At 40.3% G+C, this 1,153,433-nt stretch overlaps 5 protein-coding genes and 4 non-coding genes across 21 annotated transcripts in view; 2 read left to right on the forward strand and 7 right to left on the reverse strand.

Annotated features, from left to right (window-relative positions):
- Nucleotides 1-51,415: 51,415 nt before the first annotated feature.
- Nucleotides 51,416-109,622, reverse strand: RpL23 (ribosomal protein L23). Its single transcript, XM_067148767.2, has 5 exons — nucleotides 109,554-109,622; nucleotides 109,285-109,368; nucleotides 108,988-109,116; nucleotides 83,494-83,607; nucleotides 51,416-51,551 (listed from the first exon to the last, which is right to left on the reverse strand). The coding sequence occupies exons 1-5, from the start codon at nucleotides 109,564-109,566 to the stop codon at nucleotides 51,469-51,471; spliced, it is 423 nt and encodes a 140-aa protein (XP_067004868.1). The 5' UTR covers nucleotides 109,567-109,622; the 3' UTR covers nucleotides 51,416-51,468.
- An 81,548-nt stretch (nucleotides 109,623-191,170) lies between these two features.
- Nucleotides 191,171-295,364, forward strand: LOC136874199 (metaxin-2). 2 transcript variants are annotated; one of them, XM_067147816.2, is made up of 8 exons: nucleotides 191,171-191,308; nucleotides 219,635-219,802; nucleotides 219,883-219,959; nucleotides 234,628-234,720; nucleotides 248,150-248,314; nucleotides 250,083-250,159; nucleotides 294,707-294,877; nucleotides 295,019-295,364. In XM_067147816.2, exons 1-7 carry the CDS (start codon nucleotides 191,263-191,265, stop codon nucleotides 294,858-294,860), a joined length of 780 nt encoding a protein of 259 aa, XP_067003917.1. In that variant the 5' UTR covers nucleotides 191,171-191,262; the 3' UTR covers nucleotides 294,861-294,877; nucleotides 295,019-295,364. The 2 variants fall into 2 exon arrangements, with proteins under 2 accessions (XP_067003917.1, XP_067003916.1); XM_067147815.2 differs by having other exon boundaries at nucleotides 294,707-295,364.
- A 14,583-nt stretch (nucleotides 295,365-309,947) lies between these two features.
- pio (piopio) lies at nucleotides 309,948-705,619 on the reverse strand. Of its 2 annotated transcripts, none has more exons than XM_067147814.2 (9): nucleotides 705,434-705,619; nucleotides 567,074-567,111; nucleotides 427,323-427,371; nucleotides 372,817-373,028; nucleotides 336,608-336,747; nucleotides 328,106-328,336; nucleotides 320,772-320,934; nucleotides 320,220-320,384; nucleotides 309,948-314,841 (listed from the first exon to the last, which is right to left on the reverse strand). In XM_067147814.2, the coding sequence occupies exons 2-9, from the start codon at nucleotides 567,107-567,109 to the stop codon at nucleotides 314,635-314,637; spliced, it is 1,203 nt and encodes a 400-aa protein (XP_067003915.1). In that variant the 5' UTR covers nucleotides 567,110-567,111; nucleotides 705,434-705,619; the 3' UTR covers nucleotides 309,948-314,634. The 2 variants fall into 2 exon arrangements, with proteins under 2 accessions (XP_067003915.1, XP_067003914.1); XM_067147813.2 differs by lacking the exon at nucleotides 705,434-705,619 and adding an exon at nucleotides 567,227-567,363.
- On the reverse strand, nucleotides 429,929-430,000 carry TRNAQ-UUG (transfer RNA glutamine (anticodon UUG)). The gene has a single exon. It is a non-coding gene; the product is annotated as a tRNA-Gln (tRNA).
- TRNAQ-CUG (transfer RNA glutamine (anticodon CUG)) lies at nucleotides 431,750-431,821 on the reverse strand. Its single transcript has one exon. It is a non-coding gene; the product is annotated as a tRNA-Gln (tRNA).
- TRNAD-GUC (transfer RNA aspartic acid (anticodon GUC)) lies at nucleotides 495,797-495,868 on the reverse strand. The gene has a single exon. It is a non-coding gene; the product is annotated as a tRNA-Asp (tRNA).
- TRNAW-CCA (transfer RNA tryptophan (anticodon CCA)) lies at nucleotides 496,168-496,239 on the reverse strand. Its single transcript has one exon. It is a non-coding gene; the product is annotated as a tRNA-Trp (tRNA).
- A 147,543-nt stretch (nucleotides 705,620-853,162) lies between the features above and the next one.
- Nucleotides 853,163-969,708, forward strand: LOC136875046 (uncharacterized). The gene is made up of 7 exons (XM_067148768.2): nucleotides 853,163-853,599; nucleotides 870,705-870,830; nucleotides 911,745-911,864; nucleotides 926,812-927,004; nucleotides 942,993-943,203; nucleotides 962,493-962,626; nucleotides 964,586-969,708. The coding sequence occupies exons 1-7, from the start codon at nucleotides 853,223-853,225 to the stop codon at nucleotides 967,733-967,735; spliced, it is 4,311 nt and encodes a 1,436-aa protein (XP_067004869.2). The 5' UTR covers nucleotides 853,163-853,222; the 3' UTR covers nucleotides 967,736-969,708.
- A 115,397-nt stretch (nucleotides 969,709-1,085,105) lies between these two features.
- The window catches only part of l(1)G0196 (inositol hexakisphosphate and diphosphoinositol-pentakisphosphate kinase), a 543,939-nt gene continuing 475,611 nt past the window's right edge, over nucleotides 1,085,106-1,153,433 (reverse strand). For 8 of the 11 annotated variants that reach the window (XM_067147825.2, XM_067147823.2, XM_067147820.2 and 5 more), the window contains 4 exons: nucleotides 1,142,427-1,142,756; nucleotides 1,120,954-1,121,157; nucleotides 1,092,196-1,092,343; nucleotides 1,085,106-1,088,307 (listed from right to left, as the gene is read on the reverse strand). In XM_067147825.2, coding sequence (XP_067003926.1) covers nucleotides 1,086,987-1,088,307; nucleotides 1,092,196-1,092,343; nucleotides 1,120,954-1,121,157; nucleotides 1,142,427-1,142,756 — 2,003 coding nt within the window. In that variant the 3' untranslated portion in view covers nucleotides 1,085,106-1,086,986. Of the gene's footprint in view, nucleotides 1,088,308-1,092,195; nucleotides 1,092,370-1,120,953; nucleotides 1,121,158-1,142,426; nucleotides 1,142,757-1,153,433 lie in introns of all 11 variants that reach the window. The other 3 variants (XM_067147827.2, XM_067147824.2, XM_067147828.2) reach the window with 3 other exon arrangements.

Raw genomic sequence — 1,153,433 nt, forward strand, 5'->3', positions numbered from 1 at the left:
TACAGAAAGTTCTCTTTTTCTTGCCATCAAGTTGAGACGACATGAAATAATTTGGTTTGTAAGCACCTAAACGTTTAATTTGAATCTTTCCTTCTAGGCTTAGTGAATTAAAGCGAGTTCTTAATAAACAATCCAATCTGTTCATCTTAAATTAGACACTCGCTTGTCCACCAAACAATTGAGAGTTGCCATACCGCAAAAATCATACTTCCGCGCACAGCCAAAACGAAACGAACGTGAAATAAAGCCAACGCAACGGGCCAGCTTCGTCTGGCCCCAAAACGACGGAATCACTGGCCAGCAACTTCCATCAACACTGCCACTCTGCCAGGCAGCCGAGGAAGGGTTGTGAGCCAGTCGACTAATATGGTTGGGGCCAGCAGAGTCTGGCCCGCTCACACGGAACCACGGCCATTGACCGACTCGTTGGCTGAATGGTCAGCGTACTGGCCTTCGGTTTAGAGGGTCCCGGGTTCGATTCCCGGCCGGGTCGGGGATTTTAACCTACATTGGTCAATTCCAATGGCCCGGGGGCTGGGTGTTTGTGCTGTCCTCAACATCCCTGCAACTCACACACCACACATAACACTACCCTCCACCACAATAACACGCAGTTACCTACACATGGCAGATGCCGCCCACCCTCATCGGAGGGTCTGCCTTACAAGGGATGCACTCGGCTAGAAATAGCCACACGAAATTATTATTATTAGCGTTGAATATCATACTCGCTTCATAGTATTTGCAATAACAACCAAAAACAATAAATTACAAAGGATTACAAAGGTGCGGCCCGGCTCCTCTGGCCCTTATAGTAGATCCGCTCCTGGAGATATACATATCTTCCATGTTTCGTACACGCCCAAGTCCTACGTGGTCCGGGATATGATTTGGATTATCATTCAGGAGCTGATCTTGTCCACTTGTGCTTTTATTCTTCAAAATGCTTAAAAGATTTCTCTTAATTCATCCGCTGTTGTCAATGGTGGATGACGTGCCCTGCAGGCATCCTTGATATTCCACTTGATTGGTAGAAGAGTGTCACTACTGTTCAAGGACATCGTTTGAACGACAGATGTCAGATGGAGCAATAGGTAACCATACTGAGGCCCACGAAAGTTGGAGTATGGCGTTTAGCGCCACCGACGGGAAAACGTTGATTAACAATGCTAGAAAATGGCCTGTTCCTATAGCAACGATTACAGCGATGCCACATTCAAGGAAGCTATCGTTACGTGGGTTGGCTAGCTCTCAGTCGCTTTTTGTGATATTATTCGGAGTGGTACTGTGTTAGTTGCTGATGCTTTATGTATTTACGTGTTTGTTTTCTGAATATTATTTTCGTTGTTTAATTTTTTGTAAGATAATCAGTAGCTAGCTGTACAGTTGTATTCCGTATTTAACATGTGCATTTGTTGACGTTATTGTAAGAAGACATTTTCTTTAAGATACAAACGTTGAAAGCTAGAAAGGCATGTGGGATTGATAAGATTTCTGGGGATATATCAAAGGCTATGGTTAGGACATAGTGCCATATCTGAAAAACTTACTTGATTACTGTTTGCATGAAGGAGCTATACCAAATGAATGGTGACAAGCAATAGTAACCCCAGTGTACAAGGGAAAGGATGACAAACAAAAAACGGAAAATTACAGGCCAGTCAGCTTGACATGTGTAGTTTATCAGCTCTGGAAAAGCATTATTTCTGATTATACGAGGGTTGGAACTTAAATAGTGGCAACACTACTGTGGAGACGCTATGCAACGGAATCTAATATTGTCGCTGATAGCACACGTTGGTTACATACCTACCTTACCTCAGAGAAAATGGACTCGCCCTTCCCACGTCACCTGCGTGCGCACAAGCGAGAGAAACACGGTCAAGTGTGACTTAGCGGTCTAACGTAACGTTGTCACTATGTTTTCCAAACAGGAACAACGGAGTTGGATCAAGATTGAATGTGCCAGAGAACGTACAGCACGACAGTGTCATCAGGGTCTTCAAGAGGTTTGCGGGGAATCTGCATTGCCTTACAGAATCGTGGCACGTTGGGTAAAAGCCTGAACGATGGTCGGCAAACTGTGGCGGACATTCATCGGGCAGGTCGTCCTACGAGTGAACATATTAAATAGGACATAGTGCCATATCTGAAAAACTTACTTGATTACTGTTTGCATGAAGGAGCTATACCAAATGAATGGTGAGAAGCAATAGTAACCCCAGTGTACAAGGGAAAGGGTGACAAACATAAAGCGGAAAATTACAGGCCAGTCAGCTTGACATGTGTAGTTTGTAAGCTCCGGAAAAGCATTCTTTCTGATTATACGAGGGTTGGAACTTCAGAACTGTTGCAGAGATTCGACAGGCAGTAGACCGCTCTATTTGCACCATCGACAGAACAGGCTCTGCAAAAGGTATACTAGGACTTCCACATCGCTGGCAACGGGTTATACACAACGCTGGTGGCTACACTGAAGGACAGTAAAGGTTGTTAACATGCAACTCTTTTGTATCTGTTCTAAATAAATAGTCACTATTTAAGTTCCAACCTTCGTATTAGGCAAGTTTGCGAAATTACTAACTGGTTTGATACAAGGCAGTTCCAGTGAAGCTTAACATGTAGGATTCCAGAAAGGTATGGCAGATATTTTAGATTCAAAAGGTCAAATGGACTGTATCGCTATAGACCTATCCAAGGCTTTTGATAGGGTAGATAATGGGAGATTACTGACAAAAATTAGGGTAATTGGACTAGACAAAAGAATGGTTGAATGGGTGGCTACATTTCTAGAAATAGAACTCAGAGAATTAGGGTTGGTGAAGCCTTATCTGATCCTGTAATGATTAAGAGGGGGTCCCACAGAGCAGTATTATTGGACCTTTATATTTTTTATACACTGACTTAGCAAATTCATGGGATAGTCACCTAATAGCGTGTGGGGCCTCCTCTGGCCCTGCGAACTGCAGTGAGACGCCGTGGAAGTGAGTCGACAAGTCCCTGGTAGTCGTCTGGACGCAGATGACATCAAATCGTTTGCAGACCGGCCGCCAATGCTGGTCTGTTCGTGGGTGCAGGATCCATGGCACAGAGCCTGCGTTCCAGGACATCCCAGATATGCTCGATAGGGTTCATATCGGGGCTCCTGTGTGGCCATGGCAGTCGTTAGACCTCCGCTGCATGTTCTTGGAACCATTCCCGGGCGACGTGGGAGCGATGTGGCGGCGCGTTATCACCTTGAAACACCGCAGAACCGTCTGGGCGCTGGAAGGCCAAAAATGGATGGAGATAGTCTCCGAATAGCTCAACATACAGCGTACCATGCAAAGTCTCTTCCAGAACAACTAGGGGGCCCATTCCATACCAGGAATATGCACCCCAGACCATAACAGAGACACCAGTGCCCTGGACCACACCTTCGAGGCAGGCGGGATCCATCGCTTCATGTGGTCTGCGCCATACACGGTACCTCCCATCGGCATGGTGCAGTGAAATCGTGATTCGTCCGACCATATCACATTACGCCATTGTTCCAGTGTCCATCCCTGGTGATTGGCGACAAATGCGCGTCGTTGTGCCCGATGACGTTGGATTAACAGTGGCGCCCGTGTGCGGCGCCGGCTCCCATACCCCATAGAACCATTGTCCCTACGGATTGTCCACTGGGAGGCGTGTCCAGCACGGCCTGTGTTAAATTGAGCCGTAATTTGTTGCACGGTTGCCCGTCTGTCACTATTGACAATTCGTCTCAGATGTCGCCAGTCACGGTCATCGAGGGTGGCTGGACGGCCGGTCGTTCGTCTGTTGTGGAGGTGACACCCGCATTCAACCATCCACGATACATTCTGGACACGGTTGATCGTGTGAAGCCGAATTCCCGCACCACTTCCGAAATCGCACTTCCCATCCGTCGGGCACCGACCACCATACCCCGTTCGAACGGTGTTAGCTCACGACGACGTTCCATGTTACACCTGTCACATGCAAAGCCACTGCTCACAAGGTCTCCTATACAACTGCCGCTGGCACAGGGGAAGTGTGGTGCGCAGACAACACACCTGCGCATCAGTTCTTCGCTATCCCATGACATTTGCTCAGACAGTGTATATATAAATGATATGAGCAAAGATCTGGAACCGCAGATAACGATATTTACGGACGATGTTAGACTGTATGGAATAGTAAATGAGTAGTAAGATTATGAGCGACTGCAAAGGGAATTAAACAATGTAGTGAAATGGACAGCATGCAATGGTATGAATGTAAATGGGATGAAAAGACAAGTTGCTAATTCCACCAAGAGGAGAAGTCCTCTCAGTTTTAATTATTGTGTTGATGGGGTGATAGTACCTCATGAGGAACAATGTAAGTACCTAGGTGTTAATATAAGCAATGATCTTCATTGGGGTAACCATATTAACGAAGTAGTTAAGAAAGGTTACAGATCTCTTCTCATCGTTATGAGAGTATTTACGGGTTGTAGTACCTAAGGAGAGAGAGTATATGTCTCTGGTAAGACCGCAGTTAGAGTATAGCTCCAGTGTATGGGACCCCCACCAGGACTACTTGATACGAGAACTGGGAAAAATTCAAAGAGAAACAGCACGATTTGTTCTGAGTGATTTCGTGATAAAGGAGTAGTGTTACTAAAATGGTGCAAACTTTGGCCTGGGAAGACTTGGGAGTAAGGAGACGAGATGCTCCACTACGTGGTATGTTTCGAGCTGTTAGTGGTGAGTTGGCGCGGAATTACGTAAAAAGAATAAGCTCGAATGAAGTTTTTAAAAATGGGAAAGATCTTAATACGAAGATAAAGTTTGAATTCAAGAGGACAGATTGTGGCAAATATTCATTTATAGGACGAGGAGTAAGGGATTGGAATAACTTATCAAGGGAAATATTCGATAAATTTCCAAGTTCGTTGAAAATATTTAAGAAAAAATTATGGTATAAATAAATGTATTATGTAAACAATTGATGGGGAATCTATCATCTGGGCAACCGCCCTAAATGAAGATCATTGATTGAAACATGATTTTATTTGTGATGATGAAATCTCATATTTATCGGCAATGATGCGCTGCGTCTTAAATGATGGAATTATCAGCACGCGCTTAGGAACGGGTCAAGTTTATTGAATTGGATTAGGCCTACATGTTTTATTAAACACTCAGCCTGTATTAAAGGGTGATATGCCGCAGATGGAGGTAACTATGACCACGAAGCGAAATTCGTAGTTACTGCTTTCGCCTCTCAAATATCAGACTCTCGTGGACTAAACTATACAGTGACTATATTAATAGTGTGGCCAAGTCCGTGCCACCGCCATGGTCGTCCCAAACATTCCAACAGCTGATATTATCACCGAACGGTTAGGGACAAACAAAACGAGGAAAATATTAATTATTTAAAACGAAAAAACTGAACCCCAAAATTATAATTTTTGTTTATTACTTGACCATGGTGTGGATTACTGTAGTCACGTCCTAGTTCGTGATCCATGGGCAACGGCTGAGTGGCCTAGTAAGTGGTGTTGAGAGTCGGGATACCAGTTGCTATGGAATGGGAGTGGGCATCTCGGACATATTCTGAGTCATGGCCCTCCTTGTCCTCAGGCGGCTAGGACTATACAATTCACTGGTGGTCCCTAACCCGTTAGAGGAGAGATCCTCACTTGGACTATGTGCAAGTAGGGTAGCATCCTGCTTCATGAATTTACCGAGCTCAGAACATTTTAAGCAAGCCTCGGACCTATGGGAGTAACTCCTATTTGACAGGCAAGGGACTCTTTGGAAACAACTTGGCGAACGAAATGGAATTCGATGGGGAGCTATCAATATTAATGGGGCTTATGGGAGCAAGAAAGTAGAACAGGCTGAGTCAGCAAAGAGGATGCATCTGGATGTGCTAGGAGTAAGTGATATTCATGTAAGGGGAGATAACGAGGAAGAGATAGGAGATTATATAAAGTGTACTTGACGGGTGTTAAAAAGGGAAGGGTAGAGTATGGGGTAGGACTGTTCATCAGGAATACTATTGCACGAAACACAGTTTCTGTTAGGCACGTAAATGAGCGAATGATGTGGGTAGATTTGGCAGGTGGAGGAATTAGGACAAGAACTGTCTCAGTGTATTCACCATGTAAGGGTGCAGATGAGAATGAAGTTGACAAGTTTTATGAAGCACTGAGTCACGTCGTAGTCAGGGTGAACAGTGTGATAGTACATATATCACACCCCCGAATTATATGTAGAAGTTAGAGATATTATTGTCAGTATTCGATTTATTATTATTATTATTATTATTATTATTATTATCAGTATTTCATTTGTATATTTTGCCATTTATATTTGTAAGCTGGAAGATATCCACATATGTAGGTATGAGTAATTTGTTTTGCACGAGTGGGACAACATTGCTTTAATAACTCTGGTAATTTGGATGAGTCATGTGGCTACCCCAGTGTTTGTTGTGATGTACTTGTGTCGGGAAGTTCCATGAGTCATGTATATATCCCAGCCTGATGAGATGAGCTTGTTGTTGTATTCGGGAAGTTCGTTGACACATGTAATAAACCCCAGAGTTTGTTTATCTCTTGGGAGCAAGGAAAAGTTCAGGGCTTGGTCTTGACTAGAGATCACTCATGATTGGCGGGCAAGGACCAATCCAGACGTATCATCTGAGAGGAAGGGGAATGCCGAAGTCTTTATATACTCCGACATCACAGCGGAAGGGAACTACTACAACTACAAGCAGTAACGCCATGAAAGAACCACAACTGACATACTGTACGGGAAGGAAGTGGTGCTGATACACGGTACTGGAGTGACACGGCTGCAATGGACTGGACTTCAAACGTTTGTGGAGCGTAGTCTTGTTATGTTCGTGGAAAGTGACTGATCGACAGATTGTGGAGTGCTTGCGCATTAAGTATTGTAGCACTTGTGGCGGCCTGGCATTATATGTTGGTGAAAGCTGTCTCAGACTTTCCATAATTTCTGTTGAGGATCGATAAGCGTGTGTTACTTAAATGTATATATATTTTTACAAGAAGTGTTAAAGTCTGTGAACACAGTAGTACGAGGTACAGTATCTGTGTGATGTTAGAAATGCTGATTATGAGAAGTGGCAAGTAGTATTGATACAGAGACAGTGAAGGGTATTTATCTACATATATGTACATTGTTCATCGGACTATCTACAAATGGTAGTTTAGTTCTCGCATTCGTTTTCTCACTGTTTTTATTGTTGTTGTTGTAAATATGGAGTCTTCCAGCAATATTTTATGTGTGTATTATATGTATAATTTTGTGTGTTGATGAGGTGCTCATGCACGAATTTTTTTAAGAATATAGTTAGCTATTGTAGAATCAGTGGAGTTATTGATGAACCTAGGTGCAGTTCCTACCTATTTAGTCGTTTTCAGGAGGTTAGGTAAGGCCTGCAGCAGATGTACCAGTACGCAGCATTATGTACACGCCCTGGGATATAAAGTTTATCATGCTCTATCAAAATTCGAGGGATCCATTCTGGTGAACTCTGACGCCCATACTACGGACATTTCGATTAACTATTTTTATTAAAGTAATTCATTTCAAGTATTCTATGAAGTTTTTGAGTAATGTTATTTATTTACATATTTTTATTTATTTTTATTGTATTTTATTATCATTATTTATTTGGTAGTCATCAAAAAGTTACAACAGCAAGGATAGAATAGTGCTAATGGGCGATTTCAATGCGAGAGTTGAAAATAGAACTAAAGGATACGAAAGGGTGATTGGTAAATGTGGGGAAGATATGGAAGCTAATGGGAATGGGAAGCATTTGCTGGAATTCTGTGCTAGTGTGGGTTTAGCAGTTACGAATACATTCTTCAAGCATAAGGCTATTCACCTCTACATATGGGAGGCTAAGGGTACCAGATCCATAATAGAAGTCAGGAAGTCGGGTAAGAATGTACGGGTTTTTCGGGGATTTTTCGATGATACAGACCATTATCTGATATGTAGTGAACTAAGTATCTCTAGGCCTAGGATAGAGAAAGTGGAATCTGTCTGCAAACGAATAAGGGTAGAAAATCTCCAAGACGAGGAAATTAGAAGTACATGGATAGGATTAGTGAGAAGTTCCGAACAGTGGACAATCAGCAGATTCGGGATATAGAAAGAGGACGGGTGGAATAGAGGGATGTTATAGTGGAAACAGCAAGGGAATGCATAGGAACAACTTTGTTTAAAGAATGGAAAACCGAACATTTTGGCGGAACGATGAAGTAAGAGCAGCTTGTAAACGTAAATAGAAGGCTTATCAGAAATGGCTCCAAACAAGGGCCGATGCTGACAGTGAATTGTACGTAGATGAAAGAAACAGAGCGAAACAAATAGTTGTTGAATCGAAAAAGAAGTCGTGGAACGATTTTGATAATAACCTGGAAAGGCTAGGTCAAGCAGCAGGGAAACCTTTCTGGACAGTAATAAAGAATCTTAGGAAAGGAGGGGAAAAGGAAATGAACAGTGTTTTGGGTAACCCAGGTGAACTCATAATAGATCCCAGGGAATCACTGGATAGGTGTAGAGTATCCTTTGAAAATCTTCTCAACGTAAAAGGAAAGGTGGTGTCGCGAACAATCGACCTCATGGGGAGGAGGAAAACTATGTTGGTGAAATTACACTCCGTTGTCATAAAGCAGCAGGAATAGACAAAATTAGACCTGAAACGGTGAAGTATAGTGTGAAGGCAGGGGTGCAATGGCTTCATAGAGTGTTAGTAAGGTACCTTCAAATTGGACAAAAGCAGTAATTGCATCTATCTATAAGCAAGGGAACAGGAAGGATTGCAACAACTATCGAGGTATTTCATTGATTAGTATACCAGGCAAAGTATACCCTGGCATTTAGAAAGGAGTATCTCAAATTGCTTGAAGTGGCAAATTCACAGCGATTGAAATAGATCAGCTTTCTCTGTCACTGCACAAGAGTTTCTCGAGTTAATTTCTTGTCAGATAGGCGACATCTACATACGGTGACCAGATGCATTATCTTCAACCGTATTTTTCTCCTAAATCGGTTTAGTAGTTGTGCGTTATTCTCTTATTTTACACACTTACCCTGTGGAAGTGTGGTGGAATGATGTTAGTCGACATTGAAGCGTGTGATTTAAGTGAAATTTAAGATAAACGTGATCTATGAAGTGTTCGCGGTGACATTTAGAATGGAGCATCTCAAATTGTTGGAGATGGCGAATTGTCCCAGAAGTATTGAGTGTCCAGTGTTTTTAACTACTTGCATGTGCGTAACATTTTAAGTTTCGCAGTCATACTTGAACAGGTACATCTGACAGACTTCCCCAATATTCCCAGTGATTTACGACACTATTTTGTATCTTCTACATCAAAGAATTCTGGTCACCTTGGTGTATCAAACTCAATTTAAATTAGAGATGCATGTGCTGCCAAAGATAGTTTTCTTTCTTCTCGAATCAATGTTTAGCCTAAATACGATGTACGTCGTTATGAATGTGTTCAGCAAATGATGACAGTCAGGCAACGGAAAAGCAGAAATTTCGTTCTTCACTTTAAGATACCAGAAACGTCTTTAAGTCAATAGACTTACTCTATGACTTCAATAAATCAAAATAGTTAGAAAACAATTATTCAATTTCTGATACAAACTTAAATGTAAGCTCATTTACAAACCATATTGTGCCCTCTTTGAAACGTTTGATTTGAGTTACCCTCTCATAAGGTATGACATACGGGACGGCTCTAAACTACATTTCTTCTTAAGACTTCATTTCCTAATCTAATATTTCCTGCATCACCTGACTTCGTTCGACTGCATTCCATTACTTTCGTTTTGTAGGCTACTTATTTATTTCTATCTTGTACTCCTTCCCCAAGACTCTGTCCATACTATTCAGCAATTTCTGCAGATCTTGAGCAGACTCAGATAAAATAACAATATCATCGGCAAATCTTGATTTTCTCTCCTTGGCTTGTGATTCCCTTTCCAAAATCATCTTGGATTTCCTTTATCGCCTGTCCTATATAAACACTGAAAAGGACGGGGGGCGGTGGACAAAGTGCAGCCTTGTCCCACTCCTTTCTAGATTGCTGCTTGTCTCAATTTAAGAGATCGAAAATAATTTTCAACTGCGATTTCTAATTCTATCCCACTTCAACACTACTTTAAACTCATGTCACATTTTTTTTCAACAGCAAGTTCCTTTCAATACAATGCGATATGTGAATGCTGTTTTGGAGGACAGAAATATCCTTTGAACTGAACATGTAAGCGTTGCGGGGCAGTTGCAAACTCTGAACTCAGGAGAAGTCACCATCGGCGATTCTCGAAATAGTTTTCCGTCGTTTCCCATTTTCAGCTTCAGACAAATTCCGAGATAGTCCCTTTCCCAAAACCACGGCCACTTTCTTCCAGTTCCTAACCCTAACAATTACACCTACACCCTCATACAGGGGTACGTGTACGGTACTGGCAAGCTTAATACATCCTCGGACACTCCCGACACTAAAAGCGTAAACCCAGATCAAGTTTCCTCCAATCTAAAATTAAGATTGCGTACACTACCGCACATTAACTTCTTGTTTGTTTGTTTGCTTGTTTGTTTGTTTGTTTGTTATTTTTTGAAGTCGGGACAAAGCCCACTCAGCCAGTGAATTACGTAAGGAAGGGATTTATTTATTTATTTAATTTATTTATTTATTTATTTTATTGTTGGATTACAGGAGGGATGTATTCATCTTCTCGTTATAAGGCCCTTTATGTTTAACATAAAGACAAAGGCGGAGATATGGGGGCGTGGGAGACATAGGAAGCGGTCCTAACCCAAGTGAATATGACGAGATAAACTCTCTCTGGCCTTACGAAGAGGAAATCACGATTTGAGAAAGTACGAGTATAAAGGGATGCGAACGTTTACCTTAACGCACGAGTGTCAAAGATAACCCGCCATAAGGGCAGTGCCCGTGCTAGAAATACCTGTGCCGAGCTCGATAGCTGCAGTCGCTTAAGTGCGGCCAGTATCCAGTATTCGGGAGATAGTAGGTTCGAACCCCACTGTCGGCAGCCCTGAAGATGGTTTTCCGTGGTTTCCCCATTTTCACACCAGGCAAATGCTGGGGCTGTACCTTAATTAAGGCCATAGCCGCTTCCTTTCCACTCCAGCCCTTCCCTGTCCCATCGCCGCCATAAGACCTATCTGTGTCGGTGCGACGTAAAGCAATTAACAAAAACAAAAAAAAGAAATACCTGTTGAGGAGGGCGCAAGTCGCTTCCCCTCAATCGGCTTCTACTTCTCCACGTTGCTGACTCAGGGCTGTACACGCCCACTGGCGATGGGTTCCAGTTATCTGTTTTGGTCTGATGATAATGTTTGTTATTTAAATGGGGCCTAACAGCTAGGTCATCAGCCCCTAATGGTAAGAGGTGAACGAAACTAAAATTTTAAAACATGTATCCACTGACTAGAATCTAAAATGAATTATGAGGAAAAAATGATAGTGATAGAAAGCAATCAGTGGATCTAATTCACAAAGCCTGAACCGGCCCCTCATAGTTGTACTAATCACAGGAAATGTAGACCTACCGTATGTCGCACACAATGGCATCACTCACAGCTAACACAAACCCATGATGTTTCGCACATAAGGGTACTACTCACAAGCAAGACAGGCCCATGGTGTTCCGCACATAGTGGGACTAATCACGGGCACCGATATTCCCATGGTGTCCCTCACTAAGTGGAACTAATCAGAGGCAACGTATACTCATGGTGTTGCTCGCATAGTGCTACTAATCATAGGCAATGCAGACCCACGGTGTATGACACATTATGGTAACAACCACAGGTAATACAAACCCATGGTATTCCTCACATAATGGAACCACTCTCAGGTAACGCACGCCCAATGGTTTACGGACATAGTGGTACTTACCACGGGCGCCAGCCAAACCCGTGGTTTTTCTCACATTGTGGTACTAATCACAGGCAACGTACACCCATGGTGTTTCTCGTAAATTAGTACTACTCCTAGGTAGCGCAGATCCATTCTGAACCCAGGGGAACCGACACATTCCAGCACAGCGTTACGGCACATGGGCATTAGTTCGCCCAGCCGAATGCCCGCTCCCCCACTTCGATGAAATACACACGATCATACACTCTACTAACCACAGAACCGTGGTGTTCCTCACATAAAGGCACTATTCATTGCTAACGTGGATACATGGTGTTCCTCACATGGTGGTACTAACTGCAAGTAACGTCGACCCATAGTGTTCCTCACGTAATGGTACTAAGCACAAGTAGTGTCATGGTTCCAATGTCATCATCCCTTGCTCACCCCTTTTAGTTGCCTCTAATGACAGGCAGGGGATACCGCGGGCGCATTCTTCGTCTGCGTCCCCCATCCACAGGGGGTCTATTTTGGTCTACAAGTAATGGTTGTAACATTCAGCTGCATAGGCTGCAGCATAAGGGATTAACACAACAATTTGTTAGTGTGCGTTTGTATACTTCTGTATCAACATGGTCGCTTGAATAGGTGTTACTTTTATCAGAACCTATTTTCTTTTGCAGCGATATGGTAGCGGCATAGTATTCGGTATTATTCTGCTTCATAATTGTTCATACGAGAGTTGAGCATGTTAAAACCCCTAAAAATAAATGCCTTTTATTTCGTATTAAATTGGCTTATGGAAACTTTTAAAATGATTATTTATTCTCCTGGTACGCAGTGAATACAAAGCATGCTGTTCCGTGCATTTTATACAAACGCCATGCTGAATACATTTAATAACGTATGTCCTTGTAAACTCACCGGAAAAAGATTGTCGTCCCTGGACAAACCATTACAAGCGTCCTTTCGTACCCTGTAACTCAGCCTTTGGACTCAATAACCGCTTGCATTCGGTGAGGAAGTGAGTCCACAAATTTGTGTAGGTACGTCGCATCCACGTTAAGCCACTCGCTGAGGATTTGATCGCGCAATTCCGCCAAATTGCGGGGATGCTGATGTCTGTGTTTTACCCGCTGTTCCAACATGTCCCACAGATTTTCAATGGGGTTCAAGTCAGGTGATTTTGCAGGTGAATCGACATTAACAGAGTAGGAGGTGTGTGCATAAAACTAGTCAAATTTGCGTCCAGCCCGATGAACTTTAGTGTTGTCATCTTAAAAAATCGGGATATCAATAGCTGTTGACTGAAAAGCAACACCTGTTCATCCGGAATATTTAATAAAGGAGTTTGTTCATGTGGTCACCTCAGTGAGCAGGCCAATGCATGATACAAAAAACAACCCCAAACATCACAGAATCACCTTCGGCTTGAACCTCACCTTCCACACATCATTTGGCTTGCGGTGCACTAGTACAGATTGAACAGACCACATCACGTTCCGCCAGTCAGCTACTGTCCACATTCGCAGCTTGATGTGCCTCTTGCGAGGTCACAAACTCCAAATGTGCATTGCATGCAGTTCCCGTCGCAATGTTCTCTCGCTAGCAGCTTGGATGGACCTACATTCACCGACTGCAGCAATTATTGTCGGGTTTTTAAGTGATTTTGATTCACAAGCCGTAATACGCATCTCCGGTCCCCCTCAGGCTCTTTTAGCGACCACAATTCTGACGTTTTTCGTGGCCACGTGTAGTACACCACCGCTTGTAGACACGCTGAACAGTCCGACGCGAAACACCAAGTTGACGCACCGTATGACCATGGACACGGCCATACCGATTTCATCTTTGATGATGATGCTTGTTGTTTAAAGGAGCCTAACATCTAGGACATCGGCCCCTAATGGTACGAAATGAAATGAGAAATTAAAAGCCCAAAAACATCCACTGACCACAATTCAAAACGTGAGGACGAAGAATGAATGGATGGATATGAATTTAAAACGATCAGTGGAACCGACCCACAGTGCCTCACATGCACAGAAGCTGGCATAGAACAATATTATTACTGACCAAGGGACTGCTTCTATAGCACAATACTGAATCGATGATACTTGTAGTCGAAAGGGGTCCAGAATCCAAGTTAGCGGCCCCTCGCTATGGTACTTATCACTAGGAAAGTAGAACCATGGTATTTGTCATGTTGCGATACTAATCAAGAGTAGCGTAGACTCGCGGTATTCCACACACCATGGTACTACTCCAGGCCCCGATTTCAAGTAGTTAGCGTCCTGGGCAAACTATATTTAGCCGCCCGCCCTCTGCTCGTTCTAAAAAATAATTGTTTACAAATTAAATATTACAGTTTTCAAGATTATGAGTTTTAAAACATCACATTATGCAAATGCAGTTAATTCTCATAATTAAAGTTATCAACCCAAATAGAGATAAGAGCAAAATAAGAATGAGGCTGTTTTTATTTTTATTTAAAAGGCCGTTGGTTCAGTTTGATAGTTTGTATGTAAATAAATAATTTTAGAAATAAGAGAAGTTTTCTTCATAAAATTTAAATATATAGATTAAATTCAGGTTTCAAAGTTAGAATAGTTTAAATTGTTTTATATAGTGTAATAAAATAATTGGAATAATTTGTGGAGTGTAAAAGTAATTTGAGTGTAATGAATTTAAGACGTAATTCACGCACGCCATAATTACTCGATCCGCCGCCCCTCAAAACCTGGCGCCGTGGGCAAATGCCCAGTCCGCCCATTTGTAAATCGGGGCCTGTACTACTCACAGGTAATGAAATTCGCACATGTATTAGAGACCTACGCTGTTTCGCACATTGCGGCGCCATTTACAGGCAACGCAAACCTATGGTGTTCATCACATAAGGGTACTAACCACAGGGACTCGTACTATCCCGTGGTGTTCCTCATATAGTGGGTACTAATCATAGGCAAGCCAGAACCATGGATTCCCTCATCCCATGGTTTCGCTCAAGTAGAGTACCTAGAAGAAAGCTGGACCAGAGTTTCGATAGAAGAATTCTGGACCAGCGGCAGCCACTGCGCATGCCCCGTGCGCTTCACTCCCTGAAGGGGCCTCTCACTTGGCAAGGCGTGTGTGGAATGTTAACTACACATACTGCAAGGTCTTAATGTGAGAGGTAATTAATTCTTGAAAGGTGTGGGGGGCAAGGTGCTGTGACTGGATTTTGCTGGAGTAGCTTTCACTGGCTAAGGGGGTCAACCACATGTAGAATGAGGACAACACACTCAGAGGTCTTTATGTAAGAGGTAATTAATTTTCTTGAAAGGTTACTCTTGTGGGCAAGGTACAGTAACTATGTGGCAACTGGATTTGCTTTAATAGGTCACTTGCTGGTGAAAGCTGAACAGGATGTTAGTTTATGTAAAAAAAAAAAAAAAAATGATCCCTCACTCCTCTCTTACTAGAGGGGTGAGGGGGAAACACTAAGGAGTGCTACAGTGCAGCTGTTACTAGGCAAGATCCGCTTTCTAACTTGTTGAAGGTTATCTCTGTCACGAACAGGATGTTTATTGTAGGTTGTAATTTTGAGTGAAGGTGAACTAGTGACAAGTCCAGCCTACTGGTGAGGAGTGAAGGTGGTGGCAGGGAGTATTTAAGGAGCAGAGCACAACATGAAAACTATCATCTAGTGGGAAGAGTTCTCTACTACTACTACTTTTCTTTCCTCTTCAGTAAGTGTAAGTTTATTTAGTTTGGTAATTTTAAAAAAGATATAGCAGTTTCAACAAAATGGATATGTTAATGAAATTAAACAAAATTGCCAAGGCACCACAATTTCATAATAGAAAGTTAAGTGAGTTGCAACTTAACCATCCATTTAAGGTTAAAGCGCTGAGAGCGGTAGAAACAAGATTTGGGAGGAAAATAATCGTTGATATAGAAGGGGAAGATGAGGAGACTGTGAGTGTTTTCCTGCCGGCGCAATTCTCAAAACTTACAGCAGAAGAAATAGAAGAAATAAATTCTTTAAAAAACAACTTGAAAATGATGTACAGAGGCATGGAGAGGGGCTACCATCAAGTGTGCTTCCTACAGTAGAATGTCATCAGTTACGACATCTATTTTAACTAAGTAAGTATGCAGAGAGTATTTTCGTTCTTAATGTAATTTTTTTTTCGCCGTATTCGCATAATTGTTTTGTTAATTGAAAATAGTATGTGGTGTTTCTTTTCAGGTCCGAGGTGGTAATATGATGAAGTGGAAGAAAGTTGAGATTAAACCAGGAACTGAACATCAAGCATATCCAAGCATACAGAGTCGTCGTCTTCAAGTACATCGAGAGGAGGATGTGGTCGCTACTTCACAGCCTGTTGAAGATGAAGCGGGACAACTGAGCGCACAACAAGAACAAGAAGTGAGTGCTAATTGTATTGAACTATGGAACAGAGGGGGTTCTCTTTTTAATTATACAGTATATGTGACGAACCTGAGTAAAGCTTATGAAAGCCAGCAGGAAGTGACAGCTGCTGTAGTGCGATTTATTTTGAGTGAACTTTCAAGTAATGAACATTTTCTACTATTTCTTGGCTATAATACATTCGAAGAAATTTATAAAATTGAATTTTCCTTTTCGTCACAAAATTCAAATAACATTTCCTATTACCGTAATACATTGCTAGGGAAGCTTCAGGAGGAGTTTCCTAGCGAAGCTGTACACTGTTCACGCGATGCAGAAGGTAGTGACCTAGCTCGATGGTTATACTGTGTAATGACGGATTGTACATTCTTGATAAGTCGTTGCTACAGCAACTGCTGGACTTGTCTTGAGATTGCTGAAAAATTTAGCACCAAATCGTAATTTTTTTTTTGTAGTCATGGAGTATCCTTCGAGCAGCAAACGTAGGAAACTAGACATTAATTTACAGACAGATGAAGATGCGGGTAGAATGCAAACTCATTTTGATAGAGCGTTTGAACGCATTCGCGCGTTTATGAGGGAGGTAAATGGATCAATACTAATTTCATATCGGTTCGAACCTAGCGACGAGCGAGAAGAAGCTCAGTTCAAGCTGATTGAAAATCTTAACGAGCTAGAGGAAATGCGTAATCAGATGTTAGAAATTTATTTTCACGCTCGCGCTGTTAATGGACTAACTTTTCAGATAGAAGATTTGTCTGCTTTCCAGTGTAAACAAATCGAGGAAGCTTTTCGGCGCAGAGTGTACACACTAGCGGTGGTAAATGTTAACAATGATTTCTTACTCCCCGAAGAGTTCCTAGATAAATCTTACGTGTGGTTTAATAAATACGTGAAGGAAGCACTCAAGACACAAGCATTAAAAGTAAATACCGTTCTCTGCACACAACATGTCCTTCACGATAAAATCGATAACAATTATTTTCATTCAAGGAACGCTGAAATTACTGAAGGTACTAATTTAAGAGAATGGTACAACGAACATGTAACGAGACCGATTCTGAAAAAATTATCAGAGTTCGAGGCTCGTGATTCGGGATGGTCTCTGCTACGAATTCGCGAATTGCGGATAAACATTAATAAAAATGTAGGTTTTCACGTGGGCAAGTCGCCAACTAGTCTAACGTTGCCTACAGCAATTCGAAACAAGAAAGCAGTTATTAATCTGCGGAACACACGAGATGCTTGCTTTGCGTGGAGTGTAGTTGCTGGCTTAGTTCCAGCTAAACATCATGTAGATCGCATTTCTTCTTATCCACATTATAATGCAATTTTAAATTTAAAAGACATACCAATCCCGATGGAAATGAGATACATGAGAAAATTTGAAGATCAAAACGAAATCTCCGTGAATGTATTCGGAGCGCAGTATGACGAGAACAACTGGGTGTGCATAGGACGGAATGATGACAAAAAAGAGTTTACTCTTGTACCATTGTACATTTCACATAAAACGTGTGAAAAGATCGTAGATCTTCTAATGCTTCAGATTGGCGACAGTGAGAAGTATCACTTTTGTTTGATTAAGAATCTTCCACGTCTTGTGCGCTCATCTCTTACGAAGAACCATAATAGAATTTATATTTGCAGACGGTGTTTGTCTTACTTTTCTAATAAGGAAAAATTAGCTTTGCATACTAATAACTGTATACAATTTCCGGTGGGCAAAAGTATAATGCCTTCGGATAGCGAACGGCTAGTGTACTTTACCGAGTATAAGGTTAAAGAGTCAGTGCCTTTTATTGTGTATGCTGACACAGAATGCATACTGAAACCTGTATCTACTTGTTTTCCAAGTGATGACACCTCACATTCAACTCCAATTCACGAACATGTGCCATACAGCGTAGCATATTATTTACACTGTAGTTTTGACAGAGATTTGTGCTCTTTCAAACTCTATCGAGGTAGTGATTGTGTAAAATGGTTCGTAGATGAGATGTATAACTTGGTGGACACGCTTGCGCCCTATTATTTTGATACGAAACCAATGTTAGCATTAACTGTTGAGCAAGAAAATGAATTTCTTTCGTCTACATTATGTCACATATGTGAGAAGGAAATTGCAGATAATGAAATTAAAGTTCGCGATCATTGTCATTTAACGGGTGTTTACAGGGGATCAGCACATCAATTGTGTAACTTACAGTATCGTAAAATTTCTATCTTGCCGGTAGCATTCCATAATTTGACAGCCTATGATGGTCATTTCATAATTAGAGAACTGCATAGGAAGGGAGGGGATGTTGTGACAAATCACAGAACGAACATTAAACTATTAGCAGTGAACATGGAACGATACAAAGGATTTTCAAACTTTATACGTTATAACCAAAGACAGTGTGTTGAACTAAGATTTATAGACACTTACAACTTTATTCCTTTTTCGCTGGACAAAATGTCGCTATTACTTAGTGACGAGTCAAAGCTTGTAACGAGACGGTATTTCACCGATGATTTACAGTTTAAACTCGCTTCTCGGAAAGGGATATTTCCATACGAATATGTTACTAGTATGGAGGTGTTAGACGACACTAGTTTACCGTCAAGGAGTTCATTCTTTAGCTCTTTAAAGGGTGAAACTGTTTCGGAAGAAAACTACGCGTTTGCTCAGCTTATTTGGAATAAGTTTAACTGTAAATCGTTGGGTGAATATTCTGATCTTTACTTGAAAATCGATACTTTACTCTTGGCCGATGTATTTGAAAACTTTAGATTGAATGGAAAAGAGACATATGGTATTGATGCCGCTCATTTCTACACGGTACCGTCTATGGCATGGAGTGCTATGAAGAAAATAACAGCTGTCCAGCTAGAATTACTTCAGGATATCGACATGCTGCAGTTTTTCGAACGCTCCATACGCGGTGGTAATGTGCAATGCGTTACGCGGCATGCAGTAGCAAATAACAAGTACATGTTAACATACGATGAGTCCAAACCGGAATCATACATAATGTACTTTGACGTGAACAATTTGTATGGATTCGCTATGCAACAGTTTCTTCCAACGGGCGGCTTTCAATGGGTCGAAAACGTTGAGAATTTAGACATTATGAATGTAGGAGATGAAGCAGATGTTGGGTTTATGGTAGAAGTTGATTTAATCTACCCGCTAGAACTTCATGATAAACATGCCGATTATCCATTGTGTCCTGAAAAATCTACGAAACTAATGAGCACTCTTTACAACAAGGAACGGTATGTTCTTCATTATAGGCTATTAAAACAGTGTGTAGAATTAGGTATGAAAGTAGCTCACATTTACAGAGCGATTCAGTTTAATCAGAGCGCATGGTTAAAATGCTACATTGATTTGAACACAGAGAAACGAAAGTTAGCAAAAAATGAGTTCGAGAAAAGTTTCTATAAATTAATGAATAACGCAATTTTTGGTCGTTCATTAATGAACGTAAGGAAGCTGCGCGACGTCAGATGGGTCACACAGTGGAAGGGACGTTATGGTGCTGGTACGTTGATCTCAAGAGCAAACTTCAAACGTCGTATTATAGTAGACGAACAGTGTATGGTTATCGAAATGAAGAAACTTCAAATTCATCACAATCAACCGGTTTACCTCGGTGCTACAATTTTAGATTTGTCAAAAATGAAAATGAACAATTTTCACTACAACGTTATTTTGAGAAACACAGAATCAAACTCACAACTACTCTACACTGACACCGACAGTTTAATATACAATTTTTCATTTGATATATATGAGTTTATGAAGGAAAATTCAGTTTTGTTTGATACAGGAAATTATGATGAAAATAATCCTTTCCAAATTGAAAGAAAAAATTCAGGTGAAATAGGTTTGATGAAGGATGAAAACGGTGGAAGTATTGTTGAAGAATTTGTAGGTTTGAGACCAAAGATGTATGCTATTAAGTTGTGTGAAAAAGAGAAACCTACATGTAAAGCTAAGGGTGTCAAAAAAAATGTTGTCGATCACCTTACAATTGATCAGTATAGACGTTGTCTGTATGAAGGTGAACAAGTGACCAAACTACAAGTGTGCATTACTTCCAATTCTCATTCTGTGTTCACGGTTCGTCAATACAAACTAGCACTCACAGCTAATGATGACAAAAGGTACATCACAGATAACAAAATTAATACATTACCATTTGGACATTACAGTCTTGCAGAGAAAAGAAGTATAACTAATGTATAGCTATCTTGCAAAGTAGGTTTGCTTTTTTTGTGAACACCTCCTCCACTTTGTCATCAGTTTACCCCTCTGTATGTAAAATAATGTAATTTTCTCTGAAGGTGAATATTAAGTAATAAGAGGAGAAGCTCCTATGATTACTTTAATCATTTTTTATTTTAGAGAAACTTTTGTTTCATTCTGTAATTAATGAAAAAAATGTAAGCTTATAGAATTTCAAACTAGATAAACATTTCACTCGCTGTTTCTTTTATTCAATGTATTGTACTGTATTTATACTTTTAAAGTACATTGCATACTATTATATTTATTTAATTATGAAAAAAAAAGGAATCTTATAGAATTACACTCGCTGTTTAAGTACATTGTATACTATTGTACTAACTAGTATTGTACTGTAAGTTAATTTTCTATCATTTATATATTAAAGTGCATTGTAAACCTTTATTTAATCTTTTTTCTTTTTCGAAAAAAATAAAAACTCTACACTAGATGATCAAAAAGTTTGATTTTCTTTCAAACTATCCTGCGCAGCCTCTCCTTTTATTCCTTGTACTCTTAACTAAAGTAGGAGTAGGAGAATGAAAAAAAAGAGAACATATTTCTTTTTTACAATCAAGTTTATTGAATAGGAAACTACAGAGGTTTTTCAAAATATAAACTTCTGATTGAATTTGTAACTGCAACCACGAGGAGAGATCTGCAGAGACTGAATCTTCTACCGCCACCAGAGGAGAGTCCTGCAGAGGGGAAAAAAAGAAAGAAAAATTAGTTGATAGCAGCATAAAACAGAAAAAGCAAGCAAGAAAAAAAAAGGAAACTATTTTTTTTTCTTTACCTTAATAATTGATGAAATAGTAACTAATATCAAGCTCAGACGTCGTTGTTGTTGTTGTTGATCCCACTATGAGGAGACACCTGCAGAGGAGAAAAAATAAATAAATTAGTTAGAAGCAGAATAAAACCAAAAAAACAACCAAGGAAAAAAGGATGGTATTATATCTATATTTTTTTTTCACCTTAATAATTGATGTATTAGTAGCTGATATCAAGCTCGGACGATGTCGTTGTTGTTAGCTCCCGAATCCTGACAAGCCTGGTGTAAGTTCGCCTTCAGATGATCTGGTAGATACTGCCAGAGCGCACTTAACTGATGTTGTTCGTAAATAGATAATATGTTTTCAGGGAAGAAAGCCCACTCAAATTTATTGAATCTGCTCACACCTTCTTTCTTAAATTTGTTTATCACTGAACACACTATTCTCATCACACCATCTGTCGATTTTAGCCAACTATGAACTGCGTGAACGTTGAACATAGCACAGCTGCCTGAATGTCTTGCAACATGTGGTAAATGGCGCGGACAGTCAACAGGGAAACACTCGTTACGCATTGTTCTTAAATCAGGTACACCTTCTATAGTGTTCAAGTCAATTATGCATGTACGAGGATACTCTTGCAGTGCTAATAGACGTAACTCATTAACACAGTTGCACACAACCAGATATTGGTATTGTTGTTCACTGAGAAGATTGAAAAACGACGTAAGCGTGAAATCTAAATTAGGTACACTCATACCTAATAGAGCAGTAGATAACACATTTGTAGACGAATCTATATTACAACAGGCTATCTCGTAACCTCCAGTAGGTAACCTCTGAATGTCAACTATCACTCCTCTGGGTTTTGCACTCATGGTGTGCTTGATATCGAAGAACTGAAGCAGAGAATCTTCACTCTCTCGTTTATATACACTATTAGCAAGGAAAAAAAGGAAGAAAAACTCGCGCAAGATTATTGGAAGAAAAATACTTCATTCGTTAGTGGTTTATAATTTATTATGCGATCATGAATAATAATGCAATGCAGAGTAGTGTTGGCTGGAATAGGTTCGTTCGTTTCAATTTCAACGCGAACATCTACAGAAGATTTTATCGATTCAACCTGTTCCATGCAATTAACAACAACAATAGGACAATGCGAGTGAAATTCACTTCGTGATATGTTCGGTTCGGAACGATTATCATCAAGCTGATAGTACGCATTACGAAACTTGATGAACATATCATACAATTCACTGTAGTCACCATTGTTAAAATTAGCTACAGCCTTTTCATAGGGATAAAAGTTTGAATTTAAGAATACGCCAACGGATCGAATATTACAGTGATCGAACAGAGAAGAAGAAACATTAATTTTCTTACGATCGGTTTGGAAAGCAAGCATAAAAACTCTCGGTTTTTCTATTTGTGACGTAGTCATAACAGTCCAATTAATTTTCGTTGAATTTGGAATAGTAGGTAACTCGTGATAACTCCACGATCGAAATGCTACAGGAATAGAAGGATTTTTTTGGATTAACTTTATGCGTTTAACTTCTTCCTCGTCGGACAGTATTAGAGTTGGTAGCTTTATATACATTTTTCGTACTTTGACCTTAGCTGTATCTTCCGCGTTGGCTGAAAACAGTGCACATTTGTCATCTCTAGAACGAATAAAGATAAATTCAAGTTTACAGTTTATGAATGGTTTCCTGTAGTCTTCAAATAATCCACAAAGAAGACTCAGTGGGATAATTGCGTGGAACAGCTTTGTAGTTGCGTGGGCAATATTAGCTTCGTTTGGTGGTGTAGAAATTGATAGAAAATAGCCTGCATTTTGCAGCGCTAACATTTCATTTTTAGAATAAGAGGCGAAAGTTTTTATAGCACTAGTTGTGCCTACACGTCGTGTTCTTTCAATCTCTTTCCCATTCAATTCAATACGCATTTCATCGAAGAGATTTGCTGCAAAGTTTTGATCGGGAACGGCTGTAGCTGATGGTGTATTATCTGCGCTTGATCTAACTATTTCACCTTCGATGTGAACATCAGCTTCAGAGGGTAAAAATATATGTTCTTGGTTGTGTACAGGAACTCGAATTTCATCGTTGTTTTCATATTTCGTGCCAGCATATGGATGATAGCTCCTTACTTCCCGCCTAGCAACTCTGTTGTCAAATATAACTTTGTCCGTTACGTTGAACATATTTCTCCTTTATGTTAGCGTGATTGTACACAAAAAGAGACTAAAGTAGTTTTTGGTAGAGAATTAGAATTTATATGCTTTATCCTAGGGGGGTAGTCGGTAGCATTGTAAAGTGAATTCACACAAAAAGAGAGTGATGTTACCTTGATTACGCACACGAAAAGAGAGTAAAGTAGTTTCTGTAGGAGAAATAGAACTTATAGTAGTCGGTAGCCTAGCGATTGTAAAAAGTCTTTATTGTTTGTGGTTAATTTTTTCTTGTCGCGTACACGATGAGATTGTTTTTTTAGCTTTACTCTATATTTTACTACTCTAGCTGCTTCCTCTTTTAATCCTCGGTTTTTTGACTGGTTGTTGTAAATTACTACCATGATGTTGTTGTTCAACTGTTCCTTACTCGAATGATAGTACATAAGTGTACGCTTTATGTTATATATGATTACTGTATTTTTACTGGACGAATAATTAACTCTACTGTTACATCCTCATTTTGTAAGTCGATTGGGTTTTCGAACTGATCTTCGAGTACAACGGATATATGTTGAATAACACTAGTGTTTACCGGTAAGAAGCTTATAGTTGACGGTTGAACTACGATAGGATAGCCTGCTGGAACAAGCGGTTTAAAATTGTATAACGAATGTGTTTGTTTACCGTTGAGGTAGGAACCGGAACCTAACACGAGATTACAACATACACGAATCGAGTTCACGTTATTAATTTTAATAATCTCTCCTGAAATATGTAATTTATTAGCATCATATTTTCGGCGTGAAAATCCTAACAAATCAGCAATTGAATCGGAAACATCAAAGTCTACGTCTAGGTTGGAGGACATTTTACAGCGAAGATAGGTCTTTTCGTAAGTAATAGTAATAAGTTTACTATCTCCATCTAGAGGGTCATTCTCCTCTTCGAGAATAGCAAAGTTGTTAATTATTGCTTCTTGAACTAGAGCTCCTATTTCCGAAAAAGTGTAACTACCTTCCGGTAATGTGAGTACAGTTGTTTTGTCTCCCTTCATTTTAATACCAATCTGGTTATTTGTGCTATTAACGATTACGTTACCTATTTCATTCAGCTGTGATTCATGGTTAGCATATTTCTCATATACATTTAACAGATAACCTAAGCTAGTGCCAACACTGTTCGGTACATTGAAATCAATGTCAAACGGAGAATGCATAGTAGGTTTGTTGTTAGTAGTCGAGATAAAAAAACTAAGTTTTGGAGTGTACTCCCGCAGAAATAGTTTCACATTTTTAATAGTTAGCAAACTTTCTATTTTTGCAACAAGATCTTCGAATTCATAAATGCCTTCTGCTACACTCAAAAGAATTTTTTTACCATTCAAATATATAGCAAACTTATTATTTTTACTAGTGACATTTCGAATACTATTAGATGTAAATAGTGCGGCAAGACCTATTTCATAGAAAGAAGCTCTATTCAAATAAATCGGAGTTTCTAATACTACATCAATCTTCGAGCCTCTACCCTCGAGTGTAATCCGTCTTTCATACGGCATCGTGCACACTGAACACAAATACTAAGGTCTTGCTTTATTTATACAGTATAAAAATAGTAAACACAGATGACCACAAATTGATGAATTAAAAGTTTGATAAGAATGAAAATTATATCGAATGTAACAGTTTCTTAAATATTCTAATACCTCTTTAGGGGGACGTAAATTACCAAAACTATCGAAGTAGTAGACATACGCACCTCGTTTACTGAACGCAACCCAGTGCGAACCAGATTTACTTATCGGATCTAAATTCAAAATACAACTCTCATTTTTACGAGAAATTTTCGGTAACGTATCTCGCATAAACACACCTCTGAAGTAGGGAATTTTTAAACGATATGCATAACGATACAGATCTATGTTAGTTAATGCTCTATTCGGGAGACCTTCCATTATCTTTTGTATGCTGGAGGATTTAAGTAAATGCCCTTTCCTTTGTTTCGAGTAGAAAGCCCTTTCCCACGCATCGCTTCTAGCATTCGATTGTGGCGCTTCATTTCTTTTAATTCTTCCTGTGCAGCTTTCGCCTTGTTTACAGCCGATGCTATGCCCGCAGCTCCACTTGCTAGACCGCCCAAGCCCGACAAGGCTGCAAATATCGGAAGGAGTGGAAGAAAACCACCTTTCTTTTTTTTTTACAGCATGTTGTCTTTTTTTTGTTTTACTCGTTCTCTTCGATGTTTTGATTTTCTTCTTCGTCTACCACCACCTACTTTAGTTTTCGCTTTCATAATACCCGTAACTGCTAGTGCAGCTGCTCTTTCTCCTAATGATGCGTCCTGAGAGTTTACACGAGACCAAGCCTTAGAGGCTAAGATTTCATCTGCTTCTTTCCTTCTGTTCTGGTCTTTGTATGTAGCGTAAGCGATATCGTGTTCTTTACATGCCTTATCTAATAGATTTATTCCTTGATCACCACGCTTAAGTCGTTTTTCTAACTTTGTCCCAGGTCCACAGAATTCATAACCTGGTATGTGCAATTCTACTGGTAAATTATCTATAGCTTTATTAAGAACTTTGCCTATTATTCCTCCTTTCCCTACTCGTTTACATGGAGCTGCTACAACGTTGCGTCTTCGACGCAGCATACTCAAATAAGAGCTCCTGCTATCAAGTGTGTTGTTATATACGAATTACATTTTTACACGATGTGCAACTGTTGAGTACTAAAAATGTATGTAAGTTTATTTTTTTTTATTTTTTTTTTCTGAAAGGTAGAAAGATATATATATATATATATATAAGAGAGATATTTTTCTGCTCTCCTCATTTTACAGCGACATGGCGTACATTCCTCGTCCGTTAAATTTAAAATCTGAGGTAGATCGGATAAGGACTTTCGCTAGATGGCGTGTACCGTGGATAGACCCCTTAAGTTTAGCTAAAGCTGGATTTTACTTCACGGGATACCTAGACGCAGTTAAATGTATTTTTTGCGGAATCGAATTATTTTCGTGGGATAAAGATGATGATCCGTTAACAGAACATAGAAAATGGTCGCCTTCTTGTCGGTATATGAGAGGTTGTGAAGTTGGCAACATAGTATTAGATCACTATAACAGGACAGCTCTTCCAGCACTTCTTAATACTACGTGTAGTGTGATGCACGAACCATTTTGGAACTAGATAAGTAAAACAGAAGGTAAAAAAAAAGTTCGTGTTTATTTAGTAATCAACAATAACTTTGAGAAAAAAGAAATCCACTGTGCACTCGATCGTTGAAAATTATCATCATCAAAAGAAAGTGATGGTGAAGACAATAAAACAATCGATATCTTTACCTGTTGCAAATCTGAACGACACAAAACGTTCAGTAGGAAAGAAAAATAAACATAGTAAACTGTTGCCGGACACAATACGCTGTCTCATATGCGGACCATCGAATGCAGGGAAGACTAATGTAATGATTAATTTGTTATTGCAACCGAACGGGTTACGTTTTGAGAATGTGTATGTTTACTCAAAATCATTGTCGCAGAAGAAATATATTGAGCTAGAGAAGCTTTTAAAATCTATTAAAGAAATAAAATGCGAGTTTTACTCTGATCGTGAGCAAGTAATACCGCCAGAAAAAGCTCAAAAAAATTCCGTGTTTATTTTTGACGATGTAGCAAGCGACAAACAGCAGCACATGAAAGACTACTTTAGTAGAGGTCGACACCATATCGTGGATGTTTTTTACTTATGTCAGACCTATTCCTGCATTCCCAAACAACTTATTAGAGACAACGCTAATTTCATTATTCTGTTTAAACAAGATGCAAGAAATCTTCGGCATGTCTACGACGATCACGTGAACACCGATATGAGTTACAACCAGTTCACTGATTTATGTTATCGTTGTTGGTCACAGTCGAAATTCAGCTTTCTCGTTATCGATAAGGATAGCGAAATAAGCAAAGGTCGATATCGAAATGGATTCGATATATTTTATGTGATATAAATACGAGAGTGTATACATTAACGAACTCATTTTCGAATTGTTGAGTAGAGAAAGAACATCACGATGGCATCAAACAACAGAACCAGTAACGTGTATGTAACGCGACCATCATCACGTCATGATATTGCTACTAAATCATATGTAGATGAAAAAATGATGGTTAATACAAATTACGTAACATCAACATCTGACGGAAACTTAAGTATTCATGGTAAACGTTTAAAGAACGTCGGCAATCCTATAAACATGGAGGATGCTTGTAATAAAAATTATGTGTTAAAAACCGTTAAGGACAGTATTAATAAAGAAGAAATACAACGTGACATTTTAGATCTTAAAAATGAAATACATGACATATGTGAACTAGAAGAGGATGCAGTTGATTTTAAGAACAAAAGGCTGAACGGAATAGCTCCAGCGATGAATGGAAACGAAGCAGTTTCGCTTGACACAATGCGTACGCACACTAACCATGTGCAGAGAAATTTAGAGAAACGAGTTAACGACGTTTCTGCACGCATAGAATATGTTGATTCTCTTTTACGTGATATTGTGGATGATCACCTTCCTGTAACTGACAATATCCTCAACATGAACAACAAGAGAATATCGGGTGTGGCAGATCCTGAAGAGGAACAAGATGCAATTTCGCTTTTATTTTTAGAAAAGCATACAAAAGGTAGACTACTACAAGTGAATGACGATGGATCGATAGATATGCAAAATAAACGAGTAACAAACATCGGCAAACCTATTCATTCGACGGATGCGATTAATAAAGCATACCTGGAAAAACATTCAGCAGCGCGTGAAGAACTCGAAAAACTGAAGAATGAAATAAGCAATCAACAGAAACTAAACGTTGATGGGGGTGGTACTTTGAGTATGGAAAATAAGCGAATTACTAACGTACATAATCCGTTAAATGAGAAAGATGTTGCAAATAAAGTCTTTGTAGAACAGTATGCAGCTGCACGGAGAGAAGTTGACGAGTTAAAACTTGTCGTATCTAAACTTCAGAAAAATTCTCTACCAGTAGAATCTAACGGAGAATTAAATATGAAGAACAAACGAATTACAAATGTTGATTCACCTATCCACGAGCAAGATGTTGTTAACAAACAGTATTTAGAAACGTTTGCAACTGCAAAAGAAGAGTTTGAAGTGATGAAAAAGGAACTGCACAAAAAACCAAGAAAAGCTCTTTTTCAAATTAACAGTCTACCGTCAAATCAGTCACCAATATATATGCTACAAAACTGTCGTCTTATGTATAAGCTTCCCTACACGGGTACACTTACACCGTTAACAAGTACACGTGGTTCTCTGGTATATGCGATGATTAATCACGTGAACAATCCAATCGAATTAGAAGTAGGTACACCAATTGCTGTAAAGGAAGGTGATGAAATTCAATTCCGCCTAAAAGACCCAGAACAATGGAATACTAACGATCTTCCGCTCCATATACTCTTTGAATATACTATATATGAGTAAAACAATAGACGTTACGCTTCAGTTTAAAAAATGCAGGCGAACATAGTGGAAAAAAGTCGTGTAAAGGATAGACTAGCAAAATTAAGAAAAGATGTAAAAAAAAAATATCTCTCTCTTAAAGCAGATATGGCTTTAAACCAACTAAAGTTAGAAGAAACATTTAAACCAATAACTGCACCATTAAATAAACTACAGCAGCTTACAGTTAACTCGAATGGATTAGTTGCAAAGAAAAATCGAAAATTAAATAGTAATATAAGTGATGAGGCAGAAGAAGAATCGGAAGAAGAAGAAGAAGAAGAAGAAGAAGAAGAAGAAACTCTGGACAGAAAGGTTACAACTCTCCTGCAAAATTATCTTAACCCACAATTGAGACACAAAGTTGATAGAATATTCGGGGTTCGAGTAGTTCATGGAGAACACTATTTAGGGAGAAAAAAAGTACTGTTTCGCGATAACAATCTTATAATTGACAATTTTAACTATCCTTTAACTGAAGGTCTCCTTGAATTAATATTTCAGAAAGATCCGGACGCACAGTTGTATGATGATAAGGATCTGTCAGCTTACAGTCATATATTAAATTACACTAACGTGCACAGGAAACAGTATGACGCAGGCAAGCCAATGAGAGGCACGAAATCGCTCAAATTTCAAAAAATTATCAAGCCATTAGTAGAAGATGCAAAAGTGAAAAAAGGAAGGAGCACACCAAAATTTGTAAGTGTACACAAATACAAACGTACAGGAAGAGGATCAAAAGTAGCCAAGTGGAAAAATGAACAAAGAAAGAAGATCGAATTAGTTCACTGGAATGATCCAAACAGTCTAGTGGAGAGATTGAAAAAGTTAATAGCATCTAGAAGTGCTGGTCATTCGTCACACGAAAACGAAATCTTGTCAATCGAAGAAGAACTTCGAAAGTTGAGGTACATCGAATAAATGAACACTGCGCGGTGGGACGAACTTCCGTTCGCAAATATATTTAAAGCGGTTAGATTCTCAAAGGATATTTCAGTAATCTATGAAATTGGATGTGAAGACAGAAGAAGCAACTGGCAACAACTGGCTATAGATCGACTGCGATTCAAGAAACGAATAGACGACACAGAACGAATTCTTTTACCTATACTTTATGAACAATATCAGAGAAGAAATAGCGAAAGAACTCCACGCTCCAGTGCGAAAGAATTTTGAAAGACGGAGCGTTATTAGCCGGGGGAGAGATGATTTACATCAAGCGGATCTTGTTGATATGTCTCTGTTTTCGAAAGTTAATAGTGGATATAAATACATGTTAACTGTTATTGATGTTTATTCAAAGTATGCCTGGGCAGTTCCACTTAAAACAAAAACAGGAAACGAAGTAGTGGAGAATATGGAACGCATCTATTCAAAATGTAAACGCTATCCAAAACATCTGCAAACTGACAGGGGAAAAGAATTTTATAATAAGATTTTTCAACAGTGGATTACAATAAGAAAAATTAAGCACTATTCGACAGGGAGCAGCTTGAAGGCAAGCGTAGTTGAACGCTTCAATCGAACACTGAAGCAGTGGATGTGGAGGAAATTCTCGGCGTGCGGATCATACCACTGGCTTCGCATGCTACCAAAACTATTAGATGAATATAATAATCGAAAACATCGTACGATTGGTATGAAACCTAAAGACGTCACAAACAATCTACAACAACTTGCTACTGTGTACAAATTACGGGAAATGAAGAAAAAGAAGTCACCTTATCCACCAAAATTTAAAGTAGGTGACACAGTACGAATAAGTAAAATTAAGCGATATTTTACAAAGGGCTATACTCCTAATTGGAGTAATGAATTATTTACTGTAAGAAAAGTAAAAGAAACATCACCGAGAACTTACTTGCTTCACGACTATCAAAATAAACCAATATTTGGTGCGTTCTATGAACAAGAACTGCAGAAGACAAAACATCCTAAAATATACCTCATTGATAAAATTTTAAAAAGAAAGAACGACAAAGTTTTCGTATCGTGGCTAGGATTCGACGCCACGCATAATTCATGGATTCCGAAGGAATATGTATTCTAAAAAAAATCAATAGTAAGTACGCTAGTATAATATATTTTTAATTTTTTACTCTAATGTCTGATAGATTTACCATCTTATAGTGTCCTCTCTCTATTGTTGCAGACTTCCCTTGCCCAAGAAACTGTGCTGTTTGTTTTGTTGATGACAACGTTGGACATTACCTCAAGCAAGAAGATATTTCCACCTCAACTCTGCATAATTAATTCGAAACATTTGTGTAACATGTATCTTAATAAAATATAATAAACAAAATTTAACTAAAGATAACCTCTTGTAATTTTTTTAATATTAAATTCCAACCTTTTTCCTACTCCTTTACGTATCTGTGTTAGTGCGACGTAAAAAAAATTATATTTAATTAGTTTATCTTCCTAAGAGCAGAAAAGAAAGCAAGATAAATAAAATATATTTTTGCACTCACCTATAACAGTTCAAATAAATTAAATTCTCCTCCTCCTCCAGGATCACTTCTTAATCTTCTCCTATATAGAAAGAAAAAGTTAATGTAAGATTAAAATCTTTCGCAATCCGACAATAGACGAAGTCTTGAAATTTAGAAAAAAGTTAAAACTCACCAAAAATATCGCCATCACTTCCGTGATCGTCCATTAGCTCTCTTAGTTCTGCTAACATCGCGTTGCACGAAAAGAAACTAAATTTGTGGATAAATAATATATTGAAGTTCGGGCTTTCGCGCCGTAACAAAATACGTGTATGCAGCCTAACGAGAAGCCGAAACTCTTCGTTAGTCATATGCCGAATTCTGTTAACGATCGCTCTTTCAAATGAGCCCTGTACTTCTACTATATTATTTATCTCACACATTTCCATTAATCTAACTATTTCCCGCAGCGCGAGAAGCTTTTCAAAGAGAGTTTCTTGGACGGACGGCATTTCGAAGGCAGTTTGAAACTGTAACGTACCTACAGCAAGCGATCGCAGTATATATACCTGTTCTAACGGTGATATGTAATTTGAAAAAAAAAACAACTAGTTTCAAAAAACCTGCCTGGATACAACATCTGCTAGTAAGCTGCGTAGCGATCCGCACTTGAGTTCACGCATCCTCTTTTTTTGTAGCCTTGATGAAACCGTGGTCAAAGCACGACCATGACCAGCAATGACCGCGAAAGAAGTAAGGCGTTAACCGGTTTATGCGAAAGCTGCTTGCAGAAAACATCCGGGATAGATATACACTACAAAGGAATGTTCTGCTTCAAACATATGTCTACAAAATAATAATTTTACACACAATAAAGTTGCGTCTGGTAATATAATGTGAGATTATCTTACACCTAGCATTAAAATTTTTATATAAAGCAAGTGAATTCGCTCACATCTAGATGAGTACAAGTTCGATCCTCCTCGTTGGCAATCATAAAATTATTCTCTCTAGTTCGCTATTTTAACACTAGGTAACCGCTAAGAGAAGTGTACTTTAAAGCTAACTGGAGTATACACCATGTCAGTGTGACGTAACGTAAACTGTAGCACACTATTTAAAAAAGTGTGTGAATAAATATTAAGGTATTCTCTTTGTTGGCAACAGTGTGTGCGTGTCATCAGTCATGGAGCGACAAGTAAAGAATGAGTTTGGTGAGAAGAGAAACCGTAACATCCAGTGTAAATGTGAACTTTGTACACCAAGTATTAAACCTGATCCTTTACGTACAATATATTTCTCATTAGTAAGTGAGGCTATTACATCATACTATACACATGGCAGTTTACTTCGAATGCCACAACATCTAATTCGCTATTTACCATCTGGGTTTCTCTCAACATATGCCGCTAAAGATTTAGATGAAGCATGGGAGAAACTACCCTACTATGTAAAAGCAAAACTGGAAATAGCAGTTTGCAGCCCGTGTGTCAGACATTATTGCTACAGAGGACAAGACGAGGTTGATGGTTTTGACGGAGCGATTCCAATGATTAAAGACTGTGAAGCATGTAAGAAAGAATTTAATCATGTATTTTGAACTAACAGGTAAATAAAACAGTGTGATGTTCCACTTATTATTCGAGTTGCTTGAATAATTCATCCTAACCTATATATGCATACACATATTTTTTTTTTGTTTTTACACCATCCAAATGCTATAACCTTGAATCCTTTACCAGATTTTATTTTTCTATCCTCAAATCACCAACCTGTGTAGGTGTGACAAATTATAGCTTTCACTCACACACTGTCTCAATTCAGAGGTTGATTAAGAAATAATTCGTAATATTTTATTTAAAAAGAAACCATGCTTTACAGTTTTTCAACCAATATTTCAGCTACGTGGCAGCACGTTCTTTTGTTTTGTTAAAACACTGTCGTGTTTGATGTCTTTGTTCACTGAAGTTCTTTGCTGTTGTTCTTTGCGGTGAATTCACGCACCCCTAACCGATTCATTAGACGATTTATTATTTCATCTTCCGTGCTAAACATATATATTCGATATAATTTTTGATGAGATAGCACATCATGTGTTTGCCTAACTAATTTATTAGTTCAGAGATCATAATGCATTTTTTTTGTGTTAGCCATCTTGGACAAAGATAATAAGAAATCACAGACATGACACTCTCATGTATGAGCTGTTTGACCTCGATGAGTATACACAGTTGCCGACGTATCCAACAAAAATGGCGAGATGTTTTTGTTTTATTCCGTATGTAAAAATTCATACTATCGCGTTCGTAACAACGGAATGTCTTAATCAACCTCTGATTTCAGACTTTATCCGAGTTTTTTTTAATTTGTTTTTTACCTAGTACAATGATATTTCATAGATGACATTTATTGATGTAAGGTTAGTAAACAATGCGTGTATCTATCGTCAAGAATTACAGCTAGATGTGCATCCTGTTGAAAAAATAATTAAAGGTAAGTAGTCATGAAAAATATTTTTATTATTTAATTAAACTAAGCACTTTTGTGTTGTCCTTCACTCATCACCAACCAGTTGGCTAGAGTTGTTACTCGCTAACCTTCAACAGACCAAAGCTGGAGGAGAGGAGCGATTCTTTTTTACAAAAAAAAAATCTCATATCCTGTTCACCTTTTGGGCAGCAAGTAACCTTGTCAAGCAAATCCAGTTGCTGCAATTATTTAACATGTAGCTGTCTCACCTTGAGCAGTGAGAGAAACTCCACCAAGTAACTTTTAGAAGCAAATCTACTCACAGAACCTTGCCTTTCAAGAAATATTTACCTCTTACATAAAGACCTCTGGGTAAGTGTAGTTAACATTTCCTACATGCACCCTAACAAGTAAAAAGAACTCTGCAAAAAAAAAAATATATAAATTTAGTACCATATCTAACATGATGATTTTTGTCAAAATGTCTTTCCTGTCACCAACATAAACATTTCAAGAGGTAATCACATAGGCAAGTAGGGTAGAATATTTTTTTTTTAATTGAGCTAAGCACTTTTATTACACTCAATAGAGGATCTTTTTTTTTAATCTCTACTAGAAGAGTGAGGTTAATAGTGAACTTGTTTTGCTCTTACAATACCTTTCAGTAAAAAGATACTCAATTACGCACCAAAACAAGTGATGTCACCTATCACGCCCACCCACCCTAAGCATAGCAGTAGTAAGCTACCGCAAGGAGCGACATTCCACACTTGTGTGTAGCCTTGACAGCGAGAGGCGCCCCCCGCACGTGCCTTGCCAAGTGAGAGGCCCCTTCAGGGAGTGAAGCGCACGGGGCATGCGCAGTGGCTGCCGCTGGTCCAGAATTCTTCTATCGAAACTCTGGTCCAGCTTTCTTCTAGGTACTCTACTCGCTCATATAGTGCTACTAATCACAGGTACTGTAAAAGCCGTCGTGCTCTCGTTTGCTACTAATCACAAACCTATTTATTACCCAACATAGTAGTATTACCCGCAAGTAAAACCGATCCATGGTGTTCCCAGCGCGGTGGTACTAATCACAAGTAGTTTCATGGTTCTAATTTGGTCATCCCTTGATCGCCCCTTTTAGTCGCCTCTTACGACAGGCATGGAATACTGTGGGTGAATTCTTCGTCTGTGTCCCCCACCCACAGGTGGTAATTGCCTTTTTTTGTCACTCTTTTACACCCTGCTCAATTCTGATTACATTTCAGAAAGTGTGATCCTATGTAAATTTATAGCAAAAATATTATCATTGCTCTTCATATGCTTGAAATGTGTTTCCACAATACGTGCATAGTTAAATTAGGCGACACAGTTATACAAAACTGGAATGTTTACTACAGAATCTTATTACAATTTTTAAGAATAAAACTGAACATGGACGATGGACGTTCACTTAGTATCAGAATTAGAAAATTATTAACGAGTAAGCCACAGTATGGAAATCATCCATGAAAACGTAACTTTTGTACAAACCGAACGCCGTTTCGAAGTATCAATCAATCAATCAATCAATCACTACTGATCTGCATTTAGGGCACTCGCCCAGGTGGCAGATTCCCTATCAGTTGTTTTCCTACCCTTTTCTTAAATGATTTCAAAGAAATTGGAAATTTACTGAACATCTTCCTTGGTAAGTTATTCCAATCTCTAACTCCCCTTCAAATAAATGAATATTTGCCGCAATTTGTCTTCTTGAATTCCAACTTTATCTTCATATTGTGATCTTTCCTACTTTTAAAGACGCCACTCAAACTTATTCGTCTACTAATGTCATTCCACGCCATCTCTCCGCTGACAGCTCGGAACATACCACTTACTCAAGCAGCTCGTCTTCTTTCTCCCATTTCTTCCCAGCTCAAACTTTGCAACAATTTTGTAACGCTACTCTTTTGTCGGAAATCACTCAGAACAAATCGAGCTGCTTTTTCTTTGGATTTTTTCTAGTTCTTGAATCAGGTAATCCTGGTGAGGGTCCCATACACTGGAACCAAACTGTAGTTGGGGTCTTACCAGGGACTTATATGCCCTCTCCTTTACATCCTCACTACAACCCCTAAACACCCTCATAACCATGTGCAGAGATATGTACCCTTTATTTACAATTCCATTTATGTGATTACCCCAATGAAGATCTTTCCTTATATTAACACCTAGATACTTACACCGGGCGAGTTGGCGCCGTGCATGTAGAGGCGCGCGGCTGTGAGCTTGCATCCGGGAGATAGTAGGTTCGAATCCCACTATCGGCAGCCCTGAAAATGGTTTTCCGTGGTTTCCCATTTTCACACCAGGCAAATGCTGGGGCTGTGCCTTAATTAAGGCCACGGCCGCTTCCTTCCAACTCCTAGGCCTTTCCTATCCCATTGTCGCCATAAGACCTATCTGTGTCGGTGCGACGTAAAGCCCCTAGCAAAAAAAAAAAAAAAGATACTTACAATGATCCCCAAAAGGAACTTTCACAAATCAACGGAGTAATTAAAACTGAGAGGACTTTTCCTATTTGTGAAACTCACAACCTGATGTTTAACCCCGTTTATCATCATACCCTTGCCTGCCGTCCATCTCACAACATAATCGAGGTCATGTTGCAGTTGCTCACAATCTTGTAATTTATTACTCTATACAGAATAACATCATCTGCAAAAATCCTTATCTCTGATTCCACTTCTTTACTCATATCATTTACATATATAAGAAAACATAGAGGTCCAATGATACTGCCCTGAGTAATTCCCCTCTTAATTATTACAGAGTTAGATAAAGCTTCGCCTACTCTAATTCTCTGAGATCTATTTTCTAGAAATATAGCAACCCATTCAGTCACTCTTTTGTCTAGTCCAGTTGCACTCCTTTTTGCCAGTAGTCTCCCATGATCCACCCTATCAAATGCTTTAGACAGGTAAATCGCAATACAGTCCATTTGGCCTCCTGAATCCAAGATATCTGCTATATTTACTAGTATTTACCGGTACTGCTTTTGCATATTTTCTGACTTTTACAAAAAAATCAGATATAACAATTCACTATAGCAAGTAAACGTTTTGCTGTTAGGAATTCTTACTATAAGACTTTTGCTGTAGTTCCATTGATATATGTACCATCACTTTGGGTCCACATATCTTAGTGCCAAATTACCTTTTCCTACGGTGGCCTTTGCCACTGTTCGGGTTTCTACAGTAGCACAGAGATAAAAATGAATGGGAGAAAAATATTTTAAAAAATATCAAATTGCAAACTAAAATGTAACTTGAACATATTCAGCAAATGAGTAAATAAGGAATGTTAAAATAACCAATTACAAGCGATGGACGTAATTAGGAATATAAAGCACTGCGATCTGACCCAGAAAAAGTGTACTTGTGGTAATAAAATTGAAAGAAATATAGTACTTTATGAATGCCGCATTAAACCAAATGTAAGCAACCTTTATTCATGGTTGAAAAAATTCCACTCTGCTTAGAATAGGTATCCATTAGAATGGCTGGTACAGTAGATGACATCCTTTTATAAACGCAACAGGAGAAAGTTCCAAAAAAATACTGCCAGTAGTGAGTTTTCGTCGTCATGTAGACTTGGGCCCTGTTTTGTGAACAATGTGTTAATTTTACTGAGAAATGTTGGCCAACACGTTAACTCGTGAGAGTTACGGGCGGTGAGAATCTAGAAGGCAGTTACAGAACCAAGTGGATTCTGTGCACGCTCTGAGGCTATTTTGTTTGAATACAGCTGTAAAACACGGTGCATGAAATTGGCATACTACACGAAATTGTCTCAACATTTGAATAGCAATCTCAAGCTAAGAACGGGAAACCGTAATTCACAGACCTCTCTCTATTGACCTTTCCATGCTGTTCGGGAACCCAAAATACGAGGGCGAATCAAAAAGTTACACTAGCTCGCCGCGAGAGCACCCTGTGTGCCATGACCGTGGCCAACGCGGAGCAAGCTACAGAAACTGCTGACACGTCCGATATGAAGATTGGTGTGGTATTCAGTCGTGTTTTGTGTGCAGAGCGGGCTAGGTTCAATGGCGCGTCAAATGGATGTTCACTCAAAATTGGAGGTGCGTGCAACGATCAGATTTCTATGGGTTAAACGGTTCAGTTGCACTGACATTTGTGAAATCACTGCTGTATACGGTGGGTGTGCAACTTCTCGCCCAGGTATTGCAAAGTGGTGTACGCAGTTTGACGCCAGATGGATGAATCTCACGGACGAATATCGCGAAGGAAGGCGCGCAACGTCCAGTACCGTTGCAAATGTTGAAACCGACCTCGATAGCTGCAGTCGCTTAAGTGCGGCCAGTATCCAGTATTCGGGAGATAATAAGTTCGAATCCGACTGTCGGCAGCCCTGACGATGGTTTTCCGTGGTTTCCCATTTTCACATCAGGCAAATGCTGGTGCTGTACCTTAATTAAGGCCACGGCCACTTCCTTCCCAGTACTAGCCCTTTCCTGTCCCATCGTCGCCATAAGACATATGTGTCGGTGCGACGTAAAAGCCAATAGCAAATGTTGACCGTGTGGATCGGATCATTAGAGAAAATTGCCAGCATGTCGACATTTCGTATAGCAGTGCGTTCTCCATTTTTCTCCAGCATCCTGGATTTCGTAAACTATGTCAAAGATGGGTCCAACGTATGCTCACAAATGTTCACAAGGGACGTTTCCAATAGTCACTGGCATTTTCGCAAAGGGATTCTGTGGAGAATCATCACAGGGGATGAAACGCGGGTCCACCACTTCACCCCCGAAACAAAGAGAACATCGATGGAATGGGTGCACACATCACCACCATGAAAGAAGGCGAAGCTCCAACCTTCAGCAGGAAAGGTAATGGCGACAGTGTTCTTTGACATGAGGTGTGGTACACGTGAAAATTATGCCGAAAGGCACGACAAAAACTCCGATTTCATACTGTCAAACATTGAACCGGTTGTGTAAGGCAATTAAAGAAAAGCGGCAGGGAAATGTGAGCCCCGGTGTGATTTTGTTGCACGATAACGTAACACCCCACACGGCCCGCCAAACGTCCGAACTGCTGCAGCGATTCAAGTGGGAGGTGTGGCAACATCCTTCATACAATCCAGACTTAGCGCCATGCGATTATCATGTCTTCGGTACGCTGAAAAAGGATCTCTGTGGACCAGGATTCCGAAAGGATGAGGTGAAAGCAGCTTTCTCCAGGTGGTTACATAGCGCTGGAGGTGATTTCTACACATCCGAAATCGAAAAGTTGGTTGACCGTTCCGAGAAATGTTTACTCTCTTGGGGACTATGTGAAAAAGTGTTAAGTTGTCATAGTTGTGTTGCCTACGTGTAGGTGGTTTCATAAATGGATAACGTAGAAGAGTAACTTGCCTTTTGATTTGCCCTCGTACTTCATTGTACCAATACCAAACAGCTTGCGGACTCCACCGCACGGAGGTACAAACACTGAAGAAAAAGACAATGGCATTGGCTTTACATTCCACCAATTACTTTTACGGTTTTCGGAGACGCTGAGATGGCAAAATTTAGTCCCGCAAGAGTTATTTTACATGTCAGCAAATCTAGACACGAGGACGACGTATTTGAACACGCCTTCAAATAACACTGGACTGAGGCAGGCTGGAACCTGCCAAACTGGGGTCAGAAGGCCAGCGCGTCAACCGTCCGAGCCACTCAGCCCAGCTGAAGAAAAAGAGGACTTTGTAAACGGGGTCAGAAGGCCAGAGTCTCAACCGTCCGAGCCACTCGGCCCAGCTGAAGAAAAAGAGGACTTTGTTACTAGTCTTACACTGCAGTCATACTCCAAGAAAAAGTTATGCGCTGAACGAATAACCCAGCAAAAGTCATGGCATTGCATGTGTTACCTTATATGTCCTTTAAAATAATAAGTCAACCAAATACTGAGCTCTTAGTGGGACGTAAAACCAATAATATTAACAAATATAATTCTTAATTCACTCAAACTGGAATCGGCAGTGTTTAGTATCATACATTCCAGACTTAGGAGATTATGGACCTGTAAAGTAATGGTTATTGCAGTTGTCTTTTAAGCTGAAAGACAAAGTTTTTAATCCAGTTGGCTTCAATTTTTTAAATACGTAAGAAAGATAATTCTTTATGTGTAAAGTTGGGAGAGGAAATATGGAACACTTCTTTCTTGTCAGCAACAACTTATTCAATACCCCAAACTACCTCCATCCTTCAACAGCAGTAGATGGCGACGAAGCTTCAACCTAGACCTGATATTTGTGAACCCGCGCTCTTATAAATGCAACGCACTAATAACGTGCCTCAGCACACAGAGCCACGCCGCTCAGTAAACATTTGAAGGGTACACAGGAAAAGGGGGGAATGTCAGTGTAAAACAAAAATGAATTCACACTACCCATATATACTTTATGGTCAGGAGAATAGTTTAAGACAATGTCCAACCAAGAAAAGGGAACAGTCACGGAAATATAACAAGTTTCAGAATACATGTACAATTGATGGAAGGGGAATGTCACCACAGAACAAGAAACAAAAGGGGAATGTCAGCTTGGTATGCGGCAGCACTGTTTTACATGAAGCCGAGTTGAGTTATGGAAAAGAATCCCAATAGTCCTGTGTCATATGAACCCTACCGGAAAAAATTCTGTAACAAATTTAACATACGTTTTGGATATCCTCGCGCGGATACGTGCAGCACATGCGACACTTATGCAGCTGAGGTTAAAATTAGAATGACTTAACAAACATTGTGCAGAGCGTAAGAAAATTGAAGCTCAATTGTATCACTTGGGCATTCAAAACAAATTGCATCTTAAAAAAGCTTAACAGTATTATACACGTAAACGACTTGTGAGGCTCACTTCCAAGAAAGATCGTGATAGGAAAGCAGTAGCGACGGATTTCCAAAAGAATTTATGCATACCTAACTTATCCACTAACGACGCGTATTACCGTAGACAGCTCCCACTGTTCTCCTTCAATATACATGTTTTTGTCCAGTGGACACACTGTGTTCTATACATACCCAGAGACAGTTGCACATAAAGCATCAGATGAAGTGTGTTCTGTTACATCATTTTATATTTGTGAACTTGGTGACGAGATAAACCACTTCACAATCTTCTGTGATTCTGCATATGGACAGAACAAGAACTGGACTGTTTTCAGATTTCTCCATTTTGTAGTTCATCATGCCAAACGCCTCGATTCTGTGAAAATAGTATTTCCAACTCATGGGCAGTCATACTGAGCGTGATAGAAACAATCAGAAATGTACAGCTGAAACGCCAGAAGACTGGGTGGATCATTTTAGGAGTGTCAGAAGTGAGCCCTTCCCTTTCCATGTAATCAAAGTTGATCAACCAATGATCCGTCAATGGACCACGTTTTTGACTCCTTTGTACAGAAAAGTTTGCCCTTTTAAAACTAGACCCATAAGGGAACTTGTCATCTCCATTGAGCATCCATGATTCAAGGAATACAGAGACGGTTACAATGGCCATTGGGAAAGACCTGCTGTAAATGCTCCAAGATCAACTCCACACTTCCCAGAAACACCAGTTAGCGAGTTCGTTCTTCCAGAGTCATCTTATGAATGTAAGTACAAGAGTTAGTGTACTCTAAGTTTCTCTACATTCGCAAACATGCTGGGAATATTGAGACTTTATATTTGTGAGTTATTTCTAATTCAGGTTTACATCCCATCTCTGAAGCAAAATTTTCTGATCTGCATGTCCTTAGATCACTTTGTGGACCAGAAGGAACATCCTTCCTTGATACACTTCCTCACTACCGGTATTAACTGACAGGGTAATATTATTTGTTAGGTTTTGTTAAAAGTGACATCCCTCTTTATTTCCGTGATAATGTGTTCATAAGACTGACATTCCCCGTTATTTTCGTGAAAATTTTGCATTTATTTCATTTTCAATTTTTTAAAATTATAAAACTTAATTCTACATTTTCATTATTACCTATGTGTAAGTACAAGAGTTTATGGGTAACTCTGAACACTTGGAGATAACGTTTATGTTTTTTGACCACAACGTGAAGAGAAAATACATTAGGCTAACCTTACATAATATAATACTTATGTACATGTATTATTGTAGACAGTATTAAAGGTTGAATTATCTCAGTTTGTAGAAAATATGAGATCCGCCCCTTTTGCCGTGACCCTTAATTTCTTAGTCGCTTCATCATACCTGCCAACTTTTAAAAATAAAAAATTGGAAGATAATTTAATTCTTGGACTTCATCACGTAGCCTATAACATTGCGCCATATTCTAGATGAAAAAGGGCATTTTAAAGGGCATATATATCTACAGTTACAATGGGAATCGACCATTAAATATTAATTCTTAAACAAAAAAACGTGAAAATGGTTACAAGAAAATGTGCCTAATAATTCTCATTTATGACACATACATACATATAATATTCATATCACACCGACACACACAACAAAATGCAGAATAGCTTCCTTTATTAGACTGTAAAATGAACAGAAATTTTATGGGTATCTCTGAACACTTGGAGATAACGTTTATGTTTTTTTGACCACAACGTGAAGAGAAAATACCGGAAACCGTCACCGACACAACTCGCTGAAATACATTCAACTCACTACAATTCTGAAGTAAGAATGAACACAAATGCACTGAAATACGCGTATCTACCATATACAAAACAGATCAGCATGTCTCATACATTATTAACCTACTACTTTGACAGGGGGAAAAGCACAGAACTGCAAGAAAAATCACGTGGCCTACAATTCCGACGAAACCACGCACAGAAAATATTTTAACAGCGCGCGAACCACACAATAACAAGCTCATTCTTTCGTTCCGATTAACTAAGTCGCTAGCGCGCGCTAACCCCTCTCGCTTGTAGGACGATTGCCGTACGAAATCCCCAGCTGCAAGCATACAAGTGCTGTGGTAAACGGGAAACTCGATACAAGAAGGCGACGGGCAATGCATTCACGAAATAAGGCATCAAATAAATACGCTTGAAAATGAAGTTGCGTAGCTTGCACAAGCACATAAGAATGTATCCTTTATCCAACGGGAAGAGTATTGAGCGTACTGGAGGTTATATTGGTGAAAAATAGTCAGAAGAATAAATCGGAAAAGCAGAAGACTAGTTAAAAAACTAAAAAAAAAGCTCCCGGGTAAATCGGAAGGGTTGGCAGGTAATCTTCATCAATCACATTTTAATGTCGGTGCTGCTGACATGGAGTTTATGACTCATCCGCTACTGCAGACGTTATCTCGGGTTCACATCGTTGTTCAATAATGATCCGCTGCGTAATTGTTTAAGACGATGAAAGAGGGAGTGAGTCGTCATATCCAATAAATAGTCTGTCAGAGACCACATCAGTAGAGCCCTGCACGAATGCGGATATCCGCGAACTTAGTGTCTTGGCGGATACAAACGGTTTGGCAGTGCGAATATTTTCTAAATAGTGACGTTTATTGAACTTCACTCGGCTATACTCTTATTTTTCCTGGTGATTAGGCGACCCTCGACAGTGGTATGGGGGAATGGTGACCACAAAAACGGAAATCTGACCTGAGCCTACCAGGCTCCTGCCCGCAATTAATGGAAGGAAGGAACAATGGTCAATGTCGGTAGTTGTTGCAAGAGAAAATCCCCCATAAACCTGCGATTGTTAGGGGTTCTGGTGCCAGGCCACACATCTGTCAGTTTCAATACCTTGGGTGTAATACACTGTAGTTAAATATTTGCAATATCCGCGGATGTTATTTTGTATATCCGCGCAGGGCTCTATCAGTAGCTGAAGGTTAACACCACGTTGTACTGTTACAGTGCTGTATTGAGTGTGAAATGCCTTCAAAACGGAATAACGTAGTTGTTTCCATGGCCAAAAGTTAGAAGCATTAAACATGCTGGACACAGGAAAAATTTTGAAAAATATTGCCGTAGACTATGGCGTAGGGACATCAACTGCGTGAGATTGGAAGAAAACCCAAAAAGAAATTGAAGACTTCTGATGATGATGCTTGTTGTGTAAAAGGAGCCTAACATCCAGGTCATCCGCCCCTACTGGTACGAAATGAAATGACAAATTAAACATCCAAAACCCTCCACTGACCTGAATTCAAAACGTATGACGAAGAATGAATGGATAGATATGAATTTAAAATAATCTGTGGAACCGACCCACAGTGCCTAACATGCACAGAAGATGGCGTAAAACAATATTAGTACTGACCAAGGGACTGCTTCTATAGCGCGATACTGAATCGATGGTGCTTGCAGTCGAAAGGGGTCCAAAATCCTTGTCATCGCCCCCTCATGATGGTACTTATCGCTAGGAAAGTAGAACCATAGTCCGAATCTGCCACCTGGGCGACTGCCCTAAATGCAGATCAGTATTGATTGATTGTCTCTGTGGTGTAGTAGTTAGTGTGATTAGCCACCACCCCCGGAGGCCCGGGTTCGATTCCCGGCTCTGCCACGAAATTTGAAAAAGTGGTACGAGGGCTGGAACGGGGTCCACTCAGCCTCGGGAAGTCAACTGAGTAGAGGCGGGTTCGATTCCCACCTCAACCATCCTGGAAGTGGATTTCCGTGGTTTCCTACTCCTCCAGGCAAACGCCGGGATGGTACCTAACTTAAGGCCACGGCCGCTTCCTTCCTTCTTCCTTGTCTATCCCCTCCAAACTTCCCAGCTGAGGCAGCCTGGACGAGGTACTGGTCATCCTCCCCAGTTGTATCCCCGACCCAACTCACGCTCCAAGACACTGCCCTTGAGGCGGTAGAGGTGGGATCCCTCGCTGAATCCGAGGGAAAACCCAACCCTGGAGTGTAAGCAGATTAAGAAAGTAGAACCATGGTATTTGTCATGTCGCGGTACTGGTCAGAAGTAGCGTACTCGCGGTATTCCTAACATTATGGTACTACTCACAGGTAATGAAATTCGCACATGGAATACAGACCTATGGTGTTTCGCACATTGCGGCGCTATTTACAGGCAACGCAAACCCATGGTGTTCATCACATAAGTGTACTAACCACAGGGATTCGCGCTAACCCGTAGTGTTCCTCACAGAGTGGGTACTAATCATAGGCAAGCCAGAACCATGGCGTCGCTCATCCCATGGTGTCACTCGTATAGTGCTACTAATCACAGGTACTGTAAAAGCCGGCAACGCATTCTTTGCTACTAATCACAAACCTATTTGGTACCTAACATAGTGGTACCACACGCAAGTACAAGCGACCAGCGACCCATGGTGCCATGGTGTTCCCCGCGTGGTGCTTCATGGTTCTAATACAATCATCCCTTGGTCGCCCCTTACGACAGGCAGGGGATACCGTGGGTGTATTCTTCGTCTGCGTCCCCCACCCACAGGGGCTGAAGACTTCTGCTTTAAAATGAAAGACAGTTTAGAGAATAGTGGCACAGTAAGGAAAGCTAGAAATTAATGATTTTTTTTTTTTTTTTGCTACTTGCTTTACGTCGCTCCGACACAGGTAGGGGTCTTATGGCGACGATGGGACAGGGAAGGGCTAGGAGTGGGAAGGAAGCGGCCGTGGCTTTAACTAAGATACAGCCCCAGCATTTGCCTGGTGTGAAAATGGGAAACCACGGAAAACAATTTTCAGGGCTGCCGACAGTGGGGTTCGAACCAATCTCCCGAATACTGGATACTGGCCGCACTTAAGCGACTACAGCTATCGAGCTCGGTTAATGAATCTCTAGAAGACGCATTATTCATGTGGTCTAGTGAAAAAAAAGAGCATGGTGTTCCGATTTCAGGGCTGGTTTTACAAGAAAAGGTGCTCAGTTTAAACAGCAAACTAGCAAATGGAGATCCTAACTTCACAACTAGTCAGGGTTGGTTGAAAAGGTGGAAAGCCCGTCATGGCAAACGCCACCTTTTAGTGACTGGTGAAAGTTTTCTTAGGGAATAAAGACGTTGCTGACAGTTTCATAAAGGAATTTCAGAACATGATTTGCTCCAGTAACTTAACGCCAGACCAGATATATAACGCCGATGAAACTGGACCGTTTTATCACATGCTACCAAATAAGACATCAGCAAGGGGTTATAAAAGTAGTACAGATAGCATTACAATTATAACATGCACCAATGCATCTGGAGGACATACATTTCCTCACCTGTTCATAGGGAAATAAAAAAAGCCGTGCCCAAACTTGTGAATCGATCTGCCTTGCCGGTTTTACAGGTCCAAAAAGAATGGAACTTTCAAAAACCTGTCAAGACGACTTCGTGACGAACGTAAAAAGGGTTTTAACGAAACAAGGTTTGCCACTGCAGGCCATTTTGTTCACTGACAATGCGCCGTATGCCTGAGTGGCTCAGGAGGCAGCGTGCCGGCCTCTCACCGCTGGGTTCCATGGTTCAAATCCCGGTCACTCCATGTGAGATTTGTGCTGGACAAAGCGGAGGCGGGACAGGTTTTTCTCCGGGTACTCTGGTTTTCCCTGCCATATTTCATTCCAGCAACACACTCCAGTATCATTTCACTTGTCATTGCTCCAGAGGAGTGAGACAGGCTTCGGCAGCCGGCACGAATTTCTATCCTCGCCACAAGATCGGGGCTTCATTCAAACAACCCTACTGACATTTTAATAACGTTTCTGTGATTTCCCTAGTAGAAGGGTTAGTTTTGACTAGCAGTACTGCAGTACTTAAATAGAAAACGTACATAAATTAGAATGTAGCATTAGCATTAGAAAAATGGAAGAAATTATTTATTGAAGTCTCTGGTTAAATAGGAAATAATTTTGATGTCCAAGTGAGGTTAAAAAGAAGACGCACTCCAACTAAAGTTAACAATTTTGGAAAATAGGATGTAACGGAGATTTATTGATTTATATTTCATAAGCGAACAGCAAGGATTGTCTTGTATTAAAAACTGATTCATTTAAAACGTCAGCTGCACGAAATAATGCTATTTCGCCAGAAACAATGATTCTGGTTACTTTAAGATATTATGCAGCAGGTATTTATATCATTAACGTCGGGGACCACAAGCCTTAAATTGCTGTCTTCTTATATAAAATACTGTTAATGGCATAAATACTGTAATGTGAAGCATAAAAATATACTTGCATAAACGGTGTAATACGTCCTATGAATTTGACCTGATGGCTGTGATCGTTAGAGAGTCAGGTCTTCATCGTCCGAGATTAGTCGGTTCGAATCCAGTTGGTCGAAAATATTTTTACCATCAGAATGTTGCCCTGCACGGTAGGAGAGGTGGTGGTATACAATTTAGAATCACTAGATTGCATGTAAAAAAGCCTGGATTAAATTCCAAACCTCTCTGACGTTTTATATGGAGTCGGCGCATTGACGCCGTGATGGTAATTCGTCCGTCGGATGGAGACGCAAAGCCCTGAATAAACCCCTTGGTGCTATACGGAGAGCAATAGGCTGTGTCGACATTGGGCTTCAGCCTCCCCATTCCTAATAATAATAATAATAATGTTTCTACGTCCCACTATTTTGACAGTTTCCGGAGACGCCGAGGTGCCGGAATTTTGTCCCGCACGAGTCCTTTCAGGTGCCAGTAAGTCTACAGACATGAGGCTGACGTATTTCAGCACCTAATACCACCGGTCTGCGCCTGAATCGAACCTACCAAGTTAGGTTCAGAAGGCCAGTGCCTCAACCATCTCAACCACTCAGTACGGCGCCCCCTTCATACTATCATATATCACGTCATTCCTCTCATCTCATTACCGCCTCTGATGTGGTTGACGTCAGGAAGGACATAGGTCATACAGCGTTCAGCTTCAAGAACATGTCCATTGGTTAGCAAAACTATTGAAATCCAGATTAAATGTACATCCTGCTTATCTTCTTGAGCTAGTGACAGCGCTATAAAATGTTTAAGCAACCATCAAGATCGGGGATTTTTACGGTATTTCTCACGAAAATGTGCCTTTCCCTCGAGTAAATTCCTTACATTTACAATACAATTACTACCTTACTCATCTTGCCTAGTACGCCTCGCTTTGGCGTCGCCATCAGTTGTTGCAGTTTTCCTGTAACCGTATAGCCTTCGATAGTGCTATTTGAAGACACAACCAGCCCCTGGGCTAATGACCCAACAAACAGACGAAGCACAAAATAAACTGTGCAGGGAAAATATAACAGAAACATTCTTGTCATTTGAAGCACCAAAATTTAACAAAATGTTTAAATCCCAACTGTGACCACGCTCAGATAACTAATCTGATATTCTCCAAGTTCTCGCAACCCATTCTTGACAGGCTATACCTGGAAAATGTCGAATAACTGTGATGCTGTAGACTGGAGTTCTACTCTGCAGATAAATGCAGAAATTATTAAAACTACATTGCTGGAAGTTAAGTACAGTACCACAGCTTTATTTTCGAGTGATCAGGATTTTCGGAATCTGATCAAATATTATATGACTCACATAACGTGTTTGTTTTGTCATGTTTCTGGCAACTGCTCTTACTACTGCCAGCGTACCAGCAATAGAAATATTAATGCTATAGGGAGATGCATATAGTAGTACATATAGCAAACTAGGTTGTTATAAATGAGTACAGAATCAAGTAAAACATTTCCAAATAATACATCCTCATTGGTCTGTCTGCTGGATCCGAGGTTTGTGAGATCCATGATCCTGGCCAAGGGCGATGGATTTTATTAGGAGACAGATCCCGAGCATGCTTGGAATTTGCTTACTTGAAATTCACATAAATGTTGATTTTCTGAAGAAAGGAATGTTGCTAAAAGTCCAGGATTTTTTATTTCAACGTTCTTCAGTGTTCCAAAAGATAAAGCAGACATAAAAAAACACGTATTAGGCCCACAGTAGGCTACTTAATGGTAAAGCATGTTAGAGAAAAATAAGAAATAAAAAGTGCTCTCCAAGAAATTTTAGACAATGGGTAAAATTATACGACAACTGTTCTCACAAATGTAAATAATTTAGTTATGAGTAGAGGTAATATCCCGCTCAATTTCTACTTTATTCACTACGTACGATAGCATTAATTCGCCACAAACAGTTGATATTAATACAAAGATGTCGGTCATTGAATTACTTGGCTCTGATTGGCCAATTCCAATTGACCATGCCTTCGACTATTCTTTCAGTGCAGCCAACGCTAGCGCAGGCTTTACATCATTAGTCAAACAGGCGAGCTGCTGTTTAAACGAGAAATTAGTGGAGAAAATGAATGCAGGTTTTTTTTTTTTTTTTTTGCTAGTTGCTTTACGTTGCTACATTGTAGCAGAATATCTACAGTACAACTTAACACAAAAACAATCTCCGTAGCTTCAAGGGCCTCCTGTCTAGCTAAGGTCAAAGGAATGTTTGTTCTTTTACCACTTTCTGTGGTTCTATTACGAGCTATTAAACGTGGTATATTTTTAAATGGAAACATATCGAGTTGTTCTATTGAAATTATAAATATTGTTCAAGTATCTGTGTTTCTCCATAAAGATTATCACTGTAATCCTCATACTGTACTGTCCAGATGTCAAGTATTAAAAAATAGCTATTTTCTCGCCAATTATTATAAATATGAAATTCAATAACTTTGAAACAAAAAGTGATATATTAATGAAAATTTCAGCAAATGTTCCTCTAAATACGTTATAGTTCCCTGTAAACAGTTGTATACCTGAAACTAAAAATTTAAGTACAGGAATCATGTTCATGAAATATGCAGGTGTCCTTAAACTTTTGGTAGGACTTGTACCTTCTTATGTAAATTATGTACAGAAAACTTGATACATAGTGATTTTTAAAGCAGTATTATCTACCTAATAACAAATTTCCATTAACATGTTAATTGAATTTCATGAAGAAAAAAATGGAATTAAAAATTTCAGAGAATTATTTTGGAAAAACATAACACCATCATAAATGTACAATAAGAAAAGGATTCTTATATCTGTTTGTACAACTGAAAAAAGGTATCACTGCACAACTTATGTTAATAGATTATATTAACATGTACTGTATTTGTTTTTTAGTTTTTCCAGATTTTCAATAATCCGGATCAGTTCCGGTCGCACTTAATCTGGGTAAACAAGGTTCTTGCGTACATCCCTCCAATTAGAGTGGTTGTTAGGAAATTCATCCACCTGTAAACCTAGGCACTGACCCCAGGTAACTGGAAAAAGGCCAGAAAGAAGAGGAGAGTAATAGTTAAGAATTCCTTCCAGAGGATCCTCAAACAACTTTTGCTTTTATAGCAAAGGTACAGCCAGTATAATGTTCGTCTGGAGGTTTATGAAGGAGGTATTGCACATTTTAAAATTTAATTCGAAAGTATTATGATTGATCAATTATTTTGACAAATTTCCAATGAATGGAGTTAGACAGATCTATCTGGAATAGGTATATAAAAGTATTTGGGATCCCTTTGTAACTCGTCCCCACTTCAAACCTAAGTTGAATATAGAAGTTATTAAATATTATACAGTACTGTCATTTACGGAACCTGGTCAGAACTACTCCCTGATTTGCAGGTTAGGATCATTTAACACTTGGACTTTAAACAGACTACCTCATATTTCAGCTCTTTTGCTTTCAGGTCAGTAAAATGGTACATTTCATAGAAGTTGTGAATAACCTATTGACCTTCTATGGAACAAAATACTAAGTAACCTTCTCATGGAGGCTATCACTGCAGAAACCCAGCTAAACAATTCTACTTACTAAAGCTTTTGGAATAGTAGCATTGTCTCCAAACATTACATGAAATATCCGTGCATTTAAAGGGTTCGATCTCTACTGCACCTGACGGCTCAGAAGACTATACTCTGTACGAAGACAGTGATGAAGAAATTAGGAATGAATCGGAATCTTCTGATGGTAATGACTGACTAAACAATTAAAAGCAGGAAATTTAATTATGCTTTGTGTGCTTCACTCTTTAAATTTTCATTTCCGATTTCCAGGGGTCAGCTTACAATCAGCACCGGCTTATAATCAAATAAATACGGTAAATTATTGACGTCTAAAACAAAAGATGCACAGGTAAATATTTAAACATTTTATCACAAATATATGAGAATCTTACATAACCATCAGTGCAAGCAAAAAAACAAAGGAGCAATGAATTCCCAGTACTTTTGTCTCAAGGTCCATAATACAACAAGCAAGGGAATGTGTATCACATCAAAATGATAATTCTCATTGTAATAGAAAAACACTGTAACGTAATATCCTAGCATTAGACCAGTTAACTGTTCTTGGTTAAGCGATTTACACCCCAGGTAAGGTGTAAGGTCGTATGTCCAGTCCAAGCTTGTAAACTTAAAATTGGATCAGAAATGACTGAAAATAGCTGAATATCCTATTATAATAACTTTGGAATGGGAGGACAAAGGAGAATTCAAACACACACTGAGAAGAAACTCAGAAGTTCTTTATAAGATTAACTTTGTGTACAGGGAATAGTTAGGCAATACTGCTGGCATTTGAAGCAATCCTTGGCCACAGATCAGCACATTCTTTTGCAACAGGTCCAGTAATTGCACTACCTGAAACACAACAAAACAATAACAGCATCAGGTAAACTGTTGTAAATACAGCAGAACCTCATTAATCCAGACTAATTGGGGCTGTAGTTTGTCCAAATTAATGAAAGTCCGGATTAAACAATGTAAGTTATGAAATGAGCCTCTGTTCAATAAAAAGACTGTGTACAGTACAGTATTTTAAATTTAAGAAATACTAAGGTTATTTAGTATAAAAGAGATAATGTAATACAGTATTAGACCTTACATAATACAGAATAACTAATGCAGTGCAAAATTAGAACATGACCACATTTGAAAAATTGCTGATCTTTTATTGTCCTCCTTTGACATTAATTACTTTAATTATTAACTCACCCAGATGCCTCAAACGATCATAATATGCAGGTATGTTTTCATCGTTATCGTCAAAGTATTTAATGACAATGTTCAGATGTTTAATTTCACTAAGTTTTGGCTTTAGGAAGGTCAACAATCTGCCACTAGCTGCAGCACAAACTACATATTTTACAACATTGCCCTCTTAACTCAACTTTATACTGTAATTGCACTCAAGTATTATTAAACGTCTGTCCAGACTATTAGGGTACTACTGTACAAGGTAAAGGAGTTAAAATGTGCAAAATGTATAGATTTCAACCACACACTACAAAAACCTCCAATATCTATACATGTGTATGCATACCAATACCAAATTCAGGTAAATAAACTCATGAATGAACTCATACTTGAAATAAACGGTACTGTCGTTTATCAATACCTCCTACATTCATTATTACGATTTTGCCTTCTTTTGGAATCACTGGATTCTAAATTTCAAGCTGCATCAATGTGATCTACGAACCATATGAAGAAACTATTTAATTATATATGAATGCAAATTATCTCTTACATGATACATCAAAATTAATATGTAAACACAAAACTCGCCCCTACGCAAACTTACTGTAATTAAAATATTAGCCAAATTTCTCCTGGCTTATTGAATGAAAAGGTTCTCTATTAAAAGTTGCTGCATTTCACCACGCCAAAAATCAATGATTCAATTAAGAATTTATTCCTTCATTTTTTCTGAAATTCTTCTTTGTTTTTGCACATTGGGAAATGAAGACATTTGTAGACTGAGGGCCAAGATAGCAATTCTTCCAGCAGCTCATAACAGGAAAGATATTTTCCACTCTCGTAGTTCAAACGCATAATTACCTGACGTAAGACCCAGACTATTTGACTGTTCAGAACAAAACTTACGCTCTAACTTTATGCCAAATAACAATAACTGCACAGAGTTCAACCAATGTTGTATAGGATATTTGATGTAACTTTTATGTAAAAAAAAAAAATTGTTAGTAAAATTTTTGTACTTCTGAATCTATGATTAATTTATGCACCCAAATTTTTTACTATTATTTATCAAATGTGTGTTAATTTGCAAGAAAGTACAGTAAATAATTGCAAAAGGTCAACATGGAAGACACCTTCTTACGGCCACGCATCACGGCAATCACACTATTCTTCCTGTCCTTTCACCTACTTCACACTATCAGGTGTAAGCAACTTGGAAGATCCTCAATATTACTACCAAAAGCTTTGATCACTGCATACATCTTGTAGCTTCTCTTGACTAATGTGACTTTCCTTTATTGAATGGAGTCGGGGGAGATTTCTCTGGCTTCAAAAATGAAGTGTGTTTCTCTGAAGAAGAGCCAAGGCCCATCAATGTAGCTCTTACATGCCACATAACTAGTGCCAATCATGACCTATCACAATGTGTCCCACTTTAAAATCAGATCCAGTTTTTGTTAGTATTTCATAACGTTCCTTTTCCTCACAGCTGCTTTCTTAAAAATATCATAGCATTAACACACCAAAGCTGTTCAGTGACTGAAGGATGGGAAAGGGCTACTATTCAGAAGGTAGTGGCCATAACTGAAGTACAGCACCAGCATTTGCCTGGTGTGAAAACGGAAAACCATAGAAATCCATCTTCAGGGCTACCAACAGTGGAATTCGAACCCACAAATTCCCGAATGCAAGCTCACAGCTACACAACCCTAGCCACATGGCTTTTGGAGGCGTTTTTCCACCTGAGTTCGATCTGCAGGCATACTAGACTTTCCATTCAAAGTCAACTAGAAATTCTTCACAAAAAATTACCAGAACTGTGTAATTCTTACTCTGTCGAAAAACATCTTAGAAGTACCACAACATTTTAGTTTTCTTTTGTCCCGGACCTATCAAAGTGGTAAGAAAATACCAAAGACATGATGCAATAGGGTTGCATCCTTTGCCACATTCACTCTAACCAGCGATCGAAAACAGCATGATCATTATCTAGAAATTTCTCTTTAGTGTGTGTCAAATATTTCCAGAAGTACAGTAACAACGTTGTTTACAGAAGAAGATGCTTCTGCATTAATCAAAATTTACATGAAATGCAACATCATCTACACTATTTAGGAGAGAATGAAACCTTTTTTGGTCTCAACTTGGGTAGAAGTTTTTCTGTAACCAGTTCCTCTTTTTCTTTGCACCATTTTCTTCAGTACTGATCATCTGGCTCAGTTTTATGCAGTTTGCAAAAGTGTTTGTTTTGATGGATCCAAAAATTATATTAACATTTTGTGCAAAAATAGAGAAGAATTTGTAGGCTACATCCTTACCAGTCAGGCATGCATCACTCAATATCTCCCACAATGTTTTAATACATAACTCCAGTGGAAGGTATGATCAAAGTGGTGCACCATTCCTCCAATAGCGTTTGCCTATATTTAAAAAGTTTTATGTGCTCCATGATACGTTTTGTGTCAGTTTCTCAGACTATTCTTGCACCTCCCCTAGTTGCGGAGTGGATAATTCCTCTCACTCTTTCTACGGCAGCATGCTCGACTTTCCACCTGTAGACACCACGAATATTTAAAAACAATTCCTTGCACACTGTAATGACAAGTTTTCAGTTCCTGGTACAATGTATCTGATGATCAACACAGCGACCATGGTTGTTAAGGTATCAAGTCTATTAAATTCAACACTGTAGTTAGTCTGTTCAAGAACTGTTGTACAAAAAAAAAAAAGTCACCATCAGAATGTTGGCTGGCAGGGTAGGACAGGCGGTGGTATAAAATTTCTTATCACTAGACTGCATGCCAAAAACCTGTATTCAATTCCACACCTTTCCGCCATACGAAGTGAGGGCATTTGATGCTGTTTCATCCGTCAGATGGAAACGTTAAGCCTTAAGCAGATCAATAGGTGTCATTTGACAGAAGTTTCACCCTCCCCCCAAACACTCAGATCACCCATGGGCATCAAAGAAAAAACCTGCACCAGGCCTCACGACATCATGAACTTATTTGTACCCCTACATTTATTGGACACACTGTTTGGTCTTCTTTCTGGATTCAAAACTGAAATACATTTCTCCAGAAGCTGAATTGCAGTTCCAAAGGGAAACAAAAAACTTCCAATGCTTCAGTAGACAAAAATTAAATGAAGACAACAGTTTTCCTGGATCGAGGTGGGAACCAATACTCTTCTTTAGCTTTTCATTGTTTTCTCATTAAAAACCATTTAAAATAGAATGCTGGAATGATTTACCTTGCAAATACACTACGTTAATCGATGGCCTAGAATAAATACCTCGTATCTCACAAAGTTCTTCCTATCCATTATTACCCTTCAGACTAGTTACGCCTCCCAGCCACACACGAATATGTAGGCCACTAGAACAATGTTCGTTATGTTCTTTTTTCCTCTGCCGATGTGTGAAGGAAAATGAACCTGTACCATACTACAGAAAAGTATGTCTGCGTGACGTATTTACTAACCTAGAGTATAATTTTTATAAGGTTCATTTTCCTTTACTCGTTAGCATAGGAAAATAAACCCAACGAACATTGTTCTGATGGACTGCATATCCAAATGCGGCTTGAAGGCGTGACCAGTCTTAAGGGAAATGAAATGGCGTATGGCTTTTAGTGCCGGGAGTGTCCGAGGACAAGTTCGGCTCGTCGGATGCAGGTCTTTTGATTTGACACCCATAGGTGACCTGCGCGTCGTAATGAGGATGAAATGATGATGAAGATGACACATACATCCAGTCCCCGTGCCAGGGAAATTAACCAATTAAGGTTAAAATTCCCGACCCTGTCGGGAATCGAACCCGGGACTCCTGTGGCCAAAGGCCAGCACGCTAACCATTTAGCCATGGAGCCGGACTTAAGGGAAATAATGGATAGGAAGAACTTTGTGAGATACGAGGTATTCAGTCTAGGCCATGGTAATAAATCTTATTTATTAACTGAAGACATCGTACGTTTCGAGAAAAACGAACACCCTTCCGTGGGGATAATATAAACTTATAACACCTCTCTCTTTTCACATTTCAAAACAGTTTTCCTCCAAGTTTCAGAATTTCTCCTTTTCTTTCTAGCTCGTTTAGGCCTACATCTAACCCGGAGGACCATGGTTTAGATTCCTGGTCAGATCACGGATTTTTACCCATATCTGAGGACTTGTTCAAGGTTCACTCAGCCTATGCGAGAACAACTGAGGAACTACCTAATGGTAAAGAGCCAATGTAACGACTGAGAGGATTAGTTACACTGACTATGTTGCACCTCGTAACATGGAAGCCTTCAGGCTGAGCAGTGGTCACCTACCAGACCAACACCTATCAAGGGTATTGAGCCATGGGGTATTAGAAATAAGCTTATCAATAATTATTTGTACCTCGATTTTCAGCAAGTTTTCTAAAATATAGTTAAGAGATGAAAGAAATTCAATGAAAAGAAGAAATCCCCAGGTACTGGAACAACTGAACTTTTGAGAAAGGAGCTTATTTCTTTTACTCGAGTCTTCGAAGTCCCATTTGTTAGTTTCAAACAACTTCCTTACATAAGGTGAAGATCACCTTATTGGTCTGTATTGACTGTAGTTCACAACTGAGAAAAAACTTTTGTTTATCCACCTATTTAATACTCGATACATTTCACTCTACGAGATTGATAAAAGTCATATTAACCTTGCAAACATGTTTTGACCCTTTTGGATCATAATCAGCACATCACAATAAGTCAACAAAATTATAAACAACTTAAGATAAAAATCTCCTATGGAGAATTATAGGGTTCAATGTCTATAGTTAAGATATCAACATTAGATGAATTGAGAGCACTTGATCAGTGTTGTTCAAACTATGAATGGAATAGAATAGTACTTATGAAGTATTCCAATGACCATTATCAAAATTCTAATAATGAGTTCCTTGTTTAGATGTTGATCCCAATACTACTGTCAAATCCGGTCCTTAGTATTACATGGCGGCTAATCTTCTAAAAGTGGTGAAGGCCAATATTCCATAAAATAATGCCTTAAAGTAAAGAAAATTTATAAATCAGCTCTTAAAAAGGAACTAAAATTTGATGCCAAGGGAAAATGTGATGAGAAAGGAGTTCACTCTCCTCATGCTTCGGTGGAGTGGCGTGTGATAGCGCCAGTGAATCGTGGCTTACTGCTGAATAGAAGTGGAAACGGAGTACATAATGTTGGTGCCAGGGGATGGAAGGAGGAGGTTAAGAGGGAGGAGTCTGTGTAGTGGGAAGGGTGAAAGGAGGGGGAGGAAGGGGTTAAGACACGCATGATTTGAAATTATAACACTGCAACAAATTTTAAGGTTACAAAAACTTTTTGCGAAAATGTAGGCGGTCTTTATGTATTCCGACCTCCTGAATTCAAAAATGATACTGAAAACATCGTATCAACCACAGTTTTCGCATAAAGTTGTGATTAATTTTTTTTTTTGCTATTGGCTTTACGTCGCACCGACACAGATACGTCTTATGGCGACGACAATTTGTGATTAATGGTAATGCGATTTAAGGTATTATAATAATATTCTGATTGATATACCAAGCTTCATATGGATTTTTAGTGCTTATTATAATAGACATGAAAACATCATATGAAGCTCAGAAGCGGTACATCGTTTTCAACTGTTCAACACTTGCGCTCCTAGTGGCACGAGGCAAACTGTCACGTTGCAAATGACACTGCCTTTCCGTCACTGTGTTGTGTTTGTGGAAGAAAGTATGTGTTAGTCCTAGTGCGAATGTCTACCTGGGGTTATGTAAACTCTCCTAACAGTTTTTGTTATATATGTGGTGAACTTGTGGAGAAAAAGAACCGAAGAAACATTACTACTTTCGTGAAAAAATTCTACCATGCCTATTTCAGAGTGAAACTCGGCGACATCGTTAAACTATGGGCTCCACAGGTCGTGTGCATTGTGTGTGCAGAAGATTTACGACGGTGGGTGGCAAAGAAATAAGAAGTCGTTACGATTTGGCATCCGTATGGTCTGGCGAGAGCAACAGATCATAACGACAACTACTACTTCTGCTCTTGTAAGGTAACTGGTTTCAACAAGAAAAACAAGAAGTCTAGTGAGTATCCGAACAACATTTGCTCAGCTATTTGTCCTATTCCACATGGCCCGGATTTACCTACACCACAGCTTCCGCAGACATTAGATACGGAAGACAGTGATGACAAGGATGCCGTGCAGGAGACGGATGATACTGACTTTGAAGTAGGCACAGATGAGGCCCCTCTTCTGTTCACTCAGCCAGATCTAAATGATTTAATCCGTGATCTGAGATTGTCAAATGATGAAGCAGAGCTCATAGGGTCAAACCTGCGTGAAAGACATTTCTTAGCACCTGGAACGTCCATTGTATTTTATAGAAAAAGGGACTTGATATTCACGCTATATTTTTCTCAAAATGACGTGTTAGTGTACTGCAGTGATGAAGAAGGTTTGATAGGTCAGTTCAACATTCCGTACGCACCCGATGATTGGAGACTGTTCATTGATTCATTTAAAACAAGCCTGAAGACAGTTCTGCTGCACAATGGTAACATGCATGCCTCAATACCTGTCGGCCATTCTGTGCACCTAAAGGAAACATACGACAACATGAAGGTACTTCTTACTACCATTCATTATGAGAATCACAATTGGATGGTGTGTGGCGATTTGAAAGTTGGATATGCTTCTAGGACAACAGACCAGATATACCAAGTTTCCTTGTTTCATCTGTGAATGGGACAGTCGTGTTCGTGACAAACATTGGGAGCAAAAGCAGTGGCCCCGAAGGTTGGAACTGGTTCCAGGGGACAAAAATATCAAGTGTGACCCTATAGTGGAAAGAGACAGAATACTCTTGCCACCTCTGCACCTCAAACTCGGCGTAATGAAGCAGTTTGTCAAAGCATTACCAAGGTGTGGCAAATGTTTCAAATATCTATGTAACAAGTTCCCCCACCTGTCAGATGCTAAGCTGAATGAGGGTGTGTTCAATGGTCCCAATATTCTGAAAGTAATGCCAGTGAAGATTTCCTTAATTCATGAATGAATGGAGCGAGAAGCCTGGACTGCCTTTAAGTGAGTGGTTCAAAACTTCCTGGGAATCAATCGCAGCCCAGAGGATGTCGACATAGTGGAGAACATGCTGACGAAGTTGAAAATGCTGGGATGCTCAATAAGTTTGAAGTTACAATTTTTACATTCTCACCTTGACTTTTTTTCTCCAAACCTGGGTGCTGTAAGTGAGGAACAGGGTGAAAGGTTCCATCAGAATATAAAGGACATAGAACGACGATACCAGGGAACTTGGGATGTTAGGATAATGGGCGACTACGTTGGATACTTCACCGCTGAGCACATAGAAATGTCCCATAAGAGGAAAAGCAGGGGTCACGGCATGACAACTAAGAAAGCACGGAATTAATTACGTTAGTGCATGTTTTTACCATATTCTCTGTATGCATATGTTCACTGTGTGCATATTTCAATATGTTGTTGGTTTAAACTTTATTCCAATTCAGCACGATTCGTGTGCCATATATATATATATATATATGTACTACTTCAATATGTGATATCATTATTACAAAATATACATTTTGTGCCAAAACTGTGGGTGATACAATATTTTCAGTGTCATTTTTGAATTCAGGAGACAGAAATACATAAAGTACTTTTGCGAAGAAAGTTTTTTCCCTGTTGCATAGTGTAATTAAAAACTTCTTCCAATAAGATGTTGATTTTATGCAATATTTCATTCAAATTGTAAGTAGGATTTTTTAAAATGTATATTGATATATACAGTTTGCTTACCCAACCCTTGTCCCATTTCTCTACGGAGCCCGGTATGAGGTGAGATGAATCTGTCGTGACGGGTTTTTACGACAGGATGCCCTTCCTGACGTGAACCTCATCAGAGGAGTTAATGAGATGATATAAATGACATATGATAGTAGGAAGAGGGTGAAACCTGGTGCGGGCACATAGCCTACTCCTGTCAAATAGCTCCGAGGGGTCTGCTCGAGGCGTAATGTCTCCACCCGACGGATAATCACCATCAACAGCGTCATATGCCCTCACTTCATACGAGCACTGCAGAGAGGTTTGGAATTTAATCCAAGCTTTTGGCACGCGATCTAGTGATTAGAAATTGTACACCACCCCCATCCCTACCCTGTCGGCTAACATTCTGATAGTGAAATTTTTTCGACCAACAGGACTCGAACCGGCTGTCCTCTGTGTCAGACTGTTTAGACTTCAGTGCCTTAACGATCACGGCTACCAGGCAGGCATGTCGATATATACAGAAATTCTCATAATAATGTAAGAGTTTGAAAATTTTACACCAAGGTAATAAAAGCGAATTCCTTTAAGCAGATTAACAGCCAGCTTAGAAAAGCTCGCCTATTAACTACTGTATTCCAATCAAGTGAAATAATATGTCAAGTGATCTGGCTAAGCTCCAGCCAGTGCCATATCAGAAACTACACCTGCTGCTCTCTTCTGGAGGGGATGAGTGAAAGGATAATGGAGATCTTTTTGGAAAAGAATTGACTGTGGACACCGATTTCTGTTTTAAACCGGTTTTATGTCGCACCGACACAAATAGGTCCTACAGCAGCAACGGGACAGGAAAGGGCTAGCTAGTTGTGGGAAAGAAGCAAATGTGGCCTTTGTAAAATAAACTGTAAAAACATTTTAATAAGTTTTTGATGTACAAAGAAAAATTCACACCTCCAGTGTTCTTTCAGGTCTGACAAGGTGCTGCCACCAAAAGGGCAGTAAAAGCAAAACTCGTCCTCAGTGTAGAAAATGAAATGTTTACTCGTGTTTGAACGAAGATTTAATTGTTTTAAATTATTCCCCACTGTAAAATAGAACATTTGATTATGTACATACGTATATTCACATGCATTGAGGTAATTTTTCTTTTTTGTAAAGGTGCGGTTTCCTATGTGCAGCGGTCGCATGCGATTGCTGCATGCAGGGGGCGCATGCGTTGGACGCATGGCCTTGTCAGTTTCCATCGTGCAGTTGGTGTGCGCGCCTCAGAAGGGCCAGTCTACTCGCGCAATGGCGAGTGTTGTGACACAAGCTTGGTTGTACATTTTAAAACAGGAAATGGAAGACAGTATCATGATGGAAATAGAAAGAAAGAGAAGGAAGAAGGTTAGATAATATGTATTTAAGGAGAAATGAGGAAGGGTATCATTCCAATTTAATTTCCAAGCACCTACTGGACGACGAAATAAAGTTTCATCATTTTTTTCGTTTAACGAGATATCAGTTTCAATTGTCCGACTCGTGGCTGAACGGTCAGCGTGCTGGCCTACGGTTCAGAGGGTCCCGGGTTCGATTCCCGGCCGGGTCGGGGATTTTAACCTTAATTGGTTAATTCCAATGGCACGGGAGATGGGTGTATGTGTTGTCTTCATCATCATTTCATCCTCATCACGACGCGCAGGTCACCTACGGGAGTCAAATAGAAAGACCTGCACCTGGCGAGCCGAACCCGTCCTGGGATATCCCAGCACTAAAAGCCATACGACATTTCAGTTTCAATTTGTATTGTCTGCAATTAAAAATGACATAGACCAACAGAAAGTATTTGGAAGTCGAAGGCCACTGAATTTTGGGAAAGATGGCAATTTCCTAATTGTGTCGGAGCAATTGACGGGAAACTTATCCGGATTGTATGCCCTTCGAAGAGCGGGTCTCTGTTCTTCAATTACAAGAACTTTTTCTCCATTGTTCTTTTGGCAATCGTGGACGCGAATTACAAGTTCGTTGCAGTTGACGTCGGATCGTATGGAAAAGAAGGTGATAATGTAATATTTGCAAAGTCGAATATGGGCAAAAAGTTGTATTCGAACAATTTCGACTTTCCACCAGAAGCAAATTTGCCAGGTTCTGAGAGGGTTCTGCCACATGTAATTGTTGGGGATGAAGCATTCAGGCTTCACAAGAACATTCTGAAACCATTTAATAGGTCCCAGAAAAGGAAAATTTTGAAAAGGCAATTTTCAATTACCGTCTATGCAGAGTCAGGCGTGTTTCTGAGAATGCTTTTGGTTTACTGTGTCAAGTTTTCAGATTGTTTTACTCCCCAACCGGAGTTAAACCTGAAACCTGTGACAAGTTAGTATTAGCTGCAGGCTGCCTCCACAATTTAATTAGGGAAGATTGTCAATCACTTCTGGCTTCACAGTGAAATAGCTGTGAGGAACATGACACCTCTTAGTAGAAATGGAGGATTCGCCCAGGCAGAAGGATTCCAGGTTCGAGATTCTTTCATGGATTTTTTTGTAGCAGAAGGCAAAGTTGAATGGCAAGAGAGAGCAATTCAAGGCACATAATTAGACCAGGGATTTGGTATGGACAGCTATATTTTTCACTACACAGTAAAACCTCTTCAAGACAAAAGCTTGTCCGAAGTGGAAACGTTTCGCAGTTCCTGTGATTATAACAGTCTTTATTGCGTTATGAAATTTGAGTAAAGTGGAATCTGCATAACACGTGAGTGGAAAAGATTTTATTTACGGATAATATTATTGTAAAATGCGGATAAAATTATTGTGGCAATGAAATCATTTAAGCTCTGTGTTGTACTGTACGAGCAAATACTGGCCATGACGGCCACATTATGTTCAAACCATGATCATATACGCGAACTTCGGTGCAAAAGTGACGCAAACCAATTTACCATTCATTGATTCTCACTCTTCCAAACTGTTTAAATTATCGTACACAATTCACGGGTGTATTCATAACAAGAAATAAAAACCAAGTGCGTGGATGTGTAGTGTTGTGAAATATTATTATTATTATTATTATTATTATTATTATTACTGAAATCCGTGGATCACATGCATACATCAGTCAAGATATTCGAGTGGCATTCAAGAATAGATATTGATATGTTGTTAATGTTTTCTTTCATAATTTTCCGTTTTTTCCGAATGCAATGCAGAAACAAATCTATCGGAAAGGAAAATCGGTTCCTTGGAATTCCGCCTTCATCTGTATATATGTTTTGTACATAACGCACTTTTCCGCTTGTATAAACGTGTTCCATTTCAATATTTTAAGCAGTTGTGAAATTTTGTAAACACTGTCAAAATAATTCAAAGTAGAGAATATTCATATCAATTGGTATTCACAAAGCAATGTTTCCGTTGTACGGTATGAGCAAATAATATACTAATTTTTGTTTACTACTATTCATAAAACGCTATGTGACTTGAAAACTATTGTAAATACGTTGTGTAAACATTTTATAAAAATGAAACCGTAGGGCAGTTTAAAATAATCACTTATCTGTTTTATCATTGAAATTGGAGGCTATTTCTTCCCAGATTTTGTCTCGGAGCACAATATTTTTATAGTCCTGATGGGAGCAGTCATATAGTTCCCGTCTTCCGGAAACAAACTCAATAAATCTCGCCTCTTCGTCTTTAGAAAAGCTCATCATGAGATAATACACGCACGCGTCCGCTGCACCCGACTAGTATACTCAGCACTGCCTGCGTCTACTGCATGCGATGATTTCTAGGAGCTGCATGAAGGAAACCAGTCCTATAGCATTCCATTGTAGGAGTCAGGGAGGGGATGGATGCAGTAGCGGTCGGCAGCAGACGCATGCGACCGCTGCACATAGGAAACCGCACCTTAAGTAGTGAATTAAGTCCTGGGTGCGGGTGCTTTTTTTTTCATATGGTAATTTTTATTTTGTAGAATAAAGTAAAAATATATGTATTTAAGAGCATTTTAGTCCGTTTTTGACGGATGAACAAAAATTCACACCACCAGTTTTCTTTCAGGTCTGAAAGGGATACCGAGACAAAAAATATGCTCAATCTATGTCTGAAGCACTACAGAATAAATTATGATAACGTAAATAGCTTAGAATTGCGAAGATCCATCTTTCTGGTGCAGAAAATCACTTCAATTCCTAAAAATGCATGCTCCTGGCAGCCATAACACTACACAAATGTGAATAACCACGTACACCAACCTCGAAACTGCATATATACCAGAACAGAATTTTTTCTAGATTTTCTGATGTCCACACCAGTTAGCAGCACAAATCAAATGTGGGAATCAGGTTACCCAACGGGCCAATAGCAGAAAAAAGTGGGAATTATATCACCCAGTGGCCAGGAAAAGGTTAAGACCCAACATCAGTTCAATGTCCAATGATTCATAATTTAACTGAAGAGTTTCTCTGGATTCACAAAATATGATTTTAGGTGGTATAAGGGGCACAGTGTGTCCCAAATGTTAGTTAAACCAATGAGTTCCAAAAATTAAGCTGTGTGGTCTGTAGAATATGTTCAGAGTAGTTTAATGGTCCTTAGGCTGAAGAAATCCTTAAGAGAAAAGTTTAGCAAATATTCTTGCCATGAACTTATCATAACTTGAACAAATATTGACATCTCTGGTTCAGTAGCCTGGATCCCGACTGTGAGAAACAAGAGCAGGATGCAAGCATACATACATAACCATTAGAGACTCATGCCTTTCAGCGTTCAGTCCGCAAGCCTCTGTGAATTTACTAAACGTCACCACAATCCTCAATTTGTGTTGTGGCCTCATTTACTTCTATACCTCTTATCTTTAACAGTAAATATGTTGGAAGATAGTCCGCCTAGTCAATACTATTCATTTATTTACCTTTCACCTTAACATCTAGTACATGTTTCGAGAATATAATGCATTCTCTTCCTCAGCTAGTAGATTAAAATTCATTATACAATAAAACCTGACTAAAATACGGGGGCCCCCATTAAAATTCAAAACAATGAGTATGACAATTTGACACTTAAAAATTTTGGATAGTACAAACATAGAATTAAAATCCCATTTTGTCAAGTACAAATTAAAAACACAATATAGTCTAATTAATGTCTAATTAAATACAACGTCTTGTGATGATATGAATTCACAGTGTCCTTGAAGTTGCCTTGCGTAGTTCAAAAATGTTGAGTTGAACTACGCAAGGCAACTTCAAGGACACTGTGAATTCATATCATCACAAGACGTTGTATTTAATTAGACATTAATTAGACTATATTGTGTTTTTAATTTGTACTTGACAAAACGGGATTTTAATTCTATGTTTGTACTATCCAAAATTTTTAAGTGTCACATTGTCATACTCATTGTTTTGAATTTTAATGGGGGCCCCCATATTTTAGTCAGGTTTTATTGTATAATGAATTTTAATCTACTAGCTGAGGAAGAGAATGCATTATATTCTCGAAACATGTACTAGATGTTAAGGTGAAAAGTAAATAAATGAATAGTATTGACTAGGCGGACTATCTTCCAACATATTTACTGTTACTAAGTCAATACGGATCCAATCCCGACCATCATGGTCAAGATTATTAATAAATCTTATCTTTAAATCGTTAGAAACCAAGTCAAAACCATCGTCGTCTTGGTCTACCTCTACTTCTCTTACCCTACATAGCAGAGTCCATTATTCTCCTAGGTAACCTATCCTCCTCCATTCGCCTCACATCACCCCACCAGCAAAGCCGCTTTATGCGTACAGCTTCATCCATCGAGTTCATTCCTAAATTAGCCTTTTATCTCCTCATTCCGAGTACCCTCCTGCCATTGTACCCACCTGTTTGTACCAGCAATCATTCTTGCTACTTTCATGTCTGTTACTTCTAACTTATAAGATATCCTGAGTCCACCCAGCTTTCACTCCCGTAAAGCAAAGTTGGTCTGAAAACAGACCAATGTAAAGATAGTTTTGTATGGGAGCTGACTTCCTTCTTACAGAATACTGTTGATTGCAACTGCAAGCTCACTGCATTAGCTTTACGACACCTTGATTCAATCTCACTTAGGGCCTGTACTACGACAGCCAGATAAAAGTGTGGTATAAATTTATTTGGCAGTTTGGACATTTAACTGGCAGTTTGGACATTTAACTGGAAGTTCGGTTGAAACCGCGTACTACGACTTTCGTTTATGTACATTCTGGAAAAATATTCTCGTGTATAGCTATGCCGAAGTTGGAGAGGCTGTTAACGCTCTTATCTGGGACGCTACTGTAAAGAATCAAGATGGCTACTAGCTACTGTAAAGAATCAAGATGGCTACTAATGAAGACGAATCTACGTCTGCATGATGCTGTGCGAAATTAAGTTGTTACAATGTATAAAGTATGTCATGCTTCCTGTCCAGCTATCACAGAATTCTTGAAAATTTCCCAAGCTAGCAAGTTGTTGCTACTGAGTATATCAGTAGCACACAAGCAATCAACCGTGAGTTTCATGGGTAGCCATGGTTGTTAGGGCAGCATACTTTGCTCGTAAGCAGTTTTTCGTGGATTCGAGTCCCAATAGTCTAACATTTTTTTTTTACCTTGTAAAGGGCAGTCGGTAGGGTACTAGAGGTGATAGTAATCCGCGACGCACATATGGAGTAAAGGTATACGACGCTCATGGCGATTCGCCCGTCGAATGAGGATGTTATATTTCTTTTACTTCATAACAACTTACTACAAAAGTATTTACGCTGAAGTGCGATAAATGCCTGCCAGTTACTATTCTCACATTGTATTGAAAAGAAACTAACTACTTATTCAAAGAGCAAACAATAAACTGAATTAATAATAAAATTAATGATCCCACGCTGCATCAGCGACCTTAATTACGAATATAAACTTTACTTTCGTCGTAACGCGCAACCTCGTAAATAGTACTAGACAAAAAAGATACATAACCTGAACCTTAACTTTTGTGTCCAGGTTAAATTTTCAGTCTCTTTATTTTCTATAACAGTTTCAGTTTTGTTATACAGTTCATTAATTTTTAACATTTTTGTATGTGTATATTTCAGTCCTAATTCTGTTTTTGACCTGGACTTCCACATTATAGCTTAATAACAGTCTGATATTGGATTCTAGTAATACAATTTCAAAAGGAATAGAGCTAAACAAATTAAAACACCAGGGAACACGTACACCTCCGCACTAAATTTCACTATATTTTCAGTAACCTTATTAACAACCCAATAAAAATGTTACTAGATCTTCCGCATTACAATACCGTCGTTAAAATCCGTTGGTAGTACGTAAGAAAATATTTAACTTCTAGTTCGCAAAACTGCAGCCTACATAACTGGCTGTTTATCTGACAGTCGTAGTACAGGCCCTTACTATATTACCATCCTGGGAGAACACACAACCTAAATACTTGAAATTATCGACCTGTTCTATAGAGCGTTCCAACCTTAAATTGCAGTACAGCAGTAATGGGATAATTCTGTCTCCTTCCTTCTCCCACGTTTTGCGGATAGCGCCAAGGTCTGTCTAGGGAGGTCTGGTCACGCTACCACAATCCTTTGCGGTGGCAGCCATATTGGGTCTCAAATATCGTTATGTGGGCGTGCCCTATGTAATTATGTTATTACTTGAATTTTGAAGGAAAATGGGATACTGCGCCGCACCAAATTGTCAAAATAAGACAACTGGTGGAATTAGTGTTTTGCTTTCCGAGAGATAAGCAAAGGAGAGCTCAGTGGGTACAAAACTGAAGGCGTGACAAATGGCAACCTACAGATAATTAATTGCTTCTTGTGCGAGGTTAGTGAAGTTATACATTCGTATTATTCCTGAATAATAGTATGTTTACATGAACGATGTTTGATATTTATAGGTCTTATTATGTATTTTCTTCTAGCATCATTTTGAAGAATTGTAATTTGAACTAAAGAGGGCAGATGGACGGACACTACTCAAGTGGAATTCCATCCCAACAATTTTCAACGTCCCTAATCCACCTAAATCTTTGACATATAATAGGAAACCTCCCAAAGAAAGAGACTTGTCTTTCAAAACAAGCAAGAAAAGTAACAGGAAATGTGTAACAGTAGTACTGATGTTTAAGAAAATTTCCTTGGCTCCATGGCTAAATGGATAGTGTGCTAGCCTTTGGTCACAGGGGTCCCAGGTTCAATTCCCAACAGGTTCAGGAATTTTAACCATAATTGGTCAATTTCGCTGGCACGGGAGGTGGGTGTATGTGTTGTCTTCATCTTCATATCATCCTCATCACGACGCGCAGGTCACCTACGGGAGTCAGATCAAAAGACCTGCACCTGCCGAGCCGAACTTGTCCTCAGACGCTCCTGGCACTAAAAGCCAAACGCCATTTCATTCCATTCCTTTTCATGTAAATTACAGGCAGTATCATTCTAACCCTACATGAACCGTAGAAATGTTTCGCAGATATTTGAAATGCTTGTTCCTGTTCATTTACAAATTTTAATCACAACAAACAATAGGGCTATCACCTGAAACCAACAATTTATGTCCAGCTGGCCATCATTACAATTTTACTGATAATAGTAGCCTTATACTGTACTGTAGTTATTATTTACAGCTAAATTTCATTCATCTTAAATGCTCTATAGAGTACATTATATGGCTGGGCAAATACATAAAAGACCACAACACTCGCTTCACTCGCACTAACCAACTAGTGTAATTTAATGTACCGTAGCCTAACATAATATCCTAACGTAATCCCTAAAATAGCCTAACCTAGGTTAACTCAACTTGTGACTGAATTTCTATTTCTTATGGAATCGTGTCTACCAATGGCTTTAATTTTCTTAACCATTATTACCATTATTATTATTATATGCATGAATATTAGGACTCAGCTAAGAGCACCGTGGTCGCCAACCCACTCTCCCCAGTTAGGAGTGCCTGACGCCCCTTTCAGTCGCCTCTTATGACAGGCAGGGGATACCATGGGTATTGCTATTGCCCCCACCCACGGAGGGAAATCTATTTTGGGTTGTGACGAGGCCCTTAGCTGAGTCTTGACATTGCCTTCACTATACTAGCCCATCCAACCTCCCCTGGTCAACAAGTGTTCTTTTCTGACCGCGACAGCATTAGCGCATTCGAGGCCTAGGAATTTTTTTATTTCCACGCACTTTGTGGCCTTCATCTTTCTTTTGCTGAGACCTTTATTTTTCGAAGTGTTGTTCCCCTTCCATTTGTTTTCTTCTGATTAGTGTTTATAGAGGATGGCTGTCCAGTTGTACTTCCTCTTAAAACAATAATTACCACCACCACTATGTACTATACAGCTGCATGTGTTATCAATAAACTAGTTAAGAGTAGCTAAGAACATCACTCTTGTTGCATATGTGCAGAATATTTTTGCCTTAGAACCCAAAGGAGTACCACATGAATGGATAACAGTTACCATACATAATTTAATGCACTCAACTCAAGAGGCATTCAGTGTTTGTCAACATACTGGGGTAACCTTTTAGGAACGCAGTATCAGAAATTACTTTCTTACTAAAGAAAACTCTGAAGGTAATTTATTACAACTGTCGTTTAGTACTTTAAATACAGTACTTCAAATTCAGTATTTCGTGTACCGGTAATCATAATGATACAGGTACTGTACAGATTTCTAAGTTTCTGTCAATAAGATTATGTATTTCACAGATGATATTAATAAGAAACACAGTAAGACCAACTTGTAAGGAAGTTTCGCCAAATGCAAAATCTTCATTGCATAGAACTTACCATGTCACAACTCCTATTTTATATTCTTAATTTTCCTGATTTTTTCACTGCTGGTAAAGAAACATTTCAGCTCTATGTAGATAAGTTTACTTTAAAATTTAAATAACAAAATGCCGTATGTGCGGTTATTTTCAGTCATGTTCAGGGAATTTTATGTGCAGGCATGAAAAAGTCAGTTGCTGGCCAGTGTCTTTCCTATTGAATTTTTACGGGGGGGTCAAAGCGAGGCAAATTGTCTTCAGATATGGAAGTTATTTTTAAAACAATCCCGAAGTTCTTATCTTGCTTAGTACTTAATTTGTGACAGGAAGAATCTCTCCTTGAATTTTGGTTTCGCGCGTGACTCGGCTGGCTGGTTGAAGTACCGGTAATGATCTCCCAAACATGCGTTAACATTTCCAGATAGTCGAATGCAGTTCAGTGCTCATTTCGTCAGTAGTATGTATAATAGTGATTAAATACATATCAGTGACTTGTACAATTCTTGAGGGAAAGTGTACTTCATTTGTGTGGTTTGCGAGTTCGTGCTCGTGCGTGGGGATCTAATTTCGAAGAAAAAGTGCAGAAGGATCATGGCGTGGTTAAAGCAAAGCAAACGGTCTTCGGATATGGAAGTTATTTTTAAATTATACCTCAAGTCCTCATCTCATTATCTCTTAATTTATGACAGGGCGAACGTCTCGTTTGTTTACATTTCACGAGTGACTCGGCTAGCTGAGCTTTTAAATATACTGACAGCCGTGTGCAGTGGTGTTCATTTCATCAGTATTATTAGATTCATTAAATAAAGATCAGTGATATATATATAATATTTAATGGCGTGTGGCCTCCGAAGAGGCCGAGTGCAGGTCTTTCAAGTTGACGCCGCATAGGCGACCTGCGCGTCTATAAGAATGCGGCCCTACCTGTGATGAATTATAATGCTGAAGACGGCACACACACCCAGCCCCCGAGCCATTGGAATCAACCAATGAAGGTTAAAATCCCCGACCGCGAATAGAACCCGTGGCCCTCTGGACCAAAGGCCAGCGCGCTGACCATTTAGCCATGGAGCCGGACAAGTTCTGTGATAAATGTACAGTTCTCGAGGACAAGTGGATTGTGTTTGTTTGTGGAGTCAGTTCGTGCTCGTGCGGGGGGTTCTTAGTTCGAAGAAAAAGTGCAGAAGGATGTACAATGGATCGTCAAATTAAAAAGAAACGTTCCGTAGAGAAACTCAGGGGAAAGAACGCAATATCATATTGAGTGTCCTGGATTATTTTTTAAAGACTGAATATGAGCAGCGCAGTCAGTGAAACAGCTAAACAACAATCTATGCTATAAGGAAGGAACACACACATGGTCCTTTGCGAACTCCCAAAAGAAAAAAAAAAAAGAAAAAAAAAAAAAGAAAGAAAGAGAAGGACGGCAGAAAAATGCAAGGAAAATTAAATATGATGAAATTGTGCAAAGTGGAATGCGTCGGGTGGTTCACTCTCTTATTTGCTAATATACCACCGACATTGAACGTAATTTTGAATCGGGTAAATGGAGAAGATTCTTTGCCACGATTATCCAAAACTACGTTGTATCGCTTCTTACATGATACAGGCTTCTGTTATTTAAGATGGGGCAAAAAGGCAGCTTTCATTGAAACTGATGAAATTATTAGAGGCACAGATATCTCTGGGAGATAAAACGTTTGAGGGCACAAAATAAAGCTATAATTTACACAAATGAATTGTGGGTAAATATTGGGCAGACAGTGACAAAAGAATGAAAGGAAAATTGTGATCCGGACGATGCAGAAAGTCGTATTAAAAACTTTTCATCGTTGACATTGTCCTTAATTCGTCTGCATTCCACAAATCTCTCTCATTTTTCTTTACTTCGTTCACGTAATTTGCACATAAATTGCACGACAGGCCGCCATTGAAGCGGTGAGTTCGGGACTTAAGCGACCGAAAAGCCGAGGACCGTGATTTGCCTTAGTCCACGCGGGTAATGAACATGGTTTTGTTCCAAATGCTGAACTAACATTTTTATGCCATAAAAACATAAGACAATTGGGCAAATTAAGTGAATGAAGTAAAGAAAAATGAAAGAGATTTGTGGAATACAGACGAATTACAGGACGATGTCGACGATGAAAAGTTTTTAATACGACTTTCTGCATCGTCCGGATCATCCTCAAAGTTCATCTCCCAAACCCGGTTCATCCAAAGCGGGAACATCGGCCCTTGCAGAAAGGATAGAAGGTGAACATCCAATGCCTGAGAGCAACGCCAGTGATTAAGGTATGTTGTATTTATTTTACCATCCTACAAATATTAATTTATTGTGCCATTTCACCGTTCTATAGTTGTAGTATTTGGAACAAAAATGGCGCTCCAGCCTTTAAAGAATTAAAATAAAGCAATTAGCAGCGGTACGAGCTGAAGAGACAATAAATTCAACCGGCAATCACGGAAAGAACCACTTTTAGAAGGCGGTGCGAAAGAATGACGAGAGCGGATTATTTAAACCGATTATTGAAAAAAAATCTTCCATTAGAACAAATCCCAATTCAGCACTGCATCGAAGAAAGGACGGAGTCGAGTAAAGAAACCAGCTACTTATCGGATTCTTTAATCAGTTATTGGAGATAAGATCAAATCTGCGATAACCCGTCTAACATCAGCTGTGGTTGACACATATACGTGAGATTATAGACCAGCTGTTAGGAAACGTCAAGTTGGATCTGTACTACGTCACGGTTGGGCTCGGAACATTGTATTTGCCCGATACTGCATAACGTCAAGAGAGCTGAATTAAACGGAAAATAGAGTGCAATTCTAAAAGCACGTAAAATTCACACCGTTTCGGCGAGCAAGGCAGTTGAAATAAGACGATATTTAGAGCTGTTATTAGCAAATTAGACGTACCAAATTACGTAATACTTTTCGCATTAGCACTACTAAGCAGATTACAACATGTATAAATCAACTAATGCCTTGTGTTATTCTGTCCTTGACGCAATGAAGACCACCATGATGTTCTAAGAAGCTGAGGCAAAGACTACTCTGGCTATGGTGACGCTTCACGAGATCGATGATCCAGGAGGGCGGTAATCAGCTGTGAGGACGAGATGGACCCGATTACCTAAGCCGAACCATGGAGCGAGGCCTACCATCCCATGACGATTAACAGCGAGATGGAAGTCAATACCCAATAAGCAAAGTTAAGTCCCCATTTGAGTCGTGTCGTAAGTAGAAACCTTTATTCTTTTGGTTAATATATATTGTGCATTATGACATTGTGTGTGCGTAGTTAATATACGAGTGTACTTACAAGGAAATAGGTATTCATCTGAAGTTACCGTAAATCCCAGACATAGGTGTAAAATACCAGTGAATGCCGTTCGTAAGTTTATCAATATGGTAGTGGAGAAGTGACTGATATTTTCCTTAATTCGTTGTCAGTGAAGTGTTAGAGTATTAAGAGGAAGCTAATATTTATATGCGTGATGGCTTTAACAAAATAACATGCGTAAAGATCGTATTTAGGGAATGTTTACAATAAAATATAGTGGCACAGTTTTAAGGTTACGATGTGCTGTTCTTTGATACTATGACAGTAATGATAATGATTTATATATGTGTAGGTTATGGCACATATGTTGCGTATTCGATGAAAGGAGTGCTGTGATTATGAATGCTACGCGATAATTGAAATGTTAAATGGTGAATGTAATAAGCATATGAGTTGATAGTATATTTTGATGGTGATAGTTAATGTTATTTAGGAAGTTGGTCATAGTATTTCTTCGAGAGATGGTAGTATGTGTAGGTTGCACATGCTAAGGTATAGGTATTGAAACGTACTGTTTTCAATTGCTATTTTTATTCCCTAATATATATATATATATAATACAGAATAGGATACGATCTCAATGCCATCAGTATAGAATTAATTGAGTGAGTAGGGTCATCAGAAGAGCCGAGAGGCCACCTACGTCAATATTTAGGCCTTCACTGACATACCTACGATTGTTTTCATACATTCTCACATACGGCAATTTAACTTATGATTTTATGAGAGCAGTATAACACATCACTGGTAACTTAGTCTTTCATATGTGGATTTTAGATGAAGATAGAGTCTTCCTATGTGTCAATTTTTCCACCTATGGTATTATTCGTTGGAAGATTAATTAAATACACTTGGTAATGCTATATTAAGTTATATACGCACTTTAATTGAATTTCAACCATGAATTAAAATAATAATTGAATGATTTAGCCATATAATCCTTACGATGGAATTAATTTGAGATTGCTTACGACTTAAAGTGGACTTAGATTTGCTTATATGGAGGTCAGTTAGGATGAAATATGAAACATAAAATAATTTGGAACCTCAACTAGAGAAAAACCCTAATGGACAGACATTAATCTTCTCACACGATTTTTTTTTACTATGCGTGGACATTGATGTGAAGTGTTCAGCCGAGTGATATGCATTTCTGTAATTGCATGTGAATTTAGGTTCAGACGATTGAATTTTGGTAATTTTAAGGAGCAATCCAGTTTAATATGGAAAGATTCCAGATCTCAATTAATTAATTGATTGATTAATTATTGGCCACCTTCTTTGCGTTTTCACATTTTCAATTGAAACTCAATTTGAACAATGTATATAGTAGGGAGTATAGCTTGTTTTACTTAAATCATTTGGATGCATCCAATTTTTACAATTATGTTGAATAATTTTACTTGATTATATAATTTTTTTTTCTTTTCATTTAATTCCCTTGGATACTACTTAGTTATGATACAATTCTTTGACAGGCCAGGATTAAGACATAGATAAATGAGGCCTGATTTCATTTTTTTTTATGTTAGAGGTTTCCCTAAACCTGTTTTCTCCAACGTAACATAAGTACATTATTTAGAAGCTGATTGCGTAGGAAACCAGCCACAGTGTATATTTTTTTCAAGATACTCTACCTTTATTTCAACTCATACTTAGACCAATTTATTAATAAAAGCTGAGTAGTGGAAAACATTAAATTCTTTCAATGTCTTCTTAGAATAAGTATTAGATATAAGCTTATAATGACTAATTCTGATTGCGATTATGATAATGACATGTATGGAATTCTTGACAAGCCATGATAATCTGAATTTTACGATAAATTTCGGTATCATTCAAGTACGGTATCCGACTCATAGCGTGTTGAAGACGTTCATCTACGTAGGTTGGGATTTACCGTAGGCCAGCGGTGTTCTTTCTCACGCGGAACTCACAACCCAGCAATATTTGGCAGATGAAATTGTTATTAAGAGCTAGTCTGGAACTCGTGTATCCCCACCTGGACGCGGGAGTGGTGAATTATGAATGAATGAACTTAAAATTACAAACAAAAAATATGAAACTGTGACACCCTGTTTGAGTCACACTCGAGCGTGATCTTCACAAGTTGATTTCTCAACAGCGCACTCCATCTGCGCTGTACTGCAATTTAAGGTTGGAACGCTCTATAGCTTTGTATCACCAATCTGACATTCAATTCTGTTGAATTTCTTACCTACTGACAATTTAGTCTTCGAGAGGCTAATTTTCATACCATACTCACTGCACCTATTTTCAAGTTCCAAGATATTAGACTGCAGGCTTTCGGAACAATCTGCCATTAAGACCAAGCAGTAAAAAAAAAGTACCCAGGAGCATAAAAGAAAAGACCACACTAGATAAAATACGAAATCAAGATATCAGACTGAAGTAACAGAGCAAAGTTAAGGCGCTCTGGAATCGCATAAGAAATGCAAAGCATGAGGATTCCAAAGAAAGCATTCAAGAAAATTATGAATGAAGAAAGAGAACAGGACAACTTCATGTATGGAGGAATTCTGTAATGGAAAGCATCAAAACAAAAGAGAGACTGTGTGTGAAAGAAAATAGATGAACAAAGAAGACTAGGCCATCTCGTGACTATGATTGTTAAAGCATTAAGGTTTTTTTATGGTCTGACACCACGGTTAGCTGTCTCAAATCCTAATGATGGAAGAAAAATGTTAACCATATTAATGCTGGCTACCAGAGCAGGAGAGGTGGACACAATTAGATTGCAAATTTTTATCAGCCACAAATTCAGAATGTATCCGTTTTAACCATATCTTCATGTGCTGTCCTTACAATGTCCAAGAGCATTTCAGCACGATTTTAACAAGCACTACTGGAACATTTTATTTAAGTTGGTTGATGTGGAAGCACCATATAGCAGTTCTGCATCAGCTGGTGGTTATTTGCAGTGGTGTCCAGCGGCATGCATACAGCTAACACCACTCAATTAGATTTGGTGATTGATGATCTGACTACAGAATCAACATTTACCAGTTCCAGTTTTCCAACTGAAATTGTAATGATTAGCAGTGATGGAACTAACAATTCTATGAATATTAATGCAAGAAAGAGTCTGGATGATGAGCATACTCCAGATGCAAAGAAGTTAAAGTCTAATTTATTTTTCAAATTTTACTCTTAGTTCATCCCAGATTTTAATGTCAATTGTGTGTTTGTACATTTCTTTAGTTATTAGATGCATTACATTAAGGCTGAAGATGGCCAGCCAAGGCCCAAATTTAGTAATGTAATTCAGATATACTGCATACTAGCTGATGTGCCTGTGCTTCACTGCAGGATTCTCAGAAAGACTGACAGTGGTTTTCCCAACTGAAGTCAGTATAGGACATTAAAAGGCAAGTAGGAATGTAGCGATTAAAGGCAATGTTAGCATATAAAATACTTGATCAAATGAAAAAATCTGCACATTTTCTCACTTAACGAACAGTACTATGGCTGCAGGTTATAAATTTAATTTTTTGTACATATTGAAGATCTACTTGTGATACAAATTCTCATAATTTTGTTAAATACCACCTATTCAGTACAATAAATACGTAATAAAAACTTATATATTTAGGCTTAGATTTTAGACAAATATGTTTTAACTTAAAGACATAATTTTATTGTTATATGAGTTGTAAAATAACATAATATTTATCAGGTTTACAAGCATAATTTAATCCAATAGAATAGATTCATGATCTTATATAACCTTAAGTAAATGATAACTGGCCGATGATGCTCACGAAAAAGGAGCGAAACATGTACCATATCAACAACTTAATAAATATGGAAGTTTTTATTGTATTGAATAGGTGGTATTTAATAAAATTATAAGAATTTGCATCACAGTACTATCTAACAGTCCAAAGTTCCAGAGCTGGAATGACCAGATCGCAGACAGCCGTGAACACTTCTCTGCCATTATCCCGTTAAATACGCACACTTCCAATCAATGCCTCAGAGTAGGAATGGAATAGCTCGAATGCTATGAGGAACCAGTGTGTTACGTACCAGTAGTATCGGAAAACTTATGAAACAGAGGAATGGCATACTTAAGAAGAAAGTTACCGAACTTCCCAGCTACTTCCCGCTATTATTTAGGCAGACTGTTACACTCGTAAGACTTGGTCAGTTGGCCGGGTGGTTAGGGGCGCGCAGCTGTGAGCTTGCATCCGGGAGATAGTGGATTCGAACCCCACTGTCAGCAGCCTTGAAGATGTTATTCCATGGATTCCCATTTTCACACCTGGCAAATGCTGGGGCTATACCTTAATAAAGGCCAAGGCCACTTCCTTCACACTCATAGCCCTTTCCTATCCCATCGTTGCCATAAGACCTGTGTCGGTGCGACGTAAGGCAAAATTTTTAAAAATACTTGGTATGCAGCAGTAATCCTATCTATCGGAGAGGAGTAGCAACAGAACACAGAGCACATCATAACAAACAATGGTCAATGTAATGTTATTGATCAATTTCATGAGCTTTCTATATTGTGGGCCTTCACATTTAGTTTTCTTTCGACTCTCTGATCTTAGGGCGTCTTATAAAATTATAGCATAGACTGTAGTTCCTTATTCTCCTACTTTACATACAGATTTCCATTAAATACTGTTTACCCATTTTCTCATGACTCGGCGCTGATAAGCACTTAGTAACAAAAATCCAAATTCATGAATATCTTTGATCATAGCCGGTATGGTAACAATGTATAAGACATAAATGGTCGGAAATATAATACTATATAACTTTAGTTATGTAGTATTTACCGATACGACCACTAATAACAATTATTTGGGAATTAAATTTTAGGCCTACCCCTAAACTACTATTTCGTTCAGCATGAATAAAATTATTTATGTCCTACATTATAGCGAATTATTTCCCCAACTTTGCATACTGATTTTCATTAAGATAGCACCACTAACATAAATATTTGAGAATTCCATTGAAGGCCTTCCCCTAAACTACCATTTTTCTCAGCGTGAATACAATTATATAGAACCTAGACTGTACTGACTTATTCCTCGACTTCCCCTACCGATTTTCGTTAAGATACGACCATTAATAAATATTTGAGAATTAAATTTTAGGCCTTCCCGTAAACTACCATTTCAGTCAGCATGAATAAAATTATTTATGGCCTAGATTGTGGTGATTTTTTACCCGAATTTGTATACCAATTTTCATTAAATTCTCTTCAGCCGTTTTCTCGTGATGCGTGTACATACATACAGATAGAAATTACGGAAAAGTAATAAGAGCATTTCCTCATTACTGTGGGCACAACTGATACATAAATACCATCCTTTTTTTAATTCTGAGCAATGTACAGACAAAACTCTTATTTTATATATATAGATTATTGTATTGAAAAGGTGGACCATTACGACATTAATTTATCATTGCGAAACTATTCACCTATTTGTACGACATCATCAGAGCTGCAGTAGGCCTACGCTACGGAGGCAACATTTCTAACTACGAATCACAGGTGTACATGACTGACGTGTCATCATTGCGTGGGTTGTACAGACAAAACTGTTCACAAATATGTGTGATGTCATCGGAACTGCAGTAAGGCAAGTACCCGCTTCAAAGTGGAATCATCATTCTTCTCTAATGAATCACGATGGGGGGGGGGTCTTGTACGCAAGATTTATTTTTTTCATTTTCTTTGTCCCAAAAACCCAGGGGCGGGGTCTAATACACGAGTAAATATGATACGCACCACACTAGTCAACTTCACACGATTATGTTCCTAATTCAAAAATGGGCTACTGTATCATATTCGTTACACTCCACTGTACCACCCAACACAAAATAAATTTCTAACTGAATGGAATGCAAAATAAAAATAAATTTCTAACTGAATGGAATGCAATGGAATGGAATGTGCCCTCCCTTATGAAAGAAAAGGGATTTCCAAGTTTGGTTAGAGCCATCGCTACAGTTGCGTGATTACGGGAAAAGGCCTAAATTCCTGAACTTCACAGGATAACTTGTACATTCATGCAGCAAACTGTTAGTCTGGAATATCCAGTTCTGCTTGCTGTTTAGCAGAGAGATTGCTGATAAATGGTGATCTTATTTGTGCTTGTAACATTTTCAGGCCTAGGAAATATGTGATCGCACTAAGCGGTAATAGCGAAAATTCGTGACGCAATAAGCGAGGTATTTTTTATATAGATTTAATACAATGAGAATCAGGACTTTGAATTTACAATATGCTAAACGGGAAAAACGTGTTACTGAAGAACGCACCAACGAGGTTTCACTGTATGCTAATTTTCCTATCATCTAATAAATATTAAGAATTTTTATTTGTAAATTCACGCTGAAGTTTGTAACAATTTTGATGACTACCAATAAATAAAATCATTAATAATATATAAATAAATAAAATATTTGAAATAAATAAAATTAATAAAAATAATTAACCAAAATGTCCGTAGTATGGGCGCCAGAGTTTACCAGAATGGATCCCTCAAATTTTGATAGAGCATGATAATTATTTATATCCCAGGGCGTGTACATAATGCTCCGTACTGGTCACTGATCACTATACATGGATGGCTGGTAGCTTGGGTAGCAGTAAGACGAATAGAAGATGACTGGCATAGTAAGATGTCAGCGAGCGCACGGTGCAGTAGACCACGAGGAGCGCGTTTGCTTTGTTTATGCTTAGTTCAGTGACGCCAGGCCTCCTGATTGTAGTTCTACGGGTGTTCTGTTCTGTTGTATTGCAATACCCCACGCATTTACAAAGGAATTAAGATATACACAAATGAAAAATCACAAGTTTAGATATTTCACTCGCTGAATTGAAACCACATAGACTTCTGCATGTTAGTAAAATATAAACAAACAAGGCAGCCATGCTTGTACTACTACGATTAATACAAATACGAACTCCTAAATGTAAATAATATATTTAAACTGTCAAATTATACATGTGGCAAATATAAACGGAATACTATTTTGGAAGAGGTACGACATTCTCTGCGTCAGTTCAAATTACAATATTTCCTAACATAATGTAATTGTATTGATTACGTAGTGAACAAGTGACAGTCAGCATGCCAAAGTGTACTTCTGCGGCAAATACGCCGCAAAATACTTGAATATCCAGCGAAAAATACACAGTAAACTATCATTATGCCGTTACAGGAGAAATAGGTGTGATTCTAGGCTTTTATATGTCTTGCAGGCTAATATTAAATGGCTTCTACAAACTTTAAACAAGCCGGAATAACTAAAATAAAAACGTTTTCTGAAAGAGGAAGAACATGGCTATTTTTGTGTGAATAAAAATAAAAACTGAGTTTTTGGCTCAAAATACGAAACATTCACTCATACCTCCCCTTAAGAATGCATAATTTCGTGGCATATATGTACAAAATTTACAGCAATGATTTCAGAAACTGTTTTTTCACTCGTATTACCAATCGCTAACTGTATGTATTCAGCACCTAAGTTAATATATGTCGGCCGTTATACATTCTCTTTTATTGCTATCCCGGAGATTTACTGACTTCGGAATGACGTGTCGGTGTTCCCAATGTCCTTATGCTTTGAGTGAACATGTCCCTATATTTTTAATTATTCTAATGCGCCATTAATTGCGATTTAAAGTTGATGATATTATCATTGTTCCCCCATAAGGAGAGCTCTAGGGTTGAACATGTTGAACCGCGCGCTCAACTTGGCGTACTTTCTTCTGCAGCGGAGAGCTGCCATCAGCGATCCATGTATAGAGATCAGTGGTACTGGCACATCTGCTGCAGGCCTTTCCTAACCTACTGAAAATGACTAAATAGGTAGGAACAGCACCTAGGTTCATCAATAACTTCACCGATTCTAAAATATCCAACTATATTCTCAATGAAATCCGTGCATGAGCACCTCATCAACACGCCAAAATACACTTATAATTAGGGCCCGGATTTTTAGGTTCTTAAAAACGTTTTAGTTTTTTAATAGCTCAAAATAGTTTTTTTTAGTTTTTTATCCTCCTGAAATAGTTTTTAATGATCATTTCAATCATTACTAAAGTTATACTATTCATTCAAACTTTTTTCGCAGTCGCTTAAGTGCGGCTAGTATCCAGTAATCGGGAGATGGTGGGTTCGAATCCTACTGTCGGCAGCCCTGAAGATAGTTTTCCGTGGTTTCCCATTTTAACATGAGGCAAATGCTGGGGCTGTACCTTAATTAAGGCCACAGCCGCCTCCTTCCCATTCCTAGGCCTTTCCTATCCCATCGTCGCCATAAGACATATCTGCGTCGGTGCGACGTAAAGCAAATGATGACTTGCCTTTAGGCATCGCTACTTCTGAGATGTGCAAGCTTCTTAAACTGCCTTCAATAATAACTTGATTTATAGGGAAAATTAATTTTAGTTTGTCGCATTATAGTGTGTATAGAGCTAAACAGCCGTGGCTGGCTGTAGTCGACCGTACACAATGAGAGATGCACTGAAGCTGGCAAGTTAGGCGGGCTTGTACCTGCTAGATACAGGTCAGGGAATGCCAGGGGGTTGTCTTGATTTGTGCTGTACCCTAGTGGAATAGTATCGTATCACGTTGTTTCGCTCTCACTAGTTGTACTTGCAAACCACTTCCAGTTCCAAACCATGAAGTAATTTCAAAAAGTCGTGCATAATGTTTATTTTTTAAAAAATCATTCAATTTAATTAATATTTGGTACTTCTATTTCAAAATAACGTAATACTGTCTTGAATAGCCCATTTAGTTATTTTTAGGTTTTATAAGATTCGAGTAACTTACTCCAATGATAATGAAATGGATAAGTAAGTTAAAATACAGCAGTTAACTAGCAAGGAATAAAATAGTTTAAAACCTAAAAATCCGGGCCCTACTTATAATACACAAATAAAAGATTGCTGGAAGACTCCATATTTACAACAACGAAAACTAAGCTAACATTTGTAGATAGTCCAATGAACAATGTACATGTAGATAAATACCCTCCACTGTCTCTGTATCAATATGACTTGCTGATTCTCATAATAGGCAGTTATAATATCACACATATACTGTACATCGTAATACTGTGTTCACAGACTTAAAACACTTGTAAAGATATGTACATTTGAGAAACACATGCTTGTTGATCCTGAACATAAATTATGGAAAGTCTGAGATAGCTTTCACCAACATATAATGCCAGGCCGCCACAAGTGCTACAATACTTAATACGCAAGCACTCCACAATCCGTCGATCAGCCACTTTCCACGAACATAACAAGACTATGCTCCACGAACGTTTGAAGTCCAGTCCATTGCAGCCGTGTCACTCCAGTACCGTATATCAGCACCACTTCCTTCCCGTACAGTGCGTCCGCACAACTTCCTTCTCGTACAGTGTGTCAGTTGTGATTCCCTTCCGTAGTGGTCGAAGTTTATATAAACATCCGCTTCTCTCTTCCTCTCAGATGATAGGTCTGGATTGGTCCTTGCCAGCCAATCGTGAGTGATCCTCTAGCCAAGACCATGCCCTGAACTCATACTTGGTTCCAAGACATAAACAAATGCTCGGGTGTTTCGCATGAATCACAGAACTTTCCTAGTACAACAACATCAACAAGCACATCTCATCAGACACTGGGATGGCTGCATGAGTCATACAAATTACCCGAGTCCAATATAGCAATGTTTTCCCACTCGTGCAAAACAAATTACTCATACTACCTATATGGATACCTTCCAGCTTACAAAGATTAATGACAAAATATACCAATGAAATACTAATAATAATAATAATAATAATAATGAATCAAATACTGACAATAATATCTCTAACTTCTACATACAGTGCGAGGGTGTGATATATGTACTATCACAAGTTATGTAGATCCTGCAATGGATATAGTAACAGATTATTTCCTAGGAAATGACTTTCACCGTAACATATTTCTGAGATCTCCAAACTTTTGTTATACTGGTATTTTACTGTATTAAAGTTTTCCACCATTCACACTTTCCTGTAATTTATGTAGGGCGCACCACATATTCTCCCATGGAATTTATTTTCAGAAAGGTTATTTCCATGCAAATTCTTGTCAAAATTCTTCAGTTTGAAATATGATTTCAAGATACATATACACTGTAAAGTTAGATGATTCTGTCCAAGTAAGAAAACTAAAATGTTTGCCATAGAAGCCACAAAAAGTGATACTATCACAATTTTTGAGAAAGAAATTTAACACACATGCTCATGGAATCGGAATTACAAAAATTACGAGCAAGCACAGTAAGGAAATCTTCTACAAAAACAATTTATAAGTTTTGAACAAAAAATGGCTGCAGTTTCACACTTCCAACCTTTACAAAAAATCTGATAAAACGACAGTCGGTTATAGCAGATATAAATTCTTGCCATAACAGGCTTCTACTACACAAGCAAATCTAGATTAAGTGTGAAGGTTTTTCAACTAAAGCTACGAGGAAACTAATTTTTCAAAAAGCACCAGGTCATTTTTTTACAATTGCTTAAAACATTCAGTAAATCACAGCTTCAAGAACAGAGGACTATTTATAATAATTTCATATAATGAGAATTAAAGATAATGAAACAAAATTTGATTCAGAACTATATATACAAAATATTTACACACATACCTTTCATTTCTCCTTTGTTATTCACTATAACACCAGCGTTGTCCTCAAAATATATGAAAACCCCATCCTTCCTCCGAAACGGTTTCCGCTGTCGAATCACAACCGCCGGCATCACTAACAAAAATAAAACAGATGTATATAAGCACAACATATACAAATAGAATATGCAATAAAAATATAATAAAGGATACGATGATCGATAAGTCACAGGATTGTATGGAGGGCTTGTAAATAACCATGAAAACTTCATTACATCTTACACACATGGTGTCTACATAGCAACAAATCTTTCATAGCAAGTTACTACAGTATAGTGCCAACGTACACACTGAAGATATAAAAAGATTACAAGGGGGTCAATTCATAACAGGAGCAATTAATCCCTAGCAAAAATGGAATATACGAGCGTAAGAATATTTCTTCTAAGCTACCACCATTAGAACTCAAGAATTTATGGGCCAATTGCTGAAATGATTACTAGTTTTAAGCCTCAGACAGCATCTACTTAAACAGCATCTGAGTTACACAAGATGTTCCATTGCGTAAACAATGTTTAGCCAGTGTTTAAGTTGATGTGTTCAAACTTTAATATTGGTTAGAAAATAGAAATATTCTTTCATACTACTATTTGCTGATCAAAACCAATGAAATTCATTGGTGCGCGCGCCAACCGTTAGGCAGCTGTTGTCTATCTTCATAATGTTTAAAGGGGCCCAACATCTAATAGAGTTAGAAATGGCTGAGGAAGTAAGGAGAAATTGAACTTACTAGGAAATTGAATCTAGCAAAGAAGTCAGCTAAGGATAACATGATGGCAAGTATAATTGGTGGCCATACTAATTTTAGTGAAAAATGGAAGAGTATGTATAGGTACTTTAAGGCAGAAACAGGTTCCAAGAAGGACATTCCAGGAATCATTAATGAACAAGGGGAGTGTGTGTGCGAGGATCTTCAAAAGACAGAATTATTCATGTACCGGGAGGTACACCTCTACGCCGCAAGTTTAAATATTGCGCCGATTGGAACTCGTCTACAGGAGAAACTCTGAACTTTAAAAACTGTATCAACTCATACGTTTTCTCAGAAGATGTCCCTACCGTAAAATTTTGTGATTACGAAGTTGTCAGTACTGTGTGGAGTTCAACTTGTTTTGTTTTCTATTGATCAAGAAGTGTGGACATTCTCTGATGTCTCTACAAAAAACTATGATCATGTACCCTGGTGCAAAGTTAAGGAACTTTTTGAAGAAATTTTGTATTCATAAGTTTTCTCTTTACTAAATTTCGTTCTTTCATTTGTGGGTTAGCAATATTAATCTTTTCTTTCTGCCAGTTTCGAATTGAGCCAATCCAGAATTTCTGTAATTGATTTTTGACCAATCATGTATTTCTTCTTCGACTGAATGTATTTTCAAGACGGACCAATAAAGAAAGAGGGTGTGGCTTGATTATTCATGAAAGGTCTCAAATCTTCCACGAGGGTATAAAAACTGCTGATTTTCTTGTCTCTCGGCCACATCATCAACATTTAACTTAGTGCCTGGACATGTAGCAGGCAGCAGGAAGCGCCCCTTTCATCAGGCAGCAGCTCTTTAATAAGGTAATGGCCATTTAACATCTTTATTTCTTGCTAGCTCAGCAGTTTAACCCGCGGGGAAAGTCCGAAACCTTTTACAAGTGTAACCTATCTTTTTTCAAAATGTAAATTCTGCCGGCTTATGTAAAACTTAAATCTCTAACTGTAATTCGGGGATAGAGTGCTTTACCCTCTCGAGCTCCCCTTCATTTTGCCTTAAGGTGACTACGTTTTGGTAACTTTTTCTTCCTTAATGTATTAAATTTTCTTATACGAGTCACCTTCATAGTTTGGGAATAGCCCCTGGTTCATCGCCCTAGTGCCTCTTAGGTTTTAAAAAGCTTTCATGTAGGAGTGCAAGTACTCGCCTCCATTCTACTTGGTGTTGCGGGCCATTTACTTAACCTTTTCTTGCCGGTTAAAGCCCAGTAGGTTGGGTACAAGATACCCCTGTTTCATTGTAAGTCATGTGTTGATGGCAATCATGTGTAAAAGTCTGGTATTGCCTTCAATAAGCTTGAAAAACTGAGAGCGGGTCAGCTCTTTCTAGTATCTGGATATGTGCCTCTAGGAGGCCTGACATTGCTAGGTGGGAGCAAGTGCTCCATGTTATTAGGGGTTTTCTGCCCTTTGGTAATATGTGGTTGTGAGCTGAGAGCTCAGAAATTGTAAAAAGTGGGGCTTGAAGCCCAGATCGTTAATTTTTATCTAAATCTTGGCTTTCCTGGTCTTGGACCTGACTACTTGTTGACTTGTTATTTGTTGAATGTTCAAATTCTATGCGAAAATTGGTAAGTTTAGCTATTTTCGAAAATATAACCTTTAATGCAATTTTAATTCGTATCTCGGCCTTGTAGTTAGACCCATGCCAGCCCGCATCTTCTTTCACCTCTGCATTCCACGGGTATCCCCGTAACAATTCAGTCAGCAATATGTAAAGATTGTTGGTTACAAGGATAATGTCCAGATAGAAGAGCTGACTAATACTAAAGAAGTATTAAAATTTACCTATGTCAGCAATGACATTTACAGTAAGCTACAAAAGTTGAAAACTAGAAAAGCTGCTGGAATTGATAAGGTTTCAGGGGATATACTAAAGACAATGGGTTGGGATATAGTACCATATCTGAAGTGCTTGTTTGATTATTGTTTGCATGAAGGAACTTTACCAAATGAATGGAGAATTTCTATAGTAGCACCTGTATATAAAGGAAAGGGTGATAAGTCATGCATTGTATGTAAGCTTTGGGAAAGCATTCTTTCTGATTATATTAGACATGTTTGCAAAATTAATAACTGGTTTGATAGAAGGCAGTTTGGGTTGAGGAAAGGTTATTCCACTGAAGCCCAACTTGTAGGATTCCAGCAAGATATAGCAGATATCCTGGATTCAGGAGGTCAATTGGGCTGTATCGCGATTGATCTGTCTAAGGCATTTGATAGGGTAGATCATGGGAGACTACAGGCAAAAATGAGTGCAAATGGACTTGACAAAAGAGTGACTGAATGGGTGGCTCTGTTTCTAGAAAACAGAAATCAGATAATTAGAGTAGGTGAAGCTTTATTTGACCCTGTAATAATTAAGAGGGAAATTCCTCTCTCTCTTTGCATTAATCCCGACTTGCAGGGTCTGCTGCTTTGCTACATCTCCTCCATTTCTGTCTGTCGTTGACATCTTCTGGTGTTACGCCAACACTGTGCATGTCTGCCCTGATGTTGTCAGTCCATCTGTTTGCCGGTCTTCGTGGTCTTGTTCCCTCTGGGTTGATGTGGAGCGCTGTTTTGGCAAGTGAGTCGTCCTGTTTTCTCATGACGTGGCCGTACCAGCGCAGACGGGCTTCCCTCACTTTGTCTATGATGGGCGCGATACCAAACCTTTGCCGGACGTCCGTGTTCCTTATGTGGTCACATCAGGTCAACCCCATGGACCATCGAAGCATCTTCATCTCCATGGTTGTCAACATTTGCTCCTGTTGTTTCGTCATGGGGCGACATTCAGTCGCATAGATCGCTGCTGGTGACAGCTATATACTGAGTAGATCATGGCTACCCTCCATAGTTAACTCGCCAACATCTTTCTCCTTGAGTCTGGAGGCCCTGGAATGAACTATATTTCTAACAGGGTCTCTATCTATTCTGGTTACTATGGAGTGACCGTAGCCATTTTGCTTTCTTGTTGCTCTGAAGACGATCCTGGTCGCAGGATCGAAACGCGTCAGCTGGTATTTATTTATTATTACACAACCTAATATCCCCAAATAATTATGATAATGTCATTTAGTGGTCGTGAAAGTCTACATATAATGAATTTGTGTTTAGGGCAGTGATAGTTTTAAAGGTGATACAAATTTCATTTAAAGGGGAGTTTTAGTCGGATTGAGATTCAGAAGCTTCAAGATCAAGCACTGAAGGATGAAGTTCAGTCAGCTCTACGTGTAAAACTTGCGGAAGTTCAAAACAGCGTTAATATAAATGATGTTGAAGGCACTTGGAATCACATCAAATGTGCAATTAACGACGTAAGTCAAGTAAAATTAATGAATGCTGGAAGAAGGAAAAACAAGCCATGGATGAAAGAAGAAATCCTGAAACTGATGGACCAGAGAAGGTCTTTTAAAAACAAAGATCCTGTAAAGTACAAAAGTTTGCAGAATTTAATACGACAAAGAATAAGGAACGCAAAAGAACAACAACTCTCTGAGGAATGCAACGAAATAGAATTAATGAATTCCAAACATGATTTTTTTTAACATGTACAAGAAAGTGAAACAAGTAACTGGTGCATATAACAGGAAGGGTAGTGGAGTCCTCCTTAATAAGAATGGTGACATCTTAGCGAGCACAGAAGAGAAACTTAAGGAATGGATGGAATATGTACAAAATCTCTTCTTGGATCGCAGAAATGTGGATCATGGTGTTTGGGCAGACGATTGTGTGGAAATCACACGTGCAGAAGTAGAATATGCCATAAGAACAGCGAAGAATGGGAAGGCTCCTGGCCCTGATGAGATGTATGCCGAGATACTGAAACTCCTTGAGAAAGAAAAATCCCTTTCATTATTAGTTGACCTATTCAACAGTATCCACCGCAGTGGAACCATTCCTCGAGACTGGCTCAAATCGACTTTCGTAATATTGCCTAAGAGAGCCAATGCAAAATTCTGCAATGAATATAGAACAATTAGTTTGATGAGCCACGTTCTGAAAGTATTCCTAAAAGTCTTGCATGCGAGAATTTATCACAAATGTGAGGAGAATATCGGAACCTCGCAGTTTGGCTTCAGGCATGGTTTTGGTACTAGAGAGGCATTATTCAGTCTGCAGATATTAGTCCAACGGTGCCGAGATGTCAATGTCAATGTTTTTGCTTGTTTCATCGATTACGAGAAGGCTTTCGATACAGTCCGCCATGATGAACTTATGAACATTCTTCGGGAATTAGGACTTGATGGACGGGACATTCGTATTATTGGTAATCTCTACTGGAACCAGTGTGCTGGCATAAGAGTTGATGGTCGTGTCTCGGAAGAAGTCTCAATTATGAAAGGAGTTCGCCAAGGCTGTATTCTTTCCCCCATGCTTTTCAACATCTATTCAGAAAAGATTTTTCGAGATGCTCTTTACGGAAAGACTCAAGGAATTGTGGTTAATGGTTTCATCATAAATAACATCAGGTACGCCGATGACACTGTGCTACTTGCAACCAATCTCCAGGATCTACAGGAACTACTTAATGCTGTCACTGAAGCCAGCAGCGCAATGGGCTTGAAGCTTAATGTAAAGAAGACCAAGTGGATGGTTATAAGTAGGAATGAAGATGGCATTCGAGGTAATCTCACAACAGCGAAGGAACAGATCGCGAGAGTGGCAACATTTAAATACCTGGGATGTCACATCAATGATGACTGGGACCTTACTCACGAGATCCGATGCAGAATTGAGCAGGCCAGAACTTCTTTTCAGAGACTTAGGAAACTTTTGACAAGCCGTGACCTTTCCATTTCACTACGGACACGACTACTCCGGTGCTACGTTTTCAGCATTCTGTTGTACGGCGTTGAGGCATGGACACTAACTGAGACCATGTGCAAGAGATTGCAAGCATTTGAAATGTGGACGTACCGAAGGATGCTTAAGATACCTTGGACAGCTAAAATGACCAATATAGACGTTTTGCACCGTATGAACAAAGAACCAGAAATTCTCACTACCATCAAGAGAAGGAAACTAGAATACTTTGGTCATATGATGCGGAACTCTAAATACCACCTTCTGCAAGTAATACTCCAAGGGAAAATTAATGGAAAACGTGGTCCGGGGAGAAGTAAGACATCATGGCTCGGCAACTTGAGCCAGTGGTTTGGGGTGACAAAGCTTACTCTGTTCAGAACAGCTATGAACAAACAACAGATCATGCTACTGATCGCCAACGTTCTGCGAGGACATGGCACAAGAAGAAGAAGAAGATCTTTAGTAGTTTCCAAGATGAGCACCCCACAACCAAAAAAAAATATTGTTCAGAGAAAATCAACTTCAAAGTTTAGGATTAGAGAAAACACACTTCTTGTGGTTTAAAACTTCCCAGCTCCATACTCAGAATCATTCATGTCTACATTCTGCCTCTTGGATCCTCTCCTCTTCTTTCTTGCTTCCTTTGTCATCTGTTCTGCTTGTCTATCAGCATATTTCCTGCGCAGGTTGTCCATTATCTGAAGCTGTCTGATGGGGTTCAGACCTGGTTCAATCCTAAGATGGTTAAGTACTTGCGAGTAGTACCACTATGTTTGGTACAGAATAGGTTTGTGATTAGTAGCAACACAATGTGAATCAGGGTGGGATTTACTGTACCCGTGATTAGGGGTACCACTACATGCGGAACACCCTGGCCTTATGTTGCCTGTAATGAGTTCCATTATGTGAGAAACACCATAGGTCTGGCCATTGCCTTTGATTAGTACCACTATATGAGCGACACCATGGGTCTGCGTTGCCTATGGTTAGTACCCACTATTGAGGAACACCACGGGATAGTACAAGTCCCTGTGATTAGTACACCTATGTGAGCAACAGCATAGGTTTGTGTTGCCTGTATCCTAAACATAGTTGTCACTGTACCAACAAATACACAACTTATAATTTCTCATGTCGGAAAAATCTTATCTAGTGTTTCCATATCCCTGTTGGATAGTTTTTATTCGTATAATTAATACGTTTTCTCGCTTAACACATTTTTCCTTGTCCCCTGCAGAAACATCTTAATGAGGTTTCACTGTTCCTGTCAAGTGACATGTTAACCGAGTAGTAAAGCTAACAGTCGGCAGGAATTTATAATAGGTAAGTTTAAATTTAAGTGAGATGCATATATATAAGATGTAAATAAATGTAAAATAGGATAAGAAAAGACGGACGGAGTGAAGACCCGGTAAAACTATACTCTAATTTTAATTTCTACCCACATGTAACCCCTATTACCCAAGCAGGTTCTGAAAGTATGACGTCATACATGTGCCGGAGCGTTCTGCCCTCGTTCTCACCATTGGTCAGGATTAGTTAGGTCCAGCTCGTCACAAAACCATTGGTCTGGATTGGTTAGGTCCGACTAGTGACAAGACCATTGGTCTGGATGATAAGAAAGGACTTTGATATATGCTTATCTATATGTGATCCACACTCAAAATAGTTATACTGTATATAGTTCTGTTACATCCACCACACGCCATTTTATTTTCAAAGCTTTTCTGTAGTGGAAAAAAATTACCAAGACTTCTTCACAGAGGAAGAAAAGAAATGGCGACATTTCGTCCTTTCATGCTGTCTTGCTTTCAATTGTCCTATACAAGTAAGAATATGGGGTGGGATGGTGGGTTTCTAGCAAGCGAAGAGGAAGGATCTCTCCTCTCTCTCTTACTTCATTCCATCACTTTGCTCAGTCCATGTGCGAAAGTAGATACTATTCTTTTAGGGGATCCTATCATACTGCAGTGTTTTCCCAAGATATTTTCGTCAGCCTGGTGGCAGGAATGAACAGTCATAAATAAACAGCATGATATTTTTAACTGATTCATCTCAGGGAATTCACAATAATTCCAGACAACTGCAAAATTAAACTATTTTAGTGTTATCACGAACAAGACATAACAGAATATTGTGAACTAGTATTCTACTCCTCCTCCATAATCTGTAAAACCGGGTTTAGGCCTACCACTTGGTTGCTGTGTACTGTCATACCGATTTGTGATGTCATGCAGAGTAGAATGCCCGCATGCGATTCCACGCTAATCCAGACACTGCTCGCGCACGACACTATATGGTAGTCAAGCTAAACATCTGAAGTGCAATGTGATGCAATCATCCTAACGACAATGATTTATAATTGAAATGACCAGTTTTACAGTATTTGCATGTTAATTTGGAGCACCCAATGACACAAATATGTATTAATATTATGTAACTAGCACATATTTACGCAATTTTAGCCAGGCAGTCTGACAAAAGGGCAGGGCAGTGCACCTATTAAAAAGGTACTATGGAGAATACAGTATTTACTGTTACATCCTGGTAATGTTCCTCCATGACTGTAGTTCTAGAATGAGAACATCACTTAAAAGGGGTTCTGAAGAAAATGTTTCAATGACTTTTAGGGACTCCGGGGGGGGGCGTTTTGAAATGTAAATTGGGTTTTGCACTTTCTTCCTATTGGAACATGAATACGTCATTCTAAAAAGAATTTTTTATAAAAGACCACAAATGTTAGAAATAATGTAAGTGGTATCTGCAAGAATGCTTCTCAATTAGTTTCTAAGGGATGTGGTGGAAGGAACTGCCAAACAAAGTTTCTTTAATGTTTCAAAACACAATGGCCTTGCGTGTTTGCCGTTTAATGTTGTGTGAACCCCAAAAATTTAACTTTCTTAGATTATTACCTTGCTAAAACTCAGGTGATAACCGATTATGAAGTTATAGTTCATTTAAAATACATTTGGCTTTCATTCATACCACATTAAAACAACTTCATTTATAGACATCCCTAAACAAACATGATTTCACACTATTTCCTGAATGATAAGACGTTCGGTGAATGGTTCACAGACAGCACCACACGCTGCAATAACTACTCTCAACAAAATACTTATAATACCAATATCGGACAGCTTGCCATTTTCAATGAGAAAGTCGATAGTACTGCTACCTGCATGGCTTGGGGTGAAGAACAACTCAATAGCACATTGCCACTTGTAGGATTCTTGGCACTGGCATGTTTATAGTGTGTTTCAGTAAATACAGTAGAACCTCGATTATACGTTCCCGGAAACTACGTTTTCCCGTATTATTCGTTCAAATTATGTGGTCCCGAGAGCATCCTAATTAAATCACGTTGTAAAAATCCTTCATTATCCGTTCCTCGAAGAAACTATTTCCCGGATCAACCGCCCAGAAATGCCGGTCCCATCAACACTAAATCCTCGATCACGTGTTTTTTAAGAAACTGTATCTCATGAAAGGACGGTTACGTCATACTTAAGAATCTTGATGTTAACGTCCTGTCATTGTGGTAAATAGAGGAAGTACGGTACGCTCCTGTACTGAAAAAGTGATTGGCAGATGAACTGTTTAGAGAATCCTCGGAAACCATAAAGCAGTGAGTGTCCACAACAATACTGAAAGGAAACAGAGCACATTTCAAAATCTCTACTTGAAGACTGAACAAGTCTTGTCAAATGTTCACATTACTTGCAAAACAACTACATTACGTCCAGGGTTAGAGGTATATTTTATTTTTTACTTTATTCGAGTGTATCGCCAAACAGGTTTTCGGCACTTAATTCAGAGCACTGGGCTTTCAGCCAGGAATCGAAACTACTTTTTGAGTAACACAAATTTAGTATTTTAATATTATCGTATACGATTGTTTTACGGTATCAAAACCAGAACAGATGTTGCACCTTACATACATAAAGCCATCGGAGGTTTTGGGATTGCCAATTACTGTTTTGGTCCTAATATAAGACTGGAAAATTTACGCTTCTGTGTTAAACTGTTATAAAAACCGCTGCCGTTTTATTTGCGAAAGTTACATTTTTGAAGTTTGTAAAATTTTGCACTCGTACTGACTTGTACAGCGAGCATGGTTTCCAGCTGAGCTCAAGGTATTCTTTCTCTTTCCAATTTGATTGTGATCAGTGACGGGCAGAATTGAATATAACGCATTTGAGAACTTGAGCTTCGATACTAACATTCGAAACCATGTTCTCAAGTTCAACATAACCTTTAAGAGTCTATGTAGGCCTAATTTATGCGGTATAAGATTTCCATTAACAGACTAAGAACAGTACACCGGTGACCAAATTACAATGGAAGATTAAAAGAAGGGATTTTGCTACTATTATGTTGGGCGCTTTTGTATAATGTGCTTTATTTTATTAGATTAGATAATGAAAAACTACTTGTGGTCGAATGTTCTTTGGCTTGGCGTTATGGGTATTAATTTTTTCGAACAGTTTGGCCGATCAAAGTTGCTGAACTGCAAGTTTCCCCGGTAAAACTGTAAAGTTTCGAGGTTTTTATTTTGCGTATCGGTAATTAATGTCTGAAGCCGGTCCCGCGGTCTAACTTGCCTGCCTCTCACTCGGAGGGCCCGGGTTCAATTGTCGCCCAGGTCAGACATTTTCTGTCTGGATATGAGGGCTGGTTCCAGGTTCACTCATTCTACGATTACCTTTAATTGAGGAGCTTTCAAATGGTGAAATGGCAACCCTGGCCTAAAGAGCCTGAAATAACGGCCGAAAGGATTCATCACACTGACCACGCGTCACCTCGTAATTTGCAGGCCTTCGGACTGAGCAGCGGTCGCTTGGTAGATGAACAGCCCATTGGGGCTGTAGTTTGGTTTGGTTTAGGGGTGTTTGTTAGATTATAATTATACATGGTATTTCATTTTTGTGATGTTTACCCAAATTGTTGGATGGTTCATTCGTTCCTGGATTTTTCGTTTTCCTGGGTTGTAGATTTTTTTTCCGAGGTCCCTCCAAAAGCGGAGAATCGAGGCTCCACTGTAGTTCCAATAAACAAAGCAAATAATAAGATCCACCTTTTCAAAACTATATATTACGTGAAAATTTCTACATTTCTGTTAAATCATCACGTTTATAAACTTTCTGGTACTGGTTTCGACAAAACTATGTCATCATCAGCCTAGGATAAATTATACAAAGACAATAAAATACATTGATCATGACTCTTTAGTAACATCATAATAATAAAATTTGAAAATATACATTTAAAACTAAAGTAATATTTACATGTATAAGCTGATAGTCATTAATACAATAGTGGTTGATTTTTATAAGGTGTACATCTTAGTAATTATAATTAAAAAGAATGACCATGTTAAAAGAAATTTTGGTTCTTTTTTACTACATGTTTGCATTAAAATATAATTATCAGCTTTTGATCTGTTGTATTTTAATCCGTTGAACAGTCCACCGTAGTTGTAAATTGCAGTTTACGAATGCAAGTATTACGGCTGCTCTTATTTTTCAGTTTATAATTGCAGCAATTACGGCATTGCAAACTGCTCAAAGTCATACGGTTGACAAACCAAATGAGGCATAGATATCAAGGATAATTTAATAAAAAACCACCTATTCAATACTTTCCACGTTTAATGTGGTTATTATCTACATGATTTTATGTAGACTTATTTGGTCAGGTACATGTTTCACCCATTATTTTGGGCATCTTCAGCCTGTAAACAACCTTTAGGTCAAGGTTTGGGACCTTTTTAACCAATATAAACATACCAATATATACATTATATACAATATATACAAACATAAGTTAATACAGTTAAGTTTTTTTTTGGTCCTAATCTATCTAATATGAAAAATGGGATATTCTTTTCGGTAAAGAGGATTGCATATCGGGGTTTATGTGACCCCTATATCATATTAAGTTCTTGACGTACCGTGTCTGGTGACAGGATGTGTCGTCAATAATAAGTGGAGATTTGAACTGATTGTTGCTTGTAGGTTGGTCAAGATTGAAAATATAAATTTAAATTAAATGTGTTTTAACTTGGCAGTTCTATTCTGGTTAACTTAAAATGTTCAAAAATAAAAATAAAATGAAACGGATCTTCTTTTTTAAATCATAAGTCTTGAGAAAGGGTGATATTAAAACTGGGGCTTATTTGACCCACGATTTTCATTTTCATGTTCTTGACGTAACTAATACAGGGTGTCCACCAAATCCAGATTTTGAAATTCCCTGACATTTCCCTGTTTTCCAGACATAAAAACAATTTTTTCCCTAACACACAATGACAAAAAAATTAAATTATAATAGGTTTCCAGGTATGGCCGTAATATTAAAATACATTTTAAAACCTTAACATGCAAAATATAAATGAGTAATTAATGTACATATTAAATTTCAAAACTTGCAAGTTTAATTTAGTCCAATTTAATTCACTTTAAGATTTTAAAAAGTTATTACCATTACTGTTTCAGTGAAGAAATTTCTTCATCTATAGCGAGCAACGACTGTCGAGCTTCTGCCATCACCCTCCGCTTCTTTTCTTCTAATTCTTTCAGCAACAAAGTGGCCTTTCTCGTATTTTTTTGCAAAGAATCTTCTGCTTCCATTTGGACCATCCATTGAAATTTGTAAAGAGTTTTTTTAGATTGAGTCCCTGCAGTGCTCGCACAAAACCGTTTAACAAATCTGAGGAGGTAGAGTGACCAAGAAACACGGAATCAAAATAAGAAGTGCATACTTCACTGGTATCAGGATTGAAACTACAAACTACAAGATCCATTTGCCCCATCTGAGAAACTTTATTCAGTGACTCGTCAAAACCAACGGTAAAATGTGTGCACTTATGACACATCTCAAGAACTTGCTTATGAAAATAGGGGGCCAAACCATGAGTGATTGTATATGCAATTTTTGTTCTGTGCAGTTGAACTTTCGAAGCTATTTCAGAGTCTGGAAACATTACTATGAACAAACGTACACTAGCTTCACTAGAACGTAAAGAATGGTGTTGCATGACCGTATGCATGCACCATATAATCTCAGCTTTGGTTACCGGCTCTCTTGAAAGGTAATTCTGTAGACATCTCGTCTCTGGAAGAAGAAGCAGGAGAAACAGCAGCAGTGGAATCATATGTGATAGAGTTCGTTGTGGTAGCTGTGGCAGGCAGAGGATAATTTGTTTGCGGCCAGGGTATTATCTACTGAGTTTAAGTCATTTTTTACTTCACTATTCGAATGTTCTTTTTTAAAATAACTTGAAAGGGATGATGAGAACTGGCTGAAGTTGACACTACTGGCATGCTTCTTTCCTACCATGTGACTTTTTAATGCCTGCCTCCCCATGTTGCTAAGAGAAAATGATGTTTTACATATTATGCAATATGCTGAAAATTTGTCCTGAGGCATGGGTTTCAACCACGTTCTGAAAGTATCATCAAGCAGCCACCTTTCATTAAACGAAGTTTTCCTTGGCTTTGATGAAGACATTGTTAGCTGAGAAAAGTAAGTATATTGTAAAAAGAAAAAAATTAAATAGTCCTATACTCCGCACGACTTTCTTGTAAACTGACAGTTCGCAAAACAAGTGAGCACTGCCTTACCTATGCTGCCAGCACTCTATTGCTTCAATAGCAGTTGATGCACTCGTAAAATGTAATACCCTACTATGAAAATCACACAAAAAACACAAGTGAAAACAAATTCACAAAACTTCCTACCAATATCATACACTAAAACAAGAATAGGTACATTATTATAAAGTGTAAAAATAAATTATTCGCGGCTAATGACCGGCATAAGAAGGAGGTTATGGCTGATCGATACCACGGTGTCAATTTTTGCCGAGTCACATTCTTGCCGCTTGTCTTGCACGAACTATACAGGGGTATGGTACACAGATAAACTATATGGTAACCAACACACGGATGTAAATAAAATTACAACTACATTGAACACTATTAAACCTATATACCACACACGCCGAGTTAGGTAACTTAACCACGTGGTGATGTAGGCAATACAGTTGGCAGACAGGTTTCAAGATTGCGCTCAACCGATATAAATCGATATGAATGGTGGTTTGGGATTGACTGGATCAAGAACGAATACATACAAATATACTTCACAAACTCAAAATCTCCTAACCAACAAACAACCTTCATCTTACAGTGTGATGTCACTTCATTTTAAATCTTGTTCTCTATTCACAAAATTACACGTGATATTACAAGCTACTAGACATGCCTGAAAACTACCGAACCCCTCTCACGAAAGTTAGGTTAGAAACTCAACATGGCGCGGCCCACGGTGTTACCTACATCAGCGCATTTCATCATAATAATAATAATAATCATGAACACTCAATGAGTATTAAGTTTAAGTGAATTTCGCACTTTCCTGCATTCAGTCAGTGTTTGTTGTCTTGCTTTTATACTTTACGAGGTAGTGACTATGGCACACGTCATTACACACTAAACAAACAGTCATCCGTTGGGTTGTGTAATTTTGTCTATATGCATATTTTGTTGTGGAAGCCATGTATTTAAGAGATTAGAAAAACTGAGAACGCAATATAGGCCTAATTCAACTTGCTCGCCATTCCCCAACAACACAGCATATTCAATAGTAAGTAGATCATAACATTGAAAATTCGATCGATCAATCGATCTATCATAATCGCTACTGCTTGCTATAGCCTATCCATATAGCTACTGATGCTATTGGTTACTTCACGTTCGAGATCACACTTGATTTTTTAAATGTTTGTTCAGTTTTCTTTACAATTTATTCCTGGCATAAAAGACATGCCCTAGATTGTTATAAAAACTGAAAAATGTGCTTCTATTAAAGGATAAATACGGTATGTCAATTTTATATGGCAGAACGAATTTCCAGATTTTTTCGGAATTTCCTGACATTTCCCGGTTTTCCAGTCATTTTTCGAATTCCCTGACATTTCCCAGTTTCCCTGGTTTTCCATACCAGTGGCCACCCTGTAATATTTAAATGTGTTGTCATGAACAAGTGGAGATTTAAAAGCCGATTGTTGTAGGTAGACTGGTCAAGAACGTTGTGAATGAAACTGTTAGCGTCTTGACTTTGGGTCTCATGTAACGTCAAGGAACTGACAAGAGTACAATATTAAGCTGTTTCATAGTTTTAGGCTGCTGCTTAATTGAGAAGAAACTCCTAGACACTTGATACAGTCTAGACTGTCTTTCACAACGTTCTTGACCAGTCTACCTACAACAATCGGCTTTTAAATCTCCACTTGTGCATGACAACACATTTAAATATTAGTTACGTCAAGAACATGAAAATGAAAATCGTGGGTCAAATAAGCCCCAGTTTTAATATCACCCTTTCTCAAGACTTATGATTTAAAAAAGAAGATCTGTTTCATTTTATTTTTATTTTTGAACATTTTAAGTTAACCAGAATAGAACTGCCAAGTTAAAACACATTTAATTTAAATTTATATTTTCAATCTTGACCAACCTACAAGCAACAATCAGTTCAAATCTCCACTTATTGTTGACGACACATCCTGTCACCAGACACGGTACGTCAAGAACTTAATATGATATAGGGGTCACATAAACCCCGATATGCAATCCTCTTTACCGAAAAGAAGATCCCATTTTTCATATTAGATAGATTAGGACCAAAAAAAAAAACTTAACTGTATTAACTTATGTTTGTATATATTGTATATAATGTATATATTGGTATGTTTATATTGGTTAAAAAGGTCCCAAACCTTGACCTAAAGGTTGTTTACAGGCTGAAGATGCCCAAAATAATGGGTGAAACATGTACCTGACCAAATAAGTCTACATAAAATCATGTAGATAATAACCACATTAAACGTGGAAAGTATTGAATAGGTGGTTTTTTATTAAATTATCCTTGATATCTATGCCTAACGTCATCTTCAATACGGAACAATAATGAGAGTTGTTACTTGTAAACCAAATGAGCTTTATATATGTAAGGATTATTTTAATGCTTACGTTAATAAGTATTTCAATGTAATGATTAATAGTCTTTTAAAGAAATGAATGCCTTATGTGGAAGACAGAAGAGAAAAAATACGAGTAATAAAGGCAAAGAAAGTAGCGCATTTGTAATTAGCACTAAGTAACTTTGTTCGTACAAAATACGTGATGACTGCATCCATAGAGGAAGTACAACTGGACAACCATCCTGTAACATTAATCAGAAAGAAAATGGAAGAGATCCAACACTGCAGAGAATGAAAGAATCGGCAAAATAAAGGAAAGGTCCACAATGGGCGTGAAAATGAAATAATCTCCAGGCCTCAGAACCCAAACACCATAGGGGTAGGAAGATAACAAAAACTTACTAAAAATGGTAATATAAGAAGGATGAAAGTGAAGAGCATGACACTATTAAGTAGAAACAATGTCAGACTCAGCTTGGTGAACAGCGGTCACCTACAAACGCTCCCAATTTGAGAGTCCCCGGTCCCCATCTCAGTCGCCTTTTACTACAGGCAGATGTCACGGATGTTATTCTACCACCGCCACCCACAGGATGAGCATCCATCATATCCAAGCCAAGGTTCCCTTTGCTGAGCATGGCATTGCTTCCACCTTCCTTCACCGTTACTACCCAACCTTCCTTAGTCAACTGTTGTTCTTTCTTTTACCCCGACTATACTGTAATAGGTTTACGAGTTCTAGGGAGTCTTTCATTTTCACGCCTTTTGCAGCCCTTCCCCTTTTATAGCCAATGCCTCCATTTTTAGAAGGGTAGGACATCTTCCATTTGTTCTCTCTTATTAGAGGTAACGGAAGATGGTTCCCAGTTATACTTCCTCTTAAAAAAGTAATCACACCACCACCCCTTACCACGGATGCAATCTACCGCTTCCACCTGCAGGGAGTTGTATATAATACAAAAACCATCAAAGCCACAAATTATTTAAATACAAAGGGCCGACTGCAGAAACAGTATTTAGACGATGTCTACAGTTAAACAATGCCCAAATATGGCTGCCACATTGCAGAGAAGTTATTTATGACTTAGACAGTGTCTAAAACCGACATTCAACCGGGCATGTTTAAATACTGCCGAGAGCACTGTTAAACCTCAAATGAGAGGAGTGAATCACAATCAGAGGTGATGTACCATTAAATATGTCATTTATATTATCATGTTGAGACAAGACCCCAACTAGAGTATGGTTCCAGTGTATGGGACCCTCACCAGGATTACTCGATTCAGGAACAGGAAAAAATCCAAAGAAAAGCAGCGCGATTTGTTCTGGGCGATTTCATTCCGACAAAAGAGTAGCATTACAAAAATGTTGCAAAGTTTGGACTGGGAAAACTTGGGAGAAAAGAGACGAGCTGCTCGACTAAGTAGTATGTAAAAAGTTTTGAACAAATTAATTAAAAACCACCATTCCAATACTTCACCATCTTTAAGTTTAAGATTCAAATGTCACAAAGATGTTAAAATGGGACATGTTTCGCTTAAGCCTAGTAAGCATCTTCAGCCACACTTAATCTTAAGCTAGGTCAGGGCCCTGAACTGCGTTCCTCATTAAAATATAATACATGCTTTAATACAAGATGAAGCAGTCATAAAAATCTAGTCTGTGGAGAAAGCAATGCTTAAATGTAACTAAAAATTCAAACTTGTCATAGTATTATATGTACATAGAATGAATACTAGTGTTTGCCTATAATAGTACAAGTTGATTATATGTAGAACAAGGCATATGTCATAATGATGTAACACAGAATTGGATTGTACAAAATTAGTTGATATTAATGAAGCATGGATTAATTAAAATATCGAAAAATAAATCTTCGAACCAACAAGGCTAGTCACCTCTTTGTCAACACTAGGGTTTTCAACATGTGCCACATTGCGAATTCTCCCACATCTAAGGCTTTATTGAACACCCTATCGGTTTAATCTACGCTAGACAGCTCACGACTACAATCTATCACAAAGATTATTCCATGAAGGAGACAACACTTCTACACTGATGCTTCAAGCGCCTTTTGACCTTATTACTCAACTACTTGGAGTCAACAATTCTACTGTAATTCTACGTACTTGATTCTCATTCAACAATGTTCGAAGATTTATTTTTCGATATTTTCATTAATCCACACTTCATTAATATCAACTAATTTTGTACAAATCAATTGTACGTTACATCATGACTATGCCTCGTTCTACAAATAATAAACTTGTATTTTTTTAGACAAATTTATTATTGAATTTTAGTTACATTTAAGCATCGCTTTCTCCACAGACTAGATTTTTATGACTGTTTTATCTTGTATTAAAGCGTGTATTATACTTTAATGAGGAACCCAGTTCAGGGCCCTGACTTAGCTTTAGATTAATTGTGGCTGAAGATGCTTACAAAGCTTAAGCGAAACATGTCCCATTTTAACATCTATAGGTGGGCCGGCACAAGGTTGCACTTGACAGTTGTAAGTCATGTTGGCACCACTACAAAAATGAAATGAAGAACGTCACCCGTCAGTCAGAATCACCAATCCACTATTTTTTATGTCAGATACAGTTACGCATTTTATTCATGTTAATTCGTATTTAATTCCGTATAGTGTTCATAATCTTTTATTTGCCTACACAAATATGAGCATTTAAAATATATTACAAGGTTTAAGCGAGCTACAAAATAAATACGAACTATTTTCAGTTGATTGTTGTTGGCAATATGGGTAGTATAGTGGTGCCATCTATAAGTAGCTTGACTACTGTATTGAAGTGTTGCCGTTTTGTCTGTCGCCGCTAGCACGTGGTCAGGTGTGATTCGCGCGTTTATGAAAGTTTTGTTTTCATTTTGAGATAATTGTGAAATGTTATTTTAACGAATGCAGTGCGATGTCTCGGAAATGACAACATAAGTCATGAAGCGCGAAGTGATAATCCTTTGAGCCGCGGAGTGTCCCTTAATAGTCAGGCATTAGAATTAGTGCGGAGAACTCGTGAGTTTTACGAGAGGGAGACGAAATTCGTACGCTTGTATAGCCATCTCTCCGTTCCTGTAGATCATGTTGTGGATCGCATATCTCAAACATTAGAGCTTTCAAAGCGTACTGTCATTCAAACAGGTGTTCGCCTCCAAGAACAGAAGGAAAAAGTGAGTGGGGTACATAGGAATAGCGAAAACGGGGCTGATAGTAGGGACTTGTTTCACAGCACTCCGGGAAAGAAACGAATTAAGCTATCTCCTGTAATAGGAATTAATTCTTTCCAGGCTGATGCAATACGAAGACACGAGTACGATTTTTACAGCTCAAAGTCCCTTCTGTCATTGTTATGGACAATGCACGTTACCACTCCGTAATAATGGACAAGACCCCTTCTTCGAGCGCCCGTAAAGAACTGTAAGTGGAATGGCTGCAGTAAAGAAATATCCCAGCGCATATGTGTACGACTAAATTAGTCGACACCGGGCGAGTTGGCCGTGCGGTTAGGGGCGCGCAGCTGTGAGCTCGCATCCGGGAGATAGAGGGTTCGAATTCCACTGTCGGCAGCCCTGAAGATGGTTTTCCGTGGTTTCCCATTTTCACTCCAGGCAAATGCTGGGGGTGTACCTTAATTAAGACAACGGTCGCTTCCTTCCCATTCCTAGGCCTTTCCTGTCCCATCGTCGCTATAAAACCTATCTGTGTCGGTGCGATGTAAAGCAAATAGCAAAAAGAGAAAAAAAATAGTCGACGAGGTAGCGAAGGAACAAGGGCACGAGGTTATTAGGTTGCCGCCGTACCACTGTCACTTCAACCTCATTGAGTTGGTACGGTATGGGGTGAAGTAAAACATTACGTACGCACTTATAACACGTCCTTCACAGTTACTGAAGTGGAAGGACTGTTCCGGGAGAGTATTGCTCCAATGGATGCGGCTTTGTGCAGGAAGAAATTTAGCCATGTCACAGCATTCATTAATTCGGCAATGACAATACATGGCATCATCAGTGACTCTCAGGAGTTGATGATCTGCCTAGACGATGATGACAGTGACAAAGAAGGCGACGGTAGTGATGGCAGTGAACTGGAGAGTATTGAGCCTCTGCCTTTGTGAATCAGGTATGAAAATAAGGTTTCTGAATTTTCGTAAATTTTATAGAATTTACTTGAAACATTTTGTGTTAGCACCGGTGTATATTATCCTAACATTTATTGGTGAAGGTGTATATGAAGTGAGATCCTTGTCGGCCGATTTCTTCCGTGTTTTCTAACATCGCGATAATGAGAACTTCGTAGTATATTTATCTCGTATAATTTTGTGTGATGAATAATCGGTGAGTTGAAAGTTCAATTTTTGTCGGCAGATTTCATTTGTATTGTGTATCATCGCGATGACATTAAAAACATTTCTCCCATGTTTTTAAAAACCCATGTGTCGTGCAATCAGCTGTTGTTACAGCGGCAACATCGCTTCGTGCGCCATTGCAGTGTGACCAACATTGTGCGCAGCTGTCATGTGCAACCTTACGCCGGCCCACCTATATGTAACATTTGTATCTTAAACTTAAAGATTGTAAAGTATTGGAATGATGGTTTTTAATAAATCTGTTTGAAACTTTTTACATTCTGTATTCCAATATGCCTATCATAATGAGACTCATAACATGTAATAAGTTGTATGTTCCGAGCTGTCAGTGGAGAGATGGCGTGGGAGGACTTCAGTAGATGAATAGTTTCAGCGGTGTCTTTGAAAGTAGGAAAGATCACAATATGAAGATAAAGTTGGAATTCAAAAGGACAAATAGGGGCAAATATTTGTTTATAGGAAGGGGAGTTAGGGACTGGAATAACTTACCAAGGGAGATGTTCAATAAATTTCCAATTTCTTTGCAATCATTTAAGAAAAGGCTAGGAAAACAACAGATAGGGAATCTGCCTCCTGGGCGACTGCCCTAAATGCAGATAAGTAGTGACTGATTGATTGACGATTCCGGGAAGAAAGGTTAGTCCAACGGGCTCTCAGTGGGTCGCCCTCTGCTAAATCGCAGCAATTCGTTTGACATGCACTGGGAGATAGATCTTGAAATAAGGTTTCGCTTTTCAAGAGAGACTTTTTTCTTGACATTGACAAAGTAACAGTCCGGTAACTGTCAACTTGAATACAATTTTTGGCAACCGATATATTTTATTATATACATGGGGTAATTTCCATGGAATTATAGGTCACTTTGACTACATACATATCAGAATTACGTGTCCCGATCGTCAGAGGGCTGTCACATACATCAACCGGGAGGGATTCACTTATATTTACTGCCAAGTAAACACACATAATAGTAAAAACTAAAAAGTAGGTTGTATGGAGTTTTTATATATATAATCATAAAAGTTTTTGGCATCTTTCAGATAGGAAAAGGTAAGTGGTGGTGATTGTTTAAAGAGGACTGGGGAAGAAGAGCCTTGGCAATAATAACAGCCCTAGTATTTGCCTGGTGTAAAAATAGGGAAACTACAGAAAACAGTCTTCACGCCTCCCGATGATGTGTTTCGAACCTACGATCTCCAGAATGCAAGCTACATCTATATGGCCCATACAACACACTCGGTTACACATCACTATTGCTTTATCTCCCCTTCGTAGAAGCTACCGTATTTACGAGTAGATTACACTCACTGTAACGCTATGATTAAAGCTATACTTCCCCATACGGTGGCATGTCGCTTTAGTGTCCATAAAATTATGAGATTTAATTTCCACCAAAAGCGATACTTTTACTTGTGGGCAAGTCATGCTCAGCCATTTTTGAGTAATGTGTAGGAAGACAAACAGCTGACTGGCGTTCGGCGCGCGCACCGACGAATTTCACTGGTTGCAGCAAGCAAAAGAGTTGCATGAAAGATACTTTTGTTACCATTTTCAGACCAAAATTGAAAGTTTAAGTGATGTCAAGTTAAACATCGACTGAACATTGTTTATGCAATGGAAGATCGTGCACGATTTAGACGTGGTTTAGATAGACTATGTCTAAGGCTTAAAACTAATCATCATCTCAGAAATCGGCCCATAGTTTTCCCATAAATTCTTGCGCTGCTTTGGACTTTGTCACTGCTATTCCTTACCTGCAGCTTCTCATTTCCGAAACTTTAATAAAACATGTATGATCCAAAGTTATCCTCCCCTTCTGGTGCTTTTGCTGAATGGTCAGCATACTCACCCTTGTGTCGGGGGCAGGAACGTAAAACCTATTATTATTATTATTATTAGTAACAGTAGTAGTACCGGGCGAGTTGAGCCATGCACTTTGGGGCGTGACACTTATGATCTTTCGTGGTTTCCTATGTTCACACCAGGGAAATGCTGGAACTGTATACGGCACTTAAACTCGTCAACGCCCAGTGTCACCTACAGCTGCACTGCATTTAAAAGGCAACAGTCACAAACTGAAAGGTATTATTGAACTTGTTTCTGCTAATGAGTCATTGTTGAAACTTACACAAGATAATTTGTGTGAAAGTTATTTTACTGAACATTGGAATTGGTTGTGAGGATTAGTTTTCTATGTCGTGATGGAGAATCTGCCATTTCTCATTCTTCGTCAAAAAACTGGAAGAAACGGTGAGTCTAAACCTTTGAGTGTATTATGACTTGCAAGATAATAGGCTAGTATTGATATTTGTTTACATTTTCTTGTGGTAGAATTGGTTTTAGGGGGGTGGGGTATGTTCGAAATCAGTGCGTCACCTACAGGTGACAACAGGCATTATACTTTCTATATGTGATTCTTTGTGGCAGTAGTAGAGTTACGGCACATTGTTTCTTCTCTAGGTTGGAGGTTCACGAGATTATAGAGGCTTTAGATGAACTGGACAGTATTAGTGACTTTACACTAATTCCTCCTGATGACGGGAGGACAGACGGAAGAAGAAAGTGGTGATGAGGCAGATACGGATATGAATCATTTAGGCAGCCGTACGTTGACAGCAATTGTTGAGACGAACGTTACATCAGAAGAAGGTCCTGATTCTGATTCCACCACAAACAGGGAAGAAAAAGAAATACCACCACGCCAACCTTACGGTAAGAGAAGCAAATTACAGAAACTGGTGCAACCTAAGATGAGAAATTGGTCGAATAGTGAAGAATATTTTTCCAAGAAATCGGGACGAGGTGATACTGAAGAATGGACAGATACTGACAGAATTCTAACCCTTACTCCTGTTGAATGTTTTGAGTTGTTTAGTGGCAAAATAACTGAATGTATTACAACAATGTCTAATTTATATGCTCTTCAAAGAAACCACAATTTGAATTTAGAACCGAATGAAGTTAGGGTCTATATTGCAATTTTGCTGCTGACAGCGTACTTGACTCCACAATACATACGCATGTTTTGGGAAATGAAACACGATACCCATAATGAGATGATATCTCAAAGTATTCAAAGAAATAGGTTTCTTGAAATTCACCGTTATCTACATGTTTGTGACAAGACCAGCTTGCCCCAAAATGATAAGTTTGCTAAGGTGAGACATTATTTTGACATGCTTAGTGACAATTCATTCTGAACATAGACAAAGTTTTCTCGAGTCACGTAGCTGTTGATGAGACAATGGTTCCGTACTATGGCAGACAGTGCTAAGCAACATATCCATGGGAAACCATTGAGATTTGGATATAAACTCTGGTCTGCTGCAACGTGAAAAGGTTATTTGGTAACATTTGAATCTTATCAGGGAGCAAACTCAGTAAAGCTGCCTGAGCAAGAAGTGTTTGGCCTTGGTCTGGCAGTGGTGTTGGAAATGTTATCACGTCTACCTCAAGAGTAGGGACTGTATAACTTGCATTTTGACAACTCTCTACCAATTTTGCATTGCTAGATGCACTATCTGAAAAGAATTGCGGAGGAACGGGTACACTGTGAAAATAGTCTTCAAAAATGTCCATTCACAAGCACGCCTATGCTCAGAAAGCAAAAACGGGGAACATTATCGTATAAAGCAGATAAGGGCATAATGGTTGTAAAGTGGAATGACAACAGTGTAGTCACTGTTGCTTCAAAGTGTCATGGAGTTAGTCCAATGCTGAAAGTCGATCGAGTTGGAGTAATTGAAGGAAAACGAACACAAATTCAAGTTGAGTGTCTGTCAATGATTAAAAAATACAACAAATACGTGGGAAGCATCGACCGATCAGATGAAAAGGTTGATGACCTCAGGGTTGGATTTATAGGAAAGAAATGGTGGTTTCCTCCATTTGCATTCGGTCTAGATGTGGCTTGCCAGAATGCGTGGCAGACAGCAAAAGTGTGTGAGAATGGGAAGGATTTGACTTACTGCCAGTTCCGAAGAATTATTGTCCAGGCATATTGTAGGCTTTATGGAAAACCACCAGAGAAAACCTACGTCTGTGGAGCTCCTACAAATATTAGAGTTCCACATGAAGTCAGATTGAATCCTGATGCTGGGCAGCATGAAAGAACTCAATGTTCCCAAAGAAGATTTGGCCTCTGCCACAAAAGAACGAGAATTATGTGCAAGATATGCCAAGTAGGACTTCATATTCAGTGCTGGTACAGCTTTCACACAAGCAGTCAGTAGGACTATAACCTCTCGTACCAAGCTGGACATGATATTGAAAGTGAATTCACTGTATTAGTATTTATTTTGTTTGCTATTATAATATATCAAATAAATATATATATTTTATGTTTTCCTTCAATTACTCCAACTCAATTGACTTTCAGCATTGGACTAACTCCATGACACTTTGAAGCAACAGTGACTACACTGTTGTCATTCCACTTTACAACCATTATTATATATCAAATCATTATGTTTTAATCATTTTATTTCTAATAACAATAATAAACCCGGGCCGATGACTTCAATGTTAGGCCGCTTTACATCAATAATAAACCCATTGTTCTAAAATGTGTGCGTTCTGTTAACAGCATCTGCAATGCCCAGTGACACCTCATTTCTATAATTTCTGTTACCGAATTTGGAAGTTTGACTTTAGATTCCTTCATTAGACAGGAAAAGGACCTTAAGTTATGAAAATCAGCAAAAATTACCTCCTAGCCAAGCAACGGGCGTTGACGGGTGAAGGTCACGGCTGCCTCCTTTCCACTCCTAGCCCTTTCCTATCCCATCGTCACCATTAGACCTATCTGAGTCTGTGTGACATTCAGCAACTTGTAAAAAAAGTAAGAAAAACCACCATGCAAACACGCAATAGTGACAACATACTTCCACAGTTCTGACGACAGGAAAGGCATCCGAGTTTCAAAGTGCAGGTCCCAAGTAGTTGGGAAAAGGCCAGAGAGGATGGGTGGATCCTCGAAAGAATTCAGCTTTCTATTTTAAAGACCTAGCGAAAGGCATTGCCAGTATAATGCTCATTTGGAGGTTTATGAAGAGGTATCCCATATTTTAAAATTTCATTCTTAATCACTACGACTGTTCAATTATTTCAACAAATATTTTGCAATGAGTGGAGTGGAGATTAATTTCTCTGAATTGTAGCAAAGAGAAGTACGCAGTTCCTGGGCTTGTCACACCTGCACACCAGATGTCACCACCATTGCTGTTTGCATTCCACTCGATGCTGTTGAGATAGAGCTGTCTGGTATTGGTTTATTTAAAGTATTTGTCTGAACTCAAAAGAGTACCAATGCAATGGTAAAAGGGCTCTTAATTTAACATAATTTAACATAATTTAACATAAGACCTTACAATAATTTTTAAGCAAGCCAGACTCTCAGTGAAAAACTGAACCAATATTCACAAAAAAATGCACTAGAACTTGTAAACATCTTGGAATCAAAACACATTACAAATTCACCCACACCAATAAGAAATCAACAGAGGAAAAAAACCGTCAGTATATCAGATATCTCACCCTTCTTCCTGAGTTCTGGTTTTCCTTTCTTGACAGTTGCCACTATCATATCACCAGATCCAGCTGCAGGAAGCCTATTCAGACGTCCCTTAACACCCTGGACTGCAATTACATACAAGTTCTTTGCCCCTGAAAATTAAATACACATGCTTCATTTAAATCACTCGCAGAAGATACTGTAGTTGCCACCTAACCAAACTACCACAGGCAGGAGAGAACGTTTAGGTATTTTGCTATGACACATGCGGTAATATAAATAAAAACAGCACTGTTAAAATATAGAATCAACGAACATACCAGTATTGTCTGCACAATTGATAACAGCACCCACTGGCAGACCAAGGGATATTCGAAACTTCGCTCCCGCGGAGCCACCACGTCCTGAAAGCACATTTTCGACGTTTACAACATTTCACTTACAAGCGATCTAAGCGAGCGAAAGAATGCAAATATCGCGACACTATGAACAAAAGCAAAGCCAGCGATGACAAAGGCATCACCGTTTCATTTATCACAATTTATTTCACTAGATGAAAACGGATAAAGATTTTATTTGTACAACTCACCTCTCTTCGACATGTTGGCTTCTAAACAGGAAAAGGAACTTCACAATTAGAGACACTACTACTCTCAGAGAATAACTACTAACCACTGCCTGCTCAATCTGCATCCGATGGCTGCTTATACTGCCTGCTCATTACAGCATTTTAACACTGCACTAAATGAAACACTCCGTTTACAAATACCCACAGCAGGTGGCAGCACCAACCGGCTCCAGACTTGCCAGAATGAAATAGCGGGGAGTAGGGTAGTACTGTACTTGTTTCCAGTGAAAATGGTGTACTGCTGCTTCTTTCCTTTCTGCAAATCAAAGAAAGGGAAACCAGAATGCCGTGATATTTCTTTCCAGGACACGGGCCTTTTCAGGAGATCCAGTTGAACCCATGTTTAGTTCTATAAGAATGGGAGGAGGGTGCAAATTGCATGACTAAGTCCAGGGCTGCTCAGAATTCCATAAGGAGAATCCTAAAATCAGGTATTTTAATGTTCACCGATGGTGCTAAGGTTATCCACAAATAAAAAAAAAATAAAAAATTTCTGCCTCAGTATCCTCTCCCGGACTTGACGAAACAGAACCAGTGATGCCGCTGAGTATGTACTTGATTTACTGGGAGATGTTCGTGAGCCCCCTAAGTCAGTATGTGCCACTTTTTTTTTGCTATTTGATTTACGTCGCACCGACACAGGTATGTCTTACGGCGACGATGTGATAGGAAAGGCCTAGGAATTGGAAGGAAGCGGCCGTGGACTTAATTAAGGTACAGCCCCGGCATTTGCCTGGTGTGAAAATGGGAAACCAGGGAAACCATCTTCAGGGCTGCCGACAGTGGGGCTCGAACCAACTATCTCCGGATTACTGGATGCTGGCCGCACTTAAGCGACTGCAGCAATAAATCTTGGTGTGTGTCACTTTAGAAACTGCTCCCCAGGCATTGGTGTGTGGTTATTTAGTGCATGTAATCGAAGAAAAAACAGAATGCAGCACGCGTTTGAATAACGTTTCCACCTCAGTTAATGCATCCCCACTGATGAACTGCGCTATCCCCAGCAACGATTTATTGGCCTAATTATGGGGCTACAGAAATTTATTGAGGCGGCTCTACCGTACTGCAAGAAATCTACAAGTCTGCTCCAGACTATAAAAAACTATGTTCTACCCTCTTTGTGCCAATGTAAGATTTTAAAACGTTTTGGTAACAATAAGCACCAGGAACTTGTGTCAGAAACTGTGGTGGGCAGATTCGTGAAACCTCTACTTAGTAATGTAGGGAAGTATCATACGAAGTAAGTTTCCAGGTTTTCTTGTTCGTCGAAACCTCTTTCTCGAAAAGTCCTGAAGCAACCACTCTCTATAGCACCACTTTATGCGTACAATTCTTTAATGTTTCTGTTACTTTCAGATTTAAAATTTTGCTTGTATGCTTATCTAGCTGTATTCACGCGATAAGTAGGTACATCTGGTGCTGCTATCTAACGGCAGATTGTTTGTAAGTCGTGTTACACGTTTGAATATGGAATGAGCAGGCAGTATAAGCAGCCATCGGATGCAGATCGAGGAGGCAGTGCTACTAACACAGACAAATATAATATCAAATCACTGATCTCTATACCTGGATGGCTGGTGGCTTGGGTAGCAGTAAGCCGAATAGAAGATGACTGGCGCAGTAAGATGGCAGTGAGCGCACGGTGCAGTAGACCACGAGGAGCGCGCTTGCTTTGTTTATGCTTAGTTCAGTGACGCCAGGCCTCTTGATTGTAGTTCCACGAGTGTTCTGTGCTTTGTTATTGCAAAGTAAATAGTAGTGTATTTTACGAATTTAGGTTCGTTGCCTTGTAGTATACTTGTGGATTACAAGATTCAATTTAAATATGTATGTGTTTATCTGAGTCCGCCTCTGTGGTGTAGTGGTTAGCCTGATTAGCTGCCACCCCCGGAGGCCCGGGTTCGATTCCCGGCTCTGCCACGAAATTTGAAAAGTGGTATGAGGGCTGGAACGGGGTCCACTCAGCCTCGGGAGGTCAACTGAGTAGAGGTGGGTTCGATTCCCACCTCAGTCATCCTGGAAGTGGTTTTCCGTGGTTTCCCACTTCTCCAGGCGAAAGCCGGGATGGTACCTAACATAAGGCCACGGCCGCTTCCTTCCCTCTTCCTTGCCTATCCCTTCCAATCTTCCCATCCCTTCACAAGGCCCCTGTTCAGCATAGCAGGTGAGTCCGCCTGGGTGAGGTACTGGTCATTCTCCCCAGTTGTATCCCCGATCAACAGTCTGAAGCTCCACGACACTGCCCTTGAGGCGGTAGAGGTGGGATCCCTCGCTGTGTCCGAGGGAAAAAGCCGACAGATGATGATGATGTGTTTATCTGAAATATGAATGAAGAAACATTCTACGGTGTATTAACATACTGATGTACAAACAGAACCGATCAGTAGAAGGATAAATAATTTCATCGGGGAGTTTTATACTGTACATAAGAATCTTCCTAGGGTAGTGTTTTGTGTTTTAGGTTTATTGTATCTTATTTCGCATATTCCGGGAGCAAAATGGCAATTAATTTTTGTAGGTTTCCTTTCTCGAGACCCGAACATCTAAGATCATCGATTAGGAGTATCAGGCGGGAGAATTGGGAGCCTTCTAAAACAGCTGTTCTCTGCTCGGATCACTTAGAGGAAGACTGTTTTGATAGAAATGGACAAACTGTACACCTTAGAAGTGATGTACAGCCAACTGTTTTCAATTTTACTGAACATTAACTGCAAGTAAAAATTTACTTATATTTTTTTTTATTTCTCGTAAATAAATTGACGGTTTCGATGAAATAATTGACGTGACGTTATAACAATCTTAGAAAATGAAATCTGGGGGAATTCTAGACCTTATTTACATCAGTAATAATTATGGGTGGGAGAAGGGAAAGTGTGGTGGGTGTTTGGGGCTATCCCATTATACAATTCGTGGAATTTGGGACTCTTAACTGGTGTAACATATATCTGATGATGACTATCAATATCGCTTTGCTAGCTGAATTTAATTAAAGAGGTCTGTAATAGTAAATTAAGCTGCAGGTAATGTGATATATTGACAAGTTTTGAATATTTGCTGGTTTTATAAATGTGTACATTTGCTTCAATGATATTTGATAATATGCCCGTTATTTCATGTAAACAGGAAACAGAAATTCATTATCAAGCACCGATTACGAATGTCGAATCTAGGCCTGTATAGTGAGCTACGTTTATAGGTACATCATTTTAAGAATGCATAATTTCATGGCATACATGTATACAATTTACAGCAATGTTTCCAGAAACTGGTTTTCACTTGTATTGTGTTACCGATCGCTAATTGCATGTATTCAGCACCTAAGTTAATATTTGTCGGCCGTTATTATACACTCATGTTTATTGCTATCCCGGAGATTTAGTGACCTCGGAATGACGTGTCAGTGATCCCAATGTCCTTATGCTTTGAGTGAACATGTCTCTATATTTTTAATTATTCCAATGCGCCATTAATTGCGACTTAAAATTGACTATATTATCATTGCTTCCCCATAAGGAGAGCTCTAGGTTGGGTACGCCAACATGGCGAACCGCGCGCTCAACTTGGCGTACTTTCTCCTGCAGCGGAGACCTGCCATCAGCGATCCATGTATAGAGATCAGTGTATCAAATACAGTAGAGTCAATACACGACACTGAGCGAAATATCGAGGGACAGCTATTGGAGCTCTAACTAGCCAGTACACCTGAAAACTACTGATTCTGTCATAAGAGCACGTGTATTTTTGTGTGAAGTTTTTGGTGTTATTTATGGGTTTTAAAGCCCCATTCACAATGCAAACGTAACGTAACGTCAGCTTAAAATTAACGTTAACTTAGAAGTTAGCGGCCATCTTATCTAATGGAACCATTCACAATGCGCCGACGTAAACTTAACTGCGAGTCCGTAAAATTAAGGGATTGCAAACTCCAAGCTCTTGCGGTTAATTTTACGTTAACTTTAAGAACCAGCTAATCAGAGCAGAGGTAAACATTGTGTGGTGTGCACTATATAATGACTTCTTTCGACGGAACTCTTGTACTTCTCTTTCAAAATAATCTTTGTGTATATGTATGATAGAAGGAAAAAAAGAATTACAAATACGCTGTACCGAAAAAAGAATAGGTGGAAATAAATATCTTGTAGCAATGAAATCTGAGGGTAAATGGGGAGAGAGAAGCTCGCAGCGCTGGCGAACGGACGAGACAATCCCTGTCACAAATAAAACAGTGTCCTGTATATTTCTTAACGTTATGACGGACTACTAGTTTACGAAAACGATCTCATCCATACAAATAGATTCAAACATCTCATCGGGGTGTGATAGATGGGGTCATAGATGTCGGTACAAGAGACCTTACATTTCTTTTTATTAGAAAAGGGAAGCGAATCGTAAGTAAGACGAACAGTTCAGGTTCCATCCGCATGTCCAAAACGAACTGATGAGGGTCATTTCTTACAGTAGATTACCGACATCGCCCTGAGATAACCTTCTTTGAATCAAGGGATGAACCCATTTTCTGCGCCGTTGTTTAGATCGCCTTTTCAGGTACCATAGGCCTACACAGCTCCCAGGAGCAAAGCAATAGATGGTTGAAGTAATATGAATTCCGCTACCACGTTGTTTGATCCATCGAGGTATTGAAATATAAAACTGCGAAATAGCCCAATACCCGACTTCTGTGCTAATAACATGGCAGTGTTTTGACTGGCTGCAGTGTACTCTTTACGTTAATGTTACGTTCCTCCATTGTGAATACCACAAATTTTACGTTAATTTTATGGTTACGTTACGTCGGTAATTTCGAAAGTACTCTGCTTGTGGGTTGAAACATTCGAAGGGTGGAATTAGAAATGTATTGGAATTAATAATAGGTTGAGTAGATTGAACTGGTGCTTGAGTTCTCAGTTGAATCCATAGACAATGAATCCACGCTAGATGATGGAGTCTTATTCAAGGGTCAAAGGGTCATCATCCCGTCAAAACTCCACCCATTAGTCCTGAAGGAATTCCATAGCACACACATAGGGATTACAAAAATGAAACAATTAGCAAGGCGTTATTGCTACTGGAAGAATATTGATAAGGATATTAAGAAAATGGTAAAATCTTGTCAGGCCTGCGCTGGCATTCGATCTTCTCCAGCGAAAGCACCGATTCACCATTGGGACGTCCCTACAGACAACTGGATCCGCGTCCACATGGATTATGCAGGTCCATTTCAAGGTTTCTACTTTCTTCTAATTGTTGATGCAAAATCCAGGTGGGCAGAAATCAAAGTAATTCGAGAAGCTCCGACATCTGTGAAGACAATTGAGCTATTAAGAGAAATATTTTCATTTCATGGATTCCCTATAGCGATAGTCTCTGATAACGCTACAATATTTGTAAGTGACCTATTCAAATCGTTCTGTAGGAAACACAGTATATTACAAAAATTCACAGCTCCTGGACATCCCGCAACTAATGGAATGGTTGAACGAAACATCCAGACGCTAACACGTCGACTACAAGCTATGTCGAACGAGCCCTTGTCTATATCCAGAAAAGTGCAAGAGATCCTTCTGAAATATCGTGCCACCCCTCTAGAGTGTGGAAAATCACCAGCTGAACTGTACCTGAACAGACAATTACGGATCAAACTAGACGTTATTCGCCCAATCAAACAGGAAGGAAATCAAGAGGAGACTCATGGACATCGCAATCTAAACGTGGGAGACAGAGTCCAAGTGAAATTCTATGAAGGGAATAAAATGTCATGCAAGTATGGAGTAGTCATTGGAAAGTTCGGTCATTTACATTACCAGGTTCAGCTAGACGATGGTTATAGCCACAAAAGACATATTGACCAAATACTTAGAACGGAGGCTCCGAAGAAGACAGGTACAATCACTGATCAGCAATTAGGCCCAAGTCAACAAGAACAACATCCTGAATATAAACAACCTTTTATCTTCACTGACTGGATGAATGAGCCAATCCCTGGGAGTAATCAAGGACACGAGGCAGAAGAAGACATGAAAAATCGAAGACTTGAAGCAGAAGAAAACGGACCTCCACCCCGAAACCTAACCTGCCGACCAGATAGGACACGCCGTCCGCCGCAGTACCTTAAGGACTGTGCCGTGACTCTACCAGCAGGACGACCCAAAGGAGAGCGGGCCAGGGATCTGGATTAATAAACGTAAGGTCCAACCCAGAGGTATAATGTCAAGACAAAGTTTTCGAACAGCTTGACTAGTACATTTATTTTACATATAATTAAAAACAAACATATTGAGTTCTAACATGGTTAAGAGGAGGGTTTTGACCCGTTTCCATCATTCATCCTAGGTAAAACTGAAAGGTAACCCTCTGCTCCTACAAGAGGGCTAACGTGAACACAAACTGTGCGCCTTGGTACTAAATGTCGAACATATCACAACTGGGCTGCAATGCATACACAGCTCACCAACTACAAAAGGTTAAGAAAAATCCTCTAAAGGTCAACGCAAAATTAACATCCCATACGGGCACTATTACAAAACATAAACCATCGCTTCTCGAACTACACGCCCAGAACATTCTGGCACCTTCATCTCATTTCCGTGAGCTCTTTCCTTATGATACAACAAACATAGAATATAAGGGCTAGAACAATTCAAGTTAATTTCTCAATAATACCTCGGCACCAAGCCTTCTGTTATCAGTTTACAACAGTTCTTAGTACCTCCCATCATCCTACCAACATGTAGAAAACCTGAAGATCTTACCTCCCATGCCCCCCTCACGGTCCTTGGTTCGATATAAGAGAAGTGCAGGCGCTGAGTGAGAATGTCCATCACCCGGCGAGGCACACCGGCTCGCCGGGAGGGGTAGGACTCAATACCAACGTCAGCACGCCCCCTCTCTCGGAGAAGCCGGGAGGGGGTAAGCGGACGCGAGCAGGGGCATGATAGAAGATCGTGATACGAAAAGAAATGCAAGGACGGAGGGACGCCCCAGGACGGAACGAAGTCCTTGCCCATGGAGCCATAAGTGAGGAACAGGGAGAGAATACATTTATTACAACGTATCAATGGCCAAGATAGACAGAAACACGCACAATTAATTACAATAAATTCCAATGAGCTCACTAGGAGCGCCGCACATATCAAGTTCGTTGAGGCGGGGGGAGATAAAACTCGCGGTTCAAGGACTATGTTACTTAAATTATCACCAAATTCTCTTTTTCAAAATTAAGCATGGGAAACTGTTATATCCCAGTGTAATGCGCGCATGTCGACCACAGCATTTATATAGAAACTGTGTTATTCTTTGTAGAGGTTGCTTTATGTCAGTGTATCACGAGACACTTTTCAATACAGTGTTTGTGTAAGCAAGGTGTTCGTGTTTAATTATAAATGTCATTCGTGTATGGTCATAACAATAGTGCAGCAGTTAACCTTCAATACCAATGTATTGTTGTAGGTGTGATATGTGGGTTTTGAAATGTCACAGAAGTGATTTGGATAAGGTGTACAAGAAAGAAGGGACGTTACGCTTATATAAGAACTAGCTGATGAACCCGTGCTTCGCTACGGAATTCTAAACAGTAGGCTATACAGAATTCTAGGTTAGGTAGTGTAAACGTTGTGAGCAAGATTGTATTAAGTTGCATAGATCTTAACGTTGCCCTAGAAACACGACGGGGAAGTCACCAACGTCTTTTCTCATATGAAGACTGGGTTGGGGAATCTTCATTGTAATGGTAGGCCAGCTTGCCTACCGTCAGTCACAATCAGGTTGGGGAGTTTTCATTATAATGGCGGACACTCACTCTCCGCCTGCCTTTATAGATTCTTAGAAAGACTCTCTTAGTGGTTTTTCCAACTGAAATGAACATGGGTCAATACAATGACGACAGTAGGAATGGCGCTATTAAAAGCAATGCTTTCATATGAAATACTCGATCAAATAAAAACCCACACATTTTCTCACTTTTAACGAACAGTACTACGCTGCAGAACTAACAGCCCAAAGCTACAGAGCTGGAATGACCAAGACGCAGACATCCGTGAACAATTTTCGTCCTTTTTCGGCGGGGGGGTCCCGAATAGTGAATAGTCCCAGGGCAAAAACTATGCCCGTTTACTTATCTGTTTCCTGGGAGTACCCGATGAGTCTGAAAATCTCAATTCACCACACTGGCGGGGAAAGAACTATCGGACGTGGAGGCAATTTTTCCTCCAAGCCATAGAAGAAATCACATCTTCGCTGCTAATTTGGAATAAAATGAATGTAGATTTAATAAATCTGAAGAGGAAGAAGCTTTTCTTAAGAAACGGCTCTTTTCAGGGTTGATTTTCGAGTTATTTAGTGAATTGTGGTAATATGATTTGGAATAGGCCTAAATTGTAATTCTGGACCAGTTCATACTACTACTACTACTACTACTACTACTACTACTACTACTACTACTACTAACTGAGCCTCTGACTTAAGTGAACACACTGCTCATTCAAAACAGCGCACCAAAGTAGGTATCAAATAACAGGAATGCTATAATGAACCAGTGTGTTACGTACCAGCAGTATCAGAAAATGTATGAACCAGAAGAATGGCATGCTAAAGAAGAAAGTTATCTAACTCCTCAGCTATTTCCCGCCAATATTCAGTTAGGCTGTTGATATATTTTACGGGTGTTAATTGAAAGCGTGTTTATTACAAAACTAGCAGATCGTGATTTTTTTATTACGTCTCGTGAACATACAATATAATAATCTACTGTCAACTGTTTCGTCATTATCTATATCAACTGTCAACATACAAAAGTAAAATTCTCTAATTTGTACATGGTCATAATCTTCAACATCCTCCCCACCCTGGTCGGTCGATTTCTAAGGGAACGACCAGCTGCACTGGTCTTGTGACCATGGAGCGATCCGGGAGCTGAAGAATGACTGTTCGGATTCTGTCATCTCGCCCTCGGTGCAGTTCACAAATTCGGCCTCGTTTCCACGCCAGTCTGGGCTTCAGATCCTCTTGTAAAAGTACTACATCACCTATCCGTAGTTCGGTTTCTTTTTTGATCTGCTTCACTTCGTGGTAACTCCTTAATTGAAGGAGGTATTCCCTTTTCCATCTTTGCTCAAAGTGTAAGATTAGCTTTTGTCTCTGTCTGTACACCTTAGTCAAATCTTGATAGATGGAAGTATCTGGTGTACTTGGAAGAGATATCAGCCTTTCTCCTATGAGGAAGTGTGAAGGTGTCAGGATATCAGAGTTACTGTCACCTACGGTAATAGGGCGCGAGTTTAGAGTGGCCTCGATCCCCACCAAAATAGTATTTAGCCCTTCCTCGTCTACTTGAGCTCGTCCGAGTATCTTCTTGAGGCACATCTTAGTGGACCCTACCATCCTTTCCCATGCGGCTCTTGGTACTATAAATTTCCATGTAACATGGTGGTGTGACGAGTGAGTTTGTACTTTTGAATCTTCTAATAATTCCTGGAGTTCGGATATTTCTTTGTTGGCGGCGTGAAACGTTCGAGCATTGTCTGAATACATTGTGTTCGGAAGTCCACGTCTTCCTACGAAGCGCTGAAAGGCAAGTAGGAATTTATCAGTTGACAAGTAATTGTAAGCTCGAGATGAATGGCTCTTCTCGTTGCGCAGGTAAACAACACGATGTAGCATCTCTTCTCTGCAGCTCCAGCCTTCACGAACAACGGGCCTGCAAAATCTACACCACAAACGGTGAATGGCCGTTGAAACTTAACACGGTCCATTGGCAAAGGAGCTTCTATCTGTTCACATCTCTTGGCGTGTGTTATTTTGCAGGGAAGGCATGATTAAAGGACCTTCTTGATTACTTGCCTAGCTTTCAAAATAGAGAATTCACGACGCAATTCTGATAACACAACACGAACTCCCATGTGATGAAGTCTTACGTGCGTTTCTTTTATCAATAATTTAGTGAAATGATGAGAGCCATCAAGAAGTAGGGGGTTTCGCTCATTCTCGGAAAGATCTGCAAACTGGAGGCTACCACCAAGTCGAATCAGGTTGTCTTCTAGAAGTGGATGGAATCGTGCAATCTTGGATGTAGCCGGTACCGGTCCTTTTCGTGTCAGGGCAGTAAACTCTCTACAGAAACATTCCTCCTGAACTCGGCGTATCCAGTAGAGCCTTGCAGCTTCTAATTCTGTGGTTGTCAAATGCCGTGGATACTGCACTCTTCTCCGTGTCACCTCCACGAAACGTAAAATCCAACAGGTGATATGTATTACCTTCCTATACGAACTATATCGTAAAATATCTATCAGTGATTGATTGGCACTGATTACAAGGACTTGAGGGTTTGCCTCCTTGGATTCGGGTAGTGATACTTTCTGACGTGAGATTTCCTGTGGCCAAGAAGTGGGAGCCTCAGCAAGCCATTGTGGTCCATTCCACCATAATGAAGAGGAATTTAGGTCTGTCGCTAACATCATAGTGTAGCTCGCGTGCTGTCAAATCTTGTTGACTGGCAAAAATATTTCAAGACGCGGGAACCTATCAAAGTAGCCAGAAGTTCTAGTCGTGGGAGTGTAATCCTTTTAACTGGAGACAATCTGCTTTGCCGGCAGGCCAAGTGTATTGATATATTATCGTCTGTTACCGTTCTAGTGTACAATGCGGCTCCATATGCTCTCTCAGAAGCGTCACAAAACACATGGACATGCGTAGCGTTTGGCATCTGTTTACACATTCCAATCCACCTCGGGATGTATATAAGTGACAGCTGTTTGATGCTCGAGATCCAAAGTTGCCATTTTAAGGCTATATCCTGTGGAAGAACCTAATCCCACTCTATGCCTCGACACCAAGTATCTTGGAAGATTAACTTTCCAACAATTGAGACGGGTGAGAATATCCCCAGTGGATCGTAAAATCTTGCTGTTCCTAGTAAGAGCTGACGTTTCGTGGTAGGAATGTGAGCTGGCTTTTCAGTAATTTCTCGATGATCGAAAAGGATACAGTCCAATTCTGTGTTCCACTTGATACCTAATACTCCAGTTTCTTGTTTGATATCTCGTCTCTCAGACTGCCATACGCTCTTAAGTGTTTCTGAGTTCGTTGCCCATTTATCCATTGGTAGTCGTATGTGCCTGAGCATGGAGCTTACTTCGTAATATAAGCTTATGACCCCATTGTCGTCGTCAGCACCAGCAACGAAGTCGTCCATAAATGTGTTCTGATCTAAGAGTTCTGCTGCTGTGGGGTATGTGTTACTGCACCTTGAAGCCAGTTCACGTAGAGTCGCAGATAGAAGGAAAGGGCTGCACGTAAGACCACACGGTAGCCGCGTGAACCTGTACGTGACAATTTCATCTGCTGTTTACCAGTTACCATCTTCACCCTTCTGGACTTGATACCAGAAAAATCTGGTTAAGTCTCTGTCTTCTTCATCTAGGTACAGTTGAAAAAAGGCTTGAGTTCCATCCCCGACTATTGCTTTTCGATATGTACGAAAGCGGATTAGCGTTGACAGAATTTCAGGAAGGAGGTTTGGTCCTGCTTCCAGAGCGTCGTTAAGAGATGGCGACTCTCTCTCTTGTGACGAAGCGTCAAAAACAATCCTCCATTTGATTGCTCGATTCCTCTCTTTCTTGACAGCGTGGTGTGGTAGGTAGAAAACATCGCTTAGATTATCTTCTGCAGCAGTCATTTCAACATGACCTTTCTCAATTTAGTCAGTCATTTGTGAACAGTACATTTCTCGAAACTCAGCATTGTCGTGAAGTTTCCTTTCAAGTGATCTAAAGCGATTCTTGGCGTTGACGCGGTTTGATGGCAAGATAACTTCCTGTTTTCTGGGTAGAGACACTACTCTCCGCCCCTCTTTCATACGAAACGAATCGTGAAACTGTTGAAGAATGGTAGTGTCCTTCCTAGAAAGTGTTCTACCTTGCTGCTCGCTTATTCCCATGGTCTCTAAATCCCAGAATTGTCGCATGCTATCGTCTTTAGGTTCAAATTCTTGACTTGTGTGAACATGATTTATAGCGACATGATGGACTGTGATTCCTGACTTGTTTCCGCTAAGAACCCAACCCAAGTTAGACGGGAGAAGTACTATGGACTCAGAAAGGCGCATTGGTTGGCAATCTCGGATCACCTTCCAGTAGTGATCACCACCTATGAGAAGTTCAATAGGGAGGTCGCTTTCATTGCCCTTGGGGTCTGCTAATTGTAACGTTCGGGCGCATGATAAAGAATAGACATCGTGTGGAACAGCAGGATGCCGGGAATACTTGTTTTCGCTCTCGAAAGCTGTTATCATTATATTAGTTTTCGACCACACGCCACCGATGTTAAACTGAACAACCATACGTGTTGTAACCGTGTGTCGATCACACTCAAATGCCGTAACAGACAGTTTACTTTTTTCGACAACAGTAAGCTTGAGCTGATCCACGAGGCTTGTTTCGATAAAACTGGACTGACTTCCAGCATCTAAAATACACCGTGTAAGTGTGGTCAGTCCAGTTGGGCCAGTTATCCAAACCCGAGCAGTTTGAAGATACGTGAAGTTGGAGGGCGTGTTTACATCTATCTTGCCCTCCGCTACAGCTTCTCTCTCATCTCCTCCACAAATTGACATGTGGTGTGTCTTCTTGCATATGGAGCATGATACCTTATTCTTCTTCGCACAGTCTTTAGAGTGATGGCCTCGTCTAAGACAAAGGAAGCATCTGTTCGCTTTCTTCAGTTTTTCAGTTCTCTCCTGGTTGTTCGTTATTGTTTGACAATCTTGACCCCAGTGACCTCGATTCTCACAAAAACGCAATACGGTTCTGTGACTTGTTTGATATTCTTTCTCTTCGGCTTGTTAGGTCTGGTGTTAACATGGAGAGCCGCTGCCGTCGGAGAATAAGTAGTCGAAAATGGCCGGTAGCAACGTATCTTCTGCGGAGTCAAGGCACACTCCACCTCTTCGTTCAAAAGCTGCATTAGACGCGAGATACTGCTTTCTGGTATTTCCAACCTCTTGGCGTTAAGTAGCCATCGGCGACAAAGATCTCAGGAAATGCGCGAAGAATTTCAGGGGCTAACAGTCTTCCATAGACGTCTACATCTTCACCTAGTGCTGTCAGCGCTTGAATCCGTCGGTGGCACTCAATATACGTGGCATTGAGAATCTCAGGACTGTCGGAATGTGCAGGTTGCAGATGCTCCAAAAAATCCAGGTAGGATTGAATAATTCTGTTTTTATCCCCATAACGGGACTCCAGAATCTTCTTCACCTGTTCGTAAGTATCGGTCGTTACTGATATTCCATCCACCAGATGTTTGGGTTCACCGTCGAGATATCCTCGAAGGAATACATGTTTGTTTATCACCGATACCGCTGAGTTCTTGTCCACCGAAGCCTGAAATTGCTCCCAGAACCGTGGCCATGATTCTATGTCTCCTGAAAAGGGCTCTATTCTAATAGTAGGAAGCTTAACTTCGGAAGTAGCTATGGGTGATGTAGTAGTAGCTGAGCAAGCATGTGCGTCTTGTGAATTCTTTGCCTTTATAAGTTTATTAGCCTTCCGCATTGCACGTTTAGCACTGTCTATGTAATTTTCACAGACTTGTATATCCTCGTCATAGTCGTCGTTCTCAATCAGATCGTGTATAGCATCATCTAGAACGATTAAGCTCTCAAAAGTGTCTTTAATGCGTTCCAAGCAGTTTTCTACATCGTCCAGCGCCGCAGTATCGCTGAAATCATTTATCTGTTTAGTAAAACGTGTAACGTTGGAACGCTGAGTAGTGCGTTTCCTTTTTAGCTAGTCAAGCGAGGACTGAGACATTCTTTCTTGTTAGTCGGTTAGTGTAATAATGTTCCGTGAATTTTCTCGTGACGTGTCTGACAATGTGTTTTCTTTTGTAGTTACAGAAATGCTCAGGAGATACCGCTAGTTGTCACCCTGTCGTTGTTAGAGTCTCCTAGACATTATGACCTCTTTGCAGGTTATATGACAACATGGCGGCTAAAATATATTGCAATCAAATATAGTATTTTGAGATGATTGAAAATCAAGGAGCACTCAACCGTGTATAAATGCAAGTTTTTAGTGCTCTAATAACATTCAAAATAGTATTTTTGCCGTGTAAGTACTTATCTGTTCCCTTATCGTGGTGAAACGTAGGTTGACGAAGGGGCCGAGAGGTACAGTTTCACAAGTTTTTCAATAAACACCTTATTACGTATTACACAAGATTAAAGATTGCTGTATGTTATTTTCTCCAGTATTCCATGTTCCCGGGGTTTCGGCACCATGATATGTTTTACGGGTGATAATTGAAAGCGTGTTTATTACAAAACTAGCAGATCGTGATTTTTTATTACGGCTCGTGAACATACAATATAATAATCTACTGTCAACTGTTTCGTCATTATCTATATCAACTGTCAACATACAAAAGTAAAATTCTCTAATTTGTACATGGTCATAATCTTCAACAGCTGTTATACTCGGTACGCAGCAGTAATCCCATCTATCGGAGCTGAATGTCAGCATAAGAGACAAAGAACATTACAAAAAACAACGGCCAGTGTTATGTTATTGTTGATCAATGTTACGCGCTTTCGATATTGTAGGCCTTCACATTATTAATTGTCTTCCGGTTCTGAAATACCACTCTTATCACAGTCGGTACGGTAAAACTGAATAAAACATAAATGATCGGAAATTTTATGCTCTATAACTTTTGTTATGTAGTACTTTTCCATAGGACCAAGAACATAGGTATTTAAAAATGAAATTTTAGGTGCCTTCCTCTAAGCTACCATTCCACTCAGGGTGAATAACATTGTTTATAGCTTAAACTGTAGCTTCTTATTTCCCGACTCAATATACTGATTTTCATTAAATTCTGTTTACCCATTTTCTCGGGGCTCGGCGTCGATATGGACTTAGCAACAAAAATCCAAATTCATGAATATCTGTGTTATCATAGCCGGTACTGTAAAAATGCATAAGACGTAAATGATCGGAAATTAAATTCTATATAACTTTAGTTATCTAGTATTTATCGATATGACCCCTAATAATATAAATATTTGAGAAATAATTTTAGGCCTTCCCTTAAACTACCATTTTACTCAGCGTGAATAAAATTATTTATAGCCTAGATTGTGGCGGCTCACGTGCCGACTTTACATACCGATTTTTATTAAATTCGTTTCAGCCGTTTTCCCGTGATGCGTGTACATACATACATACATACATACATACATACATACAGACAGACAGACAGACAGACAGACAGACAGACAGACAGACAGACAGACAGACAGACAGACATTACGGAAAAGTAAAAACTGCATTTTCTTGTTACTGTGGACATGATCGATACAGAAATACCATTTTCAAATTCTGAGCAATGTACAGACAAAACTCTTATTTTATATATATATATATATATATATGTATATATTATAAGATCTGTTCAGATCATTTCCAGGACAGCGACTTTAAAAATCCTCGACTATACAGTCAAGTGTATGTTACATTTTTACTCTAATTGTACGTAAATATTCATCAAAGCATCACTATCGACAACATGTTCATACTTTTCTTTCTTTTATCACTCTTCTCAGATTAAAGCCTGGATTTTATAGATTTTCTTTCTGTTAATAGGTTTCATGTTAAGAGGAAAATTGTCCAGCTATTAAATCTTAATTAATTGCATCATATGTGTAAGCACATTGACAAGTGTTTTAATGTGATGATACAATGATTTTAAATGAGAAAAAGACAAATCCAACCGTAAGAGCTCAGGCAGGAATGCTAAAGCTGAAAAGGTAATGCACAAATAAAAAATCATGCCATTTCACAGCAGTCCATTTCACATCTTGTTTATATGTCTAATTTCAGTCTTTGAATAATAACCTTTTAAATAATTCTTCATTCATTTATCCAGAATTGCTTTAGCAACTTCAAAGTTAATATCTCAACAACACTTTCTTTCTAGACATCCATTTCCGTAATATACATTTCCATTGATAGTTGAATTTAGCGCGATTTTTTCAGGTCAAGTCACTAGGAGCGCCAACGTCGAATTGTCTCCCGTTTTAACAAGGCTAAATCCGTAAGTGTCGCATATTGTTTCTACTGTATTTGTATATATACAGTCGCCACAGTCGCGAACCTCTAATAAGAGGAAGGTTCATCCACTTGACAGCTGGAGCGACACTAGCATCACTAACGGCGAGGTAGAGGCAACTTGCTAGCAGACAACAGGGAACGAATTACCACTACAGTATAAAATGGTCATAACTTCTGAACCATTCATGAAAATAATGTCCTGACAGGGTTATTGTAAACCTTATGAAAAAGTGGAGGAGGTCAAACAATTTTCGATGAGAAGTTCGAGGATAACATCGAAATATTTATTTAATCTTAAGGAGTTATGATTTTTTTACCGCGGGCTATAACATAAAGTCGCTTCTAGAGGGCAACCGGTTCGAAATAGGTATATACCATCGAGGACTATTTCATTAGAGGTTTTTATGCTCTACAATTCGTACGCTTAGACGTGGGGTCTATCGTTGACGGTTCAGGCAGCGTAAGCCAAGAAAGCGGCCGCTCTCGGGAATTCGGACGCTTCTTCGAGTGCTAATTGCTGGAGACATCTTGTGGACAGAAACGATGCTGCAGACGTGCCGTGTGTGACAGTGTTAAGAGCATAAGATTTTAGATTTTTTTATTCTATTTTTATTTATTTATTTATTTATTTGGGAAACCAAAACAGCGAGAAGCCGAATTACAGAGTTCCGCAATGAAATACGTATTTACAATAGAGTAGCACAAGGCAAGCATAAAGCAAAGTGGAAGAATAATGATGAAAAACCATCTAACGATAATAATAGAGGAAAAAATTAAAAACTAACAAAACATAAAGGCTAAAGAAACAACGAGAAAAATTGTTGAACGTAAAACGAAGAGAAGAACTTATAGCTAGGCACAGTAAGATAAATACAGATATAACACTTAAGTAATGGTATAGTACAGTAAAATATAAATAAATATTATATTATGTACAAAAGAGAGGACAGCAATGAGAAGAGAAAAAAGGAATATGAAGAAAATGAACCAGGTTAAGTTAAAGAAGAATCGATTAAAGGAGGCATACGAAGAAAAAACATCCAAGTTCCTGTCAGAAGATAATGATTTAAGGAGGGTTGGTATGCGGATAAATAAACTTCTTTGAACGAGAGAGAGGCGGGAATACGGAATATGAAGGGGCGGAGTAATCCTGGTTTTGCGAGTTGGAACATGTAAGGAAAAGAAGGATGCAGGTTCAGGAGAACGAAATAAACCGTTAACAGCGTTATATAGGAATCTAAGGTCGGCTACATTCCTGCGACTAGATAACGGGCGAAGGTTTAACTTGTCTAGTATCTGATTACTGCTCAAGTTTCGACAATCAGACACTCTGGCTCTAACAATGGCACATAAGAATGACTGCACGCGGTCAATATGATTCACATTAGTGGGTGAAGAGGTAGACCAAATGGGAGACGCGAATTCACTAATCGGTAGGATGCAAGATACATAGTAGGCTCGGAGGGCGCGGATATCGGTGATGTCAGAAAATCTATACAACAAACCGAGAAGTGACATTGCTCGACCAGTTATCTTTTGTATATGGGGGACAAATAACAATTTACTGTCAAACATCACTCCTAAGTCATTTTGTTCTGTTAGAGTTGGGAACGGGTTACCGAGGAGGGAGTATTTACTGAGAATAGGGGATTTACGAAGCGTGATCGAAATAGAGGAACACTTGGCAGGATTAGGCTTAAGACGCCATGTGGAGCACCATTCAGAGAGAGAATTAAGCCCACTCTGTAAGGAGTTTACGTCAGATAAAGAATCGATTTGTTTGAATATTTTAGAGTCATCTGAAGTTATCTTGGGGATGTTCTCTTCATAGGATGCACTGTAAGTGTCGATGTTTAGGATGAACCTTTATCTGGCGGTACATCTTTTCAATATCAGCGGTGAAAGCAATGTTGTGAGTGCGGAATCTCATAACTATTGAGCAAAGATCTTCTTGAATTGTAGGTCCTACCATTAAGATATCGTTTAAGGCAGTACCGTTGTCAGTCCTTGCTGATACATCAAATACGACTCTTGTTTTTGTAGTGCTGCTAGAATGCTTAACAACAGCGTGATGAGGCATATAATATCTTTCTCCTTCAACGGGTTCTGACTGAAGTTCCGTCATGTGTCCAAGGGTCTGGTACTCTCTCATGAAGGTGATGTAATTTTTACGAAGGTCGTCTTGAGTTTGTAGTTTCCGTTCCAATAGATGAAAACGTCGGCTGGCAGTCTGCATTGAGTTTCCAAGTTGCAACTCTCTCTTAAGGGGTAGCTCTACGATGAATCTCCCAGTTTCATCTCTTCTTGTGGTGTCCTTGAAATGGGCTTCACATTCCTTCTCTTCAGGTGAGTGTGTAACATGGTTCACTTCCTCGAGGCTCCAGAACTTCTGAATTTGTATTTCTAAGTTGAGATCAGATCTGATAAAGAGCGACTTGGTTGGTGTCTCCTCTTCCCTTTCTCGATTGAGTTGTGAATATTCTCCGCTGAGAATCCATCCTAGCTGTGTGTTCTGTAGGCATGGGTACCCTTGTCGGCTTTTTCTTCCGGGTTGCAGGAGCTGTAAGAAAAACTGTGCGCCAATCAGTAAATTGGTAGCCTCAGGGATGTGAAAGTCAGGATCAGCGAGAGTGATGTCTTGTGGAATGTTCCAGTCCTTGCAATTGATATGTGAGACAGGTATATTGCCAGTTATTCTGGGAAGAACAATACATTCCATGTTGAAGTGATAATCGTTGATTGTTGAGTGAACCTCAGTATTCACTGCTGTGTTTGCTTGGGATGTGAGTTCACCAAAAGCTTGCAGTGTTATGGCGCTGGTCTTTTTCTTTTTCAGTCTCAGTTGTTGCACCATGTGTTCGGATATAAAGTTACTCTGCAAACCATTGTCGAGTATGGCACGAACTAAATGGAATCTTCCCTGACCGTCCTTGATCTTTACTAAAGCCGTACTCAGAAGTATCTGATTCTTGGATGTGCTTCTCAGAGAATGATAAGATGATTGTTGTGGATTGTTGTTTTGATTTGCAGGAGATGATATATGGTCAGTCTCATGATGCAACAACGTGTGATGATATTTGTTACATAATCTACATTATGTTTTTGATGTACATGCCTTCCAAGTGTGAGATGAGCTCAGGCAATTGCTGCATAGATTTTTATCCTTTACTACTTTGAACCTTTCATCACAATCTAATTTAAGAAAGTCTGGACACCTATAAAGATGATGTTCATCTGAACAGACGCAGCATTGTCTTGACGTTGTAATGTATGACTGTTGAGCTGCGATTTTTGACCTTGAACTTGTCTGATGGTTTTGCGATAGACTGGGAGAAGGGTTGGAGGCACAAAGTTGCAATGTCTGATAACGTCTCTCCAAGAACTTAACAAGTTCTTTAAACTCTACAGCTTCTAGATGAGAATGTTTATTTTCGAATTCTAATCTCAATTTCTTATCCACTCGCGATAGTAAAAGCTCGTTTAGGAGAAGATCTAGAATGCTTATATTAGTATCTAGTGCGTTCAGCGCATCATTGCTACCTCGGAATTTATTTACGAGTTGGCGTATCTCTGTTTCGGTTGAACATACTTTACCCGGTGATTCTAGGATCTGTTTAATATATTCAGCAGCTATTAATTTTGGCGAATGATACCTGCTCACGAGAAGGTCATAAGCTACAGTAAAATTGGAGTCTGAAATGCCAATATTTTTAATAGCATCCCTGGCTTCACCTTTAAGCGAGGATAACATGTAATGAAACTTCTCAACATTTGACAGATCATTGTTATTAATTATCAGGTTCTGAAAGGTGTCCCTGAAGTGAAGCCAAGTTTTTAATGTACCGTCAAATGTAGGGAGCTTGATTTCTGGCAATTTTATTTGCCTTGCTACATCATTGGTTGAAAGAGAACGCACTTCGTCAGCTAAATGTGAAGTCTGGGAAATGATAGCCTTTCTAAGCTTTGCTTCCAGAAGATCGCTATTATTTTCGAATTCCTGGTGGTAATCGATATGTGAATCGATATTTTCGTCATCATTTAGCTCGAGTTCAGTTTGAATGTTTGTGAAATCTTTTTTAAGAGAAAGTAGCCTATTCAGTTTTACTTCGATTAAAGTTGTGTCTGCCGTATTAAGTTCTGAGCTCACAAAGCTTTGTATGCGTGTTAAACCGGCTTTAAGAAAGGATCTTTTCTTCATTAGAGCTCTCTTTGTATCGGGATTTATGTTGCATTTATAGAGATTAATACGAATGACTGGTGTCGTCTTTACGTGTCAATTCCGTCCAATTTCCGCCTTCTAAATCATGTGGCTCGAATGTAACCGTGATAGAATTTCCGTGCCATGGATATTAGTTCTCATATGTCACACTAGATGACGCTACTTGTCATTATAACGATGTGCAATCCGTTGTTTTGTACAGGTCGCTTATTCTCTTTGGTACAGGTTAGTTTGTAAACACTACGGTAGATGTCATAATCGAAATGTCCAAGGCAATGCGTTGAAACACACAAAATCAATATGTTTCACGAAATTGATGCAGTAAGTAATAGTATTTCATTAGATTATATCCTTTGATACCTTGTAAATACCAAAACTTGCCAGGTTCATGGAGTTTGCCGTTGAAATCCACATCCAGGCCGGAGGACCAATATTGGGTATGTATCTTCGAACACCATATTTATTGACATTCAACTGTTTGATATATGTACCAACACAAATATTTACAAGAAAAAGTAAAAATTTCCCAAACAAAGGGTGAAATCGAAATTAAACAACGTGTCCGAATAGTTTAATCTATTCCTCAATACAAATTCAACACATGCAGTGAAACTCACAAAATAAAAATTAATTCAACTCTCGTTTAATATTACGGAATATCATTGAAAACAGTAACCACTACCATCACGATATCACGGTATACTCGAGTATGAGGCTAAAACTGGCCTTTCATCTCAACATTCCAAACATCTATCCCCATGAACTGTAACTTTTCATCAATCTACTCAAGCTAAACTATTATTCTAATAAAATTCATAGTGGGTTAGAAACCCTGTGTCAGCAGCTCTGAGGATGGTTTCCAGTTGTTTCTCATTTTCAAAAAATGTAAATGTTGTATCTGTACATTAATTAAATCTACGGCAGCTTCCTTCCCACTTCTAACCCTTTTCTATACTACCGTCGTCGTAAGACATATGAGTCTCGTCTTGACGTGAGGCAAATTGAACTAAAATAAATACATTAATTAATATTGAGGTGCAGGTTGCAAAGAAATATCATTAAAAAAATCAAATCAAAATCTCTTTATTTGCAAATGAGGTGCCTACCGCGGTGGCAAATGGTACACTAAAATACATTATTAGACGTTGTTGTGGAAGTAAAATGAAACTCAAAGAACTTTCTAAGAAATTGAATGTAGCGAAGAAATCAGCCAGGGATAAAATGATGGCAAGCATAATTGGCAGTTGTATACATTTCAGTAAAAGAATGGAAGGTACGTATAGGTTCGTTAAGGCAGAAGTAGGTTCTAAAAAGGACTTCCAGGAGTCATTAATCAACAAGCAGAGTGTATACGTGAGTATTTGCAGACACTCCCGGCACTAAAAGCCATACGGCATTTAATTTACAGAAAGCAGAAGTAATCAGTCAGCAGTGTATCTGTATAAACCATAAACATCAATTTGGCCATTTTCTTTAGAGATGAACCTTACATATCGAAGTGCATACTGCATTTCTAATCCTTAACTTTTCTGTAGCTGACAAATTCCCTTTCACAGCAATTTATACTCCCTCTCCTGTCGTTCCTACCCCGTCTCTATGAAAAACACGCCAGTTCCGAGAGAAAATTTCCTCATTCATAATAACATTCCTCAGTAAAGATTATTCTCCTACATACAGTGCATGCCTGAAAGTATCTCCCCATAAAACAAACCTCCTAAATTATACGTCACATTGCGGTTCAAGTGAAAGCGAACTAAGCGTAGATCACTAACTCCTACCCGCCTGTTAGAATCTACAATCTCAATCCCAGTTTTCCACATATTATCTCCATAATTTTATTTAAAGTCCCTATCACCTTCGAGTCACTATTTCCTCTACACAATACTCCACTGATAACAATCTCCGCTTGCTAAAACTTCTCCCGTGTTGCATTAACCACATCCCACACATCCCCGTCTATGTCGGTACCTACGCCTCAGTACCTTACATTGCGGATAACGTGAAAAATTCCTACCGGTACCTTAAAATTGCCGTCCTCCTTCCTTCCTAATTTCCTCAATATCTGCCTTAAGATAAATACTGGGTAAAATTTTGATCACACTGATTCCCCACATACCTAACAGTGGAGACCTCACAAATTTCTCACCAATACATGTCCTGAATTCTCCCTCTCATAACATTGTTCAATCCCCCTATTCCTATTCTCCACTCTACATTTCTCTCTCTTAATTTTCACTTTCGTCTACAGTATTTCTCCCGCTTATTGCAACAGTTCGTGTTCTATCTGCAATGATTCATACTAATTTATCACCGATACATGTCCTGAATTCTGTCCCTTTGCTCTCAGTTTCCTTCCCCATACAATATTAGACCATCTGTCTTCTACAATTTCCCACAATCCTTCTCATCTCTCTTGTACTCCTACCGTACCTCGTACATTGTTTGAGAGCGACCTGCTTTCTATCCTGTTCTTCGTGAGAAACCTATCTCCCTCAAACTCTCCAAATCCTCCGTCATACTTCTTAATGATTGCTCACGCGCACAGTCCCTACACCTTCTTCTCTTTGTCTCCTTGGTACTCTTGTGCTGAACGGTAAGACTGTTTGCGTGTGTCAACCTGAAGTCTGGCTTTCATATCTCAAGTTTTTCATCAGTAAAGACCTCATAATATGTCATTTCCTAGTTAATACGGATGGAGTTCGGTATCACTTTTCAAGCAAAGTACGGATATCATGGTTTTGATGTCATAGAACTTCCCAAAATGTTTTTGTTAAGTCCGCACACAAATATCCTACAATTTTAAAAACATTTTTAACACTCATTGATCAAGTTGTACTTAGCCATGGAGGAAAATTGTTACTGTGTACCTTATAATAACCATCACTGAGCACGTCAAGTAAATCACGTGTGTCACTAGCAGAAGTACAGGTATCTACTAAAAACCCAGTATAACAGGACAGAGAATGGGTCAAAAAAGTTGTAGTGCCTTAAATAGTGGAATACAGTCTTCAGGTAACTTCGACATGCGCGCCTCGATTGAGTTTGTCATAAACTCTTGTTGGTTGCTATTGAAGTATCCATGTTACTGTGATGAAATCCGTTGACGAGCGAAATCGATTTACCATTACGGATCGCAGGGAGCACGGAACGTGACGGTAACATGTTTGAACCCTTCACTTCGCTTGAAAGGCGAATATATTTTATTTATCTCGCAAGAATCCGCATTGTCCAAGAGATGTACCAATCGCAATTTCGCGTGCGCATCTTTAAACAGTGGGTTGAAACAGCTGTAAAGGCACTTATTAGGAAGTGATTGTAATGACTCAAGTTTTAAGAGAGATAGAGTTTAGTTCATCTGCACAATTGAAATAAGATTCTAAAAATGAATAACTTATTCAGAAGTGAGTTCAGAAACCCGTCACATCGGTAATATAGGACAGGCTTTGAAAGTGACTATGCCTCTTTTTGAAACCAGGCTATTTCGGAGCCCCAGTCCTACCAACCTACTACTCACGGCTATAAATGTAAGTGAAACTCTTATCGAATATCGGGAACACTTGTTCTGTATGGTACTGATGAGATAATTTTGAGTTACTGGAAAAATTGCATAATGAAGTTTCAATGTAACCGAGGAAACGCAATGAACAATACACGCCAGCGTTTCTATAGCTCTTGATATAAACTTACAAATTTCAAACATTATAATAATAATTTTGTAACTATGTCGGAATCACAGTCACTAGAAGAAAATATAGACGATCCCGATCCCTCAGTTGAAGATGAAGACGACCCCGAACCAGACGATAAAGTAGTAGAGGATGAAGAGTCACCTGTAGAGGACGAACCTGCACCACCAGAAGAAGAAGCTGAGCCAGAGGAAAAAGAACCTGAGCCAGAAGAAAAGGAAGCTGAGCCAGAGGAAAAAGAAGCTGAGCCAGTTGAAGAACAAGCTGAGCCAGAGGAAAAAGAAGCTGAACCAGAGGAAAAAGAAGCTGAGCCAGAGGAAAAAGAAGCTGAGGAAGGTGAACCAGAGAAAGAGGATGCTGATAAAGAAGATACACGCACTACACCAGAAGGCGAAGGAGAAGAAGAAGAAGAAGAAGAAGAGGAAGAAGAGGTATTGTATAAATATTTTCTGAAGATTTTCTGTACATGCCACAAGGTAAGTAAGAGACATTGAATGCCAACATTTTGGCTCCTCTTAAGAACATCATAATCAAACCTTATGAAAGTTAGTCTTGAGCATTTGTACTCAACATTGCATCAAAACTCTCACTTTGAAAACTTAAATCACATTTCGAATAAGCTCTCAAAATGATGGTTGCCAGTGAAGCAACATGTCGGCATGCTAGATGAAGATCAGTGTTGCCAACGCAAAAATGGTAAAGCGCCAAATTCTTGCTCCCCCTCGGCAACTAAAGAAAAGCCAGAAAAATACCAAAACATATTTTTAATAAAATGTTGATCACTGACTTTTACAAATCGACTTCCTCGGCTTTCGAGGCCACATAATGTCGTACTGCCTCCTTGGAGGTCGAAAATTCCTGCGAACTGTAGCCTTGCGTAATTCTTATTTTCCCAATATACCCCTATCAATTGTTCATCTAGCATTTTCTATGGCTACAATCCGCAGATAAAAATCAATATTTTGGACATTTGTGATTTTTATGACTGAAATTGAAAGGATTGAGTTTCTTTTTTTATTTTCACAAAGTTACTCCGCCTAATTCAAACAATTTATCGCCGTAATAATGCTTTGTTTGCCAATAGTAATTTTACATTTAAATCCCATTTCCTCCCATAATATCCTGTCAAGTGTAACAAATTGTGTATGGTACATGTTTACCAGCTATATTAAGAAACCTACATAAGGAATCTTCGATTGCAGAATTTTTCAAGTTGTAGAGATTTTTAAGTCCAAACGTAAAAGTTGCATAAAATTTAGTACGATATATCTCCTTATATAAATTATGTACAGAAAAATCAATATGTAGTTCTTTTAAAAGAATTATTATCTATCTAATTATGAATTTATATTAACATACATACATACATACATACATACATACATACATACATACATACATACATACATACATACATACTGCCCCTTCTGACCTGGCTACTCAGCCGGAGAAGGAGACTCTCAGTCGCAGACTGTTCGTTTTCTGGCTATGCAAAAAATTTTAAGGGCAGGATTAACTTAAGGACTAGAGACAATAAAAATAAACACTAAAATAAGGTTTTAACATTTATTGAACCTAGCACTCTTCACAGAAACTCAAATTTTAACAAAATCTTGTATTATATTTTTGGTTCCTTCTCAGCCGGTTTCTTTGAAAATTCGGAATATCTTCCTCAAAAACCAACGGATATAAATATCTGTGATTATATAGATAAATATTAGACTACATTGACTGAAATTAAATTAATAATAGATTAAATTTTATGAGAAGGCCTTCTCTGATTAAATCAGATTATTTTAAAAATTAAATAAATATTTCTTCGACCCAATAATCGACAATAATAGGATTAATTCTTTCTCTCATTAATGAAAAATATTAAAATAAAATTCTCCTGTCGAATTTTTTTTTCACAATTATTTTTTTAATCTTAAATTCATTAATCAGAATATTTTTACATATATCATCTTAAGATTCTTCCTAAAATTTACATTAATTGGACGCAGCGTCTTTCATTAATATCACCTATGTTGAAAATTCTTAGCAATGTAAGGGTTACAATAATTAACTTCGTGAGTTCCATCCACGGGCATGACCCTTGCTTATTCACTTTTTTCTGATACATCAAGCCCTATTCTATCTTATTTTAAAATAAAATTTACTAAAGATTCACATCTCCGTGTGATATAATCGATACAAAATCATGAAAAATCGATCAGAACACACGCAGTGGGTAAGAGATCAAGTCAAATGTCGACAAGGAAAATATCACAATTCACAAAATATTGGTAAATCAGACACACCACACTCACACTAGGGTGCACGGGAATATTATATAATATTTACAACGAATACTAGTCCTTGATTATTATTTTTAAATTTTAATCTAAATGATGGAAGATTTGAGATGACGGTATCGGCTAAAGAAAAAACATTGCGACGAATTGGAATGTGATGACGTCAGGATTATCACTTCAGTAATGAAACTAAATTCAACAACGATGTTCAAGAAATTTTAGAGATATAAATCACCCGAAAATATCATACTGAACGCACTTATCGCCGGTTAAAACAAATATTCGCGTCTATGGTCCATGAGATGCGACATTATTATTTCCTCGTAATATCATGACTATCAATTAACACTTGCTCCAGTTGAAGAAATTATGTTCAGCAACATATTCTCTTCTCATTAGACTCAACTAATGGATCCGTAAATCAAACACCTGGTAATTGATCCATTCCTAAATCCACAAATATTACAAGTATAACAACTGTAACAGGTACAGCAAACTCAACATTGCAATAAATGCAATAAACGCAGAAAAAGTAGTAATTGATCCGTCGGGATTCGGCCGTATTCCAGGATCACATCTGCTTAAGTAGAGCACACATTAATGCCATATAAGAGCAAACAATATTTACACCCATGACCTTATCTTTTAAAACGAGGTGAAGTTAAATTATTATTATTATTATTATTATTATTATTGTTATTGTTATTATTATTATTATTATTATTATTATTATTATTATTATTAACCGTGAGTGGTCACATATCCGCGTATGCTAAAGCCTGATAAAATTATCTGATGACACTAACTCGTTTGAAATCCGTCCAAATATCGCAATATCGTTGAGGAAAATTTGACGTAAAGAAACACACTAATATTCTGTCCCACATGACTTTAAATACACTGACTGACAGAGCAAATGCAACATCAAGAAGGAGTGGTTCGAAAGGGATGAAAGTTGGGGAAAAAACAGAGACGGCACGGACGAATAATTGATGTTTATTTCAAACCGATATGCAGGTTACACAATGCGCACGGCATCGACTCAGTAGGATGTAGGACCACCGCGAACGGCGATGCACGCAGAAACACGTCGAGGTACAGAGTCAATAAGAGTGCGGATGGTGTCCTGAGGGATGGTTCTCCATTCTCTGTCAACCATTTGCCACAGTTGGTCGTCCGTACGAGGCTGGGGCAGAGTTTGCAAACGGCGTCCAATGAGATCCCACACGTGTTCGATTGGTGAGAGATCCGGAGAGTACGCTGGCTACGGAAGCATCTGTACACCTCGTAGAGCCTGTTGGGAGATGCGAGCAGTGTGTGGGCGGGCATTATCCTGCTGAAACAGAGCATTGGGCAGCCCCTGAAGGTACGGGAGTGCCACCGGCCGCAGCACATGCTGCACGTAGCGGTGGGCATTTAACGTGCCTTGAATACGCACTAGAGGTGACGTGGAATCATACGCAATAGCGCCCCAAACTATGATGCCGCGTTGTCTAGCGGTAGGGCGCTCCACAGTTACTGCCGGATTTGACCTTTCTCCACGCCGACGCCACACTCGTCTGCGGTGACTATCACTGACAGAACAGAAGCGTGACTCATCGGAGAACACGACGTTCCGCCATTCCCTCATCCAAGTCGCTCTAGCCCGGCACCATGCCAGGCGTACACGTCTATGCTGTGGAGTCAATGGTAGTCTTCTGAGCGGACGCCGGGAGTGCAGGCCTCCTTCAACCAATCGACGGGAAATTGTTCTGGTCGATATTGGAAGAGCCAGGGTGTCTTGCACATGCTGAAGAATGGCGGTTGACGTGGCGTGCGGGGCTGCCACCGCTTTTCGGCGGATGCGCCGATCCTCGCGTGCTGACGTCACTCGGGCTGCGCCTGGACCCCTCGCACGTGCCAAATGTCCCTGCGCCAACCATCTTCGCCACAGGCGCTGCACCGTGGACACATCCCTATGGGTATCGGCTGCGATTTGACGAAGCGACCAACCTGCCCTTCTCAGCCCGATCATCATACCCCTCGTAAAGTCGTCTGTCTGCTGGAAATGCCTCCGTTGACGGCGGCCTGGCATTCTTAGCTATACACGTGTCCTGTGGCACACGACAACACGTTCTACAATGACTGTCGGCTGAGAAATCACGGTACGAAGTGGGCCATTCGCCAACGCCGTGTCCCATATATCGTTCGCTACGTGCGCAGCACAGCGGCGCATTTCACATCATGAGCATACCTCAGTGACGTCAGTCTACCCTGCAATTGGCATAAAGTTCTGACCACTCCTTCTTGGTGTTGCATTTGCTCTGTCAGTCAGTGTAAATTATTATTTAATTTCAAATTAAGTTAATTCACAATTATCGGAGAGGTCTATTATTTTTAATATACTCCTGTACTACTGAATTGGGACTGTAAGAATACATTTCGAAGACATCCACACTGCACTGACTATCTAATAGAGTCCAATACACACTCACACACAATATCAAACTACCTCGCACAAAGGAAAGAAAAAATGAAATATCTAACTACTGCAACACTAACAGAAATCTATGCAAATGAATAAGGAAGAGTAATGTCTACATTTTATGTACACAGATTTACAGATTTAATTTTAATTAATATGGTAAGTGAATGTTGAAGCTGGATTTTGACCGATGACCTTAGACATGGGACAGGTCACCCACCGTCGAACTCCGTTCCCTCCATGTCCAAAGTCGCCTCACATGTTAGAACATCATAGCAGCTGCGAGGACGAACATGGAATAACAATGGACTTCCTTCGGCTGGTATGCTGGCATCTTGAAATTATCTCGAGCTCCACAGAGTCTTCCTCTTCTGTTTCCCGGAATAGAATAAGCTGAAACTAACAAACAAGTCTTAGAATGTGTCCAGAACACACATGCGATGAGAAATGTTATGAATTAATACGTATCTTCTCCAATAGGCTTCTAAATTCGTAGATCAAATTTTTATAATAATCTGAACTGCCAAATAATCGAATCCAGGGAGGTCTGTTAATTTAGTGTCGGCCGATTTTCCAAGTAGCAGCAAGTCATAAGAAGCAGTCAGAATTAGACGCAGGCTAAGACGAGGATGAGCAGTAGAATGAACAGTTCCTTTGGGAAACACCACATTATAATTGTCATGAGACGAGGGGGTGTTGCCGTAATCGTTTCTGATTGGTCCATAGCTTGCACTCGAGCGGTTGTTATAATTTTATTGGTGGTACAGTTAGACGTAGGATGAACCTCGTTTATCATCATACCATTGCTTACTGTCCATCTCACAACATTATCGAGGACGTTTTGCAGTTGCTCACAATCTTGTAACTTATTTATTGCTCTACACAGAACATCATCATCCGCAAAAGGCCTTACCTCTGATTCCACTTCTTTACACATACCATAAAACAAAACATAAAAGTCAAGTAATATTGCCTTGAGGAATTCCCTCTCTTAATTATTACAGGGTGGGATAAAGCTTCGCCTACTCTAATTCTCAGAGATCTAGAAATAGAGCAACCCATTCCGTCACTCTTTGATCTAGTCCAATTGCACTCATTTTTGGTAGTAGTCTCCCATGATCCACCCTATCAAATGCTTTACACAGGTCAATCGCGATACAGTCCATTTCACCTCCAGAATCCAAAATATCTGCTATATCTTGCTGGAATCCTACAAGTTGAGCTTCAGTGGAATAACCTTTCCTAAAACCGAATTGCCTTCTATCGAACCAGTTATTAATTTCTCAAACATGTCTAATGTAATCAGAAAGAATGCCTTTCCAAAACTTACATGCAACGCATGTCAAACTTACTGGCCTGTAATTTTCAGCTTTATGTCTATCACCCTTTCCTTTATACACAGGAGCTACTATAGCAACTCTCCATGCATTTGGCATAACTCACTCAACCAAACAACAATCAGATAGGTACTTCAGATATGGTAATATATCCCAACCCATTGTCTTTAGTATACCCCCAGAAATCGTATCATATCCAGCCGCTTTTCTAGTTTTCAACTTTTGTATCTTATTGTAAATATCATTGTTATCATATGCAAATTTTAATACATCTTTAGCATTAGTCACTTTCTCTACCTGGACATTTTCCTTGTAACCAACAATATTTACATACTGCTGACTGAATACTTCTGCCTTTTGATGATCCTCATGTCCACACTCTCCTTGTTCATTAATTATTCCTGGAATGTTCTTCTTGGAACCTGTTCTGCCTTAAAGTACCTATACATATCCTTCCATTTTTCATTAAAATTTGTATGACTGCGAATTATGATTGCCATCATGTTATCTTTAGCTGCCTTCTTTGCTAGATTCAATTTCCCAGTAAGTTGCTTCAGCTACTCCTTACTTACACAGCTATTTCTAACTCTATTTCTTTCCAGTCTGCACCTCCTTCTTAGTCTCTTTATTTCTCTTTTATAATAAGGTGTGTTTTTACCATTCCTTACCACCTTTAAAGATACAAACCTATTTCACATTCCTCAAGAATTCCTTTAAACCCATCCCAGAGTCTGTTTACATTCTTATTTACAGCTTTTCGGATAATACCGTCAGCAATACACTCGTAAAATTATTTAAAAATCCACGTTCGCTGTTGTCGAAGGCATAAAGGATTAAAATAAATACTTATTGTACTAACCATACATAAAATAAAAAATAAAATCAGTGTTTATAAGTACCGCTTCATTCCATTGCAAAAAGCATTTAATAACATAATATGAGTACTATACCCGTAATATTTATGGAGCATTCTGAATCGAATTGAGTTGAATTGAATTGAATTGAATTGAATTGAATTGAATTGAATTGAATTGAATTGAATTGAATTGAATTGAATTGAATTGAATTGAATTGAATTGCATTTATTGATGATTTACATGCCACTGAGGCTGAGAAGCCGCTTTATGTAGAGTCTTCGTATAATACAATACAGGTTTACAGCACAATAACTGCATTTTTATAATATTAAAATATTAAATTAAACATTGATCTTAAAAATGTAAAATATAGATACCAAATCCAGTAAAAGTTAAACATACATTATATAATAAGTAAGAAAGTAAATCATTAAGCCTATTTATTATTTTAGACTACAAGAATTTAAATAATATAAAGCTAAACAGAGAAAAAAAATCTTAGAAATGTACATATTTCTGATTGTTAGACAAGAATGCCTGATCACAGCCTCTTGCGTACTCCTCCAGAAAGATAGACGTTAAGGACTGCTTTAGTTGGGTACAGTTAGTGTTATTTGAGAAACGGTGAAGATTTAAGACAGGTAGGGCTGGAGGGAGGAGCGCTGCACGGTGTTGCCACATTCCTGAATTCCTTTCTCCTTCCCCTCGCTTCCAACTCACTGCTCAGAATTGAGAGATTTGGCAACTCGAAGTAACTCGAGCCAGCCAGCAGGCTTATCCCCATAGCAACCGCAGTGGCCACGCCCGCGTTTCCATGGCAATCATACGCCTACTCCCTTCTTCCCACCGGGTAGGGAGTAAACGGCCCCCCTCTAATAAAATGTCCGAATGCATATTTCACTATTACGACCATAATATATGAGCTATAAGTAAAACTATGTAACTTATATATGAGTACGGGCAAATTACAAAACATACATAATTATAAAGTAATTGTACTAATGAAATACAGAATTTTCAAGAAAATTATGTAAACACAAAATAAATTATACACTCAGTCTTTACAAGTAATACGCTTTTATAGCATCTAACATACTAAGATTGCATTGCAAAATAACTTTAATTGACTTAATATTCAGGTCTAATAAATAAGGTTTAGTTACAGAATTTGCTTTCATCAAGTCATTGATACGAATTGTTTTAAATGTGGTGCAAACACATAAGGTTTAATTGGATTGCAGTGCATTTTGTACAACGGATCTTCTGACTGCTCAATTGTCGCAATTACGTTGAAATCAAACTGGCGTTAAGCTGATCCCATGTTGAAGACAGGAAGAGGCCTGGATGTGTAAGTGGATAAGAATTGCGCTGAAGGATGCATCTATCTCGAAGAACTTTGTAGCGATGTATATTTCAACATTACCCAAGAACCCATACAATTTTTAAATGAACTTCAGTGTAGTGAGCACATTGTTGTGATTAGAGCAACTTTTATCGTGAGGTATGCGAGGACTGGGCTTTTAAAAACCAACTACAAAAAATTGGGAGGCGGAGAGGCTGACATCATTGTAGAAAACGATGAGTGCTTCGGCGGTCCTAAGATGATAATCTTGGCAGATGATCTGGAGAAGTGGAGTGAGGAAAGCATCGGAATGATTTTGTCATAGCCGTCGAAAAGAGCATTAAGGACACCGTATTAACAATAATTCAAGAGTGGTGGTGGTGATGTTTTAAGTGGTGGTAGTTGTGATTATTGTTTTAAGAGGTGTTTATTATTGTTTTCGGAGAAAGTACAACTGAGCAACCGCGCTCTATATAACATTAACCCGGGAGAAAACGGAAGTAATACCGTCGGGGTCGGAAAAGAACAAGAGTTGACCAAGTTAGGTCGGATAGGACATGTGAAAGTGAGGATCAGGCACAAGTAAGTGGAAACAATGCCAAGACTCAGTTGAGCGCCCCGTCAACCCACGCTCCCAAGTTCAGAGCCTCTCAGGATCCTTTTAGTTGCCTCTTACAACAGACAGGAGATACCGTGGGTAATATTCTACCCCCTCGCCCACAAGGAGTCAATAATAATTCAAGATTGCATTTTGTCGTAGTCTATAATCATTTAAGACTCCTGGAACGTGGATAACTGCATAGAGGATGAAGGATGTACATTCACTGCAATTTGCCGATTCCTCCAGCAGTGGGGCAATGAAAACAGCGGTAACCTGATAATAGCGCCATAGATACACAGAATACTGGGAACACGTGAAGACAAGTAAAGCACGGTACATATTCTACTATTGCCTTCTGAAGAAAGAAGAACCAGTGTCCTAATTACCTCGCAGAATTCCTATCCATTTTGTCTGAGAGGGTTCGTCAATTCCTTATCGCAGCGGCTTAAATTTACTCTCCTGAACAGTGGAAAGGAAATGTTAACAGATTATTCATCTCTTTCACGACCATTGGAATTTTGATTTGGAGAAAATGTGCAGAACGAAACGAGGCGTGGTTAGACTTAATTAACTGTGAGAGTAATATTACGCTCTCAGCTCTACACTGGATAAGCGCAAGGCACGCGCCGCCATTTTGCTTCACTGGCACTCACTGTTCGGGTGCTTTACCCGTATTTTAACATAATATTTACAGTTTTTCCTGCCGTTAACATATTTGATGAGTTTGAAGAAAATGTCTACCCATTTATCGAGAACATATGATTATTGTGTTAGATAATCTTATCAAATATATATTCTTCTTTTACAGTGTAGCATTAGTCAGAATTTACTTGCAATGACCTTTATTCTGTCCTGATTACTGCTATTATAACATCAGTTAGACTGCATACTTCTCATTAAAGAAATGCGCGATTATTATAGAGTGCTCAGAACATTTTCTCCACTATACCGTTGTTATTTGTTTGATTTTTCCCAGTCATAACCTCAGTATTGTGTTAAAATTTCAGTTTGGACAAACCTTCAAAATTTGGTGGTTTTCCTATTGTGTACCATCAGTAGGCTATAATAGACTAATGGTGTTTCCGAAATTTTCATTTTAAGATAGGGCTTCCTCTGTGGCAAATGCGGAGGTTTCAACCTGTTATCACTCTTTGATTATCACACTTTGATTCCAATAAACGCAAAGGGGCATTTCGAAGATATTCAAAAGGAAAACCAATTCTTCATAAAATAATGTCGAAAATTGGGAGATGGCGCAACTTTCACTTTGCTTCACTGGCACTCACTGTTCTGCAGCAACTTCTCCGGTATTTCGTATAGATATACGTTCAAACTATCGCGAAGGTAATAATTTACTACATTAAAAAACACGATACGCCTCTAAACTTCCATTTAAAAAGAAGTTAAAGAGATTACACGGTAATAGTTAACAGTCGTATTGTTATTGATTATTGTCGCTCCTCATATTCAAATATTGCATTGTTGGCTACAGTCGTGAACAAAGGGTGTGGTGTAGTCAAGTAAATATAAATAAAAATCAGCTGACCTTGTATTCCATTCATTTGTACTTTTGAATAGGTAGTTAGTATCCGTAATTCATATTTCGCTCACTCGATCTTTCAGTATTTATGAGCGGTTAGCTAATAATAATAAAGTTCATATATCCCAGTAATTGCAGTTCAAGTCCCTGGAGTAATAGTAGTAGTAGTTTTGACAGAAATATTTGAGAAATTATTGTAGGCAACCTCGTATTTTTCAGTAGGCCTAATTAAGGACACTTTTTTACTCCGTCCCGTGGAGTAGGGAAAATAATAGTAATCCACCAGCTGTAATAATCACATAACCACATTTCAGTAGAATTGTAGTGAAGATAAGGTATAATATATTAGATAGTATCTTGCCAGTTACATTCGTGTTTTTCTTCGTGTACGGCAATCCTTTTGATACTTAAGCATTTAACCAAATGCAGTATAGTGTAGTGTAGATACATTGTAGTATAGATACAGTACGGTACACTTAGATAGTGCCGTATCTTGCCTGCTATAATCGTGTGTTATCTTTCGTGTGTATCTATTAGACCGTAATACTAATAATAATTCTTCTAAGCATTTAGCTTCGTTGGTAATCTTTGAGTACAGTAGTCCTTGCAAATTTCATTTCTGTTGTGCTTAGTAGTGACATACGGTACGCTTCCGGTATCGTAACTAGGATACGTCTGAAAGTAGTTTAAAAATTACTGTAGTGTACTGTACAGTAGTATACGAGTAATATCCTATTAGAATTTAGTGTGCTTATTTTATTATTGTAAAATATTTGTGTAGTACTGGTGTAGTAGAGGTATCCGTAGAAACTCTTACTAAAATATTGTTGAAATTAGGAAAGGCTTAATTGCAGTTTGGAATTGTGTAGTTCTTGTGTATTACTTTCAATATTCAGTAATTAACAGAGTTTTTATCCTGTTAGGGGTTGTAGGATAAAAAAAATAGAGCACGACTAAGTAGTATTGTAGTGTAGTCGTATATTAATTACCTTATTGTTGTGTACTATCCCAGACAATATATCCCTCCGTTCATTTATTTTCTTGCAAATAAGTTACTTTATTTTTTTAATTTATAATTTTCCCCCCGTAAAGAATGGCTAAGGAGCGTCAGTGTAGTTACTGTGGGTGTGGGAGGCATTGAGGGGTATGAGGGAGGAGTTGGAAAGTTTGAGGGAGATAATTAGGATTCTCACAGAAGACAGGAAGGAAGATAGGACTGCTTCAAACAATGTACAGGTTACAGTAGGTGTACAAGATGGAGGGGAAGGAAAGGGAGGAGTTGTAGAAGACAGGTGGTCTAATGTTCTAAGGGGAAGGAGATTGCAGGCCAAGGGCTCTATTCAGGATCAGAATTCAGGACAGATGTCTGTGCGAAATCGGTACGAGTCACTCCAGGTAGAACAACAGATGGAAGATGAGGGACAGGGAACTGTTGCTGAGATGCATGGAAGTAGGAGGAAGGGAAAAGGTAGGAAAGGGAAATGTAGAGTAGAGGATAGGAAAAAGACAGGAGGAACAGGGTCATGCGAAGGAGAAAAGGGAGGAGGAAGTAGCTTCTGCAGCTATCAGGAAAGATAGGGCTGACCAGGAGGGGAGGGGATCAAATGAGGTGGGTAGGGTTGAGGCTCTGGTCATGGGGGATTCCATCGTTAGACACGTGGGGAAAGTATGTGGAGGAAAGGGAACCAGGGTAGAATGTTATCCAGGAATTAGGTTGAGGCAGATGTTGAGGAAAGTAGACGAGAGGGAGGACGGGAAGGAGAAGGTGGTAGTGTTTCACGTTGGTACCAACAACGTAAGGCAAGCTGATATAAGTACCAACATAGTTGGAGATGTGTGGGATCTGGTAAATGCAGCACGGGTGAAGTTTAAGAAAGCGGAGATTGTTATTAGTGGAATACTGTGTAGGAGGGATACTGACTGGAGGGTGATTGGGGATTTAAATGAGACTATGGAGTGGGTATGTGGGAAACTGGGAGTGAAATTTCTAGATCCTAATGGGTGGGTAGGAGATAGGGATCTGCGCTCAGATGCCCTTCACTTAAACCGCAGTGCTACGTATAAGTTAGGAAATTTGTTTGGAAGGGTAATAGGGAGGTACATTCAGGGAAACGGGGTGGCCTAGGCAGCGGTGATGAGAAAACAGGGAACTGGAAATCAAGTAGGGATGACATAAAATTGTTAGTGTTGAACTGTAGAAGTAGTGTAAAGAAAGGAATAGAATTGAGTAATTTAATAGATATATATTTACCAGATATTGTAATAGGAGTTAAATCATGGCTGAGAAATGATATAATGGATGCAGAAATTTTCTCACGGCACTGGAGTGTGTATCGTAGAGATAGGATAGGAAAGGTGGGAGGGGGAGTTTTCATTCTGGTGAAAGAAGAATTTGTAAGCTACGAAAAAGTTAAAGATGAGACACATGTAATTCTAGGTGTAAGGCTCATTTCTAAAGATAATAGGCAACTTGATATATTTGGAGTGTACAGATCGGGAAAGGGTAGCACTGATGCGGATTCGGAATTATTTGATAGGATAGTCAGCTATGTGGGAAACGACATGGAAAGAAATGTGATTGTAGCGGGAGATCTAAATTTGCCAGATGTAAATTGGGAAGGAAATGAGAACGACAGGAAGCATGACCAACAAATGGCAAATAAGTTAATATGGGAAGGACAGCTGATTCAGAAAGTGATGGAACCAACCAGAGGGAAAAATATCCTGGATGTCGTGCTGATAAAACCAGATGAGCTCTATAGGGAAACTGAAGTAATAGATGGTATTAGTGATCATGAAGCTGTTTTTGTGGTAGTTAAAAATAAAAGCGAGAGAAAGGAAGGTCTTAAAAGTAGGATTGTTAGGCAGTACCATATGGCTGATAAAGCAGGTATGAGGCAGTTTCTAAAACGTAACTATGATCGGTGGAAAACGGTAAATAAAAATGTAATCAGACTCTGGGATGGGTTTAAAGAAATTGTTGAGGAATGCGAAAACAGGTTTGTACCTTTAAGGGTGGTAAGGAATGGTAAAGACCCACCTTATTATAATAGAGAAATAAAGAGACTAAGGAGGTGCAGACTGGAAAGAAATAGAGTTAGAAATCGCTGTGGAAGTAAGGAGAAATTAAAGGAACTTACTAGAAAATTGAATCTAGCAAAGAAGGCAGCTAAGGATAACATGATGGCAAGCATAATTGGCAGCCATACAAATTTTAGTGAAAAATGGAAGGATATGTATAGGTATTTTAAGGCAGAAACAGGTTCCAAGAAGGACATTCCAGGAATAATTAATGAACAAGGGGAGTGTGTATGTGAGGATCTTCAAAAGGGAGAAGTATTCAGTCAGCAGTATGTAAAGATTGTTGGTTACAAGGATAATGTCGACATAGAGGAAGAGACTAAGGCCAAAGAAGTAATAAAATTTACATATGATAACAATGACATTTACAATAAGATACAAAAGTAGAAAACTAGAAAAGCGGCTGGAATTGATCAGATTTCTGGGGATATACTTAAGACAATGGGTTGGGATATAGTAAAATATCTGAAGTACTTATTTGATTATTGTTTGGTCGAAGGAGCTATACCAGATGAATGGAGAGTTGCTATAGTAGCCCCTGTGTATAAAGGAAAGGGTGATAGACATAAAGCTGAAAATTACAGGCCAGTAAGTTTGACATGTATTGTATGTAAGCTTTGGGAAGGCATTCTTTCTGATTATATTAGACATGTTTGTGAAATTAATAACTGGTTCGATAGAAGGCAATTCGGTTTTAGGAAAGGTTATTCCACTGAAGCTCAACTTGTAGGATTCCAGCAAGATATAGCAGATATCTTGGATTCTGGAGGTCAAATGGACTGTATCGCGATTGACATGTCTAAAGCATTTGATAGGGTGGATCATGGGAGACTACTGGCAAAAATGAGTGCAATTGGACTAGACAAAAGAGTGACTGAATGGGTTGCTATATTTCTAGAAAATAGATCTCAGAGAGTTAGAGTAGGTGAAGCTTTGTCTGACCCTGTAATCGTTGAGAGGGGAGTTCCTCAGGGCAGTGTTATCGGACCTTTATGTTTTCTTATATATATATATATATAAATGATATGAGTAAAGGAGTGGAATCGGAGGCAAGGCTTTTTGCGGATGATGTTATTCTCTATAGATTGATAAATAAGTTACAAGATTGTGAGCAACTGCAACGTGACCTCGAAAATGTTGTGAGATGGACAGCAGGCAATGGTATGTTGATAAACGGGGCTAAAAGTCAGGTTGTGTGTTTCACAAATAGTAAAAGTCCTCTCAGTTTTAATTGCTGTGTTGATGGGGTGAAAGTTCCACTTGGGGATCATTGTAAGTATATAGGTGTTATTATAAGGAAAGATCTTCACTGGGGTAATCACATAAATGGGATTGTAAATAAAGGGTACCGATCTCTACACATGGTTATGAGGGTGTTTAGGGGTTGTAGTAAGGATGTAAAGGAGAGTGCATATAAGTCTCTGGTAAGACCCCAACTAGAATATGGTTCCAGTGTATGGGACTCCCACCAGGATTACCTGATTCAACAACTGGAAAAAATCCAAAGAAAAGCAGCTCGATTTGTTCTGGGTGATTTCCGACAAAAGAGTAGCGTTACAAAAATGTTGCAATGTTTAGGTTGGGAAGAATTGAGAGAAAGAAGAAGAGCTGCTCGACTAAGTGGTATGTTCCGAGCTGTCACCGGAGAGATGGCGTGGAATGACATTAGAAGACGAATAGGTTTGAATGGCGTTTATAAAAGTAGGAAAGATCACGATATGAAGATAAAGTTGGCATTCAAGAGGACAAACTGGGGCAAATATTCATTTATAGGAAGGGGAGTTAGGGATTGGAATAACTTACCAAGGGAGATGTTCAATAAATTTCCAATTTCTTTGAAATCGTTTCTGAAAAGGCTAGGAAAGCAACAGATAGGGAATCTGTCACCTGGGCGACTGCCCTAAATGCAGATCAGTATTGATTGTATTGATTGATTTTTAACATAATATTTATAGTTTTACCTGCCATTAACAGATTTGTTGAACAGACCGTTCACTGTTTAAAAAAACTAGAACGTTTCCAGCGCGAAGTCCTGCACATCAGGTGTACTTAAGACGATCATCCCAGCTTCTAACACACCGGAAACGTTTTCGAATCAAGAACTACAATAGAGACGATTATAAATTTTATGCTGGTTCCCATTTCTTTGGAAAATATTTTGAAGAGCACTTAGAGCATCAGATAGCTTACTAGCTCCCTGTGTGGATCAGTGGGAGAGTTTCGGCCTCCGAATCTCATAACCGTGTATCAAACCCAGCAGGTGTAGTCGAATTTTTTAAATTGTAGAAGGAAGTCCATTCGACACCCCTTATCGTACGATGTCAGCATGTAAATGATCTCTCGTGGCACGTTTGGTATTTACCCGACTTAATTAATTAAACCGGTGACAGTGGGAAAGTCTGCCGGGCTCAGTGGCTGAGACGATTGAGGCGCAGGCCTTCAGACCCGAATTTGGCAGGTTCGACGCTGGCCCAGTCCGGTGGTATTTGACGGTGTTCAAATCTGTCAGCCTCGTGTCTGTGTCCTGCGGAACTAAATTCCGGCACCTGTACGCCTCCGAAAACCGTAGAAGTAGCTAATTGGGCGTAAAGCCAATAAGATATTCAACATTATAATTATTGAGAAAAGGATCTAAATTGCCACGCAGGCAGACTAGATTGCGCCAAATTAAGCAATAGCCGAGACCATACAAATCTCCTTCATTGTTATTAACATATCATTTCGGCCTCTTAGGGCCAAGATTAACATTTGTTAGCCTTTTTGGATTTCCAGTACTCCTTTATGTTGATGGAGGATGCATGCGTGCATTTAAACCTGCCATATAATGAAATCTCACTACATCCCCGAACACCATACTAGGAGACGGGAAAAGTGCTACATACGACATACAATATTACTACTCTTTCTCTCTCTATACCGGATGGTCCACCAGCCCCTTCAGATCCAGTTTCATGCATCCCTTCACATTTACTTCAATTCTGAAAGACATCGGTGCCTCTACCTAAACCGGGGTATTGTAACGAGATGTGTGTTTACGGGCTAGAAGACAGCACGAATCAATAGCGCCACTATTAATTCATCAACGGTACCTTGAATGAAACCTTGAAACGAGTACAGATACACAAAACACGTACTTTAAAACAGGAGGTAGGCACACAGACCGGGAGCTCGGTACACTATAGGCTGGGAAGTGGGTGCAGTAGGTCAGGTGTCGCAGTAGCTCACATGACAAGTGGACGGGGATAGTGGACAGTGCTCGAGGTAGGAGGTTCGAATTCCACATACGAATTTTTGAACAGCCAGTTGCCTAGGATGTGGTAAGGTTGCATACTTGATAGTTTCCAAGGACTGATTTGTTTATTTGACCCTATAAAAGGCCGTGCGTATCGTTACATTGGGTATGGTGCTGGGTTGGACGAGGATGATGAGATGATGGTCTGTGGCCAGTTAGCTACGTCGTACATGTTCCAAGCTCGTAGACCACAAATAGGGCAAAGTATGCCCTATTGGAACGATAACAACATGCGATGGCAGGTATGTAGCTGCGCGAACTCCTCTCCTCCGAAGAAATTCACAACACAAAGTTTATTCACTGTCTCGAGATGTATTCCAGCGACGAGTATGTTGATATGTTACTTATCTATGGAGAAGCTAGACAGAATGAATATCAGGCACAACGCCTGTACCAAGAACGCTATCCGGATAGACGAAAACAGACGGGCATGACATTTCGGAATGTGGAAAGACGCCTGCAGGATACGGCATAGCTGGAGAGGATACGGCCTGTTCGAGATCATCCCGTGACGTCTGCTGACAATGAAGAGGTCGTGTTTGCGCTATCCGGCGTAACCCTCATGCTGGCACACGGGCCATTGCACAGGAGGCGAACATCAGCCGAGCGTCTGTTATTGCGGCTATTGCATACCCACCGGTTTCAACCGTATCATCTGCACTTGCACCAGGAGCTCCATGGCCATGATTTCGATGCCCGGGTGTGTTTCTGGCGACTCTCTTATTTACGGACGAAGCACGATTTCACAGCAAAGGAACAGTTAATCCCCATAATGTGCATTACTGGAATGTGGATAATCCCCATTGGGTGCGACAGACAGCTTTTCACGTACAGTGGGGCGTGAACGTTTGGTGTTGAATCATGGGTGATCTAATCATCGGTCCCCATTTCTTTGAGGGCCATCCGACCAGTCATCGCTATCTGCGGTTTCTCGCAGATGAATTGCCATCGTTTCTGGAACATGTGCCAATCATTGACTGCTGCAGGATGTGGTTTCAACATGACGGTGCTCCATCGCACGTGGCGGTGGTCATTCGGAGCCATCTCCACGCGACGTATCCTGATAAATGGATAGGAAGGGGAGGACCTGTCTCCTGGCCCGCCAGATCGCCCTATCTTAAGCCTCTGGATTTTTCTGTGGGGCCATGTAAAAAACTGGTGTATGCACAGGAGCCGGCCACTCCTTGTCGCCTTGGACAGCTCATCACCGAGGCATGCCAATCCATTTCTCCAGAGATGTTGCGACGGGCCAGACGGTCTTTACAACATAGAGCGAAGCTCTGTATCGACCACGGAGGTCGTCAGTTCGAGCAGGTGCTGTAATATACGACGTGGATAACTGAAATCCTGTCACAAGTTTCCTAGCCTTTATCAATCCAGCCCCATACCAACGGCCTTTTCAGGGCCAAATAAAGAAATCAGTCTGTGAAAAATACCGGTATTACGTATAAAACCTTGCGGCATCCCAAGCAACTGGATGTTAAAAATACTGCCATGGGTCTTGAACCTCCTGATCCTGAAGCACTGTCAACTATCACGCTTCCTACCGTGAGGTACTGCGACACTTAACTTACGGCGCCCACTTCACAGCCTATACTAGCCACAGATCATCACCTCCGCATCCTCGTCTGTCCTAGGACCCAATGCAACGATACCTACAATCTTTTGCAGGGTCAAATAAACAAATCAGTCCTCGGAAGCTATCATGTATGCAAACTTACCACATCCCAGCCAACTGGATGTTAAAAAATTATTATGTTGGATTCGAACATCCTACCTCGAGTACTGTCCACTGTAAGATACATTCCCGCCCACTTGCCATGTGAACTACTGCGACACTTGATCTACGGCGCCCACTTCCCAGCCTATACAGTATCGTGCTCCCGGCCTGTGCATACACCTCCTGTTTTAAAGTACGTGTTCTGCGTACCTGTGCTCGTTTTACGGATTCATTCGAGGTATCCATGATGAACTGATAGTGGCGCTAACGATTCCTGCTGTCTTCTGGCCAGTAAACATACATCTCGTTATTTGCCCCGATTTTTGGAGAGGGACCGATGTCTTTCAGAATTGTAGTAAATGAGGAGGGATGCATGAAACTGGATCGGAAGGGGCTGGTGGACCATCCGGTATATATATTTCGATAAGGCCATGTAAGGACTACCTGTTTGAAAGTGGCATCCCAGACCGTTGATCACTCAGAAGTATTCTGAGACAAAGAAGGATCGAAGACAATCCGCCCCCTAAGAAATCAGGTGCCCTCTGGACAAAGAGAAGAAGGAGCAACACTGCCAGAGAATGCGCACGTTCTGGCAGAATTCATCGTTAACATGTCCCGGCCACATCCGTGATGTTTTCTGTGTAGTTGTAGAGCTCCTGATTGTGTCGTCTCCTATATTCAACCTCTGTTTTGACTCGCCCTGTTATCTTCCTGAGAATCTTCTATTATTTGATCTCTAGTTTTTCAGCTAGACCTTTCTTGTTAAGGATCGGGCGCCCGGATGTATACAGGGCTTCTGGGAAGACGACAGAATGGTAATATCTGAGTTTTGTGTCGTGGAGGGACACCATTTGTTGTACGTGTTCTTGGTCAGATGATATGCCTGCTCTAACTTAATATTTCGGCTTGTTAAGGCTACCCGTTCTGACAGATTAGGTTCTAGCCATTCTCCTAGGTACTTGAAGTTACTTACTTTCTCAATTACGCGCTGTTCCGACTGTATTCTCTAGGGCTCTCGCTGATTTTTGTGATATTTGGTCTTCCCTACCGACACTTACAATCCCACTACTATTATGGAGTTTCTACTGAAGATACTGAACCCTTGAACTTACCATTCCGTCGTTGGTCGGCCACAGCTGTTGCAGTAGAGCAATATCGAACTCTTAAATCTTGGGGCGTAGCGGGTACATTTCGGTCACGGTCTTGACCAAACGGTGGGGTTCAGAAGAGAGCCTAACTACTTGAAATGAGGAGCAAATATGTGCTTACTAGTTTTTATTAAATTATAAAAATGAAAAAATATGTTATAAAATCATTCGTCAAAATTATTTAACGTTTCAACGCCATTGCATTGCGTGAGTTTTATATGTTACATTCATCGAAGCACTCTGTTCGGAGGAAAGTAGAACATATCACAAATTAGTGGACAGCGAAAACTAGAAAAACGGAAATAAAACCTGAAAATCGGGCACCTTTTGATACAAAAGATAACTGAGAATTAATTCACACGATCCGTGGAAAATCTGACCTTCAACAAGTAGAATTCCAGATTTACATTTAATTAAGGTTATCCACCAATCTAATACCCTGTCGGATATGAGAACACCCGCCCAATGGACCCTTAATCGAACCAAATTAACTATCAGTTGCTTTGGATAGGTTGCGAAATACTACCGGAAAGCATGGTGTTCAATACAAGTTAACAGCAACAGTCATAATTTTAAAAAATCCACCATGTATTGTCATCTCTTGACACCCTTAAGTTATGGAATAATCCCGATGCAGAAACATGCATCACCCTAACAGCTGTTCAGAAGGAACCAACAACAACTCGATCCGAGAGGATCTTACGTTACGCTGCTCTGAAGGAATAAAACTGCGAAATGCAGGAAACACTTATTCATCATGCATTTAGAAGAAATGCTCAACACTGAAGTTAAAGAAAAAGTTGTAAATCACTTGAAAAATATTCTTATAAAACCAAATTTCAGGTTATAAACGGTTATGTTAAGTTTAATAAACTTACAAGTCCACATGATAAAATAAAATCAAAATAGCAGAACAATCTAAGGAATTCTTTCCATTTTCCAACTATGACTACCATTACAGATCCGTCTACTTATGTTTGTCCCAATAAACTAACTACAAGTTATTGATAGATCAAAGTCATACCTATTATAAAATGAAACAACGAAAATTGAAAATAAAATATATTCCCTACTGACGAATCGAAACCGCATTCGTAACTCAAGCCTCGCATGAATAAGCTAAGTGTCAACACGCACACTATCGAAACAATCGGACGTCTGAACGACAAAGTAATTAAGTCAAGAAATAAGATTGAAATACTAAAGTTCAAATGAACACGAACGCGGGTGACAAACAGCAGTAAATAATCAATCACCGTTAGCTCAGTATCCAATGCTGGACAACCCCCATGTTTATGCGACTAGTGGTTCCATAATCTCATAATCTTATGTAAACACTGGTAAGGGTTGTGCCGAAACATGGCCTCAATATTACTTCGCTGACACTCTTCGCATTACATACACTACTGCAGACACCATCATCGTTCAAGTCACTTCACAAAAACACCTAACCTACGACTTGACTATATACGTACAGACGTCACCCTAAATCTATCGTCGAGCGTACATAGTGTCCACACACCCTAACACTAACATACACTGACTGACAGAGCAAATGCAACACCAAGAAGGAGTGGTCAGAACTTTATGCCAATTGCAGGGTAGACTGACGTCACTGAGGTATGCTCATGATGTGAAATGCGCCGCTGTGCTGCGCACGTAGCGAACGATAAATGGGACACGGCGTTGGCGAATGGCCCACTTCGTACCGTGATTTCTCAGCCGACAGTCATTGTAGAACGTGTTGTCGTGTGCCACAGGACACGTGTATAGCTAAGAATGCCAGGCCGCCGTCAACGGAGGCATTTCCAGCAGACAGACGACTTTACGAGGGGTATGGTGATCGGGCTGAGAAGGGCAGGTTGGTCGCTTCGTCAAATCGCAGCCGATACCCATAGGGATGTGTCCACGGTGCAGCGCCTGTGGCGAAGATGGTTGGCGCAGGGACATGTGGCACGTGCGAGGGGTCCAGGCGCAGCCCGAGTGACGTCAGCACGCGAGGATCGGCGCATCCGCCGCCAAGCGGTGGCAGCCCCGCACGCCACGTCAACCGCCATTCTTCAGCATGTGCAAGACACCCTGGCTCTTCCAATATCGACCAGAACAATTTCCCGTCGATTGGTTGAAGGAGGCCTGCACTCCCGGCGTCCGCTCAGAAGACTACCATTGACTCCACAGCATAGACGTGCACGCCTGGCATGGTGCCGGGCTAGAGCGACTTGGATGAGGGAATGGTGGAACGTCGTGTTCTCCGATGAGTCACGCTTCTGTTCTGTCAGTGATAGTCACCGCAGACGAGTGTGGCGTCGGCGTGGAGAAAGGTCAAATCCGGCAGTAACTGTGGAGCGCCCTACCGCTAGACAACGCGGCATCATGGTTTGGGGCGCTATTGCGTATGATTCCACGTCACCTCTAGTGCGTATTCAAGGCACGTTAAATGCCCACCGCTACGTGCAGCATGTGCTGCGGCCGGTGGCACTCCCGTACCTTCAGGGGCTGCCCAATGCTCTGTTTCAGCAGGATAATGCCCGTCCACACTCTGCTCGCATATCCCAACAGGCTCTACGAGGTGTACAGATGCTTCCGTGGCCAGCGTACTCTCCGGATCTCTCAGCAATCGAACACGTGTTGGATCTCATTGGACGCCGTTTGCAAACTCTGCCCCAGCCTCGTACGGACGACCAACTGTGGCAAATGGTTGACAGAGAATGGAGAACCATCCCTCAGGACACCATCCGCACTCTTATTGACTCTGTACCTCGACGTGTTTCTGCGTGCATCGCCGCTCGCGGTGGTCCTACATCCTACTGAGTCGATGCCGTGCGCATTGTGTAACCTGCATATCGGTTTGAAATAAACATCAATTATTCTTCCGTGCCGACTCTGTTTTTTCCCCAACTTTCATCCCTTTCGAACCACTCCTCCTTGGTGTTGCATTTGCTCTGTCAGTCAGTGTATATATACACATACGCATGATAAACCTATCGTTGAGCGTAAATGGGGATGTCTACTCATCAGTATACTCCTATGATACGCGTAACGTCCTAAATCTATTGTCGAGCAGAAACTGGAATGTCTACTCATTCTCTAAAATGTCAGGCGAAATCGTAACTTCAAACACACTCTTTGATATTTAGCTGGAAACCATGTCGAAACTATAGCACACAATGAAACGAATCTTGCCACGGAATGAAGGTAAGTCTGGAAATGTAACTAAGTCCCTATCTCGTCAATAAAACGTGAAACTGGAAATAAATAACGCGCGGCTACATAATCCACAACTCAAACAGATCTTGACATACGCAGTGAGGTTTAGAACAATAATAATGAATTTCAGCACACGTCTGAAGTTACGTGAATATCCAAAACAGTGATCACCACCATCGCAAAAATCCACACTGTAATTCTAGAGCGAGGCCCAAAAAAATCACCTACCATCTCACTGATCCAAACAATCATATCCATTAACTATCCAGTGAAGCAAAATTCCTTGAATCTACACAGCTAAAGTATCACTTTAATAGCGTTCAATATCTCATCCCACAATGTTTCGATTTAATGATAATCTCGTCTGGTAATATAAAAATTATACGGAATGGAAATTTGTGACAACAGTTAAATAACGCCAACCGTATTTTCAGAATGCCCTTCTATTCTTGAGGTCGCGTACTATAACATTCACTATGCTGACTTTACATAAATCGTCATTTGGAGTTAACTGCCAAGAGCTACAATCTTCTACAGAAATTGTTCTTCACGGGGAGTTCTTAACTTGAAGTCATGATGTGCGTCACAAAGCACTCACTTCGACTTTGACCACCATTCAACCGGTCTGCTGTTCCGGATTGCTAACGGAATCTCAATACAGCCTGCCTCAGAAATATCACATTTAATATACAGCCTGTCCCAAAAATTCTTCGCCATCGACAAATATAGCCTGTCTCAAAAATTCATCTTCATCGCCTATCATCACGTCGGCATTACTCATGAAATACAGGCCTCCTATGCCTTCAACAACTATACAACTATGCTCTCAACATATCATTCCGACACAATCCATTTCTTCCTGTTTCAAAACCCTTCAAACCTCAAATACTCCCATGACAAACAATTTTATAAGAATCTTTCCATTCATTTTTATTACAACTTTCGGAACTCAAGAACAAAATAACACACTGTGATCTCCTATATCACTAACATATACGGTGTCCCAAAAATTAACTTTCCACGAATAAATATACCTTTATCAGACTTCACTGGATTTCGATAGGAACGCAAATCTTACTCAACTTTACTGTTAAATGCACGTTTAACATCGTAAATGTTTATCCTGATAATATTATTATTATTATTATTATTATTATTATTATTATTATTATTATTATTATTATTATATCGACTAAATTTTTCTGAACTCATAGGATATTCGAAATTATCATGTTCGCTGCGACTACTGTGTATTATACTTATCACCTTCCTAACTTTACTCAGTTTGAGCAATATCTAAAGGAATTTTAACACATTATTTAAACTTCGCATTTCACAGTTTCTCAACGTGAATTTTACTGCCCTGAAGAACTTCATACGACGACCAGAAATATAACACTTTCACCTGATCATTATTAAATATTAATTCGACACACGCACTGAAAATTTTATTGGGACAAAAAAATCCTATCTACAACATAAATACAAATTATAGGCAGACCAGTAAGGAGTCATCTCGGAGATTCTGGCAACATTTTTGCCAGATGACCTTGGATTTATCCACTCATGGCTTCCGGATACATCATCTTCTTATAGACAACTTTAAAATACACAGATTTTACACTCGCTATCGAATAACAACGCAAATGACGCACTTCTTTCGCTTTTTAGCATGCGACGAACCTCCCTCTCTGCTGGCGACTGCGACTGTCTCCAAGAACTCTGCTCTAGTTCACCCTAATAACCGGCCAGGTGTTTCAATAGATAACAAAATCAGACCTCTCTCTGACTAGCCTCCAAACTCCCTTGACAATATCAAACACACACAATGTAATAAGAGAAAAACAGCTACGTATTTTAAACAGATATCTATACCGTCACAGTTTTCGTCGGCGGAAGCTCAGGAAAATTTATATCACCTTCAATTTAATACTGTAATTGAACCATCGACACGAGTATATAACTTAAGTTATTTTAAGAAATAAACTCCGCAATTTCTTGTAGACGAGCGACGTGGGTTCCACCGTCCGGACCTTAAGATAGAATGATGTAATGAACGTGAAGGGGATTCCTTTTATGCCCTCTGAGGGGACGCTACCCTGATTATGAAGCTTTGTGGCGCAATCTCTTAATTCCACATCCGCTGGACCAAATTTCTTGAAATTTATTCCACAAATTCAGACAGAATTATAATTAACTATGGTGATATTTTTATATTTTTCCCATACTTACAACGGGCATAATAAATTTATTTCTGACTTGTAATTTCGCGGGCTTTCTTCAGAGGTAACCTCGCCACGTGTCGCAAATTCACGAGTATGGACGCCAACTTTCCTCCAGGCTTAATTGCATTTAAATTCACCCTGTGGATTCTGTCTTCATGTAATGTTTATTAATAATTTCGATCCTTTATTCCTGGATTAACCATGTCACCAAAATATCTCGTTGTGAAGGATTTTCCAAAATTATTAAATTAGTCAGTACTCGATATCAACCGAAGTGTCCGGGCATTTCACGAAAGGACGGTTCGCTCGTCACGGTGAGTTCCGTTCCCACGGGGGGAACGAGAATCTTGAAATAAAACATGGCTACTCTCAAAAAAGTTATTTGTAGCTGAAATAAATATCTGTAAATATTTTTCGTCGTAGAATAATGGGTTCAATACTAACCAAGATGTAAATGATTTAGGGGAAGTAGTTGGCACTAGAAGAATGAAAAACAGGAAGGGAATTTTATGACAGCATCTATAGGGGTGACGCCGGAGGATACTGTAAGTTGATTCAATTGCAGAGCTTAAAGGGAGTATGGTCTGTATCACTTTTGATAACTGTTGGAAAAAGACCTATCAAAGTTATTTTAAAGAGTACTAGAATTCCCAGACCTTTCACGATCTTCCATTTTCAAGGTTATGTTCCTAACAAATACGATTATTTATTTACCAATATTCCTGGAAAATTATTGCTGCAATTAATAGCACAAATGAAAATGATACTTGCAGCAATTAAGAACGCCGCTAGTTCTGTCCGCCTTTTACAAAACACATTATTTATTGTAAATTTCATCGTGCAGCCAGTCCCTGCTATGAATGGTGTGAAAATGTTGCTCATAGGGTCAGTTGGTGCCTGCATTTCAGTGGGCTTGGCAGACTGATATGTAATAGCAACTTGTGGCTCGGTGAGGAAAGCAACGGGAAACTACCTCACTCCCCCATTTCCCTAGTACGCCTCTTCAGTGATGCCTAGGCCATTTATGACAGCTGATGGCGGAGCTGTTGACGATCCAACCAGCCTTCGGACTGAGGACTAAACATACACATACATACATTGTCAAAATAAAAGAAAGAATACAAAATTGGGACACATGTGAAGATGAAAATTCATTAAATTCTACATTTTTAAACATATTTATTTATTTATTTACACTGACTGACAGAGCAAATGCAACACCAAGGAGGAGTGGTTCAAAAGGGATGAAAGTTGGGGAAAAACAGAGTCGGCACGGAAGAATAATTGATGTTTATTTCAAACCGATATGCAGGTTACACAATGCGCACGGCATCGACTCAGTAGGATGTAGGACCACCGCGAGCGGCGATGCACGCAGAAACACGTCGAGGTACAGAGTCAATAAGAGTGCGGATGGTGTCCTGAGGGATGGTTCTCCATTCTCTGTCAACCATTTGCCACAGTTGGTCGTCCGTACGAGGCTGGGGCAGAGTTTGCAAACGGCGTCCAATGAGATCCCACACGTGTTCGACCACTCCTTCTTGGTGTTGCATTTGCACTGTCAGTCAGTGTATTTATTTATTTATTTATTTATTTATTTATTTATTTATTTATTTATTTATTTATTTATTTATTTATTTATTTATTTATTTATTTATTTATTTATTTATTTATTTATTTATTTATTTTTAGCATATGGCAATGGTATTAGATACAGAATTAGAAATTTAATATATTAATATTGAATAAAACATAAATGATTTTTCATTAGGAACAGCTAATAATTTGCTATATAACTTGATCAGGATTTACTTAAGAGGTTAAATGATTAAAGTTCGCTTAATATTAACATAGTGTTCAATTATTAAATACATATGAATTTAGTAGTTTCCTAGTCCCCTGTAGAATCGACTGGCAACAGCAGACTAACCTGCTTTAGCTTCCTATGTTCAAAGCTATGTGATACTTCTCGAGATGTCTCTCCATTCACATGTGCATGCACGCAGTATTACCACATGTTTCCATTGCGATATCAGTTCATTCATCGTACTTTTTAGGCATAATTTTTGTTACGACCGAGGGATAGACCCATATTCCACAGGGAAGCGAATCATTGAGATAATCTCTTTTTCTTGAATAACAAAATCAATATCAATATTATATTTTTGCAAAAAACGCGATTTACATTAAGATGTGGAATAGGCCGTTCTTCCACCAAGCCCATCAATTGGCTTCTTGATATCTACAGTATAACACATGCCATCCACTTCAATATATTTGATGTTTAGATGAATAATTGACGTACAAATGAAAGACAGAAACTTAAATGTGCCTCGATGATGTGACCGATGTTAATTCCGTCAAACTGCATCCGAAGTTCCATACACGGGTGTTCAAATACACACATTTAAAAACCGCGTGGACCATGAAGGAGCAATCAAAACGGCACGGAAGTGGGTACAAAAACAAGACACGGTAGTGTAATGTAAACTTCAAAACATTGTACAACGTGAAGTATTCAATGCAAGGCAGCAAACACTAGCACAAGGCCTTAGCAACGCGTAGCACGGAGGCAGGCGGTGATACGGTCCGGCATGGAGTATACATACGTTGGATGTTGCCTGTGGTAACTACAAGAAATCTGAATAGTCAGTTGAACCAGCTGTGACAGGGTCTTCCTCGGGAAACCATCGGAACAGAGCAATAAAATTCTGTAGTGAATAAATATTCTCACTAAACTGTATGAATCACCTCCGCCCTTCTGGGGAATATAACGACATTACACGCAAGCACCAGATTGGAACTCACCACTGAGTCTGGTGTATAATATAAAACAAATCTTGATCATGAATGACTCGTTGTGAACCTTCCCTTGGGAGAGATATGATCCAGGTGAGGTTGTATGTCTCGCACTTGGTTTTTCAACGAAAAAAATCTCTAGTTCGATGAAATGATATTGTCAGTTTGGTGCACGTAGCGATATTCATATAATCTACCATAAGAGTGAACTGTGTCTTACTGTCTGCCTTGAAGTTTTTGTGAACAGTGATCGATATCTTACAACTCACAAATGTCAGATCTTGGTAGTATGTGGTTGTGTAGCATACATATCGTGTCTATCGCTGTTAAATCCAAGGGAATTACATGGGAATTCCTTACCCCACGTTGGTAATACCCATTAATTTTTCCACTCCACGAATTTTAAAACTGCGATTTATTCGCCAACAATGACATATTTACTTAATGAATTACAATTCAGTTTTCATTTATCCGGAGAATTTGTTCCATAGTAGTATTAAAATAAATATCCTGAAACTACTTTGCAAGTTGCTTTACGTCGCACCGACACAGATAGGTCTTACGGCGACGATGGGAGAGGAAAGGGCTAGGAATGGGAAGGAAGCGTTCGTGGCCTTAATTAAGGTACAACCGCAACATTTACTTTGTGTGAAAATGGGGAAACCATCCTCAGGGCTGCCAACAGAGGGGTTCGAACCTACTATCTCCCGAGTACTGGATATAGGGACCTTGAAATACTTGTTTTAAGAGAGCTTTCGACATGGACAAATTTGATAAAAAGTGGACTGTTTCTACAATCACGCTGCATAGTAAAGCAACCCTGTGACGTTTTTACGTCTCTCTCGAGGTGTACATACGACTTTGGCCAGAAGATAATTTCTCAATTTTATCCTCTTAAGAGATCTATTTTGGGCGGTAGGTAAACTCGACATAAAGCTATTCACAGTGCAATAGTTCGAACTAATATTTTATAGGGCACGCTCAAAATCAGTTACCGTTATATCAAAGTAGGTTCTAGATAGATTCGTAATGCACGTCTGTTGTGGCGTTTATTACGCTTATTTTACTCACATCAACTAGCAAACATCTTCAGACTAAAAGTTGCCAACGCGTTACTTTAAAATGCAGAGTTCGTTTATGAACAGTGATTCGGTGGCTAAATTAATTATTGAACTCAGCTAAGGAATTGCCCTATATTTTCCATTCAAAGTTCAATAAATTCTTTGTCTAAACGATTCTTTAGAAGGGATAGATTCAGCCACATGTCGGTGCACTGGCAACAGTGCTAAGTTCATTCTTCTTCCACAAACCTGATAAGAAGTTGACTTGCCGATTATTTAGACAAGCGAACCACTGTGGAGGCATTCATTGAGGAGCCGCATCAATTTTTTGTGAGCTAACCATTTCGAGGACAGTCCATGAAATGTTGAAATTAACTAAATTCATCAGAGCAAATCTTGAGACGGCTGTCCGTAGTTTTCAAGAAAATCAAGCAAATCGCAGATGTTTCAACAAAGGGAATAAAATGCAATATTAACATTAATATATGCCTGGAGGTCTGTCTGGAATTAGAGCCATACTTAACCAACACCACTGTTACCATGTGCAGTATGCTAGGTCAGCTGCCTCATCGTCTCACTGCAGGAGTTCTTCCTGTAACCAAGAGCTTAAAAGAAATCTCATACCAGTTGAACCCAATTCTAAACCGCAGTAAAGAATTAAAATCCTTGAACTGACCCAAAAACGAACCCAGGGCCATGGAATAATAGAAAGTTTCGTTTGATGAATCCACAATGACGCACAAAAAATGCTGTCAACTTGCGTACACGGATTTATTCATAATTGTTTACAAATTAAACATGCATAAATTAATCGCGGCCGTCACAAACAGAACACTTCACTACGAAAACACCAACACACCACCATATTTAACAAATGCTTATCACTAAACACATGCCACATGGAGATCGCAAACTTAAAACAATTGACTGTTTACAAGCATGTCATCCACAACACGTGTTCACAATTATACCTAATGTTAAAGCATAACTCCAACTAAGCAATAGCTCATCTCCACCATCAAGACCACCGTCTTATATAGGTGCCTGGCCAGGCTTCTAGAAAGATACGTTACAAAATACCTTCTCGTAAATTCTCGAGTGCCTAACAACATGGTTAAAATGTACAGAATATTCTCCATAGTTCTCGTCTACCTAGTACCTTTCTGGATGTTACAGTGTGTTTCAAAATACTGTAGTGGATTACAAATCATATATACAGGTAATAAATTAATAAATTATATACAGGTTATTACATTAACTGAACTCATATAAATGTCTATATACAGTATATGTTTCAGGACATAACCTCACACACAATGCGAACATCCGACTACGTAATTAGTAATAATAATGATAATATTAAGTGGATGTAAACACTTCATACCCATACATTACAAATAATAATAATAATAATAATAATAATAATAATAATAATAATAATAATAATTCGAATTCGATACTTTCATTATTTACCCATGGGTGAGATAATATTGTTAAGTTATATCTGCTTATCACACATGCGTCACATTACCTCCATAATTAGAATTGTAGTACGTCTAGGAAGTCTAAAACGGCTTTCACTTTCTAAAAATTCATGAGCCTTAACATTATTTTGTGGATACACTTATGTCTCATTGTATACATGGAAATTCTTCATCTCTCCTGTGGGAGGAGTCAAATGGTGCATAATCTGTACTCCCTGCATCTCGTAAGGGCAGTAGTGGCAATTAGCGGGCGGGGGGAACAATTCCATTGTAGCCGGCTGGAACAAGGAATTATTATTAAAATAAGGAATTTGTATAAGCCCTGTTGTCTTATCAGCGAATTCTTTCCTTTAAGTTATTAGCGGAAAAGCGCACAAAAGTCCTTCGTAGCGGCTGACTGATTTGTATAGCGCCACAGGATGTAGTGGAGACTTTGCATGTGCTGTGAGGAAGGGTAGCAGAGGTATATTTTTTGTCAAGGTCACTGACACTGTGGTATGATTCACCTCAATTGCCACGCGCATTCCTTAATCTGGCAGTCTCTTCAGTGTCCGTTAGTTTCTTCGTGTGTAGTCAAATACTAAATGATTTTAATGTTAGTTTTATTGTTATTATTATTACAGCACTTAAGTTGGTAAACTCTCAACCTTTACCTCTCTGTCGAAATTCGCTCAGAGAGCATTAAAAACTTACCATTTTGTAGCTTTTTCAGTTTTGATCTTTAAAGCCCCCGCCTCTGGCCGTCATATCCCACAAACCCGTGTACATTTTATTGCCTGTAAAAATGTTCCCCCAATACTTCTAATTCATAATCGCCGCTGCTGCGTAAGAGTCTACAAAGGGGGAACAATCAAATAATCCGTGGTTACTTTCTCATCTTCACAACCTAATACATATCCACGGTAGTATGGTTTTCTATGTAGAGGAGAAAATGTTCGTGTGCTTCCTTATTTTAAAATCAAAACAGCAGTTATAATATCCATAGCCTAAATATAAATGAATATTGAATTTTCATGACCGCATTGTAATCGAAACCGACTTTCAACGTATTAGGCCGTGTTACGTACATTTAGTACGTGTTGAGGAGATGTTAAGTACAGAACAAAAATGGCCAACCAGACACCTGTGGGATCCGAACCCACAACCTCCCTATTTGGCGTCGGTCGCCATTTTTGTTCTGTACTTAACATCTCTTCAACACGTACTAAATGTACGTAACACGACCTAATTGGTTGAAAGTCGGTTTCGATTACAATGCGGTCGTGAAAATTCAATATTCATTGACTTGGCCCTCAATGGGCAACTTAAATGCACTCTACAGTGTGAAGGTAGTCGTACCAGACCTGTAGCTTAGATCCTTTCCAACAGAACAAAGATGGCCTAGGCCACCATAGCTCAATTGGTAGAGCAACCGACGCGAAATCGGGAGGTTGTGGGTTCGGATCCCACTGGTGTCTGGTTGGCCATTTTTGTTCTGTACTTAACATCTTTTCAACACGTACTAAATGTATGTAACACGACCTAATAGGTTGAAAGTCGGTTTCCACTAAATATAAATGTTTCAAACAGGTAATAGGTAACTTTAATTGTTTATAAAAATGAAATAACGTATTTTTTATTCTAGCATGCTAAGCGAGGGTTTTTATTAAGCGCAACTACAGCACTGGCTATAATAGGTTGCATTAATTGCCAACATTGTGATACATGCACTTGAAGTGAATGTGACGGTGTTTTACCAGGAAGAAGAGGAACCTTGCTCTCTCAAAGTCTGTCAATATGTTGCAATCGTGGGTGAAGAATGTTTGGAAATACACAGTGAGTGTTGTCATTTTATTTTAAATTTAGTGTAGAGGAATTATCTGCTGCATCTGTAGTATTATAACCAGGGATAATTTAACAGAAATACTATAATGAGATCGATATCAAAAAAAGCTTAATTAATCCGCTAAATTATTGTATGTCTCAGATGGGATGTGTTATGCTCTCAGGAGCTTTCTCAGTATTGTTAATCCAAGAGGCTTCGATACTAAATATTTGTTAAACACACTGTATATGAAGATATTACAAATCATTCGAAATATTTATCATTTGTACAGTACGCCAAAGAATTGTTTCTAGCTTGGCAAGACAAAATATGAAATTGCTCGCATATCTGACCACAGAGAGTACACAAACAATGAATTGAACGCTGGTGATGTCCTCTTAGACTGCAGAATCTGTGGTGGAAACCATGAACGGCCACCTATACTAAGGCCCACGAGAGTTGAAGTCTGACGTTTAGCGCCACTGGCGAGAAAAGTTGACCAACCATTATCGAAAATTGTCTGTTGTTATAGCAACGATAACAGAGATGTCCCCTTTATAGAATCTATCACCACTTGTTTGATTTGCTCTCAGTCGATTTTGTAATATTATTCGTAGTGGTACTGTGTTAACCGTTGCTGCTTCATGTATTTACGTGTTTCTTTTCTGAGTATTATTTTCGTCGTTATATGTTTGTGTAAGTTAATCAGTTGTGTTCAAGAAGTCCCCGTACCCCAAGTTTCATATGTTTCATATGATTATTTTGTTATATTATGGAATGGACAATTGAGTTTGTATAATTGGGGAATTCAATAGTTGTTTTATTTTTATTGGTATCCCTGCTGCTAGCGTTGTTGTCAGCCTCATTTCAGTTGTTAAGTCATGGCGGACGTGAGAGGACACAGCTACACGGTTGAGGAGCGATTAGTGGCGTGTGTGTGGGTGCACAGAGCAAAAAAAATGGCAGTGATAATGAGTGCATTTAGAGACCGTTTTGGCAAACCCCCACCTCGGAAAGCTACTCTGCTTGATTGGGAGAAACGTGCGTTTGCTACAGGCATTGTCAAAGACAGGCCGCGTAGTGGACGAAAGAAGACGCGGGAAGAAACGTGTGCCGCCGTCACTCAATCAACTGTGTAGTCTCCATTGAAATCGATTCGCAAAATAGCAGCTGAACTTCAAGTACCGCGGTCAACAATGCATGACCACATTAAGAGAGATTTGAGAATGAAAGGATTTAGGCTGATGCATGTGAATGAATTATCTGACAATAACATGGAGCAACAAGTTGCAGCCTGCCGTGCTTTGTTGGCACAATTCCCAACTACGGTGTCTCGCTCAAGAGTGTTATTTTCTGATGAATGTGCGATATATCGCAGTTCACATAGGAGGAATGTGGTTTTCTGGTCTAAGGAAAATCCTCATTATGTGCAAGAGTTGGAAAGAAACCACCCTCATGTCATGGTATGGGTCGGGATATCATCACGTCACTTGTGCGGACCGTATTTTTTGATGGGTATGTGAACGGAAAATGTTATTTGCATATGTTACAATCTTGGTTAATACCTCAGCTTCAAGACAAGGGAATCATGGGTCATGTATGGTTACAGCAGGATGGGGCTCCAGCACATTTTGCTATTCAGGTGCGCGAGTTCCTTGATGAACAATTTCAAGGCCGCTGGATTGGCCGTGGCTCACCAACATCTCCAGCCCCGTTGAAATGGCCACCACGAAGCCCGGACCTTACCACGCCAGACAACTCATTATGGGGAATAATCAAGTCCCATGTGGCTCAACGTCGGTACAAGACTAATGAAGAATTACGCCAAAGTGTGGAGGAAGCCTTTCGTTCCATAACTCCTGAGATGCTCCGCAAGATGTCAATAAGGACTTGGAGACGGATAGAACTCTATGTAAGGCATGATGGTGCACATATAGATTCCCTGGATTCATAGTTTTTATTTGTAAGTAGCGTACTCCACTATAATATGCAACGTATGAAACTAGGGGTACGGGGACTTCTCGGACACTCTGTACAGATCTATTCCGTATTTAACTTGTGCATTTTTGAGGTTATTGTCAAAAACATGATTTTCTTTGTGATTATGAAATCTCATATTTATGGGCAATGACGTGTTCTGTCTGAAATGAGGGAAATATTTGCTCGAGCTTCGGAACGTGTCAGAGTTTCTTGAATTGCATTAGGACTACATGTTTTATTAAACAGTCAGCCTGTATTACACGGTAATATGCTGCAGATATAGGTAACTATGACAACGCAGCGTACTTTCTAGTTTCTGCTTTCGCCGCTCAAATGTCAGACTCCAATACTCGTGAGCCCAACAATCGGTGTATACCTGTTGAAGAGCAAGTCTGACAATTGTCGCATAATCCCACCCTCACAATGCGTCGCACACCAAGGAAAATTGCTCTGCGTTAAATAACACTTACGCAAGACCAAAATTGGAATCATATTCTCATTTGACACACACTCAATTATTATCTACATTTGCAAATTCCTATCTTCAGTGTCGGCATCGTTTGAAGAATCTCACACTGATGCTACTGTGATAAGAATTAAGTTAGTCCCTAAATTTACAGTTATTGTATTTTAAGAACTATAGATACATACATATCAAAGTCATCAATACCTCTGTAACTCAATATTAAGTAATACCTTTACTCAGTAGAGGATTAAACACGCCCAAAGGTTTTATAATTCTGAGAAAGTGTATGATCAATCAGACTGAACATCGACCAGCTGCGCGTGGCAAGGGAATGTCAGGTATTTGAGTGTGAACATGATATGGTAACGGAAGTCAGACAGATGGAAAAATACATTTTTGAAGTTACACAAACATCAGTATACTTTACCTCACACTGTGGTATGTGTTCTCATAATTCTCCGTTATAGACATCAGGAAACACTGTTCCTTAATGGACGTGACTATCAGCTGGAAAGTAGGTTCGATTATGATAATAGAGTCATAAACTACAAACATCGTACTGGAGATGCCAGGCACACATCCAACAACATTGTGTAGTGTATTTAAGGGACTTCGTGCATAAAGAAAATCATAAAAACCTCAATTTTATTTTGTTAGTTCATCTGAAAGAACACAGTATATAACTACGTCTGTATACAAGTTTCGAGCAAGGGTGTTGCCTATGAGACAGCATTTCAGTGAAGATGCCATGACTTTTCATGTTCATGTTGCATTATTTATTCATATTGTCAATTATTGCTAGAGAACAGCTATTGTACAACTGTTAGGGTCTTCAGTCTACCAAAACTAATTTTGACTTATACATTTATAAACTGCCTGCAAGAAAACATATGGTAAAAGTACTAAACCTGAAAAATTAAGCTGCTTAATTAAAATAGAATTGCGTGATTATATTAGTACCGCTACCTTCGTAACGTAGAGGCCGTACTGTACGTAGTGCCCCAAGCCCATTAGCTGATTAACCGAGGCGAGCTAAGCGAATGTTACAAGTTGTACTTGTGAATGTAATTCATAAGGATTGGGAGCATTCTGTGGATAATTCAGACTGTTGAAGGACAGAACTTATATTTAAATATATTGCATGTTTGTTCTTTAAATTCATCACATCGGAATTTACGTAAAGAGCTGTTATAAAGATAATGAGACCTCGTAGTTTAGGTTAGGTATGATCACGTGATAAGTATTATACATTCAAGGGCTAATACTTCTCGTACCGGGCGTGTTGGCCGTGCGGTTAGGGGTGCGTAGCTATGATATCGAATCCGGGAGATAGTGGGTTCGAATCCCACTGTCGGCAGCTCTGACGATGGTTTTCCGTGGTTTCTCATTTTCACACCAGACAAATGCTGGGGCTGCACTTTAATTAAACGCACGGCCGCTTCCTTCCCATTCCAAGGCCCTTCCTGTCCCATCGTGGCCATAAAACCTATCTGTGTCGGTGCGACGTAAAACAAATAGCAAAAAAGTACTTCTCGTGGAATCTATTCATTTAATTCATATCGTATAAGACGTTTTGTGGAAATATAATATGTTGAAAATTTAAACACAGTGTGTGAAATTTCGCAGTTGCCACAATGGTAAGAATGTGAGTATTCCAGGGTGAAAATACAACTATACCGGGTGAGTCAGCCACACCTAATGTTTTATGGTGTTAGGCATCCCACCGAACGTCACTGGTGTCGTTATGGTCTATACTCCTTTGCCGTATACCAAGCAACAGTCGCCTTTAATCACTCACTGCACCATTACCTTTTCAAAAACGAGTACCCGGGCAGCAGCACAACAGACCAACATCAGCCAGTCGTCTGTTGTAAGGATACCGCATTTTGCGACAGGCATTTACACAATGCATGAAATTGTCAAACGGTTATGCAAAAAGTAAGTGCCAATTATGAGCTTTCAGTAGGGTATGAAACGAATGCTAAAAGCGATGGCATACTGATAGAAAACGTATGTGCATTTGTGAAGCGGAAATAGTAGTCCATCTAGTAGGCTTTCTTGAAACCTATTATCTGGGGTCGCCGTGGTGTCACAGTTTAAGTGCGGTGCTGTTAAGGCAGCTGCGTTTCGTAGGTGATACGAATCCCACTTGAGCCTATACATTTTATTCGCATTTTGTACTTCGAGAATATATATACTTTTTTGCTATTTGTTTTACGTAGCACCGACACAGATAGGTCTTATGACGATGAAGAGATAGGAATGGGAAGGAAGCGGTCGTGGACTTAATTAAGGTACAGCCCGAGCATTTGCCAGATGTGAAAATAAGAAACCACAGGAAAACCATCTTCAGGGCTGCCGAAAGTGTGGTTCGAACCCACTATGTATCTCCTGGATGCAAGCTCACAGCTGCGTGCCCCCTAACCGTACAGCCAACTTGCCCGGTCTTGGAGAATCATCCACAGAGCCCAATGCCCTCACGTCGTGGGTTATTTATTTATTTATTTATTTATTTATTTATTTATTTATTTATTTATTTATTTATTTATTTATTTATTTATTTATTTATTTATTTATTTATTTATTTATTTATTTATTTATTTTGGCACTGTTCTAGGCCATTGTGACTGCTTGTGTGGATGTTTTATAGGCAGGGCTCGACGAGGATAGAATGGTTGGGAGTTTGAATACGCTTGACTTTGCAACTTGTTAGCACAGTAAGTTTTCGAATAGATGGCCTTCTGCAATAATGCAAGTTTCAGCACGCCGTTGAACTGCCATTCAGGCTCTTTGTAGCATTGTAGATGTTACGGATTCACAGGCTTTCGTAATAAGGTTCCGAAGGCTTTCAGGATTTTACGGATGCTGAGCGTACGCTACATCCTTCAAGTAGCCCCATAGGAGGAAGTTCAGTGGCGTCAAATCGGACGATCTAGCAGGCCAGGTGGCAGGTTCTCGACTTCCTATTGTACCCTTTTCGTGGCATACGCACATCAATTAGAATAAAACAGTCCTGCAGCATGACACTAGAATGGAATACCTAGGATGAGATCTTCGAACTAGGCCCGGCGTCGAACTCTCACCTCCCCTACTGGAATAACACGCTAACTGCATCGGTAGAGCAAATGGGTCAGTGAAACGTCCTGAAGGGCAGTAAACTATTTATACAGTAGGGGAACCTAAACTATGAGAGGAATGTTATTTACCTATGAAATGAGAAGAATGAATTATGTTTTTTCTTAATTTTAATGCCTGAGAAAACACATGGATTATACATGGATATGCCACCATATTAAACCTATAGATTAGACACTATAAATTTTCTGAGTGTGTGATTGTCCTCTCTAGCCCTTACTCTAGAATTGCAATTCACTCTGAAGATATTCAAAACACTTTATGCACTAGTACCGTTGTACAAAGAAATAATTGAATGATGGCGTATCATGTATTACCCGCCTTATTTACACTATTAAATCATATATTCACTTAACAAGTCGTCATCCTATCGGCGGGAATTAACATTAGCTGTCGAATGAACCAGGCGATACGTATTCTGATATATGAGCTTGTTTAAAATATCTGAAAGTCGTATCACTTATTAGAAAGAAAAACATCTATCTCGCTATCTGGTGAAATAAGAAAAATTACACATCGTATGTTCCAATGGGATGTCACTTAAATATACACACGAATTGGATATTTGTACAACGATGGTCCCTAAAACGAATCAGATTTAATGAACCAGAGAACAACACAGTATTCAAATAGATATCACTCCTATAAATAGAAGACAATAAATACACTCGACATTCACAATATAAATCATGGACGGAGGCGTCCGCCCGTAGTTGGTGGCAGCAGCATAACTGCCTCTGGTGCTCCTGAGACACGAACTCATGTCCCGTGACAATTGTGAAGTGTGACTTCCGCTCTGAAATCCCTAGTCGTTTTAATTAACATAAAGGAATGGGGAGTTCTCTCATTTATTGGAATTGTAGGTCTGCCCAACGGCGTTTATTTCTGACTGGTTGCATATAACATCGATGCCGGAGAAGGGGAATGAGCTCCTTAACAACAAGTTCCTTCCACAGCGGCGATAGTATTCCACACCCCTCCTTACCTGACCAGATTTTTAAACCACACCGGTCAGCTGTAAGCGTTGTCCTTGTCACTCACTCTCCATTTCAACACAAGGGAACTCTGTCAGTTCCATTTTCTCGCCATATCGACGCTTCGCTTTAAATCTCATTATTCCTTGGATGCCATTCGCATCGATTAAACACATCGGCTTACATCTAGCCTAATTTATACCATTGGCGCGGAATAAACAACATCGTGCATATCATTCACTCATATGAGGAGAGGCTCATATTTCATCAACACCGCATTCGATCTATTCCTTATCTGCCTGAATAGCTCGGTCCCAATTCATGGCATAGCCAATACACGCGTATCATAGAAGAAAGAAAAGCCGTATCACCCGGGACAAAATATACTAACACTCGCGTTCTAAATAAACTCAAACATTATCACACTTCACTTGTCACATCGTGGTTTCTTCTTCTCCATACTTAATTTATACAAGGGAATAACCTAACACATCACGTGAAGCATCTACTACAGAAAACCTTGAAATTTCTAGATGACTGTTATTACTCGTATTTATTATCGATGATTCATGGAGTGATTTTCCAAGAATATTTAAAAATCCCTCTAATTCCCATAGTTCGCCACGGTAAATCAAATCTAGGGGCTTAAATGTATCATGCATGAATTCCCATATTGAATAAAGAAATACAGTCTCCGACCGTGAAGAAACATAAGTACTAACCTTATCAATAACTACTACCATCCCTTTGAGAACAACGAAATCCTACCCTACATTTCTAAAGAATTGGCATGCATTAAATATTTACATTTTTACAGGAAATAGACTTTCAAATATTTTACAGTACCCATATGTCTGGATCACCCGACAGCTCACCCAAGAAGGCACATCTAGTCGTTTAGTTGCACATTACGACTGCATCAGCAACCTGAAGTTCTGTGTTCGGCTGCCGCTGGGTCGATGGCATGATGTCTTGACATCTCGTACACTGTAGGAAGTTCTTGAGGTTCCACGGCCTCCCGTCGATTCTCTTCTTCCTCGGAGACTGATATCACTGCCACACAACACAATGAGGGAATCTGACTTAATTATAATTGTGATAATTTTCAACACATTATAATTCCTACGATCAGAGAGACTCATAGGCTCGAGCCCTCCAATCAAGCATCGGTATTGTCCTTAGCCCGTTGCTTTCCCTATTGGCTGTCTATTCCACTGTCGGCAGTTTAGGCCCTAATTATCACGTTCGCACTTTCACTGTTATTAGAAGTCCAAAGCTACTCTTACGAATGTGGTTTGGCTTTGCCTAATTCAGCACTAGTTTATTGGGGTACAAATTAGCTGCTGCGTCTGGGATTTCTTAGCCGATATCGACATCGCCACTGAGCCGCACTTTTTCCTACAACTGATCATTCATCATTACATGGTTATTTGATCTCCCACGTTATTTCATCGGCAGTTAATACGCTCGTGAACTTACTTACACGATTGCACAGCCTACTAGCGTTCGACTTTACGTTCTCTTTACTCACATATTTGTGCACTCAAGCATTCCGCCTATCATATGACCGTCATGGTTAGGATCAAATGCCGTACTCTGTTAATATCAATAAGCTTTCACTCCACTGTTACATAATCATATCACCGATAGAACTTCAGTTACGTAGACACTATTTAAACGATTACTGACTGGTCACACTTTGTAGCACTGAAACAAAGAATAGTGAAGGATCACTCACATTAGGTACCACCTATCCATGCAACTGGTAGAATCGAACAAGATGCTTGCCACAGTTCGCACCCATTTTTTTATAACGAAAACGTGTCAGACTCGAGAGAGAGGGTAAGACTCCTCCCACCTGCAGAAATCGCTCCGGTAGCACGTAGTTCCCAGAATCGTTCAATGCATCAAATTAAAGCTCGATTACCCGAGTTTCCACTGATCGATTATCATTTTGATCGCTTCACGCATTTTGCTCTAATCTTGGAAGCGTCCTTTGATATCCCAGTGAGGGAGGGGCTTGCGATTTGGCGGTTCTGTGGCTTCGCTCTCGCTGACAGCTTTCTCCAGGCGGTGAACACCTGTAGGATGTCCGTGAACTGCGTAGATTGTCCCATTAGAATCATGTATGTAAGGGATTTCCTGGTGTTAAAATTTACTATAAAATTCGCCGCTTCTAATGAACCTTGAGTCCTGAAAAGCTGCCTTGTAGTATGTGAACTATGTTAAATTCTCTCTTGAAAACACTTGAAGACAGGGCATTGGTAGTGGTGTTTCCGCGGGAAAAGGAGAGAAAAAGTGATATTTGCCAAGGTTGGGCATAGTGTCTGTGACCTACTTAAATGTTGGAGTATTTCTTTCTCTGTCGCGCCTGACTGAGAGCGCTTCTGCCGGAGGCGAAAATATGTCTGGTTACAGTAATTACGCGCAAAGAGAGTTTGGTGCGTGGGGCTGGCAGCTCGCCACTCGTAACCCGTGGATGGTGAACGTGCGCTAACTTGGGCGCTAATTAACGTAGGAGAGCGCGGAGAACGGCATAATTCATTTACAGGATACCGTAGTACACTCTTGGTGACGTGATGAACGGTCACACTATCCCTCGATCGGGATATGTAACATTCAGGCAGCTGCGAATATCTGCTGACACGTGAGGGGAGCTCCGTCGTATTGATACCACGTGGTTACACGCTAACCCAGGGGCACATCCTCTAGCAGCAATGGTAGTTGGTCTCGAAGAAACTGTAGGTACCGGGCTCCTATCAAATGATCCTCAAAGAAATATAGTCCAATTAGCTGATCACCCGGTATACCACACCAGGCATTTACTCCCTATCGTGCCTGAAATGTTGTCTGCCTTACCCAGTGGAGATTTTCAACACTCCAATAGTGCATATTATGACGAGTCACAGAGCCATTATTATGAAATCGTGCCTCGTCCGGAAATAAAATGTGAGATACAAACGCTGGATCATTTGCCACTTGCGTCAGTATCCACGCACAGAAATTAACACAAGTTCCGAAATCTCGTCGTGGAGTTCTTGATGTAGTTGCAGGTGATACGGACGAAAAAACTAGAATGCGATATCCTTACAAACAGACGACTGGCTGATGTTGGCCTGTTGTGCTAGTGCCCGGGTACTCGTGTGACGATTCTCCCGGAAAACGTCCAAAACCATCTCAGCAGTTTCATCGGACGTAACTGGTGTCTCTCTAACAGGACCTGTTCAGAAAGGTGACGAAGTTGTACGCAAACGTCGCTCCACCCTCCTAAACCTATTTTCGTTTGGTTGTTGTCTGTTTGGAAATCTTTCCTGGTAAAGGCGCTGTGCTTCATGTGCGTTCTGCCTTGCATGACGATATACTCATCTATTGAATACATAGCGAATAAATTACCAGGACAGCTAAGCTACACGAAGTGTCAAGCCACTACACATTCAACATGCATGCTATTGTTCGAATGTGGCAAGAATGGCCACTTAGTTGATCCTCAAAGTTTAAAATGTGAATAAAAATACTTATTGCTCACGGGATTCGAACCCACTTACCGACACATCATGCGTCAACACGTCTGTGGTTAGTATCAGTATGTCATCAATTTCAGCGATAATTTCATAACCAATCGGAAGCTTATAATTGGCACGTACATTTTACATAATCGTTTGACAGTTTGATGTATTGTGTAAATATCTGTCGCATATATGTTTTTATGCTAGTTGCTTTACGTCGCACCGACACAGATAGGTCTTATGGCGACGATGGTACAGGGAAGTGTTAGGAGTGGGAAGGAAGCGGCCGTGGACTTAATTAAGGTACAGCCCCAGCATTTGCCTGGTGTGAAAACGGGAATCCACGGAAAACCATTTTCAGGGCTGCCGACAGTGGGATTCAAACCTACTATCTCCCGAATACTGGATACTGGCCGCACTTAAACGACTGCAGCTATCGAGCTCGGTCATATATGTTTTTCTAAAGTCGTGCACTGATTACGCAGTAAGTGCCTTAAAGGTTTGGCATACGGCAAAGGAAAATCGACCATCACTCCATTGACGTTCGTTGGGATGTCTGAAAGCAGAAACGTCAGGCGCAGCGGAGTCACCCGGTACAAGTAAATATCATCTTCTTCATCTGTTTACCCTCCAGGGTCAGTTTCTTCCCTCGGACTCAGCGAGGGATCCGACCTCTACCGCCTCAAGGGCAGTATCCTGGAGCTTCAGACTCTGGGTCGGGGGACACAACTCGGGAGAATGACCAGTACCTCGGCCAGGCGGCCTCGCTTGCTATGCTGAACATGGGCCATGTGGAGGGATGGGAAGATTGGAAGGGACAGGTAAGGAAGAGGGAAGGAAGTGTCGATAGCCTTAAGTTAGGTACCATCCCGGCATTTGCCTTGAGGAGAAGTGGGAAACCACAGAAAACCACTTCGAGGATACCTGAGGTGGGATTCGAACCCACCTCTACTCAGTTGACCTCCCGAGGCTGAGTGGACCCCGTTCCAGCCCTCGTACCACTTTTCAAATTTCGTGGCAGAGCCGAGAATCGAACCCGGGCCTCCGGGGGTGGCACCTAATCACGCTAACCACTACACCACAGGGTTGGACACAAGTAAGTATACCGTACACTAATATCTTCATTTTCTTCGTATGAGGGCATCATATCTTAATGAAAAACGAAAATCCTAAGTCTGTAGTATTGTCAAAAATGTTTCTGTTGTTATAGTATATCTTTGTGTTTTTCTAAATTAATTTACTCTAATGAAGTGTTGATATTTACTATAGCGAGTGTAGTAAAGATTTAAGATATTGGATTATGTGTATGGCATCCTTCCTTTTTGTAAATCGAGAAAAAGTGTAACCAAATGGGGAGTCACTCCATAAATTCCTATGTGGAACCGCCATGATGGGTGTAAGGTATAAATATTCCTTTGAGTTAACTCTTCAGACTGGTCTCAGAGCTGCCTCGAAACATGGGATGTTGAACTAAGAGATCGTGCAAAAAAATTGCTAAGAAAATGGACTGCATTAAAAGAAACCTACCTCTCTCTCTCTCTCTCTGTGTGTGTGTGTGTGTTTGTGTGTGTTCATACTTTTCTGCAAATATTGGACAAATCCATGCATGTTAATCATAGATAAATAATTTAAATAAATTAATCTCTTGAGTTGCTTTAATTTCAATGAAATTAACCCTTATTATTTTGTTTCAGAAACTACAGCTAATATGGCCATTATATCAATTGCTATGGTAGCAGGATACTTGCTCCGCATAGCAGAAGGAAGAACAAATTCTGATGGTTGTTTAGAAAAAAGTATCGAGTCCTGCAATTCAAAACCGAGCAATATCCTTTAAAAAAATTAAAGCCCCGAGAGTATTAACATATCCAAAGCAAAATTTTGTGTCACTAGTGACAATTGTCACTGATATGTTTATTTCAGTTGTGCTTTGCTTTCTTCGAAAAAAACTAAAGAACTACTCCAGTATCATTGTCAATTGGGAAGGAAGTGTGAAAGACAGGAAGCATGACCAACAAATGGGAAATAAGTTAATATGCGAAGGGCATCTGATTCAGAAAGTGATGGAACCATCTACATGGAGGAATATATTGGATGTGGTGCTGGTAAAAAACCAGATGAGCTCTATAGAGAAACCGAAGTAATAAAGGATATTAGTGACCATGACTCTGTTTTCGTGGTGGTCAAAAATAAATGTGAAAGAAAGATATTAAAATTAGGACTATTAGGGAGTACCATATAGCTGATAAAACAGGCATGAGCGAGTTTTTTTAAAAAGTAACTATGATCAGTGGAAAACGGTAAATAGAAATGAAAAACAGACTCTGGGGTGGGTTTATAGCAATTGTTGAGGAATGTGAAAAAAGGTTTGTACCTTTAAAGGTGGTAAGGAATGGTGAATATCCACTCTATTATAACAGAGAATAAAGAGACTAAGAAGGGGGAGCAGGTTGGAAAGAAATAAAGTTAGTAATGGCTGTGGAAGTAAGGAGAAATTGAAGGAACTTACTAGGAAATTGAATCTAGCAAAGAAGTCAACTAACCATAACATGACCGGGTTAGTTGGCCGTGCGTGTAGAGGCGCGCGGCTGTGAGCTTGCATCCGGGACATAGTAGGTTCGAATCCCACTATCGGCAGCCCTGAAAATGGTTTTCCGTGGTTTCCCATTTTCACACCAAGCAAATGCTGGGGCTTTACCTTAATTAAGGCTACGGCCGCTTCCTTCCAACTCCTAGGCCTTTCCTATCCCATCGCCGCCATAAGACCTATCTGTGTCGGTGCGACGTAAAGCCCCTAGCAAGAAGAAGAAGAACGATAACATGATGGCAAGCATAATTGGTGGACATACAAATTTTAGTGAAAAATGGACGGGTATGTATAGGTAATTTAACGCAGAAACAGATTTCAAAAAGGATATTCCAGGAATTATTAATGAATAAGGGGAGTGTGTATGCGAGGATCTTCAAAAGACAGAAGTATTCGGTCAGCAGTATGTAAAGACTGTTGGTTACAAGGATAATGTCCAGATAGAGGAGCTGAATAATACTAAAGAAATATTAAAATTTACCTCTGACAAAAATGACATTGCAGTAAGTTACAAAATTTGAAAACTAGCTGGAATTGATAAGGTGCCGAGGGACATACTTAAGACAATGGGTTGGCATATAGTACCATATCTGAAGTACTTCTTTGATTACTGTTTGCATGAAGGAGCTATACCAAATGACTGGAGAGTTGCTATAGTAGCCCCTGTGTATAAAAGGTAGGGTGATAGACATAAAGCTGAAAATTACAGGCCAATCAGTTTGACATGCATTGCATGTAAGCTTCGGGAAAGCATTCTCTCTGATTAGATAAGACTTGCTGGCGAAATTAATAACTGGTTTGATAGAAGGCAGTTTGGGTTTAGGAAAGGCTATTCCACTGAAGCTCAGCTTGTAGGATTCCAGCAAGGTATGGCAGATATCCTGGATTCAGGAGGTCAATTGGATTGTACTGCGATTCACCTACCTAAGGCATTTGCTAGGGTAGTTCGTGGGAGACTACTGGCAAAAATTAGTGCAATTGGACTTGACAAACGAGTGACTGAATGGGTGGCTCTATTTCTAGAAAATAGAACTCAGAGAATTAGAGTAGGTGAAGCTTTATACGTCCCTGTAATCATAAAGGGGGGAATTTCTCAAGGCAGTGTTATTGGACCTTTATGTTTTCTTATATATATATCAATGATATGTGTAAAGAATTGGAATCAGAGATAAGGCTTTTAGCAGATGATGTTATTCCGTACAGAGTAATAAATAAGTTAGAAGATTTTGAGCAACTGCAAAATGACCTTTACAATGTTGTGAGATGGACAGTGGGCAATGGTATGATGAAAAAACGGGGTTAAAAGTCAGGTTGTGAGTTTCACAAACAGGGAAATTCCTCCCATTTGTAATTACTGCGTTGATGGGGTGAAAGTTCCCTTTGTAGATCATTGTAAGTATCTGTGTGTTAATATAAAGAAAGATCTTAATTGGGGTAATCACATAAATGGAATTGTAAATAAGTTAAAGGGTACAGATCTCTGCACATGGTTATGAGGGTATTTACGGGTTGTAGTAAGGATGTAAAGGAGAGGGCATATAAGTCTCTGGTAAGAACCCAACTAGAGTATGGTTCCAGTGTATGGGACTCTCACCAGGATTACTTGCTTCAAGAACGGGAAAAAATCCAAACAAATGCAGCTCGATTTGTTCTGGGCGATTTCCGACAAAAGAGTAGCGTTACAAGAATGTTGCAAAGTTTGGGCTGGGAAGACTTGGGAAAAAGGAGAAGAGCTGCTCACTAAGTGGTATGTTTCGAGCTGTCAGTGGAGAGGTGTCGTGGGAGGACATCTTTTTTCAATGCTATTTGTTCGGTTGTTTTCCCCTACTGTCAGTATATAGTATGAACCTGCGTGTAATTGGAATGGCGGTAGTGTGGAATGTTGTGTGTGAGCAAAGGAAGATTAAGGACGTCACAAACACACAGTCCCTAGGCCAGGGATAATAGTCATCACAATTAAAACCACCTGACCCGCCCAGGAATCGAACCGGGGCCACCGGGTGACAGGCCGACGCGTTGCTCCCTACACCGTGCGGCCGAACTGGGAGGACATCAGTAGACGAATAAGTTTAAGTGGTGTCCTTAAAAGTAGGAAGAATCACAATATGAAGATAAAGTTGGTATTCAAGAGGACAAATTGGGGCAAAGATTCGTTTATAAGAAGGGGAGTTAAGTATTGGAATAACTTACCAAGGGTGATGTTGAATAAATTTCCAATTTATTTGCAATCATTTAACAAAAGGCTAGGAAAGCAACAGATAGTGAATCTACCACCTGGGCAACTGCCCTAAATGCCGATCAGTAGTGATTGATTGATTGATTGATTGATTGATTGATTGATTGATTGATTGATTGATCCTGAAGGACAAATTCAAAAGAGGAATAAAATGTGACACTTGTGAAGATGGGTTTCCACAACTTCTTTCAGAAGAAAAATTATAAGTCCACTTTTAAGTAACAGTGCCATAAATCTTTTACAGAAGTGCGAGCGATTTATAAAATACTGTAAGAAATTTTTCAACAGGAATGTATTAAAACTTCAGTGTAACATTAACGGAAAAATCAGCAACGCGGCGCTATTTCTATATCTGAAAGATATGCAACTTTATTCTGTCATCTGTTAACTGTTTCTTCTTTCAAAGTCCTTGGCCTACTGAAGTTGCATGTTCAATTTCATAACATAGTGTACGAATGAAGATTTGTAAATATCAATGTGAGATATGAGGGGATTTAAGATAAAAATACTTCATTAGTACGAACTTTGCGCATTTAAAACTTGAGAAAGTATAGAGCTTAACTACGGATCTGGTGAGTGATTGTCGAACTATTAGCTTGCCGCTTACATGCCGGCTTTATAGTATTTCGTAAGCGACGATCCAAAGCAACTTCTTTTTCATCTGTTTACCCACCAGGGTCGGTTTATCCCTCGGACGCAGCGAGGGATCTCACCTCTACCGCCTCAAGGGCAGTGTTCTGGAGCTTCAGACTCTGGGTTGGGGCAGACAACTGGAGAAGATGACCAGTACCTCGCCCAGGCTTCCTCACCTGCTATGCTTAACAGGGGCCTTGCGGGGGGATGGGAAGATTGGAAGGGATAGACGAGGAAGAGGGAAGGAAGCGGCCATGGCCTTAAGTTATGTACCATCCTAGCATTTTCCTGGAGGAGAAGTGGGAAACCACGGAAAACCACTTCCAGGATGGCTGAGGTGGAATCGAACCCACCTCCGGGGATGGCAGCTAATCATACTAACCACTACACCACAGAGGCGGACCCAAAGCAACATACCACATTAAATTACTCCTACCGTCTGACAAAACCTTTCAAAAAAAGACCTTCATAATGCCCTACCGGTACCTAATATGAGAAACGGGAATTCATCCGAGCCGCACGGCGTTTTCATAGAGCGTATCAAGACAGCAGCTAACCAATTACTCTCAGCTTTTACAGATCGAATAATCCATACCTGGGGTAGGAGGACATTCCATTAGCGTGGAAGACGTCAACAATGAAAGTGCTTCACGAAGGGAAAGGAGGTGAGATTAGTGTGATCCTAAATCTTACAGAGGGAATGTCCTAGTGTATAACCTGAAACCTATTGAAGATACTAAAGCTTGTGGTTGAAAGTCTGACAAAAGAAACCGACAACAGAATATCAGGAGAACAATTTGGATTTCAAGCGGGAGAAACATGCTCCAGGCAATCAGAAATATCAAAAGATGATGTGCATCACGCCTTAGAATATCTAGAGGAGAATTCCATGGAGTATTCATACATTTCTTCAAAGCCTTCAACAATCTGAATAAGACCATAATCTCAATGAAGCATGACAGTCAAAGTGAACAAAGCACTCACAATTTTGATCCACAAAATGCAATGTCCGCATTTTCGACAACGTAACATATTCAATAGGGATTGTACAGGCGAATGGTACACTCCAGGGAGATCCCCTTAGCCCCTTGGTTGCCACACACAATGTTGATCGGATGACCAGATAATACTCGGAGGAATGAAGATATATAACTATACTGACGACATTGTTTTGGGGTCTCATGACATGAAAGACCTACAAAAAGCGATCGATGCTCTGAAGAAATCGGTAGATAACAACGAATTACAGATTAACGCATAGAAGTCTGGATGAACGAGGAGAGGAGTTACTGGAGAAGTTGGATGTTGGAGCACCATCAGGACGAACTGAAGGAGGGCAAGCTAAACAACTAGAAATAAGAACGTCAAGTAGGACAAGGAAACGACCAGTATTACTAGAGCAGGATTTTTTACGGTAAAAGGTAGCAATAGTTATAATCTAAAGGGAGAGCTAAATTTGTTCCACCAGAATGTTCAATCTTTAAGAAATAAAATTCTAAGTATGGAGGTTCTGTTGGCAGATAACCTACAAGGGTATGATGTTTTATGCTTAACTGAACATTGGTTGATAGAGGATGAGATTTCAAATTTTGTATTAGAAGGTTATGCTCTTGCAAGTAAGTTTTGTAGAAAGAAAATGAAGTGTGGAGGTTCATGTATATATGTGAATAATAATATCAAATGTAAGCAGTTGGATAAATTTGAATATCTGAATGTAGAGGAGCATTTCGAGGCTAGCTTTGTTGAACTAGTGGATCATAAGTTAATACTTATATGCATTTATAGAAATCCTTCTAGTAATGTTGAAACTTTTTATAATAATATTGAAATTATTTTAGATGACCTACAGAATCATAACAAAAATGTAATAATAATGGGTGACTTCAATGTAGATTTTTTAGGGAATAATGGTGGGTGAGATAAGCAAAGGCTAGAAATGTTGTTTTCCTTGTACGGTCTAAAGGCAGTTGTAAATCAACCAACTAGAATATCTGGGGATACAAAGTCAGCAGTAGATCAAGTTGTATTGAATGATGAAATGTGGAACTATGAAATAGAAGTTTATGATACAGGTTTTTCAGATCATTTTGCTCAAATTGTGCATCTAAATTTTAGGGTAATAGGAAACCATCATTTAAAAAATAACAATGTAATTTACAGGGAAACTAGAATGTGCAACAAGGAAAATATTTCATATTTTAACCAGTTATTGGCCAAGGAAACTTGGGAGAGTGTATATAGAAATAACACAACTAATGAGGCCTTCAGTGAGTTTTTGGGTTTGTTCGATTATTATTATCAAGTGGCAATACCAGTCAAAAGGGTAATTGTAAAGAATTATAGGAATGGGTGTATTACAACAGGAATTAGAAATTCAAGTAGACGATTAAGGTTTTTAAGCAAATGTGTGAAAGGGAGTAACACCTCATCTGGATTGAAGGATTATTATAAGAAATATAAAAACATATACCAAGACGTTTTGAAGGCTGCCAAAAGATTGCATAATGAGAATGAGCTAAAAAATTCTAAAAACAGGTCTAAATGTATGCGGAACATTATAAAAAGGGAGACAGGTACTCTAGTTCCATTAAAAAATAATATTACTCTTACAAATGCAGGGAAAGAAGTCAGTGATCCAGAAGAAGTTGCAGAAATATTTAGTAACTATTTTATAGAAGCAGTTTTGAGGTTAACGGAAAATTTTCAAACATCAGTGACAAGAACAGGCTTGAATACAGTTCACAGGAATGTATCATCCATGTTTCTTACTCCTGTGACTGAGCAAGAGATAGAAAACATAATGAAACAGATGGGTAAAAAGAAGTCTTCTGGTTTAGATGGTTATTCAAACTACCTTATTAAATGCTGTTACCAATACATAATCAAGCCTCTCTGCTACTTGATAAATTTGTCACTAACCACTGGTAAATTTCCAGACAAATTCAAGGTAACCAAAGTTGTTCAGATACATAAAAAGAGTAGTGAAGAAGATGTTGGTAACTATAGGCCTGTCTGCCTCCCCTCTGTATTCTCCAAAATACTGGAAAGAATTATGTACGTTAGACTGTTATCATTCTTAGAGAAGCATAATATATTAGCTTGTTGCCAGAATGGCTTTCGTAAAAATAGATCAACTACCACAGCATTCATTAACTTTATTGAACGGATATATGACACACTAGATGGGAAGGGTGCATGTTTAGGTATTTTCTTGGACTTAACAAAAGCTTTTGATATAATTGACCACAGCTTGCTTTTAGAAAAGTTATACATGTATGGAGTTCGGGGAATGGCCTATGACTGGTTCAAATAATTTTTAGGGGATAGAAGACAGATTGTTGAAATATCATATACCGGTACTGATTTGAGCAAAAATGTAATTAAGAATGTGTATTCCTGTGCCAGAAACATAGATCATGGTGCTCCACAGGGGTCAGTTTTAGGACCATTATTATTTTTAGTATTTATTAATGATATCGTCCAAATTGTCGATGATACTCAAGGAGTGCAATTAACTTTGTTTGCAGATGATATTACTGTTTTTGTAGCTGATGAAAGTTCTGAAGGGTTAGAATTGAAGGCAGGCAATATAGTGAGTAATATCCTAAGCTGGCTTGAAGATAATAAATTAATTTTAAGTAAACAGAAAACTTCTGTGATTAGATTTCACCATAAGATTAATTTAAATATGGAAGTTAGTCCAATATCATTTGGAGAGACCATAATTGAGTACTCATCAACAACAAAGTTTCTTGGCTTGTGGATGGATGAATCATTAACCTGGGAAAAACATACAGAGTTTATAGGGAAAAAGCTTAGTAGAATTTATTTCATGATAATATCTTTGAAAAATAGTTTTAATTTAAAGGCTTGCCAAATTATGTATTTTGCATATGTCCATCCCATACTAACCTATGGAATCATTTACTGGGGGAATTCACAATATAGCGAAGTCATCTTTAAGTTACAAAATAAAATAATTAGAGGAATGGCCGGTGTCGGCAGGAGGACAAGCTGCAAGAAATACTTTAAACTTTATTTTATTTTACCATTGCCTAGCCTTTATATCTTCCATACACTTGTATATATGAAGGAGAATGTAAACAGCTACACCATAAACTCTGATGTACATAGGTATAGTACTAGAAATAAACAGTCTGCACATAGAACCACACAAAACTAAGCTATATGAATCAAGTTTGAGTTATGCAGGAGTACATTTATTAAATAACTTACCAGACTACATTAAGCAGATAAAACCATGTTCAAAATTTAAGAAAGAATTATTCAAATTTGTTTCTAACCATTGTTTTTATTCTATTGAAGAATACTTAGCTCTTGAAAATTAACTTATCACTTTTTTAAAAAAAATCTGTGCCTCTTTACCACATTGTATATTTCTCTTTACTTATCATGGCATGTATATTACTGTTTTATCCTTTGTTACTGTAAATATGATTATTGACGTGTCCCATATCACTGTATGATCATTTGGATGAAATAAAATACAATACAATTACAATACAATTTCAGGAAGGGAGGACGTGTATCCTCGGAACATAGAATGTTTTACAAACAAACAACCCTACAAACTGTAAAATAGTTTTAATTATCTTGGCTTAACCTTCCAATTGACAATGAGCTTATTTGGCAGCAGCTACAAAAGCTACATTCGACATTCCTAAAGTCTGCAATGGCACGCTTTGACGCTAAAATTCGTTCCTATACTTACGTATGCGATAGAGATAATGTGTAACTGTAACTGTAAAAGCAAGATACCTGAAGTCTGTCCTGGGGGTAGGCCTACTATTATCTCTAAATTCACCCGCTCAAGACAGATGTACGAGCTCACTGGGGAGCGCTTCGTAATGGAGGACTTACGACTGAAGTTCGTTTTACCTTCCACAACCAACTGGAAGAAGTGAAAAAAAAGGATATTTAAAAGAAGGGAAATATGGATGGACTTCTACACGACCGAGGCATGGTGAACAAAGCACGGGTGGATGCGAACCAACGAAATAGATGCGAACGAGGACCTACGACATGTTGTGAACTCTCCGGCTATGCATTGCTACCACCAAAAAATGTGGTACCACGTTATTAACCCTCTCCAGGCCTATGATTCCAACTGGAATCACTTTCACGTTTTCTGTGAATTTCCTACGTAACTGTTTCATATTCCATTTGGAATCACTGTCCCATTATTTAATCTTTCCTAAAATTTAATGGAGTTTTGCACAGAAACTTTGTTCATAACTATTTGAAGGGGATTTCCAAGAATTTTCTTTTCCATGTGTCAAATAAGTTTGGGCCGGAGAGGGTTAAATGTAAACAATGTGGTAAATCCATCTTAGAATGACTACTGCAGAGCTGAAATGCGCCTTGTCTGTTGCACAAATTTAGTGAATTTATTTATTAAAGAATGTAGCATCGTTGGTATCGTCGTCAAGGCAACAGACCATTTGAATTAATAATAATAAGAAAAGCACAAAATGTTTAGTACTTCAACATCAGACGAGTTTCGAGCAGCGTTAGTCAATATTTTCACGCTGTTAGGGCTATCAGACTGCTATAGTCTCGTGAGCATTTCAGCAGGTTTAATATTCTTTGAATTCACACAATAATTAAATGTTTTCTTGAATTCGCGACAATAATAACGGCTGGTATGGCACGAAGCGGTGTGGACAGGACGGCTGAGATCGACGCGATATCTTGCTGTGAACATTTCTCGTCTTCTGCCGTGTAATGGTGGAAAGGGGCGTGTGTATGAACAGCCGTTTTATAGCCTTGTGCTTATAAAACTCATCGTGATAAAGACATGTAATCAAGATTATCTTAATTTATACAACAAAATTGGTCTAAATTACGTAAGATAAAATTTCATAAAAATCGTGTTCGGAACACGTGATTGTACAAAATATATTTTTTATACATTATTTTTTAATTAGTGCACATATTTTGTGTGAGGAGAATAGGTACATGGGGTACAACTAATGTTACTTTCTTTCTACCAATAGAGTATTTAACAACATTCATTGAAATTGGCATACTGTACTTAAAAACGGCAATTTAACATGATTTTTCAAAACAACAGCAGAGTAGGGCCTACAGAAACACGTCCATGTACGTTACATGTACAGTATTTAATAATACAATTCATTGAAATAAATAAATAATTAAATAAATAAATAAATAAATAAATAAATAAATAAATAAATAAATAAATAAATGTCGTGTGGCCACCGGAGAGACGTGGTGCAGGTCTTTCGATTTGACACCTGATAGGCGACCTGCACATCTGTGAGAATGAAGCCCTACGTATCATGAATTCTAATGCTCAAGATGGCACACACACCCACTCTCCGAAACATTGGAATTAACCAATTAAGGTTAAAGTCCCCAACCCGGGTGAGAATCGAAAACAGGACCTATTGGACCAAAGGCTAAAGGACCCGTGGTCGCCAACCCAGGCTCCAAAGTTAAGAGCTACTGGCGTCTCTTTTAGTGGCCTCTTACGACAGGCAGGAGATGCCGTGCGTGTTCATTCTACCGCCCCAACCCACAGGGGGTATTTTCCTGCAGTGTAATTATTTCAATGAATGATATTAAACAATGTACATCTAGCTTAAAATGACATAATTCTGTGCACTGTGCTGATTTCAACTAATGTCTGGCTCCATGGTTAAATGGTTAGCGTGCTGGCTTTTGGTCCAAGGGGTCCCGGGCTCGATTCCCGGTCGGGTTGGGAATTTAACCTTCATGGGTTAATTCCAATGTTTCGGAGAGTGGGTGAGTGTGCCATCTTGAGCATTAGAATTCATGATACGTAGGGCTTCATTATCACAGACACGCAGGTCGCCTATAAAGCGTCAAACCGAAAGACCTGCACCAGGCTTCTCCGGAGACCACACGTCATTTATTTATTTATTTGTTTATTTATTTACTTATTTCAATGAATTGTGGTGTTAAGTACTGTACATGTAGCTTACATGGACGTCAGCTACATTGTTCTTATTTTAATGAATGTTGTTAAATACTATACACATATAGCCTACATTGACGTTTTGCTGTACATTATGCCGATTTCAACGAATGTTGTTAAATATTCTACTGGTAGAAAGAAAATAACATTAGATGTACCCCATGTACCCCCACAAATTAAAAAAGAATGTACCGGTAACAATATATTTTTCACAATCACGTGTTCCGAACACGATTTTTATAAAATTTTATTACCGACCATAATATAGACCAATTTTGTTGTATAAATTAAGGAAATATGTGATTACACGCATTTATCGCTGTGAGTTTTAAAGTACATGACTACAAAACAACTGTTCAAAGACACGCCCCTTTTCGCCATTATATAGCAGAAGCACCGCCGTCTCGATCCCCCTATACTGCCTGCTCTATGCGAGCCTTTTTGCGACTACGTTGCGACAAAGTTTCTCCGCTAGATGGCAGACATAGACGCACAATGTTCTAAACTTATTCTAATGACGACAGCCTACAAAACACTATGCACTGAAGCTGGTAAATTACATCAGTAATATTAAATATCGGCAATATTACCTGTATGAAGTCGCAGTTGGCCTCTTCATCCACCATTTACAGATTTTCCTGGACGAAGACTCGGAGTGGTACCGTACTTTTTGTGTTCTTGCTAACGCAATATCAAATACCGTAATAGAGGTCTTACGAACTTGGTTAAGATAATATCACTAACAATTTGCTGATGTTCTTTGACCTCACACTGTAACAAAACACATTCGGAAAGGATTTTTTTCGCTATTCGTTTTACGTTGCACCGACACAGATACCGGTAGGTCTAATGGCGAGATGGGATAGGAAAGGCCTAGGAATTGGAAGGAAGCGGCTGTGGCCTTAATTAAGGTACAGCCCCAGCATTTGCCTGTTGTGAAAATGGAAAACCAAGGAAAACCATCTTCAGGGCTGCCGACAGTGGGGCTCGAACCTACTATCTTCCGGATGCAAGCTCACAGCTGCGCGCTCCTAACCGCACGGCCAACTCGCCCGGTATTCTGAAAGGGAAGACGTCGCAAATCCTCGTATTACGTTCGTACGTTTGAAGGACTTCGAAAATAGGGCACAGCAGTTTAAACGAACTCCTGCAGATACTTCACTAGAGCAACAAAATAAGGATTTGGGTATCAAACACCTCCTCTGTCCTGATGCATAAGCAGTTCCATTTAGCGGTGTCTAGGCAGTGAGATATTGCTGACACAAACGTCACACTCCATCCTCTCTTCAGCAACACGAACCTAGTGCCCGCAAAATAGGATTTGCTTGCCTGTTTCTAGTTTGATTGGAATATTATCGTCTGGATATCTGAGGTTGTCCACAAAATCTAAACATGAAGACGTTTGTTTTATGATTGTCCGTCACAATTCTTATCACAAGGAATCCACTTTTAATAATTTCGTATGGCTATTTCCAGCCGAATGCAGCCCCTGTAAGGCAGACCCTCCGATGAGGGTGGGCGGCATCTGCCATGTGTAGGTAACTGCGTGTAATTGTGGTGGAGGATAGTGTTATGTGTGGTGTGTGAATTGCAGGGATGTTGGGGACAGCACAAACACCCAGCCCCCGGGCCATTGGAATTAACCAGTGAAGGTTAAACTCGCCGACCCCGGCCGGGAATCGAACCCGGGACCCTCTGAACCGAAGGCCAGTACGCTGACCATTCAACCATCGAGTCGGACAAGGAATCCACTGTCCTCCACGGATTTAATCACCTTCTGGAAAATATCCGCAGCCTGTTTCCAGTCATTCGACCGGATCAGGAATGGAATGAATTAAGCCCCCATCTAGCAGCGAGGATAGGAATTGTGCCGGCTGCCGAAGCCTGTCGCACTCCTCCGGGGCAATGATTAATGAATGACGGATGAAATGAAATGATATTCGAGAGTGTTGCTGGAATGACATATGACAGGGAAAACCGGAGTATTCGAAGAAAAACCTTTCCCGCCTCTGCTTTGTCCAGCACAAATATCACATGGAGTGACCGGGATTTGAACCACAGAACCCAGCGGTGAGAAGCCGGCGCGCTGCCGGTTGAGCCGCGAAGGCTTCATCACCTTCTGAAATAAGGTGAAAAGGCACAGATGCGGGAGTAATCTGAGGATATCCAATTACTTCCTTTATTAGGTCCTTGCCTAGATAAAGCCGAGAGCCGCTTTTCTCTTAATTCCCTTCTAGACGGTATTTCATGGAGTCGTATCTTTTCTGGCTGCGAACCACCTTGCCGAGATTGGCAAAATGGTACACAGCAGTTGAATATTTCGGGGAAAGAATCTGAAGATTCAGTTCTACGAAAAATATACCATGCACGAACGGAAAGAAACAAGTACCAACACCTTAAAATCACTTTTGAAATATCTATAAGCATAACATGATTAATTCGTTTCACAGTTGTATACAAGATATCTCTTGTACGAACGGAAGTGTGACCAGACACATTTACTCATTGTACGAAAGAACTCGGGTTTTCATACGCATTCATGCACCAATAACACAGTGCTACACCCACACCGACAGCGAAGATTGTGCGTCTACTGCTGCACTCTTACGGCGACTTGGAGAAATATCAGTAGTCGCGCCTTCCTATGTTAAACTAGTGGCATAGAGCAGGCAGTATTAAGAGGATCGAGACGGCGGTGAGCAGAAGACAAGGAAAGTTCACCGCGTGATGTCGCGTCGATCGCAGCCGTCCTGTCAAAATCGCTTCGTTGGTACGGCTGGGTAATAATCTTGAACATGTGTTGTTGATGACCAATTGTTTTCAGTGTTGCCATCCATTGAGACTGTTGTAAGAATTTATTGTGCAATTGTGTGTCCGTTTTATTGAATACATTGCTCTTGTGATAACATGCCATCAGTCCTGCTAGCTGAATCCATACAAGTAGAACTAGGAGGTATGTTCGGTTTACTAATAGAAGTATATAACTGTAAATTATTTTGAGGTTAGGTTTTAACACGAAGTTTTGAATATGTTGTAACCCTAAAGTACGATGCTGAATGCAATGTACAGTTACCAGAATACCTGTCAAGATTGATTGATAAAAATGTTTTTGTTCGAGTGGTTTTCAGTTGCAATAATTGGCTCGTTATTATTTATCTCCCCACTCAGCTGACAGTGCCCTACTTGCCCTGTAAAACGAGATGCGCCCAATAAGAGGAGGTGGATGAGGACCAATCTTTATTTTCCCATTCTTCTGACCACTTGTCTCGCTAATAGCACCCTCTTGAGTCAATTTGCAACCCAGTTTTGCTATGCAGGTGGTTATTGACAATAGCCTTCTTGAAATCCAGAAACTTAAATTCATTCCTCTTGAGAGTTTTCCTGGCTTTTTTCTCTCTTCTTATTTCAATCCTCTCGAACTTGCACAATCGTATGTATGTATAATGAGTCTTTAAGTCCATTTTTCTTGACCTGTTCATAGCATAGAGTTTCTATAGAAAGTATTTATACCGGGCGAGTTAGCCGTGCGGTTAGGGGCGTGCAGCTGTGATCTTGTATCCGGGAGATAGTGGGTTCGAACCGCACTGTCGGCAGCCCTGAAGGTGGTTTACCGTGGTTTCCCATTTTCACACCAGGCAAATGCTGGGCCTGATCCTTAAGGCCACGGCCGATTCTTTCCCTCTCCTAGCCTTTTCCTATCCCATCGTCACCATAGGACCTATCTGTGTCGGTGCAACGTAAAACAGTTCTGAAAAAAAGCAATTATTCTGCTGAAGAGCGGATGACTTTCTAGTTGATGGTCCAGTATGTCTCCCAACGGACCTGCCGTGTCTCATTTTCTCAGTTTCTTTAACTACTTCTTCCTCCACATCTGGAGGATGACTCCGGTTCTTGAAGAGACTGAAGGGCTATCATTATTTATTAAATGCCTTATTTTACATGGTGTGAGTCAGGCTATGAAGCCTGCATTTAAAATATGACAACTTACTTTACGTGCAATTAAGCTTACAATATCATAGGTATAGAATCTGCCACATAATTTAAGAAACATCGGGCTCCACTATGTAGATGAAGAGAGTGGGCCATCTTTCAAAACATACAAATAATAATTTTGTAAACTAATTAATTTTATAATAAATATTGACATTCAGACTCAACTACCCGTGGCATTCTTCATGCGAAATGACTGTCCTTTTTTAATCCTTAGGTTTTCCACTAGATAACTACAATGATCTTGTAACTAATTTATTTTAACATAATTTATAACATAGGTTTAAAAAAAACTATTTTATCCTATATTAATTTACTGCTTAGCCTAATTGTTGTAGTCTACATCTATTCCACTGCAATCTTTTTACTTTTGTACATCCACTTTCTGCATTGCTTCTTAAACTGCAATACATTTGACATGCTCCTAATTTCAGCAGGTATGCCTAGGGAATTCCAGGTGCAGCTTGCAAAGGCAACAAATTACTTAACTGTGGCCAGCTGATCAGTGATTGGGTATTTGGGTGTGTAGAAGTAGATAAGAAATGAAACAGAGAATGTTTGCTGGGATGTTTAGGTGCAGAGGGCCTATGTGATTTGAGGTGGTGATAGAATGAAGATTCCTTCGCTCTTTGAAACATAACTATTTAAGTTCAGAGAATGCTGGGGAGATATGATTGAACAGTAGTGCATCGAGGAATGAAAGTAGGCCTCCCTCAAACAATGTACAGGATACAGTAATACAGTCAGTGTAAAAGACGGATGGGAAGGAAAGGGGGGATTTGTAGAAGACAGGTGGTCTAATATTTTAAGGGGAAGGAGATTGCAGACTAAGGGCTCCATTCAGGATCAGAATTCAGGACAGGTGTCTGTGAGAAATCGGTGTGAGTCACTGCAGGTAGAACAACCGAGGGAAAATGAGGAACAGGGAACTGTTGCTGAGATGTGTGGAAGTAGGAGAAAGGGAAGAGGTAGGAAAGGGAAATGTGAAGTAGTGGATAGGAAAAGACAGGTGGAACAGGGTTATGGGATGGAGAAAAGGAACGAGGAAGTAGCTTCTGCAGCTATCAGGAAAGATAGGGCTGACCAGGAGGGGAGGGGTTCAAATGAGGTGGGTAGGGTTGAGGCTCTGGTCATGGGAGATTCCATCGTGAGACATGTCAGGAAAGTGTGTGGAGGAAAGGGTACCAGGGTAGAGTGTTATCCAAGAATTCGGTTAAGGCAGATGTTGAGGAAAGTAGAAGAGAAGGAGGAGGGAAAGGAGAAGGTGGTAATGTTCCACGTTCGTACTAACAACGTAAGACAAGCAGGTATAAGTACCAACATAGTTGGGGATGTGTGGGACCTGGTAAATGCAGCACGGGTGAAGTTTAAGGAAGCGGAGATTATCAGTGGAATACTGTGTAGGAGGGATACTGACTGGAAGGTGATTGGGAATTGAAATGAGACTATGGAATGGGTATGTGGGATACTGGGAGTGAGATTTCTAGATCCTAATGGGTGGGTGGGAGATAGGGATCTGTGCTCAGGTGGCCTTCACTTAAACTGCAGTGGTACATATAAGTTATGAAATTTGTTTAGAAGGGTTATAGGGAGGTACATTCAGGGAAACGGGGTGGCCTAGGGTGCGGTGTTCAGGGAACTGGAAATCAAGTAGGGATGACATAAAATTGTTAGTGTTGAACTGTAGAAGTATTGTAAAGAAAGGAATAGAATTAAGTAATTTAATAGATATATACTTACCAGATATTGTAATAGGAGTTGTAGCTTGGCTGAGAAATGATATAATGGATGCAGAAATTTTCTCACAGAACTGGAGGGTGTATCGTAGAGATAGGATAGGAATGGTAGGAGGGGGAGTATTCATTCTGGTGAAAGAAGAATTTGTAAGCTACGAAAAAGTTAAAGATGACAAACACGAAATTCTAGGGGTAAGGCTCATCTTTAAAGACAATAGGCAACTTGATGTCTTTGGAGTGTACAGACCAGGAAAGGGTAGCGCAGACGCTGTTTCAGAATTATTTGATAAGATAATCAGGTATGTGGGAAACGATAAGGAAAGGAACGTGATTGTAGCGGGTGATCTCAATTTACCAATTGTCAATTGGGAAGGTAATGTGAACGACAGGAAGCATGACCAACAAACGGCATCTGATTCAGAAAGTGATGGAACCAACTAGAGGGAAGAATATTTTAGATGTGGTGTTGGTAAAACCAGATGAGCTCTATAGAGAAACCAAAGTAACAGATGTTATTAGTGATCACGAAGCTGTTTTTGTGGTAGTTAAAAATAAATGTGAGGGCAGATGACCTTCGATGTTAAGCCCCTTAAAACACCATCATCAAAAATAAATGTGAAAGAATGGAAGATATTAAAATTAGGACTATTAGGCTGTACCATATGGCTGATAAAACAGGCATGAGGGAGTTTAAAAAAAGTAACTATGATCGGTGGAAAACGGTAAATAAAAATGTAAACAGACTCTGGGATGCGTTTAAGCAATTGTTCAGGAATGTGAAAATAGGTTTGTATCTTTAAAGGTGGTAAGGATTGGTAAAAATCCACTATATTACAACAGAGAAGGAAAGAGACTAAGAAAGAGGTGCAGGTTGGAATGAAATAAAGTTAGAAATGGGTGTGGAAGTAAGGAGAAATTGAAGGAACTTACTAGGAAATTGAATCTAGCAAAGAAGTCAGCTAAAGATAACATGATGGCAAGCATAATTGGCAGCCGTACAAATTTTAGTGAAAAATGGAAGGCAGAAACAGGTTCCAAGAAGGATATTTCAGGAATCATTAATGAACAAGTTGAGTGTGTATGCAAGGATCTTCAAAAGGCGGAAGTATTCAGTCAGCAGTATGTAAAGATTGTTGGTTACAGGGATAAAGTCCAGATAGAGGAGCTGACTAATACTAAAGAAGTATTAAAATTTACCTGACAGCAATGACATTTACAGTAGATACAAAAGTTGAAAACTAGAAAAGCACCTGGAATTGATCAGGTTTTGGGGGATATACTGATGGGTTGGGATATAGTACCATATCTGAAGTACTTATTTGATTATTGTTTGCATGAAGGAACTATACCAAATGAATGGAGAGTTGCTATAGTAGCCCCTTTGTATAAAGGAAAGGGTGATAGACATAAAGCTGAAAATTACAGGCCAATCAGTTTGACATGCATTGCATGTAAGCTTTGGGAAAGCATTCTTCTGATTATATAAGACATGTTTGCAAAATTAATAAACTGGTTTGATAGAAGGCAGTTTGGGTTTAGGAGAGGTTATTCCACTGAAGCTCAACTTGTAGGATTCCAGCAAGATATAGCAGATATCCTGGATTCAGGAGGTCAGTTGAATTGTATTGCGATTGACCTGTCTAAGGCATTTGATAGGGTAGTTCATGGGAAAAATGAGTACAATTGGACTTGCCAAAGGAGTGACTGAATGGGTGGTTCTATTTCTAGAAAATAGAACTCGGAGAATTAGAGTAGGCAAAGCTTTATCTGTCCCTGTAATAATTAAGAGGGGAATTCCTCAAGGCAGTGTTATTGGACCTTTATGTTTTCTTATATATGTCAATGATATGTGTAAAAAAGTGGAATCAGAGAGAAGGCTTTTTGCAGATAATGTTATTCTGTACAGAGTAATAAGTAAGTTAGAAGATTGTGAGCAACTGCAAAATGACCTTGATAATGTTGTGAGATGGACAGTAGGCAATGGTATGATGATAAACAGGGTTAAAAGTCAGGTTGTGAGTTTCACAAATAGGGAAAGTCCTCCCATTTTTAATTACTGCATTGATGGAGTGAAAGTTCCCTTTGTAGATCATTGTAAATACCTAGGTATTAATATAAGGGAAAATCTTCATTGGGGTAATCACATAAATATGATTGTAAATAAAGGGTACAGATCTCTTTACATGGTTTTGAGGGTGTTTAGGGGTTGTAGTAATGATGTAAAGGAGAGTGCATATAAGTCTCTGGTAAGAACCCAACTAGAGTATGATTCCAGTGTATGGGACCTACACCAGGATTACTTGATTCAAGAACTGGAAAGATAAGTATTGGAAAGGTGGTGTAAACTTTTATTCTTATTTTAACGTTCATAATTTGATGTCCAATACGGTCTACAATGAGATTTATTACTTGTAAGTGGTATGTTCCGAGCTGTCGGTGGTGAGATGGCGTGGGAGGACATCAGTAGACGAATAATTTTTGAGTGGTGTCTTCAAAAGTAGGAAAGATCACAATATGAAGATAAAGTTGGAATTCAAGAGGACAGATTGGGGCAAATATTTGTTTATAGAAAGGGGAGTTAGGGATTGGAATAACTTACCAAGGGAGATGTTCAATTAATTTCCAAATTCTTTGCAATCAGTTAAGAAAAGGCTAGGAAAACAACAGATATGGAATCTGCCACCTGGGCAACTGCCCTAAATGCAGATGAGTAGTGATTGATTAATTGATTGATTGATTGATTGATTGATTGATTGATTGATTGATTGATTGATTGATTGATTGATTGATTGATTGATTGATTGATAAATCAAACACATGCCTTATGGGCTTGTAGAAGTTTGTTGTAAACTGTTGTTGTTGTTGTTGTTGTTGTTGTTGTTTTTGTTTGAGTCATAAATCCATAGACTGGTTTGATGCAGCCTCCATGCCACCCTACCCTGTGCTGACCTTTTCATTTCTACATAACTGCTATATCCTACATCTGCTCTAATCTGCTTATCATATTCATACCTTGGTCTACCTCTACTGTTCTTACTGCCTGCACTTCCCTCTAAAACCAACTGAAGAATTTCTGGGTGCCTTAAGATGTGTCTTACCATTCTATCTCTTCTTTGCCGGACTGAGTGGTTTGGACGGTTGAGGCACTGGCCTTCTGACCCTAACTTGGCAGGTTTGTACCTGACTCAGTTCAGTGGTGTTTGAAGGTGCTCGAATATACTAGACTCGTGTGTGTAGATTTATCGGTATGTAAAAGAACTCCTTCGGGACTAAATCCTGGCATATTGGCATCTCTGAAAACTATAAAAAAGTAGTTAATGGGACATAAAAAACAATAACATTATTATCATCTCTTCTCGTCGTCAAATTTAGCCAAATCGATCTCCTCTCACCAATTTGATTCAGTATCTCTTCATTCATGATTCGATCTACCCATCTCACCTTCAGCATTCTTCTGTAACACCATGTTTCAGAAGTTAGTTATTGTCCATATTTCACCCCCATACAGTTCCACTCCCCAGAAGAAAATCTTCAAAAACATCTTTCCAATTCCTACATCAATGTTGGAAGTAGCAAATTTTTCTTGTGCTAGTCTGCATTTTGTGTCCTGCTTACATCTGCCATTGTTAGGTATTTTGCTACCTAAGTAACAATATTCATCTACCTACTTCCTTAATTACTTCATTACCTAATCTGATATATTCTACATCACCTGACTTCATTTGACTGCACTCCATTACTTTTGTTTTGACTTGTTTATTTTCATCTTGTACTTCTTCCCAAAGACTGTCTATACCATTCAGCAATTTCTCGAGATCTTCTGCAGGCTCAGATAAACAACATCATTGGCAAATCTCAGGGTTTTGATTTCCTCTCCTTGAATTGCGATTCCCTTTTCAAATTATTCTTTGATTTCCTTTACCGCCTATTCTGTATGGACATCGAAAAGGAGGGGGTAACAAACTGCAGACTGATTTTTATACAGATAGATGCATTGATTTGTTTTTTTAGAAGTGGTTTTCCATCTGGGCTCTTAATATCCATACATCTAGTTTTCCTTTCTCTAGACGTTTCCTTGATTTTCCTGTAGGGCCTATGCAACATCTACCTTTCCCAGGGCCATACAACCTTCAACATCTGTACACTTCTCCTTCAGAAACAAGATGTTGGATTGCAAGACTTTCCCAGGAGCAGATATGGACTCTGACCACAACTTGTTGGTCATGAAATACCACCTGAAGTTGAAGAAATTGAAAAAAGGAAGGAATGCAAGGAGATGGGATCTAGATAAGTTGAAAGAAACTAACTTAACTGTCCTGCACTTTCTATCCATTTCATTCTTTAATCACCTGTAGTCTTTTCTGCCCTCTTCGTATTTTGCATTCTTGTGCTTTTGTCATTTGCTAATCAGGTCTAATATCTCCTGAGTTATTCATTGATTCTTAGTTCATCTTTCTTTTTTTTCTCTCTCTCTCTCTCTCTCTCTCTCTCTCTCTCTCTCTCACTCTTTTTTCCCCCTTTCTTCAGCAGCCTTACTGACCTCATTCATCACGACAATCCATTCTTCCTCATTTGTGTTTCCTTCAGCCTTTTCATTTAGTCCATGTGCAGCATGTTCCTTGAAACAATCCCTCTCACTCTTTTCTTTCAACTTATCTAGATCCCATCTCCTTGCATTCCTTCCTTTTTTCAATTTCTTCAACTTCAGGTGGTATTTCATGACCAACAAGTTGTGGTCAGAGTCCATATCTGCTCCTGGGAAAGTCTTGCAATCCAACATCTTGTTTCTGAATCTCTGCCTAATCATAATGAAGTCTGTATGATACCTTCCTCTTTCTCTAGTTCTCATCCACGTAAACAGCTGCTGTTTGTGGTGTTTGAATCAAGTATTAGCAAGGACTAAATTATGATCGGTGCAGAATTCAACCAGCCAAATTTCTTCTTTTCATTCCTTTGTCCCAATGACCTGCACTGTTGTGGTGGGCTTTGACTTGTGTCTATCTTGACAACAATAATCCTTTCACTATCCTGGTTGTAGTAGCTTTCCCTCTGCCCTATTTTCTAATTTATTATTAAACAAACTCCTGCATTTCCCCTCTTTGATTTTGTGTTGATGATTCTGTAGTTGCCTGACCAAAAATCTGCTCATCCTGCCAATAATTCTGTAGTTGCCTGAACAAAAATCTGCTCATCCTGCCAACATAGGTACTTCATGTATACCAACCACATATACCGCTAACTTTAGTCTATCCATCTCCCTTTTCAGATTCTTTAACCTACCACAACGATTCATACTTCTAACATTACACGCTCGTACTCATAGAATGTCAGTATCCATCTTCCTGATGATTGCCCCTTCTCATGTAGTCCCCACCCAGAGATCCGAATTGGGGACTATTTTACCTCATAAATATTTTACCCGGGATGAAGCCATCATCAGTACATCATTCATACAGCGAGAGCTGCATGTCCTCAGGAGTTAGTTACAGCTGTAGATGGCCGTTGCTTTCAGCTGTATAGCAATATCAACTCTGCTAAGCCATGTTAAGTAGGGCCTATTATTGCAAGGCCATATCATTCGTTCATCTAGACTGCTGCCCTTCCAAAAGTCTACTACCCCACTTTTGATGAACCCTTTGTTAATCCGGTCTCTTAACAGATATCCATGCGATATGGTTGCACCTGCGGCTCGGCTATCTGCTTCATTGGGACACACAAGCCTCCCCTCCGTGCCAAGGTCACATGGTTTACAGTGGGGGATTGTCACAGTAATAAAAGATAGGCATTATAAGCCTTTCCATTAGTAATTTCCTTACCTTTAATGGCATTAATTCTCTTAAGTTTTTCATAGAAGGAATAAAATGCTCGCTGATATACTTTACGATATACTCTTGCCAGTACCAATATAAATGGTCTGTTATTGGATATTATAAATTTTCCAGCTAACTCATTCCTGCTTGCCGGCATTTCGGTAGCCATGCGTCTTGGTTGGGTGTGCTATTTACCAACTGATGAGCCCAACTTATGACACTGGGGCGAAACACTGGCAAGCAGGAATGAGGGTTAGCTGGAAAATTTATAATGTCCAGTAATGGACTATTTATATTGGTATTATAAATTTACTCATTCGGGACAAATATTTCACGTCCCCTGTGGGAACCAAAACGTTTGTCAGTAGGAATTACCAGATTTTTTACTTTGTCTTTAAATTGTAGATAAGTTCCATTGAGTACATACTATTTGATGAATAGGGATTCCATTAAGCTGTGTGTGAGCATTATGGGTACCTCTTAGAATGGATTTTACGTGCATGGTTATTGGTCCATTTACATATATTGAGTCCACTACAAAAAATGGGAATGTCATCAATTTGAAAAATATGAGTTCAGCGTTCAGGGTGATGTATTGCTATTTATAAGGTTCAGAATCATGTCTAATAATGGTATCCTCGGAAAAAAGTGAAGGTGAAAGTACTAGTGTGTAGAAAATAAACACATGTACTAAAAGAAGTAAAAGGAACATTAGAAGTAATTAGTGATGTAATGGAAAGTTTAGGTTACTTACATATGAAATTGAATCACAATGCAAGTGTACATGTTATCATTACTGGGCGAGTTGGCTATGTGGTTAGGAGCATGCAGCTGTGAGCTGCATCCAGGAGATACTGGGTTTGAACCCCCAATGTCGGCAGCCCTGAAGATGGTTTTCCATGGTTTCCCATTTTCACACCAAGCAAATCGTGTGGCTGTAACTCAGTTAAGGGCCACGGCCACTTTATTCCCAATCCTAGGATTTCCTATCCTATCGTCACTGTAAGACCTACCTTTTGTCGATGCGACATAAAGCAAAATTGTATTTTTAAAAAAGTTATTGTTTTGAAGTCATTCTGCAACAAGAAATGATACGCCTTATTAAATACTTTAATGCTTTGGGACCTGTGGATGAACAAAACTCTTATCTATGAGGATTAATAACGGTTGATGTGATTGTAGACCACAAAACCCTGAAGAAAATGTGTTACTCCATGATAAAGACTTCTTCAAACATTTGTTAAGAAGGAAGTCATACTTTCCAGTGTCGACTCGGTTAAATGTAACTTAAAAGCTTTCCCGTCTGCTGAACACACAAGTTTGACTATTTTACATACCGGGTACCTGTAAAAAGAACACTATTAAACAAAGTATGACATGTTTTGTTCTTAAAAGAACATCATCAGATTCTGTCAAGTCACACTCAATATTTGGAAATATCTATGTTTTTTTCTGTCCAAACGCCTAGGAATTTGAAATAATGAAGTCCTGCTTTGTATCCACTCCAGCATACAAATGCTCATCCACCAATCAAACAATTAACAACTTTAAAAAAATCAATGATAAAATTTAGTAATTGCTAAAGCTGACAAAGGCAATGTTACGGTTGTAATGCATAAAAAAGAATTACATAGAACAAATTAATCATTCGTCTCGGACAACACCTTCACCAAGATCCTACAAATAAAATACAATGAAAACTTAAATAGTTACTAAAAACATAAATTTTATCCTCATTGACAGTGAAGTATCTAAACTAGTTAACATGAATCCCAGCTTATCAGTTCACTAAGATGGAATTCCTATAAGACCAATAATTAATTTGAGAAACAGACCCACTTATAAATGATCACAATGCATCTACAATTTTTTTACAGAAATATTATACTTTTCATAGTAAACATTTAAAACATTCAGTAGAATTCTGCAATGCTACAAAAAACATCAAACTTAAACCTTCATATACTATAAATTCATTTGATGTGACAAACGTGTATTCTAAAGTTCCAGTAAAAGAAACAACATTATTAGGAAAAAGATCCTATTTAAAAAAAAAAAAAAAAAAAAAAAAAAAAAAAAAAAAAAAAAAAACAAACAAACCTTGAAATAGAAGAATTTATGACTATTTTAGAGTTCACTCTCAATAACATTTCTTTCTCTTACAGTGGAAAAAAAAAAAGACTCCCAATAGGAGCTCCAGCTCCGGCTTCAGGAATACTTGCAGAAATATATATGGACCATCTATAGAAACATAAAATACTAAACAAGATTAAAGGGATAGTGCTCTGGATTAGATATGTTGATGACATCTGTGCGATGATAAATAACATTAATATCAGTATGGAAATTCTAGATCAAATAAATAATTTAAATCCACATATAAAATTCACACTAAAAACTGAAAATAATGGAGAACTATTTTTTTAGACCTAACAACAGAAAGAAAAAAACATTTATAAAAAAATATAGAGGAAACCTACCCAAACCCTCAATACCATAAGAAAGGACACACCATCCGGACATAAATTTAAAAAAAAATTTAAGTACACATTTCAAAGCATGCTCAACAGAGCATATACCCCCACCCCCAATCACAAAAAGACCTACAAGAAGTAATTCAAGTTATATACGAAATTGCAGTCAATAAAAGATATACTAAAGACTACGGTATCAAATAGACTTCATTATGATTAGGCAGAGATTCAGAAACCAGGTGTTGGATTGCAAAACTTTCCCAGGAGCAGACGTGGACTCTGACCACAACTTGTTGGTCATGAAATGCCATCTGAAGTTGAAGAAATTGAAGAAAGGAAAGAATGCAAAAAGATGGGATCTAGACACGTTGAAAGAAAAGAGTGTGATGGATTGTTTCAAGGAACATGTTGCACGAGGACTAAATGAAAAGGCCGAAGGAAACACAGTAGAGGAAGAGTGGAGAGTGATGAAAAATGAAGTCAGTAGGGCTGCTGAAGAAATGTTAGGAAGAAAAGATCAACTAAGAATCAGTGGATAACTCAGGAGATACTAGACCTGATTGATGAACGACGAAAATACAAGAATGCTAGAAATGAAGAGGGCAGAAAAGAATACAGGCGATTAAAGAATGAAGTGGATAGAAAGTGCAAGGTAGCTAAGGAAGAATGGCTGAAGGAGAAGTGCAAGGATGTCGAAGGCTGTATGGTCCTGGGAAAGGTAGATGCTGCATACAGGAAAATCAAGGAAACCTTTGGAGAAAGGAAATCTAGGTGCATGAATATTAAGAGCTCAGATGGAAAGCCACTTCTAGGGAAAGAAGACAAAGCAGAAAGATGGCAGGAGCATATCCAACAGTTCTATCAAGGTAACGATGTAGATAATTTGGTTCTGGAACATGAAGAGGCTGTTGATGCTAATGAAATGGGAGACTCAATTTTGAGGTCAGAGTTTGACAGAGCTGTGAGTGACCTAAATAGGAACAAGGCACCTGGAATTGATGATATTCCGTCTGAATTACTGACTGCCTTAGGAGAAACCAGCATGGTAAGGTTATTTCATTTAGTGTGCAAGATGTATGAGACAGGAGAAGTCCCATCCGATTTTCGGCAGAATGTTGTTATACCTATTCCCAAGAAAGCCGGTGCTGACAGGTGTGAAAACTACCGCACTATTAGTTTAGTATCTCATGCCTGCAAAATTTTAACACGTATTATTTACAGAAGAATGGAAAAACAAGTTGAAGCTGAGTTGGGGGAAGATCAATTTGGCTTCAGAAGAAATGTAGGAACACGTGAAGCAATCCTGACTTTACGTCTGATCTTAGAGGATCGAATCAAGAAGGACAAGCCCACGTACATGGCATTCGTAGATCTAGAAAAGGCATTCGATAATGTTGATTGGACCAGGCTATTTATGATTCTGAAGATGATAGGGAACAGATACCGAGAACGAAGAATTATCTACAACCTGTATAAAAATCAGTCTGCAGTGATAAGAATCGAGGGCTTTGAAAAAGAAGCAGCAATCCAGAAAGGAGTGAGGCAAGGCTGCAGTTTGTCTCCTCTCCTTTTCAATGTTTACATAGAACAGGCAGTAAAGGAAATCAAAGAGAAATTTGGAAAGGGAATCACAGTCCAAGGAGAGGAAATCAAAACCTTGAGATTTGCCGATGATATTGTTATTTTATCTGAGACTGCAGAAGATCTCGAAGTTGCTGAATGGTATGGATGAAGTCTTAGGTAAGGAGTACAAGATGAAAATAAATAAGTCCAAAACAAAAGTAATGGAGTGCAATCGAACGAAGGCAGGTGATGTAGGAAATATTAGATTAGGAAACGAAGTCTTAAAGGAAGTAGATGAATATTGTTACTTGGGTAGTAAAATAACCAACGATGGCAGAAGTAAGGAGGACATAAAATGCAGACTAGCACAAGCAAGGAAGAGTTTTCTTAAGAAAAGAAATTTGCTCACTTCAAACATTGATATCGGAATTAGAAAGAAGTTTTTGAAGACTTTTGTGTGGAGCGTGGCATTGTATGGAAGTGAAACATGGACGATAACTAGCTCAGAAAGAAAGAGAATAGAAGCTTTTGAAATGTGGTGTTACAGAAGAATGCTGAAGGTGAGATGGATAGATCGAATCACGAATGAAGAGATACTGAATCGAATTGGTAAGAGGAGATCGATTTGGCTACATTTGACGAGAAGAAGAGATAGAATGATAGGACACATCTTAAGACACCCAGGACTTGTTCAGTTGGTTTTTGAAGGAAGTGTAGGTGGCAAGAACGGTAGGGTTAGACCAAGGTATGAATATGACAAACAGATTAGAGCAGATGTAGGATGCAATAGTTACGTAGAAATGAAAAGGTTAGCACAGGATAGGGTGGCATGGAGGGCTGCATCAAACCAGTCTATGGACTGATGACTCAACAACAACATTGACAGAATAATAATCAAAATAAAAACTCTATCACAAACTCGGCTCAAAAAAGAACAGTAGAATAACAAGAAGAATTTTGCCACCTTCACATATAACAATGAAAACATCTATCAGATCACTAATATTTTTGAGAAGGCTTAACTTTAAAATAGCATTTCGTACTGTACCTATCATCTGTTCTCAATTGTGCCTGGCTATGCTCATCGGTAGAGATGGTGGAGCATCTGGAAGGGTCTCCCAAACTAATTATCTTGCTATGTAATAAATATGAAGGACAGGGATCTAAATACATAAATGTGAATGAGAACGGACCACAATTGAGGGTAAAATGGATTTATTAATCTAAAACATGATTGGATTGAAATACGTAAGAGGAAACACAATATAAAACTGTACATTGTCACAAAGTGATGGCGGGTCACAAACTCTCTTTGAAAACTAATTTACATCGTGAGAAAATGAGAAATCTGCATTTTAGGCATGTATGTACTCACAGATAAATAGAGACAAGTTAGGCCAAGGGCCTCAAAACTACTCTTCTATCAATATAAAAATATAGCAGTAAATATTGCATTAAAATAATTTAAAGTCGTGTAGTTCCCAAGAAATGGAGATATGAAACATGTCTGAAATTTACACTTGGTTTGAGACCAGGCCCTGCAACTTCCAAAATAACACAGATTTTATTAATAGGTTGCAGCCTATGTAAAAAAAAAAAAAGAAGAAGATGGAGAGAGGGGGGGAATGAAATGTCTCATCAGTGAAATAGCTCGGGCTAGAATGTCTTAGGCGACAAACGACCACACATTCAAAACAAGACACACATAATAACAGACAAAAGACAACTAAAATCAACAGACAAAACATGATGAATCTGTAAATAACACCAGTAAAATACACTTGTTTTGATGTTCCCTGCTCAGGCCAGAACACATGATTGACCAGATCCATAGGCAGTCAAGGGCATCCTCCTTTTAGGCCTGTCAGGTCTCAGCAGCTATTTGCGCTTCTCTTCACCTGCAGATCATTCCAGCTGTTCAACATAAACAACTTCCTAGGCATGCTTTGTGTTTGGTTGGTTCACAGGTTACACCCCGTTCCTAATGAATGGCATAACAGTAACAGTAGAGCTGGACAGCTGATCCACTTTCTTGTACCACGTAGCTCTGGAGCAGTTCCTTGAACAGGCTTGTTTACAATATAAGACCGGGCCGCACGGGGCCGTTCAAGTCTGCTCTAATGCTTTATACAAATTGTTGAATTGTGTAAAGATGAAAGCTCATCTTAACTACTGTAGATGTAAATTATGTTATGACTAGGAGGATAATTAAATACAATTTGTAAAATGTTCAACTGTCAATATGGATCAAACAGGAGATCTATAGCCTGTAATCTGCTCTAATACGCAGCTAAAACATTCTCATCATTTCCACGTCTGGGATTCACTTCCGCAGAATTAACTATCTCTCGTATGTGTCTCTGAATATCCATACATTTAGGCCATCAGTATCATTCTCAGCAATTCTCAAATATTTCTTCCGATATACCCCTCTTCAATTTGCGAGCATACCTGAGAACCAACCAGCCGCAGCTTTCCTCAAAGATCCTTTCTCAACGATGACAGGGAACTATTTCCCTCAGCTTTATCTGCTACAGCTGAAATGTCATGCATCAGTGAAGAAAACGTGTCGTGCAATGTCCTGACTTTTGACTTCATGCCCTGACTACATTCCCAGTTCAGTGCTCTGGTGTGGCAATTCCACCCTTTTATAACTTCTTCTTTTTGGAATCTGTTTTGAAACAGGTATCAACTGGACATCCTCCATGATTCTCTGTCCTGAGCACCTTGTTTCAGTTGTTCATAGCTTCTCCCTTGTTTGACATCCGTGAACATTCCAAACCTTCCTCTTCCTTTTCTTCCATCTATTTTTCCTTCCATCACCCTCTGTTGAAGACAATTTCTATGTAGTATGTGACCCAACCAGGATGTTTTCCTCTTCCTTATTGTTTTCATCAAGTGTTCCTTCTCTCCTACGTTTCTTAGCACTTCATCATTTCTCACTTTATCTGTCCACTTCACTTTTTCCATTCTTCTCCACAACCATATTTCAAAACTTTCCAAGTAGGCCTACATTGTTTCTTTCTTTCTTTCTTTCTTTCTTTCTTTCTTTCTTTCTTTCTTTCTTAATGTCCATGTTTCAGCTCCATATGGCACCACGCTCCACACAAAACACTTTGCGAACCTCTTTCTTAAATCAATAGGGATTGCGTTAGATGTCGAAAGCCCTCTCACCTTTCCGAAAGCTTCTTTTCCCACAGATATTCTGCTTCTTACTTTGCTATACAAAGTAACGTGAGGTCCGCACGTCGTCCACTTTAGAAATCCCATTGTGAAGCCTCTGTCCTCCTGTATTTAAAGGCTCTCCCCTACCCTTGGGCTCACAAAAAATCCCTGACTAACAAACTTTGTGTGTTAGCCTTCTTTCACTTCAACAGACATTCAAAATCGGCATAATTTGCAATTATGGCATGAGTACAGGATTTTATGAGTCTTGATAATTCTCGTGCTAATTAATCTATGTTCTACCCCCTTTGGTTGGGGGGACACAGATGAAGAATATACCCACGGTATCCCCTACCAGTCATAAGAGGTGACTAAAAGGGGCGACCATGGGATGATGGAATTAGAACCATGCAACTACCTGTGATTAGTACCATTACATGTGGAACACCATGGGCAGACATTATTTGTGATTAGTACCACCATGTGAGGAACACCAAGGGTCTATGTTACCTAGGAGCAGTACCTTTGTGTGAGGAACACCACCGGTCTGGGTGTTGCCTGTGATTAATACCATTGTGTCCATCCCACCAAGGCTAGAGAGCAGGCGCTTGGCTGCACAGGCTAGCGTCCAGTGGGAATAGGTGCCGAGCGCTGCACTTGAATGGGTTGGTGCCACTGTGTTCAGAATGAGCCTGTATTATGTATGAGTAGTACCATTGTGTGAGGAACACCATGGGTCTGTGTTGCCTAGGAGCAGTACCATTATGTGAGGAACACCATGGGTCTGTGTTGTCTAGGAGCAGTACCATTATGTGAGGAACACCATGGGTCTTTGTTGCCTAGGAGCAGTACCATTATGTGAGGAACACCATGGGTCTGTGTTGCCTAGGAGCAGTACCATTATGTGAGGAACACCATGGGTCTTTGTTGCCTAGGAGCAGTACCATTATGTGAGGAACACCATGGGTCTGTGTTGCCTAGGAGCAGTACCATTATGTGAGAAACACCATGGGTCTGTGTTGCCTGTGGGTGGCACCATAATGTGTGATACACCGTGGGTCTACATTGCCTTTGATTGGTACCACCGTATGAGCAACACCATGAGCCTGCGATGTGAAGAACACCACGGATCTAGCTGGTGCCCGTGATTAGTCCCACTATGTGAGGAACCCCATGGGTGTGTATTGCTTGTGAGTAGTACCCTTATGTAAGGAACACCATGAGTCTGTGTTACCTGTGAGTGGTGCCATTATGCGTGACATACCATGAGTCTACAGTAGTCGTGATTAATACCACCAAGCGAGGAACACCATAAGTCTACATTACCTGTGATTAGTACGACTTTAGGAGGAAACACCATGGTTCTGCTTTACCAGTGATTAGTACTATTATGAAGGGCTAGTGACCTGGATTTTTGACCTCTTTGGAATACAAGCATCATCCCAGAAAATTAGGCATTGTGAATTAGATCCACTAATTGTTTTGGATTCATGGTCATTTTTTCATCGCCGGGCTGAGTGGCTCAGACAGTTGAGGCGCTGGCCTTATGACGCCAACTTGACAGGTTCGATCCTGGCTCAGTCCGGTGGTATTTGAAGGTGCTCAAATATGTCAGTCTAATGTCGGTAGATTTATTGACACACAAAATAACTCCTGTGGGACTAAATTCCGGCACTTAAGCATTTCCAAAAACCATAAAAGTAGTTAGTGAGATGTAAAGTCAATAACATTATTATGAACATTTTTTTCGTCGTCATTCTTTTTAATTTCTAGTCAGAGGATACATTTTGAAGTTTTAATCATTTTTTTCATTTTGTTGCACCTCGTACCATTAGGGGCTATTAACCTAGCTGTTAGGTCACTTTAAACAACAAACAACATCATCATCATCATCATCAGTGTTCTCACGTCATGCAATGATAATAGCTTATTTTTAGGTAGTCCCAGTACTGTCTTTCCCTATATTTCTTGAGCCTGTAGTGATAATAGGGAGTCTCCCGACCAAGATCCAAGTCTTCTGTCTCTTCCTTTCTTTCTTTCTTTCTTTCTTTCTTTCTTTCTTTCTTTGATTTCCTCTCTGTCTGCAGTACCTCAGCCTTCTTTGTTTGGCTCGCCAGGTGCACTCGATCTTTACTCACTGGTGCCTCCCCGTTCATACCTCGGCAAATGTCTTTCTCATGCTTTAGGTGCTAACTCTATGGCCTAGGACCACTATATGATACAGTTCAGTACATATAATACTAATAGTTACTTAATCTATAACCACCATAGCATTACTCAGAACAATAGATATTCGAATTCTGGAATATATAAGTTAAAATATCATACATAGGAAAAACCAGAATAAATTTCATAATTTGATACCTAGAACACATGAACACAAGATAAATGTAACAGATCCTCATCCATGAGTATACATATGAACGATTTTAAACATAACTTTACTACAATAGAGTAGGTCCTAACAATTTTATATACTATAAAAAAAGGTAACTTAATGAACATTTTAGTCATTTTATATAGAAATAGACCATAAACAAAATCTCAATTACAACATTAATGGGATCACTAAACATACTTCTAGATGAAACTTTAAAAATAGATTAATGTAAAAAAAAGTAACTAGAAGACTCGAACTTCTCAAATTTGCAAGCTCCGCCTACTGCAACACTACCCCTACCGCTCCCTCTGTTTCCCTCCTCACACTTTCTATCGGTCAGCTGCTCGACACCAGTAGTCAAGCATCAGCCAGCTACACAATGACAAGAACGAATGGGACCAGCAGGGAGATCAGTACTCAATATATTTTCAGCATTCCGCAACACAATAACAAGGTTTCTTTGCATAAAAATGAAAACTTCTTCTTTTAGATTCCGTATTTAATAACATCTTATTGAAAGATAAGACACTAACAAATGCCAAAACGTCAACTATAGTATAGAAGAGTTTCCCCAGTCAACTATGTCCTTCCAATACATTGAAAATCAGTAACACCAGCGCATACACCAAGAAGTTCAAATGAAGAAAATAAATACCATTTTACTACAGCAATGACAACTATAAGAACTTTTTAAATTAGAAGAAAAAGAAGAAACATAGCAGATCATTCTAAATAAGCAAATACCAATGACATAATGTTTTAAATTACTTTAAAAAAGTGTTGTTTATAAGATTTACTGCCTATGTCAATATTTACATAAACTGTTAGCTGAAGATGTTTCATATATGATACAAAACATGTCCCAAAGTAATATAATGTGTTAGTCCTAAGTACATACAAGGCAAATAAAGTACTGAAAAGTTGGAATTTCTCTTTCAATTACAATTGTTTGGAGGTCAATATGAATCCAACAATGAAGTTTATAAACGGACTGCATTTTTGCAAAAATAGCTCTCAAATTATTGTGTACTAAAGCGTGTGCATGGCTTTGAAACTTGAATGAGGCCATTTTATTTTAATACTTTCCAATTGTTCAGAAATTACTTGCTTTTCACACTAGGCCTACCTTCTAATATACCCACCTCCCATAAAATTACCTGAGAATCAAGTAGTATCAAGTAGTTGCCCACAGATTGACAATCCTATTAATAACTTGTGTCTCAAAAACTGAAAAATTACAACATTAGAATTATAAATAACTGTTTGAATAATTCAACATGTTGTCTGCACGTTTCAGTATTTTGATAAAACAGTATCCATCAAAATTAAATATAACATGCACATATGGGGTCTTTCATGACACTTGAAAAAATAATTAAAACCACAGAAAATAATATCGGTAACTATTTCAACATACACATCAAACACATGTAGAATGCCTGAAGAGAGGATATCTAGAGAATGAAATATGTATGGGTTATCGTTGAACCATCCAGAGCAGAGGTGCTCACTCTGGGCATTCTGTCCCGCGGGCGCCCAGTACTGTAAGTGGCTGATGAGCGCATGCTATTCAACCACAGTGACAATGTGGCTATGTCACAGGCCGTTAAGGTTGGGTAAAGTTCTCCTAGTCACTCTCGATCACTGCGGCGAAACCAGAGTTTGAAACTGAGGCAGAAAATAATGAAAGAAGGCAGAAATCCACGTCTTTTTCAATTTACATTGTAAGGAATGAGTTATTTATTTTCATTCCACTAAGTTGTGGCTTGTGGTTGTTTGGGTTTAAATAAGCTGATAAATTTACCAACAATGCAGTCATGCTTACCGAGAGGTTATTTACTTGAAGACTTACTGTACATCTGTCTGGTAGATACATTTACACTGTGGTTGTACTTTAATCTTGGGTAGTAAATATCTGTATCCTCACTTGTGATGAAACTCCTTCTCGCCATTTAGAGACTAGCTATTATCACCAGACATCTGTTAAGATTTAAATACTACCTATTTTCAGAAATTTAGTGAACAGGGAAAGTCACACAACACTACAACACTGTGTAAAATCATTGTTGCATTATGTAATTATATTACTTATTGCTTAATGAATAACAAGAATTTGGTTCATGTTTGTGGATTACTGTAGTCACGTCCTAGTTCGTGAACCATGGGCAACGGCTGAGTGGCCTAGTAAGTGGTCCTGAGAGTCGGGATACCAGTTGCTATGGAATGGGAGTGGGCATCTCGGACATATTCTGAGTCGTGGCCCTCCTTGTGCTCAGGCGGCTAGGACTATACAATTCACCGGTGGTCCATAACCCGTTAGAGGAGAGATCCTCACTTGGACTATGTGCAAGTAGGGCAGCATCCTGCTTCATGAATTAACCGAGCTCAGAACACTTTAAGCAAGCCTCGGACCTATGGGAGTAATGGAGTCCCACTCCCATTTGACAGGCGAGGGACTCCTTGGAAACAACTTGGCGAACGATATGGAATTCGATGGGGAGCTATCAATATTAATGGGGCTTATGGAAGAAAGAAGGTAGAACTGGCTGAGTCAGCAAAGAGGATGCATCTGGATGTGCTAGGAGTAAGTGATATTCGGGTAAGGGGAGATAATGAGGAAGAGATAGGAGATTATAAAGTGTACTTGACGGGTGTTAGAAAGGGAAGGGCAGAGTCTGGGGTAGGGCTCTTTATCAGGAATACCATTGCACACAACATAGTTTCTGTTAGGCACGTAAATGAGCGAATGATGTGGGTAGATTTGTCAGTGGGAGGAATTAGGACAAGAATTGTGTCCGTGTATTCACCTTTTGAGGGTGCAGATGAGGATGAAGTTGACAAGTTTTATGAAGCATTGAGTGACATTGTGGTCAGGGTGAACAGCAAGGATAGAATAGTGCTAATGGGCGATTTCAATGCGAGAGTTGGGAATAGAACTGAAGGATACGAAAGGGTGATTGGTAAATGTGGGGAAGATATGGAAGCTAATAGGAATGGGAAGCATTTGCTGGACTTCTGTGCTAGTATGGGTTTAGCTGTTACGAATACATTCTTCAAGCATAAGGCTATTCACCGCTACACATGGGAGGCTAGGGGCACCAGATCCATAATAGACTATATCTTAACGGACTTTGAATTCAGGAAATCTGTTAGGAATGTACGAGTTTTTCGCGGATTTTTCGATGATACAGACCACTATCTGATCTGTAGTGAACTAAGTATCTCTAGGCCTAGGGTAGAGAAAGTGAAATCTGTCTGCAAACGAATAAGAGTAGAAAATCTCCAGGACGAGGAAATTAGACAGAAGTACATGGATATGATTAGTGAGAAGTTTCGAACAGTAGACAGTAAGCAGGTTCAGGATATAGAAAGTGAATGGGTGGCATACAGGGATGCTGTAGTAGAAACAGCAAGGGAATGCCTAGGAACAACTGTGTGTAAAGACGGGAAAAGGCGAACTTCTTGGTGGAATGATGAAGTAAGAGCAGCCTGTAAACGTAAAAAGAAGGCTTATCAGAAATGGCTCCAAACAAGGGCCGAGGCAGACAGGGATTTGTACGTAGATGAAAGAAACAGAGCGAAACAAATAGTTGTTGAATCCAAAAAGAAGTCATGGGAAGATTTTGGTAATAACCTGGAAAGGCTAGGTCAAGCAGCAGGGAAACCTTTCTGGACAGTAATAATGAATCTTAGGAAGGGAGGGAAAAAGGAAATGAACAGTGTTTTGAGTAATTCAGGTGAACTCATAATAGATCCCAGGGAATCCCTGGAGAGGTGGAGGGAATATTTTGAACATCTTCTCAATGTAAAAGGAAATCATCATGGTGGTGTTGCAAACAGCCAAACTCATGGGGAGGAGGAAAATGATGTTGGTGAAATTATGCTTGAGGAAGTGGAAAGGATAGTAAATAAACTCCATTGTCATAAGGCAGCAGGAATAGATGAAATTAGACCTGAAATGGTTAAGTTTAGTGGGAAGGCAGGGATGAAATGGTTTCATAGAGTAGTAAAATTAGCGTGGAGTGTTGGTAAGGTACCTTCAGACTGGACAAAAGCAGTAATTGCACCTATCTATAAGCAAGGGAACAGGAAGGATTGCAACAACTATCGAGGTATCTCATTGATTAGTATACCAGGCAAAGTATTCACTGGCATCTTGGAAGGGAGGGTGCGATCAGTCGTTGAGAGGAAGTTGGATGAAAACCAGTGTGGTTTCAGACCACAGAGAGGCTGTCAGGATCAGATTTTCAGTATGCGCCAGGTAATTGAAAAATGCTACGAGAGGAATAGGAAGTTGTGTTTATGTTTCGTAGATCTAGAGAAAGCATATGACAGGGTACCGAGGGAAAAGATGTTCGCCATACTGGGGGACTATGGAATTAAAGGTAGATTATTAAAATCAATCAAAGACATTTATGTTGACAATTGGTCTTCAGTGAGAATTGATGGTAGAATGAGTTCTTGGTTCAGGGTACTTACAGGAGTTAGACAAGGCTGTAATCTTTCACCTTTGCTGTTCGTAGTTTACATGGATCATCTGCTGAAAGGTATAAAATGGCAGGGAGGGATTCAGTTAGGTGGAAATGTAGTAAGCAGTTTGGCCTATGCTGACGACTTGGTTTTAATGGCAGACTGTGCCGAAAGCCTGCAATCTAATATCTTGGAACTTGAAAATAGGTGCAATGAGTATGGTATGAAAATTAGTCTCTCGAAGACTAAACTGATGTCAGTAGGTAAGAAATTCAACAGAATTGAATATCAGATTGGTGATACAAAGCTAGAACAGGTCGATAATTTCAAGTATTTAGGTTGTGTGTTCTCCCATAATGGTAATATAGTAAGTGAGATTGAATCAAGGTGTAGTAAAGCTAATGCAGTGAGCTTGCAGTTGCGATCAGCAGTATTCTGTAAGAAGGAAGTCAGCTCCCAGACGAAACTACCTTTACATCGATCTGTTTTCAGACCAACTTTGCTTTACGGGAGCGAAAGCTGGGTGGACTCAGGATATCTTATTCATAAGTTAGAAGTAACAGACATGAAAGTAGCAAGAATGATTGCTGGTACAAACAGGTGGAAACAATGGCAGGAGGGTACTCGGAATGAGGAGATAAAGGCTAATTTAGGACTGAACTCGATGGATGAAGCTGTACGCATAAACCGGCTTCGGTGGTGGGGTCATGTGAGGCGAATGGAGGAGGATAGGTTACCTAGGAGAATAATGGACTCTGTTATGGAGGGTAAGAGAAGTAGAGGGAGACCAAGACGACGATGGTTAGACTCGGTTTCTAACGATTTAAAGGTAAGAGGTATAGAACTAAATGAAGCCACAACACTAGTTACAAATCGAGGATTGTGGCGACGTTTAGTAAATTCTCAGAGGCTTGCAGACTGAACGCTGAAAGGCATAACAGTCTATAATGATAATGTATGTATGTATGTTACTTTTTTTCTTAAATGGAAATACTGTCCAAGGAATTGTAAATCGTAGCTTGTACACTTAAACCTTTGTAGATTGTAACACATGCCAGTTTTCTTTGAGTGAATAAATATAAGAAAATAAAACAGACTGTTTGTATCGAGTGCAGTATAAATTAAAGTGGAATATCTTGAAAAGATCGGGAATTTTTTGTTGCGATTATAAAAGTCTTAATTTAAATAATGTACCCCAATCAACACTTCTCTGAGTAGTGGAGGAGAGCTTCGTAATCACAGTCCAACGTCCGTGCTCCCTCGCTTCCCTGCAAATTGTGTCTACTCTCTCGCTTCACTGTGATGTATGCTTCCTGCGTAAGCTGCCCAGCCGCACTGAGCTAGCCTTAACGGGCGCCCAGCTGAGCACTGATTGTTATCCAGCTGTCTTTGAGTCACTGCTGCCAGCTGTCAAGTGACTGACATGACTTCCTCTTACTGTTTGACATAAAGTACCGAGCATATTTTGTTTCCTTGATGATGCAGCAGTCCATTGTGCCAACAGTAAAACTATAAAATAAAGAGGTTGTGTCTAACTTTTACCGATATTGCCTAGTTAAATTTGAATGAAATACAAAAAATGTGTATTTCCAGAATTTGACACTTAAAAACATATTTAATAAAATTTATTTCTACTTAGGAGACTGCGATATAACAGGGTACACTTCATGGTTGGTCCGTATAGAATAGTGTAAATAAATATGAAACAAGCAAGTTAATTGAAGTGGTCAACCTATTCAATACAATACATTCGTGTGAATGTTTATAACTTAAGCATGACACTTAAATTGGGACATGTTTCACCCTTGTTGTGAACATCGTCAGTCTATCTCTCAGCCTCAGAATCGATTGACATCGGGATCTTGACACATTCATATTAAAACCAACATATAACTAAAATAGTAGTATGGAATAAAAATATAATGTGACAGTCCTTTACTGGCCGGTAAACAAGATTTAGTGGAGTTCTTGAAGGAGTGTTTGAAATGTTTGTAAGATACCTGGTGTTGGCACTTATTAAAATGAACATTTGGTTAGGTACTCTCAGTCTTATGGGACAATGTTTAACGTTTAAAGAGGCCATTAACACTTGAAACAAAATAAAACACTACGTCAAGACATTATGTACAATACATTCACACTTGTTATAAAATAAACACCATGTTAAGACACTATGTACCACAGGGTAAAGATTTCAGATGTCTGGTTGCTAATTACAATGTTTGATGTCTGATAACATCTTTTAAACATCCTCGAGGGATGTTGTAAAACCTCTTGATGTTTCTATAATCGTTGAAGTTTTCTTACAAAAAGCATATCAACAGATTGTGGAATTGAAACAGCTGTGAGTTATGTTGTAGTCAAGCCCTTGGTTTATGCTATGTAAAAAAACAGTCATTGTTCGAGGTGTGGTGTCGGTCACTGTCTTGATGTTGGTTGAATGGGAGGCTCATGAAATATTAACTTTTTAGATGGAAGAATGATATCCATTGAGGAAATGAAGTTGTTAGAAATGTCTGTAACAAAATTGAAAAAGATGTTATTAATCGAGCTAAGTTATGGAGCCTTTTGCTTGCCTCCTTGTGTTGTATGTAGCAAGATCGTGTCATTCTTGTCGCCAACTCGACTGACAGTTACAGTTCTCGTACTTCGTGTGTTGTAGCGGTGTGGCGGCTTAGGTGGAGGGTGGGAGGGGTTGGAGGAGTGGGCGGAGTGTCACGTGTCTGGTTGGTCAGTGGGGGCGTGTTAGTGTGGGGCAACCACGGGGAAGTTAGGTTATTGGAAACTATAGGTGTATTTGGAGGGGGAAGTTTAAAGATGTTCTTGACCGTGCAACCCTTTATCTTTAACAATTGCAGTAATTTAGGTAAAGTTTCGTAAGTGGGATTCTTGGTGTCTGAAATGTCATTTAAATTACTGTCTGATCCAGGAAAATATAAATATTGTCATATTTATTCATTAACTTCCCTTTGTTCAATTTCTTGAGGATTGTAAGATCTTGATTTATGGTTGTAAACTGATGGGCTGTTTCTCTCATATGAATGCTCAGTGCAGAAAATGTATTGTGTTTATTTGCTTTATAATGTTCCTGGTATCTAGTGTAGAAGCTACGGCCTGTTTGACCAATATACCAACAAAAACATTGTGTGCATGTTAGTCTGTAAATTCCTGAGCTTGTGAAAGGATCACTGTTGTAGTTTACAGTGTTGTGATTAAAAAATTTACTGTAATTATTGTTCTGAGTTTTGTATGTTTTAATGTTTTGTGTTTTGAGGGGGTTCGAAACGAGGTGGATGCATGAATAATTATATGTGAAAGAGTCTTAATTAGACTTATCTGGTTTATCTGGGGTGAGGTTTGCTTTTACTTTATTAATGTTCTTGTTAATCCATACTGTGCTGTAACCATTAAATTTGGCTAAATTTCTAATGTGATCTAATTCATTCTTTCGGATTTCTGGTGACAAGGGAATCTTGAATGCTCGATAGATTTTTGTGATGCCGTGTGCAACGAATCATTTTTAATTGTTATGGGGGAATTAGCGGGTTTTGGAAACTGAAACTGTTATTTGAGCGTGTTGTAGTTATGTCTAAGAAGTTCAATGAACTGTTACTCTAGTCTTCTTTTGTAAATTTTATATGACTGTCAAGGGTATTGAGGAATTCTTTTATCACTATTGTTTATTTCGTTATTGATAATAACAAATGTTTCATCCACATAGCGTAACCATAGTTTGATGCTTTTTATTTCGGTCAAAATTTTATTCTTTTCTAAGAAATCCATGAATATGAAGTGGGGTCACCCATTGCCAGGCCTTTCTGATGATATATTTTGTCATTAAAAGTAAAATAGTTATTAGTTAGTACAAAGTTCAATAACTTAAAGAATTCTTCAATTTCGAGTTTGCTTAATTGGCTGTATTTGTCAAGGTTACTTCTCATAATTTTGATAGTTTCATTCATTCATTCATTATCATTATAGACTGTTATGCCTTTCAGCATTCAGTCTGAAAGCCTCTGTGAATTTACTAAACGTCGCCACAATCCTCGATTTGCAACCAGTGTTGTGGCCTCATTTAGTTCTATACCTCTTAAATCGTTAGAAACCAAGTCTAACCATCGTCGTCTTGGTCTGCCTCTACTTCTCTTACCCTCCATAACAGAGTCCATTATTCTCCTAGGTAACCTATCCTCCTCTATTCGCCTCACATGACCCCACCACCTAAGCCGGTTTATGCATACAGCTTCATCCATTGAGTTCATCGAGGATGAATAAAAGATGTTATCAGACATCAAACATTGTAATTAGCAACCAGAGATCTGAAATCTTTACCCTGTGGTACATAGTGTCTTAACATGGTGTTTATTTTATAACAAGTGTGAATGTATTGTACATAATGTCTTAACATGGTATTTTATTTTGTTTCAAGTGTTAATGGCATCTTTAAACATTAAAAATTGTCCCATAAGACTGAGAGTGCCTAACCACATGGTCATCATTTTAGTAAGTGCCAACACCAGACATCTTACAAACATTTCAGACTCTTTCAAGACTCCACTAAATCTTGTTTACCTGTCAGTAATGGGCCGATATTTATATTCTGCAGTTGATATGAAGCGAATTAAGAAATTTTTGCATATTCATGATCTTGATACCCCAATGACGAGTCTGTGTTAATGTTCAGATGGTCTTTAATGTAATTTTATGTTAGGCAGTGAAGTGAGGCCGGACATGTGGTCGAGGGGTACTGTGCGTGCTCCTCATCTGTAGGCCCCGGGTTCCATTCCTGGCCAGAGGATTTTTACTTGGATGTGAAGGCTAGTCGAGAACCACTCAGTCTGCGTGATTACAATTGAGGATCTGTCAGATGGTGTGACCGGTCTAGAAAACCATGAATAACAGCGGAGAGGACACATTACGCTGACCGTGCTTCACTTCGTATTCTGCAGGCCTTTGGCTGACCTGTGGTCGCTTGGTAGGCCAAGGCCCATTAGAGCTGTTTGTTTGTAATTAGTTGAGAGAAAACGTGCTAGTAAATTCATAAAGAGCCTCATCGTATGTAATGTATGAATGTTGAAACTTTTATAACCTTGTATGACTCGACCGACTAAGACGGAACCTTGGCCTGCAGGAGACACTGGAAATCGTACTGGCCGATGATGAGAATACTGCTGATCTCATCATTCATGTTATGTGTGAGAGTGGATTCATCAAGCACATATAAATTACAAGTGTTCTGTTACTTATGGAACCTATGTTCCCTTTTGATGTGTGTATGATCCTTTGGCTTAATGAATTAATTTGTTGTTTTATTTTTTTATTCATTTTCAAATCCCTCATTTAATAAATAATTTTATTTTAAGGTTTGCTCAACTTAATTTGTTCAGAAAGGATGGTTGCCAGGTTGCACTTTCTCTTAAAACAAAAATCACCACCATCACTGCTTTTACAGGACAAATTTCTTAGCCAATACTGGAATTCAGAATTTGAAAGTCACAGCAAACTACAAGTTATGAACAAGCGTACACTATTTTCATTCCTAATGTCGTTCACTTTCTCTGCTAAAGTAGCCAACAAAAAAAAAAAAAAAAAGCAGCCAGCTCTGGTTGGTTTGATGCTGTTAAAATGGGGTAAGAAGGCCCCCAGGGTAAGTAGTTGTCAGAATGAAAGTAAAACTGTTGAATGTTGCAGGACAAGAACCATGGCCCCAGGATGTCCAGTTATACCAGCCATATGAAGTGGAGCAAATTCTTATGCCTGACAACGCTAATTGTCTTGCAGTCCAGGCATATCTTAAAATGTGTGGATTGAATTTTGAAGTTGAACCTAGAAGCAATGCTGAATTTATGTCTCCTTCAGGTAGGATGGTGTATATTAGTATAAGTGTTGAGTTATACAGATTTTTCTTTTGAAAATACAGTACATTCTTTTAATTTCAGGACGAGTGCCTTTCATCAAGTGTGGTGCATTTGTTGTGTCTGAGCTTGATCCCATAATTGCATTCGTTAACAGCAAGGTAATTAATTTAAACATGCAGTCAAATATAGGAAATACAGCAGACCCTCATGTATCTGACTATTGTCAACCATGAACCTGTTGAACTGATGTAGCGTAAATTGTCCCAAGATTTACATACCATTGTGACATTCAGCAACTGATATAGAAAAGTGGCCAACGAAGAGCTTAACTATTATCAATATTATCAAATCATTGGTGTCGTTCTCCAGGCCTGATGTTAATGGAGACAAGATCAAGAAGGAAAGTAAAATTTCAGTCACTCTTGCAACCAAGGAAGCTTCGAGGTGGAACAGCACCTAAGGCTGTAGTAATCTTCTTCTTCAGCATTTGTCCCTCCTCCTGGTGGGATCCGCTACATGGATTCTTTGTCTCCATTTAGTTCTGTCCTGGGCCATGTCATGGTGGAAATTGACGCTCTTCAGATCTTTGTAAAGGGTATCGACCCATCGCTGTTTTGGTCTCCTACCAGCGACTTCTAACGTGTTACCAGTCTTTATGATTGTGTCAGTCCCTGTCCTTATTGCATGTCCAGACCATTGTAGACTACTCTTGTGCATTTTTTCTTGAATCGGTGCAACGCCAAATCTCTCCCTGATGGATTAATTGGAGATGGGATCCAGTTTAGTGACGCCAGTCGTCCACTGTAGCATCTTCGTCTCCATGACTCCTAGTCAACGTTCTGTCTCGGTCGTAGTCGTCTAACATTCGCAACCATACACTGCAGCGGGTCGAATGACAGTAGGGTATATTGTTTATTTGAGATCTTTCATACTCTGGCTGCAAGTGACTCGATGATTGTTAACCATTTCATCCAGGCTGCGGATATCCTCGCATTGACCTCTTCAACAAGTCGGCCATCATCAGCGATCGTGGAGCCAAGATACTTGAATCTTGTCACTCGTGGCTACCTGAATAGTTAAGAACTTTATTTTATTTAAAGTGTCCACCTAATCAATACACTTAACTTTGCAAATGAAAATACATGTAATTTTAATATCTAAGCATAACACAGTACATGTTTTGTCTTAACGGAAGACTTCTTGAGATTTTCCAGTCATGACATGATATCCTGAGGAGTATGATGGAGTGGTTTCCTGTTGCCTTCTGCATCACAGTACCATAGCTGGTAGAACTAGAGTGCAATTGTTGCCTTTGGCTGTCTGATACACTTAGTCATTTAAATTACATGTATTTTCACTTGTGAAGTGATGTGTATTGATTAGGTGGACACTTTAAATAAAATTAAGTTCGTAATCAAATTACATGAATGCGGACCACTACAATGAAATTTGTCAGTCGTACCTGAATGGTGCCGATTAATGATGGGATATTCGATTCATTTTACTGAATCGATTCATTTGATTCCGTTCACGTTACTGAATCGATACAGCGATCCGATTCACGGCACATTAGAGTCACCGCTCCTACTGCATCTGTGTAGTATGTACTGGTAAGACAGCAGCAACAGCATTTAGTGCTCGCTGCTGCCATCTGGTCTTCATACTATGAACTCCTTTCTTAGAAAAAAAATGGTAGTCACTCCAATACATCGAAGGTTTCCGGCGACGCAGGATGGGAAAGGTCTGGGATTAGGAAGGTAGCCGCCATGGCCTTAATTAAGGTACAGCCCCAGCATTTCCTGGTGTGAAAATGGGGAAACTACGGAAAACCATCTTAACGGCTGCTGACGGTGGGATTCGAACCCACCATCCCCCGAATGCAAGCGCATAGCTACGCAATACTAACAGCACGTCCAACTCGCTCAGTCATTTTTGAAAATATGTATTTTTCTATCAGCAGAGGATTTTTTAAATCGTCATATTTTGTAAAGGCTACCCGAGATGTACAGTAGCCCACTGGTTTTCTGATTCAACATACTGTTGGTTAAGTTATTACGTCAGTCGGCTCACTTACTGTCCACATATGATTGAAGTCTTGTTCAACGTTGTGACATACGAACTGAGAGAATACTGAGCCGTTGTTCCCAATATAAAACAGGCACTTTTGAGTGGTCATGAGCATGACTCATAGTCAAAGGGCAGGCTAGAGTCGAGTTTAATTAATTGTCAAATGTCAACTAAGTTATAATACTAAGATTCATTAAACAAATAAATAGTATATTCTAATACCCTACCTACTTACTAGCTACTTTAGAATTATGTTTTTACTACCTTTCTAACACTGCAAATAAATCCATCTATTATTTAAACCTCCCTGTAAGAAGAGGACAGTGAATGCAAGTGGGTATTATTTTCAAATGAGCGGAGCTCGAGAGTCCATTATATCATACGATTCTTTCAGTGTACCATGGCTCTGTAAGTGTTGCTTCAGAGGAAGTTCGGCTACCCGACAATATCCAGTATACCGATAATGGACCGTGTGTGTGTTGTCTCATTGAGCCGTGCTTGCGCACGATTCTTTCGGTGTGCCATGATTCACTGTCTCGTTGCAGCGGAAGCTCGGCGCTCCCCGCCAACGTCCAGTGTCCCGCCAGTGAGCCGTGAGTGCGCCACTCAGCACTGTCGTGACCACCGATCGTTGGTCACGGCACTGTCCGCTGGGAGTAAGCTGAATCGTGTGCCGTGAGCTCGCCGTTCCTGTGAATCGATTCACTCGACACTTGAATGAATCGATACACTGCTTCGAATCATGCATTCAGTAGCCAACACTAGTGCCGATTGCTTGTGGATCTGGCGTCATATCAAATTCATGAATGCGGACCACTACAATGAAATTTGTCATTCGTACCTGAATGGTGCCGAATGTTTGTGGATCTGGTGTCATATGTTCAGTCTTCTTTTTATTTAGGTGCAGGCCATATTGTGTCAGTCCATTGCTTCATAATAATAATAATAATAATAATAATAATAATATGACCTCAGCTATCGTGTCCAGCATTTTGAATTGGTGCCATCTAGGCTGTGCGTCAATTTTGACGTTCTGTTTTACTCTACCAGTTGACAGAGGAATGAATCTTTTTTGAGTGATCTATGGCTGAGATTTCATTGATTTTGTTGTGTAAATACCAAATTAATGTCTGGCCATGTTTTATCCTACTATAGTACAGAGCAGACTGTACCACCAGTGACTCAGTGCTGACTAAGAGAGGCGGTTAAGATCTCTTAGGAGGGTTATCGGCGCTGAAATCCATGGTGGGCAGCAGCGCTATTAGTACTAAATCGAGGTGGGCAAGTTGAGCTTAAGAATGGCTTGATGTCGGACAGCCAAAGGCAACAACTGCATACTGTGATGCAGAAGGCAACAGGAAACCACTCCATCATACTGCCCAGGAAAATCTCAAACTAAGGCCTCTAGTCTGTGGGCAGGGGTTGCTAACATTCATCAGGCTGGCAATGAGAAGAATAGCAACCTGGAATACCTTGAACTCTGCAAAGAATGTCAAAGCTCCTGGGTCAGATGATGTGCATGTGGAAGTGCTCAAGTTGCTTAAGGAGGAGGAAGAGTGTCTCACATTACTGGTTGGCCTTCTTAATAGCACATGCAGGATGGTCATTATCTTGAGAGACAGACCAAAATCAGCCTTTGTAACATTATGTAAGAAGCCCAGTGCCAAGACTTGCAGCGAGTATAGAACTGTCAGCTCGATGAGCCATGCCCTACAGGTCTTTCTGAAGATCAAACACAGTTGTATATATCGAAAGTGTGAGCAAACCTTTGAAGGTACAATTTGATTTCAGGGATGGATTTGGAACATAGGAGGCACTGTTCAGCTTTCAAGTACTTGTACAATGATGCCACAATGTTAATGATGTTTTTGCTTGTTTTATAGATTGAAAAAGAAGCACTTGATTCTGTTGAGCATGATAAAATGATCACCATACCGTGTGAAATTGGCCTGAATGGATGCAACAATGGAATAATCACAAATCTATAGTAAACTAATCTGCTTCGGTGTTGGTTGAAGGTGTTTATTTTGAAAGGAGTCGGATGGCTGCGTTCTCTCACCACCAGACAAAATTTACACACAGTGAGTACAGTACAGCTAGTACAGCGCTCGCCCACCAGGAGGCACACAATTAGCGAGCAGAGAATGAGGTAATACATGTTACGAAGGTGCAGCCCACTCAATAGGCCACAAATCACATGAATGCATAGATTGAGCTGTAAAATACTTCATGAATTGCATCCAATCGTTTAAAATCCATTACAGTTCTTTCACTCCTGTTCTTCAACACTTCCTAGGAAAAGATCTTCAGTGATGCCCTTGATGGGAAGGAAAAAGGTGTACTATCCACGAAACTTTTAGTGACACTTTGTTTTGCAGGTGGTGAGGAGCAAGGAGGGAACTCAAATATGTTTCAGTTGAACTGCCAACTGAATAGAGCGAAAATCTTAATTGAATCGACAGTACAATTTATATGGTTTTCTTAACCTTTATCTTAAGCCCACGACTACATCACATCATGTCTCAAATTTTTTCATCCGTAATAATCTCAAGCATAATAAAATAATTAGCCTGGCCTACCACTTCTTGCCTGGAGATTTGTTATGATGAGAGACAGAAAATGTGTTAATCCTCTTAATCGATCGTGGAAAAATATTTTCCCGTATATACGTCAGCTCAGTCGACTTACTGATGGGGAAGAGCAACGGTTTTTCTTTTTCTCTATTACAGCAACCTGCTATTTTTGCTTTTATTTTTCTGTGATGTTTCCGAGCAGGAGTTCTAAAGTGTTCCTGTGATGTAATTCGATTTTTCTCCATTTGAATAGGTTTCAAAAGTTCAGTTTTCAGCCATATTTTCTTTGCTATCCTGTGTAGAGTATGGAAGAGTATGTATAGGTACCTTAAGGCAGAAACAGGTTCCAAGAAGGATATTCCAGGAATCATTAATGAACAAGGGGAATGTGTATGCAAGGATATTCAAAAGGCAAAAGTATTCAGTCAGCAGTATGTAAAGATTGTGGGTTACAAGAATAATGTCCAGATAGAGGAGGTGACTAATGCTAAAGAAGTATTAAAATTTACCTATGACAACAATGACATTTACAGTAAGATACAAAAGTTGAAAACTAGAAAAGCAGCTGGAATTGATAAGGTTTCAGGGGATACAATAAAGACAATGGGTTGGGATATAGTACCATATCTGAAGTACTTATTTGATTATTGTTTGGTTGAAGGAGCTATACCAAATGAATGGAGAGTTGCCATAGTAGCCCTGTGTATAAAGGAAAGGGTGATAGACATAATGCTGAAAATTATAGGCCAGTCAATTTGACATGCATTCCATGTAAGCTTTGGGAAAGCATTCTTTCTGATTACAATATTAGACATGTTTGCAAAATTAATAACTGGTTTGATAGAAGGCTCAACCTGTAGGATTCCAGCAAGATTTAGCAGATATCCTGGATTCAGGAAGTCACTTGGACTGTATCGCGATTGACCTATCTAAGGCATTTGATAGGGTAGATCATGGGAGACTACTGGCAAAAATGAGTGCAATTGGACTTGACAAAAGAGTGACTGAATGGGTGGCTATGTTTCTAGAAAATAGAACTCAGAGAATTAGAGTAGGTGATGCTTTATCTGTCCCTGCAATAATGAAGAGGGGAATTCCACAAAGCAGTATTATTGGACCTTTATGTTTTCTTATATATAAATGATATGTGTAAAGAAGTGGAATCAGAGGTACGGCTTTTTGCAGATGATGTTATTCTGTACAGAGTAATAAATAAGTTACAAGATTATGAGCAACTGCAAAATGACCCCGATAATGTTGTGAGATGGAAGTAGGCAATGGTATGATGATAAACGGGGTTAAAAGTCAGGTTGTGAGTTTCACAAATAGGAAAAGTCCTCTTAGTTTTAATTACTGCGTTGATGGGTTGAAAGTTCCTTTTGGGGATCATTGTAAATATCTTCTACTTGCTAGTCATTTTATACACATTTGTATCTCAAACAGTATCCTCTTATTTAGGTATAAGAACAATCAGGATCTTGATCTATCTTTCTTTAAGGTATGAGATTTTTAGGCTGATGATGCCCTCATTATGGGTGAAACATGTCCCTATATTTAATATGTTATGAACTATTTCTTAAATTTAAATAAAAAAACTGTTATGTGTTGAACAGGTGGAATTTATAATCTAGTCTTATTATTTGACTTAAAGTACATTTCAATGCAGACCATAACATGAGGTTTGTAACATATAAATGGTATGTTCCGAGCTGTCAGTGGAGAGATGGCATGGAATGACATCAGTAGACGAATAAGTGTGAGTGGTGTCTTTAAAAGTAGGAAAGATCACAATATGAAGATAAAGTTGGAATTCAAGAGGACAAATTGGGGCAAATATTTGTTTATAGGAAGGGGAGTTAGAGATTGGAATAACTTACCAAGGGAGATGTTCAATAAATTTCCAATTTCTTTGCAATCGTTTAAGAAACGGGTAGGAAAACAACAGATAGGGAATCTGCCATCTGGGCAACTGCCCTAAATGCAGATCAGTAGTGATTGATTGATTGATTGATTGATTGATTGATTGATTGATTGATTGATTGATTGATTGATTGACTGATTGATAACAATAGTATTCAAAGTTCTGTGATTACACCGCCAGACGTCTTACTGGCGATTTATAATAGACTCATTTTTTGTGTCATAAGCTGTCAATACTTAATCCGAAGTTAAGCGAGGTGTACCGATTCAGCACTAGAGAGCCGAAGTGTCACTAAAAGTTCTGCGGATAGTAAAGGTTAATGGCATCAGCGTCTACAATAGTCTACAATATCAGTTATGCTGACGATTCTGTCCTGATTGCTCCCTTTCTGTTAGACCTGCAGGTTCTGCTAAATACAGTTGTAGATCCAGGTACAGCCATGAAACTACCACTTTATTTGAAGAAGACAAAATAGATGGTCATCACCAAGAACCGTGGTAGTATTCCAGATGTCCTTCAAATCAGCAGCTTGACATGAGGGGGGGATCAAATATAAACAGAATTTTATTTTTTATTTAAATTACTTTATTGGAAAACACAAGGCAGTTACAATTAATTTTTCCACATAGTTTTCTGCTTTGGAAATGCATTTGTCCCAGCGTAGGGGCTGCTTTTGGATGCCTTCGTCATAAAAAGAACAGGGTTGTGGCACCAGCCAGTTGCACACAATGTCTTGCACACTCTCGTCATCTTCAAATCGTTGCCCTCCTAGAGCTTCTTTAAGCAGTCCGAACAAATGGAAATCACAGGGTGATAATTCCGGGCTGTAAGGAGGATGATCAAGCGAAGTCCAATGCATTTCCTGTAGCTTGGAGACAGTTAGAGCTGCAATATGGCGCCGCGCATTGTCGTGGAGGAGGATGACCTGTCGAATCGGTTGATCTCGTCTTTTGCGGCAATATGCAACCCTTGCCTTGTTTAACAGTTCGCAGTAGTAAGCAGCATTGATTGTGCGTCGCTCATGCAAAAATCAATCAGCAAAATGCCTCGCCGATCAAAAAAAAAAAGTTGCAAGAACCTTGCCAGCTGACAGTTGAATTTTGGCTTTCACTGATGCTGCCTCCCCTTTCCTCCACCACTCCTTACTGGGTTGTTTGGATTCGGGAACGTAGTGGTGGACCCATGTTTCCTTGCAGGCGACGATTGGTCTATAAAATGCATCACCTTCTTCTGCAAACCTTGCTGTAAGCCTCTGACAGACCTCCAAATGTCTCAAGTTCAGATTTTTTGTCAAAAGGTGAGGGACCCATCTGGAACACACTTTACAGAACTGTAGGTCATTTGTGATGATTGCTTGACAAATCCCATAACTGATTCAGACTTGTTCTGCAATTTCTGATACTCTCGCCCGTTGATCGTCGTCAATAATGTCTTTAACCGCACAAATGTTTTGATCTGTAATGCTGGTCCGAGGACGGTGATTGTGTCGCTGATTTTCCACACGTTCTCATCCTTTCTTGAACTTTTTATGCCAGGAACACACATGCATCCTTGACAATGTTTGATCACTGAACTGTGCAGTCAATCTGTGGCAAATTTCTGCTGCTGTAACTTCTTCATGAGCAAGAAATTTTATAATTATGTGTTGCGCAGTGGAGGGGTCCTCCTGTTGCTCCGACATCGTGAGCGTTACTGACAAAACGGTGGGAAATATCTAACAGCACACTCTCCTCACTCCTAACGGTCCCGCCTAAGCATAGCAGAAGCGCGGGGCCAGTCCTACCAACTGTTGATGTTCAAGAACAAAAATCCCGTTTATATTTGATTGACCTTCATAGCCGAGAAGATTTTTAACTTCAGAAATGTCAAAGCCTTGTCAACGATGACTGTGACTCCTTCCAGGAAATACAATGTGGGACGAGCATGACAGCAGCTGTGTTCATGTTCTCCGCTGCTATGTACAGTGAGTCGTCAACAGCAGGAACTGTGTGCAAAAAAGCTAGAAGCTCTTGAAATGCAGACATACCACAGAATTTTGAAAATCCTCTGGATTGCTAAAGTGCTGCATTGCATGAACAAGGAGGTGGAAATTCTCAACACCATCAAGATGAGAAGGCAACTTGAATGTTTGACTATTATCATGCATAATACTAGAAACAGCTTTCTACACTTGGTCATCTGGGGAAAAATTGTAGGTTCTGGCTTTGGAATATCCAGCTCAGTATAGGTTCACTGTTCCAGATGGCTACAGATAAAGTGCAAGTCATGCTCTTGAAGAAGAAGAAGAAGAAGAAATGCCAAATGTCTCCAGAGATCTTTTACATGCTGACATCACATGCGTGAGGTACTGAAGTGACTTTTTCTACACGTAAAAAAATCCAGCTACCTCTGCTCGGATTCGGAGGGCATGCCACAATCCCTGATCCACAGAGGGAGCTAGAGATGTCTCATTTGGATCAGAACAACATTATTTATAGGGTACTATATCAAACAAAGTGTAATCATCAGTAACGTTAACATATGTAACTCTACTGTTATTACAGTCACAGCATTATCGTAAATGTAGTTTACATTCCTTTCTCTGTTATAATAAAGGTATATATGTGACTTATTTTATGAATGGATCATGTCCCAGATGCAAGAGGGTCTGCTGTACGTATTTCTGTTTTTTTTCTGCTATTTTACTTCATAAGCATTTTGAGTTCATATGTGTAATGATTTTATGAAATCATAATAAACATTTTGATAAATTTTGGGTTAAAAATAATTATTTTTTAAAATTATAATTGAAATAGTGTAAAAGTTTGCTGTCGAATGGTAGAACATATTGGATGAAATATATTATTGATAGTTCTGTATAAAGGAACTCATAATAGGCCAGTGTGGGAAGACAGAAAGGACAAGGACAGTCTCCACTCTCCTCATTGGTCCCAGTTCTTATCAGTTCCCCGACGAGCTTGTTTCTGACTCCTCCTGACTCCTAGCATCAACGCTCATTGAGGGAGATCTTCAGTCTTGATGTGGGAAGTGTAGGATAAGAAGGAAGCCAGATAAACATGGGAAAAGGGAAGAGACAAAAGATAATGATAAATACAGTTGGTAAAAAGTACAAACATGTGACAAACACAGGAGAAAGGAAACCCAACAGGTCGGTGTAAGTAATAGAAAGGAACAAACAAATGCAAATCTATACCCGTAAATGTACCATCATTTTAAGAAGGGTATTAGGAAAAAGAAGTGTTGGTTTATTAAATATTATATTGAAAACTACATGGTAAATTTTTTGAATGAATCAACGACATACTGCTGTACAGAAAATTATAAAAATCTTTTGTTGTATCTTCAAAATTCAATGCTAATTTTCCTAAGAACAACACGTGTGAGCCGTCCACGGTTAGCCTTACAACCTGTAATTTTTAACACTATTGCTATTGCTGTAGATTTCAACCGACACATTTCACACGTGACCGCACACCAAACTGTCTCTTTTTGGTCATATTCGCATATCTTGATTTTGATTTCTGGAAATCTTCCTTTTTTGGGGGGTGCGCAGCTGTAAGCTTGGGAGGTTTGTACTCCACTGTCACCAGCCCTGAAGATGGTTTTCTGTGGTTTCCCATTTTCACACCAGGCAAATGGTGGGCTGTGGCTGCTTCCTTCCCTTTCCTATCGGATTGTCATCATAAGATCTAGCCTCTCTGTGTCAGTGCGACATGAAGCAAATTGTAAAGAGTCCATGAAATGCCCAGCATTACCATTTGTATGTTCAAGACATGTCATGTACCATACTGCAACTCTTGTCCACATCATACTTTCATCCTGCAGTGAGGAGGTTTTTCCTTTTAAAAATGTTTACAACCATTTAGTTATTAGCAGAATAATAACTCTGCTTCAAGGTAAAAACAAACTGGTATAATTATCAAATATTTCTCTAGTTATTAAAAAAAAAACAGACAAAAATTTCAGGTCATGATACTATCTTTTGCAGTGTTTCATTTAATTAGTTATTCTTATGACTGTTGGGCTATTTTCCCCTGTCTCTTCGGTCACCTACTGGACTATTCTTATGGCCACAATGTGAATTTGTAAATAAAGTCTATTTAGTCCTTATTTATTATGCTCAAAATAATTAAACATGAGAAGGCAACTTAAAAATGTTTAAGTTTAGGATTTTTTAAAAAGGTTTTCCATTTCTTAAATGTTCAGAGGTACATACTTTCGGTAGAACAAACCAAAAAAACAACAAAAAACAGGCAGATACATCAAATACATCTAGAGTTATTAAAAAAAAAAAAAGAATACTCTGCATTTTCAGGCTAAATAGCTTGGCAATATATGTATGGGAATCTACAAGGGAGCCTAGCACTCTAAGGGTTAACTGGGACTGGAAGAGTCATTGTGTTGGATTCAACTGTAGTTTGTGAAAAGCCAGAGAAAATAACTTCTTTTCCATTTCAGGTGTCATCATGACACTATATGTGCACCATTCGTACCAGTCTTATTTGACACTGCTATGCTAATCAGAGGCTTTAGTGGTTCATGTAAATAAAAATTTTGAACTGTTAATTGATTAGAATCAAGGGCTATGAAAAAGAAGCAAGAGTCCAGAAAGGAGTGAGGCAGAGCTGCAATTTGTCCCGTCTCCTTTTCACAGTTGATATAGAACAAGCATTTAAGGAAATCGGAGAGGGATTTTGAAAAGCAATCACAATTCAGGAATAGGAAATCAAAACTCTGAAATAAGCTGATAGTGTTATTTTACTTGAGTTTGTAGGACAACGGTTTTCAACCTGGGGGGCATTGGAGAATTTTAGGGGAGGCACGGATCTAGATCGCCCAGCTCCGGGAACGAGCAAGGAAGGCAGGCAGGCTTACGGATCTCCTTTGAGAAGACACAGTATATGACCAACATCAAAACAGCACCCAGAGGGATCACAGTGGAGGAGGGAGGATTTGGAAAGTAGAGAAATTTAAATATCTGGGAGAATGGGTAGAGAACAACCTGTCAGAGAAAGAGGCACTGATATCGAGAATCAGCAAAATGAACTTGGCATACAAGCTAAGTATGAACACCTATAACAAGATGATCTCAATCAATGCAAAACTCAGACATTACCAGACAGTGATCCGTCCAGAAACCTTATATGCAGCTGAATGTTTGAATCTGATAAAGGTAGGATTGGTCAAGAAGTTAGAACGGGTGGAGCGAAAAATTCCGAGGAAGATACTGGGAGCTCAAAGAACAGAGGAAGGATCATACAGAAAGAAAGCAAACCAAGAACTGTACGCAAGATAGAAAAGATCTCAGACACCTTCCAGAAGAGGAGAGCCATGTTCTTTGGACACATCTACAGAATGGACCCGGGAAGACTGACCAACCAGATCTTAAGGTTTTTTGAGACCAGGAAAACTGTGGTACGCTGGCTTCAGGAAGTGAAGAAGGACCTGACAGAAATAGGAATACAAGGATCGGAAATAAAGTCGAAAATAAAGAACACGAAAAGTTTGCAAGAAAAAGTTAGTTTGTGGATCCAAACACCATGGGCGGAAGAGAGAAGAAGGTTGCAGAGTGAAAGAATGAAGGAATACTGGGCGCAGATCAAAGCCCAGAAGCTGCTGAAATCGAATTAACGTGGTCCACAGTTGGCCAAAACGAAAGAAAGAAATGTGTCTGAATTAATGATATGTCCAAATTTGTTAAAATTTTTATTAGGTTAAAGCAAAAATATACCTTATTTTTAAATTACCTGTTTTTTAAAAATGTAATTCTCAGTGATGTTTGCAAAATAAAAGCATAAAACATTCAGTCGAATGGATTTATGTGTAATGCAAACTAATACCTAAATGAAGTTTCATGATCATTTTAAAGGACTATAACCGATGGCACACTAGATAGTAAAAAGTAATAAACAAGATCTTTATTGTCACACTAGTCACCAACTTCATAATCATGGTCGCTTTAAATCATATCTCCATAAAATGAACATTATGGATTCACCACTCTGCAGCTGCCCACAGACTCCTGTTGACTGAATGCACCACGTACTCAAGAGTACGACCAGCTGTGCTGCGATCAACTCCCCTGCCAACGATTGTGAAATATCACTGGAACACTGTCGAAGTAACAGAATTTGTCAAGAAAATCTTCCATTCACTTCAATAATTTATCCATATGTTGTTATCATAACTGTAAATATCCCGTGATATACCTGTAGGTGAAACACAGGTTGTAAATATATTAGCTAAATAAAAAATAAAAGGTTTGCCATCCCTGCTTTATAGTAATGTTGGGACAAGGAATTTGCGTTTATGAATTGTTTAAGAAAATATGTAAAAAAAATTATAAAAATACGAGAATTTGTATCGTTAAGTATAGTAAAAATTATTGCATTTTTACATTTTTTCATAAACCTTTTTCTATTTATATACAAAAAGGAATGAAATGACAAAAAATTGAAAATAAAGTAATACATCAACTAACAAATGGGAATTATGACAAATTTATAGGAAATTATTTTAACATTTTTTATTTTCAAATTGTATTGAGCAGTTTCCATCAGCATATCTATGTCAGTCTGAGCTTTCTACGCTGGCTTACATCAAATCAGAATACCGAGCACGGCCAGATGTTGAAAGTGATCTGAGGTGTGCACTATCACAGTTAGAACCAAACATTTTAAAAGTTTTGAAAGATAAATAGTACCAGGCCTCTCATCAATCCTTAATTCTGTTCTTACAAAATCAAATCATATAATGTAGTTTGAAATGTTAATTTGCAGTGAGTGTAAAATATTTACTGCCATTTGTTTTATTCTCTTGTAGAATTATTATTTGTGACTTTCTTTGTAAAGTGATTGCATTATTACTTAGAACTATGTAATATTATGTATTAAACACTCTTAATTAATAATAAAATTATTATAGAACATTTTTTGAAGTATTAAACCTAACAGAACAGTAAACTTATCAATAATTCATTAGGAGGGCATGAAATAATTTACGGATGAAAAGGGGGCACTGGCCCACAAAGGTTGAGAACCACTGCTGTAGAGGATATGGAGGAATTGCTGAACAGTATGGACATGATGTTAGAGAAGGAGTACAAGGTGAAAATAAATAAATCCAAAACAAAAGTAATAATGGAATGAAGTGAGGTGATTCTACTTGGGTTTTAGAATAATTAACAGACGTAAAAGTCCTCAGCCCAAAGACTGGTTGGAATCTCAACAGCTCCGCCATCAGCTATCACAGATGTCCTAGGCATCACTGAAGAGGTGTACTAGGGAAATGAGGAGTGAGGTAGTTTCCCCATTGCTTTCCTCCCTGAGCCATAACAGTCTGCCAAGCCCACTGAAACGCATGCACCCACCGACATTTTCACACTGTCCGTAGCAGGGACTGGCTGCATAAGGAATGGTATTACTAGTATCGCTCATACATCTGTCACTTCTGTATTGTCAAAACAAGCATGAGACTGAGAGAGATCAGTGAAAGTAACAAAACTGCTCTACCCCATACCAGATGACATAGTGCACTGTGAACACTAGGTCTCACCAGCAAATGCATGTGCTAGAAGTAAAGACGAAATAAAACGTAGGTCAGCACAAGGAAGGAAGACCTTTCTTAAGAAAATAAATTTGTTCAAATCAAGCATTGATATACAAATTATAAAGATTTTTTGAAGACTTTTGTATGGAGCATGGCATTGTATGGAAGTGAAACCTGGACAACTAGCTCATAAAGAAAAGAAAAAAAAAAAAAAAAATAGAAGCTTTGGAAATATAGTGTTTACAGAAGAATGCTGAAAGTGAGATGGGTAGATTGGATCATGAATCGAGTCAGTGAGAGATAAACAATTTGGCAAAATCTGGTCAGAAGAAGTGACAGAATGATTGGGCACATGTTGAGGACTTGTTTGGTTAGTTTTTGAGGTAAGTGTAGGGGCTAGACCAAGACACGAATATGACAAACAGTTTCGAGTGGATATAGGATGTAGTAATTACATAGAAAGGAAAAGGTTAGCACAGAATAGGGTGGCAGGGAGGGCTGCATCACACCATTTCATAGACTGATGACCGAAACAACATTTGAATTGTTGCCATTCTTCTCTGAGTTTGTGGGTGAATCGATGTCTGTATGAGACCATTTAAATATTATTTGTTGTGCCTCTTACGATAACTGTACTTTGTGTTGAGCCTGTTGGCCTTTGATTTGTGATTCTTTGCTTTGCTTCTGAGGTATTGTAATGTCTCCTCAAATTTTCAGGGTGTGAGCTTAACAAACGACTTGGACAGTTCTCAGAAAGCAGATATGAGAGCTTACATGTCTCTAGTCAACACAGTGCTTGCAAATGCAGAGGTGAGTATTTTCATGTTCATCGATTCTGTTGGTTCTTATCTCCCTACTGAGAGGAGTGGCTATGGAGCCAAGCTCTGTATTGATGGAGAAACGAGTTGTCTGTTGTGAGAATAGTTTTCTATGGCTTCTCATTTTCACTTCCAAGCAAATGCCACAGCCGGTTCCTTCACCTCCTTCTACCATTTTAATTCACCATCATTCATTTTATCTTCATTAGCTCCTGAACTGAGGTTAGTGTCAGAAATTGACACGTCATATACATTTAAAGTAAACATTTTAAAATTCAAGTCTTTGAACTCTGTAAATTTGTGGAATAAAATATCATCTTCACCGGGCGAGTTGGCCGTGCGGTTAGGGGCGCGTAGCTGTGAGCTTGCATCCGGTAGATAGTGGGTTCAAACCCATTTTCACACCAGCTGGGGCTGTACCTTTATTAAGGCTATGGCTGCTTCCTTCCCATTGCTAGGCCTTTCCTATCCCATCATCACCATAAGACCTATCTGTGTTGGTGCGACGTAAAGCAAATAGGAAAAATATATATATATATATAATCTTAACAGTCTCGGCTATTAAAATTCTAGTACAGTCAATTCTGGAATCATCTAGTTGAGAGATTGTCAAATGTGCAAATGTGACATGATGTTTGGCATTTACAGATTCATTCCTGATTTTGTGTATAATTAAAATATTGTGTGCAAAAAAAAAAAAAAAAAAAAAAAAACTTTGCTAAGTAGCCATCATAAAACTGGAAACATTACATCATAGAAGCCCAGATGATAAGCTGTTTATTTGTTATAAAAATTGTAATTGAAAACAATAAGTTAAACCACCTCTCCAGTACTTATCAATCCTTATATTTAGGACAGTAAATTAAATTAAATTCTTTCAAGGTCCACCTATTCAATACAATGACATTCTATTGTGATTAAGTCACATGTCAAATGGTCAGATGGTACTAGTTTCGGCATCTATTTGCCGTCATCAGCCTTAAGTACAAATTAAACAATTATGCATATTCCTAAAACATCTAAAACACATTTTAATACATTATAAAATATATTACTGTAATGATACATGAGATAAGTTAAAATTATGTTACAATTGATTGCTGTAATATAAAATTCTTAAAATTCCGGCTGTTCGTTATATAGTGGATATATAGTGGATAAGTGAATTTATGCTGTTGTATGCTGACTATGTGACACTTATTCACTTGATGTTAGGTGATTCCGGGGAAGTTTACTTTATTATTATTATTATTTCGTATGGCAAAACAAGGATACATTATAAATACATATAAATACATATTTCTTAAATAAGTATGTAATGTACAGGCCAGCATTCAAAACTTAATGTCCAGACTTTTCAGCCAGTCCACTGCTTCTGTAGAGGCACTATGTAATTCTTGAACAGATCCATTGAATCTTCTTTTTGGGCAGTCCATAACAACGTGTTGGATGGTCTGAGGCACATTATCACAGTCACAGAATGGGTCTTCAGATTTTCCCCACTTGTGAAGCCAGAATTTACACCTTCCATGGTTTGTCCTGATTCTGTTTAGAGATGTCCATTCCCTTCTCGGTAAATTGAAACCAGGAGGAGCTCTACAAGGATGGTGGATTAAACCCAGGTACTCAGGATTTGAGGAGGTCCATTCATCATGCCAGATCTCAGCATCAAAATGTGTTTCCAGGAGCTTCTTGCCCAACTTCCATGATGGGTTTCTGGACTTTAATCTCTTCGGTTTCTGAGGGTTGCAGTCCTGATGTAAGGGCAGTTGAGGATTACTGCGACATTTCTGCCATTCTCTTACGAGAGCCAGTTCTCTTCGTATGTGAGGGGGATGGATGTTGGATAAAACAGGTAACCATTTTAGGGGTGTCGATTTGATGGTGCCTGATATTGTCCTCATGGTATCATTCAGTTGTGTATCAACTTTTGAAGTATATACACTGTTAAGCCACACAGGGCAGCGGTATTCTGCAACTGGATAGATCAAGGCAAGAGCTGATGTCCATAGTACCGTCGCGTTTGCTCCCCATCCTGTTCCACTGAGCTTGTGTAATATGTTGTTCCTTGTTTTTATCTTGGCTGCAGTGTTAGAGAGGTGTTGCTTGTATGAAAGTGTCCGATCCATTGTGATGCCCAGATACTTTGAATATGGGTTATACTTAAGTTTTTGGCCTTTGAATTCGACTTGAGGTACATAGTTGGCTTTTTGATTGTCTAGGTGGAAGCAGCTTACTTCAGTTTTCTTCAAGTTAGGTTTGAGTTGCCATGTACTGAAATATTTGTTCAGGTTATGGAGATCCTTTGTGAGTATAGTTTCTGCTGTTTTGAAGTCACTCGATTGGGCAGCTAGAGCTATGTCATCTGCATATATGAATTTCCTGGAAGTAGTTTCTGGAAGATCTGCAGTATAGATGCTGAACAGTAGAGGAGCAAGAACTGATCCTTGGGGTAAACCATCGTTTAGTATATAGGGCTTACTCTTATTGCCGTTTAAATGTATTTCGAACGCTCTACTGCATAGCATGTTGTTCAGCAGTGTTGCAAGGTTCTTAAAGGGAATGATCTTCAAGAATTTCAAAATCATCCCTTGTCGCCATACTGTGTCATAAGCTGATGTCAAGTCCACAAAAACAGCGATGGTCTTCTTCTTGTCTTGAAATTCGTTCTCAATGTGGCTGGTGAGTGCCAAGACCTGGTCACAGCAGCTTTGGTTAGGACGGAATCCTGTTTGTTCAGTTGGTATGTGTTGGAAGGCTGTGGTTGAGATTCTGTCGTAAATCATTCTGTCCATTAACTTGTAGCAAATACTTAAGAGTGCTATTGGCCTGTAATCTTCAGGACTATCTCCACTTTTTCCGGGTTTTAGAATGGCAACTATTTTAGTTCTCTTAAGCAAGGATGGAAGCCTACCATTTCTTAAGATGTCATTAAAGAACATAAGTAACCAGTGTAGAGTTCTAGGTACACAATGTTTCAGGAATTCTGGATATATCCCATCCCATCCACTCCCGCTGCTTTGCCTGGTTTTATTTCTTTTAGAGCTGTTGAGATTTCTGCAGTTGTGAATTCCCCTGAGAACTGGGGGGTTGATTCAGTCGAGGATAGCCTAGCTCTTGAGTTTTTTTTATTCATCTTTATTGACATTTTCTGGTATTTTGGATAGTTTAATGATTCTTTTATTTACATCTACTGGAGATTCCTCTGAGCTCTTATTAATATACTAGCTGATGTACCCGTGCTTCGCTACGGGATTCTCAGAAAGACTGACTTTGTGGTTTTCCTAACTGAAATCAACATAGGTCATTACAAAAACGTAAGTATGAATGTAGCGATTAAGAGCAATGCTATCATATAAAATACTCGATCAAATGGAAAGCCGCACGTTTTATCACTTTTAACGAACAGTGCTGCGGTTAGATTGCGGTGCCGATCTAATAGTCCAAAGTTCCAGAGCTGGGATGACCAGGCCGCAGATTGCCATGAACACTCATCTGTCATTATTCTGCTAAATATGCACACTGTTCATTCCAATCAGTACCTCAGAGTAGGGATTGAATAGCCCGAATGCTATGATGATCCAGTGTGTTACGTACCAGCAGTATCAGCAAATTTATAAACCAGGGGAATGGCATGCTAAAGAAGAAAGTTATCTAACTCACCAGCTACTTCCCATCAATATTCAGGCAGGCTGTTACACTCTGTCCGACTGGGCGAGTTGACCGTGTGGTTAGCGGTGCGCAGCTGTGAGCTTGCATCCGAGAGATAGTGGATTCGAACCCCATTGTCGGCAGCGCTGAAGATGGTATTCCGTGGTTTCCCACTTCCACACCAGTCAAGTGTTGGGCCTGTACCTTAATTAAGGCCTAAGTCACTCCTAGCCCTTTCCTATCCCATCGTCGCCATAAAACCTATCTATGTCGGTGCGACGGAAATCAAATAAAAATTACTCTGTACGCAGCAGTAATCCTATCTTCCGGAGATGAGGGGCAACAGAAGACACAAACATCACGACAAACAATGGTCAATGTAATGTTATTGTTGATCAGTGTTATGAGCTTTCTATATTGTAGGCCTACACATTTAGTTTTCTTTCGACTCTGTGATTTGTAAAATATTTTGTACCGTAAACTGTAGGTTCTTATTCTCCGACTTTACATACCGATTTTTATTAAATACTGTTTACCCATTTTCTCGTTACTCGGCGCTGATATGGACTTAGTAACAAAAATTCAAATTCATGAATATCTTGGTGATCATAGCCAGTACGGTAACAATGTATAAGACATGAATAATAGGAAATTTAATACTATATAACCTTAGTTATCTAGCATTCACCGACTACACTTCTAATAAGAAATATTTGAGAATTACATTTTAGGCCTTCCCCTAGACTACCATTTCACTCAGCGTGAATAAAATATTTTACAGCCAAGACTATAGCGACTTATTTCCTGACTTTGCATGCCAATTTTCATCAAGATAGGACTACTAATAACAACAATATTTGAGAATTAAATTTTAGGCCTTCCCCTAAACTACCATTTTTCTCAGCGTGAATACAATTATTGACAGTCTAGATTCTAGCAATTTATTCCCCAACTTTGTATACTCATTTTCTTTAAAATACGCCCACTAATAACATAAATAGTTGAGAATTCAATTTTAGGCCTTCCCCTAAACTACCATTTCACTCAGCGTGAGTAAAATGATTTATAGCCTAGATTGTAGAGGTTCATCCCCCGACTTCACATACCGATTTTCATTAAATTCTCTTCAACCGTTTTCTCGTGATGCGTGTACATACATACATACAGACAGACAGACAGACAGAAATTACGGAAAAGTAAAAAGTGCATTTTCTTGTTACTATGGACATGACCGATACAGAAATACCATTATTTTCAAATTCTGAGCAATGTACAGACAAAACTCTTATTTTATATATATAGATTTGGGAGTACAACTACCAAGTTTTCTAAGAAGAGTCCATGCTTTTCAGCTTGAGTGTTGGAAATTCATGCTTGCTGTCATTGAGTTCCATTTGTCTTTTCTGGCAGAATCTAGGCAGGGCAATAGTTCATCAGCGACTTCTGTTCTGTTGCTGATTTGGTATTCTTCATACAGTTCATCACATCTTCTATTCCATCTGGGGATATATTCTTTTCTAAATCCTCTGGGAATGTGTGTCTTTGCTAAGGAGCATGTTAAACTAACAAATCACTTATAGTTGTCCAGTTTGGGTGGAATACATTGAATATTGTGATCCAACTCCTTAGTAAACACTTCCCAGTTTGCTCTTCCAAAATTCCAGCGAGGTACAGGTGTTGATCTTATTATTGGGACTTCAGTGCCAATTTTTAGAAGAATTGGTCTATGCTGACTTCGGGGAAAATTGTTCAGTACTTTCCTGCTGCACTGTAAAGGTCTTCCGTGCTCATCCCTTGAAACAAAACAGAGGTCTGGGTTGGTGTCCTTCTTCCATCTTCCCGAGTGAAAGGAGCCTCCCTCTTTTGCATCGTACAGAAGGAAAACATCTTCTGTTTCAGACCATTCTAACACACCAAGACCATCTGAATTAGTATCTCCATACCTCCAGGAAGTACTCCTACTGTTGAAATCTCCCATGATGGCTGCCGGATGATTTACATTCTTGATGGCTTCATTACTCCAAGGTTGAGATGGTGGTTTGTAAATGTTTACTATTTCCAAGTCGTCCAACACGTTGGCTGAATGGTCAGAGTACTGGCCTTCGGTTCAGAGGGTCCTGGGTTCGATTCCCGGCTGGGTCGGGGAATTTAACCTCCATTGGTTAATTCCAATGGCCCGGGGGCTGGGTGTTTGTGCTGTCCCAAACATCCCTGCAACTCACACCACACATAACACTATCCTCCACCACAATAACACGCAGTTACCTACACATGGCAGATGCCGCCCACCCTCATGGGAGGGTCTGCCTTACAAGGGCTGCACTCGGCTAGAAATAGCCACACAATATTATTATTATTTCCAAGTCTGCAACTTTAATTCTGGTGATGAAAATGTTATCAGAGCTGATGTCAAGAATTTTTACTTGCTCAATATTATTTCGAATGTGCGTAGAGATGCCACAGGTTTTATGGAAGGTAGCTGCAACAAGATTGAATCCTGGTAGTTTACATCTGGAGTGAAGTTGGTTTTCATTCTCGCAATGTGTTTCTTGAAGTAGTGCGACATCTACATGGTTGTCGGTGAGCAGTTTTAAGAGGTAGTCACTTTTGGATCGGCTTATACCCTCAACATTCAGTTGTAGGACCTCCAAATTGGGCCCTATGTCCTTTGTTTGGCTCTGAAAAGAGCCGTTTTGATTGGAATAATTTTCCGTCATTATAGTCGAAGTTTAATGTATCCTCTATTTGCTGGGATATCCGTTAAGCAGAGCTTAAGGTCCAGCAGCCAATTTCGTTGCTTACTTAGCACCACCTGGGAGACACGTGTAGGGTAATTTAAGGTTATATCTACGGACGTAAAGCAACGCTTTGATCATGTAAGATCATGATATAAATAAAGATGAATTCCCACTTCAATTTAAACCTTGAGCAGCATGTTAAACGTGTTGTTACACAGACGGAGCTGGACGAAGTGTGTTAACTTATTTCATGTATCATTACACTTTGTCCAGCTCCGTCTGTGTAACAACACGTTTAACATGCCGCTCAAGGTTTAAATTGAAGTGAGAATTCATCTTGATTTATATCACGATCTTACATGATCAAAGTAAACTTCCCTGGAACCACCTAATATCAAGTGAATAAGTGTCACTCACATAGTCAGCATACTACAGCACAAATTCACTTATCCAGGGTGTACACAGACTGAAACTATATAACGAACAGCCAGAATTTTAAGAATTATATATTACAGCAATCAATATTGTAACATAATTTTAACTTATCTCATGTATCATTACAGTAATGTATTTTATACTTACTTACTTACTTACTGGTCGGTGCTACAGTCCTTGTAGGTCCTTGGCCTCCTTTATCACCTGCCTCCATTCATCTCGGTCCTCAGCTTTTCTTCTCCAACGTTTAACTCCTAACTTTCTAAGGTCATCCTCAACATCATCAATCCATCTTTTTCTGGGTCTTCCTCTCCTCCTCCTTCCATCAAGTTTCCCTATAAACACCTTTTTTACGGTACAGGTTTCTGCCATTCTCTGAACATGACCGGCCCACCTAATTCTTCCCTGCTTAATTTTAGCAACAATATCTGGCTGGCCAAACAGTCCTTGCAGCTCTACATTTGTCTTCATTCTCCACCCATCCTGCTCTCTTACTGCACCGAATATCTTTCTCAATATCTTCCTTTCCCACAGTAACAGCCACTGTTCTTCTCTGGCGGTCATCACCCAGCATTCTGAGCTATACATAACTATTGGTCTTAGTACTGTTGTGTATATTTTAATTTTTGTATTCCTGCTGACATTCCTGGATTTAAACATATTTTGCAAGGCGTAAAAGCATCGGTTTCCACTTGTTATCCTCTCCTGTATTTCCACGGAGGTTTTATTGTCCTCTGTTATTATAGAGCCTAGATATTTGAAAGATGTGACTCTTTGATATTCCTTCCCATTTAATCTTACTGGGGTCCTTCCTCTTACTCCCTCTGTATCTCCCATCTTCATATATTTTGTTTTGTTTATATTCACTTCTAGTCCTAGGTCCCGTGCTTTCCCTTCTAATACTGAGTAGCTCTCTTCAAGAGCTCTTTCATTTCTTGCAATTATTGCTACATCATCAGCATATGCTATCACTTGTACTAATCTGTTCAAAATGGTTCCCCCCTGGGTTGATGGGCAATTCACGGATTACTTTTTCCAATGCTAGGTTAAAAAGCAGTGTGGAAAGTACATCTCCCTGTCTTAGTCCTCTCTCCACTAAAAACTCGTCTGACAGATTTTGCTCCACTCTCACCTTGCATACCGTTGTTTTCAAAGTCATTTCTGTTAATCTAATCAATTTCCTTGGGATTCCAAATTCTTTCATAATCTTGTAAATTTTACCCCTATCTAGACTGTCATATGCCTGTTTAAAATCAACATACAGCTGATGTAGCTGTTTGTCATATTCATAAAATTTCTCTAGCACTTGTCGTAATATAAATATCTGATCCAGAGTAGAGCGATGTTTTCTAAAACCTGCTTGGTAATCCCCTAATATTCTTTCCATCCATAATTCCAATCTTAAGGCTAGTGCCTTACCAAAAACCTTGTACGTTCCATCCAGCAAGGTGATCCCTCGATAATTTCCACATACTGCCTTATCTCCCTTTTTATGTAATGGGTAAATTATACCCAATGTCCAATCCTTGGGTATTTCCTCCTTTGTCCAAACCTCCTTAATCAATTCATAAACAGCCATTTCTATTCCCTCTCCCCCATATCTCAACAGCTCTGACTCCATTCCATCTTCACCTGGGGCTCTATTATTCTTTAATGCATTAATTGCAGCTTTGACCTCTTCTAAGTCTGGCTCTTTTACTGATTCCTCTTCCAATTCTCTTTCTTCCCCATCAACATTTATATTTTCCTCCTCTCTATCATCTTCATTATTTCCATTGAGTAACTCGTAAAAATACTCCTGCCATCTTCCAAGCACTTTGCTTTTATCACCCAGAAGGTTTCCATCTTTATCCTTGAAGAAAACAGCTCTTGGTTGAAACCCTCTCTTAATGTCTTTTGTTCTTTCATAGAACTTTCGTACCTCGTTTCTATCCTTCATTTCATCCAGTTCTTCGATTCTCTTTCTTTCAAAAGCTCTTTTCTTATATCTACGTATCTTATCTGCTCTTCTTCGTTTCTCTCTATACTCTTCTACTGTTTGTCTTGTTCTCCTTTGAAGCATTCTGTTCCTAGCATCATTCCTCTCTTGGATTAATGTTGAACATTCCTCATCAAACCATTCTGCTCTCTTTACCAATTTCTTCTTTCCCAGGGTACTATCTGCAACTTCACTGATAGTTGTTTTCAGTATCTCCCATTTATCTTCCACTTCTCCTTTCTCCCATAATTCCCTTTTTATTGCCAAAGATTCAGCTATTTTCTTTTTGTATTTCTCTTGCAATTCCTCATTTTTTAGTCCTTCAATATTGTGCTTTGCCTTTCTTGTTACTTTTTCCGTTCTTGCCAAATCTATTTTTTGTCTGTACTTGACTCTAACAAGATAGTGGTCTGTATCTGCATCAGCACCTCTGCAGCTTCTAACATCCATAATATCTGATGCATGTCACCTGTCTATGATAACATGGTCTATTTGATTTCTTGTCACACCATCTGGTGAAATCCAGGTCTCCTTAATCTCTAGCCAATACATACACATTTGCGTAAACTTTCATCCAGATGTCGCAAACGTTTTCTAGTCATTGTATAATTAAAATATTTTATTGCTTCCTTGTTCACAAATTCTGGCATTTAGTTAATGTACATATTCACGCTGTGATCAATTTCTAGCCAATACGTACACATTTGCATAAACTTTCATCCGGACGTCTCAAACATCTGCTAGTCATTGTAAATTAATTATTTTAGTGTTTCCTTGTTCTCAAATTCTGGCATTTAGTTAATGTACATACTGTAAACTATGTAAATATGTAATAAGCATAAGACCATTGTATTTAGTATTTGATATTAATTTAAGTTTAGTATTAAGTTCCAATGTCAATAGATTTAAGACTTGATCTTAAGATTAGTATTAGGCTGAAGATGCCCAAAAGTAGGGCGAAACATGTCCCTAACTAGTGTTTATATTTCATGTAGAATTTAATCACTACAAAATATAATTGTATTGAAGGTGGACACAGTAATTTTATTCAAGAAAGAATTTACTTAGTTTTCACACTTGCTGGCATGTGCTTTTGTGGGAACAGGTATAACTACTTCCTGTCTAAAATTGGATGGCACTTCTCTTGTATCATACATATTTTACACTAAATGAAATAACCTCAGTAATTCTGAAGGTATGTCATGAATTTTAGGTACCTTGTCCCTATTTAGGTTTCTCATAGTTCTGTTGAATTCTGACCTCGTAATTGGATCAGTGAGTAGTCGGCGTGAAACGAATAAGAGTGGGTGAGTGAACATAACACGTTGATGCTACTCATTGGCTGTAGATCGTGAAGTAGAGAAAATGCAAAAATGGGAATATGAAACATGTTTCATACTGAAAACGAAAAGCTTTATGCTGATATTTTAACCCGGGAGTGACTGCTACAGAAAGATTGTTTGATGGGTCATACGTACAGAATGCAAATTAACATAAAGAACAAAAATATTTACTCGTGTTCCATACGGTGAAATAAGAAAATGTAGAAATGGATAAAATAGTAATCTTGTTTACAATACTGACAATAAATTGCAAACATTAGCAGTAAAGTAGACCTGTATAACCCAAGAGTGGTTGATAATTTTGTGAGAGAATCCATCACAGGTAATGTCTGTGCTTAACCCCTTAAGCGGGGAGCTTGGTTCACACCAGCTCACTCCCAGGTGGGGAGCAATTTCCCTGATTGAAGAAAATATTTAATTACTTGATAAAAACATTCTTAGACTAAAATGAACTATTGAAGGGCCCTTAGAGAAATATTTACTTGAATATAATGTATTTAATTGTTGAAAAATTCTATTATTTTAATTTTTCAGTACTTTGTGCAAAAACGTACTAATTGCTTTCACACTGTGATATCAAGATTGCTTCTTCCTAATAGCAAGCTCTGGTTTTCATTTATACAGTAACTTTTACCTGAATATTTTAGGCAGTTGACTATCAATCTCTGCCTGGAAATAAATTGTAGATTTACAGAGTTTACATGCACTTAAAAATTTACAATGGAATAAATTATAATACTCACGAAATTTTCTGTTATGTTCGTTAGCGCTTTCAAGAGATCAAGTTTATATAGCCTACCTACAATTCATAAGTGACATGCACGGACTATATTACACTACAATACAAGTAATTCCGGTATTTACAGTATTTACAGTCTTCACAGTGTTATGTCTTTTACAGCTGTCCATTATGATACACACCGGAGCAGGTCATGTTATATAACCTGTCTCGGCTTCGCATGTCTCCGATGAATGCTACATGTGGACTATAAATTGAATATTATTGACTTTAACCAAGATTCCGGTTTTGTAAAAATTCTTACGATTCAGGCGACCATAACAGCTAAAGAAACCCCAACTCAGCAGTGATAAATTCTAGTCAATACAATTTGAGAAACCCCAATTCACTCTGTGATCAATCCAATCCACAATTGGAAGTCTAGTCATTATAAAATAAGTTAATTCATTGTTCATAAATTCTGGCAAAGTTAATGCACATATTGTACATACTGTACTTATTGTAAGCTATGTAAATAGCATAAGACAATTGTATTTAGTATTAAGTTAGTTCACTACAAGTTCCAATGTTTATAGTCTTAATTCTTGACCTTAAGATTAATATAGGCTGAAGATGCCCATAACTAGGGCGAAACATGTCCCTAACTGGTGTGTTTAATTCATGTAGAATTTAACCAAATATATATTTGTATTGAAAAAGTGGACACAATAATTTTAATCTTAAAAGAGTTTATTTAGGGGTATAAGCTTCCGAAAATTTTGGTAACAGATGGTCAAATACTGAATTTATCTTGTATATTTTGGGAGGAAGTTGTCCATTATACACCTCATTGTCAGAGATATGTAAAAAGCTGTGGAGGAAAATCTAATAATAATAATAATAATAATAATAATAATAATAATAAAAATGTTATTGGCTTCACATCCCACTAAGTACTTGTACGGTTTTCGGAGACGCTGAGGTGCCAGAATTTAGTTCCACAGGAGTTCTTTTGCATGCCAATAAATCTACTGACAAGAGGCTGACATATTTGAGCACCTTCAAATACCACCGGTCTGAACCAGAATCAAACCTGCCAAGTTGGCATATCTCGTCATAAAAAAGTAATTGAAACATTTCGCTCAGTTTTGTTTTCCCTAAAAACTCTCCCTTTACATCACAATGGAATTTTGGATCAAAAAGGGACTTTCTTTGTCCATTTTCAGTATAAGTTGACGAAGAACTAGCAATGGTTGGATTGTAATCAGTATTATTGTCACAGCTGTCACTGTCATGATTGCTACTTGAACTGGAATCAAACACGTGTTGTCTCTTTTGCGACTGCTGAACATTCGCATCACGTATGCCCGAACCCTGTATATTCGAGCCTGCAGTACTTATTCCAAGTAAGTTCCTGTCACTTATGAATTCCCCTTCGATAGAATTTACTTTGCTAATATCACTATTCTCCCCACTAAATTCCAACATTTCGTTTATCATGTCCCATAAATCATCTTCCTCTAACGGAGGGGCCCGGTAGTTTGTTATAGAAATTTTAGCGGAAAAAATGTAAGAAAAAGGATCGAATAGAACCCTGGTCTCTGCAGTTTGGACAGAAATCATGAAATGAACCTGTATTACGGATGCGTATGATAATAAATTTTGTGTAACTCGCGGTAAACACACACTACAATCGTGAAGGAAGAACTCAAGACTGGGGATAATAAATCAGGTCACAGTCCTAAAATGTCGTCAGAGAAGTCTGTTTAGTATCATAATCTCTAGAAATCCCATCTGCAGTAATATTATTACATCCAGGGGACGATCAGGCGATGAGCTAAAGCTTCAGCGCAAAGCTATTAGGCCTTAGGTCATTCTTGTCCGGACATAAGCTGCATTCTTTATAATGCATCTCGTGGATGACACATTGGTATTGGAAGGACATAGTTGAAAAAGTTCACATCAGAGGGCAGACTCATCCAGAATACGCTGCTGAAAATGAAATAAACCTCTGCAGGCAGGCAACTGAGGAAAAAAGTATAATTTGAATCGGTGGATATATCCGCGTTCCCCGCCGAGCTAGCGACTTGCAGCCACGGATCTCGCCACATCGCCCACCGAACGGGTTAACAGGTTTGCAGTTATGGGTTTGGTAAAGATTCGGTGCCAGTGAAAATAATACCAACTGGAGAAAAGTCTAGAATTTGGATTGTAGTTATAAACAAATATATGATTTAAAAAAAAACTTTATCACTGATGGGTTAAAATAACGGTACCCTAAGGGGACTCAGGTGATCATGTGTTCTGCACGAAACAGTTTATGGGACCCTTCCCTTGCTTCCTTCGTGAACATAGCTGTGAGAAAGTAAAGTGACCAGACGCTGTTGGTGATATGCATGACCATATTTCACAGATGCTGTAGGCTGCAGGATTTTCCTTCCCTTGTCCGACATGTTTGTTGGAAGTAAAATCCTGCAGCCCATTTTGGATAGACAACCTGTTTAAAAATCTCCTTTTTCGCTATTTGTGTAAACCTGATAATGACCTATTTGTTCCAGCTGTACGTGTGCTGGTGCGATAGTACCACTCGGAATGAGGTGACGAAGGCACGCTACGGTTCAGTGTTTCCATGGCCACTCAACCATATTTTGACCTGGCAGAAGAAGAACCAGGTCACCAAGCGACTTAGTATCCTTGGTTGGTCCCAGAAGTCTCTACAGGAGGTTAGTGTTACTTTACTTGAGAGCTAAAACTGGTAAATTAATGGAAAATTATTTAGATAAACAAAGAACTTAAGTCATGTACTGCAAATAGTCTTACAGCAAGTACATGTCGCCATGATAGTTGCAGACTGAGGAGTGCAGAAGACTTTTTAACCTTAGCCCGGTGTTACTTGTTTTTATCCGGAACTCGTCTGCTCCCGCGCGAGCAAAATACATCTTTATCCAGAATTAGAAATTATGCACTTTCTTTTTTGTATGTTTTATATTATGTCTGTAACATTAGCCGATAGATGTCAGGAGTGAATACAAAGAGCCTTTAGTTTGGCTTAACACAGGGATAGTATTTGCAGCATCTTCCGGATATTGTTTTTTGGACATTGTTCTGGCAGGTGATGAATCTTGGTGCCACCACTTCCAACCTGAAAGCCAACAACAATGCCAACAATGAAGATATTCTAATTCCCCACCATCAAAGAAGTTCAAGATGGTGCAGAGTAGTGGCAAAATGATGCTGACTTTTCGATCAAGAAGGACCCTTTCTCATGGAGTTCCTTAAGGATCAACAGTGCTCGGTACCTCAGTTCCCATCGGGCGAGTTGGCCATGCGGTTAGGAGCGTGCAGCTGTGAGCTTGCATCCGGGAGATAGTGGGTTCGAGTCCCACTGTCGGCAGCCCCGAAGATGGTTGTCCATGCTTTCCCATTCTTACACCAAGCAAATGCTGGGGCTGTACCTTAATTCAGGCCATGGCCATTTCCTTCCCACTCATAGGCCTTTCCTATCCCATCATCGCCACAAGACTTATCTGTGTCGATGCAACGTAAAACAAATTGTGATAAATACTTCAGTTCCTTCCATTGTTTGCGCACAGCAATCGGAGCCAAATAGGCCAGTCTGTTGTCTTCTGGAGCAGTTTAGCTATATGACAACCCATTGCCACATACAGCAGCCGTTATGTAAAACATAAGGGGAATATTCAGGTACACAGTGTTGGAACTCCCACCGTATAGCCCTGATGTATCACCATGCAACTTCCATATAATCTGTTGCAAAATGCATTGAAGGGTCGGCGCTTCTACTCGGACAGTGAAGTTGTGGATAGTGTTGACAACTGGTTCCAATCTCAGCCAAAGGAGTTCTATGAGCAGGGTATCCACAGTGGGTCAAGTGCTTCAAAATCAAATCAAAATCACTTTATTTGCAAATGAGGTGCCTACCTCGGTGACAAATGATGCACAAAAATACATTGTTCTCAAGCACTAAATTTTGAATTAAAAAGAAAAGACGTTTTCCTAAAATACAATATTATGCAGTTTATATTAACAATTTTTCTATTAAACACACTGCTCATCCTTAATAAATTTATATTATTTACAAAATGCTACTCATAATAATTATCTTTTCTTCTTACACACATAATCAACTCGTATATAGTATGTGGAATCACTTCAAGTAATCACTGCTATAAGATTTAAATTTACATTATTTTTTTTAATACCCGTTTTGGTACCTAACATGCATGACGACCTACTGCGTCTTAACCAGAGCCCCCTTTGCCACCGCTTTTCAGAGCTCCTAAAGGACCTTTACAGCTGTAGCAGTCCGAAGTCCCCACTGTACTTCTGTAACTTTGAAGTGAAATAAACCTTGTTGATTTCATTCTGTGGCCCCTGTTCCAGTTTCATTTGATCTGTCCTCAAACAATAATTGCCAGCACCACAACCTGAATAGCAAGTAGAAGTTTTATGTATATCTTGTTTTGTTCCTAGGTGTACAAAGAGGTTGAGTCGTGCTGCACGGCGCTGTCGGAGCGGCTGGATAACAAAGAGTACTTCTTTGGAGATAAGTGAGTACAATTTTTGGCATCTGTATGCACATACAGTGCTGGCAGTTCCTGTAAGCGGTCCACTGTTATATGTTCCTCGGTGTCATTCATTGACATATTTGTGATGTTAACACCGGAAATGGTACGAATGAATTAGTGGGAAGGAGATGAGGGAGATAGATTTGAAAATATTCATGATCACTAATAAGGGAGCTGATCAGTTGTGGTTAACAAGGATCATACCTTTCAGCTCTCACAGTTTAGGCACGAGACTCTCGATTGTGTACTGTGCTTCGCAACTGTGTGATCAGTTAACTGTTTCTCCCAATTTTAAGTCATGACTTCCTCTTTCCTAGCCATTCTCCCATCAAGTGGGGTCGGCTTTCCTGGTCACTCTCTTCCAGTATTGTCTATCTTGGACCCTGTTCTTGGGTATAGTGCATTCTTTTAGGTCTTTTGAAATGCAAGCTTTCAATCTCATTTTTGGTCCTCCCATTTCTCTCAACCTCTAGCCAGTCGACTCGATATGCCATAATCTTCGGGTTGTCTTTGAAGATGCCCGAATCACTTCATTAGCGTTCTTGAAGCTTCTCCTCAATTGGAGTTACTTTTAGAGACTGGCAGTGGTTACCCCACGAGCCCATTTTTAACATACGCATTTCTGTCACATAGAATTTTTGCTCGTGTTCTTTTTGTAGCCCAACATTTAGAGCCATGTGATATGGCTGGGCACACTACCATTTTATGTATTTTGCCTTCAAGGTGGAGAGGAATTTTCCTATCACACAGGACTCCTGTTGCTGCCCACCACTTTAATCAGCCACATTTTTTCCAGCTGGTAACATCCTTATCAGTATCTCCATCAGCCTGCACCACAGATAATAACAGACCATTATATTGGTATTACAAATTTACTCATTCAGGACAAATATCCTTATCAGTATCTCCATCAGCCTGCACCACAGATAATAACAGACCATTATATTGGTATTACAAATTTACTCATTCAGGACAAATATTTTATGTTCCCTATGGGAATGAACATCTATATCATCTGATGGCCAGACAGACATCAATTTTTGGTAAAGAGACAAAGTATCTCATAGTGCATTGGCACTGCCGGTGGCTCCAAGTAGCCTATGCAGTGACCTCCACGGTATGCACTAGCCTGCGTCTTGGTAGGTGTGCTAGGTACCAACTGATGAGCCCAACCTAGCACACGAGGGCGAAACGCTGGCAACCAGGAATGGGTTAGCTGGAAAATTTATAATGTCCAATAACGGACCATTTATATTGGCATTTTAACTGGACGCGAGAAAATGTAAACTAACCAGTGAAATCAATTCTGCACTCTGCCATATCTCGAAGTGTATCCCATTTTTATTTAATTGCAGTATTTAGCATTAAAATTAAGCGATCGTTTGGTCAGCCTTCATTTTTAACGAGTTAACTGTTATCAGACATGTTATTTATGCATTTATTATGAAAATATCTTCTCTTTCATTTAGAATTTTCTTACGGAACAGCAGTCGACGGGTATTACTAATAGACTCCGACATCGTCTTCGAATGTCGACGAGAGAACTTGCTGGTGGACATAGCGAGGAAACTATACCAAAGATAATCGATTGCATCAAACATATTTGCTGGGCTGCATAAATATCGGTAACAGAAAAAATCGTGCGCGGTTAATCGCTCGTAATAACGGATGCATCAGTGATAAGGCTGTCGCTGTAACCAAAGGATAATACACAGTTTAATATAGGAATTTTGAATGGACAGCACAACATTGTAGGTATAACGAGATTCTCATTATATGCCGTACTCGCTATATCGGACTTCTATTGTACAAAGGAGACTAGACATTTGGAATGAAAATCTGAAGGAGTTTGGAATGGTAATTAGTAAAAAGAAAACTGTAATCATGCACTGTGGAAAAGAGAAAAAGAGAAGCCAAATTAACATAGACAGAGAACAGTTAATGTAGAACACTTTACATATCTAGGTAGCATTATTAATGGAAGTAATGAAAGCAACCCTGAAATTAATAATAGACTAAGTAAAGGTACAGCATTTTATCATCAAGTCAGAGAACTTTATGGGATGACAAAGTACCCAAGAGAATGAAATTAACATTATATAAACAGTATTTCATACCAAGTGTAACATACGGACTAGAAACGCTGGTAACTAATAAGAGACAAGATAGTAAGATCCAAGCAATAGAAATGAAATGTTTAAGAACATTGGTTAAAAAGACAAGAAGAGATAGAATTCAAAATATTAAAATCAGAGAAGAGCTAAATATAGAACCATTAGTGCAGAAGATACAGAAAGCAAGACTGAGATGGTTCGGACATGTAAAAAGAGTGGGAAAGGAACGGCTGGCAAGAAGGGAATTGGAAAGAGAAGTTAAGGGAAAGAGACCAGTACCAAGCTCGATAGCTGCAGTCGCTTAAGTGCGTCCAGTTTCCAGTAATCGGGAGATAGTGGGTTCGAGCCCCACTGTCGGCAGCCCAGAATATGGTTTGCCGTGGTTTTCCATTTTCACACCAGGTAAATGCCGGGGCTGTATCTTAATTAAGGCCACGGCCGCTTCCTTCCACTTCCTAGGCCTTTCCTATCCCATCATCACCATAAGACAAATCTGTGTCGGTGTGACGTAAAGCACATGGCAAAAAAAGGAGAGAGACCCGTTGGAAGACCAAGAAGGTGGATGGATCAGATTTGGAAGGACATCAGATAAGCTGGATTGGATGTGGTTGAAGTAATGGAGCAGGAAAAGTGGAAGGACAAAAAGGAGTGGAGGAGGCTTGTTAACCACACCCGGGCGACTGGAGTGGGGCATTGATGATGATGACCGTAGTATTAGTTATAATAATAATAATAATAATAATAATAATAATAATAATAATAATAATAATAATAATAATAATTTCATGTGGCTATTTCTAGCCAGTTACAGCCCTTGTAAGGCATACCCTCTGATGAGGGTGGGTGGCATCTACCATGTGTAGGTAACTGCGTGTTATTGTGGTGGAGGATAGGATTATGTGTGGTGTGTGAGTTGCAGGGATGTTGGGGACAACACCAGCACCCATCCCCCAAGACATTGGAATTAACGAATGAAAGTTAAAACCCTGACCCAGCCAGGATTCGAACCCGGGACCCTCTGAATCGAAGGCTAGTACGCTGACCATTCAGCTAATTAGTCGGACGTATTAGTTACAATGAATTACGAAGCAGACAAGAAATCTAATTACAGTACAGCTAGGTTTTGTGCATGTAAAGTGTGTTTTGTGATTTTAGTCAAAACTACTGTGTGGTGTGCCTTGTGTTAACAATAAAAATAACATCACAAAAATTAATTACGTTCAGAGACAAAACATAATCCTCTTGACAAGTATTAAAGTGATCACATGAAATCTTTAACTTATCTTCCAACTTCCTAATTGCCTTTCCGTGTGCATTATTAGCTCCCATTAATGCCACACGGACATTACAGCCGTGGAGGAAGGCTTCCCGTGCAGATTGAATTAAATTTAGCCCTCTGACTTTTCTGCCTGAATACAACATAGTGTTGGGAATTTCAGTTTGTAAGAAAAGCATCTCTTCTACAGAACTTTGAAGAGCGTTGTCTATGTTCTCTAAAAGAGCTGTGGTAACTGGTGCAACAGTGCCATCTGTATATAGTATACACAGATGTCAACTATATTCATTGACAAAAAATGTTTACCATCTGGAAGGAATGATCCGATGTCGACATAATTTCGTACACGTGCCTCATGGTGGGTCTTCATGTGGTCAGCTGGTCTAATCGTGCAGTATCCAGGTATCAGGGTGTACCAGTCGTACCAGCAATTACTGGTACGAGTAAACAAAGAACAAGAGATAGCAAAATCCATGAAAAACATAAAAGGAAACAGCAAATACTCACCAAAGTTCAGTAACGGGCCATAAATCAGAGGCAACTAGATCATAACCTGAAGATTTTCACGGTAGTAAATATCAGAAAACATGAAAGAAAAATGCTGTAAATTTCTTTTAAGGGAACTAAATTATTTAATTACTCTGACAAAAGGTTACATATGATAGTTAAGAAAAACCAATAGGTAAAGAGGTGCACCTTCACAAAACCCATAAGATTAATTACCTAAGTGGTAAATTGATTAATAAAATAAACTTTGAACTAAAATAACTATTAATAAATTGATTAATTGAAAACAAAGGATACCTTGAAACGAGGGACGCCCTCTAAACTCAGAAAATCAATTAAAAGGTACACTTGAAACCAGATCAATTACAGGATAATTATTTACACAATGTCCATGGACTAATTTGACTGCTCGCCAGAGGTGCTCGAGTAATTACCTTAAACTTACAAGGATTTATTTGTATATTAATAATTTAAGGAAAAAAATTCTTTCTCCAGGAATTATTTTGTACATTAAGCGCAACTTGAAATTAAATAACGTGCACAGAAAGGATTTTCAAAAACCGAATGCGCTCACTCAAATAATTGACACGAGACAGGCCACCAGATAACTCCAAAAATTCACCCTCCTTCGGAATGGAAGAACAAGATAGCACAATGGATGATAACGCCCCCCAACAAAAATTAGAATTCGATCATAATTTATGAGAGCAAGCGGCCCAAATCATAACAGAGCGTGCACACAAAAACCAGATCGGCATAAAGCACTAGGCAGCACAGTCCACCAAGGAAAAACTCCCACTATTAAATCATGAATCAGTAAAGGAGAGGAATAAAGAGCCAACTTAATGACACGCTCGTCACCAAAAGCAATCAATCGTCAATCATTCCCAAAACATTAATAATAATCCAAACAATAGTTTCAATAGGCGATGGTTGCCATGGAAACGTCAACAAGTGTCAGCGTTACTGAAGCAAAAGGAAGAATTTACCAAAGGAAAAGAAAGACAGATAGGATCAAATTAAAACAGAACTAGACTCCGATCCACGGAGATAATCTCGCAATCTCAAACCTTTTAAGAGATGCCATTACCTCATCATCATCATCATCATCATCATCATCAGTTTTCCACTCCAGTTGCCCGGGTGTGGTTTAAGAGCACTCTCCACTTCTGTCTGTCCATGTACCACTCTTCTCTCAAAACGACATCCCAGTTGACTCCTCTTGTTCCTATGTCCTCTTTCACTTGGTCCAGCCATCTCTTCCTAGGTCTTCCTACCGGTCGTTTTCCGGCCACGACTGTATGTAGCCATTGTTTTGCTGTCCTTCCATCGTCTAATCGTTTGACATGGCCAAACCATTTCAAACGGGCCCTTCTCACTTTTTCATTCAGGGATGGGTACACACCAGCTTCCTCCCTTATTCTTTCATTCCTTACTCTGTCCCTTTTTGTCTTCTGTACCATAGTACGTAGGAACTTCATTTCTGCGGCTTGTAGTTTGCTATCCACTTGTTGGGTTGTTGTGCAGGTTTCTAGGCCATATGTTAGTATGGGGGTGAAGTATGATTGGAACAGAATCTGCTTTGATCTTAAGGGAACTTGCTCATTCCAGAGGAGGTTCCGAACTTGATGGTAAAACTGACCTGATTTTTTAATGCGGTTGTTAATCTCATGCTGTATTCTGTTATCACTTGAAATGATGCACACAAGATATTTATATTGGTCTACTGTTTCCAGCTGTGTACCTTCCAGCATTATTTTTCCTTTCTTCTTCTGCCTGTTGACAGACATAGTAACAGTTTTCGATTCATTTATTGTTAATCCATGTGCTTTCAAATGTTCATTCCAGGTGTTCAGCCTCTCTTGGACTTCCTTCTCTGTATTTCCCCAAATTACTACATCATCTGCAAATGCATTGATGTCCATATTCTTCTGCTTAATTTCCTTCATGACTTCATCCATGACAGTGATAAAAAGTAACGGTGAAAGGGTATTGCCTTGTTGCACTCCTTTAGTGGTTTGGAACCAATCAGAATTACAGTTTCCTATCTGTACGCAACTGCAGCAGTCTTCATAAAGCATTTTAACTTTCTGGATAAGACCTTTGGGTACATTTTTCTTTCTTAAGCATTCCCATATAGTCTTCCTTGGAAGACTATCAAATGCTTTTTCGAGATCCAAAAACACTAGTGGTAAGTCTTTGCCCTTCTCGCAATGCTTTTCTAACAGTATTCTAAGTGCAAATATGAGATCGGTAGTTGATCGGTGTTCTCTGAATCCATATTGTTCTTCCTGTAGTTGTGGTTCTATTATTTTCCTTAGCCTTTTTTCAAGTATTTTCTCAAATATTTTCAAACCATGAGACAATAAAGTGATCCCTCTATAATTGCTATATTTCTTCCGGCTTCCTTTTTTGAAGAGATATTATTATTCCCTTTTTCCAATCATCTGGGACTTTCCTATCCTTCCATATTGCATTAATTACTCTATGAAGCCACTGTATCCCTATTGCACCAGTTGCTTTGATCATATCTGCACTGACTTCATCAAATACTGTTGATCTTTCTTTGGGCATACTATTAAGGGCAGTCTCTACTTCCTTCCATGTTGGCAGACTCTCTTGGTCAGGCTCATCATTGCAGCTTAAACTGACCTGCATGGTTACATCATTGGAGTCTTTCCCAGTACAGTTGTATAAATTATCAAAATAGGATTTCATGATCTTCCTTATTTCTGTCTCTTCCCTGACTATGTTACCATCTGGTTCCTCTATTGCTGTTATGTATTCATTGTCTCTTCTTATATTTCGTATTGTTCGGTAAAGTAGTTTAGAATTAGCTTTGCTGTCTTGCTCTAGTTTATCTGTGAAATCAGTCCAAGCTTTCTGTTTTTCTTAGGCCACAATTTTCTTTACTCGTAGCTTCTGATCTCTGTATTTCTGCTGCAGTTCGTTTACTCTAGATTCATTCCTTTGACTTCCTTTTTGCATTTCTTTGTCTCTGGCTTTCCTGGTTTCATTTTTCGCTTTCACAGCAATCTTCACCTGATCGTTCCACCAAGGAGTTTCTTTTGCCTTCATTTTGCTATTAGTTTTACTACAAACTTCTACTGCAGCTCCGACAATGCTTTCTTTGAATCTAGTCCACTCGATGTTGCCTTCTTGTAATGCATCTGATGGTAATTTATTGGTCACTTTTTTTGTGTATTCAGCTTGTTTCTCTGCCTTCTTTAGCTCCCATGTCTTGATTTTTGGTTTCCTGTATTTCTGAGGTCTGTAAATTTTCATGTACTTTATTGTTGCGAGGAGAAGTCTGTGGTCACTGTCCAGGCTTTCACTTGGTATAACTCTGATATCACATATGGTCTTTCCTGCTTCATTGTCTGATGTAAAATAATCTATCAGAGTTTTAGTATCTCCATTCCAACTGTATCTTGTTAGTTTATGACTTAGCTGCTTCTGAAACCAACTGTTGTTTATTCTCAAGCCATTCCTTACACATAGATCTAGAAGACTTTCTCCTTCTGGATTCCTGTCAAAATAATCTATCAGAGTTTTAGTATCTCCATTCCAACTGTATCTTGTTAGTTTATGACTTAGCTGCTTCTGAAACCAACTGTTGTTTATTCTCAAGCCATTCCTTACACATAGATCTAGAAGACTTTCTCCTTCTGGATTCCTGTCTCCATAACCATGTGGACCTAGTACATTTTCATATCCAAGCCTGTCTGATCCAACTTGAGCATTTAGATCTCCCATTACTATGATATTTTCCTCTCTTTCTATAGCTTCTTCTAAATCAGTTCGGAATTGTTCTTTTTCCTCTTCGTTACAGCCAGTCTGTGGGGCATACACCTGAACTACTGTCAGCACACTCTTATTAAGAGAGGTGTTCAACTTAATAATTCTTTCATTAACATATATTACCTCACTGATGACATCAATGTCCTTTCTTAATATAAAACCTACACCATATTTGGCTTCTGTTTTGTTTCCATTCCAGTGTAGTTTGTATCCTTTCCTTAGCTTTCTTGTTCCTCTTCCCTTCCACTTTGCCTCACTCAAGCCAAGAATACAGAGGTTCCTCCTTTCCATCATATCTATCAGCTCCTTGCTTCTGCCAGTCAGAGTCAGGATATTTAATGTTCCAATTCTGTGTTTTGGACTCTTTCTTTTGGGCTTCTTCTCAAAACATCGTACTTGAACATCAGCCTTACGGTCATCATACGTTGCAGATGTTTGAGAAGATGGGTCTATCCGGTATTTGTTTTGCGATCCGAGGCTCGTTTTGTAGTTGAAAGCAATCGATATAACCCTTCAGTTGACTTGCTAAGCCTAACACTGCTGGGGATTTTCTGTCAGGGATATTCTCCCTTAGCCTTTGGCAGTCCCTTACCTCACTGCAAGGCAGCAGCTGATGAATTTGTGTCATTTCCTACACAAGGGTCACATCAAACCTTCTAGGGGAAACTCCTCCACTTGTAGCTGTTGGTCTTCCCCTAGTTTGTCGGGTTTGGTATCGGCTGCCCAACCCTCGGCCAGACAGTCGCAGGTAGTACCGTCTACTGTCGCATACGGTAGCAGGATGTCACCTGACCTGACAAAACATGCCATTACCTGTTAAGTTTAATTTACTCCATACTTCTTTAACTTAACCCAAAACAAATTAATCTGTAAGTCCTAATAACATTATGCCGGAAAAAAAAAATTGCTCACACTCATAGTCAGTTTAAACAGTACAGTCAGTAGGCCAATGGTTTTTCATGTTGTTATATTTCCCAGTTCATTTCAAATGAAGGTCTACCAGAAATGGTAATCGTAGAACAGAATAAGATCCACTAATTTAATTAAGGTTTTTGAGACGAGGACCTAGGCAGAAACAAAATTAGCACAATATACAATATTTACTTCATCATGTGCAGAAAATAAAAACTCACTGCGATAAAATTCAGTGAAACAGGGGTTAATACGAAACATAATTGAAACTAAAAACTGTGTTAATCTAAGAAGAAAAGAAATGAAAACAAATCATACAGATGGAAATGAACAATAAGTTCACATAGTGAGGTTGTGGACCTCTTAGTTTACAAAATATTGGTTTTGTAACAATACAAAACAGGATGAAATCACTGTCGAAAATTCAGGCAGAAGATCTATCTTTGTGGAAACCCATCACATCGAATTGGCTAGGAGGGGAGCGGGAGTGAGAAAGTTTGAGAAACCAAGCCTGACATAAAGTGCAGGCGAAAAGTCTGTGACAAGGAAAAACACTGATGAAATATAAAGCTTTAGAACAGCAGCATTCTCAATATCTTCTCAATCTAGTGGTCCCATTCTTGATTTTCGTTTCTTAATGTTGGCTGGTTGGTTTGCCTATTATAAGAGGTTGAAAGGGCCACGACATAAAATTGAGAAGCTATGTTAGGAGATGACAGATGCATGGTAAACTGTAAGTGACCTAGTGGAAATTATTAATGAAGTTCCAATCTGTAATGGAAAAAAATGAGGTTGTGTGAGAAATTTGGGCTGATAAGTAAAAAGTGTGGAATGGATGTGTAGAAAGCTTAAAACTTACGGTGTTTAGAAGGTGGTTGTCCTCTCAAATGGCCTGGCCTTCTCAAAGTAACGGTCTCGTTAGTGTGATCGAGCCTATTGTTGGTTCAGCTGTGTTTGTGAGGATGGAAGGAGCGGAGGAGGAAGGGGTGGTGCAGGGTTGGTGTGGGGAGAGGAGAGTAGTGGTGAGTTGGAGAGATGGAGGCAGGGTTTGTTTATATTATGGAAGTTCTGACAAATATATGGAATGAATGTTTCAAGTAGAATGTTCTTTTTTTGTTGACTTCATTTAAATTGTGAAAGGGGTTCATAAACTGCTCTAAATCGATGTGGGTGCTCTCAAGAATGTTGAGCAAGGTGCCTTTTTGCTCATAACGCAAAGGGTACTGATTGGAATTCGCTATTGATGGAAGCAAAAAGTTTTACTAAAAAAAGATCGGATAAGGATAACACTGGATAAGCCTAATCACTTAACTCCTTGCAGCACTTTCTGGTAGGAGGATGGATTGCTAAGCTGTAGGGCAGAAAGCAGCAAAGTGGAGGTACTGCTGTTATAGTTATTGGCCCAAGAATTCAGTGGAACCATTGCACAGAGTTTGCTGCCTTATGAAGTTTGTTACATAAAGAATGAAGTTTTTCAGGTTATGCAGGCGCTCAAGGACTTCCTCTTGTTGATTTTGGAGATGGGAAGACCTTAGTCACCCCTCGCCGCCGCTTCGCATTACACTGCTGACTTACATTTTACTTCCTCTGAATTTTACAGTGTCTACCCCCATCATTTTTACATCGCCTCTTCTACTGATCTGGAGTGAACTTGATCTTTTATTTTCTTTTTCCTAATCATTGTTTTTCATGTTTTAATCGGCTGATGATGACCTGGACTAGGGTCGAAACCGGTACCACTTCTACTTATTATTAAATAAGAATGTAATCACTGCATTTCTTATTCTTTTGTATTGAATAGATTGAACCTCTTTATTTATTATTTCAATTTTAACTGTGTTACACTGCTGTCTCGTCTGTCTGCTGGTCTCACTCCCTACGCACATGCAACTGACTGACTCTTGCAACTTCTGCCTGGTTATGGTGTGAAATTGCATCACGTGTGCCTTTACTATGTTTGAGAACTTTCATGAGCGTACTATTCCTCTTTTCCATCCCTCCTTGATTCATATAAATTGGCCCTCCTCCCATGAGAAAAGTTAGTGTCTCGCTACAGTGACTTGAGTTCAGAGGTCGAGCTGGGTTTTAACTATGGAACTGGTTCTCTGATTTTAAATTTTCATGGGAACATTGAAGTAAGAAGATGGAAAGAGACTTTGACTATAAGAGTTTGACAGTGAGAGATTTTCTCCATGATTCCTAGTTCGGTCTCATATTCTTACATTATGGTTTTCCATGGTTTCCCATTTCCACACCAGGCAAATGCTGGGGCTGTACCTTAATTAAGGCCACGGCTGCTTCCTTCCCACTCCTAGCCCTTCCCTGTCCCATCTGTGTCGGTGCGGCGTAAAGCAACTAGCAAAAAAAAAAAAGATTCTTACATCAACATATCCTGATCTGTGATCGAATTTAAAATGTGTACACACTTGTCAGAATTTTGTAAATGAGGCTAAAGAACTTGTAGACAGAATACCTTGGCAGTATTAATGGAGTAGGGGTGGGGGTACTGTGACTCTTTCAAATGAATTGGGTTAGTGAATTTAAGTTTGTTGACCGCAGCCCTTGACATTGCTAACCACTGCAACCAAGATGCTGTGGTCTCCCAGGTCCTCTCTTCAGAGCCGTCTTCTCTTATAAGATGAGATCCAGCAAGCTATAAGTTTCCAGGTACCTCATTGCTTGCCTCCAAATTTTAACCGTCTTCAGAAGTTCTCTCCCACCTTTCCCAAATTCTGGAGCACGGCCTCATTGTGAATCTTGTTGGTGCAGCTGATCCGGCATATCTCAAAAGCGGCCAACTTCTTTGTTGATGATTCTGTGAGTGCCCAGGTTTCCACACCGTAAGAAAGGATGGAAAAAACATAACATCTAACCATTCGTACTCCCAGGTAGAATGCTAGATCATGGCTAGAGAGGGCTGACTTCTTGGAGTGGGCTTGTTTGATTCGGCATCTGATTTTGATGGACTAATTGATGTCACGCTAACAAAAATTAATTTTTAGCATAGCTTAGAATTGTCCATTGTTATTATTATATGTGTAAGTATGATGTTTCAGAGTAGAACAGAAATATATTGTACCGGTTCTGAGACAACACATGTTCAGGCTCTTTCTTACACCATGAAGCTTATTCCTGACCTGTGTCCTTATAGGCCAACAGATTTGGATGCAGTTGTGTACGGCCATATCTATGCCATCCTGAGGGGTAGTCCTTACTCTATTGAATTTCCCAAGATCTTGAGCAAGCACAAAGATTTAGTAGATTTGGCTTTTCGGATCGACCAGAAGTTCTTCTTGCGCAGCACCATTGTCATAAGAAGGAGTCTCATATCACCTGAAGAGACTGTGAGGAAGGCACCACCTAAAGTAGAAGAAGAAGAAGAAGAGGTGGAGCTTGGCACAGAGGAGGAGGGAGAACCTGAACAGGAAATGGGAGAACCTGAAGAGGAAGTGGGAGAACCTGAAGAGGAAGTGGGAGAACCTGAACAGGAAGTGGGAGAACCTGAACCTGAACCAGAAGTGGAAGCAAAGGACGAGCCGGCTGTAGCAGAGGAGGAGGAAGAAGGTGCTCCTGAAGGAGACGAGAAAGATGACGGAGATGAGACAGATGACGGAGACGAGACAGATGGTGATGAGGGTGGTGAAGAGGGGGCACCAGTTCAAGAAATCAATCCGATAGTGAGGGAAGAAGGTGAGGTCTCAGACAGGAATGAAGTTGAGGACATCATTGCAGGGTTACCTCGTGATACAGAAGGTGAGCAAGAAGGTGAACTCCCTTACAGCCTCTAGATATATTCACCTCTGGAGCTCTTAATGTTGTTACAGCATCAATTGAAGCCATGACTGGTATGGGATTTTTACTGCTATTGTGTTCTTTAGGACCTAGGGGTTCATAAATCAGAATTTTAGGTTTTTTATGGATAAAGGTCTTGTGGTTTGTATATCTTGTATATTATATCACCAATTGTACAGAAAATATGTGGATTAAAACTTCCTTTTGAACCGTACTTTATAATACTGTGTTTGCTTTTCGTGCTTACATAAGTAGCGTGAAATTGCTTGAGAAATCATCGAAGGGCCTAATTCGATGAAAGCTGAACATTAACATAGATAAGACAAAAGCAATTAGCACTGAAACTACGGAACACTCAAGGGTAGGACAAATGAAGCGATAGTGTCATTATAGAGAATGATGGGAGAACCTCCAAACTGAATAGAAGAGTGCCCTAGCAGAGAAAGCATTCACAAATAAAAGAAACATGGATATGGAACCAAGACCTTTTACTGGAGCACTTTTCTATAATACGATAGTGAGAGTTGGAGATTGGGGAAAGGCAGCAGGGACGTGAAAAGGATAGCCCATACAGGCTGGGCAGAGACTGTAAACTGATAACTGTAATGTTTACCAGGTATATGCATAAGTCTTTACTGGTTTCATTAAGATGGCGCCAGCCAACAGTACACAGCATATGAATTTTTTGACACATACGAGTTGAGTCCGCCTAATACTAGTGTCTGTGTTATACGTTCAGTGATCATGTTGATGTTTGTGCCTGAAAAAGACCTTTGCGGCATTGCTTTAGTCAAAAGAAAAAGGCTGTGGAAAGTCATTGTTTGCTGGTAGAAACATATGGTGATTTGTGTCTGGTGGGACCAGAAGGGTATTGTGTATAATGAACTCTTAAAGCCTGGCAAAACTGTTAATGCACAATGCTATCACCAACAAATGATTAATTTAAATCACGCATTGATCGAAAAACGACTGGAATGGGCCAGAAGACATGACAAAGTGATTTTGTTACATGACAATGCGCTGTTTCACACAGCAAAACCAGTGAAAGACGCCTTGTAATCGCTTGGATAGGACATCCTTCCGCACCCACCATACTGCCCCGACCTGGCGCCATCTCACTATCACCTCTCCGCATCAATGGGGCACGCACTCGTAGAGCAGCACTTCAGCAATTTCAAGGAAGTTGGAAAATGACTCTACGAATAGTTTGCCGCAAAAGACAAGCAGTTTTTCTGGCATGGTATTCATAACTTACCTGAAAGATGGGCGAAGTGTGTAGAAGCCGATGGCCAATATTTTGGATAAACAAAAAATGAATTTCCCTTGAAAATTGTGTGTTTTCTTAACCACAAAAACCGACAAAAACTTACGCATACACCTGGTATAAGAAAGGAAAATTTCATTGACTTCACAGTGTGGCATAACATATTTCTTCTGAGCATCATGCACAGGAAAGCTGAGAGGAAGAGGACAGCCAGAGCGAGGTGAAGAGTGTGATAGTATTCACGAGATATGAGGAGCTACATTCTGTAAGAGCACACTAAACAGCTTCTTGTTTAACCTCTTGACCGGACTTGACGAGTTAATTCGTCTACCAGTAGTTGTTGTTCAGTCGGTTAATGATAAGTTAACTCGTCTGGAGCCTTTAAAAACTGTTATCTGCTCGGTGGGGCGTGTTACCTCGTCTGTTTTTGTTGCCAACTGTAGTTCTATAATCACTTTATAGATGTCAACAGGTTACAAACCTGCCACCGAGGTAGACACCTCATTTGCAAATAAAGAGAATTTGATTTGATACAAACTTACTGTACGCCAATGTTTCATTACATTTTCTTCCATACATAATTGCTAAGCATGCTCATTGGAATGATGAAACTATTCTTCAGTTCATTGATTTGGATGAAAGCTCTTTGGATAGAGAGGAGAACACAGTGGGCTTGCTTCTGTCACTTTATAAATAGAGACTCATTGAAGAAAAATGATTTTGAAGATTGTGTTGCAATTCTTTTTGTAATATGCACAGTATAGTCATTTACTTTTATTTTTCATGCTTTTCTTGCTAAATTGTTATAAGACAAATTCATAAAATGTAATAATGTACTTCATTACAACAGTGGCATAGTTTTATTGGTTGTTACGTTGCATCAGACGTAGTGTCATAATTTAATTTGCAAAAATTCGAATTAAACATTGAATTATGGTTTGAATCACAAAATTCAAATCAAAAGAAACCACTTTTCCCTTTGTGAAAATCAACTGATCATAAAAAATATGTCTCCCGGTCATGGCCATCCATCAACGGCTGCTAATTTCAGATGACCTCCAGTCATAAGACGGTTGCTAGATAACATTGTCTGACCATCGATCCATACCTTACATCATGGCCTGCGTGGTTCTTAGGGCTACACTATCATCACACAGTTTATAATGCTAACTTCCATATTGCAAATTTTCAGATGACCAACAGCAATAAGACGTATTTGTGTAAAAACGGGCAGGACTTAGATAACTCGTCTTCCGCAAAGACATGCGCATAACGGGCGGGACGAGTTCCTTCGTCATACGCGGAAGCGTGTAATGTAGAGAAATGAATTTAATTTTATGGGTCCGTATTGAACTTTGACTAAACCATATAAAATAATAAGTGCGTTATTCCACCTTTTCAATACAAATTAAAGAGTGCTTATTAAATAAACATTTAATGGGACTAATTTAAAGGTCATCTTCAGCCACATCGCGTGTAGAATAAAATATTTGAAACACAGTTGTTTTAAAGATGGTCTTAATACATATAAGTTTGACACTCTGAAAAATTGTTTATAGAATTTCCTGAAAACACATTTGTTGTAATAAATTAGTTCACTTAGCTGTTGGAATATAGGAGAAGAAGTCTTAAAATATTCTTCGTAGTATTCAAGAACGTAGGTACAATTCAAATTTCACAGTCTTGATGAGATATGGAAATGGGCATACATGCATAGTGTTGTTGTGGTAGAGGAGGAGGAGTCTTATTATATGTAGAATATACATCTCATCAAGATTATGAATGATTTTAAAGTGTATCTACGCTTCGCAGTGATAAGAAGAATTAAATAGGTCAAAACTAGTCCCATTAAATGTTTATTTAATAAACACTATTTAATTTGTATTGAAAAGGTGGAATAACTCAATTTATTATTTTACTTGGTTTAAGTGTATAATGGGCGGGATGAGTTCCTTCGTCATTCCCAGAAGAGTAATGGGCGTGACGTGGTAACTCGTCACCCACATCGTGATAATCAGCGTGACGAATTAACTTGTTTTCGGTCAAATTATATTTCCTGGTACAAATGTTTGTTTCTCAGTGAAAACTCTCCGATTAAGATGTTAACTTCGGTCAGTATTTATATTGTATGTTGGTCATGTATGTATGCACATACGTGCATCACTAGAATCAGCTCAACAGAATTAAATGAAAATTTAGTATTTAAGGTCATATCTAGGCTATACATAATTTTATTCATACTGGTTGAAATACAAAGCGTGTTTTTTAAGTAAGGTCCGTTTTGTTGTAGACACTAGTAGTTCGTGCGCATATCGCAACGAGCGTGTACGTCGTGTACCGGCATGCCTCGAGAACAACTGTGCTAAGTTTCAGCTCTGTAACTAACCTGTACGGTTCTGTGCTTTGAAAATGTGTGGTTTTTGTCAACAAGGAACCTGTCTACTGCAGAAATTCATCGACAGATTTGCAAAGTGTATGGTGATACTGTTATGAGTGAAAGCAAAGTGCGTAAGTGCGTACGACAATTCAAAGATGGCCGTGACAACGTCCATGATGAGAACCGCTCCAGTCGCCTTTCTTTGATTACGATTTGGTGGGTTCAGTTGAAACGAAGATTCGTGAGAACAGACGCTTCACAATAACAGGTCTGTCAAACGAATTTCCTGACGTGTCGAGATCAGTGCTTTACAACATTGTTTCTGAACACCTAAAGTTAGGAAACTGTGCTCCCGTTGGGTTCTGAAACTCGTAACAGAGGACCACAAAAGCCAAAGATTTGAGTGTACGATGTTCTTGACTTGTTATGACGAAGAAGGTGATGGCTTCTTGAGTCAGATCGTAACTGGAGACGAAACATGGGTTTCGCATATCACGCCCGAATCGAAGCAACAGAGCATGGAATGGAGACACACATACTCGCCTGTAAAGGTGAAGGCTAAACAGACTCTGTCCCAGCGCAAAATCATGGTGTCGGTGTTTTGGGATAGGTATGGTGTTTTGTTGGTCAACTTCATGCAACGAGGAACCACTATCAATGCAGAAGCATACTGCCAAACCCTGAGAAAGCTACACAGAGTGATTCAAAACAAAAGACGTGGCATGCTGACAAAGGGAATTGTCCTTCTCCATGACAATGCAAGACCTCACACTGCAGGTCAGACCTGCGATTTATTGGACAGTTTTAGCTGGGAAGTTTTAGACCACCCACCCTACAGTCCTGATCTTGTACCGAGCGATTACCATCTGTTCCTCCACCTCAAACATCACCTCAGTGGCAACCATTACAATGATGACGACGGCGTGAAAACAGCAGTGAACTCTTGGTTATCGGAGCAGGCGGCAAGTTTCTACGAAGAGGGTATTTTAAAATTGGTTACGAGGTATGGTAAGTGTTTGAACAAACTTGGCAACTGTGTAAAAAAATAGAGTGAAGTATGTACTTTCTGAAAATAAATTTACTTTTTTGAAATAACCTTTCGTTGTGTACTTATTTTCAAACGGACCTTACTTAAAAAACACGCCTCGTAGTATGATAGCAGACCGTCATAGCAAAATTTCACAACAGTGAAGAATTTACTCACTGTAACGGATTGTTGTTATAGCAGATATTTTGTAAAAGTGGTGGAAGATTTTTTTTTTAAAATTAAAATTAAAATCGGTGTGAAATGGCAGTTGGTTTATTCAAAACTTTTTGTGTATGATTTCCATGCTGCGGCTTACTAAGTTATTTTCTAATTCCAATACTATATGAACACATATGTTCAATTTTATTCTTAAAAATTGTAATAGGCTTCTGTGGCAAATGATTCAGTTTTCTTCACAAAAAGCATCACCTAATCTAACTATGCATGTATCACGAAAACATATTTGAAGTCCCAGTCGAGTAATGATACCTTTTTGCTGTGAATTTACATAGGAATAGCCTTTCTGAAATTTAACCAAACATGAGAATATATAAAGAAGAAGACTACATATTCTTTAGCTTTGCGCAGCTGGGGCAAGCGGGCCCACTCAACACTGTCTTCTTTGCTGGTGAACCACCTACAAGTTCGAATATCTGTGATCACTCATCACAACTGATGGTAATATCGATGCAGATGTCAAGCACTGCATCAGTGTTGGTTGGATGAAATGGTGGTCTCTTATTGGTGTTCTGTGTGATAAGCGGATGCCAGTCAAATTAAAGGTCAAAGTGTACAAAGCCACTGTCCGGCCTGCCCTGAATGTTGGACGAGGCAGAGAGAGCATGACTAGCGAATGCATGTCACAGAGATGCGGATGTTGCGATGGTCGGCAGGAATCACTGTGCGTGACAAAGTGCGCAATGAACATGTGCGAGGATCATTTAAAAGTTGTACCTATCAGTGACAAGATGGAGGAGAAACAGCTCCGCTGGTATGGTCATGTCAGAAGAAGAAATGAACACCATTTAGTATGGAAAGCTCTTGCAGTACGGAGGAAAGTACCCTCAGTTCTTCAGATCCTTGCCAGCACCAAGAAACAACATGCAAAGCATGAAAATAGGTTTCGTCTATGAATATAATATTTGTGCCTTCATTTCGTAAAATCCATAACTGTCACAGGTATTTCACTTGCCGATCTACAATTTCTGGTATCTCAACTAATATCTTGTCCTATGATTGGTATTTCCTCCAACGAAATCCCAAGTCACGCTTTATTATGCAGATGCGAGTGACTGCAGTGCCCTGAAACTGTCTGCAGAACATTCAGTTCCAAGTCATGTTCTCGAATCCCAACTTTCATATGTTCACTCACTGTATAAACAATTTCACATGCCTGACCTCGCAGTGGTCTCCCAGATTTAGAAGAGGACCTAGAAACCATGCTCGTCACTTCGTGCATTTCGTGCACGTAACAACACGCACCACTGATGAGACGTTCTTACTTCATTGCTACCCTCGTGACTGGAGCTGCTGCAGAAGTAGGGGACGATAGCAACCATCTTTCGTGCAGGACTCTTTCAATCAAAATGGACTTTAGTACTGTATTTACCGGGCGAGTTGGCCGTGCGCGTAGAGGCGCGCGGCTGTGAGCTTGCATCCGGGAGATAGTAGGTTCGAATCCCACTATCGGCAGCCCTGAAGCTGGTTTTCCGTGGTTTCCCATTTTCACACCAGGCAAATGCTGGGGCTGTACCTTAATTAAGGCCACGGCCGCTTCCTTCCAACTCCTAGGCCTTTCCTATTCCATCGTCGCCATAAGACCTATCTGTGTCGGTGTGACGTAAAGCCCCTAGCAAAAAAAAAAGTACTGTATTTAAATTATACAGATTATAAAAATGAGTTGTTGACTTGACAAACCTCAAAGAAAATTGAATGCCCTCGTACTACAAAAAAAAACAGGCAATTTGAAATCTCAAACAACACTGCAGAAACGTGGTGCTGCTCGAATATTCTAAAGAAAATGGCTAGAATCGCTACTAAGAGAAAAGAAGTTATTCAGGCAGGGGGCATATTCATAAAAAGTCAATATAATAACGAAAATAAAATTCATCGAGCTGATGGCTTCCTCACGGCGATGGTAACACTACAAAGTCCTTCCTGGCTGCTCATTCCGTTTTAGCAGTCCATGACAAGGTTGTAAATGATAACCATGTTCGTCCTTGTGGCTCACTGATTCTTGCATTTGCTGGCTTGATTAGACTAGTTCAGGTCCCGGGTAGTAGCTATAGTCTCATTCCACTCTCTTTAACCTGAAGGTCCTGATGAATGGGGATCAATTTTTGACCCTATGCGGCCCCCGACTGGATTTCATCTTTTGCGGAATGTACTAGTCCCACTAAGCAGAACACGCACTGAACACGGAAGAAGTGGCTCTGCGATGCATTCTTGGGGCTTAAGACCTTCTGCAAGCTATGACTGTTGCGAAGAATTTCAGACAGTGCGAGATACATGGCCTTCAGACACCTACATAGAGCCTTCTCTGGAACTATCTGACAGTGGCAACAATGGCTAAAGATCCTAGTTTTCCCCATGTTTCATCTCTAATTTATATTTTGCTTCTGTTTTGTGTTTTTTCTTTTCTTTTCATATCTCCCCTGCCTACTGCCGTTTCTTGATCGATGTCGTACTTTAGCATCTGTATCTTGACACAGGTCAAAGCAAAGTTATGTAGCTTCCACCGAAGTCCCACTGTTGGAAGCTGCTGCAGTATAGGTAGTGCAGAACACGACTAGTGTGTCAGATTGTTATGAAAGATGTTGTGGCTGGGCTGAGTGGCTCAGACGGTTAACGCGCTGGCCTTCTGACCCCAATGTGGCAGGTTCTATCCTGGCTCAGTCCGGTGGTATTTGAAGGTGCTCAAATACGTCAGCCTCGTGTCGGCAGATTTACTGGCACGTAAAAGAACTCCTGCGGGACTAAATTCCGGCACCTTGGCATCTCTGAAAACCGTAATAGAAGTTAGTGGGACGTACAACAAATAACATTATTAATTATTTAAAATGTTGTCAGTTGTGATGCAACAGCACTTTCTGGCCAAGTGAGGAAAGGAGTGCATTTTTACTAGGTCTTATTGTAATACACAAATTTTAACCTAATTAGCTGACGTAGAGAATGTTTATATTCTCAAAACATGTACTAGATATAATGTAAATATAAATTTTTTAACATATAGTATTGACTATGTACTGAAATACAACCTTGTGAAGCTAATTTTAGGAGGTGAAGTTGTAGGTCAGAGAAGGTATTTGTGGATGAGAACCTCATGAGACTGGTGAGGACTTCTGAGTGTGGCAGAGGATTGAGTTGATTTCACTAGGATTGTGGCCAGCCTTTGTTAATGGAGAAGGCACCAAGAGAAGAAGACTGAAACTTATCGCACCTCCGCAAGAACAGTGACACAACTCAAAAATGAATGTTTCTGAAAAAATAAAGTTTAATAATAATAATAATAATAATAATAATAATAATAATAATAATAATACTGACTGTCCTAGGAGAAAGCAGCATGGCAAGGTTATTCCATTTAGTGTGTAAGATGTATGAGACAGGAGAAGTCCCATCCGATTTTCGGCAGAATGTTGTTATACCTATTCCCAAGAAAGCTGCTGCTGACAAGTGTGAAAACTACCGCACCATTAGTTTAGTATCTCATGCCTGTAAAATTTTAACACATATTATTTACAGAAGAATGGAAAAACAAGCTGATGCTGAGTTGGGAGAAGATCAATTTGGCTTCAGAAGAAATGTAGGAACACGTGAAGCAATCCTGACTTTATGTCTGATCTTAGAGGATCGAATTGAAAAGGACAAGCTTACTTTTATGATTTTCAGAGATGCCAAGGTGCCAGAATTTAGTCCCACAGGGGTACTTTTACATGCCGGTAAATATACCGACATGAGGCTGACGTATTTGAGCACCTTCAAATACAACCGGACTGAGCCAGGATCAAACCTGCCAAGTTTAGGTCAGAAGTTTGAAAGTTTAAAGACACCATATCAAGTCAAGGATAATATTTTATCAGGCTATTTCTTCATGATAGAATTTAGCACATATTATATCACATGTTCAGAGAGTTTCCATGAAATAAAGCACAAGTAAGAAGTGCCAATATTCTTGACTGACGATATTGAAAAGGTATAATGGCATGTGTGATTTTTCACAAGAAAGAAAGGAGTTTAACTTTGGACAGTTTTCTAGATCAAAAGAGTGATTTCTTATTATTGTGCATGTCTTAACAAAAAAAAAAAAATTTACATATTTTTGACTTGTGCCACTATTCTCGTGCTTGTGCAGTATGTTTTTGATATATAATTAACTACATCAAATAATCATAGGATATAAACTTCATGGTTTTGATCCGTATGGAATTTTGATCACAATAATAATTAATAATTGTTATTATCAGATAGTTCTTAATAAATAATATTAGAAACATAACGGCTGTAAGGATCATTTTTTGTTTTATTTTTTTCATTTTATTTATTTATTGATCTGACAGTTGCCCACAGCAACACCATTATTCTCTTACTGTAGTATCACAGGCCATTTGTAAATAAAATTGTATTGAATTGACTGACGTGTCTTTCATTTCACTTGCGCTGGGTAGTCTCATACTTGTCCCCACCGGTATGTATGTACTCTCCCCTGCGAACCATGTGACCTTGCCGCGGTGGGGAGGCTTGGTGTCCCAATGGAGCAGATAGCCGAGCCGCAGGTGCAACCTGATGAGAGACCAGGCTAAGGAATGGTTCATTGAAAGGGGGGTAGCAGTCTTTCGGAAGTTGCAAGGGCGGCAGTCTAGATGATTGACTGATATGGCCTTGTAATAATACTCAATGTGGCTTAGCTGTGTTGATATTGCTACGCCGCTGAAAACAACAGGAAACTGCAGCCGGAATTAACTCCCGAAGGCATGCAGCTCTCTCTGTATGAATGATGTACTGATGATGGCTTCCTCCCGGGTAAAATATTCCAGAGATAAACTAGTTCCCCATTCGGATCTCTGGGTGGGGACTACACAAGAGGGGTAGGTTAGAGAATCTGAAAAGGTAGATGGACAGACTAAAGCTAGATGTAATTGGTATAAGTGAAGTATGTTGGGAAGAACAGAATTTTTGGTCAGGCGACTACCGAATTTTCAACACAAAATCAAACAGGGGAAATGCAGGAGTTGGTTTTATAATGAATGAGAAAATAGGGCAGCAGGTAAGCTGCTACGACCAGCAGAGTGAAGTAATTATTTCGTCAAGATAGACACAAAACCAGTGCCCACCACAATAGTGCAGGTCTATATGCCTACTAGTTCAGCGGATGATGAGGAAATCGAACGTATATATGAAGAGATAGATTTAATATGATATGTAAAAGGTGATGAGAATCTAATTGTGACGGGAGACTGGAATGCATTGGTAGGCCAAGGAAGAGAAGGTAATACAATAGGAGGATTCGGATTGGGACAATGGGAAAATAATACTAATCCACCAGCGGTAAAAGTTTATATAACCACACTTCAGCTGAAAATTGTAGTGTAGATACAGTATATTTAGATAGTGCCATATCTTGCCTGCTATATTCCTGCGTTATCTTTCGTGTGTCTCTATGAGTGTGTAGTTCTATTTGGTTCTAATAATAATTTGTCTAAGCATTTAGCTTTGTTGGTAATCTTTGAGTACAGTAGTTCTTGCAAATTTCATTTCTGTTTGAGCTTAGTAGTGACATAAGGTACTGGTATTGTAACTAGGATACATCTGAACGTAGTTTAAAAATTACTGTAGTGTACTGTACAGTAGTATACGAGTAGCCTAATATCCTATCAGAATTTAGTGTTCTTATTTTATTATTGTAAAATATTTGTGTAGTACTGGTGTAGTAGAGGTATCTGTAGAAACTCTTACTAAAATTCTGTTGTTGTAATTAGGATAGGCTTAACTGCAGTTTGGAATTGTATAGTTCTTGTGTATTCCTTTAGATATTCGGTAATCAACAGCAGTTTTTATCCTGTTAGGGGTTGTAGGATAAAAAATAGAGCACGACTAAGTAGTATTGTAGTGTTGTAGTTGTATATTAATTACCTTATTGTTGTGTGATCTTTGAGTACTATCCCAGACAATATAACCCTCCGTTCATTTATTTTTTGCAAATAACTTATTTTATTTTTATTTTCATTTTTTCCGTAAAGAATGGCTAAGGAGCGCGAGTGTACGAACTGTAGGTGTGGCGAGGCATTGAGGGGTATGAGGGAGGAGTTGGAGAGTTTGAGGGAGATAATTAGGATTCTCACAGAAGACAGGAAGGAAGATAGGACTGCCTCAAACAATGTACAGGTTACAGTAGGTGTACAAGAGGGAGGGGAAGGAAAGGGGGTAGTTGTAGAAGACAGGTGGTCTAATGTTCTAAGGGGGAGGAGAATGCAGGCTAAGGGCTCTATTCAGGATCAGAATTCAGGACAGGTTTCTGTGCGAAATCGGTACAAGTCACTCAAGGTAGAACAACAGAGGGAAGATGAGGGACAGGGAACTGTTGCTGAGATGTGTGGAAGTAGGAGGAAGGGAAAAGGTAGGAAAGGGAAATGTAGAGTAGAGGATAGGAAAAGACAGGTGGAACAGGGTCATGGGAAGGAGAAAAGGGAGGAGGAAGTAGCTTCTGCAGCTATCATTAAAGATAGGGCTGACCAGGAGGGGAGAGGATCAAATGATGTGGGTAGGGTTGAGGCTCTGGTCATGGGGAATTCCATCGTTAGACACGTGGGGAAAGTGTGTGGAGGAAAGGGAACCAGGGTAGAATGTTATCCAGGAATTAGGTTGAGGCAGATGTTGAGGAAAGTAGAAGAGAGGGAGGAGGGGAAGGAGAAGGTGGTAGTGTTTCACGTTGGTACCAACAACGTAAGGCAAGCTGATATAAGTACCGACATAGTTGGAGATGTGTGGGATCTGGTAAATGCAGCACGGGTGAAGTTTAAGAAGCGGAGATTGTTATTAGTGGAATACTGTGTAGGAGGGATACTGACTGGAGGGTGATTGGGGATTAAAATGAGACTGGAGTGGGTATGTGGGAAACTGGGAGTGAAATTTCTAGATTCTAATGGGTGGGTAGGAGATAGGGATCTGCGCTCAGATGCCCTTCACTTAAACCGCAGTGGTACGTATAAGTTAGGAAATTTGTTTGGAAGGGTAATAGGGAGGTACATTCAGGGAAACGGGGTGGCCTAGGCAGCGGTGATGAGAAAACAGGGAACTGGAAATCAAGTAGGGATGACATAAAATTGTTAGTGTTGAACTGTAGAAGTCTTGTAAAGAAAGGAATAGAATTGAGTAATTTAATAGATATATATTTACCAGATATTGTAATAGGAGTTGAATCATGGCTGAGAAATGATATAATGGATGCAGAAATTTTCTCGCGGAACTGGAGTGTGTATCGTAGAGATAGGATAGGAATGGTGGGAGGGGGAGTATTCATTCTGGTGAAAGAAGGATTTGTAAGCTAAGATGAGACACATGAAATTCTATCCGTAAGGCTCATTTCTAAAGATAATAGGCAACTTGATATATTTGGAGTGTACAGACTGGGAAAGGGTAGCACTGATACGGATTCAGAATTATTTGATAAGATAATCAGCTATGTAGGAAATGACAAGGAAAGAAATGTGATTGTAGCGGGAGATCTGAATTTACCAGATGTCAATTGGGAAGGAAATGCGAAAGACAAGAAGCATAACCGACAAATGGCTGGGAAGGACAGCTGATTCAGAAAGTGATGGAACCAACCAGAGGGAAACATATCCTGGATGTGGTGCTGATAAAACTAGATGAGCTCTATACATAAACTGAAGTAGTAGATGGTATTAGTGATCATGAAGCTGTTTTTGTGATAGTTAAAAATAAATGTGATAGAAAGAAAGGTCTTAAAAGTATTACTATTAGGCAGTACCATATGGCTGATAAAGCAGGCACGAGGCAGTTTCTAAAAACTAACTATGATCGGTGGAAAACGGTAAATAAAAATGTAATCAGACTCTGGGATGGGTTTAAAGAAATTGTTGAGGAATGCGAAAACAGGTTTGTACCCTTAAGGGAGATAAGGAATGGTAAAGACCCACCTTATTATAATAGAAAAATAAAGAGATTAAGGATGAGGTGCAGATTGGAAAGAAATAGAGTTAGAAATGGCTGTGGAAGTAAGGAAAAATTGAAGGAACTTACTAGAAAATTGAATCTAGCAAATCTAGCAAAGAAGGCAGCTAAGGATAACATGATGGCAAGCATAATTGGCAGTCATACAAATTAGTGAAAAATGGAAGGGTATATGTATAGTATTTTAGGGCAGAAACAGGTTCCAAGAAGGACATTCCAGGAATAATTAATGAACAAGGGGAGTGTGAATGTGAGGATCCTCAAAAGGCAGAAGTATTCAGTCAACAGTATGTAAAGATTGTTGGTTACAAGGATAATGTCCAGATAGAGGAGGAGACTAAGGCTAAAGAAGTATTGAAATTTACATATGATAACAATGATATTTACAATAAGATACAAAAGTTGAAAACTAGAAAAGCAGCTGGAATTGATAAGATTTCTGGGGATATACTAAAGACAATGGGTTGGGATATAGTACCATATCTGAAGTACTTATTTGATTATTGTTGGTCGAAGGAGCTATACCAGATGAATGGAGAATTGCTATAGTAGTCCCTGTGTATAAAGGAAAGGGTGATAGACATAAAGCTGAAAATTACAGGCCAGTAAGTTTGACATGCATTGTATGTAAGCTTTGGGAAGGTATTCTTTCTGATTATATTAGACATGTTTGTGAAATTAATAACTGGTTCGATAGAAGGCAGTTCAGTTTTAGGAAAGGTTATTCCACTGAAGCTCAACTTGTAGGATTCCAGTAAGATATAGCAGATATCTTGGATTCTGGAGGTCAAATGGACTATATCGCGATTGACCTGTCTAAAGCATTTGATAGGATGGATCATGGGAGACTACTGGCAAATATGAGTGCAGTTGGACTAGACAAAAGAGTGACTAAATGGGTTGCTATATTTCTAGAAAATAGATCTCAGAGAATTGTAGTAGGTGAAGCTTTATCTGACCCTGTAATAATTAAGAGGGGAATTCCTCAAGGCAGTATTATTGGACCTTTATGTTTTCTTATATATATAAATGATATGAGTAAAGGAGTGGAATCGGAGGTAAGGCTTTTTGCGGATGATGTTATTCTCTATAGAGTGATAAATAAGTTACAAGATTGTGAGCAACTGCAACGTGACCTCGAAAATGTTGCGAGATGGGAAAGTTCCTTTTGGGGATCATTGTAAGTATCTAGGTGTTAATATAAGGAAAGATCTTCACTGGGGTAATCACATAAATGGGATTGTAAATAAAGGGTACAGATCTCTGCACATGGTTATGAGGGTGTTTAGAGGTTGTAGTAAGGATGTAAACGAGAGGGCATATAAGTCTGGTAAGACCGCAACTAGAGTATGGTTCCAGTGTATGTGACTCTCACCAGGATTACCTGATTCAAGAACTGGAAAAAGTCCAAAGAAAAGCAGCTCGATTTGTTCTGGCTGATTTCCGACAAAAGAGTAGCATTACAAAAATGTTGCAAAGTTTGGGCTGGGAAGAATTGAGAGCAAGGAGGACAGCTGCTCGACTGAGTGGTATGTATTAAATAACACTTGTATGTTTTAATATTCATCCACCTATTCAATACAATACAACTCTTACCTCATCATAGAAGATGGTGTAATGACGCTTTCAGAGACTTCAATATAGCCTACGGCACCAACATTTCCAACTAATATAATCTCAAAAGGAACCAGGCCATTAAAAGAACTCTTCAAAATCTATAAGCAAATAAATGGAAATCAACATTTATTAACTGCAAGAACCAACGACCATTACCATTGCTTAACTTTCCATAATTTTTTTTTTTTAACAATACGCCATTTGACAACTAAATGGAATGTATTTTCTGATTTTTATCTTCATTGCAATATCTTTTATTATATCATAATCCTTAAACAACTGCCATGTTTTAGAATCCAATATTATCACTAATATTGTCAAATAACAGCATACTACATTTTATATTGTAATAGTTGTTTAACAATCTCCAATATATTTTATACGACATAGTGTTTAATAGCATTTATAGATTATTTCCAGTCAGGTACCTGATCTATTCTAAGGTCAAAAATATGGCTGATGATGCCCACTATTGATGGGCGAAACATGTACTATCTAATATACTAATTTCATGTCAACAATTTTAATAAGGACAATGTCCTAATTTAAAAAAAAAAAATTGTGTTGTAATGAATAGGTGGATGAATATTACAACATACAAGTGTTATTTAATACAAATATTTTCAATACGGACCCAAACTGAATTTTATCACATGTAATAAGTGGTATGTTCCGAGCTGTCAGCGGAGAGATGGCGTGGAATGACATTAGTAGAGGAATAAGTTTGAGTGACGTTTATAAAAGTAGGAAATATCACAATATGAAGATAAAGTTAGAATTCAAGAGGACAAGCTGGGGCAAATATTCATTTATAGGAAGGGGAGTTAGGGATTGGAATAACTTACCAAGGGAGATGTTCAATAAATTTCCAATGTCTTTGAAATCATTTAGGGAAAGGCTAGGAAAACAACAGATAGGGAATCTGCCACCTGGGCGACTGCCCTAAATGCAGATCAGGATTGATTGATTGATTGATTCAAATGAAAGAAAGAGGAACTCGCCTGGTTGAATTCTGCGCTGATTATAATTTAGTACTTGCCAATACTTGGTTCAAACATCACAAACGATGGCTGTATACGTGGACGAGATTTGAAGATACTGGAAGGTATCAGGTAGACTTCATTATGATTAGGCTGAGATTCAGAAACCAGGTGTTGGATTGCAAAACTTTCCCAGGAGCAGACGTGGACTCTGACCACAACTTGCTGGTCATGAAATGCCATCTGAAGTTGAAGAAATTGAAGGAAGGAAAGAATGCAAGGAGATGGGTTCTAGACAGGTTAAAACAAGAGAGCGTGAGGGTTTGTTTCAAGGAGGATGTTGCACAAGGACTAAACGAAAAGGCTGAAGGAAACACAGTAGAGAAAGAGTGGATAGTCATTAAAAATGAAGTCAGTAGGGCTGATGAAGAAATGTTAGGAAGGAAGAAAAGATCAACTCTGAATCAATAAAATGAGAGAATGCCAGTAAAAAACGCAAAGTACGCGGAAAGAAGAATAGAAAAAAACAAAGCAAAAGGACACTCACCTTGCGCAGCGGTGTGTGCAGCTTAGCTGGTAATGTGCAACTGGAATGAAGATGTTAGTGGCGGAAGATATATGGGAGGAGAGGAAGGTGAGGGGCAGGTGCACGCAGGTTGGACAAAGTGGTAATGGCTAGGGAGGGGTTGGGGGTGGAAAAGAGGGGTGAGGAGGGGGGAATTTAAGGCAGAGCTGAAGGGGGTGGGAGAAAGGGTAATTGTTTTGGAAAAATACCTTTAATTAAACTTAGGATCGAATTCTGGTTAGGTGAATTATTGTTTCTGAGAATGTAATTGGCATTAAAATATTGATCTAGGTGTATGTAGTCATTTTCCATTATGTTGAGTCCGGTAGCGTGCAAGTTCCCCTCCTTCCCAATGCGCACCATTTCAAGGGAACAGGTCCGTGTTTGTTTTGATAAGATTGACCGCCAACGGAGGTCAAGGGCAAGTGAAGGCACTAAAATTTTAAATAGTACAACAGACAGAGTGAGTCTGACAATAAGAATATGGAAGTTTTCCTTCATAATGCTGCATTATGGGTGAGTGCAGTGTTGCCAGGTATACAAATAAAAAATTGGTAGGTTGTAAGTAAAACGTTTGGTAGTTTTAACGAATATGTCAGTAGTTTCTCAAAAACTGAAGTATTAAATTATAACTAAATTAAAGAATACGATGTCATGTGAAGTTATTATGAGAAAAATGTACAGTTTAGCTCACCCGAACTCTCTGGTCACTCTATTATTCTTCTTCTCATTCTCCCCACTCTTCATGTAGATGTAGTTATTCATTAGGCTTAGAAATTGTGTGCAATTTTGAAGTCGTAGCAGGATGCAGATGTTTTGTTCTATATGCAGGTCAGGGATTTCCCTTCGAATGACGCAGTCAAGTGTGAGTTTTGAATTCAATAAGAAGGGGAGAAATTACGTAATTCGAGCCTAAAATTAATGCGGGAACGTACCTAACGAGTCATGTTATTGATAAAATGTCACGCAGTGAGACGAGGAAATAATTTTTTGGCACAAATATATATATATAATTATATAATATAACATATTATTATTATTATTATTATTATTATTATTATTATTATTATTATTATTATTATTATTATTATTATTATTCATTTTCCTTGAATATGGATTAGAAGAAATTTCGGGAGATTTTTGTTTTTCCAATTTTCTGGTGTGTTCCAAAAATCGGGAGATGTCCTGAAATTTTGGGAGACCTCACAACACAGGGTGAATTATGTTAATATTTTTTATTAGGTTTCAGATTTGTGTGTGAAAATAATCATCCATTTTGCAGATAGAGGAGAACAACTCTAAGTATTGATAAGGCTGACTTTTAATTATCAGAGGTATATATATTGGAGTAGAGTGTGGAGCACACACTGTAATTTGTTTTCTGAATGCAAAATACTTTAAAGTTGTTAAAATCCATTGGCAGATTAGTGATGTGTATGGAGAGCACACTATGAGCGAAGGAATGGTAAGAAAAGAAGGCCGTACTAATGGGCAACCATCTGTCATTACTGAAGACTTGCTGCAAAATGTTGATGCAGACACCTTACGATTTCATCATTAAGTTATGAGGTGACTGAAATTTTAAGGAGTGCTCTTTATGATTGTGTCAGGACATTTGGATTATTAGAAGTTGTGCTGCTGGGCTGAGTGGCTCAGACGGTTAAGGCGCTGGCCTTCTAACCCCAACTTGGCAGGTTCGATCCTGGCTCAGCCCGGTGGTATTTGAAGGTGCTCAAATACTGCAGCCCCGTGTCGGTGGATTTACTGGCACGTAAAAGAACTCCTGCGGGACTAAATTCCGTCTCCGAAGACCTTAAAAAGTAGTTAGTGGGACGTAAAGCAAATAACATTATTCATTAAGAAGTTGTGCTCATGCTGGTTACTGAGGATGCTGGCAGAGGTGCACAAACCAAGTGCATAGGCAGTGCTTTGACTTGTCCACTAATGAAGATGATACGTCCCTAAACCGAATTGTCACCGACGACGAAAATGAGTGGCTTATGTTACACCGGACTCAAAACAGCAATCCGAGTAATGGGAGACACTCAACATCACCAAATAGTGTGAAGTGTAAGCAGACAACTTCAGCTCACAAAATCATGCCCACTGTGTTTTGGGATAGGCAGGGTGTGTTGTGTGTGGATGTTTTGCACTGAGGTGACAAATTAAATGCTGAGACTTATTGTGAGACCTTACATAAACTCCGTCATGCAATCAAAACCAAATGGCGTGGCATGCTCACAAGGAGGATTTTTTTTCTTCTTGACAATCCGCTACTTCACACGGCTAATCGAAGCCAAGACATTGCTTCATATGGTAGGGAACAATTTAATCATCCTCCATATAGCCCTGACCTTGTGCCTAGTAACTACCACTTGTTCTTGCACCTGATAAAGTATTTAGGAGGTCGGCACCACGACGATGGTGACCTAAAAACGACCGCGCTGCTGTGGCTGGCACATCAGGCAGCAGATTTCTATGAGGGTGGAATTCAGAAGCTGGTTTCACAATATGACAAGTGCCCTAGTATGCTTGAAACTTATGTTGAGAAGTAGTTTCAGGTACAGGCGTACATGTAAAAACATGTTATAATATTATGTATTTATATCTTGCAAAGTATTGAATGTTGGAAATATAAAAGATTTAAATTAAAGGAATAATTATTTCTTTTTTATCTATGTTTATATTTTAGCCCACAGTTTCGTACATTTAAGAAGAGATTAATTCAAACAATATAAAACTGTCCAACGGGAAGTTTTAAAAATATCGTCTGGTGCTCAACATATTAGTTCTAGGGTGCACCATATTGCATTTAAGGTCTAGTTGACCAGGCGAATTGGCCGTGTCGTTAGGAGCTTGCATCCGGTAGATAGTGAGTTCGAACCCCATTGTCGGGAGCCCTGAAGATGGTTTTCCGTGGTTTCCCATTTTCACACCAGGCAAATGCTAGGGCTGTACCTTAATTAAGGCCACGGCCGCTTCGTTCCCATTCCTAGGCCTTTGCTGTCCCGTCGTTGCCATAAGACCTATCTGTGTCAGTGAACCGTAAAGCCAATAGCAAAAAAAAGAAGTTCTAGTTGAGTATGGTTTGATCTTGTGCGTACATATTTTTCCAGTGTATAATGTGTTACTTGTATCAGAAGATGATCTCGGCCCTAGAAAAAGTGATGGTGGATAACAGTGTCAGCCTCTATTGGAATCAGTGTGCACAAGTAAGAGTAGAAGAGAAATTGACGGAGTGAGTGGAAATCTGCAGAACATTGGACAAGGCTCTCTGCAACATCTACTCCAAGGAGATTTTCTCTGACATGGCAACTGAGTTGGAAGTAGGCATTTGTATCAGTGGAGAGTATCTCAAAAACTTACGATATGCTGACAACATTGTACTGCTAGCCACCCACCTGAAGGACTGTTACTGAGAGCAGAAAGTTGATCAGTAAAAGCATCACACACGCACCCTCATACTAACTGGAGATTTCAATATCAATGCTTGAGTGAATTTACACTCTCTAAGCTTCATGAAAACATATTTCAGACTGGATATCTGCCTATTGAAGCTAGTACAAGTATAGATTTAACTTTCACTTATAATATTAACGCTAAACTGTTACCACATTACAAAGGTGAAAAATAAGAGTATCCTCCTAATTCAATACATCATATATTCCATCATTAGACGGAGTAAACAAATTCAAACATGTTTTGGCTCGTTTGAGCCATCTTCAGTGAAAAATGAGGGGGGTTGAAATAATTTACATAATATAAGTTAAAACATGCCAAAAACATAATGAAGGAGCAAATGAAAAAATAAACAAAAGAGAGCCTTGACGGAAACAAAATTAGCACAAATATACAATATTTACATAATATGCAGAGCAAAACACAACTCACTGCGACAAAATTCAGTGAAACAGATGTTAATTGTAAAATAATAATTGAAACTAAAAACTGTGTTAACCTAAGAAACAAAGGAATGAAAAACAAATGATACAGACAGAAATGAACAATAGTAGCACATGGTGAGGTTGTGGACCTCATAGTTTAAAAAATATTGGTTTTGTAACAATAACAAAACAGGTTGAAATCACTGTTAAAAATCATCCTTGTGGAAACCCATCACATCAGATTGGTTAGAAGGGGAGCGGGAGCAAAAATTTTGAGAAACCAAGCCTGATATAACCTGCAGGTGAAAAGCCTGTGACAAGGAAAGACACTGATGAAATTTAAAGCTTTAGAGACAGCAGCATTCTCAATATTTTCTCAATCTAGCGGTCCCTTTCTTGATTATTGTTTCATAATGTTGGCTGGTTGGTTTGCCTTATTATAAAGGGTCGAAGGATACTCTCATTTTTCACCTTTATAAAGTGAAAACCGTCAATACGGAATGATTCTAATGTCTTGTAATAAACTGTTACCATACACCACTGAAAGTCACTTTAATGAAAGTTGCTTTTCAATACTATAAAAAGTATAAAAGCAGGCTACATTATGTACAGTAGCTAAATAACACCCAACCAGAAAGAGGTTACTCATTCGGAAGAAGTTTTCAAACAGAAGGACCTGAAACAAAGATTGAAATTGTAGACGCAGACTTTGATTTACAGCGATGTTATTAGTATTTTAATGATTCGCCAACCTGTGCAAAACAGGGCTAATAAAGATCTACCTGTCAATACAATTGTTCATACTATTAGTAGATATTGCCTACTAATTTAATTCATAGTAGGCCTAGACAGTATGTACAAATTGTATAATCAATTGTGCTGGCTCTGCAGTGTAGAGGTGGCATACCTGCCTCTTACCTGGAGGCCCTGGGTTTGGTTCCCGGGCAGATCTGGGATTTTCAGCTGTATCTGAGGGCTGGTTCGAGGTCCACTCAGCCTGCGTCATTACAATTGAGGAGCTATCTGACAGTGAGATGGCAGCCCCTGTCTAGAAAGCCAAGAATAACAGCCAAGAGGATTGGTCGTGTTGACCACACAATACCTCATAATCTGCAGGCATTCGGGCTGAGCAGCGGTTGCTTGGTAAGCCATTGCCCTTCGGGGCTGTTGCGCCTTGGGGTTTGAATTCTATTAATAATCAACTGCATTGACAGGGAGACCTTCATTAGCCCCCTCTCAGGTTGGTGAATCACTAATGCAGTTCTAATACAAACCAAAAATAATAAAGTTCATTAATACTGTTAGTATTTTAAGAAAGAGATGCATAATTTGTGAAAAAATTAAGAAAATTAAAAATTTTGATTTTTATGTAATTTTAAATATTTTATGTAGGTGACACTTCTTGTATCTCAATCATAACTTTGTGAGAAGATTAGATATCAAGCCCAAAAATGATTTTGTGGAATGTTTGGTCGCTGATGAAGAGAACAAGAAAGGTTCCCGAAACATGTACAGCATTTTATTGATAAAGATTAAATAACCTTTTATATTATTGAAAAGGCGGACTTAGAAGATTAACAGTGACTTTCAGTGCTGTATAAGTCAGTACAGACCAAAATTAAATCAAACCATAATGGTTAAAATAATAAACTGTTACCATACTTCTCACATCATCAGCTTCATTGTGACAATGTTTAAAATTGTTTAATATTAAGAAATAAACTGTCAACATAACATTTCAAGCCAATACTGATGAGTATGGGAATGCTTACTGAAAAGGAATGTATCAAAATCATTAATTACAAGATAAAAATGTATCATGAGAGTAAAATGGGGAGTGATGACTCTGAAACATTTTATACAAAAAAAGGTCTCAAGGAAGGAAGTGCACTGTCGCCATTGTTGTTTATTATATTCAAAATGAAAACATACAACCTGTTTTCCAGTCACTGACCGGGTCAGGGATGTAATGAATGAAGCATATAAAGGCTGTTAGTATGATGGGGTCGCCACTCCCAAAGTGATTTATTAATGACTGATAGATGGTATGAAATGAGAACGGAGAGTGTTGCTGGAATGAAAGATGACAGGGAAAACTGGAGTACCCAGAGAAAAACCTGTCCTGCCTCCGCTTTGTCCAGCACAAATCTCACATGGAGTGACCGGGATTTGAACCATGGTATCCAGTGGTGAGAGGTCAGCGCGCTGCCGCCTGAGCCACGGAGGCTCTGTTTATTATATTAATGAATGAAATCATAAAATGTGTAAAACAGAGTATCAGTAGTGATGAAGTGAATACTTTGGTATTTGCAGATGGTGTGGTGATTTGAGGAAAAGGAGAAAAGGAAGTACAAAGAAGACTAGACATTTGGAATGAAAATCTGAAGGAGTTTGGAATGGTAATTAGTAAAAAGAAAACTGTAGTCGTGCACTGTGGGAAAGAGAAAAAGAAAAGCCAAGTGAACATAGACGTAATGAAATCAACAATGGTAATTAATAAGACTAAGTAAAGGTACAACATTTTATCATCAAGTCAGAGAGCTTTATGGGATGACAAAAGTACCCAAGAGAACGAAATTAACATTATATAAACAGTATTTTATACCAATTGTAACATACGGACTAGAAACGTTGGTAACCAGTAAGAGACAAGATTGAAAGATCCAAGCAGCAAAAATGAAATTTTAAGAACATCGGTCAAAAAGACAAGAAGATATAGAATTCAACATTTTAAAATCAGAGAAGAGCTAAACATGGAAATATTAGTACAGAAGATACAGAAAGCAAGACTGAGATGATTCGGACATGTAAAAAGAATGGGAAAGGAACAGATAGCAAGAAGGGAATTGGAAAGAGAAGTTAAAGGAAAGAGACCAGTTGGAAGACCAAGAAGAAGGTGGATGGGTCAGATTTGAAAGGACATTAGAGAAACTGGATTGGATGTGGCAGAAGTAATGGAGCAGGAAAAGTGGAAGGACAGAAAGGCTTGTTAACCACGCCCAGGCAACTGGAGTGGGGACATTGATGATGATGATGAGATATGTTTTATCATACCTTCCACGCGGTACTTAGGCCCGTTCATATTTTGTCTGTTTCAGTGTGCAAGTTCCCCTTGAGGGAATTATTTTCTTTTTACACTAATAGAGTATTTCAAACATTAAATATGAAGTTTTTCAGGTGTTTGGCCTGGTACTACACTAGACTCATCCGAGTGGGATGTGTCAGGCCCTACTACCCACTGATGCTGGGGTGTGTTCAGGAGCCCATTAGCAGGCCCAGATTATTATGTAATTACATATTCCAATTGTAGACAACTGAAAATAATGACTAATTGTGGTTCTGATATGGTTATACTTGGGTTTTGTCTTTGATGGCGGCTTTACCTCATTTCCGGGTAATTAACTTCTGCCATTAAATTCACTTCTGTCTGTGGATGTACTTTTGATGGTTGAACAGACGAATTCTAGCATGGAATAAGCGTCCACACAGATTGCACAGAATTGTTGGAGTAGGGTGTGGGTGTGTTGCACAGAGTTTCCGTGCTTCTCTTGTGGCCTCTTCACATCTGCATCACTTTCCGCGTCTTCAGAAGAAAATCTCGACTGTTCACGAGAATGTCTTCTGTAGTAATGAGGGTTTGAATGTAAGAATGCTTTACTATTGGAGAACTGTAGTGGTACACTCGTTCGTCACCAGGTGGCATGTCGGAACAGCGCTCAAAGCGGAAGCTGACGACAACATCAAGCACCAATTAAGATGCTCTACTACACCGTGTGTGCTTGAGAAGTATCAGAGAGGACATAGACGAATCAGGGACGAATGTGCTAGAAGAAAATAGAAACTAATAAAATAAAATACATGCAACGAAAGAGACCAGGATAGAATAGAACAGAGCTGAAGAATGGAAAGAAAGCATGTGGAGAAAACTAGAGGATGATAATGATGTGTATGAGAGGAGTGGTGGTGGGGGGCATAACCGGTGTACACACATAGCTTGGAATGAACCAGCTGGTGCTGACAAAGGTACGAATTTGGATAACACTGAAATGAAATAAAAATATGGAAAGGACAGAGAAGAGAACTACCTACGTAAATCCTTAATGGCTGGGAAATTCGTTCAACTTAACTGATAGCCAGTGTCCCTGTTGAAATTGTTAGGATGTTCCACAGCTTTCCGTATAATCTTAGACCTGTAGTGTTTAGTGTGGGTAAGAGCTCGAACATCTTAGAATACAACATCATGACCCATCGATAGGGCGTGCTCAGATATTACTGACTTGTCTGGCTGGTTGAGATAAATATTTCTTTGGTGTTCCTTGATTTGAGTCCCAATGGACCAGCATGTTTGGCCAATGTATGACTTGCCGCAAGTACGGGGAATTTTGGACACCCCAAGGTGTAAAAGCGGGGACAATTTATCCTTGCTTTTACTCTGTTCTGAAGACGCGGAGCAAAGTTCTCTGCAAAACGTAAAGAGTTTCACCTTGTTTTCTTGACACGCCATAAGCCCGTATCATGTCAACAATAACTTTGTCCTAAAATATGGAGGTACGGAGGTTGGAACTTAAATAGTGGCAACTATTTATTTACAACAGATACAAAACAGTTACATGTTAGCAACCTTTACTGTCCTTCAATGTAGTTACCAGCGTTGTGTATAACCAGTTGCCAGCAATGTGGAAGTCGTAGTATACCTTTAGCAGAGCCTGTTCTGTTGATGTTGCGAATGGAGCGGTCTACTGCATGTCCAATCTCTGCAACAGTTCTGAGCTCATGAATATCCTGATTTCGATCACTGTCCAGTAACACGGCAAGAGCACACACTTCTTCTTCACTGACGCTCTTAGGACGACCTGCCCGATGAATGTCCGCCACAGTTTGCCGACCATCGTTGAAGGTTTTTACCCAACGTGCCACTGTTCTGTAAGGCAATACAGATTTCCCGCAAGCCTCTTGAAGGCCTTGATGACTCTGTCGTGTTGTATGACCTCTGGCACATTCAATCTTGATCCAACTCTGTTGTTCCTGTTTGGAAAACATAGTGACAACATTACGTTAGACCGCTAGTTCACAAGTGACTCTGTTTCTCTCGCTTGTGCACACGTAGGTGATGTGGAAAAGGCGAGTCCATTTGCTCTGAGGTAAGGTAGGTGTGTAACTAATGTGTGCTATCAGCGACAATAGTAGATTCCGTTGCATAGCGTCTCCACAGCAGTATTGCCACTATTCAAGTTCCAACCCTCGTATTTAAAACAATTTTACTGTCTCATATCATAAACATATGGCATAACAAAAGGAATACACAAACACTTTTGTAATTTTAATGCTTTAATACCACTACATATTTTATAAATATTATATATTTAATTACATATTTCTCTCATATTTACTACATTTTTATGTACACTGACTGACAGAGCAAATGCAACACCAAGAAGGAGTGGTCAGAACTTTATGCCAATTGCAGGGTAGACTGACGTCACTGAGGTATGCTCATAATGTGAAATACGCCGCTGTGCTGCGCACGTAGCGAACGATAAATGGGACACGGCGTTGGCGAATGGCCCACTTCGTACCGTGATTTCTCAGCCGACAGTCATTGTAGAACGTGTTGTCTTGTGCCACAGGACACGTGTATAGCTAAGAATGCCAGGCCGCCGTCAACGGAGGCATTTCCAGCAGACAGACGACTTTACGAGGGGTATGGTGATCGGGCTGAGAAGGGCAGGTTGGTCGCTTCGTCAAATCGCAGCCAATACCCATAGGGACGTGTCCACGGTGCAGCGCCTGTGGCGAAGATGGTTGGCGCAGGGACATGTGTCACGTGCGAGGGGTCCAGGCGCAGCCCGAGTGACGTCAGCATGCGAGGATCGGCGCATCCGCCGCCAAGCGGTGGCAGCCCCGCACGCCACGTCAACCGCCATTCTTCAGCATGTGCAAGACACCCTGGCTGTTCCAATATCGACCAGAACAATTTCCCGTCGATTGGTTGAAGGAGGCCTGCACTCCCGGCGTCCGCTCAGAAGACTACCATTGACTCCACAGCATAGACGTGCACGCCTGGCATGGTGCCGGGCTAGAGCGACTTGGATGAGGGAATGGCGGAACGTCGTGTTCTCCGATGAGTCACGCTTCTGTTCTGTCAGTGATAGTCACCGCAGACGAGTGTGGCGTCGGCGTGGAGAAAGGTCAAATCCGGCAGTAACTGTGGAGCGCCCTACCGCTAGACAACGTGACATCATGGTTTGGGGCGCTATTGCGTATGATTCCACGTCATCTCTAGTGCGTATTCAAGGCACGTTAAATGCCCACCGCTATGTGCAGCATGTGCTGCGGCCGGTGGCACTCCCGTACCTTGAGGGGCTGCCCAATGCTCTGTTTCAGCAGGATAATGCCCGCCCACACACTGCTCGCATCTCCCAACAGGCTCTACGAGGTGTACAGATGCTTCCGTGGCCAGCGTACTCTCCAGATCTCTCACCAATCGAACACGTGTGGGATCTCATTGGACGCCGTTTGCAAACTCTGCCCCAGCCTCGTACGGACGACCAACTGTGGCAAATGGTTGACAGAGAATGGAGAACCATCCCTCAGGACACCATCCGCACTCTTATTGACTCTGTACCTCGACGTGTTTCTGCGTGCATCGCCGCTCGCGGTGGTCCTACATCCTACTGAGTCGATGCCGTGCGCATTGTGTAACCTGCATATCGGTTTGAAATAAACATCAATTATTCGTCCGTGCCGTCTCTGTTTTTTCCCCAACTTTCATCCCTTTCGAACCACTCCTTCTTGGTGTTGCATTTGCTCTGTCAGTCAGTGTACATATTTTGCGCTTTGATATTATATAAAAATCCAGGCCGTACTGATTAATCTAGTGCCAGGCCTAAGATGAAACGCTGGTTTTATAGAGCAAACACCTCAAAAGCCTTACATCTAATATTTGTTTTCTCTCAAACTTATATCATCTGTCAGACTGAAATTTTCTGTACCAGAATAGTTGATTATAGGCTCCGTGCGTACAGCAATGTGCTGCCGCAGGTGGATACTACGAGAACTTCTTAGACGCATGTTCATCAACAATTGACTGTAAGGAGCTGGTGTATGAGCGATGTTTACATGTATTTATGAAATCATTTTATAGTGCTGTCTTTAGATTATTATTTTTTAATGCCATAACGTTCCGGCAGAACTGTGTGCTTACTGTTGGGTGTATTAATAGATACTGTTATACAGAGCTTTCTTTCACGATCTAACGAAATCTTAGCAGTAAATCGCAAGAAGTAACTCGGTTTAAATATTTTAATTAATACAAAATAACTCTTTATGAACCTTTTTTAAAATTTTTACAAATAGGTTAATAATTACAAACAAATTATTAATGCAATGTTATATTTGGAATGTAAGCTGCAGTAGGCCATGTTTTTTAAAGTACACTAGTAGACATACTATTGTAGTCTATAACCGTAGTCTTAATGGCAGAATAATAATAATAATAATAATAATAATAATAATAATAATAATATATCATATTTCAATACACAGCAACATATGAAATGTTATAGTATTCAGTGACAACTTCACATAATTAATTTTAAAATGCAGTACTGGTATATGGAAATATAATTACCCAATACCAACAGCTCACAGAAATGCCTTATTTTACAAATGCGTAATAATGCATAAATTCGTGTCCTATTCCCGAGGTGGTGCAACTCTTTTCAGGCACAGCCCTTGTGGAAATGACCTGCATACACCATTTTTAACCCATAACAGCCCTAATGTCAATTTACATTTCTGACGGTATTGGTATCATCAAGAATCAAACCGGGAATCCAAGCATGGTGGCTAATAGCGCTCACTGTTGTACTGAGAAGATCATCAGATTCTATCAAGTGAAAATCTGATGATATTCTTTTAAAAACGAAATATGACATTCTTTGTTTAATAGTGTGTATTTTTATTCCTTGTTCAATAGTGTGCTTTTTTATGTTATAGAGTAATATTGGACTTGTGTGTTCGACAGACTGGAAAGCATTTAAGTTACATTTAACTGAGCTTCCTAGTTGACGAAACATTCACAGGGTTGATTAGTTCTGAGTGAACTGCATTAATAACAACTGAAATATGCTTACATTTATCTCACGGAAAGCATTGGCGAGAATAATTAATCGCCACCCTAGCAGTATTTACCTTCACTAACGTGATATCTTATTAGAAATAGGCCAAGACTATATTTTCTGAAGACAGCATTGTTGAATGTGTTCATGAACATTAATCTCATTATCACCACTACCGATTCATAAATCACTACATTGCCTCTATCTTGAAATGGTAGGGTAGCTAGTGAACCGATGTTTCTCTTATCATATTAGCAATCATTACTCTATTGCTATTTCCCACAAACTTTTTTTTTTCCTTGTAAATATGACCACTTTCTGCAAGATTGGAAAAATTAGGCTGTGTTGTGTTGTGTCACACAACAGTAGGTCACGCACCACTTGCAAATATCTACCGGCTACAGATTAAGAATGTGCAAGCTTGATTCAACCATTGACAATGTCCAGCATAGGAATTTTTCAGCAATTTCATAATATTTTAACAAGCACCAATGGAATATTTTAACATGATGCAACACATGTAAGAATTTTAGAGCCTGATTTAAATTTTTATCATATTTTACAAGTGCACATAGTTCATCCCAGATGTTTTTAACACTTTTTAATGTCATTTGTGAGTGTTTGTACATTTGTTTAGTTATTGGATATGTTTGTGCAGTTTTGCAAAGGCTGATGATGGCTAGCCAAGGCCGAAACTAGTTCCTAGATTAGAAATGTAATTTAAACATGGGACCATTACGACATAAGTTTAATTTTTATTGTGATCACGATTCAGTACAGATCAAAACCATGAAGTTTATATCCAATAAAGCTTTTGTATTATCAGATTTTGGAATACCTTTTTATTTACCTCTCTTTTTTCCCGCTCCTTTCTTCTGGATGCTTTTCTTCTACTTGCTCTACGTACAACCTTGTAGTTCAAGTCATCCACTAGGAATCTGTGATCGTTATAACTTTGACTCCTTCACGCTTTCTCCTAATAGTTTTTCTACCGAGCTCAATAGCTGCAGTCGCTTAAGTACGGCCTGTATCCAGTAATCGGGAGATAGTGGGTTCAAACCTCACTGTCGACAGCCCTAAAGATGGTTTTCCATTTTCACACCAGGCAAATGCTGGAACTGTACCTTAATTGAGGCCACGGCCACGTCCTTCACACTCCTAGCCCCTTCCTGTTCCATCATTGCCATAAGACCTGTCTGTGTCGGTGCGACGTAAAGCAACTAGAAAAAGAAAAAAAAAATACCACCTCCTGAACTGAGATGACAGGAAGCAACTATAAAGATAATTTAAAAGTCACCACCTTATCAATACACAGATTTATTTACTTCAAAATTGGTAAATTAGATCAAGACCAGTTTCGATCCCTAGGGATCATCTTCAGTTGACACACATATAAAAAAGATATTTACAAAAACATCACATGTAAAATATTAATCTTTTAGTTAATTCAATTGAGTAAAAAAAATTTCTGTATTTAGGATCTTAGTTTGAAAACATATGTGTGAGATTTATAGGCTCACTATGTCTAAATTATTGCGTATATAGGTCCTATACTTCTTTACATACAGTGTCAAAATTATTACATTCAATATAATTTATCTATTTGATGAAAACACTGGCAAATTGCTTACTGAAATGGTAAAGTGTGTACACTTTTTAGTTTAAAAGTACATGTTTTTTACATGTTGTCATATTACAAAGTATAGAATAAAATTAATCTTGCTATTGTGCACATTGATAATAGTGAGACTATTGTAGGGTCTTCAAAAAATATACCGTTGTTTGAGGTATGTCACTGTATATCTGCTTTTTTGAAATGTCAATAGCCTAATTACATTCTTATATGTAAGTTATGAAATTTCACTTTTTATAGTTCGGTCAAATGGAAGAAACATAGAATAACCTTGTTAATTTAGATTCTTCATGACTAAAATACTGGTATATAGTACATTATTAAAATAGATCCTTAATACTAAAATACAAGTATGTGGTACCTTCTGTACTTGTTTTATATATTAAAATGGGGTTTACATTTATTGACATTAGTTCTATGGTTTGTTACCATTTGTAAAGTTGTGGTCTAATATGAAGGCCAGTTGGAAATGTTTAAAGTTAGTCTGATGGAAAAGGGTTCAATCCCTTGTTTATATTGTTTACTTTTGCCGCTTGTTAGGTACGAGCATGGGATGATCTAGTTAAAATGAACTCTTCATAACTAAAATATTGGTATATGGTAGCTTATTAAAATAAATTCTTTACCTTAAAAGTACTAATATGTAGTGCTATATGTGCACACTTTTCAAACGTAAGATAGGGAACAGTACTATGGGTTGTTACCGTTTGTGAGATTGTAATCTGATATAACTGGTCAGTTAGGAATGTATGAAATGTTTACATAAATAGGACCGAATACATATTTATACTATGTTGCTTTGCCTCTTTTTAATCATGAAGAATCTAAATTAACAAGGTTATTCATGTTTCTTCCATTTGACCGAACTATAAAAAGTGAAATTTCATAACTTATATATAAGAATGTAATTAGGCTATTGACATTTCAAAAAAGCAGATATACAGTGACATACCTCAAACAACGGTATATTTTTTGATGACCCTACAATAGTCTCACTATTATCAATGTGCACAATAGCAAGAATAATTACATACTTTGTAATATAAATTGTAATATGACAACAAGTAAAAACAACATGTACTTTTAAACTAAAAAATGTACACACTTTACCATTTCAGTAAGCAATTTGCCAGTGTTTTCATCAAATAGATAAATTATATTGAATGTAATAATTTTGACACTGTATGTAAAGAAGTATAGGACCTATATACGCAATAATTTAGACATAGTGAGCCTATAAATCTCACACACATGTTTTCAAACTAAGATCCTAAATACAAAAAAAATTTTGACTAAATTGAATTAACTAAAAGATTAATATTTTACATGAGATATTTTTGTAAATATCTTTTTTATGTGTGTGTCAACTGAAGATGATCCCTTAGGGATCGAAACCGGTCTTGACCTAATTTACCAATTTTGAAGTAAATAAATCTGTGTATTGATAAGGTGGTGACTTTTAAATTATCTTTATACTGTGATACCAATCAGTACGGAAATGAAGCTAATAGATTATAAAAGGAAGCAACTATACGCCATCCTGATCATCCACAGAATCTCCCAATCCATGAGGTCCTTACTGACCCACCAATCAAGGAACCCAATATGGCATGACATAACTGGCTTCAATATCCAGGAAAAATGGTGTCAAAGTTGGAGCTCTGCACGTGTGAAACACCGAGCCATCCAAGTCCCCACAACTGGACTCCCACTGGATCAGTGGTAGAGTGTCGGCCTCCAGATCCCAAGATAGCGGGTTCAAACCCGGCAGAGGTAGTCAGATTTTTGAAGGGCGGAAAAAGGTCCATTCGACGCTCCATGTCGGCATGTAAAAGATCTCTGGTGACACATTTGGTGTTTACCCGACAAAATTCATTAAATCTCAGCCATAGACGCCCAGGAGAGTTTCGGTTTACTCGGTCTGCCATCTAGTGGGGGCCTAGAGTAAAACGGAACGTTGAAACTGATGAGCAGACAGCCAGACGGCGTCAGATTGAAATGTCTGCACACGGTAGCTGAGGCCATACGATTATTATTACCTGAAGAGACACTAATGGTCTAAACTTTACTGTTTAAGAACAGGCCACACTAGATGCAATGCCATGCTACATAAGTGGGAACTTCGAAGATCCCCTGCCTGTGACTGCGGAGTCCCTTTCCGGTCAGTGCAGCACATTATGGAGGAGTGCCCTCTGAGGAAGTATGATGGACCAGCCCGAGATGTCATTAGTGCTACACCTGCCTTCTTAGAATGGCTACAGCAACTGGACATTGATTTGTATATGTGGATGCTACCAACATTCTTGTCCTTGTATATATTGTAAATTTTCTTTTTCTTTTGTATACTTTCCATACAGTAAATAAATAAAATAATGGTATAAATATCCTGTCTTCATGCTGCTCCAGTAATGGAGCATCTGTTCTAAACTTGATATTATTTTAAACTGCAGTTCTCTTATTTTCCCAGGCCTACTGAGCTGGATGCCTTAGTGTTTGGTCACCTGTTCACCGTGTTGACCACACCCCTGCCGAACAACCAATTTGCGTCCATCGTACGAGGTTATCCAAATCTCGTGGAACTCTGCAAAACTGTGGAAAGGATGTACTTCGAGAGGTTGTAGTCCAGCAGTATGTTATAGTTAGTATACTGAAGCATTTAGTTTATTTTCATGCACAAACATGTTTCTTGTAGCAGACGTACTATTACTAACCATTATGTACCTAGTAATTGCTGCACCCTTATGTACTGAATTGCTCAGAAACTTGTTCTGTTTTGCAGCTATAAGGGAGGGATCAGAATGTTAAAGCCTCCATGGTCTGTTGAACTGAATGTACAAAGTCATGATGGTGGGAAATGAGGAAAATTGGTGGAAAACCTGACATTTCACAAAGACTTACTAAACCACACGTGTTCAAAGTACATCGATAGGTACTATCAGGTACCTCATTTTTCACCAGAGGTTCATTATATGCCATTGTAGAGTAGTAGTTTATATTTGCATGAAATTAAAGTAAGAAAGGTAGATAAGGAAGAAAATTAAGTTAATCAGTGTGAAAATCGCATAAGGACATTGTGTTTGAGGAGGGCAGAAAAGGTTGGTAAATAATGAGGCAAGTAAGGAAAAAAAAAAAAAAAAGCAGGAAGCTCTCATACTAATAGAAATATTGTCACTTTGGAATGGAGACCTTGTATCTACAATTTTGAATGTAACTTAAAACTTTTACATTTAATTGTGTCGACACCAGAAAGTTTTATCTACAGATACCTTGTAAGTGAAAAAAAAATTAATATTTTCACTTATCATTATGATTACAGTATTCATCATCATTATTTTACAGTTCCAGTTTCCCGGGTACTATTGGCGAGCCTCTTCCATTCTGTCTTATTGAGATACGCTCTGTTGTTAATGACATCCTCCAGTGTCCTTCCCCGATCTGCAATGTCCATCTTTACAATGTCCATCCAGTGGGTTTATTGGTCTTCCTACCATCCATTTTCCTGCCACATGTTGCTCCAAGTTACCATATGCTGTCCTTGTTGGCTCCATCATTACATGCCCAAACCACCTCAGTCTGGACATGCTGATCCGATCTAACAATGATGTAACAATCCCAGCTTCCTTTATAACCACATTACTCCTCAACTTGTCCAGTTTGGTTTTTTGAATTGTGGACCTAAGGAACTTCATCTCGGATGCCTGCAATCTTGATGAGTCTTTCTTAGTGAGGGTGCAGGTTTCAATACCATAGGTTAAAATTGGTATGAAGTACTGTTTGAAAATCACCAGCTTTGATTTTGTTGGTACTTTGGGATCCCAGAGGAGTGTTCACACTTGCTGGTAAAAGTGAGAGCTCTTCTGCACTCTATTTGCCACCTCCTTTGTGGTTAGTGTATCTCAAGATATTACGCTGCCGAGGTAAGTAAAGTTTTCCACACTTTCTAGTGGATGGTTTCCTAGCATAATGTTCGCTGCAGTATCACCGAATGTAATTTGTAATTTGCACATTAATTTTTCCATTTTAAACATCATATTGGGTAGGACAGTTTATTCACTCTCCTGTAAAGTCAGGTTTTTGTTTAAACAGTGTATATCACCTAGTTTCATTAAACCTTCTGTCAATCTTGTTAGTCTGATGGATCATCAAACCGAGTCATACACCAAGCCAGCACAAGTGGAGTTTGTGTGAACTGTGTCTCTTATTGTAAAGGTGTGCGTCCTGAAGAAAGATAAGTTGCACGTCATTCTGTGCAGCTTTTTCCAATGAGGGATATTTTATTTTTTCCTTTGGAAAGTCCATATAAATGATGGATTACAATCGGCAGTGAATTTCTTAAAACTTTAGACAGATGTCATTTGAATCCAAAAGAGGGATACAATAACGGAGAAATAAAGGCCGCGTAAAACATTCTGCACCACCAGCTTTATATTTCATATTGTCAATCTAGCCCAATCTCCGTGATAATCACTTAGGAATCTGTTGGTTTTTCCTTCCATAAAGTATAAATATAACCAGTTATTTATTTGTGCATATGATTTTTTTTTTTTTTTCCAAATTGTAACATTGTGTACTAGCATTTTTGTAAAATTCAGGATCCCTGTGTGCCACAGAGCAACCCAGTCAGCTCCAAACTTCTGATAGTTCTGTGATACTTCCCTTGAAAGTCTTCATCTCAGTCTGAGTATCGTGATCTCATACTTCATGTTACTATTTGACGGTGTCCACCAGCAGTCGCCATTGTTTACAGTCCGGATTGTCACCCGAAGAGTTGCGTCTGTGATCTGATCTATCCATCTTCTGGAAGCTCTCCCACGCGGCCTGACACCATTTACTTTTCCTTGAGCAACTAGTTTTTCAAGGCTATTTTCTCTCCTTACGACATTTCCAAAGAACTGGAGGGTTCTCTGTCTAACAAGAGTGGAAAGTCGATTCGGGATACCAACCTCTTCGATTATGGAGGAGTTAGATCTTTTCTCTGCCAAGGTATTCGTAGCTCCCTCTGCCAACACCACATTTCAAATGTATTGATGTGCTTTTTGTCCCTGGCCATCAATGTCCATGATTTACAGCCATAGAAAAAGACTGAAAATACTAAGACACCCTTCAAAGTAAATAGTTGTAAACAGGGCAAATGTGTGTTCAGATTATTTTTATGCATACAAATAATGAATCTGATGATCTCATAATTTTCTGTTAGTACTGAACTAATATATATACACATACTGGTTGAGCAGAATAAAGCGGAACCATTCCATTCCTGAGCGATTCAGTAGGCCGGTGACGAAATGCAGTGTACTGTAGGCCATGCTACTGCGCCAGGTTTCAGTCTTTGTTGAATGTTTTCAAACGTGGCACGTGTTTCATTGGTGACATTAGTACAGTGTGTAAATTCAGGTGGCTCAAGTCGGGTATCGGTATTCTGTTTCCCAAAGGGTATTCATTTACGATTCATACGTCCGTACATAAAGTGCAAGGGCTGTAAGGAGAATATTTCAAGAGAAATTTCCTGATGTTCAAGTTCCAGGCCAGACTTCGATTGATAATTGAAGAGGTGGATTCCAAAATGCACTAAGTGAAAAAATAGTATTTTTCAGGAGAAACATTTTCTATATATTTATGTATTATTCACAATGTTTGTACAACAGCCTTTCTTAATTGCCTCTTAAATGTAGAATGATTATTATTTTTATAATACAAATGTCCATTCCTGAAAAAGTACTGGATTTTAATGCTGGGTTTTTCCAAAATGTACTAAGTCATTCTGTCTTAGTGCATTTTTAAAAAAAGTACGAGTGATTAAGTACATAGATTATTTTAAAAAAAACATTTCTGAGTGCTACCTTCATTGGAACATAACTAAAGTAATCTTACAGATTGACATCAGGGTTATATTACAGAAAAGGTTCTTCGTCCCAGTGAACATCGTCATTGTCCTTAGCTAGTGATGGGCAGTGGCCCTGAGCTTTAGGCTTTGTCCTTTGGATTGAGCTGCACAAATGTTAATAGTTTTTCCACATCCTCACTTATCTTGTTCTTCTCTTCGATTTCTGAGCAGGATTTGCAGCAGAATCTCCAGAAAGAGCCTGATGTATGTGACAAGAAAATTGTCTTGCTCAGATTTTGTTTTTAAAACATACAACTTACTGTGAAAATCAACAATGTCTTCTTTCTTCAAATCCCCTGCCATGCATTGCTTCGTTGTATAATGTTTGCAGTCTTTGCTAGGAACACCACAGGTACTACTACTATTCCGAGCACACTTGCGCTTGTTTTTGTTCCATTTTTCTGGATTCAGTTTTCTCTTCCTACTCTTCTCATTTTCCTGTGCATTAACTAAACACTCTAAATCTAAATCACACATTGTTCCACAGTTCACAAGAAATGTTGTAAAATATTACTAGTACGTGTTCTACTGCTCATGTGCAATTGCAGCAGACTGTGACTAAGAACATCGTGGAATATATTACATCAACTGCCTTAGCACAGTTTGGAAAAAATGAGCATTTTTCCACCTGATTATCTACATGACTAAGAACTGTTTGGCAAATATTCTCTCTCTTCTAAACAACAACAAACGCAAAATGTAAAATAACAGAAAATTGACTTAGTGCATTTTGGAATACACCTTTTCAGTTAGTAAATATATTACGTAAGACGGGAACTCTTTTTTGATAAGAAACATAATTAATCACATATAGTACTCACACAAGGAACTGTAGATAACATTGGTAACACTCTGGAAAGGTCTCCTACAAAATCACTTCGACGACTTGCTCAGGAAATGGAAATTTCGTATGGTTCTGTTCGAACGGGTACAAAATTACTGAAGGGTAATTAACACTTCGCTAAGTAGGTGCCAGAAATGCTTGAACAACAAAGGGAGGCAGTTTCAGCATCTCCTGGCGTGATATTTGTGAGTACTTTTCTTTTTGTGTTGTTTGTTTGTTTGTTAGAAATAGCTTTGCAGACTGCCTGTCGTGCACGCACATTCCATGCAGGCTGCGCTGCCGGGCTGTGGGACTGATTCTGCTTTATGTTGCACATCCTGTATATATCCTCCTTTCTCACTGCCAAGGAAGCTTCAGACTTTCATGTAAATATGACATCAACTACTAGTCCGTAGATAATAGGTCGTAATGAACCATCTGATGACAAATGAGGGTAGCATTATTTTCATCACTAGTGAAATTTAATATATCTTTATAGAACAGTCACAATTTCCTTGGTATATGCCCGTAGTATTTCAGACTTTCAGAGCATAAATCAAATATCATGAATGTACACACTCCATCCAGGTTAGGCCATATGGTAGTTAACGTCCAAGTTAACCAGCTTGTGGAATATATTGCAGTGTTCATTATCAAGGCAAGTGAAATACCCACATTTGACCTGCAGTAAGAAGTCTACTAAGTATTTACATTTCTTCCTGAGTTCTTCCCTGCCTTGTGGGAGGGCACATGATGTCATCAGGGCTCCGACACCTTATTATATAAACAGCAGTTCCCAGCAGGAGGGGGGGAGAGGGGGCACAGACAACTTACTCAAAAGGAACATGCTACCTGATAAATAGAGAAATGAATATACAAAAGGACAGGTTAACAAAAAAACAAAATGGCTGTTAAGTGTGGAAAAAGTTGTTTCTGCGAGTTGAAATTAATCGTTCTCCAGCCAAATATGCTGTGACTACATTGGGCATGTCTCTTCCAGTTTTATCTTTCAGGCAAATTAGTTACTGTTTTCTCTGCATCGTTCTTTTTCTGGGAAAGAAATATTGATGATAACCATATTGGATGGGGGGTGGGGTACTAGCTGGAAAAGTTTGGGAATTACTGGAAACAGTGCTGTAGAGGCCAGCACTGTACTTGATGTTTGCTAGGCCCAGAATCAGGATGGGTTGATATCTTGTGAAAGAAACACAAAATTTTCTCTTTCTTTCCGCTGGCAGCAATTACTAGGTCCATAACAATCCTAAAACTGTTTTTACCTGAAGTATCTTACAGTTCCCTTGTAACTCAAGATGTTTTAATTATTGTAGGGAAAGCAGTCTGTAACTTTATGGTTGAAACAAAATTTTGTTACCAAGAAACTGAAACTGAAAGTCACCAATTGTGGGGAAAAATTCCTCTTCTTCTTCTTCTTCTTTTATGACCACATAGGATCACTTTAGTCAGTCCGTCGTTCAGGTCTGTTTGAAGGGATTGTTCGGGCTTTGCAGTCCTCCCAGTACTTCTTCAGACGCTCTGATCTTCGTGCCCTTTCCTCAGTTGAAAATGTGCGTGTTGTTGGTTTGTTTTGTGTAAGGGTAAAGCGGAGGTTTGTATTCTTGAGTTTTGTATTCAATTTTATCTTATTTGTGGTGTCTTCTGTTGTAAGGCCTATTTCCTTCAGATCCTCTCTTACTTCTCTGATCCATTTACATCCTGTTGTGGTATTTTTTGAGACGAGATTGTGTTGTACTAGTTGTTTCAGAAGTCTTGAATCCTGCGTCCTCATGATATGTCCAAAGAATCCCAGTCTCCTCTTACGCATAGTATCTGTAATGGGTTCTATTGATAGATGTTGGTTTCAACTTATGAAACCTAGTACTTCTCATCTAACATTTGCCTTTGTTACATACTGTAATTTGATTTTGATATTCTTTGTCATATTTTCTCACCTGTGTTAGTGAACCTAAAGCTCATATGGTGTTTTGAATTCTATATCAAATTGTAGGTCCTATGGCTTTCCGTATGTGATCAGTCACTGTCATGAAGTCCTCTTCTCGTTATTCTCTTTTGTCCTCAAAAGGATGTGGTGACTTCTTCTCCAAGTGCCTCTTTGGTTGGCCATGTGGATTATTGCTTGAAATCTTGAATCCAGTATGATTTACCATCTGCATAATGCACTGCATTGGAAGGCAACCGCTTATGTTTAAGCCTTTCTTCGAGCTTTCCTAAAGAGTTGGCTCTGATCACATGTCCGAAGAATCTCAGTGCCTGTTCCTGGATTCTAGTGGACAGTCGGCTGAAATTCCAAGGTCTTTCAGTATAGAGTCATTACTGTGATGTAGCACCACTTACCTCGTACCTGGCAGGAGGGCTGATGTCTCGTTAAAATGGTATCTCCAGTGGGAGTGTGCCCGAAAACAGCCTGCATCTCTTCAGGGCGAGGACACGAATGTACATTTTTACTGTTGTGAAGAGAGCTTTTTAAAAGTAAAACCAGTGACTTAGGTGATCCTTTTTCTGCGTAGATCTTATGTCCCAGGCAGGATGAGGTGGAGTAAAGCATCGCATGAACAAAGTAGACAAGCTTCCGAGTCTTGATGGTGTTGATGATTTCCTGTTCCTTTCTCTCCTCAGTCAAAATATCTTCCTACTGGATTCTATTTACCAAGTTGATCCGGAGCATCTCTTAATACACCTCTTTTTGAATGCCTCAAAGTTTATCAACACAGCTCCTCTTATAGTCCGTGACTCTACTCTTTATAGAAGGACTTGGAAGACATTGCAGCAAGAAGATGTGCCAGTGAGGTGAAGTCATGGTCTTTGATAACTTTCTGGAATTTGAGGAATATGGCTCTCACCGTCTAACTTACAGTTAGTGGTCTCAATCCCTGCAGACTTCTTTTGCTTGCTACCAGCTCCTTAGCCACAATCATGTGCTGGGTCTTGTTTACATTCAGCCTCAGCCTGAGCAATCATAATAGGGCTCAGAATCGTATGCAATACATCATGGCTGATGACAGTATCAGTCAACATGGTGTCGTTCGTGAACCAGATTTTTTTGATCGGCCCTCCCATTGAAGTGGACGCCATCTTCAGTGTTGTTCGGAAGATGTGCTTGGAGTATTGGAAATAAAGGCTACAGTGTACAGCCTTGTCTCATTCCCCCTTTTTATTTGTACAATATAAACCCACTTTTCCGAGGTAATTGGGACTGAGCATACCTCGGATAAGACAGAAAATGTAGCAAATCGTGGTTTCAGGTTAGAAATTACAATTGTTGCTGTTGATGTAATGCAAATATTTAATTAATTCAACATGGTTTTATCAAAATAGCATCTGCCATCTGTGTGAGGAATTCATTTAACACCTTTGTTATTCCTATCAGCATGGTATTCCAAATGAAAGCCTTCACAAGTGACATTGTCTGTTAGTTTCTGTCCAACCCACCCATGATGCCATCTTGGTTCACTGGCTTGATAAAAAGAAGACTGTTTGTTAGAGTCACAAGTTCATTAACTTCATTATTAGGATCCTAGTTTGGGGTAGTAGGGTTTTTCCAAGTTCAGGTTCAAGTTTCTGCCATTGCCCATGTCTCAGCCACCGAATATGCTACGTCCTTTAATGTCAATGCTTTCAGAATGACGGTAATACCTTCGCTGTCATCCATTGTAGAATGATTCGAATCCAGTATTCCTTCTTTTCTCACAAGGCTGAATGTTCCATTGCTAATATCATTCCATTTTGGTTGTTCTTGAGATCACCAGACATGGCAGCAGCATTGTTGTAGTTGAAGGAAAGATGCTACACTTGGAGAGAAAAACAAATTTTTATGAAAGAGTCAGTTAACTGAACACTAACTCTTTCACTTCTTCTCCTCCTCCTCCTCTTTCTTCTTCTTCTTCTTCTTCTTCTTCTCTTTTCTGGATTCTCTCTGGGTACGGTAGTGTACCAACGCCCTCCACCTTACTCGATCTTTCCACCACTCCTGTTCTAGTACTTTATTGCTGTTGACTCCTCTATTTGCAATATAGTCCACAAGAGAACTCCTCCATCTCATTCTAGGCCATCTCTTAGGCCTCTTTGCAGTATCTATATCCATGAATGTTCTCTTTGGTATTCTCTCTCCTGGCATTCTCATCATGTGTCCAAACCGTTTTATCTTTGCTATATCAATCTCTTCTTGAAGTTTACACACTCCCACGCTTCTCCTTATTTCCTCATTTCCTATTCTATCTCTCTCTTGTCTTTTCCTGCATAATTAAATCAATAAATTTAAAATATGGTGTTAAAATACGGTTATTAATATTTTTGAGTGTAGGTTTTCAATGTAAAACATGAAATACATCCCTTACGGTTAACTTGTGGTACTTGGTTCGACCTTTCGACAATAGTCATTGCTGTTATTTTGTGATGAACTCTCACTTGATGTATTATCAGTTCCATTGTCCACATTTATGGATAATCTGCCTCGAAAAGCTGAGCGATTTATTTTCTGTCATTACTAATGTTATTCCTTGAACCCATGACTGTGGGGTGCTGCCAGCCAGGTATCAGAGAGGAACGTTGGCAGGTGGGCAACAACAAGTAAATATAGGCCTAATACTCCCAGCTTTGGCTTTAACAATATTCTTGAGATGTTAACAGTACTCACTGGTGGTCTACAAAAGTCCACGGCCATTCTTCATTAGGAACACAGTATTCCTGTGTACAAATTCTATTTGCCTGCATTTCATTTCCACCAAAATGAGTTAATAATTATCCTTCAAATAAATTTCCTTGTTCTTGTTATCTGTAACAAATTAAAGTAGTGGCAATATTTATAGAACGCAATAGAACTAAAAAGGACAATTCCAATGCATTCCTTCAGTGTAGTCACCGGCAAAGTTGTTGGGGACCGTTGGCAAGGCAGCGATGGACCGCCCTACTGCGCGGAGTACAGGTGCCACGTCATTGCCTCGGAGCAGTTCCTTCAACTTCGGAAACAGGTCGAAGTCACAAGGACTCATGTCTGGTGAGTACGGAGGGTGATCCAAGACCTCCCAATGCCACTGTTGCAATAAGAGCATGGCGTTGTTTGCGACATGACAACACAACAGGATAGGGCGATCGTCGTACAATAAATGCCGCATGGTCGGACGCAGATGTCACTGTTAACGGTTTGTCCCTCAGGCATAGCTTGCGTAAGAATAAGACCTTCGTAGTTGTATGTCACAATCAGTGGCGGCTCGACCTGAATTATGTTGGAGGTTCTGCTCTGTGACGCCCAGTCGATTGCAGTAAGTGTAATAGACAAATCTAAATTCTTATTGCATACAGGAATTGCCAACTGAGCTCGTGTGCATCCATCCTCCAACCCCGGAGAAATGCTTTATTCCATGTCCTATGAGTTTGAAATTTCCGAAAATGTACAGAAAAAATGCAGGTAAACATATATCTCAATTTGTAAAACCCCGATTTCCAGAGACATCAACGATATAATTAACTGACTTGTACAAAAAACAACAGTTAAAAAATTTCGAAAGAAGCCTTTCTTCCGCTTATCGAGAAAATGTTGATGTAGTTTCGACACACTCATATTTCCAGCAGTTCTGAGGCCTGCATACATCTTTGGGAGCCGGCTTTCTTAATGGAGGAGGAACATAATCTGATGGTACTAACTTTCCTGTTTTCATTTTCATGACTACCTAACTCGAAAGAATTAAATACCATTATGGAGAAACATATTCATGATTAATTGTAGGCCTAAGAACTCGCTCATTCACTTTGTACGAGAGAAAATGTTTTTGGTCGTTGGATAGAATCTTATGCTTAAGTCATTTACACAAAATATAGGGAAATATGCATAACCCCTATCTTAAAGTACGCTGTTTAAACACTTAACAAGAACAGTAAATTGATTTTGTGTTACTTAATCACAACCGTCCTCTTTTATCACACCTTCCTCCTGTATTTAAGCTATTTGGGCTTTCTCTCTTCTGAACAGAAGCATCACGACTATACTGTAGTATCTGAGAATGTTGGCATGTAAGAATTTTGAACCATTATCCACACAGTTTTAAAAGTGCTCTATTTTAGAAACATTCTTAATGAAGTAATATTGTATTCCCATAGTTTGGTAACAAATATAAACAAAAAAAGGAAAGGCCTAAAATTCATATGAAAATATAATTTTGTAATTTTGATTAAAATGTATTAACTACAAATATATTGCATTACACATTCTGGAAAATTGATAGGAAGTACTCATCATTTTTTCATGAAGGAGAATACATTGATATTGGGTATTTTGTGTGCACAACAACACAGTACCTAGTATTGCTGTACGAGACTTGATGCCACTGTAATAGTGCACATGACCACAATACTGTAGTACTTGAGTACGTTCTCTTTGTACATTACCAAGTATTTTACAGAATCACTTCTTGTACTCTGGAAAGTACACTGTGGTAGGGAAGGTAGAGAGTGAGCAGTTATGTTGGTAGCGCACACTCACTTTTGTAACAAAATGTAATTTCTGTGCTCACCGCTGTCACGACAGTTGCTGGAAGTATTTTCCTCTTTGTTGGAGGCATAGTTCAATCCTTCTGCACATATTGTCGATGACTTCCACTAATGTTTCTTGCTTAGTCGACCGTACATAGTTTTTGCTGTTCAGTTTAAGTTCATCAATTGATTTTGGATTATTTTCATATGGTGTACTGCAGATTTTCTTACAGTTTTATTTGCTACCCACTTAGAATTTCCACTCTTATGCTAACTTGTGCATTGATTTTGTAGTACTCTGCACGGTTATATCCGAGACTTGAAGTTTTTGATCTGTTAAAATAATGAAGTGAACCAGTTGCACAAAATGGACATAAAAAGTCTCACAGCCTTTATTAAATGCTCTAACAGTAGTAATTACATCTGCTGTATACCATTTACCTGCCATAGTTAACACCTTAATTTGAAAAACCTTTTTGTACTAGTTTCAGTATGATGGGACTATACGATGTGGTCTGTAATTGGTTGAAATCTATCACACCTTCTGCAATAATGCCCCCTACTTTTCTCTCAAATGAAAATGGCCACTTGGACCAGTCAGATATGCAGTTGTCAGCGGCGTCTAGGAGGGACAGGGAGAGGGTGACTACAGTGTGTTCAGCACAATAACACTTCATAAAAGTAATTAGAAAAGTGGACTTCTCACTACATCATGTGGGGAAGCCTGTATCATGTTTTGTGAATGTAAGATAGTTGTAAGGTGTCGCATAAGGTATGACTAAAGGAAATTTCATTCCTAGCAGGTTGCATACCTCCAAAAGAAATAGGTAGAGGTGATTCACCTGGTATACTCTGCTTATAATGGCTTATTTCTTCCAAAAGAAAGGTTTGAAAAAGAGAAATGAAGTATTTTATTTTAGAATGTGGCATTGGGTGTGAGAATAATACTGAACCAGAAAGAGCCGATATGCAGCACTTTGATTGTGCAATGCTTCAGCAGTGACATTAATTCACATGCATGTTGTGTTGGAACTCAGTAATCCATAGTATACATGACAAAGAACTACACATTACTTTTGTTAGAGAAAATGGCTATGTACGATTCACTTTGTATTGGCTACAGTGAATTTTAGTTCTTTTTCAAAAGCAAATTATAGTACACTAAATATGGAGGGAATATCCAAGTCTAAGCAGATTTAGAAAAGAATGTAACGGAGTGACACTATTTAATATGAAGTCCTATGCAATTCCTTGAAGAGCCTCCTAACGTTTACTGTGTTATCACTAAGAAATTATGTTAAATCAGTGCAAAAGTCATATAGCAATTTTTTTTTTTTGGAATAAGACCCATTTTAATGTTGCTGTTTTGTTTTTAAAATGTGTCTGTATCTTGGCTAAGTTGGGCACCTCTTACTTGTGCGAGAACTGTAATCATATTGTAAACAAACTGTTCAGTACATGTAAACTTTGCTTATCTGGGAAACTTAAGCTGTGTATTTACAGAAATTTTTTTAGAAGTAAATTTCAGCTGAGAATCACAGAGAACTAATTTTATTTTGTACAGTAAACAGCTCTATTTTGATAATATTTTTATATATTGTTATGGATACTTAAATCATCTAGTTGCGTTATTTAAAAAACTACATTGGTTACAGCTGAAATTTTCTTCTATGTAATATTGTTGTTGTTAAGCTGATGATGTACTAAATATAGTTTTATAAAAGAACCTTGTGTGTGTTTCATTTTTATCTCTTCCTTCCTTTTTGTTCTTCCTTGTTTTACCATCCAGTTAGACGAAGTGCTACCTAGAATTCAGGGAATTTGCTCATACACTTAAGAAAATGGAAATTGCAACACCATGAAGGCATTGGTCATTTGTGTTGATTTTCAAGATATGGAACGATGCCATGTAGGTATGTAAATGATCAAAGTTTCAGACCCATTGGATTGTTGCTACAGGTCTCCCCACGTGATTGGTCGCGGAGAAATCAACTCCAGTATACGGACTCTAGTGTAGCGCAGTTGGCTTGCAGTCTGTGCAGTGAAGTGTTCCCCGTCAAACATGCCTCGACGACAGAGAAGAGCACGCTATCAACAACTGTCGCCGTTTGAGAGGGCTCTGATAATTGGGCTGTGTGAGGCTGGATTATCGCTAAGGACTGTCGCTGCACGTGTTGGCCAACAGGCATCTACGGTACAACGTGTATGGCAGCAGTGGTCAAATGAAGGTACCCACACTCGTAGACCTGGCACAGGCCCAGCGCGACAGACGACTGTGAGAGAGGATCCCCGCATCATTTGGATGGCCCGGATGGAACCCCATGCAACAGCAGCGCAAATTCGAGCAGCTGTGGCACCCCACGTTACAAAACAAACAGTTGGTAATCGCTTGCGTGCAGCTGGATTACGAGCCCGTGTCCCTGCAAAAGGTGTTCCATTGACCCCACAACAGCGACGTGTAAGGCTGGCCTGGTGTCGAGAAAGATCGACGTGGGGTCGATGAATGGCACGGTCGTCTTTAGTGATGAATTCCGCTTCTGTCTTGCCCGCAGTGTTCACCGGAATCGTGTGCACCGACGTACGGGAGAGAGGGGCCACCCAGATCTTATTGTCGAGAGACATACAGGGCCAACACCAATCCTTATGGTCTGAGGAGCTATTGGCTTTAATGTGAAATCACAATTAATGCTTGTTGAGGGCACTATGACTGCTCGACAGTACGTTGATAGGGTACTCAATCCAGTGGTTGTCCCTATGATGGCGAACATTGCTAATGGGATGTTTCAGCAGGACAATGCCCGGGTTCACACTGCACGCATCTCCAGAGAAGCTCTCCAAGACATCACAACCTTAGAATGGCCCGTCAGATCCCCGGACCTTAGTCCTATTGAGCATGTGTGGGACATGATGGGTTGACAATTGGCCAACCGTCCTCAGCCACCCACAACTCTGGAACAACTGACCCGTGCAGTGCAGCAAGCATGGGCCACAATTCCTCAGGAAGCGATCCAGGGCCTTATTGATTCCATGCCTCGACGAATTCATCAATGTATTGCAGGGTACATCCTGTATTGATTGTTGTCCAAACTTGTAGCCAGAGGGACCTGAAAGTGTAATCATCGAATCACAACCGAACACTCGTCCTGCACGTTCAATTGCAGCAATGTAGCACCACTCCTTCTGGGTGTTGCAATTTCCATTTTCTTCCGTGTAGAACATGAATACTTACGTCAACACCGAATTTTCACCATTACCTTCAAAGTTTGGCCTTGAATACTATGATTTTGTCATTTTTGGAAGCTCTCACAGAAGTCTTCCAGCATCATTGTGTTCAACACCATCTGTGATTCCACTTTGATCTCATCAATGGAAGTAAAACTCCACCCTTTCAACTGGAGTTTCATTGTAGGAAAGAATTGCAGTTGATAAATCTCATTTCCGTTTGAGGCTATTATATGATTTTAGAGAAGAGTTAGAACCTCAGGGGGCCAGATCAGTTGTTGGGAAGGGTGAGGGGTGTTTGCAAAGCAGTGCCCATGTTGCTTTTTTGTGTGTGTGTGTTTTTTTTTGTTTTGTTTTTCACCACACATCTTCTTGAGCCATCCCAAAATGTCTTTGTAAAACTTTCTGATCATAGGTATAGATTTCATATTATTGCATATTGAAGAGCAATGTACTTTTATAGTATAAGTTTACTACTGCAAACTCGGCGTGCTTTTCCGGCTGCAGAGAGGAAGGCAACTTCCACCAAAAAGACTGCTTTGTTTTCAGGTCATAACCATACACCTAAGGTATTCCTGGGGGTAGGAAGTTAGGATCGTCTGTGGTCATTTCCACAAGCTCGACTCTGTTGGTCTTGTCATTGTTCAAGAGACGAGGAACAAACATTGATACAATTCGTCTCGTATTCAATTCATGAGCTAATTGTGTTGACATGTTCTGCACCACATTCCAACACAATTACAAACATTGTGAATTGTCTATCTTCTGTGTTCACAGATAAAGCCATGCACTTTTGTGATCATTCAGAAAGTTGTGCGTGTTTGTCATCCGTGACAGATTCTTGGTCTTTTTTGAAACGCCAAACCACTCAGATGTTCTTGCGTGGCTTAAAATTTTGTCACCAAAAGCCCCCTTTAGCATTTGATGGGTTCCAGTCAGAGTTTTATTGAAATAGAAGCAAAATTTAATGTACGAGTACTGTAGATTCGTTGCTCCTTAGCATCAGCTATTGCAAAATTCGCAGAAGCACTAGAACATGGTGTACAGAAAAACATTGAAACTCAGAAACGTGGTTACCAGGGCACCAGTTGGCAAACTAATAGTTGAAACCTGCACAAAGAGCCCCAGACAGCTTGCGTCAGAGCTTGGTACTGCTATTAGTTCACGTAGAATATTCAAATGCTTGGGAAATCTGAGTAGCACTTTGTATGTAGATGATGCTACAGCTTGCATATTACATATCTAACAAGGAGAAGGAAATAGGCTATTGAAAAGAAAAGAAAACAAATCACAGACTTAGAGTAAGCACCAATTTTATTATTAATTATTATAACAACATTAGTTTTGAATAACTTGGAAGTACATTTTGTATGTGCATGTATATATATATCACATTTGGCAGCAAATTATTCGATGTTAGGTCATTTCTGTCCCATAGCAGTAGCACATTAGGGAACAATTTGTAGGGGACTTAATGTTACAATAGCAGTCTACATTATTAGATCTGATATCAATATTGATATACATTTTTCCATTCTTTTAACATGATATAAAGAGACTGAATTTGGAAGAAGAAACAAATGTACAGGAACACAAACAAGACACCTCCAAGTGTCTTGCGTACCACTCTATATGCTTATATTAATTGCTCAGCAGCTAAGCTGGAGAGGAGCATACTCCCATTCTCAGATATAATAAAAACTATTTACAAGAAACACTTTCCTGTGGCAAGGGTCCAGATCACCATTTTTAAAAACTTTTTTTTTTGCCTCTTTATGTGAAAGAAATCAGTAACAAAGTAAATTTGAGCATATTACAAGGAAGAATTAATTTAGAATTAACTAACTGAAGTGTAAAAGACTTCCTAAATTCCTTTTCATTTTGCATAAAACACTTGCAAACGTTCTTTAATTTGAAATGGAAGACACAGGCAGTTGACCAATACCATGTTGGTATCTCTGTTGCAAAATTCAGTCACATAAAGATTTTTTTTTAAAGTTTTTTAAATACTTCTGTACAAGACAATGGAGTTTTGAACCAGTGCCACTCAAAACGACTAATCCATCCGTGGTTCGTTTTAGAAAAAAGAAAGACAAAATAATAGCTTATTAATTGCCGGTTGCAATCCCATTTAGTTTAGATCCCCTTTACCAAGAAGTAGCACATACATATCACTTCAGAAACCGAGAGTTTGGTGCATTAGGAGCATTCTCACCGCCTTTTCAGTACAGCTACAGGAGATATAACTCACTGTTTTTATTTGAAATTGTTAAAATGTTGATTCACTTTAAATATACCCAAGAAAAGTACAAGTGATCAGTTCAGAATGGTTAATTCGATCCTCGATGTAAAGGAAAATGTTGAAAACCCTAGGTAGTGCTAAGCCAGGAGACTAGCAGAGTAGCATGCTCAGATTCTGTGACGGGATGGCATACAGTAGTTCCTTGTCACCTGACATCAATTGAGATGTACTGGTATTACCCAGGACATAAATAAGAGAAGTATTACAGGGTAGACAGACGATTAGTGCCCAGGGTGTTTCCTTATACAGTAGAACTTAAGTTAATTCAAATCTAAAGGGTCCAGAAAAAATCAATTTTATCACAAATTAATTAAACAATATAACACACCATATTCTCCTGAATCAGGAAATCAAAACCACTGAAGGAGTTGCTTTGAAATAGTAACAACAGAAGAATAAACAAAAGCCGTGTATATTAACTTGATAGTTTTGGGTTGGTAGCAAAGCCTAGCCATTGTCACTTAATTCATATGCAAATGATGACCAATATTTTACCGAATGTCCCCATGCTTCAGTTGCCAGTGGAATGACTCACTCATTTCATCTACCTACAGCCGTGAATCAACTCCACATGGAGCTGTGGGTTTAGGCCTAATGAGCGGATGTTTCCGGTTACGAGAACTCATAATTCGCTACCCAGAAGACTATTCAAGGAATATACCCTCAGACGGCCAACATCTAGAACCTATGCTTAGCTTTGCAACAACTACATTTCCAGCACCAACACAATTCTACAGTACTTCCCACCCAGGCATTGTTCCATCATTCTCAAACATCATTATCTGAAATTGAGACTTTTAATATGGCACTTTTACTTCAAATTAAACAATACCCTATTTAAATTAATTACAAATTTTTAACGTTGTATATGGATGTCAGGGGACCACAAGAAAAATTTGAATTAACCAAGTTCTATGTATTAGCATCAAGTTATAAATGAAGTATTAACGTTGTGATAACAATATGAGAAAAGTTACTAAAAGACGAGGATTGATTATAGAAATGACAGAGAAAAGAAAGACAACAGTCATGTGGTTCCCAAGAACTTCTACTGATGTTTTGGGCAACGGATATGAAATTTAACTCAGGCTGTAGGAAGAAGCTGTCAAGAGTGAATTCTGAACAATCATAGGTTGTAATTCTTATTTTAGCACTGAATTCCTTAACTTGAAGCTCAATAAGAGCTAGTTTTTAAATCTAGTAAGTATATTTTATTCTATCAAATGTGAAACATTACGTCATCTTAAAGCACCGTAGTTTGCACCCGTATGATGCTATATAACTGCAGTCCATCAGCCAGCATACATTCAAAAAATAAATTAACAAGTCCAATTAACTTGAAGATACATTAACCAGTAAGAAAGATTTTATAACCATAATTTGATCTTTGTTATGTCAAAATAATAGTTTAGCTTGGTTGACACACATCATCTTAGTAAATAAAATTAGAAGTATGTTAAATATATAATTATTCAAACAATGACAACAGAAGTGTCAAGTGTAGCACTCATAAGTGTTTCCTTCCCATTTAGTGTTCTCACAATCCTTTGTGCTTTGACAGCCAAACACACTTGTGTATGGGCTGCTTGGTTGCCAAATGGTGTATTCTTCAGGCCACAACCTGTGAAGTACATTCCATTTTCATACGAGGAAAATGCTGGGGCTCTGTACCTTAATTAAGGCCATGGCCGCTTCCTTCCCACTCCTAACACTTTCCTCTCCTGTCGTCGCCATAAGACCTATCTGTGTCGGTCCAACGTAAAGCAAATTCTGAAAAAGATATCATTTTAACAAGTCATCGCTATATGACTGATAGCATAGTTTATTAGTAAACAATGAAAACTTCTGTATAAGTAGTTGTAAACATGTCAGAAAGCCTGAAGGATATGCCAGGGAATTAGCCAAGATTAAATGAAATACTTGTCAAAGCTACGTTGATAGAAGTGATAAACATCAAGATCCTAATAGACGATGTTGGGAAACATCACTAACATACTTTTTAAAGAAACAGAATTAGGCATACCTGCTTAATTTTACTACAAATGACAAAACCAGATTTTACTTTTATGTAATTAAAAAACTTAAAAACAGAATAAAGGTCATTGAAAATTATTCAGACCATCATATTGTTTTTTATTATTTACTTTCAATGACTGTGTATTTTATTCTAAAACATTAAATTATAAAATATATGAAACCCGGATTTTTCCCTCAAAATTGAATATTTTGACTTGCACTGCTTGGTAAAACGCCGAGTTACATCTCTTGGCGACCAAACAACCCATACGAAGGAAAGGCGACGTGGAGACAAAGCCAGGACAGAACCACGCAAGACATCTCAAGAAAAGAAATACGTCAACATTAATTGGAGAGCTCTTATTCATGAATATGTAATGTCAACCTATTTGTTTTCTCGTAATGTTCTGGTCACTAAGCGTTTCCATCTCGTTCTTGTCCCCAGCAATCGCACGGCCCTCTGTATATCATAGCCTTAACATGCCCCAAATTGACATCAGTAGCTTTTTCTTTTAAAATTTATGAATTAATACAGCTTTGTGTTCATTCAGTGAATGTGAAAATACTTGGAGTTCTCAACAAATAACTTTTATGATTTTCAGATTTTCTTGAATAAGAAAACACATAAAACCGTTTAAAAAGAAAGTTGGGACTTATTCAAAATAGTAAAACATTTCATAATACTTTCTTGTTAGTCTGAGGCAGTAAAATGAATAACCATACGTGTTGATTTGCTCCAATACCAAAGGCACTTCTGAGGTTTTTGAATACGCTACATTAAAATGACTGCAAAATATCAATTTTTCCACATTCTTTATGGGTAGTAACACTAGACCTTTGTGAGACACACACAGGGTAAGGAAGCGAGGTATCACGAGGGATAGTCGTAAAAGTAAGTTCATACAACACATTTCACTCGGTCATACTGGCAATTAAAAATTCTCCCATATTAGAAACATTGTTTGCCAGTTTGATCATTTCTTTGTTAATCTTCTGAAACTTCAAAATACCGATATTAGTAAATATCGTGTTCTCAGGATTCTGAATAGTTTATAGTAGTCTTCAACTTGAGAAAATGAAGTCAGAAAATCAGAGTACAGTAGTAACAGTGGACAGTTTTAACACTATCCGTACAAAATGAGAACTTATTGTCAAGTTCTGAACCCATTAAAGTAGAAGTCTCCCCAAAATGGACTCCTTAAAAATGTAATCTCTTCTCAAGGAATCCATGCTGGAAAATTATGGCAGTGGTCTTCCTTTTTCTCTGCATCGGAAAGAACAAAGGAACCCAATAGAGATTATATCATAAGTGGCAGGCATCTTCAATCTCCCATAGCGAAATATCTGTTATTTTGAAACTATTTTGGCACTTAAACATTTACTGCATCATTTCCAATAGTAACTAAAAGACATTTTTCTGTGATCAATGTGTAATGTGAAGGTTATGGTTCTGCTGTGCTTTACCCAAACAGAAAATTATTTAATTGAGGTGATCTTTCTAGTACTCGCACTCAACCAGGTAAAGCCTAGAAGGCAAGAAACAAAAAGAAAGAACTGTAGCATTATATTAGGAGAACACGTGGGAGATGAAGCGACTGTTGCAGCTCCACGGAGACGAACCATCGTTGGTAGTCTATGTAAGATTAATATCCAGAGCAGTTTCATCTAACTGCTATGACTGTACGCCGTGTTGGTGTAAGGGCCACTGTAGATGGAGCTGCCTGTAGCAGAAGCATCCTTCCTGCGTCGACGCAGTGCCAACAGGATCAGAATAGTGACGATGACCGCCAACATAAGGATCAGGCCTGCTATGGCAATTCCAATGGCAAAGTAGCGCTGGGAAATACAGAAGCTGTTGGGATCTTCAGGAGTCTGAAATATCAAAATAATTATTTTTATGAGGACATCATATTTATGTGTACATCTAAGTTCATCCTCCAGGTTAATTTAACATTTGCATACTGGCCAACTTTACAAAACCAAAAATCAGGAGATTCTGATATGAAAATCAGGAAAAATAAGGAGATACAATTATTGGTCAAAACTGCTTATTCTATATGTCTTGTGCAATACATGACTACTATGGTACATATACACTGACTGACTGACAGAGCAAATGCAACACCAAGAAGGAGTGGTCAGAACTTTATGCCAATTGCAGGGTAGACTGACGTCACTGAGGTATGCTCATGATGTGAAATGCGCCGCTGTGCTGCGCACGTAGCAAACGATAAATGGGACACGGCGTTGGCGAATGGCCCACTTCGTACCGTGATTTCTCAGCCGACAGTCATTGTAGAACGTGTTGTCGTGTGCCACAGGACACGTGTATAGCTAAGAATGCCAGGCCGCCGTCAACGGAGGCATTTCCAGCAGACAGACGACTTTACGAGGGTTATGGTGATCGGGCTGAGAAGGGCAGGTTGGTCGCTTCGTCAAATCGCAGCCGATACCCATAGGGATGTGTCCACGGTGCAGCGCCTGTGGCGAAGATGGTTGGCGCAGGGACATGTGGCACGTGCGAGGGGTCCAGGCGCAGCCCGAGTGACGTCAGCACGCGAGGATCGGCGCATCCGCCGCCAAGCGGTGGCAGCCCCGCACGCCATGTCAACTGCCATTCTTCAGCATGTGCAAGACACCCTGGCTGTTCCAATATCGACCAGAACAATTTCCCGTCGATTGGTTGAAGGAGGCCTGCACTCCCGGCGTCCGCTCAGAAGACTACCATTGACTCCACAGCATAGACGTGCACGCCTGGCATGGTGCCGGGCTAGAGCGACTTGGATGAGGGAATGGCGGAACGTCGTGTTCTCCGATGAGTCACGCTTCTGTTCTGTCAGTGATAGTCACCGCAGACGAGTGTGGCGTCGGCGTGGAGAAAGGTCAAATCCGACAGTAACTGTGGAGCGCCCTACCGCTAGACAACGCAGCATCATGGTTTGGGGCGCTATTGCGTATGATTCCACGTCACCTCTAGTGCGTATTCAAGGCACGTTAAATGCCCACCGCTACGTGCAGCATGTGCTGCGGCCGGTGGCACTCCCGTACCTTCAGGGGCTGCCCAATGCTCTGTTTCAGCAGAATAATGCCCGCCCACACACTGCTCGCATCTCCCAACAGGCTCTACGAGGTGTACAGATGCTTCCGTGGCCAGCGTACTCTCCGGATCTCTCACCAATCGAACACGTGTGGGATCTCATTGGACGCCGTTTGCAAACTCTGCCCCAGCCTCGTACGGACGACCAACTGTGGCAAATGGTTGACAGAGAATGGAGAACCATCCCTCAGGACACCATCCGCACTCTTATTGACTCTGTACCTCGACGTGTTTCTGCGTGCATCGCCGCTCGCGGTGGTCCTATATCCTACTGAGTCGATGCCGTGTGCATTGTGTAACCTGCATATCGGTTTGAAATAAACATCAATTATTCTTCCATGCCGACTCTGTTTTTTCCCCAACTTTCATCCCTTTCGAACCACTCCTCCTTGGTGTTGCATTTGCTCTGTCAGTCAGTGTAATTCTCCTTGTAGCAAAACCCGACTGTAGCTATACGAGGCTAAAAGACTAAAAATTAGACATCACTATTCCCTCACAAGAAGTATGTGAGTGAGATGATCGGTCTCTGACAAGCCTTCTGAAAATAGTATGAACTCATGCTCCACACGTGTGATTCACACATGCACTTAGATGCCATTACTTAGCAAATGCATAGATTAATATATTGTATCACGTGCCCACGTAATTACGCTATGCACAATGCCATTTTTATCAAGCAATAAACTAAAATTTGCCAGAATTATCTCCAAATGGCTCCTGAGATCTCTAGAAAAATCAATAGTTGTTATCTTTGAAATTCTGTCACAAAATTACTAAAAGAGACTCCACATCTAGCGACCAGTATCTAGAATTGACTAGACGCAATATATAGGTTATATACATATACACATTTCTCGTATTAATAATCGTCGATATTTCATTTGAAAGCGGCCTATGAGCGAAGGACTTCCGGCCACTGGCATACAAAGCTGAAATGGTGGAATATGAAAACAAATGTTTGAAGCTCACGAAAAAATAAGCTAAAATCGGGAGAAATAATAGAATGATCTGGAGGCGGGAAAAACTGTTGAAAATTGGAAGTCTCCCGCCTAAATCGGGAAAGTTTGCAGGTACGCATTTGATATCAAATTTCTTTAATCAAGGCTTTCTTTTTAATAACAAGTGTACTTCTCAATAAATATAAAGATAAGTAATGAAAAGGGGCAAATAAGTGCAAATCAAGTCATAACACATAATAGATAGGTCAGTGTGGGAAGAGGCTGAGTAGCTCAGACAGGTAGAACACTGGCCTTTGAGCCCAACTTGGCTCAGTCCAGTGGTATATGTAGATGCTCAAATACATCAGACTTGTGTTGGTAGATTTAACCCCTTCCCAGCGTCAAGGTAATTATTCGCAAGTTGTGTGAACCGTTCCCACCCGTCATCCAAGTTCATGTGTTTATTACAGAGGTCATGATTGGGATAAGTTGGTGGAGAAGGAATGGTACAAGGACAGGATGAGATGGAGGAGACTCATATACCACACTTGGGAAACTGGAGATGGTTTAGGATGATAACGATGTGTTAATCGCTTTTAAACGACAGGAGTTTATAGATACTTCTGACAACTATTGGCCTTATTTAGCAACAAAGTTCTACATTAAATTTTTATTTCCATGCAACATCGTACTTCGTGTAGAATTTATGTGGCCGTGCACATGTTTTCCCATGTGGTCAGCAGTCCACGCTAAAACCCCAGAGTGTAAACAAACAAAGTAATTTAACAAAGAGTGATACTGAGTGAATGCCCTTGCTTTGCAATGAAAGTGAAGATGAAAGTGACAATTATTCTTCCGAATCGAGTGATAAATTTCACGACGGCAGACACGAATGTGAACAAACTGACTGGGTTACGTTTGAAAGACCGCACAACATATTCAATTTTACTGGCAATAGTGGGATACATGCTAACTTTGGGAGTAATCCTGAGCCACTGAAAATATTTGAACATTTTCTTAGTGACAAAAAATGATCTAAAGTAAAAAAAAAATAAAGGCCGCAACACGTAGAAAATTAATGCTCTGTTAAGGAGTTAATGGCAGATAAAAGAACTTCCGTGAGACAAAAATTCCTTGGTGTCTCGAAAAACAGTTCATGAGATGTAAAATTAATATCATTATTAGTTTAGAAGGAGGAATAAAAATAAAGCACGAAAGAATAAGGACAGTCTCCACATCTACAAATAGACGAAAAGTCAGGTTGTAAGTTCCACCAAGAGGGAAAGTCCTCTCAGTTTTAATTACTGCGTTGATGGGGTGATAGAACATCATAGGGATCACTGTAAGTACCTAGGTGTTAATATAAGGAATGATCTTCATTGGGGTAGTCACATAAATTAGATTTTAAATAAGGGTACAGATCTCTGCACATGGTTATGAGGATATTTAGGGGTTGTAGTAGGGATGTAAAGGAGAGGATGTATAAATCTCTGGTAAGACCCCAATCAGAGAATGGTTCCAGTGTATGGGACGCACACCAGGACTACTTGATACGAAAACTGGAAAAGATCCAAAGGAAAGCAGTGCAATTTGTTCTGACTAATTTCCGACAAAAGAGTAGTGTTATAAAAATGTTGCAAACTTTTGGCAGAGAACTTGGAAGTAAGAAGACGAGCTGCTCGACTAAGCAGAATGTTACAATTTACAAACTTCATCATATACATCCATACTAATACAGTTTAAATTAAGAACTAGTGTTAGGTTTAATGGTCCACCCAATCAATGCAGAAAGGTAAATGAATTTCAGAGAGTCCCGGGTTCGATTCCCGGCCGGGTCGGGGATTTTAACCTTAATTGGTTACATCCTATGGCACGGGGGCTGGGTGTATGTGTTGTCCTCATCATCATTCCAATCACGACGCGCAGGTCGCCTACGGGAGTCAAATAGAAAGATCTGCACCTGGTGAGCCGAACCCGTCCTGGGATATCCCGGCACTAAAAGCCATACGATATTTCATTTCAATGAATTTAATAAAAAGAGTGAAATATCGGGTAACTTCAAAACTGCGAATGGCTCATGGTTCCTAGATCGCACCACTTTACTTCACTCTTTTTATTAAATTCATTTACCTTTCTGCATTCATTGGGTGGACCATTAAACCTAACACTAGTTCTTAATTTAAGCAGAATGTTCCGAGCTGTCGGTGGAGAGATGGCGTGGAATGACGTAAGTAGATGAATTAAGTTTAAATGGAGTTTTTACAAGTTGGCAAGATCATAATATGAACATAAATTTGTAATTCAAGAGGATAAATTGAAGGACAAGGAGTAAGGCATTGGAACAATTTATCAAGGGAAATGTTCAATGAATTTCCAACTTTAGATGGACGGATCTCATATTTGGGCTAATATAGTACTTTGCTTTTACCCAAGTTAACTATGTTTTTCTTTCAGGTTAACGTCTGGCTCTATGGCTAAATGGTTAGCGTGCTGGCGTTTGGTCCAGAGGGTTCCGGGTTCGATTCCCGGCTGGGTTGGAGGTTTTAACCTTAAATGGTTAATTCCCTTGGCTCAGAGATTGGGTATTTGTGCTATGACCAACATCCCTGCAACTCACACACAACACTATCCTCCACCACAGTAACACGCAGTTAAATACACGTGGCAGATGCTGTCCACCCTCATCGGAGGGTCTGCCTTACAAGGGCTGCACCTGGTTAGAAATAGCCACATGAAATTATTATTTATTTCAAGTTAACAAACAGTTTGAAACTTTACTTGTAAGTTAAAATAATGAAAACACATTATTATAATATTTAAAGTTAAAAACTTCATCACTGATCCGTACTGAACTAATAATTACAATGTTACAAAGAGAAAGATGTTCCACCTATTCAATATAATAATAAATTGTTGCACTGAATTAATGTTGCAACATGTTTAATATGTTATGTTTTTTGTGTGTTGAGAAGGCTGTGGCCTTGACTGTGTGAAAATGGTAAACAGTGGAAAACTACCTTCAGAGCTGCCCACGTTAGGATTTGAGCCAAGCCCAAACTACGTAGCCAACTTCCTTGGTAAGTTCTTGTTCTTATTATTATTCAAAGTTAACTGAATGGATATTATTAAACAAGCTGTAATTCAGGTCTTAAGAAGTGAAGTTACCGCTCAGTTTTAATGTAGTTTCTGTTAGTGAAAGACTGTTTATGACTCACCTTTTCTTTAGCGACATCATCAGTGCTGTCTACTTTAGCATCAGTGGCTTCGTTGACGTAAAGCCCGCTATACACTTCAATAGTAGTAGCTGGAGTTCCGTCCTTGTTATTTCCGTCAGCATCTCGACGCCTGCGAGCCACCTCGTTACTTCCGCACGATGGGGGCTGAATGAACAAACAAACACTTCTTTAGAAGGTACAACAACTTCTAGTGACTACTTTAACTACTTGTAAGAACTGATCAATGTAAGAAAGTACAATGAAACATCCACAGATGTAAGCTGCTTAGCGTTCTTGATTAAATACAGCTTTTTGTTATGTCAAACATGTAGAACTAGCTGTGGCCAGGAGTGTCAAAATATTGAAAAATAACGTTTGTATCAGTATTTAATTAAAAACTGATATATTTATACCAAACATTATTTTCAGTAGTCAAGTCCCTCTATTAGGTTATTTCACAATAGGAAGTTAAATACTGCAGATTATTTGAGCTGCCTTTGTTGCCTACACCTATCTATTCTATTGTACAGAGGAAGTCCAAATTTCACTGACCAGGTCATCGCAGCCGCCTCCCGCTTTGACGCACAATCGCACGTTACATTGGTAGTAGACTGAGGCTGTGTAAGGGAACTTATGAGCCTGGAAGTGGACGGAGGCTGTTGTTTTGCTGTTGGTGTAGTGGAACTGTCCCATGATCTCTTTATCCACTGGGCATCTGCAGAACATAAATTTAAACTTAGTTACAAATGCTCAAGAATGACAACACAGTAAAGAAACCATAATCAGCAATGGATGAATTGGAATGCCTTTTCCCAAAAATGTAAGATTCATCAAGAAAAGACTCCCATATTCTGTAAAGTCTGTGTAGATTTCTATGTGGTGGCATTGGTAATTTCTAATTCCTACAACTACTCCAATCTTAAAACAGACTTTCACAATAACTAAATGACATTATCACATGACCTAACATACCAAAAATAATATAATTATTATTGTATGCTGTAACATTTTAAACCTGCAACCAGGATCATCATCTTCAGAGCAATAACAAAGTTGAATGAAAAATGTAAATGGCAATAGTCACTCCAAAGTAACTAGACTCAAGATAGAGAGACCCTGTTAAAAATGTACAGTAGTTCACTCCAGGGCCTCCGGAAGCCAAAAGTGTGCTGTATTTAACACTCTTATCGGCCAAGCAAGGGAGGCTTGTGAGGAGGATAAGTTTTAAACGGTGAATTCTTAAAGAGAACATTCCTGAGCAATGGCTACTCAAACGAACAGAGTGACGAAGTGCTACATCCTAAGCCAAAAGACAGATCGTCATGTCATTCTCGTCCTTTGAGCCTGACCTTCTTGCCATACATACAATCTGTCATGGATAGGATATGCAATATTCTCAGAATGCACAATATGAAGACCAACTTTAAACCTAATATCATTATAGGCAATTGGTGGCAATCTGTTAAATATCCTGTTGGTTTCAATTGTGCTGGAATATATGTGATTCCTTGTTCCTGAGGATCGGTTTATGTTGGCTAAACATGTAGGAAAGTAGCTACGAGTGTTAAGGAACATCGCAGGCACTTACGTCCTTTCCAGCCAGAGAAGTCGGATGTGCCAAAGCTTGCCATACATAATGACCATCAAATCATTTCTTGACCATTCGCGAGGCAATAGAAATTGCTAAACACCCAAATCATTTTAACGAAGGTGACGGCTATATACTGAGTAGATCAAGGCTACGCTCCATAGTTGACTCTGGAGGCCGCGGAATGAATTACGTTTCTAACAGGCTCTCTCTATCTTGAGTCTGGTTACCATGGAGTAACAGTTCCTAATAACATCTTTGGTCAATTATTACACAACCTAACATCCCCAAAATAATATACTCTAATCTGTTTAAAAATCTAAAAATCACGGGAATAGAACCAGCTTTTGGGTGGTTAGACCGTGTGCGTTTGCAGAGTTTCGCCCAGACATGCCATTTGGGCTCATCAGTTGGATTGGCACACCCCTCCAAGACTCTGGTTAGCAGTGGCAGACCAACTGCATGGTCCCGCCGTGTTAGCAAATAGGGATTGCTAACCTGCCAAAGTAGAAGTGAATTCTCTGTTTTCAAAAATTGATGAGCCCAAATGGCACATCTGAGCGAAATTCTGCAAATGCACATGGGCCTAACCACCAAAAAATGGTTCTATTCCCGTGATTTTAGATATGCGGCCATGAAAGCCATTTTTGGAATTGTATCTCCATGGGGAGTACATATTTTTGAAAACGGACAATTCACTTCTCCTTTAGCAGGTTAGCAATCCCTGTTTGTTAACACGGTGGGACCACACAGTTGGTCTGCCACACTGAGCAGAGTCTTGGAGGGGCGTGCCAATTCAACTGATGAGCCCAAAAGGCACGTCTGGGCGAAACTCTGCAAACACACACGGCCTAACCACCCAAAAGCTTCCCATGATTTTTAGATCTGCGGCCGTGAAAGCCATTTTTGAAATCTAATCTGTTTGTCATAATGCGTCTTGTTCTTATCCTCTACATTTCCCTTCTCAAGATGTGTCCTAACAAACCATCTCTTCTTCTGGTCAGATTTGGCCAACTGTTCTCCTAAACTTGATTCACTATGTGTTCATTTGTGATCTGATCTGCCCATCTCATTTTCCGCATTCCTCTGTAACTCCACATTTCAAAACCTTATATTCTTGTGCATGACAGATTGTTACTGAGAGTCCCTTTGATGCCTAGTACATATTCCCATTACACTGACAAGCAAACATTTCATCTCTGAGTGGTCAGAGCCCTTCAGTCAATCAATCAATACTGATCTGCATTTAGGGCAGTCGCCCAGGTGGCAGATTCCCTATCTGTTGCTTTCCTAGCCTTTTCCGAAATGATTTCAAAGAAATTGGAAATTTATTGAACATCTCCCTTGGTAAGTTATTCCAATCCCTAACTCCTCTTCCTATAAATGAATATTTGCCCCAGTTTGTCCTCTTGAATTCCAACTTTATCTTCATATTGTGATCTTTCCTACTTTTAGAGACGCCATTCAAACTTATTCGTCCACTAATGTCATTCCACGCCATCTCTCCGCTGACAGCTCGGAACATACCACTTACATGTCATAAACCTCATTTTAGGTCCGTATTGAAAAATTTTTAACAGTTCAACAATAATAAAGGTGTTTCAATTTATTCCACCTATTCAATACATATATTTTCACTTACAGAATTTAATTATGTAACAACTATAAGTGAAAATATAAGTATTGAATAGGTGGAATAAACTGAAACACCTTTATTATTGTTGAACATACCACTTAGTCGAGCAGCTCTTCTTCTTTCTCTCAATTCTTCCCAACCCAAACATTGCAACATTTTTGTAACGCTACTCTTTTGTCGGAAATCACCCAGAACAAATCGAGCTGCTTTTCTTTGGATTTTTTCCAGTTCTTGAATCAGGTAATTCTGGTGAGGGTCCCATACACTGGAACCATACTCTAGTTGGGGTCTTACCAGAGACTTATATGCACTCTCCTTTACATCCTTACTACAACCCCTAAACACCCTCATAACCATGTGCAGAGATCGGTACCCTTTATTTACAATCCCATTTATGTAATTACCCCAGTGAAGATCTTTCCTTATATGAACACCTAGATACTTACAATGATCCCCAAAAGGAACTTTCACCCCATCAACGCAGTAATTAAAACTGAGAGGACTTTTCCTATTTGTAAAACTCACAACCTGACTTTTAGCCCCGTTTATCAACATACCATTGCCTGCTGTCCATCTCACAATATTTTCGAGGTCACGTCGCAGTTGCTCACAATCTTGTAACTTATTTATCACTTTATAGAGAATAACATCATCCGCAAAAAGCCTTACCTCCGATTCCACTCCTTTACTCATATCATTTATATATATAAGAAAACATAAAGGTCCGAAAACACTGCCCTGAGGAACTCCCCTCTCAACTATTACAGGGTCAGACAAAGCTTCACCTACTCTAACTCTCTGAGATCTATTTTCTAGAAATATAGCAACCCATTCAGTCACTCTTTTGTCTAGTCCAATTGCACTCATTTTTGCCAGTAGTCTCCCATGATCCACCCTATCAAATGCTTTAGACATGTCAATCGCGATACAGTCCATTTGACCTCCAGAATCCAAGATATCTGCTATATCTTGCTGGAATCCTACAAGTTGAGCTTCAGTGGAATAACCTTTCCAAAAACCGAATTGCCTTCTATCGAACCAGTTATTAATTTCACAAACATGTCTAATATAATCAGAAAGAATGCCTTCCCAAAGCTTACATACAATGCATGTCAAACTTACTGGCCTGTAATTTTCAGCTTTATGTCTATCACCCTCTCCTTTATACACAGGGGCTACTATAGCAACTCTCCATTCATCTGGTATAGCTCCTTCGGCCAAACAATAATCAAATAAGTACTTCAGATATGGTACTATATCCCAACCCATTGTCTTCAGTATATCCCCAGAAATCTGATCAATTCCAGCCGCTTTTCTAGTTTTCAACTTTTGTATCTTATTGTAAATGTCATTGTTATCATACGTAAATTTTATTACTTCTTTGGCCTTAGTCTCTTCCTCTATCTCGACATTATCCTTGTAACCAACAATCTTTACATACTGCTGACTGAATACTTCTGCCTTTTGAAGATCCTCACATACACACTCCCCTTGTTCATTAATTATTCCTGGAATGTCCTTCTTGGAACCTGTTTCTGCTTTAAAATACCTATACATACCCTTCCATTTTTCACTAAAATTTGTATGACTGCCAATTATGCTTGCCATCATGTTATCCTTAGCTGCCTTCTTTGCTAGATTCGATTTTCTAGTAAGTTCCTTCAATTTCTCCTTACTTCCACAGCCATTTCTAACTCTATTTCTTTCCAGTCTGCACCTCCTTCTTAGTCTCTTTATTTCTCTGTTATAATAAGGTGGGTCTTTACCATTCCTTACCACCCTTAAAGGTACAAACCTGTTTTCGCATTCCTCAACAATTTCTTTAAACCCATCCCAGAGTCTGTTTACATTTTTATTTACCGTTTTCCACCGATCATAGTTACTTTTTAGAAACTGCCTCATACCTGCTTTATCAGCCATATGGTACTGCCTAACAGTCCTACTTTTAAGACCTTCCTTTCTATCACATTTATTTTTAACTACCACAAAAACAGCTTCATGATCACTAATACCATCTATTACTTCAGTTTCCCTATAGAGCTCATCTGGTTTTATCAGCACCACATCCAGGATATGTTTCCCTCTGGTTGGTTCCATCACTTTCTGAATCAGCTGTCCTTCCCATATTAACTTATTTGCCATTTGTTGGTCATGCTTCCTGTCGTTCGCATTTCCTTCCCAATTGACATCTGGCAAATTCAGATCTCCCGCTACAATCACATTTCTTTCCATGTCGTTTCCCACATAGCTGACTATCCTATCAAATAATTCCGAATACGCATCAGTGCTACCCTTTCCCGATCTGTACACTCCAAATATATCAAGTTGCCTATTATGTTTAGAAATGAGCCTTACACCTAGAATTTCATGTGTCTCATCTTTAACTTTTTCGTAGCTTACAAATTCTTCTTTCACCAGAATGAAAACTCCCCCTCCCACCTTTCCTATCCTATCTCTACGATACAAATGCAAATGTTGGATGACCATCATGTTCTGCTTCTTTCATGAGACCTGCTGCCCATTCAGCAAGTCTTCTTCAGATATCATATAAGGTGGAAGTTGATTAACTTTTTTCAATTGTCAACCCTTGTCTAGTTCTGGAGCTTCAGACTGCTGTGGAAAACCAGCCATTTTATGTATTTATCATATGCAAGGGCAACCACAGAAAACCTTCATTAGGGCTATTATTATTGTTATTGTTGTTATTGTTGTTGTTGTTGTTGTTGTCGTCGTCGTTGTTGTTGTTGTTGTTGTCGTTGTTGTTGTTGTTGTTGTTGTTGTTGTTGTTTTGCCAAATGACACAGAATAATACACAGTAAAAATGTTGATGGAAGATAAATCAGATTAATCTTAAAAAATAATATAGGTTATAATTATCCATGTTAAATGACATGAACTTCATATAAATGATGTCGGAAAATCGAGACAGAGTATTTGATTATTAAGATGACTATCTCATTTTGCAGATTTCTCAACAGTTGATGTTTTCATTAGCATGTTACGAAAAATTTGGGAACTGTTCCCCTCGCACCAAAGATAAGTCCAATCACAGTAATGTTTTGAAGGTTATAAGACCCGAGGAAGAAAGGGATGGTTTGGATTATAAATATTCTTTTCCTCATTATCCACATCAGTTGGCTGAGAGGCTGAAGATTCAAAGCGTACCGTTGGATCAATAATTTCTGCTTTGTTCCTCTGTCTATCAATCACCATAATATCAATCCTGCAAGTGTTGCCTCCATCGGCAATGCTGTGGACTTCCTCGTACACTTCCAGATTTTTCAAAGAGCATTAGCAATCAGGTTTATGATGTTATTATGGCGTTTGATTCTAAGCAGGGCACCTCCTCAGCACATGTGGTGCAGTGTCTGTAGTGGCCTGTGCTGGTAGAACGTTCCACCTGGTGCAACCATCGCGGTCATCTTCAACATCTCCCTCCATTCCGAACAAGTTAAATCATCCCTTATGGCATCCCAAGAATTACTGGTAGCAGAAGGAACTTGGGTAAATAACTCAACACCACTTCTTTTCTGTGGAAATGTGCACCAAGCTTGCAGTTGTCCTAACAGATTTTGTTGATGTCTCAGCATTTAGTTGAAGTTCAGGAGGGGTAGTAACCAGAAAGAGACAGGCAACTAAAAATATAAATGGTGGAAAGTGCAAGTCAAGTTATGCACAGAAGGAGAGGAACATAATGTCAAGTCAGTGTTGAAACAGGGAGCAATAGAGAGACAAGAACAATCTCCACCAACTCACTCCTCATCAATCCCAGCTCCTGCGTATCCAGCCCTTCTCGGCCCCAGATGAGCTCGTTTCTGCCTCCCAGTTTCATCACGAGGGCGAGTTTCGACACTTTGTAATGTGACTGACGTATCTAAGGCATTTGATAGGGTAGATCATGGGAGACTACTGGCAAATATGAGTGCAACTGGACTAGACAAAAGAGCGACTGAATGGGTGGATATATCTAGATAACAGAACTCAGAGAATTAGAGTAGGTAAAGCTTTATCTGACCCTGTAATGATTAAAAGGGAATTTCCTCAAGGCAGTATTACTGGACCTTTATGTTTTCTTATATATATGATATGAGTAAAGGAGTGGAATCAGAGATAAGGCTTTTTGCAGACGATGTTATTCTATATAGAGTAACAAATAAGTTACAACATTGTGAGCAACTGCAAAATGATCTCGATAATGTTGTGAGATGGACAGTAGGCAATGGTATGATGATAAACAGGGTTAAAAGTGAGGTTGTGAGTTTCACAAATAGGAAAAGTCCTCTCAGTTTTAATTACTGCATTGATGGGGTGAAAGTTCCTTTTGGGGATCAATGTAAGTACCTAGGTGTTAATATGAGGAAAGATCTTCATTGGGGTAATCACATAAATGGGATTGTAAGTAAAGGGTACAGATCTCTGCACATGGTTAAGAGGGTATTTAGGGGTTGTAGTACGGATATAAAGCAGAGGGGATATAAGTCACTAGTAAGACCCCAATTTTGAGTATGATTCCAGTGTATGGGCCCTCACCAGGATTACTTGATTCAAGAACTGGAAATAGTCCAAAGAAAAGCAACTCGATTTGTTCTGTTTCTCAGAGTGCATCTTTCCAGATCTTCAGTGGGAAGTGTAGGGCAAGAAGAAAGCCAGACAAACACTTACCCTTCTTCATTAACGAGCCTCTGTTCTCCCCAGCCTAGTCCATCTCGCACCAGGCAGTCCGTCACTCGCAGCCCAAACGTCTCCTGATCGTCGATGGACACCACTAACGTGAGGGGGTCTCCAATTTTAACGTTCTCTGCCACTTCGTGTAGTTGGGGATCTCCATAGAAGATCTTCATGGTGCAGCCAGGCATGGGAGCCAATGCGTTCAGTGGTGTGGCTTCCATCATGCTGAAAGAACAGCTCATTATTATTTCATGTCATGCTGATAAAATTACAATTTCAAAGACAAATTACATTATATACATACATACATTCAATCTGCAAGCCTCTGTGAATTTACTAAACGTCGTAACAATCCTCTATTTGCAACTAGTGCTGTGGCCTCATTTAGTTCTATACCTCATATCTTTAAATCGTTAGAAATTGAGTCTAACCATCGTCGCCTTGGTCCACCTCTACTTCTCTTACCCTCCATAACAGAGTCCATTATTCTCCTAGGTAACCTATCCTCCTCCATTCGCCTCACATGACCCCACCACCAAAGCCGGTTTATGCATACAGCTTCATCCATCGAATTCATTCCTAAATTAGCCTTTATCTCCTCGTTCCGAGTATCCTCCTGCCATTGTTCTCATCTGTTTGTACCATCCATCATTCTCGCTACTTTCATGTCTGTTACTTCTAACTTATGAATAAGATATCCAGAGTCCACCCAGCTTTCGCTCCCATAAAGCAAAGTTCGTCTGAAAACAGATCGATGTAAAGATAGTTTCGTCCGGGAGCTAACTTCCTTCTTAGAGAATACTGCTGATCGCAACTGCAAGCTCACTGCATTAGCTTTACTGCACCTTCATCCACTCTCACTTACTATATTACCATCCTGGGAGAACACACAACCTAAATACTTGAAATTATCTATCTGTTCCAGCTTTGTATCACCAATCTGACATTCAGCTCTGTTGAATTTCTTACCTACTGACATCTTTTCCATCGGTACCCTGTCATATGCTTTCTCTAGATCTACGAAACGTAAACACAACTGTCTATTCTTCTCATAACATTTTTCAGTTACCTGGAGCATACTGAAAATCTGTTCCTGACAGCCCCTCTGAGGTCTGAAACTACACTGGTTTTCATCCAACTTCCTCTCAACCACTGATCGCACCCTCCCTTCCAAGATGCCAGTGAATACTTTGGCTGGTATACTAATCAATGAGATACCTCGATAGTTGTTGCAATCCTTCCTGTTCCCTTGCTTATAGACAGGTGCAATTACTGCTTTTGTCCAATCTGAAGGTACCTTACCAACACTCCATGCTAATTTTACTACTCTATGAAGCCATTTCATCCCTGCCTTCCCACTGTACTTCACCATTTCAGGACTAATTTCACCCATTCCTGCTGCTTTATGACAATGGAGTTTAATTACCATCCTTTTCACTTCCTCAAGTGTAATTTCACCAATTTCTTCCTCCCTATGAGCTTGCTTGTTCATGACACCGCCAGGAAGATTTCCGTTTACGTTGAGAAGATTTTCAAAACATTCCCTCCACCTCTCCAGTGATTCCCTGGGATCTATTATGAGGTCACCTGAATTACGCAAAACACTGCTCATTTCCTTTTTTTTCTCCCTGCCTAAGATTCTTTATTACTGTCCAGAAAGGTTTCCCTGCTGCTTGACCTAGCCTTTCCAGGTTATTATCAAAATCTTCCCACAACTTCTTTTTGGATTTAACACTATTTGTTTTGCACTGTTTCTTTCATCTATGTACAATTCCCTGGCTGCATCACCCTTTGTTTGGAGCCATTTCTGATAAGCCTTCCTTTTACATTTACAAGCTGCTCTCACTTCATCATTCCACCAAGATGTTTGCTTTTCCTCATCTTTACACACAGTCGTTCCTAGGCATTCCCTTGCTGTTTCTTCTACAGCATCCCTGTATGCTGCCTATTCTCTTTCTATATCCTGCACATGCTTACTGTCCACTGTTCAAAACTTCTCACTATTCATATCCATGTACTTCTGTCTAATTTCCTTGTCCTGGAGATTTTCTACCCTTATTCATTTGCAGACAGATTTCACTTTCTCTATCCTAGGTCTAGAGATACTTAATTCACTACAGATCAGACAGGGATCTTTATCATCAAAAATTCCCCAAAAAACCTGCCTAACAGACTTCCTGAATTCGAAGTCGGTTAAGATATAGTCTATTATGGATCTGGTAACCGTAGCCTCCCATATGTAGCGACGAATAGCCTAATGCTTGAAGAATGTATTCGTAACTGCTAAACCCCTACTAGCACAGAAGTCCAGCAAAGGCTTCCCATTCTCATTAGCTTCCATATCTTCCCCACATTTACCAATCACCCTTTCGTATCATTCAGTTCTATTTCCAACTCTCGGGTTGAAATCGCCCATTAGCACTATCCTATCCTTGCTGTTGACCCTGACTACGATGTCACTGAATGCTTCATAAAACTTGTCAACTTCATCCTCATCTGCATCCTCACATGGTAAGTACACTGAGACAATTCTCGTCCTAATTCCTCCATCTGCCAAATTTACCCACATCATTCGCTCATTTACGTGTCTAACAGAAACTATGTTGCATGCAATAGTATTCCTGATAAACAGTCCTACCCCATACTCTGCCCTTCCCTTTCTAACACCTGTCAAGTACACTTTATAATCTCCTATCTCTTCCTCGTTATCTCCCCTTACCCGAATATCACTTTCTCCTAGTACATCCCGATGCATCCCCTTTGCTGACTCAGCCAATTTTACTTTCTTTCTTCCATAAGCCCCATCAATATTGATAGTTCCCCATCAAATTCCATTTCGTTTGCAAAGTTGTTTCCAAGGAATCCCCCGCCTGTCAAATGAGAGTGGGACTCCGTTACTCCCATAGGTCCGAGATTGTCGTTACAATTTTGGAGTATCCACGAACTTACTCACAATCCTTGTCGTTGCTATTAACACTACTTCTGCATACTTTGCAACAGATGTTTTGGCATTTCTATCTTTCTGAGCCCATCATTCCGGGTCTCTGGTAATAATCGCATACCTAGAATGATGATTGAGATTGTTCTCACTTGCCTGATGATCCACTGTTTTTGGATGGGCTCAATTAGTTTGGTGTACTTGCGTATCTTTACACTGCACGTTGTTATTGTTTGGTATTGCTATACCAGTTAGCCATACCATTCAGCACCATCTGTCTATCAGCATTAAATATGGTCTATTTTTTTGAAGTATAAACTGTATGATCCTAGTTATTTTCAAGCACAGGTTCAGGTTGGTATTTGTAATAAGGCTGTCTCTCTCAGATGTTAGAGGACCGTGTTTCAGTGTGAGTTTGCACCTGAATTGTGGCGAGCTGTATATTCTGTATCTGTCAAACCTGTACACTTTGATGTGACACGTTGAACTGACTCGAGTGAATTACATCCATACTGACAGTGGTCATCAGAAACTGACGTGTCCTTGACGATTACTTTCAGGTAGTTCTTTTAGGGATAACTTGATCCTGAATTGCCATCATAAACCTTCTGTCTCAGTAACTAATTACCCAGCAATTAGCCAACAATTATCTTGACATAATCCTGCCCAACCTCATTGGGATGTTTTCTGTGTACTGGTTTGGTTATCCATTTTGCACAAATTTTCTTCATTATCATTATTATTATTATTATTTCATGTAGATGTGATTTGGAGTGGAAGTTGAACTTCCTGTTCTATTTGAAAACTATCAAAATATTTGGTATATTTTTACAGCTGGAGCTGGGCTGTTAATACCAGTCTTGTCAGAGCTGACTGTAACGACAGGGATGGAAATTTTAACCATAATTGGTTAATTTCGCTGACGTGGGGGCTGGGTGTATGTGTTGTCTTCATCATCATTTTATCCTCATCACGATGCGCAGGTCGCCTACGGACGTAAAATCAAAAGACCTGCACTTCGTGAGGCGAACTTATCCTTGGACACTCCCGGCACTACAAGCCATATACCATTTCATTTCATTTCTCTCAATTGTAAACACTGGCCACTCCCTAAGCCAGGACCTGTTATGGGAACAGTACAAGAAAAAAGTAACTGGACTCGATTACAGTTACTTGAGAAATATTTTACTCAATTACAAACTACTTTTTCAACAGTGAAATTAAACTTTCTTTACAGAAGAGTAGTCTTAAGGAAATCACTGCTTTTTTTTTTTTTCTACAGTGCTGAAGGATTCAAGCTGGAAGCTGTTTCTATCATAGTGTAAGAAACATGTTATGGGACAAAGATGTGCAATGGAAGCAAAGGAAACTATGTACGAGATGTATTACGTACCTATAACAACGTCACAGAGCAGAAACTTGGACATTGACAAAGAAGGATGAAAGTTGAATACAAGTAGCTGAAATGAAGTTCTTGAGGAGTATGATACAGAAGAGTATAAGAGACAAAGGAATGAGGAAAATCTGGGAAGAAATTGAAGTACAAATGATTAGCTGGAAATTGGAGTGGGAAAAATTAATGATGGAATAGAGAAGAGCTGATTAAGATGGTTTTGGCACATAAAGCAAATGAGTGATGAAAGAATGCCAAAAAAAGGTGATGGAAATTCAAATGCAAGGAAGGCAAGGCTGCAGACGACCACGATTGAGATTAGTTAACGTAAGAAATTTCCGTATTGAACTGAGAATTACAATGAATAAACTTTTAATGTCCACCTATTCAATACAATAATAATGTTGCTTTAAAGCTTTAAATTTCATTGATGTTTTTTCCTTGTCACAGGCTTTTCGCCTGCACGTTATATCAGGCTTGGTTTCTCAAAAATGTTTGCTCCCGCTCCCCTCCTGACCAATTTAATGTGATGTGTTTTCTACAAGGATGATTTTCGACAGTGATTTCAACCTGTTTTGTTATTGTTACTAAACAATATTTTGTAAACTATGAGGTCCACGACCTCACCATGTGCTACTATTGTTCATTTCCATCTGCATCATTTGTTTTTTCATTCCTTTGTTTTCTTAGGTTAACACAGTTTTTAGTTTCAATTATTATTTTAAATTGACACCTTTTCACTGAATTTTGTCACAGTGAGTTGTTTTTTGCTCCGCATATTGATGTAAATATTGTATATTTGTTGCTAATTTTGTTTCCGTCTAGGCTCTCTTTTGTTTGTTTTTCCAATAGCTCCTTCATTATGTTTTTTAGCATTTTTTCAACTTATATTCCGGAGGTAAACTAGTCCCCCATTCGGATCTCCGGGTGGGGACTACACGAGAGGGGGCGATCATCAGGAAGATGGATACTGACATTCTGCGAGTCGGAGCGTGGAATGTTAGAAGTTTGAATCGTTGTGGTAGGTTAGAGAATCTGAAAAGGGAGATGGATAGGCTAAAGTTAGATGTAGTTGGTATAAGTGAAGTACGTTGGCAGGAAGAACAGGATTTTTGGTCAGGCGACTACCGAATTATCAACACGAAATCAAACAGGGGAAATGCAGGAGTTGGTTTAATAATGAATAAGAAAATAGGACAGTGGATAAGTTACTACGACCAGCATAGTGAAAGAATTATTGTCGCCAAGATAGACACCAAACCAATGCCCACCACAATAGTGCAGGTCTATATGCCTACTAGTTCAGCGGATGATGAAGAAATTGAAAGAATATATGAGGAGATAGAAGATTTAATACAATATGTTAAAGGTGACGAGAATCTAATTGTGATGGGAGACTGGAATGCAGTGGTAGGCCAAGGAAGAGAAGGTAGTACAGTAGGAGAATTTGGATTGGGACAAAGGAACGAAAGAGGAAGTCGGCTGGTTGAATTCTGCACTGATCATAATTTAGTCCACGCCAATACTTGGTTCAAACACCACAAACGACGGCTGTATACGTGGACGAGACCTGGAGACACTGGAAGGTATCAAATAGACTTCATTATGATTAGGCAGAGATTCAGAAACCAGGTGTTGGATTGCAAAACTTTCCCAGGAGCAGACGTGGACTCTGACCACAACTTGTTGGTCATGAAATGCCATCTGAAGTTGAAGAAATTGAAGAAAGGAAAGAATGCAAAAAGATGGGATCTAGACAAGTTGAAAGAAAAGAGTGTGAGGGATTGTTTCAAGGAACATGTTGCACAAGGACTAAATGAAAAGGCCGAAGGAAACACAGTAGAGGAAGAGTGGAGAGTCATGAAAAATGAAGTCACTAGGGCTGCTGAAGAAATGTTAGGAAGGAAGAAAAGATCAACTAAGAATCAGTGGATAACTCAGGAGATACTAGACCTGATTGATGAACGACGAAAATACAAGAATGCTAGAAATGAAGAGGGCAGAAAAGAATACAGGCAATTAAAGAATGAAGTGGATAGAAAGTGCAAGGTAGCTAAGGAAGAATGGCTGAAGGAGAAGTGCAAGGATGTCGAAGGCTGTATGGTCCTGGGAAATGTAGATGCTGCATACAGGAAAATCAAGGAAACCTTTGGAGAACGGAAATCTAGGTGCATGAATATTAAGAGCTCAGATGGAAAGCCACTTCTAGGGAAAGAAGACAAAGCAGAAAGATGGCAGGAGCATATCTAACAGTTGTATCAAGGTAACGATGTAGATAATTTGGTTCTGGAACATGAAGAGGCTGTTGATGCTGATGAAATGGGAGACCCAATTTTGAGGTCAGAGTTTGACAGAGCTGTGAGTGACCTAAATAGGAACAAGGCACCTGGAATTGATGATATTCCCTCTGAATTACTGACTGCCTTAGGAGAAACCAGCATGGCAAGGTTATTTCATTTAGTGTGCAAGATGTATGAGACAGGAGAAGTCCCATCTGATTTTCGGCAGAATGTTGTTATACCTATTCCCAAGAAAGCCGGTGCTGACAGGTGTGAAAACTACCCCACCATTAGTTTAGTATCTCATGCCTGCAAACTTTTAACACATATTATTTACTGAAGAATGGAAAAACAAGTTGAAGCTGAGTTGGGGAAGATCAATTTGGCTTCAGAAGAAATGTAGGAACACGTGAAGCAATCCTGACTTTACGTCTGATCTTAGAGGATCAAATCAAGAAGGACAAGCCCACGTACATGGTATTCGTAGATCTAGAAAAGGCATTCGATAATGTTGATTGGACCAGGCTATTTATGATTCTGAAGATGATAGGGATCAGATACCGAGAACGAAGAATTATCTACAACCTGTATAAAAATCAGTCTGCAGTGATAAGAATCGAGGGCTTTGAAAAAGAAGCAGCAATCCAGAAAGGAGTGAGGCAAGGCTGCAGTTTGTCCCCTCTCCTTTTCAGTGTTTACATAGAACAGGCAGTAAAGGAAATCAAAGAGAAATTTGGAAAGGGAATCACAGTCCAAGGAGAGGAAATCAAAACCTTGAGATTTGCCGATGATATTGTTATTTTATCTGAGACTGCAGAAGATCTCGAGAAGTTGCTGAATGGTATGGATGAAGTCTTAGGTAAGGAGTACAAGATGAAAATAAATAAGTCCAAAACAAAAGTAATGGAGTGCAGTCGAACGAAGGCAGGTGATGTAGGAAATATTAGATTAGGAAACGAAGTCTTAAAGGAAGTAGATGAATATTGTTACTTGGGTAGTAAAATAACTAACGATGGCAGAAGTAAGGAGGACATAAAATGCAGACTAGCACAAGCAAGGAAGAGCTTTCTTAAGAAAAGAAATTTGCTCACTTCAAACATTGATATTGGAATTAGAAAGATGTTTTTGAAGACTTTTGTGTGGAGCGTGGCATTGTATGGAAGTGAAACATGGACGATAACTAGCTCAGAAAGAAAGAGAATAGAAGCTTTTGAAATGTGGTGTTACAGAAGAATGCTGAAGGTGAGATGGATAGATCGAATCACGAATGAAGAGATACTGAATCGAATTGGTGAGAGGAGATCGATTTGGCTAAATTTGACGGGAAGAAGAGATAGAATGATAGAACACATCTTAAGACACCCAGGACTAGTTCAGTTGGTTTTTGAAGGAAGTGTAGGTGGCAAGAACGGTAGGGGTAGACCAAGGTATGAATATGACAAACAGATTAAAGCAGATGTAGGATGCAATAGTTACATAGAAATGAAAAGGTTAGCACATGATAGGGTGGCATGGAGAGCTGCATCAAACCAGTCTATGGACTGATGACTCAAACACACACATTATGTAAATTATTTCAAACTCCCCTCATTTTTCACCGAAGATGGCTCAAACGAGCTGAAACATGTTTGAATTTGTTTACTCCGTCTAATGACGGAATATTTATTGTATTGATTTAAGAGGATACTCTCATTTTTCACCTTTGTAAAGTTTATGAATGTTATCAAAAAACCTGTATCCTGCTAAAGATGGCAAAACCATTTTGTACAAAAGCAAAAATATCTTTATAATATTCAAGAAAAATATATATTACATGTAAAGAATGTTCCCCACACGTTAACTTCTTTTTCCTTTTCAGACTTACAGTAATTGTATAAGTATCTTACCTGATATTCATGTTGTTTGAGATTGTTTTGTCTCTGGTCTGATACCGGCACCGGATGTGAAAGCCCCTCCCCTGGTTGGTGACTAGCTTCAAGTGCGGCTGTACTACTATAGTGTTGAAGTACTCCACACCACCATCATCCTGAAAAATTGAATATATCACTTGAAATTTTCATTTTTTTTTCATTTACGTGATATAAAAATGACAAACTGTAGTTTATTTGAATTTTCCCCACTCTGTAGTTGTCTAAAACTGGAAGAGAATATTTTGCTCTATCATACGATACTTAAAATTTGATGCCCTCCAAACAAAATGTTGCAGTGGCAGTCCAAATGGGGCAGGGAGGCACAATTCTACACCACATTGCTGTTCTGTTACTTAAGAAAACAACAGTCGATGTATATAGTTTTTACACTATTTTCCATTACCCTGTCACTGGGCTTCACCACATCCGTGATGATATCTACTTCTACAGAATAGCAGATCCTTGTAGTTTAAATGAATCAAGAAGAAAAATGAAAAGAAAAAAGAAAACAAAACAAGCGTAATTGTATCAATTTGTTTGTTAAAATGGGCAAGAGAGACATTTATGAAGAAATGTCTCTTGCACCTATTTATTTTGTATAAGGTGAATGGAATAGGCCTAGAATTACAATGCCCTCAATCTCAAAAAATAACTTATCATAAACTAACAAATTGTGATGATTCCAAACAACGTTTGATCAGGATATGACCGTAATAATATCCGGCACTCCTCTGATATGGACCATGTTTACTCCGTAAGATGTTTCATCCACGATATGATGCAACAAAGATAAGGAACACCATGGAACGCAATGAGGTCCACACCCGATGAAGTGTGAAGACAACTGAAACCAGCCATGTACGCCTTTGGACGATTATTGTAAGTGTAGTGCTATTTTCACACCCAGTGTGGACACCATGTTGTTCAGCTGCTAGTGTCATACTTTACAACTACCATCGGATAGGGGAGACTGTTGTACCTTGGAACATTTATCTTTCAAGATAAAAATGAACCAAACCATAAAAAATGCCTGCGGGTAGCTCTAATGGTAGCAAATGACACTAGAGACCATAGATAACACTGCGAGATATCAAGGAACAGCAATTTTTTTTTTCAATCACCATTGATCTACGTTTATGGCAGTTGCCCAGGTGGCAGACTGCCTATCAGATTGTGATGTGAACACTTTCTAGCATTACAACCTGGTCATCAGAGTGTGTCCCATTATTGGCAAAGTTATTATTATTTATGTTTGGAGTAAGATGAAATCAGCAATTAATTGTGAGTGTGATTCACTTATATCTCCTATCAACATGAGTGGGGAGCTGTGAGCTTGAATCCGAGAGATAGTGGGTTTGAATCCCACTGTCGGCAGCCCTGAAGATGGTTTACCGTGGTTTCCCATTTTCATACCAGGCAAATGCTGGGGCTGTACCCTAATTAAGGCTACGGCCACTTCCTTCCAACTCCTAGGCCTTTCCTATCCCATCGTCGCCATAAGACCTCTCTGTGTCGGTGCGACGTAAAGCCACTAGCAAAAAGAAAAAACACGAGTGGGAAGATATGTGCTGTGTTTGGTTACAATATTGAACTACAGAAGAATTCAGACTTTCTTCCATTTCTGTAATGACAAGAATATGTTAGTAGAGATTGTGTTTACATATTAATTTTCCCAGTGATCTTGCCCTTCAAAGGACAATAATGGTTCGTTAGATACTACTAATGAAATATGATTTACAAAATTAAATTTCCCTTACAGCTACCCCACCTCCCACTAACTACACAGAGTGTCACTGAAGAAACCTATAAATATATTCTGAACAATTTTATTCAGGAAAATGCATTTGCATAAGTGTTTGGCTACTTGTGTGCTAAATTACCCCATCTGGAATGCTGTAATGCACTGTTAACCATGGAAGAAATGCACATATTTCATTAAAACAACACGTACTGCTCATAAGGATATTTCTTATGTTTATAACACAATTTACAGACTTTGCTTTTAACAGTAGGCTTCAAATTACATAGAAAATAGCACTCATGTAAGTGTAAAATGTGCCAATCTGTTGATTGAAAAGTGAGTTAATGTCATGATGAAGGGTTTCTAAATGAGGAAAAATAAAAATGTACCGGTAACCATAAATTTCACATACGAATACTAAAGCAAAAAGAAGATACAGAAATGAAAAATCAAGCCCTTTAGCAATGACACATTTCATATCCTGAATGTATGTCTCATTTCAGTCTTTGAATACTAAATCTTCTTCAACTTGCTTTATCAACTTTGAAGTTAACAACTTAATAACCAGGGTAAAAGATATACTCGTAGTAGCAGGGTGTTTTGTTGATACTGTAGTAATGTTACTAATACTATAAACACCATTAATCCACTCTTATCTTAAGTAAATGAAGTAAATAATGGCTCTTTACATAATTATGTAATCATACCCAATCAAAAGAATTTTTCTATTTGCCTTTCCTCTCCCTGTTCACCCTCTGCTGGAAGCTGTGACTGAAGGAACTGCTGGTCCGTTGAGTTTTAACATCACCACCAACCATTACTTATCAACTGTTTTGTTCCAAGTTTATTAACGACAGTGGTGGCCGGTGTTATCTGAAGCTGGGTGTTGCACCAAAATTTTCAATGTCACATTTTTATATGAGAAGCTTACATAAAACTCATGAAAATCTACTATCTTTAACTAAAAAACTACATTCCTATTAAAACTAAAATTTATCCAGCATTTAAAACACAGGAAATAATAGGCTAATTTTGCAGTATAACTACAGTTATTCTTACCTCACTTGAATTGAAAATTTGCCCTCCTGTTTTTCATTGATGCAAAATGTTGGTAATATTGTGGGTGGACTGGTTTGGCATAACCTAGTCACTTGGAAAAGAAATTACTGTTGCAAGAGGAGAGAAAGCAAGCATGAAGTCATCTCCACAGAATGATGGAATTTAATGGGGACATTCGGAGTTGTTTCTTGGTAGGAGGTTTGCTGGTCTCATGCAACACCCAAGGACCGATACTGGCGAGCGTGTCACCTGACACTACGTACAGGCTTAGGCTTACCGCTTGGGAGTTGCTGTATGAAAGCAAACCTCCTGAATCTGATGGCAGCATTTATTGGTCCATTATGAAGCATTAGTACATCAAACGACCAAAGTTGGTTGTTTTTAACATATTTTAGAATATATGCTAGGTTTATTAAACTAAAATTTAGAAGAAAAGATGATAAACGAACTGTAAAATTATTGAGAGTTGTACAACACTGCAACAACACCACACACCACCCCTGATTAACGATTATGTTCATAACATTCAAACCACATTCACACTTAACTGCATTTGTGAAAGGGGTCAAGGTGTTACGAAGTTTTCTGCCACCTTCATCTAAACAGTCATGGAAAACAGTTGGTACCGTATTATTCTTATGTTGGCAAGTCGAAAATGTGGGCACACTGTATTATATTTTCTTCACCATATCTCATATTATTTTTCTCTGTCTTCAGGCCATTTGTCAGAATTTAACACTTCTCTGCAGGTATTGCCGAATGAGTTGGCCATGCAGTTAGGGTCGTGCAGCTGTGACCTTGCATTCGGGAAACAGTGAGTTTAAATCGTACCGTCGGCAGCCCTGAAGATGGTTTTCTGTGGTTTCCCATTTTCACACCAGGCAAATGCTGGGGCTCAGTAATGGAGATAGGGAGTTAAAAGTGCGGGGGCAAAAAAATATACAGAGAACAAACAGTACCTGGGTTTGTGGGATATAGCAGACGGGGGTGGGGGTGGAGTGTTTATACATTAAAACTGAAGAAACAAGCCACAAAATGGTAAGTGTTCTGATGCTCTCTGAGCGAATTTCGACAGAGAAGTAAATGTTGACAGTTTACCAATTTAAGATTATGATTCAATACTACACTATTACGTATTTATTACAATATATATACCCCTGCTATCCTTCCTCACACTACTGCTTGTGGCGCTATACAGATCGGTTAGCCGGGACGAACGACATCATTTTGTGTGTATTCCCGCCAATATTGTTGTTAATAATTAAAGAAAGTAAAGGAAAGAATAAGCGGATAAGACAACAGGGCTTGTGCAAAATGCTTTTTTTAAAATAATTCCTAGTTTTAGCCGGCTAAAATGCGAATAAAAATGTAACATTTTCTCCAAAAAGTGGGGGGACTGCCCCTCCCCCCATCGTCCCACCTGATCGCCGCTAGTGCTGGTACTGTACCTTAATTAAGGCCACGGTTGCTTCCTTCACTCCTAGCCCTTTCCTATCCCATCGTCGCCATAAGACGTATCTGTGTTGGTGCGACGTAAAGCAGAATGTAAAAAAAAAAAAAAAAAAAAAAATCTACTGAGGTTGGCGTCAGGAAGGGCATCCGGCCGTAAAAGCAAGTCATTTACATTCGTCTAACCTCAACCCCGACCCCGTGTTAAGAAACAGGAACAAGAGTGTAGACATACACACTGAGACGAAAAGTCTAGAAGACAAAGTCAGTGGGCATGATCTGTGCAGACGTCCGTGCTAGGTAAATCCTTTCGATTTTATCCGCCCGCAGTATTTTATAGTCTATCATTAATTCATTTAGCTGCATTATTACGTAGTGTGAAAGACAGTTCATGCGGTATAGGCTATATGTAGTACGAATCACGAATTTTGGCTCATGTTTGTGAGTGACCAAAGCCTTGAAGTATTGTACATTGTTGCCATGAAGTCTCGCTCCTCTGCTGGCCATACGAGCAGTTCTAGTCAGCGCCTGCTCGAGCACCAGCTTATAAAGCACAACAGCGGATATTTGAAGTACAACTAACCTTTTCTCACAAAAGTAAAATCATACTTTGCAATGTTTGCATGTAGCAATCTTACGATCAAAAATACAGTGCAAAATCCACCGATGCTGTATTTGCAGTTCGAGTCCGGTCTCGGGTACATGCTGAACTGCGCCGGGATGTTGCCAACGGGGACGTCCCAAACCGCACAGCCACTTGCGCGGTGAAACGAATGAATAGGAACTGTCCCGGCATTTGCCTGCAAGTGAAAATGGGAAAGCATAGAAAACTATTCTCAGGACAGGCGACGGTGGGGCTCGAACCCACGCATCTCCCGAATGCAAAGCTTAGCTTCATAGCCGTAGCGCGGCCATACTTTTCGTCACAGTGTTTGATAAGTCCATGAAGTGAGCCAAACTTGGTAACACTGGCCCTTTAACAAATCCGGCAATAGATATACTTCTATCATTTGAGAAGTTCAACATTCCCATTAACAACAATTTGTCCAATACGCTCCCTTAACTAAACAGAACTGCAGTACACAAATTTATTGGCAAAGTGTGTATTGGTCAATAAAGAAATGCTCCGAAGACCGAAAAAGTAGTTAGTGGGACGTAAAGCAAATAGCATTATAAAAAAAATAATAATAATAATAAAGAAATGTTCTATTACGACGGACTAGCAAATGTACCCGTGCTTCGCAACGGTATTCTACATTGTACCTATATGAATTTCTACGTATATTACTGTACACGCAGTGCGTACGATTTTATTTAAATTCCATGTCTCTTAGCGTTATCCGAGAAACACCACGGGGAGGTCCCTACATATTTATTCCCATGAAACGTGCGAGTTGTGGAGTTATGATGATAACGGCAGCCCCCCCCCCCCCTCTTTTCTACTGCCATTCACAATCGAGTTGGGGAGATTAACTGCAGGCTAACTTGCCTACTGCCATTCACAATCGAGTTGGAGAGTTTTTATTATAACGGCAGCCCCCTTGCCTACTGCCATTCGCAGTCGAGATCGAGAGTTTCTACTATAACAGCAGGCTAACTGCCTACTGCCATTCACAATCAAGATGGGGAGTTTTTATTATAACGGCAGGCCCCCTTTTATACTGCCATTCACAATCGAGTTCGGGAGTTTCTACTATAACGGCAGGTCCTCTTGCCTACTGTCAGTCACAACTGATTTGGGAAGTTTTCATTACAATGCAAAAAAGCAAGGTCATCTCCGTACAGGCCATGAAGGCCCTTGAAGGTGTGGAAGGTAAAAGCTTCCACTATTCGTAACCTCGGCACGTGATGGGGTAGAGTGGTTAACTCTACGCCCGGCCACCTTTGCTCCCAGGAATTAACCTGGTACTCATTTGTTGTGTAGGCTGAGTGAACCTCAGGGCCATATGTACCTCCGGAAGTGGAAATCTTGTTTCTTAAATTTTACGACTTCCTGACGGGGATTCGAACCCACGTCCTTCCGGGCGAACTGACCATGCCTTTACCGCCTCGGCCAGGCAGCCCTAGGCACCTTTTCCTACTTCCAAACACATCCAAGTTGAGGAGTTGTCATTGTAAAGGCAGGCACCTTCCCTAATGCCGGTCACAATCGAGTTGGGGAGTTTTTATTGTAATAGCTGACCCCCTTTTCTACTGCCATTCGCAGTCGAGTTCGGGAGTTTCTACTATAACGGCAGGCTAACTTGCCTACTGCCATTCACAATCAAGTTGGGGAGTTTTATTAGAATGGCAGGTCCCCTTGCCTACTGCCAATTACAATTGATTTGCAAAGTTTTCATTACAATGACAGGCACCTTTTCCTACTTCCAAACACATTCAAGTTGAGGAGTTTTCATTATAAAGGCAGGTAGCTTCCCTACTGCCGGTCACAATCGTGATTGGGAATTTTCATTACATTGTCAGGCCTGCTTGCGTGCGGCCAGTGCTTTCATTATAATAGGAGGCCCCCTTAAGTACTATAGTACAGTTATTCAAAATTTGGTCTCTCATACCTACCTAAGATACATTGTGAATGTAACAAAAATTATATTTAATAGAAAGCAAATTTGGAAACAGCAGAGCATCTGCACCTCGGAGATCATTTATATGACAAGGAGACACGGTAACTATAGTCCTGTTATATATATAAAATTATCTGGTGGTTTAACGTTGCACTAGCACATCAAATGTTTTCGCCGACGCCAGGATGGGAAAGGGCTAATATTGAGAAGGTAGCGGCCGTGGCCTTAATGAAGTACAGCCCCGACATTTGCCTGGTGTGAAAATGTGAAACCACAGAAAACCATCTTCAGGGCTGCCAATAGTCCTGTAAATCTAGAATTTGCATGGTCACTAAATCTTTGACCTTCCGCTGGGACATTACTTCGAACTTAAGTAGGGTCCAGCTATCATGAAGGAAAGGGCGACATACTGTAGTGCTGGTCATGCCCTGGCGATGTGGGAACAGTTGCGAGAAAGTGAACGTATCTCCAAGGTGTACCAGCCGGAGTTTGGTTGCCAGGAATAGACAGGCACTCGAAAACATGCTTGAATTGATTCATAATGATAACTACAACATTTATAAGTTGTTGTTCTTCGATGTGGCTCATATATTTGTAAGCTTGTAGGTAGGTTCGAGCCCTGCTGTCGGCAGTTCTGAAAATGGCTGTATATTAAGCCTGTTGTACACCATCAAATCTTTCTTTCAATTTAATACTACATATGAAAAAATGGCAAATCTTGCCAAAGACTGTTCAACATTGTTGAAGGTTTGACAAGATTTGATAGCATTTTTCTTTTACATGGAGGAAAGGCGAGCAGCAGTTTTGGTTCTTGGACTAGCAGTGGGATATGTTCATAAAAAGAAGAGAATAGCGCAATAAATCATAACTGCCTTTTCTGTTGGTTAGATTCCCAGTAATCCCAGCATGCCTATACAGTGACCTGGCGCACACCGTTAATATTCGAATTCCATTGGTCAGTTTTGTCAAAGACTTGGAAATTCTTTCACCGATTAGATACTCCCTGTGCTTTCTAAAGCCTTCGAACGTTTAGTATACGAGCAGGTTCTGGAGTACCTAAATAAAAATGCTCTTTTGGACCCTTTGCAGTCTCGATTTAAGAAGGGGCACAGTACCGCGACAGCACTTTTGAAGGTTACTGAAGACATTAGAAATGCTATGGACAAACGACTGCTTACTATACTTATCCTTCTTGACTTCAGTAGCGCCTTTGACACTATCGTAATTCCGACTATGGTAAAGAAAATGGAACTACTAAATTTTGACCTGGCTGCGCTTAAGTTTTTTAGTTCTTATTTGAGTAACCGTCAGCAGCGTGTAACAGTAAACGACAAGGTCTCTAAATGGAAAGTGAAACTTAGTGGTGCCCCACAGGGCAGTATTCTAGGGCCCTTACTTTTCTGTATTTATATCAATGACATATCATCGGTGACAGGAAATAACACACACCACCTCAATGCTGACGATCTTCAGATTTATCGACACTGCAAGACTTCAGACTTAGATGAAACAATACAAGATATTAACAATGACCTCCGACGACTCAGTATATATGCACAACGAAATTCTCTTATACTAAACTCTACAAAATCTCAGGCAATCATAATTAGAACACGAAAATTACTGAACTGTTCAAACAATATTGCAATCCCGCCTATCCTACTGAATGGTAACATTATTCCCTACAATAAAACAGTTAAAAATCTCAGCGTAATTATGAATGAAACACTTGATTGGTCTGATCACACGAAAATCATCTGTAAAAAGATTTTTGGAGCGCTACACCCTCTCAAAGGGATGTATTTCCATTTGAGCTTAAGGCCAAACTAATACAGACACTGATTCTCCCTATTCTTGATTATTTTGACGTTGTTCTAGTTGATATGACAAGAGATGAAACACTTAAACTTCAACGAGCACTGAATTCCTGCCTGCGATTTATTTACAATATTGGGTACGATGTTCACATTACTCCGTACTATAAGGCTCTCTCATGGCTGAAGCCTGATAAACGTCGGCAGCTACACATTTTAACGATGGTATTTAGAGTACTAGCGGAAAGTCAGCCACTGTATATTTCTTCTAAATTCACCTTTCTATCATCATTTCACAACTTAAATACACGTTCCAGATCCACTCTTTCTATTCCAGTGCACCGCACAAATAAAATTAATAGATCGTTTGTAGTGACCGGCGCCAGATTATGGAATTCCCTGCCAGCTCAGGTCAGAGAAACTAGCTCTTTACAAAGGTTTAAGGTCACCTGCCGAGACTACCTGCTGAGGACAGCTAATTGAATGGTTGAAGTATGAATGTGTGCGCGCCTGAGGATAAGTCATTATTAAGAGTTCTTACTTTTAATTAGTTTTATTATTAACTTAGTAATGTATTTAAATTTGCTCTCAATTCTATTAATTTTTTGTTTGGTTTTAACTATTTTGAATATCTCATAATTTTATGTAAGGTTTTGATTTGTATGTGGTTAAGTGGAAGAGAGGGCCTCGAGCCCTAACTTCGCCACTGAAAAAAAGGCATTAATAAATAAAATTAATAAATAAATAGTGGTGGTGGTGATTATTGTTTTAAGAGCAAGTACAGTTGGACAACCATCCTCTGTATACACTAATCAGAGGGAAAAAATGGAAGGGATCCGACACTTCGATAAATGAAGTTATCGATCAAAGAAAGGCAAGGGCCACGAAAGGTGTGAAAAATGATTCCCTATAGTAGGCCCCACGAGAGCTGAAGTCTGACGTTTAGCGCCACCGGTAAGGAAAAGTTAACTAACGCTGCTCGAAAATGGTCTGTTGCTATGGCAACAATAACAGAGATGCCACATCTAACAACCCTATCGCCACATGGGTTGGCTTGCTCTCAGTCGCTTTTGTAATAGTATTCAGAGTAGTAGGCCTACTGTGTTAGCTGTGTTAGTCGTTGCTGGTTTGTGTAATTATTGACATGTTTGTTTCCTGAATATTATTTTCGTTGTTATTTTATTTTTCGTAAGTTAATCAGTGGCTAGTTGTAGAGTTCTATTCTCTATTTGATATGTACATTTGTTGAGGTTATTGTCAAGTTAGTGAATATGAAATCTCATATTTATCGGCAATGACGTGTTCTGTCATAAATGCCGGAATTATTAACACGAGCTTAGGAACGAGTCAAAGTTTATTGAATTGCATTAGGCCAACATTGTTGATTAAATATTCAGCCTGTATGAAAGGGTGATATGCTGGAGACTGAGGTAACTATGACAACGCAGCGTACTTCGTAGTTACTGCTCTCGCCGCTCAAATGTCAGTCTTCAATTCTCGTGGGCCCAACTATAGGCTTCGAATCCTCGAATACCGTCGGGGTCGGAAAAGATCGAATAGGAGAGATGAAAATGAAGAGCCTGGCAAAAAATAAGTGGAAGCATGACCGATTATAACATGTTATAATTCGCTCTCAAGACCCTTGAAGAATTTTCAAGGCTTCTCAAGTCTTTCTTTCAAGGTTATAAAGTTCATTATTGGTTCCGTATTGAATTAAGATTACATATAAAATAAATACAAGGTTTAATGCACCTACTCAATACTTTACATAAATTGCGATATTTACAAAAACATTACAAGTTACGAGGTACTAGTTTCGACCCTGTATGGGCCATCATCAGCTTAGCCAAGATACATATGTATATGCCAAAGTCTTAAAACAGAATAACACAGTGGAATGAAATATACAAGAATGGATTGAGTATGTGATGGAATGATGCCCATAAAATGGCGAGTCTATGAACTATTATAGATGTAACAATGTTGTGTTTATCAGTGACAAATAAAATCTTTGGAATTAAGTCACGTATAATTAAACTACATGAATATTTATCATACAATTATTGTAAAATTGAATAAAAATGAGCTCTGTTGATGAATATTCTAAAATTGCACATTTAAAATCGTAATACGCCGGTTTAAAAGTGAAATCCAAATGCTTCAATAGAAGCAACAGAGCTCATTTTTATTCAATTTTACAATAATTGTATGATAAATATTTATATAGTTTTATTATACGTGACTTAATTCCAAAGATTTTATTTGTCACTGATAAACATAACATTGTTACATCTATAATAGTTCATAGACTCACCATTTTATGGGCATCATTCCATCACATACACAATCCATTATTTTATATTTCATTCCACTGTGTCATTCTGTTTTAAGACTTTGGCATATACATATGTATCTTGGCTAAGCTGATGATGGTCCATACAGGGTCGAAACTAGTACCTCGTAACTTCTTGTAATGTTTTTGTAAACATCGCAATTTATGTAAAGTATTGAGTAGGTGGATTAAACCTTGTATTTATTTTATATGTTCTCAAGTCTTGCAAGCGATTTGACAGGTAACTTGTGAGTACTGGCAATTTTTGTCAAGTCTTGAATTTTACAAATATTTGATGGTGTACGACAAGCTTAAATTGACACCACGGTCACTTCCTTCCCCTCGTCGCCACAATAATAATAATAACACCCAGTCTCCAATTAACTATTTAAGATTAAAATTCCCGACCCGGCCGAGGATGGAACGCGTGACCCTTCTGATCGGAAGTCTACTACTCTAACCATTGAGACAAAGAGCCGGACACCAAAGTCTAACGAGAAAGTATTATATAATGATATCATTATAGACTACACACTCCAGCGACAAAGACTGAGGCAGTGCGATGAGAAACCAACGGCAACAAGAATGTGGTTTCCATGCGCCGTCACAAAGTCATCTTTTAATTCCTACATAGTGCAGAGGTTACTTAAAACTAGGGAGTGGAGGAAAAAGCATCTATTTTTATTCAAATTAGTACCTATTTTCCATATATTAGCGTTTATTTTTTATTTTTTTTCTGTTTGCTTTACGTCGCACCGACACAGATAGATCTTCTGGCGACGATGGGATAAGAAAGGCCTAGTAATGGGAAGGAAGCGGCCGTGACCTTCATTAAGGTTCAGGTCCAGTATTTTCCTGGTGTGGAAATGGGAAACCATGGAAAACCATCTTCAGGGCTGTCGACAGTGGGGTTCGTACCCACTATCTCCCGGATGCAAGCTCATAGCTGCACGCCTCTAACCGCAAGGCCAACTCACTCGGTTTTTTAAAATCAAAATAAGCACTTGTAGCATTCTTCTCTTTTTTATTTTATTCTAAAATTTAATAATTTAAGGACATGACACAATACTGTTCAAATCTACAAGAAAATCAACTACCGGGTGAGTTGGCCGTGCGCGTAGAGGCGCGCGGCTGTGAGCTTGCATCCGGGAGATAGTAGGTTCGAATCCCACTATCGGCAGCCCTGAAAATGGTTTTCCGTGGTTTCCCATTTTCACACCAGGCAAATGATGGGGCTGTACCTTAATTAAGGCCACGGCCGCTTCCTTCCAACTCCTAGGCCTTTCCTATCCCATCGTCGCCATAAGACCTATCTGTGTCGGTGCGACGTAAAGCCCCTAGAAAAAAAAAAGAAAATCAACTGTTTTGAGAAGTGTTCTTTGCAAATTTTTCGGCGTTTGCAGCCGTCCCATCTCTCCATAATAGAAGATATTGTGAGGGACCAGCGCCAGCGGCAGAAATTTTCGCGTCACTTCATTTCGTGTTTTTCACTCTTACACGCAACTCCACAATTACAAAATTTGCAAAACATTGTCAATGAATCTGTGACATATAATTCTTCATTTGACTATTACCGAGCCCTCTCATAACCGTGGGTCCATAACCTCAACGATTAATGGAGATTTATTCTCTTCACCTTGCGCTAAGTGAAATTTAAACAGGAAACACACATCTTGCGTCTTGTCTCGTGCAGATCTCGTTTTTCACTAATAATCGATTTTCAAAAAGTCGTATGAAAACAGAAATGAAGGGAGAAAAAACAACACACATCTTGCGTTTTATCAAGACTGACTCCAATCCTCAGACCATAATATTAAAAAAAAAAAAAAAACCATGGCGGTCGAAGTAGCCGGATTGCTGGTATTGGCTAACACGAAAATATCACGAACATATTATATAGGCCTAAACGGCGGTAATTTAATATGTAACATCATAGGAAAAATCACTTTTACACGTATGATAACGCTTCGCCAACAAGTACGCGCCCCATATAATCAACTAGAATCACATATGTTCTACTAGAAAAGAGACCAACAAGCTGATTATTTAGACATTTCAATTCGTCAAATGACGTTTTCTCTTAGATTTCACTTCGCTGGATAGATGAAAATACATTATAAAACTGTTAAAATGTTATTTCTAACATCATCCTGAATGTTCCAAAATAAATTAAGGTGTGAAATTCCTCGATTTATTCGCTCTCATGAGAACTGTGAAACATAACTTTTTGCCTTAGTTTGGAAGTGGTGAACAATTTCTTGAATTCGCCACCCAATGAATGGGAAATACACCCGAAATAATCATGTTATTGGCTTTAAGTCCCACTAACTACATCTTTTACGGTTTTTGGAGACGTCGAAGTACCGGAATTTAGTCCAATCGTTCTTTTACGTGCTAGTAAATCTACCGGCACGAGGCTGACGTATTTCAGCGCGTTCAAATACCTCCGGACTGAGCCAGGATCGAATCTGCCAACCTGGGGTCAGAAGGCCAGCGCCTTAACCGTCTGAACTACTCAGCCCAAGTACACCTGAAGTGATTATTTTAACCCAATGAACAGCCCTGGTAATGTCAACATAATGTTGACATATGGCATAGCAGCACTTCACACAATGATGGTAACCTTAGTAATGAAACGTTCAGGCACTAATGATGTATCTAATAGGTTTTTACCCATTAAAGAACATGAGTGCAAAAACTCTATTGACTAAACATTGATATTTAATCACATGGACGAGCTTCAGTTCGGCGCAGTCTGCTTGATAACAGATCGCCACAGCATGAATCGGAAGGTGTTGGTAGTCAATCAATCAATCAATCAATACTGATCTGCATTTAGGGCAGTCGCCCAGGTGGCAGATTCCCTATCTGTTGTTTTCCTAGCCTTTTCCTAAATGATTTCAAAGAAATTGGAAATTTATTGAACGTCTCCCTTGGTAAGTTATTCCAATCCCTAACTCCCCTTCCTATAAATGAATATTTGCCCCAGTTTGTCCTCTTGAATTCCAACTTTATCTTCATGTTGTGATCTTTCCTACTTTTATAAACGCCACTCAAACTTATTCGTCTACTAATGTCATTCCACGCCACCTCTCCGCTGACAGCTCGCAACATACCACTTAGTCGAGCAGCTCTTCTTCTTTCTCTCAATTCTTCCCAACCCAAACTTTGCAACATTTTTGTAACGCTACTCTTTTGTCGGAAATCACCCAGAACAAATTGAGCTGCTTTTCTTTGGATTTTTTCCTATTCTTGAATCAGGTAATCCTGGTGAGGGTCCCATACACTGGAACCATACTCTAGTTGGGGTCTTACCAGAGACTTATATGCCCTCTCCTTTACATCCTTACTACAACCCCTAAACACCCTCATAACCATGTGCTTTACGTCGCACCAACACAGATAGGTCTTATGGCGATGGTGGGTTAGGAAAGGCCTAGAAGTGGGAAGGAAGCGGCGTGGCCTTAATAACTAAGGCACAGCCCCAGCATTTGCTTGGTGTGAAAATGGGAAACCATTTTCAGGGCTGCCGACAGTGGGGTTCGAATCCACTATCTCCCGAATGCAACCTTACAGCTGCGTGGCCCTATCAGCGAGGGAAACTAACAGGACAAGGTAAACCCTACCTAGCATATGTTGTGACGTGTATCTTTCTTTACCAACTAACAAATTGTCTATACCCATACGCTTTACATTCTATATTTATTTATTTATTTATTTATTTGTTTGTTTATTTATTAGTGCCTTCTGTACAGTGGCGAAGTTAGGGCTCCAGGCCCCGTCGTACACTTAACCACATACTAATCAGAATATTAAATAAAACACTGAGATACTTATAATAGTAACTACATAAATGAATGGAATTGAAAATATATTACTAACTGAACTAATATTAAAACTAATCAGTATTAAAAACTCTTAAAAATGACTAATCCTCAGGCACACACACGTTCATACTTCAATCATTTAGTCAGCTGTCCTCAGCAGGTAGTCTCGGCAAGTGACCTTAAATCGTGATTTTAAGAAAAAAGCTAGTTTCTCTGACCTGAGCTGGCAGGTCGTTCCACAATCTGGCGACAGTCACCACAAATTATCTATTAATTTTATTTGTGCGGTGCAGTGGAATAGAAAGAATGAATCTAGAACGTGTATTTAAGTTGTGAAATGATGATAGAAAGATGAATTTAGAAGAAATATACAGTGTCTGACTTTCAGTAGTGTAAAACCCTACGTTACAAAACCAACTAATCCCTCTAAATCACTATTTCTTTTGTGTAACAGTATACAGAATGCTCCATTTGTCGCACTTATAAATTTTGTTATACTCCAAGATCCAGCCAAACATTTCCGCAGGCAAAGCACAGATTATTGTAAAATACACTTTCATCTAAATCACTAGACACTTTGAAGCACATAGACACTGACGGAATAACACAATATCAATTATATTCTATATAACTTAATATTTTTCGAGGAACACGCATAGTTTGGAAGTAGAGAACTAGCTTCCCTAACCTCAGACTTATTCTAAAAATGATGTATGCACGCTACGGTTTTGCCCTGGACTTCAAAATAATCACGATGTATATTCCTAATCGATTTCTCTTCTAATGTTCTATTCCGTAGGAAACTTAAGAATAGTTGTATGAGAGGCATTGCCATAGTTAGACTAAACACTGGTCCACCTAGTGCACTCATGTTCTTTAATGGGTAAAAACACGATCAAAACAAGCACATTCTCACATTACTGCGTATAATTACAGATCCTATGTATCCACTGACTAATATAAATACACTCGCATACTACATACGATAACAACAAATCAAAACAAACCCACATTTCCAACAATTCCGGCTACTCGATTCGCCATCTTTGAACGATCGAGAGTAGCATTAATGACTGAGGATTGGAGTCGGTCTTGGTTTTATAGACATCGTTTCTCGATAATAATCCATGGCAATGGTTGAGACTCGAGTTTTTTACTTTTTTCTGTTGAAAACATGATTTACTCAAAGAAAATAGGGCATTTATAGTGAATTAGCTACAAAATCACATGTATTTACTAAATAGGCGTTTTGTTCCATTCTAAATTTTGATAACACAGTATTTCACCACACCTTACAACTGGTTTTTAACTCATGAAACAAAAATCCGCGGTTATCGCTAATGATAAATTTTCCGGTCCCTACTTACAGCAGAGGCCTTGTTTAAACTCCACCATGGAGACAGATACATGCACCCAACAGCCGTAGAAAACATCCAGCAGAAGTCCGCCTGAAGGACCGAGGTCGTACGATTACTATTAGGGGGCTATTGGAACCTGTCAATGAAATGTCTAGATGTCACTGTAGGTGACTCCACTGCAAGAAGATTCCTGAGAGCCATAAGACAGCCTACACGGTTGCTAGGTAACACTGCCTGATCATCCTTCCATGTCTTATATCACTGCTTGCACGGTTGCTATGGTTACACTTCTGTTACACATTTTGTCGCTCCACATTGCACAAATTTTCGGATGAGCCCCAGCCATAAGACATACGTATTGTCAAAAATCTATTGACTAAGTTTTGGACATTTGCGTTGATTTTAAAATTTCTCGTGGACAGTAAATAATCCTTAAAACTAAGGTCGTGTATAAGACATGATAATTCATACCCGAAGTCCGAAGAGATCCATTTGCCATATGTAATGCGCATCAACACAACAAAATGCAGCTTATTCAATAAAGATTGTAATGATTGGACAAGGACATTCCGTAAGGCAGTCGTAATGATGTTGGAACGTCTCTCGTGGTAACTTAAACAAGTACATTCTAATAAGTATGCATTACGCTAATTATGGACTTCTTTCTGTTTTCCTTGACAAGTTAATCTGGGAGTTGGCTACACTTAACACAGGTCCAGTGTATACATTGCTGGAAGGCAAGCATCCGGGAGCAATGCTCATGATGGGTGAATCACTTCAGATAACCTTGGAAGGACGCCTCAAGACATAATCTTTAGAACATCGCTCCTGTACTCGCTGTGCAGAAACTGTCCGATAACGTGTATCAATGTGGTAGGTGTGTTTAACTGTAATCATCTGACTTGAAGTGGTATAACATGTTCATCAAGAACAACTACTACCACGAACAATACGGGCACAGGCAGTGAACACGTCGTACAGACACATCCCCTAATTGTATGCAAGTAGCCTACTTCTCAATAACTTATTTCGAGTTAACCCTTAACTGCCCGAATTATTTTAATTTCTGTGGTGAATATGTTTCATAAGCATCTAAAATACGGTAATGTTGGAAAGCAAGATTTTATTTCTCTGCCTCACACTGGGTTTTAAACTCAAGGTGTCCATATGGACATGGAGACAAACAGTTTCGACAAACATCCAACGAGTTTTCGCACACGATACAGATTACAACAATGTGCTTCATAAATCTTATTCACTGGTGCGGACGATACAGTTTAAAACACTCAACACACAGTCCTACATCACATTATACGTACTGGTGATAGGTTTTTTTCACACAATTTTTCCTGCACATCTCTTCTTTTCCATTTTCTGTACATAGTGCTTGTAGCCATCGTATCACACATCACTTGGGACACGCGACTTGTATGTTAGTACACTAGTGGATGGTCTTCCTGTTCCTGTAGTGGAATTCGTATGTCGGGTAAACTTGCACAATTTCTCATCGGATATCTGTGTGAGCTTTACACATGTTCCTTTGTTCGACTGCTATGCATTGAGGATAGAGATATCAATAAGCCATGAGAGCAAAGCCCAGTGCCATTTCTTGTTTCGAATACTGATCCTGTAAATAAGAGTTTTCATTCATTCTGTTTACGCCTCCCATGCCCCCGTTATATTCGCCAATGTTGTGAGGGTGATGAATTTGAATGGATCTTTCCTCCTTTATTGAATGCCTTTTACCTAGAGCACAGGTGTATACTAACACAGACTGATGCTGTGGTAACAATCGAGTTATCTTTCGACTTGGTCACACTAATGCCATCATGTTTACGCAGTGATTGTTCAAAATACACCTCTGACTTATCTTCTGCCCATGTTCCATCCCTACTTTAGTTCAGATTGTGACGTTTTCTATGCTCGGTCTCAATTTCTTTATTTACTAGACTAACTTCTGCATCAGCTAGAAGCTGGCATGTGGTTAGATTTAGATGCGTCCAACATCTTCATCGCCTGAATCTTCGTCGTCTGTCAAAATAGCAGGATCTGGTCGTGCTAAATAAACTGCATCTGCCACGTGAGCACTACTAGCATCTTGCAAGACTATGTCCAGGGTATCCTTAACACTCAGATCAGGGGGTTATGTTCTTGAAAAGGCTCTAAAATAAGAGAATCGTTACGTCCGAAGAATACAATAAAACGAGTGCATAAAATTAACCTGATTCTGTAACTGCCCAGCGTGTTCATATGGACACGCGGCAAGATATGAGGTCCTAAATATACATCTGACTGGTTGTGTTACTCTATGATACCCTGTCCATTGGCTCTGTGGCTTACAAAGCCGAAACTCATCTAAAAGAAAGCATTATGACCATACAATAGTATACTTACACGACATCGATGTCCATCACTTTTGTGACAAAAACAACTACCAAGGATCACACTGTTGCAACAATGCGCCAAGCAAGAACTAGCACTTCTGCATCTGACACAAAGGTGAGTTTCCTCAAATATAGGCATGCCAACGTACAATTTTTATGTCACAAAATTTCACAGGAGCAACTGAACTAAACATTGTATACGTGTCCATACGGACACGCTGCGCTGTTAAGGGTTAAAATGCTTATCCCTGGCCATCGGCACGGAGGCTCGTTGGATCCTCAAACAGCACCACCAGAGGTTATGAGGTTATATTTGGGAAATGAGGCTTATCGGGCAAGATGAAGAGTGAGGCAGTTTGCCATTGCTTTCCTCAGTGGGCTAGAAAGTGGTATTGGAGCACGACTCGTACTCTACTCGTACCTCAGCAGTGTCCATATTTTCACTGCGACTTCGGTGAAAGCTACATTTGGCTCTGACCTGTGTCAAGAGAAAGGGAAAAAAAATAAAAATGTCAAATTGTCCTTTGGGAAAATCAAATGACCATAAATTTGTCTTTCAATAAATGAAACACAAATTGATGACGATTAATTTATTTGCATCTAACAAATCGTTTTCGACAGACACCTGTATGGAATCTGGAGTGGACAAGCAAGACCGACTCCAATCCTCAGACTTTAATGCTACTCTCGATCTTCAAAGATGGCGAATCGAGTAGCCGGAATTGTTGGAAATGTGGGTTTGTTTTGGTTTGCTGTTATCGTATGTAGGTGTAATTTTATGAAAGTTGACTATAAATGTTAGTTTCTTTGTAGAATATAAGTGTGCGAGTGTATTTATATGACCCAGTGGATACATAGGATCTGTAATTATACGCAGTAATGTGAGAATGTGCTTGTTTTGATCGTGTTTTTACCCATTAAAAACATGAGTGTACTAGGTGGACAAGTTTTTAATCTAACTATGGCAATGCCTCTCATACAACTATTCTTAAGTTTCCTACGGAATAGAACATTAGAAGAGAAATCGATTAGGAATATACATCGTGATTATTTTGAAATTCGTGGCAAAACCGTAGCGTGCATACATCATTTTGAGAATAAGTCTGAGGTTAGGGAAGCTAGTTCTCTACTTCCAAACTATGCGTGTTCCTCGAAAAATATTAAGTTATATAGAATATAATTGATATTGTGTTATTCCGTCAGTGTCTATGTGCTTCAAAGTGTCTAGTGATTTAGATGAAAGTGTATTTTACAATAATCTGTGCTTTGCCTGCGGAAATGTTTGGCTGGATCTTGGAGTATAACAAAACTTATAAGTGTGACAGATGGAGCAATCTGTATACTGTTACACAAAAGAAATAATGATTTAGAGGGATTAGCTGGGTTTGTAACGTAGGGTTTTACACTACCAACACCTTCCGATTCATGCTATGGCTATCTTTTATCAAGCAGACTGCGCCGAACTGAAGCTCGTTCATGTGGTTAAATATCAATGTTTAGTCAATAGAGTTTTTGCACTCATGTTCTTTAATGGGTAAAAACCTATTACATCTTTAGTGTCAGAACGTTTCATTACTAAGGTTACTATCGTAGTGTGAAGTGCTGTTATGCCATATGTCAACATTATAATAACATTGCCAGGGCCGCACATTGGTTAACATAATCATTTCGGGTGTACTTGATCTGAGTGACTCAGACGGTTAAGGCGCTGGCCTTCTGATCCCAAGTTGGTAGATTCGATCCTGGCTCAGTCCGGTGGTACTTGAAGGCGCTCAAATACGTCAGCCTCGTGTCGGTAGATTTACTGGCACGTAAAGGAACTACTGCAGGACTAAATTTCGGCATTTCTAAGTTTCCTAAACCCGTAAAAAATGTAGTTTGTGGGACGTAAAGCCAATAACATGATTATTTCGGGTGTATTTCCCATTCATTGGGTGGTGAATTCAAGAAATTGTACACCATTTCAAAACTAAGGCAAAAAGTTATGTTTCACAGTTCTCATGAGAGCGAATAAATCGAGGAATTTCGCACCTTAATTTATTTTGAAACATTCAAAATTATGTTAGAAATGATATTTTAACAGTTTTATAATGTATGTTCATCTATCCAGCGAAGTGAAATCTAAGAGAAAACGTCATTTGACGAATTGAAATGTCTAAATAATCAGCTTGTTGGTCTCTTTTCTAGTAGAATATATGTGATTCTAGTTGATTATACAGTATGTGGTGCGTACTTGTTGGCGAAGTGTTTTCATACGTGTAAAAGTGATTTTCCCTCCGATGTTACATTTATCATGTTAAATTACCGCTGTTTATATAATATGTACGTGATATTTTCGTGTTAGCCAATACCAGCAATCCGGCTACTTCAGCCGCCATGTTTTTTTTTTTTATTTTTTTATTTTATATATTACGGTCTGAGGATTGGAGTCGGTCTTGGGATAAGTGTCGGATTCAGTGCATTGAAAAACAGAAACTGACTCAGAGCCTATGAAACTACCTAGAACGAAATAATTAGATCTCTAGAGTATGATTAGATACGGCCTCTTAAACGCCCCTCTTTGATAATGTGTCTTTTACAAGTTGCTTTACGTCTCGCCGACACAAATAGGTCTTCCCGCTCCAAGCCCTTTCCTCTCCCATCGTTGCCATAAAAAATGCAAGTACCAAGCAGAACAGATCAGTAAGAGTAGGAGGCAAGAAGATGTGAAGAAACTGGTGTTGGAATCAAGATGAGCGGAGCGGAGGAGCTGTATAAATGTCACAAGACACAGCGAGAAGTGGAGACAAGACTGGTAGGAGGAACAAGGTACCTTATACGTCTAACTTCTGTGGGAGGCTCAGTCGCCTTGTCCTACCCACGACACCCACACACCCTGTTGCTACACAGAGAGAGAACATTCTGCAACCTGGAGAGCTTTTCCAATTGCAGATTTATGTGGACTTGATATTGCGTGAGAAACCTATTGTAATTCGACTTGGTACGATAGTAATAATAAAATTAATGAGAAGAAGAACAAAATGGTTTGGAAAAATCCGCTGTAGAAGAAAGGATACACAAGATGGAAAGAGCATACGGTATAAATAGGAATATCTACAACAAAAAGTGTTTATCTAAAAACCTCAAAATACAACACTACAACACAGTAGTCAAACCGGAATGCCTATACGCGAGTGAATGTCTAGTACCAGCTGAATAAATTAGAAGTACTGGAACACACTCGGTCCGCTAAGAACTACAGGACTCTGGAAATCAAGAAGTAATGATGAAATAATATATCGGAACACAGAAAATATAGCAGATACAATGCGGAAGAGGCGATTTATATTTTTTGGACATTTATACAGAATAGATGACGACAGGTTAACCAAAAAGATCTTCAAATATCTTTGGAACAAGAAGTCAACAACAATATGGATTCATGAAATCAAGAAAAATTTGGTAAGAAACAACATAAGGGATGAAGAAGCAACAGAGAGAGAGGTCTGTATAAAGAAAGTGTTAAAAATGGAAGAATTCCAAAGTCGGGAGGGAAAGAAAACAGGCTCAAAATGGTCTGAGGAGAAGAAAAGGAGGCATAGCGAGCAGATGAAGGAACAACAAAGGATGAAGCACTGAAATTGTAACGTGGTCCCTAGAAGTCCCTAACGAAGAAAGAAAATAATAATAATAATAATAATAATAATAATAATAATAATAATAATAATAATAATAATAATAATAATAATAATAATGGCATATGGCCTCGTGCAGGTCTTTCGAGCTGACGCCTTATAGGCGACCTGTGCGTCTGTGAGGCCCCAACTCACGACGAATTCTAATACTGAAGACGCTCTGCCCCCGAGCTATCGGCTTTAACCAATTACGGTTAAAATCCTCTAGAACCCGGGACCCTTTGATCCAAGGCCAGCACGCTAACCATCTATCCATGGAGCCGCACAGCTCGGTGGTAAAACCATGTAAGTCAGGACTGATATGATTTACAAAGGACCGAGCTCAATGGCTGCAGTCGCTTAAGTGCGGCCAGTATCCAGTATTCGGGAGATAGTGGGTTCGAACCCCACTGTCGGCAGCCCTGAAAATGGTTTTCCGTGCTTTCCCATTTTCACACCAGGCAAATGCTGGGGCTGTACCTTAATTACGGCCACGGCCGCTTCCTTCCCACTCCTAGCCCTTTCATCTCCCACCGTCGCCAACTTGTAAAAAAAAAATAAAAAAAAACAAAGGAAGTCAAGACTTCTCGTTCTGGGTAGTAAATAATTAGAGGCATGGATTTTTCGCATTAATTTATGTTCGATTTCGCAAAAAGGAAGCAAATCTTCGCGTTACTTCGCGAAATGGGGCTGACCCCATCGCTTTAATTACGCTTTAATCCTTTCCTAAAGTTGTTCATAAAAAGTTTAATTCGTGAGATTTGTGAATTATTGATGTGAAAGATAGATAAATAAAGAGAAACAATATTGATAATCATTCATTAGTCCTTATGTAATCTTGATTAGAACTATAATACAGCCCTAATCAAGGTTACATAACAAATTACACTTTCACCCTAAATGGTCATACCATTAAGGGATTTTATAGAATATTAATACGAAGAGATACCTCTGTTGAAATGAGAAATCCCTATTCTGTCTTCTGTTTCCCTTCACACACGTGATATTGTATACAATTTCAAGATCGTTATTTTTCATGAATTTCGCTGCAGAATAAGTACATTTCGCTTTTAACTATCCTTGTCGCTTTAATTTGCTGTAATTCGGGAAAGCAAAATCACTTCTTAACCAGAATCATAGATTAGTTAAGATGTTTCAAAATCGCTTCACAATATGTTTGTCGCGTCATGCCTCTATACATAATTATGCTAAACGGCGCAACGTCAGGTTGCAAGTTTCACCAAGGGGAAAAATCCTCTCACTTTTAATTACTGTGTTGTTGGAATGGAAGTATCTAGTATTACTATAAGGGACGTTAGGTTACAGATCTCTTCATCTGGTCTGGTTACGAGCATACTTAAGGGTTGTAATCAGTGGGCGTGCGGTTAGGGACCCAGCCCAGAAGATGGTTTTCCGTGGTTTCCCATTTTCACGCCAGACAAATGCTGGGGCTGTACCTTAATTAAGACTCCAATTAGAACATGATTCCAATGAAAGGGACGGTCACCAGTATTGCTAGATTCGAGAACTGGAAAAAGATCCAAAGAAAAGTGAATTTCGACAAAAAGAGGGGTGTTACGAAAATGTTGCAAACTTTGAGCCGGATTTTTTTTTCACTTTGCTTTGCGTCGCACCCACACCGATAGGTATGGCGACAATGGGATAGGAAAGGGCTAGGAGTGGGAAGAAAGCGGTCGTGGCCTTAATTAAGGTACAGCCAATCAATTCAATCACCACTGACCTGCATTTAAGGCAGTTGCCCAGGTGGCCGATTCCCTATCCGTTGTTTGATGCTGATGATGCTTGTTGTTTTAAGGGGCCTAACATCGAAAGTCATCGGCCCCTATCCGTTGTTTATTTAGTCTTTTTTGTTAAATAATTGCAAAGAATTTCGAAATTTATTGAACATCTCCCTTCGAAAATTATTCCAATCCATAACTCCCCTTCCTATAAACAAATATTTGCCCCAACTTGTTCTCTTGAATTCCAACTTTATCTTCATATTGTGATATTTCCTACTTTAAAAACACTACTCAGACTTATTCGTCTACTAATGTCATTCCACCCCATCTCTCCACTGACAGCTTGGAACATGCCACTTAGTCAAGGAGCTCGTCTCCTGTCTCCCAAGTCTTCCCAGCCCAAACTTTGCAACATTTTAGTAACGCTACTCTTTTGACAGAAACCACAGAGAACAAATCAAGCTGCTTTTCTTTGGATTTATTCCAGTTCACGAATCAGGTAATCCTGGTGAGGGTCCCATACACTGGAACCATACTCTAGTTGGGGTCTTACCGGAGATTTATATGCTCTCTCCTTTACATCCTTACCACAACCCCTAAATACCCTCATAACCAGATACAGAGATCTGTACCCTTTATTTACAATCACATGTATCTGAATACCCCAATAAAGATCTTTCCGTCCCGGCGTTTGCATGCTGTGTAAATGGGAAACCACGGAAAACGATATTCAGGACTGCCAACAGCGGGATTCGAACCCACTATCTCCCGAATGCAAGCAGACAGCTACGTAGCCTCTTGCTCGGTTGGGCTGTGGAAGATTTAGGAGGAATTAGACGAGCTGTTCGACTAAGTGGTATGTTCCGAGCTGTCATTGGAGAGATGGCGTGGAATGGCATAGTACAGTAGAATAGTAAGCTTGAGTGGAGACTTTAAAAGTAGGAAGGATCATAACATGAACATAAAGTAGGAATTCATGAGGAGAGATTTTGATAAATAATGTATTCGTTTATAGGAAGAGGAACTGGGGATTGGAAATATTAATCAAGGGGTAAGTTTCATACATGTCCAAGTTCTTTCAAATCATTTGAGAAAAGACTAGGTAAACAACTGATAGGGCGCCTGCCGATCAGTGATGACTGAGGTCCATTGACGTCGTTTTATCAGGGAATGGGTCGTTTACTCCTGACACGTTAACTCAATTTAGTCAAAACGTGGACTCATGTAGTTTTAGACCATCACTGCCGGTAAACACGTGAGATTGTACAGTCCAAGGTAGGTGCTGATGATGTAAGTAGCTGATGAAGCTCTAATGGCCTTGGCTGTTGTGTACTGGAGGCTAAAGACGGACAAACATGCCCAATTTGGATACCTCAACCTTGGCTCAACGAGGTGCAGCAGTCCGACCTACTTCATGATGAACCTTCGAGCTCCCTGGGTGGATAGCGGGCTCAAACCCGGAGGAGTTAGACCATTGGACACTCCTTGTCGTACTGTTGGCATGTAAGAGATCTGTGGTGACACATTTCGTGTTTACCGACAAAGATAATTAAAACTCACCCATAGACGACCAAGAGAGATTCGGTTTACAATGCCATCTAGTAGGCCTAGAGTAAAACGGAATGTTGATTGATTGATTGTTTCTTTTGACGTCGAAATTGACGAGCAGGCAGCCAGATGACGTCAAATTAAAATGCTTGCACCCAGTAGCTGAAGTACATGGTCAGCGTTGAGGCCTTTGGTTCAGAAGACCTCGACTTCGATTCCCGGGCGGATCGGGGATTTTAATGGCGTCCAATTAATTCGACTCGCTCGGGGACTGATTGTTTTTGTTTGTCCCAACACTTTCCTCTTCATATTCAGACAACACACTACACTACCAACCTTTGTCGCCATAAGACCTATATGTGTCGGTGCGACGTAAAGCCCCTAGCAAAAAAAAAAAAAAAAAAAAAAAAAAAAAAAAAAAAAAAAAAAAAAAAACTACGAACGACCACAGTGATTACATTCCTCGTGTATAGGGTTACGAGAGGAAGGGCATCCGGCAGTAAAACGGGAACAAATCCACATGTACTACACAGTTCGCATCAGGACGCTGTAAGGTATGGATGGATGGTCAGACAGTGTTACCTAGCAACCGTGCAGGTTGTGATGTAAGGTATGGATGGATGGTCAGACAGTGTTACCTAGCAACCGTGCAGGTTGTGATGTAAGGTATGGATGGATGGTCAGACAGTGTTACCTAGCAACCGTGCAGGTTGTGATGTAAGGTATGGATGGATGGTTAGAAAGTGTTACCTAGCAACCGTGCAGGCTGTGATGTGATGTATGGATGGATGAGACAATGTTACCTAGCAACCGTGCGGAAAGTGATGTAAGGTATGGATGGATGGTCAGACAGTGTTACTTAGCAACCGTACAGGGTTGCAATCTGAAATTAACAGCCGTTGATGGATGGCCATGACCGGGGGACACATTTATGACCATTTGATTTTTGCAAAGGGAAAAGCGTTTTTGTTGTTGTTGTTACTTGTTTAACATAGCACTGTGACATCGAAGGTTTCCGGCGATGAAAGGAAGAAAGGGGTAGGATTGGGAAGGTGGCGGCTGTGGCCTTAATTTGCTATTTGCTTTACGTCGCACCGACACAGACAGGTCTTATGGCGACGATGGGACGGGAAAGTCCTAGGAATGGGAAGGACGCGGACGTGGCCTCAATGAAGGTACAGTCCAAGCATTTGCTTGCTGTGAAAATGGGAAACAACGAAATATCATCTTCAGGGCTGCCGACAGTGGGATTCCAACCCACTATCTCCCGAATGCAAGCTGACAGCTGCGCGACCCGATCCGCACGACCAACTTGCTCGGTATTATTGTTATTATGAAGTTACAACATTATGATGTTTTGGACCCACACGAACTAGTTTCTCTCTACATAAGAACCACCTTAACCTTAGTTTCTACAGCCGTTGCAAATAGCCGAATGTGTATTTAAATTTTCTCCTCTTGTTTCCGTTACACTTTCAGCAGTGAAAGTCGTCCTTGCCATACAGCACGAACAGGACTGTTCAGTAGTTGCAACATTATCACGACCTTTGGCTGCCACACGACACATCCGGATCGTCACTTCTTGAAATAGACACTTCGAGATCCTAATATCTAAGATGCAACATGTGGAGCGAAATCTGAGTTTTGTCTGTACATTGCTCAGAACTTAAAAATAATGGTATTTCTGTATCGGTCGTGTCCACAGGAACAAGGAAATGCACTTTTTAAATTTCCGTCATGTCTGTCTGTCTGTCTGTCTGTCTGTACGTGCATCACGATAACATCTCTGAAGATAATTTAATGAAAATCGGTATGTAAAGCCGGAGAATAAGACACTACAATCTAGGCTATACATAATTTTATTCACGCTGAGTGAAATGATAGTTTAGGGGAAAGCCTAAAATTTATTTTTTAAATATTTATGTTATTAATGGTCCTATCGATAAATACTACATAAGTAACATTATAAAGAATTAAATTTCCGATCATGTATGTAATATACATATTTACCGTACCGGCTATGATAACAAGAGATATTTATGAATTTTGATTTTTGTTCCTAAGTCCATATCAACGACAAACCACGAGAAAACGGATGAACAGAATTTAATCAAAATTCGTATGTAAAATCTGGGAATAAGGTGCTACAGTCTAGGTTATAAATCCTTTTTATTCACGCTAGATTAAATAGTAGTTCAGGGGAAGGTGACTAAAATGTATTTTTAAATACCTATGTTGTTGGCCCTATCGAAAAGTATTACATACCGTAACAAAGTTTTAGAGAATACAAGTTCCAATCATTTATGTCTTATACAATTTTACCGTTTCGACTATGATAACGGAATTATGAATTTCGACTTTTGTTGCTTAGTCCATATCAACGCCAAGCATTATTAATATCGAAATATTGTTTACCTAAATATGTTTCTTGCCATGATTGTCTTAAGGTGTAAAAATGCGTGGTCATCGGTCCGTATTGGCAAGGAAACATGTGAAGGTCATTATAAAAGTGAGAAAAATCGTGAATGAACGATCGCTTCAAGAATAACATGAGAGGGAGTCATGAAAGAAAGAAGGAAGAAAACTAAATGTGAAGGCCTACAATCAGTAGCGGCGAGTGTATAGACAGCAAAATGTTCCCCGGTTTAAGGGCTATAGCAAGGGGGGGGGGGGGGGGGAGGACATAAAAATTTTAAAAAGCTACAAAATGGTAAGTTTTTAATGCTGTATGAGCGAATTTCTACAGCGACGTAAAGGCTGAACCTAGCAAATTTAGTGCGATAATAATAGTACTATACAACAAAACTGTCGCCAAAGGGACAATAATTACACATGCGTTATAATTAAATAGAGGTTCGGCGTGATTATACAATTAAAATATAATTCAGTATTTGACTACACACTACCAGACACTAGAGAGAACTACACCACACAGGCACATTTACTGAGTGAGTCTGCCAGAATGACGGATGCGTGCGGCAAGCGGGTGAATTATACCACAGCTACCCTTCCTCACAGCACACGCAGCTGTACTGCAGTTTCTCAGTATTTCCACTAAACATTAAGACAAATTTTGTCTTAATAATTAAATATAAAGGAAGGAATTAGCTGAAATCAATAGAGATTGTACAAATTGTTTTTTTATATATAATTTCTAGTTTCAGGCGATTTGTAGTAACTCTTAGCTTCTTCAGTCTGTCGAAACTTAAAAACATGTCAGGTGGCTAAAATGGAATAAAAATGATTTGTTTCTCCACAAAGTATGGGGGCTGTCCCCCTACCCCCCCCCCCAAACGCCACTACTACCTACAATACCGAAAGCTCATCAAACTGATCAAAAATAACATTACGCTGACCATTGTTGTGATGTGATTTGTCTCTTCTACTGCCACTCATCTCCGACAGATGCTACGTCCCAGTAAAACAGCCTGCCCGATTATTGGCGGAAAGTAGCCGGGGAGTTCCATAACTTTTCACTTTGTACCATCAACGACGGTTACTGCAGCTAGTTAAACATCAGTGCTAGAAGACATGGAGTCCATGTTTAAAGGTAGGGCATTATTGGCGAGCTTTTTGAGGAGTCACACCACACACAGTGTTACATGCAGCTCGCCTCCATTGGGGGGTGTACCCTGACAGGAATTTACTTTCACATACAGTTTTTCTCCTCATTCCAAAAAAACGTTCACATTACTTCTTGTGAGAGAACGATATGGTTTTATATAGTCTATATATATGTAAACTGCTTCCCATTTGTGTAGGACGTCGAACCTTCAAGTCTGCCACCGAGTGCATCTAACACGGTACTACTTATTCACGCGCACCACCAACAACTACGAATAGTTCTATAGGAAACTTAACAGCCATGAATGAAGTTCTTAAACAAATACAGAGCGACCTGTACAGTATGCCCGGGCCTGGGCAAAAAGGAATAGGCACATGTGTTTTGCGCCAAGAATTCTTTTCACAAAAGAAGGAAACGAAAGGAAGAAAGAAAGCAACAGATTACTGTTTGTTTTAAATTCTTGCCTGCTTAAAGAATTTACTTCAATGTTGCAAGTCCATTTAAAATTTCATGACAAGGTTTATCTACTGTAACTGAAGCTCATGTTAAACCATGCCAGTAATTTGTCACTCAAGGTATATTTGTGAAAGTATTCAACCATTTTTACTTGGATAGCGGTACTACAAAAGTTATGAACAATATAGCGAAGCACGCTTGTGTACATTTTGAAGCTGATCAGCTTAAGGCTTGTTTGTCTGGAGAACACTGAATTCTAGAAGAGGTTGCTTTTGACAAAAAGTGCACGTGTGATTTACATGTCTTCGTGAGACCTTTAAAAATGGCCCTACCTGCTGAGAGGAGACCGTGCAGTGTGGTCTGGTATCAAAATCTCAGTACGCCCCCTCCCCAATGGAACAGTGTTTGTCAATACTTACTGAGGGCAGTGCCGGTTTATCAGTTCATTTTTCACATTTTTCAAACATTAAAGTGATGACTATTATGAATACGCGGATGTGCATGGTCTGACTGTCGGGAACACGGCCGACAAAATGGAAGACTGTTTCTGGAAGGACAGGAAGCAAGCCGTTCGTTCCACGTCTAGCTGTGGCCTTGGCGTGCAGACAGGACAGGGGGCGGTCTGCTTGACCCTAACCCAGACGATCATCTCAGGTTACAAGTCATGTCTCGGGACCACGGCCTCCATAATGGTGGTGTAAACTCTTTGTAGAAAGGCTCTGAAAGAGCTCTCAAAGCTTTCTATGTGGTAACCAAGGTTACAGAGGCTCAAGTTTCTCAAGTAGACAAGAAATGAACCTTTTCAATGTTGTGTTTATATCATAATAACATCGACAGTGACTAAAATACCTCCAACCGCTTCCTCCTATCCCCGTCCTTACATATCCGTAACACTTTTCGCATAACACAATACGCATATAAGGCATCTGACATACAGTCATTTGACACATTTGGTTACGGTTGGTCGTTTGATACAAGTGATATTTCATATATTTATTAATTTTGAGACAATTTTCATTTTGCCTCACCGGCGAGTTGGCCGTGCAGTTAGGGGCGCGCAGTTGTGAGCTTGCATCCGGGAGATAGTGGGTTCGAACCCCACTGTCGGAAGCCCTGAAGATGGTTTTCCGTGGTTTTCCATTTTCACACCAGGCAAATGCTGGGGTTGTACCTTAATTAAGGCCACGGCCGCTTCCAAGACAGCGCGACGTTGGGTATTCAGCCCGAAGGCTGGTTTGATCCTCCACAGCTATGCCAACAGCTGTCATAGATGGCCTAGGCATCTCTGAAGAGGCGTACTAGGAAAATGAGGAGTGAGGTGGTTTCCCGTTGCTTTCCTCACCGAGCCAGAAGTTGCTCACATATCAGTCTACCAAGCCCACTGAATGGCACGCATCAACCGATAACAGCTAAAGTAATGAAAAACCAAACCAAACCCCATGGTGAAACAGTCCCGAAGGGCCTTGGCCTACCAAGCGACCGCTGCTCAGCCCGAAGGCCTGTAGATTATGAGGTGTCGTGCGGTCAGCACGACGAATCCTCTCGGCCATTATTCTTGGCTTTCTAAACCGAGACCGCCATCTCACCGTCAGATAGCTCCTCAATTGTAATCACGCAGGCTGAGTGGACCTCGAACCAAACCTCAGATCCAGGTAAAAATCCCTGACCTGGCCGAGAATCGAACTCGAGGCCTCCGGATAAGAGGCAGGCACGCTACCCCTACACTGCGGCAAGTAAAGTAATGTTCGGCACAAATTATTATTATTATTATTATTATTATTATTATTATTATTATTATTATTATTATTATTATTATTATTATTATTATTATTCATTGTTAGAGCAATTAAGGACCGCGAGATCTCAACTGTTTTTCTCAGTTCTTTTTTTTTTTAATTTTCCGGAGTGTGGTTTCTTCCATGAATCAGAATGGACATGCTTCAGTCGAGTTGGGACTTCTTCTTGGTGAACCTGTCTAAACTGCCTCTGTGGTGTAGTGGTTAGCGTGATTAGCTGCCACCCCCGGAGGTCCGGGTTCGATTCCCGGCTCTGCCACGAAAATTTGAAAAGTGGTACGAGGGCTGGAACGGGGTCCACTCAGCCTCGGGAGGTCAACTGAGTAGAGGTGGGTTCGATTCCCACCTCAGCCATCCTCGAAGTGGTTTTCCGTGGTTTCCCACTTCTCCTCCAGGCGAATGCCGGGATGGTACCTGACTTAAGGCCACGGCCGCTTCCTTCCCTCTTCCCATCCCTCCACAAGGCTCCTGTTCAGCATAGCAGGTGAGGCCGCCTGGGCGAGGTACTGGTCATTCTCCCCAGTTGTATCCCCCGACCAAGAGTCTGAAGCTCCAGGACACTGCCCTTGAGGCGGTAGAGGTGGGATCCCTCGCTGAGTTCGAGGGAAAAGCCGAACCTGGAGGGTAAACAGATGATGATGATGATGATGATGATGATGATGATGATGAACCTGTCTAAGTTTGTATTTGAGTGGTGCTCGGAGTGTTTCTGAGATTCCATACTTCAAAAGACCTTTATCGATCTCCACCAACCAAGGAGGAATCGTTTTGAGACTTCTGAAGTAGGATAACAAACGTTTACAGATTATTTCAGCTGGCAGTCTGAAGAGGTGAGCGTAAAATGTTACCCTTCTTTTCGCGATTACGCTTGATACCTTTTCAGTGTGGGTGTATATTTCTAAGTTGCTCCGAAACCTGTAAACACCATCTTTGAGACCGGGGCCAAGAATTTTTCGGATAATCCTCCTTACCTTAATTGCCCGTTTGTCAAGCAGGCTATGCGTTAAAATCTTAAACATTCTGTTTCATATAATGCTTCAAGTCTAATTACAGTTCGATAATGTCGAATTTTTGAATTTCGAAAGATGGACTTATTATTATTATTATTATTATTATTATTATTATTATTATTATTATTATTATTATTAGTTCTCTATGTAAAGTTACCTATGCGCTGAGGAGGCAATTACAGCGCCATACTCAACTATTATAAGTCTAATCTTATGCCCGGAAGAGCGAGAGAAACCAGGGCGTGGTGGATTACTTCATGGCCACGGGCCGCCCACTTCTCGGAGTTTTAACAAAGTTCTTGGTCCGCTGAGCATGTCCAATGATGTTGCAGATCAAAGCCATATGAGCGTGTGCTGCAGGCGACAGGTAAGCTGGGTACCGGGAGATAGTGGTTTCGAGCTCCACTGTCGGCAGCCCTGAAGATGGTTTTCCGTGGTTTCCCATTTTCACACCAGGCAAATGCTGGGGCTGTACCTTAATGAAGGCCACGGCCGCCTCCTTACCACTCCTAGGCCTTTCCTATCCCATCGTCGGCATAAGACCTATCTGTGTTGGTGCGACGTAAAGCAAATTGAAAAAAAAAAAAGCTGGGTACCATGTTGGGTCTTCATGCGTTGTTTACCATCTTGTGGCAAATATGTTCAGACATGCAAGTTGCGTCTCACAGGTTATTTTGAACAAGCTAACTAAAGGTCAACTATGTTCCAAGTTCACCCTTCATACTGTATGTAAAAGTCACCCTAACATATTTACTCTGATGAGGATACTACAAGGCATCCAATCGGATGCACATACAGCATTAAGAAATTTAGGAAAACGGAGAAGAGAAAGTTCGTGCAGAAGCAAATCATTGCTTTTCAACAACACATATCTAGACTCCAGTGTGTAGAGACTACTGCTAGTTCTAATGTACGGCAAATGCAGTCTAATCACTTTTTAAAGACGATTCCCACAAGTCAGGGGACACAACTTGGCTGCAATAATGAGCCCCCATTCAGTCATAGCTCGATCAGGATTATGGCGTCACGAGCCATGGACAGAGAGGATTAACCACAATTTGAATTTCTTATCCTCCACTATACACAACGAACTTGGGAGAAATTCTGTTGAGGTTACAGTGGGCATCAAGTTCAACGAATACATTATTGTAACTAGTATGTCTTGTAATGCTTTATACAGTAATACTCTGTAATATACATGAAGAAGGATTCGACCCCATTATTCCCCACCTTCGACATCCTGTTACGCACTGCACCTCCCGTCTGAACATATCGTTGAAATATTATTCGAAAGTAGTCATTAATCCAAAAATATTGCCTGCATCATTCGTCCTAGAACGGTCTTATGCATTTGTTGCTTCATTATATTGTAAATGCATTGATAACCGTAAGATATGTTCATGAACTTATTAAAGAACTAGCACGTGCCCTCGGCTTCACCCACGTTTGTTAATTCAGCCGTTATATTTTTTAAGCCGTTTATTTAAAAGCAAATAAATTAATAATTAGTACACATTGTTTTTGCATAAACTGAATGAATTGCATCATTTTATTGTTACTTTCAATGCTTAAGATACCGGGTTGATGGATAGTATAAATAATATTAAAACAATATAAAAGACCGTATTATATAAAAAACAAACTCATTTTTCCTTACAGAGCTTCCTGATGTGTCTTTCCATTTGGAGATAAGATGTATAATAGTGTGTTTCCCTCTCCAACTCTTGAGCAACCCACGTGCAGTAGACCATGGAAGAAGATCGAGTACTACAACTTCAACCGATTGTCCTTGTGCCTTATTGATGTACAAAGCTAAACTGAAACGAACAGGGAACTGCAGACGTCTAATTGAGGCGGTATATCCAAAGGAAGTATTTGAATCCGAGGAATGAATATTACTTAGCCCGCGGCATGTCTGGTCATGATGGTGTCTTCAATAATGTTCGACATCAGTTTCTTGACTAAGAGTCGTGTTGCATTGTAGAGGGATGGAGGATTCATATTACAGATAAGGATAATCCGTGCTCCAAGATGTTCGAGGGCACTCCAGGACTCTTTCGAGTTCTTGACAGCCTCATTTGTATTACGTGTCGTGTCGATAGATTTGTAAATTTGTAGAACACCGGATAGTTCTTGTAAAAGTTGATTTTTGATTAAGTTGACAGATTCATTTCTTCGACACAGCCATGCGTGATCGATGAAATGCTGTGCCCATCTATGACAAAAAATTATCTCTGCGTGCCGTAGATTTGGCTGGGCATTGCGCACATAAATTCAGACAAACATTTCCAGTTATCACAGACTGAACGAAAATGCCATGGACTTAAAGCAGCACTTTGAGTATTACTATTTCTGGTTAATTATTATTATTATTATCATCTAGCTTATGTACTATGTTTCCTCTAAATAAAATATAAGGTTGAGGTAGGGCCTGTTTGAAAGAAAATACAGTTCTCGTGTTATTGACGGTATAGCGAAATCCGAGTATTCCCTAAACCTAAGTGAATGAAATGAATATCGGATAAATATGAAATAACTAACGAAACAGTTAATTAAAACAATTACAAGTACATGTATAAAGATTCGTCTAAGAATGCGCCTAATTTCAGATCTCTGCGTGCCGAAAAAACATAATTAAATAGTGTTTTTATTCTCATTTCTCTATGTTTTTCAACTTTACAAGTTGAAGTTCCAGACTAACGATTTTTGGATTTTCGTAGTCTAAATTTGTGGTGAAATCACCCCTAGAAATATACATTCAGACGAAAATCTTTTATTTTGTAAAATTGCGGTACTACTGTTGTGAAGAACGCCGTTTGTTCCGTTGAGATTGGATGTAAACGTAGGGAGCTACGAGCGTCTGAAGTTACTAGCATCGATGTCGGGGGCCTATGAGACATGATATAAATAACTCATTCACTCAGTCAGCAATGATCTGCATTCAGGGCGTCGCCCAGGTGGCAGGTTCCCTTTCAATTGCTTATCTACACCTTTCTTGAATGTTTTCGCAGAACTTAAAAATTTATCGAACATTTCTCGTCGTAAGTTACTCGAATCCCTTACCTCTTGTCCTATAAATGAATATTTGCCCCAATTTGCCTTCTTGAAATCCAACTTTATCTTCATATTATCTTTTCTACTTTTAAAAGCTCCACTCAAGCGTATTCGTTTACTCATGTTTTCCCACGCCATCTCTCCGCTCACAGCTCGGAGCATACCGCCTAGTCGAGCAGCTCGTATCCTTACTCCCAAGTCTTTCCAGCCCAAAGTTTGCAACATTTTCGTAAGCCTATGTTGTTGTCGGAAATCACTCATACACTGGAAACATACTCTGATTGGGGTCTTACCACAGACTTATATGCCCTCTCCTTATAACCTTTATAACCATGTGAGGAAATCTGTAACTTGTATTTACATCCTCGTTTATGTGATTACCCCAATGATGATCATTCCTTATGTTAACACTTAGGTACTTACAGTGATCCCCATAAGGAACTCTCACCCCATCAACACAATGATTAAAATTGGGAAGACTTCTCCTCTTGGTGAAACTTATAACTTGACTTTTCATTGCGTTTACCATCGCACATTGTCTGCTGTCGATCTCCTCACAACACTGTCGAGAAACCTTATCTGTCATTTTACTCCTTTACTCACAACATTGATACATAAAAGAAAACATAAATGTCTAATAATACTGCCCTGTGGGACCGCCCTCTTAATCATTACAGGATGACTTTAACATGTCGAAACCAAAGAAGAATATTACCCCCAAGGAAAGCCCCTACAAGATTACTGAGAGTGCAATAAATTGCGTGTCTTATCGCAGTTTCGTTGTCAAGATATCATTCCTCCACGTGTGGCATGTACAGTTTGAAAAAGAGACTCACCAGATCAGTGCTCATGGTGTTACATGATCGGAGAGGCAGCCGGTACCTCACAGGACTCCGCTGGTGCAAGAACTCAGACATACACGTCGAGTTCTTACTCAGTCCTTTGGGGTAGATCATACCATTGAAAACACCGGACTTGGTGTCGATCGCTACTACGATGTCGTTGCTGCTGCAGTCGATTCGGACGTCGGGTGCTACCTCGGGACTGTCTGCAACATCACACAAGTAGCGTTAGAAAAATACATCCATCCAATACATACATACATACATACATACATACATACATACATACATACATACATACATACGTACATACATACATACATACATACATAGTGTATCTAAAAAGTTCGGAGAAAAAAAGCAAAGCAAAGCAAAGTCACCTCCGCACAGTGCATGAAGGGTGGAAGGTAAAGGCTTCCACTACCGGTAACCTCTGCACTTGGTAGGGTAGAGTGGTTAGCTTCTATGCCCGGTCGCCTTTGCCCGCAGGAATTAACCAGGTACTCATTTTTGGTGTATGCTAAGTGAACCACAGGGCCAATATCCACCTCCGGAAGTGAAAAAATAGTTTCTTAAATTTTTCGACTTCCTGGCCGGGAATCGAACCCACATTCTTCCGGGTGAACCGAGCACGCTTTCACCGCCTCGGCCAGGCAGCCTCTTGGAGAATGCTATCAGGAAACAAATAAAGCAGAAGATGCAAACACATTTCCTTCATTGCACTTGAAAATAACCCTCTGTGGGTGGGGACGATAGAATAACACCCACGGTATCCCCTGCCTGTCGTAAGAGGCGATTAAAAGGGACCACAGGGGCCCTTAACTTGGAAAGGTGAGTTAGCGGCCACGGGGCCCTCAGCCAAGTCCTGGCATTGCTTCCACTTACTTGTGAACTTTCATATATCCTATCCGACATCCCTTGCTCAACTCTTGGTCTTTTCGATCCCAGCTGTATTAGGATGCGAATCCTAAGGAGGGTTTCATTTTCACGCCCTTCGTGGCCCTTGTCTTCCTTTGGCTGATATCTTCATTTTTCAAAGTGTCGGATCCCTTCCATTTTTTTCTCTATGATCAGTGTTAAATAGAGGATGGTTGCCTAGTTGTACTTCCTCTTAAAACAACAATCATCACCACCACCTTGAAAACAATCGCTACAACACATGTTTACTGTGGACGTCTGACGAGAAGTCATGTGCATGCGCGGTAAGGGGTGAGGAGGGTAAGTATGGCTGTTGCGCATGCGCCTATCTCAAGTCTCAAGGCCTGACAATAAACATCGGGTCCGTCCGCGGTGATTCTTGTGAAGTACGGTGCAGCTGTGAAGTTTCAAACTGGTAGTGCAATTGTGCTATAGTTACGTATTTACTGTAAGTACTGCGTAATGAACAGTTTATTAATGAACACGCATGTCTTTCAGAGAGTTCGCACTGTTTATCACGTCTAATGTTTGTAGCTTAGTGCAGTAGCTGTTGCTAGTGTCGTATTTACAAGCTTCTTGTGAGACGCAGATAGTAGTAACGTTCATATAGCTTCTGGAAACTGTCAGCAAAGACCTTTAGGAATCGATCTCAGAACGGCTTTTGCAGGCATCTCTTCTTTGGTCGCTGGTAAGTTGGTGAACGCCATTATGTCGATTGCCGCTTGCATTCCGGATGAAACTCGTAACACCAGGTCTCATCCCTCGTGATGATGATTCGCAGAAAGGGTGGATCTTGGTGACACATGATAATGAAGTCTCGAGAAGTTTCCAGTCGCGGACTGAAGTGTCGCCATGACGCGCCCATGATGCATTGCTGATGTGGCCGACTCGCTCTCAAGCCATTGAGAAGGAGACGGTAGATGATTGAGTTAAAGAACAATCTGAAAAATGAAAATACTCTGTATTTTGTACGAATTTCTTGTACTTTTGTAGGAAAATGCAATTTATGTTACGGTATTTACTTATTGCTATCATGAGTTTCATCGGTTGCCCGGGAGGCGCACCCAGCTAATCTGCCTCCCGTTGACTCATCACTGCCCCTTACACAGCGCAGCGACACTTCGCAGTTCAGGTCCGTGCTTAGAACGTGCATTAAGTGTTGATCTGTCGCTCCAACTGTTCTCGAGCTGTGGGGTTCCAGATGTACGTCCTCCGCACAGAGAGACCGTGCGGAAACTCGTAAAATTGACAGGATCTGGTTCTTTACTCGATAAGAAGCAAAGTGTTTAAAATAACGTGTACTTAACGAGGAAAAAGTAAATTAAATCGCAGAAAGATTAGAACAACCGTTTAAAAAGTCCCTAAAACGACTTGGGCAATAAGCCGGGGTTTCGCCGGGCTACGAAAATGTTAAAATTATAGGGCCTATCTTTTTTTCAGGGCACAATTAATGCACAAAGATACAGGGATAATATACACAAACCATTTTCCGACGAATTGACTCACACTGACTTTCGAAATGGATATTTTCAGCAAGACTCTGCCACTGTGCCTACAGCTAGTGACACATTAAACTTAATTGAGGGAATTTTTGAAGACCGTGTTATTAGTTCAGACTTATGATCGTCACGATTCCCAGATTTAACTGTTTGTGACTTTTATTTATAGGGGAGCTTAAAAAAAGTGTATGCAAGAAAACCTCACACACTGGACGAACTGAAAGAACATATCCGGAGAGAAATAGCCTCAATTACGGAAGATGAATTTATGCGTGTGAATCGCAGTTTCCTAAGACGATGCCAGAAATGTGTGGATGCAGGAGGAAAACATTTCCAACATCTCTTGTCATAAGGTACGAGCTTATTTTCTTAAGTCTTATTTTATTTTAAATTCTTTTTCTTATTTTTCTTCATTACTTTCTTTCTTAATCTGTTTACCCTCCAGGGTCGGTTTTTCCCTCGGACTCAGCGAGGGATCTCACCTCTACCGCCTCAGGGTTGAATATATCAATGGTACCCCCTGACTATCGTAAGAGACGACTAAAAGAGGGCCCAAGGGCTCTAAACTTTGGAGCATGGGTTGGCGACTGCGGCACTGTTTCCACTTGATAGTGTCAGGCTCCTCACCTTCATCTATCCTATCCGACCTTCCTTTGTCAACTCTAGTTTTCTTCTGACATTCGAGGCCCTTCGTGGTCCTTGCCTTATTTTGTCGATGTCATTATTCGAAGTGTTAGACCTCTATTTTTCCTCTGATTATTGTTAATAGAGGATGGTTGTTGCCCAGTTATACTTCCTCTTGAAACATTAATCACCAACACAATCACCACCATCGCCACCAATCTCTTAAAATCTATAGCAAGTGAAGTGACATAAAACACTGCTGTGTTGGTCTTCTTCTCCTCCCAACCTCTCGCTGAGCTTCTTCCTTCGTTCTTCTGTCCAAGTTATAGTAGCTCTGGTGTTGGGTTTCTCTTCAAACTGGTGATTGTCGATTTTAGTTCTGAATTTACATCTGTCCTGTACAATGTCTTGCGAGATGTTGATTTCCTGGAGATCTGTTTCATTTTCACGAAGCAGCTGTTCTTGGTTTTAGATGAAAGGGCCAGGTTGAGAATTCTTTTAGTTAGTCTGTTACTGTTCATTCTGATGACGCCGGGCTGAGTGGCTCAGACGGTTGAGGCGCTGGCCTTCTGACCCCAACTTGGCAGGTTCGATCCTGGCTCAGTCCGGTGGTATTTGAAGGTGCTCAAATACGTCAGCTTCGTGTCAGTAGATTTACTGGCACGCAAAAGAACTCCTGTGGGACTAAATTCCGGCACATCGGCGTCTCCGAAAACCGTAAAAGAGTAGTTAGTGGGACGTAAAGCAAAATAACATTATTAATTAACATTCTGATGACGTGTCCATAAAATTTCAATCGTATTTTCCGAAAAGTGTGAAACATTTTTTCGGGATGACAATATATTTTCTGGGATGATTCATTATTATTATTATTATTATTATTATTATTATTATTATTATTATTATTATTATTATTATTATTATTATTAATGTCTGAATATCTGAATTGTAAGTAATGTCTCACGTGAACTTGATATTAGTAACTATTGCGAATACAGTTAAAATGTTGTCGATTTTCTATAAAACTTCATCTGCGTTATCGTTGGGTCAGATTCTTGCAACTCTTGAGTTTTCATGTGTCTGCAGAAACTAATTAATACTTACTGGAAGTCGCGCAGGGCCGAATGTTGAGGTAAGCTGACTAGGCATGCACACAAAAATAACGAAAAATTTAAAAGTTAAAAAATATTCATAAGTTTAAACGCGTTCAGAATCAACAACATTACCTATTAATAATAAGAATTGAATAAACAAATTCTTGAATTTTATTGGTGAATTTCTTGTTCTAACCCTAAGAGACCTTTAAGATTAGCGTGCACTGAGAAATATATATACCGGTAAGTAATGCATACAGATAACAAAATTGTACGCTTAAAAATGTATTTTCTTAATATTATTAATAATGTCTTTTGTTTTTACGTCCCACTACTAATTCTGCGGTTTTCTGAGACACCGAGTTGTCAGAATTTAGTCCCGCAGTTGCTCTTTTCCGTGCCAGTAAATCTACCCGCACGAGGCTGACGTATTTGAGCAGCTTCAAATACCACCGAACTGAACAGGATCGAACCTGCCAAGCTAGGGTCAAAAGGCCAGCGCCTCAACCGTCTGAGCCACTCAGCCCGGCGGTGTGTGTGTGTTTTATATAATTTTAGTTAGTACTGTAGCTACATTTTAGTCAAGTTTATCTTTTGATTAGTAGAATTTCGTTATTCCAAAACAATAAGTTCCAAGGCATACAAAGTGAATTTATGTATCCTCTGAGACTCGTAAATCTTCACGAAAAAGCTCTATTGTTGTTGTAAATATTTCATAGCCTATTAAAGGCAAAACGTGCTCTCTTTACCACAAGTGACTGCGAGTACCACTGTAAGTATTGGCTGTGATTGAGGACTCCCATACACATCGACCTTACAGGCCAAACTGTTACACACTGCCACGGTCTTCAAGCCGAGTGCAGTGCAGTCATGTTTAACTGTTAAAACACGTCTACAGTTGGTGAACGGTTTAGACATGTAGCTATCACGTGTATATTGAAAAGAAGAAAAACGAAGAAAGAGAGTGACGTGAACGAAAGTTACCTCTTTATTAGTAACAAGAGTTGAAAACCCGTCCAAGATCTCTTCTTGGTCTACCTCGACAAACAAATCTTCGTTGTCATTAAGGTCATCGCTACCCATTCCAGATTTCTGATCCAGCACTATTTTCTTCCGTTCCTCCTTGAAACTGTTACGTACATTGTTTATCTTTGTCAACACAGCTTACTCCTTAGGTTGGGAATCACTTGTTCTATAGATCATTCCATTTTAAGAAAACAAGGACCTACAATGAACGAACACACCCTTCTTAGACACTTCCTGATTAAAGAATATTATAATGTACTTTATATTGTATTATGAAAGAAAGGAGAAAGAATGAGGCTTTTTTGCCCGTGCGTTATTAAAATAAATGCTGAATCTTTTCTATTTCTTTGTTGTCTTCCTTCTGTGTCGCTCTGGTGGATGTAATGCGTAATCCGGAACTCTGTGAATCCTAGTAGCTTATTACTCTTGCACAGTAGAGAAGTCGTCTATTAATGTGTTGTGTATGCTTTTTAGTCTTTATATCGGTGCGTACTTATTTTGTGTTGAGTGAATATTATGCCATTAATTAGCCTACGTGTGCGATTTCTTTCTTTAACAGTAATAATTAAAATCACGGGATAGAACCAGCTTTTGGGTGTTTAGGCCGTGTGCATTTACAGAGTTTCGCCTAGACGTGCCATTTGGGATCATCAGTTGGATTGGTACGCACCTCCAAGATCTGCGGCCGTGAAAGCCATTTTTGGAAAAGAATATGCATGATGCTGAGGAAGAAACAAAAGTTACATGCTTAATTTGCAGCTTATTTTCTTCCCCCGTTTATCTTGAACTTAAGTATTGAGCTCCACCAATACATATGCCAGCGTTTTCCCGTGATGCTGCTGAGCAGAGCTGTCGATGTGCAACCGTGTTGTAATAAGAGCAACACTGTTTTCTTAACATGGAATGAGTTATAATTTTTTCCGTCAGTGTTGAATAAAATAAGAGTTATTATTATTTAGCGTATGGCGTACAAATACATTATTGCAAATGAACAACAATAATCAATGAATTAAACTACAAACGAACATCTAGACCTTGTATGTACTCAATACAATTTGGGGTTGCTAACAAGAAGTCTTCATATGGCCCCCCATATGCTCTGATGCTCCAGTCCTCCCTAATGTGTTCAATAGTTTGTCGCTGTGCACCACAGTCGCATACCGGTGAGGACAGAATTCGCCAATTAAAAAGTGAATCCCCACATCTCCCGTCCCGTTCTGAGGCGGTTGAGCGTTGACCACACCTTGAGAGGTTGATCAAACCCTGGAACTGTCTTACTGATGCATGGCTTTGCCTGACATGTAGTTGAAGCATTTTGCATCCATTCTCCCCTCCAGGAATCGGTGATGTTGAACCCAGTGTGATTGATGTGGAATCAGAGATAAGGCTTTGTGAGCAACTGCAAAAAGACCTCCACAATGTTGTGAGATGGACAGCAGGCAATGGTATGTTGATAAACGGAGTTAAAACTCAGGTTGTGAGTTTCACAAATAGGAAAAGTTCTCTCAGTTTTGATTTACTTGAAGTTCCTTTTGGGGATCACTGTAAGTATCTAGGGGAATATCTTCGTTGGAGTAATCACATAAATGGGATTGTAAATAAAGGGTACAGATCTCTTCACATGGTTATGAGGGTGTTTAGGGGTTGTAATAATGATGTAAAGGAGAGGGCATATAAGTCTCTGGTAAGACCCCAACTAGAGTATGGTTCCAGTGTATGGGACCCTCACCAGGATTACTTGATTCGAAAACTGGGGAAAAATCCAGAGAACAGCTCGATTTGTTCTGGATGATTTCCGCCAAAATAGTAGCTTTACGAAAATGTTCCAAAGTTTGGGCTGGTAAGACTTGGGAGAAAGGATACGAGCTGCTCTGCTAGGTGGTATGTTCCGAGCTGTCAGCGGAGAGTTGGCCTGGAATGATGTCAGTAGACGAGTAAGTTTGAGTGGTGTCTTTAAAAGTAGGAAAGATCATAATATGAAGATAAAACTGGAATTCAAGAGGACAAATTGGGACAAAATATTCTTTTATAGGAAAGGGAGTTAGGGATTGGAATAACTTACCAAGGGGGATGTTCAATAAATTTCCAATTTCTTTGAAATCAGTTAAGAAAATGCTAAGAAAATAACAGATAGGGAATCTGCCTCCTGGACGATTGCCCTAAATGTAGATCAGTATTGATTGATTGATTGATTGATTGATTGATTGATTGATTGATTGATTGGATTGATTGATTGATTGATTGATAAAGCATTATCTTTCATCTCACGCTTGTTTGCTCTTGACCTGCCGTATAGAAGGATGGCAATGAAATCCCAGTACAAATTTCTTCGCTCACAAAATCATGGTACTAGTTTCAAAATGCCACTTTAAAAGATGGCTGTACTTAAAGAACAACTGAGCGAGTGGGCTGCTGTTAAAGTGTACAAATATCGGGGGAGGGGAGGAGCTTTATCACTCTTTTACCATCTATTAGTCATCATTTTAGCATCCTTGTGTAGCGGTAAAACACACTGGGCCCGCACACTCTAAATTCGGCTCTGAGTCACAGACTTTTTCACGATCTAACTCGTGAATGACATACTATATTTGAATTCATTTCCTGGGGAAGTTTGTAATCTGTATGGAACACTGAACATACAACCGTGACGCCCAAACACAATTGATAACGGTCTTTAGCGCCTCACGAAAGTAGCAACAGTTAAGCACGCGCCATCAGCTGTTAGCAGGACGGACATATTTGTCTGTGCTACGTAATCATTACGCAATATGACATATGTGTCATCTACATTAGGCCCATTCGCAATTAAAATTAACCGTAACTAAACATAAAAACTATACGCTGTGTGAATCGTTTGTAATGGATCGCGTGAACATAAAAAATAAACTTCAACATAGAAATTTGCAACGTCCTAGCTTCTACGCTTCATCCAATCAGAGCGCACTGCTGTTCATATGTTCGTAGTTGCAATTTATCAGACTCATCCCCGCTTGTACGAGAAGAAAAGCTGCTGCTTTAACGTCGGCCTCATACAACAAAGATTTCGGCGACGGGAGGTAAGGTAGCGGTCGTGGCCTTAATTAAGGAGTGAAAATGGGAAACCACGGAAAGCCATCTTCACGACTGGCGACGGCAGGATTCGAACTCATCCCCCACGACCAACTCGCTCGCTAGACATGAAAAGCAGATCATACAATGAAGCAATGTCGAATTTCCTGTGATCTGCACTGTGAAGTTCAAAGGAGAAATACATGTTTTATGTTAGTGTCCGTACATAACCTCTTTCGCTATCTAACCACAAGAAGACATTCAGCTACAGTATGAACCTTTACTCGTTCTTTTTCTCTGTGGAAAGTCGTGGTGATTACTGTTTTAAGAGGAAGTAAACATCTCTTTTCTCGATGGCTAATACTTACGTTTGTTGTGAATGCCTACATCTCAGTAATTTCATGCGTTTACGTTTTTACGGTAACGTTGCATTATCATCGTGAACGGGCCCTTGATGTGCAGCGATGTTCATTCCCGTTGATTTTCTCCTTAAAACATCCCTTAGATACTGTTATGTACAGGGGAGGGTCAGACAAGCGTGGATCTTCGGCTTGGTTTTCGGTCTCAAGCGGATGGTCTTTGTCGTCTTACCCGTTAGCTTGTTAACAGAAACACCTGAAGAAATAAGCGGAGAATGATTACAATTTTTTCCATTTATTTCAACTGCTATAATTATTACACATTTCCCCTCTGAGCCCCTGTGTTGAATGATGTGAAAATGTCTCTCAAGGCGTCAGCTGGTTTTTGCATTTCATTGGGCTTGGCAGATCGATATATAATAGCAACGTCTGACTCGGAGGGGAAAACAACGGGAAACCAACTCGTCATTCCCTTAGTACGCCTCTCTTACGTGGCAGTAAATCTACTGACATGAGGCTAAGGTATTTGAGCACCCTCAAATAGCACCGAACTGAGCCAGGACGTAACCTGCCAATTCGGGTCAGAATGCCAGCGCCACAACCGTCTGAGCCACACAGCTCGGCATTATTATTATTATTATTATTACTACTGAGGATGGCTGACATATATAACAGCACCTCTGATTAGGTGAGAAAATCAACGGGAAACAATGCCCTTGTGCACCTCTTCAATGAATATGACATCTGATGATGAAACTTTTGGACTTAAAACTCAACATATGTGAGTACAGAAACCACAGTTACACAGGCTGTCAGTCTTCACACGCCAAAAATAGGCTGTTGATCACTTGTCTCCAGCGTATTATAGCAAACGACAAAAGAAACAAGAGACCTGTAGTATAGCTTATGGAGACAGGCTGAAAATAAATAAATCGTTCTACCTAATAATTGTACGAATTTTCATGAAATATTTGGAGAATGTCTTGTAAATAATAGAAAAGGTGTCCCCAAAACCTGTTGGAGATATCATTTTAAAGATTCCGTGAAAAAGATCAGTTTCTTTGAAAATTTCGCATCCATTTTTTTCGTTAAATTCCATAACAGTTATATTTAAAATGTAGAATTTAGTAGATATATGTGTTCAAAAAACACTGTGTATCAATTTTCGGCTTAGACTGTTTATCCATAGATATACTGCATTGTATTAAAAAAATGAAATTGTATATTTCCCAAAATGTAGGACCCCTCGTCGTCGTGCCCCTCGTTCAGTTTGATCTTGGATTGGATTGTAAATCATCTCTGGCTGTCTTTCCCCCATTCTTCATCGAACACGTCTTGAAAGTTTGCCACTCTCTTCCTTAGGTTTTGTTCATTTTCTTCTCCCCATTATTTCCTGACTCTATCTCTTGGTTTTTTCGCTCTAACCTCTAGGTCAGTCATAGAATTTGGGATTCTCGTTCCTTCCATTCTTTTCATTCTTTTCATCTCGCACTCCTCACACACCTACTGTTTCTCGTATTGCAGTATTTATGACTCACTCCTGTCTTGTGACGGCCAGCATATTGCCTACGAATTGCTTGCCACATTTTTGGGTTTTACCTTGTGGGATCACCGAACTGTGAGATTGCATTCGGAATATAATGGGTTCGAACCCCACTGCCGGCAGCCCTGAAAATGGTTTTCCGTGGTTTCCCATTTTCACACAAGGCAAATTCATGAGCTGTACCTGTACCACGGTCGCATCCTTCCCACTCCTAGCCCTTTCCTATACAATCGTCGCCATAAGACCTATCTGTGGCGTAAACCAAATGAAAAACACAACTTTTTAGGATCCCTACGCCCTTGAAGGGGTGGAAGTTACGGCTTCCATTATCCGTAACCTCGACACTTGATGGGGTAGAGTGGTTGTCTCCACGCCCGGCCGCCTTTTCCCCCAGGAATTAACCTGGTACTCATTTTTGGTGTAGGATGAGTGAACCTCAGGGCCATGTGCTCTTCCGGAAGTGGAAATCTCGTTTCTCAAATTTTTCGACTTCGTGACGTGGAATCGAACCCACGTCCTCCTGGGTGAACCGAACACGCCTTTACCGCCTCGGCTAGGCAGCCCCTAAAAGCTAAAAAATCCTGTGATCAAAAAGTCCATGCACGTGTTTCCTAATCTAGCGATGATAAGTACAGCGTAACATTTTTGTAAAGTTAAACGGAATATTACAGCAGAAAATTTGCATTTGATATGTAATATTGGAAATTTAGGAAGAAGGAACACAAAGTTACATGCAGGCCTAGTTTTCTATGCTGAATCGTTATTTAAAAGTTTTCACATCGACATATTTCTCAGTGATATCTGTATCTTCAGACTGTCCCGCGCTAACACTTGTGACGGCGTATAGGACAAGAGCTAACTGACTGCACGGTATGAGTCATGCAGCACTCGAGAGACTGCGGGCCTGAAGATGGTTTTCCCTACGTTTCCCATCTTCACACCTGGCAAGTGTATCTTATTTAGACCACTGTCACTTCCTTTCCATTTCTGGGCTCTTCCTCATCCTACTGTCTTATGTATTACGTCAAACTTCTATAAATGAGAAGTGCAGTGTGTCGATAATAAGTTGTAATGCAGCGTTCATAAGATAAGACAATAACAGGCAAAAGATCTATGCAGAGAAGCATTGATTTCGAAAGTTTAGGTTCACTGGGAGCGGCGATATCAACAAGAGTAGGCTGAAGAAAGTTGCTGATGGAAACAGTGGGTCTTCAGCTTTCCTTTTGTACTCCATTTGAAAATAACGCACGATCTGCATACCTTGTATGTTCCTGAAAACGCTCTAGAAAAAGCATGCTGTCTCTAGCAGTATATTCATTTGGTCTTCTTCTTTAGTGTTACATTTAGCCTGTGTTTAGCTTAGCTTTTGGCAACCTACTCTTACACTTTATGTGTGTAAAAAAATAATAAAAATAATCTTTATGGGATTTGTAAACTTAGAAAAGCTTTTGATCGTGTGAATTAGAACGTACTGAAGGATTGGATCTCAGAGACAGACGGATAATTCGTAAAGTGTAAAACAAATTTAAAAAACGAAATAAACATTACATGAAGGGTGATGTTCAAGAGGTTCCAATACATGACGGAGTACGGCAAGGATGCAGTGTTGTTTAACATGTATATTGAAACATGAACTTAGGAACGGCCGTGGCCTTAATTAAGGTACAGCTCCAGTATTTGCTTGATGTGAAAATGTGAAACCACGGAAAACCATCTTCAGCGCTGCCGACAGTAAGTTTCGAACTCACTATCTCCCGAATGCAAGCTCTCTTCTTCTGGTCAAATTTCACCTAATCGTTCTTCTGTCGACAATTCTATTCAGCATCTCTTCATTTGTGATTCGATCTATCTATCTCACCTTCAGCATTCTTCCGTAACACTACATTTCAAAAGCTTCTATTCTCTTTCTTTCTGAACTAGTTATCGTCCATGTTTCACTTCCGTACACTGCCACGCTCAAGACGGAAGTCTTCAAAAACGTCTTTCTAATTCCTACATCAATGTTTGGAGTGAGCAGATTTATTTTCTTAGGAAAGACCTTTCTTGCTTTGTATGTCCTCCTTACTTCTGCCATCGACAATATTAATCTACTTCATTTGACTGCACTACATTACTTTTGTTTTGAATTTCTTTATTTTCATCTTGTACTTCTTCTCCAAGATTGTGCCCATACAATTAAGCAATTTATCCAGATCTTTTGCAGTCTCAAATAAAATAACAAAATCATCAACAAATCTCAGAGTTTTTATTTCCTCTCCTTGGATTTTGATTCCCTTTCCAACTTCCTCTTTGAATGTCTTTACCGCCTGTTCTATATAAACACTAATATATATAAAATAAGAGTTTTGTCTGTACATTGCTCAGAATTTGAAAATAATGGTATTTCTGTATCGGTCATGTCCATAGTAACAAGAAAATGCACTTTTTACTTTTCCGTAATTTCTGTCTGTCTGTCTGTCTGTCTGTCTGTCTGTCTGTCTGTCTGTCTGTCTGTCTGTCTGTCTGTCTGTCTGTCTGTACACGCATCACGATAAAACGGTTGAAGAGAATTTAATGAAAATCGGTATGTGAAGTCGGGGGATGAGCCTCTACAATCTAGGCTATAGATCATTTTACTCACGCTGAGTTAAATGGTAGTTTAGGGGAAGGCCTAAAATTGAAGTCTCAACTATTTATGTTATTAGTGGTCTAATGAAAATCGGTATGCGAAGTCAGGGGATGAGCCTCTACAATCTAGGCTATAAATAATTTTACTCACGCTGAATGAAATGGTAGTTTAGAGGAATCTAGGCTATCAATAATTGTATTCACGCTGAGCAAAATGGTAGTTTAGGGGAAGGCCTAAAATTTAATTCTCAAATATTGTTGTTATTGGTAGTCCTATCTTGATGAAAATCGGTATGCAAAGTCAGGAAATAAGTCGCTATAGTCTAGGCTGTAAATTATTTTATTCACGCTGAGTGAAATGGTGGTTTAGGGGAAGGCCTAAAATGTAATTCTCAAATATTTCTTATTAGAGGTGTAATCGATGAATGCTACATAACTAAGGTTCTATAGTATTAAATTTCCTATTATTCATGCCTTATACATTGTTACCGTACTGGCTATGATCACAAACATATTCATGAATTTGGATTTTTGTTACTAAGTCCATATCAGCGCTAAGTAACGAGAAAATGGGTAAACAGTATTTAATGAAAATTGCTACGTAAGTCGTAGAATAAGAAACTACAGTTTACGGTATAAAATATTTTACAAATCACAGAGTCGAAAGAAAACTAAATGTGAAGGCCTACAATATAGAAAGCTCCTAACATTGATCAACAATAACATTATATTGACCATTGTTTGTCGTGATGTGCTTTGTGTCTTCTGTTGCCCCTCATCTTCGGTAGATAGGACTGCTGCTGCGTACGTAGTATTTTTATTTGATTTACGTCGCACCGACATAGATAGGTTTTATGGCGACGATGGGATAGGAAAGGGCTAGGAGTGCCTTAGGCCTTAATTAAGGTACAGGCCCAGCATTTGATTGGTATGAAAATGGGAAACCACGGAATACCATCTTCAGCGCTGCCGACAATGGGGTTCGAATCCACTATCTCTCGGATGCAAGCTCACAGCTGCGCACCGCTAACCACACGGTCAACTCGCCCAGTCGTACAGAGTGTAACAGCCTGCCTGAATATTGATGGGAAGTAGCTGGGGAGTTAGACAACTTTCTTCTTTGGCATGCCATTCCCCTGGTTTATATATAAATTTTCGGATACTACTGGTACGTAACACACTGGATCATCATAGCATTCGGGCTATTCAATCCCTACTCTGAGGCACCGATTGGAATGAACAGTGTGCATATTTAGCGGAATAATGGCAGATGAGTGTTCATGGAAATCTGCGGCCTGGTCATCCCAGCTCTGGAACGTTGGACTATTAGACTAACCGCAGCACTCTGAGGCACCGATTGGAATGAACCGTGTGCATATTTAGCGGAATAATGGCAGATGAGTGTTCATGGAAATCTGCGGCCTGGTCATCCCAGCTCTGGAACGTTGGACTATTAGACTGGCACCGCAATCTAACCGCAGCACTGTTCGTTAAAAGTGATAAAACGTGCGGCTTTCCATTTGATCGAGTATTTTATATGATAGCATTGCTTTAATCGCTACATTCATAATACAATACGTTTTTTTAATGACTTATGTTGATTTCAGTTAGGAAAACCACAAAGTCAGTCTTTCTGAGAACCCCGTAGCGAAGCACGGGTACATCAGCTAGTAAACACTAAAATGGAGAACCGACAAACTGCAGGTATCGAAGTGAAGAAAAAAAAAAAAGATCTAAAATTGACTTTCCCCACCGACCGAGCACTGATCGTTCAATCAATAATAAGTAGGATAGAGCAAGGACATGTTCTGCTGTCCATGAATGCCACACGTGCTGTGTCAATAGTAGCAGGGGAACCTCCCAATGTACCTCACCCAGTGCTTACTCACGTGCTCGTATGGGACGCACCTATAACACTCAATGGTAGACTCACAGTTCACAAACCAGAGTCTGTTCTCCACATACTCGTCTCTTTGCGTCTTCTGTTCGCTCGGTTGTTTTGTTCCCTGGTCATAACGAGCATAAAGAAGTCGTCGGGAGTCGAACATGACTTTGCGGACTTGCTTCTTGTGTGTATTTGTGTGCTTACCCAATAAGTACTAGGTTCCGAGTCCATAGAAATGAATAATACAGAAATTAGTATAAATGGAAACTGAAATACGAACCATTCTTTTGGAAATGTTCAAAGAATTGCCCATAAAAATGCAAAACATATCTTGAACAAAGCCAACCATGTTACCTGCATTAGTAATAGAGAATGTTGTATACGACTGGCTTTGGGAGAGTAGAGTGCTTTGAATGAAATATTGTATTTTGTTACTCCAGAAGCTAACAATGTTCACATTTTGTTTTGGAATCCTAAAGATTAAGAGTATGATAAACTGGATTGAAAACCAAATTATAAATCATGCGTATCATTCTCGCCTCCGTAACTCATGCGGCAGCGCACCGACCTCACACCGCTGCGTTGCGTGCTTTAAATCCCGTTCACTTCTTGTGAGATTTGTGCTGGACAAAACGGAGGCGGGACAAGTTTTTCTTCGGGTACTCCAGTTTTCCCTGTCATCTTTCATCCCAACAATACTCTACAATATTATTTTATTTCATCTGTAAGTCATTAATACTTGTCCCAGAGGAGTGCCACACGCCTCGGCACCCGGCACAATTCGTATCCTCGCCGCTCGATGGGGCTTCATTCGTTCCATTCCTGGCCCGGTCGAATGATTGGAAACAGGACGTCGATTTCCATTTTCGTGTCATTCTTGTTGCGCAGGACAACATGGGTCCTTAAATATCAATGTGCTGTGGGCTCGCATCCGGGAGATAGTGGGTTTGAACCCCACTGTCGGCAGCCCTGAAAATGGTTTTCCGTGGTTTCCCATTTTCACACCAGGCAAATGCCGGGACTGTACCTTAATTAAGGCCACGGCCGCTTCCTTCCCATTCCTAGGCCTTTCCTGTCCCATGGTCGCCATAAGACCTATCTGTGTCGGTGCGACGTAAACCACCTAGCAAAAAAAAAAAATCATTATATCAATCAACTGATCTGCAATTAGGGCAGTCGCCCAGGTGGCAGATTCCCTATCTGTTGTTTTCCTAGCCTTTTCTTAAATGATTGCAAATGTAAATTATTCCAATCCCTAACTCGTCTTCCTATAAAAAAAATATTTGCCCCAAATATTATTATTATTATTATTATTATTATTATTTCAAATTGACGCCATCTGGCTGTCTGCTCGTCAATTTCGACGTTCCGTTTTACTCTAGGCCCACTAGATGGCAGACAGAGTAAATCGGATCTCTCTTGGGCGTCTGTGACTGAGATTTCAATGAATTTTGTCGGGTAAGCACCAAATGTGTCTCCAGAGATCTTTTACATGCCGACATCGTACGACATAGAGCGTCGAATGGATTTCTTTCCGCCCTTCAAAAATCCGACTACCTCTGCCGGGTTTGAACCCACTATCTTGGGACACTCTACCGCTGATCCACAGAGGCAATCTGCCGTCTTGAATTCCAACGTTATCTTCATATTGTGATCTTTCCGGCTTTTAAAGACACCACTCAAACTCATCCGTCTGCTGATGTCATTCCACGCCATCTCTCCACTTTCAGATCGGAACATACCACTTAGTCGAGCAGCTCGTATCCTTTCTCCCAAGTTTTCCCAGCCCAAACTTTGCAACATTTTTGTATCGCTACTCTTTTGTTGAAAATCACCCAGAAAAAATCGAGCTGCTTTTCTTTGGATTTTTTCCAGTTCTCGAATCAAGTAATCCCGGTGAGGGTCCCATACACCGTAAACATACTCTAGTTGGGGTCTTACCAGAGACTTATATGCCCCCTCCTTTACATCCTTACTACAACCCCTAAATACCCTTATAACCGTGATCCCCATAAGGAACTTTCACATCATCAACGCAGTAATTAAAACTGTCAGGACTTTTCCTATTTGTGAAATTCACAACCTTTCTTTTAACCCCGTTCATCATCATACCATTGCCTACTGTCCATCTCACAACATTATCGAGGTCATTTTTCAGTTGCTCACAATCCTGTAATTTATTCATTACTCTATACAGAATAACATCCGCATAATAGTCGTTATTCTAGATCTTCCAGTAGTTACGTAATTTTTCAACAAGTAGAGACCCATCGTAATAGACGGGTAGTGCTTAGAAGGGCTGGATATGCGCGCCTCTTGATTTGATCGTAAATGTTGTTGGAATTAGATTCGCTTTGCGAATGATCTTCATTCTCTGTTGGCTGAGATATTGTCGTTGAGACCCAATGATCGCTCACGCCTTGCACTGCACTTAAGGCCCGCTCTTCTCCTTTTTGTTGTGGAGAGGCATTCTGTTGAGGTTAAGCATGCACGGACCAAGTCTGAGGCCTTGAGCAGATAAGGCAAATGATAGCTTTTGCGAGGTAGATATATTACAAATGAGTTCAGTGTGCGAGGGATAGAGGTAAACGCAGACAAAGCAGCAAGCACTTCCTGTTAATACAGAGAACTCCAGTTCACTGGAATACTATAACGTACATGGAAGGTAAAGAAAAGGGCTTCCTATCCGAGGTAGTAAGCGCGTGTTTGGTTTACCCGGAAGGGTGTGGGTTCGATTCCCCTTCAGGAATCCGAAACGTTTTAGACACGATATTTTCACTTCTGAAGAGGCGCGTGGCGTTGAGGTTCTCTTAGCCTTCACGAACAATGAATACCAGGTTGCTGAACTCTCTATCTCACTTACTGTGAGGTCCCAGGACCTTCATCACCTGTACGGAGATGACTTTCTTTTTTCTTTTGGAAGTATATGTAGAAGTATCTCTCAGCTGTCATGTACTTTCCTTGGAAACGAAAACATATGAACTGTGTATGCTTTCGTTATTTATTTTACCACTGCACTACTATGGCCAAACTGTTGTACCAACATACGGTAAGACGTATTTCCATACCTGTACTTTACTTTTACATTCAGCCGTTGTCTTAAAATAGCTCTGACAGAGAAAGATCCTCGTAGAAATGAATATATAGATAACAATTCTAGCCATCAGAATGCAGCATGAGTTAAATAATGAATAATTCATAATTATATCACCATTATTCACACAATTCGGTGTTTTATCTTCCTCAGTAATGAAAATCCACAGCCTGTTTCCAGTCTTCGACCGCGTCAGGAATGGAATGAATGAACTCCCATCTAGCGGCGAGAATAGGAATTGTGCCGGCTGCCGAAGCCTGATTAATGAATGACAGATGAAATGGAGAGTGTTGCTGGAATGAAATATGACAGGGAAAACCGGAGTACCCGGAGAAAACCTGTCCCGCCTCCGCTTTGTCCGGCACAAATCTCACATGGAGAGACCGGGATTTGAACCACGGAATCCAGCGGTGACAGGCCAGCGCGCTGCCGCCTGAGCCACGGAGGCTCATCTTTTCCTCAGTAATATAGTACGATATTTCATGAACACTTGCCTGGTTGTTCACTTTGCTTACTTGTCGACTTTCTTACATTCCGCATTGGCATGGGGCGAAGTTAACTTGAAGTAGACAAGTGGATATCTGCATTCTTTACGCTCAATCAGAGGAACAAAGATGGGGGTGTAACAAGTATTTTACCTCCCCGTCAACCTACAGACTGACGGACTTATGGTCTGTGATAAGCTTATAAACAAGTAGAAGTCTAAGAAGAATGTCGAAAATCTAACCAATAAACAGATAATCAGTCAAATAAACTCAATACACAAACTCGTGAAATACGCTTTTCCTCAAGTATGTGCTCATATCAAACATAAAGTCTCTAAAATTTATCAATCAATCAATCAATCAATCAATCAATCAATCAATCAATCAATCAATCAATCAATCAATCAATCAATCAATCAATCAATCAATCAATCAATCAATCAATCAATCAATCAATCAATCAATCACCACTGATCTAGTTTAAGGCTATCGCCCAGGTGACAGATTTCATATCAATTGTTTACATAGTATTTTCTTAAATGATTTCAAAGAACTTAGAAATTAATCAAACATCTCCCCTGGTAAAGTATTCCAATTCCCTAACACCTCGCCTTTTAAACGAGTATTTGCTCCAATCTGTTCTCTTGAATTCCAATTTTATCTTCATATTGTGATTTTTCCTATTTGTAAAAGCTCTGCTCAAGCTTATTTGTCTACTAAAATCATTCCAAGTCATCCTTCCACTGACAGCAAGAAGCATTGCGGTAATTAGTCAACCTGTTCGTCTGCTTACTTCGCAGTCTTCTCAGCCCAAAGTTTGCAACATTTTCATAACACTACTCATCTGCGGGGAATCCCCCAGAACATATCGGGCTTTATATGCCCTCTGTTTTACATCCTTATGTGTATCCCGTACACTGCGCTCAAATCCCGCCTATCACGCTACAGTCGTGAAATATTTTAAATTCATTTTCGACAATACGAGATGTGTTGTCTCTGATACTCACATTCTTTATTTCTGGAAAGTTCTACTCATCAGTTTCATGTTGTCTTGGTGTAGGGAAATGATTAACATGAGCGTTAAACGAAAGCACTTCCTTTCTACCATAAAACACAAAGCTTTAGTAAGCATGACGAATAAAACCGTTCGTAATAAGAAATAACTCGTTGATTTATTAGGCATCACAATCAACATAACAGTTGTGATTCAGTCACATCGTTCGGGGGATGCAGAGTAGTGAAGTAAAACGCGAGAAACACGACATTTTGGAGGAGGTTCTTCATCAGTCCTGGAACTTTGCATATCTGTTGTCTGTACGTACAGTTGATTGGCTTCCGCTTAATGCACGCTTCTTGTGAATGCGCGTTGTTTAACCGTAATTGTTCTATTAACACAATCTGATCATAGCGCTGTCGCTCCAAAATTCTCACAGGGTATGCTCTAAGAGAGGGCATGACGAGTCCCGAATGCAAGACATTTAAAATCATTAGGTTACAGCTAGTTACAACAAACTTCCTTCAATTCGGCATAAATCCGATATTTATAAGACAGTTTATGATGATGAACAAGATATTCATATTTTAATACACTAGTTTGAAAATCGTAATTTGCTTACACAGTACCTAGTCTACTTTTCTACAGGACCTACTTCCAGCTGTTTATTAAAAAAATAATCCAAGGTGCCTCTTTTGATTTGCGATCACAGTTTTGACTGGAACAAACTCTTGAACTGGTGTATGTTGCAGTACTGTCGTTTTGTAGCCTCGTCTTCATATATTTCTCAGGCTTAAATTGGTCAACTGGTGAGGCTTTTGAATGTATGAACATAAGGTTGGAGACGTAAGAAATGAACTGTAATGACCTTAAATAAGTGATGGCTGAACCTTTGATGTCACGATTACAAGCGTAACTGGAGAGTTAAAATACTCTGACAGAATGGCGAAATTAAAAAGAAAAGAAGGCATAGTAGAAGGTATACGCAAGAAACCAGAAGGTATACTCTAATGAGTGGAGTTAGACTGAGGGCATACGGCGTATACCTGCGTATACGCTCGACTAAAGCCCTGGTTATAGTATTCCTTTTTCTCCAACAGGAATGAAGTAATTACGGAAGATGGGTATTTAACGATGCAAGTTCTATTTAGATGGAGAAGAAACGTCACGGTTCATGTGGAAAGGAAAGAATTATCTGAAACGTATCCACGCACGCTAAGACGACTGCATGTGATGAGAAACTCAAGATACAAAGTTCATAAAGCACTGCTTCCTCCTTTCACTGCCGAGTGATCCAGCGTGGACCAGCCTTACGCCCTATAGTTCATATGGGGCATGGCAGAAGCAATACATTCTCTGCACACGTCAAACTTTCAGGAGAACAGTGATCTTCTGTTCCATGCTTGTCTGTTTGTGGACGTAGCCTATTAGAAGAAAGAAATGGGTATTTGAGAAGAAGTATACGTAAAAAAGTATGAAACTACAATAGCAACTCACTTATATGGTTTTTACATATTTAAACAAAGGTTCATTAAAAAAAGTGACACTGCCGTTAACCCCTGAAGGCGTGAAAACATTTAGATGAAGTGTTTATTTCGTCAGTTATTTTATTCTTTCTTTCATCATTCCTTTATTTTCATTATTTCTATATGCATTCATTTATCATTTGTTTATTTTCAATCACAAACAATCACCACTGATCTGCATTTAGGACAGTCATCCACATGGCAGATTCCGTATCTATTGTTTACCTAGACTTTTGTTAAGTAATTGCAAAGAATTTGGAAATTTATTCAACATTTCCCTTGATAAGTTATTCCAACCCCTAACTCCACTTCCTATAAACGAATATTTGTCCCAATTTGTCCTCTTGAATTCCAACTTTGTATTCATATTGTGATATTTCCTACTTTTAAAAACACCACTCAAACTTATTCGTCAACTAACGTCATTCCATGCCATCTCTCCACTGACAGCTCGGAACATACCACCTAGCAGAGCAGCTCGTCTCCTTTCTCCCAAGTCTTACCAGCCCAAACTTTGGAACATTTTCGTAAAGCTACTATTTTGGCGGAAATCATCCAGAACAAATCGAGCTGTTCTCTGGATTTTTTCCCCAGTTTTCGAATCAAGTAATCCTGGTGAGGGTCCCATGGGCTGGAACCATACTCTAGTTGGGGTCTTACCAGAGACTTATATGCCCTCTCCTTTACATCCTTACTACAACCCCTAAATACCATCATAACCATGTGCAGAGATCTGTACCCTTTATTTATAATCTCATTTATGTGATTACGCCATTGAAAATCTTTCCTTATATTAACACTTAGGTACTTACAATAATTCCCATAAGGAACTTTCACCCCATCAACGCAGTAATTAAAACCGAGAGCACTTTTCCTATTTGTGAAACTCACAACCTGACTTTTAACCCCGTTTATCATCATACTGTTGCTTGCTGTCCATCTCACAACATTGTCGAGGTCATTTTGCAGTTGCTCACAATCTTATAACTTACGAGGGTGAGTCAATAAATAAGTCGCAAACATGTGTGTGCCTTATACCACCTGAAATTACAAACGCAAGTTCTGCCAGCAGGTGGCAGCATATGTGTGCTTGTACATCTCGCAGGCACTCAGTCAGTCAGAGGCTGTTAGTGCACGATGGCACATGTGTTGCATGACTGTACACGAGAAGAACAGCGTGCAGTGGGCCAAAGGACTGTCCACAGAAGAAGTGCATCGCGAAATGCATCCCGTCTATGGTGAAAACTGTTTCTCACGGAAAGTTGTGTTCAACTGGATCCAGAAGTTTAACCACGGAAGGAAAAGCATGAGAGATGGCGAGCGCTTGTAATATTCACCGTACAGTCCTGATTTAGCCCTCGTCCGACTCGTTGGCTGAACGGTCAGCGTACTGGCCTTAAGTTCAGAGGGTCCCGGGTTCGATACCCGGCCGGGTCGGGGATTTGAATCGTCTCTGATTAATTCTTCTAGCCCGGGAACTGGGTGTTTGTGTTTGTCCCAACACTTTCCTCTTCATATTCACACAACACACTACACTACCAACCACCACAGAAACACGCAATAGTGATTACATCCCTTAATATAGGGTTGGCGTCAGGAAGGGCATCCGGCCGTAAAAAAGGGCTAAATCCACATGTGCGACACAGTTCGCACCCGCGACCCCACAGGTGTGGAATAAGCGGTAGAAAAAGAAGAAAGAAGAAGACGAAGTCCTGATTTAGCCCCCAGTGGTTTTCATCTGTTTGGGCCCCTAAAAATAATTTGGGTGGTCGTCATTTTGATACAGATGATGCCGTAACCTATGAGGTTACACGTTGGCTGCGACAGCAACCAAAGGACTTATTTGCTGCTGGCTTTCAAGGACTTGTAAAGAGATGGGATAAGTGCCTGAATGTACAGGGTGAATATGTGGAAAAGTGAAATAAATGTCAGAAAGTTACTTTGATTATTTTTGCCTCAATTCAGTTTTGCGACTTATTTATTGACTCGCCCTCGTATTTATTACTCTATACAGAATAACATCATCCACAAAAACCTTATATCTGAATCCAGTTCTTTAGTCATATCATTTATATACATAATGAAAACATAAAGGTCCAATAATAATGACGTGAGGAATTCATCTCTTAATGATTACAGGAACCTCTGCTCTAGGTGAACGGATCACGATCTCGACCCGTACAGTAGGGTGACCGGATTACAAGCATGAAAATACGGGACACTTCGACTTCCATTGATTATTAGGCCCTTATTAAGATTATAATTTATCATGAACCGCAGACCTCACAAAGAGTTCCCTTTATAATTACTATTAATTTCTTAATCCGTTTACCCTCCAGGGTTGATTCCCTCGGACTCGGCGAGGGATCCCACCTCTACCGCCTCAAGGGCAGTGTCCTGGAGCTGAGACATTTTATCGGGGGATACAACTGGGGAGGAGGACCAGAACTTCGCCCAGGCTGCCCCACCTACTTTGTTGAACAAGGGCCTTGTAGGGGGATGGGAGGATTAGAAAGGATAGACAAGGAAGAGGAAAGGAAGCGCCCGTGGCCGGCATTTGCCTGGAGGAGCAGTGGTAAACCACGGAAAACCACTTCGAGGATGGCTGAGATGGGAATCGAACCCCCACTACTCAGTTGACCTCCCGAGGCTGAGTGGACCTCGTTCCAGCCCTCGTATCACTTTTGAAATTTCATGGCATAGCCGGCAATCGAACTCGGGCGTCCAGGGTAGCAACTAATCACACTAACCACTACACCACAGAGACGGACTATTATTATTATTAAAACTGGAAACGGCCCAATTCCAGTACATAAGAAAAACATCAAGTGTTGCAAAAGAACACTGTTCACTATGCAGGATTAATAATAATGTTATTTGTTTTACGTCCCACTAACTATTCTTTTACGGTTTTCGGAGACACCGAGGTGCCGGAATTTAGTCCCGCAGGAGTTCTTTTACGTGCCAGTAAATCTACCGACACGAGGCTGACGTATTTGAGCACCTTCAAATACCACCGGACTGAGCCAGGATCGAACCTGCCACGTTGGGCTCAGAAGGCCAGCGCCTTAACCGTCTGAGCCACTCAGCCCGGCACTATGCAGGATTATAAGTAGCCATGTTTACATTTTTACGAAGTACATCTGTCTCATTGGTTTACCCCTTGTGGGTGGGGGAGATAGAATAACAACCGCGGTATCCCGTTTGTCGTAAGGGGCGACTAAAAGGGCCCCCCGGGTCTCTCAACTTGGGAGCGTGGGTTGACAACCGTGGGCCCCTCAGCTGAGTCCTGCCACTGCTTCCACTTACTTGTGCCAGACTCCTCAGTTTCATCTATCCTATCCGACCTCCCTTGGTCGACCCTTGTTCTTTTCGAGCCCTACGGTATTAGGTTCGCGAGGCCTAGGGAGTATTTTATTTTCACCTTCTTCGTGGCCTTGTTCTTTGACGGAATGGCAATTTTCAATGTGTCGGATCCCTTCCATTTTTTTTCCCTCTGATTAGTGTTAAAAGAGGATGGTGGCCTAGTTGTACTTCCTCTTAAAATAATAATCACCACCACCATCTCACTGTTTGTTACATTTAGTGCCAACCAAACAAACTGCAATTACTTTACAACATGAGAAATATACCGGTACATCAGATCTTTGTCGTAAAAAACGTTTAAACACGGTATCTTAAAATATGCGGGGCGGTTCACAAAAAACGGGACGATATGAGTCCCGTATATTTTTTGCATATAAAATAAACGATAGCCTGTTGAAAACGGTATTGGAGGGAATGGTTGAAGCCAAAAGATGTCGAGGAAGACCACGCCTACAATATGCACAGCAAATCATGTCTGATGTAGGATGCAGAAGCTATGAATAGAGCCGACTAGAGAAATGTCGCAGACCAATCCATGGATTGAATACTTAAGAAGAAGATATGGGACACCTTAGAGAAAAAGGACAATCCCGTAAAATAAGGGACGTCTGGTTATCCTAACCCACAGATAAAATTTTCAATTTCTGTATGCCTAACTTAAAAAAAGCGAAGTATGGGACAAAAGTCCAAAAGTGATAGTCAGTGCACCTGCTGGGGACCTAACTGGCCTTCAGGCTGAGGACCGAGGAAACAAACAAACAAACAAACAAACAAACAAACGTAGGAACAGTCAGAGATATAACATTATAGCGGAGTCTCTAAGATTCTTGAACAGTTTCAGTCATGTTTCACCATGAGCTGGAAGGCCCGTCCAAACTTAACCGACTGGAACAAGAATGAGGGAATGAAGAACCGATAAAAAGACTGCCCGCAGACAAAACATAGCATGAACTATTTTGTAACAAGATAGCGACACCACGGTAATATTGCAAGATACGCATTAAGAGCAGGTACTATTTCTTTTTTACGGGCTTTTTATGATGTCAGTAATAGTATTATAGGCTCATTTAGAGGTTATTGTTCTTCCTTTAGTATCTAACAACACGGTGGTCATTAGCCCCGTTTATTTTACATGCGATCTCTAATAAGACCAGCGCATAGCCTCCGGAGACGCTCATGGGTGACCTGCGCGTCTGTGAGGTGTGGTGCTACCTAGAATGAAATCTAATGTTGAATACCAAGTCCGGTCAGACGAATTAACCAATAATGGTTAAAATTCTCGACCCGGCCGGGATTCGAATCCGGCACCCTTTGGACCAAAGACCAGCGTGGCAAAGAGTTAGCCTCGAGCCAGACTACGACCTCTGATAATATGTTCTACGACCGGATGCCCTTCCTGACCCCATCTGGAGAGATCTGTTCATGAGAGTGCGCCTCTGTGGTGGTTTGTAGTGTAGTGTGTTGTCTGAATATGAAAAGAGTATTGGGACAAACACCCAGTCCCCGAGCCAGAATAGAATAATTAATGACACGCGATTAAAATCCCCGCACCCGGCCAGGAATCGAACTCGAGAGCTTCTGAAATGAAGGACTCAACGCTGACCATTCAGCCAAGAAGTCGGACAAGACTAGACGCAACAATATCGAGGGAAATTAAAAGCAAGTCATTCAACATGGAACCTAGGCGAGAGGTTACTTGAACCTCATTTCGGCGTGGATCAAGCTTGGCCCCGAGAATGTGCTTCATCGAACCCTGACCAGCTAGGGTTAATCTCTGACCGTTGTAGAGAGAAGAGGCTATCTGGCGAGGTCCCCCTGCGGTTCGGGGTAGTAGAATAACACCCCTACCTGTCGTAAGAGGTGACTAATAGGGGGCCCAAGGACTCTGAACTTATCCGACCTCCCTTGGTCAACTCTTGTTCTTTTCCGACCCGACGGTATTAGAACACTCGAGGTCTAGGAAGTCTTTCATTTCCACGCCCTTCGTGGCCCTCGTCTTTCTTTGGCCGATACCTTCATTTTTCGAATTGTCGGATCCCTTTCATTTTTTCTCTCTGGTTGCCTAGTTGTACTTCCTCTTAAAACAATAATCGCCAGCACCACCACCACCACCATCACCACCTGGCCGAGGCGGTAAAAGCGTGCTCGATACGCCCGGAAAGACATGTGCTCCATTCCCCTTCAGAAAGTCGAAAAATTTAAGAAACGAGATTTCCACTTCCGAAGGTGCGCATGGTCCTGAGGTTCACTCAGCCTACAGCAAAAATGAGTACCAGGTTAAATTATGGGGGCAAAAGCGGCCGGGCGTAGATCTAACCACTCTACCACACCAAGTGCCAAGGTTACGGATAGAGGAAGCCTTTACCTTCCACCCCTAGAGATGATTTGTTTGACTTGTAGAGAGACCCTTCGTTTCTACCAAGATTTTGAACCGAGTGCGAACCAGTCACGGAAGATACAGGTTCTGAGAGTCCTGTGACTGTGCAGACAAACCTCAGACCATTAAACATATAGCCATGCATCCGGTCACCGAAGAAGCCATCAGGTGGTTGAACACTCAGTTCTAATAAAGTCACTACTCACCTCCGAAGTGAGAATAGCTCTTCTTCATGTGATGTAGCCTACCTTTTCACCATACAATATATTTACGAGCAACATTTTATTTCTCCAAACTTGAAGTGGAATGCATTCCTTTTTAGTGCGCAGGAAGCCTTTACTTTCTACTTCTTGAGGAAGACTGCTTTGCTTTGCTTTGATTAATCTTTTATTTGTCATTTTTACATTTACAGTTGTTTATATGTCCGGAGCGAAACATTGCATACCTGAAGTTGAATAATTATACTTTACTATTCAACTCTACTGGATGCAGCCACGGTCAAGACCGTCATCCAGCTATCTTGTCTAGTCCAGAGCCTCCAGGGACCACGCGAGAGTGTTTCACGGCATCAGTTACTGGCGATCAGGTAGGCCGTTCAACCTGACCGGCCGCCCACTTGGCAGCGGACAGGAAAGCGAAAGGATCCGCAAAGAAAAGGAAAGCCATTCTCTAGAATGAAAACAGGTAGGAGGAGAAAATTGAAAAACAGGTTTGAGGTGAAATATGGTCACTGTTAAAAAGAATCGTGGGAAGTTAGAAGTCCTTCTGGGGCCGATGATCTAGATGTTGGGCCCCTTTAAACAAGCATCATCATCATCATCATCATCATTATTATCAAGAGGTCCTTTCCTTCAGCCATCAGCAACTAACGAGGATGTAATTTAATTTTGTGTGGCTTTTGTGAGCCTGATGGAGCCCTTCTAAGGTAGATCCCCTGTGGGTGGGAGTGGCAGAATAACACCCGCGGTTTCCCCCGCCTGTCGTAAGAGGCGACTGCTAGGGGCCCCAGAGACTCAACTTCGGAGCGTGGTTTGGCGATCACGGGGCACTTGGCTGAGACCTCTGTAAGCTCCTCACTTTCATCTATCCTATCCGACCTCCCTTGGTCAAATCTTGTTTTTTTCCGATCCCTACGATATTAGGTTTACGAGGTCTAATGCTGAGTAGCTCAGACGATAGACCGCTGGCCTTCTGAGTCCCACTTGGCATGTTCGATCCTTGCTCAGTCCGGTAGTATTTGAAGGTGCTCAAATACGTCAACGTAATGTCGGTAGATTTATTAATAATGGTTTCCCGTGGTTTCCCATTTTCACACCAGGCAAATGCTGGGAATGTAAATTAAACCCACGGCCGCTTCCTTCCTACTCCTAGCCCTTACCTGCCCCATCGTCTCCATAAGACCTATCTGTGTCGATACGACGTAAATCAACCTTTTATAAAAATAAAAAAAAATTGGTCGATTTACTGGCATGTAAACGAACTCCTGCGGAACTAAATTCCAGCACCTTCGCCTCTCCGAAAACCTTAAAAATAGTTTGTGGGACGTAAATCCAATAGCATTATTATTTTTCGAAGGGTCGGACCCCTTCCATTTTTTCCCTCTGATTAATATTACTTCGTCTCATAATTTCAAATCTGTCTGTCGAGAGTTTTCCTGGGAACATAAAACTGAGTTGTGTGAGTCATTGTGTGTATGTTGTGTGAATGGGTTTTCTTCATTTATTATTATTATTATTATTATTATTATTATTAGACCTATTATTATTATTATTATTATTATTATTATTATTATTATTATTGTCACATTGATTGATGTACTGATATGTAGGCCTAACTTAGTCTTAGAATTATCTGTCCGTAGTATTATTTCTTTTTAGAATTTCTGTCTTACTTTTATGTTTACATTTTTAAATTTTATTGTTTATAGTGGTTAAGTGTAAGAGAGGGTCGTGAGCCCTAACTTCACCACAAATGTAAGTCAGGAATAAATAAATAAATAAATAAATAAATAAATAAATAAATAAATAAATAAATAAATAAATAAATAAATAAATAAATAAATAAATAAATAAATAAATATTAATAGAGGATGGTTGTCTCGTTGTACTTCCTCTTAAAACAATAATCACTACCACTGACGAGTGTGGGCGAGATTTACCGTGTACAGGAAATTGCGTGTTGTAGTGGAGGATAGTATTGTGTGTGGTTTGTGAGTGGTTTGTGAGTCGGAGGAATGTTGGAGACAGTACAAAAACCCAGTCCCCAATTACGGTTTAAAATCTCCGACTCGGCCGGAAATTGAACCCGGTGCCCTCTGAATCGATGGCCACTACGCTGACCATTCAGCCAAGGAGCTGGACAGGACGTAATGAGGCAATGAACATTAACGATTGTCAAAGCATAGCCTGCGAGTAGAGAAATTAGTGTTATCTTATGGGTAACGACGTATTGTATTCGATATCGATATTTAACGAGAGCAGCGATATACAATATCAAAACAAAATATAGATATTTCTCGATATAAATTGTTATTTCTTAATCCATTTACCCTCCAGGGTTGGTTTCTCCCTCGGACTCAGCGAGGGATCTCACCTCTACCGCCTCGAGGGCAGTGTCCTGGAGCGCGAGATATTTAGTCGGTGATAAAACTGGGAAGGAGGACCAGTACCTCGCACAGGCTGCCTCACCTGTTATGCTGAACAGGGTCCTTGTGGAGGATAAGAAAATTGGAAGATAGAGAAGGAAGAAAGAAAGAAAAGGAAGTGGCTTTAAGTTAGACACCATCTCGGCATTTGCCTGGAGAAGTGGGAAACAACGGAAAACCACTTTGAGGATGGCTGAGGTGGAAATCGAACCCCTCCCCCTCTACTCAGTTGACCTCCCGAGGCTGAGTGGACCCCGTTCCATCCCTCGTACCACTTTTTTCCAAGTTCGTGGCAGAAACGACCTCTGTGCTTCCCATACGTAAGCACCACCGCCACACTGTTGATTCAGACGAATAATGCGTGGTTACAAGCGATTTAAACGCTGTTAGCTACGTTTCAACAAAAACTAGAAGAACTTAAAGCATGATGATCCGTGAGGAGTTAATAATAATAATAATAATAATAATAATAATAATAATAATAATAATAATAATAATAATGTCAGCCTCTGTGGTGTAGTGGTTAGTGTGATTAGCTGCCACCCCCGGAGGCCCGGATTCGATTCCCGGCTCTGCCACAAAATTTGAAAAGTGGTACGCGGGCTGGAACGGGGTCCACTCTACCTCGGGAGGTCAAATGAGTAGAGGTTGGTTCGATTCCCACCTTAGCCATCTTGGAAGTGGTTTTCCATGGTTTCCCACTTCTCCTCCAGGCAAATGCCGGAATGGTACTTAACTTCAGACCACGGCCGCTTCCTTCCCTCTTCCTTGTCTGTCCTTTCCAAACTTCCCATCCCCCCACAAGGCCCCTGTTCAGCATAGCAGGTGAGGCCACCTAGGCGAGGTACTGGTCATTCTTCCCAGTTGTATCCCCCGACCCAATGTCTGACGCTCCAGGCCCTTGAGGCGGTATAGGTGGGATCCCTCGCTGAGTCCGAGGGAAAAGCCAACCCTGGAGGGTAAACAGATTAAGAAAGATAGAAATAATAATAATAATAATAATAATAATAATAATAATAATAATAATAATAATAATAATAATAATAATAATAATAATAATAATAATAAATGTTACCGTGTTTTGAAAGGTTGCAGATGTGTAGGAAGGCACGGACTTGAATGGATGGACAGAGAAAAGATGAGAGCATAATTTACTGTAAAACTCTAAAATTTTGAAATTTTATTTCTTTCCTTTTTCTGACTTTAAACTTTTATGAACAACAACAGATAACAGTTAAATAGAATTACAACAGCTCTGATGGCAGAAAAGGCGTAAGTCAAACTCCAGGTACACAATAAATTACAAAATAAGCTTGTAGCTCCAGCGAGTACTTTTGCTCCACTCAATTACGCTCTAGGAGACTGAGCTCAGCCTCTCAGAGCACAAGTTTCTAATCCAAATTTTCCATTAGATCACTTTGAAAACAGTTTGTACTGTCTTTCCTTCACAATTATCAAAAATAGTTAGTAAACAGGGGCAATAAGTGCCCATACTAAATGGCCTACGTGTACAGAAAGAAAAAGATTTAAGAAAATGGGCCATGAACAAAATGCTAGGAGGAGAAGCACTTGCGCTCCTTTTGACATGCACTTTGAAAAGCACCTAAAATCCTATATGGCATATGGCCCGAAGTTACAGAGGCTAAGCCTTTACTACAGGGGGTGACTAGATGGCGAAAAATATTTTCCAAAAAATAGAGTTAAAATTTAAAGTTTTAGAAAATCATAGTCAGCCCAATACCAAACTGAATGGGAATTAAAAGAGGGTGGACACTCTTTATTCCCTCTTACATATTTCCCAGCAGAGATTTGATAAGAGTCTTTAGACTTGACTGGAAATTTGCATTAAGTAATAATGTTGAAACCTTCCCCTCAAGTTAGCTATCACATATTTTTTTTGCTAGGGGGCTTTACGTCGCGCCGACACAGATAGGTCTTATGGCGACGATGGGATAGGAAAGGCCTAGGAGTTGGAAGGAAGCGGCCGTGGCCTTAATTAAGGTACAGCCCCAGCATTTGCCTGGTGTGAAAATGGGAAACCACAGAAAACCATTTTCAGGGCTGCCGATAGTGGGATTCGAACCTACTATCTCCCGGATGCAAGCTCACAGCCGCGCGCCTCTACGCGCACGGCCAACTCGCCCGGTATCACATATTTAAAAGATGTCTGCCATTACCTTGAGCTGGTGGGCCTTCCGACGACGGACAAGGTTTTCCCCTGCCTGCACTAACCGTACGCACTCTAGCGAAGGATAACACAACATGGCCCAAAAGCTCCCAGCTTTTATAGCAGAGGGGAGAGTTCCAGAACTCCCTAGGCCGATGGCCTGTATACGCCCCCAATTTCGATTGGCTACAAAAATCTATACCGTACCAAAATTTTTGATTGGCTAATAATTTCAGGAAGAAGGAAGTCGTGTAGTGCTGACAACTTCAGCACAAAAAACAATCTACAGACATTTCAGGTTATCAAACATACAGAATCGAATTTTCCCTTCAAAATTAATTGTCCGCCTCCCTCCAGATGGGGCACATAATTCGACAGTAGAGACATCTGAAGATTACACTTCCAAACTTCTTCCAATACACAGTTCAGGGTTTACATCACAGATGGCCTTTTAAAAGGCGCTCAGTTGAAATCTACGGAGGTGTACCTCCGGTACAATAATAATAATAATAATAATAATAATAATAATAATAATAATAATAATAATAATGGCGTATGGCCTCCGGAGAGGCCTGCTGCAGCTTCTTATCTAGTAGACGGCCTATAAGCGTCTGTGAAGATGGGGCCCTACCTAAGATGTTCTTTAGTGATGACGACGACGACACACACATCCCTCCCCTGAGCCATACGAATTAACCAATTAAGATTAAAATCCTCGACCCGGCCGGGAATCGAACCCGAGACCCAGCAGACCAAAGGCCGAAACGTTAACCATTTAGCCACGCAGTCGGACAGAAGAAAGGCTCATCGAATAGATTTCTGATGTATGTCTACTCCTTTGTCCAGTTTCCTCTTACGGGATAGGGGATGTGCTGAAATGAAATTATATGGCATATTTTTACGGCTGGATGCCCTTCCTGACGCCAACATCAGCTGAGCTAATGCAGGTGAGTAAAATTGGGTGCGGTGGTGGAAGGAATCGGCTGAGGCCTTTGTCTGGAAATGAAGCCGGAAAGCCACAGAAAACCATTCTAAGGACAGCCGACGGCGGGATTTGAACCCAATTCGTCTTCCGAACTCAGAGCTTGACTTTATAGCCGTAGTTCGTTAACACGGGCGGGCACTCCACTTGTAAATGGATTTCTGTTGCAAAATGGAAAATATTAAGGAAGTTCAGTTGCTGCTGCCGATTGCCACTTCATCATGTTAATGGTCTATAAGGCTATTCTTAAGAGTGATGGATATTCACGTCCTTACTTCTAAAGAGCAACCAGTTTCATACTTCGCAATAAGTAATTTCGTATACAATCACTCTTCGACGGACCTTGAAGAAGTACCACAAGATCAACACAAGTCTTCGTGACTTCCGCACACGGAGAAGAGCTGAATCCTGCATCATCGGCAAATCACACAGGCGCTATGCTACCTGAGCCACAACAGATTTACCTGTCTTCTTGCCGTGCTGTTAGGGTCACGCAGATGTGAGCTTGTATTCGGGAGATAGTCGGTTCGAACCCCACCGTCGGCAGCCCTGAAGATAGTTTTCCTGCGGATTACCATTTTCACACCAACCAAATGCTGGAACTGTAACTTAATTAAAGCCACGGCCGCTTCCTTCCCACGCCTAGCCCTTTCCTATCTCATCATCGCTCTAAGACCTATCCGTGTCGGTGTGACGTAAAGTAAATTGTAAAAAAGTCCTATTCTTCTTCCTCTTCTACGGGCTTACAGTAGTACATTAAGTTCTTGTCGTAAGTCAGTGTCAAGTATGTTCACCTGTGTGGCTGTAATAGTACTACTACTATTAATAATAGTAATAATGATAATAATAGCGTCCGCCTCTGTGGTATAGTGGTTAGCGTGATTAGCTGCAACCCTCGGAGGCCCAGGTTCGATTCTCGGCTCTGCCACTAAATTTGAAAAGTGGTACGAGGGCTGGAACGGGGGTCCACTCAGCCTCGGGACGTCAACTGAGTAGAGGTGGGTTCGATTCCCACCTCAGACATCCTGGAAGTGGTTTACCGTGGTTTCCCACTTCTTCTCCAGGCAAATGCCGGGATGGTACCTAACGTAAGGCCACGGCCTCTTCCTTCCCTCTTTCTTGTATATCCTTCCAATCTTTCCACCATCCTCCCACAAGGCCCCTGTTGAGCACAGGAGGTGAGGCCGCCTGGGTGAGGTACTGGTTTTCCTCCCCAGTTGAATCCCCAACCAAATGTCTCACGCTCCAGGACACTGCCCTTGAGGCCGTAGAGGGGGGATCCCTTGCTGAGTCCGAGGTAAAAATCAACCCTGGAGAGTAAACAGATTAAGAAAGAAAGAACGAAAGAAATAATAATAATGATAATAATAATGATAATAATAATAATAATAATAATAATAATAATAATAATAATAATAATAATAATGTCCTAATTCCTTGGTTGAATAGTTAGCAAAGTGGCCTCGGTTCAGAGCGGACCGGGTTCGATTCCAGGCTGGGGCGCGTCTGGTTAATTCCTGAAGCTCGGGGGCTGTTCATCTTAATACTCCATCATGATTTACATACAGCAGACCATAGAAACACACAATAATGAACACATCCTCCACATGGCACTGGCGTCAAGAAAGACATAACTAGGCTTAATCCACGAATAGTGCCGACCCACGCAGCAGAGAATACAACCCAAAAGGAAGAGTAGGAAAGGAATAAAAATATTACCATAATGTCATTCGTATATCATCCAACTATCTACTTTTACGGTTTTTGGAGACGGGGAGGCGCGGGCATAACACAAAGCTCACGTACTTGAGCGCCTCGCCGGACTGAGCAAACTTGAGATCATAGGACCACCGCCTGAGTGACTCATCCCGGCGGGAGAATAAGAAATGAAAGTAAAACACCTGCCGGGAATAAAATACAAAAACAAATGTTGATGGACAAGCTGCTCCTGAAGCTAACCGGTTGAACTAGTTCTAACACAGGTACAGCCCGGACCTTTAGTTAAACCTCCAGACCAAAATTGTACACGGAAAGAATGGGAGTGTTTACCATTTTATAGTACGCAAACTGTCTCCTGTTCACTAGAGATGTTTCATAAATCACCGTCCCTTTGCCCAGGACATAGAATTTTCAAATCCGCCACTCCGTGCATCTCATACGGTACTACATTTTCGTCCCCCCAAATGACGTCGTGACGGGCGACATTTCATGTGCTTTTTAATTGAAGTTCTTAAGCAAATACAGATTGACATGTACGTGTCGTTTAGAAGCCGGGACGAAAGGATAAATAATGTCTGCTTTATTCTTTCTTTCTTAATCTGCTTACCCTCCAGAGTTGGTTTTTATATCGGACACAGCGAGGGATCCCACCTCTACCACTTCAAGGGCAGTGTCCTGGAGCGTGAGACATTGGGTCGGGGGATACAACTGGGGAGAATGACCAGTACTTCGCCCAGGCGGCCTCACCTGCTATGCTGAACAGGGGCCTGGCGGGGGGATGGGAAGATCGGAAGGGATAGATAAGGAAGAGGGAAGGAAGGGCCGTGGCCTTAAGTTAGGTACCATCCCGGCATTTGCCTGGAGGAGAAGTGGGAAACCACGGAAAATCACTTCCAGGATGGCTGAGGTGGAAATCGAACCCACCTCTACTTAGTTGACCTCCCGAGGCTGAGTGGACCCCGTTAAAGCCCTCGTACCACTTTTCAATTTTCGTGGCAGAACCGGGAATCGAACCCGGGCCTCAGGGGGTGGCAGCTAATCACGCTAACAACTACACCAAAAAAAATACTAACACTTCGGGACGAACAGTTTACTGGATTTCACACTGTAAGGGCTCTCTTTTCTGCGTATTTGCCTGTTTAAGTCGGTATTTAATGTTTCAAACAAGCTGTAAATGTTCAGATTAAGTTTTCCTAACTTGTTGTACTCTTCTTCTTGTTGTTGTGTAAAATTTTGAAATACGTACGGTACGTGTGAATTTGTATACGACGTCGTTGTAATGTTAAGCTAGTACAGGTCCCATCTCACCTTCTCCCATTTTTAACTTTCACACATCGTATTCCCCTCTTCTTCATCCTCCAAATCTCATGTTTCTCACACTTCGCCCGGCCAGAGAGAGGGTGTCAACCTTTGAGTGGCGACGACCCGATTTTAGGTCTATCATCGACCTCTCTAACACAGACATCTGATCTCCATCGCAAACATCAGCCGGGTGGCTTTCCAACTTTACTTCACTACCTCGCCGACCTCAGTTAAGCAAACAGGCTGACACCGAGTTGGCAATCAGCCTTCCCCACCATCATGTTTACATTAACGATGTTGATCCCGCCATCTCCGAAGACGACATTTGCAGCGCACTGCGTTCAACTGGCTTCCCAGTCCACGATGCATACTGGATGTTGGACGGCTCCAATTAATCACCATCCTCACAGATTTTTCTCTTTCTACCCACGTTCGACGACATGAAGTGCCTCCTCGACACCGGCGTGACTATTCATCACCGATTCTACCAAGTGGAACCTACTTCTCAGCCCATCCTCGCTCAGCTCTTCGCCGATCCAACCGTTCTGCCCGTCGTGAACGCTCCTCAACCCAGGACATCGCAACAGCCAGCATCGCCCTCCGTTACCACTTACCCCACAACTACCACTACCACCACCACGGCCATTACGACGTCAGCCTATACCCCCTCCATATTCCCGCCACTATCGTTACGACATGCCATCCTTCATCCGTAATGATATCATCCCTACCTTTTTCCCCAACTCCCGCACAACCCCCTCCCCAGCAACTCCCTGACACCATCTTAGACTCCACCGCAGCAGCACCACCATCGTCTCCACCAGATGACGCCGCAACAGCCGCCGCAACATCATCATTGTCAACACAGCCCCCACCATCTTTCCACACTATGTTTAGCTGTGTCATCCACGGCATAGAACCTACCATCTCCGAACGGCACATTCTCCGGGAACTTCAAGCCCTACGTATATGGTTCGCCTACATCTTCCAACCGCAAATGACGTCCAACATCTTAATCGCACCGGCGCCAATATCTACCGACAACGCTACAAAGTGGAGCCTTCTCGTTCCCCACCCCAACCAATTCGCCATCTCTCCCCCAACACCTATCGACGCCCCCGGCCAGCCCCTCCTCCTTTTCAACCTCGTCAACCCGTCTGTCCACCCCTTCCTCCAACTAATTTCTTACCCCAACCCCTTCCGACGCTAGATATCTTTCGACTCCTCACGGCCACCCTCCACCTCCTAACCTTTCATCTCCACCCTGGAACTCTCCTCTAACCTCCACACCTCGCACACATCACTTCTATAATCCCATCTCCGTAGCCAAGAGGCTCCATCCGTCTACACCTCCCAATTCTTCATCTCGCATTACCCACCTTCCTCATCCCCACACACCACATAGTTTTTCCTACAGCTCCGGCCGGGGAGACGGCGATACCGTTTAGAGGCCCGCCCCGCCCTTCAGGCGGAGAATGAAACACCTGTTTGTCGCCGTCGTCGCGATTTTACGCTAAGCTTTCAACATTCAAAGACACAACATAATTGCCTACTGGTCATGGGTACGTATTACAAGGGCACAAGTATAATTGCACGACCGTAGGTCCGTTTGTCTTAGAGTTTGAGCCAGAGGTACTCCTGAAGCCTGTGGTAATGTGATGGGGAGGGCCCACAGAAAATAAACAATGGTTGTTACGCGTGGATGTTGACGCGGTGGAAGGAGTACCTTTGGTTGTAAGGCTGTTTTGTCACCTGTTATGTAAAAAAAAAAAAAAAAAAAAAAAAAAACAATGCACCACTGGCATATGTATTTGATTGACTGTACCGGTACTTCACAATCTGTAAAACGTTATATGGTGCCTAATGACAACACTATGGAGTAGAGGGTTAAGTTGTGTGTGGATATGTATATGATAATGCTGGATTTAAAAGGTTAAATAAGTAGTATTTCTTGTAATACTTTATTTCCATGAATTGCTTGTTTTACTCTTGTTGTTGTTGGGTAATTACGTTTTAACTTTATTATCACACTACTGCAAGTGGCCATTGCCACGGGGATATTTTCCAATTGCGAGGTATTTCTTAATAATAATATTAATAATAATAAAATTAATAATAATAAAAATAACTGAAGCCGGCCATTGTTTAATTATTTTTCAGTTTACTTCACGTCGCACCGACACAGATAGGTCTTATGGCGACGATGGGATAGAAAGGGCTAGCAGTGGGAAGGAAGTAACCGTGGCCTTAATTAAGTTGGTGTAAACATGGTAAACCACGGAAAATCATCTTGAAGGCTGCCGACAGTGGGGTTCGAACCCGCTCTCCCGAATGCAAGCTTACAGGTATGTGACCAAAACCGTACGGCTACTCACTCGGTGGACTAGGCTGTCAATTCTTTACACTGTTTCCATCACTAGGCATACAAATGAGCATCGGTACAGTTCTCATACCCTCAAAGAACAAGGTGGTACATGACGTGCGATCAGTATTCGCTTAACAGTAAGAGCAGTTATTTCTATTGCAGTATCATCTTTCAGCACACACATGTTTGCCTGGGTAGCGGGGATGTCCTTTCCGAAATCACGTGCTTTTTCACAAGGAAATACTGTCTTAATGAACCGAATTTAGAACCCTGGTTGTCTGGATGCAAAGCCAGCAGTTAAGAAACTGTGCTTATCACTTTTTCGCACACCCATTTAAGGGGGCAATGTGTTCATAACAGACCTTCTTATCTATTTTCAGGAAATGTATTCCCAAAACCTGTTGGAGATATCGTTTTAAATAGCCCATACAAACATGCTGTGTTCTTTTGAAGATTTCAAATACATTTTTATCGATAAGTTCCACTACAATTTTATTGAAAATCTGGAACTCGGTGGATGTTCAAAAACATTTATGTTGATTTTTCTGTGTATTGTTTATAACAACAGATGTATTTACTAATGTTATTGTCTTTACGTTCCACTAACTACTTTGACGGTTTTCGCAGATGTCGGGGTGTCGGAATTTAATCCCGCAGGAGATCTTTTACTTGCCGGTAGATCTACCAACACGAGGCTGGCGTATTTGAGCACCTTCAAATACTACCGGACTGAGCCAGGATCCAACCTGCCAAGCTGGAGTAAGAAGGCCAGCGCCTCAACCGACTGAGCCACTCAGCCCATCGGTGTATTATTATATTCAAGAGTATCTTTTTATATTAAGCTTTATCATATAACGATCACTACACTACTACCTGAAACATTCCTGCGATCAAAAATTCCATACACAGGCTTTCTAATATAACTATGTTACACAGAGCTTAAAAGTTTAACTCTTAAATGCGCAATGTATTAATTATTTCAAAACTTAATGCGTATTAATCAGAAAAATGTTAAAACATATTTGAGGACCAGGGATGTGTTAGCCACGCCGCATACGGTGGTATTGTGCGTGTACCTGAGGTTATTGGTTTAGTTCCGGGCCTCTCAAACGCCCAAAATCTCACGCGTGCAAATCGAGGCGCAAGAGCTCCGTGCACTGTGCATCGGTCCCGCTCGGTTCGCTTCGGACCAACGCTTCGTCTCTGGGCTACTCGGCTAAGCTCGGCTCAACCCGGCTCAACTCGGCTCGGATGTGGAGCATTACGGAGCAAGTGAGGAAGAGGGAGACAGGAGGAGCGAGCGAGACAGGCGAGGGGAAAGAGAGAGAGACAGCGCTATTGCTCCAAATCGAGGAGTAGGGGTCTGCATTTTGGTCGACCAAGCGAAGTCGTCTTTTGCACCGTGCACAGTGCATGCACTCTGAGAGACCCTGGTTTAGTTGGTCGGAAGTTCAACAGGTAGAGACACAGTCCAATGTGCCCACCTGAGCTTGCTGGGGAAGGGTGAATGTGCCAGCGTCTCGCGCTTTCTGTGCTGTCTATAGTGTCAGTGTGCTATTACTCATGTATTTTATAATTTCTGAGCCACTTTACATCCATCTTTAAAAATGTAAATAACCCTGTAATCAACAGCAAATCTATAAAAACTGTAAACTATGCAAATAACTTGAAACTACCACATTGTAAATAATTTTGTAAACCACAACTACAATAATGTAAATAATTGTGTAATCAATAATTGTAAAAAATCTTGTAACCAAGAATTGTAAATGCTGTAAATAACTAGTAACTAACTAATTGTAAATATCCTAATAACCCCCTAATAAAGTAAAAAAAAAAACCGGGGGTAAGGGATATATTTCAAAAGATATCTCAAAACATACGAACAGTATATGGCACCACATATTCAAGAGGATGATGAAAAGTGAAAAAATCACAATAAAAACACAAAATATGTAAAATGTGTATATCGTATTCATATTGTACAAACTGAAAGATCAATAAATACTTAGCCAAGAGGTCGGGACCCCCACCCAACTCCTTCAGCAAAGCAAATCTCCATCCCCATCATCCAACTCCTACTAATCCTCCAAACCCGCCAAATCTCCTGGCCAGAGAGAAGGCGTAACCTTCTAGGTGGCCCGCCCCTTCCCTTCAGGAAGGGGAATGAAAACTTTCCCCTTGGTCTTTGAGCCACTTAATTAAAGAACTTAAATTTATAGAAGCTAAATGTTGTTTTTATAAAATGTATTGGATGTAGTATACTTGCACTTCAAAGGCCGTAATTCCTGGTCTCCTTTGATAGAGAAGGCTGAAAGTGCCATTGTGTTCGGGAACTCTATTATTGACGTTTACCCGAAAACGTGTTTCTGGCACTTTCAAACTTTTCCATCTTTGGTCCTCAATTGTCAATTCGAACATTTCAGCGCTGACTTTGCCTTCGCTGTTTACGTACATAAATATACGATTATGTCAGCGCAGAATTTTCAAACATCGAAAAGAACGGTTACTACATAAAAAGATACACATCCGATAATATGAGCACACACAACACCCTAGATAATTTCAAAATTGATCAGATGCAATTTTAATATTGTCTTGACAACGAAGATGTACGAGAAAAATCGAGAAATGCATGACAAATATTTTTCATTATTGCTACCCTAACTGCACCTGGCGAGTTAATCTGCAAAGCAGAAGTATATGCACAGTTGTATAAAATAGTAAAGCGGAAGTATGAAAATCCACAGCCTGTTTCCAGTCGTTCGACGGCGTCAGGAATGAAATGAATCAAGGCCCTATCTAGTGGCGAGGATAGGAATTGTGCCGGCTGCCGAAGCCTGTCGCACTCCTCTGGGGCAATGTATAATGCCTGAGAGATGAAATGAAATGATGTTGGAGAGTATTGCTGGAGTGAATGATGATAGGAAAAATCGGGGTACTCGGAAAAAATTCTGTCCCACCTTCGCTTTGTCCAGCACAAATCTCTCATTGGAGTGACCGGGATTTGAACCATGGAACCCAGCAGTGAGAGGCCGGCGATCTGCCGCCTGAGTCACGGAGGCTTCTAAGCGGAAATAACAATATTCAGTTGTCTAAGAGAATGTACAGTATAGTAAGTAAATTTTCTTTTGCAGATACGTAATGCTGCACAATTAAGTGTTAATAAAATAAAATGGAATAGTACAGGAGGGAAAAGAAATTAAACTATAAAATAGGAAATTTTGGAGAAAGTAAAACGAGGTTAGATGTATTCTTCTCCGTTGTATCGTTACATAAAAGTTTCCAGAACCATATCAAAATGATTGAAATATCCATTTTTATTTCCAGATTGCACCCTTGTCAATAATAATAATAATAATAATAATAATAATAATAATAATAATAATAATAATAATAATAATAATAATCCACCTCGGTGGTGTAGTGGCTAGCATGATTAGCTGCCACCTCCAGAGGCCCGGGTTCTATTCCCGGCTCTGCCATGAAATTTGAAAAGTGGTACGAGGGCTGAAACGGGGTCCACTCAGCCTCAGGAGGTCAACGGGGGCTTCGATCCCCACCTCAGCCATCCTCGAGGTGGTTTTCCCTGTTTTCCCCCACTTCTCCTCCAGGCAAATGCTGCGATGGTACCTAACTTAAGGCCACGGCCGCTTCCTTCCAATCTTCCCATCCCCCACAAGACCCCTGTTCAGCATCGCAGGTGAGGCCGCCTGGGCGAGGTACTGGTCCTTTCCTCCGGTTGTATCCCTCGACCTAAAGTCTCACACTCCACGACACTGAGCTTGAGGCGGTAAAGGTGGAATTCCTCGCTGAGTCCGAGGGAAAAACCAATGCTGGAGGGTAAAGAGATTAAGAAAGAAAGAATAATAATAATAATAAGATTAATGGTTTTGCGTCTCCTTCACGACCTCCTGACAAACGCGAGTGATGTTTCAGCATCTGAGTGTTTCTGTCTGAGCGATACGGCCGGTCCGGTCACAGCCACGCGGAAGACCTGGCGGTATCGATGACAAAGCTGAGATGGTTTGCTCAGCGAAGCGCTTCATTAAACAATACACCGACGCAACCAGCCAGAAACAGCGGAGGATCTCAGGCATTCACCGCTTGGACTTGTCCTGTAGCAGAGTTCACTCTTGTTATCACACATTCCGTTACTGTACCGGCAAAACAGTTACAGAGCTGAAAATACTCCCTACATATTTATTTTAAAATTGTCTGAAAATAGTCTGAAAACTTTTAATTAGGTTAGAATTATTATAACAACTATTTTACTCCTAGGGGCTGCCTGGCCGAGGCGGTAAGTTAAAGGCGTGCTCGTTCCACCTCCTTCCTTCATGGGCTGTACGGACATTACTTTTAGTTTTTGCTTTTACTATCTGAATTGTCCGTCGTTTGCTTTCCTTGAAATCAATCAATCAATCAATCAATCAATCAATCAATCAATCAATCAATCAATCAATCAATCAATCAATCAATCAATCACCACTAATCTGCATTTAGGTCAGTCGCTCAGGTGGCATATTCCCTATCTGTTGTTTGCCTAGTCTTTTCTTAAATAATTGCAAAGAATTTGGAATTTTTTTTAACATCTCCCTTGGTAAGTTATTCCAATCCCTAATTCCTCGTCCTACAAACGAATATTTAATCCAATTTGTTCTCTTGGATTCCCACTTTATCTTCATACTAGCTGATGTACCCGTGCTTCGCTACGGAATTCTACATTGTGTACAGAATTCAATGTTAAGTAGTGTACACCTTGTGAGCAAGATTGTATTATATTGCATAGCAACATTACCCTAGAAACGCAACGGGGAATTCACCAAACGTCTTTTCTCATATGAAGACTGGGTTAGGGAATTTTCATTGTGATGGTAGGTCTGCTTGCCTACTCTGTCACAATCAGTTTGGGGAGTTTTTATTATAATGGCAGACACTCACTCTCCACCTGCTCAGAAAAACTGCCTTAATTGTTTCCCCAAGTGAAATGAACGTAGGTCATTACAATGACGTCAGTAGGAATGTCGCGATTAAAAGAAATATGAAATACTCGATCAAATGAAAAACAACACATTTTCTCATTTTTAACGAACAGTACTACGCTGCCGATCTAACAGTCCAAAAATCCAGAGCTAGAATTGCCAAGCCGCACAGCCTTTATCCATGAACACTCTTCGTCTTTTTTCGTCGGGGGGGGGGGAGTGATTGAATAGCGGGGAGTCCCAGGAGGACAAATCTATGCCCTTTTACTAATCTCTTTCCTAGGAGTACCCGATGAGTCGGAAAATCTCTTTTCACTACACTGGTGGCGGAAAAATCTGACTTGGAGGCAAATTTTTCCTCCAAGCCAGAGAAGAAAACCCCTCTTCACTGCTAATTCCGAACAAAATGAATGTAGAATTTAATAAAAGTGAAGAGGAAAACGCTTTTCTTAAGTAACGTCTCTTTCCAGGGTTGAATTTTGAATTATTAATGAATTCTAGTGCTGTAATTTGGAATAGGCTTAAATTGTAATTCTAGACCAGGTCATGCTATTACTAAGTGAGCCTCTGCCAAATCTGCACACTGCCCATTCAAAACAGCCCGTCAGAGTAGGGAGTGAATAGCTGGAATACTGATGAACCAGTGTGTTACGTACCAGCAGTATCAGACAATATATGAACCAGAGGAATGGCATGCTAAAGATAACAGTTTTTTAACTCCCCAACTCTTTCCCGCCAATATTGAGTCAGGCTGTTGTACTCGGTACGCAACAGTAATCCCATCTATCAGAGTAGAGGGCACGATAAGAGGCAAAGAACATCACAACAAACAATGGTCAATGTAATGTTATTGTTGATCAATGTCATGCGCTTTCCATATTGTAGGCCTTCGCATTTCGTTTTCTTCCGCCTCTGAAATACTACTCTTATCACAGTCGGTACGGTAAAACTGAAAACATAAAGGATTGGAAATTGTATTATCTATAACTTTTGTTATGTAGTACTTTTCTATAGGAGCAATAACGAAGGTATTTAAAAATTAAATTTTACGCGCCTTCCCCTAAACTACCATTTTACCCAGGTTCAGTAAAATTGTTTATAGCTTAGACTACAGTTCTTTCTTCCCCGACTCTATATACCGATTTTAATTAAATTCTGTTCACCCATTTTCTCGTGGCTCGGCGTTGATGTGGACTTAGAACCAAAAATTGAAATTCATGAATATCAGTGTTATCATAGCCGGTACGGTAAAATTGTATAAGACATAAAAGATCGGAAATTTAATTCTATGTAACTTTAGTTATGTAGTATTTATCGACAGGACCACTTAAAATATAAATATTTAAGAATTGAATTTAATGCCTTCCCCTAAACTACCATTTCACTCAGCGTGAATAAAATGATTTATAGCCTAGATTGTAGTGGCTCGTCTCCAGATTTTACATCCCGATTTTCATTAAATTCTCTTCAGCCGTTTTCAAGTGATGCGTGTACATACATACAGACAGATAGACAGACAGACAGACAGAAATTACGGAAAAGAAAAAAGTGCGTTTCCTTGTTAATGTGGGCATGAACGATACAGGAATACAATTTTTTTCAAATTCTGAGCAATGTACAGACAAAACTCTTATTTTATATATATAGATTGTGATCAATCCTACTTTTAAAAACACCACCCGAACTTACTTGTCTACTAATGTCATTCCACGCCATCTCTCCAGTGACACTCGCAACATACCACTTAGTCGAGCAGCTCGTCTCCTTTCTCGTAACCCTTGTGATGGTCCCATGCATTAAAATTAAGGAAGTGTTTATTTTCTTGTACAGTTGCTTTACGTCAAACCGACACAGTTAGGTCTTATGGCGACGATGGGAAAGGCCTAGGAATGCGAGGGAAGCGGCCGTGGCCTTAATTAAGGTACAGCCCCAGCATCTGCCTGATGTGAAAATGGGAAACCACGGAAAACCATCTTCAGGGCTGTCGACAGTGGGGTTCGAACCCACTATCTCCCGGATGCATGCTCACAGCCGCGCGCCTCTAACCGCACGGCCAACTCGCCCGGTAATTAAAGAAACTCGCCTGAAGACTTGACGTGATATGATTAGTTTATATGAACATTTCGCAGCTTGTCCTCGAATTGGCTAGTTTACAATAAACTTGTTGTGTGGCGCCTCAAGAATTCCGCTGAAGTAATTCACTTATTTCACCAGAGGAGGAATTGACTCATCACTGTTGCCAGCTTGTGGCTAAATTTAACCCTTCTGAAGAATTACTTAGCCACATAATTTGTTGAGCTTCGAACTAAAAATATGCTGCATAACAATATTCGAACGTTTATTTAGCCAGTAAAATAAAAGATTTCACTGTTAATTATGACTTTTTTACAGTACCGCCCCCACCTCTCCTGAGACGCCGAGGTGCCGGAATTTTGTCTCGCAGGAGTTCTTTTACGTGCCAGTAAATCTACCGACACGAGGCTGGTGTATTTGCGCAACTTCAAATGCCAGGATCGAACCTGCCGAGTTGGGTTCAGAAAGTCCGAGCTCTACAGCTCGAGGTACTCAGTCCGGCTTTTTGCTCTGAGTAATAAAAACTACAGTAGGAGTGCAGGACGAGTCTATCTGGAGCCTCCTTTGACATGATGGTAACTGATTTCAACAGTACCGCCACACCTCTCCTGAGTGTCTTTATAAGAAAACAGTCAAACGCCGATAATACGCACCTGCCTCTCTGCACAACTCATATCTTATTCTCTAAGCGCCATCTCCTTTTAGAAGGTCGGCTACCTCATAGAGATTCTTGCTTTAGATGACGCAGCGCGAAACAGTTCAATAGTGGAACAGTTCCCAAGATTTCAGATTATCAATCCAAGAAGTACGTCTTCTTCCTGGTCTTTCTTTTTTTTTTTTTTTTTTGTTAGTGGCTTTACGTCGCGCCGACACAGATAGGTCTTATGGCGACGACGGGATAGGAAAGGCCTAGGAGTTGGAAGGAAGAGGCCGTGGCCTTAATTAAGGTACAGCCCCAGCATTTGCCTGGTGTGAAAATGGAAAACCATCTTCAGGGCTGCCGACAGTGGGATTCGAACCCACTATCTTCCGGTTGCAAGCTCACAGCCGCACACTCCTTACCGCACGGACAACTCGCCCGGTCTTCCTTCCTGGTCTTCTGTTGCCTCGTAATTTTTCTTGAATGACGAGCTATAGTAGATGATATTTCCCTCCTCGCCTCACATGGCCGAGATACTGCAGCTTTCTGATTTTGACAGTATTTAATATTTCCTTTCTCTTTCCCATTCGCCTCATTACCTCATCGTTTGTGAACTTATCTAACTCAACTGCAGTATCCTTCTGTACGTCCATAACTCAAACGCCTCTAATCTGTCTATTTCTCTTTTCTTTATGGTCCAGATCTCAACACCATAGAACAAGGTGGAGAAGACGTAACATATCAGCAGTCTAATTTTTGGATCTGCTACAGAACACTCTCCTCATTTTATTGAATGCATTTCTGGCTTGGCTGATCCTGGACTCTATTTCCTCAGTACAGCCAATGTTGTAGTTCACATCTGATCCTAAATACTTGCATTTTGTCGCTTCCTGAACTGCATCTCATATACTGTACAAAGCCTTTAACATTTCCTCCGTATTTTGCACTCAAATCCTGCTTGTTACGCTTTCTTAGCGGAATACATTCCACTCATTTTCAACAATGCGCGAGAAGATGATTTACATTTTGGTTACTTGTTCTTGGTAAGGTCATTAATCTGTAAAGTATCCCAGCACTTGCAAAGTATTGGTCCCGTTACCTCCGCTCTAAGACACTGTGACAACTGTGTTGTTACTCCTTCCCTCGTACACTTTACATTCCTTAGTTTTGAAAAATTCTGCATGTCAGACTGCCTTGTTGTGGTGTACTGAAGTTTACGTCGCACCGACGGGGTGAGAGCTTCTTAGCGCCACTACTGAATACGACACATTATTCCCAACCCATATCAACTAAGTATACTACAATAAGTGCCACTAATGTCATCATTTCATCCGTCCAGTTTTCTCTGTCCTTACTGCAGTTATTGCATTTAAGGCGAAAGCAAACCAATATTTTCTGGACGTCTACTTAGCAGATAAATCATGTTTATGAACTAGTATTCAATTAGTTATTATTAGTTTGTTATTTCATGTTTAACTTCTATTTTTTAATGTGAAAAATAAAATAAATGTTCTGTATTCCCCCACTGGCGTCCTGTTCCATAAATATTTGTTTAAATTAAAAAGAATGTTGTAACAAACCAGTATAAGCAAATTCGTATTGATGTTAAACATAACGTACCCTTCAACTACGTATCTAATAGAAATTATATGCCAGATACACGTGCCTCACATTACAGAACCCGTTTTCAAGGTGAATCCAGAATCTCGTAAGAACGACAGTAATACTGTAGTTGATGGAACGTTACACACAGATTTATTGCGAATGAAGTTAATTTTGAATTTTGAATATGGTTTATATCATGTCACGGTAGCCTATATGACATAAATCCATGACACTTCTTCTGGCTTTCTTGGCCAGGTTCTTCATTTTACTTCAGGTCTTTCCCAATTCCCCGGCGTCCGTTCCATAACGCAATTTCTGTTTAATTCTTCGTTCCAAAAGTCAGCAGCTCATCCGTCCAGTTTTCTCTCTCTTAAGGGTAGATGCTTTATGTCTTGGTGCACATGCCGGTAGGTACTGACCATTCGACTGGTGTTGGGCATTTCGTCCTTATAATGCAACCTCCGTGCCGGGGATTATAACACGCTACAGGCTACCTCGAGGTGACGGAGTAAAATATTTACAAAGAGAATGTAAACAGAATAAAGATAACCTTAACGAAGTCCAATGCAGAAATATTCAAGTACTGTATATAGCAATAAGGCTATACAAAAGGCATATATCGCCGCCCTATTCTTTATCATTTTTAATGGATCATCCCTGCTGCCAACTTGAGCAGTTACATATTGAAATCACGAAACATAACCATCCACAAACTAACCTCAATACCCTTACCCAATTAAATGATAATAAATAATCGAAATATTAATAATTAAGTCGGTTTTCAAGCTTAATGAGGAATTAAGGAAATACACACACACACACACACACACACACACACACTCGCTCACTCATCATCACTCCATTTAATGTTATATATTTCTGCATTTACTTTGATATACGTATTACTATGACCGTATTGTTCATTGTTTGCCTTGTGTTAATAATTCAACTCCCTTCTTGAAATTTGCTATTAGTTGTCAAACTGAAGAGAAACCACGCTGTAATAATGCACACAAGTGAATACGCCGTAAGTCAATAAGAATACACAAAGGCTAAGTCCGCAAACCGTACCAAAGTCATGACAAGACAAGGTTACGTTAAGTGGTTGATAACGAAATTTCCTTCCATTTGAACTGAACTAATCTTTATAGAGGAGGTAATGTTGCTTTCTTTTCCAGAGGAGTTCTTGCACATTTTCCTTGCGTCTTAAACGTAATAAACGAATTCTAAGTTCTAACTTAACTTAAGTTTTGGACGAAATAAGACCGTAATTAATAAAACGCTGCGTTCATCATTTCACACCAACTTCGTTATTCGAACGTGTATTTTCACAATTCTACTTACCTGGTATTACCCAAACAGATTTACAATCCCACAGAAAAAGAAAGTATGCTTTAATTATACCCGAAAATGTTAGAAAATAACTAACAATCACTACTTTCAGTATTAACAGAGGAGAATGTGTAAGGTTGCACCCTTAGTGTAGAGGCTTACGTGCCAGAGAGTATACCTCCCGGGTGAAAGAAAACAAATGGAAGAATTTAATGATAATCTTCATCGCTGAATGTTCAGTAAATTCTCGATTCACCGGACTTCAAATCTGACGGACATAATTTGAAAAATAAATATAGATAATGAAATTAATTCAAGAATATTCAATGGAAATAAACCAGTATACTGTTTTAGAGGTGTGGAAACCTCTGGATTTCGTTTAACTTTCAAGCAAGCTGGTGGTAACTGCAGTGACACGAAGATGATGATGATGACGACGATGATGATGATGATGATGATGATGATGATGATGATGATGATGGTCTGAAACCATCGGTGGTTAGAGAATACATGGAGGACTTTAGATCGAGAAATACCAACTAGTTACTAATATTTTCAGCAAGTTTGATCAGTGACTATTAAGGAACAGAATACCTATGGAAAGCAACTGAAACTCGATGCCAAAGCAACTGAAACTCGATGCCAAAGCCACTGGAAAAGGGATATATTTCGTTCACTGGTGACAGTTTCCTTAACATCGCTTAGCCTATTACTCATTTAGAAATGTGTGAGCTGCCGGAGCTTGTGAATGGAAAGTATAATAATGTTATTTGTTTTACGTCCCACTAACTACTCTTTTACGGTTTTCGGAGACGCCGAGGTGCCGGAATTTAGTCCCGCAGGAGTTCTTTTACGTGCCAATAAATCTACCGACACGAGGCTGACGTATTTGAGCACCTTCAAATACCACCGGACTGAGCCAGGATCGAACCTGCCAAGTTGGGGTCAGATGGCCAGCGCCTTAACCGTCTGAGCCACTCAGCCCGGCTGAATGGAAAGTTAACGACCTAACATTTGCGGTCGTGATCACATTAAATGGAATTTTTGTTAGTGAGATGAGGGACCTTCAGGAACCTTCACCGTCGTAATGTAGTCAAGGCTGGGTTCTCATAGAACAAAGCTGTGTCACTAGCCTATTTAGAACTCCAGTGAGAATTCAGAAAAGTCATATATAATCGTCACTTAGAGCCTCCGTGGCTCAGGTGGCAGCGCGCCGGCTTCTCACCGCTGGGTTACGTGGTTCAAATCCCGGTCACTCCATGTGAGATTTGTGCTGGACAAAGCGGAGGCGGGACAGGTTTTTCTCCGGGTACTCCGGTTTTCCCTGTCATATTTCATTCCAGCAACACTCTCCACTGTCATTTCATTTCATCTGTCATTCATTAATCATTGCCCCAGAGGAGTGCGACAGGCTTCGGCAGCCGGCACAATTCCTATCCTCGCCGCTAGATGGAGGCTTCATTCATTTCATTCCTGACCAGGTCGAATGACTGGAAACAGGCTGTGGATTTTCATATATAATCGTCACTTGTGTCATCCAACTTTAAAAACTTTCGTCTGGTTTTGATGAAAACCGTATAATACTTTTAAAGTCGGCACTTCAACAGAAACGCTGTTTTACCCTATATTTAAATCTGCCGTTGGAGTGTTCTTAGTATAAGAAAGTAGAATGGATGCATTTTCAATGCGAGTCGAAAATTTCTCTTCTGTAAAACTTCAACAGCAGCTCTGGTTCTTCAGACTTAAGCTACAGTAAGAATTGGAACAAGTTAATTTTAGCGTATTCGTATGTATAAAAATTCTTAAAACGAATTTACAAGTACATTGTCGCCTGTTCAATACAAAGTTGTTGCTATTGAATAAATAGTCTGTCTAAAATATTATATGGAAAGTTTTATTTTTACTATCTGCTTTACGTCGCACCGACACAGATAGATCTTAAGGCGACGATGGGATAGGAAAGGCCTTGAAGTGAGAAGGAAGCGGCCGTGGCCTTAATTAAGGTACAGTCCCAGAATTTGTCTGGTGTGGAATTTGGAAACCGCGGAAAACCATCTCCATGGCTGCCGAGAGTGCGGTTCGAACCCACTATCTCCCGAATGCCATCTCACAGCTGTGCGCCCCTAACCTCACGGCCAACTCGCTCGGAAAGACATGTTTCAACCTACTTGAGGTCATCTTCAGGTTGAGAGTACAAAGAGACATGTAAAAAACAGTAGCACATAAAGAAACAGATACAATGAAAACTCAGTATTTAAAATGTTCATCGTTCTTCAGTCTTGTTGTAGTAAGATGAACGCTTATGTGAAGAGAAATGAGTCCAGATTTGAACGAAAATTAGTTTGGCCGGAAGAGTTTCTTTTTTAAAAAAATAGGTGGACTGTTTTTTATGAATCGTCAAATATTTTCTGTCGTTTCAATTCCGGAACAGAGTGAAAATTTGGGCTCGATATTTCTTCATATGTCTTCACAGTCATATGTTAATGGCATTATTAGACGGATATTACATTAGTGAACGTGCACATCAAAGTGTAAAGACCTTGTCTTCAGGCTCCATGAAGGCTTCCTTTTGCTGCTGGAGGTGATCTTCCGGTTCGCTGGGGTGCAAATAATAGAAGCATGTCCCATGCAACCGGAAGTGTCACCGTACTTCCGCCTTCCTTATCGAGACACCCTGCTTCAAATGCCACAGAAGGATGTGCTGTAATTGAAGGGGGTCTAGGCACAGAAAACAGCCGAGACTTCAACGCGCGTGTAGTCGAGGAACTTACACTGAGACCAGCTGCCCCATGATCGATCTGTTGTTCTTAAGTCAATGAATCACTCTATAAATAACATTTCAAATGTTTGTCTCATACGTCGTTTTTATCTTGAATTAGGTATGTCTGTCAAGTCCTCAGCCCAGACAAGGTTCTGCCGTTACTGTAGAACGCTAAAAACAACAATGAGGCGTAAAGGCATGATGAGGAGTGAGGTAGTATGCCGTTATTTTCCTCACTGGATCATAAAGTGCTACTGCCTTTCGTTTGTCAATAGGCTCATTGTTAGAAGGATCGAACCCCTTCTCTTTTCTGTTCTAATTAGTGTTACGAGAGGAGTTGTCTAGGTGTACTTCCCCTCCAAACAATAATCTTGTTTTAAAATAAATAAATAAATAAATAAATAAATAAATAAATAAATAAATAAATATAAGTTGCTTTACGTCGCACTGACACAGATAGGTCTTATAGCGACGATGGGACAGGAAATGGCTAGGAGTGCGAAGGAAGCAGCCGTGACCTGAGAAAATGGGAAACCACGGAAAGCCATCTTCAGGGCTGCCAACAGTGGGGTTCGAACCCACTATCTCCAGATTACTGGATACTGGCCGCACTTAAGCGACTGCAGCTATCGAGCTCGGTAAAAACAACAATAATCACACCACTATTATTCTGAATAGTGTTTCGCGCGGAGTTGCCTAGTTGTTCTTCCCTTTAAAACAATAACCATCACCATCGCCATGATACCACCTGGGGAACCGTGCCACGCTAGATGTGGTTACGATGAGTGTGTTCCTTTTCCTCCGGCTATTTTCTCATCTCACTGCAGAAAAAATGCAAAGACATTGGTCAGTATTCATAAAGCTACAGTAGAGCCTACAATTTTGCAAAGGTTTTCGTAGTCAATTTTAAGAATTTTCTGCGCAAAATCCTGTGGTAAATTCTTTATTTCAGGACTGGCGAAGATATATTTCTAATAAACAAGCGCAAGGAACAAAGATTCAAACAACACAAATAGCATCATGGGAACTATCGCTTAAAATCTATATGAGTGAGTTCGAATGAGGTTAATCGATTGGGTACAGTCAGATTCAGTGCAATCCAGCCATACAGTAGCTTTTCGATAATCCGAGGTAATTGGGGGGGGGGGTGGAGGTACCTCGGATTTGGAATAACTCGGACTACACGGAGCAACACAGAGAAAATTGGAAAACATTCCGCAACTTTTGAAGCTAAGGTATTGTCATTTACAGTGTTATGGCATGGATTAAGGTTACTTTTTGAAAAAGTCCTTAATTGACTTCTGTTTCTGCATATTGCATCGTTTCTGTGCAGCAATGTTACGCTATCGCTTGCCGAGCAAGGTGTCGGTGTGATGAGTTAAAAAATGTTTGAAAGAAATATCTGGAAAATTGTACCACTTTTTCAGGGAAGTGATTAATGGCGTCAAAAATATCCTGTTATTTACGATGTCATCTATGATCTTCAGTCTTTGTAGACCCCATCGTATCTCTTCTAGCCAACCGGCGGCGTGTTTTAATTTGGACATAAAATCAAAACTCTTCTTAGTTAGCCTGTTGTTCATTCTGTGAAGGTGACCATAACATATTGTAGTCTTCGTCCTTTTACTGTATCTATAATTTTCTCTGTATTGCGGTAGAGGTCTTCTCTCTCTCTCTTTGCAGGTTGTGTTATCGAGTCCATTTGACTGGATCCATTCTCCCAGAAATTTATCAACATTTGAGTATGTCCATTATCTTGTGTTGCTAAGTCCTTTTCTCCGTTGTGTCTATGTTCAATACATTCAGTTTTTTCATATGAAATTTGAAGACCAGTTTTAATGGCTATGTCATGTAGTTTACAACATTATTATTGTGCTTGTACTCGTCAGTTTTCCGAAATTATTGCTATATCATCAGCAAAGCGAGACATTTCACCTAAAATCCTCCTTTTCCTTGCCCAAAATGGATTCCTTGAAAGTTTTCTTTTCATGTAATCTAATTTCCCATTTCTTCATGACTTTGTTTAATACCAAATTAAAGAGAATTGGTGAAAGTCCACCACCTTGTCGGACTCCAGTCTTGACTTTGAAGGGGTCCGAAATTTCCTTTAGAAACTTAACTTTTGAGCTTGTATCTGTGAATGTTTGTTTAACCAATTTTCCACCCTACTTCTGCTAGAGTTAGGAAGATTGATTGCCTATCTAGTGAATCATAAGCTTTGTTGAAATCAGGAGAAGTGACAACTGTGTTGCGGTTACGTAATATTCTGATTTTAAGGATTGTTTTGAGATTGAAATATTTGCTTTGGACAAGATCGACCTTTTCGAAATCCAGCTTGGTCCTCACCGATAGTGTGTTCTGCTTGATGGTCTAGATTGTGTACTAAGGCTTTAGAAAGAATTTTTTAAGCTATTGGCTTTAAGGAAATATTTCTATAATTAAGTTATGTATTTCAATAACAGTAACTTCTGAAGCTGAGACTTAGAGTTGAGAATCATCACATTATGTACGAATTACAAGTAGCATTCAGGAAGAGAACGATAAACTTCATGTCGCATTTGAAAAACATCTCAACACAACCGGGTATTTGGCATGTGGTTTGAACTTGCGACCGGAGACCGGATAATTGTCCTTAAACTCGGTAGTCCGGTTCAAAACCTAACAGCTGGCAGCCCTAGTGATCTACCCGATCAAAGTTTCTTGTGAAGAAATGGCTTGCTTCCCTATTCCTTACTCCTGTTCACAAATTATGCAACTGGTCATCAAAAGCTAGTCTAACCTTACAAACGGACAATCGTAGCTAGAATCTGGTCATACTATCTTCGGAAGAGCTACAGTACGTCAGACTGACAGAGACCCAGCCAAGTCGACCGTGGAATATTTTGAACACATGATATAGTGTGACGTCAACTCTTTGATTTCTCTGCCACAGCTCACGCTGTTGGCCCCGATAGTCCAACAGACATGACCTCAATTCTTTGAATACAGCCTCACATGGAGTCAGAAACTGAAAGTTTCCAGCGTGGTCGCTCTGTAGACAAACAACGACACAAGACCTTACAACTCTGATTGGCTTTAGAAGGTGGATTATTAAGAATAGCGCCTTCGTGGCTCAGACGGCAGTGCGCCGGCCTCTCACCGCTGGGTTACGTGGTTCATATCCCGGTCATTCCATGTGAGATTTGTGCTGGACAAAGCGGAGGCGGGACAGGTTTTTCTCCGGGTACTCCGGTTTTCCCTGTCATCTTTCATTCCAGTGACACTCTCCATTATCATTTCGTTTCATCTGTCAGTCATTAATCATCGCCGCAGAGGAGTGCGACAGGCTTCGGCAGCCGGCACAATTCCTATCCTCGCCGCTAGATGGGGGCTTCATTCATTCCACTCCTGACTCGGTTGAATGACTGGTAACAGGCTGTGGATTTTCATTTTTCATTATTAAGAACAGAATAAAGAAAATATATATATAACATGAACACTTACTGTTGGATGGTAGCTGGGCGCTCCGGATCGTCGGCAGTAGCAAGGCCATCTGAAAAAAAAATGAACATAGTTATTAAGAATCCCTACTTTAAAGCGCTATCAATTGTGCAGAGAAGTGGTGATTTTTAGCAGAAGTTTCGTATTTTGATTGGTGTAGTAGAGCCTGCAGAAGATCTGGAGAAATTGCTGAATGGTATGGACACAGTCTTGGAGGAGTACGAGATGAAAATAAATAAATCCAAAACAAAAGTGTGCAGTCGAATGAAGTGGAGTGATGCAGGAAATATTAGATTAAGAAATGAAGTCTTGAAAGAAGTAGATGAATGTTGTTATTTTGGTAGTAAAACAACTAATGATGGCAAACGTAAGGAAGACATAAAATTCAGACTAATACAAACAAGGAAGACCTATCTACATACATACATACATTATCATTATAGAATGTTATGCCTTTCAGCGTTCAGTCTGCAAGCCTCTGTGAATTTACTAAACGTCGCCACAATCCTCGATTTGCAACTAGTGTTGTGGGCACATTTAGTTCTATACCTCTTATATTTAAATCGTTAGAAACCGAGTCTAACCATCGTCGTCTTGGTCTCCCTCTACTTCTCTTACCCCCCATAGCAGAGCCCATTATTTTCCTACGTAATCTATCCTCGTCCATTCGCCTCACATGACCCCACCACCGAAGCCGGTTTATGCGTACAGCTTCATCCATAGAGTTCATTCCTAAATTAGCCTTTATCTCCTAATTCCGAGTACCCTCCTGCCATTGTTCCCACCTGTTTGTACCAGCAATCATTCTTGCTACTTTCATGTCTGTTACTTCTAATTTATGAATAAGATATCCTGAGTCCACCCAGCTTTCAATCTCGTAAAGCAAAGTTGGTCTGAAAACAGACCGATGTAAAGATAGTTTTGTCTGGGACCTGACTTCCTTTTTACAGAATACTGTTGATCGCAACTGCGAGCTCACTGCATTAGCTTTACTACACCTTGATCCAATCTCACTTACTAAAAGAAATTTGTTCACTTCGATAACTGATATAGTAATTAGAGAGATGTTTTTGAAGACTTTCGTCTGGAGCGTAGCATTGTGTGGAAGTGAAACATGGACGATAATTAGCTCAGAAAGAAAGCGAATAGAAGCTTTTGAAATGTGGTGTCATAGAAGAATGCAGAAGATGAGATGGGTAGATCGAATCACGAATGAAGAGATATTGAATCGACTTAGTGAGGGAGAAAGATTTTGGCGAAATTTGACGAGAAGAAGAGATTACGGCAGGGGTATACCAAGGCATGAGTATGACAGATTAGAGCAGGTGTAGGATGAAGTAGTTTGTCTTTTCGCTTTACGTCGCACCGACACAGACAGGTCTCTTGGCGACGATGGGATAGGAAAGGCTTAGGAAGCTCCAGCATTTGCCTGGTGTGAAAATGGGAAACCACGGAAAACCATCTTCAGGGCTGCCGACAGTGGGATTCGAACCCGCTATCTCACGGATGCAAGCTCACAGCCGCGCACCCCTAACTGCACGGCCAACTTGCCCGGTGTAGGATGTAGTAGAGACGTAGAAAAGAAAGGATTAGTACAGGATGGAGTGAAACAGGAAGCTGCATCAAGGCAGTCTCTAGAATGATGACTCAAAAACAAAAAGTGAACCTCCCGAGGCTGAGAGGGCCCCGTTCCAGCCTTCGTACCACTTTTTAAATTTCGTGGCAATGCCTGGAGTCGAACCCAGGCCTCCGGGGTGGCAGCTAATCACACTAACCACTACACCACAAAGGCGGACCTCTATATTACTGTTTACCAAGAATTTTCTTAAACGCTAGTTCATAATTAAATGCGATTAACAGATGACTTCAAACTGGAAAAGGACATTACTGCATTTCTAGACTGATATTATGGTTTGAGAGCAGTTCAAGATTTTGTATCTTAACTAATGATGCTGATAGTGGGTTCGAAACTCACCTCTGCAGCCCTGCAGATCGTTTTCCGTGGTTTCCCATTTTTACACCAGGCAAATGCTGGGGCAAATGCCACGGCCGCTTCCTTCCCACTCCTAGCTCTTTCCTAGACCTCACCCACCGTCACCGTAAGACCTATCTGTGTCGGTGCAACGGAAAGCCGCTTGTAAAAAAAAAGTGGCTGATGATAACCGTAATAACTAGCTTCAATCGATCGAGCACGTACTGAATTCAACTAACCAATCAAATTATTCAACTACTCTAATACAAATCGTTACTTTCCAGTACATTATTTATTCATTTTCTATACAGAAATGAACAGTTCGTTTAATAACAGTATATTATCTTTGCGTTACGCAGGTCACCTACAGGTGTCAAATAGAAAGACCTGCCCCTGGCGAGTCGAACCCTTCCTGGGATATCCCGGCACTACAAGCCATACGACATTTCATCTTTGCGTTACAGAATTCGGACCAATAAGTATAATTTCTTTCTTCTGCATTTCACGCCAGTACATATATTTTTTCGCATTATTTATTACTATAAGCCCTAGATAAACCACTTTCGTTCTTTAAAACGAGTTGGTGGTTACGTACAGAGGCCATATTAATTAAAATCTACGAATAAAAATCCTGAGCAGGTCCCACCGAGATTTGAACTCGGATCGCTGGATTCAAAGTCCAGAGTGCTAACCATTACACCATGGGACCGGGTGACAGAGCGCGGCAGAGATATTGGTTCGGTAGCATGTTTACTCGTTACTTTTATTTTCTCGTGCTTCGACTTTCTTTTTAAATTAATAATAAGATTTAAGAGATACAAACAACGTTCCTCCTACTTTGTGTTAGTTATACACACGGAACTTGTTACAAACCCTATGTAAATAGCTCCCCTAATATGTTTACATAATAGGTACAGGTATATAACACAAGCAAAGGAGATAAAAGTCCATTCAGATGTTTTCAAGTTTTATTTAACCTGGAGATCAAACTGAAGTAGAAGTAAAACAGTAAAAACTTCAAATCTATCACAAGAATTTTCTGTTCGTTACGTCGTGGTATTGTAGATGCAATCCTTGACGCGTTGTTCTGTTCACACCTCACCTAATCGCTTCTTTATAGTAAGATGAAACAATGTACACTTCTGTGTATAATACAGTCCTGGAAGTCAAGCTCATAAAGATAAAGAACGTCGTGGAGTTTATCACAGAGCTCTCAGGGCTCACAATCACTTGGAACAGGGAGGTACAATCACGCGTCAACCATCGTTTATATCCGCTTCCGTAGGAGATTCATCATCATCATCATCATCATCTGTTTACCCTCCAGGTTCGGTTTTTCCCTCGGACTTAGCGAGGGATCCCACCTCTACCGCCGCAAGGGCAGTGTCCTGGAGCTTCAGACTCTTGGTCGGGGGATACAACTGGGGAGTATGACCAGTACCTCGCCCAGGCGGCCTTCACCTGCTATGCTGAACAGGGGCCTTGTGGAGGGATGGGAAGATTGGAGGGGATAGGCAAGGAAGAGGGAAGGAAGCGGCCGTGGCCTTAAGTTAGGTACCATCCCGGCATTCGCCTGGAGGAGAAGTGGGAAACCACGGAAAACCACTTCGAGGATGGCTGAGGTGGGAATCGAACCCACCTCTACTCAGTTGACCTCCCGAGGCTGAGTGGACCCCGTTCCAGCCCTCGTACCACTTTTCAAATTTCGTGGCAGAGCCGGGAATCGAACCCGGGCCTCCGGGGGTGGCAGCTAATCACGCTAACCACTACACCACAGAGGCGGACCCGTAGGAGATTAATCTTTATAATGTAGTATTTATTGTCGTTATCTCTAAACTTCTTCTTCTTCTTCTTCTTCTTCTTCTTCTTCTTCTTCTTCTTCTTCTTCTTCTTCTTTATCTGCTTATCCTCCAGCTTCAGTTTTTTTCCTCGGACTTAGCGAGGGATCCCAACTCTACCGCCGGAAGGGCGGTGTCCTGTTCTGGAACTTCAGACTCTGGGTCTGAGGATGAAGCTGGGGAGGAGGACCAGTACCCCACCCAGGTGGCCTCACCTGCTATGCAGAACAGGGGCCTTGGTGGGAGAATGGAATGGAATGGAAGGGATAGACAAGTTAGGTACCGTACCATCTCGGCATTTGCCTGGAGGAGAACCACTTCCAGGATGGTTGAAGTGGGAATCGAACCCACCTCTACTCAGCTGACCTCCCGAGGCTGAGCGGACCCCGTTCCAGCCCTCGTACCGCTCTTCAAATTTCGTGGCAGAGCCGGGAATCGAACCCGGGCCTCCGGGGATGGCAGCAAAACATACACAACAGATATCTTTCAACATTGCAGCTTTCTACCGAGTTACTGAATTTCCTTCTAATTTCCCAGGTCTGGAGAAATCGCAGCTGGATTCATATCTTACGTATTGATTACAAGGAACTAGCGATGAGAATAGTGAAGAAAAAATCTTAAGGTCCCACCGAGATTTGAACTCGGATCGCTGGATTCAGAGTCCAGAGTGCTAACCATTACACCATGGGACCTCACACGAATTACAAGAAAACAGATAGTGTTTTCAACATAAATAACTCTACTGTTCCTTTTAAGTTTGTATGAAATAGGTAATATTACGATGTGGTAATTATTATTGTTCGCAGATCAATTCCTTTCAGTAATAGATACGGAACAGAATATGTACTTAATTTTCTTCCTTTATCGGAAGGTTATATGAATATCTGGGAACAATTTTACAGTCGATTATTTTATTATTATTATTATTATTATTATTATTATTATTATTATTATTATTATTATTATTATTAGATGGCAGAGCAAACTAGATCTCTGTAGATTGATCTATGACTGAGTTTAAAAAATGTGTTGGGTGAACACCAAATGTGCCACGAGAGATCTTATACACACCGGTATCGAAGCCTACGATATGGAATTCCTAGCAGGTGCTTAAAATTCCCTGACGGAACAACTAGAGCACAGACAATTTTCAGTTCTTCTCTCCAGAACACAAGAACCTCACCTATCCGGACTAAGTGGGCCCGGAGCTTACCCGGACGCCCCGAGCTCGATTTCCGGCCAGGTCAGGGATGTTTACCTGAAGGCTGGTTCGAGGTCCACTCGGCCTGCGCGATTATAATTGAAGAGCTATCTGACAGTGAGATTGCAGTCCCCGTCTAGGAAGGCAAAAATAACGGCCGAGAGGTTTCGTCATGCTGACCACACGACACCTCGAAATCTGCGGGCCTTCGGGCTGGGCAGCGGTCGCTTGCTAGGCCATTGCCCTTCGGGGTTTGGTTTGGTTTGGTTTAAGTGGGTCCGGAGGTAATCTGGACTATCGAAAATTCGAACAATAAGTAAACAAAGTAATAAATGAATATAGGCCTAAGCTACTAATCTAAACTAACGGTCATTTTGACACTAACAAGAATTTTTTAAAATCACTTTATGGCGCATATTTCAATATAGTACGTACTGTACTCTTCTTCTTCTTCTCCTCCTTCTCTTTATCTGTTTACCTTCCGGGATCGGTATTTCCCTCGGACTCAGCGAGGGATCCCACCTATACCGCCTCAAGGGCAGTGTCCTGGAGCTTCAGACTCTGGGTCGGGGAATACAACTGGGGAGGATGACCAGTACCTAGCCCAGGCGGCCTCACCTGCTATGCTGAACAGGGGCCTTGCGGGGGGATGGGAAAATTGGAAAGAATAGACAAGGAAGATGGGAGGAAGTGGCCGTGTCCTTAAGTTGGGTACCATCCCGGTATTTGCCTGGAGGAGACGTGGGAAACCACGGAAAACCACTTCCAGGATGGCTAATGTGGGAATCTAACTCACCTCTATTCAGTTGACCTCCCGAAGGTGAATGGACCCCGTTCCAGCCCTCGTACCACTTTTCAAATTTCGTGGCAGTGCGGGGAATCGAACCCGGGGCTCCGGGGGTGGCAGCTAATCACAATAACCACTACACCACAGAGGCGGACGAGGAGTAATCATTTATTTGCAATCCAAATTATTTTGATACACGCATGACTTATATATCATCATCATCATCTGTTTACCCTCCAGGTTCGGTTTTTCCCTCTACCGCCTCAAGGGCAGTGTCCTGGAGCTTCAGACTCTTGGTCGGGGGATACAACTGGGGAGTATGACCAGTACCTCACCTGCTATGCTGAACAGGGGCCTTGTGGAGGGATGGGAAGATTGGAAGGGATAGGCAAGGAATCGGAGAAGTGAGAAACCACGGAAAACCACTTCCAGGATGGCTGAGGTGGGAATCGAACCCACCTCTACTCAGTTGACCTCCCGAGGCTGAGTGGACCCCGTTCCCGCCCTCGTACCACTTTTCAAATTTCGTGGCAGAGCCGGGAATCGAACCCGGGCCTCCGGGGGTGGCAGCTAATCACGCTAACCACTACACCACAGAGGCGGGCGACTTATATATCACTACCTTAAATATTGCAATTATGCCCACTCACTGTTTACACCCGACATCTAAATTGTAGTTGGTAAGAAATTTTATTTTTGTCCTAGACGTCAACATTGTTATAAAGTCTAGGACAACATGTATCCTACTCCTATTAATTTGTGTTAGTGCAAGTATTTATTTGTGTCACGAGTCTGAACAATGTTATGTTAGCTTACAGTAGACATTATAAATTAACTGCATGAATGAATGAATTGCCTGATTGGATTGGATTCATGCATGAAAGAGAGGATGAACACTCCTCTCACCCAGTCACGAACAGCCACCAAGTGGGGAGAGAGCGTTCAGTAATGAATGAGTCATTGAATTATTGAATAAACTGAATGCTTTCAGCGTAGATCTACGGAACTCCAGCATATAAGGTTAGAACATTCCATATGGATGAATGCATGACAATGAATAAATAAACCGAATTCATGCATGCATGAGAAAATGGTTTATCTTCCAGTCACGGATAACCACCAACTGAGGAGAGAGCTCTTCTTTGTATTCATTGTGAGATCTGGGGTAGTCTGTCATTTCATCACCGATTACATCTTTTATTTGTCTTTATCCTATTTCCACATTCTCCTACGTGTCTGAATTACTCAGTAGCGACGATTAGGAGGGACGACCGGGTGCTAGTCGCCCCGTCCACTGGAGAAAACATATTTTTATTCCATTTTAGCAGGCTGAAACTAAGAATTATTTTAAAAAAAAAGCAATTTGTACAATCCCTGTTACGTATCAGCTAACTCTTTCCTTATTTTATTTTATTATTAAAACATTTATTAACGGTAATACACAAAAAATATCGTTCGTCGCGGCTAACCGATTTGAGCGCCACAGCAAGTAGTGGACACATTGCATGTTCTGGGAGGAAGGGTACCAGGGGTATATTTTTGCCAAGGTCATGGACACGGAGGTATGATTCGCCCGCTTGCCGCACGCATTCGTCAGTCTGGCAGTCTCTTTAGTAGCCTGTCTGTTAGTGTGTAGTCAAATACTAAATGAATTTTAATTGAATAATCACGCCGTACTTCTATTTAATTGTAATACATGTGTAATATTGTTCCTTTCGTGAGAGTTTTATCGTATAGCAGGAATGAAAATCTCAAAAATTCTATTATTACCGCACTTCAGTTGGTAAACTGTCAACCTTTACCCCTCTGTGGACATTCGCTCAGAGAGCAACAGAAACTTAACAGTTTTGATGTATATATCCCCTCCCTCATTCTGCCCGCCTTATCTCATAAACACGGCTACTTTTTGTTGTCTTTACATTTTTGCCCCCACTCCCCCGCCCCACACACTCTTAATTGCCAATCGCCGCTACTGATTCTAATAATCACAATCAATCTGACACATGTCCCCAGTGTTCTACGTTTCCTGTGTTTTACCAATTGTTGAATACGTACCTCCAATTTCTTGATATATCAGCCACCTTGTGCGTGTAATCTTTCTTCCGTGCAACCGTTAGAGGCAGAGTCCCTGTCTGTCGCAACTTAAGCAGTAGTGCTCAGAAATTGCATTTCAGAAGTCTTTCAGCTCGGAGGGAAATAATCGACCCAAAGCTACTATACGATGCAGCTAATGAATAATTTAGGCCAGCTGTATTACGGTAGTTTCCTTCTTCCTCCTCCGTATCCCTTCCCGTACAATCAGAAATAAAGCCCCCTTCAATATTCCCTATTCCCGACTTTCTCTTACCCAAATGTCCACCCATATACGTATTCCACCATGTACGAGTATAATACCTCATCCTTCCGTCCTTTCTTCCTTTCTTTCTTAATCTGTTTACCCTCCAGAGTTGGTTCTTCCCTCGGACTTATCGAGGGATCCCACCTCTACCGCATCAAGGGCAGTGTCCAGGAGCGTGAGATATTGGGTCGGGGGATACAACTGGGGAGAATGACCAGTACCTCGCCCAGGTGGCCTCACCTGCTATGCTGAACAGGGGCCTTGTGGAGGGATGGGAAGGTGGACAAGCAAGGAAGAGCAAAGGAAGCGGCCGTGGCCTTAAGTTAGGTACCTTCCCACATTTGCCTGGAGGAGAAGTGAGAAACCACGGAAAACCACTTCGAGGATGGCTGAGGAGGGAATCAAACCCACCTCTACTCAGTTGACCTCCCGAGGTTGAGTGGACCCCGTTCCAGCCCTCGTACCACTTTTCAAATTTCGTGGCAGAGCCAGGAATCGAACCCGGGCCTCCAGGGGGTGGAAGATAATCACGATAATCACTAGACCACAGAGGTGGACCTATCCTCTTTCTGTCATGATATTTCTAACGTAAAGTAGCTCCTTCTTCATACCGTCTTTTTTTTCTTTTTCCTTTCGGTTCTTCTTCTAACTCGCGTTCTCTCTCTCTCTCTCTCTCTCTTCTATTGCACTTCCGTGAATTTTGCTTTCTCTATATCACTGTTTATGAATATATGTAAAATATAGGATTTGGGTTTGTACAGTTTATTTTCTTTATATATGTGTCCTTTGTACATGTTTGTATATTTCCCATTTTAGATTTATTGTTATAAATATAGTACTAAGAGATTTGTTACATATCTTTGTAATTCAGAGCTATGTTATTTCTGATTCTGGATAAATAAATAGACATTTTAAAATAATCAATCGCCTACATTTCGCGGACCAAACCTGTCCCGACATTTTACAGCAACAACACCACCTTGCTTTCACGAAGATAATAAAAGTGGACACAGTTCTCGTCGCAGCCTAGTACTCATTATATTACGCACGTAATGTAAGATGTGGGCGCCCTGCCCGCTCTACTTGTGCGTTGCCAGAACGTGAACGAGCAAGGAGGACGCCTGGAACACGGCCGTAGGAAAGTCTAGAAGAAGGAACTTTATTTAAGTCGACTGGAACGTCGTGTTCGTTTAGAGACCCAGTGGACAAGAACCACATGCCACAAAAGCATGCCATTTACACGAAAGAGTGTGTTATGTGTGATGTAAAAATGAGATATGAGAATGGCATTATAGACACTTGTTCTTAAAAGCGATAACATTAGATAGAACTATTAAATAATGACTAAAATGCAATCACGTACTACGCATATATTATCCACTTTAGGGATCTGTGGCATGTGCCCTTTAGAGACCGTGCGTAATTCTGTATTTCGTTTGTAAAAGGAAAGGTTTTGGTGATTCGGTATCATTTCAGATTAGATGGAGGGTACTGGGGTAGGAATCAGTTGAGGTTTTATGGATGCATCATAGCATCATCACAAAGAACAACGCCGACTTCTTTATACACCCAACTGTGAGGTCTGAACCATGTTGATGCTGAAAAGTAGAGACACTACGAGCTCTGCTTTAAACATCTGGAGAAGAAATACACCCCGCTTTGGAATTGGGTGGTGTTCGGTGCTCGAAGAGTAGTACCTAAATTCTGGGTTTGAATACCACTGTCGGCAGCGATGAAGACGGTTTTCCATGGTTTCCCTTTTGCACACCAGGCAAATACTGGGGCTCTACCTTAAGAAAGGCCACGATCGCTTCCTTCCCTCTTCTAGCCTTTCCTGTCACATCGTCACCATACGATCTATTTGGATCGGTGCGACTGCAAGCCAATTGTAAAAAATTGTGTTCTGTGGTCATCAACAACATGCAGGGCTAAAGCTGTTTACGTCATGATTAAATTCTCTTGATAAAACGTCCTTCGAACCAGTAGTAGTTTATTTTACTGGATTCTTACGAATACAGAGCCTCCGTGGCTCAGACGGCAGCTCGTCGGCCTCTCACTGCTGGATACCGTGATTCAAATCCCGGTCACTCCATGTGAGACTTGTGCTGGACAAAGCGGAGGCGGGACAGGTTTTTCTGCGGGTACTCCGGTTTTCCCTGTCATCTTTCATTCCAGCAACACTCTCCATCCTCATTTCATAGCATCTATCACTCATTAACAAATCACTTTGGGAGTGGCGTCCCCATCGTACTAATAGCCTATATCTGCTTCTTCATTCCATAGCTGACCCGGTCAATGATTGGAAAACAGGTTGTAGGTTTTCATTTTCATTTCTTATGAATACAGTGATTTATGCCTAAATGTTCAGATGAGGTATGCAATGACAAAATTATCTATAGTGAAAATATATCTTGTCTAACTCTGTGGTGTAGTGGTTAGTGTGATTGGCTGCCACCCCCGGAGGCCCGGGTTCGATTCCCGGCTCTGCCACGAAATTTGAAAAGTGGTATGAGGGCTGAAAAGGGGTCCACTCAGGCACGGGAGGTCAAATGAGTAGAGGTGGGGGTCCGATTCCCTCCTCAGCCATCCTCGAAGTGGTTTTCCGTGGTTTCCCACTTCTCTTCCATGCAAATGCCGGGATGGTACCTAATTCCCTTCCCTCTTCCTTGTCTATCCCTTCCAATCTTCCCATCCCCCCACAAGGCCTCTATTCAGCATGGCAGGTGAGGCGACCTGGGAGAGTTACTGGTCCTCCTTTCCAGTTGGCAACAGAGCTGGACAAGCGAGAGGCCAGGAGATCAAACATAGGCTATGCCTTTCCTTTGCTGCCGGCTGAGCATCGGTTACCCGTCCCAACTATATTATTTCACCCAAAAGTGAAAAATATATATATCAAGACGTGAAGACTCGCGTTTTGTAAAGTAATTATAACTTTACTGATTCCCCAGCAACACTCTCCACTATAATTGCATTTCATCTGCCAGTCATTAATCATTGCCCCAGAGGAGTGCGACAGCCGGCACAATTCCTATCCTCGCCGCAAGATGGGGCTTCATTCATTCCATCCCTGACCCGGTCACTGGCTGGAAAACAGGTTGTAGGTTTTCAATGACTCGTTGAAAAACTAATTTGTAATCATAATTGAAAATATTTCAAGTAACTGTAATCGAACCCAATTACTTTTTCCTTGTATTCTTCCCATTGCTGGCGGTACCGGTATGTAATCACTAGACAGCGTGCTTAAAGCCTGGGTTCACTTCCAGACCTTTCCGCATTGTCTCTATGGAGTGAAGGCATTGGTGATACGTTCGTAAGATGGCAACGTAAAGCCTTTGTGTTATTCGGCAGGAGTAGGCCAACACCGAGTTTCACTCTCTCCACATATACACCGGCGCGCAGGTCACCCATGGCCGTCAACTAGAAACTAGACCACGCGACATCAGACCGCATCTCACAAAATGTCTACTAGGTGTAGTTCCCGATTTCGCTGCTAGGTGGCAGCAGAGATGTGACGTGCACAACTATGACAGATGAGCTAGGATCTGCGTCCGTCACAGTACTTGTTTGTATTTCGCTCTTGGACGAAACTATATTTACAACTATATTTACATCTGTCTGTTTTAAAACAGGAGTGAAAGCTGGGTGGACTCAGGATAGCGTATTCATAAGCTAGAAGTAACAGACATGAAAGTAGCGAAAATGATTGCTGGTACAAACAGGTGGGAAAATGGCAGGACGGTACTTGGAATGAGGGGATGAAAGAAAACTTAACAGATGAAGCTGTGCTTATGAATCATCTTCGGTGGTCAGGTCATGTGAGGCGAATGGAGGAGGATAGGTTATGTAGAAGAAGAAGAATAGACTTGGTCATGGAGGATAAGAGATGTAGAGGGAGACCAAGATGGCGATGGTTAGACTTAGTTTATAATGATTTACTGATAAGAGGTATAGAACTACACTAAGTCACAGATCTTGTTACAAATAGTGGATTGTGGAGGCAATTAGTAAATTCACAGAGGCTTGCAGACTGAACCCTGAAAGGCATAACAGTCTATAATGAAGAAGAATGCATGCATGTATGTACGCGCTGCTATTGAGTATCAGTTGACTAAGACTGAAGTTCTATTTTTCTTTTTATGCTAAGGACTTTACGTCGCACCGATACAGATAGGTCTTAGGCGACGATAGGATGGGAAAGGCCTAGGAGTTGGAAGGAAGCGATCGTGGCCTTAATTAAGGTACAGCCCCAGCATTTGCCTGGTGTGAAAATGGAGACCACGGAAAACCATCTTCAGGGCTGCCGACCGTGGGATTCGAAGCCACTATCTCCCGGATGCAAGCTCACAGCCGCGCGCCCCAAACAGCACTCGCCCGGTAATTCTACTTTCAAAATGTGCAGCTGTCCCCTGGTACTAAGAACACAATCAATCAGCTGTATTTAGAGCTGCCGCCTAGCTTTATCTTAAATGTTTTCAAAGAACTTGGAAATTTATCGCACATTTCCCTTCATAATTTATTCCAATCCCTCACTCCCCGTCCTATAAATGAATATTTGTCCCAATATGTCTCCTTGATTTCCAGCTTTATCTTCATATTTTTCTAGTTTTAAAAGCTCTGCTCAAGCTTATCCACTAACAGCTAGAAACATACCACATAGCCGAGCATCTCGTCTCCTTACTCCCAAGTCTTCCCAGCCCGAAGTTTGCTGAGAAACAAAAACGGACAGACCTAGTATGTACGAACCTCTCACGTCACTGAGAATGATAATACAAATTTTGTTCGTAAAAAATAACAATCGCTACCATCACCAACTTTAGACCACTATCATTCCACCGGTTCGCCTCTGTGGTGTAGTGGTTAGTGTGATTATCTGCCACTCCCGAAGGCCCGGGTTCGATTCCAGGCTCTGCCACGAAAATTTGAAAAGTGGTACGAGGGCTGGAACAGGTAAACGATCTTGAAATAGCCTACACAGTAAGAAAGAGAGGCGTTGCACACTATATAACAGGAATGTTACGGTTAAATATCTTGATCGAGGAAGTAACATCTTCACTGTGACGGCAGGGTTTTTATTGTGTTCATCATATAAAATGATCTCAGTCCTAGCGGATGTTCCAGTGAGGGTTATGCATGGGCGCCCATACTCGGGTGCAAGGTGGGGACGCACCCACCCCCTTCTAGCTTTCGGGGAAAGGAAAAAATCTAATATATTCCGGTGTTTTTCTTTCAAGAAAATGATTTAAAAGATCGGTATTACCGAGAAGTGGAAGGGAATACCGTGTGTGGCATTCTATCGTGGAATACAAGTCGCCATTCATCTTCGAAAATATTAAAAATACTACATACCCCCCAGGTCTATCCCCCCACCCCTACAAACTGTCCTATGGGCGCCCTTGGGGTTATGACATGAGAATGGCGCTATTATCTGGTGTGTAACAAAACGATCAGATGCTACCTGAGAGAAGAAAGTTCATTAGCACGTTCTATAATTTAAATTGCATTCGCATTCAGCTTCACCTACTCAGCAGACAGACCAACAATAATTACGAAAGAGCTCTCTGATTATAATGTGGCAATTAAGGATATATTCAGTCTTCGCTTGAATCAGACCTGAACATTCTCTCTGTATCAAAGAGCAGTACATTATTGCTGCAGTTTCTTTATTTTTGAGATAAATACTAGGTCGTCTGCAATATTCCTGCAGTTCATACGCCGGAAAATGAAAGCAGTAATCGTTCCATTCTGACCAAGAGCTCAAAGATTCTGGAATGATCAATCAATCACCACTGATCTGCATTCAGGGCAGCCACCCAGGTGGAAAATTCCCTATCTGTTGTTTACCCAGTCTTTTCTGCAATAACTGCATTAGACATCTATTGAACATCTCCCCTGGTAAATTATTCCAATCCCTAACTCCCCTTCCTATAAACGAAAATTTGCTCTAATTTTTCCTCCTGAATTCCACCAATGTCCGCCTCTGTAGTGCAGAGGTTAGTGTGAGTAGCTGCCACCCCCGGAGGCCACGAAATTTGAGAAGTGCTACGAGGGCTGGAACGGGGTCCACTCAGCCTTGGGAGGTCAACTGAGTAGAGGGGGGTTCGATTTTCATCTCAGCCATCCTTGAAGTGGTTTTCTGTGGTTTCCCCACTTCCCCTCTAGGCAAATGCCGGTTTTTTTTTTTTTTTTTTTTTTACGGGGGGCCCCCGTAGCCCGCTCCCCCGCCGTGACCATCGACTCAATCTACATGGCCTCCGACATGCTATTAATTTCTAAGTAGAAAAGAGATAGCTGGGTAGAGTGGGAAGTGATACAAGGAGTATCTGCCTGTTTCCATGTCAGACACGTTACCAGGCGAGATTGTGTTAGGTATATGGTGTTGAAGTATGGTATTGAAGGGTCAGGGAAAAACCACATAGGCAGAAAGAAGAAAGAGCCTACATGTAAAACCTGACATCTTGTGATAGCACATGCAAGGATGTGGGCTGGAAAAAGACCAGAGGTTGTGTTAGTTAGGAATATGTGTCATGCAATCATAACCATTTACCTAGCTTTTGTCAATTATTATGGGGGATCAGTCCTACTTGTCACTGCCTGGTGCGGCTCAGGTCCGCTGGCGTCTGGGCTTTGGGCCACAGGTTAGTCCCTTGGTCCAGCAGCCAGCAGTCCCTGGTGCCAAGTCTCCTTTTAAGGAGAAGGGGATTAGCGCCAAGCCTTACTTGTTGTAAGGGGCATCTTCTTTCCCGCCTGATGACGTCCCTTCTTTGCGGTGTTGGTGTCACACACTTGTCTCTGTAAATATATACACAAATATACACACATCCTATTATATATACGGCAAATGCCGGGATGGTACCTAACTTAAGGTCACGACCGCTTCCCTCCCTCTTCCCTTTCTATCCGTCCCAATCTTCCCATCCCCCATAAGGCTTATGTTTAGCATAGCAGATAAGACCGCCTGGGCTAGGTACTGGTCCTTCTCTACAGTTGTATCCTACGACCCAAAGCTTGCCCAAAGTCTCACGTTCCAAGACAGTGCCCTTGAGGCGGTAGAGGTTGGATCCCTGGCTGAGTCCCAGGAAAAAACGAATTCTGGACGGTAAAAGAAAGAAAGAAAGAAAGAAAGAAAGAAAGAAAGAAAGAATTGCAATTTTTTCGTCATATTGTGATCTTGCCTACTTTTAAAAACACCACCCAAACTTACTCGTCTACTTATGTCATTCTACGCCACCTCTCCACTGACAGCTGGAAACATAGCACATAATCGAGCAGCTCGTCTCCTTTCTCCCAAGTCTTCCCAACCCATACAAAATATGTTCGACTATGAATAAGTTCACGGCATCTGCCAGCTCTCATCGAATAAACCCGAAGAATTCCACAAAGAGAAAATGAAGATAAATTTAATGCTTGTTTCCCACAATATCACGCTAATGAACTTTCACTGTCGTCCGGATCCATGGCTAAATGGTTAGCGTGCTGACCTTTGGTCACTGGGGTCCCGGGTTCGATTCCCAGCCGGGTCGGGGATTTTAACTTCGCCTGGTAAATTTCTGCGGCTCGAGGACTGAGTGTTTGTGTTTGTCTCAAATGTATAAGTTCATTTCATCAAAGCCAATTCATAATTAATAAGTAATCAGACACATACAGAATTGTCAATTCATAATTAATTAACAGAAACATTTAAATAATTGTAGCTGGCTAATACCGAACGCCTAAATTAACAAAAACTTTCACTGTAAGTGCCTAAGTGTTCATATAAGGAAATATCTTCATTTGCTGTAATCACATAAAATGTATTGTAAATAAAGGGTACATATTGTATCTCTGCATCTCGTTATGAGGGTATTTAGGGGTTGTAGTAAGGATGTAAAGAAGAGGGAATATAAGTCTCTGGTAAGACCCCAACTAGAGTATGGTTCCAGTGCATGGGACCCTCGCCAGGATTACTTGATTCAAGAACTGGAAAAAATCCAAAGAAAAGCAGCTAGATTTGTTCTGGGTGATTTCCGACAAAAGAGTGCAGAAATGTGTACCCTTTATTTACAATCCCATTTATGTGATTACCCCAATGAAAATCTTTCACCGGGCGAGTTGGCCGTACGTGTAGAGGCGCGCGGCTGTGAGCTTGCATCCGGGAGATAGTAGGTTCGAATCCCACTATCGGCAGCCCTGAAAATGGTTTTCCGTGGTTTCCCATTTTCACACCAGGCAAATGCTGGGGCTGTACCTTAACTAAGGCCACGGCCGCTTCCTTCCAATTCCTAGGCCTTTCCTATCCCATCGTCGCCATAAGACCTATCTGTGTCGGTGCGACGTAAAGCCCCTAGCAAAAAAAAAAAATATATATATATTTCCTTATATTAAGACCTAGTTACTTATAGTGATCCCCAAAAGGAACTTTCACCCCATCAACGCAATAATTAAAAGTGAGAGGACTTTTCCTATGTGTGAAACTCACAACCAGATTTTTAACTCCGTTTATCATCATACCATTGCGTACTCCCCATCTAACAACATTATCGAGGTCATTTTGCAGTTGCTCACAATCTGTAACTTGCCGTATTTATTACTCTCCACACAATAGCATCATCTGCAAAAAGCCTTATCTCTGATTCCACTTCTTTACTCATATCATTCATATATACGTAGGTCGAGCCATAAGTCATGGCAACTTTTTTTTTCTCGCGAACAGGAGACAACACGGAAAATCTAAGATCTGCTTTTGGAAACGTACGGTATGTACTTGCGTACGATGCCACCAGATGGTGTATGTAAACAACAGTGTGGGTCTAGGCATGCCCCCAAGTTCAGTGTGTGAGTTAGAGCGTCACAAAATGGAAATCAGCAAGCAGCAGCAACGATCGTATATTAAAATAGCAGTTCTCCGCGGCAGAAATGCACGCCAATGCCATGCAGAGCTGCGGGAAGCATTAGTTGTGCATGTCATGTCCTATAGAACAGCGGTGAGGTGGGTGGAGACGTTCAAACGGGGTAGAGTATCAACTACCGATTTGCCTCACCGCTGGCAACGCACAGTGGAAACCCTGGGTGATTATTTCGAAGGTCTGTATAATCAGTGGAGACCTGTCCTTTGTACGTAGTCTTGTGTATTTGCTGTTTATACCATAATAAAACAATGTTTACCAATGGCCTGTGTTCTGTCACTCTCCTGCGAGAATCTTCTGAAGTCAGAATTTGTCTTCAGGCACTATGCATATTTCCAACTGCATATCTTAGATTTTCCGTGTTGTCTCCTGTTCGCGAGTTGCCATGACTTATGACTCGACCCTCCTATAAAAAGCATAAAGGACCAATAATATTTATATCGATTACTGTAATATAATGATTACAATTTCATTTCAAGAATTAAATTACAAGTAAAAACTACATTTTATGAAAAGTAACGATTACGAGTAAAAATTACTAAAAAGTAATCGTTACAAGTATTTCAATTACTTTTAGGCTACTTGCCAGCCCTGGTGAACAGTCGTCTTCAACGAGAGTATCTAGCCTTGATAAGCTACAATCTAGCGTAAAATGAGTGGCCCGTGGCCGTCGTGGCTTTTAGGCACGGTTTGGCTCGTGTCACGTTACAGCATTGTCTACTTAGCAGTCGCTGAGGGACGGCAGGTCTCCTCTGAAGGCTACGAGTCTCTCCTAGCAAATGACATGCATGTTCAGCGTAGCCTATAAGACAACGGTGGGCACAGTTCGGCTCAATGAGCAGCGCCCCAGCTCAGACAGTTAAAGGAGCAGAGTACAGCCTAGCAGCTGCTTGCACGGCTCTCAGTTACAACTAGTGCAGGGCCGCTTATCTATTTAAACTTTTAACAGATTTATTGTGCCTAATGTCATGTTATATTCAGTGCACTACTGTAGATTATAGTCAGGAAACAAAATAATCTACTTTTGTATACAAACGCCATGTGCTTAGTGAATACGTTTAATTATAATAGTTTCATTAGGTTATGCATAGGAAACAAAATGAATGATTTTGACTGTTTTGACTACTACCTGTAATCATACAAGTACTGTAAGCCTAAATAAAAGCTTGTTTAGGCGTACAGCATAAATAATGAACGACGAACGAACTGTACGATTGTATTGTACTCAGCCAGTACACTGTTGTGTATTTGCTTGCGTCTTTACTCCACATGTCGCCATTTAGTATTTGCAGCACGATCTATTGGAAATCAGCTGATGTCGGCTCTTCCCGCGCTCTTGCCGTTAGCACAAGGAGTGGGGCTTTCTCATTGCCCACCTATGCTATAAGACGTGTCCGATGCCATTCCTTTCAGACTAGTGCTTCAAAAAGGAGTAAAGAAAGACATTTTCATCAGACCTTTAACCGAATGACGTTATATAGTGATTATTCTTCCGAAAGATGGTCAGTGCAATGTCTGGCTGCAATTGTACCCTTTACATATCATGATACTGATTTTTCAGTGTATGGGACCCTCACCAGAATTACTCGATTCAAGAACTAAAAAAACATACAAAGAAAAGCAGCTCGATTTGTTCTGAGCGATTTCCGGCAAAAGAGTAGCGTTACAAAAATGTTGCAAAGTTTGGCTCGACTAAATGGTATGTTCCGAGCTGTCAGTGGAGAGATGGCGTGGAATGACATCAGTAGACGAATAAGTTTGAATAGTGTGTTTAAAAGTATGAAAGATCACAATATGAAGATAAAGTTGCAATTCAAGAGGACAAATTGGGGCAAATATTCGTTATAGGAAGGGGAGTTAGGGATTGGAATACTTACCAAGGGACATGCTCAATAAATTTCCAATTTCTTTGGAATCATTTAAGAAAAGGCTAGGAAAACAGCAGATAGGGAATCTGCCACCTGGGCGACTGCCCTAAATGCAGATAAGCAGTGATTGATTGATCAAATAAACTTCAGAGCTATCTATCACTCTAGAAGTAAAATACAGTAAAGGCACTTCTATACAGGCCATTAAGGTCCTTGGAGGAGTGGACTGTCTGCAACCCCGGCGCTAAATGGAATACAGTAGTTAACTTTATCCCCAGGAATAAACCTGGTGTACACATTTTTCGTGTAGCCTGAGTGAGGCCTTCTTCAGAAATTGAAATGTCTTTTCTAAATAGTTCCACTTCCTGACTGGAAACTTCAGAAGTGATACGTTTTCTATCACATTTTCGGACTTCTGAAGAGGTCTCAAAATGAACATTTGTACTTCCTCTGTTCCTTCGCAAATGTTCATACAATATGTCAATGAAAGAAAAGGGTGTATGCAAACTCCTAGAAATTGTGTGAGGTGAGATGAAGAACTTACTACAAATGTGCGTCACCAATGGTACGTAAACTCCCACCTATTTTCAGCTAATATCAACCACACTCTTTTACTCGGGACGCAGCAGTAACCCCATCTTACTACCATCCCTAAATACCCTCATAACCATGTGCAGAGATCTGTACACTTTTTTTTACAATCCCATTTATGTGATTACCCCCAATGAAGATCTTTCCTTATATTAACACCTAGATACTTACAATGATCCCCATAAGGTCCTTTCACCCCATCAACGCAGTAATTAAAACTGAGAGGACTTTTCCTATTTGTGAAACTCACAACCTGACTTTTAATCCCGTTTATTAACATACCATTGCCTACTGTCCATCTCACAACATTATGGAGGTCATTTTGCAGTTGCTCACAATCTTGTAACTTATTTATGACTTTATCCATAAAGAAGGGAAGGAAAACTTTATGCTAGTCAACTTTGGTGAAAGTTCACATTGTACTGTAGTACAGGGCTGCAATTCACAACATTTCTCGTAGATTGCAATGTAGTAATTGCGAAGTAAGTCTAGGAGTTTACATTAGCCCTTAAAGTCGGTAAGCACCATTTTATAGTAGTTTACATAGTGATTTTGTACGAGTTTACAACATTTCCAGAAGTTTATCAACCCCGGAAGAAATAACCATAGACTTCGTCCACGTCACCACCACCATCAAGATCAACAACAGCACGAAAACTGACAGTCATCGAATTTATAGGACACTCATTCAAATAAAATCATCGTCGGAAGAGAAACAGATGCAAATGATTGTAGATGCACTTCAGGACGACGCTGGACAGAGCGAGCAACGTAACTATCCCAGAAAATTACTCCTCCCCACTATCATTTCTATATATAGCGTACAATGATGTGAGCGAGGAATCATCGCAGACTTCAAAGTAGCGCTTCTTGGCACAACTCCTCAATACGAAACGTACCGAAACTGCTCAACAATCATGTTTATTTTGAAGATGTAACTGGCTGAGTTTCAATGTCACCTCTTGAGTTGGCAAGTGCTATGAAGAAGTCCGAGGGCGGAGCACTGCATAGGACGTTGACACTTGCGGTCATTTACTTGACTCTGCATCTACAAGAAAGATGCGGTGACATTCCCTTGTTATGATCACAAACAAGGAAGAGAAATTTGCTCACTTCGAACATTGATGAAATGGCTTTTAGTGCCGGGAGTGTCCGAGGACAAGTTCGATTCGCTAGACGTATGTCTTTAGATCTGACTCCCGTAGGCGACCTGTGCGTCTTGATGAGAATGAAATGATGATGAAGACGACACATACACCCAGGCCCCGTGCCAGTGAAATTAACCAATTGTGGTTAAAATTCCCGACACCGCCGGGAATCGAACTCGGGACCCCTGTGACCAAAGGCCAGCACGCTAACTATTTAGCCGTAGAGCCGGACCGAACATTGATCTAGAAATTAGAAAAATGTTTTTGAAAACTTTCGTTTCGAGCGTGGCATTGTATGGAAGTGAAACATGGACGATACCCAGCTAAGAAAGAGAATAGAAGCTTTTGAAATGTGGTGTTACAGGAGAATGCTGAAGGTGAGATGGATAGATCGAATCACGAATGAAGAGATATTGAATCGAATTGGTGAGAGGAGATCGTCGTGGCTAAAATTGACGAGAAGAATACTGTAGATAGAATGATAGGACACATCTTAAGACACTCAGGACTTGTGCAGTTGGTTTTTGAGGGAAGTGTAAGGGGATAAGAACGGTAGGGGTAGACCAAGGTATGAATGTGACAAGCACATTAGAGCAGATGTAGAATGCAGCAGTTATGTAGAAATCAAAAGGTTAGCACAGGATAGGGTGGCATGGAGGGCTCCATCAAACCAGTCTATGAACTGATGACTCGAACAACAAGTTGATCACAATATTATAATTATTTTTTTTAATTCACTTACGAATTAATATTGCTAATTTTACCTTCAACACTGCAGTCAAGTAACTAGGCCTAATCTCTCGCTCTTTGTCCATTTTTTTTTCAAGTTGCTTTACACGCACCGACACAGATAGGTATTACGGCGACGACGGGGCAGGAAAGGGCTAGGAGTGGGAAAGAATCGGCCGTGGACTTAACTAAGGTACAGCCTCAGCATTTGCCTGGTGTGAAAATAGGAAACCACGGAAAACCATCTTCAGGACTACCGACAGTAGGGTTCGAACCACTATCTACCGAATACTGGTCGCACTTAAGCGACTGCAGCTATCAAGTTCGGTTCTTTCTTTCTTTCTTTCTTTCTTTCTTTCTTTCTTTCTTTCTTCGTTATATTCAATTTAAAGAGCGCTTTTGAACTTGTTAGCTTGGTCTGACAGCTTCCCCTTTTTCTCTTCCCAAAATATCTTCATGAAATCGCTGTGGTGTTTTACCCTTCTTCTGTCCACTGTTTTTCAGTGGCATGTTTAGTTTTTCCACGTATGTGTGATCTGCAATCAGAATTTCAAAGACTTTATGATTTTATAGTGTCGCCTGTAGCGTTTATTTCTTCTAAATCCTGCTTAATTTCTTCCAACCAGTTGATCTTGACCTCCTTTGAGTTGATTATAGTTAATAGTATTTTAGCAAATCTATTGTTGTACATTCCACAGATGTGACCATAGAATTTCAAGTGCCTCCTACGTACGGCATCGGTAGTCTTATCCGTTGCTGTGCACAGGTCTATAGTTGTTCTTTTAATCCAAATGCCAATTACATGAGTGAGACCATATATTTTCCAAAGGATTTTTCTTTCTTGCTTTTCAATTTCATCAATTTTTGAGTGGCCTCCTTGATATGCAGTTTCTGAGGCATATAATGCTTCTGACAAAACAAATGTCCTGACTAACGAAGATCGGAATAATAATAATAATAATAATAATAATAATAATAATAATAATAATAATAATAATAATAATAATAATAATAATAATAATTGTGCCGGTGCGACGTAAAGCCCCTAGCAATATAATAATAATAATAATAATAATAATAATAATAATAATAATAATAATAATAATAATAATAAGAGGCACGCCTCTGTGGTGTAGTGGTTAGCGTGATTAGGCTTCCACCTCCGGAGGCTCCGGGTTCGATTCCCGGCTCCGCCATGAAATTTGAAAAGTGGTACGAGAGCTGGAACGGGGTCCACTCAGCCTCGGGAGGTCAACGGAGTAGAGGTGGGTTCGATTCCCATCTCAGCCATCCTCGAAGTGGTTTTCCGTGGTTTACCACTTCTCCTCCAGGCGAATGCCGGGATGGTACTCAACTTAAGGCTACGGTCGCTTCCTTCCCTCTTCCTTGTCTATCCCTTCCAATCTTCCCATCCCCCCTTTAGGCCCCTGTTCGGCATAGCAGGTGAGGCCGTCTGGGCGGGATACTGGTCCTCCTGCCAGTTGTATCCCCGATCAAATATTTCACACTCCAGGACACTGCCCTTGAGACGGTAGAGGTGGGATCCCTAGGTGAGTCCGAGGGGAAAACCAACAGAGGAGGGTAAACGGATTAAGAAAGAAATAATAATATTTACATTTAATATTATGTTTACGTTCATTTACTGTTATCATTAAACCTACCTCTGGTAATCTCACGTCGCGAGACAGCGTTCCTTTCTCCACGAAGGTGCGCCTTGGCAAATACACAAAAAGGGTCTAAAAGTATTTATTTTTCCTCTACCGATCGGTTAATGTAATGTACGCCAAATAGCGGTCAAAGGAATATTTAGTGAAAGGAAGGGATCCAGGCCTCATTTGTCACGTTAAACGAGAAAATATTCCACAACTGCACTCGAGGAAAGCCTTTAGATAACCGTAAATTATAATTCAGTGAACATGATTTCTGAACGGTACTGATCAAAGGATATGTCTGGAGGAGTGGGCGGGTGTCAACGACCGGTCCGGTCCAGCAAGAGACGACCTCAGCATCCGCTGGCGGGTGAGTGACCGGTCGACTACTGGCTGCAGGACCAGTTCGGTACGGGGATCTTCTTACTGCGGTATGACCTCTGCAAACAATAGCTGGAACCTCCATCAAAAACAGACAGGCTGCTGGCGTGTTGATACTGTGTGGTCTGCACCTCTCCCAGAAACTACCTAATAATAATAATAATAATAATAATAATAATAATAATAATAATAATAATAATAATAATAATAATAATTAATGTCACGTAATGCTAAATTGAAACATTACAAAAGAGTTATTCTACCGGAAACTCAATATGCATTAGAAACATTAACTTTAGAAGGTCATTCTAAAACTGTAGATATTGAAAAACAAGAACGCAAAGTTCTTAGAAAAATGTTCGGACCCATACAAGAAAATGGAATTTGGATCAAAAGGCGAACTGCAGACCTCTATAGTTAACAGATAACTATCTGTACGGAGGGGACGTTTGAAATTTTTTGGACACAGTTTTAGGATGCATAACAATAGACTCACAAAAAAGGTATTCAATGTAATAAATTCCCAAAAAAGGAGAATAAATTGGCTCGAGGAAACAAGAGGAGACCTGGATGAATTGAACATCGGGCAAGACATTACAAAAAATCGCCAACTCTTCAGGATCTTAGTAAATAAACATACATTTGTGGTGAAAACTAGCAGCAGGACGGGTACAAAGTGGGCAGAAGAACGAAAGAGAGAACACAGTGATTTCATGAAGAGATTTTGGAAGAATAGGAAGGCGAAAGTCATCAAGCCCATGAACAGGTTCCAATGCGCTCTATGAATTGGCATAATGAAACAAGAAGAATGATCTAAAATGAACTAAGTTTCCATCTCCATCGATCAATTCATTTAAGAATCTTGGAATTCTTCAGCAAGAGGACGACAAAGTCTAAATGGTTTCGGGAAGTGGAACGTCTAGGAGACATGGGAGGAGCCAGCGCTGAAAAAATTCCTACATAGGAGAAGGAAGTAAAAGAAAGAATGAAAAGATATAGGTACAAAGTAAAGACAGAATAAGTGAAATAAATAAATAAATAAATAAATAAATAAATAAATAAATAAATAAATAAATAAATAAATAAATAAATAAATAAATAAATAAATAAATCACCACTGAACTGCCTTTAGGGCAGTTGCCCAGGTGAAGATTCCCTATCTGTTGTTTTCCTAGATTTTTCTTAGATCATTTCAAAAAGTTGGAAATTTATTGAACATCTCCCTTGGTAAATTATTTCAATCCCTAACTCCCCTTCCCATAAACAAATATTTGCCCCCAATTTGTTGTCTTGAATTCCAACTTTATCTTCATATTGTTGTATTTCTTACTTTCAAAAAGACCACGCAAAGGTATTCGTCTGTTAATACCATTCGAAGCCATCTCTCCACTAACACCTCGGAACATACCACCTAGTCGAGCAGCTCGTCTCCTATTCATAAGTCTTCCCATCACAAAGTTTGTAACTGTTCGTAACACTCCTCTTTCGTCGGAAATGAAATGTCGTATGGCTTTTAGTGCCGGGATATCCCAGGACGGGTTCGGCTTGCCAGGTGCAGGTCTTTCTATTTGACTCCCGTAGGCGACCTGCGCGCCGTGATGAGAATGAAATGATGATGAAGACAACACATACACCCAGCCCCCGTGCCATTGGAATTAACCAATTAAGGTTAAAATCCCCGACCCGGCCGGGAATCGAACCCGGGACCCTCTGAACCGAAGGCCAGTACGCTGACCGTTCAGCCAACGAGTCGGACCTTTCGTCGGAAATCTCCCAGAACAAATCGGAAAAGGTTTAAAAGAAAAATCTAGCGTGGTCCATAGAGGGCCGAAACAAATGTATGGGGAACCTCTCCCAGTACCGGCCACCTAATAATTTTCCTTCATTGTTTAAAAATAGAATGGTCAGCAATAAATCTGATCAAGTTAAAAGAGGCCTGATACAGTATTGTTACAATTGCCTTGAGTAGACATGAAGAAAATGAGTGTGCATGTCCATTACAACAATAGATAGAATTCTTACAAAACCTTACATTACAAAAAATGTTTCCCAGTACCGGCCAGCCAGACACTTTATCTTATTATTTAAAAATGATGAAGTGATACTTTACAAATACACATTTAAACTTCAGTGAGACATTACAAAACTTTAATTAACAATACAAATGCATGAAGCAAATTTTACACGATAAATAATCCCTACATATCAAAGATAGAAAAGTCCAATCAAGATATTAAAAAACTTCAGTGGAACACACAAACAAATTTTCTAAATGCATGGTCACATTTGTAAACGTCAAATTTTTACACGATAAATAAATAATCCTGCATATCAAAGTTAGAAAAGTTCAAACAAGATATTTAAAAACGTCAGTGGAATACACAAAAAATGTTCTAAATGCAATGATCACATTTGTAAAAGTCAAAGTTCTCTTGATCTGCACATTGAAGATGTGCCCAACCCTGACAAGAAACACACTGAACCCAAGCTTCGTCCGTTGTTTCCAGGCAAATGATGCATTCTGTTTCTCGATCGCCTGATTGCCCTGTGCCATTATGCTTTCTCTCGGACTCGAAGTTAAGTCTCTTCGGAGCTCTACTGTTTTTTTTTAACTTTTGAAAACACTTTTGTATCTCTTATTTTCTTTCTTTCATCAGCTTTCTCCCGTTTTTCTTTCATTCTCTGGTCTTTTTCTTCCAACATTTTCTTATAGGGAGTGGATGTTAGAATTTCACTCTTTTCATTTTTCCTCTTTCTTATGGTAATTTTCCTTTCTGTCAAATCTGATTGTGGGGATATTTCTTCTACAATCTTCAGAAATTCTTGTGATGTAGAAGGCATTTCAACTCTGGAAGAAGAAGTTGCTTCTGTAGGAAGATCTTCTTTCTGAGCATCAATTCTTCTTCCCATCTGTGGAGACACAGTCACTTCGCCACCAGTTCTTATTACTCTTACTTTACCTCCCAATGTGTTTCTTGGAACAGAATACTACGTTGAAGCTTCCCTGATGCTTAATTTTCTGTCCATAACCATCTGAATTGCCTCTTTCATGTTTTCCGGCAACCATTTCCTTTTAGATTTGCCTTCCATTATCGATAAAATAGTTCTGGAAAGCAAGAAAATCTGATATTGTAATTATATGATAAATTAATTTTATGGCCGGTACTGGGGAAATGACACGTGGCCGGTACTGGGCAATATACATATATTTTTAATTTAATCACAAGTCTACCAATAACGTTGTTACGATTACTATCTATACCTTATCTAACTACAAATAAAATAAATATGAATAAAAAGAGATCAACTCACCAGAGATTGGTACACAAAGACCGAAAGTTTAGCAAGTACAGACCGAAAACACAATGACAACTTCTCATCACAACAGCTCTCAAGCAAATGAACACAAACGCGAGGGATTCTGTAGGGCATCCCTTTGTCATTGTATGTAAGTACCAGACACAGTAAACATCTGCCATCTAGCTGCGTTTCGGAAAAACAAGTGGCGGCCGGTACTGGGAGAGGCTCCCCTATTCTTTTTATTATTGGGGTCTACCTAGGGTCGGCACTTCATATAGATTTGGCCCAGTTTCACGGTCAAATGTCTTCATCGACGCCAACCCTATGTGAAAGGAAGTATTCGTTATTGCGTGTTTCTGAGGTGGTTTGTATTGCAACATATTGTTAGCTGAAGATGTGCAACAAGACACTCAGCTCCGAAGTTAGAGGAATAAGAAAGTTAATATCCCCGACCAGGCCGGGAAACGAACCAGGAACCATCTAAACCAAAAGCCAGTACGCTGACGATTCAGCCAAAATTAGAGGTACCGTAGAAATGTACAAGTCGAAGGGAGAAAAAAAGATTACAAGAATCGTTGTTTGTAGTTTGTTGTGCGGAGAAACAATGAAGAAAGCATATCTGCCATATGTTGCAATAGAACAGAAGGTTGATTGATACGTATGTAGCCTGCATAGCGTTAAAAATCCTGCGCACAGTAGCTGAGATAATAATAATAATAATAATAATAATAATAATAATAATAATAATAATAATAATAATAATAATACGACTAACGCCTCTTGAAGAACTCCTGCATTAGCCTTTGTTATGTAAATAGCGGACCAGCAGCTCGTAAGAACATTGTGGACAACCTTCTCATTCTCAACCGCAACATTTCGCTTGCGACTCGTCAAGTGGAAGAGTTTTATTAACAAAGAACTGAACTTGACAGAACACTACCCAGTACAGGATGAGTACGCTATAAGAACTTGCAAATCAAGCTACTTCCTATTACAATTCATTCACAATTCAAAAGGACATTTACTATTAGGACGAGACTATTCAGGCTGCTTTAATAAAAGATCAATTCATTGATTGCACATATTTGGTATTATCAAGCACAATTATTTCTGTGGCTTACAAGTTAATTCCGTTCAGATAGTAAGTTTGTATTTGATAAGTGACTGATTTATCCTATCCTCAAAGGTGAGATGTTTTACCAAGAGGAAAAGTTCCTATCAGTTTTAACTACGGTGATAAGTGCGGCCAGTATCCAGTAATCGGGAGATAGTGGGTTCGAGCCCCACTGTCGGCAGCCCTGAAGATGGTTTTCCGTGGTTTCCCATTTTCACACCAGGCAAATGCCGGGGCTGTACCTTAATTAAGGCCACGGCCGCTTCCTTCCACTTCCTAGGCCTTTCCTATCCCATCGTCGCCAAAGACCTATCTGTGTCGATGCGACGTAAAACAAATAGAAAAAAAAAAAAACTACGGTGAAAGTACCTCACAGCGAACTAGAGAACATATCTTGACCGAGGTAATCACATTAACGAGATTGTTAAGAAAGGTTACAGATCTCTTCACACTGTTATGAGTAGGGCCCAGATGTTTACCACATGTCATATTTTTTCTTTATATTATTTCCATGAAAAATACAAGTTAAGCATGATTTTTAACTACGGCGACTAAGATTATGCACTTTTCACTTGTCATATAAAGTCATATTTTGGCTTTTTTAAAACTTTTGTCATTTTCCGATAATTTTTCATATTATGGACATATTTCCCTGTGAATTTTCGTATTTCTGTCATATTTTTATCGTTTTTATTCCATTTTCGCATGCCTGCTTGCAGTCGTCTCAAAGACGGGTTTTTCACATCTCCTAATTGTTGTCTGTAATCTCTAACAAGTATCTTTATTAGAAATCATATTTATGTGAATTAGATGCGAAGAAAGCGAGAGAAAGGTGAGCCTCAATTTAACTTTAATGGTTTGACGCATTTCAAATATAAAATATGAAAATGAAAGACTCCCTAGGCACCCGGGGGCGCGGAAAAGAACAAGATTTGATCAAGAGAGGTCGGATAGGATAGATGAAAGTGAGGAGCCTGGAACAAATAAGTGGAAACAATGCCACGACTCAGCTAAGGGTGCCGTGGTCCCTAGCGCACGCTTCCAAGTAAAGAGCCCCTTTTAGTCGCTTCTTACGATGGGCAGGGGATACGGTGTGTGTTATTCTACCGTCGTCACCTTACGGGTCCAGTTCTTTGAAATTATTTAAGAAAAATTAGGTAAAGAACTGATGGGGAATCTGTCACCTGGGGGAGACTCCTAAAGGCAGATCATGGTGACTGACATTGCTTGATACGGCCTATCATCGTCATTGAATTGCCGACTTAACGGGCAGGTTGTATGAACATTCAATATTCAAACTTCGAATGATGATAGCAAATATTAATACTTATAATTGATTTTATTTATTTATTTATTTATTTTACATTTTATGGCCTACATTGGACCACTCTAGTCAATTATACAAAGGATTTCTTGATTTCCTATCAGCCCAATATTTTTTTCATTCTGAGAGATGTTGCCTTCCTTTGTCCTATTGGAAATACCCTCCCATTAGACCTTTTAATGATCTTGGTCTGTGGCCTGGCGTGTGTGTCTTGAAGTATCTTAACTTCTTCTGTTTTGTTTTTGAGATCGTCTATTGTTATTTATAGTTTCTTCTGTTAATTCTGGTTTGAGATGTTCTGATAAGATTTCCAAAGAATGATATACGTTTTTTTTTCCTAATCGTGCTCAATACTGGTTCAATTTCCTTATAAACTGTTTTATTTGACGCTATTGTCCTTTAACTTGATACTGTTTATTTTATGCATGTTCCAGTTATTCTTCTTTCTGTCTTAAGTTAACTACTAATACAACTGAAACAGACAAAATACTGAAGAAAAATACTTATAATAATAATAATAATAATAATAATAATAATAATAATAATAATAATAATAATAATAATAATAATAATTCAATAAGACAGAGGTCGTTAATCAATTGCTGAATGCCATTTTGAAGGTGGTTGAGAATAAAACTAATACATGTCAATTTAATTGTAATATTTTACAAAAACTGCTCAGAGTGTGCGCAGCTGGCGAGCGACGAGCTATTCCTCGGACTTTTTTTCTAGTTGCTTTACGTCGCACCGACACAGATAGGTCTTACGGCGACGGTGGGATAGGAAAGGGGTAGGAGTGAGAAGGAAGCGGCCGAGGTACAGTCCCAGCATTTCCAGGTGTGAAAATGGGAAACCATGGAAAACCATGTTCAGAGCTGCCGACAGTGGGGTTCAAACCCTCTATTTCCCGGATGCAAGCACACAGCTGCACGCCCCTAACCGCACGGCCAACTGAACTCGCCCGGTCTCCTCGGATTCAGTTGGAGTTTTATACACTCTCTCGCCCTGCTCTAAACGAAGGAAACAATGTGTCGTCACAGAGCAGACGGTCATGGTATATTCTGGTCTCTCTGGTCGTTAAGGTGCCGAGTCCTTATAGAGTGAAACACCTGATTACTTGGTTTGAGTCCCGTTTGTGGAAAAAATGGTGTCCAATTTGCCTTTGAGAAAATCAAATCACCATAAATACGTCTTTCAATAAATTAAATTCAAATTGATAACTATAACTTATTTGCATCTAACGAATCGTTTTCAAGAGACACCAGTATGGAATATGGAGTCGACAAGTCGATGATCTAGAAACATACTGTACTGTTCTTCTAAGTCCATTTTTATTAAACTATTAGCCTAATTATGTAGCTCATCAAATGTCCCATGTCCAGAGCTATACTGTGACTGACAAGGAGGCAGGAAATCCATTTAAAACACCCCAAATCAACAGCCGCCTCTGTGGTGTAGTGGTTAGTGTGATTAGCTGTAACCCCCGGAGGCCCGGGTTCGATTCCCGGCTCTGCCACGAAATCTGAAAAGTGGCACGAGGGCTGGAACGGGGTCCACTCAGCCTCGGGAGGTCAAGTGAGTAGAAATGGGTTCGATTCCCAACTCACCCACCCTGGAAGTGGTCTTCCGTTGTTTCCCACTTTTCCTCCAGGCAAATGCCGGGATGGTACCGAACTTAAGGCCACGGCCGCTTCCTTCCTTCCTTCCTTCCTTCCATCTTCCCCAGTTGTATCCCCCGACCCAATGTCTCACCCTTCAGGACAATGCCCTTGGGGAGGTAGAGGTGGGATCCCTCGCTGAGTCCGAGGGAAAAAACACCCTGGAGGGTAAACAGATCAAGAAAGAAAGAAGGACGAGGTCTAATTCTACTGTAAGTTTACCCCATCCAAAAATAATCAGCACTAAAAGTGATGCCAAAAAATAAAATAAAATAAAGAACATTAAGTCGCTTTACAAGTATTTCTCATTACAAGACAAAGAGGTGTTCCTTGAAGTGAAACTTGTATCAATGATGTCAGAAACTGAGAATGATAGTGTATTACAATTGTTTGTAAAAATGAATATAACTGATATGAATGTTCTATGTCCTTCATCTCAGAAATAAATATATTTCTGTAAGCCATTTTGTTCTATGTCCATCACCCTCACCTCCCTGTCGCCTATTAATTTCCAATTTTTGGAGTTATTTGTTCATTAATACATCTTATAATTACACAGGAACCCAACAAAGTCACAAGGTCTGCCCATGATAATAAATACGGTAAGAATTGACTGCGCTAAAAATGAAATCGCTTCTACTGTAAGATGAGATGAATAGGACGGTTCTAGACCAGCGAAGTGAGGGATTCAGTGCATCCAAAGGGAGAAACAGACTCAGGGCCTATGAAACTACCACAAATGATGATGAGATGAGCCCTCTATGATAAAAGAGCCTTCTACATGTCTCTCAGCTATGGCCATCCAGCAATACTTTACATCACAGCTTGCAATATCACATCAGCCATCTGTACTCTAACGTCCCTCTTTGATGTTATGCGGATATGTCTCAGTCATGTCCATCCAGCAATATTTCATATCGCAGCTTCCAATATCACATCGACCATCTGTACTCTAGCGCCCGTCTGTCATGGCCAACTATCAATACTTCACATCACAGCGTGCACGGTTGCTAAGTAACATCGCGACACACATTCTGGACCGCTAATTTCGTGATGCAAATTTCCAGGTGACCCAGCCATAAGACATATTTCACTATCGGAACGTTGGCCGGCAGAGTAGGAGACGTTGTGGTATATAATTTCTAATCATTAGATGACGTGCCATAAACCTGGGTTCAATTCCAAAACTTGCAGTGTTAATCTGCAGTGAGGGTATATACTGTACCTACAAATTCAAGTATTTACAATTGCTATTTCAATTAAACATTAGGAATATCCTCTCAGAGACGTGATGGAAGTGGAGTAACATTTCGTGTACATCGCTATTTGCCGTCCATGGCACTGATGTGCTAAATAGTTCGCTATGATTCAGCCGGACATGCCCCCCTGGTCCACCTTGAGCCCACACACAATCAGCGGGGGCGACGAATGACCTCCACGTCACGTGACTTTACCTTTCATACGCCAACACTCTAACAGTACCTCGAACAATGCAATTTATTAGGGTTTTCAACCAAGGTCAGCTCCTCATTGCTGGCATGCGCCTCACTATCGAAGAAACCCTCCACATCGGTGATCTTTCCTTTCAAAATATTTATTTATTTGATGAATATAGGAATGTGCAGGTATAAATACCCACTGAAGTACCTTCTTGACACAAAATAAATGACAGAAGTTTATATGAAATCACAAGATGCAGAAAAGGCATATTTAACAAATAGTACATTTTTCATGAGAAAGAAAAATACTGCAAGGATTGTTTCAAGATATTTATGTTTAACTTGTTTCAGATTTTCAAAGTACCTTTTTGAATAGACCTGGAAGTAAAATGAGTACAGATAATAAGGTAATTATGGTCAACATTGTATTTAGTAAGTGTACATTGTGAAAGCTAGGACTTATTCAAACATTCAATTTGAGATTTAAAAAAATTGAAACCAACGGTGCAAACTAACACAAACTACAGAAAACGCAATATCAATCGACAAAACATGATAACTAATATAACTATGTAGCCTTTGCTACAAGAGTTCAGGAAAGTATGCAATCTGTCTTTTTCTTTCATTCAAGCCCGTTTGCCTCATCGTTTGTTGTTGGCCAGTTTAACAGAACGTTGTAGAATCCTTTGTATTCTGCAGGAATATGCTGTGCATGTTTCTGCAGATCTTTATCGGTTATGCTTTCAACTTACCCACAATCATCTCCTGAGGCGCCTAGTATCAAACGCCGCCAAATCCATTTTTTAAACAAAATGGAGTTAAACTTTGCTACTGACAGTTTTTACCCAGAGGAATTCAATGCAACCATGATTTTGGATCAAAACCCGACTTATCTCATTAAAATACGTAGTCAAAATGATGCTGAGTTTCAATATCCGCCAAATCCAACACCTGTAGTGACATTCGTAGTGTCAAATTTCGCCAAATCCGTGTCAGCCAATCAGCACTTATCGTGACCTCCCAGCATGCGCTTCTCTAGGTACAGTCCCTCTGGCGCCAATCATCAGACTATTCACTTCCCATTTTTGGATTGTGTTTTTGTATATTTTGCATCTGTTCTTTTCTATGAAGGAACCCCGTTCGGCCGGGCTGAGTGGCTCAGACGGTTAGGCGCTGGCCTTTTGACCCCAACTTGGCAGGTTCGATCCTGGCTCAGTTCGGTGGTATTTGAAGGTGCTCAAATACGTAAGCCTCGTGTCGGTAGCTTTAGTGGCATGTAAAAGAACTCCTGCGGGGCAAAATTCCGGTACCTCGGCGACTCTGAAAACCGTCAAAAGTAGGTAGTGGGGCGCAGGGCCAATTTTTACTACTGCAACACCTCTGGGTCCTAATAATTTCGCGCTCCCTTCCTTAAACTTGATAAGACAAAATTTCAATTACTATTATTTTTATAGGCCTATAATGAATAAAGTAATACAGTCGAATGCCTCTACGGTGAAATATTAAACATGAATGCCATTAAATAATAATATTGGGGATTTCCCTCCAAAAAGTTTGCAAGGAGCACAAAAATAGATAGTTGGCTGCAGGAATAAACCAGATATTCATTTTTCACAATGGCTCCATTTAAAAGCTTTCTTACAAACAGCACTTTTGTCAGAAATAGCTAGTTGTCTGGATACACGCGCATAAAATTACAGAAATTGTCCTGATTCTGTTTCACTGCACTTTCAGCATAATAATCTCTAATAACATTATCCACAAGCCAAACATAAGGGTAAGCGTTTGGTACTAAATCATCTTCACGATTTTCACTTAGAGTTCCACCAGCAGACCAATGGAAACGCAACTAAACGTTTTCGGTGGCATTACCTTCATTTTTATTTTCGTTATTCCATGAGAAGTTGTTTGAGTTATAGTTTGGACACTGCGGATAACAAGTCTAATTTTGGTGTTTGAGAGAACAAATCACTTTCCGTCCTCTTCTTCTTTTCTGCTAATCTCCGATAATTTGCGCCACTTACCGTAATCGTTTTCGACCATACATGTTGTGCACGTAACACGAAACACTCTTCATAAAACTCACAAAATGAATAAAATGGTTTTCACAGACTTCTACGGAACTCTAGGTATTATGGGTTGTGTCTAGGTGGCGTTGATGCACCGCCCGCTTGACTAAGTTGCAGCACGAAGTACGCAGAACCGAGGGGGCTGTGTTTCAACATTGTGGTTGTATGCATTTATTGCCGACAGCTTTCACATAAGCGGAACGAAAATTCCGTTATTCACGCGAAGAGCTTTCGCTTTTCAATACCACGAAAGTGTACATATTCTTCTTAAAACTCGTTTTCAAACTATTAGGCCTTTTCATTTTAGCCACCCCATAAATTTGCCGCCCTGGTCCGGGGTCCATAAGGCCCATGCTAAAATACGGCTGTAGTGGGACGTAAAAGTATAATAATAATAATAATAATAATAATAATAATAATAATAATAATAATAATAATAATAATAATAATAATAATCGTGCTCGTATTGCGCAGATTTCAATAATAATAATGGTCAACGTTGCAGCCTTCGTTTCAGAGGTTTCCAGGCTCGATTCCAGGCTGGGTCCGGAATTTATCCACGTTTAGTTATATTATTTAGCTCTGGATTGGGTGTTTGTGGTTTTATCTCAGTCCACGTATCTTAAGATGTATTGGGATCGGTTTTTGGATTGCTCCATACTATACTTTTACCCACCACACCCAATACGATTGTCATATAATAGAGCTAACTTTCTTTGGCGACTTGGCACACCTAAACTAAGCCCACTTACTCGTGAACTATGTGATAATACAGTTATATGATTCAATTTCATTCAGACGAAGGCACTGGAGATGTGACTGGAAGAATTCACTAACATTTATTATCCCATGGCGGTCAAGTAAAAATTGACTCTCTTATCCCCTCATGTACAGTTGCAAGCAGAAAATCTGGAGCATACCTGAAGACCACAGTAGTGTTTTTCCTTCCGTTAGGTTTCCGTACTTGATACCGTCAACCTCTTACTGCTTATCTTTATAACTGGCTTGAAGTAAATCCAGAGAAACAAAAATGAACCAAAGGACGATGTTAACTTCGGTGTAAAATGAATAGTTGGTCACAAATAGCCTCCCAGAAGGGGGTACGTAGAGCTTATAATACCACAATGTTGGTAATATTTAATTTATTTCCTCGAATAGTATAATGTTCATATTAAAAAAATGAAAACACTGGCTTTCTTCTATATTAGAAAAAAGCATTGTAATATAAAAAAAACGTTAAGTGCTTTTTTAAAAATAAGGTTCAAACCGGGTGAGTTGGCCGTGCGGTTAGTAGCGCGCAGCTATGAGCTTGCATCCGGGACATAGTGGGTTCGAATCCCACTGTCGGCAGTCCTGAAGATGGTTTTCCGTGGTTTCCCATTTTCACACCAGACAAATGCTGGGGCTGTACCTTAATTACGGTCACGGCCACTTCCTTCCCATTCCTAGGCCTTTCCTATCCCTCCGTCGCCATAAGACCTATCTGTGTCGGTGCGACGCAAAGACAATTATTGTTGTTGAAGTTGTTGTTGTTGTTGTTGTTGTAAAATTCAAAATGCCGCCTGTAGCGGTGCGGAGATACGCAGCACATATACAGATTCCCTGAGAACTCAGCTATTTCTTAACTTTTATATGCACACTTTTTTAATTCGTTGATTCATTTCGTGGCTACAATAAGGGCTCTTTCAAGTACATTGCTCATTAAATAATATTTGTAATTTAGTGTTAAATGCATTGGCTTTTTAAGAATCTTCAGAAAAGGACTTGATTTTGCATCATATTGTAGATAAAATATTCACAAACTCTTAACAACTCTATAGGTTTATATTAGAAATTTCCCAGTGATCAGAGAAACGCTTCTTGAAAATGTAACTGAAGGGAAATAAACAATCAACATTTGTTCACATAACGGCACATAGGTTACTCCATACTGACATGTTAGATATAGCTTGCAGCATCTTGCCTTTTCAATCATAACTGAAAAAATAATAAAGGTGTCAGAATAACTACCTCTAAAAACATTCCTGAATTATTTGAGTATAAAACAAACAAAATATTGAAAGAAAAAACGACATTTTGAAAGTCTGACCCTTAATGAAATTTGCTATGATTGAGGATAATAAGGATACAGGTGCTTGCCCAATGTAATATGATCAGGGATTCGACCTTGTAGAGGAAGAGGTGAGTGTTACCCTCCACTCATGTTTTGTGGGGAGGTCAATTATGTTGGTAGAAGAGAAGAAGGCGGAGCTGTTAGACATTTCATTACCAACCTAAATCGCCAGACTTTATGCTCGCTTAAGTACTATAATGTACTGTAGTGTTCGTGACCAAGTTCTTTTAAGCCAGTCGGAGAAGCGTTGCGAGCCACGAACGTGGATAAGGAAGCACTATTCAAGAATAGAGTTTACTTGTTCCTTCCAGTCACCGGCAGGACCTCGCGTATATTGTCTAGCCACGAAAAGGTCGATAGTTGTTATGACATCATCAGCTATTGTAAGGTGTGACTCACCAGCTGTAGATATTAGAGATGAATTCTACGTAATAGGGGATCACCTTGTGTAACGGTACGCGTTGAATAAATATAAAAATACAGAGAGCTGGCGCAACAAACATGGTTTGTATTGAAATTCCTGTTTGTCATGCAGTTTCAGACTTTCCTCTTAAACTGTTAAAATTTAGCCTGTCAGTATATTTTTATTTTTCTGGAAATGCCATATATTCTACCAAATTTATGATCACTAACAGAAGACTAGCCGGGTCCAATGGTGTACGAAAGAGTGTGGTGGAGAGGGGACGGGGAGGTGGTCTTCAACGATTAAACTTCTCTTTTAATTGAAATATATAATAATAATAATAATAATAATAATAATAATAATAATAATAATAATAATAATAATAATAATAATAATAATAATAATAATAATAATAATAATAATAATAGTTTTACGTCCACTAACTTCTAATTTCCTGTATGGTTTTCAGAGACGACGAGGTGCCGGAATGTTGTCCCACAGTTATTTTACGTGCCGGTAAATCTACCAACACGAAGCTGATGTATTTGACATCGGACTAAACTAGGATCGAACCAGCGAGTTTGAACTCACAAAGCCATCGCGCTCTGCTGTCAGAACCATTCAGGTAGGCTATGTAATAAGAATACTATTACTGCTAGTTCCTCACATTCAAAGTAACACCTTCGACATGAAATAATAATAGTATAATAAAGGTAGTCCGCCTCTGTGGTGTAGTGGTTAGTGTGATTAGCTGCCACTCCCGGAGGCCCGGGTTCGATTCCCGGCTCTGCCACGAAATTTGAGAAGTGGTATGACGGCTGGAACTGGGTCCACTCAGCCTCGGGAGGTCAACTGAGTAGAGGGGTGTTCGATTCCCACCTCAGCCATCCTCAAAGTGGTTTTCCATGGGTTCCCACTTCCCCTCCAGGCAAATGCCGGGATGGTAGCTAACTTAAGGCCAAGGCCACTTCCTTCCCTCTTCCTTGTCTATCCATTCCTATCTTCCCATTCCCCCGCAAGGCCGCTGTTCAGCATAGCAGGTGAGGCCGCCTGGGCGAGGTACAGGTCATCCTTCCCAGTTGTATCCCACGACCCAAAGTCTTTCACTCCAGGACACTGTCGTTGGAGCGGTACAGGTGGTATCCCTCGCTGAGTTCGAGGAAAAAAATCAACCCTGAAGGGTAAACTGATAAAGAAAGAAATAATAATAATAATAATAATAATAATAATAATAATAATAATAATAATAAAAGCGCGCGGCTGTGAGCTTGCATCCGGGAGATAGTAGGTTCGAATCCCACTATTGGCAGCCCTGAAAATGGTTTTCCGTGGTTTCCCATTTTCACACCAGGCAAATGCTGGGGCTGTACCTTAATTAAGGCCACGGCCGCTTCCTTCCAACTCCTAGGCCTTTCCTATCCCATCGTCGCCATAAGACCTATCTGTGTCGGTGCGACGTAAAGCCCCTAGAAAATAATAATAATAATAATAATAATAATAATAATAATAATAATAATAATAATAATAATAATAATAATAATAATAATAATAATAATAATTGCAATTGCGTGCAGCCTCCGGAGAGGTCTGGCACAGGTTTCTCAAGTTGACGCCTTATAGGCGACCTGCGCGTCTGTGGCGATGGGGCCCCTACCTGTGATGAACTCTAATATGAGGACCGCACACACACACCCAGGCCCCAAGCCATTCGAATTAACCAATCAAGGTTAAAATCCTCGATTCGGCCGGAAATTGAACCCGGAATCCCTTGCACCAAAGACCACCATGGTAAGCATTTAGCCATGGAGCCGGATAATAATAATAATAATAATAATAATAATAATAATAATAATAATAATAATAATAATAATAATAATAATAATACATGTAGTTAATATATCAGTAAATTGCATCTGAATAACCAGTCTTGAAAAGGAAGGACTCTCCCCCTTTCCTGTGACATAATATCTGCGGACGCCACTGGATGGCCGTTAAGTTTATCTGGAATTCTAGTAATCCAGCAGACTGGATTAAACATGAAACAATCAATATCAGAACCTAGAAATTAGAGCGGGTATTTCAGCTGACGAGAATCGTCTATAAAAAGAAGTTGAGTCAAGCACTGCAGTGCGGGGCAAGATGAGGGGGTGGGGCATGTGTCGAGGAACCCGAATTTCAAAGAGCAGGCAGGAAGGTTAATGGATTTATTATTATTATTATTATTATTATTATTATTATTATTATTATTACTATTATTATTATTATTATGGGTCAAATAAAGAAATGGCGGCTAAAAGCATTCACGAACTGTAGTTAACCCAATATTTCGTAAAACGTCAATGATGCTAACCTATTTGTTCTACGTGCTCCTTAGTGAGCCAAACACAGAATAACAATATGAGTTTTCATCATCAACCAATTTGTCCCTCCTCGTTTCATTAATTTCTATCATGTCACAAAATATCATAACCGAAATCTGCTTACTTTCAAGTACCACCGATCATGTTTCGTCATATGTCCGACTCTTATCGGCCCAGATACAGTACACTAGGTTAGCCGCGCAAGACATTGTCTCTTTTGGAAAGTGTTCGAGGCGTTACCTTGACGACCAATGCCAGAGGGCAGCGCATAGCAAATGAAGGGAGAGTGCACCAGACCGCTCGACAATTAGATGCACTTTCCTCTCAGAAGCGGGCCGGGAAAAGGGGAAAGGATGACTGAGGGACGCGTCGGCGTATTGCCAACAACAAACAAGTTTCACAGACGACTAACACAGTTTTATATCGTGACTAACAAGGTGATTTTTGAAACAATTTTTATTGCATAATATTTCGGATGGAAAGCATACAAACAAATTAAATACTCCGTTTTTAGCCAACTGTGAAGAGGCTAGCACCACTGAAAAGGCGCTTTGGACAAGCAAAAAGCATTCCTTTTGCCGAACTAAAAGACTTTCTTCAAGATATTTGTCCAGTTATGCGAGATTATTCGTTTCTTAGGTCAGAAGTCGGCCGTGATCGTTATGTTCCACAGCACGGTTAGCCGGTTCGACTCCTTTGGTGGGAACAATTTTCGCCACGAGAATGTAGTCCTTTATAATCACTAGGTTCCGTGCCACACGCCTAGATTTAACTCCAAACTTCTTCGCCATTCTCATATGGAGTGAGGGCATCTGACGCTGTTGATGGTGATTCGCCCGTAGATAGGGACATTAAGATTTGAGCAGACCCCTTGGTGTTATTCGACAGGAGCAGGCTATGTGCCGACACCGGGTTTACTCCCTCTCTATATGATCATCACCTCCACACAGCCAGACGCGCAGGTTGGCCATGGACCTCTCTGGAGGCCACTCGAAATCACCTTCACTTACGTCGGAAGTACAAAAGGAGATCGGAACACTTCACATTTGACTGTCTAGCAATGAAAGCGAAATTCTACTAGACGGTTCCTATGGTGACCACAGTTGTGGTGTTGCCGATTTCATTAAAAATTCGGGAGGTGGATCTACGTCAAAAATAAACAGTTACGTGTCAGAGCTTGTGCCAATGAAGGAGAAAATGGCTCTTCAAATTTTACAATGTGCATGCCTGTTGGCAATTTGGGTGCAAGTATCTGTAGCACCACTCTGAGTAACTATAGAGTATGTTCTGTTAACACAGGCGCTCACAATTTGCGAAAGGTGAATGGCGAATACGGGACCTTCCTCTAAATCTGGGTCCGACTCGTTGGCTGAACGGTCAGCGTACTGGCCTTCGGTTCAGAGGGTCCCGGGTTCGATTTCCGGCCGGGTCGGGGATTTTAACCTTAATTGGTTAATTCCTACGGCACGGAGGCTGGGTGTACGTGTTGTCTTCATCATCATTTCATCCTCATCACGACACGCAGGTCGCCTACGGGAGCCAAATAGAAAGACCTGCACCTGGCGAGCCGAACCCGTCCTGGGATATCCCGGCACTAAAAACCGTATGACATTTCATCTATATCTGGAAATCATTTCACTGATCCCATTTACAGTACCTGTTCCAGGTTACTTCAGATCGTCGTGACTGGGGCGCAGACTGCGATATGGCGGCTGACGATTGATGTCCTCAAAACGCTGATTCACTTGATAAGCAACCCGCAAGACCACAAACACCACGTAGTTCGGAAGGATCCGGTAGTGGAGGCATAAACGGACGACTACAGTGATTCTTAGACAAATACTGATTAAGGTTTATGTACAACTAGCTGTAGAACCCGGCGCTGCCCGGTGCTTTGTTGTGTGAAGTAGCCGGATACGTTGTGTAGGGGTAGCGGAAGTCCCGGGTTCGATTTCATGCCAGATCAAGGATTTTTGCCTGTATCCGAGGGCTGGTTCGAGGCCCTCTCAGCCTACGTGATTACAATTAACTGAGAAGCAATCTGACGATGAGATGGCGGCCCCGGTCTAGAAAGCCAAGAGGATTCGACACCTTCGGGGCTGTTGCGCCATGGTGGGGAGAGGAGGGGTGACGTTCACTGCTATCTGACGAGCTACTTTGTAGTTCCTAAATTTATTATTGTGTGTTTAATTTTGTCATTGTGGCAGCCCAGATTGTCTGGAAAACAAGTAAATGGAATGGAATGACGTATGGCTTTTAGTGCCGGGAGTGTCCGAGGACAAATTCGGCTCGCCAGATGCAGGTCTTTTGATTTGACTCCCGTAGGCGACCTGAGGGTGAAATGATGACGAAGACGACACATACACCCAGCCCCCGTGAAAGCGAAATAAACCAATTAAGGTTAACATTTCCGACCCTGCCGGGAGTCGAACCCGGGACCCCTGTTACCAAAGGCTAGCACGCTAACCATTTAGCCATGGAGCCGGACTTCAAATAACTAATAAGTTATAACCGTATGTATTTTCACCTTGCGCTGTAGATGTGATGTACATCTGTCACGGGGACTGTCACCACGCCGAACACTGTGGATACAACACTAATCTCGGTCATTTTGGACATTTTGTTTTTTCACGCCTTCTCACCTTCCATATCAATGGGGTATGAACTTGGACTTAAACGGCATCTAGAATGCCACAGTTCATCTCAGTGACTCAAACAATTTTGGGTTCGACACTAATATTGGTCATTTTCGATTATTTTTACATGTCACCCCTCCCCTACATGGCTCGGGGATTGGTAGTGTGTGTTCCATCTTCAGAATTCATCACAGATAGGGCTCCATCCTCACAGACGCGCCAGGTCGCCTATAAGGCATGTAGGAGAGCAATTGTATAACATTTCTACACACGGTGCAAGAGGGTCGTTAAGTCCACCTACTGAGTACAGAAATGTCTCTTGAACCCCCACACATTCTTAGGATATTGACCCACCCCGTGGGTTGTGCTCTTATGAAAGTACTTGACTCAAGTGAGGCTAGAACCCACGGTTGCTGGAGAGGACTAGTCTCACTATACCTCTACCACTCGCGCAGTACCAGTTACCACAACACTTACGTGAGTGTCTTACGCCTACTTGACCGCTCAACGCTTCAGTATTAGGGGATTAACACTCGGTTAACCTCTCATCTTGAATATCGGACTTTTACGAATTTTGCTAAAAATCAAAACCCCGGAAAACGGAACGTCCAGATTGACGAACAGGCTAAATGGCCTACACACGGTAGCTGAGGCCATACGACAGTTATGTTTACCTTACAATTGGCTTTCTAGACAGGCTTTACGGCGACGTTGGGATAGGAAAGACCTAGCAGTGGGAAGGAAGCGGCCGTGGCCTAAATTAAGGTAGAACCCCAGCGTTTGCCTGGTGTGTAAAACCACGAAAAGCCATCTTCAGGGCTGCCGACAGTGGGGTTCGAACCCACTATCTCCCGGATACGAGCTCACAGCTGGGCGCACCTAACCACACGGCCGACTGGCCCGGTACGACAATTATTATTATTCTTATTCTTATTATTATTATTATTATTATTATTATTATTATTATTATTATTATTATTTTTATTTTTATTATCCGCCTCTGTGGTGTAATGGTTTGTGCGACTAGCTGATTCAAAGGGAAAAAACAACCCTGGACGGTAAAATTATGAAATAATAATAATAATAATAATAATAATAATAATAATAATAATAATAATAATAATAATAATAATAATAATAATAATAATAATAATCCGCCTCTGTGGTGTAGTGGTTAGTGTGATTAGCTGTCAACCCCGGAGGCCCTGGCTCGATTTCCGGCTCTGCCACAAAGTTTGAAGAGTGGAACGGGAACCAGTCAGCCTCGGGAGGTCAACTGAGAAGTGGGGGTTCGATTCCCACCTCAGCCATCCTCGAAGTGGTTTTCCGTGGTTTCCCACTTCTCCTCCAGGCAAATGTCTGTATGGTCCCTAACTTAAGGCACTGAAAGCCATACGCCATTTCATTTCACATCCCTCCACAAGGCCCCTGTTCAGCAGAGCAGGTGGGGCCACCTGGATGAGGTACTGGTCCTCCTCCTCAGCTGTATCCTCAGACCCAAAGTCTCACACTCCAGGACACTGCCCTTCAGCCGGTAGAGGTTGGATCCCTCGCTGTGTGCGAGGGAAAAACCAAGGGTAAACAGATTAAGAAATAAATAAATAAATAAATAAATAAATAAATAAATAAATAAATAAATAAATAAATAAATAATAATAATAATAATAATAATAATAATAATAATAATAATAATAATAATAATAATAAACGAGATTGGTATGATATTTTCCCCCAGGAATCTCATTTGTTCACGAATATGAATGAAATGACGGAAAGAAGCGTGACGTTACAAGCTGCGCTATCCGTTAATATAAGCACCTTCATAATTATGGTTCGTAAAGAAATTGCCTTGTTGCTGGCGATGGTCCGTCAATTTCAGTTAACGGTTATCCTAGTGTTACACGCGAAGTCATATAAAAGACTGATACATTTCCGTGTTCTTCCAATTTACAGCATACTTCGAGTTAAACCACAAGCTAACAGTACCCACACAGTAGTTAATGTTGCGAAACGAACCGAGAAGAAAATTACGAAGCATGACAGAGAAGGAACATCAGAGAGAAACGCGACTTCGCTTTACGTAACCGTGGGAGAAACAGATGATCGTACGAGCTTTGCCTTCACAAGGCCACCTGGAAACTTCCTTGACGGCGACGAGTAATGACCTTGCTCTGCCCCCTTTTCTCGTCAAATGTAGATCTAATCCGATGGAACCATAATACAGGCCCAGAAATTTCCACCAGGTTCCTTTTTTTTTTTTTTTTTAATAACAGAACTTACAATGGAGCAGATAGATTGTAATGGAACTTGCATAATCCCTCTCTACAAGGATCTGTTATGGATGAAGACTGCGAAAGTTAGAAGTTGATACTGGTGTTCTCCATACAAAATGGATAATAAATCAATCGGTTACAAGTTCTAAAAGGCCAGTACGGCATGTCTTTTTTTTTTTTTTTTTTTTTTTTTTTTTTTTTTTTTTTTTTTTGCTAGTGACTTTACGTCGCAACCGACACAAACAGGTTTTATGGCGACAATGGGATAGGAAAGGCCTAGGAGTTGGAAGGAAGCGGCCGTGGCCTTAATTAAGATACAGCCCCAGCATTTGCCTGGTGTGAAAATGGGAAACCACGGAAAACCATCTTCAGGGCTGCCTACAGTGGGATTCGAACCCACTATCTTCCGGATGCAAGCTCACAGCCGCGCGCCCCTCACCGCACAGCCAACTCGCCCGGTACGGCGTGTCTAAGAGAACGAATATGTAAAATAACAGATTTAAAAAAGTACTTGCACAGGAATATCATATAATAGAGCGAGTTGGACGTGCGGTTAGGTTAGCGTAGCTGTGAACTTGCTTTCCCACCGTCGGCAGCCGTGAATATGGTTTTCCGTGGTTTCCCATTTTCACACCAGGAAAATGCTGGGTTGTATGATTATGAGCAAGAACCTGACAGATGATGATTAGTGATGAGATTAGAGATATAAAGTCCTCCTCGGTCACAAAAGAAGAACAAAAAGTAAAAGTAGAAGGCAAAGGTCTGGGTTTTGTCGATCTAATCAATGCTGAAAAATGTATTAAATGATCTACTTGTCCTTAAAAAAGACTTAAAATGAGCCAGAGAATGACCCAAAAATTATGAAGCAAAATGTATATTTACCTGAAATAATAAAAATGTACCTTCTCAGCATTACCTTTGATCTGTAATGTTGTGAAAACAATCAATAAAATAATATCTTCTATTATTATTTCTCCGTTAGGGACTTCTAGGGACCACGTGGCAATTTCAATGATTCATATTTTGTTGTTTCTTCTTCTTCCTCCAATAGTCTTTGTCTCCTTTTCCTCTCCTTGAGCCCCTTTTCTTTCCTTCCCGATCTTGGAATCCTTCCATTTTTAACATTTTCTTTCTAAAAATCTTTTTCTCGGTTGCTTCTTCTCTTATACTGTTTCTTCCCAAATCTTTCATGACTTCATGAATCCGGGTTTTCTTGTTCCAAAGATATCTGAAGATCTACTGTGTTAACCTGTTGTCATCCATTCGATATAAATGTCCATAAAATATCAGTCGCCTCTTCCGCATTGCATCTGTTATGTTTTCTGTGTTCCGACATGTTCTTTTTTTTTTTTTTTGTTGCTATTTGCTTTACGTCGCACTGACACAGATAGGTCTTATGGCGACGATGAGATAGGAGAGGCCTAGGAAGTGGAAGGAAGCGGCCGTGGCCTTAATTAAGGTACAGCCCCGGCATTTGCCTAGTGTGAAAATGGGAAACCACAGAAAAACCATCTTCAGGGCTGCCGACAGTGGGGCTCGAACCCACTATCTCCCGATTACTGGATACTGGCCGCACTTAAGCGACTGCAGCTATCGAGCTCGGTCCAATATGTTTCATCATTACTTCTTGATCTCTACAGTTCTGTTTCTAAGCGGACCGAGTATTTTCTGTAGGCCTATAATTCTTCTTTCCAGTACTTCTAATTTATTCATTTTGTAATTCAGAACTAGACATTCATTCCCGTATAGGCACTGCTGTAGCGTTGTATTTGTATTTATCATAACATGGTATGTGGCCTCTTTCGAGTCCATGCCGTATGGGCGACCTGCGCGTCTATGAGGGTGGGGCCCTATCTATGATGAATTCTAATGCTGAAGACGACACACACACCCAGCCCCCGAGCCATCCGAATTAACCAATCCAGGTTAAAATCCCCGACCCGACCGCGAATCGAACCCGGGACCAAAGGGAAGCACGCTAACCATTTAGCCATGGAGCCAGACTGTATTTAACATTATTAACGGTAATCGTCGTGGTGCCATTATCTCTGGCTCTCTGAACGGTACCACTCCCCGACCCCCCACTCACACACACGAGGGGTCGGATGTTATAAACTCCAACAAAGTTTGACTCCTCTTGCCTTGTTATTCTTTTATGATTGAGACCAAGAGAATGTAAGGCGTTATACTTTGTCTTTAAACATGCTAATCACATTCTTATCTCTTTTGGTTACTGAGTTTTTAATGACAAACCTTAAAGCCTCCCTTCACCCCGCGTATTTGATTGAGACTCAACGAGTCACATTTCCAATCACACGGTGGCTCAACCATTCTGATCGAATCTTCAGTTCCGGAGCTGAAAGCCCCAATGTGTTGTAGTCTGATGTTATAGGCATTGTATCATCAAAATGTTATCAGCTGAAATTGTTCGTAACTTTGGGTAATATGCTACTTACGAAACTGTGTGGGAACGCGAATGAAGATGGCAGCCTTGGCAAGGCCATTTAAACTCGTGACAAGGGTCACAGCCATCTTGATCGCGTGCTGTGTACGTGAGAAGAACAAACAGATTCCGTCCACAATTAGATTTAATAACATGTGTTTGAGGTTATCGCACAGAAGATGAGCGCATTACCTTCTTAGTGAGTCACTACAATTTGTGGGAGCAAGGCCAGTTAAAGAGCATGTGCAGCACTGTTCTGCGTCCCTTCATAATAATGATTTCGTGAGTTATTTCCTTCCATCTTCAGGGCTGCCGATAGTGGGGTTCGAACCCAGTATCTCCGCTCACAGTTTCGCGACCCTAACCGCACGGTCAACTCGGCAATGACAACACCGGATTCCTGCACTCTACTGGCGATAACGTCGATTATACTGAGTTATAAGAGTTTACAGTAAAACAACAGGGTTTTTTAAACTGATATTTTCTTATTTTTCTCATTGTTTCCTTGTTTTTTTCGTTTCATTTTCCGCTTAAGTACGACACACACACACTCAGTCCCCGAGCGAGCGGAAATAACCAATTAAGGTTAAAATCCCCGACCCGGCCGGGAATCGAACCCGGGGCTCCTTGAACCAAAGGCCAGCACGCTAACCATTCAGCCATGAAGCCGGACAGGGTGGAATTACAGTAAGAGTAGATATGTGGTGTACACTTATTCGCAACCAGCGAATAGAAACTCACACAAAAGAGATCGATTTTACTGGCGTAAAGGACGATAAACTTTGCTCCTCATAAGGGAAATTGGAACAAAATATATTTTATTAAAGATTTGCTGATTTCTAGTGTTGATTGCAAGTTGTAAGTAAAGTCGCATCATTTCAAAACTCGCCTTGACCACTCCAGTTCAAAATTCATTTTATGATTGCATTCTACCGTACCGGTATAGGCCTACCTTAAATTCCAGCTGGACTTGAATATGTACTAAAACATGCTTGAAATATAACTGGCACTTCAAAACTTGCCTTATCCTCACCTACAGTCATAGCAGAACTCGCCTAATCCATGTGGCCAATGGCGGGACTACGCACTGAATTGTGCGTTAGGGATGGACATAATGCCCAACTGAAATTGATCTAATGTTGTTGAAATGCTAGTTGTTTTACTTATCTGAAATAGTTTTATCATTTTGCTCTGAATATTCAATAAATCGTTCTAAAGGGTAGAGAAATAATTGCAAATAAATGTGTGGTTTTAAAATACACTGTATATTGCAAAACTTATCCATTTAAAACTCTCTTCGCCTGCATTTAAACTCATAATTATTACCCATGTATTACGCAGTTATTTATTTTATGCTTGAAGTTGGTTGGAAACCTGATGTAGAAATAATTGGTCATCTTGCAGAAACGCCAAAATGAAAGTCGTAAAACATTTTCCTTAGTTTCTTAAAAGAAAATATAACATGGATATGGCAAGTTTTGATGTGGTGGCAGAGAAATAACTATAGGCAGCACGAAAGTGTTTTCGAGTCTACTCCACAAGTAAAAGCGCCATCACGGTTCCACTTCAACGAACTTTCCACTAACAACGACACAAAACCTCTATTGCTTGTTGTAACGAAACAAGACTCACGGTTGGCGTAACTGCTATAACTTCTCACGTCCTATTAGTCGATGATGATTTCACCGTCTCCTCTACTGACAAAATAGGATCGAAAAGGCAGATGACCGTACCTGCAGGGATGGGAATATTTTCTAAATTTGTCCAAGCTACTCTGGCTCCAAAAGTCAACACTACTTCCTGAATATCGATCAGGGAAAACGTGTGATCATTTGAGGCTTCAGTTCCTGGAAGTCAGCTGTCAATCACACCCTGCACCCCACTGAATTAATGAGTTTTTAACTGATCCGTGTTTGGCGTGGAGAGGCTGCCAAACCACATTAGTAGTATAATTGGATGGTTCGGGCGCCACCTCCACCTCAGGCTCCCAGTGGCCACCTCCACCTCCACCTCAGCCAGAGGCCTCCCAGTGGCCTCCTCCACCTCAGCCAGAGGCCTCTTCCAGTGCTGCCAACTTAACCTAACTAGCGCGAAATTTGAATTTGTAAACAAAGCCACGTGCTTTTTGACAGACAACAACGCACCGCTAACCTCAGTACTGCCATCTTGACGGGCCTAAACCTCAGTAGTGCCAACTTAACCTCACAAGCGCGAGGTAAAGAAAGCCACGTGCTTTTTGACAGCCACGTGCTTTTTGACAGATTTGTAAACAAAGCCACGTGCTTTTTGACAGACAACAACGCATCGCAAACCTCAGTACTGCCATCTTGACGGGCCTAAACCTTAGTGGTACCAACTTAACCTAACTAGCGCGAGGTAAACAAAGCCACGTGCTTTTTGACAGCCACGTGTTTTTTGACAGCTGTCATCCGCCATCTTTGAGCACCGTGCTGCCCTCTTTATCGTAGTAGATGTAAATTCATCACCTGTCATCGGCAGTGCCGCCATCTTGACGGGTCTAAACCTTAGTGCTACCAACTTAACCTCACTAGCGCGAGATAAACAAATCCACGTGCAGCTGTCATCCGCCATCTTTGAGCATCGTGCTGCCCTCTTTAGCTACTTACCTTTGAAATGTGGTACGTTATCCGCCATCTTGCATCCGAAACCTCAGTGCTGCGCTCTATGTAGTGGCGGCAAATTCCATGTGCTCTTGTTTGGAAACAAAGCCACGTGCAGCTGTCATCCACCAACTTTAATCACCGTGCTGCCCTCTTTAGCTACTTACCTTTGACAGTTGTCATCCGCCATCTTGCATCGCCAACCTCAGTGCCGCACTCTATGTAGTGGCGGCAAATTCCACGTGCTCTTGTTTGGAAACAAATTCACGTGCTATTTTTCTGACAGCTGTCATCCGCCATCTTTGAGCACCGTGCTGCCCTCTTTAGCTACTTACCTTTGAAATGTGGTACGTCACAGCTGTCATCCACCATCTTTAATCCAGAGAGAACAGTGCTGCAATCTATGTGGTGGCGGCAAATTCCACGTGCTTTACAAATCAACATGCTTTTTTGACAGCTGTCAACCGCCATCTTTAATCACCGTGCTGCCATCTATGTGGTGGCGGTAAATTCCACATGCTTTACAAACCTATATGCTTTTCTGACAGCTGTAATCCGCCATCTTTAATCCAGAGAGAACAGTGCTGCCCTCTATGTGGTGGCGGCAAATTCCACGTGCTCTTGTTTGGAAACAAAGCCATGTGCAGCTGTCATCCGCCATCTTTGAGCACCGTGCTGCGAGCAATTTCGTCAGTTGTCATCCGCCATCTTTAATCTACAGAACACCGTGCTGCCCTCTTTATGGCTACTACCTTAAGCACGTAGTAGCGGGCAATTTGAAAAGTTCTGTTAGCTATCATCCGCCATCTTTAATCACCGTGCTGCCATCTTTAGCTAGATACCTTTGAAATGTGGCGGCGGATAATTTGAAAAATGCTTTTTGACAGCAGCTATCTTTGAGCACCGTGCTACCCTCTATGTGGTGGCGGCAAATTCTACATGCTTTACAAACCCACGCGCTTTTTTTTTTGACAGCCATCTTTAAGCAACAGAGTACAGTGCTGCCCTCTTTGTTGTGGCGGCAAATTCCACGTGCTCTTGTTTGGAAACAAAGCCACATGCTCTTTTGACAGCTGTCACCCGCCATCTTTAACCAACAGAGCACTATGCTGCGGGCAATTTCGTTAGCTGTCATCCGACATCTTTAATCAACAGAGCACCGTGCTGCCCTCATGCGGGGTAATTTCGTTAGCTGCCATCCGCCATCTTTAAACACCGTGCTGCCCTCTTTATGACTACTACCTTAAGCACGTAGTAGCGGGCAATTTCGTTAGCTGTCATCCGCTATCTTTGAGCACCGTGCTGCTCTCTGTAGTAGCGGGTAATTTGAAAAGTTCTGTTAGCTGTCATCCGCCATCTTTGAGCACCGTGCTGCCATCTATGTGGTGGCGGCAAATTCCACATGCTTTACAAACTCACGCGCAGCTGTCATCCACCATCTTACATCGCAAACCTCAGTGCTACACTCTATGTGGTAGCGGATAATTTTAAAAAGAAAAATTCTACAGCAGCCATCTCTCGACGCTAATTGCACAAGATGGTAGCTATACATGACTCCTTAAAGGTGCTCATGCAAGATGATCGCTATACATAGACGCCCTTGGGATGCTTGCGCAAGATGGCGGTTATACCAGGCTCCTTATGAGGGATGCTTGCGCGAGATGGTGGTTGCTCTTATGAGGCGGCTCAAGGATCCATGGCTAAAGACGCCCTAAGGATGCTTGCGCAAGATGGCGGATGCAAGATGGCGACTATACATAGCTCCTTATGAGACAGCCAGTACAACATGTGATCAGAACATTGATTGATGTGTTCAGAACACAAAATAAGTAGAATCGAACACTGTACTCGATACAACATGTGATTAAAACATTGTGTGGTGTGTTCAGAACACTAATCGAACGCTGTATTAGGGGATACCTTTGTTTAGATTGAAACATAACAAGACTAGAATTGAACACTGCACATTGATTGATGTGTTCAGAACACAAAATAAGTAGAATCGAACACTGTACTCGATGTCGTTAACTTCAACATGTGATTAAAACATTGGCTGGTGTGTTCAGAACACTACATAAGTAGAATCGAACGCTGTATTAGGGGATACCTTTGTTTAGATTGAAACATAACAAGACTAGAATTGAACACTGCACTCGATGTCGGAAGATCAGATTGAAACATAACAAGACTAGAATTGAACACTGTACATTGATTGATGTGTTCAGAACACAAAATAAGTAGAATCGAACACTGTACTCGATGTCGTTAACTTCAACATGTGATTAAAACATTGTCTGGTGTGTTCAGAACACTACATAAGTAGAATCGAACGCTGTATTAGGGGATACCTTTGTTCTAAGAAGATCAGATTGAAACATAACAAGACTAGAATTGAACACTGCACTCGATGTCGTTACATGTGATCAGAACAATGATTGATGTGTTCAGATCACTAAACAAGTAGAACCGAACACTGTACAACATGTTAGGGGGATACCTTTGTTTAGATTGAAACATAACAAGACTAGAATTGAACACTGCACTCGATGTCGTTACATGTGATCAGAACAATGATTGATGTGTTCAGATCACGAAACAAGTAGAACCGAACACTGTACAACATGTTAGGGGATACCTTTGTTTAGATTGAAACTAACAAGACTAGAATCGAACACTGCACTCGATGTCGTTACATGTGACCCGATACAACATGTTAGGGGATACCTTTATCCTAAGAACCGAACACTGTACAACATGTTAGGGGATACCTTTGTTTAGATTGAAACTAACAAGACTAGAATCGAACACTGCACTCGATGTCGTTACATGTGATCCGATACAACATGTTAGGGGATACCTTTGTTTAGATTGAAACATAGCAAGCCTAGAATCGAACATTGTTTGATGTGTTCAGTACAACTTCAATGATTAACATACACACTGTGCACATATCGCATAGCTAAAAACACACTGTGCACATATCGCATACCTAACACTTCAAATGATTTGCTTAGTACGAAAATAAAAATAAAAAATCTATACCGCGTAGCTAACTCGTTCATCACACTGCTAAGACGCTTAGTAATTGTGAATACACTCATACGAAAATCAAGAAAGCACACTGCGTAGCCAACTCGCTCGGCACGAAAAAATCTATACCGCGTAGCTAACTCGTTCATCACACTGCTAAGACGCTTAGTAATTGTGAATACACTCATACGAAAATCAAGAAAGCACACTGCGTAGCCAACTCGCTCGGCTCACTCGCTTAGTAATTGCAACACACACGGATAAGAATGTTCCAAGATACTTACATGTTTTTTAAGGGGGGTGAAAGATCATAAATTATATGTACACACAAGTTGTCTCCTCCAAGTTGTAAGATGAAATAGACGCAGTACTGCGAGTTTCCACTCTAGCTGGCGAGCGGAAGTAGCATGATATCTCAGCAAAAAATAAAAATACGCGTGAGCTTGCAAGTCAGACACAATGATGGATACCGCGATTCAAATCCTGGCAACTTATGCCGTCGGGAAGGGTATCCGGTGAGCATCTAGCTGTAAATCCCCGATTCTCGACAGATTCTTAATCCCAGTTCTTTGACGTCAGGAAGGGCAACCGGTCGAATACAATAGTGTATGAAGTAAGAGGTTAGATACTACCAGTTTTGTGTCAGGAAGGACAACTAGTCTTAAAACAAAACAGATTCTTAATCCGAGTTCTTTGACGTCAGGAATGGCAACCGGACGAAAACTATAGTGTAAGAGGCTAGATACTGCCAGTTTTGCGTCAGGAAGGGCAACTCAACAAATTCTTGCGATTTAAAATCTTAGTCAGGAAGGGCATCCGGCTGTAGTGATACTGCGATTTAAAATCTAGGTGTAAATCCCCCCGATTCTCGACAGATTCTTAATCCGAGTTCTTTGACGTCAGGAAGGGCAACCGGTTCAAAACAATAGTGTAAGAGGCTAGATACTGCCAGTTTTATGTCAGGAAGGGCAACTCAACAAATTCTTGCGATTTAAAATCTTAGTCAGGAAGGGCATCCAGCAGTAAAACAATAGTTCGTGATTTAAAATCTAAGAAGTGCATCTAGCTGTAAATCCTCGATTCTCGACAGATTCTTAATCCGAGTTCTTTGACATCAGGAAGGGCAACCGGTTGAAAACAATTATCGAACACGCATCGCGAAGGCAAGAGTGTGCAGCGATATGCTTGTTTAGACTTGCAGATTACGAAAAGAAACATAACAAGACTTGAGTCTTAAAACAAATTCTTGCGATTTAAAATCTTAGTCAGGAAGGGCATCCAGCAGTAAAACAATAGTTCGTGATACTGCGATTTAAAATCTAGCTGTATATCCCCCGATTCTCGACAGATTCTTAATCCGAGTTCTTTGACGTCAGGAAGGGCAACTAGTTGAAAACAATTATCGAACACGCATCGCGAAGGCAAGAGTGTGCAGCGATATGCTTGTTTAGACTTGCAGATTACGAAAAGAAACATAACAAGACTTGAGTCTTAAAACAAATTCTTGCGATTTAAAATCTTAGTCAGGAAGGGCATCCAGCAGTAAAACAATAGTTCGTGATACTGCGATTTAAAATCTAGCAGTAAAACCCCCGATTCTCGACAGATTCTTAATCCGAGTTCTTTGACGTCAGGAAGGGCAACTAGTTGAAAACAATTATCGAACACGCATCGCGAAGGCAAGAGTGTGCAGCGATATGCTTGTTTAGACTTGCAGATTACGAAAAGAAACATAACAAGACTTGAGTCTTAAAACAAATTCTTGCGATTTAAAATCTTAGTCAGGAAGGGCATCCAGCAGTAAAACAATAGTTCGTGATTTAAAATCTAGCAGTAAAACCCCCGATTCTCGACAGATTCTTAATCCGAGTTCTTTGACGTCAGGAAGGGCAACTAGTTGAAAACAATTATCGAACACGCATCGCGAAGGCAAGAGTGTGCAGCGATATGCTTGTTTAGACTTGCAGATTACGAAAAGAAACATAACAAGACTTGAGTCTTAAAACAAATTCTTGCGATTTAAAATCTTAGTCAGGAAGGGCATCCAGCAGTAAAACAATAGTTCGTGATACTACGATTTAAAATCTAGCAGTAAAACCCCCGATTCTCGACAGATTCTTAATCCGAGTTCTTTGACGTCAGGAAGGGCAACCGGTTGAAAACAATTATCGAACACGCATCGCGAAGGCAAGAGTGTGCAGCGATATGCTTGTTTAGACTTGCAGATTACGAAAAGAAACATAACAAGACTTGAGTCTTAAAACAAATTCTTGCGATTTAAAATCTTAGTCAGGAAGGGCATCCTGCAGTAAAACAATAGTTCGTGATACTACGATTTAAAATCTAGCAGTAAAACCCCCGATTCTCGACAGATTCTTAATCCGAGTTCTTTGACGTCAGGAAGGGCAACTAGTTGAAAACAATTATCGAACACGCATCGCGAAGGCAAGAGTGTGCAGCGATATGCTTGTTTAGACTTGCAGATTACGAAAAGAAACATAACAAGACTTGAGTCTTAAAACAAATTCTTGCGATTTAAAATCTTAGTCAGGAAGGGCATCCAGCAGTAAAACAATAGTTCGTGATTTAAAATCTAAGAAGTGCATCTAGCTGTAAAATCCCCGATTCTCGACAGATTCTTAATCCGAGTTCTTTGACGTCAGGAAGGGCAACCGGTTGAAAACAATTATCGAACACGCATCGCGAAGGCAAGAGTGTGCAAAGGACAACTCAACAAATTCTTGCGATTTAAACACATTTTTATTCCCAAGAGAATCAAACCCGAGACTACCGGGTGAGAGGCATGCATACTGTAGGCTATGGGTTTGTTCTACTGTCCATGAAGTCGTATCAGCGCAGAGCGAGCAGCGGAATGCGTGTGTTAGCTGAAATTGTACACGTATCTTCCGGCTCGACCTTGAACGAGGACACTGCGTGCTTGTAACTCGCGAACGTCTTCTTAGCTGAGTACCATTCAAGCTCTTAAAACACAGTACTAATTAAGGTTGTAAAATATTCTGAAATAGTACTCCTCTGTGGTGTAGTAGTTAGCTGCTACCCTCGGAGGTCCGAGTTCGATTCCTGGCTCTGCCACGGAATGTGTAGCATTTAGCCTATGTAAGTTCCTAACGTAAACTATCATGATTGTACGGAGAGGTTAAAACACACACAGTGCCTACTCCTATCGAAAGAACCTGCACGGTACCGGCATGTAGGCTTCTCCTGGTGAAGGAGCTTGCACATGGTTTAACGCCTCCTATCAACAGCCCTTACTTAATGCTGGCTTTTTTGCACACCCCGCCTCACACCATAGTTTTATACGACCGGCTGCCCTTCCTGACTAGGATTTTAAATCGCAGTATACGTCATAAATTTGTTGTAGCGGGTTTTATAACTAGATATCCCGGTACCGATACATAGCCTACTCCCGCTGAAGAAGCCTGCACAAGGCTTATTGCCTCCATCAGACAAATGAATCAGCATCAACACACTTGTACTCAAAAAATAATTTTCGAAGGAGTCTGCACAAGGTTTAACGTCCCCATCAACAGCCCTTACTTATTGCTAGCTTTTTTGCACACCCCGCCTCACACCATAGTTTTACGACCGGCTGCCCTTCCTGACTAGGATTTTAAATCGATATCCCGACATAGCCTACTCCTACCGAAGAAGGCAGCTTAACGCCTCCATCCAACAAATGAATCACACTAAAACACTCTTCAATCATTCTCGCTACTTCGGATGATAGCGGGTTCGAACTGGAAGCTGTAAATGCTAGGCGTGGGACCTGTGCGATCATCATTACATGATCTAGCCGGATGCCCTTCCCGACGGCATAAGTTACCAGGATTTGAATCGCGGTATCCATCATTGTGTCTGACTTGCAAGCTCACGCGTATTTTTATTTTTTGCTGAGATATCATGCTACTTCCGTTCGCCAGCTAGAGTGGAAACTCGCAGTACTGCGTCTATTTCATCTTACAACTTGGAGGAGACAACATGTGTGTACATATAATTTATGATCTTTCACCCCCCTTAAAAAACATGTAAGTATCTCGGAACATTCTTATCCGTGTGTGTTGCAATTACTAAGCGAGTGAGCCGAGCGAGTTGGCTACGCAGTGTGCTTTCTTGATTTTCGTATGAGTGTATTCACAATTACTAAGCGTCTTAGCAGTGTGATGAACGAGTTAGCTACGCGGTATAGATTTTTTTTCGTGCCGAGCGAGTTGGCTACGCAGTGTGCTTTCTTGATTTTCGTATGAGTGTATTCACAATTACTAAGCGTCTTAGCAGTGTGATGAACGAGTTAGCTACGCGGTATAGATTTTTTATTTTTATTTTCGTACTAAGCAAATCATTTGAAGTGTTAGGTATGCGATATGTGCACAGTGTGTTTTTAGCTATGCGATATGTGCACAGTGTGTATGTTAATCATTGAAGTTGTACTGAACACATCAAACAATGTTCGATTCTAGGCTTGCTATGTTTCAATCTAAACAAAGGTATCCCCTAACATGTTGTATCGGATCACATGTAACGACATCGAGTGCAGTGTTCGATTCTAGTCTTGTTAGTTTCAATCTAAACAAAGGTATCCCCTAACATGTTGTACAGTGTTCGGTTCTTAGGATAAAGGTATCCCCTAACATGTTGTATCGGATCACATGTAACGACATCGAGTGCAGTGTTCGATTCTAGTCTTGTTAGTTTCAATCTAAACAAAGGTATCCCCTAACATGTTGTACAGTGTTCGGTTCTACTTGTTTCGTGATCTGAACACATCAATCATTGTTCTGATCACATGTAACGACATCGAGTGCAGTGTTCAATTCTAGTCTTGTTATGTTTCAATCTAAACAAAGGTATCCCCCTAACATGTTGTACAGTGTTCGGTTCTACTTGTTTAGTGATCTGAACACATCAATCATTGTTCTGATCACATGTAACGACATCGAGTGCAGTGTTCAATTCTAGTCTTGTTATGTTTCAATCTGATCTTCTTAGAACAAAGGTATCCCCTAATACAGCGTTCGATTCTACTTATGTAGTGTTCTGAACACACCAGACAATGTTTTAATCACATGTTGAAGTTAACGACATCGAGTACAGTGTTCGATTCTACTTATTTTGTGTTCTGAACACATCAATCAATGTACAGTGTTCAATTCTAGTCTTGTTATGTTTCAATCTGATCTTCCGACATCGAGTGCAGTGTTCAATTCTAGTCTTGTTATGTTTCAATCTAAACAAAGGTATCCCCTAATACAGCGTTCGATTCTACTTATGTAGTGTTCTGAACACACCAGCCAATGTTTTAATCACATGTTGAAGTTAACGACATCGAGTACAGTGTTCGATTCTACTTATTTTGTGTTCTGAACACATCAATCAATGTGCAGTGTTCAATTCTAGTCTTGTTATGTTTCAATCTAAACAAAGGTATCCCCTAATACAGCGTTCGATTAGTGTTCTGAACACACCACACAATGTTTTAATCACATGTTGTATCGAGTACAGTGTTCGATTCTACTTATTTTGTGTTCTGAACACATCAATCAATGTTCTGATCACATGTTGTACTGGCTGTCTCATAAGGAGCTATGTATAGCCGCCATCTTGCATCCGCCATCTTGGGCAAACATCCTTAGGGCGTCTCTAGCCATGGATCCTTGAGCCGCCTCATAAGAGCAACCACCATCTCGCGCAAGCATCCCTCATAAGGAGCCTTGTATAACCGCCATTTTGCGCAAGCATCCCAAGGGCGTCTATGTATAGCGATCATCTTGCATGAGCACCTTTAAGGAGTCATGTATAGCTACCATCTTGTGCAATTAGCGTCGAGAGATGGCTGCTGTAGAATTTTTCTTTTTAAAATTATCCGCTACCACATAGAGTGTAGCACTGAGGTTTGCGATGTAAGATGGTGGATGACAGCTGCGCGTGAGTTTGTAAAGCATGTGGAATTTGCCGCCACCACATAGATGGCAGCACGGTGCTCAAAGATGGCGGATGACAGCTAACAGAACTTTTCAAATTACCCGCTACTACAGAGAGCAGCACGGTGCTCAAAGATAGCGGATGACAGCTAACGAAATTGCCCGCTACTACGTGCTTAAGGTAGTAGTCATAAAGAGGGCAGCACGGTGTTTAAAGATGGCGGATGGCAGCTAACGAAATTACCCCGCATGAGGGCAGCACGGTGCTCTGTTGATTAAAGATGTCGGATGACAGCTAACGAAATTGCCCGCAGCATAGTGCTCTGTTGGTTAAAGATGGCGGGTGACAGCTGTCAAAAGAGCATGTGGCTTTGTTTCCAAACAAGAGCACGTGGAATTTGCCGCCACAACAAAGAGGGCAGCACTGTACTCTGTTGCTTAAAGATGACTGTCAAAAAAAAAGCGCGTGGGTTTGTAAAGCATGTAGAATTTGCCGCCACCACATAGAGGGTAGCACGGTGCTCAAAGATAGCTGCTGTCAAAAAGCATTTTTCAAATTATCCGCCGCCACATTTCAAAGGTATCTAGCTAAAGATGGCAGCACGGTGATTAAAGATGGCGGATGATAGCTAACAGAACTTTTCAAATTGCCCGCTACTACGTGCTTAAGGTAGTAGCCATAAAGAGGGCAGCACGGTGTTCTGTAGATTAAAGATGGCGGATGACAACTGACGAAATTGCTCGCAGCACGGTGCTCAAAGATGGCGGATGACAGCTGCACATGGCTTTGTTTCCAAACAAGAGCACGTGGAATTTGCCGCCACCACATAGAGGGCAGCACTGTTCTCTCTGGATTAAAGATGGCGGATGACAGCTGTCAGAAAAGCATATAGGTTTGTAAAGCATGTGGAATTTACCGCCACCACATAGATGGCAGCACGGTGATTAAAGATGGCGGTTGACAGCTGTCAAAAAAGCATGTTGATTTGTAAAGCACGTGGAATTTGCCGCCACCACATAGATTGCAGCACTGTTCTCTCTGGATTAAAGATGGTGGATGACAGCTGTGACGTACCACATTTCAAAGGTAAGTAGCTAAAGAGGGCAGCACGGTGCTCAAAGATGGCGGATGACAGCTGTCAGAAAAATAGCACGTGAATTTGTTTCCAAACAAGAGCACGTGGAATTTGCCGCCACTACATAGAGTGCGGCACTGAGGTTGGCGATGCAAGATGGCGGATGACAACTGTCAAAGGTAAGTAGCTAAAGAGGGCAGCACGGTGATTAAAGATGGTGGATGACAGCTGCACGTGGCTTTGTTTCCAAACAAGAGCACATGGAATTTGCCGCCACTACATAGAGCGCAGCACTGAGGTTTCGGATGCAAGATGGCGGATAACGTACCACATTTCAAAGGTAAGTAGCTAAAGAGGGCAGCACGATGCTCAAAGATGGCGGATGACAGCTGCACGTGGATTTGTTTATCTCGCGCTAGTGAGGTTAAGTTGGTAGCACTAAGGTTTAGACCCGTCAAGATGGCGGCACTGCCGATAACAGGTGATGAATTTACATCTACTACGATAAAGAGGGCAGCACGGTGCTCAAAGATGGCGGATGACAGCTGTCAAAAAACACGTGGCTGTCAAAAAGCACGTGGCTTTGTTTACCTCGCGCTAGTTAGGTTAAGTTGGTACCACTAAGGTTTAGGCCCGTCAAGATGGCAGTACTGAGGTTTGCGATGCGTTGTTGTCTGTCAAAAAGCACGTGGCTTTGTTTACAAATCTGTCAAAAAGCACGTGGCTGTCAAAAAGCACGTGGCTTTCTTTACCTCGCGCTTGTGAGGTTAAGTTGGCACTACTGAGGTTTAGGCCCGTCAAGATGGCAGTACTGAGGTTAGCGGTGCGTTGTTGTCTGTCAAAAAGCACGTGGCTTTGTTTACAAATTCAAATTTCGCGCTAGTTAGGTTAAGTTGGCGGCACTGGAAGAGGCCTCTGGCTGAGGTGGAGGAGGCCACTGGGAGGCCTCTGGCTGAGGTGGAGGTGGAGGTGGCCACTGGGAGCCTGAGGTGGAGGTGGCGCCCGAACCATCCAATTATACTACTCACATTCTTCCACACAATCTTCGTGTCGAGTGCAGTAGACGATTTAGAAACTCCGCCTACAGTAGACGTAGTAAATCCTATGTGCAGCTAGTAGACACCGGACTGCCGTCGGAGTGTAATGGTGTGAAGCAAAGTCGTCATGTTTTGTCTCCAAGTACACAATTAAAAATACTCAGAAAATACTGAAAACTGTGTTTGCTATTGCTCATCTAAGGAAACCTCTCCCTCCTCTTCATTCCTTTTGACCTCAAAAGAACGTGGTGACTTAATGTGTCAATCTTCTCCACGTGTCTCTCTGGTTAACCTTGTGGATCGTTGCTTGGATACTTCGTCCGGTATGATTTACGACCTGCATTATCCAGTCCATCGGCGGGCATCTCCTTGTGCGCCAGTCTTCCTAAGTACCCGTAATAACTTGCTTTCCAAAAGAGCTGCCCTCGCCACTGGAATCTAGTGGACAGGCGGCCTTTAATTCCCAGTTCTTTCAGTATAGAGTCATTAGACCGGCGCTTTGCCCATGGAATGCGCAGGATCCTTCTGTAGAACCACATTTTAAATCAATCAGTTCTGTGCTGGCCACTCTTGCTTACTGCTACCAAAATGTTAAAATCACATAAATACAAACTATATAAAAACCGACAGAGGAGTGGAAGACCCATGTCTTAGTAGCATATGTGGTGAGTTGTGGGATTGAATTTGCCACAATTTAATCAAATATATCAGATCCGTGTCGGTAGATTTACCAGGACGTAAAAGAACTCCACGGGACAAAATTCTGGTATCTCGGCGTTTCTGGAAACCGTAAAAGTAGTTGGTCGTAAAATGAATAACATTAATATCATTGTTCTTGTTGTTGATTTTTGTTATTAGATGAGATGAACAATTAGAATCTCATTCCGGGTCTAGGTATAGCAGCACAGGAACATTGTCAACAAAGGTCTTTACATAATTTCGCTGTCTTACATTTCAAGGCTCTCTTTGTTACATAATCTGACGCAGTCGTTATTACTCATTGTCCTGCGTTACAAGCCATGCTTCAGGGAAAACAAATCCGCTTCTGCATCTGGGCACGACTGCAGTCAACACTGGAAAACATTCTTGGGAAACCATAATACGGCGATACTGTTATCTCTTCTTAGGTCATTTTAAAAGTCGAAAAGGAATATCGTATTTACTCCAGTCTAATGAACACTTTTTCCAGCTAATTTTAGTCTCTAAAATCAGAGGTGCACATTAAAATCGTTGGCGCTGTAAATTCTTATGCAAACTCGAAAATGATGCCCAACTTTCTGCGTCTGTGTGCTTCGGCTCTTTTCGGGTCAGCTCGTTACTCGATTCTACCAGTACCGGTACCGTATTTCTGTACGCCCCGATCGGAGCGAAGCTCTGCATTCGGGAGAGCCGTTGATTCGAACCCCTCCGTCGGCTGCCCTGTGGCTTTCCATTTCCACTCCAGGCAAATGCCGGGAGAGCTTCAGGCCACAGTCAATTTCTTCCCCCTCCTTACTTACTTTAATTCACCAGCATTCATTTCTTCTTCATTGGCTCATCAGGAAGGGCATCCGGCAGTAAAACATGCAACAGTGTGCTTCTGTAGTGTGGTTTGCTGCCAACCTCAGGGGGTTCGGGTTCGATTCCGGGCTCGGCCACGAAATTTGAAAAGTGGCACGAGGGCTGGAATGTGGAATGGGCTCCACTGAGTAGAGAGGAGATTCAATTCTATCGTCGAAGTGGTTTTCCGTGGTTTTCCTCTTCTCGTCTAGGTAAATGTTGGGATAGTACTTAACCTAAGGCCACGGGCGCTTCCTTCCCTCTTCCTTGACTATCCCTTCCAATACTCCCATCCCTTCACAAGGTCACTGTTCAGCATAGCAGGTGAGGCGACCTGGGCGAGGTTCTGGTCCTTCTGCCCACTTGTATACCCCGACCCAAAGTCTCACGCTCTAGAACACTGCCCTTGAGGCGGTTGAGGTTGGATCCCTCGCTGAGTACGAGCTAATCACACTAACCACTACACCACAGAGGAGGACATATTGCTATTTAACATTGTTTTATCACAAAATCTCTTCCAGAAACGATCATGAAATGCTGCTCACAAGCAAACATAAACTACGTCAGAAGTACGTTTAAATGTAATTCTGTAGATGGAAGACAATTTAATATGATGAAAACTTCAAACGGAGGGTAATATTTCATGGAGAAAACGTGGAAATAGGCAATCTGCAATACAAACTGGTGTAGCAGTGAGCAGCATTCACTTTTGGCGCCAACATAAATTGGCGATATTTGGTTGTAAAGCGACGAGAAATCAATTCACCGGCCCACGAAAAGAAAGACATCCAGAGGAAATATAAATCATAACATTCAGGCATGGAATAAGTATTGGAACAGAAGTTCAATGCCATAGGATATTCGCCGTTTGTATACATATCAAATATTGTTGTACGCAGAACATTTCTATTGAAATAATCGAGGTCCGTCACTGGCTTCTTCCTCTTAGAGTTCTTTCCTGGCGACCTGAACACTGCATTATTTTTATTTCCGTATAGGGTGACCAACTCTAAATTTTCAAATGGAGGACAGACTCTTAATAAAAGGAGGACTTTTCATTAAAATGTTCTAAAAATGGGGGACAAACGGAATTTTAATATTTACATACAAAATTTAGTATTACATTCTTTATAACTGTTATGTTGCTGAAGATGCTGAAGTTGTAGCTATTTTATGGTGATACACATCGACTGCAACCACTTTCGACAGCGAGGATGAATTATTTTCTTGTAATAAATAATAGTAAAACTCTCCACATGACAAGTTTTTAAAGTTGTACTTCACTACTATAATACCCTTAACCGACTCGGTCAGCAAACGGTTTCTTTCTTCTGACCACTGTGTATTAATCAGGGAAAACACGCTTTCAACGGTTGAATTGCAACCTGGAATAGCGAAATAAAACTGACAAATTTTAAGCAGCTCACTAAATGTTTCAATGTCAGGGCTATATTTGAAAAACTCACACCAATGCTTATCTAATGTTGTATGCTTATCAATTTCAGAACTCCTAGTGTAATTCTGAACATTGCAAAATTGGTCAAAAATTTAGAAACGTCTATCTCCACACCTTTAGATTGCAAATACTCGAGAAAAGGAAGAATATCTTCAAACTGAATGTCTTTCATACTATGAAGCTCCATCCATTGGAAACACTTAAATTCTTCCATCACAGGGTTACACCACTTTAACAGGTATTGAATGCACGCTCCATAAAAGCCAACAACATGTTCTACAAATACAAGGCATTTTCAGTGACGGATTTCAGAGACTTTTTGACTTTAAGAGGTATGAATTTATTTTCTATCCTATCTTTCAGTGTGGCCACAGTTAAACCTAATATATCACAAATTTCAGCTATAGAGAGCTTTTTTTTTAATGTATGAAATTTTGTTGTGTAAAATGTGCATAGTGAAATGAGCAAACTACAGGAAAAGCTCAGAAAACTCGTTTAAAAATGGACTTAATTATAGCAGGAACAGAATTTGAAGGCTGATAAAGAAAATACGACTTTAGAGCTCGAAACAGATTTAGCATTCTTTCTACTGCAGGAAACCACCTTGTTTTGGTGTGACACAAAAGCTGTTCATAACTTATTTCAACAAACTCGCAGAATTCTTTGAGTTGTTCAGTGCTAATTGTATAGATATGGATATAATTGAAAACGATTACAATTATACTCTACATCAACTGGCAGTACATCAGCACCTCGTTGCAAACAATTATGCAGTACATGTGCTGGGCATCCAACCCCGATTATATGTTCATTTAATTTACTTTTGAGTGCTGAAAATACGTTTTTGCCTCATCTACGATTAACCCCTCCAAAATTTACATTTGAATTGTCTCCACTAAAAGCAACTCATTTAGCAAAAATATTATGCTTCTTTAAAGTCTCGGAAACATAATTGGATATTGTCTCTGAAGTTTCATTAGGACATGTTTGTAGTTCTAAGACGTTACTTTGAATATCACTTTCTTTATAGTCGAAATATTGTATAACAATAGGAAAAAGTTTCAAAGCCCCATGGTTGCTAGCATCAGTACCCACTCCGAACAAAGGAATACTATTATTCAATGTTTTAGTGATAATGTCAATGAAATGAGGGGCGATTACATTATTTATGACTAGCTGATGTACCCGTACTTCGCAACGGGATTCTCAGAAAGACTGACTGTGGTTTTCCCAACTGAAGTCAACATAGGTAATTACAAAACGGTCATTCGGAATGTAGCAATTAAAAGCAATATTATATAAAATACTCGATCAAATGAAAAACCGCACATTTTCTCACTTTTAACGGACAGTACTATGCTGCCGAACGAACAGTCCAAAGTTCCAGAGCTGGAAAGACCAAGCCGCAGACAGCCGTGATTCATGAACACTCTTCGTCTTTTTTTCGGCCGGGAGAGGGACGAATAGTGGAGACTCCCAGGGGAAAAACTATGCCCTGTTACTAATCTGCTTCCTAGGAGTACCCGATGAGTCGGAAAATATCAGTTCACTACACTGGCGCGAAAAAATCTATCTGACTTGGAGGCAAATTTTTCCTCGAAGCCAGAGGAGAAACCCCCTAATGAATGTAGAACTACTACTACTACTACTACTACTACAACTAAGCCTCTGTCTTAAGTATGCACACTGCTCATACAAAACAGCGCGTCAGAGTAGGAATCGAACAACTGGAATACTATGAAGAACCAGTGTGTTACGTACCAGCTGTATCAGAAAATGTATGAACCAGAGCAATGGCATGCTAAAGAAGAAAGTTTTCCAACTCCCCGGCTGTTTCCCGCCAATATTCAGTCAGGCTATTATAGTCGGTACGCAGCAGTAATCCATCTATCGGAGTTGAGAGGCAGCATAAGTGACAAATATCATCACAACAAACAATGGTCAATGTAATGTTATTGTTGACCAATGTTAAGCGCTTTCGATATTGTAGCCCTTCACATTTAGTTTTCTTCCGACTCTGAAATACCACTCATCATAGTCGGTACGGCAAAACTGAATAAAACATAAATGATAGGAAATTGTATTCTCTGTAACTTTTGTTATGTAGTACTTTTCGATAGGACCAAAAACATAGGTATTTAAAAATTAAATTTTGGGCACCTGCCTCTAAACTAAAATTTCATCCAGGGTGAATAAATTGTTTATAGCTTATAATGTAGTTTCTTATTCTCCGACTCTATATACCGATTTTCATTAAATTCTGTTAACCCATTTTCTCGTGGCTCGGCGTCGATATGGACTTAGCAACAAAAATACAAATTCATGAATGTCTGTGTTATTATAGCCGTTAAGGTAAAAATTTAAGACGTAAATGGTCGGAAATTTAATTCTATATAACTTTGGTTATGTAGTGTTTATCGATACGACCACTAATAATATAAATATTTGAGAATTAAATTTTTGGCCTTCCCCTAAACTACTATTTCATTCAGCGTGAATAAAATGATTATAGTCTAGATTGAAGTGGCTCATTCTCCGACTTTGTATATCAGTTTTAAATGAGATAGGAACACTAATGATGTAAATATTTAAGAATTACATTTTAGGTCTTTCCCTAAACTACCATTTCACTTAGCGTGAATAAAATTATTTATAGCCTAGATTGTAGCGACTTATTCTCCGACTTTGCACACCAATTTTTATTACGATAGGACCACTAATAATATAAATATTTGAAAATTAAATGTTAGGGCTTCCCCTAAACTACCATTTCTGTCAGCGTGAGTAAAATTATTTATGGGTTAGATTGTAGCGACTTATTTCCCGACTTTGCATACCGATTTTCATAAAATTCTCTTTAGCCGTTTTCTAATGATACGTGTACATACATACATACAGCCAGCCAGCCAGCCAGCCAGCCAGCCAGCCAGCCAGCCAGACAGACAGACAGACAGACAGACAGACAGACAGACAGACAGACAGACAGACAGACAGAAATTACGGAAAAGTAAAAAAGCGCATTTCCTTGTTACTGTGGACATGAACGATACAGAAATACCATTCTTTTCAAATTCTGAGCAATGTACAGACAAAACTCATATTTTATATATATAGATAGCTTCAGTTTTGGTTTCAGGGCATGATATTTTGTTAGCAATCGCTAATCTGCAAACAGCACTTTATCCAACTTTGATGTGCAATTTACAGACCTATACGACTGATGGTGAGAAACAGTGTGATATGCCAATGTTGCCTCTGTTACCCGAACTTTCCTGTTTACTGGGGAATGTTTAATCGGGAAAAATGAATCAATGTTACTTCTAGAAGAACTGCTTCTAATAGTTTTTATGCTTTTCACTAGCAATATGTCTCTCGAGATCACCTGCACCTTTGTTTCCAACAGTTACATAGCAGTCACAAATATAACATTTCGCCTCACTTTCGTTACGTCCCTCTCTAAAACACGGGCACTTCTGTTTCAGTTTCTCCGAGAACTTACATTTCCTCTTTTGTGCCTCGCCACTTTTGAGTGATGGCATACTGATGTTATTCAAATTTCATAATAAAATCACAAACAATCCACTCACTCAGAAGGTCCGAATCCAACTAGCACAAAAACAAAACTACGTAATACCGCAGCCAGCATTACTTGACTGGTGAATCCCCGCCGAGAATTCCCCGACCCCGACCGAGCACGTTCAGATCACGTCGGGCGGTGTCACCACTTTGGTGACAGGTCCTTCAGACAGCTCTAACTTAAGATATGATTTATTATTAAGTGAGTAAATGGCGTAGTCTGATACGGGTATCCAGAATATGAACTGAGATAGGGGAAGTGCAACCAAAATAGCTTTGCAACAGAGAAAACAATAGGAAACTGAATGAATAAGAATACAATATGCAAACAGCCGGACATTTAATAGCAAATAATAAATGCCTGTCGGACAGAGGACAAGCATGGAAAAAGGAGGACATGTCCGACAAATGGTCACCCTATTTCCGTACCTTGTTTTATCCTCTGTACTGTTCACAGGCCGATACCACACGCGAGTGCTGTCTTCTTTTCAAGCGTGGCAACACGGCGTTCCTCACCTTCCCAGCCTATGAACGCCTGCTGTTGCTGCTTACAAAATACAAATACACTCTAAATACACTTAACAAAATGGAAATTGCAACACCATGAAGGCATTGGTCGTTTGTGTTGATTTTCAAGATATGGAATGATGCCATGTAGGTATGTAAACGATCAAAGTTTCTGACCCATTGGATTGTTGCTACAGGTCTCCCCACGTGATTGGTCGCGGAGGAATCAACTCCAGTATACGGACTCTGGTGTAGCGCAGTTGGCTTGCAGTCTGTGCAGTGAAGTGTTCCCCGTCAAACATGCCTCGACGACAGAGAAGATCATGCTATCAACAACTGTAGCCGTTTGAGAGGGCTCGGATAATTGGGCTGTGTGAGGCTGGATTATCGCTAAGGACTGCCGCTGCACGTGTTGGCCGACAGGCATCTACGGTACAACGTGTATGGCAGCAGTGGTCAAATGAAGGTACCCACACTCGTAGACGTGGCACAGGCCCAGCGCGACAGACAACTGTGAGAGAGGATCGCCGCATCATTCGGATGGGCCGGATGAAACCCCATGCATCAGCAGCGCAAATTCGACCAGCTGTGGCACCCCACGTTACACAACAAACAGTTGGTAATCGCCTGCGTGCAGCTGGCTTACGAGCCCGTGTCCCTGCAGAAGGTGTTCCATTAACCCCACAGCAGTGACGTGTAAGGCTGACCTGGTGTCGAGAAAGATCGACGTGGGTCGACGAATGGCATAGGGTCGTCTTTAGCGATTAATCGCGCTTCTGTCTTGCCCGCAGTGATCGCCGGAATCGCGTGCGCCGACGTACTGCGCCCTGGTGGGGGTGTGATAGGCGTCATTCAATTGTAATTAATTATTGAGGAATATATATTTCAGTTTCAGAAGCAAGAATATCGTACTTTATGTTTTGTAAGTTGCCTACTGCATCCTAACGCCGTTCACCAAACTGGTTCCTCCGCCTTTGGGAACAAATTCTTGTCCCCAGGACACATTATTGTAGAGTTTCGAAACGTAGCGATCTATTCTATTTGGGCAAAACGTACGGAACAAGGGTTGGACATACATAAAATACCGTATTACCGCAGCAAAATGAAACAATACCATTCAATTCATCATTACACGACTGCCTTCCATCAACACATGAAGAATACAAGAAGCAAAAAAATCCTCCCCGGCGGGGAATCGAACCCCGGTCTCCCGCGTGACAGGCGGGGATACTAACCACTATACTACCGAGGACACGCAGATTTTATTTGTTACGTAAGCACTTCTTCAGTAACATGAATATAACATTCGTTCCGGGTAGAGTTATTTATATATATTGCTATGCTATTTTAAATTATATTATTCATTTGCGATAAGGTATCATAGAAGCCCCTGTTACCAGCACGTTTATTTTTTAAAATAGGTTTTCCACCTAATTCAAAACAAAACTTAGACTTTAATTTCTGACTCAAGTAATTTGCATTCCAGTAATCAAATGCTGATACGACTTTCCTTTCTACTATATAGAGAAAAATGAATCACTAAAAACCAACTGACCCCGACGTGATTTGAACACGCAACCTTCTGATCTGGAGTCAGACGCACTACCGTTGCGCCACGGAGTCATGCGGAGGGAATTGTTCACTTGCTGGTTATAACGCCACTAACAACAACTTTGTTGCGTTTTACTTATAATATTGGTTAAAAAAAAAAAATTAAGTTCTACTAAATTTGTTTACGGTTTTCGGAGCGCCGAGATGTCCCACAGGACTTGCTTTAGCGGTTGCTTGTGCCGGTAAATCTACTGATACGAGACTAGGAGTTCAGTCAGCACCTTTTATTACCACCGGACTGAACCATTATCGAATCTGCCAACTAGGCCTAGACGTAACTCATAGCCTCGCTGACCTCGCAGTGTGGGGTGAATGGGGGTGAGGAACACCGACGGGGCCCGTGCAAAAGCGAGTTCAATTTATTGTTCTTTATGTGTTCATGTCGATGAGGAATTGCACAATAATAAAACACACCAATGGAATATATGCCTACTGGCCATTTAACAGAAGACTGCATTTCAGTAACAATATTTCAAGTCTGTGTTAAGTGAGAAAACAAACCATCGGTAAAATAATTGGTACACTACTTTCTTTCCTTCTTAATCTGTTTACCCTCCACGGTTGGTTTTTCCCCTCAGACTCAGCGAGGGATCCCATCTCTACCGCCTCAAGGGCAGTGTCCTGGAGCGTGGGATACAACTATTGAGAAAGACCAGTACCTCGCCCAGGCGGCCTCACCTGTTATGCTGAATAGGGGCCTTGTGGGGGGATGGGAAGATTGGAAGGGATAGACAAGGAAGAGGGAAGGAAGCGGCCGTGGCCTTTAGTTAGGTACCATCCCGGCATTTGCCTGGAGGAGAAGTGGAAAACCATTTAAAACCACTTCCAGAATGACTGAGGTGGGAATCGAACCTACCTCTACTCAGTTGACCTCCCGAGGCTGGGTGGACCGCGTTCACTTGTTCACTTGTTCATGTAACAACATTGTAAACATGTCACTGGTCAGTACAAGACAGAGGCGAATGCAAGCTGACTGGAACGCAGCCAAGTGAAATATGATTGACATTGACTCCTTCGGCAACATTACCGACGTCAGAAGACTGGCTGCCGTCCAACGGAGCTGGGGTGACGTTAGCTCCATCAATCGGTGTTATTCAGAAACTTTGGCAAACGTAATTTTGACAACATGGCATAAGAATGTTAGTAAATAATGAGACTGTAAAACGCTGTTTCGTCACCGATTGTAGAAAACACATAACTCACACGCTGTGTCGGTAACTTGCTGAGCAGATGTTACTGTTTGTGTTGAATGTGACTGTTAGACTGTGAGCATCCCGTTCTGTTTTTTAAAAAACAGACTTCTTATTTATACCCGTGTTCGTTGTTTGATGTCCGCCTCTGTGGTGCAGTGGTTAGTGTGATTAGCTGCTACCCCCGGAAGCCCGGGGTCGATTCCCGGCTCTGCCACGAAATTTGAAAAGTGGTACGAGGGCTGGAAAGGCGTCCACTCAGCCTCGGGAGGTCAACTGAGTAGAGGGGAGGGTTCGATTCTCACCTGAGCCATCCTCGAACTCGAAGTAGTCTTCCGTGTTTTCCCCACTTCTCATCCAAGCAAATGCCGGGGTGGTACCAAACTCAAGGCCACGGCCGCTTCCTTTTCTCTTCCTTGTCCCTTCCAATTCCCCCCCCCCCCCCCACACACACACAAGACTCCTGTTCAGCATAGCAAGTGAAGGCCTCCTGGGTGAGGTACTGATCCTTCTCCGCAGTTGTACCCCCGACGCTCCAGGACACTGCCCTTGAGGGGGTAGAGGTGTGATCCTTCGCTGAATCTGAGGGAAAAGCCAACCCTAGAGGGTAATCAGATTAAGAAAGAGAAAGAATGAAGGAAAGAAGGAAATGAAGTTCGTTGTTTCACGTCTGTCATAGGAGCGACAGTTTGCTTCCGGGCTGGGTTATATTTGAAGGTGCTTATATACGACAGCCTCGTGTCAGTAGTTTTACTAACACTCCTACGGGACTAAATTCCGGCACCTAGGCGTCTCCGAAAACCGTAATAGTATTTAGTGGGACGTAAAGCCAATAACATTATTAATATTTATTGCTAAGACTCGAAAGTTTACGACCTAAAGAAGTACAACATAATGCAAGCAAACATGGCCTAAAAACTAGCTAAATATGACCTAAAAAAGAAAACTTAGGCATTTTAGGGATAGGTAGCAAGTATTATTAACATTAAATGTGTCAACAAGTGATAAGCGCACACAGTGTTAATCATGCAAATTGACAGAGCGGCAGCAGGAAACTGAAACTTTACACATTCATTCAGTATCATAGCCCTGAGGGGCAGTTCTCATTTTTTCCTAAAAATGAAGTATTAGCATGCTTTTTGGTATCTGTCGGCGTACGTTCGTACAGCATCTCTTTGTGAACCAGTTACCTATCTCCTTTGGGAAAAGAAAGAAAAATACATCTAGTACAATGTTATGAAATCCTGTGTTTGAAAATAGACGCAGACAACATGCATCTTGTTAAAAACGATGCCTCAATAAAAACACAAATACTCAAAATATAATCAGATATGACCTTATATCACTGAAATCAGCAGCATATAACTAAAGCAATGGCAATGGCCGAAATATGCATTTATATGTAACATAAAATTGCTTTAACCGGGGTCAGGGAACGAATCATTCCCAATTATTTTGTCAGATTTCGTGTAAAATGAGCTCAGGAATGAATTATTACTTTTCTTTAACATCCGAAAGGGGCTGCCTGGCCGAGGCGGTAAAGGCGTGTTCGGTTATCCCGGAAGGACGTGGGTTCGAATCCCCGTCAGGAAGTCGTAAAATTTAAGAAACGAGATTTCGACTTCCGGAGGTGCATATGGCCCTGAGGTTCACTCAGCCTACACCAAAAATGAGTACCAGGTTAATTCCTGGGGGCAAAGGCGGTCGGGCGTAGAGCTATCCACTCTACCCCATCACGTGCCGAGGTTAACAATGGTGGAAGCCTTTACCTTCCACTCCTCCAAGGGCCTTCATGGCCTGTGTGGAGGTGACTTTGCTTGCTTTGCTTAGTTAATGCTAACCTTGACGGTTTACTCCTTTACCACCGCTATCAGCGATTCTTATCTATATATTAAAAGAGTTTACTAAAAACAGCTTTGGTAAATCCGTCCTACTGGACCGATTTGCTTCATTTTTGTTTTATTCTCTCCGGAATTACCTGCCGCTGAATCATGAGACGTTGATAGGTCTCTAAGTTCAGCCAACTTTGAGCTATCATAAAATCAAATCATTAAACGATCACTTCAGTAATTACAGGCGAAGGCTTACCCTAACCCGCTATACATTCTGAACTCAGCGGGTTGCTAAGCAACTAACACTTTCATTAATATTCTGATATTATGTGAGTTTCATCCTTAGCAATGTCACTGCATGCAGCCATGTTTGATTACTACCTGTCAAACCAGAGAGTATACACTTCCTCTGATCACGGAAGAATACTATTCCCTAGTTGATACTCTTCGATTCTCTAACCTTTCACAGCTTCCAAATATGTTCAACAGATGGCAGAGCGTTCCTAATTACATGCTGCTAAGAGAAAAAGTCTGCGTACAACAGAGCCCATCATTATTTGGGAACACCTATCAAAAGATAACCTAGGTACACTAGAAAGTGTGAAGGCCATGTATCTTGGAAAAGTTATCTGGCTGGGGAAAAAAACGCTCCTTCGAAACTAACCTATGAGCTCACAAGACAACCGTTCTATATAGAAGAACTGCGATTAAAAATACCATTGCCTGTTGCGACACAATGCCAAGCTTTACATCAAGAATTGCAGAATAAAAAAAGCGAAATATATGGATAGATTTTTACCAAACAGACGGCATGATGACGTCAGAATGGATGAATTCTGACTACGAACTACGACATACCACAACGGTTTTCTTGTTAAATGTTCATGAAACCATTGAAAAGGGCAGGCAAAACAATATGACTGCGACTGGCATATCAAGACGAGTTTATCTGAATACTGTGGAGCAGCACGGGACCTCTAGAACATTTAAAAAACTCATTTTCTAACTTGCCCACTTATAAATCATATTGCACTGTATTTTATTCCCATACGAGATAAAAGTTTTGTTTTCCTGTATATTTACTGTAAGTGTATCTATATTCAATCTGATCATAAACGCATCCATGTATACAGTGAACTTTTATATTATGGAAAGAATAAATATTCTCGAATTTTTCTAATATGCTATTCTTTATTATTTTATGCTAATACAATCATCCACAAAATAACAGACGTGGTATCCAGGGCCGAATTTAACTACTGCAACGCCCCCGGGCCTTATTAATTTTGCGCCCCCTTCATTAAACTTGATAAAACATAATTACTATTATTTTAATGCAGTGAATAAAGTAATACAGTAAAATGCCTCCAGGGTAAAATATCAAACATTATTACAATTTAATAATAATCATTTATGGTGAGATATCGAAACCTATTAAGATAAATACAGGGGTACGGCAAGGTGACGGTTTGTCACCCCTTCTATTCAACTGTGTTCTACAGAAAATTTTAAGAATTTGGAATGTAAAGCTTAAAGAACATAACATTTTGTCGGTAAATTTGGGGAGAAAAACAAATACATTGAAATAAATTGCCTAGCATTTGCAGACGATTTTGCAATATTGTCAGAAAACATAACAAGTGCAACAACACAAATCAGTCTCTTGGAAGAAATAGCCAACAAGACAGGTTTCAGAATCTCCGTAGAAAAAAACAAAATTTATTACAAACATCAAGAACGCTCCAAAATTTTTAGCAACAGATACTGTTCCAGTGGAAAGAGTAACAACAATGAAATATCTGGGAGAAATAATGCAAGAAAATGGTCTAGACAAATCTACAGTAGAAGAAAAGGTACAGAAGATGGAAAGAGCATATGGTATCACAAATAATTTTTATAACAAAGAAGTGTCCATCTAAAAATCTAAAACTAAGGCACTACACTACAGTGGTGAAACCAGAATACCGATATGCAAGTGAATGCCTGGTACTAAACTGTAGATTAGATAAACATGAAGTACTAGAAAGAAGAATCATGAGAATAATATTAGGCCCTGTGAAAAGAACAGAAGTATGGAAATTAAGATCTAATGATCACATATACAGGAACATAGAAAAAAATAACAGAACCCATAAGAAAAAGGAGACTGCAATTTTTTGGGCATATTTACAGAATGGATGATTCCAGATTAACAGAAAGGATTTTCAAGTACCTTTGGGACAAAAAGGCAACAACTAGCAGGATTCAAGAAGTAAAGAAAGATTTAGAAAGAAATAATATAAGAGAAGAAGAAACTATGGAAAGAGAGATTAAAAAAAAGAGGGTAGTAAGTATGGAAGGATTCCAAGGAAGAATGAACAAGAAACCTGGTGCGAAGTGATCCGAGGACAGAAAGAAACAGCATAGTGAAAGGGTGAAAGAATATTGGAAGGAACGGAAGAGAAAACAACAAAGTATGAATCATTGAATTTGTATTGGCACGTGGTCCTTAACAGGCCACATCGGAAATAATAATAATAATAATAATAATAATAATAATAATAATAATAATAATAATAATAATAATAATAATAATAATACTAATTCAACTGCGGTGGTATTTATAAGATACATTTCATGTGATTTATTTTACCTTCAAATTCCATTTTCACATTTTGGTCCTAAGATTTTTGTGAGGATTTTCCCTTCTTGTTTTTTGATTATCTTTATTCAAAGTTTACCACCAATTATAATAGTTTCAGATACATAAAGTGTTTCTGTTTTGACGACTGTGTTATAACGTCGTCATTTTGCCTTTTTTGATCTAGTTATTTTATTATATCTGTTCCAAGAAATTTTGTATGCTCTTTCAAGTTTTGCAGTTCTTTCTTTGTTAGCTTGCTGATTTAACCCTGCTGGTTCAATAATTTCACATTGATACTTAAATTTGTCTACTTGAGCAACATTTCCATATTCGGCGATTAACGGTTGACTGTTGAAATCCCTTCTATATACTTCGTCTTTTCATAAGAAATTTGGAGTCCTGTTTCTTGGCTGCTATTTCATGGAGCTTACTACAGACTGGATTGCTTCCTGCCTGTTGTTGGATAGGATATCAATGGCATCAGCAAATGCTGGGCAATTAAGGTGAATTTTGTTTTGGAGACATCTACCAATATTTATACCTTTAATTTAATTTTGTCATATTCTAATCACTTTTTCCAGAACTAAATTAAACAGTAAAGGAGATAGTCTTTGTCTGACTCCTGCTGTAATAATAATAATAATAATAATAATAATAATAATAATAATAATAATAATAATAATAATAATAATAATAATAGTAATAATAACCACCTATGGCCTCCGGAGAGCCCTGAGGCAGGTTTTTCCAATTGACGCCTATAGGCTAGCCAGAGGAATTAACCTGAAATTATCCCCGACCCAGTCGGAAATCGAGCCCCGTACTCTTGGACCAAACGCCAGCATGGAGCCCAACAACAATACCGGCTAGTTTTCTAACGTTCAGATTCATAGCGGCCCACTTCAAGCATTATAATAAGCATATTGGCTAAATGATTAGCGTGCTGGACACAAGGATCCGGGTTCTATTCCCGGCTGGGTGGGAATGTTAACCATAATTGGTTAATTCCGCTGGGACGGGGCCTGGGTGTGTCGTCTTCATCATCATTTCATCCTCATCACGATGCGCAGGTCGCCTACGGACGTCAATTCAAAAGACCTGCACCTGGCAAGCCGAACTTGTCGGCGGATACTCCCGGCACTAAAAGCCATACGCCAATTCATTTCAGCAGATAATCTATAATCACAATCAGTACACCAACTAGCACACGAAAGTCAGGATATGAGCTGCCAGGCGTGGGTCAGAAGGTAACTTACGAAGATGGCAATAGTCTGCGGTGTAGGCACTAACCGGTTATGTTAAGTTCCTGCATCAGACAGCGCCACCCTGATGTCGTCCTTCACTTACACGCAAGAACAAAAAGTAGTCACACTCCATCATGTACAACTGATTTCAGTTGCAAAACCGTGGCATCGACCATTAAATATCGCACTCGAAACAGAAAGTAAAACTTAGTGCCTTCTCTTGTGACGGTCATTACATTACCTTCTGAGAGAAGCGAGCCCTCCTTACCTGCTCTTCACGCACGCCGTGCAAGGTACTTAGGACAGATTCACCTCCACATGTCTGTACGTGACCTGCGGTTCGGGATTAGCCAAAAACGAAAGCTAATCTGAATGAAAGACTTTCACTGAACCTTCCCTCGCGCTTCAGAAAACAACTTCCAAAACGACTTCCTTGCAGTCTTTCCTTTCAATCCAGAACACACAATTCTTTCTGCTGCTTTCCGCATGCTCCAAAAACATTCACACGCATTTTAGGAAAACTGTATTGCTCTTGTCAGCTAGGAAAATAACAGACTTACAACTTGTGGCATGTGGTTGGAGGCAACAGCTGAACCTGAGTCGGTCTTCTTGCTTCTGGTATTCTTACGATTTCGAAGGTATTAGGAAGTGATATTCTCAATCAAGTGATCTGAACTTTTCTTTGTCTCGAGTCGATTATCCCTCAACACAACAATCTTTTGACGAGAATACGCTTTACGAATGAAAATACCAGCCAGAAAAGTTCAGCGGGGCGAAGGTTTGTAAATGTTATAAACCATAAACCGTTCACAGTAGTTGAGTAGGGCGAGAGTTGACACGTCTGTCAATAAGAAGGGTCCAAGGTCACGACGAGCAATCGATACACTTCTCGAGGGTTGGGTTCCGATCGGCCGATCTACCTCAAGAGTACGTAGCAAACACACACGCTAACCGATTTAAGTGAAGTAAAAGTAAATTTTAACATGGACATGTTTTGGGGCTGAGGGTTTATCTGGAATGAACGTCGTAAATTTCCTGACATCATTGTAACCATGGCAACAACCCCTACACCGCGGGGCCGGCAATCGTTAATTTGTTGACCATCGGTACAGCTATTATAACCACATACTGTAAATACATTTCATATCTAAAAATATTTTGAACAGACGCACAATTCTTGGAACATCCATTTGATGGGACATGCGTGTTCATTCCGGTCCTCGTACCACTTTTCAAATTTCGTAGCAGAGCCCGAAATCGAACTCGGGCTTCAAAGGGAGGGGATCACACTAACCACTACACCACAGAGGCGGATTATGGTTAACGCATGGCGCAGCAGCCCGCAAGCGGCCACTGCTCAGCCCAGTGTCGTGTGGTCAGTACTACAATTCCTCTCAGTCGTTTTACTCGGCGTTTTAAACACGAAACCTGTTTCACAGCTCTACTGACTGAAACTGACGATTCACGTCTCCACAAACACGACAGAAAATGCGCGTAGAGATGTGCATGCCCCGTTTAGCGTTGGCGCGCGACGTAGTGTACATTACAAATTTCAGCACGCATGTCAGTAACCGCCTGAAAACATTAAAGCTTCCACGTACTGTTAACAGATGGCAGCACTAGACTTAAAACCAAAATCGCGGATAACGAATCCGCTGATTGACTGTCTAAGACCGGGGCCGCCATCTCACCGTCAGATAGCTCCTCAATTGTAATCACGTAGGCTGAGTGGACCCCGAACCAGCTCTCAGATCCAGGTAAAAATCCCTGACCTGGCCGGGGATCGAATCCGGGACGTAGGGGTAAGAGGCAGGCACGCTACCCCTACATCGTTGAATCGCCAACCGTTCTAACAGAATTTGTTAACAATCGGTACAGATATTATCACCACAAAATGCACTTCATATCTCAAAATCTTTTCAACGGAAGCACAATTCTTGGAACATCCCTTTGATAGGACATATAAGGCAATGTTATTATTTCAGCAATAGCATGCGTTTCTTCAGAAGTAGACACGCCTGCAGGAGTTGAAACATGAGCAGGAACACCCTTCGTAACCTTGGCAAACACACTTTCACTAGCTAATTCTCTTTAAATGAGTAAATGGGGCTGTCCAATTTAGCACACCATACGTACATTGTCGTGTACTTCTTTTAAGGAAAATGCACAGCCTTCCATGTGTAGGGCTGCTAATAAAATGAGATGTGTAACCTCTACACGTCTCTGCCGACATTCTCACTCAAGTTATGACAAATCACTGCAACGCATATATGTTCTTTCATTATTTACATACATACATACATACATACATACATACATACATACATACATACATACATACATACATACATACATACATACATCTTCATTATAGGCTGTTACACCTTTTTGCGTTCAGTCTGCAAGCCTCGATGAATTAACTAAACGCCTCCACAATCTTCTATTTCCCTCCCACAGTTCCACACCTCTTATCCTTAAAAACTTGTCTATTCATTATCTCCCTGGTCTCCCTCTACTTCTCTTCCCCTCCATGACCGAGTCCATTATTCTCCTAGCTAACCTATCCACCTCCATTCGCCAAACATGACCCCAGCACCGAAATCTGTTTATGCGTACAGCTTCATTCATCCAGTTCATTCCTAAGTTAGCCCTTATTTCCTCATTCCGAGTACTCTCCAGCCATTGTTCCCGTCTGTTCGTACCAGCGATAATTCTCGTTCCCTTCATGCCTGTTACTTCTAATTTATTAATTTTAAGATACCTACTGAGTCTACTCAGCTTTCACTCCCATACAGAAAACTTGGTCTGAAAACAGGCCGGTCTGAAGATAGTTTCGTCGAGAGTTGACTTTCAACATCATTATTTATGTATTTTTTTCTGGTGGTTTAACGTCGCACTAACACATCGAAGGTTATCGGCGATGGAAGGATGGGAAAGGGCTAGGAGTTGGAAGGAAGCGGCCGTGGCCTTAATTAAGATACAGCCCCAGCATTTGTCTGGTGTGGAAATGGGAAACCACAGAAAACCATATCAGTGCTGCCGACGATGGGATTCGAGCCCACTATCCCCCCGAATGTAAGCTCATAGTTGCGCGACCCTATCATCATCATCATCATCATCATCATCATCATCATCATTATTATTATTATTATTATTATTATTATTATTATTATTATTATTATTTTACAAGCGGCTTTTCGTCGCACCGACACAGATAGGACCAGTACATAACGTTATTTGCTTTACGTCCCACTAACTACTGTACTTTTACGACTTTCGGAGACACCAAGGTGCCGGAATTTTGTCCCGCAGTAATTCTAGTGACACGAGACTCACGTATTTGAGCACCTTCAAGTACCACCGGACCGAGCCAGGATCGAACCTGCCAAGTTGGGGTCAGAAGGCTAGCCATTCAGCCCGGCACAGATAGGTCTTATGGCGAATATGGGATAGGAAAGGGCTAGGAGTGGGAAGGAAGCGGCCTTGGCCTTAATTAAGGTACAGCTCCAGCATTTGATGGTGTGAAAATGGGAAACCACGGAAAACCATCCTTAGGGCTGCCGACAGTGGCGTTCGAACCCACTATCTCCCGGATGAAAGTTCACAGCTCCTCGCCCCTAACTGTACGGCCAACTCGCCCGGTATCATCGTCATCATCATTATCATCATCACCTAGTGTGTGTCAAACCCTTGTCCCGTTTCTCTGCGGGGTCGGGTAGGATATCAAGTCATATAACATGAATCTTCGTAGCGAGTTTTTACGACCGAATGTCCTTCCTGAGGGAGTTAAGGGGTTGCTCAAAATTAAACGTCTCCATCCGACGGACGAATCACCATCAACATCGTCATATGCCCTCACTCCATATGAGAACTGCGGAAAGGTTTAGAACTGAATCCAGCCTCTTGGCATGCGCCCTAGTGATTACATCTAATATACCAGCACCTCTCCTACCCTGCCTGCCAACATTCTGATGGTGAACATTTGTTCGGCCAACGGGAATCGAACCGGCTAACCTCGGTGTCAAACCACATAGACTTCGCGCGTTAACGGACATGGCCAGCAGGCGGGACATGATCGTCATCATCATTTACTGTGCATATTGGAATTTTGGGTTAATGTTGTACATACTCGCTATGGGTGTACTTTGTTTTTATCTCAGGGAAGAGGGTATGATTGCGTACCAGCTTAACTGCTGGCCTTCCACGCTAACACACACAGTACCCCCTGCCTGTCATAAGAGGCGACTAAAAGGGGCGCCAGAGACTCAACTTGAGAGCTTAGGTTGGCAACCACGTGGCCCTTAGCTGAGTCCTCGCATTACTTCCACTTGTGCCAGGTTCCTCACTTTCATCTATCCTATCCGACCTTCCTTCGTCAAGTCTTGTTCTTTTCCGACCCCGACGGTATTAGGTATCGAGGCCTAGGGAGTCTTTCATTTTCACGCCCTTCGAAGCCCTTGTCTTCCTTTGGCCGATACCTTCAATTTTCGAAGTGTCGGAACCCTTCCATGTATTCCCCTCTGAGTAGTGTTAATAGAGGATGGTTGCCCAGTTGTTATTCCCCCTTAATCAATAATCACCACCACTGGAATTCACTATTAAAACATCCAAGGTAAATATGTTTAGAAATGACCAAATTAGAATTTTTAAAAAAATGTTGTGGTCAACTTAACAATCTAAGTGGTCAGATCTAGCCACTTACTGGCTACATTTAACCACATACATTTTTAAAACGATTTTTACAGCATTAATTTAAAGTGTCATGATAATTAATTACAGTTAATGTCCGGCTCCATGGCTAAATGGTTAGCGTCCTGGCCATTGGTCGCAGGGGTCCAGGGTTCCGGGAATTTTAACCATCCCTGGTTAATTTCGCTGGCACAGAGACTGGGTGTATGTGTCGCCTTCATCATCATTTCATCCTCATCACGATGCGTAGGACCCCTACGGGTGTCAAATCGAATGACTTGCACCTGGCGAGCCGAACATGTCCTCGGACACTCCCGGCACTAAAAGCCATACGCCATTTCATTTCATTTTTTTCATTACAGTTAATGAGATAAGACGAGTTAATCAGGTAAGGAGTAACAATAGTACAATTAATTATGATAACTGTTGACAAGAAACTGTGTAGGATAAATAGGGAGTAGATAATAACAGAAAAACATACAATTAATAACTACAAACTTTATCTACTAACTAGCTTAAGTAAAACGTATTCTAGTGTGAGGAAAACTGAAATGAACTATTACTATGTTGGAATTTGTGCTCACTAACAACAATGTGCATAGTCTTTAATGAGAAGAATAAAGACGTGAATTGGATAGTTCAAGATACGGTACTTAAAATTAATTCGTAATTTTTGGTTTCATCGCTTATCATTCTCTCTTATATTCATTCAAGTGTTAATGCACTTTGAAGGAATTCACAGTAGGCTGTTTTGAACGTCCTAGAAGAGCAAGACGTGTTACTGTCTACCGAGATCGTGTTTCATAGCCTCGAGGCAGTGACCAGGAATGAATGGCTTTCGGTATTTGTTCGATGCGGTGCTATTTCAGGTAGTGATCGGGAGGGTCTAATCAATTGGTAGACGAGGGTCATTTGACAACCCTGAGCGAGATTATCTGTTTACAATTTACCTTACGTCGAAACACATATAGGTCTTATGGCGACGATGGGATAGGAAAGAACTAGGAGTGGGAAGGAAGCGGCCATGACCTTAATTAAAGTGCAGCCGCAGCATTTGCCTGGTATGAAAATGGGAAACCACGGAAAACCATCTTCAGGGCTGCCGAGAGTGAGGTTCCAACCTGCTATCTTCCGGATGCAAGGTCACAGCTGCGTGCTCCTAAACGCACGGCCAGCTTGCCAGGTAGCGAGATTATCAATGTCAAGAAAGGAATATATGAGAATAATTCATGACTGGAGATTCGAGTCATGGATCTATTCGTCGTCCTAGACTGCAATTACCGGAACTGGTGATATGCGAAACATGAACATAACGGTTATTTCATACGCGACGTGTTCTGGCATAAGTTGTGGAATATCCTCTGCAATACCGTTATTGTGTCGGGCAGAGAAACTGGCTCCTTATCGTTTCCGCCCCGACACGTTATTTGCGTAATGCGGAGGTCAGGGACAACTTCTCGTAAACAGGTAAGGGTTCAGTACCCGTTCACTGCGCTAGATCTGCCCTGACGATGAATATTACAACACGCACTTGTACATCTCGAGATCGATAACCTGAGCAACAAACTCAGCCGGACTCGCTATGCCCATAAGAAGCTCTAGATCTAGTTCTAGTGATTATTCGAGTGCTGGCAAGTTGCATCGTACATCCACTCGCTGACACGCGGGCTCCCGTCTATATTCGACCTTAAAATTACGTGCTACTAACACAAAACTAGATTGTAAGATTTAATTACGAACTTCGGTAACAGAGTTTATATTTACTTGCACAGTCCGCCTCTGTGGTGTAGTGGTTAGTGTGATAAGCTGCCACCCCTTGAAGATCCGGGTTCGATTCCCGGCTCTGCCACGAAATTTGAAAAGTGGTACGAGGGTTGGAACTGGGTCAACTCAGCCTCGGGAGATCAACTGATTAGAGGGGGGTCCGATTTCCTCCTCAGCCTTCCTCGAAGTGGTTTTCCGTGGTTTCCCACTTCTTAGTTAGTTGCTATTTGCTTTACGTCGCACCGACACAGATATGTCTTATGGCGACGATGGGATAGGAAAGGCCTAGGAAGTAGAAGGAAGTGGCTGTGGCCTTAATTAAGGTACAGCCCCGGAATTTGCCTGGTGTGAAAATAGGAAACCACGGAAAACCTTCAGGTCTGCCGACAGTGGGACTCGAACCCTTTATCTCCCGAATACTGGATACTGGCCGCACTTAAGCGACTGCAGCTATCGAACTCGGTTTTCCCACTTCTCCTCCAGGCAAATGCCGGGATGGTACCTAACTTAAGGCTACGGCCATTTCCTCCCCTCTTCCTTGTCTATCCCTTCCAATCTTCCCATCTGGTCCGTTGGTGGTGCTGTTAGGGACGCGCAGCTGTGAGCTTGCATCTGGGAGATAGTGGGTTCGAACCCCTGCCCTGAAGATGGTTTTCCGTGGTCTCCGATTTTCACACAAGGCAGATGCTCAGACTGTACCTTAATAAAGGCCACGGCCGGCTCCTTCCCACTCGTAGGCCTTTCCTATCCCTCCTATCCCATCGTCGGCATAAGACCTATTTGTGTAGGTGCGACGTAAAGGAAGCTGTAAAAAAAAAAGTCTTCTCATCCCCACAAGCGCCCCCCCCCCTTTCCGTTCCACATAGCAGGTGAGGCCGCTTAGGCGAGGCACTGTTCCTCCTTCCCAGTTGTATCCCCCGACCCAAAGTCTCGCGTTCCACGACACTGCCCTTGAGGCGGTAGAGGAGGGATCCCTCGCCGAGTCCGACGGAAAACCAACCTTGGAGGGTAAACAGATTGAGAAAGAACGAAAGAAAGATTTACGTGCACATTTTTTCATGTGTTATTTAGGCAGATAATGCGTCACTTTACACCTTAATGCAATGTTTAGGCCTACACGTAGGTTACTTCAAAGTTTGAAGAATACTGTACAATCGTAACACATTTATTCTGCTCTCCTTAGGTCCTGCTGACTTCATGGACACCGAAATGAGACTTAAAACTAAATCAGGTAAGCTTGTTAGAAACGAGTTCTGTTGATTGGTCAAGTGAGGGCGGACGTTACACAATGAGTATGTTTTATTATTCACGAGAGTCATACAAGGACCGCTGTTACGCAACCGCCATGACGGGTCTTGTATGCCAAGAGGTTGGAAGTCCCCGCAACACCAGTGGCCCACCTCTCTGAATGGTGGTGGTGATTGTTGTTTTAAGAGGAACCATCCTTTATGGAGGAGCAAATACCTGTACAGTGCTCAATGCAGAAATACTTGGAAATTAAGAGTACCGGTATGTTATGTATAGGGATGAGATTTTATCTATTAGCCTATTTTATTCCGGTATGCGGAAACGTAGGCGTTTAATAATAAATCCGTTTTTTAGTGCTGGGGCTGTCCACGGGCGCTTACTTCCCACTCCTGCCCCTTTTCTATCCCATCGTCGCTGTAAGACCTATCTGTGTTTGCGCGACGTAGAGCTAATAGTAAAATTTTTAAAAATCCGTTTTAGGCTCTTGTTAGCTAGAATTTGTTGGTTTTATTGTGCCTACAAATGCCTATTTCAGGGATTCATCGCTATTTGGAGTATAATTCCATATTTCATGCCTTTTGATAGTCTTTTAAAGAATCCTGTTTTCGCCCAGTGCATTGTATCCTGGCTAGTGTGGCCGACAGAATTATTTTTTGGTTTCTCATCATCTGTTTACCCCACTAACGAAAAGGAGAAATCTCGAAGTCTCCAGAAACAGCGCTTGGGGAATTTAAAGACTAACACGGTACAATTTGACCACGAAGCCTTTCACTCCTCCCTACTTCTAAGATTACATGCAAGAAGCAATCAACGTGGAACCATGTTGTACTCACCCATATCCCCTATCTATGCCGCCTCTGTAGTGTAGTGGTTAGCGTGATTAGCTGCCACCCTCGGAGGTCCGGGTTCGATTCCCGGCTCTGCCACGAAATTTGAAAAGTGGTACGAGGGCTGGAACAGTGTCAACTCAGCCTCGCGAGGTCAACTGAGTAGAGGTGGGTTCGATTCCCACCTCGGCCATTCTGGAAGTGGTTTTCCGTGGTTTCCCACTTCTCCTCCAGGCAAATGCCGGGATGGTACCTAAATTAAGGCCACGACTGCTTCCTTCCCTTTTCCTTGCCTGACCCATCCAATCTTCCCATCCCACCACAAGGACCCTGTTCAGCATAGCAGGTGAGGCCGCCTGGGCGAGGTGCCTATAAATCTTGAACCTAGTTATGTATGTAATACGTATTATTATATATTATTGAAAAAGAATGAGCTTATGGTATGTTCCTCACATTTTATATATTATCACAATTAATTTTAATGATTATAAACATATAATTCACCTCCCATGAAGATCCAAACACCGAGCGATTTGGCCGTGCGGTTAGGCTCGAGCAGCTGTGAGCTCGCATCCGGGAGATAGTGGGTTCGAACTCCACTGTCGGCAGCCCTGAAGATGGTTTTCCGTGGTTTCCCATTTTCATACCACGCAAATGCTGGGGCTGTACCTTAATTAAGGCCACGGCCGCTTTCTTCCAACTCCTAGGCCTTTCCTATCCGACCGTCGCCATAAGACATATCTGTGTCGGCGCGACGTAAAGCCACTAGCAAACAAAAAGCACACCAGGAAAATGCTGGGACTGTACCTTAATTAAGGCCGTGGCCCCTTCCTTCCCACTCTTAGGTCTTTCCTATCCCATCGAAGCTCTCTGTGTTGGCGCGACGTAAAAGAAAAAAAAAAAAAAAGAGATCCAAACCCGTAACAAACCTTATGTCAAGAGGTTCAATTTTTCTGAGAAGAGTGTACTTGCGAGGAACTTTTCAATTCGACGTGCTCCTTTTTTTTTTTTGAGCTACTGTACATTTATGGTCTTATGCTTCTCCACGTCTATCGTGTGTTACGAGCTTAATGATCAAATAAATTCCATTTAATTGTGCACTCCCAGTTCCAGTTTTAAAAAGGTGCAGATGATAGAAGAAGTAAAACTGGACAATCATCCTCTATTAACACTAATCAGAGGGAAAACAGAAGAGGCCCGACACTTCGAAAAATGAAGATATCGGCAACGTCTTCGTGCCATTCATGGCCCTTCCCTCGTAAACCTAATACTGCCCAGGTTGGAGAGGAACAAATCAGCTCATAGAATACACATTTTCAGATAAGGTCACCCTATTCTAAGGAGTATAATTAGTGATGGGATAATCCAATACTTTTAATAATCGAATAACCTCCATCCGATTATTTAAATAATCGAATAAATAATCGAAGAAAATAATCGAATGAGTTTCAAGTATCATTCAGTTGTATCGCATAGAATATTCGGATACGCTAAAAATCATTTTTTCGGTTTAGTGTGTCGGATGAATAATCAAAAACATAATAGGATGGAACAAATATTCACTACTCGATTGCCACATTCATTCGAATGAATAATCGAAAAATAGTCGAATGGGAAATATAATGGAGTCATAGAAAAAATGAAATAATCCAATAAGCGATTATTTTGTATTCGATTATCCCATCACTAGGTATAATTCAGAGGTCATCGGCTTCCTAGTATGACTGTTCAACAGATATTCATATATGAATTATCATATACAACATAAATGCGCCTACTGAATTGGAATTCTTTCCTCTCTCCCTCTCTCTATAAAACTTTCAGAGAATTCAGCATTTAATGTTTTAATAGAACAATGAAAATTAATGCATTAAACAGTTAACATAAAGTAACAGGCACCAAATAATGCACGCAGCCGCACTAACTTCAATGGTCTGTGACGACTGATGACTAGTACTTGATCGCGAAGAGCAGAGTAAAAACGCCGAGGTCAGCACGTCCGTCGTTTAGGACGTCCGTGATGAAATTCGCACCTTGCTAAAATGGTCCGGATGAAAGAAGAGGTTAGTGACATCGCGACTTGTTGCCATGTTCCGGTCTACAACCACTCAAGTGTGACCTGCGGCAACTATGGAAAAAGAATATTGCGTGCAGCTTTATATTCCAGTCAAGGAGAGTAAACCCTCCTTTAAGCAAGGTCTTCAAGATTATCAAAGAATTTCCAACAAAAACACATCTTTCTGTGCGGATATTTAATATTCACGTTTCATTTTCCAACAGCGATACATCTACCGTTAACAGAGTTGCCAGTGCATACTCCTCTCTCCTATTAAACATTATTGAATTTATCGCTGTTTGAAATTAATTTCAATATATGCTGGAGGACTCGTTATAACTATGTCAGATGAAATGAAATGTCGTATGGCTTTCAGTGCCGGGATATCCCAGAACGGGTTCGGCTCGCCAGGTGCAGGTCTTTCTATTTGACACCCGTAGGTGACCTGCGCATCGTGATGAGGATGAAATGATGATGAAGACAACACATACACCCAGCCCCCGTGCTGTAGGAATTAACCAATTAAGGTTAAAATCCCCGACCCGGCCGGGAATCGAACCCGGGACCCTCTGAACCGAAGGCCAGTACGCTGACCGTTCAGCCAACGAGTCGGACACTATGTCAGATAACTCGTCTTGATACGCCTGCCGTAGTCATATTGTTTTCCCTGCCCTTTTCAATGGTTTTATGAACATTTAATGACAAGCGCGTTATGGTATGGCACAATTCGTAGTCAGAATTCATCATTCTGACGTCATCGTGCCGTCTGTTTGGTAAAAATCTATCCATATATTCGCTTTTTTTTATCTTTCAATTCTTGATGTGAAGCTTTGAACTGTGTCCTAGAAGGCAATAGTATTTTTAATCGCAGTTCTTCTATGAGCTCATAGGTTAGTTTCCGAGGAGCGTTATTGCCAGGCAGATAACTGGCCTTCACTCTTTCTAGAGTAGCTAGGTTATTCTTCGATAAGTATTCCCAGAAAATGTCTAAGGCGGATGTCATGATGGGGTCTGCTTGTACGTAGACGTTTTTCTCTTAGCAGCATGTAAGTTATTAGGAACGCTCTGCCGTCTGTTGAATATTTTTGGAAGCTGGGAAAGGTAAGAGAATCAAAGAGCATCTAGCAGGGAATAGTATTCTTCCGTGATCAGAGGAAGTGTATACTCTCTGGCTTGACAGGTAGTAATCAAACACCGGGCGAATTGGCCGTGCGCGTAGAGGCGCGCGGCTGTGAGCTTGCATCCGGGAGATAGTAGGTTCGAATCCCACTATCGGCAGCCCTGAAAATGGTTTTCCGTGGTTTCCCATTTTCACACCAGGCAAATGCTGGGGCTGTACCTTAATTAAGGCCACGGCCGCTTCCTTCCAACTCCTAAGCCTTTCCTATCCCATCGTCGCCATAAGACCTATCTGTGTCGATGCGACGTAAAGCCCCTAGCAAAAAAAGTAATCAAACATGGCTGCATGTAATGACATTGGTAAGGAGGCAAATCACATAATTATATCAGAATATTAATGAAAGTTTAGTCGCCTGCTAAGTACAGAATGTATTGCGGGTTAGGGTAAGCCTTCGTCTGCAATTATTGGAATGAGTATTTATTGATTTGATTTTATGATTACTCAAAGTTGGGTGAACGTAGAGACCTATCATGATTCAGCGGCAGGTAATTCCTGAGAGAATAAAAACAAAAATGAAGCAGATCAGTCCAGTAGGACGGATTTACCAAAGCTGTTTTTAGTAAACTCTTTTAATATACAGATAAGAATCGCTGATAGTGGTGGTAAAGGAGTAAACGTCAAGGTTAGCATTAACTAAGGTTCGGATGTTAAAAAAAAGTAATAATTCATTCCTGAGCTCATTTTACACGAAATCTGAAAAAATAACTGGGAATGATGCGTCCCTGATCCCGTTTAAAGCAATTTTATGTTACATATAAATGCATATTTCGGCTATTGTCATTGCTTTAGTCATATGTTGCTTATTTCAGTGATATAAGGTCATATCTGGTTATATTTTGAGTATTTTTGTTTCATAAAGGTTGAATATTTAATCAACTACGTTGGCCTAATGCAATTCAATAAGCATTTAAGACAGAACACGTCATTGCCGATAAATATGAGGTTTCATATTCACTAAACTGACAATAACCTCAAGGAATGCACATGTTAGAGATTAGAACTGTACAACTAGCCGCTGATTAACTTACAAAAAATAAACTAACAACGAAAATAATTTTTAGGAAACAAACACTTAAATTCTTACATAAACCAGCAACAACTAACACAGCTAACACGAATAATATGACAAAAGCGACTGAGAATAAAGCCAACCCACGTGGCGATAGCATCCTTAAATATGGCATCTCTGTTATCGTTGTCATGGCAACAGGCCATTTCCGAGCAGCGTTAGTCACCTTTTTCTCGCCGATGGCGCTAAACGTCAGACTTCAACTATCGTGGGCCCAACTCTAACTCCCCAGCTACTTTCCGCTAATGTTCGGACATTCTGTTTGACTCGGGACGCAGCAGTAAGCCCATCTATCGGAGATGAGTGGCAGCAAAAGAGACAAATCACATCACAACAATGGTCAATGTAATTTTATTGTTGATCAATTTTATGAGCTTTAGGCATTTAGTTTCCTTCCGACAAAAACCATCGCCAGTTAACAGGACTGAACGATATTTCCATGTTAGTAATGCCGGGCGGACTAAGCAACAAAAATTGAATTTCATGAATATCTCTATTGTCATAAAACTGTATAAGACATAAATGATCGGAAATGTAATAGTTATGTAGTAATTAACGATAGGACCTCTAATAACATAGATATTTGAGAATTAAATTTTAGGCCTTCCACTAAACTACCATTTTACTCAGCGTGAATGAAATTATGTATAGCCTAGATGTAGTCGCTCATACACCGACTTAACGTACCGATTTTCATTAAATTCTCTTCAGCCACTTTCTCATGATGCGCTTAAATACAAACTTGCATACAGAGATGAAGAGAAACTAGAAAGTGAATTTGCTTGGGCACGACCGACATAGAAATACCATTCTTTTAAAATTCTGAGCAATGTACAGACAAAACTGTTATATACAGATTGCAATTTTAAAAAGTGAGTCCTTACTAATGAGATATTCGAGCTTGCACAGCGAGTTTTGCTTAGTGTTAACGTCCACACGCAGTCTGTTACGATATCTGCCTCTGATATCCTCGTCGTCGAAGAGTGCACCAAGAACTTGACTGCCCTCTCATCGAGCTCGAGGTAGCTTCAACACGCTTTGATCCAAAATTCAGCAACAGGGTTTTACATTTTTCAGTGCAGTGTCACATGGAAGTTCAATGATCTGTTCCTTTTACTCGATCAATCAACTCTGCTGGCAAAGTGTCTCAATCAGATAATGGACCCCTGTGGTTTCTTACGTTGAAAATCACAGGTGCGCGATTGTTCTTTAACGTGGAAGTGCGAATAGAAGGGGTCGAGGTGCAGGATTCATGGCTGGTCGTGTCCGGGATGGGAGCCGCCCTCAAGCGGAAGAAGACGAGATGGGGTCTTCACGGATTTCGATCTTCAACTTTCCCTCCTCATTAACAGTCTGTAATTCCGGCCTCGAGCAACGCAAAGTCCTAGACGAGGGAGGTGATTGATTATTGCGTAATACCCTATTAAACTAAATGAAGCAGCTGAAAGTAGAACTGAGAGAAAGAAGGAGAGCTGCTCGACTAAGTGGTATGTTCCGAGCTGTCAGCGGAGAGATGGCGTGGAATGACATTAGTAGACGAATAAGTTTGAGTGGCGTTTATAAAAGTAGGAAAGATCACAATATGAAGATAAAGTTGGAATTCAAGAGGACAAACTGGGGCAAATATTCATTTATAGGAAAGGGAGTTAGGGATTGGAATAACTTACCAAGGGAGATGTTCAATAAATTTCCAATTTCTTTGAAATCATTTAGGAAAAGGCTAGGAAAACAACAGATAGGGGATCTGCCACCTGGGCGACTGCCCTAAATGCAGATCAGTATTGATTGATTGATTGATTGATTGATTGATTGATTGATTGATTGATTGATTGATTGATTGATTGATACTGAGTCTCACTGTTCTCTCCTTAAAGTCCGACTCGTTGGCTGAATGGTCAGCGTACTGGCCTTCGGTTCAGAGGGTTTCGGGTTCGATTCCCGGCCGGGGCGGCGATTTTAATCGCTTCTGATTAATTCTTCTAGCTCGGGGACTGGGTGTTTGTGTCCGTACCAATACTCTCATCTTCATATTCACACAACAAAACACACTATACTACCAACCACCACAGAAACACGCAATAGTGATTATATCCCACCATATAGGGTTGGCATCAGGAAGGGCGTCCGGCCGTAAAACAGGGCCAAATCCACATGTGCGGCGCAGTTCGCACCCGCGACCCTACAGGTGTGGGAAAAGCGGTAGAAAAAGAAGAAGAGTGTTCTCTCCTTAAATAAAGGATTTATTATTTTCCTAACCACTCATAACTTGTGTTGTAGACAGACGTTCGTGAACGTTCATGTATAAATTCGTATGCCCACGATGAACGACATAGGTTTTAGAACAAGTAATACGGGCATTACAGTTAAACAGTATAAACTACTATTAAAGTTTACGACCCTAGGGTTTGTTGGCAGCAGCTCTCCAAATGTTCCGGATTTGTGCCATTCTCTTCAGTTCTACATAAGATAAGCATCCCAGCTCCAGTATATTCCAGTCTAGGGCTTCCCCTACAATGTCTTCCTTCCACAAAGCCCTCCAGGATGAAGACTAGTAAACTCTTATGTCTGATTATATGTCCAATCTATGTATTTATTATTTTCTTCATATTCATTGACAAGCTCGGGATTTCTCCAAACCTTTCCATTACTTCCTTATTTGTAACTCTATCTGTCCAAGGAATTTTCAGTATTCGTCTATAGCACCATTGTTCAAAGACTTCTAGCCTCTTTCTCTCCACCACCCCTAGTGTCCAGGTCTCACTTCCGTACAGAAATACGCTCCATACATACATACATATATATATGTCTTAACTAATTGTTTCCTCAGTTTTAAGCTGATATTTTTAGACGTGATGAGCTTTCTCTTTTTTATTTGGCTATCTTTGACTGGTTAATTCTGCTGACCAGATCTGTCTTACTTCGGTTATCAGCTGTTACTTTGCTTTCTAAGTAAGAAAACTCTTCTACGTTATTGAGCTGGTTCCTACAGAGAGCTACTACCTTTATTTTTCTTTGTTGTTTACTTATAAGTATCACCATTACTTTTGTTTTGTCTGAATTTATTTTCATGTTATATGCATATGTAAAAGTACCGTCCATTACTTCCAGCATTGTAGTTAATTGTTGTTCAATCTCCGCTATTATTGCTATGTCGTCAACCAAACGAATCGTATCCATTCTCTCTCCTTGAATTAATATTAACACAGTATAAAACAATAATCTAATAATCTGTCTGATTACATTTTTTACTACCGAGAACGATTAAAATAACAGTTACAGATGATATAACGAGACCAAAATTGACTGCGAGCATGTTATTTAACGTATGGCTTTTAGTGCCGAAAGTGTCCAAGGACATGATGTGGGATGATGATAATGATGTAGGGAGAGGGTGAAACGCGGTGTCGGCACGTATCGAATAACACCAAGGCTTTACGTTCCCATCCGACATGTCAGGATAATAATATTGTCCCTTAGGTCCACATTCACCAACGCGACTAAAAGCTTTTATGTTGCTTTTAAAGCTAAGAAAACCGAGATAACAGTTAAATCTGTATTCACCAACAACATTATCTCGGTTAATGGGTATTAAGTTATCTCGGTTTAAAATTTTACCGGAGATGGCAGCTCCTAGACGGCTGGAATACTTAACTGAAAGAGAAAACCACAGCGACGAGGAATATGACCAAGATTATGCAATAAAACGTCCTGGGTGGATAAAAAGAACGCACTACATACTTTGAGGACTATGATAACACTGATTTTGAACAGTTTTAAGTTATCTAAAGCTTCCACACTGTCAGTAAATGAAATGTCGTATGGCTTTTAGTGCTGGGATATCCCAGGACGGGTTCGGCTCGCCAGGTGAAGGTCTTTCTATCTGACACCCATTGGCGACCTACGCGTCGTGATGAGGATGAAATGATGAAGACAACACATACACCCGGCCCCCATGCCGTAGGAATTAACCAATTAAGGTTAACATCCCCGACCCGGCCGGGAATCGAACCCGGAACCCTCTGAACCGAAGGCCAGTACGCTGACCGTTCAGCCAACGAGTCGGACAACACTGTCAATGATAAACATGAACGAACATAACCTGGAATTCTCAACACATAGATAGGTCTAAGATGCATTCTTGATTATAGCTTGTATGGTTCACGACTTAATGATTTTTTTAATGAATAACTAGGGAATATTGCCTTATTTTTTTGAGTGAAGTATACAAAGCAGATAGATAGATGTCTTTATTTTCCTCCAGATCTAAAGTATTGAAACCTTATTGATCTATTAAAGGAGAAAAATAATAATGCCCAACCTAGGCAGCTTCAGCTGACATACACATATAATAATTCTCGTAAAATAAACATAACTAACACCAAAACAACGGAAAAAAGCAATATTAATGTAAATAATAGTAATCAAATGGCAATGAGGCAGAATGGTCTGTTGGCCCTAGTATAAGGCAGTACGGCAGTATGGCAATAAGAAACTAAACTGGTAACATATTATTGTGTAGAGTAAAATGGTGTGTCGGACTGCATCTGCACTTTAAACAAAGAGTATATCACTTCCGGCCGGGTTCGCACTCAGCGCATTCTTTCTTGAACACTGACCTCTCTGTTTTCTACTTAAGTTGCAAACCTGACTTCGTATTACCTCCACTGTAGTGCCGGTGTGCAATTTTTCACCTTACGTTTCGTTACTGTTGACAACTATTTAAACTCTATTATCTCACTATATTTATTATTTTTAGAATCTAGACAACTCACCACATTAAATGAAACCATATTCACTCACAGTTAACTTGGACCTTCAGCTCATATACTATCCATCTCCACATATTAGCTTTATCCTTAACACCTATCCAATTTACAATCACACTCTTCCTCATTCACTACACACTTTACCGCCTACTAATTTGACTATTTAATCACTCTTGTCATAGTTACGAATAACACACACAGTCCGCTATTCTCATATGTACAGCGATTTACTTTCTACTGCAGATTGCCTTTTTTGCTTCTTGTCACTATGTCTTCGTCCAATGTGTTCTTCTTACCCCATATCTCTCTTAGGCTCAAACTTCTCCCTTTCGCCAGGGCACATCTTGCTTCTTCTTCCTGCCTCCCAGGCGTATTTTCACTTCGTTTGTGTGCTCTTGTCACATCTTGTGTTTCCGCCCCAACAAACACTCCCTGTATCTTCCTTTCTTCTCTCATACAGGCCTCCGTCCTCAGCTCCTTAATTAATGCCCTGATCTCCCTGGTCTCCTACCTCATCTCCCTCCTCATCTCATTTGCTACCTCCCTGGCTCCTTCTTCGATCGATTTGGAAATAGCATTCACGTCTTGCTCTGTCAAGTTAATTCCTTCTTGCTGCGAGCTTGGATCCAGTACCTTATTTTCTTCGGTTCTTTCTTTGTCTCCAGGTCCGTCTTCACCCACTTTACTGTCTCTGACTTGCCTTTCTTCCACTCTCTTCCCCATTACCCCTTTGTCCTTCCTATTTTCTTCCAATTCCCGTAATTTCTTCGCTGTCCACACTCTGGTCCATAATCCATTGGTTACTACTAATTGTTGACCCTTAATGTAGGCTCTTAACCCTCGTATTTTAGCCCTGGCCAAATGTTTCTTCAGAGTGTTTATATTCTTTACCCCTTCTCTTCCCATGTCTCTTTTAATCCAAATTTTTGTGTTACGTATTTTGTCTGCGCCTCTTATCACTACTTCCGCCATCAGGGTGGAAAACAACTTCAGTTTGATCGGTCTATCACCCCGTTTTTTACCTATCCTTTCCAAATCATCAATATCAACTTCACTAAACTTAATTCTCATCATTTTCTGGATGACTTTCACAACTTTGTAGGTTGTCAGCACTTTGTCTTCCCCTTTGTCTTCCGGCACTCCATATATAAATAAGAATTTCTTTCTGCGTTCTCGGTTACTATCTTCAATTTCTGCTTTCAGCTTCACCACCGCTTCCTCAATCTCCTTTATTTTTGCCTTGAGTGATATAATTTCTCTCTGGCTGATTTCCACTTTGTTCATTGTCTCGTCTGTTTTTCCCTGTATCCAACGCCTCATATGTTCAAATTCCTTCATTTGTTCCTTCATCATATTTTTAATCTGCTCAAACGGACATACTTCTTCCACCACTTCCTTCACCACTCTTCTTATGACGTCCACGTCTTCCCAGTTCATGTTGCCACTGGAAGTCGGGCCGGGGTTTACCTCCACACCTCCTATAGCTAGCAGTACCATAATCACCGCTGCCACCAGTATCATCTCGCCCATCATTCTTGTTTCCACTTTACCTCCTTTATTTCTGGCTGTTTCCTTCTTCCATCTCCCCTGCCATCTTCCAATAGCTGCACGATATTGATCCACGCCTATCATCTTCCTCTTCCCTCCCGTCTTACTTTTCCACTCACCGGTCACACTTCACACCGGCTCTACCGGCACCTCAACTCAGCACGTCCGTCCCCGATCGCTGACTAGGTTAGACTGAGAAATATACAATGTGTAGGCTGTATTTTTTTTAAATTCTCTATATTAATGCTTGCTGTCACAAAATTTAACAATTCCTTTCTCTTGGAACGTCACATTAGGCTTCTTTCTTCGTTTCTGGTCAATAGTGGACATAATTTATCATAAATTATTATTTTGCAAACACCGAAGTTAATTAATAGTAGACTACATTATGCAACAAGCCTATACTGGCAATTATTAAGACACGAGTACCGTATGTAACTGACATTGGTGAATATGGACGTTAGTCGAATTTACCAGTGTTTCTTTTACCTGTTACAAAGTTCAAGGCTTTAAGTCATACCATGTTATAATAAACCGAATGCCTAGGTGAAGAGTCAATCGATGTCAACTGCTCAGCGCTTACTTTGGCTGCCTGTCGTTGATGATTCATTCTATGGCAAGCGAATGAAGCATGTTTGAAGACATTTCATTTTCTCGAGAAGTACTCGTCCGATTTTGAAAATAATCTCACCCCTGAATTTATAACGTCTATGACTATTGCGCTACGTGTACAAAATAGTGTAGTTCTGTTTCAAAAGACAGAGTCAGTGCCGTCATCTTGGCAGAAATTGTCATCCTGTAAAAGTACTGTAAGTTCAACGCCCGATGTTGACTTCTGTAAGCAGTTCGGACTGCCCAAAATTTTCATCACTACCATATTAGTTAGTGCAGTGAAAGGTTTTACCTCCACTTTTAGGAACCACGCATATGGACCTTAAAAATGATCGACTCTTTCTTACTTTCTTTGATTATTCGATGTCTATATAAAGAATAGATTCATGCCTACTCTTTGTCCCTGTGACAGCCTGCAGATTCTGTAGGAAGAAATAATAATAATAATAATAATAATAATAATAATAATAATAATAATAATAATAATAATAATAATGGAAATGTGATTGTTTATTTACATGCTAAGGTATTCATTTGACGACCAATAACATTTGAGTTACATTTTAGATTCCTACTTTTTCACTGAAGTCCTTTAGTAATATTAAATACTTTCTTCTATTGACGATCCTAGGAGAGGAGAACTTGTATTCGAATGCTGAGAACGACTTCATTTTCTCATTATGTAGCCACGATTGCTCAACGCGCTATCAAGTATTTTTGTGCATCCAATTTCTGTACCATAAATAAGGAACTGGAAAAACACGTCCCTCCTTCTCACGACGAAATATATTATTATTATTATTATTATTATTATTATTATTATTATTATTATTCTTGCGTTCCGGCCTTCTAAGGAGCACGTTACAATTTCAATAGGGAACATGCATGATCCGGGGTTTTAATTAAAAATATGCTAATCTGATTCAAAATTGCATGCAGAATTCAAAAATGTGATCAGAATGTACAAATAATAACTCCAAACATGATAAAAATCTACGAAAATGTCACGTCACGCAAGTACGCGATCTCATTGGCCTGACGTCATCGTACAGGTTGACTGAATTAGCACACGAAATAACACATAGTGTGCTGTGAGAAGCACGATACACTTCGCGTATTTCTACTTTACGTTAGTGTCTAGTATGGTTAAATTCGAGGTCTATACATTGGATAATAATCTGAGTGGTATATTTTAGACTTAAAATGAATCCTGCGCAGACAGTGAGGCAGAAAACTTATAAATGGTGTAGAGTTCCGATGTGCAATAGCACATCGCATACCATACCAAACAAATTGCTTATAAACGTTCGAAAGACGCTAAAACTAGGGAGAAATGGATTTTGGCGAGCTGGAGAAATGCTGGTAATATATCGGAAAAGTCTACAGTTTATTTTTTTGAAGATTTTAACGTAAGATGAATTTGTTTGAATTTTCAAATCACTTTTCCATGTCAGCTGTTCTAGTGGTAAAACTTTAAATTTTAATGTATGATGCTTTATTTACATGCTTCAATTACATCTTGGAATATGAAAGTAATAAACACCGGGCGAGTTGGCCGTGCGTGTAGAGGCGCGCGGCTGTGAGCTTGCATCCGGGAGATAGTAGGTTCGAATCCCACTATCGGCAGCCCTGAAGATGGTTTTCCGTGGTTTCCCATTTTCACGCCAGGCAAATGCTGGGGCTGTACCTTAATTAAGGCCACGGCCGCTTCCTTCCAACTCCTAGGCCTTTCCTATCCCATCGTCGCCATAAGACCTATCTGTGTCGATGCGACGTAAAGCCCGTAGCAAAAAAAAGAAAGTAATAAACAGTGCATTAAATAATGCTGATTATTAAAGTATTCTCCAAACCTAACCTATGTTTTGTGTGATCCATGTCAAGATAATAAATCAAAGGGGTTATGAACCATTTTGACAGCTCTAATTCTACCAATATATCTTGGTTTCCTTCTTTCTTTCTTTTTAATCAGTTTATCCTTCAGGGTTGGTTTTCTCTCCGACTCAGCGAGGGATTTCACCTCTACCACTTCAAGGGCAGTGTCCTGGAACGTGAGACTTTGAGTATGGTGATGAAACTGGTGAGGAGGGCCATTACCTCGCCCAGGCGGCCTCACCTGTTATGCTCAACAGGGGCCTTGTTGGAGGATGGGAGGATCGGAAGGGATAGACAAGGAAGAGGGAAGGAAACGGCCGTGGCCTTAGGTGCCTGGAGGAGAAGTAGGAAAATACGAAAAACCACTTCGAGGATGGCTGAGGTGGGATTCGAAACCCTTCTACTCAGTTGACCTCCCGAGGCTGAGTAGACCCCGTTCCAGCCCTCGTACTATTTGTTTTCAACTTTCATGGCAGAGCCGGGAATCGAAACCGGGCCTCCGGGAGTGGCACACATTAACCACTACACCACAGAAGCGGACTAGTACTATAATGCTACCTATATGTTTATGTTAGTGCTGAAATCCGATTTCTTACTTTACTAATGCTGAAAGCCTGAAAATGTAATGTTATTCTTTAATAGGGGAATCAGTCTAGAAGGAAATGTTGAAAGTGATGTGATATCTATCCAGGTTCGTTGTTATCCTAATACTATGGGTTACAGTACATTGCACGTATATAAAAGACGCCACTTACAAACTTGCTTGTTATCCGCGAATTTCTGCGGCCACAAAAGTCACTATTTTTCAAGAATGATGACATTTACACATGATAGATTGTCTGATTGTGCTGTTTTGAACCTTTCTTCTGTCATTTTGAAGTTATTCGCGATCATGAATAATAAACAATCGGCTTTTAGCAACGGCTGATGCACAACGGCTGGTAGAGCTCCATGCGGTACTGGATCGTGACGTCACAGCGCGCCGCTTACGTCAGAGGCCGTTTCACTCGCCTTGCGGAAAGGCACTATTAAATATTTTTTTAATGGTAGAAAACAAGGCAACATACCACAATGTAATACGTTTACGTACTATTTCATTGGTGTACTTTTCAAAAAAAATATTTTTGAAAATGATGCATGTTCCCAATTGTTCCTCCTTAGTTGTTCTTTCCTTTTCTTCCAGTATTCTTTCATTGTTTCACTGTGTTTCTTTTTCCTGTCTTCAGTCCACTTTGTGCCTGTTTTCTTTTCCTTCCTCCCTTGGAATCCTTCCATTTGTAAGACTTTCTTCCTAAAAATCTTTCTTTCCAATAATTCTTCTTCTCGTATGTTGTTCCTTTCCAGGTCTTTCTTGACTTCTTGAATCCAGGTGGTAGTTGATTTCTTTTCCCAAAGGTACTTGAAGATTCGTTTAGTTAGTCTATTGTCATCCATTCATTATTATTATTATTATTATTATTATTATTATTATTATTATTATTATTATTATTATTATTATTATTATTAAAATCTTGATACAATTTAAAGAGCGAAGATTCAAAAACAGGGTTTTTACACGAATAATATACCCTACTTAATTTAAGCGAGGCAACGCAGGCTCTATACATTGGGCCTTCGGATGACGAGAATAATAAAATCCATCACTCACAAGCGCTACGTGCGAACGTAAAATGAATTTTAGAACTTACAGTTGAAATATATAGCCATATATATAGCCTATAATACACAATGATGGACATACCCTTCACTGTAGGGAAAAGGGTTAATACTTAGGATAAAATAAAATATAGATCACCTTCATTGGTTGATTCCGATGGCTCGGGGACTGGTGTGTGTGCCGTCTTTAGTATTAGAATTCACCATCCTCACAGAAGCGCAGGTCGCCTACACGGCATCAATTCTGAAGGCCTGTACCAGGCCACACGCCATTATTTACTGTAAGTTCGATTATGAGCCCCTTGGTGTCATTACTAAAAGTGAAAACATATTGTCTATACTCAAACGGACTGCGACTTACCTTGGGTGACTAACTCCATAATACCAGTAGAGACAATAAGATAATGGAATTTTTGGTTAAATCGTTCGTAAACTCATTGGGCGACTCCTTGACGAAGAAACTTCAAGAAAACAACTCTGTTTGCAGCTGTTCTCTTTATCTTTAGCTTCAAAAACGTTCAGATGACTGTGAACATCAGGATATTACTATAAACAGTGTCATATGGCTCCAGTCGGCTGATGACCCCCAGTCGTGCGCTTCGCAGACCCAGCCCAGCCCATCCTCCTGAGGGTCAAGGCCCGAGTGGTGCACGTTCACGACCGAACATCAGCAGAGCGCCCTTTTCGCCTTATCGGGTCTCTTCCGCCTCCATTGTTAATGAAGCGATAAACATTTATTTATTTAATAGGGACTGCCTAGTAGGGGCGGCAAAAGTATGCTCGGTTCATCCGGAAAGACGTGAGTTCGATTCAGGGTATCTTATTCATAAGTCAGAAATAACAGAAATGAAAGTAGGGAGAAAGATCGCCGGTACAAACAAGTGAGAACAATGGCAGGAGGGTACTCGAAACGAGATTAAGGTTAAGTTAGGAATGAACTTGGTGGATTAAGCTGTTCGTATAACTGGCTTTGATGTGGGGTCACGTAAGGCGAATGGAGGAGGGTAGGATACCTAGGAGAATAATGGACTCGGCCGTAGAGGGTAAGGAAAATAGACCCCCTGTAGATGAGGGCGGTAGAATAACAGCCACGGTATCCCCTACCTGTTGTAAGAGGCGACTAAAAGCGGCCCCGGGGGCTCTGAATTTGCGAGCGTGGGTTGGCGACCACGGGACCCTGAGCTGAGTCCTGGCATTGCTACCACTTATGCCAAGCTCCTCACTTTCATCTACTCTATCCGACCTCCCTTGGTCAACTCTTGCTCTTTTCCAACCCCAACGATATTAAGTTTGCGAAACCTAGGGAGTCTTTCATTTTCACGCCTTTCGTGGCCCTTGTCTTTCTTTGGCCGATATCTTCCTTTTTCGAAGTGCCGGATCCCTTCCATTTTTCTCTCTGGTTAGTGTTAATAAAGGATGGTTGCCCAGCTGTACTTCCTCTTAAAACAAAAACCACCACCTAAAACAGAGGAAGACGAAAACGGCGATGGCTAGCCTCAACATTTAAAGGGAAAAGACATGGAAATTAAACGAGGTCACGGATGTAGTTGCACACTACACGCTGAAAGGTATGGACCGATGTATTATTATTTGTTTATCTGAATAATATTAAAGTGTTTTTATGTCCCACTAACTACTTTTCGACGGTTTTCGAAGATGCCGAGGTGCTCGAATTGTGTCCCGCAGGAGTTCTTTTACGTGCCAGTAAATCTACCGACACGAGGCTAACGTATTTGGGCACTTTCAAATACCAGCGGACTGAGCCAGGATCGAACGTGACAAGTTGGGGTCAGAAGGCCAGCGCCTCAACCGTCTGAGTCATTCAGCCCGCCTTTATTTGTTTTATTAGCTGTATTTAATACAACTACTACTTGCTTACAAAAAGCAGCGACAAAGAGTACCAGTCCAGTATATTTATTGGCGATTTGAGACAGAAATAAAATGGAATTTTACGGGCCATAAGAGCGATTCCTGAAGATACCGCATGAGCCCTGTATTACCGACAGAACAATGTTTGATATCAGATCCGCGTCCAACGCAAATGTCTTAAAAAATCGCCCAAGAAGCGTGGATCGCTCTTTTTGTTCTGATCACAAGTCCGATGATCTTAATGGTCTCGGCGTGGTACTTCTGCTTGTAGAACGGGGTCGTGCCTTTGTATATACCTTTCCTTTCCCCGTTTACCTCTTCAGGCTGATTTACGTCCCAATATTCGAGACCATTGTCAGAGTTGTTTCAGAGTTTAAAATCATTTCAATGCTTCCGAGAGCCTTTGTGACTCAGGAGTCAGCGTGCCGGCCTCCCACCGTTGGGTTCCGCGGTTCAAATCTCGGACACTTCATGTGAGATTTGTGCTGGACAAAGCGGAGGCGGTACAGATTTTTCTCCGGGTACTGCATTTTTTCGTCATTTTCTTATTCCAGCAACACTCTCCAATATCATTTCATCATTAATCACTGCACCAGAGGAGTGCGACAGGCTTCGGCAGCCAGCACAGTTCCTATTCGCCGCTACATGGGGCTTCATTCATTCTATTCCTGACCAGGTTCAAACTGGAAACAGGCTGTAAATTTTCATCTTTCAATGCTTCCTGATGCAGAACATTCGTGACCCGTTCAGACCCACCGTGCATCACTTGTATCACTTGTAGCACGCGTTCCAGAGCATCCGCTGTTCGGCTAGGTGTTTGGTCGGTTTCTGGCAAGTTACAAACCGGACGCCAGAGTGTGCAAACGATAGCTTACACGACTTTACAAACTGGACACCAGAGAGTGCAAACGATAGCTGGCACGACTTTACAAACTGGACACCAAAGTGTGCAAACGATAGCTGGCACGACTTTACAAACTGGACACCAAAGTGTGCAAACGATAGCTGGCACGACTTTACAAACTGGACACCAAAGTGTGCAAACGCTAGCTTACACGACTTTACAAACTGGACACCAAAGTGTGCAAACGCTAGCTTACACGACTTTACAAACTGGACACCAGAGTGTGCAAACGCTAGCTTACACGACTTTACAAACTGTACACCAAAGTGTGCAAACGCTAGCTTACACGACTTTACAATCTGGACACCAGAGTGTGCAAACGCTAGCTTACACGATTTTACAAATTGGACACCAAAGTGTGCAAACGCTAGCTTACACGACTCTACAAATTGGACACCAGAGAGTGCAAACGATAGCTGGCACGACTTTACAAACTGGACACCAAAGTGTGCAAACGATAGCTGGCACGACTTTACAAACTGGACACAAGAATGTGCAAACGATAGCTCACACGAATTTACAAACTGTACACCACAGTGTGCAAACGACAGCTTACACGACTTTACAAACTGTACACCACAGTGTGCAAACGACAGTTTACACGAATTTACAAATTGGACACCAGAGAGTGCAAACGATAGCTGGCACGACTTTACAAACTGGACACCAAAGTGTGCAAACGATAGCTGGCACGACTTTACAAACTGTATACCACAGAGTGCAAACGACAGCTTACACGAATTTACAAACTGGACACCAGAGTGTGCAAACGACAGCTTACACGAATTTACAAACTGGACACCAGAGTGTGCAAACGACAGCTTACACGAATTTACAAACTGGACACCAGAGTGTGCAAACGCTAGCTGGCACGACTTTACAAACTGTACACCACAGAGTGCAAACGACAGCTTACACGAATTTACAAACTGGACACCAGAGTGTGCAAACGACAGCTTACACGAATTTACAAACTGGACACCAGAGTATGTAAACGATAGCTTACACGTCAATAATGGCTCCAAATTGTATTGTTAGGTCGATAGTTACTCACACGAGTTTTCTATGGGAATGTTCGTGTAATTCCGACCAGTGGCTCAGAGGTTGATGACGTCATTTCATTTTTATATAGAGATTTAGGGATAACATTACTGCTAATTGGGGAGTGAATGTAATGGTTCATGGTCTCAGCTGAATTTACATCACGCACAAACTGCTGACAGATACAAATACTGTACACTGACATGGAAAGTCTCTAGCTATCTCTTTCACAGTATTGCACATCCTTCTAGCTTACAATAAACACATTATGCCATCTGATAGCTGATAAGGAAATGAAGTATAAATACTATGTGTGTCCCTCTCATGACCTCAGAGATAAGAAAGTTTCTCACATGAGCAACCCGAACATCTGATCATCTTTCTCAACCTATAAATCTTATCATGAACAATGCGTACTACAAATGTGTTACCAGCTCAGCTTCTCCAACACTTAGGTTCCGGAACTGATGCTCACCACCACTTACACAGTGCTGAAAGTCTGTCAAGAGCAATGCGGTCATATCTGAGCTACGGCACAGCTGTAGAGTGCGCGTTTGTAGCCAACTCAAGTGGACATTTAACTTTCACGACCTGGCCATACCGGTATCCTATTGTTACAAATAAAAAACTTCGCCTATTTTATCACTCTAATGTACTTCAGGATAGCCCAATAAACACACACTCACACACACGCTCACACACACAATTCTTTTCGACCATGAATAACCACACTCACTAATTGCTGTCTATTTACAAGTTTCTCTTCTTTTTACACAGCGGGTGGTCCGGCCCGTTAGTATTACCTGGGGACGGCTGAAAAACCTTCATTTTTTTCCTATTGGTCACGAAATTAAATGCCGTGTAGCCTCCGGAGAGACCTAGTGCAGGTATTTTGATTTGACTCCCGTAGGCGACCTGCGCGTCGTGATGAGGATTAAATGATGATGAAGATGGCAAGGGAATTAACCAATTATGGATAAAATTCCCGAAGCCGCCGGGAATCGAACCCGGGATTGCTGTGACCAAAGGCCAGCATGCTAACCACTTAGCCATGGATCCGGACTCTATTGGCCATACCTCGCACCGACACATATAGGACTTATAGCGACGACGGTATACGAAAGGCGCTAGGAGTTGAAAGGAAGCTGCCGTGGCGTTAATAAAGGTACGGCCGCAGTACTTGCCTGGTGTGAAAATGGGATACCAGAGAATGCGACATTGGGGTTCAAACATACTATCTCCCAAATGTAAGCTCATATCTGCGCGCCCCTAACCGCACAGGCAACTCGCTCGGTAATTTCACGTCTGCAAGTCCAGCCACCCCATACACCAGCGGTGGGCAGATCGACTCCAGATATTCACACAGTCACATGCAGTGAACAACTAAACAGCAACAGCTCAACAGTGCTAAACAGCAGTACATTACTCACAAAACGACCATCATCGCCGTTCCAAACACTCACTATATCTTCTTTCCTCGCTGACTCACGGCGATTCTCACTCCACAGAAATACACAAACACACCGTACTCCAAGGTAGTACACAGTTTTCCGTTCCGTACGCCGTCTTCAGTTCATCTACTGACTGGACACTCCGACACAAAGACAACTCCTCGTTCAGACCTCTGTAGGACACGGAGGACAGCCAATACCTCTGCCGCCCTCAGCCTAGCCGCCGAACCCAACACACTCAGTCTTACGCTAACTCCACCAAGGAGTCCAACACTGACCGACCGTGCACGGTTAGCCTCCCTTTTTATAGCTCGGGTGATGTGTACCAGAATATTCACGATGTGGTTAGAGACGGAACATTCTCGTTCACGTTTCAGAAACTCACAGGTAAACCAGCTGACGAGAAGAATACACGGAAAGGCCGGCCATGCCCTCCAGGCCGGCTGGGAGCTCCCTGGTAGTCTGACTCACTAGCCCATTCCAGGAAGTATCGTAAGCTGCTACCATAGGGCTGGCACCTAAGATGGTGTTTGCTAAATGAAATTAACAGATTTAACTGTCAGTGCAAGGAGTTCAACAATGGATCTATATTGTGCAGGTTCTTAAGCCTATCGAGTAACGTGTTCGTCGTCCGGCTCCGTGGCTAAATGGTTAATGTGCTAACCTTTGGTGCAAGTGGTCACGGGCTCGATTCCAGGCAGGGTTGAGAATTTTCACCTTCACTGGTTAATTCCAATGGCTCGGGGACTGGATGTGTGTGTAGTCTTCAGCATTAGAATTTTTCGTATACAGGGCCCCATCCTCACAGATGTACAGGTCGCCCATGAGGCGTCAGCCGGAGGCCACACACCATTAATTCCAGTGGCGGCTCGTGACTTTTGTCACAGGAGGTTGAACAAACTTTAGTAAGCACTGTAATACACTGGAAAAAACACGAGGGAACTTTAGGGATGTATGTTCGACAAAGGAGTAGTGTTACGAAACTATTGGGCTGGGAAGACTTGGGAGTAAGGAGACGAGATGCATGGCTGTGTGGTATGATTCGAGCTGTCAGTGGTCAGTTGGCGTGGAATGACATGAGTAGAAGAATACGTTTGAGTGGAGCTTTTGAAAGAAGGAAGATAAAGTTGGAATTCAAGAGGACAGACTGGGAAAAATATCCATTTATAGGACGAGGATTAAAGGATTGGAATAAATTATCAAGGAAAATGTTCGATAAATTTCTAAGTTCGTTGAAAATATTTGATAAAAAGCTGGTAATTAAATGTCAATAGGAGATAAACAATTAATAGGAAATCTGCTACCCCGGGGACCGCCCTAAATGCAGATCATTGATGACTGATTGCTTGCTTGCTTGAATGATTGATTCATTCATTCATTCTACTAATTTGGAGTAGAGGAGGACCCAAAGTACCGCACGTAAACTCCGGAACAGGATGTCCGTGTCTCCAACGTCCAGGTTTGGATAAGACATATATTTTTATAAACTTGCCGACTCGAGCTCGTGTATTTGAGCACTTTCAGGTACTATCGGACTGAGCCCAGAACTGTACCCGCCACTTTGAGCTCAGAAAGCCAACGCTCTACCATCTGAGCTTATTTCGTTTTCGCTCATTATAGCTGAACTTCAAAAGTTGTAAATTCTGATGATTCGCTGAGTATTTATCTCGTTTCGACCTTAGTTTTTACCTTTCGGTAAGAAGCCAGATATCGCCTCATCCTCGCACAACCGTGAGTGAAAGCAATATTGTTATTGCCACCGTAAATTTTCGTGGTTAGCCGCATCGAAGGAAAATTATTCTGTTCAAGGAATCTACCAACACAGCTTTCACCTTCATCAGAGTAATGGCGTGTGTATGTGTGCGGAATGCCCATAGGAAATTGCTCGAATGGAAACGCAGTTTGAATTTACCACCTCAATAGACGAGTGCGGTGAATGAATGAATGAATAAATAAATAAATCAGGGGCGGTTTCTGGTATAGTACAATGGAGGAATGAACGTCCAGCCTCCATTTTCTATAAAATTGTAATTAACTACTTAATTTTCACAGCTCTGTTGTCAGTCTTGAGTATGTTGGTAAGTCTGACTTTCAGTTCATGAGAGTTGCGCCAAGTCCGTGACTGGATACTCGTCTGAAATGCACCTCCTTGAAGGGCGACCTCTCCGCCAGTACCTAGGCAAGGGGAGTGACGATTTGCGGAGGGTCGTCGTCGGCCAGCACGAAGACGAAGCCAGGATATTATCACAGAAACGGGTCTCTATGCTATACGCATGCGCAATATCTTACTTTCTCGTCTTCGTATTCGCAAGTCGTATAGTTGGCGTTAGAAATCTAGTATGTGCCTGTCATCTGTTGCACTTACAAGAATTTAACTGATGCATACAGTACACATAGTGAGCGCTAGTGATGGCAAGCATCATCACTGTCATAAATTCGAAAGGTAATACTAATGAGAACGTGAAATGCCTAATCAATCAATCAATCAATCAATCAATCAATCAATCAATCAATCAATCAATCAATCAATCAATCAATCAATCAATCAATCAATCAATCAATCAATCAATCAAGTGGACAATTTTTGCCTATTTAAAAATATTATATAAATAACCTCCAGGCACTTTCTTCTTAGGGTATGTCAATGCTCATGTGGATACTTCAGATGGTAGAATATCTGAAGGTGCACTCCGTATGGAACTTCGGTAAATATTCAAGGTGTTGTTATAAATGAAAACCTAAATTGCAATGAACACGTCTCTCGTATCTTTAACAGAGTATATGCCTCACTCCATCCTCTGAAATGCCACCTTAACGTTTTACCGTTAAATATGAAAGTTAAACTTATAAAAACGTCGGTTATCCCTATATTCTCTTACTGCGATGCTGTATTCATAGATGCAACTAAATGACACATTAGAAACATACAAAGGATCATGAATTCCTGCATCAGATTTATATTTTCAGTACGCTATGACGCACAGTTCACACCTTATTACAAGCAAGCAAATACGAAGAAGTCAGAAATCTTTACGTAGCCGTGTTGGTGTTAAGATCATTGACAGAACTCCCCAGTACCTGTCACATATACCTGTCCTATTTTCACCAGCATACTACACGCTCTGTTACTACCCTTGCCATTCTCTTTAGAAGGTCAGCTGCCTATGATCGCCCATTTATTGCGACGGGAAATAGATTATGGAACTTGTTCCAAATAACATCCGCAGCAGTAACTCATTAGAGCCCTTCAAGTCTTCCTACAAAAAGTACCTCTTAGATGCATAAACCAACGGTGTGAATCTTGATGAGTGAATGATGGTGAGAATGTGTGTGCGTGCGTGTGTGTAAATTAGTTCATTTTCATTAAATTAAATTAAAAGTAATTTTTATTAAATTTCATTTAGTAGTTTGACAAATGATATGTGCATATTGGTATAATTATGTTGCATTTATTTTGAATTTATATTACAAATTAGTTTATCTTAAAGTATTTAATATTCTCCGCAATTTGTCTGTACATTAAGTGTAAGAGAGGACCATGAGTCTTAACTTCACCACTACTAAAGACAAATAAATAAAAATTTTAAAAACGTCAGCCTCGTGTTGGAAGATTCACTGTCACTTGAAAGAACTCCTGCGGGACAAAATTCCGGCACCTCGGTGTCTATGAAAACCGTAAAAGTAGTTGGTAGTTATTATTCTCTGAGATAAACAGCACCTTTAGCGCAGAAACGTTTAAGTTTATAAATACTGTAGCCCTATACAGTTATCTCAACGCAGATTTTAAAAAAATCGAAATGAACTCTTACTACTTAAAAACAGGGTAAATACTTACCAAACTCTCACCAGCGGAGGTCCACTGTTTGATGTTCATTTGTCGATAGAGCAGTGCTTAGTTCCTTAGTCTGTTACCAACTCAGAGGGAGGGCCAATGGCTGGGCGCGCTGTTTAATTTAATTCGTTGCTATGTCAATAAATAAATTACTAGTTGCTATGATAATAAATAAGTTATTCGTTGTTATGGAAATCAATAAAACATAAATTCGAAAGTTTAGTGACGTGTTACGTCAATCACAGCCTAATAACCAGGCAAAGAAAATGTGAAAATTTCGGGCATAACACGACATTGAGTATTACACGAAGGAACTGCTCTTCATGAACGTATGTACAATTTTGTTACAATGTTTTTTTCTATGTACTGTACGTTAGACTTTGTACGTGTGAGTATGAAATGAATTTTCAGCATTCATTTTCCCTAGACCAATAAACCTATTATTACTGCGTATTATAAAATTTCCCCTGGACCAATACTGCTACTTGTTATAAAATGACGGCTAGCCCTCGACAATTTTGAAAATGTTATTATGTCTGCCGTAAAATGTATTATTATCATATATATTATTTCAGACGTATAGATCCCTTTTGCGTCGCTCACATTAGCAGTAACGAATCGAACTCTCATTTTATAAATATCGATAATTCCTTTAAAAATGAGTTTAAAATTGTACGAAGTGTGCGATTTGCAAGTGCTATTGCTGTAGGAAAATACGCGCCATCATTCCTGTCCACTTCACCTTTTGGCCGCTGGGACGCCTGTTTTACGTCATTATAATATGCTCTAATTACCAGTTAAGAAAAGAATGATTGTAAAACCAAAAATTACTTCTGGAACATTCGGTCAGTATAATAATGCACTTGCATTTGCTTCCGTTCAAGTGGATACCATACATGGTAAAAAAAAAATAAATAAAATAAATAAAAAAATAAAATCAAACATTACATTAAGTGGTGAGATTGTCTAATGCTGCACTTATTTGTGTATTCCTTAGTTCACCAGTAGTTCACCAGGGACCTACTCCAACACATACTTTATGAACATGCGAATTTCTCGCACGGCTCCCCTAGTTTTAATTATTTCTCTCGTATGAATTATAAGAGCGACATGAGCGCAATCTATGCTTCACACTGTCAAGATTTCCAATCACACGCTTCGTTTCCCCTGGACCAAACAGTTTCATAATCGGAGCGACTAATTTGGTCGGAAGCTTCAGCATGAATGTTCGGAGCAGGGCATGTGTTCTTGCCTGGCGAAAGAGTTCCGAGCAGGAGAAAGTGGCGAGAAGATGAATGTGCTTGTCCTCGCCTACCAGGGCTATCGGGACATCGGCGCACATGGACGTGATGAAACTAGAGGATATGAAGGTTCTAGCCAACCGTGATGCATAATGACCTTGATATTTTGAGCTCTGATGTCTCACCATCTGTCTTGTAATGACAGCGGATAAGTAACGGGAGTGTACTAGTCCGAACCATTTGGGAGCAGAGGTACGTGGGCCCACTTTCGCTTTCACCTGCAAGTCGGAGGAGATCTGTAACACACATCTGCGTTCCCGGAAAAGAAGTTCAGCGTTTATATCATCCCATCTAGTTAGTGTAGCGTTCTCTTGTTTCCTTACACTTGGAACCACTCACGAGGCTGCTTCAAACAAATGTCAACACTGAATTCTGTTGAAAAAGGTAAAATAACTTCCAAAGAATGAGATACACAACTTTGTTTGATCCCTTTGGACCGCTCGGTGTGTTTGAACACAGTCAGTAAAGAAAGGTCGGAAAGACGTGCTTTCAGGTGAAACCAAATATTGCCCTTTCTTAGAAGTATGAGTTTTCTCAACGCCCTCTACAAATACAAGCATCAAGGTTAAAATTGGCAACTTCGCAATTCTGCCAAAATGTAGTCCCACGGGTTCATAGTCGGAAGGTAGTGACAAGCATAAACACGGCTGGTTCACTGGCGAAAAGTCACCGAAAATACAAAACATTACGAAAAATAAATAAGTACATAAATATCACTGGAAGTAGACAAACTGTAGTACAAACATGTCAATTTCACGAATGTTAATAATTACACTTAATCGTCGCCATAAGACCTATCTGTATCGGTGCGACTTAACGCCAATTCTAAAAATAAAAATAAAAACACTTTACCTTAACAACCTACTGTATTGCCTGAAGTTTCCTTTACTTGTTGTTTTGTTCATTTCCGTCGCTTACGCGGTCAGAAAAGTCGTTCAATATTATTCTCCCAGACTTACTGACCGGTTTGGATATCAATACCTTCACCTTTCATCCACAGATGCGCTCGTCAGTGTCGCTAGGACAGCATTGTCCTCTAAACTTTGTAATGACAGCCTAACAAGAACCTAGTTTCTAAAAAGTACTCGCTAACTGTTCTGAGTTCATAATGTTCTAAAATAGAGATGCTACTGAACATAAATACATAAAACCAATTATTGGGCACTGACAGTTATCGCTGTAAAATATAAATCACCAATCGCAATCCTCTTCTTCCCTGAACATACAAATACAAAGTAACCTGCAAACACTGTGTGATACATAACCTGAGGCGCACAGTAGACCCACTTCTGAGTTGGCTGGTACTTCAACTAAATCAACATTTATAAGATAAAACCACAAACATTCACTGCCTATCTTTTTTTTCTTTTTTACACCGACACAGACAGGTGTTATGGCGACGATGGGATAGGAAGGGCTAGGAGTTGGAAGGAAGCGACTGTGGCCTTAATTAAGGCACAGCCCCAGCATTTGCCTTGTGTGAAAATGGGAAACCACGGAAAACCATCTTCAGTGGGTTCGAACCCACTATCTCCCGAATACTGGATACTGGCCGCACTTAAGCGACTGCAGCTATCGAGCTCGGTACTGCCTATCTTACAGTGCCAATGAGAGAGATTTAATTTTGAACAGAAATGATTCAGAAGGTCATTAAAATCACTAATTAAATCTTGTGTTTTAGTATCCAGTATTTGTTGTTGTTCTCTTGTCCGAATATATTCTCTTCGTGACTGGGTATCTTATCTCTCAGCTGGTGTACTGCAGGTTAGATATAGGAAGGCAAATCTGGGTATTTATGGGGCACAGCTTCTTCCCCCAACTTAGAAGACCTTAAGGCAAGTTTTGTCACTGTTCAATCCGATTGTTTCAAATTTTCATAAGCTATTATGCCCTTTTCATCAAAGTGGTGGGCACAAACAGCAGATGATGGAGTCGGATGCCAGTCCTTTCGTGGAATGGTACAAATCCATGCCTGTCTTATCTCTTTTTTAGGGAAAGAAAATGTGGACACGGTGCCATTTGACTTTACAGTGCTGTCATAATTTAACTTGCACCCTGGCACAGAACACTTTCTAGGCATTTGAAATTACTTTAATTACGGTATATTTGACACATAATTCGGTGAAAGTAACTTCCAGGCAGAGGTTATGCGATTAACAACCAGCTTTAAGCAGGTCTTATTATACCATTAATAATTTCATAAAAGATGAAAGAAGGGACACAATCTTATTAATTTCAGTACCAATCGAAATCAAGTACACTTAATTTAAAACAAAATATTAGCACATGGCCTAACCGCGTTTACATTTCGTACAGCCAAAGTAAACAGTTACCAATTCTCACATCCTCGAGGCTTGTAGTTACAGAGGGCGGGCGTTGGTTTTCTACATCTCTTCTGTCAAACACTCCTTCCTTTTTCTTCAGCATGAACTTCTCATGTTCTATGTGCGGTCAGCAGACATCCAGTCTCCGTTTGAGACCGACACCCAAGTAATATTAATCCTAAGTGCAATAAGGTTTTGCGACTTTTTTACGATTGACACCCTGGTGTAAGTATCTTGTATGGAAGAAAAGAATGATATATATTTTATTTTGTCCTAAGTATTAACCCTTGTCCCTACAATGAGGGGTATGCCCGTCATTGTGTATTATAGGAAATGCACTACTACGGGTATATATTTCAATTATGAGTTTTAAAAATCGTCATCCGAAGGCCCGATGTATATAGGGCCTGCATTGCTTTATTTAAATAAAATAGGGTATGCTATTCATGGAAACCCCACTTTCTTTGAAATTCGCTCGTTAAATAACATCAAGATTTTTGCTAATAATAATAATAATACTGTTAATAATGATATCCTTCATCCTGATAAAGGAGAAAGTATTTTCTAATTCCTTACTTATGGTACAGAAACCAGTGGCTCAAAAATTACTTTATAACGCGGTGAGCAATCGTGTTTAAAAACAAATAACATTAAATTACAAGAAGATTGTAGTTTCTATTCCAGCCGATATCGATGATGTAATGTACAAATGGATGATGATGGAAATGGATGACATATGATAGAAAATGACAAAACTACATTGCTACCTAGAAATATTAATATTTATATCAAATCTACGACTACAATCACATAACATTGCTTTTAATTCACTCATTACTGTGATCCACCCTGTGCTTGTTTTGCCCGCATGAAAAAATGGCGACAAGTCTCAGCTTTCCTCCAATGCTTAGGTAAGCAAGTTAGAGATCTTGGTATTACAGAACTCTGTACTTCCTTGGAGCCTAGTGCAAGTTGTCCATGTACGTCCGTCAACCACGTGAGAGCAGGGATTCGAACCAAGATCGACTAGGTGAGTAGATATTACTGCAAAACCTAGAGCAAATCACTAAAGGTAGGAATTAACGCTGGATGCGCACCAAATCGGGTACTGTGATACATTGCATTCTCCCTTTCTTTAAAACAGTTCCAACGACTGGACGAGGATAAATCACCAACTAGAAGAATGGAGGGTAATAGAAGTAAAGAGAGACCAATCCACAGAGGTATTTGCAAACAGAGGCTTGCAGACTGAGCGCTGAAAGTTATAACAGCATGTAATGAAGCTGTACGTTTGTGTATACCAGAAAGAACACTGATTATTATCGAACTGACGTCAAACTTCGAACACCTTTACGGGTTTCAGTTATGTCACAAGAAGGCGGTGGGGAATATTAATAGCGACCATATGTTGAGCACAAGTGGGCCCATGTGAATGTCTCAACACTGACAACCTTCCTGGACATAACTTTCTCCGCCTCCCATCTTTGGTCTCGACACGTGAACTCCCTTTTAATAAGAGATCTGTAACTGAAACAGCAGAGGAATTTACGAGATTTGTTGCCTTCAAGAAATGGTTATCTTACACAAGACGTCTGTGACGCCTCAAGTACTTAGGGTCCATATGTTAAGCACAATGCTGTACAAGGTCATCCAGTGGTCATGATATTCCCTGTCTGTCGTAAACGGCGATTAGCCGAGGAGCGTGGGATGACCACGGGTCCTTAGCGGAGGCTGGGAATACTTACACTTACTTCAATCAAATACAATCATCACTGATCTAGCTGCCCCTGTGGGTCAATGGATCCCAAGGTAGCGGATCCAAACCCGGCAGGGGTAGTCACATTTTTGAAGCGCGAAGAAAAGTCCATTCGACACTCCATGCTGTACGATGTCGGGAAGTAAAAGATCTCTGGTGACACATTTAGTGTTCACCCGGCGAAATTAATTAAAACTCAGGCATAAACGCCCAAGAGAGATGCAGTTCACTATGCCATTTGGTAGGTCTAGAGTAAAACGGAACATTGAAACTGACGAGCAGACAGCCAGATGGCGTCAAACTGAGGTCATACGATGTTTCATTTATTTGATCGCTGATCTCTTCTGCATTCAGCTCCAGTAATTAACTTGAGCGATTGTTCGCAGGCCACGTGCACAGTTTAACAACATTATATAAAAATGTCTTTTGGAACGCCGACATGGCAAAAAGAGGTTCCAGCGTAACCTTTTAAATGGATTTATATTTTGCTTTAACTAGTTTTTCAAAGCTTTGTGCTATAGGTGTAAAATGACAAAACTACATTGATACATAGAGATATTAATATTTATATCAAATATACGACTACAATCACATAACATTGGTTTTTATTCACTCATTACTGTGATCTTCCCTGTGCTTGTATTGCCCGCAAGGAAAAGTCTCAACTTTCCTCTAATGCTTAGGAAAGCAAGTTGGAGATCTTGGTAGTACAGAACTCTGTACTTCCTTGGAGCGAAGTACAAGTTCTTCACGTACGTACTTAATGAGAAGTTTGGAACTAGTGTTTTTAACTTAAAAAGTTGCTGACGTCTGCTGACGTAATGTTAGCAAGATTTTGTTCGATGAGAAAAAGTCCGCAGATTTCTTGAGGAGAAAGTTCACGCATGTGAATTGTTAAGATACGCTGATTTTTTGTCGTGCCTGGTATTTCTTGTTGATATGACCAACATTTGAATGACTTGAATCTGGTATTACAAAGCAAAGTTACATTTATCAGTGATGCCTACCAAACCAAACCCCATGGCGCAACAGCTCCGAAGGGCCATGGCCTACCAAGCGACCACTGCTCAGCCCAAAGGTGTGCATATTACGAGGTGTCGTGTGGTCAGCACGACGCATCCTCTTGACTATCTAGACCAGGGCCACTAACTCACCGCCAGATAGCTCCTCAACTGTAATCACGTAGGCTGAGTGGACTTCGAACCTGCCCTCAGTTTGAGGTGAAAATCCCTGACCTAGCCGGGAATCGAACCCGGGGCTTCCAGGCAAGAGGCCCGCTACCGCTACAGCGCGGGGCCGGCTATAACGCGTACAGTGCAGTTAAATTATTTCAGCTGAAATTGAAGTTGTTCAATGTAATCATAAGAACAAAAATCCATAGTCTGTTTCCAGTCATTCGATCGGGTCAGGAATGGAACGAGTGAAGCCCCATCTAGAGCGAGGATAAGAACTGTGCCGGCTGCCGAAGTCTGTCGCACTTCTCTGGGGCAATGATTTAAGACTGACAGATGGAATGAAATTATACTGGAGAGTGTTGCTGGAATGGAAGATGGCAGGGAAATCCGAAGTACCCGGAGAAAGACCTGTTTCAACTGCACTTTGTCCAGCAGCGAGTTCCCGCCTGAGCTTCGGAGGTTAAACTTAAGAAACTAAACTGAAAAGTGCATGATAGTAAAATAACTTCGGTTCAGGCAGGTAACAAAAGTCTAATTATAAACGGGCGGTTTTTAAGCAGCAGAGCTTAGCGCCAATAGTACCTGTTAAGAGCTTGCCACAGTCTGACGACTGGTTAGCATTGACATATGACGTGTGACCCGTGCTATTTCAGCAAGGTTGCTGTCTCCTTCAGGTCCGAACAAATGTGGCCCTTGCAAAGGATGTACGAGCCACGTTTTAAACTCCGCGATACAGAGTCGAGAGCTGTAAGGCATACCGCTAAAGTTACAGAGGACTGGATCTTACTTGAGATCTTCACTAACACGTTCCAGTGGATTCTGTGATGTGTACCATATGGCACTGACTGCCAAATGACAACACTTGAGCAACTGGCATGTCATCTCTTGACGGTTCATTAATACACCTAGGGCTGTCGCAAGAGGTAACTAGAAGCTCGGGTTCTTGACTTGGGAGCATACTTTAGCGAGCAAGGGGTCGTAGCTGAGTTTGCCTTTGCTTCCACTTACTTGTGCCAGGATCCTCATTTTCATCTATCCTATCCGACCTCCCTTGGTCAACTCTTGTTCTTTTCCGACCCTGACAGAATTAGGTTTGCGAGTAGGGTTGCCACTTTTCGATATAAGAAATAAGGAACATTTAACTAAAAAATACGGGATTTTTCACGAAAATAACTAACAGTTCATAAGTACTAGAAAATCAAACGTTAGGTACCAATTTCAATTAAATTATAATTAGTTTCATTAACAGAATAATTCGTAAAAGAAAAAAACTTGCACCCTTTTAACAGTACATACTGTACAATGCATCTGACATCTTAATACTGATGTCTTAGATGAGCTTTGATAATTTAACATTTTAGGCCTACGTAGATTTAGTCTCAAACAGCATGAACAATCACGTTAGAAACTGGAATGGAAGTCTACGGAAGTATGCGGCAGAAGACGAGGTAAATAATCCAGCATGCTCAGCCTTACCAGCAAATGGCGAGACATCACGAGATTTCCTTCTTCTGAGGCTCCATAGAGAAAAAAATAATGGAGCTACTTTGAACTCCAATGGCGATCAAATCAAAAACGTATTTTAAAATATTTAGAGACAAAAAAAGACAAAGGATCATTTCTACGGGACAATAAATCATAATACGGTTCGCAAAATTTTCACCTCAAATACGGAACAGGTGGCAACCCTATTTGCATTGGGTAACTGTGTTCTGCTCGTGCTCATAATAAACTAACCCGTTCATTGAACGAAGTACCGCGAGAGCTGTTTCTATGACATCACCTCGTGAACTACCTCGTTCATTTGAACGACTCAATACGACGAACGGTATCGAATGAAGTAGTTCAAGCAAATTAACTAACTGGACCCATCCCTATGTCTAGAGTTATATTTACTCCATGACGAGTGTGAGCTATCGTCATAAAGGTGAAACTGTGAACTTGACAGCGAAGTCCTCTCATAATTCAGTAGTTTTACGATTTATACAACACGGTTAGCGCTATTAGCTTCCATCCTACCAGAAATTTAAGACTGGTAGAAGGGTTGGTACGTGCAGCTCAACCCCATCGGGGGTGTGCCCGAAAAGAGCTGCACACATGATCGAATTTGGTCAGGCGTCAGCTCGAAAGATCTGCACCAGGCCTCTCTGGTGGGCACATGCCATTATTTAATGGAATCGACAAGCCTATGAAAACAGACTTAAGTGCAACAAAATTAGCCGAACCAAAAGTCTATATTCCGTCAAGAATGTTGTAGGGAGTATCATAAATTACCCATAGATCTCGGATGGAACGTTTTTTACGTCCTACTAATTACATTTTGTTGGTTTTTGGAGACATCACCGTGCCGGAATTTTGTCCCGCAGGGTCCTTGCACGTGTAAGTAAATCTACCGACAGGAAGCTGACGTATACCACTGGAGTGAGCCAGGATGGAACCTGCCAAGTTGAAGTAAGAAGGCCGGCGCTCTACTGTCTCAGCCACTCGGCCCGGCCACAATCTTGTTACTGCTTCCCTTGAGGACACGCTGACGAGCTCCCATGATAGTTATTCATCAAAATCAAAATCAAAATGGTTTATTTGAAATGAAATGAAATGGCGTATGACTTTCAGTGCCAGGAGTGTCCGAGGACATGTTCGGCTCGCCAGGTGCAGGCCTTTTGATTTGACACCCGTAGGCGTTGTGATGAGGATGAATTGATGATGAAGACGACACATACACCCAGCGCCCGTGCCAGCGAAATTAACCAATGATGGTTAGAATTACCGACCCTGCCGGGAATCGAACCCGGGATCCATGTGACCAAAGGCCAGCTCGCTAACTATTTAGTCACGAAGCCGGACGTAAAACTAGGAATTATAAAAAAGCAATTCATACAAACCCTGTTGCTTGTTACCTAATTATTCCCTTTAATTTCTTTACATGACAAAAATACTTATCGGAAATACGTAGAAAATATCACTGGACCCAGCTAACCGATGCGTACAGCGCCACAGCAAGTGGTGGAGACTCGCGCAGCAGCCTGTACAAGTGTGATTGGTAGGGCTCGGATGTTTATGGCATGTCATATTTTATTTCTTTATATTATTTCCATGGAAAATACAACTTAAGCATGAGTTTATCTACGGTGACTAAAATTATATGCAATTTTCACGGGTCATACAAAGTCATATTTTGGCTCTTTTAAAGTTGTTTTTGTCATTTACCGGTCATTGTTTATATTATGCTCATGTTTCCCCGTGAATTGTTATGTTTTTGTCGTATTTTTATCTTTTTATTCCATTTTCGCATATCTGCTTTCAGTCGTTGAGGATTTTGTACATCCTCTAATTGTCTGTAATTTCTTACAATTGTGTTTCTTAGAAATATTTATGTGAGTTTGGAGGGTGAGCTGTACCGAGAGAGACAAATGCCTATAAAGCGACAGAATAGTGAGCCTCAACTGAACTCTAATGATTGGACGCACTTCAGATATGGCCCAATAACATCCTGCGATGCTGAGCGGTCTTTTTCCTGTTACAAGTCAATGTTGCGTGAAAATAAAAGATCCTTTACTATTGTAATTCTTTCTGATCTCCCATCAAAATGTGACATTTATTTGATTCTGTGCAGAGTCGAGAGTGGCCTCTGGATTGAGTAATTAAATAAATTCAAAATAAAATAATAATAATAATATAATTAATATTATTACTTATGTATTATTATTGAATGTTATAGGTTTTAAAAGTATATTTTGAATATAATATTAATTTAAACAGCGACAAGATTTTGAAAATTTCGAAAATGTGACCAAAAAACTTTTAAGACATATTTATTGTCATATTTTAATACCTTTTACATCATAAATGCTTGCATATTTCTAACATTTTTAGGTCATAAACATCCGGGCCCTAGAGATTACTATCTGACGGTACAAAACCTTAGAGTTTTTGTATGCGGACGAGTCCATGTACTGCAGCGAGAGTGAGAGGGGAGGAACGTCCACTTCGCTAGCTGCTACTGTAGGGTTCACGTTAATGTGACAAGTCTTCATTTCCCTCCCAATAGCTCAGCACTAACTTCCTTCCCCTACTTTCCCCTCCAAACTCAGGACTTCGCGCAGGTTTGTACCATCAGATAGTAATCGCATTTCTTGCATGTGCTGTGAGGGAGGAAAGCAAGGGTATATTATTGCCATGGTATGGAAAATGACATATAATTCATCGCCTTGTCGCGCACATTCGTTAGTCTGGCAGTCTCAGTAAGTCAATGTGTCTGTGTAGTTCTATCTAGTGTCAGTTACTCTCTTGCTGTGTAGTCAAATACTAAATGATTTTTTTTGTATAATCACGCCATACGACTATTTAATTATAATACATCTCTAATTAAAGCTTCCGTGCCTCAGGTGGCAGCGCTGGCCTCTCACCGCTGGGTTCCGTGGTTCAAATGCCGGTCACTCCATGTGAGACTAGTGCTAGACAAAGCAGAAGCGGGACAGGGTATTCTCCCGGTACTCCGGCTTTCCTTGTCATAATTCATTCCAGCAACATTCGACAATAGCATTTTATTTCATCTGTCAGTCATTAATCATTGCCCCCAAAGGAGTGCGACAGGCTTCGGCAGCCGGCACAATTTCTCTCCTCGCCGCTACTTGGGGGCTTCATTCATTCCATCCCTGATCCGGTCGAATAACTGGAAACAGACTTTGGATTTTCATTTCTTTCACATGTCTAACTGAAGTTCAGTGTATAGAATTGAAAGAAAATCTCAAAAAAAATGACTGTTACCACAGATAAGCTGCTAAACAGTCAACCTTTACTTCTCTGTCGAAATTTGCACAGACTAAACATTTACCATGCTGTAGCTATATATTCCTTTTCTTTAATTTTTGTTATGTACCCTCTACTATATCTCCTAGAATCCTGTTACTTTTTGTTGTCAGTTGTCTGATTGTCCAACCCACTGCTAATTTCCAATCGCCTTTACTGTAGGTTGCATTGGTTATGTCGATGAGGTGTGGTGATCTTAAAAGTTTAGTATTAAATCAACCTGAGATGGCAGTGAGATAACAGTGGCCTCTTGTTTCCCACCACTACAGCTGATGTTAACGGTGAATGCACGGGTCGAACCAATTATCTGAATTGTTAGCCGAGTATAGCGGTCCAGAAGAGTTGTACGGCGGCACCATGAGATAGCATGCTAGTCGCTTGACAAGAAAGCGAAGGTCTACACAATGTTGTCGAGCTTTTTGTTACACTTGTTGATCTGGGAGACAGTGATTGACAGTCGTTTGCGACACAAACAGCATTTTGCGAAGATCAGTTTATTTTGTAGTATTATTACTCAGCGTACAATCTAATTTACTGTACCACAACCCACGTTAAGGATGACAACGAAAGATAACTCCAATAAAAGACGTAACGTTGTGTATGGGGTTTCTATTTTGGCCTAACTCCTACTGGTGTGACAAACGGTTATTTTTGTGTAACTGCTACATCTGTTACTGCTACAACAAAGTAACTGTAAAAGGTAACAGTTAAAAATAACGTCGCTGTGAGCTTGCATCCGGGAGATAGTAGGTTCGAATCCCACTATCGACAGCCCTGAAAATGGTTTTCCATGGTTTCCCATTTTCACACCAGGCAAATGCTGGGGCTGTACCTTAATTAAGGCCACGGCCGCTTCCTTCCAACTCTTAGGCCTTTCCTATCCCATCGTCGCCAAAAGACCTATCTGTGTCGGTGCGACGTAAAGCCCATAGCAAAAAATAATAATAATAATAATAATAATAACGTCCAATATTATTGGTCACAGCCTGGTCACGGCTTCAAGCTTGTCCCCTTACAGCTGTGTTGCGAAGTCCCATTCATTCACTCGCACATGCGCGCACGCATCACCACACTGTTGAAAGTCGGTACAGCAAAACACGCACTCCCATTTGCTATAAAGTTAACGAGAGGCAGACAACGGAAGAAATAGCGTCTTTTCTGAAATCTACAGTAGAGGAGTGAGTTTGACAATGCCCCAATCAAGGATAGAGGACCTAACATGATGATCTGTCTGCCAAACCTCGATAAAAACCGGTACAAGAGGATAGATTAAGTAAAAATGAAGTATTGGTACGTTATCTATAATATCAATATGGAAAGTTAGCATACTAACTTATTTATGGTACAAGATGGTGAGCGATGTCTGAGTCAACGATTATCCCTGAGCAGTTGAATGTCATAACAGTTTACACGTTAGTTACCAGATGGCAGCAGCAACTTAAACAAATACACTATAGAGTATATTATTTGAGTTCAAGCAATCTCCTACGAAAGCGCTCTTACCTGGAAGACATGCGCACTATCTGAACTCTGAAGGTGATGTTCTGTGTCTCTAAGCTGCTACTGGTGACAGTTCTCACTTCCAAGTTACCGTTTTCTTCTTCTTCTTCTTCTTCTTCTTTATATGTTTACCCTCCAGGGTCGGTTTTTCCCTCGGACTCAGTGAGGGATTCCACCTCTTCCGCTTCAAGGGTAGTGTCCTGGAGCTTCAGACTCTGGGTTGGGGATACAACTGGGGAAGATGACCAGTACCTCGCCCAGGCGCCCTCACCTGCTAAACTGAACAGGGGATGGGAAAATTGGAAGGGATAGACAAGGAAGAGGGAAGGAAGTGGCCGTGGCCGTAAGTTAGGTACCATCCCGGCATTTGCCTGGAGGAGAAGTGAGAAACCACGGAAAACCACTTCCAAGATGGCTGAGGTGGGAATCGAATCCACCTCTACTCAGTTGACCTCCCGAGGCTGAGTGGACCCCGTTCCAGCCCTCATACCACTTTTCAAATTTCGTGGCAGAGCCGGGAATCGAACCCGGACCTCCGGGGGTGGCAGCTAATCACGCTAACCACTACACCACAGAAGCGGACGTTACCGTTTTCACTAGAACGTTATTCTGTTGTCGATACTGGGTAACCTATTATTTTTTGTCCTCGTTACATTGTAACAGTGACAGACACGTAAATGTAAATGCGTTATTTTTCATCCATCTGTACCCGACGAAAATGAAATGGAGTATGGCTTTTAGTGCCGGGAGTGTCCGAGGACATGTTTGGCTCGCCAGGTGCAGGTCTTTTGATTTGACGTCCGTAGGCGACCTGCGCGTCATGATTGGGATGAAATGACGATGAAGACGACACATACACCCAGCCCAGTAACCAAGGTTGGTTAAATTTCCCGACCCAGCTGGGAATTGAACCCCGGACCCCTATGCTAACCATTTAGCCATGGTTACCCGACACTTATCGATCTAGATTGTCCGCTTCCACAGGGTAACGGTTAGCTCTATTACCTGCGGTCTTTTAAGACGCTCGACGTCGATTCGCGGCACTGCCAGAGACTTAACCCTCAAATGGTGGAGTGAAACATTATGGACGTAAATGGAGAGGTGGGGTAAAAAATGGCACATACTGCACATAAAAATACTCATAAATATGTGCATATTCTAATTGTATGCGAAAAGACGAAAGAAATATTCACAGCAACACTCTCGGAAGTGGGCCTATTTATATATATATATATATCCCATGTGAATGTGTTAACGAATTTAGTATGGTTAATGGACAGAATGATACTCTTTCACCAAACGCGCGAAGGAATTGCAAGGTCCTAAAATATATTTTTCATCTTTAAAGAGACAGGTGATTCCAAAATTCATACTGAGAAATCAATATCAAACCCTATCAAAGCAAAACCAAAGCAAAGTCATTTCCGTACAGGCCATGAAGGCCCTGGGAGGAGTGGAAGGTAAAGGCTTCCACTATCCGTAACCTCGGCACTTGATTGGGTAGAGTGGTTAGCTCTACGCCCGGCCGCCTTTGCTCCCAGGAATTAACCTGGTACTCACTTTTGGTGTAGGCTGACTGAACCTCAGGGCCTTGTGCACCTCCTGAAGTGGAAATCTCGTTTCTTAAATTTTACGACTTCCTGACGGGGATTCGAGCCCACGTCTTCCGGACGAACCGAGCACGCCTTTACCGCCTCGCCAAGACAGCCCCTAACAAACCCTTCCACAGTCTAAAATTACAAAAATAAGAAACAATTTTTAGACTTTTCTTCGATTTCGCAATCTGTTGTCGCATAAAACAACAGAATGTCAGTTTTAGCACACTAGACGGCTGCAAGCGACACAGTACAGAACAATTCTGCTTCCGAAATTCCAAATAGAAACTGAGGATCGTTATCCGCCCATCTCTTGCACTGCTCGCGTTTAGCAGATTGTTCACTAAGTCTGCAAAACCGCTATCCGTGATAGAAACATTTCCATACTAAAGCCGAATAGAAACATGTGAGCTTCAATATTTGTACGAATAATCGAAGTTTACGGCGTCAACTCCAAGAAATACATATGCTTAGGCAAACGGTGAGGTGGGGTCAATAATGGCACCACTATTATTATTATTTTTAAATGAACTTTCTGGCATTTGGTCTGTAAGACCATGCTGCCAGCTCTGTACATTTGTTAAAACAAGAAGGTCAAAGAGCAACTGTTTACAACATGGGACCTTTCATGGCATTGTGACTACTCGGTGATAGAAAGTCACGGTACAAGACAGTTTAAATACAGACTATAGAACAAGCGTATCACAATGTTAATTTGGCTTCACTTAAACATTTGGTTATTGCTTGACATATATATTGATGTCATAGCTGCTTAACAACGACGAAACGGAAGTGGGAAGTGGAACTTTGAGTTGTATAAGCGTTTGATATAAATTGGTTACTTGTGGTTTGTATCTAGTGCAACCTAAAATTGTATGGTTGAGGTCTGCTTCTTGATTGGGATCAGAGGGACAATTTGGGGAGTCTGTAACTTTGATTCTGAACAGATGACTGGGGTAAGATGCATGTCCAAGTCTTATTCTGATAAATCCACCATTATTTCAACGCTGGGTAGAACGAAGACGGACAACACTAGTGAACAGTCGCTTCAGAAAACATTATCCTTCGGCTGAAGGCAAGTTATGCCAAGAAAATGAAAACAAAGGGAGTAAAGGCGCGCTAAAGCGCGGAACGTCGTAGGGGTCTGCAGTCTGACTGGTACTGGCATAAACAACCCCAACTCACCGTTTGAGAGTTAAGAATAGCAAGAGAGCTGGCATGTGTGTTCTGGGTGATTTCCGACAGAAGAGTAGAGTTACTAAAATGTTGCAGCTGGGAAGACTTGGGAGTAAGGAGACGAACTGCTCGACTAAGGGGTATGTTTCGAGCTGTCAGTGGAGAGAATGACATTAGTAGACGAATAAATTTGAGTGGAGTGTTTTAAAGATCATAAAATGAAGATTAAGTTGGAATTCAAGACGACAAATTGAGGCAATTATTCATTTATATACAGGGCGAGTTGGCCGTGCGGTTACGGTCGCATAGCTGTGAGCTTGCATCCGGGAGATAGTGGGGTCGAGCCTTTCTGTCGGCAGCCCTGAAGATTGATTTCGGTGGCTTCCTATTTTCACAATAGACAAATGCTGGGGCTGTACATTAATTAAGGCCACGGCCGCTTTCTTCCCACTCCCAGGCATTTCCTATCCCATCGTCGCCGTAAGATTCATCTGTGTCGAGGGGAGGAGCACTGCACGGTGTTGCCACATTCCTGCATTCCTTTCACCTTCCCTTCGCTTTCGGTTCACTTGTTCGTTCGTTCCGACCGCTGTGTTCTGTTGTACGTAACTCAGAAGTGAGAGCTTTAGCAACTCCAAGCAACACGAGCCGGCCAGCAGGTCTATCTCCATGGCAACCGCAGTGGGGCCGCCCACGTTTCCATGGCAATGATATCCCCCTACTCCCTTCTCTCCATACAGGCAAGCAGTAAACGGACCTCCCTCTAAAAACTGTCAGAGCGCATCTTTCAATATTACGACTATAGCTCTAGGTATTTACTGTAGTATGAGTGTCATGACCACAATTGAACGCGAGCGTACATACGGGGATACGAGTTTAGTTTTACTATTGTTTATAGCCTATATCAGATTTAATACCTTGTCTTTAGTTACCGTAGGACAGCAATAGTCTCCGAGTTTTATCTAGAGTGCCAGTGACAGAGGTATCAAACTGCTCTCGTGATATCATTAAATTAAAGAGCAGAGTGATAGAGCTCTGTACCCTGCGTGTAAACAAGTAACAGACGTCTGATAGCTCCTAGCATTGCTCAACCTGGCTGTCAACTGCTATAGCACTCCATATGGTGTTCTTTGTATCGCTGACTGTTCTGAACTCGGCTGTTGCCACGAAATTACGTCTCATGAATAACTGAGATGCAATAGGTAATTTCATGGGGGATAACTAACTTTCTTATTCAACTTCATCTGCAGACAGGTCTCATGAACGAACGACTCCATGATCCGTTCTCTAAAGAGAGGCCGCAGGACGTTGGCGCAGTTCCTTACACAAGTCGTTCTATCTTTACCATGCTGCGCTCTCTAACTGACGTTAATGACTGTTAACTGAGTCGTGGGATGCTGTTCCTGTCAATGTACTGTGGGCATTAGGGAGAAACTGGAAGACCGTCCTGGCGCTTCCCTGTATTCATCAGTGGGATGCTGAATAAACTCAACCCTCACAGTGATCGTTGGAGACATTGAGAACAGCGGAAATAGCCGACTTCGAATTAGAAACTTAGGAGCAGAAAGATGCAAAGTGTCACGTTTATAAACCAAGTTACTGATTAAAATAACTGTCTGTGACAAACAAATTAATAAGATAAAAGGTCTTATTCAGTGACTCCACCTACAATAATTTTCCTTTTTTAGAACGCCGTGATCATCATTTTGATTTTTTTTGGGTATAAAAAATCAATGGGACTTTCACAGTTTAATTACTTACTTACTTAATCTGTTTACCCTCAGGGGTTAGTTTTTTCCTCGGACTCGGTGAGGAATCCCACCTATACCGCCTCAAGGGCAGTATCCTGGAGCTTCAGACTTTGGGTCGAAGGATACAACTGGGGAGGATGACCAGTACCTCGCCCAGGCGGCCTCGCCTGCTATGCTGAACAGGGGCCTTGCGGGGGATGGGAAGATTGGAAGGGATAGACAAGGAAGAGGGAAGGAAGTGGCCGTGGCCTTAAATTAGGTACCATCCCGGCATTTGTCTGAAGGAGAAGTGGGAAACCATGGAAAACCACTTCGAGGATGGCTGAGGAGGGAACCGAACCCCCCTCTACTCAATTGACCTCACGAGGCTGAGTGGACCCCGTTCCAGCCCTCGTATCACTTTTCAAATTTCGTGGCAGAGCCGGGAATCGAACCCGGGCCTCTGGGGGTGGCAGCTAACCACACTAACCACTACACCACAGAGGCACTTTCACCATTTACTGTAGTAGTCTTAAGACAATTTTAAACAACATGAACTGTTTTACATATGACAGATTGAGTCATCTTGATTCTTTAACATTTTAAGGATATGTCATTGTTTTTTAGTGTTAAGAATGTCATGTGTTTATCATAATATTGTAGGCTGAAGATGTCTCACAACGAAGAGACAAAACATGTCCCTTTTTTAAAAGAAAGTAAAAATGGAATAACATTGTACTGTATTGTAAAGATATTCTATCTTGTTGAGGATGACGATACGGATGAATTATGAAGTTTATTTGTTGTGGTAAACAAATAAGTGCATTTATTTTTGAGAATTAAATTAAAGGAACAAATGGCAACTTTTGATAGATCTTTAACAATAGAGTGATGAAAGAGTTGAAATGACCACACTGAGAAATTAACACAAATCACATTTATGAAAGAGCTAAGACCTGTAGATATTTCATAAAGGATTTGTTACATTTATTGTTCACAGATTTGCAGATATTGTGATTTTCTTCCTTGGTCAAATAGGGAATCGTGGTCTTGAAATCGTTCGTTTTTTCTAGTGACATAGAATATTTCAAACCCATACTGACAGATATTTTATTTCGACAATAGCTGTCACTGGTACTTGCCGCCGTGACCGCAGCGCAGCCCGGAACGATTTTCATTTTTGACGTTACCTAGCAACCGTGCAGGCTGTGACGTGGTGCGCATCACAGAGAAGGCTCTGTCATCAAAGAGGCTACATCTCATCACACTGTAGAGAACTAATTATTTCACTCGCGGTAGTTTCATAGGCAAGAATTAGTTTCCGCCTTTCGATGCAATGAATCCAACACTTGTTCACTCCAAATTCCATACAGATGTCTCTCAAAAACGATTCGTTAGATGCAAATAAATGAATCGTTATCAACTTGAGTTTTTATTGAAAGGCACATTAATGATGATTTGATTTTCCCACCGGGAAATTTAACAGCATGATTTTTTTTTACCTGATGGACGAAAACTGGTGTAACAATGGCACTGATTGGGAATTGCCGCGAGATGACTGTCCCTTGCGACATTTAGTAACAATGATACTGTGGGCAGCAACTCCAGCTGTGAGTCATAGAGCGCATGCCCACTCGCAACAATTGTGTGTGTGGGCAGAACAGGACCGCGCCTAGCCATGGCCCACGCCGCGATCCTTGCGGTAACTAGCTCACCGTCACTGAGTGCATGAACGGTGATAAAACACATTTGGTTCCGGTTATCAAGAAGAGCAAAACAGTTTTTCTGGTACAATTTGAAGTAAGATAGGTCTTAAATACCGCACTCCATGCCCAATGTCTCCCCAACTGGCATCGAAGAGAGCTGAAGGTCTTTGAAGAACGGTCTTAGCCGTGCCCTCGACTTTGCGGACGGGATAGTAATGGTAGAAAGTTCATATAATGCTAAAAGAATCCTTTCTTTAATAATAATGTTACTGGCTTTACGTCCCACTAATTACTTTTACGATTTACGGAGACGCCGAGATGCCGTAATTTAGTTCGGCAGGAGTTCCTTTACGTGCCAGTAAATCTAACGACACGAGAATGACGTATCTGAGCACCTTCAAATACCACCGGACTGAGTCAGGATCGAACCTAACAAGTTGGGGTAAGAAGGCTACCGTCTTAGCCACTTAGACCGGCCTTTTCTCTCTTTTATGAAGCGTTATTGTTATTCTCGGATTTTCAGTACAGTAAGTCTAGACAGAACGTTCTGTGTCTCAGTCTGTGAATGAGTGCAAGACAGAATATTCAAGGGAAATAATAAAGATACTGGCTATTATTGCATATTCATCAGCAATAACAATACACTAAGCGAAGTGCTCGGTCAACGAAGGGTAGTTTACAACAGCTAGTTGAGACAGAAAAAATATTAGAGCAAAGGGAACTTACTTTCGAACGATCCCGTATCCAAGTGCCTACATTCCCACCTGTTGCCGAGACAAGCCGTTCGGAGAGATGGTAAGGGTGCAAAAAAAGAACGACCTTCAAATAACAATGCATACTTTCTGTTTTGCGGTCAGCGAGAGGAGAGCTGAGTGAGTTCCCTACCAAGCAGGCACGTCTGTTCGCAGTACTGCGTAGGTTATAAGGCTGATGACCATCGTGCTGGCTTGCCACATTTTCCGTACTTTTTTAGATCTCTTGTCTCTCATATTTAAAAACAAACTTTTTACAGCATTGACATAATATGTCGTATGGCTGGGTGCCATCTGAAAATCTGTGTAATGTGACGCGACAAAACGTGTGACACGATATTACATTTTTATAATATATATAACAGTTCTAGGCCCTTCAGGCAAGCAATTCGATGTTGACAACACCCTAGGGAGATGAGCCATGAATTTTAGGTAAATTATAATAAAGTACGACAATATAATATTATTTATTTATTCCCAAATATTACAATACTTTTCTTAATCATGGTTATCCGGTCGATTAGATTAGCAGTTTGCCTTTTTCCACCGCTACGAGCGCTAATGTGAGTCAATGCATTGTTTCACTTAAGCACCACTGCGAGCGCTAATGTGAGTCAATGCAGAGTTTCACTTAAGTCCTTATAACTACATTCGGTGTGGATACTTTTCAAAAAAAAATAAAAAAAGTCTGAGGTTATTGAACCAAGCAACACATTACAGAGAGGACAGAACTGGGCCCAGAACGAAATCACCATGGACAGAGGAGTGAAGAAGGTTGCGAAGTATGGGAATAAAGAATATTGGGCAAGGAGGAAGACCAAAATAAAAAACTAAGGTGATACGAATTAACTTGGTCCTCACATGGCCAAAACGAAAATAATAAATAAATAAATAAATAAATAAATAAATAAATAAATAAATAAATAAATAAATAAATAAAAATGGAAATTACACTAGAATTAACAGCTCCATTCGTCTACTGACTACTACCTAAATTTTTATTTCTCTCACCATACTCTCCATGCCAATGTGAATTTCCATACATAAAAATAAACTGCCAGCTGTCTGCTTTCCAAAACGACATCAAGAACAAACCGCTGGGCTGAATTTCATGAAGTTTTGCGCAAATATTCTCAGGGAGAACTATCACATGACCATGGTCCAGATTTTGATGACCTGCTGAAAAGTGATCTATAAAATGACCTAAAAATTCTCAAAAATGACTTACGATGAGTGAGAAAATGATCCAAAGTATAACGTAAAATAAATATTTATTCAAAACAGTAAATATATTGTACGTGTATTATCCACACTACCTTTAAACCGCAATGGAGTTAATATAGTTACTAAGTGTTATAAAATAATAATAATAATAATAATAATAATAATAATAATAATAATAATAATAATAATAATAATAATAATAATAATAATAATAATAATAATAATAATAATAATAATAATAATAATACAGATGCAGAAACAGCTGAGATAATAATATTTCCGTCCTTTTTCAAAATGCAATTCTTACAAGCAAAATAACTGAACATCTACAACTCATATTATTTACAGAAGAATGGAAAGAGATGATGAAGCTGAGTTGGGAGAAGATCAATTTGGCTTCAGAGAAATGTAAGAACACGTGAAGCAATTCTGACTTTACGTCTGATCTTAGAGGATCGAATTAAGAAGGACAAGCCCACGTACATGGCGTTCTTAGATCTAGAAAAGGCACCCGATAATGTTGATTGGACCAGGCTATTTGAGATTCTGAAAGTCATCGGGATGAGGTACTGAGAAGGAAGAATTATCTACATTCTGTACAAAAATCATTCTGCAGTGATAAGAATCGAAGGCTATGAAAAAGTAGCACCAATGCAGAAAGGAGTGAGGCAAGGCTGCAGTTTGTCGCCTCTCCTTTTCAGTGTTTACATAGAACAAGTGGTAAAAGAAATCAAAGAGTAATTTGGAAAAGTAATTTGATATTATTATTTTATCTGCGTCTTCAGAAGATCGGCAGAAACTGCTGAATGGTATGGACAGTCTTAGAGAAGAAGTACAAGATGGAAATAAATGAGTCCAAAATAAAAGTAATGGAGTGCAGTCGAACGAAGGAAATATTAGGTAAGGAAATGAAATATTAAAGGAAGTAGATGAATATTGTTACTTTGGTCGTAGAATAACTCACTATGGTAGACGTAAGGACAGAAAATGCAGACTAGCACAAGCAAGGGAGGCTTCTTAAGACTAGAAATCTGCTTACTTTGAACACGAATTAGAAATATATTTTTGAAGACTTTTGTCTGGAACGTGGCATTGTGTGGAAGTGAAACAACTACGATTACTAGCTCAGAAAGAAAGAAATATGGTCTTATAGAAGAATGCCGAAGGTGAGATGGATAGATCGAATTACGAACGAAGAGATACAAAATCGAATTGGTAAGAGGAGAACGATCGGACTAGAAGAGACAGAATTTCACCTTATTTTCTTGACACGGCACAAGCCCAAAAGCCTATACAGTATCAGAATGATAGGACATTAATATTAAGACAGCCCGGATTTGTTCAGTGGTTTTTGAGGGAAGTGTACGCGGTAGGAGTAGACCAATTGATGGATGTAAGTGTCGCGGTCGAAGGAAACAATATTGGCTGAGGAACTTATGGGATTTGTCAGTAGACTGATGAGGACAGCCGAACATTGTACAGACTTTGTGGTCAACTACAAGAAGAAGTAGACCAAGGGATGAATATGACAACCAGATAAGAGCAGATGTAGGATGTAGTAGTTGGGTAGAAATTGAAAGGTTAGCACAGGGTAGGGTGACATGGAGAGCTGCATCAAACCAGGCTATGGGCGAATAACCCAAACAACATGCTTCAACAACATCAAAAGGTTTTAGTAAGTTCCACGATATGGCGTGAGCCCAAGACAAACAAGTCAGTGAACAACACAGAGAATGGTCTACGGTTCATCCCACTCACAAGACCACTTTCTCCACCGACAGTGTGAGTCAGGCTGGCCAGTCGCCGCCTCAAAACTTATAGAAAGGGAAAGGTGGGTCAGCTTGTAAACTTGTTCCAGTAGGGGCCTGCCCTAAACAGCCACCCTCGTCACGAACTTTGTATCCTTCCGTGAACACCTGTTTTCGAACTTACCGATATTTAAAGCACAAAATGTGAACTGCCTCATGTTTACGTGAGAGAGGGGACGCCCTTTACGTTCATAAATTCGCCACTGTGCCTATATTTTACTTCAGATTTGCAGGTTTAGGCCTCGCGTAAAATTCAGCCGAATTACTGGTATGGTTAAAATACTTTGCTGCAAAACTTACAATGATGTTGTTTTGAGTCATCAGTCCATAGACTGGTTTGATGCAGCTCTCCATGCCACCCTATCCTGTGATAATCTTGTCATTTCTACGTAACTACTGCATCCTACATCTGCTCTAATGTGCTTGTCATATTCATACCTTAGTCTACCCCTACCGTTCTTACCACCTACACTTCCCTCGAAAACCAACTGAACAAGTCCTGGGTGTCTTAAGATGTGCCTTATCTGGTCAAATTTACCCAAAGCGACCTCCTCACATCAATTCGATTCAGTATCTCTTCATTCGTGATTCGACCTACTCATCTCACCTTTAGCGTTCTTCTGTAACACCACATTTCAGAAGCTTCTATTCTATTTCTTTCTGAACTTGTTTTCGTCCACGTTTCACTTCCATACAATGCCACGCTCCATATGAAAGTCTTCAAAAACATCTTTCTAATTCTTATATCAGTGTTCGAAGTGAGCAGGTCTTTTATTAAGAAAGACCTTCCTTGCTTGCGCTAGTCTGCATTTTGTGTCCTCCTTACTTCTGTCTTCATTAGTAACAATATTCATCTACTTCCTTTAAGACTTCATTTCCAAATTAATATTTCCTGCATCAGCTGACTCCATCACTTTTGTTTTGGACCTATTTATTTTCATCGTGTACTCCTTGCCCAAGACTCTGTCCATACTACTCAGCAATTTCTCGAGATCTTCTGCAGTATCAGATAAAATAACAACATCATCAGCAAATCTCAGGTTTCTTCCTCTCCTTGGATTGTGATTACCTCTCCCAATTCCTCTTTGATCTCCTTTACGCCTGCTCTATATAAATATTGAAAAGGATGGGGGACATAACTGCAGCCTTGCCTCTGGATTGTTGCTTCTTTTTCAAAGCCCTCGATTCACTGCAGAATGATTTTTATACAGGTTGTAAATCATTCTTCGTTCTCAGTACCCCATCCCGATCACCTTCAGAATCTCAAACAGCTTGGTCCAGTCAACATTATCGAATGCCTTTTCTAGATCTACGAACGCCATGTACGTGGTCTTGCCCTTTTTAATTCGATCCTCTAAGATCAGACGTAAAGTCAGGATTGATTTTCGCGTTCTTACATTTCTTCTGAAGCCAAACTGATCTCCCAACTGAGATTCAACTTGTCTTTCCATTCTTCTGTAAATAATACTTCAATTGTGTAAAAACCTATTCTTATATCCGTAAATGTTGTATACCTGTTCACCTTTTCCCCTCACCGTAGGCAGATTCCTCTTCCATTTCGGCCGATCATACTGGATGAAACACATGTCGTCCGTCACGACGTCATTTCGGTGGATGGACGAGAAGTACCGTGTGAGATGAACTCGGTGGCGTCCTAGGCAAATGAAAAGCTATTTCTGTACTTATAGAAAGGTAAACAGTCCCCTCAGAGGGAATTGGAAGAATATCTTCAATGAGTTACTCGACCAAGCGCCGACAGTCGAGGCAAACCTTCTCTCTCCGGCTCGTTCACGTCAACATGAAGAAGAAAGCGAACGTGTCGCATTTTCGTGACTGTTGATATCGTGATCATAGTCATAGGACATTCAGTATCACGTGGTATCCGAGCTACAGGGAGATGACTTTATTTAAGGAACTTTATACACTACAAAATCTTCACGTTTTGCTTTGTTTCACTGTAGCAAACTTAATGCAAACATTCGAGCACCAGATGTACGTACATGCATATCGGTGCAAAACAGAAAAGAAAAACCGATGGCGCTAAAGTATAACGGGCCTTGGCCTATCAAGCGACCGCTGTTCAGCCCTAAATTCTATAGTTTACGAGGTGACGCGCGGTTAGCGCGACCGATCCTCTTGGCTTTTTAGACCGGGGCCTCTATCTCACCGTCAGATAGCTCCTCAGTTGTAGACGTCGAACCAGATCTCACATCGAGGTAAAACTCCCCAACCTGGGCGGGAATAGAACCCGGGACCGAGACCCACTGCCGCTATACCACTGGCTGAGCACCATTTTGATAAATTAAATGATTCTCTAGATACAATTTAAGCATTTAATTTGTAAAAGACGACAGCGCAGTGTAGGCTGGTGTCACCACGATTCCTTTCTCCCAGTTCACCTTCTCTGTAATTACATGGGAAACAATATCCGGTACCCTTCTCGAAATTCTCCTTCACTTTCAATACATGCACCTGCCGCCTGCTTTCCCTTTCACTCAGCCCTTTAATCTCAGCCCTTCCTTTCGTCACCAGATACTACGTTGTGATGAAATGTTAATAGGGGTCAGCTGGAACCATTGTGAGCGGCCATTTCAAACAAAAGTACAGTCAATTTTACAGAGTCCATCAAAGAACACCGCCACTAAATAACTTGCCAAATATGCTATAGATACATATACGATGCAGTCAGATGAAGACGGGTCACCTGCCAAACATTATATACAGTAGAACACTTCGTACCTCAAACGGCAGGAAGTAAGTTCGATTCCCCGCCAGAAAGTTGAAAGATTTAATAAAGAAGATTTCCACTTCCGGAGATGCATATGGTTCTGAGGTCCATTCAGTCTACATCAAAAATGAGTACCAGGTTAATTCCTGGGGGCAAAGGCGGCCGAGCGTAGAGCTCTACCACTCTACCCCACCAACTAGAGTTAACGGATAGTGGAAGCCTTTACCATCCACCCATCCAAGGGCCTTCACGGCCTGTACGGAGATGACTTTGCTTTGACTCGTACCTCAAAGTAATCACCAGAACTGTGAAGGCATTTATCCCACTGGTGATGAGGCGGTCAATTTCATTCTTAAAATAAAGGCGGGCCGGCGACGGAAGCACGTCACACACGTATGCGGATGATGTTATGCTGTATAGAATGGTAAATGAGTTGCAGGATTGCGAGCGACTGCAGGGGGACTTAAACAATGTAGTGAGATGGACAGCAGACAGTGGTATGACAGTAGATGTAATGAAAAGTCAAGTTGTAAGTTCACCAAGAGGAAAAGTCCTCCCATGTTTAATTACAGTATCTCATAGGGAACACTGTAAGTGCCTAGGTGTTAACGTAAGGAATGATCTTCAGTGTGGCAATCATATTAACGAGGTTGTTAAGAAAAGTTACAGATCTCTTCACATGGTTATAACGGTATTTAGGGGTTGTATTAGGAATGTAAAAGAGAGGGCGTATAAGTCTCTGGTAAGTCCTCAACTAGAGTATGTTCCCAGTGTATGGGACGCACACCAGGACTACTTGATACGAGAACTGGAAACGATCCAAAGTAATGTTGCAAACTTTGGACTGAGAAGACTTGGGAGTAAGGAGACGACATACTCGACTATATCTTTCTTCAGCTCGAGTATGGGGCACATCGCTATGAATACACTTTGCAGAAACTGAGGGGCACCATAAAGTCCGGCTTGCAATCAAACGGCCTTATTCTTCTTCATGACAACGCCCGCTCTGAAACTGCAATTTCTATCAGGAATACGCTTCAGAGATTAGGAAGGGAAACTCTTCAGCAACTTCTCTACAGTCCACCTTGGGGCTCAGAAAGCCAGCGCTTCTACCGGAGCCTAGCTGTATAATACTGCATAATCGAATCGCCTTGCTAGTTTCTCACATTGCAAGTTAACACCTGTGAGCAGGAATAAAAGTGATCTATTACAGATAATAAAGAAATAACTATAATTAAAATAACGGTAAACTGCATTTGAATAACCAGCCTTACATATGACCCCCCCCTCTCACTGGCGAAAACATTTGGTTCTGGAAACTTGATGGTTCAGTAGAGAAAACTCATCTAACTTCGGTTTTTTTTTCAAAATTTCTAATTTTATTTTAGGAGAAAATATTAACGAAAATGAAATCACAACAACGTTCAGTAATAGTATCCACCGCTGATTCAGAGACCTTCAGTGGACATAGTAAGGCTCTCAACTATCAGTACAGGATTTGAAAGCAATGAAAAGAAAAACGTACTATGAAGTTAAATTGCGAGACAAAATTCTGTTGTTGTTACTGAAATGTGTAATGTAACACAACTCACAGTTTAAACTGTTACGAAATTTCTAGACCATCGTAACTGCAGCAAATCAGAAATTTTCTCACAACCTATCATTAGACTTCAATGCTAGAGTAGAACAGAAGTCGCACTGCATGGGAATCTCTTAGTGCACAGTATCCACCTTAATGGCGCCAGTGAGTTAACAGTTGCAAAGGCACATTTCCTGATTGTCTGTTACTCATATGCACTCTCTAAGTAAAAAAAAAAAAAACACAAACAAACGAAATACACTATTATTCTTCGTTATGCCCATTTTAAGAGCGAGTTTGAACTTATTCGTTGGCCTGATGGTTTTCACCTTCTTATCCTCCCAAAATCTCTTCATGAATGCACTGTGTTGCACCTTGCGGTCTGTGGACCACCTCCTACCAGTTTTCTTCTTAGGTTTCTCCACGAATTTGTGCTTGGCTACTATTGTGCTAAAGGCTCCACGATCTTGTATGATGTCGTTCGTGATATTTATTTCTTGAAGCTCCACCTTAGTTTCTTCTAGCCAGTTTATTTTGACCTTCTTTGAGTTGATCATTTTAAATAATCTTCTGGTGAGTGTGTCGCTGTCCATTCTATAGAAATGGCCATAGAATTTCCGCCGTCTCTTGCGTACGGCATCACTGAACCTGTCAGTTAATGAGTAAGGGTCCGCTGTTCTCCCCTTAATCCACATTCCATTTTCTCTTGTGGGACCATACATTTTCTGTAGAATTTTCCTTTCCTGCTTTTCAATTTCTTAATTTTAGCGTAGCCTCCAGAGCCTCTGTGAGTGGAAGCTAATCACACTAACCACTACACCACAGAGCCTCCGTGGCTCAGGCGGCAGCGCGCCGGCCTCTCACCGCTGGATACTGTGGTTCAAATCCCGATCACTCCATGTGAGATTTGTGCTGGACAAAGCAGGGGCGGGACAGGTTTTTCTCCAGGTACTCCGTTTTCCCTGTCATCTTCCATTCCAGCAACACTCTCCACTATCATTTCATTTCATCTGTCAGTCATTAATCACTGCCCCAGAGGAGTGCGACAGGCCTCGGCAGCCGGCACAATTCATATCCTCGCCGCAATTTGGGGGCTTCATTCATTCCATTCCTGACCCGGTCACTGATTGGAAAACAGGTTGTGGGTTTTCATTTAACGTGATGTCACTCCACGTAAACACTGATTTGTTCATAGATTCAGCCCTATTTTAAAAATAGGACTTGGATATATATACATAACTTTAAAGCATGTTAAAGTGGTTGTCATGAATCATCCTAAAATACTCTAAAATTAATAGGACAAAATGTTTGTTTGAATAATAGTTTGCAGATTTCCGCTGGCTTAGTGTAATGGCATGAGATCCATATTCAAATGGCATTATATTGAGAGGATTCCCATTTCATGTGCGAGATTCTGAAGTACAAAACATGTGCCTCAGCAACAGCGCAGAGCCCGAGTGAATGAGGGTAGAAAGAGTTGGGTTCGATAACCGCTCGAGGAAAGCCTCCCCTTAGAGCTTGGCGACTCTGTCTCGAGCTATAAACGCAACCAATTGCCAGGTCTCCGTGGGCGCAGAAACCGATAGCACCGCCACAGAAGGTAACGGAACCGAGCCGTGACGTCACGCTACTTTCAAGGCCCTCTGCATGCGCTCGCGATACAAAACAAAAGTAACGAGACAAAAAATACTGTACAACGGTGGATTACACATCATTAACTTTTGCATATGAAAGGCAAACATGTCGAACAACAGTGCAAAAGTCTTTTTCCCGCTGTATTTTTCGAAACTCCTAAATTCACTGTTGGTAAACAACGAATAAGCATTCTTGCACGTAATGGGTCCTCATTTTCATAGTAATGGAGGAATGTCTGTTCAAACAGCACTATTTCCACAAAGTTTTGGAGAAAACGCAAGAAACGTATGCCGTAAGACACATGGAACATACCCATGATTGTGTATGGTACACATTTTAAGGAATTATATCTTTTTAGTCTGTTGTCGGCTTATCAGCCGCGAATTTCTCAGTGCCCAAAAAATAATAGGATAGAAAATGAAAAGTGGATTCTTTCATCTATATATACAAAACAAGAGTTTTGTGTGTACATTGCTCAGAATTTAAAAAGAATGGTATTTCTGTATCGGCTATGTTCTCAGTAACAAGGAAATGCACTTTTTAATTTTCCATCGTGTCTGTTTGTCTGTATGTGTGTGTATGTACACGCAACACGAGAAAATGGCTGAAGAGAATTTAATAAAAATCGGTATGTAAAGTCTGGGAATGAGGCACTACAATCTAAGCTATAAATAATTTTATTCACGCTGAGTGAAATGGTAGTTTAGGGGAAAGACTAAAATTCAATTCACAAAAAACTATGTTATTAGTGGTGTTACTGCATAACTAAAGTTATATAGAATTAAATTTCCGCTAATTTATGTCTTAGGCCTATACATTTCTGGGGTACCGGCTATGATAACAGAGATATTCAAAAATTTATATTTTTGTTGCTAAGGCTGAGCCACAAGAAAATTGGTCAACAGAATTCAGTGAAAATCGATATGATAAGTCGGGGAATGAAGCAATACAGTACAGGCTATAAACATATTTATTCACGCTTCATGAAATGGTAGTTTAGGGGAAGGCGCCTAAAAAGTAATTTTAAATACCTATATTATTATACAATTTAATAAATTCTTATTTACAAAGTGTACACGACTTCATCTCGAATTCTGTACACAGTGTAGAATTCCGTAGCGAAGCACGGTTACACCAGCTAGTTATTACATCAAATAAAATTTAAAAAAGGGTTTGTTTTCCTCGACTGTGCCTTCTGCAACATCTAAAGAACATTTAAAAGAGGAACCACCAGAATGTCAACATATTACACTGACAATTTACACTGCGATGTTAACACAACATTTGTTTCTAAAGACAACAAAATCACAAAACAGATTTGTACAAATATTTCCATCGGAAGACAAACTGCCTCATTATGACTTTGAAATGAAGTAAACGAAAGTCTCTCTTTTGTCACAGAACTACTCCATTAAGATTCGAAATCTATCCAAACACTGCAGCAAACTGTACAGTAAAGAACGATCCTTTTTAAGGACAAGCACCTGGCGACGGTTTAATTACACGCCGTCGCACCGGGTTCTACTCAGATGGTTCCAAGTTTGTTTCTCAGCCTGGCTGGGACTTTTCCTCATTATGGGCCAGCAGAACATTATTACTCAGCTCTGTGAGGTCATTATATATACATAACGATACACATGATATTACTGTTATTGTTCTTATCCACCGCAAGAGCCGGGGCTTAATTGGAGGCGTAACATTTATTTGGGCCTCTAACAAGTTTCAACTCCTTCAACCATATCGAGCCGAAATAATTAAAGAAATCCCCCTTCATGGTGTAACGGTTAGCGCTATTAGCTGCTGTATTCGGAGACCTGTGTTTGATTCCTGGTACTGCCAGAAAGTTTGTAATGGCAGGAGGGCTGATATGTGGTTAAAAACGTACACGCATCTAACCTCGGAACAAGGGCAAGAATTTACATCGACATTTTCCTAAAGTGATCACTTCACCACTCTTACAAGTACTTCGTACTTTATACACAGACTCGCGGCAGACTAGCAGGAAGACGATATAATGATTTCAAATATTCTTACAGTTCATGAGCTTTTTTTATCAGTTTGAAATTCAAATAAATATTAGCGTAGTCATCAAAATTCAATGTTTAATCTTTACAATATACTTTGAAAACTAAGAATTGATATGCAAATATGGAAATAAAAATTTGCTTCAGAAAAGAGCAGTGCAGCAGGAAGTTCATGAGATTTTTCTCAGACAATCTGATAACACCATAAAGATTTAAATCCATCAAAGTTCACTATACACATTAGTATCTGCTGTTTGTTTACTGTTAACAACTTTTCAGTCATTGAAATAAATAACCGAGGTCGAACTGCTGTTAAAATTACAAACATAATTTGCATACAATGCATGGGATTCCCATATTCATTCTGTCATGTTGAAAACATCGCATCTCAACACGAGAACAAAATGTGTGATGAAATGTACGCCTACAGTACATTAAATAAAAGACGAAACGGTAATCCTTGAGTTATATCCATGTTTATGGAAAGGATGAGATAACATTGGAGGTACCGTGTTCAGGCACCGTCAGAATTTCAGGTACAAAAACACTACCTGTCAGCTACGGAGACATTCAAGTTCAAATTAAATTAACAGCACATTAAATAAGTCATGATAACCCCTCACCCCTAGGAAGTTGATATTGAACTTAGCGGTTGGGGAACAGTCTCTTGACCGGACAAAATGACTTCAAAATGAGGAGTCTTACTTTTATACGAAATAATAATAAAGAATGCTAAAATGTAAACACTTACCAAAATATATATCACAGCTTGTTCCGTCGTCGCCATATCTGGAAAGAGAAAGTAATATTTGTATGAAAATTGGGTCAGGCTCGAAGCAGCTGTGAAAGTGAATTGCCTGTCATATGGAAACATCAATAAGACTTTTCGACATTCAGAACTCACTTTGAACTTCATAAAAACACATCTGTATCCTGACATAGGTCCATTCGTTCTATGACACTAGATGTTAACACAGTTTTCTTGAGTTTAACCACTAAACTGAGCACTGTAACACGAGCGCACATCTCAACACAGCCTGCACGTACACCGCCATCTTTGAAATGACTTCTATGAGAAGGAAAATGGCAGCGAAAAAAGACTATATAGAGTTGAAGCACGGCTCGGCGGGGGGAGCACGGTGGGGGCGGAGGAGACAGTGCTACCAACACACAGCCTTGCAACACGTAACGGAATAACGTCAAACAGTTTCTGCAGTCCTGCAGCTCTCATAAATAAAGTTATGAAACCGTTGAGAAATATGGAATACGACAATACGTTAAGTATTACCAACTTCTAAGTTGCCCGCACATTGCTGAAAAGTCTATTTCTTTGGAGGTTCAGGCGTTTTATTTTCCATCATGTTTTATGTTAATATTGTGTACCGGCATTGAAAGATGCAAACTTTTAAAATGACCGACATCCCCTAACGATTCATCAGTCCTGTGCAGAGCCTATGTTCAACTCTAAAATTAATTAATGCAGCATTTCATTCAACACCATTTCAAAACAACATCTAGAAGAAGTCAAAGAATTACTTTCCACTTAACTTAAAGTTCGTCTTCTAACCAAGCATTTGAATCTCCATCTAAAATTCAACTATTTCCAGTAAACTGAGTCATTTGTTTTAGCAGTAGGAGAAGGAGGGAACAGATAATGAATAAACAATGGTGTTAACGATCGTTTTAGAACATTAATATATTTTATTAGCAATTTAAAGACTGACTGTTCAAAAGAACTTATTTTACAGAAAAATACTGTCATGGCACATCTAGTGACATGATCAAATAAGGAAACTAGTTATGCTAGGTTATGGTCTAAATAAAGACAGGGGAGGGGTGTAAAGGGTAATACAAATAATGGCATGTGGCCTGGTGCAATTCTTTCGAGCCGACACCCTTGTGCGGCATGTGCGTCTGTGAGGATGGGGCCTCTTTCCGGAGAAGAAATATGTTGCAAAGTTTGGGCTGGGAAGAACTGAGAGAAAGAAGATGAGCTGCTCGACTGGGCTGGGAAGAACTGAGAGAAAGAAGACGAGCTGCTCGACTAAGTGGTATGTTCCGAGCTGTCAGAGATGGCCTGGAATGACATTAGTAGATGAATAAATTTGAGTGGCGTCTTTAAAGGTAGGAAAGATCACAATTTGAAGATAAAGTTGGAATTCAAGAGGACAAATTGGGGCAAATATTCATTTATAGGAAGGGGAGTTAGGGATTGGAATAACTAACCAAGGGAGATGTTCAATAAATTTCCAATTTCTTTGAAATCATTTAAGAAAATTCTAGGAAAACAACAGATAGGGAATCTGCCACCTGGGCGACTGCCCTAAATGCAGATCAGTATTGATTGATTGATTGATTGATTGATTGATTGATTGATTGATTGATTGATTGAATCTGGTGTTGAAGACTTCACAGTCATCCAGTTCCGAGTCAGAGGAAATAAGCAATGAAAGTTAAAATCCCCGACCCACCGGCAATCAAACCCGGGACTTTTTGGACCAACGGTCAGCATGCTAACCAGTTAGCCACGGAGCTGGAAATTTAAAAGAGATATTAATTTTATGTATTTATAATGTCTCGCTTACTTGGCGTGGTTAAGGCTAAAAAGCCTTCTCTTACAGTGAACCAAGTTTAAATTGGCCTACTATACAAAATGCTATGATCTTAACACACACACACACACACACACACACACACACACACATTGGTAAGGAGTTATATCCCTGTACTTCTGAAAAAAATCAATATACTGCTCCCGTAGAGTCCTCTAGGGGACGGGGACGGGTATTTATTCTTGTCCGAAAAATATTTGATTACAACTTCTCCAAAAAAGCGTTCTAAACACGACTAGCGGGAAGTAACTTGAAAGAAATACGACCTTCGACTGATTTCTAGGCCACAACAATTTTCAGCGCAAAATTTCACAGTGAGCCTCAATTCTCATTAAAATTTTCATCTGGATGGGAAGCAGTGGAAGTTAAATTGCTGATATAGGTTTTCTTAGATCCAGTCTCTACAGTATGAAGGGTTACAAGCTAGATGCACCGTGCCAATCAATCTCGTAGACTGTACCAACTTTGCCGGAGAAAATTGCGTGTTAATCCGGTTTTTACTGGTTTTCTACTGGTGTGTACATTTTTCTGTAAGGATGTTAAAAGAACAGCTGTAAATTTTCCAGTCGACTTAAGATACCGAAACTTTTTGTAAAGATCAGCAAAATGCTGGGCATCCCTAATAATACCAGAAAAGATATTGCAATCTCGGCAGTTTTGGGATCTGTCGCGATCTTACGAAATCACTTATATACTATCTACCAATATAATTTTCTATTTTCATATCCTTTATCAGCAGTTGCATAACAATATTTTGTATCTTTGTTATGCTTAATCTCTGCGGCAGCCTTGATAATCTTCAGCAAGCTAATATAAACAATACAAAAACTAAATATATTTTGTTTCCCCACACAGCAAATTGTAGCCTTACATTTTTATTTGTATTCTGGATCGCACGGTCACCTGGGATGCCAGGCAGATGTCTCACGATTTGTTAATGTATGGATATGTTCCAGTCCCTGATCCAACTACAGACAGTATCATGTTTTTCACACACTGCAATTACACGAGTATGATGATCATCTGATACTCAGAATCCTAAATTGAAATGGCACATTTTTACATGCAACTTCTGAATAAGAGTTTGAACAGATTGGAAACTTTCGTAACTGGGTTAAATAATGTCTTGGTTTCCATTCGAAAACAAAGCAGAGAGAAGAGCCGATGATCTTAGGACGAGCCGCTCAGGAAGTAACATTTCCCCACCCTGGTCTGCACGTCACTATTATAGATGCCATTTCACAAGCGCATTGCGCCGAGAACAATGTTACTTTGCCTCACGCAATTCATTTGAATTTACAACAGTTAGCGTAATTGTTTGATAGAAGAACTTAAGAACCTCACGATAATCAAAACATTAATTACTTGGTTTTAAAACAATATTTTCTGGTTTAATGATAAACAGGTTTACCATCTTTTGACCGTGAATATTTCTGAGTTGGAATCACAAATGCATATACTGTATACGTGTGTGCTTTCATATAATTGCATAGTGAGTTAATAGCACAAACAATATATTTGAGGCACCTTTCAACTTCAAAAGTTATAAAATAATATTCCCATATAACGGAATATGAAATTCTCTATTATTATAATTGTTATTACTACCAACAAAATACCTACATTCTCATAAGATATTTCCTCTCTTTTAATTTCAGTAATAAATAACTTACTATATTGTGAGTAACTGCAAAATGACCTCGAAAATGTTGTGAGATAGACAGTAGTCAATGGTATGATGATAAACTGGGTTACCCCAATTTGAGTATGGTTCCAGTGTATGGGACCGTCACCAGGATTACTTAATTCAAGAACTGGGAAAAATCCAAAGAAGAGCAGCTCGATTTGTTCTGGGAGATTTCCGACAAAAGAGTAGCGTTACAAAAATGTTGCAAAGTTTGGGCTGGGAAGACTTGGGAGAAAGGGGGCGAGCTGCTCGACTAAGTGGTATGTTCCGAGCTGTCAGTGGAGAGATGGCGTGAAATTACATTAGTAGACGAATAACTTTGCGTGGGGTCTTTAAAAGTTGGAATTCAAGAGGACAACCTGGGGCAAATATTCGTTTATAGGAAGGGGAGTTAGGGATTGGAGTAACTTACCAAGGGAGATGTTCAATAAATTTCCAATTTCTTTGCAATCATTTAAGAAAAGACTAGGAAAACAACAGATAGGGGATCTGCCACCTGGGCGACTGCCCTAAATGCAGATCAGTAGTGACTGTCACTGAATTACATCCGCCTCTCACTCTTATCATTTACGTTATCTTCCATTAGGTTATTTTGTAATGACAGGAAGCTGCATCCGACGTATTCTTGTCATCCTTTACGAAATCCACAGATTTAGAATAGCTTACATCGGAATTGAAAGAAATTTGAATTTCTGCTTTGATCAATAGAATAGAATAGAACAGTGGCTAAGTTATACATTTAACGTTCCTTACACAGCAGTGGTCTGAGCAAACGTGAGCAGTGTTGCCAACACATTTTTTTTCTGCTGTCGGAACTCGTTACATCTACTGTAGTAACATTCAATACTTGCTATAAAATTAATTCTTGGACAGTCGGCAACTCGAAATGCATGATAAATTTTGCTCAGATTCGGGGAAGTGCTCAAAATTCGGGGCGGCTGGTAGCTTTGACGATAAGCTACGAGACTTTTTATAACGTATTATTAAGCTCAATGTCTTGTGATTCGTTAAAACAGATACCTATGACGTATCTATGGCTAAGCGGCACACCTATTAGTTTCAGAAATTCATGGGTGATTTCCTGCTGACTGAGCTATTTCAGTATAATTCCAGCAACGCATTTACTGGGCATTAGTAGTTCTAGTTGTGGACTGTGCATGTTAGAGAATAAGCACTTTGTTCTGGACATGATAACAGGACTTTTACCATGTCAAGGAAACAAGGTGAAACTCTTTACGTTTTGCAGAGAATTTTGCTCCGCATCTTCAGAAGAAAATCTCGACTGTTCGTGGGGAAGACGTCTCCAAAAGCTTGTTATCATGTCTGAAATTACGGCCTGTGAAAGCATCAATCTAAGCATTTTCTGTTTCGTGTTCTACATTGCAGTCTTAAACCTCATCCCTCCAAGTGTTCCACCATTTCGTTCACACTTCGTAAATCCCCCGTTCTACGAGAATATCACCTACTGAATCAACCGACTGCAATTTTTGACAATCGAAAAGACTTAGGAGTGCCTTTTGACAGTAAATTGTTGTTTGTCTCGCACATAAACAGGGTCATCTCACGTGTTATGTCACTTCTTGGTATACTCTACAGGTTTTCTGACTTCGCAGATGTAGATGCCCTCAGAGCATTCTATGTTTCCTGTATCTTACCGATTGTTGAATACACCTCTCCAGTCTGATCCATTTCTGCTTCTTCAAATCTCAGCCACCTTGATCGTGTACAACCTTTCTTCTGTGCTATCGTCAGAGCCACGGTCCCTGCATGTCGCAATCCAAGTGCTTGGGAAACTGCAACTCAAGACTCTTTCTGCTCGGAGGAAAGTAGCCGACCTAAAGCTGCTATACAAAGCAGCTCATGGTCTGTTTAGGTCTCCAGATTTAGTTCCGTTATTCCCCCTCTAAGCCTCCGCGGCTCAGGCGGTAGCACGCTGGCCTCTCACCGCTGGGTTCCGTGGTTCAAATCCCGGTCACTCCATGTTGGATTTGTGCTGGACAAAGTGGAGGCGGGACAGGTTTTTCTCCGGGTACTCCGGTTTTCCCTGCCATATTTCATTCCAGCAACACTCTCCAATACCATTTCATTTCATCTGTCATTAAATAATCATTGCCCTAGAGGAGTGCGACAGGCTTCGGCAACCGGAACAATTTCTGTCCTCGCCGCTAGATGGGAGTTCATTCATTCCATTCCTGATCCAGTCGAATGACTGGAAACAGGCTGTGGATTTTCATTCGCCCTCCACGTCCCATCCAGTAGTACCAGAATGAGGACCCTATTCCATATTCCTTACTCCCGCCTTTCTCTCACCAAAAGGTCCTTTTCTGTACGTATTCCAGCAATGTTTAATACCTTATCTATCAACAAGGACCTGGACATCTTCCTATCGTTTCCTTCCTTCTGTCATGATATTTATCATATAACTGAATTTTCCTTCCTGTTCTTTCCTGTTTCTACTCCTGTATTTACTGTAAATGTATTTTCCTTTGTTAATGTCTTTGTTTATGTTGTTTTTGTGCAATATAGGACTGTACAGTTTTATTATGTATACTTGTGTCCGTTGTAAATATTTATATATCTGTCATTTTAGATTAATGTCTATTGTACATAGCCCGGATCTTTGTAATTCGGCTTTATGCTGTTCCTGATCTTGAATAAATACATAAATATTAGTGAAATGTCAACACAGATCGTCCTTGTTGAGAAGAGAATTCGTGTAAACATAAATGGATAAAATATCTTATTAATAATAATGTCATTGGTTTTTAAGTCCCGTTAACTACATTTAGTCCCGAAGGATTTCTTCTAACTGCATGTAAATCTACCGATACGGGGCTGATGTATTTGAGCACCTACAAATACCACCGGACTGAGCTAGGATCGAACTTGCCACGTTGGGGTCAGAAGGCAAGCGTCTCACCCGTCGGAGCCAATCAGCCCGTCCGGATGAAAGATCACTTGGAAGGATGTACTGTATAACTATATCTGGAGAAATGTTATAAAGGACTGTACTTTTGTATTTTCCGTTTTCATTACATGTAAACCACTTTTAATATGTTTCGAATACACTATATAATGCGAAATCGACTATTTTAAAAAAGAAAACTTTACTTATGTTTCTTTTTCTGGAAGAGATTGTGCTTTCTTGAAATAACATTAGTTTTTGCCCAAGTAGCTCAGCGATGTACTTGGGGTCCTACCAAAAGTATAAATGCTGAAAGACTGAATAAGCTACAACTTTGTTAGTCACAGGAGAGCACCAAAATATTCAGGTACATTCTGTGATTTCCTTCAACTTATTCAAGAATTAAGTTAATTTTGTGTATAATTATTTTTATTATTCTATTTTGGTATCGACTATTTGTTTGTTTTGCTATGTCAATTTAAAATGGATGTATACTTTTACTGTTCTGTGTGTCGTTTGTTTTGCTATTAGCTCTATGCAAATCCGATTTCCATTTCTCATTAATATAATATTTTCGGACTTTGGCGAAGTATTACAATTAAGTGAATTAATAGAAAGAGTAAATTATAATTCTGTGTTTAAGTAGGCTACTAAATAAATACGTTGTTTTGATAATCATCCTCGAAATGTTTGTCTTCTTCGCTGAAAGGTCAGCGTACTCGAATCTGGATCAAAGTACCCCGGGTTCGATTCCCAGTGTGGTCGAGGTTTTTAACTGCGTGCAGTTAATTCCTCTGGCTCAGGGACTAAGTATTTGTGTTGGTCTCAATACATATCTTCACCTATACACAGCGCAGACCACACTCCCAACCATCACAGGAACACGCAGTAATAAATCTCTCTCTGTGTGTGTTTTTTTTTTGGTGTGTTTTGCGCCAAGAAGGGCATCCGATCGTAAAACTAGGCCAGATCCACAACACGTTCTCACAGCAGTAAACTGGGAAAAGGAAAAGAAGGAGAAGAAGATTATCAAAATGCGTTCTACTTCTAATTCTGCCTTAATAATTCGGTTTTAGCCGAGAGTCCCCTACATTAGGAGGTTCATGTCGGATCCAGTTCATTTTTTCTACTTCTAATGATTTGCAACACAGTTCGTCCTTCTTCAACTCTGCATTCCTTACGCGGTCTTACATTTCACTTGTTCTATTCACATCCATATCCACATCTTCTTTCTTCTTTCCTCCGTACTGCCCAAGCCTCTGCACCATACAGCGCAATGCTCCGGATATAATATTTGGCATGTTTGTTTAGTGGCCCACAAAGTAATTTCAATTTTCTCTTGAAACCTGCTTTTGCCATGTCAATTCTCTCCTTAATTTCTGTTGTGCAGTGCCTATCTTGACCAGTGGCGGTTCGTGCATGAAGGGCTTTTGCCGCGCCGCCCCGCCGCCTTTTCAAAAACATTTAACGTTATTTCACTCTGTAATTGATTACATAAAGAGATGGACAAATGTAGCGAAGTCGAAATTACGTGGTGTGCTATTCAGTTATACAATGCTATCTTTATTATTTCGGCTGTAAACATTTTGCTTTTCTATTTTCAAGGAAATGGCAAAAGGCTTTCAGATCGTGGCTGCTGTTCAGCCGCTCGATGTTTTCTCTTTAGTCTTGAGGTGTTCGGACTGTGGCAGGAGAGCCCTCAGCAACACAATGTACCCAGGCGTTTTCTCCCACATGTTACATTAATTCCGAAGCATTAATACAAGACAATGAATTCCATTACACTGACTATTTAAACAATTCAGTTCTAAAAAGAAGCTACAATAATGATTCAAAATGTATCAATAACGTGACGGCGCTATTTGTAGGGTGGTAAAATTGTTAAATACGTTGTTATACTTTGAAATTTGATCAAGAGAGAGAGAGAGAGAGAGAGAGAGAGAGAGAGAGAGAGAGAGAGAGAGAAATTCAGGAGTGCACTGTTTATTTGTTTTCATGAATGTCATTATTATCACTAAATGGTGAAACAGTGCAGTGCCATTGTAGTCGGGATTGGATTAGCTGTTAGCCTGTTAATGTGTGTGCATAAATGCCAATGTAGTATAGTTAATTAATTCATTCATTCATTCATGTTGTAGTGCAAGCAGATTTCTATTCAGCTAGTGTCATCGGATTACAACGTCGCTTATGGGAATCAAATCAAAAGACCTGCATCTGTCGAGCCGAACATGTCCTCGGATACCCCTGGCACTAAAAAAGCCACACGTCATGTCCATTTCTTTATTATTATTATTATTATTATTATTATTATTATTATTATTATTATTATTATTATTATTATTATTCATACACTTCTCCACAAGGAAATATGGGTAGTAATGGGGCACGGGATGCACCAAGTGCCTTACATAATTAAAGTATTTACACATTATAATACAAACGTTGATGTACAGGTATATACAAAACTGTAGATCATGGGATCTTCATTCTTGCGAGAGGAACGATCGCACAATGTTGCATGTTGACAGGAGGACAGAATGTTGCATAATTTTGTAGATGTTCGGTGGAAGACCCAGTTCTCGCAGACTCTTGTGAAGTGTGTGTGAAATGAGGCCGTTGACTGACGGAATCACAGGAACTATTCGTACCAGTTTCATCTTCCAGATCCTCTTTATCTCTTCTGCAAGTTCTTTGTACTTGGAGATTTTTTCACTGTACTTCCTGTCAATATTGGTGTCATTGGGGATAGCGATGTCAATAATGAAAGTCGTCCCAGTTTTCTTGTTCACCAGTATTATGTCTGGCCTGTTATGGTTGACTGTTTTATCTGTCACTACAGCAGTGTCCCAATAAAGCTTAATCGACTCGTTCTCCAGGAATGGTGTTGGATGGTACTTGTAATAAGGGATACGCTCCTGAATTAATTGGTTTTCCTGAGCAAGTGCCTGGTGTATGATTCCCGAGACAAGATTGTGTCGTCTCGTGTATTCTACGGGGGCAAGTATTGGGCAGCCCGCAGTGATATGGTCGATGGTCTCGAGATGAACGGAGCATCGTCTGCATTTGTCGGAGAGTACGCTGGTGTCTTTGATGATGTACTTTTTGTAATTGTTTGTAGCTATTACTTGGTCTTGTATAGCAACTGCAAATCCCTCTGTCTCCCCAAATAAGCGCCCACTTTGTAACCACATACACGACGCATTCTTGTCTATGCTCTGTTGGTTTAGATTGCTGTAGTATTTTCCGTGGAGGGTCTTCTCTCGCCATGTCCTTTCTTTCTCCTGCAGGGATACTTGGTGATTTGCATGTGGGTCAGAGGCATTGTATGGATACAGAATATATTATTATTATTATTATTATTATTATTATTATTATTATTATTATTATTATTATTATTATTATTATTATTATTATTATTATTATTCACCTAAAAGTTTCGTGGTGCTGGTCACATTGGGGAGGGAGAAGAGATGGCGGCACAGCCCTGCCAGAGTAGAATGTCACGAACCGCTATCTTCCGTGATCACACTTCCCAAATATTTAAATTTATTGACTTGTTCTATTTCTTCACGCCCAATGTTAATACGATATTTTCTACCTTTTCCTCCAATTACCATACTTTTGGTCTTCTTATTAATTCTCGTTCCATATTCTTCTAGTTTCGTGTTGAGTTCATCCAACATTTGTATAATTTCTCGTGAGCTTTCTGTCATCACACTAGAGTACAGTAAATGGTATTCAACCGTGACATTAGCTCGAGGGAAGAAACACCTCAATTTCAACTAATCATGATGTACTCATATTGTGCTCAGGTGTTCTGTTAACAGTTTGGCAATAAGTTGCTCATTGGCTTACACCTGGCGAGAGTAGGGATTGCCTGGCCAAGGACGTCTACATCACTCTATTCGCTGGGGCTGCCTCACAACTGGACGAGATACGAACTCAGGACTAATATTGTAACGGTTCACTAAACTAATGCTATTGGCTTTATGTCCAACTAACTACTTTTACAGTTTTCCGGGACGACAAGCTACGAGGTTGTAGGGCTCAGTATCCGACAATCAAAACTACTTTCACTCTCGCTATATATAAACTCTGAAGCACTTACAACTCTTCATAAGAAAGGCAAAATATTCAATTTTCTTTAACACAAAGAACTCAACTCTAATGTTATACACATCGACGTGTCAGTGCGATATCTGTAAAAATCATGTTATTGAGAAATAGTGGTTTGAAGTTTTCTAAAGATTCTAAACATTGCCCGCGCTAAACCGTGGTAATTACAGATATGGTGGACTTGTGGTAAAGTTGCTTGTATGAACTCGTGAGGTGGGCTGAGTTAATTCAGTGAGTGTTGTTGTTGTTTGAGTCATCAGTCCATAGACTGGTTTGATGCAGCTCTCCATGCCACCCTATCCTGTGCTAACCTTTTCATTTCTACGTAACTATTGCATCCTACATCTGCTCTAATCTGCTTGTCATATTCATATCTTGGTCTACCCCTACCGTTCTTACCCCCTACACTTCCTTCAAAAACCAACTGAACAAGTCCTGGGTGTCTTAAGATGTGTCCTATCATTCTATCTCTTCTTCTCGTCAAATTTAGCCAAATCGATCTCCTCTCACCAATTCGATTCAGTATCTCTTCATTCGTGATTCGATCTATCCATCTCACCTTCAGCATTCTTCTGTAACACCACATTTCAAAAGCTTCTATTCTCTTTCTTTCTGAGCCAGTTATCGTCCATGTTTCACTTCCATACAATGCCACGCTCCACACAAAAGTCTTCAAAAACATCTTTCTAATTCCGATATCAATGTTTGAAGTGAGCAAATTTCTTTTCTTAAGAAAGCTCTTCCTTGCTTGTGCTAGTCTGCATTTTATGTCCTCCTTACTTCTGCCATCGTTAGTTATTTTACTACCCAAGTACAAATTCATCTACTTCCTTTAAGACTTCATTTCCTAATCTAATATTTCCTACATCACCTGCCTTCGTTCGACTGCACTCCATTACTTTTGTTTTGGACTTATTTATTTTCATCTTGTACTCCTTACCCAAGACTTCAACCATACCATTCAGCAACTTCTCGAGATCTTCTGCAGTTTCAGATAAAATAACAATATCATCGGCAAATCTCAAGGTTTTGATTTCCTCTCCTTGGACTGTGATTCCCTTTCCAAATTTCTCTTTGATTTCCTTTACTGCCTGTTCTATGTAAACATTGAAAAGGAGAGGGGACAAACTGCAGCCTTGCCTCACTCCTTTCTGGATTGCTGCTTCTTTTTCAAAGCCCTCGATTCTTATCACTGCAGACTGATTTGTATACAGATTGTAGATAATTCTTCGTTCTCGGTATCTGATCCCTATCATCTTCAGAATCATAAATAGTTTGGTCCAATCAACATTATCGAATGCCTTTTCTAGATCTACGAATGCCATGTACGTGGGCTTGTCCTTCTTGATTCGATCCTCTAAGATCAGACGTAAAGTCAGTATTGCTTCACGTGTGCCTACATTTCTTCTGAAGCCAAATTGATCTTCCCCCAACTCAGCTTCAACTTGTTTTTCCATTCCTCAGTAAATAATACGTGTTAAAATTTTGCAGGCATGAGATACTAAACTAATGGTGCGGTAGTTTTCACACCTGTCAGCACCGGCTTTCTTGGGAATAGGTATAACAACATTCTGCCGAAAATCGGATGGGACTTCTCCTGTCTCATACATCCTGCACACTAAATGAAATAACCTTACCATGCTGGTTTCTCCTAAGGCAGTCAGTAATTCAGAGGGAATGTCATAAACTGAGATCAGTTCAATTTTTGTGTCTGTTTCATGTTTGTGTGAATGTCACGGGAAAACGGCTTGACAACATTTCTAGAAAAACAGTATTTAAGTTACCGGACATCGGGAGAGTGCTCTAGGCTAATAATAATAATAATAATAATAATAATAATAATAATAATAATAATAATAATAATAATAATAATAATAATAATAATAATAATAATAATAATAATAATAATAATAATGGCGTGTGCAGGTCTTTCGATTTGACTCGCGTAGGCGACCTGCGCGTCGTGATGAGGATGAAATGATGATGGAGACGACACATACACCCAGTCCTCGTGCTAAGGAAATTAACCAATTATGGTAAAATTCCCTTCCCTATCGGGAATCGAACCCGGGACCCAGTGACCAAAGTCCAGCACACTAACTATTTATCCATGGAGCCGAACGCTCTAGGCCTTATTAGTGAACAGTGGCGTAGCAATATTACAGGGAACAAAACAGGTTTGTTCATTGTTTCCATTAGTTGTTTCGAAACGGTGTATAGACTACCTGCACTATTTAAGAAGTTGAGTAAAATTTAATTTCTAATCTTTTCTGTTTTAAAAAATTTTACCTTACGAAATAAAAATAATACTAAAAATTAAGTCTAAATTGTGAAGACATTGCCAACAGAGGGCTTTCGTGAAAAAGAGCAGAACAGCGCGTGGAGAGGGAATGCTTATTGTGGTCTCTAATGGCCGTAAACTGCTATTATAATAATACTAATAATAATAATAATAATAATAATAATAATAATAATAATAATTAATAATAATAATAATAATAATAACAATAAAATGGATCCATTCGCTATTATGATATCTTTTTCAAAACCTTCCATGTATGTTCGGAAATATTTCTTCGATTACAATCTGTATAGGCTATAACAAAAGTTATAGAAAGTACAGTTACCGATCATTTATGTCTCGCACGTTTTATTACCGCATGGGCTACGCTATTCATGAAGTTAGATCGGCGAGTCGTAGGAAAACTAAATGCGGTGTTCTAAGTCCATAAAACTGACCAACAATAACATTACACTGACATGTGATCCTATACATCTCCACAGCAGCTGGTCGATAAATGCTATTCATTAAAGTGGGTCTAAGAACCAAAATTATCGGGCGAGTTGACCATCCGGTTAGGGGCGCGCAGCTGGGAGCTTGCATGCAGGAGATAGCGGGTTCGAGCCCCACTGTCGGTAGCTCTGAAGATGGTTTTCCGTGGTTTCCCATTTTCATACCACGCAAATGCTGGGGATGTACCTTGTGCCGATTCCTTCCCACTCCTATCCCTTTCCTATACCATCGTCGCCGTAAGGCCTATCTGTGTCGGTGCGACGTAAAGTCAATTTAAAAAAAGAGCCAGAATTGAAAAATACAGGTATTTCAATTGAAAAAAAAAGGGTCTATGTAACAAACGCAAGGCATGTGTAAGGGCAAGGTTGGAGGAAATAGTTTCCTTGAGCAACATAAAACTAGAAGTGGTTCCTGTATGTACAATAAAAAGTGTCTGATTTCTACTTTTTTCACTAGATAGAGATGCCTTCACTGAGATCAGATAACTTTGTAAATATTTCAGATGATAACACTGGAACGAAAAACACTTCGAACTAACACAGCGAAGATCCCCCTCGACGCAAGGATAGGAAAGGACTAGGAAGGAAGCGGCCGTGGTTATAATTAAGGTACAATCCAGCATTTGCCTAGTGTGAAAATGGTAAACCGACGATGGGATTCGAACCCGCTATCTCCCGAATGCAAGCTCACAGCTGTGTGACTAACTCGCTCGGTAAATCATATTTAGATGATAAAAAAACATCCTTATGTTGTTGTAAATATGGTCTGAACTGATTCCAAGGATTTTTATAAAGCTGCCTGTCATCACCACCATACACTAGAGGCTAAGCCTTGTCGCTGCAACCATTCTCCTCTCAGTCCTGTTGTTCTCCTCACTTCCTATCAAGTTTCTCAATCCTCGAAGTATGTCTTCCTTGGTCTTCCTCTACCTTTCTATCCTAGTAGTTTTCTTTCAAAGACGTTCACTAGGAAGTCATTACGTCTCAGGATATGACCCACAAGTTTATTCTTCCTTCTTTCCATGTCCTTTATCACTCTCCGTTGTTCATTGATTTCCTTTAGAACATCTCGATTCGCCCTTTTTTCAGTCCATCATGTCGTCGTCACTTTCCTCCAAATCCACACTTCAGTTCCTTCCAATGAATCTTTTCCTTGTTTTCAATAGTCCAGCTCTCACATTCCAAATAAAGCCTTTCTTGTTTTTAAACTTATATGGGTATTTGTTAAAGGCCTGTTTATCAAGAGCCATTAATCTTTTGATTTCTTTGGTGCATCTCTTCTCTTCCTAAGCACCAGAAATGTTGCACTTCTTCTATTTTGGAATGACCTATTCTTATGTTTGTATTATCTTTCCTGCCATCTTTGCTCACAACTGAAAGTTTGGTTTCCTTACTATTGATTTTAAGTTTGTAATGTTTCCAGAACAGTCAAAATTCTATTTTATTCCTTCTCAGAATCTGGCCCTACACCTTTGTAAATACTGGAAAGTTAAATATTTCTCGAGATTTCTGGAATAAAATAAGAAACAAAAATCTTGCCAGCTGTTTGTAACGAAGTCATTTAGCGATATTTCTACCTGAGTCAGCAGCAAAATTGCAAAAACTGGAAGACGACGGCACGATCTAGCAACTACGGAGCTGCAAAGTGCATAAAGCGCATCGCGAGAGACAAGAAGAGGGACTTGAGACTTGCCAGAAGAACACAAAAAAATGTCATTACAGAATCTCACCGTGTTTGTGTTTACTAACATTGTGGCTGCATCAACATTCCAAGTATAATACGTTTGACGACGTAACTTGATATGATGATTAGTTACAAGAACTTGCCACACACACACTTCTCCAGTTTTCATTCATGTGTTTTTTTGTACTGAAGTGTAGTTTTTCTTTACAAGAATACTTCCTTAATATATTTAAGTATCTGCGTTTTTTATAACTGTGCGCTGATTTCTTTTAAAATGTTACCATGTAATACTTGTATTTTTTCTGTTTTTCTCTGATTTTACTTTTGCAACTTACTGTAGACCGTTTTGAATCATAGTCTGTATGTATAAAACATTGTACATTGCTCAGAATTTGAAAAGGGTGGTATTTCTCTACCGGCATGTCCACAGTAACGAGGAAATTCACTTTTTACTTTTCCGTAATTTCTGTCTGTCTGTATGTGTGTATGTACACGCATCACTAAAAAACGGCTAAAGAGAACTTAATGAAAATCGGTATGCAAAGTCGGGGAATAAGTCGCTAAAATCTAGGCCATAAATAATTTTATTCACGCTGATTGAAATGGTAGTTTAGGGGAAGCCCTAAAATTTAATTTTCAAATATTTATGTTATTAGTGGTCTTATCTTAATAAAAATTGGTATGCGAAGTCGAAGAACGAGCCACTAAAATCTAGGCTATAAATAATTTAATTCACGTTGAGTGATGTGGTAGTTTAGTGGAAGGCCTAAAATTGAATTCTCAAATATTTATATTATTAGTGATCGTATCGATAAATACTACATAACCAAAGTTATATAGAATTAAATTTCTGACCATTTATATCTTAAACATTTTACCGTATCGGCTATGATAACACAGATATTCATGAATTTGCATTTGTTTTGCTAAGTCCCGTATCAATAATAATAATAATAATAATAATAATAATAATAATAATAATAATAATAACAATGTCCTGCCTCTGTGGTGTAGTGCTTAGTGTGATTATCTGCCATCCCCGGAGACCCCGGTTCGATTCCCGACTCTGCCACGAAATTTGAAAAGTGGTACGTGGGCTGGAACAAGTCCGCTGAGCCTCGTTAGGTCTACTGAGTATACGGAGTTTCGATTCCCGCCTCAGCCATCCTGGAAGTAGTTTCCCGAGGTTTCCCACTTCTCCTCCAGGCAAATGCCGGGATGGTAGGCCTACCTAACTTAAGGCCACGACCGTCCTTCCTTGTCTGTCCCTTCCGGTCTTCCCATCCCCTGTTCAGGATAGCAGGTGAGGCGGCCTGGGAGAGGTACTGGTCCTCCCCAGTTGTATTCTCCTGAACCAAAGTCTCGCTCCACAACACTGCCCTTGAGGCGGTGGAGGTGTATCTCTCGGTATCCCAGGGAAAAAACAACCCTGGAGGTTAAACGGAATAAGAGAGAAAGAAAGAAAGGAAGGAAGGAAGGAAGGAAGGAAGGAAGGAAGGAAGGAAGGAAGGAAGGAAGGAAGGAAGGAAGGAAGGATGAAATAATAATAGTCTAATAATAAATGTTATATTATTAATATATTATTATTTATTATTATTATTTCAATTTCTCATACATAAAATAATCTTGGAAGATAGACAGGAGTTGACCCGTGATTTGTTGGATCTCTTCCATTGGAATGTCATTAACTTTCCCATGGCACCTGTGACAGCGATGGAGCCGCGCCAGAACTACACAGACTGCAGCTAGAAATTCAATTAGGTAGGTTTTCGTGTAGATTCACTTGTTGTTATCGTGTCAGGGGCGCTTTATTCTTACGGAATATTATAAGTTATAGTTAAGAACGATCTTAACTTCTGAATGTGAGCTTCAGGGCTCGTGATCTGATGGCTGTATGCGAAGACAAAAATCTTAATCTCTAAGTGTTTAAAAGACAGATATGAAAGCCGAAGTACAGGGATGCAGGCCAGAGGAGAAAAATAAGTAGGAGAGATAGACAGAACTGTGAGAATGGGAAAACTGGAGAGAATTAGGATGAGGAGGTGTCAGTGAGGAAAGATATGGAGAAGAGGCGAACTAAAATGAAACCGAAATGGAAAAGTTAGACAGAGAAGAGACAGAATGTGGGACTTCCAAAAGTCTAGTGAACTGGAGGATCTTACTGGCCCGATGTTTGATTCGTGAAACTGTCAGGGATTTAAAACTGTCCCTGATATCCCAGACAACCTTCTGTCAACTCAGTCACAGGTTCAAATGCGTATCGGAGAGTTTTCTTCACTTCTGTAAGGGGCGAGACGTCACCGCAAAAATATTCCTCATTGGCCAAATATCACAAAGCACCAAAAATAGAGGTAATTCTTTTTTTTTGCTAGGGGCTTTACGTCGCACCGACACAGATAGGTCTTATGGCGACGAAAGAGGTAATTCATGCAAAAACAGTTCATCGGGAAACAATGCACTTGTAGGGAGCGGACCTTATGGCTTATGACAATAGCATGATTTGTGGGATCCATGTTGGGTAGGATAAATATTTCATATGAGGAGCCCAAAGGAAAACATACTAAATAAAATCGACCAATGAGACTTCAGTGTCGTGTGGTAGCTTTTGTCGAGTACTAAATATATAAGTAATTCTTGGCCGGCCCCGCGGTGTAGGGGAAGCGTGTCTGCGTCTTATCAGTAGGCCCCGGCCAGATGAGAAATATCTGTGGGCTAGTTCTAGGTCCACTCAGCTTACGTGATTATAACTGAAGAGCTATCTGACGGTGAGATGGTCTGGAAAGCCAAGAATAACGACCAAGGGGATTCGTCGTGCTGACCACACGACACCTCGTATTCTGGAGCCCTTCGGGCTGAGCAGCTGTCGCTTGGTAGGCCATTGCTCTCCGGGGTTGTTGACCGATGGGGTTTGGTTTGGCTTTTATTCTTGATTTACAATTGTGGCGAAGTTAAGGCTCAGGGCCTACTCTTACTCTTAACCACTTAAAATATAAAAATAATATAACGGGCAAAATCGAGACAATTCGTTGATTTATAACAGTTTGAAATTTTGTATCCAACCGATGAATCAGCTCACCCTCAACGCTCTCAAAGAAAATCTGGTAACCATCTCCTCGACGTCATGCATCAAGCAGGAAGACTTCCCCTGGAGCCGATATTTTGACATTAATATCGTATCCTCTAGCTGTTGTTTCCTTTGATGAATTCTGTGTTAGATAAATCTTATTTTTAAATTTTAGACATACGTCCAACATAGGAGAAAACGTTTCCTAGACCTTCCGCTTTTGAAGTTATTTTGTTTTGAGTGCAACAATTTTAAACATAAGAAAAGGGCGCAAAAACAGGATGTCAAGTACTGAACCGTAATATGGACTTTTTTTAGTAGTCTTTTGATCTGTACGGCAGGTTTATGGAAATAGTGGTGAACTTTGCAAGAGTTTGCCATTATGGAAAGTCATGGTTTTCACTATTTTATAGAACCATAAAATTAGTAGTCCTTAGTGTAATATTAACTTAGTATTCTCTGGAAAGTGTTTGTGTGTAGGAACAATAATTGATTGCACTATTTGTGAGGTCCGCAGTTAGACTGGTTTTCCTCGTAATATATTGCAATAGTGATATATTTAGAATGTTTACCATAAATCTATGATTTTTTTGAACTGGGATCACAATTAACATAATATGTGTATATTTAACTGATAATGTGGAGCTACATCAGGGGTCTGTTCTCAGCCCATATCTCTTTGACCTGTTGTGCTAGTTAAAGTTATAAAGACGGCGGCGCCATGGAGCATGATGTTTACCGACGTCGTTGTGCTCTGTGAACCAACTCGAGAGAAATTACAAGAGGAGCTTGAAGAATGGAGGAAATCTCTGGAAGGAAGAGGAATGCGGATTAGCAGGGAGAAAACAGAATATGTGTGTATGAAGGAAACACAAGATCTACAAAGGTGGATCAAACATAAACGGGGATTTGAATGTACCGCTGCTGTTAGTAATAATTAGGGCCCGGATGTTTATACAGTAATAGGTTAGAATGCAAACTTACTGAAGCTAGTAATAAGTAGAGTCAGCCCGCACGACGGTAATGCTATAAGGCTTTGCAAAAACATTAGGGTTTCGGCCTATTAGAACCCCTAGAATTTATGTTACTCCCACTACATTACGTTAGAGCGGGCTAGTCGACATTTCCTACTAAATAATTTCCTACTAAATAAATTCTAGGGGTTCTAATGGACCAAACCCCTAATATTTATGCAAACCTCATAGCACTACTGTCGTGCGGGTAGACTCTACTTATTACTCGCTGCAGTAAGTTTGCATTCTAATCAATTACTGTATAAACATCCGACCCCTAGTAATAATTCTGAGGCGGGGCTTTACCAGGATGTTGGTGGGGGTGTCTGGAGAACGGGTTAGCGCGCGCAAACGACGGTATAGAGCGGGGCCAAATACTTCAATATATATTCGACTTATTTCAATCGATTATCCATCCGACACACTTAAAACAAAAAAATTGATCTCTGACGCATCCGAATATTCTATGCGATACAACTGAATGATATTTGAAACTCATTCGATTATTTTATTCGATTATGTAAATAATCGGATGGAGGTTATTCGATTATTAAAAGTATTCGATTATCCCATCACTAGTTTCAAGCCTTCAAGTAACTCACCACAAGAACTAAATTATGTTGGGTTAAGACTCTGCTATTCGTGATAATGTGCCGTTCGTGAAAGTGCGACTGATAACCTCGGTGATACGCTGCAGCTGTGGTATATTGCAACTCAAGTCTCCTTGATATCCGTGGAGGAAATGTGCGACCGATCAATAGGTGAATCCGTAATTTTTTTAAATCTCTTAATTCAAGGATTGTAAATTTGTGGCAAAATAAGAAAAATCGAATAATTAATGATGCAGAGAATTGTATATGCTTTTATTTGCTTCTGAAATTTAAATAATAATTGGGCATCGCGTGGAGGTGTGTAATTTGCTTGCCACAATTGTTGCTGGAGTGGTTTAAATGTTCATGACTTTCAAAAACTAATGAAGATTTTTTATCGTAACATGGCACATGTTTCTTACATTACTATGGTGAATTACAATATTCAACTAGAAAACTATTCACGTGTCAGTTAGATAGAAAATTGCTAACATCTTAAGAAAAATGTGTTATTATGAAAGTACACATCGTAGAAATGATTTTGAAATGGACATCCTTTTTAACCAATCTCTTTGTCAGTGATATCCCACTCACACGCGGTTTTCCAGAATCTTTGAATTTCCCCTTCATTCGGTATGTGACCTTCCATTTTTCAAATCCTCTATTTTATTTATATTAATTGGAAAATTCTGTTCGCACGCTCTTCACAATTGCTCTGGGAGTACTGTTAAGAGGCCTGAAATTGTAGCTTACAACACCATCAATGTAGTGGCTAGTATTATACCAAAGTGTTCCCTAGAATACATAAAACTGTTAACTATGACACATGAAATCTCGAGGCACCCCATTCCCATGTGATTCAATGGGAAGAACAGACTTCTTTAACGGTGGAGGCCACCAGGATTTGCAGTCGATAATAATAGTTACACTGAGAAACCCCACAAAACAATTTTTTACAGAGTTTCAAACCAGATCAAAAGTTCCGGGTGAACTCACATCCATTCTATTCATCAGTACTACGGGATTTCTGCATAGAATGATAAATGTATGTTTCAGCTTTCATTTCCTCTCATAACATGACAATGACGAAATGACTAACTTAAGGGGTTTTAAAAATAACCAATTCAATTACCGTTGGCGAAGCAAAACCATCTCAATGAAGACACTCCGAGGAGTCGAAGATAAAGGGTTTCACTATCTGCAAGGTTGGCACTAAGTTGTCAGCTCTATGCTTCGCGGCCGCCTTTGTCCCAAGAATTAACCCGGTACTCATTTTTAGAGCAGGCTGAATGAACAGCAGGTCTAAGTGCCTGTTTAGAAGTGAAAATCTCGTTTCTAAATTTTGCAATTTCTTGACAGACGTCCTTCTGGATGCACCAGGAACAACTTTACCGGCTCGGCTAGGCAGCCTTCATCAATAATAATAATAATAATAATAATAATAATAATAATAATAATAATAATAATACTTTGTCTTACTTCTCGGAGACTACTTTTCTGCCGATTTCAGGAGACGCCGAGATGCCGCAGTTTACGCGCTGGTATAGGCCTATGTAGCGACAAGAGGCTGACTTACTGGGCTGAGCCACGATGTAACCTGCGAACTTATGCTCGGGAGCCCAGCGCTCTACCGTCTGAGCTACTGAACTCGTTGTTAAAACACACATTTATCAGACGTACTTTCATTAACATTATCTAGTGTTTCTTTTCTGATAGATTTTGAACAATTTCTAGTGATATTATTTTGCTAATGATCAAGAAAGAATTGAGACTTACTGTATTTGTCACTTCACGTTGTTTGTCAGGGATCACGAACCTAGAATCAGTCGGTAAACGTTAAGTATCACCTGTTACCAACCAGTTTCTCGTATTATTGATTCTTGATACGACCGCTTATTGGTTGTGTCAGATTACTGTAACGGCCCTGTACCAAGAAATATTTGCGACATTTAATACGTTACCGAATCAAACCAGCTGACAGCTTTTCCTTTCCATGGCGATACTACATGCTTCAATGAACATATAATCTGATTGCTACACACTTTCTTATTTTTGTCCTCACCGGAAATAAAACATGAAGGTGAGAGTAGCGTGACTCATTAAATACTCAGATTGAATTTGTTGAATACTAGGTCTGAACAGCGGTAGGTACGCATATGGTCCCGTGGTGTAGGGGTAGCGTGCCTGCCTCTTACCCGGAGGCCCCGGGTTCGATTTTTACCTGGATCTGAGGGCTGGTTCGAGGTCCACTCAGCCTACGTGATTAGAACTGAGGAGCTATCTGCCCCGGTCTAGAAAGCCAAGAATAACGGCGGAGAGGATTCGTCGTGCTGACCACACGACACCTCGTAATCTGCAGGCCTTCGGGCTAAGCACCAGTCGCTTGGTATGCCAAGGCCCTTCAAGGGCTGTAGTGCCATGGGGTTTGGTTTGGTTTGGTTTTATAGTCCGGTAGCTGTAAAAACTGGCTATCCTCGCAAAAATGTCTTACAGGGGTTGGTTATTATTATTATTATTATTATTATTATTATTATTATTATTATTATTATTATTATTATTATTATTATGTCCGGCTCCATAGCTAAATGGTTAGTGTGCTGGCCTTTGGCCACAGGGGTCCCGGGTTCGATTCCCGGCAGGGTCGGGAATTTTAACCTTAATTGGTTAATTTCGCTGGCACGAGGGCTGGGTGTGTGTGTCGTCTTCATCATCATTTCATCCTCATCACGACGCGCAGGTCGCCTACGGGAATCAATTCAAAAGACCTGCACCTGGCGAGCCGAACTTGACCTCGGACACTCCCGGCACTAAAAGCCATACGCCATTTCATTATTATTATTATTATTATTATTATTATTATTATTCTTTTATTTGAATGGCACACTAAATGTTGACCTACTGTGGTCCTGTATGCATATCTGGAAGTTGTTTGGTGTTCCGTTCCATCTTTTCTAACTACAAAACGGTCTGTACTTGAATTAATCAGTAGCAGTTACTTTCAATTGTATACATTTCATCATTTACATCTCTTTCTTAAGACTAAATAAAACGAATTTGTGATAAAACGTTACTGTTTCGAACAGATCATCCTTGAATGGCAAGCAAATCTTCACCTGTCGGTGAACGAGAAAATCAGAATTCATAACACTGTTAAGTTTAATCGGTTCGATTAATCGAATTTTTAAAACTGATCGGTTCGATTAATCGACTAGTTCGAAACAATTCAAAACGATGTTATCTAAACTTGAAATTAACTTTCGGGTTATTAGGCAGTAGGGTTCAAACTCCGAAATGATGCCCGGGTTTTAGAAGACGTTTTCAACGCGTTCTACTGCAGAAGATTCCTGGTGAGCCATCCTGTGTGTACCGGACGAATTTAATTGAAAAGGTGATAATGATGATGAGGATGCTTGTTGTTTAAAGGGGCCTAAAGTCTAGGCTATCGGCCCAAAATTCAGTTGAAACTCCGCCATTGGTCACCGAAGAGAGTACTGATTCTTAGCTAATATTCGGTGTAAACGGAAGGTCGAAATTGATATGTAGGCAGTCTAAATGTTGGCAGATCTAAATAGGTGCACACGGTAACTTTATTACCGTATTTACGCGAATAATCCCCGCCACCGAATAATTCTCGCAGCCTAACTTTAGGAGGGCTCATTTGAAAAAATTAAATGCCAACATTGACGCAAATAAAACCCGCACACTAATTTCGTGCCTAAAATGTTTAAAAACTATGCGGGTATTATTCGGATAAATAGGTATTATTATTATATAAGCGAATAAGCCTGTTACGACTACGCAAAGTACTTAGAGGCATACTTTTGGCTTCCTTTGGGCCTATATTTCTTTCATTATTTTACAGTAGGCTTACTTTCTCTCTTCATACCAGATTGTTCCAGTCTTCTTCTTTGGTCTTTCCTCTTGATCAACTCGCCATTTGTGAATTTTGGATCTGAAAATTACCTTGTTTTAGACATTTGCTGGTGTAATTCCTGTCTGTTTCAGATCGGTTTTGATTTCGCCAATCCATTTCATTGTTGTCTGTTTTAGCTCTACTCCTCTTTTCGTAGAATTCGACTATTTGTTTTGCAAGTCTGTCTGCGTGCATTATTTTAATATGTCCATAGAATTTTAACCTCCGTTCCTTATGTCACTGTGAATTTTAGTGTGTTGTGTGATTCCCTGTCTGCCTCTGAGTCGGTATTGTCTGTCGGCAAGTTTTCGGCCTAGAATTTTGCTTATGATTTTGTGTTCTTTTTATCAATGTTTTCAATGTCTTCTTTCGTGTTCAAAATTAGCTTTTCAGACCCATAAGGACATTCTGGTTTAAGGGAACCGGGAAGTCTGAAACGAGAGAAAAATATAACTTCCGATGTTTAGTTACTAAAAGAGGCATTTCCTTGAATGTTCTTTTGATATGTTGCAGAGTACATTAAGCATTATTTAGGTAGAATAGGAAGATTCTATGTTTAATATTTTTTGTCAAGAAGAACATTATAAAAATAATATTTTAAAAATATTGGTAAAAATTCCAACTGATGTACCTTTTTCTGAGAAAATACTTAAACCAGACCCAAGAAATTTTGCATGCATAATATGTAATCCTTTTTTTGAGCTGGTGAAGTCAAATTAGTGTCCTGTTGTTTTCAGGAGTTGAAATTTTTTATATCGTAGTTGGAAACTGAAATTTTGTGTAAAATTTTCAGTGCTTTTCAAGCTGGCCTCTATGAACTAATCAGGATATCTGATTAAATTTACTTCCACACGCAGATCTATATATAGTCGGAGAGACTACCAAGTTTCAAATACATTGAGGTGGTAGTTTCTGAGAAAAATGTACACGAAGTTTGAAAGGATATGGCTGACGGAAAATCCAGAAAAATGTTTGACTGGTAGCTGGCATCTAATGATATTCAGCGCACAGAGCTCAACTATAACTTCAGCACAATAATTGATACACCAAATTCTTCAGGAAAGAATGGAGATTTTTAAAGCTCAAAAACAAAAAACAAAAATTGAAATTTTTGAGCCTATCACAGTTCCCGGTTCCCTTAATGACTGTACTGTAAAGTCTGAGTTTTGTGTGGTTGGAGGTACATTTTTGTTGTAAATAGTTTGGGTTAGTTTCCATCTTTTAGCATCTAATTTCATTTTTATGAATTGTTTCACGTAGGTCATGTATTCTGTCTTTCCAAAAGATATCGAAAGGCCGACTTTTCTTGCAGTTTATTATTATTATTATTATTATTATTATCATTTCTATTATTATTATTATTATTATTAATCTCTTTCAGGAGAATTGCTAAACGTCCTCTTTCTTGATAGGCCATATTGTAATGACAATATTCACGACCCATAAAGCGCTAGAGGCGGAACTGTTGACTGTGAACAGAACGTGTGATTCTCATCTGATTACGTTCCACTTTCTCACGTAATTACACATGACGTGACAGAGCACAATGTGTCTTAATAACAGACCAGTACTCAGCGCAGGGTGTAAATGTTAAGGACAATAGCAAAGAGGCGAGTAGCCGCGCCGCACTAGTTCAACCGTCTGACTCGTTGGCTGAATCGTCAGCGTTCTGGCCTTCGGTTCAGAGGGTCCCGGGTTCGATTCCCGGCCGGGTCGAGGATTTTAACGTTCTTTGGTTAATTCCAATGGCCCGGGGGCTGGGTGTTTGTGCTGTCCCCAACATCCCTGCAACTCACATACTACACGTAACACTATCCTCCACCACAATAACACGCAGGTACCTACAGGGCAGATTCCGCCCACCCTTCTTCGGACGCTCTGCCTACAAGGGCTGCACTCGGCTAGAAATAGCCACACGAAATTTTAATTTTTTTACTAGTTCAACCGAGTTGATGAATTCAGATCACAAGCCAGACTCGGTCTGACTTTGATCAGTCAGCGAACATAATGCTGCGGTTGTACTTGGGCAAATATTTCATAGCTGACCGGCCTTAACATCTCAGATTCTTCATTCTTCTGTGTATTTTCTGCATTTTCCATCTTTTATTTTGTGTTGATAATTTTGCAATCACCTGACCAAAATTCCTGCTCTTCCTGCCAACGTATTTCACTTATACCAACTATATCTACGTTTCGCCTACCCATTTCCCTTTTCAGATCCTCAGACCTACCACAACGATTCAATCTTGTAACACTCCACGCTCCAACTCACAGAACACCAGGTGTATGCATAAGTTTTTGCTGGCGTTTGTGGTAAAGAAAACACGTTATTTCCAAGGGAAATTCATTTTTTGTTTATTCAAAACTTTGGCCATCGGCTTCTACACATTTCACCCATCTTATAGGTAAGTTATGAATACTATGCCAGAAAAACTGCTTGTCTTTTGCGGCAAACCATTCGTCGAGCCATTTTCCAACTTCCTCGAAATTGCTGAAGTGCTGCTCTGCGAGCGCGTGCCCCATTGGTACGAAGAGGTGATAGATGCCGCGAGGTCGGGGCAGTACAGCGGGTGCAGAAGGATGTCACATCCAAGCGACTTCAAGGTGTCTTTCACTGGTTTTTCTGTGTGAGGCGGTGCATTGTTGTGTAACAAAATCACTTTGCCATGTCTTCTGGCTCATTCCGGTCGTCTTTCGATCAATGCGTGATTTAAATTAATCCTTTGTTGGCGATATCGTTGTGCATTAACGGTTTCGCTGAGATTCAACAGTTTATAATACACAATACCGCTCGGGTCCCACCAGACACAAAGCATGGTCTTCCTGCCGAAGAGGTTTGGCCATGATGTTGAAGGACCGGCTCCGCCAGGTGACAGCCACGATTTTCTCCGCTTCTGGTTTTCAAAATAAATCCATTTTTCGTCACCCGTCACAATTCGGTTCAGAAATTATTTTCTCGTTGCGTTGAAGCACCATTTCACAAGTGACTTTGTGACTTTCCATTTGCCGTTCATTCAAATCGTGTGGGACCAATTTACCGAGTTTTTTTAAATCTTCCACATTGCTCGTAAACGTCTGATGATTGTTTCTTGTGACACATTTAATGATTGTATCAATTGCTGTTGAGTTTGAGTCCAGAGCACGTAGTTCACACTGATATCACCACGTTTAAATTGCCAAAACCATGTCTCACATGTTCTAATCGACGGAGCGTGTTCACCATTTGTTTCTACCAGCAAACGATGACTTTCCACAGCCTTTTTCTTTTGATTAATAATAAAAGCAATGCGTGCAGCAAGTGTTCTTTTTTCAGGCACAAACGTCGACATGATCACTGAAGGATACAAGACAGACGCTAGAGTTTGTGTGTCTTGGTAGGTTAATGTCAGACGAACAAACTGATGTATGTGTCAAATTCATACGGCGCGTACTGCTCGCTGGCGCCATCTCTTTGTGAACCGGAAAAGACTTATGGATATACCTGATATCAGTATTCATCTTCCTGATGATTGCACCCTCTCGTTTCGTCCCCTCCTGAGGATCCGAACGGGGGGGGGGGGGTGGCAATTCTTTTGCTATTTTGCTTTACGTCGCACCGACACAGATAGGTCTTATGGCGATGATGGGATAGAAAAGACGTAGGAATGGGAAGGAAGCGGCCGTGGCCTTAATTAAGGTACAGCCCCAGCATTTGCCTAGTGTGGAAATGGGAAAGCACGGAAAACCACCTGCAGGGCTGCCGACAGTGGAATTCTAACCCACTATCTCCCGGATGCAAGCTCACAGCGGAAGGGGGGGCGGAGCTATTTTACCTGCGGAATATTTTACCCAGGAGGAAGGCATCATCAGTATCTAATGATAAATGATCAGAAATTAGTTAATATACTGTTGGTAGTTCAGAGTAAGAATGTTCAGCAGGAGGATAAGATTCGTATCATTCTAGGAATCTTACTATGTTTATTCCACACATCAAAAAAAGTTTTGCATATTGCTGACCAAGAGTCGTAGTGGTCTCAAACCCATTATTAATTCTTGCGTGCGTGTATATCTGCTGTGTACACCAGCCTGTTTTAATGAGGACAGCACGGCATGGTTTTGCGACAGGCTACTATGGGCGCTGGTTGCTTGAGCGCACTGGTAACCGGGTAAAGCCTGCTTGTAGTGTGTTCAGTGTCCGACTCGGGTAAAGCCTGCTTGTAGTGTGTTCAGTGTGCATCAGAATACCGAGGGCAACAGTAACTGCGCATTCATATAGTGACACTGATGCAACAGGGGATGCGGCAGATTAATGTTGCTGCTATCGTTCATGTGAACCAAGGTGACGTTTCCCGGATATGGAACAAATACAGAGTAACCCATTCTGTCGCAGGCCAAGAGGGACAACACAACGAGAAGACCAGTTTGTACGCTTAAAGGCTCAGAGATATCCCTGTCCTGGAGCTACTCAACTGAAGCAAGACCTTCGAACAGCAACAGGCTATTCCAGACTATCCGTAATCGTCTCCATGAGGTAGGGTTACACTCCAGAAGGCCCATTCAACCACCTCCCCTTACTCAACGTCACATAAACATCAGAGCGCAATGGGCAAGGCAGTAGCAGCTAAGGACCAGGGGGCAATGGGACCAAAAATTGTTTACAGAATAGGCCGGCATCTGTTTACAGTCCGACAATAAATCTGTGCGAGTGTGGAGACGAAACGATGGACGTATGCACGACCAATATGTCAGAGACTGATACTAACAGGGGGGAGGTCGTGTGATGTTTTGGGGTGACATAATGTACGGTCGCCGTGCCCCTCTTGTGTACATCAGAGGGCGTATGCCAGGGATACTATCCTAGCAGAAGTAGTGAAAGACTATGCTGACAGCTTAGGCCCAATTTTCACGTTCGTCGTCGATAACGCTCGTCCGCACAGAGCTCGCATTGCCAATGTCTTTCTTCAGGAGAATGCTATTCACAGAATAGACTGGCCTGCCTATTCTCCTGATCTTAACTGTATAGAGTAGGCGTGGGTACTGCTTAAAAGAGCAATCTGGAACCGCCCTCGACCTCCAGTGACTATTCCAGCGATTGTTGAGTGGGACAAACTTTCTCAAGAAGTATTGAATGGTTTGGTGAGAAGCATGCCAAACCGTATTAACAAGTGTATTGGGGCCCGTGGAGGTCATATCAGGAATTGGTCAGCTCATGGCAAAGTACTGGAATCAATATGAGATTATGATTATTTTCACGTTTTTCTGTCAATATGCAAAAACGATTTTAGTTTCATTGTACATTGTTACAGATAGCCAATAAACATCTCAACGTGTAGTTTTCGAACTGTTGTATTGATTTATAAGTAATTCCGTTCTCACCTTTATCCCAACTGTGCTCCATAGCAATATTCAAAACGGGTTTTTTGATGTGTGTACAAACAAAGCAGTTCAGTTTTAAATGATACTTTGTGAAATAATAAAAATTCCAGTGAACGAAATAGTCGATCCAAGACTTGAAACAATGTTTCAGAAAGTATCTGTCTGTACAGTCAGAGTATCGTCATAACGGACACGGTTCCACAAATTATGAATATGGAAATGAAAGCACTAAATCGTAATTTGGTCCACTTTAAAACAATTTAGTGACTGTGCAGCATAGATGAGGTTGATTGCCTCGTTCACTGAGTGACTGCATCAAACGAAAACAAGGATGAAGCAGTGGAAATCAATCAATCAATCAATCAATCAATCAATCAATCAATCAATCAATCAATCAATCAATCAATCAATCAATCAATCAATCAATCCTGATGAGCATTTAGGGCAGTCGCCCAGGGGGCAGATCCCCTGTCTGTTGTTTTCCTTGACTTTTCTTCAATAATTTGAAAGAAAATGGAAATTTATTAAACATCTCACTTGGTAAGCTATTCCAATCCCAATTGTCCTCTTGAATTCCAACTTTATCTTCATATTGTGATCTTTCCTAGTTTTAAAGACACCACTCAAGCTTATTCGTCTACTAACGTAATTCCACGCCATCTTTCCACTGACAGCTCGGAACATAACACGTAGTCGAGCAGCTCGTCTTCTTTCTCCCAAGTTTTCCCAGCCCAAACTTTGCAACAGTTTGGTAACGCTATTCTTTTGTTATAAATCACCCAAAACAAATCGATCTGCTTATCTTTGGATTTTTTCCAGTTCATGAATCAAGTAATCCTGGTGAGGGTCCCAAACATTGGAACCATACTCTATTTGGGGTCTTATCGGAGACTTGTATTCCCTCCCTTTTAAATCCTTACTACAAACCCTAAATACCCTCATAGCCATGTACCCTTTATTAACAATCACACTTATGCGATTACCCTAATGAAGATCTTTCCTTATATTGACACTTAGGTACTTGCTGTGATCCCCAAAAGGAACTCTCACCCCTGACCTTCAACCCCGTTTATCATCATACCATTGCCTGTTGTCCATCTCACAACATTATCAAGCAGTCGAGCATCTCGTCTCCTTACTCCGCAGTCTTCCCAACGCAAAGTTCCCACAGCAGAAGTTCATCAATCGACTTCATGTAAGTATGTCTTAGAGTAATATAACATACATATTTTATTACCCAGGCATATTATGAAGAATATTTCTGAACACTGGACATTCTCCCTTCATCCATAGCGAAGATGCAGAGCGACTAATTGATTTCAGAACTAGAAATGCGCCTAGACCATAACTTTTAAGTGTCGGTGCACTCAATTAACGTACCCTACACTATTTGTTTTGTGTTAGACTTCCTATTAATCTCAGTGTTAACATTTTTTATTCTTGGACTTCAGCTGTGAGTGTTCATATGGAAAATGTGTGCCCAAATCTGATTTAGTTTTTCCGAATAGCAGACACTTCTTTCTTTCTTTCTTTCTTTCTTTCTTTCTTTCTTTCTTTCTTTCTTAATCTGCTTACCTTCCAGGGTTGGTTTTACCCTCGGACTCAGTGAGGGATCCCACCTCTACCACCTCAAGGGCAATGTCCTGGAATGTGAGACATTGGGTCAGAGGATACAACTGGGGAGGATGACCAGTACCTCGCCCAGGCGGCCTCACCTGCTATGATGAACAGGGGCCTTGCGGGGGGATGGGAAGATTGGAAAGGATAGACAAGGAAGAGGGAAGGAAGCGGCCGTGGCCTTAAGTTAGGCACCATCCCGGCATTTGCCTGCAGGAGAAGTGAGAAACCACGGAAAACCACTTCCAGGATGGCTGAGGCGAGAATCAAACCCCCTCTACTCAGCTGACCTTCCGAGGCTGAGTGGACCCAGTTCCAGCCCTCGTACCACTTTTCAAATTTCGTGGCAGAGCCGGGAATCGAACCCGGGCCTCCGGGGGTGGCAGTTAATCACACTAACCCCTACACCCCAATGTTGATCGCTATTGACGAGTTTCACTGTATATATTTAAAAATTAACATGGAATAGTTCCAAGTCGATTGTCGTGAAAAATTAAATTGTGTAATTTCAGTGAGAAAGTCCACATATTTTTTTGAGCTACTTTTCAGGAAATTTCGTATTTTTCACTTTATTGTCTAGAACGCTTCCTTTAAACGCCTCTTGGACTGAACTAAGAAAGTGGTAGGCTCTGCAGTGCAAGTAAATGTCCTTGAATAGTTAGAATTCAGAGTATATAAATGATAACCAAGTTGCTCTCTGGCATACTTACCCATCAGCTTAGTCCACCGGTGAAAGGCGAGTATCTCATTGCACCATTTTGCATTTATAATTTATAACACTCATCCAGTGGTAATTAATTGCACGAAACCAGACCAAGCAGTCTCTATAAAACACTGGATGCGTCATGAAACCGTTCGCTAAGTTTCTCAACTTACTGAACAAAAACTTTACGCGCTTTAGAGAGGTCGAGGTTATGCTACCGTTCTCAAATGCGATTTTCTTTGACGGAAATAAATATCACACGAGTACACGTTCACTTCCTTGTGTAAATCACTTTATTGTCATTGTAAGTCACAACACACAATTGCACACACTAACAAGTGACACTACAACACTTAATAGCGGAATCTCTGAAGTCGATTCTCACAAATACAACACTGACTCGTGCACTATAACATACTCTCTCTTGAACTCACCGACTCCACCTCGGAGCCCAACAGTCACTCGCAGTCCATCACTTGCCTTCGAGTCCAACGTGACTTCGAGCCCAACAACTCACTTCGAATCCTATACCGACTGACTGACTGACTGACTGACTGATTGACTGACTGACTGACTGACTGACTGACTGACTGACTGACTGACTGACTGACTGACTGACTGACTGACTGACTGACTGACTGACTGACTGACTGACTGACTGACTGACAGTTCGATATACTATATAGACCCCACTGTTCCAACAATCGTCTAGAATTATCGATTTCTGGAAGGGTTCTTACAACACTCTAATGGAACACACTCGAAACATCGATCGACCAGCTAGGTCGAATGGAGTACTCCAGTAGTGGATCCAGCTCGAACCTTCGTTTACTCTTTACCAATACACATAGAAATTTCTCCAACATTCCTAATGTCCCTGCATGTATCTAAACCTTACGGTAAGTTTCCAGAACCCTTCATATATACAAAATTATAGCACAATAAATCTAATATAATATAATATACGAATATTATATCATTTTTACCCCTTCCGACTATATGGATTTTGAGGTTAAACCTATACACAATACGTATTTGAGGTTGTACAAAGTTTATAATATATATTTACAGGGAAACTACATATTAGTCATGTTTAACATTTAATAGAAGATAATTTAGCATTTAATAAAATATATTAAACATAATAATTGAAGGTTTTACACCAGTTACGATGTCGTACCTACGACAATACTGCCTTAACCCCCGTCTGCCAAGCCTTTTATCACAAGATGTTACATCTAATCCTCATGGACGTGTTTTCGGGCTTGAATTGTTTTGGCTAATGATATGGCTGAGGTCCATTTAGTATAAATCGATTCACTTGTAGTACTTGGGTTAAATCCGCAGAATTCATGGCAATTCCGCAACTTGGTACGGCTAATTCCGTAGTACTCCGTGGATTCATTGCCAACAACAAAGTAGCAATTAACTTTGACCTAAAAGAAGCCTTTGGAAGTTTATTGATGTCAGCACCAAATAAATCCAACCTTTGCAATCAGATTACAAGATGTTTAGACGACCTAATCCTCGCACCGAGGTAAAACCGCAGTAAAGTCATACAAGTCATACAGCTTCCTGTGTGGATCAGTGGTAGAGTGTCGACCTCCGGATCCCAAGATAGCGGATTCCAAATCGGCAGAGGGAGTCGGATTTTTAGAGGGCGGGAAAAAGTCCATTCGACACTCCATGTCATACGATGTCGACATGTAAAATATCTCTGGTGACACATTTGGTGTTTACCCAACAACATTCATTAAAATTCAGCCACAGACGCCCAAGAGAGATTCGGATTACTCTTTCTGGCCTCTAGAAGGCCTAGAGAAAAACGGAACGTCGAAATTGACGAGCAGACAGCCAGATGGCGTCAAACTGAAATGTCTGCACGGTAGCTGATGCCATAAGATTATTATTATTATTATTATTATTATTATTATTATTATTATTATTATTATTATTATTATTATTATTATTATTATTGTTATTATTAGTAAGAATATCTGTGGGTTGTAGTAAGGATGTAACGGAGAGGGGATATAAGTCTCTGGTAAGACCCCAGCTAGGGCACGCCTATGGTTGCAGTGTATGGGGCCCTCACCAGGATTACTTGAATCAAAAACTGGAAAAAATCCGAAGAAAACCAGCTCGATTTGTTCTGGGTGATTTCCGACAAACGAGTAGTGTTACAGAAATGTTGCAAATTTTGGGCTGGAAAGGAATGGGAGAAATGAAACGAGCTGCTCGACTAAGTGGTATTTTCCGAGATGATAGAGGAAAGATGACGAGGAATGACATTAGTAGACGAATAAGTTTGAGTGGCGTCTTTAAAAGTAGGAAAGATCACAATATGAAGATGAAGTTGGAATTCAAGAGGACAAATTGGGGCAAATATTCATTTATAGGAAGGGGAGTTAGGGATTGGAATAACTTATCAAGGGAAAAGTCTTATAAATTTCCAAAGTCTTTGAAAATGTTTAAGGAAAACCTAGGAATACAATTTATTGTGAATCTGCCTTCTGGGTGACTGCCCTAAATAAAGATCAATGGTGACTGATTCTTTTTAACGTTTTTAGAATTCAAAATGATAATAATAATATGTTACTGGCTTTTCTTTTGATAATTACTTTTACGGTTTTCGTGGAAGCCGAGGTGTCGGAATTTTGTTCTGGAACAGTTCTTTTACGTGCTAATAAATCTACCGACACGCTTTTGGCACCGTACTGAGCTAGGGTCGAACTCGGTAACTTGGACTCATAAGACCAGCGCTTGTCTTATTACTTTAACTCCTATAAATGAACTCCAACAATCTCCTTAACCCTGACTGAGACAGTCAACATATCTGTGCTATAAAACGTTCAAAGTTCCCTGTCCTCTCACTTTTCCAAGACTGACAAATACTGTGTTTAACATTCTATCACTTGAAGATAGAAGGTTAATATTTCTGAGGATAATCTTAAATAGTATTGTTCACTTTTCTCCGGTTCTTAAATTCATGACGTTCTATATCCCAGAAGTGAAAATACGTAAACATCTCATTTTCAGGTCCCTAGATCAACAAATTTACATCACACAACTTATCCTTTGACAAAAAAAATGTGTTTAGGTGCGTATACACATTGTGAGAATAATAAATTGTAATTTTATTCAACTTTATTCGTTATTTCAAGGACATTGTTTGATATATTTTATTCTGCACCTTTTTTATTTTCTGTTTTAAACGACCTTTAAAGAATTTTCGTTTAAATGTTCATTACCTTGTTATTTATAGGTATTCATGAAATAAGTATTCTCTTTTTACATGTTTTTTAATTATGCTGCAATATATTCTTTCTTACACCCTTTAACCTAGAGGGTTACTTCTTTCCTCGGTCTCAGCTAGGGATCCCACCTCTACCACCTCAAAGGCAGTCTCCTGGAGCGAGAGACACTTGTTCTGGGAGATAAAACTGGGAAGGAGGACCAGTACCTAGCCCAGGTGCGATCACCTGCTATGCTGAACAGGGGCGTAGTGGGGGGATAGATAAAAAAAGAGGGAAGGAACTAGCCGTGGCCTTAAGGTAGTTACTATCCCTGCATCTGCCTGGAGAAGAAATGGGAAACCACTTGGAGGAACGCTGAGGAGAGAATCTACCCCCCGCCCCTCTACTCACATGACGACCCGAGGCTGAGTGGAACCCGTTTCAGTCCTCGTACCACTTTTCAAATTACGTGGCAGAGTCGGGATTCAAACCAGATATTTAGGAATGTCAGAATAGCACGAGGGCTGGTATGTGGTTAAAATGGTACATGTGACTCACGTCCATTGGAAGGTGCGAGGACACGAATTTACTTACATCAAATTCATCGGCCCTACGTTATTCATATTGTAAACTGGTTAGTTTCTGCAAAGTTAAGCCGAGAAGACCTTTATGGGCAGTGTACCTCCACAGGTTCAATGCCTGCCAGGTTGGGGATTTTAATCCCATCTGATTAATCATTCTGTCTCGGGGACTGCGTTTTTGTATTCGTCCCAATACTTTCCTCTTCATATTCAGAAAACACACTACGTTACCAACCACGACAAAAACACGCAATAGTGAATACATCCCTCCAAATAGGGTTGCGTCGGGAAGGGCATCCAGGCATAAAACATGGCCAAATCCACATGTGAGACACAGTTCGCACCTGCGAGCCCACAGGTGTGGGAAAAGGGGTAGAAGAAGAACAAGAAGAATATACTACAAATATTTGTCTACATCGTTAGTTTCTTCATTCAAGTACAGTGTTCTGTGAACCCATCATATCGTCTCAGAAGCAATATAGAAAGAAGCAGAGAAGGAAGTTTCAGCGAATGATTTCTGACAGAAGCTCATCTACGAACAGTTGATACATGACTTCCTTAGAGCATTTCTTACAGCATTTGAATCTCATTTTCCTAAACTGTTTACCACTGATGTACAAAGACGCCCATCATTTACACATTCAGTGTTTCTTCTGAAGACTCTAAGCGGAGGTCTTTTTCAAACGTCAATAATCCGGGCATTAACGATTAAGTCTTCATTCTTCTTTGTTTCCTTTTAACTTCCAAAGGCGAAGTTAAAATACATCAAAATCGAACATGCAGTTGATTTAAGACAACCTGACAGAAAAAGTGAGTGGGCTGTTCTTTTCAAGCGGTATGATATTCGTTCCACTGTTATGAAGGTTAAATGGCGAGAGTTCGTTTCGTCACCTGCGAATTATGTTCCCTACATCTTCCAGTAGACTAGTTAATTGGTGCTATGTTATGCAATGTGTCTGCCGATGTCCTAATGCGCTATCTCACTTTGTTATCTAATCTCCTGCAGCACGCGTCTTTCTTTGTGTAAGCAGTTTGTCCCAGATATCTTAGAGACTTCAGCGGTAGAGTACACGACGAACCTGGTTCCACCCATGTCTTGGGGTCAACTGAATGTAGCTCAGATTGTTGAATGCCTATTACACAGGCGGCTGTATGGAAACAATAGGTGTTATGAGTAAAGGTGTTTCTTTATATATATATTGCATATAAAGTGGAACCTCGATATCTCGAATCACCTCGGGAGCTAAATTTCATTTTGAGTTATCGAAATATAGAGAATATCGTTTTTGAGCATATACAGCGCATAATTGAATCACATGCATCTACGGGCTTTTACAGTATTTAAAACATACTAACAAACTCGTATTTTGCGGCATCGCTTGAATTGTGACCCTTAGAAAATAGAATATAGTACATACAATAGTGAAACAAGAAACATACCTCCGTTAACACCTTTGGAAAACATTCCTTAGTCTCTTCTCTTTTTTTACTGTTAACCTTGTCTTCCAAATGCTTTTCAACAACATTTATTGCTGTGAGAAACACTCTCATTTAAGTTTGACTGACTCTGTACGTAGGTTCGAAATCACGCAAGCAAGATTCGTAAATGGATCTTGTCATCCGCGACTTCCGGGGTTGCTTTCGTACGTCACCGGTGACTAATTGACACCCAAGAAACAGCGACGCTTCACCGATTCTCCGATCATTAGAAGTTTTAGATTTTCTGTTATCATCACTTTAGCTCCCAGCATCATTATAAACCTTTCTGTACCTGTTAACAGTTCCTCACAAACCACAAATGCCGTATTGCACGGTTAATGTTGCACAAAATTCGAGTTAAATCAGTCATTCAATACTGATCTGCATTTAGGGCAGCCGCCCAAGTGGCAGATTGCCTATCTGTTGTTTTAAATGATTTCAAAGAAATTGGAAATTTATTGAACTTCTCCCTTGGTAAGTTTTTCCAATCACTAACTCCGCTTCCTATAAACAAATATTTGCCCCAATTTGTCGTCTTGAATTTCAACTTGATCTTCATTTTGTGATCTTTCCTACTTTCAAAGACGCCACTCAAACTTATTCGTCTGCAAATGTCAATCCACGCCATCTCCCCGCTGACAGCTTGGAACATACCACTTAGTCGAGTAGCTCGTCTCCTTTCTCCCAATTCTTCCCAGCCCAAACTTTGCAACATTTTTGCAAGGCTACTCTTTCGTCGGAAATTACCCAGAACAAATCGGGCTGCTTTTCTTTGGATTTTTTCCAGTTCTTGAATCAAGTAATACTGGTGAGAATCCCATACCCTGGAACCATACTCTAGTTGGGGTCTTACCAGAGACTTATATGCACTCTCCTTTACATCCTTACTACAACCCCTATATTTCTTGCTTCAAGGGAGGAAATGGTTGCTTCTAAAGATCGAGAAGTTCGTGTAGCCGAATTTCGATTAATAGAGAATAGGACAAATGGCCGGGAAATTTAAGTTACTTCGAGATACTGAAAATTCGAGTAATGGCAGTTCGAGATATCGAGGTTCGACTGCAATATCAAATGAAGATTGTGCCGTTACTGGTTCGGTCTCCTCTCGACGTTCAGAAAGAATGTGTGTGTCTCTAGTTGACCACACAGTCTGAAACAACAATTAGATCAGAGACGAAACACGAGGTCCTAGTAATAACACTCTGTCAGTGTGCGACAGTTTTAAGATAGATTACGTCCTTCCAGTTGGGGTCGGGTTCTCAGGCAAAAAGTAGATTTGATGCTTTTCATGTAACAGGAAAAATCGTTATAGCTCAAATGAAATGGTTTACATTGGAATGGTATTTTACCTCATTTTATAATCATTTTTAATTTTATTTGCTTTACGGTTTTCGGACACGCCGAGGTGCTGTAATTTAGTCACACAGGAGTTATTTTACGTGCCAGTAAATCTACCGACACGATGCTGTCGTATTTGAGCACCTTCAAATACCACCGGACTGAGCCAGGATCGAACCTGCCAAGTTGGGCTTATAAGGCCAGCGCCTCAACCGTCTGAGCCACTCAGCCCGTCTTCCCTCATTTTATACGAGACGTGTCAGTGGTAGGTGACGTAATACACATGACGTCATCACAATCATGTAATCATTAATAGCGGAATTCCTCAAGGCAGTGATATTGGTCCTTTATATTTTCTTATATATAAATGATATGAGTAAAGAACTGGCTTTTTGCGGATGATGTTATACTTTATAGAATAACAAATAAGTTACAAAATTGTGATCTACTGCAAAAAGACCCCCCACAATGTCGTGAGATGGACATTACGTATTGGTATGGTGAACGACGAGGTTGGAAAAGCCAGATTGTGAGTTTTACTAATAGGAAAAGTCCTCTCAGTTTTAATTACTGCGTTGATGGAGTGAAAGTTTCTTATGGGAATCACTGTAAGTACCAGGGTGTTAATATAAGGAAAGATTTTTATTGGGGTAATCATATAAATTGGATTGCAAATGACACCAACAGGGAAGACGGCTTCAAGTTATCAAATACATGGAGACCTGTACAGCAGGAGTACATGCATAACACCACCATGGCACAGCTGGACACACTCAAGAAACTGTCGACAGAGGGCGGTGAATCAGTAACTTCCCTCCCAACCACCGCAGCACAGCTCGAAGATCCTTGAGTCCAGTTAGTGGGGAAGCCGTGGATAGTACGGTCATAACTTCCACGTTCCTTCGAAGAATTTCTTTGCTCACTGTCGGAGGCAGAACTTCACATGCCCTGATGAAGGCCAATGCAATTTGGCTGAAAGCTCGGCTTTATTATTAAACATATATATAGTGTCTTTAATCTACTTCATTTATTTAATTATTGTAAGGGGTACAGATCTCTGCACATGGTTATGATGGTATTTTGGCGCTGTGGTAAGGATGTAAAGGAGAGGGCATATACGTTTCTGGCGAAACCCCACCTAGAGTATTGTTCCAGTGCATGCGATCCTCGCCAAGATTACTTATTCGAGAACTGGAAAAAATCCAAAGGAAAGCAGATCGATTTGTTCTGGGTGATTTCGGACAAAATAGGAGCTTTACGAAAATGTTGAAACGCTTGGGCCGGGAAGAGTTGGGAGGAAGGAAACGAGGTGCTTGACTAAGTGGTATCTTCCGAGCTGTCAATGGAGAGATGCGTAGAATGACATTAGCAGACGAATAAGTTTGAGTGGTGTTCTTAAATATTGGAAAGATCACAATATGAAGATAAAGTTGGAATTCAAGAGAACAAATTGACGTTTATAGGAAGAGGAGTTTGGAGTTGGAATAATTTACCAAGGGAAATATTCGATAAATTTCCAGATTCTTTGCAATTATTTAAGAAAAGGCCAGAAAAACAAGAGATAGGAAATCTGCTATCTCGGCGACTGCCCTAAATGCAGATCTGTGGTGAATGATGAGTCGTGGATGGACGCATGCTTACTTCGAACTCATGCTGACAAGTGGAGCTTTGCGGATCAATATGATGAATATAAAACAATCACTTCGCAGGAGGAAACAATTTTTCGTTAAAAAGTATACAAATACTGCTCATGAGAGTATCTTTGTATTTTTCTTGCAAAATGGTGGTAGCAATCTATATCTGGAGCCAGTTTCACCTTTTGAGTCATAGGAAATAGATGGCCCTGTTGATAACCTTGTCGATTGCAGGTGAGAAACTAACGATAGAAAATGAGCGAGGTCTTCTTCAGTGATGTTAATTGAGTGGAATTATGTTGTACGTACATTCAGAACACAAGCGAGGTCACAGTGACTGAAGTCCTTGGTACGGAATGCCGTTGCTACCGTTGGTCACGGTTCTTAACCTACATAACAATAGCTAAATTAAACTGCTCCTCATTACAGTACTCAAGGATAAATGTCCTCATGTGAAGGATGATACACAGTGATGTAACTCGAAATGAAGACAGGATTTTCAATAGATACAGTCTATAGCGTCAGGCTTAATACGTGCGTCTACCTCGCATCATCATCGTCATCAATAAGTCAATACTGATCTGCATTTAGGGCAGTCGCCCAGGTGGCAGATTCCCTATCTGTTGTTTTCCTAGACTTTTCCTAAAGGATTTCAAAGAAATTGGAACTTTATTGAACATATCCCTTCGTAAGATCATGATATTACGTTGAAGTTGGAATTCAAGAGGACAAATTGTAGCAAGTGTTCCTTTATAGGAAGAGGAGGAGACTGGAATAAATAGGAATGGAAAATGTTCAATAATTTCCAAATTCTTTGAAAACGTTTAAGTAAAGGCTAGTTAAACAATTCCATCTGAGCGAGAGCCCTAAATGCAGATCATTGATGATTAATTGATTTATTGAACTTTGTAGAATGCCGCCCTCCACTTGTCGATCGTGTTGCTAATAGAATACAAGAGGTAAGGACGTGGTGGTGATTTTTGTTTTAAGAGGAAGTACAACTAGACAACCATCCTCTATATAACACTAATCAGAGGGAAAAATGGAAGGGATCCGACACATCGAAAAATGAAGATATCGGTTAAAAGAAAGACAGGGGCCACGAAGGGCGTGAAAATGAAAGACTCCCTAGCCCTCGCAAACCTAATAGCGTCGGGGTCGGAAAGGAACAAGAGTTGACAAGTGAGGTCAGATAGGATAGATGAAAGTGAGGAGCCTGGCACACGTAAGTGGAAGCAACGCCAGGACTCAGCTGAGGGCCCCGTGGTCGCCAACCCACGCTCCAAAGTTCAGAGCCTCTGAGGCCCCTTTTAGTCGCCTCTTACGACAGGCAGGGGATACCGTGGGTGTTATTCTACCGCCCCCACCCACAGGGAAATAAGAGGTAAGGAGGCGGGGCTGTGAGATATTTCTCATTAGCAACCTCCATCGCAGTCCTTCTCTCAAGTGTATCTCATCTTCTTACTCATTTCTTACCAACGTTTACTTGTTGTTTAACGTGTTCACGGTGTACTTGTATCTTGTACTTTGGAAATGAATAAATAGATACGACTCACAATTGGTAGCGTTTAAATGAGGGGGATTCCAATTAACGAGGTGAATGGAACTTCCTTGAAAATATGTCACCGGATTACAACATCAAGCACTCCTGCAAGTCAAATGAAACGTTGTTATCGTTGTTTTTCTTGTTGTTACTTGATATAAGAGGTAATGGGTTCGATCTCAAGTAAGGTCACGTATGTCTGGAGGTAACTATCTGCCATACGAAGGTAAAGACGTGACAGGAACTCGATCAAACAACGTTATCTTGTGCTAATTCACAGAATATTGTTTCTTTCTCCTCGTGCGGGTGGTGTCAACTGTTTTACGGTCGGATGGCCTTCTCTACGTGGAAAGATGTATTTGCTACTGGTGTGTTGAGACGAACATACTTAGTCCCCGAGTGGTGAGTCAGTTGCCAAAATCACGGCCTCATAGTTGCGCACCCTGTAGTCCAACTCCTTGACTGAATGATGAAAGTTAAGGCGTTCGCTACAGAGGATCGTGGGTTCGATATCCGACCGGGTCGAGGATTTTAATCGTGTCGGACTAATTTTCTCGCTCGGGGACTGCTGGTTTGTGTATCTCTCAACACTTTCCTCTTCATATTCAGACAACACATCGATACTACCAACCACCACAGTAATGAGTAATAAAGATTACTTACATCAGGAAGGGCATCCGGCCATAAAACAGGGCCAAATCCACATGTGCAATCCTGTTCGCACCCGCGACCCCACAGTTGTGGGAAAGGTGGTAGAAGGAGAAGTGCACCCTGTAATAGTGCACTCTAATCAACGGATTTGGGCATCAAAATGCAACATTATGTTTTGGATTTTCCGCTAATTTTATGATGATTCTTCAATCGATAAAAGAAACGAAATGATTATACAAATTTTTCCTAGCCTCGTTTTTTAGAAAAATGAGAAGGTTCACATTTTCAGAGGCTCATTTTAGTATTGAAAGGCCTCCGTTGCTCAGGTGACAGTGCACTAATGGGTTCCGTGGTTCAAATCCCGGTTACTCCATGTGAGATTTGTGCTGGACAAAGCGGTGGTGAGGCAGGGTTTTCTCTGGATACTCGGCTTTTCCCTGTCACCTTTCATTGCAGCAACACTCTCCAATATGATTTCATTTCATCTGTCAGTAATTAATCATTGAACATCGGATTGTTAGGTAGTACTGTCGAACCTCGGTATCTCGAACATCCATTACTGTACTCGAATTTTCAGTATCTCGAAGTAACTTAAATTTCCCGGCCATTTGTCCTATTCTTCACGTGTATTTATTTTTCTGTTACTCGAAATTCGGTTTGACGAATTTCTCGATTTCTCGAAGCAAACATTACTCGGTAAGTTGAATTTTGTGCAAGGCGGTATTTGTGGTTTGTGAGGAACAGTTAACAAGTAAAGTGATGCTGGGAGCTAATATGACGGGAACCGAAACACTAAACCTTCTAATGATCGGAAAATCGATGAAGCCTCGTTATTTCTCGGGTGTGAATTAATTACCGGTCACGTACGAAAGCAACCCCCGAAGTCGCGGATGACAAGCTCCATTTACGAATCTCGGCTGCGTGGTGTTGACAAGAAGTTTCAACGTGAATGGAGGAAAAGTTAACAGTAACAAACAGAAGAAACTAACGGATTTTTTCCAAAGGTGTTAACGGAGGTATGTTTCTTGTTTCACTGCTGCATGTACTGTATCCTGTGATGCCGTAAAATAGAGTCTGTATATTTTTACATACTGTTAAGAATAATGTAGATATATATGATTCAATTATGTGCTATACATGCTCAAACACGGTATTCTCTATATCTTGTAATTTCGATAACTCGAAATAAAATTTAGCTCTCGAAGTGATTCGAGATATCGAGGCTCCACTGTAATAGGTTAGAATGTAAACTAATTTGGTTTGTAGGAAGTGTCGTGCAACTCGTTCTTCCACAATGTAGCAAGACCATCATAAATAAATATTGTAGTTCTATAGGCCGTACCCCTAATGTCTATGCAAATCTCATAGCATAACCGCTGTACAGGGTAGTGTACACTTTTTGCATTCTAACCTGTCAGTTTCTAAACATCCCGACTCATTAAATCATTGCCCCAGAGGTGTGCGACAGGCTTCAGCAGCCGGCACAGTACCTATCCTTGCCGGTAGATGGGGCTTCATCCATTCCATTCCTGACGCGGTTGAATGAATGACTGGAAACAGGATCTGGATTTTCAGTTTTTCTTTTGTATTTATCTTGTTACTTTTTCTGCGATTTTTCAAAAATGTATATTTTAAAACAAGTGAAGTTCAATAAACAACAACAACAACAACAAGTAAGAAAACTTAGTTAAATAATTAATAAATACGAGGTCTGACGGCACCATGTTATCGGTTACGTTAGAAAAATATTTTATACCAGAAACCGGGACCCTCTTGATCGAAGGAGGCGGACGATAATTCAAAGCGCCAAATGAGGTCATAAGTTTTCTTCACATAACTTACGACATCACATTACGGGTCGTAAACATGATATTTCTAACACCTAACAGTGATGTGTGTGAGGCATTGGGAATAAGCGTGTTCCCATATTCTTCACATGTGCTGGTCATAAATAGTGTATTCATGTGAAGTAAAATACCGTCTTAGAAAGTGAAATTTGTTTTGGTGGCCTCGAGAGGAATAGGTGACATTTATTGTCTTGAGAGAATACGTTCCCGGCTGTAAATCACACCCTTAAGCCTTCCAACACAACGCCCGCTGGCAAGGTCATTGAAAGGAGAAGTAACCAAACGTTTCTTCACGTCTGTAAAGGGAGGAAGAAAGAAAGAAAGAAAGAAAGAAAGAAAGAAAGAAAGAAAGAAAGAAAAGGACTATAAAGTTAGGATGCATAGAGAAGCGCTGTAGTTTGGAGATCTTAACCTCAAAACGAGGAATATTAAAACACAAGAAATTAACTCCATTTTCTCCGGTCGATAAGTTGCACAAAGAATTTATCATACATCATTGTTGACTTTGGCTGAAATACATTCTTAGTAATATTCGACACTTCTGCAGCAAATTTCCGAGATGTTAGTGATTCGAAATCAGTTCCCTTTCATTATTTATCCTTGCCATCTTATTTTGGATTGATGCGATTGCTGTGTTCAAGGCTTGATCATTATTCCGAGTAGAATATTATTCGATATCGGGTATGGCTAGTTGGGAATCGATAACACTGATCAACAAAAATTGACTTTCTCTGGATACCTTGTTATCCAAGACGCGTTCTCATACAACTGAGCCATGCAAACCATTTGTCTCTGTCACCCACGATTGTTGAGATAAAGGATACAAACCATTCACATATTTTTAAGACTGTACCAAGAAAAAATAACTCACAGACAGAAGTTTCAATAGAGCATTGATTGCTATATGGAGTGCTAATGAACATAGCTTTAACGTAAAATTGAATGTTAGTTTCAGAGGTAGAATTCTTCGTCATAATTGAAACCCAAATTACTATCATCTTGGACCGTACACTATCCTTCAAATAACACCTCCTGAACTTAGCACAAAAGTTGAAGTATCGAAACAACATCCTTCATAAACTGTGTGGAACTACCTGGGGATTTCAGCAACCACCTTGCGATCTTCAGCCTTGGGTTTGGTGTATTCAAGTGCTGAGTATCGTGCGCCTGTTTGGTTGAACAGTCATCATACAAGGCTCGTTGACACCCAGCTTAATACCATAATGCGCATCATATCTGCTCCAATTCATTGGCTTCCACTGCTAACCGGTATAATGCCACATGATCTACGCCGATCTAATGGCCTTACGAAGGAATTTCACAAGATCTCCAGAAATCTTAGTCTAGTGACCCGCCTCTTTTCAATCTTAATAGACTAAAATCGCGCCATCCAATGCTGCGTGATGCTGATGACATGGATGCTAAGGATTTTAGATCTCCTGATGAGTGGAAAGGTCGATGGGAAGCAGCAACAGATGTGCGCCTGCACCTTCTTCTCAGGTCCCACATTTCCAAGCGGATCCCACCTAACACGCAAGACCTGGACTGCCCTCAATAGAATCAGAACAGGACATGGACGATGCAGAGCTGCTCTCCAGAAGTGTGAAAAGCTACCTAATTTAGAGTGTGACTGCGGAGCTCCACATCAGACTATTCATGATATCGTCAGAGAATGCAAGATTCGAGCCTATCTCGGTGATGAAGCTCACTTCCTGCTGGTAACTCCAGATGCTGTACGCTCAATTGAAGAACTAGATATTCAATTGCGAAGCCCAAATTACTTTGTTCCTCACCGGTAAATATATATATATTATTGATATTGTCTGTATAAGGCATACGCTAAATAATAAATAGCTAAGATTAGTGCAAGTACATCACATGGCACATATTGGATTTGTCTTTTATAAAACCTCACAGATAGGAAACAGATCTGGTGAATTTATGCAACATCTGAACGTCATAATGTCCACTGTCACTGACAATAAAACGACCTCAAATGAGATTGTTCGGCTTTGTATGAAAAATAACGAAAAACAATGGAAACAGCTCTCGATGGACGCTGTTCATGAAATATAAAACTTTGTCAACATTTTCAAAACCTGACGTGATAGAACAAAACGGTTCTTGGATTTGATATCAGCATAAAAATCTGCGCTAGAAACAGTAAACATCATATCATCCCCTTGTAAATCAGTGTAATTGGAATAACAGCAACACTTTAATGTAGCCTATGTTAAGATACATTGACATCACATGCAATTAGCGTATTACCAGGTGTATGCAAGAGTCTTCTCCCATTTCACTAAGAGATGGCGCCAGTGAACAGTACGTAGCGACTGAATTTGACATATACTTCAATTTGTTCGTCTGACATTAACCTACCAGCACACACAAGTTGAATCCGCCAAACACTAGCCTTTGTGTTGTATCGTTCAGTGACGTTTGTGCCTGAAAAAGAACATTTGCGGCACGTAATGCTGTTCTTATCTAATGGAAAGGAAAAGGATGTGGGAAGTCATCGTTTGCTGGTAGAAACATGAGGTGAACACGCTCCATCGATTAGAACATGTGAGACATGGTTTCAACAATTTAAAAGAGATGATTTCAATGTGAAAGACAGTGCGCACTCTGTTAGACCACAAAAGTGCGAAGACTCTTGAAGGCCGGCGAAACAGTTAATGCACAACGCTATCGCCTACAAATGATTAATTTAAATCACGCATTGATCGAAAGACGACCGGAACGGGCCAGACGACAAGGCAAAGTTATTGTGTTACATGACAATGTGCCGTCTCACACAGGAAAACAAGTGAAAAATACCTTGAAATCGCTTGGATGGGACATGCTTCCGCACCCGCCGTACTGCCCTGACCTGGCGCCATCTATCACCTCTTCAATCCACGGGGCACGCTCTCGCAGAGCAGCACTTCAGCAGTTTCGAGGAAGTTGGAAAATGGCTCGACGAATGGTTTTCCACAAAAGACAAGCAGTTTTTCTGGCATGGTGTTCATAACTTACCTGAAAGTTGGGCGAAATGTGTGGAAACCGATGGCCAATATTTTGAAGAAACAAAAGATGAATTTCCCTTGAAGATTCCATGTTTTCTTTACCAGAAAAACAGGAAAAAAACGTATGCATACACATGGCGCAGTATGGTCGAGCAAAATTATTTTTGAGGTACCAAGTCTTAAGCATCTAGGGTGCCTGGAAGTACGTCGCTTGACGTTTATAGATTTATTAGTTGACATAATAAGTATTTATTTCCGAGATAAAAGTAGTTGAAGCTAATTAGGTGCCAGAGAACAGTATATCCCTAGAAAGCTTAATAGCTACGACAAATCTCTATGCAGATGGTTAGAAACTGGGGTTCAGAACTAAAACTACGTGTTTTTTCACCCAATGGGAAATTTGTTTTCCATAACGATGCTGTATCGTTTTCATGTGCTTATTTTTTCTGAATATTCTAATGAAATTTTTGCCATCAAATCCAGAGGAAATATTGCATAAAATCTTCGAGATAAGATATAAGGATACGCAGTTGATCAACAAATGAAGCTCCGTTAAAGCAAATGGAAATACATATCTATTATCAATTTTATAGCGCTCAGTACATCTGAATCCCACTGTCTGTATGATCACCAGTCACCTGGTCCATGTTTGACTTCAAGGAAATATTTCCTCAGAGCAACGGAGGCTCTCGTAGGGACTGCATACCAAGCCCGAATTTTTAAATGGCGAGGGAGGTCCAAACGCTCAGATGAATACCTAACTCCAATCAAAGAACTCCCTCCTGGTCATACTGAAGTTTGGCTAACGTGGAAATCTTTCAATAGATTGCGCTTAGGTGTTACAAGATGCAAATCTAACCTGTTGAAGTGGGGTTTTCACGTAGACTCGCCGTTATATGATTCTGGTTCTCCACAGGCAACGCCTCATTTTCTCCAATGCAAACTGTGCCCAACTTCATGTACTATGGAAGACCTCATCCACGCAACACCTGAGTCCGTGAAAGTGGATAACTGTTGGTCAGAAACCATATAAGTTTCTTCTTCTGGCATCTTCTGTGGTCATCTTAGACCCTTCTATTGTGGTTCGTCATTTCTAAAGACAGTCTTCACATTAGGAAACCAACGCAACATCTACTTCTACAAGCACAGTGCTTGTCTAGTCACCTGTCTAGTCCCGATGTATCATATTGGGAACTTTTATAGTTAAACATGATTGTTATATTGTTATATATCTGTCTTTTGGTTGTACAGTTAGTATGTATATATTAGTGCTTCTGATACGATAAATAAATCAACAAATAGCGCTCGATTTGAAAGACAAGCGTCTGATACTAAATTTGTGCAAACCACAGGAATGAAAGTCTTTGGTGTTAAGCAAACAACATTAATCAGAAGAGGAGTGAGACAAGGATGTACCCTGTCACCCTATTTATTCAACACGTTCGTACAAGAAGCTATTGGAATTCTGAAAAATAATGCAAGATAAATAACTGTGAACAGAAAACACGGGTTCGTGGATGACGTCGTCATGGCAGATTCAAGAAAAGGAATGGGATTTCGAGGATATTGAAGGAGGTTCTGAAATAATGGAACATTACAATCAATACAAACATGATAGCTAGCAAAAGTAAACCAAGGGACAGCTCCCAAATAATAATAGGAGATGTTTAACTGGTGGAAGTAAACGAATTCTGCTACCTTGGAAGTATTGTTCTTTTTTCTTCTTTCTTAATCAGTTTACGGTCCAGGATTGGTTTTTCCCTTAGACTCATCCAGGGATCCCACCTCTACCACTTCAAAGGCGGTGTCCTGGAGCGTAAGACATTTGGTTGGGAATACAACTGGAAAGGAGGACAGTACCTCGACCAGACATCCTCACCTGACATGTTGAACAGGGGGCTCGTGGGAGATGGGAAGATTGGAAGGGATAGGTATGTAAGAGGGAAGGACGCGGCCGTGGCCTTAAGTTAGGTACCATCTCGGGATTTGCCCGGAGGAGAAGTGGGAAACCACGACAAACCACTTTGAGCACGGCTGAGGTAGGAATCGGTCCCCTCCTCTACTCAGTTGACCTCCCGAGGCTGACTGGACCCCATTCCAGTCCTAGTACTACTTTTCAAATTTCGTAGCGGAGCCGGTAATCGAACTCGGCCTCCGGGAGTGGCCCTTTATCACACTAACGACTACACCACAGAGGCGGGAGGAAGTATTGTTACCAGAGATGATAAATGAATGAAGGAAGTCAAAGAAAGAATAGCATTGGAAAATAAGGCGCTGGAATTCGAAAAGTGCTTACTAACGGACAACTATCTGAGAATAAAGTAAGGAATAAATTTGGAATCTGCCGAAATGGAAATGAGTCGTGGGCATTCGATGTACAAGATAAGAAGCAGTAAATATATGGTTCTCGAGGGGAGTGAACACAACACATCGGAATGATTGCAAAGCGAATGAGAATGTCCTGAAAGAGCTAAACAAAGAGAAATAGCAAATTAACAGGATAAAGTTCATCTCCTGTAGCCTCTTATCGAAGGGAAAAACGGAAGAGGCTTTTGTACCCGAAGTAATTTCGAGACTCAACGAAGAGTTGAAAGTCGTAGCTGGTAACAGGGAACTATGGTTTAGCTTTTACATATTTTGTGTTTTTCTTTCTAAAACTTGTTTTACGTCGCACCGACACAGATAGGTCTTATGGCGACAATGTAGGAAAGGTCTAGGAGTTGGAAGGAAGCGGCCGTGGCCTTAATTAAGGTACAGCTCCAGCATTTGCGTGGTGTGAAAATGGGAAACCACGGAAAATCATCTTCAGGGTCGAGGAAAGTGGGGTTCGGACCCACTATCTACCGGATGTAAGCTCACAGCTGCGCGCCCTTAACCGCACGGCTGCACTTCTGCGCTCATTTATTTATTTAATTTAGTTACATGTTTATTTTGTAATAAGAGCTGTGAGTCTTGTAGTATCCAAAGCGAAGTGGCCACTCCTATAAACCATATGCAGCGCGATGTTTCCCAGGGCTGAAGGCAATTTGCAGTTTCCTAGGCCGGAAATGCTGCGAGCAGCTCAATTTGTTCTGCCTGAGAGGATGGATCACACGGGCCTCTCTCAAGGTCTACACTGCCACCTCATTACGGTACTGATTATCATAACCCAACATTTGTGCATGCTTAGAGCATGATCACTCTGACACTACTGTTAGTAACGACCAGTCTTCCTTGAGAACATTATCCCCTCATCAGCGTCATTATTATAATGATTATTGTTGTTGTTGTTTATTCGTTATGTGCATCCATAGAGCGCGTTAGAAATTGTTCATTGGCTCAATGACTTTCGCCTTCCAAAATCTCTTCATGAACTCAGTTCTTCCGTTCTTCTGACCTTTTTGTATCAGTTCTGTTGGTGTTAAGCAGATAAAGTACTCAAAATTTCCTTTAAAAAAGATGCAAATATATGACCAACATCAAAACAGTCCCTCATCATTTGAAGAGTCCGGCTCCATGGCTAAATGGTTAGCGTGCTGGCCTTTGGTCACAGGGGTCTCGCGTTCGATTCCGACAGGGTTGGGAAATTTAACCATAATTGGTTAATTCCGCTGATAAGGGGACTGGGTGTATGTGTCGTTTTCATCATCATTTCATCCTCACCATGACGCGCAGATCGCCTACGGGCGTCAAATAAAAAACCTGCACCTGGCGAGCCGAAGTTCTCGGACACTTCCCGGCACTAAAAGCCATACGCCACTTCATTTTTTATCACTTGGAGACAGACCACAGTAATATAGAAAGAGTTGACAGCTTCGGGTACCTCGGAGAAATCGTAGAGCTGAAAACTGGCGACAGAGAAGCAAACTACACCAGGCGAGAGAAGATGGACACATGCTCTGTACAAGAAGAACGCGATCTTAAGGCGAGCTAAACTACAATGCGCTGGTGAATGCCTCCCAATGACAGGAATGTCGGGACTAAGAGAAGCCGAGAAATTTGAGAGGAAGTTCCTCCGCAACATAATGGGTCCAAACATCGTGGACGGCCAGTGCAGGTTACGAGGAAGGGAGAAAGTGAAAGATTGAGTCAATTAAGAAAAGAAGACTCAAATATTAGACATCCGTTTAGAATGGATGAGAAGAGACTGACAAAACAGACTTTTAAAACACTTGGCAGTAGACCTAAAGTTTCTGACCAAATGGTTCAGGGATTCAATCGGGAAGACATCCTACGCCGAACAAAGTATAGGTCAGTGACTGGCAGCTTTAGAGGCTTCCGTGACTATCAGAAACTGAATAGGGAATGGACAGAGGAAAGAAGACAGGCTGCTAGAGAATGGAAAGATTTTCGACTGCAAAGAAAGCTTCCGGTAATGTGTGCTTGTTACTTAAAGTGGTTTCAAATAGCCTTAAACGATTCTTATCATTGCTGCTGTAATCATCAGACGGCACCCGCGCCTCCATATCCAAGAGTCAGGCGTGGCCCGGTACGTGGAAGCTTGGGCAGCCCTAGTCTAACATGTGCGTTTATATCCATTTTATTTTTCATGGTGGCTTCCTTTTTGCTGTTGCTAAGCTATATTTTTAACGCGTGGCCCATGATAATGAAAATAGTAAGGAACTTCAAATCAAATCAAATCAAATCAAATCAAATCAAATCAAATCAAATCAAATCAAATCAAATCAAATCAAATCAAATCAAATCAAATCAAATCAAATCAAATCAAATCAAATCAAATCAAATCAAATCAAATCAAATCAAATCAAATCAAATCAAATCAAATCAAAATCACTTTATATGCAAATGAGGTGTCTACCTCCGTGGCAAATGATACACAAAAATACTTTATTATTTTATTATGTTATTATACTTTATTACTTTATTGTTACTTTATTATTTTGTTTTATTAGTATTAGTATTGTCACACTACTGTACTGATATGTAGGCCTAACTTAACTTAACATTATCTGTCCTTAGTATTATTTCTTTGTAGAATTTCTATGTCTTACTTTTATGTGTACATTTTCAAATTTTATTGTTTATAGTGGTTAAGTGTAAGAAAGGGTTGTGAGCCGTAACTTCGCCACAAATGTAAATCAGGAATAAATAAATAAATAATAAATTTTAAACTAAAAAGAAAAGAAGACATTTTCCTAAAATACAGCGTTACACGATTTACACTAACAATTTTTCTACTAAAAACACAGTTTATCCGTAATAAATTTATATTGTTTAAAAATTCTACTCATAAAATCTTCTGTACTTACAGACATAATCAACTCATATACAGTGTGTGGAATCACTTCAAATAATACTATATAACTGCTATAAGAGTGACATTACATTTTATTTTAAAGCCCACTTTGGTACCTACCATCCATAACGACCTGCTGCCTCCTAACCACAGCCCCTTTTTCCACCGTTTTTCAGAGTTCCTGAAGGGCCTTCACAGCTACCATAGCGGTCCCAGGGCCCTCGAAGTCCCCACTGAACTTCACATCTACAGGCGGTCCCCTCTTACGTCTGTCCAATCTCCATAGACCAGGAGATGGAATTAATTTATTCACAAAAAATCCTTATTCACAATAACCTACACAGCTCAAATGCCCTCTAACATTTATTTTCTCTATTGCCGTTCATTCTTGTCTTGAATATCTGTACAGATTTTGGAAAAGGATCAAACACTTCACCTGGTAAGCTGTTCCACACCTTCACGCCCTTCCCAATGAATGAAAATTTACTCCAATCGCTTCTTCTAAAACCCCGTCTAATTTTATACTTGTGATCAGCCCTGCCAATGTAATTACTGTATTTTCCAACTGAAGCCTCTCACGGATATCTCCTCATGCTTCCTCTCCTGTATAGACTCTATATAATCCTGCAAGTCTAGTTTTCTCCCTTCTCTTACTTAAAGTTTCCCACCCAATTTTTTGTAACATTTCCGATACAATACTTTTTCTGCTGAAATGCCCTGTTACAAATCTTGCTGCTTTCCTCTGCACACCATCTATCTCTTTTATTAGGTATTCCTGGTGAGGATCCCAAACACTGTTTGCATATTAAAATAATGAACGAACCATAATTAAGTAACTTTTCTCTTTTAATTCTTAGTTGCATCCTTTAAGTAGCCCTATTATGACATCCCCGTGAATCGTTGCCAATCACTACTAATCTGCATTTAGGTCTATCTCACTGGTGACAGATTCCCTGTCTGTTGATTCCCTAGTCTTTTCTTAAGTGATTGCAAAGAAACTGGAAATTTATTGAACATCTCCCTTGGTAAGTTATTCCACATCCTAATTTCCCTTCCTATAAACGAATAATTGCCCCAATCTGTCCTCTTGAATTCCAACTTTATCTTCATATTGTGATCTTTCCTACTTTTAAAGACACTAGTCAAACTTATTCGTGTACTAATGTCATTCCCGCCATTTCTCCACTGACAGATCGGAACATACCACTTAGTCGAGCAGTTCATCTCCTCTCTCCCAAACCTTCCCCGCCCAAACTTTACAACATTTTTGTAATGCTACTCCTTTGTCGGAAATCACCCAGAAGAAATCGACCTACTTTTCTTTGGATTTTTTCCAGTTCTTGAATCAAGTAATCCTGGTGAGGGTCCCATAGACGGGAACCATACTCTAGTTGGGGTCTTACCAGAGACTTATATGCCTTCTCCTTTACATTCGTACTACAACCGCTAAACACCCTCATAACCATGTGCAGAGATCTGTACTCTTTATTAACAATCCTATGTATGCGATTACCTCAATGAAGATCTTCACTTATATTAAAACCTAGGTACTTACAATGATCCCCAGAGGAACTTTCACGCCATCAATGCAGTAATTAAAACTGAGAGGACTTCTGCTATTAGTGAAACTCACACCCTGACTGTCCATCTCACAACATTATCAAGGTCATTTTGCAGTTACTTACAAGCTTGTAACTTATTTATTGCTATATACAGAATAACATCATCCGCAAAATGTCTTATCTTTGATTCCACTTCTCTCCTCATATAGTTTATATACTGTATGTAAGAAAACATGTAACGTTCTGTATGCTTTCCTAACGATGTCATCAACACGAAAGTAACTGGCAAAGCCATGAGCGGCGAGGATTGCTGAAATACAAATATTCAGCATACCGCAGCTGGTCCCCTTTAAGCGTCGTCAACGAACGGTGTGTGTAGTGTCTACAGATACCTTTAGATCGCTCTGAGAGCGAGAAAGTGATCAGCTCCGTTCAAGGCTAAACGCAATGACCTGCACAAAAACTGGCTTCAGCGAATGATTAAAGAGCTGCAAAAAGGAGGCATTCCCTGACAATAAACACAAGTGAAAATAAAATGATATCCGTGTTTAACACGGCAAGATATAAAAATAAAAGTCAGTGTTCCGTTACGCTATCAAGACTTTCCTTGAAGTAACTGTCTTCTTACCGAGCATCTGATAGGACACGGCTCATTATCTGGTGTAACTTCATGCTGCAGGATTGCACACTTTAACACGCCAAATCCGACAATACCGTTACATTTGACTGTACAGGAGGATCAGAATACAAACACACACACGAGGAGCTTGACAGCGCCTTGCAACTCTGCATTCGGTCCACAGCGTCGGTTGTTCTGAGGAAGGTTTTCCATCCTCCTGCACTTTGGAAAATTCCGGGACATATCCTTCTACAGTCCACGGCCGCCAACACCCTCCCGTTCTCCACACCACAAATGAATAGGTTGTGTTTAAAATCCCTTAAGTCAAGAATTGTAAATTTGTGGGAAAATAAGAAATCTGAATAATTAATTACGCATAGAACTTGTAGAAACTTTTGTTGCTTCTAAAATTTAAATCTTGATTCAGCATCCCATGGAGATATGTAACTTGCTTGTATTAATACTACAATCGTTGCAAGACTACAGTAGTTTAAATATTCATGAATTACGAGACTTTAAAAAGTAATGAAGAATATTTTATAATAACATGGTACATGTTTCTTACAATAATTTGTTGAATTACAGTATTCATATAGAAAATAATTTCCATGTCTTCTTGTTCTTCCTCTTTATCTCTTTACCCTCCAGAGTCGGTTTTTTCCTCGGACTCAGCTAGGGATCCCACCTCTACCGCCTCAAGGGCAGTGTCCTGGAGCTTCAGACTCTGGGGCGGGGGATACAACTGGGGAGGATGACCAGTACATCGCCCAGACGGCCTCACCTGCTATGTTGAACAGGGGCCTTGCGGGGGGATGGGAAGATTGGAAGAGATAGACAAGGAAAAGAAAAGGAAACGACCGTGGCCTTAAGTCAGGTACCATCCCGGCATTCGCCTGGAGGAGAAGTGGAAAACCACGGAAAAACCACTTCCAGGACGGCTGAGGTGGGAATCGAAACCACCTCTACTCAATTGACCTCCCGAGGCTGAGTGGACCCCGTTCCAGCCCTCGTACCACTTTTCAAATTTCGTGGTAGAGCCGGGAATCGAACCCGGGCCTCCGGCGGTGGAAGCTAATCACACTAACCACTACACCACAGAGGTGGACTAATTTCCATGTCAGTTAGTAAAAACATCGCTAGAAACTTAAGAAATGAATGTACACACCGTAGAAATGATTTTGGAATGAACAACGCTTTTTAACAAGTCGCTCTCTCAGAGATATCTCAGTCATACACGGTTTTCCGGAATCTTTGAATTTTCCCTTCATTCGGTATGTATCCTTCCAATTTCTTCAAATTCTCTATTTTCTGTCTATTGATTGGAAGATTCTGTTTGCACGCTCTTTTTCTGGCACTAGGAGCACTGTTAAGAAGCCTTAGGTTTTAGCTTATGAGACCATCAACGTACTGGGTAGCATTAACCGCACCCTAGAATACACGAAATAGTTATAATTTGACATCTGAAACATGACTTTCAATCCGGAGGCACTTCCTTCCCAGGGGATTCAACGTGGGGTAGCCTAGTCACTTGTTGCCGTATCAGCAAGAAATCTGTAAGGGACATTCCAAACTTTACCACTGTACCCAAATGAACTGTCAGTGATGTACCTGTGGAGAGGAGACCTGAAGGTCCAAGCACAGCACAGCGACTGTCTGGTCAGCCGCATACGCTGACACTCACACATTGCAGACGGTGGTACGAGAGTATCGTCGCTTGTCTGTAGAAAGCTCCCACGACTGTGGGTCGGGAATGGGTTTCGTGGTCGAGCAGTTGCCCATAAACCAAATATTTTCGATCTTAGGAAACAGGTTATTTGAAGTTATCAATCACGCTATGAATTCTGGCAATCTGAGGGGGTGATTTCGGTATGGAGAATATCCGGGACACGTTATGTATCCCCCCCCCCACCTAAGTCCTCGCGCGGCCATCTCGCCGTGGGCCTATATTACCTGAATGGTTAGTACGAACGGTGAATTTTGGAGGAGGTGGCATTATGGTATAGGAATGCTTATTACGGTATGGACTCGGCCCTCTTGTAGGATTGCCCGGCACTGTAAACCCAGAAGCATATTGACATATTTTGAATGCTTTCGTACTATCGTGGAAAATCAGTTCGGTGACTATACCTACATAATAAAGCACTGAGTCATAAAGCGGGCTCTGTAAGCCAATAGTTCAACGGGAATAATATTCTAAAACTGGACTGAGCCGTACAAAGTCCTGATCTACACTCAACAGAACACTTGTGGAACGAGTTAAAACAGCGACTTCGTCCCAGACCCCACCGTCCAACATCAACACGTTCTCTGGCTACGGTTCTTTTGGGGGAATGCGACGCTAGGAAACGTTCCTACGCCAGGTGGGAAGTCTCCCCGACGGAGTCAGGGCTGTGGTAAAGGCAAAAGGCGGACCAACATCATATTAATGTCATCTATTAGGGAGTATATTTATCAGCGAACTCTATCTTCAGTTTGAAGTACGTGTCCGGATACTTTCGATCAGATATGTTAGCGATATGATATAATATTTGAATGTAACGTCGCATTGGCTGGGACTGTGAGAAACGTTTTACATTTTTGTGTTTAAATTGAATTTATTGGTGAACGGCCCCAATAAGCGAAGTTGGAACTGTTCTGGACATGTTGACATTCGTCAAGGGCTGTGACTAGTGTCATCTTGGAGACAACAGGTGGCTCACCGGAGGTCACGTGCGCCACACAATGCCCATAACGGATGTGGGAGATGACTCACACTTGGGCCCTTTGTCTCTCGTCCAAGACATGGAGCCAGCCCGGTACGCCCTCTGCATCATAATAAAAATACACGTTGGTATTTTCTTCTTTGAGGAATACAGAATGGGAGACAATTATTTGTGTTTTGAAATAGAAAGAAGAAAGCAATCCTGAAATTAGTCTAAATGGTTTTCAGTATAAGATTTCAGGTTCTGAATACTCAACTTCAGTGGCGATGTTTAGGGGGTGGGGGTGGGGGGGAAAGGCGAGGTGGGGTGCTCACCACTTTGTGGACGAAACATGACATTATTTTTGTTCAATTTTTCCTGCCTAACATACGGAATTATAGAAATCTATATACACTGACTGACAGAGCAAATGCAACACCAAGAAGGAGTGGTCAGAACTTTATGCCAATTGCAGGGTAGACTGACGTCACTGATGTATGCTCATGATGTGAAATGCGCCGCTGTGCTGCGCACGTAGCGAACGATAAATGGGACACGGCGTTGGCGAATGGCCCACTTCGTACCGTGATTTCTCAGCCGACAGTCATTGTAGAACGTGTTGTCGTGTGCCACAGGACACGTGTATAGCTAAGAATGCCAGGCCGCCGTCAACGGAGGCATTTCCAGCAGACAGACGACTTTACGAGGGGTATGGTGATCGGGCTGAGAAGGGCAGGTTGGTCGCTTCGTCAAATCGCAGCCGATACCCATAGGGATGTGTCCACGGTGCAGCGCCTGTGGCGAAGATGGTTGGCGCAGGGACATGTGGCACGTGCGAGGGGTCAAGGCGCAGCCCGAGTGACGTCAGCACGCGAGGATCGGCGCATCCGCCGCCAAGCGGTGGCAGCCCCGCACGCCACGTCAACCGCCATTCTTCAGCATGTGCAAGACACCCTGGCTGTTCCAATATCGACCAGAACAATTTCCCGTCGATTGGTTGAAGGAGGCCTGCACTCCCGGCGTCCGCTCAGAAGACTACCATTGACTCCACAGCATAGACGTGCACGCCTGGCATGGTGTCGGGCTAGAGCGACTTGGATGAGGGAATGGCGGAACGTCGTGTTCTCCGATGAGTCACGCTTCTGTTCTGTCAGTGATAGTCACCGCAGACGAGTGTGGCGTCGGCGTGGAGAAAGGTCAAATCCGGCAGTAACTGTGGAGCGCCCTACCGCTAGACAACGCGGCATCATGGTTTGGGGCGCTATTGCGTATGATTCCACGTCACCTCTAGTGCGTATTCAAGGCACGTTAAATGTCCACCGCTACGTGCAGCATGTGCTGCGGCCGGTGGCACTCCCGTACCTTCAGGGGCTGCCCAATGCTCTGTTTCAGCAGGATAATGCCCGCCCACACACTGCTTGCATCTCCCAACAGGCTCTACGAGGTGTACAGATGCTTCCGTGGCCAGCGTACTCTCCGGATCTCTCACCAATCGAACACGTGTGGGATCTCATTGGACGCCGTTTGCAAACTCTGCCCCAGCCTCGTACGGACGACCAACTGTGGCAAATGGTTGACAGAGAATGGAGAACCATCCCTCAGGACACCATCCGCACTCTTATTGACTCTGTACCTCGACGTGTTTCTGCGTGCATCGCCGCTCGCGGTGGTCCTACATCCTACTGAGTCGATGCCGTGCGCATTGTGTAACCTGCATATCGGTTTGAAATAAACATCAATTATTCTTCCGTGCCGACTCTGTTTTTTCCCCAACTTTCATCCCTTTCGAACCACTCCTCCTTGGTGTTGCATTTGCTCTGTCAGTCAGTGTATTATTAAAAACAGCTTTGGCAAATCCGTTCATCTGTTCTACTGGACCTATTTGCTTCATTTCTGTCTTATTCTCTCCGGAATCACCTGCCGATGAATCATGGGACATTGACAGTTCAGCCAACATTGAGTAATCATAAAATCAAATCATTACATGATCGCTCCAATAATTGCAGGCGAAGGCTTACCCTAACCCACAATACATTCTGAACTCAGCGGGTTGCTAAGCGACTAACACTTCAATAATATTCTGATATGTCTGATTTTCATCCTGCCACTGCATGCAGCCATATTTGATTACTACCTGTCAAGCCAGAAAGTATACAGTTCCTCTGATCACGGAAGAATACTATTCCCTAGTTGATACTCTTTGATTCTCTAACCTTTCACAGGTTCCAAATATATTCAACAGATGGCAGAGCGTTCCTAATTGCATGCAGCTAAGAGAAAAAGTCTGCGTACAACAGACGCCATCATTATTTGGGAACACCTATCAAAAGATAACCTAGGTACACTAGAAAGAGTGAAGGCCATGTATTTTTAAAACTGTTCCTTCAAGACTAATCTATGACATTACAAGACAATCGTTCCATCTCGTAGAAGAACTGCGACTGAAAATACCCTTGCCTTCTACGACACAATACCAAGCTTTTGTCGGTAGATGCAGAGTGGGTTGTTGTCCCATATGCTCTGTACTCTGACCGGCCAACCGAGCAGAGGAAAGTTGGCCACGGCTCTACCGTGACTCTACGCCTCTGCATTCGGGAGAGGGTTCTGGGGCACAGTGCTAGACTTCACGCCTGGTGCCACCCGTTGGCTGTCCTGACAAGGGATTTCCGTGGTTTTCCATTCTCCTGCACGAAAGCGAATGCCGGGACAGTTCCTAGTATAGGCCACGGCCGCCTACCCCCTCACCTTCTCCGCACATCTCCTTCACCGTAACAAATCCCCCGGCCACCGTCTAAGAGGCCCGCCTCCCCCTTCAGGGGAGGAATGAAAACATTTTAGTAGTAGTACCAAGTTTTACATCAAGAACTGCAGGATGAAAAAATGAAATGGCGTATGGCTTTTAGTGCCGAGAGTGTCCGAGGACATGTTCGGCTCGCCAGGTGCAGGTCTTTCGATTTGACACCCGTAGGTGACCTGCGCGTCGTGATGAGGATGAAATGATGATGAAGACGACACATACACCCAGCCCCAGTGCCAGTGAAATTAACCAATGATGGTTAAAATTCCCGACCCTGCCGGGAATCGAACCCGGGACCTCTGTGACCAAAGGCCAGCACGCTAACCATTTAGCCATGGAGCCGGACTGCAGGATGAAAAAGCGAATATATAAACACACGGTGTGATGATGTCAGACTATGAACTGCGGCGATGCATAACTCACTTCTTATTAAATGTTTATAAAACCACTGAAAATGGCAGGCAAAACAGTTTTTTTAATTTCGTGTGGCTATTTCTAGCCGAGTGCAGCCCTTGTAAGGCAGACCCTCCGATGAGGGTGGGCGGCATCTGCCATGTGTAGGTAACTGCGTGTTATTGTGGTGGAGGATAGTGTTGTGTGTGGTGTGTGAGTTGCAGGGATGTTGGGAACAGCACAAACACCCAGCTCCCGGGCCATTGGAATTAACCAATGAAGGTTAAAATCCCCGACCGGGACGGGAATCGAACCCGGGACCCTCTGAACCGAAGGCCAGTACGCTGACCATTCAGCCAAGGAGTCGGACAGGCAAAACAGTATGACTAAGACAGATAAGTTATGTGACCTGCTGAGCAGCACGGCTCGTTAGCTAACTCTTTCCTTTAATTATCAGGAAAAATACTTACCATTATCTGTAAACCTGCATGTACTAAGAGGGGAACAGTCTGTACTCACTTTCTCGTCTTCTAAGTCCAAAAACATATCTGGAGAAAATGTTCGACTGCGACGTTTCGTTTCCTAGCTTGGATATTTCTGTAAATATTGAAAAAGTCTCGTGTGCACTTTTTTTTAACACTCAGATTTTTACCGAGAAACCCAGTTCTTGAATGAAGTGACTGTCATTAAAATAAAAGCATACTTAAAATAGAATGCGTGTGTACATAGACGTAGGGCTGGCGAACACTTCCGTGGCACGTTAGACAACATGTAATAAACAGGTCGAAAATCTTGCAATAGACCAAATTTTAAGATTACGCTTTAGTGAAAAAAGGAAAGTATATCTTAATTAATTCTATGCCCATATTTTTCGAAAATTTTATTACTTTAAAGCAAAAATATACCTTATTCTTAAAATCTGTTTTTTTAAATGTTATGTTCAAGTGATGTTTGCAAAATAAAATTATGAAACATTCATTCGAATGGATTTCTAGTAATGCAATCTAATATCTAATTGAAGTCAAATGAGGGATTTCGTGATGATTTTAAAGGAAAATAACCGATGGCACAATAGACAGTAAAAGTATTAAACAAGAGAGACACTTTAGTTAGTAAATCCCTGTCCTAGAGTGTACTCACTAATGAAGCTGCTACAATTGACATCCAATGTGCGCCGGTGTACAGCACTATGAATTTAAATGTTTCAATACTAAGTTCTTATGCATGTCCCACACCATATTTCTATCGATGTTTCGACAATGATCAAAATTGCCTAAAAATACCTTGTATTTACACAGGCACTGAACAGTCATGGAACGGCATTGACAAAAGTATTTTCTTGGCTCTTGTACCAGAAGTTGCTATTGGTTCTTACGTCGCACCGACACAGATAGGTCTTATGGCGACGATGGGACAGGAAAGGGCTTGGACTAGGAAGGAAGCGACCGTGGCCTTAATTAAGGTACAGCTTCAGCATTTGCCTGGTGAGAAAATAGGAAACCATGGAAAACCATCTTCAGGGCTGCCGACAGTGGGGTTCGAACCCACTATCTTCCGAATACTGGATACTGGCCGCACTTAAGCGACTGCAGCTATCGGGCTCGGTACCAGAAGTTGAGAATGGAGTGATAAATGTCTGCTATGCAGAACTCTGCAAACGTCAAAGCTCTTTGAAAGCGTCTAAGGAAACGAAGGTAAACAACTGATAGGGAATCTGCCTCCTGGGCTACAGCCCTACACGCAGATCATTGATTGTTTCACTACAATCATAAAAGGCAGCCTCCCCATTATTCCCTAGAATTTCTAAAATATAATATTCCTTCATACTTTCTTTACTCTTCTGCGCACCCATCTCAGAAAACGGCTGTGAAAGAAAAGCGCAAAGCACACAATTATCGTCAAAATACAAACCAATGCATGAATCGTCCGTCGTCTGAACAGAGCATGTTATGAACAACACAACTTCAGAGTCAGAGTAAACTCGGAAGTGGAGAAAAGCGCATTGCTTGAAGTCCGAGTTAACTCGTGTTTGGGACAGCGGGAGACATGTTGACATCCGAGTTAACTCGTGTTTGGAACAGCGGGAGACATGTTGGCATCCGAGTTAACTCGTGTTTGGAACAGCGGGAGACATGTTGACATCCGAGTTAACTCGTGTTTGGAACGGCGGGAGACATGTTGACATCCGAGTTAACTCGTGTTTGGAACAGCGGGAGACATGTTGACATCCGAGTTAACTCGTGTTTGGAACAGCGGGAGACATGTTGGCATCCGAGTTAACTCGTGTTTGGGACAGTGGGAGACATGTTGACATACGAGTTAACTCGTGTTTAGGACAGCGGGAGACATGTTGACATCCGAGTTAACTCGTGTTTGGAACAGCGGGAGACATGTTGACATCCGAGTTAACTCGTGTTTGGAACAGCGGGAGACATGTTGGCATACGAGTTAACTCGTGTTTGGGACAGTGGGAGACATGTTGACATCCGAGTTAACTCGTGTTTGGAACAGCGGGAGACATGTTGACATCCGAGTTAACTCGTGTTTGGAACAGCGGGAGACATGTTGGCATACGAGTTAACTCGTGTTTGGAACAGTGGGAGACATGTTGACATACGAGTTAACTCGTGTTTAGGACAGCGGGAGACATGTTGACATCCGAGTTAACTCGTGTTTGGAACAGCGGGAGACATGTTGACATCCGAGTTAACTCGTGTTTGGAACAGCGGGAGACATGTTGGCATACGAGTTAACTCGTGTTTGGAACAGCGGGAGACATGTTGACATACGAGTTAACTCGTGTTTGGAACAGCGGGAGATATGTTGACATACGAGTTAACTCGTGTTTAGGACGGCGGGAGACATGTTGACATCCGAGTTAACTCGTGTTTGGGACAGCGGGAGACATGTTGACATACGAGTTAACTCGTGTTTGGAACAGCGGGAGACATGTTGACATCCGAGTTAACTCGTGTTTAGGACGGCGGGAGACATGTTGACATCCGAGTTAACTCGTGTTTGGGACGGCGGGAGACGTGTTGACATCCGAGTTAACTCGTGTTTGGGACGGCGGGAGACATGTTGACATCCGAGTTAACTCGTGTTTGGGACAGCGGGAGACATGTTGACATCCGAGTTAACTCGTGTTTGGGACAGTGCGAGACATGCTGACATCCGAGTTAACTCGTGTTTGGGATAGCGGGAGACGTGTTGACATCCGAGTTAACTCGTGTTTGGGACAGTGCGAGACATGTTGACATCCGAGTTAACTCGTGTTTGGGACAGTGCGAGACATGCTGACATCCGAGTTAACTCGTGTTTGGGATAGCGGGAGACGTGTTGACATCCGAGTTAACTCGTGTTTGGGACAGTGCGAGACATGTTGACATCCGAGTTAACTCGAGCATGGGACGGAAAAGTTAAAGACGTCTGCACTCCAATGTAAATATATTTTGAGATGACATCTGTACCAGCCTACTGCTCTCTGACACAAAGCAATTTTGTTCTCATGTCGTTACGTAGCTGCTGTTCTGACTCGTTTGAAACGTGGCCATTTACTCCCCTTTCCGCAGGTGCTCCGTGACACTGAGTTTATGATGCGGCGCCCGAGCGCGCGCTCAGTGCCGTTTGACTCGCTGTCACTATACTGAGAGTCAACTCAAGACCTAAGCGGTCCCACTGATGTTAGTCAGACTTCTGGTCGGTGAAAAGGCTTCCGCAGCGCTAAATAGTTCCCTAGGTTTGTTACTTGTTCCTGAAGTCAGGAGCTTCCTTCAGTTTGGTTAGATATTCTGGGAATGACTTGACGAATTAAAAATCTTTGCTCTGTATAAATATGGAAAATATATCACAGGTTGTATGTTATTCGGGTTCGTTACCAATTCTTATATTTCATATGTAGATGGCTATGCATAGTTATTCTCAGTGGTGTATATAGCAAAATAATAATTATTTAATATGAGATTGATATCTTATTGCACTGTGTGCTTAGTAACCTTTGTTCGAGTTCATTCCATTACTGATAAGTTCGTATAATATTTGCGACGTTGAAGATGGATCCAAGAAAACTGTTGGCAATACTGGCTGCTACAGCATGGTTTTCTCTTGGGTGCAATTAGGAGGTTTTCATTGCCTGGCAATACGAGTACAATTATTATTCCTACAATTGCTATTGCACTATGTACACCGCTACTAAAAATGAAGTGAATGAGCGGATTTGAAACAAAAATTAAAAAAAGTACAATGCAGCAAAACCAGGCATTTTTACATACCTTGTCAATGGGGAGACAAACTGACACATATTTTAGATGAATAATTAGCAAAGAGGACTTTCTGTAGTGGTAGACACAAACACTAAATGAAAACATTATTTTATTGAAAATGAGCTGGCTAAACTCTTTTCTGAAGTGATCACAGACAACAGTTAGAAGTTACCATAAATCTCCGTAGCCATTTGAAACGACTCCGCATCCCCTAGTGGTACGCGCACCACACTTTGAATACCACTGATCTAGATCATATATGCGACCAGTAAAGTAACTCTTGTTCAGGAAGATTCAGAAGAAGTATTTCTGAAAAAAATATACAAGTTTTGATTAATTTAGACAACCAAATCCACGTACGATTGTGGTAGTCGCTTGGTGACAGATCTGATGAAAACAGAGTATGGGGAGAAATCGATAGTGTTTAGTCGTGTTGTTGGGAATAGCACAAACACCCAATCGCCGAGCCAAGGGAATAAAGGAGAGGGCATATAAGTCTTTGTAAGTCGTTAATAATTCCAGTGTATGGGACACGTCTGTAAGCGACGTCGTTTGTTCCATTCGTTTCGCCACGCACTCTACATATTATTTGTGTCGGCACTCGAACAGGTAATCCTCATGAGGGAACTGAAAAAGATCCAAGGAAAAGCACCTCAATCTTTTCTGGATGATTTCCGACAAAACAGTAGCGTTATGAAAATATTCCAAAGTTTGGGCTGGGAAGTCTTGGGAGAAAGGAGACGAGCTGCTCGACTAAATGGTATGTCCCGAGCTGTCAGCGGAGATATGCCGTGGAATAACATTAGTAGAGGAATAAGTTTGAGTGGTGTTTTTAAAAGTAGGAAAGATCACAATATGAAGATAAAGCTGGATTTCAAGAGAATAAATTGGGCAAATATTCGTTTATAGGACAAGGAGTACGGGATTGGAATAATTTACTGAGGGAAATGTTCAATAAATTTCCAATTTCTATGAAATCATTTAAGAAAAGTCTAGGTAAAGAACAGATAGGGTATCTGCCATCTGGGCGACTGCAGTAAATGCAGATCAGTAGTGACTGATTGATGATTGAACGACTTAATATTACAATTTATCGACGTGAAATCGGACCTGGAAACTGGAAGAACGAGGGTGGAGACGCTGACCACTCAGCCAAGGAATCAGACAAGTGACAAGTTAGTAAGGTAGCAGATAAACAAACTTGTTGTACTGCACCTCACTGTTGATATTGTAAATGTAGCTGCGGATTTTCTCATTTTAAGTGGAACACGACCTACAGGGACATGTCTTTTCATTTTTAAAAATCTACAATATTGCGGGGGGGGGCGGACGATAATCCAAGGAGGTCCGCCCGCAATAATAGTGTAATGTGTATTTTAAGAGTGAAATTTTATTATAATAACTTTGGGAATTACGTCTTCAGTTGTGTGTAAGTTATATATAGTACATGTAATTCTTAACTTGGTAAAAGGAGAAACAGTCCAAGGCAGTGTAAGTGACACTACGAATTGCTAGTATCCACACTCAGACCATATTTTCCGCGTCTGGTTGAGAAAATCTCGTGGATCATAAATCCCTTCTCTGAAACTAATCATGAACCGCCCTCCCTTGAGGAAGATCAACTAGCCGAAGTATCTTGGCAGAGAGAAAGTGAGAAATAAATTGAACTATGATATGGGTGGAGAATCAGATGCAGTGACATGTTTAGCTCCAGGAAGTTCCATGAATGTATGACAATTCCACGTCTCTGATCGACATTTGGGTCCACGACATCCCCTATACCTGACAATTTCTAGAAAGGAAATAATGCCTTTCATGACAACATTTCAGTGTGAGTGTACCTTTTCTGCTCTGACACAAATGAAAACGAGGTACAGAAACAGAGCTAATGTAGAGGCTGATCTTCGGTTCGAGTGACTACGCTTGTAAAACGCTTGGTCTTCGCAAAACAGCACCATTTATCCCATTGATCCAACAACCGCAACAAGTGAATTTTTCAGGTAAGTTTTCAGATCCAGACTGTTGTAATTCTGCGGCAAGTGCCACATTGTTTTATATTTTCTGTGCGTTTATAAAGTGTCTTTATGTAAATGAAGTTACATCAAACTTTCAAAGAAAGTAAATATTAGTCCTAAATATTATACGAATAAAATCAAACATGGTATCATTACAAAATTCTGTTGTTTTTTTTTTGTTTCCTGAATGCAGCATTATTTTCTGTGGCTAACGGGTCCTTCAACATGCGTGCAATATGCTCAGGGGGCCTCAGAGACAAAATTTTGGGAAGCCTTGGCTTAGGCCCTTGATGGGGCACCGGTAACAATGTCACTCGGCTATCGCACCGCATAAACTACTAAGGTAAGGTGAAAAATGTTTCTAATTTGTTTCTGGAAGGTGGCCTTTCATCGGGCGATCAGCAGCTGCCTGCAGGCCATCTGATAGCTACTAGCGAGGGCACATTCTCTGCAACACCCTTCCGCTAAATTCCTGATTGCAACTGGCCGTGGAGGTCACGTGCCGCCAAACGACTTACCTCCTTTCTTTGGGGATTTTTTGTTGTTTGAACTAAGATGTAGTTTCACACTTACGTCATCTCTTTTACTGCTACTTCTTTAAGTTGGGAAACATTTGTGTCAATGGATGAGTAAATTATACAAAATATGGAGGACAGGTTTTCGAGTACCAAGAACAAACTCATTCCTTATGTTTTATGTAGCAGAATGTAATGGTACCTCTACAAGGCTCCATACGCTTTAGCGGGAGTATCAGAGGTAATGTTAAATTTAACACATTTACGTTCTGGTTTCTCTGGAACTCTCCAAGGTAATGAAACGAAATTTTGATAGGATATAGAATCATATGAAGCCTTTGTGGCTCAGGCGGCAGCGCGTCGGCCTCTCAGCGCTGGGTTCCATGGTTCAAATCCCGGTCCTCCACGTGAGATTTGTGCTGGACAAAGGCTAGGCGGGACAGGTTTTTCTCCGGGTACTCCGGTTTTCTCTGCCATGTTTCCTTCCAGAAACACTCTTCACTACCATTTCATTTCATTCCTCACTCATTTATCATTGCCCTACAGGAGTGCGACACCGGGCGAGTTGGCCGTGCGCGTAGAGGCGCGTGGCTGTGAGCTTGCATCCGGGAGATAGTAGGTTCGAATCCCACTATCGGCAGCCCTGAAGATGGTTTTCCGTGGTTTCCCATTTTCACACCAGGCAAATGCTGGGGCTGTACCTTAATTAAGGCCACGGCTGCTTCCTTCCAACTCCTAGGCCTTTCCTATCCCCTCGTCGCCATAAGACCTATCTGTGTCGGAGAGACGTAAAGCCCCTAGCAAAAAAAAAAAAAAGGAGTGCGACTGGTTTCGGCAGCCGGCACGATTCCTATCCTCGCCGCTGGACGGGAGCTTCATTCATTCCATCCCTGACTGGAAAACAGGCCGTGCGCTTTTTTCATAGAATCATGTATAATACAGTAGCTGCAGCACGCGTCGTTGGCGGGGCCTTCAAGTTATCTAACTCCCAGCTATATTCAGGGAGGCTGTTTTACTCGGGACGCAGCAGTAATCTCAGCTCGGAGATGAGTGGCAGCAGAAGAGACATGCCAACAATGGTCAATGTAATGTTATTGTTGATCAGTTTTTATGAGCTTTTGATATGGTAGGCCTTCTCATTTAATTTTCTTGCGACTCCGGCAGTCCTTCCTTATTTCATGACTCCCTCTTCTCTTATTATTCAAGCGATCGTCCCTTTACGATTTTTCTCATTTTAATAATCATCTTCACATCGTTTCTTATCGCCACGGACCGATGACCACACGGTTTTTCAGCTTAAGACAATCTGATAAAAACCATCCCCAGTTAACACAATTTCCATGTCTGCAATGATTGGTGTTGATATGGAGTAAGTAACAAAAGTCTACATTCAATATTCTAATGTCCAACTCGTCTGAACGGTCAGCGTACTGGCTTTCGATTCAGAGGATCGCGCGTTCGATTCCCGGTCGGGTCGGAAATTTTAACCTTCATTGGTTAATTCCAATGCCTTGGGGCCTGGGTGTTTGTGCTGTCCCCAACATCCCTGCAAGTCACACACCACACATAACGCTATTCTCAACCACAATAATATGCAGTTACGTACACGTGGCAGATGCTGTCTTACAAGGGCTGCAGTCGGCTAGAAATAGCCACATGAAATTATCATTATACTCAGAATTTACTCTTGAGTCAAAGATGTGCATGTTTAATCTCTTTCAATGGGTATTAATTATTTTTAGTCACAATGAGAAATTGTTTCTAATATTAATGCTGGCTCAAAGTTGATACCGCCTTCATGCTAATAAGAACGTTATCAGCACATTAGTACTTCTCGTATTTTATGACACCTAAGATGTAATGAAAAGGACCTTTCATGTCATTGACCTTCTTATTTAATGCTAGAATCGGGGGGTGGACGAGAATGGAGTAGTGTAAGGTAAACGATTCAGCATACGAGCTGCACACTATTACGTAATAAATGTTAGGTTTCTGAATATCTAAAGGAATTACCAAATACTTCCAAATAAGTGACAACATGTAACCAATGAGGGAAAGCCTCTCGGCTTTCAGAATTTACAAAGAGTCTCTTGGCACTGTTGCTTGGACGCCATATGTCACGGACACAACGGAGATTGATGCCAAGGCACTATCTTCATCTGCACGAGACTTGGGTACAACTTCCAGAGTACTTGGCTGATGAGTCACGTACTTATCAATCTGAATTTAGATCCGCAAAGACTTTCTCCGCCTCAGTGGTGTAGTGGTTAGTGTGATTAGCTACCACCCCGAGCTTTACCACAACATTTGAAAAGTGGCACGAGGGCTGGAACGGGGTCCACTCAGCGTCGGGAGATCAAATGATTAGAGGAGAGTTTGATTTCCTCCTCAGCCATCCTCCAAGTGGTTTTCCATGGTTTCCCACTTCTCCTGCAGGCAAATACCGGGATGGTACCTAACTTAAGGCCACGGGCACTTCCTTCCCTCTTCCTTGTCTTCCCATCCCCCACAAGGCCCCTGTTCAGCATAACAGGTGAGACCACCTGGGCGAGCTACTGATCTTCTTCTTCTTCCTTCCCAGATCTATCCCCCACCAAATGTCTCAAGCTCCAGGACACTGCGTTCAGTCGCCACCAGGCGCGCCAACTTCGGGTAAATTTTGGGGGAGCATGATTAACATGAACATATACATGTAAATGAGGAACACCATTTCTATATAATAACAATATTCACAAATAGCAAAAATAAAAGGCAGAGCAATAATAGAGCTTGTTTCGCAAATATATTTTTGAACGAGTCTTACGTACGGAGTTTTCAATAATATTCACAAGTAAATAGAAACACTAGAACTTAATTGATAAAACAAATACTTTGAAGGAATGTTTTATGTATAAAGCTATCAAAAATAATCTTTCTTTCTTAATCCGTTTACCCTACAGGGTTTGTTTTCATCCAGACTCAGCGAGGAATCCTACTTCTACCGCCTCAAGGGCGTGAGATAGTGGGTCGGAGGGATACCTGCTATGCTGAACAGGAGTCTTGTGAGGGATGGAAAGTTTGGAAGGGATAGACAAGGAAGAGAGAAGGAAATGGCCGTGGCCTTAAGTTAGGTACCATCCCGGCATTTGCCTGGAGGAGAAGTGGTAAACCACGGAAAACCACTTGGAGGATAGTTGAGGTCGGAATCGAACCCCATCTACTCACTTGACATCTCGAGGATAAGCGGACCCCGTTCCAGTCCTGGTAAAACGCTTCAAATGTCGTGGCAGACCCGGGAATCGAACGCTGGCCTCCGCGGCTGGCAGCTAATCACGCTAACCACTACACCACAGAGGCCGTAGATTACATGTCCCAGCCGTCCACTTATTATTCAGCAATTAGTTGTAATACTACCGTTGATTTGTCTGAATGATCAGCGTGCTGGCCTTTGGTCCAAAGGGTCCTTTATCTGATTCCCGGACGGATCCAGTATTTGAACTTTTATTGGTTAATTTCTCTGGCTCGGGGGCTGGGTATTTGTGCAATCATCATTGCAATAATCTTAGGTAGGGCCCCATCCTCACAGACGCGCAGGTCACCTATAGGGTGTCTACACGGAAGACCTGCACCATGTCTCTTCGGGGACCACACTTTATGGAAAAATGATTATTACCATTAAACGTAGATTATCTTAACAGTTCATTTACCCAGTTTTCATTGAAATTTATCTGCTCCGACTCAAATAGTTTTCTTACCTGTAATCTGTCCTTTGTGTGTTCTAACTACACCGTTGTCGTCTTCTTAGTAGTTACTCATTCAATACTGGTATCAAGTATGTCTTGTCCTGCGTCTAATTTAGAAAACTAGCCAGAGACTTCAATGCGTGGTAAGACAGCCAATCACACAGCTCAGGTGACATTCAGGAGAGAACGTGGTCAGTGCGGCCTTCGTCTCGTCTCCAGACACATAAAACAGCTTCACAAGACCAACAGACTACGCTACGTGGTTTTCCATTTGAACTCCTCAGTTATTAATTTCACTTGTATATTTATTATAATTTACACCCGGCTCTTTGGATGAAATTGTCAGCATTGTTGCCTTGAGTTCAGAGGGTTCGGGTTTCGGTTCCTGGCTGGTCGGGTCATTTTAGCAACTCTTATGACTTGGGGACTGGGTGTTTGTGTTTGTCCCTATACACAAAATACACCACACTAACAGCCACCACAGAAACACGCGATGGTGAATACGTACCTCCACATAGTGTTGAGACAGGAAGGGCACGCGGCGGTAAAACAGAGGCTTGTCCGTCACAGTTTGCACCCGTGACCCTCTCAGCATGAGGGAAAAGCGGCCGAAGAAGAATATTTATTGTATTTTGGGTTGATTATACCGGTATTCATGTTCTTTGAAAACATCCTAACGTTATTCTTTGTTTGGCGGGCTGTGCATTTCGTACCGCCACACCGCAAGAACAGTGGCACAACCGAAAAAATATCATTTTTAGTTATGACATGTACCATATGGAAAAATAATCACTCTTCCTCTCTAGAAAACTGTCATAAATGTAAATGCTTTCTTTCTCGCGAAAAAGTTACACATGCCCTTACACCACTTCAGCATACTGAATCATCAAAAGTATTGACATTTTTTAGTTGTGATTTATTTCACTGCAACTCTGTGAAAATGTGATATAATCACATCATGTAGAAATCTATATATCGTATATAAAATAACGTGTCCTGACTGACTCATCATTACCGAGAGAAAGCTACTGGACATCAAGAAATGAAAGGATTTTAGGATATTCAAGAACTTAACACTTTAAACATGTGGAAATTGTTATTGAGAATCTCCTTTAAAAGTAAAGAGACACGTACTTTTTGTTTTCGGAATATCTACTTATGGGGGGGGATAAAAATAAGTGTAAAGGGGTTTGAATCCTTTTCATGAGGATACTTACATCTCAAAAAACCGAAGATGTTACAGACGTAAAAATTGGTATTTGGAATCTTCTTTAAAAATAAAGAAACACGTATATTTTTCTTTCAAAAACCTACTTATCGGGGGTGAAAATAAGCGGAAAGGGGAGAGGTGAAGCCTTTTTATGAAGATACTTATATCTCAAAAACTGAAATGTTACAGATGTGAAAGCTGGTATTTCGAATCTCCTTTAAAAATAAAGAAACACGTTTTTTTTTTTTTGAAACTCCACTTGGGGGCAGGGGGGAGGCGGTGTAGTAAAGGGGTTGAATTCTTTTTGTGGCAATACTTAAATATCAGAAGCGTAAGACATAGAAATAAGTATTTGAAATCTCCTTTAAAAAGAAATAAACATATTTTTTGTTTTCGACTTGAGAAAGGACTGTTTCTCACATGGCCAGTTCTATGTTGCATGGTTCAAAGCAGCCTGATCATCTTAGCCCCAAAAGGCAATACTACAAACGTGGTTTATAAAGAGGTACTGGGGAGAATTAAACTTGAGACATTTTCAGAGAATGTCTTAGTGCAGTACCGAGGAACGATTACTTTAATCAAATTACGAAGCCGCTGGTAACAGCCAGTATTCAGATAAAATGTTGTCCTTGATTTGATATGGTGTTTTAAACTTTTAAATCTGTTTTCTCTAAAACATTCATTTTTGAGTTGTGCCACTATTCGTGCAGAGACGCGATGACTTAACTGTCATGCGGTGTTTGAAGATAATTGGTCAAATCTAGTGGTTTCTTAGGCGTCCATGCAGTGCTGAATTTCTAGAATTTTAGGTGCTGGAAGGCATACCCGCACATTTTGATCCATACACCGCCCCCGCGCTTCCCATAAAAGTCACATGTTTCGATACTTGGAAATCTGTTATAAAACTTACAATGAGAAATCCTGTTTTACAAAATGCTTTTTTGAAATTCAGGATTTTAAAACTTGTTCCAGTAACTTTTTATTGAGCAATCTCTTTAAAAACACTGTGCAAAAAATTCCCTGGGAGGTGTTCTGGCCGGAATTAAGCACTGTGTTCAGGTAATCTTGTTTAGCAACCTCTTATCTTCTAGCACTGCCCCACTCATTATCTGATGATGCAGTGTGTGCCAATGCAATCTTCCGCTCGAAGCAGTCGGGGTCCAGCTTTCTATAGAGCGAGCTTCTCGGGCATGTCTTACTTAACATCGTCTAGAGGTAATTAAAGGCCGAGAGAGGCGAACTTTAATACCATTAGCGAGGTAAAAACGTAACCTACCAGCCTTGAAGGTGTCACAACCATGATTCAAAGTAAATCAAATCCTAAACACGTGTTTATCATGCCACTGCCTTCGAAATATTTATGGGACATGTAACTTAGTATTCATATAATATAACTCATATAGGGCTTTTGGGATGAGCAGTGGTCGCTTGGTAGGCCAAGATTCCTCAGGGCTTCAGCACCCTGGGGTTTGTTTGTTTCTTTGTTTTATTGTTGTTCCTGATTCAGGTCAGGGACTTAGAACATCTTAGGCGAGCAGCGCAAGTATGTCAGAGTTAAACTATCGTAGTGACATTTCAATAACATTACACGAGGGTAGAGGCGCATATGTTATTACTAGAGAAAGGATTTTGAGTATTGTTACAGGGGGGGTTCTGGAAATGCATACAAAAAAGTGTTGGTGAAATCACTCTATTGAGGTTCAAATCAATCAATCAATCAATCAATCAATCAATCAATCAATCAATCAATCAATCAATCAATCAATCAATCAATCAATCAATCAATCAATCAATCAATCAATCAATCAATCAATCAATCAATCAATCAATCAATCAATCAATCAATCAGTACTGATCTGCATTTAGTGCAGTCGCCCAGGTGGCAGATTCCCTATCTGTTGTTTTTCTAGCATTTTCTTAAATGATCGCAAAGAAACTGGAAATTTATTGAACATTTCCCTTGGTAAGTTATTCCAATCACTAACTTCCCTTACTACAAATTAATATTTGCCCAAGTTTTTCTCTTAAATACCAACTTTATCTTCATATTGCGATCTTTCCTACTTTTAAAGAGACCGCTCAACCTTATTCGGCGACTTCTGTCTCTCCACTTACAACTCGGAATATACCACAACCAGGCACATGAACTTTCCTTATCCAAATGACTGGGTTCTGATCTGTATAAATTAAATCGTAACGAGCGAGTGTGTTTGTACATTGATTATTTTGGAGAAATTTCCATTCAGTTATCCGTTTTAGCTGTAATAATAATCATCTGCATATTTTTTTAAAGCTTTGGTGTCTGTTTGTATGAGTTCTTATAACTTGAAAACTACTGGATATATTTCTACCAAACTTCATATTTAGAATCCACCTGTCTTTGGATAGGCTTTAGGGTGAATATTATTTCTAAATCTCTGAATTGACTGGGGTTTTATACGAAACCGAAACCGCGATCTTGCACTCCCACAAAATATACACAAACAAACTTAATGTAAATATACCTGCCTTTGGAAATCAGTTTTCTAAAACATTTTCTCATGTGCATCATTTCGATAGGAGGATTATTAAGAGAGATACCATTAACGGAATTAGGCTAAAAGCGGGTGCAATTTGTAATTCAGAATTGTCCTATGACGTCAGCGTATCATTTGGGGTTAGCCTTTATAGAAATATATATTTGCTAAATTTGGTCTATGAAAAGACGTTCGTTTACGAATATGCCATTCCGTTATTTTAAGCCGTGCATGTATTTATCGTAAATAATGGAGGTGTTTACGAAATGTTGGATTTTTAATCCAAGTCCCGTGAAACACTCAGTGCATGCCACTTCAAGTTGGGTTAACGGAATAACTAAAGAGCCATTTCACTGTTTTCGACTGAACGGACAGTAAGGGAAGTTATCACCAACGATGGGTGTTCATGAGTCTTGAGGCACAGCGCATCTCCAGTGGCGGAGACGTAGGGAGAATTTCACACGACTTCGAACCAGGAACTTCAGTGTACTCGTCCTCATTCTGTCACTGTTGTATGGTCACTCACCGTTGTTTATCACCGGATTCTTCTTGCTCATAGCTTAGCTTACCTCAATTCCCGCGAAACGTACACATACAGTAGTTTATCCGCAAACATACACGATGAAAACAAGTCACACACGATAAAAGTCTCAAAAACGCCGTTTTTAAACTTACGACAACTTACCTCTGACGTCCAGAAATAACAGATCATTTCACTTGTTGAACACAGAACATGAGACAATAAAACACAGCAAGATCTAAAATATGAAAATACAAATCGGGGAAATAAGCTGTGAAAGCTAATTGTGGCTAATCTTCTTTCCCCGATACCGAGGTGACCACATATCACCAAGCGACCGCTGCTCAGCCCGAGGGTCTGCACATTACGAGGTGTCGTCAGGTCACCACGACGAATCCTCTCTTCTTGGCTTTCTAGATCGGGGCCGCTATCTCACCGTCAGACAGCACCTCAACAATCACGTTGCCTGAGTGGACCTCGCAAGCTACCCCTACACCGCAGGGCCGGCGGAATACTATCTAGACTTCGGGATTCAGAGATTGACACTTAAAAGCTAATCCAGTTAAGAAGAAACTCAGATATTAGTAATGGGTAGAGAAAGGGGAGTTAGGATAGAGAGTTTTACTGATAATCCAAGCCAAAACGATTTCTAACGTGGAAGATGAATGTGATATGCGTGTAATGATGTCAGGAGAAAACACTGATGAGGGTGAATGTTGGTGACCCCGAAGGGAAAGCGACAGTGGTTTTCATCTTCAGTTTGGTGAATACAAGGCCCTTAATTGCAACGTTATTTACAAGATGAGTTATGTTCGGTGTTGCAGATAATGTGGGAGTCAAGGAACTGGTTTAGGTGTCCCATTTCTCTACTTGATTTACTGTACGAGTGCAGGCGATATAATCTGTATCTGTATCGACAACAGAACAGACCATTACATGGTTCACACTGGATAAGGTACAGGTTGCACTGAAACTCTAGCGGTGGTAATTCGTGCACCCCTCTCCCCTCCAATGCACCTATTGAGATATTTTTGTACAATTGGCGTTAAGTCACGCCGACGCCGACATTAATTCTAGGAGTACATGTTTCGAGAACCTTCAATTCTCTTCATCAGCCCACAAATTCCGAAACGTCTTAACATAGACCTTTGAAAATTAGACGACATCAACAGACATGCTTGTTTTTAATTTTAAAGCCAAACGCAAATCACGTTGTTTTAGCACATTAAACTGGTAGTTCAATGTTTGTGAACAGACCTACCTGTGGTTTTTTAAATGTAAATTTATATCTCAAAAACTTAACAGTTTAAAGACGTAAACATTCTTACTTAGAATCTCCTATAAAAATAAAGAAATATATTTTTTCTTGTTTCCGACTTGAGAGGGGACTGTCTCCCGCATGTACTATTATATTTCGCACGTTCCAGAGTTACAGTAGTTCTGCCAGTAGCCAGGTCATCTTAAGTCCAAAAGGGAATACCACAAACGTGGTGTACAAAGAGGTACTGGGCTAAATGGAACTCCGTTTCTGGGTGAGTTTTTATATTTTAGGAATTTTCAGATAATCTCTTAGTGCAGTACCAAGGGATGATTTCTTTGATCAAATTATGAAATCCACGCGAGCGAAGCTGCGGGTAATATCTAGTAATCAAATATAGAACATTACAGCTCATCACACGACGTTCATCAGATTTATGATTCGTTGTATCTGTGAAGCCGAAGAACCTTAAAACCACACTTGTTAGATTACAATTTTAAGTATATTATGTAACTTTTAAAGGTCCAGATATGTTAAGACGTTTTACAATTTGTGAAATGATGAAGAGAATTGAAGGCTCTCCAAACATGTACTCTTAGACAGCAATTTGTGATTATACATTTAGGTATTGGCAATGCGGATCCAACAAAGGAAAGTAAATACGAGTTAGTTCATAGTTTTTCAAGAGCCTAATCAAATTTTCTCGCAAACATTGTTACAAATTTCGAAATATCTCGTGTACACTAAACACCTGGTAGATGTGAACCCTACTATACACGTTGAGCTCCGATATCACGTCAGAATGGCGCATTTACGCGTCACTCACTGTTGCGACATATGACCTTAAAAACATCTGGGCTACCAAACGAGTTCGCCGTGCGGTTAGGGGCGAGCAGCTGTGAGCTTACATTTGGGAGGTAGTGGGGCTCTAATCCCACTGTCAGCAGACCTGAAGATGCTTTTCCGTGCTTTCCCAATTTCACATCGAGTAAATGCTGAGCTTTACCCTAATTAAGGCCTTCCTTCCAATTCCTAGCCCTTTTTCGTCTTATCATCGCTATAAGAACTACCGTATCTGTGTTCGTATGACGAAAAGCGAATTGTAAACACGTCTGGGTAGAGTCTTTCGACCTTCCTCTTTCCAAGCCAGTTATTGTATTTTTGATAGCGTTTGTAATTTTAAAATTAATGAAGGAAATCTGGTGTATTCCACGTCAGAACATTTTCGAGGCCGTTCAAGGAACAAATGGCTTACGCTCCTAATTACGATGCGTGTTGTACTGTATATGGTCTGATAAAGACGCGCCCTCGCTAGGAATGCAGCCCAGCCTAGGAGAATATTCATTGCTGTGGGTTGTTGACTCGCTTTATGTGCGAGGTCATGATCCAACATTGGCGAACTACTCTGCAGTGAGCCAGTAACTACCCGAACTTGAAAACTGAGAACATTGTTATCAAAATTTAATCAATTTCTCGTTGCCTTCTACTTTATGGATGACGTTGAGATTAACACATTAACTATAAAACAAGCAGGAAATTTATTTCTGGCATAGCTTCTTAATAGAATGATTGTCAACAATAAAACGAACGAGGTAGCGATGTGCAGACACTACTTTCTGTCAACGTTGAGCGCGGAATGAAAGTACAACACTGAAACGCAGTACTTAGCAGATATTGCTTTCTTACTTACAGCTTTCTGTCACTGTAGATGTCGAAAATACTGCGAAGGCAGTACCTGATTTTTCTTCATGACCTCCTCCTTGGCTGAATGCTCAGCGTTGAGGCCTTCGCTTCAGAGGGTCCTGGGTTCGATTCCCGGCTGGGTCGGAGATTTTAATTGCTTGTGATTAATTCTTCCGGCCCGAGGACTGGGCATTTGTGTTTGTCCCAACACTCTCCTCTTCATATTCACACAACGTACCACACTACCAACCACCACAGAAATACGCAATAGTGATTACATCGCTTGACTTAGGGTTGGCGTCAGGAAGGGCATTCGGCCGTAAAACAAAGCAAAATCTACAGTTCGCACCAGCTACCCCATAAGGCGTGGGAAAAGAAGAAGTACCTGATTTTTCTTCAGATTTTGAACAAAAAATCATGTTACTGTTTTTTTTAGGAGAGTGATGACTGAAATATAGCGATTTTTTACTAAAAATAAATAGAATTTTCAATTTGCACGTTAAAAACCTCCTAATTTCAAATCCTATCATCATTTTTGCCCTAACACCATTTTTAAAACTCTCAATGCCGGAGGGGCACGCGGCGCCTATAGAACAAGCCCACGTCCCCTTCTTTCACGTTGTCAGACAATATTAGTTTCCAAGTTCTTTCGGGCTACCATTTCAATAATCCCTCTGGAATATCTTTACCTTGTAGTAGGCCTTGTGAGGGAGTAACTTGCAGTCCGGAGCAGTTTTAAAGCAAGTTTCTTGAAACTTTCAATTGCTTTTTTCTAGCTTAAAATATGATCAGCTCTTTGCTATGTGTAAAATACTCCTTGCGACAGAGTTATTATCAGATTCACCTGAACTCTTCTGATAAAGGTTCAATATGTACAGGAATTAAGAATAGTTCTGCATTTTATTATGAGGTAATAATAATAATAATAATAATAATAATAATAATAATAATAATAATCATCATCATCATCATAATTTCGTGTGGCTATTTCTAGCCGGGTGCAGCGGTGCAGCCCTTCTAAGGCAGACCCTCCGATGAGGGTTGGCGGCTTCGTGCTGGCCTTTGGTCCATAGGGTTCCGGGTTCGATTCCTGGCCGGGTCGTGGATTTTAACCTTAATTTCTTAATTCCATTGGATCGGGGGCTGGGTGTTTGTGCTGTCCCGCAAGGAGCATTTTCCATGCAACATATCGTCACTGCCGCGACAAGACCACCTATGTGAAATATTTTAGCTTTGGCCGGTAAGGTTCTGTCATCTAAGGTACAATATTATGTAAATATTGTCAGGGTATTCTCGCTCTTCATAATGTATGTGCTGCGGGTCCGTATATCTCCAAAAATATTATCACATAAGAGATTTTGTCCCGGCAACGACGAAATACAAAATATTAATTGTCAATAACTTTGCAACAAATTAATATTCAACTTCAAATTTTGTGTGGTGCTCTATCTATTACTACACGCTTGTAGTTTAAATTTGGTTGCGACAACTGGTGAACTGCAGAAGTTCCAAATTTCAGTCATGATGCAGAACATAGAGAAGATTCCAACGATAAGAAAAACTGTATATTTTTATTCCTGCAATTATGCTTTTTCCTTAGCACGGTACTATTGGAGTAGCGCACTCGCTTGTTCTGAATCAATCAATCAATCAATCAATCAATCAATCAATCAATCAATCAATCAATCAATCAATCAATGACCACTGATTTGCTTTTAGGAAGTCACCCAGGTGGTAGATTTCCTAATAATTGCTTTCCTAGTCGTTTCGTAAAAAATTCCAAAGAAGTTAGAAATTCATCGAACCCCTCTCTTGGTAAATGATTCCAATCTCCAATTCATCTTCCTTGCCCCAATTATTCCACTTGAGTTCAACTTTATCTTCGTATTCTGATATTCCCTACGTTCAAATACTACATTGAAGTTGCTTGATGCTTGTTGTTCAAACGGGCCTAACATCTAGGTCATCGGCCCTTGCATTGAAGTAATTTCCTCCATTAATGACTCTCCAGTGACAGATAAACACGATATTGATTTCACTGGCTGACAAGCTCCACAAAGTTCGACTTGCCGCCTGAGCCGCGTTTAAGAAAAGTTCTGGTGCGCTAATAAATAGCTTTTGTCGGACTGCAATGACTTTCCGGGTCTCGTAGAGTGTCCTCCTATTGTATCTGTAGCAGTGTTCGGCCAGTAGCTCTAGAATTTGTCGATGTAAAGTAGAAGCAAAACTCGCTGTGTAAAGTGTGACGTCTACCCCCGCATCTCCAAGGAGAACAACTGTTTAAAGATGTCCTACACATGAGTGTTACAAACAGATTTAAACGGAACGTGTGACTGATAAAAATTGCTCCAGTTATCTTAAACGTTTGCTAGGTAACATTGTCTGGCCATCCATCCATACCTTACATCTCAGCCTGCACGGTTGCTAGGTAACGCTGTCTGGACATCCATCCATACCTTACATCATAGCCTGCACGGTTGCTAGGTAACGCTGTCTGGCCATCCATCCATACCTTATATCGCAGTCTGCACGGTTGCTAGGTAACATTGTCTGGCCATCCATCCATACCTTACATCTCAGCCTGCACGGTTGCTAGGTAACATTGTCTGGCCATCCATCCATACCTTACATCTCAGCCTGCTCGGTTGCTAGGTAACGCTGTCTGGACATCCATCCATACCTTACATCATAGCCTGCACGGTTGCTAGGTAACATTGTCTGGCCATCCATCCATACCTTACATCTCAGCCTGCACGGTTGCTAGGTAACATTGTCTGGCCATCCATCCATACCTTACATCTCAGCCTGCACGGTTGCTAGGTAACGCTGTCTGGCCATCCATCCATACCTTATATCACAGCCTACACGGTTGCTAGGTAACGCTGTCTGGCCATCCATCCATACCTTACATCTCAGCCTCCACGGTTACTAAGTAACACTTCCACCACACATGTTCGTACATGAGACTATTTCGTTACACAATTTTCGAATGACGCCCAGCTTTAAGACAAATGTATGTCAAACTCTGGTTCGATGTTAACCTGGAGAAAAGTAAAATAGCCTTTCTTCGTTAAGAACTAATTTCCATGTAAAAGTAGTGCCATCTCTGTAGATTAGCGTTTATGTATTTAAGGTCTGGTAAGTATCGTGCAAAGACTTTCGTCCATCTCAATTGCTGATGCGATAGTTCCAGCATTTCGTGCAGTATCCAGGTTCTATTTAACCGTGAGCTTACAAGAAAAATATACTCAGACTGTATTCATATAATTCATTTACTGGTTTGAATACTTATGAAAAATAATGCGCTCTATTAAAAAATTATCTATATTTTTTATATTAAATAATACATATATAAACCTATATCCTAGCACATTTTACAGGCTAAAATATGTTTTATTATTTATATTCGTAAGGCTTAATCTAAATAAATCATCTATTCATAAAATCAACGTTTCATTATATTAAAACTGAAATTTATTTTTACAATGCACGAAACTCCACTACCATGCTCGATAGCTGCAGTCGCTTAAGTGGGGCCAGTACCCAGTAATCGGCAGATAGTAGGTTCGAACCCCACTGTCGGCAGCCCTGAAGATGGTTTTCCGTGGTTTCCCAATCAATCAATCAATCAATACTGATCTGCATTTAGGGCAGTCGCCCAGGTGGCAGATTCCCTATCTGTTGTTTTCCTAGCCTTTTCCGAAATGATTTCAAAGAAATTGGAAATTTATTGAACATCTCCCTTGGTAAGTTATTCCAATCCCTAACTCCCCTTCCTATAAATGAATATTTGCCCCAGTTTGTCCTCTTGAATTCCAACTTTATCTTCATATTGTGATCTTTCCTACTTTTATAGACGCCATTCAAACTTATTCGTCTACTAATGTCATTCCACGCCATCTCTCCGCTGACAGCTCGGAACATACCACTTAGTCGAGCAGCTCTTCTTCTTTCTCTCAATTCTTCCCAACCCAAACATTGCAACATTTTTGTAACGCTACTCTTTTGTCGGAAATCACCCAGAACAAATCGAGCTGCTTTTCTTTGGATTTTTTCCAGTTCTTGAATCAGGTAATCCTGGTGAGGGTCCCATACACTGGAACCATACTCTAGTTGGGGTCTTACCAGAGACTTATATGCACTCTCCTTTACATCCTTACTACAACCCCTAAACACCCTCATAACCATGTGCAGAGATCGGTACCCTTTATTTACAATCCCATTTATGTGATTACCCCAGTGAAGATCTTTCCTTATATTAACACCTAGATACTTACAATGATCCCCAAAAGGAACTTTCACCCCATCAACGCAGTAATTAAAACTGAGAGGACTTTTCCTATTCGTGAAACTCACAACCTGACTTTTAGCCCCGTTTATCAACATACCATTGCCTGCTGTCCATCTCACAATATTTTCGAGGTCACGTTGCAGTTGCTGACAATCTTGTAACTTATTTATCACTCTATAGAGAATAACATCATCCGCAAAAAGCCTTACCTCCGATTCCACTCCTTTACTCATATCATTTATATATATAAGAAAACATAAAGGTCCGATAACACTGCCCTGAGGAACTCCCCTCTCAACTATTACAGGGTCAGACAAAGCTTCACCTACTCTAACTCTCTGAGATCTATTTTCTAGAAATATAGCAACCCATTCAGTCACTCTTTTGTCTAGTCCAATTGCACTCATTTTTGCCAGTAGTCTCCCATGATCCACCCTATCAAATGCTTTAGACATGTCAATCGCGATACAGTCCATTTGACCTCCAGAATCCAAGATATCTGCTATATCTTGCTGGAATCCTACAAGTTGAGCTTCAGTGGAATAACCTTTCCTAAAACCGAATTGCCTTCTATCGAACCAGTTATTAATTTCACAAACATGTCTAATATAATCAGAAAGAATGCCTTCCCAAAGCTTACATACAATGCATGTCAAACTTACTGGCCTGTAATTTTCAGCTTTATGTCTATCACCCTTTCCTTTATACACAGGGGCTACTATAGCAACTCTCCATTCATCTGGTATAGCTCCTTCGGCCAAACAATAATCAAATAAGTACTTCAGATATGGTACTATATCCCAACCCATTGTCTTTAGTATATCCCCAGAAATCTGATCAATTCCAGCCGCTTTTCTAGTTTTCAACTTTTGTATCTTATTGTAAATGTCATTGTTATCATATGTAAATTTTATTACTTCTTTGGCCTTAGTCTCTTCCTCTATCTTGACATTATCCTTGTAACCAACAATCTTTACATACTGCTGACTGAATACTTCTGCCTTTTGAAGATCCTCACATACACACTCCCCTTGTTCATTAATTATTCCTGGTATGTCCTTCTTGGAACCTGTTTCTGCCTTAAAATACCTATACATACCCTTCCATTTTTCACTAAAATTTGTATGACTGCCAATTATGCTTGCCATCATGTTATCCTTAGCTGCCTTCTTTGCTAGATTCAATTTTCTAGTAAGTTCCTTCAATTTCTCCTTACTTCCACAGCCATTTCTAACTCTATTTCTTTCCAGTCTGCACCTCCTTCTTAGTCTCTTTATTTCTCTATTATAATAAGGTGGGTCTTTACCATTCCTTACCACCCTTAAAGGTACAAACCTGTTTTCGCATTCCTCAACAATTTCTTTAAACCCATCCCAGAGTCTGTTTACATTTTTATTTACCGTTTTCCACCGATCATAGTTACTTTTTAGAAAATGCCTCATACCTGCTTTATCAGCCATATGGTACTGCCTAACAGTCCTACTTTTAAGACCTTCCTTTCTATCACATTTATTTTTAACTACCACAAAAACAGCTTCATGATCACTAATACCATCTATTACTTCAGTTTCCCTATAGAGCTCATCTGGTTTTATCAGCACCACATCCAAAATATTCTTCCCTCTGGTTGGTTCCATCACTTTCTGAATCAGCTGTCCTTCCCATATTAACTTATTTGCCATTTGTTGGTCATGCTTCCTGTCGTTCGCATTTCCTTCCCAATTGACATCTGGCAAATTCAGATCTCCCGCTACAATCACATTTCTTTCCATGTCGTTTCCCACATAGCTGACTATCCTATCAAATAATTCCGAATCCGCATCAGTGCTACCCTTTCCCGATCTGTACACTCCAAATATATCAAGTTGCCTATTATCTTTAGAAATGAGCCTTACACCTAGAATTTCATGTGTCTCATCTTTAACTTTTTCGTAGCTTACAAATTCTTCTTTCACCAGAATGAAAACTCCCCCTCCCACCTTTCCTATCCTATCTCTACGATACACACTCCAGTGCCGTGAGAAAATTTCTGCATCCATTATATCATTTCTCAGCCATGATTCAACTCCTATTACAATATCTGGTAAATATATATCTATTAAATTACTTAATTCTATTCCTTTCTTTACAATACTTCTACAGTTCAGCACTAACAATTTTATGTCATCCCTGCTTGATTTCCAGTTCCCTGTTCCCTTATCACCGCTCCCTAGGTCATCCCGTTTCCCTGAATGTACCTCCCTATTACCCTTCCAAACAAATTTCCTAACTTATACGTACCACTGCGGTTTAAATGAAGGCCATCCGAGCGCAGATCCCTATCTCCTACCCACCCATTAGGATCTAGAAATTTCACTCCCAGTTTCCCACATACCCACTCCATAGTCTGATTTAAATCCCCAATCACCCTCCAGTCAGTATCCCTCCTACACAGTATTCCACTAATAACAATCTCCGCTTTCTTAAACTTCACCCGTGCTGCATTTACCAGATCCCACACATCTCCAACTATGTTGGTACTTATATCAGCTTGCCTTACGTTGTTGGTACCAACATGAAACACTACCACCTTCTCCTTCCCCTCCTCCCTCTCTTCTACTTTCCTCAACATCTGCCTCAACCTAATTCCTGGATAACATTCTACCCTGGTTCCCTTTCCTCCACACACTTTCCCATTTTCACACCAGGCAAATGCTGGGGCTGTACCTTAATTAAGGCCACGGCCGCTTCCTTCCCATTCCTAGGCCTTTCCTATCCCATCGTCGCCATAAGACATATCTGTGTCGGTGCGACGTAAAGCCAATAACAAACGAAACTCCACTAGTTTCACAGTATCGTTTCCAGCGGCTTCTAGAATCTTGTCAGCAAACTGTTCTGCCAGCCATGTAGCTCTTCAGGAATAGTCCCTGATGGACAGAGCTTTAGAAAGTCGTTCGTCTTTGCCATTCAAAAAGGGTCAAATATACTCTTTGGTTGTCCCTTTGGAAGAACTCTGCTTGTTCTGTATTCACCAGAATCGCAGCACCCAACAATTTTTCCTTGTGTACTTAAAGACTTTTACTATGAAACAAGCAACATGATGCCATTGTCATTTTCTTTTGTTAAATCATCTATTAAAAGGTACAGTCACAATGTACAAAGTACACTTAATTCTTTGTCACTGACAACATACTGTATGTACTCTTCGTCTCGTACTGCTGATCCCTGTGGGCCCTGTGGGGTCGCAGGTGCAAACTGTGTCCCATAATGCAGATTTGACCCTGTTTTACGGCCGAATGCCCTTCCTGACGCCAACCCCATGTGGAGGGATATAATCCTTATCTATGGTGGTTGGCAGTGTCATGTGTTGGGACAAACACAAACACCCAGTCCTCGAGTCAGAAGAATTAATCAGATGCGATACAAGTCCTCGTCCCGGCCGAGAATTGGACCCGGGACCCCCTAAACCGAAGTCCACAACGCTGACCCTTCACCCTAGGAGTGGTATAACATACTGAATGCACTGCAGTTAATAATTTGTGGAGAAGTCGTTGTTCAGGGAATACAAAAACTAGGAATTTCTTCGTACAAGAAGCACCAGTTTTAAAACTGTGTGTCATTAAGAACTCATTGTTCGAACAATTTTTCCTTTCACTCCTGGGATAATAATAATGGCCTGTGGTCTCCGAAGAGACCTGCTGCAGATCTTTAGGGTTGACGCCGTAGAGGCGTCCTGCACGTCTGTGAGAATGGGGTCCTACCAAGGATGAAGACGGCACACACCCAGCTCCTCAGCCCACGGAGTTAAGCAATGACCCGGTCGGGAATCGAACCCGGGACCCCTTGAACCAAAGACCATTCAGCCATGGAGCCAGACACTCCTGGGATGTAGAGATGCTGTTCCTCTCGAACACTTTCACCGCTGTTACTGTACACTGACTCACTGAGACACACCCTCGCCACTGTTTCAGCCAATCAACTCTGCGTATTATACGAGAACTCCCACCTCCCGTTCTGTTTTAATCCGCGGGGTCGCATCTCCCGTATTTCAGAAAATGGCACCAGACTGACAATTAAACCTGCCGAGCATTTTAAAAATTTCGCCTCTGGGAGACGATTGCAGCATCGATCGTTACGTAGCGACACGACCTGTGAAGACAACGCCTTGCGCTTCTTTGCGAACTGGTTTGTTTGTATTCTATATCTGTGTTTCCATGTATCAGGCCCATACTGCTTTATGGCTGTCAGGCCTGGGCCTATATTCCAAAGACTCCACCCTCAAAAATTAGAATAATTTCTAAACAAAATACTGAGAAAGATGACACGAGCTCCCCCACTTAGAAAAATACGTTCTGACGGCCGTATTCCGACTATTAGAACTCAGATAAACAAGATAGCCAAGACCACCAAGGCTAGAATTCTCCTAGCCCAGCCTACCGATCAGGTGATCTCCATTCTAAAACAGGTCATTAGGACCAAGAAGCCTAACACTCGTTATAAACACGGTGGCCCTTGGCTCACTTATGACCTGGTTTAGAATCACCATTTCGGATTATTCTAAATTATAGCACCAAAAAAACCACCAAATACATCAAAATTACACCCTGAAAAGTGCCGTTTGTTATGAAAACTCCTTCCTCTTCACCTTCACTAAATACATATTTACTGTACATGGATCATCTGCTGAAAGGTATAAAATGGCAGGGAGGGATTCAGTTAAGTGGAAATGTAGTAAGCAGTTTGGCCTATGCTGACGACTTGGTCTTAATGGCAGACTGTGCCGAAAGCCTGCAGTCTAATATCTTGGAATTTGAAAATAGGTGGAATGGGTATGGTATGAAAATTAGCCTTTCGAAGACTAAATTGATGTCAGTAGGTAAGAAATTCTACAGAATTGAATGTCAGATTGGTGATACAAAGCTAGAACAGGTCGATAACTTCAAATATTTAGGTTGTGTGTTCTCCCAAGATGGTAATATAGTAAGTGAGATTGAATCAAGGTGTAGTAAAGCTAATGCAGTTAGCTCGCAATTTGCGATCAACAGTATTCTGTAAGAAGGAAGTCAGCTGCCAGACGAAACTATCTTTATATCGGTCTGTTTTCAGACCAACTTTACTTTACGGGAGCGAAAGCTGGGTGGACTCAGGATATCTTATTCAGAAGTTAGAAGTAACAGACATGAAAGTAGCGAGAATGATTGCTGGTACAAACAAGTGGGACCAATGGCAGGAGGGTACTCGGAATGAGGAGATAAAGGCTAATTTAGGAATGAACTCGATGGATGAAGCTGTACGCATAAACCGGCTTCGGTGGTGGGGTCATGTGAGGCGAATGGAGAAGGATAGGATACCTAGGAGAATAATGGACTCTGTTATGGAGGGTAAGAGAAGTAGAGGGAGACAAAGACGACGATGGTTAGACTCGGTTTCTAACGATTTAAAGATAAGAGGTACAGAACTAAATGAGGCTACAGCACTAGTTGCAAATAGAGGATTGTGGCGACGTTTAGTAAATTCACAGAGGCTTGCAGACTGAACGCTGAAAGGCATAACAGTCTATAATAATAATAATAATGTATGTACGTATGTTAATACCTAAGAGGTTGTTACTCCTCGGGTTGAAGGTAATTTTGCCTCCAAGTCAGATTGCTTTATCCCCCGCCAGTGCATGAATTGAGATTTTCCGACTCATCGGGTTCTCCTTGGAAACAGGTGAATAAAAGTGCATAGATTTCGCCCTGGGACTCTCCACTTCTTCGCCCCCAACAACAACAACAGGATTTGATGCAGCAGTTGTTGCATGACGTTCTTGGACCTACAAAATGTAGAGATACAAGACTCTTCCCAAAAAAGAAAGGAAAATACTGCATTAGAATGTAAATCTGATGCAAGCTGAGTTACAAATAAGAATTAATTTTTAGTACATTTATATGCACGCGCCAATACTTAAATACTAGTTATTAACTTACGGCTGGTACCAAAAATGCATTATTATTATTATTATTATTATTATTATTATTATTATTATTATTATTATTATTATCATCATCATTATTATTTCTTCTTCTTGCGTTCCGACCCTCTAAGGACCACGTTACAATTTCAATTCTTCCTCCTTAGTTGTTCTTTCCTTTTCTTCCACTATTCTTTCATTTCAGCGGACTGTCCATTCTGCAATTGAAATTGTACATTGTAGCCTACAAGGTAGGAAATTAATTCCAAGATAAAATCGGATTGTTAGTCCGAAATGATTTTTTATTTGTTCTTTACTCCACTAGGTTCTTCCGCTCTCTCTGCCGCTGGGATATTAAATTCCTCATTCGCCTTCGAGACCGTTGACCGTTATTATTATTATTATTATTATTATTATTATTATTATTATTATTATTATTATTATTATTATTATTATTATTAAATCTGTTTACCCTCCAGGGTTTGTTTTTCGCCCGGACTCAGCAAGGGATCCCATCTCTACCGCCTCAAGGGCAGTGTCTTGCAGCGTGAGACATTGGGTCAGGTGATACAACTGGGATGGACGACCAGTACCTCGCCCAGGCGGTCTCACTTGCTGTGCAGGAGTATTGTGGGGGATGGAATAATTGGAAGGGGTAGGCAAAAGAGGAGGGAAGGAAGTGGCTGTGGCCTTAAGTTAGGTCCCATCCCGGCATTTGCCTGGAAGAGAAGTGGAAAACCAAGGAAAACTACTTCGAGGATGGTTGGGGTGGGAATCGACTACTCACTTCACCTCCCGAGTCTGAGTGGACCCCGTTCAAGCCGTCATACCACTTTTCATATTTCGTAGCAGAGCCGGAAATCGAACCCGGGCCTCCGGGGGTGGCAGCTAATCACACTAACCACAGCACCAGAGAGGCGGACAAAGTACAAACAAAAACACGTATATTTCCTTCCTCAAAATTTTCTTCCCTGCACAGGTTGTGAATGCCTATGTATTGGATGTTGACCGAGCGACGTAAAGCAAATTGTAAAAAAACTTTAAAATACAGATTTGGTTTATATTCGCGCACTTTTATTAATGTTAATTTTTTCTCAATAGTCACAATAAATACAACTAGAGCTCTCCTTATGTTACTACAGATGACTGTTATCTTGCAATTTTCCTGAGTCTCCTCGAATCGATCGTCCACCGCAAACAAAGAACATATTCACAGATCTCAAGACGGAACTGAGATGAAAATTCAAAACCGTAGCTGTGAAAATAAGTGAATGTCTTTTCTCCGTCTGTTCGAAGGTCAAATTAAGTTAATTATATACCCAGAAGGAAAGAGTAGTGTCATTCTTAGATCAGACTCACTTTCTCTTTTTCACTCTCAACTTTGTCGAGGTATATTTGGTATATTTTGTTATTGTTATGGTAATAAGCCTTTATTATTTACAGGAACCACCCTTCTCACATGACAAGGGAAGTAGCAGCGGAATATGAACGTCGGAAGCAATTAACCGATCCAAGTCACCGCCTTTATGGCTTTCAAATGCAGCCCGTTAGACTCAGGTCAAGGAAGAGATTTTTTTTTTTTTAAGAACAACCATACCACTTGTTGATACGCCAGAAAAACGAAGTCATGAACTGTGGCAACAACAAGTACGTAATCCATTGCCGAGTTTAAAGGAAGAACCTTCTGCAGATTTCCCCCCTTCGTATCCCGTCTGGAAGACCCTCAAAGTGTAAGTCTAACCTAGTTAAGTGGGGCTGTGATCGTGGACTACTGCTCGATGAAGAACATCTTCTGGTTTGTCAGCATTTGCCATCACCGTGCACAAAGTACGATGCTTTGCAGGCCAATGAATGATAAAGCTGTTCTTGTAGCCAAAGACTGGAAAAATATTACTTAGCAATGAATCTGGACACGGAAAATAAATAAACTTGACGTGATGATTTTCCTTTCTTGTGCTATGCCAAAAGAGAGACAAATATCATGTAAATGTATAAATATATATATTTCCTTTACGTCACACCGACACAGATAGGTCTTAAGGCGACGATGTGATAGCAAAGGGAAGGAAGCGGCCGTGGCATTCGTCTGGTGTGAACATGGGACGCTACGGTATATCATCTTCAGGGCTGCCTACAGTGGGGTTCGAACCCACAGCTATGTGACCCAAACAGCACAGCGATTTGCTCGGTACACACAGTTTAACTGTTGAATCCGCATTTGAACGGTACACGGATATGATGGCGGAGTGCATCACCCACTCACGGAAGTGCTGGAGTCCCACGCGACGTGAGTAGAGTTCACTTGCTACTAATTGTGAATCACGAGCACGTACACGTGGTGAATGTGTCACTCCTTGCACGGAGACTTGGCGTTACCAAAATAGGCCCGTTTATCACAAACAAGCGATACATCTGATATTCTGATATCGCAAGGTAACTCAAGGCCTCTGATGAATGTCACAGCGCGATGCGTCGTGCTTTCAGTGCTCTATAAGGCGCACTAAACGCATCTCCGAGCTCTATAGAGAGAGAACACATAGGCATGGTCTCGTCTTGTCTACAGATAGACAGACTAACAAACACAAGTGATTATAGCGACTACAAGTACAGTTCACTGTGACTGCGAATATTGAACATTTCCAATAAAAGTATCATAAAAAGAGTGATTTGACGACGTGAATATCAGTCTGACCCCTCTTGAGGGGCGGGGGGTACCGTAGCCTGAGATGTTGATAAGATAAGAGTTGCCCTACGACCCTTAGGTACAAGTTATTATTATTATTGTTATTATTAAGACTTGTGAGGTGTGGCTGTGAAGTTGTTTACATCTATTAGTACTATTATTTACGTAGTTATGTACGGACTTTATTTGGTATAAATCGCGATCGTACTTTTTTGTGAGGTTATGTCATGAAACATCTGCTGTATGTATATTAATTTGAGTTTATTTAATATAAGAACACGTAATTAATAGTATATCATTTATGATTACCTGTATATATGATGTATAAACCCAATGCAAATGTTGGGCAACAAACGGTAATAGTCCAGAACAACATATCTTTGGCACTAGAGAGTTTCAGAAAAATCCATTCATTGTAAATAGGCCATTGGAGACTCTCGAAATTACGAGGAAACATGTGCCATATTCTTCTAGAAGCCTGGTCAGGCTTGTAATGAAGTCGTTAGCCGAGTATTTGAAGTCGAGTATGTGAACTTTGATGGCTTGGTAGTTGGTTGACATGCAAGTGTTGTAGTCTTATTCTTATTCTTCGTAATAGCGTTTTGTTCAAGGGGGCAGTTATTAGTGTGTGTGTGTGTGTGTATAATTTGTAAATAAAACTGTACACAATTGACAGCATCGCGTGTAGTTACAACAGTCATAAGAGCAATACTGTTTTCTTAACATTGAAGGACCTATAGGCCTTTCCTATCGCATCGTCGCCATAAGATCTATCTCTGTCGGTGCGACGTAAAGGCAATTGTAAAAGAAAATGTAAGAACGAGTTTCATGTGATTAATGTAGAGTTATTGAAAATGAGTTCTAACATGTATCCGAACTCATGTCTGTATAACATATGTTCTTCTACGTGTGACGAATGTGTCGTGAAAGTTTGCCCTACCTTATTAGTACAACGTGTGTAAAAATATATTTTAGAGATGGCTGAAAAATAACGTAGCAGTTATTTTGTCACAGTTACATACCTGTCACTGTTACAAATATAACAAGAACAAAAAATAACAGGTTCCCGAGTAACGACAAGAGAATGTACTAGTGAAAACAGTAACTGGGAAGTGGGAACTGTCACTAGTAGCAGCTTACAGACACACAATGCGACTTTCAGAGTTCAGATGGTACGCATATCTTCCAAGTGAGAGCGCTTTCGTAGGAGATTGCTTTAAGTCAAATAATATACTCTACAGTGTATTTGTGTAAGTTGCTGCTATCATCTGGTAACTAAAGTGTAAACTGTTATGACATATTCAGCTGCTCAGAGGTAATCGTTGACTCAGACATCGCGCAGGGCTACCTACATTATGATATTATTATGAATTTCACCCGTATAATTGTTCTTGTACCATAAATAAATTAGTATGCTAACTTTCCATATTGATATTATAGATAACATAACGTTACTTCATTTTAGTTTTAGAAAACCCGTGCTTCTCCTAACTTTATACCCCTGTCTGTCGTAAGAGCGACTAAAATGAGTCATAGGGACTTTTAACTTGGGAGTGTAGGTTGGCTATGACGGGGCCCTTAGCTGAGTCCTGGCACTGTTTCCATTTACTTTTCCCAGGCTCTATCTCATCTGACCTCCTTTGGTTAACTCTTGTTCTTTTTCCATCCCGATGGTATTAGGTTGCGAGGCCTAGGGAGTCTTTCATTTTCACGCCAATCAATCAATCAATCAATCAATCAATCAATCAATCAATCAATCAATCAATCAATCAATCAATCAATCAATCAATCAATCAATCAATACTGATCTGCATTTAGGGCAGTCGCCCAGGTGGCAGATACCTCTCTCTCTTGTTTTCCTAGCCTTTTCCTAAATGATTTCAAAGAAATTTGAAATTTATTGAACATCTCCCTTGGTAAGTTATTCCAATCCCTAACTCCCCTTCCTATAAATGAATATTTGCCCCAGTTTGTCCTCTTGAATTTCAACTTTATCTTCATATTGTGATCTTTCCTACTTTTGTAAACGCCACTCAAACTTATTCGTCTACTAATGTCATTCCACGCCGTCTCTCCGCTGACAGCTCGGAACATACCACTTAGTCGAGCAGCTCGTCTTCTTTCTCCCAAGTCTTCCCAGCCCAAACTTTGCAACATTTTTGTAACGCTACTCTTTTGTCGGAAAACACCTAGAACAAATCGAGCTGGATTTTTTCCAGTTCTTGAATCAGGTAATCCTGGTGAGAGTCCCATACACTGGAACCATACTCTAGTTGGGGTCTTACCAGAGACTTATATGCCCTCTCCTTTACATCCTTAGTACAACCCCTAAACACCCTCATAACCATGTGCAGAGATCTGTACCCTTTATTTACAATCCCATTTATGTGATTACCCCAACGAAGATCTTTCCTTATATTAACACCTAGGTACTTACAGTGATCCCCAAAAGGAACTTTCACCCCATTTTACTTAATAGATCCCCTTGTACTGGTTTTTGTCGAGGTTTGGCAGACAGATCATCATGTTTTCTTGCCTTCTATCCTTGTTCGGGGCATTGTCAAGCTCACTCCTCTAGATTTCAGATTTCTTCTCATTTCATCCGTTGCCTCTCGTTAACATTATAGCAAATAGGAATGCGTGTTTTGCTGCACCGACTTTCAACAGTGTAGTGATGCGTGCACGCATGTACTGTAAGGAGACAAGCTTGAAGCCGTGATCAGGTTGTGACCAATTAAAGGTGAGTAATGTTGGACGTTATTTTTAACTGTTACTTTTCACAGTTACTTTATTGCACCAGTGACAGAACTAGCAGTTACACAAGAATAACCGTTTGTCACACCTCTAATATCTTTCATATATTTAAGCTTTCGTTAGTTCCTCACATTCAAACTAACAGATATAATAGCCAACAATGAACACCCTGTACACCTTAAGAATGGACCATGTTGTACTGTTCCAGGATAGAACCACTCAGCGCCAAGGCCCGATCTCTCGGGCAGATGAAGTGATCCGTAAACCATCTCGTCTGCGGCTATTAATCTGTAGAGCTTTATTGCCTTCATAAAAACCAACGGCGAATTTCTCTTTGGCGGCTGTTGGTTGACACAGCCTTCTACAGCTCTTGATGACTAAATTCTGAGCGACCCACTTTACGTAACTTTGTCGACCTTGCACCGCTCAAACACCGGGTATGTTCGACACGGTGAGTTATACCACAGTCGAATAAACAGCTGCACAAGTCGTCCCAGAAACTGGTCCGCGCCTGGCTCATTTCGACAGTAACAATTCTCGCACAAAACAAGGAAAATATATGCTAATGTCGAAGGAATGTAGTAAGCCACAATAACATTGTCAACGGTACCAGGGGGATCCGGACCAATGGGGGAGCTTTATTAGGCCTTGAGTGCCAGTGCTTAATATGAATTCGAACTAGGGACTGCACTGCGGAGGATAGTTTGTGGACTCACTCTCCAGGACATGGCTTGCATCCTTTAAGGGGGTGGTTTACAAAATAATAATAGCCTTAGATCTTCGATGTCACAGACCTACGGTGTCGTAGTTACATATATTCCTGATCAGTCTATGTTTACTCTCAGTGAGTGCGACATACAATTTAGTAGCAGTTCTGCGTATCCTGCGATGAAAGGCAACCATTAACAGTATTGCTCTTACAACAGAGTTGCCATATAAAACGGCTCTGCTCAACACCATCACGGGAAAACGGCGGCACATGAATTTGTGAAATTCAGTATTTAAGTTCAAGACAAAAAGTGGAAGAATCTAAGATACAAATTATTTTTATGAACTAAAGGGGACTGGTGGGGGGGGGATTACAGGGGCCATTTTGGTTTGTACAGAATCAGAGGTGAACTATGGCACATAAAAAGACCTCAGCATTGAAGTGTAAGGGAAATGGGGGAAGAAAATAGACAAATATTTTTTATGGGCTCGAGGGGTGAGGGATTCATTTAATTGCATTTAATAAATGTCTCCAGGAGTAAAGGCTAGAAAACACGCAACAAATAAATAATGCATATGACTCTACAAAAGATCACAGTATTAATGTTAAAGAAAGAAATAGCACACGTAAGCTTATCGCATAACTATCACTCAACGCGAGACAATTACGCACTGATATAAAACCTAAAACACACAGGCAACAAATAAATACTTTAGACGACTTCACTAGAGAAGTGAGCTGCAGGCGGTTCACAGAATGAGGGACTATGCGATGTTTGTACCAGAGCAGGACAGAAGAAGGAAAATGGAGGGAGGCAACGAAGCGATGGCTGTTCCTGCCATTGTGCTTTCTCCCTGCGAGTATGTTCATGAATAAGAAAATGTTATGTAGTTATTTCAATAACACACGGAAAAATATGCCTCATCCTTTTTTATTTGTCTTTCATAATATATTACAAAGTAGAATGCAATATCACTAGGAATTATGGGTGTCTCAGAGCGGGTGTGTTCACTCCTACGAGTCGCACTGTTTTCTTAACATGGAATGAGCTACAGTACCGTTCATGCAGCTCGTCGTTCTTTACGTAATGCCTGTTGCTCACGGCAAAATTTTCTGTCAAATTTATTGTACAATAATATAATTTTATAACATTTTTGTTGCTCACGGTCAAATTCAAGTTTTATAAAATCTTTGATAAACCTTTACATAAAATAGGACATGTTCTATTCCGTAAAATTAATTGTACGAAACGAACCGATCAGCGAAGCTGACATCACTATGATGCTGGCGCTACGTCGTGAGAAGATTGTGAAGCTCGATTGTAAACAAACACTTCTTTGTAAAATGGCAGGATCCGTGTAGACTAAGGAAGCTGTTAGTGTTTTACTGACGAATACCAGAAATATCCTTGTTTGTACGAAGTTAAAACGCCATTTTACCACAACAGAAATGCAAGAAGAGAGACAGAAAACACAATGGCCGAATTCCTATATGAATGCTGGTCTTCTAACCTCAACTAATTTTCGACCATGGACAGCAATCCTCTACCTTCTTCTCTTCTTTTGATCCAATCCCAAAGCCAGCATTTCGTGGCATTTCTTTTTTTCCTTTTTACCACTGTACAACATATAATTGCAGCTAAAGCAGCAAGTCTTGCTTTGTTTGTTGGAGCCATCAAACACACTGTAAGTTGAACAGCTGATTCTTGGTTTTAAAGTTTATCGATAGATGGCAGCACATATACATCTTAGTTCAGAAGTGAGTTTATAGATGGCCATCCTGAAGCTTCCACGTATTTTATAAAATAATTTTACCGTGAGCAATACAGCTTGTTTTCACCAAATGTTTTAAAAATTAATCGTACAACAAATTTTACGAAACATTTTACCGTGGGCAATAGGCATAACACTCGGCACCTGCTAAAGCACGGCGCATGGTCTGGGCAACTGGAGCGACTTGGCTATAGGGCTGGCATACTCTAGTATCGGTCTTGTAGTTGAATTATAGAGCAGCAGCCGGTTTTCTATAGTGAGCCCATTATCATCGCCATTAATTGAAACAGGAGCACATTTGCCTGCGCTGTAGTTAGTGACACGTAGAAACTTTGTTCCCACCTGATGACTTCACCAGAAAACATCACGAGTCTGGGTTTGGGGGGCGACGCTTCGTGAAGAGCGTGGCGTGGCTTCATTTTAAATGTTCAACGTGATAAAGGTACCGACGCTGACCGTTACGTAAAAGAGCCGAACAAGTGCATGTGTTATTCATAAGAGCACCTCGCAGATGTACAGGTCGCGAGGGGTGTGCCAAACCCATCCCTAACGCTTCACTTCTACTTGACGATGGGACCCTTAGCTCTGATTGGAAGTGCCATGCTTTTCTTGGGGTTTGTGTACGTTACTTTCACGATGTTATCACCACCATAGAATTTTCTTTAGTAATTTCACTTTTTTAAATTTGTTTTACGTCGCACCTACACAGATACTGTAGGTCTTTTGGTGACGATGGTATCGGAAAGGGCTAAGAGCGAGAAGGAATCGGCCGTGGCCTTAATTAAGGTACAATACATCCTCATCATTTGCGTGGTGTGAAAACGGAGAGCCACGGAAAACCATCTTCAGGACTGCCGACAGTGGGGTTCGAACCCACTACCTCCCGAATGCAAGCTGAGAGCTACGCGCCGCTAACCGCACGGCCAACTCGCTTGGTCTTTCAACAACACCGTTAGGTTCGCTGGTTCACAAGTGTTCATTGTGCATAACAGTCAGGAAACAATGACTTGTCTAATTGTTGTCAAGTGTCCCTACCTCACGGTGCTCCGAAACCATTTGCCCAGTTTTGCACCAAACATGTGAATTAACTGTGCTTCTTGTCACCGAGACTCATCTCGATATCTGGATGGTCGACTGGGGAGTTCTTTCCTCGTAGTATTTTCACAAAATACTTCTTCTTAATGTTTAACTTCCAGTGTCGGTTTTGCCCTCGGACTCAGCGAGGGATACCACCTCTACCGCCGCAAGCGCAGTGTCCTGGAGTTTCAGACTTTGGGTCGGGAATACAACTGGGGAGAATGACCAGTACCTCCCCCAGGCGGCCTCACCTGCTATGCTGAACAGGGGCCTTGTGGGGGGACGGGAAGATTGGATGGCAGAGGCAAGAAAGAGGGAAGGAAGCGGCCGTGGCCTTAAGTTGGGTACCATCTCGGTATTTGCCTGGAGGAGAAGTGGGAAACCACGGTAAACCACTTCCAGGATGCCTGAGACGGTAATCGAATCCACCTCTACTCATTTGACCTCCCGAGGCTGAGTGGACCCCGTTCCAGGCCTCGTACCACTTTTCAAATTTCGTGGCAGAGCCGGGAATCGAACCCGGACCTCCGGGGTTGGCAGCCAATCACGCTAACCACTACACCACAGAGGCGGACTCACAAAATACTTTACATCAAATTATCATATATTTTAAGGGCCTGTGTAGAGTTTGAAAATTTGACTTTTTTTTCTGCTTTTTAAAGGCAAAGAGGGTGTTGGCCCCCTAATAAATAGGGCCCCCAACGGCCGCGAGGTTCAGTGCTAAAGTGGCCCAACTATCAGGTGAATGGAGCTGGTATAAACATGGAATACTCAACCTTACAAGCAGCAATAAAGTGCGTCTCTGTCTGGTTGCCAATCGATGAGTGGACATGTAATAATGTCAAGGTAACTTGGCAAAGAGAAGACACCATGACGTCACACGTGAAGTTCTACTTAGTTTAATTGTTGTCCAAGAGAGTTCTCTGACGACAGGCAAAACCTTTCAATCAATCAATCAATACTGATCTGCATTTAGGGCAGTCGCCCAGGTGGCAGATTCCCTATCTGTTGCTTTCCCAGCCTTTTCCTAAATGATTTCAAAGAAATTTGAAATTTATTGAACATCTCTCTTGGTAAATTATTCCAATCCCTAACTCCCCTTCCTATAAATGAATATTTGCCCCAGTTTGTCCTCTTGAATTCCAACTTTATCTTCATATTGTGATCTTTCCTACTTTTGTAAACGCCATTCAAACGTATTCGTCTGCTAATGTCATTCCACGCCATCTCTCCGGTGACAGCTCGGAACATACCACTTAGTCGAGCAGCTCTTCTTCTTTCTCTCAATTCTACCCAGCCCAAACTTTGCAACATTTTTGTACCGCTACTCTTTTGTCGGAAATCACCCAGAACAAATCGAGCTGCTTTTCTTTGGATTTTTTCCAGTTCTTGAATCAGGTAATCCGGGTGAGGGTCCCATACTCTAGTTGGGGTCTTACCAGAGACTTATATGCCCTCTTCTTTACATCCTTACTACAACCCCTAAACACCCTCATAACCATGTGCAGAGATCTGTACCCTTTATTTACAATCCCATTTATGTGATTACCCCAATGAAGATCTTTCCTTATATTAACACCTAGATACTTACACCCCATCAACGCAGCAATTAAAACTGAGAGGACTTTTCCTATTTGTGAAACTCACAACCTGACTTTTAACCCCGTTTATCAACATACCATTGCCTGCTGTCCATCTCACAACATTTTCGAGGTCACGTTGCAGTTGCTCACAATCTTGTAACTTATTTATCACTCTATAGAGAATAACATAATCCGCAAAAAGCCTTACCTCTGATTCACTCCTTTACTCATATCATTTATATATATAAGAAAACATAAAGGTCCGAAAATACTGCCTTGAGGAATTCCCCTCTTAATTATTATTATTTTTTTTTTTTTTTTTTTTGCTAGGGGCTTTACGTCGCACCGACACAGATAGGTCTTATGGCGACGATGGGATAGGAAAGGCCTAGGAGTTGGAAGGAAGCGGCCGTGGCCTTAATTAAGGTACAGCCCCAGCATTTGCCTGGTGTGAAAATGGGAAACCACGGAAAACCATTTTCAGGGCTGCCGATAGTGGGATTCGAACCTAACTATCTCACGGATGCAAGCTCACAGCCGAGCGCCTCTACGCGCACGGCCAACTCGCCCGGTCCTCTTAATTATTACAGGGTCAGATAAAGCTTCACCTACTCTAATTCTCTGAGATCTATTTTCTAGAAATATAGCAACCCATTCAGTCACTCTTTTGTCTAGTCCAATTGCACTCATTTTTGCCAGTAGTCTCCCATGATCCACCCTATCAAATGCTTTAGGCAGGTAAATCGCGATACAGTCCATTTGACCTCATTACGAATGTGATGGAATTGAAATGATTATGAACTTCTGAACCGTATATAATCTTTAGAAAGTGTTACAGCATTACCAAGGACTTGAGAGGGAGATAGGATAAAGAGGAAAATTAGAACAAGATAAAAATAAGAACGCGCTTGGTTCTTGTCTGAGACTAAAACATTCGTTCCGGATTATGCAGCAAAACAAGCAGTGTTGACACTACGAACACTCGTCGGCGTATGCGAGTGGGCTTCGCCTATAGGCAGCCTGGCCACGGCTGTACGACGGCTCTGCATTCGGGAGACGGAGAGGGGATGGTCCCCACCGTCCGCTGTCCTGAGAATGGCTTCCGTGGTTTTCCATTCTCCTGCACTAAGGCGAATGCCGGGACAGTTCCTAGCAGAGGCTACGGCCGCCAACTCCCTCACCTTTTCCGCACATCTCCTTCACCGCATCACATCTCCCTGGCCTGAGGGACGTGTTTCCGTCTAGGAGACCCGCCGTCCCCTTCCGGGAGGGAATAAAAAATATTTTAGTAGAAGTAGTAAGAGCATTCTATGAACATCAAGCAGTTCTGAACGTTTCCAGAAAGCAGCCCCTGCAATGACAACGGATGGTTAACACATTTCGAACATGATTATATAAATATTATTTACACACCTCTCCGAGAACCTAAAACTGAAGCACTACAACTCAGTGGTGAGATCCTCTGTACTCTACGCCCCTGAGTGCCTCTTGATGAACCGGAAGGGCGCACTTAGGAAACTAGAACTTAAAGAGAGGAAGATCTTGAGGAAGATACTAGGACCCGTAAGAGAGGAGGATGGTACTTATAGGATCAGGCATAACAAGGAGCTCTACGAACACCAGGAAGATATTGTCACATGTACGAGGAAAAGGCGACATGAGTCGCCTGAAACCCTGCAGGCTTACCAACAGAACTCTCACAGTGACAAGTAGGGGAAAAGCTTTCAAGACCAAGTGGATCACCTCACTAAAATCAGACCTAGAGGAACTACAGTTCCCATCTTTAGAGACCACAGAGAACCGATCTCAGTACCGACAGGCCATCCTACAGAGAGTATTCCCACTGTCCCTCACAAGCAAAAGGCAGAGACCACCAGACCTAAGTGGACGGATGGAAGGAACCTGGCACACAGCCAGAAAATGGAAAATAAAAGCGCACTGGACCAAGAAAAAGCAGAAAACAATGGCTATCAGTTAAGACGAGTCCCGTGGTCCCTAGTAAGCCAAAATGAAGCGATTTGTTTTAAAATTTATACACCGGTACAACTGTTACTTTCGGTATAGGCTTCAGAAGAGCATAAAAATTTACCATCTCAGTTCTCCTTTTCCTACCGCTTTCTCCCACAGCTGTGGGGTAGCGGGTGCAAACTGCGTCGCAAATGTGGATTTAGCCCTGTTTTATGGCGGATGCCCTTCCTGACGCTAACTCTATATGGAGGGATTGTAATCACTCTAGCGTATTGCTGTGGTGGTAGGTACTGTGGTGTGTTGTCTGAATGTGATGAGGAGACTGTTGAGACGGACACATACAGCCAGTCGCCGAGCCAGAAGAATTAATCAGAAGCGATGAAAATGCCCGACCCTGCCGAGAATCGAACCTTCTCGGTTATTTCACTTAATTTAATTATAAGAGTTCGGCTAAATTCACAGCATGGTATGCCTAAATGAGAAGTAGCCCGTGAATGGTAATAACGGGGTTGGAACATTGGCACGGAGACACGATTTTCATCTACTCCGGTATTAATAGACACATACAGTACATCATGTTTTTCTTTGTAATCACGGTAGTGAATTTAGGGGTATTTTATAGAAATAACTGTTAATTTATAAATTGTGAGAGACATTTAGCTAAAGACGGTAGAGAGGCAGCCTGTTTGCATTCCCCACAGACATATCACAATCGATCGGGTCTTTTGTACGTCTCATTCTTTTCCGTCGGATGTGATGTAATGATTGTTTGCCACTGCTATCTGATGGTTCGACTGAAGAGCTGCCCACTTCTTCGGTGTAAATTGATGAAATCATAGCGCCTATTTCCTCTGCATGGTGTTTTGTCACTTCATTCACCGCTTCATCGGGAATGGAAACATGACTTTCCTTACCTAAAACTCTATTATTTGTTGCTATTTTTCCTTTACATTTACCGTTTTTCAAAACTCCGCACCACCGCTACCGTCCACAATATACTGATGTCCGTGTCTCAGACGGTTGATGCGCTGGCCTTCTGACCCAACCTGGCAGGTTCGATCCTGGCTCAGTCCAGTGGTATTACCGAGCCCGATAGCTGCAGTCGCGTAGGTGCGGCCAGTATCCCACTATTCGGGAGATAGTGGGTTCGAACCCCACTGAGGATAGTTTTCCGTGGTTTCCCACTTTCACACCAGGCAAATGCTGGGGCTGTACCTTAATTAAGGCCACGGCCGCTTCCTTCCCACTCCTAGCCCTTTCCTGTCACATCGTCGCAACTTGTAAACATTACATACGTCAGCGTCGTGTCGGCAGATTTACTTGCACGTAAAAGATCTCATGCAGGTCTAAATTCCGACACCTCGGCGTCTCCGAAAACCGTAAAAGTAATTAGTGGGACGTAAGGCAAATAACATCATTATTATTTAAATCAACAAAGGCTTCCCCTTGGTGGTCTCGGTAACCAAACATCACCAGTTCAACATGGAACACCAGCTGTCGTGAGGTATCAATGAACTCCATTTACTGTGTGGGCCTTCCCTCCCCTGCTTCTACATTCCCACTCTCGTTGGGCCTCTGTGCAAGTGTCACAACTTTGGTAATAACACTACAAAAATTACTTGGATTTGGCGCTGTTTTACAGCCGGATGCCCTTTCTGATGCCAACCCTACATGGAGGGATGTAATCGCTATTTCGTGTTACTTTGGTGGTGTGTTGTCTGAATGTGAAGAAGAAAGTGTTGAGACAAACACAACCGGGCGAGTTGGCTGTGCACCTGTGAGCTTGCATCCGGGAGATAGTGGTCTTATGGGCTTATGGCGACGATGGCATGGAAAAGGGCTGAGTGAAAATGGGAAACCGCGGAAAACCATCTTCAGGGCTGCCGACAGTGACGTTCGAACCCACTATGTCCGGAATGCAAACTAACCACACGGCCACTTCCTCGGTTCCTTAACTTGTCTTGTCTTATTAGCCACCACGTAGTTTGCTGTCACCCGGCCTTCCGCCCCATTAGGTTTTATAACGAGTCGTGTCACGCGATTGCTTGAGTCGGTTCAGCATCCCATTCCATTTTGTTCTCGGCCTTTCCCTTTCTTGGCCGTTTAGTATGAGCTTCAGGCTCCTGGGTTTATGGATCCTTCCGTTCCACATATTGTGTGTCGCTCCCCTATTGAGTAAGGGCAACAAGTGTCACGAGATGTGAAAGTTAGTGAGCTCTTTTTAGTGTAGTTAGTTCTTAGCCCGTTCGATCACTGAAAATTGCAGTTCAGGGTCCGAGAACCTGTCGACATGTCACGACTTAAGGTTAAGACTTTGATTCTCCTCTGTTATGTTATTATTTAAAGCTGAGTGTTTCCTTATTCATATTCAACGTAAGTTTAAGGTTCAATTATCCCTCTTAAAAGTAACCGTGTCTGCAGAGGTTAATTTCTATATTACAAACCAAAGAATTATGTGGACCTGTTGGTCCGGTGAAGACTTACAGACATCATCATAAAAAGTGTTCATTCCCCTTCCTGTTGTAAAATGGGAGCCATTTTCCCCCTGTTAATGATTGTTAATTATTAAGCTCAGAAGGTTATGATCATGTAATATTCTTTTCTATATTCTGCTGGATAAATGTTGTTAAATTACTATTTTTGTTGTTTGCAAAAGAGAACAGCTACCTATCAGAAGGAAAATAATTTTAAACATTCCAAATTTAAAATTTCTTGGTGTGGGGTTTCTTTTCCGGAGTCTAGGTCCAGCCTTTTCTTCCCCTATACTCCTCGGGTACCCCCATAATTATAACAATAATAACATTAATAATATTTGTGCCATGAGTAAGCCCTCCCAGTGAATTTAAACCATGTATTCTACGACTATGGATCCACCTCTAGGAAAAACTGTGAACTTGCTGAAATCACAGTAGGCAATTCGTTTGAGGACTAGACGTCTCTGACATCAAAATATTACCTAACTTGTCAGGGAGATTGCTTGTATTTAGATGTAATTCATACTGTTGATCTTCCATTGTTTATTTTAATTATTTGAAGTTACCAAAACTGCAATTTATTTAATCCGCCCCTCTAGAGGCGTGATATCAAGCTAATCCACCTATCGGAATATCTGGTATGACTTTAATTTAACCCAAACAACAGCGTTTTCACTAAAGCGTTTAGATAGTTCTTCCAACACCTCAATATAAGAAGGACGGGGAGTTAGGGATTGGAATAATTTACCAAGGGAGATGTTCAATAAATTTCCAATTTCTTTGCAATCATTTGAGAAAAGGCTAGATAAGCAACAGATATGGAATCTGCCACCTGGATGACTGCCCTAAATGCAGATTAGTAGTGATTTGATTTGACTTGATTTTCTTCCGGTTTTCCGCCTTTAGCCCTTCTAATACTTAGTCACCCGGTAGCACGGGATTAGCCTCAGTCTCATAGGGCTGGACGTCCCCTTAGGAATCTTGCTTCTTAAATTAATTTGGAGTGCTTAAGATTTCAGCCTGCGTACTTTTGGCCTTGTAAACTGAAACCTTATTTTCTATTCCTTCGGCTGAGTAGTGTGTGTGTTTTTAGGATAACATTCATATTAGTTGTGTAGAGGTAATTTGTACGGCAGTGTATATTCACAGCCCACAAAGGGGTAAATTGTACTCTGATGTAAAACGAATACTCGGGCTTAGAAAGCCTGTGCATTGTAAATCTTCCGGAATCTAAGGCTTCTGTTTTTGACTACGTAAATTACACACGGGGTACATTCTACTTTGCTAGTTTCTGAAGACCTGCGGGTAAAAGATTTTGAGTGTGCCACTCAAAACGAGTTGTATTTAATTCATCTTACTGTTGTAAATATTTTTGAGTCTTCGAGCTCCTCATGTTGTAAATATCCTGGATTAATCTACGAATATGTCAATTCTAGAACGTCTCAACTTTCAGTGACTTATTGAAGGCACCTTCCCAACTGCTATTATTGTGAATTTGTTAAATACAATGAAAGAAAGAAATAAACTTCAAATGCGGTTTTGCTAGCTGTACGTGAATTCTGGTTAATACTCGTTCATCAATTCACCCTTCACGCTTTTATCCTGTCTCTGATCCGCGGATGTAAGTCATGTAAATAATAATAATAATAATAATAATAATAATAATAATAATAATAATAATAATAATAATAATAATAATAATTGTTACGGAGATATCCGTGGTAGGTAGAGGTGAAAGAAGGTGCGGGTGTGAATGGGTTTCAAGCTACGAAATTATAGTGCATGTAAAATTAATTTAAAATTTAACAAGGTTATATTTTCTTTTCCAAAAACAAAGCAATAACAGACATGGCAGGTACAATGTAGCAAAACAAGGGGAGTTACAAAATTTACAGGTTTTGGGCTTCACGCCCTAACTTCAGCGATCAGCTCAGTTTTACCACAAACACAAGTTTTAACAGAGGGGCAGAAAACCCCGTTCATCCCTAGGAGCCCCTGGCTCCGAATTACACAGAAAAGCCTCCACGAGGCATATGACACTCCATTTCAAAAGAGCGATCCGCTCTCAAAATTTAAGCCTCTCAAAGGCCACACCAAACTCTACCTTCGAGCTGTCCTCTAAGGACGTATTTACAGGGGTAAAATACCCAAACTACGGAGGTCTATTGCATGAAAAGAAGGTTGATTACATGACCTCTAAAATAACAATTTGAGAGGAGGCGAACTTGCACTCCTAATACACTTTGTTTTTAAAACCTAATCTGGCTCTGGGCCGCTAACGCAAGGGCTAATCCCATACTACAGAGGTGACTTCAGAAAATAACAATTTACATTACATCACGGAAGAATTGGTTTGAAAAATAAGTCCACCTCAAAACAATATGAGTGGGAACTCGAGAGGGTTAGCACTCTCTATCCCAATATGTGGTTTAGAAGATAGGATAGGTACCAGTAGTCTTTACATTTTAAAGGAAGGTTACATGGTGGAAGGCCTAGAACCCGCCCCGAAGATTAAACTGCTGAGCAAGCAAAGAAAGAAGTTATTACTTGGCCATTACCTTGTTGTAGACGCCGCCGAAGAAAGAGGCGCTTCCCGCCTCCTGCTATGTACTTAATACACTGAAAGATGGAACAGAAGTGGCCCGGAGACCCCAAAATCAGCAGTTTATATCCTCTCGCGGAAGATTCTAGGCGTTAGGGGAAAGAAAACACCCTCCCACAAAATCTTTATTGGTTCGGGAAAAGAAACCCCTACATAGAGGAAGAAGAAACACATTATTGGTGGAAAATTAATTAAAGAAATTCGGGATTGGCTAGATCCAAAATAAGGGGAAAAAGAGGGGTATACAGCCAACTTAAACCATGACAGAAAGAAATTTAACAAAGAACAAACTCTTGAAATAAAAATTTCTCCAACAAAATAGTTCTTTAACTCCGCACTAGGTCGCACTATTGTTGATCTTCAGTAGTGTCCTCTAGAAGAGAAAGTTCACACTTCTTACTTCAAGCGAAACAAGAACACATCAAAAGTGACACAGTTCAAAAACTCAAAATTTTCCACGTGGTGACATCTTCTGAGAAAGTAGAGAATTAATAGAATAGATAAAGTTCAACCTTCCTCCAGAAGAGGAGTTTCAACTGGCGCAACTTTTAAATAAACAGAGTAGAGGTGTACCGCCCGGTACAGACCTCCCCCCCCAAAAGTTCCTCCAAGGGGTAACACAGAAGAACATAAGTTTTGTTTCCAAAATAAGGTCCAAGTTTTGATGTTGATGTTAAGATTAATTGCGGAAGCATTTATAAGATTTTAGTAATTTGGTTGGTTACAATTTCAAAATTTTGTTGTTGCAGGTGCAGTAAAGTTTTTCTGTTGTAGTAGTTGAATTTCTGAAGATAAACCTTTAATGCTTAAAAGTGAAGAAAAGTTTTGCAATGTCCACCAAATATTGTTGTTAAATTCCCAAATGTAGTTATCTCTTATAGTAACTGTCCATGTAGTTGATGTAGATTGAGTCGGATGGCCAGACCGGCCGTTGCAGCTTGCGTCCAACGGAGGCCGCTCGGACCCCTCAAGTACCCTGAGATACCGCTCGCCCGCACTATGAGGGGAGCAGAGGTGTTGAAGTACGCCGCGCCCGCGGTGAACAGATACAGGCTGCGGGCATGTAGCAGGTCGTGCGCCGCACATCAGCCTTGGCCGGGAGGTGAGCTCCGGCTCGCCGTGCACATGTCGTCCTCGCTGGAGAGGAGGGGGCCCATCCCCCTCCCCAGTCGCTGCACGGCGCTGCGCGGCTGCGGGGGCGCTGAAACATTAAAGCTAGGCGGCAGAATTGTTTGGACAATCATTTTCTTTGAGGGTACAGGCTTTATGGAGAGGTTGAGGGGCCAGCGGCGTGTAGATACCCATTGCATTAAACATTATGAAGCCACAGTGTAAGGTGGAGCAGGAGACGGGAGCGTGGTAATGGCCGTGGCAAGGACAGAATGGCAGTTTAACGGGTCGGGACAGGTTTTACAAAAAGCTTACATCTGAAACAAAATATTATAGGTAGTGCAGAATGCCTTAAAAGTAAAACTCAAAAAAAAAATATAACCTTCATATCCTTTCAAAATAATATGAAGCAAGTTAACACAGAAATTACACCGGTTTCACCTGGGACAGGTGAACTCTAAATATCCTCTCGGTGGCTGGATTACTTAACAATAAAGTAACCGGCGTAAGAAAATCGAGAATGATACAAGGCCCATGAAATCTGGGGGCAAGCTTGCCCGCGGGAACAAAATTTTTGACCATAACCTGGTCACCTACCTTCAAAGGGGTGGGTCTCCGTCCACGATCATACCTTTCCCTAACCTTTTCATGAGACACTTTAAGATTGGCTTTAGCCTTCTTCCAAAGATCTTTGATGTTGTCCGGGTCTATTGTCTCGGGCAGAATGTCACTCAGAGACCAGAGGTTAGAGAGCGGCGAGTTGGGAACAAACTTGAACATCAAAGAAGCTGGAGTAAACTTGTGAGATTCATGAACCGCCGAATTCAAAGCAAAAGCTAACCAATGCAGGGACGTGTCCCACCTGGAAGGATCTTCATGATGATAAGCAATGAGAGCGGACCTGAGATTACGGTTAACTCGTTCAGCCAGAGATGGTTGCGGGTAATAAGCAGAAGTAGTTACATGAGATATTGATAAGTCAAAACAGAATTTACGAAATAAATTAGATGTAAAAGCCTTAGCATTATCAGATACAATATATTGACACGGACCAAAAGAAGCAAAAATAGAATTTAAGCAGGTAATGGTGGACTGAGCGGTAGCCAGCTTAGTCGGAAATAACCAGGAAAATCTAGTAAAACCATCTACACATACAAGGATAAATTTGTTGGCATTTCCCTTCGACTGGGGGAAGGGTCCTACATAATCAATATACAGGCGTTCCATGGGGCGCGATGCTTGATGAGAAGACAAAAGGCCTACCTTAGTGGACATGGTTGGTTTACTAAGCAAACAAGATTTACAGGCTTTTACAAGTTCACGAATTTCACCGTCCATACCTTTCCAGATGAACCTTTCACGAATCTTTTCACGGGTTTTAAAGATTCCAAGATGCCCCCCCAATGGGGTCTCATGATAGTATTTGAAGATCATAGGCACGAGAACAGCTGGAACGACAACTTTCATCATCTTGTCATGCCTCGAAGGGCAACATAAAACACCATTCCTCAGAACATAAGGGACGACATGCTCCCCAGAAGAAAGGGTTTCCATTATCGGAGCCAGCGTCGGATCTTCACGTTGGTATTTCTCGATATCCCTAAAGAGCATGGGAGCATCTGTTAAGATGGCATTAACACCAGATAGTATGGACTCGGAAGGTGATGAACTGTCGACCGGTTCGTGGGTCTCTACGTCGTTATGAAACATACGGCTGAGTCCATCGGCAACAACATTTTCGGTACCTCTGATATGTCGTACATCAAATTGGAAGGCAGAAATACGGATGGCCCAACGGGCTATACGACCAGTACGACGCGGCCTACCTAAGACCCAGCTTAAGGCTTGATTATCTGTCTCCAGGTCGAATTTGACATGTTCCAGATAGAGACGGAACTTTTCTAAGGCGAATAAGACTGCCAACCCTTCGAGCTCATAGATGGAATACTTGGCTTCTTGAACCGATAGAGTCCTAGATGCATAGGCGATGGGACGCCTCCCTAGTTCAGTCTCTTGAAGAAGGACTGCAGCTACAGCTGACGACGACGCGTCCGTTTGGACGATGAATTTCTTCGAGAAATCAGGCATAGCAAGTACAGGGGCATTACAGAGAGCTAATTTAAGATCTTCGAAAGCGGCTTGTTGAGAAGGTCCCCACTCGAATTTGATGCCTTTCCTACGAAGAAGGTTTAAGGGCGCCGCTCTATTAGCAAAATTAGGAATAAACTTCCTGAAGAAATTCACCATACCAATGAATCTAGCGATACCTTTGATGTCCTTAGGAGGTTTAAAATCACGGATGGCCTGTGTTCTAGAATGATCGACAGCTACCCCATCGGGTGACACAATATGCCCTAGGAATGACATTGAGGGCTTAGCAAAGGCAACCTTGGACAACTTAACAGTTAACCCAGCCTTACGAAGGCGATCGAGAACTTCTCGCAGATGATCTAGATGTTCTTCAAAAGTCTCGGAAAATACGACGACATCATCCAAGTAGTGATATAAGTACTCAAATTTGATGTCGGAAAAGACCCTATCTAGTAGCCTAGTGAGCACAGCTGCCCCCGTGGGGAGCCCGAAAGGCACGCGGTTGTATTCGTATAAGTTCCAGTCCGTGGCAAACGCTGTAAGATGTTTAGACTCTTCGGCAAGGGGAATTTGATTATAGGCCTGATTCAAGTCCAAGATGGTGAAGAACTTGGCCTTACGAAACCATGAAAAGCAAGAATGAAGGTCGGGGAGGGGCACAGATTGCAACACCACCTTCCGATTGAGAGCCCTGTAATCAATGACAGGCCTGAAGCCTCCTTGGGGTTTCGGGACTAGAAAAATAGGCGAAGAATACGCTGACTTAGAGGGCCTAATAATACCATCCTTCAACATCTGATCGATGATTTCTTTCAGAGCCTTCATTTTAGGTGGAGATAGCCTATACGGTGGAAAACGGACAGGAATCGAGTCCGTGACCTCAATTTTGTATTCAATAAGGTCAGTAACACCAAGAGTATCAGAGAACACCTCGGGAAACGACTGACACAGTTTGCGAATACTATCAGCCTGCTCCTCAGGTAGATGTCTAAGGTCTAACAACATCTCATCCTGGGTAGGCGAAATAGATGAACATGATACAGAATTACACTTTAACAAGGGAATTCTACAATTGGACGCAAATTTGAATGTGCACGACCTACTCTGGAGATCGAGCACAAGACCAGTGTGAGAAATGAAGTCCGCTCCCAATATGATGGGGCAAGACAAACGCTTGGCCACAAACAATTTGATCTTCCATGTAAATTTAAAAACCCGAATTTTGACATGTAAGGAACCTAGAATTTCTAATGGAGATGAATTAGCCGAAACATATTTAACAGGAGATGAGTCATAGTCAGGGAGTTTACAAACAGATTTCAATTTAGAATACCAATCAGCCGAAATAATGGAACAAACACTGCCTGAATCTAAGAGAGCTGTTATAGGCTCGTTATTTAACTCAATCTTAAGAAAAGGAACAGGTGCGGGGGTATCCGCCGCAATCCTAAGACACTCTCTGGGGCATTCAAAAAAAGAATTTGAAGATTGCTCATTCCCTGAATTCTCGACCCTTTTGCCCGGGGCTGAGCCTTGGAAAGCAGAATTAGTCGACTCAGCCGAAGCCGCTAGTCACTTTTTATTATTGGAATAGCTGGAATTTGCACCAGAAGTTGAGCAGGAGGGGGTGCTATTTGAGTTTGGGCAATTCTTGGCGATATGTGAGAAAGCCCCACATTTAAAGCAGCCTTGTGATGAGCCAGCTCCATTCCTAGTCCCACTTGGCTTGATCAGTGGACACTTGTTGCGCAGATGGTCAGGCGACCCGCAAGCATAACATTTACGGAGATTGACTGATCGGCGAGGTGGAGGCCGAGTGTTACTAAAGGAAGGCGGGGGTTCTTTCGCTACACGCAAAGAATCGGCGTATCTAACTCCTTCCGCTCAGACGGCCAACGCTTCAAGTTCAGAGAAAGTTTGCGGGCACGCCGCAAAACACAAGTATGATCTATAAGATGGTGAAATGCCTTCCACAATAGCTTGTACAATTTGATCCTCAGGGAAGTGAAGAGCAAACACCCTAGTGTAGAATTTGATATCTTGTATGAAATCAGCCAAGTTTTCATCCAAGCGCTGTACACGGTAATAGTACTTCTGAATCAGGGAGGACCTGGCCCTAGCCGGGATGAAGTTAGCTAGCAAATGGGCATGGAAATCCTCAATAGATGATTGCTCGGCAATGGCTCTTACGATTTTATCAGAGAGAATACCAATAGCATACGGATAGATAATTTGCAAAATTTGACATGGCGAAAGAGAAAAAACAAGAGCATGATCCTGAAATTCCACTAGAAATCTTAAAAATGAAATTACGTCACTGGTGGTGTTGACGGAAAACTTAGAGATACCTCTAAGCAACATTGCCAATGGATGAGGCAAGCTGCTGAACCCAGGTGTCATAGTCGTTAAAGGTTTCAAGGGCAAAGAAGTTAATTCAGAGCGGATGTTACTCAATGACGCACGGCGTTCAGATTCGTTGTTCGATGGGGCAGAGATAGTTTGAGCAGCAACGGTTATCCTATTGACTTCTCCCTGAGGAGGCTCTTCCTCGTTACCTACATTCACCGTGGCGGGTTGATCAGTTTTGGGAGGAGCTTCGCCGGTTAGCAATTGAGTGACCTTATTAGACAATTCAGAAATAGTTTCAAGGAGCGTATTAGCTTGCTTCCTCTGAACGTCATTCACCTTTAGAGACAATAGATCATTAACTCTATTTGCAAAGTGATACAGCCTGCCTTGCACACGCTTAATTTGATTAGGAGATGGATCGTTTTCATCAAAAAAGCTGACTACCGATGCTAGCCCAGTAATATTCTCGACAATCGTGGAAAGAGAGTCATCAATTTCTTTCTCTCCCAAATTGGGGATGGAAATGGGCAAATCAAGGGACTCTCTAAGCTTGTTAGTATCTATTGCAACCGTGCCTCCAGATTGAACATTTCTGATAGTTAACTCATATATCAACTCCTCTTTGCGCAAGTAGTTAAGGAGGAGAACATCGCGAGGGCCGGGCATGATGACAGAACAATTTTGAAAAACTCAAAAAATTCCAGCAACTGAGAAAATTGTTAGAGTTCGAATCAAAGCAATGTTTAGCCGTCAAAAGGGGCTAAATTGAGACCCATTCAACCACGCTCTGCTACCACTTGTTACGGAGATATCCGTGGTAGGTAGAGGTGAAAGAAGGTGCGGGTGTGAATGGGTTTCAAGCTACGAAATTATAGTGCATGTAAAATTAATTTAAAATTTAACAAGGTTATATTTTCTTTTCCAAAAACAAAGCAATAACAGACATGGCAGGTACAATGTAGCAAAACAAGGGGAGTTACAAAATTTACAGGTTTTGGGCTTCACGCCCTAACTTCAGCGATCAGCTCAGTTTTACCACAAACACAAGTTTTAACAGAGGGGCAGAAAACCCCGTTCATCCCTAGGAGCCCCTGGCTCCGAATTACACAGAAAAGCCTCCACGAGGCATATGACACTCCATTTCAAAAGAGCGATCCGCTCTCAAAATTTAAGCCTCTCAAAGGCCACACCAAACTCTACCTTCGAGCTGTCCTCTAAGGACGTATTTACAGGGGTAAAATACCCAAACTACGGAGGTCTATTGCATGAAAAGAAGGTTGATTACATGACCTCTAAAATAACAATTTGAGAGGAGGCGAACTTGCACTCCTAATACACTTTGTTTTTAAAACCTAATCTGGCTCTGGGCCGCTAACGCAAGGGCTAATCCCATACTACAGAGGTGACTTCAGAAAATAACAATTTACATTACATCACGGAAGAATTGGTTTGAAAAATAAGTCCACCTCAAAACAATATGAGTGGGAACTCGAGAGGGTTAGCACTCTCTATCCCAATATGTGGTTTAGAAGATAGGATAGGTACCAGTAGTCTTTACATTTTAAAGGAAGGTTACATGGTGGAAGGCCTAGAACCCGCCCCGAAGATTAAACTGCTGAGCAAGCAAAGAAAGAAGTTATTACTTGGCCATTACCTTGTTGTAGACGCCGCCGAAGAAAGAGGCGCTTCCCGCCTCCTGCTATGTACTTAATACACTGAAAGATGGAACAGAAGTGGCCCGGAGACCCCAAAATCAGCAGTTTATATCCTCTCGCGGAAGATTCTAGGCGTTAGGGGAAAGAAAACACCCTCCCACAAAATCTTTATTGGTTCGGGAAAAGAAACCCCTACATAGAGGAAGAAGAAACACATTATTGGTGGAAAATTAATTAAAGAAATTCGGGATTGGCTAGATCCAAAATAAGGGGAAAAAGAGGGGTATACAGCCAACTTAAACCATGACAGAAAGAAATTTAACAAAGAACAAACTCTTGAAATAAAAATTTCTCCAACAAAATAGTTCTTTAACTCCGCACTAGGTCGCACTATTGTTGATCTTCAGTAGTGTCCTCTAGAAGAGAAAGTTCACACTTCTTACTTCAAGCGAAACAAGAACACATCAAAAGTGACACAGTTCAAAAACTCAAAATTTTCCACGTGGTGACATCTTCTGAGAAAGTAGAGAATTAATAGAATAGATAAAGTTCAACCTTCCTCCAGAAGAGGAGTTTCAACTGGCGCAACTTTTAAATAAACAGAGTAGAGGTGTACCGCCCGGTACAATAATAATAATTGTGTTTTTAAAGACTGTATGGCACCATCTCAGTGCGCTCTAAGTGGAGAATACACACATTATTAAGTTAGGTTGAAGAGAAAGCCTGCTAGATGAAGTGAGGGCCTAAGAAACTGCTGACTCAACGTTGGTACAATGGGATCTTGAACCCGATCATACATCACGCGAGTGAGTTAGGTGAGAGTCGAACTCCAGATCTGGCGATGATGTGCTGACTGTGGAATGTTCGGATCACTCGATTGCAAACAGGAAGGTTAGCGCGGTCACGAGAAAACAGCGCATTAAATCGCGTTAAACGGCTGATTAGTGATGATCAGTGGAGTAGAGAAGAAAGTGATTCGAATGAATTTGAAGTTTGTGTGAACAGCGAAAGGAAACGACATAACAAGTAACAAACAATCTTGACTGAGGTCGTAGACCCATAGCTGCGAACTCTCACAAGTTAAATGGGAGAATCTCAATTTTCATACCGCACCCCCGCCTTAAACATTGTCCTTTGTGTACATATCCCCTCTCAAACATCGCCCGATTTCTATTTACCCGACAAAACGCCTCCATACTTACCTCTGATGGAAGGAAAACGGCAAGGGTCCAGGAAACTTTGATTCCAATCTCGATATTTTTTGCTGAATAAATTTGAAAGCAAGAATTTCTTAGGCTGGCAGTGGCGATTTGTTCTTCCCTTTGTTGTCCAGAACTTGTTCAAACTTGTTAAATATTTAAAACATATCACATGTGTAGAAGGAACACAGGTTTCCTTTGCAAGGTTTCTTCATGTCGGAGTTTAATAATAAAGCTACAACAGACGTTTAATAATTCTCGGATATTATTTTGTTTCTTACGCATTTTGTTTTCAACAAGTAGATTCCTGTTATTGTTAGCTTAATATCCGTTCAAAATTAAACAGGTTAATTATTTTATCCATGGCTTCTTCTTCTTATTATTATTATTTGCCACACCGTCGCAGATAGGTCTTATGGCGATGATGAGACGGGAAAGGACTAGGAGTGCGAAGGAAGTGACCATGGCCTTAATTAAGGGAGAGCCCACAGCCTTCCCTTGGTGTGAAAGTGGGAAATCACGTAAAACTATCTTCAGGACTGGCCACAGTGCATGATCAGGACAACAGATTTACAGCTAACACCCTTCAGGTTCTACAGTGCAGTAAGTTGTTCATTGTCCCTATCTCCCAGTGTCCGACTCGTTGGCTGAATGGCCAGCGTCCTGACCTTCGGTTCAGTGGGTCCCGGGTTTGATTCCCGGCCGGGTCGGAGATTTTAACCTTCGTTGGTTAATTCTGGTGGCCCGGGGGCTGGGTGTTTGTGCTGTCCCCAACATCCCTGCAACTCACACACCACACATAACACTATCTTCCACCACAATAACATGCAGTTACCTACACATGGTAAATGTCACCCACCCTCATCAGAGGGTCTACCTCAGAAGGGCTGCACTCTGCTAGAAATAGCCACACGGAGTTAAAATTATACAGTTGACCTTAAACTACATTAAATACAGCAAAGTGGTATCAAAACTCAGAAAAAATTGTCTTAAATACCGCCTACCTTTCCTCTTGTTGTGCGGTGTAAGTGAATTTTCACAAAACTAGATTAAATATTAGGAAATATAATATCGTAGATATATTTTAGGTGTTTATTTTTATTCTTAGTGCATTCTCGGCACTAAAATATATTTAGTTCACCCCCCCCCAGAGGCCCGTGTTCGATTTACGGCCCTGCCACGAAGTTCCTTGGGAGGTCAACTGAGTAGCGGGGGGTTCGATTTCCACCTCAGCCATTCTCGAAATTGTTTCCCGTGGTTCCCCACTTCTTCTCCAGACAAATACCGGGATGGTACCTAACTTCATCTATCCTTCTGATCTTCCCATCCCCTCCCCTCCAGGCGTCTGCTCAGTATAGCAGGTGAGGCGACCTGGACGAGGTACTCGTCCTCGTACCCAGCTGTATTCCCGACCCAAAGTTTCACGCACTAGGACACTGCCGTTGAGGTGGTAGAGGTAGGATCTCTCGCTGAGTCTAGCAGAAGAACCAACCCTGAAGGGTAAACGGATTAAATAAGAAGAAGAAGCATCGAACTTTTGGCTGACTACAGGGCAAATTTTCCCCGAAACAGAAGGTTTTATGTTGGCTATACATGACTAAGTCATTCCCACCAGAAGCTGCCTGAAAATCGTGGTGAGAGACCCAACAGTCATGAGGGACTCGTGCTGATATGGCTGCCAAACGCAAGAAACCACCCATCATGCTACTTCTGGACGCTCGCACTTCTCAGGAAGGGAGTATAAGGATCGCCACGACTCGGTCGCCAAGATTTTGCACCAAGAATTTGCCATTAGATACAGACTGGCTGATAGAAGATCTCTCTATTTTAAGTATAGGCCTCAAAGTGTACTCGAAAATGATTAGATTAAAATGTACTGGGACGGAACAATTATCACATAAGACGACTATCTACAACAGACCAGATAGTGATGCTAGAGAACGTTCTGATCGACATAGCTGTCCCGAACACCGAAAACCTCCATGAAAAATAAATTGAGAAAATGAACATGTATACACCACTAGCAGAACATATTCAAATATTATGGCACTGTGAAGACGTGATAATATTGTACCAATCATCCTTTCGAGTACAGCTGCTATACCTAAAACTTTGGTGGAAGGATTGAAGAAGTGGTATGTTCCGAGCTGTCAGCGGAGATATGGCGTGGAATGACATTAGTAGACGAATAAGTGTGACTGGCGTTTATAAAAGTAGGAAAGATCACAATATGAAGATACAGTTGAAATTCAAGAGGACAAACTGGGGCAAATATTCATTTAAAGGAAGGCGAGTTAGGGATTGGAATAACTTACCAAGGGAGATGTTCAATACATTTCCATTTTCTTTTAAATCATTTAGGAAAAGGCTATGAAAACAACAGATAGGAAATCTGCCACCTGGGCGACTGCCCTAAATGCAGATCAGTGTTGATTGACTGACTGAAGTTGGATGTCAACACCAACATCTACAAGAGCACGCAAAAGACGGTGGTTATTGCCACGAGTGGAATTGTACGGAAATTAATGGGTTGAAATTCTACGTAAAATTGTAGTGTAAATAATAATAATAATAATAATAATAATAATAATAATAATAATAATAATAATAATAATAATAATAATAATAATAATAATATTAATAATAATAATAATAATAATAATAATAATAATAATAATAATAATAATAATAACTGGGCCCCGGATGTTTATGCAGTAATACACTAGATTAGAATGCAAACTTTAACTTGTAACTTTTTTGATGAATATAATAAATAAAATCATGAATAAAAATATATAAGTAAAATTACTCAAAAACTTAATAAAATTAATAAGCATAATTAACCGAAATGTCCGTAGTATGGGCGCCAGAGTTCACCAGAATGGATCCCTCGAATTTAGATAAGAGCATGATAAACTTTATATCCCAGGGCGTGTACATAATGCTGCGTACTGGTACATCTGCTGCAGGCCTTACCTAACCTCCTGAAAACGACTAATTAGGTAGGAACTGCACCTAGGTTCATCAATAACACTGATTCTAAAATAGCTAACTATATTCTGAACAAATTCCGTGCATGAGCACCTCATCAACATACAACATTATACATATAATACACATAAAATATTGCTGGAAGACTCCATATTTACAACAACAACAATAATGAAAACCGTGGGAAAACGAAAGCGAGAACTAAGCTACCATTTGTAGATGGTCCGATGAACAATTTACATGTATGAAGATAAACACCCTTCACTGTCTCTATATCAATTCGATTTACCGATTCTCATAATCGGCAGTTATCACATCACACAGATACTGTACCTTGTACTACTGTGTTCACATATTTTAACACTTGTTGTAAAGATATATACACACGTCTGTCGATCCTCAACATATAAATTTATGGAAAGTCTGAGATAGCTTTCACCAACATATAATGCTAGGCCGCCACAAGTGCTACAATACTTAATGCGCAAGCACTCTCCACAATCAGCCACTTTCCACAAACATAACAAGACTACGCTCCACGAACGTTTGAAGTCCAGTCCATTGCAGCCGTGTCACTCCAGTACCGTGTATCAGCACCACTTCCTTCCCGTACAGTGCGTCAGTTGTAGTTGTAGTTGTCTTCCTTCTCGTTCCTTTACAATTACCTCTACAATCACCCTTACAATGTTTCTTACAATGTTCCTTACAATGTCTTTTTCACAATGTCCTTGGTTGCCGCCGTATGATCAACCTTTATAGACATCAACATCCCCCTCCTCTCAGATGATACGTCTGGATTGGTGCTTGCCAGCCAATCATGAGTGAACCTCTTGTCAAGACATGCCCTGAACTTCTCCTTCCTCCCAAGACAATAACAAACTCTCGGGAGTTTTACATGAATCACCAAACTTTCCCTGGTACAACAACAAGCTCATCTCATCAGGCTGGGATATATACATGACTCATGAATTTCCCGACACAAGTACATCACAACAGACACTGGGGTAGCCATATGACTCATTCAAATTACCAGAGTTATTAAAGCAATGTTTTCCCACTCATGCAAAACAAATTACTCATACCTACATATGTGGATATCTTCCAGCTTATAAATATAAATAGCAAAATATACAAATGGAATACTGATAATAATAATAATAATAATAATAATAATAATAATAATAATAATAATAATAATAAATCGAATACTGACAATAATATCTCAAACTTCTATATATAATTCGGGGGTGTGATATATGTACTATCACAAACTGAAGCGAGTAACAAGTAGAGTCTACCCGTTTTTAGAAATACGGTTTTAGAAATACAAAAATGGAGTAGACCGTTGTACCGTTTTCTGCACCGAATTAATCGGATCGATTAGTCTTACACTAATTCCATATGTAACATGAATTCTAGGTGTTCTAATGGTCCGAAACCCTTATTATTTATGCAAACCTCATAGCATTATCGTCGTGCGGGTAGAAACTACTTATTACTCGCTTCAGTAAGTTTGCATTCTAACCGATTACTGCATAAACATCCGGGCCCTAGTAATAACTCTCTTTTAAATATTCTTGTTATTACATTTTGTGTGTTAATTGATACATGTAAGTTACAGTGGCAATTAGTTACAGCCAACGGGACCTCTTGTCCTACTTGTAATTAACTTTAAATACATACATTTTTATACATTGGGATTCGAACCCATTCTCCCCCGAATGCAGTCTGATAGCTACGCGACCAACCCACGTAGCCATGTGTTCGGTGATGGCCAATTTAAGGCGTTTCCTTGATTTTTATTGGCCGATGGAAAAGACGATCATGTTCGTGACCTTTAATATTAAAAAGTGGGCAAGGGAAATGGTCGACAAATTTCCAACTTCTTTGACATCATTTAAGAAAAGTCTGGGTGAACAATTGCCAGGGAGTCTGCCACCTGGAAGACAACTCCTAAACGCAGATCAATGGTGACTGATTGACTTAGGGGCAATTTCCACCTGACTGAGTTACAAAAGATCTCATGTTTCTTACAACATTATGTGTACAAGTGTCCGGTACACTGAACATGCACACGCGCGAACTCCGTAGTGACATTTTGCAGCTGAAAGGAGTGACTCAAGGAGAAAGGAAGGTCGGAAGAGCCGAGTCAAAGTCGTTTCAGCCCACATCAGATCTGTTTTTTAAGTTTCGATCGCAAAAGGAAAAGATAAGCACGCCTTCAGAATTGAATCGGTTGGCGGAAAAAGGAACTAAGTCATGCTTTTCTCACTTTTCAGGAGAAGTAAGAACTGTATTTCCGTTGAAGTACATCCCTTTTGTCTTATTGTTTTCTCCACCTCTCTTTTTCAAAATGGCCAACAGTTTTAAATGGAATATTGTGGGACACGGTTTTAGAAATACCTTCGCAATACAAAATGGAGTAGACGATTGTAGCGTTTTCTGCACCGAATTAATCGGATCGATTAGTCTTACACTAATTCCATATATTCAAACAATTTGCCTTTTAATATGTAAGCTATTTGAACGATAACTTCATATAATTTATCCCAAATGGTTAGTGTTATTTTATTAAATCTAATAACTTCTCCAATATGAATATTTCACATTATTACGCCGACGGCGAGCACCGATGTCCCTATGAGTCAGTACGGCCCTGTGATGATAGTAATTTGCACATCTAAAAGAACTTTCCTACCAATGAAGATGATATTCATCAAGCTGATTGGGCCTCCTTACCATATATTAATTACTGATTCTTGAAATGGATACACGAAGAGTAAAAGACGAACTCGTAAAGATGGCAGCACCAGTACGATGAGATAATTTGTAAACTACTGTGAAAATTAAACATTTCTTCAACTTGTTCCACCATTACGTAAAGATTTTATTTCCATTTCATTTTTTCAAAGTACCCGTTTTCAAAAGTAAACGTAGGAGATTTTCGAAGGGTTGGTATACTTCAATTTTTCTGTTCTGAAATGTGACGGTATACATACATTTCCATTTATTTAGGAACAACCTCCTGCATTTACAGGTTGCCACTGAGGACAAGGTAAAACATACAAAGTTTTTTGTACAGATCTATTAATTGAAGGAAAGTCTAAATTATAAAGGAACAATATAATTAGTGTGGCATTTCAGAGCTGTATCTGTAGAGGTGGTGTCTCAGGATCTTGATGGAACCTCGGAAAAGAAAAAGTAAATTGTTGTATGTTTCTAAATTTAGTTCCTGAACTTACTTTCTTCCAATAAACAGAGGGAGCGAAAAGCTTCATCTCTCCCACTAACACGAAGTTCCTTTTTTCCTCTCTTCCCACTTTGATGACGAGCGACTAACAGTCACTTATTGGTGGTGACGGAGCACCAAACCCATTAGCGAGTCCATTCCTCTGAAGTGGCTGTACGCTAACATCATTACTACTGCAAAGGAAATTATCATTCTCAAATTATCCACAAGACGTAAAGAATGTTGGAATGCTGAACAGGTGCCTGGTTCAGCTGTGGGATTACTTCAGACTCAACAAGTGACGAAGTCAGGATATAATGATAGTGCGGCTCTTAACAATGGCTTGTGGTAACTGTGACCACGGAAAGGATACGCATGCGCTGTGTGTGCCCGAGCAGCTCCTTGGAAGAAAACTTTTTCTACGTGAAGAATTACAACTTAATAATAATGTTATTTGCTTTTCGTCCCAATAACTACTTTTTCGGTTTTTGGAGACACCGAGGTGCCGGAATTTACTCCAGCAGGAGTTCTTTAACGTGCCAGTAAATCTTCCGACACGATGCTGATGTACTTGAGCACCTTCAAATACCACAGCACTGAACCAGGATCGAACATGCCGAGTTGGATTCAAAAGGCCAGCGCCTCAACCGTCTGAACCACTCAGCCCGGTAATTAAAACTTCATGAAAAGAAATAAAGATGTGGGTGAGAATGAAAATAAGCCATGATATTCTTCTGATCTTCTCCGTCTGCTCATGCTTTTGAGTAGTCAGACTCGTGGGCTGTTCATGGTTTATGCAGATACTCGGATAAACAATGCTTGCATTGTTGTCCAAGGTTGAGTATCTTAGTAACTCTGGTCGAAGAAGATCCACGGGCTTCACCGAAAAGCAATCGCCTCATGTAAGTAGCGTTGACTTAGAACGTTACACTGTCAGTGGCGACAATTAAAAGGGGTCAGAGGGGGGGGGGGACCTACTTTGTGGAGAAAAAAATATATTTGTATTCCAATTTAGGCAAGTGAAAATCTTTTTTAGTTTCACCTGACTAAAGAACCTAACAGTCATTAAAAGAAGCAAGCAATTATTTTAAAAAGCCATTTGTATTAACCCTGCCTATTGCTTTTTTCACCCGATTCTTTCTTTTAATTTCTTTAATTATTGACAAGAAGTCTTAGCAGAAATAGAGCAAAATGTCATTCATCGCAGCTAACCGATTTTTTTTTCTAGTTGCTTTACGTCGCACCGACACAGATAGGTCTTATGGCGACGATGGGACGGGAAAGGGCTAGGAGTGGGAAGGAAGCGGCCGTGGCCTTAATTAAGGTACAGCCCCAGCATTTAAACCGATTTGTACAGCGCCACAGCATGTATAGTGGAGACTCGCACAGCAGCGTGTAGCATGTGCTGTGAGGAAATCAATCAATCAATCAATCAATCAATCAATCAATCAATCAATCAATCAATCAATCAATCAATCAATCAATCAATCAATCAATCAATCAATCAATCAATCACCAGTGATCTGCATGTAGGGCAGTCGTTCAGGTGGCAGATTTCCTATCTGTCTTTCTACTAGCCTTTTCTTAAATGATCACAAAATAATTGGAAATTTATTGAACATCTCCCTTGGTAAATTATTCCAACCCCTAACTACACTTCCTAAAAACGAATATTTGCCCCAATTTGGCCTCTTAAATTCCAGCTTTATCTTCATATTGTGATCTTTCTTACTTTTAAAGACACCACTCAAACTTATTAGTCTACTAATGTCATTCAACACCATCTCTCCACTGACAGCTCGGAACATACCACTTAGTCGAGCAGCTCGTCTTCTTTCTCCTAAGTCTTCCCAGCCCAAACTTTGCAACATTTTTGTAACGCTACTCTTTTGTCGGAAATCACCCAGAACAGATCGAGCTGCTTTCCTTTAGATTTTTTCCAGTTCTTGTATCAGACAATCATGGTGAGGGTTCCATACACTGGAACCGTACTCTAGTTGGGGGTCTTACCAGAGACTTATATGCCCTCTATTTTACATCCTTACTACAACCCCTAAACACCCTCATAACCATGTGCAGAGATCTGTACCCTTTATTTACAATCCCATTTATGTGATTACCCCAATGAAGATCTTTCCTTATATTAACACCTAGATACTTACAATGATCCCCAAAAGGAATTTTCACCCAGTCAACGCAGTAATTAAAACTCAGAGGAAGGGCATCAGGGGTATATTTTTGCCAACGTCATGGACATACAGTACGTATAATTCACCCGCTTGCCGCGCGCTTTCATCCGTCTGGCTGTTTTACTCAGTCAATGTGTCTGTTACTTTCTTAGAGTGTAGTCAAATACTAAATGATTGGTAATTGTATAATCACACCGTACTTCTATATTGTAATTCGTGTGTAATATTGTTCCTTTGATGAGGGTTTTATTGTATATTATTATAATTACCGCACTTCCTGTAAGTCGGCAGACTGTCAACCTTTACTTCTCTATAGAAATTCACTCCGGGATCATCAAAATCTTAGGATTTTGTATGTAGCTATTTTGTTTTCAATGTTGATGACTCTCCCCGCTGTATCCCTCGCACCCGAGTACTTTTTGTTGTCTATCCATTTTTGTGCTCTCCCACTTCTAATTCCCAATCACCGCGATTGTTGTTAGGCAGATCCGGTACTAGAGCTGGTCTTCCCATCGCCTCATATAAGGCTTTCCGTCGCCCACACCCGCAAGGCTGCCTGCATATAGCCTGGGCGGACGAGATGGCCTTGGTGACTCACCACGACATTTAAAAGTCGACAAGATTTCTTCACTTCTAAAGTACCTTATAAAATAAGTAATTCGATGTACAAATATTATCTCTCTGAATCCAAACCTGTAACCAGGCAGAATATATTCTCTGCTTCTGCATTCTTGGAAATCATGAAGTTCTTTAACACAAAAATTGACTTTGACTCCTAGCGTTCATGTTAGTGTTACAGTGTGCATTCTTAAGAGTTTTTTTTTTAATATTCGGCATTCGGGTCGAAGCCCACTCAGTCAGTGAATTATGTATGGAAGGAATTTATAGGAACTCATGTCTTTATTTATTTATTTATTTATTTATTTATTTATTTATTTATTTATTTATTTATTTATTTATTTATTTATTTATTTATTGCTCGGATACAGGGAGAAAAGGATTCGTCTTCTCATCGTATGGCCCATCAGGACATCCAGTGGTACACGTGAGTACACCATGGATCAGAAGAGTTAATACGTTAATTAATTTTATTATTTTAAATTCTTTTATGTTTAATTGCCAACGGCCGTAGCCGTGTTGAAACACCAGATCCCGTGAGATCTCCGAAGTTAAGCAACACTGGGAGTAGTCAGGAGATGGATGGGTTGACACGCGCTGTTGGTGGGGGGAAAGGGAATGGAGGAGCGGAAAGGAACTGGCCACCCTACCGCACGCAAATTCTGGCTCAGGAACACCTCTGCGAAGGTTCGGACCTGCCTTCGGGCATAATAACGCTTACCTTACCTTATGTTTAATTTATTTTCAAAAGTGAATAAATAAATAAATAAATAAATAAATAAATAAATAAATAAATAAATAAAATGTAGCAAAACAGCAGTGTTTCTGAAGATAGACAAGTTTAGTGTGTTTTCCATAACAACACAATCGCTAGCTAGTGTTTCCTGTACAAAACTCGTGATCATGAAGTCAATAGTTTTCACAAACTCACCACTTAATCTCTTTTAAAAACTGTCGACTTCAGTTGATTAGTAGTTATCCCTTTGTTCCTAGGAAAGCAGTTTCAACATCGCCTGTTGCCACTGACATTCGAGGACGTATAAATGCGACAAGTCAGTGTAGTAGACTAAAAAGTTCATACGGGATATAATTTTGATATCCAGGTGGCTCTCAAAATATACAGAAAATGAATCAAATAACACTGCAAGGAATTACAGTATCCTTGGAAAAAAATCGGTTGCCATTGCAGCGAGAATGAAACCCTACCTTGCCTGTCGTTAAGAGGAACGATGATGATAACAGAGGGTCAGGAGTGTCTAAAGCAATGTTGGGGATTTCAACTGTATGATGAAGCACTCTGCTTATCGTCTGAAACATGTGGATAGAAAGTGGAGGAGGAGCTTAATAATCGACTCAACAAGATTTCAAAGATAGAGTTGGCAATACAAAGGGGTTGATGTTGAAAAGAAAAGACATTATGGAAATATCTGGAAGAAATATACCAAATAAAAAGATGGAAAATCATATTATTGTTGTCCCGGAAAAATGCCAAATTTACCAATTAACATTTTCATCCACAACTCAAGAAAGAGCAGTAAATGAGGTGCTCACCACCATCCACACATTTCCACTGAAAAGTAAAATAAAATTCTTCTTGCTGTCGAGGCGAGGCGGTAAAGACGTGCTCGGTTCACCCGGAAGGACGAGGGTTCGATTCACAGTCAGTAAGTCGAAAAATTTAAGAAACCATATTTCCACTTCCGGAGGTTCTCATAGCTCCAGTTCACTCAGTCTACACCAAAAATGAGTACCAATTAATTCCTGGAATAAAAGACGGTCAGACGTAGAGCTAACCACTCTACCCCACCAAGCGCCGAAGTTACGGAGAGTGGAAGCCTTTACCTTCCACCCTTCCAAGGGCCTTCAGATGGCTTTCCTTTGTTTTTGCTGTCTTTACTATTAAGTTCACATTTAAACTGATTATTGGGCTGAACATGATTATAACCCTTGAGGACTGAAGATATTATTATTGTTATTATTATTATTATTATTATTAGTAGTAGTAGTAGTAGTAGTAGTAGTAGTAGTAGTATTAGTATTATTATTATTATTATTATTATTATTATTATTATTATTATTATTATTATTATTATTATTATTATTATTATTATTGGAAACCCATAGCGTTTTATGGAAGTACAGGAGTTTCAAATAAATAAATAAATAAATAAATAAATAAATAAATAAATAAATAAATAAATAAATAAATAAATAAATAAATAAATAAATAAAAAATCGATGATCTCTATTTAGGGCTGTCGCTCACGTGACAGATTCCCTATCAAAGTTTTATGCTGTACCTGTTTAAATTGCGTACCTTAAGGAAATACTCAGATTTCCTTCTAACTTATATTAGTTTGGGCGACATATAGCTCGATATAAGCGTTTGGTAACATTAAATGTGAAGAGAGACAAGGAAAGAAAGAGCTTAAATTGAGTGTCAGGAGATAATGTAGGAATTCAAGAAACTTCAATGCATGGGAATAAAGCGAACCTTATCTCAAACGAGGACTGTTGCTTTAGTAAGGTTTACAATGCTATTAATTAAATAGTGGACCTCACTCGTGACATCTAGCGGTGTAAGTATTAATCTATTGCTTGTATGATACGTCTGGTGATGTCATACGAGTGTCACTTCTCACGTATTTCGGCTTCTTTCAGCCCATGGTTATGAACACAAGGTGAATATTTACAGGCGCTCAAAGAAAATGAATGCGTGGCATTGTGTGTTCCTCGCATTTAAGTATTCTGTTTTCTATAAATTTAGCCACCCATCCGACCACTTTGCACGAGTCGGAGTCTCAAAAGTCACGATGCTTGTTCTGAAATGTTCTCGTTTGTGGGCGTTCTGCTCGTAGCCCATTTCTTCGAGGTCTTTCTTGCTGTTAACGTACCAGGGAGTTGTTGTTTGGTTTTGAGTGAAAATTGTTAAAAATAATTTTTGTCCATCGAGAGTCGTCCATCCGTCTTAGGTGACCGCAGAAGCGAGCCCTGCGTTTGCTCATTGTGTCCGCGATCTTCTCTAGTATAGAATAGATTTCTTGTCTGGATTTTCTTATGCAGATCCCGTTTTAAGATTGAAACATTTCTTATCAGACAACGCAGGGGTCCCCACACCACGAAAAGTGTAAAATTAAGGAATTTCCTCAATTGTGCGGAAAGTTGAAGAGCTGAAGGGTTCATAAAAGTTTCAAACTATGAGTCTTGGATAGTGCTATCAAAATAAAAGAAAATATTTCGAAAATCACTTCCAGAAAAACAGCGTAAAATGTCTTGTTTCTTTACTCGTTTGCTTTTTGATTCGAATCCTAGCAACATTAACGTATTTACACTGTTCTTTCTGTAGTGTGTTCCTTGGTTCGATACCCTCAGGTGTTTTTCGACTTTTTCTTGAAAAATGTCCACACCGAATGTAGTTATAAGGGCTTAAGTGAAACAATGCATTGACTCACATTAGCGCTCGTAGTGGTAGAACAAGGCAAACTACTAATCTGATCGACCGGATAACAATTATTAAGGAAAGGGTTGTAATTTTTAGGAATAAATAAATAATATATTCTCATACTTTATTATATTTTAGTTACCTAAAATTCGTAGCTCATCTCCCTAGGATGTTTTGAATAGTGAGTTGCTTGCCTGTGGATTGTTGTAGTCTAGGCCAAGAATGTTGTGGAAAATCCTTCTCTCTCTTTGCTCTAACTTAGTGACCGGCCATTTCTGAGAGTGAGTCATTCTGACGCATAGAGAGATGCCGGCTTGATGACAGTCATTTCGTTATTCATACAAAGGCACCTTTTATTACATGTAGATGTTCCGCGTGATTCGGAAAGCTACCTCCATTTTTGTACAATAATAATAATAATAATAATAATAATAATAATAATAATAATTTATTATTATTATTATTATTATTATTATTATTATTATTCGTTGGATGAACAGTTAGCGTACTGGCCTTCGGTTCAGAGGGTCCCGGGTTCGATTTCCGGCCGGGTCGGGGATTTTAACCTTAATTGGTTAATTCCAATGGCACGGGGGCTGGGTGTATGTGTTGTCTTCATCATCATTTCATCCTCATCATGACACGCAGGTCGCCTACGGGTGTCAAATAGAAAGATCTGCACCTGGCGAGCCGAACCCGTCCTGGGATATCCCGGCAATAAAAGACATACCACATTTCATTTTATTATTATTATTATTATTATTATTATTATTATTATTATTATTATTATTATTGTCCGTTTCACCCACTTTGAGGTACGATAGATCAGTCGTGTTTTCCTGTCCTCCCAGTACTTTTTCATTTTTTCAGATCTTGCCTTCCTCTCTTCTTCAGAAATTCTGTGTAGTCGCTTGGGCTTCACCCTGTCCTGAAACCCCTTTATTTTATCTTCGGTTATTTTCTTCCCGGATCCATCTACAAGCATCTCTTCTGTAATTTCGAACTCTCGTAGGTCCTTCTCAGTTTCCTTAAACCAGTTCGGCTTCGTTTTCTTATTGCGGAAATACTCGAAGATTCTTTTAGTTACCCTTTTTGGGTACATTCTTAGGATGTGGCGATAGAAGTCAGTTCTCCATTTCCTTACTGTGTCGGACATCCTTTATGTTTTCCTAACCAGGGTTTCATTGCTGATGTGTGAAAGTTCGTTATAATGGAATTTGGGGCCTAGATTTTTTTCGTGGTATTTTCCTTTCCTTGATCTCCAACTTTTCCATCGGAATTATTATTATTAGTCTATTATTATTATTATTATTATTATTATTATTATTATTATTATTATTATTATTATTATTATTATATGCCCGCAGCAATATACCACCCTCCCAACCCCCACGGAGGCTCCTTAGCGAATACATTCGTGCGCACAGGGTTGGCATCTGGAAGGCCATCAGCTCCTAAAACTGTGCCAAATCGCCAAGTTGGATCGAACACAAGTAATTGGGATAAATACGAGGATTTTTTTTTTGCTACTGAGTAACGTCACACTAACACACACAAGGTTTTTGGTGACGTAATGGTGGGGGCAGCAGCGGTCTAAGCTTTAACTAGGGTAAACCCCAGCACGAAAATTCATCTTCAGGGCTCCTGACGGTGACATTCGAACCCACAATCTCCCGAATGCAAGCTCACAGATACGGGACTCTATCCGCGTAGCCAACTCGCTCGTAAATTCCTGAGGTAAGGAATACAATAGAAGAAACTAATACATGCACGACAATTACATGGTCTACGTACCGTACATCAGAAAACAATCAAAAGACCAACAGAAATTGTCCTCCTGCTGCAATAAAATAATTCTGCCCTTATTTAAGCTAACAATCATCCAACATAAAAGAACTATACATCTATATATAACTCTCATTTTTGACATATTTCAAGTGAAAATCAATGTAATTTTTTTTAAAAATATATAATATAAATTATGAGCTTTAAGAGTAACGTCTATTAATATTTCATTCAACCTGACAATTCTTCAAAGTTTTCGGCTCATCACTGCTCCAGTGTTACCAGCTATCCCTCAAACCCACACGTAGGCTAAATATGGCACTTAGCTTCCTAATGAATTGTACAAAATATCGAGACAGATTATGATATGGCATCCCTTCGCTGATATGTCTCATACCCCTGAATTAAAGCGACTTCAGCAACAGCCGAACTCGACAACACTTCAACAGATTACCGCAACGCCTGGCAGAGCGCGCCATGTAATGGTTAATGCAGCAGGTAGATCGCAAAGGAGTACAACACACAAACTCTCAACAGAATAGGGAATTTAAACTTACTAGATTAAAAATACCAGACTTGAACACAATTCTTCGATGCCTTCCTCTTCCTCACCCAATTTCACTCATCGCCATTAATTTCATCTTCATCAATCAATCAATCAATCAATCAATCAATCAATCAATCAATCAATCAATCAATCAATCAATCAATCAATCAATCAATCAATCAATCAATCAATCAATACTGATCTGCATTTAGGGCAGTCACCCAGGTGGCAGATTCCCTATCTGTTGATTTCCTAGCCTTTCCTTAAATGATCGCAAAGAAATTGGAAATTTATTGAACATCTCCCTTAGTAAGTTATTCTAATCCCTAACTCCCCTTCCTAAAAACGAATATTTGCTCCGATTTGTCCTCATGAATTCCAGCTTTATTTTCATATTGTGATCTTTCCTACTTTTAAAGACACCACTCAAACTTATTCGTCTACTAATGTCATTCCATGCTGTCTCTCCACCGACAGCTCGGAAGATATCAGTTAGTCGAGCAGTTCGTCCACTTTCTCCCAAGTCTTCCCAGCCCAAACTTTGGAACATTTTTGTAACGCTACTCTTTTGTCGGAAATCACCCAGAACAAATCGAGCTGCTTTTCTTTGGATTTTTTCCAGTTCTTGAATCAAGTAATCCTGGAACCATACTCTATTTGGGGTCTTACCAGAGACTTATATGCCCTCTCCTTTACATCCTTACTACAACCCCTAAACACCCTCATAACCATGTGCAGAGATCTGTACCCTTTATTTACAATCATATTTATGTGATTACCCCAATGAATATCTTTCCATATATCAACACCTAGGTAGTTACAATGTTTCCCAAAAGGAACTTTCACCCCATCAACGCAGTAATTAAAACTGAGAAGACTTATCCTATTTGTGCAATTCACAACCTAACTTTTAAACCCGTTTATCATCATACCATTGTCTGCTGTCCATCTCGCAACATTACCGAGGTCATTTTGCAGTTGCTCACAATCTTGTAACTTATTTAGTACACTGTACAGAATAACATCATCTGCAAAAAAGCCTTATCTCTGATTCCACTTCTTTACACATATCATTTATATATATAAGAAAACATAAAGGTCCAATAATACTGCCTTGAGGAATTCCTTCGCCTACTCTAATTCTCTGATATCTATTTTCTAGAAACTTAGCCACCATTCAGTCACTTTTATGTCTAGTCCAATTGCACTTATTTTCGCAGTAGTCTCCCATGATACACCCTATCAAATGCCTTAGACAAGTCAATCGCGATACAGTCCATTTTACCTCCTCAGTCCAGGATATCTGCTATATCTTGCTGGAATCCTACTCAAGATAGGTTAGCGATAGGAAGGACTTCCTATTCGGCTCCACTAATTCTAAAAGAATTACATAGACATCGAACTTTCCTCTGCACAGCGTACTGTAAACTTACGAATAAGTGATTACCACTTACATTTAATATCAAAACTATTCGGTGGTAAGTAGTTTCCCGAATACATTGCGGACGTTCACCCTTGCCGAGACGACTACCTTACAAACTGCAATCGTATAGCCTCAGCTGCCATGAGCGCGCATTTTAATTTAACTCCATCTAGGCTGCCTCGGAGTCAATTTCGAAGTTCCGTTTTACTCTATCAGAGCAAACTGGATCTCTATTGAGCCATCAAGGGTATCCGGCCGTAAAAATATACCACACATATTAATCTCACATCATCGCCGACCCTGTAGCAGATGGACATATATACAATTCATTTATTAAATCCCCGGGGGCTCTTAACTTGAGGAGCGTGGGTTGCTGACCACGGGACCCTTAGCTGAGTTCTGGCATTGATTCCACTTACTTGTGCCTGGCTCCTCACTTGCATCTATCCTATCCCACCTCCCTTGGTCAACTCTTGTTCTTTTCCTACCCCGATGGTATTAGGTTTGCGACGCCTATGGAGTATTTCATGTTTACGCTCTTCGTGATCATTTGGTTTCTTTGACCGATACCTTCATTTTTCCATTTTCCCCTCTGATTAGTTGTAATAAAGGATGCTTGCCGAGTTGTAGCCTACTTCCTCTTAGAACAATAATCACCTCCAGAACCACCACCTCCTTTATTAAAAGGGTGGCACCGAGCTCGATAGCTGCAGTCGCTTAAGTGCGACCAGAATCCAGTATTCGAGAGATAGTGGGTTCAAACCCCACTGTCGGCAGCCCTGAAGATGGTTTTCCGTGGTTTCCTATTTTCACATCAGGCAAATGCTGAGGCTGTACCTTAATTAAGGCCGCGGGCGCTTCCTTCCCACTCCTAGCCCTTTCCTATTCCATCGTCGCCATAAGACCTGTCTGTGTCGGTGCGACGCAAAGCAGCTTGAAAAAAAAAAAAGCTGACACTAAGCTTAGAACATAAAGCGCAAGGAGTACGGAAACTTCTCACACCATCGTTTGTGTTTCATAATCCTGCGAACTAATGGAAAGCTACAACTTGTTTTCAGTCAGTAACCGGGCCAGGAATGGAATGAATGAATCCCCATCTTACGGCGAGGATAGGAATTGTGCTGGCTGCCGAGGCCTGTCGCACTCCTCTGGGGCAATGATTAATGACTGACAGATGAAATGAAATCATATTGGAGAGTGTTGTTGGAATGAAAGATGACAGGAAAAACCGGAGTACCCAGAGAACAACCTGTCCCGCCTCCACACAGATCTCAAATGGAGTGACCGGGATTTGAACCACGGAACCCAGCGGTGAGAGGCCGGCGCGCTGCTGCCTGAGCCACGAGGGCTCTGCGAACTAATATCCGAAAAAACAAACAGTCACAGAGAAGTTTGTGAAGTGGAGACATCCCACGCGGAAGTCATGTACCTTTGACTAACAACCAGTTTGTTGGCCAAGTACCATTTTATTGGTGAATCTTCAATCAGTAGTTGAATTGCGCAGGCTTTCAGTTCTTTCCTTGAACAACGTTAGCTCAATCTCAGTACTGTAACACTACTATCTGCAATTCAGCAAACTAGCTCTTTGGACTTCCTCAGGCTGTTACTTGGACTGATGGCGATATCGCAATAACTAGTTGTCCCCGCATATTGTTGATTTTAAACGTACAGTAGATTGAAAGTCGTCAACGGTAGTTACCGTAATCTCTTCTTCATAAGTTTACAGTACGCTATCCCAAGTAAAGTTCCATGTTTATGTAAATCTTTGAAATTTGGTGGAGCAGAATAAGAAGCGAGAATTACTTTTTCGTAGCAACGGAGGATTATCATGAAGTGAAAATCAACTGTGGTTAATAACAGACAGAAACGTGAGTTTCTGTTTTAACAGTATAATTACTTGACACTTTCTCATAGTCCGTCTCCATGGCTAAATGGTTAGCGTACTGGCCTTTGGTCACAGGAGTTCCGGGTTCGATTCCCAGCGTGGTCGGGAATTTCAACCATAATTGGTTAATTTTCCTGACATGGGGACTGGGTGTATGTGTCGTCTCCATCCTCATCACGATGCGCAGCTCGCCTACGGGAGTTACATCAAAAGACCTGTATTTGGCGAGCCGAACTTGTCCCGGTACTTTCTCATAAAGATGCTGTTAAAGATATTTGGTGTACGAATTTCAGTTTTTTTTTTTTAACATGAAGAAATATGCATTTCTAATTGTCATTTTGACTTCACACTTTCCGTACTAACTTACATAGCAGAGGACGTTGAATATTACTTCACAATAGGACCCGTTGCCCGGATAGGGACTTAAAGTTGGAACTTTCATTTTTGAGATTGTTTATGGTTGTAAAATTGGCATAAGATAATCAGCATTTTAAAAAGGTATTAATTATTGACTGTTGCTGTTAGGAAAATTGCATTTTGAGAAAATCGCAATTACAGCTTTCACTAATTATCTTACCAAGTGCGAACTGCTGAGTAACTTAGTTTATTAAGAAGACCCATAGGTATCGCAGGAAGTCAAGACATAGAAATGACATTTTACACCTCAAACACTTTCGTGCAACTCTACTGTCAAGTTTCCATTACCTTTCCGCTCAACGGGTCAACATGTCTTTTCAGCCTTTGTCTCGGAGTGTCTTAAGTACTAATAATAATATCGTATGGCTATTTCTAGCCGAGTGCAGCCCTTGTTAGGCAGACCCTCCGATGAGGGTGGGCGGCATCTGCCATGCGTAGGTAACTGCGTGTTGTTGTGGTGGAGGATAGTGTTATGTGTGGTGTGTGAATCGCAGGGATGTTGGGGACAGCACATACACCCAGCCCCCGGGCCATTGGAATTAACCAATGAAGGTTAAAATCCCCGACCCGGCCGGTAATCGAACCCGGGACCCTCTCAACCGAGGGCCAGTACGCTGACCATTCAGCCAACGAGTCGGACGTCTTAAGTACTGAAGCACTGGTTCACTTCTTAAAAGGAAACAGTTGATTTTAAACATTTTCAGGTAAATGGATTATCCTTTCTTCTTTCTTTCTTTCTTTCTTTCTTTCTTCCTATCTTAATCTGTTAACCCTCCAGGGTTGGTTTTTCCCTCGGACTCAGCGAGGGATCCCACCTCTACCGCCCCAAGAGCAGTGTCCTGGAGCGTGAGACTTTGGGTCGGGGGATACACCTATAAAGGATGACCAGTACCTCGCCCGGGCCGCCTCATCTGCTATGCTGAACAGAGGCCTTGTGGGGGGATGTAAAGATTGGAAGGGAGAGGCAAGGATGAGGGAAAGAAGCGGCCATGACCTTGCTAAGTACCATCCTGGCATTTGCCTGGATGAGAAGTGGGGAAACCACGGGAAACCATTTCGAGGAGGGAATCGAACCCCCTCTACTCAGTTGACTTTCAGAGGCTGAATGGACCCCGTTCCACCCCTCGTACCACTTTGCAAATTTCGTGGCAGAGCCGGGAATCGAACCTGAGCCTCCGCGAATGGCAGCAAATCACACTATCCACTACACCACAGAGGTGGACTGTAAATGGATATGAGTGAAATTAATTTAGTTATGTTTTTATTTAAAGCGGCAGCTTGATATTGCCACTTTGTTGACGTAAAACTATTTTTACATACATTTCTATTTGCATCCCTATTTCAGCTACACATCCTAATGTTTAGAGCTAGTAAATTTCATTTTGGTTCCGTAATGGCATGTTACGTTACAGGCATTCCGTTCTTTAAGATGATTTATTTGACTGATCCACCTACTCAATATTTGTGTATCTTTGTAAATAACGTATCACTTTTAAAGTGACCAATAAATTTTGATTTTAGCTGAAGACGGCAGAAATAAGAGCCGACACATGTCCTCGAAGTGTAAAATGAACATATAAGTATTATGACAAGTACTCAATAGGTGCATCATTTCAATAAATTCTCTTAAACACTTAAATTTCTTTAATCCTAGAGTTTAACATCAGTTACTGTACCATTGAAATTCTGAAATCCTCTCGTTTGTTCTAAATTATTGTCAAATATAAATGTTTATGAGAAGAGCTATTTGTAATATCGATTAAGGGACACGGTTTTTGCAGAGTTTACAAAGGTGGGCGGAAGGGGGCTACTGGGAAATTTTGGAAACTACTGTTTTAACTGATGATGAGACGATAGTTGTCAGTGCCGTGTGCATTAGGGCAGGTACTTTACAGTTTATGACATCTTATATATCGGGCACATCGTGATATCTTCAGAGCCAGAATTAAAAGTAGGGGTTATAAGTAAGGAGATATTTTAGAACACCACACGTTCACTGGGCTCCACTTACTGGATTAGCATGCTAACTCCACCTCTTGTCGCAGTACGAAACTACAAAAGCTACGGATCTTATATTTTAGTGTAATTAGGAAGTCCAGGGTCACGTGTGGACTTAAGGATGCTCAACTACTATTTGAGACCCTTTATTATATATGATATAAGTAGAAAACTATTGAAATATTTATGATTTAGAACCGATAGTGATGTGGAAGCGGTGTCTGTGCCAGGTTTCATGCATTAAGTCAAAGTTAACTGCTACTTTAGTATTCATTCTTCTCTTCTTAAGAGCCTCCGTGGCTCAGACGGCAGCGCATCGGCCTCTCACCGCTGGATACCGTGGTTCAAATCCCGGTCACTCCATGTGAGATTTGTGCTGGACAAAGCGGAGGCGGGACAGGTTTTTCTCCGGGTACTCCGGTTTTCCCTGTCTTCTTTCATTCCAGCAACACTCTCCATTCTCATTTCATATCAGTCATTAATAAATCACTTTGGGAGTGGCGACCCCATCGTACTAATAGCCTATATATGATTCATTCATTTCATTCCTGACCCGGTCACTGACTAGAAAACAAGTTGTAGGTTTTCTTCTTTTCTTAGTCTGTTTACCCTCCAGGGTTGGTTTTTCCCTCGGACTCAGCGAGGGATCCCACCTCTGCCTTAAGGGCAGTGTCCTGGAGCGTGATACTTTAGGTCTGCAAAGGAGGACCAGTACCTTGCGCAGGCAGCCTCGCCTGCTATGCTGAACAGGGGCCTTGTGGGGGGGCTGGGAATATTGGAAGGGATAGACAAGGAAGAGGGAAGGAAGCGGCCGTGGTCTTAAGTTAGGTATTGTTCCAACATTTGCCTGAAGAAGACCACCTCTACTCAGTTAACTTTCCGAGACTCAGTGGATACCATTCCAGCCCTCGTATCCCTTCTGAAATTTCGTGGCGGAGTCGGGGATCGAAACCGGGCCTCCGGGTGTAGCAGCTAAACTTTAGTTTTCATATCGAGGAAGAATACTTACTAAAACTACTCTGAACTTCGTATTACGTAACATTAAGCTACGCTTAACATTGCCTCTTAATTAAAAAAAAACACTATATGCCTAGTGGACAAGTCTGTGAAAGGTACTTAACTATGATCCTTACCCTTCCCTCCTTAAATGTGTTTTGGATACGGCACTGATCACAAGAGCCTCCAGCCTCTCACCACTGGGTTCCGTGGTTCAAATGCCCGTCACTCCATGTGAGATTTGTGCTGGACAAAGCGGAGGCGGGACAGAATTTTCCCCGGGTACTCCGGTTTTCCCTTCATCCTTGAACACTCCAATATTATTTCATCTGTCAGCCATTAATAGTTGCCCCAGAGGAGTGTGGCAGGCTTCGGCAGCCGGCACCATTCCCATCCTCGTCGCTAGATGGGGGCTTCATTCATTCCATTCCTGACCAGGTCGAATGACTGCATTACAGCCCTGCACGGATGTTAGTGTCTTCGCGGACACAAATTGTATAGCAGTGCGGATACTGTCGTTTATTGATTCTTACTCAGGTATACTCTTATTTTTGCTAGTGATCAGGCGAGCCTTGACACTGGTATGAATGAGGATATGCAAAGTGCCTTGAGACTATGAAGCCGTGAATCTTATCTAAGCCTAACTGGCTCCTGCCCGCAATTAATATAAAGAAGGAACAAAGGTGAATACGTCGGTAGTTATTGCAAGAGAAAATACCTCATAAATCTGTAGCTGTAGGGGTTCTGGTGATGGGTGGCAAGCCTATTCTATTATATTAACAGATCTATCCGTTTCAATACCTTGGGTGTAGTGAACTGTAGTTACAGTATCCGCGGATAACCTTTTGCAGATGCGGTTGAAAGAAGTGCGGATGTGCAGGGCTCTACTGTGGATATTTATTTTCATTTTCACTGCTCAGGAGTGAACATACGCCCGCTTTTCGAGGTACAGTATCACGTTCATTGCATAATTCGAGAAGAATGAAGAATGGACCTTATCAAGGGCAGGCAACGACTAAATCTACGAATGAAAGTTGACAGCTGCTGGAAGTTTTAGTAACGGCTGGCATTCAGAGCCAGTGGCCCGAAAAGTGAAACTGTTCCCGCATCCCCAGGCCGAGTGGCTCTCGCCGTGGCCTTGTCAACAACTTGCTCTATAAATACAGTAGAAACCATGAGCTTCGAGACGAGATTTTTGTAAATATTATGGGGGACAACAATTCTCCAGGCCGCGACAAAGATTCGTTCGGAGCTATCAAGCTGTATGAGGTAACGTAACAGGTAAAGACGCTTACCTCCTGGGTACAAGGTCACGGAATCGTATCCCGGCGCAATCAGTTCGCATAAGAATGAATGTCTTATCGCGAGAGACATGTGTCAGAGAATTTACGGTCACGATCAAGAGTGGCGGTGGTGATCGTTGTTTAAAGGGAAAGTACAACCAGACGAGCATCTACTAGCCACTCACTTCTCGCAGCAAAATTCCGACATTACGGCGTCCCTTAGTGGGAAGGATGTTAAACGTCTATTATTATTTACAACTTGGTTACGTCACGCCGACACAGATAGATCTTATGGCGACGATGGGATAGGAAAGAGCTAAGAATGGGAAGGAAGCGGACGTGGCCCTAATTAAGGTGCATCCGCAGCATTTGCTTGGTATGAAAGTGGGAAACCACGGAAAACCATCTTCAGGGCTGCCGACAGTGGGGTTCGAACCCACTATCTCCCGAGTGCAAGCTCACAGCTACGTGACACGAACAGTGCGACCACATGCTTGATATTTTTATTATTATTATTATTATTATTATTATTATTATTATTCCTAACCTTTTCCCCAAATATCTGGGGACAGTAATATAGATTAAGTCCAGTAAAACATGTGCGATCAGTGGCGTATTTACGAATTTTCCTTGGGGGATATGAATAACAATAACAATAATAATAATCTAATAAAAAACCACACTTTAATTACGCAGGGGTACATTTAAATACAATATACGAGAGTGATGGAAAATGAAAATTAAAATCCACAGCCTGTTTCCAGTTCCAACCTGGTCAGGGATGGAATGAATGAAGCCCCATCTAGCGGCGGGTATAGGAATTGTACCGGCTGCCGAAGCCTGTCTCACTCCTCTGGAGCATGACTAATGACTGACAATTAAAATGAAATTATATTGGAGAGGGTTGCTGGAATGAAAGATGACAGGGAAAACCGCAATATCCGGAGAAAAACCTGTCTCGCTTCCACTTTGTCCAGCACAAATATCACTTGAAGTGACCGGGGTTTGAACCACGGAACCCAGCGGTGAGAGGTCGACGCACAGCCGCCTGAACCAGGAAGGCTCTTACGAAGTCGATATGAAGAGTAACAATAATAATAACAATATATATATAATAAAACACATCTTAAATGGATGTTTTTATTATTTTATTATCTGTTAGTATCTACTTATAATAAGGAGTACAAGGACTATTCCCCCCGTATCCACAGTTCGCACCCTCAGTCCTCCCAGGGTGTGCGTAAAGTCGTAGAAGGAGAAGGCACTTAGACTATTCTTGTAGATATTATCTCAGATTATATTCAGAATGACTTAATGAAGACATTACAGCACTTTCTACACCATTTAGTGTCCGAACATTAATTTCAAGTGATATAAAAATTGAAAGTTTGATTACGATATCGTTTTACAACTATGTGGTTAGCCTTACAGCGTACTTGACGAACATTTCACCGCCAGAAGCAGAGAACGGGAAATTAAAGCAGAAAAAACATTTAGTTAACAAAATAGTAATTCTGCTAGTGGCACAACCTAGCATTGAAGTCGCCAGTTAATAAGAGTATTTACTGACTCTGAACTGAGGCCTTGAACTTAAGGGCGAGCGAAAGCAGGCCGCTTGTCAGTCGCGCCGGCTCCCCACGAGGAAATGTGGCCGGTTATTTCTTAAATATAACAATTTATAAGAACGTTTTCTAGACTTACCTTGAGCTAATATTCCACAAAACAGCGAGCAGGAGATAATAATTAAAGGACACAAAGAACGGCCGTTGCACACTCTAGGTTTCAGGTCTTGCACACAGATCGGTTTTCGTATTGACAGAGTTTATTAGAACACATCCCAGCTATTTGCTACACTAACCACATCCCGCCAGCCCACCATCCAACCACTCTCACTGTTTCACCGCGACTGCACAAGCTGTTGCTGTCGCGGCTCCTCACCGTCTTCGATTGTTTTTTTTACCTGTTAGTGACGTCAGGTGGCATGGAGTCAGGGAACTACGCACCAAGTTCTAGGATCGTCCTCTTCGTAAGTGAAGTATTTTCATTTATGTCTGTAGATACAGTTCCTACAGTACATGCAAATCGTTCAAGTATCCTTTATATGCAACCTTTTATAACTAATTCAGACTGCCTAATAATAATAATAATAATAATAATAATAATAATAATAATAATAATAATAATAATAATAATAATAATAATAATAATAATAATAATAATAATTAATGATCTGAACTCTATGTCATAATACTGTATGACATAAAAGTTGAAAATATGTGGCTAAAGAGATTAAAAATTGTCCAAAAATGTCTCATACAATAACCCAGCAACTAACTGGTCATTCATCTTCCTCTTCTATTTTCACAACTGTTTCCCAAAACCTGTTATCTAAAAAAATTAATGACAACTTTTTCTAGGGAAATTAAATCCGAAATAACGAAATACTTACAAAATCACTTCGTATTATACATGTGAATAATAGTTGGAGAACGCATAAAATTATTATAAGAACAAAAACGCTTTTGAATCATATTTTTCATCAAATATCACTGTCCGCTCGTTGACTGAATGGTCAGCGTACTGCCTTCGGTTCAGAGGGTCCCGGGTTCGATTCCCGGCCGGGTCGGGGATTTTAACCTTCATTGGTTAATTCCAGTGACCTGGGGGCTAGGTGTATGTGCTGTCCCCAACATCCCTGCAACTCAAACACCACACATAACACTATCCTCCACCACAACAACATGCAGTTACCTACACATGGCAGATGCCGCCCGCCCTCATTGGAGGGTCTGCCTTGCATGGGCTGCACTCGGCTAGAAATAGCCACACGAAATTATATTACCGTATCAAATATCACTCATTGATAAACTATCGATTTATATGACCAATAAAACAGTGACATTGTGTACACACAAGCTAGAAAGAGTTGAAGTGAAATGTTTAAAATGAGGCCAGAAATCCGATTAATAATAATAATAATAATAATAATAATAATAATAATAATAATAATAATAATAATAATAATAATAATAATAATAATACTTGAAGATACAGGAAAACATTTAAGATCGAATCAAAAGTGAAAAAACAAAAACAGTTATTGCTACTTGCAATCTTTTCCAAAAACAGACAAGAAGTAACTAGTATATCAATCAATCAATCAATCAATCAATCAATCAATCAATCAATCAATCAATCAATCAATCAATCAATCAATCAATCAATCAATCAATCAATCAATCAATCAATCAATCAATCAATCAATCAATCAATCAATCAATCAATCACCAGTGATCTGCATTTAGGACAGTCGCCCAGGTGGCAGATTCCCTATCTGTTGTTCTCCTAGCCTTTTCTTAGATGATTTCAAAGAAATTGGAAATTTATTGAGCATCTCCCTTGGTTAGTTATTCCAATCCCTAACTCCTCTTCCTATAAATGAATATTTGCCCCAATTTGTCCTCTTGAATTCCAACTTTATCTTCATATTGTGATCTTGCCTACTTTTGAAGACGCCACTCAAACTTATTCGTCTACTAATGTTATTCCACGCCATCTCTCCGCTGACAGTTCGGAACATACCACTTAGTCGAGCAACTTGTCTCCTTTCTCCCAATTCTTCCGAGCCCAAACTTTGCAACATTTTTGTAACGCTACTCTTTTCTTGGAAATCAGCCAGAACAAATCGAGCTGCTTTTCTTTGGATTTTTTCCAGTTCTTGAATCAGGTAATCCTGGTGAGGGTTCCATATACTGGAACCATACCCTAGTTGGGGTCTTACCAGAGACTTATATGCCCTCTCCGTTACATCCTTAGTACAACCCCTAAACACCCTTTTAACCATGTGCAGTGATCTGCACCCTTTATTTACAATCCCATTTATGTGATACAGAGTCTATCTTATAACACATATATAAGTACAATTTTACAATTCCACATTTCAATACAACATAGTTTTGCATTGCAGTTTTACATTACAGTTAAATATTTATTTGGCACCACTTTCGACCCTGTTCGCGGTCATCATCAGCCGTAAACATAAATTGTACAATTCATTAGAAAGCTCCCATACAATTATAACATAACATTAAGATTAAAATATACAAATATGAGATTGTCGAGTTAAGATGTTGGATGATGATCGTCATCATCTGTTTACCCTCCAGGTTCGGCTTTTCCCTCGGACTCAGCGAGGGATCCCACCTCTACCGCCCAAGGGCAGTGTCCTGGAGCTTCAGACTCTTGGTCGGGGGATACAACTGGGGAGAATGACCAGTACCTTGCCCAGGCGGCCTCACCTGCTACGCGGAGCAGGGGCCTTGTGGAGGGATGGGAATATTGGAAGGGATAGACAAGGAAGAGGGAAGGAAGCGGCCGTGGCGTTAAGTTAGGTACCACCCCGGCATTCGCCTGGAGGAGAAGTGGGAAACCACAGAAAACCACTTCGAGGATGGCTGAGGTGGGAATCGAACCCACCTCTACTCAGTTGACCTCCCGAGGCTGAGTGGACCCCGTTCCAGCCCTCGTACCACTTTTCAAATTTTCGTGGCAGAGCCGGGAATCGAACCCGGACCTCCGGGGGTGGCAGCTAATCACGCTAACCACTACACCACAGAGGCGGACTTGGATGATGATGAGACACAAAATGTATAGATAAGCACAAATACAGTACTTTAGAGTATAGCAAATTGCAGTAATAGAGTGGCTACAGTTGTCTCCAGATATTAAAGCTCTTAAATGTGTCTCTTTCACACAAGTTTTGGCGGTTGTATGAGCTTGCTTAACGCTGATGTATAGGAAATAAGTTATACACATGACGTAAAATAAGCACAAATGTGGTATTAATTCTGGAATGACGTTTCTAACCCTCAAACCCAGATCGTCCAGCGGCGTTTGTACTGTCCGAGACTTAAGCAGCTGTACGGGAGGCGCGCGCGTAGTTCTTTGCAAGGAGCGTGCAGCATGTTCGACCTCCAAAGCATGAATCGCCAGTCTGAATCTCAACTGTTAACATGGAGAGACAGTAATTTTAAGTACGAGTCGACTCGACGGGGACGCGATGCATTTGTTTAGCAGTTTCCTGGTGAGCACAGATTCACCCAATATCGTAGAATGAGGGAGACGGTACTCGGAAGTTTAGACTACGGCCAGATCCACGCACTCCTTAAGGTCAGATGTCCGTCGCAAGTACACACCGGGGGAGTTTCTCCCTTCAATAAGTAGGAGTGCGCTACCATACCGTGGTCGATCCGAAGACGGCATAATACCACTGCTTCTCTCCATGAAACCCGAAGGGAAGTCTTCCGTACCTTCGCAGATCCTTTAATCGTTCTCAGCTTATATGAAAGATGGGTGGCCTGTCACTCCATCTCCCAAATGTCCCAACTGAGAATGATATCGCTGAATGGAACCTTGTAAGGCAACGGGGGGGGGGGGGGGGGACAATGTAACCGCCTGCTTGGCAGCCCTATCAACTGACTCGTTTTCAACTACACCTGTGTAGCTTGGGAGCTACAAACAAACAATGTATTACGTCTAGAAATCACCGCTCTGTCTGTAGTCGAGAGATAAAGCACTCTCTGTGTTCGTAAACGAGAGTTCAATTTATTATTATTATTATTATTATTATTATTATTATTATTATTATTATTATTATTATTATTATTATTATTATTATTATTATTACACCGCGGGTACACCGTTGAAGTGCGCGCCTTCTGGAAAGACATCTGTGCTGTGAATCCTGAAGTATGTATCACAAGATAGTTGGATTTTTAACCTTTAGAAATCTCTGCTATCGGCCTACGTCCTCACTCTGGCGGGATTACGGACAATTGCCCTTTAAGGGAATTTTCAGTTTTTAATGTTTGTAAACCTTAAGTGTTTGTAGATTGTTTTTTATGTGCTAAGGATATCAGCGCTAATACGGCTTCCTTCTTCCTTAAGTTATTAACCAATCAGGAATTTTGTGTATATTTCTCTAGCCCATTAAAATTGGGGATGTGTACAGGCATTCTGCGTAGCTCAAGAGAGTTCTGGAACTTTCCCCTCTGAGTTGCTATAAAAGCTGGGCGCTTTAGAGCCGTATTGTCATCTTCATCTCTCCGGTCTCGTATGTGTGTGTGTGTGTGTACGGCGCGATAGGAGGCAGGGGCAGCCTTGCCGCCGTCGGAACTCAAGGTAATGACAGACATCTCTTAATATGTAATAGATCCAGACAGTTAACTTGAGGGGAAGGTTTCAAACTTTTCTTAATGTAAAATTCTAAAGTTTCTGTTTAAATGTACATTTTTGGCAAGTCTAAGGCCTGTGTTCAAATCCCTGCTGGGAAATATGTAAATAAAGATTGTTCACCCTCTATTAATTCCCTCTCGACTTTGTATGGGGGTGACTAAGTTTTTCTAAAAGTCTAAATTCTGCAAACTATTTTGGTACTTAATATTTCGCATCTACTCACCCCTCATGTAGGATTTTAAGTGTCTTTCAAGAGGAGTGTAAGTGTTTCGCATTTTGTTCATGGCCGATCGTTTTGAACCTTAAGCCCTTGCCCCTGTTTAAAGTGTCACTATTTATAGACGAGTGTGTCCAGCAGATATTACAGTAAACGCAGTTTTTTGAAAATTATCTAGTGTAAAATTTGTCAAGAAACTTGTACTTCTGAGAGGCTGGACTGTAGTAACTTTTGTAGCCCACTCTCCTAGTGGAGCACTTGTAATAGTGTATCTTGAGAGCTACTATTGTGTCGATGATCTTCTCCATTGTCCCAGATTTTTGACTTTATGTCATTGTTATTGTGGGAGCTAACGAGCTCATTGTTGACGGTCATTTGTTGTTGCTTATTCAGAGTATCTATCAAATTTTAAACTCAGAAGAAAAGGAAACAAAATTTCAAAAAATTGGTGCTTTAACTTATGTTCTGATCTTTTCACCCCAGCACCTTCTTAGACCTCTGTGAACCACGGAAATCACGGTAATAATTATTAGTATTATTATTTCAGTTGCGAATGAAAGTCTGCCTGTATTCGAGGAATGTCCGTAAAGAAAGGTTCCACAGCAAACTCCTACTGTGTTCCTTTTCCTTTTGCTGTTTGTTTTACGTCACACGTCTGATGGCGGCTGTGGGATTTAGGCTGCCTGTGTGGCAATTTTGGCGTTGTATTTTAGTGTGGCAGATGGCAGAGTAAGTCCAGTCTCTTGTTGGGAAATCTGTGGGTGAGTTTCAATTAATTAATTAATTTTGAGAAGGAGATGAACGTGGCTATAATTAACGTACAGCCGCACCTGTCAAAATGGGAAACCAAGGAAAAGCATCTTCAGGGCTGCCGACAGTGGGGTGTGAACCCACTATCTATCGAGTGCAAGTTTCGAAGTCACCCTGACCTACCGCGTAGCCACTCGCTCGGTTTCTGTATTCGTCGCGCAGTCCCTGTTTCTCATCAACTGTATGGGCCTTTATCCTTTCCTCTTTCGTTTTGCTGTGTTTGAAAATCCACAGCCTGTTTCCAGTTGTTCGACCGGGTCAGGGATGGAATGAATCTAGCGGCGAGGATAGGAATTGTGGTGGTTGCCGAAACCTGTCGCACTTCTCTAAGGCAATGATTAATGAATGGCAGGTGAAATGAAATGATACTGGAGAGTGTTGCTGGAATGAAATATGACAGGAAAAACCGGAGTACCCAGAGAAAGTCTGTCCCGCCTCCGCTTTGTCCAGCACAAATCTCCAATGGAGTGACCGGGGTTTGAACCACGGAACCCAGTTAGAGGTCAGCGCGCTGCCGCCTGAGCCACAGAGCCTTCCTCCTTTTGCCGTGTTTGCCCAGGTTTATTTTTATCGTGCACTTCCGTCAACAGGAATAAAGATCTGTCAATGTCCGACCTGCTGGTGATGCTAAAGACTGAGGAAAATGGTTGAAATGTAACTCGGGTTTTGAGAATGTCTTTTCGTTCTGTTGTTCCTCTTCCTACTTTCACTTGGTACTACACTGTGTGTACCAGGGAGTAAAGAATACAGGGAGATGCCTTGGAGCTCTGAGAGTGAAGCCCGTTGACAGTGGTCTACATAGGGGGCGTGGGCGTAAATAGGCGCGAGAACGCATGCTCTTTTTTGATAATCAAATCTATCACAGCTCATTGAAGTGAATACGGTGTACGCTAATTGTAATTGCGGGAATTTTCAGATGCTAACACTGTACGACACGCTAAAAGGTAAAAGAGATACTAATATTTAGTTGATGTAGCTTTTACAATGTCGCGTTGTGCATACGGTTGCAAGAATCCGAAATCCAAAGATATTCCTGGAATAACATTTCACAGTTAATATTCTAAGTACAGTATGTAGTTCAGTACATTTACCTCCATTGTGTTTCGGAGTCTCAGAAGTACCGCCCACTTTTTGTAAGAAGTTTTAGGTTAGACTTGTTGTTTATCGTCAATTTTCTTGAGTTTTCCTGTTCATGAAGAAAGGAGAGCGGAGTGGATTAAAGCCATTAGAAGGGAAAATTGGATACCTTCCCCTTACACCAGGATATATTCAGCACATTTCAAACCGGAATTATTTGATCGGTGCATAAAGAAAGTTGTTTTGAAGGTGAATGCAGTACCTACTATTTTTAAAGCGAACCCTTCTTACCTACAGAATTAGTACACTCGAGGCCTAGGGAGTTTTTCATTTTCACGCCCTTCGTGGCCCTTGTCTTCCTTTGCCCGATACCTTCATTTATCGAAGTGTCGGATCCCTTCTATTTTTCCTCCTAATTAGTGTTAATAGAGGATGGTTGCCCAGTTGCACATCCTGTACCGTAGAATAAGGCCCACGGTATCCCCTGCCTGTCGTAAAAGTCCCTGGGGAGTTGGGGTTAGTAGGACAACACCCACGATATCCCCTGCTTTTCGTAAGAGGTGACTGAAAGGGACCCCAGCAGCTCTCAGATTAGGAGCATGGTTGCAACCACGGGGCCGTTAGCTGAGTCCTGGCATTCCTTCCACTTACTTTTGCCAGGCTAATTTTACTCTATCATATCCAACCTCCGATGATCAACTCTTGCTCTTTTTCGACCCCGAGGCTATACGAGGATTCGAGGGCTAGGGAGTCTCATTTTCTCGGCCTTCATGGCCCTTGTCTTTCTTTGGCCGATATCTTCATTTCTCTCTGATTAGTGTTAATAGTGGATGGTTGCCTAGTTGTATTCCCTCTTAAAACAATAATCACCATCACGTGTCGTAAAAGGCGATTAAGGGCCTAAGGGTCTCTTAACTTCGGAGTGTGGGTTGGCGTCCAAGGGGCCCTTAGCTGAGTCCTGCATTGTTTCCACTTTTGTCAGAGGACGGTTTACTTGATGGTTTTACTTCCTATTAAAACAATCACCACCACCACCACCACTCCAAAATATGTAGTACCGTAAGCAATGTTGCTAAGCCCAGTTTGGTGATTTATTGCACATTCCCCTAAAGCATTCAGATTGCGGTATGTCATTATTAATAGCCTATTCCTTATCGTTACTGATATGTGGTGAAGGTTTGCATCTACTGTTTTTAATATACTGGGTTTTTAGTACCGATATTCAACTAGCGAGAGGGTAGATTTAAGGCTGCGGGTCATAAGAAACGCTTTCTTAGAGCTTAGTAAAAAAAGCGTTAATAGGTCTGTTTGCCAGAAAATTTTGTTACAGTTAATCGCCGTGTTAATTTGAAACGATTCTACTTAATTGAGCGATTCGAAGTTTCCCTACTCCCGAGAAAATGTCTTACTTTGTATATATCCACAACATAAGAACTGCCATGTTTTGGTAACCATGGGGGGCGTGGCCGTTGGCTTCAAGCGATAGCCACAGAGAGTAGTGTAGCGGGCAGCTCCCTGTATTCTTTACTCCCTGGTGTGTACCTGCTTACAACAGCTCAGTTGGACTGCTGCCTGCTACTACTACTACTAAATGTTTTCATTCCTACCCTCGAGGGGAAAGCGGGCCTCTTAGAGGGTGACACCGTCTCTCAGGCCAGGAGATTTGTTGCGATGAAGGAGATGCTCGGAGAAGGTGAGGGGTTGGCGGCCGTGGTCTATACCAGGGTTTCCCAAACTTTTTGTGTCTGAGGCCCCCTGAGCACATAGCGCGCATGCTCAAGGAGCCTTAGCCACAGAACATTACACTGTATTCAGTAAACAAAAACAGAATTTTGTAATTATACCATGTTTGATTTTATTCGTGTAATTTAGGACTTTTCTTCGAAAGTTTAGTTTAACTCATTTACACAAAGAAGTCTTCTACCTGGCACACTAGCAAAGTCAATAGTAACTTAGAAGACAAAATACTGTGTAGTCGACATACTTTGTCCTTGTGGCAGCCTCCGCATGGGGGAAGTTGTAATAATAATAATAATATTGCGAACCCCTAGAGCTACAGTCACGGCCACCCAGAGGTGCGCGGACTACAGTTTGGAAATGATTGGCCAATACTAGGAACTATCTCGGCATTCGCCTTAGTGCAGGAGAATGGAAAACCACGGAAAGCCATTCTCAGGACAGCGGACAGTGGGGACCATCCCCTCTCCATCTCCCGAATGCAGAGCCGTGGCAAGTTCGAGACCCTCTCTGCAACCGTCGAACCCGCTGCCGTCCCCTCCCTTCTGTCCGAGACTCCCAAATTTTCAAGAAGCGTGGCGACCACTCGCCCCCCGGCAGTCTCGTACAACTTTCTCTTACTTGTGCCAGCTTCCTCCCGTCTCACTTCCTTCCGACCGCAGTGGCGCTAGTAGGGTCGTATTCATGAACGAGACTTTGACTTAGACTTAGAAGGCGGTAAGTCGCCATTTCCATTTCATAATCGCTACTTGGAGGTAAGTAAACTTAGATGGCGACTTACTTCCAAGTCGCCGATGTTCCGTACTTAAGTAGACTCTGAGATCAGAAAAATAATAAAATGGCAGATCTTGCTGGTGTAGTTAAATTTGTAGACGAAATTGAAGAGATCCAGGAAATTATTCAGTATCTTGTGCCTAATCCTCGGCGTGTTATAAAGAGATGCACGAAACCCAATTGAATTAAATAAAGAAAATGAGTTCAGAAAACGATATAGATTCGAGAAACGTATAGTATTAGATGTACTAACGATGTTTGAAAGCGAATTACAGAAATATAATAATCAAGGATCACCCATACCTCCAATAATACAGTTGCTAATTTCGTTAAGAATTTTTTTTTTAAACTTTACGTCACATCGACACAGATAGGTCTTATGGCGACGATGGGATAGGAAAGAACAAGGAATGGGAAGGAAGCGGCCGTGGCCTTAATTAAGGTACAGTCCCCACATTTGCCTGGTGTGAAAATGGGAAACCACGGGAAACCATCTTCAGGGCTGCCGACAGTGCGGTTCGAACCCACTATCTCCCGGATGCAAGCTCACAGCCTGGCCCCCCAAACCGCACGGACAAATCTCCCGGTCGTTAAGATATTATGCTACAAGTAAGAGTAAAATTATTGTTACTATAGCGCAAAGTTTTTGCACTTTCTCTCATCGTGTTATCTATTTAGGTTAAGGGATGATCAGTACAGATTAATGCATTCTTGTTGTAAATACAATAGTCTTTCACACTTCCGTGGTTTTCAGGTAACTTCCAAATTGATTCCGCTGATTTACGAGGAGTAAGCCAGCCCTCAGTATGTAGAATAATCAAAAAAATATCGAATATCGATCCTGACTGCCCGAAAGAGACCACAGTTCGTTTCGTTCCCAAATGAAGCTGAATGTCGAAATAATACGCGACGTGTGTATGAAAGATCCCGTTTCCCTGGAGTGGTTGGAGCTATTGATTGCACCCATGTACCAATAATAAGTCCAGGTGGCAACCATGCTGAAGTTTTCCGTAATAGGAAAGGGATTTTTAGTTTCAATTATCAGGGCATAGTCGACCACAAGGTGAAGTTTATTGATTTCGTTTTCAGTTATATCTTTCTTCTCTTTCACTAGTTCTAGTAACACCTCCCTTTCATAGTTGTTGAAGGCTGCCAATTTTTTCTTTCCATCCATCGTCGAGAAATAAGAATTAACTGTATTAACTGGATTGGATTGAGTTTAGAATCCAATGCGATCTATAACGCAGGAAACAGCTGAATTTCTTCTTCTTCTACCACTTTATTAAGAAAAAACATTGAGTGATGGGAGATGCTACACTGCTCTTCCATTATTTTTACTGTCAACTTCATATCTAATTCTTCACATCGTAACTTACCAAAGTCTACTTACGCCAGAGTCTACTTTGTAAAAGTTGCGTCTAAGAAACAGACTTCCACGAAACTCAACTAAGTGAACTTACGTAAGTCGAAGTCAAAGTCACGTTCATGAATACGACCCAATTAGGCTGCATAGGCTCTCCCAGAGCCTACTTTAAATGTGCACTATTCTACACAGTTTTATAAGGGATACTGCTTGGACAATATTTCCTTAAATTTATTGTACCATTCTTCTTCTCAGTCACTTAAATCATGTCTGAGTATCGTGATGCCATGCTTATTTTCTTATTCAACGGACTTCACCACTGTCTACGGTCTTCTGCTTTCTTCTGCTTCTTTCCCGAAGAGGTGTATGAGTTGTGTCTTTGATCTAGTCCACCCATCTTCTGGGAGTGGCCTGCTGTATAAGTTATAAGATTGTGAGTGACGGCAAAAAAACCTCGACCATGTTGTGAGATGGACAGCAGGCAATGGTATGATGACAAACGGCGTTAACAGTCAGGTTGTGAGTTTCAAGGATGGGAAAAGTCCTCTCAGTTTTAAATATTGCGTTGATGGGGTGAAAGTTCCGTTTGGGAATCACTGTTAAGTACCTAGGTATTAATATAAGGAAAGATCACTGGAGTAATCACATAAATATGATTGTAAATAAAGGTTGCAGATCTCTGCACATGATTATGAGGATATTTATAGGTTGTAATAAGGATGTAAAGGAGAGGGTATATAAGTCTGTGATAAGACCCCAACTAGAGTATGGTTCCAGTGTATGGGACCCTCACCACCATTACTTGATTTGAGATCTGGAAAAATCCAAAGAAATCAGCTGGATTTGTTCTGGATGGTTTCCGACAAAAGAGTAACGTTACTTAAATGCTGGAAAATTTGGGCTGGGAAGACTTGGAAGAAAGGAGACGAGTTGCTCGACAAAGTGGTATGTTCCGAGCTGTCAGTGGAGAGATGGCGTAGAATGACATTATTAGACGGATACGTTTGAGTGGTGTTTCTAAAAGTATTGATCATATTGATCACAATATGAAGATGAAGTGGCAATTCAAGAAAATAAATTGGGGCATATATTGGTTTATAGGAAGGGGAGTTAAGGATTGGAATAATTTACAAAGGCAGATCTTCAATAAATTTCCAAATTCTTTGCGGTTATGTAAGAAAGGACTAGGTAAAGAACAAATATGGGATCTGCCCCCTGGGTGACTGCCCTAAATGCAGATCAGTATCGATTGATTGATTGATTGATTGATTGATTGATTGATTGATTGATTGATTGATTGATTGATTGATTGATTGATTGATTGATTGATTGATTGATTGATTGATTGATTGATTGATTGATTGATTGAACAACAGACAAGCGCATGACAAGCAGGGTCCGTATCACAAGCGTTGCCAGCTCCTCACTTTCACCACAGTTTCAAAGGCTATGTCTTCCAAACTGTATTACGTTTGCTGTTCAGACACGTTCCATTCTCCTACAGTTTACCGGACTTCCTGTATGTGTAGTCCAGCTCGAGCCTTTAGTCCAGGGGCCGCGCTGAGTGGCTCAGACGGTTGAGGCGCTGGCCTTCTGGACCCAACTTGGCAGGTTCGAACCTAGCTCAGTCCGGTCGTATTTGAAGGTGCTCAAATACGTCAGCCTCGTGTCGGTAGATTTACTGGCACCTAAAGGAACTCCTGCGAGACAAAATTCCGGCACCTCGGCGTCTCCGAAAACCGAAAAAAGTAGTTAGTGGGACGTAAAGCAAATAGCATTGTTATTACTATTTTAGTCCAGGGCATTCGAAGTTCGATTGCTTGTACGGTCACGTTTGAACTTTCCTCTCGCTCGTTGACTGGGTGTTTGTGCTGGCTCTACATTGGATTTCATCCTAGCTAGGCACCATCTGCAAAGACGCGCAGGTTACACATGGGTGTCAACTCGAGCTACCTACGATTTTTTTAAAATTTAAATTAATGTCTTCTTAAAGGAGGAAAAGCTCATCCAGCTCTTTTCCAGGTGACAGTGTCCCGAGAACAGATGAGACACTCCCACGCTGGAAAGCGCTGAACAGGGAATATTGTTGATCTTGTATCTCCAGAAATACGAACAATCCGTTGGCTAAACTCTTTAATAAAATCGAGGTCATGAACCACAGGATTCAATGGCTGATGATACGAAGAAGAGTTTGGCATGTTTGTCAACGCTTCCAAGACCAAAGTTGTTAGTCTTCTCTAAAAGAAAAATTCCAGCAACCCTGTCAATAAACGGCAGTAAGATTGAACAAGTATCCTCCTTCAAATACTTGGGTACTGTGCTAGATGAGGAATGCGATTCCAAGATAGAGATAAAATATAGAATAGAACAGGCCAGGAGGCAATTTTTAGCATGAAACAGCTATTTACAAAATCGGATCTAAGTGTGCAATTAAGAATGCGAATGATTCGGTGCTATGTATTCTCCATTTTTCTCTTTGGATGTGAAAGCTGGACCCTTGAACAAAATCTAGAAAAAAGAATTGATGCTTTTGAAATGTATCTATATCGCCGCCTACTCCGAATACCTTAGGTGCTGAAAATTTCAAATGACGAAGTCCTTCATCGCATGAAGAAACAAAACGCACTATTACTTACTATTAAAAAAAGAAAAAAACAATATCTAGGGCACATTATGAGAGGCGAGAAGTACCGGCTATTACAACTCATCATTGAAGGGGAAAAGGTCTGTTGGCAGGAGGAAGAATTCATGGCTGAAGGACATCCGAAGATGGCACAACTGCACTTCAGAAGATACTTTCCATGCTGCAACATCACGTCCAGAGCTGGCTATGTGGACCGCCAACCTCTGCTAGGAAAAGGCGCCTAAAGAAGAAGAAGAAGGTGTTGGCACAGATACAATTCCACACAAGAGATCTACCCCTTTTCAATGGTATAGACAGCCCGCAAGACGTGACCAGTCCTAAGGAAAATAATGGATAAGAAAAGCATTGTCACATTCGCGGTTTTGGCACGGCAGCGACGTTGTGTATTTGGTACTGTTTTATGGCCGGATGCCCTTCCTGACGCAATTATATTTGGAAGGATGTAATCACTATTGCGTGTTTCTATGTTGGTTGGTTGTGTGGTACGTTGTCTGAATATGAAGAGGAAATTGTTGGGATAAAACCAAACACCCAGTCCCCGAGCCAGAAGAATTAATCAGACACGATTAAAATCCCGGAAACGGCCGGTAATCGAACCCGGGACCCCTCTAAATCGAAGGCCTCCACGCTGACCATTCAGCCAAGAAGTCAGACAGAACACATAAAATAACTTGAGATTCATACTGAGATTAAATTCTTCTGTCCACCTCTGTGGTGTAGTGTGATTAGCTGCCACCCTCGAGGCCCGGGTTCGATTCCCAGCTCTGCCACGAAATTTGAAAAGTGATACGAGGGCTGGAACGGGGTCCACTCAGCCTCGGGAGGTCAGCTGAGTAGAGGTGGGTACGATTCCCACCTCAGCCATCCTGGAAGCGTTTTTCCCTGGTTTCTCACTTCTCCTCCAGGCAAATGCCGGGATGGTACCTGACTGAAGGCCACGGCCGCTTCCTTCCCTCTTCCTTGTCTATCCCTACCAATCTTCCCATCCCTCCACAAGGCCCCTGTTCAGCATAGCAGGTGAGGCCGCGTGGGCGAGGTACTGTCCATCCTCCCCAGTTGTATCCCCCGATCCAGAGTCTGTAGCTGCAGGACACTGCCCTTGAGGCTGCAGAGGTGGGATCCCTCGCTGAGTCCGAGGGAAAACCGACCCTGGAGAGTAAACAGATAAAGAAGAAGATTACATTCTTCTTCTAAAATTTCAGAGACAAAACAAATTAATTTGGTGAAAATTCACTTATTCGGCATAATAAATGGATATATAGCGGTATTTGAGGGTTTTTTTTTCTGAGTTTAGTAGTAGTAGTAGGTAGTTGTATAATGGAGAGGGCAGTGATAATAAACAACTTACGATGTTGTGGAACCTGAAGGGTTTTAGCCGTAAACCTATTGCTTCGATCATGTGAGTAAAGGATGTATGAGGGACCATTACGCCATGGAGGGGAAGAGACGCAAATGGTTACTAACACAGCTTGTAATTATTTAAGATTAAGCGGTGTGGAATAATGCCTCTTACCTGGAGGCTCCGGGTTCGATTCCCGGCAAGGTCAGGGATATTTACCTGTATCTGAGGGCTGGTTGGAGGTGGTGGTAGTGTTGAATATTGTTTTAAGAGGAAGAACAACTAGAAAACCATCCTCTATGTAATCAGAGAACAATGGAAGGGATCCGACATTACGAAAAATGAAGATAGCGACCAAAGAAAGACAAGGGCCACGAAGGGCGTGAAAACGAAAGGTTCCCTAGGCCTCGAGTGCTCTAATACCATCGGGGTCGGAAAAGAACAAGAGTTGACCAAGGGAGGTCGGACAGGTAGATGAAAGTGAAGAGCCTGTCACAAGTAAGTGGGAGCAATGCCAGGACTCAGCTGAGGGTCCCATGGTCGCCAACCCACGCTCCCAAGTTCAGAGCCCCTGAGGCCCCTTTTAGTCGCCTCTTACGACAGGCATGGGATACTGTGGGTGTTATTCTACTGCCCCACCCACAGGGGAAGCTAGTTCGAGGTCCACTCAGCCTACGTGATTACAAATGAGGAGCTATCTGACGGTGAGATAGCGGCACGGGTCTAGAAAGCCGAGAACAACGGCCGAGAGGAATCGTCGTGCTGACCACACGACACCTCGTAATCTGCAGGTCTTCAGACTGAGGAGCGGTTGCTCGGTAGGTCAAGGCCCTTCGACGCTGTTGCCCCATGGGGTTTGCTTTGCTTTGCTTTGTAACTAATGGAAGCCACAGAGACATTTCGCAGCAGATGATTGTGAAGGCGTTTAGTTCATACACCGAGGCTTGCAGACTGAACGGCGAAAGGAATAGCACTTTGTAAGGAAAATGTATAAGGGATACCGTCCAAATGATTCTTAGTTAACGAACATACAATATTTTCCGGTTAACGGTGGAGGGAGAAGTCATTTCGCTTCATATCACCACGAGACTTCACTTCCGTAGTTGCTAGATGCTGCTCCAGAGGTCATCCTCCAGCGCTCGGACGAAGCTCCATGTAAGGCCATAGCATATGGGCATGTGTAGGCGACATTCCGATCTTGAGGAAAGGGACCTTTGACTTTCATTTTTTAAACCCAAGCCACATGCTGAGATAATTAATTCCCCGCAGAAGAACAATTCCTTGTGCAGGAAATGCAGCAACAACATAGCATATTTCATTGTGGACAGGATCCCATACCGGGAAACATGTACAACTACCTCCCATACTGGGAAGAATCAGGAACAATGGGCTTTCTGTCAGAGTGATGTGGTGGAAGGACGGTTCGATAGAACTCCACGGGGAAGAAGCAGTAAAAATTGAGCAAATATTGGAAATCTTAGTTAAATTATTCAGTAAGGTATTTGAGTCTTCGGAATTTCTTAAGACATGACAGATTATTGTAATACGTCTAATTTACAAAGCTCCTGGTGAAAGAAATAATCCAAATAATTATGGAAGTATAACGTTACTTGACTCTCTGAGTCAATTATATAGAGGAAGTTTGGCCAATAGGCCAATGAAGTGGGCGGGAGAATTTTCAATCCTCTCCAAACAAGAAAGTGGTTTCAGGAAAGGTGGAAGAACATTATGATTGTAAAAACAATACGAGATAAATATTTTAAACGAAAAGGAAGAAAATTACACATAATTGCTGTAGGTTTAGAAAAAGCCTTCGGCAAGGTCAGCAGGGGGCATTGATAGGGAAATTGCTCCTGCTAGGAGAGTCGAAACATATTATACAAGCTATTGAGGGCATCTATGGAAGTCGTAATAATAATAATAATAATAATAATAATAATAATAATAATAATAATAATAATAATTCCGCTTGACAGTTTTTATGTGTACTCAACGTCCCGAGTTCGTACGCCTTCAACACATGAAGGTGCTCCTTTAAACAGGATGTTGGGAGCTGTCAGTGGAGGAATGGCGTGGAGCTTGAGTGCAGTTTACAAAAATATAATACGGAGATAAAGTTGGAATCCAGCAGGATAAGTTGGAGTATTAGGGAATGGAATAATATATTAGGGAAAGTGTTCGGTAAATATCCAACTTGCCGGGCTGAGTGGCTCAGACGGTTAAGGCGCTGGCCTTCTGACCCCAACTTGGCAGGTTCGATCCTGGCTCAGTCCGGTGGTATTTGAAGGTGCTCAAATACGTCAGCCTCGTGTCGGTAGATTTACTGGCACGTAAAAGAACTCCTGCGGGACTAAATTCCGGCACCTCGGCGTCTCCGAAAACCGTAAAAGAGTAGTTAGTGGGACGTAAAACAACATAACATTATTATTAATAATATCCAACTTCTTTGAAATTATACAACAAAAGAACCGATAAGCCACCTCACACCTGGCCGGCAGTGTTAGTCTGCATTTTATATCCTCCTTACTTCTGCCATCGTCAGTAACAATATTCGTCTACTTCCTTTATGACTTCATTTCCTAATTTAATATTTCCTGCTTCACCTGACTTCGATCGACTACATTCCATTACCTTTGTTTTGGACTCATTTATTTTCATCTTGTACTCCTCCTCCAAGACTCTGTCCATACCAAAGAGCAATTTCTGAAGATCTTCTGCAGACTCAGATAAAGTAATAATATCATCGGCAAAACTCAGAATTTTGATTTCCTCTCCTTGGATTGTGATTTCCTTTGGCAGCGCTTTGATTTCTTTTATCGCCTGTTCTACATAAACACTGAAAGGAGGGGGGATAAACTTGAGCCTTACACCACTCCTTTCTGAATAACTGCATCTTATTCATAACCTTCGATACTTAACACCGTAGACTGACTTTTGTACAGATTGTAGATGATCCTTCTTTCTCGGGGTCTAATCGCTGTCTCAAACAGCTTCGTCCAATCAACATTCTCGAACGCCTTTTCTAGATCAACGAATGCATGTACGTGGGCTTTCCCTTAATTCGATCCTCTAAGATCAGACGTAAAGTCAGGGTTGCTTCGCTTCTTCTTGCATTTAGTATGAAGTTAAACTGATGTTCTTCAAACTCAGTTTCAACTTATCTTTCCATTCTTCTGTAATACGAGTTAAAACTTTCCAAGAGTGAGATACTAAACTAATATTGTGGTAGTTTTCGCACTTGTCAGCAACTGATTTTTTCGGAATAGGTATAACAGCATTCTGTCTAAAATCGGATGGCACTTCTTCTGTGCCATACATCTTACACGCTAAATGGAATGACCTCGCCATGAACGGTTTGGTTTTTTTTAGAATTGGCCGTACGTCGGACCGACACAGTTAGGACTTACGGCGACGATGGGATAGGAACGGGCCGGAGTGGGAATGGAGCGACAGTGGTCGTAAATAAGGTACAGCCCCAGCATTTGCCTGGTGTGAAAATGGGGAGAACATGGAAAAAGATCCTCAGGGTTGCGGACTGTGGGGTTCGAAACCACTATCTTCCGAAAGCAAGCTCACAACTGCACACCCCTAACTCCATGGCCAGCTCGCTCAGTGATGGCTTCTCGTAAGCCTGACGATAATTCCGAGGATATGTCATCAATTCCAAGTGCCTTGTTCTTATTTAGGTCTCTCAGTGCTTTGTCGAATTCCGATCTCAAAACTGGATCTCCCATCAGGAGCCACTTCTTGTTCCGTAAACTTGCCACCAACCTTTTTCTTTATTATTCTGTATAAGCATCAGATAGTATTAGTAGTAATAATTATAAACATCAGAGGCCGCCACTAGGCGGGGCGGGGGCACGGGCCTCCCACTTTCTGGAGAAAAAATATTTTTATTTAATTTTCGCCACGTAAACCTAGGCATTATTATTAAAAGAAGCAATTTTTACAACTCCTGTTCTATACTACCTAATTATTTCCTAACATTTCTTTAAATATTAAAAACGTACTTGGTGGAAAATATCAGTTGACGCATCTAACTGATTTTTCAGCGCGACAGCAAGTAGTGCAGACTCGCACAGCACCGTGTAATTGTTTCTTTGATGAACAGCAACAACAAAATCTTACCATTTTGTAGCTACTTTCCTTCAGTTTTGTTCTCTATCCCTCCACTATATGCTTTCTTGTTTTCTACACATCCCCCTCCTCCGCACTCTTCTAATTTCCAATCGCTGCCACTGTTGTAAATAGTGATTATAATGTCACCCTTGGTTGTTGCTAAGTCAAAGTTCCAGTGAGTTAAGTCGGATGTTCGTGTCGTTTCCTTGTGATAAAATACGCGTGATGTTTTCATTTATTTTTATCAGGACTGAACAAAAACACTGTTTACAGTTGAAATCCCCGTGTTTTTCTGTATTATTCCAATATCAGACAGGCACTTCGCAAACGCCAATTATTCGTCGATATTACAAGCGAAGCAATCAACTTTATATGATATTGGATACGCCTATGAGAGAATATGAACGCAACCCGTCAGTCACAACAACAGTGCGTGCTGCAACAGCAATAGGAATTATTATTGTCACGTAGGCTCTCGAGAAGGTTCCTAGAAATGAAGTCGTAAGCTATGCACGAGAAAGTCTGTGAAATGGGATTTCCGTAGACAACTCACCATCTCAATGCCAGACGGAGACATTCTTCTGTGGAAAATAAAGACCGCATGTCGAAATATTGCTTGGTTTCTTCTTCTTTGAGATGCATGCATACTGAACATATAACATTACACATAAATTTTGTTCTGGATTGTCTCTGTTGTTCGTTTCTTTAAGCAGCTAAGCCAAACAGAAAACAAGATTGTAGTTTTTACGGGAGTTGGAATGCTAATGTCAAACGTGTTTTGTTTATTCTGACATTGTTGCATCTAGAACTTTAAAATTGTCCGAACTTCTTTTAAAGTTTGTTTCAACTTTAATGAACTGAAATTTTGTGACATGTATGGTTCAGCTCATTAGTACTCAGAGAGAGACTGCAACCGTGCGAGTTGGGCGTGCGGTTAGCGGCGCGCAGCAATGACCTTGCATTCGGAAGATAGTGGGTTCGAACCCCACTTTACGCAGACATGAAGATGGTTTTCCGTAGTTCCCATTTTTACACGAGGCAAATACTGAGGTTGCACCACGGTCGCTTCCTTCCCACTCCCAGCCCTCTCCTGCCCTATCGTCGCCATAAGAGCTGAGTGTGTCGGTGCGACGTAAAGCAAATTGTAAAGAAAGAAAGAAAGAAAGAAAGAAAGAAAGCATTATGCCGTCTTTCTTCACTTATATGTTGCTATTAGCAGTAGAAAATTTGGATTTTCACATGTCTAGAAAAAAATTATTCCTCGTGTCATAGAGTAAACGGTGTTGCTTACATTATACCTTGGCAGTACTTTATAGCTCTAATTATTTTAATGCTTACGTTTATCTAACTCATGATTATTCACAAAATATTCGATACATAGCCCTGGAACACAGATCACGCACATCATTATCCCAAAGACTTTTAACTGTTTTCTGTGAACAGGAAAAGCGCACAGCACTAAACTGATCATAGAATTGAATACAATATCTGGTAAGATATTATTTTTGAAGACTCTGCTCCTAGGTTTCTTCTTCTTTGATTCATATCACGCCAAGCGCTCTTATAAATAGGAAATACACACTGATACTACAAGGTGTCAGCGAGCGTTAATAGGCTTAAATGGGCTCTGAAATATCATGCAAGTGTGTTTAACTCGAGAAGTACTTAATTGAGCTTCTTTATGTAATTCCGGACAAGTTCGTCTTCTCTAAGTAGTTTGTGAAATACTAGGACAATCGCGAGACGCTAGGAAATGAGAAACTAATTTAAGTGAAAACTTCAGCAACCAAATCCTGAATCGCCAACCAAATACTCAGACATGCTATCAACGTTAATGCAGAGGTTTCACATTCTTAAATCTGACTCACACATTTTCTGCGGTACAGGGAAAAATGGATATGATTTTGTATTTAGAAGAGGAGAAAGCAAGTAGAGATTCTTTGATTGTTGCGCTGTTCATAGCCTCTGTAGGGGTACAGATAATGTATCCCTTGACGCCAACCACAGCGGAAATAAAAAAAGTCCCGATAAATAGAAAAAAATAGTTTATCCATAAAAGAATGGCATGGTTCATGAATTGTGAGAAAATGAAAGACATTTTATACCTCGTAAATATAAGACTGATCTTCTTCTTCTTCTTCTTCTTCTTCTTCTTCTTCTTCTTCTTCTTCTTCTTACCCAGCCCTGTGTTGCCTGTTTCTTATTCCAAGGCCCTGGTTTCGTTTTCAGGCCAGTTGAGGTATTTTAATTCTGCACTGAGGAGTAGAACAGTGTTCAGTTGACAGGATATTTTCTCAAGCTCTACAGCTCATTCCATATTAAGAAAACTGTATTACTCTTATGACAACAAGGTTGCCATATCGAACAGCTCTGCTCAACAGCATCACGGGAAAACCGTGGCTTATATATTGGTGAAACTCAGTACTTAAGTTCAAGATAAAAGACGGAAGAAAGTAAGCTGCAAATTACTCTTTTGAAAACCAGGCTACAGGGATTGTAGGGCGAGGGATGGGGGAGGGGCTCATTTAGATTTTTAGAGCAACATGGGTAAACTTCTACACATACACTACCTCATTATTGAAGTTAAAGACAAACTGGGAGAAAATAGACAACAGGTTAATTTATTAGGCTCGCGCTGGAGGATGCAGTTAATAGCATTTGATAAATTTGTCCAGGCAACCTCGGGTACGACTGTGCCGTCATATCGGCCCACGAAAGGAATCGTAACAATTAAATGCGCTTATGAAAACCTGGTAAAAATAAAATGCGCTTAAGAAACAAAAGCTAAATAACAAAACCAAGCACAAAGAAAAATCATAGCGAATTTCTGTATCAGTAAAAGTCATGCCGTGATGTATCGTTTCACACCACAGCTTCAAAGTCTTCAGTAACAACTGTTGTATAGTACAGGAACACACACACACTACAACAGTGATAAGTTGCCGGCGAGTCACAGCGTAAAGGATTACGCGTAGCATGTTCCGTACCAGAGCGACTCAGAAGGAAGACAACACAGCTGTACCCACCACTGTGCTTCCGCCCTGCGATGTATTTGTGAAATAGAGAATGTTAAGTAGTTATTTTAGTAACTCGCGGGCAGAAGCATGCCTCATTCGCGTCCTTTCATAGTACAATATAAAGTACTTTATAATATTCCTTAATCACGAGAAATTATGAATGTGTCTTCACTCCTTGTAGGTCCATAAGAGCAGTACTGTTTTCTTAACATGGATTGAATTATAGTTACAAGGAGAAATCGCACAGTGAGAAGATGGCGCTACTGACCAACAGTAGTTGTCATGGTTACATTGGTGTCGGGACATTGATAGCGGTGAATCCAAACGAACCTCCGGACCAAAACCATGTCCATGTTCATACATCAACACGGAGAAAATGTCAACTAGTAAATTAGAAACAAAATAATATAAATAACGAATTTCATAACAAGTAAAACATCAGTTTAATTGATAATTTATTTTGTGGATAGAAATTATAATCCCTGAATTTTTCTGATCTAATTGTTGTTACAGGCCTGGTTCTAACAGTTTTATGATCCTTGCGAAGCATCGGATGCTAATACAGCCCTGAAATTGAATAAATCCAATACAGAAGTAACGGAGTGCAGTAGAACGAAGTGAGGTGATGCAAGAAATATTAGGTTAGGAAATGAAGCCTTAAAGGAAGTAGATGAATATTGTTACTTGCGTAGTAAAATAACTAACAATGGAAGAAGTAAGGAGACTAGCACAAGCAAGAAAGGCCTTTCTTAAGAAAAGAAACTTGCTCACTTCAAACTTTGATATAGGAATTAGAAACATGTTTTCCGAAGACTTCCGTCTGGAGCGTGGCACTGTATGCAAGTGAACAATGGACGATAACTGGCTCAGAAAGAAAGAGATTAGAAGCTTTTGAAATGTGGTGTTACACAAGAATTCTTAAAGTGAGATGCGTAGATCGAATCACGAATGGAAGAGATACTGAATCGAATTGGTGAGAGGAGATCGATTTGGCGAAATTTGACGAGGAGAAGAGAGAGAATGATGGGAAACATGTTAAGACACCGAGGACTTGTTGAGGTAAGTGTAGGCGGTAAGAACGGTAGTGGTAGACCAAGGTATGAATGTGACAAGCAGATTAGAGAAGATGTAGCAGTTACGTAGAAATAAAAATATTAGCACGGGACAGGGTGGCATGGAGAACTGCATCAAAACAATCTATGGTTTCATAACTCGAAAAATAGGAAGAACTAGCTTTTCTTGAAAAGGAACGAGGCAAACATTCCTCCGGTCGTTAGAATCCTCACTTATACTTTAGCTAGGCTGGCTACTCCTGTCTCACTCCCTCGGGATCCCACAAACTTTCATCCGTCCTTCCACTCAAACTGAACATTCATACAGTAGAAAAATTATATTATTTACAGAAGGTTTCATTATATATACATCCTTTTTACCTCTTTAAAAAAATTCTCTGGAGGTAGTTCTTCTATCTGAGGTGGGAGTTCATTCCACAGCCGAGCAGAACGATTAAAGAAGTCACTTTGATATGATACTGTTCTTGCAAATGGAGGGAAAAGGGACACACCTCGACCTCTTTGAGAGGAACGATAGTTCAGCTGTAAGCGGTTGAAAGGGGTTATATGAATGTTACCTGCGAGGGATTTTCTCAGGAAACCAATATCTATTTGTTTACAGAGGGTTGATATGGGCGGCAATGACCTGGCTCTATTTAAATGACCTTGTTGAGTAATTAGTCGTTCTGCTCGGCGTTGAACTCTCTCTAGTTTCGTCATGTTCTCCACTGTAGTAGGGTGCCAGGAAGGAAGCCCGTACAACAGTATTGCCCGTACTAATGACTGGACTGCTTTCTTCCTGGCTCACCCTGGCCACCCTGAAGAAACACGGTACCTCTCTGTGGAGTTAGTTTGCTTTCAAAGACCCCGATAACCCGCCACTATATGGTAGGTGTTATCTCAGCGTTCACCTGGAATTGAGAAAGAGGAGACGACTGTGATATACGGTTAGGTCAGGGAAAACTGGTATTGTCACGAGGAAGATAATGTGGGCAGGATACTTCCACAAGTAGTGTGGTCACAAGCTCAAGTTGTGAGTCTTTGGGGGACGGCCGAGATCCATATCCACGACGAGCCCACTGCAAGCAATGACGTAATAAGGATGCTGAGGAAGACAGTGACGTAAGAAGGCCAAAGACATGCCCTTGGGAAGTTCTCTGCTCATCGCAGGTAGTGATCTAACTCTGTGCGTGACTAATGTAACCTCAAGTGGCATTGGTCTGGCTGTCTCAAGTTTCATCCACTCTGTTCCTTTTGTTATTTTAATTTTGGGTTTCGGTTTTGTGCATTTAGTCAGCCTATGAGTCATTATTTGATTTTAACTATATAAGTACGAAACAACGTGATGAAATGAAATTTTCGAATTGAAACATGTAGGTATATTGTTAAGGATCTCCCCCCCCCCCGCCCCCAGGCCATTGGAATCAACCAATACACTCTTGAGACAGCCTATGCTTTACTTTTACGAATATAATACAACCAATTTAATTTTTATTTAATTTTTATCAATCAATCAACCACTGCTGATCTGCATTTAGGGCAGTCACCCAGGTGGCAGATCCCCTATCTGTTGTTTTCCTAAATTTTTCTAAAAATAATTGCAAATAATTTGGACATTTTTGAACCTATCCCTTAGTAAATTGTTCCAATCCCTAACTCCCCTTCCTATAAACAAATATTTGCCCCAATTTGAATTCCAACTTCATCTTCATAATGTGATCTTTCCTACTTTTAAATACACCACTCAAACTTATTCGTGTAGTAATATCATTCCACGCCATCTCTCCACTGACAGCCCGGAACATAACACTTAGTCGAGTAGCTCGTCTCCCGAAGTCTTCCTAACCCAAACTTTGCACATTTGTATAACGCTTCTCTTTTGTCGGAAATCACCCCGAACAAATCGAGCTGCTTTTCTTTGGATTTTTTCTAGTTCTCGAATCAAGTAATCCTGGTGAGGGTCCCATACACTGGAACCATACTCTATTTGGGGTCTTACCAGAGACTTATATGCCCTCTCCTTTACATCCCTAATAGAACCCCTAAATACCCTCATAACCATTATTATTACGTCATAGCTTGCAGTGGGCTCGTCGTGGACGTGGATCTCGGCCTCCCCCCAGAGGCTCACAACTTGAGCTTGTAACCACACTACTTGTGGAAGTATCCTCAGGACCGTTTATTTACAATCCCATGTATGTGATTACCACAATGAATGCTGGCGCTGTACCTTAATTAAGGCCACGGCCGCTTCCTTCCCATTCCTAGCCCTTTCCTGTCCCATCGTCCCCGTAAGACATATCTGTGTCGATGCGACGTAAAGCCAATAGCAAAAAAAAAAAAAGATTACCCCAATGAAAATTTTTTCTTATATTAATACCTAGGTACTTACTGTACTGTGATCCCCAAAATGAACTTTCACGCCATCAACGCAGTAATTAAAACTGAGAGGGCTTTTTCTATTAGTGAAACTCACAACCTGAATTTTAACCCCATTTATCATCATACTATTCTCTACTGATAATCTCACAACAACATTATCAAGGTCATTTTGCAGTTGCTCACAAACTTGTAACTCTATAGAATAACATCATCCGCAAAAATCCTTTTCTCTGATTCCACTTCTTTACTCATATATATATATATATTCTAGAAATATAGCCACTCAGTCACTCTTTGTCTGGTCCCACTGCACTCGTTTTTGCCAGTAGTCTCCGATGATCTTCTTCTTCTTAATCTGTTTACCCTCCAGGGTTGGTTTTTCCTTCGGACTCAGCGAGGGGTCCCAACTCTATCGCTTCAAGGCCAGTGTCCTAGAGCGTGAGCCTTTGGGTCGGGGGATACAACTGGGGTGAATGAGGGAATCTAGTCAGTTGACCTCCAATGACTGAGTGGACCACTTTTCAAATTTCGTGGCAGAGCCAGGAATCGAACCCGCGCCTCCGGAGGTGGCAGCTAATCACACTAACCACTACATCACAGAGGCGGACCTCACATGATCTACCATATCAAATGTTTTAGATAGGTCAATCGCGATACAGTCCATTTGACCTCCTGAATCCAGAATATTTGCTATATCTTGCTGGAATTCTACAAGATGAGCTTCAGTCGAATAACCTTTCCTAAACACGAACTGTCTTCTATCAATCCAGTTATTAATTTTGCAAACATGTCTAATATATTCAGAAAGAATGCTTTCACAAAGCTTACATGCAATGCATGTCAAACTGACTGGCCTGTAATTTTCAGCTGATGTCTGGAGTTCCTTGATTCACGAATTGTCTCACTGTTAGTGTTTACGTTACTGTTAAGGCGGAGTTCAACCAGTCAGAGACGATATCTAACTTAACTGCGCGGAAAGCAATTGCAGTACAATGAAGAGTCATTTTCCGTACTGAGTACGGGAAGAAGGTAATTAGTGAGAGTATGGAGTAAAGAAATGATCGCATTTACTAGAACTTTCTCAAGTGTTCATTATTTGATTTTTCCACTGTGATGAATCAAACGCTAGGCTACCACGGTGGAGTCCAGGGTTACAATAATAGTGTTGGCCGCGCAGCACGGCGATGTTATTACCTCAAACTGGCAGTGCTCTTGTACCACCCAGTGACGTCATACGGCATTCAGGCTCTTGTACCTAGATGAGATGTTAAACCTCTCACATATGAATTAATTTTAGTTTGCGTTTGGTGACGGAAATTTCAAGCTTGGAACTTCAACTTGCGTTCAGTGTCTAAGATGTAGCTACACTTATTAACTGGGGCTAATAATACCTTAACACTCGTATGTGATGTGGTTTGCTATAGTGGAGTATATACACGCATTTTTTCGAATACTACGGTAAGCTTTTAGCGTTCAAAGGCCGTCATTAATGCCCACCGACCATGGGTTCGTATTGCAAGGATGTCTTTGAGGTTGAGCTAGAGGTACTCCTGAAGTCTGTGATAATGTGATGGTACGCGAGAATGTTGACGAGTGGAAGGAGTAGGTCCTACCTTATAGGGCTGTTTTGTCGTGTGTTATGAAAAAATAAACGAGAAATGACTCGTATATTGACTGTGAAGTTGATTAGGTATTACTGAGCATAAAAAAATATGAGGATTGATATCAACAAATAATAATTGTACTGGGAGGTACACCCGCCCCTTTCATTTAAATGAGGAGCCTTGGAAAATGCCATCTTAATTCTAAAACACGCAACAACTAGTGCAAGAAGTGTGTTCCTCTACAGAGGTCCAAAACCAAACCAAACCCCATGGCACTACAGCCCTTGAAGGGCCATGGCCTACCAAGCGACCGCTGCTCAGCCCGAAGGCCTGCAGATTACGAGGTGTCGTGGGGTCAGCACGACGAATCCTCTCGGCCGTTATTCTTGGTTTTCTAGACCGGGGCCGCTATCTCACCGTCAGATAGCTCCTCATTTCTAATCACGTAGGCTGAGTGGACCTCGAACCAGCCCTCAGGTTCAGGTAAAAATCCCTGACCTGGCCGGGAATCGAACCCGGGGCCTCCGGGTGAGAGGCAGGCACGCTACCCCTACACCACGGGGCCGGCGTTCTACAGAGGTCTCTACTAAAAAAAAAACTTATGTTATGCCTTCTAGTGTGAAGAGAAACTATTAACATCCTAAAGTATTCTTTTATTTTAAGGTTTACTACACTGAATTGATTATTCCTTGTTTTTGGCATATTAAAGTTTACAACAACTTCAAACATTGACCAATAGGAAATTTTGTATATTTATTATTCCACCAATAACATATATCTTGTAGCAATTTAAATTAGGCCTGCCCAATAAGGTTTGGGGGCGTGTCGGGCCTTAGCCCAGAGTTTTCTGGATCCTTCCTGTCGGGTATAAAAGCTGGAGCTTCTTCGAGATTGCCGTCTACCAAAGGTGATACTCTGACCAATCACTAATGTAAATAAGCCGACCTCTAAATCCAAAACAATCCAGCTCGATACTAACAATCTCATGAAATAGCACTCAAAGCCTCATTAGGCTGACGGGCTAGAATCCTCACGGTGCAATGAGACGGTCCTGCGTGTGCGGGTCTTATTCATCGATCCAGTCTAGTGTGTGGCTGTGAGGAGAGGCGGGGGTGTCTCGTTCATCATCAAGCAGTCCAGCAGCTCAAGGTAATGGCAATCCTATAGAAATGATAGCCTTTGCAAGCTAGCTCGAGGGGAATGTTTCCGGTCTTTAACTATGTAACTTTAATTTTCTAAAATGTAAATTTCAAGTTCATATGTAAAAAGAACTTAACCGAAATTAGGGAATGGAGAGTGAGGTACCCTCTCGAATTCCCTTTCACATTGATTTTGAGGTGACTATGACTTTGTAACCTTGTAATTTAAATTTTCTTAAAATCTCTTGCAAAATTCTAGGAGTGCAAGAGTTCGCCTCCACAAAATTATGATGTTTGGGCGAATAATTGAACCTGTTGTTTTTTTCACAAAGGCCCGGTAGAATGGGTATTCGATATCCTGTAATGGTCTATTTTATTCCTTTTATGTAAATATATCAGACTGTTGAGCCTAGAAGACAGCTAATACTGTTTGTTGAATGTAGATGAAGAGCAAAGATGCTCTGGTTACAAATGTAAAAGTTGAATGGTGCCTCGATAAGGCTGTAAAGTTATAAGGCTCGGAGCGTAGACTCCTAGACAAATTGGTAGAGCAAAAGGCTCTTATTATGATGTAGAAGGTATTGGGAGATCCGTCTACTTGACGAGCCGCAGTGTTCTTGAAGAGGGAGCTTCAAACTCAAGGTTGTTGCTATTGTTTAATTAATTATTATTCGATATTCTAAAATTGTTACCCCATCTTATGAACTTCTGTACCTGAACTGTAAAGCTTTTTGAAAAGAAACCAAAAGATAACCGAGAAAAGAAATATATAACTGTAAGTTTAAAGCTTTTAATTAATATTTTGATTGTCGTAGATAGACCCGTTCATGTCCGTACCTTCTTTTACCTCTGTAAACCATGGAATCCCGTAATAGTATAATAATAATTAATAATAATAATAATAATAATAATAATGACAATGATAACTAAGTACTGGAAAGAAAAAATATACGGAAAACACTCGGTCCGCTAAGAACTAGAGAACTCTGGAAATCAAGAAGTGATGATGAAATATATTGGAACATAGAAAACGTAACAGATACAATGCGGAAGAGGCGATTGATATTTTTTGGACATTTATACAGAATGGATGACAACAGATTAACCACACAGATCTTCAAATATCTTTGGAACAAGAAGTCAACAACAACGTGGATTCATTAAGTCATGGAGGATTTGGAAAGAAACAGCATAAGGGAAGAAGAAGCAACAGAGGGGGAGGTTTAGTCGGATTCCAAGATCACGAGGGAAAGAAACAGGCTAAAAATCGTCTAAGGAGACGAAAAGGAGGCATAGTGAGCAGATGATGGGGGAGGGAGAAGGAACAAGAAAGGATGAAGTACTGAAATTGTCTCGTGGTCCGCAGAAGACCTAAGGGAGAGAGAATAATACTCGTACGGCCTCAGCTGCCGTGTGCACACATTTCAGTTTGACGCCCTCTGACTGTGTGCCCGTCATTTTCGACGTTCCGTTGTACTCTAGGCCCAGTAGATGGCAGACTGAGTAAACTAAATCTCTCTTGCTCCTCAGTGGCCGAGATTTAATAAATTTTGTCGGGTGAACACCGCATGTGTCACCAGAGATCTTTTACATGCCCAAATCGTACGACTACTTCTGCCGGGTTCGAATCCACTATCTAGGTTCCGGAGGTCGACACTCTACCACTGATCCACAGAGGCAGCTAATATCAACAAATAATAGTCGCCCACTGTAGTGGGTAAACATTGTCGTTCCACGTATTGTCTAGAAATTTCAGACTTCCACGTTCTTGAGAGACTGATCGGCCCTAGTGAGGTTCCGAAACGTATTCTATGAGAGAGTTCGAAACAAATGGACGAGGTGCTCGGTCACAATGAGTGTAGCACGACGTCCCGGTCACGGCGATCGTGCAGGCTGTGCAGTCGGCCCTGACCGTGGACGAGCTGTAGTTATATTTAGAGGTGATGTTCACATAATTGCAGGTTTCCGAGGAAGATGCGCTCAACCACTCCGCGTCATCATCTGCAAACTACGTCCAGCTCACGCAAGTGCTGTGCCTCACTTCAAGGTAGAAGTCTGTCATTATGATCTTTAATGTGGTCATTTCTCTCACAGTTGGTACTCCTGAGCTCAGAGGACAATAAAGTACGGCAGGTTGAAATGTAAATTAAAAGATCTCACGTTTACCCTAGTCACTGGCTTCTCTTTTGAGTCAGTTCGGTAGCTGCGTGGCCGAGGTGCTAAAAACGTGCTCGCTTTACCCAGAAAGACATGGGTTCGATTCTCCATCAGGATGTTGAAAATTTTAAGAAATTAGATTTCCATTTCCAGAGGTGCACATGGCCCTGAGGTTTCCTCAGCCTACACCAAAACTGAGTAGCAGGGTAATTTCTCGGGGGCAAAGGCGGCCGGGCGTAGAGTTAACCACTCTACCCCATCAACTGGCGAGGTTACGGATAGTGGAAGACTTTACCTTACACTTCCCCAAAGGTCTTTATGACCTGTAAAGAGATGGCTTGAAGTGACATAGGCCTAATGGATGCAAAAATATTCTCACGGAACTGGAGTATGTATCATAGAGATAGAATAGGAATGGTAAGAGGAAGAGTATTCATTCTGGTGAAAGAAGAATTTGTAAGCTACGAAAAAGTTAAAGATGACAAACATGATATTCTAGGCGTAAGGCTCATCTCTACAGATAATAGGCAACTTGATGTCTTTGGAGTGTACAGACCGGGAAAGGGTAGCGCAGACGCTGATTCAGAATTATTTGAGAAGATAATCAGCTATGTGGGAAACGACATGGAAAGGAACGTGATAGTAGCGGGTTATCTCAATTTACCAAAGTCAATTGGGAAGGTAATGCGAACGGCAGGAAGCATGAACAACAAATGGCAAATAAGTTAATATGGGAAGGGCACCTGATTCACAAAGTGATAGAACTAACTAGAGGGAAGAATATCTTGGATGTGGTGCTGATAAAACCAGATGAGCTCTATAGAGAAACCGTAGTAATAGATTGTATTAGTGATCACGAAGCTGTTCCAATCGTAGTTAAAAATAAATGTGAAAGAAAGGAAGTTATTAAAAGTAGGACTATTAGGCAATACCATATGGCTCATAAAACAGGCACGAGGGAGTTTTAAAAACGTAACTATGATCGGTGGAAAACGATAAATAAAAATGTAAACAGACTCTGAAATGGTTTTAGAGCAATAGTTGAGGAATGTGAAAATAAGTTTGTACCTTTAAAGGTGGTAAGGGATGGTAAAGATCCACTGTATTATAACATAGAAGTAAAGAGACTAAGAAGAAGGCGCAGGTTGGAAAGAAATCGAGTTAGAAATGGCTATCGAAGTAGGGAGAAATTGAAGGAACGTACTAGGAAATTGAATCTAGCAAGAAAGTCAGCTAAGGATAACATGATGGCAAGCATAATGACCGGTCATACAAATTTCAGTGAAACATGAAAGAGTATGTATAGGTACTTTCAGGCAGAAACAGGTTCCAAGAAGGACATTCCAGGAATCATTAATGAACAAGGGGAGTGTGTATGCGAGGATCTTCAAAAGGCAGAAGAATTCGGTCAGCCGCATGTAAAGATTTTTGGTTACAAGGATAATGTCCAGATAGAGGAGGAGACTAATACTAAAGTTTTAAAATTTACCTACGATAACAATGACATTTACAATAAGATACGAAAGTTGAAAACAAGAAAAGCGGCTGGAATTGATCAGATTTCTGGGGATATACTAAAGACAATGGGTTGGGATATAGTACCATATCTGAAGTACTTATTTGATTATTGTTTGGCCGGAGGAGCTATACCACATGAATGGAGAGTTGCTATAGTAGCCCCTGTGTATAATGGAAAGGATGATAGACATAAAGCTGAAAATTACAGGCCAGTCAGCTCGGCATGCATTGCATGTAAGCTTTGGGAAGGCATTCTTTCTGATTATATTAGACATGTTTGCGAAATTAATAACTGGAATGATATAAGGCAGTATGGTTTTAGGAAAGGTTATTCCACTGAAGCTCAACCTGTAGGAATCGGGCAAGATATAGCAGATATCCTGGATTCAGGAGGTCAAATGGACTGTATCGCATTTGACCAACCTAAGGCGTTTGATAGGGTAGATCATGGGAGACTCCTGGCAAAAATGAGTGTAATTGGACTTGACAAAAGAGTGACTGTATGAGTGGCTATGTTTCTAGAAAATAGAACTCAGTGAATTAGAGTAGGCGGAGCTTTATCTGTCCCTGTAATAATTAAGAGGGGAATTCCTCAAGGCAGTATTATCGGACCTTTATGTTTTCTTATATATACATATATCAATGATGTGTGTAAAGAAGTGGAATCAGAGATAAGGCTCTTTTCAGATGATGTTATTCTGTACAGAGTAATAAATAAGTTACAGGGTTGTGTGCAACTGCAAAATGACCTCGATAATGTCGTGAGATGGACAGTAGGCAATGGTATGATGAACAAACGGGGTTAAAAGTCAGGTTGTGAGTTTCACAAATAGGAAAAGTCCTCTCAGTTTTAATTACTGCGTTGATGGGGTGAAAGTTCCTTTTGGGGATCATTGTAAGTATCTAGGTGTTAAAACAAGGAAAAATCTTCCTTGGGTAATCACATAAATATGATTGTAAATAAAGGGTACAGATCTCTGTACATGGTTAAGGGTATATAGTGGTTGTAGTGAGGAAGTAAAGGAGAGAACATATAAGTCTCTGGTAAGACCCCAACTGGAGTATGGATTCACCATATGGGACCCTCACCAGGATTACTTGATTCAAGAACTGGAACAATTCCAAATAAAAGCAGCTCGATTTGTTCTGGGTGATTTCCGACAAAAGAGTAGCGTCAGAAAAATGTTTCAAAGTTTAGGCTGGGAAGACTTGGGAAAAAGGAGATGAGCTGCTCGATCAAGTGGTATGTTCCGAGCTGTCATTGGAGAAATGGCATGGAATGGCATTAGTAGGCGAATAAGTTTGAGTGGTATCTTTAAAAGTAGGAACGATCACAATATGAAGATAAAGCTGGAATTAAAGTGTACAAATTGAGGCAAATATTCGTTTATAAGAAGGGGAGTTAGGTATTTGAGTAACGTAGGAAGGAAAATCGTGAATAATTTTCCAATGTCATTGAAATCATTTAAGAAAAGGCTAGGAAAACAACAGATAGGGAATCTGCCACCTGAACGACTGCCCTAAATGCAGATCAATTGTGATTGACTGATTGACTTGGCTTTGCTTCTGTTAAATAAGCTACATCTATTCGTGTGCTTCGTTCGTTCGTTCGTTTGTTTGTTTGTTTGTTTGTTTGTTTGTTTGTTTGTTTGTTTGTTTGTTTGTTTTTATTGCGATGTTCAAGCAACATGTGTTCTCACAGAAGAACGTATCGGAATTTTGTCAGTATTTTAGTGCCGTTTCAGATTTTATTTTGGCGACTGCTTGTGAAGCGAGAGGTTCCACCATACTTCAGTCACCCACAATCAGTTCCCATATAATTTACCGAGTTTCCTTGAACAGTGTATTGACCATCCATTGTTGTCGAAACGACCTGATTTTAACGTTCTCAAAGGACATTAGAATGACTTCGTCTTCAAACCAAAGTCCTGTGCGGACAGGTTTCCAGAATTTCAGAAGTTGCTCTAAAGTCAAGGAAGTAACGTAGAATACAAGATTCCCTTGAGTGTTCGAGACCGTGTCCGACAGTCAATAATGTTCCCAGTTCTGTGTAGTGAACAGCAGCATCTCAAGGAGAAATGACATTCTAGCTGAAGAGCCCACTGCCACACTGGGATGAACGCTGGGAATTCTATGACTGAAAAAGTCCAAAGAGCTTAAATATTTTCAATTTTTGTTTTTAATATTTCCTGCGTAGGTGAAATGTGTTTGTGAAGAACTGTGGAAATGAAGATCACTGTGCACGTGCTTGAAGAACGTCTGGCCCATAAGATCGGCGAGTAATGGAATGTCTAACAGACCCGCATTCTCCAGTTTCAACCTTCTTACCACACTTGTACGCTTCTACCAACATGACTGAAGAGTTAAAGGTCATTACTTATATCTGAGAGCAATGTCACTTATACAAACTGATATACACATCGCCTGGTTAACGTACCCAGTACACCCTTCCTTGTTAATATTTCCACAAACAGGTAGCGGTTCTTCGAGGTACGAAACATATTTCTTTTTTAAGTAAGTACCATTTTCAAATATTTGCCGCTGCAGCTCCTCGATCGTCGTTCAGAGCATGTGCCCTCAGTACGTACATCTGTAGGTAGCCGCCCTCCCGTATTTACGTTTGTTTATGCGTACTGAAAATACCTCTGACAATGAACGGTCCCGTCGACTGTGAAGTACGCGCTGTGATTCGATTTTTAAGTGGAGAAGGCGTAAAAGCTGTTGAAATTCATCGACAGACTAATGAAATGTATGGAGAACACACTATGAGCGAAGGAATGGTAATTTATTTTACTATTTGCTTTACGTCGCACCGACACAGATAGGTCTTATGGCGGTGATGGGATAGAAAAGTACTAGAAGTGGGAAGGAAGTGGCCATGGCCTTAATTAAGGCTCACCGAGCTCGATAGCTGAAGTCGCTTAATTGCGGCCAGTATCCAGTATTCGGGAGATAGTAGGTTCGAACCCCACTGTCGGCAGCCCTGAAAATGGTTTTCCGTGGTTTCCCATTTTCACACCAGGCAAATGCTGGGGCTGTACCTTCATTAAGGCCACGGCCGCTTCCTTCCCACTCCTAGCCCTTTCCCGTCCCATCGTCGCCATAAGACCTATCTGTGTCGGTGCGACGTAAAGCAACTAGCAAAAAATTAAGGCTCACACGGAAGAAGTGGGATTGGAACCCACTATCTCCCGGATGCAAGCTCACAGCCGCGCACTCCTAATCGCACGGCCAACTCGCCCGGTCAGATTTCTTTCAAGCCAGCCAGCAGTATGGTGTCAAGTGTTGGTCACTCTCACGTTCTCCCTCTCGCCAGAGCGACTGGCTCAACTTTACTAAATGACCGGCAAATGAACATCTTTTCGACTTCTACGAAAACTTATCTAGCTAATAGTTTCCACGCTCTGTCAGTATGTTCGGTACTATGCAGTAGTGGATAAGGCGAGACGGATGATCACACTGAATTGCGCTGAGCACAGTTTACTCTAATGAACTACAAGACTCCGTGACTAAATCTTACGGAAATAACTAAAGCTCGAGGACGTGCCTTACAGGGGATCCAGACCAGATAGCCTAGCCGTAGGTGAAGAGGCATAGAGATGTAGTTTCCCGTTGTTTTAACCACTCAGTTAGAACACACTATTTCATTTCGGTCTGTGAAGCTCACTGGAATTTACATACCAGCCATCCCGACGATCAACACTGTCTGGTCATTCACGAAAGAGGCTGACTGCGTGAATAGCAAACATATTACAACATATACATTTCATAGTTGGTTCCATAATGATATTAACAATATTCAAAAACTAAATTAAATTATATTTTTCTTTCTTTCTTTCTTTCTTTCTTTCTTTCTTTCTTTCTTTCTTAATTCGTTTACCCCTCAGGGTTGGCTTTTCCCTCGGACTCAGCGAGGGATCCCACCTCTACCACCTCAAGGGCAGTGTCTAGGAGTGTGAGACTTTGGGTCGGGAGATACAACTGGGAAGGAGGGCCAGTACCTCGCCTAGGAGGCCTCACTTGCTGAGCTGAACAGGGGACGTGTGGGGGGATGGGAAGATTCGAAGGGATGGATCAGGAAGATGCAAGGAAGCAACTGTGGCCTTAAGTTAAGTATCATCCCAGCATTCGGCCGTTGAAGTGGGAAACCACGGAGAACCACTTCGACGATGGCCGAGGAGGGAATCGAACCTCCCTTTACTCAGTTGACCTTCCGAGGCTGAGTGGACCCCGTTCCGGCCCTCGCACCACTTTTAAATTTTGTGGCAGAGCCGGGAATCAAATCGAGGCCTCCGAGGGTGGCAACTAATCACCCTACCGGGTGAGCTGGCAGTGCGGTTAGAAGGGTGCAGCTGTGAGCTTGCAGTCGGGAGATAGTAGGTTCGAAACCCACTGTCGGCAACCCTGAAGATGGTTCTCCGTGTGGTTTCTCGTCTTCACACCAGGTAAATGCTGGGGCTGTACCTTAAAGGCCAAGCACTCCTCGCCCTTCGCTACCCCATCGTCGCCGTTCTACGTAAACAAGATTGTAAGGATGAAAATGGGAAACCTCAGGGCTGCCGATGGTGGGGTTCGAAGTCACCATCTCTAGAATGATAGCTTAAAACTTCACTTTTCATGGTATTGAATGCTTTGTGGAAGTGTTCATTACGTTCATCATCCAAATAAGTTTTACGCTGATGTCGACCTGAAGCAACTGTATTCTACTCTCGTCTTACAAATGTACATCAAAAAAAGTTCATGGTATGCTCAGGAAAGAGGCCCCGGCGTCTCACCGCTGGTTTCCGTGGTTCAAATCCCGGTCACTGCATGTGAAATTTGTGCTGGACAAAGCGGAGGCTTTCCTGAGGGTGCTTCGGTTTACCCCGTCATCCTTCATTCCAGCAACACTCTCCAACATTATTTCATCATTAATCATTGCCCCGACGAGTGCGACAGGCTTCGGCAGCCGGCAAAATTCCTAACGTCGCCGCTAAATGAGGGCTTCATTCAATTCCTGATCCGGTGGCATGACTGTGGAGTTTCATTTTCATTCGTGTGCACCGCCTCCTGGCGGCTGGCGATCAACGGCGGGGAGGCTGTGTCTTGTGTTTCGTCCGCGCACTACGGACCATAGCCCAGTTGTGCAGGTCAAGGGCACGTGGAAAACACACGAAAGAAAAAACACTATAAGCAGTGGGCCGGATTTCATGCACGCAGATATAATGATAGTTCTCTACTGTGGTGTGGTGGTTAGTGTGATTAGCAGTAACCCCCGGGTTGGATTCCCGGCCCTGCCATGACATTTGAAAAGTGGTACGAAGGTTGGAACTGGGTCCACTCAGCCTCGGAAGGTCATGTGATTAGGGGTTTTTTTAATTCCCACCTCAGCCATCCTCGAACTGGTTTTACGTAGTTTTCCACTTCTCCTCCGGGCAGATGCTGGGATGGTACGGCCACTTTCTTCCCTCTTCCCCGTCTATGCCTTCCAATCTTCCCATCCCTGTACAAGGCCGCTGTTTGTCATAGCAGGTGAGGCCACCTGGCCGAGGTACTGGTCCTCCTACCCACTCGTATCCCTGACCTACGGTTTCACACTCCAGGACACTGTCCTTAAGGCGTAAGGCGGTGGAGGTGGGATCCCTCTCTGAGTCCGACGGAAAAAAAACGCTGGAGGGTAAACGGATTGAGAAAGAAAGAAAGAAAGAAAGAAAGAAAGAAAGAAAGAAAGAAAGAAAGAAAGAAGATAAGTAAATCTATGAAACCCAGAAAACCCTTCGACAGACTAACACGATTTTTTCCCTTGTGATATCTCAAGCTGTCGCTTCTCAGTTTCAATTAGCTAATTTTAAACTGTTATGCTCGTCAGTCTGCTGAAACTAATGTTGAGTAACATATTTGTAAACTACCTCTAAAATATTTTCGTTGTTGTTAATGAACTTTTATTCATACGTAAAGTAGTAACTTAACCAAATAGAAAATAAGAATTAGAGTCTAGGCTACCTGGCGGTACGTGATCAGTGGCCGACCTTGGACTGTGTTGTGTGGGCCGAGGATGAGCAAGGTATCACCTTGTGGTCATGCGTGACAACATCACGACAGGATGTGGCTGAAGGACACGTGCGAGGAACGAACTCAGGCCTCTCCTAACAGGTAACCAGTGATGAGAATTCTCAGTGTAAGTAAATTATAGCTATTGCTCTAAAAGAATGAGGTAATTAGAACCGGTTCTTACTCATCGTTTGGGGCCTTCAGCCATCAGATATATATTGCACCCATAAGGCGACCCATGAAAAGAGTACAACATAAAATAACAGTTTTGTTTGTACAGTGCTAAAAATTTAAAAATTGGTATGTATTTGTGTACAGAGCCTCCGTGGCTCATTCGGCAGCGCGCCGTCCACTCACCGCTGGGTTCCGTAGTTCAAATGTCGGTCACTCCATGTGAGATTTGTGCTGGACAAAGCGGTGGCGGGACGGGTTTTTCTCCGGGTACTCCTTAGTGAAAAAAGTGAAGGTTGAATATGACTGAACGGCAGGAGGCGAAACAGTTGCCCTCCTTATAGAAAGAGATAAAACCCTAAGTAGGTTACACAGACTACAGCGGGGTGGCTAAGAAAGAAATATTAAAGCCAAATGTGATTAAAGAAACTTAGAGATTTTGAAAAATGTAGTCACCTCATGCCAAGATGGATGGGAACCAACAGAGGGTCGTCACTCTTTGTTCCCTTACATTACATACTTCTCAGAGGGAATAGGATAGAGTCCACAGACTTGCCGAAAATTCTACATTAAAACCAACAAATTTAGAAATTTACATACAAAACAAAAGGGGTTAAAACCTTCCCCCTCAAACTACGAGCAGGAGCTGTGATAATTTTACTGTTTTACCTTGAGTTGCTAGGCCTTCCTAACGCCGCCCGCGGCCCCTGCCTCCTGGACCCTCCTCACACTGGAGCAATTCAGACAATAAGGCCCTAAAGTGCCCAGCTTTTATAGCATTTTGAGGGGAAGCTTCCAGAACTCTTTACTGATAGGCTGGATTCCTGTACACACCCCCAGTTTTAACTGGCTAGAGAAAATATGTATAAGTTTCTGATAGGTTGATTACTATTGAAGAAAGAATCAGCGGAAGCGTTGACAACTTCGGTACATAAAAAACAATCCTAAGAACCAGGTTAACAAACATCAAAAATACACATTTCTTTAAGCAATAATTCTAGTTTACCCCGCTAGATGGAGCAATTAAACCAGTGTTAGAGACATCTAACAGTTGAAAACACAAGTATCTTGTCATGCACCAGTTCAAGTTTGTTTACATAGATAGCCTTATAGAAGGCGCGCAGTTTAACAAGTTGTATTCCGGTACAGACCTCCACCATCTAAACAGCTCGAGATCTTGAAATCTTGAGTTAGATTTATTTTTTGAAAACGGATTATATGTTGACGGAGACTCCATTCTTGTTTGTTCCTTTTCGGATTATTGAAATATAGAGTAGTCTTGATAACGTTTCCGAAGTAGTTCAAAGTCCGGGCTGTAGCACCCAGGGTTGACGGCAAGAGAGGCCGCCACTGCCGATGTTTGGGGTCGCTCGGACGCCTTAGGTACCCTGAGATACCATCCTCCCGGTATATTGATGCACATAAGCCATGATGATGACAACCAAGGACCAAGTAGCACGGTCCAGTCCAAGGATAGGGTGGGAGGTTGAGTCCAGCCTCCCGGCATCTCCCAATGATGACAGTTTCAAAGGAGGCAGTTCATCTGGAGTCTAGGCCGGAAAGAGGCGGGCCCATACCTCGCGCCGGCATCTCTCCCAGGTTGATATGACATGGCCTCGGATGAAAGTTGGGCACTGTAACATTCAATTTTGTGGCGACTGTAACAGTTTCTCAAACGGTGCTACATGTGGTCTAGACAATGTTGGCGACTTTGGAGGAGGAGCACACGGAGTTTATGACTCAGGTTCTGAAGGCAGGGGCTGTTTATGACAGAATGGCTTACAAATTAGAGAAGGGAAGGATTTTGCAAAATAATTTTACCAACAAAACAAAAATTAACCTTCAGGCCACAACTTAATCATTTGAACAAGAATGCGTTTATATACTCCACCCTTCCGGCCTATGGTATTGAGGGCCGGCTGTAATCCCAGTGTCGTACACGGGTGATCCCCGGTGATATTTTCGAATAGTATAAGCTAATCTTAAATTACTAAACAGGAAGGATAAGAGAGAGAGAAAAATGATAAAAAGATTATGAATGAGAACCATTGTTTTGCAAACAAATTTATTGAAAAAATAAAAACTTTGGCAAAGCAATAACGAAAATAAAGGAAAAATGGTAACACTTCAGACATAAAGATTGTCACACACTCTCACTAGGCCAACCTATACCCATAATAATTGATTTGGTCCACATCATTTCCATTAACACCAATGCTCTATTTGTTAAGTTTAATAAATCACTGGGTTCGTAACCAAAATTATTCCTTGCATTCTACATTTTAGAATACACAATATCTTGTCTTCAATCATCATATCCACTGGTTCAAACCTCACCAGGATTCACACTATTTTCATCGAGAACACTTAATCTCTTTACATTCAACTATAGTTGACGATATCTCGATCCACATTATCATTGGTTCACTTCCTCTCACTAGCGTTCTGAGTGTTTAAGTATCCTATCTCAAACAAGGCTCAAAAATAAACTTAAGGATGTAGTATTAAATATATATAAATTAACTCATAGCACACATCATTAACCTGACAAAATCACTTCTCGACGAACAAAAACTCTAAATATACACTGTAATATTCGTTGGTGGTCGCTGGTTCAAATCCGCAGCACAATATAAATAAACTTTTCTCGAAGATTGGGAATACTCATGCAACATATCATTACTACAACTAACATGCCGCAAGAACTACTTAAATGTACCAAATGTCATTTATAATTATTAAGGAATTAGCACACGCTGATATTATTACAGAAGGTCGTATAACACAACACACGCTTAGGAATATATTCTAATGATCAAAGTAACATTAACACACGCTGATCATATATACAAAATACACACCCCCAAGGCAGTAGTAGTACAAAATTAACTGTCTAAATCTACCTGACCCTTGCTAATTTTTAAAAATCAAATTAAACTGAACCATCGCATGCCAGACGTTATTATTTACAAATATACACAACAGGCTGATTCATGTTTAGTGGTGTTAGATAAAATCAGATGTACTCATCTTAGCGCGGTTCAGCCACGCACCACGTCAGCCATCGGGTCGGCCCATCGATGCGGTGCTCACTCCATCATGACGGAAACACAACCGTCAACAAAAATTCTCCTCTTGAGGTCCATGTTCTTGTCACAATTTACTACCGTACAACTGGTACTCACGTGCCCGCACACAGTTAATAGCCACTGAACATACAAAAAATACAGATTAATTATGATACAAATTATAAACACAAAAATATCTTCCTCTCCCTCCAGCGTTCAATACCCGGAACAGTCTAATTAATATCCTATTTCAGCAAGAATCCGCGATTCAATGGTCAATCAAACTCCAACTTCATCTATAACCATGTTTACTGCTGCTTGATTAACAAGTCTATTCGCACTTTACACGTAATAATTCAAATCTAAGATAATGTGAATATAATTAATTCCCTCATGGGAGTAATCCCTGTGGATTTAGTCCAATATTAAACAGGTTATTGATAAATGCTCAGTCCACGTTCTCTCGCCGACGATCACAATACGTGTCCAAACCGTTCAGTCCCGAAATTAAGAGTAGAGTGCGGCTCCTCACCGCTTAGCGTCCTCCCGTCCGCTTTCCTCGTGGAACAAGCGTCTTGGGATTCCACGAACCAGTTCCAGCAGCCACATATCCAATTAAAAAGGTTTACCAGGATATCTCTATTGCATCTTTATAATTACGTGAGAGTCTTATTTGTCTTTAATAATCACTTCTTATGGATTTAAGCTTATATCACAGCGCGTTCATATTGGTGTCCCTCATTTCTTCCCTCGTGCGCTATCTTGTGATTCGCTGGTTCGAATGTTCTGCCAACTTCATTTAATATCACTATGTCTCTTGGCACAGGCCAGAGCAAAGTGTAGCTTCCACCGAAGTCTCATCCATGGCTGTGACAATATGAAGCCGCTGGGGTATGGGTGGTGCTGAGTAATGGCATTTGGAGCACAACTAGTGTTTTAGTGTTATGAAAGGTGTTGCTCATAGGATCAGTCGCCCTACAGTAGCACCTTCTGGTCCAGTGAGGAAAGCAGTGGCAAACTACCTCACTCCTCATCTTGCCTAGTATGCCTAAATTGGGTTCTGCCATTAGTTTTTGCAGTTTCCCTACAACTGCATAGCCTTTGGTGGTGCTAATTGAGGATACAACCAGCCTCTGGGCTGATGAGCTAACAGATAGACATCGCACTCTGATCCTACGTTTCTCTCTCTAGAGTGGATGCACTATCCGCTGTTCTTTACACGTGCGCTGTCGAAGATATAATTTTAGCAAGCTGGATTACGACGTACATCCTGCTTCCCATATAGACTCTACCTCATATAATATTACTTTGTCCAACTACAACAATTATATGGCAATGACTTGAACCAGTTGGGTTCAATACGTAAATTTTTTTGATAACCAAAAGGGAAAGAAGCCTCCTTATCTTTACTTCTAGTGATACTTAAATTATAAATATGCCAAGGAAAGATACATGATTAATTCAGCAACATAATTGCTTGGTGGCATTTACAGAACACAGCGAAGGCCTTCACACAGGTTTAACTTGAGACAGGCGAACACGAAAAATCCTTTTGGTCTCCGGATCACTCACCAAAAGGGTGACAGGAGTAATAAAATCCAAAGTAACACAAAGTCCATGAAATCTGGGGGCAAGGTTGCCCACGCAAACAAAATTTTTAACCATGACTTGATCTCCAACTTTTAAATTGGTAGGTTTTCATCCACCACCGTCATACCTCATTTTTACTCTCTTATGAGATGCCTTAAGATTATTTCTAGCCTTTCTGCATAGATTCATGATATTATCTGGATCTATTCTCTCTATTAATAGCTCTTTGATTGACCACAAATAGGACAAGAGTGTGTTTGGGACAAACTTAATCATAAGAGAAACTGGAGAAAACTTGTGGGACACATGAACAGCAGAGTTAAAGGCTAATGATATCCAATGTAAGGGCGTAATCTTCGTGGTGGAAGACAATAGAAGGCGAACGATTATTATTATTATTATTATTATTATTATTATTATTATTATTATTATTATTATTATTATTATTATTATTATTATCGTCATCATATCTTCAGTTCATCAAATTCATCTACAGACGAAGCTAATTCATCCGCTATTATATGATGTCACAGAGCATTGACTGTTAGTAGAAGACGAACTGTTCACTGTGGCGGCTCTACTAGACTGGCTACTGAATGAAACTCTTCAGAAGTGAAAGTGTATGGAGCTGACTCTCCGGGACCGTTCTGTGGGTTCGCTGCTCCTTCACGTGTATTACAACAATTTTCCTTTGTGTGTTGTGACAAAGAGCGGTGTAATTTAGTTGAAAGACGATAAATTAAAACGAGGAAGTAATGTTGTTGTGAATTACAAGTCTGACTCTATGATCATCTGTTCTCACAGCGAGTCAGGCTGCTATCTCTCAAACTTCCGTAAGAATGTACCCCTCATTGATGACTAAAAGTTCAATGTACCCCTCACGAAAAAATCCTTAAATTATAGGTTTAAAAATATGAGCACGGTATTTGCCTAGTTATTAAGGCAGTTTTGGACCGGCCCCGCGTTGTAGGGGTAGCGTGCCTGCCTCTTATCTGGAGGCCCCGAGTTCGATTCCCGGCCAGGTCACGGATTTTTACCTGGATCTGATGGTTGGTTCTAGGTCCACCCAGCCTACATGATTACAACTGAGGAGCTATATGACGGCGAGGTGGCGACTTCAGTCTAAGGAACAAAGCATGACGGCCGAGAGGATTGGTCGTGCTGACCACACGACACCTCATAATCTGTAGACCTTCGAGCTGAGCAAGGGTCGCTTGGTAGGCCATGACTCTTCGGGGCTGTTACACCACGGGGTTTGGTTTGGTTTTATTAAGGCAGTTTTAACTGACTAAAAACAGTTCTTTTAAATGCACAGAATAAATAATAAAAGGTCATGAAGTGAAACACGTCGTCCTCTGTGGTGTAGTGGTTAGTGTGATTAGCCGCCACCCCCGGAGTCCTGGGTTCGATTCCCGGCTCTGCCACGAACTTTGAAAAGTGGTACGAGGGCTGGAACGGGGTCCACTCAGCCTCGGGAGGTCAACTGAGTAGAGGTGAGTTTGATTCCCACCTCAGCCACCCTGGAAGTGGTTTCCGTGGTTTCCCACTTCTCCAGGCAAATGACGGGATGGTACCTAACTTAAGACCACGGCCGCTTCCTTCCCTCTTCCTTGTCTATCCCCTCCAATCTCCCCATCCCCCGACAAGGCCCCTGTTCAGCATAGCAGGTGAAGCCCCCTGGGCGAGGTACTAATCATCCTCCCCAGTTGTATCCCCCGACCCAGAGTCTGAAGCTCCAGGACACTGCACTTGAGGTGGTAGAGGTGAGATCCCTCGCTGAGCCCGAGGGTAAAACCGACCCTGGAGATAAACAGATAAAGTAGTAGTAGAAGAAGAAGAAGAAGTGAAATACAGTTTTTATGACAATTCACGAGAAATGTAGCGTTTGTGTGCTAGTTTAGTATTACGCAACGATAATAAAAGAACGCAGAATTCCCTGCTTGTGTAAAAGGTTCACTGAACGTTAGATGCTAGCTCCAGTACCAAAACAATAACTAAGACTGAATAATTTTAACATTAATTGTGGAATTCAGAGATAACGAATCATCAAAATGTCAGAGGGATGGGTGTGCCTCCATGACGTGACACACTTTTATGATGTGTGGCACCGTACTTTGGTTTAGATACACCACATATGAAAACCCATCCCGTTATAGATAAGTTATTGAAGAACGGATAATAAACTTGATGGCTCGGGCAGCGATATGAGAATTTTTCAAGTAAATATATTGAACTTTATACGTATTTTATTCCATATTTTAATTTGTCTTCAAATGTTCCCTTGAAGGTTGTTCGCGTACCCCACTACAAGTCACAGACGTACCCCTAGGGGTACGAGTATCACAGCTTGATGTCTACTGGTTCTTAACGCAGAGCAGTTCGTAGCATGTCACATTTCCATCTCTCTCAGACCGGGCTGGTCTGCCATTGACGGGCATCTGTCTCTTGGAGAGAACAATGTAGCTTCCACGGAAGTCTGAGTCTCAATTATGGGAGTTGCTGACATAATGATATTCGCAGTACGAGTAGTGCGCCTGGATGTTATGAAAGATCGCAGTGCAATGGCACTTTCCGGTCCAGTAAAGAAAGCAATGGCAAACTATTTCACTTGTCACCTTGCCTTGCTCGGTTCATTTTGTCACCCTCCTGCTGTCCCTGTAACCGTATGACCCTTGGTGGTGCCGTATGAGGATGCAAGCAGCCGCCAAGCTGAACACTTAACACACAAAGATTTTAGAGTCCCTTGGAGGACTTCCTGGGACTCTCAACTTCCGACCATGGGACCAGACTTCTTGCTTCACAGAGCAAGACTAAAGTGTTTTGCTGTGGCCGCTTGTTGAATAATAGTTGAAGAAATTAATTTCCCCCTACGGCGCTACCCCTGTGGGAAAATCAAATGATCATAAAAATATGTCTTATTCGTCAATCGGTCGAGGCCATTCATCAACGGCTGCTAATTTCAGATGACAACCAGCATGGTTGCTAGGCAACACTTTGTTTCCCAGTTAAATGGAAGTAACGCAGAGCTGAGACATCTCGACAAATGACCACACAAACATTGTTTAAAATTTAGAATGTATTCCTAAAATGATCTTTCTTGAAAGCAACAACAAAACTGTACAAGTAATGATAATATATTATAACGTAAATCTTTTGAGCTTGATAATTAACAAGGGAGAAGGCGCTCCATTCTGTATGTACATCATGCATGTAGCAAGACCAGTTAGACTTTGACACCGGGCGAGTTGGCCGTGCGTGTAGAGGCGCGCGGCTGTGAGCTTGCATCCGGGAGATAGTAGGTTCGAATCCCACTATCGGCAGCCCTGAAGATGGTTTTCTGTGGTTTCCCATTTTCACACCAGGCAAATGCTGGGGCTGTACCTTAATTAAGGCCACGGCCGCTTCCTTCCAACTCCTAGGCCTTTCCTATCCCATCGTCGCCATAAGACCTATCTGTGTCGGTGCGACGTAAAGCCAGTAGCAAAGACTTTGACAAAATTTTTGGAACAGAGAATCTTAGGTATAGAGAATCTTTGGTATAGAGAAACTTTAGTTTGAACCCAAGAAAATGAAGCTTAATTAACAGTTCAAGAATACAAAGTAGAGGAGACAGAACTCCTAAATTGAACTACCAATGACCAGACGGGTCATGACTTCACATTTTCATGAAGTTCACTCAAACTGTTTAGCATGAAATACGCTGACCTTACTCTAAAGGGAAGCAATAACATAGAAGCAGAAGACCATACTACACTGTCGTAGAATAAAAACAAATTATAAAGTTAAATATAAATGGCCGGAAACAAAATATACTGGGATGCTGAACCACTCAAGGAATCCCGTGACATGATATGCCCTACAACGTAATGGGGCAGAAGGTCAGGTGACACAGACCATAAGCCATACTACGTGGTGAGTAAGACGGAAAGAAATTCCTACCCAAAATTTCGGAGAAAATGTTTTGAAAGCTTAGACACCAAAAAGCAAAGCGAATAAGGGAAACGAGGGTACACACTTACATCCTAATTACAATGATACCCATTCGATAATTACACTTCCTCCACCGACAGCCTAGAAACGGATATCCACTGAGTGGGCAAAAGCATTGCGGAGATTACGAGCGAATTGGGTTTCCGAGGTCAACTGTGTCGAGGGCGGAACTTCAAAATCGCAGAGAGAATGTTACCACCCGCGTAAACCGCCACACGGGAAGACCACAGGTGTTTAACGAACTGATATCACTTCTCCTCCACAGAACCATACTGGGCGCTCAACGGGCTACTGTGAGTCAGATCGCAGCCCTGTTTAATGTTGGGAGTCAGGAACCCATTTCTACGAAGGCTGTAAGGAGGCACCTGCACCACATAGACTTTGCTAGCCGACGACCAAATCGTGTCCCTTTGCTGACACCTCGACACAAAGCTCAACGACGTGCATTGGCCCCGAACATCGGCAATGGACCATGGAACAGTGGCGGCGTGTGGTATGGTCCGATGAATCCCGGCTCCAGCTGTATCGAGCTGATGGGCGCGTGAGTGTGGCGTATGCTGCATGAAGCTATGGATCCTGCGTGTCAACAAGGTTGTGTCCAGGCGGGAGGTGGCTCAGTTCTGGTCTGGGTGACGTTCTCATGGTCGCATTTAGACCCCATTGTCCGGCTGCAGGGAGCGCTGACAGGTGCACGTTATGTGGACAGTCTTCCAGACCATCTGCATTCCTTTCTGGCCCTAGTGTACCTTGATGGAGATGCCATTTTTCAACAGGACAATGAGCCATGTCGCCGATCTGTGGTGCCAGCAGGTGGTTGGAGGAGCACTAACTGGCCTTCCAGATCCCCTGATCTTAATCCAATCGAGCCTATATGGGATGCTATCAATGCTGGTGTACGCTCCATGAACTACGCACCAACTACACAAGAACAATTGTGGGTAGCAGTGGAAGATACGTGGCTCCAGGTCTCACCAGAACGATTCTAACACCGTGTAGAGTCGACGTCTCGCCGAATTGCTTCCGTTTTGAGGGTTCGTGGAGGAGCAATTTGTTATTAAAATCACATTCAGTGTCTTCCCATGACTTATGGCAACTCAGTGTATTTCAACTTAACTGAAATAAGAAATCCTACTTTTAAAACTAAGGTAATCGTGGCGCACCCTAACTGTTACATGTTAGAGGGAAATGCTGGTATCTTCCCGTTGCCACACGCAATAGAGTTCACCAGTTAGATAAGTCAATCCGCCTACCTTGCATGATGCCCCAGCACGTCCGTAGCCTCCTTTGAGGAAAACGTCACTTGTCGCTGCACTTCAACAAGATTCAGATAGATCTTAAGGTCCAAAATTATTAGTATTTATAGGGACGAGCTGGGCGCTTATTGGCTGGTCTGAATGGAACAGGCGGTAGTGGCAACTCAGAAACAAGTCTTAAGCCCACGAGTGCCAACCCATAAATAGGTACAATATTCCATACCACATTCCAAGTCCCTACGTGGCACTCAAAGTCAGAAATAGTGGCCTTTTTAACAAACATGATAATCAAGTACTCGTCATTCAGTACAAAATGTCTCGTGGAACTTCACTATCTTCGGGCGTTAGAAGGGTTGCCTACCGCTAGGGAGATGCCGTACTACAGTTAAACTTTACATTACAGCCTACGGTTGCTAGGTTACACTTCCATCGCACATTTTGTTAATGGCACTATTTCCGCTACACAAACTTTCGGATGTCCTCCAGGGTTAAGACATATTTATGTCGAAACGGTAGTGAACTGGACTGCGCATGTTCACCTGCTGAATCACCCCCTTGGCTTTTGACGTAGAGGAGAGACCCACCATGTATCTAGTTTCGCGCTGTAAAGTTGTTACATTCGCGACAGCTAAAGGCGGAATACAATTTGTTTTACGTCGCACCGACACAGATAAGTCTTATGGCGACGATGGGATAGGAAAGGCATGGGAATGAGAAGGAAGCGGCTGTGGCCTTAATTAAGGTACAACCCCAGTATTTGACTGGTGTGAAAATGCGGAACCACGGAAAACCATCTTCAGGGCTGGGGTTCGAACCCACTATCTTCCGGATTCAAGCTCACAGCTCCGCGCCGCTAACTGCACAACCAACTCGCCCGGTAAAGGCGATATGGCCCGTGGGTTGCATGCATCTTCAAATAGTACCATCAACATTACGTGGTTATAGGGAAGCTGTTCGAAAAGAATGTTTGACCAAGAGTGATCAAGAAGTTGAACAACACTTGAGAGAGAGACCATCAGATGTTGAAGGTGACATGAGCTGGACTTCACCGAAAAAACCTTAACCCTGTTCATCATTACGTCAGAAGCTGATGTCGTCAGCCAATTGTCGGAATGAAGCTTGCAATACAGGTGACGAGAGCTTATTCCCTGTAAGGAAAACTGGCTGAGAGTCGAACGTGTATTTAAGCAAACATTTACTTGAAAGAAATGACGCGCAATAATTAAGCATGATGTAATTACTGATTCTGCAGCAAGACTCGAAGACGCTGCAATTTTAGACATTAAGAGGGGCTCAAGGGCAGTGGCGGATTAGTATTTCTGTGCCCTCTACATAACTATAGCATGTCTCCCCACGCAAATGATGATGATAATAATAATAATAATAATAATAATAATAATAATAATAACAATAATAGTCAAGTACAGCGTAGTATTTAAAATCACACAGAAGGAGAACATTCAGAACCTGATGTCTTAAATTCAGATGTGCGTTACGATAATGTTCCAAAGTTTGGGCTGGGAAGACTTGGGAGAAAGGAGACGAGCTGCTCGACTAAGTGGTATGTTCTGAGCTATCAGTGGAGAGATGGCGTAGAATGGCATTAGTTGATGAATAGTTTTGAGTGGCGTTTTCAAAGTAGGGAAGATCACAATATGAAGATAAAGTTTAAATTCAAGAAGACAAGTTGGGGCAAAAGTTCGTTTATAGGAAGAGGAGTTACGGATTGGAATAATTTACCAAGAGAGATGTTCAGTAAGTTTTCAAATTCTTTGAAATTATTGAAGAAAAGACTAGATAAACAACAGATGGAGAATCTGCCACCTGGGCGACTGCCATAAAGGGAGATCAGTAGTGATTGATTAATTAAAGTCGCAAGAATTTTCACGACAGAAATGCAGTGCCTGCTTCACATTGTTGTTTTAAGGTTTCAACAAGTTGAGACACATTAGTTCAGTTGTGAGTGATTGATTTTTTCACACCGGACAGGACAAATAATAGCCCATGTCGGATTCGCTCTAATTTGTGTCTGTCTGTCTGTCTGTCACGAAAGTGTTTGTCTGTCATTAACGGTAGAAAACTCGCTGATCACATCATCATGACTGAAACGGTCGTCAGTCAGGCGTCTTTAAGAGCTCGAAACGAGTTCTAAATCCTCTACTAAGAAATGCTGACAATGTAATGTTTACAGGGGAACCATGGACTACGGAGAGACCTGTAAGCGACTTGCACGTCCCTCGAGGTGGACGGCACACATATCCATTCCTCAAGTCAGAGAAATGAAGGGGGGGGGGGGGGCATAAATGATACTACAAATGTATTGTTTTAAAGTATTTTTTTAAAATTCTTGGACTCCTTTTTAGTAATGTTTTATTTCACCTGCAAGATTGAGCCCTTCAGGTCTTCTCTTCCCAGGAACTGAAATATACGTATATTACATTACACTAATTAGATTAAATACAAATTGAATTAATAATAATACAAGAATGATGAGCGATGAGATGTAATTAAGATTAAATAGATTAGGTATAATAAAAGAAACATTCTTGGAACTAATATCCTACATGAAAAAAGAGGTAGTACATTGAATTTAATAACAGTTGGAAAACAAAACGGTTAAGAATTTTCAAGTAATCTCCTACCAGGGCACTAGAATGGCTGTGAGTATCAGCATCAAGTTTACATATGTTCCTTATTGCTGGGTAAAATGTCTCCAAAGTGTTTCCATGAAAGTCCGAATAGCGCTTAACCCTCTGATACTTTCGGGAAGGAGATTCCACTGACAGCAGGCACTTACTGTGAATGAAGTATCGTAGAGGGCAGTTCTATGGGTAGGTAAAGCAAGATGGAATTATTAGTAGATCTGGTTTTAAGGCTGTGATAAGAAGAGGGGTATTTGAAAGATGAAGTAAGGTAAAATAACCGGGCGAGTTGGCCGTGCGGTTAGGGGCGCCGAGCTGTGAGCTTACATCCGGGAGGTAGTGGGTTCGAGCCCCACTGTCGGCAGCCCTGAAGATGGATTCTCCGTGGTTTCCTATTTTCACACCAGGCAAATGCTGGGGTTGTACCTTAATTAAGGTCACGGCCGCTTCCTTCACACTCCTAAGCCTTTCCTGTCCCATAGTCACCAAGAGACCTATTTCTGTCGGTGTGACGTAAAACAAGTTGCAAGAAAGAAAGGTAAATTGGCTGTGAAGACTGAAGGATTTTATGGAGATGACATAAGGTATGCACAGTGCGATGGATTTCTAGTCGGGGCCAAGATAAGTGGCTATATGAAGGAGTTACATGGTCAAAGTACTGTAGGTTACAGACGTATCTCACACATGCATTTTGACCATGTTGTAAACTGTTCAATAACTTGCACCCAGCGTCTCTATAAATCGCGTCACAATAATCGAAATGAGGGAAAACCAGAGCTTCTACCAACATTTCTTTTAGTTTTTCAGGAATAAGTATTTCTAGCCGCGCAGCATGTGCATTGCAGAGAATGTTTTCTGGGTGATGTTCGTAATATGCGTTTTCCATGACATGTCATCATCGAAAGTAATGCCTAGGACGTTTACTGATTAAATGAATGGTATGTTAGTGTTGTTGTTTTTTTTGCTTTACGTCGCACCGACACAGATAGGTCTTATGGCAACGATGGGACAGAAAAGGGATAGGAGTGGGAAGGAAGCGGGCGTGGCCTTAATTAAGGTACAGCCCCAGCATTTGCCTGGTGTGAAAATGGGAAACCACGGAAAACCATTTTCAGGGCTGCCGACACTGGGGTTCGAACCTACTATCTCCTGAATACTGGATACTGGCCACACAAGCGACTGCAGCTATCGAGCTCGGTTGTTAGTATTTTATAACCTTATAGATGGAATCTCTAGTCGATTGATCTCCGCAAGTAATTTCGGATATCCGAGGATGATGACCTACGTTTTTTCTGGGTTTAATGTTTTAATACGTATCCAAAATATGACTCTTGTACGGTATGGCCTGCGGTATGTACGGTCTCACACCTTGCTGAGACGGTTCGAGTCCCGTTGGTCGAAGAAATGTTCACCATCACAATGTTGGCCAGTAGGGTAGGAGAGGTGGTGATGAACAGTTTGTAATCATTGTACTGCGTGCCAGAAGCCTGGATTCGATTCCAGAAGCTCCCCTAATTGTTCGTATGAGTTGTTGATGGTCATTCGTCTCGTCGGATGGAGACGCAAAGCCTTGGTGCTATTCGACAGTAGGATATGTGTCGGCACCAGTTTTTACCGTCTCCCTTACTGCTGTCATGTATCACGTAATTCATTTCATCTCCTCTTATGAGGTTGACTTCGAGAAGGGCATCCGGTCGTAAAAACTCGCTATGAAGATTCAACCGATATAAAGGACAAGGGTTCGACATACGTGCTAATATAGGGTATTGTTTGTGCAGTGTCAAACACGTGGTTATATAGTTTTCAATCAGTTTATATTGTTTCTGTAAGTTGTTTCATAGTCTTCTTTTTCAGATGGAATGTGTTCCACGCTTGCAGACACATACTGCATCTTTACTTAACCCGTCGTTGGTCGACATGTCACCGCAGTGCTCACCTCCGATTTCGTACGGTTTTCAGTATGGTTTTGAGTGAATTGGCCGTGCGGTAAGCTTGCATTCGCGAAATAGTCGGTTCAAACCCCACTCTCGGTAGCCATGGCAGGTGGTTTTTCGTGGTTTCCCATTTTCATACCAGGAAAATGCCGGGATTGTACCTTAATTAACGCCAAGGTCACTTCCTTCCCACTCCTAGCCCTTTCCTATGCCATTGTCGCCATAAAAACTATCTGTGTCGGTGCGACGTAAAGCAACTTGTAAATTGATTATAATTTAATTTCGTTTTAGGTTAACTGGTTGGGGATATCGTAGGGACGTACGAATTTTATTTCAACTTTATAAAATATCATGGAATAAAACGATTTCTTCTTACATGCACCAAATATGTCTAAAAGTTTATCTAATTTATTGAGAAAATTAATATATTTGCGTATGTGAAGGAACTGTCACTCTAACACATATATTCGACCGTGTCTCTACACTGGGCATGCTATACAACAAGGCTCAAGTAGGACCAGAACCTCCATGAAGCTTTCCGTATTTTTCTTGGCAGGGATTACAAATACCCTGAAAAAAGCGAGGGCCGTTGTAGTGGGTGGATAACGAATAAAGGCCATAAAATACGCGGATAATATGGTGGTATTAACGAATCAGGAAAAGATCTGCAAGTCCTGTTGGGACATACTGAAAGAGTGCGCAAACAGTTGGGAATGATGGGCAACATTCGCAAGACTAAGGAAAGGAGGAAATTGCTGTTAGTATAACACGGAAAGAAATAGGAGCAAATAAGTCACTCGGATATCTGGGGAGTTTGGTAACATAGAATGGAAACTGCACAGAAGAGGTAAAAAAGTAGAATATCTATGAGAAAAGAAGCTTTCTGAAATGTGAGGGGGCTTTTGACATCTAAGGCAATCCCTATTAATTTGAGAAATAGCTTTACAAAGTGTTCGGTGTGGAGAGTGGCGTTATATGAAGCTGAACCTTAAATGTTGTTAACATTTGCATCGATGAAATGAAATTATGATTTCCTCCTGGGAACTTAATTTTTGATAGAAAGGCCAATTTTTACAAGTTGAGGCGCGCGCTTCCCCTAGTGCACCCTCACTGCTTGTAGTGGTGTGTCAACGACGCAGAAAGTTTACACGTATCTCCTCTGTCTTGTGGCAACCACCCAGAGTACGAAGTTGCCTTCAAACCATGGCTTCGAAACTGGAGATTCAAAATTAATGTAATCAAAAGTAGTGTTACTTCATTTTCTAAACGCACCAAGGCTGACCATCTCCCACTGATCTTCTTTGGCGAAGTGATCCGGTGCAGAAATGCAAGCAAATACCTGGGAGCTACCCTACACAGAGGACTCACCTTCATGGGCTATATCATTTCGATTTCAGCCCAAGCGGACAGATGCTTATCTGAAATTATTCCTATTATGAAAACCCATCAGAGCCTTAATCTAGAACACAGGCTCACGCTATACACGACCCCCTCGGACCAATCCTCGAGTACGCCAGTTCGGTCTGGGGAATGGCAGTCAATACCCACCTGGATAAGGCGCAGCGCATCCCAAATCGTGCGCTGCGTGTCATCTCAGGTGCACACTGGTGTGACATCCATCAATCTCTCAAGATTGATGAGATCAGCACCAAAATAAAGAAGACGTCCCGGAAATTCTTTTCTGGACTAATCCAAAAACCCAGCGCTCTCATCCCCCCACTGGCCTTCGCTACCCAAGGTCAACCCTAAACAGGGTGCAGTCCTGATTCCGTTCTAACAGGTCCTCGTCCTCTGACATCAATGCAGTTATAGATTAGATTATACAGAAATAGCACCCGAGACCCGCTTGTGGTCGGAGGGGTAAAATCCTCAACAGATTGTGTTTGAGACAGAGGCATGGACAGCGCACGAGCCGCCAGCGCCTTGGGAAGGTGTAGCAACCCAACTGATGAGCCCACTATAAATAATTCCGTGTGGCTATTTCTAGCCGAGTGGAGCCCTTGTAAGGCAGACCCTCCAATGAGGGTGGGCGGCATCTGCCATGTGTAGGTAACTGCGTGTTATTGTGGTGGAGGATAGTGTTATGTGTGATGTGCGAGTTGCAGGGACAGCACAAACACCCAGTCCCCGGGCCACTGGAATTAACCAAAGAAGGTTAAAATCCCCTACCCGGCCGGGAATCGAACCCGGAACCCTCTGAACCGAAGGCTGGTAAGCTGACCAGTCAGCCAAGGAGTCGGATGATAAGCCCACTGCTTTACTGGGACGAAACGCTGGTAGTTTCACAATTGAAAACCCCCGACGAGCTTAAATGTTTTTAATTTCTTTGTTTTTCTTGGAACTGTCACGATGCCAAATTTAACGTAATTCAATATAATTTTGAATCCTTGTATTATGAAAAAAATTAAAATTGATATCGGGAAATATCGATACTTTCATTATGTTTCGATATCAAATGAAATATCGATATTTTAGGATAATAGAGAGCCTCTATTCTCTCTATGCCTCTACATGAAGACATAGATCTTAATGAAAACAACTTTTGAGTATTTCAGAGCTCGGTCCGCGAGCCTCTGTAAAGTAACTAAGCACAAGCCTAGTCTTTTTTATCGATTTTTACGACCGGATGCCCTTCCTGACGTCAATCTCATCAGAGGAGTTAATGAGATGAAATGAAAACTGCAATATACGATAGCAGGAAGAGCGAAGGTGAAAAGCGGTGCCGGCACATAGCCTACTCCTATCGCATAGCACCAAGAGGTGTGCTCAAGAATTTTAGTCCCCATCCGACGGACGAATCACCACCAACAGCGTCATATACCCTCACTCCATAGTTCCATATCTCTTCTCATCGTCTCCTTACTGTCTGTTACGCTCTAAGGCCGGATTCATTATTTTCCTATGACACCTATAAAAGTAACTTTAACAAAACGTCGTTGCCGGGACAAAACCTCCTATGTGAAATATTTTAGCTCAGAACTTTGGCCGGTAAGGTTCTGTCTCCTAAGGTGCAGTATTGTCTGGATATTGTCAATGCATTCTCGCTCTTCATAATGTATGTGCTGCGGGCCAGTATATATCCAAAAATATTATCACATAGGAGCTTTTGTCCCGGCAACGACGAAAAGCACTTGGGAGAAGCTGTACTATTCGAAGCGAATGTAGAAGTTCTACTGTGTCTTATTAGCATTGTTTCGTTTACTTTACCTTAAGACTTATTCTGGTATCTTACGTAACCTTAGCAGGTTACATAACATTCCCCAGTCATCTTGTTAGCACCAGACCTTACCCAGAAGTGAACACTTCGGGTAGGAGAGGTTTTTCATTTTTCTATCATCCCTAATAGTGCACGTGAGCAGCCTCATATTGGCCGGTAATTTCTCCATTAGTTCAAAATCCATACTGTCTCGTGAGAAGCCTCACATCTCCTGGTAATCATAGTTCATAGTTTCTTAGGGCTAAGCGGCTCTCCAGTAGTGAGTTGACCGTGAGCCAGCTTGTTTACAGTTCAGTTTTAATTATTACTATAATTGTGTTTAATATTCAGTTCTTGCTTGGTGTAATGAGCGAAGGCCTGTAAGTTCAAAGTTCAATACATAAATAAAAAATAAATAAATAGAAGTTCTACTGCAAGTATTTAAGACGATAAGTTTATACTTCTTTCTTTCTTTCTTTCTTTCTTTCTTTCTTTCTTTCTTTCGTTCTTTCTTTCTTTATCTGTTTACCCTCCAGTGTTGGTTTTCCCCTTGGGCTCAGCGAGGGATCCCACCTCTACCGCCTTAAGGGCACCTGGAGGGTGAGACTTTGGGTCGGGGACACAACTGGAGAGGAGGACCAGTACCTAGAGCAGGCTATGCTGGACAGGGATCTTGTTGAGAGGATGGCAAGATTAGAAGGGATAGTCAAGGAAGAGAAGAGGAAGCGGCATTGGGCTTAAATTAGGTACCATCCCGGCATTTACCTGGAGGAGAAGTGGGAAACCGCAGAAAACCACTTCGAGGATTGCAGAGGAGGGAATCGAACCCACCTCTACTCAGTTGACATCTCGAGGCTGAGTGGTTCCAGTTCTAGTTCTCCTACTGCGTTTTAAATTTCGTGGCACAGCCAGGAATCAAACACGGGCCTCCGGAGGTGGCAGCTAATCACACTACACCACAGAGGCGGCTATAAGTAATTTTCTGGTTTCTCTCCAACTATCATTATGACATAAGAAAGATGCCATCACAGCGCAACGTGTAAACAAGACCGTGGCGTCGTCTCCTTTCAGGGTGAAGTGACGTCACGTTATGAAGGCTAAGGGCCCAGGTGAAATCACTCGGCCTTCACACGCCGAACTTAAACGAACAGCTTCCTATAGTTCTAACAATGTATACGCAGTGTTATTATTACGTCACATATTTCCTTCAACTCAAACCTTGACCAAAGATGACATCGGGCAGTGGCATCTGTTGAGTAAAATTCGCGAAGGACGATGATTACGGAGACACGGTGCCAATCCTGAACTGAAGACCTTTTTGTGTGTTTCCCGCCGGAATCTCAAGGAAGAACAAACCAAGCGTGTTTCTTGATCTACATAGCCTAATTAATGCACCATGTTTGATATATTTCACATGGAATTTTTACTGACGTGGACAATGAGAAAAAGAATACTTACCAACCAACCATCCCTTTCTTCCTTGAGTCTTATAACCTTCGGAATATTACTGTGACTGGACTCTCCTTTGGTGCGAAGGGAGCTATTCCAAAATCTTTCGTGATATAGCGACAGAAATATCAACCGTCGAGATGAGGCAGTCATCTCAATAATCGAATACTCCGTCTCGATTCTTCGACATCATTTATATGGAATTCCTGGCATTTAACATGGCTAATTATAACCTATATTATTTGTAAGGATTCTTCTTTTTCTACCGCTTTTCCCACACTTGTGGTATTGCGGGTGCGAATAGTGTCGCATAATGTGGATTTGGCCCTGTTTCACGGCCGGATGCTCTTCCTGACGCCAACCCCATATGGAGGGATGTAATTACTATTGCGTGTTTCTGCGATGGTTGGTAGTGTAGTATGTTGTATGCATATGAAGAGGAAAGTGTTGGGACAAACACAAACACCCAGTCCGCAAGCCAAAATAATTAATCAGACGCGATTCAAATCCCCGACCCAGCTGGGAATCGAACCCGGAACCCTCCGAACCGTAGGCCTCAACACTGACAATTCAGGTAAGGAGTCGAACCTGTTTAAAGATTAATCGGATGTATTTATTAAAAATTAATCATCTTTCATCAACATTTTTACTATGTGACATTTGGCAAACCTAGAATATCCTGGGTCAATAACTTCGGCAGTAAGAAAGTGAATACAAATTAAGTGCATTAAATGTTCTTTTCAATAGTAACAATCTGTAAATACTCCAACATTACAGAAAATTACACGAACATTTACCGTAAAGTGGAATTCCTTAACGCCAGAGACAGCGATGTCAGTGAGCGTTGCATTGTCCGGCTCCAGGGGCCCCGGGTTCCATTCCATCATTGGTTAATTTCGCTGGGTTTATGTGTCTTCATCTTAATTTCTTCGTCATCATGACGCGCAGGTCGCCTACGGATGTCCAATCAAAAGACCTGCATTTGGTGAGCCGAACATGTTCCCGGACACTCCCGGCACTAAAAAAAGGCCATAGGCCTACACCATTTCATCGCGATAACCATTCGATATCCAAACGATAAAGGCTGGGGATATTAGCAAAAGAAGGAGTCTCCGGCGAAAAACATACGTAATAAATAAAGTGATTATAGCTGCTGGTGGTGGTGATTATTGTTTTACCGTGGTTTCCCATTTTCACACCTGGCAAATGCTGGGGCTGTGCCTTAATTAAGGCCACGGCCGCTTCCTTGCCACTGCTAGTCCTTTCCTGTCCCATCGTCGCCATAAGACCTATCTGTGTCGGTGCGACGTAAAACCACTAGCAGAAAAAGAAACATATTGTCTTTAGAGGAAGTACAAGTAGACAACACTGATGAGAGAGAAGCAAATGGAAGGGGTCCGACACTTCGAAAAACTAAAGGTATTGGCCAAAGACAAGGGTAACGAAGGGCATGAAAATTAAAGATTCCCTAGCCCTTGGAACCTTATAGCGTCGGGGTCGTAAAAGAACAAGAGTTGACCAAGTGAGGTCGGATAGGAGAGATGAAAGTGAGGAGCCTGACACAAGTACGTGGAAGCAATGCCAGGACTCAGCTAAGGGTCCCATGGTCACCAATCTACGCTCCCAAGTTGAGAGACACTCGGGTCCCTCTTAGCACAGGCAGGGAATAAAGTGGGTGATTCTACCGCCCCCACCCACGGAGGGTTTGATTGATTGATTGATTGATTGATTGATTGATTGATTGTTTGATTGATTGATTGATTGATTGATTGATTGATTGATTGATTCATTCATTCATTCATTCATTCATTCATTCATTCATTGATTCATTGACTGAGCGACTTGGCCGTGCGGTTAGGAGCGCGCATCTGTGAGCTTGCATTCGGGCGACAGTGGGTTCGAACCTCACTATCAGCAGCGCTGAAGATGCTTTTCCGTGGTTTCCCATTTTCATACCAGGCTGTACCTTAATTAAGGCCACGGCCGCTTCCTTCCCAGTCCTAGGCCTTTCCTATCCCCTCATCGCCATAGGACCTATCTGTGTCGATGCAACGTAAAGCAAACTGAAAGGGAAGAAAGGGTGATGTCATTGTTGGAAATTTGTGTGCGTTAAGATCGAGTGGAGACATGGTATGTGACCTGTTTACTGACGTACCTTGTTGACTTGTGACTGCAACTACCTGCGACCCTTGACATAAGAAGATTAGAAGGTGAAGGCCGTTGCAACACACCTTGAGTTAACTATAACCTCGAAATACAGGACGTAGTCAATTCATGCATACAACTTTCTGGACTTGCATTGTTTGAAGACATACGATAATTTGACCAGAAGTAGGTACTTATTTCTGTGCTCCCGTAATGCGAACAATGCAGTGAACATAGCTTTTCTGTTATAAAGTCGGTAAACGATCACTTCCTACCGAGAAAACCTCACTGGCAACATTTTAAGAACACAGGGGAAACAATGACTTCATCTACACTACCTACAACCAGGACTGCATGTAAGGATTATAAGGACCTGGGCAGACTTAGAAATTCCCCTCCCTTAAACCCACCCTGCTTATTAATATATATTAATGTTCCAATTCCCGTTTTGATTCAGGAGAAATTTCCTCCTCTCCACTCCAGTGGAGAGCCATCCCATTATCTACCACCAGCCGCTATCCTCCATACACAGGAATTGAGGAGGCTGACGCACACAACCCGCGAAGGGAATCTACCATTCGAGGTAAAAGTCTCTTGACCCAGCCGGGAATCGAATCCGGAGCCACTCAACTACCGAAGCGGACCTGCCTTAGCGTGAAAGTTGGAAAGCACGGAAAAGCATCTTCAAAGCTGCCGGCAGTGCAGTTCGAACCCCGCAACCACTTGTTCCGTCATCTCCTTTCCTTGGGAGAGTCAGAAAATCACCACTGTTCTTTCTGTTGAAGTTCTCCATTCATTTAAAACATTGTTACCAATAAAACACCGTCCGTTTTATCGCTCTAATTTTTTCGGGATGACCCAATAAACGCACACACATATAATTTTATTCGGCCGTGAACGACCACGCTTGCTAATTGCTGTCTATTTACAAGTTCCTGTTCTCTTCACACAGCAGGTAGTCCGGCTCGTTAGTAGCACCTCAGACGGCTATAACACTGATTGACAAGCCCGCATTACTTTCACTTCTCCTCCAAGTCCTCTCAGCCGACACAGCAGCAGCGTGCAGACAGCTAGGTTTGAACACGGGACTACCTGCCACACAAAACACGATACCTGTTCCTTGGTTCGACTTCAGAGACAATCCAGTAATTCTCATATTGAACAACTCAACAGTGTTAAAGAGCAGGACAATACTCCTCACAACAACGACCATTGACACTGTTCCAATTACACTCACTATACTTGCTCCAGTCCGACTCTCCTCAGTCCACGGATGTACACACACAGTACTCTCAGACGGTACACACAGTACTGAGCCCATATTTCTAAATTGCAGGATGAACCACCGCACGGCTATGTAGGGCCAGCTGTGAGAGGGGAAAACGCGCATCCAATTTTGTAAATAGCTAGCCTGATCCTTGCTTGTTACTCACAGCAGGACATGACCCAAAACATCGAGCAAGAACGGAACATTCCGGAAGACCTCGGGAAATTAATAATAACATTTTGGTTAATAACCCCTATTGGGAGAGATTTCGGCAATGTCATTAGCGAGGAAGTAATTAATTAAGAATTTTGGAATCATTTGATGAAGCTTACTTCACAGGGAGAAATATATTTAATTATGCCCAGAGAGAAGTTCGCCTGTCTATCGGCAGAGTGGGAATAACACGAGGCAAGGTCATCGAGTCAGCATTCGCGGGAAAGTCGCCCAAGCAATTAATTAATTACGCCCGTGAAAGAAGCAGGAGAAATCAAGAACAACACCATTGTAATCGGTAAAATAGGCGGAATCTTTGGTGTGGGTTTAAGAAATATCGGTCTAGCGGTTAGAAGATGGGATGATTGTACAATACCAAGAAGGCGTCCCTATATTGCGTATAAATACCCCTTCTGAAAACGAGAGAAGCACTCAGCATTCATCGGCCTGAGAGAGTGAAGCTGCGACCGTCGACACCAAGAAGAGAACTTGAAAAATGTAGTGTTAGAAGATAGAGTCTGAAATCTAAAAAGCCAGTTGGCTTGAGGGATAGAAAATGTATGCAGTAATGAGGAACTTTGATATTAAAGCATTTTATTTACGACATTAATCCTAGTAGGTGGGATTATCATAGTGTTATTTGTAGGATTCATGAACTTCTGCAGCTCTTTTAAAGTGTTATTAACACGGTTCCTTTGACAACCTGTAAGGGAGAACAGTTGTTTCCTGTGAGAGATAGCATCATTGTCCAGCGGCTACATTTCGCAAACACCTGGCAAGGGGTAGGAGCTTTCTGCGATTTCCATCAGCTGACTGGTCGAGAACGGAGCAATGTGGTCCATTTTGTGTTATGTGCATAATAAAATCTGTTATTATGCTAGTTCAGCCTCAAGAAAATTAATTGATGTTGCATCAAGACAAGTTCAGAGTCAGTGTAATTGATAAGCTAGTATTTAAGTGAAGAATACACCTATCATTATGAGGCACTAAGTCGGAGCCAAAATGACGCCACATCAATCAGCACAATTACAGCTCTGTCTAATTCCAATATTATGTCTTTGTAGTTAGAAATGTAAATGCTTGTCCCATTAAATTAATTAGTAAATCATGACACCGCGTTGTATATGTGGAGTATGTAGAATTAAGTGTGTTGCGATGACGATTTTCTTAAAAGGTGAAATTAAATATTACATTAAAAATCAATTTAATATGTTCACGCCGGTAAAAGTTGTAATAATGATACACTAAAGATAACAATTATAAGTGTGACAAAGTCAGATAATAATAATAACAACAATAATAATAATATTCGCGTTAGTAGTAAATTTAGATAATAATAATAATAATAATAATAATAATAATAATAATAATAATAATAATGCATTCAGCAGTTGTGTGAGTGAGGTTTACAGTTTCGTATAGAAATCCAGTGAAATGAGATAATTTTGGAATTTGAAAATTTTAATTTTGTGACACTGTGTATTGGAAAGATAGAATCACTGCATGCTATTTTGCTCCTGAGGTCTGTGAAAATTTAGAGAAGCTACTTTGAGATCATTATGAAGTTGTTTGGTTACGGGATAACTTGTACTCACATCAATGTAATCAAGCAAGAAGAAATGAATCGAGTATGAAATGAAATATTTATGAGAATAATTAGGAAGAAAGTTTGAGGCAGAGTAAGTATTTTATAAGTGGGAAGTTCTAAGCAGGATGCCGAAGAGAAAAGGCCCTGGAGTTTGATGGAGAAGAATTTTTGTGGCAGGGTGTATATGTTGATGTGTAATATTTCCGAGACAGGCTGTATATGAGGAGCGACATCCCGTGGCGATTCTTAATTATGTTAAGCAGAGCGATTAAAAAATGTAAGGGTTGTTCAAATCCAAGTGAGTGCGTTGTAACGCATACTTTAAGTAGAAGTGACATTCTCCTATGATTATTATTTTATGTAAGACTGTCGATAAAGTCAATTAAGTCAAGTTGACGATCCATTTGATACCAGCGAAGTGCATTTTATTACAACCGACCTCACGAACAAAATACATTCTTACACATGGTTGAGGCAATACTTGCTTATTGGAAATTGAATTGTATTCTGTATCTTTACGAGGCGAAAAACATTGCGAATTGGAAACATTGCGGGTGAGAGATGGAGTTTACCCTGCATATGTTGATGTTTACAATGACACATGTTTGGAGTGTTGACATTGCAGGTTATTTGGAGCCTTACACTCTGGGCTATGCCGTGAATATCGTGGTGGTTCTGATTATTCATTATTGTTTTCATTAATATCGTGTAATATCAGTCGAGATTTGAGTTTACTTTTGTTTAGCGAACTTCACTTCATGTGTTTGAATTTCAAGGAAAATTAGGGCAAATATCCGGACATTGTTTTAAATTTTCTATTTCGCCCGACAGTATCAGTGATGTGCAGATATCATAGTGTTGGCTCAGCGATAGCTTAGGGATACCGCATGTACATTATTACCGTTAGAGGTGAGCAGATATCATAGTGTTGGCTCAACGATAGCTTAGGGATGCCGTTTGTACATAGCCAAGTCATAGGTTAGGCATATTCATGAATCGACTTGAACAGTGATGGTGTCTGCAGTAGTGGATGCAGGTACTATAGGCCACGTTTCGGATTAACCTTTACTAGCTGGAAAGTGTTCCCAAAATAGCGTTTTATCATTTGTGGCATAAGTGTAAAGGTTGTTCCACATGGAAAACGGGGTAATGGAGACTGGTGCCTACTTCTTAGCCACGTGCGTTCAAGCTCGATGACCTTTAATTTTCAATTTGACATTGTTTTTATTTTACTTCGAGATTTATTGTTCGGGTGTACGGTATGTGACGATAGTGGAGTGTATTGACACTTAGTTATATGTTTTGTATTAAGGAATTTACACTAAGAATGCGGTTTCGATTCGTCAGGTGATATACTATTTTATTTATTTTACGTTATTTACATTACTTAGGTGAAATATTGGTCTATCGATCACCTGTAGTTTAGTTTAAGGGGACAAATGTAAATCCGTATTTGTTTCATATGAACGTGCACACTGGTTGCGAGCTCGTCCGATGTGATCGTTAGTATTCGCTTTTGTCTTCCTCTGTCGACAACATCTCTTTTAGAGAATACTCTTCTGAGACTCAGAAGACGGCATCATAGAACTGAGGGGGCTAATGAAATATGTACGAAAAGGAAAGAATTAGGGAAATTTCATCATGTCTGGGAAAAGAAAAACCAAATTCATTCAAAATCGCTTCGCATTATGCGAATATTGCTTGGGCAACGGAAAAGGCAATTACAATACGACAATAGATAGTCTTCTCTACCATTTTGATTAAATATAAAAAAAAGCCCCATGGCACTACAGCCATTGAAGGCTCTTGGCCTACCAAGCGACCAATGCTCAGCCCGAAGACCTGCAGATTACGAGGTGTCGTGTGGTCAGCACGACGATTCCTCTCGGTCGTTATTCTTGGCTTTCTAGACCAGGGCCGCTATCTCACCGTCAGATAGCTCCTCAATTCTAATCATAATCACGTAGGCTGAGTGGACTTCGAACCAGCCCGCAGGTGCAGGTAAAAATCCCTGACCTAGCCGGGAATGGAACCAGGAGCCTTCGGGTAAGAGACAGGCACGCTACCCCTACACCACGGGGCCGGCCTTCAATTAAATAATGACATATTAAAATTATATATATATATATATATATGACCAATAAGAACCGTGTCATAATGTTAACAACAGCTAGGAAAGTGTTGAGTATAGCCTCTGTCACTAAAATTCGAGGTAATTTTATGGTTCGATTTTATGATTACTCAAAATTGACTGAACTTAAACACCGGCACAGTGTTTTCAGGTCTACAAGTAAAAAATCGGTAGATTATACGTAAAAATTTCGTGAGTTTTAATGACAATTTCTGTAGTTCTTCGGGCACCGAAAAGTTTTAATATAATTAAATTAAAGAATGCAACAGTCATCCGGATTATTATGAAAGAAATATACAATTTCACTCACCCTTACTCTCTGGCCAATCTATGTTTCTTCTTCTTCTTCTTCTTCTTATTATTATTATTATTACTCTAGATGTAGTTCATCATCAGGCCTAGACATTGTGTACCAATTTTGAAGTTGTAGCAGGATGCAGATTTTATATTCTATATGTGGGTCGGGGATTTCCCTTCGAATGATGCAATCAGGCGTGAGTTTTGAGACCATGCAGTACAAGGGGAGATCAAAAGGTTTCCGTTTGACGGCGTACAGTCCTGAATGGGGGTGCCAATCAGGCAAAAGCACTGTGGGAATCAGTGGCGAATTTCGCATCCTTTGTATTTTCAATGGAAAATAAATATTCATTGTTATTATTTTAATGGAAGTTATTTATATAAAATTCAAAGGCTGTTATCGATACTCGGAGATGGATGAAACGAGGTTGGCTGGCTAGTGACTGCTACTAATTGCCAAACTACTCCAGAGATGGCAGCACTTACATTAGACCCTTGTTGCTTGTTGATCTCCTTCGTGGGGCTGGAATGCGGAACGAACAGCCACATCCATCAAGAGGACGGTGCAAGTTGAAATCCTGTAAGTTATCGCATGTGGCCGAGATTTATTTGCTATTTCGTGAAATACTGGAGTTCTTGTTTGCGAGTGGTTCTTTTCTTGTGATACATTACAAATATGTGTTGTATTAATATACATGAATCAGTTTCGTGTAAATATCAAACAAAGAAAATGCTGGAATGATGCGAATTTGAAATGACATCACACCGATCAGCAGGAACGCCAGGGTCGCGCAATACGAACTGAATTCTAACCATTGTGAAATCGAACGATTATTAAGAGAACCATTTAGTATACTTTCTTCTACGGAGAAGGGCAGAATTATAAATGAAGGATAACCGCGTCTAACTCTGAATGTAACGACACAACGTAAGTCGTGTGTTCGTCATTTCAGCAGAAATATTTATAAAACAGACCATTGGATTAGTTTATGTGAGATCTTAAATAAAATTTTCTGTTGGCTTTGTTTGTTGTTTTCTGTTGAAAAATGTATTTGGAATGACGGTCTGTTTGCGTTGATGTTTGCAATTTTTTTTTCGGTTACATCGCCTAAACCAGAAGTCAGGAGTCGCACTGGTGAGCATTGAGACACTCATGCCACAGACGCACCGTGTCCTGCTGCACATCCTCGTCGACGTTCTTGAGGGGGCTGCATGGGGAGAGATCAGGACTATAGGGCGGCTGTTGTTGCTGGCCTCCCAGATCAACCGGCGTCTTGTGTCGAAACACGACCCGCACCATTCCACAGACAGACATCCTGCCCCATACACAGTCTTCATTCTCCGGTGGATGTCCACCAGTGCTTGTCCTTCGGCAGCGAAGAACAGAATTACAGCACGTTGGTCCTGTTTGGACGTATTGGATAATAACGTCGCCGCATTTAACACACGCACCTCCGCAAGACACTAATCCCTTTGCCTACATGTCCGCACTTATATAGCCGCGTAGGAGTCGCGCTACGCTGCAGCAACGCCCTCGAGTGGAAACTTTTTGATCACGCCTTATATTTAACGAGTTCTGCCAGCAAAACAAAATGTGGTGTAGAATTCATCAAAGCAGAAATTCACATTTCTTTTTAAATTTTGATTAGTTGGTATGACTTTATAGATTTTCTATTTTTAAAAAAAAGACATGCAGGTGTTGGATGCTGCCCCAATAATAAAATGTGCAAATGGAAGAGAATGCAACGTAATTAAATGAGAGGGAATAAGGCATTTTACTTATGCATCTGCACAAACTGTGTAAGGTGGAACAATTATAGCGATACAGAACTTCAGATTTGTATGTTGTTGAACATTTAGCCCCAAGGCTGCTTGGATCCTCAATAGCTCCGCCATCAGCTGTCATATATGACATAAGCGTCACTTAAGAGGCATGAGAGACGCGGTTCCATGTTGTTTTCCTAACGAAGCCAGAAGTTGCTATTACACGTCAGTCTGCCAAGCCCACTGGACCTACGAGTAACGTTTTCACACCATTCACAACAGATAGTGGCTGCATAAGAAGTGGCATTAATAGCACCACTCATACCCCAGTCAATTTCATATTGTCAAAGCCAAGGATGTTCTAGCCCATACCAGAAGACAGTGCACAGTGAACACCAGGTCTCGCCACCATGAAAATGAAAACCTACAACCTGTTTTCCAGTCATTGACCGGGTAAGGGATGCAATGAATGAAGCCGATATAGGCTATTAGTACGATGGGGTCGCCACTCCCAAAGTGATGTATTAATGAATGATAGACGCTATGAAAATGAGAATGGAGAGTGTTGCTGGAATGAAAGATGACAGGGAAAACCGGAGTACCCGGAGAAAAACCTCTCCCGCCTCCGCTTTGTCCAGCACAAATATCACATATAGTGACCGGGATTTGAACCACGGTATCCAGCGGTGAGAGGCCGACGCACTGCCATCTGAGCCACGGAGGCTCTTTCTCGCCACCATCCATGAGAGTAATTATGCTTTATTATTTGTGCCTCGAATTTATTGTTGACGCTATTAATTTACAACAATATGCAGATAAAAACACACTCGCGTATTTTATATTGCACCCTGGTGGGGGTGTGATAAGCGTCATGCAATTGTAATTATGATGAATTATTGAGGAATATATATTTCATGTTCAGAATAAATAGTATCTTACTGTACATACAGTAAGAACAGGCCAGGCCGAGATGGCAGGTTTCACCATACCACAGAATGTTGTCTCCAGTGAGATTAACAAACACAATGAGGGACAGAATTAGGTTTCTCAGAACTTGGGACAACGAAGGAAAGAGAGAGGGTAACTTGTTGCCAAAGTTTTCATAGCCCCGGGCAGTCTTGGTAGTAGCAACAGCGCAGGGAGCCGGGTGCAAATTTCTGAGAAATGATGGCGAGGTATCTCCATGTAACTAGCGGGAGTGGAAAACGGGGTTGGCACTGGAAGAAAAAAATATGAGCCTTCCCGGTCACGTGGTTAAGGTGGACCAATGGAAAAATTCACTTGACCAAAGCAAGGCGACAACTTCGTATTGTAAGAAGCACTAGCGAGGCTAACTCCGTGGATTAAACTGATAGAAAGAAGTGAAATATCGATTCAGAATAAAGTGGAATTTAGGAGCCTTACTATACCATAAAACTCATATAAAGTTAATAATTGCGGGAGATTGCATGGTGTAATTCTGAGAATTCATGGACGCTATTCGTTGATTGGCTGAAGGCAAAGGACGCCACAATAGAGCGCGAAATCCCGAGCCGAGATACGGCAGCTAAATTCGCGAATATATCCATTACCAGCGAACGATAATAGTTGAGAATTGGTATAGAGTATTTGAGAACATAATTACATCATTGGATCATATATTTAAGCCACGGGCCAAACCGCAAACTGTCGTATGAAAATATCGGGACTGTGCGTTCCAAGATGACCTCCGTTGAACTCGGAAGAGAGGGGATACAAGTATAAATATGAGGTCGTATACTAGGACTCGAAAGTACTTCTGATAAAGTGTTCGGGCGGTCACCACGCCAGTGGTGCATAAGTACTTCTGATATTGTGTTCGAGCCGTGACTACGCCAGTGGTGCGCGTGTGTACTTACTCGTGGAGTAGAGTTCGAAGTATTATATTGTTACATAGTACAGTGATTCAGGACGTGATGTAGCTCATATTACAGTCTTGAGCAGTCTACTAATATGAAGTGTTTCAAATAGACAGGACTCAGTAAAGCCTAACTTACGGAGTGTGAGATTCTACCAACAGATTAGGAAGTCCGTTACATGAGAACGGTCACGAGTGTTTATGTCACCTAGTAAACAGTCGATTCTAAACTGATACCTGGTCAGCTACACGAACGTGAGACGGGAAATTCAAGTGCGCGCACGGGCCGGTGTAAAGGGAAACCCGAGGTATCCCATGTTCCTAGTGTCCGGGAAAGGAATGAAGAATGTAAATCTATATTAAGTGGGCTAGATACAAGGCCGAGAGTGTAAAATTTGTGAATAGAATTTAGGGTGGAAATTATTCCAAAGTGCAACAGCTAATTTATTTGTTTTTATTCAAAATGTGTAAAGTTGAAAAGGGTCAAGGATTAATTCTTCAAGCTGGCATGAATACCAGTGGAATGCATTGCTAAAAACCGGAGGGGCTATGGCTTCTCGTCCGGTTTTAGCAGACTACAATGGCAGAGTTGAGTACCTTTTAATGTATTTATAGATTGCTATCGTTAGGGGGAGGAAATCATATTAATTTATCATGGTAACTTGATTGTGAAACGAGCCGTCTACGGCTCGTATAAATTCAAAGATAGATAGACAAAGGGACAAATTAATATGTAGATTAGACCAAGCACTCATCATAAGTTGATTATTAAATAGAGTATAGTAGGGTTGAGTTGTTCATTCAAGTGCTTGAGTTGTTTGCGATAATATGGAGCACGTTTCACGTAAAGATAATGTAAATATTCATTTAGAAGTGCTTCCAAAGTGTTTTTCCGTTATCGGAACCTTTATAGATATTAAGGCATGTTGTTAAGATATTCCAGAGGTAGGATTGCCAAGTGATTTAAATTGTTGTGGGACGGAATGAAGTCCATTGATTTGTTTGTAAATATCGCGAAGTTCGCCAGTGGACAAAATAATAATAATCTGTACAAGTGTCGTAGGACATTAGAATTTGGTAATGTGTAAAGGCGTTTAATAATAATCTTTGAGAATAAAGGCACGGGCCTAGTTGGATAGAATGATTGCAAATTAAAGAAATTTAAATGTGGAGATCACATGTGCCGTGAATAATTATAATTTGTGCAGTGAATCCGGTTTTAACACTAATTGTTGATTTAACGTTTTTGGACTCCATAATAATCATAAATAATTTTGGTAGAAACGAGATAGGCACTTTTATAATATGGTCACGCTATGTTTGAGATCAAGAGGGATTTGAGCCAAAAGTTGAGATTTGGAGTTTGTGGGACAGAAATCCGGCCCGAAATGAAAGTGAATTTTACTGATGTTGATGAAGAAATAGATGGATCTTAAGGCCCACATAGAGGTTGTATTTATATGCCGGTGTATTGAGTGGCAGAATAGAGTCCACACACCGAGGGCTTATTTGTGAAAATGTTTTGAAGAGTTCCAATGGATAAATGGACTTCAAAATGGAAAAGGAAGGAATAATTTTACACTTGCAGAGATTGGAGATATTTGCCCAACTGCGAGGTGTTATGGGATTTGAGAATTGTCTTAGGAGCATATGGTCTCCATGAATTGACGACAGTACGAAAATAAGGTTGCGGGTTCGAAAACTATTATGTCCCGACCGATGTGAATTCGGATCTTGGTGATTTCTGTTTGGGAGAGAACGTATGTGACTAAATTATAAAGATGGGGAATAAAAATAAAGATTCTCGAAAGAAGTAATAATAATAATAATAATAATAATAATAATAATAATAATAATAATAATAATAATAATATTCCAAGGAAATCATATCTGGATTGATTAGTGCCAAAATAAATCGGAATTGTAAAAGGGGTTATGCGTTAAACATATTAAGAGTGGACTACCGTGTAACAGGCGAAATTAATTTTTTTCAAATTAATAATAATAATAAATATAAAAAAATACTTTTTTTGGAAGAAGAAGAATATACTTTTTTAATTTTGGACATAATAATGATGTTGGGAGTTGAAATGAAAAATTTGAGATTTTTAACTAATAATAATAATAATAATGAGAATATTTGAAGAAGGAGAAGAAGAATAATCAACGAAGGTACTTTTATTTATTTCAGATGAAAATAAATAAAATCGCGAAAAGTTGAAATATTAGTCCGAGGATGATTATGGGTTACGATAATCATGATCTCCACAAAACATGATAATAATAATAATAATAATAATAATAATAAAATATTTTTTTATTTTTTTTATTTTTCTTATTATTTCGGATGCTGATGATGGATGATACTAGGGAAGTCAGCTGGCGAATTAATGTAATAATGTTAATTGGTTGTAAATAATTTAAGTTAATATGTGTAAAATGAAGGCAAATCCCTACATCTGGACCATTAGGTTAGAGTCCCTTTGTCGTATTCCTTCAACTAACGATTAGCATATCTTGGTTAGGAACCTGGGGAGAGTTTGTAGTTTCCCGGGTTGGTCTCATCTCAATCAAAGTGGAGGCGATAACATGGTCCATGTGATCGCGCCTACTTAGCCAACAGGTATTTGGTCCATGATCAAATATGGTCATGGTGTTAACGAAGGTAAATCTGATACCTTCAGATATCAACGGTTCTACCACCAAAATGGAAGGGTGGTCAAAAGTGACAAATATTATGTAATCATTTTCAGGAATAATTTGCCAAATTACCGGCAAATCAAGGGTCAACAGATTTTGATTGTGTGTAAAATTTCATTTGTTTACTTAAATAAAATGCTCCTTTAGCATTTGCAAGGAAACAGTTCCAGGTTCTTGTTCTTGTAGAATAGTAAACCCTTGGTGACCGTTTAAATATCCGTCCCCATTCCTAGGACGGAGCCTTCATGATTTCCCTTTGATCTGAATATATATAATTTGTGTGTTTTATGATGAGCCTTAAAGTTAAAGATTAGAGTGTCCCGTTCAACCCTGTAGTACTGATTGGATGGCGCCCTTACATTTAGTTTGAGATCTTATATCTCAAAATATTTTTTTTTTTATTGAGTATTAGTTGCGATGGATTCGGACCGTAACACTCCCTGAGATAAATGCTGGTTGGGACTCAGGTTTTGAGCGGGTACAATATAAATATATTTGTGATTCCAAGTACCAAAGTTTCACGGCTAAAAGGTAGCAATCCTACTCGAGAGCATCCTTGTTAGAAGCCTCGCGCTTTTGTTTGGCCTACCAGAAGGCCCTGCCAAATCGCCATCGTGCTAAGGAATGCTAATGAATGTGGGAATAAGAGTGCAAACGGTCGTCATGCTAGATCACGTCTATGTTACGAGAGAAAGTTTGTTTTTATCACTATTTTCTATTAGTGTTCTAAGAATAAACATTGCTCCTCAGTGTGACAAGGACTTGAGCACGTGAACACCTTCCGTGACGTAACCACGCAAGGCCATGAAGCAAGCGCATCCACAACGTAAACCTTAAACCGAGATGATTCTATCACAGCACAGAAATAGCCGGTTATATGCCTACGAGGATCGTAAGATAAAGGCTGATAAGACTGAAGAGTGTGCCTACTTTTGACAGGGTTTGTAAACGAAACGTCCTCAAGGCTTAGCAAATATCAACTTTGCCCCTTAATCAGATAAACATAAGTTAGTAGATGAAGCTAAATTCTGAGCTAGCTGGCGGCGATAGTGGTGGTGGTTGTTTTAAGCCTGGGCAACAATGAAGGCTGATCCTTCGAAAAATGAAGGGTATGGGCAATAGACAGGGAAGGGCCAAATAAATAAATAAATAAATAAATAAATAAATAAATAAATAAATAAATAAATAAATAAATAACAAAGTCTACCACCTTCGTGCTGACTATTTAAAATTACATTTGTTTGTTGAAATATGCATGAGCTAAAACAACCTGGAAGACGCGCTCCCCTTGAAAGTATCTTGTTGGTAAAATTTTCCATTAAAAGTAAACTAAATATTTTGCAATGCTATTTTCAATTAACTAATGGTTTTATTTATTTCTGCTTGACTCAAGTTGCATTTTTAATAATAATAATAATAATAATAATAATAATAATAATAATAATGTTATTGACTTTACGTCCCACTAACTACTTTTACGGTTTTCGGAGACGCCGAGGTGCCGGAATTTAGTCTCGAGGAGTTCTTTTTCGTGCCAGTAAATCTAACGACACGAGGCTGTCATATTTGAACACCTTCAAATACCACCGGACTGAGCCAGGATCGAACCTGCCAAGTTGGGGTTAGAAGGCCAGCGCCTCAACCGTCTGAGCCACTCAGTCCGGCAGTTGCATTTTTTAATGTTCTTCTATGTACTCTATTGTTTCTCTTATTGCAATGTTTGAACACATGTTTGTAACATCATAAAATACTAGTTAAAGTACAAGCTGCGGTTTGTTCCCCCGCCTTTTCATTGTTTACATAGAACTGACGGTAAAGGAAATCAAAGAGGAATTTGGGAAATGAATCACAATCCAAGGAGAGGAAATCAGATCTCTCAGATTTGACGATGATATTGCTGTTTTATCTGAGTCTGCAGAAGAATTGCTCAGTGGTATGGACACATTCTTGTGTAAGGAGTACGAGATGAAAATAAATAAATCCAAAACACAAGTAATGGAGTGCAGGAAATATTAGATTAGGAAATGAAGTCTTAAAGGAAGTAGATGAATATTGTTACTTGGGTAGTAAAATAACTAACGATGGCAGAAGTAAGGAGGACATAAAATGCAGACTAGCACAAGCAAGAAAGAAATTTCTTAAGAAAAGAATTTTGATCACTTCGAAAATTGATATAGCAATTAGAAAGAAGTTTTCGAAGACTTTCATCTGGAGCGTGGCATTGTATGGAAATGAAACATGGACTATAAGTAGCTTAGAAAGAAAGAGAATAGAAGATTTTGAAATGTGGTGTTACAGAAGAATGCTGAAGGTGAGACGGGTTGATGGAATCACGAATAAAGAGATACTGAATTGAATTTGAGAAGCAGATCGATTTGGCGAAATTTGACGGGAAGGAGAGATAGAATGACAGGACACATCTTAAGACACCCAGGACTTGTTCAGGTAGTTTTTGAGGGAAGTGTTGGTGGTAAGAACTGTAGGGGCAGACCAATGTCTGAATACGACAAACATATCGAGTCGATGCAGGATGTAGTAGTTACGTAGAAAGGAAGAGGTAACACAAGATAGGGTGGCATGAAGAGCTGCATCAGGCCAGTCTATGAACTGATAATCCAAACGACAACAACAAGGTACTAATTCAGTGTCCTCGTTAATTTATGTTGCCTGTACCTTAGTAAGAGCCTGCAATGTATTAGAAATTGATCTGCTATTCCCATTGAGCACGACGTGTTAAGAAAACTTCAGTAGAAAGGTTGAAGCCTGAAATATCGGACCATTGCGACAATTAACAGTCGGATAAGTCTCTATAAACTTTCGGAAGAGATTTCAAAGCGGGTCATCGTGGGTTCCTGGCAGTTGATGGATATACACAGTAAATATAGATAAGATAATCAATAATCACCTTGCACTGTGATTATATTAGGTGATATAGACCTGAAAAACACGTAGGCGCGCGCGTGTTGTGGGAGGGGGGGGCGGGGTTTAGGGTGACTGGGGGGCAGGCAACATTCCTTACACTGGCCCTGCAGTAAGCAGTGTAATACACCTGTCGTTCTGTTCCAGGTTCCTCGCGTGGAAGATACAATCGCAGTAGATGTTTTCTTGGCTGCTGAATCATCGCTATCATTCTGTTTGGTGACGTAGCTCCATTATCTGCAGGACCATGGCCTCGACTGGGGTCACCATGACGTAACTTTGTTTATTATCTCCGTCTTCTATTTCCTCACAGCTAAGGAAGCTGGAGTTTTGTTAAATGAAGTTTCTGCCACAATGCAATTAGCAAGCACAGTTTATACTCGTGACAGATCTCTACAGTAATCGTCACGTAAGGCAATACACTATCGCCGTCCTATTCTCATCACTGCTGCCAACTTAATTAGTTACATATTGAAATCACGAGACATAGCCATCAACAAACTAACCTCAATGTAAGTATCAATAATGGAGGTTCCCTTACGCAAGTAAACGAGAATAAATGATTGATCAAGTCGGTTTTCAAGCTTAATGAGGAATTAAGGAAATACACACACCGTCATTTTAATGTTATATAATTCTGCCTTTATTTTCATATACGCATAACTATAACCGAATTCTTCCGCGTTCGCCTTGTGTAAATAATTCAGCTCGCTTCTTGAAATCTGCTATTATTTATCAGACTGAACAGAAACCACGCACACACAAGCGAATAGATTACACGTGCATATGCCGTAAGTCAATAAAAATACACAAAGGCTAAGTCTGCAAGCGTACCAAAGTCATGACGAGGTAAGTGGTTGATAACGAAATTTCCTTCCATTTGAATTGATCTTTATAGAGGAGGCAATGTTGCTTTGCTTTTTGGAGTTCTTGCCGATTTTTCTTGCTTCTTAAACATCCTAATCGAATACTATACCTAAGTAAGTCTTGGACAAAATAAGACCGTAATTAATTAAATGCTGCGTTCGTCATTCCACACCCACTACGTTATTAACTGCATTATTCAGACATGCCACAATTCTACTTCTGATATTACCCAAACAGATTTAGAATAACACAGAAAAGAAAATACGTTCTGATTATAGCCGCAAATGCAACACTAGTTGTTTTAACAATACGACAGTGCCAATATGTAACTCTCTCAAATCACGAAATAAACGGTGGGCAATGATAAACGGGGTTAAAAGTCAGGTTGTGAGTTTCACAAATAGGAAAATTCCTCTCAGTTTTAACTGCTGTGTTGATGGGGTGAAAGTTCCCTATGGGGACCATTGTAAGTACCTAGGTGTTAATATAATAAAAAACCTTAACTGGGGTAATCACATAAATATGAATGTAAAGATAGGGTACAGATCTTTGCACATGGTTATGAGGATATTTAGGGGATGCAGTAAGGATGTAAACGAGAGGGCATATAAGTCTCTGGTAAGACCCCAACTAGAGTATGGTTCCAGTGTATGGGACACTCACCAGGATTACTTGATTCAAGAACTGGAAAAAATCCAAAGAAGAGCAACTCTATTTGTTCTGGTTCATTTCCGACAAAAGAGTAGCGTTACAAAAACGTTGCAAAGTTTGGGCTGAGAAGACTTGGGAGAAAGAAGACGAGCTGCTCGACTAAGTGGTATGTTCCGAGCTGTCAGTCGAGAGATGGCGTGGGAGGACATCAGTAGGCGAATAAGTCTGAGTGGTGTCTTTAAAAGTAGGAAAGATCACAATATGAAGATAAAGTTGGAAATCAAGAGGACAAATTGGGGCAAATATTCGTTTATAGGAAGGGGAGTTAGGGATTGGAATAACTTACGAAGGGAAATGTTCAATAATTTTTTAATTTCTTTGCGATCATTTAAGAAAAGTCTAGGAAAACAACAGATGGGGAATCTGCCACCTGGGCGACTGCCCTAAATGCAGATCAGTATTGATTGATTGATTGATTGATTGATTGATTGATTGATTGATTGATTGATTGATTGATTGATTGATTGATTGATTGAAACCCTGACTGTATAGCGCCAACGTGTCAATTAACAGTAACTGTAAGACGTCGGCAAGTGGGGACCCTAAACTGTATGGTTAGCGACACTGAATCGAACGCAACTGTTAGAAAAAAAAACCATAAAGCACTCCCTGACCGGGGAGGAAGAGTAAGGTTGTACACTTACTGTATAGGCTTACGTGTCAGGCATTACTTCTGACATAGACTGGGGCACGACCAGTGTTACTGACAGTCGCTGTCTAAAAACACCCCAGTTCCATTCAGATTTCACATGAGGGTAGCGGAGTTACTGAATATTCCGAAATTGAAAGTCTTACGTGCCCAGAGAAATATCTACAATGATACTCTTTAGTTAGCATTGACAGTTGTAAGTTACGGATGATATTATAATGTACAGAGTGACAAATAAATTACAGTAGAATCTCGACATTGTTGTGAGATGTAGGCTACAGCAGACAGTGGTAAACGGTATGAAAAGTCAGGTTGGGAGTTTCATTAATACGAAAAGTCCTCTCAGTTTTAATGACTGTGTTGACGGGGTGATATTACCTTACGCGGAACACTGTAACTACGTAGGTGTTCACTCGGGTGAGGTTGTAAATAAAAGCTCACATGAGGAGTGTCTGTTCAGAAGGTGCTCTTTCCACATTCGTTACAGTAGTTGATCGCCCTGAGCAATCCACACCAGAAAGATGTACTTCCTTAAAGTTGTGCCAAACCCGATCATGGGAACGTTCCGTGTACCTATTATTGTACCTTTCTTGGACTGGTTGGTTGGCTGAGAAAATTTTCATTTCCCACTCTGAAGGGGTGGGGCGGGGCACCTAGAAGGTTTTGCCTTCTCTCTGGCCAGGAGATTGGGTGGGGTTCGGGAGGTGTGGAGGATGAAGGGAGTTGAGTGCAGGAGTTGTGAAGAAATAGAGAGGAGGAGGGCGGAGGTGCATGCCTAAGTGTGCTGTGCGATTTAATCAGTCAAAATAGTAATGCTGTTAGCAAATAAAGAAAGATCTGTTGCTGGCTTAAAGTATTTTGAAAATGTAAAGTATGGGCTGCCAGCTTTTCTTGGAGTAATTAAGAGAGTACTCAGTCAGGGGTATAGGATGATAACACACTGGTATAATGAACTTACAAAGGAGATTATGCTTCATGGCTTAGTCGGTAAATAACACTGGTATGAAACTTAAAGTAGTGACTGCCATTGTTCTGGGTGAGTAACTGAAAACAAAAACAGTGAGCTGAACTTTTGATGAATATTTTGGTTATCATAGCATAACAAAGACCCTTTTTATCATCATAACATGACAAAGAACTTTTTTTTACTTTTTTTGTTTTTTTAGAAATTTACTGTTAAATTGATTTGTATTTCTTTTCTTGCTTTTCATGTTTTCTTGCACTTTACTCACAACATTCCTAAGGTAAAAATAGCACACTCCTCACATGAGTATTATGGTATTTAGGGGTTATAGTAAGATGTACAGGCGAGGGAATACAAGTCTCTGGTAAGACCCCAACTAGAGTATGGTTCCAACGTATGAGACACACACTAGGACTTCTTGATATAAAAACTGGGAAAGATCCAAAGGAAAGCGGCTCGATTTGTTCTGCGTGATTTCCAACAAAAGAGTACAAAAGAGTTACCAAAATGTTGCAAACTTTCCGCTGGGAAGAGTTGGGAGAAAGGAGACGAGCTGTTCGACTAAGTGGTTTGGTACGAGCTGTCAGTGGAGAGATGGCGTGGGAGGACATCAGTAGACCAATCATTTTGAGTGGTGTCTTTAAAAGTGGGAAATATTACAATATGAAGAAAAAATTGGAATTCAAAAGGACAAATTGGTAAAAATATTCATTTATATCACAGGTGGGCAATGAGAGAGGCCTACTCCATGTCCTAACGGCATGAGCGCGGGAAGAGCCAGCAGCAGCTGACTTCTAATCGTTTGTGCTGCAAAGACTAAGGCGATATGCGGATTGCAGAGTGGCCTGGTCTGACGGCTCTACCCTCCGACCGACCAAGCGAACAGAGGAGGGGTGGCCACGGCTCTGCACTCCGACCGACCAAGCGAACAGAGGAGGGGTGGCCACGGCTTTACACTCCGACCGACCAAGCGAACAGAGGAGGGGTGGCCACGGCTCTGCACTACGACCGACCAAGCGAACAGAGGAGGGGTGGCCACGGCTTTACACTCCGACCGACCAAGCGAACAGAGGAGGGGTGGCCACGGCTTTACACTACGACCGACCAAGCGAACAGAGGAGGGGTGGGCACGACTTTACACTACGACCGACCAAGCGAACAGAGGAGGGGTGGGCACGGCTCTGCACTACGACCGACCAAGCGAACAAAGGAGGAGTGGCCACGACCCTGCACTACGACCGACCAAGCGAACAGAGGAGGGGTGGCCACGGCTTTACACTACGACCGACCAAGCGAACAGAGGAGGGGTGGCCACGGCTTTACACTACGACCGACCAAGCGAACAGAGGAGGGGTGGGCACGACTTTACACTACGACCGACCAAGCGAACAGAGGAGGGGTGGGCACGGCTCTGCACTACGACCGACCAAGCGAACAGAGGAGGGGTGGGCACGACTTTACACTACGACCGACCAAGCGAACAGAGGAGGGGTGGGCACGGCTCTGCACTACGACCGACCAAGCGAACAGAGGAGGGGTGGCCACGACCCTGCACTACGACCGACCAAGCGAACAGAGGAGGGGTGGCCACGGCTTTACACTACGACCGACCAAGCGAACAGAGGAGGGGTGGCCACGGCTTTACACTACGACCGACCAAGCGAACAGAGGAGGGGTGGCCACGGCTCTGCACTACGACCGACCAAGCGAACAGAGGAGGGGTGGCCACGGCTCTGCACTACGACCAACCAACCGAGCAGAGGAGGGGTGGCCACGGCTCTGCACTCCGACCGACCAACCGAGCAGAGGAGGGGTGGCCACGGCTCTGCACTACGACCGACCAAGCGAACAGAGGAGGGGTGGCCACGGCTTTACACTACGACCGACCAAGCGAACAGTGGAGGGGTGGCCACGGCTCTGCACTCCGACCGACCAACCGAGCAGAGGAGGGGTGGCCACGGCTCTGCACTACGACCGACCAAGCGAACAGAGGAGGGGTGGCCACGGCTTTACACTACGACCGACCAAGCGAACAGAGGAGGGGTGGCCACGGCTCTACACTCCGACCGACCAAGCGAACAGTGGAGGGGTGGCCACGGCTCTGCACTCCGACCGACCAACCGAGCAGAGGAGGGGTGGCCACGGCTCTGCACTACGACCGACCAAGCGAACAGAGGAGGGGTGGCCACGGCTTTACACTACGACCGACCAAGCGAACAGAGGAGGGGTGGGCACGGCTTTACACTACGACCGACCAAGCGAACAGAGGAGGGGTGGCCACGGCTCTACCGCGATTCTACACCTCTGCATTCGGGAGACGGGACAGGACTGGACCTCGCGGCTGGCCCCAACAGTCGGCTGTCCTTAGAATCGTTTTCCGTGATTTTCCATTCTTCTGCACTAAGGCAAATGCCGGGACAGTTCGTATTGCAGGCCACGGCAGCCAACCCCCTCACCTTCACCGAGCATCTCCTTCACCGCAACAAATCTCCCGGCCTGAGAGACGGCGTCGCCGTCTAAGAGGCCTGCCTCCCCCTTCACCGGAAGAGTGAAAACAGTTTAGTAGTAGTAGTGACTCATCCTTGACCTTGACCGTATACAAGTGGCAGCCGTTCCCTCTGAGAGTAGGGTGCGCTACGTCACACTTCATAAACATACTTCAATATAATAATAATAATAATAATAATAATAATAATAATAATAATAATAATAATAATGTTAATTGTTTTTCACGTCCCACTGACTACTTTTACTGTTGAGGAGACCCTGACGTGCCGGAATTTAGACTCTCAGGAATTCTTTTGCGTTCCAGTAGATATACCGACACAAGGCTGACGTATCTGAGCACCTCCAAGTACCACCGGACTGAGCCAGGATCGAACCTGCCAAGTTGCTGTCAGAAGACCAGCGCCTCAACCGTCTGAACCACTCAGTCCGTTGTGTGTACGATTTGTACATTGACTACTGAGAGTTGGTATGATGAACAGACGTTACTGTGTGTGAAGGAGCACGGTGTAACCTCTACCTTCCCGCGCTGCAAACAAGCCAGTCATTAAAACACTTTTACTGAGTCGTTCTTTTTACTCTTGTTGTGTCTGTTCTTTTGTGCCCATCGTCCTCCCCTGCGTGGGTGGTCGTGCGTGTGGGTTGTGCCTCAGACAGAGGTGACGTGACGTCACATCCACCTAGGCAGTGAGGTAGGAGTCCAGGCTCACGTGTTCACTAGCAGGGTTCTTACAAGATCAAATAGATAACATTTCAGACCTGGGAATCCATATTTATGTATTTACCAGACCATAGTGGGGTTAAGTGACATATAAGAAACTTCCAGAGATCTTCGTAGCGCTCAAAAAGTGTACTCACTTTTTACAATTTGCTTTAGGTCTTACGATGACGATGGAATAGGAATGGGCTAGGACTGGGAAGAACCGGTCCCAGCATTTCCTGGTGTGAAAATGGAAACCACAGAAACCCATCTTCAGGGCTGCCGACGGTGGGGTTCGAAACTACGTGACCCAATCCACACAGGCACAGTGCATTCAAGGAAGTCTGGGGTTCTTCAAGGACGAATTTAAATGTTTGTTCGTCCAACTCTTGTCACGTTTCTACGGGGTCGGATATGAGATGAGAAGAGTCTGTCGTGGCGGGTTTTTATGACCGTCAACCTGATCAGAGGATATGAAATGAATGACGTGATATATGATAGCAGGAAGGGAGAGGGTGAAACCTGGTGCCAGCACATAGCCTACTCCCGTCGAATAGCACGAAGGGGTCTGTTCAAGGCTTAACGTCTCTATCTGACGACGGTTCACCATCAACATCATCATATGTCCTCACTCCATATGAGTACTGCGGAGAGGTTTGGAATTTAATCCAGACATTTGGCACGCAATCTAGTGATTAAAAACTGTATACCACCACCTCCCCTAACCTGCCGCCCAACATTCTGATGGTGACATTTTTTCGACCAACGGGACTCGAACTGGCTAAGACTTCAACGCCTTAACGATCACGGCCACCTGGCGGACTTTACTAATTTAAATCATATTTTAAATTCTACACTATATGTATTGTTGGATTCATGTGTCCTTGTGCAATGGACCGTAACCACTTGCTCGAGATCTTTAGAAACACCTTCTCTAATCCTACGTTTAGCATCTCTGTATCAGTGCGATGATGTTTCATAGGAGAGGGCAAACACATGACAACCTATCAAAGCGTTCACCCTCAGGCCACGTACATTTTCGAGACCATCAGCCAGTCATGAGGTACTGTAATTCTTCATTCTGGTCGTGATTGTGGTGACTTTAAGTCTTTTGAAGTGAGGATTCGATTCTCCTCTTGGTAAATTTGTTTTGGCAGCTCTAGCTTCTTTGTCGAACTTGTTCAAACTTGCAATTTTCATTCCTGTTTGTGCTTACTAATAACATATTGTAATTAGGATACGCCTCAACGTAGTTTAAAATTATTGTAGTGTATTGTAGTATCTTATTAGAAATCAACGTGCTTATTCTATTATTGTAAAATATTTGTGTAGTATAGTAGAGGTATCTATAGAAAATCTCTTACTAGAATTCTGTTGTAGTAAATAGGGTAGGCTTAACTACAGTTTAGAATTGTGGAGTTCTTGTGTATTCCTTTCGGTGTTTAGTAATTAACAGCGGTTTTTATCCTGTTAGGATGTTGTAGCATAAAAATATAGTACGACTAAGTAGTATTGTAGTGTAGCACGACCTTATTGTCGTGTGATACTTGTATACTATCCTAGACAATATTTCTTTCCTTTCATTTTTTGCCCAGAACAAGTTATTTTATTATTCCTTTCCGTTTAATTTTCCCGTAAAGAATGGCTAAAGAGTGCAAGTGTAGGAACTGTGCGCGTGGCCAGACATAAAGGAGTCTCTTAGAAGACAAGAAGGAAGGACCTCCCTCAAACAATGTACAGAATACAGTACGTGTAAAAGAGGGATGGAAAGGAAAGAGGGGAATTGTAGAAGACAGGTGGTCTAATGTCTTAAGGGGAAACAGATTGCAGAAATCTGTACGAGTCACTGCAGGTAAAACAAGAGAGGAAAGATGAGGAACAGGGAACTGTTGCTGACAAGTGTGGAAGTAGGAGGAAGGGAAAAGGTAGGAAAGGGAAATGTGGAGTATAGGGTAGGAAAAGACAGGTGGAACAGGGTCATGGTAGGGAGAAAAGGGAGGAGGAAGTAGCTTCTGCAGCTGTCAGGAAAGATAGGGCTGATCAGGAGGGGAGGGGATCAAAGGAGGTGGGTAGGATTGAGACTCTGGAAATGGTACCAGGGTAGAGTGTTATCCAGGAATTAAGTTGTGGCAGATGTTGATGAAAGTAGAAAAGAAGGAGGAGGGAAAGGAGAAGGTGGTTTTTCACGTCGGTACCAACAACGTAAGGCAAGCAGGTACAAGTATAAACTTAGTTGGGGATGTGTGGGATCTGGTAAATGCAGCACGGGTGAAGTCTAAGGGAGCGGAGATTGTTATCATTGAAATACTGTGTAGGAGGGATACTGACTGGAAGAGGTGATTGGAGATTTAAATAAGACTATGGAGTAGGTGTGTGGGAAACTGGAAGTGAGATTTTTAGATCCTAATGCGAGGGTAGGAGTTAGGGATTTGCGCTCAGATGGCCTTGACTTAAACCGCAGTGGTACGTATGTTAGGAAATTTGTTTGGAAGGGTAATAGGGAGGTACATTCAGGGAAACAGGGTGGTCTAGGGAGCGGTGATAAGGAGATAAGGATCTGGAAGTCAAGTAGAAATGACATAACAATGTTAGTGTTGAACTGTAGAAATATTGTAAAGAAAGGAATAGAATTAATTTAATAGGTAAAAATATGGTGCTTCGCTTTTACATTTGGCTGTATCGTGATATTCACCAATGTTTTCGTATGAAAAACCTACAAAAATGTTAATGCATATCATAATTTAACAAATGACAGCTGAGGTACACTTGTACGCTGCTTGGTATACGGGAAGTTAACTTCCCAAACAGGACAAAGTATACCATCATACGTTATAATTTAAAGACTGAAACTGTACTTACGTAAGATGAAAAACTGGAAGCAACAGTTAAAGGGGAAGGGATAATTTTATGAGACTTATATGCTATGTATTAATTCTTGAGGTTGTACAGGCGATTCCTCAGTATCTGAATTTACCCCTTCAAAGTGTAGAGTGCGACACTCTTGATAATCTGCCGCCATATCTCAAAAGATTTGAGAAATTCCACAACAGATCTGGAGATTGTCCAACGGCTTACGATCATCAGCCTCACCACACGCAGTTATTTTTAATATTACAATGGCTTTACGTCACACCGACACAAATGGGACAGGAAAGCGCAAGAAGTGGGAAGGAAGCGGCCCTAGCCTTAATTAATTATGTAGGAACAGTCCCAGCATTTGTCTGTTGTGAAATTGGGAAACGACGCAAAACCATCTTGAGGGCTGCCGACAGTGGTGTTCGAACCCACCATCATAATCCCGTTCAGTAAGGAGGTGAAGAAGATAGGTATGATCCTGATTGAAACACTTGATTGGTCTGCACACGTAAGAAATAAGTACATGTAGAAAGAAGTACGCGACGCTACACCCTCTGAAACGACATAAGGACATTTTGCCGCAAGACGTAAATATAAAGCTTCTCCAAACTTTGATACGACCATTACTTGACTACTGCGCCAATTTCCTCGTTGATGCGACCCTTGAACAAACTATGAAAGTTCAACGAGCATTGAACTCTGTTCTTCGATTTGTTTTTAACTTGAGTTATGCTCACATAACACCTAACTACACATTTCTTTCCTGGCTGAAACCCGAGATGCGACGGAAGTTCCACATATACATATATCGAACTCAGAAGGAAAATGTACGCAAATGCATTTCTTCAAAATTCCATTTATTATCCTCATTCCATAATTGTAACACAAGATCTGGCATTTCCCTCCCTATTCGCTATTCAGCAGGACATATCAGATCAATTGGATTCAGGAGGCCAGTTAGATTGCATAGCCGTAGATCTTTCCAAAGCCTTTGATAGAGTGGAACATGGAATATTATTAAAGAAATTGGAGGGAATAGGATTGGACCCAAGGGTTACACGTTGGGTAAAAACATTTCTAAATTCATGGGTTCAGAAAGTCAAAGTAGGAATTAACGTATCGCAGGAAGAGAAAGTTTGGAAGGGAATTGCACAGGTTAGTATAATCGGTCCGTTACTTTTCTTAATATACGTAAATTATTTAGGGAATAATATAACATCAAAAATAAGATTGTATGCAGATGACATAATTGTTTATAGGGAAATAAATACCACTGAGGATTGTTCAGAATTACAAAGGGACCTTGAGAGTATCCAACAATGGGTCGAAGAGAATAACATGAAGGTTAATGGAGGCAAATCAACTGTTACAACATTTACAAACAGGAGTTTTAAAACTGAATTTGAATATACTTTGGATGAGGTAGTTATCCCAAAAGATGGCAAGTGCAAATACTTAGGTGTAAGATTTGAAAGTAATTTGCACTGGAAGGGTCATCTGGATGACATTATTGGGAAAGCATACAGATCATTACATGTCATAATGAGGCTACTTAAAGGATGCAACAACGAATTAAAAGAGAAAAGTTACTTAAGTATGGTTCGTCCATTATTGGAATATGCAAACAGTGTTTGGGATCCTCACCAAGATAACCTAATAAAAGAAATAAATAGTGTGCATAGGAAAGCAGCAAGATTTGTAACAGGGGATTTCAGGAGAAAGAGTAGTGTATCAGAAATGTTAAAAGAACTAGGGTAGGAAAGTTAAAGAAAGAGAAGGGAGAAAACTAGACTTATAGGATTATATAGAGCCTATACAGGAGAAGCAGCATGGGGAGATATCCGTGAGAGGCTTCAGTTGGAAAATAATTATATCGGCAGGACTGACCACAAATATAAAATTAGAAGGAATTTTAGCAGAAGCGATTGGGGTAAATTTTAATTCATTGGGAAGGGTGTGAAGGAGTGGAACAGTTTACCAGGGGTAGTGTGATCCTTTTCCAAAATCTGTACAGATATTCAAGAAGAGAATAAACAGCAACAGAGAAAATAAATGAAGTGTTAGAGGGCATTCGACCAGTGCAGGTTATTTAAATAAAAAAATGTGTGTGAATAAATTAATTCCATCCCCTGGTCTAAGGAGTTTGGACAGCCAAATTAGGGGACTGCCTGTAGGGGCGAAGTACAGTGGGCACTTCGAGGGCCCTGGGACCGCTACGGTAGCTGTGAAGGCCCTTCAGGAACTCTGAAAAGTGGTGGCAAAAGGGGCTCTGGTTAAGACGCAGCAGGTCGTTATGCTACTTAGGTTCCAGAATGGGTAAAGAAAAGAAAAAGTAAATAAATGCAATGTAAATTTTTATCTTATACCAGTTGTACAGTATCGTTTGAAGTAATTCCACATACTGTATATCAGTTGACTATATTTGTAAGTAGTACAGGAGATATTATAAGTAGAATTTTGTAAACAATGTAAATTTATTAAGGATGAGCTATGTGTTTAATGGAAAAAAAATTAGCGTAAATTGTATAATATTGTATTATAGGAACGTTTTATTCTCTTGTTAATTTAATATTTAGTGCTTGACAATAATGTATTTTATTGTACCATTTGCCACCGAGGTAGACACCTCATTTGCAAATAAAGAGATTTTGATTTGATTTTTTGATTCCCGTCAAGCACTCGTCAATGTATAATACAGGGTGATTCATTTGAAAGTTCAGAGCGAAGTGCCGAGGATTAGGCGCGCTGGGAAGCGGAGACAGTGAGTGCAATGCCCGCCATGACAAGCAGGCATAGTCGGCTCAAAGAAGCGGCATGATTACGCCTATAGAAACTAAACGAAACTGAACTCACCGGCTACATAGATGCTCTGGACAAATAAGTAAATGAATAAACAAATAAATAAATCAACTAGGAAATTGAACTGAATTCGCCAGTTATAAATAAATAAATATATAAATAAATAAGTAAATAAATAAATAAATGAATAAATAAATAAACTAGAAAATTGAACTGAACTCACCAATATTTACAGACGATCCTGAAAGTGATCTCCTTCAGTTGCAATGCAAGCTTCACATCTTGTAATGAGATTTCGAAACACACTTTGTACTGTAATTCATGGACACCGATAGAACGCATAAATGTTCCTAATTTCAGTTTTTAATTCTTCTGCAGTTCGAGGATTATTCATGTAAACTTTTCCTTTAAGATTTCCCCATAGATAAAAATCCCATGTGCTTAAATCAGGCGAACGATGGGGCCATAAGCCTTTCCTGATGATCTGATCATCATCGAACATTTCCCGTAACCGTCGCATAGAGCTACGCGCCGTATGGGCCGTTGCACTATCCTGCTGGAAATAGCCGTGCCTTTTCTCTTCTTCAGTCAGTTCAGCAAAAAGTGGTTCCAGAATGTCGTGAATATAACGGTCAGAAGTAATCGTGTCCTGAAAAAATATCGGACCGGTAATTCGTCGAACACTGACAGCGCACCACACACTCCTTCACATCGTGCAGAGGTCTCGGCTGTAAAATGTGCGGGTTGTCTGTATCCCAGATTCTATTGTTCTGTGAATTGGCATATTCACTCAAATGAAACCAGGCTTCGTCGCTCATAAAAAGAAAGTTCAGATCCACAATACCGTCGTGGACACTATTTATTAGCCAACTGCAAAATAGTATTCTTGTATTGAAATCTGTAGGCAGTATGTTATGGACTGAATGAGTCCGATAAGATAGGAATGTAACAATTTTGTTGCATTACGTGCTGAAGAAGTTGAAATACCACTTTCCTGAGCTACTCTCCGAAGCGACTTATGTGGACTGACCTGGAGTATTGCCTGTATATCTTCTAGCCTCCCCCGTGTGGGAGCTGTTCTCCTTCGCTTCTTTTTCTTGTTGCTTACGGAACCAGAACGACGTCCCTTGTAAACGAGCTGATGCACGTAACGTTTTGTTGGCACTGTCTCACCGGGAAATTGTCTACGGAATTTTCGAAGGCACCTTTTAAATTGTTTCTTCTTCTTGTGCAAATAACACTCGGCCAAAAATATTATTTGTTCTATAGTGTATTTAACCATCGTGATAATAACCTTACAACACACCTTAGAAGTCCAATAGTTTCTAACTAACTGAGGGATAGAGTGCTGAACAGCTGTGAGCTGCGGTGAAACACTTCTTATCTCGCCGTCTTGACACAAGCCATATGGCGCTCGCTCGGGACTTCCCACGGCATGCGAGAAGAAGTCTGAACACTTAAATTATTCTCCCTGTAGATCCTTCGTTGTGGCTGGGTCACGACTTCGGAATTCGCTTCCAGCTGTTGTCGGAAACTCCAACTAAATATCAGAAGTGACTGCAGATAGAGATTGCCTGTTGAATACCGCTGATTGTTTCGTGTGTGTGGTGACGTATGACATGTTGTGTGATTGTGGTTATTATTATTATTATTATTATTATTATTATTATTATTATTATTATTGTAGTGTAAATGTACATGATATTTAGCTTTAACTCATGTACATAGATAACTTTTTATGGCCCTACTTATATTTTCATTTACTTTATTACGTATTGTGTACTCTTCATGCATTGCTTATACTTTTTAGTTTGTATCTTACTTTTTCATTATGACTTTGTCTTTTTCCTTTTAGCATTATGCTCTGGATTTCTTTTCTTTTCTTGTATTTGTTGAACTTTCTCTCTTCATTATATGTTGTCCAAATCTGTTTCTGGTTTCTTTCAGCTCCCGATCTCCCAACATACTCGGCACTCCTATGGTGTTCTCTATTGGGGGCACCGGTTTCGTTGGACACGCCTGCCGATGGGGCATAGCCTGGCTCCATCCGTAATGCAACGCTGGGCCACCGCTGTGCAAGAGCCTCTGTCCCAAGAGTTCAGCGTCGAGATGATTCCCTATCTGGATGACTGACTCATTCATTCTCCCGATCTGACCTCTCAGCTCATGGTACAGGTCGATGCTTTCTTAACACGGATCCTTGGCATTACATTAAATACTCCAAGTCGGTCTTGCACCCGACTCCGATCCTCACCTACTTAGGTACGGCAATAAACATCCAAGACCAAGAGATCACAATGCATCATGCAACCCGACAGCGTGCCCTCTCCCTCGTACACGCGCCTGCCGACCCTGTCTCCTCATCAGCTCCAACAGGCGGCCGGTTACCTTTCATGGCTAGGTTGGGTATGGGGTGGCCTGCCTTCCTGCCCAAGCACGTCCTGTCAGGCGAGTTCTTCTAGGTCCGTCGTCTCCTCACCCCAGACTCGTAGTAAAGCTCCGGCGAATGCTCCCAGGCCATCATGAGACCAGCTCTTCGCAGACGCCACTCCTTGGTCCATCGCAGCGGTGTGCTCTCGCTTCAACCAGGCGTGGGCCCAGGGTGCGCACACGCATCAATGTTGCTGGTCGCTGCCCACCACTTTATACTGGACTTTCCTTAAATTGATTGTAATTGTCTTGTATTTGCAGACAGCTCCGCGCCCGGTACACCCTGGCGACCGGGCGCGGAGCTGTTCTGCATGCTAATCGTATATTGACCTTCTGAATAAAGTTGCACAGAGAGGAATTGTCCTCTCGTGGTGATCCATCGCCTCTGGCGACAATCCGGCGGACGCACCCTCCCGGGAAGTGCTGTCCACACCACACGCGAGCCTCGAGAACCTATGAAAGCGAGGGTCGTCAGTCTACATATACATAACCTGTAAATTATGTGGTTAAGTGTAAGAGAGGGCCACAAGCCCTAACTTCGCCACTGCTTAAAGTCAATAAATAAATAACCCATAATCTCCCGAATGCAAGCTCATAGCTCCGCACCATTAACCGCACGGCCAAGTTGCTCGGTTCCTTAATATTGTATGCTTCTCCGAAAGATATATCTTCTTCTATTTTCTATATATATAATTTGAACGTGTAATGCAATAATATGGGAAAACCGCAATACTAACGCCTACGTGTAATACATCCAAAGAAATATCTCTATCTAAGGATTACTAGAAAAATGGTATTTATTTTATTAAATCTTTTATTTGCATAAAATAGTCATATTTTCGAATAATACGATGTTCAGGTCGTCGCAGTTAACTGCATTTGCCGGTAGATAGCTCTATGAAAGTTGTCTCCGCTGGTCCGATAGATGGCTCTGTGAAATCAAGTCGGAACATTTTTGTTTGTTTTCTAAACTCCACGAGACTGCGGGAAAACATTTGTTTATTCAAGTTTAGTATACATGCAGAAGCAGAGGCGAGAGTGCAGTAACTGCTGCATGGACAGGAATTGCAGCTTTGTTATTACCAGATGATACGGCAATTCACAGGCTTACCTGTTCCAGTAACAGAAAGGTCAATTTCGTGTATTACATGTAAAATTACGGTAGTGCAATTGCTAAGGTTCAAAAATTCCATAGGTATAGTCATATCGGAAATGTAAGTTCGAAGGAAAATAAATGGTCTTCCGGAGTTCAGTATATTTTCCGTTACTTTTCTCACGTTCCTGCATCATCAGTCTTTGTTCGCAGCGACAGGCCACTAGTATGTACATATAAATTGACAGTGGTTTAACGTCGCACTAACACATCCAGGGTTTTGGGCGACGCAAGGATAGGAAAGGGCTAGTACTGAGAAGGAAGCGTCCGTAGCCTTCAGTAAGGCACACTCCAGCATTTTCCTGGCGTGAAAATGGGAAACCACGGAAAACCACCTTCAGGGATGCCGACGGTGGGATTCGGACCCACACCATCTCCCGAATGCAAGATGATAGCTACCCACCCTAACCGCACGGCCAACTCGCTCCGTCTCCGAAGTATAGATGACGCAACTGACCTAGTGTACAGTAGTTGCCATGGTTACAATAGTGTTGGGAAATTGATGACGGTAATTCCAGACAGACCAAGAACATATCCATGTATTGTAACGTGCCAGCCCTGTGGTAGCCCCTTTCGGTTCATCCTGCATGGGGCTACTGAGTCAGACGACCGGGGATCTCTGTAAGCCTTTCCGTGTATTCTGCGAGTTTCTGGGAGATGTAACGAGAATATCCCGTCTCTAGCCACGTAGCGAATATTCTGGTATACATCACTCGAGCTATAAAAAGGGAGGCTAGCCGCGGACAGTCGGTCAGTGTTGAACTCCGTGGTGAAGTGAGTATTAGAGTCATTGTGAGACTCAGTGTATTGGGGTTCCGTGTCTGGGCTGAGGGCGACAGAGGGAGTGTCCAGTGACTAGGTCCACTGAAGACGGTGTACGGAACGGAAGACTGTGTACTGCCTGAGAGTACGGTGTGTTTCTGTACTTCTGTGGACTGAGAATCATCGCAGCAGCAGCTATCGTGAGTATAATTGGAACAGTGTGAGGAGTACTAGGGCCTACCCTGCTGGTTAGCACTGTCGAGCTGCTGTTGTTTAGTTCACTGTGTTAGACTGTGTGAGTTACTGGACTGTGTCTGTGTCTCGTGTTGTGTAGCCAGTAGCCCTGTGTTCAAACCTAGTGGGCTGACTGGACTTGGAGAAGTGACAGTAAGTGGAGCTTGTGAATGGGATTAGAGCCCTCTAGGAGCTGGGACTACCTACTGAAGAGAGACTTGTAAATAGACAGCAATTAGTGAGTGTGGTCACTCACAGCTGAATAGAATTGTGTGTGTGTGCATTTACTGAGTCATCCTGAAATCAATTAGAGTGTGAAAACAGACGAGACGCTGTTTTCTCATGTCGTGCGGCCGTGACCAACACACAGCCCTGTGATCTTTCAGATTACCTCTGATCTGGGGAAAATTCGTTGGAATTTCGTTTCGAAAGGACTGTAGTCTTCTCACCACCACTAAGATAACACGGAGCACGAAGTTAGCCAACACTGTTCTAGACAGTAATGGAAAATTAAAAATATACAGTATTCAGCGGCATTCCCATTGTTCAAGACAAGTGTCTGCCCTTGTACGGATAAGTAATGTTTTGACTAGTTCTGTCGCTGGGAACTTGACCTTGAAGTTATCTTAGGAGAAGTGATAAGGCACTTAGTCTCTTCACACCAAAACACGTTTTACTGAAGCGAATTATTTACAGTGCGCTTCTATCTTATCACATGCGCCAAACACAGGAGATAAGTTGTACATTCACTGTAGTTCGAGAACCAGCATTTTGTCAGGTGTCATCACAGATCCACTAAAAATAATTATTCCAAATTCCACAGTTCATATACTGAGTAGGAATGTTACTACTAGCGCTGCTAAACGTCTTCATCCCTCCCCTGAAGGGGGAGGCGGGCCTCCTAGACGGTGACGCCGTCTCTCAGGCCGGGAGATTTGTATCGGAGAAGGAGAGAGGGTTTGCGGCCGTTCCCTGAACTAGGAACTGGCCCGGTATTCGCCTTAGTGCATGATAATGGAAAACCACGGAAAACCATTCACAGGACAACCGAGGGTAGGGACCAGCCCCTCTCCGTCTCTCGAGCCGTGGAGCCGTGGCCACCCCTCCTCTGCTCGGTTGGCCGGTCGGAGTGCAGAGCTGTCGGACGACGGACCAGCAGTGGCGACTTGTGGACCGAGATTCCCTCTCCATCCGCCGACATAGGAATGTAATGGCTATTAGCCGTTAGTACATTGCACATAGTAAGTGAAATATAGATAGTGGTGGTGATTACTGTTCTAAGAGGAAGTACAACTGGACAACCATCCTCTATTAACATTAATAGTGGTTGTGATTACTGTTTTACGAGGAAATACAACTGAACAACCATCCGGGTTGTGTGGAACAATTGTGGGACGTGCCGTTCGATGAAATGCTCCACAGACAATGCTTGACGTTGAATCTGGCACAACATGAGGATCTTCATCCTTGAAAAAAAAGCTTTAACATGATGATACTAGTTGTTTAAAGGGGCCTAACATCTAGGCCATCGGCCCACTTTAAAATGTTATTGTCGTGAAGCAAAATGCCTCAGTCAACACTTCAATCTAAGGAGAAACCAACTGAGCTGATGAAACTAACCAATGGTCATTCTTGGCGAACAATAAATAAATATCCGCATCAGCTGGTGAAATTATAACTTGACTTGTGATATCGACAGTAATAGCCTGTACTGACAACAAAGTTGTTTTCGATGAAGAAGTAGTCCACTACTTGAGCGTGCTAAACGAGAATGTTTGCAGCAGAATTTGGCAGTCGATGAGATGAAGAACACCGCAGTTGCAAGCAGGATGTGAAAGACAAATCAAGTCCAGTAGGACTAGAATACGCGTCTAAACGGCGTAGTAAGCGATTTTTGTGGTACCAGGGTACAAACCACCGTTTAAGATGAGCTGAAGTCCTGTGGTCTTGCTGAGGCAGCCGTTTTATCAGTGAGTACCTACGTGATGGGCACTTCACATCTCCAAAACTAGCCGACGTGGATCGAGGTCAACTGGTACCCTTGTTAGAAACTGGCGCGGCGATCACTTCGCTATTGATCCTTTGGATACATGTCGTCTTCTAAGGTTGGCAACAGTTCTCCAAGAGTCGCGATCTTTTGCCAATCTCTTTAGCTCCAGTCTAGCTCCACCATTAGTCACCTGATGTACAGTGGTTCAGTCTAGGATGGCCTCTGTAATTTCCGTAATTTCTCTGTTCGAAGATCGTGGCCAGTAGAATTCCATGCCCGATTATGTGCCCAATCCAGATGTTCTTGTCAAGCGAGCCCTTTCTCCACTCTTATCAGTACTTCTTGGAAGAAAAAACCTCTGAGCTTTGCCGATGATATTGTTATTTTATCCAAGGTTGCAGAAGATTTGGAGAAGTTGCTGAATGGTATGGACAGAGTCTTGGGAAATGAGTACAAGATGGCCATAAATACATCTAAAACAAAACTAATGAAGTGTAGTCGAACGAAGTCAGGTGATGCAGAAAATATTAGATTAGGAAATGACGTCTTGAAGGAAGTAGCCTAGATTAATATTTTTACTTGTGTACTAAAATAACTAACTATGGCAGAAGTAAGGAAGACATAAAATGCAGACTGGCACAAGCAAGGGAGGTCTTTCTTAAGAATAGAAATTTGCCCAATTCGAACATTGATATAGGAATTAGAAAGAACTTTCTGAAGATTTTCTTCTGGAGTGTGGCATCCTATGGAAGTGAAAGACGGACGATAACTAGCTCAGAAAAAAAGGATAAAAGGAGTATTAATAATAATAATAATAATAATAATAATAATAATAATAATAATAATAATAATAATTGTACCGGGAGGTACACCTCAACTTCGCTCATTCGAAAGAAGCGCAAATAAAGAACTCATGTTTGTGGGTTAGTGTAGTCACGTCCTAGTTCGTGAACCATGGTCAACGGCTGAGTGGCCTAGTAAGTGGTCCTGAGAGTCGGGATACCAGTTGCTATGGAATGGGAGTGGGCATCTCGGACATATTCTGAGTCGTGGCCCTCCTTGTGCTCAGGCGGCTAGGACTATACAATTCACCGGTGGTCCATAACCCGCTAGAGGAGAGATCCTCACTTGGACTATGTGCAAGTAGGGCAGCATCCTGCTTCATGAATTAACCGAGCTCAGAACACTTTAAGCAAGCCTCGGACCTATGGGAGTAATGGAGTCCCACTCCCATTTGACAGGCGAGGGACTCCTTGGAAACAACTTGGCGAACGAAATGGAATTCGATGGGGAGCTAACAATATTAATGGGGCTTATGGAAGAAAGAAAGTGGAACTGGCTGAGTCAGCAAAGAGGATGCATCTGGATGTGCTAGGAGTAAGTGATATTCGGGTAAGGGGAGAAAATGAGGAAGAGATATGAGATTATAAAGTGTACTTGAAAGGTGTTAGAAAGGGAAGGGCAGAGTCTGGGGTAGGGCTCTTTATCAGGAATACCATTGCACGCAACATAGTTTATGTTAGGCACGTAAGAGAGCGAATGATGTGGGTAGATTTGTCAGTGGGAGGAATTAGGACAAGAATTGTGTCCGTGTATTCACCATGTGAGGGTGCAGATGAGGATGAAGTTGACAAGTTTTATGAAGCATTGAGTGACATCGTGGTCAGGGTCAACAGCAAGGAGAGAATAGTGCTAATGGGCGATTTCAATGCGAGAGTTGGGAATAGAACCGAAGGATACGAAAGGGTGATTGGTAAATGTGGGGAAGATGGGGAAGCTAATGGGAATGGGAAGCGTTTGCTGGACTTCTGTTCTAGTATGGGTTTAGCTGTTACGAATACATTCTTCAAGCATAAGCTATTCACCGCTACACATGGGAGGCTAGGGGCACCAGATCCATAATAGACTATATCTTAACGGACTTTGAATTCAGGAAATCTGTTAGGAATGTAGGAGTTTTTCGCGGATTTTACGATGATAGAGACCACTATCTGATCTGTAGTGAACTAAGTATCTCTAGGCCTAGGGTAGAGAAAGTGAAATCTGTCTGCAAACGAATAAGAGTAGAAAATCTCCAGGACGAGGAAATTAGACAGAAGTACCGTACATGGATATGATTAGTGAGAAGTTTCGAACAGTAGACAGAAAGCAGGTTCAGGATATAGAAAGTGAATGGATGGCATACAGGGATGCTGTAGTAGAAACAGCAAGGGAATGCCTAGGAACAACTGTGTGTAAAGATGGGAAAAGGCGAACATCTTGGTGGAATGATGAAGTGAGAGCAGCCTGTAAACGTAAAAAGAAGGCTTATCAGAAATGGCTCCAAACAAGGGCCGAGGCAGACAGGGATCTGTACGTAGATGAAAGAAACACAGCGAAACAAATAGTTGTTGAATCCAAAAAGAATTCATGGGAAGATTTTGGTAATAACCTGAAAAGGCTAGGTCAAGCAGCAGGGAAACCTTTCTGGACAGTAATAAAGAATCTTAGGAAGGGAGGGAAAAAGGAAATGAACAGTGTTTTGAGTAATTCAGGTGAACTCATAATAGATTCCAGGGAATCACTGGAGAGGTGGAGGGAATATTTTGAACGTCTTCTTAATGTAAAAGGAAATCATCCTGGTGGTGTTGGGAACAGCCAAGCTCATGGGGAGGAGGAATATGATGTTAGTGAAATTATGCTTGAGGAAGTGGAAAGGATAGTAAATAAACTCCATTGTCATAAAGCAGCAGGAATAGATGAAATTAGACCTGAAATGGTTAAGTATAGTGGGAAGGCAGGGATGAAATGGCTTCATAGAGTAGTAAAATTAGCATGGAGTGTTGGTAAGGTACCTTCAGATTGGACGAAAGCAGTAATTGCACCTATCTATAAGCAAGGGAACAGGAAGGATTGCAACAACTATCGAGGTATCTCATTGATTAGTATACCAGGCAAAGTATTCACTGGCATCTTGGAAGGGAGGGTGCGATCAGTGGTTGAGAGGAAGTTGGATGAAAACCAGTGTGGTTTCAGACCACAGAGAGGCTGTCAGGATCAGATTTTCAGTAGGCGCCAGGTAATTGAAAAATGCTACGAGAGGAATAGGAAGTTGTGTTTATGTTTCGTAGATCTAGAGAAAGCATATGACAGGGTTCCGAGGGAAAAGATGTTCGCCATACTGGGGGACTATGGCATTAAAGGTAGATTATTAAAATCAATCAAAGGCATTTATGTTGACAATTGGGCTTCAGTGAGAATTGATGGTAGAATGAGTTCTTGGTTCAGGGTACTTACAGGAGTTAGACAAGGCTGTAATCTTTCACCTTTGCTGTTCGTAGTTTACATGGATCATCTGCTGAAAGGTTTAAAATGGCAGGGAGGGTTTCAGTTAGGTGGAAATGTAGTAAGCAGTTTGGCCTATGCTGATGACTTGGTCTTAATGGCAGACTGTGCCGAAAGCCTGCAGTCTAATATCTTGGAACTTGAAAATAGGTGCAATGAGTATGGTATGAAAATTAGCCTCTCGAAGATTAAACTGATGTCAGTAGGTAAGAAATTCAACAGAATTGAATGTCAGATTGGTGATACAAAGCTAGAACACGTCGATAATTTCAAGTATTTATGTTGTGTGTTCTCCCTGGATGGTAATAGAGTAAGTGAGATTGAATCAAGGTGTAGTAAAGCTAATGCAGTGAGCTCGCAGTTGCGATCAGCAGTATTCTGTAAGAAGGAAGTCAGCTCCCAGACGAAACTATCTTTACATCGGTCTGTTTTCAGACCAACTTTGCTTTACGGGAGCGAAAGCTGGGTGGACTCAGGATATCTTATTCATAAGTTAGAAGTAACAGACATGAAAGTAGCAAGAATGATTGCTGGTACAAACAGGTGGGAACAATGGCGGGAGGGTACTCGGAATGAGGAGATAAAATCTAATTTAGGACTGAACTCGATGGATGAAGCTGTACGCATAAACCGGCTTCGGTGGTGGGGTCATGTGAGGCGAATGGAGGAGGATAGGTTACCTAGGAGAATAATGGACTCTGTTATGGAGGGTAAGAGAAGTAGAGGGAGACCAAGACGACGATGGTTAGACTCGGTTTCTAACGATTTAAAGATAAGAGGTATAGAACTAAATGAAGCCACAACACTAGTTGCAAATCGAGGATTGTGGCGACGTTTAGTAAATTCTCAGAGGCTTGCAGACTGAACGCTGAAAGGCATAACAGTCTATAATGATAATGTATGTATGTATGAATTTTTCAAAGTTGGCAACACTACTTTCTCATTCCGCCAGTTTTTAATCTGGCCAATAGGAATTTTCTGTAATTATTTTTCAGCCTATCACAGGCTTCTTGTTTGTTCTTTGGGTGTAACTTTTGATTAAGCCAATAAAATTGAGAGGGTGTGTCCGGATTAGTCCAGAACCCTCTAGAACCGTCCCCTCGTGTATATAAACCGCTGCTTTTCTGGCTACCTTGTCTATTGATTACCGAATTTCTGAATGTGTGTGGTAAGATAGGAGGCGGGGCGCCTCATTCTTCGCCAGGCAGTCCAACGGCCAGGTTATTTTTCTGTAGCTACCTCCGCAGACATACAGGAGGGGAAGGTTCAGATTTCTAATTATGTAACCTCCTGTTTTCCAAAATGTAAACCTTCTTTTGGCTAATGTAAAATTTCATAAATTCTTAAAACTGTAAATCGGGGATGGAGAGTGCGTTACCCTCTTGAGTTCCCCTTCAATTTAATTTGATGTGACTATGATCTTGTAACTTTTTCTCTTTTGGTAAAGTGTTAAAATTAACATTCATTCTAGTGACCTCAGTAGCTTGGAATTAGCCTCTGCATCATCGGTCCGAGAGCCCATTTAGGGTTTCATATTAAAGTTTCTAGGAGAGCTAGTGTACGCCTCCTGTCATTTCGTTTTCGGGCCAGTAATGCAACCTGTTCTTCTTTCCACGAAGGCCCAGTAGGTTGGGTAATAGATACCCCTGTGTAAAAGTAATTTCAATTTTAAATTGTGCCTAGAGAGACCAGATACTGTAAGGGTTTGTGTAAGGTTGCCTTAAGCGAGCTGTAAGTTGGAGAGCATGTAAGCTCTTTTCTGCGTTCAACTGCAATATTGAGGTGCGCCTCTGGAAAGCTGTAAAGTGGTTGGAGCAAAGTGCTCTTAAATTGGAATATTCCAGTTCTTGTCTAAACATTGAGATTTTTCAAAATTTTGTAAACTGGATCTGGTATCTCAGAATTTGTAAACTAAGGGCTTGGAGCTCCAAATCTGTAAAACTCCCTAATCTTGGATTTTCCAATTCTTGTTTTCTAGATTGCTATTTGTACCTGTCACTTTATTCTTCCACTAAGTGAAAAGTTGTTTAGTTTTTTTTTGAAAAGAAATATAGGCCGCCTCTGTGGTGTAGTGGTTAGCGTGATTAGCTGCCACCCCCGGAGGTCCGGGTTCGATTCCTGGCTCTGCCACGAAATTTGAAAAGTGGTACGAGGGCTGGAACGGGGTCCACTCAGCCTCGGGAGGTCAACTGAGTAGAGGTGGGTTCGATTCCCACCTCAGCCATCCTGGAAGTGGTTTTCCGTGGTTTCCCACTTCTCCTCCAGGCGAATGCCGGGATGGTACCTAACTTAAGGCCACGGCCGCTTCCTTCCCTCTTCCTTGCCTATCCCTTCCAATCTTCCCATCCCTCCACAAGGCCCCTGTTCAGCATAGCAGGTGAGGCCGCCTGGGCGATGTACTGGTCATACTCCCCAGTTGTATCCCCCGACCAAGAGTCTGAAGCTCCAGGACACTGCCCTTGAGGCGGTAGAGGTGGGATCCCTCGCTAAGTCCGAGGGAAAAACCGAACCTGGAGGGTAAACAGATGATGATGATGATGATGGAAAGAAATATAACCTACGTTAAAGTTTTAAATTAATTTTTGATATTGTAGTTAGACCCATTCTACCCAGCATCTTCTTTCAGCTCGGCGTTCCACGGATATCTCCGTAACAATAATAATAATAATAATAATAATAATAATAATAATAATAATAATAATAATAATAATAATAATAATGATAATAATGTTATTGTTTTACGTCCCACTAACTACTTTTAAGGTTTTTGGAGAAGCCGAGGTGCCGAAATTTAGTCCCGCAGTAGTTCCTTTACGTGCCAGTAAGTGCACCGACAAAAATGTCCTCCCTTGACGCAAACAATTCTTTGTAACTTGAATTTTGTGCAACATTTGGTTTGTGAGGAACAGTTAACAAGTAAAGAAAGGTTTACAGTGATGGTGGGCGCTAATATGACGGGAACCGAAAAACTAAAACTTCAAATGATAGGAAAATCGGCGAAGCCTCGCTGTTTCTCGGGCGTGAATTAATTACCAGTCACGTAAAAAACCAACCCCCGAAGTCGCGGATGACAAGCTCCATTTACGAATCTCGGCTGCGCGGTATTGACGAGAAGTTTCAACGTGAAGGGAGGAAAGGTTAACAGTAACAGACAGAACAGACTAACGGACTTAATGTACTGTATTCTGGCGTCTAAACAGTTACTATAATAAGTGTTATAATGAAAGTGATACCGTAAAATAGAGTTTGTTTGCATATTTTGAAGTACTGTTAAAAATAATGTAGATACATATGATTTAACTATGTGCTATACTGTACATGGTCAAAAACGGCATTCTCTATATCTCGAAATTTCGATAACTCTCGAGGTGATTCGAGATATCGACGTTCCACTGTATAGGGGCTGTCTTGGTGCGAAGAGGAAGACATGTATTTCTGGTTTCTGGTACTGAAAGTCACCCATATGTCGTCAAATTTTAAGACGTGCAGGAAACGCGAGTTTATTTTTATCTTTATTGAAGTTATTTGAGTGTTGCGCATTCTCTATCGCCGCTCGAATGATTTCGGTGTAAAGTGGGAATGATCTGACAGAGGAGATCAAAACCTGCGACACCACAGTATACACCTCCTACGTACAACTTAGCTACATTCAATGTCGGGAGTTAGATGAGCAGCATGGAGCTGTGGCTGTGCAGTTTAGGTCAAGTAGCTGACAGCTTGTATTCGGGAGATAGTTGTAGTTGGTTCGAACCAACGGTCCGCAGCCCTCAAGATGGTTTTGCGTGGTTTGCCATTTTCACACCAGGCAATTGCTGGAGCTGTACCTTAATTAAAGCCACGGTCGATACTTTCCAACCCATAGCAAGTACACTATCGACAATATTGGATACTTCCGCATTCTCCCGTACTAAACTGAGAAACATGTTGATAGTGGCGCACCTGGCGGCCCGACCTTAAACATCAGGCGCCAAGATTGAAACTACAAATCTTTCATGTTAAAATTGATTGAATAATGAAACTAAATACTTATTTTTGCTTTGTTCTACTATGAAAGTTGAGTGTTAATGCTGATAGAAATAATGAAGCTTAATAATGATTTCATTTTGTCCAAATCATTGGCTGAATGGTCAGCGTTGAGGACTTCGGTTCAGAAGGTCCCGGATTCGATTCCCGGCCGGATAGGGGATTTTAATTGCGTCTAATGTCATTATTATGGCTCGGGAACTGGGTGTTTGTTCAGACAACACACTTCACTTACAACCACCACAGCAACATGCAATAGTGATTACTAGACCTCGGATTTTTAGCTGCTTAAATGTTATTTTTGCTGCCTAAAATAGACTCTCAAGTAGGTTCTAAAATATTTTTATGCAGCTTCAATTTTACGTATTTTAATAGGGATAAATTAAAATACCAAGTTTATTTTGCTAAATTGATAATAATTCCTTAGGGGGAAATACAAAACAAGTTTAACTCATCTCTTTACTGCAAACGTCATAGAATATAACTTTACCATCCGATGTGAAATGTGTTTTAAATTCTTGGACTCATGTTGCTTTAATAAGTACTAAAAATAACAACACTATAAGCCTATACAATATAATTGTGACATTTTCCTCACATCGATTTTAAATCATAATTGTTGTTTCATGCAGAACATACTGTAATTTACATCTACAATAATCTTTGAAATACGATGGAACGGCGATACGTCAATATAATCATTTATTAAAATGAAATGATCGATTATAAAACTTGAGGAAATGAAATGATATTTCTTAATTCACGTCATAATTTATGATATAATTGCCACATGCATAATTAAAGAAACTGAGTATGGAAACTCGATATTCAAAACAAGACACGACTGAAGTTGTACAAATACGGTAGAGACAATACACGACACTGAGCGAGATATCGAGGGACCAGCTACTGGAGCTCACTCTAGCGGATAGACCTGAATAGTACTGATTCTCTGATAAGAACACGTGTATTTTTGTGTGAAGTTTTTGCTGTTATTTATGCGTTTTCAGTGAGTTGACATAAATAAATAGTAGTGTGTGTCATTCCTTGATATCTCCTCTCAACATGAGGGGAAAGGTATGTGCTGTGTTTGGCTGCAGTAACTATGAAGTAGAGAAGAATGCGCGGTCTTTCTTCAGGTTCCCTCGTGACAAGAACATGTAAGTAATATTGTGTTTGCATTTATATTCTTCCAGTAACAGAGATTTTTATAGTACTTCATAATCTTCTGACCTGCTCGACCCATATTTTAACTGCATAAAAAGTAATACGCATATTTTATTGTATAGTGCAGCAGTTAACCTTCAATACCGATGTGTTGTTGTAGGTGTGATCTGTGGGTTTTGAAATGTCACAGAAGCGATTTGGATAAGGTGTACAAGAAAGAAGGGACGTTACGCTTATATAAGAATTATAAGATCTGTTCAGATCATTTCCAGGCCAGCGACTTTAGAAATCCTCGACAATACAGCCAAGGGTATTGTACTTAAATATTCCTTAAAGCATCACCATCGACAACATTTTCATACTTTTATTTCTTTATCCCTCTTCTCAGATTAAAGCCGGGATTTTATAGATTATCTTTCTGTTAGTAGGCTTCATGTTAGGAGGACAATTGTCCAGCTATTAAATGTTAATTCGCCGGGCTGAGTGGCTCAGACGGTTAAGGCGCTGGCCTTCTGACCCCAACTTGGCAGGTTCGATCCTGGTTCAGTCCGGTGGTATTTGAAGGTGCTCAAATATGTCAGCCTCGTGTCGGTAGGTTTATTGGCACGTAAAAGAACTCCTGCGGGACTAAATTCCGGCACCTCGGCGTCTCCGAAAACCGTAAAAGAGTAGTTAGTGGGACGTAAATCAAAAACCATTATTATTATTATTATTATTATTATTATTATTATTATTATTATTATTATTATTATTATTATTATTATTATTATTATTATTATTATTATTATTATTATTAAATGTTAATTCATTGCATCATATGTGTAAGGAATGTGCCAATATTTTTATTGACAAGTGTCTTAATGTGATGATACAATGTTTTTAAATGAGAAAAAAGACAAATCCAACCATAAGAGTTCAGGCAGGAATGCTAAAGCTAAAAAGGAATGCATAAATGATAGATCAAGCCATTTCACACCAGTCTATTTCACTTCTTGTTTATATGTCTAATTTCAGTCTTTGAATAATAACCTTTTAAATAATTCTTCATTCATTTATCCAGAATTGCTTTAACAACTTCGAAGTTGATATCTCAATAACACTTCTTTCTAGACGTAATTTATTTATCCATTTCCGTATATACATTTCCATTGATATTTGAATTTAGCGCGATTTGTTCAGGTCAAGTCACTAGGAGCGCCACCGTCGAATTGTCTCCCATTTTAGCAAGGCGAAATCCGTAAGTGTCGCGTATTGTCTCTACTGTATTTGGTACAAACGCGACAAGCTTATACTGCCCATTGTTGATACAACCGTTGCCTACGAGATAAGTACTCTGCCATATCGGTGTTTCAATGTTGGAATGAGCCTTATATTCTACATTATAAAAGGCCGGGACTTTAACATTATGCTGTACGGAGTAATTGAGATGCTGTGTTGATTTTAAGCAATTATTGTGCGTATTGTTTCTGTCGGCGAGTGTCCGTGAGGTTGAAAAACATGGTGCACTGTTGCGTACTTCTATGTACTTCGGATAGCGCTAAAAGGCAACAAAGCCGGGCGAGTTGGCCATGCGGTTAGGAGAGCGTGGCTGTGAGCTTGCATCCGGGAGATAGTGGGTTCGAACCCCACTGTCGGCAGCCCTGAAGATGGTTTTCCGTGGCTTCCCATTTTCACACCAGGCAAATGCTGGGGCTGTACCTTAATTAAGGCCGAGGTCGGTTCCTTCCATTTTTTTTTTTTTTTTTTTGCTATTTGCTTTACGTCGCACTGACACAGATAGGTCTTATAGCGACGATGGGATAGGAAATGGCTAGGACTGGGAAGGAAGCGGTCTTGGCATTAATTAAGCTACAGCCCCAGCATTTGCCTGGTGTGAAAATGGGAAACCACGGAACACCATCTTCAGGGCTGCCGACAGTGGGGTTCGAACCCACTATCTCCCGGATGCAAGCTCACAGCTGCGCGCCCCTAACCGCACGGCCAACTCGCCAGGTCCTTCCAACTCCTAGGCCTTTCCTATCCCATCGTTGCCATAAGACTATCTGTGTCGGTGCGACGTAAAACCACTATTTAAAAAAGGCAAGGAAATGTGACATTCCATAATTTTCCTTCAGAGTGCGGTTTAAGAGGGAAATGCAGGCAAGCTATTTCGAGGTTCGAGTATGTACCTAGCATTTTAATACTTACCGAGCTCGATAGCTGCAGTCGCTTAAGTGCGGCCAGTATCCAGTATTCGGGAGATAGTAGGTTCGAACCTCACTGTCGGCAGCCCGAAAATGGTTTTCCGTAGTTTCCCATTTCACATCAGGCAAATGCTGGGGCTGTACCGTAATGAAGGCCACGGCCGCTTCCTTCCCACTCCTAGCCCTTTCCTGTCCCATCGTCGTCATAAGACCTGTCTGTGTCGGTTCGACGTAAAGCAACTAGCATTTTAATACATCAGATGTCAGTGTAAGCATATCAATCAAGCGAATTCTCCCTAAGAAAGTTTCTTCTATTTTAGTGTATATTCTGTTCATAACAGAAAAGTGTCAAACGCAGGAAGGCTCCAGCTTCAAGAAATGACGTATTGCCGTCAAAATTTAGTAAAATTTCTGATTCAGATAACGATGAACACACCATATCTTCAGCATGATAAACGTCACCCATAAACAAAAAGAAGTATCTACAAGTCTCGTTTCTATGTCAAGGAAAGGCTACGAGTATCTATGTTAAATCTAAATATATATGGATGAGATTTCAAATGCCAGTTTACGGTGTAAGAAATACGTTGTAAAAAATAACTCATACAACTGCTCTTGGTATATTTTTTATCTCACCTCTGTTTGGTGTCTTGTGAAATTGCTAGTTTTAATGAAATGTTATAGGTTTTCGTACTGGAACGTGTTGCAATGAGCGGGCGAGACAGCTCAGTAAAGAGAACTCTAGCGGCTCTTGTCGGAAGAATCTCGAGGACGAGTCTAGTGTGCCGTATTTTCCGGCCTTATGTATCTCGTAGGCAACCATACAACTCACTCTTGCCTTGGACATGGAAAGGAACAGACGCAAACGCTGAGCTTTGATGCATTTTATATGTTTATCGCCGTTGTATACGACAGACGCGACCGGTAACTGTCGTTCGGTCGGATTTTTGGAATTTTACATTTAAATTGAAGTATTAGCTGTGATAATTTCTTGAAGACTGAAGTCATACCACCGCGCGTATATATTTCATTCAAGTAACTTAATTTACATGTGCTTGGCCAATGAAAATGTGTACTATTGTGTTGCAGTGCGCGATGTACTCGAATTTTTATTTGTATAGGGTATGCTACGTGAAGATGGGATAAGCATGCGAGGCACCAGGACAACGCCAGGATGGATTATAATACATCACCCGATCCCGGTGGTGGCCGGCTCATCACAAGTCCTTACTTCATTATTTTGTAGCTAAAACTCTTTTTCAGGTTTTATTTGAATTTAATGTACATATTTTTCTATTGCAATGAGCAGAGCAGAAACAATATTCTAAATATGAGATTGATATCGTGTCATCAGACATAAATCAAGGTAGGTACTGTGGCCGTTCACAACGTAACCTATAGTATGTCATGATATCCAGGAGATGAAATATGCCGTTTTCCGCGTCATTCTACGATGAAATTTGTCCAAGTTAGGATTTTTCCACCCGTTCCGGGACACGAATGACATTACGTTGACTCGCGCGACCCAACTCTAGTAGTTGATAATTAGCAGCGGGGAATTGCAGGAGCGCTGGTACTTGAAGTTTTCTTGCTCCAACCGCAAGCGAGATGAAAAGAGACGCCTTATCACGTGACAGAGAATCTAGGTCACTAGCAGAGCTCATGGAGGATATCCAACGTAAGAACCGTATTTCCCTCATTCATTCACCACTGCCAACTGGCCGAATTCAATTGTTTTTCACCAGACAATTAATATAAATCGTACAATACTCAACGAATAGTCACGTGCAAACATTCATTTGAATCAGAGAATTTTACTCATAATTATGAAGCCAATAAGTGCTCTACATAATTGAAAGAACGGTAATTACCCCGTAACAAGGGTGCGCCTTAATGGTTACCAGATGCTGGGTCTTAACCGCGACAACGAGCTCAAGGATTCCCCTAGCACTCGTCATCATCCATCGACAGAGACCAAAGGACGCTTTTAAGATTGCTCGAGAATCCACGAAGCTATTTTAATAAGATTCACTCGGTGAAAATAGTACAGGAGCTACAATTCGACACCCCGTACGTTACTGTATGTTACGTATTAACGGAGCGTATTTTCAGAAAATGGGCGTATCTTCCCCTTCTGTCAGCTTCAGGGTGTCTTGCCTATATATTACGGAGCCGCAAAACAGACACTACCAGTTCGTCGTGACTTGTGTGTGAGTTATTTGTGAAGGAACCATTCTGAAGTGTGAGCGGTATACTACAGTGATGTATTAAAGTCTATGATTTTATGTGGAAGTAACTACAATCTGATTAAGCTGTTTGCGTGTACAGTGTGCCGCTAACCAATTTAGTAGAAACGGTACGAAACCATGATGATCGCTGTCCGTGTGACGAAAAGGTCGCGCATCGAGCCTCATATATGCCTAAACTAACAGGCTCAGTTAACATAAAGAGGCACGTATTTAACTAAGTGCGCGGAGCGAGTGTATCAGAAACGAACGTGAAATAGTTAGGAATGTGAATGAACGGCCCATTGTCGGCAATGTATAAGGGCAGTGTCTTGTCAGATAAATCCCTAACACAGTAAAGACCTCGACCTACGTATGACTAAGTGCAGTGGAGTATGCCTGATTTATTGTTGTGTAGTACGAGAGTGTTAACACATCAGTAGCGTATCCAGTGACATTTCTAAGTGAACCAGTGAAACTTCATGACCTAGAGTAACTGTCCATAAGAAGGATAGGTAGATGAGGAGGAAATAATTTCGGGCTTCGGAGACATAACCGTCATTAGGCTAGGGTGCTTGTGTCATTGAGCAGATCCAACCATATATTTAATCTGTGATGTGTGATATAAACTAACGCATTCATATGAAACAACTTCCCTCATTTACATCAAGAGTCTACAAGAACGTCGGACTGAACGAGATATCTAGCTGTCTGCCGGAATTTCACCCCGTGTAGCAGAGAGAACGAGACATCTAGCTGCTTGCCGGAATTTCGCCTGGTACAGCAGAGATCGTCCGGAACTTCGCACGAGATAAGCCGTCATGTTCGTGACTCACCAGTTGGTCATCAAAGGACTTCACATCGCTGAGGGCATCATGAAGACCGAATAAATATATGGGTGTGCCCTCCTGTAAAGCTGTGTTCGTGGTCGCTGAAAGATGGGTATATTTCAATTATTATTATTATTATTATTATTATTATTATTATTATTATTATTATTATTATTATTTGAATATCGAATCACAATGTAAAATAAAAATAATAAATTTTCATGTAGATATAACATAGGTCACTAGTAAGCTATTTCAGCGGGATGACAGCATTTTATTTGATGGGTTTTTACAGGAGACATTTCTTCATGGTTGAGGCAACCATATTTCTTTTCTGCTTATTTGTAAGGGTTTAATAGTGCATGGCGTAGATTTAAGAACCTTAGATTGACTAAGTGTGAAGTGTCGTAAAATAATAGGGCGTAAATATTCTGTATAAATGACTCAGATCATCACCGATTCACTAGCTAATAGGAGTCATCACAAGCTTTTACCAATTTGTTGATTGGACACTCCACATAATGATATAGGAAACCACCGTTTAGAATTTAAGACGTCGGAGACAACGAACGAGACATGAAATTGGAATATGCATTGCATGCCTATTTACCTCGGGAGTGCTTGGAATAACTTGACCCGTGCAGTAGATTCGTCTCCAAGGTAGCTTGTTTTCGGCGTATCGAGCGGAGGGAGACAGCTTGTTGTCCAGACTGTAGTTTGGACATGGTTTGGTGAAATGTAGATGAAGCTCTTTCGAGTTAAATTGAATAGCGCGAGGTATATGCCGCGCCATAGATAAAATAATTAAGGCCGGAGGTAGATACAAGATGTAAAAAGTTGAGATAAGCCGCCAGGAAAGGAATTATGTATTTCGCTGTGAAAAGACAGATTTAAAGGGACCCGGATGGGCCACCCGTTGTGTTTTGGAAGTGAACCAGGTCACGGCTGACGTGATTTATGACACGCGGCGAAAGGGACGGAGATGGGCCGAGTGCTCGCTCTGTTTGTGAAGAGTAGAGAAGTATTATCTGTCGTATTTCCCTCGAAACAATGATTCCAAGCTACCGTTTATTATTAACACCGTTGATTAAGCTCCAGTGTTCTGAGATGAATGATCCCACCAATTCCTTCTTTAACCATTTAAAACGTCTAGGGTTACAGGTCAGCGTATTCCATGTCTCAGGAGACCCAGGTTCTTTCCTTGGATACAGTGAAAGTTGGTGCTCACTGTTACTACCGACAGATGTATTGAACCTCCTGCAACTTCATCTAGTGTATTTAAAATGCATATGGTCTGTCTATTTATTACAGGAAGTGCAAATTTGGATGTTTGAAGTCGCTCTATGTTTCATACACAGGAATGTCATGTTGGTTGATTTGTTGGAATTCTAATGAAACAAGCGTGTGTATTATATTGCATATTCAGCAATGATTAATTTAGGGAAATGACGTGATACGACCTTCAAATATTTGGAAATGTAGTAATTAAAATATATAATTTACTTCAGTTCATCCGATGTTAGGGTATCGTAACTTGGTATAATTTGAACATATTAATTCTCGACAGATAAACAGAATTATAGCAGGGTATGCCCATACTAATTAAATGTGTGTAACCGTGATAGGCAATGCGCAATGTGATAAGTGCAAGTGCAAAGTGTAAATAGTTCAAGAGGAAACGCCTCTTTAAGATTGAAATAATTGAACGTAGAATAAGGAGAAGAAAGAGACTTCAAGATAACCCAAAATCTAATTTGTAAAGTGTGTTGTGTGTCATATCCATGTGAATAAGACGTGTTTCACTAGTATAGTAAAATTGTTATATAAGATATAGCTTATCTTCTCATTAGTAATGAACTGATGATGATGATGATGATGCTTGTTGTTTGAAGGGGCCTAACATCGAGGTCATCGGCCCCTAATGGTACGAAATGAAATGACAACAAAAAGTTCAAAAAATCCACCGACCAAAATAAATAAAAAATTTCATGAAAAATGGATGGACATGAACGCAAAAAGCAAAAACAAACAAGAAACAAACAAAAAACAGTGGATCGACTCAAAAAGAAGGTAGTTAATTAGAGTATTACTGACCAAGAGATCATTTATAAAGCACAAGGATGCTTGATGTCTGAAGGGGTGCTAAAATTCACGTCTAAGGCCCTACAGAATGGTACATGTCGCGAGTAAAGTAGAACCATGGTATTTGTCATTTTGGGGTACTGATCAAAAATAGCGAAGATTTACGGTGGTTCACACAAGTTGGTACTACTCACAAGTATTGCAATTCGTACAGGGAACGCAGACCTATGGTGTTTCGCACACAATGGCGCCACTCATAGGCAACGCAAACCGGTAAGGTTCCTCACCTAGGTGTACTAGTCACGCCGGTATTCCCGTGGTGTTCCTTACATAGTGGGTACCGATCACAGGCAACACTGACCCACGGTGCCGCTCATATAGCGGTACAACTCACAGGCTACGCCCAGCCCCGCGGTGTTGCTCACATGGGTACGACGCACGGGTACTGGAATCCACCAGGCCAGGCTTTTTACTGCAACTAATCACAAACCTATTTCGTACCAATTTAGTGATACTACTCGCAAGTACATGCAACCCATGGTGTTCCCCGCATGATGGTACGAATCAAGAGTAGTTTCATAGTTCTAATTCAATCATCCCTTGGTTGCCCCTTGTAGTCGCCTCTTACGACAGGCAGGGGATACCGCGGGTGTATTCTACATGTGCGTCCCCCACCCGCAGGGGGTAGTGTGTTTGGTCCGCGAGAGGTATTTTATTTCCCTCAAGTCCGCCGGAAAGCCGGTTAGGACCCCCCTATCCGCCACCTGGGACGCGCCACGTGGGAGTATCACCTCTCCCCCTGCTACGCCAGCTTAGTAGGTTCGTGGAGTAATGAAGTAGTATTCCTCTCATAATTAATATTCGCCTACTATAGAGATTATTAGAAGATTATCGCACCATCGGACGGTCCATTCAGACCCGTAATGTTCTACCGAATTAGCTAGCATACTATTCTAGTAGGGGGCTTCGATACTTGGCTGAGTTCGAGGCTCATCGGAGATGCTCCATTCTAATATCATGTTTACTAGCAGTTTCCTGCTGGCTCCGCCCGCAAGGTACAAAGTATGGTGTTGTTCGTTACTATCCTCACGGATGTATTTGCAAAGTTTCGAGTCGATGAAATAAAGCACATGATCTGCTGTGGTAATAGAATGTAATATTATGTCAACAAAACACGAAAATACATCACACAAAGAAATTAATTTAAACGTTCCTTGGAACAACAATACGCGCCGAACTGTTAAAAAGTCCTTCAAAGATCTTCGTTATGGAGAAAAATGTACTCATAACTATTCTCATATTCTACCAATTTCAGTAGTTATTACCTCAAAAGAAAGCGCTTAATCCACTGAGTGTTTTTAGACCAAAACGAACTGCGTACCTCAATTACAACGAAAGATATGATTGCTTCAATGAGAAAAAATGTTGAAGAAATGAGACGTCAAATTGAATGTGCACTCATAACTTCCCCAGAATCAACCAATTTGAATAGTTAAGAGCTTAAATGAAAGAATTTGATTCACTGAGTGTTATTAGGCCAAAACGAACCGTGTATCTTAAATAGAACCAAAGATATAATTGCTTCAAAGAGACACAAAATTGAAAAAATTAAATAATTTATGGAAGGCAGAAATTAAGTGATTTATAGTACCTGATGACAAATCTGTGCATGAATACCTTTCAGTTTTTAAAAAATGAAGGAAATCTACCGGATAGAATGGCCGGACTGACTGACTTTATTTTTCATAATTTTTTAATATATAGATGAGCCACGATATTTTGTTTATATACTGAAGCCTTGGGGAGGTACAGTACCTATGACGCATATCTTCAATTAGTAATCTAAAGCCACGCGCAATGTTGATAAATTAATTAGATCTCATTCATTATTTTGAATTTCTAGATGTTAGTCGTCAGTAAATGTTAACTTCAGTGATGTCAATTGGGTCAGACAAATTAGGATCTTCGAAATAATAAATATACATCGCGATATTAAATAATAATTGTACCAGTATTGATGTGTAGAGTGCCAATTCTATTTCAGAGTTGTGCAGCAGATTCATAGCAGGATTGTACGGTGAACTGACACTAGAACACTAAGACCCAGTGCGGTGGATTTGGTCAAAACTAGCAAAGACTGCCAGAACTGGACCTGGGCCTCTTACAAATAACACACATATAAGAGACGCAAAGAAATATATTTTTATTTCTTTGCGTCTCTGTAACAGTAATAAGAGTAACAACAGTAATAAGAGCAAGAACTTAAATTTATTATGGAGATAAAATCAAAAAGTTGCATAGCAAAACAAGGGGGCCAAAAATCAAATAGATAATATTAATCATACGTGGCCCATAATCAAAATGTACAAGATTAATGGATTATAGCACCTTCACACACGCTTACCTTGGTAAAAGATGTGATGAAAAGTTAGGTACAAGGGCTTGGCATCTATCATAATTAATTGAAGAATATGAATTCGGGTGGGTACAACGTATTTCTTTTATGCATATCAGGTCTAAACATCCATAAGTTTATGGAGTAACAGCACCTTATCATAAAATTCTCCCTCTCAATTCATAAGGTAAGACATAATGCTCTCAACAATAATGAATCCACGTCCCCCGAGAATACAAGGTCATTAAGTAAAAAAGAGCTTAAGACGGGAGAAGAGGGAAGGGTGCACCGAGCTCAAAAAATTAGAGCAAAGAGAAAAGGGGAAGTTACCATGGTTTCACGCCAAACAACTAAGATAAAATGCAAGCAATCCCGCAAAGAATGAAACATATTAAACTAGAAAACAGGTAAAGAAAACCGATGACGGCAATGTGAAACGAAGTAAACTAGACACAAAAGGTATCACGGATCAAGCGTCAGAACCACCCACGTACACACAGAGACCAAGGGGTTAGGTCGCCGAATAAAGGGACGTATAAGAACGCCAATGCACAGCACATAACAAAATAAACAATCGCTATCGAGCTCAGATATTATGAACCAGAAAGTGGTCCATCTTAAAGAGAAGGAGTGTCTCCAACAGCAAAACACACAGAAACAGGCCAATCGCGTTGTTAGCTTGTATGCATACCACTCCTTTGTAGTGGACATGAAATGTACAGAACACGCGATAAAATAATACACGACATGAGCTCAAGCGGTATGTTAATGAAGCGACATGAGTAAAAAAGTCTCGGCCGTCACACAGCAAACAATCTCATACATACACACACGTGAATCCGTGTCATCTTCAGTTTTCTAAACAAACATAGAAAATCGGTAAAGGAAAATACCGAAAGAAGCGTGTCAAATCAAAGTTAACACCAACTAAATTAGAAACACACGTAATGAGGGAAACCTTTCTAACCAACCATGGTGAGCACAGAACGAAGCAATAATAAAACCAAGAGAAGATTAAATAAAGATACATACCTCAATTACATAAGCAATTAACATTCTCGAAAGGCCGAGATATGTACAAAGACATCTTGAATCTGTTAAAATATATTTTATATGCCACAAAGGAAATCCAATCCTTCCATCTTCTCAAGTCAAAACTCTCCACACAACCCACCAGAAAGATAACCCAACAAAACGGGACAGAAAAGAAATGCTTTGACCTATGCTAACGTATGAGATAACATCAACCGGAATAAGGAAAGATTACGTAGTGGTAATAACACATGATGGGAAAGAGTAACGGTTCATAGATACAAGAGTTCGTTAGGAACGTGAAGACTTCAGAAAAGGCAAACGTACCATAAAAAGATATGGTGCAGTTGAACGGTAACTTTATTTACAGGAGAAGCGAGGACAGTGTTAGCTACATATTATTGAGAATCTACGTATCATTGAGGATCTACAGAATCTACGTGTTATTGAACTTTTGTATTATTCTATTTTATGAGAAAGGCATTTATTGAATAGAGTCCTCGAATATAGAAATGAATGATCTTTTATAGCAATGAAGTAATGTATAGGTGAGAGAATGTAGCAATCCTCGACATGAATCAATTTAATATTAGAAGCCGTATGTCAAGTTCTGCTCTCGTTATTTGTTGCCGGTACATTTCTACGAGAACCTGACCAGACCCAGTGACCACCAGCAGTATTATTGTAATATTACGTATGTGCATGATAATTTATTTCAGCTTTTCATCGTGGAGTGATCCAGAATCATTTATCCAGTGCGGCTATACATATTGCAATAATTGGGATGTACTTTATCCATTCTAGGAATGAGCTGATGCCACGAACTTGTCATTTTATTTGCATGTTGGTGTGATTCATTCTTTACTTTGAGATGGTACCACATTTGTATATTAACTTCGAAATCAATCCTTTTCAATTTCATGACATTGAACTGAGTATGTTATTTTTAAAAGGGGAAAATCTCTTTCATATTTTATGAGGTCTTGATGTTGCTGCCATTGAGGTAATGCTAACTTATATTTGTTTGAATGAAATAACCTGAAGGCGAGTTCTAGTGTTGACGTGAGGATTTTTCTTAGAACCGCGGACGAAGGAAACGATAATGCACCAACTCAAACCAATTCAAACGAACTCAAATCTAAATTTCAAATGAAGTTAAATTCAATCATAGCCAATATTTAATTATGTTATGCATAATTGTATTTCAAATCATAGATGGATGTAAACATTCAAGCTACGATTTTATGGCAAATTTAAAATCATTTTCTTATGATGATTTGAAATATTCATTGTATTTAAGTATTATTCAGTGATTTAATCAATGTATAGATTATTCGATCTTGCAAATGGACTAACGTTAGAAATATTTATTAATTTAATTGCATGTCATTGATGTGTTATCAATTTTAAAGAATCCATTGTAATAATCCAAGACCACCATTATAGTCATCTTATCTTTCAACACTGTAACGTTGCGCCTTCACAACAATACAACATGAAATGTAAATAAACCAGCCATCCTACATTTAAGTTTATTTCATCATCATCATCATCATCACCATCATCATCATCATCATCATCATCATCTGCAGTTTCCAGCTGTTGGCCGGTTCTGCTTGGAACATAAGCCTCTCCATTTCCACTTGTCTTCCCACCACTTCTCCCTAGTCAATCTTGCCCAGTCCTCTCCTCTTCTCTGTACGGACTCTTCCACTCCTTTTATCCACCTGTCTCTTGGTCTTCCTCTTGGCCGTTTACCTGTTATCTCAATTTCGTGCATCCTCCTCGGTATCCTTTCCTCTGTCATTCTCTTCATGTGTCCATACCATCTAAGTCTAGATGCCTCTATCCTATTCTGTATTGGCTCTTCTTTTACTATATCTTGAACCTTCTCATTTCTCATCTTATCCCATCATGTCACTCCTATCCTGCTTCTCAGAAATTTCATTTCACTTTTCTGTATTCTATTCACGGCTCTTTGCCACATTACTCATGTCTCAGCTGCATACGTCAGAATAGGTATATCGTACGTCCTGTATATCACCGTTTTGCTTCTCTGAGGGACATCCTTGCTCCAAACCAGGCTTCTGACACTTTTCACGAATGCTTCTGCTTGTCTTCCACGTTCGATTATTTCCTTATCATTTCTTACACTTTCCTCTATGATACTTCCTAAGTACTTGAAACTCTCTACCTTCCTAAGCTGTTCCCCTCCAAGCATTATCCCTCTCGTAGGCCTCTCCTTCTTGCTAGTTGTGATGAACTATCTCGCTCTTTTGGGTAATAAATTTCATTCCATATTGTTCCACCTCATCTACCCAAGCATCTAACTGTTCCTGGATATCCTCTTCCTTTTCTCCCCAGATTAACCGGTCATCTGCAAACATCATCACTTTCATTTTTCCTTCTCCAATTTTCCTTGCCACTTTTGTCAATATCTCGTCCATTGTTACTACGAAGAAAGGTGACAGAGCACTTCCTTGTTTTAATCCACCTTTTTGCTCAAACCAGCCTGTTCTCTCTCCTCCTATTTTCACACAACTAACACTACCATTGTACTTCTTCACTCTTTCTACGGTCTGTTCCTCGACACCTTTTCTCTGTAAGGCTTCCCATACCTTGTTTTTTACACACACGGTCATAAGCTTTCTCAAAGTCCATGAAGGCCATCACAACATCCTAACCCCATTCATAATGACGCTCTTGTAGTTGCCTTACTGCGAATATTCTGTAAGGTCTACTGTGGACTTTCCTGATCTGAACCCATACTGCTCTTCTCTTAACTTTTCTTCCACCCTCTTTCTGATTCTATTCTCCAGAATCTTCTCAAACACCTTTGCACAGTAGCATATCAATGTGACTCCCGTATAGTTCTTAAACTCCTTTCTATTCCCCTTCTTGAAAATGGGTATGATAACCCCCTTCTTCCAATCTTCAGGGGTGTTCATTTCCTTCCATGCTACCTTCAACACACGATAAAGCCACTGTTTCCCTACCTCTCCTGCTGCCTTCACCATTTCAATACTCACTTCATCTAACTCTGGGGCATTCCCTCCTTTCACCTTGTCCAGTGCTAGCTCCACTTCTGCCCATGTTAAGTCTTTTTCCTCTGCCATATTTCTTACTTCCTCCCTGGTTCTACTTTCCTCCTCAGTGATTCCTTGTGGGTTTAGTAAATCTTCAAAACACTCCTTCCACATTCCTTTCAGTTTCTCCATTTCCTGCACTTCATTTCCATTCTTGTCTATCATTATAACATCTTCTCTCCTGCCTTTCCTCCTACTCTTGACCATTCCATATAGTACTTTTTTATTTCCTTTGCTATCCTCTTCCATCATGTTTGTCCACTTTTCCATCCATTTTTTCTTCTCCTCTTTTACAACCTTTTTAGCTTCTTCCTTTTTAATCTTATATTATTATCTTGTCTCCATTGTCCTCTGTTGAAACCACACTCTGAAAGCTTTATTCTTCTCCCAAACTGCCGCTTTGACTCTGTCGTTCCACCATGTGCTCTCCTTGCACCTTTTCCTGGCACTAGTTCTCCCACACACTTCCTTTGCAGTTTTTAATAGTGTCCTCTTGAACCTTTCCCATTCCTCCTCTCCTATTCTTGTATCATCTGTTGGTACGTTCAATCTTATTTTTCCTGGTATTCTTCCTTGGTTTCCTTTTCCTTCAGTTTCCATATTCTGATACGTCTTTCTTGCTTCTCTGTTCTCTTCCTTTCCGTCATTGTTCTCAGTCTCATTACCAGTAGTCTGTGGTCACTATCTAGGCCCCTGATGGTATTACCCTTACATCCATAACATTCCTCTTCATTTCCCAGTCGTAGATCATGTAAGCTACAATGGATTTCCTAGACCAGTCACTGTTATACCACGTTATCTTATGGCTTTCTCCCTTTTTGAACCACGAGTTCCCGACCATCATCCCATTTCTTTTGCACAAATCCAATAGTCTTTCTCCTGCCTTATTCATATTTCCCCATCCTTCCGCTCCTAGCACGTTCTCATAACCCTTCCTTTCCATGCCTACATGGGCATTCAAGTCCCCCATTACCACGTTATTTTGTCCATTCAATTGTCTCTCCAATTCTTCCTCAAAGTCACCTTTATCTTGTTGCGTGCATCCTGCTTGTGGAGCATAGACTTGTACAATTTCCCAGGTTTTTCCTTTGACTGTTATTTTTACTTTTATCAACATGTCACTTGTCCCTTTTACTTCTTATTTCAATACATTTTTTACTACCACTCCTACTCCATTTCGCTTTCCCTCATCATTTCCTTTCCAATACAACCAAAAACCATTCCGCAGCTCTCTCCTATCCTCATCCCTCCACTTAGTCTCTGCCAGCCCTAGTACATCCAGTTTTCTTCTTTCCATCATGTCTACAACCTCTTCTACTTTTCCAGTCAATGTTTCTATATTCAGTGTGCCAATTCGTAATCATGTTCTTCGCCAGGGTCGTCGTCTGTCACATCCGTCCGGCTTATCGTTCCTTGTTTCCTTGAAAGCGAGTTAATATACATCACCGGCTTGCTAGACCTGTCGTGACTTCACCAGCGCCCCGTTAGCCGCCATCTTTTTCAGGATTCCTGTAGAGCCTTCACAGCTACCGTAGCGGTCTCGGGTCCCACACAGTCCCCACTGTACTTCACCCACACAGGCTATTTCCTACTTGATGACGTTGCCCATCTCCCATGACGTGGACGAGGGGTTGGACTTGTGGGAGACAGTTTCTTATTTATAGTTAGGAAATCCTTCCACATTCCTTAATTATGATAGTTAATTACTACCATTGCATGAGACGCGTGTCTGTCTCAGGTATTCTTGTTCTTGTTATTACGACTATTCTAATTTAGTGGTGAAACTGTCGTGAGAACCTACCCCATGTGATGTGAATCTTATGGTTTGCCGGAGCTAAGCTATAATATAATATGATATAATATAACATTACATGATATGGTACGAGATAATTTATATGAGTATGCGTCAAACCTACATATGATAGATTTATTTATGACATTCTACCTTAATAATGACGCTGATAGTTAATTACTACCATTGCATGAGACGCGTGTCTGTCTCAGGTATTCTTGTTCTTGTTATTACGACTATTCTAATTTAGTGGTGAAACTGTCGTGAGAACCTACCCCATGTGATGTGAATCTTATGGTTTGCCGGAGCTAAGCTATAATATAATATGATATAATATAACATTACATGATATGGTACGAGATAATTTATATGAGTATGCGTCAAACCTACATATGATAGATTTATTTATGACATTCTACCTTAATAATGACGCTGATCTGATTACAATTAAATTCTGTACATATTTGTTAGTTTCATAATAGGTTTAATATGATTGCTGTAGGGTGAATGATACTGGTTGCGCATATTAATAATTAATGGAACATTTAGGCCTCAATTGCACCTCTGAATATCCGTCACATTTATTTGTCACCCAACTTAGAGGTGATTGACACTGCATAATTAAGGGTGTCACATTATGTAATGTTATAAAGTTTTCAATCATTTTATATTGGTTATTGTAACATGAAGTACTTTATTTTACAGTTTTCCTTCAATCTATAACATACATATAATTCTCACAACCTACTTAAAAAGTTATTTCACAGTATTCAAACATTGTGCCACATGTTTAATGAGGATGTATAAGTGTACACACATCCTTAGTTATCAATAAGTGAATACTTACTTCCTTTTTCTACACAAAAATTACAAATTCATACAAAACATATTCTGTTTACGTAATCGTCTACCGTCTCTGTCTTGAGTGTATCGGTCACCACTATGTTATTATAAAAATCATCATGTTGACGTGGGATGTACTGATGTCGTTGTTGTTGTTGTTGTTGTTGTTGTTGTTGTTGTTGTTGTTGGAGAGGTTATGGGCTCTATTATTTCACCCAGCCACTACACTTATTATCGTGATATTACACTTAATATGCGAAATCACACGCAATTATTCACACTACGAAGATCACACGCAATGAGTCTCACTACAAAGGTCAGAAGAACAAACTTGAGCATCATGTCTATGTACACATCTTAAATAGCGCGTAACATAACAAAGGAAGTGCATAGAAGTAAAAAAACAGTGGAAGCAGGAGTATGTAACCGAGCAAACAATAAAAATACAGTAATTTACAAATGAATATGAGAGTCATCCAAATATTGATTGATAGCATGTATTATAGCAGGAGACATATCGGTAAGCAAACAGGAGACATTGGTGGGGAAGACTGATAAGACGAGAAATAAAAGCCGGACGAAAAGAATCATACACAGGGCATTGGAATAATAAATTATTTACATCAGCATACGGAGTACCACATAGACAGGAGGAGTGGGGGGAGATGTTAAAACTATGTTTATACAGAGGAGTAAGGGCATGATTAAAGCGAAGACGAATAATGTTGGTAATGTGGCGGCGAGAATAGTTACCCTTCAAATACCAAGGATAGGGAGGAATACAAGGCTGAATATTGTAATAATAGCGACCTTTATAAGAAGCTGATCGAGTCCAATCTTCTTGCCACTGACGATAAGCAAAATGTTTAATAACAGGGTAAAAATCGGGTAGAGGAACTGCAAGTTTAAGTAGGGATTTTCCATCACGAGCAGCTCGCTTAGCAAATAAATCCGCCTGTTCATTCCCATAGATACCTATATGACTAGGGATCCAGACAAAAGTGAGAACCACCCCAGATTGATGCAAGGAATAAATTAGACTTTTAACATGATACAAATACCAGTTAAAAGAAAGATGAGAAGACATGATCGATTGAACGGCACTGAGAGAATCCGTATAAATAGCTGCTTTAGGTATAGAATGATGCTTAATGTACATGAGAGCTTGACGAATAGCAAAAATTTCCGCAGTGTAGATAGAAAAGTCACTGGGTAAACGATAGAGTTCAGCAACATTGGTATTGACAATATAGAACGCTGCTCCAACACCAAAAGAGTTTTTTGAGCCGTCTGTATATATGCTGACACCAGAATCACTTAGAGCAACACGTAGTTTTTTAAAAGGAGGGCCAGTCAACGAAGAACCAGGAATAGAAGAGGAAAAATAAGATGTAGGGGAGATAATGATAGAAGTGACAAAAAATAAACAGTCAAAATTTACTGAATAAAAGAGAGAAGACGCAGTGGGTAAGATAGTATTTGTGTAGGAGTGAAGAAATTGATATGCATACAACAATGCAGGCATCTTACGACGGCGAGCCTGTGAAAGAAGAGAGTATTCATCTAATAACTGCAATTTAGGAAGCAATGGGTGTTGAGCCAGGGCAAATCTTTTAAGTAAATATTTAGATGTTATCATTTTACGGCGAATTGGAAGAGGGAGCTCGCCGGTCTCGACAAGGAGAGCATTAGTAGGGGTAGACAACAATGCTCCAACACAAGTTCTTAGGGCTTTAAATTGTAAAGTATTTAAGTGGTTAAGAAAAGAATCCGGCGCAGTATCTATAACATGTGCACAGTAGTCGAGTCTAGAGCGAATAGTAGCGGAATATAACAACTGAGCTGTGCCAGGGTCAGCACCCCATGATCGTCTAGTAACCGCTTGAAGAATTTTAATATGCGTATCAGAAGAATTACGTAACTGAGTAATATGATGTTTCCAAGATAACGAGCGGTCTAGCATGACACCAAGGTATTTATGGGAGGAACAAAAAGGAATGACATGAGAATCGAAAACAAGTGGCTCAGAGTTAAACCTACGCTTAGAGGTAAAAAACATTGCACAGCATTTGGAGGTGGAAAGTTGAAGACCATGAAAAGTAAGCCATGTAATGACTTGCTCCATTAGCTGATATATATGATGACGACACACATCGACATTACTATGAGAATAATAAAGAACTATATCATCAGCATAAAAGAGAATGCGAGCTTTTTGTGTAACCAATTGTTCAAGATTACTCACGTACAGGGCGAAAAGCAGACCACTTAAAATGTCCCCCTGAGGAACACCGACAGATGACAGACGACAAGGAAGAGAAGAATAAGTGGATTTAAGTGAAAGTTTCCGATACGTAAACAAATTACGCAAGATGTGGAGAAAATGAACAGGAAAACCTTTCTGTGCGAGATTAGTCCAGAGAAGATGAAGTGGTATGGAGTCAAAAGCTCCTCGTATGTCCAAAAAAATAGCAATAATACAATCCTTACGAATTTGCGCTAATAAGATATCTATAATTAAAATGTTAATAGCATCTTGAGCACAACGACCTTTAAAGTAGGCGAATTGATATTTGGGAACCAAATTATAATATTCAAGAGACCACAGGATTCGTTGAAGGAGAATTTTTAAAAACGTCTTGCGGATACACGAACCAAGGACAATCCCTCGAAAGCTGTTAGCGTCAGTGTGAAGTTGACCAGGTTTGGGGATAGGCACCAAAAAAATTCATTCCAAGAGATCGGTTCAGAAGTAGTGAGAAGAATATTATTATAAAGAGCTAATAAAGCTTGTTTAGCACGTAGAGGGAGGATCCGGAGCATATCATATGATATATAATCAGGGCCTGGAGACGAACTCTTTGCGTTACACAAGGTGGCCTCAAGTTCAGAAAGGTGTATAGGTTGGAGTAATACAGAAAAACGGGAAGAGCATGGAGACAGGGGGATAATAAAGTCAGGCACAACGTAATCAGGAGTGAGTGAGTTAAGAAAGATGGATAGAATGTGTGGAGGGGTGACAGAGGGTGGAATGTATTGAGAAGCTCGGGTAAGTGAGCGAATTGCACTCCATAAATGAGAAGACGAAGTACGAGCGTTTAGGGAGGAAATAAAAGATCGCCAGGCAGCACGGCGTTTAGAAAGAAAAACTCGTCTAGCGTAAGCGATATGTTGTTTAAGACGGAAATAATGATGGGGGGCTAGTGTTTTCCTATATATCCGGAATAAGCGACGTCGTTTAAGAACCAGATTATGGCACTCTGAGTCCCACCATCGTAAAAAGGAATAGGGACGAAAAGAGTGAGAAGAAATAGGTTTATAGGGATGGTAAAGATCGAGATAATCTTGTATAAATTGAAAGAGAGTAGAAAAGGACAAAATAGTATCCGAAATAAGCTCAATACGATGGGTAACATAAGAAATAAAAGATACTCTATCAAAGTGACGGAGGGAGCGAACATTACTGAGACATGTAGAAGCGGAAGAAGAACTAGGAAACCTACCAAGACCATACGTAAGAATAATAGGGAAATGGTCGCTAGAATGTGTATCAGAAAGACGATACCAAGTTACAACCGAAGCCATTGCAGGACGACATAATGATAAATCCACAGCACTGGGAGGAGAGCCGGGGGGAGTGAGGCGCGTGGGAGAACCATCGTTTAAGATGACAAAGTCGTGCGATTGGGAAGCAGTGAGGAAATAAGAACCCAGGGAAGTATCACTACTGCTCCCCCACATAGAATGATGAAGATTGAAGTCCCCTAAGAGGAGAAGCTCGTTATGAGAAGAAAATTGCTGCAAGAATCGACACCATTGAATATGAGAAATAGAAAGATTTGGAGGGCAGTAAAGGTTAATAATGGAAAGGCGATTATATGAAATACCGATAACAAACGTATGGGGGTAGACAATAATAGATATGAAGACGTTGATAGGATAAACTATGGTGAATAAATAAAGCAACACCACCATAACCAATACCATCACAACGCTCAACATTAAAGCCATTTAAATAAAACTCAGTGGATGGGGAAAACCAAGTCTCCTGTAAGGCTATAATGAAAGGGGAAATTTCGTTTATCAAAAATTGTAACTCATACCGTTTAGAAGGAATACCGTACTCCTAGCATTCCACTGCAGGATACGTAGCATCTAAAGAGAACATAGTGTGCACACAATCACGAAGCTTATAAAGTGTATGTGCAACATGTGGCTGGTCCCCTAATAATTGAATAAGTTGTAGAAATAGTTGATGAATACCACTTTGGAGATGCGCCTTTTGGCGTAGCACAGGGGAACTAGATGATTGAGAAGAAGCTGAAGGCAAACACTGAGAATTACGGGACGTAGACGGAATTGGGGACGGGGAGGATGACGATGAAGTGGATGGAAAGACCGAGGTATGTGAAGACACTGGAGTGGGTCTGATGAGATTAAGATACCCAGACTTATCGAAACCAGGTTTTGGAATGGGACGGGGCTCTTTCATAACCACCTGAGTAAATTTACGTTTCCTGGGAGTTTCCACAGGTGAAGAGGAACTAGTAGAAGGAAGAGGTGGAAAATGATGGATATTATTGGACATGTCAAATTAGGTCGAGGGTTTTCTAGCAGACGCCTCGGAAAAGGATAGATTTTCTGTACACATAAGCTTTTTAAGAGCAGTTTGCTGTTGATGAGTAGGGCAGTTTGATGAGCCAGTATAATGTTCCTGCTGACAGTGAACACATCGGCGAATATTTTCCTGACACTCAGACGTAAGGTGATGTAACGCACAATGCCCACATCGGGGTGACTTAGCCTGACAGTTTTTGATCGTGTGTCCATATCGCTGACATTTTGAACATATAATCGGAGAGAATATTAAAGGGTGAACCTCTAAATGCACTTGAAACAAAGAGACGTATTGAGGAAGAGTATGAGAGCGAAAAACAATCTTAACTGTTCCAGTAGGAACGTATGTCACTCCACTGGGCTCCACAACCTTACGGTTAAGCCGCTTGACCGATTTGACCAGAACATCAGATTTGAGGTATTTAAGAATGTCAGAATCAGAAATATTCTTTTCCACACCGCGTATAAGTCCAACACGAAATATATTGGAACTGGGAATATATGCTTTCAAAGAGTGAGTTGCAAGTATTGAATGACGTAGAAAGGAATTAGCTTGGATCGCGGAACTAAATTCCACCAATAATCTATTTCGTCCTTTGGGCGTTATACCTTTCACAAAAATATCATTATCGTAAAACAAACGCCCAAGCGCCATGGGATGTAGCCCACCAATATTTTTCGACTTAGTTGATTCAACAAAGACAATAAATGGACCAAAATGAGCCTGTTGATAAACCTCCAACTCTTCAGGAGGTGGAGGAGGTGGCTGAGCGTCATTCGACTGTTGAGGTTGTAAAGGCTGCTGTAATGAATTCATATGTGAAGTGAGATTAATCAAATTGGTTTGCATCGGCACAGTTTCTTCACGACCAACATTGGCATTGGATGAGGGATCCGGTGCCTCATCTCCTCCACTATCAGTATCCATCGCCAAAGCTTACACAGACATACACTTGCCAAACGTTCACACACTACTTATCACCGCATGCAAACACCAGACTGCAACCAAAGAACGATCCGCACCGTACAAGACACACGGACGGACTTTTCTTGTATGTTGTTGGGCTTAGTTACTATTATTTGTGATTTATTTGGGAGAATACTTTCTCGCGAATATTTCCAAGATGGCTGCTGAACAACAATCGATATACTGATGTCCTGTATCTTATTTTCATGAATGGGCACCGGTGAATAATATGCTTTTCATGGAGGCAGTGGTGGTATCTCGAGTGACTTTCCAAGACTAAATACATCCGTCCCTAATCAGTAATATAGGTTGATGTTTCCACAACATCGGGAGCGCTAGCATCGTACATAAACGTAATAATGAACGAAATCTTCTGATTGTTTATGTATGCCTTTGCTCTGAGAAGCATCATAGCGTTCCGCGCTGAAACCACATGACTCCGGGACGGACGTGGTTTTGAAAGGAACTTTGAAAGGATTTTATAGACTGCTTAGTAATGACTGGACTGAAGTTCTTTTTACTGGAAAAGATGCGTCTACCCCTAGAGACTGTTATAGTTACAAATGTTACAAATGACCGATTCAATTGTGGAAGATCTCTGACAGAACACAGAAGTACGTCTGATGATATTGTTTCAAATGAGACAACTACCGGCTTCCTGTATAACGCTAATCAAATGCAATACATTAATGTGCATTACTTTTCAAAACAAATGTATACATTTGACTGAAGTTTCTTTGACTGTGGTCCCGTTTGACATAGGCCTAGCTTGCTATTTGATTTTACATGCAGAGGGCCGTGGCGTAGGAGCGAAAATGATCATAAATTCTTTGACATAATACAGTAGCTTACAGCAAACTCGTAGGCCAAACATTCTGATGAAGATACTTCTCATAATTTTCTTGTTGTTCGATATTTAAAGGGGACTATGTAGGTCATCGACCCATATAATTTCCGTTCAGGGATAGAAAATGTATAGTTCCCTTTAAACAGGACCGAATTTAATGATTCACTACGTTTTTATACGCAAAGAGGCCTTCCCTCAGTTGGAAAGACAAATGGGATCCTTCGAGCTGACATTGCTGTGGTTATGGCTGGGCATTTCTTGATCTCGTTGCTAGAGTGGGGTGATGTAGTGGCCTTAAAATGTGGTTATCGAAGTCCATCTGGGACCTGCCAAATTTATTTCCTCGCGTCGTGAGGCTTAAAATGTAATTTGTCTCGTCTTTCTGCGACAAATTTGATATTCCGCCTATATTAGCCTATGCTAATGTGTGAACGGGAGTGGAGATGGCTGTCCAAATTTCTTGTAAACAGAGTTACTCGCAGGGTCCTAAAAGGTAAGTATACAAAATTTGGCTCAGATTGGTGAAACGGTATAGACTTTTTAATAAGGAACAGACAGACAGATTTTCTGCTTTATACAGGGTGATCGGAAACAACGTGAACCATGTACATGAGCATTAGAGGGTTGGACATTCAGATAAATAATTTGAAAAATTAATTCGACATGTCGCGTTGTCAATTTATCAGGTGCTGAAGTTAGCGGGCTTTGCGAGGCGATGTACGTGGCTGAAGACCGACTTGACAGCCATAGCGAGAAATCACAAGCACACCGTATCGCACTGTCAGCTCGGAGCCCCGTGTTCAAATCGCTCCCCTGCCAGTTCGCTCTCAAGCCACGTACAGATTTAGCAACACCGCCTAACAATGCTCTTTTGAATTCACCCGCGAAGTGATCTGATTAGCTCAACAACTGATAAAATTACAACGGAGCGAGATATCGAATTACTTCTTTCGAATTATGACCAACCCGTTCGCGTTGTTTCCGACCACTGTGTATAGGTTCAGTGTCCAATTTCTGACATACGTCACTCCAAAAGACTTTCGCTCTCGTATATCTTCTCCGCTACATAAAATCATGGACATGTTTCTGTGCTTAGAAGACGAGAGATTCAGTACAGATTCTATGCTTTTTCTTAAAGGTACAATGCATCCTTTGACTCCACCCACAGGGGTGATAGAAAGTTGGATAAATCGAGAGAAAAGGTGTATCCACAAAAGAATAGCAAGGCTCATGAATTGCGAGGAAATGGAAGACATTCTAGAAATCGTAAATATAACACTAACCTAATTATTATTAGACAGCATGTGGTGTAGAGGTAGCTTGCCTGTCTCTTACTCAAAGGCCCTGGATGTAACCATGAAGACTGAAATTACTGTTTTAGGAAATATAAGGGAAGACATTCTTCTCCCACTGAATGAACATGTCTTTGAAAGCGAATATCCAGAAAATCCTATGTGTCCATCGTGTTAGTAGATCATACATGCGTGATCTCAATGTTAGAAGTAGTTAAAAAAGACAATTTTGTTTCGTAACCAATAGTTTGATACACTGTTACTCTTCATTATAATCAGAAAGTAATGTTGATTTCTCAACATATTTCTTACAGCGCTGATTATATTGACAGGTATAATTGGCTCCTCATGGCCACGATTACTCGAGTGTTTAGAGGCTAACCTGATCTTTTTTTTTTTTCCTTTCTTGTAATGCCACTGATTTGCATGATACCGAGCGAGTGGTTGCGAGTTTTGGGCCGCGTGGCTGTAAACTTGCATTCGGGAGATAGTGGGTTCGAACTCCACTGTCGGTAGGCCTGAGGATGCTTTTCCGTTTTTCCGTGGGTTCCCATTTTTACACCAGGCAAATGCTGGGGCTGTACCTTAATTAAGGCCACGGCCGCTTCCTTCCCACTACCAGCCCTTTCCTATCATATCGTCTCCATAAAATCTATCTGTGTCGGTGCGACGTAAAGCAAATTGTAAACAAACTAAATATTATAGTGAAGAGGTGGTTTTCCATTCTCCTCCACTAAGGCGAATGCCGGGACAGTTCGTAGTATAGGCCACGGCCGCCCACCCCCTCACCTTCTCCGCACATCTCCTTCACCGTAACAAATCTCCCGGCCTGAGAGACGGCGTAACCGTCTAAGACAGGCATCGTCGATCGAGAGCGAAATGCCTTCGGAGCCAGTTTGCTCCCCGCTCTCGAGGAACGAGAGCAGCTTAGCGAGCAAGTAGGGGAAGTTCATGACGTAGTATGTACTGAAGGCCAGTGGCGTAAGTACAGTACGGCCACGGTATGCAACCCGCATGACTGGTGCTCTCTTGTCACGTGACAAACACCCGTCCCGAGCGGAGCTCCCTAGAGCAACACCGTGATGACGTCTGGTCTAAGAGGCCCACCTCCCCCTTCAGGGGAGGAATAAAAACGTTTCGTAGTAGTAGTTTTTCAGTTCTGTACAATCATATCTCACTCTCTTACTCTCACTTTCCATTAAAGGAAGTAATTTTACAGCTTAAAATCTTAAATCAAAACAAACATTTCACAAAAAGCTAAATAAAAAACTCCATAACAGGCTGAAATCACAACCATGTGTCATATTTCCATTTGTAATCACGTTTAGGAAACAGTGATGGTGATGATGATGAAGTTGTAACTATTATTATTATTATTATTATTATTATTATTATTATTATTATTATTATTAAATTACTATTAATTTTGTCCCATGGGAATTCCTTTACGTACCGGCAAATTTCCGACAGGAGATTGACATATTTGAGCACCAAATATCACCGGACTGAGGTGGGATCGAACCTGCCAACTTGGGCTAAGAAAGCCAGCGCCTTAGCCGGCGATAACATTTATTTTGTCTACTTTGCTCCAAAATCTCGCCAACGCTTTTAGGCCTAAAAACTCGCGTATTCGCTTCGCAGGAGAGGGAATGTTTTAGGTCGTTGAGCAGAATTATGCCGAAGACCTGTCCATTTATTATATTTACACAAAATATAGCGAAATATACGTATTCCCATTCTAAATGCATGCTGTTAGAAAACTTAACATGAACAGTAAATTGATTTTGCTTACTTAACTGCAATTGAACACCGTCCTCTCTTATCAAGCATTTGTCCTGTATTTCTTCTTTTTGGGCTTTCTTTCTCCTGGAGAGAAACGTCGCAAGTATACTGCAGTCTCTGAGAATGTATACATATAAGAATTTTAAACCATATATATATATATATATACAGTTTTAAAAGTACCCTGTTTACATTGATGAGCGAGCTTTTTGCCAAACAGCTACAATTTCAACATGCTCTGCTCGCAGCAGTGATTCTCTCATAGACGGTGGCGCCAGTGCTACCTCTAGTGTATTATTTACTATCTCTATGGTTGTAGCACACTGCAAAGCAAATTATGGGCGGGCGTGCAGTATAAAATGAAAGAGGAATCTGTATTTTAGTGTGTTTCTTCACGTTGTATTTTCCAACCGTAGTTTTCTTACAACCTTACTGATTGTTTTATGATGTGTGTTAACTAACACACTGTGTCTTATCTGGGAGGCGTGATCATATTGTTTTAACACTGAGCACTGCGTCTCACAAACTATGTACGGACTGCTTGTGTTACTGAAATAGCCGCAGCTGTAAATAGTGTGATTTTCGTTTTTCATTTAGTTGTTCATTCATGATAATGATTCTAAGTATTGGTGTGGGTGAATCACGTGAGTCTAGTAAATCATTTCGGAAAAGGCTAGGAAAGCAACAGATAGGGAATCTGCCACCTGGGCGACTGCCCTAAATGCAGATCAGTATTGATTGATTGGATAGTAAAGGAATGTTACGTTTGCATTTTATACAAGTGTTCAGTAGCATGACAATCAGTGCATACTTAATGCATATTACACTACTTTTCCAAGTATAGTTGCGTGCTTATATTCGTAATTTATTCTCTTTCTTTCTTTCTTTCTTTCTTTCTTTCTTTCTTTCTTAGTCTGTTTACCTTCCAGGGTTGGGTTTTCCCTCGGACTCAGCAAGGGATCCCACCTCTACCACCTCAAGGGCAGTACCCCCCTGTGGGTGGAGGCGCTAGAATAACAGCCACGGTATCCCCTGCCTGTCGTAAGAGGCGACTAAAAGGGGCCAAGGGACTCTGAACTTTGGAGCGTGGGTTGGCGACCACGGGGCCCTTAGCCGAGTCCTGGCATTGCTTCCACTTACTTGTGCCAGGCTCCTCACTTTCATCTCTCCTATCCGACCTCTATTGGTCAACTCTTGTTCTTTTCCGACGCCGACGCTATTAGGTTTGCGAGGGTTAGGGAGTATTTCATTCTTCACGCCCTTCGCGGCCCTTGTCTTCCTTTGGCCGATATCTTCATTATTCGAATTGTCGGATCCCTTCCATTTTTTCCTCTGATTAGTGTTATATAGAGGATGGTTGCCTAGTTGTACTTCCTCTTAAAAGAATAATCACCACCACCACCACCTCAAGGGCAATGTCCTGGAGCTTGAGACTTTGGGTCGGGGGATACCGCTGGGGATGAGGACCAGTACCTCGCCCATGCGGTCTCACCTGCAGTGATGAACAGGGGCCTTGTAGGGGGATGGGAAGATTGGAAAGGATAGACAAGGAAGAGGGAAGGAAGCGGCCGTGGCATTTGCCTGGAGGTGAAATGGAAAACCACGGGAAATCACTTCGAGGATGGCTGAGGTGAGAATCGAACCCCTTATACTCAGTTGACCTCCCGAGGCTGAGTGGATCCCAGCCGTCGTACCACTTTTCAAATTTTGTGGCAGAGCTGGAAATCGAACACGGACCTCCGGGGGCGGCAAATAATCACACTATAAACACTACACCACAGAGGTGGTCTTCGTAATTTTTACAACATATAAATACGATATCTATTCATAAGGCTAGGAGGAAATTTGGAGCCTGTGTAATGGTGAGACGGGGCGAAGCTATATGCGGTGCGATGAAGGCCACAACTGCATGAACCTTGGTGCTCCGTGCTTGGGTGATAAGATAGTTTGTATTGTATTGCTAATTGTTCTAACAAGCCAATTAACACTGTTTATCAGAGGAAGAGCGCGTGCTGCGCAGGAACAGTTCCAAGGATGAGAGATGAGAATCAAACCAAGGACTCAAGGTCGATCTGGTCCCTCGGTAAAACTTTTGTGTCCTAGTTCTCCTTCAATAATATGAAAACTATCTCTGTAAAAACTGTACCGAAGGGAGAAATGTCCAAAGATTCTCTCAAAATAATGTTCATGGTCAGATGGAATAACAGTGAGCGGCGCACACATCCACTTGGAGCGTGCGGGACTGTGACCTGGTGAGAAAGCTTGGATAGATGCGTGAAAAATCGTGAAAGAATTGAGAATTTTTGAAATGTCTCAATAGGATACGGTATCATATACATTATTTCAGTAGTATAGATCCCTTTTGCGGCGTTCACAAGTAACCGATCGTGACAAATAAGCATTCAAAAGAAAGAAAATATATATTAGCAGTGACGAATTGTACTCTAATTTCATAAATATCGATCATTTCTATAAAAATGAGTTTTAAAAAAATGTACGAAGTGTGCGGTTTGCAAATACTCTTGCTGAAGAAAAACACGCGCCATCTTTGCTCCCCACTTCACATTTTGCCCACTGGGACGCCTGTTTTATGTCATTATAATAATTATGATATGATTATCAGTTAAGAAAAAATGATAGCAAAAGCAAAAATTACTTCCTGAACATTCATCAGTATAATAGTGCACTTGCATTTGCTTCCGTGCAATTGGATACCATAATTTTTATTTTTTATTTTTGCTAGGGGCTTTACGTCGCGCCGACACAGATAGGTCTTATGGCGACGATGGGATAGGAAAGGCCTAGGAGTTGGAAGGAAGTGGCCGTGGCCTACGTAAGGTACAGCCCCAGCATTTGCCTGGTGTGAAAATGGGAAACCACGGAAAACCATTTTCAGGGCTGCCGATAGTGGGATTCGAACCTACTATCTCCCGGATGCAAGCTCACAGCCGCGCGCCTCTACGCGCACGGCCAACTCGCCCGATACCATAAATGTTAACAAATCAATGATTGCATTAAGTAGTAAAAAGACGGTCTAATATTATACTGATTTGTCTATTCCTTAGTTCACCAGTAATTCACCAGTGGGCTACTCCACCACATACTTTATGAACATGTCAGAATTCTCGCACGGGTCACGTAGTCTTAATTTAAAGAAGGCCCAATTTTGTAGTCGTAATATTGAAAGATGCATTCTGACAGTTCTTAGAGGGAGGTCCGTTTACTGCCTGCCTGGGTGGGTGGGGAGAAGGGAGTAGAGGGGTATGGTTGCCATGGAAACGTGGGCGGACCCACTGCGGTTGCCATGGAGGTAAACCTGCTGACCGGCTCGTGTTGCTTGGAGTTGCCAAACCTCTCACAGCGGTCTGAACGAACAAGTGAGGCGGAAGCGAAGAGAAGGAGAAAGGAATGTAGGAATGTGTCAACAGCGTGCAATGCTCCTTCCTCTAGCCTTATCTTTCAAAACGCTTCTTTTGATATTACGGGTATAGTGAAAATGAAAACAAGTACACAGAATGCGTCCAAAAGAATCGAACAAGCCCAAGATGGCAGTGACTGGGTCTGAGTACAACGTAAGAAAGTCGAGATGGCACAGCTCCACTTGCTACTCCCATTTGCAGTAGCTTGTGTGAAATAGATAAGCATGAAAACACACAGCAGGATGTAATCGAATCACGTAAAACTAGAAATAGTGTGGTTTCACAACGTTCGCAACAGGACTGTTTAGACAAGTTGTAAATCAAGGTTACAGATCTCTTCACATGTTTATGAGTATGACACATCCTAGACATATTTAACGTTAAGGATGTAAACGAGAGGGTGAATTCGTCTCTGGTAAGATCTCAATTAGAGTATGGTTCCAGTGTCTGGGACCCTCACCAAGATTACTTGATTCGAGAACTGGAATAAATCCAAAGGAAAGCAGCCGTACAAGAGCACCAAATACCTGTCAATTTTGCAGGCTCCAAAGAATGTGACATCTGATTTGATATATTAAACAATCTTTACTATACTTATTTAGCGAGTATGAAGTTCAATATATAATTTCGCCAAAGATGTGATATAGAAAGTATTAAAATAGACTTATAAACTTACCTCCTCAACTGTAGATTCAGGACCCTCCTGTTGATTTGTAAGTTGCAGCATTTTATCTGTAGCAGCAATAAGAGCACTTGGAATGCTAAAAAGTCGTCCTTTTGTGATGGAACATATATCGTTCTCTTGAATGTCGTTGTGCCGCATCTTAATCGCTCCAGCAATCAGTCTTACTGTCGCGATTCCAGATCCATCGTGTGATGGCTTCTGAAAACTGGAACAAAAGAAAAGTCCAAAGAAACACGGCTCAATTTGCTCTGGGTGATTTCCGATAAAAGAGTAGCGTTACGAAAATGTTTCAGTGCTTGGTCTGGGAAGACTTGGGAGTAAGGAGGTGAGCTGCTCGACTAAGCGGTATGTTTCGAGAGATGACGTCAAATATGCCCCAGTGGCTCTCCACTTGGGAGCGTGGGTTGGCGACCACGGGGCCGTTAGCTGGGTCCTGGCATTGTTTCCACTTACTTGTGACAAGCTCCTCACTTTCAACTATCCTATCCGACCCCCCTTGGTTGATTCTTGTTCTTTTATGACCCCGACGGTATTAGAGCGTTAGAGGTCAACGATGTCTTTCATTTTTACGCCTTTCGTGGGCCATGTCAATACTTTCACTTTTCGAAGTGTCGGCCTTTCTATTTCTTCTCTCTGATTAGTGTTATATAGAGGATGGTTGTCTAGTTGCACTTCCTCTTAAAACAATAATCAACACCCCCACCAGACGTGAAATGACATTAGTAGATGAACAGGGTTTTCTTCTTCTTCTTAATATGTTTACCTTCCAGGGTTGGTTTTCCCCTCGGACTCAGCGAGGGATCACACCTCTACCACCTCAAGGACTGTGTCCTGGAGCGTGAGACATTGAGTCGGGTGATACAACTGTGGAGGATGACCAGTACCTCGCCCAGACGGCCTCACCTGCTATGCTGAACAGGGTCCTTGGTGGGGGATGGGAAGATTTGAAGGGATAGACAAGGAAGAGGGAAGGAAGCGGCCGTGGTACCATCCCGGCATTTGCCTGGAAGAGAAGTGAAAAACCACGGAAAACCACTTCGAGGATGGCTGAGGAGGGAATCGAAACCCCTCTACTCAGTTGACCTTCCGAGACTCCGGGGGTGGCAGCAAATCACACTAACCACTACACCACAGAGGCGGACGAACACGGTTTTAACTGCTGTTTTTAAAAGTAGGAAATGAGCACAATATGAAGATAATGTTGGAATTCAAGAGGACAAATTGGGGCAAATATTCGTTTATTGGAAGAGAAGGTAGAGATTGGAATAATTTACCGAGGGAGATATTCATACATTTCCGAATCCTTTGAAATGATATAATAAAAGACTATGTAAACAACTGATAGGGAATCTGTCACCTGGGTGACAGCCCTAAATGCAGATCAGTGATTGATTGATTGATTGATTGATTGATTGATTGATTGATTGATTGATTGATTGATTGATTGATTGATTGATTGATTGATTGATTGATTGATTGATTGATTGATTGATTGATTGATTGATTGATTGATTGATTGATTGATTGATTGATTGATTGATTGATTGATTGATTGATTGATTTATATGGCACTGTTCACAATGGCGATTGCCTCGGACACTGCCACTGTAGAAGAACTGAGGGTGAATGTTACTTGATCTAAAATGTTAATGTATTGATCAATAAATCAGTATTTTCCCATTAGCTACTGCTCATTAGCCCTTTAACTTTTGCTCATTAGCCCCAGCTCATTAGCCCCTACCCATCTGAACAGAATTAGCTAAAGCATATGAGCATCAACCTTGAATTAGTCCTATAAAAGCATGCATAGGATATAATTAAGTATTTTCTAGGCACCCCTACCTCATATATTTTGCATACCGTATATAAAGAGCAGAAACGTTATGTGAAGGTAAAACAAAACTTTATACTCACAAATAGCTTTCTACAAAAACTGATTGTGGAAATAATGAATTTTTATGTTAGGGGATTTTTCACCCCCAACGTATTTTTATCCAAACGTCATTTAAAGTAACATCCTAGACATATTTAACGTTAAATGACCTTTTTACCCCAAAACTTTGAAAAGAGGCAGTCGGGAGTAATTGATCTATATCACCGGTTAGATGATATTTTAATAAATTTTAAGTTAAAAGTAAATTGTCTAAGACCATCAGTTTAAGAATTTTTTAATTTAAAGGTTGTGTTCACCCCCAAAATTTTAATTTTAAACGTCTAAAGTATCCTCCGAAACGTTTAATTTTTTACCCCGCGATGTTAGAATGCTCTGCTGGAAGCCTGGATGTGGTACTGATAAAACCAGATGAGCTCTGTAGAGAAACTGAAGTAATAGAAGGTATTAGTGATCATGAACCTGTTTTTGTCGTAGTTAAAAATCAATGTGATGGAAAGAAAGGTCTTAAAAGTAGGACTATTAGGCAGCACCATATGGCTGATAAAGCAGGCATGAGGCAGTTTCTAAAAAGTAACTATGATCGGTGGAAAACGGTAAATAAAAATGTAAACAGACTCTAGGATGGGTTTAAAGCAATTGTTGAGGAATGCGAAAGCAGGTTTGTACCTATAAGGGTAGTAAGGAATGGTAAAGACCCATCTTATTATAATAGAGAAATAAAGAGACTAAGAAGGAGGTGCAGACTGAAAAGAAATAGAGTTAGAAATGGTTGTGGAAGTAAGAAGAAATTGAACGAACTTACTAGAAAATTGAATCTAGCAAAGAAGGCAGCTAAGGATAACATGATGGCAAGTATAATTGGCAGTCATACAAATTTTAGCGAAAAATGGAAGGGTATGTATAGGTATTTTAAGGCAGAAACGGGTTCCAAGAAGGACATTCCAGGAATATTTAATAAACAAGGGGAGAGTTTATGTGAGGATCTTCAAAAGGCAGAAGTATTCAGTCAGCAGTATGTAAAGATTGTTGGTTACATGGTTAATGTCCAGATAGAGGAGGAGACTAAGGCTAAAGAAGTATTAAAATTTACATATGATGACAATGACATTTACAATAAGATACAAAAGTTGAAAACAAGAAAAGCGGCTGGAATTGAAATATTTCTGGGGATATACTAAATACAATGCGTTGGGATATAGTACCATATCTGAAGTACTTATTTGATTATTGTTTGGTTGAAGGAGCTATACCAGATGAATGGAGAGTTGTTATAGTAGCCCCTGTGTATAAAGGAAAGGATGATGGACATAAAGCTGAAATTACAGGCCAGTACGTTTGACATGCATTGTATGTAAGCTTTGGGAAGGCATTCTTTCTGATTATATTAGACATGTTTGTGAAATTAATAACTGGTCCGATAGAAGGCAGTTCAGTTTTAGGAAAGGTTATTCCGCTGAAGCTCAACTTGTAGGATTCCAGCAAGATATAGCAGATATCTTGTATTCAGGAGGTCAAATGGACTGTATCGCGATTGACATGTCTAAAGCATTTGATAGGGTGGATCATGGGAGACTACTGGCAAAAATAAGTGCAGTTGGATTAGACAAAAGAGTGACTGAATGGGTTGCTATATTTCTAGAAAATAGATCTCAGAGAATTAGAGTAGGTGAAGCTTTATCTACCCATGTATTAATTAAGAGGGGAATTCCTCAAGGCAGTATTATCGAACCTTTATGTTTTCTTATATATATAAATGATATGAGTAAAGAAGTGGTAAGGCTTTTTGCGGATGATGTTATTCTGTATAGAGTAATAAATAAGTTACAAGATTGTGAGCAACTGCAACGTGACCTCGATAATGTTGTGAGATGGACAGTAGGCAATGTTATGTTGATAAACGGGGTTAAAAGTCAGGTTGTGAGTTTCACAAATAGGAAAAGTCCTCTCAGTTTTAATTACTGCGTTGATGGGGTGAAAGTTCCTTTTGGGGATCATTGTAAGTATCTAGGTGTTAATATAAGAATATATCTTCATTGGGGTAATCACAGAAATGGGATTGTAAATAAAGGGTACAGATCTCTGCACATGGTTATGAGGGTGTTTAGGGGTTGTAGTAAGAATGTAAAGGAGAGGGCATATAAGTCTCTGATAAGACCCCAACTAGAGTAGGTATGGTTCCAGTGTATGGGACCCTCACCAGGATTACCTGATTTAAAAAAATCCAAAGAAAAGCAGCTCGATTTGTTCTGGGTGATTTCCGACAAAAGAGTAGCGTTACAAAAATGTTGCAAAGTTTGGGCTAGGAAGAATTGGGAGAAAGAAGAAGAGCTGCTCGACTAAGTGGTATGTTCCGAGCTGTCAGCGGAGAGATGGAGTGGAATGACATTAGTCGACGAATAAGTTTGAGTGGCGTTTATAAAAGTAGGATTGATCACAATATGAAGATAAAGTTGGAATTCAAGAGGACAAACTGGGGCAAATATTCATTTATGGGAAGGGGAGGTAGGGATTGGATTAACTTACCAAGGGAGATGTTCAATAAATTTCCAATTTCTTTGTAATCATTTAGGAAAAGGCTAGGAAAACAACAGATAGGGAATCTGCCACCTGGGCGACTGCCCTAAATGCAGATCAGTATTGATTGATTGATTGATTGATTGATTGATTGATTGATTGATTGATTGATTGATTGATTGATTGATTGATTGATTGATTGATTGATTGATTGATTGATTGATTGATTGAGGTGTAGGGAAGGGCAGCCGGTAATGGCAGGCGTTAGGTTAAGCTCACTAGCTAGAGCTCCTCCATGCCTACAAGCTGGTGTGGCGAAGTGCAGCTGGTTAGTTCAGAGGGAGGTTAAACCTGTACACTTAGCTAGCATTAGGTTAGGTTAGGTTAAGTTAAGTTGAGTTAGGTTATGTTAGGTTAGGAAGGGTGTGAATTTAAGTCCCATTCTTAGCCAGGGTGTGAGATTAAGACCCCACTCTTAGCCAAGGTGTGAACTTAAGCTCCCACAGTTAGCCAAAGTGTGAGGTTGAGCCCCTACTCTTAGTCAGGGTGTGAACGTAAATCCCCAAACTTAGTCAAGGTGTGAGGTAAATGTCATACATGTAGCCGAGTAATCCTCAGTGGATCGGGTCTTTAGGCGCGTGAGGAAGAGGAAACCATTGAATCCCTCAAAATACCATTTTATTATTATTATTATTATTATTATTATTATTATTATTATTATTTTTATACATCGAGTTGAGCCTCTATGGACTGCGTGCTAACAACCAACTTCATTTCAGTGTCTAGGTCTTGTTCTTGTTCCGGCTTTGACTTCCTGCCAGTATCTTCTGAGCCCAACGACGAGTGCCTGTTTATGCTCATCAGAGAAAGGTCCTTTCCGTCTTCTGGAAGTTGATGCCATTTGGAAACCTTGATAGTTGTTCACCAATCTTCTGAATGTGCTCCTGTCATGAATTTCTTCGTCTGAAATACCAATCTGCATCAGATCTTTTTCGCATTCCTGGAACCATCTCGGCCTTGTTGCCTTAGATTGAATAAAATTCCATATTCTTTTTGTTAGCCGACCATCAGTCATCCTCAAGAGATGACCGTAAAATAATAGCCGTCTCTTCTTAATTGACGCTGTGAGAGGTTCTGTCTTGCTGTACAAATCCTCATTTGGTCTCATTCGCCACTGTCCATCAACCCACCTATTACCTAGGATTTTTCTTAGTATCCTGCGCTCTCTTTTTTCCAGCCGATCAGCTTGACCTTTACAACTTAAGGTCAAAGTTTCAGATGCATATAATCCCTCAGGTTTTACAACTGTGTTATAGTGTCGGAACTTGGCCCCTATACTCATAGACTTTTTATTATAGACATTCTTTGTCATTTGGTATGCCTGGTCTAACTTCCTCATCCTGACATTGATTGCTTCCTCTTCTAATCCATTCTGCTGGATGACTTCACCAAGATATCTGAAATTCTTGACTCGACCGATTTTTCCAAGATTAGTGATCATCCATTCTGGTCCATCACAGATGTTTGTCATATATTTTGTCTTTGGAATAGAAATCTGGAGTCCTACCTTTTCAGCAACTTCTGACAGCCTATTGATCTTGTTGACTGCTGAATCTATGTTGTTAGCAAAAATGGCCAGATCATCCGCAAAGGCCAGGCAGTCAACGTACACCCCTTTGTGCTTAGGACCAAGTCTGAACTGATCTTCCTTTGTTTCTTCTTGGTCTAACAACTTCCTCCACTCTCGAATGACTTTTTCCAAAACACAGTTGAAGAGGAGTGGGGATAGTCCATCTCCCTGTCTGACACCCGTTCTGATTGTAAACGGTTCTGAGATCTCACCCATAAATTTTACTTTCGACACTGTGTTGGTTAGAGTTTGTTTGATCAAATTTCTTGGCGTATCGTCCACTCCAAACTCTTCCAAAATATTCATTAATGACTCGCGGTCAATGGAGTCATATGCTTTCTGAAAGTCAACAAACACAACCACGTAACTGTGTCCTCCTGTCTTCTTGTACCTTATGATACTCTTCAGGTTAAATATCTGTTCTGGGCACGAACGGCTTTTTCTGAAGCTAGCCTGATATTCCCCAATCTGTTGGTCAAGGTGAGCTTCAATTCGGTTCTGAACTGCTTTGGAGAAAATCTTATAGGGAACGGATACTAATGAGATGCCCCTATAGTTGTTGACATTATTTTTATCACCTTTCTTGTGCAAAGGGTGGATTAGTGCTGACAGCCATTCAGTTGGTATCACCCCTGTTCTCCAGATATCTTCAAAAAGCTTGACTAGCACATCTAGAGTTTCATCATTTGCCAGCTTCAGTAGTTCTGCCACTATCGAATCTTCACCAGCTGCCTTATTATTCTTTAAGCTGTTTATAATCTGTTTGATCTCCTCTTTACAAGGAGGGGTTGAGTTGGGTAATTTGTGGATCGGGTCGCACACAGGGAATCTTTCTTTTGGTTCATCACAATTAAGAAGGTTTTCAAAGTACCGAGATATGATCGTACAGTTTTCTTTGTTGGTCAAGCCTAGCTTTCCATTTTCATCTCTAAAACAAAGCCTGAGGGCTTGGTACCCTCTCAAATTAGTCTTGAATGTTTGATAGAAGTCTCTGGAATTGTTTTTCCGGAAATCCTGATCGATCTGTTCTAACTGCTGTTTCTCATATAGTCGCTTGACCCTTCGGAAGGTTCTGGCTGCTTCTTTTCGAGCTTCACGGAACACATCGAAATCTTCAGATCTTCGGGTCGAGTTCCACTTTTTCCAGGCATTTGTTCTTTGGGTCAGCACTTCATCACACACCTCATTCCACCACCTATGCTTTCTCTTCTTAGCTGTCAGGATTGCAGTATTAGCTGCTTGTTGGATCTTGGAGGCGATGTTCGTCCATTCATGAGATTCAAATGTCAGTTGCTGGTGGTATTGTTCTAAGACATTTTGACTGATTTTTAACTTTCCAATGTCGTATTTATAAATTCTGTTTCTTGGTTTCAGGGCCTTATTGAGTATGTTCCGACCCATAAAGAATAACATAAAGCAAATTATGATTTGTTGTTGTTATTTTACTTGTTATTCCAGAATTCCTTCATCATGCTGTGTTTAGCTCGACGTTCGTCAGTCCATTTTCTCCTAGATCTTCTGGGCATATTTTCTGAAGCAACTTTCCAAGTGTAGATCTCACGTCTGAAAATTTTGTGGTCTTCGATATCTGTAGGTGTGATGTTGGCGTTATCTAGATCACTCTGGACTTGTTTGATTCAAGCCGTTGTCGTCTTAAATATTTGTGAATACATCAATGTTTTCTTTATTAGTTGATTGTCATCTGGCCTCAGAATGTGTCCATAAAATTTCAACCGTCGTTTACAGATATCTGTTTCAATGTTTGAGTTTTTTCTGTGAACTTGTGCAATTGCAATTCATCTGCAAGTTTCAGCTTTCTTGATATTTTCGAGATCCCCTTTATAATTGAGATTTAAGGTCTCACTAGCACAGAGTGTTTCAAGTTTGACGACCGTCCTGTTTTGTGTTAATGCTCATGCATTGTTTTGTTGTAGATGTTCGCTGTTTTCCCATATGCTTTCCGTATTTTAAGTTCACGTGTTTTTTGTGCCATTCTTTATGTACCTGTAGGTTCAATGATTTCACCTGAATATTTTAAATGATAAACCTTGTTTATTGTGTCGTATTTTGTTAGCAACGTCAGTGGTTCAATGTGTTTTGTAGCCATGAATGCAGTTTTTTAAGGAGATTTGTAAACCAACTTTCCCAGCACATTCTTTGAGGACTTCAATCTGGTGAATTGCCGTCTGCTCATCTCCGGAGAGGATTGCCAAATCATCGGCAAAGGTTAAGCAAGTAACGTTGATATTATTCTGTTTTCTTCCTAACATAACAGGTTTCCAGATGTTGCGACATTTCAATTATTTTTCCCAATCTTTGATAACCTTATCAAGAACGATGTTGAACAGCAACGGAGAAAGTCCGTCACCATGCCGGACACCGGTTTTAATGGGAAAAGGTTGAGAGATCTCTCCAATGAATTTGACCTTGAAAATTGTGTCAGGGTTTGTTGGATGAGTCGCCTTGTCTTCGGATCGAGATTGTTTTCTTCGAGTATATTCAAATGAGATTATCGATCAATGGAGTCATAAGCCTTTCGGAAGTCAACAAATGTACAGATGATTGGGAGGTTTCGCGTGGCTCGAAGTTTCAAGGTGAATTTCAGATTGAAGATTTGTTCGACGGCTGATCTGTTTGGTCTGAACCCAGCTTGATATTCATCGATGAGGGGCTCGAGTTATTCTTGCGTACGTTGCAAAAGACGGGCGGAGAGGCTTTTATAAGCGATGGGTAAAATGGAAATCCCTCTGTAGTAATTTACATCAGATTTACCTCCTTCTTTGTGGAGTGGGCGGATGAATGCGCATTTCCATTCGTCCGGTAGTTTTTCACTTCGCCAAATGTCTTGAATGATCTGTGTGATTTTCTGTAGTGATCGTGGTCCTAAATTTTGTAATAGTTCTGCGATGATTCCGTCTTCTCCTGATGTCTTTCCCTTCTTGAGCTTTTTGATGTGGTGATGGATTTCTTCTTGCATTGGTGGTTTGGCTTCGGGTCTTATGTGTTCTAGGACTGTGTGTATGAATCACTCAGGCGGTTCAGGGCAATTGAGGAGGTCAGAAAAATAGCGTGCTAGTTCTTCACAGTTTTCTTGATTTGTGACTGCTAGACTTCCATCTTATTCTTTGAAGGTCAAATTTTGCGGTACGTAACAGTTAATTCTGTTCGCGAAAGTTTCATAAAAATTCTCGACTGTTGTGATTTCTGAAGTCATCTTCGATTGATTGATTGATTGATTGATTGATTGATTGATTGATTGATTGATTGATTGATTGATTGATTGATTGATTGATTGATTAGTTATACCGCATAATTACGTTTAGTTGTCCCGATAGTTCTGGTTGCCTGTTTGCGGGCGTCGCAAAAGTGTTGTGGGTTTCTGGAGATGTGTGACTATTGTATTTTTGAAATGCGATTCGGCGAACAATAATAACTTGATCACAGTTGAAATCCCACCAGGGTTTTTTTTTTCTTTCTTTTTGGTGGAATCAGTTCTTTGGCTTTTCTGACAATTTTAGATGCAAAAGTCCGTTCAATTGTTCACTGGTTCTTTATTCAATTCTTCCGCGATTTTTGTTTCTTGAATCTTAGCTGCGTCTAATTATGGAATGTAATGTTTTTTATTAGTTCTCTTCGGCGGAAATTTCATTTTGATTCTTGTAAGGTAATGATCCGAATCAATGTTTGCCCCTCGACGGACTTGAGCGTCATCGATGGTTCTCCAATGGGCATGGGAGATGGTAATATGATCAATCTGATATTCACCGAGATGTTGAATGGGAGATCGCCAAGTTTTCTGTTTGTGTGCAGGTTTCCTGAAATAGGTAGACATAATTTTGAGGTTAAATTGATGACAAGTGTCTACCAATCGTGTCCCGTTGGTGTTCGTATTTTGGTGTGCGGAATTTTTGCCGGTGATTTTTACGTCATCTCGATGAATGTTATTCATAATTTTTTCTAGTTTTTCCAAAAAATTTCAACATATTCAGGATTGATCTTATTGTCGATGTTAGTAGATGCATGAGCATTGACAAGTGTGAATTTCTTGTTGGCGCACTGGATGCGCATGGTCATAATTTGATCATTAACCCTTTGAAAAATTTTGGAAAAACTAGAAAAAATTATGAATAACATTAATCGAGATGACGTAAAAATCCTGATGGAAGATGTCAATGCACAACTAGGCAAAGAAAAATATCTATCGAAAAATCACCGGCAAAAATTCCGCACACCAAAATACGAACACCATCGGCTATTCTTGAAATAGCTTTCCGTGCTTTACCATTTTACCTACAGGTATGTACTGAAACGGTACATTTTAAAGGCCTCAGTCGCTTCCTTCCCAAACTCCTCCTCAAAAATCCTTTCTTTATTCAACCAGGTCCATGTTATTGGTCACCTCACATACGGTACATTTGCGTGCTGGCCTTCGGACACAAGTGGTCCGGATTCGGTTGCAGGCTGGGTCAAATGATTTTTACCTCGAACGAAAGATTCCCTCCGCTCGGAGACTGTGTACTTATGTGTGTCTCAACGTTTATTTCAGCCTCCTTATAGCTCTCCATTGGAAGATTAGGGGAAGAATACCTCCTGAACCAAAACTGCAGTTGGCACATTATCGCTCATTAATGAGTGAGGATAAAAGGCCGTCAAACAATCACCACTGATCTGCATTTAGGGCAGTCGCCCAGGTGGCAGATTACCTATCTTTCGCTTACCTAGTTTTTCTTAAACAATTGCAAAGAATTTGGAAAGTTATTGAACATCTCCCGTGGTAAATTATTCCAATCCCTAACTCCCCTTCCTACAAAGGAATATTTGTCCTCTTGAATTCCAGCTTTATATTTTTTACGATCTTTCCTACTTTCAAAAATACCACTCAAACTTATTTGTCTACTAATGGCATTCCACGCCATCTCTCCACTGACAACTCGGAACATACCACTTAGTCGAGCAGCTCGTCTCCTTAGTCCTAAATCTTCCCAGCCCAAACTTTGCAACAAAACCTTAAACGAGGTCCTGACTCTTCCAGTGCCATTCATTCACTTGTTTACATTTTCACTCTTTCGATTTGTTGTTGTTGTTTTTGTTGTGATGTTCACGTTCAGTAAAAATAATTTTATGAACTGAGGTGACATGCTTCTTCACGTTGCTAATGTTGCGAGATTTTCCTACTCGAGAGAAAGTCTTTTTACAAATGCGGCAAATGGCAAGGTTATCACTGACAGGATCCAACTGGAAATAGTTCCACTGACTTGACATTTTAAAATAGTAATCCAAAAGCAAAATCAGATATCATGCTAAAAGTGCTGACAGTTTTTGTAATAAATTGCTCCCTTATATACGAGTATTTTATTTGATAGTTTAAATATACACTGACTGAGCAAATGTCATGGGATAGCGGAGCACTGATGCGCAGGTGTGTTGTCTGCGCACCACACGCCCCCTGTGCCAGCGACAGTTGTGTAGGAGACCCTTGTGAGCAGTGGCTGTGCATGTGACAGGTGTAACATGGAACGTCATCGTGAGCTGACACCATTCGAACAGGGTATGGTGGTCGGTGCCTGACGGATGGGAAGTGCGATTTCGGAAGTGGTGCGAGAATTCGGCTTCACACGATCAACCGTGTATAGGGTGTATCGTGAATGGTTGAATGCGGGTGTCACCGTCCACAACAGACGAACGACCGGCCGTCCAGCCATCCTCAATGACCGTGACCGGCGACATCTGAGACGGATTGTCAATAGTGACAGACGGGCAACCGTGCATCAAATCACTGGTCAATTCAACACAGGCCATGCTAGACACGTCTCCCAGTGGACAATCCGTAGGAACGTGGGTTCTATGGGGTATGGGAGCCGGCGCCGCACACGGGTGCCACTGTTAACCCAACGTAATCGGGCACAACGACGCGCATTTGTCGCCAGTCACCAAGGATGGACACTGGAACAATGGCGTAACGTGGTATGGTCGGACGAATCACGATTTCAACTGCACCATGCCGATGGGAGGCACCGTGTATGGCGCAGACCACATGAATCGATGGATCCCGCCTGCCTCGAAGGTGTGGTCCAGGGCGCTGGTGTCTCTGTTATGGTCTAGGGTGCATTTTGCTGGTATGGAATGGGTCCCCTTGTTGTTCTGGAAGATACTTTAAATGGTACGCGATATGTTGAGCTGCTCGGAGACCATCTCCACCCATGTTTGGCCTTCCAGCGCCCAGACGGTTCTGCGGTGTTTCAAGATGATAACGCGCCGCCACATCGCTCCCACGTCGCCCGGGAATGGTTCCAGGAACATGCAGCGGAGGTCCAACGACTGCCATGGCCATCCAGGAGCCTCGATATGAACCCTATCGAGCATATCTGGGATGTCCTGGAACGCAGGCTCCGTGCCATGGATCCTGCACCCACGAACAGACCAGCATTGGCGGCCGCTCTGCAAACGATTTGGTGTCAGCTGCGTCCAGACGACTACCAGGGACTTGTCGACTTACTTCCACGGCGTCTCACTGCAGCTCGCAGGGCCAGAGGAGGCCCCACACGCTATTAGGTGACTATCCCATGACATTTGCTAAGTCAGTGTACAACAGGATTCGTTTACTATAAGCCTCTGTTGTTGGTTATTCTCAGAAGAATATTATTTTGTAGACGGAGCGGCGCGTTTTATTGGCCTGGTACATGACTTTCGAAGACAATTGTACTTTAGACACAGTGGCGGAAATTTGGAGGAAGGTCCTTTTTGTTATGGGATCAGTAGAGTTATAAACCAGTCCAATTTCTTGTTAGGCTATGCCTGCTGCCTGCTATTTTGAAACTTGTGAGTTGAGACATGTGCTAATTACGACCACTTCAAAATCTTCTACTTTTGGAAAGTTGACAAAATTAATTAAACATTTTATTCCCGACACCGTAGAGAAACGGGCAATGGGTTGGTTATACAGTACCCTCTATTAACATAATATCGAAACAGTATCGAGCTCATGTGTAGTTGTATAGTTCGACACTGCCACATCTTGAATATCGAGGTATCGAAAGTATCGAGAACCCACCTCTAGTTATTAGTTACACCACCAGACTGAGCCAGGTTGGGTTCTACCATCTGAGTCATTCAGTCCGGTTTGAAATATATTACTACTATAAAATCCTAGCAGGGTAGTGGTTAGTGTGATTAACTTCCACCCTCGGAGGCCCGGGTTCGATTCCTGGCTCTGCCACGAAATTTGAAAAGTGATACGAGGGCTGGAACGGGGTCCACTCACCCTCGGGAGGTCAACTGAGTAGAGGAGGTTTGATTTCCACCTCAGCCATCGTCGAAGCGGTTTTCCGTGGTTTCCCACTTCCCCTCCAGGAAAATGCCGGGATCGTACCTAACTTAAGACCACGGTCGCTTCCTCCCTCTTCCTTGTATGTCATTTCACGCCATCTCTCCACTGACAGCTCGAAACATACCACACAATCGAGAATCTCTTCTCCTTACTCCCTAGTCTTCCCAGCGCAAAGTTTGCAACATTTTCGTAATACTCTAAATGTCGTCTTACCAGAGACTTACATGCCCTCTCATTTACATCCTTACTGCAACCCCTAAATACTCTCATAACCATGTGAAGATTTTTGTAACCTTTCTTAACAACCTCGTTAATATGATGTAAGTAGACGAATAAGTTTGAGTGGAGCTTTTAATAGTACCCTAGGAAAGATCATAGTATGAAGATAAAGTTGGAATTCAAGAGGACAAATTGAGGCAAATATTTATTTATAGGATGAGGAGTGAGGGGATAGAATAAATTATCAAGGAAAATGTTCGATACATTTCCAAATTCTTTGAAAATGCTTAAGAAAAAGCTAGGTAAACAATTGATAGGAAATCTGCCACCTGGGCAATAGCCCTCAATGCAGATCATTAATTGATTAATTAATCAAATGATTGATTGATTGATTGATTGATTGATTGATTGATTGATTGATTGATTGATTGATTGATTGATTGATTGATTGATTGATTGATTGATTGATTGATTGATTGATTGATTGATTGATTGATTGATTGATTGATTGATTGATTGATTGATACCGGTATTTGCTTGGTTATCGGCAAGTAACATGGAACTGATATTTTACATGATTAAAATAGTTGTAGACTGGTCCTCCTCCCCAGTTGTATCCCCCACCCAAAGTCTCACGCTCCAGGACACTGCCTTTGAGGCGGTAAAGGTGGGATCTCTCGCTGAGTCCAAGGGAAAAACCAAACCTTCCTTCCAATGAAGATGGCTACTAGGACTCAGAATATACTCGTTTGGTAAAGAATTATACAGGAAATATAAAGGTATCGACAATCTTGTTTCACAGGCTAATATCACCTTTGGCCTGGCCTTCGGTTCAGAGGGTCCCGGGTTCGATTCCCGGCCGGGTCGGGGATTTTAACCTTAATTGGTTAATTCCAATGGCACGGGGGCTGGATGTATGTGTTGTCTTCATCATCATTTCATCCTCATCACGACGCGCAGGTCGTCTACGGGAGTCAAATAGAGAGACCTGCACTTGGCGAGCCGAATCCGTCCTGGGATATCCCGGCACTAAAAGCCATACGACATTTCATTTCCATTTCATTTCATAACCTTTGGCGGTACCAGTAGCGGCGATTGGGAATTAAAAGTGAAGGGGGGGGGGGGAATATAGGCCTACAGACAACAGAACGTAGCCGGGTTGAGGGATATAGCGGGCGGAGGGGTATACACATCAAAACTGAACAAAAAAGCTACAAAATTGTAAATTTTTGATGCTCTTTGAGAGAATTTCGACAGAAAGGTAAAGGTTGAAGTTTACTAACTTAAGTGCGGCAATAATAGTTCTTTGAGATTTTGATTCAATACTATACAATAAAACTTTCACCAAAGAAACCATATTGCACACGTATTACAATTAAATAGAAGTACGGCGTGATTATAAAATTTAGTATTTGACTACATTCTAAGAAACTAACAAACAATATTAAAGAGATTGCCAAACTGACGAATGCACGCGGCAAGCAGGTGAATCATGCCTCAGTATCCACGACCTTGGTGAAAAACATACCCCGTTCTAGAGAAGATTATCAGGGAATGGACTGCCACATTACCTCCAGGAAGTGGACTGAGAATTGGCTACAAGAAAGATAATCTCAGTGTACCTTGCCTGGCCTTTGCCGACGACCTTACCTTATTAGCCAACAACATAGAAGAAGCTACTCACCAGCTACAGAGCCTCTATAACATAGCAGCTAAAACCGGCTTGATGATCAATATAAAGAAAACTGAGTTCATGACTAACATAAAGAGAGTCCCACCTACTATGCCATTGGAAAACACCACCATTCGTAAGGTTCCTGCAGTGAAGTACCTAGGGATTTCAGCAACCGAGAATGAGACATAAGCAATAGACACCAGATGCACCAAGTTGGAAAGGATCTACCATACGGTGCCTGTAAGAGCATCTATACATCCAAGTGTCTTCTGATGAACAGAAAAGGTCCACTGAGGAAGCTAAGAGCTCAAGGAACGAAAAATACTAAGGAGGATTTTAGGACCAATAAGAGAAGGGGATGGTACTTACAGGATGAGGCACAACAATGAGATCTATGACCATCAAGAAGACATACGGTAGTCACATCCATGAGGAAAAGGCGATTGACTTTCTATGGGCATTTGACTCGTATGAGTACTTACACACTTACCAGCAAGATCTTTACCACTACAGGCAGAGGGAAAGCGTCCTAAAATAAATGGATCACCACAGTGAAGTCCGACTTAGAACAGCTGGGAATTTCAGAACAAACCATACAGGATCGTGTATTATTCCGGCAGTTGACCTTTCAAGGTGTCTTTCCAGAGTCTCTCACCAGTAGACAGAGCACAGGCACCACCCGACCGAAGTGGACCGAGGAAAGGAAACAAGCACACAGCCAGAAGATGAAAGCTTTCTGGGCGAAGAAAAAACAGAATTTCCATACAAGGAGTCGAAACGAGCCCCGTGGTCCTCAGTAGGCCCAAACGATACTAACAATAATAATACCCCTGTTACCCTTCCTCATAGCATTTGCATAGTCTCCACTGCTTGCTGTGGCGCTATGCAAATAGGTTAGCCGCTACAAACGACATTTTGTGGGTATTTTCGATAATAATTTTGTTAATAATCAAAAATGTGCACAAATTGTTTTTAAATAATTCCTATAATTCCTAGTTTCAGTCAGCTAAAATGGAATAAAAATGTAATGTTTTCTCTGCAAAGTGTGTATGTGTGTGTGTGTGTGGGGGGGGGGGTGACTGCCCCCCCCCCCCCCTACCTTAGTCGCCGCTACTGGGCTGTACGATGCATTCGCGTTATCGACGTTTTAATTTCAATTTGGCGCGAGCTTTCTCAGCGACAAAAACAAGCACGTTTCCCTGATACAGTTAGCGCATTCTAGTAGCGTTTGATTCAACTTTACGTTATGTAGTAACTTTTTCTACAATAAGACTTGGCAGAAGTTATCCAGAGGTTATCATGTTTGAAGATACTACACTCGTTTCGATAATCTCACCTTATTGTATAATATGAATTATTGATAAAATATCGTTCTTGATTTTTATTTTACACAGAAAATAGTTAAACATATTCGTCAAGAATAATAAGTAGTGTTCTGAATCCAAAGTAAGGTGAAATACTCGTGGATATATGGTTGAAACCGACTAGTACATCTCCGTCTTCTTACTATGTTTGATTCCTAACAAGTTGCCCAGCTGATCCGTATGACAAAATGGTTGGATTGCTTCGGTCTGGAGTTGGATTAATTTGTCATCGGAAATCCAACTCGGAGAAATGGACGGGCCCGGACTGCAAGAAAACATCGCCGGAAAAAATGGTGCATCGACAGAGATCAAGTCTGAATATGAAAGTTTAGCGAGAAAGAGGGAATCCGGGTGGCAATATGTGAACCGCACGATCAGTTCCCACAACGGCAGCAGCAGTAGTTGTAGTAACAGCAGCAGTGGCTTTTTAGAGCATATCCGTTGTGATGTCGCGAATGACAGACTTAACGGAAGACTGGCCAGCAACAACGATGACAACAATATTCCATCCAACGGTATTACGGACTCGGACCAAGAAAAACCAAATTGCCTTTCGCATAACTTGAACACCAATGGCCTTGACAGCAAAACTACGAAGATAAAGCAGATAATAGAAGATGCCCTAAGGTATGGGGAACTGTTTTCTCTAGATTTATTTTGGAAATTCTAGCTATTTCACCCGTAATTAAATATTAATTTTTTTGATCAATCGGAAGTGAATGACTTCTTGTCTTTCAGTTTCAAAACTGTGTTGATCCCCAATATGAGGCGAGATGCTGAGGCCTTCGATCATGTCATTATCATAAGAACTCATGCTGCTCATCATTAAACATATTTTGTCAATTTCGAAAGTGATATTTATTTTGAAGTTTAGGCCTTGTTTTTTAACTCGTGCACAAAGAACTTGTTCTTTTCAACGTCTAACTCTTAGGTTTGTAACAAAAGTTTGAGTCGTCCTAGAATCCAAACATATTTTATTTATTTCATTTTTTCGTGTATGTTAATGTTTAGGGAAAACTTATGGGAATGTGTGCATCATTATTTATATCTGAAGTAGGGCTATACAACTCTGTATGACAGGTGTTTCATTAATTTTAAATGATATTTGCCTATTTTTAACTTGTATGTCTGACTGGAAATCTGATGCATCTTTTGGTCTTCTTTTCTGTAGGTGGTCATCAATAAAACGACATATCTGCACTTTAAACTTAATATTGTATTGAAAATCAATTTTATATTTGCCAGAAAGTGGCTGGAGAGACCTGTTTCACTGAGAGAAGAGATTTCTTATATCCTGGAATTGAAGTTATTTCCTAGAATTTTCAGGGAGCCATTTTAGAATGACATAAACAAAACTTCTTTCATTGATTTGTTACAGTACTCTAGTACAGCTAGGTAGTTAGAGATGTAAGAAGGTTCCTAAGGTAGTGTAACTACCTGTGAGTCAGTTTGGTTGCAGAGTCCTCCTGTCTCTGAAGTACGTATTATCTTCTGTCATTAGATTACCAGGTACAGCGAGTAATTTTGCCGTAATAGAGTCTTCAAAATGCATTAAGAAGTACTGTATTTGTAAAATCTATTTTTCATGGACCAAGTTATCAAAAAAATTGGATAGAGCTGTCATCATTTACTGCCTAGGTTTGTTGTATTCTATGTGGATAGAGTTTAGAAGATGTTTCTCGTATCTTGACTGCTCTATTGGGTAAGAGGCAAATAAGGTGTTTCAGGTTCCACATGGTGTGTCATGGGTACCCTGGGTGATATTAAAACAAGGAATAACATTGTGGAAATCTCATTCCTTTTGTGAGTGAGTATAAGTGTAGAACAAAGTTTACCTTCTTTACTACGGTACCTCTCTTGGACCTACTGCTCCCTTTTTCTTATGAATATCTCTTTTAAATGTTAGAACATTATAAACGTGCAAAAAATACTCCATAAATGATTTTTTGGTAAAACTTCTGTACCCTGCATGCAAAAGTGAAGTTAGAGATCCAACATGGTGCAGCTTGGGTGACATCACGTAACACTCGACAGGCTTGCCAACTTGTGCATTCTTAGTGACAAGACCATTGGGCTGGATGGGTTAGGTCCGGGGAGTGACAAAACCATTGGTCTGGATTGGTTAGGTCAGGCTAGTGACTAGGCTGTTGGCTTGGGGGCAAGCAAAGGAAATCTGGGGGCCCCTAGGTTAGAGCTGTGAAGCGGCCCTTAGGCCTCTAGTATCCTGCGTGACACCACCATTGATCTGGTTAGGTTAGGGTAGGTTAGTGACAAAACCATTGGTGTGGATATGGTTCCCTTACTTTTAGCTAATATGGCAGGCCTGTACTTGCACACGATGTGAGCTCTATAAGAGACAATACGAAGCTTTTCCAGCGAATAGGAACACATTATGAACATTGGCAGACCAATAGGAACATAGCACATGCTCGCATTCAGCTGATTTACACAGTCTCGGTTTTAATTCTGCTGTATGAGTAAGAATACTTTTTGGGGCGGGATGGTGGGTGTTGTTTCTTTTAATGCTGTTTGTTCGGGGCGTCGACCTATAGAGATCTTTTTCCCCTAGTTGCACCTTATGATATGAACCTGCATGTAATTGGAATTGTGAAAGTGTAGTGTTGAATGTGAGGAAAGGAACATTAAGGACGACACATCACCCAGTCCCCAGGCCAGGGGTATTAATCATTTACAATTAAAAACCCCTGACCCGGCCGGGAATTGAACCCAGGGCCGCCGGGTGACAGGTGGATGAGTTGCCCCCTACACCGCGAGGCGAGATGGGATTGTGGGTTTCTAGCAAGCATAAAAAAGAAGGATCTCTCATTTCTGCTACTTATGTGGTTGCACATCATCCCTAAGACTGCACACCGGGTATGGAACTTGAAAACTAAAGTGGGGGGAGATAGCATCTCTCTCTCTTTTGCATAATGAATGCTATTTTTGTTGCTTTATTTCTTTTTTTCTTATAATGAATAGAGGTCCTATTATTTATAAAATATGTTCATTGCATGGTACAGTATATAAAATGACCGAGCTCGATAGCTGCAGTCGCTTAAGTGCGGCCAGTATCCAGTATTCGGGAGATAGTAGGTTCAAACCCCACTGTCGGCAGCCCTGAAGATGGTTTTCCGTGGTTTCCCATTTTCACACCAGCAAATGCTGGGGTTGTACCTTAATTAAGGCCACGGCCGCTTCCTTCCCACTCCTGGCCCTTTCCTGTCCCATCATCGCCATAAGACCTATCTGTGTCAGTGCGACGTAAGGCAAAAAAATATATAAAATGCTTATTAGATGAATCAGTCAGTTGGGTTCATCTGCTATGCCTTTCTTGGTGCAAGAGAACAAGTCTCGGCTTAAGAGAGCTGTGGGATTGTAAACTAATAACAAAAATTCTGATCATTTCCTCTTATCCAGCTCCACATGGGTTGGGACACTTTTGGTAGCTTACTTCTCCACCTCCCTCTCTCCTTCCACCATTCTTCTTCCATAATTCTGTTCCTTCTTCTTATACAGGTCCTCTTCTTACTGTGCTCTCTTAACCTTCATCATCTGTTGCAGTATCCTTCGTTCCTCCATTCTCTTTACGTATCCAGAATATCTTGGTCTGTTCTTTTCAGTTCTTTCATTCAACTTTTTTACTCCAGTTTCCTTCCTGATGTCTTCCTTTCTTACTCTTTTCCCATCGTACTTCTTAGGAATTTCATTTCTTTGGCTAGAATTTTACTCTCCTCTCGTTGCTGCCCAGGTCTCTGCTGTGTATTTCAATATGGATGTACTGTAGACTTCTTTGGTACTTCCTTCTTCCATACTAGATTCTGTACATTCTGTTAGAATGCATTTGCTTGTTGCACTCTTTTGCTAATCTCTGTAGCCAGCTTTGCATTTTGCATTAGTGTGCTTTGTTGGTATTTAAAGCTGTCTACAATTTCAAGGTTGTGGCCTTACTTTCTCTGCTCTGTCACCTCTTGTTATCACCGTTATCTTGCTCTTCTCCACACTAAATTTCATGCCGTATTTCACAATTTTCTCATTCACTGTGTCAAGTTCTTGTACTACTACTTCCTTAGTGCCTGCCGGGCACAATCCTGGCTCAGTCCGGTGATATATTTGAAGATGCTCATATACATCAGCCTCGTGTTGGTAGATTTTCTGGCACATAAAAGAACTCATGTGGGACTAAATTCCGGCACCTCGGCGTCTCTGAAAACCGTAGAAGTAGTTGGTAGGACGTTAAAACTATAACATTATTATTATATCCTTTGTGATTGTTCCCCACACTACAATATCAGCAGCATACTTTCATCTGTCTTCAAAAAATGCGTCATTTGACTCCACAGTTTTAGCCATTAACATTATAAATAATTGTGGTGACCCATGAACCTACTACGGTGGTGTAGCAGGGGTAGAGGTGATGCTCCCACGTGGCACGTCCCAGGTGGCGGATAGGGCGGTCCTAACCAGCTTGCCGGCTGACTTGAGCAAAATAAAATAGCTCTCGCGGACTAAACACACTACCCTGTTGTGAGTGGGGGATGCAGACGACAAATACACCCACGGTATCCCATGTCTGTCGCAAGAGGTGACCAAGGGATGATTGGATTAGAACCATGAAACTACTTGTAATTTGTACCATCACACAGGGAACTCCATGAGTCGCTTTTACTTGCGCGTAATACCTCTATGTTAGGTACACAATAGGTTTGTGATTAGTAGTGACAGTGTGTGAATCCGGGTGGGTTTTACAGTACCTGTGATTAGTACCACTATATGAGTGACACCATGGGTCTGCCTTGCCTATGATTAGTACTCAGTATGTGAGGAACACCATGGGATAGCCTGTGATTAGTACACTTATGTGAGGAACACCATAGATTTGCGTTGCCTGTAAATGGCAGCGCAATGTGAGAAACTCCATAGGTCTTTGTTACATGTCCGCATTGATTTGTTTGTGAGTAGTACCGTAATGTGTGGTATATCGCGAGTCTATGCTAATTTTCATAAGTACCACAACATGACAGATACCATGGTTCTACTTTACTAGTGATAAGTACCATTATGATGGGCCGATGACCTTGATTTTGGACCCCTTTAGACTACAAGCATCATCAATTCAGTATTGTGTTTTAGAAGCAGTCCCTTGGGCAATGATACTCTTGTTTAACGCTAGTTTCTGGGAATGTTGGGCATTGCAGGTCAGATCCACTGATTGTTTTAAATTCATATCCATCCATTCATTCTTCATTATGTTTTGAATTCTGGTCAGTGGATGATTTTGGACTTTTAAATTGTCATTACATTTCGTCTCATCTCGTACCATTAGGGACCAATGGTGTAGATGTTAAGCCACTTTAAACAACAAGCATCATCGTCATCATTATCAGTTGTGGTGACGGCATGCTTCCCTGTACTTTCCTAAACCATTATGGCCTTCCAACTTGGGTCAGGAGACTGCTAAAACATTTGCCATATATTGCATGTAGAATTTTCATCATTTGTTTGCTAACTCATTTTCTTATCATGGTTTCCCCACATTTTTTCCCAGGGTACACTATCAGATGCTTTTACATTATATCAAGAAATGTCTTCATTAGATCTGTGTCATACTCCCCATGTCTTTCAATCACTTGTCTCATATTAAAGATGGAGTCCACTACTGATGAACCGTTTCTCAAGCCATATTGCTTCTCGTCTAATCGTCCTTCCATCTTTACTCTCAGTTCCTTTATTATTTGTTATGTAGGGGTTGTTGTAAGGATGTACGAGGAGAGGGCATGTCTCTGGGAAGACCCCAATTAGGGTATGGTTCCACTGTATGGGACCTGCACCAGGACTAGATCTACACGATACAAAAACTGGAAAAAATCTGGGTGATATACGATAAAAATACATACATGCATACATACATACATACTACATCTTCATTATAAACTGTTATGCTTTTTGCATTCAGCCTACAAGCCCTTGTGAATTTATTCCACGATTCCCTATTTGTAACTAGCTCTTTGACCTAGTTCAGTTCTATACCTTTTATCTAACACTAGAAACTGAGCCAATCAATCATCACTACTGATCTGCATTTTAGGGCAGTCCCCCAGGTGGCAGATTCCCTATCTGTTGTTTTCGTAGCCTTTTGTTAAATGTTTGCAATGAAATTGGAAATTTATTGAACATCTCCCTTGGTAAGTTATTCCAATCCCTAACTCGCCTTCCTATGTATAAACGAATATTTGCCCCAATTTGTCCTCCTGAATTCCAGCTTTATCTTCATATTGTGATCTTTCCTGCTTTTAAAGACACCACTCAAACTTATTCATCTACTGATGTCATTTCACACCATCTCTCCATGAATAATAATAAACCGAGCACGATAGCTGCAGTCGCTTAAGTGTGGCCAGTATTTGGGAGATAGTAGGTTCGAACCCCACTGTCGGCAGCCCTGAAGATGGTTTTCTGTGGTTTCCCATTTTCACACCAGGAAAATGCTGAAGCTGTACCTTAATTAAGGCCACGACCACTTCCTTCCCAGTCCTAGCCCTTTCCTGTCCCATCATCGCCATAAGACATATCTGTGACGGTGTGACGTAAAGCAAATAGCAAAAAATAAAAAATAAATGAATAATAATAATTGTATGGCCTCAGCTACCATGTGCAGACATTTCAATTTGACGCCATCTGGCTGTCTGCTCATCAATTTTGATGCTCTGGTTTGCTTTAGGCCCACTAGATGCCAGATACAATAAACCGAAACTCTCTTGGGTGTCTATGGCTGAGAATTAATTTTGTCGAGTAAACACCAAATGTGTAACCCGAGATCTTTTACATGCCGACATCTTACGACGTGGAGTGTGGAATGGACTTTCTTCCGGCCTTCGAAAATCCGACTAGGTCTGCCGGGTTTCAACCTGCTATCTTGGGATCTGGAGGCCGACACTACCACTGATCTACAGAGGCAGCTCTCTACTGACAGCCCAGAACATGCCACTTAGTCGAACAGCTCCTCTCCTTATTCCCAAGTCTTCCCAGCCTAAACTTTCAACATTTTTGTAACGCTACTCTTTTGTCGGAAATCACCTAGAACAAATCGAGCTGCTTTTCTTTGGATGTTTACCAGTTCTTGAATCAAGTAATCCTGGTGAGGGTCCCATACACTGGAACCATACTCTAGTTGGGGTCGTGCCAGAGACTTATATGCCTTCTCCTTTAGATTCTTACTATAAACCCTAAATACCTTCAGAACCATGTGCAGAGACCTGTACCCTTTATTTACAATCATATTTATGTGATTACCCCAGTGAAGATCTTTCCTTATATTAACGCCTAGCTAACCATCGTCATCTTGGTCTCTTACCCTCCATGACAAAGTCCATTGTTCCCTCCTCCATATGACTCACATGACTCCACCACCAAAGCCGGTTTACGCATACAGCTTCAGACAAGTTCATTCCTAACTTCGCATTTATTTCCTCATTCCAAGTAAGTTACCCTTCTGTCATTGTTCCCACCTGTTTATACCAACGATCATTCTCGCTTCTTTCATATCTGTTATGTCTAACTTATGATTAAGATATCCGCCAGCTCTCACTTCTGTACAGCAGAGTTGATCTGAAAACAGACTAGTGTAAAGATAGTTTCGTCCAGGAGCTTACTTTTTCTTTCTTTCTCACAGAATACTGTTGATCGCAACTGCAAGCAGACTTCATTTGCTTTGCTGCACCTTAATTCATACTTACTATACCACCATCCTGAGACAATACATATCCTACTTGAAATGATCTAAATGTTCCCATTTTGTCATTTTTCCTAGATGGAAATAGTAATTTTCATATAATGCACACTGCACCTATTTTCAAGTTTCAGGATATTAGGTCGAGGCTTTAAGCATAGTCCGCCACCAAGACCAAGTCATCGGCATAACTTAAGCCAAACAGCTTATATGTTTCCATCTAACTGAATCCCTTCCTGCCACTTGTAGATGATCCATGTAAACAACTGAATAACAGTGTTCTTCCCAGAAATTTTTGTCAACCGGGTGGCGGGAATTAGTAGCCGGGCGGGGAATATCACGTAAAAATGATATGATAAAATTTCAATTTATTCCCCTCAGGGCATTTCCCCCTGTGGGTGGGGGCAGTTTAATAACACCCACGGTATCCCCTGCCTGTCGTAAGAGGAGACTAAAATGGCCCCCAGGGGCTCTCAACTCGGGAACGTGGGTTGGCAACCACGGTGCCCTCAGCTGAGTCCTGGCATTTCTTCCACTTTTTCATCTATCCTATCTAACCTCCCTTGGTCAACTCTTGTTCTTTTCTGACCCCGACAGTATTAGAGCATGATATAGATGTTGATTCCCCTAGGGAACCTGAAATATTTGTCCCGAATGAATAAATTTATAATACCAATATAGTTGGCCCATTATTGACATTATAAATTATAGTGCATTGGCACTGCTGGTGGCTCCAGTAACCTACACAGTGGCCTCCACGGTATGCACTAAGCCATGCGTCTTGGTAGGTGTGCCATTTACCAACTGATGAGCCCAATTTAGCACACTATGGTGAAACGCTGGCAACCAGGAATGAGTTAGCTGGAAAATTTATGTCCAATAACAGACCAACTATATTAGTATTAGAGCACTCGAGGCCTAGGGAGTCTTTCATTTTCACACCCTTTGTGCCCCTTGTCTTCCTTTGGCCGATATCTTCATTTTTCGAAGTATCGGATCCCTTCCATTGTTTCTCTCTGATGAGTGCTTTATAGAGGACGGTTGCCTACTTGTACTTCCTCTTAAAACAATAATCACCACCACCTCAGGGCATTAACAGTATTATCAGACAGGTAAATATTAACAGTGTTTGGTGTACTGTTAGTGGATGAAGAATAATTGGGCCCATATTTTTAAAAATGAAATCCTGATCTCTGAACGATACATGGGTACTATTTTGAATCCTTTCTTTAATATTTTGGCTGGCGCCGCGGTGCAGGGATAGCGTGCCTGCCTCTTACACGGAGTCCCCGGGTTCGATTCCCGGCCAGGACAAGGATTTTTTCCTGGACCTCAGAGCTAGTTTGAGGTTTGCTCAGCCTACGTTATTACAATTGAGGAGGTATGTGATGGTAAGATGGCGGCCCCGGTCTAGGAAGCCAAGAAAAACTGCTGAGAGGGTTAGTCGTGCTGAACACACGACACCTCGTAATCTGCAGGCCTTTGGGCTGAACAACAGTCGCTAGGTAGGCCATGGCCCTTCGGGGTTGTTGCACCATGGGGTTTGGGTTTGGTTTGTCTTTAAAATGTTGACTGAAGAGAAGAAAGACTGCGCCTACTTTCAGCAGGAAGGTGCTATGGCCCGCACTGCATGTAATTCTATGGCTGCAATGAGAAATGTCAGTGATTGGATAATTATTAGGGGATTATGGCCAGCTCATTCTCCAGTTCTCAGTATATGTGAACCTGTGCAGAAATTTCAAACAGTCTGTCTGAAGAATCTGCTACAGCTGAGGCTCTGGAAAATGAAATTGAAAATAACACAATGGTTCTCACAGAAGATGCCAGGTCTGCATAAGCGAAAACAGAAATCATTTTCAACTGCTGCTATGACATTAAGGTAAGAAAAGGAAAATAATTGCCGGCTTTTAATTTCTTCTGTATGTTTTATAATAATGAGGCTGTTTCCCTAAATCCTTCTCTTACCTGCCAACTTTTATGGTTTATCTGTAAAATTTATGGAAACTGCAGCATTTTACAGTTTTACGGATGGACGGTGTCATTTTACGACTTTGCGGACAAAAATTTGAAACGTTAATATTCGATAATCACTCCACTTCCGTACAATCGTTTGCTTGGGTCGAAGGCAAATGCACAACAGTCGATAACTTATTCTTTGATATTATTTTTATTTTTAACTGTGTGATGTTTGTGTCATTATTGGAATTTAATTTAAAGCCGGGATAATTGTTCTTCCGTGTGAATCTTAGGTGTTGACAGGCTCTGCTCCGCAAGTTCTTTGTTCCGCTCAGTTCGCTTGTTTTGATTTAACCCATATTCTTTGACCACATGCGTTTTGTTCTTTGTTCACGAAGTTGGCGTTCCTTCATTGTTTTGGCCTTTTAAGGTTATGACTAGAGCCCGGAAGTTAGGCATTTATTTTTTGTTAAAATAGGCAGGCAAAAAGGCACTTGAAATACTGAAAATAGGCAGTACTGTAGTTAAAATAGGCATTTATTAGGAGTGAAAGCAATGAGGAATCTCACACATTATTAATGAAAATATGTATTTTGAATACTCATTCATTTCTTTATTATCAATTTATCACATAATTAGCGTACTTACTCTTACTTTCCGTAGTTACAAGCAACAACAAGGTGCTTTTTCAAAGTATCAACTGTCATAGACGCTTGTCAGAAAGAATGTTTTTTTATCATGGAAAAGGAACGTTCTACTTCAACTGAAGTGATTGGCGCAAATTTGAAACAAGCCATTTCGGAAGGACACATGCCAGTTAAGATAGAATTTTCACCTTTCAGAATATCACGAATGTTCTTCATTTCTTCAATGCCCACATTAGCACTCAGAACACGTTTACAATTTTCACTAACACCGCTTCCTTTTTCTTCTGGTGCTTGCAGCAGTTAATTTACTGTATCTTCGAAGATAGTCATAGATGATACCAGCGAATCATCTCTTTTCTCCAACTTCAAGATTGCTTCCGGTATCACACTATAATATGCTGTTATAAATGCCAGATCATTGCTGAGCTCTTCATGGTCCAACAACTTTTTATACCTCGCGAACTGAAGCAACTTCGTCTGCTGATATGGCATGAAGTACCTCACGTATCTTGTCCGAATTGTTGCTGTAATATATGACTGCTGAGATCCAGGTTCCCCATCTGGTGAGAACTGGCTGTGGAGGTAAAGGGAGCTCTGGTGCCACGTCCTTGAAAACCCGGATTCGGGTGGGTGATTTTAGGAAGATTTTTTTGATATTCGAAAGTAGCTTATCCACATGAGGATACAAACTTCTTATCCCTTCAGCAATTCTCTGCAGTCCATGGGCTAGACGTAAGGTGGAGCATTTTAGGAGAGAGAACTTTCAAGGCTGTAGCTGCTTTTTCATGTAAGGTGCCACTTCTGTGACAAAAAGTAGGACATCATGCCGAATTCCATCCGGCCAGAGTAACATTAATGAATTTGTGAACAACTGTGCCACTGTGGAACCATTTGCTCTCTCCATCTCTTCTGTCGTCAAAAGAAATACTGATGATAGGTCAGTTTACTTTGCTTCCATAGTCCCAATGACGACGTTGGCCATGTAACGTCCCATTAAATCCGTAGTTTCATCAGTGGAGATCCAGATCTTCTTTTCTGCAACTCTGCTTCGAATCCTCTGTAGGGCAGTGGTGGCTTGTGGCTGTAAAGTATGGTGAAGATCTATTACCCGTTCGGTTTCGAGCGTCAGATTTAGGAACTTCTTTCTTTCTTTCTTTCTTTCTTTCTTTCTTTCTTTCTTAATCTGCTTACCTTCCAGGGTTGGTTTTTCCCTCGGACTCAGCGAGGGATTCCACCTCTACCGCCTCAAGGATAGTGTTCTGGAGCTTCAGAATCTGGGTCGGGGGATACAACTGGGGAGGATGACCAGTACCTCGCCCAGACGGCTTCACCTGCTATGCTGAACAGGGGCCTTGGTGGGGGATGGGAAGATTGGAAGGGATAGACAAGGAAGAGGGAAGGAAGCGGCCGTGGCCTTAAGTTAGGTACCATCCCAGCATTTGCCTGGAGGAGAAGTGGGAAACCACGGGAAACCACTTCCAGGATGGCTGAGGTGGGAATCGAGTCCACTTCTACTCAGTTGATCTTCCGAGGCTGAATGGACCCCGTTCCAGCCCTCATACCACTTTTCAAATTTCGTGGCAGAGTCGGGAGTCGAACCCGGGCCTCCGGGGTGGCAGCTAATCACACTAACCACTACACCACAGAGGAGGACAAGATTTAGGAACTACGTGTTGTTTTTGGTTGTTTTGTACTCGTACCTGTGACTGGCAGAGTGTCCAGCACGTGACCACAATTTATTGAATTTAATGTTTCGTCATGACCACGAAAAGCTAGTTCTTGCTTACTTAAATAGAGCACTGCATCAATTACCAACTGAAGGAAAAGCCTATTTAAATGTACATTTTCACTGAACTGTACAATTACAATATACAGTCTGGCATTTTCCTTTAGGACATCAGAGATCGTATTTTGGTTTGTATCCAATGTCTTGAAATCTAGCTGCCGTATTTTATGTTCTGCAGAGTCTGAGTGCTTATGTAAAGAACGTGTTATGTTCAAAAGGGCTGAAAATCCTTCTTTATTCCAAACATTATTTTTATTCATAAAAGGCAAGCAGGCCCAACAAAACAACTTCTGTAGAGCTGGAGAGGAGCACAACCATGGAAATTCCTTAAACCATGATCGACCGGGCGAGTTGGCCGTGCGCGTAGAGGCGTGCGGCTGTGAGCTTGCATCCGGGAGATAGTAGGTTCGAATCCCACTATCGGCAGCCCTGAAAATGGTTTTCCGTGGTTTCCCATTTTCACACCAGGCGAATGCTAGGGCTGTACCTTAATTAAGGCCACGGCCGCTTCCTTCCAACTCCTAGGCCTTTCCTATCCCATCGTCGCCATAAGACCTATCTGTGTCGGTGCGACGTAAAGCCCCTAGCAAAAAAAAAAAAAAAAACCATGATCGTTTGAAACTAAAATTGTAAGATTTACCGGAATGTTTCACTTCTTTTGTAGCACAAATTTGCAGTGATTAAGTAGTGTGATCAAAACGTAGAACTTCATTCTGATCTTAGTTTCTCCAACATGAAAATGGTGTTTATAATAAAATGCAAACTATGTCATAAATAGGATACATATTTAAATAAAACAGCACAACACTACGAATGAACCACGATGCGTAAGTACTCGTACTTCACACAGGATGACACAGGAAAGATGAAACATTCCACTCTTCCGACAACTTCACTAGCACATTCCGCTATTTGGAAAGTGCGTCACGGTTGTCATGGCAACCGCCAAGGCCAAGCGCTAGGAGGGAGCACTTGGGAGGTAGAGGCAGCTGCAGAATCTCTCGTCTTCACTCAGTCTCGCGCCGTACTGTGGCCGACAGTCGGCGCTTTCGTGAGTTCCCCTGGTTCTCATCAGGTGATGAGGTGTTACAAACGCCATACAATAAAATCTTTTATTTCCGTAAAACCAACAAATTTAAAGATAAAAATTTCGTTGTTCCGTATTGAAATTATTAACATTAAAAATTAAATAATTGAAGTTCAACCAATTCAATACATTCAATTCAATACAATACATTCAATACATTGAAGATGTTCAATACATTGAATTGGTTGAACTTCAATTATTTAATTTTTAATGTTAAACCAACAAATGTCATAAGAAAAATAAATTTAAGTAATTCATTATTGTAAAAATAAGTGGTGAAGTGGCACTTCACCTACTTCACCTGAAAAGCCGCCCCTGCTGCAGGGTCTCTTCAGAGGAGATGTTCAAATACGTTTTTCTTAATGTGGATTCTGACGGAACTTCTTGTTTAGTGTACTTCTGCAGAAATGTCCTGAGGGATTGATTTTCCAGTTTCCAGAACGGAATTCCAGAGTCCAAGAAAGCTTTACATAGAACCAGGGAAAACTGAGAATGCCTGCTGGATGTTGTAACTGCTGTTGATATTAAATTGATCTCAGGGCCAACAATATTTAACCCAGACTTATGTTTCGTTGTTGCAAAATATTGAGTTATAAAGTACTTTTCTTCGTGATTAATAGATTAAGTATATCCGAACCGAATTTGCGAACATAGCCATGTAATTTACCACGCAACGATGACAATTTCGACATGATAAATAAGTCAGCGCGAACACCTGAGATGCCTTTAACAAGTTCACAGTAAACTAACAGCTTCTTTTGATGTTTGACCCTGTTAGACAGAAGTGATTTCCTCCCTTCCTCTGCATTATCTTATCATTCGAAATCGGGAATACCAGATAATTACGCATTGTCACAGCAAAAGGGGTGTGAGGAAGGAGAAGAGACGTACTTCCCTCATCCTCTCTCTTTACTGGTATTCATTATGCTTGTGTATTCCTTTCACTAATGAAGGTTCTGTTATTTACAGAGGTTAAATGAATGGGTTGAGAAAATAAGCTTTCGAATGCCTGAAAACAAATAAACGATTTACAGGGAACACTATTCTAAATACATATTTATGACGGCAGTAAGTAATTTAATTTGTGCAACCTTTTTGTCTTCGATGTATGGAAATTAATTGTGATTTTTAAAATGTGTAAATCGCAGAAAAGATTGTATAACGATCAAGAAAGGCATAAAAAAGGCCTTAAATCTTAAAATAGGCAACGGAAGCCAAAATAGGCAAAAAAGGGAAAATAAAAATTGTCTCTACACTTCCTAAATGCACGAAAACATATTTATCACTAGGTATCTGATTCTTCAATATATCCAGTCAGATAAAAAAGGCATTTTGCCTAACTTCCGGGCTCTAGTTATGATATTTTAACGAAGTGTTCGAGATTTTGTGTTATAACTTCGTGCTTCGCAGTTTCCTGTATTCATTATCTAATTACATTCATTCCAGTGACTGGTTTACTGCTATTAGCAAATCCCATTAAATTATAAAGAAGAAGAATTACATTTGTTCCACATGTGTGCACGTTTTTTACCATGTGCACATTCCTTGTTCATGAGGTTGTCATTGTGTTCATTTATGGTTTAAGACTTTGTGTGCTTTGACATGTTTTAATGAAGTGTTTGACTGCCTTGAGTGTTTGTTATAATTTTATGTGGCGTTCAGTGGACCAGGTTCCTTTTGATGTTTCAGTTTGTTCTCTGACATTTTCATACGCTATATTCCAGTTGTAGATTATCATGAATAATTCCAATAAGAAAGAAACAGTAGCCTACTTCCAGACATTTAAAGAATCATATTCTGTTGATTTTCCATGCGTACTAAAATGAAGAAAGGGAGAAAAATTTGCCTTGTGTTATTAATATTGTACATGGTGGAAGAAATGATTTAAGTGATGAGTTAGTTATTGGCATTCGGACTTCCAACATAGTGAATGATCTCTAGGATACAGATAAATCCCTTTTCTTTTCATCAGTGAGAAACTACTTTTGTTCTGCCTGTGACTACATCATCAACAAGTTTCCACTCAGGGATGATATGTTAAAGCATGTTCAAGTTGTTAGGTTAGATAAAACTTAAGAGCACAATTTTCTTCCATTCGTTTTTTCTTGGAAAGGTTTCCTATCACGTTATGAAAGAAAGAGAATGAAACTACAGGTGAGGTGGTGAATGAGCTTCAGATACAGTTCACAGCTCTTCAGGTAGATGACACTTTGGCTGCAAATCAGGATGCTGCAAGTGATATCAAGAATTCGTGGAGTCGATGGACTCCTTAACTATAACCAAATTTCTAGAGCAATGCTGTCTATTCTCACCATACCCCATAGCAATGCAGAATGTGAACCTAATTTCAGCCTTGTGAAGAAAAATGGAACAGAGTTCAGATCATCCATGTCCAATGAATCTGTGGAGTCTTATTTCTATTTTGAAGACCAGGAGTTTTGGTCTGTGTTATGACAAAACATTTTCTCAAGTCTTTTTGCAGGAAGCTAAAAAGGCCACAACTATGACTTTAAAGTCAAACTAGCATGTGATTTGCAGTGTGTATTATATTATTTCTTGCCTGTGTTATGTTAAACAAGTTTTATTGTGTAAAGCCTTCTTCAGTTATCGCATATCTGCTTAATTCATCAAGGAAGTCCTGTTATGTATGCTCCAAGCTAATATTCACCATGCACCGAGCTCGATAGCTGCAGTCGCTTAAGTGCGACCAGTATCCAGTATTCGGGAGATAGTGGGTTCGAACCCCACTGTCGGCAGCCCTGAAGATGGTTTTCCGTGGTTTCCCATTTTCACACCAGGCAAATGCCGGGGCTGTACCTTAATTAAGGCCACGGCCGCTTCCTTCCCAGTCCTAGCCCTTCCCTGCCCCATCGTCGCCATAATACCTATCTGTGTCGGTGCGACGTAAAGCCAATAGCAAAAAAAAAAAAAAAAATAAATATTCACCATGCCTGCTTAACATTGATTTCTTCTTGATTGTTATGTTCATCTACAAATCATTGGCCTATGATGTAAGTAGATATTTCATTTATCCTGTTTAAAGCATGAATTATTGTATTTTGTAGCCCAGAAGTAGTATTATTTTCGTCTAGCTGGGGTACATCGAAAATCGTTCGATTTTTTTCGCACGTGAGTTTTGCTGATAGCCCTTTTCAAAAGTTGGCAGGTATACCTTCTTGTTGAAGAGAACAGTAGCTGTTTCCAGTGGGTAGGACCAGTAAGATTCTGTGGGAATACAACCTGTTCTTCCCATCAGCTTGCTATGTGCGCCTCGCTTGAGTTTCAATTCAAAAACAATAAAGGTGTTCTTTAATCCACCTATTCAGTACTTTTCTTTTCACTTGTAGTGGTTACATAAACAGATTATCAGTTAAATGGGACATGTTTTGCCCTTAATATAGGGCATCTTCAGTCTAAAAACAATCTTTGAGTACATTTAAATATGAAAGCTAAAAGTTTAGCTAGTCACTAAAAATCGGGACATAAAAATGTGAAAAAATGATACATTATACAAACATGTTAATGAAAACACTGTCAATGATAACTATAATCTCGTCAAGAGACTAAAACTTCTTCCATTAAAATTCTAATTAAAATAGTTAATTAAAAATTGTTGGTGGAATACCACAGTGATAAAAACATAATGCCAATGACATAGGGCGTAAACACAAGCACTAACGTGAATGTCATAAATACACCATGTTCAAGGCTGCTGATGAATATGTGAGCATAAGGTGAAACAGAAGCATCAGTTGCAATATTGTAGAAGTGGCCCTTAGCACCGGTAGGCTATACTATTGTCTGAAACCTTGTCAGGAAATGTCAATAGAAACTGGAAAATGTTCTCTTAGATTTCCACACGCAAACAACAGCTCTCGATCACACTTCGGCAGACATGTTAGTCTAGTTAGTTTAATCATTGACAGTGTTTCCATTAACTTGTTTGTATTATGTATCATTTTTTCACATTTTTATGTGCCGATTTTTAGTAACTAGCTAAACTTTTAGCTTTCATATTTAATATTAGATGTACTCTTAAAGATTGTTTTTAGGCTGAAGATGCCCTAAATTAAGGGCAAAACATGTCCCATTTAACTGATAGTCTGTTTATGTAACCACTATAAGTGAAAATAAAAGTATTGAATAGGTGGATTAAAGAACACCTTTATTGTCTTTGAATTGTAAATTTTCATTACGGACAAAAAAAGTGATTTATATCGCTTGAGTTTGGCGTAAACTCTTATTTAGTTGTAAAACATTAAATTAACTCACTCATATTACACCAGGCAGCAGTAATGATTCACATTTTCCCCCTCATTAATTACACATTAACGCTTGTTTAATTTCTGGCTGGTCGAATCTGTTCCTTAATCCCTGAAGAGCTCTATCATGTCATAGTCTTCTTGCCTGTAGATGTATACCGTATCTGTGAGCAGGTTGAGATATAACATTCTAGAAGAAATAGAATGTCTGTGCTAGACTGCTCAGCTAGGATAAACTCATTGTCGCAGTTGTGAAATCCTGTTACAGCCCCGGATCAAAGCAGACTGTGATGAACATCGTGGACCAGGTGAACCAGCTGACCATGCCTGAAAAGCTGCTGCTGTACCTCAAACTGCCAACTGGGAAGAGCAGTACAGTGGATCCTTTGCGCCAGTGAGTACAAAGTGATTCATTTCTCTATTATTATCGTATTTATTTTATTTGTTATGGTCATACAGTGTTCTCCCCAGAAATTTTTGTCAGCCGGGTGGCAGGAATAAGTAACCGGGTGGGGGAATACTACTTCAAAAATGAATGATAAAATTTCAGTAAATAAATTTTTTATTCCCTTCTGGTTGATATAGGCTTGGATTAACATAATATCAGAGTGGTAAACATAAACTGCAAAAATGATTTCCGTGTTATCACGAACAAGACAAAATAAGATATATCTTTCTCTACCATTAAAAAATTGAAATTTACTTTTATTAGCATGGCATTTTAAATGTTGATTCTTCTTTTCTTATTTGAGGCCCAGTTGTCTGCAGGTCTTACATAATTGAATTCATTGCAAGTTATGAATCTCATTCCGTATTGACGGTTATCACTTTACAAAAGAAAATATTTATAAAATCCTCCTATCAATACAATTCAAGTCATCTGTTAGATGAAGCAAAGTCTATACATGTTTCAGCCTAATCTCAAGGCCATCTTCAGTAGTAAAACAATGATTACATAATATACAAACAAATTAAAAAACGTAATGATGTGAAGTGACAGTGATCATGATTAGTGAGTTAAAAACACATTGAGGTGCAAAGTCCTCTCGTCTAATAGATCTTGCTGACACTCCTCAGCATAGTGTTTTATTTAACAGTCAGCAAGATCTATTAGACGAGAGGACTTTGCACCTCAGTGTGTTTTTAACTCACTAATCATGATCACTGTCACTTCACATCATTACGTTTTTTAATTTGTTTGTATATTATGTAATCATTGTTTTACTACTGAAGATGGCCTTGAGATTAGGCTGAAACATGTATAGACTTTGCTTCATCTAACAGATGACTTGAATTGTATTGATAGGAGGATTTTATAAATATTTTCTTTTGTAAAGTAATTGAATTCTGTTGAGTCTGGTCCCTCTAGTGAAATCAGCATCAAATTGTTGAGTGTCCTCTGCTTCATACGATTCCTCAAACAGGTTTTAACTCTCTTCAAAGCCAAAAATCCCCTTTCACATTCAGCTGTGCTCACAGGTATGGACAGTCCAATAGCAGCGAGTCTTGCTAAATTTGGAAAAGATTCCGTAATCTTGCATGTTGTTGCAAACTTCATCATTATTTGTTTAGGTCTTAATCCAATGTAGGACTCTCCTTGGAACATTTTTGATGCAACAGACCATTCCAGTTTAGTGCTATTGTAATTTATGACTGGAGGGCTTCCCATTTTAGAGTAGAAATGAAGAAGCAACTCAGAAGCTTCATTCTGATCTTGACTTTTTGCATTAAACACTCTTGAAAAGCAGGAAATGATGGGCATATCTGGAAATCTGTGTTCTAGATGTTGGATAACAGTATCTATGTACTTGTTATAAATTATTGTCTTGAAGGTCACAACATCGACATCTGAATAAGTGATGTGGAAGGCTGACCATTCAACAGCAAGATGGTGATTGAGACTTTGAAAAAATGATTTCCTGGAGTGTCTTTCAATTGTAAGATGCTGAGTTTTGTGGCTTCTAAGATTGGCGCAATTTCTGTCAAGTCAATATCTTGCATTTGCCAAGCTCTAGACAATGTGCTCAGAAGAGGTAAGATATCTGAAAGCATCATAATTGCAGCTAAGAAATTGTATGTCTTCACGCACTTGCTTAAGCCTTCAGCTGTAATATCATTCTTTTCAGTGGCGTCTCTTTCAAGTGCAGCAACAACACTCACCATAGATCTTCTTAGAGACTGTACTACAGAGTCATGAGACAACCATCTAGTATCACTGGCCACCATCTAGTATCACTGGCCATACTGGCCTTTTTTAGTTTAATTTGAGAGCTGTCCATGATGTTGTGGATTTCAGTTAAACCAGCCATCCACTGAGGAATTTTGAAAAAAGAAAGAGTTGTCTTAAAATGTCATTAAACTTCACTGGATAAGGCACTTCAGCTGCTGCCTGGGCACTAGCAAGTGCCAATCTGTGGTTAATGCAGTGACAGTTTACCATGAGTTCATTTGTTTTCTCTCTTAGCAGTGTTACTACTCCCTTTTGCTTACCAATCGTGACAGATGCCCCATCAGATCCTAGACCTATCAAATTACAAGTTTTTAACCCTAAATTTTCAAGGATTTCAGTTTATTTGTTATGGTGTCAGCTTTACCATCAATGATGTTGCAGGTTGACACAAAACTAACATTAACCTCTTTTTCAGTTTGGTTGACATATTTTATGTACACAATAAGTTGCTTCAGTACAGAAATATCTGTAGTTTCATCACACAAAACACTGAAATAATCTGCTGAATGTATGTTCTTTAATATTTCACATCTAATTAATGAAGCTATAACATCAAGTAACTCCTGCATTATATTTTCTGAAGTATAATTAGCATTATCACCAATATTAAGATGCTTTATATATGTACAACGCATAGCATCACAGTGTTTGAGTAATTTTCCGTATAATGTAGTGTGTGGTAGCTCATTTTTTGCCAACCAATACATTGATCTTAGGGTTCCAAGAAAAGCATCTCTCTGTAAATTGTTTAAAATAGAAACTGATTTTTCTATTTGCCCAAATCCAGTTTCTTCGAATGCACGTCTTTCACTTAAGTTTGAACAAGAATCGGTATGCAGCTTGCTTTGTTCATGGTCAACTAAACTCTCCTTGCGAAGTCTTGCACACGGTATAGTCATCCAAGTCGCTTCCTTCTTTGTCGGTTTCTTCAAGAACATTTTATACATGTGGAACATAACATATACAATTTTCTTTCACAACTAACCGCGTAAATTGCTTAAACCAGACATTGCTGATGCCGGATAAGCGGTGTTTAGAAGAACATTTCACTTGTTTTTCATTTTGAATACTTTCCACTTCACTAGATGAGCCGGCCTCAGCAATCAGTGTCTTTTTCGGAAATCTCTCCTCGTGTTGAATTATTACTTTTACTAGGTTCTTTCTTAAGAAAAACTTAGAGTAGATGTTTGACTAGATTTCCTGTTCATTTTGAGAACACAAAATTTGGCGCCAAAAACACGAAGAAAGGAAACGGGCAGTTCATTTAGGTAATTCCCGCCAAGAGATTGAAATTGTGACGTACTCACTCGGCCCACAGATGTGTGACAAAATTATGACGTGGCAGGTCACCTTAATATTAGTATAAATAAATGATATCTTATTGTTTTTCCATAAAGAATATCCTATGGGCGCCAGCTTCAAGCTTATGGCTTGAAAACAATAGTTGATAATTAATAATAATAATAATAATAATAATAATAATAATACGTAATGAGACTTAAAAAAACTCCCAGGGGTGGGGTGAAGGATCACAAATCATTAACCCCTATGCACCCGTAAGCGGACTGGTACGCTGGGATGCAAGGTCGCATATTGGAGACATTTGTGACATCTGTTGGCATTTTCCGGAAACGTTTCTAATTGAAATCTGTTCTTGGTGTCTCAAAGTGTCACCAGAGTGCTCTGATATGCAACTTTGGCAAAGAGAATTGATTAAAATATCGATCGAGAAATCTGTATTCTGTTGACAAGATGGCTGACTGAGGAGGAAGTTGCTTGCTCGTGCGAAATGCTCAGTAATAGCGAAATTAAAAGCATATTTGATGTTTTAGGCTCTGATTTCAGCAGTATTAGTGAGGAAGAAGTTATTAGTGATCCTGTGCATGAATGAAAACGAAATATATCACCAGAGATCTTTCGCGTAGTAATATCGTACGACATTGAATGCCGAATGAACTTTCTTCCGCCCCTCAAGATCCGATTGCAACTGCCGCATTTGAACCTACGATCTGGGTACTTGGATGTAAACACTTTACCACTGATCCTCAGACTGATTCTTAATAATAATATAATAATACACCAAGAGAGACATACGGCTGTAAGTTCGTATTTGGGATATAGGTTCAAATCTCTTCATTCACTTACTCGTGATTTGCTTCCCATTAATTCCTTATTTCTAAATCAGGCAAATGCTAGGCTCATGTCGTATTGGTTTTCTATTATTTCCTTATTTCAAATCAGGCAAATGTTAGGCTCGTGCCGTATAATTAAGGCCATAACACACACTAAAGAACTTCCGAGGTGAGATAAGGTAATGAAAAATTTAAGATTTCAAAGGGATTTTTTAATGTGTTATATTTCTGTAAAGTTCTGTTTTTGGTGTCATGAGCAATAGTGTGAAATTTCTCAATAATATACAACAGGTCCCATGATAATACGTGCAGTTGATCACCCACTATACTGTTTTAACTGAAAGCTTGCAACACCCAGGTTGCATACTAAAAAGTTGGTGGATTCCTAGCATTGTCAGACCAAAGGGTGGGTGGATGCATATGGGTTAAGTACACTAACTTGGAATTTAAGGATCATTAATAATAATTTCAGAAAATACAAATTAAAGCAGCTATTTATTAGGATGAAAAACGTGACGTAACGGCGTATTAACGAAATATGAACTTACGGAAGCAAAAGAAAAATTGAATGAAATAAACTGTAAGAAAATGAACTGTTGCGCAAAGACTTGCAGTAATTTATGCCATTAGCTCACCCTTTGTAGACTGTTATCTGGAAGCTGATGATTGATGGATCTCTCATAAAGGCGGCGTCGTCTCTTGTGTGGATTTCAGTCCTACTTCTGCTTTTCCTGCCTTTAACACTTCCTACAGTACTCCTTACATAAAGTCGTAATGAGTCCTAATTTTAAATGCAAAACCACCATGGGTTATGTTCATGGAGAGAATACACTTGTATTCTTCCGTATTACGGAACAGTATCGTAACTGAATTCATATCAACAGCTCTCCTGCCCTATACCAGTCAAAACCGGTCTCCCGTTGACTTTACCTCTCATCATTGAGATAACAGGTCCCAATGAGAGTAACTTTCGAGTAGTATACTACTCATATGCGAAGTGAACTAAGTTAAAATCTTCTCCGATGTGCAGACGTAGAATCGTCGTAAGAGTGTCTTCCAAGAGTACGAGTACGAGTGTGACTCTGAATACCAGTAAGAATGTCCTCTCCCGCTCTTGTCGTTGAGTATATAGCCGTCAAAATCTCCCTCCATCAACCATATCACATGGTCCAGTAAGATTCGAGGTCTCATCCCTTCTCCTATGTATTGCTGTGAATCCATCATCTTGCTTCATTACATCCATTCACATAGGCTGAACTTTCCCGCTGATATAAAGCGTCAGGTAGCGAACTTCGAAAAGTAGGCGTTCATAATGTTTCAACTGTCTCTTCATAAGGTGGAGAGGGTAAGGTCTCTCGTAACCTTGATGACTTACTTTTCGTGGAAATGGGCTTAAATTAGCCTGCTGACTCCAGTCACCTCACTACGGCTATTGGAAAATTTACTGCAAGCTATTAAATTATTGAAGTATATAATTAATTGATAAGATGTAGGCTGTATATTTAATCATTGGTAGGTCATTTTTAAATTAATATGTATTTATATAGGGATTTAATCATCCATTTCACATCATCATTTCATTTCTTTGTACCGCGGCTATAACGTATTCTGAACGAACAACTTATTGTGTAAAGTATTTCAACATCATTCATATTAGCTGCCTCTGTGGATCAGTGGTAGTGTCGGCCTCCGGATCCCAAGGTAACGGGTTCAAACCCGGCAGAGGTAGTCGGATTTTTGAAGGGCGGAAAAAAGTCCATTCAACACTCCACGTCGTACGATGTCGGTATGTAAAAGACCTCTGGTGACACGTTTGGTGTTTACCCAACAAAATTTATTAAATCTCAGCCATAGACGCCCAAGAGAGTTTCGGTTTACTCGGTCCGCCATCTAGTGGGCCTAGAGTAAGACGGAACGTCAAAATTGACGAGCAGACAGCCAGATGGCGTCAAATTGAAATGTCTGCACACGGTAGCTGAGGCCATACGATTATTATTATTATTATTATTATTATTATTATTATTATTATTATTATTATTATTATTATTATTATTATTATTATTATTATTATTATTATTATTATCATTCATATTAACCTTTTCAGTCACACATTTTTTCTAATCGGCCAAAAATTCTAAAATTTGGTACACTTGCTAAATGAAACCTTGTGATTAATTATATCTGAACTTGGAACACCTATGTCGAGCAGTTTCGGAGATTTTTAATGTGCATTGTAATGTACATTGTGACTCGAAGGTTGCAGAGTACAAGACACAGCAGTGATGTCCCAAACATCACAGCCGGCCTCAGCAATCAATGTCTTTTTCGGAAATCTCTCCTGGTGTTGAATTATTACTTTTACTAGGTTCTTTCTTTAAAAAAAAAAACTTAGAAGAGTAGGTGTTTGATTAGATTTCCTTTCATTTTGAGAACATAAAATTTGTCGCCAAAAACACGAAATGAAACGGGCAGTTCATTTATATAATTCCTGCCAAGAGATTTAAAATAATACCAATATTCGTGATGAATTAGAAAGTAAAACACAAATGGAAAACACTGGCATTAAAAATAGTTAAAACTGTAATTAAATCTGAACTATAATTCAACTGAAGTCCATTGTTAGCAGTAGTAAATGTTAAGAAAACCAAAAGAACACCGAACAAACATATTTGCTTCGAAAACAATTAAGTTGGTGACACTGAACACTAACACTCATTCTATCGATTCGTGTGTTTCATATTCGATTGTAGATCGATATTTTCCGTCAAAATGGCTGCCGTAGCAAATGCACAATTGAAGTATTTGGTAAAACGTTGTGATGAGCTAGCGATGGAGTGGATTCGAGAAAGTCGGTCTCGAGTTGAGTTATATGCCTAGAAATGGACACTGCCCTGGAATCGAGTCCATGGGAATATGCGTCGATATCTCTGACCGTTCGTAAAAATACTTGTAACAACGAAACTAGCGGGAATGAAATCGTGATATAATGAAGGAAGTGTGTTTAAAATAACACTTAATAATTCCAAGACAATGATATGGTTCAATATAGTTAAAATTGAAATAATAAATAAAGAGGTTCAACCTATTCAATACAAAAGAAAAAGAAATGCAGTGATTACATTCTTATTTAATAATAAGTAGAAGTGGTACCGGTTTCGACCGTAGTCCAGGTCATCATCAGCCGATTAAAACATGAAAATCAATGCATAGGAAAAAGAAAATAAAAGATCAAGTTCACTCCGGATCAGTAGAAGAGGCGATCTAAAAATGACGGGGGTAGAAACTGTAAAATTCAGAAGAAGTAAAATGTAAGTCACTTAAAAGAAACAGTGCGTAATTTTCTGAACAGCAGTATGGCACACGCAGTGTTAGGCAAAGTGTTATAATGTTTATGAAAAGTGGATCAGCATGATCACCGGGAGCTGGCAAGTTACTTCAGTTGATCTACTCATCTTCAGCTTCAGTACGATTACGGATCTTCATATGTGTTCGATTGTGTTATGACTTTGTGCCTGACAGTGTATACAAGCTAGCTCATTTAACCGTTCTCCGCTTTTCATAAACATTATAAGACTTTGCCTAACACTGCGTGTGCCATACTGCTGTTCAGAAAATTACGCACTGTTTCTTTTAAGTGACTTACATTTTACTTCTTCTGAATTTTACAGTTTCTACCCCCGTCATTTTTAGATCACCTCTTCTACTAATAATAATAATCGTATGGCGTCAGCTACCGTTTGCAGACATTTCGATTTGACGCCATCTGGCTGTCTGCTCGTCAATTTCGACGTTCCGGTTTACTCTGTCTGCCATCTAGTGGACCTAGAGTAAACCGAATCTCTCTTGGGCGTCTATGGCTGAGATTTAATTAATTTTGTCAGGTAAATACCAAATGTATCACCAGAGATCTTTTACATGCCGACATCGTACGACATGGAGTGTCGATTGGACTTTTTTCCGCCCTTCAAAAATCCGACTACCTCTGCCGGGTTTGAACCCGCTATCTTGGGATCCGGAGGCCGACACTCTACCACGGATCCACAGAGGCAGCTACCTCTTCTCCTGATCCGGAGTGAACTTGATCTTTTATTTTCTTTTTCCTATGCATTGTTTTTCATGTTTTAATCGGCTGATGATGACCTGGACTAGGATCAAAACCAGTACCACTTCTACTTATTATTAAATAAGAATGTAATTGCTGCATTTCTTATTTTGTATTGAATAGGTTGAACCTCTTTATTTATTATTTCAATTTTGACTGTGATACTTTTCAGTACGGAACAATGAAATTTTTATCTTTAAATGGTTCAATATATGCGAAGTACATACATTTCAAATCAAGAATAAAATAACAAACAAAACCCCAAACTCGGTTAAATCTTAACATACTATAATCTCAAATATTAGTGTGATATTTGCATTACCACTTCATGAAATTAAGTAATGAAGGACTGAATGTCGGTAATTTCTCTGTAGCTGCTAGTGATATTGTTGCCCGGCCGAGCGGCTCAGACTGTTGAGGAGCTGGCCTTCTGACCCCAACTTGGCAGGTTCAATCCTGGCTTAGTCCGGTAGTATTTGAATGTGCTCAAATATGTCAGCCTCGGTAGATTTACTGGCACGTAAAAGAACTCCTACAGGACACAATTCCAGCACCTAGGCGTCTCCGAAAACCGTCCAAAGTAGTTACTGGTATGTAAAGACAACATTATTATTATCATTAGTATAACACAGTTAATGACTTCACCAAGGTGACTGGGAGGATACCGGTACCAATCATCACATTGGGATGCATGACTTTAATAATGCTGCTGCAATAGACAATCCTCTCCAATTGATTCGTAAATGTATTTCTATATTGAGAGAATGTAGTTAGATTTTTGTGTTTTAGAACGCTACTAATATATCACAATCACTATCTCGTTGTTATAATGGCCATTCCACTGCAATAAAATTTCATAATGGTCTCTAATGATCCTAGCCAATATTATACCGTGTATTTCTTCCATTTGCATTGCATGGAATTTGTTATAATCGTTATTAATTCAAGTATTAACAGAGAATTTCTAACTTCTAGTTTTCTACCCCTCGTTCATAATCGCATATCATCGTGCTTGGCCTCTCCGTTGCTGTGGTGTGCCGTGCTTGTTTGTGATGTCATACGGAATAGAGACGAGACCCTCGCACGGTGATCCAAGAGCCACTCACGCACAACACTACGTGATAGTGAAGCAAAACACTTAAACTCCAATGTAATTATGCTGACAACAATTAATTTTTATCATTTAAATAAACAGTTTTACAGTATTTATATTTTAATTCGAAACAACCAATGACTCAACTAAGTTATGTGTTCATATTACGTAACTAGCACACATCTAGGTTATGTCAGCCGGGCGGTCTGTAAGAACAGCCGGGTGGTGCGCCCATTAAAATGGTCCTGGGGAGAACAGTCATATATTGGCCACAATTATACAGTCCACCAAATCTTCTATCTCTCTCTAACTTAATCCCGTTTTTTTCTTCTTCACTCCTCCCTTATTCCTACAGTTTACTCCCTAAAGGTTGTCCTTTCCTTTATATCTCCCTTCTGGATCCCCACTTCTTCCAAGTCCTTGTGAATCTCCTTGGGCCATAAAATACTGTTTTCCACTTTTCTTGTAGACTAAGTATCCTGTGTGCTAGTCTCTTCTGGATTCATCCTCTTAATGTGCCCATAAAGTGATAGTCTTCTTTTTCTCATAGTTATCTTAACTTTTTCAGAACGTTTTTGGTGTTTGATTTTTATTAATAATCTTGACCATAAAGGCCAGTATTGGGTTAGTTTTGACTTAATCACAGTAAATAGAGACATGGGTAATCTGCCTAGTCAATACTATGTAAACAAATTTATTTACATTTCACACTTTACATGTTCAAAAAATATCTTGATTCTCTTCTTCAACTTTATAGGCTAAAATTCATATATTACATTAAGACCTAATGAAACGGGAGGTCCTCCACTAAGAAAACTAAAACGGTAATACCCTATATACAATACAACATATTAAAAATTGATAAATAATGATATGGAAGTAAAGTTCATCTTCTCATCTCCATATAAACTCGACATAACGGTGTCTCTTCGTAGATAAAATGTTGAGCACTGTTGCGATATGACGTTAAATGTTTCCTTCTTAATTGAATACTCCCTTATCGAAATCAAATTGGGTCATATTAAAAATAATGTATAAGACTAGCTGATGTACCTGTGCTTCGCTACGGAATTCTAGGTTAGGTAGTGTACACGTTGTTAGCAAGACTGTATTAAATTGCATACCCTTTAATGTTATCCGGATACACCATCAAGGGTTATGAACTTCATGTTGTTGGTCCGCTAAATTTCACTTAAGCTTAACAACAGTTGAAGACGTTCTCAAGTGAGAACGAAACATGTACTGTTTATAATTAATAATTTGCTAAAAAGCAAATAAAAAGTATCAGAAAGGTGGAAGATTTTCAGTTTGATACGGAAAATGAAGCTGATTACTTGCAGTACTACGCTGCTGATCTAACAGTCCAAAGGTCCAGAGCTGGAATGACCAGGCCGCAGACAGCTGTGATCCATGAACAATCTTCTTCTTTTTTCAGTGGCGGGTCGAAGAGTGGAGAGTCCCAGGGCAAAAACTATGCTCTTTTACTAATCTGTTTCCTAGGAGTTCCCGATGAGTCGGAAAATCTATATTCACTACACTGGCAGTGGAAACAAATCTGACTTCTTGGAGGCAAATTCTTCCTGCAAGCCAGAGGAAAAATCCCCTCTTCACTGCTAATTTGGAATAAAATGAATGTAGAATTTAATAAAAGTGAAGAGGAAAAAACTCTTCTTAAGAAACGGCTCTTTTCAGGGTAGAATTTTGAGTTATTTAGTGAATTGTGGTGCTATAATTTGGAATAGGCCTAAATTGTAATTCTAGACCAGGTCATACTACTACTACTACTACTACTACTACTACTACTACTACTACTACTACTACTACTACTACTACTGCTCATTCAAAACAGCATAACAGAGTAGGGATCGAATAGCTGGAATACTATGATGAACCAGTGTGTTACGTACCAGCAGTATCAGAAAATGTATGAACCAGAGGAATGGCATGCTAAAGAAGAAAGTTTTCTAACTTCCAGCTATTTCCCGCCAATGTTCAGTCAGACTGTTATACTCAGTACGCAGCAGTAATCCCATCTATCCAAGTTGAGCGGCAACATAAGAGACAAAGAACGTTACAGCAAACAATGGTCAATGTAATGTTATTGTTGATCAATGTTATGCGCTTTCAATATTGTAGGCCTTCACATTTAGTTTTCTTCCGACTCTAAAATACCACTCTTATAGTCGGTACGGTAAAAATGAATAAAACATAAATGATCGAAAATTGTATTCTCTAAAACTTTTGTTATGTACTACTTTTTGATAAGACCAATAACATAGGTATTTAAAAACAAATTTAGACGCCTTCCCCTAAACTATAATTTCATCCAGGGTGAATAAAATTGTTTATAACTTAGACTGTAGTTCTTTATTCCCTGACTATATACCGATTTTCATTAAATTCTGTTAACCCATTTTCTTGTGGCTCAGCGTTGATATGAACTTGGCAACAAAAATACCAATTCATGAATATCCGCTTTATCATAGCCGGTACGGTAACAATGTATGACATAAATGATCGGAAATTTAATTCTATATAACTTTAGTTATGCAGTATTTATCGATAGGACCACTAATAATATAAATATTTGAGAATTACATTTTAGGCCTTCCCCTAAACTACCATTTCACTCAACGTGAATAAAATGATTTATAGCTTAGATTGTAGTGGCTCATCCTCCGACTTCACATACCGATTTTCATTAAATTCCCTTCAGCCGTTTTCTCGTGATGTGTGTACATACATAACGACAGACAGACATTATGGAAAAGTAAAAAGTGCATTTCCTTGTTACTGTGGACATAACCGATACAGAAATAACATTATTTTCAAATTCTAAGCAATGTCTTTATTTTGTATATATAGCTGGTGTATAACCAAGTTGTCAAACTGTTCCCTTCAGGAAATAAATGATTATGCTGCCAGGCTGACATGAATCTTACGTAGTTTGTAAGAAGGTGAGAAGAAAAAGTAGTGAATGTAATTGTGAGAGCATAATGTAAACAAAACGAGAGTACAGCACATAAAGATGATTAAAACTTACCGATATTATAGAACAAGTGGATGTGCAAAGCTGACATGCAGCTATCAGAGGGACATAGAGGCAACTGAAGTTGTTCGACGACAGATAGCGGAGTTAGAGTGGGACGTGCAATGGAGGAGTGGAGGGTACCACCTACGTGCTGTTACCGCCATGCCCCCTCCCCCCCCTCCTACGTGCTTTCTCTCATTCTAGAATAATGGGTCACCAACTTAAATACCGTATTTACTTGCATAATTATTCCTCTCTGATTTTTAAAATGAAAATTTGGAAAAAAATCTCATAATCCCCCCCCCCCCCCCATTTTATCTATGGTTTCTTATTTCCAAATGACGGACTTATCTGATTCTCATGATTCATGCCGATGTATGGAAATCGGGAACTAGTTTGGAAATTCCAGTTCATGTTTCCCATGCTAGGACAGGAGGAAGAGACTGATTACTCAACATTCCCGCACCCGGGGCCAGAACACACCTGTGACTGCTAGCCATAACTTGCCCTTGTTATCAACTGTGACTTGCACGCATACAGTAATCGCTTTCTACAGTGTTCTTATGTGTGAATTGTTGTGCAAAGTGTTTGTTAGTGACATGATGGAAAAGAAAAACAGTAGTTAAGATGCACAATTTAAATTGTCTGTAATAGAATTTGCCTAAAATAACAGCAATCGTGCTGCATCTCATGAATTTTCCATAGTAAAATCACACGTGCATTACTGGCAGAAGCAGAAAGAAGAATTACAGAGTACCAAGAAAACAACTTTATCATTTCGGAGACCAAAAACAAGGAAGCATCCAGAAATTGAAAAGGAAGTTGTTTCTTACGTAAATCATCCATGCCAACATAGGCGCATCAGTGAACACTACTGGACTTACTCGTGATGACTGGACCGCTGCTGTTAGGTGACAGATATCCTCCGACAAGTCATGTTTTCAGGTGCATAGAATGGATGGACGTCAGTGTGTCCGGTGAGAAGCATCGGAGAACCAACACCCTGCAACCCCTGCTGGATGAACACAGGGCGGTGGAAACAGTTATGGTCTGGCAAATGTTGTCGTGGTATTCTCTAGGTCTCATCGTCTGATGGAAGACACTGATCTATGTGGTGAAAAAATGTAAACTCTTGTCCTCATCCTGAGGTGGTGCAGCTCTTTTCGGCCACATCCCCAATGGAGGTGAGCTGCATGTACCATTTCAACCCCATACCAGCCCCCCCCCCCCCACCATTCTTAAATTTCTGGCAGTACCAGGAATCGAACCCAGGCCCCCGAGGACAGAGGCTAATAACACTAAACGTTGCGCTACGAAGGCAGACATCTATTTGTTTATGAATCGCATCTTCAACAATCATGTCTACCTGTACATGACGATAGTCATTCCTCGGTAGGATGGGATCTTCACCTTGCCACACAGATACAAGTGTCTGCATGTGGCTGGAAGAGCACGATCAAGACTTGAGAATTCTTCTCTGGCCCCCAAACCACCCTGATCTCAATCCAATTGAACGTCGGTGGGACGACATCGATCGGTGTGTTCGCCGCACATCCTTCAACAGTTGTGGGACTTGCTGCAGACAACATGGCTCCAGATACCCCGGGAGACCTACCAGCACTTACTGAATAACTGGCTGGTTTATCGGAATATGAGCAAGTGGTCATAATAATGTGTGTACGAGGACGGTTTGAAAAGTTCTCGGAATCACCGCTAGATGTCAGTGCTAGAGCAACAAGGTTCCCGCGCAATAATCACACATCCTTTGTGAGTGAACACGTGGCGCTTCAGTGCTCTAGCTGCAGGAGTGTGGTAGTGACGACTCTTTGTTGTTGTTCTCGCGTAGTGATTTGTGACAATGGAAAAAACTGAGATCCAAGCAGTGATTAAATACTTTGTAAAGAAAGGTATGAAAGCAAAGGAAATTCATGCCGACTTTCAGAACACACTGGGGGACTCTGCTCCTTCATTTTCAACTATTGCCAAGTGGACCAGCGAGTTTAAATTTGGTCGGGAGAGCTTGGATGATGATCCGCGTAGTGGTCGGTCAAAAAGTGTTACGACCCCAGAATTTATCACAAAAGTGCATAAAATGGTCATGGAGGATCGTTGACTGAAAGTGCGGGAGATTGCCGAAGCTGTAGGGATGTCTTCTGAACGGGTATATTATATTTTAACCGAAGAATTGGGTATGAAAAAATTATCCGCAAGATGGGTGCCGCGGCTCTTGACATTGGACAATAAACGCACCAGATTGGAAATGTCCAAACAAAGTCTGGGCTGTTTTCAGTGCAACCAACAAGATTTTTTGCGCCGGTTTGTGACTACAGATGAAACTTGGGTCCACTACTATACCCCAGAGACAAAACAGCAGTCAAAGCAGTGGAAACATGCTGATTCACCACCACCAAAGAAAGCAAAGGCAGTGCGTTTGGCCGGAAAGGTCATGGCCTCAGTTTTCTGGGATGCAAAAGGCATTCTGCTGATAGATTATCTTCCTACTGGCCGAACAATTACGGGGCAATACTATGCAAACCTCCTAGACCAACTACAGGAAAAGATACGCGAAACAAGAACGGTTTGGCAAGGAAAAAGGTCATATTTCATCAGGACAATGCTCTGCTGCACACCAAGTGTTATTGCCATGGCAAAACTTCATGAACTGGGGTACGAATTGTTGCCACATCCACCTTATTCACCTGATTTGGCACCATCAGACTTTCATCTATTCCCCAAGCTGAAAATTTTCCTCGGTGAACGGAGATTTTCTACAAGGGAAGAACTGACAGCCGAATTGGAGAGGTATTTTGCAGGCCTGGAGGAATCTCATTTTCGAGATGGGATCAAGGCATTTGAACATTGCTGGACCAAATGCATTAGTCTACAGGGACACTATGTTGAAAAATAAAAGCAGTTCCACCGAGGTAAGATACTTAATTCTAGTACATTCCGAGAACTTTTCAAAGCACCTACGTACAGTAACATGTCAGTTGTATGCATGATGTAGCTTATATATAACATGCAAAAGAAATCTCTTTGCTGTTTACTCTAACAAAATTGAATTTTAAAATCAATTTTTCCTCCCAGGGAATCCAGAAATTATTTTTAAAGGACAAGCAAAAAAAATCATGCATTTAAGGAGTAATAATCTCTTATAGATTTAGGTATTATATGCAGGCTGCCTGTGGGTAAATTTTGTCATTCCTTTTTAGCAGGGAGATACTAAACATGTCACCAGAGATAGTTACATGCTAATTATTCTCATACATTATGGAGTGCTTAATGGACCCTCCAGCAGCCCAATCTTGAGATCTGGAAGACAACCTTCTAGCAATGATCCACGGAGGAAACAATAGCATAATACGGATTGAAATATGGATTGGGCATTGCCATTAATGACCAAAAACCAACATACATTACTGAAGTGTGTTGTGAGCCTGTCAAAGGCCATGACTGCTACAGTGATCCAAATTGATGTGACCAGAGCTCAGTTTGGCTTAAAGAGGCACAGTTATTAGCGCCACCCATTTGGTCATTCTGTTGGTGAGACTTCTGGCAAGTTTTGTTTACCACATTCAATGTGTCATATGCCTGCAACCATTTAAAGAAAGTTTGGCTATGCAGATGACTGGGCAATTGCTATTCAGGACAAAGAGATCGAAAATACAGAACATACCCTAACTACTGATTTATGCATTCTTGAAGAAATCTTCCCGAAAATGGAGGCTGAAGCCAAATCCAAACAAAACTACAGCGACATGTTTCCACTTATGCAGTAAGCTAGCTAATCGTGAACTAGAAGTGTACCTGGGTAAAAATCGCTTGACCCACACGAATGAATCTAACTATCTGGGGATCACATTAGATAGAACCCTCTTCTTCAAGAAACACATGCAGAAAACAACTGAAAAACTGAAATCTAGAAACAACATATTCAGAAACTGTGTAGCACTACGTGGGGTTCGTCAGTCGACACATTACGCACCACCGCCCTCAGTTTGGTCTACTCAGCAGCTGAGTCCTGTTCTCCAGTGTGGCTCAGTAGCAGCTATACCAAACTTAAGAAGTTATTATATTAATAAAACCACCTTTCAACACACAATAGTCCTTTATATTTAGGATAAAACCATTTAATTACAAGTAGGACATGTTTCGCTCAATCATAGTGAGCATCATCAGCTATAGATAACATAATCCGTGGTGGATCAGGGCCCTGATCCTGGTATATATAACGAAAAAATGTCTAATATACATTGATAAAATATGAATTTTAACAATTTAAAAATAATCATTGATTATATTATGTCTATTAAAGCAAATATTGATCATTAAAATTGCCTAAAATGTAAGCGGAATGAATGACATGAAATGTTACTATAGTATGTAGTGATTAAATGTTCATATAAATCAATGACCATAATAATCTTCGCTCAATTGCATCAAAGTTTATGATTAAAAACAGTTATTCACATAAGGGTGAGCTCTTGTAATGAACTATGATGTTGTTTTTTAAAATAAACATGATGAGGAATGCTAAAATCACATATATTGGTTGAAAAACAAACTGCACTGATGATAAAACGTCATTTGGATCGGCGTAAATAACCTTATGGGACTTCCTCGCATTGTGTTTCAAACATTATTATATTTTGTGTAGTAGTGTGTTAATATTGGGCTTCAAATGGAGAACTACTGATCTCGTAGGTGAAATAATATAAATCAGGTGTATCCTGTAAAAAAGAAGAAAAAGGAAGAATAGTATGTGTGTCAGTTGCTGGAATATAAAGGCTGTACTACTGTAAGGAAATAATAACAGAAGGCGCTTACCCGTGTGTTAATTGAGGGGAGATTAGTCCCTTGGTTGTTATGGAGGTTTGATGGTCACTGACTTGCTGCTACGTGTGTTGTACGAATGCGATCGTAGAGACGGGGAAGATAACGGAAAGGGGAAGGGAGTCGGGACGTTACGCGAGTTGTCGGCCAATGGAGGGGATGCAGTGCTAGGAGGCGTTGTAGGTGTGGCTACTGTTGCTGTTGTTACTACAGGAGGACTGAAAGCATATTTATAATGGAAAATCTTCATGAAATTTTTAGCATTGATTCCAAAGTTAGCAATTAAGTTGGGGATTTGCTCAATTATGGGGCTATTAATGTCCGAGACATCATTTAAATTACTATTTTTATTGAAGTACTGGTCGAAGGAAATGTAAGCATTTTCATACCCGGTCATTAGACTGCTTTTATTTACGTATTTGAGTATTTGCATATCTTGATCGATAGTACTGAAATTATGCCCTGTGTCCCTCATATGAATACTCATGGCGGAATGCTTTTTGTGTTTCAAGGCATTATAATGTTCTAAATACCTTATTCTAAAGCTACAGCCAGTTTGTCCTATATAAGAAAAATTGCACTGTGTGCATCTGAGTCTATATATTCCCGAGTTTAAGAATCTGTTGTAAATTGTATTAATGTTATTATAAGTTAAAAACTTCATTTTCCCGTATTGAACTGAGATTCACAATTGAAATGTCAAAGAGGTTCAACCTTTTCAATACAAAACGTGTTGTATAAGAAGTTCACAACATAATATTTATTGAATAATAAGGACCGGTTTCGACGCTCACTGCGTCATCATCAGCTAACAAAGATCAACAAAGAGGCAAAGTACATGTCATGAATGATTTACATTAATAACTCTTGTATGGCTGAATACAAATGGTAAACTGCTTTGTCATTATCATATTTTACTCAAGTTTCTCCTAGCTTTTATGACAAAGCAGTTTACCATTTGTATTCAGCCATACAAGAGTTATTAATGTAAATCATTCATGACATGTACTTTGCCTCTTTGTTGATCTTTGTTAGCTGATGATGACGCAGTGAGCGTCGAAACCGGTCCTTATTATTCAATAAATATTATGTTGTGAACTTCTTATACAACACGTTTTGTATTGAAAAGGTTGAACCTCTTTGACATTTCAATTGTGAATTGTATTAATGGGTTGGAATTGAAAAAAATATTACGGTTGGTGTTGCGAGTCCGGTATGCAATGTTAATATTGTGCTTTTTTAATGGTTTAGTGACACTGTGAATAGCTAGGTTGGTGAAAGTAAAAATAGCAAAATTTGTTTTTTGTTATGGTTAAAAAATAAGTTTTTGTTAGTGGTATATGTTTTAAAGGCTATTTGCATATCTCGTTTTTTTGAGTGGGTTTGCTATTTGGTGAATCTTTGAACTGGTGTAAGTGAAGGTTGCGTATTTTGAGTTTTTAGTCTTTTCCGGTGCGAGGTTTGTGACTATTTTGAGCTTTACTTTGTTGATGATTCGATTTACTATGTCTGTTTTATATCCATTGGCTAGTGCTAGTTCTTTTATAAAGTTTATTTCTTTTGTAAAATCTGCGGGTGATAAAGGTATTTTGTAGGCTCTGTAGACCATACTGAAAAAGGTTGCTTGTTTGTGGGATTTGGGGTGGAGTGAGTCATTTCTTCTTGTTATTGGCGTGTGTGTTGGTTTTCTGTATATCTGATAATCAAATTTGGATTTTAAGCATGTTACAGTAACATCTAGATAATTCAACGAGTTGTTTTTTTTTCGTCTTTGGTAAATTTTACGTATCTATCGATGTTGTTTAAAAGTTCAAGGATTTTTTCGCTGTTATTTTTTCAGGAATATTAGCAGATATTTATATGGATAACATAGAACATAGCATAATTAAACCAAACATAGAAGGAATCTGTCTTTGGCTGAGATTTGTTGACGGTACATTTGTAATAACAGACAACCGAAAAAATTAGTAAATTAGTGTTGTAACATTACGACCTAACAACACAAACTAATTGTATTGAAAAGGTGGATCAAAACAACCAACAAATTGTTAATATATCCCTTCCCCTTCCTGCTATCTTCCCCGTCTCTACGATCGCATTCGTACAACACACGTAGCAGCAAGTCAGTGACCATCAAACCTCCATAACAACCAAGGGACTAATCTCCCCTCAATTAACACATGGGTAAGCGCCTTCTGTTATTATTTCCTTACAGTAGTACAGCCTTTATATTCCAGCAACTGACACACATACTATTCTTCCTTTTTCTTCTTTTTTACAGGATACACCCGATTTATATTATTTCACCTACGAGATCAGTAGTTCTCCATTTGAAGCCCAATATTAACACACCACTACACAAAATATAATAATGTTTGAAACACAATGCGAGGAAGTCCCATAAGGTTATTTGCGCCGATCCAAACGACGTTTTATCATCAGTGCAGTTTGTTTTTCAACCAATATATGTGATTTTAGCATTCCTCATCATGTTTATTTTAAAAAACAACATCATAGTTCATTACAACAGCTCACCCTTATGTGAATAACTGTTTTTAATCATAAACACTTTAATGCAATTGAGCGAAGACTATTATGGTCATTGATTTATATGAACATTTAATCACTACATACTATAGTAACATTGTCCGCCTCTGTAGCGTAACGGTCAGTATGATTAGCTGTCGTCCTCGGGGGCCCGGGTTCGATTCCCGGTACTGCCAGAAATTTAAGAATGGCAGGAGGGCTGGTATGTGATTGAAATGGTACATGCAGCTCACCTCCAATGGGGGTGTGCCTGAAAAGAGCTGCACCATCTCGGGATGAGGACACGAGTTTGTCCGACTCGTTGGCTGAATGGTCAGCGTACTGGCCTTCAGTTCAGAGGGTCCCGGGTTCGATTCCGTGCCGGGTCGGGGATTTTAACCTTCATTGGTTAATTCCAGTGGCCCGGGGGCTGGGTGTTTGTGCTGTCCCCAACATCCCTGCAACTCACACACCACACATAACACTATCCTCCACCACAATAACACGCAGTTCCCCACACATGGCAGATGCCGCCCACCCTCTTCGGAGGGTCTGTCTTGCAAGGGCTGCACTCGGCTAGAATTAGCCACACGAAATTATTATTATTATTATTAATATTATTATTATTATTATTATTATTATTATTATAGTAACATTTCATGTCATTCATTCCGCTTACATTTTAGGCAATTTTAATGATCAGTATTTGTTTTAATAGACATAATATAATCTTATTGATTATTTTTAAATTGTTAAAATTCGTATATTATCAATGTATATTAGATGTTTTTTCATTATATATACCAGGATCAGGGCCCCGACCCACCATGGATTATGTTATCTATAGCTGAAGATGCTCACTAAGATTGAGCGAAACATGTCCTATTTGTAATTAAATGGTTTTATCCTAAATATAAAGGACTATTGTGTATTGGAAAGGTGGTTTTATTAATATAATAACTTCTTGTTCTGAAATCCAATACGGTTTTATAATGAAATATATAACTTGTAATATACCAAACTTGTCCTTGCCCAGTTGAATCAGGCAATGAGAATTGTATCTGGCACAGTAAAATCAACACCTACATTCTGGTTACCAGCACTGAGTCACATTCTACCAACGGAACTCAAACGCAAACATGCCTTACTCCGGGAGTATAAGAAGATGAATGGAAACGACCAGCTACCAGTACACCAGGACATCATTGCTGCTGAAGCCAGATGTTTGCGTTCACGGAACCCCTCCATCTAGACAGCAAGACAGCTGGTGAACAATAATTTCAACCTCTTGCAAACCTGGAAGAAAGAATTGGTAAAAGACATTCCATGTCAGCTGCAAGACATTACAAGCACCACAACACCACCAGGTGGCTTTCACCTACCCGGGAAAACGTGGTCAACGCTGAACAGGATAAGATCAAACCATGGCAGATGTGCAGATCTTCTCTACAAGTGGGGACATATACCTTCGCCGGAATGCAGTTGTGGTGCTCCCAGACAGACCATATGGCACATAGTGAATGACTGCCCGACGTATTCCTATAGTGGCAACTCGGTGACTTGTGGAAGCAGGTCCATCTGTAATAGACTTTATTAACAACTTGAAAGTCAAACAGGAAATAATGTAAATACGTATTTTATTTTTGACTAATCAATATATGTATATATACAGTAGAGTCTCGCTCAACTGGCCTTCGCTTATCCGACATTGGTAGTCTTAATTTGAACTTTAGGTGGAGGCAATTCTGGGACACCGGGTGTGGAGGGTGTGACCGTGGGACAAGCACAGGCAGTCATGCAGTAGGACCGGGTTTTTCTCAAGGACAGTTGCAGCGAATTTTCAGTCATTGTTCAGTGTAGTATTGGTTGGGCGCGGATGTTATAGTTTTCATATCCTCTGTGAGTATGGTGAGTAAACGGAAGAAAGTGATTGTTTCTGTGGAAGACAAGTTGAGTGGGTTAAAGAGACCGGAAAAAGGAGAAACTCTTCAAAAAGTGGCTCGAGATTATGGTGTTGTACGTGTTACAGTGGGAGACTGGAAACATAAGAGAGAAGAAATTGAAAAGTGATGCTCTACCAGAGCAACAAGTGATGCACTGAAAATTAGGAAAACAATGAAAAATATGAGTACGAAAAAGTAAGTGAAGCTCTGTTTTTTTGGTTCACTCAAAAGCGGAAAAAAGGCCTGTCAATATCTGGTCCCATTCTGCAATAAATTGCGGTGTATTTTCAGAAGGAGTTTAATGAAGGGGACCCTAATTTTACTGCCAATGCTGGGTGGCTTGATCGGAGGAAAAAATGGTACGGCATTGGGGAGCTTAATATCTGTGGAGAAAAACAGCTAAATCCGATGAGGTTGAGAAATTTAAAAGGGAATTTCAAGAAATAATTCTTGCTTAAGGATTAACCGGTGATCAGATTTTTAATTATGATGACTGATAAGACTGGGCTGAATTTCAAGATACTTCCATCAAAACCCTCGCAGCCCAACCCAAGACGTCTGCACCTGGCTACAAGCGTAGAAAGGAGTTACTGTTCTTGCCTATAGTAACATTACTGGGAACTTAAAAGCAAAATTATTTATGATCAGTAAAGCAAAGAAAGCCTAAACATTTCTCTTAATGTTCCTGTTCATGTTACTGTTCCTCCCTCCTAACGTGACGTCATTATGCCGCCAATGGACCAAGGTGTGCTGGAAACATTGAAGAGGAAATATCGGCAAAAACTCCTTTCATCCCTGATAGAGGAAATGGACAATGGCAACGATATGATAGAAAAGTTAAAACGAAACAACATGAAAGACGTGGCGTACTGGATAGCGCAGTCGTGAAAAGAAGTTGAAACAACGACATTAGAAAGTCTTGGAGCATATTGTTGAGTGAGGTTGAACATCGAGAGGAGGTGGTACAAGAAGAAATGGAATACATTGTTCCCTTACCGAATTGCATTCCTGGCTGTGGGGATGTAAGTGGTGTGCACAAGATCAGCCTATTGGACTAACTGACCCTGTTAGTATTGATTTTGTGAATGCTAACGAAAATGAGGATGATGAACAAGAAGAACGAGGCATTGCAGAACAAAAGGAGAAAACGATGACTCGCAGTGAAGGATTATCGTCGATGGCGGGATCCCGCACCAAGAAAACGTGAATCAGCAGGCAAGCAGACATTGTTGACAAGTTTCTTTTCGTAAGCCATTTGGAATGTTTTCGTTCAATACTGCATCTACTGTACAATTGAATTGAAAAGTCAATAGAGTACCGTAAACCATAGTTTTAGTTCATTTTCAAAATTATTCTGTATTATCCGACATTTTTGGTGATCCGACGTACTCCAGGTCCCGTTTAGGTCGGATAATCGAGACTCTACTGTATATATAAATAACTTGTCCTGACTGACTGACTGACTGATTCATCATTGCCTAGCCAAAACTACTGGACATAAAGAAATGAAATTTTGGGGATACAGTCATATTAACATGTAGGTGCTCGCTAAGAGAGGATTTTTGGATATTCCTTCGCTAAGGGGGTGAAATTAAAAATGAGTGTATCTATATCTCAAAACTTTGAAAGTTTACAGATGTAAAAATTGCTATTTAGAATCTCCTTTAAAAATAAAGAAACGTGTATTATTTTGTTTTCAGAAAATCCCAATAGGAGGGGTGAAAAAGGGGTTGAATGCCTTTAATGAGGATAATTATATCTCAGAAACTGAAGATATTACAGGCCTGAAAATTGGTATTTGGGATCTCCTTTAAAAATAAAGAAACATGTATTTTTTTTCTTTTGGAAAATCCAATTAATTGGGGGGGGGGTGAATTTTTAAAATGAGTGTATCTATATCTGAAAACTTTTAAAATTTTACAGATGTAAGAATTGGTAATTAGAATCTCCTTTAAAAATAAAGAAACACATATTTTTTTGTTTTCATCTTTTCCTTTGGAGAACATAAAGTTAGATTACAGTAGATTCTCCTCTCATATAAATAAAATTTTAAACACATTTGAAATAAACGATAGGAATGATATTGACCATGCAATTGTTCACCGCTATAATAAGGTCAATAATGCACGGAAGTATATAATTTGTGTCGCCAGAAATCTCGCGCGACGATGGTGCTGGTCACATTGTCAGCAATGACAATGGCAGCAGATGTAATTTACCTCCAAGTAGCGGTCTTGCATTTTGCTGTGGGTTCCAGACCATCAATAATAATGTTCTGGATCATCGTCAAAATGTGCGGACCATGCTGGAAACGGCTCCTGGCTGGATAATGACTACGATTGCAGTCCAGCCGCGGGTTCAGTACCGCCAAGGCACCCAAAGCAACACCACTCCGGATCTCCTCAAGAATTTGGTCCATATTAAAAATGCTTATAGGAAAAGACGGCAAAGATTTAGGGACCCAACTGACCGGGTGGAATACCTGGACCTAGCCTGGGAAGTACGAAATCGATTGCTGGAAAGAAAGATTGAAAAATGGGAGGAACTTTGCCGTAATCTCTCAGATCACGAATTTTGGCAGATTCTCTCAGAAAACGAGTTAGAACGTGAATTTTGGTGGATTATATATAATACGTTAAGCATCCGACTATAAATTTCGTTATAATACCATAGCGAAGCACGGGTATGTTGCTAGTGTTAATATGTACAGCCGAACGCTAAATAATAATAATGTGTCATACTGACATCATAGCAGCAAAAGTTAAGCCAGTACCTACAGTTGACATTAATGGTACTGTGTTGTAGTTTTGTAGTTGGAAGACAAAAATAAAAGTAGTTACACATGATGTTCTGATGACTGGGAAATGCCAGAGAGTTATAAAATTCCCACCTTGACTAGGGAAGTCAAAACAATTAACAGGTGCAATCAATGTGCGGTGAAGTTAAATTGTCATGCCTTGATGGAAACTGTGGCCACAGACTTTTGCATGGCCTCTGGAAGGGTGTCTGTACTTGTACCATTCATTGGGAGGTGTTTGCATCTAGATTCCATAAACTGAATGCTCGCATATCTCCTGTGGACTCTGGAACAGTGGAAGATCATCGTGTGAAGAGATGAATCGCACTACACACTGTGGTGGTCTGATGGCCGGGACCTGGACTTACCAGACTGCATGGTTCAATTTGTGAAATTTGACAAAGAAGGCCTTGTGAAATGGCCTGTTTATCGTGGTTTAGTCCAGTTCCACTGTTCCTCTAACTGTGAATACAAAAGCACATTTGGCAATAATGGACTAACCCTGTGGCAACTACTGGTGTTTGGAACTCATCCTTTAATTTTCAATGTGGCAGTGACCTGTTCATAAAGTGAAGGCCATAAGGCAATGATAGTGAATGAAATTGAAGGGCCAGCTCAAAGTCCTCATCTAAACCCAACTGAGCATTTATGGAAGGAGTTGGTGTGCCAGTTGACAGCCAGACCAGACCATTCCGAAATGGCTACAGAACTGTTTTCCTTTTACAGGAGGAATGTAGATATATACTGAACATCCTTGAAAAGTAGCAACAAAGGTTGCATTTATGTCATACTGACACCATAGCAGCAAGTATCTACAGCCATCATTAGTGGTAGTGTGTTGTATTTTTGTAGTTAGAACACAAAAATAGAAGTACTTACACATTGATCGGGTTGGTAGCAATTTATTTTGTTTACTGTGTAGACAGTTGCTGATAATGAAGCGTCAAAACTTTTCTACAGGGACATTGTTATATCTATGAAGGGGAGTGTCACTTGCCCGATCTCCAGCACTGCACTTCTCGATGCCACATGTTCCCCTCCTTTGCAGTCTGCTGAGAGTTTTATCAGCGTAAGGTTCAGTTTAGTCAAGTGTTCACGTGTTTAGTGCTCAGTGTGTTGTTCCAGTGCCATTTTTGTTACATGGGTGTGTGTATGCATAATATCTTCATAAAGTACAGGAAATCTTGTGCTTAAACACTCTTTGACTCAGTGCCCAGCGGGGCTGGCCGCATTACGGTGAAGTGCTTGTCAGGAGATGTTAAGGAAAGGTTATTCCACTAAAGCTCAACTTGTAGGATTCCAGCAAGATATAGTAGATATTTGGATTCAGGAGGTCAAATGGACTGTATTGCAATTGACCTGTCTAAGGCATTTGATAGGGTAGATCATGGGGGACTACTGGCAAGAATGAGTGCAATTGGACTAGACAAAAGAGTGACTGAATGGGTGGATATATTTCTAGAAAATAGAACTTGTTGAATTAGAGTAGGCATTGCTTTATCTGACCCTGTAATAATTAACAGGGAATTCCTCAAGGCAGTATTATAGGACCTTTGTTTTCTTATATAAATATGATACGAGTAAGGAAGTGGAATCAGAGATAAGGCTTTTTATGAATGATGTTATTCTGTATAGAGAAATAGGTTACAAGATTGTGAGTAACTGCAAAATGACCTTGATAATTTTGTGAGATGGACAGTAGGTGATGATATGATGATAAACGGGGTTAAAAGTTTCGTTGTGAAGTGTCACAAATAGGAAAAGCCCTCTCATTTTTAATTACTGCATTGATGGGGTGAAAGTTCCTTATGGGAATCATTGTAAGTACCTAGGTGGTAATATAAGAAAAGATATTTATTAGGGTAATCACATAAATGGGATTGTAAATAAAGGGTACAGATCTCTGCACATGGTTATGAGGGTGTTTAGGGGTTGTAGTAAGGATGCAAAGGAGAGGGCATGTAAGTCTCTGGTAAGACCCCAACTAGAGTATGGTTCCAGTGTATGGGACCATCACCAGGATTACTTGATTCAAGAACTGGAAAAAATTCAAAGAAAAGCAGCTCCATTTGTTCTGGGTGATTTCCAACAAAAGAGTAGCATTACAAAAGTGTTGCAAAGTTTGGACTGGGAAGACTTGGGAGAAAGGAGATGAGCTGCTCGACTAAGTGGTATGTTCTGACCTGTCAGTGGAGAGATGGCGTAGAATAACATTTATGACGAATAAGTTTGAGTGGTGTCTTTACAACTGGAAAAGATCACAATATGAAGATAAAGTTGGAATTCAAGAGGACAAATTGGGGCAAATATTCGTTTATAGGAAGGGTAGTTAAGGGATTGGAATAATTTACCAAGGGAGACATTCAATAAATTTCAAATTTCTTTGCAATCATGTAAGAAAAGTCAAGGAAAACAACAGATAGGCAGTCTGCCACCTGGGTGACTGCCCTAAATGCAGATCAGGATTGATTGATTGATTGATTGATTGATTGATTGATTGATTGATTGATTGATTGATTGATTGATTCAGATGTTATGGGACTCCAGAGCAGTGTCAATTTCACTCAGTCAAATTGCCTGCCATAATCGGCAAAGCAGAGAAAGGTTGCAACATTGAACTGTCTGGTCTCTTCCACAATCTGTCAAACATTCAGAATTTTCTCTCGAGTGCATATTACCTGTGATAGAGCAATAGAGCAATAGCTCTTCAGGTATTTCAGGGAGTAGAAAGTTTTTCAGTCTATAGTGAAAAACAGGAGAAGAATGAATGAGAGTCGCCATCAATTCAATTTTTCTAGACTGACACCAGGTGGGGCAAATATGGATCCTCTCCACTTCATCCCATCTGCCCAGCATTCCTCATCCAACACTGTGTTCAAGTCCAAGTTTCATTGTCCTATGCTGTTCTTCACAGACTCCATCATAATCTTGGTCTCCCTCGCTCTCTCTTCCCTGTCATCTGTCTTTCCAGTGCTTGTCTTGTCAGTCTTTCATTCACTTGACATGTCCAAACCACCTCAATCAGTTCTGTTCCAGTTTGTGTACTCATTTTTCTTCATCATCATTTTTTAAACTCTAGTCAGTGGATACATTTTAAAATTTTAACCTCGTATATCATGTCATCCATCTCGTTCCATTAGGGGCCGATGACCTTCAATGTTAGGCCCCTTAAAACAACAAGCATCATCATCATCATCATGTTCCAGTTTGTCGTTTAGTTTTTTTCATATTTAGCTCTTTTCATATGTCTTCATTTCTCACTCTATCACTCCTTTTCTGTACCATACTACTCATGAATTTCATTTCAGCTGCCTATACCGTACTCTCATCTCTGAGTCATTGTCCAGATTTCTGCTACATACGTAGGCTGATCAACAAAGACTGAGACTGATTTTTTCTGTAGCTTCCATGATAGTTTCCTATCTGTAACATAAATATTTGAAAAGAGCGGGTTTTTATGTGTATTGTCCATAGGTAACATATCATACCATAACATAACATATCTCATATCAGTAGGTTGGTAGTAATGCTCTATTGTGGAGGCGCTACGTGCATTTCGCATACCAGACAATGGAGGTGACGGGAGAGGAGCAGTACAGCGCAATCAAGTTCTCTTTTCGTTTAAACCATACAGCCACTGAAACGTACAAAAATCTGAAGCAAGTGTACGGTGAAGATGCACTGACTCGTGCAACAGTGTTTAGGGGGTTCAAGGACTTCAGAGAAGGCCGACTTGTCTGTGTTAAGCCAGGTAGGCCTGGTGTTTCGGCTTCTGCTGTGACTGAAGTCAACATCAACACAGCTGCTGTGATTGTCCGTGAGGATCGGTGAATAACATTACGTAACCTCAGTGAAGTATTGAGAATTTCATACAGCAGTGTCTTTACGATTATGCACGATCATCTCCTCACGTTACAAATCAAGTCATGCAGTTTATGGCTCGATTCAACATTACCGCATCCACCTTATAGCCCTTTTCTTGCACCCTGAGATTTTTTAAATTCCCATGACTAAAGGCAAAACTTAGGGGCATTCAATTTGAGAAGTTGAGGCTTTCTCGGCCAGTGTTACAAATCATGTCAGCATTTTCCGGGCTTGTAGGCCTTGGTCCAGGAGCGAGTGAATGTCCCGACGTTATGCCGAACACAGTCTTCGGTGAAACGTCGGGACATTCACTCGCTCCTGGACCGCGGCCTACAAGCCCAGAAAACTGTGACACGATCAATTTGAGAACTCTGAAGCAGTGCTCAAGAAAAGTGAGGTGATTCTCAAGGACCTGACAAAGAATGGTCTGCAGCATGTGTTCAAGGAGTGACAGGGACACTATAAAAAGTGCATCGAAGTAGGTGGGGACTACTTGAAAAAGATCATGTAAACACTGAAATAGAGTAATAAACATCTGTGAAAAAAGAAAATCAGTCTCAGTCTTTGTTGATCAGCCCTCGTGTTGTCACCCGGCCACCAGTGAATAAGATGTGTAGTGGTAGTGCGTCATATATCCATCTGTAAAGAAGAACTGCGCTTCGTTTGTGGTTTCCAGTGGGTATTTGTGAGTTTATTTTGGGCGCTGAGTTTATGTTAGTGTTATGTAGCGAGTCCATGTTCATTTAATAGTGTTTTAGGGTCATATTTATTATCACTTTTGTGCTCTAAATATCTGCCATCTTGTTCACTGCTACAATCATTCCACAGATATCACTACTTAGAGGGAAACTCGTTATATCTATTTTAAACATTTTGCCCTAACTGGCACCCATTTTGTCTCGTCTGCCCTCACTACCATGGAGACCACAAAGATGATGTGCACTCTACTCTCTTTTCACACGGTTGCCTGGGTCACAGAGCCTGCCCATTTTGTCAGCTATCTTAAGAAGGGCAAATTTTTTGGTACAACGTGTAGACAACCTCCAAGATGGTGTACCCTGGGCAACGGACTGCTAGAGCAGGACGGCAGAAAGTCTACACAAACGGTAACCGAACTAGATCTCGTATATCTCCCGGTGTTTATGATCTACAAACTTATCCCAACAGCTCCTTTAAGAGCCAATTCACACAGAACTCAAAATGCATTGGACCTTGTGCCCGTGTCCTACAACTGAACATTTAAGTCATATCCAAAGATAAATGCGAATACCTGAGTAAATTATCTAAAGAACATAACGTTGATCTCATCGCCCTACAAGAAACCCATCTAAAAGACTATCAGGTAGACTCTAGAGCAAGAATACCCGGTTATAAAATTGTAGGCATGCTTGGATCAGAGATTTATGATTCTATCATGTGCATTCGCCAGGACATATCCGACTGCAGTGTTACTTCTTGCTATCGATGAAGTAATACTGAAATCCTCTCTGTCAACATAATGGGAACAACAATATCTGCATTGTACAAATCACCACAGGAACGCTGGCCAGATCCCCCTCTTCCAAACATAAGTCATCCAGGTGTTTACCTTGGTGATTTCAACAGTCGTCACACTTCATGGGGTATAACAAAAATGACAAAAACGGAGAAAAGCTATCAGATTGGATGGATCAGAACCAACTTCATCTGTCCTACGATGCAAAAGACAAAAAATCTTTCCATTCTGCTAGATGGCGTAAAGACACCAATCCTGATCTCTACCTAATAACAATGGATGCTAACCATATTTACCTCACACAAGATATTTACTATCAGGTTTTTCACGCAGCCAGCATCGTCCAATTATTTTAACCATCGGTTTACAAGTCCCATTAATTACAACAAAACAGAAACCTAGATGGAACTTCAAGAAAGCGCAATGGATGAAGTTTTGTCATGAGGTTGAATCTCATCTTCGCTGGATTCCACCTAAACTAGAGAATTATAAATGCTTTGTTGGAACAATTATTGGAGCAGCAAAACGTAACATACCTCGTGGGTATAGAAGGAACTACATTCCATGCTGGAATGAAGAGACTGAAGAGCTTGCTAAAGCATACGAAGAAAAGGGAGATCCTGCCTTGGGCATGCAGATTCTACAATCCTTGAACACCCAAAGAAGGGAGCACTGGCATAGCACAACACAAGGTCTTGATTTTACTCACTCCAGCCACAAATGTTGGTCACTTGTTAGAAAACTTGGAGCAGCAACACCACTACCGATTTCCAGAACTGAACTTAATCCATCTTCCATCGCACAACACATTAAAAAGAAGTCAGAAAATGTTCCAATAGATGCTTGCCAATACAAAATTGTACAAGAGATTCTTAAAGCAATCAATGATCAGCTGGATGATAACCCATTTTATTCCTCTTTTACAAGTGCTGAACTCAATCAAGCAATTCGATCTTTGAAATCTGGAAAAGCAGCTGGTCTGGATGGTATATTCCCAGAATTTATAACTCACCTAGGAAGTAATGGCAGGAAGTGGCTCAGGAATTTCTTCTCAGATATCCTCGCCAAAGGACAAACAGCACCAGAGTTCAAAACTGCAAAAATCATCGCAATCCTTCAACCTGGGAAACCAGCAGACGACCCAGCAAGCCAATTTCACTCCTCAGCGTTTGTTATAAAATTCTGGAATGCCTAATTTACAACAGAATATCCTGCACATTAGACAGCAGAAACCAGAACAGGCTGGATTCAGGGAAAAACAAAGCTGTTGTGAGCAAGTCTTAGCTTTAACATCTTTTATAGAATCAGGTTTCCAAAGAGGATTGAAAACATCCGTGGCTTTCATTGACTTAACTGCTGCGTATGATACAGTATGGATTAATGTTGAAGATAAAACAAGCACTACCGTGTCGAAGACTCACTGCCCTGTTATCTACCATGTTAAGGAAACGTTATTTCAGAGTGTTCAGGTGACAAGATGAGCAAGTCGTACACCATCAAGAATGGCCTCCCTCAAGGATCTGTCTTAGTCCCATTGTTCTTCAACCTATATACAAGTGATGTTCCAGAAACAATGTCCCGTAAGTTCTGCTATGCTGATGACTCTGCCATAGCAATTCAAACTAACCATCTTGAAGAAGGAGAAGAAATCCTGACACAAGATCTACAAAAACTAGAAAACTATTTCAAACAATGGAGGCTTTGCCCAAACCTGTCAAAAACGGAGGTCACAGCTTTTCACCTTAACAATAGAATCTCTAAACAAGAGCTGAACATTACATTCTGCAGAAAAAGGGTGAGAAACAATCCTAACCCCAAATACCTGGGAGTTACTCTGGACCACTCTCTGACTTACAGAAAACACCTCAAGAAGACTGCAGGAAAACTTAGGACCAGGAATAACATCATTCGCAAACTAGCCGCCACAACATGGGGTGCTGATGCAAGTACTCTTCGTATGGTAAGCCTTGCACTGGTCTACTCTGTTGCCGAATACTGTGCTCCAGTATGGTATAGAAGTGCTCATGTCCACAGAGTGGATACTCAGCTCAATGAGACCTTAAGGATCGTAACGGACACATTAAGATCAACCCCTGTGCCATGGTTACACGTACTGGCAAGTATACCTCCTCCACAACTGAGAAGACAACAAGCTGCTGCCCAAACTTGGAAAACTTACATCTGTCCTGACTTTAAACACCTTGCGATTCACTCAGTGCTGAATCATCCACCAACCATGCGTCTGAAATCCAGGAAGCCTATTTGGGATGATAACATTATTAAGCAGCCAGGGCCTTTCAACATCAACAAAGTCTGGGAGGAAGGGTGGAGAGATTTCTCATCATCTCGTCAAATCCAATTAGATGATCCTTCCCAGCAAGTTCCAGGAACTGATCTATCAAGAGCTACATGGTGCCAACTAAACCGTGTACTAACTGGTCATGGTAGGTGCAAAGCAACGCTGCACAAATGGGATGGCTAGATTCACCTGCTTGCGACTGCGGAGCTCAAGAACAGACAATGAGCCACATCATTCGGGAGTGTCCACAGCGTAGCTTCACAGGTGTTTGGGAAGAGTTCATGAAAGCATCAACTCCAGCACTTTCCTGGCTGAAGAGTGTTGATATTCATTTTTAATTTATTATGGACATATTTGTGTTAAATAATGTAGATTATTTGTTCCATACAAAATATATATATAGCCCTCGTACGTCATTATAAGTAAGTAATGTCCTTTGCACAGCACTTCTTGAACCTTCATTGATATATCGTTATTCTGTATTAATCTCCATACTTGGTGGTAAAAGGCACTCCCTAGTTGAATCCTCTTAATTTCCATATACATTCTTCCATTTTTTGTATTCGAAATGTTCTACTATTTCCAGTTCCTTGTCTCCAATTTTGATAGTTTCTTTATTTCCTTTACTCATCTCCATTGTTTTGCTTTTCTGCATGTTGATCCTCAATCTCCATTGTTCAGACATTTTATTCAGTACATTCAGCTTCTGTTGTACTTCCTCCTCATCTCTCCAGATCACAATATCATCCGCAAACATCATTACATACATTCTTTCCTCTCTCTAATCTTCCCTTCCTGCGTTGTCATCCATCACCATTATGAACAGCAAAGGTGACAGCACACTCCCTTGTTTTACCCCATTGTCAATTCCAAACCATTCTGTTTTACTCACTTTTGTCTTCACACAGCTGTAACAGTTATCATATACTGCTTTTATCATTAATAGTTTCTTGCCATTGCCTCTGTGTGTCAGGCTTTCCCAAATTCTTGTTCTGGGAATGCTGTTGTATGCCCATTATATCAGTGGCGTATGCTGCGATCAAGACGTGAGCTACTACTAGACTTAGATTATTCCTTTTTGTTAGTTGGTTTGGTGAACGTCAAGCCTTACGTGTTTTGAGCCACCGGAGTAGCTTGCTGTGTTGTCGATGCTGTTTCAAAAATTACTGCCCTGGCCTCTGCCACTGCCAAAACTCAACACCTGATCAGTGTAAATGGTAGCTTCGGGTTTAACAAATTAAAGTCCAGCTTTATGGCTACATGGGTAGAATGTTTGCCTTTGGTCAGATGGCCCCGGTTCAATTTCCAGAATCAACCTCCTCATACTCTTAATTCCCCTTGCTTTGGAACTGGGTGTTTATGACGTCTTTGCCATTCATTTCATCGTCATTGGATCACCACCAAGCTTTTCCAAAGACTATGCACCACATTATTACTATTATTATTGTTATTATCAAACGAACATGTGGAATTTTACAGCACTACAAGTGGTCGTACACGTCGTTCACTTGTTTATTAGCTGTCTCAGTAGATGGGTGGTGGTGTCTGACCCATGATCATGGATTCGATTCCAAACAAAAGAGAATACTAAACTTGAAAGATTACATTTTAGCAGTTCTGCTTATAACAGCAGACATTGCAGTGTCTTCATAGAAGATGTAGAAGTAGACGGGAGTGAAATACTGGCACTCTTTTATATATATAATTAAGTCTGAAGTATGAGATGAGGAAGTATATGTGATAAGGAATGCATGATTGGTCTCTCTCCCTGGTTAGCAGTGACGATCTGACGGACCGAAGCTTTGCATACCTATCCCTTCGGTCCTCTCGCCTATCTGATATACAGCAGCAAGCCGTGCAAGGTGAGAGGGACGTGCCGCCTGGGCTGCAATGTCGGTCTCTGATGCCTTGCACTCAGAACTACGAGCGACGTTTTTTCGCATTGCTTTCAAGTTTTGTAAATGGAACAATGTGTCAGATGCTTACATTATAATGTGCTTTAGGATTTGCATTGTCTCATTTGATGTTTGGGCTTCACCGATAGCCTTGGTAGCCCTCAGTATATGCCACTGCTTTCTAAGTCTATATAAGTCATTACAATATCCTTCCCATATTCCCAGCTCTTTTTCCACGATCTGTCTCAGAATGAAAATGGATTTTATTGTTGACCTTTCACTTCGGAATCCAAATTGTTCCTCACGTAACTAACTTCCTCTAGTTCTTCTTTCCCTTGGCAATGTGGGAAAGGATGCTGATTCCTCGGTAGTTACTGCACATCTTCTTATCTCCTTTCTTGAATATTGGTATTATAACCCCCTTTTTCTAATCCTGTGGCACTTTTTTCTCTCTTTATACACACACGAGTATTCTATAAGTCCACTGGAGTCCTGTTAGTCCTGCAGCCTTGATCATTTCTATGGATACTTCATTTATTCCCACAGGTTTTCCCATCATCTTTATAACTGCACATTCCACCTGTCATTCACCCCCTGCAGGTGGGGGACACACATGTAGAATACACCTGCGGTATCCCCTGCCTGTCATAAGAGGCGACTGAAAGGGGCGACCTAGGTGCGGAGATGGATTGCGGTTTGATATGTATTGGACCTCCTGTGGATGGGAGGGGCTGAATACATTCACAGGTAATCCATGCCTGTCGTAGAAGCTGACTAAAAGGGTCATGTGGCCATGGTCCCCTCTTTACTTTTTATTGTTTTTTGAGGGTTAGTTGTAGACCGATTCCAAACTTTTGACCTGCGTGCTGCTCGGAGGGGCCTCTTACGTGTGCGTTTACACCTGAAAGCCTGCATTTGTGACCACCCAGGAATCAGCAGATGGGAGCATCATGTACTCTTGCAGTAGTATCCACCTGACAATACAGTCAAATGCCAGAAGGACATATTGTTTTTTATTTTTCTCTATGTTTAGTGCTCTGTACACGCTATGGGTTTACATGCTATTGCGGGTGACTGGAGGGAGTCCTAGTGCTCATTGCCTCAGACATCCCGTATTAGGCATCGTCCAACATCGGACCCTGGGCAGTACCGGCTATGACCAGGTTGGTATTGCCTTGGCTGCTTGGTTCAGCTACAGAGACCCCTAATCGGAGTGGGTGGCATTCGGGGAGATGATTTTGGGCATGGCTTTGAAATGTCATCGCCCATCCCAAGGTGGTACCCCACTGAAGTATTTACTTTTTGCGTGCTTGAGAGGTTCAACTCCCTGGTAATATGCGCAGCGTGAAGGAATGGATCCAGCTTCCCATTGGTTTCTGGTTGCTACCAGAACCGATGGGCATGATTTTATGCTGGTAAAATCTATCCGTTTTAGTAGAGACATTGAAGGCGTCTACGGCGAACTTGAGGATCTCAAGAACATGCGCAACGGTAGTTTGCTTTTGAAGACTTGTACAGCACTGCAAGCCGATCAGTTGCTTAAGTGCGACCACTTTGGTGAAATCGGAGGAGCACAAATCCTTGAATCTGGTATGCGGAGTAATATTTCAACGCGACCTTAGTTTGAACACCGACAAAGAGTTGATGGAAGATGTGAAGAACCGTGGCGTGACATCTGGTGCAGTACGCGCAAGATCAACGGTGAAGACGTTGCCACTGGTGCCTTCATTGTCTCTTTCAAGTTGTCGGTGTTGCCAGACAAATTCAAGGTAACAACTTATCGTTGCAATGTGAGGCCGTACATCCTGCCTCCTATGCGATACTATCTGTTACCGTGGTTGGTGGATCAGCAGAGGTGAAAGAAGGTGCCAGGATGAATGGGTCTAACTACCAAATCAAAGTTAATTTAAAACTTTAACAAGGTTATATTTTCTGAGTTTTAACAACCAGTAACAACAAAATTTAACAGGATCCAAGAATTTTAACTTTCTTGGGCTACAAGCCCCTAGTTTGACAATTTCGAGCTCCTAGCTCCACGCCCAAATTTGTTCAAGGGCAGAAATCCCCTAATAACATGGAGCACTTGCTCCCACTTTACAATGTCAAGCCTCCCAGAGGGATTCCAACAACACTAGAAAAGAGCTGATACGCTCTCAGTCTTCCAGCCTTTTCAAGGCAATATCAGAAACAATTACTAGCCATCAAGGCACAACATACAAAAATGAAACAGGGGTATCTCGTACCCAGCCTACAGGGCCTTCGTGTAGAAGAAATAACAGACAAATAAATGGCCCGAAAACAAAATGAAAGGAGGCGAACACTTGCACTCCTCTGTGTAGCTTCTTAAAACCTAAAAGGCACCAGGCCAATGAAACAGGGGCTATTCCCAAACTATGGAGGTGACTCGTATAAGAATTATTTAAGACATAAAGGAAGAGAAGAAAATCAGTTACCAAATCGTAGTCGCCTCAAACCAAAATGAAGGGGAGCTCGAGAGGGTACATCACTCTCTATCCCCGAATTACAGTTACAGATTTAATTAAGTTCTTACATAAGCCGGCAGAAAATTACATGTTTAGAAAGATAGGTTACATGGTAAAGGTTTTGGACCTTTCCCGTGGGTTAAACTGCTGAGCTAGCAAGAAATAAAGACGTTAAATGGCCATTACCTTGCTGAAGACCTGCTGCCTGATGGAGGCACCACCCGCCTCCTGCTTCACATCCACACACTTAGATAGATGTTGATCAAATGGCCAAGAGACGTGAAAATCAGCAGTTTATAAACCCTCGGGGAAAGTTTGAGACCTTTCATGAATGATTAACTTCAAAAGTTACACTCAAAATCGAAGAAGAAATACATGATTGGTCGGAAATTAATTACAGAAATTCTGGATTGGCTAAATTCAAAACTGGCGGAAAGAAGAGATCAATATTGCCAACCCACAAATGAACGAACATAATTTAGTAAGGAAAAAATGTATGAATACAAAATTTCTTCAAAAGGTTCCTTCACTTTGCACCAGGGTGCATGATCATAGTTTTTTAGCAGAGACATCTATGAGAGAATCTCCACACTTCTTGAAGATCGGAAAACAAAACATGTTGAAATTCACACAGTACTGGCAACTTCATAATCACAAAATTAATGTAGTGACATCTTCAGATCAAAAGTTTAAGGAGGTTTAGTTTTAAGTTCATTGTTTCTCCTGTAGAGGAGGTTTTCTTGGCACAAGATTTAAAAGTGTGGCGTAGGGGTGTACCGCCCGGTACACTATCAATGCCAGAGATTCGGACATATAGTATCTTGTTCGAATCAGTCTGTGTGTAGAACATGTGGAAGAGTAGCTCATGGCGCGGAGGAGTGCACAACTCCGTACAGGTGCACTAACTGCTCTGGTCTTCATTCTCCTCGAGATCGGAACTGTCCAACATATCTGAGAGAGAAGAAGATCCAGGAGATCAAGACCCTGGATGGTCCTTCCTACCAGGAAGCGGGCCGTAAGTTTAAATTCCACAAATAAACCTGCCAGTACACTAGACTACAGCATGATAGCTCAGAGTCTCCCAGGTTTGTCTTTCACGACATCGTTACCCGTGGTGATCGCTGCGCCCAAGGTGACTGTTGCTCCTGAGAGCAAAGTTGCAAAGAGTAAAAGCTCGAAGGTGGGGACTACACAACCTTTGACCAACAAGAAGTCTATGCCGGCTGGTAGTCTTAAGCCGGCACAGCAGGGGGAGGCTAAATCACCCCTGTCTGTCTGGAGGGTATGAGTCTGCGCCAGCAGGTATGCCTGCTCCAAAACCTGCGTGCTCCCCTCGTAGGGGGACTTCCCACCTCCGGAAAGCGTCAAAGTTCTGGGCGTCCACCGCACCGTCTGTCGATGACGGGATGGACGTCGAGTTGTCATCTACATCTATGCATCTAGGTGTTGATATTGATAGTGTTTAGGTTTAAGAGCATCTCGTTGCTCATAACCTGACACTCTTTTTATAGTCCACACTATGGCACTGTTAGAGTGGAATTTTAATGGTTATGGCAGGCATCTTGCTGAGCTACGACAACTCATTAGTGAGTACGCGGTGAGTATAGTCTGTATTCAGGCGACAAACTTCAGTCCAGGTCATAATACGGTCTTGAGAAATTTCAGATTATACTCGACAAAACGATATTATGCTCACCGGGCTTCTGGTGGCGTGGGTAGTTTTGTTCGTTCTGATAATTATAGTGAAGAGTTTCCTCTAAGAACCCCGCTGGAAGCAGTTGCAGAGCGGGTACCGCTGCCTGTCGTAGCAACAGTGTGTAATGTTTATATTCCACCAGGCCAGCCTCTTAACATAAATGATGTCACTGATCTTATAGATCAGCTTCCACCTCCCTTCCTCTTATTGGGAGATTTTAACGCCCATCACCCCATATGGGGCTCTTAGATGCCTTGCCCCAGGGAAGGAGAGCTGGAAACATTAGTAACAGCTCTAGATTTATGTATTTTGAACGCTCACTTTAGTGTACTATACGGCACATATTCTCGCATAGACATAAGCCTATGCAGCCGAACGTTGGTTCCGCTGTTTTAATGGAATACACACGACAATCTCTCTGATAGTGACCATTTCCCCATTATCCTTGCTTTGTTGAAACAAAAATCCGTTGAAGCTCCTCCTCGATGGATTCTTAAACATGCTGATTGACCAAAGTTCACATCACCAGTTGCCTTTAACGACGAGACCAGGCGAACCGTCGGTGTGGAAATAACTTACATCACAAGTTATTCTTGCTGCTGCTGAGGAGTCCACTCCTTTTCAGGGACTCCTTGCTGAAAACTCGTTCCTTGGTGGAACGCAGAAATTGTAGCAGCTATCAAAAAATGCCATCGTGCTCATAAACGTTATCGTAGGTGGCCTACTGTGGTCAACTTGGTAACATTTAAAAAAACTCTGCGGTAAGGTGGGAGAGATATGCGTTGCCTATGACGTCACATACTCCATCATTTCATGTGAGGACTAAACTTCGACATTTTTCAGGTATCCAAGGATCATCTTCTGTACCGGGAATTTCCAGTGCAGACAGTATCGTCACTGTACCACTCTCAATTGCTAACCATCTAGCTAGTCATTTCACAGATGTATCTGGCTCCGGGAATTGTATTAACGATTTTCTTGCTCTGAAGCGGGAGGCAGAACGTCATCACCTTAGTTTTGCCACTCAAGCTTAAGAGGACTAGAACGTGCCCTTTACAGAGTGGGAACTCCGCAGTGCCTTAGTGTTTTGCAAGGACATGTTTCCTGGACCAGACAATATCCATAACCAGATGTTGAAACACCTTAGTGAGGATAGTCTGTTATATTTTCTTCATGTATTCAACCAAATCTGGTTAGAGGGCGAGTTTTTCTCAGTGGCGAGAGGGCATAGTCATTCCTGTCCTCAAGCCTGACAAAAATCCTAAGTATGCAGGAAGTTACAAACCTATTTGTCTTACAAACTGCCTGTGTAAGCTATTTGAGAGGATGGTAAATCGCCGACTTGTGTGGTGTCTGGAGAAACAAGGACCCTTCTCAGAGTACCAGTGTGGTTTTCGAGCCGCTCGCTTGACCACTGACCACTTAGTATGCCTGGAGAGCTCTATCCAGAATGCGTTTCACTGCAAACAGCATTTGGTAGCTGTTTTCTGTGACTTAGAAAAGGCCTATGACACCACATGGTGATATGGTATCCTTTCAGTTCTGCATCAGTGGAGATTCAGAGTTCACTTGCCGGTATCTATCGCGAATTTTTTGTCCCTCCGTCTATTCTGTGTCCGGGTAGGGAGGGCATATTCACAATACCATGTTCAAGAAAATGGAGTCCCACCGGGATCGGTTCTTAGTGTCACTCTGTTCGCAATTACCATAAACGGTATTGTCGCTGCTGCTGGTTCAGCAGTAATACCATCGCTATATGTGGACAATTTTGCTCTTCACTATAGCTCGCATAATATGGCAGTCGCAAAGCGACAATTACAGCAAGCTATTAGGAGAGTGGAGCAGTGGACCTTAGAACATGGCTTTCGGTTTTCCTCCGCAAAGACCTCTGTTGACCACTTTTGAGCTTTACACTGCCCCCGTTGCCTTATGAGGTTCCAGCAAGTGATATTCGCTCTCAGCTGAGACACTTGGTTATGTCCCATTGGGAGATGGAGTGGCAGGTCACTCCACTTGCAAATAAGCTGAGAGCGATAGAACGTACAACGAAGATATGGAGGACTTCCCTTCGGGCTTCGCGGAGGGAAGCAGTAGTATTATGTAGTCTTGGGATCGGACACGGCATACTAACGCACTCCCTTTTGTTGAAAGGAGAACCCCCTCCGGTGTGTAATTGCAATCATCTTACTGTGATACACATCCTTACGGAGTGCGGGGAGCTGGTCGATCTGCGCCGTAGGCTAACATTCTCGAGTACCATCTCCCTCATCCTGCGAGATGAGCAATCAGCAGACATCATCATCCATTTTATGAGGGATAGTGGTCTTTTTTATCGTGCGTAATCTTGTCCTTTGTCTTAGTGTATTTGTTTGAACTGCAATTTTTCCTCATTGACTCTATTTTAGTTCATGTTTGTGTATTTTAATGTGTTGTTTTAACTTCAAACATGAATTATATATATATATATATATATATATATATTTCTGTACTTCCAGGCAATGCCTTATTTCATTATCACCTCTATTTTCTATGCTTTGATTAGGAAATAGTGGATTGCGAATCAGATCCACTGATTGTTTTAATCTCATAATCAATTTTCATCACCATTTATTTTAAACTATAACCAGTAGATACATTTTAAAATTTTAATTATAAAATCATGTCGTCCATCTCGTAATGTCCGATTTCTTCTCTGTTACTTTTATTCCTGCTGCCTGGATACCTTCTCCACAGTCTATGATAGTAAATTAGCAAAAATGGTACTATACTTGAAGAGATGTTCTTAGGACCACAAAAAATAGAGAGGATACTTCCATGAACAGTATTTTCAGATTCCTTTGTAGGTTTTCTAAATACAGTTGTTAAAATGGTAGTATTTTTTGTTTGTAGACCGTTGAATCCTCTGGGCAGCCGTTATGAGATTCAGCAGACCATCACATGGATCAAGACGCACCTGGAGGAGGATCCAGACGTTTCGCTGCCAAAGCAGGATGTATATGATGAGTACTTGTGAGTCTTCATATTCACTATTAGAATATTTAGCTGGCAAGCATGATGTAGGGTGATTCACTTTTTCTACAGCAAACCTAAAGCAGATGGTCTTTGACATGCAACCCTTTTTGGATTATGGCCTCTTCTAGTGATTTATATAAAAGTATACTGGCTGCTTTAAGAGAATGTTCAACTAATGCTAGTCTAGACAGTATATAACATTTTGTGATGTTCTCTACAACCATTATATGAATGCTTGATTGGGTCTGCTTTGTGCATTATTTTGGTGTTTGACAGCTTTCTCAGGCTGGAGACAAGACAGTATGCAAACTAGTGGGGCAGGCCATGTTACTTTTAATGACAACATAGTAAATAAGTCACGAGATTGTACAGATTTTTGGGCAGTAGTGTAGTGGTGTACATTGCTGTGTCAAAGCCTACTGTAGGCTGTGTTCGCACTTAAACTGAAATCTGTTAATAGATGACAACCTCAACCCATGTATGTTACAAAAACAAGACAGTTTACAGTTTAATAGGGCAGTACATGTCAATAAATATTTGAGGTGTTAAGGATTTTTTTGAATGGAATGTCCAAAATTACAATACAGTTCAGTGATAGTTGAGCTCAGGTGAAGGAATGTTGAAACTGAGAGAATTGTTCTCAGTGTGTGCATGCCACTCGCCAGTTCAATGTAATATCTTGTATCAAATGGAGTGCGTTCAGTGGGGTTGTTAAGCTTGATGTAAAGTAGCTTAAGAAGGTCAATCACCTTGTATAGAATCACTGTGTGAAGAATCTGTTTGTTGCTTGTTCATCCCACTCGGGCTTATCATTGTGTTTATCCCAGTGGTTCAGGCAGTAGAGTGCTGGCTTTCTGAGCCCAAATTGGTATTTTAGCATAATTTCCTTTCTCTTCATGACAGAATTTGTTAAAAGTAAACTCATGTGTCATCCAGTGGTGATGCAGCTCTTTCCAGGAACACCCCCAGTCGAGGTGAGCTGCATGTAGCTATTTTGACCACCTTTCTTAAATGTCTGGCAACTAATAGCGCTAACCAATACACTGCAGAGGCAGGTACACCGTCAGCCTTGATCATGAAGCGTAGTGCTCTTTGAACACATGTTGAACTCCACTTGTTTACTCTCCTTCGCTGCTCTGGCTAATCCGTGTTTCCACTTGCCTAACCTAACTTGATGCATACTGATCTAGTCCTAAATTGTTAGTTTCCAGGTAATTTACAGTTACTATCCTTCACACAATACAAATAAATGCTTTGTCTGAGGTAGTATTAAAAATGTTCAGAATTTATTGCAGTCTTTTCTGGTTTTTTTTTTTTTTTTTTTTTTTTTTTTCAATCGTATGTTATTGCTTTGGTTCAAATCCCTCTTTCGGCAGCCCTGAAGATTGTTTTCTGTGGTTTTCCCATTTTGACACCAGGAAACTGCTGGGGCTGTACCTTAATTAAGGCCATGATACTTCCTTCCCAACCAAGCCCTTTCCTAACCCATCATCGCCACAAGATCTGTCTCTGTCAGTGCGACGTAAAGAAAAATTGTATTGTACCCATTCTGTTATTTTCTGCATTAATTTCAGATTTACTATATGACCCGTTCAATGGTATTAAAGCTTTTATGTTGGCGTACCTCCAAAATCCAGTATTGTTTTAGCTCTGTACCCTCGGAAGTATGAGCTTATTGTGATTATACCAGAAATAACAAATCATTGTTGTGGGATGCCAAATAATATTAACTATAATGTCATCAGCTTGCGCAGTGTCCCTGCATGCACTGAGTCATGAAAGAGTTATGGCGGGATTTAAGGTTGCATACTTTTTCTGACATCACGGATTTTTCACTGAAAATCTCACCCCACCGGCTCCAGGAAACAAACCAGCTAAGCCGCTGCACCATCCTGTTCCGCAATAATAACAATAATGTATTGTATGTATATATCATCGCTGCACAAAGGAAACCTCGTAACTCTTTTGGAGTAAACTTAATGAAGCAGCGTAAAATTGAGCAATGGTTGAAGAACTGTTTCTGCCATTTTCAGTGTTTAACCCTTCAAGCCGGTATTGAAAGTTGACAAAGTTTTACCCCACAGCATCAACAAATTTTAGAGAAATATCACAATCGTACATGCTAGCCTGCCTGGTGACCATGATCGTTAAGGCGCTGAAGTCTAAAACGAGGTTAGCCAGTTCGAGTCCCGAAAAAATTTTCACCATCAGAATGTTGGCCAGCAGGGTGGGGGAGGTGGTGTAATACAACTTCTAATCACTAGATTGCGTGCCAAAAGGCGGGATTAAATTCCAAACCTCTCCGCAGTGATATAGAGTGAGGGCATATGACGCTGTTGATGGTGATTTGTCTGTCGGATGGAGATGTTAAGCCTTGAGCAGAGCCCTTGATGCTATTCGACGGGAGTAGGCTGTGTGCCGGCACCGTGTTTCACCCTCTCCCTACTGTCATAGATCACGTCATTCATTTCATCTTATTAATTCCTCTGATGAGGTTGACGTCAGGAAGGGCATCCGGTCATAAAAACCTGCCACGACAGATTCATCACACCTCATACCTGACCCCGTAGGAAAACAGGACAAGGGTTGGACAAACATCACAATTGTACTTGCTGTCAAAAACATTGCTCTAACTTCTAAATGACTTGTCCGATTTTGTTCAAAATAAGTGAATATGCAGTTCATATCATGTAATTTTTTTGAAGCATGAAATTTCAAAATTAGGTCAAATCTGTCGAGTGTTGTGGTCTGAGGGAAAATTCAGGTTTCAAGGAAGAGAAGATCCCTACTAAAATACGATGTGAGTGTTGGCTTCGGAATTATACTCATAAAAACAAGCCGAGAACGACTGAGATTTCTTTCCTTGTCACTTCTTTCCACTGTTTCATTCGGGACCTTTGATTCAAGGGACTGCATTCCTGAACTTTTTTTTTTCCTGCTTATCTGTTCGTCTCCCTAACAATAATACCCACTAACACTTCATCAAAATACAATGAAAAAGATTCCAAAACACTCGTTACATTAGTTGGGCCACAGTCACCCGTGAAAGGTATTTTTGTTGGATGAAAATTCTAATCAACAGGTGGTCATGACCATCCGGGTTAGCACTCACTATTATTACTATCGTGATTTGCATAACACGTAATTTCTTGCTGTGTATAGTCATCACTAACACTTTCATATCATTTGAATCATTCTCATCAGTAGTTTCACCTAACATGCGTTCGAGAGCTGCATTAGATAAATACAGACCATTCAAAGACGCTGCCATGTTTGTTTACACTGATCAATGTTGATGAGACAAATTCTTTTTATGCCAACACAATGCCATATTACGGTAGAGGATGCTCCCCTGCGTAGAAAAATACCCTGTGCTGCTAGCCTTGCAATAAATTCATGTTGGCAACCAACAGATGGCACGCAAATGTACTGTATTCACGCGAATAACCCCCGCCAACGAATAATCGCCGCACCCTAATTTTAAGAAGGCTAATTTTGAAAAAAAAAATATTAAATCAACTAAAATTCCTTCTATTGAAAGAGTAACATAGGCATAAACAAACATTTCATATCACTCCGCGAGGTCCTCGTGGTCTTTAGTAAATATGAACGTGTAAATTTATGAATATAGCTGCTTTGCCTGAACATATTTGAGAAATACATTATCACTGCTATAAAATATATTTGCCAGGAAAATTATCAATTAGGCCCAACTATTTCATTAATCTGAACTGGCAGTAGGCTCGATTCCTTGTAGATCGAAAGATTCGTTCTCTTACATCACTAGAATCCTCCTAACTTACTTACAAATTTGCTACACTCCATGTCTAAAACACTTTTCACACGCGGTCTTTTTTTACGCAAATATTAACATGACCAGTGGTAGGCAATTCTTTTCTGTGCAATGTAAACAGTTGAAACAGGCACACCGGCGAACTCAGATGTTATTTTTGAGATATGGTAAAACTTTGTTAATTCAAAGTCGTTAGGATGCAAAAATCGGACTTCAAATAATGTTATTTTGAATTAATCGCCAACTCATACTTCAGAAATGCCAACCCTTACCGCGTCAAAAAATATTCTAAGATCCGTTACTGCATGCAATTAACATTGATTCACAGTTTAAATCTTTCAGATGCATTGGAAAATAACTATTTCCAAAATGTATCCAAGGTGCATTTACAGCATTCAAATAATGCACTTGGATAACTCATTGACCAACATAACCTCACGCAACAAAAGGAGAGGGAAAAAAATAATTCAAAGACCGGAAGTCTATGCTGGCTCCTCTATGCAAGTACTTTATTCATTGGATTACTGTACTCTGTGCATTTTTAGATGCCTTGTATTTGCACGGAAAGTACCCGATGCCCTTAAAACTTCGTTGCGTATCAAACTTTCCTATCACAAGGGGAGGATGTCTTTTGCCTCCGTCTGCATTGCAACACAGTATAGTGACCCCATCTCCTTTTAAAAAGTCTGTTTAGGCTAGGCATATAAAAACAATGCAGTTTCATTGGCATTGGCAGTATTGTTCGTTGCGTACAAATTGATTATAATTATGAGCCTCGCTTTTTTTGCCATTTGTCTGAATCACCAAAGAGAATCGCCAATGTTCGCGGATTTTTCTCCTTCACACAATGTCTATTACGTGATACTGTGGCGTTCCTTAAAACACTGAATGCAAAAGAATTACGATTTCACTCAAACTTAGCAGCTATGAAACACTGTCGACACACCGAAGTGAGTGAAAGTGTGGAAAGCTACCCCTGCATGTTCCAGAAGACGCACTCTATCGTGACATGGAGAAATTTTGAATTTAAATTACTGTGTAAAATACTGTTTTTTTTTTTTTTTTTTTTAATGTAAAGGCAGTTTTAAATTTAAAGTCTGAATTGTTTTCCCTTTAAATATGACATATGGTGGGCAGTTTTCTTCCATCTGCAGTTACACAAAGCATAAATGTACACCCAATATCGAAAACTAGGTGAGCCAGGAGTGTGTTGCCAACCTTGACACAAAACCTGCTCCCCAATTTTATGGCTCAATTTTTTTTTAAAACATGCGTGAATTATTTGCATTAATACGGTATATTTCCAACATCGCTAGCCTAGTCCATACAAGTATACATCAAAACGCTCCTGACTTACATTTCGTAGGTCTGTACACGTATATGTCGAACCAGCTTGAGCAGTTGATGACAGCCCAATTATTCGACCATTGTATTCTTCTGTTGCCTCGTCAGGAAACACGGCAAGCCTTCACAAGACAGGTGGAGAACCATGGCTTTCTGTTGAGTGGAATTATGAGATTTTCATTGTGTAGCAACAGTACACAAACCCCCCTGTGGGTGGGGGATGCAGACAAATACACCCACGCTATCCCCTGCCTCTCGTAAGGGGTGACAAAGGGATGATTGTATTAGAACCATGAACCTGCTTGTGATTAGTGCCATCACTCGGGGAAAGCCAGGGGTCGCCTTTACTTGTGAGTAGTACCACTATGTTAGGTACACAATAGGTTTGTGATTAGTAGCAGCAGAGAGCGGTTTACCGTGGGTTTCCAGTACCTGCGTTTAGTATCACTATATGCGGAACATCACGGGCTTACGTTGCCTGTGATTTGTACCATTATGTGAGAAACACCATGGGTCTGGGCGTTGCCTGTGTTTAGCACCCACTCTGTGAGGAACGCCATGGGATAGTATGAGTCCTTGTGATTAGTACCCCTATGTGAGGTGCACCATGGGTTTGCGTTGCCTACGGGTGGTGCCATTATGCGAGAAACACCATATTACCTGTACGACATACAATACTTGTGAGTAGTACCATAATCTTTGGAACACCGTGAGTTTACGCTACCTTTGATTAGTACCGCAACTTGAGATATACCATGGTTCTACTTTACTAGCGATGAGTGCCATTATGAGAGACTGTTGACCTGGATATTGAATCTCTTTAGACAACAAGAATCATTGATTCAGGATTGTGCTTTGGAAGAGTCCCTTGGTCACTAATACGGTATTGTTTCTGGGAAGGTGAGGCATTGCAGGTTGGATCCACTGATCCACTGTTTTAAATTCATATTCATCCATTTATTCTTCATCATCACGTTTTGAATTCTGGTCAGTGGATGAATTTTGTACTTTTAAATTGTCATTGCATTTTGTTTCATTTCATACCATTAGGGGCCAATGACCTAGATGTTAGGCCCCTTTAAACAACAAGCATCAACAGCACACACACACACACACACACACACGCACAAGAGTATTATGGAGTATTATGTAATGCAGCGGTTACAATTGTACCGTATGCTCAGCTATTGAAGAAAAATTGTTAATGAGTGGATTTTGAAACATTTTTTTTAAAGTGCAGTACAGTAAATACATACGTAGTCAATGGAATGGGTGAGCTTGTTTCTTTGAAGCTCGAATTGAGCAAAAAGTATTGACTGTGGAAATTCCTGTATAGAGATGGGTCATGTGAGTCTCCACATCCTAACATTTACAAGTTTTTGAAGAACTTAACACGTTCACTACCGGCTCCTCATTTAAACTTCATTTAAACCTCCAGCCCAGCCTTTTTAAATCCGCTCATCTCTATAGTGCACTATTTTACATTAAATGTCACTGGATGAAAACAATTGTAGGTACAATATTGAAAATGTCAACATACGTTGAGGATGATTGCTAGTAGTGCTTGAGGCTATGGTACCGGGTTTGACGTTTTCCTGGATGAAGAGGCACACCGCACTTTCCACAGAACCACCTGGTTTTACGCTGGACATTGCTTTTCGCGCACACTCTGCACTGTCTGGTTAGGAAATTGTCCTATTTCATGGCTGGGAATTTATGATGGTGGATTATTAGCCGGATTCCCTTAGGGGGCTGCACCGGTGGACTACACATGGATGCTGATGAGCTTACTGAAGACTGAGATGGGACCGGCGACACACAAATATTCGTGGGTTTTGATAGTTCTTCATGTTCACTGTCTTGTAAGAAGTTTCTACATATTGTCTGCATGAATGTCAGGAAAGTTATTTTTGAGTTATTGGATTTTTGGAAAAGTCTGAATGCATTAAAAATGTACACTACAAAATGTAGAAAAACATTTTTTCGGCCACTTCACTGTGTTTTTTTTTTTTTTTTTTTTTTTTTCTTGAATGTATACATTGCCAAATACTGATCGGCTGTATCCACTCCGTGCATAAACTGATTATAATCAGTGATGCTTACAGGTTTCATTTTTTTTTCCCGAACTTGTTTGGAATTTCAGCCATTTCTGCAGAATGTACAGGTGAAACCATGGGTAATGAAGTTTTTGTCTTTCCATGAACATAGCAGTACTTCATTGTCCCTATCAAAAGTAATTTCCCCTGTTTTCAACTTCTTCTGCCTTTCCCTGAATTCCTTAGACAGTTCCCTATTCTGCCTTATTGTCCCACATACAGCCATTTCTCATTCACGCAGTTCCTTGGCTAAGCCTAACACCATTGTAAGAATTGTCCATGTTCACTGTATACCCCTGGCCAAGGTAGGGATCTAATAAGTCAAATATATTGTCGTGGATGTTCATGCCACTTGCTTCATAGATTTTCAGCTTACATATGTACCCTGTAGGGGATTCACACATCCTTACCAAAATCCCATACTTGTTAATTTTTCCTGGATTGAAAACTCTGACACGCAAGCGGCCCCTCCAAGCTAACATTCCTTCATCAAGGGTGATTTTCCAATCCAGGGTGTACACAACTGAAAACTGGTCACTGAGCCTTTTGAGAATCAGCCTAATTTTGTATAGCCTATCAGGATTCCCCTCATAATGACTGCTGTCACTAAAGTGCAAAAACACCTATATGTTTTCAAGCCAGGTCCCTGCCATGATTTTCGAAATAAACCAGCAACCCAAAAATAGTGTGTTCTCTGTCCTGTCCATTTTCAGGTCTGGTGTTTGAATTATTCCCGTTACAAACATTAGTCCCAAAACTTTTTCATCTCATTTACATTGACCAGTTTCATGTCTGAAAAATATAATATTTAGTGAATTGACGTTGTGTTTCACTAATAACTTGTTCCGCGTAAAGGTTTGTCTGATGGCATATATATTCATGGAAATCATCATTTACAAATAAATTGATGAAAGACATAATTTCGTTGCTGTTTTCTATGTCAACATTTAATCCTACCCGACTAGAGGAATTGATTGTAGCTGGGCAATAAGATGGATCTGCATCGGTTATTTGAATGTGCTGAATTTCACTTTGCCCAGAGTCTGGTATATCATTGTCGGAATTGCTATTTTTTATTTATTGAAAACAATTTTTGAAGGTGTCGACCTTTTCAACACAATTTATTTTTCTTTACAAATAGAATCTTTACATTAACATCGATTCAGTTGTTGGGACACGTTTCGCCCTCATTTAGGGCATCCTCATCCAGTTTCTTGACTCAGAATCTTTAATTACAACCAGAATTCTGATTATAATATATTTTAAAATGTTTAAACTATTTAGTTTATGCTATTTTAAAATTTCTTGTTTAACAATACATGAAAGTACCCATATGACTAGAATAACTACTTGTGTGAAGAAAAATGTATTCAGACAATGTTAATACTTAAACAAAATTTCTGGGATACACAAATGGACTATAAATTTAATAATGTGGAATCACTTTGGCTTGTTATTTAAAATCAGTCTTATTTGCTTATTAATATGATGATTCTTCCTTGGACATGTATTCTTCATGATACACTTTAATGTTTGTTTGAAAACTCTTTTATTAAGGTGTTCTAACTGCTCCACTTGTGTTGACTCCTGTTGAGAGAACATACGTAAAATGAATATCCCTATATATACTGTCAGTTTGAATTTATAAATAGTTGACTAAGTTGACCTATTTGATACTGCATGCTATGTTTAAAAGGGCAATTTCATAACAGTTTTGTAAAAAAGTTTAGAAATCATTATTTGATTTTAACTGTCGTGTGTTGATCTCGCGTCACCTCTGTAAATTCAGATTTATGTCGGTAAAATGAGTACATACATTTTTTTGTCACTCTTTTTATAGATGTTTTGTTGTTAAAGTAGTGAGACGCTTGTTGTTGAAGAGAGTCGAAAGGGGCACTTTTCATTGTGTTCATATAAGTTATGAATTCAGGAACTTCATTATGAAAAACTGAGTTCAATTGAGTATGTTTTACTATAGGGAATGAATATTGTTAAATTAAAAGTGAAAGGCGTTGGAATCTATCACTTACCGCCTTATATTTCTCGCGGCTAGCTTGTCTCGGTGACACTTACTGTCTGGCTGTAATTGAGCCTGCACACCTTGTGTTGTATCTGTGTACTGTTTGCGGGAGAGGGGAGGAAGGGGAAGGGCAAGCGGGCGGTGTATTGGCCGGTCTTGTGGGTGGGACTTTCTTATGAGAAGACTTATTTACGTTTATAAAAGTACTCTCCTTTATTTTCATTATTTTTAGTAATCGTGGAATTAAATCGTATAGAGGGTTTTTTGTGTCTATTGTGTCATTCAAATTAAGGTTTTTATTGAAGTATTAGTCAATAAAATGTAGATATTTTCATATTCATTCATTAGTTTTCCCTTTCTTAAGTTTTTTACTATTGTTTATTGATTTTATTTAAGGATTTTATTTAAGGATTAACATTGTCTCAATGCATTCTTCACACATGTACACTATGTGATCAAAAGTATCCGGACACCCCCAAAAACATACGTTTTTCATCTGAGGTTCATTGTGCTGCCACCTACTGCCAAGTACTCCATATCAGCGACCTCAGTAGTCATTAGACATCGTGAGAGAGCAGAATGGGGCGCTCCGCGGAACTCACGGACTTCGAACGTGGTCGAGTGATTGGGTGTCACTTGTGTCAGAAGTCTGTACGCAAGATTTCCACACTCCTAAACATCCCTACATCCACTGTTTCTGATGTGATAGTGAAGTGGAAACGTGAAGAGACGCGTACAGCACGAGCACGTACAGGCCAACCTCGTCTGTTGACTGACAGAGACCGCCGACAGTTGAAGAGGGTCGTCAAGTGTAATAGGCAGGCATCTATCCAGACCATCACACAGGAATTCCAAACTGCATCAGGATCCACTCCAAGTTCTATGACAGTTCGGCAGGAGGTGAGAAAACTTGGATTTCATGGTCAAGCAGCTGCCCATAGGGCACACATCACGCACGTCAATGTCAAACGATGCCACGCTTGGTGTAAGGATTGGACGATTGAACAGTGGAAAAACGTTGTGTGGAGTGACAAATCACGGTACACAATGTGGCGATCCGATGGCAGGGTGTGGGTATGGCGAATGCCCGGTGAACGTCATCTGCCAGCGTTTGTAGTGCCAACAGTAAAATTCAGAAGCGGTGGTGTTATGGTGTGGTCATGCTTTTCATGGAGGGGGCTTGCACCCCTTGTTGCTTTGCGTCGCACTGTCACAGCACAGGCCAACATTGATGTTTTAAGCATCTTCTTGCTTCCCACTGTTGAAGAGCACTTCGGGGATGGCGGTTTTATCTTTCAACACGATCGAGCACCTGTTCATAATGCACGGCCTGTGGCAGAGTGGTTACATGACAATAACATCCCTGTAATGGACTGGCCTGCACAGAGTCCCGACCTGAATCCTATAGACCTTTGGGAGGGTTTGGAACGCCGACCTCATGCCAGGCTTTTTTTTTTAAATCTAAGAATTTCATTTTTGTCCGTATTGAACTGAGAATGGAAGATAGGAAACTTAAAAGGGTCCACCTTTGGACCCTTTTAAGTTTCCTATCTTCCCTTCTCATGCCAGGCCTCGCCGACTGACATCGCTACCTCTCCTCAGTGCAGCACTCCGTGAAGAATGGGCTGCCATTCCCCAAGCAACCTTCCAACACCTGATTGAACGTATGCCTGTGAGAGTGGAAGCTGTCATCAAGGCTAAGGGTGGGCCAACACCATATTAAATTCCAGCATTACTGATGGAGGGCACCACGAACTTGTACGTCATGTTCAGCCAGGTGTCCGGGTGCATTTGAGTGTAGTTATTCTAGTAAATGGGTACTCTTATGTATTGTTAAACAATAAATTTTAAAATAGCATAAACTAAATGGTTTAAAAAAAGTCTTAATATTATAATCAGAATTCTGGTTGCAATTAAAGATTTTGAGTCATGAAACTGGCTGATGATACCCTAAATTAGGGTGAAACATGTCCTAACAATTCAATGCTAATGTAAAGATTCTATTTGTAAAGAAAAATAAATTGTATTGAGAAGGTGGACATCTTCAAAAATTGTTTTGAATAAATATTATGACAGTTCAATACGGACCAAGAAAATGAGATTTATAACATGTAATCGGAATTGCTATCGCTGTCACTGAAATCAGGGATGAATTCATCTCCAGAATCATCGTTCAGTAGTATGTCTTCAATTTCCTCAGGTTGAATACTGTGTTTGTAACTGGTCATCTTATCGCGACACAATAACTCTCTTCACTACACACCCTCACAAGAATATCACGACTGGCTTAGGTCTGTGTTTACTCAAAGAAAAAAAAAGAAAGGAAGCATTGGATAAAGTTAAATTAAAATGAAATAATATTAAAATATTCATGAAATAAAATACTCAGTCGTCGGACTATGTACTCACACTTTCTTACCTGATTACTTACACATACAATTGTTGATGGGCGCCAGCTAGAACTCAATGCAGCAATAATAGAATGAGAGTCTTGAATATCTCTAGGTGTGAGGTAATGAGCTTACTTTTGATAACATACCATTAAATTTGAGGTTATCTAATTCTACCATTGAAATAAAATGATAAATTAATTTTATATTGAACAAACTATATTCTTTAAATTATGTCTAAAAATAGTAAGACTTGCTGCAGTAAAACAGATGAGAATACAGAATTATGACATTACAACTGAAAGAAACTAGGCATTAAATTTGAATTCCTCTTGTCCTGACATTTAGAAGTTGTACAAGAAATTTATCCCTCACTGGTTCACTTTACAGTACCTTGAACGCTTTGAGTGTTATTACGACGTATTCCTTTGAGTTGGTATCAGCTGTAGGTATATCAAGCTTAATTTGGTGATGTATCCTTTTTATTCCACAGGCGAGATATAGTATGGCTTGAAATTATATATATACTTCCCAGTCAACTTTACAAGTAATTCACTGATAACTGTTAGTCTGAATGCCGACGATTCAATATTCGGCTGTCATCGAACTGACAAAGAAATCAACTGAACAGATATACTTAACACACTCCGAACATATAATTCAGTTAGGAGCTACGCCCTTGAGATGAGCCTGCTTACCATACTTTCAATACCACTGGTCCAGTTTCTTTTACAGCTACTGTTGTTTTGATTCCAAACATAAATTTTATAGACACACCAAGGTATAGAGAGGTATAGGACAGTTCAAGAAAAAATATAAAAATATAATTTTTATGATTTATATTAAACCCTCCGTCTCCTCACAGAAGCTTGATGACCATCATGGAGTAAGTTTTCTTATTTTATGTTTCTCATATTGAAGTTGCTGTATCGTGAATGTCGAGCAGCTCTCCGGGATAATCTTCTCTGCCCACATTCTCATTTCTCTTCTATCTTGCCTTCTGTGATCTGTGGATCAGGCCATATGGGCTGCTTTGCTTTGTTTTGCGTGAGTTGGGACTTCTTGTTAGTGACATTGTCTACCCATAGTATCTTCAATATTCTGTAAAATCCCTCAAGGTGGTGGATTTAAATGCCTGGTCGTTTCTGTGCTGCAGGAGGAGTTTTAAGCCTGGTACTTAAAGTTTCAGATTCAAGCAGTATAACTTCTGTGCTATTTTATGGATGTCAATAATACTTTCACATACATATTAAAGAAACTCTATTCTTTTAGAAAATGTGATGGTTAACTTACCTTAATAGTTGAGTTTGGTATAGAACGTATTCTTTGGTAAGCATATATATTTGTTTCATGCCCTATCAATTCTACTCGCTCATCTGTAAAGAACATCTTAAAAACCTCCACACTATCACATTCCCCAGTTGCTTCATTCTGAGATCCTGAGTTTCCAATAAACTGTTCTCTTTGACCATTGTAATTAGACATGTTCTCCCATTGAAATTTAATAGCTGTGTATAGCAACATCATCCACATCACTCAAATCACCATCTGATTCTAACAAACTCTCATCTGAATCACTCAACATCTTCTGTTTCCCCACTCGATAACCTGCACTTGTTTGTAGAAGCTATCTCTACTCACGACAGAACAAATGCAAGACAGTGATAGGGAAATAGGTTGGGGAATGAACCGTCTTGAGAGCCCTTATTAACCCGTGTGGTTGTTCCCCAAGAAAAAAGACAGGTGTAATGCAAGAAATCTGCGTAGTAGTCATTGGGTAGCATACAAATACAGCGATAACCTCTGGTGGAAGAGCTAAACATTCCTTGGAATAACACTCAAATTAGAGTGAACAAAATGCTATCGATTGAGGGATTAAAGTATATAATTTGAAAAATCAAACCTTCCACTTCAAGGAAATATGCGCTATATTGCAGTGCAATACGTGCAGAGTTCGGTGTCTTAAAGCAGCACCAGTAACATGTTAACGAGTTTCAGATCGGAGCTTACAGAAACACACTTCTGGTTTTGATTTCAAAGTCCATGTCCGTTTGTGGTGATACAGCATTGCTGATTGCCATGAACTTTGTTGTCTGAATGTTGTAAGGCCAGACTCCACTGATCTCCTAAATTGTGAACAATTGCTCACTCAAAATAGGTTTATTTTGAAAATATCAGATATTTGATTCCTTTTTTTTTTTTTTCCCCCAGTCTTTCGTGTATGGTTTAGGGATACTAGAATATTATGAGATCTATAAAAGATTATAGAAAATGTAAGTAGTAAGAATATTAAACAGGTAACACTTTCTCTGGATTTGTTTATAACTAGAGCTGAGAATTGTATGCAGATGCAGGTATTTACTGGGGTAACATATCTCTACCATATGTTGGGGTTTGACAAATCTCATGCAATGAAAGGTTATAGTCATGTTTAAGCATATTTGAACGTTAGTGCATGTGTTGTATTTGCATTATTCTTACTCCCGACACACATGAAGCAAGCCAATTTTGGCCAACTGTACAAGTTTGTGAAAGTAGGGGTTTGTGGAATTCCATACTGACAGGCTATTCCTTACTTGTTAAGTACCCACCCCCTTCACTCCCATTCTGCCTTCTATCCAAGAAAGGAAAAACTCTGTTAAGTATGCGTGATAGTCATGTGATACCTGCAAACTCTCCACATCAGTCAAGGAGTGAAAGGAAGATGCCTAGAGATTAAGGTGCTAAGAAAATGCTTCTATCACAGTGGCTACACCTGCCTTACAAATGGTGGACGCGTTGGTTTTTGCCAAGTATGTAGGCCTATTTATCTCTTATCAATATTTCTCAGCACCCTTTTGTTCATGTTCGTTGTAGGAAAAATGTTCCTCTTAAACCTTAACCATATCTGTAAAAGTGCAGGAGACAGGACACTCCCATGAGAGAAATTAAAATGATCTTCTTGTAAAGAGTCGTTTCGGAGTGGTGTATACCTATTGAACTATGAAGAGCTGTCTATAAACTATTACAGTTTCAATCTTTTAAAAGTATAAGTATGATAGGTTAGTAAAAGAAATTATGTTACACAGGAAGATTCTGTTTTTTGTGCATATTTTGAGGTTTTTAAGAACATATTTGCATGCATATGTGAAGTGTTTCTGGCGTATATAATTCTTAGGACTGTTTATAACTGTTTTGCGGAATATTTTCAGATGGTGGCATATAGGTGTTTTTTTTTTTTTTTTTTTTTTTCCCCTTGAAATATATGATCACATTGTTTACTTGAAGAAAATGTTCTGTATTTTGTACTTTCTAATGGCAGAGCATACTGCAACACCAACCTGATGAAGCCTCTGTCAACAGCTGACTTCGGTAAAGTGATGAAACAGGTATTCCCTCGTGTGCGTCCACGGAGACTTGGCACCAGAGGTAACTCTCGGTACTGCTATGCTGGCATGCGGAAACGCATGAAGTTGGAGACTCCCTTGCTGCCTGACCTGGGTGACAGTGCTAAGGTTAGCAGCATGTTATTATGTTACCTTTTTCTAGCGTTAATCTGGACCAGCCTTGTGGGTTCTTGAGAGAGTGCGAGAGTGAGTGTGAGGATGTGTGTACAAATGAGAAATGATCAGCTGATGAACATTTCACATGCACTATTTACATTCACTGTGGTAAGAATGCCCCCAGATGTATGGTCCAATTTCCAAGGCTTCGGTTATAAAGCCAGATATTTTGACATCATACCAAATTGCTCAGAAAGATAATGAATAGTGTCATGTAAAATCTGATTCGAGGAAGAAAACAGTTTCCAGAAAACTAACGTGAAGCCAAAAATATTTTTTCAGATTCGGACCTATAAAAGTTGCCTCGTAATTTTGGGCACTTGGCTAATGACAGTGTGGTAGGATGTGTTAATGATATGCGTATACTTGTACCCAGATGGAAAAAAAAAAACTGATTTTCTGCCTGAGTTTTATTGAAGGAAGTTTTCATATCCTATTCTACAAGAGAAGAAATGTTCTTATTTACTTATTTCTGGTTTTAATTAATGTTATCTTTTTCAGGTGTAATCTGTTATTTTATTTTTCAGTTATCTGCATTCATTTTATCGTGAATTAGTTTTCAACAGACTGAAGAACCTCAATTATATACAGTACAAGTCCATTATAGTGAGAATTCATAATGGTGGAAAATTTACTTGCTGTAGCAGATTCACTATATCAAGGAAAAATCCACATGCATTAACATCTGTATGACACAGCAATAATTTTGTTCAGAACTAGCGTTTTCGTTGGTGATTTCCGTACTACAGCTTACTCATTATTTTTCTAATACCGATACTACTTGAATGCGTACGTTCATTTTCATTCTTAAAAATTGTAATACTATCACTCCAGAGGCTTCTGTGGCAAACATTTCGGTTTTCTTATTCAAACAGTTTCACCTAACTTGACCGTGTATGTATCAGGAAAACATATTTCAAGCCCAGTAGAATAATAACCTTTTCACTATAAATTTACATGGGAGAATAAATAGCCTTTCTGAAATTTGACCAGACCTGAGAATATATAAACTAACCACTGAAATCAGTGATGCACTGAGTCGTAGCTTGAGGCATAGCACAATCTTACTTAATTTCAGTGTATGGCATTCAAATTAAGCGATCGTTTATTTCTAATGAGTTAAGAACTGCTATCAGTCACATTATTCATCCATTTATTACGGAAACCTGTTCTCTTTCATTTCGAATTTTGTTTACAGTATACCAGTTGATGGGTATTAATAATCGACTCTTGACATCGCTTTCGAATGTTGACGAGAGAGCTCGCTAGTGCACGTTGTGAGAAAAACAGATGATGATCGATTGCATTCAACATAATCACAGGGTTGTTAAGTTGTTAAAAGAAGTGAAAAAACACAATGGTTCCACCTGATCGATGCTGTTTTATTTGCCTAAGACGAATTAAAAACTGTAGAACATGTTTCATCTACTTTATAGAAATCTTCAGCTATATATGTTTAGGAGTATGGCACAACAAGGACACACTCTTACTGTCTTAAATGTTAAAAACATTTTAACAAAGTTTTAACTTAATTATACTAAAAATTATGTGTCATGGAAAAGGGAGGGTGTTATGGATGAAAAGGGAATATGGTACATTAAGTAACTCTCACGAAAATATCTTGTTAATAAAAATAGATTAAAGCTATAGAGTTTGTCATTGTCACTGTTCATATGTTATGTAAAAACTTCTTGTAAAATCTTCGTGGCCAATCTAGCTACAGTTCACTAGGCCTGAGTGCACAAGTATATGGTGTCCTTTAGAACACTACTCTTGTTGTTACGTTTGAAAGGGAGCCAGTAACGGTACAACACGAGGCAGAGAGCTAAGGCACTGTGAAACCGCTCCTCAAAAATTTATTAAGTAACTTCGTGAGATTAGAAGAACTGATTGCAAGCCGCCATCTAAATTTGCCAGCAGTAAAATACAGGACAATAACAAGGTTTCGCAACAAGACAATGGCTCCATCTCCATTTTTCCACTAAAAATTTGAGCAGTAGCTTATTATTTATGCCATATGAACATTTAAAGCCTTTCACCAATTTTCTCAAATGACCTTCTGGTGGCAAAGGCAACAAGACCAACAAGACGTGATTCAAACAGTGCCGATAACCCTCGGGAGACTTTTTTTTTTTTTTTAAGAAAGAGAATCAAAGAGAAATTCAACACTATATTTCATTCCTTTCTTATTTTTCACTTTATTTTTCTTTAACATTGTATTAATTACAATTTTCTGCTTATTGCTGAGAGATGAAAATTGTTTTGATTGTGTGAAACTGCTCTTTGAGTTTATATCTGAAATGTTTTTTTATACAAATGTAGTTTAGATTTAGCGACATTTAGTTTATTCTGTGTTCTAATGAAATTACGTTTCTGATTCTTCAGTCTCCTCTTTAACAAAGCAGTTGCTTTCCTAGCATTTGCAGTGTCAGGACTATCTTCAACTGCTAAGCGCACGGTCTGATCACTGACATTTATGTTCTGATTAGGGTTTTTAGTAGTGATGTCTGTTACGTGGATTGCCTGTTCAGGGGAGAGTTACGATTCTTAACTGTCATAGAGAGATACTGTGAGTGTTCCTAACTCCTTTACTTACTTGAAAACATATGAATCTGAATTTATATTGAAAATTATGAAATATCTGCATTTAAAATGGAAAATATGAAAATTAATATTCATTAAATAAAATACACAATCGTCGGACCTTGTACTCACACTTACTTCTTACCTGCTGACTTACACATACGTTATTTGATGGGCACCAGCTACCACTCAGTGCAGCAGTAATAGAATGAGAATATTGACTATCTCTAGTGTGGGGTAATAAGCTTACTTTTGACAACATGCCATATAAGTTCTGGGAAAAGGAGATTGGCGTTCGGTTTCCCCATTAAATTTTGAGGTTATGTTATTCTATTCTGGAAATGAAACGCTAAATTGATTTGATAGAACAAAATATATTCTTGAAATAATTTCAATAAAATAGTGAGAACTGCTGCGATTAAAACAGATGAGAATATGAAATTATGACATTGCAACTGAAAGAAACTAGGCATGAATTTGAATTATTCTTGACCGGACATTTAACAATTTATACGAAATATATCCCTCACTGGTTCACTTGACTATACCTTCAACACTTTGAGTGTAATTACGACGTATTCCTTAGATCTGGTTTTTACTGTAGATGTGTCACGCCTAATTTGGTGGTGTATCCATGTGACTGCTTCTTCTCCATATCATGTGACTTCTTGGTAAGTCTGCACGGTATGACTTCATTGCAAGTGTCTCCTTTTATGACTCCATCCCTGTTCACCATCCACTTTACTTCTTCTCTCTTCACCCTCCGTTTAACTAATGACTCCCGTTGACTGACTGAGGCCACTCCATCTCGTTCACTCTCCGACCAACTGTGACCTCTGCTTCCAATTGAATAATGACTGACGCTACAATATGCAGCCACCTTTTATAGACGTTGGTTGACGGACCTACGTAATCTCCAGAAATAACTATGATCTACTCCCACCTCGCGATAGATATTACACCCTATGGCGAAATCGCCCGGGGCCCCTAAATACGCACGATGACATAGCGATTACTTTGCATTTACTCCAGCAGTATTGCACGATGTAGCAATGTCACATCCACATCTGATACACAGCAACTCCTACTGTACATGTATTTAGTGTTAATCTACACACACGTATATATGCATACATTTAACTACAATCATGCAAGTGACAAGCATTGCAGAATGGAATTGAATGATAATTATAATACAATAATAGTAATCTCACAGATAAAATAATAATAGTATGGAAATAATAATAATAATAATAATAATAATAATAATAATAATAAAAATACAGATATCACCTTGTAACGGGATTTGAACCGTTACAATACTTGGGCAGATTTGAAAATATATGGGGGAATGCTTCTGGTTTTAATTTCCACTGCTATCTTGGCATCTCTACTCTTTCACCATTCACCATAAACGAGTCAGTTTATTAAGAACTTATCGCCGAAATGAATATCACACACCGAACAGTTCTGAGTCAGTTTTCTATCTTTTATTCGGATGGCTTTCTCCCATTTCAGAAAAACACTTCTTCCTAGGGGTCTAGAGTAATGCCTACCTGAAGACGATCAGTCATATCCAGATCTACTGCCGGGTACAAAATACATGGGCATGTTGCATCAATATTTCCCGCACTGAATCATACTGTCTTCAAGAACAACAGCGATGTAAACTACTGTTTATAATACATAACGGAACTCGCACAATTCATTAATGAATACACTAATAATGCAAACTGCCTAAACCTCTTAACAGTAATAATGGGGAGCAATATAAATTCCATTAACTTGACAAGAATGCAACGCGCACTAATGACAAGTCTCATCTGCTGCTGCTGGTGGAAGAACCACCACTCTCTTCAGTCTACTTACGGGAGAAAGGAGAAGAGCATACGCGTTTCCTTCTATATGCTATGCAGCAGTGACAAGATGTTTACTTAAGGAAAATTCAAATCCACCATACTATACCGCGACTATTACGAAGCTTAAACGTAAGACTAGAAGAAAGTTCAACAAAAGAAACAATGGTGCTTGTAAAGCAGAGTATAGAAGTTTGGTGAAGCATTTGCTATCAAAAAAAGAAAGTGGAAGAGAGATATCTTGACAATATCCTAAATGAAAATCAAAATTCCTGAAACCCTTTAAAAAATACATATACGAAGATTAAGGGAGAGAACAAGTCAGTTCCTTCTGTTTATATAGGAGGGGATTAACTGGCGACAACAGATATAAAGCGGAAGCATTAAATCCGGCGGCACAGTTATTCAGGGACAATTTGCCAAAAAATAATAATAATGATTTCCAAATTAAAACATTATTGCATAAAGGTCTTTCTAGACTAAAAAAAAAAATATTGTGGGCCAGATTCTATTTCTGGAGAGGCACTTAAACTCGGGGGTGAAAGGATCATACCATACTTAATAAGAATCTTTAATGTATCACTGGACAGTACGAAGGTTCCAGGCGACTGGAAATCAGCCATTGTAGTCCCTATTCACAAAGGGGCGTGACAAGAGCGACTTGAATAACCACAGACCAGTAAGTCTGACGTCAGTCGTATGCATACAAATGGAGCAGTTAATAGTAGATTATTTGAGGTTAAAATGGGACTCTTTAGGGGGCAGCATGGTGTTAGGGGAGGCTTCTCCTGCGAAAACCAGCTCTCTTCCGTGTGTGAAGATATATCGGATAAGCTCGACAATGGGTCAAGGATTCATGCAGTAGTAATTGATTTTGCTAAGGTATTCAATCTTCTGCCACATGACATCCTCCTTAACAAATTAGCACGTACGGACATTGACATCAAGAGTTGTGAAATGGTTGCGAGAACTCCTCAATGGAAGATCTCAGAGGGTGCGCATGGGAGAAACGCTATCTTCTCCAGTAAACGTTATGTCTGGTGTAGCTCAGGGTAGTGTTATTGGGCCAATTCTTTTCATACTTTTCATGAATGATATGCCAGATTCGATAAAATCGGAAATGCGCCTCTTTGCTGATGATTGCAGCATATACTGGGATATAAAGGCTGAGAAGGACAAACTATTGCTTCAGCAGGATTTAGGTAAGATTGAAAAATGGGCATGTGAAAATCAAATGAAAATCCACAGCGGAAAAAGCAAGAAATTGTGTTTCAGTAAAAAGGACAGGTATTTTCTTTCTTTTCCTTACAATTGGCTTTACGTAGCACCGACACAGATAGGTCTTATGGTGACGATAGGATAGGAAAGGTCTAGGAATGGGGAGGAAGCGGCCGTGGCCTTAATTAAGGTACAGACCCAGCATTTTCCTGGTGTGAAAATGTGAAACGACGGAAAACCATCTTCAGGGCTGCCGACAGTGGGGCTCGAACCCACTATCTCCCGGATGCAAACTTACAGCTGCGCACCCCTAACCACACGGCCAACTCACCCGGTAAATGACAGGAAACAGGGATTACGAACTTGGGGGGGGGGGATTGTGGTTCAAGTTGATAGTTGTACGTACTTAGGTGTTACTGTTACAAAAAGATTTAAACTGCTCACAGCAAGTGGAAAATGTAATTAAGAAATCCTGGAGATCGTTACATTTTATTATGCGGAATCTCAAGAAAGCTAATTCTGGTGCCAAAAGTAAAGCTTATAAATGTTTGGTAAGATTGATTCTCGAATATGGGTCTGTGAGCTGGGTTCTGTACAGGGTAGGTTTAATGAATTCCCTAGAAAATGATCAAAGAAGAGCAGTGTTTTTTGTAAACGGGAATAGGAGAAATACCATTCATTGGGAAAGACTTTAATCTAGAAGAACTAGAGCACGCCTGTGTGGTCTTCATAAGAGCTACACGGGAGGGGCTGCCTGGAGTAGTATTAGGAATAGGTTGGAACCTCCCTCGTACTTATCGAGAAATGATCACAAGCGTAAAATTAGGGCCAGAAACCAGCATACTGATGTGGGCAAGTTTTCCTTCGTAAACAGGACCGAAGGGTTTGGAATAAATCACCTGCAGCAGTCTTTGACAGAATTCCTTCTGGTATCAGATCATTCAAGATCATTAGTGCTAGTGTAATGTGAAAAGTGGTAAATGATGGACACTGAATTAGTGATTTTCTGCTGGATTTAGGGCCTGTACTACGATTGTCAGATACGTAGGCAAACTAGAAGTTAAATATTTTCTTGCGTACTGCCAACGGATTTTAAAGACGGTATTGTAATGCGGAAGATGTAGTAACATTTTTATTGGGTTGGTAATAAGGGTACTGAAAATATAGTGAAATGTAGCGCGGTGGTGTACGTGTTTGTTTAGCTCTATTCCTTTTGAAATTGTGTTACTAGAATCCAATATCAGACTCTTATTAAGCTATAATGTGGAAGTCCAGGTCAAAAACAGAATTAGGACTGAAATATACACATACGAGGAAATGTTAAAATTAACTAACTGTACAAGGAAACTGAAACTGTTATAGAAAATAAAAAGACTGAAAATGTAACCTGGACGCAAAAGTTAAGATTCAGGTTATGTATCTTTTTTGTCTAGTACTATTTACAAGGTTCCGTGTTACGACGAAAGTAAAGTTTATATTCTTAATTAATGCCACTGATGCAGCGTGGGATCATCAATTTTATTATTAATTCTATTTATTGTTTGCTCATTGAATAAGTAGTTAGTTTCTTTCTTTTCAATACAATGTGAGAATAGTAACTGGCAAGCATTTATCTCACTTTAGCGAAAATACTTTTGTAGCATTGGACAGACGAATCGCTATGAACGTCGTATACCTTTCCTCCATATGTGCGTCGCGGATAGATTTGGAATAGAACCCACACTTTTGACACGCATTTTAATGATTAGGAAATGTGTACTATCACCTCTAGTACCCTACCGACTACCATTTACAATTACTTACAATAACTTACTGTTATTATTTCAATCTACCATTTACAAGGTAAAAAATGTTAGACTATTGGGACTCGAACCCACGAAAAACTGCTTCGCAGCAAACTATCTGGCCCTAACGACCACAGCTACCCATGCAGCCTACACTTAACTGTTTGTGTGCTACTGATGTACTCAGTAGCAACAACTTGCTAGCTTGGGAAATCTTTAAGAATTCTGTGATAGCTGGACAGGAAGCATGACATACTTTATAAATATATACGTAGATTACATTGTAACAACTTAATTTCGCACAGCATCATGCGGATAGATTCATCTTGATGAGTAGCCATCTTGATTCTTTACAGCAGCATCCCCGATAGGAGCGAAGTCCCAGATAAGAGCGTTAACAGCCTCTCCAACTTCGGCATATTCTCCCAGATTGCACATAAACGAAAGTCGTAGTACGCGTTTTCAACCGAACTTCCAGATAATTGTCCAAACTGCCAAATAAATTTATACCGCACTTTTATCTGGCTGTCGTAGTACAGGCCCTTAGAATGTTAAGCTAGTAGTATTTCTTGTAATATTTTCTTTCCGTGGAATTGCTTGTTGTATTTCACTACTGTAAGCGATCATTGCCACTGGGATGTGTTTGTTTGGCTCGATATTTCAGAACTTCTTTCTCTGGTGTATCCAGGACATTGTTTTACCTTAAACCTAACAGTAGTGGATCACCACTGGCAGCTACTACGGCAACCACGCTGTTGCCCTTCACCCTCATCTTCAAAGTTTTTTTGCCGAAGCTGGCATAAAGATGTTTGCTCATACCTGATGCTTAGTAGCAGTAATACAGTATTTTCATGATGAATCATCATATTGTAGAGACATGTGTAACAAGTATCACCAGCAAATTTTCAGCGGTTTCTCATTGACTTTACGATTCAGTTTTAAGATAATGGTAAACAAACGCATGGAAATAGCAAATAAATGTGCAGCTGCAAGAAATGTCATGATTGACATAAAGCCCAAGATTGCTTTAAAAAATGCATGCTATATAAGAAAAATGCTCAGTGGCTTGCAACAGCGGTGCTATTTTTGGGGTGGGGGCAGTAGCCACTTACCGTCCCAATCCTAGCCTATTCCCGTCCTTAGATTGCCAAAATTGCAATGTTAAACCACTAGCAAACAATAAACAATGATTCTTTACAGAAGTCAAAGCTAAAATTGTGAACTAACATTATACATACATACATACATACATACATACATACATACATACATACATACATACATACATACATACATACTTCATTATAGATTGTTGTGCTTTTGAGCATTCAGTCTGCATGCCTGTGTGTATTTACTATGAATCCTCTGTTTGTAACTAGATTTGTGGCCTCGTTTAGTATGATACCTTCTTCTTTCTTGTACATTTTTCATTCCCAGTCTTCTGGGTCAGGACATCCACAGTTTTCTATTTCTCCACCACTCCCTTCTTTCCTCCAATATTTCTTCTACTCCTCTTTTCTCTATACTCTCCTTCACCATATCCATCCACCTCTTTCTGGGCCTTCCCTGTTATCTTCCTCCTATTTTCTCCATAAATACTCACTTTGGAACTGTATCTTCTTCCATTCTCATCATGTGTTCATACCATTTCAGCTTACTCTCTCTGATATCTATGTTACTGATTTTATCCCTTCATGTCTTCCCAATTATTCATCTGTTCTTCTTCTTCTTCCTTTGTTCATGTGGTCTCTTTAAAAAGTTCCTTTTAGCATCGACCTCGAAGATCTTTTAGTACCATGTGTTTTCATTCGTCCCCACCTAGTTATACCTGCTCCCTTCATAAAGTTGGAGGCCCTCCTTATTGGGTCTTATCGGATGTTTCTTCACCAGGTAGTCCCAGTGTGTTTCTTCCCAGTGCCTCACGTTCAAAGAGTGTGTGTTCAGCTGATTCTTCCGTATCGTTATATTTCCTACATACATTGGCTCTTATTACTGCAATTCTGTATAGGTGCTTTTTAAGATGGCAGTGTCTAGTCAGCAGTCCTACTACCCATCTTACATTTTCTCTGCTGAGTTCCAGCAGTTCCTTAGTATGCTTCTTGTTTGGGCTCTTTATTAGTTCCTATGCAAGCCTGCATCCTGGAGCATTTTTTCCAGTTTTCCACGTTTCTTTTGTACCCATTTACCTACGTAAAGTCAGGCTTGTTGATAAGAGATCCCACGTACTGGTTCTGGGTCCACGAAAGGTGTTTCTGACCCTTTTCTTGCCAGTTTATCTGCTTTTTCATTACCTTCTATGGCTGCATGCCCATTATTTTAACAACACTGTACTCTGAGAGCTTCAGGAGAAGTGTATGACAGTAGCAAACAATTTTGGATGTAATCTGGACAGCTTCAAGTGCCGTAATGGCTGCTGGGCTATGTATAAATATGAAAATGTTCTTATCCCTGTAGTTCATTTTCATGTTTTCCTCAAGGCAAGTAATGATGGCTGTCACTTCAGCTTGGAAAACTGTAGTGTGTCTGCCTAGACTCGTTTGGATTGATCTCTCAAGTCTTTGCCCGTTGATCCCTTCTCCTGTTCCCTTCTCAGTCCTTGAGCCATCAATATCTTCCCTACTAGTTTTCCATCTGTTAATGTCCCAGTCTTCCTTTTTTGTTATCTGGGTCTCAGATGGTTTCTTAAAGATACACTTTGTAATCATATGATCAGCTGGCATGTGTAAAACTTCCCCTGTTATTACTCTGTTAATTTTATTGTGTCCAAGATTGGGCCTTTGAGCCTTCCCGCATCCATTTTGCTCAAGTCGATATGAGCTCATTCTAGCCTGTCCCTCTAAAAAATTACTTAATGGAGGGAGACCTAGTAGGGTATTCAAGGCTTCTGTTGGCGTAGTTTTCATTGCCCCAGTTATGGCTATACATGCCATTCTCTGAAGGCTATTGAGTTTGCTACTGACTTTTTCTTGACTTAACTTCATCCACCAAATGATTGCTGCATAGTTCATCAGTGGTCTAATGATCATTATGTATATCAACATTACCATTTCCGGCTTTAGACCCCATGTTGTCCCAACTGCCCTATTGCATGCATGCAATAGGTGGTTAGCTGCGGTTATGTTCCTTTCTGTGTGAGGATTCCAGGTTAACTTCTTGTCTAATATTACACCTACTGTAAGTGTAACACTTGTTCTTCCATATAAATTTCTTGCCCAAAGAGCTTCATTGTTCTCGTCCCCTCTAATTTCTTCCTTCTTGTAAAAGGGACCAGTGTTATCTTGTTCGGGTTGAGTACGAGTTGTTCTTCCTGATACCAGTTCTCCACAAGGTTAAATGATCTTTGCATGAGGTCTTGGATGAAACTCGTCACTTTACCTTTTACCACCATAACTAGATCATCTGCGTATCCTTGTGCATAAAATCCCTGTTCATTGAGCATGGTTATGATTTTGTTCACCACAAGGTTCCACAGAAGAGGAGAAAGGACTCCTTCCTGCGCACAACCTCGGGTGGCTCTAACCGTTAGCATCTCTTCAAACGGAGTTGCCTTTATTTTCCTCCCATCTAACATGGATCTAATCCTTTTTACAACAGTCTTGCTCACCCTACTCTCTTAAACAACTTTAGTCAATGAGTTGTAGGTTGTATTACTGAAGGCCCCTTCTATGTCTCAAAATGCCACCAGAGCAATTTCTTTGTATTCTAGGCTTTCCTCTAGTTTGTAAACCAAGCGATGGAGTGCTGTCTCAGTGGATCTGCCAGGCCTGTATGCGAACTGATTTTCATGTAAGGTTGAGTTCAGTTGCACCATTTTCCAGATGTATTTATCCAGTATTTTTTTCATTGCTTTTAGCATGAAGGAGTTTAAGAATAATGGTCTATAGTCTTTGGCTTGGGCATAGTTTGCCCTTCCAGGCTGCGGTATAAATACCACTTTAGCCTTAGACCATGATTTTGGCACGTACCCCAGAGCTAGGCTTGTTCTAAAAAGGTCTGTCAGGGCCTTGATGATTATCTCCTGTCCTTTCTGCAGGAGTATTGGGAGTATCTTATCTGGCCCCAGAGCCTTTATGGACTGAAACGTGTTGATTGCCCACCTCACATGGTTAGGCTTAATCGGTTGGCACAGTTCCAATCTGCTTTTCGTGGTCTGGCGTCTGTTTCAACCATTTCTTCCCCTTCTACTTTCTTAGCCTCAGGAAAATGACAAGCTAGCAACACCTCCAGCATCTCCTTTCCCGTCTGAGTGTAAGTTCCATTAGGTTTTTCCAGTTTTCCCACTTGATTTATATGTACCTTTTTAAGAACCTTCTGCATCAGTGCTTGATTCCACTTTCTCGCAAAAACAGTCTCCAAGAGTTTCTTGTTGCTCTCCATATCTCTAAGTTATACTCGGTGAGTTTCCTATGATATGCCATCTCTTGATTTTTATGCAATGTTTTAACTTCTTTCTTCGTTTTGGCTAGGTTGTTATTCCACCACCTAACATTTTTGGCAGTTTTCTTTTCTCTAAGGGACAGTTGTCATGGTATGATCCTAAAATGGCCTCTTCTAATTGTTCCACTGCCTCATCCAATTCCCTCCGTCTCCTTACATTCGTTTGAATCTTTTGTACAGCCTGCCCTAGTACTTCTCTGTATCTATCCCAGTTCGTTCTTTTAGGATCTCTGTACAATTCAATATCACATTGCCTTGCATCTATCGCAAGTTGGATATGCTGGTGGTCTGCCAAGGATGGCTCCTCCAGCACCTTCCAATCCTTAATGAAGTTTGCTATATACATGGTGCTCAATGTGATATCTATTACCTCTCGACGATTCTTATTTATGAATGTCCGTTTATTTCCTAGGTTTAATATTATCATTTCTGATCTAATAATAAACTCTAGTTAAGACTCACTCTTTGCATTGCAGTTGATACTACCCCATGCAGTGTGATGTGCATTTGCATCTGCTCCAAGTACAAGGTGTTCACCTTTCCTCTTTGCTTTGCAAATCAATTCTTCAACGTCTTCCGTGGATCCGTTGAGTCGTATGGAAGGTGCGCATAGCCTGTTGTTATTTCTCTGGGACCTTCCCAATTCCCAAGTTTTATCTTGGCTGCCACTAAATCCCTTGAACAATGTTCCTGTAACAGAAGGCATTTTAATTTTCTGCTCACAATTAAACATGTTCTGGGCATTTTCCTCGAAGTAATGTCGTACATTAGCTTACCTCCAGATTCCGCCAGTCCTGCTGCTCTGCCCTTAACTACCCATGGCTCTTATACAAGTCAATAGCCTCGGACTTGAACTTCCTGACAAAATTGGCAACAGCTGCTTTTTTATGTTGAAGGTTGTCCTGAAGAACTTTCAGCATCATCCGTGCCAATGCTGCGTTTTGTTTTTCCCTTAATTACTTGAAATTTGATCTGCCCAAGTCCAAGCTTGGCCTTACGGCTTCTCTTCTTGAGCTCTTCGAAATTATTTCATTTAGGGCCAAAACAACTGTCCTTCCTGTCATCAGTAGTTGTCGCATTCAGCACTCTCTACTCTTTCGTCAGAAGTTTGGTCTCATGCTGATGTATATTGACAAGAACTTCAATCTTCATCTTGCCAAATGCAGGTGGAAACTTCGTGATGACCTTTGTAGTATTCAGCACCACCTTCTTGGCTTCTGCCACCTCCAAATTCTTCCCTTTCCAAGGGTTGCAATTGGCTACTGTCTGTTTCAGCCAACTTTTGGTTTCTGGATTTACACAGATCAGTACCATTGCTCCACTTTCCAGCCTTGGAGACTCGAAGAAGCCTGGAAGACATCCGTCCGATAGTGGTTTCATCTGCACTATCAGAACAGATGATAGCTCTTTCATGTCTTCCTCCTTCAGTTTCCCATCTCGAAAGGTTTTAGGTATTATGGCTACCTTGATTGAAGTAAGTCTTTCCGAAAAAGACATGACCTTTTCTTCTTTCTGTTTCTTGATGGGTGGTTTAGTAGCCGAACTTGATGGCGTACTATCCTTCCACCTTAGCCTTTTGGGCATTGTCGGAGGGATAGCCTCTTGCGCCGATCCCTGTTCCTTGGGTTTTTCTCCGTCCAAGTTCCAGCCGCTAGTTTGGCTTTCTTCCTTTCCTTATAGTATGCACTGTTGCGAGGTGGTCTCTTGATATGTAATCTGTTGATTTTCGATGCAGAAATCTTCAGTTCTGTCTCTACAGACTTACCTGATTTGCTTGTGGTAGCAGTCTGCTCTACTGAAGCTTCTGTTACCATTTCTTGTTTTGTGTTGGTGACAGCCTGTCCTATTGGGACTTCTGTCTCCATTTATTCATCTTGGGCTTGCTCCTGGGTATGCTCTGCTGGAGCTTCCATGGCTTCCCTTGATGTCAGAGTTTTTGAAAATGGTTCTTTTTGAGCATCCATGTTTCAATCAGTCATAGGGTTTTTGCCCCTTCTAGGGTCCTGAGCGTTGTTCTCACCATCCATGATGAGGCATACAGCTAGACATTGTCCTCCCACAGCTCAGGCTCTCCGTAGCAGACACCACGCCCCTCGGTCATCCATCCAGCGGTCCGCCCCTGGTCCGAACCTAGCCAGGTTTGTTCCCCCTTCAGTAGGCCTACTCACGTGGTTTCCACTTGGCATTCCCATGTCTGAGTTCACAGCCATGGGTTTCCCCCGGGGTTGGGTTCGCCCGTCTCCCAACCCGTGGCTTGTCCAGGCTACGTAGAGCAAAGTGATGTGTTGGTTCCAGCACCCCGCAATGAGGCTTCCACTTCCTAACCTTGGCTTGGCCTGGTGACAATTTCATCTGTTGTTTGTCCAACCCTTGTCCCGTTTCTCTACGGGGTCGAGTATGAGATGAGATGAATATTGTGGCGGGATGCTTTTCCTGACGTCAACCTCACCTCATCAAAGGAGTTAATGAGATAAAATGAATGACTTGATATGTGCTAGTAGGAAGGGAGAGGGTGAAGTTCTGCCAATAGAAGAAAGGTAGGACCGGGCGAGTTGGCCGTGCGTGTAGAGGCGCGCGGCTGTGAGCTTGCATCCGGGAGATAGTAGGTTCGAATCCCACTATCGGCAGCCCTGAAGATGGTTTTCCGTGGTTTCCCATTTTCACACCAGGCAAATGCTGGGGCTGTACCTTAATTAAGGCCACGGCCGCTTCCTTCCAACTCCTCAGCCTTTCCCATCCCATCGTCGTCATAAGACCTATCTGTGTCGGTACGACGTAAAGCCCCTAGCAAAAAAAAAAAAAAAGAAAGGTAGGCCTAAAATGAAAATAAACTATAAGTGGGACGTCTGTCATATAGGAATTTTTATACACGTCCCACCTTTAAGGATATCTTATAGTTTCTTATTTTCATTTTAGACCTTTCTTCAACTTGACTTCTGGTCTGTGCACTTTTTAAACAAAAGTTCCTCCTATAAATTACCTTGTAACAAGACTATCTAAATTGTACTGATCTTAGAGTTTAACAAATCAAGCGTCCGTCCAACAGCCGGATTTTAAACAAAACTTTGTTTGCTAACAATACTCAAACCAACAACTCTGGCTCAAAAAGTGGTGCACATCATCACCGTTCTAAACATTCTCACTTAATATTACATACATGCGTAATCATTATAGACAGTTATGTCTTTCAGCGTTCAGTCTGCAAGCCTCTGTGAATTGACTATACGTCGCCACAATCCTCTATTTGCCACTAGTGCTGTGGCCTTATTTAGTTCTATAGCTCTTATTTACTAGCTTAACATTCTCTTGAAAAAATGTTGCATTTTACTTGACGTATTTGCCAACCAATCATATTTTTATTCTTTTAAATGTGTTAATAATATCCTTGTTGTATTTTAACTTGTCTTTTGCCTACCAGCTGATGATGTCCATAATGTGGACGAAACACATCCTTAACATATTTATGTTGTCTTGAAAAATAAACAACTACTAGTATTGTAAAGGTGGAATCTTTATTAAGAATCGTAAAGATTATAACAAGAAAGCAGATGCAATATTTCTCCCATTCATCACACCAACTTCAAAAACCTTCCCATATCTCTGAACACTCAGTCAAGTGGTGCTTCCATGGACAGTAGGAATGAAGAAAATGTTGAAATAGCTTACGACTGAACATTTTGTGATACCAGATTCAACAAATGAAAAAAATCTCTGTTTCTCATATTTTATTAATACCCTATAATATTTGTGTTTAGTTGCGCTGGCAGAGTTAGGCTATGGTGGTTTTTTTTTTTTTAATTTCACAGTGTATAAAATTTGAGAACCATGTTCAGCATATGCTTGAATTTGATGTGATGGTGTATATCATATGGAAATAGCAATAAAGTAATTAAAATTAAACATGGTTTATTGTTATTTAAGCAGCACAAACAATTACAAGTCAGTTGTTTATCAATTCCAGCTAATCAAGTTTGAGACTAGTTAACTGTGAATCCTCCATTTCTTTAAATATTGTGATGTGTTGGACCTGTCTGAGTATGTCGTGTGATGAAACTGTTACAGTCCACCTCAGAGCAGTGCTCAGAAGACGAGGTGACGTCCGCTGCATCATACTTGATCCGGGAGTGGGCCGAGAAACTGTTGGGCGTGAGGTTCGACAGCCTGCGGGATTTAGCGTGTCATCTGGTGGACAAGCTGTGTGTTGATTCCCGCTCTGTAGCTGCCTTCACTTTATTATCCAGTAGTTCCCAAGATAAGAAGTGTAATGGCAAGGGTGAGTACTCTCTGTATTATCCAGTCTTAACCCTAAGTACTATCATAACTAGAGTCTCTTTTATTTAGGTGTTTGTATCGAAGTGTCAAATAGAGACAAACATGTTTCCGTACATTTGGGAACGGTAGGACCCGGTTTTATTTTGCCTTTTTTTGCCTGGTTTAGCTTCTGTTGTTTTTTTATATTTTAATGCCTTTTGATTTGGCCTTCTTTTGAGTTGTGGAAATTTTCTGCTGTTATATATTGCACTTATAATCAAAAGAATTTAAAGGGTACATTATATATATTAAAATTAATCAGTGGAAAGAAAACATGATTCCAGTGTACTGGATTAATAATAAAGAGGACATTTTCATTTTAAATTAATAAGAAATAACATTTAAAGAGATTTTAATGTTACACAAATCTCCACCAGCCAAATGGTTGAGAGGGTTGCTAGGTCCATTCCTGCTATGTAAGATTAAGTAGTGGTGGTTATTATTTTAAGAGGAAGAACAATTTAGTAAAGATCTTCTATTAACACTAATCAGAAGGAAAATCTTGGAAAAAATGAAGATGTCAGCAAAATAAAGGGAAGAACCACAAAGAACATGAAAATGAAAAACTCCCTGTGCCTTGAAAACTTAATACAGTCTGGGTTAGGCATGTCACTGGGTGAGATTGTGAAATTGCTCCCATAGCTCAAAATCTGCAGTTCCAAATCTGTATCACAATATCCATCATTTCTTAGACGCTGGAATTATCAAAGACCACGCACAATTCAGACTCCAGAACTAGTGAAAGCCGTGGCATATCATGTATGCAGAAATCTGGTATGAAGACAGCCACCGAAGGCTGGTGAATTGAAAATATACAAAATGTGAATGTCTCGTGTATTGCCTAGTGACCTAATGGCTACCTGCTTACAAACAACGCAAAGGACACCACCTCATTGACCGAGCACATTGGCCGTGTGGTTTGGGCCACGCAGCTGTGGGTTTGCATTCGGAAGATGGTGGATCCATCCCTTAAGATTGTTTTCCATTGTTTCACACCAGACAAATGCTGGGGTTGAACCTTAATTAAGGCCGTGGTAATTTCCTTCCGAATCCTAGCACTTTCCTGTCTCATCTTGCTGTAAGACCTGTCTGTCTTGGTACTACATAAAACCAATAGGAAAAAAGAGATCACTTCACAAATGAACTTACGCACCACAGACTCACAAAATCAAAGAGTTTACTTGTGCCAGTATGCACCAAATTATCAAAAATATTTTTGGTGTTGAGTCCTCTGACAGAATTGAGAGAAGCTGCAAGTAAGGCTTCAAGGGTCCAGGGACCATCATCCTACGAGGGCACAACTGAGTTTTCAGCACACATGGCTCAACGCAGGGCAATGTTTTGAACTTCATATCCACCTCTGAGTGGCCTACCTTTTGACTACAAATTATGGACCATATTTCTAGATATGGCTTGCATAAAGAGATTCTCAAATGTTGCCAGATTAAAGTGCTCTCTGATGAAGACAACAGCGGAATTCCCTCTTTACATGGTGCATAGTGCAGTTGATGAGTGACACTAGGACTTAAGATGCTAAAGGTGGTTAATTAAAGAAAAAAAAAGATGTCTGAGTTTTGTTTCATTCAGTACATATGTGCAACCGGTATTAATAAGATATTGAAATATCTTTGACATTCTGTATAGAGTGTGTATATGGAGGTATTCTCATGAACCACACATTAGAAAGAGTATTTCTTCCTGATTATTGTAAGCTGTTATAATTAGAGGAACAGGCAGTACTTTAATAGCTCTAGCTGCTTGAACGGATTCCTGCAAAACATTCCTGTGCATTTTCTTCTTTCCTAGCGTTTACCCCGCATAATTGCAGGGTCCGGTTTTTTGCACTTCACTTTCCAACTCTTATGACACTTGGCATCGACTGGAGTAATGCCCATTGAGCACATACCCACCCGTAGTGCGTCAAGCCATCTTTTCCTTCGGTGGCCCTCAAGTTCAAATGTAGTGCCGAGGTACTATTGCTGCGCGGTACGTGAGATAAGTCTCCCGTATTTTGTCAGTAATTGGAGCCACTCCAAATGCCGCTTTTACATCCTGGTTCCTTGCGTGGTGCCATCTAAGCATCCTCATTTCCACGACATGGAGATGTTGTCTTTTTGAGACTGGCTAGCATTCTGCCCCAATCTTTGATTTTGAGCACAATGAGATCTTCTGGTCAAACAGAACTCCCGTATCATGGCGCCACTTCATTTTTATACCAACATTTTTAAAAAATAATAGGGTGCAACCTTTACACGAAGAAATTTTTAATACCAGTATTTGTATTACTCATAGAATTAAATTATAACTTAATAGTATTTGACGACCATCTATGGAAAAATAGGAAAAGTCAATAGATTCCAGTATCTTGGCGAATGGGTCCACGCCGATAGTAGAGCTGAGACTTCCATTTTAGACAGACGTGCCAAACTTAACGCAGCACACCAACTGTCGCAAAACTGTTACAACAAGAAGTGCATATCGAAGAACGCCAAGATATGCCATTACAAGACTTATCAGACCCCAGTTCTTATATGCTGCGGAGACCTTACTGATGAACAGGAAAGGCACCCTGGGCGACCTGTGAAAAGTCAAAAGACGTATCCTACGGAAAATTCATGGGCCAAGAGTGCTCCCGGATAGAACCTACCGACTGAAAGCAAATTCTGAACTGTACCAACAGTTGGAAATGGCTAACACTAGCATGCAATAGGCAGCTGAAATTTTACTGCCACCTTCTGAGAATGGACGACAGGCTTTGCACTCATCAAAAGCTATAAGACTAGAAGCATGTGGCTCAATGAAGTAAAAAAGGACTTAGCTTCTGCTGAATTCTGGTACTACATCTCAGACCGCCCTAAATTTAGTAAATTGGTAAATTTGTGGTCTCTTCTGCCAAAGTTGTTAACTATCGGAAACCTCTTTCACAGGAAAGAAAGGAAAAACAGCAGGAATCAAGAGTTAATCGGAATGAAGGCAAGCATCCAAAATGAACTACTCATAAGCTCTCCCTAGTGGGCTTAAATCACTAATAAGATGCATATATATATATATATATATATATATACAGGGTGAGCCAAAAGTCTAGACGAGGCAATACTTCACGGAATATTGGAGGTAGAGAGGTAATAAATGACACATGTTTGGCATGATACAGGGTTTTATTGACACCGAAATAAAGCTTTATTAAGAGTGCCTTCTCTGGTAATGTCAACATGCCACAATTGTGATGTCCTCTCTCACGACAGCTCTTTTTATATCGTACACGGGTCTCGTGTTGCTGTCCAGCGCCATCTGTTCGCCTGTTTGTGCACTCGTTGTTAATATCAACAAAACCCCATGTCATGTCAATCATGTGTCAATTATTACCTCTCTACCTCCAATATTCCGTGAAGTAATGCCTCATCAAATGTTAAGACTTTTGGGTAATCCTGTACATCAGAATAATTAATAGCTTAATTCAAAATTCATAATTTATTTACAATAGTTCAATGAACATTTCTCCCACCTGAAAATAAATATGAACTTATTATCACGACCCACCTTCACTGAGTTATGGGAATGTTGTGTTTTCGTGCTAGCACCCGTGCCTTCATTTGCAACATTTCATATGATACACTGCACCCATCGTTACATATTTCATTGACATACAAACACTTCTTCGTCAATTTTCAGAAACTTCCTGTTTCAGGACCTTTTAAGCGCGTGTGTAGAATAGTATGCTTTTTAGTATGTCTTTTAAGTTCCGCTAGTCATGTACCAACATTTCACTCGCTGAAAATTTTCTTTCCACAGCTCTGTTTCTGTACTGTTTAGTAAAGACATTTACATTTAGCTTGAAGTCTGCACAGTAGTTTCTATTAAATTATCCATAATCACAAATAAATGCTTCACACATTAATGCGTTGCTGTGTGTAACTGTTCAGTATATTGTATTCAAAAACAAAATATATCTACAAACATGCCAAAAATAAAACCAATTCTCACGCGTAGGTGTCTACAATAATCAAGTCACTTGCAAACACACATGCAGCTGTACATTCCAGAGCAGTCGATACTTCTGCGAGATACCAAATAAACACGAAACGGAAAAAAGCTACATTACATATCCCCAGGACATAGAGAGGCCCACTCGTGGTTAATTACAAGGGTTGCAAGCAGGGGTGTACCTACTCATAAATTTCCCGATACCAGAACGTTTGATTATGTGTTGGAGTAGACCACAATGGCACATGGCTACAGGTGACTGGTTACATAACGTTATAAAAAAACACATTCATTTCGATTTTTGCCATTGATACGAACAAATATTGTAGCCTCCCTGGCTCAGGCAGCAGGGCGTCGGCCTCTCGCCGCTGAGTTCTGTAGTTCAAATCCCGGTCACACCATGTGCTGGACAAAGCGGAGGCGGGACAGGTTTTTCTCCGGGTACTCCAGTTTTCCCTTTCATCTTTCATTCCAGCAACACTCTCCACTATTATTTCGTTTCATCTGTCAGTCATTAATCATTGCCCCAGAGGAGTGCGACAGGCCTTGGCAGCCGGCACAATTCCTATCTTCGCCGCAAGATAGGGGCATCATTCATTCCATCCCTGACCCGATCAGAGAGTGGGAAACAGCTTGTAGGTTTTCATTTCATTCAAGAATAAATATCAACTTTTGTCATGAATGAGATTTTCAGAGACTCATTTTGTCGCCATTTCCCTGCACGTTCTGATATCAGTGCATCCATGGTTGCATGGGTTTGAAAGCCACACTAGAAAAGAAGTGTGCGGTGCAGTATTTCCCAGCGATGTTCTTGACATGCAATAACCTTCTTGACATGCAATAACCTACGTATTTCAAATGAGAACTCATAAATAGACATCAGATTTATTTGTTGTATAAATCACCAATATAAGCATGCAACTATGCTGCAAAAACTGTTGAAATATGCACTAATGATAAAAAAGAAACACATCTATGATTCATGGACCTCGACGAGTAAATTTTAGATGTTGCGAAACCATGTGACCTTTTTTTTTTGACAAGTGAAGTGTTCCGCAGATCAATAGTTATTTATTGTGAATGAATTATTACACTAGTACCGGTTTCGGCCTATCATGGCCATCATCAGCTAGTACATAACATTTATAGTCATTAGACAAAATTAAAAAGATGTTACGTTAGATCATCCGGATGTCTAATGAAGAATGGAAGTAAAATATATTGCAGTATTGTTATGTTAAAATATTTGTGATTAAAGGTGGTGGTGGTGGTTACAATAAAAAACGCCGAGATCCAACCAATAACATACAAAGGAATTTAAAAAATCTACTCAAGAACACACACTTTCTTCTCACCGGAACAGAATCGGCTAAACTTTCCCGTTGCTTTCCTCACTGAGCCAGAAGTTGCCATTGCATATCAGTCTGCCAAGCCCACTGAAATGCGTGCACCAACTGACCCTATGAGCGACATTTTCACACCATTCATAGCAGGGACTGGCTGCATGAGGAGTGGTATTACTAGCATCACTCATACCTCAGCCACTTTCATATTGTCAAAGCCAAGGATAAGATTGAGACAGGTCAATAAAAGTAACAAAATTGCTCTAGCCCATACCAGAAGACATAGTGCACTGTAAACACTATATCTTGCCGGCAAAGGCAAATATAATTTGTAATCCGCTACGGAATTTTGAAACATTGTAACTTCCAGGAAGGCACTACATGATGGTAGAATATTCTGTAGATTATAATCATGTTATTAGGCACTCGAGAATTTTCAACAAGGTATATTTTTCTAATGTAGCTTTCTAGAAGCCTGGCCAGGCACATATATAAGGAGGTGGTCTTGATGGTAACGATGAGGTATTGTTTACTAGAGTTATGGTGTAGCAAGAATATACTTGTGACATGCAGTGGTTGCAGTCACCATGTTGAAGCTATAGGCAGTTGTTTAAAATGGCGGCTTTGTTGATGTTCTCGGAGCGAGTGTTTTGTTTGTGATACTGTGATTAAGGTTATGTGTGTGCTAATTTCTAAATAGATGTGAATAAATAACTGTACCAACTAACAGCATTTCGTGTGCGTCTTTGTGGATACATTAACTGGCAACTATGGGACAGGGCGTAAAAATTTACGAGTGAATACGAGTGTACTAGATCAAATTGCATGTCATACTAGAGAATATGTCGCTGAAACAGCTCAAAGACGAACGTGCCTAGAGGAATCTCCTGGCGAACGGGAAGAAGAAATCGCTACAGTTACGGCTATGGGAAGATCTCTTGGGAAAAGGAGAACATCCCGAAAAGTTTTTTATCGTAGTTGATGAAAATTCCGAGACAAGAAGAAGAGGCAAATATCCCTAAAATATGTTCTAACATAATGACCATGATGCAGGCACTAAATGACAAAATTTCAGACGAAATTTCTCAAGCTAACTCAGTTTTAACTGGACGGATAGCACAAGTGTACTCACAGGTTTACAATGTAGAACAGGACCTGGTTCAAAAATTTCAACTGTAAATGACAAAATTTAATCACAAATTAGTGACATCACCGATCGATTAACACAGTAGATATCGATATCAGGTCAAAATTGGGACAGGTTGACCAGATCGATAGTAGAGTAAGCCAGCTGGAAAGGGATATCTTGGACCTCAAAGAGGGGGTGGAAATCCAAGTTTCCAGCATAAAACAACAGGTCAAGGGCAGGGTTTCTAACATTGAGAAAAATTTTGAAAGCCGTATCTCTGCCATCAAGGGAAATCTTGGGAGTCTTATTTCTGCTATTGAAGGAACGTTAGAAAACCGGTTTTCGACCATCAATGAAGATATGCAGAATGTAAGGGAAAACATCCTTCACACAGTAGAAGATAGATTAATGCAAACAGGGCGTATCACCACACCTCTAACCCCCTCTGACCTAACCAGCAATTCAGCACACCTAGACCTGAAGGTGATTATAGACAGCCTTCCAGAATACCGCAGGCGACTGGAGGAGAACCCGACTAGCTTTGTCGAGGGATCGGTCAGCCTATTAGGAAGGACTAATTTACTAGAGAACATTTTCGTGCAGTTCATCACACCGTGATTAAAGGGGCAAGCCGCTACTTGGTGGAACAACTTGAGGGGTTTAAATCTGAACTGAATGGACTTCAAGAGGGAATTCCTCGCTAGGTTTAATTCCGAAGGGGTGAAGAGTTCTGTGAAAAGGAAGCTACTGACTGAGGCACAACCCTCTGGCATGAGAGCTAGCGCCTTCATCCTACAGAAGTACCAACTTTTCAAGCGTCTGCTTCCTAAAGGAAGTGAACCAGATATCACAGAGCTACTCCCCAATAAGATTCAACCCCTAGTGAAAGTATCACAACCCAGATCCTTTGATGATCTGCTCAAAATCATCGCCTATGGAGGAGGAACACAAGAGCAAAGCTACAAAAGAGACCAGCGCAGTTAGGAAGTGCTAAGAGTGTGGAAGAGCGGGACACCTGAAGAACAAGTGCCCTGTCTTGACGTCGGAGAAACTAGGTCCGGTCATTCTGGATTAAGAGGGGTTGGGACCGGGAACAGGAAGGCACCTGAAGACACGACAGACAAGCAGGAGAAGGATTGATCAGATTGTGGGCAGAACAGACCAGTCTCGTCCAGCAATCATCGTGAAGATACGCAACGAGAGCTTCTCAGCCATACTCAACAGCCAAGCAAGCCATTCATTTGTCAACAGGACTGCTGCCAGATTACTACCGCCTATAAAGTCTCACCATCCCTGAAGAGTAGCGGGAGCAGCAGACGGGATAACCTATTCTATCCAAGGACAGGCTAACCTAACCGCTAAATGTATGGACCTGCTGATTGTAGTTAACATCTCAGTGATTCACAACCTAATACTGGACATCATATTAGGTCATGACTTTCTGGAATAATACAAGGAAATCCTGGACTATGCCGCTCATGAAGTATTTTTGGGAAAAACAAGACGCCTGAAGGTCACCTGGCACGATGGAAATCTCCAGACTAGTTAGGATGCGGAAGTCGGCGTAGACCTGGGAGATATCCAGTTAATGCAGCTTCAAGGCAAGCCATCTTCTAGGCACCCGGTGATGGAACCTGAAGCTAGGAGCACCATTGTCGAGAGGGAGTTCCCACAAAAATTCCAGAGTGAGTCTAAGGAACCTGCCCTTATGACCATCAAGAAGTTACTTGATCTGGGAGTGATCAAACAGTGGCAGGAACAAGAAGCAGCCCTGTAGGACCACGACGCAGTGGATTAGGAGACAGAACACCCATAGTCGACTTGTCCCGAGGGAATTCAAGATGTGCTACAAGAACTTCCGGGTTGACGGAGGACTCTCGATGTACAGGTCACACCTGTCCGCCACGCCTGCAGTAGTGGTGATACCCAGACAGCACACGACGGACATCCTCGAGAAGTTCCACGACAGCACTGAAGCCGGACATCCAGGAGCCGAAGAGACATATCAGTCTATCCGACGAAGATTCTTCTGGGTTAACATGCGGAAAGACATCCTGGACTACGTGAAGGGTTGCTACATCTGTGCCTGCACCAAGTCGAGCAACAGGAAGGCAGATTCCAGCGAACGAGGAAGATGGCCACAACGCCCATGGGAGGTCATAGCCCTGGACTTGATGGGTCCTTACCCTAAAACACCACGGGGTAAAACAGGACTCCAAGTAATCACCAACCTCTCAACAAGATGGATTGGGGCCTTTCCGATACCTGAAGCCGCGACGGGACGCATCACCAGCTTGCTACAAGACGAGGTATTCAGCCACTACGGTTATCCACGGTGCATTCTGTTGGACAACGAGAGTCAGTTCACATCAAGGAAGTGGCAGCAAATGATGACAGAATGGGGTGTGGAGCACTGGACCACCCTTATCTACAACCCAAGGGCCAATCCAACCGAACAACAAAATCAGGAGCTCAAAAGTATGCTATGGTTCTCCTGATAGACAAAGAACATGGACTGTGGGACCGTCAGATACCACAGTCACTCTTTGCCCTGCGACGACGCATCAGCTGTGTCACCGGCTATTCCCCAGCAGAGCTGTTTCTTAGTCGACAACTATACGGCACCGGGGATTGGGAGATTCATCCATCACCCACTTTGGGTCAGGATGATGCAGTCGTTTCCCTGGCAGATTAGCAGCAGCAGAACATCAAGGAGATGCAAGGTTTGGCCGAGAAGAGATCCCTTACCCAGGCCAAGGCTCAAGATGTCGAAGAGACCCAGATCTTCCTACCAGGCCAACAAGTACTGCGACATAACCACCCGGTCAGTAATAAGGTTGGAGGGTTTCGCGCAGGTCTCGCACCTAGGTGGGTTGGTCCCATCGAGGTGGATAAACAGCTGGGCCATGGGGTTTGCTTACTAAAGACCAACGCTCCTGTCAAGTTTCACGCGTTGTAGTTGCGGTGAGTCATCCAACCGCTGAGCATACAGAGTAAGCCTGGAGAAGAGCCTGCTAATGACACAGCACCATCTGGTCATTGTGAGGAGAACACATCGACTGTCATCGAGGAAGAGGCTGACAGCGAGGCAACCCCAACCCCCGACACGGCACATGCTGGTTATGAGGAGGAGAGCACATCCAGGAACATCGAGGCAGAAAGAATATACAGTCTACGTCCAAGGCAAAGTCGATGAATGTGACGAAGTATGGAAATTGTTTCAAGTTATAGGGGGGATATTAACGCAAGTGTGATAAGCAGATATAACTTGAAAATAATATTCTCTCACCCATGGGTAAATAATACAAGTATTGAGCTCAAATTGTTTATTGTTATTATTTTACAATGACTACTACTACTACTACTACTAATTGTGGTGTACATCCATTTAGTATTATTATTATTATTATTATTATTATTATTATTATTATTATTATTATTTACGTAGTCGAATGATCGTATTGTGTACGAGGTTATGTTACGAAATGTGCTGTATATAAATATTTATGAGTTCAGTTAATGTAAATACCTGTAAATTAAATATTATATAATTTATTCTTACCTGTACATATAATTTGTAATCCGCTACGTAATTTTGAAACATACTGTAACTTCCAGAAAGGCACTGCATGATGGTAGAATATTCTGTAGATTATAATCATGTTATTAGGCACTCTAGAATTTTCAACAAGGTATTTTTTGTAATGTAGCTTTCTAGAAGCCTGGCCAGGCACATATATAACGTGGTGGTCATGATGGTAATGAGTTATTGTTTAGTAGAGTTATAGTATAGCAAGAACATACTTGTGACATGCAGTGGTTGCAGTCTCCATGTTGCAGTGATAGGCAGTTGTTTAAAATGGCCGGTTTGTTGATGTTCTCGGAGCGAAGTGTTTTGTTTGTGATACTGTGGTTAAGGTTATGTGTGTGTTAATATCTAAATAGATGTGAATAAATAACTGCACTAACTGACAGCATTTCATGTGCGTCTCTGTGGATACAGTAAAGTGCCATCCTATTTTCGGCAGAATGTTGTTATACTGTCTCTGTTTCTACCATCAAGGTAATTTACCCCAGACTAGTCAGCCGATCCCAGGCGTGCTCAGTGCGAAGTATGATAAAAATAATGCCCTAAATATACATACACCCTGGATCTTGATATGAACATATAACTAAATACGGACATGGTGAGGTCAATTAAGAATTACAAATAAAGCAAGGCGAAGCATGACGTCAGTTTTGTAGGAAAATCTATTTAAATTAAAAAATGATAAATATTTTAAAAAATAGCAAAGTATCAAATGATACAGATTTACATGAGTCAGATTGGTTTTTTTTTTTTTTTTCTTCTTTCCAGCTGGATAAAGTCCATCTTGAGAATCAGAATATATTACAAATTTTCAATGTATGCCAACACACATAACATATTCAATCAAATCTTGAAGTTTCATTTATTTTGACACATGGGCTTGCGTGCTCGCACCACGCTCCTGGCTTTACTTTTTGTTAACACTTTTAACTGTAGATGAGTACGTTCCCCATTTCTGCACACTTGACATTGCAGTGGGGTCCCTAACCTTAAGAAAAGACGTGATCTAATGCGTACCGGGTGAGTTGGCCGTGCGCGTAGAGGCGCGCGGCTTTGAGCTTGCATCCGGGAGATAGTAGGTTCGAATCCCACTATCGGCAGCCCTGAAGATGGTTTTCCGTGGTTTCCCATTTTCACACCAGGCAAATGCTGGGGCTGTACCTTAATTAAGGCCACGGCCGCTTCCTTCCAACTCCTAGGCCTTTCCCATCCCATCGTCGCCATAAGACCTATCTGTGTCGGTGCGACGTAAAGCCCCTAGCAAAAAAAAAAAAGATCTAATGCGCAAAAGGGAGGACAAAACTAACCTAACTGTACAATAACACGCTGAGTGGTAAAACATCCTACGCACACAATATATACATCTCGAGACATGAGCAATCTCATGAGCACTACAAACAATGTGGATCGAAACCACACAAATCAAAAACATGTAAGTGGCAATATATACATTCAAAGAAACAAAAACATGATCTCATATTTTCCAGGGTTCACCAAGGAAAGCATGCGGCATTCACGCAACTCGCATCCACTTAAAGCCTCAACGAAAATGAAAGGAAACATAATTACACGTTGAGCAACACTTCCTATTCAACACAGGTTCCTGAAAAATAATTACATGACACCAAATCAATCAACTGGTGGACTTTACAATACCATGCACAAATCAACGTGGATTCCTGAAATGAAATTACGTGACCCAAATTCATAAAAAAAATGACAGAGTATACTTTACCTTTCAATACCGTACCTAATTCAACGTTGTATCCTGGAAGAGATTACACGACACAAATATTCCTCAGCACAGTTATATCATAAAAGAAAATCCAAACAAAACATCGCGATATAAAACTCTCGTCAACTACAACAACCGTAGAGACATCACGAAGTATAGGCCACTCAAATAAAACTCTCCTCGGTAGACAAACATATCACACTCGCCCACACACGGCAGAATAACTCAAAGTGGAGATCCACGTCTCCCAAAATAAAGCAGCAATACCAAAACCACAGGGTCCAACCCTTCAATGAATCAATCAATGAATACTGATCTGCATTTAGGGCAGTCGCCCAGGTGGCAGATTCCCTATCTGTTGCTTTCCTAGCCTTTTCCTAAATGATTTCAAAGAAATTGGAAATTTATTGAACGTCTCCCTTGGTAAGTTATTCCAATCCCTAACTCCCCTTCCTATAAATGAATATTTGCCCCAGTTTGTCCTCTTCAATTCCAACTTTATCTTCATATTGTGATCTTTCCTACTTTTATAAACGCCACTCAAACTTCTTCGTCTACTAATGTCATTCCACGCCATCTCTCCGCTGACAGCTCGGAACATACCTCTTATAATACCAATATAAATGGTCCGTTATTGGACATTATAAATTTTCCAGCTAACTCATTCCTGGTTGCCAGCGTTTCGCCCGCGTGTGCTAGGCTGGGCTCATCAGTTGGTACCTAGCACACCCACCAAGATGCATGGCTAGTGCATACCGTGGAGGCCACTGCGTAGGCTAATTGTAGCCACCGGCAGTGCCAATGCACTACGAGACACTCTGTCTCACTACTAAAAATTGATGCCTGGGTGTGCTAGGTACCAACTGATGAGCCCAGCCTAGCACACGGGGGCGAAACGCTGGCAACCAGGAATGAGTGAGCTGGAAAATTTATAATGTCCAATAACGGACCATTTATATTGGTATTATAAATTTACTCATTCGGAACAAATATTACAGATTCCCTATGGGAATCAACTTCTGTATCACATACCACTTAGATTCACAATGAAGTATTTATTTATTTTCCACCTAGTCGATACAATGATTGCCTAAGGCAATTTTTATTGGTCAAAAGTGGTACATGTTTCGTATATTATCAACATCTTCAGCCACATAACACAGTTTAGATGAAAAATATAAAATTGACAAAGTAATGCTTTAGAGGAAGTGTCCTTGAAATTAACATAAGATTGACAAGATTAAAACAAACAAATAACTCAAGAGAAAATATATAAATTATTTCTACAATAGAAAGCAGTCGTCAAGGAAACACTTGTACAATATTCCATAGAGAAATTGTCCTAATAAATATTCTTTTCTTAATAATCCATGAAAAAAGATCAATTTATAAATTAAAAATTATACATTTTATAAGTAATTATCGAAATGAAGAAATCCTGATATCACAGTGCGGCTCTTATTATTAATGTAGATGAAAATATAACTAATTCCTAGTTGTCAAATCTTATTAAGCCTGCTTTCCTTTGGAACAGTAACTCCTGTCATTCTTTCACAGTTTTGCGCCGGGTGTAATATTGATGATGCGTTCTTCCTTGTTCTTGCACCTGAGGAGGAAGAGGAGGAGCGGGGGATATAGGTGTGTCAAGAACTTCCTTGCTGTCACTTACAGCTTCAACTGAGGAGGAACAAGTTGTAGGGCTATCTGTAGGTGGAGAAATTCCAATTCTTTTTTCTTGATCCTTCTCAAGCATTTTCAAATATACTAGAATTTGATAATATAATGGATTCTTATATTCTACAGCCTCATTAAGGTTATCATTTTTCTTTACAAGTTGGTCTAGATGAATGTACAGGTCTTCATATGTGTTCATTAAGCTGCCCTTTTTTAACTTTTTTATGATGGTCAGGTCTTGTTCTATGTTTGTAAATTTATGACCTGTGGCAGTCATGTGTGATCCCATTGCTGAGAATCTTCTATGTTTTTCAGCATTCACATGTTCCAAATATCTAACTTTAAAATTGCGGCCAGATTGTCCTATGTATGTGTTCTTACATTCAAAGCATGTGAGAAGGATCAAGAAAAAAGAATTGGAATTTCTCCACCTACAGATAGCCCTACAACTTGTTCCTCCTCAGTTGAAGCTATAAGTGACAGCAAGGAAATTCTTGACACACCTATATCCCCCGCTCCTCCTCCTCCTCCTCAGGTGCAAGAACAAGGAAGAACGCATCATCAATATTACACCCGGCGCAAAACTGTGAAAGAATGACAGGAGTTACTGTTCCAAAGGAAAGCAGGCTTAATAAGATTTGACAACTAGGAATTAGTTATATTTTCATCTACATTAATAATAAGAGCCGCACTGTGATATCAGGATTTCTTCATTTCGATAATTACTTATAAAATGTATAATTTTTAATTTATAAATTGATCTTTTTTCATGGATTATTAAGAAAAGAATATTTATTAGGACAATTTCTCTATGGAATATTGTACAAGTGTTTCCTTGACGACTGCTTTCTATTGTAGAAATAATTTATATATTTTCTCTTGAGTTATTTGTTTGTTTTAATCTTGTCAATCTTATGTTAATTTCAAGGACACTTCCTCTAAAGCATTACTTTGTCAATTTTATATTTTTCATCTAAACTGTGTTATGTGGCTGAAGATGTTGATAATATACGAAACATGTACCACTTTTGACCAATAAAAATTGCCTTAGGCAATCATTGTATCGACTAGGTGGAAAATAAATAAATACTTCATTGTGAATCTATTGAAGTGCGATACGGACCATGAAGCTGATTTTATGTAAACATACCACTTAGTCGAGCAGCTCTTCTTCTTTCTCTCAATTCTTCTCAACCCAAACTTTGCAACATTTTTGTAACGCTACTCTTTTGTTGGAAATCACCCAGAACAAATCGAGCTGCTTTTCTTTGGATTTTTTCCAGTTCTTGAATCAGATAATCCTGGTGAGGGTCCCATACACTGGAACCATACTCTAGTTGGGGTCTTACCAGAGACTTATATGCCCTCTCCTTTACATCCTTACTACAACCCCTAAATGCCCTCAACCATGTGCAGAGATCTGTACCCTTTATTTCCAATCCCATTTATGTGATTACCTCAATGAAGATCTTTCCGTATATTAACACCCAGATAGCTACAATGATCCCCAAAAGGAACTTTCACCCCATCAACGCAGTAATTAAAACTGAGAGGACTTTTCCTATTTGTGAAACTCACAACCTGACTTTTAACCCCGTTTATCAACATACCATTGCCTGCTGTCAATCTCACAACATTTTCGAGGTCACGTTGCAGTTGCTCACAATCTTGTAACTTATTTATCACTCTATAGAGAATAACATCATCAGCAAAAAGCCTTACCTCCGATTCCACTCCTTTACATATATCATTTATATATATAAGAAAACATAAAGGCCCGATAATACTGCCTGGAGGAATTCCCCTCTTAATTATTACAGGGTCAGATAAAGCTTCACCTACTCTAATTCTCTCTAATTCTCTAATACTAATACACACGCTGCTCAACAGTCTACCCGAGGCAAGTCACAAAATCAAGAAAATGCAGGCCTTTCAGATGAGGAATGTGTCCTCTTACTCGAAATCACACAAAATAATATCTCGTCCTAAAGTTGCGTAAAACTGAAGAAAAATGAAGGACGTCGTCTAACATTCGCTTGCATGAAAAGAAACAAAACCGCGCTGGTCACAAATCAAAGCGCTCGCGCTCAAAGTAAACACGAATAATAAAGTGGCCAACTCTGTGATAAATATGGTAAACTGAAACTAAGAAATTGCCACATTTACAATCGGTCATGTCTGAACATCGGAAAGTTATTGAAATATCTCAATCCTACATCGCGAGAAACTCGTATTGACAATAATAATAATAAATTTTACAGAAATTTTATTCTAATATTCGGAACTTGAAATGCAAACAGCGTTTGTGGAACTCGTGAACCAATTACTAATTTACTACCTAGATATACAAAATAGTAGTAAAGATGACTCTTAACAACTTCGTGGTTCCACACTCCACCGTTGTACACACTCTCATTCACACATCATGCAGTAAATCCCAGAAAACGTGACGGCATGTTTCCGTACACTTTGAGCTCCCATTAATAATGCATTAATCTAGTCCTTCCTGATTTTAATTTGAATCCTTATTTACAATTACAATTAAGCCCCGCGACATACACTGCACCTCAAACATCAAAGCAAACAAATCAAAATATTATATCAGGGTAAAATAAGAAACTGACTCATAAAGAAATGGCGCTAACCACTCAGCTAAATAAATCAGAATAAAATGTAAGAAAGCAAGCTGCGACCTCATGCAAACAGTCCACATTTATGTTACAGTTTATATTTACATTAACAAGCTTCCTATCATTTATTTTAAATAGGACGTAGTCCTTCCAAACAAAGCTACATCTACTGAAATTAAATATCAAGTTAACCTATCCCCTTTTGCAACATTAAACACGTTCACACTCACATAATTACATTAAAAACTCTGTACTCGTCTGTTATCTTGACTTGTGGCTGCTCGTCTTCAGGAGACAGCCGACCCCATTTCGTTTTTAGCCAGCCATATCGATGACGATGCTGCCTTCAGAAAAGACTTGTATCAGTCCTTTTGTCTCCATCAAGGGGTAGAAATGTGATGTCGTATTTTCCGTTGCTGCCTCTGCTCCCGGATGTCGTCTAAAACATCCCCTCGTTCACGATGTAGAAACTAGGTCAACATCAACCTGCCGGTTACTATAATACTACAGCTGGGGGGAGACAAATTCCACTGACCGTGAAACCAGTTCCCATGCAGTCGCGGAACCACTCCTCTTATCTACTCCCGTAACAGGTCAAATATTTCCCATTTTATAAACGGCTAGACTGGAAATTGTAAAGTTTATTCTCTCTGAAAACTATTTACACAGGCAGGCTACCATGCATTTTGAAACGATTAAATGGAACTGTTCTCTCCCTTTGGTAATTGCAAGTTAAATACCATTCTCCCAGTATTAGAAAACTTGAGTATATCAAATCCAGACTGAGCGTCTTCCAACAAAATCTTATGAGTCCCCACACGTCACTCGCGTAAATAACAACTTCTTCTTATGATGTTACCTGCACAGAATCTTGCCGAATAATAGGGTAACTAACTGACGCGGTCATCGTTTTTATTAACTCGTCCTCGAAAACGCTGTCGTATCCTCGATTGGGGCCATCTCTTCCCTAGACCAATGCCTCGCCATATCGACGGTGGCTCAATCGTTTCATTGGCTCAACACATCGCGTACCTGTCGCTTACTTCAAACATCTCTTATAGGTGACCCTAGCCTCTCACCCGGGCATCCAAAATGTTGTCCGTTGGAATTCTGTTGTTCCTTTGTTCAGCTTTGTGTGCATCATGTCGAAATTCCTCTTTCCAAACTTAGCTGGTGAGCAAACAAACCAGAATTCCACGCTTCCTGCAGAAATTGCGACATGTGCTGTTGAATGTAGAAGTTTCCTGCCAGCTACTAGTACTTAATAAAATGAAATATTTTCTGTACATTGGAATAAATGACTAATTAAATGAGCACTTCAATAAGGGCTCAATACCTATTTCCAAGAAAGTCGGTGCTGACAAGTGTGAAAACTACTGCACCATTAGTTTAGTATCCCATGCCTGCAAAATGTTAACACGTATTATTTACAGGAGAATGGAAAGAAAGACAAGTTGAAGCTGAGTTGGGAGAAGATCAATTTGGCTTCAGAAGAAATGTAGGAACACGTGAAGCAATCTTGACTTTACATCTGATTTTAGAGGACCGAATAAGGACAAGCCCATGCACATGGTGTTTGTAGATCTAGAAAAGGCATTCGATAATGTTGACTGGACCAAGCTATTTAAGATTCTGAAGGTGATAGGGATCAGATACCGAGAACGAAGAATTATCTACAATCTGTATGAAAATCAGTCTGCAGTCATAAGAATCGATGGCTTTGAAAAAGAAGCAGCAATCCAGAAGGCAAGGCTGCAGTATGTGTACCTGTCCCCCCCTCCTGTTCATAGTTTACATAGAACAGGTAGTAAAGGAAATCAAAGAGGAATTTGGAAAGGGAATCACAATCCAAGGGGAGGAAGTCAAAACCTTGAGTATTGCCGTTCATATTATTTTATCTGAGACTGAAGAAGATCTTGAAGCTGCTGAATGATATGGACGAAGTCTTGGGAAGGAGTACAAGATGAAAAATAAGTCCAAAACAAAAGTAATGGAGTGCAGTCAAGCGAATGCAGGTGATGCAGGAAATATTGGATTAGGAAATGAAGTCTTAAAGGAAGTAGATGAATATTGTTACTTGGGTAGTAAAATAACTAACGATGGCAGAAGTAAGGAGGACATAAAATGTAGACTAGCACAAGCAAGGAAGAGAAAAGGAATTTGCTCACTTCAAACATTGATATAGGAATTAGAAAGAGGTTTTTGAAGACTTTCGTGTGGAGTGTGGCATTGTGCGGAAGTGAAACATAGACGATAACTAGCTCAGAAAGAAAGAGAATAGAAGCTTTTGAAATATGGTGTTACAGAAAAATGCTGAAGGTGAGATGGATTGAATCACAAATAAAGAAATATGGAATCAAATTGGTGAGAGGAGATCGATTTGGCTAAATTTGACGAGAAGAAGAGATAGTGATAGGACACATCTTAAGACACCCAGTTCAGTTGGTTTTTGAAGGAAGTGTAGGCGGTAAGAACAGTAGGGGTAGACCAAGGTATGAATATGTCAGGCCGATTAGAGTAGATGTAGGATGCAATCGTTACGTAGAAATGAAAAGGTTAGCATCAAAACAAGTCTATGGACTGATGACTCAAACAACAGCAGCATAAATTGATTTGACATGTTGATTCTATTGTATAATAAGTGAAATATGGTCAACTGAAACAGTTATTTTAATGTAAACTAATGTAAGAGTCATTTTATACCTTTTGATACCAAAAATCACCATTTGCTTTTGTTTACTCAAGTTATGGATATAACTTTTGTCCGACTTCTTTCAAGATGGTGCTATCTTAGACCTCAGCATGATCCATTACGCTCTTGGTCATAGACACTGATATCTGTACAAACTACGTAATATTCACCACAAACATGAACAACATTGAGACAGATACCCTATGTCAATATCCTGTCATTTGTTGAAGGAGAAAGAAGCCTCACAGTGGAGAAGATTTCAAAGCTCCACTGTCATTTCAAAAACATTCTGAAATGAATAAAACATCCATTTGTGTTTAACATTTAATGATTTTGGTCAGTCAATCTGCTGTGTGGTGGTTTTTCCTTCCTGTTGTTAACTTAATAACTATGATTTTTACCCTTTCATCTATCAGTGTTCAAACAGTCTTCATTATGAATTTCCAATAGTTCTCATGTATTATACTTTGTTTAGGATCCACGTCACCTCTTGGCCTGTCGGGAATTGCAGCTGGTGGCCAGGCTAGTAAACACAGGGAGACCCAACTGCAGCTGCAACGCAAGTTGCAGGAACGAGAGGTGATCCGAGAGCAGAAAAGAAAGCTTCAGGTAAGAAGCAATGTCTTCATGGTATGTATTCTTTAATTCTTGTGATACATTTTGGGTGTCAATTTTTCATACATAGAGAGCATACTTTGCCCAGTATTGTTGCATCTTCTGCCGGTATAACTCCTTTCTTCCCTCCGACCAGGGGGTACCCTGCTCATAGGGAGTTCCCACGCAGAAACACTTGTGCCAGTCCTGCACACAAGTCAGGGACATGGCACATTCTCCATCGACTGCCTTCATTCACTGATGCACTTCACAATTCCAACTCCTTCTGCCACCAAAGGCAAATAACAATCCATGCCCTTTACTTGGAAACATTCTGCTAGTGCAGGTGAAAACTGACTGCTTTCCTGACCACCGATGCATATCATGTGCTCATACTCATTTTGATTTAGTTATTCTACAACAGAGAAAGGCTCTGATTACAGTAGATACTAATTGTAAAAGCTGTGTCAGAATTGGAGATGGTCACTCTGAATGGTTCAATACAACCAAAGGAGTACAACGGGGAAGTGCCTTATCAACTCTTCTATTCATAGCAGTTATGGATACCATTTTAAATAAACTAAAAGGAAAAGGTAATAAAGATCTTCAGGCTCTGGTGTTTGCAGATGATGTGGCAGTATGGGATGAAACAGAGAAGGGAGTGCAAAAATAATCTGTATGCATGGTGTAAGAAGTTTGATGATTACGGAATGAAATTGAACCCATCAAAAACAGTAATATTGAAAATAAGCAGACATAATACAGAATGCAACATAAAAATACAGGACCACCAAGTTGAAGTAGTACACCAATTCAGTTCTTTAGGAAGCATAATGGCTAGTAATAACAGAGCTGAGATAGAAATAACAAACAGAGTAACCAAAGGCTCTAACTTTTACAGTATCATTAGACACCTACTATGGGATGAGAAGGTCCCACAAAGAACAAAAATGACCCTGTATAAGTCATATTTCATTCCTATCCTTACATATTCTCTGGAAACCTGCACACTAACATCAAAGGATTGCAGTAGGATTCAAGCCTGTGAAATGAAATTTCTTAGAACTGCTCTCCAAAAGACCTGACTTGATCATGTGAAAAATGATGAGATCCGATCTAACCTAGGTTTAAATGAATCGATGGAGGAAAGACTTAGGTCATCTAGACTTAAATAGTTTGGGCATGTTAAACGGATGAATAACACAAGGTTACCCTGTGCTCATTTGGAAAAGAGAATAACAGGTAGAAGACCAGCTGGAAGACAAAGAAGAAGATAGATGGACCAAGTGAGGAAAGACGTGGAGAGAAGAGGATGGAATTGGGAATCTGTCTTGGACAACGAAATGTTTTTGAATAGGCAACTTTGGAAGACGCTCGTTTTCAAACACCCTACCCAGCTCGCTGGAAGGGCAAACCGATGATGATGACTGCAAAGAAATTGATATCATCAATCATGTGCCATAGGCATTTCCTTCCTTCCTTACCTCCTGCTTTACGTGTGTGCAACGTTGTCACCACATTTGACCCACCCTTCTATTTAATATAAAGGAGATGTATATGGCTATAGGACTCGCCCGTTTGTGCGTATGTCGCTGACCTGGTGTACACACACTTTACGAGACACTATACTGCTCCCTTCTACTTATCATCTAGAGTTGACGTTTGTTAGTGTTTGTGAGCTGGAATTTACCACAGATGAATAGACTGGCTCATTGTGGTTCTACCAACATTATATAAGAGAAAAAGATAACACTGTTGGAAACTGCATGTGGACTGTGCAGTGTGTAGAAGTTCCTTAATTAGTCTCAGTACTTGGGTAAAATCTGGTTAACCATGACAGTACTGTAAAGTTTGAAATATTTCTCTCAATTCTGTACTTTAAGGTACTTTTAGGTCCACTATGTTAACATGTTTTGTAATACTTTGAGTCTAATATTCAGTTTATTGGAGCAATTTAATGTACTATGTTTTCAGGACCAGCAGATGGCAGCCTTCTCCAAGGGTGTACATTCTGACAAGCCAAGGGTGAAACGAGCTAAGGTTAGCAGCAAGGAGAAGAAAGGTCGTGTCACAAATACTCTCACTCAGGGAAATTCTTTGCCACCAGTCCAACCGCAGCAAATACCTACCACATCGGAGGCTGTTAACGCTAGTATCTGTGATAATACAGTGTCATCAAAGGCTGAAGTAAAACACGAGGAACATAATTTTGCCTGTCAGGACAGGGTGGGTCATCGAGTGAAATCTGTTGAGTGTTCAGGGGACAGTGTGACAAACAGCGTATCTCCATTATCGAACGATCCACAGCTGTCCCATTTGAAGTCTGTGTCTAGTTGTAGGGAAGGTGCTGATAGCGTTCCTTCGGTAACTGGTGCAAGTAAGAAAGAGATGAGTGTTGTGGATAGTGTTGCTGGGAAGAGACCTGTTACAAACCTCCAACCCACCGAAGCAAGTACAAATAATAATAGTAATAGTAATAATAATAATAGTAGTAGTAGTAGTAGTAATAATAATAGTACCAGTAACAACAACAATAATAGTAATATGAATAAATTTTCCACCACATTCTCTCCAGTTCATGAAGTCCAGAACAAAGGCCCAAGTGAGATGACAAGCAGCGCATCTGGCACACAAATAGTCTGTCCTCCTCTATTGCCTGTGTCTCTTGGTAGTCCTCCGAACAAACTCCGTATACCTCGAGTACCTAATCCAAAAGCCAATGTAATTATTTTCCCGACTGCCACTTTAGCACCCCAGAAGCCTGCTAAGAAAAAGTACAAACCAATTCAGCCAAAACCTGATAACTTGGAGGACAAAGTAAAACGGAAATGTGATCTTGATCAGGAGGGGTCAGAGGTTGTAAAACGTGGTGCTCCGCAAGTCAAAGACGACAGCTCCGGCCATTTGGAGAAGGATGCTTTGGGCGACTACTTTCATGGTGGTAACAATTCCCAGGAACATGAGGAAGAGCTCATCAGGTACTTTCAACATCAGACCAGCTCCTCTAGCAATGAGGAGGGTGAGGAGAACTTGCCATTTCGAAGAAGCTCTACTGCTGATCCCTGCAAATCTGACAAACTCTCCCAGCTGCGCCTACTTTTGGAACGTAATTTACATTCGGTGCCTTCAGGTGGAAGAGCGACAACTACAGTTAGTTTTCAACCGTCAAATAGGAGTGCCGAGGACCAAACCTGTAATGATGATGTATTTTTATCTAACACAAAGGTTCACATACCTGCTGGTGCCTCTGCGTCTGCAAGCCTCTCCTTGCTCTCACAACGAAGTCAACTTCAGCACCAGACTAACAGGAATACATCCAAGTTACTGCCTTCTTTGCTGACTAGTGGCCATGGCAATACCTCTGGACTAAGCACCCGCCGGCGTGTGAGCTTTGAAACGTCAGTGATGGAACATTATCATAATGACCAGCAACATTCGGTACCGCCAAGCCCAAATACTCGGCGGCGAATATTTAGTTTTACTCCCATCTCGCCTGGTCCTCAGTCTCCTCTTAGTACGACACATCAGAGAACATCCTCTAAGCCGTCCAGCGCTAATGCCAGCCCGTTTGTATCACCGCGCAACACTCCAGTCCCACGAACTAGGCATGCTGTTGGTCAGAATAATAGTACGAATGCTAGTCTCCTGACCAATACTTCCTTCGTTGCCTCAGCGACTAGTCAGATACATGGCAGCAACTCTATTATTCGCTCTCGGTTAGCTGGCAGTAATGCAGCTAAAATTGTTCGCTCCAACTCGGTGAACAGTGGTCTACCAACTGCACAATATCAGCCTTCGGCAAGACCTAGAGCACTCTCCTCCACTACACCTATTCAGGATACTAACACAAATATTGGTCTATCCTCAGCTTCATTAAATGATCTCTTGACTCTTAGCCACTCCAGCCATTTTTCAGCATCACAGAATGATAATGGGACATTGATGTTTACCATGCCTGAATTGCAACTCTCTATGCCACCTACTATGTCTGTTGATAATGCAAGACTAAATTCTACTGTACCACCACCAATGTCACCACTCTCAATCTCTGCACCACAATCTCCATTGCTGAATTACTCGGGCACTTCAGTTGTAGTGAACTCGAACGATTCACAAGAAGTAGCAGAAAGTTTCTCTGCATCCGAGAGTTTACTGCAAGCTGTATTGCAATCAACTACAAAATCTCAAGAGTACAATTCCAATTCTTCGTACCTGAACCAAGAACGTGCTTTGCAAACTTTAGAAGTATCTATGGCAGCTGATACAAATGGGACAGTGCAACACTTGTTGGGTTCCGACCCAATTGAACATGAAGTCAGTCAGTTTTTCCCTGATGGGAACAGTAACAACCGGCAAAACTTTGGTCAATTACAATGTCGTTCACAATCTGTCCCCTTGCATAGAATGGCAACTAGTACCCTTGTTTCACCTTTATCTGCACAGCCCTCCCCTTTGTACCTTAATCAGCAATCTTTTACATTCAACAACTTTCCATCATCGGCAGCAAGTTCCGTAGCACCTACACCTGTGCCAAGCGAATGTATGGACTTTGGAATTAGTGACAGTGCCACTGCCCGTTCAACTAACATTTTAATGGTCGATGGTGATGGCAACGATCCAGAAACGGAAGGTTTGAATTCTGAAAATCTTAACAGGATATTCAACCTGTTAGACGATGCTCAAGAGCAGCAGGCTTCATCCCTATCCCTTAGTCTACAGATAGGAAGTCAACAGCCTCAACGATCCTTGCTTCAGCCATCTCGTTCGTATCCCAACACGCCCGTACCGTACAAGACAACAAACGAGCGGGACCCGGTGGTGACTTCGTTTACCGCTTCTGCACAGGCGATGGAGGTTAGTTCTCGCTCCCTCCCCCCGACTCCTCTTCTTTCCGTGCCATTGTTCGGCTCCTCAGACGATGATGCGCCCTTCCATAGCATCTCCGAAAGCGATGCTGCTCTTACATTGAATGCTCTCAACACACGTCCATCAACAGCACGAAGGAACATTAATGCTTTACTGGTTGATGACATTTCGCTCGGTGAATTGGAAACTCTTCAGGAATGCGAAGACAGCTTCTCCCAGTTGGTTCGTGATGTTGAACAGCCATGTTCCGACACATAATGGAACTGTACCTGTGATACCCTAAAATTGCCCACTGCCACTCCACTTAAGTTTCATATACTAATTGTGGGATAGGTGGTGGCTGCAGCAGCAGCAACAACAGAACATTTGCAAAATTCTTTTTTTTTTTTTTATGTGTATGTAGTTTGGTGATTTTATCTGAAAGAAAACTCTGTCAAAACTACCCCAGTTTGTAAAAGCCAAGGTAAGCCAGCATCTTCGATTCGTAGTTTTCAGGCCAGCATTGTAGAATACAAATGTACCTGTGATTACTACATTTGAGAGGATGGTATATGCCAACACAACCTGTGATATGGCCTGCAATTATTTTGGAGGACGGAGGTAATGAACGAAATGAAGAATGTCCGTCCGCCAAGTTTAACCTGTGATGCGTCTGGCAGCTTGTACAGACCATGTCGTAAGCTTTAGGTGGATAATTAGTCAGACGTGATATATGATTTAGACACTTGGTCACATTCATAACAGAGCACAGACTATTACAGAGATTTTTAAGCTATATATATAAATGTAAATATTGTTTTATATTTATTAACATTTTCATTTTATGGGCATTGATATTTTAGGCACCCCTTCTTTTTTGAAGGCAAACATAAATCATTAAAACTCCATTGTTTCAGAAGGTAAACTTTGTCAAATCGTTTACCTCATTTTAAATTAGGTTCCATAGTTGGAAAAAAAAAAAAAAAAAAAAAAAGGAAAAAGACTGGTTGGCACTGCTCACGTGGGCGAGATACAAGTAGTCATAAATGTTGTTTACAAACCTTCGCTTCATCACAAAACAGACTAAAATGATATAGAAGAATGTAACTTAAAAGCTTTTCAGTCTGTCGAACACGCAAGTTCGATATAAATAGAACACTATAACATACATATGAATAAACACACTATTAACTCTTATAGTGCCAGGCAGCCGATCAATTGGCCATGGGAGCTGCTGCTAAAAATGTCAGGGGGCCGATCTGTCGGCCGCGTTTTTCTTTCGCCTGTATCTTCAATTGCTGCTACATGATGGCAACATAAGTAATACTGCTGTAAAGATTGAAGCATTTTACTCTCCGAATATATCGATAACGTGATATCGATATCAGTGAAGTTTTACAAAAGCTTTCTTTTGACACGTATGTCTTGCATATGCCCTCTGCTGCTTCGTGTCACTTGTTTATCTCGTTTATTTATTTAATTCCAATCGTGTAAGGATGGGTAAGTATATGAAAGACGATTAAAATACACAACGTTTTAATATTAATTGATTCATTAGATAATGATTTATCGATTGATAAGTGTTCAAATAAAGAAGAGGTTATTGTGTATTTAACTGGTGCGTGCATAATTTTGTAAAAATTCATAATTCTCAAAAAGTACTTTGAAGAACTGCATAAAACATTAGTTTTTTATTCAAAACTAGCTGAATATTCTCACAATGATAAAAATACCTATAAATGTAGAAACTAAGTCAAATTTGGAAATTTTAAGTTTTTCAAAAATAATAATGAATATGTATGCTTTTAAATGAAGAAAATGAAACTCTAATGCAATTACAGTCACGCTCGCATGTTCTCTATTCACCTGTGTGCTATGGAAGAAAGAACAGGGATTTACCTCCAAAAATGTAAGTAGCACATTTTTCCTTAGTGTGTACATTTTCATTGAAATTGTCTTGGCATTCTTAGTACAACCACTATATCACAGCCTTGCATCAAAAGGGTTAAACAAAGAATTACATGTTTCATGTTTCATTCTTATAAGAACATCATCAGATACTATTTAGTCACACTCGATATTTATTTTTGTTAAGAAGGAAGCCGTATTTTCCATTGTGCCTGTCGAACATACAAGTTCAGTATAAATATTATACTATAACATACCAGTAAAAGAAACACATTATTAAACAAGTGTGTGTTTAACAGACTGAAAAGTTTTTAAGTTACACTCAATATTTGTAAATTTTTATATTTATTTTTGTCTAAAAACCTAGGAATTTGAAACTTGGAACTTATAATAATGAAGTCCTCATGATGACTTCATTTACCACTTCTGCACAAGCGATGGAGGTTAGTTCACGCTCCCTCCCCCCGACCCTTCTTTCTTCCGTGCTGTTGTTTGACTCCTCAGACAACGATGCTCCCTTCCATAGCATCTCCGAAAGTGATGCTGGTCTTACATTGAATGCAATCAACACGTCCATCAACAGCACAAATGATTTACTGGTTGACGACATTAAGGACTTCATTAACCCTCCGGTGGGCACGCGGCCATGCTCAGTGCGGCAAATTCCTTTGTTTTCACTTTGCAGATGATTGTAGTTATTACCTGCCTTGGGAGCCAAGGTATGCCATGTTCATTATATCACCATTAAGTTTCAACTCAATTGCTCGCTTATCTACCTCTTGTCAGTCGTCTATGGGCTGTGGAAGTTGACAGGTACTGTGACGCCGCACTGAATGAAGCGTGCGCTCACTCCCGTAACAGTTTGTTTCACACTTGGTGTAGGACGTTCGCTCCGTAAGTGCTTGATTTATAGTTCGTGTAGCTTGTATGTGCTTGATTTATAGTTCATGTAGCTTGTCCCTTGTGATACAAGTATTATTCGTATAACTCTTCTCGCTGTGAATGTTCCAATATTATTTTTCACATCGGAAAATGTTTCAAATAGATTTCATCACTGTAAATATAGGAGATTCCGTTTGTTTTGTTTGCGAATTGTTTCTTGATCTAAAGAAAAGTTCAGAAGATTGCTTATATATTTCTTTTGAAAGGGCTCTAAGATTGGCAACCATGCAGGACATTCGTCAAGTCGTTCTAGAGCTTTCCGACGATCCAGATCTTCAACCTGAATTCTGCGAAGACAAAGATGGAGACGAGGACGATGATCACGGGCATGTAGTTCTGGTGGAGGAAGAAGAGAACAGTGATACGGATCAGTCAGTGGATTTGGGAGCAGGTGAACCTGACAATGACGGAGATTACTTCAGATTTCATTTGGTAAAGACTTTGACACAATCTGGTGGAGGTGTTATTGAACTAGGAAAAACTAGGTCGAGAAATATAATTAAAAATATTCCGGTCCAAAATGAGTTGGAAGGGATACTAAAACTGAACTTGATGCGTTTCTAAAATTCGTAGATTACGTTATAATTGATAATATCGTTTCATGAACTAATATTTTTATTGACAAATTGTGCTCCACCACCGAATTTGTGAGAGAGACTACAGTGAGAGGACAAAAATAATGGCCCCTTTTGAGGTTTTATTCCTGATCGTAGTGAAAAAAAGGAAGGTACACTAACGCTGAAGAACTCTTGACAGTAGATGGCACTGGTATGCCTATCATAAGAGCTGCATTCAGTCTCAAGTAGTCTTTTTTTTATTGCAAACACTTTGATTTGATAATGTGCACATTCACTAAGAATGACAACAATGTGATAAGTTAGCAGCTATTAGGGAATAACATAAAAAGCTTACTCAATAATTGTCAATTGAATTATTCACATAGTGAGTTCATCTCAGTAGACAAAATTCTCATAGGATTTCGAGGGCGCTGGGTTTTCGTGCAGGATATGCCAAACAGACCGACCAAATGGCATAAAATATACGCCCTGTGTGACAGCAAAGCAGATTACACTTATAATTTTGAGCTGTATTGCAGAATTCAGAAACTAGGTAATTTTGTGACGTCCAATAAATGATTTGACATTGCAAGAATATTGACTGTTTCGATACAGAATTTGAACCAAAACGTTACCACTGACAACTACTACTCCAGTTACAAGTTAGCAGCGTATCTTCATGAAAATGGCCTCACATTTTCCCCAAAGATGTGCATTTCAGTGATATTTTGTAGGGGCCATACTCCGTGTAATCCTCAAGGCACACCAACAGGAGGGTTAAGATAAATTTCAAATTTCTAGGTGTTAGGCCTGAAATAAACAAGAATATTTACAAATATTGAGTGTGACTTGATAGAATCGGATGATGTTCTTTTAAGAACGAAACATGTCATTGTTTAACAGTGTTTTTTTTTTGTTTTGTTTTTTACAAGTATGATATAGTGTAATATTTATATCAAACTTGTGTGTTCAACGGACTGAAAAGCTTTAAGTTACATATAACAGAGTCGACACTGATATGTATGGCTTCCTTCTTAACAAATGATATAGAGGAAGTTGTTGTTGATGTGTGATTGAAAGGATCATGAAGAGGAGGTTTTGTATAAACAGGAAGTGGTATCATGTAACAGGAAGAGCAGAAAGTGCCATTAATATTTTCAGATTCCCTCATTTACTTAGACAGCTGTTGAATACCCTCTTCTGGGCTGTTCGATTTGATTGAAATATATGTACTACTTCCCTTTTTCTTGCTATTCTTTATCATTTTCCTAAGCTTTCTGTATTTACTTCATTCTTAGTTACCGTATTAATCCTTATAATTACGGTAAATTCAGAATCAAGGTTGAGTTTAGAAAATAATTGCTGATATTGAAGGAAGATATGTTGCCAAGTTTGTCTTCTCTGTGTCTTGCTGGTAAGTGTGGACCAAGCCTTATTACCTGTACCAGATGTAGAACACTGGGATTTTCAATCCTAGGTCAGCCTGGTAGTATTCAAGTACGCCAGACACATGTTGAAATATTTACTGGCTCGTTCTATAAATAGGGTTGCTGCCTTTCCGCCAGATGAAATAAGAGCCATGTCATTGAAAATATAGGAAATTCTATGGAAATAATGTACTCTGCTGATATGAGAATAGGTTTAAATGACCTTATTTCATGCTATTTACATTTTCTGTCTTTAAAATGCCAGCATCAGATTTCATCATGGAATGGAGTTCTGGACATGATTTTTTCATGTGTCTAAATCAGAAGTTCTTTCTTTACTAGGGACACTGAGCTCATCTCTTGCATCAGTACACTTGCTTGCCATCAAGGAGAATATACGTTCAACAATCACATTTCAGTTCAGGAATTCAAAACCTTTTTCTGTTATTGCACAGTTTTTCCCCAGTTTGCCTGCTGTGGTGGTCTTATTTGTGTTGGAGATCACATTCCATAACCAAGGGATAACAAAGAACATTTTCAGGGCTTGGAAAATGTTGTCATATCGAGCAGTAATAGCAATAACAAAAACGTGATGTGATAAGCGAGGGTTTAAAAAGAAGATATAAAACATTAGGGATTGGGACATGCTAAGAACAATAATAATTATCAGATTAATGTTGTATAGTCCGTCTTTTTCAATACTACTGTATATTATGCAATATTATTGAATTACATTACTAAACTAGGGACTAGTTTTGGCTTTGGCTGGCCATCTTCAGCCTTAATGTAATACATGTAATAACTAAACAAATGTAAAAACACACAATTGACATGAAAACTAATGTACAAAAAACACAATTAACATTAAAATCTGGGATGAACTAAGTGTAAAATCTGAAAAATAAATTAGGCTCTAAATTCTTAGCATCTGGAGTATGCTCATCATCCAGACTCTTTCTTGTATTGATATTCATAGAATTGTTAGTTCCATCACTGCTAATCATTACAATTTCAATTGCAAAATGGGAACCGGTAAATGTTGATTCTGTAGTCAGATCATCAATCGCCAATCAGCCGCTGGATCCCACTGTAAATAACCACCAGCTGACGCAGAACCACTAGATAGTGTTTCCACATCGACCAGCGTGAATAAAATGAAATGTTCCCATAGTGCTTGTTAAAATCGTGCTGAAATGCTGTTAAACATGGTCAGGACGGCACATGAAGATATGGTTAAAACTGACACATTCTTAATTTTTGGTTGGTATATATTTGCAATTCTTTGCGGTGTCCATGAAGTTAACCTGAATAAAGAGTCACTACAATCCGTCAAGATTCTTCACACCTCCAAATTCACAAACGAGCTGCGTAAAACAGCATGGTTTACCGAGCCTTCAATGTTCCAATGTCTAAGAGAGACCTCAAAAATTAGTTGAACACCATTCGTAATATAGCTAAATCTAATGGATACGACAGTTTCTTTATTGAGATAATCCATAAATGTAAATATCGTCCCTCTACCACTTTGAAAAAAGATAAACAAAACAACTCCTCCCTTTCTATCTTCATGTTCAACAAACAAATTTACAAAGTCACCAACATCTTTAAAAAGCACCATGTAAAAGTAGTTTTCAAAACCAACAATAGAAATGCACAAATCTTACATAATGCCACATCCATAAACAAGTTCAATAGCATTTCAAAATCAGGAGTATACAGGATTATTTGCAACAGTTGTAATTTTTCTTACGTCGGGAGGAATTTTAATATAAGTACTCGGAACACGTCAATGCCCTGAAGTACAATTTTTCAGCTATAGGACGGTGTATTCATGACTATAGTCACAAATTCACAGACATAAAAGATATGGAAATTCTCAAAATCATCAACAAAGGACCCCTCCTTAACGTTACTGAAAGCTGCTTCACACATATTGATCAATATTTTAACCCGAATTATAATTTTAATGACATTTCAGAAAGCCAAATATCCTATTTGACCTTCTAATTCCCATTTTTAGAAACGTGAAACCAACAAGTCATGATTCAGTTTTTCATAATATTCACAGCACCTTTCCTCAGCAGACATCTTTTCCCACATCCTTCGGCCCCGCCTTAATCCCCCCTTTCCCCTCCATCCCCTTTCCTTTCCCCAACCTCTCCCCTGCCCCATCCCCTCGCCCCTTGCCCCGCCCCTTCCTTTTTCCTTTGAATCTCACAACCGTTGGTGTGAGGCACACAACAATACACCACGCACCACATGCCGCAACAAGAGGAAAGTCTCATATAACCTATGCCACCGGGCGAGTTGGCCGTGCGCATAGAGGCGCGTGGCTGTGAGCTTGCATCCGGGAGATAGTAGGTTCGAATCCCACTATCAGCAGCCCTGAAGATGGTTTCCCGTGGTTTCCCATTTTCACACCAGGCAAATGCTGGGACTGTACCTTAATTAAGGCCACGGCCGCTTCCTTCCAACTCCTAGGCCTTTCCTATCCCTTCGTCGCCATAAGACCTATCTGTGTCGGTGCGACGTAAAGCCCCTAGCAAAAATAACCTATGCCATTGGAATCACACGCTCTCTCTCTCTCTCTCATTCTATTCATTAATTTTATCTAATTTTATCTATAATTTATTCAGGTTAACTTCATGGACACCGCAATGAATAGCAAATTTATACCAGCCACAAATTAAGAATGTGTCAGTTTTAACCATATCTTCATGTGCTGTCCTGACAATGTTCAACAGTATTTCAGTATGATTTTAACAAGCACTACGGGAACATTTCATTTTATTCACGTTTGTCGATGTGGAAACACCATCTAGCAGTTCTGAGTCAGCTGGTGGTTATTTACAGTGGCATCCAGTAGCTTGCATACTGCTAACACCACTCAAGTAGAATTGGTGATTGACGATCTGACTACAGAATCAACATTTACCAGTTCCTGTTTTGCAATTGAAATTGTAATGATTAGCAGTGGAAAAAAAAAATGGAATTGTGTATGGCTTTTAGTGCCGGGAGTGTCAGAGGACATGTTCGGCTCGCCAGGTTTAGGTCTTTTGATTTGACGCCCGTAGATTTTACACTTAGTTCATCCCAGATTTTAATGCTAATTGTGTGTTTTGTACATTATTTTTCATGTCAGTTTTGTGTGTTTACATTTGTTTAGTTATTAGATGTATTACATTAAGGCTGAAGATGGCCAGCGAAGGCCGAAACTAGTCCCTAGTTTAGTAATGTAATTCGATAATATTGCATAATATAGTGTTGAAAAAGGTGGACCATACGACATTAATTTAATAATTATTATTGTGATCACGATTCAATAAGGATCAAAACCATGAAGTTTATATCCTATGACATGTTAAGAAAGAAAATGTGGATGAGAAACCCACTAATGAGGTTTCACTATTCTTAAGTATGTAAGAAGCAACTAATTTGAGTTGTAAGCTGTAACATATCTTTCTATCCTCAGTAACTCATTTATGTATATACAGTATTTGTTTTACTTTGCATTTTAGCACACTATTTCATTATGTAGCATTTATTATATAATTAAATAAGCGACCTAAAAATTTGTGAATATTGACCAAGTTTCTAGATCATTTGAAAGTCAAAAGTTGGTACAGCAAGAACAAATTGTAAAAATGTTAACAATTTGTTCTGATTTGTACCTATTATGCATGCTGTACTTGTGGAATAATTTGTAATAATATATACATATATATAAAATATAAAAATGTTTATTTTATATGAATGGAATGACTGAATGTTAGGTTTTTCATTTTGTACATCAATCTAAAATCATATTTTAGTATGCAGTTTTTTCCCATGTATGGGAAAGGGAATCATAATAGTTGTCATTTCTTTCTTCCTATCACTGAATATTATTAACAAGTAATTTCCTATGTAGTAAAACGTCACTTGTACGATTTTACCTGACGAGAAATAGTTAGCAAATATCTCTGTAATCACTGTTGTTGTGTATGCAAGCGTAAGGAATTTACTTTATATTTTAAGAGTAAATAATCGTATATGAAGAGAACAGATATAATCAATTTTCTGTACGTATTCTATTCAAATTGTTTATTAATTTTCTGGTCAGAAGCAGTTATATACCTGGATATATTTTTAAAAAGTAATAGAAAGTATTCCAGATATTAAGAGATGAGTTGGTGGAAGTTCTCTTGTTGTGAATGCTTACAACCCTATATGTTGTGTGGGTTTACAACAAAATAATTACTTCCGGGATATTGTAATTTTCATTTATAAATAATGAAAGTTGTGGAGTATGTGAAAGTTGTGAAGAGAGTGTTTATCTAAAATGTTGGCTGTTGCTGTATACTGAGGACGAGGTACTTCATACAAACGTTGTCACCATGGACGCTTAATGAAGGTGTTCACATATTCCGGTATGGACACTATATCACTCTGGTCTGCAGTTGGTTAGGCTTTTCGAAGAGGTTTTTCTCTGCAACCGTTATAGAATAGTTATTTGAGAGTCTAACCATCATCATCTTGGTCTCCCTCCACTTCTCTTGCCCGCGATGACAGAGTCCATTATTCTCTTAGGTTACCTATCCTTCTTCATTCGTCGCACATCACCCCACAACCGAAGCTGGTTTGTGCATACAGTTTCATCAATAGAGTTCATTCCTAACTTAGCCTTTCTCTTCATTCCAAGTACTCTTCTGCCATTGTTCCCGTCTGTTTGTGATGAATAAGATATCCTGAGCACTCAAGAGTTCACTCCTGTACTTGAAAGTTGGTCTGAAAACAGACCAGTATAAAGGTACTGTAGTTTTGTCCAGGAGCTGACTTCTTTCTTAGAGAATGATGTTGATCGCAGCTGCAAACAGACTTCATTAGCTTTGCTGCACCTTGATTCAGTCTCACTATACCACCATCCTGAGAGAATAACTTGAAATGATCTACATGTTTCAGTTTTGTCCCAACCTGACATACAGTTCTCTTAGATTTCTTCCGTATTGACATCGCTTTACTCTTGAAAATATTAATTTTCATATAATATACACTGCACCTATTTTCAAGTTACAACATATTAGATCAACGCTTTAAGCACAGTCCACCACTAAGACCAAGTTGTCGACATAAGCCAAACTGCTTAATATTATTTCCGCCTAACTGGATCTCTCACTGCCACTTTATACCTCTCACTAAACTCCATGTAAACTATGAACAACAGAGGTAAGTACCTTGAATCAAGAATCAGTTCTCACTGCAGCCCAATTGTCAACATAAATGCCTTTAATAATCTACCCTTAATCCCATAGTCCCACGGTACAACTAACATCCTTTCCCTCGGCATCATGTCGTATGCCTTCTCTAGATCTACGAAACATAACTGTCTATTCCTCTCGTAGCATTTTTCAGTTGGCTGGTTCATATTGAAAATCTGATCCTGACAGCCCCTCTGTGGTCTGAAACCACACTGGTTTTCATCCAACTTCCTCTCAACCTCTGATCGCACCCTCCCTTTCAAAATGCCAGTGAACACCTTGCCTGGTATACTGATCTAAAAAAATACTTCAATATTTCTTGCAATCCTTCCTGTACTGAGTGAGTTGGCCATGAGGTTAGGGGTATGCAGCTGTGAATTTGCATTCGGGAGATAGTGGGTTCAATCCCCACTGTTGGCAGTTCTACAGATAGATTTCTGTGGTTTCCTATTTTCGCACTGGGCAATTGCTGGGGCTGTATCTTAATTAAGGCCAGGGCCGCTTCCTTCCCAATCCTAGCCCTTCCCTATCCCATTGTCACCGTAAGACCTATCTGGGTTGGTGCAACATAAAGCAACTTTCAAATAATCTACAGGATGTCCCAATTACAGATGATGTAATAGAAAATAATTAAATAAGATAAAAAATAAATTAAATATATATACAAATATACATATATAAATATACACAAACAGATATAAATCTTCACACGTTTTCTACAGATTATTTACATAATTTACAAAATTATCACGTTCCATCCTTGAGAAGAACCTTCCGAATTGCAGTGGAAGGGTGGTGAAAAATGTCATGTGACCCTTCCAGCTGATTTATTGTCCTAAGGACTTGCATGAGCCAAGAATTTTCATGTGCAACCTTCCTACATTTGGGCAGGTGGAATGTACATTTCTGCCTTGTTCATCTGCTTGGAACATGAAGTGGGATCAACCCCAGTATAGCCGGACAGTCTACTTTACTCTTCAAGCATTTAATTGCTAACATTGCGTTCGCACATTTTCGGTGCGTTGCCAGCATATTCATTCCAAGAATGTTTACAAATTCTTCATACCTGCTTGAAGAGAGTGGCATGCCCAGGAATCCAAAACTGATCCACTTCATGAACCTTATCTGTACTCTCTCGAGATGGTGTATGTGGCCTTTCTGATATGGGAGCCACACCTCACAACCATACTCGAGACAGGGTCTCACCAGGGAACAAAACAGAGTTTTGACACATGCAATATAACTGAAATCTTTACAATTCCTTTTGACAAACTCCAGTAGTCTGAAAGATTTCTTTATAATACCATCAATGTGTTTCTCAAAGAATATGCCATTCCTCTTACTAAGAATTACACCTAGATCATTAAACTCCTCCACATGATTTAAACTTTCTCCACTGATTTTATATGTGTAAAATACAGATGTTAATTTCCGAGTAAATGACATGACACCACACTTGAATTTATTCACTTTAAGGGACCACTTATCACACCAGTTGCATATTTGCTTCAGATCCTCTTGTAGATAATCGCCATCACTGTCTTCTTCTATGACTTTGTATAGAAGTCATCAGTGTACAAGAGACATTCACTGCTCTGAACGACTGTAGTAATATCATTTAGGAACAAAACAAATAGAAGAGGCCCTAACAGTGATCCCTGAGGGACGCCAGATGAAGGTTCATAGGGGTTAGTGATCAAACCCTCGGACTTGACAAAACATATTCATTTTGTCAGGTAGCTCTTTAGCCACTCGAAAATACTCCCGGACACTCCAAACGCTGACAACTTTCCCAACAAGGCTTCTTGTTGTAAAGAGTCAAAGGCTTTGGAATCAGTATATATATCACATCACCCTGTTTACCTTTGTCCAATGCATTGGAAATTGAAGATAAATAAACTGCCAGATTGGTAACAGTTGACCTGCCTTTAACAAATCCATGCTGTGATGGGTCTATGTACTGACTAAAAGAGTCATACAGGTGATTATATATGGCTTTCTCCACCACCTTCAATAAAAGTGAGAGCAGCACTACTGGTCTATAATTATCAAACAACACCTTATCACCTTTCTTAAAGATAGGGATTACATAACACTTTTTTCACTCATCTGGAAAACACCCACACTTAAATGATTTATTTATAATTTCACATAGTGGAATTGCCAGTTGGGAAGCACATTCACGGAGGACAATGCCAGGTATCTCGTCAGGCCCACATGATTTGTTGATATCCACCGATGACAGGATCCGTCTCACTTCTACCACAGAAGTTTGAATAGACACTGGATCTATTGAAAATGGGGGAGGAGAAAAAGTTGAATTGCAGGGCTCGGAAGGAAAATGGTACTTCGCGAAAGTTTGCGCAAATGTGTTTAGAATTTTATCTTTTTTTGTGGATTTCAGTTCCGTTTATTAGCATAGTGGGAGGCAGACAGGAAGATTTTCTTTTATTATTAATAATGAAATTCCAAAAGCGCTTAGGGCGTGTGATGTCATCTTCTACCGACCTAATGTAGTCCCTGAACTTAGCATGCTGCAGTTTTTTTACATTCACTTCGTAATGTGGAAAACTGCACAGTCGCACTCTTGGCCTGATCTTTTGTATTTCCTTCTCGCCCTTTCTTTTTCCTTCAGTTTCTGGATTAGTTCTGAGTCGTACCAAGAAGGATATTTTCTGATGTTAATTTTTCGAAATGGTACGCTGTCTTTTATGACTGCATATAATAAGTTATAAAAAGTGCTCATAGCTTCATCCACAGAGTGGGACTCTTTAATCATATCCCAGGGGCATGGGGATAAAAGGTCACTCATTAAAGAGAAATCAGCTTTCTTCCATGCAAATATGACTTTGTTTTGCGCTTTGAAGCGAAATGTCCTTGGCATAGGCAGGAAGATTTCGATGGCTTGGTGATCAGAGTGAATTATGTTTTCAGTTTTGATGCACTCTCCACTCCAAAGTAATTTGTTTGAGACTAAAATTAAGTCTAGAAAATTATCATTCCTAGTAGGGAAATCACAAATCTGACTGAGATGGAATTCATTAATAATTTCTAGAAATAAGAATACCTCCTCGCTTCTCTGTTTGATAATGCGTTGTACTTTCAAGGACTCATCAGTTTTCCAAGCTAATTGGCTCAAGTTAAACCTTGAAGATCATAATGGACTTCTTGAGAGTAGTAATGGGGATGTTATAGATGAAATCTCTATTCAGCCCAAAGGTATTGCAAATGTTGCTAAATAATTTAGGTATGGTTCCTCAAGCACCTCATCAAGCCAGTTACAGAGACGGATGGGAGCTTACACTTTTGGTTATAGAAGTCCGTTTCTTCATAAATTCTTCTTTCCTTCCATCTATCCAGTGACTCCGTGGGATCTATTATGAGTCCACCTGATTTACACCTCATCAAGCCAGTTACAAAGACGGATGGGAGCTTACACTTTTGGTTATAGAAGTCCGTTTCTTCATAAATTCTTCTTTCCTTCCATCTATCCAGTGACTCCGTGGGATCTATTATGAGTCCACCTGATTTACCCAAAACACTATTAATTTCCTTTTTCCCTTCCCTTTCTAAGATTTTGTCCAGAAAGATTTCCCTATTGCTTAATCTAGCCTTTCCAGTTTATTACCAAAATCTTGCCAAGACTCCTTGGATTCAAGAATTATTTGTTTTGATTGAGAAAGCTAAATAAAATTCAGGAAACTCAATCAGTCCATGCCGCACTGGGGCTAAACACCGGTAATTTTTTATGTTTGAGTTCCGTAAATTTTATTTAAATATTTGTTTTGCTCTTTCTTTCATCTGTATACAATTCCCTGTCTGCATCACTCCTGATTTGGAGCCTTTTCTGATACGCTTTCCTTTTATGTTTACAAGCTGCCCTCAAGTCATTCCACCAGAATGTTTGCTTTTCCCCCTTCTTTACACACAGCTGTTCCTAAGTAGCATTCCCTTGCTGTTTCTACTACAGCATCTTTGTATGCTATCCATTCTCTTGCTATATCCTGAACCTGCTTACTGTCCATTGTTTGGAACTTTTCATTAATCATATCCCTGTACTTCTAATTTCCTCATACTGGAAATTTTCTACCCTTATTCATCTGCAGACAGATTTCACTTTCTCTATCCTAAGCTTGGGGATACTTAGTTCATTAGAGATCAGATAGTGGTGTATATCATAAAAAAATCCTCAGAATACCCGCACATTCCTAACAGATTTCCTGAAGTCAAAGTCAGTTATAATATAATCTGTTCCAGGTATTCTGTGAAATGCAGATGTGTAAGAAGGTGCAGCCTTGAATGGGTGGACAGAGGAAAGATGAGAGCATAATTTAAAACACTGAAATTTGAAATGTTATTTCTTTCTTTTTTCTGACATTAACCTTGATAAATAATCTGAATGAACAATAACAAATAACAGTTAAATGGAAACTGATGAGCTTGTAGCTCCAGTGTAGCACTATTTTCCAGCCGGGAACCATACCTGCGGCTTACTGCTCAATCAAGGAGCAATAAAAGCAACAAATTACAATTCAGCACTCAACAAAAATATACCGGGTTTTAAGCATCAGATTATCAAAACCAAATCAAAATCTCTTTATTTGCAAATGAGGTGTCTACCTCGGTGGCAAATGGTACACTAAAATACATTATTGTCAAGCACTAAATATTAAATTAACAAGAGAAGAAAATTTTTTCCTATAATACAATATTATACAATTTACGCTAACAATGTTTTCTATTAAACACGCAGCTCATCCTTAATAAACTTATATTGTTTACAAAATTCTACTTATAATATCTCCTGTACTACTTACAAATATAGTCAACTGATATACAGTATGTGGAATTACTTCAAATGATACTATACAACTGGTATAACATTAATATTTACATTGCATTTATTTATTTACTTTTTTTTTTTTTTACCCGTTCTGGAACCTAAGTAGCATAACGACCTGCTGCGTCTTAACCAGAGCCCCTTTTGCCACCACTTTTCAGAGTTCCTGAAGGGCCTTCACAGCTACCGTAGCGGTCCCAGGGCCCTCGAAGTCCCCACTGTACTTCACCCCTACAGGCAGTCCCCTAATTTGGCTGTCCAAACTCCTTAGACCAGGGGATGGAATTAATTTATTCACACACATTTTTTTATTTACAATAACCTGCACTGGTCGAATGCCCTCTAACACTTCATTTATTTTCTCTGTTGCTGTTTATTCTCTTCTTGAATATCTGTACAGATTTTGGAAAAGGATCAAACACTACCCCTGGTAAACTGTTCCACTCCTTCACACCCTTCCCAATGAATGAAAATTTACCCCAATCGCTTCTGCTAAAATTCCTTCTAATTTTATATTTGTGGTCAGTCCTGCCGATATAATTATTTTGCAACTGAAGCCTCTCACGGACATCTCCCCTTGCTTCTTCTCCTGTATAGGCTCTATATAGTCCTATAAGTCTAGTTTTCTCCCTTCTCTTACTTAAAGTTTCCCACCCAAGTTCCTTTAACATTTCTGATACACTACTTTCTCCTGAAATCCCCTGTTACAAATCTTGCTGCTTTCCTCTGCGCACCATCTAGTTCTTTTATTAGGTATTCTTGGTGAGGATCCCAAACACTGTTTGCATATTCCAATAATGGACGAACCATACTCGAGTAACTTTTTTCTTTTAATTCTTTGTTGCATCCTTTAAGTAGCCTCATTATGACATGTAATGATCTGTATGCATTCCCAACAATGTCATCAATATGATCCTTCCAGTGCAAATTACTTTCAAATCTCACACCTAAGTATTTGCACTTGCCATCTTTTGGGATAACTACCTCATCCAAAGTATATTCAAATTCAGTTTTACAGCTCCTGTTTGTAAACGTTGTAACAGTTGATTTGCCTCCATTAACCTTCATATTATTTTCTTCAACCCATTGTTGGATACTTTCAAGGTCCCTTTGTAATTCTGAACAATCCTCAATGTTGTTTATTTCCCTATAAACAATTATGTCATCTGCATACAATCTTATTTTTGATGTTATATTGTTCCCTAAATCATTTGCGTATATTAAGAAAAGTAACGGACCGATTATACTACCCTGTGCAATTCCCTTCCAAACTTTCTCTTCCTGAGATACATTATTTCCTACTTTGACTTTCTGAACCCTTGAATTTAGAAATGCTTTTATCCAACGTGTAACCCTTACGTCCAATCCTATTCCCTCCAATTTCTTTAATAATATTCCATGTTCCACTCTATCAAAGGCTTTGGAAAGATCTATGGCTATGCAATCTAGCTGACCTCCTGAATCCAACTGATCTGATACATCCTGCTGAAATCCCACCAGTTGTGCCTCACAAGAAAATTTCTTTCTTTCTAAATCCATACTGGCTCCTCATGAACCAATTTTTCTCATCACATATCCCTCTGATGTACTTCGATATTAAACTCTCCAGAATTTTACAAACTATACTGGTCAGGCTGATTGGTCTGTAGTTCTCTGGTTTCCTTTTATCACCCTTTCCTTTATAAATTGGTATTATTATAGATTCCTTCCATTCCTTTGGTATTACACTATTATTTATGACATAGTCAAAGAGAAATTTTAAATAAGGCACTATGTACCACCCCATTGTCTTTAATACCTCCCCAGTAATTTGATCACTTCCTGCTGCTTTTCCTTGCTGAAGCAGTTGGATTTCTCTGAAAATATCTTCGTTTGTGAATGAGAAGCTTATGGTTATGTCACGATTCCAGCAACGAGGTTTTACGTAGCATTGATTGTTGTGTAAAAACCTGTACCAGTATGTCTATCATGGAAGACTTGCGAGGTTTTAAGGTAATATTTTGATCTGTAAGACTAGCGAGTTTCATTCTTCTTAATTATCGTTAAAAAAAAAGAGAGAGAAACTTAAAAGATTTTGTATGTTAAAGGAGACATATTCCTACGATCATTAGCATGAATATTTCAAAATGACCAACATCAGACTAATGAGGGTTTTGAAGTAAGCTGATGATATGCTGCTGTTTATTTCACCTTTCACGGCTGCTCCCAAACGTAACACCACAGCGATACGGAAACTCGTGGAAAGATGGAGATCAAGAGAAGGCAAAGGTAATGCTTGGAACCATGCACCAGATTTAGGAGAAGCAGCAAGGATCTGGACTTAGTCTTGAAGACTGCTAGTTGACTGCTGCAGAAGCGAGTGGGGATGACTGATAAGAGAAACATCCCAAGCAGCTTGAATACTGCTCTTGCGAATATTGGGGGGACCTACGCCGACCGAGCTTGACCACCGAAATGTGCTGTCTTGTACAGCAGCATCAAGGTCCAGGCATCCATCAGGTGGAAGGAGAGCCTTGACAAGACGAAGAGAATGCACATTACAAAATACATTATTTGATCCGTATTGAGAATCAATAATTGTGAAAAATTTTAAGGTCCTGGAAAGTCCACCTACTCAATACAAAATACACTTGTTTACCAAGTCACATTAACACAATGGACATGCTTCGTCTTGAAGTGCAGGACATCTTCAGCTGTAGCCTGGCTAGAGATAAAAATCAACAAACATAAGAAAGAAAAAACATGCAATTGCTACAATAAAATCATTTTGTCCCCTAAAAACCAGTTCAGATTTAAAATTGGTCTATTTTCCGTTTAAGAAAATTCTTCCAAAATCTTGTAGTTTGAAGAGACTAAAAGCTTGTTGCATTAAAAATTCTTAATGCTAAAATCCAGGCAAAATTTTAACTATATGGGAGAGAGGGAACTCTCAAAGGCAAGGCTTGAAAAAACGGCCAGTAAATGTATGTCAAATGCGGCGCGATCTTGCATCTTATAGGAAAAGGTCCCTCTCATCCTCAACGGCCATCCTTGCTGTTACGCACACATGTGAAAACAAGATGAAGAGATAAAGGTGTTCATTCCCATAGGCATCAATTTTTGAAAATAAGAAAGTCTCTCACAGTGCATTGGCACTGCTGGTGGCTCCAAATAGCCTATGCAGTTGTCTGCATGGTATGCACTAGCCATACGTCTTGGTGGGTGTGCCATATACCAACTGATGAGTCCAACTTGGCACACTGGGATGAAACGTTGGCAACCAGGAATGAGTTAGCTGGAAAATTTATAATGTCCAATAACGGACCAACTATATATTGGTATTAAAGAGAACTGTGAAAAGATGCCAAAAATGACTAAATCGCCAGATCCACAGCACAACAATTACGAGACTTTCAGAACCAACGAGAAGAGAAGCCTGTAACCAGGCATTGCCATCCAGGGAGCAATTGAGGATGGTTCGAGGCCAGTTTTTAATACACAGTTGAATTCCTCCAATAGTGTGGTCTCACACCAAGACGGAGAACAGTGCAGGAAGTACATTAATTGCGGGATGGAAAACGAAGCACAGAGTAAGAAGGCTGAATGTGCCGAAACCATGGAAAGGCGTGAAATAAACAACTTCAGTTTCAACGTCTTTTCAGACGCTATCCCACTCAGAGTTTCAAGGGATAGCACTGCACCAAGTAGAAAAGTATTGGATGTTGTTAAGAGACCAATTTCAGGGGCAGAAGCATTAAACTTCTCGTATAGTAACTCAGCTTGTTTCCAATGAAGGCCTTGAAAACCCACTTCGCACTTAGAGGAATTAAGATGTAGACCAATGTTTGAAGCTTGTGTGCGAATGTTATCCAGAGAACGTATAATATAACTATTTAAAATAGTTTATTTGAATGGCAAACCAACTTCCCCCTGTTTCACCCGTGAGGAATTAAGATGTAGACCAATGTTTGAAGCTTGTGTGCGAATGTTATCCAGAGAACGTATAATATAACTATTTAAAATAGTTTGTTTGAATGGCAAACCAACTTCCCCCTGTTTCACCCGTGTAAGTGTTGAATTTCAAAAAATCACCTAAACAGATTGTATTTATTTTCACTAGAGAGTTCTTATGATGAATTTCTTGTCTCCAGTACACTCTGCCATACCCTGAATAACTTCACAGGACTTCAGATCTCAAAACAGAGCATACTGCACTCCTTCCGTGCCTAAGTTTTTTCGATGCTCATTTAACATGCACATCACACAATTTATTAACCTGTACGTGCAGCATGTTAGTGGAATGGTCCTTTCAATTTGGCACGAATTTTGTTTGGTGTTGGTAACATGTATGTAGCAAGCTGAGTAGTATCGAACCTAAAGACTATTAGTGTTTGGGGCAGGCAGACCACTCTGTATAGTAAGAACCAGTAATGATGGAAATAAAAAAATTTGTATTCTATTCCTTGGGCTGGTAAGGAAAGAGATTCAACTTCAAATATTTCTGTGTAGTTTAGAAATCAAACAGGAGCTTGTATCGGTATGTTTAAATTGAATTGCTTGTAATAGAATACTACACCGTGAGTGTAAAAATAAAACTCCATAAAATGTTTGAACACACCTCTGGTTCTCTGAGTAGTAATTGCCTGTATCTTATTGAACTTGTAACCTGTCTTATCAGTTAGTGATTCTTAAGTCTTGATTTTTAGTTTGAACCATGGTTTTAAAAGGAAAGGGTGAATGGGAACAATTCTTGTATTTGAATGCGAATTGCCAACTTTCATTGTATGATTATTGCTGATGTTTAGTAGTTTCTATTAGTTGATCACATGCTGAAGATGACAAAGAATACTGATGATGATCTCTGTGATAGTTAGTAGGGGAAAGAAGTATTCTCGGCCTCAGTATACGACAGTTCTCCATATAAGTCTGCTGAGCTAGTACAAGTGTTAAACAAGTTAGTATGTAAGTTTCGTTGAATAACTCCCATTTACTTTGTTACTCATTCCTCATGTAGATATGAATGTTGCTTTTGTGTAGTGTTCATTGTCTCTGCCTTCTTGTCTTCAAATCGAGCTTAGATACTGCTCTGAATGTCGAGCTAGTCCCGTGATCTCATAACCGAATTGTCAGCGAGGACACAGTTGGAGCCCTGATAGACAAGGTTTTGTACAAGATATGTTGATATTTTTACAAGAAATCCCTAGATAGATCAAGGATGTTTTGCTGTATTTTTTTGTAATTCAAGTGTCTTTTTATAATCTTAATGGCTGTGGGTGGTATTTTCATATATTTTTGCAAAAATATCTGTAAATTCTTTGCAAATTACAAGGCAACCATATAGATGTAAGATTTTAACTTCACTGTACAAGATAGGTGAGCTGCTTGTGATTTGAGTGGACCAGCTCATGGCGACATCTTACTTTATTCTTGTGCAGCGAGGATGTCCATGTGATGCATAAGGGGAACATGATAGGTAGTGATGAAGAAAACTTAGCTTCTTCAGTGGTATATTAAATAATGTAGGCTCTTAAACTGTTCAAGGTTTGCAAATAAAAGAACTGACTAGATTTTACCTCAGACTAAATACCTGAAATAGGAGTAGTCTGTGATATGGGCAGTAATTAGAGGCATTAAATCATACCACAGTTGCTGTAATGCTGAGGAAATACAAGGGAACATTTTTTTAAAAGGACATTTTTGTTATACCACCATCTATGCTTGAGAAATATTTATCAATCATCTTATTGATGTTGGGTCATCTCGAGTTGCCTAATGCTTGCTGCACCATGACTTACTGCTGGGAGATGGATTCTTTATCATTTTTAATTTTGTGATTCCTTACTTCATTATAAAAGTTGTAGAATGCCAGTACTATTTATACTTCAGAATTATTTTATTGATTTCAATGTTATCATGTCAAAATATAATAATCCAGAAACATAGGATTATAATCTCTAAGTTGTGCATCAAACCATCAACACTGCTGTATTCTTCATTGTGTGAAATTCCTTCAACATAATTATATTATGTATATTTTAGGTGTACATAAGTGGTGCTGATTTTCCATCATAATTGGTGGTAATGTTATACTTTACATTTCCTGTTGTCTCTGATCCTGTTTAGGTTCCCAGTTTATATTTTGATATAATCAAAAACTTGCATTTAATAAATTTTTATGCGCAGTGAGATATCTTGAAAGTGAAATTTGGTCATTGAGATCAGAAATGTATTCTTATTGAATGTAGAAATTAATATTACAATATAAATTACAAATCATTTTAACACTTCTTAGATAGTTTCAAATGTTCAGTTTTACTTACATTTTAAAAATGTATCCTTTGGTAACTTCGGTTCTTTTTTTGTCAGTCACAAAATATTGGATATTCATTGTAAATTACTTATAGCCATCTCATCTTTTAACTATTTTATTGGGTTTCTGAACTGCTACATTTTTCTTTGTTTGACTGACTTTTCATACGTTGCACCTGTTCATTGTTACTTTGAATTTTATTTTTTTCTCATTTTCAGTCCTTTGGTTCATTTATACATACCTGCCAACCCTTCCGATTTACCCGGAAACTTTCCGGTTTTTAACTCGTCTTCCGATTTTCCGATTTATTTTTACTTCTTCCGATTTTTCACTAATATAACCTCTAGTACCGCCAATACTCTTCCCCTTAGATAAAGGATAAATTCTTACGTACTTGTATAATTTACGAAACCTTATTTTCAAGCGTATTTATTTGTTGCTTTATTTCGTGAGTGTTTCGTCCGTCGCCTTCGTGTATCGTGTTTCCCGCTCACCACAACAGCGTTTGCGCCTTATGCAGCTGGGGATTCGGGGCGGCAATCGTCCTGCAAGCAAGAGGCTAGCGCGCGCTCGCGACTCAGTTAATCGGGACGAAAGAATGAGTTTATTGTGTTGTTCGCGCGCTGTTGACAGCGTTTCTGTGCGCAGTTTCGTCGGAGTGGTAGGCCAAGTGTTTTTTCCTCTCTGTCAAAGTCGTTTGTTAATAATGTATGGGACATATTGAATTGTTCTGCATGTGATAGTTTCGCGTATTTAAGTGCATAATTGTAATTAATTGAATGTTTTTAAGGGGGTTCTTGTCGGTGACAGTTTCTGGCATTTTCTTTTCTCGTTATGGCCAAAAAATATAACAAACGTTATCTCTAACTGTTCAGAGATACCTATACATTTCCGTTCATTTTACCGTCTAAGAGAAACTACCGTACCGTATTTTTCGCGTAATTAACGCCCTTGCATAATTTACGTATCCCAATAATTTTGAGTCCAAAGTGGAGAAAAAGAAATGTTCACGTATTTGACGCACCCACAACTTCGAACATCCATCACTCAGCTCCGGATGCGTTTCGAAATAAAGATGTCAACTATACTCAAGTAGCAGGCTTCCTATCGCGAAAAAGGCATTCCACACACAGGGCAACGTGCTGTTATTAGCCGTCAGGAAATCCCACTGCACTAGTTTTACGAGTGTTTCCGGTACGGGACATTCTGTGATCTCAAACTTGTTTGTCAGTCCACAGTATTCCAGTAATACTGCATCATACAAACTCGCGGTGATCATTTACGTCGAGACGTACGGCAATAGAGCAGCGGGCAGCAAGTATTCAGTGTCCAAATGAAACGTGCGCTACCGCGGTAACAGAAGTGCACTTCAAGCGGCTAACAAGTCTCGCAAAGCATTTCGTGGACAAAAAGCGGCAAGTTTCCGCAAGTAGAGGATTATCTGCTTAAATACATGATTTTGTTGCGCAATGTTGCATAAGCCGTTTCTCACAAAATGCTGTGTTTAAAAGAATGAGAAATAGCCGCGGCACATGGAATCGGTATCTCGGATTTGAAGGTTAGCCGAGGCTTGATTCATTTTCTGAAGAGAAATGAACTTTCTCTTCGACGAAGAACAACATTATGCCAAAAAATGACGAATGATTTCAACCATTGTCATCGCTTTGTGATTGAGAAGCGTGAAATAGTGTTATCGTACACGCTATCGGAAGCCAAAAACAACGATGTACTGCAATGCTTGCTGATGGCAGAATGCCTAAAGCAGGGGCGTAGCCAGGGGGGGGTTACTGGGGGTTAGAACCCCCCCCCCCCCATGGAACTTTCACAAAAAGAAAATAAATATAAACTGACAGTTAACAATAAACTAAATAAACATTGCTTAAAATAGATAGATAATAGATAATAGATAATAGAAAATAGATAATGTCTATTAACTGTTGGAATATGCAAAGTCAGTATGGAGGTGTCTGCATGACTGCCGCGGCAGCTCTTTGGTCGTAGTGTGTGTGTGTTTCGAAACACCGCCGGCTCAATCAGCTGTCTCGATGCCTCGACACCACAACGTTTCGTGTACGTGTGTTGCGTGAACAGAAGCTCAGTCCTTCCGTACATGTCAGCTACATCGATGCTTTGAAACAGAAAAGATTTTTGAAACGGTGACGGTGGTTTGTTTATCTTCTCGCCTCAATAGAAACTATGCTCCCATTTGTCAAGTGCAAACGTTTCGAAAATTATGTTTTTAAACTTCAAATTGAACTAGATTTTAAAGCTGGATTAGGCCAAATCTGTTACTGTACGACCAACCAGGTGAAGTAGACAGAGAAAAGAAGTATATCTACCTGCCTACAGAGCCATATAACAACAATAAATACGAGCTTGACGACGTAGAAGTGAGGGGTCTCATGATCGGTGCAAGAGGGACAATCCCTAAGAAGACGAGTTTCAACATCAGTACCAAGGACCTCAAAGCGCTCAGGGATTCTCTTCTGACACTCATTCAGACACCACTTATATTCGCCAGACAAAGATCATGGGTTTATCATTTACAAAAAAAAAATCCTTATATTTAACGAAGTTGTTATAGTGTATTCTTTGTCTTTACGCAGCCACCAAGTGGATTTTGAAAATAAAATAAAAATAATACCGATATTCGACTCTTCTTAGATGAATTACTCATTTTATAATCATTCAAATTAGTTCACTTAGTTGTTAACTATCTTACCATGCTTTCGTAACTACATGGTTACATGTACGTAAAACCGAGCGAGTTGGCCGTACAGTTAGCTGTGATCTTGCATTCGGGAGATAGTGGGTTTGAACCCCACTGTCGGCAGCTCTGAAAATGGTTTTCCGTGGTTTCCCATTTTCACACCAGGCAAATACTGAGGCTGTACCTTAATTAAGGCCATGGTTGCTTCCCTGTCCCATCTACGTATCTACCTATCTACGTCGGTGCGACGAAAAGTAAATTGTAAGAACATGAAAAAGGAAATTGAAGACAACAGAAAGAAGATTATTCCTATTATCGAAACTATCATTTTGTGTGGCCGCCAAGGTTTACCCCTTAGAGGACATAGAGACGATGGACCCATTATATTGAATGATGAAGAGCCTAATGAAAATGATGGAAACTTTAGTACTTTCCTTCATTTTCGTGCAAGAAATGGGGATGAGGATTTAAAACCTCATTTGCTTACAAGCAGCCGCAATGCTATGTACATTAGCCGACAAACTCAAAACAAGATCATTCACGTATGCAATTACTTTATTGTTGAAAACATCGTGCGCAGAGTGAACAGATCACAGTGTTTCACTATAATGGCCGATGAGACAAGTGACATTTCTGGAATGGAACAAATGTCACGTTGTGTTCGGTATGTCAGACACTCAGGGAGGACTTCCTCCAGTTTGTACCGATCACTGACGCCACTGGAAGGTGTTTGGCTGCCAAAATAATTGATGTGCTTAAGAAGATAGGAGTCAACTTAAATTATATAAGAGGACAAGGATATGATGGAACTAACGCTATGAGTAGGCAGTTTAATGGCGTTCAAGCGATAATAAGGGAGACCTACCCGTTGGCTTTGTACGTGCACTGCAGTTCACATGTTCTCAATCTTGCTATAACCCATGCATGCTCAATCCAAGGAATCAGAAACTGTTTGGGTATTGTGGGGAATATTTGTTCATTTCTTAGTTTTCCTAAAAGGTTAAATGCATTTAAAGAATCGATAGATGCCACTGTTCCTGAAAGTGACAAAACGAGGCTTAAAGCATTGTGTCTAACAAGATGGGTGGAGCGCCGTGACTCAATTGCAGTATTTCTAGAACTGTTTGATGCCGTCGTTGCAGTTCTTGAAAATATAGTACAATGGAATAATAAAGAAGCCTGCACTAATGCTCTACATATACTAAATCAAGTATTTAATGTAAGTGCTCTTCTTAGCAGATTTTTTCAAAGTGAAGAGTTGGACATTGCAAAAGCATTTTCATATGCTAATGTTGTGGAGGACAGAATTATCAAGATCAGAGGAAACGCAGAAGAGGAGTTCATAAACATATTTATGCAAGCAAGCAAGAAAGCTTCTCAATTGGACACACAAATTACCATTCCTCATATAGCAAAGCGCCAAAGGTAATGAAGGTATCGGCTAAAGGAACACAAGGGCCACGAAGGGCGTGAAAATGAAAGACTCCCTAGCCCTCGCAAACCTAATAGCGTTGGGGTCGGAAAAGAACAAGAGTTGACCAAGAGAGGTCGGATAGGATAGATGAAAGTGAGAAGCCTGGCACAAGTAAGTGGAAGCAATGCCAGGACTCAGCTAAGGGCCCCGTGGTCGCCAACTCACGCTCCAAAGTTCAGAGCCCTTGGGGCGTATCCTTATGACAGTCATACATGCGCGTACCAGACACGCACACGCAGTTTCATTATGTTATATCTTAATTTTGTAACTGTAACCCCCCCCATTGGGCGATCCTGGCTACGCTACTGGCCTAAAGCAAAATTTCCGCGAGTGATCCACGTTCGTATTCAACAGAAAAGGTGGATGGACACGTCACTCGTACAAGATTGGATACGAACGGTTTGGGGTAATGTAGCAGGGTCCCTCCTTCGATGCCCGGCCCTTCTCGTCTTGGATAGTTTTCTTTTTTTTTTTTTCGGTATGCCATTCAGGTCGTATTTTCAGCTCGTAATGAGAAGAATATTTTCTAGTGTCGGTACTTCAAACCCACGTGTCTAACTTATCTAATGTACCCTATTTGACTTTTCAGGAAAAATCTCACGCCGGAATTTTACACTGTGTGACGATAATTGCAAATGAGTTGAACCAATTGTCTTTATATTATATTTGATGTATCTTTTAAATGTAAATGAATTATAAATAATTTGTAAAGATCTGAATTCCTTGAATAATGTACGCATCCGCAGTTGTCGCCTGTATTTTTCGTCGAAAAAGTGCGTTAATTACGCTAGAAAATATGGTATGGATTTTGTTGTGTGTGTCGGGGTGACATAAATATTATTCTTCGTATGTGTCATAAATGAGAGTGATCAGGTACATTTTCTTGTAACTATTTTTATGTTTTCTTTAGTTTAAGATTTTAAATTTAATGATCAATTCGCATTGTAACTGTAGATATGTATGCCTTTTATCCTGACCTATTTTCACGTAGACTGTGGTGAAATATACGTGATGAAATCCAAGAATTTAAAAATCTTCCTATTTTTGGGTTCTAAAAGTTGGCAGGTATGTTTATATCAACTAATAGCTCTGAAACATTGTCATTCTTAATGAAATTGGTGCCTAAAATCTTGCAGTATAGGAATATTTATTTACAGAAAAGCATTATTTATTAGTTTCAGAATAAATATGCGACAAGATTTAAGATCTGAAATTTATTTTATTGTGGTCATTTTTTAGGTTCTTGTGAGTGGAGAGTACTGCATTACTCTGTCTTTGGAATGTAAATTCTAACCTAAACTTGTAAAAATGTTTTGAAAGACAGCGGACATAGTAAGCCTTACGAGAGCCTTCTACCAGACGTCAGAGAAACTGATCTCTGCTGGACAACATTTGATCAAGTTTAATTTTAGTTCATTACATGCCCATTGTTACACTAGATATTTTTTACATGCTGACTTCTGATACTGAATGCTGAACGGACTATGTATTCCACCCTCCAAAGATCGGATTATTTCTGCCGGGTTGGAGCCCGACACAATCATCTCCTTATTAATGAGCTTAGAAGAAATATTAGGTCCTTGAAAGTTGAGATCGTAACGAGCATGCCAGGCTAAGTGGCTCAGACAGTTGAGGTGCTAGCCTTCTGACCCCAACTTAGCAGGTTCAATTCTGGCTCAGACCGGTGGTATTTGAAGGTGCTCAAATACATTAGCCCTGTGTCTGTAGATTTACTGACACTTAAAAGAACTCCTGCGGGACTAAATTCCAGCATCTCCGCGTTACGGAAAACTAAAAGTAGTTTAGTGGAACATAAAAACCGGTAACATTGTCATAAAGACTGTCGGGAGAAAAGATAAGTGAAAGTGCTTGGACGGAACATCATGCTCCTGGTCTCCATGATTTGTAAGCCTCTTCGGGAAGAATTGTTCTCCACCCTCATTTTGGTAAACAGAAGTACATGAGAGAGCTTGTAGTTATTTCAATTAGGTGTTTCTTGAAGAAAACAGGAATTCACGGTATGTGCCTGCTCAAACTGATGCACACTTGAGATAATGGCAGACTATTGTGAACTGAACGAGAAATCTTGTGTAACAAGTAGATTACTCTATTCTTCACATTTGAAATGTTCACTCTCAAATATGTCTAAATTAGTGCTCAAGTTCTGTTTAAGTTGAGACTAGTATCTTTTGAAGATATCAAGTTTACTCTTTTAGAACACCTTTTATAGTCATTGAAATCCTGCAGGAAAGAATACAGACATCCCAGTGTCTTAAAATCTGTAGCAATTGAAGGGATGTAAAACAGAGTTTATAGATTTATCTGTAGAGTTACCAGGCGGGCTGGTCAGCATCTGCAGCTGTTAAGATAGTTTTCCCTGGTTGCCCATTTTCACAGCAAGAAAATGTTGGGCTGTCCCTATCTCTTGTTGCTGAAAACCTGAGTTAGTGCAGTGTTAAATGACAAGTTAATTATTGTATAAATTAACCCCTCTCCTTTTCAATGTTTATATAGAACAGGTAGTAAAGGAAATAGAAAAATAATTTGGAAAGGAAATTACTACTGATGGAGAGGAAATCAAAACTCTGAGACTTGTCATTGATTTTGTTGTTTTAACTGAGTGGAGAAGATTTGAGGAAATTGCTATGGTCAGGCTTGGAGGAGTGCAAGATGAAAAGAAAAAATCCAAAAGAAATTAATGGAGTGCAGTCAAATGAAGTCATGTGATGCAGGAAATATTTGATTAGGAAATAGATGAATATTAAAAAAAACTTAAGAGCTTTAATGTTTTTAACATTTGCAATCCATGAAATTAAATCATGGTTTCCTTCTAGGAACCTTATTTTTTTATATAGGCCAAAGGCAGGCATTTATACAAGTGGAGGCACATGCATTGTCCTACATAGGAGGCTTGCAGTGGTGTCTCAACCGGCACACTAGCGATGAGCCCACTGCTACACTGGGACGAAATGCTGGTATTTTAACGATTGAAAAAGCCTAAAGATGAATATTGTTACTTAGATAATAGAATAAGTAATGATAGCACAAGTAAGGAAGACCTTCATCCGGAGCATGTCGTTTTTATGCGAGTGGAACACGAACAATAACTGGCAGAGAAAGAATGAGAATAGAAGTTTTTGAAATGTGGTATTACCGAAGAATGCTGAAGGCAAGGTGGATAGATTGAGTCACGAATGAAGAGATACTGAATTGAATTGGTGAGAGGAGGAAAGAGATAGGATCAGACACCCAGGACTTGTTCAGTTCATTTTTGAGACAAGTGTAGGAGGTAAGAAATGGTAGGGGTAGAGCAAGGTATGAATACGATAAACAGATTAGATGTAGGATATGCCAGGCTGAATGACTCAGATGGTTGAGGCGCTGGCTTTCTGACCCCAACTTGGCAAGTTTGATCTTTGCTCAGTCTGGTGGTATTTGAAGATGTCTTGTCAGTAAATTTGCTGGCACGTAAAATAACTCCTGCAGGACAAAAATCTGGCACCTCAATGTCTCCGAAAACAGTCAGAAATAGTTAACGGGACTTGAAAATATTATTATTATTATTATTATTATTATTATTATTATTATTATTATTAGATTAGGGTGTGGTAGTTACAAAGAAATAAAAAGTTATCAGAGGATAGGGTGGCATGGAGAGTAGCATCAAACCAGTCTATGCACTGTTGACCCAAAAAAAAAAAACATTATTGTACCCTATTATTGTTTGGTTAATTATGAGGTGGAGAAAAGGGAATTTCTCTTTTACTCTTCTTTATTTCTTACTCTTTCCTCCTCTTCCCTCTGAGTTGCATTACTGCTCCTTTCCACTGTGTCCCTCGGTCTTTTCAAAGTCTTTTGCTCACTGAGACATCAGTGTGACCCCCCCCCCCCTCCTTTTTCATTTCTGTTTCCCTTGAATATGAGTATGATTATTCCCTTCTTCCAGGGGTTCTTCTCTCCTTCCCTTACCCAATACAGCCACCTCTCCTACTGTTCTCGCAGTCTTTGTGCCGACCTCGTTTCATCTTGTTCAATGCTGCTTCCAGCTCCAACCGCGATATGACCTCTTGCATTTCTATGTGGTGTTCATTTGGGTTTTATAGATCTCCTTCCACAATGCTTCCAAGGTATTTTCTCTTCTGGAGCATGATTTGGATGTAATTTCCTCTGGAGGTCAGTTGGGCAGATTGGCGAGGTATTTAATTATCGACAGAGTTGAGGTGCTCTCTTTTTTCTAGATATTACCACAAACACTCTCTTTGTTATGCTGAACTTCATCCCATGTTCTTCCACAGATTGCTCCCAGGCTGTTTCTGTATCTCCTCTTCCCTGTTTCTGCAAATCAAGTCGTTTGCAAACATTATTACTATTATTATTTTCCTCCCGGTTGTTCTTGTTACCGTTTTCATTATCTCGTCTGTTGCCACAGTTGACGGTAAGGGGGACAGTGCACTGTCCTGTTTTGAGCCAGTCTGTTGTTTCTCCTCCTACTTTCACACTTTAGTACTCCGCCCTTCCTGCGTCCAGGATGGGTCACGTAAAAGAAATCCTGACCAGTTTCTCAGGGTTCTTGAATGTATAGTTGTTTTACGTGGGATCAGGAAGAGAACCGATACAATCTCCCAGTAGACTTGATGGACATCTCCATCCGACCTATTCCATGGATCATATGATTACCCGAAAATCCATCACCTGAACTCTAAGGTACCTTGTATTACTGTAGAAAGCTATAAATAAGATCTCAAGTAATTTTTAACTATTATTATTTATTAAGAAAAATAAAATAAAAATCTTGGAGGAGAAAAATGAAATAATGGAAATAAATTGAAAATCAATTAATTAGTTAATATCTGGTGGGTTGACATTATTCGTTAATAATCACATTCTTCATTTAATCTCTTTATCATCATTGAAATGTGCTAAAAATTCTTCATATTTACAACCTTCATAAAATAAAATTGTTATTATATGCAAGTTCGTCATGGGAAAATATTATGGTTACATTACGGTATTACATTCTTCGTAGCTAACATTCATTGTCCATCGCAATATTCTCACTTGTTCATAGGACACTTTGCTAAAATAATGTTTACCAACTTTTAGGTTGGATTATCTCATGATATTTTTAATACATCTCAACATAAGCCTCTGGAAAAGTGATTAGTTTCCTATTAGTTTCAGCAAGACTTTGCTTTAAATCAATTAAAATTATCACATAACTTAAAATCATATCTTAAAAAACTTTCCTATATACGCTAAAGTAATCATTATGTCTAGCATGGTATTCACTACCTTAAACGAGTCTAAATATAACTATGTGATCTTTGCGTGAGTCAATTAAAATATTTAGGAATCATTACTTTCGAAAACGTACGATATCCGTTCAGCTACATTCTTATATACAGTAGCAATGATCCTTCATGTTAATCTAAGTATGTCGTCATCAAGTTAAAAGAATGCAACTTTTCAAAAGATGTTCTACATTAACAAGTCCAAGTGTAATGAATACTCGTTCTAATAGGGATATCTTTTGATGACCAATTCCTAGCATAATATTCCACAAATATAATGTCACCATTATCGTAATATATGGATTCTTAACAAAATACAATGTTGTTCAATCATCTGTACATATGACCCTAGTTTGCATCAGTCATCTCATTTCTCACTTCTAATACTCATTTTCTTCTTTCATTTCGTTGTAGCACATACTTTCATTCAATTCATCTTTTATTTTTCATATAACTCTATATCTCCTTCATTATTCATTTCAACTTGTATCTCTTATTATTATTCTGAACTCTTCACATAATAACCTCTCTTGATGTATAAGTAGTCTTATTCTCATGTATTCTCAACATCTGATCAACATCATCTTAACACATTCACGCCCATCATCTGAGCTATTCCAGCTGTTAGTGGCAGAGCAAACAACGAATTCTTTTCACAATAAGTTTTAAACTAAACAAAATATGGAAATAAAATTTCCCACATAACTTCATGAACTCCTCTAGTATCTTTGTAGGATGTGGTTGATAATGTCACACTTTCCTGGGTGAATGGAAACACGACACTTTCCACAAAAATAGCGTGCTTCACTAATAATTTTATTTTTGAAGCACACTTTGCACCATCCTGAGGGGAACTTGACTTTATTTGATGGTGGAAACTTCAAGAGAATATGCTCTTTTCTCTTCCCATCCAACCTAAATGGTGGATCTTTGGCCGGTGCCCTTTTTGGTGGCAAATCGCAGGATGTTGTCTTGGAGCTGATGAAGTAGATGGAGCTGAGATGTCGGAGAGAGGTGACTGTACTTGTATGTTGGGTTCAGTTCCCCCCCCCCATTTGAGAATTGCCTGGTGTTCCTTTAGATCTTTTGGTACACCCCCATTTGACCGTATTGTTCCACATACGGCAGTGTTCAGTTCCCGTAATTGTTTGACGAGTCCAACGCTATTGTAATAATTGTCCATATGGACTGTGTACCCCTGGCCAAGATAATTTTCAAGCAGCTGAATATTGTGCTTTGTAAATTCCCACCACTTGGATCATTTATATTGTCCCTACACACCATGGTTACACTTCAGAACGCTATTTTACACACGCTTATGCAATCGCAAACCAACTATACAGCAAGTTGGGCCAGTGCTAAGCTACCTTCAGAAACAAAACAAAAAAAGTGCATTAGGAGGGAGAATCTCCGTGGCCATGTGGTTTCTGGTGAGTAGAAGCATTCATAAGGGTATTACCTTCATCTCTCTCGCACATATTTGTGACCGAAATAGACCCCAGCTGCATAGGAATGGCTCCAGCTCAAGGTTGCTCTTATCCGGCCTAACTCGGATACAGGCGTGCATGTGTTAAATTATAATTAACATTCCTTCTGTCTGCTGACATTTGCATATTTCGTGACATTCTACCTTATAATAGCAACGTATCACCTACTTTTATTATCTAAATATATATCATTATATATTCATGTCAACCTATCACTTGGAATCTAGACAACATCATAAAATATTCTTCTTATAAGAACTTTATATCTGCTATGGCATAACATATTTGGATAACGCATTACTCGAACTGTGATTTTGTTTTTGTTGATGACTACCTATTCCCTTTTATATCGATATATATATATATATATATATATATATAAATCACTTGCAAGAATCTAACATAATATAGGTTATTTTGAAGATTATACAACACAATCTCAACACTTTGACTACAAATGATCTACTCAAAATAACATCTACCAAACTACACATGTTTATTCAAAAACTTATCTCTTTTCCTTTGCTTTTGGAATGATTTATGTCTCGTTCATTCTCCACTGCTGAGGGCGATCATCGTGCTGTGTGGCTGGCTATGTCGACATCATCTGCGGTGTTGATCCCCGCGGTTCATCTCGGGTTATTCCAAGTAGCTTGTTGCCCCATCTTCTTGGAGAACCATCATGCTGTCTTGCTTAATTACAGAAATAAAGAACATAATATGAGATCAGCTGATGCATGTAGATAATAGCAAAGCCTTCTAATTTAACAATTAATTTTCCTTTTTAAAACTTCTTTGCTTGATCTTTTAATTTCTTATCAGACCTCCAAAATGTCTGCAATAATCTCAAATTATATGTTGTATGGGTTTGTTTCATAAAATTCCTAGGGATGATATTGCGTTATTTTGGCTTATTGCTGCTACAGTTTTCTTGGCGTCTTTAGGCTGGCTGGTTTCCAAGTCTTGTTAAGCATTTAGGATGGAAATAACATGTTTTATGATTATATACTGCTATATCTTGCATCATAACAACATATTATTGTAGCTAACATGTGCTTATCAAATTCTCTTTTCTTGATGTTTTTAATATGATTAAATTCGCTTCTCATTTGCGGCACGTCAGCTCACTAAGTTTGTCGGTCACTTTGTCATTTTTCTACAGTGTTGGATCTTTTAACAATCCGAATCCCCTGTTTTTATCTTTTACACTGCCATCATGATTATGTACATTTCGACATTGCGTCAATCTGAACTTCTGCGATGTACTATGTAGTTATTCATTCTGCTTAATTTCGCTGTGGGTAATCACGTTTACTCCAGTTTGATGACAATTTTCACTTCTGGAATAGTGCAATGGCACAGTACATTTCCTTCACTCGATATACAGTCTTCTTTACAACAGTGTTTCCGATACCTTAACCTCTACTCACTCTGTCTTCTCTACATCTGGTAAACCAAGCTCTATAGCTGTATTCGCTTAAGTGCAGGCAGTATCCAATATTTGGGAGATGGTGGGTTCGAACCCCACTGCCGGCAACACTGATGATGGTTTCCCGTGGTTTATTTTCACACAAGGAAAATGTTGGGGCCACGGCCACATCCTTCCCACTCCTAACCCTTTCCTCTCCCATCGTCGCCGTAAGACCCATCTGTGTCAGTGCAACATAAAGCAACTTTAAAAAAAAATTATCTAGCAAGGCCCAAGAGATCTTTCCCATATTCATAATGTTGCTCTTGTAGTTGCCTTACTACTGTCTTTCCACTGTGTCCCTTGGTCTTTTCAAAGCCTTTTGCTCAGTGAGACATCAGTGTGATCTCCCCCCCCTTTCATTTCTGTTTCCCTGGAATATGAGTATGATGATTCCCTTCTTCCAGGGGTTCTTCTCTCTTTCCCTTACCGAATACGGCCACCTCTCGTACTGTTCTTGTAGTCTTTGTGCTGACCTCATTTCATCGTGTTCAATGCTGCTTCCCCTTCCAACCACGATACGTCTTCTTGCATTTCTGTGTGGTGTTCATTTGGGTTTTATAAATCTCCATCCACAATGCTTCCGAGATATTCTCTCTTCCGGAGCACGATTGGGATGTAATTTTCTTTGGAGGTCAGTTGGATAGATTGGCCCACCTCGGCAAGTGCGCTCTGTACCTTTGAGTAGGCATTGTTTTGGTATCCATTCTAGAGTGACTTATCTTTCCCTCTTCATGGAAAAGTTGATTTACATCATTAAAGATGACCCTCACATTGAATTTGCATATACCAAAATTATGACTAGAATAAACAAAAGCAATGCTGAGGCTGTTGCCCAAAGACTGAGCAATCAATTGCGAGCTACAAGGATTTCTCTCCTTTTTGAATACTGACATACCTCCCAATTTGTGTTTGTCCATACAAATAAATTGCAGTACAGGCATATAGTATACTAGCAGTTACCCGCGGCTTCGCTCGCATGGATTTCATAATTTGATAAAAGTAATCCTTCCTTGGTACTGTACTAAGACATTATCTGAAAATCCCTAAAGTATAAAAACTCATCAAAAAATTGAGTTTCATTTACCCCAGAAACTCTTTGTAAACAACGTTTGTGTATTGCCTTTTGGGGCTAAGATGACCATGCGACATAGAACCGTACAAGTGAGAAACAGTCTTCTCTCAAGCTGAAAAAAATTCCCACATGTTTCTTTATTTTTAAAGGAGATTCCAGATACCTATTTCCACATCTGTAACATCTTCAGTATTTCAGATATAAGTATCCCCATAAAAAGAATTCAACCCCTTTATCAGTCCTACCCCCACCCCCACCTAAATGGATTTTCCATAAACAAAAAATTCATGTTTCTTTATTTTTAAAGGAGATTCCAAATACCAATTTTCACGTCTGTAACATCTTCAGTTTTTGAGATGTAAGCATCCTCATAAAAAAATTATTCAGCTCTTTTTTCACCTCCATTAAGTGCCTTTTCTGAAAAAGAAATGTTTTCCTATATTTTTAAAGAACTTCACTAATACCAAGTTTCATGTCTGTAACATGTTAAGTTTTTGACATATACTGTAGATATACCAGTACTCATTTTAAAAATTCACTCACTTTTTCAATTCTTTTCTGCCCCTTAAGTGAATTTTCCAAAAAAGAAAAAAAAAGTGTTTCTTTATTTTTAAAGGAGATTCAAAATACCAACTTTCACGACTAACATCTTCAGTTTTTGAGATATAAGTATCCTCTTGAACAGAATTCAACTCCTTCTTTACTTATTTTTACACACGCCCCCAACTTGATTTTCTGAAAACAAAAGAAATACATTTTACTTTATTTTTATAGGATATTCCAAATACCAACTTTCACGTTTGTAACATCTTTAGTTTTTGAGATATGTATCCTCATACAAAGAATTCAACTGATTTTTCAATTAATTCACCCCTCCCCACCCCCTTAACTGGATTTTTCAAAAACAAAAGAATACGTTTCTTTACTTCAAAAGAAGATTCCAAATACAAATTTCCATGTCTGTAACATCTTCAGTTTTTGAAATATAAGTATCCATATAAAACGAATTCACCTCCTTTTTCACACAACCCCCGTTGATTCTCCACCCGCCATATGCGTGTTCCTTTATTTTTAAATGAGATTCCGAATACCAATTTTCGCGTCTGTAACATCTTAGTTTTTATTAGATATAAGTAGGCTATTCCCATACGAATAATTCAATTAATTTTTCAATTCTTTCAGCCACCTTAAATGGATTTTCCAAAAACAAAATATACGTATACTTTTAAAGGAGATTCCATATACCAATTTTCACGTGTGTAACATCTTCAGTTTTTGAGATATCAGTATCCTAATAAAAATAATTCAACCCCCTTTTCAGTCCTTTTAACTCCCTCGCCCCTGCCAAGATGGGTTTTTCAAAAAACAAAACAATACATGTTTCTTTATTTTTAAAAGAGATTAGAAATACCAATTTTCATTTCTGTAATATGTTAAGTTTTTGAGATATATTGTAGATATCCCCCCATTAATTGGATTTCCCAAGAACAAAAATATGTTTGTTTATTTTTAAAGGAGATTCCAAATACCAGTTTTTTCCTCTGTAAACTTTGTAAGTTTTTGAGATATTGATATACTCATTTAAACAATTGATGCCCCTTTACACACACACACACACACACACACACACACACACACACACACACACACACACACACACCCCTTTAGCAACAGAATATCCCAAAATCCTTCCTTAGTAAGCACCTACACTCTAATAAAAATGTATCCCCAAAATTTTATCTCTTTATGTCCAGTAGTTTTGGCTCAGTGATGATGGATCAGTCAGTCAGTCAGGACATGTTATTTTATATATATATAATACTTTTTAAATGGCCTAGTTATACATGAAAGAAGTGGAAAATCACACAATATTCATGGTTAATGTCTTTTTGTGTGGTATTCCTGGACAGTGGTGATTTTGTCACCTTGTGGTTAGGAACTGGTGTCATTGAGGCGGAGCTGTAGAATTACTTTATAGACCTTAACAGGACAAGTGCCGAGAAAATATAGGAGTGTGGTTCAGTGGACCAGTATTGTTATTCGTCTGTGATGTGTTTATTTACATGACCCATTAGCATACTAATTCCTAAAAGTAAATGAATGTGAGCTTGCATCTGGGAGATAGTGGGTTCGAATCCCACTGTTGACAGCCCTGAAGATGATTTTCCTTGGTTTCCCCTTTTCATACCAGGCAAATCCTGGGGCTGTACCTTAAGGCCATGACTGCTTCTTTCCAACTCCTGGGCCTATCCTATCCATCGCCATAAGTCCTATCTGTGTCGGTGTGACGTAAAGCCACTAGCAGAAAAGAAGAAAAAAGTAAATGAATTTCTTCAGTTATGAGTCCAATTTTTACTCGGACTGAGGGAGAAATTCATAGATAATTATTTTCCACAAACTGTGCACAATACAAGCTTTTCACTTCTTTGCAGCTGGTGGTTGTTATTCTTCTTTTTCACTGCTGTTTATTCCTTCATCCTTAATTACAATACAATCAGGAACAAAGTCTTCAACTGCTTTGTCGTATTGATAAAATGAGAACCCTTATGTTCATCAAAGTTCACGATCTCGTACTTCAGCACGACTCTGAGTGAAAATGTTAATCAACTACCAGTTAATTCCCAGAACAGCTTACGGAAACCGTATTTTTTAAAAATAATTGTTCGAGGATAAAGAGAAGAAACGTTATGCCACTTGGAAGTTCGATACCATAGTCACTTAATGCCATAACCCTCATTGGGTTAATAGCATGGGTCTTGGAAGTACTTGAAGGAAAATTACATAGGAAAATTTGCAATTTTGTTTTTTGTTTTGCTAGTGGCTTTACCTCACACCAACACAGATAGGTCTTATGGCAACGATGGGGTAGGAAAGACCTCAGAGTTGGAAGGAAGCGGCCGTGGCCTTAAGGTTCAGCCCCAGCATTTGCCTGGTGTAAAAATGGGAAATCACGGAAAACCCTTCGGGGCTGCCGACAGTGGGGTTCGAACCCACTATCTCCCGGGTGCAAGCTCACAGCCGCATGCCCCTAACCGCATGGCCATTTCGCCCGGTATTTGCAATCTTATAAACTACTATTTTTCAGAGGTCATTTGAAACGAGGGGTCAGCTGAAACATTTTCTCACAAAGGCTTATCAGTTATACCATATGCTGTTGTAAGCAAAGCCATGCAGGCCCATGATGGAGTGGTTCCCACTGTTCAAAACCCTGGCTGTACTCCCAGTCTCATGACGAACAAGGTTTATGATCTGTATCTTTAGGCACCAACTGTTCCTCAACACCTTGCCTTTTGTTGCCTTGACTATATGTTATATCATCAGGAGGTTCTTTCCAATAAACTCGAGAAGAGAGGAGTCTCTTTAGTATGAAATTAAATGAACTGTCCATTTGAATGATAGATTCTCTCAGTAAGTCAATGTGGATTTATCTAATTATTGGTTGCATGGTCCTCTTTTCTTAGTCGAATTACCTTCAGTTCCTAGGGCCCTGAGGTTGATTCCCAGTCAAGCCGGGTATTTTAACCTCGGGAACTGGGTATTTGTGATTGTTTTAATATGCACTACTAACCACAGAGACACAGACTAGCGAATACATAGGATTGGTATTAATGGACACTAGTGCTGGGAAGGAGGCCAGGTTAAGAGTTTACCCCTCGTACAAATCTTCAGGCACCTCGTCATCATTTAAGGGAGCAGATTGAGGGCAAAGAAGACAAGGCCATCCCTCTCTGTCTCTTGCTTGATTCGGACAATATGAAAGTGGCCGATATCCACGTGATAAGTGATGTGAAAGTGTTGGTCATGGGGTCCGTTGGTGTATGTACCTCATTGAGCTTGCCAGATGGCTTTTGGCTCGATGTGGAAAGCAACACTACTCCTTCTAGTGAGCCTCTTCAGTGATTCCTGTCTATCCAACCTATCTCAGGCTGAAAACTTGACAGACATTCCTAGCAAGTTCTTGTAGATCAACAACTGCTACTCTGCTCCATTTTGATTTGTGTTAATTAGGGCTCGCATTTCTCACGTATTTTAATCCTAAATTTAAACACAGTTTGTGTCCAGTGGGCATATAAATGCATATTACACTATATTTGACCAAGCTGATTTTTGGTCATATTATAATAGTTTATGCATTCTCCATATATTATTCACGTTTTGTGTGAATAATGCCAAGTGATTTTGTTTGTTTGTTTGTTTGTTTGTTTGTTTGGGGAGCAGTAAGTTGTTGAACAAAAGGATGTTAGGAATATGGCAATTTTGCTGCTGGTCGGCCTAAAGTACACCTTCACTCCTCCCAAACGTTAAGTGATTCCAGTCAGTGACTCTGTTAACGTAACTGTGTCTGTTATGTAAAGGATAATGCTTGAACTTTTTTCTGCAAATCCTTTTTCGTCTTTTCCACAATGTGAAGTGTGAATTCAGTTAAATACAGTTTTGTGTTTTTGTGGAAAAATTCTGTTTATTCTTTTTTTTTTTTTGTGGGCAAGCAATCCACTGTGACAGGTTCGGAGTTAATATTCACCAATATTTTTGTTATTATTGTTGATGGAATGGTTCACAAAAAAGTCTCTTCTAAGCAGTGTTTGATGTGTTTAGTTCATGTTTTGGGGCGACCATGCTGACCTGATGGTTGTTCTAGAACCAGGTCCCTCCCATGGGTATGTGTTTCTCCAGGGAAGGTGTAGGACAACTTCATTCTTTATCTTGTACATTGGTATCCATGGTAGTGATGCTTTGAGAGGGAAAACAGCAGAGTTATCAACCTATAGCAATACACTGCAGAATAGACATCAGTTTTCGATACAGATGTTTCTTTAATTGAAGAACCAGCAAGTGAAAGTGTCAATACAAAAGAGGGAGTGGAACAATCAGCATGCATGTAGAAATTGTAGATAATAATAGGTGAAAGAAAGTGTGAAGGACTTGGCACCAGCTCATATGATCCATGTATTCAGCCAAGTAGTGGCAGATTATCAAGGAGTTCATCCCCAGTCTGTACTGCAATCAGGTGGCTGGGTGTAAGCTACACTGCTTGATACTTCTCAAGTCTCTACCAACCATCTAGATGTTTGTGGGTTAAGAGAGGTTGACAGGATGGAGGAGTGATACACATCACATAGCTCTGCAATCCCTTATAATCACAAATTATTCTATTGGTGTGCCATTGGTCCTCCACCCTTAATTGTTGCTTGTGACTGACTAAAGCTGTAGTGCCATGATGAAATGTCATAACGAAACATCTAGGGAACTCAGTAATTGGAAGAGAGAATTATGTAAACCTCAACTTCTTGTGTTAAGAAAAGTTTGTATAAGACTAATGAAATTTTGAAATTCTTGATTTTGTGGTAAAATGTTCAAGTAAAATTGCTCTTCTAATTTCCTTCGTGGCTTTGTATGAGCAGTTGGAGGTTTAAAGATGAATGTTATGGCAGAGTGGAGCAGGTTGCATATGAGGCAGCCTCTGTGGTCCATATCTTTATTGCATGGAACAGAATGGCGCAAGTTACCGAGAGAGGAACTTAACATTTGAAAGTTGTTGCAGAAGTAAAATGGTATATAATTTGTGTGTATGAATGTGTGTGAATGTGTCAGTATGTCCAATTGTGTTTAAAAAATGTAGATTTTTGTTTCTAATTCTGAGTGGTGGGATTTTTACACAGTTTAAACAATATTCTACATTTATCTAAAATCCAATATTTGGATATCAATTTTTATCATATTTCTTTTTATGAAACTTCCAATGTTATATGTTTTTATCACATATATATATATATATAAATAAATTTGTAGAAATTTTCATAAATGAAATATTTTCCACAAACTGACCTAACTTGTAAAAGAATGAGACAAATGTGATGAGTTATAAAGGGTTATTCAACTATTGTTATACATAAATATATATATATTAAAATGTTTTCTTTTAAAGTTCCTGTGTTCTAATACAGCATGTTTGTTTTTATTAAATGTCTATATTAATATTTCTAACTCATGAATTCATCCTAAATCCTTTTCTACTGAACCAAATGTTTCCTATTATAAAATTCCGCTTCATTTCTATTAGATTAATGCATAAAGTTTTTCACTGTTTGACAAGAATGAGGAAATAGACTAAAGCAGGAAGCACTCTGCATCCGTCTTGCTCGTTTCAATTCAGTTTCTTTTCCCTCATATCCGTTTGCATCAGTTCATCTGCCGCACATATCTACTGTCCCTTTCGGAAGCAGCCGGTGTACCCGGCTTGGAACAGCGCACGTAAGAATGTCAAGCTCTTCGAAGACTGAGAAATTATAGCCTGCGAAGAAGAAGAGAGAAAAGGAAGATTTTGGATACATGAAATACATTTTAAAAGGAAACAGTGTGGTGAATATTGCCTTCCCTTTCGAGACTTGCTACGCGTTGAGGACAATTTCTTGAAATATTTCGGAATGTCAAGCTCCAAGTTTTTGAGTTGCTAAGCTTTCTATCCCTCCAGAAAAAGGAATCAAATTTCAGAAAACCAATATTGCCTGGTGAGCAAATAGAAGTAACAGTGAAGTAACTAATGATTTCCTTTCATATTTTATTTAACAAGATTTCATGGTAAAAGTAACCAGTGTACCATCTATGAGAGCACTCAAATTTTTCAGTTCATATTCTGTCACTAGAGCATTAATTTTAGATTCAAATTCAATTTGTAACAGAGGACTAAAAGATCTTACAGTTTCCTCCACAGCTTCAAGAACCTATTTTTAGGTAATTCGCGGGGCTGTCTATCCACTTTTGAATGTTTGGCATTTAAAAAATTGTCCAGCACATCAGCCACAGATGTATTTGACGTCTTTCTTCGCGAAGAAGCCATGGACGAAGTTGCTGCCTCACTGTCACTTCTTGCTGATTCACTTTATATCTTGTCCTTGTCGTATCATATCAGGAAGTTGTTTTACAACCAGTCGGCAGTTATTCATTGGTTGCACTCATTGAACTCAAAACTCTTTGCCGGAAGCTGGCAAGGTGGATAACCTTCAGTCTTCTGTCAGTTTTGCTTGCGATGGCAAGCTCGACCGAACGGATGGTGGGGAGGAATGCTGAAACATGTGGAACAGAAGCAGTGGGCAGCTGGACATTAGGTTACACGTTAACTTAATACCCAAGGTCAACTCAACAGAACGGAAGCAGTGTGCTCTCTGCTTAATGCTCTCCTGTCTTATCAATAACTTCCAATCAGTCAATCAATACTGATCTGCATTTAGGGCAGTCGGCCAGGTGGCAGATTCCTTATCTGTTGTTTTCCTAGCCTTTTCCTAAATGATTTCAAAGAAATTGGAAATTTATTGAACATCTCCCTTGGTAAGTTATTCCAATCCCTAACTCCCCTTCCTGTAAATGAATATTTGCCCCAGTTTGTCCTCTTGAATTCCAACTTTATCTTCATATTGTGATCTTTCCTACTTTTATAAACGCCACTTAAACTTATTCATCTACTAATGTCATTACACGCCATCTCTCCACTGACAGCTCGGAACATACCACTTAGTCGAGCAGCTCTCCTTCTTTCTCTCAATTCTACCCAACCCAAACTTTGCAACATTTTTGTAACGCTACTCTTATGTCGGAAATCACCCAGAACAAATCAAGCTGCTTTTCTTTGGATTTTTTCCAGTTTTTGAATCAGGTAATCCTGGTGAGGATCCCATACACTGGAACCATACTCTAGTTGGGGTCTTACCAGAGACTTATATGCCCTCTCCTTTACATCCTTACTACACTGTCAATGCTGGGGCAATTTTTCCATTCCGCACCTGAAGAGGTCTGCTGGGAGTTAAAGAAGAAAGAGTTTATGAGGGCTTTGATAAGTATTGGAAAGGATCAGCTAAGGAAATGGTTGGACATCTTGAGTGTTGTCCTGATTAATGTTATGCGCTCCAGAAATATATTGATGCCTAACACTGATGGGGCCACCTGTGAAGCCTCGATTCAGCACATTAACGTATCTACCACCTTATTACACATTGGTGACGCTTATTTGCATTGCCTCAGAGATCTTCCAGTAGAAAAGGCTTCAGTCCGATCTAAACTACACAACTTGCCAACTGAAGCCATTGATTGTACTGGCAGGCAAATACGGAAGGTATTTTGAAATGATGCCTTTAAGACCTGGACAAGGTATACCTTGAGAGGCAAGGAGTTGTCCTGTACTCAATGCCCCTAAAGTAATTTGTGGGTGAGCGATAGAAAGGGGTTTTCATGCTCCGAATGGACCAATGCTCTGAAGATATCATTCAACATTACAGCGGTTCTTTGTAACTTAATACTTTGTGCGGAAAGAATGCTTTCCTTTGTTTTGGCATATCAGTTGGGGGGTTGGAGTGTGATATTCGTGCTTTGAACAAATAAAATAAACCGCAGAATAGTGGAAAATACACCATTAAATTAGAAAACAGTTGCATTTATGTGTGATTCAGATGTCATACCTGTCTACATTTTAGCAACATGCAGCGGAGGCAAAAGCGAAAGCGTGGGAGCTATCTGTGTACATTAATGTGTGGTGAACTTAGTCTTGTGTTTCCTTTTACTTTTTATGGATATGTTTTGAGGATACATAACAAGGTGATTGAATAACCATGTATAGAACCTATTACCAAAATATGTGAAGGCGCAGCCAAGGTGAGTAGCTCAGGCAATAGAGAGCTCAAATTGGCAGGTTCGATTCTGGCTCAGTCCGGTAGTATTGCCGAAATAAGTCAGCCTCGTGTCGGTAGATTTACTGGCACATTAGAAAAGTCGTACAGGATAAAATTCCGGCACTTTAGCGTCTCTGTAAACTGTAAAAGTAGTTGGTGCGATGTAAAATCAATAACATTGTTATTTGTTTCAATTCACTCACTACTGGTCTGCACTTAGGGCAGTCGTACAGGTGGCAGATTCCCTGTCGTTTTCCTAGCCTTTTCTTAAATGATTGCAAAAAAATGGAAAATTAATTGAACATTGAAGATGTAGATTATTTAGTTATTTATTTAGGAAACCCAAACAGCAAGAAGCCGAATTACAGAGTTCCGCAATGAAAAATATATTTACAGTGGAGTAGCTCAATACAAACATAAAGGAATCAGTTGAAAAACAATGAGGAAGAAAAATCTGATGGTAAAAAATTCAGGGAAAAAATTATAAACTAATAAAATAACTGTAGACACAACAAGTAACAACAAAACAAAGGCAAAAGAAACGAGGAAAATCAAAGATTGAACATAAAACAAACAAGGGAACTTACAGCTAGGCACAGTAAAATACAGATATCACACATAAGTAACGGTATAGTACAGTAAAAAATAAATAAATATTACATTATGTAGAATAGAAGGGACAGCAATGAGAAGACAAAAAAGGAATATGAAGAAAATGAGCTAGGTTAAGTTAAGGAAGAATTGATTAAAGGAGGCATATACCGGGCGAGTTGGCCGTGCGCGTAGAGGTGTGCTGCTGTGAGCTTGCATCCGGGAGATAGTAGGTTCGAATCCCACTATCGGCAGCCCTGAAAATGGTTTTCCGTGGTTTCCCATTTTCACACCAGGCAAATGCTGGGGCTGTACCTTAATTAAGGCCACGGCCGCTTCCTTCCAACTCCTAGGCCTTTCCTATCCCATCGTCGCCATAAGACCTATCTGTGTCGGTGCGACGTAAAGCCCCTAGCAAAAAAAAAAAAAAAAAAAAAAAAAAAGGAGGCATACGAAGAAAAAACGTCCAAGTTCCTGTCAGAAGAGAAAGAGTTAAAGACGGTTGGTATGCGGATAAAGAAAGTTCTTTGAACAACAGAGGCGGGAATGTGGAATATGAAGGGGTGGATTAACTGGTTTTGCGAGTTGGAACGTAGGGAAAAGAAGGATGCAGGTTGTGGAGAATGAAATAAACTGTTAACAGCGTTATATAGGAATCGAAGGTCGGCTACTTTCCTGCGACTAAATAATGGGCGAAGGTATCTGATTACTGCTCAGGTTTAGACGGTTAGATACTCTGTCTCTAACAATGGCACTTAAGAATGGCTGCACACGGTCAATGTGATTCAGATTAGTGGGCGATGAGGTAGACCAAATGGGAGACGCAAATTCAATAATAAGTAGGATGCAAGATACATAGTATGGATATCGGTGATGTCAGAAAATCTATACAACAAACCGAGAAGTGACATTGCTCGTGAGGTTATCTTTCGTATATGGGGGACAAATAACATTTTACTGTCAACATTCCTAAGTCATTTTGTTCTGTTAGAGTTGGGAACAGGTTACCAAGGAGGGAGTATTTACAAAGAATAGGGGATTTACGAAGCATGATTGAAATAGAGGAACATTTCATAGGATTAGGCGTAAGAAGCTATGTGGAGCACCATTCAGAGAGTGAGTCAAGCCCACTCGATAAGGAGTTTACGTCTGATAAAGTATCTATTTGTTTGAATATTTTACAGTCATCTGCAAATAGTAGAATTTCACAAGAAATGGAGGATATAGTATTAATGAGATTGTCAATAAATAGGACAAAAAGAACGGGACCTAGGACACTACCCTGTGGGGTGCCAGAATATACCATAATAAGAGTTGAACTGAACCCATCAAGAACTACACTCTGAGGAAATCTGCTCATGCGCTCAGATAGCCTTCACTTAAATCGCAGTGGTACTTATAAGTTAGGAAATTTGTTAGAAGGGTTATAGAGTGGTACATGCAGGGAAATGGGGTAGCCTAGGGAGCGGTGACAAGGGTACAGGGAAGTGGAAATCAAGTAGGGATGACATAAAGATGTTAGTGCTCAGCTGTAAAAGTATTGTAAAGAAAGGTATAGAATTAAGTAATTTAATAGATATATACTTAACAAATATTGTAATAGGAGTTGAATCATGGCTGAGAAATCATATAATGGATGCAGAATATTCTCATGGAACTCGAGCGTGTATCGTAGAGATAGGATAGGAATGGTAGGGGGAGTATTCATTCTGGTGAAAGAAGAATTTATAAGCTACCGGTACGAAAAAATAAAGATTACAAACAAATTCTAGGTGAAAGGCTTATCTCTTAAGATAATAGGCAACTTGATGTCTTTGATGTCTTTGGAATGTACAGACCGGGAAAGGGTAGCGCTGATGCTGATTCAGAATTATTTGATAAGATAATCAGCTATGTTGGAAAGGAATGTGATAGTAGCAGGTGATCTCAATTTACCAAATGTCAATTGGGAAGGTAATTCAAATGACAGGAAGCATGAAGAACTAATGGCAAATAAGTTAATATGGGAAGGGTAGCTGAATCAGAAAGTGATGGAACCAACTAGAGGGAAGAATATATTGGATGTGGTGCTGGTAAAACCAGATGAGCTCTATAGAGAAACCGAAGTAATAGATGGTATTAGTGATCATGAAGCTGTTTTTGTGGTAGTTAAAAAAAATGTGAAAGAAAGGAAGGTATTAAAATTAGGACTATTAGGCAGTACCAAATTACTGATAAAACAGGCATGAGGGAGTTTTTAAAAAGTAACTATGATCAGTGGAAAACAGTAAATAAAAATGTAAACAGACTCTGGGATGGGTTTAAAGCAATTGTTGAGGAATGTGAAAATAGGTTTGTACCTTTAAAGGTGGTAAGGTGTGGTAAGGATCCACTATATTGTAACAGAGAAGTAAAGAGACTAAGAAGGAGGTGCAGGTTGGAAAGAAATAGTTAGAAATGGCTGTGGAAGTAAGGAGAAATTGAAGGAACCTACTAGGAAATTGAATCTAGCAAATAAGTCAGCTAAGGATAACATGATGGCAAGTATATTTGGTGGTCATACAAATTTTAGTGAAAAATGGAAGAGTATGTGGTCCACAGTATCAAAAGCCTTTGCAATATTGGTCCAAATGAATATAAATATTCTCAATCTCAGTCATTAACTTCCCTTTTTCAATCCTTTTGATTAATTTGAGATCTCTGTCTGTTGTGGTATATTGACGGCCAGTTTCTTTCATGTGGTTACTCATTGCGGAATATTTATTATGCTATAAAGCATTAAAGTGTTCTATGTATCTGGTAAGAAAGCTGCGGCCAGTTTGGCCAACATACGAAAAATTACACTGCGTGCATGACAGTCTGTATATCCCAGAACATTGATATTTGTTGTTATTGGAGTTTAATTTGTTGTGATTAAAGAATAACTTTTTATTGGTGTTGTGTGCCTTGAAAGCTATTTGTATGTTCCGTCTTTTCAATGGGTTTGCTATATGATGGATTGCTGGACTGTTGTAAGTAAAAGTTGCGTATGTTCCGAACTGTCAGTGGAGAGATGGCGTACAATGACATCAATAAACGAATGTGTTTGAGTGATGTCTTTAAAAGTAGGAAACATCACAATATGAAAATAAGGCTGGAATTCAAGAGGACAAATTGGGGCAAATATTCGTTTATAGGTAGGGGAGTTAGGGATTGGAATAACTTACCAAGGGAGATGTTCAATACTCACTTCCATTGTTTTTGCTTTATCTCCTCTTTGTATGTTACACTTAAAATACTCGTGATTATCAGGGATTTCAGACTGGGAGGTCACGGATCAAACCCCGTTCGATGCGCTCGCTCCATAATTTCCCACGGAAGGACGTGTTGCGAATCGGCGCTCGCGAATAGATAAATCAGGGATAGCCGCCTTGTATGATACACTAGAGAGCAAGTTAAGAGTTTTAGAGTCCATAGGTGTAACCAGGGATAAATATGGGTCAATATTGTTCCCCCTCGTAGAATCGTGCGTACCTGAACATGTTTTAAGGGTATTGCTCAGAAATCAATCATCAGCGAATGAAGATTTTATCAGTCCACACAAACTGGAGACTTCTTAATTTCCTCAAACGTGAAGTGGAGGGAGAAGAAAGGATTACATTTGTGCAGGCAGGTTTCGGTTTAACCTATAGGTAAAACAAGAGAAGGGAAGGGGAAAAGTTCTGAAGACACATTGCTACCAACTGCGAGTTAATTGTTCTCTGCGAAATTTTATGGCAAGAAGCGAAAGTGTGTGTTTTGCAGCAAACCACGTGAGAGTAAGGAATGTCTCCTTGCTCAACAAATGAGCTTGAATAAAAGCGTAAAAAGCTCGCCAAAGAAAACTGTTGCTTTGCATGTCTGAAGTTGGGACACAGAGCCAAGAATTGCAAGACACACATTCGATGCCCCTTGTGCACTACCGTAACCCTCATGTTGTTATTGTGTGCCATAAACTAAATGTACAAAGGACTGAAGAGAAACCTGAACCTAGAACTCGGGATGGCGGGGAAAACCAGAGCAATATCTCCATCAACATTCAGAGTGCCACAAAGGAGGTGTTTCTTCAAACATTGTGTATTAAACTGACTCATAAGGGGAAGCAGAAGAAGGTCCGAGCATTGATAGGCAGTGGATCCCAGAGATCCTACATCATACAGAAGACAGCTGAGGAAATGGAGTACAAACCTTTGAAAACAGAGACGATGATTCATAAGTTGTTTGGAGGCGCTGAGACCTGTGAAGAAGACCACCATTTGTACAATGTAGAGGTGAGCATCTGTGATGGTTCATATAGTACAATGTTGCAGTTAATAGATCAGAAGTTTGTGGTAAAATTCCAAAAGTTGAACTTTGGGCCCTGGATGAAAGAGATGAGGGAGAGAAAGATATGGCTCTCAGATATGGGAACTGATCCGGCTGACGTGGAAATTCTTCTAGGAGCTGATTTTGCTGGAAATATTTTGCTGGATGAAATGCATAAGCTTGAATCAGGATTGACAGCCGTTAGGACTGCGCTTGGCTGGACTGTGACAGACACACTGAAGGAAGGGGAGAGTGACTCTGACTCTCTAGCTCTATATGCAACCTCACTGTTCATTCAATCTGCCTCAATAGCTGACTTATGGAACTTGTATACCATAGGCATATCTGATTCGGTGGAAAACAAATCGAAAGAAGAAATGGAAGGAACCGCACATAACTACGTTCAAAATACAGGAAAAGTGAATGCAGATGGACGATATGAAGTTGCGTTACCTTGGCTGGAGAGCCGTCAGTATCTACGGAACAATAAGGAGATAGCGGAAAAGAGATTGATTTATGTTTCGATCCGGCTAATGAAAGAAGGAAAATTTGAGGAATACGGAAAGGAATTTCAAGAGTGGATAAACGAGGACATCATTGAAGAGGTTCCAGAGGAAGAAAACAAAGATCAGTGTTATTATTTACCACACCGAGGAATATTTAAAGACAACTATACCACTAAGGTGAGACCAGTTTTTGATGGTTCCTGCAAGTCAAAGAATGCGCCCTCATTGAACGAGTGTCTCGAGAAAGGACCTAATTTAGTACTGCGAATCCCCATCTTCTTCTGTAGTTTCGGAAGCATAGGATAGGGGTAATCTAGGATATTAGAAAGGCTTTTCTTCAGATATCTGTCCAAGAAACTGACCATGATTGGTTACGCTTCTTATGGTGGAAGGATTTAGAGAGAAGAGAATTAAAGGCATCTCGCCACTGCCGAGTAATATTTGAACTGAGCTATCGCCCATTTCTGCTTGAAGCAGTAACAGATCTACACTTGAAACACGGTACAGACTACCAAGAAGCAGCTGAAAAGTTGAGAAACTCCTATGTTGATAATTGTATCACTTCTGTGGACAATAAGGAAAATGATGTATGTTTATGGAAGAATCAACCGCATTGCTAGGCAGAGCACGTTTCGATCTTCGTAACTGGGAGTACGCATGGCTAAATTCTTCAGAAAAAGATTCATCTGCTTCTGAGGTAATTTCTGTGTTACGTCTTCAATCAATCAATCTATACTGATCTGCATTTAGGGCAGTCGCCCAGGTGGCAGATTCCCTATCTGTTGCTTTCCTAGCCTTTTCCGAAATGATTTCAAAGAAATTGGAAATTTATTGAACACCTCCCTTGGTAAGTTATTCCAATCCCTAACTCCCCTTCCTATAAATGAATATTTGCCCCAGTTTGTCCTCTTGAATTCCAACTTTATCTTCATATTGTGATTTTTCCTACTTTTATAAACGCCATTCAAACTTATTCTACTAATGTCATTCCACGCCATCTCTCCAATGACAGCTCGGAACATACCACTTAGTCGAGCAGCTCTTCTTCTTTCTCTCAATTCTTCCCAACCCAAACATTGCAACATTTTTGTAACGCTACTCTTTTGTCGGAAATCACCTAGAACAAATCGAGCTGCTTTTCTTTGGATTTTTTCTAGTTCTTGAATCAGGTAATCCTGGTGAGGGTCCCATACAACGGAACCATACTCTAGTTGGGGTCTTACCAGAGACTTATATGCACTCTCCTTTACATCCTTACTACAACCCCTAAACACCCTCATAACCATGTGCAGAGATCTGTACCCTTTATTTACAATCTCATTTATGTGATTACCCCAATGAAGATCTTTCCTTATATTAACACCTAGATACTTACAATGATCCCCAAAAGGAACTTTCACCCCATCAACGCAGTAATTAAAACTGAGAGGACTTTTCCTATTTGTGAAACTCACAACCTGACTTTTAACCCCGTTTATCAACATACCATTGCCTGCTGTCCATCTCACAACATTTTCGAGGTCACGTTGCAGTTGCTCACAATCTTGTAACTTATTTATCACTCCATAGAGAATAACATCATCCGCAAAAAGCCTTACCTCCGATTCCACTCCTTTACTCATATCATTTATATATACAAGAAAACATAAAAGTCCAATAATACTGCCTTGAGGAATTCCCCTCTTAATTATTACAGGGTCAGATAAAGCTTCACCTACTCTAATTCTCTGAGATCTATTTTCTAGAAATATAGCAACCCATTCAGTCACTCTTTTGTCTCGTCCAATTGCACTCATTTTTGCCAGTAGTCTCCCATGATCCACCCTATCAAATGCTTTAGACAGGTCAATCGCGATACAAGCCATTTGACCTCCAGAATCCAAGATATCTGCTATATCTTGTTGGAATCCTACAAGTTGAGCTTCAGTGGAATAACCTTTCCTAAAACCGAATTGCCTTCTATCGAACCAGTTATTAATTTCACAAACATGTCTAATATAATCAGAAAGAATGCCTTCCCAAAGCTTACATACAATGCATGTCAAACTTACTGGCCTGTAATTTTCAGCTTTATGTCTATCACCCTTTCCTTTATACGCAGGGGCTACTATAGCAACTCTCCATTCATCTGGTATAACTCCTCCGAGCAAACAATAATCAAATAAGTACTTCAGATATGGTACTATATTCCAACCTATTGTCTTTAGTATATCCCTAGAAATCTGATCAATTCCAGCCGCTTTTCTAGTTTTCAACTTTTGTATCTTATTGTAAATGTCATTGTTATCATATGTAAATTTTATTACTTCTTTGGCCTTAGTCTGCTCCTCTATCTCGACATTATCCTTGTAACCAACAATCTTTAGATACCGCTGACTGAATACTTCTGCCTTTTGAAGATCCTCACATACACACTCCCCTTGTTCATTAATTATTCCGGGAATGTCCTTCTTGGAACCGGTTGCTGCCTTAAAATACCTATACATACCCTTCCATTTTTCACTAAAATTCGTATGACTGCCAATTATGATTGCCATCATGTTATTCTTAGCTGCCTTCTGTGCTAGATTCAATTTTCTAGTAAGTTCCTTCAATTTCTCCTTACTTCCACAGGCATTTCTAACTCTATTCCTTTCCATTCTACACCTCCTTCTTAGTCTCTTTATTTCTCTATTATAATTAGGTGGGTCTTTAACATTCCTTACCACCCTTAATGGTACAAACCTATTTTCACATTCCTCAACAATTTCTTTAAACCCATCCCAGAGTCTGTTTACATTTTTATTTACCGTTTTCCACCGATCATAGTTACTTTTTAGAAACTGCCTCATGCCTGCTTTATCAGCCATATGGTACTGCCTAACAGTCCTACTTTTAAGACCTTCCTTTCTATCACATTTATTTTTAACTACCACAGAAACAGCGTCACGATCATTAATACCATCTATTACCTCAGTTTCCCTATAGAGCTCATCAGGTTTTATCAGCACGACATCCAGGATATTTTTCCCTCTGGTTGGTTCCATCACTTTCTGAATCAGCTGTCCTTCCCATATTAACTTTTTTGCCATTTGTTGGTCATGCTTCCTGTCGTTCGTATTTCCTTCCCAATTGACATCTGGCAAATTCAGATCTCCTGCTACAATCACATTTCTTTCCATTTCGTTTCCCACATAGCTGACTATCCTATTAAATAATTCCGAATCCGCGTCAGTGCTACCCTTTCCCGATCTGTACACTCCAATTATATCAAGTTGCCTACTATCTTTAGAAATGAGCCTTACACCTAGAACTTCATGTGTGTCATCTTTAACTTTTTCGTAGCTTACAAATTCTTCTTTCACGAGAATGAACACTCCCCCTCCCACCATTCCTATCCTATCTCTACGATACACACTCCAGTGCCGTGAGAAAATTTCTGCATCCATTATATCATTTCTCAGCCATGATTCAATTCCTATTACAATATCTGGTAAATATATATCTATTAAATTGCTTAATTCTATTCCTTTCTTTACAATACTTCTACAGTTCAACACTAACAATTTTATGTCATCCCTACTTGATTTCCAGTTCCCTGTTCCCTTATCACCGCTCCCTAGGCCATCCCGTTTCCCTGAATGTACCTCCCTATTACCCTTCCAAACAAATTTCCTAACTTATACGTACCACTGCGGTTTAAATGAAGGCCTTCTGAGCGCAGATACCTATCTCCTACCCACCCATTAGGATCTAGAAATTTCACTCCCAGTTTCCCACATACCCACTCCATAGTCTCATTTAAATCCCCAATCACCCTCCAGTCAGTATCCCTTCTACATAGTATTCCACTAATAACAATCTCTGCTTTCTTAAACTTGACCCCTGCTGCATTTACAAGATACCATACATCTTCAACTTATATCAGCTTGCCTTACGTTGTTGGTACCAACGTGAAACACTACCACCTTCTCCTTCCCCTCCTCCCTCTCTTCTACTTTCCTCAACATCTGCCTCAACCTAATTCCTGGATAACATTCTACCCTGGTACCCTTTCCTCCACACACTTTCCCCACGTGTCTAACGATGGAATCCCCCATGACCAGAGCCTCAACCCTACCCACCTCATTTGATCCCCTCCCCTCCTGGTCAGCCCTATCTTTTCTGATAGCTGCAGAAGCTACTTCCTCCTCCCTTTTCTCCTTCCCATGACCCTGTTCCACCTGTCTTTTCCTATCCTCTACTCTTCATTTTCCTTTCCTACCTTTTCCCTTCCTCCTACTTCCACACATCTCAGCAACAGTTCCCTGTCCCTCATCTTCCCTCTGTTGTTCTACCTGGAGTGACTCGATGGAATAAAGCAAGAGATGTTCTTTCTTGTGAACAAATTGACATGTCGAAGATTGTTGAGAAGATCACTAGAAGAAATGTATTGGCTACTGCCAAGAGCATCTTTGACCCTATAGGTTTCACCTGTCCTGTCTCTCTAGTACCCAAGTTGCTGTTACAGGGAAGTTGGCGAATGAAAATGAGCTGGGATGAAGAAATGGAGGACGAAACGAGGAAAAAGTGTGAAAATCGGCTTCAAGAACGTATTGTCTGATATTAAAATTCCTAGACAAATAGCACCTTGTGAAACACAGGAATTTTGGAGCCTTCGCACATTTTGCGTTGCAAGCGGCGTAGCATATGTCGCAGTTGTAATTCTTCGATCACAAGATGGTCAAAACTCAAATATAACACTTATACAGGTGAAATCTCGTGCAGCACCTCTGAAGAAAACTACTATTTCTCGGCTGGAACTCTTAGCTTGTTCAATTGGAGCCCGCATTGCTTCCTCCATAAAGGCAAGTTTAGGAATTGGAGATCTTTCAACTTATTATTGGACGGATTCGACAACAGCGCTCAGTTGGATCAAGAGGAAAGAAGTGTGAGGAACTTTCGTGGCCAATCGGGTGAAGAAAATTAGAGTTGTCGAGCCCTAACAGTTGGAATATGTGTGTGGAGTGAATAATTCGGCTGACCTACCCTCCAGGGGCTGCTCCGCTACCAAACTCCAGATGTCAAAATGGTGGTAGGGCCCTCAGTGGCTGAGATGCCCCAATTCTGTGTGGCCTGTTGACGATGACATGCCTGATGAAGAAAAGGTCAATGAAGAGGGAAAAGAAAGACTTTCTACTGTTTTAGTTTCTTCGAAACCAGAAGAAAATTGGTACCGTATCTTCAATATTTTTCGAAATATACGATAGTTGTCAGGATGACAGTTTGCATTTTACGATTCATCCACAACACGGCAGGAAAGAGAGGACGACACATTTCAAAGGAACTTGAAGTGGAAGAATTGCAAATGGCTGAAAGGAGGCTATGGAAGATTGTGACGCAAGAGATGCTTGGAGAAAAGGAGCAGTCGTCCTGAAGTCTTTTAATATGTTTGAAGATGAAAGTGCGTTATTTCGAGTCAAGATGAGATTAATAAGGACAAAGGATGACGAATTATTCCTAACTCCCATTTTCATACCTCCAAATCATAAGCTAGTTCACGTGATGATCATGGAGAAACATCTGGAATTTATTGTCTCGTGCTGGAGTACAAGTTCTGCTCTCTACTTTGCGAAAGCGGTTTTGGATCGTCAATGGTAGAAGAACAATAAGAAAGGTGAGATCTGGCTGGGTGAAGTGTATAAGACACCAAGTGAAAGAAATTACTACAGAGGTCGCACCTTTGCCAAAGTGTAGAATTCGAGACGCTTCTGTTTTTGATATTGTAGGGGTGGATTTGGCTGGCCCATTACATCTCCGAGGAGGTGAAAAGTCGTGGATAGTGATATTCACGTGTGCTGTTTTCAGAGCTGTACACTTAGAACTCATCAGGACTTTGCCTACTCTGGGGTTCCTCCAAGCGTTACGAAGATTCATTGCTTGGAGAGGGTAACCAAATGTTATTTACAGTGATAATGGAAGGCATTTTGTGGAAGCAGAAAATGCTTTCCATGATATTGAGGACAAAAGTGAGTGTAGAGGCTAGTTGTCTGAGAATCGCTTGGAAATTCAATCCTCCCACTGCAGCATGGTGGGGAGTGTGCCGCACCAAGCTTGCCTTGGTGGCACACTTCTGTTAATTACCATACTCTTTGACTGCCATCGACATCTTTGTCGATATTTTCCGCGGACGTGACGTATGACTTATATACTCCTTGATCGAGAGCGCTTCCAGCCATCAGCCGAAGTGTCTCCATTCTCGTGCTTGCCTTCTTTGGAGAAAGATCCTTATACGGGGAAGCCAACATGGCGATTCGTGAAACAATGAACATACTGAGATGCGAGATATTTTACTTGTGTCGTTTGCTTTTCTTGCCGTGGATTTATAAATGCCATTGCCCACTCTCCCTTTGAGTCGCTGTTTCATGATTACATAGAGTCTCTGTACTCTTTCCGGCTAATGCAGGTAATTGTCATATCTTGGGTTTCTATAGTTGCATGGGCGTTGTAATTATAATTACATTTTCGTTTCGGCAGACTTTACGTTTCTAATTACTGCAGGTTTCCATTTACTTTTTGTGTGCTCTATTTTTCTTGTCATATAAACACGCGAGGACGGGGAATGATATTAGTCGATTGTATGATTAGTTTGTGTGCTTGTGATCTGCTTTGAGACCTACCATTTTTGGTTTCTCGTCGGTTTCTTTCATGGCTGAGCACTGTGTGACACTGTGTTTTTGATGCTATGACTGGTATTCATGTTCGTCTATAGTGAGGCGATATGAATACGTTGTGGGCGTGCTGGTTATGATTATTGTTGCTGCGATTGATGTTGGGATATGCCTTGCCTCAATGCGGCGATCCTTTATTATCCTTACGCATCTGATACGAGCTCATGAGTCCATGAAAGTACACGTCATGCTATACGGATTGTATTCGTAATGTGCCTTGACATACTGGACTGTTCTGAATCACATACATATTTATTTTCTTGGTCTCTATGGTATATGCGTGTGAGCGGTTGTGCTGTCTGTCTGCCTGATTGATAATATTCTCCGCATCTCACGGTGTTTCTTCTATTTTCACTTGTATTTTTCTTTATTTTCGTTTTTGGGCTATTTGTAGACCTATTTATTTAGTTACGTTTGTTGTGTTCAGTTGTATGTATCTGGTTTTTGTTGGCTTTGTTTGGCCCGCCTCGTAACTATGGCAACCATCTTTATCTTACCTTTTGTTCCTTGTGAAGCTGTGTGTTCCAAGATGGGGGATTGTTGTGCAGCCGCGTCTCTGGTGATCCTCGTTCTGATAAGCGGACCATATTAAGTTACCAATGAGATGTACATACCGCCTTGATGTTATGTGAATTTCTTTCTAAGTACGTCTATATTTATTATTTTTCTACGACGACAGATGCATCATCCGTCACGTACCTTAAATTACGTGAGGCAAGTCAACTATACGTTAAGAGATTTGGGATTATAAGAGGTGACTGTAACCATGCCTCTTCAATCAATCAATCAATCAATCAATCAATACTGATCTGCATTTAGGGCAGCCGCCCAGGTGGCAAACTCCCTATCTGATGTTTTCCTAGCCTTTTCTTAAATGATCGCAAAGAAATTGGAAAATCATTAAACATTTCCCTTGGTAAGTTATTCCAATCCCTAACTCCCCTTCCTATAAACGAATATTTGCCCCAATTTGTCCCCTTGAAATCCAACTTTATCTTCATATTGTAATCTTTCCTACTTTTAAAGACACTACTAAAACTTATTCGTCTACTGATGTCCTCCCAAGCCATCTCTACACTGAAAGCTCGGAACATACCACTTAATCGAGTAGCTCATCTCCTTTCTCCCAAGTCTTCCCAGCCCAAACTTTGCAACATTTTTGTAACGCTACTCTTTTGTCGGAAATCACCCAGAACAAATCGAGCTGCTTTTCTTTGTATCTTATCCAGTTCTTGAATCAAGTAATCCTGGTGAGGGTCCCATACACTGGAACAATACTCTAGTTGGTGTCTTACCAGAGACTTAAATGCCCTCTCCTTTACATCCTTACTACAATCCCCAAATGCCCTCAAAACCACGTGCAGAGATCTGTACCCTTTATTTACAATCATATTTATGTGATTACCCCAATAAAGATCTTTCCTTATGCTAATACCTAGGTATTTACAATGATCCCCAAAGGGAACTTTCACCCCATCAACACAGTAATTAAAACTCAGAGGACTTTTCCTATTTGTGAAACTCACAACCTGACTTCTATCCCCGTTTTTCATCATACCATTGCCTACTGTCCATCTCACAACATTATCGAGGTCATTTTGCAGTTGCTCACAACCTTACAAATTATTTATTACTCTGTACAAAATAACATCATCTACGAAAGGCCTTATCTCTGATTCCACTTCTTTACACATATCATTGATATATATATATATATTATATCAGAAAACATAAAGGTCCAATAATACTGCCTTGATGAATTCCCCTCTTAATTTTTACAGGGACAGATAAAGCTTCACCTACTCTAATTCCCTGAGTTCTATTTTCTAGAAATATAACCACCCATTCAGTCACTCTTTTGACAAGTCCAATTACACTCATTTTTGCCAGAAGTCTCCCATGCTCTACCCTATCAAATGCCTTAGGTAGGTCAATCGCGATACAGTCCAATTGACCTCCTGAATCCAGGATATCAGCTATATCTTGCTGGAATCCTACAAGTTGGGCTTCAGTGGAATAACCTTTCCTAAACTCAAACTGCCTTCTATCAAACCAGTTATTAATTTTGCAAACATGTCTTATATAAATAGAAAGAATGCTTTCCCAAAGCTTACATACAATACATGTCCAACTGACTGGCCTGCAATTTTCAGCGTTATGTCTATCACCCTTTCCTTTATATACACGGGCTACTATAGCAACTCTCCATTCATTTGGTAAAGTTCTTTCATGCAAACAATAATCCAACAAGTACTTCAGATATCTTAATATACCCCAATCCGTTGTCTTTAGTATATCCGCCAAAATCTTATCAATTCCATTTCCTTTTCTAGTTTTCAAATTTTGTATCTTACTGTAAATGTCATTGCCGTCATAGGTATTTTAATCTTTAGTATTAGTCACCTCCTCTATCTGGACATTATCCTTGTAAAAAACAATATTTACATACTGCTGACTGAATACTTCTGCCCTTTGAAGATCCTCGCATACACACTCCCCTTGTTGTAATGATTCCCGGAATGTCCTTCTTGGAACATGTTTCTGCCTTAAAGCACCTATACATACTCTTTCATTTTTCACTAAAATTAGTGTGGCCACCAAATGCTTGCCATCATGTATCCTTAGCGGACTTCTGTGCTAGATTCAATTTCCTAGTAAGTTCTTTCATTTTCTCTTTACTTCCATAACCATTTCTAAATCTATTTCGTTCCAACCTGCACCTCCTTCTTAGTCTCTTTACTTCTCTGTTATAATATAGTGGATCGTAGCGGGTGGTCTTAATTTACCATATGTCAATTGGGAAGGTAATGCGAACGACAGGAAGCATGACCAACAAATGGCAAATACGTTAATATGGGAAGGGGACCTGATTCAGAAAGTGATGTAACCAACTAGAGAGAAGAATATTCTGGATGTGGTGCTGGTAAAACCAGATGAGCTCTGTAGAGAAACCGAAGTAATAGATGGTATTAGTGATCACGAAGCTGTTTTTGTGGTAATTAAAAATAAATGTGAAAGAAAGGAAGAGTTAAAATTAGGACTGTTAGGCAGTACCATATGGCTGATAAAACAGGCATGAGGGAGTTTTTAATAACTAACTATGATCGGTGGAAAACGGTAAATAAAAATGTAAACAGACTCTGGGATGGGAATGTGAAAATACGTTTGTACCTTTAAAGGGGGTAAGGAATGGTAAATATCCAACATGTTATAACAGAAACGTAAAGAGACTAAGGAGGAGGTGCAGGTTGGAAAGAAATAGAGTTAGAAATGGCTGTGGGAGTAAGGAGAAATTGAAGGAACTTACTAGGAAATTGAATCTAGCACAGAAGTCCGCTAAGGAAACATGATGGCAAGCATAATAGGTGGCCACACTAATTTTAGTGAAAAATGAAAGAGTATGTATAGGTGCTTTAAGGCAGAAATATGTTCCAAGAAGGACAATCCGGGAATCATTACAACAAGGGGAGTGTGTATGCGAGGATCTTCAAAGGGCAGAAGTATTCAGTCAGCAGTATGTAAAGATTGTTGGTTACAAGGATAATGTCCAGATAGAGGAGGTGACTAATACTAAAGAAGTATTAAAATATCTATGACGGCAATGACATTTACAGTAAGATACAAAATTTGAAAACTAGAAAAGCAAATGGAATTGATAAGATTTTGGGGGATATACTAAAGACAATGGATTGGGGTACATTACCATATCTGAAGTACTTGTTGGATTATTGTTTGCATGAAGGAACTTTACCAAATGAATGGAGAGTTGCTATAGTAGCCCGTGTATATAAAGGAAAGGGTGATAGACATAAAGCTGAAAATTGCAGGCCAGTCAGTTTGACATGCGTTGTATGTATGCTTTGGGAAAGCATTCTTTCTATTTATATAAGACATGTTTGCAAAATTAATAACTGGTTTGATAGAAGGCAGTTTGAGTTTAGGAAAGGTTATTCCACTGAAGCCCAACTTGTAGGATTCCAGCAAGATATAGCTGATATCCTGGATTCAGGAGGTCAATTGGACTGTATCGCGATTGACCTACCTAAGGCATTTGATAGGGTAGATCATGGGCGACTGCTTGCAAAAATGAGTGCAATTGGACTTGACAAAAGAGTGACTGAATGGGTGGCTATATTTCTAGAAAACAGAACTCAGAGAATTAGAGTAGGTGAAGCTTCATCTGTCCTTGTAAAAATTAAGAGGGGAATTCCTCAAGGCAGTATTATTGGACCTTTATGTTTTCTGATATAATATATATCAATGATATGTGTAAAGAAGTGGAATCAGAGATAAGGCCTTTCGCAGATGATGTTATTTTTTACAGAGTAATAAATAATTTGCAAGGTTGTGAGCAACTGCAAAATGACCTCGATGATGTTGTGAGATGGACAGTAGGCAATGGTATAATGAAAAACGGGGATAAAAGTCAGGTTGTGAGTTTCACAAATAGGAAAAGTCCTCTCAGTTTTAATTACTGCGTTGATGGGGTGAAAGTTCCTGTTGGGGATCATTGTAAGTATCTAGGAAGGAATGCTCTTCATTGGGGTAATCACATAAATATGATTGTAAACAAAGGGTATAGATCTCTGCACATGGTTTTGAGGGTATTTGGGGATTGTAGTAAGGATGTAAAGGAGAGAGCATATTTGTCTCTGCTGAGACCCCGACTAGAGTATAGTTCCAGTGTATGGGACCCTTACCAGGATTACTTGATTCAGGAACTGGAAAAAATCCAGAGAAAAGCAGCTCGATTTGTTCTGGGTGATTTCCGACAAAAGAGTAGCGTTACAAAAATGCTGCAATGTTTGAGCTGGGAAGACTTGGGAGTTAGGAGACGAGCTGCCCTACTAAGTGGTATGTTCCGAGCAGTCAGTGGAGAGATGGCGTGGAAGGTCATCAGTAGACGAATAATTTGGATGGTGTCTTTAAAAGTAGGAAAGATCACAATATGAAGATAAAGTTGGAATTCAAGTGGACAGATGGGCGCAAATATTTGTTTATAGGAAGGGGAGTTAGATGTTGGAATAACTTACCAAGGGAGATGTTCAATAAATTTCTATTTTTTTGCATTCATTTAAGAAAAGGCTAGGAAAACAACAGATAGGGAATCTGCCTCCTGGGCGACTGCCCTAAATGCAGATCGGTAGTGATTGATTGATCGATTGATTGATTGATTGATTGATTGATTGATTGATTGATTGATTGATTGATTGATTGATTGATTGATTGATTGATTGATTGATTGATTGATTTTGGATCTTTACCATTCCTTACCACCTTTAAAGGTACAAACCTATTTCCACATTCCTCAACAATTGCTTTAAACTCATCCCAGAGTCTGTTTACATTTTTATTTACCATTTTCCAGCGATCATAGTTACTTTTTAAAAACTCCCTCATGCCTGTTTTATCAGCCATATGGTACTGCCTAATCGTTCTAATTTTAATACCTTCCTTTCTTTCACATTTATTTTTAACTATGACAAAAACAGCTTCGTGATCACTAATACCATCTATTTCTTCGGTTTCCCTATAGAGCTCATCTGGTTTTATCAGCGCCAATTCCAAAATATTCTTCCCTCTAGTTGTTTCCATCACTTTCTGAATCAGGTTCCCTTCCCATATTAACTTATTTGCCATTTGTTGTTCATGCTTCCAATCGTTCGCATAACCTTCCCAATTGACGTTTTGTAATTTAAGATCACCCGCTACAATCACGTTCCTTTCCTTATCGTTTCCCACATAGCTGATTATCTTATCAAATCATTCTGAATCTGCGTCAGCGCTACCCTTTCCCGGTATGTACCCTCCAAAGTCATCAAGTTGCCTATTATCTTTAGAGATTAGCCTTACACCCAGAATTTCATGTTTTTCATCCTTAACTCTTTCGTTGCTTACAAATTCTTCTTTCACCAGAATGAATACTCCCCCTCCTACCATTCCTATCCTATCTCTACGATACACAGTACAGCTCCGTGAGAATATTTCTGCATCCATTATATCATTTCTCAGCCATGATTCAACTTCTATTACAATATCTGGTAAGTATGTGTCTATTAAATTACTTAATTCGATTCCTTTGTTTACAATGCTTCTACAATTGAGCACTAACATTTTTATGTCATCCCTACTTGATTTCCAGTTCCCTGTTTGCTTAACACCGCTTCCTAGGCCACCCCGTTTCCCTGAATATACCTGCCTATAATCTCTAAACAAGTTTCCTAACTTATATGTACCAATGCAGTTTAAGTGGATGCCATCTGAGCGCAGATCCCTGTCTCCTACCCACCCATTAGGATCTAGAAATCTCACTCCCAGTTTCCCACATACCCACTCCACAGACTCATTTAAGTCCTCAATCACTTTCCAGTCAGTATCCCTCGTACACAGTGTTCCACTGATAACTATCTCCGCTTCCTAAAACTTCATCCGTGCTGCATTTCCCAGATCCCACACATCCCCAACTATGTTGGTACTTATACCTGCTTGCCTTACGTTGTTAGTTCCAACGAGAAACACTACCACCTTCTCCTTTCCCTCTTCCTTCTCCTCTACTTTCCTCAACATGTGCCTCAACCTGATTCCTGGATAACACTCTACCCTGGCTCCTTTCCTCCACGCACTATCCCCAGATGTCTAACGATGGAATCCCCCATGACCAGAGCTTCAAACCTACCCACCTCATTTGAACCCCTCCCCTCCTTGTCAGCCCTATCTTCTCTCACTGCTGCAGAAGCTACTTCCTTGTCCGTTTTCTCCCTCCCATGACCCTGTTCCACCTGTCTTTTCCACTACACTACATTTCCCTTTCCTACCTTTTCCCTCCCTCCTACTTCCACACATATCAGCAACAGTTCCCTGTTCCTCATCTTCCCTCGGTTGGTCTACCTGCAGTGACTCGTACCGATTTCTCACAGACACCTGTCCTGAATTCTGATCCTGAACAGAGCCCTTAGTCTGCAGTCTCCTTCCCCTTAAAACATTAGACCACCTGTCTTCTACAATTCCCCCATTTCCTTCCCGTCCCTCCTTTACACCTACTGTATCCTGTACATTATTTGAGGGAGGCCTACTTTCCTTCCTGTCTTCTGAGAGAATCCTAATTATCTCCTTCAAACTCTCCAACTCCTCCCTCATACTCCTTAATGCCTGGCCACATCCACAGTTCCTAGAGTTGCACTGCGTAGCCATTATTTACGGAATAATGGGAAGATAAGGAAAATAAAAGAACTTATTCTGTGCAAATAAAAATGAAAGGAAAGAAATATTGCCTATAAAACTGAAAGGAAATAAATATTTTCGAGGATAGTTCACAAAGATCACACAACAAGGTAATTATTATAAGCTGCTACTACACTGCAATACTACTTAGTTGTACGAACTTTTTTCCTTCAACACCCTAACAGAGTGAAAATTGCTGTTAAGTACTGAAAACCGAAAGTAATACACAAGAATTAGATCTACACAATTCTAAACTGCAGTTAAGTCTACCCTAATTACTGCAACAGAATTCTAGTAAGATAGTTAATACAGATACAACAGATACTATAGATACTATAGATACTACAGATACTATACTACACAAATATTTCACAATAATAGAATAAACACACTAATTTATAATAAGATACCTACTATAATACACTACAATGATTTTAAACTATGTTTAGACGTATCCTAATTATAATACAACAGGTTATTACTAAGCAAAAACTGAAATGGAAATTACAATTAAAGTTTGAATTTCGCAAGACTAACTTACTCAAAATAATAGAATAAGCACTCTAATTTCTAATAAGTCACTACAATACACTACAACAGTTTAAAAACTACGTTCAGACGTATCCTAATTACAATAGGTTATTAAGCACAAATAGACATGAAAATTGCAATTAGGCCTAAAGTTTGAAATTCGCAAGAACTACCGGTACCGAACTCAAGGATTTCCAACAAAGTTAAACGCGTAGACAGAAGATTATTTCTTTAGTATTACTTTATCGTAGTATGCTCTAACAGAAATGAAAACCTTGCGTTTGGTTAAATTCTTAAGTACGGTATCGAAAGGATTGCCTTACACAAAGAAAAACACGAATATAACAGGCAAGATACTGTCTAATATACCTTTACTACATTTCTCAACTGAAATGTGGTTATGTGATTATTACAGCTGGTGGATTATTATTATTTCCCTACTCCACGGGACGGAGAATAAAAGTGTCCTTAATTAGGCTTACTGAAAAATACGAGGTTGTCTACAATAATTTCTCAATAATATTTCTGTCAAAACTACTCCTACTACTCCAGGGACTTGAATTACAATTACTGGGATATATGAACTTTAGTATTATTAGCTAACCGCTAATAAATACTGACAGATCGAAGGAGCGAAATATAAATTACGGATATTTTAACTACCTATTCAGAACTACAAACGATTGGAATACAAGATCAGCTGATTTTTATTTATATTTACTTGACTACTCTATTTTATACACACTTTGTTCACGACTTAGCCAACAATGCAATATTTGAATATGAAGAGCGACAATATTCAATAACAATACGACTGTTAACTATTACCGTATAATCTCTTTAACTTCTTTTTAAATAGAAGTTTACAGGCGTATTTTTTAATGTAGTAAATTATTACCTTCGTGATAGTTTGAACGGATATCTATACGAAATACCGGAGAAATTTCGGCGTAAGTTACGATACTATTACTTATGATAATCTTCATTTGTAAGTATTATACCAACGAACCTACAGATATTTACAAACATTTTAAAAATTAATATTATTACGGTACCTAAAGTATTTCCTAAACCTAAATTCGAAACAAGGTACACCTAGCTAGCCTACTTAACCTTTTTTTCAATTTTAATTTCGTGTGGCTATTTCTAGCCGAGTGCAGCCCTTGTAAGGCAGACCCTCCGATGAGGGTGGGCGGCATCTGCCATTTGTAGGTGTGTTATTGTGGTGGAGGGTAGTGTTATGTGTGGTGTGTGAGTTGCAGGGATGTTGGGGACAGCACAAACACCCAGCCCCGGGCCACTGGAATTAACCAAATAAGGTTAAAATCCCCGACCCGGCCGGGAATCGAACCCGGAACCCTCTGAACCGAAGGCCAGTACGCAGACCATTCAGCCAACGTGTCGGACGCCTACTTAATCTAGAAAATGTAATTTACTGAAGACCAACTGAATTACTTGTTTAAAAATTTAAATATCACTACTCCCAATTTCTACCAACAAGCACTAAACACCACTATATAAATAGCACTAAATGAACCACAAATACACAAAATTAAGCTATTTCGATAGGTTTTAACTACTTTATCACTACAGTAATGCAAGAGCTCTCTCAACAGCCAACCGTTCTCAAGCGCATCCAAGGTTCTTAAACACTACTAAAGGTTGGGCCCAACGCGAGACGAGCTGCTATTGGTTAACGAAATGATGTCACAGTATGAGCAAATCAGCCGAGCCCAGAGCGCGCAAATCAGTAGGAATCTCATAATACCAGCAAACATTACAGGTTCTCAGAACTAATTGCAGACCTGACATAAAGATTAATGCTGTTATAAGATTGAAAGAGAGTACAGCATAGTAAGTTTTTATTATTTCTATTACGAATAAGGCGTAAATTGTAACGTGACGGCACACTTACCAACGCTTGAAATTTATTAACATTTCCAAATTCCTCTATTTAGTTTGAGGAAGGTTTACGCGCTGTCAAAACTGTAAACATACATATTTACAGATATGAAATGTCCGTAATATCAAATCTTGACAGCGGAACTTCCGTAATGGAACCGTATGTTAACATACGATATACTGACTCACTTCCGCAGGTATCGAGTTTAAAGCTTAACACACATTATAACAGCTGCAGAAGTAAGTTCATATTCGAAACCATGCATAGATATTCCTACTTTAAAAAATTAAAGAATAAAAAAGAACAGGAAAACAATTAAAACACAGTCCTACCTGTTAGATCAGATGTCACGAAGTGGTTGCTTCTGAAGACGAAATCTGCTGTCGTGCCTTTCGCCGATGAGCTGCTATGGATTTTTCAGTTCTTGCCCGAATGTGCATTTGTCGTATGAGTATAAATGTTCTCGTTCTAACATACATTTTTACTATTTCTGGTGGTACAGAGGGGAATTTACTGCTAATTATTTGACACACTTTGCGTATAATATTAGGTATGCGTCATACTTTAGCACGTCCGTGAGTGTTCCTGAAAATTAACTCAAATTCCTTTATTTGGTTTACCATTCTTCCGATAGAACGAGTAGACTTCCGCGAGATAACACTTCTATCCATCCCTCAGGGACTGTACCAGAAGATTTTTTTGGCTATTTGCTTTACGTCGCACCGACACATACAGGTTTTATGGCGACGATGGGACAGGAAAGGCCTAGGAATAGGAAGGAAGGGGCCGTGGCCTTAATTAAGGTACAGCACCAGCATTTGCCTAGTGCGAAAATGGAAAACCACGGAAAACCATCTTCATGGCTGCCGACGGTGGGATTCGAACCCCCTATCTCTCGGATGCGAGCTCACAGCTGCGCGCCCCTAACCGCATGGCCAACTCGCCTGGTGCACCAGACGAAATGGAAAGCATTTCCCTAGTGGGACTTCCCATTGACCTATCGTATTTTCTTCCACGGTACGCGATGTAGCCGCAGGCAAGGTACCGAAATCCCTCTGCGGGAAAATCAGGTGTCGCTGTAGATTGCGGTGAATCATTAACGGCACAGTTTTCTATCGCAATGATACTATAAATAAAGAAATTTCACTCCAGCTACTATTACACTGTTCACGCAACTAACGAAAACAAAATACGTACACCTTACTGCACGAAACACAGCAACTTATCACAGATCTCACAGAAACGAACTACGACACACATACTGCGCAAAATACAGTCGGCCACTATATAAACCAACAGCAATATACGGAAAGAAATTACGTTTTGACATTACGTCGAAATCCTTTCTTTATAAGACAGACAGCTATAAACAACGAAATAAGATGTACGTGCGGTTGTATGCTACACAGTCACGGTGCTCCTGTGATGACGTCACGAGTAGGACGAGGATAAACTAACATCTACTGCGCAACCAATCTGGGCCACAAGTGAAGCGCATCCAACAATGCAACCAATGTTTGATGAGCCTCTTAATATCATCTGAATGTTAAGCCTACGTGCTAAGTGTTCGACTCATATCTCTGTGAGTAATGTTTCAAGCTATTCATTTTGTTTGTCTTACCTTGCTTTATGTTTGTTAATAAACCCACATATTTCGACCCCGTGCTTTCATTTACTGGGAAGGGTTCTGGGTTTTTACTGTTCCTATTCCCCCTTTGTTCTGATTGCGCACGAGTCCAGTTACAGGCTGTTTTAGTCTGTTCCAGCTCGTCCACGGCCTATTAAAGAGGTAAGTATGTAAGTATCCACGGACCTGTCGGTGTATTAGGATGGATGTATGTTAGCGTGTGTGTGTGCATGTCTACGGTAGCAGAGTGTGTGTGTGTGGCTTCGGTAGCAGTGTGTGTGTGTGTGTGTGTGTGTGTGTGTGTGTGTGTGTGTGTGTGTGTGTGTGTGTGTGTGTGTGTGTGTGTGTGTTACGGTAGCAGTGTGGTGTGGGGTGGTGTAGGAGGATTTTGGGAACGTATTGTTCAGATGTTAAAGAAGTTGTTGCGACGAATCTTAGGCCGTTCCTCTTTGGATTACGAGGATCTGTTGAGAATACTGATGGACACTGAAGCCGTTATTAATTCTCGACCATTGACTTATTTATCTGAAGACAGTGATGATTTACTAGCGTTGACTCTAGCGATGTTTCTTCAGGATATTTCTAGGGTGGGAGTGCCCGATATTGATCACATTGATCAGATAAGCCATGGAAAGAGAATCAGATATATGCAGCATCTGAGGACAGAATTACGCGAAAGGTTCAGGATAGAGTACTTAGGGCTACTTAAACCGGGGAAAGGTCAGGCGAATTATCATCGAGAGTTAAAGGTTGGGGAAGTAGTGATCCTTGGAAGTGACGGAGCACGTAAAATGGACTGGCCTTTAGGAAGAGTGGTTGCTGTATATCCTTGCAGAGACAATGTCGTCAGGGTGGTCAAGGTGAAGACTGCTGGTGGCGAGTTGGACCGCCCTGTGCAGAACATCTATCCAAAGGAAGCAACTTCCATCACTGAGTGGCAGAATGAAGAAGAGGTCCCGGAGAAGAGCTCTGCTGTGCCAGTCTCTAGCAGAACTGTTCCACGAGTGGTTACTACAAGAGGTGGGAGGAAGATTCGAATTCCCTCTCGTCTCAATTTGTAGAATTTTCTTTGCTTTTGTTTTGGTTGTGAGTCTAGTGGTTTTAATCATATGATTAAACGGTGGGAGGTTGTTACGAAAATTGGGTTAAGTTTATTTGCTCTTGGCCTCAAAAATGGTGGACACTGGTCGTTGTGCAATGAATAGTTTGTTCGATTTTTGTGGTTAATACAAGTTCGGTGAATTAGTCCCTTAACGGAACACTTAGATTAATTATATGAACACAATTCAAACAATATACACTGAATGACAGAGCAAATGCAACACCAAGAAGGAGTGGTCAGAACTTTATGCCAATTACAGGGTAGACTGACGTCACTGAGGTATGCTCATGATGTGAAATGCGCCGCTGTGCTGCGCACGTAGCGAACGATAAATGGGACACGGCGTTGGCAAATGGCCCACTTCGTACCGTGATTTCTCAGCCGACAGTCATTGTAGAACGTGTTGTCGTGTGCCACAGGACACGTGTATAGCTAAGAATGCCAGGCCGCCGTCAACGGAGGCATTTCCAGCAGACAGACGACTTTACGAGGGGTATGGTGATCGGGCTGAGAAGGGCAGGTTGGTCACTTCGTCAAATCGCAGCCGATACCCATAGGGATGTGTCCACGGTGCAGCGCCTGTGGCGAAGATGGTTGGCGCAGGGACATGTGGCACGTGCGAGGGGTCCAGGCGCAGCCCGAGTGACGTCAGCACGCGAGGATCGGCGCATCCGCCGCCAAGCGGTGGCAGCCCCGCACGCCACGTCAACCGCCATTCTTCAGCATGTGCAAGACACCCTGGCTGTTCCAATATCGACCAGAACAATTTCCCGTCGATTGGTTGAAGGAGGCCTGCACTCCCGGCGTCCGCTCAGAAGACTACCATTGCCTCCACAGCATAGACGTGCACGCCTGGCATGGTGCCGGGCTAGAGCGACTTGGATGAGGGAATGGCGGAACGTCGTGTTCTCCGATGAGTCACGCTTCTGTTCTGTCAGTGATAGTCACCGCAGACGAGTGTGGCGTCGGCGTGGAGAAAGGTCAAATCCGGCAGTAACTGTGGAGCGCCCTACCGCTAGACAACGCGGCATCATGGTTTGGGGCGCTATTGCGTATGATTCCACGTCACCTCTAGTGCGTATTCAAGGCACGTTAAATGCCCACCGCTACGTGCAGCAAGTGCTGCGGCCGGTGACACTCCCGTACCTTCAGGGGCTGCCCAATGCTCTGTTTCAGCAGGATAATGCCCGCCCACACACTGCTCGCATCTCCCAACAGGCTCTACGAGGTGTACAGATGCTTCCGTGGCCAGCGTACTCTCCGGATCTCTCACCAATCGAACACGTGTGGGATCTCATTGGACGCCGTTTGCAAACTCTGCCCCAGCCTCGTACGGACGACCAACTGTGGCAAATGGTTGACAGAGAATGGAGAACCATCCATCAGGACACCATCCGCACTCTTATTGACTCTGTACCTCGACGTGTTTTTTGCGTGCATCGCCGCTCGCGGTGGTCCTACATCCTACTGAGTCGATGCCGTGCGCATTGTGTAACCTGCATATCGGTTTGTAATAAACATCAATTATTCGTCCGTGCCGTCTCTGTTTTTTCCCCAACTTTCATCCCTTTCGAACCACTCCTCCATGGTGTTGCATTTGCTCTGTCAGTCAGTGTACATAAAACAAAAAAGAAATTTTTCTACCGCTTTTCCCAGACCTGTGTGGTCGCGGGTGCGAACTGTATCACACATGTGGCTTTGGCCCTATTGTACGGCCGGATGTGCCCTTCCTCACGCCAACCCTAAATGGAGGGATGTAATCACTATACAACGGATTTGAGGGAAAAGCCTATTTTGTTCTTGAAGACAGAAATTAAAATGAAGTTGTATTTACACGTTTCATGTATTTAAAATGTTTATAAGAACCTGAATTGACGTTAGAACCTATAATTGCCTATATTCTTATAATTCCTATTTTATCCCTACATCGGTTAACATGTTTTAATATATTCCGAGAAAATAAAATCCTGAATAAATAAATTAATGATAAACATTTGCTTATTCGTTTTCAGTATCTTAAACAAAATATTCAAATCGGAAAGCTGTAAACCTCACACCCAGGAAAGCCTTTAGAACTTCCCGCAGCGAACACATCCGTAGCCTGTCAGAAGGCTGGAGAAGGTATCCACTAACCTGCAGGAATAAAAACTCTATTCTGTGAGAAAATTTCGGCATTTCAGTGTGTGAATTACGCCGAGTGGTTCAACTTCCAAGTCGCCTTTAATTAAAAAGTTGAGTTTCCCCATTTCACATCGGATGATGATGATCTGTGACGTTTGCAGCAAAGAGGTGTATGGAAATTGTTTAAATTTCCCCCTAACGAGTTATTAACAATTTAGCAAAATAAACATAGTATATTTATTGATGCCTATTAAAAACGTAAAATTGAAATATTTTAGAACCTATTTGAGAGCCTATTTTAGGCAGCTAAATAACATTTTAGCACCTAAATATCCGAGGTTTAGTCATCAATCTTGCCTGTTTCTGTGCTGGTTGGAAGTATAGTGTGTTGTCTGAATATGAAGAAAAATTGTCGGAAGAAACACAAAAGAATTATAGCAAGGCCGATTTTAAATCACTTGCGTCAGCATTTTTCGTGTTGAATCAGCACTCGAGGTACACTGACTGACAGAGCAAATGCAACACCAAGAAGGAGTGGTTCGAAAGGGATGAAAGTTGGGGAAAAAACAGAGACGGCACGGACGAATAATTGATGTTTATTTCAAACCGATATGCAGGTTACACAATGCGCACGGCATCGACTCAGTAGGATGTAGGACCACCGCGAGCGGCGATGCACGCAGAAACACGTCGAGGTACAGAGTCAATAAGAGTGCGGATGGTGTCCTGAGGGATGGTTCTCCATTCTCTGTCAACCATTTGCCACAGTTGGTCGTCCGTACGAGGCTGGGGTAGAGTTTGCAAACGGCGTCCAATGAGATCCCACACGTGTTCGATTGGTGAGAGATCCGGAGAGTACGCTGGCCACGGAAGCATCTGTACACCTCGTAGAGCCTGTTGGGAGATGCGAGCAGTGTGTGGGCGGGCATTATCCTGCTGAAACAGAGCATTGGGCAGCCCCTGAAGGTACGGGAGTGCCACCGGCCGCAGCACATGCTGCACGTAGCGGTGGGCATTTAACGTGCCTTGAATACGCACTAGAGGTGACGTGGAATCATACGCAATAGCGCCCCAAACCATGATGCCGCGTTGTCTAGCGGTAGGGCGCTCCACAGTTACTGCCGGATTTGACCTTTCTCCACGCCGACGCCACACTCGTCTGCGGTGACTATCACTGACAGAACAGAAGCGTGACTCATCGGAGAACACGACGTTCCGCCATTCCCTCATCCAAGTCGCTCTAGCCCGGCACCATGCCAGGTGTGCACGTCTATGCTGTGGAGGCAATGGTAGTCTTCTGAGCGGACGCCGGGAGTGCAGGCCTCCTTCAACCAATCGACGGGAAATTGTTCTGGTCGATATTGGAACAGCCAGGGTGTCTTGCACATGCTGAAGAATGGCGGTTGACGTGGCGTGCGGGGCTGCCACCGCTTGGCGGCGGATGCGCCGATCCTCGCGTGCTGACGTCACTCGGGCTGCGCCTGGACCCCTCGCACGTGCCACATGTCCCTGCGCCAACCATCTTCGCCACAGGCGCTGCACCGTGGACACATCCCTATGGGTATCGGCTGCGATTTGACGAAGCGACCAACCTGCCCTTCTCAGCCCGATCACCATACCCCTCGTAAAGTCGTCTGTCTGCTGGAAATGCCTCCGTTGACGGCGGCCTGGCATTCTTAGCTATACACGTGTCCTGTGGCACACGACAACACGTTCTACAATGACTGTCGGCTGAGAAATCACGGTACGAAGTGGGCCATTCGCCAACGCCGTGTCCCATTTATCGTTCGCTACGTGCGCAGCACAGCGGCGCATTTCACATCATGAGCATACCTCAGTGACGTCAGTCTACCCTGTAATTGGCATAAAGTTCTGACCACTCCTTCTTGGTGTTGCATTTGCTCTGTCAGTCAGTGTATATGACCCCTAGTATTGTACACAGGGGGGTTCTGACCTCGAGGTCATCGACCCGTAGTTAAGTAGTAGGGAAAGGGGGATTCGCGAACTTTGCTTACGAGAGCAAGCCTAACTTCACAGTCGCCATCTTGGAGGGGCCTAACCTCTCATGACGCAGTTTTACGGCCAGATACCCTTCCCGGCGCCATCTTGGTGGGGCCTAACCTAACAGGGCCTAGTTTTACGGCCAGATGGCCTTTCTACCCTCACAGGGCGTAGTTTTACGGCCAGATTCCCATCCCAACGCCATCTTCGAGGGACTTACCCTTACAGGGCCTAGTTTTACAGCCAGATTACCTTCCTAGCGTCATCTTCGAGGGGCTTCACCTCACAGGGCCTAGTTTTACGGTCAGATGCCTTCCTGTTACCATCTTGGAGGGATCTGACTACACAGTAGCTATCTTGGTTCCAGTTTTACGGTCAGATGCCCTTCCCATCGTCATTTTTAGAGCCATAACAACAGAGTCACCATCTTGGGCGCAGTGTTACAAACAGATGCCCATCCCGTGATCACTTTTCATGTGCATAACTACACAGTCGCCATCTGGGCCCAGTTTTACGGTCAGATGCCTTTCCATCACCATTTTTGAGGGCCCCAACTACACGGTCGCCATCTTGGTCCACTTTTACGGTCATATGCCCTTTCCATCACAAGTTTTGAGCGGCTTTGGTACACAGTCGCCATCTTGGCCCGGTTTTACGGTCAGATACCTTTCCCGTCACCATTTTGAGGGGCTTAACTACACAGTCGCCATCTTGGCCCAGTTTTAAAGCCAGATGCCCTTCCCGTTCCATCCTGGAGAGTCCTAACTACACTGTCGCCAACTTGGCCCAGTTTTACGGTCAGTTTCCCTTTCCGTCGCCGTTTTTGAGTGGCGTGACCTTGTAGGGCCTAGTTTTACGGACAGATGTTCCTTCCCGTCGCCATTTTGGAGCAGTTTTACGGCCAGATGCCCCTTCCCTCCTCGCAGACACTATTTTGGAGGGGCTTAACTACATAGTTGCCACCTTGGGCGTGGAGCCGAATCGATAGACCCCTTGTTTTCGGAAAAGTAAAATAATACTATTATTATCATTATTATTCAAACGCAATCATAATTAACATTACAATTGAAGAGCTATCTGATAGTACGATGCTGACGCCGGTCTAGTAAGCAAAGAATAACGTTTGAGAGGATCTGTCATGCTGACCACACGACACTGCATAATCTGCAGGCCTTCGGGTTGAATAGGTAATTATTAGCACATGTTATCCTTACTTCCATGTTGCCTTATCACGCGTTTAGTTGCAGATTTAGGTAATGAGTACAAGAAATAATCATTAAACACATGGATAAAAAAGCAAATACAATTTTTCATGACTGTTATACTGTACTTACGTTATTGACATGTGATCAAACTGGTGAGCACGGTGAAGAGGCGTCCGTTCTTTACATTCTGATAAGACGTGAGCCTTCAGTTCAGCATTTTTACTTACCTTTTTCATTTTACCCTTTTGCGAGGTGAAAGAAAATGAGGGTGCGCAGGATGAATGAGGAAGGCGCGGTAAGGAGGAGGAGGTGGATTTTATATGTGTAGCACGGTTTCTTGGTTCCGCATTTTTTTACATTTACCTATTTTCAGTCATCTTGTTTATCGTATAATATTAAAACATAATTAGAGGGAAAAGGAACAGAAGTGTGATGTTAAACTATTATACTAAAAAGAAACCAATATAGCTTGTTTATTTTTTGTGATATTCATCATCATCATCATCAACAACATCATCATCATCATCATCATCATCATCATCATCATCATCATCATCATCATCATCATCATCATCAGTGATTTTTGTGTATTACAAACAAATATAGAAAAATAATTTGGTGAAATATTATCATTACTATTAGTGATTTTGTAACATTGTAAAACATTGCAAATGTAATGTCATTGTTGATCAATGTTATGCGCTTTCGATATTGTAGACATTCACATTTAGTCTTCTTCTGACTCTGAAAAAACCACTCTTATCATAGTCGGTACCGTAAAACTGAATCAAACATAAAATGATCGAAAACTCTATTCTCTATGACTTGTGTCATGTAGTACTTTTCGATAGGACCAATAACATAGGTACCGTACCTAACATTTAAATTTTAAGCGCCTTCCCCTAAACTACAATTTCATCCAGGGTGAATAAAATTCTTTATAGCTTAGACTGTAGTTTATTATTCCCTGACTCAATATATAGATTTTCATTAAATTCTGTTTACCATTTTCCCGTGGCTCAGCGTTGATATGTACTTAGCAACAACAATAGAAATCCATGAATATCTGTGCTATAGCCGGTAAAAATGTAAAGGGCATAAATAATCGGACATTTACTTCTATATAACTTTAGTTATGTAGTATTTATCGATAGCACCACTAATAATATAAATATTTGATAATTGCATTTTAGACCTTCCCCTAAACTACCATTTCACTCAGCTTGAATAAAATTAATTATATCCTATATTGTAGTGGCTCACCCTCCGACTTTACATACCGATTTTCATTAAATTCTCTTCAGCCGTTTTCTCGTGATGCGTGTCCGTCCGTCCGTCCGTCCGTCCGTCCGTCCGTCCGTCCATCCATCCGTCCATCCGTCCGTCCGTCCGTCCGTCCGTCCGTCCGTCCGTCCGTCCATCCATCCATCCATCCATCCATCCATCCATCCATCCATCCATCCAGACAGAAATTACGGAAAAGTAAAAAGTGCATGACCGATAGAGAAATACAATTTTCTTCAAATTCTGAACAATGTACAGACAAAACTATTTATTTTATATATATTTCTATACTGCAAACAAATATAGAAAAATAATTGGTAAAATACTATCAATACTCTCACTGAATTTGTAACATTGTAAAACTACAATAACTCTTTGTATTCTGATCATTTTCAATTAAAAATCATGCCATGACAATAAATAATGCAAAGAACTTCATATTTCTCATATTACCATATCTTTGATATAGAAATGAAAATATAATTTAAAAATGAAGATTCAATAATCTTTTATGATATTTTTGTATTTACAATTTTTTTTATCAAAATGTAGATAACTTTGAATTTTAGATAATCTTATCCCTTTTTCACATAATAATTATATTTTCATAAATAAAAGTTTCTTTAATAAAAATATATTATAACATCATAAACTACAATAACTTATTGCATTCTGATTATTTAGAATTATTTTAAAAAGTCATGTCATGACAAAGAGCTTAATTGATTTTGTACCCCGAAGGTACACTCGTAAGAGAATTACTTTTCCACTATTGTTTATTATCAAATGCAATTAATGAACATTTATTCTGTTCAATAGTAATTTTGTTTGCTATTTGTTTTACGTCGCGCCGACACAGATACGTCTTATGGCGACGATGGGATAGGAAAGGCCTAGGAAGTGGAAGGAAGCGGCCGTGGCCTTAATTAAGGTACAGCCCCGGCATTTGCCTGGTGTGAAAATGGGAAACCACGGAAAACCATCTTCAGGGCTGCAGACAGTGGGGCTCGAACCCACGATCTCCCGATTGCTGGATACTGGCCGCACTTAAGCGACTGCAGCTATCGAGCTCGGTGTTCAATAGTAAAACATGATGTCTGCGTGAAAGTATTATCATCTGCCAACGAAGCGCAGCATTTTGAAATGCCAGTAAATTACGATAATATTGAACATATCAACGTCTAACTACACTTGAACGCACACTATTTGCCTTTCTTACAGATTGTGAATTTTCTGTCTCGTATGCTTGCATTTTTGGTGCTAACCAATAAACTCACTCATAATATTCATACTACATTCATCTTTCATATGACCTATTACTTTCTTATTAAGTGGCTTAATGCTTCATTGATTACATGGCGAAAAAGAAAAAGTTTCGAAGTATTCGGAATGGTTATGTATTACGCCGTAGACGTTTGTGTTCCGAATATCTATATATAGGCCTATATAAAATAAAAGTTTTGTCTGTACATGGCTCAGAATTTAAAAAGGATGGTACTTTTGTATCGGTCGTGTCCATAGAACCAAGGAAATGCTCTTTTTAATTTTCCATAATTTCTGTCTGTCTGTATGTACGTATTGAACCCGTGATCTTTGTGCCCTAAGAATTTTAAGTATGAAAAGTTACTACATTTCTGAAAATTTCTCGACATCGCGGGAGTGACACGTGGCAAGGGGGTAGCTACTTCCCGTCCCACGCTCTGGGATACGTGACGTCATCCGCACGTGTCGTACGTGGAAGAATACCGAAGAAAGTTTGAGACTGAGCGCGTGTGTATGGCGTCCCCACGCGAAGTCGACAGAAAAGTAGTGCCTATCAAATGAGGTCATTTAAACAGTTAAACTAATAAATATAAATTTTAAATGTTCAGGATCACTACTGCTTGTGAGTTAACAAATACATGGTTACATCCAAAACTCTTTTAAATACGAGTCATTTAAGTTAGAATGATTACGCAAATTTCTTGGCGGCAAAGGAAAAATGCCTGGAGAGAGGGGGTAATAGCTATAAATATAGGAGCGGCGCCATGATGAAACCTTTGCATTGTGTTATTGAATCTTGAGCGAGAGAGACTGATCTGTAAATCAAGCGACTAAGTAGACTAAGTCCGACGAACAGATTTTGACCGATGTAGCTGGGGTCATGAATCCAAATGGATTTTGTTTGAGTAAAGGTAGTCTTATAAAAAGGAGGTCAAGATATTGCAGAAGAAGTATAAAGCAGAAAAATATTTTTGTGTTGTAAAAGTAATTCGTGTGCGGGCAGTAACTACCATCAGTCGAGTGCGATCAACGGAGACACGTGTGAAGGGTATTTCTTTTTTTATGTGTTTCATTTCCAGGAATATAAAAGGATATTATGATGTACAGCCAGAAATGTAAAATGGCAAGATAAAGTGACGGAAGATCACTGGTGAGCCTAAGGATGGAAGCCGGCGTCGATTTAAGGTAGGTGACTTGCCATCTTACCACCTACTATATCTTGTTTTGTGATGTCAAATTCATGTGCATTTGAAATGGGTTTTTATGACGCAGTTGGTCACCCCTATGTTTTTGGCGAATGTCAAATATGACGAAAGGTCATTTGTTTTTATTTCCTGCTTGGATAAATTAAAAATATTGTGAGCGCCGTGTGACATGTAAAAGTTATTAATGCGGGCTTCGAGGTGATATCACGTCCAGAGTAGATCGTCAATTTCCGTGGATTTATTGCCTATACTTTTGTGATGTTAATTGAGATAATTTTATATGACGTAAAATTTTTCTGTATGAATTTTGACGTAAATAATGTAAGAAATCCATGGTTACCCATTTTCAATCGAGTGGAAGCGCGCTGTCGGGTTAAGAATATAGAGTGGTGAGTTTGGTCACGGAGTGAAACATTATTCTATGTCCATTTAAACTGTGTCTGACTGACAATAACAAATTAGTAGAAATGTTAGTCATTTTGTGAAATCCAGTTTTGGGAAAATACGATATCATATTGCGAAGTGTTCATTATTAATGTATTTGTTCGTATTAGGCGTCGTGGATTCCAAGTATTTTTATTCCAGTCTTGTTTGTCAGTGAGAGCCGTCCAGTGGAGACGAGAGTTCAGAGTTGTCGTATGTGTTGAGATAGGATTTGCGAATCAGGTGATCGGAAGCCTATAAATGTTCCGGAATATGTATAAGCCCGAGGAAGATTTTGTGTAATGTTTGGGATGGAAAGTAGAACTAGAGAATCCATGCCGGTATTAATTTGCGACGTGTACAATTAATGTGGGGCATTTTGAAGTATAATCTATGTGCATTTTGTTGGTTAGAAATATCGTATTTGTTTAATTATGTCGGCAAAGTTTAAAGGTTTCATTCTGAGAGGCCAGTCAGGTAGAACGAACAGATGTCTCATATCACTGCAAAGCGAGGGTTGGGGCTAAATGTCGTCTGCTGATAGGAGTTCGCCGCTCGAATAACAGAAAGTGCAGAGACTGTTACGCATTGACGCGAGATTGCATTTCTTGGCAGGGGATAACGTTAAATGTTGAATCTAGTTGAAATTTTCACCCGGAAATAACGTGTGTGTTATTAGATACTGTAAATTTGTTTAATTGAGATTGTAATGTACATTTGAGACCACAAACTTAGAATATAATGAGTAAGGTTAGCCAATTTCAGGGTTGTCCAAAATATAGAGCGATGGTAATGATGGTTGTTTTGTTTGTGAGGGGCGCACAAAGCTTCACGGAAATTTTACGACAAGATATGACATCGTAAGCGGTTTACATAGTACGGCGAGTTACTTATGGTTTTGCACTTAATTAACAAGTAGTAATAATGGTTAGTATTAAATTAATTTAAAGTGTGATATCACGAAACAAGATAAATACTGGAAATAAGCGATGTAAATGTTTCCAGTTACCAACCATAGACATCCGACATGATTAAATTGAATTACGTCAAGACTTGTGTAGGGACATGTGAAAGAAACCATCCGCCCGCGGAGATAGAATTTGTTGTTCATTAAGATTTCATTAAATCATTTAAATTTATTTAATTAATTAAGTGGAAACGTATTTAGAAATAACTTTAAATCAAGCGAATGACTTGAAGATGCATTCTGGAAATCTTAGTTTGTTTTCTGGGGAATATGTACATGTTAACGTAACTATTAAGGGGACATATCCGAATGTAATGGATTTTACTGCCACAAGGTATTGTGAGCATTGTTGTTGTTGCATTATTTAACTTTGATTGATTGAGCAGTAAATGTGCTGGGGTTAGTAAAGTGGAAAATTTGGTCATCAACCGATGTAAATTGCATTCAGCTTTCAGCTTAGAGACATGGATGGTCATGGGGTCATCAACCTCAGTGACTTAGAGTAGGGCCATATGCCACCGTAGCATCATTTTCCTTGCGGTCATCATCCACAATGACTTTAAAGTAACTTAGAAGTTTAGATGTCGGTCCATGACATAGTCGCAGGTCACATCGATTCAATTAAGGGTCCATGCCGTATAACCACTGTGTGGCACACACCGATTGGACTGCTTTAATTATACCCAGACTCCAGAGTTCGTGTTACGAGAACTGGACCATGAAGAATCACTATGATGGTACATGTAGTCTCACATGGAAGCCGAATCTGAGGATTTCCAGACTTTATTTTCTTTAATTAATAACTGAGATTATGGTTTCTAGTAAGGATGCCCATCAGGCAGTTATGTCAAAGGCTCACACCAGTGTTCTGACTTTCTGTGTAAATGATTGTGGTGACCAGTGAACACGATTGGATTCTAATCATACCGATGATAAAATGATAAACTCTTCAGAGATTACTTGAATAAATAGGAATATCTTTAAACAGGCCTTTCATTTGAGTTGATAGATTAGAATTACTGAACCCTACCTTTACCTCACCAAGTGACGAAGAACCCGATAAGACTCAAGAGACAGATCTCATGAACTTTTGCTGATAGGTAAGGAAGGTAGGTATCCTTCAGTATGTACCAAAGGGTTCAGGATGTATGTATGTACGTACACGCATCACGAGAAAATGGCTGAAGCGAATAATGAATATCGGTATGTAAAGTCCGGGAATAAGGCGCTACAATCCAGGCCATAAATAATCTTATTCACGCTGAGAGGAATGGTAGTTTAAGGGAAGGCCTAAAATTTATTTTAATATATTTATGTTATTAGTGGTTCTATCTAAATGAAAATCGGCAAGCAAAGTCAGGGAGTAAGTTGCTATAATCTAGGCCAGAAACAATCTTGTTCGCACAGAGAGAAATTGTAGTTTAGGGGAAAGCCTAAAATTTAATTCTCAATTGTTTATGTTATTAATGATCCTATCTTAACGAAAATTAGTATGCAAAGTCGAGAAATAATTCGCTACAATATAGGGTATAAATAATTCTATTCACGCTGAGTGAAATGGTAGTTTAGGGAAGGCCTAAAACTTAATTCTCAAATATTTGTGTTATTAGAGGTCCTATCGACAAATACTACATAACATTTCCCATCATTTATGTCTTATACATTTTTACCGTACCGGCAATGTTAACAGAGATATTCATGAATTTGGATTTTTGTTGCTAACTCCATATCAGCGCCGTGTCACGAGAAAATGGGTAAACATAATTTACTGAAAATTGGTGTGCAAAGTCTGTGAATTAGGAACTACAGTCTACGCTATAAATAATTTTATAAGACGCCCTAATATCACGGAGTCGAAAGAAAACTAAATATGAAGGCCTACATTACAGAAAGATCTTAATATTCATCAACAATAACATTACATTGGCCATTGTTTGTTCTGATGTGCTTTGTATCTCTGTTGCAACTCATCTCCGATAGATGGGATTACTGCTGTATACTGATTTTTCTTTTTTCTGAATTTGCATTACGTCGCACCGACACAGAGAGGTCTTATGGCGACGATGGGATAGGAGAGATCTAGGAGTGGGAAGGAAGCGTCCCTGGCCTTAATTACGGTACAGCACCAGCATTTCTCTGGTGAGAAAATGGGAGACCACAGAAAACCATTTTCAGGGCTGTCGACAGTAGGATTCGAACCCACTACCTCCCGGATGCAAGCTCACAGCTGCGTGCCCGTAACCCACGGCCAACTCGGCCGGTCATCCCGAGTATAACAGCCTGCCTGAATATTGGCGGAAAATAGCTGTGGAGTTAGATAACTTGCTTCTTTAGCATGTTATCCCTCTGGTTCATAAATTTTCTGATACTACTGGTACGTAACCCACTGGTTCATCATAGCATTTGAGCTATTCAATCCCTACTCTGAGGCACTGATTCGAATGTGCGGTTTTTAATTTGATCGAGTATTTTATATGATAACATTGCTTTTAATCGCTACATTCCTACTGGGGTTTTTGTAATGGCCGAAGTTGACTTCAGTTAGGAAAACCACAAAGACAGTCTTTCTGAAAATCCCGTAGCGAAGCACGGGTACATCAGCTAGTGATAAATAAAACTATCTGTATCCATATACAAAAGTGAAGGATCTGTATACTGCTGCTTTGTAAAACCATATATAATACATTTTTAGTTTTGAGAAATCTAATATGACCATTCCCAAATAATTTGGCTTAGCATAAACTATCTCAGTATTTTTTCATTTCAAGAGTAATGAGATCACGATTAAATGATAAATGATAGCTTTTAAAATTCGGTTTTGAGATGTACTTACGTGCACCATGCCGTCAATCCCATTGATTAATTAAATGAATGACACGATGTTTGCGAAGATTTTCCATACTTTATCCATAGGTTAATCATGAGTTTGAAAAACGTACTTCCAAATGTTGAAGAAACGCGTTGACCATGCTCTGTATTTAAATACATGTACGGTTTAAGCCATGCTTCCTGCTTAAACGCAATAATACGGTGAATACACTCTAAGTGTAAACCGTATTCTAGACACTGGACAATGCATTGAATGTGAGTAACATAGCGCTTTTTGGAGAATAGGGTAGCTTGCGGTTTAACATGCTTTGATGTATTATAAGAGGGAATCTTTTTCAACACAGAAAGGAAGGTCAGAATGAAAATTATTCAGATTAGGAGGGTAAGCAGGAGACACTTCTAAAACGAAACCGCGGTTAGGATCTTTAGCAGCAAGATAAACATCAAAATGTTCAATTTCATTTTCTGATAGCTATATAATATCTTTATATGGTAAAACCTGTGACATTGCATAGCCATACAGATTATTAACATCAAAATATAAAAGATGAGAAACTTCTTTTTCTGAATCATAATTGTTGGGGCATGGATTGTTTGCAATTGCATATCTGTTAACAAGCGAAACACGTCCACCGCTAATCCCGCGTTCAAAAGCATGTCAACATCAGTAAGAAAGACAGCATATTCACATAAATATTTTATATTAGATGTTGACCACACATTACATGGATGCAAATAGTCTTAATCTGAAATGGATATTGTATGCTTATCATATGATGATGAGCTTAGTGATGGTGTACTGCTTTCATTTAATACACTCGAAAATGAAGGCTGAAGAGGCAATTTTGTTTCTTCTAACGTTTCAAATCTTTGAATATAGTCATATCCCAGAACACCTTTCCTAATACAAAGTTTACATTTCTCAGGATCTGGAAAATCCTCATGAATATATTTCAAGTCCTCGCTTGAAAGTCCATTTAAAGTGTATCAAGAAAAAATTAATAGATTTATGTGAGTCTAAAAAGCGAATGCTAATATCGCCTACACGTTGCCTGAATGATATAAAACGTTCATGATTTTGTGCAATTACATTGAACTTTGCGGATTTTAATCGTGCAAGCTCGCGAACGATATACTGGGAGTCGTAGCCTGACAAGTTATGAAAAAAGCAAGGAATAAATTTAGGAACATGATATAAATTATAAGTCATGCGCAGGTCCCCGATATTTTCCTATAAAGTGACAGTGATCTCTAACCTTAACCTATGGGAATGTAATAGGCTGTTTACAGATGCGGCATTCATCTGTTTCATCATGCATAATCATATCATCAAATGTCATTTGAATTGGAACTGGACATGATATAAGTAAATTGACACGATGTGCTAACTCTTGTAATCAATTTAACAGCTATGCAGTACAGTTTTCTCCACGATAAATCTTAAAAAATTATAAAGATGAATCGAATGAACAAACAATTTTATATGCAACAGAAAACGGTGTATGCTTCTGTATATGGTTCAGAAAAATCTGGTTGGCAGTGATGAAAAGGTGGTGTAAAATATTCGAAATATGCATAAACAGTAAACGGAACAGGTTCCTGACGATAATAATTCTCAAATTTCAATTCTGCTTTTTCACTATTTGGAAGAATAAGCTTTACGGCTGGGTGTGTTGTACAATCAACTATGTGAGTAGCTAACATGCTTTCTGATGAAAAGTATTGCAAGCATCTCTCACATATAAACTTCTCTTTTCCGTATGATGATAGTTGCGAGCTTAACGAACGTGAAAGTTTTGTTACAAGACAGTAGTGACTTGTGTTTACATTACAAACATAAAAAGATTAATATGATGTCGTTTAGGTAAAGGAGCTGTATAAAGCGGTCCTAAATACTCTCCCGCTTTATACCGTACACAAAAAATGAAAAATCAGGATTGTTTTTCTCAAATTTAGAAATGTTTGTTAAGTCTATTGGAAAAGTAACATTGTCAAAATTTAATGTTGTTGCAAATCAATGAACATATCTTTATACTTTGAAGTTCTAGAAGCGTTATGTGTTACTGGTTTTAATGCCATTGCAACACACCATAAAAAGCAATAGTCATCATTATTCCGAATATTGATAACAGCTTTTTTATCTGCAATGGCTTTCAGAAGTGGGATATATTGTCTTCCAGAATTTAATGGATCAAACTTACAGACATTAAGCTGAAGATGAAAAATACTTTACTGCTCGCACCCTCGAAAAAATTTTGAAATTTAGTAAGCATTTCATCTACACTGTGTTCACAAAACCATTCTGAAATATTATCAGAACATAACAGCTTTGTCATTTTCGATGTTATATAAAATGTTTCATGAATTTCTGTATTGTATTTCAAAGGAATAAATGAACATGCTAATGCTGCATTTAGCTTAAGTGTAGAATGTGCAAATAGCAAACAGGATACTTTATCTTTAAACACATCATAGCATGATATTAAAGACGAATTTGGATCTAAAATATTCAATGAATTTTTATACCACCACTTGTTATACGTGATGAAAAACATGTATTAATAGTTTACCAATTAGTAGCCATGACATAAAAATATTTTGTTATTTTATAAAATATTAAAAATATGTAATATTGTAAATTAATTCATAATCAAATCATGCTATGTGTGTGATGTAGTTTACGTGATATATTAAACAATTTACATATCGTTAAAACTAACAATACATGTATTGTTTTCTATACCATGATATGTCATTGAAATTGTTCGTTGGTTTATATTTTCAAGTTCGGAATCGGGAAGTGTATTAAGTCGATTGAGTAAAAACACTTTAAAATCTTGACATGTGCAAAAAATTCTTTCACCAAATCTTTTAGATACTCTTTGAAGTGAAATAACACTAAATTTTTCATTAACAGGAATATAGGTGAGTCTTCGTGGTGGTTTTCCTGCGAATCGACCGACATTGTTAACTGCCTCCATTCTAAAACACTTTTACTATTATTAACCAATTGAAATAACAACATTGTGTATACCGTCTCCTGTAATGAGGTTACAGAACTATCAAATTAAGGTACAAGATTTGAAAAGATCTAAATCAAAATCAAAAGATGTGACCAGACGGCATATTCGCTGGTGATGTTATTGTTGTTGGCGTTCTCGTACAGCGCTGTGACTTTTATAATGTCTGTCTTTTTTACCTAAAGTAAAACAAAAACATAATAAAATAATATTTATACATAACTTATGATTATCTTACTTTCGAAATAAATGGAGAAATCAAGTCACGAGATTTGCAGTTGAGACTGATCGGCGATAAAATTCACTGTTTTTGTTGTTGTTGATGATGATGTTTTTCATAATGATCTTCTGAAAAATAAAAACCATAACAATATAATATTATATTTCATTTTACTTTTAATATGAATATATACTGTATATTCATATCGTAAATAATAATTTTTAAATGAAAATAATAATTTAATAACAAAATGTTGCACACACTCTGCAGTCCAAACGAAACTGACTGGCTACTGCCTGCCACACTGACAAGCCCACTCCCTGTACAGAGCAGGGGTGTACCACATAGGAACGGGACTGCGCGCAGCAAGAAATATCCCACACGGATAATCACGCCCCGGGGAAGCAGCCGTGGCCTTAAGTTAGATACTATCCCGGCATTTGCCTGGAGGAAAAGTGAGAAACCACGGAAAACCACTTTGAGGATGGCTGAGGTTACTATCCCGACATATGCCTCCAGGAGAAGTACAAAACCACGGAGAACCACTTCGAGGATAGCTGAGGTAGGGGAATCGAACCATCCTCTACTCAGTTGAACACCTGAGGCTGAGTGGATCCCATACCACTTTTAAAATTTCGTGACAGAGCCGGGAATTGAACCCGGACCTCCAAGGAGTGTAGCAGCTAATCAAACTAACCACTACACTACAGAGGCGAACACTGATAAATATATTATTATTTTACCGAGCGAATTAGCCACGCGGTTACGGGCACGTTGCTGAGCTTGCATTCGGTAGATGAGGGTTCGATTCCCATCGTCGGTAGCGGTTTTTTCGTGTTTTCCTATTTTCCATCAGGCAAATATTCGGGCTGTATCTTAATTACGGTCACAGGCGCTACCTTCCTAATTCTAGCCCGTTCCCATCCTTGTGTTACCTTCGATGTAATAGTTCGACGTTAAATGATTATTATTATTTCTGGCACTATGACTAGTCTTTGGTCTAAGGTCCCGGGTTCGACACCCGGCCGGGGTCAGGGATTTTAACTGTTATTAGTTAATTACTATAGCACAGATGCTTAGTGTTTTAGGCACCCCGTGTGGGTAGGGGCGGTACAAGAACTCCACCTGCCTATCGTAAGAGGCAACTAAAATGGGCCCACGTAGTCAACTCGTGTTCTTTTCTAACACCCAACGCTATTAGGACATTCGACAACTAGGGAGACTTTTATTTTACGTCCTTTGTGGCCCCCTCAAGATTTGATTCTGTCTTCTTTTTCTTTTTTTTGCTATTTGCTTTACTTCGCACCGACACAGATAGGTCTTATGGCGACGATGGGACAGGAGTGGGAAGGAAGCGGCCGTGGCCTTAATTAAGGTACAGCCCCGGCATTTGCCTGGTGTGAAAATGTGAAACCACGGAAAACCATATTCAGGGTTGCCGACAGTGGGGGTCAAACCGATTCTGTCTATATAGTCAAGAGGCAACTTTCATCACCCCTGACATCCGGTACGTGACATTCTTGTCTTTGCAGGCGTTCACATTTTTACTTGACCGAGCCTAACGCAAAAAATATGCTCCTTGCCCCGTTCGACGATGTGTCCATAATATTTAATTTCAGATGAAGGTTTGAATAACACCAATAAAGAGGGGTTCCCTGTGTTCGATTCCTGGCAATTACAATATAAAGTGACTGCGGTATGTGCGTAGCAATAATAATAATAATTGTACCGGGCGGTACACCTCCACAACGCAAGTTCAAATCTTGCGCCAATTGAAACTCCTCTACAGGAGAAGCTCTGTACTTTACAACTGAACTAGTTCTACGGTTTATCAGAAGATGTCACTGAGTGTTTGTGATTTACTTTTGTTTTTCATGGATCATGAAGTGTGGAATTCTCTAACAGATGTCTCTACAAAAAACTACGGTAATACACTCTGGCGCAATGGAATGAACTCTCTTGAGGACATTTTGTATTCTTAAGTTTTGTCTTTACTAAATTTTGTTCTTTTATTTTTGGGGTTGGCAATATTAACCTTTCTGTCCGCCAGTTTTGAACTCAGCCAATCCCGAATTTCTTTAATTAATGTCTGACCAATAGTGTCTTTCTTCTTCGATGTTGATGTATAACTTTTAGCGACCCAATAAATTGAGGGTGTGTGTCTACTCATTCCTGAAAGGTCTCGAATTTTCCACGAGGGTATAAAAACTGCTGATTTTCTTGTCTCGGTGCCACTTCAATAACATCTAACTTAGTGTGTGGATATGTAGCAAGGGGGGGGGGAAGCGCCTCTTTCTTCAAGCAGCAGTTCTACAAGGTAATGGCCTTTTAACCTCTTTATTTCTTGCTAGCTCAGCAGTCTAACTCTCGGGGAGGGTTCGAAACCTTTAATATGTAACCCATCTCTTTAAAATGTAAATTCCTTTTAGTCTATCTAAAAACTACAAATATCTTTTACTGTAAAGCGGGGATAGAGAGTGCTTTACCCTCTCGAGCTCCCCTTCATTTTGAAATTAAGGTGACCACGTTTTCGTAACCGTTTCTTCTCTTCGTTAATGTGTTAAAGTTTTTTCATACGGGTCACCTCCCTAGCTTGGGATTAGCCCTTGTATTATCGGCCTAGCGCCACATAGGTTTTAAAACAAAAACTTTAGTGTAGGAGTGCAAGTAATAGCCTCCATCCTTTTGTTTTGGGCCATTTAAATTAACCTAGTTTTGCACACTAAGGCCCAGTAGATTGGGTACAAGTTGCCCCTGTTGATTTATAAGTTTGCCTTAAGGGCAGTTGAGTGTAAGGTCTGCTTATGGCCTCCTGATAGGCTTGAACTACTGAGAGCAGGTCTGCTCTTTCCTAAATTTGATTTCTGTGCGCCTTTAGGAGGCTTAAGATTGTAATTAGGAGCAAGTGCTCCTTGGCATGATGGGGTTTTCTGCCCCTTTGTTTAATTCTGTACCTTGGTAAAGTTGGGCTAATAGCTCAAGGATTGTCATTGTAGGGCTCGAAGCCCAGATCGTGTAATTATCCCCTAAACACTTGTAATTTCTTTGTACCTGATTTTGGCTTGTTGACTTGTTAAGTTTTCAAATTCTAAATCACCACTGTTAAGTTTTGAAAATATAACCTTTGTTGAAATTTTAATTCATTTTTCGAACGTGTAGTTAGACCCATTCCAGCTCGCACCTTCTTTCACCACTGCTGATCCACCAAAAAACCGTAATAATAATAATAATAATAATAATAATAATAATAATAATAATAATAATAATAATAATAATAATAATAATAATAATAATAATAATAATAATTGTCGAGCTGAGTGATACAGCAGCCCCAGCATTTGCTTGGTGCTAGCTGGCTTGCCAGCCCCTCTAGCTGGATCCTCTAAAGCCTCATCGCTGACCATTCACCCAAGGAGACGAATAATAATAATAATAATAATAATAATAATAATAATAACCGGAGGTGAGTCGCATTCATTTACCAAGGAGTCAAGCAATCAATAAGCACAGAGGTGTCTAAAAGGGGCTCGCAGGGGGGCTCACAACTTGGAACTGGCCCTCAGAATCTGGTAAAATTTCCTAATCTGATCGGGAATCGAACCCATGCCATCAAGGTAAGAGGCAGGAACGCAAACACTGGATGCGTCTTTTATTCTCTTCTTACGACAGACAGGGGATACCGTAAGTCATATTTTACTGCTCCGTACAAATGCAACAGTTCCTCTCCCCCCCCCCCTCGAATGAGCTATAGCCAACCCAAGCCTCCGCCAGTCAGCCCGAAGGCCTGCAGATTACGAGGTGACGTGTCGTGAGCACAACGAATCCTCTCGACCGTTATTCCTGGCTTTTTGGATCGGGCCTCCGCTATTTTTACTAACATGTAGGCTGTCTGTGTGTAGACCACGAAACCAGCCCTCAGATGCAAGTAAAAATATCTGACCAGGAATCGAATCCGGTCGCGAACTAGCCCTTAGATAGTGGTATCCCTAACATGGCCGGGAATCGAACCTAAGACCTCAAGGCAAGAGGTAGGAACGCAAACCCCCTATATCGCGGCCCAACATTTTAAATCATGTCTGTTAATTTTTTCATTATTATAATTCTATTCTAGCAGTACTGTAGGTAGGACTGAAACAGCGAAGTGCTGCGCGTGCAAGTATGTGCTGACTCAAACATCCGTTTTCCAGTTTGCGGCGGCAGGTAGCCAGCATGAAAGATCCTCTCAGACGTTATGCTTTGGTTTCTAGACCGGGGTCGGCATCACACCATCAGATAGCTCTTGAATTTTAATGGTAATTATATTGCGTTTGAATAATAATGATGATGATAATATTATTTTACTTTTCCGAAAACAAGGGGTCAGTCGATTCGGCTCCTCCAAAGTGACAGGAAGGGGCATCTTGTGTTAAATGAGGAGAGAAGCGGCATCTGACCGTAAAACTGGATTAGATCAGGAGGAAGACACAACTAGGCCCTGTGTGCAAAATGGCGACTGTGAGCAAGGAAGGGCATATATCCATAAAACTGGGGCCCTGTAAACAAAACGGCAACTGTGAGGGGGAAGGCAATCTACCCATCAAACTAACCCAGATAGGGGAAGGGCATATATCCTTAAAACTGCGCCTTGTAACGACAGGCCGCGTCAAAATAGTGTCTGTGAGGAGGAAATGGGTATCTGGCCGTAAAACTGCGACCAGGATGGCGGCTGTGTAGTTATGCCCCTTGAAAATGGCGACGGGAAGGGCATCTGACCATATAACTGGGCCAAGATGGCGACTGTGTAGTTAAGCCCCTCCAAGATGATAAAGGTAAGGGCATCTGACCGTAACACTGAGCCAAGATAGCGACTGTGTAGTTAGCCCCCTCAAAATTGGTGACAGGAAGGGTATCTGACCGTAAAACTGGGCCAAGCGGCGATGTGTAGTTAGGCCCCTTAAAATGGTGATGGAAAGGGCACCTGCCCGTAAAAACGCGCATAGGATAGCGACTGTATAGTTAGGCCCCTCGAAGGGCATCTGACCGTTAAATTGGGCCCAATGTAGCAAATGCGTAGTTAGGCCGCTCCAAGATGGTAACGGGAAGGGGATTTGACCGTAAAACTATGCCCTGTGAGGTTAGACCCCTCCAAGATGGCGACTGCAAGGTCAGGCTTGCTCTCATATGCAAAATCCGCGAATCCTCATTGCCCTACTACTCAACTAGGGGTCAATGACCTCAGAGTCAGAAACCCCCTAGGTACACTACTAGAGGTCAATGACCTCGGGTGCTAACTTGGCACGAAAATGCTGGTGCAAGTGATTTAGAATCTGCCTTGCTATACTACTCACCAACACCCAGTCCCCGGACCAGAATTAGACGCGATTAAAATCTCCGATCCTGCCTGCATTCGAATCCGTGACCTACTGAACAGAAGGCCTCAACCCTGACAATTCAGCCAAGAATTTGGACAAAACAAAATCATTGAGTTTTTTTTTTTTTAATCGGTATTAAAATTTAACTTTCGTAATAGAACAACACCAACATAATTACTTAGTTTCATTTCTCTCAGTTTTAACATGCAACTTGTGTAGTTTCAACCTCCATGTCTCGCAGTTTAGTACGAGAGAATGCGGAAGTGTTCACTATTGTCTATACCATATTTGCCATTATGTACGGAAGAAAATAAAATGAAATATTGGTGTGAAATATAGTGCAACAAGTCTGGAACCTACTGACATCTATGAAGTGATCATGGAACTACGCTCAACAACAATAAGAGAAGAGGTAACACGTCCTGTCCAGTAGATAACAATTTTCGAAGGCTCTAGACGAGTTAACTCGTCATTACCCGATTAAGTACTATTGGTAGACAAAGTAACTCGTCACGCCCGGTAGTAATAAACAGGCTCCCATTTATAAGTGTTAAGACGTTTGGTCATGAACTTGTTATGCAGTGTACTCTAGACATTAAAAGGTTTGTACCTTTAAAGGTGATAAGGAATGGTAAAGATCCACTATATTATAACAGAGAAGTAAAGAGACTAGGAAGGAGGTGCAGCTTGGAACGAAATAGAATTAGAAATGGTTATGGAAGTAAGGAGAAATTGAAGGAACTTACTAGGAAATTGAATCTAGCAAAGAAGTCAGCTAAGGAGAGTGGCGGCTCGTGGATATCAGCAGTGGGGGGCGCGCATTAGTTTCATAATTCCATAATATATCTCAAGTTCTTCAAACCATGTTATCAAGATACACACTTTGAACACTATACGGTGCAATGCATATGCAATTATTATTATTATTATTATTATTATTATTATTATTATTATTATTATGAGTGAATGGTCCCTTTTGGAACACACGAAGCTTTATTTATGATATGCTTTCATCTGTTGACTAAAGATCCTCTTCCTTTCTTACGTCCACTTGGTACCTGCTCTTTTTTGGTACATCATTCTCTGGAGTAACTTCCCACGTGTCAATTTTCTTTCTATAGACTATATGTTTCGATTCAAAATGTCCTCGGGTTGAATTTGTGCGTTCTTCATGTCCGCTTTTGTTTGTATTATTATTATTATTAGCATTTGCCTGTTCTTGTCCACGATCGAATTATGTTTACGAATAGTTTCGCTGTAGTGATCACTCAAACAAGACACGATATTGACTTTATCAAGCATTTCGAAGTCCATGGTACTATTGATATAACCCCTGTGGTGATCCATTTATCTCCTTTCCTAGAACGGGAGAATAGCAGGCAAGGAATGCAGTAAAAGGTTTCTGAGATATCACTTCCACATATCCGCGCGTCCTTGTTATATATGTCAGGAGAATTAATTTGTCTTTGGAAAGCCCTATTTTCATTTTCCTTCGTTTCCGGTCCTTTCAACGAGAAGTCTGGTGTCGGCCTACCACACTCCTTCAGTTTCTTCTCGATAGAAAGAGAAGAAAACGTTAGTTCTTTAATATGTTCGATGGTAATCATACTGTACGAAGTGCAAACATAACACTACGCCTACATATAAATCACAACCTTTCTCCTAATTTCACCTCGTCACAAACACCTCACGAGATCATTCATCAACACACAGCTAAACATCGCGCTCTCCAGTGAGTGTGGCCAACATGAGTCAAGTGCGAGGAGACAGTAGTTACAGTCATTACTCGTTTCGTTAGTTAATAATCCTAAAAACTACAAGACTATTTTAAATATATACTGGCACATTTAACTCAAGTAAGTGCCTCAGTAAAATAGTTCCTAGTTTTAGGAGAGAAATGGCACAAACTGACCCCTGTTAAATAGAAATCAAATCAGCAATGTTTCGGGTAGGTTGGCTGCAACCATGGGCCGCGGCAGAAACGCGCCGGAATCTCCGTTAGAACAGCACATCTCTACTGTGCCTCTGATTGGCTCCCTCAAGGCCAGTCGAGCGAGACTCGGAGTATTTGGTCCGCTCTGAGAGAGCGCCCTCCTGCGCCGGGCCAGCAGCGCATCGGGCCGCAGTACAGTACAACTCGCGCCCTTGATAATAATAGTAAAATATTTCGCTTGTTAACATTTAAGATTAAAATTCCCTAATTTAATGGAACCCCGTGGGGGGCGCGCGCCTTAGCGCCTCCCAAACGAGCCGCCACTGGCTAAGGATAACATGATGGCAAGCATAACTGGTGGTCATACAAATTTTAGTGAAAAATGGAAGGGTATGAATAGGTACTTTAAGGCAGAAACAGATTCAAAGAAGGACATTCCAGGAATCATTAATGAACAAGGGGAGTGTGTATGCGAGGATCTTCAAAAGGGAGAAGTATTCAGTCAGCAGTATGTAAAGATTGTTGCTTACAAGGATAGAAGGAAGTGCAGATAGTATTTTGTATATCCGCGCAGGGCTCTATTATGCCCTAACCTTCATATTTGAGCCATTTACACTATCAATTTTTCTCTACAAGGCAGAAAAAGTGGTCTCTGTTGGAAGATCTACAGCTCAGTATTAATTAATTCAGTTTGGTAAACACCAAATGTGTCACCAGATATCGTTGTTGTGCCCTTCAAGAATCAGACTATCCTTGCCAGGTTTGAACCTGTGAACTATATTACATTAAATTCTGGACTCTAGCAAAAAGTAATTCATTATTTTCTTGGAGACAAGAACCATGAAACTGGCTGACATTCGTCATCAACTTGGTGAAATGTTTGGAGAACATACCAATAATAATACATGAATTATTCAAAACATCTATGAAGCTGTTTGGAACATGCAAAGAGAAATCAGACAGCGCACACAATGCACGTACACCACCTCATGATGAACAGTATTGCAGTCTGGAAGAAACTGTGTTGAGCAATCTAGAGGAAGGATGTGGAATACTTAGTTGGAAGTCTTGCGATTTTCAGTTGCATACAGATGCAACAAGACCTCACTGTAAAATTCATCAGGGAGCATGTCCGCCTCCGTAGCGTAATGGTTAGTGTTATTAGCTGCCGTCCTCGGGGGCCCGGGTTCGATTCCCGGTACTGCCAGAAATTTAAGAATGGCAGGAGGGCTGGTATGTGGTTGAAATGGTACATGCAGCTCACCTCCAATGGGGGTGTGCCTAAAAAGAGCTGCACCACCTCAGGATGAGGACACGAGTTTACTTTTTTATCAGGGAGCATTCTGACTACCTACCTTACAGTCCAGACTTAGCAGAGATACCTATAAACTTTCCTTCTGGCTGCTGTTTTCAAGGCAATGAGGTGAAAGAAGCTGCTGAAATAGGGTTTACATCACAGGCATCATCATTCTGTGATGATATGTTGATGACGATGATAATCATCATGTGGCCTCAGCTACCATAAGCAGATATTTTGATATGGCAATATTTAGGGTTCCTCCAAGTCAATTTTTCTGTTCCAGTTTACTGCACTAGATGGCAGAGTTGGGCAATAACCACATGGTGCCAAAATTCCAGAACATGGAATGCCCTTCCAAAATATGCAGTCATGGGATCTAGAGGCTGCCACTTTACCACTGAATCACAGAGAGAGCTATTCCAGAACATGATATTTCTGTTTTATTCCACAGCCCTTGTTTTCGAAAATTAAACTGTATACGGACAAATAAATAAGAAAACTGGAAATTTTTGTAAGGTTTATTGCACCATTCTAATGGTAACTACAGAAGAATTAACAAGTAGCTGCACTAACAGCATACAGTAATACTGTTCATCCATAAAACTAGTTCATGAATAACTATAGTGCAAAGAAATTGGAAATAAACTCTACAGTCACAAGTATATATCCTAATGATCGAACCAAACCAAACCACATGGCGCAACAGCTTGAAGGCCTGCAGCTTACAAGGCGTGGTCGGCAGAACAAAACCTCTTGGCCGTTATTCTTGGCTTTTGAGGCCTGATCCTATTGATATACAAAACATAAAACTGATAGGGTATCAATACCTCACATCACACAAACCTTAATCACTGTACATAGTTAAGTACCCAGCATTGTGAACAGTATGTATCCACATCACAAATAAGTTTCAGACAAGACAAAAATCTTCTGAAAAAACTATTGGACATCATAACTTAACATGTCCAGATCTATTTCTGGTCAGGTATTGTCTTAGTCTGATCCTTGGTTTTGGTACATTAAAACCTATCTTTAAAAGAATTGAAGGGCTGGAAAAAACTTTCCTTAAAGGACAGTTTCCACTTAATGAAAGAGTACTAGAAAATAATGTACAATTTTTATTTATTTGCACTACACACAACTCACCAAATATTAACAGAATACTTTCTTGTTTTTAAAATTTGCTTTACGATGCACCGACACAGATAGGTCTTATTGCAATGATGGGATAGGAAAGGGCTAATTGTGGGAAGTGGCCATGGCCTTAAATAAGATATAGCCCCAGGATTTGTCTGGTGTGAAAATGGGCTGCTCACAGTGGTGTTCCTGATAGCTAAGCGACTAGCTTGGTAAACTGATTGCTCTTCTTACTGGTAAACTACTTAACTTCAAGAAGGCTGATTGGAGCTTGACTCAGACATTTATATTGGTATTATAAATTTACTAATTTGGGACAAATATTTCAAGTTACCTATGGAAATCAACATCTATATCATCTGATGGCCAGGCAGGCATCAATTTTTGGTAATGAGACAAAGTCTCTCCTGGTGCACTGGCACTGCCGGTGGCTCCAAGTAGCCTACCGAGTGGCCTCCATGGTATGCACTAGCCATGCGGTCTTGGTGGGTGTGCTATTTACCAACTGATGAGCCCAACTTAGCACACAGGGGTGAAATGCTGGCAACCAGGAATGAGTTAGTTGGAAAATTTATAATGTCGAATAACGGACCATTCATATTGGTACCTAATGAAGTGGTGAACCAGCTCCTGCTGAATGGTAAAACAAAAGGGAGAGTGACCAAAGAAGCTCTTCAGCATGATTTGGAAACAAAGAATCACTTCCTCCAAGTTCCCTTTTCCGTGGTTGAACTTGAACCTGCCATCTCCAGCTTGAAGATGTACAAGGCTGCTGGTGCCCATGACCTACGAGTTGAACAGATAAAGAACTTTGGCCATAAAACACTGAAGTGGTTACTAAGCTTAATGAACATGTGTGTCGCCAAGTCACACGTCCCTAGAATGTGGTAGAAACCTCAAGTCTTTGCACTACTCAAGCCTGGGAAAGAGTCAAATGACCTGAAACATTTTCGACCTATTTCCCTGCTATGCCATACCTTCAAGATACTGGAACGTCAGGTACTTACCCAAATCAATATCATCCTCGAAGAGAAGTTCATCCCACAACAAGCAGGCTTTCATGCTGGCAAATCTTGTTGTAGGCAGATCTTGAATCTCACTCAACACATTGAGGATGGTTTTGAGCGTGGTGAGATAACTGGAGTCACTTTTGTTGACTTAACAGCTCCATACGACACTGTGAATCATAGGTAGCTGCTGAAAAAACTCTATGATCTTACCAAGGACTACCAACATCTCTTATCGGCACCTTCCTTCAGAACAGAAGATTCCAAGTCTCGCTACAGGGTAAGAGGAGTAGATGGTGAACCCAGAAGAACAGTCTCCCCCAAGGTAGCATGCTAGCACCAGCGCTGCACGACAACATCACATGGCAAGGGGAACGACTGAAACATTGCCCAACACCAGTTTATCTAGGTGTCACACTAAAACGCTCTAAACGTACAACAAAAAAACATAAGGTCAGTGGTCGCAATGGTATACTAAAGAAGCTGATCGGCAGCCCGCACATCCAGTGTGGAACATTTCAGCACGATAGCACAGTTAACGATACCGCTAGGATAATCTCGGGATGCCTAAAATCAACACCAGTGCAGAAACTGTACCCGATTGTTGGAATAGCCTCACCTAACATATGGAGGGCTACTGCTGCAGACGCTGAGAGAACACAGCAGCAGAATGATCATTTACATTCACTCCAGGGTCACCAAACTGTAAGGTCTCACCTCAGATCCTGCAAGAGCTTTCTTGCTAGGACACTGCCGCTGGAGGGAACACCAGAGACAACTCGTCTTAACAGAAGGAGGAGCTCACTGCCCACAGACATGTCGCCAAAGGAAGAACTAGCTCCAGGTGCCGACCTACCTTACCTTGTATGGAGGTCCCTCAACCGCTTAAGAGTGGGTGTCCCTCGATGCAAGACCAACCTGAAGAAATGAGGGAGCCTTCCAGCAAATGCAGACACCTTGTGTGAATATGGTGCTGAACAAGATCCAAGCCACCTACTTTCTGCCCTTCCTCCCTGACTCTGGACAACCCATGCACATCACAAGATGTTTCTGGAGGAAACAACAAGGCCATTCCAACTGCAGTTTTTTGGAAATGCTGACTGGACACAGAAATTAATGACGGGTATAGTAGACAAACATAACTTTTCTTACCACTACAATACTGCACTTTACATCCCCCAGTTATAAAGTAGAGATTTCTGGATGCAGTGGTCTTATTCTTCATTGCATGACTTTCCACTATAACTTTAATCTCAGAAGTTACACAGAATCATTACATCAAAGGACAAAATTCTGGTAGCAGCTTGAAAATCTGATGCTATGTTGATAAGTGAATCTTGATAATGTGATGAATTCCATAAATGAGTAGGGTCTACCCTTTAGCCCCATTTACTTAAACGGGGTTGGGGACGAGGCAGAGGAAGTTATACAGCGTGATTTTATGGTCGGATGCCCTTCCTAATGCCAAACTCAAATGAGGACCTAATGAAGACAAAATGAATGATGGTGAATGAAATTGGGAAAGGAGGCGAAATAAATCGGCTCTGGCCTATGAAGTATCCTGCCATTTGCCTGGAAGTCATCATTTCCCAACTTCAGTTTCTCGGGTGTGGTGTACAAGCGCTCACCATCTCCTTCTGTTGTCATACATCTTCTCTTCCAGTACATCCAGCCATTTGTGTCCTCTCTCCTCCACATCTGTCTCTATCCAGCATTTTCTTGGTCTTCCCTGTGGCCTTCTTCCTATGAGATTAAGGTCAAAATATTTTCTGGCAGGTCTTTCCCTGTTCATTCTCATTATGTGCTCATACCACTGAAGTCTGCGTTTCTTTATGACACTGGTAATGGGAACCCTGATACCAGCTACTTTCCTAATCACTTCATTTCTGATTTTGTCCTTTCTGGTAGTTTGGTTCATGGTTCTAATGAATCTCATTTCAGTTGCTTGGATTCTACTGAAGTCTTAGTTTAGTAGGGCACATGTGTCTAAACCGTACGTGGGGATTGGTATGAAGTAAGTGTGGTACGCGATTGTTTTAGCTTTTTGTGGTATTTTGCATTCCCAGAGAAGATTTCTGACTTAACTGGAGAAGTTTGATGCTTTCTGTGTCCTGCTGAGTATTTCCTGCCTAACAGTGTTGTCTTTCGAGAAAGTACTTCCGAGGTACTTGAAGTGGGAAGTTGATTCGATTTTCACTCCTAGGTCTTCCAGACATTCCCATATCTTGCTTTGAGGAACACTATCATATGCTGGAAGTGAAAATGGGAAACCACAGAAAACCATCCTCAGGACAGCCAAAGCTTGCCTCCTGAATGTACAGCTTGCCCACTCTGCCTGGTTGGCTGGAATACAGCATTGTCCCAGCACTTGTCCTTGCTTCGTAGACCGTTTGCAATATATAGGGTGGTTAAAACATCACTAAACAATCCACTAGGACTGGACACTTAAGGGCATAATTTGTCTTCCGTGTTTGATAGATTCCACTTGACCTAAGTAAAGGGACTGGGATAATTTTCTGTTAAATATCTGTTTAAGGCAGTTTTTACTATAATATGAAAGCCACGAACAGTGTGAAAGTATTGCTTGTGGGGTAACAATAGCTCTTTCTAGTTCAGTGAAAAAAACAATGGAAAACCACTTCACTAGTACTCCTCTTTAGTGATGTCTGGGCTAACCAGGGCTTGACATCATTTAAGAAAAGAGATATGGCAAAAGGAGACATTTCCTTCAGGGATCATATTACATTGTTTTGAACAAGTTTTATGTATACATAATGGGAATGTATATTGATTTTTACATCCCACCAGCTACTTCTACGGTTTTTGGAAACATCGAGTTGCCCGAATCTTGTCATGTCAGTTCTTTTACGAGTCGTTAAATCTACAAACACGAGGCCGACACATTAGAGTCATTTCAAGTACCAACAGACTGAGCTATGCAGGCCAGTGGAATTGCTTTATAAGTATTTTAATAGCTGTTTTTCTTCTGGAAGGAAACTGTTGTGACCCTAATTAAGTTACAGCCCCAGCATTTGTCTAGTATGAAAACTGGAATCCACGGGCAACCAACTTCAGAGCTACCAACAGAGTTTGAACCCACTGTGCCCCAGATGCAAGGTAGCAGCTTCACAGCCAACTCACTCAGTTTAGTTAACAGTCTTGAAGATGGATGATCCAAAGACATTTTACAGATTGTTATGTAGCTCACTAATAATAGTTTTGTGTGGTTGTTATTAAGCAGATCCTCTAGCAATAGCTCCTTCTTGCTTAATGCAAGTTGTAGGAATGTTCAGGACAGCACAAACACAGTCTCTGTGCCAAGAAAATTAACTGTTCACAATTAAAATTCACGAGTCAAACCCAGCATTCTTAGAACCGAAGGCTACGCAGCCAAATGTGCAATGTACTGGAATGTTCTTAAAGTAACAATTTTTAACTAGGTAATACATTAATAATCGTTTAGACTAGTGCCTTGCTGAATGGGCCCCGGTTTGATTCTCAGTCGGGTTGCGTTTGGTTAATTCCTCCGGTTTGGGACCTAGGTGTTTGCGGTCATCTTAATACAGACAACAGTGCGTTGGGAAGGGCTTAATCTGCCTTAACCCTGATCTAAGGCAATTGAGAGCATCTTCTTCCAAACGGAGGTTGGCAATCCATGTAGGAACTGCTTCTAATGTACATCTGCGAATGTCCTTTCGCCATCTCCCAACGGACAGAAACAGTAATGAAACGGCGTATGGCTTTTAGTGCCGGGAGTGTCCGAGGACATGTTCGGCTCGCCAGATGCAGGTCTTTTGATTTGATGCCCGTAGGCGACCTGCGCGTCGTGATGAGGATGGAATGATGATGAACACGACACAAACACCCAGCCCCCGTGCCAGTGAATTTAACCAATGTTGTGTAAAATTCCTGACCCTGCCGGGAATCGAACCCGGGACCCCTGTGACCAAAGGCCAGCACGCTAACCATTTAGTCATGGAGCCGGACACAGAAACAGTAAAAACAGTACACACATTGGGATCCCAGATAGTCCCAGTTTATTGGTATTTTTTGTCTCAGTAACCTGAAAAGATATATCTGTTAAAATAATTGTCCAGCACTGAAAACAGTTCAATCAGAGAATAGAACATAAAGAAACAGCAAGGAGAGATTTTCTGATTACCAAGCAGCATGGCTTTTAGTGCCGGGAGTGTCCGAGGACAAGTTCGGCTCGCCAGATGCAGGTTTTTTGATTTGGCACCCATAGGTGACCTGTGCATCGTGATGAGGATGGAATGATGATGAAGACGACACATACACCCAGTTCCCGTGCCAGGGAAGTTAACGAATTAAGGTTAAAATTCCCGACCCTGCTGGGAATCGAACCCAGGACCCCTGTTGCCAAAGGCCAGCACGCTAACCATTTAGCCATTGAGCCGGACTTTTTAAATAGTGATGTATTAAAAAGAACTGTGAATCAAGCCTGATGATGCAAGAAACATTCTTGATGCTGTTTGTTTAATGTCCATTCATAAGAGGCATATGTAGGTCAGCAACATTGAGTTTTGCTTAAAAAACACTGTCAAATGCCATTAACTATAGAAAGAGAAGGATGTTTATGCAACTGAGGTTGTATAAAATGCACTATGGTTCTATGTCAAGGATAGGAGTGAAAATAAGGCATTGTTATCAGTAGAGACATCAAGAGGATCATTTCTGTCCAGTCTTAAGTGGAGGGCATCTTACTACATTCAACAATGAATATAAGTACGGTATAACCTGCTTATCCAAGGCTCCGTATTAACTAAAGCATTTGTCTCGTCAACATAATTAATTAACTGTAAAATTCATTAAAACTATGAGCCTAAAAATGAAGTTAATGAACTTGAGGCTCTACCAAACAGTCTTCCTGTAATTGATCCTGTGAACAAAGACCGTATGAGTCGGCTGAAAAGACAATGCCATTGTTTGGAAGACTGTGTTAGAAGTAACGTGCATTTCTCAGACAGATACCCTACATAGAACAGATGGATAAGTGCAAACAACAAACAATACAGGGCTTATAATTTTGCTTTGCGTCACACCAACAGAATTAATTAAATATTTGATTTACACCAGTAGCAACAATTTTGTTATGATTTGTTCAGGTACACTCAGTTTGAATTACCTTGGACAAGTGGAAAAAATTACGAACCATCATTCTCATCTTAAAAATTCCTCATTATTGATCTCAAAATGCATAAGTGAACAGGTTACTTTATATTTCATTTAAAACAAAAGCAAAGTAGCATCAGCACCATATCTCTTTATGGCAACAATTGTAAGGTTCATAAGCATGTGAGGAAGTGATGGCAGGGAACTGTGCAATAATGATGCAAGATGTAACTAACTCATTCAGTGGCTAGATTTGGTGCAATCTGTAAAAATTGTTCTTATTTCTTAAGAAAACTGTATTTTTATAGTTAAACATTCCTGTATGAAGCAGTTACAGAATTCAGAACACATGGATTATTTGATAGGTCATTTTATTTTATTTTATTTTACCCTTCCAATGCAAGGAACTCAACAAAAACGTGTCAACCTCATGACCCACACTGTATGTCTGCTGACGTCCGAGGAATCAAAACACTAACGATTTCCAATAATTATTCAAAATAGAAGTTGGTCTTGCCTGAGACAGCAATATCTTTCATTTAAAAATGACAAGCTATTTTATATCAATCCTATCATTTGTTGATTCCATTAAGGTTAAAAATACTGTATTTGTTTCCTTTCAAGGCAGATTTCTTCACTCCAAAATACAGAACTCCATATATCATAGTCATAGAATTAGTTAACCCATATGTACAAAATAGAATTAGTACAATAATATATACAGTGAGGTTAGGAAGATAGCTGAATTAAATATGACTTAATTACTGTATAATCTTGTCACTGCAAATGAACAATGATTGGTATGGAAACAATAAGTACTGAACAGGTAGCAACACGGGTGTACACTAGTTTGGTCACAAACATTTTTGGCTTTACATCCCCTAAACTACTCTTGCATTTTCTGGGGGCATTTAGGTGCCGGGAATTTTGTCTCAAAGAATTTTTTTTACAAGCCAGTCAATTTACTCAAACAATGCTGGCATCTAAAAAAGCTGAATGAATTAAGCAACATGTTACGTTTTTATGGTCCAACACTGTGGTGGAGAACATTGGTGCGGTAGGAGAGGTGGTGGGTTACAAATCCCCAATCACTAGATCACATGCCAAAAGCCTGGGTTCAATTCCAAACCTCTCCGCAGTGCTCAAATGACGGTGTTGATTGGGACATAACGTGCACTGTTGATTTATTCCAGTACTGACTTGTATAAACTCATTAAAACTATTAATAATAGTATTCTGGTTAAATCCGCCCTTTGGTATGCACTAGCTATGTGTCTTGGTGGGCGAGCCTAACTTGGCACACGGGGAATGAGTTAGCTGGAAAATTTATAATGTCCAATAACGGACCATTATTATAAATCCACCCTGTCAATACACTTTCTGTAATGAACTTATTTATTCATCGAACATGTTTCGAGAGAATAACAGGACTTTAACTTACCTGGATGTAACAACTACCACAAATAAGGGTCATTTTGATTTTTATATTTTCAAAAGGCCTACTCAAACAGATACTATTATCAGAAATAACTGTAATCATCCAGGTCAACATAAAAGAGCAACATTTTATGGCTTAATTAATACAGCTATAAATATACCAATGTCTAAAAAGAATTATGATAAAGAAATATAATCCAACAGATTGTTTGTAACAACAGATACTCCAGATTTTTTTTTACAGAATGATAATGTGAAAAATGAACTTAAAACAATATTACTTAAAGATCGAAAGGAGAAAAAGAAATGTCCAGTTTTCACTTTTTAGAAATAAGCACTCTTATCAACTGACTAAAATTTTCAACAAAAAAAGAGAGAGAAAGAAAATTGTTACATTGTGTTTATTCATTGATGTTGTAATTGTGAAAAAATCTTTGTTTTAAGTTAGACTTTGACAGTTGAAATGAGTTTGTATTTTCGTTGATGAAGATAATGTTTATTGTTCTCAAAATAAGTACGATAAATAAAAAAGTTTCATTAACAGAAGTGTACTGACAAGGCGGATTTAACCAGAATACTACTTCAAATATTTTTTAATGAGTTTATAACATACACTTGCATAATGATCTAGCAACCTTCGCTAAAAATAAACTGTTCATCATCACGGCCAATGAACTCGACATTACGTTGAAGCATCATTTGTTCTCGGGCCCCTGTGTGGTCCACGGGGTCACTAACCGGTGTTAGTGCCTGGCTCTTCAATCTTCCAACCCCAACAGTTTTCTCCAAAGGATTGGACCTCTCATTAGTGTTAAACAGTTGTAGTTCTGCATTCTCAGGCCGACAGTCATCTACAGGAGAGACAGACTGGTCTACTGTTTAGTTTGTATATCAAACAAGAGGGATAGCCTGTATTTCAAACTTTTGCATCCTACTGCATTTGTATCTCAAAAGTCGAAAGTTGGTTCAGTTCAATCGTTGTCCATTACAATATCACAGGAAAATGGCTCAAAAGAATTTGTCGAAGCTCAGTATTTCAGTAGAGGGCGTGTCCCCAAGTGGCAGATAGGGGGACCCTACAATTCAGTAGGGCTGGTAGAAATACCCAATATAACCTGCGGACCAACAGGCAACCCAGTTCCTGGGGCTTTAAAACACTGGGACACCCTCTCTCCAGGGGTCAAAAAAATGGAGAGACCAAGCCCAGGGTATGTGTGAAGACCCTAACAGCATCAGTGGCGGAGAAGGTGGACCTCGGTACAGCGTCGGTGGCAGAAGAGGAAAACTTGTAGCGTCTGTACTCCAGAGGAACAGCTACAGAAGGCGTCTGTACTCCAGTGGAATGGCCTAGAATAACACCTGGCAGTAGGCATAAAATGCCTTTGGGAATGGCAACCCCAACGTAATAATAGCCTATATATGATATCATCATCTGCAGTTTCCGGCTGTTGGCCGGGTCTGTTTGCAACATAAGCCTCTCCACCTCCACTTCTCCCTAGTCACTCTTGCCCAATCCTCTCCTCTTCTCTAGTAATCAGCCTCGGGGGTTAGGGCGTCCCCTGCAGGCGACGTGCAGTTCTCAGGGTACTGGGGAAACCGTGAGAAATGAGCAATCAGTAACCAACATTAAGATAGCAATAGTAAATCTTATGACCCTGACAGGAAAGGCGGAGGAAGTAGTAGACTCCATGCAGAAGGAGAAGGTGGAAATGGTGGGGCTGAGTAAAGTAAAATGGAAAGGTAACAGAAGGAAGAAATTGAGCAAAGGATACACATTATACTGGAGTGGTGGCCAAGAGGCAATAAACGGAGTGGGACTAATCATTTTGTAGCAATTGGAGGAGTATGTTGAAGTGGTAGAATGTGTGAGTGACAGAATAATGAGGATTAGACTAAAGGTGAAGAATGAAGTGATGGACTTCATACCATAGATGGGAAACGGGGAAGAAGATATTGAAGGATTCTTGGATAAAGTAGAAAGAGAAATTTCAGGTGTGGAAGTGGTTATTATGGGAGATCTGAATGCACAGGTCGGAAACGAGAGATAAGGAAACGAAGAAGACACTAGACCATATGGATATGGGAAAAAGAATTGTGAAGGAGAGGAACTAGTGGACTTCAGTGAAAGGAATGGACTGATAGCGGGGAATACATGGTTTGGAAAGTAAAACAGAGATATAGGTCGGGTGCCAGAAGAACAAAATCAGTAACAGACTACTTTTTGGTGGAAAGGACAAATCACAGCAAGTTGATGGCTGTGACAGATCTACCAGGAGAAGCATTTGATGGGGACCATAGAGTTGCGGTGGCAAAATTACAGTTGAGAAAAATGGAAAAACTAAAAGTTAAGACAAAGTAAAATAAAAGTATGGAAATTGAAAGACAAAATATATAGGAAGATTTTCAGGAGAGATTGAAACAACAAATCCCAGTTTCTGAAGTGAAAAATGTAGAAGAGGAGTGGGCCAATTTTAAAAAAGGCATTTGTTGGTGCAGTAGAGTGTGCTTGTGGCAGGACATCTACAGGAGTGAAAGAAAAGGAGACACCATGGTGGAATGAGGAAGTGAGAAAAGTGGTGAAAGAAATGAAAACAGCCTGTCAAGAATGCAACTGAGATCAAACAGAAAAAAGCAAAAGGAAGTATCTCAACAGCACATGGAGATGTAAGAAGGTGGTAGGAGGAGAAAAAGAAGAGCTGGGAAGAATTTACACAAAAAATGGAAGTGGATGTAAGTGGCAGTAAAAGGATGCTGTATGGACTTATAAGAAGAGGATAGAAAGAGATATAACAAAGCAACTGAAAAAGGAAGGGGAATTATTAACACAGCCAGAAGAGATAAAGAAAAGATGGAAGGAGTATTTTGATAAGCTATTGAATGTGAACAACTGTACAGGGGTGATAGAAGCAACAACAGAGGATGGTATAACAATGCTGCAGGTGGAGTTAATGGTACAAAAGATGAAGATGGGAAAAGCAACATGGATGGATAAAGGCTGCTGGACCTAGTGGTATGCAATGGTTGTACCAACTACTAAAGCGTACATGGAAACACAAATGTGTACCAGAAGACTGGAAAAACGATATATTAATACCAGTATTTAAGGAAGGGGACAAGAAAGTTTGTGGTAACTACAGAGGAATCACACTTATATCGAAGGTAGTTAAAATACTGGAAAGGATATCAGACAGAAGAATGAGAAGAAACATTTTTTTTTTTTTTTTTTTTTTTTTTTGCAAGTGGCTTTACGTTGCACCGATACAGACAGGTCTTATGGCGACGATGGGATAGGAAAGGCCTAGGAGTTGGAATGAAGCAGCAGTGGCCTTAATTAAGGTACAGCCCCAGCATTTGCCTGGCGTGAAAATGGGAAACCACAGAAAACCATCTTCAGGGCTGCCGACAGTGGGATTAGAAACCTCTATCCCTCGGATGAAAACTCACAGCTGTGCACCCCTTACCGCACGGCCAACTCGCCCGGTTACAGGAGTGGAAGATCTACGGTGGACCCAATCTTTAGCGTGAGACAGCTGCTGGAAAAGAACTGTTAATATGGAAAGGATCTGGTCATGACTTTCATAGATATAGAAAAGGCATATGATAGTGTACCCAGAGAGAAGGTTTGGGAAACTATGGTTAAAAAGAGACTTGGAAGAGAAATGTTAGAAATGGTGCAAGCAATGTACAACAACTGTGTTAGCAGGGTACTGACCCCAGCTAGAAAGACAGAATGAGACTAGACTAAGACATAATGTTTATTGTTTAAAGGGGCCTAACGGCTAGGTCATCGGCCAGGACTAAGACAGGAGTGAGTGCTGTCACCTCTTTTGTTTATTATGGTCATGAACAAAATTGTAAAGGAACCAAAGGAGGGCTATGGAGATAAAGAGATGAAATACTGCTATTTGCAGATGATGATGTCATCTGGGGAAAGAAGAGCAAAGAAGTGCAAGAAATAGATGTACTGAACGAAGAAAATTTGAGAAGTATGGCATGAAAATCAGTACAGATAAAAGCAAGGCTATGGTGATCTCAAGAGAGGAACAGCAAGGAAAGGGCACTGTAAAAATTGGAAGTCACCTAGGGTGGGCATGGAGATTAGCAGGAGGGTACAGCAGGGCAATGCATTCTACCGAAGTGTAAGAACACTTGTTTGAACCAAAAAAGTTCAGTTCAGTCCGTCAGCGATTCCGCTGGTGGGATCCTCAACAGGTCTACCAACAGCTGTCATAGATGGCCTAGGCATCACTGAAGAGGCGTACTAGGGAAATGAGTGAGGCAGTTTCCCATTGCTTTCCTCACCGAGCCAGAGTTGCTATTACATATTAGTCTGCAAGTCCACTGAAATGCATGCACCAACTGACCCTATGAGCAACATTTTCACACCATTCATAGCAGGGACTGGCTGCATAAGGATTGGCATCACTAGCATCGCTCATACCTCAGTCACTTTTATATTGTCAAAGCCAAGGATAAGACAGAGACAGATCTATGAAAGTAACAAAATTGCTCTAGCCCATACCAGAAGACATAGTGCACTGTAAACACTAGGTCCTGCCAGCAAAGGCATAATGTACAAAATGTACTATGTAACCATCCTGACTTTGGCAGCTGAGACTTGGACTTTGACTAGCAGGCCAGAGAGTAGAATTCGAGCCAGTGAGATGAAATTCTTAAGAAGTATGACAGGAAAGACGGAGTGAGGAATGAAGATGCTAGGAAGGAAGTTGGGATAGGAAAGCTAAACGAGAGAATTGAAAAAAATAAACTAAGGTGGTTCGGACATGTAAAGAGGATGGAGGAGAATAGAATTCCGAGACAGATACTGGAGGCAAAGTGCAAGGGCAAGAGAGCAAGAGGAATACCTAGAACAAAGTGGATTGAATCAGTGAAGAGCAGCATAAGAAGACGAAATTTAGACTGCGACAAGATTGTGGAAGAGGAATGGTGGAAGGAAAAAGGAAGATGGAGAAGTGCCATAAATACGCCGACCTGGCAGGAGCTGGATAATGGGAAATGATTACGATTGCCAGGATGTGCAGTATGGGGGAGAGGGGGGACACGATGACCCAAACAGGATATTTGATTATTATTTTTTACAAAATTGGCTTTATGTTGCACCGACAGAGGTAGGTCTTACGGCGACAAAGGGATAAGTAAGGCCTAGGATTGGGAAGGAAGCAGCCATGGCCTTAATTAAGGTACAGCTCCAGCATATGCCTGGTGTGAAAATGGGAAACCATGGAAAATTATCTTCAGGGCTGTCGACAGTGGTGTTCGAACCCGCTATTTCCTGGATGCAAGCTCATAGCTGTGCGCCCCTAACCGCACAGCCAACTTGCACCGTAGGAAATTTGGATCTTCTCCACCATTAATATTGGGAGTTCTGTAAAATATCATGCATTTTTACTGTACTAGTAATAATAACCGAGATATTCATGATTACTGGATTTCTCATAAACTTCAAAGTACCACTAGAAATATTAGTTCTACCTAAAAGAGGAGGCCTCTTGGCTTCCCCGTTCTGGTGTGCAGCATCCTGTTACTCATGTATCTCTCGCAACTTACTTGCAGACTTTTTTACAAGCCCTGGACACAGGTGTTTTTTTTGGGACTGCCAATCTTGGAAGCGTATTGAGCCAACTGCATTATTTTTTATATTTAACCGCAGACAGCATTAACATGCAGTTTGCATTTTGGCTAATATCCATTATGTTCCTAAAAGATGAAGCTTTATGCCACTCAAGTTTGAAAACCACACAAAACTCGTAAGGAATCTATTTCCTTTTCATAAATTTAGCTGAAGTTGCCGATGAGATATCTCGGGCGCAGCAAGCACGTGACATACTACCGCACACGAGATATCTCGTGCGTAGCAGTGTAAGGGTTAAATCAAAACTTTGGATATTATTATCTAACTGTTTGAAAATTGATGAAGAGAGGTTTTCTTAGCAACTGCAGTAAAACATTATTTGTGTTTCCATGTCTGTGAAGACCACAGTTAAGGTAGTGGAAAATTTTTGCCATCATAATTTGGACACAAATACTTATTGCAGGTGGACAAAGATTATCATGTGCAGTTATTAGCTTATTAGTTACAGGTTATAATTCGTGGTTAATTTTTTATGATAGTTTATTCCCTGTAATATTTTTAAGGCTGCAAATTCACTTCAAGCTGCCGGAAAAGTAAATTCGGAAACTGCTTGTGTGAAATGAATGATAATTTTACAGTTACTACTCACAGCATGTAAGTACAAAGTAGACTACAATCATGAAGTGTTTTTATAACATAAGAAACAAGAAATGCAGCTACCAAAAGTGGTCCTTATTTATGGTATTTCTATCTGAAAACATTACTCTAGAAAATCCAATTCCCATGAAAATTCCCACTATGGTAGCAGCAGAGGAACAGTTGAGGGAATGTTGCATTCAGTTTGAATCATCCATAGTAGCAAGATCTTAATTTTCATGTTGCCTTATATTGAATCATCATCATCCTAAACCAGGTGTGGTATATGAGCCTCCTCCATCTCATCCTGTCCTTGTACCATTCTTCTTCCATCAACTTGTCCCAATCATGACCTCTCAGCAGTACATTGTTCTTAACTAAATCTATCCATTTCCTTCGTGGCCTTCCCACGGGTCGTCTTCCTTCTACCTTTCTGTCAAATTCCTTCCTTGCAGTTCTGTTTACTGGCATCCTCTTCATGTGACCAAACCACTTCAGTCTTGATATCTGAATCTTATTGAGGAATCATCTATTCCTACTTCTTCTCTAATTTTCTCATTCCTAATCTTGTCCTTTCCTGGTTTTCTAGATCATAGTGCGTAGGAATTTCATTTCAGCTGCCTGAAGTTTGGAATTATCTCTATTGGTCAGTGTTGTGGTTTCGAGACTGTATGTAAAAATTGGTGTATAATAGGACTTGTACAATGTCATTTTTGTTTTCATGGGTATTTGCTCATCCCACAGCAGGTGTCTTACCTGGTGGTAAAATTGTGTTGCCTTATTGATTCGATTGTTCACCTCATGTTTTGCTAGGTTGTCATTTGATATAACGCTACCCAAGTATTTGAAAACAAACTCTGTCCAGTTGGGCTTCATTTAACCCCCATACACTTTCATCACCACCGACTTGGTCTTGCTGATGTTTAAACTATATTTCTTAAACTCCTCATTCCAGCTTTGCATTCTCTCCCAATTCTTCTTCTGAGTCACTCCAGACCGCAACATCATCTGCAAATGTGAAGACTTTGATATCTCCATGTTCTTTCCTTTTAATAGATTTCATTACCACATCTATTACAATAATAAATAGAAGTGGTGACAATGAGCTGCCCTGCTGCACACCTCTCTCTGTTTCAAACCAGTCCGACAAACCACATCCTACTTGAACACAGCTTCTATTCCCACTATGCAACATTTTCACTTTGTCTATGATTGCCTTATATTGAATGAAAATGGAAATCCACAGCCTGTTTTCAGTCATTCGACTGGGTCAGGAATGGAATGAATGAAGCCCCCATCTAGTAGCGAGGATTTGCCTTATATTAATTACATTAACATTCATCATCATCATCATTTTCCCATGTCCAGCTGACAGCGGATGGGAGCAAATATGATTCCTCTCCACTTTGTTCTGTCATTCCACCATCCTTCTTCCGACACGATGTTCCAATCCACATTTCGTTTTCTAATGTTACTCTTCACCAAGACCATCCACCACATTCTTGGTCTTCCTCGTCCTCTCTTCCCTGTCATCCGTCCTTCCAGTGCTCGTCTTGGTAGTCTTACTTCATTCATCCGTTTGACATGTCCAGACCATTTCAATCTGTTTTGCTCCAGTTTGTCCTTTAATTTCTGTACTCCCAGTTCTTTCCGTATGTCTTCATTTCTTACTTTGTCTCTCTTCGTCTTTTGTACCATACTTCTCAGGAATTTCATTTCAGCTGCTTATACTCTATTCACATCCCTTTGAGTTATTGTCCAAATTTCTGCTGCATATGTCATTATAGGAACATAATAAGCGTTATACATAACTTCTTTAGTCTTCATTGGTATATCCTTGTTCCATACTAGTCCTCTCACCTATTGATAGAAAGCACTCCCCAGTTGTATTCTTCTGTTCATTTCCAAATCTATTCTTCCCAAGTATTTGAAGTGTTTTACTACTTCCAATTTCTCCCACTTCGATAATTCCTTTTCCTTCTTTCTCGTCTATACTCATCAACACTGTTTTACTCTTCTCCACATTTATCTTCAATCCCCATTTTTCAATATTTTTATTTATTGCGTCTAACTATTCTTGAACCTCCACTTCAACCTCACCCCAAATCACCACATCATCTGCATACAACATCGCCTTCATCTTCTTCCTGCTGTAATTTTTCATTGCTGCCTTCATGTCGTCATCCGTCACCATTAAGAACAGTAAGGGTGACAAAACACACTTCCTTGTTTTAGTCTATTCTCAATTCTAAACCATTTTGATGCCCCAACTGTAGTCTTCACACTACTGTAGCAATCTTTGTACATTGCATTTATCATGTTTCTCAATTCCTTGTCAATCCCTCTGTTTATTAGGCATTCCCAAACTTTTGTTCAAGGGATGCTATCATAAGCCTTCTCCAAATCAATAAAAGTCATTATCAAATCCTTCTCATATTCCCAACTTTTTTTCTCTAAATCCAAATTGCTCTTCTTCTATTTGGCTTTCTACCTTTACTCTCTTTTTTCTAGTATTCTTTCCATTACTTTGGCAATATGTGAGATGATTGTGATTCCTCAGTAGTTGCCACATACCGGTATCTATCTCTGTTCTTGAATATTGGTAATATTATTCCCTTTCTCCAGTCTTCAGGAACTTTCTTCTCTCTGCACACACACCTGAGAAGTCTGTATGTCCATTGCAATGCCAATGGTCCTGCTGCTTTGATAATTTCTATTGACACTTCATCTATTCCCACAGTTCCCATCTTCATTTTATTAACTGCCCATTCCACTTCAGCCATAGTAATGTCCGATTCTTCTTTTATTATTTCCTTTTCAATTTGTTTGTGTTATTTTTCCACTTATCTGATGTCTCGCCTTTAGTAGCTCGCTGAAATATTCTTTTCATCTGTCCGTTATCTCTTCTAGTTTAGTTAATATTTCTCCTCCTTTTTTTCTTTTCATGAATCCAGTGTTCACCTGACTCCTATCTTTTACAACTCCAAATAATTTTTTCCTGCAATTTAAATCCCCCCCAATTTCCTGGGTGAATTTTTCCCAGCTTTTCCTCTGCAATTACTTTCTTACAATCTCTTTTTGCTTCTACATATTTTGTTTTCCATTCCTTCCAAGTTTTCTTTTTCTCTTTTACCTTTTCCTTCACTCTATCATTCCACCACTTTGTCGCCTTTTCCCTGACTTTTCCTGATGTTCTTCCACATGTTTCCTCTGCACTACTTACAAATGCCCTCTTAAAATTTTCCCATTCTTGTTCCGCATCACATATCTGTCCTATCAAATCTTTCTTAATCTCTTCTCCAATCTACTTTTTCTTTAATCTCTGGACTTTAATCTTTCTTTCTCTTTTCTCTAGTAGTTTAATGACCTTTCCACTCTTAATTTTGCCACCACTGCTCTATGATCACCCCCAAAGGCTTCTTCTGGCATGGCTGTAACATTACACGTTATGAGTCTCATTATGATAACTGTATTGGAGTACGGAACGTAAAAGTTTCAAACAAATTTATTTAAAAACCACCATTCCAATACTTCAAAACCTCTAAGATACAAATACTACATACATGTTAAAATGGGACATGTTTCGCTTAGGCTTTGTAAGCATCTTCAGCCATACTTAATCTAAAGCTAAGTCAGGGCCATGAACAGGGTTTCTCATTAAAGTATAATAATACAAGATAAAACAGTCCTAAAATCTAGTTTGTGGAAAAAGCAATACATAAATGCAAATAAAATTAAATAATGAACTTGTCATAGTATTATATGTACATGGAATGAATACTAGTGTTCATCTAAAAAAGTACACGTTAGTTATTTGTACAACGAGACAGTCATAATGATCTGACATACATTTGGCTTGTACAGATTGTTTGACAAAGTGTCGAAAAATAAAACTTCGAGCGTTGTTGACTGAGAATCAGGTACGTAGAATACAGTAGAGTTGTTGACTCCAAGTGGTTGCGTAATAAGGTCAAAAGGCGCTTCAAGCATCAGTATAGAAGTGTTGTGTCTCCTTCTAGAATAATCTTTGTAATAGATTGTAGTTGCGAGCTGTCTAGCATAGATTCAACAAATAGGGTGTTCAGTAAAGCGCGTTTCAACACGCACTACACTGTGAATTCTCCCAAATCTAAGGCTTTATTGAACACCCTATTTGTTGAATCTACGCTAGACAGCTCGCGACTACAATCTATTACAAAGATTATTCTAGAAGGAGACACAACACTTCTATACTGATGCTTGAAGCGCCTTTTGACCTTATTACGCAACCACTTGGAGTCAACAACTCTACTGTATTCTACGTACCTGATTCTCAGTCAACAACGCTCGAAGTTTTATTTTTCGACACTTTGTCAAACAATCTGCACAATCCAAATGTATGTCAGATTATTATGACTGTCTCGTTGTACAAATAACTAACGTGTACTTTTTTTAGATGAACACTAGTATTCATTCCATGTACATATAATACTATGACAAGTTCATTATTGAATTTTATTTGCATTTAAGTATTGCTTTTTCCACAAACTAGATTTTATGAATGTTTTATCTTGTATTATTATACTTTAATGAGAAACCCTGTTCAGGGCCCTGACTTAGCTTTAGATTAAGTATGGCTGAAGATGCTTACAAAGCCTAAGCGAAACATGTCCCATTTTAACATGTATGTAGTATTTGTATCTTAGACTTAGAGATTTTGAAGTATTGGAATGGTGGTTTTTAAATAAATTTGTTTGAAACTTTTACATGGCTGTAACATCCATTAACTCTTTCCGATGTCCTTTTACCACTAATATATAGTCTATCAGAGTTTTCATTCTTCTATCTCCCCATCCATACCTCGTTACCTTCTATTTTCCTTCCTGAATCATGTATTTCCTATAATTAATTGGTTCCGCTGACAAAAGTCCATTAAAATATCCCCTTCCGGGTTCTTACTTCCATAACCGTATGATCCCAAGATCTCCTCTCTTCCCACCTGAAAATTTAGGTCTCCCATTATTATTATTATTATTATTTCCTTATCCTCTATATATTTTTCCACGTCTTCAAGGAATTCTTCTAAGGATTCTTCTTTATTCCCCACCTGCGAAGCATATACCTGATACAGATCTTTTGTCCCAGTCTCGAATTTTATTTTTCGTATGATCATCCTGTCATTTATCTTCTTCACATACTCTAGGACATCCTTTCTTATAATCATTCCTACTCCATTTCTTGCCTCCTGTCCTCCACTGTAAAACAGTCTGTATCCTTCTTTTAGTTTTCTTTCCTTCTCTTTCATAAACTCCACTAGCTCCTCAGTTTTGTCCGTCAGGGTTAGAATGTTAACTGTCCCTATTCGGATACAATGTGATGCTGGTCGTTCATTTCTTCTAGCTCCCCCAGCATCTGGAGAACTGCGCTTCACCTGCAAAAGACATCCTAGCATTTTCTGAGTTTGAACCATATTTGCCAACATTTTAGGCTATTATTAAGATGGGGTCGCTTCTCCCAAATGCAATCCAGTGAGATAAGGACAACACAAATAACTTTTGACAGCCCTGAAACTGTAACCTGAATATAATGAATGACAATCCTTCACATGGCATGGAAAATTAAATGTTTGAAATCATGGTAATGAAACTACTAATGAAATCCAAAACTAATTTAATTTAGTCACGTAAACATATTGTTTACTAAACCATGGAGACCCAAATAAAATCTGACTAAATCTTGAATCCGGAAGCTGGAAGTCTGTGAGAACATTTCTTGAGCCATCGCAAATTAAATTTCTAGCATTGTTGCTGTTGTTTTCTTCTTTTATAATGTAACTTCATGCAAGTTTGAGGGGTGCAGTACATGATGCACGACACTAAACTTCCAGTTCTTTTTATATCCTAAATATAACTGGATTAAAAAAAGATGTCACTGTTCAAACATTGATCTAAAAGTACAATTTTTCATCATCTAATGTATCTTTTAAAAAATTCTCTCTCAAGTAAAAGAGCCTAACTCAACTGTCTTGTTTGAACTGACACAACCAATTGAGAATACACTATGAAAGAAGTTCGTTCATAGCACTGGCTAAAACAATACAGCCTGATGCAATGCTTTTTTTTTTTTTTTTTTTTTTTTTGCCTAGTGGTTTAACGTCACACTAACACAACAAAGGTTTTCGCAGACGGAAGGATGGGAAAGGCGAGTGGGAAGGAAGCAGCCGTGGCATTAATTAAGGAAAGTTTCCATTCTAGAAAACTATTAGAGGAACATGCAATCATGGACCAAGTTTAATTGAAAACAAATGTGGAATGATTTTTCTTTTTACATTGCACAAACACAGATAGATCTCAAAGTTTATAATTTTCATGTTCCGTATTTATACTAACTAGTACCATGATTAAAATAAACTGAAGTACTAATTTTATATTTTATTGATTACCTCATTTCATCATCATCATTTAACCGCCTCCAATTTCCCGGGTGCGGTGTAAGAGCGCTCTTCACTTATGTCTATGCAAGTACACTTCTTTTCTTCTTCAACTTTACAAATCCACTCTTCTTTCTTGCAGATCATCTTTTATTTTGGAGATCCATCATGTCCTTGGTTTGTCCCTATGTCACTTTCCCTCCAGATCTTTGTCAAACCATTTTCTTGCTACCCTCTTCAGATCCATCCTCTTCACGTGACCACACCATCTAAATCTTGATGCTGCTAAAATTTTGTTGAGTGTATGTCTTCGTGGACCTTTTCATTCTGGATCTTATCTCGTCTAGTTTTCTGCAGCACTGACCTCAGGAATTTAATTTCTGCAGCGTGGAATCTGCTGTTAACCCTTCTTTCGATGGTGCAAGTTTCCAGAGTGAGTGGGGTTGAGTGGGACTGCAAGTGTGGGTGAGTGGGATAGCAAAATTGAGTGTGGGAGAGTGTGGAATTACGCGGGATTGGATAAAACTGTGAGAGGGTGTGTGAGTGGTTGGGAGTGTGGGATTACCTCATCTGTCTACAATAATTACATATAGGTCTTACGGTCACGATCGGAGAGGAAAGGGCTTGGAGTGGGAAGGAAACAACCATGGCCTTAATTAAGGTACATCCTGGTGTAAAAATGCGAAACCATTCTTCAGGGCTGCCAACAGTGGGGTTTGAACCCACTATTTCCCGAATGCAAGCTGATAGCTACGTGGGATGGATTGCAATCTTCATATATTTGTTGAGGAGTAGTTACTCCTTGCCTCAGGGAGAAGATCATTACACAAGCGTACATGTTTGTGTCTCCTGTGTAATGATTACATGTTATGTGTAATGAGGTAGAGAGAGGGAGAAATCTCGAATAACATCAAGGGGTCTGCTCAAGGCTTAACGTCTCCGTCCGATGGATGAGTCATACCCAAAATCCATACGAACACTGTGGACTGTGGACCAGGCTTTTGGCATACAATCTAGTGATTAGGAATTAAATACTATCACCTCTTGTACTCTGATGGCCAAAAGAAACTAATTTGAAACATAAATTCAAAATAAATGCAACATAATAATTATACTAATATGTACATATCATTTGTCAAACTACTAAATGAAATTATGAAAAATTAAGTTTAAATTAATTTAATGAAAATGAACTAAATTACACACACACTTACCATCATTCACTCATGAAGATTCTGTAGGAAGACTTGAAGGACTCTAACGAGTTACTGCTGCGGATGTTATTTGGAACAGAGTTCCATACTCTACTTCCCGTCGCAATAAATGAGGGATTATAGTCAGCTGACCTGCTAAAGGGAATGGCAAGTGTATTATGCTGGTGAAAAGAGGAAAGGTATGGAGAGTTTGATGACAGGTACTGGGGAGTTCTCTCAGTGATCTGAACACCTACATGGCTACATAAAGATTTCCGAGTTCTTCAAATTTCAAGAGTATTGAGTATTAATCCAACAAGCAAGATAAACGTAAATAAACAATACAGAGATATACTGACAGTTCTACTTTAAATTTATATTAAACACTATATACTGAAAATTAGATTTTGTCTAAAGGAGCACGTTCTACACACCTATTTAACTCAACGTACAGTATATGTATGCATCAAAATATTTAGGGTTTAATATTTCTCTGTCATTTATAAGGGGAACAAAAATATTAGGTAAGTAGTACGAAATCTTGGCCATCTATATATGTGCTTGCAATTGATATAATCCTTTATTACCACAAACTGCCAGATTGCAATTCAGAATGACTCATTTTGTCATACTGTAGACAACCTGTATTCTTTAATTGATGTAACCTATCACGATTACAAGTTTCCATTGTCAGACAGGATTTTTAAATAGTCTAGTGAAGTGAAGTAGCCTAGTAAGTTAGTAACGAATTTTTAAAAGCACTTCTACCGATGACAGTCATTTTTTCGTGATTCTGTTGCTTATAAATATTCAATTGGATATTGACTACGAATGAAAATGAGTAACACACATTCGATTATGGAAATTCTTTTAAACAGAACAAACATGGTGTGTGTGTGCAATTGTTTTCAAAATGATCTTGGTATGATCCATGTTTACATGGAACTCAATTGGAACTGAGTACATGATCCCAGATTTTACTGTATCGACCTTGAGGCTCAATCCGGAACGAGTCCCCGTCTACATAGCGTTTTCAATATATAAAATGTACTTGAATCAACTTGAATCCTGCACGTAAACACATTATTTTCTGCCAACGGTACTCGAGCCGCCTAACCACTGCATCAGACCTTAATGATCATGGCCACTGCATAGGCTCACTTACTATGTCATTGCAGCTACAGTTTTATAACGTTTAATTATGAGAAAAATATCTTAATTATGCAATGAGAGAGAAAGATAAAAATTCTGAATACACATGAAGGAGGTTTATACTGTAGTATTTTCATATTATATTACACTGTAAAAATTACAACAAAAAATTGTGAAAAGAAAAATATTGCCTCTCAAACTACAGACCATGAGACTATACTTCTCAGGTTCTTGTACCACAATACATCCCACACAGGTTTGAGCAGGAAACTTTTGACATTCCCCTGCACGTGTAGGGGAATATGAATTACTGTAATTCATTATCATCCATTCATCGTTCCAGCAAGATGAACATGAGCCTCTTCCAGTTTGTTCTGTGCATCTACAGTGGTTGGTCCATTACATCATGACAGTTTACACACTGCTTTCAAATGGCTTTGAAAATCTGTTTCTCTGAAACTTAACGAGAAAGTGTAATAATTAAGGAGCTCAGATTCAAACCCTGACAGCTCATTAGCTAATGGAAAGGCCAGCGAATAGTTGCAGTTTGAATCTGAACTTCCGATTCTATATACCCAAATGCTCTTTAATGAACATTTCTAAAGGAAGATTTCAAAGCAGAGCTCGTTTTTGGAGAAGACAGAAAGTGGGAATACTGGGGTCAGAATTTAAATGCCTCAATTGTTGAGCATGTGCACTGTCATTCATTGTTTGAAACAAAGTATGGTATGAAGAAACACATTTTTCTAAGGGCAGCAGTACTCTTATCTGTGAGATCCTAATACGAATATCTTGGGAGTATTGAAAATCTGTTTGGAGATTAGAGAAACAAAGTTATATTCTGGAATTCTCTGGACTGTAGGAGAGAAAGAGTGCTGAAGAATAATTTCTTGTGAATACCAATACTTACGAGTACCTCTGTGCTCATGCTCATCCTTTCCTTCAAAATAATCTTACTTAGGGATGGGGAGGAGATAAAAAATAAAATGACAATTTCTGAACAGAATCTGCTCTTAATGTACTTCATAAAAATAGAGTTTAGTGCCTAAAACCATTTCTAACAGCATAATACATAGCATCAATTTACATATTACTGAAATCCTATTAATGGACACAATCTGTACATTGCAGCTAGTCTGGCTATGAATACTGTAGCAACTATCCAACAACCGGTGGTATAACCTCCAAAGTGATTCTGTTAAATCCAGAGTTTCGTAATCACAAAATGAAAATTGTTCTCATCTTTGAAATCCTTACGAAGTTTGGCATCGGCACAATGTTCATCTACTGAAAGACCAAAGTGTTTGGCGAGACCAGAAGTACATCTGAATGCCTCCTTTACGGCCGCCCCGAAGTCAGCCAGGGCACCGTAAATAGTTGAAATTCTATGAGACTGCAAAAGGTAATGGCAAGAAAGATGAACAATGCCCAGCATGCCAAAATGTGACCTTGGGCTGAATGCACTGGACACTTTCTATTAACATAATTGAAGAATTCCAAGCCCTACTCAATTAGTACATGTAAAACGGTCATTGAAAAATTCTCTTTAACAGACAAGAAAGTTTTCACAATTGAGTAGCAGATTAACCATCAAAATTATCCCCTCTATGCCCCAGATGCAGTTCATCACATGGCTCCAAAAATCCAGAGAGCTCATCAGCTGGCATCACAGATGGTTTTGTTGAGAGTTTCTTATAGCGGTAATTCAAACACTCGGGTATCATAACATCCTCTAAAGTGTGCAAGAACACGACTTTGCCCCAGCACAGAAGCCAAATGCTCTTGACTTCATTTCTGTTGCTGACTGGCCATCTGGCAATCAGAGCTCAATCCTGGTCTGCAAGATTAAACTGACAGCCTAAAGAGAGTTTTGAAGGCTGCTGTAGCCTATCTTTCCATAAACATCAGGTGTGATGCAATCACTGTGTGGCCAGGGAGATTGAAGTTCTGTGTTAGAAAAAAAAAAGTGCACATTTGAATAGTATACCCAAAATTCTTAGTATAGATACATGTTCTTTCACACCAAAAAAAAAAAAAAAGTAAAATAAAATGCATTTCTGTTTTCCTTTCTGTACTCCATATACATAGCCAGACTAGATATTATCCCTTCAGATACCCTTGTGAAATAATGTGACATTCAAGCTATATTTTACTGCCCACAAAGCAGCTTTCTCCTTCCAAACGATCAATAATAATTTGTTCTCTGAAGGAATGAGTCTTATAACATGAAAATAACAAACAAATCTTCATAATTTAATTTGATCTTGAATGGAGATCAGCAACTATGAGAACAATACAGTCTTACATTTTGTACACTATACACAACACTCTTATCTTAATACTGAAATCTAATATACCTTGTGCCAGCCAAGGAATGCAGAAAACAGGGAAGACAATGATGTTCTAAGTTCCTAATTCTGTAAGTTACCAAGCTATAGGCTCTACAGAGAACTTGTCAGTTGGGATAAAACCCATGAGAGATCTGATGATATTTGAATGACTGAGTATCTTTCACACAAAAAAATCTCTAAAAATTGTTTTCATAGTACTTATTTCACATAAAAAGTTTCATTTATACGAAAATAAATTACATCCTACAACAAAATATTGTTGACCTAACGCAAGAACCCCGGTTCACAAATTAACTGGTGTAACAGTTTCCAAATTTATACTCAAAGTTAAATAAAATATCCCTGCCTAAAATACAACCCAGAAAGTATTCATATTGTTCTCACACTTCTATTCAAGCAAGTGAACACATTTATCTACTTTGGACAGTTGGCAGAAGCAAGCCATTAATTGTACTTCCTAAACTAAATCAACGCAAACCCAATTTTGAGATAAATATCTACTAAAATTGTTGAGTTTGCTATATTACTGAGGCTCATCTTTCAAGACATTGAATCCACGCAATACACAAGGTGTATCCGTAAGACTACTGGCTAACGTCAAGACTGGTTCGTGGCTAGGGCTGTCCGAATGGCTGCTGGTGTTCTCTTCTTCCAGAATATCGGACTCGCAAGAAAATTTCACTTCCGGGCTTGATACAGTTTCCTTCACCTGAAAACTTCTTGAAGTTTCAGGCAATGTTTCTGTAGATTTCCCAGAGGAATACATTTTAAATTCTCGAGAGAAACAGGAGATAACAGGACTCTTGCCAGAGGTTAATTTCTTGGAAACAGTCACATGTGGTTCAGGACTTCCAGTTATCAATTCTGTTTCCTTGCCAGATGGTGATTTGAGGCTGACTGACAAAGCACTTTGGGGCTTCACAGATACATCTGACCTTTCAGTTATGTCACTCTCTGTTGATGGCGTTAATGAAGTAGATAGTTTATATTCCTTTTCACAACTTGTACTGAGGTTAGAGGGAGGCATTTGTCTAGATACAGGACTGCCAAAAACTTGAAATATACTCTTCCTAGCTGGTGATGTAGCAGTCATAGAAGAAGTGATTGTACGATCTTCTTCATCATTAGTATCAGCCTCCAAGGCGATAGAAGTTTCATCACATTTTTCTAAAGGGCAAGCCAGAAAGTCATCCTTCTCTGCATCTTTTCCAAAGGACTCAAGATTCTCTGTACTTTCCATTACCCATTTACCAACAAATTTGCTATTGAGGTAACTTCCCACCTTACTTTTCTTCTCTACCATAGCCATGTTCTCCACAGTTTTAGCTAAAGACTTACTTGAAGGTTTTGTAACTTGTTTCATGAATATCCCACTATCGTTACCAACACTTCTGCCTGCAATATCTTCGACAGTACCATCACGTACAATAGAATATGTTGTCAGGGTGGTATCTTCTTCCTCCTCATCCTCTTCATGGCCAAGCTGTTTATTACCAGCAACTACAGGTTGCATCTTGGCCTCGTCTTCACCACCAAAGTCAAACTCTGAACTGGCAGATATAGAAACTGGTGTAACTTCACCACTGTCTGCACCCTCACGACCTCCAGACGATGGAGCAAACAGTAACAACCTGTCTGCCGTAACAGTGGTAGCATGCAGCAAGGCTTCTGCAGTCATAGTAGCAGCATGGACTGTAGCTGGGGTGAAATGTAGCAAGCCTTCAGCAGTAACAGGAGGCTGATACAATTCTCCACCATCCTCCAACAGAATACCAACACTACTAAGATCCTGGTCTAGTACGGGTGGAAACATCTGCGCCAGCGAGGCCGTGAATTCCCCGTACCTGAAATCAGATATCAACACAATGAAATCAAAATCTACAAATTCTGGGTAACATTATATACTAGGCCCTCCTAAAATGTTTGTAAGTTGATTTGGAACCTCAAACAGATAGTTCAACAAAAAAAAAAGAAAAGAAAAGAAAAGAAAGACAAGAAAAATGATGGTACACTAAGCCACGCAATGTACAGGAAACCAATACATTCTGAAAGATACCTTCATAAGTCCTCACATCACCACCCGTGCCAAAAAGCAGCTCTCCTTCGAACGTTATTTACTAGGGTGAATAACGTTGCAAACGCTGATAACCGCTCAACTGCATTAAGAGAACTGACAACATCCATGAAGAAAAACGGCTATACGTCAGGGGACATAGCACGAGCTGTGAAGATCAAGAGCCTAACAGGTATAGTATCAACCACGACTACAGTAAAAAGAAGAAAGTATTCCTTCCTTACGTGGCACGTATAACTGACAGAATAGACTGTTTTCACCAGAGACCGGAAGCTCAAATCCCTGTTTCGACCATTCAAAGAAAAACCACATCTTGAAACACCGGGTGTGTATGAAGTTCCATATGGTTGTGGTTGCTCATATATTGGCATGACGAAAAGGCTTGTCAGTACCAGGGTGAAAGAACACATTAGGTCGGTAAAGAATGTCGCTCTTTCATCCTCCACGGAGAATGCCATAAGCCAGTCTGCCATAGCAGAACATTTCTACAGTATAAACCATGAAATCCTCTTTGACCAGGCGTAGGTCATCACACCTGTAAAAGACTTCTATGCTCGACTGGTAAGAGAAGCCATAGAGATAGAGCTGCGCCCAATTAACATCAACAGGGAAGACTGCTTTAAGTTATTAAATACATGGAGATGTGTACTGCAGAAATACTTGCATAACACCACCATGGAACAGCAGGATGCGCTCACAAAATCGACGACAGAGGGTGGTGAATTACAGCACAAAGATCCTTGAGACCTATTAGTGGGGTAGGCCGTGGATAGTACAGCCATTACTTCCACGTTTCTTTGAATTTCTTTGCTCACTGTTGGAAGCAGAATTTAACTTGCCCTGATGAAGGCCAATGCAATTTCACTGAAAGCTCGGCTTCATTAAATAAACATAGTGGCTTTAATCCAGTAATCACTTATTTATTTATTTATTTATTTACGTTAATACTATGAGCCACGAAAACCTACATTCATTACTTGGTAATCAACTATGTTGGAGAACATCTCAACTGCATTATTTGAATAACAATTTTAATCACAATGTTTAAAATCAGCTTTATATTAACATTTCAATTAATAACATGTTCACTATTGTAACTAGTCCGACTTGTGGGCTGAATGGTCAGCGTACCGGTCTTCGGTTCAGAGGGTCCCGGGTTCGATTCCTGGCTGGTCGGGGATTTTAACCTTCATTGGTTAATTCCAATGGCTCGGGGTATGGGTGTTTGTGCCGTCCCCGACATCCCTGCAACTCTCACACCACACATAACACTATCCTCTACCACAATAACAAGCAGTTACCTACACATGGCAGATACCACCCACACTCATTGGAGGGTCTGCCTTACAATGGCTGCACTCGGCTAGAAATAGCCACACAAAATTAAATTAACTGTTGTAACTGTCACTGAGGAATATTTATGTACTTCCCCAGGCAGCAGACATTAGAAATGACTCTCCGCAACAAGCAGTGCAGCTGCGACCTATCCGAGTGGCAGCAATGTCTGCTCAGGGTCAGATGTGAGCGACTGCGAAACACCATGAATTGGGAGATTGAAAGCAAAACAGTTCTGTAATAACTTATTATATGTAGACAGACTTTCACCAGTGTATCGCCGAGTTCACATTTGTTATGGTTTCTTTTAATTCCTCAACTGTTCTGAAGCAGAGAATTTAGCACCACCCAACAAAAGTCAGGACCACGTGGTGGGAAGAACCCTCATGAAATTATTCATTCCCCAAATAGATCACTTAAAAATTGCCTGGAGTGATTGGAGGTATGAGTTGTGGCTCCGTCTTGTTGGAAGAACAAGCCCATAATTTCTGTTTCATTTAGTTCTGCAATGAATGGGCGTAAGATTTCAATACAGTAAACTTCTGAATCTACAGTTCTGATAAAAAATATCGGCCCAATAATTCATAAACGTCAGATTGCAATCCACATGCCAATCTTTTGGTAATGAACATGTGTCTCACAAATTTCATGGGGATTTTCGGGTGTCCAGAATTGGGTATTTTTACTGTTTATGTAACCAGTTATATGAAAACAAGTTTCACATCGGTAAACAATTTGTTCTGTCTAACACTTCCTTTACATGATGATTAACAAACCACTAGAAAACACTTGCAATAAAAATTCTCTTCTCTGCATCTGCCAACTTCAACTTCTGAAGAACAGAAAATTTACATGGATAAAGATTTAGCTTCATTCTTGCTGCTCTATGCGCTGTGAAGAAAGATATGCCAGCCTGCTCTGCCAATTTCTGCATGAATTTAGATGGACTTTTAAGGAGCATGTCTGAAATATCCAAGTTTCTCTTACTTAAAATCGGAGATCTACCACTTCTTTGGAGCATCAAAAATGACACCGCAGCTACAAAATTATTCATTAAATCTTATTAAATCTGAGTCTAGAAACTATTCGCAAAATCATTTTTTCACTGTGCCCTTTGCGGAAAACCCGCATTGCTAAAAACGTTCGTTCCTCTGTAGTAAGCAAGCTTTAACAGCAGTGCATCATAGCCAAGGTCACTGCAGAGACCCATTTCTAATGCACTGTATTTTGTGACTCATCAAATTTTTTTTTTTGCTAGGGGCTTTACGTCGCACCGACACAGATAGGTCTTATGGCGACGATGGGATAGGAAAGGCCTAGGAGTTGGAAGCGGCCGTGGCCTTAATTAAGGTACAGCCCCAGCATTTGCCTGGTGTGAAAATGGGAAACCACGGAAAACCATCTTCAGGGCTGCCGATAGTGAGATTCGAACCTACTATCTCCCGGATGCAAGCTCACTGCCGCGCGCCTCTACGCGCACGGCCAACTTGCCCGGTGTGACTCATCAAACACAGTGATTCCCTCCACTGTGAAAAAATGAACATGGTAACTACTCTTTTCTCACTGTTATGTTAAGTCTCCTTTACGATTAGATCCACTAAAGCTTTGCTTTACAAGCGTGAGGTACAGGATAGGGTATTCATAACCTGAACATCGGAAAATCATTGCCATTCCTTGTGAGTGAGAGGTTACATGTGTTAGAATTCAATATTTGTACAGGGTGGGACATGAAACAGGAACGAACCACTTCAGTAAAAATTGATGTATAACTGTGGTGAAAAACATGAAAATGGAAAAAAACAAACAAAATGTTCAATTTCAGGCAATGTAGGCAAACCTCCAAACATTCTATGTTAATGTTGAATACCATAACAGCAGCTTTAAGGTTTTTGAACACAACCAACATTACTTTGACACCATTCGTAAAGTGTCCTTACATTCTAAAGACAGCAAGTTTCAGTGTGGCTATAATATCCTGCAGAAACACATCTGATACCCTTATATAGAAAGATAGGATATAATGAAAGTTCTGTGTGAGGAGAGGAAGATATAGAAAGAAAACATCTTCTCATGAATCCCACGTCTCAGACACCCAACACTCTCGACAGTGTGGAGGGTGTAGGATAAGAACACAAAACACATAATAGGATGCTCCTATCTTTCTATATAAAGCTTGATTAGCACTCCTTTGCCCCTTGTGTGGGGACAAAATGTCAACATAGTAGTAAAATTACCTAGAAGAAAAAAAGAGATTCAGTTTTCCATTCTTCACTCATCACTATGAATCTACAGTTGTAAAACTTGCTGCTCCAGGAATACCTACCCCTCGTTACTGACGAGGCTGGCCGATAGGGACATCTCGCTGCTCTCGGACGTGCCGCCGCCGCGCGATGAGAAGAAATCGGACATTCCATTAGGGGAAGATGGCCCGCTGCTGGACACGAAGGATGGCGGTCCACTCCAGCCCAGGCCTGCCGAGGCAAAGGATTTGTAACCACTGTAACAACCATGCCCTTGTCAGCCAACATGGGCAAGGTCAAACAACTGAAGTACTTACAAATCACAACAGTAAGAGGTACCCTTGTGGTCTTGATTTGTGCATTTAAAGAGCTGAATATAATTCTATCAATTTAATAATGTATTCACTCTGTTATCAGACTGTCTGAAACAATCTAGTCTAGGGTGACCAGATATCCAAAACAAAAAAAGGGGCTACTTTGAATATTTCAACACTTAAAAAAAAAGGGACTTCTGGTATGATCTACATAAAAATTGAACAACATAACATATGACTATATTGAACAGAAGTTAAATACAGGACTAAAGTGTTTATGATTACAGTTACACAGTATCAAAATTATAATTATATTTATGTAAAATCATTATATCCTCCAAAGCTTTCATAAGTCATTACACGAAATGCGTATCAAAGTGTGTCTTGATGTTTAAATGGTTCCTTTCATCTGACTGCAAAGAACTAATGAGAGAACAATCTCTCTCCACAACTGTAATTGTTCCCGAAACAAATTCAACAACCGACAGTAAATTATTGTGGTTGATTTCTTTTCCTTGCAGCACCATGGCGTCCGGTAATGTAAACATGGTTATGTCTATTCCCGAGAAACTTGATGTTAAGTGTGGTAAATGCAGCAAAATAGTTAAAAATGGCATCCTGTGTGATTTGTGCGAACGATGGTGGCATTTTAAGTGCGGAAACAAGCCCAGGGAGGAAAAAATGAACGCAAGTGAAGACTAGTTTTGTGAACAGTGCGTTGCGAATGTTATTATTGGTGATACTGGCTTGAAATCTAAAGATAGAAAGTATGAAAATGCATTGGAAATCATAAATATTCTGTGAAATGACATTGAGGATCTTAAAGCTGAAAATGACGTACTTAAAGATAAGATTAATGTGATGGAGAGTAAGTATTTTACGGTGGATTGGAGCTCAAGTTAGATTCGATTTATGAACCTGTGAGAAGTGAAACAATTAGGCCTAAAAACTGTAGACGATGGGAATCGATTCCGGTAAAATACACGGGTTTCAAAAAGCAGATAAAGGACGATTGTCACTTTCCTGTTTTAAAGAATAGGTTTGAACCCCTTGCAAGTGGTACTCATGAATCTCTAGGTAACAGCTCTGAAGACAATTTTTTGGAAGGTCGAAGTGAATGTAACAAGAACCTTGCGGAAATCTGTGAAGATAAGACTATTTGCCGATAGTCAGGGGAGGAATATTGCACAGAACTAATTAGAAACCGTAAGCATGATGTTTCTGCTATGATTAAGCCTGGTGCAAATTTTAATGAGATAACCCCTGAAAGTTGAGAATACTGTGAACATCTAGAAGCTACGGGGATTGCAGTTTATCTAGTAGGGACTTACGACATGGGAAGAAATAATGCAAGAGGAATGATCTCTTCCCTCAGATGGAGACTACAGGAGTTGTACATCACACCAATGTTGTGGTATTGTCTGTTCCTCACAGACATGATCTTCTGGCATGGTCTTGTGTTAACAAGGAGGTAAACAAGGTTAATGAAGAACTTTTGAAAATATGTAGGCACTTCAAGAATGTAAAATATGTAGATGTAAGTAATTTGGGAAGAAGATTTTATACCTGGCATGGTCTGCACCTAAATAGGTTGGGAAAAAGGTATGTTGTAAATAGTATAATAGAGTTTGTTAATTCAATTCAAGATGTAGAACGTGTAACTGCTCCCATTCCTCTAAAAAACTAGATACAGTGACCGATGTAGGTCGGTCTGTCGTGCTAGATTACATAAAATCAGCTTCATGGTCCGTATCGCACTTCAATAGATTCACAATTAAGTATTTATTTATTTTCCACCTAGTCGATACAATGATTGCTTAAGGCAATTTTTAATGGTCAAAAGTGGTACATGTTTCGTATATTATCAACATCTTCAGCCACATAACACTGTTTAGATGAAAAATATATAAAATTGACAAAGTAATGCTTTAGAGGAAGTGACCTTAAAATTAACATAAGATTGACAAGATGAAAAAAAAAAAAAATTTTAAGGTCACTTCCTCTAAAGCATTACTTTGTCAATTTTATATATTTTTCATCTAAACAGTGTTATGTGGCTGAAGATGTTGATAATATACGAAACATGTACCACTTTTGACCATTAAAAATTGCCTTAAGCAATCATTGTATCGACTAGGTGGAAAATAAATAAATACTTAATTGTGAATCTGTCGTGCTAGAGTCGAGGAATGGTATTAATACTCATGGTAGTCTATATAGGTTAGGTTCTTTTAAGACTGTATTGGGGAATAGTGTTAATGTGCAAGGTAGACAGACTAGGTTAGGTTCTTATCAGATCACTAAAATCAATGAACCTGTAGAAACAAAAATATCTACTAGTAGGCCTATTGTGGAAAAAGACATCCAAGGTACTGATAGTGTCCAGGAAACAGAAATTGACAATAATTTACTGACTATCTTGCAGGTTAATATTCAATGTGTCAGAAATAAAGTGTTAGAACTAGAACATTTCTGTAAAGCTGAAAAAATGGATGTGGTATGCATGTCAGAACATTGGTGCGTAGAAGATCAAGTTGAATTCTTTGTGCCCAGTGGGTATATTATGGCAGATATTATGTGTAGAAGTAATAAGAAGAATAGGGGTGCTGGAATTTTAGTCAGGGACTGTTTGAAATTTGTTAAGGTTGACTTAGGACAATACTGTGCAGTATTAGATGGAGAGTTTAGTCGTGTTAAAATAATACATCAGAATCTAGTAACTGTAAGTTTGTATAGATCTCCAAAGGGCAATATGAAAGTATTTCTTGAGAATTTTGAAATAGTTATGAGAAAATTGTTAAAATTTAATACTAAAGTAGTTGTCTGTGGTGATTTTAACATAGAAATGGCAAAATCAGACGAACAGTCTTCAAGAATATTTTTTAATCTTTTAAGGTCGTTAAATTTAACCTGTACAAACAAAAAAACCCACACGCAATAATGCATGCATGGATAACATTTTTGTCAATTTCTCAAGAAGTATGTATAATGTCAAGCTTGTTGGAGGGTCTTTTGCTGATCATGAACCAATGGTACTTTCTTTTTGCCAGAAGAATTTGTCTTACACGGACAAAAGAACAAGTAGGGAGCCTGACATTTCATGGATAAGAACTCAGAAAGATTGTTATATTAACTTATTCAGGGAAAGATTGAAGAAAGTAAACTGGGATTTTTTATACGAAAATCAAACTGACAAAGCAAAGGCTGAAATTGCTATTGAAACTTTCTTTAAAACTTATGTTGAATTGTGGCATTCTTGCTCCCCCATGGTAAAGGTCAATAATGTGTGCACAGTTAGGAATAAAAAACGTAACTGGTATTCTGACAAATTGACCCAAATAAGGGAAAGAGGATGTTGATTCTGTATAGAGGTTGTTTTTTTTTGCTAGTTGCTTTACGTCGCACCGACACAGATAGGTCTTATGGCGATGATGGCACAGGGAAGGAACCATCTTCAGGGCTGCCGACAGTGGGGTTCGAACCTACTATCTCCCGAATACTAGATACTGCTATACAGATGTTGATTCCCATAGGGAATTCCTTATGGGAATCAACATCTGTATATCTGATGGCCAGGCAGGCATCAATTTTTGGAAATGAGACATAGCTCTCATAGTGCATTGGCAATGCTGGTGGCTTCAAGTAGCCTATGCAGTGGCCTCCATGGTATGCACTAGCCTTGCGTCTTGGGTGGTGTGTTAAGTCCCAACTGATGAGCCTAACTTAGCACACGAGGGCGAAACGCAGGCAACCAAGAATGAGTTAGCTGGAAAATTTATAATGTCCAATAACGGACCATTATATTGGTATTATAAATTTACTCATTCAGGACAAATATTTTAAATTCCCTATGGGAATCAACATCTGTATATCTGATGGCCAGGCAGGCATCAATTTTTGGAAATGAGATATAGCTCTCATAGTGCATTGGCAATGCTGGTGGCTTCAAGTAGCCTATGCAGTGGCCTCCACGGTATGCACTAGCCTTGCGTCTTGGGTGGTGTGCTAAGTCCCAATTGATGAGCCTAACTTAGCACACGAGGGCGAAACGCAGGCAACCAAGAATGAGTTAGCTGGAAAATTTATAATGTCCAATAACGGACCATTATATTGGTATTATAAATTTACTCATTCAGGACAAATATTTTAAATTTCCTATGGGAATCAACATTTGTATATCTGATGGCCAGGCAGGCATCAATTTTTGGAAATGAGACATAGCTCTCATAGTGCATTGGCACTACTGGTGGCTTCAAGTAGCCTATGCAGTGGCCTCCACGGTATGCACTAGCCTTGCGTCTTGGGTGGTGTGCTAAGTCCCAACTAATGAGCCTAACTTAGCACACGAGAGCGAAACGCAGGCAACCAAGAATGAGTTAGCTGGAAAATTTATAATGTCCAATAACGGGCCATTATATTGGTATTACTAGATACTGGCCGCACTTAGGCGACTGCAGCTATCGAGCTCGGTGTATAGAGTTTATAAAAATTCTTGGGTGCAAGAGAGTGTGCAGAAAGATGCGTATGAAGTATACATTGAAAGGGCATCCAACAAATGCAAGGCAGCTTGGGATATTATAGCGCAAGAGAATACTCCTAATCACACACATGATATATTACTGAATCCAGATACTATGATGATTACTTTTTGAACACAGTGAAAGAAATAGGTGATAAAGTTAATCCAACAGGTACATCTGCTAACATTGGGCCTGGTCCACATCAATTAGGGGGACATACTTTCCAATCGGTTGACATTACGTCAAATGAAATCATAAAGACGGTCTCGAAATTATCTAATTCTAAAAGTATGGACTGTTATTGGCTGTCCAATTACATTATTAAACAAACAATACATCGGATTTGTGAACCAATAGCGTTTAGTATAAAGAAATGTTTCAAGATAGGGTTTTTTCCGAATATGCTTAAAATTTCAAAAGTTATTCCGGTCTTCAAAAGTGGTGACAAACGTCCTCCCCAAAATTACCGTGCAGTCTCAATTGTTCCCATATTATCTAAAATAATTGAAACGGTTATTTATAGTCAGATTAGTAACTACTTTGAAACTCATGCCCTGTTGTCTAGTAATCAATATGGATTCCGACAGGGTTCTGGAAATTGTCAATCAAACTTTAACAGCCTTTGAAAATAGGAAATTGGTTTCTCTGGTTTTATGTCATTTGAGTAAAGCATTTGACTGTACAGATCATGACATTTTGTTGGGAAAACTTCAGTATTATGGCATAAATAGCCCCACTTTGGATGTAATTAAGATGTATTTAAGTAACAGATGCCAGTTTGTTGCAATTAGAAATAGACATTCCACACTAAAAGATGTTATAACAGGCATTCCCCAAGGATCTGTACTTGGCCCATTTTTCTTTAATGTTGCTGTTAATGACCTACAACAAAATGTTATGTTGCAATCAGTTGTATCATATGCAGATGATACAACACTAATCAACATGCATCAGGACGTATTAAATCTGCAAGAGATGTCACAAGAAGCTCTTAGGACTGCAGTGAAATGGTTTTCATCTAATAAACTACTCTGCAACGAGAATAAAACCCAACATATTCTGTTAGTATTGTCCAATAATATAGAAATTCAGTCAGTCAGTCAAGCTACTGGGTATTCATATTGATACCAAATTAAGCTGGGAAGTACATGTTAATCATGTCTGTAAAAAGGTATCACAGGTCTCATATCTTATGTGGAAATTGAAGGAATTAGTAACAGCAGACTATTTGAGAATGCCATATTTTGGACTTTTCCAGTCCCATATTTCATATGGGCTGCTATTGCGGGGACATTCATCTTACATCCATAATGTATTGCTAATACAGAAGAAGCGTGTTCGTGTAATGTGTAAAGCTGGTTCTTCTGAGCACTGTCGTCCCCTTTTTATCAGGCTTAAAATATTAACAGTTATAAATCTATATACTTTTACCTCATTATTGTATGTTAAAAACCATCTGAATGATTTACCATCAGGGAAAACATCCATCAACACAATACTCGTAATAAGGGTAATATTGATGTCCCAAGACAGACTTGTGAAAACAGGTAACTCACATAAAGTAAATAGTATAATATTTTTTAATAAATTACCATTCTCTGCACAGGATGTGTCCATCAATAATTTTAAAAGAAAACTGTACAACTGGATGTTGGAAAATCCATTTTGTGACATAAAGGAATTCTTAGAAATGAAAACTGTTAATGTTGAGTTTTAATAACTGTATATAGATACTAGAAATAATACTGTAGTATTGGATGACAAAACCTATTTCATGTAAATGATCAATGGTGAATAAATATTCTTATTTTTAAACACGTCCCACTAATTTTTTGTCCTTGCAAGGTCCTATCTTTGACATCACATCATATTCATATTGCTATCGACATCACTGATTGTTTTCAGGCTGCTTTGAACTTCAGCCCAAGCACTGAGCAAGTAGCTGCTATAAGCTTGCGTTCGGGAGATAGTGGGTTTGAACGCCACTGTCGGTAACTCTGAAGACAGATTTCCTGCTTTCCCATTTTCATACCGGCAAATGCTGGGGCTGTACCTTAATTAAGGCTATGGCCACTTCCTTCCCACACCTATACAGTCTTCACCATAAGAACTATCTGTGTCGGTGCAACATAAAGATAATTGTAAAAATAATCAGTCCAAGCTGGTGAAGTTTGTAACTTAATACAATGAAATGCTTTTAGTGGTTGGAAATGGTGAGTCCATTTACTTAAATATTCAAGGAAAGTATTGCAAAAGAAATTTGTAGTGGTTAAAAAATCTTTTTAATCACAGATGCCCTCATCTTTCAATTCTGAAATAATCAATAACATTTTAAAAGTTTGAAAGTTCTCAGCTTTCCTACTTGTAATTTTCTGTCTGACAAATTCCAGTTCTCCTACCACTTCATGTGCTAAAATATTTCCTTTTTCTATTTCCACTATTGTTGCTGAGAATATTTTCACCTGGCTTTGAATGAAATGGAGCCAAGAGAGTGATTATTTCAACAATGTAGGACATTTGTCTTGTGATAAAAGTATTAAATATCTCGTACTCAGTTTCTACAAATTCACAGAATTTTCTACACTTACAGTGTGAATATGGAAATACTGAAATATTTTATTTATAACTGTTTCAATATTAATAGGCAATACTTGTATGGACACCAAATACCAAGAATGTTTATTCTAAACTCTTTTCTCAGTCTTGAAAATATATTGTTGGTGCCACCTTGTTTATGTCCACTGAAGTTCGTTGCAGTTATCTGTAGAAAATGCAATAATTTTCTCAGTCAGCTGGTGCTTTTGTAAAATATGATTTGCAAGCAGTTCTGCAGTTTCTCCTCTTATGTGTTGGAACTCAATAACTTTGACCCGAGTACCTCCAGTCGGAATGAAGTACCTAATAAGGCCGGGCACCAACTTCAGATCTCTATGGTTTGATGTGTACACCATAACTGAAATATAATTGGCTTGTTTCAGTTCCGCTATTTCTTGAAGTGCATAAGGTGCCAAGACATTAAATTAAATTGATTTGCACTTTGTTTGTCCACACGTAAATTTCTTTTGAAACAAATTTCTTACTATTCCGAAGTGCAGGGTATCAATCTCAAAGACAGGTTACGTTTCGCAACATAGAATGCAAACAACCCTTCTTGCGATGCAAGACATTTACTTTCATAAGTTAACTTGCAGTTTTCATGAAAAATGATTTAATATCTTGACTTGAACTCAAAGAATTGGCTGTCAATTTATGATTTTGCTGGTTCACATGTTGTTTCATATCAGAACGGCCCTGAATGACGCACTGAGCATAGCAACTGGCTTCTGTCCAGAAGTGATATTCTTCTTTTAAATCACAAGTGAAACTATGCTTCCTTCTTGGCATGATTAACAAACCAGGATGAAATATCACAAATATATTTAAATAACTTCTCTATTATATTTACTGGTACTATACACAGACTGGCATCTACTCACACACATTTTCAACTTATCGCAAAGAGAGTGCTTTCACAAAGTTGGATAACAGTCTTAGTTTGGATTTTTTAAATTTCAAAATATAACAAATCATGTTTGAACATGCAATAATGAAGCCATGCTATGAATCTAAAATTTAAAAAAGGGACAAAACGAGATCAAGGCCTATAGAAATGGGGCGATAAGCGTCCTGTTAAGCTTCTGTCGAGACAAGCGGGACCAGAAGCTAAAAATAAAGGAACAACCCCGTTAAAGTGACGTCTGGTCACCCTATCCTAACACTAATGTGATCTGGTCTAATTTTGCCACATGACATTGGTAATGAAGTAGTAACTTACCTTCTGATAAAAAGACGAAGGAAATAAGTCCATGCTCTCATGCTCTCAGGATCAATGGATCTCACTCCACATCAATATTTTCATAAGCACTTACAGCAGATTTACATGATATGACCAGGAAGTTTAGGGCCCAAATTCATTAGGAAAGTTGCATAACAAAGAAACGTGAAACATTTCATATCAATACCGTAATTGAGAGAAACAGAAAAAGAATTGGATTCAATCGTGGATTTGACAACCCAAAAACAGAAGAAGTGGTGCTACTGTCCTATTGGAGGGGCTCCTAACCTCAGAAAGTTGAAGTAAAAATGCTTATCCTCTGCCACCAAGCTCGAACCCCATCGTTGGCAGTGCCGATGATAGCTTTCCGTGGACTTGAATCTTCATACAGGAAAATTCTGGAGCCGCTTTCCATTATCATCAAGGAACAACGTAATAGGATATCACAATAACAGGTCAGAGGAGACAAGGACAATCTCCACATGTCTTCTCAGCCCACAACCAGTTTTGTCAACACTCGCTGACGACCCACTGGGTTCCTACTAGTATTTTACACCTGTACTCATCTGCCCTTCTTCTGTGTTGAAGCTAGGAAGCTGTGAAGAGACAGATGTTTGACGGGGGAGAGCCAAGGTAATATATGAAGATGTGGAGATTGTTTTTGTCCTTTTGTATTTTCCTCCTACTTTTCTCTTTCCACACTGACCTGTCATTGGGTTTGTCCTACTGTGTGTTCCTTCCCATGTTCCTAGTTAGCTATATGTAACTTGGAACTATCCTGTGATGTTAAAATCCTATGAGGGGGGTTCAAATATAAACAGGATTTTACTTTTTTATTTTAATTCATTTACTGAAAAACACAAGGCAATTACAATTTATTTTTCCACATAGTTTCCTGCTTTGGAAATGCATTTATCCCAGCTTACGAGCAGCTTTTTGATGCCCTCATCGTAAATAGAACAGGGTCGTGTCACCCGCCAGTTGCGCATGAAGTCTTCCACACTCTCGCCATCCTCAAATCGATGCCCTCCTAGAGCTTCTTTAAGCGGTCCGAACAAATGGAAATTGCAGAGCAATAAGTCTGGGGCTGTAAGGAGGATGATCAAGTGTAGTCCAGTGCATTTCCTGTAGCTTGGAGACATAGCTGCAGTATGGCGCCACATATTGTCGAATCGGTTGGTCTCGTCTTTTGCGGCGATATGCAATCCTCGCCTTGTTCAACAGCTCGCCGTAGTAAGCAGCATTGATTGTGCATTGCTCATGCAAAAAATCAATCAGCAAAATGCCTCACCAATAATAAAAAAAAAAAAACTGTTGCAAGAACCTTGCCATCTGACAGTCGAGTCATGGCTTTCACTGGTGCTGCCTCCCCTTTCCTCCGCCACTCCTTACTCACAAGCGTCCTTGACAATGTTTGATCACCAAACTGTGCAGTCAATCTCTGGTTAAATTTACGCCGCTCTAACTCCTTCACGAGCAAGGAATTTTATAATTATGCACTGCGCAGTGGAGGGCTGCACCTGTTGCTCTGACATCGTGAGCATTACTGACGAAATGGCGAGAAATATCTAACAGCACGCTTTCCCCACTCCTAATGGTCCCACCTAAGCACAGCAGAAGCGTGGGGCTAGTCCTACCAACTGTTGATGTCCAGGAACAAAAATAGTTTTTATATTTGATCGACATTCATTAAAAAAAATTATTTCTACTGCTGACACAAGAAAGAACTATTATTGCATGTTGCAATAAAACCAATACAGAAAAAAATTAAATAGAAGAGATACACATTTCAATCAGATTTCTGTTTCTCTGACGTCAGGTGCTAACACAGTACTATGTTCCTTTTCTTTGATGCTGCATTGAGTAGCTCACACAGTAAGTGCTGGTCTTCTGAGGTGAAATTTGCAGGTTTGATCCCGGTTTATTCCGGTGGTGTTTGAAGGTGCTCAAATACATCAGCCTCCTTTTGGTAAATGTATCGGCATATAAAAGACTCCTGAGGCTCAAACTTCCAGCACCTCGGCGTCTCCAAAAACCATACAAGGTCGTGGGTTGTAAATAAAACCAACAACATTATTGTTACCTATTATTTCCTTTGATATCAGTTTGTTTAACGTTTCTTTGATGTGTGGCTGTCCATATGAAACTAACTGGCCTCGTTAACACAGCAAACTCCACGACACTTTGTACTTCTTTCCTGCTTCTTCAATTTCTTAATTTAAAATTTATAATTCAGTATCTTAGGTCTCAAAATTGATGCAGACAATTGCTGAATTTATGTATCTCATATCAGAAATCTTCAAACTCAGTTCCTCGGAAACATATCAGTTGTCCAGTTAACTCACCGGTACTGTATGACCAGTATCAAAGTCATAGAAGCAACGTGTTTATTCTTTGCTCCCCATATTGCAAGCTAGGTGTGATACCTCACAACAATGTCACTCACAAATAAGATGCCTCCATGGAACACATAAAGGTGTAAGTCACACATGTAAAACTACAGCTCGTTTCTTTATTGAATTTCTAAGAAATGTAACACGACGACACCAAGAACATACATAATATTTTTAAAAACCAAATTACAATATACAGAGTGTAATTGAAATAAGGTACATCCACCTAACAGGTGACAGAAGAGACAATTCTAAGCAACCTATGCAAAAACTATGAGCAACACTTAAATTAAAAATTAAATACTAAAAATTCATGTTTCTAGGTTTTTCAGCAACTCTTCAGGCTAAGTCTAGTTGGGTGAGGCAGGAACACTGACTTTACCCAATGGTAGAGATGATGAGGGGAGGAGTCAGCTATGAGAGAATAGCAGTTTTAATCTTGTAAACAAACTGTTGCTGTTGTTGTTGCAACCTCACATAAAGAATTTGGATATTTGGACCAGTAGTACAGTGCAGCCTACCTAGAAAGTGCGAGTCATTGAGTGATTCGTTGAGGATTGATTGAAGACTATCTTGGGAAGGTATATGGCTCAATTGTAGTCACACATGGTAATGTTTGTACTGAGAATAGAGGATAACAGCATAATATTATTTCAACCGTGTTAATGAAGTACGGTATATACTGGGATATTCACACCCTTTAACGGGTTATTAATATGGTGTAGTGTTATCAACGGGTTATTAACATGGTGTAGTGTTATAAGAGTATGCATTCAAATATGCAGTGTATATAATATTGTGCATAATAGTGTTGTGCTGTAACAGCTGTAAAATTTCCCAAAATGGGTTGTTTGTGCTGTGTACTACGTTGTAGATTGAATTATACTGTTGCAGATAGTTCAACTATTGAATTACCTGAATGTGAAGCTTTCAGGGAGAAACAGATAAAGAATTTACACCAGAAAAATTTTGAAGTCATAAACCAAACCATTAAACATTCTGAACTAAGATTTGTGGTTAGGAAATATCTATTGTGCAACAGAAACTAATATCCAGAATGTACGATGAAAACTATAACCTTCCTTACATTGTAACTATGCTATTGGACACTCTAGAATTCATGAGAAGATATGTTGTGACATATCCTTCTAGAAGCCTGGCCAGGCACCTATATAACTTGGTGGTCTTGATGGTGGAGTTGATTTTGTGAGCTTGTGTTGTGCTTGTGCTGACATGCTACAGTAGCAGTCAGCTGTTTCAAGATGGCAGTCTTAGTCTTCTGATTCTTCGTGATAGGCAGTTGTGAAAAATGGTGGTTTACAGATGTGTAACATGTAAATAATTGTAAATAAAAACAGTGTATGCAAGTGACAGCATTTTGTATGTGTCGTAGTGAACACAACCTGTAACAAAAAAGTTCGGTGAATAGTCCTGTACTATCAACATAGATGAACAATGCACGACAGTGACCTTACTGTCCTTCGAAGCAGTCCTCTCCAGTAACCATTCCTGGAAGCTTTGTAAGAAGGCTTCCTTTGGGATGGTGTTCAAATGCCTCGTCACATTTCATTGGATGTCAGGAATATCGTCAAATCTCTCTCCTTTCAAAGCGAGTTTGATGGGTGACTTTTCGGCTCTGACCTTTTTCCGATGAGGGGATCACGGAAAATGCCATTCCATGCTTTGCTGTTTCGTTTCAGGGTCGTACCTGAGATACCAGGTTTCGTCCTCAGTGACAATACAGTTCAATAAATTTGGTGTCGCATCCGCCGTTTCGACAAAACCCTGTGAAGGCTCTAAACTCTGCTTCTGATCGTCAGCCAAGTGATGTGGCACAAGACAAGAACACTTTCTTCTCTTCCCTAACTTCCGGGTAACGATTTGTCGCACGGATTCATGGTTACATGCGCACAGTTAATTGCCGATCATTCGTGATTAATGTCCTCACTTTCTCAATGTTTTCGTCACTGACAGCGGTCGCCAGTCTTTCGTTACGGGGGTTGTCAGAAACACTTTCCCAGCCTCCTCGAAAATGGGCGAACCACTCATACTCATACTTCCAGGACAGCGCTTGATCTTCATAAACACATACCAGCATCACATGCGTTTCTTTCCGCGTCTTGCCAAACTTAAAACAAAACTGTACATTGATCGTTGGGTTGTCCATGTTCCTGTTCGCAGTTCAGAATCAACATACTACACACTCACTGACTCAAACAGATCTTATATGGCACACACACGATGCTCAACTGAACAAGGTTGGGGGCAGGAGGTCAAAACCTGCTGACTTCATTCACCGAACTTTATTGGCACAGGTTGTATATCAAATGTTACTGTACTCTCTGAAAATGAATATTATGTAGCACAAGGATTTCCTGGCTGACTATCCTACACCTACTACACACTTTCCTCTGCCCTTTATGCTCCCCACTTCCATTTGTCTGGTAGATCCCACATTAGTGCCAATAAAAATAGTTGCAACGACTTATGCCCCAACTCTCATATGTCTGTGCCAACCGAGACATTCACTGTTACAACTGGCATAAACTGTACAATTTGGTGAGTCATCTCCCAACTTCCAACTCCAATAGGATTTATAATGTAGTGTATATTTTAGTGCATGCCTTAATTCCTGATGGTGATATGGATGTAGTAACACATAGGAAAATAAAATTTGCTTTGGAATAACAATGGAATTATTAGTTTCAGGTTACATGCAGCATTTGCCAGAGTTTCTGATATGGGCTGCTAAAATTTCTTACTCATACCCAAGAGCTTATCAGCCAATACGGTCAACTGCTATCATGTATATCTTTGAGAGGACTGATTTGTAAGAATCTTATTATTTTTTTTTTTTTTTTTATTGCTAATGGTTTAACACCGCAGTAACATACTGAAGGTTTTCGGTGATGCAAGAATGGGAAAGGGGTAAGATTGGGAAGGTAGTAGCTGTGGCCTTAATTAAGGTATAGCCCCAGTATTTGCCCAGTGAGAAAATGGGAAACAACGGAAAACCATCTTCAGGGTTGCCGATGGTGGAATTCAAACCCACTATCTCCTGAATGCAAGCGAAGTGTGTATAACTGGAGTTGCAGAATTAGGTGTTGTTTTTATAATCGCTTTCCCCACTTTCGGCCGTCTACGGAGGGAGAGCGACCTGGTTGCATTCAATACACGTTGTCAATCACATCAACAGGCTTGGGTGATTCATCACACTGTTTAAAACAACGCACGTACCGTTGAACTGATTTAGGAAGGCCTAATGCAGACAGCAGCTGCAAACCGTCTTGGGAGTCTACCAAAGTGGTGTGGATGAAATATCAGCAGATACATTGTGTCGGATCATCCGAGGACAGGTCGTCCACACTCTGCAAGTACAGTTCAAGACTGCTTTGTTATCGTAAGTGCCACAAGGCACCTGATGGCTAGTGCCACAGAGCTCAAGGCTTCAGGTATGCAAGAGTCCACCCAGACCATCAGGAATCATTCGCATGCGATGGCCTTACGCATCCCCTCCTTCACTGCTGCAGAGCTGCTCGTCAGACGTTGGGACGTGCAGAGTGGTGTTTTGTTCTCTTCACGGACAAAACCTGCATCGCCTTCCACCCTGACAGTAGTCACCCAAGGCTACAGCATGTCCAAGAAGTGTACGCATTTCAGGGAGCGTCAGTCATGTTTTGGGGTGGGATAATGTTGGGAAGGTAAATGCCGCTCGCGCCCTTTTGACGGTAAAATGATGGGTAAAAGTTTCATTCATGAGATGCCGCAACCAATTATACATCTGTTCCATGAAGAAATCTGCGATGAATTCATTCTTTTGCACAACAGTGTACAACCACATCGAGCAGGGGTGGTACAAATTTTCCTCCAAAAATCCAACGTTGCCCAAATGCTATGCCCAGTGATGTCACCAAATATAAACGATATCAATACCTTGTATCTGTTCCAAAAATATTAGATTGCTCTTTTATAATTGCAGAGTTAAAATATTAAAATACCATATTTCCTTGCATATTAGACCCCCTTTTTTCACTTTTATGGCTACAAAAAGTAAGGGGGGAAGGGGGGTCGAATATGCGATAGCCTCCCATTCTGTCCAGTGACTTCTGGGTATAAAGAACTATAAATTATACATGTATGTATTCTACACTATTTTTAATCAAATTTATGATTTGTTCCAAGTCCTACTGGCTACTTTCATTGCGAGGCAGCATTTCTAAATTTAAAAAATAAAGACAAATGGTGAACATGTATCGTTAAGGCCTACATACAGTGAAGTTGATGTCAGGAAGGGCATCCAGTCGTAAAAACTTGCCACAAAGATTTGTCTCGCTTCAAACTCGATCCCATAGAGAAAAAGGGTAGGGGTTGGACATACAGTTTTATTTATTGTATTATGCAATATTAGGCCTAATACAAAAAGTGGTGGTGGTGGCGGTGGTGATTGTTTTAAGAGGAAGTACAACTAGCAGTGGCGGCGCGTTCTATATGTTCAGTGGTTCAGTGAACCCCCTAGAAATACATAAGTCTAGGTAAAATGGTTTATCAGAGCCTATTCCATAAATTTGCTCCGTATATCAGCGCGTGTAGCGGTATTTTTGACATCAACACTCGGTTGCTCTCCGTAACCAGTAAATAGGTTCAATTTTAGGACTGAACGCGCGGGGCCGTGAGACGTAAGGAGGGTGCGCAAGGCGAGGGGTTATGAGAAACAGGGAAAACATAGCCCAGGAATCGCTGGCAACTGGACCAGCGAAAGACACGAGTTACATCGAGCAGTCCCGAAATTAGCCGAAGCACTGTCAGAGCACGCGGTTAAAATTTGCCGTACGTGGTAGGTTTTGAAGGGATTTTAATTTGGCGATTTTGCCATTCTGATGTAATTAACCGCAATGGGCCAGAATATTTTGCTAACTACGGTTTGTATAGCATCAATAGGCGTACGTAACCTAAGTTTATGTAATTAAATGAAACTTTTCATTAGTAATATGTGCTTTATGGAAAGTAAACAGCAAAATCCGTCAACACATAAGTAACAGTAGTCTGCCTAACATGTTCTTGAAGAAGTTATTCCTACGTAAGCAACGTCTTCAAAATGAGGGGAAATTGGATCAGCTTAAAGTAATTGCACCTCATACTCTCTGTCTTTCATTCTTCATTGTTTTGGTAACTTCTTTGAGCTGTAGCCGTGTCTCTGCAAAGCAAAGTCGCGTTTCTAATCAAGCAATGTCACTATTTTACATCTATGTAAACATCAAGTAACAATATTAATCTGAACACGTTATTTTCCACAACAGTGAACCCCCAGACGTTTCATTCACGCGCCGCCACTGACAACTAGGCAACCATCCCAATTCAAAAGAACTTAATGGTCAGTCATTTGTCTCTGTCAGTTAAGGAGCAGGCCTATTGCACAGGAAACCTATCCACTGCTTTCATTTGAATTATTATCCTCTTGTGCTTCCAACTTCCCTGTTACTGGCGTTGTCAGCATCCCAAATGACATAATCTTCACTGCTATCGAGAGCATTCGAGATCCCATCTTTTTGAAATTTTAAAACAGTTCCGTTCCCGATTAGGGAGTCCAAACAGTGAGAATTTATTCGCAAATGCTTTCTGGAGATGGTCTCTCATTATTCCCAGTTAGTGTATGTGAAGCAGAAGACACCCCTTCCAAATAAAGCCGTGCTGTAGAAAGTGTGCCAACCCACTCGCTGATCGCTAGCGTATGTTACGAGTTGTACTTCCGAATATAATTCATAGTGACTGGAAACATTTTGGATAAATGCGGCTGTTGAAAGCCAGACCTTTATTTTTAAGTACACTCATGTTCATAAAAACCAGAACACCTTGAAAGACTAGACATAGGAAGTTCATATTCACAGGATATGTGCATTAGCATGTTCTGAAGAAATGATTAGCATTTAAACCATGTCGGCCCTCAGGTTCAAGGTTGATATCTCGGTGCACCACCACCGACTGGTAAAATGTGCGTGTGGCTCTCGCTGTCGCTATAAACCGAAGGTAATGGACCAGCGTGACTTGAGCAGATGTGCATGATACCTTGCAGATGTATGCGAGAACTGTACCGTCAGATGAGTGAGTTTGAAAGAGGGCACATTATTGGCATGAGAGAATATGATTCATCCATCCGGGAAATTGCTGCTTGTGTGGGATGAAGTGCATTGGCAAGGCAATGGGTGTGTACAGAATGGTTCACAGAAGGCCGTAGAACACAATGAGGTGGGTCTGGTTGTACCACCCAGACCAACCCCTGAGAAGATCGACACCTCTTTCGAATGGCATTGCAGGACAGATCTGCATCCTCCTCGGCTCTGGCCCAACAGTGGAACAGTGCAATACATTGTACACTATCAGGAGTGATAGTCTGTCGCTGTTTATTACGGTCTGGGTCACCCACTTCTCCACCTACCGTTGACTAATGTGCATACACATGCTAGACTGCAACAGTGTATGGAACAACATCACTGGGGACAGGAATGGCTGCAGATAGTGTTTTTGGATGAATCCAGGTTCTGTTTGTTTGAAAATTATGGCTGCATTTTGGTTCACCGCAAACAGGGGAGGGGCATCATACTAACTGCATTTACACAAGATATACACCGCCAACTCAAGGCCTTATGGTGTGGAGTGCTATTGGTAACAACCACAAATCACAGTTGGTGCGTGTCTAGGGCACTGTGGCCAGTTTGACCTACGTAAATGACATCCTGCAATCCGTAGCCACACCCTTTTTGCACGACACCCCAGACGCCATATTTCAGCAGGGCAATGTGCGACCACGTGTTGCTGCATGAACATGTGTCTTTTTCTTGTCACAGGATGTCGCACTGTTGCCCTGGCCCGCCCGATCACCGGACTTGTCACCAATTGAAAATGTGTTGGATATGGTGAAACAATGGATGCGGCGCTGTGACCCCATGCCAACCACCAAAGATGAAGTGTGGAACCAGGTGAATGCAGCATGGATGGCTATACCCCAGGAAGCGATTCGCGCCTTATATGCATCGACACCATCATGGATGGAACAAGTTATCAGTGCCCATGGAGGACCAGTGCCTACTAGGCAACAGGACACATGCTCAACCTAGGTGACTGATATGCAAATCGTTTCTGCAGAACACAGACATGCCAAATTTCAAAAGTGAAAAATCAGGAGAAATTTCGCAGCACATCGCGACGTATTACGACACATCACTGATGGTAGAACATGTACAAATTCATTATAATTCAATACATTAACAATTCTATTTGCCCATATATTTTTTTTTTCATCATTTACATGTGAATACTAAATACTGGACATACCTGAACTGTAGAAACATGTAACTTCTCATCCTTCAACATGGTGATCACATTACGACTAATTGTTGTTCAATACACCAGTAGCTGACTTAGCCCTCTTCAGAAACTCAGAACTAAATTTTTGCTCAAAGCACTTGCCTTGCTGAACTGATTTCAAGGTTAAAAGTTTTTCCAAAGTTTGTTCAGACAGCAAGGATCTGAACTGTGTTTTTGTCTTTGTGACTCTGCTAAAAATCCTTTCACATTCTGCATTGCTATATGGAATTGATAAAATAGCAAGCATCACCTTAGAGAGTCTGTCATATTTAAGTACACCATCAGCTGATTTCATCTGACCTACCAATGCCCATTGAACATCAATTCTTCCTTTTGCCAGGTCTGTTTCTTCGAGCTGAAAGTTACAGAACTGGGAGTGCAGAACATCAGTTTCTTTATCCAAATGTTCAGTTTCACTAGTCAAAATGTTCGGACACTTGTTAATGAAAAATCTAAGGCTAGAAAATGATGCCTTACTTATAGCAGAAATATTTGCAACTTCTGCATTAATTAAAACTTCATCTTTGAATGGAAATTTGTGTATTATGTAGTCACACGATGAAGAGAAACACTTTCTAACAGACTTAAAGAATATGCACTTTTCCTCAGACTTCAAGGTGTTCACTAAAACAAACGCAGAGTTCCCTATCATCAAATCACAATCATCCTATTGATTTGCTGGAGTATGATAATCTACATCAAGGAGAGAGGAGGATCTTTTAATAATGTCTGGTTTCACAAACCTTGCCATCACATTCTTTAATAGTTCCTCCAAAACTGACCTCAATAAGTGGATGTGCGGCATACTTGACTGAAGATCTACGTTTGGATTCTCAAAGATATCCATAAAACTTGAGAGAAAAAGGCAAAAAGATTTATGTAAATTTGATGAAAGGAACATGAAAAGTCATTCTTCACGTGACAATGCATGGCTCTTAGTGTGATCAGTAGTTTCATTTTTTTTTTTAGTGAAACTGATGACTGGGTTTTCCTTTTAACTGAGGAGTGAGGTGAAATGTTATGACATTCCTTAACGTTTTCAGACAAACAAGACACATCTGCACTTAAACTGTGCTTAGGAATTTTGTAAGTCTTCAAAGTTCCCACCTGAGAATCCTTACTCACAATTTCGCTCCTGAATAATGTAACCAAAGGGTCCCACTGACGCAAAATCCTATCTAAACACCTTCTTAGTGATAACCATCGAGTAGGTACATGCTTCAGAATTTTCCTGATCACTGTGTTGTGTAAAGTTTGAAATTCTCTGAACTTTTCTTTCCTCTTTGCACTCCTTTCCAGATAATAAAATATATCAATTATACTTTCATCTACATTTACGGGCAAGCACGCCGCACCCTTCTTGGCAGCAAGATTAATTAGGTGACAAGAGCAGCCTACGATGATTATGTTACTATTTTCCCGCTTCAAACATCCTGCCACACCATTCTTTAATCCTACCATTACTGGAGCATTATCAGCACCAAGAGCTAGGCAGTTTTTTAATGGAATGCAGAATTCCCGAAAAGTTGAGAGCAAAAGATTGGCAATGTTAGTTCCAGTAGCATCCCCTTCTAAATTAGGCACAGAGAGTAGACAACTCTGAATTTCATTGAGTTCAGGCTTAAAAAATGTTACAACAATGAGATATATCTTCAAGTCGCTTTTATTGCTACCATCAGTAGCAACAGAACATGCATTCACCTGCAAATGTGATACAATTTTCGCCCTTTCTTCCATGCACATTTCTGTAATGATAGCCGCTGTTTTCGTTCTAGCACACCCATATCGTTTAGCGATTTCTGAATCAGGAAACATTTTGCGAAACAAAGGTCCGGCGTGATCGGCACAATTTAGAGGCAGGTTATGTTCTACTATAAATGATGTAAATAACGCCTTGGCATTCGTCACAGGATTTACATCTTGGTTTTTACATGAAAAGTTCAGTTTCTGGTTTCTTTCTACACACTGGACACACTCCTTATATTTTTTCGTTTGCATATGCTTGAGTATATCGCATTTCCCGCCATGTGCAACTGAAAAATCACACCTACATATAAAACAGAATGTGAACGTTAGTCCCTTTCTGGATTCACTCAAACACGGAAACTCTTCCGTATAAGCACTTTTAAACACTGTATCATATTTCTTTTTTGACATTTTGGCCAAAACAAATATTGAGGCACAACATGAGCACTTCTACGGGTAAAACAACTATGATGTGCTACTTCTGAGGTTAGGTTACTCCAGAGAGAATGTTACTCGCTTGAGTCGCTTGCAAAGAGAATGACTGTAATATAGACCAAAGAGCAGCACATGAGTGGCCACCGTGCCCCGTACTGCCATCTGGTATCATTATTACAACTACTATCGACCAGACATACTCAGCCATATATCGATAGAATGAGGAAATCCGCGGGAGTTTAAAATAATACGAAAATTATGGATAGTGCTCTGAAAATCGGGAGATCGAACCCGGCGATCGGGAAATCGGGAGGAACGATGAAAAATTGGGAGTCTCTCACTCAAATCGGGAGACCTGGCACATCTGAGAACATACTAATGAACATGCCCTGTGAATATGAACTTGCTATCTGTAGTCTTTGAAGGTGTTCTGTTTTTTATGAGCATGAGCATATGTATCATGCTTGTTCTCTACATTTATAACATCAGGATTTACCTAAAGAGCTGAAATTGAGATGGGGGGATCACATTTTTTAGGTTATGTATGCTATCATGTGCCCGGATAGTGCCAGAAGTTCCTCAATGAAACAAATATAAATAACAGGAAAGGTTGCTGCATTTATGGAGGTAATGCATTTTATTATGATATTGTTTAACATCACATGTTCGTTGTCTCCATTTTTTTAATTAATGTATTCTATGTTTTGTTTGGCATCTCCGAAAATCATAAAAATACTTAGTGGGACGTAAAACCAATAACATTATTATTATTACTACTATTATTTGTTAGGTACATTCAAGAGTGAAATGATCGTTATGACTGGATTGTTTTTATTACTATTAAACCTACTTCTCTCCAAAAATGACCTATATTGGCCCGAGTTACAAGATATTAAACGATCACTTTATTACTGATCTCACCCGCTATATTAATAGCAACAACCGTGAATATTTTGAACTAAACTCGTGTCCTCATCCTGGGATGGTGCAGCTCATTTTTTTGGCATGCCCCCAATGGAGGCGAGTTGTATGTACCATTTTACTGCATATCAACCTTCATGCCATTCTTAAGTCTCTGGCAGTACCAGGATTCAAACTCTGCACTCCGAGAATGGCAGCTAATTGTGCTAACCATTATGTCTTTTTGCTAGTTGCTTTACGTCGCACCGACACAGATAGGTCTCATGGCGATGATGGGACAGGGAAGGGCTAGGAGTGGGAAGGAAGCGGCTGTGGCCTTAATTAAAGTACAGCCCCAGCATTTGCCTGGTTTGAAAATGGGGAAACCACGGAAAACCACCTTCAGGGCTGCCGACAGTGGGGTTCGAACCTACTATCTCCCGAATACTGGATACTGGCCACACTTAAGCAACTGCAGCTATCGACCTCGATAAAAAACCATTATGTTGGTGGACATTCTTAACTACAAAACACTAACATATCGCATGACTGATGCGTGCTTGCAATGTGTGGGTCGGACATATGAAACTACCCATTTGTGCCAAGTTATTGGAGCTGCAGTACGCTACAGAGGCGGACATTTCTTAACTATGAAACACAGATGTACTGCATGACTTTGGTGCATGTTTTCATTGCCTGGGCTATTCACAAATCTCTGTGATGCCCTCGGGCTGTACCCACTTCAAAGTGGAATCATTGTTCTTCTCTGGCGAGTTACTCTGGGGGGTCTTATTTGCAAGCTTTTTTTTAAGATTTTCTTCGCCTTAAAAAGCCAGGGGTGTCTAATACGACTTTTAAAATATTTAATATTTTAACTCTCCAATTATAAATCTAAAGTGCTTTAATTTTAAGGACAAAGTAACTTTTTTATCTGGTCTGTTTCATACACATCTACGCTCCAAAAGACCCTTTTATGAAGACTACCTAATAACCAAGGTTTTATAAACATTTCAGACATATCTTGTGAAAGGTAGAGCTGGGCAGACCGGAACAGTCAGTTATCCCAAAACATTAGGAGCGTCAACAGATGGAGTGTTTCGGTACAGTGTGTCGGCACACGGGACTGTAACTGCACAGTACAGAGAACTGCACGAGGCAACATGACATGCTCTGCGTCAGCGGGAATGTACCTGTACCGGGTGTGCTGTGTGTAGTTACAGCCAACATAAAGCTACACGGAACGTGTCGGAACAGTCGGAACACTGAAATTCGCGCCCAGTAATCACGTTTAAAGGCTGCTTTTGGCTTAATATTTTTTCGGTCAATACGAAATACACATAACACTGTTACAATGGCATTACAGGTGTTTAAAAGTAACTAATCCAAGGATATTTTCACCAGCTGAATGTATCGGCCTGTATTGTGAGTAATTAGGGCCAGGATAAAACTTCATGGAACATGAAAAAGCACTTGGAACTCTGAAATACGCACCCAAAAATTCATGTCTAAATGTTGTTTTTAGGATAAGAATGTTTTCATTCATTCTGAAATGCACCTGTCACAATTACACTGGCAGTAGATGTGTTTACAAATGTCACAATGTTTTTTTCACCAAATAAAAATATACTTTCACAGTTGAAGAAACATTCGTCAGTGTGGCTGGAGTTGGGACAGCAGTGGCGAAATGATGGAGGAAAAATTGAACATGGGACTTATTGCTTTGAAAATTGATTTATTGTTCTGGAAGAATTAGGGTTTTGGACTTATGAACATTTTCAAAATTATTTGTATAATATATGTATCTGTCTCGGAAGAATTAGAAATTGTGAACTTTAAAGAAGAATAACTATTTTGAAAAAAAGGTGCTTGTACAAAATTATTATTATTATTAATTAGTGAAATTTTTTTGTATTATGTAGCTGTGAATTTTAAATTAGGCGTCCATGTATCAGCGTGTACGTACATGTGCCGTTTTTAGAAGCATATTTCCAGTCACTTCCTGTTATGCAAAATAATTTTCTGGATCATCAAGAATATAGAGACCTTATTGGTGAGAATAACAAACGATTTACTGGTGAATGTGAAAATCGGGAGTAAAATTCTATTGCTTGATTGGTCACCTCCGTAGTTGCACATTTCCAGCTTCTCGTTACTCCATGGGAGCGAAGCTTTTATCTGGGTTTTTCGCTTCTGACCACCCTAGAGGGCGGACGTGCTCCTGCTTCCATCCCGTCATGGGATACCTGTCTCGGGGTAAGCATTATTTCTTCTTGGTTTTTTGGAAATTAATTTAATTTAAATGTAAATTTTTCTTTTGCATGGGAGTTTACCCCCAGAATTTACATTCACCACTAAATCATTACAATGACTTAGCCTTTAGCTAAGCTCATATCATTTTTAATTTTTGGAGGCAATTCCCTTTTCTTTTGTTTAAGAAAATCGTAACTAACATGTAATTTAGATTTTCTTTGGAGTTGCCTCCCGTAGTGCTGTGTCACTTAACTCACACCAATTACAGCTATGCTCCTTTCAGAAGCGTTTTTAAAATGGTGGCAACTTAATTGGCGTCTGTGTTAAGATTTTAAATCCCCCCCTTTTCTTTTTCTGTGTTAATATTTTTACATGTTCCTTTCTTTTATCTCATTTTATTATAAGGAAATTAGGCCTTTTATTATCGTCTACGTTTCTTTCCCACAACGCAAACGTAACCATCTCCCTCTTAGGGTTCCATGCCACTTCCCACGTCCTTTCATAGCTGCCAAGTTTGCCAACCTGTTTACGTTGTTTCGAGCATGTCAGATTTGCGTGTGTTCTATTACTTTTACTTTTTTTTTTTTTAAATTTGTAAGATTCATTATTATTATTATTATTATTATTATTATTATTATTATTATTATTATTATTATTATTATGTTTTCATTATGTTGTGTAACCTGTAACAAGGTTACAGTCGGTGCTCTATTTACATACACAATACACAAGCAAAACACGAACATAAAAATTAAACAGTATATACAAGCGGAACAGGAAATTAAAAATAAAACTATACAAGCTGAACATGAAAATAAAACTTAAACACAATATAGAAGCAGAACACAAAAATAAAAATTGTGGGATGTTTAAGTTTGAAACATCTCGTCATTGTGCCAGTTAAAGATTCCTTTGCAGATAAAATAGAAGAACATAAATTACATTTCACTCTGTCCAGTTTTATTCTAGTAAAAAAGTCCTAAACAGGACTCCGGTGTGACATTATGCAAAGGTTACTGTCTTTCGTACAGTATATATTACTAGGCTTCATTGAAAACACTATTTACAAAACAGTTGAAAACAAAACACAACACATTAAGTTATTCGCATGTACGGAACTCACAGAACAAAGAGGATATGACAGAACATGGAACACTCCAGCACGTGGCGGCACACTGCCGGTATCGACAGTCAGCTAGTAGTCAAAGGGAAGTGCATAGTGGCGCTTCTGGCGGGATAGTGAGTCACTGTCTCAGTCTCGCCTGAGAATGTTTCAGAACAACTGACATTCGGTGTTCCGGAACAGCGAAACATAACTCTGCACTGGTACAGTGTGCCCAACCCTAGTGAAAGGCACCTTTTTGACTGAATGCATATTACTTTAAATTTCATATGTCTCCACAGAGGCACATTTGATTATAGTCTTCAAGACTAGCTTATATAATAAAATTATATTTAAAAAAAGTGTTGTTTCTAAAATATATGTAAGTATCTTTGCTTTTTGTTCCTTTTAATGGCTGAGGATCTCTCTTAAAGAGACTAAACCAACTTGCTTTTAGAAAAACAAATATGTTGCATTATGTACTGAACTCCCTTTGTAAACATGGAATTTCCTCAGAGAACCATTAACTTTGCGATTCTGAATAGAATAAATAATTATGAGGGGCGTTCGATATATAATGCAACACATTTCATTTCTCGACCAATTTAGGTTTTTAAAAATGGGAATTTTGTTCGGGACATCTTTGACCGCTTCGTCTCGTATTCATTAATATCTGATAGGTGACAGCGCTTTAACTAGCCTTCAAAATGGCATCTGTAATGGAGGCTTGCACCAAACAGAGAGCAGTTGTTGTTGTTCTAGACATGATATAGGCTTTTGGGCTTATGCCGTGTCAAGAAAATAAGGTGAAATTCTTTACATTTTGCAGAGAACTTCACCTTATTTTCTTGACATGGTATCAGCCCAAAAGCCTATATCTTGTCTATAAGTACAGGCCGTGAAAGCATCAATTGCAACAGTTGTTGTTCTGGACGATGTCTTCCCTTGTGATGAAACAATCAATTCTGAAGTGTATCGTGCTACTCTAAGGAAATTGAAGAAAATACTTCAGCGTGTTCATAGCCACAAAAATGCAAACAAACTTTTCCTTCTCCACGACAACGCAAGACCTCACACAAGTCTGCGCAGCCGTCAGGAGCTCACTAAACTTCAGTGAACCTGTTCTTCGTCATTCACCCTACAACCCAGATCTTGTGCTTTCTGACTTCCATCTGTTTGGCCCAATGAAGGATGCACTCCGCAGGATGCACTATGTGGATGATGGGAAGGTTATCGATGCAGCACAACGTTAACTCCGACACTGACCAGTCGAGTGGTACCATGCAAGCAAACAGGCTCTCACATTACGGAGGCATAAGGCCGTAGCATCGAACGGATATTATGTTGAAAAATACAGTATTATAGCAAAAGGATTGGGGAATAACATGGTGTATCTGAATCCTAAATAAAACCAACTTGATTTTAGAAAAAAAAAAAAAAGTGTTGCATTATATACTGAACTCCCTTTGTATCATATTGTAAAGATGGAATTTCCACAGAGAACCAAAATACTCTTCACTGTATCACACTCTATACAGAATAAATTTCTAACTTCTGAATGGAATGCAAAATACAAGCATAAACAGGCTTACTGGGTTATTCAGCAATATCAATGAAAACCGGAGAGTAAAACTGAACTTTTCTGAGGCTAATGGCTTGCTTCTCGAAGGTGTAATTTACCCTCTAAAGTTCAGGATTTCAAGGCCATTTCCCATTTTTGCGCAACTTTTCCCAACCTGCATCCTGTGTCAAGGGCTCTAACCTGTGTTGAAAATCACATTCCTTTCACAAGGGATGACGAACATTTTTAGGTCCAGGGAAAATGTGATCATGCTGAGTGGTAATAGTGAAAATTTGTGACATGATACGCAAGGTATTTTTATATAGATTTAATATGACGTCAATCGGGACATCAAATTTACAATGTGTTAAGCAAGAAATCGTCTTAATGAGGAACACACCAACGAGGTTTCACTGTATTTTCTCGTGTCTGGTTAAATTTTGGAAAGTCTGTTCTCATATACATTTATGACAGAGGGATTCAGTTAGGTGGAAATGTTGTAAGCAGTTTAGCCCATGCCGATGACTTGATCTTAATGGCAGACTGCAATTTAATATAATGGAACTTGAAAATAGGTGTAGTTGGTATGGTATGAATATAAAGCACTTCCAAGATTAAAGTGATGGCAGCAAGGAGGAAACGGGACGGGAATACAAAACTGGAACAGGCGGATTTTATTTATTTATAAATATATGAAAACAAACATTTGTCACAGAAGGCACTGAAGTGATACTATTCCAATTGAACATACGTATGTCTCACCGGCCCCGCGGTGTAGGGGTAGTGCGCTTGCCTCTTACCTGGAGGCCCCGGCTTCAATTCCTGGCGAGGTCAGGGATTTTTACCTGTATCAGAGGGCTGATTAAAGGTGCACTCAGCCTACACGATTACAACTGAAGAGCTATCCGACGGTGAGATGGCGGCCCCGGTCTAGAAAGCCAAGAATAATGGCCAAGAGGATTTGTCGTGCTGACCACACGACACCTCGTAATCTGCAGACCTCCGTGTTGAGCAACCGTAGTATGGAAATCTACGAAAACGCAAGTTTTGAATAAATTGAAACAAACTGATTGCAGTTTAATACCGATTTTAATGTGCGTGGAATTTTTTTGCCAACTTTTATGAAAAATCTGACATACCGACAATCCCCTGTACAGAGTGAATTTTTTGCCCTTATGAATTCTCGCTATAACGGACTTCTACTGTATTTGGAGGAAAGCAGAATAATTATAATGGACAATGCACCAAATCATTCTGTTCAACTGAGCAAAATACCCAAAGCCTCCACATGAAAACAGGATACCATGTAGTGGCTACAACAAAAGGGCATTAATTTCTCTTCCTTGGAAACAAAACTTATGCTTTTGTAAAGAGTACAGCATTTCAACGGAAGTGAACAAACTCGATCAACAAGCCAATGAAGTTCTACAACTCCAGTATAATGCAATAGAACTTGCTTGAGCACAGAGTAAAAGAGAAGGCACTAAGATAAACACAAATTCCAAAATTTCAGACTTTTGAAAAACTTGTTAATGATGAACTTAATAACATGACTAGGGAAAACTGCACAGCTTGCATGGAACACACAAAGAATTTCCAAGAAAATGATTTTGAAAAGAAAATGATGTTGAGAAATTTTGGAACCCATTACTATTTACTTACAAGACGACAGTAACAGTGCTACTAATGATGACGAGGCACAGCACTTTACCAAAGGTATGTTCTTTATGTGTATTTTTCATAGTGCCATACATGTTTTAAAAAAATTATATTCTGTTACATATTCCTATTAAGAGCCATTTATAGACATCTTTGAAGTTGTGGCTAGACATTAACTTCTGACAAACACTGAAGAGATATTAGAACAATTTCCGAATGACTGTTTATTTAAATGAAACAAAAACTGGCTAAGTCCATCTGCAAGCTCGGCTTTATACGCATGCCAGTTCTATAATATGATGTCATGCTTGCACGCAATTGGCAATTGCGAAACATCAAGAAGTTTGGGATTGGCAGGTGGATATTTTATCACTTCTCAGTGTCGCATCATCGATTTCTTATTTCTGTATGCAAAAACTGACTTGTTAATGTTAAAACTATCTTCTATTACCTTCCATTTTAAAGAGCAAGAAGAAAAACTTGTGAACTCGTTGGGTGGTTTGTAGGCTTAAGAAAGGTGGCAGTGAACATGTTGATGGGAATGAGATGAATTTCATGTTTGAAATGTTGATACCTTGTCAGTGTCACTCTGCTGTATGATTGCCACATGGCCATCATTCCAAGAAGTTTGTAAAAATAATTCTAAGGCAGATTTCTTTTATCAATGATATATTTATCATTCTGCTCATTTTATCATGCAGTAAAGGCCACTTATTTCATGCAACTTGCTCGAAAGAAAGAAGGAACTTTACAGTCGCATTCCTGTGAGTGCCTATGGTACTCACTGTTGCTGGGCGACTGCAGCCTCAAAGGAGGGTGATGCGTTGTCAACGGTGTTGATGGATATTTAGGTGGTGAAGATGCAGGCGTTCGGAAGAGTGGAGCAGATGTCATCAGTTCCAAGAAACTATCAAGCTGACGCAGGGATAGCGCATTATGCAGCGTCTCCAACGGTCGGATTGGAGGCACTCCACCACATCCTTCAATAGCTGCAGCAAAAAAACACAAATGTTCTTTCAATAAATTCCAGTGTATTCTTTAAGAATGTAAGCTATCTTTAACAACATTTCATCAGTGTATCTAAATACCAAACAAGCTTAAGTCTCTAAAGTACTTTCCAGAATAACATGGATATTACATGAGACAGTACTATTTGAAACTTAATATTTTAGAAATTGACTGTCCCTATGTTCACTATTGAAACTAACAATGTGGTCTGCTTTGTGCATGCACTTCAGCCATATGAAAGAAATACTGTAAAAACCAAGATAAAATAGTATGAAGCAGTTTCCACATAGTTCAATGATAGGGACAGTCGAAATAATACGAATATCTGGTGATACCTGAAAAGATTACTTATGTTTAAAATAGTGGTGTATTATCTCAAGACACAATGGTTTCATTCTTTCAATGTACATGAGGAAACAAGAGATGGCTAAATGATGACAAAATACTGAAAATACCGTGTAGCAGGTAAATCAGTTGCCCCTAACAATATTTAATTCTGTGTGAGATCACTCTTTGGCTATTTTTAATTTTAGGCCTTTGCTTTGATGTGGCTGATGATCACCCCTAGATGGGTCGAAACTAGTTCCATGTAATTTTAAAATATTGTGAATATATTTTGTATTGAATAGGTGGAAACCTTTACTGTGTTGTTACTCATATGTTATTCTCAGTTCAATACGGACCAACACCATGAAATTTATAACCCTTAATGATGTAGCTTACCAGGCAAAACAGAAAGCCTTTCAATATCTAGGCCTAAAATTAAAAATAGCCAAAGAGTGATCTTTGCTTTGATGTGGCTGATGATGACCCCTAGATGGGTCGAAACTAGTTCCATGTAATTTTAAAATATTGTGAATATATTTTGTATTGAATAGGTGGAGACCTTTACTGTGTTGTTACTCATATGTTATTCAAATTAATTTGTCTGGTCAGTGGCTGTTAGTAAATCTGGAAAATGATGAAGCATTTCCATCTAAAACCCTGTTTTTGGATGTATCGCAATTCCACAATAATGGTACCGTCAACCATCACAACATGTACAATTGGAGTGCTGACAATCCCCACTGGTTGTGACAGGCAGGCTATCAAGTGCAACAGGGAGTGAATGTATGATCTTGGGTGATCACTTTATTGGACCATATTTCTTCAAGGGCTATTCAATAGGCACACACTACCTGCATGCACTTTCTACACCATGGAATCCCACTTCTGCTAGAGCATGAACACTTGTTTAGCGACGAGGTTTCAACAGGAAGGAGCTCCACCACATTGGACGTTAGCCGTCCATCATCATCGTGAATTTCTTCCAGCGAGCCGGGTAGGATGTTTAAGAACGATGTGCCTCCATTTAACGGTGCTGGTATGCTTTTTTTCTCTCTAGGGCATCCTATGTTTCTCCTCTCTTCTCTAGGTCTTCTTTTATCTAATCTAACCACCTTTTTCCAGGGCGTCCAATTGGTCTTTGTCCTGGAACATTTTCAAGATACTTCCTTGGTGTGTGTCCTGGCCACTTCAGCCTTGTAACACAAAGCCTTTCTTCCATGGTCAGATTGACCTGCAGGTCTCTCTGTATCTGATCTTTCCTAACTCTGCCCTTCCTTGTTTTCTGTAGAGCTGATCTAAGGAACTTCATTTCAACAGCTTGCAGTTGACTTACTTCTCTTTTATGTATCATGCAACTCTCCAGACTATAAGTCATGACGGGCAGGAGACAGGTCTTAAACAGGGTCTGTTTAGCACTCTGAGGAACTCCCTTGTCCCATACTATGTTCCGTACTTGATGGAAGAAGTTTAATCCTTTTTTCACCCTGTTCAACACTTCGTTCTTAGCACTTCCATCATTTGACACTGTACTCCCCAGATATTTAAAGGTATTCACACATTCAATCTTCTCTCCCTCAAGGGTGAGGTTACAAGGTGTATTTGTCCTGCTAACTTTCATTACCACCGTTTTGCTCTTGCTCACAGTTAACTTATTTTCTTTAAACTTAGTGTTCCAAAGATCTAGTCTCCTCTGAACATCTCTCAGTTTCTCCCCAAATGGCAACATCATCAGCAAAAACAAATGCATTAAAAATCTCCCTCATTTCTTTAAGATCCTTTATAATAGTATCCACGAGTGAAATGAAGGGCAATGAAGAAAGAGAACTCCCTTTTCTTCTTGTTTTAAATAACTGAAATCTTTCATCTTCTACTTGCACACTACTTTCACAACCATCAAACAAGATTTGAACATTTTTAATTGGTGCTTCTGGATGTTATGTTTTATAAACATTTCCATATTTTTCCTCTCTCCACCCTGTCATATGCTTTTCCAAATCCAAAAACACTATTATCAAGTCCTTCCCTTTTCCCCACAAATTTTCCATTAGCTGGCCAAGAGAAAAAATTAAGTCTGTGGTTCCTCTATTTCTTCTAAATCCATGTTGTTCCTCTTCAAATTGATCTTCCACTATTTCTCTCAGTGCAATTCCTTCTACTTCCTTTTCTTTAAACAATGGTATTATAATTCCTTTTTTCCAGTCATCTGGCAACTTCTCTTTCCATATAACTCCCAGCGTTTGATGTAGCCACTGTATTCCAGGGATTCCAGCTGCCTTAATCATATCTGCTGTTAGTTCATCTCCTCCTGCTGACTTTCCACTTTTCATTTTCTTCAGGGCATTTTCTGTCTCTTTCCAAGCAACTGGAGGTTGTTCCTTCTCTAATTCATTGGTGACTTTGGTAACACTCCCCATTCAATAATTTTTCAAAATAATTTTTCATCTCTTCTCCGATTCCTACCATGTCTCGGATAATGATTCCGTCCACTATTTCAATGGCTTTAATTTCTTCCCTGTTTGAAGTTTTACTTTTCATTAACCCTTATAATATTTTCTGATTTCCTTTACTATCTTCCTCAATTCTTTGGGTGAACCATTTAGCGCAGGAGCCAGAAAATCCAGAGTGCCTTCGACAACTTCAGAAACCTGTAAATCGATAACACCAGCTACGCAACAGTGAAGAAGAATATCCATTCAAAGACGTGCTCATACGTGCATAAGCCTAGCAGGTCATCACTTCGAGCGCTTTCTAATATAACTAACCATTGTTCACTTTGGTGCCCCCCCACTAGCTATCTCATTTTGGTCCAACCCTGATAACATATCGGCCATTCTTATGGTCACATACACTTTTATTCACCGCAAATGTGCATGAAAGACTATATTTCACGGTACTTTAAGAGATGGTAAAACTAAATAAATCAAAAAATAAAAGAATATTCCTGCCCCAGACTTGAACCTATCACATGCAACTGTAGGGTTCGACTTGCTCTTACGATTCACGTTATACTGCATGGCGTGTAGATTACAGCTCGTGGGACAGTTTTAACACAGCCGCAATGTCCGCTTTGTGCTGTCATTTACATATCAAATCATTTAGACAGCTTCCTATTTTTTGTGTCGGCCATAAATACTAATATATCCATTTTACTGTGTTTACTGTGCTACCAGGACAGGCATTTTCAGGACGACATAAAACAGCAGTTTGCATAAAACAATACTGGTAAGGGCAGCTGATTCACCTGGTATAAAGATACCATTGTTCAATAAATAAAGGAAAGACTTCACAATGCAAGGTCCACAGTGTAGGCCAGCAGATCTCAGGTTCAAAACCGACAGAGGTAGGAGTCCATTCAACATTCCGCAGTGGCACATTCGGTGTTTGACAACTTAGAGATCTGTTTCTCTGCCATCTGGTAAAATAAAATGAAATATCGAAGTTCATATGCAGGCACACGGTAGCTGGGGGCGTAGGATTATTATTATTATTGTTGTTGTTGTTATTATTATCAATTACGTGAGTGATATATCTTAATTGCACACAATGTACAATATACCTAATCCTGCTAATCAATATAAATACTTGAAAATAAACACACATAATTTACTTTTGAGGTGAAATGTAAAGTAATTTTAATGAATTAGGACTAACAATACAATAAAGTGATTAACACAAATTAATGACTGTTAATGTTTGAATCACGTAAGGGTGGCAGTTGCCCATGACAAAGACATGGAAGACTGAATACTCCAAGTACTCATGTGGTGATGTCATGGTTGATAGACCTCGATCCTGTCTGTACAGCAGTTGAATGTACAACTCTACCAGGAAGGAAAGAGAGAGATTGTTCCATGTTTTATTTCAATTTCTATACAAATATATAGGGCCGATTTCAGAAACGGTATTTAGACGATGTCTACGGTTAAACACTGCCTAAGTATGGCTGCCGCATTGCAGAGACGTTATTTATCACTTAGACACTGTCTAAAACTGGTTTTCAACCGGTCATGTTTAAACACTGCCGAGAGCACTGTTTAACCTCAAATGAGAGGAGTGAATCACAATCAGAGGTTATGTACCATGAAACATGTAATTTGTATTATCATGTTGAGACGATTCCGGGAAGAAAGGTTAGTCTGCCGGCCTCTTTGTGGATCGCCCGCTGATAAATCGCAGCAATTCGTTTGGCATGTATGGAAAGAGATATCTTAAAATAAGACTTATTTCTTGAGACTGAAAAAGGGACAGTCCGTAACTGTCAACGTGAATACAATTCTTGGCAACCGATATAATATTATATACATGGGGTAATTTCCATAGAATTATAGGTCACTTCAACTACCTACATATAAGAACTACGTGTCCCGTTGTCAGAGGGCTGTTACATACATAAACCAGGAGGGATTCACTTATATTTACTGCCAAGTAAAAACACATAGTAGTGAAAACTAAAAAGTAGGTTGTATGGGGTATATATAAATAATCGTATAAGTCTTTGGCAACTATCAGATAGGAAAAGGCAAGTGGTGGCGATGGTGGTGATTATTGTTTAAAGAGGACTGGGGAAGAAGAGTCGTGGCCATAATAACAGCCCTAGTATTTGCCTGATGTAAAACTACGGAAAACTATCTTCAGGGCTGCCGATGATGCGTTTCGAACCTACGATCTCCAGAATGCAAGCTATATCTATATGGGCCGTACAAAACACTCTGTTACACATTACTATTGCTTCATCTTCCCTTCGTCGAAGCTACCGAATTTATGAGTAGATTACACTCACTGTAACAATGCTATAATCAAAGCTACACTTCCCCGTACGGTGGCGTGTCGCTTTAGTGTCAATAATATTATGATGAGATTTAATTTCCACTGAAAGCGATACTCTTATCTGTGGGCACGTCATGCTCATGCCTAGCCATATTTGAGTAACGTGTAGGAAGACAAACAGCTGACTGGCATTCGGCGCAAGCACAGACGAATTTCATTGGTTGCGACAAGCAAAGAGTTGCATGAAAGATACTTCTGTCTCCATTTTCAAACCGAAATTGAAACTTTAAGCCATGTCTAGTTAAACATCGACTGAACATTGTTTATGCAATGGAAGATCATGCTCGATTTAGACGTTGTTTATGTAGACGTTGTCTAAGGCTTAAAACTAGTCATTGTTTCTGCAATTGGTCCCCAGCATAATATACAACTGTCATAGCGAAAGCTGATTTGGATTTTAACGTGTTTGTTTGTTTGTTGGCAATTAGATCTGCTGCCTTTCCCCGCACCCAGGTGTGGATGTGGTCGTGTTTAACTGCAGGTTTCCACGGCAGTTGATAGTGTGGTGGGTTCAGAGTATTTGTATTGAGACAAACAGCAAGCCACAAGAATTAATCACGAGGCAAAAATCTCCAACCCAGGCAGGAAACAAACCCAGGATTTTCTCAACTAATAGTCACGATGATGACCATTCAGCTATGCTAAGAGAAACTGTTGCTGTCTCCTGTGTATAAAAAATTGTAGCACTTAAGAAAGATGTCTAAATCCTACAAATAACACTAGCCATTAACAAACTCCTTGAATCATTTGGAAAAGTTTCAAGGCAAGGTGAGACAAAACTGTTAAATAGTTTTTATATAAACTGTATATTGCAAACTTTAACTCAAGAATATAGTCAAAACAAAATTACTACTAATGCCAAAACTAACAATATTTATCCAAATAGAATGAATAATTTTAGCGTATTACAAACTGAGACTACTAACTAAATTAAATAAGTTGATACCCTGCCTGGTGCCGGTCGCGCGGTTTAGGGGTTGCATGCTTGCCTCTTACCCAAAGATCCTGAGATCGATTCTTTGCCAGTATACAGTTCAGGACAGCAGTTTGTTGGACGTACTGTTGCAAACGCATTGCATTATGGAAAGCACATCAAAAAGGAGAAGTGGCGAAAATTTACAATCCTTTAAAACGGACTGGGAATTGAATTTCTTTTTCACACCCAACGGAAACCATTCTAAAGGCTTATTATGCCATCGGACTATAAGAGGACACAGGAATTTAGAATAGAATAGAATAGAATAAATGTCTTTATTGGCGTAGTTAAAGCCATTGGGCCTTCTCTTACACTAAACCAATTAGTATATATTAAAGTCATAAGTAATACTACCGTAATTAATACTAGAAGACACAAAACACAATCAAAATACAACTGAAATAAAATTCCATCACAGTAAAAAATACATACAACAGCAATAATGATAAAAATAAAAACAATAATAATAGCTAGTAATGATATTGTAGTAGCACGATCACTGAAAGGCCAGAAATTCACAGGTCACTCAAATCCTGTTGTACCTCTTAACGCTCTTTTAAATGACAATGTAGTTGGTATTCCTCTGACGTCGTCCGGTAAACGATTCCATTCTTGTGCGGCAAACACCGAGAATGAGCTGTTATATGCGGCAGTTCGATGGTGAGGGATGATGAGCAGGTAGAATGTTTGAGCCCTAGTATGTCTGTCATGAACATTTGAGAAGTAATGGAAACGCGAAGAAAGGTAAGATGGGGAAGATGTAGTAAGAACTCGATGGAGGAGTGACAAAGTATGATGGTTACGATGAACATGGAGTCGCGACAACTCTAATTTTAGGAAAGATGGTGATACATGGTCATATTTTCTTAAATTGCATATATATCTCACACCTGCATTTTGAGCGCGCTGTAGCCTTAGGGAAAATTGCGGCCTGACATCACTGAAAACAACATCACAATAGTCAAAATGAGGCATTACAAGAGCTTCAATTAATTTCCTCTTAAGCTTTATTGGAAATATATGTTTATATTTATATAAAGAATGTAAAGCTGAGTAAACTTCTTGACAGATATGCAAGACATGTGCAGACCAAGTCATGCGTTCGTCCATGATAACACTGAGATTCTTCACTTTTTTTTAAAAAATGGCACCCGGTAATGACGACGTAATGTTTTATCCTCCGAGTAAATTAACCGCAAAATGTGACGAAAAGTGCGGAAAATGTCAAAGATTAGTAAAAAATGGAATGTTGTGTGATTCATGTGATCGATGGTGGCATTGTAAGTGCGGAAATTGCCCTAGAGACGTAAAAACTAATGAAAATGTTGACTGGATTTGTGAGCAGTGTGTTCGGAAGGTTGTTGTTGGCGACGGCGTTGACGAAGCACCGAAAACAATCGATGAGGAATATAAAAGTGCATTAGAAATGATAAACATTCTAAAAAAGGACAATGAGACTCAAAGTTGAAAATCAAGAATTAAAAGAAAGGCTGCGATCACTAGAATTTGGGACTGACCATTCTTCGAGTGATATACTGGTACCAGTAACAAACTCGAGCACGTGGTGTCGAGTAGTTCGTGGATGGCCGGCTAAGAAGAAATCTACAACTGAATTTCTGGAAATAAACATCAGAAATAGGTTTTCTGTCCTAAATAATTTAATTCTGGAAGAAAGTATTGCGCGCGTGAAACCAAATCATCGCGATCCGCTGCCGTTGCCGTGCCAAGTTTAAAATTTAGGCTTAGAATTCAGATTCAAGACCCAGTTAGGCCTAAATCAGCGAAGGTAGCTGTGTTTGGTGATAGCCAAGGAAGGGGAATTGCGGGAGTGATTAACGACGAGAATATAGCAGCAACCGGAGAAATATATCCAGGAGCTTCTATCAGCAGTGTTCTGGAAAATGTAGAAGCAGCAACTAGGAACTTCGGGAGCGGCGATGCAGTGCTTATCATCGGTGGGACGAACAACGTAGCTCACGACGACGCCAAGAATGTGAGATCACAACTTAAACATACACTAGGGAAGCTAACCCACACTAATGTCTTTGTAGTGAACGTGCCCCACAGGCATGATTTGAGTAGAGACTCATGTGTGAACACTGAAGTGGACAAGGTCAATACAGATATTGTTAAAATTTGTAAACATTTTCGGAATACTCAGGTTACTGAATTCAGCAGTTTTGAGAGATACTGTTATACAAAACATGGCGTCCATCGAAACAATTCAGGTAAACGAAAGATAGCAAATATTGTTCTAGATTTTATTAACCTTAAGATATGTACTGTAAAACAGGCAATTCCCTTGAGTTATAATACTGACCAGGAAAACTAGTAGAAAGAGCCAGCTGTACTTCTGGCTCAGTCAACTAGAAAAAGAAACTCAGGATAGTAAGGAATTTCAAGTTACCCAATTGCAACAGTCAAGTTTTAGGGAGGAAGGGGGTCTGAGATTGCTCTTGGTAAACTGTCAAAGTGTAGTAAATAAACAATTAAAATTCAGTACATTGATGGAATCTTATGAGACTGATGTAGTGATAGGAGTGGAATCGTGGTTGAAAGAAGGGCTGGGTAATAGAGAAGTATTTCCAGAAGGGTACACAGTCTATCGTAGAGACCGAGGAGATAAAAAGGGAGAGGAGGTGTTTATTCTGGTGGGGGAAACTTACTGTTCACATGAATGGTTTACCGATGAAAGGGATGAAATATTAGGGATAAAATTAGTTTGTGATAATATGAAGGAGGTGGGAATTATAGGAACATACAGGCCTGGAAGAGAGGAAAGAGACATGGAAATCTTTGAGAAAATAATAATTATACTCATAAAAACAATAATAATGATATGGTAATAATTGGGGGAGCTAAATTTGCCTGAAGTTGAATGGAATGGAGCTGCAAGTGAAGCCCATGAACAGAAACTGGCAAATAAGTTAATTTGGGAGGGAGGATTTACACAAGTAGTACAAGAACCAACTCGTCTCAATAACTTACCAGATGTATTCTTGGTTAATCCACGGGAAATTGTTGATAAAACTGAGGTAATTGAAGGAATAGGAGACCATACGGCTGTAATAATGGATGTAGGACTCGTACCAAAAAGGCTTAATAAGAGGGTTACACAAGACAAGAAATTGTACAGAAAAACTAAAGTTGATGAATTTGGGACATACCTTAAATCACAATTCAGTTGTTGGATAAGTGAAGGGAGTAATGTGGATACACTTTGGGCTAAATTCAAAGGAATCGTTTGGGAAGGAGAGAAGAGATTTGTACCTGTTAAGAAGGGTAAAATGACCTCAGACACTGTTTATTATACAAGGGAAATAATAAAATTAAAAAGAAAATGTAGAATAGTAAACAGGAAAATCAAAGAGGGTAGGGAGAGTAGAGAAACTAGAAAACAGCTAATGAGGGAACTGAATAGAGTGAAAAAGGAAGCAAAAGAGAATTATATGAATGGTATACTTCAAGAGGGTAATGACCACAAAGGGAAATGGAAAAAGCTGTATTCATATATCAGGAATCAAAAAGGAAAAGGAATCCAAATTCCTACAATGGTGGGAGAAGGGGGTGAACACTATTTAACAGATACTGAGAAAGCAAACCTATTTAGTAGGGAATTCAGAGATTCGGTAGATGATTGTCAAGAGTTGGAAACCGAAACAGAAGATAGAGAGGGAGAGACACAGAGGGAAACAAGAAGCTTCTCATTCACAAATCAAGATATTTTCAGAGAAATCCAACTGCTTCAGCAAGGAAAAGCAGTAGGAAGTGATCAAATTACGGGGGAGGTATTAAAGACAATGGGGTGGTACATAGTGCCTTATTTAGAATTTCTCTTTGACTATGTCATAAATAATAGTGTAATACCAAAGGAATGGAAGGAATCTATAATAATACCAATTTATAAAGGAAAGGGTGATAAAAGGAAACCACAGAACTACAGACCAATCAGCCTGACCAGTGTAGTTTGTAAAATACTGGAGAGTTTAATATTAAAGTACATCAGAGGAATATGTGATGATAAAAATTGGTTCATGAGGAGCCAGTATGGATTTAGAAAGAAATTTTCTTGTGAGGCACAACTGGTGGGATTTCAGCAGGACATATCAGATCAATTGGATTCAGGAGGTCAGTTAGATTGCATAGCCATAGATCTTTCCAAAGCCTTTGATAGAGTGGAACATGGAATATTATTAAAGAAATTGGAGGGAATAGGATTGGAAGTAAGGGTTACACGTTGAATAAAAACATTTCTAAATTCAAGGGTTCAGAAACTCAAAGTAGGAAATAATGTATCTCAGGAAGAGAAAGTTTGGAAGGGAATTGCACAGGGTAGTATAATCGGTCCGTTACTTTTCTTAATATACGCAACAATATAACATCAAAAATAAGTTTGTATGCAGATGACATAATTGTTTATAGGGAAATAAACAACATTGAGGATTGTTCAGAATTACAAAGGGACCTTGAAAGTATCCAACAATGGGTTGAAGAAAATAATATGAAGGTTAATGGAGGCAAATCAACTGTTACAACTTTTACAAACAGGAGCTTTAAAACTGAATTTGAATATAGTTTGGATGAGGTAGTTATCCCAAAAGATGGCAAGTGCAAATACTTAGGTGTGAGATTTGAAAGTAATTTGCACTGGAAGGGTCATGTTGATGACATTGTTGGGAAAGCATACAGATCGTTACATGTCATAATGAGGCTACTTAAAGGATGCAACAAAGAATTAAAAGAAAAAAGTTATTTGAGTATGGTTCGTCCATTATTGGAATATGCAAAGAGTGTTTGGGATCCTCACCAAGAATACCTAATAAAAGAAATAGATAGTGTGCAGAGGAAAGCAGCAAGATTTGTAACAGGGGATTTCAGGAGAAAGAGTAGTGTATCAGAAATGTTAAAGAACTTGGGTGGGAAACTTTAAGTAAGAGAAGGGAGAAAACTAGACTTATAGGATTATATACAGCTTATACAAGAGAAGAAGCATGGGGAGATATCCGTGAGAGGCTTCAGTTGGAAAATAATTATATCGGCAGGACTGACCACAAATATAAAATTAGAAGGAATTTTAGCAGAAGCGATTGGGGTAAATTTTAATTCATTGGGAAGGGTGTGAAGGAGTGGAACAGTTTACCAGGGGTAGTGTGATCCTTTTCCAAAATCTGTACAGATATTCAAGAAGAGAATAAACAGCAACAGAGAAAATAAATGAAGTGTTAGAGGGCATTCGACCAGTGCAGGTTATTGTAAATAAAAAAATGTGTGTGAATAAATTAATTCCATCCCCTGGTCTAAGGAGTTTGGACAGCCAAAGTAGGGGACTGCCTGTAGGGGTGAAGTACAGTGGGGACTTCGAGGGCCCTGGGACCGCTACGGTAGCTGTGAAGGCCCTTCAGGAACTCTGAAAAGTGGTGGCAAAAGGGGCTCTGGTTAAGACGCAGCAGGTCGTTATGCTACTTAGGTTCCAGAACGGGTAAAAAAAAAAAAAGTTAATAAGTAAATAAACGCAATGTAAATATTAATCTTATACCAGTTGTATAGTATCATTTGAAGTAATTCCACATATTGTATATCAGTTGACTATATTTGTAAGTAGTACAGGAGATATTATAAGTAGAATTTTGTAAACAATATAAATTTATTAAGGATGAGCTGTGTGTTTAATAGAAAACATTGTTAGCGTAAATTGTATAATATTGTATTATAGGAAAATTTTTTCTCTTGTTAATTTAATATTTAATGCTTGACAATAATGTATTTTAGTGTACCATTTGCCACCGAGGTAGACACCTCATTTGTAAGCAAAGAGATTTTGATTTGATTTGAAAAGGAATTGAAACATCCTGCAGGATTACTCTTGGCAAAGGACGTTTAGTTATACTTGTTATTTGACTTTGATGGCCAAGAAGGATTACTTGCGACTTTGTAGGGTTCAATTTCAGGCCGTGCACAGCAGACCAATCACTAACAGACTGTAAGTCAATATTTAGTAAGTCGATATTTTCCTGGAGGTCTCATGCTGTAGAGTCTGTGAGAGTTGAAGATCGTCAGCGTACATATGGTATTTGCAGTGTCTTAAATTCAATGATATGTCATTCACAAAGAGTGTGAAAAGAAGAGGACCAAGTACAGAGTCTTGAGGGACTCCTCTCTTCACGAGGCGCCATGATTCCATTATTACCTTTCACACATTGTTGACGTCCATGAAGATAAGAATGCATCCAAGCAATCGTACTCTGAGAAAAATGTAGAGCCTTCAGTTTTACAAGTAAAATGTCAATGTCTACGCTTATGTTACATACTATCCACTTCATATCCGTATCGACTATATGATCCAATTAATTGAAGGAACAAGAATCCACCTGATCGATACTTTCACTTTTATTTAGCCTTAGCCTTAAGCTAAGAACAGTCTCACAATTTTCTTAAAAGCTAATTTTACTTTTGCCAAATGTAAGCAGCTGATGATGAATGCAATGCATTCGAAACATGTTCTGAACTTTTAATCTAATGTCTATTGAAATAGCCTAAGGCTAAATAAAAGTGAAAGTATCGATCAGGTGGATTCTTGTTCCTTCAATTAATTGAATGTCTACGCTGTCAAAAGCTTAACTGTAATCTAGTAGTACCAGAACTGTGAATCGTCCTCTGTCTATTGCTTGTCTAACATCCTCAGTCACTTTAAGTAAGGCTGTAGTTGTACTATGTCCTTGTCAGAAACCGGACTGGAGTGGATTAAGGAGATTGTGCGTTCAAAGGTATTCAGACATTTGTGTATGGACTACATATTCTAAGATTTTAGATAAAGCTGATAAAATACAGATTGGACGATAGTCTCACTCGTTCGAAGGCGTTTGACTTTTCGGAAGAGGTAGCACAATAACCTTCTTCCAGAGATTTGGATATGTGGAGTATAGAAGAGAGAAATTGATTATATGAGTTAAGGTTGGTAATATACAATCAAGAATTAGTTTGACCATGTCAGTCCTAATGTCATCATTTCCTTTTGCTTTTGTGCTTATTCTGAGGACAGCTTTTCTGACTTGGAGGGGGCGTCACGTGACTGAAATAGAATTTCTCTGTGTCAGGGGTAGGGTGTGTACCATAATAATTCGTAAGTCTCTGTTTGTCGTCAGGTCGTATTGCGGAGCAGTTAGCAGTAAAGTACTCGTTAAGAGTCTCGAGAGGTATTGTAATTTCTTCTCTGGTCTTGTTCTTCGTAAGTTGAAGCTTATTAATAGATTTCCAAAATGTCGTCACTGTTCTACTGTCAGGCGTAATTAAACTAAGCGTGTCGCAGTTTAGCATTTTGGATTTGTTGTGTTGTCTTATTTCGTAACTTCCTATATTCCTCAAAGTTTTGTACGGTAGGGTCCTTTTTGTACTGTCTGTGAGCGTAGTCTCTGTTTCATTAGTTGTCTAATTTTGTCATTTAACCACGGGGAGGGTCCTTTCGATATTCTCGTTCGCCGCTTTGGGGCATGCTTGTCAAATAGTTCCGTTACTTTGCTATTAAAGAAGTCAACTTTGTCATCTAGATCGTTATAGTTTGTTTATGTCATGCCAGGATATTTTTCCTGCGTCCTCTAAGAGTCTATCTTTATTTGTATTTTTCAATGGCCGATAGGTGATAAATTTCTGGGAGGGTTTCGGTGGCCGGAGGTTATACGAGATATATATTGCGTCATGTGCAGATATACCAGGTACAGAGGTTTGACCAACATTGAGAACTCTGTCCGAGTTGCTGGTAACTATAAGATCTAATAGTGTGTGCGAATGAGATGTATGGTGAGTCAGAGAGAGAGGGAAGATTTCCATATTATAGGCTTGAAACAATGTTTTGAGTCGTGTGGATTCGGAAGAAGTTGCGTCAGTTGAGTCCATATTGAAATCTCCCATAATTATTGTGCGAGGGTAGTCTGGCAGTAATTTAGTTAAGTCAGCTTCAAAATCCTCTAAGTGACCTGCATTCGGAGGTTTGTAAACTACTCCTACAAGGGCTTTAATCCCGTTCGTTGTTATTTCTATGAACATGTATTATGGTTTTCTCTCATACCTGCCTGGTGAATGACCTAACAACTTAGGTTTGAGGCTAGTTAGGAAATAGCCATATACCCCTCCACCCCGTTTGTGAGTGCGGTCATTTCTCAGAAGCAAGTAGCCCTCAAGATCACACAAAGAAGACTGGCTATTATCTGTTAACCATGACTCAGACACTAGCAGGACATGGGAAACAGGTGGAGTGAATATTTCTACAATCTCGTCCATTCGCTTGGCTGCTAAAATACTTTGTGTGTTTATATGACAGACATGTAGGGCTCTGGGAGGTTGCGAGACGAAATTCTTGAGGATACTAGCGGTACTTTGGTCAAGGTTTGCACTAGAGGGTGAGGGGAGTGGGGACAGCGGAAGGACGGGAGAGGGTAACTGGTCTGAGGCGACATAAGGTAGCTGTTGAATTTACTGTAGAGCGTCATTATAACGCTGTTGACAAAGAAAAATATGACGCGTTAGTAGGTAAAGAACGTGAAGCAAGGCTTAGGGATCTAAAAAACATGTGATCGCAGTCAGCACCCAGATTCTGATGTAAGTTAAACATTTGAAAACATATTTTAAGATCCAATTTTCTGTGACTCACAAATGCAGTATGTTCAGTAAGTGTCCTTCTCTCCTACTTTCAGGAAAATTATCTTGACTCACTTGCATTATGAGCTAGTTACAACTGAAACCGTACAGTGTTCTGTACAGCTCATTGGAATTATAGGTGCCTTTCTACTTCATTAAAATCACTCCTAAAGGTCGCGTCATTGGTAGTAGTATGGGCGATGGGGATCGAGCGGCGTCCGGCCAGAATGGAACCCGCGAAAGAGCGCTTGGAAAACAAAGGGAAGACTGAGCAGGAGCCAAGCCCCCGCGAAAAGACCCTCTCAACTTGCAGAGAGAGCTAGAAGAGGACGCGATGCTGGAGTAGTCAGATACGCCCCGAGGTGTGGCTTAGCTTCCCAGAGTTCCAGACTAACATAAGGAACTTCCGGTTTTTTATGCACGTGTTACGGGTGCCAACGTCGGATTTTGGCACGTAAAAATGGGATGATATTTTGATCCAGACATAGGAAAATTATGTGAGACACACCAATGAATAGAGCTAAATTTTCTGCGTTTCCCAGACTAAAAATATGTAATAATTTATTCAGGGGAAAAAATGAGGTCACCAGCTGTCCAGATTTAACATATTGCTAACACATGTGACGCGAGAGCGTCATCCACATGCGATCACTAGTTTTTTAAATCCGTAAGGGACGCTAATGAATTAATCAAAGGCGGGAAGCAAATTGCATAAAAACTGCCGATCGTAGGTCCAGCACGCCTTGCTCAAATCAAAGAGGAGATAGAGGGCTACCAGATGCACTATTTAAATGTCTTCAATTCTTGGTATGAAAGGAGCTCTTGTCCTTAATGAACCGTGAACGTTTACGCCCCCAGGCTTCCGGCAGGGAAAATAATATAGGCCGGGCTGGCCATCGCAGAGGACAGTTCTTTGCGGGTCGTTGAGAAGGGACAGTGTGTCCCGTGGTGCTCCAGTTTTACAGTCCGAACCCATTGACCGCTTACTAAGAGTGTTATTGTGTCCGTCGCGGCCGTGAAGTACAAAGCCTTTGTGAAGTGTAAACGGGAGGCCAAATGAGCCTAGGTGAATTGTCTCTGTGCCGCGTGTCAAACTAGTTAATCCGCGAGCATAATTTACAAACGAGTAGCGGAAGTCGGCTGGGACAATGCCGGCTTAAATGAGTCAGTGATATTAATAAATTGGTATCACCCAAAGTGTTACTCTGAATCAGGGTGCTCGAGTCTCGTGAGCCACCCGATCCCTGCTGTGAACGCGCCCGCCGTGATTTGAAAGACCGGCTTATTCGTGGTGTAAACTCTGGAAATAGAGGCCGTGTGACGAGTGGTGAAGTGTTACCCATTTTGGATTACTGTAAGATTTCAGCTGTGAACGAGTTCGCCAGGATGTCGGACTTGTATGGACCAGGGATGAAGGACTGCACGCCCGCCTCCAGCCCCGGGGTCATGCAGCACTAAACTCCACCATGGGTCTCCCGTGGAAGGAAAAACAACGGCCACCAAACAAATGAGTGATGTCAAAATCTAATTTCTTAAGCATGATAATGTAACCGGGGATAGGATTAGCTTTCTTTTGTAAATATCAAAATGTTGTAAGATAATGCATGTCCTAATATGGAAATTTTATTGATCTTTATAATGTTGAAGTAAATTCAAGGGAGCTGAATTCCCGGACGACCCATTTTTTCTTAATGATTAGCTTATCGTGAGGGTTATTTTTAGTAATATGTAGAATGTCTTAGCAAATATGGGAACAAGGTTAGGAGAATATTTGAGTTCCCCTTAGGGGTGGCTGGAACAATAATGCTGGCGAGCAGGGAAAACTATGTCAAAATGTTGTTAGTTACTGTCCCATGTGGCTATCGTATATGCCGGGGAAACTCATGGGTCAGTCAGACAATGCATGCCTAGCTTACACATATAATCAGTGCATGTACAGCAAGAGAGAAGAAATCCCGGCCGGGAGAGGTATATGCTGTGTTATTTAGGTAGTTGTGAGGGACCATGTGCGAGTCTCCCTTGATTTTGATTAATTGGCCAGAATTGTCTGGAGTGTATTTTTTTTAATCTATAGCCGGGGTGAGACACAGAGGCAGGAGTCTCTACTCTTTGGTCAAAAGATTTAAATATATATATATTTCCTGTGCGAGGAGCGAGGAGTATGGGAAAGGTTGACTGAGGAGTCATAAGAGCCCTATGCACAAGGAAAGAAGATACGCGATATGAGAAGTAATGAGAGGGCCGAATGCCCGAGGAATTTACGATGAGATGAGTTAGAAGTGATCGTGCCCACAGTCGGCGTTCAGCGGTAATAATGAGAAGGGAGAGAATAAAAGTGTATTTCTTGGGAACTCAGCGGTAAGATGATATGAACAAATGAAATGGGCCAGGGATATGTGCCCCGGCTGGCCATTGTAATTGAGAGGGGTCAAGAATCTGCCGTGGCTAATGAATGAGTGATGGATGTAGTAGCGAATGACCTTCCCTTCTTTTTTTTTTGTGAGCGTTTGCTCCTCGCCCTTCACGACACAGCTGGTCCCGCTGTGCTATTATAGTTAAGGTTTGAGGCTATGGGCCTCCCCCGTAAATTACTGTTGTTTAAATGGTTCAACTAAAACACTGCCGTCAATGATAATATCACGGTGATGTAGAAGGTAATTAATAAATGAGTAGGGATCTCCCCCAAATATCTGGTAATATGAGACTGTAGCTAGTCTAGGGATTCTCAGGAATCCACAGTACCTCTCGGTCGGGGGTCGGCCAGTTCGACCGTGGATCAGGATGGCCCCCTTGAGCGAGCTGCCCCAAGCTTGCGCCTTGGGCCGGAGACAGTGATAACCACGCTGTTTCCTTCTAGGAATGGCTCTCCTTTATGCATGAAGTGTATATATATATATCTGTGTATGTTTAGTAATTATGTGCATATATTTTTGAGTTCAAACAGAACCTTTGTACAACGTTGTGTGGTCTTGGTGATAGATGAGGATGTCTGGGGTTTAGCTAAATGGTATGTGTGTTTGTCTGTGTATTATGCAAATGTTTCTTTTAATATGGTAATTATGTAGCGTAGGCCCCGGTTATTTTCGTGCTAAGAACAGGAAGTAATATGTGAGTAGGGACATCAGATCATCTCTCGGTGTGATCGACAGAATAATATAAAAATGTCATGAACGGTATGAATTAATGAGGAAAGATGAACGATAGCAATCGCAAAACCTCAATTACACCGTTATGCAGACGACGCTCATGGGCGATTCATATCTTAAAGTGATCATTATTTTCTTTTCCTCCCATATGCGGAGAGTTCATTGTATAGAGGTGTATCAATTTCTTTAATATGTCATATTTGAATAAATTAGTATTCGTAATCCCTATTTTATGATTCTTGTCATTTGTAGCAGTGCTAAGCAGTATCCAGTAGGCATTTGAACCCAGAGATCCTACTTTCATATTACACTGACTGACAGAGCAAATGCAACACCAAGAAGGAGTGGTCAGAACTTTATGCCAATTGCAGGGTAGACTGACGTCACTGAGGTATGCTCATGATGTGAAATGCGCCGCTGTGCTGCGCATGTAGCGAACGATAAATGGGACACGGCGTTGGCGAATGGCCCACTTCGTACCGTGATTTCTCAGCCGACAGTCATTGTAGAACGTGTTGTCGTGTGCCACAGGACACGTGTATAGCTAAGAATGCCAGGCCGCCGTCAACGGAGGCATTTCCAGCAGACAGACGACTTTACGAGGGGTATGGTGATCGGGCTGAGAAGGGCAGGTTGGTCGCTTCATCAATTCGCAGCCAATACCCATAGGGATGTGTCCACGGTGCAGCGCCTGTGGCGAAGATGGTTGGCGCAGGGACATGTGGCACGTGCGAGGGATCCAGGCGCAGCCCAAGTGACGTCAGCACGCGAGGATCGGCGCATCCGCCGCCAAGCGGTGGCAGCCCCGCACGCCACGTCAACCGCCATTCTTCAGCATGTGCAAGACACCCTGGCTGTTCCAATATCGACCAGAACAATTTCCCGTCGATTGGTTGAAGGAGTCCTGCACTCCCGGCGTCCGCTCAGAAGACTACCATTGACTCCACAGCATACACGTGCACGCCTGGCATGGTGCCGGGCTAGAGCGACTTGGATGAGGGAATGGCGGAACGTCGTGTTCTCCGATGAGTCACGCTTCTGTTCTGTCAGTGATAGTCACCGCAGACGAGTGTGGCGTCGGCGTGGAGAAAGGTCAAATCCGGCAGTAACTGTGGAGCGCCCTACCGCTAGACAACGCGGCATCATGGTTTGGGGCGCTATTGCGTATGATTCCACGTCACCTCTAGTGCGTATTCAAGGCACGTTAAATGCCCACCGCTACGTGCAGCATGTGCTGCGGCCGGTGGCACTCCCATACCTTCAGGGGCTGCCCAATGCTCTGTTTCAGCAGGATAATGCCCGCCCACACACTGCTCGCATCTCCCAACAGGCTCTACGAGGTGTACAGATGCTTCCGTGGCCAGCGTACTCTCCGGATCTCTCACCAATCGAACACGTGTGGGATCTCATTGGACGCCGTTTGCAAATTATGCCCCAGCCTCGTACGGACGACCAACTGTGGCAAATGGTTGACAGAGAATGGAGAACCATCCCTCAGGACACCATCCGCACTCTTATTGACTCTGTACCTTGACGTGTTTCTGCGTGCATCGCCGCTCGCGGTGGTCCTACATCCTACTGAGTCGATGCCGTGCGCATGGTGTAACCTGCATATCGGTTTGAAATAAACATCAATTATTCGTCCGTGCCATCTCTGTTTTTTCCCCAACTTTCATCCCTTTCGAACCACTCCTTCTTGGTGTTGCATTTGCTCTGTCAGTCAGTGTATCTACATAAGGCTCCATCTTAAGTATTTGTTTCTTTTTTTTTTCTTTCGAACGTACCACTCCCCAAGTGCTCATGCTGCCGGGCCAGCACAGAAAGAAGGAAGGGGAGCGGTTCGAAGCTCGTTAAGCAATTCGACCCGCTCTTCAATCCAATCTCATCCGTAGGTGTTTACCCCGTTATGTGGAGGCATTCTTATGCGTGGGTCATCCATTCGAGGCCCGGAAGGGTGTACAACATAGCGCTGAAAATAGCAAGATTGGGAAAGCCATTTGCGGATGGCAAAATGGTGAAAGACTGCTTGGCTGACACAGCAAAACTCTGCCCCATAGAAGCCAGCAAGTTTGAAAATGCCTGTCTTTCCCACCAAACAGTCACTCGTCGCATCTGTGTCATGGCTAGTGGTGTACATCGACAATACACGTTTGCCATTTTCGGACTCAGAAAGCGATTATCGTAATATGTGAATGCCGAAAATATTAGACCATCTCTGCCGGTTTGAACTCTGCGATGGACATGTTTTTTTTTTTTTTTTTTTTTTGCTATTTGCTTTACGTCGCACCGACACAGATAGGTCTTATGGTGATGCGGGATAGGAAAGGCCTAGGAATGGGAAGGAAACAGCCGTGGTCTACATTAAGGTACAGCCCCAGCATTTGCCGGGTGTGAAAATGGGAAACCATGGAAAACTATCTTCAGGGCCGCCGATAGTGGGGTTCGAACCTACGATCTCCCGGATGCAAGCTCACAGCCGCGCGCCCCTAACCGCAGGGCCGACTCGCCTGGTGGACCGAGGTTTAATGATAGACCATGTTTTTCTCATTTAAATCCATATGTTAACCTTTAAGAACTGAAGGGACAAAAATATTATTAACACATAGTCATAAATAAGAGTGAAGATGCTTACACAATGAACCTTGGATGAGGACTTATCGTATGGATTTGTTATTTGTTTATTGTATATGATGTATAAATCACAATAAAATAATATAATAATGTGCAGTGTGAAATTTTCGGACTCGGAAAGCTTGACTACTACGACTATACGGCTGGGGTGTCGTACAATTGTTCATCGGTGGGAAGGGAGAGCAGTATTCCCCTCCTGAATGGCTAGTAGAGTCGGTCTCGCTGGGAAGAGCAATTCCGGAGGGGTGGTAACCTTAATGTGCATGCATGAGGCCAGCTCATCACACAGCATTACGGTGTGCTACACACATTCCTGGCCACCGCTGCTCTATCACTTGGCAGAGTAAACCAGATATCTCTTGGGCATCTATAGCCGAGTTTTAATTTTGTCGGGTAAACATCACACGTCCAGCGATTATCGTAATACATGAATGCTGAAAACATTAGGCCATCTCTGCCAGTTTGAACTCTGAGACTGACTGAGGTTTATTGACAGACCATGATTTTCTCATTTAAATCCATATGTTAACCTTTAAGAACTGAAGGGGAAAAAATATCATTATTAACACATAGTCAAAAATAAGAGTGAAGATGCTTACACAATGAACCATAGCCTTTATGGACTAGGTAATTCTCAACACACTCACACGCGGATAGTGCAGGTCACGTACACAGGCATTCATGCTCCAGTTGATCACAAATCACAACTTACCTGACACAGACGCAGTGCTGGGGATCATGTCGCGGAGATTGGGCGCGCTGGACGAGCCGCTGATGACGGCGGTACTAAAGAGACTGCTGGTACTACCGCCTGCACCACCAGGACCCAACTTCTTTTGGTGCTGAGCGGCAGTAAGACCAAAACCGAGCATCTTGAAGTAGCTCATCTGCCCTGAGAGACTGTGACGGTGGTGTCGCCTGGCAGCTGGACCGTTCGTGTCTGGGGACAAGTCAGGCGGAGTGAGGGAGCGGGGTAAGGTGGGCACGGGAGAAGGGAGAGCTGGACTCGATAGCGAGTGTGCGAGTGGCACGCATAGGTAATCTGGCCCAAAGCATGCAGTTACGATACACAGGAGACCATGCAAGTACAAAGACAAGCAACATACGTGGGAATTCGACCAAAATTATAAGCAGTATGAGATTTTTAAATAAAAAAATAGTGAAAACAAAATGAAATTAAGCAAGATTATTACAATTAAATAAATAAACAAATAAAAACATGGAAAAAAATGAGATAAAAAAATAGAATTGTATATGGGGAGGAGTTAATAGAGATGACAACATGGTACAACAAAATCAACAATGACACATACAACAGATTACACATTAAAAAAAGAGGAACAGAATGAGATATTTTAGCAGTTAGCATTTCAGATTATGACAAAGGAATTATTAAAGGGTTGAAGGGATAAAGAGGTAATATTATGTACAATTATCGATTCCCAACACGTTACGATGGACAATGACGAGTTCACCAAGTACAGCATGGCAGAAAGAAAGATAAAAAACAAAAGATACAAAGAAACCAGGATCCAAATAAAATGTGGCAGAAGCAATTCAAAGGGGAAAATCTCAGACAAATCATAGTAAAATAATGGAAAAGAGAAGGAAAAATTGATAAAGTATTCAAGGGAAGGAGAGAAGAGAAAAAGAACAGAAAATATAAATGAATATAAGTTTCAACTCTGAATGCACAGAAAGAAAACTTTCATTTGAAGAAGAATGTAAAACAACAAGCAGAGGACAAGCCACACGACCTTCTGATAGTAACATGGGAAGACACTACTTCAGCAACATTAAACTTGCCAATAACTTGAGCAATATCATGCAGACCCTTCCCGGGAACAAAGACAACCATTCTTAGTTGTAAAACAACGATTCATTGCGATCAGTGACGTATAACATACATAATATAGTAGACTTTACCTACTTACATTATGGTACATACTTAACAACTATACACAGCAATGTTGCATGAAAACTATGTTAAAGCTTTCCATACATCAGTGGTTGTACCACACAATACACATGCAACACCAAACTAAAGATGTAACAGAAAGACATTTCATCCACTAAGAATACTTTTTTCATTCAAGCAGAGAGACTTATTGTACAACTTGCATAGCACTTGGCAGAAAAGACAACATGATATTGTGATAAAAGGTAAGGCATGTTTAAAAACCTCTCCGCTTCATGAGCTACTTTGGTAAGGCTGTTCAGCATATATACATTAGTCTACTGCACGTTACCAGGAGACAAATAGACATGTTATTGGAGAAAGATGATTATAGATAAGGTCCAAGAGGTACAGTTCCTGACATTCTCCAAGTTTGGTGTGGACTTAGGGAAAATATCACAGTTATACGGGAAGGATGCATAAGGGCTGAAGGTTCATTTCAAATGCAATTTTAGGGAGCAAATAAGCAGTCAAAGGAAATTTGCTGTCATGCATCTTTCCCCGGAAAACTGCAAGAGAGACACTATGTACACATGGCAGAGTTACGAATGTATGCTGATGTTGTGTGGGCAAAGGATGACAATAACGAAGTAGGGGGAGGGTGAAACCCGTTGTTGACACATAGCTTAGTCCTGTCTGCTCAAGACGGACAAAACACCATCAACAGCGTCACGTGCCCTCACTCCATGTGAACACTGCAGGAAGATTTGGCTTCTGCCACGCAATCTAGTGCACTGCACTTCTTCGTCTCCTCTTGCTGCTCACCAGGCCTATATCCATCAAATCGACAAAGATCAGTCACTCAGTGGCCAAAGAAGGGTTCCAGATTGTGCTTAAATACATGGAACAGTATCGAGCGGTGACACCTACGGATGAGTTGTGGGCAAAGAAAGAATATTCCAGACTAATTCATTTCTCTAAGGTCATTTTTATCAGTACACTACATTTCAACATTTTATTAAAACAATAAGATCAATAGGCTGACAGAAATAGCAGAGAAAGTAGGAATGAAGATTTCTTTTGAGAAAAAAATGACGTAACATCAGTAATGAACAAGAAGGAATGATCACACAGTATGGGAATATTAGACAAGTCAAACACTTCAGATACCTGGGTGAGATGATCCAACAGAATGGGTTAGAAGAGGAAGCTATTAACGTCAGGATACAGAAGTTAGACTGGGTGTACCATCTCACAAAGAACATGTACAAGGGGACGAGTACAGGAGCAAAGTTCAGGCATTTCAACACAGGTGTTAAAAGAGAAGAGTTATATGTACCAGAAACCTTGACCATCAGTTGACTGGAACAAGTCAGTCAACTGGAAAAAGAGAAATCGCAGGAATTAATTTTAGGTAACAGATGGGCTGGTACAATTGAGATCTAATGAAGAGGTGTACAGCAAGATAGAACCCAGCATACCATCAATTAAGCAGAAAAGACAGCTATTCTACGGATATATTTTCAGGATGCCCGATAACCAACTAACAAAAATAATATGGAATTTTATCAAACAAAAGTCAAGGGGTCTGAGACAAATTGGTATCTCAGAAGGTAAATTAATGACAGGGTCAAATTTAGACAGATGGTAAATAAGTACCAAGGCTTTAAGATGGAATCAAAACAGAAAAGGCAGAGAGGACCTTCATCAGAAGATCACAAGAAGGCGCTGGCTGATGGCCTCAAGAAATACTGGAAGGATGTCAAAGCCAGGAGAAGAACAAGATCTAGACACTCAAATGAAACTGGTTGTAATCACTCAGTCCACAGAGGTTCAACTACATAAAAATAAATAAACATGAATATGACCACTAGGTCTAAGAACCGTACTCTCCGTTGTGTTCACTTCCAAGTATGCAACACTAGAGAATAGCTTTTGTTGACTGTTGAGACTCAGGAACAAAATAGAAGTCTCTATGTTCTCCTGCTTCAAACTGCCCCAAGCTGAGTGCTCACTTCCCAGTGGTGCAAATGTTTTTTTCAACATAGTTTCTACAGTTGTAATTAATATTCAAGCAAGATCTTATACATTTATCCCATATAAACAAACTAGCATGATAAATGTTTGTTGAAATTTGCAGCTGATGATCATGTGGTGCACTCTTGACTCGCTCTAAAGAATTTGGAGGGACACACTACTCTAAACTTAAACATTTCTAAGGATATATCTTCAGGATATCCGATAACCAACTAATGAAACAGTAAGTAATAATGATAATGTGCTGTAATTCTTCTTCATTCATCTCTTTTGTAGATCTCGTAGATCTCAGGTAAGACAGCGGTGTAGGTCATGATGGGGAAGATGAGGGTATTGACCAGATGGACTTGAGGGTTCTGTCTTTCTAAATCCGACTCAGCTTAGGGGTTGCTGATGTCGCCATAGCATCTTTTCTCCAGAGCTTCCTCCTACAACCTGGAAACCTGCCACGCTGCTCTGCTCTGTTGATCTCCAGGCCATGTTCCTTGCTCGTTCATTCCAAAGCTCCCATTATGGCCTCCAGTTCCTCCGCACTGTTTCCAACAATGAGAGTATCGTCAACTTTCCACATAATCTTCTCTATGTTTAAGAGTACCAGGTAGAGGATGCTGTCGGGTCGGATGTGGTTCGTGTACCTTTTACCCGAGTGCCAAGTCTTGTGGCACAATAGGGACGTCGTATTTCTGCACGTGCATGACTTTCAGTCGTCCTTCCGACAAAGCATCCAAATCTTCCAAAGCAGAGGGAGAAGGATGAGAGATTTAGCCTGGTTTGTACTCTGCCGTAACCACAGACTTGGGGTTTCCCGCCTCACGTTAGCAAGCTTGTGCCTGAAGGGATACTTGTATTGTTGCAGGATCGTTTCTACGACGAGTCGCTGGTGAGAGGGACGGAATCTGTGTGGGCTCTGAGAGCCATGCCTTTCCTCTGGGGGTAAAAACTTCTGACAATTGAAACATTTTAACTGTCTCTATTTTGGTTTTAGCGTGTTAATTATTTTGAGGTTGTGCGGGAATTTCCAGACTTATGTTCTTATTCTTGTACTTTGATTAATGTGCGATGTCAGATTACTGTTCATTTCTGATTTCATTGTTCATATTTGTTAAGGTAACCTTTATTATCCTTTGTGTTAACTGTAAATTTTCTTTGTAGTCTTTTCAATAGTATGGGACTAGCCCATGTTTCTATGGATTTATTGCCTAATAGGGTTTTATTGGGCCTAATTACCCGGGTAATGTTTACCATGCATGCATGCATGTGATCGTCAACTGCATTCTCATGCTACTGTTACTTAAGGGGTGGCACTTATAGAAAACCCAAGACTTATTAAGGTTCAATAACTTGTTTAGGTTGTTCTTTTTTTTTTCTCTCTTTCCCTTGAAGATTGTTTTTTATTCCTAATCTTTGTTTTTACATAATGTGAATTGAAGCCCATCTGGCACCCCTTATATAGTGCATCTCGGAAGGTCATGGGAGTTATTTATTTATTTATTTATTTACTGAATATCTGAATCGTTTTTAACCGTGTTTTACACGAGTATATTAGGGTTATAGTTTATGATCAGTTAATTACCTACTGATCCTTGACACAAAATTAGGAATCTAAATTACTGAAGATGTGGTGAACAAACTTGAATTGTTTGTAGCAGCAGGATTTTCTAAACAGATGGTATAATGGCTTTGAGGGTCCCACGTTACGGTACATTCAAAGATCAAATCTTGTCCTTCCAAACATGGCAAAGTCGAACAGTAAATGGCCCACTATTTGAGAAGAGGAGTCATAATGTTAAACCCTTCAGTATAGATACGTGAGTGCCTTTCCTTTGTAACTTGAATTTATGTAACTATTCTTCATTTATTGGTGTTTCCGTATTTGTATTTCTATCTGACAATGAATGTTCATTTAGGGAAAGTCATGTCTATTAAATCTTTCCACTAGAGTATGTTCTATTGCCCCTTTGTATTTTTTAGTTAGTAAATATTTACATAAAATTGTGGTTCTCATTAGGATTTATACCTCGTATTCATAGGCCACGACAGTTTCATTCTGCACACCTATCTTGAACAGGTGCTCATTTCATTGGATTTTAGTTTTATTTATTTTGTTCTTGAATCCCTTCAGAGTATTTGTATATTTTATATGATAATGCTGATACTGGATTTAGAATGTTAAACTACTAGTATTTCTTGTAATATTTTCTTTCCATGGAATTGCTTGTTGTAGTAGTTGTGTAATTATCTTTTAACTTTACTTTATTATCACATTACTGTTAGTGATCACTGCCACCAGGGTATTTCCCAACTGCGATGAATAATAATAATAATAATAATAATAATAATAATAATAATAATAATAATAATAATAATAATAATCCACTGTAAGGTTACAGTTTGGTTTACTATGACAACTGCCGCGTTGTTTCCATACAGACTCTGCACATCACCAAATGTTGCACTTGCATGTAATAAATCTGCATTGTCCATTTGCAATTTGTGGGAGAAGTATTTCTTGAGCCATTCGTGGATGACATGCACGTGGGACGAGAGCCACAGTCCTGTACTAAGAACAAACTGACACTTGCAGGAAATAACATGTATTCTATTGACACATTTTTACTACTACTAGCTAGCTGCTTTACGTTGCACCGACACGACACATTTTTAACTGGTAAAACACAACACTTCATCAGATTCCGTAACACTTGTTAATTTTGTCGTTTTTAAATCTATCCCTGTCCAATATACTCATACCATTCTTTCTCATAGTGTACAAACTCACGATGGGGATACAAACGCCATGCTTTGTTTCTGTAGGGTACAAGGAAAAATAACGTGTTAAGCGAGAAAACGTACTAATGAATACACGAACATAACTATCCAACAGGGATATGGAAACTGTATTTTCTGACATGAGGGCATTTCACATCATGTATCTGCAGAGAGTGAAAACTATATCTACCATTTCTAAAGACTATAGGAAAGTATTAAAAGGTGTGAAAAACACGAGAACAAATATGAAAAACTTTTCCGCTGGGGCTTATAAAACAGCAACAGTGCACTGAAATGTGTGAAAAACACCGGACAAGAAATACGGAAACATTCGTACGGGGGCCCATAAAAATAACAAAGTATTATCGCAGATCACACTCTTTTTAAAACAAATAATAGAAGAAGACTTTTATTTTGGACAGTGGGTTATTAAGCATTATTTTCTGGTCACAATCTTCGACAATGAATTGGAGGTTACACTTGACCATGTGCGACTACGAGAGAATAGATCTGGTCACCATTCTGAATCCAAATAAACTTCGACCAACTTGAGCGATCGAGTCGAAACTCGAAGATGCGAGTTTCAACATTTCTGCCACCTCTGCACGCTTAAAGATGCGGATGCCAGTCCACTTTCTAACAGATTTTAATTTTGTCTTCATTATTAAGGAATTTCACAACTTTCTCTGTATCCATAACTAGGCTTGTTAACTTCACACGAGTATGTTCCTAATTCAGATATTCGCTATCCTTCGCTGTACCACTCCGTAACTTGTGAATGGAGTGCAAATAGGCTCACTGTGATATTCAGCGATCTTGCAACCAAAACTGAACATTGCTGAGGCCAACAGCTTGCTCTAAGGTGCAATTTATCCTGTGAAGTTCAGGAATTCAAGGCCTGTAACGACGACTTTTACCCGAATTGGAAATTACATTCCTTGCACAAGGGATGACAAATTACATTTTCAGGGCTAGGACAATGTGATAGTATTAAGCAGTACGAGTGAAAATTCACGACACGCTAAGAGGGGAAAAAATGTTAACGAGGAATGCAGTAACAAGGTTTCACTGTATTTAAAAATATATATTCCTCTTTTCTTACCAGTGGTTTAACGTGTGATGATGGTATAAGAAATGACTAGGACTGGGAAAGAAGCAACTATTACAGCTCCAGCATTTGCCTGGTGTGAAAATTGTCTTCAGGGTTGCCGCCTGATCCAAATCTTAGCACCAATGGTATTAAAGCATGCATAGAAACACAAACATGCATGTACACAAGGTAAGAAGAGGGACAGACAGGGGTGAAGTAAGATGCTAGAAGCAACACACTCTCTTGTCAAGGGATGGTATGCAATTCCTCCCAGTTTAACCTTAAACACTCTCAACAGCTCAAACACTTACTATGACAGTTGCTGATACATTTGCAACAGCTTCACAGATTAAAAAAAAAAGGTTGAACATAGAAAATTAAAAATAACTATGATCTTTAGAAATATTAATTTTGAATACTTTGCAACTTCTCTTGTACGAATTAGCCTATTGAAATTATAGCAACTAAAATACAGAAAAATGTAACAGTGAAGTAAACCTACAGATATGTTGTCTATAAACAACAATTTGTCTTCTGATATTAACATATGCAATGAATAATTGAATTTTACACACAGAATTTGTATTACTTCATTTTCTAATTAAATGCCTTTCTCAATGAGAAGCTAGACGATTTCTACAGTTACTAAAAAACCCATCTGCCCTACCACAGTGTAATGAGTCAATCACATCTTCAGAGTAAGTATTTTATCTTGGAGAAGTGAAAGTTGATGGTAGTGAAGTTAGGGCTATGGGCCCTTTCTAACACTTGACTATAACAATAATGTGATTCAAATACTCGGAACTGGTAGTGATGACAGTATGCAATGATGATGTACTTTTTCCAAGTGAGACTGTATTGCCAGTCTCCCAGGCAAGTGTGAGGGTGGTTACTGTGTCCCTCACTAGGCAGTCACACGGGAAATTTCCGTGCCTATTCTGTAACTCGAGAGGTCCTTGGTTTTCCTTTGATTATACGAAGGTTATGAAATAAGCTTCTAGGATGTCTATTAGAGATAAATAACCAATAAGGAGGACAGACCATGAAATCACATGCCTTCCCCAAGTTATAGAACATTAACGGAAAATGTCCCTCTGACCAACAATAAGCCTGATGCTATGGGGGAACAATGCTGGTAATTTAATGAATGAAGCTGGGAAACAGAAATGAGCTCATCAAGGGCTGAGGAAAGATGGATGTAGAACTGGGATCAATGAAGAGAGTCTGTCTATTTGAAGAAGTGGAGATTGTCACTGAGGGGGCTTCAACATCAGTCTTGATGTGGGAAGAAAGACAGATAAGTACAGGTTGTCTGAAGCGTTGTCCTCTTTCTCTTCACACTTTGTCTTCCAATATTAACATATGCAATGAATAATTGAATTTTACAGACAGAATTTGTATTACTTCATTTTCTAATTAAATGCCTTTCTCAATGAGAAGCTAGAAGATTTCTACAGTTACTAGAAAACCCATCTGCCCTACCACATAGGTAAGTCAATAAGTATCTGCAATTTCGCTCGAATTGTCTTTAGGTTGGTTCTCAGGTGTTGTGTGCTCACCAGCCACTAGATGGCACCGTTGTATATGTCTGTGGCAGGTTTCAGCATTATCAGATCAGTACAGCTTGTGCTGTTGCGACGTAAAGATGGCTGCGATACTCTCTGTTTGCACCAAGGAAGAACAGCGTTCCATAATCCATTTTTTGTGGTCTGAGGGTGTATCAGGAGCGGAAATTCATAGAAGCCTTTCAGCACAATACAGGGACAATGTTTTGCCACAGCAAAGTGTTTACTAGTGGATTGAACAGTTCAAAAGGGGTCGCATGAGCATGAAGCATGACGAAAGATCCGGGCGTCCATCTGCGGCTGTGAACAAGTGCGTGATATGATCCTGAATAAGAGATGAGTGACTGCTGATGACATGGCAAACCATATGCACATTAGCCATAGTTCTGTATATGAAATCATGCATAACACAAAGTCTCTTTGAGACGGGTTCCAACACAACTCAATAAAGAGGAGATACAGCACCTACTGCACCGTCATGCTAACAAAGGTGAAATATTTCTGAAACGGATCATGACTGGAGATGCAACATGGGTTCGAACCAGACAGCAAACGTCAGAGCATGGAATGGAAGCATCCCGGATCCCCATTAAAAAAGAAATTCAAGAGTTAACCTTCTGGAGAAAAAATGATGTTCACAGTATTTTGGGACTCTCAAGGGCCAATCCTGGAACATTACCAGTAAAAGAGGGAAACAGTAAACAATACAGTGACATGGTGGTAAACATCCTGAAACCTGCAATTTGCAACAACCGCAGAGGTCAAAATTTGGAAGGAGTTCTTTTGTTGCATGACAATGCGTGTCCACGTACCGCTGCCCACACCGCTCAAACTCTTCAGATGCTGTGCTTCGATGTGTTGGAGCATCCTGCATACAGTCCCGCTCTCGCGCCATCGGATTACCATCTGTTTGGTCCACTTAAAAATGCTCTACGAGGCTGTTGATTCAGCTCCGATCAACAGGTGAAGGAAGCGGTGCATACGCGGCTTGCTGCGCAACCAAAAACCTTTTTTTGCATAGGTTATCACAAAGCTTGTGAAACGGTGGATCATGTGCACTGAAAAGCAGGGTGACTATGTTGAAAAATGATATCAATAAAAAGTGTGCACTCTTTTTGTAATAAATTATAAAAATTGATTGCAGATACTTATTGACTTGCCCTTGTAAGATGACATATGAAGGAGTGGTTACACATTTAAAAACTAGAAATGAGATGTTAACCATATGTTCTTAATTGTTCAGATAATTCTAGAATTACTACCTATCCCCTGATATATCAGATTATGAACATTTGTGGTATTCTCCCATAATAACTTCTACATAAAGAACATGACTATAAACACTTTAGTGAATTGTGAAGGAGGAGACAGGGAAGTGTGTTGCTTAGCATCATGAGATGGCAGCAAATCCACTGCCACAACAGTCTCAGGTCAGACGAGCCAATATCATACACAACAGAAGCAACTGCAATCAAACCTCATTACAATTATAAAGACAGCCATCCCATTATATACAAATTTAGGAAACTTTGAAAAATACCCAAAATGCACAGAAGAAATTCTCACAAACTTCTTATGATAGCAAAATACTTAATTCTAACTGGACTTCTCTAGGCAGCAAAATCCAAGTCTTCATTAAATGAGATCAAGGATCACATTGCCACTTGCGAGTAGAAATGCGGTCTAATCTACTCTCCCATTACATTACATGTAGTTGTGATCAAGAAAGAAATAATATAAGTCTGGAAAGTAGCTGAAACAGTATGACAAGAATCTAGTATCCTATATAGTGATTTTTGCATCGGGATGTTGAAATGTTATTGCTGCAAATTTGTGGCAAATATTTACAAGATTCATCAACTAATTTTAGTATATTCCTATCAAATATATATAAAACAATCAAAGGGAGAAGACCTGAGTCTGGAGAGAAGTTAAACTTCTGATATTAACTTCAACTTAACTGACATTTACAACAAGGGAAAATAATGAGATTAGAACTATTTGTTACAGAGTCAAAAATCAGTGCATACATACAACAGAATAAGCAAGTACTCTGTAGCTGGAAACAAAGAAACATGTGGGGATTAAATAACAATCAAAAGAGTCTGAATATCGCTGCCTGTTAAACTATAAAATCAAGCACAGGTTCAGAAATGGGAGTACTCAAGTAAGGTATAGTAATATATTGAGTAAATACAAGAAAAAATGATGAGAAAAAAATCTGCAACAGTTGTGTACACAATAAATTCCAGGAAAAGTTGAATTAACAAGGCAAAATCTACAAGAAAATTTTATATATACTTGAAAAGTGCTTTTTAACACAATAGGACTAAAATTCTCATCACGTTCAATCCGGGACTT

This window comes from Anabrus simplex, chromosome 5 (genome assembly GCF_040414725.1).
Source record: "Anabrus simplex isolate iqAnaSimp1 chromosome 5, ASM4041472v1, whole genome shotgun sequence".
NCBI lineage: Eukaryota > Metazoa > Arthropoda > Insecta > Orthoptera > Tettigoniidae > Anabrus > Anabrus simplex.

Excerpts from the sequence above, each read along its gene's own strand:
- pio (XM_067147813.2), bottom strand. The coding sequence starts at position 567,248 with ATGTGTTTTTATGAAGTTCAAA. Across the intron at positions 567,112-567,226 it reads GTGTTTTTATGAAGTTCAAA|ATATGGCGACGACGGAACAA; the intron begins GTGAGTTCTGAA and ends TTCTCTTTCCAG. Across the intron at positions 328,337-336,607 it reads TCAAACAACATGAATATCAG|CATGATGGAAGCCACACCAC; the intron begins GTAAGATACTTA and ends CTGTTCTTTCAG.
- RpL23 (XM_067148767.2), bottom strand. Across the intron at positions 83,608-108,987 it reads ACCAGAACTCAGGAAGAAGG|TGATGCCGGCGGTTGTGATT; the intron begins GTGAGATATCTG and ends TATTTTTGTTAG. Across the intron at positions 51,552-83,493 it reads TAACAAAGGAGAAATGAAAG|GTAGTGCAATTACTGGACCT; the intron begins GTATGTGTGTAA and ends GTTGTGTTTCAG.
- LOC136874199 (XM_067147815.2), top strand. The coding sequence starts at position 191,263 with ATGCCATCAGTCCTGCTAGCTGAATCCATACAAGTAGAACTAGGAG. Across the intron at positions 191,309-219,634 it reads CATACAAGTAGAACTAGGAG|GACAAGAACCATGGCCCCAG; the intron begins GTATGTTCGGTT and ends TGAATGTTGCAG. Across the intron at positions 248,315-250,082 it reads CCCAGAAGTCTCTACAGGAG|GTGTACAAAGAGGTTGAGTC; the intron begins GTTAGTGTTACT and ends TTTTGTTCCTAG.
- LOC136875046 (XM_067148768.2), top strand. The coding sequence starts at position 853,223 with ATGGACGGGCCCGGACTGCAAGAAAACATCGCCGGAAAAAATGGTGCA. Across the intron at positions 870,831-911,744 it reads ACAGTGGATCCTTTGCGCCA|ACCGTTGAATCCTCTGGGCA; the intron begins GTGAGTACAAAG and ends TTTTGTTTGTAG. Across the intron at positions 911,865-926,811 it reads GATGTATATGATGAGTACTT|AGCATACTGCAACACCAACC; the intron begins GTGAGTCTTCAT and ends TTCTAATGGCAG.